General features: G+C 37.9%; 19 protein-coding genes, 4 long non-coding RNA genes, 1 other non-coding gene and 6 pseudogenes across 39 annotated transcripts in view; 8 read left to right on the top strand and 22 right to left on the bottom strand.

The window, feature by feature from the left end:
- LOC139951616 (kielin/chordin-like protein) overlaps positions 1–90,595 on the bottom strand; it is a 213,249-nt gene extending 122,654 nt beyond the window's left edge. The window contains exon 1 of the mRNA XM_071950586.1: positions 90,345–90,595. Coding sequence (XP_071806687.1) covers positions 90,345–90,398 — 54 coding nt within the window. The 5' untranslated portion in view covers positions 90,399–90,595. The remainder of the gene's footprint in view (positions 1–90,344) is intronic.
- A 7,713-nt stretch (positions 90,596–98,308) lies between these two features.
- LOC139951511 (kielin/chordin-like protein) lies at positions 98,309–145,813 on the bottom strand. Its single transcript, XM_071950440.1, has 3 exons — positions 145,743–145,813; positions 99,768–99,948; positions 98,309–98,594 (listed from the first exon to the last, which is right to left on the bottom strand). Exons 1-3 carry the CDS (start codon positions 145,794–145,796, stop codon positions 98,404–98,406), a joined length of 426 nt encoding a protein of 141 aa, XP_071806541.1. The 5' UTR covers positions 145,797–145,813; the 3' UTR covers positions 98,309–98,403.
- A 67,176-nt stretch (positions 145,814–212,989) lies between these two features.
- LOC139951512 (kielin/chordin-like protein) lies at positions 212,990–291,995 on the bottom strand. The gene is made up of 3 exons (XM_071950442.1): positions 291,744–291,995; positions 214,649–214,829; positions 212,990–213,764 (listed from the first exon to the last, which is right to left on the bottom strand). The coding sequence occupies exons 1-3, from the start codon at positions 291,795–291,797 to the stop codon at positions 213,577–213,579; spliced, it is 423 nt and encodes a 140-aa protein (XP_071806543.1). The 5' UTR covers positions 291,798–291,995; the 3' UTR covers positions 212,990–213,576.
- Positions 291,996–295,931: 3,936 nt separating this feature from the next.
- Positions 295,932–652,948, bottom strand: LOC139951513 (uncharacterized). Its single transcript, XM_071950443.1, has 220 exons — positions 652,561–652,948; positions 642,795–642,880; positions 639,613–639,744; positions 624,087–624,332; positions 622,773–622,892; positions 621,330–621,467; positions 598,293–598,409; positions 597,690–597,815; positions 589,638–589,763; positions 589,002–589,118; positions 587,356–587,478; positions 586,616–586,741; positions 584,880–585,002; positions 583,884–584,006; positions 581,116–581,232; positions 579,932–580,132; positions 577,655–577,816; positions 576,482–576,619; positions 575,650–575,751; positions 574,189–574,305; positions 572,078–572,173; positions 571,344–571,466; positions 569,335–569,430; positions 567,844–567,963; positions 566,833–566,931; positions 565,697–565,816; positions 565,092–565,208; positions 563,818–564,009; positions 563,190–563,282; positions 562,620–562,715; positions 561,220–561,309; positions 559,652–559,744; positions 558,408–558,500; positions 557,252–557,344; positions 555,742–555,834; positions 554,562–554,669; positions 553,929–554,027; positions 552,575–552,742; positions 551,367–551,507; positions 549,635–549,733; positions 548,411–548,509; positions 546,982–547,185; positions 545,508–545,654; positions 543,795–543,908; positions 542,789–542,884; positions 541,427–541,537; positions 539,392–539,490; positions 538,488–538,577; positions 536,667–536,759; positions 534,932–535,024; positions 531,932–532,021; positions 530,444–530,536; positions 529,600–529,740; positions 526,075–526,239; positions 524,899–525,336; positions 523,941–524,033; positions 523,073–523,237; positions 522,557–522,700; positions 521,472–521,570; positions 520,250–520,405; positions 519,246–519,386; positions 517,955–518,053; positions 516,899–517,057; positions 515,862–516,002; positions 513,913–514,011; positions 512,937–513,041; positions 512,146–512,304; positions 511,680–511,820; positions 511,010–511,114; positions 509,830–509,934; positions 508,464–508,562; positions 507,571–507,723; positions 506,576–506,716; positions 505,106–505,204; positions 504,461–504,568; positions 504,126–504,227; positions 503,307–503,402; positions 502,238–502,396; positions 501,392–501,538; positions 499,823–499,921; positions 499,440–499,544; positions 497,853–498,014; positions 475,543–475,686; positions 474,959–475,051; positions 474,363–474,461; positions 473,483–473,641; positions 472,795–472,926; positions 471,173–471,277; positions 469,126–469,224; positions 466,892–467,056; positions 465,019–465,168; positions 464,031–464,129; positions 463,491–463,643; positions 462,839–463,081; positions 461,453–461,614; positions 460,523–460,666; positions 459,940–460,038; positions 458,694–458,792; positions 458,209–458,355; positions 457,545–457,685; positions 457,127–457,225; positions 455,190–455,351; positions 454,495–454,638; positions 453,322–453,420; positions 451,450–451,545; positions 449,469–449,633; positions 448,413–448,559; positions 447,436–447,543; positions 446,853–447,020; positions 441,709–441,849; positions 435,433–435,582; positions 433,914–434,057; positions 433,183–433,431; positions 432,402–432,542; positions 431,858–431,956; positions 431,004–431,159; positions 429,903–430,043; positions 428,653–428,751; positions 427,872–428,024; positions 427,004–427,135; positions 426,255–426,359; positions 425,638–425,784; positions 424,175–424,315; positions 423,070–423,165; positions 421,086–421,241; positions 420,023–420,154; positions 419,361–419,519; positions 418,275–418,415; positions 417,405–417,503; positions 416,298–416,396; positions 415,498–415,656; positions 414,138–414,275; positions 413,094–413,246; positions 412,091–412,234; positions 411,634–411,732; positions 410,046–410,204; positions 409,072–409,212; positions 407,195–407,293; positions 406,134–406,283; positions 403,663–403,803; positions 402,892–402,990; positions 401,802–401,945; positions 400,343–400,492; positions 397,489–397,587; positions 396,737–396,889; positions 394,916–395,056; positions 394,007–394,099; positions 391,987–392,139; positions 390,816–390,956; positions 389,409–389,507; positions 388,665–388,817; positions 386,900–387,040; positions 385,991–386,089; positions 382,912–383,058; positions 381,694–381,834; positions 380,541–380,639; positions 379,088–379,243; positions 377,976–378,119; positions 377,226–377,324; positions 376,008–376,166; positions 373,115–373,252; positions 372,054–372,152; positions 371,217–371,384; positions 370,629–370,763; positions 368,789–368,887; positions 367,950–368,108; positions 367,598–367,735; positions 366,626–366,724; positions 364,963–365,121; positions 364,214–364,351; positions 363,249–363,347; positions 362,154–362,258; positions 360,935–361,093; positions 358,475–358,615; positions 357,812–357,907; positions 357,104–357,202; positions 355,150–355,308; positions 353,689–353,829; positions 352,244–352,342; positions 351,498–351,656; positions 350,077–350,220; positions 349,771–349,869; positions 348,036–348,281; positions 347,574–347,714; positions 347,151–347,255; positions 344,799–344,897; positions 343,455–343,553; positions 342,566–342,664; positions 341,382–341,546; positions 340,768–340,908; positions 339,395–339,493; positions 338,651–338,752; positions 335,842–335,937; positions 333,747–333,869; positions 332,345–332,473; positions 331,474–331,587; positions 330,861–331,043; positions 329,417–329,499; positions 328,291–328,378; positions 327,296–327,381; positions 325,836–326,033; positions 324,796–324,889; positions 323,312–323,479; positions 321,396–321,478; positions 320,391–320,487; positions 319,028–319,119; positions 318,025–318,204; positions 316,897–317,076; positions 315,593–315,683; positions 312,602–312,784; positions 311,816–311,916; positions 310,444–310,632; positions 309,142–309,241; positions 307,584–307,717; positions 306,722–306,773; positions 304,805–305,101; positions 302,976–303,123; positions 301,484–301,646; positions 300,191–300,371; positions 295,932–299,907 (listed from the first exon to the last, which is right to left on the bottom strand). The coding sequence occupies exons 1-220, from the start codon at positions 652,743–652,745 to the stop codon at positions 299,717–299,719; spliced, it is 28,854 nt and encodes a 9,617-aa protein (XP_071806544.1). The 5' UTR covers positions 652,746–652,948; the 3' UTR covers positions 295,932–299,716.
- LOC139951797 (ryncolin-2-like) lies at positions 477,903–478,937 on the top strand. The gene has a single exon (XM_071950866.1). The coding sequence runs from the start codon at positions 477,903–477,905 to the stop codon at positions 478,935–478,937; it is 1,035 nt and encodes a 344-aa protein (XP_071806967.1).
- LOC139951509 (techylectin-5B-like) lies at positions 480,763–481,749 on the top strand. The gene has a single exon (XM_071950439.1). The coding sequence runs from the start codon at positions 480,763–480,765 to the stop codon at positions 481,747–481,749; it is 987 nt and encodes a 328-aa protein (XP_071806540.1).
- Positions 489,824–490,804, top strand: LOC139951510 (microfibril-associated glycoprotein 4 pseudogene; annotated as a pseudogene).
- Positions 527,334–527,406, bottom strand: Trnan-auu (transfer RNA asparagine (anticodon AUU)). Its single transcript has one exon. It is a non-coding gene; the product is annotated as a tRNA-Asn (tRNA).
- A 3,449-nt stretch (positions 652,949–656,397) lies between the features above and the next one.
- LOC139951279 (protein Flattop homolog) lies at positions 656,398–662,373 on the bottom strand. The gene is made up of 4 exons (XM_071950083.1): positions 662,242–662,373; positions 660,752–660,814; positions 660,185–660,442; positions 656,398–658,408 (listed from the first exon to the last, which is right to left on the bottom strand). Exons 1-4 carry the CDS (start codon positions 662,266–662,268, stop codon positions 658,259–658,261), a joined length of 498 nt encoding a protein of 165 aa, XP_071806184.1. The 5' UTR covers positions 662,269–662,373; the 3' UTR covers positions 656,398–658,258.
- Positions 662,374–662,638: 265 nt separating this feature from the next.
- Positions 662,639–667,721, top strand: LOC139951278 (eukaryotic translation initiation factor 3 subunit F-like). The gene is made up of 8 exons (XM_071950081.1): positions 662,639–662,784; positions 663,339–663,409; positions 663,577–663,656; positions 664,087–664,224; positions 664,727–664,818; positions 665,641–665,777; positions 666,185–666,298; positions 666,843–667,721. The coding sequence occupies exons 1-8, from the start codon at positions 662,670–662,672 to the stop codon at positions 666,933–666,935; spliced, it is 840 nt and encodes a 279-aa protein (XP_071806182.1). The 5' UTR covers positions 662,639–662,669; the 3' UTR covers positions 666,936–667,721.
- A 134-nt stretch (positions 667,722–667,855) lies between these two features.
- On the bottom strand, positions 667,856–727,874 carry LOC139951275 (uncharacterized). Of its 2 annotated transcripts, XM_071950078.1 has the most exons (18): positions 727,390–727,874; positions 716,348–716,483; positions 683,315–683,438; positions 682,837–682,932; positions 682,148–682,335; positions 681,032–681,191; positions 680,301–680,388; positions 679,078–679,163; positions 678,499–678,663; positions 677,632–677,710; positions 675,981–676,138; positions 675,717–675,879; positions 674,464–674,544; positions 672,348–672,493; positions 671,145–671,262; positions 670,549–670,693; positions 669,347–669,479; positions 667,856–668,297 (listed from the first exon to the last, which is right to left on the bottom strand). In XM_071950078.1, the coding sequence occupies exons 2-18, from the start codon at positions 716,355–716,357 to the stop codon at positions 668,180–668,182; spliced, it is 2,058 nt and encodes a 685-aa protein (XP_071806179.1). In that variant the 5' UTR covers positions 716,358–716,483; positions 727,390–727,874; the 3' UTR covers positions 667,856–668,179. The 2 variants fall into 2 exon arrangements, with proteins under 2 accessions (XP_071806179.1, XP_071806180.1); XM_071950079.1 differs by lacking the exons at positions 716,348–716,483; positions 727,390–727,874 and adding an exon at positions 692,695–692,792.
- On the top strand, positions 689,952–702,635 carry LOC139951274 (uncharacterized). The gene is made up of 2 exons (XM_071950077.1): positions 689,952–690,021; positions 699,192–702,635. Exon 2 carries the CDS (start codon positions 699,216–699,218, stop codon positions 702,597–702,599), a length of 3,384 nt encoding a protein of 1,127 aa, XP_071806178.1. The 5' UTR covers positions 689,952–690,021; positions 699,192–699,215; the 3' UTR covers positions 702,600–702,635.
- On the top strand, positions 706,651–713,021 carry LOC139951796 (uncharacterized; annotated as a pseudogene).
- On the top strand, positions 716,438–725,065 carry LOC139951277 (uncharacterized). Its single transcript, XM_071950080.1, has 8 exons — positions 716,438–716,735; positions 718,298–718,420; positions 719,591–719,673; positions 721,063–721,114; positions 722,005–722,066; positions 722,758–723,225; positions 723,816–724,055; positions 724,838–725,065. The coding sequence occupies exons 1-8, from the start codon at positions 716,669–716,671 to the stop codon at positions 724,961–724,963; spliced, it is 1,221 nt and encodes a 406-aa protein (XP_071806181.1). The 5' UTR covers positions 716,438–716,668; the 3' UTR covers positions 724,964–725,065.
- A 256-nt stretch (positions 727,875–728,130) lies between the features above and the next one.
- LOC139951587 (uncharacterized) lies at positions 728,131–733,202 on the bottom strand. The gene is made up of 4 exons (XM_071950547.1): positions 732,971–733,202; positions 731,949–732,000; positions 730,894–731,063; positions 728,131–728,995 (listed from the first exon to the last, which is right to left on the bottom strand). Exons 1-4 carry the CDS (start codon positions 733,020–733,022, stop codon positions 728,874–728,876), a joined length of 396 nt encoding a protein of 131 aa, XP_071806648.1. The 5' UTR covers positions 733,023–733,202; the 3' UTR covers positions 728,131–728,873.
- A 2,820-nt stretch (positions 733,203–736,022) lies between these two features.
- LOC139951541 (uncharacterized) lies at positions 736,023–740,756 on the bottom strand. The gene is made up of 4 exons (XM_071950472.1): positions 740,661–740,756; positions 739,064–739,124; positions 737,657–737,910; positions 736,023–736,883 (listed from the first exon to the last, which is right to left on the bottom strand). Exons 1-4 carry the CDS (start codon positions 740,710–740,712, stop codon positions 736,774–736,776), a joined length of 477 nt encoding a protein of 158 aa, XP_071806573.1. The 5' UTR covers positions 740,713–740,756; the 3' UTR covers positions 736,023–736,773.
- Positions 740,757–743,110: 2,354 nt separating this feature from the next.
- On the bottom strand, positions 743,111–748,255 carry LOC139951742 (lathosterol oxidase-like). Its single transcript, XM_071950808.1, has 3 exons — positions 748,015–748,255; positions 747,214–747,346; positions 743,111–746,157 (listed from the first exon to the last, which is right to left on the bottom strand). The coding sequence occupies exons 1-3, from the start codon at positions 748,222–748,224 to the stop codon at positions 745,601–745,603; spliced, it is 900 nt and encodes a 299-aa protein (XP_071806909.1). The 5' UTR covers positions 748,225–748,255; the 3' UTR covers positions 743,111–745,600.
- A 2,040-nt stretch (positions 748,256–750,295) lies between these two features.
- Positions 750,296–768,203, bottom strand: LOC139951634 (uncharacterized). The gene is made up of 7 exons (XM_071950602.1): positions 768,062–768,203; positions 762,682–763,130; positions 760,859–761,212; positions 758,909–759,184; positions 756,496–756,593; positions 755,832–755,928; positions 750,296–752,668 (listed from the first exon to the last, which is right to left on the bottom strand). Exons 1-7 carry the CDS (start codon positions 768,142–768,144, stop codon positions 752,556–752,558), a joined length of 1,470 nt encoding a protein of 489 aa, XP_071806703.1. The 5' UTR covers positions 768,145–768,203; the 3' UTR covers positions 750,296–752,555.
- Positions 768,204–778,451: 10,248 nt separating this feature from the next.
- Positions 778,452–788,528, bottom strand: LOC139951732 (uncharacterized). Of its 2 annotated transcripts, none has more exons than XR_011787833.1 (5): positions 788,333–788,528; positions 785,532–785,794; positions 781,592–781,723; positions 780,685–780,766; positions 778,452–778,636 (listed from the first exon to the last, which is right to left on the bottom strand). It is a non-coding gene; the product is annotated as an uncharacterized lncRNA (long non-coding RNA). The 2 variants fall into 2 exon arrangements; XR_011787834.1 differs by having other exon boundaries at positions 781,592–781,720.
- A 1,802-nt stretch (positions 788,529–790,330) lies between these two features.
- On the bottom strand, positions 790,331–799,677 carry LOC139951649 (uncharacterized; annotated as a pseudogene).
- Positions 799,678–817,181: 17,504 nt separating this feature from the next.
- Positions 817,182–824,766, bottom strand: LOC139951464 (uncharacterized). Of its 2 annotated transcripts, none has more exons than XR_011787777.1 (4): positions 824,264–824,766; positions 820,339–820,470; positions 819,432–819,513; positions 817,182–817,336 (listed from the first exon to the last, which is right to left on the bottom strand). It is a non-coding gene; the product is annotated as an uncharacterized lncRNA (long non-coding RNA). The 2 variants fall into 2 exon arrangements; XR_011787778.1 differs by having other exon boundaries at positions 820,339–820,467.
- A 29,080-nt stretch (positions 824,767–853,846) lies between these two features.
- LOC139951428 (uncharacterized) lies at positions 853,847–874,874 on the bottom strand. Of its 7 annotated transcripts, none has more exons than XM_071950320.1 (8): positions 872,503–872,814; positions 871,433–871,490; positions 869,137–869,213; positions 863,980–868,293; positions 860,072–860,203; positions 859,165–859,246; positions 856,914–857,065; positions 853,847–856,689 (listed from the first exon to the last, which is right to left on the bottom strand). In XM_071950320.1, the coding sequence occupies exons 5-8, from the start codon at positions 860,098–860,100 to the stop codon at positions 856,650–856,652; spliced, it is 303 nt and encodes a 100-aa protein (XP_071806421.1). In that variant the 5' UTR covers positions 860,101–860,203; positions 863,980–868,293; positions 869,137–869,213; positions 871,433–871,490; positions 872,503–872,814; the 3' UTR covers positions 853,847–856,649. The 7 variants fall into 7 exon arrangements, 5 of the variants coding, with proteins under 5 accessions (XP_071806421.1, XP_071806422.1, XP_071806425.1 ...); XM_071950321.1 differs by having other exon boundaries at positions 860,072–860,200; XM_071950324.1 differs by lacking the exon at positions 860,072–860,203.
- A 44,625-nt stretch (positions 874,875–919,499) lies between these two features.
- LOC139951775 (uncharacterized) lies at positions 919,500–922,364 on the bottom strand (annotated as a pseudogene).
- Positions 922,365–922,590: 226 nt separating this feature from the next.
- On the bottom strand, positions 922,591–927,418 carry LOC139951776 (uncharacterized). Its single transcript, XR_011787841.1, has 5 exons — positions 927,312–927,418; positions 926,625–926,786; positions 925,728–925,825; positions 924,677–924,734; positions 922,591–923,152 (listed from the first exon to the last, which is right to left on the bottom strand). It is a non-coding gene; the product is annotated as an uncharacterized lncRNA (long non-coding RNA).
- Positions 927,419–957,017: 29,599 nt separating this feature from the next.
- LOC139951822 (uncharacterized) lies at positions 957,018–966,687 on the bottom strand (annotated as a pseudogene).
- A 7,065-nt stretch (positions 966,688–973,752) lies between these two features.
- LOC139951821 (uncharacterized) lies at positions 973,753–984,813 on the top strand. The gene is made up of 4 exons (XM_071950887.1): positions 973,753–973,766; positions 975,674–975,803; positions 976,326–976,439; positions 984,802–984,813. The coding sequence occupies exons 1-4, from the start codon at positions 973,753–973,755 to the stop codon at positions 984,811–984,813; spliced, it is 270 nt and encodes an 89-aa protein (XP_071806988.1).
- Positions 984,814–985,213: 400 nt separating this feature from the next.
- On the bottom strand, positions 985,214–1,006,243 carry LOC139951426 (uncharacterized). Of its 7 annotated transcripts, none has more exons than XM_071950315.1 (8): positions 1,003,869–1,004,180; positions 1,002,799–1,002,856; positions 1,000,503–1,000,579; positions 995,346–999,659; positions 991,439–991,570; positions 990,532–990,613; positions 988,281–988,432; positions 985,214–988,056 (listed from the first exon to the last, which is right to left on the bottom strand). In XM_071950315.1, the coding sequence occupies exons 5-8, from the start codon at positions 991,465–991,467 to the stop codon at positions 988,017–988,019; spliced, it is 303 nt and encodes a 100-aa protein (XP_071806416.1). In that variant the 5' UTR covers positions 991,468–991,570; positions 995,346–999,659; positions 1,000,503–1,000,579; positions 1,002,799–1,002,856; positions 1,003,869–1,004,180; the 3' UTR covers positions 985,214–988,016. The 7 variants fall into 7 exon arrangements, 5 of the variants coding, with proteins under 5 accessions (XP_071806416.1, XP_071806417.1, XP_071806420.1 ...); XM_071950316.1 differs by having other exon boundaries at positions 991,439–991,567; XM_071950319.1 differs by lacking the exon at positions 991,439–991,570.
- A 9,007-nt stretch (positions 1,006,244–1,015,250) lies between these two features.
- LOC139951543 (uncharacterized) lies at positions 1,015,251–1,018,175 on the bottom strand. The gene is made up of 3 exons (XM_071950475.1): positions 1,016,722–1,018,175; positions 1,016,110–1,016,304; positions 1,015,251–1,015,402 (listed from the first exon to the last, which is right to left on the bottom strand). Exons 1-2 carry the CDS (start codon positions 1,017,014–1,017,016, stop codon positions 1,016,153–1,016,155), a joined length of 447 nt encoding a protein of 148 aa, XP_071806576.1. The 5' UTR covers positions 1,017,017–1,018,175; the 3' UTR covers positions 1,015,251–1,015,402; positions 1,016,110–1,016,152.
- Positions 1,018,176–1,049,548: 31,373 nt separating this feature from the next.
- Positions 1,049,549–1,054,885, bottom strand: LOC139951619 (uncharacterized; annotated as a pseudogene).
- Positions 1,054,886–1,055,111: 226 nt separating this feature from the next.
- On the bottom strand, positions 1,055,112–1,059,937 carry LOC139951620 (uncharacterized). The gene is made up of 5 exons (XR_011787812.1): positions 1,059,831–1,059,937; positions 1,059,144–1,059,305; positions 1,058,249–1,058,346; positions 1,057,198–1,057,255; positions 1,055,112–1,055,673 (listed from the first exon to the last, which is right to left on the bottom strand). It is a non-coding gene; the product is annotated as an uncharacterized lncRNA (long non-coding RNA).
- Positions 1,059,938–1,080,050: the final 20,113 nt, after the last annotated feature.

Here is a 1,080,050-nt window from a genome sequence, read left to right as displayed (position 1 = left end):
GATACATAAGATACTACTGAAGACATTTTATCAGTGCGGACGGGGTATATAAGCAAAAGTTAGAGATTTATTACGAGTTTTGTGAGTTTGGTCAAAGATCCCCAAAAAATTGTGATGCCGGCATGGGTCGATTTTTCAGATTTGGGGTGAAAAATTTTTCGGTGAATTTATGCTTTCAAATGATACAGAAGATACTACTGAATACTGAAAACATTTTATCAGTGTGGACTGGGTATATAAGCAAAAGTTAGAGATTTATTAAGAATTTTGTTAGTTTGTGTTTTTGGTCAAAAATCCCCAAAAATTGTGATGCCGGCATGGGTCGATTTTTCAGATTTGGGGTGAACAATTTTTCGGTGAATTTATGCTTTCAAATGATACAGAAGATACTACTGCAGACATTTTATCAGTGCGGACTGGGTAAATTAGCAAAAGTTTGAGATTTATTAAGAATTTTGTGAGTTTGTGTTTTTGGTCAAAAATTAAAAAAATCTGTGATGCCGGCATGGGTAAATTTTTCAGATTTGGGGTGAACAAATTTTCGGTGAAATTATGCTTTCAAATGATACAGAAGATACTACTGCAGACATTTTATCTGTGCGGACTGGGTAAATTAGCAAAAGTTTGAGATTTATTAAGAATTTAGTGACTTTGTGTTTTTGGTCAAAAATCCCCAAAAAATTGTGATGCCGGCATGGGTCGATTTTTCAGATTTGGGGTGAACAAATTTTCGGTGAATTTATGCTTTCAAATGATACAGAAGATACTACTGAAGACATTTTATCAGTGCGGACTGGGTAAATTAGCAAAAGTTTGAGATTTATTAAGAATTTTGTGAGTTTGTGTTTTTGTTCAAAAATTTAAAAAATCTGTAAGGCCGGCATGGGTAAATTTTTCAGATTTGGGGTGAACAAATTTTCGGTGAATTTATGCTTTCAAATGATACATAAGATACTACTGAAGACATTTTATTATTGGGACTGGGTATATAAGCAAAAGTTAGAGATTTATTACGAATTTTGTGAGTTTGTGTTTTTGGTCAAAAATCCCCAAAAAATTGTGATGCCGGCATGGGTCGATTTTTCAGATTTGGGGTGAAAAATTTTTCGGTGAATTTATGCTTTCAAATGATACAGAAGATACTACTGAATACTGAAAACATTTTATCAGTGTGGACTGGGTATATAAGCAAAAGTTAGAGATTTATTAAGAATTTTGTTAGTTTGTGTTTTTGGTCAAAAATTTAAAAAATCTGTGATGTCGGCATGGGTCAATTTTTCAAATTTGGGGTGAACAATTTTTCGGTGAATTTATGCTTTCAAATGATACAGAAGATACTACTGCAGACATTTTATCAGTGCGGACTGGGTAAATTAGCAAAAGTTTGAGATTTATTAAGAATTTAGTGACTTTGTGTTTTTGGTCAAAAATCCCCCAAAAATTGTGATGCCGGCATGGGTCGATTTTTCAGATTTGGGGTGAAAAATTTTTCGGTGAATTTATGCTTTCAAATGATACAGAAGATACTACTGAAGACATTTTATCAGTGCGGACTGGGTATATAAGCAAAAGTTAGAGATTTATTAAGAATTTTGTGAGTTTGTGTTTTTGGTCAAAAATTTAAAAAATCTGTGATGCCGGCATGGGTCAATTTTTCAAATTTGGGGTGAACAAATTTTCGGTGAATTTATGCTTTCAAATGATACATAAGATACTACTGAAGACATTTTATCAGTGCGGACTGGGTATATAAGCAAAAGTTAGAGATTTATTATGAATTTTGTGAGTTTGTGTTTTTGGTCAAAAATCCCCCAAAAATTGTGATGCCGGCATGGGTCGATTTTTCAGATTTGGGGTGAACAAATTTTCGGTGAATTTATGCTTTCAAATGATACAGAAGATACTACTGAAGACATTTTATCAGTGCGGACTGGGTAAATTAGCAAAAGTTTGAGATTTATTAAGAATTTTGTGAGTTTGTGTTTTTGTTCAACAATTTAAAAAATCTGTGATGCCGGCATGGGTAAATTTTTCAGATTTGGGGTGAACAAATTTTCGGTGAATTTATGCTTTCAAATGATACATAAGATACTACTGAAGACATTTTATTAGTGCGGACTGGGTATATAAGCAAAAGTTAGAGATTTATTAAGAATTTTGTTAGTTTGTGTTTTTGGTCAAAAATCCCCCAAAAATTGTGATGCCGGCATGGGTCGATTTTTCAGATTTGGGGTGAAAAATTTTTCGGTGAGTTTATGCTTTCAAATGATACATAAGATACTACTGAAGACATTTTATCAGTGCGGACTGGGTAAATGAGCAAAAGTTAGAGATTTATTAAGAATTTTGTTAGTTTGTGTTTTTGGTCAAAAATTTAAAAAATCTGTGATGTCGGCATGGGTCAATTTTTCAAATTTGGGGTGAACAATTTTTCGGTGAATTTATGCTTTCAAATGATACAGAAGATACTACTGCAGACATTTTATCAGTGCGGACTGGGTAAATTAGCAAAAGTTTGAGATTTATTAAGAATTTAGTGACTTTGTGTTTTTGGTCAAAAATCCCCCAAAAATTGTGATGCCGGCATGGGTCGATTTTTCAGATTTGGGGTGAACAAATTTTCGGTGAATTTATGCTTTCAAATGATACAGAAGATACTACTGCAGACATTTTTGTCCGTGTGGACTGGGTAAATTAGCAAAAGTTTGAGATTTATTAAGAATTTTGTGAGTTTGTGTTTTTGGTCAAAAATTTAAAAAATCTGTGATGCTGGCATGGGTAAATTTTTCAGATTTGGGGTGAACAAATTTTCGGTGAATTTATGCTTTCAAATGATACATAAAATACTACTGAAGACATTTTATCAGTGCGGACTGGGTATATAAGCAAAAGTTAAAGATTTATTACGAATTTTGTGAGTTTGTGTTTTTGGTCAAAAATCCCCCAAAAATCTGTGATGCCAGCATGGGTCGATTTTTCAGATTTGGGGTGAACAAATTTTCGGTGAATTTATGCTTTCAAATGATACAGAAGATACTACTGAAGACATTTTATCAGTGCGGACTGGGTAAATTAGCAAAAGTTTGAGATTTATTAAGAATTTTGTGACTTTGTGTTTTTGGTCAAAAATCCCCAAAAAATTGTGATGCCGGCATGGGTCGATTTTTCAGATTTGGGGTGAACAAATTTTCGGTGAATTTATGCTTTCAAATGATACAGAAGATACTACTGCAGACATTTTATCAGTGCGGACTGGGTAATTTAGCAAAAGTTTGAGATTTATTAAGAATTTTGTGAGTTTGTGTTTTTGGTCAAAAATCCCCAAAAAATTGTGATGCCGGCATGGGTCGATTTTTCAGATTTGGGGTGAACAAATTTTCAGTGAATTTATGCTTTCAAATGATACAGAAGATACTACTGAAGACATTTTATCAGTGCGGACTGGGTAAATTAGCAAAAGTTTGAGATTTATTAAGAATTTTGTGAGTTTGTGTTTTTGTTCAAAAATTTAAAAAATCTGTGATGCCGGCATGGGTAAATTTTTCAGATTTGGGGTGAACAAATTTTCGGTGAATTTATGCTTTCAAATGATACATAAGATACTACTGAAGACATTTTATTAGTGCGGACTGGGTATATAAGCAAAAGTTAGAGATTTATTAAGAATTTTGTTAGTTTGTGTTTTTGGTCAAAAATCCCCCAAAAATTGTGATGCCGGCATGGGTCGATTTTTCAGATTTGGGGTGAAAAATTTTTCGGTGAGTTTATGCTTTCAAATGATACAGAAGATACTACTGAAGACATTTTATCAGTGCGGACTGGGTAAATGAGCAAAAGTTAGAGATTTATTAAGAATTTTGTTAGTTTGTGTTTTTGGTCATAAATCAACAAAAAATTGTGATGCCGGCATGGGTCGATTTTTCAGATTTGGGGTGAACAAATTTTCGGTGAATTTATGCTTGCAAATGATACAGAAGATACTACTGCAGACATTTTATCAGTGCGGACTGGGTAAATTAGCAAAAGTTTGAGATTTATTAAGAATTTTGTGACTTTGTGTTTTTGGTCAAAAATTTAAAAAATCTGTGATGCCGGCATGGGTAAATTTTTCAGATTTGGGGTGAACAAATTTTCGGTGAATTTATGCTTTCAAATGATACATAAGATACTACTGAAGACATTTTATCAGTGCGGACTGGGTATATAAGCAAAAGTTAGAGATTTATTAAGAATTTTGTTAGTTTGTGTTTTTGGTCAAAAATCCCCAAAAAATTGTGATGCCGGCATGGGTCGATTTTTCAGATTTGGGGTGAACAAATTTTCGGTGAATTTATGCTTTCAAATGATACAGAAGATACTACTGCAGACATTTTATCAGTGCGGACTGGGTAAATTAGCAAAAGTTTGAGATTTATTAAGAATTTTGTGACTTTGTGTTTTTGGTCAAAAATTTAAAAAATCTGTGATGCCGGCATGGGTAAATTTTTCAGATTTGGGGTGAACACATTTTCAGTGAATTTATGCTTTCAAATGATACATAAGATACTACTGAAGACATTTTATCAGTGCGGACTGGGTATATAAGCAAAAGTTAGAGATTTATTACGAATTTTGTGAGTTTGTGTTTTTGGTCAAAAATCCCCAAAAAATTGTGATGCCGGCATGGGTCGATTTTTCAGATTTGGGGTGAACACATTTTCGGTGAATTTATGCTTTCAAATGATACACAAGATACTACTGAAGACATTTTATCAGTGCGGACTGGGTATATAAGCAAAAGTTAGAGATTTATTACGAATTTTGTGAGTTTGTGTTTTTGGTCAAAAATCCCCAAAAAATTGTGATGCCGGCATGGGTCGATTTTTCAGATTTGGGGTGAACAAATTTTCGGTGAATTTATGCTTTCAAATGATACAGAAGATACTACTGAAGACATTTTATCAGTGCGGACTGGGTATATAAGCAAAAGTTAGAGATTTATTAAGAATTTTGTTAGTTTGTGTTTTTGGTCAAAAATCCCCAAAAAATTGTGATGCCGGCATGGGTCGATTTTTCAGAATTGGGGTGAACAAATTTTCGGTGAATTTATGCTTTCAAATGATACAGAAGATACTACTGCAGACATTTTATCAGTGCGGACTGGGTAAATTAGCAAAAGTTTGAGATTTATTAAGAATTTTGTGAGTTTGTGTTTTTGGTCAAAAATTTAAAAAATCTGTGATGCCGGCATGGGTAAATTTTTCAGATTTGGGGTGAACAAATTTTCGGTGAATTTATGCTTTCAAATGATACATAAGATACTACTGAAGACATTTTATCAGTGCGGACGGGGTATATAAGCAAAAGTTAGAGATTTATTACGAGTTTTGTGAGTTTGGTCAAAGATCCCCAAAAAATTGTGATGCCGGCATGGGTCGATTTTTCAGATTTGGGGTGAAAAATTTTTCGGTGAATTTATGCTTTCAAATGATACAGAAGATACTACTGAATACTGAAAACATTTTATCAGTGTGGACTGGGTATATAAGCAAAAGTTAGAGATTTATTAAGAATTTTGTTAGTTTGTGTTTTTGGTCAAAAATCCCCAAAAAATTGTGATGCCGGCATGGGTCGATTTTTCAGATTTGGGGTGAACAATTTTTCGGTGAATTTATGCTTTCAAATGATACAGAAGATACTACTGCAGACATTTTATCAGTGCGGACTGGGTAAATTAGCAAAAGTTTGAGATTTATTAAGAATTTTGTGAGTTTGTGTTTTTGGTCAAAAATTAAAAAAATCTGTGATGCCGGCATGGGTAAATTTTTCAGATTTGGGGTGAACAAATTTTCGGTGAAATTATGCTTTCAAATGATACAGAAGATACTACTGCAGACATTTTATCTGTGCGGACTGGGTAAATTAGCAAAAGTTTGAGATTTATTAAGAATTTAGTGACTTTGTGTTTTTGGTCAAAAATCCCCAAAAAATTGTGATGCCGGCATGGGTCGATTTTTCAGATTTGGGGTGAACAAATTTTCGGTGAATTTATGCTTTCAAATGATACAGAAGATACTACTGAAGACATTTTATCAGTGCGGACTGGGTAAATTAGCAAAAGTTTGAGATTTATTAAGAATTTTGTGAGTTTGTGTTTTTGTTCAAAAATTTAAAAAATCTGTAAGGCCGGCATGGGTAAATTTTTCAGATTTGGGGTGAACAAATTTTCGGTGAATTTATGCTTTCAAATGATACATAAGATACTACTGAAGACATTTTATTATTGGGACTGGGTATATAAGCAAAAGTTAGAGATTTATTACGAATTTTGTGAGTTTGTGTTTTTGGTCAAAAATCCCCAAAAAATTGTGATGCCGGCATGGGTCGATTTTTCAGATTTGGGGTGAAAAATTTTTCGGTGAATTTATGCTTTCAAATGATACAGAAGATACTACTGAATACTGAAAACATTTTATCAGTGTGGACTGGGTATATAAGCAAAAGTTAGAGATTTATTAAGAATTTTGTTAGTTTGTGTTTTTGGTCAAAAATTTAAAAAATCTGTGATGTCGGCATGGGTCAATTTTTCAAATTTGGGGTGAACAATTTTTCGGTGAATTTATGCTTTCAAATGATACAGAAGATACTACTGCAGACATTTTATCAGTGCGGACTGGGTAAATTAGCAAAAGTTTGAGATTTATTAAGAATTTAGTGACTTTGTGTTTTTGGTCAAAAATCCCCCAAAAATTGTGATGCCGGCATGGGTCGATTTTTCAGATTTGGGGTGAAAAATTTTTCGGTGAATTTATGCTTTCAAATGATACAGAAGATACTACTGAAGACATTTTATCAGTGCGGACTGGGTATATAAGCAAAAGTTAGAGATTTATTAAGAATTTTGTGAGTTTGTGTTTTTGGTCAAAAATTTAAAAAATCTGTGATGCCGGCATGGGTCAATTTTTCAAATTTGGGGTGAACAAATTTTCGGTGAATTTATGCTTTCAAATGATACATAAGATACTACTGAAGACATTTTATCAGTGCGGACTGGGTATATAAGCAAAAGTTAGAGATTTATTATGAATTTTGTGAGTTTGTGTTTTTGGTCAAAAATCCCCCAAAAATTGTGATGCCGGCATGGGTCGATTTTTCAGATTTGGGGTGAACAAATTTTCGGTGAATTTATGCTTTCAAATGATACAGAAGATACTACTGAAGACATTTTATCAGTGCGGACTGGGTAAATTAGCAAAAGTTTGAGATTTATTAAGAATTTTGTGAGTTTGTGTTTTTGTTCAACAATTTAAAAAATCTGTGATGCCGGCATGGGTAAATTTTTCAGATTTGGGGTGAACAAATTTTCGGTGAATTTATGCTTTCAAATGATACATAAGATACTACTGAAGACATTTTATTAGTGCGGACTGGGTATATAAGCAAAAGTTAGAGATTTATTAAGAATTTTGTTAGTTTGTGTTTTTGGTCAAAAATCCCCCAAAAATTGTGATGCCGGCATGGGTCGATTTTTCAGATTTGGGGTGAAAAATTTTTCGGTGAGTTTATGCTTTCAAATGATACATAAGATACTACTGAAGACATTTTATCAGTGCGGACTGGGTAAATGAGCAAAAGTTAGAGATTTATTAAGAATTTTGTTAGTTTGTGTTTTTGGTCAAAAATCCCCAAAAAAATTGTGATGCCGGCATGGGTCGATTTTTCAGATTTGGGGTGAACAAATTTTCGGTGAATTTATGCTTGCAAATGATACAGAAGATACTACTGCAGACATTTTATCAGTGCGGACTGGGTAAATTAGCAAAAGTTTGAGATTTATTAAGAATTTTGTGACTTTGTGTTTTTGGTCAAAAATTTAAAAAATCTGTGATGCCGGCATGGGTAAATTTTTCAGATTTGGGGTGAACAAATTTTCGGTGAATTTATGCTTTCAAATGATACATAAGATACTACTGAAGACATTTTATCAGTGCGGACTGGGTATATAAGCAAAAGTTAGAGATTTATTACGAATTTTGTGAGTTTGTGTTTTTGGTCAAAAATCCCCAAAAAATTGTGATGCCGGCATGGGTCGATTTTTCAGATTTGGGGTGAAAAATTTTTCGGTGAATTTATGCTTTCAAATGATACAGAAGATACTACTGAAGACATTTTATCAGTGCGGACTGGGTATATAAGCAAAAGTTAGAGATTTATTAAGAATTTTGTGAGTTTGTGTTTTTGGTCAAAAATCCCCCAAAAATCTGTGATGCCGGCATGGGTCGATTTTTCAGATTTGGGGTGAACAAATTTTCGGTGAATTTATGCTTTCAAATGATACAGAAGATACTACTGAAGACATTTTATCAGTGCGGACTGGGTAAATGAGCAAAAGTTAGAGATTTATTAAGAATTTTGTTAGTTTGTGTTTTTGGTCAAAAATCAACAAAAAATTGTGATGCCGGCATGGGTCGATTTTTCAGATTTGGGGTGAACAAATTTTCGGTGAATTTATGCTTGCAAATGATACAGAAGATACTACTGCAGACATTTTATCAGTGCGGACTGGGTAAATTAGCAAAAGTTTGAGATTTATTAAGAATTTTGTGACTTTGTGTTTTTGGTCAAAAATTTAAAAAATCTGTGATGCCGGCATGGGTAAATTTTTCAGATTTGGGGTGAACAAATTTTCGGTGAATTTATGCTTTCAAATGATACATAAGATACTACTGAAGACATTTTATCAGTGCGGACTGGGTATATAAGCAAAAGTTAGAGATTTATTACGAATTTTGTGAGTTTGTGTTTTTGGTCAAAAATCCCCAAAAAATTGTGATGCCGGCATGGGTCGATTTTTCAGATTTGGGGTGAAAAATTTTTCGGTGAATTTATGCTTTCAAATGATACAGAAGATACTACTGAAGACATTTTATCAGTGCGGACTGGGTATATAAGCAAAAGTTAGAGATTTATTAAGAATTTTGTGAGTTTGTGTTTTTGGTCAAAAATCCCCCAAAAATCTGTGATGCCGGCATGGGTCGATTTTTCAGATTTGGGGTGAACAAATTTTCGGTGAATTTATGCTTTCAAATGATACAGAAGATACTACTGAAGACATTTTATCAGTGCGGACTTGGTAAATTAGCAAAAGTTTGAGATTTATTAAGAATTTTGTGACTTTGTGTTTTTGGTCAAAAATCCCCAAAAAATTGTGATGCCGGCATGGGTCGATTTTTCAGATTTGGGGTGAAAAATTTTTCAGTGAATTGATGCTTTCAAATGATACATAAGATACTACTGAAGACATTTTATCAGTGCGGACTGGGTATATAAGCAAAAGTTAGAGATTTATTACGAATTTTGTGAGTTTGTGTTTTTGGTCAAAAATCCAAAAAAAATTGTGATGCCGGCATGGGTCGATTTTTCAGATTTGGGGTGAAAAATTTTTCGGTGAATTTATGCTTTCAAATGATACAGAAGATACTACTGAAGACATTTTATCAGTGCGGACTGGGTAAATTAGCAAAAGTTTGAGATTTAATAAGAATTTTGTGAGTTTGTGTTTTTGGTCAAAAATTTAAAAAATCTGTGATGCCGGCATGGGTAAATTTTTCAGATTTGGGGTGAACAAATTTTCGGTGAATTTATGCTTTCAAATGATACATAAGATACTACTGAAGACATTTAATCAGTGCGGACTTGGTATAATAAGCAAAAGTTAGAGATTTATTACGAATTTTGTGAGTTTGTGTTTTTGGTCAAAAATCCCCAAAAAATTGTGATGCCGGCATGGGTCGATTTTTCAGATTTGGGGTGAAAAATTTTTCGGTGAATTTATGCTTTCAAATGATACAGAAGATACTACTGAAGACATTTTATCAGTGCGGACTGGGTATATAAGCAAAAGTTAGAGATTTATTAAGAATTTTGTTAGTTTGTGTTTTTGGTCAAAAATCCCCAAAAAATTGTGATGCCGGCATGGGTCGATTTTTCAGATTTGGGGTGAACAAATTTTCGGTGAATTTATGCTTTCAAATGATACAGAAGATACTACTGCAGACATTTTATCAGTGCGGACTGGGTAAATTAGCAAAAGTTTGAAATTTATTAAGAATTTTGTTAGTTTGTGTTTTTTGGTTTTTGTTTATATAAGCAAAAGTTAGAGATTTATTACGAATTTTGTGAGTTTGTGTTTTTGGTCAAAAATCCCCAAAAAATTGTGATGCCGGCATGGGTCGATTTTTCAGATTTGGGGTGAAAAATTTTTCGGTGAATTTATGCTTTCAAATGATACAGAAGATACTACTGAAGACATTTTATAAGTGCGGACTGGGTATATAAGCAAAAGTTAGAGATTTATTAAGAATTTTGTGAGTTTGTGTTTTTGGTCAAAAATTTAAAAAATCTGTGATGCCGGCATGGGTCAATTTTTCAGATTTGGGGTGAACAAATTTTTGGTGAATTTATGCTTTCAAATGATACAGAAGATACTACTGCAGACATTTTATCTGATGGGACTGGGTAAATTAGCAAAAGTTTGAGATTTATTAAGAATTTAGTGACTTTGTGTTTTTGGTCAAAAATCCCCAAAAAATTGTGATGCCGGCATGGGTCGATTTTTCAGATTTGGGGTGAACAAATTTTCGGTGAATTTATGCTTTCAAATGATACAGAAGATACTACTGCAGACATTTTATCAGTGCGGAGTGGGTAAATTAGCAAAAGTTTGAGATTTATTAAGAATTTTGTGAGTTTGTGTTTTTGGTCAAAAATTTTAAAAATCTGTGATGCCGGCATGGGTAAATTTTTCAGATTTGGGGTGAACAAATTTTCAGTGAATTTATGCTTTCAAATGATACATAAGATACTACTGAAGACATTTTATCAGTGCGGACTGGGTAAATTAGGAAAAGTTTGAGATTTATTAAGAATTTTGTGAGTTTGTGTTTTTGGCCAAAAATCCCCCAAAAATTGTGATGCCGGCATGGGTCGATTTTTCAGATTTGGGGTGAACAAATTTTCGGTGAATTTATGCTTTCAAATGATACAGAAGATACTACTGAAGACATTTTATCAGTGCGGACTGGGTAAATTAGCAAAAGTTTGAGATTTATTAAGAATTTTGTGAGTTTGTGTTTTTGGTCAAAAATCCCCCAAAAATTGTGATGCCGGCATGGGTCGATTTTTCAGATTTGGGGTGAACAAATTTTCGGTGAATTTATGCTTTCAAATGATACATAAGATACTACTGAAGACATTTTATCAGTGCGGACTGGGTATATAAGCAAAAGTTAGAGATTTATTACGAATTTTGTGAGTTTGTGTTTTTGGTCAAAAATCCCCCCAAAATTGTGATGCCGGCATGGGTCGATTTTTCAGATTTGGGGTGAACAAATTTTCGGTGAATTTATGCTTTCAAATGATACAGAAGATACTACTGAAGACATTTTATCAGTGCGGACTGGGTAAATGGGCAAAAGTTTGAGATTTATTAAGAATTTTGTGAGTTTGTGTTTTCGTTCAAAAATTTAAAAAATCTGTGATGCCAGCATGGGTAAATTTTTCAGATTTGGGGTGAACAAATTTTCGGTGAATTTATGCTTTCAAATGATACATAAGATACTACAGAAGACATTTAATCAGTGCGGACTGTGTACATAAGCAAAAGTTAGAGATTTATTACGAATTTTGTGAGTTTGTGTTTTTGGTCAAAACTCCCCAAAAAATTGTGATGCCGGCATGGGTCGATTTTTCAGATTTGGGGTGAAAAATTTTTTCGGTAAATTTATGCTTTCAAATGATATAGAAGATACTACTGAAGACATTTTATCAGTGCGGACTGGGTATATAAGCAAAAGTTAGAGATTTATTAAGAATTTTGTTAGTTTGTGTTTTTGGTCAAAAATTTAAAAAATCTGTGATGCCGGCATGGGTCAATTTTTCAGATTTGGGGTGAACAAATTTTCGGTGAATTTATGCTTTCAAATGATACATAAGATACTACTGAAGACATTTTATCAGTGCGGACTGGGTATATAAGCAAAAGTTTGAGATTTATTAAGAATTTAGTGACTTTGTGTTTTTGGTCAAAAATCCCCCAAAAATCTGTGATGCCGGCATGGGTCGATTTTTCAGATTTGGGGTGAACAAATTTTCGGTGAATTTATGCTTTCAAATGATACAGAAGATACTACTGAAGACATTTTATCAGTGCGGACTGGGTAAATTAGCAAAAGTTTGAGATTTATTAAGAATTTTGTGACTTTGTGTTTTTGGTCAAAAATCCCCAAAAAATTGTGATGCCGGCATGGGTCGATTTTTCAGATTTGGGGTGAAAAATTTTTCAGTGAATTGATGCTTTCAAATGATACATAAGATACTACTGAAGACATTTTATCAGTGCGGACTGGGTATATAAGCAAAAGTTAGAGATTTATTACGAATTTTGTGAGTTTGTGTTTTTGGTCAAAAATCCAAAAAAAATTGTGATGCCGGCATGGGTCGATTTTTCAGATTTGGGGTGAAAAATTTTTCGGTGAATTTATGCTTTCAAATGATACAGAAGATACTACTGAAGACATTTTATCAGTGCGGACTGGGTAAATTAGCAAAAGTTTGAGATTTAATAAGAATTTTGTGAGTTTGTGTTTTTGGTCAAAAATTTAAAAAATCTGTGATGCCGGCATGGGTAAATTTTTCAGATTTGGGGTGAACAAATTTTCGGTGAATTTATGCTTTCAAATGATACATAAGATACTACTGAAGACATTTAATCAGTGCGGACTGGGTATAATAAGCAAAAGTTAGAGATTTATTACGAATTTTGTGAGTTTGTGTTTTTGGTCAAAAATCCCCAAAAAATTGTGATGCCGGCATGGGTCGATTTTTCAGATTTGGGGTGAAAAATTTTTCGGTGAATTTATGCTTTCAAATGATACAGAAGATACTACTGAAGACATTTTATCAGTGCGGACTGGGTATATAAGCAAAAGTTAGAGATTTATTAAGAATTTTGTTAGTTTGTGTTTTTGGTCAAAAATCCCCAAAAAATTGTGATGCCGGCATGGGTCGATTTTTCAGATTTGGGGTGAACAAATTTTCGGTGAATTTATGCTTTCAAATGATACAGAAGATACTACTGCAGACATTTTATCAGTGCGGACTGGGTAAATTAGCAAAAGTTTGAAATTTATTAAGAATTTTGTTAGTTTGTGTTTTTGGTCAAAAATTTTAAAAATCTGTGATGCCGGCATGGGTCAATTTTTCAGATTTGGGGTGAACAAATTTTCGGTGAATTTATGCTTTCAAATGATACAGAAGATACTACTGCAGACATTTTATCTGTGCGGACTGGGTAAAATAGCAAAAGTTTGAGATTTATTAAGAATTTAGTGACTTTGTGTTTTTGGTCAAAAATCCCCCAAAAATTGTGATGCCGGCATGGGTCGATTTTTCAGATTTGGGGTGAACAAATTTTCGGTGAATTTATGCTTTCAAATGATACAGAAGATACTACTGCAGACATTTTATCATTGCGGACTGGGTAAATTAGCAAAAGTTTGAGATTTATTAAGAATTTTGTGAGTTTGTGTTTTTGGTCAAAAATTTTAAAAATCTGTGATGTCGGCATGGGTAAATTTTTCAGATTTGGGGTGAACAAATTTTCGGTGAATTTATGCTTTCAAATGATACATAAAATACTACTGAAGACATTTTATCAGTGCGGACTGGGTATATAAGCAAAAGTTAGAGATTTATTACGAATTTTGTGAGTTTGTGTTTTTGGTCAAAAATCCGCCAAAAATTGTGATGCCGGCATGGGTCGATTTTTCAGATTTGGGGTGAACAAATTTTCGGTGAATTTATGCTTTCAAATGATACAGAAGATACTACTGAAGACATTTTATCAGTGCGGACTGGGTAAATTAGCAAAAGTTTGAGATTTATTAAGAATTTTGTGAGTTTGTGTTTTTGTTCAAAAATTTAAAAAATCTGTGATGCCGGCATGGGTAAATTTTTCAGATTTGGGGTGAACAAATTTTCGGTGAATTTATGCTTTCAAATGATACATAAGATACTACTGAAGACATTTTATTAGTGCGGACTGTGTATATAAGCAAAAGTTAGAGATTTATTACAAATTTTGTGTTTTTGGTCAAAAATCCCCAAAAAATTGTGATGCCGGCATGGGTCGATTTTTCAGATTGGGGGTGAAAAATTTTTCAGTGAATTGATGCTTTCAAATGATACATAAGATACTACTGAAGACATTTTATCAGTGCGGACTGGGTATATAAGCAAAAGTTAGAGATTTATTAAGAATTTTGTGAGTTTGTGTTTTTGGTCAAAAATCCCCCAAAAATCTGTGATGCCGGCATGGGTCGATTTTTCAGATTTGGGGTGAAAAATTTTTCAGTGAATTGATGCTTTCAAATGATACATAAGATACTACTGAAGACATTTTATCAGTGCGGACTGGGTATATAAGCAAAAGTTAGAGATTTATTACGAATTTTGTGAGTTTGTGTTTTTGGTCAAAAATCCAAAAAAAATTGTGATGCCGGCATGGGTCGATTTTTCAGATTTGGGGTGAAAAATTTTTCGGTGAATTTATGCTTTCAAATGATACAGAAGATACTACTGAAGACATTTTATCAGTGCGGACTGGGTAAATTAGCAAAAGTTTGAGATTTAATAAGAATTTTGTGAGTTTGTGTTTTTGGTCAAAAATTTAAAAAATCTGTGATGCCGGCATGGGTAAATTTTTCAGATTTGGGGTGAACAAATTTTCGGTGAATTTATGCTTTCAAATGATACATAAGATACTACTGAAGACATTTAATCAGTGCGGACTGGGTATAATAAGCAAAAGTTAGAGATTTATTACGAATTTTGTGAGTTTGTGTTTTTGGTCAAAAATCCCCAAAAAATTGTGATGCCGGCATGGGTCGATTTTTCAGATTTGGGGTGAAAAATTTTTCGGTGAATTTATGCTTTCAAATGATACAGAAGATACTACTGAAGACATTTTATCAGTGCGGACTGGGTATATAAGCAAAAGTTAGAGATTTATTAAGAATTTTGTTAGTTTGTGTTTTTGGTCAAAAATCCCCAAAAAATTGTGATGCCGGCATGGGTCGATTTTTCAGATTTGGGGTGAACAAATTTTCGGTGAATTTATGCTTTCAAATGATACATAAAATACTACTGAAGACATTTTATCAGTGCGGACTGGGTATATAAGCAAAAGTTAGAGATTTATTACGAATTTTGTGAGTTTGTGTTTTTGGTCAAAAATCCGCCAAAAATTGTGATGCCGGCATGGGTCGATTTTTCAGATTTGGGGTGAACAAATTTTCGGTGAATTTATGCTTTCAAATGATACAGAAGATACTACTGAAGACATTTTATCAGTGCGGACTGGGTAAATTAGCAAAAGTTTGAGATTTATTAAGAATTTTGTGAGTTTGTGTTTTTGTTCAAAAATTTAAAAAATCTGTGATGCCGGCATGGGTAAATTTTTCAGATTTGGGGTGAACAAATTTTCGGTGAATTTATGCTTTCAAATGATACATAAGATACTACTGAAGACATTTTATTAGTGCGGACTGTGTATATAAGCAAAAGTTAGAGATTTATTACAAATTTTGTGTTTTTGGTCAAAAATCCCCAAAAAATTGTGATGCCGGCATGGGTCGATTTTTCAGATTGGGGGTGAAAAATTTTTCAGTGAATTGATGCTTTCAAATGATACATAAGATACTACTGAAGACATTTTATCAGTGCGGACTGGGTATATAAGCAAAAGTTAGAGATTTATTAAGAATTTTGTGAGTTTGTGTTTTTGGTCAAAAATCCCCCAAAAATCTGTGATGCCGGCATGGGTCGATTTTTCAGATTTGGGGTGAAAAATTTTTCAGTGAATTGATGCTTTCAAATGATACATAAGATACTACTGAAGACATTTTATCAGTGCGGACTGGGTATATAAGCAAAAGTTAGAGATTTATTACGAATTTTGTGAGTTTGTGTTTTTGGTCAAAAATCCAAAAAAAATTGTGATGCCGGCATGGGTCGATTTTTCAGATTTGGGGTGAAAAATTTTTCGGTGAATTTATGCTTTCAAATGATACAGAAGATACTACTGAAGACATTTTATCAGTGCGGACTGGGTAAATTAGCAAAAGTTTGAGATTTAATAAGAATTTTGTGAGTTTGTGTTTTTGGTCAAAAATTTAAAAAATCTGTGATGCCGGCATGGGTAAATTTTTCAGATTTGGGGTGAACAAATTTTCGGTGAATTTATGCTTTCAAATGATACATAAGATACTACTGAAGACATTTAATCAGTGCGGACTGGGTATAATAAGCAAAAGTTAGAGATTTATTACGAATTTTGTGAGTTTGTGTTTTTGGTCAAAAATCCCCAAAAAATTGTGATGCCGGCATGGGTCGATTTTTCAGATTTGGGGTGAAAAATTTTTCGGTGAATTTATGCTTTCAAATGATACAGAAGATACTACTGAAGACATTTTATCAGTGCGGACTGGGTATATAAGCAAAAGTTAGAGATTTATTAAGAATTTTGTTAGTTTGTGTTTTTGGTCAAAAATCCCCAAAAAATTGTGATGCCGGCATGGGTCGATTTTTCAGATTTGGGGTGAACAAATTTTCGGTGAATTTATGCTTTCAAATGATACAGAAGATACTACTGCAGACATTTTATCAGTGCGGACTGGGTAAATTAGCAAAAGTTTGAAATTTATTAAGAATTTTGTTAGTTTGTGTTTTTGGTCAAAAATTTTAAAAATCTGTGATGCCGGCATGGGTCAATTTTTCAGATTTGGGGTGAACAAATTTTCGGTGAATTTATGCTTTCAAATGATACAGAAGATACTACTGCAGACATTTTATCTGTGCGGACTGGGTAAAATAGCAAAAGTTTGAGATTTATTAAGAATTTAGTGACTTTGTGTTTTTGGTCAAAAATCCCCAAAAAATTGTGATGCCGGCATGGGTCGATTTTTCAGATTTGGGGTGAACAAATTTTCGGTGAATTTATGCTTTCAAATGATACAGAAGATACTACTGCAGACATTTTATCATTGCGGACTGGGTAAATTAGCAAAAGTTTGAGATTTATTAAGAATTTTGTGAGTTTGTGTTTTTGGTCAAAAATTTTAAAAATCTGTGATGTCGGCATGGGTAAATTTTTCAGATTTGGGGTGAACAAATTTTCGGTGAATTTATGCTTTCAAATGATACATAAGATACTACTGAAGACATTTTATCAGTGCGGACTGGGTATATAAGCAAAAGTTAGAGATTTATTACGAATTTTGTGAGTTTGTGTTTTTGGTCAAAAATCCGCCAAAAATTGTGATGCCGGCATGGGTCGATTTTTCAGATTTGGGGTGAACAAATTTTCGGTGAATTTATGCTTTCAAATGATACAGAAGATACTACTGAAGACATTTTATCAGTGCGGACTGGGTAAATTAGCAAAAGTTTGAGATTTATTAAGAATTTTGTGAGTTTGTGTTTTTGTTCAAAAATTTAAAAAATCTGTGATGCCGGCATGGGTAAATTTTTCAGATTTGGGGTGAACAAATTTTCGGTGAATTTATGCTTTCAAATGATACATAAGATACTACTGAAGACATTTTATTAGTGCGGACTGTGTATATAAGCAAAAGTTAGAGATTTATTACAAATTTTGTGTTTTTGGTCAAAAATCCCCAAAAAATTGTGATGCCGGCATGGGTCGATTTTTCAGATTGGGGGTGAAAAATTTTTCGGTGAATTTATGCTTTCAAATGATACAGAAGATACTACTGAAGACATTTTATCAGTGCGGACTGGGTATATAAGCAAAAGTTAGAGATTTATTAAGAATTTTGTTAGTTTGTGTTTTTGGTCAAAAATCCCCCAAAAATTGTGATGCCAGCATGGGTCGATTTTTCAGATTTGGGGTGAACAAATTTTCGGTGAATTTATGCTTTCAAATGATACAGATGATACTACTGAAGACATTTTATCAGTGCGGACTGGGTAAATTAGCAAAAGTTTGAGATTTATTAAGAATTTTGTGAGTTTGTGTTTTGAGCCAAAAATCCAAAAAAATCTGTGATGCCGGCATGGGTGGATTTTTCAGAATTGGGGTGAACAAATTTTCTGTGAATTTATGCTTTCAAATGATACATAAGATACCAATGAAGACATTTTATCAGTGCGGACTGGGTAACTTAGCAAAAGTTTGAGATTTATTAAGAATTTAGTGAGTTTGTGTTTTTGGCCAAAAATCCCAAAAAACTGTGATGCCGGCATGGGTCGATTTTTCAGATTTGGGGTGAAAAAATTTCTGTGATTTTATGCTTTCAAATGATACAGATGATACTACTGAAGACATTTTATCAGTGCGGACTGGGTATATAAGCAAAAGTTAGAGATTTATTACGAATTTTGTGAGTTTGTGTTTTTGGTCAAAAATCCCCAAAAAATTGTGATGCCGGCATGGGTCGATTTTTCAGATTTGGGGTGAACAAATTTTCGGTGAATTTATGCTTTCAAATGATACAGATGATACTACTGAAGACATTTTATCAGTGCGGACTGGGTAAATTAGCAAAAGTTTGAGATTTATTAAGAATTTTGTGAGTTTGTGTTTTGAGCCAAAAATCCAAAAAAATCTGTGATGCCGGCATGGGTGGATTTTTCAGAATTGGGGTGAACAAATTTTCTGTGAATTTATGCTTTCAAATGATACATAAGATACCAATGAAGACATTTTATCAGTGCGGACTGGGTAACTTAGCAAAAGTTTGAGATTTATTAAGAATTTAGTGAGTTTGTGTTTTTGGCCAAAAATCCCAAAAAACTGTGATGCCGGCATGGGTCGATTTTTCAGATTTGGGGTGAAAAAATTTCTGTGATTTTATGCTTTCAAATGATACAGATGATACTACTGAAGACATTTTATCAGTGCGGACTGGGTATATAAGCAAAAGTTAGAGATTTATTACGAATTTTGTGAGTTTGTGTTTTTGGTCAAAAATCCCCAAAAAATTGTGATGCCGGCATGGGTCGATTTTTCAGATTTGGGGTGAACAAATTTTCGGTGAATTTATGCTTTCAAATGATACAGATGATACTACTGAAGACATTTTATCAGTGCGGACTGGGTAAATTAGCAAAAGTTTGAGATTTATTAAGAATTTTGTGAGTTTGTGTTTTGAGCCAAAAATCCAAAAAAATCTGTGATGACGGCATGGGTGGATTTTTCAGAATTGGGGTGAACAAATTTTCTGTGAATTTATGCTTTCAAATGATACATAAGATACCAATGAAGACATTTTATCAATGCGGACTGGGTAACTTAGCAAAAGTTTGAGATTTATTAAGAATTTAGTGAGTTTGTGTTTTTGGCCAAAAATCCCAAAAAACTGTGATGCCGGCATGGGTCGATTTTTCAGATTTGGGGTGAAAAAATTTTCGGTGAATTTATACTTTCAAATAATACATAAGATACTACTGAAGACATTTTATCAGTGCGGACTGGGTATATAAGCAAAAGTTAGAGATTTATTACAAATTTTGTGAGTTAGTGTTTTTGGTCAAAAATCCCCAAAAAATTGTGATGCCGGCATGGGTCGATTTTTCAGATTTGGGGTGAACAAATTTTCGGTGAATTTATGCTTTCAAATGATACAGAAGATACTACTGCAGACATTTCATCAGTGCGGGCTGGGTAAATTAGCAAAAGTTTGAGATTTATTAAGAATTTAGTGTCTTTGTGTTTTTGGTCAAAAATAAAAAAAAATCTGTGATGCCGGCATGGGTCAATTTTTCAGATTTGGGGTGAACAAATTTTCGGTGAATTTATGCTTTCAAATGATACAGAAGATACTACTGAAGACATTTTATCAGTGCGGACTGGGTATATAAGCAAAAGTTAGAGATTTATTATGAATTTTGTTCAAAAATCCCAAAAAATCTGTGATGCCGGCATGGGTCGATTTTTCAGATTTGGGGTGAACAAATTTTCGGTGAATTTATGCTTTCAAATGATACATAAGATACTACTGAAGACATTTTATCAGTGCAGACTGGGTATATAAGCAAAAGTTAGGGATTCATTATGAATTTTGTGAGTTTGTGTTTTTGGTCAAAAATCCAAAACAATCTGTGATGCCGGCATGGGTCGATTTTTCAGATTTGGGGTGAACAAATTTTCGGTGAATTTATGCTTTCAAATGATACAGAAGATACTACTGAAGACATTTTATCAGTGCGGACTGGGTAAATGAGCAAAAGTTTGAGATTTATTAAGAATTTAGTGAGTTTGTGTTTTTGGTCAAAAATTAAAAAAATCTGTGATGCCGGCATGGGTAAATTTTTCAGATTTGGGTGAACAAATTTTCGGTGAATTTATGCTTTCAAATGATACATAAGATACTACTGAAGACATTTTATCAGTGCGGACTGGGTATATAAGCAAAAGTTAGAGATTTATTACGAATTTTGTGAGTTTGTGTTTTTGGTCAAAAATCCCCAAAAAATTGTGATGCCGGCATGGGTCGATTTTTCAGATTTCGGGTGAAAAAAATTTCGGTGAATTTATGCTTTCAAATGATACAGAAGATACTACTGAAGACATTTTATCAGTGCGGACTGGGTATATAAGCAAAAGTTAGAGATTTATTACGAATTTTGTGAGTTTGTGTTTTTGGTCAAAAATCCCCCAAAAATTGTGATGCCGGCATGGGTCGATTTTTCAGATTTGGGGTGAACAAATTTTCGGTGAATTTATGCTTTCAAATGATACAGATGATACTACTGAAGACATTTTATCAGTGTGGACTGGGTAAATTAGCAAAAGTTTGAGATTTATTAAGAATTTTGTGAGTTTGTGTTTTGAGCCAAAAATCCAAAAAAATCTGTGATGCCGGCATGGGTGGATTTTTCAGAATTGGGGTGAACAAATTTTCTGTGAATTTATGCTTTCAAATGATACATAAGATACCAATGAAGACATTTTATCAGTGCGGACTGGGTAACTTAGCAAAAGTTTGAGATTTATTAAGAATTTAGTGAGTTTATGTTTTTGGCCAAAAATCCCAAAAAACTGTGATGCCGGCATGGGTCGATTTTTCAGATTTGGGGTGAAAAAAATTTCTGTGATTTTATGCTTTCAAATGATACAGAAGATACTACTACAGACATTTTATCAGTGCGGACTGGGTAAATTAGCAAAAGTTTGAGATTTATTCAGAATTTAGTGAGTTTGTGTTTTTGGCCAAAAATCCCCGTAAATCTGTGATGCCGGCATGGGTAAATTTTTCAGATTTGGGGTGAACAAATTTTCGGTGAATTTATGCTTTCAAATGATACATAAGATACTACTGAAGACATTTTATTAGTGCGGACTGTGTATATAAGCAAAAGTTAGAGATTTATTACAAATTTTGTGTTTTTGGTCAAAAATCCCCAAAAAATTGTGATGCCGGCATGGGTCGATTTTTCAGATTGGGGGTGAAAAATTTTTCGGTGAATTTATGCTTTCAAATGATACAGAAGATACTACTGAAGACATTTTATCAGTGCGGACTGGGTATATAAGCAAAAGTTAGAGATTTATTAAGAATTTTGTTAGTTTGTGTTTTTGGTCAAAAATCCCCCAAAAATTGTGATGCCAGCATGGGTCGATTTTTCAGATTTGGGGTGAACAAATTTTCGGTGAATTTATGCTTTCAAATGATACAGATGATACTACTGAAGACATTTTATCAGTGCGGACTGGGTAAATTAGCAAAAGTTTGAGATTTATTAAGAATTTTGTGAGTTTGTGTTTTGAGCCAAAAATCCAAAAAAATCTGTGATGCCGGCATGGGTGGATTTTTCAGAATTGGGGTGAACAAATTTTCTGTGAATTTATGCTTTCAAATGATACATAAGATACCAATGAAGACATTTTATCAGTGCGGACTGGGTAACTTAGCAAAAGTTTGAGATTTATTAAGAATTTAGTGAGTTTGTGTTTTTGGCCAAAAATCCCAAAAAACTGTGATGCCGGCATGGGTCGATTTTTCAGATTTGGGGTGAAAAAATTTCTGTGATTTTATGCTTTCAAATGATACAGATGATACTACTGAAGACATTTTATCAGTGCGGACTGGGTATATAAGCAAAAGTTAGAGATTTATTACGAATTTTGTGAGTTTGTGTTTTTGGTCAAAAATCCCCAAAAAATTGTGATGCCGGCATGGGTCGATTTTTCAGATTTGGGGTGAACAAATTTTCGGTGAATTTATGCTTTCAAATGATACAGATGATACTACTGAAGACATTTTATCAGTGCGGACTGGGTAAATTAGCAAAAGTTTGAGATTTATTAAGAATTTTGTGAGTTTGTGTTTTGAGCCAAAAATCCAAAAAAATCTGTGATGCCGGCATGGGTGGATTTTTCAGAATTGGGGTGAACAAATTTTCTGTGAATTTATGCTTTCAAATGATACATAAGATACCAATGAAGACATTTTATCAGTGCGGACTGGGTAACTTAGCAAAAGTTTGAGATTTATTAAGAATTTAGTGAGTTTGTGTTTTTGGCCAAAAATCCCAAAAAACTGTGATGCCGGCATGGGTCGATTTTTCAGATTTGGGGTGAAAAAATTTCTGTGATTTTATGCTTTCAAATGATACAGATGATACTACTGAAGACATTTTATCAGTGCGGACTGGGTATATAAGCAAAAGTTAGAGATTTATTACGAATTTTGTGAGTTTGTGTTTTTGGTCAAAAATCCCCAAAAAATTGTGATGCCGGCATGGGTCGATTTTTCAGATTTGGGGTGAACAAATTTTCGGTGAATTTATGCTTTCAAATGATACAGATGATACTACTGAAGACATTTTATCAGTGCGGACTGGGTAAATTAGCAAAAGTTTGAGATTTATTAAGAATTTTGTGAGTTTGTGTTTTGAGCCAAAAATCCAAAAAAATCTGTGATGACGGCATGGGTGGATTTTTCAGAATTGGGGTGAACAAAATTTCGGTGAATTTATGCTTTCAAATGATACAGAAGATACTACTGAAGACATTTTATCAGTGCGGACTGGGTATATAAGCAAAAGTTAGAGATTTATTACGAATTTTGTGAGTTTGTGTTTTTGGTCAAAAATCCCCCAAAAATTGTGATGCCGGCATGGGTCGATTTTTCAGATTTGGGGTGAACAAATTTTCGGTGAATTTATGCTTTCAAATGATACAGATGATACTACTGAAGACATTTTATCAGTGTGGACTGGGTAAATTAGCAAAAGTTTGAGATTTATTAAGAATTTTGTGAGTTTGTGTTTTGAGCCAAAAATCCAAAAAAATCTGTGATGCCGGCATGGGTGGATTTTTCAGAATTGGGGTGAACAAATTTTCTGTGAATTTATGCTTTCAAATGATACATAAGATACCAATGAAGACATTTTATCAGTGCGGACTGGGTAACTTAGCAAAAGTTTGAGATTTATTAAGAATTTAGTGAGTTTATGTTTTTGGCCAAAAATCCCAAAAAACTGTGATGCCGGCATGGGTCGATTTTTCAGATTTGGGGTGAAAAAAATTTCTGTGATTTTATGCTTTCAAATGATACAGAAGATACTACTACAGACATTTTATCAGTGCGGACTGGGTAAATTAGCAAAATTTGAGATTTATTCAGAATTTAGTGAGTTTGTGTTTTTGGCCAAAAATCCCCGTAAATCTGTGATGCCGGCACGGGTCGATTTTTCAGATTTGGGGTGAACAAAATTTCTGTGATTTTATGCTTTCAAATGATACAGAAGATACTACTGAAGACATGTTATCAGTGCGGACTGGGTAAATTAGCAAAAGTTTGAGATTTATTAAGAATTTTGTGAGTTTGTGTTTTTGGCCAAAAATCCAAAAAAATCTGTGATGCCGGCATGGGTCGATTTTTCAGATTTGGGGTGAACAAATTTTCGGTGAATTTATGCTTTCAAATGATACAGAAGATACTACTGAAGACATTTTATCAGTGCGGACTGGGTCTAGAAGCGAAAGTTTGAGATTTATTACAAATTTTGTGAGTTTGTGTTTTTGGTCAAAAATCCCCCAAAAAATTGTGATGCCGGCATGGGTAGATTTTTCAGATTTGGAGTGAACAAATTTTCGGTGAATTTATGCTTACAAATGATACAGAAGATACTACTGAAGACATTTTATCAGTGCGGACTGGGTATATAAGCAAAAGTTAGAGATTTATTACAAATTTTGTGAGTTAGTGTTTTTGGTCAAAAATCCCCCAAAAATTGTGATGCCGGCATGGGTCGATTTTTCAGATTTGGGGTGAACAAATTTTCGGTGAATTTATGCTTTCAAATGATACAGAAGATACTACTGCAGACATTTTATCAGTGCGGACTGGGTAAGTTAGCAAAAGTTAGAGATTTATTAAGAATTTTGTGAGTTTGTGTTTTTGGTCAAAAATCCCCAAAAAATTGTGATGCCGGCATGGGTCGATTTTTCAGATTTGGGGTGAACAAATTTTCGGTGAATTTATGCTTTCAAATGATACAGAAGATACTACTGCAGACATTTTATCAGTGCGGACTGGGTAAATTAGCAAAAGTTTGACATTTATTAAGAATTTTGTGAGTTTGTGTTTTTGGTCAAAAATTAAAATAAATCTGTGATGCCGGCATGGGTAAATTTTTCAGATTTGGGGTGAACAAATTTTCTGTGAATTTATGCTTTCAAATGATACAGAAGATACTACTGAAGACATTTTATCAGTGCGGACTGGGTATATAAGCAAAAGTTAGAGATTTATTACGAATTTTGTGAGTTTGTGTTTTTGGTCAAAAATCCCGAAAAAATTGTGATGCCGGCATGGGTCGATTTTTCAGATTTGGGGTGAACAAATTTTCGGTGAATTTATGCTTTCAAATGATGTAGAAGATACTACTGCAGACATTTTGTCAGTGCGGACTGGGTAAATTAGAAAAAGTTTGAGATTTATTAAGAATTTAGTGACTTTGTGTTTTTGGTGAAAAATAAAAAAAAATCTGTGATGCCGGCATGGGTCGATTTTTCAGATTTGGGGTGAAATTTTTTTTTGTGAATTTATGCTTTCAAATGATACAGAAGATACTACTGAAGACATTTTATCAGTGCGGACTGGGTATATAAGCAAAAGTTAGAGATTTATTAAGAATTTTGTTAGTTTGTGTTTTTGGTCAAAAATCAACAAAAAATTGTGATGCCGGCATGTGTCGATTTTTCAGATTTGGGGTGAACAAATTTTCGGTGAATTTATGCTTGCAAATGATACAGAAGATACTACTGCAGACATTTTATCAGTGCGGACTGGGTAAATTAGCAAAAGTTTGAGATTTATTAAGAATTTTGTGAGTTTGTGTTTTTGGTCAAAAATTTAAAAAATCTGTGATGCCGGCATGGGTAAATTTTTCAGATTTGGGGTGAACAAATTTTCGGTGAATTTATGCTTTCAAATGATACAGAAGATACTACTGAAGACATTTTATCAGTGCGGACTGGGTATATAAGCAAAAGTTAGAGATTTATTAAGAATTTTGTTAGTTTGTGTTTTTGGTCAAAAATTTAAAAAATCTGTGGTGCCGGCATGGGTCAATTTTTCAAATTTGGGGTGAACAATTTTTCGGTGAATTTATGCTTTCAAATGATACAGAAGATACTACTGCAGACATTTTATCACTGCGGACTGGGTAAATTAGCAAAAGTTTGAGATTTATTAAGAATTTAGTGACTTTGTGTTTTTGGTCAAAAATCCCAAAAAAATTGTGATGCCGGCATGGGTCGATTTTTCAGATTTGGGGTGAACAAATTTTCGGTGAATTTATGCTTTCAAATGATACAGAAGATACTACTGCAGACATTTTATCAGTGCGGACTGGGTAAATTAGCAAAAGTTTGAGATTTATTAAGAATTTTGTGAGTTTGTGTTTTTGGTCAAAAATTTAAAAAATCTGTGATGCCGGCATGGGTAAATTTTTCAGATTTGGGGTGAACAAATTTTCGGTGAATTTATGCTTTCAAATGATACATAAGACACTACTGAAGACATTTTATCAGTGCGGACTGGGTAAATTAGCAAAAGTTTGAGATTTATTAAGAATTTTGTGACTTTGTGTTTTTGGTCAAAAATCCCCAAAAAATTGTGATGCCGGCATGGGTCGATTTTTCAGATTTGGGGTGAACAAATTTTCGGTGAATTTATGCTTTCAAATGATACAGAAGATACTACTGAAGACATTTTATCAGTGCGGACTGGGTCTATAAGCGAAAGTTTGAGATTTATTACAAATTTTGTGAGTTTGTGTTTTTGGTCAAAAATCCCCAAAAAAATTGTGATGCCGGCATGGGTAGATTTTTCAGATTTGGAGTGAACAAATTTTCGGTGAATTTATGCTTACAAATGATACAGAAGATACTACTGAAGACATTTTATCAGTGCGGACTGGGTATATAAGCAAAAGTTAGAGATTTATTACAAATTTTGTGAGTTAGTGTTTTTGGTCAAAAATCCCCCAAAAATTGTGATGCCGGCATGGGTCGATTTTTCAGATTTGGGGTGAACAAATTTTCGGTGAATTTATGCTTTCAAATGATACAGAAGATACTACTGCAGACATTTTATCAGTGCGGACTGGGTAAGTTAGCAAAAGTTAGAGATTTATTAAGAATTTTGTGAGTTTGTGTTTTTGGTCAAAAATCCAAAAAAATCTGTGATGCCGGCATGGGTGGATTTTTCAGAATTGGGGTGAACAAATTTTCTGTGAATTTATGCTTTCAAATGATACATAAGATACCAATGAAGACATTTTATCAGTGCGGACTGGGTAACTTAGCAAAAGTTTGAGATTTATTAAGAATTTAGTGAGTTTATGTTTTTGGCCAAAAATCCCCAAAAACTGTGATGCCGGCATGGGTCGATTTTTCAGATTTGGGGTGAAAAAAATTTCTGTGATTTAATGCTTTCAAATGATACAGAAGATACTACTACAGACATTTTATCAGTGCGGACTGGGTAAATTAGCAAAAGTTTGAGATTTATTCAGAATTTAGTGAGTTTGTGTTTTTGGCCAAAAATCCCCGTAAATCTGTGATGCCGGCACGGGTCGATTTTTCAGATTTGGGGTGAACAAAATTTCTGTGATTTTATGCTTTCAAATGATACAGAAGATACTACTGAAGACATGTTATCAGTGCGGACTGGGTAAATTAGCAAAAGTTTGAGATTTATTAAGAATTTTGTGAGTTTGTGTTTTTGGCCAAAAATCCAAAAAAATCTGTGATGCCGGCATGGGTCGATTTTTCAGATTTGGGGTGAACAAATTTTCGGTGAATTTATGCTTTCAAATGATACAGAAGATACTACTGAAGACATTTTATCAGTGCGGACTGGGTCTAGAAGCGAAAGTTTGAGATTTATTACAAATTTTGTGAGTTTGTGTTTTTGGTCAAAAATCCCCCAAAAAATTGTGATGCCGGCATGGGTAGATTTTTCAGATTTGGAGTGAACAAATTTTCGGTGAATTTATGCTTACAAATGATACAGAAGATACTACTGAAGACATTTTATCAGTGCGGACTGGGTATATAAGCAAAAGTTAGAGATTTATTACAAATTTTGTGAGTTAGTGTTTTTGGTCAAAAATCCCCCAAAAATTGTGATGCCGGCATGGGTCGATTTTTCAGATTTGGGGTGAACAAATTTTCGGTGAATTTATGCTTTCAAATGATACAGAAGATACTACTGCAGACATTTTATCAGTGCGGACTGGGTAAGTTAGCAAAAGTTAGAGATTTATTAAGAATTTTGTGAGTTTGTGTTTTTGGTCAAAAATCCCCAAAAAATTGTGATGCCGGCATGGGTCGATTTTTCAGATTTGGGGTGAACAAATTTTCGGTGAATTTATGCTTTCAAATGATACAGAAGATACTACTGCAGACATTTTATCAGTGCGGACTGGGTAAATTAGCAAAAGTTTGACATTTATTAAGAATTTTGTGAGTTTGTGTTTTTGGTCAAAAATTAAAATAAATCTGTGATGCCGGCATGGGTAAATTTTTCAGATTTGGGGTGAACAAATTTTCTGTGAATTTATGCTTTCAAATGATACAGAAGATACTACTGAAGACATTTTATCAGTGCGGACTGGGTATATAAGCAAAAGTTAGAGATTTATTACGAATTTTGTGAGTTTGTGTTTTTGGTCAAAAATCCCGAAAAAATTGTGATGCCGGCATGGGTCGATTTTTCAGATTTGGGGTGAACAAATTTTCGGTGAATTTATGCTTTCAAATGATGTAGAAGATACTACTGCAGACATTTTGTCAGTGCGGACTGGGTAAATTAGAAAAAGTTTGAGATTTATTAAGAATTTAGTGACTTTGTGTTTTTGGTGAAAAATAAAAAAAAATCTGTGATGCCGGCATGGGTCGATTTTTCAGATTTGGGGTGAAATTTTTTTTTGTGAATTTATGCTTTCAAATGATACAGAAGATACTACTGAAGACATTTTATCAGTGCGGACTGGGTATATAAGCAAAAGTTAGAGATTTATTACGAATTTTGTGAGTTTGTGTTTTTGGTCAAAAATCCCCCAAAAATTGTGATGCCGGCATGGGTCGATTTTTCAGATTTGGGGTGAAAAATTTTTCGGTGAGTTTATGCTTTCAAATGATACATAAGATACTACTGAAGACATTTTATCAGTGCAGACTGGGTAAATGAGCAAAAGTTAGAGATTTATTAAGAATTTTGTTAGTTTGTGTTTTTGGTCAAAAATCAACAAAAAATTGTGATGCCGGCATGTGTCGATTTTTCAGATTTGGGGTGAACAAATTTTCGGTGAATTTATGCTTGCAAATGATACAGAAGATACTACTGCAGACATTTTATCAGTGCGGACTGGGTAAATTAGCAAAAGTTTGAGATTTATTAAGAATTTTGTGAGTTTGTGTTTTTGGTCAAAAATTTAAAAAATCTGTGATGCCGGCATGGGTAAATTTTTCAGATTTGGGGTGAACAAATTTTCGGTGAATTTATGCTTTCAAATGATACAGAAGATACTACTGAAGACATTTTATCAGTGCGGACTGGGTATATAAGCAAAAGTTAGAGATTTATTAAGAATTTTGTTAGTTTGTGTTTTTGGTCAAAAATTTAAAAAATCTGTGATGCCGGCATGGGTCAATTTTTCAAATTTGGGGTGAACAATTTTTCGGTGAATTTATGCTTTCAAATGATACAGAAGATACTACTGCAGACATTTTATCACTGCGGACTGGGTAAATTAGCAAAAGTTTGAGATTTATTAAGAATTTAGTGACTTTGTGTTTTTGGTCAAAAATCCCAAAAAAATTGTGATGCCGGCATGGGTCGATTTTTCAGATTTGGGGTGAACAAATTTTCGGTGAATTTATGCTTTCAAATGATACAGAAGATACTACTGCAGACATTTTATCAGTGCGGACTGGGTAAATTAGCAAAAGTTTGAGATTTATTAAGAATTTTGTGAGTTTGTGTTTTTGGTCAAAAATTTAAAAAATCTGTGATGCCGGCATGGGTAAATTTTTCAGATTTGGGGTGAACAAATTTTCGGTGAATTTATGCTTTCAAATGATACATAAGACACTACTGAAGACATTTTATCAGTGCGGACTGGGTAAATTAGCAAAAGTTTGAGATTTATTAAGAATTTTGTGACTTTGTGTTTTTGGTCAAAAATCCCCAAAAAATTGTGATGCCGGCATGGGTCGATTTTTCAGATTTGGGGTGAACAAATTTTCGGTGAATTTATGCTTTCAAATGATACAGAAGATACTACTAAAGACATTTTATCAGTGCGGACTGGGTATATAAGCAAAAGTTAGAGATTTATTACGAATTTTGTGAGTTTGTGTTTTTGGTCAAAAATCCCCCAAAAACTGTGATGCCGGCATGGGTCGATTTTTCAGATTTGGGGTGAACAAATTTTCAGTGAATTTATGCTTTCAAATGATACAGAAGATACTACTGAAGACATTTTATCATTGCGGACTGGGTAAATTAGCAAAAGTTTGAGATTTATTAAGAATTTTGTGAGTTTGTGTTTTTGGTCAAAAATTTAAAAAATCTGTGATGCCGGCATGGGTAAATTTTTCAGATTTGGGGTGAACAAATTTTCGGTGAATTTATGCTTTCAAATGATACATAAGACACTACTGCAGACATTTTATCAGTGCGGACTGGGTAAATTAGCAAAAGTTTGAGATTTATTAAGAATTTTGTGACTTTGTGTTTTTGGTCAAAAATCCCCAAAAAATTGTGATGCCGGCATGGGTCGATTTTTCAGATTTGGGGTGAACAAATTTTCTGTGAATTTATGCTTTCAAATGATACAGAAGATACTACTAAAGACATTTTATCAGTGCGGACTGGGTATATAAGCAAAAGTTAGAGATTTATTACGAATTTTGTGAGTTTGTGTTTTTGGTCAAAAATCCCCCAAAAACTGTGATGCCGGCATGGGTCGATTTTTCAGATTTGGGGTGAACAAATTTTCAGTGAATTTATGCTTTCAAATGATACAGAAGATACTACTGAAGACATTTTATCATTGCGGACTGGGTAAATTAGCAAAAGTTTGAGATTTATTAAGAATTTGGTGAGTTTGTGTTTTCGTTCAAAAATTTAAAAAATCTGTGATGCCGGCATGGGTAAATTTTTCAGATTTGGGGTGAACAAATTTTCGGTGAATTTATGCTTTCAAATGATACATAAGATACTACTGAAGACATTTAATCAGTGCGGACTGGGTATATAAGCAAAAGTTAGAGATTTATTACGAATTTTCTGAGTTTGTGTTTTTGGTCAAAAATCCCCAAAAAATTGTGATGCCGGCATGGGTTGATTTTTCAGATTTGGGGTGAAAAATTTTTCGGTGAATTTATGCTTTCAAATGATACAGAAGATACTACTGAATACTGAAAACATTTTATCAGTGTGGACTGGGTATATAAGCAAAAGTTAGAGATTTATTAAGAATTTTGTTAGTTTGTGTTTTTGGTCAAAAATCCCCAAAAAATTGTAATGCCGGCATGGGTCGATTTTTCAGATTTGGGGTGAACAAATTTTCGGTGAATTTATGCTTTCAAATGATACAGAAGATACTACTGCAGACATTTTATCAGTGCGGACTGGGTAAATTAGCAAAAGTTTGAGATTTATTAAGAATTTTGTGAGTTTGTGTTTTTGGTCAAAAATTTAAAAAATCTGTGATGCCGGCATGGGTCAATTTTTCAGATTTGGGGTGAACAAATTTTCGGTGAATTTATGCTTTCAAATGATACAGAAGATACTACTGCAGACATTTTATCTGTGCGGACTGGGTAAATTAGCAAAAGTTTGAGATTTATTAAGAATTTAGTGACTTTGTGTTTTTGGTCAAAAATCCCCCAAAAATTGTGATGCCGGCATGGGTCGATTTTTCAGATTTGGGGTGAACAAATTTTCGGTGAATTTATGCTTTCAAATGATACAGAAGATACTACTGAAGACATTTTATCAGTGCGGACTGGGTAAATTAGCAAAAGTTTGAGATTTATTAAGAATTTTGTGAGTTTGTGTTTTTGTTCAAAAATTTAAAAAATCTGTAATGCCGGCATGGGTAAATTTTTCAGATTTGGGGTGAACAAATTTTCGGTGAATTTATGCTTTCAAATGATACATAAGATACTACTGAAGACATTTTATTAGTGCGGACTGGGTATATAAGCAAAAGTTAGAGATTTATTACGAATTTTGTGAGTTTGTGTTTTTGGTCAAAAATCCCCAAAAAATTGTGATGCCGGCATGGGTCGATTTTTCAGATTTGGGGTGAACAAATTTTCGGTGAATTTATGCTTTCAAATGATACAGAAGATACTACTGAAGACATTTTATCAGTGCGGACTGGGTATATAAGCAAAAGTTAGAGATTTACTAAGAATTTTGTTAGTTTGTGTTTTTGGTCAAAAATCCCCAAAAAATTGTGATGCCGGCATTGGTCGATTTTTCAGATTTGGGGTGAAAAATTTTTCGGTGAATTTATGCTTTCAAATGATACATAAGATACTACTGAAGACATTTTATCAGTGTGGACTGGGTATATAAGCAAAAGTTAGAGATTTATTAAGAATTTTGTGAGTTTGTGTTTTTGGTCAAAAATCCAAAAAAATCTGTGATGCCGGCATGGGTCGATTTTTCAGATTTGGGGTGAACAAATTTTCGGTGAATTTATGCTTTCAAATGATACATAAGATACTACTGCAGACATTTTATCAGTGCGGACTGGGTAAATTAGCAAAAGTTTGAGATTTATTAAGAATTTTGTGAGTTTGTGTTTTTGGTCAAAAATTTAAAAAATCTGTGATGCCGGCATGGGTAAATTTTTCAGATTGGGGGTGAACAAATTTTCGGTGAATTTATGCTTTCAAATGATACAGAAGATACTACTGAAGACATTTTATCAGTGCGGACTGGGTATATAAGCAAAAGTTAGAGATTTATTACAAATTTTATGAGTTTGTGTTTTTGGTCAAAAATCCCCAAAAAATTGTGATGCCGGCATGGGTCGATTTTTCAGATTTGGGGTGAAAAATTTTTCAGTGAATTTATGCTTTCAAATGATACATAAGATACTACTGCAGACATTTTATCAGTGCGGACTGGGTAAATGAGGAAAAGTTAGAGATTTATTAAGAATTTTGTTAGTTTGTGTTTTTGGTCAAAAATCCCCAAAAAATTGTGATGCCGGCATGGGTCGATTTTTCAGATTTGGGGTGAACAAATTTTCGGTGAATTTATGCTTTCAAATGATACAGAAGATACTACTGCAGACATTTTATCAGTGCGGACTGGGTAAATTAGCAAAAGTTTGAGATTTATTAAGAATTTTGTGAGTTTGTGTTTTTGGTCAAAAATTAAAAAAATCTGTGATGCCGGCATGGGTAAATTTTTCAGATTTGGGTGAACAAATTTTCGGTGAATTTATGCTTTCAAATGATACAGAAGATACTACTGAAGACATTTTATCAGTGCGGACTGGGTAAATTAGCAAAAGTTTGAGATTTATTAAGAATTTTGTGAGTTTGTGTTTTTGGTCAAAAATTTAAAAAATCTGTGATGCCGGCATGGGTAAATTTTTCAGATTTGGGGTGAACACATTTTCGGTGAATTTATGCTTTCAAATGATACATAAGATACTACTGAAGACATTTTATCAGTGCGGACTGGGTATAAAAGCAAAAGTTTGAGATTTATTACGAATTTTGTGAGTTTGTGTTTTTGGTCAAAAATCCCCCAAAAATTGTGATGCCGGCATGGGTCGATTTTTCAGATTTGGGGTGAACAAATTTTCGGTGAATTTATGCTTTCAAATGATACATAAGATACTACTGAAGACATTTTATCAGTGCGGACTGGGTATAAAAGCAAAAGTTTGAGATTTATTACGAATTTTGTGAGTTTGTGTTTTTGGTCAAAAATCCCCCAAAAATTGTGATGCCGGCATGGGTCGATTTTTCAGATTTGGGGTGAACAAATTTTCGGTGAATTTATGCTTTCAAATGATACAGAAGATACTACTGCAGACATTTTATCAGTGCGGACTGGGTAAATTAGCAAAAGTTTGAGATTTATTAAGAATTTTGTGAGTTTGTGTTTTTGGTCAAAAATTTAAAAAATCTGTGATGCCGGCATGGGTAAATTTTTCAGATTGGGGGTGAACAAATTTTCGGTGAATTTATGCTTTCAAATGATACAGAAGATACTACCGAAGACATTTTATCAGTGCGGACTGGGTATATAAGCAAAAGTTAGAGATTTATTAAGAATTTTGTTAGTTTGTGTTTTTGGTCAAAAATCCCAAAAAAATTGTGATGCCGGCATGGGTCGATTTTTCAGATTTGGGGGTGAACAAATTTTCGGTGAATTTATGCTTTCAAATGATACAGAAGATACTACTGCAGACATTTTATCAGTGCGGACTGGGTAAATTAGCAAAAGTTTGAGATTTATTAAGAATTTTGTGAGTTTGTGTTTTTGGTCAAAAATTTAAAAAATCTGTGATGCCGGCATGGGTAAATTTTTCAGATTGGGGGTGAACAAATTTTCGGTGAATTTATGCTTTCAAATGATACAGAAGATACTACTGCAGACATTTTATCAGTGCGGACTGGGTATAAAAGCAAAAGTTTGAGATTTATTACGAATTTTGTGAGTTTGTGTTTTTGGTCAAAAATCCCCAAAAAATTGTGATGCCGGCATGGGTCGATTTTTCAGATTTGGGGTGAAAAATTTTTCGGTGAATTTATGCTTTCAAATGATACATAAGATACTACTGAAGACATTTTATCAGTGTGGACTGGGTATATAAGCAAAAGTTAGAGATTTATTAAGAATTTTGTTAGTTTGTGTTTTTGGTCAAAAATCCCCAAAAAATTGTGATGCCGGCATGGGTCGATTTTTCAGATTTGGGGTGAACAAATTTTCGGTGAATTTATGCTTTCAAATGATACAGAAGATACTACTGCAGACATTTTATCAGTGCGGACTGGGTAAATTAGCAAAAGTTTGAGATTTATTAAGAATTTTGTGAGTTTGTGTTTTTGGTCAAAAATTTAAAAAATCTGTGATGCCGGCATGGGTAAATTTTTCAGATTGGGGGTGAACAAATTTTCGGTGAATTTATGCTTTCAAATGATACAGAAGATATTACTGAAGACATTTTATCTGTGCGGACTGGGTATATAAGCAAAAGTTAGAGATTTATTACAAATTTTGTGAGTTTGTGTTTTTGGTCAAAAATCCCCAAAAAATTGTGATGCCGGCATGGGTCGATTTTTCAGATTTGGGGTGAAAAATTTTTCAGTGAATTTATGCTTTCAAATGATACATAAGATACTACTGCAGACATTTTATCAGTGCGGACTGGGTAAATGAGGAAAAGTTAGAGATTTATTAAGAATTTTGTTAGTTTGTGTTTTTGGTCAAAAATCCCCAAAAAATTGTGATGCCGGCATGGGTCGATTTTTCAGATTTGGGGTGAACAAATTTTCGGTGAATTTATGCTTTCAAATGATACAGAAGATACTACTGCAGACATTTTATCAGTGCGGACTGGGTAAATTAGCAAAAGTTTGAGATTTATTAAGAATTTTGTGAGTTTGTGTTTTTGGTCAAAAATTTAAAAAATCTGTGATGCCGGCATGGGTAAATTTTTCAGATTTGGGGTGAACAAATTTTCGGTGAATTTATGCTTTCAAATGATACATAAGATACTACTGAAGACATTTTATCAGTGCGGACTGGGTATATAAGCAAAAGTTAGAGATTTATTAAGAATTTTGTGAGTTTGTGTTTTTGTTCGAAAATTTAAAAAATCTGTGATGCCGGATGGGTAAATTTTTCAGATTTTGGGTGAACAAATTTTCGGTGAATTTATGCTTTCAAATGATACAGAAGATACTACTGAAGACATTTTATCAGTGCGGACTGGGTAAATTAGCAAAAGTTTGAGATTTATTAAGAATTTTGTGAGTTTGTGTTTTTGTTCAAAAATTTAAAAAATCTGTGATGCCGGCATGGGTAAATTTTTCAGATTTGGGGTGAACACATTTTCGGTGAATTTATGCTTTCAAATGATACATAAGATACTACTGAAGACATTTTATCAGTGCGGACTGGGTATAAAAGCAAAAGTTTGAGATTTATTAAGAATTTTGTGAGTTTGTGTTTTTGGTCAAAAATCCCCCAAAAATTGTGATGCCGGCATGGGTCGATTTTTCAGATTTGGGGTGAACAAATTTTCGGTGAATTTATGCTTTCAAATGATACATAAGATACTACTGAAGACATTTTATCAGTGCGGACTGGGTAAATTAGCAAAAGTTTGAGATTTATTAAGAATTTTGTGACTTTGTGTTTTTGGTCAAAAATTTAAAAAAACTGTGATGCCGGCATGGGTAAATTTTTCAGATTTGGGGTGAACAAATTTTCGGTGAATTTATGCTTTCAAATGATACAGAAGATACTACTGCAGACATTTTATCAGTGCGGACTGGGTAAAAAAGCAAAAGTTTGAGATTTATTAAGAATTTTGTGAGTTTGTGTTTTTGGTCAAAAATTAAAAAAATCTGTGATGCCGGCATGGGTAAATTTCTCAGATTTGGGGTGAACAAATTTTCGGTGAATTTATGCTTTCAAATGATACATAAGATACTACTGAAGACATTTTATCAGTGCGGACTGGGTATATAAGCAAAAGTTAGAGATTTATTACGAATTTTGTGAGTTTGTGTTTTTGGTCAAAAATCCCCAAAAAATTGTGATGCCGGCATGGGTCGATTTTTCAGATTTGGGGTGAAAAAATTTTCGGTGAATTTATGCTTTCAAATGATACAGAAGATACTACTGAAGACATTTTATCAGTGCGGACTGGGTATATAAGCAAAAGTTAGAGATTTATTAAGAATTTTGTTAGTTTGTGTTTTTGGTCAAAAATTTAAAAAATCTGTGATGCCGGCATGGGTAAATTTTTCAAATTTGGGGTGAACAAATTTTCGGTGAATTTATGCTTTCAAATGATACAGAAGATATTACTGAAGACATTTTATCAGTGCGGACTGGGTATATAAGCAAAAGTTAGAGATTTATTACAAATTTTGTGAGTTTGTGTTTTTGGTCAAAAATCCCCAAAAAATTGTGATGCCGGCATGGGTCGATTTTTCAGATTTGGGGTGAAAAATTTTTCAGTGAATTTATGCTTTCAAATGATACATAAGATACTACTGCAGACATTTTATCAGTGCGGACTGGGTAAATGAGGAAAAGTTAGAGATTTATTAAGAATTTTGTGAGTTTGTGTTTTTGGTCAAAAATTTAAAAAATCTGTGATGCCGGCATGGGTAAATTTTTCAGATTTGGGTGAACAAATTTTCGGTGAATTTATGCTTTCAAATGATACATAAGATACTACTGAAGACATTTTATCAGTGCGGACTGGGTATATAAGCAAAAGTTAGAGATTTATTAAGAATTTTGTGAGTTTGTGTTTTTGTTCAAAAATTTAAAAAATCTGTGATGCCGGCATGGGTAAATTTTTCAGATTTGGGGTGAACACATTTTCGGTGAATTTATGCTTTCAAATGATACATAAGATACTACTGAAGACATTTTATCAGTGCGGACTGGGTATAAAAGCAAAAGTTTGAGATTTATTACGAATTTTGTGAGTTTGTGTTTTTGGTCAAAAATCCCCCAAAAATTGTGATGCCGGCATGGGTCGATTTTTCAGATTTGGGGTGAACAAATTTTCGGTGAATTTATGCTTTCAAATGATACATAAGATACTACTGAAGACATTTGATCAGTGCGGACTGGGTAAATTAGCAAAAGTTTGAGATTTATTAAGAATTTTGTGACTTTGTGTTTTTGGTCAAAAATTTAAAAAATCTGTGATGCCGGCATGGGTAAATTTTTCAGATTTGGGGTGAACACATTTTCGGTGAATTTATGCTTTCAAATGATACACAAGATACTACTGAAGACATTTTATCAGTGCGGACTGGGTATATAAGCAAAAGTTAGAGATTTATTACAAATTTTGTGAGTTTGTGTTTTTGGTCAAAAATCCAAAAAAAATTGTGATGCCGGCATGGGTCGATTTTTCAGATTTGGGGTGAAAAATTTTTCGGTGAATTTATGCTTTCAAATGATACATAAGATACTACTGAAGACATTTTATCAGTGCGGACTGGGTAAATGAGCAAAAGTTAGAGATTTATTAAGAATTTTGTTAGTTTGTGTTTTTGGTCAAAAATCAACAAAAAATTGTGATGTCGGCATGGGTCTATTTTTCAGATTTGGGGTGAACAAATTTTCGGTGAATTTATGCTTTCAAATGATACAGAAGATACTACTGCAGACATTTTATCAGTGCGGACTGGGTAAAAAAGCAAAAGTTTGAGATTTATTAAGAATTTTGTGAGTTTGTGTTTTTGGTCAAAAATTAAAAAAATCTGTGATGCCGGCATGGGTAAATTTCTCAGATTTGGGGTGAACAAATTTTCGGTGAATTTATGCTTTCAAATGATACATAAGATACTACTGAAGACATTTTATCAGTGCGGACTGGGTATATAAGCAAAAGTTAGAGATTTATTACGAATTTTGTGAGTTTGTGTTTTTGGTCAAAAATCCCCAAAAAATTGTGATGCCGGCATGGGTCGATTTTTCAGATTTGGGGTGAAAAATTTTTCGGTGAATTTATGCTTTCAAATGATACAGAAGATACTACTGAAGACATTTTATCAGTGCGGACTGGGTATATAAGCAAAAGTTAGAGATTTATTAAGAATTTTGTTAGTTTGTGTTTTTGGTCAAAAATTTAAAAAATCTGTGATGCCGGCATGGGTAAATTTTTCAAATTTGGGGTGAACAATTTTTCGGTGAATTTATGCTTTCAAATGATACAGAAGATACTACTGCAGACATTTTATATGTGCGGACTGGGTAAATTAGCAAAAGTTTGAGATTTATTAAGAATTTAGTGACTTTGTGTTTTTGGTCAAAAATCCCAAAAAAATTGTGATGCCGGCATGGGTCGATTTTTCAGATTTGGGGTGAACAAATTTTCGGTGAATTTATGCTTTCAAATGATACAGAAGATACTACTGCAGACATTTTATCAGTGCGGACTGGGTAAATTAGCAAAAGTTTGAGATTTATTAAGGATTTTGTGAGTTTGTGTTTTTGGTCAAAAATTTAAAAAATCTGTGATGCCGGCATGGGTAAATTTTTCAGATTTGGGGTGAACAAATTTTCGGTGAATTTATGCTTTCAAATGATACATAAGATACTACTGAAGACATTTTATCAGTGCGGACTGGGTATATAAGCAAAAGTTAGAGATTTATTACAAATTTTGTGAGTTTGTGTTTTTGGTCAAAAATCCCCCAAAAATCTGTGATGCCGGCATGGGTCGATTTTTCAGATTTGGGGTGAACAAATTTTCGGTGAATTTATGCTTTCAAATGATACAGAAGATACTACTGAAGACATTTTATCAGTGCGGACTGGGTAAATTAGCAAAAGTTTGAGATTTATTAAGAATTTTGTGACTTTGTGTTTTTGGTCAAAAATCCCCCAAAAATTGTGATGCCGGCATGGGTCGATTTTTCAGATTTGGGGTGAAAAAATTTTCGGTGAATTTATGCTTTCAAATGATACATAAGATACTACTGAAGACATTTTACCAGTGCGGACTGGGTATATAAGCAAAAGTTAGAGATTTATTACAAATTTTGTGAGTTTGTGTTTTTGGTCAAAAATCCCCAAAAAATTGTGATGCCGGCATGGGTAAATTTTTCAGATTTGGGGTGAACAAATTTTCAGTGAATTTATGCTTTCAAATGATACATAAGATACTACTGAAGACATTTTATCAGTGCGGACGGGGTATATAAGCAAAAGTTAGAGATTTATTACGAATTTTGTGAGTTTGTGTTTTTGGTCAAAAATCCCCAAAAAATTGTGATGCCGGCATGGGTCGATTTTTCAGATTTGGGGTGAAAAAATTTTCGGTGAATTTATGCTTTCAAATGATACATAAGATACTACTGAAGACATTTTATCAGTGCGGACTGGGTATATAAGCAAAAGTTAGAGATTTATTACAAATTTTGTGAGTTTGTGTTTTTGGTCAAAAATCCCCAAAAAATTGTGATGCCGGCATGGGTCGATTTTTCAGATTTGGGGTGAACAAATTTTCGGTGAAGTTATGCTTTCAAATGATACAGAAGATACTACTGAAGACATTTTATCAGTGCGGACGGGGTATATAAGCAAAAGTTAGAGATTTATTACGAATTTTGTGAGTTTGTGTTTTTGGTCAAAAATCCCCAAAAAATTGTGATGCCGGCATGGGTCGATTTTTCAGATTTGGGGTGAAAAATATTTCGGTGAATTTATGCTTTCAAATGATACATAAGATACTACTGAAGACATTTTATCAGTGCGGACTGGGTATATAAGCAAAAGTTAGAGATTTATTACAAATTTTGTGAGTTTGTGTTTTTGGTCAAAAATCCCCAAAAAATTGTGATGCCGGCATGGGTCGATTTTTCAGATTTGGGGTGAACAAATTTTCGGTGAAGTTATGCTTTCAAATGATACAGAAGATACTACTGAAGACATTTTATCAGTGCGGACGGGGTATATAAGCAAAAGTTAGAGATTTATTACGAATTTTGTGAGTTTGTGTTTTTGGTCAAAAATCCCCAAAAAATTGTGATGCCGGCATGGGTCGATTTTTCAGATTTGTGGTGAAAAAATGTTCAGTGAATTTATGCTTTCAAATGATACAGAAGATACTACTGCAGACATTTTATCAGTGCGGACTGGGTAAATTAGCAAAAGTTTGAGATTTATTAAGAATTTAGTGACTTTGTGTTTTTGTTCAAAAATCAAAAAAAATCTGTGATGCCGGCATGGGTCGATTTTTCAGATTTGGGGTGAACAAATTTTTTGTGAATTTATGCTTTCAAATGATACATAAGATACTACTGAAGACATTTTATCAGTGCGGACTGGGTATATAAGCAAAAGTTAGAGATTTATTACAAATTTTGTGAGTTTGTGTTTTTGGTCAAAAATCCCCAAAAAATTGTGATGCCGGCATGGGTTGATTTTTCAGATTTGGGGTGAAAAAATTTTCGGTGAATTTATACTTTCAAATGATACAGAAGATACTACTGCAGACATTTTATCAGTGCGGACTGGGTAAATGAGCAAAAGTTTGAGATTTATTAAGAATTTAGTGAGTTTGTGTTTTTGGTCAAAATATCAAAAAAATCTGTGATGCCGGCATGGGTCGATTTTTCAGATTTGGGGTGAACAAATTTTCGGTGAATTTATGCTTTCAAATGATACATAAGATACTACTGAAGACATTTTATCAGTGCGGACTGGGTATATAAGCAAAAGTTAAGGATTCATTATGAATTTTGTGAGTTTGTGTTTTTGGTCAAAAATATAAAAAAATCTGTGATGCCGGCATGGGTCGATTTTTCAGATTTGGGGTGAACACATTTTCGGTGAATTTATGCTTTCAAATGATACACAAGATACTACTGAAGACATTTTATCAGTGCGGACTGGGTATATAAGCAAAAGTTAGAGATTTATTACGAATTTTGTGAGTTTGTGTTTTTGGTCAAAAATCCCAAAAAAATTGTGATGCCGGCATGGGTCGATTTTTCAGATTTGGGGTGAAAAATTTTTCGGTGAATTTATGCTTTCAAATGATACATAAGATACTACTGAAGACATTTTATCAGTGCGGACTGGGTAAATGAGCAAAAGTTAGAGATTTATTAAGAATTTTGTTAGTTTGTGTTTTTGGTCAAAAATCAACAAAAAATTGTGATGTCGGCATGGGTCTATTTTTCAGATTTGGGGTGAACAAATTTTCGGTGAATTTATGCTTTCAAATGATACAGAAGATACTACTGCAGACATTTTATCAGTGCGGACTGGGTAAAAAAGCAAAAGTTTGAGATTTATTAAGAATTTTGTGAGTTTGTGTTTTTGGTCAAAAATTAAAAAAATCTGTGATGCCGGCATGGGTAAATTTCTCAGATTTGGGGTGAACAAATTTTCGGTGAATTTATGCTTTCAAATGATACATAAGATACTACTGAAGACATTTTATCAGTGCGGACTGGGTATATAAGCAAAAGTTAGAGATTTATTACGAATTTTGTGAGTTTGTGTTTTTGGTCAAAAATCCCCAAAAAATTGTGATGCCGGCATGGGTCGATTTTTCAGATTTGGGGTGAAAAATTTTTCGGTGAATTTATGCTTTCAAATGATACAGAAGATACTACTGAAGACATTTTATCAGTGCGGACTGGGTATATAAGCAAAAGTTAGAGATTTATTAAGAATTTTGTTAGTTTGTGTTTTTGGTCAAAAATTTAAAAAATCTGTGATGCCGGCATGGGTAAATTTTTCAGATTTGGGGTGAACAAATTTTCGGTGAATTTATGCTTTCAAATGATACATAAGATACTACTGAAGACATTTTATCAGTGCGGACTGGGTATATAAGCAAAAGTTAGAGATTTATTACGAATTTTGTGAGTTTGTGTTTTTGGTCAAAAATCCCCCAAAAATCTGTGATGCCGGCATGGGTCGATTTTTCAGATTTGGGGTGAACAAATTTTCGGTGAATTTATGCTTTCAAATGATACAGAAGATACTACTGAAGACATTTTATCAGTGCGGACTGGGTAAATTAGCAAAAGTTTGAGATTTATTAAGAATTTTGTGACTTTGTGTTTTTGGTCAAAAATCCCCAAAAAATTGTGATGCCGGCATGGGTCGATTTTTCAGATTTGGGGTGAAAAATTTTTCGGTGAATTTATGCTTTCAAATGATACATAAGATACTACTGAAGACATTTTATCAGTGCGGACTGGGTATATAAGCAAAAGTTAGAGATTTATTACAAATTTTGTGAGTTTGTGTTTTTGGTCAAAAATCCCCAAAAAATTGTGATGCCGGCATGGGTCGATTTTTCAGATTTGGGGTGAACAAATTTTCGGTGAAGTTATGCTTTCAAATGATACAGAAGATACTACTGAAGACATTTTATCAGTGCGGACGGGGTATATAAGCAAAAGTTAGAGATTTATTACGAATTTTGTGAGTTTGTGTTTTTGGTCAAAAATCCCCAAAAAATTGTGATGCCGGCATGGGTCGATTTTTCAGATTTGTGGTGAAAAAATGTTCAGTGAATTTATGCTTTCAAATGATACAGAAGATACTACTGCAGACATTTTATCAGTGCGGACTGGGTAAATTAGCAAAAGTTTGAGATTTATTAAGAATTTAGTGACTTTGTGTTTTTGTTCAAAAATCAAAAAAAATCTGTGATGCCGGCATGGGTCGATTTTTCAGATTTGGGGTGAACAAATTTTTTGTGAATTTATGCTTTCAAATGATACATAAGATACTACTGAAGACATTTTATCAGTGCGGACTGGGTATATAAGCAAAAGTTAGAGATTTATTACAAATTTTGTGAGTTTGTGTTTTTGGTCAAAAATCCCCAAAAAATTGTGATGCCGGCATGGGTCGATTTTTCAGATTTGGGGTGAAAAAATTTTCGGTGAATTTATACTTTCAAATGATACAGAAGATACTACTGCAGACATTTTATCAGTGCGGACTGGGTAAATTAGCAAAAGTTTGAGATTTATTACGAATTTTGTGAGTTTTTGTTTTTTTTCTCAAAAATCCAAAAAAATCTGTGATGCCGGCATGGGTTGATTTTTCAGATTTGGGGTGAACAAATTTTCGGTGAATTTATGCTTTCAAATGATACATAAGATACTACTGAAGACATTTTATCAGTGGGGACTGGGTATATAAGCAAAAGTTAAGGATTCATTATGAATTTTGTGAGTTTGTGTTTTTGGTCAAAAATATAAAAAAATCTGTGATGCCGGCATGGGTCGATTTTTCAGATTTGGGGTGAACAAATTTTCTGTGAATTTATGCTTTCATATGATACAGAAGATACTACTGCAGACATTTTATCAGTGCGGACTGGGTAAATTAGCAAAAGTTTGAGATTTATTAAGAATTTTGTGAGTTTGTGTTTTTGGTCAAAAATTAAAAAAATCTGTGATGCCGGCATGGGTAAATTTTTCAGATTTGGGGTGAACAAATTTTCGGTGAATTTATGCTTTCAAATGATACATAAGATACTACTGAAGACATTTTATCAGTGCGGACTGGGTATATAAGCAAAAGTTAGAGATTTATTACGAATTTTGTGAGTTTGTGTTTTTGGTCAAAAATCCCCAAAAAATTGTGATGCCGGCATGGGTCGATTTTTCAGATTTGGGGTGAAAAATGTTACAGTGAATTTATGCTTTCAAATGATACATAAGATACTACTGAAGACATTTTATCAGTGCGGACTGGGTATATAAGCAAAAGTTAGAGATTTATTACAAATTTTGTGAGTTTGTGTTTTCGGTCAAAAATCCCCAAAAAATTGTGATGCCGGCATGGGTCGATTTTTCAGATTTGGGGTGAAAAAATTTTCGGTGAATTTATGCTTTCAAATGATACAGAAGATACTACTGCAGACATTTTATCAGTGCGGACTGGGTAAATTAGCAAAAGTTTGAGATTTATTAAGAATTTAGTGACTTTGTGTTTTTGGTCAAAAATCCAAAAAAATCTGTGATGCCGGCATGGGTCGATTTTTCAGATTTGGGGTGAACAAATTTTTGGTGAATTTATGCTTTCAAATGATACATAAGATACTACTGAAGACATTTTATCAGTGCAGACTGGGTATATAAGCAAAAGTTAGGGATTCATTATGAATTTTGTGAGTTTGTGTTTTTGGTCAAAAATCCAAAAACATCTGTGATGCCGGCATGGGTCGATTTTTCAGATTTGGGGTGAACAAATTTTCGGTGAATTTATGCTTTCAAATGATACAGAAGATACTACTGCAGACATTTTATCAGTGCGGACTGGGTATATAAGCAAAAGTTAGAGATTTATTACAAATTTTGTGAGTTTGTGTTTTTGGTCAAAAATCCCAAAAAAATTGTGATGCCGGCATGGGTAAATTTTTCAGATTTGGGGTGAACAAATTTTCAGTGAATTTATGCTTTCAAATGATACATAAGATACTACTGAAGACATTTTATCAGTGCGGACGGGGTATATAAGCAAAAGTTAGAGATTTATTACGAATTTTGTGAGTTTGTGTTTTTGGTCAAAAATCCCCAAAAAATTGTGATGCCGGCATGGGTCGATTTTTCAGATTTGGGGTGAAAAATTTTTCGGTGAATTTATGCTTTCAAATGATACATAAGATACTACTGAAGACATTTCATCAGTGCGGACTGGGTATATAAGCAAAAGTTAGAGATTTATTACAAATTTTGTGAGTTTGTGTTTTTGGTCAAAAATCCCCAAAAAATTGTGATGCCGGCATGGGTCGATTTTTCAGATTTGGGGTGAACAAATTTTCGGTGAAGTTATGCTTTCAAATGATACAGAAGATACTACTGAAGACATTTTATCAGTGCGGACGGGGTATATAAGCAAAAGTTAGAGATTTATTACGAATTTTGTGAGTTTGTGTTTTTGGTCAAAAATCCCCAAAAAATTGTGATGCCGGCATGGGTCGATTTTTCAGATTTGTGGTGAAAAAATGTTCAGTGAATTTATGCTTTCAAATGATACAGAAGATACTACTGCAGACATTTTATCAGTGCGGACTGGGTAAATTAGCAAAAGTTTGAGATTTATTAAGAATTTAGTGACTTTGTGTTTTTGTTCAAAAATCAAAAAAAATCTGTGATGCCGGCATGGGTCGATTTTTCAGATTTGGGGTGAACAAATTTTTTGTGAATTTATGCTTTCAAATGATACATAAGATACTACTGAAGACATTTTATCAGTGCGGACTGGGTATATAAGCAAAAGTTAGAGATTTATTACAAATTTTGTGAGTTTGTGTTTTTGGTCAAAAATCCCCAAAAAATTGTGATGCCGGCATGGGTCGATTTTTCAGATTTGGGGTGAAAAAATTTTCGGTGAATTTATACTTTCAAATGATACAGAAGATACTACTGCAGACATTTTATCAGTGCGGACTGGGTAAATGAGCAAAAGTTTGAGATTTATTAAGAATTTTGTGAGTTTGTGTTTTTGGTCAAAAATTAAAAAAATCTGTGATGCCGGCATGGGTAAATTTTTCAGATTTGGGGTGAACAAATTTTCGGTGAATTTATGCTTTCAAATGATACAGAAGATACTACTGCAGACATTTTATCAGTGCGGACTGGGTAAATTAGCAAAAGTTTGAGATTTATTAAGAATTTTGTGAGTTTGTGTTTTTGGTCAAAAATTTAAAAAATCTGTGATGCCGGCATGGGTAAATTTTTCAGATTTGGGGTGAACAAATTTTCGGTGAATTTATGCTTTCAAATGATACATAAGATACTACTGAAGACATTTTATCAGTGCGGACTGGGTATATAAGCAAAAGTTAGAGATTTATTACGAATTTTGTGAGTTTGTGTTTTTGGTCAAAAATCCCCCAAAAATTGTGATGCCGGCATGGGACGATTTTTCAGATTTGGGGTGAAAAATTTTTCGGTGAATTTATGCTTTCAAATGATACAGAAGATACTACTGAAGACATTTTATCAGTGCGGACTGGGTATATAAGCAAAAGATAGAGATTTATTAAGAATTTTGTTAGTTTGTGTTTTTGGTCAAAAATCCCCCCAAAATTGTGATGCCGGCATGGGTCGATTTTTCAGATTTGGGGTGAACAAATTTTCGGTGAATTTATGCTTTCAAATGATACATAAGATACTACTGAAGACATTTTATCAGTGCGGACTGGGTAAATGAGCAAAAGTTAGAGATTTATTAAGAATTTTGTTAGTTTGTGTTTTTGGTCAAAAATCAACAAAAAATTGTGATGCCGGCATGGGTAAATTTTTCAGATTTGGGGTGAACAAATTTTCGGTGAATTTATGCTTTCAAATGATACATAAGATACTACTGAAGACATTTTATCAGTGCGGACTGGGTATATAAGCAAAAGTTAGAGATTTATTAAGAATTTTGTGAGTTTGTGTTTTTGTTCAAAAATTTAAAAAATCTGTGATGCCGGATGGGTAAATTTTTCAGATTTTGAGTGAACACAAAAGATACTACTGCAGACATTTTATCAGTGCGGACTGGGTAAATTAGCAAAAGTTTGAGATTTATTTAGAATTTTGTTAGTTTGTGTTTTTGGTCAAAAATCCCCCAAAAATTGTGATGCCGGCATGGGTCGATTTTTCAGATTTGGGGTGAACAAATTTTCGGTGAATTTATGCTTTCAAATGATACAGAAGATACTACTGCAGACATTTTATCAGTGCGGACTGGGTAAATTAGCAAAAGTTTGAGATTTATTAAGAATTTTGTGAGTTTGTGTTTTTGGTCAAAAATTTAATAAATCTGTGATGCCGGCATGGGTAAATTTTTCAGATTTGGGGTGAACACATTTTCGGTGAATTTATGCTTTCAAATGATACACAAGATACTAGTGAAGACATTTTATCAGTGCGGACTGGGTATATAAGCAAAAGTTAGAGATTTATTACGAATTTTGTGAGTTTGTGTTTTTGGTCAAAAATCCCCAAAAAATTGTGATGCCGGCATGGGTCGATTTTTCAGATTTGGGGTGAAAATTTTTCGGTGAATTTATGCTTTCAAATGATACAGAAGATACTACTGAAGACATTTTATCAGTGCGGACTGGGTATATAAGCAAAAGTTAGAGATTTATTAAGATTTTTGTTAGTTTGTGTTTTTGGTCAAAAATCCCCCAAAAATTGTGATGCCGGCATGGGTCGATTTTTCAGATTTGGGGTGAACAAATTTTCGGTGAATTTATGCTTTCAAATGATACATAAGATACTACTGAAGACATTTTATCAGTGCGGACTGGGTAAATGAGCAAAAGTTAGAGATTTATTAAGAATTTTGTTAGTTTGTGTTTTTGGTCAAAAATCCCCCAAAATTTGTGATGCCGGCATGGGTCGATTTTTCAGATTTGGGGTGAACAAATTTTCGGTGAATTTATGCTTTCAAATGATACAGAAGATACTACTGCAGACATTTTATCAGTGCGGACTGGGTAAATTAGCAAAAGTTTGAGATTTATTAAGAATTTTGTGAGTTTGTGTTTTTGGTCAAAAATTTAATAAATCTGTGATGCCGGCATGGGTAAATTTTTCAGATTTGGGGTGAAAAATTTTTCGGTGAATTTATGCTTTCAAATGATACATAAGATACTACTGAAGACATTTTATCAGTGCGGACTGGGTAAATGAGCAAAAGTTAGAGATTTATTAAGAATTTTGTTAGTTTGTGTTTTTGGTCAAAAATCAACAAAAAATTGTGATGCCGGCATGGGTCGATTTTTCAGATTTGGGGTGAACAAATTTTCGGTGAATTTATGCTTTCAAATGATACAGAAGATACTACTGCAGACATTTTATCAGTGCGGACTGCGTAAATTAGCAAAAGTTTGAGATTTATTAAGAATTTTGTGAGTTTGTGTTTTTGGTCAAAAATTTAAAAAATCTGTGATGCCGGCATGGGTAAATTTTTCAGATTTGGGGTGAAGACATTTTCGGTGAATTTATGCTTTCAAATGATACACAAGATACTACTGAAGACATTTTATCAGTGCGGACTGGGTATATAAGCAAAAGTTAGAGATTTATTACGAATTTTGTGAGTTTGTGTTTTTGGTAAAAAAAAATCCCCCAAAAATTGTGATGCCGGCATGGGACGATTTTTCAGATTTGGGGTGAAAAATTTTTCGGTGAATTTATGCTTTCAAATGATACAGAAGATACTACTGAAGACATTTTATCAGCGCGGACTGGGTATATAAGCAAAAGATAGAGATTTATTAAGAATTTTGTTAGTTTGTGTTTTTGGTCAAAAATCCCCCAAAAATTGTGATGCCGGCATGGGTCGATTTTTCAGATTTGGGGTGAACAAATTTTCGGTGAATTTATGCTTTCAAATGATACAGAAGATACTACTGCAGACATTTTATCAGTGCGGACTGGGTAAATTAGCAAAAGTTTGAGATTTATTAAGAATTTTGTGAGTTTGTGTTTTTGGTCAAAAATTTAATAAATCTGTGATGCCGGCATGGGTAAATTTTTCAGATTTGGGGTGAACACATTTTCGGTGAATTTATACTTTCAAATGATACACAAGATACTAGTGAAGACATTTTATCAGTGCGGACTGGGTATATAAGCAAAAGTTAGAGATTTATTACGAATTTTGTGAGTTTGTGTTTTTGGTCAAAAATCCCCAAAAAATTGTGATGCCGGCATGGGTCGATTTTTCAGATTTGGGGTGAAAATTTTTTCGGTGAATTTATGCTTTCAAATGATACATAAGATACTACTGAAGACATTTTATCAGTGCGGACTGGGTAAATGAGCAAAAGTTAGAGATTTATTAAGAATTTTGTTAGTTTGTGTTTTTGGTCAAAAATCAACAAAAAATTGTGATGCCGGCATGGGTCGATTTTTCAGATTTGGGGTGAACAAATTTTCGGTGAATTTATGCTTTCAAATGATACAGAAGATACTACTGTAGACATTTTATCAGTGCCGACTGGTTAAATTAGCAAAAGTTTGAGATTTATTAAGAATTTTGTGAGTTTGTGTTTTTGGTCAAAAATTTAAAAAATCTGTGATGCCGGCATGGGTAAATTTTTCAGATTTGGGGTGAACAAATTTTCGGTGAATTTACGCTTTCAAATGATACATAAGATACTACTGAAGACATTTTATCAGTGCGGACTGGGTATATAAGCAAAAGTTAGAGATTTATTACGAAGTTTGTGAGTTTGTGTTTTTGGTCAAAAATCCCCAAAAAATTGTGATGCCGGCATGGGACGATTTTTCAGATTTAGGGTGAAAAATTTTTCGGCGAATTTATGCTTTCAAATGATACAAAAGATATTACTGAAGACATTTTATCAGTGCGGACTGGGTATATAAGCAAAAGATAGAGATTTATTAAGAATTTTGTTAGTTTGTGTTTTTGGTCAAAAATCCCCCAAAAATTGTGATGCCGGCATGGGTCGATTTTTCAGATTTGGGGTGAACAAATTTTCGGTGAATTTATGCTTTCAAATGATACAGAAGATACTACTGCAGACATTTTATCAGTGCGGACTGGGTAAATTAGCAAAAGTTTGAGATTTATTAAGAATTTTGTGAGTTTGTGTTTTTGGTCAAAAATTTAATAAATCTGTGATGCCGGCACGGGTAAATTTTTCAGATTTGGGGTGAAAAATTTTTCGGTGAATTTATGCTTTCAAATGATACATAAGATACTACTGAAGACATTTTATCAGTGCGGACTGGGTAAATGAGCAAAAGTTAGAGATTTATTAAGAATTTTGTTAGTTTGTGTTTTTGGTCAAAAATCAACAAAAAATTGTGATGCCGGCATGGGTCGATTTTTCAGATTTGGGGTGAACAAATTTTCGGTGAATTTATGCTTTCAAATGATACAGAAGATACTACTGCAGACATTTTATCAGTGCGGACTGGGTAAATTAGCAAAAGTTTGAGATTTATTAAGAATTTTGTGAGTTTGTGTTTTTGGTCAAAAATTTAAAAAATCTGTGATGCCGGCATGGGTAAATTTTTCAGATTTGGGGTGAAGACATTTTCGGTGAATTTATGCTTTCAAATGATACATAAGATACTACTGAAGACATTTTATCAGTGCGGACTGGGTATATAAGCAAAAGTTAGAGATTTATTACAAATTTTGTGAGTTTGTGTTTTTGGTCAAAAATCCCCAAAAAATTGTGATGCCGGCATGGGACGATTTTTCAGATTTGGGGTGAAAAATTTTTCGGTGAATTTATGCTTTCAAATGATACAGAAGATACTACTGAAGACATTTTATCAGCGCGGACTGGGTATATAAGCAAAAGATAGAGATTTATTAAGAATTTTGTTAGTTTGTGTTTTTGGTCAAAAATCCCCCAAAAATTGTGATGCCGGCATGGGTCGATTTTTCAGATTTGGGGTGAACAAATTTTCGGTGAATTTATGCTTTCAAATGATACAGAAGATACTACTGCAGACATTTTATCAGTGCGGACTGGGTAAATTAGCAAAAGTTTGAGATTTATTAAGAATTTTGTGAGTTTGTGTTTTTGGTCAAAAATTTAATAAATCTGTGATGCCGGCATGGGTAAATTTTTCAGATTTGGGGTGAACACATTTTCGGTGAATTTATGGTTTCAAATGATACACAAGATACTACTGAAGACATTTTATCAGTGCGGACTGGGTATATAAGCAAAAGTTAGAGATTTATTACGAATTTTGTGAGTTTGTGTTTTTGGTCAAAAATCCCCAAAAAATTGTGATGCCGGCATGGGTCGATTTTTCAGATTTGGGGTGAAAAATTTTTCGGTGAATTTATGCTTTCAAATGATACATAAGATACTACTGAAGACATTTTATCAGTGCGGACTGGGTAAATGAGCAAAAGTTAGAGATTTATTAAGAATTTTGTTAGTTTGTGTTTTTGGTCAAAAATCAACAAAAAATTGTGATGCCGGCATGGGTCGATTTTTCAGATTTGGGGTGAACAAATTTTCGGTGAATTTATGCTTTCAAATGATACAGAAGATACTACTGCAGACATTTTATCAGTGCGGACTGGGTAAATTAGCAAAAGTTTGAGATTTATTAAGAATTTTGTGAGTTTGTGTTTTTGGTCAAAAATTTAAAAAATCTGTGATGCCGGCATGGGTAAATTTTTCAGATTTGGGGTGAACAAATTTTCGGTGAATTTATGCTTTCAAATGATACATAAGATACTACTGAAGACATTTTATCAGTGCGGACTGGGTATATAAGCAAAAGTTAGAGATTTATTACAAATTTTGTGAGTTTGTGTTTTTGGTCAAAAATCCCCAAAAAATTGTGATGCCGGCATGGGTCGATTTTTCAGATTTGGGGTGAAAAATTTTTCGGTGAATTTATGCTTTCAAATGATACAGAAGATACTACTGAAGACATTTTATCAGTGCGGACTGGGTATATAAGCAAAAGATAGAGATTTATTAAGAATTTTGTTAGTTTGTGTTTTTGGTCAAAAATCCCCCAAAAATTGTGATGCCGGCATGGGTCGATTTTTCAGATTTGGGGTGAACAAATTTTCGGTGAATTTATGCTTTCAAATGATACAGAAGATACTACTGCAGACATTTTATCAGTGCGGACTGGGTAAATTAGCAAAAGTTTGAGATTTATTAAGAATTTTGTGAGTTTGTGTTTTTGGTCAAAAATTTAATAAATCTGTGATGCCGGCATGGGTAAATTTTTCAGATTTGGGGTGAACACATTTTCGGTGAATTTATGCTTTCAAATGATACACAAGATACTACTGAAGACATTTTATCAGTGCGGACTGGGTATATAAGCAAAAGTTAGAGATTTATTACGAATTTTGTGAGTTTGTGTTTTTGGTCAAAAATCCCCAAAAAATTGTGATGCCGGCATGGGTCGATTTTTCAGATTTGGGGTGAAAATTTTTCGGTGAATTTATGCTTTCAAATGATACAGAAGATACTACTGAAGACATTTTATCAGTGCGGACTGGTTATATAAGCAAAAGTTAGAGATTTATTAAGATTTTTGTTAGTTTGTGTTTTTGGTCAAAAATCCCCCAAAAATTGTGATGCCGGCATGGGTCGATTTTTCAGATTTGGGGTGAACAAATTTTCGGTGAATTTATGCTTTCAAATGATACAGAAGATACTACTGCAGACATTTTATCAGTGCGGACTGGGTAAATTAGCAAAAGTTTGAGATTTATTAAGAATTTTGTGAGTTTGTGTTTTTGGTCAAAAATTTAAAAAATCTGTGATGCCGGCATGGGTAAATTTTTCAGATTTGGGGTGAACACATTTTCGGTGAATTTATGCTTTCAAATAATACACAAGATACTACTGAAGACATTTTATCAGTGCGGACTGGGTATATAAGCAAAAGTTAGAGATTTATTACAAATTTTGTGAGTTTGTGTTTTTGGTCAAAAATCCCCAAAAAATTGTGATGCCGGCATGGGTCGATTTTTCAGATTTGGGGTGAAGACATTTTCGGTGAATTTATGCTTTCAAATGATACATAAGATACTACTGAAGACATTTTATCAGTGCGGACTGGGTAAATGAGCAAAAGTTAGAGATTTATTAAGAATTTTGTTAGTTTGTGTTTTTGGTCAAAAATCAACAAAAAATTGTGATGCCGGCATGGGTCGATTTTTCAGATTTGGGGTGAACAAATTTTCGGTGAATTTATGCTTTCAAATGATACAGAAGATACTACTGTAGACATTTTATCAGTGCGGATTGGTTAAATTAGCAAAAGTTTGAGATTTATTAAGAATTTTGTGAGTTTGTGTTTTTGGTCAAAAATTTAAAAAATCTGTGATGCCGGCATGGGTAAATTTTTCAGATTTGGGGTGAACAAATTTTCGGTGAATTTATGCTTTCAAATGATACATAAGATACTACTGAAGACATTTTATCAGTGCGGACTGGGTATATAAGCAAAAGTTAGAGATTTATTACGAAGTTTGTGAGTTTGTGTTTTTGGTCAAAAATCCCCAAAAAATTGTGATGCCGGCATGGGACGATTTTTCAGATTTGGGGTGAAAAATTTTTCGGCGAATTTATGCTTTCAAATGATACAAAAGATACTACTGAAGACATTTTATCAGTGCGGACTGGGTATATAAGCAAAAGATAGAGATTTATTAAGAATTTTGTTAGTTTGTGTTTTTGGTCAAAAATCCCCCAAAAATTGTGATGCCGGCATGGGTCGATTTTTCAGATTTGGGGTGAACAAATTTTCGGTGAATTTATGCTTTCAAATGATACAGAAGATACTACTGCAGACATTTTATCAGTGCGGACTGGGTAAATTAGCAAAAGTTTGAAATTAATTAAGAATTTTGTGAGTTTGTGTTTTTGGTCAAAAATTTAATAAATCTGTGATGCCGGCACGGGTAAATTTTTCAGATTTGGGGTGAAAAATTTTTCGGTGAATTTATGCTTTCAAATGATACAGAAGATACTACTGAAGACATTTTATCAGTGCGGACTGGGTAAATGAGCAAAAGTTAGAGATTATTACGAATTTTGTGAGTTTGTGTTTTTGGTCAAAAATCAACAAAAAATTGTGATGCCGGCATGGGTCGATTTTTCAGATTTGGGGTGAACAAATTTTCGGTGAATTTATGCTTTCAAATGATACAGAAGATACTACTGCAGACATTTTATCAGTGCGGACTGGGTAAATTAGCAAAAGTTTGAGATTTATTAAGAATTTTGTGAGTTTGTGTTTTTGGTCAAAAGTTTAAAAAAATCTGTGATGCCGGCATGGGTAAATTTTTCAGATTTGGGGTGAACAAATTTTCGGTGAATTTATGCTTTCAAATGATACAGAAGATACTACTGCAGACATTTTATCAGTGCGGACTGGGTAAATTAGCAAAAGTTTGAGATTTATTAAGAATTTTGTGAGTTTGTGTTTTTGGTCAAAAATTTAATAAATCTGTGATGCCGGCATGGGTAAATTTTTCAGATTTGGGGTGAACACATTTTCGGTGAATTTATGCTTTCAAATGATACACAAGATACTACTGAAGACATTTTATCAGTGCGGACTGGGTATATAAGCAAAAGTTAGAGATTTATTACGAATTTTGTGAGTTTGTGTTTTTGGTCAAAAATCCCCAAAAAATTGTGATGCCGGCATGGGTCGATTTTTCAGATTTGGGGTGAAAAATTTTTCGGTGAATTTATGCTTTCAAATGATACATAAGATACTACTGAAAACATTTTATCAGTGCGGACTGGGTATATAAGCAAAAGTTAGAGATTTATTACAAATTTTGTGAGTTTGTGTTTTTGGTCAAAAATCCCCAAAAAATTGTGATGCCGGCATGGGTCGATTTTTCAGATTTGGGGTGAAAGAATTTTCGGTGAATTTATGCTTTCAAATGATGCAGAAGATACTACTGCAGACATTTTATCAGTGTGGACTGGGTAAATTAGCAAAAGTTTAAGATTTATTAAGAATTTAGTGACTTTGTGTTTTTGGTCAAAAATCCAAAAAAAATCTGTGATGCCGGCATGGGTAAATTTTTCAGATTTGGGGTGAACAAATTTTCGGTGAATTTATGCTTTCAAATGATACATAAGATACTACTGAAGACATTTTATCAGTGCGGACTGGGTATATAAGCAAAAGTTAGAGATTTATTACAAATTTTGTGAGTTTGTGTTTTTGGTCAAAAATCCCCCAAAAATTGTGATGCCGGCATGGGACGATTTTTCAGATTTGGGGTGAAAAATTTTTCGGTGAATTTATGCTTTCAAATGATACATAAGATACTACTGAAGACATTTTATCAGCGCGGACTGGGTATATAAGCAAAAGATAGAGATTTATTAAGAATTTTGTTAGTTTGTGTTTTTGGTCAAAAATCCCCCAAAAATTGTGATGCCGGCATGGGTCGATTTTTCAGATTTGGGGTGAACAAATTTTCGGTGAATTTATGCTTTCAAATGATACAGAAGATACTACTGCAGACATTTTATCAGTGCGGACTGGGTAAATTAGCAAAAGTTTGAGATTTATTAAGAATTTTGTGAGTTTGTGTTTTTGGTCAAAAATTTAATAAATCTGTGATGCCGGCATGGGTAAATTTTTCAGATTTGGGGTGAACACATTTTCGGTGAATTTATGCTTTCAAATGATACACAAGATACTACTGAAGACATTTTATCAGTGCGGACTGGGTATATAAGCAAAAGTTAGAGATTTATTACGAATTTTGTGAGTTTGTGTTTTTGGTCAAAAATCCCCAAAAAATTGTGATGCCGGCATGGGTCGATTTTTCAGATTTGGGGTGAAAAAATTTTCGGTGAATTTATGCTTTCAAATGATACATAAGATACTACTGAAGACATTTTATCAGTGCGGACTGGGTAAATGAGCAAAAGTTAGAGATTTATTAAGAATTTTGTTAGTTTGTGTTTTTGGTCAAAAATCCCCCAAAAATTGTGATGCCGGCATGGGTCGATTTTTCAGATTTGGGGTGAACAAATTTTCGGTGAATTTATGCTTTCAAATGATACAGAAGATACTACTGCAGACATTTTATCAGTGCGGACTGGGTAAATTAGCAAAAGTTTGAGATTTATTAAGAATTTTGTGAGTTTGTGTTTTTGGTCAAAAATTTAAAAAATCTGTGATGCCGGCATGGGTAAATTTTTCAGATTTGGGGTGAACAAATTTTCGGTGAATTTATGCTTTCAAATGATACATAAGATACTACTGAAGACATTTTATCAGTGCGGACTGGGTATATAAGCAAAAGTTAGAGATTTATTACAAATTTTGTGAGTTTGTGTTTTTGGTCAAAAATCCCCAAAAAATTGTGATGCCGGCATGGGTCGATTTTTCAGATTTGGGGTGAAAAAATTTTCGGTGAATTTATGCTTTCAAATGATACAGAAGATACTACTGAAGACATTTTATCAGTGCGGACTGGGTATATAAGCAAAAGATAGAGATTTATTAAGAATTTTGTTAGTTTGTGTTTTTGGTCAAAAATCCCCCCAAAATTGTGATGCCGGCATGGGTCGATTTTTCAGATTTGGGGTGAACAAATTTTCGGTGAATTTATGCTTTCAAATGATACAGAAGATACTACTGCAGACATTTTATCAGTGCGGACTGGGTAAATTAGCAAAAGTTTGAGATTTATTAAGAATTTTGTGAGTTTGTGTTTTTGGTCAAAAATTTAATAAATCTGTGATGCCGGCATGGGTAAATTTTTCAGATTTGGGGTGAACACATTTTCGGTGAATTTATGCTTTCAAATGATACACAAGATACTACTGAAGACATTTTATCAGTGCGGACTGGGTATATAAGCAAAAGTTAGAGATTTATTACGAATTTTGTGAGTTTGTGTTTTTGGTCAAAAATCCCCAAAAAATTGTGATGCCGGCATGGGTCGATTTTTCAGATTTGGGGTGAAAATTTTTCGGTGAATTTATGCTTTCAAATGATACAGAAGATACTACTGAAGACATTTTATCAGTGCGGACTGGTTATATAAGCAAAAGTTAGAGATTTATTAAGATTTTTGTTAGTTTGTGTTTTTGGTCAAAAATCCCCCAAAAATTGTGATGCCGGCATGGGTCGATTTTTCAGATTTGGGGTGAACAAATTTTCGGTGAATTTATGCTTTCAAATGATACAGAAGATACTACTGCAGACATTTTATCAGTGCGGACTGGGTAAATTAGCAAAAGTTTGAGATTTATTAAGAATTTTGTGAGTTTGTGTTTTTGGTCAAAAATTTAAAAAATCTGTGATGCCGGCATGGGTAAATTTTTCAGATTTGGGGTGAAGACATTTTCGGTGAATTTATGCTTTCAAATGATACACAAGATACTACTGAAGACATTTTATCCGTGCGGACTGGGTATATAAGCAAAAGTTAGAGATTTATTACAAATTTTGTGAGTTTGTGTTTTTGGTCAAAAATCCCCCAAAAATTGTGATGCCGGCATGGGTCGATTTTTCAGATTTGGGGTGAAGACATTTTCGGTGAATTTATGCTTTCAAATGATACATAAGATACTACTGAAGACATTTTATCAGTGCGGACTGGGTAAATGAGCAAAAGTTAGAGATTTATTAAGAATTTTGTTAGTTTGTGTTTTTGGTCAAAAATCAACAAAAAATTGTGATGCCGGCATGGGTCGATTTTTCAGATTTGGGGTGAACAAATTTTCGGTGAATTTATGCTTTCAAATGATACAGAAGATACTACTGTAGACATTTTATCAGTGCGGATTGGTTAAATTAGCAAAAGTTTGAGATTTATTAAAAATTTTGTGAGTTTGTGTTTTTGGTCAAAAATTTAAAAAATCTGTGATGCCGGCATGGGTAAATTTTTCAGATTTGGGGTGAACAAATTTTCGGTGAATTTATGCTTTCAAATGATACACAAGATACTACTGAAGACATTTTATCAGTGCGGACTGGGTATATAAGCAAAAGTTAGAGATTTATTACAAATTTTGTGAGTTTGTGTTTTTGGTCAAAAATCCCCAAAAAATTGTGATGCCGGCATGGGTCGATTTTTCAGATTTGGGGTGAAGACATTTTCGGTGAATTTATGCTTTCAAATGATACATAAGATACTACTGAAGACATTTTATCAGTGCGGACTGGGTAAATGAGCAAAAGTTAGAGATTTATTAAGAATTTTGTTAGTTTGTGTTTTTGGTCAAAAATCAACAAAAAATTGTGATGCCGGCATGGGTCGATTTTTCAGATTTGGGGTGAACAAATTTTAGGTGAATTTATGCTTTCAAATGATACATAAGATACTACTGTAGACATTTTATCAGTGCGGACTGGTTAAATTAGCAAAAGTTTGAGATTTATTAAGAATTTTGTGAGTTTGTGTTTGTGGTCAAAAATTTAAAAAATCTGTGATGCCGGCATGGGTAAATTTTTCAGATTTGGGGTGAACAAATTTTCGGTGAATTTATGCTTTCAAATGATACATAAGATACTACTGAAGACATTTTATCAGTGCGGACTGGGTATATAAGCAAAAGTTAGAGATTTATTAAGAATTTTGTTAGTTTGTGTTTTTGGTCAAAAATCCCCAAAAAATTGTGATGCCGGCATGGGTCGATTTTTCAGATTTGGGGTGAACAAATTTTCGGTGAATTTATGCTTTCAAATGATACAAAAGATACTACTGCAGACATTTTATCAGTGCGGACTGGGTAAATTAGCAAAAGTTTGAGATTTATTAAGAATTTTGTGAGTTTGTGTTTTTGGTCAAAAATTTAAAAAATCTGTGATGCCGGCATGGGTAAATTTTTCAGATTGGGGTGAACAAATTTTCGGTGAATTTATGCTTTCAAATGATACAGAAGATACTACTGAAGACATTTTATCAGTGCGGACTGGGTATATAAGCAAAAGTTAGAGATTTATTACAAATTTTGTGAGTTTGTGTTTTTGGTCAAAAATCCCCAAAAAATTGTGATGCCGGCATGGGTCGATTTTTCAGATTTGGGGTGAAAATTTTTCAGTGAATTTATGCTTTCAAATGATACATAAGATACTACTGCAGACATTTTATCAGTGCGGACTGGGTAAATGAGGAAAAGTTAGAGATTTATTAAGAATTTTGTTAGTTTGTGTTTTTGGTCAAAAATCGCCAAAAAATTGTGATGCCGGCATGGGTCGATTTTTCAGATTTGGGGTGAACAAATTTTCGGTGAATTTATGCTTTCAAATGATACAGAAGATACTACTGCAGACATTTTATCAGTGCGGACTGGGTAAATTAGCAAAAGTTTGAGATTTATTAAGAATTTTGTGAGTTTGTGTTTTTGGTCAAAAATTTAAAAAATCTGTGATGCCGGCATGGGTAAATTTTTCAGATTTGGGGTGAACAAATTTTCGGTGAATTTATGCTTTCAAATGATACATAAGATACTACTGAAGACATTTTATCAGTGCAGACTGGGTATATAAGCAAAAGTTAGAGATTTATTAAGAATTTTGTGAGTTTGTGTTTTTGTTCAAAAATTTAAAAAATCTGTGATGCCGGATGGGTAAATTTTTCAGATTTGGGGTGAACAAATTTTCGGTGAATTTATGCTTTCAAATGATACAGAAGATACTACTGAAGACATTTTATCAGTGCGGACTGGGTAAATTAGCAAAAGTTTGAGATTTATTAAGAATTTTGTGAGTTTGTGTTTTTGTTCAAAAATTTAAAAAATCTGTGATGCCGGCATGGGTAAATTTTTCAGATTTGGGGTGAACACATTTTCGGTGAATTTATGCTTTCAAATGATACACAAGATACTACTGAAGACATTTTATCAGTGCCGACTGGGTATATAAGCAAAAGTTAGAGATTTATTACGAATTTTGTGAGTTTGTGTTTTTGGTCAAAAATCCCCAAAAAATTGTGATGCCGGCATGGGTCGATTTTTCAGATTTGGGGTGAAAAATTTTTCGGTGAATTTATGCTTTCAAATGATACAGAAGATACTACTGAAGACATTTTATCAGTGCGGACTGGGTATATAAGCAAAAGTTAGAGATTTATTAAGAATTTTGTTAGTTTGTGTTTTTGGTCAAAAATCAACAAAAAATTGTGATGCCGGCATGGGTCGATTTTTCAGATTTGGGGTGAACAAATTTTCGGTGAATTTATGCTTTCAAATGGTACAGAAGATACTACTGCAGACATTTTATCAGTGCGGACTGGGTAAATTAGCAAAAGTTTGAGATTTATTAAGAATTTTGTGAGTTTGTGTTTTTGGTCAAAAGTTTAAAAAATCTGTGATGCCGGCATGGGTAAATTTTTCAGATTTGGGGTGAACAAATTTTCGGTGAATTTATGCTTTCAAATGATACATAAGATACTACTGAAGACATTTTATCAGTGCGGACTGGGTATATAAGCAAAAGTTAGAGATTTATTACGAATTTTGTGAGTTTGTGTTTTTGGTCAAAAATCCCCAAAAAATTGTGATGCTGGCATGGGACGATTTTTCAGATTTGGGGTGAAAAATTTTTCGGTGAATTTATGCTTTCAAATGATACACAAGATACTACTGAAGACATTTTATCAGTGCGGACTGGGTATATAAGCAAAAGATAGAGATTTATTAAGAATTTTGTTAGTTTGTGTTTTTGGTCAAAAATCCCCCCAAAATTGTGATGCCGGCATGGGTCGATTTTTCAGATTTGGGGTGAACAAATTTTCGGTGAATTTATGCTTTCAAATGATACATAAGATACTACTGAAGACATTTTATCAGTGCGGACTGGGTAAATGAGCAAAAGTTAGAGATTTATTAAGAATTTTGTTAGTTTGTGTTTTTGGTCAAAAATCAACAAAAAATTGTGATGCCGGCATGGGTCCATTTTTCAGATTTGGGGTGAACAAATTTTCGGTGAATTTATGCTTTCAAATGATACAGAAGATACTACTGCAGACATTTTATCAGTGCGGACTGGGTAAATTAGCAAAAGTTTGAGATTTATTAAGAATTTTGTGAGTTTGTGTTTTTGGTCAAAAATTTAAAAAATCTGTGATGCCGGCATGGGTAAATTTTTCAGATTTGGGGTGAACAAATTTTCGGTGAATTTATGCTTTCAAATGATACATAAGATACTACTGAAGACATTTTATCAGTGCGGACTGGGTATATAAGCAAAAGTTAGAGATTTATTAAGAATTTTGTGAGTTTGTGTTTTTGTTCAAAAATTTAAAAAATCTGTGATGCCGGATGGGTAAATTTTTCAGATTTTGGGTGAACAAATTTTCGGTGAATTTATGCTTTCAAATGATACAGAAGATACTACTGAAGACATTTTATCAGTGCGGACTGGGTAAATTAGCAAAAGTTTGAGATTTATTAAGAATTTTGTGAGTTTGTGTTTTTGTTCAAAAATTTAAAAAATCTGTGATGCCGGCATGGGTAAATTTTTCAGATTTGGGGTGAACAAATTTTCGGTGAATTTATGCTTTCAAATGATACATAAGATACTACTGAAGACATTTTATCAGTGCGGACTGGGTATAAAAGCAAAAGTTTGAGATTTATTACGAATTTTGTGAGTTTGTGTTTTTGGTCAAAAATCCCCCAAAAATTGTGATGCCGGCATGGGTCGATTTTTCAGATTTGGGGTGAAAAAATTTTCGGTGAATTTATGCTTTCAAATGATACATAAGATACTACTGAAGACATTTTATCAGTGCGGACTGGGTATATAAGCAAAAGTTAGAGATTTATTAAGAATTTTGTTAGTTTGTGTTTTTGGTCAAAAATCCCCAAAAAATTGTGATGCCGGCATGGGTCGATTTTTCAGATTTGGGGTGAACAAATTTTCGGTGAATTTATGCTTTCAAATGATACAAAAGATACTACTGCAGACATTTTATCAGTGCGGACTGGGTAAATTAGCAAAAGTTTGAGATTTATTAAGAATTTTGTGAGTTTGTGTTTTTGGTCAAAAATTTAAAAAATCTGTGATGCCGGCATGGGTAAATTTTTCAGATTGGGGGTGAACAAACTTTCGGTGAATTTATGCTTTCAAATGATACAGAAGATACTACTGAAGACATTTTATCAGTGCGGACTGGGTATATAAGCAAAAGTTAGAGATTTATTACAAATTTTGTGAGTTTGTGTTTTTGGTCAAAAATCCCAAAAAAATTGTGATGCCGGCATGGGTCGATTTTTCAGATTTGGGGTGAAAATTTTTCAGTGAATTTATGCTTTCAAATGATACATAAGATACTACTGCAGACATTTTATCAGTGCGGACTGGGTAAATGAGGAAAAGTTTGAGATTTATTAAGAATTTTGTGTGTTTGTGTTTTTGGTCAAAAATCGCCAAAAAATTGTGATGCCGGCATGGGTCGATTTTTCAGATTTGGGGTGAACAAATTTTCGGTGAATTTATGCTTTCAAATGATACAGAAGATACTACTGCAGACATTTTATCAGTGCGGACTGGGTAAATTAGCAAAAGTTTGAGATTTATTAAGAATTTTGTGAGTTTGTGTTTTTGGTCAAAAATTTAAAAAATCTGTGATGCCGGCATGGGTAAATTTTTCAGATTTGGGGTGAACAAATTTTCGGTGAATTTATGCTTTCAAATGATACATAAGATACTACTGAAGACATTTTATCAGTGCGGACTGGGTAAATTAGCAAAAGTTTGAGATTTATTAAGAATTTTGTGAGTTTGTGTTTTTGGTCAAAAATTTAATAAATCTGTGATGCCGGCATGGGTAAATTTTTCAGATTTGGGGTGAACACATTTTCGGTGAATTTATGCTTTCAAATGATACACAAGATACTACTGAAGACATTTTATCAGTGCGGACTGGGTATATAAGCAAAAGTTAGAGATTTATTACGAATTTTGTGAGTTTGTGTTTTTGGTCAAAAATCCCCAAAAAATTGTGATGCCGGCATGGGTCGATTTTTCAGATTTGGGGTGAAAAATTTTTCGGTGAATTTATGCTTTCAAATGATACATAAGATACTACTGAAAACATTTAATCAGTGCGGACTGGGTAAATTAGCAAAAGTTTGAGATTTATTAAGAATTTTGTGAGTTTGTGTTTTTGGTCAAAAATTTAAAAAATCTGTGATGCCGGCATGGGTAAATTTTTCAGATTTGGGGTGAACAAATTTTCGGTGAATTTATGCTTTCAAATGATACATAAGATACTACTGAAGACATTTTATCAGTGCGGACTGGGTAAATTAGCAAAAGTTTGAGATTTATTAAGAATTTTGTGAGTTTGTGTTTTTGGTCAAAAATTTAATAAATCTGTGATGCCGGCATGGGTAAATTTTTCAGATTTGGGGTGAACACATTTTCGGTGAATTTATGCTTTCAAATGATACACAAGATACTACTGAAGACATTTTATCAGTGCGGACTGGGTATATAAGCAAAAGTTAGAGATTTATTACGAATTTTGTGAGTTTGTGTTTTTGGTCAAAAATCCCCAAAAAATTGTGATGCCGGCATGGGTCGATTTTTCAGATTTGGGGTGAAAAATTTTTCGGTGAATTTATGCTTTCAAATGATACATAAGATACTACTGAAAACATTTTATCAGTGCGGACTGGGTATATAAGCAAAAGTTAGAGATTTATTACAAATTTTGTGAGTTTGTGTTTTTGGTCAAAAATCCCCAAAAAATTGTGATGCCGGCATGGGTCGATTTTTCAGATTTGGGGTGAAAGAATTTTCGGTGAATTTATGCTTTCAAATGATGCAGAAGATACTACTGCAGACATTTTATCAGTGTGGACTGGGTAAATTAGCAAAAGTTTAAGATTTATTAAGAATTTAGTGACTTTGTGTTTTTGGTCAAAAATCCAAAAAAATCTGTGATGCCGGCATGGGTAAATTTTTCAGATTTGGGGTGAACAAATTTTCGGTGAATTTATGCTTTCAAATGATACATAAGATACTACTGAAGACATTTTATCAGTGCGGACTGGGTATATAAGCAAAAGTTAGAGATTTATTACAAATTTTGTGAGTTTGTGTTTTTGGTCAAAAATCCCCAAAAAATTGTGATGCCGGCATGGGACGATTTTTCAGATTTGGGGTGAAAAATTTTTCGGTGAATTTATGCTTTCAAATGATACAGAAGATACTACTGAAGACATTTTATCAGCGCGGACTGGGTATATAAGCAAAAGATAGAGATTTATTAAGAATTTTGTTAGTTTGTGTTTTTGGTCAAAAATCCCCCAAAAATTGTGATGCCGGCATGGGTCGATTTTTCAGATTTGGGGTGAACAAATTTTCGGTGAATTTATGCTTTCAAATGATACAGAAGATACTACTGCAGACATTTTATCAGTGCGGACTGGGTAAATTAGCAAAAGTTTGAGATTTATTAAGAATTTTGTGAGTTTGTGTTTTTGGTCAAAAATTTAATAAATCTGTGATGCCGGCATGGGTAAATTTTTCAGATTTGGGGTGAACACATTTTCGGTGAATTTATGCTTTCAAATGATACACAAGATACTACTGAAGACATTTTATCAGTGCGGACTGGGTATATAAGCAAAAGTTAGAGATTTATTACGAATTTTGTGAGTTTGTGTTTTTGGTCAAAAATCCCCAAAAAATTGTGATGCCGGCATGGGTCGATTTTTCAGATTTGGGGTGAAAAATTTTTCGGTGAATTTATGCTTTCAAATGATACATAAGATACTACTGAAGACATTTTATCAGTGCGGACTGGGTAAATGAGCAAAAGTTAGAGATTTATTAAGAATTTTGTTAGTTTGTGTTTTTGGTCAAAAATCCCCCCAAAATTGTGATGCCGGCATGGGTCGATTTTTCAGATTTGGGGTGAACAAATTTTCGGTGAATTTATGCTTTCAAATGATACAGAAGATACTACTGCAGACATTTTATCAGTGCGGACTGGGTAAATTAGCAAAAGTTTGAGATTTATTAAGAATTTTGTGAGTTTGTGTTTTTGGTCAAAAATTTAAAAAATCTGTGATGCCGGCATGGGTAAATTTTTCAGATTTGGGGTGAACAAATTTTCGGTGAATTTATGCTTTCAAATGATACATAAGATACTACTGAAGACATTTTATCAGTGAGGACTGGGTATATAAGCAAAAGTTAGAGATTTATTACAAATTTTGTGAGTTTGTGTTTTTGGTCAAAAATCCCCAAAAAATTGTGATGCCGGCATGGGTCGATTTTTCAGATTTGGGGTGAAAAAATTTTCGGTGAATTTATGCTTTCAAATGATACAGAAGATACTACTGAAGACATTTTATCAGTGCGGACTGGGTATATAAGCAAAAGATAGAGATTTATTAAGAATTTTGTTAGTTTGTGTTTTTGGTCAAAAATCCCCCAAAAATTGTGATGCCGGCATGGGTCGATTTTTCAGATTTGGGGTGAACAAATTTTCGGTGAATTTATGCTTTCAAATGATACAGAAGATACTACTGCAGACATTTTATCAGTGCGGACTGGGTAAATTAGCAAAAGTTTGAGATTTATTAAGAATTTTGTGAGTTTGTGTTTTTGGTCAAAAATTTAATAAATCTGTGATGCCGGCATGGGTAAATTTTTCAGATTTGGGGTGAACACATTTTCGGTGAATTTATGCTTTCAAATGATACACAAGATACTACTGAAGACATTTTATCAGTGCGGACTGGGTATATAAGCAAAAGTTAGAGATTTATTACGAATTTTGTGAGTTTGTGTTTTTGGTCAAAAATCCCCAAAAAATTGTGATGCCGGCATGGGTCGATTTTTCAGATTTGGGGTGAAAATTTTTCGGTGAATTTATGCTTTCAAATGATACAGAAGATACTACTGAAGACATTTTATCAGTGCGGACTGGTTATATAAGCAAAAGTTAGAGATTTATTAAGATTTTTGTTAGTTTGTGTTTTTGGTCAAAAATCCCCCAAAAATTGTGATGCCGGCATGGGTCGATTTTTCAGATTTGGGGTGAACAAATTTTCGGTGAATTTATGCTTTCAAATGATACAGAAGATACTACTGCAGACATTTTATCAGTGCGGACTGGGTAAATTAGCAAAAGTTTGAGATTTATTAAGAATTTTGTGAGTTTGTGTTTTTGGTCAAAAATTTAAAAAATCTGTGATGCCGGCATGGGTAAATTTTTCAGATTTGGGGTGAAGACATTTTCGGTGAATTTATGCTTTCAAATGATACACAAGATACTACTGAAGACATTTTATCCGTGCGGACTGGGTATATAAGCAAAAGTTAGAGATTTATTACAAATTTTGTGAGTTTGTGTTTTTGGTCAAAAATCCCCCAAAAATTGTGATGCCGGCATGGGTCGATTTTTCAGATTTGGGGTGAAGACATTTTCGGTGAATTTATGCTTTCAAATGATACATAAGATACTACTGAAGACATTTTATCAGTGCGGACTGGGTAAATGAGCAAAAGTTAGAGATTTATTAAGAATTTTGTTAGTTTGTGTTTTTGGTCAAAAATCAACAAAAAATTGTGATGCCGGCATGGGTCGATTTTTCAGATTTGGGGTGAACAAATTTTCGGTGAATTTATGCTTTCAAATGATACAGAAGATACTACTGTAGACATTTTATCAGTGCGGATTGGTTAAATTAGCAAAAGTTTGAGATTTATTAAGAATTTTGTGAGTTTGTGTTTTTGGTCAAAAATTTAAAAAATCTGTGATGCCGGCATGGGTAAATTTTTCAGATTTGGGGTGAACAAATTTTCGGTGAATTTATGCTTTCAAATGATACACAAGATACTACTGAAGACATTTTATCAGTGCGGACTGGGTATATAAGCAAAAGTTAGAGATTTATTACAAATTTTGTGAGTTTGTGTTTTTGGTCAAAAATCCCCAAAAAATTGTGATGCCGGCATGGGTCGATTTTTCAGATTTGGGGTGAAGACATTTTCGGTGAATTTATGCTTTCAAATGATACATAAGATACTACTGAAGACATTTTATCAGTGCGGACTGGGTAAATGAGCAAAAGTTAGAGATTTATTAAGAATTTTGTTAGTTTGTGTTTTTGGTCAAAAATCAACAAAAAATTGTGATGCCGGCATGGGTCGATTTTTCAGATTTGGGGTGAACAAATTTTCGGTGAATTTATGCTTTCAAATGATACATAAGATACTACTGTAGACATTTTATCAGTGCGGACTGGTTAAATTAGCAAAAGTTTGAGATTTATTAAGAATTTTGTGAGTTTGTGTTTTTGGTCAAAAATTTAAAAAATCTGTGATGCCGGCATGGGTAAATTTTTCAGATTTGGGGTGAACAAATTTTCGGTGAATTTATGCTTTCAAATGATACAGAAGATACTACTGAAGACATTTTATCAGTGCGGACTGGGTATATAAGCAAAAGTTAGAGATTTATTACAAATTTTGTGAGTTTGTGTTTTTGGTCAAAAATCCCCAAAAAATTGTGATGCCGGCATGGGTCGATTTTTCAGATTTGGGGTGAAAATTTTTCAGTGAATTTATGCTTTCAAATGATACATAAGATACTACTGCAGACATTTTATCAGTGCGGACTGGGTAAATGAGGAAAAGTTAGAGATTTATTAAGAATTTTGTTAGTTTGTGTTTTTGGTCAAAAATCGCCAAAAAATTGTGATGCCGGCATGGGTCGATTTTTCAGATTTGGGGTGAACAAATTTTCGGTGAATTTATGCTTTCAAATGATACAGAAGATACTACTGCAGACATTTTATCAGTGCGGACTGGGTAAATTAGCAAAAGTTTGAGATTTATTAAGAATTTTGTGAGTTTGTGTTTTTGGTCAAAAATTTAAAAAATCTGTGATGCCGGCATGGGTAAATTTTTCAGATTTGGGGTGAACAAATTTTCGGTGAATTTATGCTTTCAAATGATACATAAGATACTACTGAAGACATTTTATCAGTGCAGACTGGGTATATAAGCAAAAGTTAGAGATTTATTAAGAATTTTGTGAGTTTGTGTTTTTGTTCAAAAATTTAAAAAATCTGTGATGCCGGATGGGTAAATTTTTCAGATTTGGGGTGAACAAATTTTCGGTGAATTTATGCTTTCAAATGATACAGAAGATACTACTGAAGACATTTTATCAGTGCGGACTGGGTAAATTAGCAAAAGTTTGAGATTTATTAAGAATTTTGTGAGTTTGTGTTTTTGGTCAAAAATTTAAAAAATCTGTGATGCCGGCATGGGTAAATTTTTCAGATTTGGGGTGAACAAATTTTCGGTGAATTTATGCTTTCAAATGATACATAAGATACTACTGAAGACATTTTATCAGTGCGGACTGGGTATATAAGCAAAAGTTAGAGATTTATTACAAATTTTGTGAGTTTGTGTTTTTGGTCAAAAATCCCCAAAAAATTGTGATGCCGGCATGGGTCGATTTTTCAGATTTGGGGTGAACAAATTTTCGGTGAATTTATGCTTTCAAATGATACAGAAGATACTACTGTAGACATTTTATCAGTGCGGATTGGTTAAATTAGCAAAAGTTTGAGATTTATTAAGAATTTTGTGAGTTTGTGTTTTTGGTCAAAAATTTAAAAAATCTGTGATGCCGGCATGGGTAAATTTTTCAGATTTGGGGTGAACAAATTTTCGGTGAATTTATGCTTTCAAATGATACACAAGATACTACTGAAGACATTTTATCAGTGCGGACTGGGTATATAAGCAAAAGTTAGAGATTTATTACAAATTTTGTGAGTTTGTGTTTTTGGTCAAAAATCCCCAAAAAATTGTGATGCCGGCATGGGTCGATTTTTCAGATTTGGGGTGAAGACATTTTCGGTGAATTTATGCTTTCAAATGATACATAAGATACTACTGAAGACATTTTATCAGTGCGGACTGGGTAAATGAGCAAAAGTTAGAGATTTATTAAGAATTTTGTTAGTTTGTGTTTTTGGTCAAAAATCAACAAAAAATTGTGATGCCGGCATGGGTCGATTTTTCAGATTTGGGGTGAACAAATTTTCGGTGAATTTATGCTTTCAAATGATACATAAGATACTACTGTAGACATTTTATCAGTGCGGACTGGTTAAATTAGCAAAAGTTTGAGATTTATTAAGAATTTTGTGAGTTTGTGTTTTTGGTCAAAAATTTAAAAAATCTGTGATGCCGGCATGGGTAAATTTTTCAGATTTGGGGTGAACAAATTTTCGGTGAATTTATGCTTTCAAATGATACAGAAGATACTACTGAAGACATTTTATCAGTGCGGACTGGGTATATAAGCAAAAGTTAGAGATTTATTACAAATTTTGTGAGTTTGTGTTTTTGGTCAAAAATCCCCAAAAAATTGTGATGCCGGCATGGGTCGATTTTTCAGATTTGGGGTGAAAATTTTTCAGTGAATTTATGCTTTCAAATGATACATAAGATACTACTGCAGACATTTTATCAGTGCGGACTGGGTAAATGAGGAAAAGTTAGAGATTTATTAAGAATTTTGTTAGTTTGTGTTTTTGGTCAAAAATCGCCAAAAAATTGTGATGCCGGCATGGGTCGATTTTTCAGATTTGGGGTGAACAAATTTTCGGTGAATTTATGCTTTCAAATGATACAGAAGATACTACTGCAGACATTTTATCAGTGCGGACTGGGTAAATTAGCAAAAGTTTGAGATTTATTAAGAATTTTGTGAGTTTGTGTTTTTGGTCAAAAATTTAAAAAATCTGTGATGCCGGCATGGGTAAATTTTTCAGATTTGGGGTGAACAAATTTTCGGTGAATTTATGCTTTCAAATGATACATAAGATACTACTGAAGACATTTTATCAGTGCAGACTGGGTATATAAGCAAAAGTTAGAGATTTATTAAGAATTTTGTGAGTTTGTGTTTTTGTTCAAAAATTTAAAAAATCTGTGATGCCGGATGGGTAAATTTTTCAGATTTGGGGTGAACAAATTTTCGGTGAATTTATGCTTTCAAATGATACAGAAGATACTACTGAAGACATTTTATCAGTGCGGACTGGGTAAATTAGCAAAAGTTTGAGATTTATTAAGAATTTTGTGAGTTTGTGTTTTTGTTCAAAAATTTAAAAAATCTGTGATGCCGGCATGGGTAAATTTTTCAGATTTGGGGTGAACACATTTTCGGTGAATTTATGCTTTCAAATGATACACAAGATACTACTGAAGACATTTTATCAGTGCCGACTGGGTATATAAGCAAAAGTTAGAGATTTATTACGAATTTTGTGAGTTTGTGTTTTTGGTCAAAAATCCCCAAAAAATTGTGATGCCGGCATGGGTCGATTTTTCAGATTTGGGGTGAAAAATTTTTCGGTGAATTTATGCTTTCAAATGATACAGAAGATACTACTGAAGACATTTTATCAGTGCGGACTGGGTATATAAGCAAAAGTTAGAGATTTATTAAGAATTTTGTTAGTTTGTGTTTTTGGTCAAAAATCAACAAAAAATTGTGATGCCGGCATGGGTCGATTTTTCAGATTTGGGGTGAACAAATTTTCGGTGAATTTATGCTTTCAAATGGTACAGAAGATACTACTGCAGACATTTTATCAGTGCGGACTGGGTAAATTAGCAAAAGTTTGAGATTTATTAAGAATTTTGTGAGTTTGTGTTTTTGGTCAAAAGTTTAAAAAATCTGTGATGCCGGCATGGGTAAATTTTTCAGATTTGGGGTGAACAAATTTTCGGTGAATTTATGCTTTCAAATGATACATAAGATACTACTGAAGACATTTTATCAGTGCGGACTGGGTATATAAGCAAAAGTTAGAGATTTATTACGAATTTTGTGAGTTTGTGTTTTTGGTCAAAAATCCCCAAAAAATTGTGATGCCGGCATGGGACGATTTTTCAGATTTGGGGTGAAAAATTTTTCGGTGAATTTATGCTTTCAAATGATACACAAGATACTACTGAAGACATTTTATCAGTGCGGACTGGGTATATAAGCAAAAGATAGAGATTTATTAAGAATTTTGTTAGTTTGTGTTTTTGGTCAAAAATCCCCCCAAAATTGTGATGCCGGCATGGGTCGATTTTTCAGATTTGGGGTGAACAAATTTTCGGTGAATTTATGCTTTCAAATGATACATAAGATACTACTGAAGACATTTTATCAGTGCGGACTGGGTAAATGAGCAAAAGTTAGAGATTTATTAAGAATTTTGTTAGTTTGTGTTTTTGGTCAAAAATCAACAAAAAATTGTGATGCCGGCATGGGTCCATTTTTCAGATTTGGGGTGAACAAATTTTCGGTGAATTTATGCTTTCAAATGATACAGAAGATACTACTGCAGACATTTTATCAGTGCGGACTGGGTAAATTAGCAAAAGTTTGAGATTTATTAAGAATTTTGTGAGTTTGTGTTTTTGGTCAAAAATTTAAAAAATCTGTGATGCCGGCATGGGTAAATTTTTCAGATTTGGGGTGAACAAATTTTCGGTGAATTTATGCTTTCAAATGATACATAAGATACTACTGAAGACATTTTATCAGTGCGGACTGGGTATATAAGCAAAAGTTAGAGATTTATTAAGAATTTTGTGAGTTTGTGTTTTTGTTCAAAAATTTAAAAAATCTGTGATGCCGGATGGGTAAATTTTTCAGATTTTGGGTGAACAAATTTTCGGTGAATTTATGCTTTCAAATGATACAGAAGATACTACTGAAGACATTTTATCAGTGCGGACTGGGTAAATTAGCAAAAGTTTGAGATTTATTAAGAATTTTGTGAGTTTGTGTTTTTGTTCAAAAATTTAAAAAATCTGTGATGCCGGCATGGGTAAATTTTTCAGATTTGGGGTGAACAAATTTTCGGTGAATTTATGCTTTCAAATGATACATAAGATACTACTGAAGACATTTTATCAGTGCGGACTGGGTATAAAAGCAAAAGTTTGAGATTTATTACGAATTTTGTGAGTTTGTGTTTTTGGTCAAAAATCCCCCAAAAATTGTGATGCCGGCATGGGTCGATTTTTCAGATTTGGGGTGAAAAAATTTTCGGTGAATTTATGCTTTCAAATGATACATAAGATACTACTGAAGACATTTTATCAGTGCGGACTGGGTATATAAGCAAAAGTTAGAGATTTATTAAGAATTTTGTTAGTTTGTGTTTTTGGTCAAAAATTTAAAAAATCTGTGATGCCGGCATGGGTCGATTTTTCAGATTTGGGGTGAACAAATTTTCGGTGAATTTATGCTTTCAAATGATACAAAAGATACTACTGCAGACATTTTATCAGTGCGGACTGGGTAAATTAGCAAAAGTTTGAGATTTATTAAGAATTTTGTGAGTTTGTGTTTTTGGTCAAAAATTTAAAAAATCTGTGATGCCGGCATGGGTAAATTTTTCAGATTGGGGGTGAACAAACTTTCGGTGAATTTATGCTTTCAAATGATACAGAAGATACTACTGAAGACATTTTATCAGTGCGGACTGGGTATATAAGCAAAAGTTAGAGATTTATTACAAATTTTGTGAGTTTGTGTTTTTGGTCAAAAATCCCAAAAAAATTGTGATGCCGGCATGGGTCGATTTTTCAGATTTGGGGTGAAAATTTTTCAGTGAATTTATGCTTTCAAATGATACATAAGATACTACTGCAGACATTTTATCAGTGCGGACTGGGTAAATGAGGAAAAGTTAGAGATTTATTAAGAATTTTGTTAGTTTGTGTTTTTGGTCAAAAATCCCCAAAAAATTGTGATGCCGGCATGGGTCGATTTTTCAGATTTGGGGTGAACAAATTTTCGGTGAATTTATGCTTTCAAATGATACAGAAGATACTACTGCAGACATTTTATCAGTGCGGACTGGGTAAATTAGCAAAAGTTTGAGATTTATTAAGAATTTTGTGAGTTTGTGTTTTTGGTCAAAAATTTAAAAAATCTGTGATGCCGGCAATGGGTAAATTTTTCAGATTTGGGGTGAACAAATTTTCGGTGAATTTATGCTTTCAAATGATACATAAGATACTACTGAAGACATTTTATCAGTGCAGACTGGGTATATAAGCAAAAGTTAGAGATTTATTAAGAATTTTGTGAGTTTGTGTTTTTGTTCAAAAATTTAAAAAATCTGTGATGCCGGATGGGTAAATTTTTCAGATTTAGGGTGAACAAATTTTCGGTGAATTTATGCTTTCAAATGATACAGAAGATACTACTGAAGACATTTTATCAGTGCGGACTGGGTAAATTAGCAAAAGTTTGAGATTTATTAAGAATTTTGTGAGCTTGTGTTTTTGTTCAAAAATTTAAAAAATCTGTGATGCCGGCATGGGTAAATTTTTCAGATTTGGGGTGAACACATTTTCGGTGAATTTATGCTTTCAAATGATACACAAGATACTACTGAAGACATTTTATCAGTGCCGACTGGGTATATAAGCAAAAGTTTGAGATTTATTACGAATTTTGTGAGTTTGTGTTTTTGGTCAAAAATCCCCAAAAAATTGTGATGCCGGCATGGGTCGATTTTTCAGATTTGGGGTGAAAAAGTTTTCGGTGAATTTATGCTTTCAAATGATACAGAAGATACTACTGAAGACATTTTATCAGTGCGGACTGGGTATATAAGCAAAAGTTAGAGATTTATTAAGAATTTTGTTAGTTTGTGTTTTTGGTCAAAAATCCCCAAAAAATTGTGATGCCGGCATGGGTCGATTTTTCAGATTTGGGGTGAACAAATTTTCGGTGAATTTATGCTTTCAAATGATACAGAAGATACTACTGCAGACATTTTATCAGAGCGGACTGGGTAAATTAGCAAAAGTTTGAGATTTATTAAGAATTTTGTGAGTTTGTGTTTTTGGTCAAAAATTTAAAAAATCTGTGATGCCGGCATGGGTAAATTTTTCAGATTTGGGGTGAAGACATTTTCGGTGAATTTATGCTTTCAAATGATACACAAGATACTACTGAAGACATTTTATCAGTGCGGACTGGGTATATAAGCAAAAGTTAGAGATTTATTACGAATTTTGTGAGTTTGTGTTTTTGTTCAAAAATTTAAAAAATCTGTGATGCCGGATGGGTAAATTTTTCAGATTTGTGGTGAAAAAATTTTCGGTGAATTTATGCTTTCAAATGATACATAAGATACTACTGAAGACATTTTATCAGTGCGGACTGGGTAAATGAGCAAAAGTTAGAGATTTATTAAGAATTTTGTTAGTTTGTGTTTTTGGTCAAAAATCCCCAAAAAATTGTGATGCCGGCATGGGTCGATTTTTCAGATTTGGGGTGAAAAAATTTTCGGTGAATTTATGCTTTCAAATGATACATAAGATACTACTGAAGACATTTTATCAGTGCGGACTGGGTATATAAGCAAAAGTTAGAGATTTATTAAGAATTTTGTTAGTTTGTGTTTTTGGTCAAAAATCCCCAAAAAATTGTGATGCCGGCATGGGTCGATTTTTCAGATTTGGGGTGAAAAAATTTTCGGTGAATTTATGCTTTCAAATGATACATAAGATACTACTGAAGACATTTTATCAGTGCGGACTGGGTATATAAGCAAAAGTTAGAGATTTATTAAGAATTTTGTTAGTTTGTGTTTTTGGTCAAAAATCCCCAAAAAATTGTGATGCCGGCATGGGTCGATTTTTCAGATTTGGGGTGAACAAATTTTCGGTGAATTTATGCTTTCAAATGATACAAAAGATACTACTGCAGACATTTTATCAGTGCGGACTGGGTAAATTAGCAAAAGTTTGAGATTTATTAAGAATTTTGTGAGTTTGTGTTTTTGGTCAAAAATTTAAAAAATCTGTGATGCCGGCATGGGTAAATTTTTCAGATTGGGGGTGAACAAACTTTCGGTGAATTTATGCTTTCAAATGATACAGAAGATACTACTGAAGACATTTTATCAGTGCGGACTGGGTATATAAGCAAAAGTTAGAGATTTATTACAAATTTTGTGAGTTTGTGTTTTTGGTCAAAAATCCCAAAAAAATTGTGATGCCGGCATGGGTCGATTTTTCAGATTTGGGGTGAAAATTTTTCAGTGAATTTATGCTTTCAAATGATACATAAGATACTACTGCAGACATTTTATCAGTGCGGACTGGGTAAATGAGGAAAAGTTAGAGATTTATTAAGAATTTTGTTAGTTTGTGTTTTTGGTCAAAAATCCCCAAAAAATTGTGATGCCGGCATGGGTCGATTTTTCAGATTTGGGGTGAACAAATTTTCGGTGAATTTATGCTTTCAAATGATACAGAAGATACTACTGCAGACATTTTATCAGTGCGGACTGGGTAAATTAGCAAAAGTTTGAGATTTATTAAGAATTTTGTGAGTTTGTGTTTTTGGTCAAAAATTTAAAAAATCTGTGATGCCGGCATGGGTAAATTTTTCAGATTTGGGGTGAACAAATTTTCGGTGAATTTATGCTTTCAAATGATACATAAGATACTACTGAAGACATTTTATCAGTGCAGACTGGGTATATAAGCAAAAGTTAGAGATTTATTAAGAATTTTGTGAGTTTGTGTTTTTGTTCAAAAATTTAAAAAATCTGTGATGCCGGATGGGTAAATTTTTCAGATTTAGGGTGAACAAATTTTCGGTGAATTTATGCTTTCAAATGATACAGAAGATACTACTGAAGACATTTTATCAGTGCGGACTGGGTAAATTAGCAAAAGTTTGAGATTTATTAAGAATTTTGTGAGTTTGTGTTTTTGTTCAAAAATTTAAAAAATCTGTGATGCCGGCATGGGTAAATTTTTCAGATTTGGGGTGAACACATTTTCGGTGAATTTATGCTTTCAAATGATACACAAGATACTACTGAAGACATTTTATCAGTGCCGACTGGGTATATAAGCAAAAGTTTGAGATTTATTACGAATTTTGTGAGTTTGTGTTTTTGGTCAAAAATCCCCAAAAAATTGTGATGCCGGCATGGGTCGATTTTTCAGATTTGGGGTGAAAAATTTTTCGGTGAATTTATGCTTTCAAATGATACAGAAGATACTACTGAAGACATTTTATCAGTGCGGACTGGGTATATAAGCAAAAGTTAGAGATTTATTAAGAATTTTGTTAGTTTGTGTTTTTGGTCAAAAATCCCCAAAAAATTGTGATGCCGGCATGGGTCGATTTTTCAGATTTGGGGTGAACAAATTTTCGGTGAATTTATGCTTTCAAATGATACAGAAGATACTACTGCAGACATTTTATCAGAGCGGACTGGGTAAATTAGCAAAAGTTTGAGATTTATTAAGAATTTTGTGAGTTTGTGTTTTTGGTCAAAAATTTAAAAAATCTGTGATGCCGGCATGGGTAAATTTTTCAGATTTGGGGTGAAGACATTTTCGGTGAATTTATGCTTTCAAATGATACACAAGATACTACTGAAGACATTTTATCAGTGCGGACTGGGTATATAAGCAAAAGTTAGAGATTTATTACGAATTTTGTGAGTTTGTGTTTTTGTTCAAAAATTTAAAAAATCTGTGATGCCGGATGGGTAAATTTTTCAGATTTGTGGTGAAAAAATTTTCGGTGAATTTATGCTTTCAAATGATACATAAGATACTACTGAAGACATTTTATCAGTGCGGACTGGGTAAATGAGCAAAAGTTAGAGATTTATTAAGAATTTTGTTAGTTTGTGTTTTTGGTCAAAAATCCCCAAAAAATTGTGATGCCGGCATGGGTCGATTTTTCAGATTTGGGGTGAACAAATTTTCGGTGAATTTATGCTTTCAAATGATACAGAAGATACTACTGCAGACATTTTATCAGTGCGGACTGGGTAAATTAGCAAAAGTTTGAGATTTATTAAGAATTTTGTGAGTTTGTGTTTTTGGTCAAAAATTTAATAAATCTGTGATGCCGGCATGGGTAAATTTTTCAGATTTGGGGTGAAAAATTTTTCGGTGAATTTATGCTTTCAAATGATACATAAGATACTACTGAAGACATTTTATCAGTGCGGACTGGGTAAATTGACAAAAGTTTGAGATTTATTAAGAATTTTGTGAGTTTGTGTTTTTGGTCAAAAATTTAAAAAATCTGTGATGCCGGCATGGGTAAATTTTTCAGATTGGGGGTGAACAAATTTTCGGTGAATTTATGCTTTCAAATGATACAGAAGATACTACTGAAGACATTTTATCAGTGCGGACTGGGTATATAAGCAAAAGTTAGAGATTTATTACAAATTTTGTGAGTTTGTGTTTTTGGTCAAAAATCCCCAAAAAATTGTGATGCCGGCATGGGTCGATTTTTCAGATTTGGGGTGAAAAATTTTTCAGTGAACTTATGCTTTCAAATGATACATAAGATACTACTGCAGACATTTTATCAGTGCGGACTGGGTAAATGAGGAAAAGTTAGAGATTTATTAAGAATTTTGTTAGTTTGTGTTTTAGGTCAAAAATCCCCAAAAAATTGTGATGCCGGCATGGGTCGATTTTTCAGATTTTGGGTGAACAAATTTTCGGTGAATTTATGCTTTCAAATGATACAGAAGATACTACTGCAGACATTTTATCAGTGCGGACTGGGTAAATTAGCAAAAGTTTGAGATTTATTAAGAATTTTGTGAGTTTGTGTTTTTGGTCAAAAATTTAAAAAATCTGTGATGCCGGCATGGGTAAATTTTTCAGATTGGGGGTGAACAAATTTTCGGTGAATTTATGCTTTCAAATGATACAGAAGATACTACTGAAGACATTTTATCAGTGCGGACTGGGTATATAAGCAAAAGTTAGAGATTTATTACAAATTTTGTGAGTTTGTGTTTTTGGTCAAAAATCCCCAAAAAATTGTGATGCCGGCATGGGTCGATTTTTCAGATTTGGGGTGAAAAATTTTTCAGTGAATTTATGCTTTCAAATGATACATAAGATACTACTGCAGACATTTTATCAGTGCGGACTGGGTAAATGACGAAAAGTTAGAGATTTATTAAGAATTTTGTTAGTTTGTGTTTTTGGTCAAAAATCCCCAAAAAATTGTGATGCCGGCATGGGTCGATTTTTCAGATTTGGGGTGAACAAATTTTCGGTGAATTTATGCTTTCAAATGATACAGAAGATACTACTGAAGACATTTTATCAGTGTGGACTGGGTATATAAGCAAAAGATAGAGATTTATTAAGAATTTTGTTAGTTTGTGTTTTTGGTCAAAAATCCCCCAAAAATTGTGATGCCGGCATGGGTCGATTTTTCAGATTTGGGGTGAACAAATTTTCGGTGAATTTATGCTTTCAAATGATACAGAAGATACTACTGCAGACATTTTATCAGTGCGGACTGGGTAAATTAGCAAAAGTTTGAGATTTATTAAGAATTTTGTGAGTTTGTGTTTTTGGTCAAAAATTTAAAAAATCTGTGATGCCGGCATGGGTAAATTTTTCAGATTTGGGGTGAACAAATTTTCGGTGAATTTATGCTTTCAAATGATACATAAGATACTACTGAAGACATTTTATCAGTGCGGACTGGGTATATAAGCAAAAGTTAGAGATTTATTAAGAATTTTGTGAGTTTGTGTTTTTGTTCAAAAATTTAAAAAATCTGTGATGCCGGATGGGTAAATTTTTCAGATTTGGGGTAAACAAATTTTCGGTGAATTTATGCTTTCAAATGATACATAAGATACTACTGAAGACATTTTATCAGTGCGGACTGGGTAAATGAGCAAAAGTTAGAGATTTATTAAGAATTTTATTAGTTTGTGTTTTTGGTCAAAAATCCCCAAAAAATTGTGATGCCGGCATGGGTCGATTTTTCAGATTTGGGGTGAAAAAATTTTCGGTGAATTTATGCTTTCAAATGATACAGAAGATACTACTGAAGACATGTTATCAGTGCGGACTGGGTAAATTAGCAAAAGTTTGAGATTTATTAAGAATTTTGTGAGTTTGTGTTTTTGGTCAAAAATTTAAAAAATCTGTGATGCCGGCATGGGTAAATTTTTCAGATTGGGGGTGAACAAAGTTTCGGTGAATTTATGCTTTCAAATGATACATAAGATACTACTGAAGACATTTTATCAGTGCGGACTGGGTATATAAGCAAAAGTTAGAGATTTATTACAAATTTTGTGAGTTTGTGTTTTTGGTCAAAAATCCCCAAAAAATTGTGATGCCGGCATGGGTCGATTTTTCAGATTTGGGGTGAAAAAATTTTCAGTGAATTTATGCTTTCAAATGATACATAAGATACTACTGCAGACATTTTATCAGTGCGGACTGGGTAAATGAGGAAAAGTTAGAGATTTATTAAGAATTTTGTTAGTTTGTGTTTTTGGTCAAAAATCCCAAAAAAATTGTGATGCCGGCATGGGTCGATTTTTCAGATTTGGGGTGAACAAATTTTCGGTGAATTTATGCTTTCAAATGATACAGAAGATACTACTGAAGACATTTTATCAGTGTGGACTGGGTATATAAGCAAAAGATAGAGATTTATTAAGAATTTTGTTAGTTTGTGTTTTTGGTCAAAAATCCCCCAAAAATTGTGATGCCGGCATGGGTCGATTTTTCAGATTTGGGGTGAACAAATTTTCGGTGAATTTATGCTTTCAAATGATACAGAAGATACTACTGCAGACATTTTATCAGTGCGGACTGGGTAAATTAGCAAAAGTTTGAGATTTATTAAGAATTTTGTGAGTTTGTGTTTTTGGTCAAAAATTTAATAAATCTGTGATGCCGGCATGGGTAAATTTTTCAGATTTGGGGTGAAAATTTTTTCGGTGAATTTATGCTTTCAAATGATACATAAGATACTACTGAAGACATTTTATCAGTGCGGACTGGGTAAATGAGCAAAAGTTAGAGATTTATTAAGAATTTTGTTAGTTTGTGTTTTTGGTCAAAAATCAACAAAAAATTGTGATGCCGGCATGGGTCGATTTTTCAGATTTGGGGTGAACAAATTTTCGGTGAATTTATGCTTTCAAATGATACAGAAGATACTACTGCAGACATTTTATCAGTGCGGACTGGGTAAATTAGCAAAAGTTTGAGATTTATTAAGAATTTTGTGAGTTTGTGTTTTTGGTCAAAAATTTAATAAATCTGTGATGCCGGCATGGGTAAATTTTTCAGATTTGGGGTGAACACATTTTCGGTGAATTTATGCTTTCAAATGATACACAAGATACTACTGAAGACATTTTATCAGTGCGGACTGGGTATATAAGCAAAAGTTACAGATTTATTACGAATTTTGTGAGTTTGTGTTTTTGGTCAAAAATCCCCAAAAAATTGTGATGCCGGCATGGGTCGATTTTTCAGATTTGGGGTGAAAAATTTTTCGGTGAATTTATGCTTTCAAATGATACATAAGATACTACTGAAGACATTTTATCAGTGCGGACTGGGTAAATGAGCAAAAGTTAGAGAATTATTAAGAATTTTGTTAGTTTGTGTTTTTGGTCAAAAATCCCCAAAAAATTGTGATGCCTGCATGGGTCGATTTTTCAGATTTGGGGTGAACAAATTTTCGGTGAATTTATGCTTTCAAATGATACAGAAGATACTACTGCAGACATTTTATCAGTGCGGACTGGGTAAATTAGCAAAAGTTTGAGATTTATTAAGAATTTTGTGAGTTTGTGTTTTTGGTCAAAAATTTTAAAAATCTGTGATGCCGGCATGGGTCAATTTTTCAGATTTGGGGTGAACAAATTTTCGGTGATATTATGCTTTCAAATGATACATAAGATACTACTGAAGACATTTTATCAGTGCGGACTGGGTATATAAGCAAAAGTTAGAGATTTATTAAGAATTTTGTGAGTTTGTGTTTTTGTTCAAAAATCCCCCAAAAATTGTGATGCCGGCATGGGTCGATTTTTCAGATTTGGGGTGAAAAATTTTTGGTGAATTTATGCTTTCAAATGATACAGAAGATACTACTGAAGACATTTTATCAGTGCGGACTGGGTAAATTAGCAAAAGTTTGAGATTTATTAAGAATTTTGTGAGTTTGTGTTTTTGTTCAAAAATTTAAAAAATCTGTGATGCCGGCATGGGTAAATTTTTCAGATTTGGGGTGAACACATTTTCGGTGAATTTATGCTTTCAAATGATACACAAGATACTACTGAAGACATTTTATCAGTGCGGACTGGGTATATAAGCAAAAGTTTGAGATTTATTACGAATTTTGTGAGTTTGTGTTTTTGGTCAAAAATCCCCCAAAAATTGTGATGCCGGCATGGGTCGATTTTTCAGATTTGGGGTGAACAACCTTTCGGTGAATTTATGCTTTCAAATGATACAGAAGATACTACTGAAGACATTTTATCAGTGCGGACTGGGTAAATTAGCAAAAGTTTGAGATTTATTAAGAATTTTGTGTGTTTGTGTTTTTGTTCAAAAATTTAAAAAATCTGTGATGCCGGCATGGGTAAATTTTTCAGATTTGGGGTGAACAAATTTTCGGTGAATTTATGCTTTCAAATGATACATAAGATACTACTGAAGACATTTAATCAGTGCGGACTGGGTATATAAGCAAAAGTTTGAGATTTATTACGAATTTTGTGAGTTTGTGTTTTTGGTCAAAAATCCCCAAAAAATTGTGATGCCTGCATGGGTCGATTTTTCAGATTTGGGGTGAAAAATTTTTCGGTGAATTTATGCTTTCAAATGATACAGAAGATACTACTGAAGACATTTTATCAGTGCGGACTGGGTATATAAGCAAAAGTTAGAGATTTATTAAGAATTTTGTTAGTTTGTATTTTTGGTCAAAAATCCCCCAAAAATTGTGATGCCGGCATGGGTCGATTTTTCAGATTTGGGGTGAACAAATTTTCGGTGAATTTATGCTTTCAAATGATACATAAGATACTACTGAAGACATTTTATCAGTGCGGACTGGGTATATAAGCAAAAGTTAGAGATTTATTAAGAATTTTGTGAGTTTGTGTTTTTGTTCAAAAATTTAAAAAATCTGTGATGCCGGATGGGTAAATTTTTCAGATTTTGGGTGAACAAATTTTCGGTGAATTTATGCTTTCAAATGATACAGAAGATACTACTGAAGACATTTTATCAGTGCGGACTGGGTAAATTAGCAAAAGTTTGAGATTTATTAAGAATTTTGTGAGTTTGTGTTTTTGTTCAAAAATTTAAAAAATCTGTGATGCCGGCATGGGTAAATTTTTCAGATTTGGGGTGAACAAATTTTCGGTGAATTTATGCTTTCAAAAGATACATAAGATACTACTGAAGACATTTTATCAGTGCGGACTGGGTATAAAAGCAAAAGTTTGAGATTTATTAAGAATTTTGTGAGTTTGTGTTTTTGTTCAAAAATTTAAAAAATCTGTGATGCCGGATGGGTAAATTTTTCAGATTTGGGGTGAACAAATTTTCGGTGAATTTATGCTTTCAAATGATACATTAGATACTACTGAAGACATTTTATCAGTGCGGACTGCGTATATAAGCAAAAGTTAGAGATTTATTACGAATTTTGTGAGTTTGTGTTTTTGGTCAAAAATCCCCAAAAAATTGTGATGCCGGCATGGGTCGATTTTTCAGATTTGGGGTGAAAAATTTTTCAGTGAATTTATGCTTTCAAATGATACAGAAGATACTACTGAAGACATTTTATCAGTGCGGACTGGGTATATAAGCAAAAGTTAGAGATTTATTAAGAATTTTGTTAGTTTGTGTTTTTGGTCAAAAATCCCCCAAAAATTGTGATGCCGGCATGGGTCGATTTTTCAGATTTGGGGTGAACACATTTTCGGTGAATTTATGCTTTCAAATGATACATAAGATACTACTGAAGACATTTTATCAGTGCGGACTGGGTATATAAGCAAAAGTTAGAGATTTATTAAGAATTTTGTGAGTTTGTGTTTTTGTTCAAAAATTTAAAAAATCTGTGATGCCGGATGGGTAAATTTTTCAGATTTTGGGTGAACAAATTTTCGGTGAATTTATGCTTTCAAATGATACAGAAGATACTACTGAAGACATTTTATCAGTGCGGACTGGGTAAATTAGCAAAAGTTTGAGATTTATTAAGAATTTTGTGAGTTTGTGTTTTTGTTCAAAAATTTAAAAAATCTGTGATGCCGGCATGGGTAAATTTTTCAGATTTGGGGTGAACAAATTTTCGGTGAATTTATGCTTTCAAAAGATACATAAGATACTACTGAAGACATTTTATCAGTGCGGACTGGGTATAAAAGCAAAAGTTTGAGATTTATTAAGAATTTTGTGAGTTTGTGTTTTTGTTCAAAAATTTAAAAAATCTGTGATGCCGGATGGGTAAATTTTTCAGATTTGGGGTGAACAAATTTTCGGTGAATTTATGCTTTCAAATGATACATAAGATACTACTGAAGACATTTTATCAGTGCGGACTGCGTATATAAGCAAAAGTTAGAGATTTATTACGAATTTTGTGAGTTTGTGTTTTTGGTCAAAAATCCCCAAAAAATTGTGATGCCGGCATGGGTCGATTTTTCAGATTTGGGGTGAAAAATTTTTCAGTGAATTTATGCTTTCAAATGATACAGAAGATACTACTGAAGACATTTTATCAGTGCGGACTGGGTATATAAGCAAAAGTTAGAGATTTATTAAGAATTTTGTTAGTTTGTGTTTTTGGTCAAAAATCCCCAAAAAATTGTGATGCCGGCATGGGTCGATTTTTCAGATTTGGGGTGAACAAATTTTCGGTGAATTTATGCTTTCAAATGATACAGAAGATACTACTGCAGACATTTTATCAGTGCGGACTGGGTAAATTAGCAAAAGTTTGAGATTTATTAAGAATTTTGTCAGTTTGTGTTTTTGTTCAAAAATTTAAAAAATCTGTGATGCCGGATGGGTAAATTTTTCAGATTTTGGGTGAACAAATTTTCGGTGAATTTATGCTTTCAAATGATACAGAAGATACTACTGAAGACATTTTATCAGTGCGGACTGGGTAAATTAGCAAAAGTTTGAGATTTATTAAGAATTTTGTGAGTTTGTGTTTTTGTTCAAAAATTTAAAAAATCTGTGATGCCGGCATGGGTAAATTTTTCAGATTTGGGGTGAACACATTTTCGGTGAATTTATGCTTTCAAATGATACACAAGATACTACTGAAGACATTTTATCAGTGCGGACTGGGTATATAAGCAAAAGTTTGAGAATTATTACGAATTTTGTGAGTTTGTGTTTTTGGTCAAAAATCCCCCAAAAATTGTGATGCCGGCATGGGTCGATTTTTCAGATTTGGGGTGAACAACCTTTCGGTGAATTTATGCTTTCAAATGATACAGAAGATACTACTGAAGACATTTTATCAGTGCGGACTGGGTATAAAAGCAAAAGTTTGAGATTTATTAAGAATTTTGTGAGTTTGTGTTTTTGTTCAAAAAGTTAAAAAATCTGTGATGCCGGATGGGTAAATTTTTCAGATTTGGGGTGAACAAATTTTCGGTGAATTTATGCTTTCAAATGATACATAAGATACTACTGAAGACATTTTATCAGTGCGGACTGGGTATATAAGCAAAAGTTAGAGATTTATTACGAATTTTGTGAGTTTGTGTTTTTGGTCAAAAATCCCCCAAAAATTGTGATGCCGGCATGGGTCGATTTTTCAGATTTGGGGTGAACAAATTTTCGGTGAATTTATGCTTTCAAACGATACAGAAGATACTACTGAAGACATTTTATCAGTGCGGACTGGGTAAATTAGCAAAAGTTTGAGATTTATTAAGAATTTTGTGTGTTTGTGTTTTTGTTCAAAAATTTAAAAAATCTGTGATGCCGGCATGGGTAAATTTTTCAGATTTGGGGTGAACAAATTTTCGGTGAATTTATGCTTTCAAATAATACATAAGATACTACTGAAGACATTTAATCAGTGCGGACTGGGTATATAAGCAAAAGTTAGAGATTTATTACGAATTTTGTGAGTTTGTGTTTTTGGTCAAAAATCCCCAAAAAATTGTGATGCCGGTAGGGTCGATTTTTCAGATTTGGGGTGAAAATTTTTTCAGTGAATTTATGCTTTCAAATGATACAGAAGATACTACTGAAGACATTTTATCAGTGCGGACTGGGTATATAAGCAAAAGTTAGAGATTTATTAAGAATTTTGTTAGTTTGTGTTTTTGGTCAAAAATCCCAAAAAAATTGTGATGCCGGCATGGGTCGATTTTTCAGATTTGGGGTGAACAAATTTTCGGTGAATTTATGCTTTCAAATGATACAGAAGATACTACTGCAGACATTTTATCAGTGCGGACTGGGTAAATTAGCAAAAGTTTGAGATTTATTAAGAATTTTGTGAGTTTGTGTTTTTGTTCAAAAATTTAAAAAATCTGTGATGCCGGATGGGTAAATTTTTCAGATTTTGGGTGAACAAATTTTCGGTGAATTTATGCTTTCAAATGATACAGAAGATACTACTGAAGACATTTTATCAGTGCGGACTGGGTAAATTAGCAAAAGTTTGAGATTTATTAAGAATTTTGTGAGTTTGTGTTTTTGTTCAAAAATTTAAAAAATCTGTGATGCCTGCATGGGTAAATTTTTCAGATTTGGGGTGAACACATTTTCGGTGAATTTATGCTTTCAAATGATACACAAGATACTACTGAAGACATTTTATCAGTGCGGACTGGGTATATAAGCAAAAGTTTGAGATTTATTACGAATTTTGTGAGTTTGTGTTTTTGGTCAAAAATCCCCCAAAAATTGTGATGCCGGCATGGGTCGATTTTTCAGATTTGGGGTGAACAACCTTTCGGTGAATTTATGCTTTCAAATGATACAGAAGATACTACTGAAGACATTTTATCAGTGCGGACTGGGTAAATTAGCAAAAGTTTGAGATTTATTAAGAATTTTGTGAGTTTGTGTTTTTGTTCAAAAATTTAAAAAATCTGTGATGCCGGCATGGGTAAATTTTTCAGATTTGGGGTGAACAAATTTTCGGTGAATTTATGCTTTCAAATGATACATAAGATACTACTGAAGACATTTTATCAGTGCGGACTGGGTATAAAAGCAAAAGTTTGAGATTTATTAAGAATTTTGTGAGTTTGTGTTTTTGTTCAAAAAGTTAAAAAATCTGTGATGCCGGATGGGTAAATTTTTCAGATTTGGGGTGAACAAATTTTCGGTGAATTTATGCTTTCAAATGATACATAAGATACTACTGAAGACATTTTATCAGTGCGGACTGGGTAAATGAGCAAAAGTTAGAGATTTATTAAGAATTTTGTTAGTTTGTGTTTTTGGTCAAAAATCCCCCAAAAATTGTGATGCCGGCATGGGTCGATTTTTCAGATTTGGGGTGAACAAATTTTCGGTGAATTTATGCTTTCAAACGATACAGAAGATACTACTGAAGACATTTTATCAGTGCGGACTGGGTAAATTAGCAAAAGTTTGAGATTTATTAAGAATTTTGTGTGTTTGTGTTTTTGTTCAAAAATTTAAAAAATCTGTGATGCCGGCATGGGTAAATTTTTCAGATTTGGGGTGAACAAATTTTCGGTGAATTTATGCTTTCAAATGATACATAAGATACTACTGCAGACATTTAATCAGTGCGGACTGGGTATATAAGCAAAAGTTAGAGATTTATTAAGAATTTTGTTAGTTTGTGTTTTTGGTCAAAAATCCCCAAAAAATTGTGATGCCGGCATGGGTCGATTTTTCAGATTTGGGGTGAACAAATTTTCGGTGAATTTATGCTTTCAAATGATACATAAGATACTACTGAAGACATTTTATCAGTGCGGACTGGGTATATAAGCAAAAGTTAGAGATTTATTAAGAATTTTGTGAGTTTGTGTTTTTGTTCAAAAATTTAAAAAATCTGTGATGCCGGATGGGTAAATTTTTCAGATTTTGGGTGAACAAATTTTCGGTGAATTTATGCTTTCAAATGATACAGAAGATACTACTGAAGACATTTTATCAGTGCGGACTGGGTAAATTAGCAAAAGTTTGAGATTTATTAAGAATTTTGTGAGTTTGTGTTTTTGTTCAAAAATTTAAAAAATCTGTGATGCCGGCATGGGTAAATTTTTCAGATTTGGGGTGAACAAATTTTCGGTGAATTTATGCTTTCAAATGATACATAAGATACTACTGAAGACATTTTATCAGTGCGGACTGGGTATAAAAGCAAAAGTTTGAGATTTATTAAGAATTTTGTGAGTTTGTGTTTTTGGTCAAAAATCCCCCAAAAATTGTGATGCCGGCATGGGTCGATTTTTCAGATTTGGGGTGAAAAATTTTTCAGTGAATTTATGCTTTCAAATGATACAGAAGATACTACTGAAGACATTTTATCAGTGCGGACTGGGTATATAAGCAAAAGTTAGAGATTTATTAAGAATTTTGTTAGTTTGTGTTTTTGGTCAAAAATCCCAAAAAAATTGTGATGCCGGCATGGGTCGATTTTTCAGATTTGGGGTGAACAAATTTTCGGTGAATTTATGCTTTCAAATGATACAGAAGATACTACTGCAGACATTTTATCAGTGCGGACTGGGTAAATTAGCAAAAGTTTGAGATTTATTAAGAATTTTGTGAGTTTGTGTTTTTGGTCAAAAATTTAAAAAATCTGTGATGCCGGCATGGGTAAATTTTTCAGATTTGGGGTGAACAAATTTTCGGTGAATTTATGCTTTCAAATGATACATAAGATACTACTGAAGACATTTTATCAGTGCGGACTGCGTATATAAGCAAAAGTTAGAGATTTATTAAGAATTTTGTGAGTTTGTGTTTTTGGTCAAAAATCCCCAAAAAATTGTGATGCCGGCATGGGTCGATTTTTCAGATTTGGGGTGAACAAATTTTCGGTGAATTTATGCTTTCAAACGATACAGAAGATACTACTGAAGACATTTTATCAGTGCGGACTGGGTAAATTAGCAAAAGTTTGAGATTTAATAAGAATTTTGTGAGTTTGTGTTTTTGTTCAAAAATTTAAAAAATCTGTGATGCCGGCATGGGTAAATTTTTCAGATTTGGGGGTGAACAAATTTTCGGTGAATTTATGCTTTCAAATGATACATAAGATACTACTGAAGACATTTTATCAGTGCGGACTGGGTATACAAGCAAAAGTTAGAGATTTATTAAGAATTTTGTGAGTTTGTGTTTTTGTTCAAAAATTTAAAAAATCTGTGATGCCGGCATGGGTAAATTTTTCAGATTTGGGGTGAACAAATTTTCGGTGAATTTATGCTTTCAAATGATACATAAGATACTACTGAAGACATTTTATCAGTGCGGACTGCGTATATAAGCAAAAGTTAGAGATTTATTACGAATTTTGTGAGTTTGTGTTTTTGGTCAAAAATCCCCAAAAAATTGTGATGCCAGCATGGGTCGATTTTTCAGATTTGGCGTGAAAAATTTTTCAGTGAATTTATGCTTTCAAATGATACAGAAGATACTACTGAAGACATTTTATCAGTGCGGACTGGGTATATAAGCAAAAGTTAGAGATTTATTAAGAATTTTGTTAGTTTGTGTTTTTGGTCAAAAATCCCCAAAAGATTGTGATGCCGGCATGGGTCGATTTTTCAGATTTGGGGTGAACAAATTTTCGGTGAATTTATGCTTTCAAATGATACAGAAGATACTACTGCAGACATTTTATCAGTGCGGACTGGGTAAATTAGCAAAAGTTTGAGATTTATTAAGAATTTTGTGAGTTTGTGTTTTTGTTCAAAAATTTAAAAAATCTGTGATGCCGGCATGGGTAAATTTTCAGATTTGGGGTGAACAAATTTTCGGTGAATTTATGCTTTCAAATGATACATAAGATACTACTGAAGACATTTTATCAGTGCGGACTGCGTATATAAGCAAAAGTTAGAGATTTATTACGAATTTTGTGAGTTTGTGTTTTTGGTCAAAAATTTAAAAAATCTGTGATGCCGGCATGGGTAAATTTTTCAGATTTGGGGTGAACAAATTTTCGGTGAATTTATGCTTTCAAATGATACATAAGATACTACTGAAGACATTTTATCAGTGCGGACTGGGTATATAAGCAAAAGTTAGAGATTTATTACGAATTTTGTGAGTTTGTGTTTTTGGTCAAAAATCCCCAAAAAATTGTGATGCCGGCATGGGTCGATTTTTCAGATTTGGGGTGAAAAAATTTTCGGTGAATTTATGCTTTCAAATGATACAGAAGATACTACTGAAGACATTTTATCAGTGCGGACTGGGTATATAAGCAAAAGATAGAGATTTATTAAGAATTTTGTTAGTTTGTGTTTTTGGTCAAAAATCCCCCAAAAATTGTGATGCCGGCATGGGTCGATTTTTCAGATTTGGGGTGAACAAATTTTCGGTGAATTTATGCTTTCAAATGATACAGAAGATACTACTGCAGACATTTTATCAGTGCGGACTGGGTAAATTAGCAAAAGTTTGAGATTTATTAAGAATTTTGTGAGTTTGTGTTTTTGGTCAAAAATTTAATAAATCTGTGATGCCGGCATGGGTAAATTTTTCAGATTTGGGGTGAACACATTTTCGGTGAATTTATGCTTTCAAATGATACACAAGATACTACTGAAGACATTTTATCAGTGCGGACTGGGTATATAAGCAAAAGTTAGAGATTTATTACGAATTTTGTGAGTTTGTGTTTTTGGTCAAAAATCCCCAAAAAATTGTGATGCCGGCATGGGTCGATTTTTCAGATTTGGGGTGAAAATTTTTCGGTGAATTTATGCTTTCAAATGATACAGAAGATACTACTGAAGACATTTTATCAGTGCGGACTGGGTATATAAGCAAAAGTTAGAGATTTATTACGAATTTTTGTGAGTTTGTGTTTTTGGTCAAAAATCCAAAAAAAATTGTGATGCCGGCATGGGTCGATTTTTCAGATTTGGGGTGAACAAATTTATTTATTGAGAATTTTGCGAGTTTGGATTTTTGGTCCAAAATGAACAAAATCGACCATACCGGTATGGTCAAATTTTCAGATTTGGGGGTCAAAAAAGTTTTGATGATTTTATTGTCCCAATTGATACAGAATGGACTACTGAAGACATTTGATCAGTTGAGACTGGGTAAACAACAAAAATGTTTAGATTTATTGAGAATTTTGTGAGTTTTGATTTTTGGTCCAAAGTGAACAAACTTGGTCGTAAAACTTTCATCTATCATCGCTGATTTTAAAAGCGTATAGCGTTTAGGAGGCCCAAAATTTTAGACCCCTTTAAGGCTCACAGGGATGCCTTTAATAGTTTATTGAAGTAAGTCTTTGACATTTACCAATAAGGCAACAGGGGAATTCAATAGTCCCCGTGTCCATTTCACAAAGACATGACTACGACTACGAGTCCTAACGTAAGACTAGTCCTACACCTAGGAGATACACAAAACGTGTGGCTAGTCCTAAGTTAGAATGAGTAGCTCGTCCTAACGCAAGATAAGTCTAGTCTTAACTCTTTGTGAAATCCACCAAAGGTCTTTTCAAGAAGAAATTCAAGCCTACCTTCCATCCTGGATGAGCCAACTGGGGAATCGCGTTGTCAGATCTTTGCCACATCACATTCTATCTCAAAACCTCGTTTCTTATCCATCATGTACATATAAAAACCATTGCACTGCTTCTTCTTCTTGTTCTTCTTCTTCGGTGGCATCTTTCTATCGAGGAAATAACACTCCACAGGCAGTACAGCAAATGTGATGAGAAAAGAAGAGAAATTTGACAACTTGTTGCAGTTCTCACACTCACATGATATACCCGGGTTGTCTACAACAGAAGTTGTTTCGTACACAAGCTACTCATGGGGTCGAACATTTTGGATACGAAACCAAGTTGCTCTTTTGGTATTTAATGATGGAGCGTGTGGACTGTGTTAGTGCAACAACACAACAAAGAGGGCGCTATGCTAGTTAATGGTGGTAGTTTGCACTACACACAGACTTTATGATTGGTCTGTTTTAAACCAAATTAGAGCAGGTACATTGCGCGTAAGTTAATAACATAGATATATTATTTTAGTTCTGTATCTATGGTTAATAACCAAATTACACCAGGGCCCATTTTCATAGCGCTGCTTAGCGGCCGATTTTTTGCTTACTGTGCAATTTCTATTTCATAGCGCTGCCAACCGTAAGCACACGAAAGGGTATGCTAATCTTCCGGTGCTTACCGCACGAACATAAATGACATCACAATGCAAATCCACGGTAAACACGCAATAATGGCCGCCCGTTTTTTTCTGCTAACCTGTGAAATACGCTAAGGCTTAAGCAAATTTTTCTGCTACAGAAAGCACGCAAACTTGCTTACCGTTAAAAATGCTATGTCAGATTTTTGGCCGATTTGACCCAACAATATTGATATTGATTTGATGGGGGTCGAGAAAGTTACAAGCTTTCGTCCGAGCCGTGCTCGTAAAAGTCCGCCAATTATTAGTAGCAGTGATAAAGTGGTCAAAATTAGTTTTTGTCGAGATCCCGACAATATCACGTGACCAATTCTTATGTGTTTTATAAAAAACGTTTTCAATATTTGTTTGTCATGGTTCCTGACCATTAAAAGTAAAAGTTAAACTTTTTTTCGTTCCTGCGCAACCAGCCAATCAAAGTTCAAAGAAAGGAAGTTGTTCCTTTTCACTGTTTATGGAAACAGAAACTAGATGAGGACGTAGAGCTATATATATTGACTAGAGCGCTAACATTCAGCTTGTAGCTGCGATGTTTGAATGTGTTTTAATAAACCGATAATAATAACATCCCGCTAAACACGCACTAATGTTTTGAAGCCGTGTGGGCGCATAGCTTTATATAACTGACATACAGATCCTTGTCATTTGATTGGTGGAACTTACTTCACGTGACATTCACTATTACTCCATTCCGCACCGGCGATCAAAAAGACCTATTCGCCTATGGGGAATAGCATTTCCCATTCAACAGTTAGAATCATTCTTGTTCCCAATGTTTTTAAGCAGTACAGCGCCGCCGCGCCGCTGCTAAAACAAAGGAGCACCTGCGCAAAAGGTTGTGATCCGATTTGTGCATTGTTGCCGCTCCGCGGCGCTATATGAATATTGGTTGTCAGTAATTTGTGTGATTTTTCATAATGTTATACTTTAAAAAATACTTCAAATGACAAGGATCTATGTCAGTTATCTAAAACAAATATTGAGTGGCTTTAATTCGTGGAATGGAAGGAATAATTATTACCACTCGGTAAAATTTGGACTGTTCCATTTCACTCGGCTTCGCCTCGTGAAATGGAACAGTCCAAATTTTACCTTGCGATGTTATTCCTCCCATTCCACTCGGAGCCACTCAATATTTGTATAATTCTTTTGATGAGAACTTAGATATAGAATTAAAACATTCTATATCTATGGATGAGAATGGAGAATAATTATAGACAAATCCAGGCGTGCAAGTGCTGGGTGCCGCGCGCCACGATGCGGTGTGTCTTTGTGCCTATTTTTGTGCATAAAAAAACATGATAAAATCGTTCTTTTTCACTTTTTAGGGAAATTGAATGTCTTCCTCTAACAATCTATGCAATTTACCCTGACATGGTTTACATGATACAACGATGTACTACATTCTTGATAATTTTGTTGTTTAAATTAAGCACAAAGTAAAATACTGAAATTCTGACAAAATGTAACGCATTTTAGCGACTTTTATGCAGTTTACGTGTCTTTTTCCTCTAACTCACCCAAGACATTCACCGTTTTAAGATGATTCGGTTTCTATTTAGTTGCAAATATTGGTCAGTGGGCGCCGCGCGTCACTGCTGCGGTGAACTTGTGCCTAATATTTTGTGCACAAAGACACGAGAAAATCGTTTCCCTTCTCACTTTATATGGAAATTTAACTTCCTCGACAATCTATGTGATTTCTTTGAGATGGCTGCATGTATGACGATTTAATACATTCTTGATTTTTTTTTTAAATTAAGCACAGAGTAAAATACTGAAATTGTGACAAAATACTCTGCCGATGTCAACTATAAATATATGCAGTTTCCGCGTCGCTGTACCTAAGACAAGCACCGTTTTCAAGATGATTCGGTTCTATTTAGTTGCAAATATTTGTGGTCAGTGATCTTCATTAGTATATTATGCACATAGACCTTATCGCGCATCAATCGGTCGATCGCGCAACAATCGGTCGATCGCGCAACATTCGGCAACGAACATGCGCGATCAACCGATCGTGCGGGAATGGCTCGGCGCGATCGGCCGATTGTGCAGGAATGATTTTGCGCGATCGGCCGATTGTGCAGGAATGGTTATGTTGGGCGCAATCGGTCGATCGCGCAACAATCGGTCGATCGCGCAACAATCAGTCGATCGCGCAACAATCGGTTGATCGCGCAACAATCGGTCGATCGCGCAATGACATCTTTGCGCGATTGATCGATTGCGCTACGAGTATTTTTTCCCGTTACCATTCCTGCACAATCGGCCGATCGCGCAAAATCATTCCTGCACAATCGGCCGATCGCGCCGAGCCATTCCTGCACGATCGGTTGATCGCGCATGTTCGTTGCCGAATGTTGCGCGATCGACCGATTGATGCGCGATCGACCGATTGCTGCGCGACCAAAAGATATTTCAATAGCGCAGCACGATCGGTCGATAGCGCAGAGCGATCGGTTGATCGCGCAGATTGACCGATCGCGCCCAACAGTTATGAGTGATCGGCCGATTGTGCAGGAATGGTTTTGCGCGATCGGCCGATTGTGCAGGAATTATTTGGCGCGATCGGCTGATGTTCAGGGGCCGAATTCACAAAGATGTAACATTGATTGTAATTGCAAATCAATCGTAGTGTGACGTCACTACATAAATCACTATGGTGATACTGAAAATTTGTCCTGCTATGAATTTGATTGCTTTGAGAAATTGCCCTAAGGAATAGTTTACCTACGCGAAACCATTCCTGCACGATCGGTCGATCGCGCAAACCCATTCCTGCACGATCGGTAGATCGCGCAAAACTTTTCCCTGCACGATCGGTTGATCGCGCAAAACTTTTCCTGCACTATCTGTCGATCGCGCAAACCCATTCCTGCACGATCGGTAGATCGCGCAAAGCCTTTCCTGCGCGATCCGCTGATAACGGGAAAAAATACTCGTAGCGCAATCGATCAATCGCGCAAAGATGTCATTGCGCGATCGACCGATTGTTGCGCGATCGGCCGATTGTGCAGGAATGGTTATGAGTGATCGGCCGATTGTGCAGGAATTGTTTGGCGCGATCGGCTGATGTTCAGGGGCCGAATTCACAAAGATGTAACATTGATTGTAACTGCAAATCAATCGTAGTGTGACGTCACTATATAAATCACTATGGTGATACTGAAAATTTGTCCTGCTATGAATTTTATTGCTTTGAGAAATCGCCCCAAGGAATAGTTTACCTGCACGATCGGTCGAACGCGCGAAACCATTCCTGCACGATCGGTCGATCGCGCAAACCCATTCCTGCACGATCGGTAGATCGCGCAAAACTTTTCCCTGCACGATCGGTTGATCGCGCAAAACTTTTCCTGCACTATCGGTCGATCGCGCAAACCCATTCCTGCACGATCGGTAGATCGCGCAAAGCCTTTCCTGCGCGATCCGCTGATAACGGGAAAAAATACTCGTAGCGCAATCGATCAATCGCGCAAAGATGTCATTGCGCGATCGACCGATTGTTGCGCGATCGACCGATTGTTGCGCGATCGACCGATTGCTGCGCGACCAATTGATCTTAATTTGATCGTTCAATAGCGCAGCGCGATCGGTTGATCGCGCAAATTGACCGATCGCGCCCAACATAATCAAACTTTAACACACAAGCATTTTAGGACTTACGGATTTCCTTCAAACTTAAAATATTTAAAAATGTTGATCATTTAATGTTGTAAAGAATACCAAAATTTTAATACAGCATTTTACAGTAATATTGAAATGAATAATAACGAGTTAAAATGTACTAAAAAAAACCCAACAAGTTCTAGATGACTGATATGATATGATACATGTATATGCCAGATCAAATAATCACATAACTTTAAAGCATTGTACAATTTGCCTTTTGATATGAAATTTAATTGACTTCAATTGGGCTTAGTTTAGATAACTTCTGTGGAGACCACGTAAGAAAAAAACAAACCTGAAGGATAACAAAACGTTTCCACGTGGAAATTTAAAAGATCATGCAAGGAAAGTTTTTGTACAACGCTATAGGATAAGAATGTTCCGCAAGGATGCGTTTTGGAGAATGTTTGTGTGAATTTAAGACACTTGACACTATTGGTAGGGCCTAATTACTAAAAATAATTATTAGCATAAAAACTTACTTGGTAAACGAGTAATGGGGAGAGGTCGATAGTATAAAACATTGTGTAAGACGGCTCCCTCTGAACTTGTAGTTTTCGAGAAAGAAGTTATTTTCCAGACCTCAGATTTAGAATTCGAGGTCTCGAAATCAAGCATCTGAAAGCACACAACTTCTTGTGGCCATGGTGCGGACAAGGTTCTTCGACGGCCAATTCAGCTCAAATTTTCACAGGTTTGTTATTTTATGCATATGTTGAGATACACCAACTGCGACTACTAGTCTTTGACAATTTACCAATAGTGTCCAGTGTCTTTAAAACAATAATAAGTCAAGACAGTTGGAATGTAGTCTAATCTTCCATGATTTCAAGCCAATCATCAATTTGCTGATCAATTTGATTGTTATTTGTATTCAGTGTCGACAGATTCATTAATTGTCATTATTAATTTGTCTTCTACATTGGTAATGGAGGTACGATGATTACAAATGTTTTTAGGTCTTTCTAGATTTTAAAGAAAAGAAATAATAAACGAATAAAGCAAGGATTACTTCTAACCATTTAGGGGATCCCCAAATAATCCTTATCTGAGCATTTGCTTTTAAGTGTTCCAGAAAAACAGGAGATGGACATGTTTTGTGGTAGTTCCTGGCCAGTGTACAAGACAAATTGACAATTAATCATATGTCAGTAGTGCAGATGAACTATTAAACTAGAAATATCAAATGTTTCAGATCTTTGGAACAGTCATTTACATACAACTCTACCTAAGATATGTATTTTGGATTTCATTATGATTTCATCAACAGTCAATCTTGATAAGTTTAAAAATGTTGAGAACAATCGATAAAAAAAAGTAAAATACTCAACAGACGACTTCTCCAAAAGATAACATCTACTCATGTTTAAAAAAAAAACATGGTCAAAAAGAAATCTCCATCACAAACATTAAAGTTTACTTTGAAGAACTATTAAAGATCGCCTATGTACAATGAGATCCTTATATCAAGTATGTAAAAGCACCACAACATATTTTGTAAAAGTCTCTCCAAAAATAGTTTTGGTTAATTGTTTTCAGTTTACTTGTTTACAATATTTCAAAATATAGCCTTTTTATAAAGGCACATCATAACTTAAAAAATTAGAGGTGCAGGTATAACTTAAATGTGAGTAATCTCACATTATATATATATTTATATATATATATGCAGCACCATCGTGTGGAAGACAGCCGGGAATCAAGCCCTTAACAACGTTTGTTTAATAATAGCACACATATCACCATGGCAACACCTGGATAGAGGATAAGAACAAATACTGATTATTAGCCAGTGTTATGTATTGCTCCTTTAAACTGAGGGAGGGTTTTTCTAAAATAAAATAATTACAACTGACAAACATTGCCAGGTAGTTAATTCATGGTTGTGCAACATTAAAGCATTCTTACAAGTTTAATCTTGTGTCAAATATTATAAACCAGAAGGGAGATCGCCAACATAGGGCTAGACAGCTCAGTTGGTAGAGCACCGGCACGTTAATCCAGAGGTCGTTGGTTTGAGTCCCACTCTAGTCATTTTTTCTTTGATTAATATACCCCCAAATCAAGTACATAAACCCTTACAATCACATTATAATGATCAATTGTTCCTGCCGAGCATAATGTTCACATGAATGTATCTAACCACTCAAAAGATAATTACAGCATGTTAGCGACTCTGCCCTTTCGTGGCAGAAATTTTCATTTCAAAGTTTCACGGGCATATTATAATTATACTAATGTATTCTTGTTCAAAAAACAACATGTCGTATCTTGGCCCCTTTTTACACTTTTATCCCATTTTATGGCAACACGGCTTAAATTTGTACTTGCTTTTCTCAAAAGTGTAATTTTTGACATACATGAAATGGCCTCACTGAAACCCAAGGGTAACAGAGCAGTGAATCAACAGACCTTTATCATGCTGTCTCCATCTTGGTCATGTTCCTCGTATCGAATAACAATAATGAATGCTAATAATCATTTTGCAAATAGGAACCAGACTATTTTGTACTGCCAGCCTCGGTTTGGTAACAATGATATCAAGGGGAGAAATTCAAGATGGCGGCACCATGATAAAGGTATATTAAGTAAGAATATCCATCTTCAAATCAATGCATTGTGTTTGGATGGGTTACATTTTCCTTTAGATTGGTCGCTCTGCTAAACCTCCAAGTATTATACACTGCAGTACCTATACATTTTACATGATATTGTTCAATATAAAAAGTAAAAAGATTCATGTTAAACAGGCTCATGTGTGCACCATGATGAGGATTTAAGATCCAATCAAATTAAACCACAGCTAGGAATAAATCCATTTAATTCTAAATATTACAACAAACATCCTTCAAAGACCTTTATCCTCCAACAGTTATAAGTAAGTCCCAATATACACCAGGTATACACTTCATGTATTTACACCAGGTATACACTTCATGTATTTATACCCATATGTACCCACTACATTCCCAGTGGTTCCCAATGTGAACCAGATGTATGGTATATTCATTACATATAATTATACCCAGTGTCACCTAGATGTACCCACTACATCCCCAGTGGTTCCCAATGTGAACCAGATGTATGGTATATTCATTACATATAATTATACCCAGTGTCACCCAGATGTACCCACTACATCCCCAGTGGTTCCCAATGTGAACCAGATGTATGGTATATTCATTACATATAATTATACCCAGTGTCACCCAGATGTACCCACTACATCCCCAGTGGTTCCTAGTGTCACCCAGATGTATGGTATATTCATTACATATATTTATACCCAGTGTCACCTAGATGTACCCACTACATCCCCAGTGGTTCCTAGTGTCAACCAGATGTATGGTATATTCATTACATATAATTATACCCAGTGTCACCTAGATGTACCCACTACATTCCCAGTGGTTCTCCCAGAGTACCCCATGGAACTTGAGCTATATACTATCACCAAACTGGTAGTTTCACAAACACACCCTGTAGTTACCTATTGATAACTCCCACTGTATCCCATTTATACCCAGTTGATAAGTGCCTAAATCATTGATAACTCCCACTGTATCCCATTTATACCCAGTTGATTAATGCCTAAATCATTGATAACTCCCACTGTATCCCATTTTTACCCAGTTGATTAATGCCTAAATCATTGATAACTCCCACTGTATCCCATTTTTACCCAGTGGATGACAGTTGCATTCATTGTTCAGGGCAGTCACTTATACTAATACATTCAAAGTCATGTAGCACCATTCCAGCAGGGCATTTACATCCAGGTACACATTGTGATTGTACACATTCTTGAGCCTCTAGTGAATTGATTGATTGACAAGTAACTTCACATGGCGGGGTGCATTCTGCATAGTAGGCTCCTCTCGGACAAGAAATGGCTGCAGGAAAAATAAGACATTATTTAATTCTTAATAATTGCAGTCAGCAACTCAACTCAAAGCATTTCTTTTTTAAAAGACATTATCTTCGAATCTTTGTATCTTTTCAATTTTTAAGATTATATCTATATCCTGTTCTTGCGGTGTGATATTGTTCATTGACTCGCATGTGTGTGTATCTCATTGTTGTATTTTGTCGGTCTTATTGTAAATTGTACAGTATTTTGTAAGCTGTACATGGAGTTCAATTCAACTAATTTCTAATACTCATTTATTTCCATACGTCCATAAAAATATTGACAATAACATAGACCTATGGAGTAAAGAAAAAATAACATGAAGTTGTAGTAAGCAGTAAACAGCCCTAAAATCTTGTTGTTACAATTATATAAAGATTTTAGGGCTGTTTTATAAGCAGAAGCTTGTAAAAAAAAATCAAAATTGAGGTCAAAAAATTTCCGCTGATTTTATTGTTCCAAATGATACAGAACGGACTACTGAGGACTTGATCAGTTGAGACTGGGTTAACAACCAACATTTTTTTGATTTATTGAGAATTTTCTATGTTTTTTAGATTTATTTGAAATGACCCGGAATCCGGGTCATTTCAGATGACCCGGAATCCAGGTCAAAACAATTTGACCCGGACTCGGGTCATCTTAAATGACCCGGAATCTGGGTCATCTTAAATGACCCAGAATCCGGGTCAAATTGTTTTGACCCGGATTCCGGGTCATCTGAAATGACCCGGAATCCGGGTCATCTTAAATGACCCGGAAACCGGCTCAAATTGTTTTGACCCGGATTCCGGGTCATCTGAAATGACCCGGAATCCGGGTCACATAAAATGACCCGGATTCCGGGTCAAATTCTTTTGACCCGGATTCCGGGTCATCTGAAATGACCCAGATTTCGAGTCATATAAAATGACCCGGCTTCCGGGTCAAATTGTTTTGACCCGGAAGCCGGGTCATCTGAAATGACCCGGATTCCGCGTAATCTGAAACGAGCCAGAATCCGGGTCATTTCAAATAAATCTAAGTGCACTGGGTTCTGTTACATGCGTTACACAACACATGGGACCAACGGCTTTACATCCAATCCGAAGGACGAAGCAATGGTTAAGTGTCTCGCTTAAGGACACAAGTGTCACGCCTAGGGGATTTTACTCACCACAATAATTTTCTCTCTGCCAATCTAACGTGATTCCTTTTTCCCTTGCTCTGTGTGCATAAGCTGAGAGAACATCACAGAGGCATTTATCTTGCATTTGGCAGGTGCACCAATCGTACAGACATGCATTATAGAATGGCTCCGGGTCTATTAAGGCATGGGCTGGCGATGACACATCACTCTGCAGATATTAAAAGATAAACACACTTTCTTTTAGTCACCGTTTGTTTTGTACTTTTTATATTTTTTAAACATATAAATCGTGACAAACAATTACTAAAAAAATTGTTTTATTGTTCGTAAGCATATACTCTTATGTTGAAAGAAAAAAAATTCTATTTCCAGGTGACTTTAAGCATCTGAAGTGTCTTATTGCTAGTTTTGATAAGCAGAAGCTTGTAAAAACAAAATCAAAATTGAGGTCAAAAAATTTCCGCTGATTTTTTTGTTCCAAATGATACAGAACGGACTACTGAAGACATTTGATCAGTTGAGACTGGGTTAACAACCAACATTTTTTTGATTTATTGAGAATTTTCTAATTTTTCTAGATTTATTTGAAATTACCCGGATTCCTGGTAATTTCAGATGACCCGGAATCCGGGTCATTTCATATGACCCGGAATCCGGGTCAAAACAATTTGACCCGGATTCCGGGTCATATGAAATGAACCGGAATCCGGGTCACATAAAATGACCCGGATCCGTTTTGTATCCTAAGCATCTGAAGTGTCTTATTGCTAGTTTTGTTAGCTTTAGAAAACAGCATTATGTTGATACTACAATCCTACTATGGAACAGTATTTGTAAGATGGTCATGGAGTTCAATTCAACTATTTCTAAAACTCATTTATTTCCATACGTCCATAAAAAATATTGACAATAACATAGACCTATGGAGTAAAGAAAAAATAACATTAAGTTGTAGTAAATGTAACAAAAAGATTTTAGGGCTGTTTTGATGATTAGAAGCTTGTAAAGAAAAAAATTCGGAATTGTCGTCACAAATTTTTCGCTGATTTTATGGTTCCAGTTGAGACTGGGTTAACAGCCAAAATTTTTAGATTTATTGAGAATTTTGTGAGTTTTGTTTTTTGGTCCAAAATGAAAAAAGTCGACCATACCGGTATGGTCAAATTTTCAGATTTGGGGGTCAAAATATTTCCAATGATTTTGTTTGTTTGTTTGTTTGCTTTTTATTTCCAAATATTACAACAAATAATAATAAAACATACAAGAAAAAAGAACAAAGGGTGATAAGAGGAGGGCACCAGGAAAAAGCCTTGTACAGAGCCTGGACCCTTTATAACATAAATTAATTGGTTTTACTTTATAACAATAACAATGTTGATTGATGAAATAAAAGTACAGTGAAAGGTATAATGCATACAACAAAAAATAACACAAAAAAATGTTTGTTTGTAATTAAACTGTTTTACACAATTTGTTTGCTATACAGCCTTAAATACATATTGAGAGTTGATAACAAAAAGGAAAATTAACAGGAACATAATTACTTAAGAAAGTACAAACTAGATAAATTGGAATGGATAATCATGGTACGCGTGTAGCTACAGGTGGTGTCATTTTAAACGATACTAGTTATAAGTAGAATTTTGTGAGTTTGTGTTTTTGGTCAATAATCCAAAAAAATCTGTGATGCCGGCATGGGTCGATTTTTCAGATTTGGGGTGAATAAAATTTCTGTGAATTTATGCTTTCAAATGATACAGAAGATACTACTGAAGACATTTTATCAGTGCGGATTGGGTAAATTAGCAAAAGTTTGAGATTTATTAAGAATTTTGTGAGTTTGTGTTTTTGGTCAAAAATCCAAAAAAATCTGTGATGCCGGCATGGGTCGATTTTTCAGATTTGAGGTGAACAAATTTTCGGTGAATTTATGCTTTCAAATGATACAGAAGATACTACTGAAGACATTTTATCAGTGCGGACAGGGTATATAAGCGAAAAGGTGAAATTTTTAAAGAATTTTGTGAGTTTGTGTTTTTGGTCTAAAATCCCAAAAAATTGTGATGCCGGCATGGGTCGATTTTTCAGATTTGGGGTGAACAAATTTTCGATGAATTTATGCTTTCAAATGATACAGAAGATACTACTGCAGACATTTTATCAGTGCGGACTGGCAAAAGTTTGATATTTATTAAAAATTTTGTGAGTTTGTGTTTTTGGTCAAAAATCCCAAAAAATCTGTGATGCCGGCATGGGTCGATTTTTCAGATTTGGGGTGAACAACTTTTCGGTGATTTTATGCTTTCAAATGATACAGAAGATACTACTGAAGACATTTTATCAGTGCGGACTGGGTACATAAGCGAAAGGTTGAGATTTATTACGAATTTTGTGAGTTTGTGTTTTTTGTCGAAAATCCAAAAAATCTGTGATGCCGGCGTGGGTCGATTTTTCAGATTTGGGGTGAACAAATTTTCGGTGAATTTATGCTTTCAAATGATACAGATGATACTACTGAAGACATTTTATCAGTACGGACTGGGTAAATTAGCAAAAGTTTGAGATTTATTAGGAATTTAGTGAGTTTGTGTTTTTGGTCAAAAATCCAAACAAAATCTGTGGTGCCGGCATGGGTCGATTTTTCAGATTTGGGGTGAACAAATTTTCGGTGATTTTATGCTTTCAAATGATACAGAAGATACTACTGAAGACATTTTATCAGTGCGGACTGGGTACATAAGCGAAAGGTTGAGATTTATTACGAATTTTGTGAGTTTGTGTTTTTTGTCGAAAATCCAAAAAATCTGTGATGCCGGCGTGGGTCGATTTTTCAGATTTGGGGTGAACAAATTTTCGGTGAATTTATGCTTTCAAATGATACAGATGATACTACTGAAGACATTTTATCAGTACGGACTGGGTAAATTAGCAAAAGTTTGAGATTTATTAGGAATTTAGTGAGTTTGTGTTTTTGGTCAAAAATCCCCAAAAAATCTGTGGTGCCGGCATGGGTCGATTTTTCAGATTTGGGGTGAACAAATTTTCAGTGAATTTATGATTTCAAATGATACAGTAGATACTACTGAAGACATTTTATCAGTGCGGACTGGGTAACTTAGCAAAAGTTTGAGATTTATTAAGAATTTTGTGAGTTTGTGTTTTGGGCCAAAAATCCAAAAAAATCTGTGATGCCGGCATGGGTGGATTTTTCAGAATGTGGGTGAACAAATTTTCTGTGAATTTATGCTTTCAAATGATACAGAAGATACCAATGAAGACATTTTATCAGTGGGGACTGGGTAAAATAGCGAAAGTTTGAGATTTATTAAGAATTTTGTGAGTTTGTGTTTTTGGTCAAAAATCAAAAAAAAAATCTGTGATGCCGGCATGGGTCGATTTTTCAGATTTGGGGTGAACAACTTTTCGGTAAATTTATGATTTCAAATGATACAGTAGATACAACTGAAGACATTTTATCAGTGCGGACTGGGTAACTAAACAAAAGTTTGAGATTTATTAAGAATTTAGTGAGTTTGTGTTTTTGGCCAAAAATCCCAAAAAACTGTGATGCTGGCATGGGTCGATTTTTCAGATTTGGGGTGAACAAAATTTCTGTGATTTTATGCTTTCAAATGATACAGAAGATACTACTGAAGACATTTTATCAGTGCGGACTGGGTAAATTAGCAAAAGTTTGAGATTTATTCAGAATTTAGTGAGTTTGTGTTTTTGGCCAAAAATCCCAGTAAATCTGTGATGCTGGCATGGGTCGATTTTTCAGATTAGGGGTGAACAAAATTTCTGTGATTTTATGCTTTCAAATGATACAGAAGATACTACTGAAGACATGTTATCAGTGCGGACTGGGTAAATTAGCAAAAGTTTGAGATTTATTACGAATTTTGTGAGTTTGTGTTTTTGGCCAAAAATCCCCAAAAATCTGTGATGCCGGCATGGGTCAATTTTTAAGATTTGGGGTGAACAAATTTTCGGTGAATTTATGCTTTCAAATGATACAGAAGATACTACTGAAGACATTTTATCAGTGCGGACTGGGTATATAAGCGAAAGTTTGAGATTTATTACGAAATTTGTGAGTTTGTGTTTTTGGTCAAAAATCCCCCAAAAAATTGTGATGTCGGCATGGGTCGATTTTTCAGATTTGGAGTGAACAAACTTGGTGAATTTATGCTTACAAATGATACAGAAGATACTACTAAAGACATTTTATCAGTGCGGACTGGGTAAATTAGCAAAAGTTTGAGATTTATTAAGAATTTAGTGACTTTGTGTTTTTGGTCAAAAATCAAAAAAAATCTGTGATGCCGGCATGGGTCAATTTTTCAGATTTGGGGTGAACAAATTTTCGGTGAACTTATGCTTTCAAATGATACAGAAGATACTACTGAAGACATTTTTTAAGTGCGGACTGGGTATATAAGCAAAATTTAGAGATTTATTACGAATTTTGTGAGTTTGTGTTTTTGGTCAAAAATCCCCACAAAATTGTGATGCCGGCATGGGTCGATTTTTCAGATTTGGGGTGAAAAAATTTTCGGTGAATTTATGCTTTCAAATGATACATAAGATACTACTGAAGACATTTTATCAGTGCGGACTGGGTAAATGAGCAAAAGTTTGAGATTTATTAAGAATTTAGTGAGTTTGTGTTTTTGGTCAAAATCCCCAAAAAATTCTGTGATGCCGGCATGGGTCGATTTTTCAGATTTGGGGTGAACAAATTTTCGGTGAATTTATGCTTTCAAATGATACAGAAGATACTAATGAAGACATTTTATCAGTGCGGACTGGGTAAATGAGCAAAAGTTAGAGATTTATTAAGAATTTTGTTAGTTTGTGTTTTTGGTCAAAAATCCCCAAAAAATTGTGATGCCGGCATGGGTCGATTTTTCAGATTTGGGGTGAACAAATTTTCTGTGAATTTATGCTTTCAAATGATACAGAAGATACTACTGTAGACATTTTATCAGTGCGGATTGGGTAAATTAGCAAAAGTTTGAGATTTATTAAGAATTTTGTGAGTTTGTGTTTTTGGTCAAAAATTTAAAAAATCTGTGATGCCGGCATGGGTAAATTTTTCAGATTTGGGGTGAACAAATTTTCGGTGAATTTATGCTTTCAAATGATACATAAGATACTACTGAAGACATTTTATCAGTGCGGACTGGGTATATAAGCAAAAGTTAGAGATTTATTATAAATTTTGTGAGTTTGTGTTTTTGGTCAAAAATCCCCAGAAAACTGTGATGCCGGCATGGGTCGATTTTTCAGGTTTGGGGTGAACAAATTTTTGGTGAATTTATGCTTTCAAATGATACAGAAGATACTACTGCAGACATTTTATCAGTGCGGACTGGGTAAATTAGCAAAAGTTTGAGATTTATTAAGAATTTTGTGAGTTTGTGTTTTTGGTCAAAAATTTAAAAAAATCTGTGATGCCGGCATGGGTCAATTTTTCAGATTTGGGGTGAACACATTTTCGGTGAATTTATGCTTTCAAATAATACAGAAGATACTACTGAAGACATTTTATCAGTGCAGACTGGGTATATAAGCAAAAGTTAGGGATTCATTATGAATTTTGTGAGTTTGTGTTTTTGTTCAAAAATCCCAAAAAATCTGTGATGCCGGCATGGGTCGATTTTTCAGATTTGGGGTGAACAAATTTTCTGTGAATTTATGCTTTCAAATGATACAGAAGATACAACTGAAGACATTTTATCAGTGCGGACTGGGTATATAAGCAAAATTTAGAGATTTATTACGAATTTTGTGAGTTTGTGTTTTTGGTCAAAAATCCAAAAAAAATTGTGATGCCGGCATGGGTCGATTTTTCAGATTTGGGGTGAAATTTTTTTTGTGAATTTATGCTTTCAAATGATACAAAAGATACTACTGAAGACATTTTATCAGTGCGGACTGGGCAAATGAGCAAAAGTTTGAGATTTATTAAGAATTTAGTGAGTTTGTGTTTTTGGTCAAAAATCCAAAAAAATCTGTGATGCCGGCATGGGTCGATTTTTCAGATTTAATTGAACAAATTTTTGGTGAATTTATGCTTTCAAATGATACAGAAGATACAACTGCAGACATTTTATCAGTGCGGACTGGGTAAATTAGCAAAAGTTTGAGATTTATTAAGAATTTTGTGAGTTTGTGTTTTTGGTCAAAAATTAAAAAAATCTGTGATGCCGGCATGGGTAATTTTTTCAGATTTGGGGTGAACAAATTTTCGGTGAATTTATGCTTTCAAATGATACATAAGATACTACTGAAGACATTTTATCAGTGCGGACTGGGTATATAAGCAAAATTTAAAGATTTATTACGAATTTTGTGAGTTTGTGTTTTGGTCAAAAATCCCAAAAAAGTTGTGATGCCAGCATGGGTCGATTTTTCAGATTTGGGGTGAACAAATTTTCGGTGAATTTATGCTTTCAAATGATACAGAAGATACTACTGAAGACATTTTATCAGTGCGGACAGGGTATATAAGCGAAAAGGTGAAATTTTTAAAGAATTTTGTGAGCTTGTGTTTTTGGTCTAAAATCCCAAAAAATTGTGATGCCGGCATGGGTCGATTTTTCAGATTTGGGGTGAACAAATTTTCGATGAATTTATGCTTTCAAATGATACAGAAGATACTACTGCAGACATTTTATCAGTGCGGACTGGCAAAAGTTTGATATTTATTAAAAATTTTGTGAGTTTGTGTTTTTGGTCAAAAATCCCAAAAAATCTGTGATGCCGGCATGGGTCGATTTTTCAGATTTGGGGTGAACAAATTTTCGATGAATTTATGCTTTCAAATGATACAGAAGATACTACTGAAGACATTTTATCAGTGCGGACTGGGTACATAAGCGAAAGGTTGAGATTTATTACGAATTTTGTGAGTTTGTGTTTTTTGTCGAAAATCCAAAAAATCTGTGATGCCGGCGTGGGTCGATTTTTCAGATTTGGGGTGAACAAATTTTCGGTGAATTTATGCTTTCAAATGATACAGATGATACTACTGAAGACATTTTATCAGTACGGACTGGGTAAATTAGCAAAAGTTTGAGATTTATTAGGAATTTAGTGAGTTTGTGTTTTTGGTCAAAAATCCAAACAAAATCTGTGGTGCCGGCATGGGTCGATTTTTCAGATTTGGGGTGAACAAATTTTCGGTGATTTTATGCTTTCAAATGATACAGAAGATACTACTGAAGACATTTTATCAGTGCGGACTGGGTACATAAGCGAAAGGTTGAGATTTATTACGAATTTTGTGAGTTTGTGTTTTTTGTCGAAAATCCAAAAAATCTGTGATGCCGGCGTGGGTCGATTTTTCAGATTTGGGGTGAACAAATTTTCGGTGAATTTATGCTTTCAAATGATACAGATGATACTACTGAAGACATTTTATCAGTACGGACTGGGTAAATTAGCAAAAGTTTGAGATTTATTAGGAATTTAGTGAGTTTGTGTTTTTGGTCAAAAATCCAAACAAAATCTGTGGTGCCGGCATGGGTCGATTTTTCAGATTTGGGGTGAACAAATTTTCAGTGAATTTATGATTTCAAATGATACAGTAGATACTACTGAAGACATTTTATCAGTGCGGACTGGGTAACTTAGCAAAAGTTTGAGATTTATTAAGAATTTTGTGAGTTTGTGTTTTGGGCCAAAAATCCAAAAAAATCTGTGATGCCGGCATGGGTGGATTTTTCAGAATGTGGGTGAACAAATTTTCTGTGAATTTATGCTTTCAAATGATACAGAAGATACCAATGAAGACATTTTATCAGTGGGGACTGGGTAAAATAGCGAAACTTTGAGATTTATTAAGAATTTTGTGAGTTTGTGTTTTTGGTCAAAAATCAAAAAAAAAATCTGTGATGCCGGCATGGGTCGATTTTTCAGATTTGGGGTGAACAACTTTTCGGTAAATTTATGATTTCAAATGATACAGTAGATACAACTGAAGACATTTTATCAGTGCGGACTGGGTAACTAAACAAAAGTTTGAGATTTATTAAGAATTTAGTGAGTTTGTGTTTTTGGCCAAAAATCCCAAAAAACTGTGATGCTGGCATGGGTCGATTTTTCGGATTTGGGGTGAACAAAATTTCTGTGATTTTATGCTTTCAAATGATACAGAAGATACTACTGAAGACATTTTATCAGTGCGGACTGGGTAAATTAGCAAAAGTTTGAGATTTATTCAGAATTTAGTGAGTTTGTGTTTTTGGCCAAAAATCCCAGTAAATCTGTGATGCTGGCATGGGTCGATTTTTCAGATTAGGGGTGAACAAAATTTCTGTGATTTTATGCTTTCAAATGATACAGAAGATACTACTGAAGACATGTTATCAGTGCGGACTGGGTAAATTAGCAAAAGTTTGAGATTTATTACGAATTTTGTGAGTTTGTGTTTTTGGCCAAAAATCCCCAAAAATCTGTGATGCCATCATGGGTCAATTTTTAAGATTTGGGGTGAACAAATTTTCGGTGAATTTATGCTTTCAAATGATACAGAAGATACTACTGAAGACATTTTATCAGTGCGGACTGGGTATATAAGCGAAAGTTTGAGATTTATTACGAAATTTGTGAGTTTGTGTTTTTGGTCAAAAATCCCCCAAAAAATTGTGATGTCGGCATGGGTCGATTTTTCAGATTTGGAGTGAACAAACTTGGTGAATTTATGCTTACAAATGATACAGAAGATACTACTAAAGACATTTTATCAGTGCGGACTGGGTAAATTAGCAAAAGTTTGAGATTTATTAAGAATTTAGTGACTTTGTGTTTTTGGTCAAAAATCAAAAAAAATCTGTGATGCCGGCATGGGTCAATTTTTCAGATTTGGGGTGAACAAATTTTCGGTGAACTTATGCTTTCAAATGATACAGAAGATACTACTGAAGACATTTTTTAAGTGCGGACTGGGTATATAAGCAAAATTTAGAGATTTATTACGAATTTTGTGAGTTTGTGTTTTTGGTCAAAAATCCCCCAAAAATTGTGATGCCGGCATGGGTCGATTTTTCAGATTTGGGGTGAAAAAATTTTCGGTGAATTTATGCTTTCAAATGATACATAAGATACTACTGAAGACATTTTATCAGTGCGGACTGGGTAAATGAGCAAAAGTTTGAGATTTATTAAGAATTTAGTGAGTTTGTGTTTTTGGTCAAAATCCCCAAAAAATTCTGTGATGCCGGCATGGGTCGATTTTTCAGATTTGGGGTGAACAAATTTTCGGTGAATTTATGCTTTCAAATGATACAGAAGATACTAATGAAGACATTTTATCAGTGCGGACTGGGTAAATGAGCAAAAGTTAGAGATTTATTAAGAATTTTGTTAGTTTGTGTTTTTGGTCAAAAATCCCCAAAAAATTGTGATGCCGGCATGGGTCGATTTTTCAGATTTGGGGTGAACAAATTTTCTGTGAATTTATGCTTTCAAATGATACAGAAGATACTACTGTAGACATTTTATCAGTGCGGATTGGGTAAATTAGCAAAAGTTTGAGATTTATTAAGAATTTTGTGAGTTTGTGTTTTTGGTCAAAAATTTAAAAAATCTGTGATGCCGGCATGGGTAAATTTTTCAGATTTGGGGTGAACAAATTTTCGGTGAATTTATGCTTTCAAATGATACATAAGATACTACTGAAGACATTTTATCAGTGCGGACTGGGTATATAAGCAAAAGTTAGAGATTTATTATAAATTTTGTGAGTTTGTGTTTTTGGTCAAAAATCCCCAGAAAACTGTGATGCCGGCATGGGTCGATTTTTCAGGTTTGGGGTGAACAAATTTTTGGTGAATTTATGCTTTCAAATGATACAGAAGATACTACTGCAGACATTTTATCAGTGCGGACTGGGTAAATTAGCAAAAGTTTGAGATTTATTAAGAATTTTGTGAGTTTGTGTTTTTGTTCAAAAATCCCAAAAAATCTGTGATGCCGGCATGGGTCGATTTTTCAGATTTGGGGTGAACAAATTTTCTGTGAATTTATGCTTTCAAATGATACAGAAGATACAACTGAAGACATTTTATCAGTGCGGACTGGGTATATAAGCAAAATTTAGAGATTTATTACGAATTTTGTGAGTTTGTGTTTTTGGTCAAAAATCCAAAAAAAATTGTGATGCCGGCATGGGTCGATTTTTCAGATTTGGGGTGAAATTTTTTTTGTGAATTTATGCTTTCAAATGATACAAAAGATACTACTGAAGACATTTTATCAGTGCGGACTGGGCAAATGAGCAAAAGTTTGAGATTTATTAAGAATTTAGTGAGTTTGTGTTTTTGGTCAAAAATCCAAAAAAATCTGTGATGCCGGCATGGGTCGATTTTTCAGATTTAATTGAACAAATTTTTGGTGAATTTATGCTTTCAAATGATACAGAAGATACAACTGCAGACATTTTATCAGTGCGGACTGGGTAAATTAGCAAAAGTTTGAGATTTATTAAGAATTTTGTGAGTTTGTGTTTTTGGTCAAAAATTTAAAAAAATCTGTGATGCCGGCATGGGTAATTTTTTCAGATTTGGGGTGAACAAATTTTCGGTGAATTTATGCTTTCAAATAATACATAAGATACTACTGAAGACATTTTATCAGTGCGGACTGGGTATATAAGCAAAATTTAAAGATTTATTACGAATTTTGTGAGTTTGTGTTTTGGTCAAAAATCCCCAAAAAGTTGTGATGCCAGCATGGGTCGATTTTTCAGATTTGGGGTGAAATTTTTTTTGTGAATTTATGCTTTCAAATGATACAAAAGATACTACTGAAGACATTTTATCAGTGCGGACTGGGCAAATGAGCAAAAGTTTGAGATTTATTAAGAATTTAGTGAGTTTGTGTTTTTGGTCAAAAATAAAAAAAAATCTGTGATGCCGGCATGGGTAAATTTTTCAGATTTGGGGTGAACAAATTTTCGGTGAATTTATGCTTTCAAATGATACATAAGATACTACTGAAGACATTTTATCAGTGCGGACTGGGTATATAAGCAAAAGTTAGAGATTTATTACGAATTTTGTGAGTTTGTGTTTTTGGTCAAAAATACTCAAAAAATTGTGATGCCGGCATGGGTCGATTTTTCAGATTTGGGGTGAACAAATTTTCGGTGAATTTATGCTTTCAAATGATACAGAAGATACTACTGAAGACATTTTATCAGTGCGGACTGGGTAAATTAGCAAAAGTTTGAGATTTATTAAGAATTTTGTGAGTTTGTGTTTTTGGTCAAAAATTTAAAAAATCTGTGATGCCGGCATGGGTCAATTTTTCAGATTTGGGGTGAACAAATTTTCGGTGAATTTATGCTTTCAAATGATACAGAAGATACTACTGCAGAAATTTTATCTGTGCGGACTGGGTAAAATAGCAAAAGTTTGAGATTTATTAAGAATTTAGTGACTTTGTGTTTTTGGTCAAAAATCCCCAAAAAATTGTGATGCCGGCATGGGTCGATTTTTCAGATTTGGGGTGAACAAATTTTCGGTGAATTTATGCTTTCAAATGATACAGAAGATACTACTGCAGACATTTTATCAGTGCGGACTGGGTAAATTAGCAAAAGTTTGAGATTTATTCAGAATTTTGTGAGTTTGTGTTTTTGGTCACAAATTTTAAAAATCTGTGATGCCGGCATGGGTAAATTTTTCAGATTTGGGGTGAACAAATTTTCGGTGAATTTATGCTTTCAAATGATACATAAGATACTACTGAAGACATTTTATCAGTGCGGACTGGGTATATAAGCAAAAGTTAGAGATTTATTACGAATTTTGTGAGTTTGTGTTTTTGGTCAAAAATCCAAAAAAAAAATGTGATGCCGGCATGGGTCGATTTTTCAGATTTGGGGTGAAAAATTTTTCGGTGAATTTATGCTTTCAAATGATACATAAGATACTACTGAAGACATATTATCAGTGCGGACTGGGTAAATGAGCAAAAGTTAGAGATTTATTAAGAATTTTGTTAGTTTGTGTTTTTGGTCAAAAATCAACAAAAAATTGTGATGCCGGCATGGGTCGATTTTTCAGATTTGGGGTGAACAAATTTTTGGTGAATTTATGCTTTTAAATGATACATAAGATACTACTGAAGACATTTTATCAGTGCGGACTGGGTATATAAGCAAAAGTTAGAGATTTATTAAGAATTTTGTGAGTTTGTGTTTTTGTTCAAAAATTTAAAAAATCAGTGATGCCGGCATGGGTCAATTTTTCAGATTTGGGGTGAACAAATTTTCGGTGAATTTATGCTTTCAAATGATACAGAAGATACTACTGAAGACATTTTATCAGTGCGGACTGGGTAAATTAGCAAAAGTTTGAGATTTATTAAGAATTTTGTGAGTTTGTGTTTTTGGTCAAAAATTTAAAAAATCTGTGATGCCGGCATGGGTCAATTTTTCAGATTTGGGGTGAACAAATTTTCGGTGAATTTATGCTTTCAAATGATACAGAAGATACTACTGCAGAAATTTTATCTGTGCGGACTGGGTAAAATAGCAAAAGTTTGAGATTTATTAAGAATTTAGTGACTTTGTGTTTTTGGTCAAAAATCCCCAAAAAATTGTGATGCCGGCATGGGTCGATTTTTCAGATTTGGGGTGAACAAATTTTCGGTGAATTTATGCTTTCAAATGATACAGAAGATACTACTGCAGACATTTTATCAGTGCGGACTGGGTAAATTAGCAAAAGTTTGAGATTTATTCAGAATTTTGTGAGTTTGTGTTTTTGGTCAAAAATTTTAAAAATCTGTGATGCCGGCATGGGTAAATTTTTCAGATTTGGGGTGAACAAATTTTCGGTGAATTTATGCTTTCAAATGATACATAAGATACTACTGAAGACATTTTATCAGTGCGGACTGGGTATATAAGCAAAAGTTAGAGATTTATTACGAATTTTGTGAGTTTGTGTTTTTGGTCAAAAATCCAAAAAAAAATGTGATGCCGGCATGGGTCGATTTTTCAGATTTGGGGTGAAAAATTTTTCGGTGAATTTATGCTTTCAAATGATACATAAGATACTACTGAAGACATATTATCAGTGCGGACTGGGTAAATGAGCAAAAGTTAGAGATTTATTAAGAATTTTGTTAGTTTGTGTTTTTGGTCAAAAATCAACAAAAAATTGTGATGCCGGCATGGGTCGATTTTTCAGATTTGGGGTGAACAAATTTTTGGTGAATTTATGCTTTCAAATGATACATAAGATACTACTGAAGACATTTTATCAGTGCGGACTGGGTATATAAGCAAAAGTTAGAGATTTATTACGAATTTTGTGAGTTTGTGTTTTTGGTCAAAAATCCCCCAAAAATTGTGATGCCGGCATGGGTCGATTTTTCAGATTTGGGGTGAACAAATTTTCGGTGAATTTATGCTTTCAAATGATACAGAAGATACTACTGAAGACATTTTATCAGTGCGGACTGGGTAAATTGGCAAAAGTTTGAGATTTATTAAGAATTTTGTGAGTTTGTGTTTTTGTTCAAAAATTTAAAAAATCTGTGATGCCGGCATGGGTAAATTTTTCAGATTTGGGGTGAACACATTTTCGGTGAATTTATGCTTTCAAATGATACAGAAGATACTACTGAAGACATTTTATCAGTGCGGACTGGGTAAATTAGCAAAAGTTTGAGATTTATTAAGAATTTTGTGAGTTTGTGTTTTTGTTCAAAAATTTAAAAAATCTGTGATGCCGGCATGGGTAAATTTTTCAGATTTGGGGTGAACAAATTTTCGGTGAATTTATGCTTTCAAATGATACAGAAGATACTACTGAAGACATTTTATCAGTGCGGACTGGGTAAATTAGCAAAAGTTTGAGATTTATTAAGAATTTTGTTAGTTTGTGTTTTTGGTCAAAAATCCCCCAAAAATTGTGATGCCGGCATGGGTCGATTTTTCAGATTTGGGGTGAACAAATTTTCTGTGAATTTATGCTTTCAAATGATACAGAAGATACTACTGTAGACATTTTATCAGTGCGGATTGGGTAAATTAGCAAAAGTTTGAGATTTATTAAGAATTTTGTGAGTTTGTGTTTTTGGTCAAAAATTTAAAAAATCTGTGATGCCGGCATGGGTAAATTTTTCAGATTTGGGGTGAACAAATTTTCGGTGAATTTATGCTTTCAAATGATACATAAGATACTACTGAAGACATTTTATCAGTGCGGACTGGGTATATAAGCAAAAGTTAGAGATTTATTATAAATTTTGTGAGTTTGTGTTTTTGGTCAAAAATCCCCAGAAAACTGTGATGCCGGCATGGGTCGATTTTTCAGGTTTGGGGTGAACAAATTTTTGGTGAATTTATGCTTTCAAATGATACAGAAGATACTACTGCAGACATTTTATCAGTGCGGACTGGGTAAATTAGCAAAAGTTTGAGATTTATTAAGAATTTTGTGAGTTTGTGTTTTTGTTCAAAAATCCCAAAAAATCTGTGATGCCGGCATGGGTCGATTTTTCAGATTTGGGGTGAACAAATTTTCTGTGAATTTATGCTTTCAAATGATACAGAAGATACAACTGAAGACATTTTATCAGTGCGGACTGGGTATATAAGCAAAATTTAGAGATTTATTACGAATTTTGTGAGTTTGTGTTTTTGGTCAAAAATCCAAAAAAAATTGTGATGCCGGCATGGGTCGATTTTTCAGATTTGGGGTGAAATTTTTTTTGTGAATTTATGCTTTCAAATGATACAAAAGATACTACTGAAGACATTTTATCAGTGCGGACTGGGCAAATGAGCAAAAGTTTGAGATTTATTAAGAATTTAGTGAGTTTGTGTTTTTGGTCAAAAATCCAAAAAAATCTGTGATGCCGGCATGGGTCGATTTTTCAGATTTAATTGAACAAATTTTTGGTGAATTTATGCTTTCAAATGATACAGAAGATACAACTGCAGACATTTTATCAGTGCGGACTGGGTAAATTAGCAAAAGTTTGAGATTTATTAAGAATTTTGTGAGTTTGTGTTTTTGGTCAAAAATTTAAAAAAATCTGTGATGCCGGCATGGGTAATTTTTTCAGATTTGGGGTGAACAAATTTTCGGTGAATTTATGCTTTCAAATAATACATAAGATACTACTGAAGACATTTTATCAGTGCGGACTGGGTATATAAGCAAAATTTAAAGATTTATTACGAATTTTGTGAGTTTGTGTTTTGGTCAAAAATCCCCAAAAAGTTGTGATGCCAGCATGGGTCGATTTTTCAGATTTGGGGTGAAATTTTTTTTGTGAATTTATGCTTTCAAATGATACAAAAGATACTACTGAAGACATTTTATCAGTGCGGACTGGGCAAATGAGCAAAAGTTTGAGATTTATTAAGAATTTAGTGAGTTTGTGTTTTTGGTCAAAAATAAAAAAAAATCTGTGATGCCGGCATGGGTAAATTTTTCAGATTTGGGGTGAACAAATTTTCGGTGAATTTATGCTTTCAAATGATACATAAGATACTACTGAAGACATTTTATCAGTGCGGACTGGGTATATAAGCAAAAGTTAGAGATTTATTACGAATTTTGTGAGTTTGTGTTTTTGGTCAAAAATACTCAAAAAATTGTGATGCCGGCATGGGTCGATTTTTCAGATTTGGGGTGAACAAATTTTCGGTGAATTTATGCTTTCAAATGATACAGAAGATACTACTGAAGACATTTTATCAGTGCGGACTGGGTAAATTAGCAAAAGTTTGAGATTTATTAAGAATTTTGTGAGTTTGTGTTTTTGGTCAAAAATTTAAAAAATCTGTGATGCCGGCATGGGTCAATTTTTCAGATTTGGGGTGAACAAATTTTCGGTGAATTTATGCTTTCAAATGATACAGAAGATACTACTGCAGAAATTTTATCTGTGCGGACTGGGTAAAATAGCAAAAGTTTGAGATTTATTAAGAATTTAGTGACTTTGTGTTTTTGGTCAAAAATCCCCAAAAAATTGTGATGCCGGCATGGGTCGATTTTTCAGATTTGGGGTGAACAAATTTTCGGTGAATTTATGCTTTCAAATGATACAGAAGATACTACTGCAGACATTTTATCAGTGCGGACTGGGTAAATTAGCAAAAGTTTGAGATTTATTCAGAATTTTGTGAGTTTGTGTTTTTGGTCACAAATTTTAAAAATCTGTGATGCCGGCATGGGTAAATTTTTCAGATTTGGGGTGAACAAATTTTCGGTGAATTTATGCTTTCAAATGATACATAAGATACTACTGAAGACATTTTATCAGTGCGGACTGGGTATATAAGCAAAAGTTAGAGATTTATTACGAATTTTGTGAGTTTGTGTTTTTGGTCAAAAATCCAAAAAAAAAATGTGATGCCGGCATGGGTCGATTTTTCAGATTTGGGGTGAAAAATTTTTCGGTGAATTTATGCTTTCAAATGATACATAAGATACTACTGAAGACATATTATCAGTGCGGACTGGGTAAATGAGCAAAAGTTAGAGATTTATTAAGAATTTTGTTAGTTTGTGTTTTTGGTCAAAAATCAACAAAAAATTGTGATGCCGGCATGGGTCGATTTTTCAGATTTGGGGTGAACAAATTTTTGGTGAATTTATGCTTTTAAATGATACATAAGATACTACTGAAGACATTTTATCAGTGCGGACTGGGTATATAAGCAAAAGTTAGAGATTTATTAAGAATTTTGTGAGTTTGTGTTTTTGTTCAAAAATTTAAAAAATCAGTGATGCCGGCATGGGTCAATTTTTCAGATTTGGGGTGAACAAATTTTCGGTGAATTTATGCTTTCAAATGATACAGAAGATACTACTGAAGACATTTTATCAGTGCGGACTGGGTAAATTAGCAAAAGTTTGAGATTTATTAAGAATTTTGTGAGTTTGTGTTTTTGGTCAAAAATTTAAAAAATCTGTGATGCCGGCATGGGTCAATTTTTCAGATTTGGGGTGAACAAATTTTCGGTGAATTTATGCTTTCAAATGATACAGAAGATACTACTGCAGAAATTTTATCTGTGCGGACTGGGTAAAATAGCAAAAGTTTGAGATTTATTAAGAATTTAGTGACTTTGTGTTTTTGGTCAAAAATCCCCAAAAAATTGTGATGCCGGCATGGGTCGATTTTTCAGATTTGGGGTGAACAAATTTTCGGTGAATTTATGCTTTCAAATGATACAGAAGATACTACTGCAGACATTTTATCAGTGCGGACTGGGTAAATTAGCAAAAGTTTGAGATTTATTCAGAATTTTGTGAGTTTGTGTTTTTGGTCAAAAATTTTAAAAATCTGTGATGCCGGCATGGGTAAATTTTTCAGATTTGGGGTGAACAAATTTTCGGTGAATTTATGCTTTCAAATGATACATAAGATACTACTGAAGACATTTTATCAGTGCGGACTGGGTATATAAGCAAAAGTTAGAGATTTATTACGAATTTTGTGAGTTTGTGTTTTTGGTCAAAAATCCAAAAAAAAATGTGATGCCGGCATGGGTCGATTTTTCAGATTTGGGGTGAAAAATTTTTCGGTGAATTTATGCTTTCAAATGATACATAAGATACTACTGAAGACATATTATCAGTGCGGACTGGGTAAATGAGCAAAAGTTAGAGATTTATTAAGAATTTTGTTAGTTTGTGTTTTTGGTCAAAAATCAACAAAAAATTGTGATGCCGGCATGGGTCGATTTTTCAGATTTGGGGTGAACAAATTTTTGGTGAATTTATGCTTTCAAATGATACATAAGATACTACTGAAGACATTTTATCAGTGCGGACTGGGTATATAAGCAAAAGTTAGAGATTTATTACGAATTTTGTGAGTTTGTGTTTTTGGTCAAAAATCCCCCAAAAATTGTGATGCCGGCATGGGTCGATTTTTCAGATTTGGGGTGAACAAATTTTCGGTGAATTTATGCTTTCAAATGATACAGAAGATACTACTGAAGACATTTTATCAGTGCGGACTGGGTAAATTGGCAAAAGTTTGAGATTTATTAAGAATTTTGTGAGTTTGTGTTTTTGTTCAAAAATTTAAAAAATCTGTGATGCCGGCATGGGTAAATTTTTCAGATTTGGGGTGAACACATTTTCGGTGAATTTATGCTTTCAAATGATACAGAAGATACTACTGAAGACATTTTATCAGTGCGGACTGGGTAAATTAGCAAAAGTTTGAGATTTATTAAGAATTTTGTGAGTTTGTGTTTTTGTTCAAAAATTTAAAAAATCTGTGATGCCGGCATGGGTAAATTTTTCAGATTTGGGGTGAACAAATTTTCGGTGAATTTATGCTTTCAAATGATACAGAAGATACTACTGAAGACATTTTATCAGTGCGGACTGGGTAAATTAGCAAAAGTTTGAGATTTATTAAGAATTTTGTTAGTTTGTGTTTTTGGTCAAAAATCCCCCAAAAATTGTGATGCCGGCATGGGTCGATTTTTCAGATTTGGGGTGAACAAATTTTCGGTGAATTTATGCTTTCAAATGATACACAAGATACTACTGCAGACATTTTATCAGTGCGGACTGGGTAAATTGGCAAAAGTTTGAGATTTATTAAGAATTTTGTGAGTTTGTGTTTTTGGTCAAAAATTTAAAAAATCTGTGATGCCGGCATGGGTAAATTTTTCAGATTTGGGGTGAACAAATTTTCGGTGAATTTATGCTTTCAAATGATACATAAGATACTACTGAAGACATTTTATCAGTGCGGACTGGGTATATAAGCAAAAGTTAGAGATTTATTAAGAATTTTGTGAGTTTGTGTTTTTGTTCAAAAATTTAAAAAATCTGTGATGCCGGCATGGGTAAATTTTTCAGATTTTGGGTGAACAAATTTTCGGTGAATTTATGCTTTCAAATGATACAGAAGATACTACTGAAGACATTTTATCAGTGCGGACTGGGTAAATTAGCAAAAGTTTGAGATTTATTAAGAATTTTGTGAGTTTCAGTTTTGTTCAAAAATTTAAAAAATCTGTGATGCCGGCATGGGTAAATTTTTCAGATTTGGGGTGAACACATTTTCGGTGAATTTATGCTTTCAAATGATACACAAGATACTACTGAAGACATTTTATCAGTGCGGACTGGGTATATAAGCAAAAGTTTGAGATTTATTACGAATTTTGTGAGTTTGTGTTTTTGGTCAAAAATCCCCAAAAAATTGTGATGCCGGCATGGGTCGATTTTTCAGATTTGGGGTGAAAAATTTTTCGGTGAATTTATGCTTTCAAATGATACAGAAGATACTACTGAAGACATTTTATCAGTGCGGACTGGGTATATAAGCAAAAGTTAGAGATTTATTAAGAATTTTGTTAGTTTGTGTTTTTGGTCAAAAATCAACAAAAAATTGTGATGCCGGCATGGGTCGATTTTTCAGATTTGGGGTGAACAAATTTTCGGTGAATTTATGCTTTCAAATGATACAGAAGATACTACTGCAGACATTTTATCAGTGCGGACTGGGTAAATTAGCAAAAGTTTGAGATTTATTAAGAATTTTGTGAGTTTGTGTTTTTGGTGAAAAATTTTAAAAATCTGTGATGCCGGCATGGGTAAATTTTTCAGATTGGGGGTGAACAAATTTTCGGTGAATTTATGCTTTCAAATGATACAGAAGATACTACTGAAGACATTTTATCAGTGCGGACTGGGTATATAAGCAAAAGTTAGAGATTTATTAAGAATTTTGTTAGTTTGTGTTTTTGGTCAAAAATCAACAAAAAATTGTGATGCCGGCATGGGTCGATTTTTCAGATTTGGGGTGAACAAATTTTCGGTGAATTTATGCTTTCAAATGATACAGAAGATACTACTGCAGACATTTTATCAGTGCGGACTGGGTAAATTAGCAAAAGTTTGAGATTTATTAAGAATTTTGTGAGTTTGTGTTTTTGGTGAAAAATTTTAAAAATCTGTGATGCCGGCATGGGTAAATTTTTCAGATTGGGGGTGAACAAATTTTCGGTGAATTTATGCTTTCAAATGATACAGAAGATACTACTGAAGACATTTTATCAGTGCGAACTGGGTATATAAGCAAAAGTTAGATATTTATTACGAATTTTGTGAGTTTGTGTTTTTGGTCAAAAATCCCCAAAAAATTGTGATGCCGGCATGGGTCGATTTTTCAGATTTGGGGTGAAAAATTTTTCAGTGAATTTATGCTTTCAAATGATACATAAGATACTACTGCAGACATTTTATCAGTGCGGACTGGGTAAATTAGCAAAAGTTTGAGATTTATTAAGAATTTTGTTAGTTTGTGTTTTTGGTCAAAAATCAACAAAAAATTGTGATGCCGGCATGGGTCGATTTTTCAGATTTGGGGTGAACACATTTTCGGTGAATTTATGCTTTCAAATGATACAGAAGATACTACTGCAGACATTTTATCAGTGCGGACTGGGTAAATTAGCAAAAGTTTGAGATTTATTAAGAATTTTGTGAGTTTGTGTTTTTGTTCAAAAATTTAAAAAATCTGTGATGCCGGCATGGGTAAATTTTTCAGATTTGGGGTGAACAAATTTTCGGTTAATTTATGCTTTCAAATGATACATAAGATACTACTGAAGACATTTTATCAGTGCGGACTGGGTATATAAGCAAAAGTTAGAGATTTATTACGAATTTTGTGAGTTTGTGTTTTTGGTCAAAAATCCAAAAAAAAATGTGATGCCGGCATGGGTCGATTTTTCAGATTTGGGGTGAAAAATTTTTCGGTGAATTTATGCTTTCAAATGATACATAGGATACTACTGAAGACATTTTATCAGTGCGGACTGGGTAAATGAGCAAAAGTTAGAGATTTATTAAGAATTTTGTTAGTTTGTGTTTTTGGTCAAAAATCAACAAAAAATTGTGATGCCGGCATGGGTCGATTTTTCAGATTTGGGGTGAACAAATTTTTGGTGAATTTATGCTTTCAAATGATACATAAGATACTACTGAAGACATTTTATCAGTGCGGACTGGGTATATAAGCAAAAGTTAGAGATTTATTAAGAATTTTGTGAGTTTGTGTTTTTGGTCAAAAATCCCCCAAAAATTGTGATGCCGGCATGGGTCGATTTTTCAGATTTGGGGTTAACAAATTTTCGGTGAATTTCTGCTTTCAAATGATACAGAAGATACTACTGAAGACATTTTATCAGTGCGGACTGGGTAAATTGGCAAAAGTTTGAGATTTATTAAGAATTTTGTGAGTTTGTGTTTTTGTTCAAAAATTTAAAAAATCTGTGATGCCGGCATGGGTAAATTTTTCATATTTGGGGTGAACACATTTTCGGTGAATTTATGCTTTCAAATGATACAGAAGATACTACTGAAGACATTTTATCAGTGCGGACTGGGTAAATTAGCAAAAGTTTGAGATTTATTAAGAATTTTGTGAGTTTGTGTTTTTGGTGAAAAATTTAAAAAATCTGTGATGCCGGCATGGGTAAATTTTTCAGATTGGGGGTGAACAAATTTTCGGTGAATTTATGCTTTCAAATGATACAGAAGATACTACTGAAGACATTTTATCAGTGCGGACTGGGTAAATTAGCAAAAGTTTGAGATTTATTAAGAATTTTGTGAGTTTCAGTTTTGTTCAAAAATTTAAAAAATCTGTGATGCCGGCATGGGTAAATTTTTAAGATTTGGGGTGAACACATTTTCGGTGAATTTATGCTTTCAAATGATACACAAGATACTACTGAAGACATTTTATCAGTGCGGACTGGGTATATAAGCAAAAGTTTGAGATTTATTACGAATTTTGTGAGTTTGTGTTTTTGGTCAAAAATCCCCAAAAAATTGTGATGCCGGCATGGGTCGATTTTTCAGATTTGGGGTGAAAAATTTTTCGGTGAATTTATGCTTTCAAATGATACAGAAGATACTACTGAAGACATTTTATCAGTGCGGACTGGGTATATAAGCAAAAGTTAGAGATTTATTAAGAATTTTGTTAGTTTGTGTTTTTGGTCAAAAATCAACAAAAAATTGTGATGCCGGCATGGGTCGATTTTTCAGATTTGGGGTGAACAAATTTTCGGTGAATTTATGCTTTCAAATGATACAGAAGATACTACTGCAGACATTTTATCAGTGCGGACTGGGTAAATTAGCAAAAGTTTGAGATTTATTAAGAATTTTGTGAGTTTGTGTTTTTGGTCAAAAATTTAAAAAATCTGTGATGCCGGCATGGGTAAATTTTTCAGATTGGGGGTGAACAAATTTTCGGTGAATTTATGCTTTCAAATGATACAGAAGATACTACTGAAGACATTTTATCAGTGCGAACTGGGTATATAAGCAAAAGTTAGATATTTATTACGAATTTTGTGAGTTTGTGTTTTTGGTCAAAAATCCCCAAAAAATTGTGATGCCGGCATGGGTCGATTTTTCAGATTTGGGGTGAAAAATTTTTCAGTGAATTTATGCTTTCAAATGATACATAAGATACTACTGCAGACATTTTATCAGTGCGGACTGGGTAAATTAGCAAAAGTTAGAGATTTATTAAGAATTTTGTTAGTTTGTGTTTTTGGTCAAAAATCCCCAAAAAATTGTGATGCCGGCATGGGTCGATTTTTCAGATTTGGGGTGAACAAATTTTCGGTGAATTTATGCTTTCAAATGATACAGAAGATACTACTGCAGACATTTTATCAGTGCGGACTGGGTAAATTAGCAAAAGTTTGAGATTTATTAAGAATTTTGTGAGTTTGTGTTTTTGTTCAAAAATTTAAAAAATCTGTGATGCCGGCATGGGTAAATTTTTCAGATTTGGGGTGAACAAATTTTCGGTGAATTTATGCTTTCAAATGATACATAAGATACTACTGAAGACATTTTATCAGTGCAGACTGGGTATATAAGCAAAAGTTAGAGATTTATTAAGAATTTTGTGAGTTTGTGTTTTTGTTCAAAAATTTAAAAAATCTGTGATGCCGGATGGGTAAATTTTTTCAGATTTGGGGTGAACAAATTTTCGGTGAATTTATGCTTTCAAATGATACATAAGATACTACTGAAGACATTTTATCAGTGCGGACTGGGTAAATGAGCAAAAGTTAGAGATTTATTAAGAATTTTGTTAGTTTGTGTTTTTGGTCAAAAATCAACAAAAAATTGTGATGCCGGCATGGGTCGATTTTTCAGATTTGGGGTGAACAAATTTTCGGTGAATTTATGCTTTCAAATGATACAGAAGATACTACTGCAGACATTTTATCAGTGCGGACTGGGTAAATTAGCAAAAGTTTGAGATTTATTAAGAATTTTGTGAGTTTGTGTTTTTGGTCAAAAATTTAAAAAATCTGTGATGCCGGCATGGGTAAATTTTTCAGATTGGGGGTGAACAAATTTTCGGTGAATTTATGCTTTCAAATGATACAGAAGATACTACTGAAGACATTTTATCAGTGCGAACTGGGTATATAAGCAAAAGTTAGATATTTATTACGAATTTTGTGAGTTTGTGTTTTTGGTCAAAAATCCCCAAAAAATTGTGATGCCGGCATGGGTCGATTTTTCAGATTTGGGGTGAAAAATTTTTCAGTGAATTTATGCTTTCAAATGATACATAAGATACTACTGCAGACATTTTATCAGTGCGGACTGGGTAAATTAGCAAAAGTTTGAGATTTATTAAGAATTTTGTGAGTTTGTGTTTTTGGTGAAAAATTTTAAAAATCTGTGATGCCGGCATGGGTAAATTTTTCAGATTGGGGGTGAACAAATTTTCGGTGAATTTATGCTTTCAAATGATACAGAAGATACTACTGAAGACATTTTATCAGTGCGAACTGGGTATATAAGCAAAAGTTAGATATTTATTACGAATTTTGTGAGTTTGTGTTTTTGGTCAAAAATCCCCAAAAAATTGTGATGCCGGCATGGGTCGATTTTTCAGATTTGGGGTGAAAAATTTTTCAGTGAATTTATGCTTTCAAATGATACATAAGATACTACTGCAGACATTTTATCAGTGCGGACTGGGTAAATTAGCAAAAGTTTGAGATTTATTAAGAATTTTGTTAGTTTGTGTTTTTGGTCAAAAATCAACAAAAAATTGTGATGCCGGCATGGGTCGATTTTTCAGATTTGGGGTGAACACATTTTCGGTGAATTTATGCTTTCAAATGATACAGAAGATACTACTGCAGACATTTTATCAGTGCGGACTGGGTAAATTAGCAAAAGTTTGAGATTTATTAAGAATTTTGTGAGTTTGTGTTTTTGTTCAAAAATTTAAAAAATCTGTGATGCCGGCATGGGTAAATTTTTCAGATTTGGGGTGAACAAATTTTCGGTTAATTTATGCTTTCAAATGATACATAAGATACTACTGAAGACATTTTATCAGTGCGGACTGGGTATATAAGCAAAAGTTAGAGATTTATTACGAATTTTGTGAGTTTGTGTTTTTGGTCAAAAATCCAAAAAAAAATGTGATGCCGGCATGGGTCGATTTTTCAGATTTGGGGTGAAAAAAATTTCGGTGAATTTATGCTTTCAAATGATACATAGGATACTACTGAAGACATTTTATCAGTGCGGACTGGGTAAATGAGCAAAAGTTAGAGATTTATTAAGAATTTTGTTAGTTTGTGTTTTTGGTCAAAAATCAACAAAAAATTGTGATGCCGGCATGGGTCGATTTTTCAGATTTGGGGTGAACAAATTTTTGGTGAATTTATGCTTTCAAATGATACATAAGATACTACTGAAGTCATTTTATCAGTGCGGACTGGGTATATAAGCAAAAGTTAGAGATTTATTAAGAATTTTGTGAGTTTGTGTTTTTGGTCAAAAATCCCCCAAAAATTGTGATGCCGGCATGGGTCGATTTTTCAGATTTGGGGTGAACAAATTTTCGGTGAATTTATGCTTTCAAATGATACAGAAGATACTACTGAAGACATTTTATCAGTGCGGACTGGGTAAATTGGCAAAAGTTTGAGATTTATTAAGAATTTTGTGAGTTTCTGTTTTTGTTCAAAAATTTAAAAAATCTGTGATGCCGGCATGGGTAAATTTTTCATATTTGGGGTGAACACATTTTCGGTGAATTTATGCTTTCAAATGATACAGAAGATACTACTGAAGACATTTTATCAGTGCGGACTGGGTAAATTAGCAAAAGTTTGAGATTTATTAAGAATTTTGTGAGTTTGTGTTTTTGGTGAAAAATTTAAAAAATCTGTGATGCCGGCATGGGTAAATTTTTCAGATTGGGGGTGAACAAATTTTCGATGAATTTATGCTTTCAAATGATACAGAAGATACTACTGAAGACATTTTATCAGTGCGGACTGGGTAAATTAGCAAAAGTTTGAGATTTATTAAGAATTTTGTGAGTTTCAGTTTTGTTCAAAAATTTAAAAAATCTGTGATGCCGGCATGGGTAAATTTTTAAGATTTGGGGTGAACACATTTTCGGTGAATTTATGCTTTCAAATGATACACAAGATACTACTGAAGACATTTTATCAGTGCGGACTGGGTATATAAGCAAAAGTTTGAGATTTATTACGAATTTTGTGAGTTTGTGTTTTTGGTCAAAAATCCCCAAAAAAATTGTGATGCCGGCATGGGTCGATTTTTCAGATTTGGGGTGAAAAATTTTTCGGTGAATTTATGCTTTCAAATGATACAGAAGATACTACTGAAGACATTTTATCAGTGCGGACTGGGTATATAAGCAAAAGTTAGAGATTTATTAAGAATTTTGTTAGTTTGTGTTTTTGGTCAAAAATCAACAAAAAATTGTGATGCCGGCATGGGTCGATTTTTCAGATTTGGGGTGAACAAATTTTCGGTGAATTTATGCTTTCAAATGATACAGAAGATACTACTGCAGACATTTTATCAGTGCGGACTGGGTAAATTAGCAAAAGTTTGAGATTTATTAAGAATTTTGTGAGTTTGTGTTTTTGGTCAAAAATTTAAAAATTCTGTGATGCCGGCATGGGTAAATTTTTCAGATTGGGGGTGAACAAATTTTCGGTGAATTTATGCTTTCAAATGATACAGAAGATACTACTGAAGACATTTTATCAGTGCGAACTGGGTATATAAGCAAAAGTTAGATATTTATTACGAATTTTGTGAGTTTGTGTTTTTGGTCAAAAATCCCCAAAAAATTGTGATGCCGGCATGGGTCGATTTTTCAGATTTGGGGTGAAAAATTTTTCAGTGAATTTATGCTTTCAAATGATACATAAGATACTACTGCAGACATTTTATCAGTGCGGACTGGGTAAATTAGCAAAAGTTAGAGATTTATTAAGAATTTTGTTAGTTTGTGTTTTTGGTCAAAAAACCCCAAAAAATTGTGATGCCGGCATGGGTCGATTTTTCAGATTTGGGGTGAACAAATTTTCGGTGAATTTATGCTTTCAAATGATACATAAGATACTACTGCAGACATTTTATCAGTGCGGACTGGGTAAATTAGCAAAAGTTTGAGATTTATTAAGAATTTTGTGAGTTTGTGTTTTTGTTCAAAAATTTAAAAAATCTGTGATGCCGGCATGGGTAAATTTTTCAGATTTGGGGTGAACAAATTTTCGGTGAATTTATGCTTTCAAATGATACATAAGATACTACTGAAGACATTTTATCAGTGCAGACTGGGTATATAAGCAAAAGTTAGAGATTTATTAAGAATTTTGTGAGTTTGTGTTTTTGTTCAAAAATTTAAAAAATCTGTGATGCCGGATGGGTAAATTTTTTCAGATTTGGGGTGAACAAATTTTCGGTGAATTTATGCTTTCAAATGATACATAAGATACTACTGAAGACATTTTATCAGTGCGGACTGGGTAAATGAGCAAAAGTTAGAGATTTATTAAGAATTTTGTTAGTTTGTGTTTTTGGTCAAAAATCAACAAAAAATTGTGATGCCGGCATGGGTCGATTTTTCAGATTTGGGGTGAACAAATTTTCGGTGAATTTATGCTTTCAAATGATACAGAAGATACTACTGCAGACATTTTATCAGTGCGGACTGGGTAAATTAGCAAAAGTTTGAGATTTATTAAGAATTTTGTGAGTTTGTGTTTTTGGTCAAAAATTTAAAAAATCTGTGATGCCGGCATGGGTAAATTTTTCAGATTGGGGGTGAACAAATTTTCGGTGAATTTATGCTTTCAAATGATACAGAAGATACTACTGAAGACATTTTATCAGTGCGAACTGGGTATATAAGCAAAAGTTAGATATTTATTACGAATTTTGTGAGTTTGTGTTTTTGGTCAAAAATCCCCAAAAAATTGTGATGCCGGCATGGGTCGATTTTTCAGATTTGGGGTGAAAAATTTTTCAGTGAATTTATGCTTTCAAATGATACATAAGATACTACTGCAGACATTTTATCAGTGCGGACTGGGTAAATTAGCAAAAGTTAGAGATTTATTAAGAATTTTGTTAGTTTGTGTTTTTGGTCAAAAATCCCCAAAAAATTGTGATGCCGGCATGGGTCGATTTTTCAGATTTGGGGTGAACAAATTTTCGGTGAATTTATGCTTTCAAATGATACAGAAGATACTACTGCAGACATTTTATCAGTGCGGACTGGGTAAATTAGCAAAAGTTTGAGATTTATTAAGAATTTTGTGAGTTTGTGTTTTTGTTCAAAAATTTAAAAAATCTGTGATGCCGGCATGGGTAAATTTTTCAGATTTGGGGTGAACAAATTTTCGGTGAATTTATGCTTTCAAATGATACATAAGATACTACTGAAGACATTTTATCAGTGCAGACTGGGTATATAAGCAAAAGTTAGAGATTTATTAAGAATTTTGTGAGTTTGTGTTTTTGTTCAAAAATTTAAAAAATCTGTGATGCCGGATGGGTAAATTTTTTCAGATTTGGGGTGAACAAATTTTCGGTGAATTTATGCTTTCAAATGATACATAAGATACTACTGAAGACATTTTATCAGTGCGGACTGGGTAAATGAGCAAAAGTTAGAGATTTATTAAGAATTTTGTTAGTTTGTGTTTTTGGTCAAAAATCAACAAAAAATTGTGATGCCGGCATGGGTCGATTTTTCAGATTTGGGGTGAACAAATTTTCGGTGAATTTATGCTTTCAAATGATACAGAAGATACTACTGCAGACATTTTATCAGTGCGGACTGGTTAAATTAGCAAAAGTTTGAGATTTATTAAGAATTTTGTGAGTTTGTGTTTTTGGTCAAAAATTTAAAAAATCTGTGATGCCGGCATGGGTAAATTTTTCAGATTGGGGGTGAACAAATTTTCGGTGAATTTATGCTTTCAAATGATACATAAGATACTACTGAAGACATTTTATCAGTGCGGACTGGGTATATAAGCAAAAGTTAGAGATTTATTACGAAGTTTGTGAGTTTGTGTTTTTGGTCAAAAATCCCCAAAAAATTGTGATGCCGGCATGGGACGATTTTTCAGATTTGGGGTGAAAAATTTTTCGGTGAATTTATGCTTTCAAATGATACAGAAGATACTACTGAAGACATTTTATCAGTGCGGACTGGGTATATAAGCAAAAGATAGAGATTTATTAAGAATTTTGTTAGTTTGTGTTTTTGGTCAAAAATCCCCCAAAAATTGTGATGCCGGCATGGGTCGATTTTTCAGATTTGGGGTGAACAAATTTTCGGTGAATTTATGCTTTCAAATGATACATAAGATACTACTGAAGACATTTTATCAGTGCGGACTGGGTAAATTAGCAAAAGTTTCAGATTTATTAAGAATTTTGTGAGTTTGTGTTTTTGGTCAAAAATTTAATAAATCTGTGATGCCGGCATGGGTAAATTTTTCAGATTTGGGGTGAAAAATTTTTCGGTGAATTTATGCTTTCAAATGATACATAAGATACTACTGAAGACATTTTATCAGTGCGGACTGGGTATATAAGCAAAAGTTAGAGATTTATTACGAATTTTGTGAGTTTGTGTTTTTGGTCAAAAATCCAAAAAAAAATGTGATGCCGGCATGGGTCGATTTTTCAGATTTGGGGTGAAAAATTTTTCGGTGAATTTATGCTTTCAAATGATACATAGGATACTACTGAAGACATTTTATCAGTGCGGACTGGGTAAATGAGCAAAAGTTAGAGATTTATTAAGAATTTTGTTAGTTTGTGTTTTTGGTCAAAAATCAACAAAAAATTGTGATGCCGGCATGGGTCGATTTTTCAGATTTGGGGTGAACAAATTTTTGGTGAATTTATGCTTTCAAATGATACATAAGATACTACTGAAGACATTTTATCAGTGCGGACTGGGTATATAAGCAAAAGTTAGAGATTTATTAAGAATTTTGTGAGTTTGTGTTTTTGGTCAAAAATCCCCCAAAAATTGTGATGCCGGCATGGGTCGATTTTTCAGATTTGGGGTGAACAAATTTTCGGTGAATTTATGCTTTCAAATGATACAGAAGATACTACTGAAGACATTTTATCAGTGCGGACTGGGTAAATTGGCAAAAGTTTGAGATTTATTAAGAATTTTGTGAGTTTCTGTTTTTGTTCAAAAATTTAAAAAATCTGTGATGCCGGCATGGGTAAATTTTTCATATTTGGGGTGAACACATTTTCGGTGAATTTATGCTTTCAAATGATACAGAAGATACTACTGAAGACATTTTATCAGTGCGGACTGGGTAAATTAGCAAAAGTTTGAGATTTATTAAGAATTTTGTGAGTTTGTGTTTTTGGTGAAAAATTTAAAAAATCTGTGATGCCGGCATGGGTAAATTTTTCAGATTGGGGGTGAACAAATTTTCGGTGAATTTATGCTTTCAAATGATACAGAAGATACTACTGAAGACATTTTATCAGTGCGGACTGGGTAAATTAGCAAAAGTTTGAGATTTATTAAGAATTTTGTGAGTTTCAGTTTTGTTCAAAAATTTAAAAAATCTGTGATGCCGGCATGGGTAAATTTTTAAGATTTGGGGTGAACACATTTTCGGTGAATTTATGCTTTCAAATGATACACAAGATACTACTGAAGACATTTTATCAGTGCGGACTGGGTATATAAGCAAAAGTTTGAGATTTATTACGAATTTTGTGAGTTTGTGTTTTTGGTCAAAAATCCCCAAAAAATTGTGATGCCGGCATGGGTCGATTTTTCAGATTCGGGGTGAAAAATTTTTCGGTGAATTTATGCTTTCAAATGATACAGAAGATACTACTGAAGACATTTTATCAGTGCGGACTGGGTATATAAGCAAAAGTTAGAGATTTATTAAGAATTTTGTTAGTTTGTGTTTTTGGTCAAAAATCAACAAAAAATTGTGATGCCGGCATGGGTCGATTTTTCAGATTTGGGGTGAACAAATTTTCGGTGAATTTATGCTTTCAAATGATACAGAAGATACTACTGCAGACATTTTATCAGTGCGGACTGGGTAAATTAGCAAAAGTTTGAGATTTATTAAGAATTTTGTGAGTTTGTGTTTTTGGTCAAAAATTTAAAAAATCTGTGATGCCGGCATGGGTAAATTTTTCAGATTGGGGGTGAACAAATTTTCGGTGAATTTATGCTTTCAAATGATACAGAAGATACTACTGAAGACATTTTATCAGTGCGAACTGGGTATATAAGCAAAAGTTAGATATTTATTACGAATTTTGTGAGTTTGTGTTTTTGGTCAAAAATCCCCAAAAAATTGTGATGCCGGCATGGGTCGATTTTTCAGATTTGGGGTGAAAAATTTTTCAGTGAATTTATGCTTTCAAATGATACATAAGATACTACTGCAGACATTTTATCAGTGCGGACTGGGTATATAAGCAAAAGTTAGAGATTTATTACGAATTTTGTTAGTTTGTGTTTTTGGTCAAAAATCCCCAAAAAATTGTGATGCCGGCATGGGTCGATTTTTCAGATTTGGGGTGAACAAATTTTCGGTGAATTTATGCTTTGAAATGATACAGAAGATACTACTGCAGACATTTTATCAGTGCGGACTGGGTAAATTAGCAAAAGTTTGAGATTTATTAAGAATTTTGTGAGTTTGTGTTTTTGTTCAAAAATTTAAAAAATCTGTGATGCCGGCATGGGTAAATTTTTCAGATTTGGGGTGAACAAATTTTCGGTGAATTTATGCTTTCAAATGATACATAAGATACTACTGAAGACATTTTATCAGTGCAGACTGGGTATATAAGCAAAAGTTAGAGATTTATTAAGAATTTTGTGAGTTTGTGTTTTTGTTCAAAAATTTAAAAAATCTGTGATGCCGGATGGGTAAATTTTTTCAGATTTGGGGTGAACAAATTTTCGGTGAATTTATGCTTTCAAATGATACATAAGATACTACTGAAGACATTTTATCAGTGCGGACTGGGTAAATGAGCAAAAGTTAGAGATTTATTAAGAATTTTGTTAGTTTGTGTTTTTGGTCAAAAATCAACAAAAAATTGTGATGCCGGCATGGGTCGATTTTTCAGATTTGGGGTGAACAAATTTTCGGTGAATTTATGCTTTCAAATGATACAGAAGATACTACTGCAGACATTTTATCAGTGCGGACTGGTTAAATTAGCAAAAGTTTGAGATTTATTAAGAATTTTGTGAGTTTGTGTTTTTGGTCAAAAATTTAAAAAATCTGTGATGCCGGCATGGGTAAATTTTTCAGATTGGGGGTGAACAAATTTTCGGTGAATTTATGCTTTCAAATGATACATAAGATACTACTGAAGACATTTTATCAGTGCGGACTGGGTATATAAGCAAAAGTTAGAGATTTATTACGAAGTTTGTGAGTTGGTGTTTTTGGTCAAAAATCCCCAAAAAATTGTGATGCCGGCATGGGACGATTTTTCAGATTTGGGGTGAAAAATTTTTCGGTGAATTTATGCTTTCAAATGATACAGAAGATACTACTGAAGACATTTTATCAGTGCGGACTGGGTATATAAGCAAAAGATAGAGATTTATTAAGAATTTTGTTAGTTTGTGTTTTTGGTCAAAAATCCCCCAAAAATTGTGATGCCGGCATGGGTCGATTTTTCAGATTTGGGGTGAACAAATTTTCGGTGAATTTATGCTTTCAAATGATACATAAGATACTACTGAAGACATTTTATCAGTGCGGACTGGGTAAATTAGCAAAAGTTTCAGATTTATTAAGAATTTTGTGAGTTTGTGTTTTTGGTCAAAAATTTAATAAATCTGTGATGCCGGCATGGGTAAATTTTTCAGATTTGGGGTGAAAAATTTTTCGGTGAATTTATGCTTTCAAATGATACATAAGATACTACTGAAGACATTTTATCAGTGCGGACTGGGTAAATGAGCAAAAGTTAGAGATTTATTAAGAATTTTGTTAGTTTGTGTTTTTGGTCAAAAATCAACAAAAAATTGTGATGCCGGCATGGGTCGATTTTTCAGATTTGGGGTGAACAAATTTTCGGTGAATTTATGCTTTCAAATGATACAGAAGATACTACTGAAGACATTTTATCAGTGCGGGCTAGGTAAATTAGCAAAAGTTTGAGATTTATTAAGAATTTTGTGAGTTTGTGTTTTTGGTCAAAAGTTTTAAAAATCTGTGATGCCGGTATGGGTAAATTTTTCAGATTTGGTGTGAACAAATTTTCGGTGAATTTATGCTTTCAAATGATACATAAGATACTACTGAAGACATTTTATCAGTGCGGGCTGGGTATATAAGCAAAAGTTAGAGATTTATTACGAATTTTGTGAGTTTGTGTTTTTGGTCAAAAATCCCCAAAAAATTGTGATGCCGGCATGGGTCGATTTTTCAGATTTGGGGTGAAAAATTTTTCGGTGAATTTATGCTTTCAAATGATACAGAAGATACTACTGAAGACATTTTATCAGTGCGGACTGGGTATATAAGCAAAAGTTAGAGATTTATTAAGAATTTTGTTAGTTTGTGTTTTTGGTCAAAAATCAACAAAAAATTGTGATGCCGGCATGGGTCGATTTTTCAGATTTGGGGTGAACAAATTTTCGGTGAATTTATGCTTTCAAATGATACAGAAGATACTACTGCAGACATTTTATCAGTGCGGACTGGGTAAATTAGCAAAAGTTTGAGATTTATTAAGAATTTTGTGAGTTTGTGTTTTTGGTCAAAAATTTAAAAAATCTGTGATGCCGGCATGGGTAAATTTTTCAGATTGGGGGTGAACAAATTTTCGGTGAATTTATGCTTTCAAATGATACAGAAGATACTACTGAAGACATTTTATCAGTGCGGACTGGGTAAATTAGCAAAAGTTTGAGATTTATTAAGAATTTTGTGAGTTTGTGTTTTTGGTCAAAAATTTAAAAAATCTGTGATGCCGGCATGGGTAAATTTTTCAGATTGGGGGTGAACAAATTTTCGGTGAATTTATGCTTTCAAATGATACAGAAGATACTACTGCAGACATTTTATCAGTGCGGACTGGGTAAATTAGCAAAAGTTTGAGATTTATTAAGAATTTTGTGAGTTTGTGTTTTTGGTCAAAAATTTAAAAAATCTGTGATGCCGGCATGGGTAAATTTTTCCGATTTGGGGTGAACAATTTTTCGGTGAATTTATGCTTTCAAATGATACATAAGATACTACTGAAGACATTTTATCAGTGCGGACTGGGTATATAAGCAAAAGTTAGAGATTTATTACGAATTTTGTGAGTTTGTGTTTTTGGTCAAAAATCCCCCAAAAATTGTGATGCCGGCATGGGTCGATTTTTCAGATTTGGGGTGAACAAATTTTTCGGTGAATTTATGCTTTCAAATGATACAGAAGATACTACTGAAGACATTTTATCAGTGCGGACTGGGTAAATTAGCAAAAGTTTGAGATTTATTAAGAATTTTGTTAGTTTGTGTTTTTGGTCAAAAATCCCCCAAAAATTGTGATGCCGGCATGGGTCGATTTTTCAGATTTGGGGTGAACAAATTTTCGGTGAATTTATGCTTTCAAATGATACAGAAGATACTACTGCAGACATTTTATCAGTGCGGACTGGGTAAATTAGCAAAAGTTAGAGATTTATTAAGAATTTTGTTAGTTTGTGTTTTTGGTCAAAAATCCAAAAAAAATTGTGATGCCGGCATGGGTCGATTTTTCAGATTTGGGGTGAACAAATTTTCGGTGAATTTATGCTTTCAAATGATACAGAAGATACTACTGCAGACACTTTATCAGTGCGGACTGGGTAAATTAGCAAAAGTTTGAGATTTATTAAGAATTTTGTGAGTTTGTGTTTAATAATAATAATAATACAAGGTATTTATAAAGCGCTCTAACTAACAGGGGAAAGTACCACAGCGCTGTACACACAAAATAAACAAAGAGCAAAGAATAAATAAAAGCTAGCAAATCAGGTGAACAGGTGGGTTTTGAGAGATTTCTTGAAGGCTGCTAGTGAGCTAGAGTGGCGGATGCTGTGAGGTAAATCATTCCAGAGTTTGGGGGCAGCAGCGTGGAAGCTTTTTTCACCAGTAGTGGTGCGTGTTTTGGGGATGGCAAGTAGTCTGGTGTCAGTAGATGACCGGAGGTATCTGTTAGGTTTGTACAACTGAATGAGATCCGTTAGGTATGAAGGCACAGAGGCGGTATTGAGACATTTGAAGACCAGGGTAAGAATTTTAAAGTTGATACGGTTGGAGACTGTCAGCCAGTGAAGATCGTGAAGAATGGGAGTGACTCTGTCATATTTCTTGGCCTGGTAGATCAGTTTAGCTGCACGATTTTGGAGCCGTTGAAGGCGTTGACAGTCAACAGATGATATTCCATAGAGAAGAGAGTTAGCATAATCGAGACGAGACGTTACAAGGGCTCTAACAGCAGCATGGCATGTGGGCTTATCAATGTACATTCTTATCCGAGAAAGGTTGCGTAGACTGAAATTAACGGATCGGCAAATAGAAGTGACTTGGTCGGACATCCGCATGGCCTGGTCAAACTCCACTCCAAGATTTCTGATATTCGTGGAAGGCTGGATGATTTCGGAGTCTACTTGGAGGGAAACATCAGATAGCGAACTGAGACATCTACTGTTGGCACAGACAAAGAAATCAGTTTTGGAATCGTTGAGTTGAAGCATGTTGCTTAACATCCATTGTTTTATGTCCATTATACATTGCGACAATGTGGAAAGAGCTTGATTGATTTCACCAGGGTTGTTGGGATTAAATTGAATGTACAGCTGGGTATCGTCAGCATAGAAGTGATAGCGAATGTGCTCAAACCGTTCAATAATTGTGGCCAGGGGATAAGTAAATAGGGAAAACAGCTGAGGCCCTACCACAGAACCTTGTGGTAAACCAAACTCCAGTACCTGGGGGTCAGATAGCTCACTAGCAACCTTAACTCTATTAGTGCGACCAACAAGGTATGAATGAAACCACTGTTGAACATGACCTGTTAACCCAAAAACATTATATAATCTATCCAAGAGGGAAACATAATCAATGGTATCGAACGCCGCCGACAGATCCAGCAACACCACGAAGACAGCCTGCCGATCATCAAGAGCACGCATTATGTCACTCTTGATTCTCAGCAATGCCGTCTCACTGCTGTGGCCAGACCTGTAAGCAGACTGAAACTTCTGAAACAACATATTAGTACAAAGATGATCATTGATACGAGTTAAAGCAACCTTTTCAATCAGTTTCGATATAAATGCCAAGTTAGAAACCGGTCTATAGTTCTTGAGATTGTTCACGTCTAGCCCGGGCTTCTTTAGAATGGGAGATACTATGACTTCCTTGAGGCTCGATGGGAAGGAACCTGTGGCAAGCGAGCTATTGACGATTGAAACCAGAGCAGAGAGGAGAGTCCCGGTATTCAATTTCAACATCCATGTCGGGAGAGGGTCCAGGTCGCATGACTTGCTCGGTGCTTTGCTAATGAGTCTGAGGACCTCGTCCTCATCGGCAAGGGGGAAGTCAGAGAGTTGAGGTACTTGTACTAGGCAATCAGCATGCTGGAGTGAAACGGGTTCAGGGGTGTGGGTGAGTGAACACATGATGTTAGATCTTATTTTGGCAACTTTGTCTTTGAAGAAAGTTGCAAACCGGTTGCTCAATGTTTTCAAGGGTTGGCCAGATGGAAGGGGAGGAGCCCCTTTGTTTAACAATGAGTTGATAGTTTGAAACACCGCTTTTGTATCGGCAGATGAAAGATGGGCCTTGAAGTACTTCGACTTTTCATGACGTATGAGCTTTGTAAGTGAGTTGATCTGACTCACATACGCATGGTGGTCATCAGGATGTCTGGTTTTACGCCATTTTCTCTCAAGTTGTCTGCGGTTGCGTCTTGCGAGGTGAATGTCATTCGTATACCAAGGTTGCTGTTGTTTAAACCTGCGTGTCCTTATCTTGACGGGGCAGTGAGCATCAAGAACACCGAGGACAGCGTTGTCATAAAATAAAAGTTGATCACTGGGGCAACTGTCGTATGGAAACAGCTGAAAAGACCGGGTAAGATCATTGGTGAATGAATCAGTGTCGAGGGTGCGGTAGTTCCTAACCTTCGATTGTACCAACTGTCGAGTAGGTTTGGCATGGTCAATGATGCATACAATAACATGATGATCCGAGTAGAGATTATTGACACTGTAACAGTTTTGCACGAGGGTATCCGCTTGACGCGATATCACAAGGTCAAGGGTGTGACCATATTTGTGGGTGGCTCCATAGACATGTTGCTGTAGGTCATGGTCGACAAGCAGTGTGAGAAATTGAGCAACTTCAGGTTTACTTGGGATATCGAGGTGCAGATTGAAGTCCCCTAGTATCAGGTGATTGCCGGAGAGGGGTGAGATCTCAGCCAGAAAATCGTTGAACTCCGACAAAAACTGTGGTGTATTCAGACCGTTCTTTGCGGAGGGGGGCGGTCTGTAGATTGCAAACAACCGAAGCTGTTTAGTAGGATTGGTGATGCAGGCAAGTTCGAATGATTGAGCTGATGATATGTTGGACTCAGCGAAGGATAAGTTGAGAGATGCCTTGCTGAAGATTGCGATTCCACCTCCAAACGTTTCACTGTTACGTGACTTGCTAAGGCAGACGTAACCCGGAGGTGTGGCCTCGCCAATTATCGCACAATCCTCCTTTCTGAGCCATGATTCTGTAATGACCATGATGTCAACGTCATGTTCAAGTATATAGTCACATGTGAGGATAGCCTTATTCCTGACAGAGTTAGCATTCGAGAGGTGCACGTTAAGTTTAGTGTAGGTCTCACGGGCAATAGGCGTCAAGTTATTCATGTTAGCACCGGGCTGACTAACATGTACACTGATATGTACATCAGGTGTAGAACTGATGCTCGGTATATGATATATTTCCAATGGAGAAAGTTTGGAAGTTACCTGGTTTCGATGCAGTTTGTTACGTCTTATATGGCGTCCAGCTCGCCTACTCCAGTACCGGAAAATACCGAGATCTTTGAGGGTGTTGTACACTGGCGGTGGTATCTCCAATTTGCGGGTATCTTGGTATCTAATGGCAAGCATTTCAGCATGGTTGTACTGCAAGGTGGTGTCAGTAGGTGGTGGCTCCATAGAATTTGGGTGTTGACGCGTGTAAGTCCCATTCATGATAAGGGGCTGAGTGTCATCATCTATTGATACTGTCATTTGCATATGAATGTTTTTGGTCAAAAATTTAATAAATCTGTGATGCTGGCATGGGTAAATTTTTCAGATTTGGGGTGAACACATTTTCGGTGAATTTATGCTTTCAAATGATACAGAAGATACTACTGAAGACATTTAATCAGTGCGGACTGGGTAAATGAGCAAAAGTTAGAGATTTATTAAGAATTTTGTTAGTTTGTGTTTTTGGTCAAAAATCAACAAAAAATTGTGATGCCGGCCTGGGTCGATTTTTCAGATTTGGGGTGAACAAATTTTCGGTGAAATAATGCTTTCAAATGATACAGAAGATACTACTGAAGACATTTTATCAGTGCGGACTGGGTAAATTAGCAAAAGTTTGAGATTTATTAAGAATTTTGTGAGTTTGTGTTTTTGTTCAAAAATTTAAAAAATCTGTGATGCCGGCATGGGTAAATTTTTCAGATTTGGGGTGAACAAATTTTCGGTGAATTTATGCTTTCAAATGATACAGAAGATACTACTGCAGACATTTTATCAGTGCGGAATGGGTAAATTAGCAAAAGTTGGAGATTTATTAAGAATTTTGTGAGTTTGTGTTTTTGGTCAAAAATTTAAAAAATCTGTGATGCCGGCATGGGTAAATTTTTCAGATTTGGGGTGAACACATTTTTGGGTGAATTTATGCTTTCAAATGATACACAAGATACTACTGAAGACATTTTATCAGTGAGGACTGGGTATATAAGCAAAAGTTAGAGATTTATTACGAATTTTGTGAGTTTGTGTTTTTGGTCAAAAATCCCCAAAAAATTGTGATGCCGGCATGGGTCGATTTTTCAGATTTGGGGTGAAAAATTTTTCGGTGAATTTATGCTTTCAAATGATACATAAGATACTACTGAAGACATTTTATCAGTGCGGACTGGGTAAATGAGCAAAAGTTAGAGATTTATTAAGAATTTTGTTAGTTTGTGTTTTTGGTCAAAAATCCCCAAAAAATTGTGATGGGTCGATTTTTCAGATTTGGGGTGAACAAATTTTCGGTGAATTTATGCTTTCAAATGATACAGAAGATACTACTGCAGACATTTTATCAGTGCGGACTGGGTAAATTAGCAAAAGTTAGAGATTTATTAAGAATTTAGTGAGTTTGTGTTTTTGGTCAAAAATCCCCCAAAAATTGTGATGCCGGCATGGGTCGATTTTTCAGATTTGGGGTGAACAAATTTTCGGTGAATTTATGCTTTCAAATGATACAGAAGATACTACTGAAGACATTTTATCAGTGCGGACTGGGTAAATTAGCAAAAGTTTGAGATTCATTAAGAATTTTGTGAGTTTGTGTTTTTGGTCAAAAATTTAAAAAATCTGTGATGCCGGCATGGGTAAATTTTTCAGATTTGGGGTGAACAAATTTTCGGTGAATTTATGCTTTCAAATGATACATAAGATACTACTGAAGACATTTTATCAGTGCGGACTGGGTATATAAGCAAAAGTTAGAGATTTATTACGAATTTTGTGAGTTTGTGTTTTTGGTCAAAAATCCCCCAAAAATTGTGATGCCGGCATGGGTCGATTTTTCAGATTTGGGGTGAACAAATTTTCGGTGAATTTATGCTTTCAAATGATACAGAAGATACTACTGAAGACATTTTATCAGTGCGGACTGGGTAAATTAGCAAAAGTTTGAGATTTATTAAGAATTTAGTGAGTGTGTGTTTTTGGTCAAAAATTTAAAAAATCTGTGATGCCAACATGGGTAAATTTTTCAGATTTGGGGTGAACAAATTTTCGGTGAATTTATGCTTTCAAATGATACAGAAGATACTACTGAAGACATTTTATCAGTGCGGACTGGCTATATAAGCAAAAGTTAGAGATTTATTACGAATTTTGTGAGTTTGTGTTTTTAGTCAAAAATCCCCCAAAAATTGTGATGCCGGCATGGGTCGATTTTTCAGATTTGGGTTGAAAAATTTTTCAGTGAATTTATGCTTTCAAATGATACAGAAGATACTACTGAAGACATTTTATCAGTGCGGACTGGGTATATAAGCAAAAGTTAGAGATTAATTAAGAATTTTGTTAGTTTGTGTTTTTGGTCAAAAATCAACAAAAAAATTGTGATGCCGGCATGGGTCGATTTTTCAGATTTGGGGTGAACAAATTTTCGGTGAATTTATGCTTTCAAATAATACAGAAGATACTACTGCAGACATTTTATCAGTGCGGACTGGGTAAATTAGCAAAAGTTTGAGATTTATTAAGAATTTTGTGAGTTTGTGTTTTTGGTCAAAAATTTAAAAAATCTGTGATGCCGGCATGGGTAAATTTTTCCGATTTGGGGTGAACAATTTTTCGGTGAATTTATGCTTTCAAATGATACATAAGATACTACTGAAGACATTTTATCAGTGCGGACTGGGTATATAAGCAAAAGTTAGAGATTTATTACGAATTTTGTGAGTTTGTGTTTTTGGTCAAAAATCCCCCAAAAATTGTGATGCCGGCATGGGTCAATTTTTCAGATTTGGGGTGAACAAATTTTCGGTGAATTTATGCTTTCAATTGATACAGAAGATACTACTGAAGACATTTTATCAGTGCGGACTGGGTAAATTAGCAAAAGTTTGAGATTTATTAAGAATTTTGTGAGTTTGTGTTTTTGTTCAAAAATTTAAAAAATCTGTGATGCCAACATGGGTTAGTTTTTCAGATTTGGGGTGAACAAATTTTCGGTGAATTTATGCTTTCAAATGATACATAAGATACTACTGAAGACATTTTATCAGTGCGGACTGGGTAAATTAGCAAAAGTTTGAGATTTATTAAGAATTTTGTGAGTTTGTGTTTTTGTTCAAAAATTTAAAAAATCTGTGATGCCAACATGGGTTAGTTTTTCAGATTTGGGGTGAACAAATTTTCGGTGAATTTATGCTTTCAAATGATACATAAGATACTACTGAAGACATTTTATCAGTGCGGACTGGGTATATAAGCAAAAGTTAGAGATTTATTACGAATTTTGTGAGTTTGTGTTTTTGGTCAAAAATCCCCAAAAAATTGTGATGCCGGCACGGGTCGATTTTTAAGATTTGGGGTGAAATTTTTTTTTGTGAATTTATGCTTTCAAATGATACAGAAGATACTACTGAAGACATTTTATCAGAGCGGACTGGGTATATAAGCAAAAGTTGGAGATTTATTAAGAATTTAGTGAGTTTGTGTTTTTGGTCAAAAATCCAAAAAAATCTGTGATGCCGGCATGGGTCGATTTTTCAGATTTGAGATGAACAAATTTTCGGTGAATTTATGCTTTCAAATGATACAGAAGATACTACTGAAGACATTTTATCAGTGCGGACTGGGTAAATGAGCAAAAGTTATAGATTTATTACGAATTTTGTGAGTTTGTGTTTTTGGTCAAAAATCCCCCAAAAAATTGTGATGCCGGCATGGGTCGATTTTTCAGATTTGGGGTGAATTTTTTTTGTGAATTTATGCTTTTAAATGATACAGAAGATACTTCTGAAGACATTTTATCAGTGCAGACTGGCTATATAAGCAAAATTTAGAGATTTATTACGAATTTTGTGAGTTTGTGTTTTTGGTCAAAAATCCCCAAAAAATTGTGATGCCGGCATGGGTCGATTTTTCAGATTTGGGGTGAAATTTTTTTTGTGAATTTATGCTTTCAAATGATACAGAAGATACTACTGAAGACATTTTATCAGTGCGGACGGGGTATATAAGCAAAAGTTAGAGATTTATTAAGAATTTAGTGAGTTTGTGTTTTTGGTCAAAAATCCAAAAAAATCTGTGATGCCGGCATGGGTCGATTTTTCAGATTTGAGATGAACAAATTTTCGGTGAGTTTATGCTTTCAAATGATACACAAGATACTACTGAAGACATTTTATCAGTGCGGACTGGGTAAATGAGCAAAAGTTGGAGATTTATTAAAAATTTAGTGAGTTTGTGTTTTTGGTCAAAAATCCAAAAAAATCTGTGATGCCGGCATGGGTCGATTTTTCAGATTTGAGGTGAACAAATTTTCGGTGAATTTATGCTTTCAAATGATACAGAAGATACTACTGAAGACATTTTATCAGTGCGGACTGGGTATATAAGCAAAAGTTAGAGATTTATTACGAATTTTGTGAGTTTGTGTTTTTGGTCAAAAATCCCCAAAAAATTGTGATGCCGGCATGGGTCGATTTTTCAGATTTGGGGTGAAATTTTTTTGGGTGAATTTATGCTTTCAAATGATACAGAAGATACTACTGAAGACATTTTATCAGTGCGGACTGGGTATATAAGCAAAAGTTAGAGATTTATTAAGAATTTAGTGAGTTTGTGTTTTGGTCAAAAATCCAAAAAAATCTGTGATGCCGGCATGGGTCGATTTTTCAGATTTGAGATGAACAAATTTTCGGTGATTTTATGCTTTCAAATGATACAGAAGATACTACTGAAGACATTTTATCAGTGCGGACTAGGTATATAAGCAAAAGTTAGAGATTTATTACGAATTTTGTGAGTTTGTGTTTTTGGTCAAAAATCCAAAAAAAATTGTGATGCCGGCATGGGTCGATTTTTCAGATTTGGGATGAACAAATTTTCGGTGAATTTATGCTTTCAAATGATACAGAAGATACTACTGAAGACATTTTATCAGTGCGGACTGGGTAAATGAGCAAAAGTTTGAGATTTATTAAGAATTTAGTGAGTTTGTGTTTTTGGTCAAAAATCCAAACAAATCTGTGATGCCGGCATGGGTCGATTTTTCAGATTTGGGGTGAACAAATTTTCGGTGAATTTATGCTTTCAAATGATACAGAAGATACTACTGAAGACATTTTATCAGTGCGGACTGGGTATATAAGCAAAAGTTAGAGATTTATTACGAATTTTGTGAGTTTGTGTTTTTGGTCAAAAATCCCCAAAAAATTGTGATGCCGGCATGGGTCCATTTTTCAGATTTGGGTTGAACAAATTTTCGGTGAATTTATGCTTTCGAATGATACAGAAGATACTACTGGAGACATTTTATCAGTGCGGACTGGGTAAATTAGCAAAAGTTTGAGATTTATTAAGAATTTAGTGAGTTTGTGTTTTTGGTCAAAAATCCAAAAACATCTGTGATGCCGGCATGGGTCGATTTTTCAGATTTGGGATGAACAAATTTTCGGTGAATTTAAGCTTTCAAATGATACAGAAGATACTACTGCAGACGTTTTATCAGTACGGACTGGGTATATAAGAAAAATTTAGAGATTTATTACGAATTTTGTGAGTTTGTGTTTTTGGTCAAAAATCCAAAAAAAATTGTGATGCCGGCATGGGTCGATTTTTCAGATTTGGGATGAACAAATTTTCGGTGAATTTATGCTTTCAAATGATACAGAAGATACTACTGAAGACATTTTATCAGTGCGGACTGGGTAAATGAGCAAAAGTTTGAGATTTATTAAGAATTTAGTGAGTTTGTGTTTTTGGTCAAAAATCCAAACAAATCTGTGATGCCGGCATGGGTCGATTTTTCAGATTTGGGGTGAACAAATTTTCGGTGAATTTATGCTTTCAAATGATACAGAAGATACTACTGAAGACATTTTATCAGTGCGGACTGGGTATATAAGCAAAAGTTAGAGATTTATTACGAATTGTGTGAGTTTGTGTTTTTGGTCAAAAATCCCCAAAAAATTGTGATGCCGGCATGGGTCGATTTTTCATATTTGGGGTGAAATTTTTTTTTGTGAATTTATGCTTTCAAATGATACAGAAGATACTACTGAAGACATTTTATCAGTGCGGACTGGGTATATAAGCAAAAGTTAGAGATTTATTACGAATTTTGTGAGTTTGTGTTTTTGGTCAAAAATCCCCCAAAAATTGTGATGCCGGCATGGGTCCATTTTTCAGATTTGGGTTGAACAAATTTTCGGTGAATTTATGCTTTCGAATGATACAGAAGATACTACTGGAGACATTTTATCAGTGCGGACTGGGTAAATTAGCAAAAGTTTGAGATTTATTAAGAATTTAGTGAGTTTGTGTTTTTGGTCAAAAATCCAAAAACATCTGTGATGCCGGCATGGGTCGATTTTTCAGATTTGGGATGAACAAATTTTCGGTGAATTTAAGCTTTCAAATGATACAGAAGATACTACTGCAGACGTTTTATCAGTACGGACTGGGTATATAAGCAAAAGTTAGAGATTTATTACGAATTTTGTGAGTTTGTGTTTTTGGTCAAAAATCCAAAAAAAATTGTGATACCGGCATGGGTCGATTTTTCAGATTTGGGGTGAAATTTTTTTTTGTGAATTTATGCTTTCAAATGATACAGAAGATACTACTGAAGACATTTTATCAGTGCGGACTGGGTATATAAGAAAAATTTAGAGATTTATTACGAATTTTGTGAGTTTGTGTTTTTGGTCAAAAATCCAAAAAAAATTGTGATGCCGGCATGGGTCGATTTTTCAGATTTGGGGTGAACAAATTTTCGGTGAATTTATGCTTTCAAATGAAACAGAACATACTACTGAAGACATTTTATCAGTGCGGACTGGGTAAATGAGCAAAAGTTTGAGATTTATTAAGAATTTAGTGAGTTTGTGTTTTTGGTCAAAAATCAAAAAAAATCTGTGATGCCGGCATAGGTCGATTTTTCAGATTTGGGGTGAACAAATTTTCGGTGAATTTATGCTTTCAAATGATACAGAAGATACTACTGAAGACATTTTATCAGTGCGGACTGGGTATATAAGCAAAAGTTAGAGATTTATTACGAATTTTGTGAGTTTGTGTTTTTGGTCAAAAATCCAAAAAAAATTATGATGCCGGCGTGGGTCGATTCTCAGATTTGGGGTGAACAAATTTTCGGTGAATTTATGCTTTCAAATGATACAGAAGATACTACTGAAGACATTTTATCAGTGCGGACTGGGTAAATGAGCAAAAGTTTGAGATTCATTACGAATTTTGTGAGTTTGTGTTTTTGGTCAAAAATCCTCCAAAAATTGTGATGCCGGCATGGGTCGATTTTTCAGATTTGAGGTGAACAAATTTTCGGTGAATTTATGCTTTCAAATGATACAGAAGATACTACTGAAGACATTTTATCAGTGCGGACTGGGTATATAAGCAAAAGTTTTCGAGATTTGTTAAGAATTTTGTGAGTTTGTGTTTTTGGCCAAAAATCCAAACAAATCTGTGATGCCGGCATGGGTCGATTTTCCCAGAATTGGGGAGAAAAAAAATTCTGTGTTTTTTTGCTTTCGAACGATACAGAAGATACTACTGAACACATTTTATCAATGCGGAAGCGAAAGTTTTAGATTTTTAAAGAATTTTGTGAGTTTGTGTTTTCGGTCAAAAATCCAAAGAAATCTGTGATGCTGGCATGGGTCGATTTTTCAGATTTCAAATCTTTTCTGATGATTTTAAGGTTCAAAATGATACAGACATTTTTTTCACCCCCAAAATTTTGGTGATTTTCTGCTTTCAAATGATACAGAAGATACTACTGAACACATTTCATCAGTTGAGACTGGGTAAACAACCAAAATGTTTAGATTTATTGAGGATTTTGTGAGTTTGGATTTTTGGTCCAAAATGAAAAAAATCGACCATACCGGTATGGTCAAATTTTCAGATTTGGGGTTAAAAAATATCTGATGATATTATGGTTCCAAATGATACAGAACAGACTACCGGAGACATTTTATCAGTTGAGACTGGGTAAACAACCAAAATTTTAAGATTTATTGAGAATTTTGTGAGTTAGGATTTTTGGTTCAAAATGAACAAAATCGACCATACCGGTATGGTCAAATTTTAAGATTTGGGGGTCAAAAAAGTTTTGATGATTTTATTGTTCCAATTGATACAGAACGGACTACTGAAGGCATTTGATCAGTTGAGACTGGGTAAACAACAAAAATGTTTAGATTTATTGAGAATTTCGTGAGTTTTGATTTTTGGTCCAAAATGAACAAACTTGGTCGTAAAACTTTCATCTATCATCGCTGATTTTAAAAGCGTATAGCGTTTAGGAGGCCCAAAATTTTAGACCCCTTTAAGGCTCACAGGGATGCCTTTAATGGTTTCTTGAAGTAAGTCTTTGACATTTTCCAATAAGGCAATAGGGGAATTCAATAGTCCCAGTGTCCATTTTACAAAGACATGACTACGACTAGGAGACCTAACGTAAGACTAGTCCTACACCTAGGAGATACACAAAACGTGTGGCTAGTCCTAAGTTAGAATGAGTAGCTCGTCCTAACGCAAGATAAGTCTAGTCTTAACTCTTTGTGAAATCCACCAAAGGTCTTTTCAATAAGAAATTCAAGCCTACCTTCCATCCTGAATGAGCCAACTGGGGGATCGCGTTGTCAGATCTTTGCCACATCACATTCTATCTCAAAACCTCGTTTCTTATCCATCATGTACATATAAAAACCGTTGCACTGCTTCTTCTTCTTGTTCTTCTTCTTCTTCGATGGCATCTTTCTATCGAGGAAATAACACTCCACAGGCAGTACAGCAAATGTGATGAGAAAAGAAGAGAAATTTGACAACTTGTTGCAGTTCTCACACTCACATGATATACCGGGTTGTCTACAACGGAAGTTGTTTCGTACACAAGCTACTCATGGGGTCGAACATTTTGGATACGAAACCAAGTTGTTCTTTTGGTATTTAATGATGGAGCGTGTGGACTGTGTTATTGCAACAACACAACAAAGAGGGCGCTATGCTAGTTAATGGTGGTAGTTTGCACTACACACAGACTTTATGATTGGTCTGTTTTAAACCAAATTAGAGCAGGTACATTGCGCGTAAGTTAATAACATAGATATATTATTTTAGTTCTGTATCTATGGTTAATAACCAAATTAGACCAGGGCCCATTTTCATAGCGCTGCTTAGCGGCCGATTTTTTGCTTACTGTGCAATTTCTATTTCATAGCGCTGCCAACCATAAGCACACGAAAGGGTATGCTAATCTTCCGGTGCTTACCGCACGAACATAAATGACATCACAATGCAAATCCACGGTAAACACGCAATAATGGCAGCCCGTTTTTTTCTGCTAACCTGTGAAATACACTAAGGCTTAAGCAAAATTTTCTGCTACAGAAAGCACGCAAACTTGCTTACCGTTAACAATGCTATGTCAGATTTTTGGCCGATTTGACCCAACAATATTGATTTAAAATTCAATTTTAAGGTATTTTGATGGGGGTCGAGAAAGTTACAAGCTTTCGTCCGAGCCGTGCTCGTAAAAGTCCGCCAATTATTAGTAGCAGTGATAAAGTGGTCAAAATTAGTTTTTATCGAGATCCCGACAATATCACGTAACCAATTCTTATGTGTTTTATAATAAACGTTTTCAATATTTTTTTCTCATGGTTCCTGACCATTAAAAGTAAAAGTTAAACTTTTTTTCGTCAGAGCGGGTGATACTCTCTGAAATGCCATTCACTAAAAAAAAAAAAAAACAATATCTATTTTCTAATGTTTGTGGCAAAAAATCTGACATAGCATCTTTAAGCAGCGCTAGGAAATTGGGTCCAGTTACAACACCCAAACTACTGTTACCCCTGGGTCTAATTTGGTTATTAACTAAACGCGCAACTTCCTTTCCATGAACTTTGATCGGGAGGTTACTGCGCAACCAGCCAATCAAGGTTCAAAGAAAGGAAGTTATTCCTTTTCACTGTTTATGGAAACAGAAACTAGATGACGACGTAGAGCTATATATCTTGACTAGAGCGCTAACATGCTAAATTAAGCACAGAGTAAAATTCTGAAATTGTGACAAATCACTCTGCCGATGTCGATTATAATTATATGCAGTTTCCGCGTCGTTGTACCTAAGACAAGCCCCGTTTTCAAGATGATTCGGTTTCTATTTAGTTGCAAATATTTGTGGTCAGTGATCTTCATTAGTATATCATGATGTCCTGGCAAGGACATTGTGTAAGGCGTTGAGGATAAAAATTTACTTCCATAAAGTGTGAAAATAAACATGATTTCCTCATATCTTTCTGCACAAAACTAGGCACATGTACACCGCAGCAGTGGCGCGCAGTGCTCAACACCAGTGCGCCGCCCGGTGCGCGCCTGGATAGACCTTATGCACATGACGTCACTTCAGTAGGGCGCCCTCACCTACAGGTCAAAAGGAGGTTGTCCAATGGCCAATCCTGTGCGCCGCGCGTACAAACCTGTGCGTTTCGATTGTTTCGTCACCGTTTTTCCACCAAGGTGGCCGCTGGATGACGTCAATGCATAAGGTCCATTGTGGATTTTCGAGAATCATAGGCCGAGTTCGGGCGGTGTGTTCTTGGGTGCTCGCGAGAACAAGACGGATCGCTGTTCTTGTTTCATCCGCTCAAACGACGATGTGATAAAAGCGCCACGAAAAGAGGTTCGGTACTGGTCATCTGACAATGTGGTTCGTCAGTTAAATAGGATGTTGTTTAACAGTTGGAAACCCGACAGTAGAAAAGAGACCACACTTTCATTATTTTCTTTGGGATGACTATTAACTTTCAACTTTAAATTTAACAATCTATTTGAGAGTCATTTTGCATCTAATTTACTTATTCTCTTGATGTTGTGCTGCCATTTTGTAAAGTGTTGTTCTCGAAACCCCCGATGAAAGGTGGTGTGTGATCTAGTGTTCCGAGTGAATCATTCTCGGGTCATATTCTCATCGTTCAGGCGTGAGAACAGCGCACTCGGGCCAAGAACACACCGCCCGAACTCAGCCATCATGTTTGGGTACACTTTTGGGGTACTTTTTTTTTAACACAATCCACAATGTCTGGTTCTGGTGAGTAACTGCACAGTCTTCACATATCGGGATGTACTGAGCAGCAATGGTTTACATGAAGTGAGCCCCCCCCCCCTCCCTGATAATGTACCCATGTCCATAGCTTGAAGTTTACTCTTAAAAATGCTAAATTTAGTTGTGTCCACAGATTTACGCTAAACTTCGGCTACGCACTTTGAAGACAATGGTGCTAAAACGAATCCCTAACATATTATTTATTCATATTTCTTTCTGAGGTGCTGTAGTTTTTCAGATAATGAGGAACAATGTAATGAAAACGTAGTCTATTTAAGTAGTTTTGCTAATTAAATAATAGCAACATGCTTAAGTAGTTTTCAACTCACTGAGACGAAAAGGCAGTGGACACTATTGGTAGTTACTATAAAGAAAAGTGTCAGCATAAAACCTTACTTGGTAACAAGTAATGGGGAGATGTTGTTAGAAACGGCTCCTTCTGAAGTGGAGTAGTTTTCGAGAAAGAATTAATTTTCCACTAATTTCATTTCGGGACCTCAGATTAGAATTTGAGGTCTCGAAATCAAGAATCTGAACACACACAACTTCGTGTGACAAGGGTGTGTTTTTCTTTCATTATTATCTCGCAACTTCCGACCGATTGAGCTCAAATTTTCACAGGTTATTGATTTTATTCATATGTTGAGATACGGCAAGTGAGAAGACTGGTCTTGTGGTCTTTGACAATAACTAAAAGTGTCCACTGTCTTAACATGGGGTTAAGAATAAGAAGTAACTTTATATATGTATATTTGGTTTGCGGTAACACGATGTGTGTATCTACTTGCCAGGTAGAGTTGTTCTTAGAGAACTGTCTGCTTTATTTTACTGCCGCGGAGTAGATAATCGGAGGTTCGGGAGACTTCTCAGTTCTGAAAAGAACTGTCCTGCTTTTAACTACCAGGGCAGATGGTATAGAATATAGATTGGACTACTACTTTAGCTTATATGATCGTAATTAACTGTACTGCCGCGGAGTCAGTTCGGAATTGGTCTCAACGTTTCGACTAGCTTGCTCTAGTCATCGTCAGGAGACTGAAGAGGTAAGAGAAGAGTGGGCTTATTTATAGGGGTTCAGAGGATCCAGTGTAAGTCAATCAATGCTCTGATTGGTTGTGTGGTTGGCGGGCTCATAACTTTATATAAATACTAAATAATATCGTACCCTTGCGGGTACAACCATGTATGTCTGTTGGCGATGTGGTCTCGGATGTTTCTAACAGTTTACTCTGTTCGTCTTTAGTAGAATGGCTGAAGACAAGTAGAGTGCTCTTTTCGAAATGTCAAGACCACATCGGCTCTTTTCAGAGCCAACACTCCATCACAACTGATACCAAACATGTTTGTACTTGCAAAACTACAATAATAGGATCTAGGGTTACTTCGCATTCAAGTTTGTTTAAAAACCAGTCGCAAACTAAGTTGGTGGGGGCAGGCATGAAAATATATAAAAGTAAAAACAAAAAGGGGGAGGGTGGGGATTTGCGCCCGGCCCCTTCCGGAGGGGGGGGGGGGGGGTGGTGGGGACAGCCCCGGCCCCTTCCTACTATGGCCCCTTGCCTGCTTGCACATGCAGCGACTGTGCCACGCTCACCATTTGGTGGTCAAAATTGGTTTACTTGTAAACACCGCCGCGTTGCCTAAAATGCCCACTTCACTGATTAAGCACTGTGACATTGTCCACCTGTGGCACACCAAGGTTATTCAGAAGATGACGTCAGGACCCAATTTAGCAGAGCTACTAAGCACAAACGTTTGCTTAGCATGAAATTTCTTCCTTTATAAAACAAAACAAACATTCCATTTGTTGCATATTGCTTGGTACTGGTATTCAGCTGATGTTTGCTCATCCAGCCTGAAAATCATTTGGACATTTTTGTTGGTAATCCTGTCTTAAATTGAGGCAGGAATTTCATGCTAAGCTATAGCAGCTCTATGAAATTGGGCCCTGGTGAGTTGGGTCAAAACGTAACCTCCACTCCTCTTTCTTTGCTTAGATAAATATGTAAGAACACAAGGGTTCCAAAAATGCTTGAAAAAAATGCGTAACTCTTAATGAAATTATAAGCAAACTTTAACACACAAGCATTTTTAGGATTTCCTTCAAACTTAAAATATTTAAAAATGTTGATCATTTAATGTTGTAAAGAATACCAAAATTTTAATACAGCATTTTACAGTAAAATTGAAATGAATAATAACGAGTTAAAATGTACTAAAAAAAACCCAACAAGTTCTAGATGACTGATATGATATGATACATGTATATGCCAGATCAAATAATCACATAACTTTAAAGCATTGTACAATTTGCCTTTTGATATGAGATTTAATTTATATTTCAATTGGGCTAAGTTTAATAACTTCTGTGGAGACCAACGAAAGGAAAAAAACAAAACCAAAGGATAACAAAACGTTTCCACGTGGAAATTTAAAAGATCATGCAAGGAAAGTTTTTGTATACAACGCTATAGGATAAGAATGTTCCGCAAGGATGCGTTTTGGAGAATGTTTGTGTGAATTTAAGACACTGGACATTATTGGTAGGGCCTAATTACTAAAAATAATTATTAGCATAAATCCTTACTTGGTAAATGAGTAATGGGGAGAGGTTGATAGTATAAACAATGTGTAAAACGGCTCCATCTGAACTTGTAGTTTTCTAAAAAAGAAGTAATTTTTTCAGACCTCAGATTTGGAATTCGAGGTCTCGAAATCAAGCATCTGAAAGCACACAACTTCTTGTGGCCATGGTGCGGACAAGGTTCTTCGACGGCCAATTCAGCTCAAATTTTCACAGGTTTGTTATTTTATGCATATGTTGAGATACACCAACTGCGACTACTAGTCTTTGACAATTTACCAATAGTGTCCAGTGTCTTTAAAACAATAATAAGTCAAGACAGTTGGAATGTAGTCTAATCTTCCATGATTTCAAGCCAATCATCAATTTGCTGATCAATTTGATTGTTATTTGTATTCAGTGTCGACAGATTCATTAATTGTCATTATTAATTTGTCTTCTACATTGGTAATGGAGGTACGATGATTACAAATGTTTTTAGGTCTTTCTAGATTTTAAAGAAAATAAATAATAAACGAATAAAGCAAGGATTACTTCTAACCATTTAGGGGATCCCCAAATAATCCTTATCTGTTTAAAAAAAAAAAAAAAAACATGGTCAAAAAGAAATCTCAAAGTTTACTTTGAAGAACTATTAAAGATCGCCTATGTACAATGAGATCCTTATATCAAGTATGTAAAAGCACCACAACATTTTTTGTAAAAGTCTCTCCAAAAATAGTTTTGGTTAATTGTTTTCAGTTTACTTGTTTACAATATTTCAAAATATAGCCTGTTTATAAAGGCACATCATAACTTAGAGGTGCAGGTATAACTTAAATGTGAGTAATCTCACATTATATAATTTTTATATATTTATATATATGTTGGGCGCGATCGGTCAATCTGCGCGATCGGTTGATCGCGCTGCGCTATCGACCGATCGCGCTGCGCTATTGAAATATCTATTGGTCGCGCAGCAATCGGTCGATCGCGCAGCAATCAGTCGATCGCGCAACAATCGGTCGATCGCGCAACAATCGGTCGATCGCGCAACAATCGGTCGATCGCGCAACATTCGGAAACGAACATGCGCGATCAACCGATCGTGCGAGAATGGCTCGGCGCGATCGGCCGATTGTGCAGGAATGATTTTGCGCGATCGGCCGATTGTGCAGGACCGGTTATGAGTGATCGGCCGATTGTGCAGGATTGGTTTGGCGCGATCGGCTGATGTTCAGCGGCCGAATTCACAAAGATGTAACATTGATTGTACCTGCAAATCAATCGTAGTGTGACGTCACTATATAAATCACTATGGTGATACTGAAAATTTGTCCTGCTATGAATTTTATTGCTTTGAGAAATCGCCCCAAGGAATACTTTACCTGCACGATCGGTCGAACGCGCGAAACCATTCCTGCACGATCGGTCGATCGCGCAAACCCATTCCTGCACGATCGGTAGATCGCGCAAAACTTTTCCTGCACGATCGGTTGAGCGCGCAAAACTTTTCCTGCACTATCGGTCGATCGCGCAAACCCATTCCTGCACGATCGGTAGATCGCGCAAAGCCTTTCCTGCGCGATCCGCTGATAACGGGAAAAAATACTCGTAGCGCAATCGGTCAATCGCGCAAAGATGTCATTGCGCGATCGACCGATTGTTGCGCGATCGACCGATTGTTGCGCGATCGACCGATTGCTGCGCGACCAATTGATCTTAATTTGATCGTTCAATAGCGCAGCGCGATCGGTTGATCGCGCAGATTGACCGATCGCGCCCAACATATATATATATGCAGCACCATCGTGTGGAAGACAGCCGGGAATCAAACCCTTAACAACGTTTGTTTAATAATAGCACACATATCACCATGACAACACCTGGATAGAGGATAAGAAACAAATACTGATTATTAGCCAGTGTTATGTATTGCTCCTTTAAACTGAGGGAGGGTTTTTCTAAAATAAAATAATTACAACTGACAAACATTGCCAGGTAGTTAATTCATGGTTGTGCAACATTAAAGCATTCTTACAAGTTTAATCTTGTGTCAAATATTATAAACCAGAAGGGAGATCGCCAACATAGGGCTAGAAAGCTCAGTTGGTAGAGCACCGACACGTTAATCCAGAGGTCGTTGGTTTGAGTCACACTCTAGTCATTTTTTCTTTGATTAATATAGCCCCAAATCAAGTTTACATAGAGTAAGTTTTTTTTAAATACATAAACCCTTACAATCACATTATAATGATTCATTGTTCCTGCCCAGCATAATGTTCACATGAATGATTCTAACCACACAAAAAATAATTTACAGCATGTTATCGACTTGGCCCTTTCGTGGCAGAACAGCCCAATCCGAAAATGTTTGTTTCTTATATAAGACCATTTCTGGGTAAATTGAGAGTGTATTTTCATTTCAAAGTTTCACGGGCATATAATTATACTAATGTATGCTTGTTCAAAAAAACATGTCGTATCTTGGCCCCTTTTTACACTTTTATCCCATTTTATGGCAACACGGCTTAAATTTGTACTTGCTTTTCTCAAAAGTGTAATGTCTACAAGGCTATCGACAACCTTGCCCCTAGTTAACTTTCTGTCATGACTCAACTCTAGAACACTGGTTCCGCTGAACACAAACCAAGACTGCGCTCCTCCACTGAGCGGACCCGGCTTGTTGTCCAAAGATCGTACAAGAAAGCTGGTGACATGACTTTCACATCTACCGCGGCTCGTCTTTGGAATGAACTTCCGAACAGTTTTCGTGAAGCGCCGTCTTTGTCTGTTTTCAAGCGGAAATTGAAAACTCATTTGTTTCTGTGATTCACTGTTTTCTTTGTTCCTCTTCTTTGTAAAGCGCTCCGTTCTTCGTGGGGCGCTATAGAAATGCTTGTTTATTATTATTATTATTAATTTTTGGAGTTAGGCTGTTTTGACATACATGTAATGGCCGCACTGAAACCCAAGGGTAGCAGAGCAGTGAATCAACAGACCTTTATCATGCTGTCTCCATCTTGGTCATGTTCCTCGTATCGAATAACAATAATGAATGCTAATAATCATTTTGCAAATAGGAACCAGACTATTTTGTACTGCCAGCCTCGGTTTGGTAACAATGATATCAAGGGGAGAAATTCAAGATGGCGGCACCATGATAAAGGTATACTAAGTAAGAATATCCATCTTCAAATCAATGCATTGTGTTTGGATGGGTTACATTTTCCTTTAGATTGGTCGCTCTGCTAAACCTTCCAAGTATTATACACAGCAGTACCTATACATTTTACATGATATTGTTCAATATAAAAAGTAAAAAGTTTCATGTTAAACAGGCTCATGTGTGCACCATGATGAGGATTTAAGATCCAATCAAATTAAACCACAGCTAGGAATAAATCCATTTAATTCTAAATATTACAACAAACATCCTTCAAAGACCTTTATCCTTTAACAGTTATAAGTAAGTCCCAATATACACCAGGTATACACTTCATGTATTTACACCAGGTATACACTTCATGTATTTATACCCATATGTACCCACTACATCCCCAGTGGTTCCCAATGTGAACCAGATGTATGGTATATTCATTACATATAATTATACCCAGTGTCACCTAGATGTACCCACTACATCCCCAGTGGTTCCTAGTGTCACCCAGATGTATGGTATATTCATTACATATATTTATACCCAGTGTCACCTAGATGTACCCACTACATTCCCAGTGGTTCTCCCAGAGTACCCCATGGAACTTGAGCTATAAACTATCACCAAACTGGTAGTTTCACAAACACACCCTGTAGTTACCTATTGATAACTCCCACTGCTTCCCAGTTGTACCCAGTTGGTGAATGCCTAAATCATTGATAACTCCCACTGTATCCCATTTATACCCAATTGTATGGTTAATGTCTAAATCATTGATAACTCCCACTGTATCCCATTTATACCCAATTGTATGGTTAATGTCTAAATCATTGATAACTGCACTGTATCCCATTTATACCCAATTGTATGGTTAATGTCTAAATCATTGATAACTCCCACTGTATCCCATTTATACCCAATTGTATGGTTAATGTCTAAATCATTGATAACTGCACTGTATCCCATTTATACCCAATTGTATGGTTAATGTCTAAATCATTGATAACTGCACTGTATCCCATTTTTACACAATTGGTAAATGCCTAAATCATTAAAGGCAGGGGAAACTATTGGTAATTACTCAAAAATGTTATCATCATAAAACTATTCTTGATTACAAGTAATGGGGAGAGGTTGATAGTACAAAACATTGTGAGAAACAGCTCCCTCTGAAGTGATGTAGTTCTCGAGAAAGAAGTAATTTTCCACGAATTTGATTTTGAGACTTCAAGTTTAGAATTTGAGGTCTCGAAATCGAGCATCAGAAAGCACACAACTTCGTGTGACAAGGGTGTTTTTTCTTTCATAATTTTCTCGTAACTTCGATGACCAATTGAGCCCAAATTTTCACAGGCTTGTTATTTTATGCTTATGATGGGATACACCAAGTGAGAACACTGGTCTTTGACAATTACCAAATGTGTACAGTGCCTTTAATAACTCCCACTGTATCCCATTTATACCCAGTTGGTGAATGCCTAAATCATTGATAACTCCCACTGTATCCCATTTATACCCAGTTGATTAATGCCTAAATCATTGATAACTCCCACTGTATCCCATTTTTACCCAGTGGATGACTGTTGCATTCATTGTTCAGGGCAGTCACTTATAATACATTCAAAGTCATGTAGCACCATTCCAGCAGGGCATTTACATCCAGGTACACATTGTGATTGTACACATTCTCGAGCCTCTAGTGAATTGATTGATTGACAAGTAACTTCACATGGTTGGGTGCATTCTGCATAGTAGGCTCCTCTCGGACAAGAAATGGCTGCAGGAAAAATAAGACATTATTTAATTCTTAATAATTGCAATCAGCAACTCAATTCAAAGCATTTCTTTTTTAAAAGACATTATCTTCGAATCTTTGTATCTTTTCAATTTTTAAGATTATATCTATATCCTTTTCTTGCGGTGTGATATTGTTCATTGACTCGCATGTGTGTGTATCTCATTGTTGTATTTTGTCGGTCTTATTGTAAATTGTACAGTATTTTGTAAGCTGTACATGGAGTTCAATTCAACTAATTTCTAATACTCATTTATTTCCATACATCCATAAAAATATTGACAATAACATAGACCTATGGAGTAAAGAAAAAATAACATGAAGTTGTAGTAAGCAGTAAAAAGCCCTAAAATCTTGTTGTTACAATTATATAAAGATTTTAGGGCTGTTTCATGAGCAGAAGCTTGTAAAAAAAAATCAAAATTGAGGTCAAAAAATTTCCGCTGATTTTATTGTTCCAAATGATACAGAACGGACTACTGAGGACTTGATCAGTTGAGACTGGGTTAACAACCAACATTTTTTTGATTTATTGAGAATTTTCTATGTTTTTCAGATTTATTTGAAATGACCCGGAATCCGGGTCATTTCAGATGACCCGGAATCCAGGTCAAAACAATTTGACCCGGACTCGGGTCATCTTAAATGACCCGGAATCCGGGTCATCTTAAATGACCCGGAATCCGGGTCACATAAAATGACCCGGATTCCGGGTCAAATTCTTTTGACCCGGATTCCGGGTCATCTGAAATGACCCAGATTCCGAGTCATATGAAATGACCCAGCTTCCAGGTCAAATTGTTTTGACCCGGAAGCCGGGTCATCTGAAATGACCCGGATTCCGCGTAATCTGAAACAAGCCAGAATCCGGGTCATTTCAAATAAATCTAAGTGCACTGGGTTCTGTTACATGCGTTACACAACACATGGGACCAACGGCTTTACATCCCATCCGAAGGACGAAGCAATGGTTAAGTGTCTCGCTTAAGGATACAAGTGTCACGCCTAGGGGATTTTACTCACCACAATAATTTTCTCTCTGCCAATTTAACGTGATTCCTTTTTCCCTTGCTCTGTGTGCATAAGCTGAGAGAACATCACAGAGGCATTTATCTTGCATTTGGCAGGTGCACCAATCGTACAGACATGCATTATAGAATGGCTCCGGGTCTATTAAGGCATGGGCTGGCGATGACACATCACTCTGCAGATATTAAAAGATAAACACACTTTCTTTTAGTCACCGTTTGTTTTGTACTTTTTATATTTTTTAAACACATAAATCGTGACAAACAATTACTAAAAAAATTGTTTGATTGTTCGTAAACATATACTCTTATGTTTGAAAGAAAAAAAATTCTATTTCCAGGTGACTTTAGGCATCTGAAGTGTCTTATTGCTAGTTTTGATAAGCAGAAGCTTGTAAAAACAAAATCAAAATTGAGGTCAAAAAATTCCGCTGATTTTTTTGTTCCAAATGATACAGAACGGACTACTGAAGACATTTGATCAGTTGAGACTGGGTTAACAACCAACATTTTTTGGATTTATTGAGAATTTTCTAATTTTTCTAGATTTATTTGAAATTACCCGGATTCCTGGTAATTTCAGATGACCCGGAATCCGGGTCATTTCATATGACCCGGAATCCGGGTCAAAACAATTTGACCCGGATTCCGGGTCATATGAAATGAACCGGAATCCGGGTCACATAAAATGACCCGGATCCGTTTTGTATCCTAACATCTGAAGTGTCTTATTGCTAGTTTTGTTAGCTTTAGAAAACAGCATTATGTTGATACTACAATCCTACTATGGAACAGTATTTTGTAAGATGGTCATGGAGTTCAATTCAACTATTTCTAAAACTCATTTATTTCCATACGTCCATAAAAAATATTGACAATAACATAGACCTATGGAGTAAAGAAAAAATAACATTAAGTTGTAGTAAATGTAACAAAAAGATTTTAGGGCTGTTTTGATGAGCAGAAGCTTGTAAAGAAAAAAATTCGGAATTATCGTCACAAATTTTTCGCTGATTTTATGGTTCCAGTTGAGACTGGGTTTACAACCAAAATTTTTGATTTATTGAGAATTTTGTGAGTTTTGATTTTTGGTCCAAAATGAAAAAAGTCGACCATACCGGTATGGTCAAATTTTCAGATTTGGGGGTCAAAATATTTCCAATGATTTTGTTTGTTTGTTTGTTTGCTTTTTATTTCCAAATATTACAACAAATAATAATAAAACATACAAGAAAAAAGAACAAAGGGTGATAAGAGGAGGGCACCAGGAAAAAGCCTTGTACAGAGCCTGGACCCTTTATAACATAAATTAATTGGTTTTACTTTATAACAATAACAATGTTAATTTTGGTTTTTACCCATACACCGATGTGTGTTAGTACTGTCTAGTTGGTAAGACACTGCTCTAGAATTGCAAGGGTCGTGGGTTCGAATCCCGACCGAGTAACATGCCTGTGATATTTTTTCACAGGACTCGGGAAGTACTGAGTATACAGTACTAACACACATCGGTGTATGGGTAAAAACCAAAATTAATATTCTTTATCCCCGATGCAAATTTAACATCTATTATAATAACAATATTGATTGATGAAATAAAAGTACAGTGAAAGGTATAATGCATACAGCAAAAAATAACACAAAACAATGTTTGTAATTAAACTGTTTTACACAATTTGTTTGCTATGCAGCCTTAAATACATATTGAGAGTTGATAACAAAAACGAATATTAACAGGAACATAATTACTAAAGAAATTACAAACTAGATAAATTGGAATGGATAATCATGGTACGCGTGTAGCTACAGGTGGTGTCATTTTAAACGATACTAGTTATAAGTAGAATTTTGTGAGTTTGTGTTTTTGGTCAAAAATCCAAAAAGATCTGTGATGCCGGCATAGCTTGATTTTTCAGATTTGGGGTGAACAAAATTTCTGTGAATTTATGCTTTCAAATGATACAGAACATACTACTGAAGACGTTTAATCAGTGCGGACAGGGTATATAAGCGAAACTTTGAGATTTTAAAAGAATTTTGTGAGTTTGTGTTTTTGGTCAAAAATTCAAAAAAATCAGTGATGCCGGCATGGGTGGATTTTTCAGATATGGGGTGAATAAAATTTCTGTGAATTTATGCTTTCAAATGATACAGAAGATACTACTGAAGACATTTAATCAGTGCGGACAGGGTATAAAAGCGAAAGTTTGAAATTTTTAAAGAACTTTGTGAGTTTGTGTTTTTGGTCTAAAATCCCAAAATATCTGTGATGCCGGCATGGGTGGATTTTTCAGATTTGGGGTGAACAAAATTTCTGTGAATTTATTTTTTCAAATGATACAGAAGATACTACTGAAGACATTTTATCAGTGCGGACTGGGTATATAAGCGAAAGTTTGAGATTTTTAAAGAATTTTGTGAGTTTGTGTTTTTGGCCAAAAATCCAAAACAATCTGTGATGCCGGCATGGGTCGATTTTTCAGATTTGGGGTGAACAACTTTTCGGTGATTTTATGCTTTCAAATGATACAGAAGATACTACTGAAGACATTTTATCAGTGCGGACTGGGTACATAAGCAAAAGTTTGAGATTTATTACGAATTTTGTGAGTTTGTGTTTTTTGTCGAAAATCCAAAAAAATCTGTGATGCCGGCATGGGTCGATTTTTCAGATTTGGGGTGAACAAATTTTCGGTGAATTTATGCTTTCAAATGATGCAGAAGATACTACTGAAGACATTTTATCAGTGCGGACTGGGTAAATTAGCAAAAGTTTGAGATTTATTAGGAATTTAGTGAGTTTGTGTTTTTGGTCAAAAATCCAAACAAAATCTGTGGTGCCAACATGGGTCGATTTTTCAGATTTGGGGTGAACAAATTTTCAGTGAATTTATGATTTCAAATGATACAGTAGACACTACTGAAGACATTTTATCAGTGCGGACTGGGTAACTTAGCAAAAGTTTGAGATTTATTAAGAATTTTGTGAGTTTGTGTTTTGGGCCAAAAATCCAAAAAAATCTGTGATGCCGGCATGGGTGGATTTTTCAGAATTGGGGTGAACAAATTTTCTGTGAATTTATGCTTTCAAATGATACAGAAGATACCAATGAAGACATTTATCAGTGCGGACTGGGTAAAATAGCGAAAGTTTGATATTTATTAAGAATTTTGTGAGTTTGTGTTTTTGGTCAAAAATCAAAAAATAAAATCTGTGATGCCAGCATGGGTCGATTTTTCAGTTTTGGGGTAAACAAATTTTCGGTGAATTTATGATTTCAAATGATACAGTAGATACAACTGAAGACATTTTATCAGTGTGGACTGGGTAACTTAGCAAAAGTTTGAGATTTATTAAGAATTTAGTGAGTTTGTGTTTTTGGCCAAAAATCCCAAAAAACTGTGATGCCGGCATGGGTCGATTTTTCAGATTTGGGGTGAACAAAATTTCTGTGATTTTATGCTTTCAAATGATACAGAAGATACTACTGAAGACTTTTTATCAGTGCGGACTGGGTAAATTAGCAAAAGTTAGAGATTTATTAAGAATTTTGTGAGTTTGTGTTTTTGTTCAAAAATCCCAAAAAATCTGTGATGCCGGCATGGGTCGATTTTTCAGATTTGGGGTGAACAAATTTTCGGTGAATTTATGCTTTCAAATGATACAGAAGATACTACTGAAGACATTTTATCAGTGCGGACTGGGTAAATGAGCAAAAGTTAGAGATTTATTAAGAATTTTGTTAGTTTGTGTTTTTGGTCAAAAATCCCAAAAAAATTGTGATGCCGGCATGGGTCGATTTTTCAGAGTTGGGGTGAAAAAATTTTCGTGACTTTATGCTTTCAAATGATACAGAACATACTACTGCAGACATTTTATCAGTGCGGACTGGGTAAATTAGCAAAAGTTTGAGATTTATTAAGAATTTTGTGAGTTTGTGTTTTTGGTCAAAAATTTAAAAAAATCTGTGATGCCGGCATGGGTAAATTTTTCAGATTTGGGGTGAACAAATTTTCGGTGAATTTTGCTTTCAAATGATACAGAAGATACTACTGAAGACATTTTATCAGTGCGGACTGGGTAAATGAGCAAAAGTTTGAGATTTATTAAGAATTTAGTGAGTTTGTGTTTTTGGTCAAAAATCCAAAAAAATCTGTGATGCCGGCATGGGTCGATTTTTCAGATTTGGGGTGAACAAATTTTCGGTGAACTTATGCTTTCAAATGATGCAGAAGATACTACTGAAGACATTTTATCAGTGCGGACTGGGTAAATTAGCAAAAGTTTGAGATTTATTAAGAATTTTGTTAGTTTGTGTTTTTGGTCAAAAATCCCCACAAAATCTGTGATGCCGGCATGGGTCGATTTTTCAGATTTGGGGTGAACAAATTTTCGGTGAATTTATGCTTTCAAATGATACAGAAGATACTACTGCAGACATTTTATCAGTGCGGACTGGGTAAATTAGCAAAAGTTTGAGATTTATTAAGAATTTTGTGAGTTTGTGTTTTTGGTCAAAAATTTAAAAAATCTGTGATGCTAGCATGGGTAAATTTTTCAGATTTGGGGTGAACAAATTTTCGGTGAATTTATGCTTTCAAATGATACAGAAGATACTACTGAAGACATTTTATCAGTGCGGACTGGGTAAATGAGCAAAAGTTTGAGATTTATTAAGAATTTAGTGAGTTTGTGTTTTTGGTCAAAAATCCAAATAAATCTGTGATGCCGGCATGGGTCGATTTTTCAGATTTGGGGTGAACAAATTTTCGGTGAATTTATGCTTTCAAATGATGCAGAAGATACCAATGAAGACATTTATCAGTGCGGACTGGGTAAAATAGCGAAAGTTTGAGATTTATTAAGAATTTTGTGAGTTTGTGTTTTTGGTCAAAAATCAAAAAATAAAATCTGTGATGCCAGCATGGGTCGATTTTTCAGTTTTGGGGTAAACAAATTTTCGGTGAATTTATGATTTCAAATGATACAGTAGATACAACTGAAGACATTTTATCAGTGTGGACTGGGTAACTTAGCAAAAGTTTGAGATTTATTAAGAATTTAGTGAGTTTGTGTTTTTGGCCAAAAATCCCAAAAAACTGTGATGCCGGCATGGGTCGATTTTTCAGATTTGTGGTGAACAAAATTTCTGTGATTTTATGCTTTCAAATGATACAGAAGATACTACTGAAGACTTTTTATCAGTGCGGACTGGGTAAATTAGCAAAAGTTTGAGATTTATTCAGAATTTAGTGAGTTTGTGTTTTTGGCCAAAAATCCCAGTAAATCTGTGATGCCGGCACGGGTCGATTTTTCAGATTTGGGGTGAACAAAATTTCTGTGATTTTATGCTTTCAAATGATACAGAAGATACTACTGAAGACATGTTATCAGTGCGGACTGGGTAAATTAGCAAAAGTTTGAGATTTATTAAGAATTTTGTGAGTTTGTGTTTTTGGCCAAAAATCCCAAAAAATCTGTGATGCCGGCATGGGTCGATTTTTCAGATTTGGGGTGAACAAATTTTCGGTGAATTTATGCTTTCAAATGATACAGAAGATACTACTGAAGACATTTTATCAGTGCGGACTGGGTAAATGAGCAAAAGTTTGAGATTTATTAAGAATTTAGTGAGTTTGTGTTTTTGGTCAAAAATCCAAAAAAAACTGTGATGCCGGCATGGGTCGATTTTTCAGATTTGGGGTGAACAAATTTTCGGTGAATTTATGCTTTCAAATGATGCATAAGATACTACTGAAGACATTTTATCAGTGCGGACTGGGTAAATTAGCAAAAGTTTGAGATTTATTAAGAATTTTGTTAGTTTGTGTTTTTGGTCAAAAATCCCCACAAAATCTGTGATGCCGGCATGGGTCGATTTTTCAGATTTGGGGTGAACAAATTTTCGGTGAATTTATGCTTTCAAATGATACAGAAGATACTACTGCAGACATTTTATCAGTGCGGACTGGGTAAATTAGAAAAAGTTTGAGATTTATTAAGAATTTAGTGACTTTGTGTTTTTGGTCAAAAATCAAAAAAAATCTGTGATGCCGGCATGGGTCAATTTTTCAGACTTGGGGTGAACAAATTTTCGGTGAATTTATGCTTTCAAATGATACAGAAGATACTACTGAAGACATTTTATCAGTGCGGACTGGGTATATAAGCACAAGTTAGAGATTTATTATAAATTTTGTGAGTTTGTGTTTTTGTTCAAAAATCCCAAAAAATCTGTGATGCCGGCATGGGTAAATTTTTCAGATATGGGGTGAAGACATTTTCGGTGAATTTATGCTTTCAAATGATACACAAGATACTACTGAAGACATTTTATCAGTGCGGACTGGGTATATAAGCAAAAGTTAGAGATTTATTACGAATTTTGTGAGTTTGTGTTTTTGGTCAAAAATCCCCAAAAAATTGTGATGCCGGCATGGGTCGATTTTTCAGATTTGGGGTGAAAAATTTTTCGGTGAATTTATGCTTTCAAATGATACATAAGATACTACTGAAGACATTTTATCAGTGCGGACTGGGTAAATGAGCAAAAGTTAGAGATTTATTAAGAATTTTGTTAGTTTGTGTTTTTGGTCAAAAATCAACAAAAAATTGTGATGCCGGCATGGGTCGATTTTTCAGATTTGGGGTGAACAAATTTTCGGTGAATTTATGCTTTCAAATGATACAGAAGATACTACTGCAGACATTTTATCAGTGCGGACTGGTTAAATTAGAAAAAGTTTGAGATTTATTAAGAATTTTGTGAGTTTGTGTTTTTGGTCAAAAATTTAAAAAATCTGTGATGCCGGCATGGGTAAATTTTTCAGATTTGGGGTGAACAAATTTTCGGTGAATTTATGCTTTCAAATGATACATAAGATACTACTGAAGACATTTTATCAGTGCGGACTGGGTATATAAGCAAAAGTTAGAGATTTATTACGAAGTTTGTGAGTTTGTGTTTTTGGTCAAAAATCCCCAAAAAATTGTGATGCCGGCATGGGACGATTTTTCAGATTTGGGGTGAAAAATTTTTCGGTGAATTTATGCTTTCAAATGATACAGAAGATACTACTGAAGACATTTTATCAGTGCGGACTGGGTATATAAGCAAAAGATAGAGATTTATTAAGAATTTTGTTAGTTTGTGTTTTTGGTCAAAAATCCCCCAAAAATTGTGATGCCGGCATGGGTCGATTTTTCAGATTTGGGGTGAACAAATTGTCGGTGAATTTATGCTTTCAAATGATACAGAAGATACTACTGCAGACATTTTATCAGTGCGGACTGGGTAAATTAGCAAAAGTTTGAGATTTATTAAGAATTTTGTGAGTTTGTGTTTTTGGTCAAAAATTTAAAAAATCTGTGATGCCGGCATGGGTAAATTTTTCAGATTTGGGGTGAACAAATTTTCGGTGAATTTATGCTTTCAAATGATACATAAGATACTACTGAAGACATTTTATCAGTGCGGACTGGGTATATAAGCAAAAGTTAGAGATTTATTAAGAATTTTGTGAGTTTGTGTTTTTGTTCAAAAATTTAAAAAATCTGTGATGCCGGATGGGTAAATTTTTCAGATTTTGGGTGAACAAATTTTCGGTGAATTTATGCTTTCAAATGATACAGAAGATACTACTGAAGACATTTTATCAGTGCAGACTGGGTAAATTAGCAAAAGTTTGAGATTTATTAAGAATTTTGTGAGTTTGTGTTTTTGTTCAAAAATTTAAAAAATCTGTGATGCCGGCATGGGTAAATTTTTCAGATTTGGGGTGAACAAATTTTCGGTGAATTTATGCTTTCAAATGATACATAAGATACTACTGAAGACATTTTATCAGTGCGGACTGGGTATAAAAGCAACAGTTTGAGATTTATTACGAATTTTGTGAGTTTGTGTTTTTGGTCAAAAATCCCCAAAAAATTGTGATGCCGGCATGGGTCGATTTTTCAGATTTGGGGTGAAAAGATTTTCGGTGAATTTATGCTTTCAAATGATACATAAGATACTACTGAAGACATTTTATCAGTGCGGACTGGGTATATAAGCAAAAGTTAGAGATTTATTAAGAATTTTGTTAGTTTGTGTTTTTGGTCAAAAATCCCCAAAAAATTGTGATGCCGGCATGGGTCGATTTTTCAGATTTGGGGTGAACAAATTTTCGGTGAATTTATGCTTTCAAATGATACAGAAGATACTACTGCAGACATTTTATCAGTGCGGACTGGGTAAATTAGCAAAAGTTTGAGATTTATTAAGAATTTTGTGAGTTTGTGTTTTTGGTCAAAAATTTAAAAAATCTGTGATGCCGGCATGGGTAAATTTTTCAGATTGGGGGTGAACAAATTTTCGGTGAATTTATGCTTTCAAATGATACAGAAGATACTACTAAAGACATTTTATCAGTGCGGACTGGGTATATAAGCAAAAGTTAGAGATTTATTACAAATTTTGTGAGTTTGTGTTTTTGGTCAAAAATCCCCAACAAATTGTGATGCCGGCATGGGTCGATTTTTCAGATTTGGGGTGAACAATTTTTCAGTGAATTTATGCTTTCAAATAATACATAAGATACTACTGCAGACATTTTATCAGTGCGGACTGGGTAAATGAGGAAAAGTTAGAGATTTATTAAGAATTTTGTTAGTTTGTGTTTTTGGTCAAAAATCCCCAAAAAATTGTGATGCCGGCATGGGTCGATTTTTCAGATTTGGGGTGAACAAATTTTCGGTGAATTTATGCTTTCAAATGATACAGAAGATACTACTGCAGACATTTTATCAGTGCAGACTGGGTAAATTAGCAAAAGTTTGAGATTTATTAAGAATTTTGTGAGTTTGTGTTTTTGGTCAAAAATTTAATAAATCTGTGATGCCGGCATGGGTAAATTTTTCAGATTTGGGGTGAACACATTTTCGGTGAATTTATGCTTTCAAATGATACACAAGATACTACTAAAGACATTTCATCAGTGCGGACTGGGTATATAAGCAAAGGTTAGAGATTTTTATTACGAATTTTGTGAGTTTGTGTTTTTGGTCAAAAATCCCCAAAAAATTGTGATGCCGGCATGGGTCGATTTTTCAGATTTGGGGTGAAAAATTTTTCAGTGAATTTATGCTTTCAAATGATACATAAGATACTACTGAAGACATTTTATCAGTGCGAACTGGGTAAATGAGCAAAAGTTAGAGATTTATTAAGAATTTTGTTAGTTTGTGTTTTTGGTCAAAAATCAACAAAAAATTGTGATGCCGGCATGGGTCGATTTTTCAGATTTGGGGTGAACAAATTTTCGGTGAATTTATGCTTTCAAATGATACAGAAGATACTACTGCAGACATTTTATCAGTGCGGACTGGGTAAATTAGCAAAAGTTTGAGATTTATTAAGAATTTTGTGAGTTTGTGTTTTTGGTCAAAAATTTAATAAATCTGTGATGCCGGCATGGGTAAATTTTTCAGATTTGGGGTGAACACATTTTCGGTGAATTTATGCTTTCAAATGATACACAAGATACTACTGAAGACATTTTATCAGTGCGGACTGGGTATATAAGCAGAGGTTAGAGATTTATTACGAATTTTGTGAGTTTGTGTTTTTGGTCAAAAATCCCCAAAAAATTGTGATGCCGGCATGGGTCGATTTTTCAGATTTGGGGTGAAAAAATTTTCGGTGAATTTATGCTTTCAAATGATACATTAGATACTACTGAAGACATTTTATCAGTGCGGACTGGGTATATAAGCAAAGGTTAGAGATTTATTACGAATTTTGTGAGTTTGTGTTTTTGATCAAAAATCCCCAAAAAATTGTGATGCCGGCATGGGTCGATTTTTCAGATTTGGGGTGAAAAATTTTTCGGTGAATTTATGCTTTCAAATGATACATTAGATACTACTGAAGACATTTTATCAGTGCGGACTGGGTAAATGAGCAAAAGTTAGAGATTTATTAAGAATTTTTTTTAGTTTGTGTTTTTGGTCAAAAATCAACAAAAAATTGTGATGCCGGCATGGGTCGATTTTTCAGATTTGGGGTGAACAAATTGTCGGTGAATTTATGCTTTCAAATGATACAGAAGATACTACTGCAGACATTTTATCAGTGCGGACTGGGTAAATTAGCAAAAGTTTGAGATTTATTACGAATTTTGTGAGTTTGTGTTTTTGGTCAAAAATCCCCAAAACATTGTGATGCCGGCATGGGTCGATTTTTCAGATTTGGGGTGAAAAAATTTTCGGTGAATTTATGCTTTCAAATGATACATAAGATACTACTGAAGACATTTTATCAGTGCGGACTGGGTATATAAGCAAAAGTTAGAGATTTATTAAGAATTTTGTTAGTTTGTGTTTTTGGTCAAAAATCAACAAAAAATTGTGATGCCGGCATGGGTAAATTTTTCAGATTTGGGGTGAACAAATTTTCGGTGAATTTATGCTTTCAAATGATACATAAGATACTACTGAAGACATTTTATCAGTGCGGACTGGGTATAAAAGCAAAAGTTTGAGATTTATTACGAATTTTGTGAGTTTGTGTTTTTGGTCAAAAATCCCCAAAAAATTGTGATGCCGGCATGGGTCGATTTTTCAGATTTGGGGTGAAAAAATTTTCGGTGAATTTATGCTTTCAAATGATACATAAGATACTACTGAAGACATTTTATCAGTGCGGACTGGGTAAATTAGAAAAAGTTTGAGATTTATTAAGAATTTAGTGACTTTGTGTTTTTGGTCAAAAAATCAAAAAAAATCTGTGATGCCGGCATGGGTCAATTTTTCAGACTTGGGGTGAACAAATTTACGGTGAATTTATGCTTTCAAATGATACAGAAGATACTACTGAAGACATTTTATCAGTGCGGACTGGGTATATAAGCACAAGTTAGAGATTTATTATGAATTTTGTGAGTTTGTGTTTTTGTTCAAAAATCCCAAAAAATCTGTGATGCCGGCATGGGTCGATTTTTCAGATTTGGGGTGAACAAATTTTCGGTGAATTTATGCTTTCAAATGATACAGAAGATACTACTGCAGACATTTTATCAGTGCGGACTGGGTAAATTAGCAAAAGTTTGAGATTTATTAAGAATTTTGTGAGTTTGTGTTTTTGTTCAAAAATTTAAAAAATCTGTGATGCCGGCATGGGTAAATTTTTCATATTTGGGGTGAACACATTTTCGGTGAATTTATGCTTTCAAATGATACAGAAGATACTACTGCAGACATTTTATCAGTGCGGACTGGGTAAATTAGCAAAAGTTTGAGATTTATTAAGAATTTTGTGAGTTTGTGTTTTTGGTCAAAAATTAAAAAATCTGTGATGCCGGCATGGGTAAATTTTTCAGATTTGGGGTGAACAAATTTTCGGTGAATTTATGCTTTCAAATGATACATAAGATACTACTGAAGACATTTTATCAGTGCGGACTGGGTATATAAGCAAAAGTTAGAGATTTATTAAGAATTTTGTGAGTTTGTGTTTTTGTTCAAAAATTTAAAAAATCTGTGATGCCGGATGGGTAAATTTTTCAGATTTTGGGTGAACAAATTTTCGGTGAATTTATGCTTTCAAATGATACAGAAGATACTACTGAAGACATTTTATCAGTGCGGACTGGGTAAATTAGCAAAAGTTTGAGATTTATTAAGAATTTTGTGAGTTTGTGTTTTTGTTCAAAAATTTAAAAAATCTGTGATGCCGGCATGGGTAAATTTTTCAGATTTGGGGTGAACAAATTTTCGGTGAATTTATGCTTTCAAATGATACATAAGATACTACTGAAGACATTTTATCAGTGCGGACTGGGTATAAAAGCAAAAGTTTGAGATTGATTACGAATTTTGTGAGTTTGTGTTTTTGGTCAAAAATCCCCAAAACATTGTGATGCCGGCATGGGTCGATTTTCCAGATTTGGGGTGAAAAAATTTTCGGTGAATTTATGCTTTCAAATGATACATAAGATACTACTGAAGACATTTTATCAGTGCGGACTGGGAATATAAGCAAAAGTTAGAGATTTATTAAGAATTTTGTTAGTTTGTGTTTTTGGTCAAAAATCAACAAAAAATTGTGATGCCGGCATGGGTCGATTTTTCAGATTTGGGGTGAACAAATTTTCGGTGAAGTTATGCTTTCAAATGATACAGAAGATACTACTGCAGACATTTTATCAGTGCGGACTGGGTAAATTAGCAAAAGTTTGAGATTTATTAAGAATTTTGTGAGTTTGTGTTTTTGGTCAAAAATTTAAAAAATCTGTGATGCCGGCATGGGTAAATTTTTCAGATTTGGGGTGAACAAATTTTCGGTGAATTTATGCTTTCAAATGATACATAAGATACTACTGAAGACATTTAATCAGTGCGGACAGGGTATAAAAGCAAAAGTTTGAGATTTATTACGAATTTTGTGAGTTTGTGTTTTTGGTCAAAAATCCCCAAAAAATTGTGATGCCGGCATGGGTCGATTTTTCAGATTTGGGGTGAAAAAATTTTCGGTGAATTTATGCTTTCAAATGATACATAAGATACTACTGAAGACATTTTATCAGTGCGGACTGGGTAAATTAGAAAAAGTTTGAGATTTATTAAGAATTTAGTGACTTTGTGTTTTTGGTCAAAAATCAAAAAAAATCTGTGATGCCGGCATGGGTCAATTTTTCAGACTTGGGGTGAACAAATTTTCGGTGAATTTATGCTTTCAAATGATACAGAAGATACTACTGAAGACATTTTATCAGTGCGGACTGGGTATATAAGCACAAGTTAGAGATTTATTATGAATTTTGTGAGTTTGTGTTTTTGTTCAAAAATCCCCAAAAATCTGTGATGCCGGCATGGGTCGATTTTTCAGATTTGGGGTGAACAAATTTTCGGTGAATTTATGCTTTCAAATGATACAGAAGATACTACTGCAGACATTTTATCAGTGCGGACTGGGTAAATTAGCAAAAGTTTGAGATTTATTAAGAATTTTGTGAGTTTGTGTTTTTGGTCAAAAATTTAAAAAATCTGTGATGCCGGCATGGGTAAATTTTTCATATTTGGGGTGAACACATTTTCGGTGAATTTATGCTTTCAAATGATACATAAGATACTACTGAAGACATTTTATCAGTGCGGACTGGGTATATAAGCAAAAGTTAGAGATTTATTACGAATTTTGTGAGTTTGTGTTTTTGGTCAAAAATCCCCAAAAAATTGTGATGCCGGCATGGGTCGATTTTTCAGATTTGGGGTGAAAAATTTTTCAGTGAATTTATGCTTTCAAATGATACATAAGATACTACTGAAGACATTTTATCAGTGCGGACTGGGTAAATGAGCAAAAGTTAGAGATTTATCAAGAATTTTGTTAGTTTGTGTTTTTGGTCAAAAATCCCCCAAAAATTGTGATGCCGGCATGGGTCGATTTTTCAGATTTGGGGTGAACAAATTTTCGGTGAATTTATGCTTTCAAATGATACAGAAGATACTACTGCAGACATTTTATCAGTGCGGACTGGGTAAATTAGCAAAAGTTTGAGATTTATTAAGAATTTTGTAAGTTTGTGTTTTTGGTCAAAAATTAATAAAAATCTGTGATGCCGGCATGGGTAAATTTTTCAGATTTGGGGTGAAGACATTTTCGGTGAATTTATGCTTTCAAATGATACACAAGATACTACTGAAGACATTTTATCAGTGCGGACTGGGTATATAAGCAAAAGTTAGAGATTTATTACGAATTTTGTGAGTTTGTGTTTTTGGTCAAAAATCCCCAAAAAATTGTGATGCCGGCATGGGTCGATTTTTCAGATTTGGGGTGAAAAATTTTTCGGTGAATTTATGCTTTCAAATGATACATAAGATACTACTGAAGACATTTTATCAGTGCGGACTGGGTAAATGAGCAAAAGTTAGAGATTTATTAAGAATTTTGTTAGTTTGTGTTTTTGGTCAAAAATCAACAAAAAATTGTGATGCCGGCATGGGTCGATTTTTCAGATTTGGGGTGAACAAATTTTCGGTGAATTTATGCTTTCAAATGATACAGAAGATACTACTGCAGACATTTTATCAGTGCGGACTGGTTAAATTAGAAAAAGTTTGAGATTTATTAAGAATTTTGTGAGTTTGTGTTTTTGGTCAAAAATTTAAAAAATCTGTGATGCCGGCATGGGTAAATTTTTCAGATTTGGGGTGAACAAATTTTCGGTGAATTTATGCTTTCAAATGATACATAAGACACTACTGAAGACATTTTATCAGTGCGGACTGGGTATATAAGCAAAAGTTAGAGATTTATTACAAATTTTGTGAGTTTGTGTTTTTGGTCAAAAATCCCCAAAAAATTGTGATGCCGGCATGGGACGATTTTTCAGATTTGGGGTGAAAAATTTTTCGGTGAATTCATGCTTTCAAATGATACAGAAGATACTACTGAAGACATTTTATCAGTGCGGACTGGGTATATAAGCAAAAGATAGAGATTTATTAAGAATTTTGTTAGTTTGTGTTTTTGGTCAAAAATCCCCCAAAAATTGTGATGCCGGCATGGGTCGATTTTTCAGATTTGGGGTGAACAAATTTTCGGTGAATTTATGCTTTCAAATGATACAGAAGATACTACTGCAGACATTTTATCAGTGCGGACTGGGTAAATTAGCAAAAGTTTGAGATTTATTAAGAATTTTGTGAGTTTGTGTTTTTGGTCAAAAATTTAAAAAATCTGTGATGCCGGCATGGGTAAATTTTTCAGATTGGGGGTGAACAAATTTTCGGTGAATTTATGCTTTCAAATGATACAGAAGATACTACTAAAGACATTTTATCAGTGCGGACTGGGTATATAAGCAAAAGTTAGAGATTTATTACAAATTTTGTGAGTTTGTGTTTTTGGTCAAAAATCCCCAAAAAATTGTGATGCCGGCATGGGTCGATTTTTCAGATTTGGGGTGAACAAATTTTCGGTGAATTTATGCTTTCAAATGATACAGAAGATACTACTGCAGACATTTTATCAGTGCGGACTGGGTAAATTAGCAAAAGTTTGAGATTTATTAAGAATTTTGTGAGTTTGTGTTTTTGGTCAAAAATTTAAAAAATCTGTGATGCCGGCATGGGTAAATTTTTCAGATTGGGGGTGAACAAATTTTCGGTGAATTTATGCTTTCAAATGATACAGAAGATACTACTAAAGACATTTTATCAGTGCGGACTGGGTATATAAGCAAAAGTTAGAGATTTATTACAAATTTTGTGAGTTTGTGTTTTTGGTCAAAAATCCCCAACAAATTGTGATGCCGGCATGGGTCGATTTTTCAGATTTGGGGTGAACAATTTTTCAGTGAATTTATGCTTTCAAATAATACATAAGATACTACTGCAGACATTTTATCAGTGCGGACTGGGTAAATGAGGAAAAGTTAGAGATTTATTAAGAATTTTGTTAGTTTGTGTTTTTGGTCAAAAATCCCCAAAAAATTGTGATGCCGGCATGGGTCGATTTTTCAGATTTGGGGTGAACAAATTTTCGGTGAATTTATGCTTTCAAATGATACAGAAGATACTACTGCAGACATTTTATCAGTGCGGACTGGGTAAATTAGCAAAAGTTTGAGATTTATTAAGAATTTTGTGAGTTTGTGTTTTTGGTCAAAAATTTAATAAATCTGTGATGCCGGCATGGGTAAATTTTTCAGATTTGGGGTGAACACATTTTCGGTGAATTTATGCTTTCAAATGATACACAAGATACTACTGAAGACATTTTATCAGTGCGGACTGGGTATATAAGCAAAGGTTAGAGATTTATTACGAATTTTGTGAGTTTGTGTTTTTGGTCAAAAATCCCCAAAAAATTGTGATGCCGGCATGGGTCGATTTTTCAGATTTGGGGTGAAAAATTTTTCAGTGAATTTATGCTTTCAAATGATACATAAGATACTACTGAAGACATTTTATCAGTGCGGACTGGGTAAATGAGCAAAAGTTAGAGATTTATTAAGAATTTTGTTAGTTTGTGTTTTTGGTCAAAAATCAACAAAAAATTGTGATGCCGGCATGGGTCGATTTTTCAGATTTGGGGTGAACAAATTTTCGGTGAATTTATGCTTTCAAATGATACAGAAGATACTACTGCAGACATTTTATCAGTGCGGACTGGGTAAATTAGCAAAAGTTTGAGATTTATTAAGAATTTTGTGAGTTTGTGTTTTTGGTCAAAAATTTAATAAATCTGTGATGCCGGCATGGGTAAATTTTTCAGATTTGGGGTGAACACATTTTCGGTGAATTTATGCTTTCAAATGATACAGAAGATACTACTGCAGACATTTTATCAGTGCGGACTGGGTAAATTAGCAAAAGTTAGAGATTTATTAAGAATTTTGTGAGTTTGTGTTTTTGGTCAAAAATCCCAAAAAAATTGTGATGCCGGCATGGGTCGATTTTTCAGATTTGGGGTGAAAAATTTTTCGGTGAATTTATGCTTTCAAATGATACATTAGATACTACTGAAGACATTTTATCAGTGCGGACTGGGTAAATGAGCAAAAGTTAGAGATTTATTAAGAATTTTTTTTAGTTTGTGTTTTTGGTCAAAAATCAACAAAAAATTGTGATGCCGGCATGGGTCGATTTTTCAGATTTGGGGTGAACAAATTGTCGGTGAATTTATGCTTTCAAATGATACAGAAGATACTACTGCAGACATTTTATCAGTGCGGACTGGGTAAATTAGCAAAAGTTTGAGATTTATTACGAATTTTGTGAGTTTGTGTTTTTGGTCAAAAATCCCCAAAACATTGTGATGCCGGCATGGGTCGATTTTTCAGATTTGGGGTGAAAAAATTTTCGGTGAATTTATGCTTTCAAATGATACATAAGATACTACTGAAGACATTTTATCAGTGCGGACTGGGTATATAAGCAAAAGTTAGAGATTTATTAAGAATTTTGTTAGTTTGTGTTTTTGGTCAAAAATCAACAAAAAATTGTGATGCCGGCATGGGTCGATTTTTCAGATTTGGGGTGAACAAATTTTCGGTGAATTTATGCTTTCAAATGATACAGAAGATACTACTGCAGACATTTTATCAGTGCGGACTGGGTAAATTAGCAAAAGTTTGAGATTTATTAAGAATTTTGTGAGTTTGTGTTTTTGGTCAAAAATTTAAAAAAACTGTGATGCCGGCATGGGTAAATTTTTCAGATTTGGGGTGAACAAATTTTCGGTGAATTTATGCTTTCAAATGATACATAAGATACTACTGAAGACATTTTATCAGTGCGGACTGGGTATAAAAGCAAAAGTTTGAGATTTATTACGAATTTTGTGAGTTTGTGTTTTTGGTCAAAAATCCCCAAAAAATTGTGATGCCGGCATGGGTCGATTTTTCAGATTTGGGGTGAAAAAATTTTCGGTGAATTTATGCTTTCAAATGATACATAAGATACTACTGAAGACATTTTATCAGTGCGGACTGGGTAAATTAGAAAAAGTTTGAGATTTATTAAGAATTTAGTGACTTTGTGTTTTTGGTCAAAAAATCAAAAAAAATCTGTGATGCCGGCATGGGTCAATTTTTCAGACTTGGGGTGAACAAATTTTCGGTGAATTTATGCTTTCAAATGATACAGAAGATACTACTGAAGACATTTTATCAGTGCGGACTGGGTATATAAGCACAAGTTAGAGATTTATTATGAATTTTGTGAGTTTGTGTTTTTGTTCAAAAATCCCAAAAAATCTGTGATGCCGGCATGGGTCGATTTTTCAGATTTGGGGTGAACAAATTTTCGGTGAATTTATGCTTTCAAATGATACAGAAGATACTACTGCAGACATTTTATCAGTGCGGACTGGGTAAATTAGCAAAAGTTTGAGATTTATTAAGAATTTTGTGAGTTTGTGTTTTTGGTCAAAAATTTAAAAAATCTGTGATGCCGGCATGGGTAAATTTTTCATATTTGGGGTGAACACATTTTCGGTGAATTTATGCTTTCAAATGATACAGAAGATACTACTGCAGACATTTTATCAGTGCGGACTGGGTAAATTAGCAAAAGTTTGAGATTTATTAAGAATTTTGTGAGTTTGTGTTTTTGGTCAAAAATTTAAAAAATCTGTGATGCCGGCATGGGTAAATTTTTCAGATTTGGGGTGAACAAATTTTCGGTGAATTTATGCTTTCAAATGATACATAAGATACTACTGAAGACATTTTATCAGTGCGGACTGGGTATATAAGCAAAAGTTAGAGATTTATTAAGAATTTTGTGAGTTTGTGTTTTTGTTCAAAAATTTAAAAAATCTGTGATGCCGGATGGGTAAATTTTTCAGATTTTGGGTGAACAAATTTTCGGTGAATTTATGCTTTCAAATGATACAGAAGATACTACTGAAGACATTTTATCACTGCGGACTGGGTAAATTAGCAAAAGTTTGAGATTTATTAAGAATTTTGTGAGTTTGTGTTTTTGTTCAAAAATTTAAAAAATCTGTGATGCCGGCATGGGTAAATTTTTCAGATTTGGGGTGAACAAATTTTCGGTGAATTTATGCTTTCAAATGATACATAAGATACTACTGAAGACATTTTATCAGTGCGGACTGGGTATAAAAGCAAAAGTTTGAGATTGATTACGAATTTTGTGAGTTTGTGTTTTTGGTCAAAAATCCCCAAAACATTGTGATGCCGGCATGGGTCGATTTTTCAGATTTGGGGTGAAAAAATTTTCGGTGAATTTATGCTTTCAAATGATACATAAGATACTACTGAAGACATTTTATCAGTGCGGACTGGGTATATAAGCAAAAGTTAGAGATTTATTAAGAATTTTGTTAGTTTGTGTTTTTGGTCAAAAATCAACAAAAAATTGTGATGCCGGCATGGGTCGATTTTTCAGATTTGGGGTGAACAAATTTTCGGTGAATTTATGCTTTCAAATGATACAGAAGATACTACTGCAGACATTTTATCAGTGCGGACTGGGTAAATTAGCAAAAGTTTGAGATTTATTACGAATTTTGTGAGTTTGTGTTTTTGGTCAAAAATTTAAAAAATCTGTGATGCCGGCATGGGTAAATTTTTCAGATTTGGGGTGAACAAATTTTCGGTGAATTTATGCTTTCAAATGATGCATAAGATACTACTGAAGACATTTTATCAGTGCGGACTGGGTATAAAAGCAAAAGTTTGAGATTTATTACGAATTTTGTGAGTTTGTGTTTTTGGTCAAAAATCCCCAAAACATTGTGATGCCGGCATGGGTCGATTTTTCAGATTTGGGGTGAAAAAATTTTCGGTGAATTTATGCTTTCAAATGATACATAAGATACTACTGAAGACATTTTATCAGTGCGGACTGGGTAAATTAGAAAAAGTTTGAGATTTATTAAGAATTTAGTGACTTTGTGTTTTTGGTCAAAAATCAAAAAAAATCTGTGATGCCGGCATGGGTCAATTTTTCAGACTTGGGGTGAACAAATTTTCGGTGAATTTATGCTTTCAAATGATACATAAGATACTACTGAAGACATTTTATCAGTGCGGACTGGGTATATAAGCACAAGTTAGAGATTTATTATGAATTTTGTGAGTTTGTGTTTTTGTTCAAAAATCCCAAAAAATCTGTGATGCCGGCATGGGTCGATTTTTCAGATTTGGGGTGAACAAATTTTCGTGAATTTATGCTTTCAAATGATACAGAAGATACTACTGCAGACATTTTATCAGTGCGGACTGGGTAAATTAGCAAAAGTTTGAGATTAATTAAGAATTTTGTGAGTTTGTGTTTTTGGTCAAAAATCCCAAAAAATCTGTGATGCCGGCATGGGTCGATTTTTCATATTTGGGGTGAACACATTTTCGGTGAATTTATGCTTTCAAATGATACAGAAGATACTACTGCAGACATTTTATCAGTGCGGACTGGGTAAATTAGCAAAAGTTTGAGATTTATTAAGAATTTTGTGAGTTTGTGTTTTTGGTCAAAAATTTAAAAAATCTGTGATGCCGGCATGGGTCGATTTTTCAGATTTGGGGTGAACAAATTTTCGGTGAATTTATGCTTTCAAATGATACATAAGATACTACTGAAGACATTTTATCAGTGCGGACTGGGTATAAAAGCAAAAGTTTGAGATTTATTACGAATTTTGTGAGTTTGTGTTTTTGGTCAAAAATCCCCAAAAAATTGTGATGCCGGCATGGGTCGATTTTTCAGATTTGGGGTGAAAAAAATTTCGGTGAATTTATGCTTTCAAATGATACATAAGATACTACTGAAGACATTTTATCAGTGCGGACTGGGTAAATTAGAAAAAGTTTGAGATTTATTAAGAATTTAGTGACTTTGTGTTTTTGGTCAAAAATCAAAAAAAATCTGTGATGCCGGCATTGGTCAATTTTTCAGACTTGGGGTGAACAAATTTTCGGTGAATTTATGCTTTCAAATGATACAGAAGATACTACTGAAGACATTTTATCAGTGCGGACTGGGTATATAAGCACAAGTTAGAGATTTATTATGAATTTTGTGAGTTTGTGTTTTTGTTCAAAAATCCCAAAAAATCTGTGATGCCGGCATGGGTCGATTTTTCAGATTTGGGGTGAACAAATTTTCGGTGAATTTATGCTTTCAAATGATACAGAAGATACTACTGCAGACATTTTATCAGTGCGGACTAGGTAAATTAGCAAAAGTTTGAGATTTATTAAGAATTTTGTGAGTTTGTGTTTTTGGTCAAAAATTTAAAAAATCTGTGATGCCGGCATGGGTCGATTTTTCAGATTTGGGGTGAACAAATTTTCGGTGAATTTATGCTTTCAAATGATACATAAGATACTACTGAAGACATTTTATCAGTGCGGACTGGGTATAAAAGCAAAAGTTTGAGATTTATTACGAATTTTGTGAGTTTGTGTTTTTGGTCAAAAATCCCCAAAAAATTGTGATGCCGGCATGGGTCGATTTTTCAGATTTGGGGTGAAAAAAATTTCGGTGAATTTATGCTTTCAAATGATACATAAGATACTACTGAAGACATTTTATCAGTGCGGACTGGGTAAATTAGAAAAAGTTTGAGATTTATTAAGAATTTAGTGACTTTGTGTTTTTGGTCAAAAATCAAAAAAAATCTGTGATGCCGGCATTGGTCAATTTTTCAGACTTGGGGTGAACAAATTTTCGGTGAATTTATGCTTTCAAATGATACAGAAGATACTACTGAAGACATTTTATCAGTGCGGACTGGGTATATAAGCACAAGTTAGAGATTTATTATGAATTTTGTGAGTTTGTGTTTTTGTTCAAAAATCCCAAAAAATCTGTGATGCCGGCATGGGTCGATTTTTCAGATTTGGGGTGAACAAATTTTCGGTGAATTTATGCTTTCAAATGATACAGAAGATACTACTGCAGACATTTTATCAGTGCGGACTAGGTAAATTAGCAAAAGTTTGAGATTTATTAAGAATTTTGTGAGTTTGTGTTTTTGGTCAAAAATTTAAAAAATCTGTGATGCCGGCATGGGTAAATTTTTCATATTTGGGGTGAACACATTTTCGGTGAATTTATGCTTTCAAATGATACATAAGATACTACTGAAGACATTTTATCAGTGCGGACTGGGTATATAAGCAAAAGTTAGAGATTTATTACGAATTTTGTGAGTTTGTGTTTTTGGTCAAAAATCCCCAAAAAATTGTGATGCCGGCATGGGTCGATTTTTCAGATTTGGGGTGAAAAATTTTTCAGTGAATTTATGCTTTCAAATGATACATAAGATACTACTGAAGACATTTTATCAGTGCGGACTGGGTAAATGAGCAAAAGTTAGAGATTTATCAAGAATTTTGTTAGTTTGTGTTTTTGGTCAAAAATCCCCCAAAAATTGTGATGTCGGCATGGGTCGATTTTTCAGATTTGGGGTGAACAAATTTTCGGTGAATTTATGCTTTCAAATGATACAGAAGATACTACTGAAGACATTTTATCAGTGCGGACTGGGTATATAAGCAAAAGTTTGAGATTTATTAAGAATTTTGTGAGTTTGTGTTTTTGTTCAAAAATTTAAAAAATCTGTGATGCCGGATGGGTAAATTTTTCAGATTTTGGGTGAACAAATTTTCGGTGAATTTATGCTTTCAAATGATACAGAAGATACTACTGCAGACATTTTATCAGTGCGGACTGGGTAAATTAGCAAAAGTTTGAGATTTATTAAGAATTTTGTGAGTTTGTGTTTTTGTTCAAAAATTTAAAAAATCTGTGATGCCGGCATGGGTAAATTTTTCAGATTTGGGGTGAACACATTTTCGGTGAATTTATGCTTTCAAATGATACATAAGATACTACTGAAGACATTTTATTAGTGCGGACTGGGTATATAAGCAAAAGTTAGAGATTTATTACGAATTTTGTGAGTTTGTGTTTTTGGTCAAAAATCCCCAAAAAATTGTGATGCCGGCATGGGTCGATTTTTCAGTTTTGGGGTGAAAAATTTTTCGGTGAATTTATGCTTTCAAATGATACAGAAGATACTACTGAAGACATTTTATCAGTGCGGACTGGGTATATAAGCAAAAGTTAGAGATTTATTAAGATTTTTGTTAGTTTGTGTTTTTGGTCAAAAATCCCCCAAAAATTGTGATGCCGGCATGGGTCGATTTTTCAGATTTGGGGTGAACAAATTTTCGGTGAATTTATGCTTTCAAATGATACAGAAGATACTACTGCAGACATTTTATCAGTGCGGACTGGGTAAATTAGCAAAAGTTTGAGATTTATTAAGAATTTTGTAAGTTTGTGTTTTTGGTCAAAAATTTAAAAAATCTGTGATGCCGGCATGGGTAAATTTTTCAGATTTGGGGTGAAGACATTTTCGGTGAATTTATGCTTTCAAATGATACACAAGATACTACTGAAGACATTTTATCAGTGCGGACTGGGTATATAAGCAAAAGTTAGAGATTTATTACGAATTTTGTGAGTTTGTGTTTTTGGTCAAAAATCCCCAAAAAATTGTGATGCCGGCATGGGTCGATTTTTCAGATTTGGGGTGAAAAATTTTTCGGTGAATTTATGCTTTCAAATGATACATAAGATACTACTGAAGACATTTTATCAGTGCGGACTGGGTAAATGAGCAAAAGTTAGAGATTTATTAAGAATTTTGTTAGTTTGTGTTTTTGGTCAAAAATCAACAAAAAATTGTGATGCCGGCATGGGTCGATTTTTCAGATTTGGGGTGAACAAATTTTCGGTGAATTTATGCTTTCAAATGATACAGAAGATACTACTGCAGACATTTTATCAGTGCGGACTGGTTAAATTAGAAAAAGTTTGAGATTTATTAAGAATTTTGTGAGTTTGTGTTTTTGGTCAAAAATTTAAAAAATCTGTGATGCCGGCATGGGTAAATTTTTCAGATTTGGGGTGAACACATTTTCGGTGAATTTATGCTTTCAAATGATACATAAGACACTACTGAAGACATTTTATCAGTGCGGACTGGGTATATAAGCAAAAGTTAGAGATTTATTACGAAGTTTGTGAGTTTGTGTTTTTGGTCAAAAATCCCCAAAAAATTGTGATGCCGACATGGGACGATTTTTCAGATTTGGGGTGAAAAAATTTTCGGTGAATTTATGCTTTCAAATGATACAGAAGATACTACTGAAGACATTTTATCAGTGCGGACTGGGTATATAAGCAAAAGATAGAGATTTATTAAGAATTTTGTTAGTTTGTGTTTTTGGTCAAAAATCCCCCAAAAATTGTGATGCCGGCATGGGTCGATTTTTCAGATTTGGGGTGAACAAATTTTCGGTGAATTTATGCTTTCAAATGATACAGAAGATACTACTGCAGACATTTTATCAGTGCGGACTGGGTAAATTAGCAAAAGTTTGAGATTTATTAAGAATTTTGTGAGTTTGTGTTTTTGGTCAAAAATTTAAAAAATCTGTGATGCCGGCATGGGTCGATTTTTCAGATTTGGGGTGAACAAATTTTCGGTGAATTTATGCTTTCAAATGATACAGAAGATACTACTAAAGACATTTTATCAGTGCGGACTGGGTAAATTAGCAAAAGTTTGAGATTTATTAAGAATTTTGTGAGTTTGTGTTTTTGGTCAAAAATTTAAAAAATCTGTGATGCCGGCATGGGTAAATTTTTCATATTTGGGGTGAACACATTTTCGGTGAATTTATGCTTTCAAATGATACATAAGATACTACTGAAGACATTTTATCAGTGCGGACTGGGTATATAAGCAAAAGTTAGAGATTTATTACGAATTTTGTGAGTTTGTGTTTTTGGTCAAAAATCCCCAAAAAATTGTGATGCCGGCATGGGTCGATTTTTCAGATTTGGGGTGAAAAATTTTTCAGTGAATTTATGCTTTCAAATGATACATAAGATACTACTGAAGACATTTTATCAGTGCGGACTGGGTAAATGAGCAAAAGTTAGAGATTTATCAAGAATTTTGTTAGTTTGTGTTTTTGGTCAAAAATCCCCCCAAAATTGTGATGTCGGCATGGGTCGATTTTTCAGATTTGGGGTGAACAAATTTTCGGTGAATTTATGCTTTCAAATGATACAGAAGATACTACTGAAGACATTTTATCAGTGCGGACTGGGTATATAAGCAAAAGTTTGAGATTTATTAAGAATTTTGTGAGTTTGTGTTTTTGTTCAAAAATTTAAAAAATCTGTGATGCCGGATGGGTAAATTTTTCAGATTTTGGGTGAACAAATTTTCGGTGAATTTATGCTTTCAAATGATACAGAAGATACTACTGCAGACATTTTATCAGTGCGGACTGGGTAAATTAGCAAAAGTTTGAGATTTATTAAGAATTTTGTGAGTTTGTGTTTTTGTTCAAAAATTTAAAAAATCTGTGATGCCGGCATGGGTAAATTTTTCAGATTTGGGGTGAACACATTTTCGGTGAATTTATGCTTTCAAATGATACATAAGATACTACTGAAGACATTTTATTAGTGCGGACTGGGTATATAAGCAAAAGTTAGAGATTTATTACGAATTTTGTGAGTTTGTGTTTTTGGTCAAAAATCCCCAAAAAATTGTGATGCCGGCATGGGTCGATTTTTCAGATTTGGGGTGAAAAAATTTTCGGTGAATTTATGCTTTCAAATGATACAGAAGATACTACTGAAGACATTTTATCAGTGCGGACTGGGTATATAAGCAAAAGTTAGAGATTTATTAAGATTTTTGTTAGTTTGTGTTTTTGGTCAAAAATCCCCCAAAAATTGTGATGCCGGCATGGGTCGATTTTTCAGATTTGGGGTGAACAAATTTTCGGTGAATTTATGCTTTCAAATGATACAGAAGATACTACTGCAGACATTTTATCAGTGCGGACTGGGTAAATTAGCAAAAGTTTGAGATTTATTAAGAATTTTGTAAGTTTGTGTTTTTGGTCAAAAATTTAAAAAATCTGTGATGCCGGCATGGGTAAATTTTTCAGATTTGGGGTGAAGACATTTTCGGTGAATTTATGCTTTCAAATGATACACAAGATACTACTGAAGACATTTTATCAGTGCGGACTGGGTATATAAGCAAAAGTTAGAGATTTATTACGAATTTTGTGAGTTTGTGTTTTTGGTCAAAAATCCCCAAAAAATTGTGATGCCGGCATGGGTCGATTTTTCAGATTTGGGGTGAAAAATTTTTCGGTGAATTTATGCTTTCAAATGATACATAAGATACTACTGAAGACATTTTATCAGTGCGGACTGGGTAAATGAGCAAAAGTTAGAGATTTATTAAGAATTTTGTTAGTTTGTGTTTTTGGTCAAAAATCAACAAAAAATTGTGATGCCGGCATGGGTCGATTTTTCAGATTTGGGGTGAACAAATTTTCGGTGAATTTATGCTTTCAAATGATACAGAAGATACTACTGCAGACATTTTATCAGTGCGGACTGGTTAAATTAGAAAAAGTTTGAGATTTATTAAGAATTTTGTGAGTTTGTGTTTTTGGTCAAAAATTTAAAAAATCTGTGATGCCGGCATGGGTAAATTTTTCAGATTTGGGGTGAACACATTTTCGGTGAATTTATGCTTTCAAATGATACATAAGACACTACTGAAGACATTTTATCAGTGCGGACTGGGTATATAAGCAAAAGTTAGAGATTTATTACGAAGTTTGTGAGTTTGTGTTTTTGGTCAAAAATCCCCAAAAAATTGTGATGCCGACATGGGACGATTTTTCAGATTTGGGGTGAAAAAATTTTCGGTGAATTTATGCTTTCAAATGATACAGAAGATACTACTGAAGACATTTTATCAGTGCGGACTGGGTATATAAGCAAAAGATAGAGATTTATTAAGAATTTTGTTAGTTTGTGTTTTTGGTCAAAAATCCCCCAAAAATTGTGATGCCGGCATGGGTCGATTTTTCAGATTTGGGGTGAACAAATTTTCGGTGAATTTATGCTTTCAAATGATACAGAAGATACTACTGCAGACATTTTATCAGTGCGGACTGGGTAAATTAGCAAAAGTTTGAGATTTATTAAGAATTTTGTGAGTTTGTGTTTTTGGTCAAAAATTTAAAAAATCTGTGATGCCGGCATGGGTAAATTTTTCAGATTGGGGGTGAACAAATTTTCGGTGAATTTATGCTTTCAAATGATACAGAAGATACTACTAAAGACATTTTATCAGTGCGGACTGGGTATATAAGCAAAAGTTAGAGATTTATTACAAATTTTGTGAGTTTGTGTTTTTGGTCAAAAATCCCCAAAAAATTGTGATGCCGGCATGGGTCGATTTTTCAGATTTGGGGTGAAAAATTTTTCAGTGAATTTATGCTTTCAAATAATACATAAGATACTACTGCAGACATTTTATCAGTGCGGACTGGGTAAATGAGGAAAAGTTAGAGATTTATTAAGAATTTTGTTAGTTTGTGTTTTTGGTCAAAAATCCCCCAAAAATTGTGATGCCGGCATGGGTCGATTTTTCAGATTTAGGGTGAACAAATTTTCAGTGAATTTATGCTTTCAAATGATACAGAAGATACTACTGCAGACATTTTATCAGTGCGGACTGGGTAAATTAGCAAAAGTTTGAGATTTATTAAGAATTTTGTGAGTTTGTGTTTTTGGTCAAAAATTTAATAAATCTGTGATGCCGGCATGGGTAAATTTTTCAGATTTGGGGTGAACAAATTTTCGGTGAATTTATGCTTTCAAATGATACATAAGATACTACTGAAGACATTTTATCAGTGCGGACTGGGTATAAAAGCAAAAGTTTGAGATTTATTACGAATTTTGTGAGTTTGTGTTTTTGGTCAAAAATCCCCAAAAAATTGTGATGCCGGCATGGGTCGATTTTTCAGATTTGGGGTGAAAAAATTTTCGGTGAATTTATGCTTTCAAATGATACATAAGATACTACTGAAGACATTTTATCAGTGCGGACTGGGTAAATTAGAAAAAGTTTGAGATTTATTAAGAATTTTGTGAGTTTGTGTTTTTGGTCAAAAATTTAAAAAATCTGTGATGCCGGCATGGGTAAATTTTTCAGATTTGGGGTGAACAAATTTTCGGTGAATTTATGCTTTCACATGATACATAAGACACTACTGAAGACATTTTATCAGTGCGGACTGGGTATATAAGCAAAAGTTAGAGATTTATTACGAAGTTTGTGAGTTTGTGTTTTTGGTCAAAAATCCCCAAAAAATTGTGATGCCGACATGGGACGATTTTTCAGATTTGGGGTGAAAAAATTTTCGGTGAATTTATGCTTTCAAATGATACAGAAGATACTACTGAAGACATTTTATCAGTGCGGACTGGGTATATAAGCAAAAGATAGAGATTTATTAAGAATTTTGTTAGTTTGTGTTTTTGGTCAAAAATCCCCCAAAAATTGTGATGCCGGCATGGGTCGATTTTTCAGATTTGGGGTGAACAAATTTTCGGTGAATTTATGCTTTCAAATGATACAGAAGATACTACTGCAGACATTTTATCAGTGCGGACTGGGTAAATTAGCAAAAGTTTGAGATTTATTAAGAATTTTGTGAGTTTGTGTTTTTGGTCAAAAATTTAAAAAATCTGTGATGCCGGCATGGGTAAATTTTTCAGATTGGGGGTGAACAAATTTTCGGTGAATTTATGCTTTCAAATGATACAGAAGATACTACTAAAGACATTTTATCAGTGCGGACTGGGTATATAAGCAAAAGTTAGAGATTTATTACAAATTTTGTGAGTTTGTGTTTTTGGTCAAAAATCCCCAAAAAATTGTGATGCCGGCATGGGTCGATTTTTCAGATTTGGGGTGAAAAATTTTTCAGTGAATTTATGCTTTCAAATAATACATAAGATACTACTGCAGACATTTTATCAGTGCGGACTGGGTAAATGAGGAAAAGTTAGAGATTTATTAAGAATTTTGTTAGTTTGTGTTTTTGGTCAAAAATCCCCCAAAAATTGTGATGCCGGCATGGGTCGATTTTTCAGATTTAGGGTGAACAAATTTTCAGTGAATTTATGCTTTCAAATGATACAGAAGATACTACTGCAGACATTTTATCAGTGCGGACTGGGTAAATTAGCAAAAGTTTGAGATTTATTAAGAATTTTGTGAGTTTGTGTTTTTGGTCAAAAATTTAATAAATCTGTGATGCCGGCATGGGTAAATTTTTCAGATTTGGGGTGAACAAATTTTCGGTGAATTTATGCTTTCAAATGATACATAAGATACTACTGAAGACATTTTATCAGTGCGGACTGGGTATAAAAGCAAAAGTTTGAGATTTATTACGAATTTTGTGAGTTTGTGTTTTTGGTCAAAAATCCCCAAAAAATTGTGATGCCGGCATGGGTCGATTTTTCAGATTTGGGGTGAAAAAATTTTCGGTGAATTTATGCTTTCAAATGATACATAAGATACTACTGAAGACATTTTATCAGTGCGGACTGGGTAAATTAGAAAAAGTTTGAGATTTATTAAGAATTTAGTGACTTTGTGTTTTTGGTCAAAAATCAAAAAAAATCTGTGATGCCGGCATGGGTCAATTTTTCAGACTTGGGGTGAACAAATTTTCGGTGAATTTATGCTTTCAAATGATACAGAAGATACTACTGAAGACATTTTATCAGTGCGGACTGGGTATATAAGCACAAGTTAGAGATTTATTAAGAATTTTGTGAGTTTGTGTTTTTGGTCAAAAATCCCCAAAACATTGTGATGCCGGCATGGGTCGATTTTTCAGATTTGGGGTGAAAAAATTTTCGGTGAATTTATGCTTTCAAATGATACATAAGATACTACTGAAGACATTTTATCAGTGCGGACTGGGTATATCAGCAAAAGTTAGAGATTTATTAAGAATTTTGTTAGTTTGTGTTTTTGGTCAAAAATCAACAAAAAATTGTGATGCCGGCATGGGTCGATTTTTCAGATTTGGGGTGAACAAATTTTCGGTGAATTTATGCTTTCAAATGATACAGAAGATACTACTGCAGACATTTTATCAGTGCGGACTGGGTAAATTAGCAAAAGTTTGAGATTTATTAAGAATTTTGTGAGTTTGTGTTTTTGGTCAAAAATTTAAAAAATCTGTGATGCCGGCATGGGTAAATTTTTCAGATTTGGGGTGAACAAATTTTCGGTGAATTTATGCTTTCAAATGATACATAAGATACTACTGAAGACATTTTATCAGTGCGGACTGGGTATAAAAGCAAAAGTTTGAGATTTATTACGAATTTTGTGAGTTTGTGTTTTTGGTCAAAAATCCCCAAAAAATTGTGATGCCGGCATGGGTCGATTTTTCAGATTTGGGGTGAAAAAATTTTCGGTGAATTTATGCTTTCAAATGATACATAAGATACTACTGAAGACATTTTATCAGTGCGGACTGGGTAAATTAGAAAAAGTTTGAGATTTATTAAGAATTTAGTGACTTTGTGTTTTTGGTCAAAAATCAAAAAAAATCTGTGATGCCGGCATGGGTCAATTTTTCAGACTTGGGTGAACAAATTTTCGGTGAATTTATGCTTTCAAATGATACAGAAGATACTACTGAAGACATTTTATCAGTGCGGACTGGGTATATAAGCACAAGTTAGAGATTTATTATGAATTTTGTGAGTTTGTGTTTTTGTTCAAAAATCCCAAAAAATCTGTGATGCCGGCATGGGTCGATTTTTCAGATTTGGGGTGAACACATTTTCGGTGAATTTATGCTTTCAAATGATACATAAGATACTACTGAAGACATTTTATCAGTGCGGACTGGGTATATAAGCAAAAGTTAGAGATTTATTACGAATTTTGTGAGTTTGTGTTTTTGGTCAAAAATCCCCAAAAAATTGTGATGCCGGCATGGGTCGATTTTTCAGATTTGGGGTGAAAAATTTTTCAGTGAATTTATGCTTTCAAATGATACATAAGATACTACTGAAGACATTTTATCAGTGCGGACTGGGTAAATGAGCAAAAGTTAGAGATTTATTAAGAATTTTGTTAGTTTGTGTTTTTGGTCAAAAATCAACAAAAAATTGTGATGCCGGCATGGGTCGATTTTTCAGATTTGGGGTGAACAAATTTTCGGTGAATTTATGCTTTCAAATGATACAGAAGATACTACTGCAGACATTTTATCAGTGCGGACTGGGTAAATTAGCAAAAGTTTGAGATTTATTAAGAATTTTGTGAGTTTGTGTTTTTGGTCAAAAATTTAATAAATCTGTGATGCCGGCATGGGTAAATTTTTCAGATTTGGGGTGAACACATTTTCGGTGAATTTATGCTTTCAAATGATACACAAGATACTACTGAAGACATTTAATCAGTGCGGACTGGGTATATAAGCAAAGGTTAGAGATTTATTACGAATTTTGTGAGTTTGTGTTTTTGGTCAAAAATCCCCAAAAAATTGTGATGCCGGCATGGGTCGATTTTTCAGATTTGGGGTGAAAAAATTTTCGGTGAATTTATGCTTTCAAATGATACATTAGATACTACTGAAGACATTTTGTCAGTGCGGACTGGGTATATAAGCAAAGGTTAGAGATTTATTACGAATTTTGTGAGTTTGTGTTTTTGATCAAAAATCCCCAAAAAATTGTGATGCCGGCATGGGTCGATTTTTCAAATTTGGGGTGAAAAATTTTTCGGTGAATTTATGCTTTCAAATGATACATTAGATACTACTGAAGACATTTTATCAGTGCGGACTGGGTAAATGAGCAAAAGTTAGAGATTTATTAAGAATTTTTTTTAGTTTGTGTTTTTGGTCAAAAATCAACAAAAAATTGTGATGCCGGCATGGGTCGATTTTTCAGATTTGGGGTGAACAAATTGTCGGTGAATTTATGCTTTCAAATGATACAGAAGATACTACTGCAGACATTTTATCAGTGCGGACTGGGTAAATTAGCAAAAGTTTGAGATTTATTAAGAATTTTGTGAGTTTGTGTTTTTGGTCAAAAATTTAAAAAATCTGTGATGCCGGCATGGGTAAATTTTTCAGATTTGGGGTGAACAAATTTTCGGTGAATTTATGCTTTCAAATGATACATAAGATACTACTGAAGACATTTTATCAGTGCGGACTGGGTATATAAGCAAAAGTTAGAGATTTATTAAGAATTTTGTGAGTTTGTGTTTTTGTTCAAAAATTTAAAAAATCTGTAATGCCGGATGGGTAAATTTTTCAGATTTTGGGTGAACAAATTTTCGGTGAATTTATTCTTTCAAATGATACAGAAGATACTACTGAAGACATTTTATCAGTGCGGACTGGGTAAATTAGCAAAAGTTTGAGATTTATTAAGAATTTTGTGAGTTTGTGTTTTTGTTCAAAAATTTAAAAAATCTGTGATGCCGGCATGGGTAAATTTTTCAGATTTGGGGTGAACAAATTTTCGGTGAATTTATGCTTTCAAATGATACATAAGATACTACTGAAGACATTTTATCAGTGCGGACTGGGTATAAAAGCAAAAGTTTGAGATTTATTACGAATTTTGTGAGTTTGTGTTTTTGGTCAAAAATCCCCAAAACATTGTGATGCCGGCATGGGTCGATTTTTCAGTTTGGGGTGAAAAAATTTTCGGTGAATTTATGCTTTCAAATGATACATAAGATACTACTGAAGACATTTTATCAGTGCGGACTGGGTATATAAGCAAAAGTTAGAGATTTATTAAGAATTTTGTTAGTTTGTGTTTTTGGTCAAAAATCAACAAAAAATTGTGATGCCGGCATGGGTCGATTTTTCAGATTTGGGGTGAACAAATTTTCGGTGAATTTATGCTTTCAAATGATACAGAAGATACTACTGCAGACATTTTATCTGTGCGGACTGGGTAAATTAGCAAAAGTTTGAGATTTATTAAGAATTTAGTGACTTTGTGTTTTTGGTAAAAAATCCAAAAAAAATTGTGATGCCAGCATGGGTCGATTTTTCAGATTTGTGGTGAACAAATTTTCGGTGAATTTATGCTTTCAAATGATACAGAAGATACTACTGAAGACATTTTATCAGTGTGGACTGGGTAAATTAGCAAAAGTTTGAGATTTATTAAGAATTTTGTGAGTTTGTGTTTTCGTTCAAATATTTAAAAAATCTGTGATGCCGGCATGGGTAAATTTTTCAGATTTGGGGTGAACAAATTTTCGGTGAATTTATGCTTTCAAATGATACATAAGATACTACTGAAGACATTTAATCAGTGTGGACTGGGTATATAAGCAAAAGTTAGAGATTTATTACGAATTTTGTGAGTTTGTGTTTTTGGTCAAAAATCCCCCAAAAATTGTGATGCCGGCATGGGTCGATTTTTCAGATTTGGGGTGAAAAAATTTTCGGTGAATTTATGCTTTCAAATGATACATAAGATACTACTGAAGACATTTTATCAGTGCGGACTGGGTATATAAGCAAAAGTTAGAGATTTATTAAGAATTTTGTGAGTTTGTGTTTTTGGTCAAAAATCCCCAAAAAATTGTGATGCCGGCATGGGTCGATTTTTCAGATTTGGGGTGAACACATTTTCGGTGAATTTATGCTTTCAAATGATACACAAGATACTACTGAAGACATTTTATCAGTGCGGACTGGGTATATAAGCAAAAGTTAGAGATTTATTACGAATTTTGTGAGTTTGTGTTTTTGGTCAAAAATCCCCAAAAAATTGTGATGCCGGCATGGGTCGATTTTTCAGATTTGGGGTGAAAAATTTTTCGGTGAATTTATGCTTTCAAATGATACATAAGATACTACTGAAGACATTTTATCAGTGCGGACTGGGTAAATGAGCAAAAGTTAGAGATTTATTAAGAATTTTGTTAGTTTGTGTTTTTGGTCAAAAATTTAAAAAATCTGTGATGCCGGCATGGGTCGATTTTTCAGATTTGGGGTGAACAAATTTTTGGTGAATTTATGCTTTCAAATGATACAGAAGATACTACTGCAGACATTTTATCAGTGAGGACTGGGTAAATTAGAAAAAGTTTGAGATTTATTAAGAATTTTGTGAGTTTGTGTTTTTGGTCAAAAATTTAAAAAATCTGTGATGCCGGCATGGGTAAATTTTTCAGATTTGGGGTGAACAAATTTTCGGTGAATTTATGCTTTCAAATGATACAGAAGATACTACTGCAGACATTTTATCTGTGCGGACTGGGTAAATTAGCAAAAGTTTGAGATTTATTAAGAATTTAGTGACTTGGTGTTTTTGGTAAAAAATCCCCCAAAAAATTGTGATGCCAGCATGGGTCGATTTTTCAGATTTGGGGTGAACAAATTTTCGGTGAATTTATGCTTTCAAATGATACAGAAGATACTACTGAAGACATTTTATCAGTGCGGACTGGGTAAATTAGCAAAAGTTTGAGATTTATTAAGAATTTTGTGAGTTTGTGTTTTCGTTCAAAAATTTAAAAAATCTGTGATGTCGGCATGGGTAAATTTTTCAGATTTGGGGTGAACAAATTTTCGGTGAATTTATGCTTTCAAATGATACATAAGATACTACTGAAGACATTTAATCAGTGCGGACTGGGTATATAAGCAAAAGTTAGAGATTTATTAAGAATTTTGTGAGTTTGTGTTTTTGGTCAAAAATCCCCAAAAAATTGTGATGCCGGCATGGGTCGATTTTTCAGATTTGGGGTGAAAAATTTTTCGGTGAATTTATGCTTTCAAATGATACAGAAGATACTACTGAAGACATTTTATCAGTGCGGACTGGGTAAATGAGCAAAAGTTAGAGATTTATTAAGAATTTTGTTAGTTTGTGTTTTTGGTCAAAAATCACCAAAAAATTGTGATGCCGGCATGGGTCGATTTTTCAGATTTGGGGTAAACAAATTTTCGGTGAATTTATGCTTTCAAATGATACAGAAGATACTACTGCAGACATTTTATCAGTGCGGACTGGGTAAATTAGCAAATGTTTGAGATTTATTAAGAATTTTGTGAGTTTGTGTTTTTGGTCAAAAATTTAAAAAATCTGTGATGCCGGCATGGGTCGATTTTTCAGATTTGGGGTGAACAAATTTTCGGTGAATTTATGCTTTCAAATGATACAGAAGATACTACTGCAGACATTTTATCTGTGCGGACTGGGTAAATTAGCAAAAGTTTGAGATTTATTAAGAATTTTGTGAGTTTGTGTTTTTGGTCAAAAATTTTAAAAATCTGTGATGCCGGTATGGGTAAATTTTTCAGATTTGGGGTGAACAAATTTTCGGTGAATTTATGCTTTCAAATGATACATAAGATACTACTGAAGACATTTTATCAGTGCGGACTGGGTATATAAGCAAAAGTTAGAGATTTATTACGAATTTTGTGAGTTTGTGTTTTTGGTCAAAAATCCCCCAAAAATTGTGATGCCGGCATGGGTCGATTTTTCAGATTTGGGGTGAAAATTTTTTCGGTGAATTTATGCTTTCAAATGATACAGAAGATACTACTGAAGACATTTTATCAGTGCGGACTGGGTATATAAGCAAAAGTTAGAGATTTATTAAGAATTTTGTTAGTTTGTGTTTTTGGTCAAAAATCCCCCAAAAATTGTGATGCCGGCATGGGTTGATTTTTCAGATTTGGGGTGAACAAATTTTCGGTGAATTTATGCTTTCAAATGATACAGAAGATACTACTGAAGACATTTAATCAGTGCGGACTGGGTAAATGAGCAAAAGTTAGAGATTTATTAAGAATTTTGTTAGTTTGTGTTTTTGGTCAAAAATTTAAAAAATCTGTGATGCCGGCATGGGTAAATTTTTCAGATTTGGGGTGAACAAATTTTCGGTGAATTTATGCTTTCAAATGATACATAAGATACTACTGAAGACATTTAATCAGTGCGGACTGGGTATATAAGCAAAAGTTAGAGATTTATTACGAATTTTCTGAGTTTGTGTTTTTGGTCAAAAATCCCCAAAATATTGTGATGCGGGCATGGGTCGATTTTTCAGATTTGGGGTGAAAAAATTTTCGGTGAATTTATGCTTTCAAATGATACATAAGATACTACTGAAGACATTTAATCAGTGCGGACTGGGTATATAAGCAAAAGTTAGAGATTTATTACGAATTTTCTGAGTTTGTGTTTTTGGTCAAAAATCCCCAAAAAATTGTGATGCCGGCATGGGTCGATTTTTCAGATTTGGGGTGAACAAATTTTCGGTGAATTTATGCTTTCAAATGATACAGAAGATACTACTGCAGACATTTTATCAGTGAGGACTGGGTAAATTAGAAAAAGTTTGAGATTTATTAAGAATTTTGTGAGTTTGTTTTTTTGGTCAAAAATTTAAAAAATCTGTGATGCCGGCATGGGTAAATTTTTCAGATTTGGGGTGAACAAATTTTCGTGAATTTATGCTTTCAAATGATACAGAAGATACTACTGCAGACATTTTATCTGTGCGGACTGGGTAAATTAGCAAAAGTTTGAGATTTATTAAGAATTTAGTGACTTTGTGTTTTTGGTCAAAAATCCAAAAAAAATTGTGATGCCAGCATGGGTCGATTTTTCAGATTTGTGGTGAACAAATTTTCGGTGAATTTATGCTTTCAAATGATACAGAAGATACTACTGAAGACATTTTATCAGTGTGGACTGGGTAAATTAGCAAAAGTTTGAGATTTATTAAGAATTTTGTGAGTTTGTGTTTTCGTTCAAATATTTAAAAAATCTGTGATGCCGGCATGGGTAAATTTTTCAGATTTGGGGTGAACAAATTTTCGGTGAATTTATGCTTTCAAATGATAAATAAGATACTACTGAAGACATTTAATCAGTGTGGACTGGGTATATAAGCAAAAGTTAGAGATTTATTACGAATTTTGTGAGTTTGTGTTTTTGGTCAAAAATCCCCAAAAAATTGTGATGCCGGCATGGGTCGATTTTTCAGATTTGGGGTGAAAAAATTTTCGGTGAATTTATGCTTTCAAATGATACATAAGATACTACTGAAGACATTTTATCAGTGCGGACTGGGTATATAAGCAAAAGTTAGAGATTTATTAAGAATTTTGTTAGTTTGTGTTTTTGGTCAAAAATCCCCAAAAAATTGTGATGCCGGCATGAGTCGATTTTTCAGATTTGGGGTAAACAAATTTTCGGTGAATTTATGCTTTCAAATGATACAGAAGATACTACTGCAGACATTTTATCTGTGCGGACTGGGTAAATTAGCAAAAGTTTGAGATTTATTAAGAATTTAGTGACTTTGTGTTTTTGGTCAAAAATCAAAAAAAATCTGTGATGCCGGCATGGGTCGATTTTTCAGATTTGGGGTGAACAAATTTTCGGTGAATTTATGCTTTCAAATGATACAGAAGATACTACTGAAGACATTTAATCAGTGCGGACTGGGTAAATGAGCAAAAGTTAGAGATTTATTAAGAATTTTGTTAGTTTGTGTTTTTGGTCAAAAATCCCCAAAAAATTGTGATGCCGGCATCGGTCGATTTTTCAGATTTGGGGTGAACAAATTTTCGGTGAATTTATGCTTTCAAATGATACAGAAGATACTACTGCAGACATTTTATCTGTGCGGACTGGGTATATAAGCAAAAGTAAGAGATTTATTACGAATTTTGTGAGTTTGTGTTTTTGATCAAAAATCCCCAAAAAATTGTGATGCCGGCATGGGTCGATTTTTCAGATTTGGGGTGAACAAATTTTCGGTGAATTTATGCTTTCAAATGATACATAAGATACTACTGAAGACATTTTATCAGTGCGGACTGGGTAAATTAGCAAAAGTTTGAGATTAATTAAGAATTTTGTGAGTTTGTGTTTTTGTTCAAAAAACCCCAAAAAATTGTGATGCCGGCATGGGTCGATTTTTCAGATTTGGGGTGAAAAATTTTTCGGTGAATTTATGCTTTCAAATGATACAGAAGATACTACTGAAGACATTTTATCAGTGCGGACTGGGTAAATGAGCAAAAGTTAGAGATTTATTAAGAATTTTGTTAGTTTGTGTTTTTGGTCAAAAATCACCAAAAAATTGTGATGCCGGCATGGGTCGATTTTTCAGATTTGGGGTAAACAAATTTTCGGTGAATTTATGCTTTCAAATGATACAGAAGATACTACTGCAGACATTTTATCAGTGCGGACTGGGTAAATTAGCAAATGTTTGAGATTTATTAAGAATTTTGTGAGTTTGTGTTTTTGGTCAAAAATTTAAAAAATCTGTGATGCCGGCATGGGTCGATTTTTCAGATTTGGGGTGAACAAATTTTCGGTGAATTTATGCTTTCAAATGATACAGAAGATACTACTGCAGACATTTTATCTGTGCGGACTGGGTAAATTAGCAAAAGTTTGAGATTTATTAAGAATTTTGTGAGTTTGTGTTTTTGGTCAAAAATTTTAAAAATCTGTGATGCCGGTATGGGTAAATTTTTCAGATTTGGGGTAAACAAATTTTCGGTGAATTTATGCTTTCAAATGATACATAAGATACTACTGAAGACATTTTATCAGTGCGGACTGGGTAAATTAGCAAAAGTTTGAGATTAATTAAGAATTTTGTGAGTTTGTGTTTTTGGTCAAAAATCCCCCAAAAATTGTGATGCCGGCATGGGTCGATTTTTCAGATTTGGGGTGAAAATTTTTTCGGTGAATTTATGCTTTCAAATGATACAGAAGATACTACTGAAGACATTTTATCAGTGCGGACTGGGTATATAAGCAAAAGTTAGAGATTTATTAAGAATTTTGTTAGTTTGTGTTTTTGGTCAAAAATCCCCCAAAAATTGTGATGCCGGCATGGGTTGATTTTTCAGATTTGGGGTGAACAAATTTTCGGTGAATTTATGCTTTCAAATGATACAGAAGATACTACTGAAGACATTTAATCAGTGCGGACTGGGTAAATGAGCAAAAGTTAGAGATTTATTAAGAATTTTGTTAGTTTGTGTTTTTGGTCAAAAATTTAAAAAATCTGTGATGCCGGCATGGGTAAATTTTTCAGATTTGGGGTGAACAAATTTTCGGTGAATTTATGCTTTCAAATGATACATAAGATACTACTGAAGACATTTAATCAGTGCGGACTGGGTATATAAGCAAAAGTTAGAGATTTATTACGAATTTTCTGAGTTTGTGTTTTTGGTCAAAAATCCCCAAAATATTGTGATGCGGGCATGGGTCGATTTTTCAGGTTTGGGGTGAAAAAATTTTCGGTGAATTTATGCTTTCAAATGATACATAAGATACTACTGAAGACATTTAATCAGTGCGGACTGGGTATATAAGCAAAAGTTAGAGATTTATTACGAATTTTCTGAGTTTGTGTTTTTGGTCAAAAATCCCCAAAAAATTGTGATGCCGGCATGGGTCGATTTTTCAGATTTGGGGTGAACAAATTTTCGGTGAATTTATGCTTTCAAATGATACAGAAGATACTACTGCAGACATTTTATCAGTGAGGACTGGGTAAATTAGCAAATGTTTGAGATTTATTAAGAATTTTGTGAGTTTGTGTTTTTGGTCAAAAATTTAAAAAATCTGTGATGCCGGCATGGGTCGATTTTTCAGATTTGGGGTGAACAAATTTTCGGTGAATTTATGCTTTCAAATGATACAGAAGATACTACTGCAGACATTTTATCTGTGCGGACTGGGTAAATTAGCAAAAGTTTGAGATTTATTAAGAATTTTGTGAGTTTGTGTTTTTGGTCAAAAATTTTAAAAATCTGTGATGCCGGTATGGGTAAATTTTTCAGATTTGGGGTAAACAAATTTTCGGTGAATTTATGCTTTCAAATGATACATAAGATACTACTGAAGACATTTTATCAGTGCGGACTGGGTATATAAGCAAAAGTTAGAGATTTATTACGAATTTTGTGAGTTTGTGTTTTTGGTCAAAAATCCCCCAAAAATTGTGATGCCGGCATGGGTCGATTTTTCAGATTTGGGGTGAAAATTTTTTCGGTGAATTTATGCTTTCAAATGATACAGAAGATACTACTGAAGACATTTTATCAGTGCGGACTGGGTATATAAGCAAAAGTTAGAGATTTATTAAGAATTTTGTTAGTTTGTGTTTTTGGTCAAAAATCCCCCAAAAATTGTGATGCCGGCATGGGTTGATTTTTCAGATTTGGGGTGAACAAATTTTCGGTGAATTTATGCTTTCAAATGATACAGAAGATACTACTGAAGACATTTAATCAGTGCGGACTGGGTAAATGAGCAAAAGTTAGAGATTTATTAAGAATTTTGTTAGTTTGTGTTTTTGGTCAAAAATTTAAAAAATCTGTGATGCCGGCATGGGTAAATTTTTCAGATTTGGGGTGAACAAATTTTCGGTGAATTTATGCTTTCAAATGATACATAAGATACTACTGAAGACATTTAATCAGTGCGGACTGGGTATATAAGCAAAAGTTAGAGATTTATTACGAATTTTCTGAGTTTGTGTTTTTGGTCAAAAATCCCAAAAATATTGTGATGCGGGCATGGGTCGATTTTTCAGATTTGGGGTGAAAAAATTTTCGGTGAATTTATGCTTTCAAATGATACATAAGATACTACTGAAGACATTTAATCAGTGCGGACTGGGTATATAAGCAAAAGTTAGAGATTTATTACGAATTTTTTGAGTTTGTGTTTTTGGTCAAAAATCCCCAAAAAATTGTGATGCCGGCATGGGTCGATTTTTCAGATTTGGGGTGAACAAATTTTCGGTGAATTTATGCTTTCAAATGATACAGAAGATACTACTGCAGACATTTTATCAGTGAGGACTGGGTAAATTAGAAAAAGTTTGAGATTTATTAAGAATTTTGTGAGTTTGTTTTTTTGGTCAAAAATTTAAAAAATCTGTGATGCCGGCATGGGTAAATTTTTCAGATTTGGGGTGAACAAATTTTCGGTGAATTTATGCTTTCAAATGATACAGAAGATACTACTGCAGACATTTTATCTGTGCGGACTGGGTAAATTAGCAAAAGTTTGAGATTTATTAAGAATTTAGTGACTTTGTGTTTTTGGTAAAAAATCCCAAAAAAATTGTGATGCCAGCATGGGTCGATTTTTCAGATTTGTGGTGAACAAATTTTCGGTGAATTTATGCTTTCAAATGATACAGAAGATACTACTGAAGACATTTTATCAGTGTGGACTGGGTAAATTAGCAAAAGTTTGAGATTTATTAAGAATTTTGTGAGTTTGTGTTTTCGTTCAAATATTTAAAAAATCTGTGATGCCGGCATGGGTAAATTTTTCAGATTTGGGGTGAACAAATTTTCGGTGAATTTATGCTTTCAAATGATACATAAGATACTACTGAAGACATTTAATCAGTGTGGACTGGGTATATAAGCAAAAGTTAGAGATTTATTACGAATTTTGTGAGTTTGTGTTTTTGGTCAAAAATCCCCAAAAAATTGTGATGCCGGCATGGGTCGATTTTTCAGATTTGGGGTGAAAAAATTTTCGGTGAATTTATGCTTTCAAATGATACAGAAGATACTACTGAAGACATTTTATCAGTGCGGACTGGGTATATAAGCAAAAGTTAGAGATTTATTAAGAATTTTGTTAGTTTGTGTTTTTGGTCAAAAATCCCCAAAAAATTGTGATGCCGGCATGAGTCGATTTTTCAGATTTGGGGTAAACAAATTTTCGGTGAATTTATGCTTTCAAATGATACAGAAGATACTACTGCAGACATTTTATCTGTGCGGACTGGGTAAATTAGCAAAAGTTTGAGATTTATTAAGAATTTAGTGACTTTGTGTTTTTGGTCAAAAATCAAAAAAAATCTGTGATGCCGGCATGGGTCGATTTTTCAGATTTGGGGTGAACAAATTTTCGGTGAATTTATGCTTTCAAATGATACAGAAGATACTACTGAAGACATTTAATCAGTGCGGACTGGGTAAATGAGCAAAAGTTAGAGATTTATTAAGAATTTTGTTAGTTTGTGTTTTTGGTCAAAAATCCCAAATAAATTGTGATGCTGGCATCGGTCGATTTTTCAGATTTGGGGTGAACAAATTTTCGGTGAATTTATGCTTTCAAATGATACAGAAGATACTACTGCAGACATTTTATCTGTGCGGACTGGGTATATAAGCAAAAGTAAGAGATTTATTACGAATTTTGTGAGTTTGTGTTTTTGATCAAAAATCCCCCAAAAATTGTGATGCCGGCATGGGTCGATTTTTCAGATTTGGGGTGAACAAATTTTCAGTGAATTTATGCTTTCAAATGATACATAAGATACTACTGAAGACATTTTATCAGTGCGGACTGGGTAAATTAGCAAAAGTTTGAGATTTATTAAGAATTTTGTGAGTTTGTGTTTTTGGTCAAAAATCCCCAAAAAATTGTAATGCCGGCATGGGTCGATTTTTCAGATTTGGGGCGAAAAATTTTTCGGTGAATTTATGCTTTCAAATGATACAGAAGATACTACTGAAGACATTTTATCAGTGCGGACTGGGTATATAAGCAAAAGTTAGAGATTTATTAAGAATTTTGCTAGTTTGTGTTTTTGGTAAAAAATCCCCCAAAAATTGGGATGCCGGCATGGGTCGATTTTTCAGACTTGGGGTGAACAAATTTTCGGTGAATTTATGCTTTCAAATGATACAGAAGATACTACTGAAGACATTTTATCAGTGCGGACTGGGTAAATTAGCAAAAGTTTGAGATTTATTAAGAATTTTGTGAGTTTGTGTTTTTGACCAAAAATCCAAAAAAAATTGTGATGCCGGCATGGGTCGATTTTTCAGATTTGGGGTGAAAAAATTTTCGGTGAATTTATGCTTTCAAATGATACATAAGATACTACTGAAGACATTTTATCAGTGCGGACTGGGTATATAAGCAAAAGTTAGAGATTTATTACGAATTTTGTGAGTTTGTGTTTTTGGTCAAAAATCCAAAAAAAATTGTGATGCCGGCATGGGTCGATTTTTCAGGTTTGGGGTGAAATTTTTTTTTGTGAATTTATGCTTTCAAATGATACAGAAGATACAACTGAAGACATTTTATCAGTGCGGACTGGGTATATAAGAAAAATTTAGAGATTTATTAAGAATTTTGTGAGTTTGTGTTTTTGGTCAAAAATCCAAACAAAATTGTGATGCCGGCATGGGTCGATTTTTCAGATTTGGTGTGAACAAATTTTCGGTGAATTTATGCTTTCAAATGATACAAAAGATACTACTGAAGACATTTTATCAGTGCGGACTGGGTAAATGAGCAAAAGTTTGAGATTTATTAAGAATTTAGTGAGTTTGTGTTTTTGGTCAAAAATCCAAAAAAATCTGTGATGCCGGCATGGGTAAATTTTTCAGATTTGGGGTGAACAAATTTTCGGTGAATTTATGCTTTCAAATGATACACAAGATACTACTGAAGACATTTTATCAGTGCGGACTGGGTATATAAGAAAAATTTAGAGATTTATTAAGAATTTTGTGAGTTTGTGTTTTTGGTCAAAAATCCAAAAAAAATTGTGATGCCGGCATGGGTCGATTTTTCAGATTTGGGGTGAACAAATTTTCGGTGAATTTATGCTTTCAAATGATACAAAAGATACTACTGAAGACATTTTATCAGTGCGGACTGGGTAAATGAGCAAAAGTTTGAGATTTATTAAGAATTTAGTGAGTTTGTGTTTTTGGTCAAAAATCCAAAAAAATCTGTGATGCCGGCATGGGTCGATTTTTCAGATTTGAGGTGAACAAATTTTCGGTGAATTTATGCTTTCAAATGATACATAAGATACTACTGAAGACATTTTATCAGTGCGGACTGGGTATATAAGCAAAAGTTAGAGATTTATTACGAATTTTGTGAGTTTGTGTTTTTGGTCAAAAATCCCAAAAAAATTGTGATGCCGGCATGGGTCGATTTTTCAGATTTGGGGTGAACAAATTTTTCGGTGAATTTATGCTTTCAAATGATACAGAAGATACTACTGAAGACATTTTATCAGTGAGGACTGGGTAAATTAGAAAAAGTTTGAGATTTATTACAAATTTTGTGAGTTTGTGTTTTTTGGTCAAAAATCCCAAAAAAATTGTGATGCCGGCATGGGTCGGTTTTTCAGATTTGGGGTGAACAAATTTTTCGGTGAATTTATGCTTTCAAATGATACAAAAGATACTACTGCAGACATTTTATCAGTGCGGACTGGGTATATAAGCAAAAGTTAGAGATTTATTATGAATTTTGTGAGTTTGTGTTTTTGGTCGAAAATCCAAAAAAAAATTGTGATGCTGGCATGGGTCGATTTTTCAGATTTGGGGTGAACAAATTTTCGGTGAATTTATGCTTTCAAATGATACAGAAGATACTACTGAAGACATTTTATCAGTGCGGACTGGGTAAATGAGCAAAAGTTTGAGATTTATTAAGAATTTAGTGAGTTTGTGTTTTTGGTCAAAAATCCAAAAAAAATTGTGATGCCGGCATGGGTCGATTTTTCAGATTTGAGGTGAACAAATTTTCAGTGAATTTATGCTTTCAAATGATACAGAAGATACTACTGAAGACATTTTATTAGGTCGGACTGGGTATATAAGCAAAAGTTAGAGATTTATTACGAATTTTTGTGAGTTTGTGTTTTTGGTCAAAAATCCAAAAAAAATTGTGATGCCGGCATGGGTCGATTTTTCAGATTTGGGGTGAACAAATTTATTTATTGAGAATTTTGCGAGTTTGGATTTTTGGTCCAAAATGAACAAAATCGACCATACCGGTATGGTCAAATTTTCAGATTTGGGGGTCAAAAAAGTTTTGATGATTTTATTGTCCCAATTGATACAGAACGGACTACTGAAGACATTTGATCAGTTGAGACTGGGTAAACAACAAAAATGTTTAGATTTATTGAGAATTTTGTGAGTTTTGATTTTTGGTCCAAAGTGAACAAACTTGGTCGTAAAACTTTCATCTATCATCGCTGATTTTAAAAGCGTATAGCGTTTAGGAGGCCCAAAATTTTAGACCCCTTCAAGGCTCACAGGGATGCCTTTAATAGTTTATTGAAGTAAGACTTTGACATTTACCAATAAGGAAACAGGGGAATTCAATAGTCCCCGTGTCCATTTCACAAAGACATGACTACGACTACGAGTCCTAACGTAAGACTAGTCCTACACCTAGGAGATACACAAAACGTGTGGCTAGTCCTAAGTTAGAATGAGTAGCTCGTCCTAACGCAAGATAAGTCTAGTCTTAACTCTTTGTGAAATCCACCAAAGGTCTTTTCAAGAAGAAATTCAAGCCTACCTTCCTTCCTGGATGAGCCAACTGGGGGATCGCGTTGTCAGATCTTTGCCACATCACATTCTATCTCAAAACCTCGTTTCTTATCCATCATGTACATATAAAAACCATTGCACTGCTTCTTCTTCTTGTTCTTCTTCTTCGGTGGCATCTTTCTATCGAGGAAATAACACTCCACAGGCAGTACAGCAAATGTGATGAGAAAAGAAGAGAAATTTGACAACTTGTTGCAGTTCTCACACTCACATGATATACCCGGGTTGTCTACAACAGAAGTTGTTTCGTACACAAGCTACTCATGGGGTCGAACATTTTGGATACGAAACCAAGTTGTTCTTTTGGTATTTAATGATGGGGCGTGTGGACTGTGTTATTGCAACAACACAACAAAGAGGGCGCTATGCTAGTTAATGGTGGTAGTTTGCACTACACACAGACTTTATAATTGGTCTGTTTTAAACCAAATTAGAGCAGGTACATTGCGCGTAAGTTAATAACATAGATATATTATTTTAGTTCTGTATCTATGGTTAATAACCAAATTAGACCAGGGCCCATTTTCATAGCGCTGCTTAGCGGTCGATTTTTTGCTTACTGTGCAATTTCTATTTCATAGCGCTGCCAACCGTAAGCACACACGAAAGGGTACGCTAATCTTCCGGTGCTTACCGCACGAACATAAATGACATCACAATGCAAATCCACGGTAAACACGCAATAATGGCCGCCCGTTTTTTTCTGCTAACCTGTGAAATACGCTAAGGCTTAAGCAAATTTTTCTGCTACAGAAAGCACGCAAACTTGCTTACCGTTAAAAATGCTATGTCAGTTTTTTGGCCGATTTGACCCAACAATATTGATTTAAAATTCAATTTTAAGGTATTTTGGTGGGGGTCGAGAAAGTTACAAGCTTTCGTCCGAGCCGTGCTCGTAAAAGTCCGCCAATTATTAGTAGCAGTGATAAAGTGGTCAAAATTAGTTTTTGTCGAGATCCCAACAATATCACGTGACCAATTCTTATGTGTTTTATAAAAAACGTTTTCAATATTTGTTTGTCATGGTTCCTGACCATTAAAAGTAAAAGTTAAACTTTTTTTCGTTCCTGCGCAACCAGCCATTCAAAGTTCAAAGAAAGGAAGTTGTTCCTTTTCACTGTTTATGGAAACAGAAACTAGATGAGGACGTAGAGCTATATATATTGACTAGAGCGCTAACATTCAGCTTGTAGCTGCGATGTTTGAATGTGTTTTAATAAACCGATAATAATAACATCCCGCTAAACACGCACTAATGTTTTGAAGCCGTGTGGGCGCATAGCTTTATATAACTGACATACAGATCCTTGTCATTTGATTGGTGCAACTTACTTCACGTGACATTCACTATTACTCCATTCCGCACCGGCGATTAAAAAGACCTATTCGCCAATGGGGGAATAGCATTTCCCATTCAACAGTTAGGATCATCCTTGTTCCCAAAGTTTTTGAACAGTACATCGCCGCCGCGCCGCTGCTAAAACAAAGGAGCACCTGCGCAAAAGGTTGTGATCCGATTTGTGCATTGTTGCCGCTCCGCGGCGCTATATGAATATTGGTTGTCAGTAATTTGTGTGATTTTTCATAATGTTATACTTTAAAAAATACTTCAAATGACAAGGATCTATGTCAGTTATCTAAAACAAATATTGAGTGGCTTTAATTCGTGGAATGGAAGGAATAATTATTACCACTCGGTAAAATTTGGACTGTTCCATTTCACTCGGCTTCGCCTCGTAAAATGGAACAGTCCAAATTTTACCTTGCGATGTTATTCCTCCCATTCCACTCTGAGCCACTCAATATTTGTATAATTCTTTTGATGAGAACATAGATATAGAATTAAAACATTCTATATCTATGGATGAGAATGGAGAATGATTATAGACAAATCCAGGCGTGCAAGTACTGGGCGCCGCCATGGGTGCCGCGCGCCACGATGCGGTGTGTCTTTGTGCCTATTTTTGTGCATAAAAAAACATGATAAAATCGTTCCTTTTCACTTTTTAGGGAAATTGAATGTCTTCCTCTAACAATCTATGCAATTTACCCTGACATGGTTTACATGATACAACGATGTACTACATTCTTGATAATTTTGTTGTTTAAATTAAGCACAAAGTAAAATACTGAAATTCTGACAAAATGTAACGCATTTTAGCGACTTTTATGCAGTTTACGTGTCTTTTTCCTCTAACTCACCCAAGACATTCACCGTTTTAAGATGATTCGGTTTCTATTTAGTTGCAAATATTGGTCAGTGGGCGCCGCGCGTCACTGCTGCGGTGAACTTGTGCCTAATATTTTGTGCACAAAGACACGATAAAATCGTTTCCCTTCTCACTTTATATGGAAATTTAACTTCCTCGACAATCTATGTGATTTCTTTGAGATGGCTGCATGTATGACGATTTAATACATTCTTGATTTTTTTTTAAATTAAGCACAGAGTAAAATACTGAAATTGTGACAAAATACTCTGCCGATGTCAACTATAATTATATGCAGTTTCCGCGTCGCTGTACCTAAGACAAGCACCGTTTTCAAGATGATTCGGTTTCTATTTAGTTGCAAATATTTGTGGTCAGTGATCTTCATTAGTATATCATGATGTCCTGGCAAGGACATTGTGTAAGGCGTTGAGGATAAAAATTTACTTCCATAAAGTGTGAAAATAAACATGATTTCCTCATATCTTTCTGCACAAAACTAGGCACATGTACACCGCAGCAGTGGCGCGCAGTGCTCAACACCAGTGCGCCGCCCGGTGCGCGCATGGATAGACCTTATGCACATGACGTCACTTCAGTAGGGCGCCCTCACCTACAGGTCAAAAGGAGGTTGTTCAATGGCCAATCCTGTGCGCCGCGCGTACAAATCTGTGCGTTTCGATTGTTTCGTCACCGTTTTTTCACCAAGGTGGCCGCTGGATGACGTCAATGCATAAGGTCCATTGTGGATTTTCGAGAATCATAGGCCGAGTTCGGGCGGTGTGTTCTTGGGTGCTCGCGAGAACAAGACGGATCGCTGTTCTTCATCCGCTCAAACGACGATGTGATAAAAGCGCCACGAAAAGAGGTTCGGTACTGGTCATGTGACAGTGACTCGTCAGTTAAATAGGATGTTCTTAACAGTTGGAAACCCGACAGTAGAAAAGAGATCACACTTTCATTATTTCCTTATATTAACTTTCAACTTATCAATATTAAATTTAACGATCTATTTGTGAGTCATTTTGCATCTAATTTATTTATTCTCTTGATGTTGTGCTGCCATATTGTTAAGTGTTGTTCTCGAAACCCCCGATGAAAGGTGTGATCTAGTGTTCCGAGTGAATCATTCTCGGGTCATATTCTCATCGTTCAGGCGTGAGAACAGCGCACTCGGGCCAAGAACACACCGCCCGAACTCAGCCATCATGTTTGGGTACACTTTTGGGGTACTTTTTTCTTTTTAACACAATCCACAATGTCTGGTTCTGGTGAGTAACTGCACAGTCTTCACATATCGGGATGTACTGAGCAGCAATGGTTTACATGAAGTGAGCCCCCCCCCTCCCTGATAATGTACCCATGTCCATAGCTTGAAGTTTACTCTTAAAAATGCTAAATTTAGTTGTGTCCACAGATTTACGCTAAACTTCGGCTACGCACTTTGAAGACAATGGTGCTAAAACGAATCCCTAACTTATTTATTAATATTTCTTTCTGAGGTGCTGTAGTTTTTCAGATAATGAGGAACAATGTAATGAAAACGTAGTCTATTTAAGTAGTTTTGCTAATTAAATAATAGCAACATGCTTAAGTAGTTTTCAACTCACTGAGACGAAAAGGCAGTGGACACTATTGGTAGTTACTATAAAGAAAAGTGTCAGCATAAAACCTTACTTGGTAACGAGTAATGGGGAGAGGTTGTGAGAAACGGCTCCTTCTGAAGTGGAGTAGTTTTCGGGAAAGAATTAATTTTCCACTAATTTCATTTCGGGACCTCAGATTAGAATTTGAGGTCTCGAAATCAAGAATCTGAACACACACAACTTCGTGTGACAAGGGTGTGTTTTTCTTTCATTATTATCTCGCAACTTCCGACCGATTGAGCTCAAATTTTCACAGGTTATTGATTTTATTCATATGTTGAGATACGGCAAGTGAGAAGACTGGTCTTGTGGTCTTTGACAATAACTAAAAGTGTCCACTGTCTTAACATGGGGTTAAGAATAAGAAGTAACTTTATATATGTGTTGGGCGCGATCGGTCAATCTGCGCGATCAACCGATCGCGCTGCGCTATTGAACGATCAAATTAAGATCAATTGGTCGCGCAGCAATCGGTCGATCGCGCAACAATCGGTCGATCGCGCAACAATCGGTCGATCGCGCAACAATCGGTCGATCGCGCAATGACATCTTTGCGCGATTGACCGATTGCGCTACGAGTATTTTTTCCCGTTATCAGCGGATCGCGCAGGAAAGGCTTTGCGCGATCTACCGATCGTGCAGGAATGGGTTTGCGCGATCGACCGATAGCGCAGGAAAAGTTTTGCGCGATCAACCGATCGTGCAGGAAAAGTTTTGCGCGATCTACCGATCGTGCAGGAATGGGTTTGCGCGATCGACCGATCGTGCAGGAATGGTTTCGCGCGTTCTACCGATCGTGCAGGTAAACTATTCCTTGGGGCGATTTCTCAAAGCAAAGCAATAAAATTCATAGCAGGACAAATTTTCAGTATCACCATAGTGATTTATATAGTGACGTCACACTACGATTGATTTGCAGTTACAATCAATGTTACATCTTTGTGAATTCGGCCCCTGAACATCAGCCGATCGCGCAAAATTATTCCTGCACAATCAGCCGATCGCGCAAAATCATTCCTGCACAATCGGCCGATCACTCATAACCATTCCTGCACAATCGGCCGATCGCGCAAAATCATTCCTGCACAATCGGCCGATCGCGCCGAGCCATTCCCGCACGATCGGTTGATCGCGCATGTTCGTTTCCGAATGTTGCGCGATCGACCGATTGTTGCGCGATCGACCGATTGTTGCGCGATTGACCGATTGCTGCGCGATCGACCGATTGCTGCGCGACCAATAGATATTTCAATAGCGCAGCGCGATCGGTTGATAGCGCAGCGCGATCGGTTGATCGCGCAGATTGACCGATCGCGCCCAACATATGTATATTTGGTTTGCGGTAACACGATGTGTGTATCTACTTGCCAGGTAGAGTTGTTCTTAGAGAACTGTCTGCTTTATTTTACTGCCGCGGAGTAGATAATCGGAGGTTCGGGAGACTTCTCAGTTCTGAAAAGAACTGTCCTGCTTTTAACTACCAGGGCAGATGGTATAGAATATAGACTGGACTACTACTTTAGCTTATATGATCGTAATTAACTGTACTGCCGCGGAGTCAGTTCGGAATTGGTCTCAACGTTTCGACTAGCTTGCTCTAGCCATCGTCAGGAGACTGAAGAGGTAAGAGAAGAGTGGGCTTATTTATAGGGGTTCAGAGTAAGTCAATCAATGCTCTGATTGGTTGTGTGGTTGGCGGGCTCATAACTTTATATAAATACTAAATACAACCATGTATGTCTGTTGGCGATGTGGTCTCGGATGTTTGTAACAGTTTACTCTGTTCGTCTTTAGTAGAATGGCTGAAGACAAGTAGAGTGCTCTTTTCGAAATGTCAAGACCACATCGGCTCTTTTCAGAGCCAACACTCCATCACAAGAGATACCAAACATATTTGTACTTGCAAAACTACAATAATAGGATCTAGGGTTACTTCGCATTCAAGTTTGTTTAAAAACCAGTCGCAAACTAAGTTGGTGGGGGCAGGCATGAAAATATATAAAAGTAAAAACAAAAAGGGGGAGGGTGGGGATTTGCGCCCGGCCCCTTCCGGAGGGGGGGGGGGGGGTGGTGGGGACAGCCCCGGCCCCTTCCTACTATGGCCCCTTGCCTGCTTGCACATGCAGCGACTGTGCCACGCTCACCATTTGGTGGTCAAAATTGGTTTACTTGTAAACACCACCGCGTTGCCTAAAATGCCCACTTCACTGAATAAGCACTGTGACATTGTCCACCTGTGGCACATCCAAGGTTATTCAGAAGATGACGTCAGGACCCAATTTAGTAGAGCTGCTAAGCACAAACGTTTGCTTAGCATGAAATTTCTTCCTTCATAAAAACAAAACAAACATTCCATTTGTTGCATATTGCTTGGTACTGGTATTCAGCTGATGTTTGCTCATCCAGCCTGAAAATCATTTGGACATTTTGTTGGTAATCCTGTCTTAAATTGAGGCAGGAATTTCATGCTAAGCTATAGCAGCTCTATGAAACTGGGCCCTGGTGAGTTGGGTCAAAACGTAACCTCCACTCCTCTTTCTTTGCTTAGATAAATATTAAGAACACAAGGGTTCCAAAAATGCTTGAAAAAAATGCGTAACTCTTAATGAAATTATAAGCAAACTTAAACACACATGCATTTTTAGGATTTCCTTCAAACTTAAAATATTTAAAAATGTTGATCATTTAATGTTGTAAAGAATACCAAAATTTTAATACAGCATTTTACAGTAAAATTGAAATGAATAATAACGAGTTAAAATGTACTAAAAAAAACCATCAAGTTCTAGATGACTGATATGATATGATACATGTATATGCCAGATCAAATAATCACATAACTTTAAAGCATTGTACAATTTGCCTTTTGATATGAGATTTAATTGATATTTCAATTGGGCTAAGTTTAGATAACTTCTGTGGAGACCAACGAAAGGAAAAAACAAAACCAAAGGAAAGTTTTGGTATACAACCCTATAGGATAAGAATGTTCCGCAAGGATGCGTTTTGGAGAATGTTTGTGTGAATTTAAGACACTGGACATCATTGGTAGGGCCTAATTACTAAAAATAATTATTAGCATAAATCCTTACTTGGTAAATGAGTAATGGGGAGAGGTTGATAGTATAAACAATGTGTAAAACGGCTCCATCTGAACTTGTAGTTTTCTAAAAAAGAAGTAATTTTTTCAGACTTCAGATTTGGAATTCGAGGTCTCGAAATCAAGCATCTGAAAGCACACAACTTCTTGTGGCCATGGTGCGGACAAGGTTCTTCGACGGCCAATTCAGCTCAAATTTTCACAGGTTTGTTATTTTATGCATATGTTGAGATACACCAACTGCGACTACTAGTCTTTGACAATTTACCAATAGTGTCCAGTGTCTTTAAAACAATAATAAGTCAAGACAGTTGGAATGTAGTCTAATCTTCCATTATTTCAAGCCAATCATCAATTTGCTGATCAATTTGATTGTTATTTGTATTCAGTGTCGACAGATTAATTAATTGTCATTATTAATTTGTCTTCTACATTGGGAATGGAGGTACGATGATTACAAATGTTTTTAGGTCTTTCTAGATTTTAAAGAAAATAAATATTAAACGAATAAAGCAAGGATTACTTCTAACCATTTAGGGGATCCCCAAATAATCCTTATCTGTTTTTTTTTTTTAAAAGACATGGTCAAAAAGAAATCTCCATCACAAACATTAAAGATTACTTTGAAGAACTATTAAAGATCGCCTATGTACAATGAGATCCTTATATCAAGTATGTAAAAGCACCACAACATTTTTTGTAAAAGTCTCTCCAAAAATAGTTTTGGTTAATTGTTTTCAGTTTACTTGTTTACAATATTTCAAAATATAGCCTGTTTATAAAGGCACATCATAACTTAGAGGTGCAGGTATAACTTAAATGTGAGTAATCTCACATTATATATATATTTATATATATATATGTTGGGCGCGATCGGTCAATCTGCGCGATCGGTTGATCGCGCTGCGCTATCGACCGATCGCGCTGCGCTATTGAAATATCTATTGGTCGCGCAGCAGTCGGTCGATCGCGCAGCAATCGGTCGATCGCGCAACAATCGGTCGATCGCGCAACAATCGGTCAATCGCGCAACAATCGGTCGATCGCGCAACAATCGGTCGATCGCGCAACAATCGGTCGATCGCGCAACAATCGGTCGATCGCGCAACATTCGGAAACGAACATGCGCGATCAACCGATCGTGCGAGAATGGCTCGGCGCGATCGGCCGATTGTGCAGGAATGATTTTGCGCGATCGGCCGATTGTGCAGGAATGGTTATGAGTGATCGGCCGATTGTGCAGGAATGGTTTTGCGCGATCGGCCGATTGTGCAGGAATGATTTTGCGCGATCGGCCGATTGTGCAGGAATGGTTATGAGTGATCGGCCGATTGTGCAGGATTGGTTTGGCGCGATCGGCTGATGTTCAGGGGCCGAATTCACGAAGATGTAACATTGATTGTACCTGCAAATCAATCGTAGTGTGACGTCACTATATAAATCACTATGGTGATACTGAAAATTTGTCCTGCTATGAATTTTATTGCTTTGAGAAATCGCCCCAAGGAATACTTTACCTGCACGATCGGTCGAACGCGCGAAACCATTCCTGCACGATCGGTCGATCGCGCAAACCCATTCCTGCACGATCGGTAGATCGCGCAAAACTTTTCCTGCACGATCGGTTGAGCGCGCAAAACTTTTCCTGCACTATCGGTCGATCGCGCAAACCCATTCCTGCACGATCGGTAGATCGCGCAAAGCCTTTCCTGCGCGATCCACTGATAACGGGAAAAAATACTCGTAGCGCAATCGGTCAATCGCGCAAAGATGTCATTGCGCGATCGACCGATTGTTGCGCGATCGACCGATTGTTGCGCGATCGACCGATTGCTGCGCGACCAATTGATCTTAATTTGATCGTTCAATAGCGCAGCGCGATCGGTTGATCGCGCAGATTGACCGATCGCGCCCAACATATATATATATGCAGCACCATCGTGTGGAAGACAGCCGGGAATCAAACCCTTAACAACGTTTGTTTAATAATAGCACACATATCACCATGACAACACCTGGATAGAGGATAAGAACAAAATACTGATTATTAGCCAGTGTTATGTATTGCTCCTTTAAACTGAGGGAGGGTTTTTCAAAAATAAAATAATTACAACTGACAAACACTGCCAGGTAGTTAATTCATGGTTGTGCAACATTAAAGCATTCTTACAAGTTTAATCTTGTGTCAAATATTATAAACCAGAAGGGAGATCGCCAACATAGGGCTAGACAGCTCAGTTGGTAGAGCACCGACACGTTAATCCAGAGGTCGTTGGTTTGAGTCACACTCTAGTCATTTTTTCTTTGATTAATATAGCCCCAAATCAAGTTTATATAGAGTAAGTTTTTTTTAAATACATAAACCCTTACAATCACATTATAATGATCAATTGTTCCTGCCCAGCATAATGTTCACATGAATGATTCTAACCACACAAAAAATAATTTACAGCATGTTATCGACTTGGCCCTTTCGTGGCAGAACAGCCCAATCCGAAAATGTTTGTTTCTTATATAAGACCATTTCTGGGTAAATTGAGAGTGTATTTTCATTTCAAAGTTTCACGGGCATATAATTATACTAATGTATGCTTGTTCAAAAAAACATGTCGTATCTTGGCCCCTTTTTACACTTTTATCCCATTTTATGGCAACACGGCTTAAATTTGTACTTGCTTTTCTCAAAAGTGTAATGTCTACAAGGCTATCGACAACCTTGCCCCTAGTTAACTTTCTGTCATGACTCAACTCTAGAACACTGGTTCCGCTGAACACAAACCAAGACTGCGCTCCTCCACTGAGCGGACCCGGCTTGTTGTCCAAAGATCGTACAAGAAAGCTGGTGACATGACTTTCACATCTACCGCGGCTCGTCTTTGGAATGAACTTCCGATCAGTTTTTGTGAAGCGCCGTCTTTGTCTGTTTTCAAGCGGAAATTGAAAACTCATTTGTTTCTGTGATTCACTGTTTTCTTTGTTCCTCTTCTTTGTAAAGCGCTCCGTTCTTCGTGGGGCGCTATAGAAATGCTTGTTTATTATTATTATTATTATTATTATTAATTTTTGGAGTTAGGCTGTTTTGACATACATGTAATGGCCGCACTGAAACCCAAGGGTAACAGAGCAGTGAATCAACAGACCTTTATCATGCTGTCTCCATCTTGGTCATGTTCCTCGTATCGAATAACAATAATGAATGCTAATAATCATTTTGCAAATAGGAACCAGACTATTTTGTTCTTCCAGCCTCGGTTTGGTAACAATGATATCAAGGGGAGAAATTCAAGATGGCGGCACCATGATAAAGGTATATTAAGTAAGAATATCCATCTTCAAATCAATGCATTGTGTTTGGATGGGTTACATTTTCCTTTAGATTGGTCGCTCTGCTAAACCTCCAAGTATTATACACTGCAGTACCTATACATTTTACATGATATTGTTCAATATAAAAAATAAAGTGTTTTTTGTTAAACAGGCTCATGTGTGCACCATGATGAGGATTTAAGATCCAATCAAATTAAACCACAGCTAGGAATAAATCCATTTAATTCTAAATATTACAACAAACATCCTTCAAAGACCTTTATCCTCCAACAGCTATAAGTAAGTCCCAATATACACCAGGTATACACTTCATGTATTTACACCAGGTATACACTTCATGTATTTATACCCATATGTACCCACTACATTCCTAGTGGTTCCCAATGTGAACCAGATGTATGGTATATTCATTACATATAATTATACCCAGTGTTACCTAGATGTACCCACTACATTCCCAGTGATTCCCAATGTCAACCAGATGTATGGTATATTCATTACATATATTTATACCCAGTGTCACCTAGATGTACCCACTACATTCCCAGTGGTTCTCCCAGAGTACCCCATGGAACTTGAGCTATATACTATCACCAAACTGGTAGTTTCACAAACACACCCTGTAGTTACCTATTGATAACTCCCACTGCTTCCCAGTTGTACCCAGTTGGTGAATGCCTAAATCATTGATAACTCCCACTGTATCCCATTTATACCCAGTTGATTAATGCCTAAATCATTGATAACTCCCACTGTATCCCATTTATACCCAATTGATTAATGCCTAAATCATTGATAACTCCCACTGTATCCCATTTATACCCAATTGTATGGTTAATGTCTAAATCATTGATAACTCCCACTGTATCCCATTTATACCCAATTGTATGGTTAATGTCTAAATCATTGATAACTGCACTGTATCCCATTTATACCCAATTGTATGGTTAATGTCTAAATCATTGAAAACTCCCACTGTATCCCATTTATACCCAATTGTATGGTTAATGTCTAAATCATTGATAACTGCACTGTATCCCATTTATACCCAATTGTATGGTTAATGTCTAAATCATTGATAACTGCACTGTATCCCATTTTTACCCAATTGGTAAATGCCTAAATCATTAAAGGCAGGGGAAACTATTGGTAATTACTCAAAAATGTTATCATCATAAAACTATTCTTGATTACAAGTAATGGGGAGAGGTTGATAGTACAAAACATTGTGAGAAACAGCTCCCTCTGAAGTGATGTAGTTCTCGAGAAAGAAGTAATTTTCCACGAATTTGATTTTGAGACTTCAAGTTTAGAATTTGAGGTCTCGAAATCGAGCATCAGAAAGCACACAACTTCGTGTGACAAGGGTGTTTTTTCTTTCATAATTTTCTCGTAACTTCGATGACCAATTGAGCCCAAATTTTCACAGGCTTGTTATTTTATGCTTATGATGGGATACACCAAGTGAGAACACTGGTCTTTGACAATTACCAAATGTGTACAGTGCCTTTAATAACTCCCACTGTATCCCATTTATACCCAGTTGGTGAATGCCTAAATCATTGATAACTCCCACTGTATCCCATTTATACCCAGTTGATTAATGCCTAAATCATTGATAACTCCCACTGTATCCCATTTTTACCCAGTGGATGACTGTTGCATTCATTGTTCAGGGCAGTCACTTATAATACATTCAAAGTCATGTAGCACCATTCCAGCAGGGCATTTACATCCAGGTACACATTGTGATTGTACACATTCTCGAGCCTCTAGTGAATTGATTGATTGACAAGTAACTTCACATGGTGGGGTGCATTCTGCATAGTAGGCTCCTCTCGGACAAGAAATGGCTGCAGGAAAAATAAGACATTATTTAATTCTTAATAATTGCAATCAGCAACTCAACTCAAAGCATTTCTTTTTTAAAAGACATTATCTTCGAATCTTTGTATCTTTTCAATTTTTAAGATTATATCTATATCCTTTTCTTGCGGTGTGATATTGTTCATTGACTCGCATGTGTGTGTATCTCATTGTTGTATTTTGTCGGTCTTATTGTAAATTGTACAGTATTTTGTAAGCTGTACATGGAGTTCAATTCAACTAATTTCTAATACTCATTTATTTCCATACGTCCATAAAAATATTGACAATAACATAGACCTATGGAGTAAAGAAAAAATAACATGAAGTTGTAGAAAGCAGTAAACAGCCCTAAAATCTTGTTGTTACAATTATATAAAGATTTTAGGGCTGTTTTATGAGCAGAAGCTTGTAAAAAAAAATCAAAATTGAGGTCAAAAAATTTCCGCTGATTTTATTGTTCCAAATGATACAGAACGGACTACTGAGGACTTGATCAGTTGAGACTGGGTTAACAACCAACATTTTTTTGATTTATTGAGAATTTTCTATGTTTTTTAGATTTATTTGAAATGAACCGGATTCCGGGTCATCTGAAATGACCCAGATTCCGAGTCATATGAAATGACCCGGCTTCCAGGTCAAATTGTTTTGACCCGGAAGCCGGGTCATCTGAAATGACCCGGATTCCGCGTAATCTGAAACGAGCCAGAATCCGGGTCATTTCAAATAAATCTAAGTGCACTGGGTTCTGTTACATGCGTTACACAACACATGGGACCAACGGCTTTACATCCCATCCGAAGGACGAAGCAATGGTTAAGTGTCTCACTTAAGGATACAAGTGTCACGCCTAGGGGATTTTACTCACCACAATAATTTTCTCTCTGCCAATTTAACGTGATTCCTTTTTCCCTTGCTCTGTGTGCATAAGCTGAGAGAACATCACAGAGGCATTTATCTTGCATTTGGCAGGTGCACCAATCGTACAGACATGCATTATAGAATGGCTCCGGGTCTATTAAGGCATGGGCTGGCGATGACACATCACTCTGCAGATATTAAAAGATAAACACACTTTCTTTTAGTCACCGTTTGTTTTGTACTTTTTATATTTTTTAAACACATAAATCGTGACAAACAATTACTAAAAAAATTGTTTTATTGTTCGTAAGCATATACTCTTATGTTTGAAAGAAAAAAAATTCTATTTCCAGGTGACTTTAAGCATCTGAAGTGTCTTATTGCTAGTTTTGATAAGCAGAAGCTTGTAAAAACAAAATCAAAATTGAGGTCAAAAAATTCCGCTGATTTTTTTGTTCCAAATGATACAGAACGGACTACTGAAGACATTTGATCAGTTGAGACTGGGTTAACAACCAACATATTTTTGATTTATTGAGAATTTTCTAATTTTTCTAGATTTATTTGAAATTACCCGGATTCCTGGTAATTTCAGATGACCCGGAATCCGGGTCATTTCATATGACCCGGAATCCGGGTCAAAACAATTTGACCCGGATTCCGGGTCATATGAAATGAACCGGAATCCGGGTCACATAAAATGACCCGGATCCGTTTTGTATCCTAAGCATCTGAAGTGTCTTATTGCTAGTTTTGTTAGCTTTAGAAAACAGCATTATGTTGATACTACAATCCTACTATGGAACAGTATTTTGTAAGATGGTCATGGAGTTCAATTCAACTATTTCTAAAACTCATTTATTTCCATACGTCCATAAAAAATATTGACAATAACATAGACCTATGGAGTAAAGAAAAAATAACATTAAGTTGTAGTAAATGTAACAAAAAGATTTTAGGGCTGTTTTGATGATTAGAAGCTTGTAAAGAAAAAAATTCGGAATTGTCGTCACAAATTTTTCGCTGGTTTTATGGTTCCAGTTGAGACTGGGTTAACAGCCAAAATTTTTAGATTTATTGAGAATTTTGTGAGTTTTGATTTTTGGTCCAAAATGAAAAAAGTCGACCATACCGGTATGGTCAAATTTTCAGATTTGGGGGTCAAAATATTTCCAATGATTTTGTTTGTTTGTTTGTTTGCTTTTTATTTCCAAATATTACAACAAATAATAATACAACATACAAGAAAAAAGAACAAAGGGTGATAAGAGGAGGGCACCAGGAAAAAGCCTTGTACAGAGCCTGGACCCTTTATAACATAAATTAATTGGTTTTACTTTATAACAATAACAATGTTGATTGATGAAATAAAAGTACAGTAAAAGGTATAATGCATACAACAAAAAAAAACACAAAAAAATGTTTGTTTGTAATTAAACTGTTTTACACAATTTGTTTGCTATACAGCCTTAAATACATATTGAGAGTTGATAACAAAAAGGAAAATTAACAGCAACATAATTACTAAAGAAAGTACAAACTAGATAAATTGGAATGGATAATCATGGTACGCGTCTAGCTACAGGTGGTGTCATTTTAAACGATACTAGTTATAAGTAGAATTTTGTGAGTTTGTGTTTTTGGTCAATAATCCAAAAAAATCTGTGATGCCGGCATGGGTCGATTTTTCAGATTTGGGGTGAACAAAATTTCTGTGAATTTATGCTTTCAAATGATACAGAAGATACTACTGAAAACATTTTATCAGTGCGGACAGGGTATATAAGCGAAAGTTTGATATTTATTAAAAATTTTGTGAGTTTGTGTTTTTGGTCAAAAATCCCCAAAAATCTGTGATGCCGGCATGGGTGGATTTTTCAGATTTGGGGTGAACAAAATTTCTGTGAATTTATTTTTTCAAATGATACAGAAGATACTACTGAAGACATTTTATCAGTGCGGACTGGGTATATAAGCGAAAGTTTGAGATTTTTAAAGAATTTTGTGAGTTTGTGTTTTTGGCCAAAAATCCAAAACAATCTGTGATGCCGGCATGGGTCGATTTTTCAGATTTGGGGTGAACAACTTTTCGGTGATTTTATGCTTTCAAATGATACAGAAGATACTACTGAAGACATTTTATCAGTGCGGACTGGGTAAATGAGCAAAAGTTTGAGATTTATTAAGAATTTTGTGAGTTTGTGTTTTTGGTCAAAAATTAAAAAAATCTGTGATGCCGGCATGGGTAAATTTTTCAGATTTGGGGTGAACAAATTTTCGGTGAATTTATGCTTTCAAATGATACAGAATATACTACTGAAGACATTTTATCAGTGCGGACTGGGTAAATGAGCAAAAGTTAGAGATTTATTAAGAATCTTGTGAGTTTGTGTTTTTGGTCAAAAATCCCAACAAAAAATTGTGATGCCGGCATGGGTCGATTTTTCAGATTTGGGGTGAAAAAATTTTCGGTGAATTTATGCTTTCAAATGATACAGAAGATACTACTGCAGACATTTTATCAGTGCGGACTGGGTAAATTAGCAAAAGTTTGAGATTTATTAAGAATTTAGTGAGTCTGTGTTTTTGGTCAAAAATCCAAAACAATCTGTGATGCCGGCATGGGTAAATTTTTCAGATTTGGGGTGAACAAATTTTCGGTGAATTTATGCTTTCAAATGATACAGAAGATACTACTGAAGACATTTTATCAGTGCGGACTGGGTACATGAGCAAAAGTTTGAGAATTATTAAGAATTTAGTGAGTTTGTGTTTTTGGTCAAAAATTAAAAAAATCTGTGATGCCGGCATGGGTAAATTTTTCAGATTTGGGGTGAACAAATTTTCGGTGAATTTATGCTTTCAAATGATACAGAAGATACTACTGAAGACATTTTATCAGTGCGGACTGGGTAAATGAGCAAAAGTTTCAGATTTATTAAGAATTTTGTTAGTTTGTGTTTTTGGTCAAAAATCTCCAAAAAATTGTGATGCCGGCATTGGTCGATTTTTCAGATTTGGGGTGAAAAATTTTTCGGTGAATTTATGCTTTCAAATGATACATAAGATACTACTGAAGACATTTTATCAGTGCGGACTGGGTATATAAGCAAAAGTTAGAGATTTATTACGAATTTTGTTAGTTTGTGTTTTTGGTCAAAAATCCCCCAAAAATTGTGATGCCGGCATGGGTCGATTTTTCGGATTTGGGGTGAACAAATTTTCGGTGAATTTATGCTTTCAAATGATACAGAAGATACTACTGAAGACATTTTATCAGTGCGGACTGGGTATATAAGCAAAAGTTAGAGATTTATTAAGAATTTTGTTAGTTTGTGTTTTTGGTCAAAAATCCCCAAAAAACTGTGATGCCGGCATGGGTCGATTTTTCAGATTTGGGGTGAACAAATTTTCGGTGAATTTATGCTTTCAAATGATACAGAAGATACTACTGCAGACATTTTATCAGTGCGGACTGGGTAAATTAGCAAAAGTTTGAGATTTATTAAGAATTTTGTGAGTTTGTGTTTTTGGTCAAAATTTTAAAAATCTGTGATGCCGGCATGGGTAAATTTTTCAGATTTGGGGTGAACAAGTTTTCGGTGAATTTATGCTTTCAAATGATACATAAGATACTACTGAAGACATTTTATCAGTGCGGACTGGGTATATAAGCAAAAGTTAGAGATTTATTACGAATTTTGTGAGTTTGTGTTTTTGGTCAAAAATCCCCCAAAAATTGTGATGCCGGCATGGGTCGATTTTTCAGATTTGGGGTGAAAAATTTTTCAGTGAATTTATGCTTTCAAATGATACATAAGATACTACTGAAGACATTTTATCAGTGCGGACTGGGTAAATGAGCAAAAGTTAGAGATTTATTAAGAATTTTGTTAGTTTGTGTTTTTGGTCAAAAATCCCCCAAAAATTGTGATGCCGGCATGGGTCGATTTTTCAGATTTGGGTTGAACAAATTTTCGGTGAATTTATGCTTTCAAATGATACAGAAGATACTACTGCAGACATTTTATCAGTGCGGACTGGGTATATAAGCAAAAGTTAGAGATTTATTAAGAATTTTGTGAGTTTGTGTTTTTGGTCAAAAATCCCCAAAAAATTGTGATGCCGGCATGGGTCGATTTTTCAGATTTGGGGTGAAAAAATTTTCGGTAAATTTATGCTTTCAAATGATACAGAAGATACTACTGAAGACATTTTATCAGTGCGGACTGGGTATATAAGCAAAAGTTTGAGATTTATTAAGAATTTTGTTAGTTTGTGTTTTTGGTCAAAAATCCCCAAAAAATTGTGATGCCGGCATGGGTCGATTTTTCAGATTTGGGGTGAACAAATATTCGGTGAATTTATGCTTTCAAATGATACAGAAGATACTACTGCAGACATTTTATCAGTGCGGACTGGGTAAATTAGCAAAAGTTTGAGATTTATTAAGAATTTTGTGAGTTTGTGTTTTTGGTCAAAAATTTAATAAATCTGTGATGCCGGCATGGGTAAATTTTTCAGATTTGGGGTGAAAAAATTTTCGGTGAATTTATGCTTTCAAATGATACATAAGATACTACTGAAGACATTTTATCAGTGCGGACTGGGTAAATGAGCAAAACTTAGAGATTTATTAAGAATTTTGTTAGTTTGTGTTTTTGGTCAAAAATCAACAAAAAATTGTGATGCCGGCATGGGTCGATTTTTCAGATTTGGGGTGAACAAATTTTCGGTGAATTTATGCTTTCAAATGATACATAAGATACTACTGAAGACATTTTATCAGTGCGGACTGGGTATATAAGCAAAAGTTAGAGATTTATTACGAAGTTTGTGAGTTTGTGTTATGGTCAAAAATCCCCCAAAAATTGTGATGCCGGCATGGGACGATTTTTCAGATTTGGGGTGAAAAATTTTTCGGTGAATTTATGCTTTCAAATGATACATAAGATACTACTGAAGACATTTTATCAGTGCGGACTGGGTATATAAGCAAAAGTTAGAGATTTATTACGAATTTTGTGAGTTTGTGTTTTTGGTCAAAATTTTAAAAATCTGTGATGCCGGCATGGGTAAATTTTTCAGATTTGGGGTGAACAAGTTTTCGGTGAATTTATGCTTTCAAATGATACATAAGATACTACTGAAGACATTTTATCAGTGCGGACTGGGTATATAAGCAAAAGTTAGAGATTTATTACGAATTTTGTGAGTTTGTGTTTTTGGTCAAAAATCCCCCAAAAATTGTGATGCCGGCATGGGTCGATTTTTCAGATTTGGGGTGAAAAATTTTTCAGTGAATTTATGCTTTCAAATGATACATAAGATACTACTGAAGACATTTTATCAGTGCGGACTGGGTAAATGAGCAAAAGTTAGAGATTTATTAAGAATTTTGTTAGTTTGTGTTTTTGGTCAAAAATCCCCCAAAAATTGTGATGCCGGCATGGGTCGATTTTTCAGATTTGGGTTGAACAAATTTTCGGTGAATTTATGCTTTCAAATGATACAGAAGATACTACTGCAGACATTTTATCAGTGCGGACTGGGTAAATTAGCAAAAGTTTGAGATTTATTAAGAATTTTGTGAGTTTGTGTTTTTGGTCAAAAATTTAAAAAATCTGTGATGCCGGCATGGGTAAATTTTTCAGATTTGGGGTGAACAAGTTTTCGGTGAATTTATGCTTTCAAATGATACATAAGATACTACTGAAGACATTTTATCAGTGCGGACTGGGTATATAAGCAAAAGTTAGAGATTTATTACGAATTTTGTGAGTTTGTGTTTTTGGTCAAAAATCCCCCAAAAATTGTGATGCCGGCATGGGTCGATTTTTCAGATTTGGGGTGAAAAATTTTTCAGTGAATTTATGCTTTCAAATGATACATAAGATACTACTGAAGACATTTTATCAGTGCGGACTGGGTAAATGAGCAAAAGTTAGAGATTTATTAAGAATTTTGTTAGTTTGTGTTTTTGGTCAAAAATCCCCCAAAAATTGTGATGCCGGCATGGGTCGATTTTTCAGATTTGGGTTGAACAAATTTTCGGTGAATTTATGCTTTCAAATGATACAGAAGATACTACTGCAGACATTTTATCAGTGCGGACTGGGTAAATTAGCAAAAGTTTGAGATTTATTAAGAATTTTGTGAGTTTGTGTTTTTGGTCAAAAATTTAAAAAATCTGTGATGCCGGCACGGGTAAATTTTTCAGATTTGGGGTGAACACATTTTCGGTGAATTTAGTCTTTCAAATAATATATAAGATACTACTGAAGACATTTTATCAGTGCGGACTGGGTATATAAGCAAAAGTTAGAGATTTATTACGAATTTTGTGAGTTTGTGTTTTTGGTCAAAAATCCCCCAAAAATTGTGATGCCGGCATGGGTCGATTTTTCAGATTTGGGGTGAAAAATTTTTCAGTGAATTTATGCTTTCAAATGATACATAAGATACTACTGCAGACATTTTATCAGTGCGGACTGGGTATATAAGCAAAAGTTAGAGATTTATTAAGAATTTTGTGAGTTTGTGTTTTTGGTCAAAAATCCCCAAAAAATTGTGATGCCGGCATGGGTCGATTTTTCAGATTCGGGGTGAAAAATTTTTCGGTAAATTTATGCTTTCAAATGATACAGAAGATACTACTGAAGACATTTTATCAGTGCGGACTGGGTATATAAGCAAAAGTTTGAGATTTATTAAGAATTTTGTTAGTTTGTGTTTTTGGTCAAAAATCCCCAAAAAATTGTGATGCCGGCATGGGTCGATTTTTCAGATTTGGGGTGAACAAATTTTCGGTGAATTTATGCTTTCAAATGATACAGAAGATACTACTGCAGACATTTTATCTGTGCGGACTGGGTAAATTAGCAAATGTTTGAGATTTATTAAGAATTTTGTGAGTTTGTGTTTTTGGTCAAAAATTTAAAAAATCTGTGATGCCGCCATGGGTAAATTTTTCAGATTGGGGGTGAACAAATTTTCGGTGAATTTATGCTTTCAAATGATACAGAAGATACTACTGAAGACATTTTATCAGTGCGGACTGGGTATATAAGCAAAACTTAGAGATTTATTAAGAATTTTGTTAGTTTGTGTTTTTGGTCAAAAATCCCCAAAAAATTGTGATGCCGGCATGGGTCGATTTTTCAGATTTGGGGTGAACAAATTTTCGGTGAACTTATGCTTTCAAATGATACAGAAGATACTACTGCAGACATTTTATCAGTGTGGACTGGGTAAATTAGCAAAAGTTTGAGATTTATTAAGAATTTTGTGAGTTTGTGTTTTTGGTCAAAAATTTTAAAAATCTGTGATGCCGGCATGGGTAAATTTTTCAGATTTGGGGTGAACAAGTTTTCGGTGAATTTATGCTTTCAAATGATACATAAGATACTACTGAAGACATTTTATCAGTGCGGACTGGGTATATAAGCAAAAGTTAGAGATTTATTACGAATTTTGTGAGTTTGTGTTTTTGGTCAAAAATCCCCCAAAAATTGTGATGCCGGCATGGGTCGATTTTTCAGATTTGGGGTGAAAAATTTTTCAGTGAATTTATGCTTTCAAATGATACATAAGATACTACTGAAGACATTTTATCAGTGCGGACTGGGTAAATGAGCAAAAGTTAGAGATTTATTAAGAATTTTGTTAGTTTGTGTTTTTGGTCAAAAATCCCCCAAAAATTGTGATGCCGGCATGGGTCGATTTTTCAGATTTGGGTTGAACAAATTTTCGGTGAATTTATGCTTTCAAATGATACAGAAGATACTACTGCAGACATTTTATCAGTGCGGACTGGGTAAATTAGCAAAAGTTTGAGATTTATTAAGAATTTTGTGAGTTTGTGTTTTTGGTCAAAAATTTAAAAAATCTGTGATGCCGGCATGGGTAAATTTTTCAGATTTGGGGTGAACACATTTTCGGTGAATTTAGTCTTTCAAATAATATATAAGATACTACTGAAGACATTTTATCAGTGCGGACTGGGTATATAAGCAAAAGTTAGAGATTTATTACGAATTTTGTGAGTTTGTGTTTTTGGTCAAAAATCCCCCAAAAATTGTGATGCCGGCATGGGTCGATTTTTCAGATTTGGGGTGAAAAATTTTTCAGTGAATTTATGCTTTCAAATGATACATAAGATACTACTGCAGACATTTTATCAGTGCGGACTGGGTATATAAGCAAAAGTTAGAGATTTATTAAGAATTTTGTGAGTTTGTGTTTTTGGTCAAAAATCCCCAAAAAATTGTGATGCCGGCATGGGTCGATTTTTCAGATTTGGGGTGAAAAATTTTTCGGTAAATTTGTGCTTTCAAATGATACAGAAGATACTACTGAAGACATTTTATCAGTGCGGACTGGGTATATAAGCAAAAGTTTGAGATTTATTAAGAATTTTGTTAGTTTGTGTTTTTGGTCAAAAATCCCCAAAAAATTGTGATGCCGGCATGGGTCGATTTTTCAGATTTGGGGTGAACAAATTTTCGGTGAATTTATGCTTTCAAATGATACAGAAGATACTACTGAAGACATTTTATCAGTGCGGACTGGGTATATAAGCAAAAGTTAGAGATTTATTACGAAGTTTGTGAGTTTGTGTTTTTGGTCAAAAATCCCCCAAAAATTGTGATGCCGGCATGGGACGATTTTTCAGATTTGGGGTGAAAAAATTTTCGGTGAATTTATGCTTTCAAATGATACAGAAGATACTACTGAAGACATTTTATCAATGCGGACTGGGTATATAAGCAAAAGATAGAGATTTATTAAGAATTTTGTTAGTTTGTGTTTTTGGTCAAAAATCCCCCAAAAATTGTGATGCCGGCATGGGTCGATTTTTCAGATTTGGGGTGAACAAATTTTCGGTGAATTTATGCTTTCAAATGATACAGAAGATACTACTGCAGACATTTTATCAGTGCCGACTGGGTAAATTAGCAAAAGTTTGAGATTTATTAAGAATTTTGTGAGTTTGTGTTTTTGGTCAAAAATTTAATAAATCTGTGATGCCGGCATGGGTAAATTTTTCAGATTTGGGGTGAAAAATTTTTCGGTGAATTTATGCTTTCAAATGATACATAAGATACTACTGAAGACATTTTATCAGTGCTGACTGGGTAAATGAGCAAAAGTTAGAGATTTATTAAGAATTTTGTTAGTTTGTGTTTTTGGTCAAAAATCAACAAAAAATTGTGATGCCGGCATGGGTCGATTTTTCAGATTTGGGGTGAACAAATTTTCGGTGAATTTATGCTTTCAAATGATACAGAAGATACTACTGCAGACATTTTATCAGTGCGGACTGGGTAAATTAGCAAACGTTTGAGATTTATTAAGAATTTTGTGAGTTTGTGTTTTTGGTCAAAAATTTAAAAAATCTGTGATGCCGGCATGGGTAAATTTTTCAGATTTGGGGTGAACAAATTTTCGGTGAATTTATGCTTTCAAATGATACATAAAATACTACTGAAGACATTTTATCAGTGCGGACTGGGTATATAAGCAAAAGTTAGAGATTTATTAAGAATTTTGTTAGTTTGTGATTTTGGTCAAAAATCCCCAAAAAATTGTGATGCCGGTATGGGTCGATTTTTCAGATTTGGGGTGAACAAATTTTCGGTGAACTTATGCTTTCAAATGATACAGAAGATACTACTGCAGACATTTTATCAGTGTGGACTGGGTAAATTAGCAAAAGTTTGAGATTTATTAAGAATTTTGTGAGTTTGTGTTTTTGGTCAAAAATTTAAAAAATCTGTGATGCCGGCATGGGTAAATTTTTCAGATTGGGGGTGAACAAATTTTCGGTGAATTTATGCTTTCAAATGATACAGAAGATACTACTGAAGACATTTTATCAGTGCGGACTGGGTATATAAGCAAAAGTTAGAGATTTATTACAAATTTTGTGAGTTTGTGTTTTTGGTCAAAAATCCCCAAAAAATTGTGATGCCGGCATGGGTCGATTTTTCAGATTTGGGGTGAAAAATTTTTCAGTGAATATATGCTTTCAAATGATACATAAGATACTACTGCAGACATTTTATCAGTGCGGACTGGGTAAATTAGCAAAAGTTTGAGATTTATTAAGAATTTTGTGAGTTTGTGTTTTTGTTCAAAAATTTAAAAAATCTGTGATGCCGGCATGGGTAAATTTTTCAGATTTGGGGTGAACAAATTTTCGGTGAATTTATGCTTTCAAATGATACATAAGATACTACTGAAGACATTTTATCAGTGCGGACTGGGTATATAAGCAAAAGTTAGAGATTTATTACAAATTTTGTGAGTTTGCGTTTTTGGTCAAAAATCCCCCAAAAATTGTGATGCCGGCACGGGTCGATTTTTCAGATTTGGGGTGAACAAATTTTCGGTTAATTTATGCTTTCAAATGATACAGAAGATACTACTGAAGACATTTTATCAGTGCGGACTGGGTATATAAGCAAAAGTTAAAGATTTATTAAGAATTTTGTTAGTTTGTGTTTTTGGTCAAAAATCCCCCAAAAATTGTGATGCCGGCATGGGTCGATTTTTCGGATTTGGGGTGAACAAATTTTCGGTGAATTTATGCTTTCAAATGATACAGAAGATACTACTGCAGACATTTTATCAGTGCGGACTGGGTAAATTAGCATAAGTTTGAGATTTATTAAGAATTTTGTGAGTTTGTGTTTTTGGTCAAAAATTTAAAAAATCTGTAATGCCGGCATGGGTAAATTTTTCAGATTGGGGGTGAACAAATTTTCGGTGAATTTATGCTTTCAAATGATACAGAAGATACTACTGAAGACATTTTATCAGTGCGGACTGGGTATATAAGCAAAAGTTAGAGATTTATTAAGAATTTTGTTAGTTTGTGTTTTTGGTCAAAAATCCCCAAAAAACTGTGATGCCGGCATGGGTCGATTTTTCAGATTTGGGGTGAACAAATTTTCGGTGAATTTATGCTTTCAAATGATACAGAAGATACTACTGCAGACATTTTATCAGTGCGGACTGGGTAAATTAGCAAAAGTTTGAGATTTATTAAGAATTTTGTGAGTTTGTGTTTTTGGTCAAAATTTTAAAAATCTGTGATGCCGGCATGGGTAAATTTTTCAGATTTGGGGTGAACAAGTTTTCGGTGAATTTATGCTTTCAAATGATACATAAGATACTACTGAAGACATTTTATCAGTGCGGACTGGGTATATAAGCAAAAGTTAGAGATTTATTACGAATTTTGTGAGTTTGTGTTTTTGGTCAAAAATCCCCCAAAAATTGTGATGCCGGCATGGGTCGATTTTTCAGATTTGGGGTGAAAAATTTTTCAGTGAATTTATGCTTTCAAATGATACATAAGATACTACTGAAGACATTTTATCAGTGCGGACTGGGTAAATGAGCAAAAGTTAGAGATTTATTAAGAATTTTGTTAGTTTGTGTTTTTGGTCAAAAATCCCCCAAAAATTGTGATGCCGGCATAGGTCGATTTTTCAGATTTGGGTTGAACAAATTTTCGGTGAATTTATGCTTTCAAATGATACAGAAGATACTACTGCAGACATTTTATCAGTGCGGACTGGGTAAATTAGCAAAAGTTTGAGATTTATTAAGAATTTTGTGAGTTTGTGTTTTTGGTCAAAAATTTAAAAAATCTGTGATGCCGGCATGGGTAAATTTTTCAGATTTGGGGTGAACACATTTTCGGTGAATTTAGTCTTTCAAACAATATATAAGATACTACTGAAGACATTTTATCAGTGCGGACTGGGTATATAAGCAAAAGTTAGAGATTTATTACGAATTTTGTGAGTTTGTGTTTTTGGTCAAAAATCCCCCAAAAATTGTGATGCCGGCATGGGTCGATTTTTCAGATTTGGGGTGAAAAATTTTTCAGTGAATTTATGCTTTCAAATGATACATAAGATACTACTGCAGACATTTTATCAGTGCGGACTGGGTATATAAGCAAAAGTTAGAGATTTATTAAGAATTTTGTGAGTTTGTGTTTTTGGTCAAAAATCCCCAAAAAATTGTGATGCCGGCATGGGTCGATTTTTCAGATTTGGGGTGAAAAATTTTTCGGTAAATTTATGCTTTCAAATGATACAGAAGATACTACTGAAGACATTTTATCAGTGCGGACTGGGTATATAAGCAAAAGTTTGAGATTTATTAAGAATTTTGTTAGTTTGTGTTTTTGGTCAAAAATCCCCAAAAAATTGTGATGCCGGCATGGGTCGATTTTTCAGATTTGGGGTGAACAAATTTTCGGTGAATTTATGCTTTCAAATGATACAGAAGATACTACTGCAGACATTTTATCTGTGCGGACTGGGTAAATTAGCAAAAGTTTGAGATTTATTAAGAATTTTGTGAGTTTGTGTTTTTGGTCAAAAATTTAAAAAATCTGTGATGCCGCCATGGGTAAATTTTTCAGATTGGGGGTGAACAAATTTTCGGTGAATTTATGCTTTCAAATGATACAGAAGATACTACTGAAGACATTTTATCAGTGCGGACTGGGTATATAAGCAAAAGTTAGAGATTTATTAAGAATTTTGTTAGTTTGTGTTTTTGGTCAAAAATCCCCAAAAACTTGTGATGCCGGCATGGGTCGATTTTTCAGATTTGGGGTGAACAAATTTTCGGTGAATTTATGCTTTCAAATGATACAGAAGATACTACTGCAGACATTTTATCAGTGCGGACTGGGTATATAAGCAAAAGTTAGAGATTTATTACGAATTTTTTGAGTTTGTGTTTTTGGTCAAAAATCCCCAAAAAATTGTGATGCCGGCATGGGTCGATTTTTCAGATTAGGGGTGAAAAATTTTTCAGTGAATTTATGCTTTCAAATGATACAGAAGATACTACTGAAGACATTTTATCAGTGCGGACTGGGTAAATTAGCAAAAGTTTGAGATTTATTAAGAATTTTGTGAGTTTGTGTTTTTGTTCAAAAATTTAAAAAATCTGTGATGCCGGCATGGGTAAATTTTTCAGATTTGGGGTGAACAAATTTTCGGTGAATTTATGCTTTCAAATGATACATAAGATACTACTGAAGACATTTTATCAGTGCGGACTGGGTATATAAGCAAAAGTTAGAGATTTATTACAAATTTTGTGAGTTTGTGTTTTTGGTCAAAAATCCCCAAAAAATTGTGATGTCGGCATGGGTCGATTTTTCAGATTTGGGGTGAAAAATTTTTCAGTGAATTTATGCTTTCAAATGATACATAAGATACTACTGAAGACATTTTATCATTGCGGACTGGGTATATAAGCAAAAGTTAGAGATTTATTAAGAATTTTGTTAGTTTGTGTTTTTGGTCAAAAATCCCACAAAAATTGTGATGCCGGCATGGGTCGATTTTTCAGATTTGGGGTGAACAAATTTTCGGTGAATTTATGCTTTCAAATGATACAGAAGATACTACTGCAGACATTTTATCAGTGCGGACTGGGTAAATAAGCAAAAGTTTGAGATTTATTAAGAATTTTGTGAGTTTGTGTTTTTGGTCAAAAATTTAAAAAATCTGTGATGCCGGCATGGGTAAATTTTTCAGATTTGGGGTGAACAAATTTTTCGGTGAATTTATGCTTTCAAATGATACAGAAGATACTACTGAAGACATTTTATCAGTGCGGACTGGGTATATAAGCAAAAGATAGAGATTTATTAAGAATTTTGTTAGTTTGTGTTTTTGGTCAAAAATCCCCCAAAAATTGTGATGCCGGCATGGGTCGATTTTTCAGATTTGGGGTGAAAAATTTTTCAGTGAATTTATGCTTTCAAATGATACATAAGATACTACTGAAGACATTTTATCAGTGCGGACTGGGTATATAAGCAAAAGTTAGAGATTTATTAAGAATTTTGTTAGTTTGTGTTTTTGGTCAAACTCCCACAAAAATTGTGATGCCGGCATGGGTCGATTTTTCAGATTTGGGGTGAACAAATTTTCGGTGAATTTATGCTTTCAAATGATACAGAAGATACTACTGCAGACATTTTAAAAGTGCCGACTGGGTAAATTAGCAAAAGTTTGAGATTTATTAAGAATTTTGTGAGTTTGTGTTTTTGGTCAAAAATTTAAAAAATCTGTGATGCCGGCATGGGTAAATTTTTCAGATTTGGGGTGAACAAATTTTCGGTGAATTTATGCTTTCAAATGATACATAAGATACTACTGAAGACATTTTATCAGTGCGGACTGGGTATATAAGCAAAAGTTAGAGATTTATTAAGAATTTTGTTAGTTTGTGTTTTTGTTCAAAAATTTAAAAAATCTGTGATGCCGGATGGGTAAATTTTTCAGATTTGGGGTGAACAAATTTTCGGTGAATTTATGCTTTCAAATGATACAGAAGATACTACTGAAGACATTTTATCAGTGCGGACTGGGTATATAAGCAAAAGTTAGAGATTTATTAAGAATTTTGTGAGTTTGTGTTTTTGGTCAAAAATTTAAAAAATCTGTGATGCCGGCATGGGTAAATTTTTCAGATTGGGGGTGAACAAACTTTCGGTGAATTTATGCTTTCAAATGATACATAAGATACTACTGAAGACATTTTATCAGTGCGGACTGGGTATATAAGCAAAAGTTAGAGATTTATTACGAATTTTGTGAGTTTGTGTTTTTGGTCAAAAATCCCCAAAAAATTGTGATGCCGGCATGGGTCGATTTTCAGATTTGGGGTGAAAAATTTTTTGGTGAATTTATGCTTTCAAATGATACATAAGATACTACTGAAGACATTTTATCAGTGCGGACTGGGTAAATGAGTAAAAGTTAGAGATTTATTAAGAATTTTGTTAGTTTGTGTTTTTGGTCAAAAATCCCCAAAAAATTGTGATGCCGGCATGGGTCGATTTTTCAGATTTGGGGTGAACAAATTTTCGGTGAATTTATGCTTTCAAATGATACAGAAGATACTACTGCAGACATTTTATCTGTGCGGACTGGGTAAATTAGCAAAAGTTTGAGATTTATTAAGAATTTAGTGACTTTGTGTTTTTGGTCAAAAATCAAAAAAAATCTGTGATGCCGGCATGGGTCGATTTTTCAGATTTGGGGTGAACAAATTTTCGGTGAATTTATGCTTTCAAATGATACATAAGATACTACTGAAGACATTTTATCAGTGCGGACTGGGTATATAAGCAAAAGTTAGAGATTTATTACGAATTTTGTGAGTTTGTGTTTTTGGTCAAAAATCCCCAAAAAATTGTGATGCTGGCATGGGTCGATTTTTCAGATTTGGGGTGAAAAACTTTTCGGTGAATTTATGCTTTCAAATGATACAGAAGATACTACTGAAGACATTTTATCAGTGCGGACTGGGTATATAAGCAAAAGTTAGAGATTTATTAAGAATTTTGTTAGTTTGTGTTTTTGGTCAAAAATCCCCAAAAAATTGTGATGCCGGCATGGGTCGATTTTTCAGATTTGGGGTGAACAAATTTTCGGTGAATTTATGCTTTCAAATGATACAGAAGATACTACTGCAGACATTTTATCTGTGCGGACTGGGTAAATTAGCAAAAGTTTGAGATTTATTAAGAATTTAGTGACTTTGTGTTTTTGGTCAAAAATCAAAAAAAATCTGTGATGCCGGCATGGGTCGATTTTTCAGATTTGGGGTGAACAAATTTTCGGTGAATTTATGCTTTCAAATGATACATAAGATACTACTGAAGACATTTTATCAGTGCGGACTGGGTATATAAGCAAAAGTTAGAGATTTATTACGAATTTTGTGAGTTTGTGTTTTTGGTCAAAAATCCCCAAAAAATTGTGATGCTGGCATGGGTCGATTTTTCAGATTTGGGGTGAAAAACTTTTCGGTGAATTTATGCTTTCAAATGATACAGAAGATACTACTGAAGACATTTTATCAGTGCGGACTGGGTATATAAGCAAAAGTTAGAGATTTATTAAGAATTTTGTTAGTTTGTGTTTTTGGTCAAAAATCCCCCAAAAATTGTGATGCCGGCATGGGTCGATTTTTCAGATTTGGGGTGAAAAATTTTCGGTGAATTTATGCTTTCAAATGATACAGAAGATACTACTGAAGACATTTTATCAGTGCGGACTGGGTATATAAGCAAAAGTTTGAGATTTATTAAGAATTTTGTGAGTTCGTGTTTTTGGTCAAAAATTTAAAAAATCTGTGATGCCGGCATGGGTAAATTTTTCAGATTTGGGGTGAACAAATTTTCGGTGAATTTATGCTTTCAAATGATACATAAGATACTACTGAAGACATTTTATCAGTGCGGACTGGGTATATAAGCAAAAGTTAGAGATTTATTAAGAATTTTGTTAGTTTGTGTTTTTGTTCAAAAATTTAAAAAATCTGTGATGCCGGCATGGGTAAATTTTTCAGATTGGGGGTGAACAAACTTTCTGTGAATTTTTGCTTTCAAATGATACATAAGATACTACTGAAGACATTTTATCAGTGCGGACTGGGTATATAAGCAAAAGTTAGAGATTTATTACGAATTTTGTGAGTTTGTGTTTTTGGTCAAAAATCCCCCAAAAATTGTGATGCCGGCATGGGTCGATTTTCAGATTTGGGGTGAAAAATTTTTTGGTGAATTTATGCTTTCAAATGATACATAAGCTACTACTGAAGACATTTTATCAGTGCGGACTGGGTAAATGAGTAAAAGTTAGAGATTTATTAAGAATTTTGTTAGTTTGTGTTTTTGGTCAAAAATCCCCAAAAAATTGTGATGCCGGCATGGGTCGATTTTTCAGATTTGGGGTGAACAAATTTTCGGTGAATTTATGCTTTCAAATGATACAGAAGATACTACTGCAGACATTTTATCTGTGCGGACTGGGTAAATTAGCAAAAGTTTGAGATTTATTAAGAATTTAGTGACTTTGTGTTTTTGGTCAAAAATCAAAAAAAATCTGTGATGCCGGCATGGGTCGATTTTTCAGATTTGGGGTGAACAAATTTTCGGTGAATTTATGCTTTCAAATGATACATAAGATACTACTGAAGACATTTTATCAGTGCGGACTGGGTATATAAGCAAAAGTTAGAGATTTATTAAGAATTTTGTTAGTTTGTGTTTTTGTTCAAAAATTTAAAAAATCTGTGATGCCGGCATGGGTAAATTTTTCAGATTTGGGGTGAACAAATTTTCGGTGAATTTATGCTTTCAAATGATACAGAAGATACTACTGCAGACATTTTATCAGTGCGGACTGGGTAAATTAGAAAAAGTTTGAGATTTATTAAGAATTTAGTGAGTTTGTGTTTTTGGTCAAAAATCCAAAAAAATCTGTGATGCCGGCATGGGTCGATTTTTCAGATTTGGGGTGAACAAATTTTCGGTGAACTTATGCTTTCAAATGATGCAGAAGATACTACTGAAGACATTTTATCAGAGCGGACTGGGTAAATTAGCAAAAGTTTGAGATTTATTAAGAATTTTGTTAGTTTGTGTTTTTGGTCAAAAATCCCCACAAAATCTGTGATGCCGGCATGGGTCGATTTTTCAGATTTGGGGTGAACAAATTTTCGGTGAATTTATGCTTTCAAATGATACAGAAGATACTACTGCAGACATTTTATCAGTGCGGTCTGGGTAAATTAGCAAAAGTTTCAGATTTATTAAGAATTTTGTGAGTTTGTGTTTTTGGTCAAAAGTTTAAAAAATCTGTGATGCCGGCATGGGTCGATTTTTCAGATTTGGGGTGAACAAATTTTCGGTGAATTTATGCTTTCAAATGATACAGAAGATACTACTGAAGACATTTTATCAGTGCGGACTGGGTAAATTAGCAAAAGTTTGAGATTTATTAAGAATTTTGTTAGTTTGTGTTTTTGGTCAAAAATCCCCACAAAATCTGTGATGCCGGCATGGGTCGATTTTTCAGATTTGGGGTGAACAATTTTTCGGTGAATTTATGCTTTCAAATGATACAGAAGATACTACTGCAGACATTTTATCAGTGCGGACTGGGTAAATTAGCAAAAGTTTGAGATTTATTAAGAATTTTGTGAGTTTGTGTTTTTGGACAAAAATTTAAAAAATCTGTGATGCCGGCATGGGTAAATTTTTCAGATTTGGGGTGAACAAATTTTCGGTGAATTTATGCTTTCAAATGATACATAAGATACTACTGAAGACATTTTATCAGTGCGGACTGGGTATATAAGCAAAAGTTAGAGATTTATTACGAATTTCGTGAGTTTGTGTTTTTGGTCAAAAATCCCCCAAAAATTGTGATGCCGGCATGGGTAAATTTTTCAGATTTGGGGTGAACAAATTTTCGGTGAATTTATGCTTTCAAATGATACATAAGATACTACTGAAGACATTTTATCAGTGCGGACTGGGTATGTAAGCAAAAGTTAGAGATTTATTACGAATTTTGTGAGTTTGTGTTTTTGGTCAAAAATCCCCCAAAAATTTAGTCTTGGTCCCAAGACCATTGGTGTTGCGCGGTCACACACAACCAACGTTCCGATTATGCACGGCAAAAACTGTCCACGCTTGTAATGAACGAACGCTAGCGGGCGCTCTGTTTCTCTGATTTAGATCTCACCATGGTCTTGAATATTTGCAACGACGGGTCTTAACTTTTTTATTGTTTTTCGGCAAATCTCCCCCGACTTTCCGGTGGAGCCAATCAGAGGCTGCGTTGCGGTTGGCTCATGAATAATTCATCAGTGTTGTGCATGTAGTGTACAATGCATGCAGTAATTCCATTGCATGACTTTTGCTTTACTCTGTGTGTGGGTATATATGTTTTTATCGGAGTATAATAATGTCCAGATCAGTAGGATTTGAAACTTTGACACGGGGTGGAAATACGATAAAGAAAGGTTTGTGGTACCAGCACAAACATTTCTGTGTATAATGTCCAGATCCAGACACCTGCATTGCCATGATATGCAGCTTGAAATGCGATCGTGGCGTTATGCTCCCGACGTGCCAGGGCCCACACTGATGAAGCCTGTATTGGCTAAACAATTTGCTTATAGTTAGCACAAAATAGTATTGCTTAGCAGAAACTGGTTGCCAGCCCATTTTTAATTAAATTTGAAATTTTGTAGTGCCCAAGTAAATTTTTGGATAGTAAAGAAATTGTGTACAGTATTTTCTGCCAAACAGATATTAACTGGTGGGCCCTGTAGTGTTATTCACAGTGAAAGTTTTTTAATCTTGGGGGAAGGAAATCTTGATGGATTCAAAAGCATCTTTGTGAGAACGTATTTTGAAACGTAACCGTAGCTGCATATCTTGGAACGTAAGCGTAGCTTGACTTGGGATTGAAAGCGTACTTTTTGATATTGTAGCGTAACCTATTAGTATCTTGGAGTGTATAAGCGTAGCTGAGTAGCTGCGTAGCTTGGAACATAACAGTATCTTTTGGTGGAGCGTAAGCATATCTTGGAACATAATTCATAGCTGCGTATCTTGGAACGTAAGCGTAACTTGACATGGGATTGAAAGCGTACCTTTTGATATTATGGAGTAACTTGAAGGAACGTAAGCAGATCTGTAAGCGCAGCTGAGTAGCTGTGTAGCTTGGAACTTTGACATCTTTTGGAACGTAAGCATATCTTGGACTGAAGCGTAGCATCTTGGAACATAAACGCAGCTGCGTATCTTTGAACGTAGGCATAGCTTGACTCGGGCTTGGAAGCGTACTTTTTGATATTATTGTGTAACTTGAAGGAACGTAGACCTAAGCGTATCTTGGAACGTAAACGTAGCTGCGTATCTTGGAATGTAAGCGTAGCTTGACTCGGGCTTGAAAACATACCTTTTGATATTATAGTGTAACTTGAAGGAACGTAGACCTAAGCGTATCTTGGAACGTAAACGTAGCCGAGTAGCTGCGTAGCTTGGAACGTAACCAAATAACATTTTTTGGGAATGTAGTCGTAACAATATCTTTTGGAATAACTCATGAGAAATTTCGAGTTTTGATTGCTTGTCCAGCGGCGACTACTGCTATTCAACTCCCAGTTATTTGAGGCGAATAGTCGGGTCATTAAATTCCACTAGTTGCCCAGTTTAATCATTACCTCAAAAATAACTCTTCATTCACAGAATTAAAAAAATAATACTTTGTTTGACAAAATTATGCTTTGAGGGAATTTTGTTTTAGCATTATTTTTATTTAAACCTTTTATAAAAAATTCTCATAATTTTTTTAAGCTACTCACACAATAACACTGTCAATATAACAATATGCGATATTCCTAGGTTTTTACATCATCAAAATTACCTGAAAACTCATAACAAAAAGAAATTAGGGGCCATGAATTAAAATGGAGCATATTGGAACGTTGCGATCATAAGAAACAACGGATTCGACACCCGCAAGCTGGGAGTTCATAGCGCCTGGGATTTAACACCTTCAACCCCACGAGACACGGCATGGGCGGTACGTGATATTCCACAAGGCTTATTTCACGTTCCGATTGCTCCACGCCGTAGGGCCATACAGCGTCCGATACACGGACTCTCTGAATGCTAATTTTACGTTCGATTTTTGACCATTATTTACGATTTCAAATCGTCACGTATCCATAATCTGAATAGGTACCTATACTTAAAATTTCACTGTTTTCCTTTTAATAGGCCTATAATGACCACGGAATCACTCTTTGAGCAAAGATTATTAAAAAAAGACCGCCGATCATATTGACCTTTGACTCGATCTAGTTTGAATAGTCATCTTCAATTCGTCACGTGATATGAATATTGCATACATTAAAAGTAATTTACATAGTCTGGCCACGCCTTCAATTTGCAAATATCCAAGACCATGGTGAGCACAGGACATGGTGAGATCCGTAAATCAGAGAAACAGCGCCCGCTAGCGTTCGTTCATTACAAGCGTGGACAGTTTTTGCCGTGCATAATCGGAACGTTGGTTGTGTGTGACCGCGCAACACCAATGGTCTTGGAACCAAGACTACCAAAAATTGTGATGCCGGCATGGGTCGATTTTTCAGATTTGGGGTGAACAAATTTTCGGTGAATTTATGCTTTCAAATGATACAGAAGATACTACTGAAGACATTTTATCAGTGCGGACTGGGTAAATTAGCAAAAGTTTGAGATTTATTAAGAATTTTGTGAGTTTGTGTTTTTGGTCAAAAATCCGCCAAAAATCTGTGATGCCGGCATGGGTAAATTTTTCAGATTTGGGGTGAACACATTTTCGGTGAATTTATGCTTTCAAATGATACAGAAGATACTACTGCAGACATTTTATCAGTGCGGACTGGGTAAATTAGCAAAAGTTTGAGATTTATTAAGAATTTTGTGAGTTTGTGTTTTTGGTCAAAAATTTAAAAAATCTGTGATGCCGGCATGGGTAAATTTTTCAGATTTGGGGTGAACACATTTTCGGTGAATTTATGCTTTCAAATGATACAGAAGATACTACTGAAGACATTTTATCAGTGCGGACTGGGTAAATTGGCAAAAGTTTGAGATTTATTAAGAATTTTGTGAGTTTGTGTTTTCGTTCAAAAATTTAAAAAATCTGTGATGCCGGCATGGGTACATTTTTCAGATTTGGGGTGAACAAATTTTCGGTGAATTTATGCTTTCAAATGATACATAAGATACTACTGAAGACATTTAATCAGTGCGGACTGGGTATATAAGCAAAAGTTTGAGATTTATTAAGAATTTTGTGAGTTTGTGTTTTTGGTCACAAATTTAAAAAATCTGTGATGCCGGCATGGGTAAATTTTTCAGATTTGGGGTGAACAAATTTTCGGTGAATTTATGCTTTCAAATGATACATAAGATACTACTGAAGACATTTTATCAGTGCGGACTGGGTATGTGAGCAAAAGTTAGAGATTTATTACGAATTTTGTGAGTTTGTGTTTTTGGTCAAAAATCCCCAAAAAATTGTGATGCCGGCATGGGTCGATTTTTCAGATTTGGGGTGAAAAATTTTTCGGTGAATTTATGCTTTCAAATGATACATAAGATACAACTGAAGACATTTTATCAGTGCGGACTGGGTATATAAGCAAAAGTTAGAGATTTATTACAAATTTTGTGAGTTTGTGTTTTTGGTCAAAAATCCCCAAAAAATTGTGATGCCGGCATGGGTCGATTTTTCAGATTTGGGGTGAACAAATTTTCGGTGAATTTATGCTTTCAAATGATACAGAAGATACTACTGCAGACATTTTATCAGTGCGGACTGGGTAAATTAGAAAAAGTTTGAGATTTATTAAGAATTTAGTGACTTTGTGTTTTTGGTCAAAAATCAAAAAAAATCTGTGATGCCGGCATGGGTCAATTTTTCAGACTTGGGGTGAACAAATTTTCGGTGAATTTATGCTTTCAAATGATACAGAAGATACTACTGAAGACATTTTATCAGTGCGGACTGGGTATATAAGCACAAGTTAGAGATTTATTATGAATTTTGTGAGTTTGTGTTTTTGTTCAAAAATCCCAAAAAATCTGTGATGCCGGCATGGGTCGATTTTTCAGATTTGGGGTGAACAAATTTTCGGTGAATTTATGCTTTCAAATGATACAGAAGATACTACTGAAGACATTTTATCAGTGCGGACTGGGTAAATGAGCAAAAGTTAGAGATTTATTAAGAATTTTGTTAGTTTGTGTTTTTGGTCAAAAATCCCAAAAAAATTGTGATGCCGGCATGGGTCGATTTTTCAGAGTTGGGGTGAACAAATTTTCGGTGACTTTATGCTTTCAAATGATACAGAAGATACTACTGCAGACATTTTATCAGTGCGGACTGGGTAAATTAGCAAAAGTTTGAGATTTATTAAGAATTTCGTGAGTTTGTGTTTTTGGTCAAAAATTTAAAAAATCTGTGATGCCGGCATGGGTAAATTTTTCAGATTTGGGGTGAACAAATTTTCGGTGAATTTATGCTTTCAAATGATACAGAAGATACTACTGAAGACATTTTATCAGTGCGGACTGGGTAAATGAGCAAAAGTTTGAGATTTATTAAGAATTTAGTGAGTTTGTGTTTTTGGTCAAAAATCCAAAAAAATCTGTGATGCCGGCATGGGTCGATTTTTCAGATTTGGGGTGAACAAATTTTCGGTGAACTTATGCTTTCAAATGATGCAGAAGATACTACTGAAGACATTTTATCAGTGCGGACTGGGTAAATTAGCAAAAGTTTGAGATTTATTAAGAATTTTGTTAGTTTGTGTTTTTGGTCAAAAATCCCCACAAAATCTGTGATGCCGGCATGGGTCGATTTTTCAGATTTGGGGTGAACAAATTTTCGGTGAATTTATGCTTTCAAATGATACAGAAGATACTACTGCAGACATTTTATCAGTGCGGTCTGGGTAAATTAGCAAAAGTTTGAGATTTATTAAGAATTTTGTGAGTTTGTGTTTTTGGTCAAAAGTTTAAAAAATCTGTGATGCCGGCATGGGTCGATTTTTCAGATTTGGGGTGAACAAATTTTCGGTGAATTTATGCTTTCAAATGATACAGAAGATACTACTGAAGACATTTTATCAGTGCGGACTGGGTAAATTAGCAAAAGTTTGAGATTTATTAAGAATTTTGTTAGTTTGTGTTTTTGGTAAAAAATCCCCACAAAATCTGTGATGCCGGAATGGGTCGATTTTTCAGATTTGGGGTGAACAATTTTTCGGTGAATTTATGCTTTCAAATGATACAGAAGATACTACTGCAGACATTTTATCAGTGCGGACTGGGTAAATTAGCAAAAGTTTGAGATTTATTAAGAATTTTGTGAGTTTGTGTTTTTGGACAAAAATTTAAAAAATCTGTGATGCCGGCATGGGTAAATTTTTCAGATTTGGGGTGAACAAATTTTCGGTGAATTTATGCTTTCAAATGATACATAAGATACTACTGAAGACATTTTATCAGTGCGGACTGGGTATATAAGCAAAAGTTAGAGATTTATTACGAATTTCGTGAGTTTGTGTTTTTGGTCAAAAATCCCCCAAAAATTGTGATGCCGGCATGGGTAAATTTTTCAGATTTGGGGTGAACAAATTTTCGGTGAATTTATGCTTTCAAATGATACATAAGATACTACTGAAGACATTTTATCAGTGCGGACTGGGTATGTAAGCAAAAGTTAGAGATTTATTACGAATTTTGTGAGTTTGTGTTTTTGGTCAAAAATCCCCCAAAAATTGTGATGCCGGCATGGGTCGATTTTTCAGATTTGGGGTGAACAAATTTTCGGTGAATTTATGCTTTCAAATGATACAGAAGATACTACTGAAGACATTTTATCAGTGCGGACTGGGTAAATTAGCAAAAGTTTGAGATTTATTAAGAATTTTGTGAGTTTGTGTTTTTGGTCAAAAATCCGCCAAAAATCTGTGATGCCGGCATGGGTAAATTTTTCAGATTTGGGGTGAACACATTTTCGGTGAATTTATGCTTTCAAATGATACAGAAGATACTACTGCAGACATTTTATCAGTGCGGACTGGGTAAATTAGCAAAAGTTTGAGATTTATTAAGAATTTTGTGAGTTTGTGTTTTTGGTCAAAAATTTAAAAAATCTGTGATGCCGGCATGGGTAAATTTTTCAGATTTGGGGTGAACACATTTTCGGTGAATTTATGCTTTCAAATGATACAGAAGATACTACTGAAGACATTTTATCAGTGCGGACTGGGTAAATTGGCAAAAGTTTGAGATTTATTAAGAATTTTGTGAGTTTGTGTTTTCGTTCAAAAATTTAAAAAATCTGTGATGCCGGCATGGGTAAATTTTTCAGATTTGGGGTGAACAAATTTTCGGTGAATTTATGCTTTCAAATGATACATAAGATACTACTGAAGACATTTAATCAGTGCGGACTGGGTATATAAGCAAAAGTTTGAGATTTATTAAGAATTTTGTGAGTTTGTGTTTTTGGTCACAAATTTAAAAAATCTGTGATGCCGGCATGGGTAAATTTTTCAGATTTGGGGTGAACAAATTTTCGGTGAATTTATGCTTTCAAATGATACATAAGATACTACTGAAGACATTTTATCAGTGCGGACTGGGTATGTGAGCAAAAGTTAGAGATTTATTACGAATTTTGTGAGTTTGTGTTTTTGGTCAAAAATCCCCAAAAAATTGTGATGCCGGCATGGGTCGATTTTTCAGATTTGGGGTGAAAAATTTTTCGGTGAATTTATGCTTTCAAATGATACATAAGATACAACTGAAGACATTTTATCAGTGCGGACTGGGTATATAAGCAAAAGTTAGAGATTTATTACAAATTTTGTGAGTTTGTGTTTTTGGTCAAAAATCCCCAAAAAATTGTGATGCCGGCATGGGTCGATTTTTCAGATTTGGGGTGAACAAATTTTCGGTGAATTTATGCTTTCAAATGATACAGAAGATACTACTGCAGACATTTTATCAGTGCGGACTGGGTAAATTAGAAAAAGTTTGAGATTTATTAAGAATTTAGTGACTTTGTGTTTTTGGTCAAAAATCAAACAAAATCTGTGATGCCGGCATGGGTCAATTTTTCAGACTTGGGGTGAACAAATTTTCGGTGAATTTATGCTTTCAAATGATACAGAAGATTTTACTGAAGACATTTTATCAGTGCGGACTGGGTATATAAGCACAAGTTAGAGATTTATTATGAATTTTGTGAGTTTGTGTTTTTGTTCAAAAATCCCAAAAAATCTGTGATGCCGGCATGGGTCGATTTTTCAGATTTGGGGTGAACAAATTTTCGGTGAATTTATGCTTTCAAATGATACAGAAGATACTACTGAAGACATTTTATCAGTGCGGACTGGGTAAATGAGCAAAAGTTAGAGATTTATTAAGAATTTTGTTAGTTTGTGTTTTTGGTCAAAAATCCCAAAAAAATTGTGATGCCGGCATGGGTCGATTTTTCAGAGTTGGGGTGAAAAAATTTTCAGTGACTTTATGCTTTCAAATGATACAGAAGATACTACTGCAGACATTTTATCAGTGCGGACTGGGTAAATTAGCAAAAGTTTGAGATTTATTAAGAATTTTGTGAGTTTGTGTTTTTGGTCAAAAATTTAAAAAATCTGTGATGCCGGCATGGGTAAATTTTTCAGATTTGGGGTGAACAAATTTTCGGTGAATTTATGCTTTCAAATGATACAGAAGATACTACTGAAGACATTTTATCAGTGCGGACTGGGTAAATTAGCAAAAGTTTGAGATTTATTAAGAATTTTGTTAGTTTGTGTTTTTGGTCAAAAATCCCCACAAAATCTGTGATGCCGGCATGGGTCGATTTTTCAGATTTGGGGTGAACAATTTTTCGGTGAATTTATGCTTTCAAATGATACAGAAGATACTACTGCAGACATTTTATCAGTGCGGACTGGGTAAATTAGCAAAAGTTTGAGATTTATTAAGAATTTTGTGAGTTTGTGTTTTTGGACAAAAATTTAAAAAATCTGTGATGCCGGCATGGGTAAATTTTTCAGATTTGGGGTGAACAAATTTTCGGTGAATTTATGCTTTCAAATGATACATAAGATACTACTGAAGACATTTTATCAGTGCGGACTGGGTATATAAGCAAAAGTTAGAGATTTATTACGAATTTCGTGAGTTTGTGTTTTTGGTCAAAAATCCCCCAAAAATTGTGATGCCGGCATGGGTAAATTTTTCAGATTTGGGGTGAACAAATTTTCGGTGAATTTATGCTTTCAAATGATACATAAGATACTACTGAAGACATTTTATCAGTGCGGACTGGGTATGTAAGCAAAAGTTAGAGATTTATTACGAATTTTGTGAGTTTGTGTTTTTGGTCAAAAATCCCCCAAAAATTGAGATGCCGGCATGGGTCGATTTTTCAGATTTGGGGTGAACAAATTTTCGGTGAATTTATGCTTTCAAATGATACAGAAGATACTACTGAAGACATTTTATCAGTGCGGACTGGGTAAATTAGCAAAAGTTTGAGATTTATTAAGAATTTTGTGAGTTTGTGTTTTTGGTCAAAAATCCGCCAAAAATCTGTGATGCCGGCATGGGTAAATTTTTCAGATTTGGGGTGAACACATTTTCGGTGAATTTATGCTTTCAAATGATACAGAAGATACTACTGCAGACATTTTATCAGTGCGGACTGGGTAAATTAGCAAAAGTTTGAGATTTATTAAGAATTTTGTGAGTTTGTGTTTTTGGTCAAAAATTTAAAATATCTGTGATGCCGGCATGGGTAAATTTTTCAGATTTGGGGTGAACACATTTTCGGTGAATTTATGCTTTCAAATGATACAGAAGATACTACTGAAGACATTTTATCAGTGCGGACTGGGTAAATTGGCAAAAGTTTGAGATTTATTAAGAATTTTGTGAGTTTGTGTTTTCGTTCAAAAATTTAAAAAATCTGTGATGCCGGCATGGGTAAATTTTTCAGATTTGGGGTGAACAAATTTTCGGTGAATTTATGCTTTCAAATGATACATAAGATACTACTGAAGACATTTAATCAGTGCGGACTGGGTATATAAGCAAAAGTTTGAGATTTATTAAGAATTTTGTGAATTTGTGTTTTTGGTCACAAATTTAAAAAATCTGTGATGCCGGCATGGGTAAATTTTTCAGATTTGGGGTGAACAAATTTTCGGTGAATTTATGCTTTCAAATGATACATAAGATACTACTGAAGACATTTTATCAGTGCGGACTGGGTAAATGAGCAAAAGTTAGAGATTTATTAAGAATTTTGTTAGTTTGTGTTTTTGGTCAAAAATCAACAAAAAATTGTGGTGCCGGCATGGGTCGATTTTTCAGATTTGGGGTGAACAAATTTTCGGTGAAATTATGCTTTCAAATGATACAGAAGATACTACTGCAGACATTTTATCAGTGCGGACTGGTTAAATTAGCAAAAGTTTGAGATTTATTAAGAATTTTGTGAGTTTGTGTTTTTGGTCAAAAATTTAAAAAATCTGTGATGCCGGCATGGGTAAATTTTTCAGATTGGGGGTGAACAAATTTTCGGTGAATTTATGCTTTCAAATGATACATAAGATACTACTGAAAACATTTTATCAGTGCGGACTGGGTATATAAGCAAAAGTTAGAGATTTATTACGAAGTTTGTGAGTTTGTGTTTTTGGTCAAAAATCCCCAAAAAATTGTGATGCCGGCATGGGACGATTTTTCAGATTTGGGGTGAAAAATTTTTCGGTGAATTTATGCTTTCAAATGATACAGAAGATACTACTGAAGACATTTTATCAGTGCGGACTGGGTATATAAGCAAAAGATAGAGATTTATTAAGAATTTTGTTAGTTTGTGTTTTTGGTCAAAAATCCCCCAAAAATTGTGATGCCGGCATGGGTCGATTTTTCAGATTTGGGGTGAACAAATTTTCGGTGAATTTATGCTTTCAAATGATACAGAAGATACTACTGCAGACATTTTATCAGTGCGGACTGGGTAAATTAGCAAAAGTTTGAGATTTATTAAGAATTTTGTGAGTTTGTGTTTTTGGTCAAAAATTTTTATCTGTGATGCCGGCATGGGTAAATTTTTCAGATTTGGGGTGAAAAATTTTTCGGTGAATTTATGCTTTCAAATGATACATAAGATACTACTGAAGACATTTTATCAGTGCGGACTGGGTAAATGAGCAAAAGTTAGAGATTTATTAAGAATTTTGTTAGTTTGTGTTTTTGGTCAAAAATCAACAAAAAATTGTGATGCCGGCATGGGTCGATTTTTCAGATTTGGGGTGAACAAATTTTCGGTGAATTTATGCTTTCAAATGATACAGAAGATACTACTGCAGACATTTTATCAGTGCGGACTGGGTAAATTAGCAAAAATTTGAGATTTATTAAGAATTTTGTGAGTTTGTGTTTTTGGTCAAAAATTTAAAAAATCTGTGATGCCGGCATGGGTAAATTTTTCAGATTTGGGGTGAACAAATTTTCGGTGAATTTATGCTTTCAAATGATACATAAGATACTACTGAAGACATTTTATCAGTGCGGACTGGGTATATAAGCAAAAGTTAGAGATTTATTAAGAATTTTGTGAGTTTGTGTTTTTGTTCAAAAATTTAAAAAATCTGTGATGCCGGATGGGTAAATTTTTCAGATTTTGGGTGAACAAATTTTCGGTGAATTTATGCTTTCAAATGATACAGAAGATACTACTGAAGACATTTTATCAGTGCGGACTGGGTAAATTAGCAAAAGTTTGAGATTTATTAAGAATTTTGTGAGTTTGTGTTTTTGTTCAAAAATTTTAAAAATCTGTGATGCCGGCATGGGTAATATTTTCAGATTTGGGGTGAACAAATTTTCGGTGAATTTATGCTTTCAAATGATACATAAGATACTACTGAAGACATTTTATCAGTGCGGACTGGGTATAAAAGCAAAAGTTTGAGATTTATTAAGAATTTTGTGAGTTTGTGTTTTTGGTCAAAAATTTAATAAATCTGTGATGCCGGCATGGGTCGATTTTTCAGATTTGGGGTGAACACATTTTCGATGAATTTATGCTTTCAAATGATACACAAGATACTACTGAAGACATTTTATCAGTGCGGACTGGGTATATAAGCAAAAGTTAGAGATTTATTACGAATTTTGTGAGTTTGTGTTTTTGGTCAAAAATCCCCAAAAAATTGTGATGCCGGCATGGGTCGATTTTTCAGATTTGGGGTGAACAAATTTTCGGTGAATTTATGCTTTCAAATGATACAGAAGATACTACTGCAGACATTTTATCAGTGCGGACTGGGTAAATTAGCAAAAATTTGAGATTTATTAAGAATTTTGTGAGTTTGTGTTTTTGGTCAAAAATTTAAAAAATCTGTGATGCCGGCATGGGTAAATTTTTCAGATTTGGGGTGAACAAATTTTCGGTGAATTTATGCTTTCAAATGATACATAAGATACTACTGAAGACATTTTATCAGTGCGGACTGGGTATATAAGCAAAAGTTAGAGATTTATTAAGAATTTTGTGAGTTTGTGTTTTTGTTCAAAAATTTAAAAAATCTGTGATGCCGGATGGGTAAATTTTTCAGATTTTGGGTGAACAAATTTTCGGTGAATTTATGCTTTCAAATGATACAGTAGATACTACTGAAGACATTTTATCAGTGCGGACTGGGTAAATTAGCAAAAGTTTAAGATTTATTAAGAATTTTGTGAGTTTGTGTTTTTGTTCAAAAATTTAAAAAATCTGTGATGCCGGCATGGGTAAATTTTTCAGATTTGGGGTGAACAAATTTTCGGTGAATTTATGCTTTCAAATGATACATAAGATACTACTGAAGACATTTTATCAGTGCGGACTGGGTATATAAGCAAAAGTTTGAGATTTATTAAGAATTTTGTGAGTTTGTGTTTTTGGTCAAAAATCCCCAAAAAATTGTGATGCCGAGATGGGTCGATTTTTCAGATTTGGGGTGAAACATTTTTCAGTGAATTTATGCTTTCAAATGATACATAAGATACTACTGCAGACATTTTATCAGTGCGGACTGGGTAAATTAGCAAAAGTTAGAGATTTATTAAGAATTTTGTTAGTTTGTGTTTTTGGTCAAAAATCCCCCAAAAATTGTGATGCCGGCATGGGTCGATTTTTCAGATTTGGGCCGAACAAATTTTCGGTGAATTTATGCTTTCAAATGATACAGAAGATACTACTGCAGACATTTTATCAATGCGGACTGGGTAAATTAGCAAAAGTTTGAGATTTATTAAGAATTTTGTGAGTTTGTGTTTTTGTTCAAAAATTTAAAAAATCTATGATGCCGGCATGGGTAAATTTTTCAGATTTGGGGTGAACAAATTTTCAGTGAATTTATGCTTTCAAATGATACATAAGATACTACTGAAGACATTTTATCAGTGCGGACTGGGTATATAAGCAAAAGTTAGAGATTTATTAAGAATTTTGTGAGTTTGTGTTTTTGTTCAAAAATTTAAAAAATCTGTGATGCCGGATGGGTAAATTTTTCAGATTTGGGGTGAACAAATTTTCGGTGAATTTATGCTTTCAAATGATACATAAGATACTACTGAAGACATTTTATCAGTGCGGACTGGGTAAATGAGCAAAAGTTAGAGATTTATTAAGAATTTTGTTAGTTTGTGTTTTTGGTCAAAAATCCCCCAAAAATTGTGATGCCGGCATGGGCCGATTTTTCAGATTTGGGGTGAACAAATTTTCGGTGAATTTATGCTTTCAAATGATACAGAAGATACTACTGCAGACATTTTATCAGTGCGGACTGGGTAAATTAGCAAAAGTTTGAGATTTATTAAGAATTTTGTGAGTTTGTGTTTTTGGTCAAAAATTTAATAAATCTGTGATGCCGGCATGGGTAAATTTTTCAAATTTGGGGTGAACAAATTTTCGGTGAATTTATGCTTTCAAATGATACAGAAGATACTACTGCAGACATTTTATCAGTGCGGACTGGGTAAATAAGCAAAAGTTTGAGATTTATAAAAGAATTTTGTGAGTTTGTGTTTTTGGTCAAAAAGTTAAAAAATCTGTGATGCCGGCATGGGTAAATTTTTCAGATTTGGGGTGAACACTTTTTCGGTGAATTTATGCTTTCAAATGATACATAAGATACTACTGAAGACATTTTATCAGTGCGGACTGGGTATATAAGCAAAAGTTAGAGATTTATTACGAATTTTGTGAGTTTGTGTTTTTGGTCAAAAATCCCCAAAAAATTGTGATGCCGGCATGGGTCGATTTTTCAGATTTGGGGTGAACAAATTTTCGGTGAATTTATGCTTTCAAATGATACAGAAGATACTACTGCAGACATTTTATCAGTGCGGACTGGGTAAATTAGCAAAAGTTTGAGATTTATTAAGAATTTTGTGAGTTTGTGTTTTTGGTCAAAAATCCCAAAAAAATTGTGATGCCGGCATGGGTCGATTTTTCAGAGTTGGGGTGAAAAAAATTTCGGTGAATTTATGCTTTCAAATGATACAGAAGATACTACTGAAGACATTTTATCAGTGCGGACTGGGTATATAAGCAAAAGTTAAAGATTTATTAAGATTTTTGTTAGTTTGTGTTTTTGGTCAAAAATCCCCAAAAAATTGTGATGCCGGCATGGGTCGATTTTTCGGATTTGGGGTGAACAAATTTTCGGTGAATTTATGCTTTCAAATGATACAGAAGATACTACTGCAGACATTTTATCAGTGCGGACTGGGTAAATTAGCAAAAGTTTGAGATTTATTAAGAATTTTGTGAGTTTGTGTTTTTGGTCAAAAATTTAAAAAATCTGTAATGCCGGCATGGGTAAATTTTTCAGATTGGGGGTGAACAAATTTTCGGTGAATTTATGCTTTCAAATGATACAGAAGATACTACTGAAGACATTTTATCAGTGCGGACTGGGTATATAAGCAAAAGTTAGAGATTTATTAAGAATTTTGTTAGTTTGTGTTTTTGGTCACAAATCCCAAAAAAATTGTGATGCCGGCATGGGTCGATTTTTCAGATTTGGGGTGAACAAATTTTCGGTGAATTTATGCTTTCAAATGATACAGAAGATACTACTGCAGACATTTTATCAGTGCGGACTGGGTAAATTAGCAAAAGTTTAAGATTTATTAAGAATTTTGTGAGTTTGTGTTTTTGGTCAAAAATTTTAAAAATCTGTGATGCCGGCATGGGTAAATTTTTCAGATTTGGGGTGAACAAGTTTTCGGTGAATTTATGCTTTCAAATGATACATAAGATACTACTGAAGACATTTTATCAGTGCGGACTGGGTATATAAGCAAAAGTTAGAGATTTATTACGAATTTTGTGAGTTTGTGTTTTTGGTCAAAAATCCCCCAAAAATTGTGATGCCGGCATGGGTCGATTTTTCAGATTTGGGGTGAAAAATTTTTCAGTGAATTTATGCTTTCAAATGATACATAAGATACTACTGAAGACATTTTATCAGTGCGGACTGGGTAAATGAGCAAAAGTTAGAGATTTATTAAGAATTTTGTTAGTTTGTGTTTTTGGTCAAAAATCAACAAAAAATTGTGATGCCGGCATGGATCGATTTTTCAGATTTGGGGTGAACAAATTTTCGGTGAATTTATGCTTTCAAATGATACAGAAGATACTCCTGCAGACATTTTATCAGTGCGGACTGGGTAAATTAGCAAAAGTTTGAGATTTATTAAGAATTTTGTGAGTTTGTGTTTTTGGTCAAAAATTTAAAAAATCTGTGATGCCGGCATGGGTAAATTTTTCAGATTTGGGGTGAACACATTTTCGGTGAATTTAGTCTTTCAAATGATACATAAGATACTACTGAAGACATTTTATCAGTGCGGACTGGGTATATAAGCAAAAGTTAGAGATTTATTACGAATTTTGTGAGTTTGTGTTTTTGGTCAAAAATCCCCCAAAAATTGTGATGCCGGCATGGGTTGATTTTTCAGATTTGGGGTGAAAAATTTTTCAGTGAATTTATGCTTTCAAATGATACAGAAGATACTACTGAAGACATTTTATCAGTGCGGACTGGGTATAAAAGCAAAAGTTTGAGATTTATTAAGAATTTTGTGAGTTTGTGTTTTCGTTCAAAAATTTAAAAAATCTGTGATGCCGGCATGGGTAAATTTTTCAGATTTGGGGTGAACAAATTTTCGGTGAATTTATGCTTTCAAATGATACATAAGATACTACTGAAGACATTTTATCAGTGCTGACTGGGTATATAAACAAGAGTTAGAGATTTATTACGAATTTTGTGAGTTTGTGTTTTTGGTCAAAAATCCCCAAAAAATCTGTGATGCCGGCATGGGTAAATTTTTCAGATTTGGGGTGAACAAATTTTCGGTGAATTTATGCTTTCAAATGATACATAAGATACTACTGAAGACATTTTATCAGTGCGGACTGGGTATATAAGCAAAAGTTAGAGATTTATTACGAATTTTGTGAGTTTGTGTTTTTGGTCAAAAATCCCCAAAAAATTGTGATGCCGGCATGGGTCGATTTTTCAGATTTGGGGTGAAAAAATTTTCAGTGAATTTATGCTTTCAAATGATACAGAAGATACTACTGAAGACATTTTATCAGTGCGGACTGGGTATATAAGCAAAAGTTTGAGATTTATTAAGAATTTTGTTAGTTTGTGTTTTTGGTCAAAAATTTAAAAAATCTGTGATGCCGGCATGGGTCAGTTTTTCAGATTTGCGATGAACAAATTTTCGGTGAAGTTATGCTTTCAAATGATACAGAAGATACTACTGCAGACATTTTATCCGTGCGGACTGGGTAAATGAGCAAAAGTTTGAGATTTATTAAGAATTTAGTGACTTTGTGTTTTTGGTCAAAAATCCCCCAAAAAATTGTGATGCCGGCATGGGTCGATTTTTCAGATTTGGGGTGAACAAATTTTCGGTGAATTTATGCTTTCAAATGATACAGAAGATACTACTGCAGACATTTTATCAGTGCGGACTAGGTAATTAGCAAAAGTTTGAGATTTATTAAGAATTTTGTGAGTTTGTGTTTTTGGTCAAAAATTTAAAAACTCTGTGATGCCGGAATGGGTAAATTTTTCAGATTTGGGGTGAACAAATTTTCGGTGAATTTATGCTTTCAAATGATACATAAGATACTACTGAAGACATTTTATCAGTGCGGACTGGGTATAAGCAAAAGTTAGAGATTTATTACGAATTTTGTGAGTTTGTGTTTTTGGTCAAAAATCCCCCAAAAATTGTGATGCCGGCATGGGTCGATTTTTCAGATTTGGGGTGAACAAATTTTCGGTGAATTTATGCTTTCAAATGACACAGAAGATACTACTGAAGACATTTTATCAGCGCGGACTGGGTAAATTAGCAAAAGTTTGAGATTTATTAAGAATTTTGTGAGTTTGTGTTTTTGTTCAAAAATTTAAAAAATTTGTGATGCCGGCATGGGTAAATTTTTCAGATTTGGGGTGAACAAATTTTCGGTGAATTTATGCTTTCAAATGATACATAAGATTCTACTGAAGACATTTTATCAGTGCGGACTGGGTATACAAGCAAAAGTTAGAGATTTATTACGAATTTTGTGAGTTTGTGTTTTTGGTCAAAAATCCCCCAAAAATTGTGATGACGGCATGGGTCGATTTTTCAGATTTGGGGTGAACAAATTTTCAGTGAATTTATGCTTTCAAATGATACAGAAGATACTACTGAAGACATTTTATCAGTGCGGACTGGGTATATAAGCAAAGGTTAGAGATTTATTAAGAATTTTGTTAGTTTGTGTTTTTGGTCAAAAATCCCCCAAAAATTGTGATGCCGGCATGGGTCGATTTTTCAGATTTGGGGTGAAAAAATTTTCGGTGAATTTATGCTTTCAAATGATACATAAGATACTACTGAAGACATTTTATCAGTGCGGACTGGGTAAATGAGCAAAAGTTAGAGATTTATTAAGAATTTTGTGAGTTTGTGTTTTTGGTCAAAAATTTAAAAAATCTGTGATGCCGGCATGGGTAAATTTTTCAGATTTGGGGTGAACAAATTTTCGGTGAATTTATGCTTTCAAATGATACATAAGATACTACTGAAGACATTTTATCAGTGCGGACTGGGTATATAAGCAAAAGTTAGAGATTTATTACGATTTTTGTGAGTTTGTGTTTTTGGTCAAAAATCGAAAAATAATCTGTGATGCCGGCATGGGTCGATTTTTCAGATTTGGGGTGAACACATTTTCGGTGAATTTATGCTTTCAAATGATACAGAAGATACTACTGAAGATATTTTATCAGTGCGGACTGGGTAAATTAGCAAAAGTTTGAGATTTATTAAGAATTTTGTTAGTTTGTGTTTTTGGTCAAAAATTTAAAAAATCTGTGATGCCGGCATGGGTCAATTTTTCAGATTTGCGGTGAACAAATTTTCGGTGAAGTTATGCTTTCAAATGATACAGAAGATACTACTGCAGACATTTTATCCGTGCGGACTGGGTAAATGAGCAAAAGTTTGAGATTTATTAAGAATTTAGTGACTTTGTGTTTTTGGTCAAAAATCCCCAAAAAAATTGTGATGCCGGCATGGGTAAATTTTTCAGATTTGGGGTGAACAAATTTTCGGTGAATTTATGCTTTCAAATGATACATAAGATACTACTGAAGACATTTTATCAGTGCTGACTGGGTATATAAACAAGAGTTAGAGATTTATTACGAATTTTGTGAGTTTGTGTTTTTGGTCAAAAATCCCCAAAAAATCTGTGATGCCGGCATGGGTAAATTTTTCAGATTTGGGGTGAACAAATTTTCGGTGAATTTATGCTTTCAAATGATACATAAGATACTACTGAAGACATTTTATCAGTGCGGACTGGGTATATAAGCAAAAGTTAGAGATTTATTACGAATTTTGTGAGTTTGTGTTTTTGGTCAAAAATCCCCCAAAAATTGTGATGCCGGCATGGGTCGATTTTTCAGATTTGGGGTGAACAAATTTTCGGTGAATTTATGCTTTCAAATGATACAGAAGATACTACTGAAGACATTTTATCAGTGCGGACTGGGTAAATTAGCAAAAGTTTGAGATTTATTAAGAATTTTGTGAGTTTGTGTTTTCGTTCAAAAATTTAAAAAATCTGTGATGCCGGCATGGGTAAATTTTTCAGATTTGGGGTGAACAAATTTTCGGTGAATTTATGCTTTCAAATGATACATAAGATACTACTGAAGACATTTAATCAGTGCGGACTGGGTATATAAGCAAAAGTTAGAGATTTATTACGAATTTTGTGAGTTTGTGTTTTTGGTCAAAAATCCCCAAAAAATTGTGATGCCGGCATGGGTCGATTTTTCAGATTTGGGGTGAAAAAATTTTCAGTGAATTTATGCTTTCAAATGATACAGAAGATACTACTGAAGACATTTTATCAGTGCGGACTGGGTATATAAGCAAAAGTTAGAGATTTATTAAGAATTTTGTTAGTTTGTGTTTTTGGTCACAAATCCCAAAAAAATTGTGATGCCGGCATGGGTCGATTTTTCAGATTTGGGGTGAACAAATTTTCGGTGAATTTATGCTTTCAAATGATACAGAAGATACTACTGCAGACATTTTATCAGTGCGGACTGGGTAAATTAGCAAAAGTTTAAGATTTATTAAGAATTTTGTGAGTTTGTGTTTTTGGTCAAAAATTTTAAAAATCTGTGATGCCGGCATGGGTAAATTTTTCAGATTTGGGGTGAACAAGTTTTCGGTGAATTTATGCTTTCAAATGATACATAAGATACTACTGAAGACATTTTATCAGTGCGGACTGGGTATATAAGCAAAAGTTAGAGATTTATTACGAATTTTGTGAGTTTGTGTTTTTGGTCAAAAATCCCCCAAAAATTGTGATGCCGGCATGGGTCGATTTTTCAGATTTGGGGTGAAAAATTTTTCAGTGAATTTATGCTTTCAAATGATACATAAGATACTACTGAAGACATTTTATCAGTGCGGACTGGGTAAATGAGCAAAAGTTAGAGATTTATTAAGAATTTTGTTAGTTTGTGTTTTTGGTCAAAAATCAACAAAAAATTGTGATGCCGGCATGGATCGATTTTTCAGATTTGGGGTGAACAAATTTTCGGTGAATTTATGCTTTCAAATGATACAGAAGATACTCCTGCAGACATTTTATCAGTGCGGACTGGGTAAATTAGCAAAAGTTTGAGATTTATTAAGAATTTTGTGAGTTTGTGTTTTTGGTCAAAAATTTAAAAAATCTGTGATGCCGGCATGGGTAAATTTTTCAGATTTGGGGTGAACACATTTTCGGTGAATTTAGTCTTTCAAATGATACATAAGATACTACTGAAGACATTTTATCAGTGCGGACTGGGTATATAAGCAAAAGTTAGAGATTTAATACGAATTTTGTGAGTTTGTGTTTTTGGTCAAAAATCCCCCAAAAATTGTGATGCCGGCATGGGTCGATTTTTCAGATTTGGGGTGAAAAATTTTTCAGTGAATTTATGCTTTCAAATGATACAGAAGATACTACTGAAGACATTTTATCAGTGCGGACTGGGTATATAAGCAAAAGTTAGAGATTTATTAAGAATTTTGTTAGTTTGTGTTTTTGGTCAAAAACCAACAAAAAATTGTGATGCCGGCATGGGTCGATTTTTCAGATTTGGGGTGAACAAATTTTCGGTGAATTTATGCTTTCAAATGATACAGAAGATACTACTGAAGACATTTTATCAGTGCGGACTGGGTATAAAAGCAAAAGTTTGAGATTTATTAAGAATTTTGTGAGTTTGTGTTTTCGTTCAAAAATTTAAGAAATCTGTGATGCCGGCATGGGTAAATTTTTCAGATTTGGGGTGAACAAATTTTCGGTGAATTTATGCTTTCAAATGATACATAAGATACTACTGAAGACATTTTATCAGTGCGGACTGGGTATACAAGCAAAAGTTAGAGATTTATTACGATTTTTGTGAGTTTGTGTTTTTGGTCAAAAATCGAAAAAATAATCTGTGATGCCGGCATGGGTCGATTTTTCAGATTTGGGGTGAACACATTTTCGGTGAATTTATGCTTTCAAATGATACAGAAGATACTACTGAAGATATTTTATCAGTGCGGACTGGGTAAATTAGCAAAAGTTTGAGATTTATTAAGAATTTTGTTAGTTTGTGTTTTTGGTCAAAAATTTAAAAAATCTGTGATGCCGGCATGGGTCAATTTTTCAGATTTGCGGTGAACAAATTTTCGGTGAAGTTATGCTTTCAAATGATACAGAAGATACTACTGCAGACATTTTATCCGTGCGGACTGGGTAAATGAGCAAAAGTTTGAGATTTATTAAGAATTTAGTGACTTTGTGTTTTTGGTCAAAAATCCCCAAAAAAATTGTGATGCCGGCATGGGTAAATTTTTCAGATTTGGGGTGAACAAATTTTCGGTGAATTTATGCTTTCAAATGATACATAAGATACTACTGAAGACATTTTATCAGTGCTGACTGGGTATATAAACAAGAGTTAGAGATTTATTACGAATTTTGTGAGTTTGTGTTTTTGGTCAAAAATCCCCAAAAAATCTGTGATGCCGGCATGGGTAAATTTTTCAGATTTGGGGTGAACAAATTTTCGGTGAATTTATGCTTTCAAATGATACATAAGATACTACTGAAGACATTTTATCAGTGCGGACTGGGTATATAAGCAAAAGTTAGAGATTTATTACGAATTTTGTGAGTTTGTGTTTTTGGTCAAAAATCCCCAAAAAATTGTGATGCCGGCATGGGTCGATTTTTCAGATTTGGGGTGAACAAATTTTCGGTGAATTTATGCTTTCAAATGATACAGAAGATACTACTGAAGACATTTTATCAGTGCGGACTGGGTAAATTAGCAAAAGTTTGAGATTTATTAAGAATTTTGTGAGTTTGTGTTTTCGTTCAAAAATTTAAAAAATCTGTGATGCCGGCATGGGTAAATTTTTCAGATTTGGGGTGAACAAATTTTCGGTGAATTTATGCTTTCAAATGATACATAAGATACTACTGAAGACATTTAATCAGTGCGGACTGGGTATATAAGCAAAAGTTAGAGATTTATTACGAATTTTGTGAGTTTGTGTTTTTGGTCAAAAATCCCCAAAAAATTGTGATGCCGGCATGGGTCGATTTTTCAGATTTGGGGTGAAAAAATTTTCAGTGAATTTATGCTTTCAAATGATACAGAAGATACTACTGAAGACATTTTATCAGTGCGGACTGGGTATATAAGCAAAAGTTTGAGATTTATTAAGAATTTTGTTAGTTTGTGTTTTTGGTCAAAAATTTAAAAAATCTGTGATGCCGGCATGGGTCAGTTTTTCAGATTTGCGATGAACAAATTTTCGGTGAAGTTATGCTTTCAAATGATACAGAAGATACTACTGCAGACATTTTATCCGTGCGGACTGGGTAAATGAGCAAAAGTTTGAGATTTATTAAGAATTTAGTGACTTTGTGTTTTTGGTCAAAAATCCCCCAAAAAATTGTGATGCCGGCATGGGTCGATTTCTCAGATTTGGGGTGAACAAATTTTCGGTGAATTTATGCTTTCAAATGATACAGAAGATACTACTGCAGACATTTTATCAGTGCGGACTAGGTAAATTAGCAAAAGTTTGAGATTTATTAAGAATTTTGTGAGTTTGTGTTTTTGGTCAAAAATTTAAAAACTCTGTGATGCCGGAATGGGTAAATTTTTCAGATTTGGGGTGAACAAATTTTCGGTGAATTTATGCTTTCAAATGATACATAAGATACTACTGAAGACATTTTATCAGTGCGGACTGGGTATATAAGCAAAAGTTAGAGATTTATTACGAATTTTGTGAGTTTGTGTTTTTGGTCAAAAATCCCCCAAAAATTGTGATGCCGGCATGGGTCGATTTTTCAGATTTGGGGTGAACAAATTTTCGGTGAATTTATGCTTTCAAATGACACAGAAGATACTACTGAAGACATTTTATCAGCGCGGACTGGGTAAATTAGCAAAAGTTTGAGATTTATTAAGAATTTTGTGAGTTTGTGTTTTTGTTCAAAAATTTAAAAAATTTGTGATGCCGGCATGGGTAAATTTTTCAGATTTGGGGTGAACAAATTTTCGGTGAATTTATGCTTTCAAATGATACATAAGATTCTACTGAAGACATTTTATCAGTGCGGACTGGGTATACAAGCAAAAGTTAGAGATTTATTACGAATTTTGTGAGTTTGTGTTTTTGGTCAAAAATCCCCCAAAAATTGTGATGCCGGCATGGGTCGATTTTTCAGATTTGGGGTGAAAAAATTTTCGGTGAATTTATGCTTTCAAATGATACATAAGATACTACTGAAGACATTTTATCAGTGCGGACTGGGTAAATGAGCAAAAGTTAGAGATTTATTAAGAATTTTGTGAGTTTGTGTTTTTGGTCAAAAATCAACAAAAAATTGTGATGCCGGCATGGGTCGATTTTTCAGAGTTGGGGTGAACAATCTTTCGGTGAGTTTATGCTTTCAAATGATACAGAAGATACTACTGCAGACATTTTATCAGTGCGGACTGGGTAAATAAGCAAAAGTTTGAGATTTATTAAGAATTTTGTGAGTTTGTGTTTTTGGTCAAAAATTTAAAAAATCTGTGATGCCGGCATGGGTAAATTTTTCAGATTTGGGGTGAACAAATTTTCGGTGAATTTATGCTTTCAAATGATACATAAGATACTACTGAAGACATTTTATCAGTGCGGACTGGGTATATAAGCAAAAGTTAGAGATTTATTACGAATTTTGTGAGTTTGTGTTTTTGGTCAAAAATCAACAAAAAATTGTGATGCCGGCATGGGTCGATTTTTCAGATTTGGGGTGAACAAATTTTCGGTGAATTTATGCTTTCAAATGACACAGAAGATACTACTGAAGACATTTTATCAGCGCGGACTGGGTAAATTAGCAAAAGTTTGAGATTTATTAAGAATTTTGTGAGTTTGTGTTTTTGTTCAAAAATTTAAAAAATTTGTGATGCCGGCATGGGTAAATTTTTCAGATTTGGGGTGAACAAATTTTCGGTGAATTTATGCTTTCAAATGATACATAAGATTCTACTGAAGACATTTTATCAGTGCGGACTGGGTATACAAGCAAAAGTTAGAGATTTATTACGAATTTTGTGAGTTTGTGTTTTTGGTCAAAAATCCCCCAAAAATTGTGATGCCGGCATGGGTCGATTTTTCAGATTTGGGGTGAAAAAATTTTCGGTGAATTTATGCTTTCAAATGATACATAAGATACTACTGAAGACATTTTATCAGTGCGGACTGGGTAAATGAGCAAAAGTTAGAGATTTATTAAGAATTTTGTTAGTTTGTGTTTTTGGTCAAAAATCAACAAAAAATTGTGATGCCGGCATGGGTCGATTTTTCAGATTTGGGGTGAACAAATTTTCGGTGAGTTTATGCTTTCAAATGATACAGAAGATACTACTGCAGACATTTTATCAGTGCGGACTGGGTAAATAAGCAAAAGTTTGAGATTTATTAAGAATTTTGTGAGTTTGTGTTTTTGGTCAAAAATTTAAAAAATCTGTGATGCCGGCATGGGTAAATTTTTCAGATTTGGGGTGAACAAATTTTCGGTGAATTTATGCTTTCAAATGATACATAAGATACTACTGAAGACATTTTATCAGTGCGGACTGGGTATATAAGCAAAAGTTAGAGATTTATTACGATTTTTGTGAGTTTGTGTTTTTGGTCAAAAATCGAAAAATAATCTGTGATGCCGGCATGGGTCGATTTTTCAGATTTGGGGTGAACACATTTTCGGTGAATTTATGCTTTCAAATGATACAGAAGATACTACTGAAGATATTTTATCAGTGCGGACTGGGTAAATTAGCAAAAGTTTGAGATTTATTAAGAATTTTGTTAGTTTGTGTTTTTGGTCAAAAATTTAAAAAATCTGTGATGCCGGCATGGGTCAATTTTTCAGATTTGCGGTGAACAAATTTTCGGTGAAGTTATGCTTTCAAATGATACAGAAGATACTACTGCAGACATTTTATCCGTGCGGACTGGGTAAATGAGCAAAAGTTTGAGATTTATTAAGAATTTAGTGACTTTGTGTTTTTGGTCAAAAATCCCCCAAAAAATTGTGATGCCGGCATGGGTCGATTTTTCAGATTTGGGGTGAACAAATTTTCGGTGAATTTATGCTTTCAAATGATACAGAAGATACTACTGCAGACATTTTATCAGTGCGGACTAGGTAAATTAGCAAAAGTTTGAGATTTATTAAGAATTTTGTGAGTTTGTGTTTTTGGTCAAAAATTTAAAAACTCTGTGATGCCGGCATGGGTAAATTTTTCAGATTTGGGGTGAACAAATTTTCGGTGAATTTATGCTTTCAAATGATACATAAGATACTACTGAAGACATTTTATCAGTGCAGACTGGGTATATAAGCAAAAGTTAGAGATTTATTACGAATTTTGTGAGTTTGTGTTTTTGGTCAAAAATCAACAAAAAATTGTGATGCCGGCATGGGTCGATTTTTCAGATTTGGGGTGAACAAATTTTCGGTGAATTTATGCTTTCAAATGACACAGAAGATACTACTGAAGATATTTTATCAGCAAGGACTGGGTAAATTAGCAAAAGTTTCAGATTTATTAAGAATTTTGTGAGTTTGTGTTTTTGTTCAAAAATTTAAAAAATCTGTGATGCCGGCATGGGTAAATTTTTCAGATTTGGGGTGAACAAATTTTCGGTGAATTTATGCTTTCAAATGATACATAAGATTCTACTGAAGACATTTTATCAGTGCGGACTGGGTATACAAGCAAAAGTTAGAGATTTATTACGAATTTTGTGAGTTTGTGTTTTTGGTCAAAAATCCCCCAAAAATTGTGATGACGGCATGGGTCGATTTTTCAGATTTGGGGTGAAAAAATTTTCGGTGAATTTATGCTTTCAAATGATACAGAAGATACTACTGAAGACATTTTATCAGTGCGGACTGGGTATATAAGCAAAGGTTAGAGATTTATTAAGAATTTTGTTAGTTTGTGTTTTTGGTCAAAAATCCCCCAAAAATTGTGATGCCGGCATGGGTCGATTTTTCAGATTTGGGGTGAAACATTTTTCGGTGAATTTATGCTTTCAAATGATACATAAGATACTACTGAAGACATTTTATCAGTGCGGACTGGGTAAATGAGCAAAAGTTAGAGATTTATTAAGAATTTTGTTAGTTTGTGTTTTTGGTCAAAAATCAACAAAAAATTGTGATGCCGGCATGGGTCGATTTTTCAGATTTGGGGTGAACAAATTTTCGGTGAGTTTATGCTTTCAAATGATACAGAAGATACTACTGCAGACATTTTATCAGTGCGGACTGGGTAAATAAGCAAAAGTTTGAGATTTATTAAGAATTTTGTGAGTTTGTGTTTTTGTTCAAAAATTTAAAAAATCTGTGATGCCGGCATGGGTAAATTTTTCAGATTTGGGGTGAACAAATTTTCGGTGAATTTATGCTTTCAAATGATACAGAAGATACTCCTGCAGACATTTTATCAGTGCGGACTGGGTAAATTAGCAAAAGTTTGAGATTTATTAAGAATTTTGTGAGTTTGTGTTTTTGGTCAAAAATTTAAAAAATCTGTGATGCCGGCATGGGTAAATTTTTCAGATTTGGGGTGAACACATTTTCGGTGAATTTAGTCTTTCAAATGATACATAAGATACTACTGAAGACATTTTATCAGTGCGGACTGGGTATATAAGCAAAAGTTAGAGATTTATTACGAATTTTGTGAGTTTGTGTTTTTGGTCAAAAATCCCCCAAAAATTGTGATGCCGGCATGGGTCGATTTTTCAGATTTGGGGTGAAAAATTTTTCAGTGAATTTATGCTTTCAAATGATACAGAAGATACTACTGAAGACATTTGATCAGTGCGGACTGGGTATATAAGCAAAAGTTAGAGATTTATTAAGAATTTTGTTAGTTTGTGTTTTTGGTCAAAAATCAACAAAAAATTGTGATGCCGGCATGGGTCGATTTTTCAGATTTGGGGTGAACAAATTTTCGGTGAATTTATGCTTTCAAATGATACAGAAGATACTACTGCAGACATTTTATCAGTGCGGACTGGGTAAATTAGCAAAAGTTTGAGATTTATTAAGAATTTTGTGAGTTTGTGTTTTTGGTCAAAAATTTAAAAAATCTGTGATGCCGGCATGGGTAAATTTTTCAGATTTGGGGTGAACACATTTTCGGTGAATTTAGTCTTTCAAATGATACATAAGATACTACTGAAGACATTTTATCAGTGCGGACTGGGTAAATGAGCAAAAGTTAGAGATTTATTAAGAATTTTGTTAGTTTGTGTTTTTGGTCAAAAATCAACAAAAAATTGTGATGCCGGCATGGGTCGATTTTTCAGATTTGGGGTGAACAAATTTTCGGTGAGTTTATGCTTTCAAATGATACAGAAGATACTACTGCAGACATTTTATCAGTGCGGACTGGGTAAATAAGCAAAAGTTTGAGATTTATTAAGAATTTTGTGAGTTTGTGTTTTTGTTCAAAAATTTAAAAAATCTGTGATGCCGGCATGGGTAAATTTTTCAGATTTGGGGTGAACAAATTTTCGGTGAATTTATGCTTTCAAATGATACAGAAGATACTCCTGCAGACATTTTATCAGTGCGGACTGGGTAAATTAGCAAAAGTTTGAGATTTATTAAGAATTTTGTGAGTTTGTGTTTTTGGTCAAAAATTTAAAAAATCTGTGATGCCGGCATGGGTAAATTTTTCAGATTTGGGGTGAACACATTTTCGGTGAATTTAGTCTTTCAAATGATACATAAGATACTACTGAAGACATTTTATCAGTGCGGACTGGGTATATAAGCAAAAGTTAGAGATTTATTACGAATTTTGTGAGTTTGTGTTTTTGGTCAAAAATCCCCCAAAAATTGTGATGCCGGCATGGGTCGATTTTTCAGATTTGGGGTGAAAAATTTTTCAGTGAATTTATGCTTTCAAATGATACAGAAGATACTACTGAAGACATTTGATCAGTGCGGACTGGGTATATAAGCAAAAGTTAGAGATTTATTAAGAATTTTGTTAGTTTGTGTTTTTGGTCAAAAATCAACAAAAAATTGTGATGCCGGCATGGGTCGATTTTTCAGATTTGGGGTGAACAAATTTTCGGTGAATTTATGCTTTCAAATGATACAGAAGATACTACTGCAGACATTTTATCAGTGCGGACTGGGTAAATTAGCAAAAGTTTGAGATTTATTAAGAATTTTGTGAGTTTGTGTTTTTGGTCAAAAATTTAAAAAATCTGTGATGCCGGCATGGGTAAATTTTTCAGATTTGGGGTGAACACATTTTCGGTGAATTTAGTCTTTCAAATGATACATAAGATACTACTGAAGACATTTTATCAGTGCGGACTGGGTATATAAGCAAAAGTTAGAGATTTATTACGAATTTTGTGAGTTTGTGTTTTTGGTCAAAAATCCCCCAAAAATTGTGATGCCGGCATGGGTCGATTTTTCAGATTTGGGGTGAAAAATTTTTCAGTGAATTTATGCTTTCAAATGATACAGAAGATACTACTGAAGACATTTGATCAGTGCGGACTGGGTATATAAGCAAAAGTTAGAGATTTATTAAGAATTTTGTTAGTTTGTGTTTTTGGTCAAAAATCAACAAAAAATTGTGATGCCGGCATGGGTCGATTTTTCAGATTTGGGGTGAACAAATTTTCGGTGAATTTATGCTTTCAAATGATACAGAAGATACTACTGCAGACATTTTATCAGTGCGGACTGGGTAAATTAGCAAAAGTTTGAGATTTATTAAGAATTTTGTGAGTTTGTGTTTTTGGTCAAAAATTTAAAAAATCTGTGATGCCGGCATGGGTAAATTTTTCAGATTGGGGGTGAACAAATTTTCGGTGAATTTATGCTTTCAAATGATACATAAGATACTACTGAAGACATTTTATCAGTGCTGACTGGGTATATAAACAAGAGTTAGAGATTTATTACGAATTTTGTGAGTTTGTGTTTTTGGTCAAAAATCCCCAAAAAATCTGTGATGCCGGCATGGGTAAATTTTTCAGATTTGGGGTGAACAAATTTTCGGTGAATTTATGCTTTCAAATGATACATAAGATACTACTGAAGACATTTTATCAGTGCGGACTGGGTATATAAGCAAAAGTTAGAGATTTATTACGAATTTTGTGAGTTTGTGTTTTTGGTCAAAAATCCCCAAAAAATTGTGATGCCGGCATGGGTCGATTTTTCAGATTTGGGGTGAACAAATTTTCAGTGAATTTATGCTTTCAAATGATACAGAAGATACTACTGAAGACATTTTATCAGTGCGGACTGGGTATATAAGCAAAAGTTTGAGATTTATTAAGAATTTTGTTAGTTTGTGTTTTTGGTCAAAAATTTAAAAAATCTGTGATGCCGGCATGGGTCAGTTTTTCAGATTTGCGATGAACAAATTTTCGGTGAAGTTATGCTTTCAAATGATACAGAAGATACTACTGCAGACATTTTATCCGTGCGGACTGGGTAAATGAGCAAAAGTTTGAGATTTATTAAGAATTTAGTGACTTTGTGTTTTTGGTCAAAAATCCCCCAAAAAATTGTGATGCCGGCATGGGTCGATTTTTCAGATTTGGGGTGAACAAATTTTCGGTGAATTTATGCTTTCAAATGATACAGAAGATACTACTGCAGACATTTTATCAGTGCGGACTAGGTAATTAGCAAAAGTTTGAGATTTATTAAGAATTTTGTGAGTTTGTGTTTTTGGTCAAAAATTTAAAAACTCTGTGATGCCGGAATGGGTAAATTTTTCAGATTTGGGGTGAACAAATTTTCGGTGAATTTATGCTTTCAAATGATACATAAGATACTACTGAAGACATTTTATCAGTGCGGACTGGGTATAAGCAAAAGTTAGAGATTTATTACGAATTTTGTGAGTTTGTGTTTTTGGTCAAAAATCCCCCAAAAATTGTGATGCCGGCATGGGTCGATTTTTCAGATTTGGGGTGAACAAATTTTCGGTGAATTTATGCTTTCAAATGACACAGAAGATACTACTGAAGACATTTTATCAGCGCGGACTGGGTAAATTAGCAAAAGTTTGAGATTTATTAAGAATTTTGTGAGTTTGTGTTTTTGTTCAAAAATTTAAAAAATTTGTGATGCCGGCATGGGTAAATTTTTCAGATTTGGGGTGAACAAATTTTCGGTGAATTTATGCTTTCAAATGATACATAAGATTCTACTGAAGACATTTTATCAGTGCGGACTGGGTATACAAGCAAAAGTTAGAGATTTATTACGAATTTTGTGAGTTTGTGTTTTTGGTCAAAAATCCCCCAAAAATTGTGATGCCGGCATGGTTCGATTTTTCAGATTTGGGGTGAAAAAATTTTCGGTGAATTTATGCTTTCAAATGATACAGAAGATACTACTGAAGACATTTTATCAGTGCGGACTGGGTATATAAGCAAAGGTTAGAGATTTATTAAGAATTTTGTTAGTTTGTGTTTTTGGTCAAAAATCCCCCAAAAATTGTGATGCCGGCATGGGTCGATTTTTCAGATTTGGGGTGAACAAATTTTCGGTGAATTTATGCTTTCAAATGATACATAAGATACTACTGAAGACATTTTATCAGTGCGGACTGGGTAAATGAGCAAAAGTTAGAGATTTATTAAGAATTTTGTTAGTTTGTGTTTTTGGTCAAAAATCAACAAAAAATTGTGATGCCGGCATGGGTCGATTTTTCAGATTTGGGGTGAACAAATTTTCGGTGAGTTTATGCTTTCAAATGATACAGAAGATACTACTGCAGACATTTTATCAGTGCGGACTGGGTAAATAAGCAAAAGTTTGAGATTTATTAAGAATTTTGTGAGTTTGTGTTTTTGGTCAAAAATCGAAAAATAATCTGTGATGCCGGCATGGGTCGATTTTTCAGATTTGGGGTGAACACATTTTCGGTGAATTTATGCTTTCAAATGATACAGAAGATACTACTGAAGATATTTTATCAGTGCGGACTGGGTAAATTAGCAAAAGTTTGAGATTTATTAAGAATTTTGTTAGTTTGTGTTTTTGGTCAAAAATTTAAAAAATCTGTGATGCCGGCATGGGTCAATTTTTCAGATTTGCGGTGAACAAATTTTCGGTGAAGTTATGCTTTCAAATGATACAGAAGATACTACTGCAGACATTTTATCCGTGCGGACTGGGTAAATGAGCAAAAGTTTGAGATTTATTAAGAATTTAGTGACTTTGTGTTTTTGGTCAAAAATCCCCAAAAAAATTGTGATGCCGGCATGGGTAAATTTTTCAGATTTGGGGTGAACAAATTTTCGGTGAATTTATGCTTTCAAATGATACATAAGATACTACTGAAGACATTTTATCAGTGCTGACTGGGTATATAAACAAGAGTTAGAGATTTATTACGAATTTTGTGAGTTTGTGTTTTTGGTCAAAAATCCCCAAAAAATCTGTGATGCCGGCATGGGTAAATTTTTCAGATTTGGGGTGAACAAATTTTCGGTGAATTTATGCTTTCAAATGATACATAAGATACTACTGAAGACATTTTATCAGTGCGGACTGGGTATATAAGCAAAAGTTAGAGATTTATTACGAATTTTGTGAGTTTGTGTTTTTGGTCAAAAATCCCCCAAAAATTGTGATGCCGGCATGGGTCGATTTTTCAGATTTGGGGTGAACAAATTTTCGGTGAATTTATGCTTTCAAATGATACAGAAGATACTACTGAAGACATTTTATCAGTGCGGACTGGGTAAATTAGCAAAAGTTTGAGATTTATTAAGAATTTTGTGAGTTTGTGTTTTCGTTCAAAAATTTAAAAAATCTGTGATGCCGGCATGGGTAAATTTTTCAGATTTGGGGTGAACAAATTTTCGGTGAATTTATGCTTTCAAATGATACATAAGATACTACTGAAGACATTTAATCAGTGCGGACTGGGTATATAAGCAAAAGTTAGAGATTTATTACGAATTTTGTGAGTTTGTGTTTTTGGTCAAAAATCCCCAAAAAATTGTGATGCCGGCATGGGTCGATTTTTCAGATTTGGGGTGAAAAAATTTTCAGTGAATTTATGCTTTCAAATGATACAGAAGATACTACTGAAGACATTTTATCAGTGCGGACTGGGTATATAAGCAAAAGTTTGAGATTTATTAAGAATTTTGTTAGTTTGTGTTTTTGGTCAAAAATTTAAAAAATCTGTGATGCCGGCATGGGTCAGTTTTTCAGATTTGCGATGAACAAATTTTCGGTGAAGTTATGCTTTCAAATGATACAGAAGATACTACTGCAGACATTTTATCCGTGCGGACTGGGTAAATGAGCAAAAGTTTGAGATTTATTAAGAATTTAGTGACTTTGTGTTTTTGGTCAAAAATCCCCCAAAAAATTGTGATGCCGGCATGGGTCGATTTTTCAGATTTGGGGTGAACAAATTTTCGGTGAATTTATGCTTTCAAATGATACAGAAGATACTACTGCAGACATTTTATCAGTGCGGACTAGGTAAATTAGCAAAAGTTTGAGATTTATTAAGAATTTTGTGAGTTTGTGTTTTTGGTCAAAAATTTAAAAACTCTGTGATGCCGGAATGGGTAAATTTTTCAGATTTGGGGTGAACAAATTTTCGGTGAATTTATGCTTTCAAATGATACATAAGATACTACTGAAGACATTTTATCAGTGCGGACTGGGTATATAAGCAAAAGTTAGAGATTTATTACGAATTTTGTGAGTTTGTGTTTTTGGTCAAAAATCCCCCAAAAATTGTGATGCCGGCATGGGTCGATTTTTCAGATTTGGGGTGAACAAATTTTCGGTGAATTTATGCTTTCAAATGACACAGAAGATACTACTGAAGACATTTTATCAGCGCGGACTGGGTAAATTAGCAAAAGTTTGAGATTTATTAAGAATTTTGTGAGTTTGTGTTTTTGTTCAAAAATTTAAAAAATTTGTGATGCCGGCATGGGTAAATTTTTCAGATTTGGGGTGAACAAATTTTCGGTGAATTTATGCTTTCAAATGATACATAAGATTCTACTGAAGACATTTTATCAGTGCGGACTGGGTATACAAGCAAAAGTTAGAGATTTATTACGAATTTTGTGAGTTTGTGTTTTTGGTCAAAAATCCCCCAAAAATTGTGATGCCGGCATGGGTCGATTTTTCAGATTTGGGGTGAAAAAATTTTCGGTGAATTTATGCTTTCAAATGATACATAAGATACTACTGAAGACATTTTATCAGTGCGGACTGGGTAAATGAGCAAAAGTTAGAGATTTATTAAGAATTTTGTTAGTTTGTGTTTTTGGTCAAAAATCAACAAAAAATTGTGATGCCGGCATGGGTCGATTTTTCAGAGTTGGGGTGAACAATCTTTCGGTGAGTTTATGCTTTCAAATGATACAGAAGATACTACTGCAGACATTTTATCAGTGCGGACTGGGTAAATAAGCAAAAGTTTGAGATTTATTAAGAATTTTGTGAGTTTGTGTTTTTGGTCAAAAATTTAAAAAATCTGTGATGCCGGCATGGGTAAATTTTTCAGATTTGGGGTGAACAAATTTTCGGTGAATTTATGCTTTCAAATGATACATAAGATACTACTGAAGACATTTTATCAGTGCGGACTGGGTATATAAGCAAAAGTTAGAGATTTATTACGAATTTTGTGAGTTTGTGTTTTTGGTCAAAAATCCCCCAAAAATTGTGATGCCGGCATGGGTCGATTTTTCAGATTTGGGGTGAACAAATTTTCGGTGAATTTATGCTTTCAAATGATACAGAAGATACTACTGCAGACATTTTATCCGTGCGGACTGGGTAAATGAGCAAAAGTTTGAGATTTATTAAGAATTTAGTGACTTTGTGTTTTTGGTCAAAAATCCCCCAAAAAATTGTGATGCCGGCATGGGTCGATTTTTCAGATTTGGGGTGAACAAATTTTCGGTGAATTTATGCTTTCAAATGATACAGAAGATACTACTGCAGACATTTTATCAGTGCGGACTAGGTAAATTAGCAAAAGTTTGAGATTTATTAAGAATTTTGTGAGTTTGTGTTTTTGGTCAAAAATTTAAAAACTCTGTGATGCCGGAATGGGTAAATTTTTCAGATTTGGGGTGAACAAATTTTCGGTGAATTTATGCTTTCAAATGATACATAAGATACTACTGAAGACATTTTATCAGTGCGGACTGGGTATATAAGCAAAAGTTAGAGATTTATTACGAATTTTGTGAGTTTGTGTTTTTGGTCAAAAATCCCCCAAAAATTGTGATGCCGGCATGGGTCGATTTTTCAGATTTGGGGTGAACAAATTTTCGGTGAATTTATGCTTTCAAATGACACAGAAGATACTACTGAAGACATTTTATCAGCGCGGACTGGGTAAATTAGCAAAAGTTTGAGATTTATTAAGAATTTTGTGAGTTTGTGTTTTTGTTCAAAAATTTAAAAAATTTGTGATGCCGGCATGGGTAAATTTTTCAGATTTGGGGTGAACAAATTTTCGGTGAATTTATGCTTTCAAATGATACATAAGATTCTACTGAAGACATTTTATCAGTGCGGACTGGGTATACAAGCAAAAGTTAGAGATTTATTACGAATTTTGTGAGTTTGTGTTTTTGGTCAAAAATCCCCCAAAAATTGTGATGCCGGCATGGGTCGATTTTTCAGATTTGGGGTGAAAAAATTTTCGGTGAATTTATGCTTTCAAATGATACATAAGATACTACTGAAGACATTTTATCAGTGCGGACTGGGTAAATGAGCAAAAGTTAGAGATTTATTAAGAATTTTGTTAGTTTGTGTTTTTGGTCAAAAATCAACAAAAAATTGTGATGCCGGCATGGGTCGATTTTTCAGAGTTGGGGTGAACAATCTTTCGGTGAGTTTATGCTTTCAAATGATACAGAAGATACTACTGCAGACATTTTATCAGTGCGGACTGGGTAAATAAGCAAAAGTTTGAGATTTATTAAGAATTTTGTGAGTTTGTGTTTTTGGTCAAAAATTTAAAAAATCTGTGATGCCGGCATGGGTAAATTTTTCAGATTTGGGGTGAACAAATTTTCGGTGAATTTATGCTTTCAAATGATACATAAGATACTACTGAAGACATTTTATCAGTGCGGACTGGGTATATAAGCAAAAGTTAGAGATTTATTACGAATTTTGTGAGTTTGTGTTTTTGGTCAAAAATCCCCCAAAAATTGTGATGCCGGCATGGGTCGATTTTTCAGATTTGGGGTGAACAAATTTTCGGTGAATTTATGCTTTCAAATGACACAGAAGATACTACTGAAGACATTTTATCAGCGCGGACTGGGTAAATTAGCAAAAGTTTGAGATTTATTAAGAATTTTGTGAGTTTGTGTTTTTGTTCAAAAATTTAAAAAATTTGTGATGCCGGCATGGGTAAATTTTTCAGATTTGGGGTGAACAAATTTTCGGTGAATTTATGCTTTCAAATGATACATAAGATTCTACTGAAGACATTTTATCAGTGCGGACTGGGTATACAAGCAAAAGTTAGAGATTTATTACGAATTTTGTGAGTTTGTGTTTTTGGTCAAAAATCCCCCAAAAATTGTGATGCCGGCATGGGTCGATTTTTCAGATTTGGGCTGAAAAAATTTTCGGTGAATTTATGCTTTCAAATGATACATAAGATACTACTGAAGACATTTTATCAGTGCGGACTGGGTAAATGAGCAAAAGTTAGAGATTTATTAAGAATTTTGTTAGTTTGTGTTTTTGGTCAAAAATCAACAAAAAATTGTGATGCCGGCATGGGTCGATTTTTCAGATTTGGGGTGAACAAATTTTCGGTGAGTTTATGCTTTCAAATGATACAGAAGATACTACTGCAGACATTTTATCAGTGCGGACTGGGTAAATAAGCAAAAGTTTGAGATTTATTAAGAATTTTGTGAGTTTGTGTTTTTGGTCAAAAATTTAAAAAATCTGTGATGCCGGCATGGGTAAATTTTTCAGATTTGGGGTGAACAAATTTTCGGTGAATTTATGCTTTCAAATGATACATAAGATACTACTGAAGACATTTTATCAGTGCGGACTGGGTATATAAGCAAAAGTTAGAGATTTATTACGAATTTTGTGAGTTTGTGTTTTTGGTCAAAAATCCCCCAAAAATTGTGATGCCGGCATGGGTCGATTTTTCAGATTTGGGGTGAACAAATTTTCGGTGAATTTATGCTTTCAAATGACACAGAAGATACTACTGAAGACATTTTATCAGCGCGGACTGGGTAAATTAGCAAAAGTTTGAGATTTATTAAGAATTTTGTGAGTTTGTGTTTTTGTTCAAAAATTTAAAAAATTTGTGATGCCGGCATGGGTAAATTTTTCAGATTTGGGGTGAACAAATTTTCGGTGAATTTATGCTTTCAAATGATACATAAGATTCTACTGAAGACATTTTATCAGTGCGGACTGGGTATACAAGCAAAAGTTAGAGATTTATTATGAATTTTGTGAGTTTGTGTTTTTGGTCAAAAATCCCCCAAAAATTGTGATGCCGGCATGGGTCGATTTTTCAGATTTGGGCTGAAAAAATTTTCGGTGAATTTATGCTTTCAAATGATACATAAGATACTACTGAAGACATTTTATCAGTGCGGACTGGGTAAATGAGCAAAAGTTAGAGATTTATTAAGAATTTTGTTAGTTTGTGTTTTTGGTCAAAAATCAACAAAAAATTGTGATGCCGGCATGGGTCGATTTTTCAGATTTGGGGTGAACAAATTTTCGGTGAGTTTATGCTTTCAAATGATACAGAAGATACTACTGCAGACATTTTATCAGTGCGGACTGGGTAAATAAGCAAAAGTTTGAGATTTATTAAGAATTTTGTGAGTTTGTGTTTTTGGTCAAAAATTTAAAAAATCTGTGATGCCGGCATGGGTAAATTTTTCAGATTTGGGGTGAACAAATTTTCGGTGAATTTATGCTTTCAAATGATACATAAGATACTACTGAAGACATTTTATCAGTGCGGACTGGGTATATAAGCAAAAGTTAGAGATTTATTACGATTTTTGTGAGTTTGTGTTTTTGGTCAAAAATCGAAAAATAATCTGTGATGCCGGCATGGGTCGATTTTTCAGATTTGGGGTGAACACATTTTCGGTGAATTTATGCTTTCAAATGATACAGAAGATACTACTGCAGACATTTTATCAGTGCGGACTGGGTAAATTAGCAAAAGTTTGAGATTTATTAAGAATTTTGTGAGTTTGTGTTTTTGGTCAAAAATTTAAAAAATCTGTGATGCCGGCATGGGTAAATTTTTCAGATTTGGGGTGAACACATTTTCGGTGAATTTAGTCTTTCAAATGATACATAAGATACTACTGAAGACATTTTATCAGTGCGGACTGGGTATATAAGCAAAAGTTAGAGATTTATTACGAATTTTGTGAGTTTGTGTTTTTGGTCAAAAATCCCCCAAAAATTGTGATGCCGGCATGGGTCGATTTTTCAGATTTGGGGTGAAAAATTTTTCAGTGAATTTATGCTTTCAAATGATACAGAAGATACTACTGAAGACATTTGATCAGTGCGGACTGGGTATATAAGCAAAAGTTAGAGATTTATTAAGAATTTTGTTAGTTTGTGTTTTTGGTCAAAAATCAACAAAAAATTGTGATGCCGGCATGGGTCGATTTTTCAGATTTGGGGTGAACAAATTTTCGGTGAATTTATGCTTTCAAATGATACAGAAGATACTACTGCAGACATTTTATCAGTGCGGACTGGGTAAATTAGCAAAAGTTTGAGATTTATTAAGAATTTTGTGAGTTTGTGTTTTTGGTCAAAAATTTAAAAAATCTGTGATGCCGGCATGGGTAAATTTTTCAGATTGGGGGTGAACAAATTTTCGGTGAATTTATGCTTTCAAATGAGACAGAAGATACTACTGAAGACATTTTATCAGAGCGGACTGGGTATATAAGCAAAAGTTAGAGATTTATTACGAATTTTGTGAGTTTGTGTTTTTGGTCAAAATTCCCAAAACAATTGTGATGCCGGCATGGGTCGATTTTTCAGATTTGGGGTGAACAAATTTTCGGTGAATTTATGCTTTCAAATGATACAGAAGATACTACTGCAGACATTTTATCAGTGCGGACTGGGTAAATTAGCAAAAGTTTGAGATTTATTAAGAATTTTGTGAGTTTGTGTTTTTGGTCAGAAATTTAAAAAATCTGTGATGCCGGCATGGCTAAATTTTTCAGATTTGGGGTGAACAAATTTTCGGTGAATTTATGCTTTCAAATGATACATAAGATACTACTGAAGACATTTTATCAGTGCGGACTGGGTATATAAGCAAAAGTTAGAGATTTATTAAGAATTTTGGTAGTTTGTGTTTTTGGTCAAAAATCAACAAAAAATTGTGATGCCGGCATGGGTCGATTTTTCAAATTTGGGGTGAACAAATTTTCGGTGAATTTATGCTTTCAAATGATACAGAAGATACTACTGCAGACATTTTATCAGTGCGGACTGGGTAAATAAGCAAAAGTTAGAGATTTATTACGAATTTTGTGAGTTTGTGTTTTTGGTCAAAAATCCCCAAAAAATTGTGATGCCGGCATGGGTCGATTTTTCAGATTTGGGGTGAACAAATTTTCGGTGAATTTATGCTTTCAAATGATACAGAAGATACTACTGCAGACATTTTATCAGTGCGGACTGGGTAAATTAGCAAAAGTTTGAGATTTATTAAGAATTTTGTGAGTTTGTGTTTTTGGTCAAAAATCCCAAAAAAATTGTGATGCCGGCATGGGTCGATTTTTCAGATTTGGGGTGAAAAAATTTTTGGTGAATTTATGCTTTCAAATGATACAGAAGATACTACTGAAGACATTTTATCAGTGCGGACTGGGTATATAAGCAAAAGTTAAAGATTTATTAAGAATTTTGTTAGTTTGTGTTTTTGGTCAAAAATCCCCAAAAAATTGTGATGCCGGCATGGGTCGATTTTTCGGATTTGGGGTGAACAAATTTTCGGTGAATTTATGCTTTCAAATGATACAGAAGATACTACTGCAGACATTTTATCAGTGCGGACTGGGTAAATTAGCAAAAGTTTGAGATTTATTAAGAATTTTGTGAGTTTGTGTTTTTGGTCAAAAATTTAAAAAATCTGTAATGCCGGCATGGGTAAATTTTTCAGATTGGGGGTGAACAAATTTTCGGTGAATTTATGCTTTCAAATGATACAGAAGATACTACTGAAGACATTTTATCAGTGCGGACTGGGTATATAAGCAAAAGTTAGAGATTTATTAAGAATTTTGTTAGTTTGTGTTTTTGGTCAAAAATCCCCAAAAAATTGTGATGCCGGCATGGGTCGATTTTTCAGATTTGGGGTGAACAAATTTTCGGTGAATTTATGCTTTCAAATGATACAGAAGATACTACTGCAGACATTTTATCAGTGTGGACTGGGTAAATTAGCAAAAGTTTAAGATTTATTAAGAATTTTGTGAGTTTGTGTTTTTGGTCAAAAATTTTAAAAATCTGTGATGCCGGCATGGGTAAATTTTTCAGATTTGGGGTGAACAAGTTTTCGGTGAATTTATGCTTTCAAATGATACATAAGATACTACTGAAGACATTTTATCAGTGCGGACTGGGTATATAAGCAAAAGTAAGAGATTTATTACGAATTTTGTGAGTTTGTGTTTTTGGTCAAAAATCCATAAAAAATTGTGATGCCGGCATGGGTCGATTTTTCAGATTTGGGGTGAAAAATTTTTCAGTGAATTTATGCTTTTAAATGATACATAAGATACTACTGAAGACAATTTATCAGTGCGGACTGGGTAAATGAGCAAAAGTTAGAGATTTATTAAGAATTTTGTTAGTTTGTGTTTTTGGTCAAAAATCAACAAAAAATTGTGATGCCGGCATGGGTCGATTTTTCAGATTTGGGGTGAACAAATTTTCGGTGAATTTATGCTTTCAAATGATACAGAAGATACTACTGCAGACATTTTATCAGTGCGGACTGGGTAAATTAGCAAAAGTTTGAGATTTATTAAGAATTTTGTGAGTTTGTGTTTTTGGTCAAAAATTTAAAAAATCTGTGATGCCGGCATGGGTAAATTTTTCAGATTGGGGGTGAACAAATTTTCGGTGAATTTATGCTTTCAAATGAGACAGAAGATACTACTGAAGACATTTTATCAGAGCGGACTGGGTATATAAGCAAAAGTTAGAGATTTATTACGAATTTTGTGAGTTTGTGTTTTTGGTCAAAATTCCCAAAACAATTGTGATGCCGGCATGGGTCGATTTTTCAGATTTGGGGTGAACAAATTTTCGGTGAATTTATGCTTTCAAATGATACAGAAGATACTACTGCAGACATTTTATCAGTGCGGACTGGGTAAATTAGCAAAAGTTTGAGATTTATTAAGAATTTTGTGAGTTTGTGTTTTTGGTCAGAAATTTAAAAAATCTGTGATGCCGGCATGGCTAAATTTTTCAGATTTGGGGTGAACAAATTTTCGGTGAATTTATGCTTTCAAATGATACATAAGATACTACTGAAGACATTTTATCAGTGCGGACTGGGTATATAAGCAAAAGTTAGAGATTTATTAAGAATTTTGGTAGTTTGTGTTTTTGGTCAAAAATCAACAAAAAATTGTGATGCCGGCATGGGTCGATTTTTCAAATTTGGGGTGAACAAATTTTCGGTGAATTTATGCTTTCAAATGATACAGAAGATACTACTGCAGACATTTTATCAGTGCGGACTGGGTAAATAAGCAAAAGTTAGAGATTTATTACGAATTTTGTGAGTTTGTGTTTTTGGTCAAAAATCCCCAAAAAATTGTGATGCCGGCATGGGTCGATTTTTCAGATTTGGGGTGAACAAATTTTCGGTGAATTTATGCTTTCAAATGATACAGAAGATACTACTGCAGACATTTTATCAGTGCGGACTGGGTAAATTAGCAAAAGTTTGAGATTTATTAAGAATTTTGTGAGTTTGTGTTTTTGGTCAAAAATCCCAAAAAAATTGTGATGCCGGCATGGGTCGATTTTTCAGATTTGGGGTGAAAAAATTTTCGGTGAATTTATGCTTTCAAATGATACAGAAGATACTACTGAAGACATTTTATCAGTGCGGACTGGGTATATAAGCAAAAGTTAAAGATTTATTAAGAATTTTGTTAGTTTGTGTTTTTGGTCAAAAATCCCCAAAAAATTGTGATGCCGGCATGGGTCGATTTTTCGGATTTGGGGTGAACAAATTTTCGGTGAATTTATGCTTTCAAATGATACAGAAGATACTACTGCAGACATTTTATCAGTGCGGACTGGGTAAATTAGCAAAAGTTTGAGATTTATTAAGAATTTTGTGAGTTTGTGTTTTTGGTCAAAAATTTAAAAAATCTGTAATGCCGGCATGGGTAAATTTTTCAGATTGGGGGTGAACAAATTTTCGGTGAATTTATGCTTTCAAATGATACAGAAGATACTACTGAAGACATTTTATCAGTGCGGACTGGGTATATAAGCAAAAGTTAGAGATTTATTAAGAATTTTGTTAGTTTGTGTTTTTGGTCAAAAATCCCCAAAAAATTGTGATGCCGGCATGGGTCGATTTTTCAGATTTGGGGTGAACAAATTTTCGGTGAATTTATGCTTTCAAATGATACAGAAGATACTACTGCAGACATTTTATCAGTGTGGACTGGGTAAATTAGCAAAAGTTTAAGATTTATTAAGAATTTTGTGAGTTTGTGTTTTTGGTCAAAAATTTTAAAAATCTGTGATGCCGGCATGGGTAAATTTTTCAGATTTGGGGTGAACAAGTTTTCGGTGAATTTATGCTTTCAAATGATACATAAGATACTACTGAAGACATTTTATCAGTGCGGACTGGGTATATAAGCAAAAGTAAGAGATTTATTACGAATTTTGTGAGTTTGTGTTTTTGGTCAAAAATCCATAAAAAATTGTGATGCCGGCATGGGTCGATTTTTCAGATTTGGGGTGAAAAATTTTTCAGTGAATTTATGCTTTTAAATGATACATAAGATACTACTGAAGACAATTTATCAGTGCGGACTGGGTAAATGAGCAAAAGTTAGAGATTTATTAAGAATTTTGTTAGTTTGTGTTTTTGGTCAAAAATCAACAAAAAATTGTGATGCCGGCATGGGTCGATTTTTCAGATTTGGGGTGAACAAATTTTCGGTGAATTTATGCTTTCAAATGATACAGAAGATACTCCTGCAGACATTTTATCAGTGCGGACTGGGTAAATTAGCAAAAGTTTGAGATTTATTAAGAATTTTGTGAGTTTGTGTTTTTGGTCAAAAATTTTAAAAATCTGTGATGCCGGCATGGGTAAATTTTTCAGATTTGGGGTGAACACATTTTCGGTGAATTTAGTCTTTCAAATGATACATAAGATACTACTGAAGACATTTTATCAGTGCGGACTGGGTATATAAGCAAAAGTTAGAGATTTATTACGAATTTTGTGAGTTTGTGTTTTTGGTCAAAAATCCCCCAAAAATTGTGATGCCGGCATGGGTCGATTTTTCAGATTTGGGGTGAAAAATTTTTCAGTGAATTTATGCTTTCAAATGATACAGAAGATACTACTGAAGACATTTTATCAGTGCGGACTGGGTATATAAGCAAAAGTTTGAGATTTATTAAGAATTTTGTGAGTTTGTGTTTTCGTTCAAAAATTTAAAAAATCTGTGATGCCGGCATGGGTTAATTTTTCAGATTTGGGGTGAACAAATTTTCGGTGAATTTATGCTTTCAAATGATACATAAGATACTACTGAAGACATTTTATCAGTGCTGACTGGGTATATAAGCAAAAGTTAGAGATTTATTACGAATTTTGTGAGTTTGTGTTTTTGGTCAAAAATCCCCAAAAAATCTGTGATGCCGGCATGGGTAAATTTTTCAGATTTGGGGTGAACAAATTTTCGGTGAATTTATGCTTTCAAATGATACATAAGATACTACTGAAGACATTTTATCAGTGCGGACTGGGTATATAAGCAAAAGTTAGAGATTTATTACGAATTTTGTGAGTTTGTGTTTTTGGTCAAAAATCCCCCAAAAATTGTGATGCCGGCATGGGTCGATTTTTCAGATTTGGGGTGAACAAATTTTCGGTGAATTTATGCTTTCAAATGATACAGAAGATACTACTGCAGACATTTTATCAGTGCGGACTGGGTAAATTAGCAAAAGTTTGAGATTTATTAAGAATTTTGTGAGTTTGTGTTTTCGTTCAAAAATTTAAAAAATCTGTGATGCCGGCATGGGTAAATTTTTCAGATTTGGGGTGAACAAATTTTCGGTGAATTTATGCTTTCAAATGATACATAAGATACTACTGAAGACATTTAATCAGTGCGGACTGGGTATATAAGCAAAAGTTAGAGATTTATTACGAATTTTGTGAGTTTGTGTTTTTGGTCAAAAATCCCCAAAAAATTGTGATGCCGGCATGGGTCGATTTTTCAGATTTGGGGTGAAAAAATTTTCAGTGAATTTATGCTTTCAAATGATACAGAAGATACTACTGAAGACATTTTATCAGTGCGGACTGGGTATATAAGCAAAAGTTAGAGATTTATTAAGAATTTTGTTAGTTTGTGTTTTTGGTCAAAAATTTAAAAAATCTGTGATGCCGGCATGGGTCAATTTTTCAGATTTGCGGTGAACAAATTTTCGGTGAATTTATGCTTTCAAATGATACAGAAGATACTACTGAAGACATTTTATCCGTGCGGACTGGGTAAATGAGCAAAAGTTTGAGATTTATTAAGAATTTAGTGACTTTGTGTTTTTGGTCAAAAATCCCCAAAAAATTGTGATGCCGGCATGGGTCGATTTTTCAGATTTGGGGTGAACAAATTTTCGGTGAATTTATGCTTTCAAATGATACAGAAGATACTACTGCAGACATTTTATCAGTGCGGACTAGGTAAATTAGCAAAAGTTTGAGATTTATTAAGAATTTTGTGAGTTTGTGTTTTTGGTCAAAAATTTAAAAACTTTTGTGATGCCGGCATGGGTAAATTTTTCAGACTTGGGGTGAACAAATTTTCGGTGAATTTATGCTTTCAAATGATACATAAGATACTACTGAAGACATTTTATCAGTGCGGACTGGGTATATAAGCAAAAGTTAGAGATTTATTACGAATTTTGTGAGTTTGTGTTTTTGGTCAAAAATCCCCCAAAAATTGTGATGCCGGCATGGGTCGATTTTTCAGATTTGGGGTGAACAAATTTTCGGTGAATTTATGCTTTCAAATGACACAGAAGATACTACTGAAGACATTTTATCAGTGCGGACTGGGTAAATTAGCAAAAGTTTGAGATTTATTAAGAATTTTGTGAGTTTGTGTTTTTGTTCAAAAATTTAAAAAATCTGTGATGCCGGCATGGGTAAATTTTTCAGATTTGGGGTGAACAAATTTTCGGTGAATTTATGCTTTCAAATGATACATAAGATTCTACTGAAGACATTTTATCAGTGCGGACTGGGTATACAAGCAAAAGTTAGAGATTTATTACGAATTTTGTGAGTTTGTGTTTTTGGTCAAAAATCCCCCAAAAATTGTGATGACGGCATGGGTCGATTTTTCAGATTTGGGGTGAAAAAATTTTCGGTGAATTTATGCTTTCAAATGATACAGAAGATACTACTGAAGACATTTTATCAGTGCGGACTGGGTATATAAGCAAAAGTTAGAGATTTATTAAGAATTTTGTTAGTTTGTGTTTTTGGTCAAAAATCCCCCAAAAATTGTGATGCCGGCATGGGTCGATTTTTCAGATTTGGGGTGAAAAATTTTTCGGTGAATTTATGCTTTCAAATGATACATAAGATACTACTGAAGACATTTTATCAGTGCGGACTGGGTAAATGAGCAAAAGTTAGAGATTTATTAAGAATTTTGTTAGTTTGTGTTTTTGGTCAAAAATCAACAAAAAATTGTGATGCCGGCATGGGTCGATTTTTCAGATTTGGGGTGAACAAATTTTCGGTGAGTTTATGCTTTCAAATGATACAGAAGATACTACTGCAGACATTTTATCAGTGCGGACTGGGTAAATTAGCAAAAGTTTGAGATTTATTAAGAATTTTGTGAGTTTGTGTTTTTGGTCAAAAATTTAAAAAATCTGTGATGCCGGCATGGGTAAATTTTTCAGATTTGGGGTGAACAAATTTTCGGTGAATTTATGCTTTCAAATGATACATAAGATACTACTGAAGACATTTTATCAGTGCGGACTGGGTATATAAGCAAAAGTTAGAGATTTATTATGATTTTTGTGAGTTTGTGTTTTTGGTCAAAAATCGAAAAATAATCTGTGATGCCGGCATGGGTCGATTTTTCAGATTTGGGGTGAACAAATTTTCGGTGAATTTATGCTTTCAAATGATACAGAAGATACTACTGAAGACATTTTATCAGTGCGGACTGGGTAAATTAGCAAAAGTTTGAGATTTATTAAGAATTTTGTGAGTTTGTGTTTTTGTTCAAAAATTTAAAAAATCTGTGATGCCGGCATGGGTAAATTTTTCAGATTTGGGGTGAACACATTTTCGGTGAATTTATGCTTTCAAATGATACATAAGATACTACTGAAGACATTTTATTAGTGCGGACTGGGTATATAAGCAAAAGTTAGAGATTTATTACGAATTTTGTGAGTTTGTGTTTTTGGTCAAAAATCCCCAAAAAATTGTGATGCCGGCATGGGTCGATTTTTCAGATTTGGGGTGAACAAATTTTCGGTGAATTTATGCTTTCAAATGATACAGAAGATACTACTGAAGACATTTTATCAGTGCGGACTGGGTATATAAGCAAAAGTTAGAGATTTATTAAGAATTTTGTTAGTTTGTGTTTTTGGTCAAAAATCCCCCAAAAATTGTGATGCCGGCATGGGTCGATTTTTCAGATTTGGGGTGAAAAATTTTTCGGTGAATTTATGCTTTCAAATGATACATAAGATACTACTGAAGACATTTTATCAGTGCGGACTGGGTAAATGAGCAAAAGTTAGAGATTTATTAAGAATTTTGTTAGTTTGTGTTTTTGGTCAAAAATCAACAAAAAATTGTGATGCCGGCATGGGTCGATTTTTCATATTTGGGGTGAACAAATTTTCGGTGAGTTTATGCTTTCAAATGATACAGAAGATACTACTGCAGACATTTTATCAGTGCGGACTGGGTAAATTAGCAAAAGTTTGAGATTTATTAAGAATTTTGTGAGTTTGTGTTTTTGGTCAAAAATTTAAAAAATCTGTGATGCCGGCATGGGTAAATTTTTCAGATTTGGGGTGAACAAATTTTCGGTGAATTTATGCTTTCAAATGATACATAAGATACTACTGAAGACATTTTATCAGTGCGGACTGGGTATATAAGCAAAAGTTAGAGATTTATTATGATTTTTGTGAGTTTGTGTTTTTGGTCAAAAATCGAAAAATAATCTGTGATGCCGGCATGGGTCGATTTTTCAGATTTGGGGTGAACAAATTTTCGGTGAATTTATGCTTTCAAATGATACAGAAGATACTACTGAAGACATTTTATCAGTGCGGACTGGGTAAATTAGCAAAAGTTTGAGATTTATTAAGAATTTTGTGAGTTTGTGTTTTTGTTCAAAAATTTAAAAAATCTGTGATGCCGGCATGGGTAAATTTTTCAGATTTGGGGTGAACACATTTTCGGTGAATTTAGTCTTTCAAATGATACATAAGATACTACTGAAGACATTTTATCAGTGCGGACTGGGTATATAAGCAAAAGTTAGAGATTTATTACGAATTTTGTGAGTTTGTGTTTTTGGTCAAAAATCCCCCAAAAATTGTGATGCCGGCATGGGTCGATTTTTCAGATTTGGGGTGAAAAATTTTTCAGTGAATTTATGCTTTCAAATGATACAGAAGATACTACTGAAGACATTTTATCAGTGCGGACTGGGTATATAAGCAAAAGTTAGAGATTTATTAAGAATTTTGTTAGTTTGTGTTTTTGGTCAAAAATCAACAAAAAATTGTGATGCCGGCATGGGTCGATTTTTCAGATTTGGGGTGAACAAATTTTCGGTGAATTTATGCTTTCAAATGATACAGAAGATACTACTGAAGACATTTTATCAGTGCGGACTGGGTATATAAGCAAAAGTTTGAGATTTATTAAGAATTTTGTGAGTTTGTGTTTTCGTTCAAAAATTTAAAAAATCTGTGATGCCGGCATGGGTAAATTTTTCAGATTTGGGGTGAACAAATTTTCGGTGAATTTATGCTTTCAAATGATACATAAGATACTACTGAAGACATTTTATCAGTGCTGACTGGGTATATAAGCAAAAGTTAGAGATTTATTACGAATTTTGTGAGTTTGTGTTTTTGGTCAAAAATCCCCAAAAAATCTGTGATGCCGGCATGGGTAAATTTTTCAGATTTGGGGTGAACAAATTTTCGGTGAATTTATGCTTTCAAATGATACATAAGATACTACTGAAGACATTTTATCAGTGCGGACTGGGTATATAAGCAAAAGTTAGAGATTTATTACGAATTTTGTGAGTTTGTGTTTTTGGTCAAAAATCCCCCAAGAATTGTGATGCCGGCATGGGTCGATTTTTCAGATTTGGGGTGAACAAATTTTCGGTGAATTTATGCTTTCAAATGATACAGAAGATACTACTGCAGACATTTTATCAGTGCGGACTGGGTAAATTAGCAAAAGTTTGAGATTTATTAAGAATTTTGTGAGTTTGTGTTTTCGTTCAAAAATTTAAAAAATCTGTGATGCCGGCATGGGTAAATTTTTCAGATTTGGGGTGAACAAATTTTCGGTGAATTTATGCTTTCAAATGATACATAAGATACTACTGAAGACATTTAATCAGTGCGGACTGGGTATATAAGCAAAAGTTAGAGATTTATTACGAATTTTGTGAGTTTGTGTTTTTGGTCAAAAATCCCCAAAAAATTGTGATGCCGGCATGGGTCGATTTTTCAGATTTGGGGTGAAAAAATTTTCAGTGAATTTATGCTTTCAAATGATACAGAAGATACTACTGAAGACATTTTATCAGTGCGGACTGGGTATATAAGCAAAAGTTAGAGATTTATTAAGAATTTTGTTAGTTTGTGTTTTTGGTCAAAAATTTAAAAAATCTGTGATGCCGGCATGGGTCAATTTTTCAGATTTGCGGTGAACAAATTTTCGGTGAATTTATGCTTTCAAATGATACAGAAGATACTACTGAAGACATTTTATCCGTGCGGACTGGGTAAATGAGCAAAAGTTTGAGATTTATTAAGAATTTAGTGACTTTGTGTTTTTGGTCAAAAATCCCCAAAAAATTGTGATGCCGGCATGGGTCGATTTTTCAGATTTGGGGTGAACAAATTTTCGGTGAATTTATGCTTTCAAATGATACAGAAGATACTACTGCAGACATTTTATCAGTGCGGACTAGGTAAATTAGCAAAAGTTTGAGATTTATTAAGAATTTTGTGAGTTTGTGTTTTTGGTCAAAAATTTAAAAACTTTTGTGATGCCGGCATGGGTAAATTTTTCAGACTTGGGGTGAACAAATTTTCGGTGAATTTATGCTTTCAAATGATACATAAGATACTACTGAAGACATTTTATCAGTGCGGACTGGGTATATAAGCAAAAGTTAGAGATTTATTACGAATTTTGTGAGTTTGTGTTTTTGGTCAAAAATCCCCCAAAAATTGTGATGCCGGCATGGGTCGATTTTTCAGATTTGGGGTGAACAAATTTTCGGTGAATTTATGCTTTCAAATGACACAGAAGATACTACTGAAGACATTTTATCAGTGCGGACTGGGTAAATTAGCAAAAGTTTGAGATTTATTAAGAATTTTGTGAGTTTGTGTTTTTGTTGAAAAATTTAAAAAATCTGTGATGCCGGCATGGGTAAATTTTTCAGATTTGGGGTGAACAAATTTTCGGTGAATTTATGCTTTCAAATGATACATAAGATTCTACTGAAGACATTTTATCAGTGCGGACTGGGTATACAAGCAAAAGTTAGAGATTTATTACGAATTTTGTGAGCTTGTGTTTTTGGTCAAAAATCCCCCAAAAATTGTGATGACGGCATGGGTCGATTTTTCAGATTTGGGGTGAAAAAATTTTCGGTGAATTTATGCTTTCAAATGATACAGAAGATACTACTGAAGACATTTTATCAGTGCGGACTGGGTATATAAGCAAAAGTTAGAGATTTATTAAGAATTTTGTTAGTTTGTGTTTTTGGTCAAAAATCCCCCAAAAATTGTGATGCCGGCATGGGTCGATTTTTCAGATTTGGGGTGAAAAATTTTTCGGTGAATTTATGCTTTCAAATGATACATAAGATACTACTGAAGACATTTTATCAGTGCGGACTGGGTAAATGAGCAAAAGTTAGAGATTTATTAAGAATTTTGTTAGTTTGTGTTTTTGGTCAAAAATCAACAAAAAATTGTGATGCCGGCATGGGTCGATTTTTCATATTTGGGGTGAACAAATTTTCGGTGAGTTTATGCTTTCAAATGATACAGAAGATACTACTGCAGACATTTTATCAGTGCGGACTGGGTAAATTAGCAAAAGTTTGAGATTTATTAAGAATTTTGTGAGTTTGTGTTTTTGGTCAAAAATTTAAAAAATCTGTGATGCCGGCATGGGTAAATTTTTCAGATTTGGGGTGAACAAATTTTCGGTGAATTTATGCTTTCAAATGATACATAAGATACTACTGAAGACATTTTATCAGTGCGGACTGGGTATATAAGCAAAAGTTAGAGATTTATTATGATTTTTGTGAGTTTGTGTTTTTGGTCAAAAATCGAAAAATAATCTGTGATGCCGGCATGGGTCGATTTTTCAGATTTGGGGTGAACAAATTTTCGGTGAATTTATGCTTTCAAATGATACAGAAGATACTACTGAAGACATTTTATCAGTGCGGACTGGGTAAATTAGCAAAAGTTTGAGATTTATTAAGAATTTTGTGAGTTTGTGTTTTTGTTCAAAAATTTAAAAAATCTGTGATGCCGGCATGGGTAAATTTTTCAGATTTGGGGTGAACAAATTTTCGGTGAATTTATGCTTTCAAATGATACATAAGATACTACTGAAGACATTTTATTAGTGCGGACTGGGTATATAAGCAAAAGTTAGAGATTTATTACGAATTTTGTGAGTTTGTGTTTTTGGTCAAAAATCCCCAAAAAATTGTGATGCCGGCATGGGTCGATTTTTCAGATTTGGGGTTAAAAAATTTTCGGTGAATTTTCGCTTTCAAATGATACAGAAGATACTACTGAAGACATTTTATCAGTGCGGACTGGGTATATAAGCAAAAGTTAGAGATTTATTAAGAATTTTGTTAGTTTGTGTTTTTGGTCAAAAATCCCCAAAAAATTGTGATGCCGGCATGGGTCGATTTTTCAGATTTGGGGTGAACAAATTTTCGGTGAATTTATGCTTTCAAATGATACAGAAGATACTACTGCAGACATTTTATCAGTGCGGACTGGGTAAATTAGCAAAAGTTTGAGATTTATTAAGAATTTTGTGAGTTTGTGTTTTTGGTCAAAAATCAACAAAAAATTGTGATGCCGGCATGGGTCGATTTTTCAGATTTGGGGTGAACACATTTTCGGTGAATTTATGCTTTCAAATGATACACAAGATACTACTGAAGACATTTTATCAGTGCGGACTGGGTATATAAGCAAAAGTTAGAGATTTATTACAATTTTGTGAGTTTGTGTTTTTGGTCAAAAATCCCCAAAAAATTGTGATGCCGGCATGGGTCGATTTTTCAGATTTGGGGTGAAAAATTTTTCAGTGAATTTATGCTTTCAAATGATACATAAGATACTACTGAAGACATTTTATCAGCGCGGACTGGGTAAATGAGCAAAAGTTAGAGATTTATTAAGAATTTTGTTAGTTTGTGTTTTTGGTCAAAAATCAACAAAAAATTGTGATTCCGGCATGGGTCGATTTTTCAGATTTGGGGTGAACAAATTTTCGGTGAATTTATGCTTTCAAATGATACAAAAGATACTACTGAAGACATTTTATCAGTGCGGACTGGGTATATAACCAAAAGTTAGAGATTTATTACAAATTTTGTGAGTTTGTGTTTTTGGTCAAAAATCCCCCAAAAACTGTGATGCCGGCATGGGTCGATTTTTCAGATTTGGGGTGAACAAATTTTCAGTGAATTTATGCTTTCAAATGATACAGAAGATACTACTGAAGACATTTTATCAGTGCGGACTGGGTAAATTAGCAAAAGTTTGAGATTTATTAAGAATTTTGTGAGTTTGTGTTTTCGTTCAAAAATTTAAAAAATCTGTGATGCCGGGATGGGTAAATTTTTCAGATTTGGGGTGAACAAATTTTCGGTGAATTTATGCTTTCAAATGATACATAAGATTCTACTGAAGACATTTTATCAGTGCGGACTGGGTATACAAGCAAAAGTTAGAGATTTATTACGAATTTTGTGAGTTTGTGTTTTTGGTCAAAAATCCCCCAAAAATTGTGATGACGGCATGGGTCGATTTTTCAGATTTGGGGTGAAAAAATTTTCGGTGAATTTATGCTTTCAAATGATACAGAAGATACTACTGAAGACATTTTATCAGTGCGGACTGGGTATATAAGCAAAAGTTAGAGATTTATTAAGAATTTTGTTAGTTTGTGTTTTTGGTCAAAAATCCCCCAAAAATTGTGATGCCGGCATGGGTCGATTTTTCAGATTTGGGGTGAAAAATTTTTCAGTGAATTTATGCTTTCAAATGATACATAAGATACTACTGAAGACATTTTATCAGTGCGGACTGGGTAAATGAGCAAAAGTTAGAGATTTATTAAGAATTTTGTTAGTTTGTGTTTTTGGTCAAAAATCAACAAAAAATTGTGATGCCGGCATGGGTCGATTTTTCAGATTTGGGGTGAACAAATTTTCGGTGAGTTTATGCTTTCAAATGATACAGAAGATACTACTGCAGACATTTTATCAGTGCGGACTGGGTAAATTAGCAAAAGTTTGAGATTTATTAAGAATTTTGTGAGTTTGTGTTTTTGGTCAAAAATTTAAAAAATCTGTGATGCCGGCATGGGTAAATTTTTCAGATTTGGGGTGAACAAATTTTCGGTGAATTTATGCTTTCAAATGATACATAAGATACTACTGAAGACATTTTATCAGTGCGGACTGGGTATATAAGCAAAAGTTAGAGATTTATTACGATTTTTGTGAGTTTGTGTTTTTGGTCAAAAATCGAAAAATAATCTGTGATGCCGGCATGGGTCGATTTTTCAGATTTGGGGTGAACAAATTTTCGGTGAATTTATGCTTTCAAATGATACAGAAGATACTACTGAAGACATTTTATCAGTGCGGACTGGGTAAATTAGCAAAAGTTTGAGATTTATTAAGAATTTTGTGAGTTTGTGTTTTTGTTCAAAAATTTTAAAAATCTGTGATGCCGGCATGGGTAAATTTTTCAGATTTGGGGTGAACAAATTTTCGGTGAATTTATGCTTTCAAATGATACATAAGATACTACTGAAGACATTTTATTAGTGCGGACTGGGTATATAAGCAAAAGTTAGAGATTTATTACGAATTTTGTGAGTTTGTGTTTTTGGTCAAAAATCCCCAAAAAATTGTGATGCCGGCATGGGTCGATTTTTCAGATTTGGGGTTAAAAAATTTTCGGTGAATTTATGCTTTCAAATGATACAGAAGATACTACTGAAGACATTTTATCAGTGCGGACTGGGTATATAAGCAAAAGTTAGAGATTTATTAAGAATTTTGTTAGTTTGTGTTTTTGGTCAAAAATCCCCAAAAAATTGTGATGCCGGCATGGGTCGATTTTTCAGATTTGGGGTGAACAAATTTTCGGTGAATTTATGCTTTCAAATGATACAGAAGATACTACTGCAGACATTTGATCAGTGCGGACTGGGTAAATTAGCAAAAGTTTGAGATTTATTAAGAATTTTGTGAGTTTGTGTTTTTGGTCAAAAATCAACAAAAAATTGTGATGCCGGCATGGGTCGATTTTTCAGATTTGGGGTGAACACATTTTCGGTGAATTTATGCTTTCAAATGATACACAAGATACTACTGAAGACATTTTATCAGTGCGGACTGGGTATATAAGCAAAAGTTAGAGATTTATTACGAATTTTCTGAGTTTGTGTTTTTGGTCAAAAATCCCCCAAAAATTGTGATGCCGGCATGGGTCGATTTTTCAGATTTGGGGTGAAAAATTTTTCAGTGAATTTATGCTTTCAAATGATACATAAGATACTACTGAAGACATTTTATCAGTGCGGACTGGGTAAATGAGCAAAAGTTAGAGATTTATTAAGAATTTTGTTAGTTTGTGTTTTTGGTCAAAAATCAACAAAAATTGTGATTCCGGCATGGGTCGATTTTTCAGATTTGGGGTGAACAAATTTTCGGTGAATTTATGCTTTCAAATGATACAGAAGATACTACTGCAGACATTTAATCAGTGCGGACTGGGTAAATTAGCAAAAGTTTGAGATTTATTAAGAATTTTGTGAGTTTGTGTTTTTGGTCAAAAATTTAAAAAATCTGTGATGCCGGCATGGGTAAATTTTTCAGATTTGGGGTGAACAAATTTTCGGTGAATTTATGCTTTCAAATGATACAAAAGATACTACTGAAGACATTTTATCAGTGCGGACTGGGTATATAACCAAAAGTTAGAGATTTATTACAAATTTTGTGAGTTTGTGTTTTTGGTCAAAAATCCCCCAAAAACTGTGATGCCGGCATGGGTCGATTTTTCAGATTTGGGGTGAACAAATTTTCAGTGAATTTATGCTTTCAAATGATACAGAAGATACTACTGAAGACATTTTATCATTGCGGACTGGGTAAATTAGCAAAAGTTTGAGATTTATTAAGAATTTTGTGAGTTTGTGTTTTCGTTCAAAAATTTAAAAAATCTGTGATGCCGGCATGGGTAAATTTTTCAGATTTGAGGTGAACAAATTTTCGGTGAATTTATGCTTTCAAATGATACATAAGATACTACTGAAGACATTTAATCAGTGCGGACTGGGTATATAAGCAAAAGTTAGAGATTTATTACGAATTTTCTGAGTTTGTATTTTTGGTCAAAAATCCCCAAAATATTGTGATGCCGGCATGGGTCGATTTTTCAGATTTGGGGTGAACAAATTTTCGGTGAATTTATGCTTTCAAATGATACATAAGATACTACTGAAGACATTTAATCAGTGCGGACTGGGTATATAAGCAAAAGTTAGAGATTTATTACGAATTTTGTTAGTTTGTGTTTTTGGTCAAAAATCCCCAAAAAATTGTGATGCCGGCATGGGTCGATTTTTCAGATTTGGGGTGAACAAATTTTCGGTGAATTTATGCTTTCAAATGATACAGAAGATACTACTGCAGACATTTTATCAGTGAGGACTGGGTAAATTAGAAAAAGTTTGAGATTTATTAAGAATTTTGTGAGTTTGTGTTTTTGGTCAAAAATTTAAAAAATCTGTGATGCCGGCATGGGTAAATTTTTCAGATTTGGGGTGAACAAATTTTCGGTGAATTTATGCTTTCAAATGACACAGAAGATACTACTGCAGACATTTTATTTGTGCGGACTGGGTAAATTAGCAAAAGTTTGAGATTTATTAAGAATTTAGTGACTTTGTGTTTTTGGTAAAAAATCCCAAAAAAATTGTGATGCCAGCATGGGTCGATTTTTCAGATTTGGGGTGAACAAATTTTCGGTGAATTTATGCTTTCAAATGATACATAAGATACTACTGAAGACATTTTATCAGTGCGGACTGGGTAAATTAGCAAAAGTTTGAGATTTATTAAGAATTTTGTGAGTTTGTGTTTTCGTTCAAAAATTTAAAAAATCTGTGATGCCGGCATGGGTAAATTTTTCAGATTTGGGGTGAACAAATTTTCGGTGAATTTATGCTTTCAAATGATACATAAGATACTACTGAAGACATTTAATCAGTGCGGACTGGGTATATAAGCAAAAGTTAGAGATTTATTACGAATTTTGTGAGTTTGTGTTTTTGGTCAAAAATCCCCAAAAAATTGTGATGCCGGCATGGGTCGATTTTTCAGATTTGGGGTGAAAAATTTTTCGGTGAATTTATGCTTTCAAATGATACAGAAGATACTACTGAAGACATTTTATCATTGCGGACTGGGTATATAAGCAAAAGTTAGAGATTTATTAAGAATTTTGTTAGTTTGTGTTTTTGGTCAAAAATCCCCAAAAAATTGTGATGCCGGCATGGGTCGATTTTTCAGATTTGGGGTGAACAAATTTTCGGTGAATTTATGCTTTCAAATGATACAGAAGATACTACTGCAGACATTTTATCTGTGCGGACTGGGTAAATTAGCAAAAGTTTGAGATTTATTAAGAATTTAGTGACTTTGTGTTTTTGGTCAAAAATCCCCCAAAAATTGTGATGCCGGCATGGGTCGATTTTTCAGATTTGGGGTGAACAAATTTTCGGTGAATTTATGCTTTCAAATGATACATAAGATACTACTGAAGACATTTAATCAGTGCGGACTGGGTATATAAGCAAAAGTTAGAGATTTATTACGAATTTTGTTAGTTTGTGTTTTTGGTCAAAAATCCCCAAAAAATTGTGATGCCGGCATGGGTCGATTTTTCAGATTTGGGGTGAACAAATTTTCGGTGAATTTATGCTTTCAAATGATACAGAAGATACTACTGCAGACATTTTATCAGTGAGGACTGGGTAAATTAGAAAAAGTTTGAGATTTATTAAGAATTTTGTGAGTTTGTGTTTTTGGTCAAAAATTTAAAAAATCTGTGATGCCGGCATGGGTAAATTTTTCAGATTTGGGGTGAACAAATTTTCGGTGAATTTATGCTTTCAAATGACACAGAAGATACTACTGCAGACATTTTATTTGTGCGGACTGGGTAAATTAGCAAAAGTTTGAGATTTATTAAGAATTTAGTGACTTTGTGTTTTTGGTAAAAAATCCCAAAAAAATTGTGATGCCAGCATGGGTCGATTTTTCAGATTTGGGGTGAACAAATTTTCGGTGAATTTATGCTTTCAAATGATACATAAGATACTACTGAAGACATTTTATCAGTGCGGACTGGGTAAATTAGCAAAAGTTTGAGATTTATTAAGAATTTTGTGAGTTTGTGTTTTCGTTCAAAAATTTAAAAAATCTGTGATGCCGGCATGGGTAAATTTTTCAGATTTGGGGTGAACAAATTTTCGGTGAATTTATGCTTTCAAATGATACATAAGATACTACTGAAGACATTTAATCAGTGCGGACTGGGTATATAAGCAAAAGTTAGAGATTTATTACGAATTTTGTGAGTTTGTGTTTTTGGTCAAAAATCCCCAAAAAATTGTGATGCCGGCATGGGTCGATTTTTCAGATTTGGGGTGAAAAATTTTTCGGTGAATTTATGCTTTCAAATGATACAGAAGATACTACTGAAGACATTTTATCATTGCGGACTGGGTATATAAGCAAAAGTTAGAGATTTATTAAGAATTTTGTTAGTTTGTGTTTTTGGTCAAAAATCCCCAAAAAATTGTGATGCCGGCATGGGTCGATTTTTCAGATTTGGGGTGAACAAATTTTCGGTGAATTTATGCTTTCAAATGATACAGAAGATACTACTGCAGACATTTTATCTGTGCGGACTGGGTAAATTAGCAAAAGTTTGAGATTTATTAAGAATTTAGTGACTTTGTGTTTTTGGTCAAAAATCCCCCAAAAATTGTGATGCCGGCATGGGTCGATTTTTCAGATTTGGGGTGAACAAATTTTCGGTGAATTTATGCTTTCAAATGATACAGAAGATACTACTGCAGACATTTTATCAGTGCGGACTGGGTAAATTAGCAAAAGTTTGAGATTTATTAAGAATTTTGTGAGTTTGTGTTTTTGGTCAAAAACTTTAAAAATCTGTGATGCCGGCATGGGTAAATTTTTCAGATTTGGGGTGAACAAATTTTCGGTGAATTTATGCTTTCAAATGATACATAAGATACTACTGAAGACATTTTATCAGTGCGGACTGGGTATATAAGCAAAAGTTAGAGATTTATTACGAATTTTGTTAGTTTGTGTTTTTGGTCAAAAATTTAAAAAATCTGTGATGCCGGCATGGGTCGATTTTTCAGATTTGGGGTGAACAAATTTTCGGTGAATTTATGCTTTCAAATGATACATAAGATACTACTGAAGACATTTCATCAGTGCGGACTGGGTAAATTAGCAAAAGTTTGAGATTTATTAAGAATTTTGTGAGTTTGTGTTTTTGTTCAAAAATTTAAAAAAATCTGTGATGCCGGCATTGGTAAATTTTTCAGATTTGGGGTGAAATTTTCGGTGAATTTATGCTTTCAAATGATACATAAGATACTACTGAAGACATTTTATCAGTGCGGACTGGGTATATAAGCAAAAGTTAGAGATTTATTACGAATTTTGTGAGTTTGTGTTTTTGGTCAAAAATCCCCAAAAAATTGTAATGCCGGCATGGGTCGATTTTTCAGATTTGGGGTGAACAAATTTTCGGTGAATTTATGCTTTCAAATGATACAGAAGATACTACTGAAGACATTTTATCAGTGCGGACTGGGTAAATTAGCAAAAGTTTGAGATTTATTAAGAATTTTGTGAGTTTGTGTTTTTGACCAAAAATCCAAAAAAAATTGTGATGCCGGCATGGGTCGATTTTTCAGATTTGGGGTGAACAAATTTTCGGTGAGTTTATGCTTTCAAATGATACAGAAGATACTACTGAAGACATTTTATCAGTGCGGACTGGGTAAATGAGCAAAAGTTTGAGATTTATTAAGAATTTAGTGAGTTTGTGTTTTTGGTCAAAAATCCAAAAAAAATTGTGATGCCGGCATGGGTCGATTTTTCAGATTTGGTGTGAACAAATTTTCGGTGAATTTATGCTTTCAAATGATACAGAAGATACTACTGAAGACATTTTATCAGTGCGGACTAGGTATATAAGCAAAAGTTAGAGATTCATTACGAATTTTGTGAGTTTGTGTTTTTGGTCAAAAATCCAAAAAAATCTGTGATGCCGGCATGGGTCGGTTTTTCAGATTTGGGGTGAACAAATTTTTCGGTGAATTTATGCTTTCAAATGATACAAAAGATACTACTGCAGACATTTTATCAGTGCGGACTGGGTATATAAGCAAAAATTAGAGATTTATTATGAATTTTGTGAGTTTGTGTTTTTGGTCGAAAATCCAAAAAAAAATTGTGATGCTGGCATGGGTCGATTTTTCAGATTTGGGGTGAACAAATTTTCGGTGAATTTATGCTTTCAAATGATACAGAAGATACTACTGAAGACATTTTATCAGTGCGGACTGGGTAAATGAGCAAAAGTTTGAGATTTATTAAGAATTTAGTGAGTTTGTGTTTTTGGTCAAAAATCCAAAAAAAATTGTGATGCCGGCATGGGTCGATTTTTCAGATTTGAGGTGAACAAATTTTCGGTGAATTTATGCTTTCAAATGATACAGAAGATACTACTGAAGACATTTTATTAGGTCGGACTGGGTATATAAGCAAAAGTTAGAGATTTATTACGAATTTTTGTGAGTTTGTGTTTTTGGTCAAAAATCCAAAAAAAATTGTGATGCCGGCATGGGTCGATTTTTCAGATTTGGGGTGAACAAATTTATTTATTGAGAATTTTGCGAGTTTGGATTTTTGGTCCAAAATGAACAAAATCGACCATACCGGTATGGTCAAATTTTCAGATTTGGGGGTCAAAAAAGTTTTGATGATTTTATTGTCCCAATTGATACAGAACGGACTACTGAAGACATTTGATCAGTTGAGACTGGGTAAACAACAAAAATGTTTAGATTTATTGAGAATTTTGTGAGTTTTGATTTTTGGTCCAAAGTGAACAAACTTGGTCGTAAAACTTTCATCTATCATCGCTGATTTTAAAAGCGTATAGCGTTTAGGAGGCCCAAAATTTTAGACCCCTTTAAGGCTCACAGGGATGCCTTTAATAGTTTATTGAAGTAAGTCTTTGACATTTACCAATAAGGCAACAGGGGAATTCAATAGTCCCCGTGTCCATTTCACAAAGACATGACTACGACTACGAGTCCTAACGTAAGACTAGTCCTACACCTAGGAGATACACAAAACGTGTGGCTAGTCTTAAGTTAGAATGAGTAGCTCGTCCTAACGCAAGATAAGTCTAGTCTTAACTCTTTGTGAAATCCACCAAAGGTCTTTTCAAGAAGAAATTCAAGCCTACCTTCCATCCTGGATGAGCCAACTGGGGGATCGCGTTGTCAGATCTTTGCCACATCACATTCCATCTCAAAACCTCGTTTCTTATCCATCATGTACATATAAAAACCATTGCACTGCTTCTTCTTCTTGTTCTTCTTCTTCGGTGGCATATTTCTATCGAGGAAATAACACTCCACAGGCAGTACAGCAAATGTGATGAGAAAAGAAGAGAAATTTGACAACTTGTTGCAGTTCTCACACTCACATGATATACCCGGGTTGTCTACAACAGAAGTTGTTTCGTACACAAGCTACTCATGGGGTCGAACATTTTGGATACGAAACCAAGTTGTTCTTTTGGTATTTAATGATGGAGCGTGTGGACTGTGTTAGTGCAACAACACAACAAAGAGGGCGCTATGCTAGTTAATGGTGGTAGTTTGCACTACACACAGACTTTATGATTGGTCTGTTTTAAACCAAATTAGAGCAGGTACATTGCGCGTAAGTTAATAACATAGATATATTATTTTAGTTCTGTATCTATGGTTAATAACCAAATTAGACCAGGGCCCATTTTCATAGCGCTGCTTAGCGGCCGATTTTTTGCTTACTGTGCAATTTCTATTTCATAGCGCTGCCAACCGTAAGCACACGAAAGGGTATGCTAATCTTCCGGTGCTTACCGCACGAACATAAATGACATCACAATGCAAATCCACGGTAAACACGCAATAATGGCCGCCCGTTTTTTTCTGCTAACCTGTGAAATACGCTAAGGCTTAAGCAAATTTTTCTGCTACAGAAAGCACGCAAACTTGCTTACCGTTAAAAATGCTATGTCAGATTTTTGGCCGATTTGACCCAACAATATTGATATTGATTTGATGGGGGTCGAGAAAGTTACAAGCTTTCGTCCGAGCCGTGCTCGTAAAAGTCCGCCAATTATTAGTAGCAGTGATAAAGTGGTCAAAATTAGTTTTTGTCGAGATCCCGACAATATCACGTGACCAATTCTTATGTGTTTTATAAAAAACGTTTTCAATATTTGTTTGTCATGGTTCCTGACCATTAAAAGTAAAAGTTAAACTTTTTTTCGTTCCTGCGCAACCAGCCAATCAAAGTTCAAAGAAAGGAAGTTGTTCCTTTTCACTGTTTATGGAAACAGAAACTAGATGAGGACGTAGAGCTATATATATTGACTAGAGCGCTAACATTCAGCTTGTAGCTGCGATGTTTGAATGTGTTTTAATAAACCGATAATAATAACATCCCGCTAAACACGCACTAATGTTTTGAAGCCGTGTGGGCGCATAGCTTTATATAACTGACATACAGATCCTTGTCATTTGATTGGTGGAACTTACTTCACGTGACATTCACTATTACTCCATTCCGCACCGGCGATCAAAAAGACCTATTCGCCTATGGGGAATAGCATTTCCCATTCAACAGTTAGAATCATTCTTGTTCCCAATGTTTTTAAGCAGTACAGCGCCGCCGCGCCGCTGCTAAAACAAAGGAGCACCTGCGCAAAAGGTTGTGATCCGATTTGTGCATTGTTGCCGCTCCGCGGCGCTATATGAATATTGGTTGTCAGTAATTTGTGTGATTTTTCATAATGTTATACTTTAAAAAATACTTCAAATGACAAGGATCTATGTCAGTTATCTAAAGCAAATATTGAGTGGCTTTAATTCGTGGAATGGAAGGAATAATTATTACCACTCGGTAAAATTTGGACTGTTCCATTTCACTCGGCTTCGCCTCGTAAAATGGAACAGTCCAAATTTTACCTTGCGATGTTATTCCTCCCATTCCACTCTGAGCCACTCAATATTTGTATAATTCTTTTGATGAGAACATAGATATAGAATTAAAACATTCTATATCTATGGATGAGAATGGAGAATGATTATAGACAAATCCAGGCGTGCAAGTACTGGGCGCCGCCATGGGTGCCGCGCGCCACGATGCGGTGTGTCTTTGTGCCTATTTTTGTGCATAAAAAAACATGATAAAATCGTTCCTTTTCACTTTTTAGGGAAATTGAATGTCTTCCTCTAACAATCTATGCAATTTACCCTGACATGGTTTACATGATACAACGATGTACTACATTCTTGATAATTTTGTTGTTTAAATTAAGCACAAAGTAAAATACTGAAATTCTGACAAAATGTAACGCATTTTAGCGACTTTTATGCAGTTTACGTGTCTTTTTCCTCTAACTCACCCAAGACATTCACCGTTTTAAGATGATTCGGTTTCTATTTAGTTGCAAATATTGGTCAGTGGGCGCCGCGCGTCACTGCTGCGGTGAACTTGTGCCTAATATTTTGTGCACAAAGACACGAGAAAATCGTTTCCCTTCTCACTTTATATGGAAATTTAACTTCCTCGACAATCTATGTGATTTCTTTGAGATGGCTGCATGTATGACGATTTAATACATTCTTGATTTTTTTTTTTAAATTAAGCACAGAGTAAAATACTGAAATTGTGACAAAATACTCTGCCGATGTCAACTATAAATATATGCAGTTTCCGCGTCGCTGTACCTAAGACAAGCACCGTTTTCAAGATGATTCGGTTCTATTTAGTTGCAAATATTTGTGGTCAGTGATCTTCATTAGTATATTATGCACATAGACCTTATCGCGCATCAATCGGTCGATCGCGCAACAATCGGTCGATCGCGCAACATTCGGCAACGAACATGCGCGATCAACCGATCGTGCGGGAATGGCTCGGCGCGATCGGCCGATTGTGCAGGAATGATTTTGCGCGATCGGCCGATTGTGCAGGAATGGTTATGTTGGGCGCAATCGGTCGATCGCGCAACAATCGGTCGATCGCGCAACAATCAGTCGATCGCGCAACAATCGGTCGATCGCGCAACAATCGGTCGATCGCGCAATGACATCTTTGCGCGATTGATCGATTGCGCTACGAGTATTTTTTCCCGTTACCATTCCTGCACAATCGGCCGATCGCGCAAAATCATTCCTGCACAATCGGCCGATCGCGCATGTTCGTTGCCGAATGTTGCGCGATCGACCGATTGATGCGCGATCGACCGATTGCTGCGCGACCAAAAGATATTTCAATAGCGCAGCACGATCGGTCGATAGCGCAGAGCGATCGGTTGATCGCGCAGATTGACCGATCGCGCCCAACAGTTATGAGTGATCGGCCGATTGTGCAGGAATGGTTTTGCGCGATCGGCCGATTGTGCAGGAATTGTTTGGCGCGATCGGCTGATGTTCAGGGGCCGAATTCACAAAGATGTAACATTGATTGTAACTGCAAATCAATCGTAGTGTGACGTCACTACATAAATCACTATGGTGATACTGAAAATTTGTCCTGCTATGAATTTTATTGCTTTGAGAAATCGCCCTAAGGAATAGTTTACCTGCACGATCGGTCGAACGCGCGAAACCATTCCTGCACGATCGGTCGATCGCGCAAACCCATTCCTGCACGATCGGTAGATCGCGCAAAACTTTTCCCTGCACGATCGGTTGATCGCGCAAAACTTTTCCTGCACTATCTGTCGATCGCGCAAACCCATTCCTGCACGATCGGTAGATCGCGCAAAGCCTTTCCTGCGCGATCTGCTGATAACGGGAAAAAATACTCGTAGCGCAATCGATCAATCGCGCAAAGATGTCATTGCGCGATCGACCGATTGTTGCGCGATCGGCCGATTGTGCAGGAATGGTTATGAGTGATCGGCCGATTGTGCAGGAATTGTTTGGCGCGATCGGCTGATGTTCAGGGGCCGAATTCACAAAGATGTAACATTGATTGTAACTGCAAATCAATCGTAGTGACGTCACTATATAAATCACTATGGTGATACTGAAAATTTGTCCTGCTATGAATTTTATTGCTTTGAGAAATCGCCCCAAGGAATAGTTTACCTGCACGATCGGTCGAACGCGCGAAACCATTCCTGCACGATCGGTCAATCGCGCAAACCCATTCCTGCACGATCGGTAGATCGCGCAAAACTTTTCCCTGCACGATCGGTTGATCGCGCAAAACTTTTCCTGCACTATCGGTCGATCGCGCAAACCCATTCCTGCACGATCGGTAGATCGCGCAAAGCCTTTCCTGCGCGATCCGCTGATAACGGGAAAAAATACTCGTAGCGCAATCGATCAATCGCGCAAAGATGTCATTGCGCGATCGACCGATTGTTGCGCGATCGACCGATTGTTGCGCGATCGACCGATTGCTGCGCGACCAATTGATCTTAATTTGATCGTTCAATAGCGCAGCGCGATCGGTTGATCGCGCAAATTGACCGATCGCGCCCAACATAATCAAACTTTAACACACAAGCATTTTAGGACTTACGGATTTCCTTCAAACTTAAAATATTTAAAAATGTTGATCATTTAATGTTGTAAAGAATACCAAAATTTTAATACAGCATTTTACAGTAATATTGAAATGAATAATAACGAGTTAAAATGTACTAAAAAAAAACCCAACAAGTTCTAGATGACTGATATGATATGATACATGTATATGCCAGATCAAATAATCACATAACTTTAAAGCATTGTACAATTTGCCTTTTGATATGAAATTTAATTGATTTCAATTGGGCTTAGTTTAGATAACTTCTGTGGAGACCACGTAAGAAAAAAACAAACCTGAAGGATAACAAAACGTTTCCACGTGGAAATTTAAAAGATCATGCAAGGAAAGTTTTTGTACAACGCTATAGGATAAGAATGTTCCGCAAGGATGCGTTTTGGAGAATGTTTGTGTGAATTTAAGACACTTGACACTATTGGTAGGGCCTAATTACTAAAAATAATTATTAGCATAAAAACTTACTTGGTAAACGAGTAATGGGGAGAGGTCGATAGTATAAAACATTGTGTAAGACGGCTCCCTCTGAACTTGTAGTTTTCGAGAAAGAAGTTATTTTCCAGACCTCAGATTTAGAATTCGAGGTCTCGAAATCAAGCATCTGAAAGCACACAACTTCTTGTGGCCATGGTGCGGACAAGGTTCTTCGACGGCCAATTTAGCTCACATTTTCACAGGTTTGTTATATTATGCATATGTTGAGATACACCAACTGCGACTACTAGTCTTTGACAATTTACCAATAGTGTCCAGTGTCTTTAAAACAATAATAAGTCAAGACAGTTGGATTGTTGTGGAATATTCCATGATTTCAAGCCAATCTTCAATTTGCTGATCAATTTGATTGTTATTTGTATTCAGTGTCGACAGATTAATTAATTGTCATTATTAATTTGTCTTCTACATTGGGAATGGAGGTACAATGATTACAAATGTTTTTAGGTCTTTCTAGATTTTAAAGAAAATAAATAATAAACGAATAAAGCAAGGATTACTTCTTACCATTTAGGGGATCCCCAAATAATCCTTCTGAGCATTTGCTTTTAAGTGTTCCAGAAAAACAGGAGATGGACATGTTTTGTGGTTGTTCCTGGCCAGTGTACAAGACACATTGACAATTAATCATATGTCAGTCGTACAGATGAACTATGAAATATCAAATGTTTCAGATCTTTGGAACAGTCATTCACATACAACTCTACCTAAGATATGTATTTTGGATTTCATTATGATTTCATCAACAGTCAATCTTGATAAGTTTAAAAATGTTGAGAACAATCGATAAAAAAAGTAAAATACTCAACAGACGACTTCTCCAAAAGATAACATCTACTCATGTTTAAAAAAAAAACATGGTCAAAAAGAAATCTCCATCACAAACATTAAAGTTTACTTTGAAGAACTATTAAAGATCGCCTATGTACAATGAGATCCTTATATCAAGTATGTAAAAGCACCACAACATTTTTTGTAAAAGTCTCTCCAAAAATAGTTTTGGTTAATTGTTTTCAGTTTACTTGTTTACAATATTTCAAAATATAGCCTTTTTATAAAGGCACATCATAACTTAAAAAATTAGAGGTGCAGGTATAACTTAAATGTGAGTAATCTCACATTATATATATATTTATATATATATATGCAGCACCATCGTGTGGAAGACAGCCGGGAATCAAACCCTTAACAACGTTTGTTTAATAATAGCACACATATCACCATGACAACACCTGGATAGAGGATAAGAACAAATACTGATTATTAGCCAGTGTTATGTATTGCTCCTTGAAACTGAGGGAGGGTTTTTCTAAAATAAAATAATTACAACTGACAAACATTGCCAGGTAGTTAATTCATGGTTGTGCAACATTAAAGCATTCTTACAAGTTTAATCTTGTGTCAAATATTATAAACCAGAAGGGAGAAGGCCAACATAGGGCTAGAAAGCTCAGTTGGTAGAGCACCGACACGTTAATCCAGAGGTCGTTGGTTTGAGTCCCACTCTAGTCATTTTTTCTTTGATTAATATAGCCCCAAATCAAGTTTACCTAGAGTAAGTTTTTATAAATACATAAACCCTTACAATCACATTATAATGATTCATTGTTCCTGCCCAGCATAATGTTCACATGAATGATTCTAACCACTCAAAAGATAATTTACAGCATGTTATCGACTTTGCCCTTTCGTGGCAGAACAGCCCAATCCGAAAATGTTTGTTTCTTATATAAGATCATTTCTGGGTAAATTGAGGGTGTATTTTCATTTCAAAGTTTCACGGGAATATAATTATACTAATGTATGCTTGTTCAAAAAACAACATGTCATATCTTGGCCCCTTTTTACACTTTTATCCCATTTTATGGCAACACGGCTTAAATTTGTACTTGCTTTTCTCAAAAGTGTAATTTTTGACATACATGAAATGGCCGCACTGAAACCCAAGGGTAACAGAGCAGTGAATCAACAGACCTTTATCATGCTGTCTCCATCTTGGTCATGTTCCTCGTATCGAATAACAATAATGAATGCTAATAATCATTTTGCAAATAGGAACCAGACTATTTTGTACTGCCAGCCTCGGTTTGGTAACAATGATATCAAGGGGAGAAATTCAAGATGGCGGCACCATGATAAAGGTATATTAAGTAAGAATATCCATCTTCAAATCAATGCATTGTGTTTGGATGGGTTACATTTTCCTTTAGATTGGTCGCTCTGCTAAACCTCCAAGTATTATACACTGCAGTACCTATACATTTTACATGATATTGTTCAATATAAAAAATAAAAAGTGTTTTTTGTTAAACATCATCTGTGCACCATGATGAGGATTTAAGATCCAATCAAATTAAGCCACAGCTAGGAATAAATCCATTTAATTCTAAATATTACAACAAACATCCTTCAAAGACCTTTATCCTCCAACAGTTATAAGTCCCAATATACACCAGGTATACACTTCATGTATTTACACCAGGTATACACTTCATGTATTTATACCCATTACATTCCCAGTGGTTCCCAATGTGAACCACATGTATGGTATATTCATTACATATAATTATACCCAGTGTCACCTAGATGTACCCACTACATCCCCAGTGGTTCCCAATGTGAACCACATGTATGGTATATTCATAACATATATCTATACCCAGTGTCACCTAGATGTACCCACTACATTCCCAGTGGTTCCCAATGTGAACCAGATGTATGTTATATTCATTACACATATTTATACCCAGTGTCACCTAGATGTACCCACTACATCCCCAGTGGTTCCTAGTGTGAACCAGATGTATGGTATATTCATTACATATATTTATACCCAGTGTCACCTAGATGTACCCACTACATTCCCAGTGGTTTTCCCAGAGTACCCCATGGAACTTGAGCTATATACTATCACCAAACTGGTAGTTTCACAAACACACCCTGTAGTTACCTATTGATAACTCCCACTGTATCCCATTTATACCCAGTTGATTAATGTCTAAATCATTGATAACTCCCACTGTATCCCATTTATACCCAGTTGATTAATGCCTAAATCATTGATAACTGCACTGTATCCCATTTTTACCCAGTGGATGACTGTTGCATTCATTGTTCAGGGCAGTCACTTATACTAATACATTCAAAGTCATGTAGCACCATTCCAGCAGGGCATTTACATCCAGGTACACATTGTGATTGTACACATTCTTGAGCCTCTTGTGAATTGATTGATTGACAAGTAACTTCACATGGCGGGGTGCATTCTGCATAGTAGGCTCCTCTCGGACAAGAAATGGCTGCAGGAAAAATAAGACATTATTCAATTCTTAATAATTGCAATCAGGAACTTTGGTATTTTTATGTAATGGTTTTTACAAGGTGCTGTGGCGCAATATGCTGCCAATCCAGCCAGGAACCTGGGGTGATCACCCCTTCTCTTTTCGATAAGTGCACTGGGTTCTGTTACATGCGTTACACAACACATGGGACCAACGGCTTTACATCCCATCCGAAGGACGAAGCAATGGTTCAGTGTCTTGCTTAAGGACACAAGTGTCACGCCTGGGGGAGTTTACTCACCACAATAATTTTCTCTCTGCCAATCTAACGTGATTCCTTTTTTCCTTGCTTCGTGTGCATAAGCTGAGAGAACATCACAGAGGCATTTATCTTGCATTGGGCAGGCACACCAATCGTACAGACATGCATTATAGAATGGCTCCGGGTCTATTAAGGCATGGGCTGGCGAAAACACATCACTCTGCAGATAATAAAAGATAAACACACTTTCTTTTAGTCACCGTTTGTTTTTGTATCCTAAGCATCTGAAGTGTCTTATTGCTAGTTTTGTTAGCTTTAGAAAACAGCATTTTGTTGACACTACAATCCTACCATGGAACAGTATTTTGTAAGATGGTCATGGAGTTCAATTCAACTAATTTCTAATACTCATTTATTTCCATACATCCATAAAAATATTGACAAGAACATAGACCTATGGAGTAAAGAAAAAATAATATTAAGTAGTAGTAAGCAGTATAAATGTAACAAAAAGAAAGAGTTTAGGGATGTTTTGATAAGCAGAAGCTTGTGAAAAAAAACAGCCATGCAGACAGACAAATAGACAAAACAAACAGACAGGCGTAAACAAAAGAACAGACAAACATAAGACATAACAGCTACTCGGACACAAGCTAGATCAGAGGAAATACAACTTGGACTGCAAATGGACCGTTGATGGGGAAATTTACAAGAAGTTTAAAGTTAACAAAATGCATTTTGGGCAATTCCACAGAAAATGATACATCAAGGTGAAAAATCAACTTTGTATAAAAGCTTAGTTTTCACCTGAAACTCAATAAAGATATATTTTGATGATTAAATGAAGAAAGTACATGTAAGAAATTGCATCATTTCAACACTTTTTCAGCTACTGAAGGAAAACAGTGCTCAAATTAAGTGCCATGTCCAAAACGCTTGGAATGTAATGTCCGTAACGCCATGTTGTGCTCTTTAGAGACCAAAGGCGAGAAACTCTGTCAAATGTATATCTTTTACACAATATCTTATCGACCAGTACCAAAAATACATTAATGGGAACCCAAAACTCAAAGGCTTTTGTACAAATGTAAAGGACAGTCAAATGTCATGTCCAAAAAATGTTATGTCCGTAACAGCAGAGTGATATCTGATAAATGAATAAGAGATACAGACTGAAGTTCACAGTGTATGCTGTCCATATGGACTACTATGCTGTTGTAAAGAAAAATTGTATATAAACATTTGGCAGATGTGATTGCTAAACTTCTGAAAACTGTCTGAAATGTAATGTCCGTAACGCTGGAATTGCCCGATTATAATAAAGTGTCTTACCATTAAGATATCACATCTTCCTATCGCTTCTTGAAGATAACTTTCCCCCTTAGCACATGGAGCTAACTCTTTACTTTCTCTACACGAACATTCTGGATAATCACCGCATATAAATGTGTTTCCAAACTCTGAGGATGTTGTAGTGTATGTGCCATTGCGACTCCTACAAATAAAGTGTACACGACACAAATAAAAACATATTTTTTTAAATTAGTTATTTTAAAATTTGTTGTTATTAATTACTTGATGATACCTATTAGTGGCGGTTAAAGCCGTTGGACCCTTCGGTAAACAGTATTGTCCAAGGCCCACACTTCGTGTATCACAACTTATATATAAAATAACAAACCTGTGGAAATTTAGGCTCAATCAGTCATCGGAGTTGGGAGAAAATAACAGGAAAACCCACCCTTGTATCCGCACGTTTCGCTGTGTCATGACATGTGTTTAAAATAAATCCATAATTCTCGATATCTAGAATTGATATTGTTTTACCGTTTTCTCAAAAAGTAAAGCATTTAATGGAATAATATTTCAAGCAAAGTCTTTCACCACTACCTTCTGTAAACCCTGTAAGTTGTTTGTAAATCTGTGAACTTTCTTTTTTTTCAGTACCGAAAGGGTCCAATGGCTTTAACCACTGTTGATTATCAATCGAGCAATAAAAATATAAATGTGTTTCCAAACTCTGAGGACGCTGTAGTGTATGTGCCATTGTGACTCCTACAAATAAAATCTAGACACACAAAATTAGACAATTTGTCAAAACACAGCTTTTGATATTTATCGTAATTTTTATTTTAAGCCTTTGGTGCACAGATTAATTTGAAAAATAATAAATAAAGAACATGTTCAACCGTGTTTTTATAATAATAACAATTTGGGGAGCTAATCATCCTTACTCGCAGTTAAGAGCTGAATTGCGAAGGACGCGGCTACAATGTGTTCGAGAAGCAGGCATGCAAGGGCGCCTTTGGCTGCCAGCCGCATCAACCCATTATGACCACGGAGCACAGCCAAAGATCGAAAGTGTTTGAATTTTCCCAAGGGAGGAAAACCGGATGATCTGGAAAACCCTCGTGGCACAGCAGAGAACCAACGCACAACTCAACTCAAATATGGCCCTCGCCGGGAATCGAACCGGGGTCACCTTGGTGAGAGGCGAGCGCTTTACGCACAAGGCAACCATGCCACCTGAGTTTTTCTCAAAACTTTTCAATAGCACCCCCTGTTGAACATCACACCAAACGAAAGCTCAACAATCGCTCTAAACAACTGAATGAAAGCGTATTGTTCTGGTAAGCATAGTTTGGTTGTGCTTAGCTAGTTTTTGTGTTAAAGCAGGTCTATGAAATTTGGCCCCTGAACACCAGAACACTCAAATCAAAATATCCTACAGTTTAGTATAGCTCAAGAATTGTCAGGAAAATCTTTTAATTTTTTTTTAAATTGAATTGAATTGAATTGAATATTGTCTGATTAGGAAACTCACCTAAAATCATCATCAGGATTCCCGTTGTAGTCGCCACATAATCCGCACAACTGTCCCTTCCAAAGATGGTCAGCCACAACCTCACCGAAATGTTCTCCATCAAAGGAAACTGTGATGCCCATGTTGGTATGGACAACCACAAATAATCCTAAACATAGTAATAAAAATAATAATAATAGTAATTGTGGCTTCTAATATAGCGCACATGTTCGTCACCCAGTGTCGCTCCTGGCGCTGTAACATACAATATTTTCTGCAAGATGTGGGACTACCTTTGAATTATGAGACCCAATTCTGATAGCACCATGTAATGTTTTTACAAAGTGCTGTGGCGCAATTTGCTGCCGATCGGACCAGGAACACCGGGGCGAACCCCTTCTCTTTTTGATAAAGTCCACTGGGTTCTTTTACATGTGTGAAATAACACAAGGGACCAACGTCCCATCAGAAGGACAAAGCAATGGTCAAGTGTCTTGCTTAAAGACACAAGTGTCACGGCTTGGGATTCGAACCCACACTCTGCTGATCAGAAACACCAGAGATTGAATTCGGTGCTCTTAACCGCTCAGCCACGACACTTCTATTGTAAATAAAGATTTATTTTATTTCAAATTCAACGTAGGTACTGCTTTATTTCCGTCTATGGTGAATACATTTTTTCTAAAAGTCCAAGTATAACCATTCAAAAGTAATATCAGTTTTAAGAACTTTACTTATTATTAGTAAGAAACCATAAATAAATAGTGAACTTGCTGGTACAACCATGTGTAAATTTATTTTGTGGGAGTGTTGGCTCTGAAAACAGCCGGTGTGGTCTCGACATTACACACATTATACTCTGCTCGTTTTCACTTACATGTATTAGATATATAGGATTTGAGGCTTTGCATGGTGAGGTATCAATATTTATTTGGTTTGCGGTAACACCATGTGTGTATCTACTTGCCAGGTAGAGTTTGTTCTTAGAGAACTTTCTTTCTTTATTCTACTACCGCGGAGTAGATTGTTCAGGTGTTCGAGAGACTTCTCAGTTCTGAAAAGAACTGTCCTGCTTATAACTATTACCCGGGCGGATGGTATGGAAATAGGCTGGGCTACTTTAGCTTATAGAATCGTAACTACACTGTAACCATACTACCGCGGAGTCAGTTCTTAAATTAGTCTTTTTCTAGAGAAAAAAAAATGAATTGTCCGACACCAGTTCTTTTCAGAACCAACATTATTCAAAGGAGATTTGCACATGGTGTTACCACAAACCTCTCTTACTTATAAACGATGTGACCTGTGACATCACATGCTTACAAAAGAGCCACCAAGCCTAGACATACTGCAGGCACGATTTGTACACCGCTCTATGAAAGTAAACCTTAAATCTTATATTTTATGGAGATTGCGCTGTCTAATTCTTATTAACTTTTGATATGATGAAAAGGGGCGGCACATCTAAAAAACGTGTACAGCTTTTGCTTTCATAACTCTTGGATTTATATGTGGAAATTATGACACAAAATGTCAACTTTCCCATACGACCAGTGCAGTATCTTGCCTGCCAGACTAGCCAAGGAATGTTCGAGGTCACACTTATTGAAAACAAAGGTCACATGGTCTATACTTCCACCATGCAAAGTTTTGAATCCAACTTTACCTGAAACACCAACTTTACCTGAAACAACCATGGCTGAACAACAATAACAAAATGATTGTATTCTAGAACAGTAAGCAGTGATACCATGGACTTGTACAGGAATCTCTACTTTGAGTGTTGCTTGATTTTAAAAATTAATAAGAAAGCTTAGAAAACTTAAAAAGTAACAGAAGATTTAACTCACCCATTTTTTGAATGCTGAAATCTGGTTCATGAAGGTACGGCAGTTCAACCAAAACTCCGTCAACTTTGACTTTCATATTTTGTAATAAATCAATTGTCCAATTAAACAATCTGAATGACATGAGTTGTGTCCATGCAACGGAATAGGTCTCTTTGCCGTTATTCTGAACAATGACTTCAAAGTTTCCACCTTCGCAATCTTTGGCGAATGTGTAAGTACAAGTTCCTTGGAAGTCGTGGTACCGGCCATCGAAGGTACGATAGTGAGGATCACCAAACACGATACAAGACGCCATTCCTGAGTCAAAGATAATAATAATAATAATAATAATAATAATAATAACAATAACAATAACAATAACAATAACAATAACAATAACAATAACAATAACAATAACAATAACAATAACAATAACAATAACAATAACAATAACAATAACAATAACAATAACAATAACAATAACAATAACAATAACAATAACAATAACAATAACAATAACAATAACAATAACAATAACAATAACAATAACAATAACAATAACAATAACAATAACAATAACAATAACAATAACAATAACAATAACAATAACAATAACAATAACAATAACAATAACAATAACAATAACAATAACAATAACAATAACAATAACAATAACAATAACAATAACAATAACAATAACAATAACAATAACAATAACAATAACAATAACAATAACAATAACAATAACAATAACAATAACAATAACAATAACAATAACAATAACAATAACAATAACAATAACAATAACAATAACAATAACAATAACAATAACAATAACAATAACAATAACAATAACAATAACAATAACAATAACAATAACAATAACAATAACAATAACAATAACAATAACAATAACAATAACAATAATAATAATAATAATAATAATAATAATAATAATAATAATAATAATAATAATAATAATAATAATAATAATAATAATAATAATAATAATAATAATAATAATAATAATAATAATAACATCGACCAAACAAGGTACTCAAGGCGCTGAGTTTATACAAACTTTCGGCAAGATAGGTAATTGCAGTGATGAATTCTGAGACCCAATTATGTAGCACCTTATAAGGGTTTACAAGGTGCTACAGCGCATACAGCAGCCACAGCCAGGAACATTGGAGCGAACCCCTTCTCTTTTCGAAAAGTGCACTGGGTTCTTTTACATGCATTACACAACAAAGATAACGTTCAATCAGTCAAATATAAGAGGCTTTGAAACTATCTTTAGATCTAATACTTTAAAAATTGCACTGGCTGCCCATTCCACACAGAATTGACTTCAAACTTTGTCTACATGTCTTCAAATCCCTCGCTCACCAATCACCCTCAAACATATCTGTCATGCTACTTCCATACACCCCACCGCATTCCCAACGCTCTTCCTCAGAGAACATCTTGACCGAATCTCGCACCATGAGCTGGTTCAGGTGCATTTTCTGCTAATGCTCCAAATCATTGGAACTCATGGACAATTCAAGAAACTACTTGAAACTCATTTATACAGAAATACTTGACTGTTTTATTTCACTTTACATTGAAACAAAAACAACCGTGTCACACACAGTTGTATGCTTTCAGATGCTTGATTTCGGGACCTTAAAATCTAATTCTAAGGTCTCAAAATCAAACTTAAATATTTTAGTTTACTCCTTTCTTGAAAACTACGTTACTTCAGAGGGAGCCGTTTCTCACAATGTTGTATACTATCAACAGCTCTCAATTGCTTGTTACCAAGTACGTTTTTATGCTAACAATTTTTTTGGAGTAATTACCAATAGTGTCCACTGCCTTTATTAGATTTGATTCAATGGACGTCTTTCCAAAGAATTGACTCAAAATCATATTTTATTAGACTAGACTTACTTGGTATGCACTGTTCGCAGCAACCCCCATGAGGTATTCCTACATCTTCTACCTGCTAAAAACAAAACACATCCAAAAAGAACATAAATGCATTGACACAAGTGAAGAGCTTAAAGCATAGGTATGAGACTCTTCGTAATGATGAGAATGCATAATCATACCAGATGTAAACAGACAAACTGGAAGTAGATATAAAGATGACCAAAGGGTTAAAAAGGATAGTAATATTAATGATAATAATGACAACTTATAAAGCGCACAAATCCATCAAAGTGATCATGGCGCTTAATACAAACAAACATTAATGTGTACAAGAACCAAACTTAAAACGTAAGTCTAAGCTGAGAAGAAATCCAGAACATGTGGTAGAGAAATACAATACAAATGCAATATGTAACAGAACATTGAAGGGTAAAAACAAACCAATGGCTTAAAAAACCATATGATTTTACTAGTGCAGGCATTTTGTTCCATAAGCGTGGGCAGCATGTAAAACAGATCGGTGAGAAAAGTTGACCAAGGGATGACCAAAGAATGGCTAAAGGGTGGCCCAAGGATGGCCAAAGGATAATAAAAAGGTGGTAAAAACGTGTTCAAATGAAGAGAAGAGTTTTAGCCCAAAAATTGTACGGTCCTCGAGAAGACAAAAGAAGGGTAGGCTTGGCAGTGGGAAGGGGGTGAGATAGATTTTCAATTATTTATTTATTTACTCATTTTCATTACTAATTTTTCCCCCCCTTTTTTTCGGTGGGTTGGGGGGGGGGGGGAGGCCTTCAACTATTTTTAAGAGTAACTTCCTAGGTATTAAACCCATGTCAATTATATATGATTTATAATTGAGTAAGAATGCAATCTGACTTACAGCATCACATGTCACTGGTTCGCATTCTTCCCGGTTACATACAGCGTTACCGTCGATGCAGAAACAGATATCACATTCACTCTTCCAAGCTGTATTGGCGAAGTATCTCTCTCCGTTATACAAACAGTAGGCACCTGGAAATACGGAAAAGCAGAGGGACACTTTCAGAGAATTGAACACACAAAAACAAAACACAAGTTTGTTGAGCATCAAAAGAAAAATGAGAAAATAGAATAAGCTGTTCCAAACTGCTCACCAACCAAAAGGACCTATGGTGTATAAATGAAGAAAGTAAACGTTAAATGGCCTGACGTTTTCAGCCCTTGAAGCCCGGTTCATACTTCCTGCGAATGCGATACGATTGTTGACGTCACAAATTGTCGAAACCCGGACCAGAGCCTTGCATGTGGATTGAGTGGGTTTATCCCTATAGCGGTTTTCCTCCCACGTCTTAAACTGCCATATTTTTTTGTCTTCTCTACAAAAAGATGGTGTGTGATGTTCTCTTTTAGAAGTACACAGGAGTGTCTGTTTACCAGATCCCGAGTTGTTTCAGTGCCACACTACGAGTTCATGTGCCACACTGAGTTGTTTCGTTCATGAGCCACACTGAGTTGTTACAGTGTACATGTAGATTATGTGCCACTATGTGCCACATACATTAGTGTGGATGCAGTGTCAGTTATAACACCCCTTGCAAGTATTCTGCCTGTTCATTGGTTTAGAGCGCGTCACATGACATGTCTTAGTTTTGCTAGACGACGGCCGTGTGATAGTGCGTCGGTTTGCCATGCGCTAGTCTGAAGACTAGCACACGGCGCCGTGCGCTAGTCCGACAGACTAGCACACGGCATGCAGTACCCAGACGTCCGTTGCGTGTACGAGGATGATAAATTAATAGTCTGTAACCATTTCGGATTGCACGACACTACATGCAACACAGTAAGTAAAAGTGTTTGCAATCTGTATTCGCGTCGTCCGTGGATTGTAGCATTCAGGTCTGTAACTTAATAATAATAGTACAGTATTTAGAAATGTTTGGGGTGTTATAAAACAAATATTGACTGCTTTTACTCGTGCAATGGTTAAAAACTATGACTCCCTCGGTGATCCCCGGAGCGTTCTATTTCTATAAAATAGAACGCTCCGGGGATCACCTCGGGAGTCATAGTTTTAACCATAGCACTCGAAGCAGTCAATATTTGTAAACTAGCTGCGATGGATTGGACACATCCGCAGAATGACCAACGAGAGACCAGTGAAAGCCCTCTATTACATTGAACTTGAGGAGGGCACTAGGCGTGCAGGACATCCCTTTCTACGCTACAAAGACGTTTTCAGGAGGACACTATTGTAGGTTGTCCTCCCTTACCACCTGGTGCAACCTGGCATCAGATCGAACAACCTACACGAGGAAAGCCTGTTTTGACTATGACGCCGAACGGAGGCCGAAGGAGCTTGACAAAAGAGCACCCAGCTATTTCAAGAGAGGAATTTGGCGATGAAGGCCCATGTCCGGCAATGGCCCTACAACTACTACTACTATGTAGATTCCTACCTGTACATTGAGGGCAGCATTCACCACTGTGCTGAATCTGTTCATCCAATGGGCAATCAAGAACTGGGCAAGGATTCAGTGAACATTCAACCTCACCATTCTGCAAATAAGAAAAAATAATCACAAAGTCAGCAAATTTCATTTAAAGGCACTGGACACCTTTGGTAATTGTCAAAGACTAGTCTTCTCACTTGGTGAATCTCAACATACGCATAAGATAACCAACCTGTGAAAATTTGAACTCAATTGGTTGTCGAATTTGCGAGAAAATAATGAAGAAGAAAAAAACCTTGTTGCACAAGTTTTGTGCTTTCAGATGCTTGATGATTTTCGGACCTCAGTTGAGGTCTTGAAATCAAATTCAAATCCAACTTGATGATGCCTGTGAATTGTTTTCACAGAGCTCGGAAACAAAACGAACATGTTGTTAATCCTGATGGCCAGCTTGAAGTGGGTTGTCTCTGTCCATAGTTCCCTGCTCTTCCCTCCCCCACCATGTTTTCCTATCCTTTCCCAATCTACCATACTCTCTCATCTGTTCTTCACATGTTTCTTGTTGTATCCAAACCTTATGTCAGTCATCTTCATTCAGGACCAGTGCTTTAGTTGCAATTATTTAGCATGTATGCCTTTATGTAGTTCTGTTCAACATATTTTTTTCTCTTATTTTTTCCTATTACTCTTACTTGCAATTACATGTATTGTTATTGTTCTTTATGAAATGGCCGAATAATTAATATAACTATACCTCATACATATTCATGACAGAGAGTCGAGTTCTCATTGGTCCATTCATCATCACTTTGCTAACTACCAAGTGCGCACGCAAGTGGTAAATGCGCATGACAAGTAATAGTTCCCCGGGAGCTATTCTACTTGTCATGCGCACTACCATTGCGTGACGTCATCCCCAGGCGCTATTGATCGTGTCACCGTTTTGTATAGACAGCGCTCTCTAAGCGACATCTAACACATGAACAAACTATCATGTGCATTTTGTTTCACAGTCATCATTTTCTCTTGCTCAAAACTCATGTTCCGGTAACTGAATATGTAAGATGAAGTATAGTAAAACAATTATAAAATGGTTTATTTCGGGTGACTAGTCGATGAGCTCCCCTCGGTATTGGAAGTTGAAAAACTAGTTCCCTCGGCTTCGCCTCGGGAACTAGTTTGTCAACTTCCAATACCATGGGGAGCTAATATCGACTAGTCACCCTCAAACCATGTTATATTGTATAATAAATAATAATAATAATTGATTAGTATTGACTGATGTTCAAGAATCAATGAAGGACTTACATTACAGGTGCAGTTTGTGCATTTATCTGCAGCTGGTTGAAACCATTCTCCGTTGATCAAGAATCTATTGTCAAATAAACAATCCTGATCCAAACATAGAGGGCAGCATTCGTCTGGTACCCGGACCATCTGTAACTGATTGCATGGACGCTCTGGGCATTCTTCAACATCACAGTCAAGGGTACCATCCTAAATTAATCAAAACAATAATTTCTTGTTTTAAAATAAAGTATGGAAACAAATTAGTCGTGCACATTTTGAGAAGTCATCTATTTTAAGGAAGTGCATAACTTTAACTTGGCTTCTATTGAGTCAATAATAATTACATTTTTTAAGCCTAATATATTGTCAAACTGTTAAAAAACCTCTAAAAAACTACAAATATTATCAAAATGATAACATAACTGACACTATATCTTATCTTTATCATGAGACTAAGCAATACAAACAGAACACAAACAACAAACGTAAACAAGAAACTCAAACATACCATTGTTTAAACATGAAGAAAATCCTCAATAATGCACCACAAAAATATATGTAAAATATATGTAAGCATTTATATCGCGTCCCACAAAGATCGGATCGCTTTACAATTTACATACAAACAAACAATGCAATGACAAAGATACAAAAAACAGTACAAGAAAAAACAAAATGGCCGAATTAAACAAATAAATGGGTTTTGAGCATATTTTTGAACCGTTCCAGTGTGTTGGCTTCCCGGATGTTACGGGGAAGGGAATTCCAGAGCCGGGGAGCAGCGGCTTGAAAGGCATGATCTCCTGCGCGTGATTTAGTTTTGGTGATGTGAAGAAGTGTTTTGTCGTGCAATGAGCGGGTGGCATAGGCGGATGAGTTGAAAGAAATGAGTTCTTGAAGATACAAAGGTGCTATAGAGTGGATGCATTTGAAAACAATGACGAGAAGTTTAAAATTAATCCGGGCTTGAATTGGTAGCCAATGAAGGCGACGTAACAACGGCGCACACGGATGGTCGCGAGCAACAAGAAAGATTAGTCTGGCAGCCCTATTTTGTAGCCTTTGCAGATGAGTTAAGTCACCTTCATTGGCACCATACAGCGATGTACTTCCGTAGTCAATCCGTGAGAAAATTAGCGACTGAACAGCCAATTTACATGTCTCTTGGTTCATGAAGCGACGGATACGTGACAAGTTCCGGAGATGAAAACTGACACCTTTAACGATGGAAGAAACTTGGCCATCACTCATGCTCAACGGAGGATCGATGACAACACCCAAGTTACGCGACGATTTAGATGGTTTTAACGTAACATTACATGACATGCATGAGAAAGGAAAAAGATCTTGGTAGACAATATTACAGAGCTATTAAGTTGTTGCTACTTACAATACATGTACACGTAGTGCACTGATCGATATCAAAGCGTGTTCCGTTGGTGTACTGTATTCCATCATTCTCACAAACCCTCACAGTACGTCTCGCATCAGCTACAAATAACAACATTAAAACTTCAGTTATTCCTGATTGAAATATATAAACCATCCACAAATTTAATTGCTGCTCTTTTTGTTTTCATACATTTTTATATGGAATTAAAGAGCTTTCCAAAAAGGATCACAATTTTTGTTGATAGAGGCATTTTTTATTTATTTTTATATATAATGTATTTGATAATACTTTAACTTAACTTCTACTAGACCGGCGCCTTCGGTTGGTATACAGGAAAGTGTGCATTACAAATGCTGTATTATTATTATTATCAATAAATCCATCTCAAAGGCAGTGGACACTATTGGTAATTACTCAAAATAATTATAAGCATAAAACCTTACGTGGTAACGAGTAATGGGGAAAGGATGATAGTATAAAACATTGTGAGAAATGACTCCCTCTAAAGTTTTTGAGAAAGAAGTAATTTTCCACGAATTTGATTTCGAGACCTCAAGTTTAGAACTTGAGGTCTCGAAATCAAGCATCTGAAAGTACACAACTTCGTGTGACAAGGGTGTTTTATTCTTTCATAGTTATCTCGCAACTTCGACGACCAATCGAGCTAAAATTTTCACAGGTTTGTTATTTTATGTATATGTTGAGATACACCAAGTGAGAAGACTGGATTTTTGACAACTACCAATAGTGTCCACTGCCTTTAAAAAAAATATTTCCACTCACCAATACATGTTGGGCAGCATGACCCTTCTGATACAATGACTTGTTCAGGTCGGCAAGTCAGTGTTGGGCATAAGATAGGGAAGCAGTGTGTAGCGTTTCCTTCACATAAACACTCCATACACTGTGAATCGTTAGGTTTATACGGTGCACCTTCCGTTAGCGACTGACCATAGATCTCACATCCTGAATCAAAATAAAAACAGAAACAAATCTTACTTAAAAATCTGAAATATCGCTTCAACTAAAGGAAGAATATTTTTTTATATTCTATTTGTAACATATTTATTGTACTGATTGCGATTCAAATACAATTCGGCGTCCTGCTGTTACTTTTGAAATGTTTCCACAAACCAATAATTGTCACGAAGTGAATTAGTTTTGAGAAATTACTATTTTGTACAAAGTTAAGTTTGCGTTACAGAGTAACAAGATTTTGGGTTTTATGGCCAATGGGCCCGTAAAGTTCGTAGACTTCATTTTTATGAATGAGAGTTACGTAAGGTTGACAGAATCGTCTGTGATTGGCTGTAATTTATATGGGGCCAGTAGTGCTTCTGTTTCGATGATGCACCCCTTTTTGTAACAATACATTGAAGTCACGGGGTACACCTTTTCGCGGGTTTCAAAAGTCTTTCGTCTGGAGAAAATATTAATTGGGTGGGCACTTGCGACTTGAGATCAGAGGAGAGGACGTGGTGTTTGTCAGCCTCGATATTTAGAGCCAGTTATTGAGAACTGAGCTGTTGCCAGATTAAATTCTGTGTATGCTACTGTTTGAGCAATTGAGTGCTTCGAAAGTATCAAGTGCGACCTATTTTTCAACTCATCATTATTAAGCATTTCCATTGGCGTACAACTACTATACTACTCATAGGCCAGGATCGAAGAACGACCTGTAAGTAATCATATTTTGTTGTATTAAATAATTTAATTTGAGGAAGTATTTGTGTGATTAAGATATTGAGATCAAGTAATTTGGAGTTTGTGTTTAACGATGAAATTTCCTTTAAAACAAACTTTTGGGAGCTTTTATTTTGTTAATATTGTCAAAACGATTAGTGTTCACCAAACAGTCGTAGACTTATGCTTGAAACTAAAGTGAGTAGCGTTTTCCCAAGCATTAAGATGTCGCCTTTTGATAGCAGTTTTTTGTATATAATATTGCAGAGGTTATAAGGTGTTATTATGTGTACTTTCCAGGGTCCCAATCTGGGAGAAGAAACCCCACTATTACCCGTGAAGGGAGAAACGCACATGGTGGAAGAGAGACTGAGATAGATGTAGATAAACCGGAAGGACTAAACGAAAGAGTTGTTGTAGACGGGAAGGACTTTTGGTATTCGGCGGGCCTGGTGCCGACACTCCACGTACCGCACCCAAAACAAATACTACGGGTGGAGCCTCCGTGGTGACAACGTCTATAAGCAGATTGTGTTTTAGTATTGTTCTCTTGTATAAATAATAATTATTGTGTTGTAAATAGGGAAATTTGTAAATAAATGTAAATAGTTTCATTCATAAATGAATTTGTGGATATGGTGTGTGATTGACCCTCTCCTGTGTGTGTGTCAAACAAAACTACCGAAGGTTATGTCTCGTTTTTGCTAAATTCAAATTCCGGGATGTGACAATAATAACAAACCAATACAAAAAAATTGAAAAAAAGTTATTGACTAACATATCTTTGAGTTTTCCAAATCCCAAAAGAATCATTGTCTCAAATCAAGTAACAGAGATTATACAGCTTATAATGTACCAATCTATCCCTAAACCCCATTTCTTTCTTTTAGGTTGAGACATTCCACTCATTCAGTTGTAACAAACCTAACAGATACCTCCGGTCATCTACCAACACACACTACTTGTCTTCCCCAAAACACGCAATACTACTGGGGAAAAAAGCTTCCATGCTGCTGCCCCAAAAACTCTTGAATAATTTACCATACAGCATCCGCCACTCAAGCTCACTAGCAGTCTTCAAGAAATCTCTCAAAACCCACTTGTTCAACTGATTTGTTTGCTTATTCTGTTTATCTTTGCTTGTTATTTGTGTGTAAACAGTAAAGCACTGTGGTACTTTCCTTTGTTAGTTAGACTGCTATATAAATACCTTGTTTTACTATTATTATTACTAAACGAATCTTATTTAAAAATCTGAAATATCGCTTCAACTAGAAGAAGAATATTGAATAACATATCCAAACCCCAAATCATTGAACAAATTATACAAATCTATCTCTAAACCCGTTTTCTTTCTTTTAGGTTGAGACATTCCACCCATTTTGGAATTTTTCTAATTTGCCTTCAATGATGGTATATATCAGTAATTCCTGAACATTGAGTCAACATTTTTTCATCTAATTCCCAACTTCTCAAGAGATCATTTGAACCAATGAAGATAACTACTAGAGGCTGTGTTAACAGACATGAGTTTCCAGTAAGAATTGATTATTGATCCTTGATTATCACTAATTGATTATAGATTGTTGTTGTATGCGCCGTGGCACCTTGTAAACCATTCATTCATTCATTCAGTCGATGCGGAGCATCGGATGATGGCCCTCCAAACACGTTGGTCCTCCATTACTGTACGTAGCTCTTCCCGACGCAGTCCAGAGTCCCGGCACAAGGTGTCCACATAGGTGGTTTGTGGTCTACCTCGGGAACAGTGACCTTGAGTAGGGGCCCAAAGCACAAGCTTGCTCACTGCCAGCTCATCATGTCTGAGACAGTGACCTGCTAGTCTCAGCATTCTTGCCCTAATCTTGGTGCTAACTCTCGGTAGCCCGCCATAGAGCTCCAGGTTTGTGACATGCATCTCCCAATGAAGGTGCTAAATAATTGGGTCTAGGATATCACCACTGCAATAACCTATCTTTCTGAAAGTTTGTGTATACTCAGCGCCTTGAGTACCTTGTTTGGTAGATACGTGCGCTATATAAGACTTTCTTGTTATTATTGTTTGTTTATTTAGATTCATTAATAAGTTACCTTGGCAGCTTGGGCAGCACTGTCCTTCTAGTTGAGTTGGTGATGAACAGTCACCAGGGCAGATTATCGTATTACATTTAATCTCTCCATCCTACAGTAACAAACCAAAAAACAACAACATTTAGATTAAGTTAAGTTGCTCACTAAAAATGTTTCTCATCAACACATCATCTACATGGCTCAGCTCCAACATTATATACTTAAATCTGTTTGACGCCTCATACAACTAGACCAGGCCTGAGATCTATCAGCAATACGCTTCATGTTCCTCGAACTCACCTGGCCAGTTACGTGGACAGGACCTTTTCCCAACATGGCTTGTTCTAGACTGTTGAGCTCCACCCTATACCTACAAAATCTGTTGCAGATCAGGCCTGTGATCTATGCAGGCAACACGCACTTGTAGGATCCAACAAATTTGTTGGAATTGTGCGCTTTATAAGTTTTCAATTCCAGTTATTGGGACAGGGCCTTTTTTGCACCAAGGCTTTGGAATTCACTTCCGGAAGACCACAGGCAAATGTACACAGTCATGTTTGATCATTATGTAAGAGAACACCTACTATACTTTATGTTGTTCCTGTATTGAAGCAGTCCCTAGTGGTTTTGTACACAAATGCCTAGTGAGTACCCATAAAAAACAAAGAACCAACCAGTGAGAGGACCTATTGTCCCTATTGAAAAATTTCCCCAGAGGGTAGGCCGTCAAACCCACAGCATCACATTCTTCCAGCAGAAACTTAAAACACACTAGTCCACGCTTGCTTTCCCAACAATTGATAATACTTTAACTTGAATAGAATTGAATTGAATTGAACTTAACTTCTACTAGACCGGTGCCTTTGATTGGTATACAGAAAAGTGTGCAATACAAAGGCTGTATTATTATTATCAATAAAGGCAATTTGAGGCATTCCATGGTGAGGTATCAATATATATTTGGTTTGCGGCAACACCATGTGTGTATCGACTTGCCAAGTAGAGTTTGTTCTTATTAGAGAACTGTCTTTCTTTATTCTACTACCGCGGATTAGATTTATCGGATGTTCGGGAGACTTCTCAGTTCTGAAAAGAACTGTCCTGCTTTAAACTACTACCCGAGCGGAAGGTATAGAAAACTGGCTGGGACTACTACTTTAGCTTGTAGGTTCGTAATAAACTGCACTTCCGCGGAGTCAGTTCTGAGTTGGTCTCATCGTTTCTCACCAGCTTGCTCTATACAATTATATAGGATTAAGACAATCAAACAGTTTGAACAAAAGAAAAGCAAATTGTGAAAAGTATGCATGGATGTTTTTACTTACCACACATTTGCATGATGTACATGGGTTGTATGCAATCCAGCTCTGTCCATGTGTGTATTGTGTACCATCCACTGGGTCGGTACATACATCACATGTTGGACAGCATAAACCTGGTGTCTCTATGGTTACTGTACAAGTCAATGGTGGACATTCTCGACTCACACACGCAACGTTACCTCTCTGTAGAAAACAACAATAATCAATATTAACAAACAATAAAAAACAATAATATAAACAATAATCAACAAAGTTAAATTAGAGTTAAATCTGAAATTCATTTAAAGCAACAGTCATAACGAAAATAAGCCAGAGTAAAAGCTGAAATACTTTAAAACATCAATAACGAACAAAGTAAAAACAGATGGAAATTTGCATCAGGGATAAAGAATATTACATTTTAGTATAACCCTGAAATGCATTACAAGAAAAAATCAGAAAAGAAAAACTTTAACCCAATGCATTTCAAGCATTAAACATCACCAAAAATATGCCAAAGTAAAAACTAAAATGCATTTAAAATAACAATCAGTAACAAAGTTAAAACAGAGTACAAATTTAAAAGCATTCAAAAATAACAATCATAAAAGAAAACGCCATAGTTAAAACTGAAATGCATTTATAACAGACATCAACAACAACCTTAAAACAAGAACAAAAACTATAACTATTGAAAACAACAAACAAAAACAAGTTAAGCCAGAGTAAAAACTGAAATGCATTTAAAACAACAATCATCAACGCAATGGAAACAGAGTAAAAAATGAAATGCACATAAAAGAAAAGTCATCAATTCATCAAAGTTGAACATCACACCAAACAAAAGCTCAACACCCGCTCTAAACAAAGGAATGAGGGCGGTATATTTGGGGGTTGTAGGTTTTAAGTTATGACTGTTTATAAAAAGTCATAGAATTATTTGACGTGTTTTTGGTGGTCGCTAGCAAACTGCAAATTGCATTTCAAATAACTATGAGTAATGTATATATGCAAAAAATAGTTAATGGCCTGACGTTTCGACCCTAGCAGAGTCTTTCTCGAAGGCTAAATGACAACACAACAAACATGAACAGGTAACTAAGTGAAACAAAAGCAGTAATGTATATAGGTAGAAGCTACGAATAAACTCACCATACAGGAACACGTATCACAGGGACTATTCTCAGGTGAGAATATCTCCTCATCGTTATACATGATATCGCGATAGACACAGACGCTACAATCTGCACAGCATTCTCCGTCTAGAATCAATCCGTGGGTGCAGTTACTATTCTCAGGACACGGAAGAGGCAGACAACGAACATCTTGATCCTAACAAATAAACAATGATAACCAGCTTCGATGAGGATACAAGTTTGATTTAACTTAAAAAATAATAATAAGTTCTTATATAGCCCATTTCACAATAACCCGTATCAATGCGCTTTACATTAGTCCCCTGGTCATTGAGCCAATAAACATCCCTTTAATCTTTCTCAGCTCCCATTAGGGAGTATACAGCCCTGAGCTGCCGTGGTGCTCCGAAAGCTTTTCATTCACAATTATCAACCTCTACCCTCGCAGATACCCATTTATACCCCTGGGTGAAGAGAAGAAATTATAGTAAAGTATCTTGCTCAAGAACACAAGTGTCACGACCGGGATTCGAACCCACACTCCGGTGAATCATTACCAGAACTTGAATTCGATGCTCTTAACCACTCGGCCACGACTCTCTGCTCTATGACTCTAAATGTCATCATTCTCATGTTCAAGGCCTTACATAAACAATCCCCTCATAACATCATGGACATTCTGCAAAATGATGCTAAGCGGAGACACCGTTGGTCAAATTGCAGCTGTTTATTTTACTTTGGAATTCCGAGAGCAAGCCACATCACGTTTGCTGATAGAGCCTTCTCAATCCATGGACTCAAACTCTGAAATAAACTTCCAAATCACATCAGGGACACAGCATCAAAACATTAAAGTCACTTCATCAATGACTGATTTGGTTCTTCCACTTTTAATTTAGGCACTTTATAAATTATTTAAGATTGATTGATTGATACAGGTTGAATTGTTTTTTTCTGTCAGATCAAAGTAAAAGAGTGTCTTTAATACAGAGAATCAAGACAGATGTTGAATGACTTACAAAGCATGTACATTCCACACAAGGATCTTCTGGATCAAACCAACTTTCACCACTTTCATAAACCTGGCCTCCTGGTTGACGACAAAATCCATCTGCAATTGGAAATAAATCAAAGAATGAAATATCATCTGATAATAGGAAATTCATAAAAAGCTGAAAATAGAATTAGTCTCCATTGCAAACTGCTCACTAACTAAAAGGACCTATGTTACATGTTGTATAAATGCAAAAATATAGTTAAAGGCAGTGGTAATTGTCAAAGACTAGCCTTCACAGTTGGTGTATCTCCACATATACATAAAATAATCAACCTGTGACAATTTGAGCTCAATCGGTCATCGAAGTTGCGAGATATTAATGAGAGAAAAAACACCCTTGTTACACAAAGTTGTGTGCGTTTAGATGGTTGATTTCGAGACCTCAAGTTCTAAATCTGAGGTCTTGAAATCAAATTCGTGGAAAATTACTTCTTTCTCGAAGACTATGGCACTTCAGAGGGAGCCGTTTCTCACAATGTGTTATACCATCAACCTCTCCCCATTACTCTTTACCAAGTAAGGTTTTATGCTAATAATTATTTTGAGTAGTTACCATTAGTTCCACTGCCTTTAAAGGCACTGGATACTACTGGTAGTTTCTCAAAATAATTGTAACGTTCAAATGAAGAGATGTTGATAGTATAAAACATTGTGAGAAACGGCTCCCTTTGAAGTAACGTCATTTTCGAGAAAGAAGTTACTCCTCACTAAAATATTTGAATTTGATTTCAAGACCTCAGAATTTGATTTTGAAGTCTTGAATTCAAGCATCTGAAAGCACACAACCATGTGTGACAAGTGTGTCTTTTCTTCCATTATTATTTCCCAACTTCGAAGACCAATGGAGCTCAAATTTTCACAGGCTTGTTCTTTTATGTATATGTTGAGATACACCAAGTGAGAAGACTGGTCTTTGACAGTTACAAGTGGCAAGTGTCTTTAATCGAGAAATTTGCTAAGCGGAATTTTCTGCTTAACGGCTTTATGAAATTGAGCCCTGACTAAAGAGCCAAAAGGAGTCACTGCATACAGTTATATATAAGAACTAGAGGGCGCACTGGCCTATATACGCAACCCGGCACAGCGTGTGTTTGTGCGGCCATTTTGTAAGTTGACAAAACAGCATCGCATAGCGTTCAATAAACACTAACTCCACATGTATACTCATATTCAACGCGCGTACAGAATGGTGGCGCGTGTCTCCTTGCGGTCCCGTCGCATTTGTGCAAGAGGCATCACCAGTGAGCCCCTAGTTCTTTATATAAAACTCTATGAGTTGGGCCCTGACTAAAAGAGCCCAAAGGAGTTAGTGTGATATAACTCACCAGCACATCGAGGGCAGCATTCTCCCGCTACAGTAGTAGTCACTGTACACAATAAGACTGGGCATTGCTCTGCATGGGTACATTTCACATTACCTTTCTGTAATCAACAAGTATGTCAAAGTGATAGAAATCTATAGACCAATCCGACAAAACAAAATTGGTAGCGCCCTCTACTGAAAATTACCATCTGCGCGGTGTCTTTTTGTGCACAATCTAGGCATTGACGACAGCGCAGCAAATGGCGCGCAGTGCTCAACACTCGCACTCCCAATTTTCAGTTTGCTGAACAATCTCCCTCTACACTTCAAACAAGCTACCACTATCTCAAGTTTCAGGACTCTTCTCAAAACATTTCTGTTCAATTCATCCTATACATAATTATTATTACTTTCATTTTTTTTAATTTTTATATTTTCCTCTGAGCGCTTAGAGACTTTCTTTTGGAGGTGTTATATATATAGGCTGTCACTCGCTAATGAGTATGACTATCGGGGGGTTGGGTTGCGGAGTTTGAGTTTGCAGGCCTTCTCATGAGAGTGAAATAGAAAAGAAAAGCAGTTGTTATTATTATTTATTATTATGCTGGGCCATCTTTACTTAAAACAGTGGACACTATTGGTAATTACTCAAAATAATTATCAGCATAAAACCTCACTTGGTAACAAGTAATGGGGAGAGGTTGATAGTATAAAACGTTGTGAGAAACGGCTCCCTCTGAAGTGGAGTAGTTTTCGAGAAAGAAGTAATTTTCCACGAACTTGATTTCGAGACCTCAGATTTAGAACTTGAGGTCTCGAAATCAAGCATCTGAAAGCACACAACTTCGTGTGACAAGGGTGTTTTTTTCTTTCATAGTTATCTCGCAACTCTGACTACCAATCGAGCTCAAATTTTCACAGGTTTGTTATTTTGTGCATATGTTGAGATACACCAAGTGAGAAGACTGGTCTTTGACAATTACCAAAAGTGTCCAGTGTCTTTAACCGTGCACTGAAGCATACTTACCCTACAGTTACAGGTTCTACAGGGAGCTAATGCAGGGTGGGTCGTTTCTCCGTCTCTTATCACTTGACCCAAATAGAAACAATCTGTCAAAGAAACAAGAAATGTCACTAGAAATGGCATAATGACAGAGGGGCTAAAACGGGGAAAAGATAAACAAGAAATATGTCACTTATAAATGGCACAAACAGCGCGTACCGATCATTGCGTCACCAAATTTTTCAGGAAGTATGAACTGGATCTGGATCTGGATTTGGATAAATATTTACAACGCTCTAATTAGAGCCAAACGTGAAGAGAAGATGTTGAAGAAATTTGACTTTTAGATGTGGAAGGAAAACCCCAGAGAATGGAAAACCCACGCAGTCAAGTAGGGACTAGAACCCAATCCACATAGTGCCCCGATGGGATTTGCAGCGGGGTCCCAGAGGTGGAAGGCAAGGCAAGACACCACTGTGTCATGGCCGAGCGGTTAAGAGCACCGGATTTAAGCTCTGGTGTTTGATCAGCGGGAAGTGGGTTCGAATCCTGTTCGTGACACTAGCTACGTCAAATTGGGGAGGTAGTGCTTTCTGCTTTCTACCAGCCAGGCTTCGGACTGATGATACCCAAGCCTACATCCGCATGGACTGTAAAAGGGGTAACCCTGTTTCAGTCCTATTAGGTGGCAAGGGCCTCTGGAAAAAAATAATTGTAGCCCACACCTTGAAGTGGCCTTCAGGCCTTGTGTGTCTGGCAACTTGCATAAAAAAAACTTTAAAAAAACTACACCAACCTGACCGCCAGAACCAGGCTTCAACTAGAACCAGGGCCCAATTTCATAGAGCTGCTAAGGACAAAAATTTGCTTAGCATGAAATTTCTTCCTTGATAAAAACAGGATTACCAACCAAATTTACAACTAAATGGTTTTTGAAGCTTTGCATGGTGTGGAGAATAAGAGTAACTATAAATATAAATATGAATAGTAAACTTGCGGTAACAAGCATGGGTAAAGTCTCTTTTGAAGGAGTGGTGGCTCTGAAAAGAGCCGGTTTGGTCTCGACGTTTTGAACAGTATACTCTGCTCGTCTTCATGAGAATGAAGATTTTACCCATGGTTGTACCCGCAAGTTTACTATTCATATTTATATCTACTCTTAAATTTCCAATTGTTGCATATTATTAGTTACTGGTATTCAGCTGTTGTTTGCAAATCCTGAAAGTCACTTGAAAATTTGGTTGGTAATCCTGTTTTTATCAAAGAAAAAATGTCATACTAAGCAAATTTGTGTGCTTAGCAGCTCTATGAAATTGGGCCTAGGATTCAGTCAAATGAACTGAATTACCTTCACATACATGTACTGGGCAGCATTCTCCTGGTGGTTGATATGGATCGTAACATTCTGTATTGCAACCAGGATTCAGTTAGAACCAGGATTCAGTTAGAGGATTCAGTTAGAACCAGGATTCAGTTAGAACCAGGATTCAGTTAGAGGATTCAGTTAGAACCAGGATTCAGATAGAACCAAGATTCAGTCAAATGAACTGATATTTACCTTCACATACTGGGCAGCATTCTCCTGGTGGTTGATATGGATCGTAACATTCTGTATTGCAACCAGGATTCAGTTAGAACCAGGATTCAGTTAGAACCAGGATTCAGTTAGAACCAGGATTCAGTTAGAGGATTCAGTTAGAACCAGGATCCAGTTAGAACCAGGATTCAGTCAAATGAACTGATATTTACCTTCACATACTGGGCAGCATTCTCCTGGTGGTTGATATGGATCGTAACATTCTGTATTGCAACCAGGATTCAGTTAGAACCAGGATTCAGTTAGAACCAGGATTCAGTTAGAACCAGGATTCAGTTAGAGGATTCAGTTAGAACCAGGATCCAGTTAGAACCAGGATTCAGTCAAATGAACTGATATTTACCTTCACATACTGGGCAGCATTCTCCTGGTGGTTGATATGGATCGTAACATTCTGTATTGCAGCTCGCTGGTTCACAAACAACATCTCCGTAGATACACACACATTCATCACAGTTCAATGCAGTAAAGAATGCACCATTCCTGTAGGCAGCCCCATTGTTAACACAACCTGAATAACACAACACACAGTAATAAGAATATGATCAAGCTTATTATACACAGATACGAATAAAACAAGCAGACAAATTACATATTTGATTGATTGCCACAGCCTCTGAAAACTGTTTTATTGCCAAAACAAAATTGTGAAGGTTGCCGAAAAACTTATGGCTGGCCAGGCACACACATAAAATGAGCTTGGGGTACACCTGACCCGACAATTGTATGGCCAGTTTTTGGCTTCTTCTCACCCATCACACTCATCAAATTTGGCCAGTACTGTACTTGGCTTCTTCTTCACATGAACACGTTAATTCAACCATTACTGGGCACCAGACCCATACACCGATGTGTGTTAGGGTAAAAACGGTGTATGCCCAGGTCAAAATTCCAGTTGAACCTAGTTAACTGGTGTCACTGGTTCAACTGGATAGTGACCAAACTAGTCAATTTTCCATATTAACCAACTGGTTTGGACTAGTTTTAACTGTGTTCAACTAGGTTGAAATTATAAACCAGTTGGTTTCTGTCCATTTTCCATATTAAAGCAACTGGTTTTAACTGTGTTTAACTAGTTTATCAACTGGTTTCAACTAGTTCCAGTTAAACCCAGTTTAACTAGGTTCAACTGGAATTTTGACCTGGGTGGGTAAAAACCAAAATTAATATTCTTTATTCCCGATGCAAATTACCATCTCTTAGATCAAGATTGTTTCATTAGAATTAGCATCAGAGTTATTGGTAATATGCAAAAAGTAGTAATGGCCTGACGTTCCAACCCTAGCAGAGTCTTACTGGAAGGCTAACTGACAACACAACAAACATGAACAGGTAACTTAGTGTAACAAAAGCAGTGAAGTGAAAATACATGAACAGAGAGAGAGAGAGAGAGAGTCAGAAAGCACACGGAAAAACAAGGGGTACACAATGAATGGTAACTTGTGAGAATATTTTGCAATGTTTATAAATGATTGCTTTGTTTTTTTAGGTGTTGCTTTTCCCTCCAACATTGAAATCTGGACTACAAAAAACAGGCTACTTGAACTCTATGTTATAATAACCCTTTTTCACATTGTATGATATCCCTGTGAAATACAGCCCTGGGGAGGAGGCCGCAAGACAGGTTCTGGTTGCCTGTTTCAAGAATACCTCTTGGTTTTTACCGCCTCCCCCCTTCCAGAGCAGGGGTGGCTTTTCTCAGGGTATGCCCATTTGCAGGGGCAGACCAGGGGTAAAGGGATCATAATGTGAACAGTCCCGCAGTTATTACCCAGGGGGAAACCCTGGGGAATAGAGTAGTGAGAAAAGGGTTTATGTTACACTGACCTCCACAATCCGGACAGCACTGACCAGGAATTGGTACCGGGTTCTCACATCGTGTGTTACATTCAGTACGGAAACATTGGATATTTCCGCCCTCCTGTAAACAATACAAACATTATCTCAATAAAGCAATGGTTTCAATTCACGAGATTTGCATTTGCCCAACCAGGGGCCAATTTCATAGCACTGCTTAACGATAAGCAAGTTTTTGTTTGTGCTAACTATACTATAGCAGAAAAAAAGATGCTTAAATTAAAGTGTAAGCACATTTCACAGGTTAGAAAGGAAATTATGCGGCCATCTTGCGTATTCATGATGGATTTATATTGTTGCATCATTCATTTTCATATAGTAAGCACCATATGGTTAGCACGCCTTTTCGTGTGCTTATGGTGAGAAGCCTATGAAATGGACGTTGTACAGTAAGCACAAAATTTACCTTTGAACAGCTACTTGAGCGCATTTTTTTTTGACGGGAATGCTTTTTAATCTTGTTTATAATGTGTCCGTTTACCATTGGACACTTCTGAATTTTTCGTAATTATCGATTAAACAGCTATTTGAGTGGAATGTTTTTATTGGAAATTGTATTTTAACTTGTTCATAATGCACCTGCGTCACCATTTTAATGTAATTTTGATATGTGAACACTTCTGAACTTTTCGTAATTATCGATTAAAAAATCAGGCCCCAACCTAAAGGTTTTGAAAAACTAAAAATGCTTCTGCCATTGACGACGCGCGTCAAAGGACAATGCTTTGACCTCATTTGTGGGAGTTTGCTTTGTTATGCCGCTTAACTTTACAAATTGGAGCACTGAACTATGACGTTTTGAGAGTGATTGCGTAACGGAGCTTTTCGCAAATCTCTCAGAAAAGCGCTGGATAAAGGTATTCGAAATGTTTTTTTACACACTTAAAATCTATTCATAATCATATAACTCGATTTCCTTATTCATTGAAAACATTTTAAATGAAATTCAGAAAAGTTCACGACTTAAAGTGACTACCACAGTATTGTTTGATGTTGAATAAAATACTCACAAAGCAGCTACATGTCAGACATGGATCCATCGAGTCCTGCCATTGGTCTCCGGTACGATGGAATTCACGATGATTGTCCACACATCCTGGTAGCATGTCCACGCATGTATTACAACATTCTCCTTTAATACGAACTTGAGATGACGTCGAACAAGTCAGTGCCGGACAAGTTTTATACTGACACTCTAGAGCGCCTCGCTGTAATCAAGGAAACAAATAAACCCCTCATCAGCTACAGATTTCATGCCTCCTGGGGCATGATTCCCTCCATCCTTCAATTCAGACAATAGACCGATCCTGTAGGCTACGCCCACAACGCATGTGTGAGCATGAACACTTGGGGCTCTCCAATGCCTTTCTGCACAACTCTGCTGCGCGCGCCAAGCATACTTGCACGCATGTCGGACCTTAGTGTCAGACCTTCGTTGCGTTGTGATTGGTCAATATGCAATGGGGCGGAGCTTAATGGATTGGTCTATTATTAAAATACTTGAACCTAAGAGATGTTGAACAAGGAGCCATTCCAACAGCTCTATTCCATTACTGCATCTCTTTGGAACTCCTTGCCTGGTGCACGTTTCCTTCCGTCCTACAATTCAGACAGTTATTAAAGTTCTTGAACCTAAGAGATGTTGAACAAAGAGCCATTCCAACAGCTATATTCCACTACTGCATCTCTTTGGAACTCCTTGCCTGGTGCATGTTTCCCTCCATCCTACAATTCAGACAATTATTAAAATTCTTGAACCTATTAGAGATGTTGAACAAGGAGCCATTCCAACAGCTCTATTCCACGTACTGCATCTCTTTGGAACTCCTTGCATGTTTCCTTCCATCCTGTACATGTACAACTATCTAGACTGTTTTAAGAGGAATATAAATTCCTACCTTCAGCTCCCCATAATTGTTTTCATTTATTATATTTTTCTTGTTGTAGTTTCACAACTAGTGGCTTTTAGCCTGGTTTGGAGCAATCTTGCAAACAAAAAGCACATCAAAAAGCAATGCTAATTATTATTTATTTTTTTTAGCTTAAAGGCACTGGACATAATTGGTAATAACTCAAAATAATTGATAGCACAAAACCTTACTTGGTAATGAGCAATAGAGAGCTGTTGGTGGTATAAAACATTGTGAGATACAGCTCACTCTGAAGTAATGTAGTTTTGGAGGAAGAAGTAAATTTCCACAAATTTGATTTCGAGACGTCAGAATTAGATTTTGAGGTCCCAAAATCCAGCATCTGAAAGCACACAACTTTGTGTGACAAGGGTGTTTTTTCTTCCATTATTATCTCGCAACTTCGAAAACCAATCCAGTTCAAATTTTCACAGGTTGGTTATTTTATGCATATGTTGAGATACACCAAGTGAGAAGACTGGTCTTTGACAATTACCAAAGGTGTCCAGTGCCTTTAAATAGTGATTTGTTATTGCGGGTTGTTTTTGCCGATGACTTACCGTGCACGTACACACACTACATTTGGGAGTTTCTGGTACAAATGTTTCACCGTGTACGTATTCCTTGCCGTCAAACTCACAGTTGTCTAGAATCCAAACACAATAAAGGAACAATAGTAAGAAAATGACATAAGTATGCGAACTAATTGAATTACATTACTAAACTAAGATGGCGTCCACAGACACAAAGTTGAACGAACGAACGAACGAACGAACGAACGAACGAACGAACGAACGAACGAACGAACGAACGAACGAACGAACGAACGAACGAACGAACGAACGAACGAACGAACGAACGAACGAACGAACGAACGAACGAATGCACGAACGCACGAACGCACGAACGAACGAACGAACGAACGAACGAACGAACGAACGAACGAACGAACGAACGAACGAACGAACGAACGAACGAACGAACGAACGAACGAACGAACGAACGAACGAACGAACGAACGAACGAACGAACGAACGAACGAACAAACAAACGAACAAAGGATAGAACAAAATGAAAAGCGTACAAGGAATACTGATACTGAGATAAACAGTAGGCCTATGAGTAAAAGATTTCAACAATACATAAAATGAAAAACAAACTAGGAAATCTAGTATGGTGAACTCGTCCAAATTATTTAAAATTTCAGTATGACAAGAAGGTTGTACAATAACAAGCTACATGTATCGATAAATAACAACAAATAGAGTCGGTCAGTGTGAATTTATTATTAATAATAATAACAGTAATAATAACTAGTTTTTATTCAGCGCATTAAAAAAAAATTCTTAATGTGCTTTACATTAGTGCCCTGTAATCTTTCGCAGCTCCCTAGGGAGTATAGCAAACCTGGGCTGTCATGGCGCTTTAAAGGCTTTTTCAAATAATATCAACCTCTACTCTCGCAGGAACCCATTTATACCCCTGGGTGAAGGGAAGCAATTATAGTTAATCAACTGCTAAGGGTTTGGAATGGTGTGCTATACCATTGACTTACCTTCACATGTTTGGCAGCATGGGCCCTCAGTTGGTTTACTACATGTTATCTCTGGACAGGTCAAGTTGGAACACTTAACACTTCCATCCTAGAATAACAAAAGGATGTATCGGAAAGAACATAATCTACCCAGCAAAGTAGATAATCACATGGTGTTACCACAAACCAAATACATGTATTGACCCTTTTCACCTAACGTCATCATCAGAATAATCTTGGATGCGCCATTTTGGTGGTCAATGTCAACGTGCGAACGGTTATTCAGCATGTTCAGTGAAGTGTGCATTTAAGTCGACACGCGGCGTTTACACGTAAACCTATTGACAAGCAGAAAAGGTGAGCGTGGCACAGTCGCTGCAGGTTACGTGCGTGCAAAGGGTCACTACATCAGGGCATGATTTCCCTTCTATAGCACAGCAAAATGCTATGCATAATATGTTACTTGCTATTCAAAACTCATCATTTGCTACTCAATATTAGCATTCAGTGTGCACAAAACTTGTTCAGTCAAAATAATTTGCTATAATAACAAATAATAATAACAAATTCTTACAATGTATATAGCACATTTCACAATAACCGTATCAATGCGCTTTACATTAGTGCCCTGGTCATAGGGCCAATAACATCCCTTAATGTTTCTCAGCTCCCTGGGGAGTATACAGCCCTGAGCTGCCTGTAAGGCGCTTGTGGCTTTTTCATACACAATATCAACCTCTACCCTCGCAGGTACCCATTTATACCCCTGGGTGAAGAGAAGCAATTATAGTAAAGTATCTTGCTCAAGGACACAAGTGTCACGACCGGGATTCAAACCCACATTCCGGTGACTGCACCAGAACTTGAATTCGATGCTCTTAACCATTCGGCCATGACACTCCACTATGCAAAAATACTGGATGAAATCGTTCCCTGTACATTGATATCTCACCATGCTTTGCCTCAAATCCCATAAAAAGGGATGTGTGAGACATAGGTAAAGGTTTCTGCTGTTGGAATGTACAAACTCAATACAAACAATGTCTGAAGTTTGAGTTTTGTGTAACATCTTGGTTCTGATGTTGCACTTTATAATATCTGGGCATTCATATTTTGTTCAAGTTATGGAATATGGCGTTATGCTTACCTCACATCTACAGACTGTACAGTTATTGCTCGATGGTGTGAAATATTGGTTGTTACGAATCAACGTTCCTTCACTCAAACAATCTGTACATAAATATAAAGATTGATAATATAAATACATTATGATACTATAATCCACACACTCTTAAAATTACATATATATCCTCATTGTTTGAGGCTTTGCATGGTGTGGAAATTAAGAGTCATTATATAACACCCAAGCAGATCCTTGCCATTTTGATTGGAGGATTGTCCATCAAGTGATAGCAAATAAAAGTACCATTGCACGCTGAGTCACTCACCGTGCTTTTTTGTTCCATCCGAAAAGTACTATTGCATGCTGGCAGCGTGCAATAGTACTTTCTGGATGGAACGAAAAAGCTGAGTAAAAACATCACTGCGTGCGCGTGTCTTTTGTAACGCAGCAGTATTACTGCAAGGCATATTTAGTAAAAATACTAGCATTCGGCTTCTGCGTGTCTCAAAATAGCTGAACAGAACGCACATTGTGACTGTTGAATCCAACAGGCCGACCCAAAAAGAAACGGGTGTAATTTCACAATTAAAAATTGTAGGCCTACACTTTGTTTGTTTTGAAAGTTGTACCTTCCAATCAAAATGACAAAGATCTATTTGGATTTTATATACATAAAACAAATAATGAATGTTTTTCATTTGTGCAATAAGTGCAAATATTTTCATTCGTTGAAAGCTGGAATGTTCAATTCAACTCGGCTCCGCCTCGTTGAATAGAACATTCCATCTTTCAACTCATGAACATGTTCGCACCATTGCACTCATAAACATTCATTATTTGTATACTATTTAATATAAATATGAATACATGTAGTGGACTTGCGGGTACAACCATGTGTAAAATGTCTTTTGAGTGAGCATCCCTAAAGCCATTAATAAGCTCAACCACCACCAGTAGTCCAGCATTCTCCTGAAGACAAGCAGAGTATACTGTTTGAAACATTTTATAAGTGGAGACTCGGTATGCAACAAAATGAAAAAAATCAACCATGCCAGTATGGTTTGGGGTAAAAAAATTGCTGATGATTTTATGGTTCCAGATGATACAGAACGGACTGCTCCAGACATTTTATCAGTGGAGACTGGGTATACAACAAAAAAATTCAGATTTAATGAGAATTTTGTGAGTTTGGTCCAAAATGAAAAAAAATCAACCATACCGGTATGGTCAAATTTTCAGATTTGGGGTCAAAAAATTGCAAATGATTTTATGGTTCCAAATGATACAGAACGAACTACTGAAGAAATTTCATCAGTGGAGACTGGGTATACAACAAAAAATTTCAGGTTTATTGAGAATTTTGTGAGTTTGGATTTTTGGTCCGAAATGAACAAAAATCTTACTCCCTAACACATTGTAACCTCACTCATATTATACATAGACCCCATGGTATAAAAGGTTATCTTACCTGTGCATTCATGACAGCATACTCCAGCCCTTGGTACAGGGTTACTACACCTCTCTGCACAGATCTCTTCAACGCATTGTACTTCTCCGTTGTTACATGAGCAAAGTTCACATGCATTGAAGAGCGAAGTCCAGTTGGTCATGTGTCGGTACAGGATACCCTTGATCATACAATCTTCTGAATCTGTATTTGGAAAAAAGAATGAAGTACCAAAATTATAGGCACTGGACACTAATTTCAGAAAGGTAGGTTATTGAAGTGATGAACTCTGAGACCCAGTTATGCAGCACCTTATAAGGGTTTACAAGGTGCTACGGCGTATACAGCAGCCATAGCCAGGAACACCAGGGCGAACCTCTACACATCGCATGGGACCAAGGGCTTTATGTCCCATCCGAAGGACGAATAAATGATTTTAGTGTCTTGCTTAAGGACACAAGTGTCACGGCTGGGGATTCCAACCCACACTCTGCTGATCAGATCCACAAGAGTTTGAACGGTGCTCTTAACCGCTCAGTCAGGACACTTCCACTGGTGTCATTATTATCGAGTTATGTTATGAGAAATAATTCCTTAATTCCAAGTGATACAAACAACAACTAAAAAGCCATACCTGACGGTGGGCAGTCGGTGCATTGTGTGACTCCAAACTCGCATGTACATTGTGAGCATCCATCGATGGTCCAACTAGTGCCAGCTGGATACAAAGTGTTCTGATATAAGCAACCTGATTAAAGAAAAACAAGAAATAGATCAATATATCAAAGGTAGAGTGGGCGGGGCAGGGTGTGGCTAGAGGGTGTGGTCATGGTACATTGTGGGCATTCATCGATTGTCCAACTATAGTGCCAGCTGGACACAAAGTGTTCTGATAAGCAACCTGTCAGTCAAACAAATTAAAGAAATAGATCAATACATGTATATCAAAGGTAGAGTGGGCGGGGCAGGGTGTGGCTAGAGGGTAGAGGGTGTGGTCATGGTACATTGTGAGCATCCATCAATTGTCCAACTATAGTGCCAGCTGGACACAAAGTGTTCTGATAAGCAACCTGTCAGTCAAACAAATTAAAGAAATAGATCAATACATGTATATCAAAGGTAGAGTGGGCGGGGCAGGGTGTGGCTAGAGGGTAGAGGGTGTGGTCATGGTACATTGTGGGCATTCATCAATGGTCCAACTAGTGCCAGCAGGATACAAAGTGTTCTGATATAAGCAACCTGATTTAAGAAAAAAAGGTATAAATCAACTTGTCAAAGGTCTGAGGGGTGGGGCAGATTGTGGCTTGAGGGTACAGGGTGTGGTCATGGCACATTGTGAGCATTCATCAATGGTCCAACTAGTGCCAGCAGGATAAGAAGTGTTCTGATATAAGCAACCTGACACATTCATACAAAATACAGAAATAAATCAATTACACCAAAGGTAAGCTTGGCGGGGCAGGGGTGTGGCGTGAGGGTAGAGGGCGCGGTCACGGTATACAAACCTTTAGGTCCAATACATGTCTTTCCATCAGTATCCACAATGAATCCTTCATTACAGGCACATAGGTAGGATCCGATCGTATTGATGCATCGTTGACTACAGGAATGGTTCAATTCACATTCATTTATATCTGAAATCAAACAAAACCTCAATATTTCAACTTAGCACAATGAACAAAGTCACCCCGTACCAGGGGCCAATTTCATAGAGATGCTTAAGCAAACAATTTTTTTTTGGTTAAGCACGAAAATAGCTTGCTTGTTTTACATATGTTACTGGCCAAAATTTCATGCCATATACATTGTTTGTGACTGGTATTGAGCTATTAATTGTTTACTTGGTATAACATTTGAGTGGAGTCTTGGCCGGTATTCTGATTTTACTAAGCATGGATTATTTTGCTTAAGCAGAATTTTGTGCTTAAACAGCTCTATGAAATTGGGCCTAGAGGTTAGACCGACGAACTTGCAATTACAAGGTTGTGGGTTCAAATCCCCTAAGTGAACCGTTGATTCCACAACGACTAGAATAAGTAATGTCGTCTAGCAAGTTTCTTGGTTTATGCAATTCATAATCAAAGACGGTTAAACCAATGTTTAAAATGAGAGAGATTTGCTGTTGCCAGCTTGGCGTTTATATCCCCTTGGGCAAGTTTGCCGAGTTCCCTTGACGGGAAGCTCATCTAAACAAAAATACAAACAAACAAACAAACAAAGCATCTAACACGGTGCGGCCATCTTGAATTTCTCCCATTGATATCAATGTTACCAAACCGAGGCTGGAAGAATTAAATAGTCTGGTTCTTAATTGCAAGACGATTGTTCTGTGATTATTTGTATTGTAAGTTAATTAATATACTGATTTCCAGCGAAGACCTGACAAACACATGATTTTGTCTTCGTCTCCCAGGTCGAAATTCCAGTTGAACCTAGTTAAACTGGGTTTAACTGGAACTAGTGGAAACCAGTTGATAAACTAGTTAAACACAGATAAAACCAGTTGGTTTAATATGGAAAATGGACAGAAACCAACTGGTTTATAATTTCAACCAAGTTGAACACAGTCAAACCTTGTCCAAACCAGTTGGTTAATATGGAAAATGAACGAGTTTGGTCACTTTCCAGTTGAACCAGTTGACCCCAGTTAACTAGGTTCAACTGGAATTTTGACCTGGGCTTTACAGAAATAAAATGGTCACTGTGCACCGAGAGTAAAGAAAACAACTTGCCGTATCCTCTATCCTTTCCGATTCTTTAAGTATTTGAGAGGGTCACATTAGCGTGCATTACTGTTATTCAATATGAGGAGCATAACCAAGATGGAGGCAGCATGGTAAAGGTCTATCAAATCAGGTAAATCAAGAATAGCATTAAGGTTTGTTACGGTCTTAAACCCTGACTTACCTTTGCATAGATCATCTGGTCCAAACTCATAGCCTGGTGGGCAGGAACATTTATAGCTGCCAATGGTATTAATGCAACCATAGAATGGGCAGATGGCCGGATTGATGGCACACTCATTGATATCTACAAGTAAATAATAAACAACAACAATTCGTTGATATTAACAAGTAAATAATAAACAACAACAATTCATTGATATCAACAAGTAAATAATAAACGACAACAATTTGTTGATATCAACAAGTAAATAATAAACAACAACAATTCATTGGTATCAACAAGTAAATAATAAACAACAATTCATTGATATCAACAAGTAAATAATAAACAACAACAATTCATTGATATCAACAAGTAAATAATAAACAACAACAATTCATTGAAACCTACAAGTAAACAATAAACAACAACAATGAACAAATGGCTGGATTGATGGCATACTCATTGATATCTACAAGTAAATAATAAACAACAACAATTCATTGATACCTACAAGTAAATAATAAACAACAACAATTCATTGATATCTACAAGTAAACAATAAAAAAACAATTCATTTATTACTACAAGTAAACAATAAACAACAACAAGGAACAGATAAGAACAGATGGCTGCATGGATTGATGGCATGTTCATTGATATCTACAAGTTAACAAAAAGAAAATGTTGAAACTACTGTCACATGTAAAAACAAAAACAAATTGTGTTTATAAAACACCTAACCCCTTTAGAAAAGACATCTTTAAGTGCTCCGAAGAACAAGAAAATTACATATACGATGAATTGAATAGAAATGATTGGAGAAGAGTCTGGAAATGTGATATGGTGGTAGCTTGTTTGATGTGAAGAGGGAGATTGTTCCATGAATGAGGTCAAGCAAATTGAAAACTACATTAACCATGGCAATAACTGGAATTCTAAGGGTGTCTTTGTTTGCTGACGGAGATTTCTTAATACCAGAAGTGTCACCAAGTTTTCCACATCAAATTCTGCAGGAATTTTCATTTGAAAAGTCAGCAATTGACCCAATTCATCTGACATCATCATCAGAGTAATCTTAGATGCGCCATTTTGGTGGTCAATGTCACTGTGCGATATTCAGTGCAGTGCGCATTTAAGCAATGCAGCGTTTACACATAAACCTACTGCCCTCCAAAATGGTGAGCGTGGCACAGTCGCCGCGTGTGACAAACGTGCAATGGGTCAACAGTGCTGATAGAGAACTTGTTCCAATGTCTGACTGACTGATTGCCAGCTAAAGTAGTTGCAGCTGTTGGCTTCAATGGCAATGCAGAAAGATGGACAGCTTCAGTGACCTACATGTAACCACAGCCACAATAATTAAAGACGGTCGTGTCGTGGCCAAGCGTGTCGTGGCCAAGCAGATAAGAGCACTAGACTCAAACTCTGGTGTTTCAGTTCAGCAGAGTGTGGGTTTGAATCCCGGTCGTGACACTTGTCTCCTAGAGCATGACACTTAACCATTATGGCACCTTGTAAACCAATACATGGTGCTAAACAGGGTGGTGCTTTCGACAGGGTGGAAGCTTCCGCTGCACCTAAATATCACAGGTTATAGATGACCTCAACGCCATAGGCTTACAACACGATCAAGCTGTTCAAGCTGCCCTGGATCGGCCTGGATGGCACAGACGAATTTCTAACATTGGACATACCTGTGGTCGGACATCTCAAGCCGAGTTCGGCCCGAGTAGCGTCATTTATATTAAGGAATAGGTCTCATATGTACTTTAAACGTAGCTCAACATATCTTGTAAGAAAATAATACTGTGCTCTTTGTTTTGCCCCTAGGGTTGTGATAAAGCGCTATATAACAACCTAGTAATGTTTTGTTACAAACTCTTACAAAGCCTTCACAACTGCCGGCCCGAAACTGTGGAACAGTATACCATCTCGCATCAGAACACTGGACACTGTTTCGTCATTCAAAAACCACTTAAAAACCCACGTGTTTCCAGTCACTCTTTAATTAAATTTGTTTTTCATTGCCTGTTGTTGCTGAGCACCATGATCTAGATGGAGTGGCGCTATACAAATCTAGTTATTATTATTACTATTTTTATTATTAACTTACCTTCTGTACAGGACGGTCCAGTGTAACCAACAGGACACATGCAGATACCACGCTGGCAGATTGCGTTATTCTCACACACTGGGCTGCAAGACATCTCTGTAACAACAAGCAGTCAAATAATAACATTAGAGAGGTTTTGCACGCGTACAGATACAGATACGGATATGATAACCGTATCCGTTCACGTCAGACGCGTGTTGCATTTTGTTTCGCAAACTATAGGTATTCACTTGAGTGCGCTCGCAATCATCATGAGTGTTAAGAGTGTTTTTTTCTGAGAAACATGACCGATATAGACCCCGTGTTTTATACACTGCATTTCATCTCATCGTTTGCTTGCAAATGACTAGCAATTTTCGAGTGAACTGGGATGCTGCTGAGATCATCGCTCCCATCCAGGCGTGGCACCCTAGACGCATTAGAGAGGCCATCGAGATCCACAAGCATGACACCGTACCCCAAGACATCGGCTTCCACATCAGTGACATCTGGCTCCCCCTTCTCCCGACCAATGGATCTTCTATATCCACGGTCACCCCCTAGGCCCCAACTATTAGACTGCTTTGGGTCATCTATACCCTCAGTCACCTAGGCCCCACACCCTCACTGTCCCCTGTGCTTGTTCCTACTGACACGGTTCAGTGAGCACACACCCCCCACACAACCCCCAAGGCTCCACAACAGGTTTCACCACGCATCATCGAGTTCACTTCCCGCCTACATTTCCCGCCTTTGTGCATCACCGCTGATCCACCGCCTAGTACTTAAGCAGCATGCAGCATCAGAGTCCAGCATTCTCCAGAAGACGATCAGAGCATACTGATCGAAACGTCGAGTTAACCCAACGGTTCTTTTCAGAACCACCCCAACTCATTTAGAGATTGTTATTACATGGTGTTACCGCAAACTCTTCTATATAGCAATTTTCTATTTATATCGAGCACGATACCAGTGAAAGCGATTCCATGGGAAATGTTTTTGATCTTAGACAAAAATACAACTAAAAGTCTGCAAAACAGTATCCGTTTTTCTACGACGTGTATGAGCTCCCGTATCCGTTGCTAACGTGTATGCAAAATACGATAGTCGCGGATACGCGTCACGTGAATACACAAAGTGTCGACATACCATTATCCGTATCTGTATACGTACGCTTGCGAAACTTTTCTATTATATTGGCAAACTATGAACACATCTGAAAGACTCAGGACACTATCGGTAATCGTCAAAGACCAGTCTTCTCACGTGGTGTATCTCAATATGCATGTATGCATAAAAGAACTAACTCGATTGATTGGTCGTCAAAGTTGCGAGATAATAATGAAAGAAAAACACCCTTGTCACACAAAGTTGTGTGCTTTCAGATGCTTGATTTTGAGACCTCAAAATCTAATTCTGAGGTCTCGAAATCAAATTCGTGGAAAATTACTTCTTTCTTGAAAACTACATCACTGACATGGCCCTTAGACTGAACCACAGCATGCCACTCTAACCCTTTACCAAGTAACAGACCTATAACTCACCTATACCACAATTCTCTCCAGTGAATCCGAGTGCACATAGACACACACCCTGCTCACATGTAGCTTCATTCTCACAGGCTGGACTACACAGACCCCCACCCACCCACAACAACAGACCTATAACTCACCTATACCACAATTCTCTCCAGTGAATCCGAGTGCACATAGACACACACCCTGCTCACATGTAGCTCCATTCTCACAGGCTGGACTACACAGACCCCCACCCACCCACAACAACAGACCTATAACTCACCTATACCACAATTCTCTCCAGTGAATCCGAGTGCACATAGACACACACCCTGCTCACATGTAGCTTCATTCTCACAGGCTGGACTACACAGACCCCCACCCACCCACAACAACAGACCTATAACTCACCTATACCACAATTCTCTCCAGTGAATCCGAGTGCACATAGACACACACCCTGCTCACATGTAGCTCCATTCTTACAGGCTGGACTACACAGACCCCCACCCACCCACAATAACAGACCTATAACTCACCTATACCACAATTCTCTCCAGTGAATCCGAGTGCGCATAGACACACACCCTGCTCACATGTAGCTCCATTCTTACAGGCTGGACTACACAGACCCCCACCCACCCACAATAACAGACCTATAACTCACCTATACCACAATTCTCTCCAGTGAATCCGAGTGCGCATAGACACACACCCTGCTCACATGTAGCTCCATTCTTACAGGCTGGACTACACAGACCCCCACCCACCCACAATAACAGACCTATAACTCACCTATACCACAATTCTCTCCAGTGAATCCAAGTGCACTTAGACACACACCCTGCTCACATGTAGCTTCATTCTCACAGGCTGGACTACACAGACCCCCACCCACCCACAATAACAGACCTATATGTATCACTCACCTATACCACAATTCTCTCCAGTGAATCCGAGTGCACATAGACACACACCCTGCTCACATGTAGCTCCATTCTCACAGGCTGGACTACACAGACCCCCACCCACCCACAATAACAGACCTATAACTCACCTATACCACAATTCTCTCCAGTGAATCCGAGTGCACATAGACACACACCCTGCTCACATGTAGCTCCATTCTCACAGGCTGGACTACACAGACCCCCACCCACCCACAACAACAGACCTATAACTCACCTATACCACAATTCTCTCCAGTGAATCCGAGTGCACATAGACACACACCCTGCTCACATGTAGCTCCATTCTCACAGGCTGGACTACACAGACCCCCACCCACCCACAATAACAGACCTATAACTCACCTATACCACAATTCTCTCCAGTGAATCCGAGTGCACATAGACACACACCCTGCTCACATGTAGCTCCATTCTTACAGGCTGGACTACACAGACCCCCACCAACTGCAAAGTAGGAACAAGGAGAATCAATTAGAAGAATAACTTTGGGTTGAACATACATGTAGACAAATTCACTAGAGTGGAACTTGAACTGGTGCTCTATCAACTGAGCTATCCAGCCCTAATGTTGGTTGTCTCCTATTGACCCATTTCACCTGACGTCATCATCAGAAAAATCTTGAATGCGTCATACTGGTGGGCAATTTCACTGTGCGTTTTTATATATAACTCTATGCTGCGCGTTATGCAGTAAAGTGTGCATTTTAGGAGACGCGGCGTTAATACACATAAACCTAACTGCCCACCAACATGGTGAGAGTGGCATTGGTCGCCGCATGTGATGCGCGTGCAAGGGGTCAATTATAGTCACTATATTTGTTCAGGGGTGCCAGGCAAGAAGCAATAGACCGATCCATTAGGCTTCGGCCACGACGCAGTTTTGAGCAAGGACATGTGAGCCTCTCCCAATGCCATTCTGCACAACTCTGCCGCGCACGCCAAGCATTTGCGCATGCATGTCAGACTTTATTTGTCGGACCTTGGGTGCGCAATCAGGGTTGTGATTGGTCAATACGCAAAGGCCTATTCAATTTGTAACTGCTATATAGCCACGGATCACTCCCAAGTTCACAATGTTCAACTTACATGAGAATTCACAATATTCGCCTTCGAATCCCTCCGGACATTCACAGATTCCTCGATCACAGAATCCACCGTTCAGACACAGCCCTTGACAATCCTCAGCTGTAGGTAAAAAAAATTCCACACTTTATCAATATCCAAACTCTGCATCACCCTTAAGTGGAATCGTGTACAACCCTATCACAGATTCTTACAGTTACTTCAAGGCACTGGACACATTTGGTAAATGTTAAAGACCAGTATTCTCACTTGGTGTATCCCAACATATGCATAAAAATAACAAATCTGTGAAAATTTGGACTCAACTGGTCGTCTAAGTTGCAAGAAGAATGATAGAAAAAACACCCTTGTTGCATAAATTTGTGTGCTTTCAGATGCCTGCGAAAGGCTTCAGGCTTGAGGTCTTTCTCAGATTCAAATATTTGAATGAGAAACTACCTCTTTAACTACTTTATTTCAGAGGGAGTCATTTCTCACAGTATTTTATACTATCAACAGCTCTCCGTTGCTTGTTACCAAGTAAGTTTTATCTTATATATATTTTGAGTAATTACCAAATGTGCCTTTATAAGTAAAGAAATTAACTAAACCCCAAATTATTTTGCTCAACAGGCAATTTGACTGACTCAAATACCAGTGACAATAATGGTGCAACCTTGGCCCAATTTCATAGAGCTGCTAAGCAAAAAATTTGCTCAGCATGAAATTTATTCCTTGATAAAAACAGGATTACCGATCAAATTTCCGTTTGTTGCATATTGCTTGTTACTGGTATTCAGCTGTTGTTTGCTTATCCTGAAAATCACGTGGAAATTTTGTTGGTAATTCTGTTTTTGTCAAGAAAGAAATGTCATGCTAAGCAAATTGCTGTGCTTAGCAGCTCTATGAAATTGGGCCCTGTACTGATTGATTTGAGAGGAAACACGTCCCTACGGAGCTTGAAAAGGAAGGATGCACGCTAAAAAAAAAAACAACTGTGTAAAAAATTTACTTACACAAATTGATAATTATCAACAAATAAAACGGACACTTATACTGCGCAGTTACCATATAAATATACACTACTGCGCATCACAAGGAATAAAAAAAAATGCAGAGAAAAAAAACGAAAAAAAAAACCAAATACACAAACAGAGCAAGAATTAATCTAATGGGCGAAGTAAACAAATGGGTTTTTAACTTTGATTTAAATAAATTAAATGAAGAAGACTGTCTGATGCAAGGTGGGAGATTATTCCAAAGATTTGGAGCGGCGTTTAGAAATGCCCGATCACCTAAAGTTACCCTAGACTTCCTAGATGGGTGAGATAACAATGTGGGATCTTGAGAACCCCTGAGACGGTAGGTAGATTGTGTTTTTGATTGAGTTTTCTTACGTAGTGAGATGAGAGACACAGTTCTTGACAATGGTCCAGCAATGCAGGTATAGTTCCCTGCGTCCTCCAACCTGAAATCATTGATAAGGAGATTGACCACAGACTCGGACAGAACCTCGATGTATTTGTGTAGATCACCACCTTGGTAGGAAAACAATAACAACAACAACAAATAATTAAAGTGTTGTTTCTTCACACAAATAATAATATAATAGCACAAAAGCTTTACTTCAGATACTTTCAAAATTGGTTTATTTTAAAAATACGTCACCAAATGAAAAGTCACAGACTGAAAAAATTTGGTTTACAATAAAATTACATTAAAAATATATGTACACGTATAATTCCTTAAATACAATATTAAAAATATCTCTTTAGAAAAATTGACAAACATGAATTGGGAAAGCAGCATTAAAAAAAGGAGAAAAAAAAAAAGGGTGACACAATTAAAAAGGAAACAAAGGCGAATTCAAAACAATACAACTACATTCAACCGAGGGAGTACAACAGTATCAAATAACAAACCACAAGTAAAACTGACTGGGTAATATTGTTATCAAACCTATAATAAAATAAGAAACTAAGTGAAAAAAACAAAAACTGTAGATATTTACCAAAGCCAATTGTGCCGATGGTAGCTCCATCCGGTCCTACCCAGAGTGGTACAGTTCCTGGTTCAAGATCGATACTACGTAGTCTACAAAGGAAGTTTGCGTCTTCCCCTAACGCTAAGACCTGACCAGCGAATGGATTGATTATAATCTGAGGTGACGATCCAACTACAAATAGAAACAAAATTGTTTATTTTAGTCATCATCATGAGCATGGAACCAGACTTTCTGCTTCTTCTCACCCATACACTCTTGATTTGCTGAGGTGTAGACCAAGGAGTCATTCCAACAGCTTTATTCCACGTACTGCATCTCTTTGTGACTCCTTGCTCTGCGGATGCTTCCCCCCATCCTACAATCTGGAGGATATCAATTCCTGCCTCCAGCTTTCCTGAGTTGTTTTCATGTTTAATCATTTTCTTTTTTTAGCCCCTTAAAGCCATTGGACACTTTCGGTAAACAGTATTGTCCAAAGGCCCACACTTCGTGTATCGATCACAACTTATAAATAAAATAAAAAACCTGTGAAAATTTAGGCTCAATCGGTCATCGGAGTCGGAAGAAAATAACAGGGAAAACCCACCCTTGTTTCGCCGTGTCATGACATGTGTTTCAAATAAATACGTATTTCTCGACATCGAGAATTGATATTGTTTCAATGTTTTCTCGCAAAGTAAAGCATTTCATGGAATAATATTTCAAGAGAAGTCTTTCACCATTACCTTCTTTTAACCCTGTAAGTTATTTGTAAATCTGTGAACTTTTTTTTTTCTCTGCCGAAAGTGTATAATGGCTTTAACTAGAGTGGCTTTTAGCCTTGTTTGAGGCGAACTTGCATCAGAAAAAAAAACAAAAAAAACTTCAATAGCATAAAAAGAAACTTCTGAAAACGATCAGAGCATTCTGATCAAAAAAGTTGAGTTGTCAACCACCGGTTCTTTTTAGAACCAACATTATCTTAAAAGATATCTTCACATGGTGTTACTGCTAACTTCTCCTTGTTAAAAGAAACTTCATACAATTTAATAAACAACTCATTGTCAAATTCACTGCATAGGAACACACAGCAAACTCACACTTACATTAAAAACAAACCTTGCAATGAAAATGTCAACTTCTCTTTTTAAATTAATGCAGTATCTTCAAATCCTACAAATATGTCGCTATACCAGGTTATGATATCCTACCTATTAGTTCACATGAGTTGCCTTCAAATCCATCCGCACAATAACACTGACCACGAACACATACACCACCATTCAGACAGGGTGGTTCACACTGTATAGCTGTAAGTGGAATAAATAGGGTGATAGACACTGTGATACAAGGGTGAACAAACCCTGTAGGGGGATATATAGGGTGACAGACACTGTAATAAAAGGGTGAACAATCCAACAGGGTAACATTGTAAAAACAGGATTGGGGTTGCTGAGTTTCAATCTTCAAAAGGGTTAGAAACAAATTATTTCAAAATCAATCCATACACTGCATTAGCGTAAATGTTATAAATATTATATTCATATAAAGCAGCAATGAAAACAAACGAAAACAGTGAAAAGGTTACAATTTTTCTTTAAGTAAAAGACAGTGGACACTATTGGTAATTGTCAAAGACCAGTCTTCAACATACATAAAATAACCAACCTGTGAAAATTTGAGCTCAATCGGTCGTCAAAGTTGCGAGATAATAATGAAAGAAAAGAAAAACATTGTCCCACGAAGTTGTGTGCTTTCAGATGGTTGATTTCGAGACCTCAACTTCTAAACTTGAGGTCTCAAAATCAAATTCGTGGAAAATTACTTCTTTCTCGAAAACTACGTCACTTCAGAGGGAGCTGTTTCTCACAATGTTTTATACCACCAACCTCTCCCCATTACTCAATACCAAGTGAGGTTTTATGCTAATAGTTATTCAAAGTAATTACCAATAGTGTCCACTGCCTTTAAAGCCACAAATAAACAAAATTTAAAACTAGGTTATTCAGATTTTTCTTTTAGTTTCTGTAATCTGAAGGGAAATTATCTTAGAAAGAGAGCAAACAAATCCAAGGGGTAAAAAACAAAGAGAGTATTTACGTCTATTTTCACAGAAGTCTCCGGTGAAGCCAGGTTGACATCGGCACAAACCAGTCAAACAGATTCCACCATTCTGACACTCCTGGGCACAACCTCTCTCTGTAAACAATAACGTCAACAATTTTATCAAGTCTGTAAATAATATTAATGTCAACAAATTAATCTCAGCTGCAAATAATGAACCAAGAAATGAACCATGTCTGTAAATAATAACACTACAAGAAATTAATCTTGTCTGTAAATAACAACAATGTCAACATGGTAAACAAGTTAATTTTGTGTGTAAATAAAAACAATGTCAACAAATTAATCTTGTCTGTAAATAACAACAATGTCATCAAATTTATCAAGTCTTTAAATAACAACAATATCAACAAATTAATCCCAACTGCAAATAACATTAATGTCAACAAATAAATTTCCTGTAAACAACAATGTCAAGAAATTAACAAAGTCTGTAAACAACAACAATGTCTGTAAACAACAACACTGTCAAGAAATTTATCAAGTCTCTAATTAACAACAGTGTAAAGAAATTAACAAAGTCTGTAAACAACAACAATGTCTGTAAACAACAACACTGTCAAGAAATTAATCAAGTCTCTAATTAACAACAGTGTCAAAGAAATTAACAAAGTCTGTAAACAACAACAATGTCTGTAAACAACAACACTGTCAAGAAATTAACCAAGTCTCTAATTAACAACAATGTCAAAAAATTAATCAAGTCTGTAAATAACAACAATGTCAAATTAACAACAATGTCAACAAATGAATTCAGTCTGTAAACAACAACACTGTCAAGAATTTAATCAAGTCTCTAATTTACAACAATGTCAAGAAATTAACAAAGTCTGTAAATAACAACAATGTCAAATTAACAACAATGTCAACAAATGAATTCAGTCTGTAAACAACAACACTGTCAAGAATTTAATCAAGTCTCTAATTTACAACAATGTCAAGAAATTAACAAAGTCTGTAAATAACAACAATGTCAAATTAACAACAATGTCAACAAATGAATTCAGTCTGTAAACAACAACACTGTCAAGAATTTAATCAAGTCTCTAATTTACAACAATGTCAAGAAATTAACAAAGTCTGTAAATAACAACAATGTCAAGTCTCTTTGTAACAGAAATACCAACAAATTAATCCCAACTGTAAATAACAACAACGTCAACAATTGAATTCAGTCTGTAAACAACGTCAACAAATGGATCTTGCCAGCACACGACAACAGTGTCAACAAAATTCTAAAGTGTTTTCATAGCCCAACATTTCTCAAATTCGGGTGGTCAGGAAAATATGCAAATTTTTTGTTTGTACAAAAAATCTTACTTTTGATTTCACAAGAGACTCCTTCAAACTCCGCCATACAGAGACAGATACCACTGACACAAGATCCACCGTTCTCACATGGGTAGCGACATTCAAGATCTAAAATAAATCAAATCAAATCACAAATTCTTCTCAGTCACAAATCTTTCGATTATACACCTTCACTTTCAGAGTGTTTACCTGTATACGCCTCTCTTAATATTTATGCATGAGGTACATGTACGTCACAATGCTAACTCAAAATGAGGTTGATGGGCGCAGCCACTGCAAGTGATGGGGACTGTGCGCCCATAGCCTCATTTTGGTAAGAATTATGACGTCATGCATAAGTATTAAGAGAGGCGTATGGTGCCATTAATAACCGACTAACAATAATAATATCAATAATAGACTGTGCAAGTCTCGCACGTAGCGAAAACGAGAACTTAATTCGAAAAAAAGTATATTTTTGTACAAAACCAAATTGTATTGAAATTGTTATTTGTTAAAAAATTCTTAAAGATTATTATTTTTAACGTACTTTTTGTATAATTATTATTTTAATTCGTGTACATAATAATTGTTTTGTTTAAATTAACGTAAATATTATACATTTATCGGGACGAGGATCGCTGTTCGACATCGACCTGGATGGTTTTTCTAACAAACCCCGTTTGTGAATCACGTCCAATTGGTGCGATCATCACATAGGTTCAGCGATAATGGGAACGTCAATTGGGTAATATTCTTAATTGTTTAGAGTAAACCGGAAACTGGAGGTCAAGTTTTTTTCTTTAGTTTTCTTCGTTAATTTGTTGAATTGATTTCACTTTTCTGTTTTTAATCACTTATTTTTACATTCCCAAGAACATATTCACTCTTTAGAGTCATAACTTATGTTAAACTAAAATTATTGACAGAACAAAATCTCCCCAACGTAAAACTCCATTAGGTTGGGACCACAATGGTCCCGGAAGTTCAATTTCTCGCGAGACTTGCACAGTCTATAGTGGCTTCTTATAAAGTTTTCATATCCGTCACTCAGCGGAGCTCAAGGTGCTTCACCATTCAGTATTTCCCTTTTTTAAAATATTATTATTGGTTTATTAAAACACATTCAAACATCGCAGCTACAAGCTGAACTGAGTTTGAAATACAGAGATTCATAAAAAAAATTGAAATTTTAAAAAATTACAAAAAAACCCATTTAGAATTACGATTTGTTTTTATACATTAAAAGGGCTCACGGGCTAGTGCCAGTGACAAATTAGATAAAACAACTAATTGCACAGCAAGTCACATTAAAGGCACAGAACCAAGGGTTGGGGACAACAGGCAAGCCAACTGAGGTATCCAACTGAGCCAACTGAAGTACGAGACAAATTCCTTTACATAGCGTCATGTAATGGTTTACAAGGTGCTGTGGCGCAATATTATGCCAATCAAACCAGGAACACCAGGGCGAACCCCCTCCCTGAAGACGAGCAGAGTATACTGTTCGAAACGTCGAGACCAAACCGGCTCTTTTCTGAACCGACACTCACCCTAAGAGATTTACACATGGTAGTACCCGCAAGTTCACTATTTATTTATAGTTTCTTCTTGTTTCTCCTCACCATGCAAAGCTTCATACAATACTTCCTTTCACTTTTTGATCAGTGCAATGGGTTCTTTTGTGTGCGTTAAAAATACACAAAACCAACAGCTTTACGTCCCATCCGAAGGACGAAGCAATTGCGGTTAAGTGTCTTGCTTAACGACACAAGTGTCACAACCAGGACCCAAACTCACACGCTGCTGTTTTGGAAACACCAGAGCTTGAGTCTGGTGCTCTTATAACTGCTCATCAGCCACAACACACCACAATGAAGAACCTGTGAGACGTTTGCATTGTTATCACATTAAATCGCAACTCAAACTGTAACAGTATTTAAAGGCAGTAGACACTATTGGTAATTGTCAAAGACTAGCCTTCACAGTTGGTGTATCTCAACATATGCATAAAATAACAAACCTGTGAACATTTGAGCTGAATCGATCATCGAACTTGCGAGATAATATGAAAGAAAAAAACACCCTTGTCACACAAAGTTGTGTGCGCTTAGATGGTTGATTTCGAGACCTCAAGTTCTAAATCTGAGGTCTCGAAATCAAATCGTGGAAAATAACTTCTTTCTCGAAACTATGGCACTTCAGAGGGAGCCACTCCTCACAATGTTTTATACCATCAACCTCTCTCCATTACTCGTTACCAAGTAAGGTTTTACGCTAATAATTATTTTGAGTAATTACCAATAGTGTCCACTGCCTTTAAGGAATATACAGAAGTCAATCAAATCAAACATGAAATGATTTATATGAGAGACTACCTACCAACAAGTTGACAGAACTGTCCAGTGTAGGCCGGTGGACAGAGGCAGATTCCATCGTTACACACTCCACCATTCATACAATCTCCACTACAAGAGTTTTCAGATGCTGTGGAAAAAATCAAGCCATTTGGGTTTATTGATATTTTTTATTTATTTTTTAACATCAGACAATCACCTACAACACAGACTTTTTAGATGTCATTCAAATCTCAGCTCTTAACGTGAGCAATGGTCGTTCGAATATGGCGCCATATAAATGTTACGATTGATTGATTGATTGACTGATTGCTTGATTGATTGACTGATTGACTGTTTGATTGATTGACTGACTGATGGATTGATTGATTGATTGATTGATTGATTGACTGATTGATAGAGTGATTGATTGATTGATTGATTGATTGATTGATTGATATGTACTTACGATTCATGGTAATAATAACCGAGGCCACCAGGGGACCACCTGAGCAGGTGTACGTTCCTATGTCTTCTTCTTGTAGGCTAGTGATTACCAGTTGACTTGCAGTTGGAGATAAGTTCTCAACAAAGATACGCGTTCCATCACCTTGGAAACCGATGACAATAGATTAGTCCCAAATAATAATAAAACTAATAATTATAATAATAATATTAAAAGTGGCTTCTTACATAGCGTGCATATGCGCGCTCAAGGTACCTTCACATACATTCATGAATACCTCAGAAAGTTTCGCTATTCCTATTGGTGGAGATCGCGTCACATGGGTGTGTATAATTAATAAACCTTCGTTTATGACCGGTAAAAAGTGTTAACTCATGAACGTGACAAGTTTTATTTTTCTTTTTTTTTTCTGCTCAATTAGATGTTATTCCTTTTCAGAAATGTTCTTGAAATTTCCAGACTGACCTGGGTCTCCCACTAGTAGCTGATGATCGTCAGGATTGGTCCATACAGGTGACTCTGTTGTGGTACTATCATTTGTATAACACAAATACACCACAGTACTTCCAATGGTAGGCTCAAAGTCTGTAGTTCTGGTTATTTGTAAAACAACGCTCTCTTCCACTGCACAGTCTATACCGGACCAACCTGGCGGACATTTACAAACGTCGTCTACGCATTCTCCACCATTCAGACATGGTGGCTCACAATCTGCAAAAAAAAAAGACCACAGTCAAAATAATCAGTAAGGATATAACAACCAAGTATTTGTGCAAAGGAGAGTCTTAGCAAAAAATGCTCAAGAGCCTAATTTCGAAAATGCCTGCAACTTGCTTAGCACAAACAACTTTTGCTTAGCGAAAATAGGTTACCAGCAAGAACCTCAAACAATTACCTATGCTGCGACTGGTACTCCGGTAATTTTTTGCTATGCAAAGAAGTTTGCGAAGCAGAATTTTCTGCTCAACAGCTTAATGAAATTGTGCCCTGATCACATCATTCTTTAATTTTAAGAAACCACTATACTAAATTACCTAAACACTGAAACCGATATTCACTGGAGACAAAGTGACAAAACTGAGCAACGAGTGATCAAGTTTGAATCCCACCCGGGTAGAATGCCAGTTATTTTTTGTTCACAAACTCAGGTACTGAGTATACATACAATGCTAATACACGTTAGAGCAAAGGTAAAACCAAAATTAATGATCAATTTTGGTTGACTATCGCATTCTCTCATATCAGCTTTCATATAGAGAAGAATGGAAATTTGAGATTTACTCATTTTCCAATAGGTCCTCGTGTGAGTGAGAAAACAAAATATATTTAAGTCTCTAACCTTACTTTAAAATGGTGTAAATTGCCCTTGTATTTGATAACCTTCCGGAGCAAAATTCATAAACATCCAAAAACATCCGATGACATCATTCTGAGAACAGTGGGTCTGTCCATTTTGGTATGGGATGTTTTGGTTCATTTGGGCGTATTTTCAGCATGAGTTAATTAAGATGACAAACATTTATCCGACTCAACATTTATCCAAATAATCAGAGCCCAATTTCATGGCTCTGCTTTTACCGCCGAATTCTGCGCTTACGATCACGATTCCCTGTGATATACGCTTGCCGTAAGCACAGAATTCCCTGCTTCTGTAAGCACTGATTCTGTGCTTACTGTAAACACAGAGCCATGACATGTGGCCCTGGTGAGGCTTTCAGTAGCACTATGTGCAAATTGCTTTCGAGTAGTGTTTGTTTTAAATCCATTTGACACTTTCGGTTCAGGAAAAAAACAAAAAGTTCACAGAATTACAAATAACTTACAGGGTTTACAGAAGGAAATGGTGAAAGACTTTTCTTGAAATATTATTCCATGAAATGCTTTACTTTTTGAGAAAACAGCAAAACAATATCAATTCTCGTTAACGAGAATTACTGATTTATTTTAAACACATGTCATGAAACGGCGAAACGCGCGGAAACAAGGGTGGGTTTTCCCGTTATTTTCTCCCGACTCCGATGACCGATTGAGCCTAAATTTTCACAGGTCTGTTATTTGATATAGAAGTTGTGGTACACGAAGTGTGGGCCTTGGACAATACTGTTTACCGAAAGGGTCCAATGGCTTTAAAACAGAACCGGTGGTTGACAACTGAAGTTTCGATCAGTATGCTCTGATCGTCTTCAGAATGATAACTTACCAAGTATCTGACAGTAGTTCCCAGTGTAACCATTGGGACAAACACATTGAGATTTCTCACATGTTCCTCCATTGAAACATGGCGGGTCACAGATCCGTTCTGAAATTATAAATACAAAAAATAGTTTAATGGCCTGACGTTTCGACCCTAGCAGAGTCCTTCTCCAAGGCTAAATGATGTCACAACAAACATGAACGTGTATTACTATAATATTGTGGAAATGTTTTGTGGAAACAAATGTATATTGAATTGAATTGAATTGAACAAATTTATGTTTTTAATTTGGATTGTAACAATCTGATTTACCTGCAAGGACCAGAGTAAAGGATGTAGTGAGTGGCCCAGCTCTGCATTGATACGTCCCAACATCTGCCTCAGTGAAGTTATGGATAACAAGTGTATTCTCAAAGGGTGGGTTGCGCTGGGTGTAAACTCGGTCATTAGTGGATCCTATGCAGATAGAAAAAAGTAATAATAATAATAATAATAAATATACATTTTTACATATTTAAAATAAAATATTTTAAGACACTGGACACTATTAGTAATTGTCAAAGACCAGTCTTCTAACTTGGTGTATCTCAACATATGCATGAAATAACAAACCTGTGAAAATTTGAGCTCAATTGGTCGTCCAAGTTGCAAGATAATAATAAAAGAAAAAACGCCCTTGTCACACCAAGTTGTGTGCTTTCATATGATTGATTTTGTAACCTCCAATTCTAATTCTGAGGTCTCAAAATAAAATTCAGTGAAAATTACTTCTTTCTCGAAAACTATGTGACTTCAGAGGGAGCCGTTTCTCACAATTTTTTATACTATCAACCTCTCCCCATTACATGTTACCAAGTAAGGTTTTATGCTAATAATTATTTTGAGTAATTACCAATGGTGTCCACTGCTTTTAAGGGAAGCTATCTACTATCATTATCTTCAAACGGTTCAATTTTAATGTACATATGTGGACATTGAGTCAAAAGTACCCAGACCCTTTAAAGCCATTGGACCCTTTCGGTACAGAAACAAAACAAAAAAGTTCACAGACTTACAAATAACTTACAGGGTTTACAGAAGGTAGTGGTGAAAGACTTCTCTTGAAATATTATTCCATGAAATGCTTTACTTTTTGAGAAAACAGTAAAACAATATCAATTCTCGGTATCGAGAATTACGGATTTATTTTAAACACATGTCATGACACGGGAAACGTGCGGATACAAGGGTGGGTTTTCCCGTTATTTTCTCCCGACTCCAATGACCGATTGAGCCTAAATTTTCACAGGTTTGTTATTTTATATAGAAGTTGTGATACACGAAGTGTGGGCCTTGGACAATACTGTTTACCGAAAGGGTCCAATGGCTTTAATAAATGCCTCAAATGATATTGCTTGAGGATCTACTAAGATACCTACCTTACAATAATAACAAAACCATCTTTATAAAGGGCTAAAATGCCATAATGTCCTCAAAGTGTGCTTACCCCATAGAGTTTTATATAAGAACTAGAAGGCGCTGATGATACTGCTCGCACAAAGGCGACGGGACCGCAAGGAGACACGCGCCACTCTGTACGCGCGTTGAATGTGAAGTATACGTTGGAATTTGTGTTTATGGAACGCTATGCGATGCTGTTTTGTCAACTTACAAAATGGCCGCACGCGCATGCCGGGCCGCGCGTAACGGCCAGTGCGCCCTCTATAGTTCTTATATATAACTCTATGGCTTACCTTTGTCCACTGATCTGATGACTGAAGTATCTGGATATCTCCATACAGGATTTCTAGATGGGTATCTACCAGATGTCAGACACAAGAATTCTAAATCCTCACCCACCATTGGATTATGTTTGATGTTGGGCACAATGGCAATAGATCCAGTACGGCTCACTAGATCAAATAAACAAAAACACATACATTTATTATATAACTTGAAATCAGTTGACTCTATAGACTGTATTGATTAACCTCTGTTTTGCTATGAAAGTCACCATCTTGTAGGGAAAACCATATGCGCGTCCAACCGCGTACATCTATGAAGCACGCAGCACGCAACATTCCCGGTTTGATTTATACGGCAAATGCACGCACACATGCACACACCTGCGCACAGACGCCACGTCGCAGGGCAGATATTTGAACGGTGACATCATGTTCAATCCGTTTATAGACGATATGAGCAGTGACATCACATGTTCACAAAAGAGCCACAGAGCCTGGACTTCCTGCAGGCAAGATTTGTACACAGCTCAATGGAAGGAAACATAACATCTTATATTTTATGGAGATTGCACTGTCCAATTCTTATCAACTTTTGATATGATGAAAGGGGGGCACATCTCAACACTTTTCCACCTTTTACTTTCATAACTCTTGGATTTATGCAAAACAAGTTCTCAAAAGAACATAATCTACCAAGCAAGTAGACATCCACATTGTGTTACCACAAACCAAACATTACAGATACATGTACAAACCTCTGATTTCACAATATTTCCCCCTGAACTCCTGCGGGCATTGACAACGACCTTTGACACAGGTTCCTTCATTGGCACACATCAGCGGACATGGATGTTCTGGGGACAAAAGCAAGAAAAATCGGCTTTCAAAAGGGGAAGAGTGATATTACCTTTAATTTAGAATTGTGCAATACTTTAATATATGGAGCCAGAACATTAGTGAAGTAATCAATTAAGTTATGAAAGTAGTGCGTTCTGCTCTACCAGCCAGGCTCCTAGCGGATGATACCCTTGCCTACATCCTTATGGACTGTGAAGAGGGTAACCCTGTTTCAACACCATGAGTAGGTGGCAGTTGATTTTGGTCAACAGCTCAAATCAGTTGAGTGTAGCCCTCATCGTAAAGTGGCCATCCGACCTTGTGATGTTATGCAATATCTTATTAAAAAAAGTATAGACTAAATTATTGTAAGAGTAGGGAGGTTTTAGCTTTAGATACGCGAGCAAACACGTTAACGTGAACGTCAAAATATTGTGTTGTTTTGAGGTGACGCCATCACTTTGGGCTTATTTCATGCTCACGTAAGATGTCTGCATGTACGTACCTAACGTGAAAAATGGTAACTTCACGTATGCTAAAAACGTGAGATTTTAACAACACAACTTTCTGACGTTCACATTCATGTGTTTGCTTGCGTAACGGGACACGCAACGGTGACAGAGCTTTCTCTGTTGCAGCTTCTGAATTATGGAACACTCTCTCTTCCAAAATTTAAAATGCTTCTTCCATACATGTACAAGCATTTTAAACCTTGTTGAAGACTCACTTGTTCGAATCTTTGTAGTTACCCCATTCTGCAGCTTGTTATTAATTATAAATTGTGTTTATTTCTCATGTCTATTTCTGCTTTTGTTTTGCCTAGTTTGTTTAGACCCATTGTTCTTTGTATTTGGTGCTGTTGCCCGGGTTTGCTATAGTCTTCACCAGGACACCAGCACCATGAGCTTAGAAACGTAGTATTAAAGGAACACGTTACCTCGGCTCGTTCGAGTTGGTCTTTGAAAAGCGTTTGTAACCATAAGCGTTCATAAAATGCATATGGTTAGGAAGATGTTTTAAAAGTAGAATACAATGATCCGTACACATTAGCCTCGAAATTGCGTGGTTTTCCTTTTTACTTTGCGAACTAATACCGTCGGCCATTTATGGGAGTCAAAAATTTGACTCCCATAAAGATCGACCGTATTTGTCGACGAGGTAGAAGGAAAACCACGCACTTTCGCGTGATACTTGTGTGGATCATTATACTCTACTTTTAAAATATCTTTCTAATCATGTGCATTTTATAACAAACGGTTAAAAACACTTTTCAAAGACCAACTCGACCAATCCAAGGCAACGGGTTCCTTTAAGCGCTGTATAAATTTATATTATTATTATAATAGTGTAGTAAGGACGTTACCATAGAGAGTGATGATAATGGAGCTGTTGAGCGGCCCGGCAGCGCAGGTATAGAGCCCAGCATCTTCCTCTGATAGTAAATTGATCTTAAGACGACTTGATGTTTCATTGATTAACTCTACATACACCCTCTCAACACCATCTACAATGAAAATCAAATCGGTGGTAAACTATAAATAGAAACTTTCTTAAAGGGTCTATAACACAATGTCCACACATTTACATTAAACTTACATAGTTTGAAGATAATGCTGGTAGAAAGCCTCCCTTAAATTACTTACTGAGGTGTTGTAGTTTTTGAGAAATGAGACAAGCAATGTCACAAAAATAATTTTCTTCCCAGGTTTAGCATGTAAAAACAGCACATCAGTAAGTAATATTTGAAGGGAAGCTTTCTACTATCATTATCTCCAACCCCTGTAAGTTTAATGTAAATCTGTGGACAATTACCTGGATCCTTTAAAAACCATCCAGCTGTATTTACCACTGCAAACACTTTCTCTACACCATCTTCGACAGTATATTTATATCATGCCTACAAAAAGGCTTGCAAGGCAAAAAATTGCTAAGCACAGAAAAATATAGCTGTGAGCAGACACTGGTAACCATGCAGCTAAAGTTTACATTATTGTGCAACTGGTGCCCCATCCTTTTTTGCTTAGGAAGGAAACTTGCTAAGCAGTATTTTCTGCTTAACAGCTTTACAAAACTGGGTTTGGACTAACTGGTTAAATACCTGGTACTCCTGGCTGTACTATCTGGTTACTAGATAGTTTATCTGGTTACTAGATAGTTTAACTTGTTACTGTCTATAGTTATGATCTATAACTACTAAGTTACTAACCTGGTACTCTTGGTTGCACAATCCGGTTACTAGGATCTCTCCAGATTATATTCGATGGTGCCCCAGTCCCTTCAGTGAAACTAACTGGTTATGATCTGGTTACTATAACTAACAAGTTACTAACCTGGTACTCCTGGCTGTACAATCCGGTTACTAGGATCTCTCCAGATTAGATCCGATGGTGCCCCAGTCCTTTCAGTGAAACTAACTGGTTATGATCTGGTTACTATAACTAACAAGTTACTAACCTGGTACTCCTGGCTGTACAATCGGTTACTAGGATCTCTCCAGATTAGATCCGATGGTGCCCCAGTCCTTTCAGTGAAACTAACTGGTTATGATCTGGTTACTATAACTAACAAGTTACTAACCTGGTACTCCTGGCTTTACAATCGGTTACTAGGATCTCTCCAGATTAGATCCGATGGTGCCCCAGTCCTTTCAGTGAAACTAACTGGTTATGATCTGGTTACTATAACTAACAAGTTACTAACCTGGTACTCCTGGTTGCACAATCCGGTTACTAGGATCTCTCCAGATTATATTCGATGGTGCCCCAGTCCTTTCAGTGAAACTAACTGGTTATGATCTGGTTACTATAACTAACAAGTTACTAACCTGGTACTCCTGGCTGTACAATCCGGTTACTAGGATCTCTCCAGATTAGATCCGATGGTGCCCCAGTCCCTTCGGTGTAGCACAAGAATGCAGAATTCTCTCCTACGTATGTTATCTGATCTTGTTCTGGTTTGATCTCGATGGACACTGGCAGATATTCTGAGGAATAGAAATAATAATAATAATAATAGTAAAAATTTATATAGCCCCATATCCATCGAAAACAATGCTCCATGGCGCTAATACAGAGAAACATTAAAAATTTAGACAATCAGCAAAAACAACAAGATATCAAAATAAGTTCAAAATCAAGCGAACAATGACAAGCAATTAAAGAAATTAACAATAAACAATGGAAAGGTATAAAATATACAATAGTATGCACAATTTAAAACTGCAAAGAGATTGTACAAACAGACCAGCTGTGACCCAATAAAATTGTAAAAAGAGACATTCACTAAAACTCCAGGGAAACGATAATTAATTACAGAATGGAAAATAAGTGCTACAAGAGACCTTAAATGAATAATAAAAAACACAACTACTTGAACAATAAACAGTTATAAAAATGCCTTTCGAAAGAAATGGGTTTTTAGCCCGGATTTAAAAACATCAATACTTGCTGTTCCCCTGAGACACAAATTCAGCTGGTTCCACAAGTTCGGGGGCAATGGCGGAAAAAGCTCTATCCCCAAAAGTACATAATCTGGTATTGCAGTGTTGTAGAAACAGCAAATCATTCTATAGACCTATATCACGCTGCCACTATCTTGGTCATGTTCCCCGTTTCTTCTGTAATGAATGCCAACATTCATTTTCGCAAACATGGCACAAGACTATTATGTCGTCCAGCCTAACTTTGGTTACAGTGAGTTGGAAGGGAGTAAAAATCAAGATGGCCACACCGTGATCAAGGTCTACTGTACTTCTTAAAGGGAAGGTATATGTTTGGAAACCACTCTTAAAATTAGTTGAAATAAAAACTTTTTTGTAAGAAGCTTACAGTTGCGATTGATAGTAAAAAGCTTTTTAAGAAACAGTTCACCTCAATGTTATGTGGTTATGAACATAGATATCAGTTATATGCCCCAAAATTTAATAATAATAATAATAATGATATCAAAGTCTTATATAGCGCATGTATCTACCAAACATGGTACTCAAAGCGCTGAGTAATACAAACTTTCAGAAATATAGGTTATAGTAAGTGATGAATTCTAAAACCAAATTATGTAGCACCTTTTAAGGGTTAAGAAGGTGCTATGGCGCATTTAGCAGCCACAACCAGGAACACCTGGGCGAACCCCTTCTCTTTTCGATAAGTACACTGGGTTCTTTTCCATGCGTTACACAACACATGGGACCAACGGCTTTACGTCCCATCCATCGGATGAAGCAATGGTTAGTAGTGCCTTGCTTAAGGACACACGTGTCACGGCTGGGGATTCGAACCCACACTCTGCTGATCAGAAACACCAGAGTTTTAATTCCGTGCTCTTAAAGCCAGTGGACACTTTCGGTAAACAGTATTGTCCAAGGCCCACACTTAGTGTATCACAACTTATATATAAAATACCAAACCTGGGAAAATTTAGGCTCAATGGGTCATCGGAGTCGGGAGAAAATAACGGGAAAACCCACCCTTGTATCCGCACATTTCGCCGTGTCATGCAATGTGCTTACAATAAATCCGTAATTCTTGCTAACGAGAATTGATAATTGTTATAATGTTTTCTCAAAAAGTAAAGCATTTCATGGAATAATATTTGAAGAGAAGCCTTTTACCATTACCTTCTGTAAACCCTGTAGGTTAGTTGTAAATCTGTGAACTTTTATTTTTTTTTCTGTTCCGAAAGTGTATAATGGCTTTAACCGCTTGGCCGCGACACTTCCGTTAATTCCAAATTTGATTCTGAGAAGCGTTATTCTTCCTTCATGATTGAGAGATACTTACGAATATGTTCACAACGTTCTCCTTTAAACCCACGAGGACAAAGACACATCCTATTCTCACATGCTCCTCCATTCAGACACGGCGGATCACATTCTGAAACTACAATCATCAAGTATTTTAAGCATTAAAGGCAGTGGACACTATTGGTAATTACTCAAAACAATCATTAGCGTAAAACCTTTCTTGGTGACGGTTAATGGGGAGAGGTTGATGGTATAAAACATTGTGAGAAACGGCTCCCTCTGAAGTAATTTTCAACGAATTTGATTTCGAAACCTCAGATTTACATGTAGAACTTGATGTCTCGAAGTCAACCATCTTAACGCACACAACTTCGTGTGAAAAGGGTGTTTCTTCTTTCATTATTATCTCGCAACTTTGACGACGGATTGAGCTCAAATTTTCACAGGTTAGTTATTTTATGCATATGTTGAGATACACCAACTGTGAAGACTAGTCTTTGACAATTACCAATGGTGTCCACTGCCTTGAACTCCTGTCACATATCAATAGTTTAAGCACAAAACGTGCACACAACATGGTAGTGTGGCTGGTAAACTTATACTGTTCAGCATAATTTGGTTGTGCTTATAGCTACATTTTGTGCTTAAGCAGGTCTAAGAATTGGGCCCAGATCAACGACCAAACTTAATGCATTAATTTTCACACATTCAATAGATCTACTGAAGATGATAAATGCAACCTTACCAGTAATCTGACAATAATTTCCTCTGAATCCGTCTTCACAGAAACACTCTCCATTCAGGCAGTACCCTCTCAAGCATTCTGGTAAACATGGCAAAGCTGCAACACACAAAATAAATTAATTTAAAGAATGGGTTATAGAGAGGTACATGTATTTAAGAACTGACTCTGCAGTAGTGCAGTTAATAACAATCCTATACATGTAAGCTAAAGTAGTAGTCCCAGCCAATTTTGTATACCTTCCGCACAGGTAGTAGTTCAAAAGCAGGACAGTTCTTTTCAGAACTGAGAAGTCTTCCGAACGATCCGATTACTCCGCAATATCGCGGAGTAGATTATCGGATAAAATAAAGCCAGATAGTTCTCTAAAGAACAAACTCTACCGAGCAAGTAGATACACACATGCTGTTACCGCAAACCACAACACTAAAATAGCACTGACGATGTATTATTTTTCATCATTTGCAATTTGTGTTTCCTAAATTGAAATTTATGTTATACAAAAAATAGTTTCCTCTCATTACAGACACAGAAAAAGCCCTAATTAATGTTTTCTGAATATTGTGTCGGGTGTTTTTATTTTTATTTTGTTTACCCATGATAATTGGGTAACAATTTGACCTAACCTAAATGACATATACTAATACCGTTAACCTTTGACCTCACCTTGTACAATAAGAGCTACAGCATTACGTAGAGGGCCGGCTCGACAGTAATAAGTATCGTTATCTTCCCAGGTTAGGTTGACTTTAACCAACTGGACTTCATTCGGTGACAGACGTCGGATATACTGATGTGGATTACCACCTAAAAAAAAACAACAGTTAAAGGTAATAATCAATAATCTATCAATCAATAAACTGTTAATCAAAACTCTGTCAGAAAATCCAAACTGTTCAGTAACTTATTGTAGAGACATGGGTAGAAGGCAGTTCTCTATGTAAAAAGCATGAGCATTCACCAATTATTAAAAAAGCAAAATCCAGAAGATGACATCTAAAAAATAAGGTGATCTCTCGAGTGATACTCCCTACAAAATAATATGATACTAATAATAACAAATTCTTATCTGGCGCATTTCACAATAACCGTCTCAATGCGCTTTACATTAGTGCCCTGGTCATAGGGCCAATAACATCCCTTAATGTTTCTCAGCTCCCTGGGCATGCTGGGGAGTATACAGCCCTGAGCTGCCTGTAAGGCGCTTATGGCTTTTCATACACAATATCAACCTCTACCCTTCGCAGGTACCCATTTATACCCCTGGGTGAAGAGAAGCAATTATAGTAAAGTACATGCATAAGGACACAAGTGTCACGACCGGGATTCAAACCCACACTCAAGTGGCTTAACCACCAGAACATGAATTTGATGCTCTTAACCACTCGACCATGACACTTTATGTGGAGAAATGCCTACAGAAATCAAATGTTCTCTCTCTTGCTCAAAGCTAAAATAAAAAATAGAGCGAGCCTAAAAGTCGCAATCCCAAAACTTTTTATTATGCTAATCACAGATTGGCCCATCTCTTACCAAACTCGTACAATGGCTCCTCCTTGCTCCTTAATCCTTACCTTGTTCTAATGTTCATATAACTTCTCCAGTTCTTGTTATTCTTGGTTGATAGGAGCTTCTGGTCCACTAGTAATGCACATGATGGCTACATTCTCACCCACCCTCTACCCCCTCTTTAATCCTTACCTTGTTCTAAGGTTCGTATGACTTCTCCAATTCTTGTTAACCATTCAGGGTTGATAGGGGCTTCTGGTCCACTAGTAATGCACATGATGGCTACATTCTCACCCACCCTCTACCCCCTCTTTAATCCTTACCTTGTTCTAAGGTTCGTATGACTTCTCCAGTTCTTGTTAACCATTCTGGGTTGATAGGGGCTTCTGGTCCACTAGTGATGCACATGATGGTTACATTCAAACCACCCTCTACCCCTCCTTAATCCTTACCTTGTTGTAATGTTCGTATGACTTCTCCAATTCTTGTTAACCATTCAGGGTTGATAGGGGCTTCTGGTCCACTAGTGATGCACATGATGGTTACATTCTCACCCACCCTCTACCCCTCCTTAATCCTTACCTTGTTCTAATGTTCGTATGACTTCTCCAATTCTTGTTAACCATTCTGGGTTGATAGGGGCTTCTGGTCCACTAGTGATGCACATGATGGTTACATTCAAACCACCCTCTACCCCTCCTTAATCCTTACCTTGTTGTAATGTTCGTATGACTTCTCCAGTTCTTGTTAACCATTCTGGGTTGATAGGGGCTTCTGGTCCACTAGTGATGCACATGATGGTTACATTCTCACCCACCCTCTACCCCCTCCTTAATCCTTACCTTGTTTTAATGTTCGTACAACTTCTCCAATTCTTGTTAACCATTCAGGGTTGATAGGGGCTTCTGGTCCACTAGTGATGCACATGATGGTTACATTCAAACCACCCTCTACCCCTCCTTAATCCTTACCTTGTTCTAATGTTCGTATGACTTCTCCAATTCTTGTTAACCATTCAGGGTTGATAGGGGCTTCTGGTCCACTAGTGATGCACATGATGGTTACATTCAAACCACCCTCTACCCCTCCTTAATCCTTACCTTGTTCTAATGTTCGTATGACTTCTCCAATTCTTGTTAACCATTCAGGGTTGATAGGGGCTTCTGGTCCACTAGTGATGCACATGATGGTTACATTCTCATCCACCCTCTACCCCTCCTTAATCCTTACCTTGTTGTAATGTTCGTATGACTTCTCCAGTTCTTGTTAACCATTCTGGGTTGATAGGGGCTTCTGGTCCACTAGTGATGCACATGATGGTTACATTCAAACCACCCTCTACCCCTCCTTAATCCTTACCTTGTTGTAATGTTCGTATGACTTCTCCAGTTCTTGTTAACCATTCTGGGTTGATAGGGGCTTCTGGTCCACTAGTGATGCACATGATGGTTACATTCAAACCACCCTCTACCCCTCCTTAATCCTTACCTTGTTGTAATGTTCGTATGACTTCTCCAGTTCTTGTTAACCATTCTGGGTTGATAGGGGCTTCTGGTCCACTAGTGATGCACATGATGGTTACATTCAAACCACCCTCTACCCCTCCTTAATCCTTACCTTGTTCTAATGTTCGTATGACTTCTCCAGTTCTTGTTAACCATTCTGGGTTGATAGGGGCTTCTGGTCCACTAGTGATGCACATGATGGTTACATTCTCACCCTGGAGTGGTACATCACCTCGACCAAGCTCTATATGTAAATCTGTCTCATCATCAACTACAGAATAAAGAAAGATATTATTATATATTTGGTTTGCGGTTAGAGGAACGTTACAGAATTTTTTTTTGCTAACAAAACAGCTGCTGGCAGTGTGATCCATCATATACATAAACCGACAAACCTGTAAAGTTTGAGATCGATCAGCCATCTGGGTCATGAGAGAACAGTGAAAAACTGATTCAAAATTTGCACTGCATCGACGCCATAATAAAATCTGAATTAAACGCTCACTGAGCGATAAACTCCAAACACAAAATTATGTTATTTATTTCTCATCACACATGACATTTCAGACAGAAATGTTTCAAGGGATGTTTTCTACTATCATCATCATTAGATCGAGTAAGTTTTATGTAAATCTGTGATCTTTTCAATTTTTGTGTCTTACCAATTCTGTTAAGTTCCTAAACCATTGGTGCGTCTACTTGCCAGGTAGTTTTTGTTCTTTAGAGTACCATCTTGCTATACTATATTCTACCACCGCGGAGTAGATTTTCAGATTTCGGGAGACTTCTCAGTTCTGAAGGGAACTGTCCTCCTTTTTAACTATTACCCGGACAGAAGGTAGAAAATCGACTGGGACTACTACTTTAGCTTTAGTGGATCGTTATTAACTACACTACGGAGTGATTCTTAAAGATAACAAAAACATTATCAATACATGGATGTGATAGAATGTTGAAAAAATACTGAAAGGAACACGTTGCCTTGGATCGGACGAGTTGGTCTTTGAAATGCGTTTGAAACTGTTTTTTATGAAATGCGTACATGTATGGTTAGATACATATTTTCAAAACAGAATATAATCATTCACACAACTAATCACTCGAAGTTGTACGGTTTTCCTCTTATGTCGCGAAGAAAAGCGGCTGGCCATTTAGTGGAGTCAAAATTTAGACTCAATAAAACAGCCAACTGTGTTAGTTCGCGACGTAAAAGGAAAACCGTAAATGAAGGGTAAAAGGTAAAAAACAGAGAAATCACATCCCTGCAAAGAGACATTGACTTGCTGTTAAAACACAGAAGCAAGTTGGGGATAGAAACCTTTGTTACTTACTAGAGTGTCGGCAGAAATCTCCCTGGTACAATGAAGTACATGTGCATACTCCATCGGTGCATGTGCCGCCATTGTAGCATGGCTGAAGACTGTTGCAACCTTCAGCTAAAAAATAAACAAATCAGGATTAATATTGGTTAAGAACCGGTGTTGAAAGTCCTAAAAAGTAAAGTCTGTCCCGAGCCAATTTGGTTCATACATCAGGCCGGAGTTTATATCTGGTTTCAATGGCATTAAAAGAATGAGGAAATATTTCTATTCCCCTTGGACAGGATGCCAGTCCATCCCAGGTTACTCCCCAGCTCGCGACGGTACCCTTTTATACTCCTAGGTGGAGAGAAGCAACTGTAATAAAGTGATATACATGTAATCAAGGACACAAGTGTCGTGATTGACCAGGCCATGATTCAAACCCAAATTCTGTAAATAACAAAACTCGAGTCCACCACCCTAGACCGCTCGGCCACAACACCCCATTTTATATGTCATAAGGGCGTTGTCAGATTAGGCACCTTTTGCAGGCCATGTTGTCTTGCGATCCACAAGAGAAATAGGTGAACATTCAAATGTGAGTGCTTTTTCTTCATGGAGATTGCCTGGAACTGGTTGCCTGTAAATTGCCTCGTGTGACATGGCCTCACTATTCGGTGTTACATGTATAGACCATATTGAGTAACCCCTTTTCTGCTATGAAAGTTGCCATCTTGTAGGGCAAACCGTATGAGCGTCTAAACGCGTACATCAAAAAAGCACGCAGCGTTCCCAGTTTGATTTCTATGGCACAAGCACGCACACATACACGCACACGCTCACAGACGCCATGTTGTAGGGCAGATATTTGAATGGTGACGTCATATTCAATACGTTCTATAGGTCATAAGATAGATTAGATTAGATTAGATTAGATTAGATTAGATTTATTTATTTGTCCACGTTAAAAACATAGAAACTTGACATCCACTGGCCAAATACAATAATACACAAACAATATAAAAACTACATAAATTACAAAATAAGTTAAGTTAGAAATACAAAGCAACAACAGACAACAGACAACAGATAAGTGTTGGGTTAGGGATAACTACATGTACGTACCTATAGCTTCACACAGCTCTCCTGTAAACGGCTTCGGGCAATCACACTTTCCATCCCTACATACTCCACCATGCAAACATTTCAAGTCACAAGTTGGCGCTATAACAAAAAAAACATGATCAATAGTTCATTATATTCAACTAAGCAAACATGTAAGAAAAAGAAAATGGCAAAAAGGTCGTTTTTAACAAGACACCGTCTACATGTGTAAACCCCAATCATCAGAGGTAACCCTATAGGGTGCGTTCGTTTAGCTTCCCTGGGTCGACCCCGGTAGGTGGCGCTTTTTTTTTCCCAGGACGAAGTGGGTAATTATCTGAACACGTTCATCCTGGAAAAAAAAAACCCACACACACCGGGGTCGACCCGGGGAAGCAAAACAAACGTACCCATAGTACTCAACGATACAAGTTATCACACAAGCACGAGTGGAATACGGAAAAATATAGCGCTTCTGGAGTTGGATATGGGATGCAGACACATTATATTTGTTTCTGTATTCAACGAGCGCACGTGTGATAACGTATTTATCTTCAAGCAAACTTGGCACGCAGTTAGAACACACAAGACGCAGGTAGTGATATGGGCTGTGCAATAGGGGTTTTTATCACACTCTTGTTACTATGGATCGACCAATCAGAATCAAGGATTCAAGCCTACTTGAAGATAAACAGTATTATTGGACAAGTAAAAGGCTCCAATTTATACCAGAGTACAATATCATTGAGTTGCTAAGCGAAAAATTAGAGGGCACTGGTCAGAACAACGTAAAGTTTTTAGAATAATGGCTGGTGACCTGCTTTTGCTAAGCAATGTTTTCCTGTGCTGAGCTTGTGTTATTACAGGCTTTATGAACATGAGCCCTTGTGATTACTTCCCAGCTGTTTTAACTAATCACAAAGAGTTTGCAATCTTGCTTAGCAGCTTTCTTCAAACTCTGTAAATTGGAATTGATTTGAGCTTACCTAATGAGATGTTAAACTCTGCACTGAGTGGCCCAACAGTGCATTTATAAACGCCTTCATCCGATGGTTGGATGCCGTTAATAATGACAGCAGTAGTACGAGGGTTGAGGAAATCAGCGTATTTATGGCCAGTACCACCTGAAAAAAATAAAGAAAATAAGTGTATTAAAAATCAGTAACTACATTATTCAATCATGAATAACCCAGTCTAAATCCACTCCATGAAAGTAGTAAGAAGAAATGAGGACAAGGAGACGAATAAGGACCTACAGAAAGAAATCAAGAGTGCAGGTAGAGAATTATCTTAAAGAAGTGGAGATGGAAAGGTCACCTAGCAAGGAGGTATGACAACAGGTTGGCATGCAAAACAACCAACTGGACTCTAAGAAACCGAACAAGAAAAAGAAGATGGAGTGATGAACTAAGTAAATATAGGTTGTTGGTTGGCAATAGGCAGTGCAGGATAGAGAGAGATGGAGAATTGGTGAAGAGGCTGTGGAGTGAAAAAAGCTAGACAGAAGAAGAATCCACTTTATGGCTGATCCACTGTTTAATCTTGATTAACCCAATCCTAATCCCCTGACTCCTTCCTCTTCAGGACCAGTTCATTCTCTAATCCTGAAATACCGAGTCTTTATCCACTTAATCTTGATTAACCCAGTCCTAATCCCCTGACTCGTTCCTCTTCAGGACCAGTCCATTCTGTAATCCTGAATTACGCAGTCTTAATCCACTTAATCTTGACTTACCCAGTCCTAATCCCCTGACTCGTTCTTCCTCAGGACCAGTCCATTCTGGAGTTCCGATTCTGACTGGTCCAACAACGTCACATTCTACGCTGTAGCTGTCACCATTCTTGGGTTTATTTGGAGTACTCGGGTTCACATAAATGTGGAAATCAGAATCCACTAAAGAACAAAATTACAAGAATTTGTTAAAAATTCTTTTCAATTTGATTTTGAAATGATTTATTCATCAGTAAAAAATGTATTCGTTGCCAGAGGTCAAAAAACACATTTGTACAGATGTACACATGTACACATTAAAAAAACTGTAAAAAAAAGAGACAACTGTGCTGTACACCACTTTTTAGAAAAAGATGTTGAGAAATATTATCGGTGTCAGTATTTACTTGGAGCCTTTGCCGCCTCATAGCAGCCCTGGGGTGTATTTCACAAAGAGTTAGGACTAGTCTTATCTTGAGTTAGGACCAGTTACTAGTCCTAACTTAGGACTAGCTGTATGTTTTTGATATCTCTTAGGACTAGTCCTAAGTTAGGACTAGTCTCAAGTTAGGACTAGTCCTAAGTTAGGACTAGTCCTAAGTTAGGACTAGTCCTAAGTTAGGACTAGTCCTAAGTTAGGACTTGTCCTAAGTTAGGACTAGTCCTAACTCTTTGTGAAATCGACCCCCAGGGCTGTATACTCCCCAAGGGAACTGGGAAAGACTAGGGAAGGTTATTGGCCCATTGACCAGGGGTCGTTTGCACGAAGAGTTAGGACTAGTCCTAACTTACATGTAGGACTAGTCCTAGGAGATATACAAATTGCATGGATAGTCCTAAGTTAGGACAAGTAACTGGTCCTAAATCGAGACAAGACTAGTCTTAACTCTTTGTGAAATCCACACGAGGGCCCAATTTCATAGAGCTGCTTAAGCAAAAAAATCCTTGCATAAGCAAAACAATCCTTGCATAAGCAAAACAATCCTTGCATAAGCAAAGAAATCCTTGCTTAGTAAAATCAGATTACCGGCCAGACTTCACTCAATTGTTATGCTAAGTGAACAACAGCTAAATACTAGTCATAAGCAATGTATATGGCATGAAATTTAGGCCAGTAGCATGTGTAAAATAAGCGAGCTATTTTCGTGCTTAAGCAAATTCTTTGCTTAAAGGCAGTGGACACTATTGGTTATTACTCAAAATAATTATTAGCATAGTTGGTGGTATGAAACATTGTGAGAAACGGCTCCCTCTGAAGTGGAGTAGTTTTCGAGAAAGAAGTAATTTTTCACGAATTTGATTTCGAGACCTCAAGTTTAGAATTTGAGGTCTCGAAATCAAGCATCTGAAAGCACACAACTTCACAAGAGTGTTTTTTTCTTTCAGAGTTATCTCGCAACTCCGACGACCAATCACGCTTTTTCACAGGTTCGTTATTTTATGCATATGTTGAGATACAGCGAATGAGAAGACTGGTCATTGACATTTACCAATAGTGTCCACTGGCTTTAAGCAGCTCTATGAAACTGGTCCCAGGATACTAACGTAAAGGGCGTTGATACATAACTGTAAAATGCTCTATGTAAGAACTGTTTATTATTCTTTGACCTTCACTTAATGTAGGAACAGCTGGGATATAAAGATTACAACTTGGGCAAACAATGGCAAGAATTTGGTTCAGACTTACATGAATATTGGCAGAATTGTCCGATGAAACGATCTTGACAATCACAGATGCCTCCTACACAGGAACCGTTATTCTCACAATCTCGTAAACACTTTGGAACTGAAATAAATATATCAATTCACTTTGAATACTATGGTTCTTATAAAGCACTTAATCACACCCCAAGGGGCGTGTCAAAACACTCAGCATTTCATCCTGCAAGGTATGTGGAGGTATATTTTTGAAGCCTGTGACAGAGAATTCAAACTCTGGTGTTTCTGTTCAGCAGAGTGTGTGTTCGAATCCCCCAGCCGTGACACTTGTGTCCTTAAGCAAGACACTTAACAATTGCTTCGTCCTTCGGATGGGACGTAAAGCCGTTGGTCCCATGTGTTGTGTAACGCAAGGGGTTCGCCCCGGTGTTCCTGGTTGTGGCTGCTATATGTGCCGTAGCACCTTGTAAACCCTTATAAGGTGCTTAATAATTGGGTCTCAAAATTTATCACTGCAATTACATATCATTATGAAAGTTTGTATATACTCAGCGCCTCGAGTACCTTGTTTGGCCGATACATGCGCTATTTAAGACTTCGATATTATTATTATTATTATTATTATTTTTATTATTAGTGAGTGAGAGAGTGAGACCTATCCCTATAAAAACACATGTAAAATGTTTACAAGGTGCTGTGGTGCACTATGCTGCCAATCAAACCAGATAGCTGTGCTGGGTTCTTTTACATATATTTAACAACACACTGGACCAACAACTTTACGCCCCATCCAAAGGACGAAGCATCCTGGTTAAGTGTCTTGCTACAAGGACAAATTGTCACGACTGGGACTCAAACCCACAGCCTGTGATAAAAAACAACAAAGCTTGAGTTCCGTGTTCTTATCTGCTTCGCCACAACACGCCATGGAAATCTCTAAAAAGCAACTTCACAATTATTTAAAGTCAGAGAAATACTAGCTTATATTGAGTATACTTACCATAAACAGAGAGTACAGTACTAGTCCTCTGAGGCCCAGCTTGGCAAGTATAGATTCCAGAATCTATCTCATGAATATCTTGAATGGTCAGCATTGTAGAGTAACTCGTTATATTATTGGCAAATACACGACTAAACACTGTAATACAAACATTAAAAAAAAAACGATAAAAATTAGAAAATCAGATAACATGTATGTTAGAAACTGCCATTCTGATTCAAATCTGAACTTGACTGTGTTTCTAGTTATCCCTTCAAATGAATGTCAAGTCAAAAGTATCGGTTAATTCAAGCAAAAATTAAATAGTTCAATAAATAAGTTTTTAGAAATCTGCTAGCATCTGGTACCTTACCTTCATCCTTCTCTCCAACAGGTACACCATACTGGTTATACCACCTAGGGTACTGATGAGCATGGGCGCCAGATGCCTCACACAGATAAGAAACTTCACCTCCGACCGTCGGATTGAAGGTTGGACCAATGGTGACGTTTAAGCTGAACGGTCTTCCAGCTGTAATAAAAAGGTCAGTAAGATCAAAGGTCAATACAAGGTCAAGTGGTATGCTCAGATCAATGACGAAATTCAAGCTAATGAAAAGGTCAATACAAGGTCAGAGATCATAACAAGGTCAGACAGGATTGAAGCTCGGACCAATGGTGATTATCAAGCTTAATGGTCTTCAAGCTGTAATAAAAAAGGGCAGTAAGGTCAAAGGTCAATACAAGGTCGTGGTATGCTCAGATCAATTAAGAAATTCAAGCTAATAAAAAGGTCAATACAAGGTCAAAGGTCAATGCAAGGTCAAACGGTATTGAAGCTTGGACCAATCACGACATTCAAGATATCAAATGGTAGAGCCATCTGTTTACAATGAGACAGTGAAATATATACATGTACAATAGAGCAGTACTGATGATTTCAGATATTGCTACAATCAATAACATTGATTGATTGATTGATAGATATATAGATAGATAGATAGATAGATAAACAAAGCGGTCAACTAAGAAACTGTCCTCACAGCACAAAGGCTGTCTTAGTAGAATTTTACATTTAAAACTTTACACGTTGAAACTAAATAAAGGGTGAAAAAAGCCACTCATCACTGAACAAGAAAGGGGTACAATTAAGAAACACTAACGAAAGTCAACCAAAAAGCGGAGTCAGAAGACCCAGTGAATAGTACTTACCTTCTACCTGACAGTAATCTCCTGAGTAGCCTTCCGGACACAGACAGATTGCATTAATGCATGCTCCACCATTCACACAGTCTGGTACACAGCTCGCCGCTGTTGGCCACAAACACAAAGGTACATACAGACTGTCAGCACAACAACTAGCTGAGCACAAAAACTAAAAACTTGGTAAGCACAAAAACTTGGCAAGCACAAAAACTTGGTAAGCACAACAACTTGGTAAGCACAAAAACTTGGTAAGCACAAAAACTTGGTAAGCACAAAAACTTGGTAAGCACAAAAACTTGGTAAGCACAAAAAACTTGGTAAGCACATCTAAATCCAGCCAGAATATCAATCAGTTACAATTCCTGCGAAAGGCACCCCACTCAATTCTTGCTTAGATAAAGAACTTTAAGGGCCCAATTTCATGGCTCTGCTTAAGCAGAGAATCGGCGCTTACAGAAACAGGGAGTTCCTTGTTACGTCAAGCGTACTTCACGAGTCAGCAAGAAGTTTTGGCTTCTGTGCTTCAGTACTCCATGTAACTAGGCATTCTACGCTAACACAGCTAGTGCAGAAATTCAGCGCTTGCAAGTAAGCAGAGAATGGTGAACGTAAGCGCAGAATTCTTTATACATGGCTTGATACAATGCCTTCATACGTTAATGCAACTTTCTTAATATCTGTTTAGCAAGAGCTTCATGTTTCCACCCTACATAAGAGTCTTTCTCAAATGCTAAAAAACACATCACACACACATTGTCATCTCAGATCTAAAAGGTCATCCCTTGAAATTTAAAAAATGAAAAATGGAAACAGGGAATTCCTTTATACGTCTAGCATATTTCACGGGTTAGCAGGGAATTTTGGCTTCTGTGCTTGAGTACTCCACGTAACTAGGCATTCTATGCTTACACAGCTAGTGCAGAAATTTGACGCTTGCAAGTAAGCGGAGAATGGTGAATGTAAACGCAGAATTCAGCGGTAAGCAGAGCCATGAAATTGGGTCCAGGTCTTTATATATGGCTTGATATACAATTCCTTCATACGTTAATGCAACTTCCTTAATATCTCACGAGGTAACAATTTGCATAATGTTTAGCAAGAGCTTCATGTTTCCACCCTCAAAAGAGTCTTTCTCAAATGCTAAAAAAGACATCACACACACATTGTCAGCTCAGATCTACAAGGTCATCCCTTGAAATTTAAAAAATGACAAGTGCGTATAAATTTGAAAAAAAAAATCAAATCAACAATTTTTGTTTTTACCAAGAAAATTAATGTTTCTTTTTGCCAAACAAATACTTTGAAGACCACTCTTGATCAATTAAAGCATTTTACCAGGCACTCCAAAATATGCAAAAGCTATTTGATGAAATACGTACAAATTGCAGTAATGACCCTATTATACACATATTGACTGTTCGGCCTCGGGAAATAGGTCCCTCTTCTAGTCACCCAAAGTCCCTCGGGGGAATAGACGTACACTAGTTACCGAATTATGCCAGTCAATGTGTGTTTTACAACACACCTCGATCTTAAATGTGAAATAAGAACAAAAAATATGGAAAAGAAAGGAAGTTTTGTAGTTGCTGTTCACGGTTTAGGTCAAGAGAGGGCGCTGTAACCGAGTACTATTTTTTTCAAAGATGAGTGCCCGCCCGCGTACTACTCCCGCGAAATACACGCGCACGACCACTAGACTTTATTACTTCATCCCGCGTGATCGTGTTGGCAGCTAACCAAAATACAGAACAAGCAAGAGGTGTGTCGTAAACTATTTTTGTCTTGAACAGACTACATATACAAGTATATTAGTCAGAGGTGCTCAGGGCCTGAGGTGATATTTTACCTGCTACTGTAATAGGGTAGAAGTTGGTAACTGGACCAACTGAACAGCTATACACTCCTTGTTTATCTGGTGTCATGTTTAAGATCGTCAGCTCATTCACTAAGCCATTCACTGAGGTGCTGAACACTTCTTGACCTGGTTGATTGAAGAAAGAAATTCACTTACTTTTATTAATTTTTTTGTTTATTTCTTTTTTTAATTTAATTAAATTTTTTATTTAAACATCGACATGTGACGTCTGTGACATTGGAAGATCAGATACTATAAGTTGTCCCACAAGCGCAAGTGGAATACGGAAAAATATAGCGCTTCTGTGTCCCATATCCAACGAGAGCAAAAGGACGAGTTGGATATGGGACGCAGACCTGCTATATTTGTCGTATTTCCCTGAGCGTGTGTGTGTAACGTATTTAATCTTCAAGCAAACTTGGCGCATGACAAAGAACACACAAGACGCAGGTAGTGATATTAGCCGTGCAATATAGGTTTTTATCACCACTCACTTCTGCAAATCTGATTGGAGGATTGGCCTGTACTTGAAGATAAAAAAGCAATGTCAGTATGTCTAGTTAGGTTTTTTCTTATTACCTGATGATTCTGTTCTTACAACGTTGCCTAGTTGGTCTCTCCATACCGGATCCATATAAATCTCATTAGCCTGGACTTCACATCGGTACGTTACATTCTCTCCTTGGTTTGGTTCTCGATCCAAGTCTGGGGTAATGATTAGTGTTAATCCATCTCCAGACAAGTCCACTGTTAACAAAAAAAAACAACAAAACAAGGTGTCATGGCCAGCCGTTAACAGCACCAGATTCGAGTTCTGGTGTTTGATCAGCAGAGTGTGGGTTTGAATCCCTGTTGTGACACTTGCTAGACAAAATTGGGGAGGTAGTGCATTCTGCTCTAACAGCCAGACTGTAAAAGGGATAACCCTGTTTCAGCCCTAGGAGTAGGTGGCAACGGCCTCTGGAAAAAAAAAAATTGTAGCCCACACCTTTAAGTGGCCTTCCGGTCTTGTGTGTCTGGCAACTTGCTTAAAAAAAAAATATGAATTAGCTGTTTGCAAACAACTTACCAACCAAATGGACCGATGGTATGAATGCCAAAACTTACTGCCAGCCGTTCACGAGAGGCACTTTTTGTTCCACAGATTTACAAAAAAAACTTACACGGTCTAAAGATGACAGTCTGAAATATCCTATTTGATGAGTAAATAAAATTAATTTCCTTTTCGGAAGTTATCGCTCAGAAAAACAAAAACAAAAGTAAATGGCCCGACGTAGTTTTATGTCTGTCCGCAGCTGGTTGAGGAATGGAGTAGTGTTTTTTTTTTTTATCAAACACTTCTTGTTCAGCGCTTAGAAACCTGGTATTAAGCACTATATAAATGCATGTTATTATTATTCTTGCTATTATTATTACCTGGTATGTTACATGACTCTCCAGCATAGCCTGATATACATCGGCATTCTCCATCCATGCAGACTCCACCATTCAAACAGGGCTCAGGACAACTATCTCCTACAAATAAAAACATTATACAAAATAGTAATTTGAATGTTTCTATTAATAAAAGACACTGGACACCTTTGGTAATTGTCAAAGACCAGTCTTCTCACTTGGTGTATCTTAACATATGCATACAATAACAAACCTGTGAAAATTTGAACTCAAGTGGTCGTCAAAGTTGCGAGAAGGAACAATGGAAGAAAAAACACCATTGTCACGCAAGTTGTGTGCTTTCAGATGCTTGATTTCCAGACCTCAGCTGAGGTTTATATTGATATTAAACAAATTTAGTGAGAAAGGACTTCTTTCTCAAAATCTACATTACTTCAGAAGGAGCTTCAACCTATCCCCTGTACTCGCTACCAAGGAACTTTTAATACTAAAAACTATTTTCAGTAATTACCAATAGTGTCCCGTGCCTTTACCACGTATGAATCGGATTGAAATACTTCACTTCTCAATGGGACAGCAGATTTACCAGATAGTTTCATTCCTTACATGGTTCTGAGAATGCGCAACAAACACTGGATGTACCTTGTAGATCTAGCATCTCAAAAATCCCCCATTGATAGAAAGGGGGGAAATTTATGTGTATACGTTTTCTGTCTTCTGTTCAGTATTTCTGTTGTTTGTCTGTCAATAGGTTAAGGCACAAAAGCCTCTGCTTCACCTTAACCTAATTTTTGTCCTACTTACATGTAAAGCTTCCTAATATATATAACTATCTAAATCATTGTGAACTTTCATTTGTTTTCATTTTGACTGTTGTAACTTGTATTGGTGGAATAAATAACAATAAAAATAATAATATTATTCTAAAACTTACTATGTATTACTATAAACTACTCATAATTTGAATCTTATTGTCAAACTTTGTTAAAATGTGTAAATGTAGGGCAGCAATAAAAAATAAAAGTGTAAAATAAAATTAAAATAAAAACTAAAAAAATTACTTCAGTGGGATTAGAACTTACGTCTTGGTAAGATGATGAACTCCGTAGTAAGTGGCCCAACTTGGCAGGTGTAGGTTCCAGCATCAGCCTCAGATACAGCGGAGAGGAATAACCGATTAGAAGTAGATGTCTGTCGGCTGAATAGATGATCACTGCCACCTACAAGTCAATCAATTACATGTTACGAGACAAATAACTAAAATGAAAATTTTGCAATAAACCCAATGGTTATAGGATTTGAGGCAATGCATGGTGAGGTATCAATATACATATATATTTGGTTTGCGGTAACACCATGTGTGTATCTACTTGCCAGGTAGAGTTTGTTCTTAGAGAACTGTCTTGCTTTATTCTACTACCGCGGAGTAGATGTTTGGGGGTTCGGGAGACTTCTCAGTTCTGAAAAGAACTGTCCTGCTATTCTTGAATTGGTATCAACGTTTCGACTACCTTGCTCTAGTCATCATCAGGAGACTCCTGACGATGTAGTCTCTTGACGATGACTAGAGCAAGCTAGTCGAAACGTTGAGACCAATTCAAGAACTGACTCCGCGGTAGTGCAGTTAATCACGATCCTATAAGCTAAAGTAGTAGTCCCAGCCTATTTTCTATACCATGAGTCTGGGTTATTTATGATTTGAGGCATTGCATGGTGAGGTATCAATATACATTTGGTTTGCGGTAACACCATGTGTGTATCTACTTGCCAGGTAGAGTTTGTTCTTTAAGGGAACTGTCTTTCTTTATTCTACTACTGCAGAGTATATTTATCTAATGTTTGGGAGACTTCTCAGTTCTTAAACGAATTGTCCTGCTTTTAACTACTGTACTACCCGGGCGGAATGTAACATTTGCTGGGACAACTACTTCAGCTTATAGGATCATAATTAACTGCACTACTGCGGAGTAAGTTTTTGAACTGGTCTCATCGTCAGGAGACTGTCAAAACCCAATGGTTTTACAACAAGGAGGCATAAGGCTTTTTCTCTAGACAATCTACCTGCATGGCTTATCAAAAGTTGTCTGCTTTGTCTGTTAATACTGATCATTAGTAAAATCCTACATGTCAATTATTTACATGTATCAATAAGGATTTGAAACTTTGCACATTGGGAGTATAATTAGGCGAGGTTTGCGGTAACACCACGTGAAAATGTCCTTTAGTAGTGTTGGCTCTGGAAAGAACCAGTGGTTGACAAGTCAATGTTTCGATCAGTATGCTCCGATCGTCTTCAACCAACTAAAATAAAAATTTTGAAGCAAACTAAATGGTTTTACAACAATGAGCCATATGTCTTGATCTCTAGACACTCTACCTGCATAGATATATAGGATTTGAGGCATTGCATGGTGAGGTATCAGACTATCTTTGGTGTGCGGAACAATTCAAGAACTGACTCTGCGGTAGTGCAGATAATAACAATCCTATAAGCTAGTAGTCCCAGCCAGGACAGTTCTTTTCAGAACTGAGAAGTCTCCTGAACATTCGATACATCTACTCCGCGATAGTAGAATAAAGAAAGACAGTTCTCTAAGAACAGACTCTACCTGGCAAGTAGATACACACATGGTGTTACTGCAAACCAAATAAATACTACCTACATAGCTTATCAAAAGTTGTCTGCATTTTTTCTGTTACCAATCATTACCAAAACACATCAACGCTTCTCTCGCATCTGGTGTTTTCCCATAAACCTTCAAACAGTCCATCATTATCCCCATTTTAAAGAAGCCTGGACTTGATCCAAATGTTCTTTTCAACATCAAATTCATTGGCAAGGTTATCAAAAAAGGCTGCCTCATTTCAAGTTACCAGTCATGTTATCAACAATAATCTTTTGTTTTTTATTTTATTTTATTTTTTATTTTGTAATGCACATCGCAAGACACACAAGGCCTAAAGGCCATCTTCCAGGTGTTGGCTAAAATTTTTTATTCTTCCAGAGGCCGTTGCCACCTACTCCTAGGGCTAAAACAGAGTTGCCCCTTTTACAGTCCATACGGATGTAGGCTTGGGTATCATCAGTCCGAAGCCTGGCCGGTAGAGCAGAAAGCACTACCTCCCCAATTTTATGTAGCAAGTGTCACGACCGGGATTCGAACCCACACTCTGCTGGTCATATACCAGAGCTTGAATCCGGTGCTCTTAACCGCTCGGCCTTGACACGCTCTGTTATAACAACACACAGGACCTACAGCTTTACTTCCCATCAGAAGGACGGAGTAGTGGTTTGTGTCTTGCTTTAAATAAGAACACAAGTGTCACGACTCTTGAACAGGTCAGAGCTTGAGATCGGTTGGCAGTTAACCGCTCGGCCATGACAGGCCACTTGATTCTTTCAGGCAGGTTTTCTTGTCATTTCACAAGATTCAATGGGAAACTTTAGACTATCTGCCAATCACCAAGAGAGGGCGCTCTTCACCAGGTATTGTCAACAACTTAGGAATAGGAGAAGCATGAGTGACGGTCACCGACAGCAACTACCTCGTGTTTTGCTTGTTTTTGATTTCGTATTTTAGATTTAGCCAAAACTGTATTTTGTTTTTCATAACACATTGCCAGCATAAATCAAACTGTTCTGGAACAGGACGTACTGGACACGAGTTCCCCAAGGATAACAAGCGAAGTGATGAGTTTTGGGGAGTGTTTCTTCTAGGGTACATGTAATTAGAAAAAATTCCAAAATGCTGATCTACCAAAACTTAAGTAATCTGAAATTTAGTTGTATGACAATGTATCTGATTTAATTTTCAAGAGGCTGAGAGACTTCTAAATATTTTTTGAGTATTTTTGAACTTGTATCATTTACCATTGTTTGCAATATGAGTTGTGCACCTATACCTGGTAAGTCTGCTGTCCTCTAGTGGCAGAGCTTTCAAAGAGTCTCCCATTTCTAAGAATGTCTATACGTACCTTGTTCCCTTGAGTAGATGATATTGCCGTCAGGACCGGTCCATATGGGATCAGTATATCCACTGGATCCTCGTATCTCACAGATGATGCGCATACTATCACCCAGCGTTGGATTCTGACCCTTCTGAATGCGGATTCGTAAAACCGAGTCATCGTTGACTGTGGGAAAATTATTGTACATTGCAAATATGAAATATCCAAACATTTATAGGTTTGTAACAGGCAGTTAGTATCGATCATCAGTCATCAATCAATCAACAATTAATAATCAATTATTCAATTAACCAATAACAAGATTTATAAGGCACCAGTTCACACTCTTGACTTATTGCGCTGTATTATTAAATATGCAATGACAAGTTTTTAAATAATAAAAAAATACCTAAAACAAAAACAACACCTATTGCAATGGCTATTACCTAAGAGGTCATTGAGCACTTTTGTGGATACAGAAGACATCATTATTTCGCCTCTTAGGCTATTTATTTATTTATTTATCATTTGCTATGTTAATTTTTGATTGCTTGGTATATTTGTTGTAAAGCGTTGTGGAACCCTTTTTGTGTAAAACGCTATATAAATGCTTAGATTATTATTATTATTATTGAAATAGGGTTAGAGTCGAGCCAAAGAAGTTGCCCGCATTGTCACCTTCATGTTGAAACTGAAATCCATCATCTGCTAAATTGCCCATTTTACAACGACCTTAGGAAAATTATGTTGGCTTATATTATTGATCTTGGTAGGGAAGCCAGGTTTAAGTTTTTGACAGACACCCCCGACAAAGCTATAATTAATCGCGTTGCCAAGTATGTCTTTTTGTTTACTGTTTTAAAAGAGAATCAAACTGTGTGATTAGGCTTTTCCAATGTATAATGTTTTGTTCTAAGTTAAATTTCCTTTCCGGAATGACTTATTCATTAACTGTTTTTTATTTTTATAATATTGTTACCCTCCCCAGGGTTATGGGGTAGGTTTCAGTTTGGAATAAAACATAATACAATACTGTTATTGTTAATTGGTGTTTGAAGCTTTCCATGGTGTGGAGAATAAGAGTAACTATAAATACAAAAATGAATATGAATACTTGCGGGTACATGAGTAAAACCTCTTGTGAAGGAGTGGTGGCTCTGAAAAGAGCCGGTTTTGTCTCGACGTTTCAAACAGTATACTCTGCTTGTTATTATTAACAATATATCCAGACCAATATCAACTTACTCTTGTTTTGGCAGAATGCCCCGTCGTATCCAGTAGGGCAGATACATGATCCATGTACACAGGTTCCTCCATTAGCACAAGGTGTTCGGCAATCAGACGCTACAAGGCAAAGTTTGGCAATCACTTTTGAAATTAATGGCAGTAAAACTTTTAAATGGTGTTTGAAGCTTTGCATGGTGTGGATAATTAGAGTGACTATAAATATAATAATAATAATAATAATAATTTGGGAGGGCTAATCATCCTTACTCGCAGCTAGAGCTGAATTGCGAAGGACACGACTACAACGTGTTTGAGAAACAGGCATGCAAGGGCGCATTCAGCTGCCAGCCACATCAACCCATTATGACTACGGAGCACAGCCAAGATCAAAAGTGTTTGATTTTTTCCTGAGGGAGGAAAACCGGATAGTCTGGAAAACCCTTGTGGCACAGCAGAGAACCAACGCACAACTCAACTCACATATGGCCCTGACCGGGATTTGAACTGGGATCACCTTGGTGAGAGGTGAGCGCTTTCTGCTTGAAAATTAGCTGCGATGTTTAGCAAGCTAGATAAGTAAACATGTCCAAATGTCGACATTGAAATGGTGAGAAAATTCTCAGAAATCCAAGCATTACTTTCAAGAGGTTTGTGTTCTTTTTTAGTGTTAAATTTTGTCTGTATCTTTGCACAAGCTTGGACCAGTGGTTGCTGAAATAAGAAAAATAAAAAATTAAATTATAATAATAATAAAAATATCTTGCTGACCTCTAACACTGATGAAGAGTGTTGCTCTATTCAATCCTACAATGCAACTGTAGTTCCCAGCATCGTCAGTTTGTATTTGGTTAATGACGAGTCGTGTTGCGCTCAGAGTCAACGGCTCAGCAAACATCTTCACAGTCCCTCCTTCTGGTTAATCAAAAAATACAAAACTTGGTGACGACAGGAACACACAAGAGAATGGTCAATCTCATCAGAGGTAAACACTACGATCAAGCAAACTGAGATGTTTGTTGACCCAGGGGTGGATTTCAAAAAGAGTTAACTGGAGTTAAGACGAGATACCTGTCCTAACTTAAGACTAGCCTTAAGTTTTTAATATCTCCAAGGACTAAGTTGGGACTAGTCCTAACTCTTTGTGAAATCGACCCCTGGGCCCAAATTCATAGAGCTGCTAAGCAAAAAAATTTGCTTAGCATGAAATTTTTGCCTTGATAAAAACAGGACTACCAACCAAAATTTCCACGTGATTTTCAGGATAAGCAAACAACAGCTGAATACCAGTAATAAACAATATGCAACAGATGGAAATTTGGTCGAGAATCCTGTTGCTATCAAGGAAGAAATTTCATGCTAAGCAATTTTTGTGCTAAGCAGCTCTATGAAATTGGGCCCAGGTCATTTTTCTTTGTTTTATACATTTGAAAGTAGAAACCTCCCAGGAATGCGAGAGAACCAAACTGGTTTCTTGTTTTACAGGAAGTAAGTTGGCAATATAAAATTTAATATAAATTGTCATTGTAATTTACAAAATAAATACTTTTGAAAATTTCGCACCTATAGGCCTGTTTTTTCTTGTCTCTCCACATTGATATTTCTGACAATTTAATGTATCTCATTTAGCTTGATCCCATCACAAATGGTATTTGAGTAAGAACTCATTTTTTTATGAGTTTTTTTTCAGCAGTTTACTTGTATTTGGAGGTTTAATTTAACAAACAATCTCTTAATTAATGAATGATACAAAATCTCTTACTGAAAATGTGACTCCTGCTATTTGGTTAAAGAGCTTGACAATGTTATTATATTTCTCCTCAGCTGGAATAAAGATAATAAGAAAACAATTAGATGAAAGAAAACTTGGGTATGGTTCAAACCTTCTTCTATGTCCAAGATGAGTTCTCCCAGAGCATCTAACCAGATAGGGTTGCCATAGTTGCTGCCTCCTGGTACACTACACACAAAGTTGACGCTGTCTCCAACGTTAGGCTGATCCTCGGCTCCGTCTATCTTGATTGTAAAAACCTCACGGACTGAAAACAGATCAGATGAAGATCAGAACAAAAGGAAAAATACAACCGGTAGACAACTTAAAAGCTGTTTCATAACAGTAAAGTTAGTTTGCTATGGGACATTTTGACATTCACATAGGTTTGTACAGTGATTGTTCACCTTGCAAGTCGATATTGGACATTGTATATTAGACATTCACATAGGTTTGTACAGTGAATGTTTACCTTGCAAGTCGATATTGGACATTGTATATTAGACATTCACATAGGTTTGTACAGTGAATGTCTACCTTGCAAGTCGATATTGCATATTGTATATTAGACATTCACATAGGTTTGTACAGTGAATGTCTACCTTGTAAGTCAATATTAGGCATTGGAACATCACATAGGTTTGTAAAGTGAATGTTTACCTTGCAAGTTGATATTGGACATTGTATATTAGACATTCACATAGGTTTGTACAGTGAATGTTTACCTTGCAAGTCGATATTGGACATTGTATATTAGACATTCACATAGGTTTGTACAGTGAATGTCTACCTTGCAAGTCGATATTGCATATTGTATATTAGACATTCACATAGGTTTGTACAGTGAATGTCTACCTTGTAAGTCAATATTGGGCATTGGAACATCACACAGGTTTGTAGAGCGAATGTCTTCTTTTCGTTTGGAGATTGCAACGTTTTGAGGTTCCTATTGCCGTACAAACCTATGTGAATGTCCAATGTCCAATATCAAAAATAAAAGCAGACATTCACTGTACAAACCTAATGTATGTGAATGACTTACATGTATGTCCAATATGAAACTTCACTGTCATACAATTTCAATGCATCTTGAAGCATACAACAATCAATTAAGCTAGTGAAGTTTCCTGGGGTGGATTTCACAAAAAGTTAAGACTAGACTTTCGTCCTTTCTTAGGACTAGCCTTAAGTTTTTAATATCCCCTAAAGAGTCCCAGGACTAGTCCAAATAGTAAGGACTATCTACATGTATGTGAAATCTACCAAGGGCCCAGGGCCCAATTTCATGGCTCTGCTTACCATAGGCACAAAATCGGCGCTTACGGAAGCAGGGAATTCTGTGCTTACGGCAAGCGTATTTCACGGGTTAGCGGCGAATTTGGGCGTGCGTACTCCACGTTACTAGGCATTCTACGCTTACAAGGCTAGCGCAGAAATTCGGCGCTTGCACGTGAGCGGGGAATCGTGATCGTAAGCGCAGAATTCGGCGGTAAGCAGAGCCATGAAATTGGGCCCTGATGTGGAGGGAAGGGCTTTAGACGTAAACATCCCTTGTGGTGACTTACCCAGAACTTCACAGTAGTTTCCAGTGAATCCATCAGGACATTGACAAGCTCCATTGACACAGCTACCACCATTGAAACATCCAAAACCACAGTTGGGTTCTAACATTATGGGAAACAATAACAAGGACAACATAGTATTAGCTGTTGCAAACTGCTTACCAATTAAAGTGACCTATGATGTACATGCAAACAATAGGTAATGGCCTTAGGTACATGTACCACGGCTTAAAGGCAGTGGACACTGATGGTAATTACTCAAAATACTTATTAGCAAAAAACCTTACTTGGTAACGAGTAATGGGGAGCTTTTGATAGTATAAAACATTGTGAGAATCGGCTCCCTCTGAAGTAACGTGGTTTTTGAGAAAGAAGTTATTTTACATAAATTTGACTTTGCGACCTCAGATTTAGAATTTGAGGTCTCGAAATCAAGCATCTGAAAGCACACAACTTAGTGTGACAAGGGTGTTTTTTTCTTTCATTATAATCTCACAACAACCAATTGACGACCAATTGAGCTCAAATTTTCACAGGTTTGTTATTTTATGCATATGTTGGGATACACCAAGTGAGAAGACTGGTCTTTGACAATTCCCAATAGTGTCCAGTGTCTTTAAAAGGACCAACATCAGGTCGTTAACTGTTTGTTGCATAAATGAAAACAATCACTTTATGGGTGAGAAGAAGCAGGTTGTAGGAAGAGGCATGTATGAATGTTCAATTTTGCATTAAAGGGACATTACAGAATTAATTTTTGCTAACTAAACAGCTGATGGCAGTGTAAGTGCTTTATGTAATCCACCATACACATAAACTGACAAACCTGTAGAAGTTTGAGATTGATCGACCATCTGGGTCACCAGAGAATAGTGAATATTATAAATTTTGCATTGCATCGATGCCAAAACAAAAATTAACAAAACTCTCACTGGGCAATTAACTCCAAACCCAAAATTAGATTATTTATTTCTCATCAAATATGACATTTCAAAAAGAAATATTTCAAGGGATTTTTTCTACTTTCATCATCATTAGACCGTGTACGTTTTTATGTAAATCTGTGATCTTCACGATTTTTGTTTCTTACCGCTTCTGTAACGTTTCTTTAAGAATGAAAAGGGTTCAGTTTAGCAGTAAATTGGGTGTTACTTACGTCTGACAAAGAATGCAAAGGTAGATCGGATGGGTCCGACGCTACACATGTAGGTTCCACTATCAGTAACCTCAAGACTTCTTAGGATCAGTTTGGTTGAATGTTCATCTATTGTCTCTGTCATTATACGAGCTGTTACATCTAAGATAAAAGAGAGGGTTCAAAGTCAAATAAGTATCAATAACCAATAATCAAGCTGTAACAGCTGAAATTAAAAACAGGTTGAAAGTCAAATCAGTATAAATAACCAATAACCAATCATCAATGATCAATAATCAGTCATATGACCTGTTGCATCTAATAAGATTAAAGACCGGTTCAAAGTTTAAAAGGATAAAATAGTCAATAATCAATAAACAGGTTGAAAGTCAAATCAGTATCAATAATCAATAATCAATATACAAGCAGTAACATCTAACCAAGAATATTCAAAGCAAAATGAGTATCAATAGTCAATAATCAATAATCATGCTGTCAATTATAAATAGTCTATTGTTAAAAATTGTTTGATCATTTGGGAATTAAATTTGCCAAAAGCCAAAACTAGGAGCTACCCAAGGTATGGTTATATTTCAGCTTTTAATTGACAAAGAAACTGAACTATAGGATTTAAACCTAAGTTACCTTGGCTATTGGTGACTTCATCTTCATGGATATACTTGACAAGTACTCAATTAACTAATCTTAACTAGGACTAAACCACGTCACTTTGGTTATTGATGATGACATCTCCATGGTTTGATAACTAATCGACTAACTAACTCTTAACCCGAGTTACCTTGGTTATTGGTGACTTCATCTTCATGGATATACTTGACAAGTACTCAATTAACTAATCTTGACTAGGACTAAACCACGTCACTTTGGTTATTGATGATGACATCTCCATGGTTTGATAACTAATCGACTAACTAACTAACTCTTAACCCGAGTTACCTTGGTTATTGGTGACTTCATCTTCATGGATATACTTGACAAGTACTCAATTAACTAATCTTAACTAGGACTAAACCACGTCACTTTGGTTATTGATGATGACATCTCCATGGTTTGATAACAAATCGACTAACTAACTCTTAACCCGAGTTACCTTGGTTATTGGTGACTACAATGTACATCTCCATCTTGGTTATACCATATCGGGTTAGTATAGGGAGTTCTATCTACTGTCAGTTCCACTAGATTAACTAATCTGAACTAGGTCTAAACCTGAGTTACCTTGGTTATTGGTAACTACGTCTCCATCTTGGTTATACCATATCGGATTAGTGTAGGGACTTCTACTGTCAATTCTACAAATGAATTCTGCATCGCTTCCTATCTCTGGATTCTGGTCCCATGGCTGCTCAATCTCAATGGAGAAATCTAAAAACAAACATAAAATGAGCATTAGTTTAGGAATATGGGACAATGTCAAAGGAACGTTACAGAATTGGTAAGAGAAAAAAAATCGTGAAGATCACAGATTTACATACTGTAAAACATTGTAAAACATTTTACATTGTAAAACTTACACGGTCTAATGACGATGCTTCCTGAAAACATCCCCTGATATATTTTTGTCTGAAATGTCATATTTGGTGAGAAACAAATAATCTAATTTCGCGTTTGGAGTTTATCGCTCAGTGAGCGTTTTATTTATTTTTGTTTTGGCATCGATGCAATGCAAATTTTTTGATGGGTTTTTCACTATTCCCATGTGACCCAGATAGCCGATCGATCTCAAACTTCTACAGGTTTGTCAGTTTATGTATATGGTGGATTACATAATATGCTTACACTGCCAGCAACTCTTCTGCAAGCGAAACAAATTCTGCAATGCTCCTTTAACAAATTCAATATGCTGGGAAAACAGCGTTTGCAAAAGAAGTTTGTTCACAAATAGATTATTGACGTCAGTTAAATTTAAGGTTATATTTTTATGAATTGGTCCCATAATATATTTAAGTAATATTTGTAAAGATAAAGATATAGATATTCTCTTGCAATGTTCATAAAGGAGTAGGGAACATTTTCACAGTTATTATAATTTATTCGTAGTTACAGTACAGCGCTTTGCAACTTTTGTAATAGACGCTTTATAAATATTATTTATTATTATTGTTATTATTTTACTTTCCGCCTTTTCAAGTTACCCTCATTGCATTGTATCTGAAGTACATGTAGTTGTTGCTACAAAAGCTTGTGCAGTTTTATTATGTAGAGTGTCATGGCCGAGTGGTTAGGAGCATCGAATTCAAGTTCTGGTAATGATTCACCGGAGTGTGGGTTCGAATCCCGGTCTTGACACTTGTGTCCTTGAGCAAGATACTTTACTATAATTGCTTCTCTTTACCCAGGGGTATAAATGGGTACCTGCGAGGGTAGAGGTTGATATTGTGTATGAAAAAGCCATAAGCGCCTTACAGGCAGCTCAGGGCTGTATACTCCCAAGGGAGCTGAGAAACATTACAGGGATGTTATTGGCCCTATGACCAGGGCACTAATGTAAAGCGCATTGAGACGGTTATTGTGAAATGCGCTATATAAGAATTTATTATTATTATTATTATTATTATTATTAGTATTATTATTATTTTGTAATTAGTTAGTGTTAGGACTATGTCACAGAAGGTAAGGTACAGGCAACCAGTTCAAGGCAATCACCAACAACAACAGCCATTCATATGTCAATGTTCACATCACATTTTTCTTGGGGACTGGAATACTTTTTCTTTTAAAGAATGACCCATTGGCTACCAAATTGGTCCAACAGCATGCACTGCAGTTGGTTGCCTCCAAGTTGCCTGTAAAAGTTGCCTCGTTTGACAAAGCCCTTCAAGTGCTTCCTTGTTACAAATAGCAACAAGAGAAATGAAGTGCAGCATTTAAAATAGATAAGAGTTAAAGATGCTATGTCAGATTTTTGGCCCCAAACATTAAAAAATAGATTTTTTTTGAGTGAATGGTATTTCAAAGAGTATCACCCGCTCTAACGAAAAAATGTTTAACTATTACTTTTAATGGTCAGGAACCATGACAAAAATTTAAAACGCACGTGATATATTGTCTGAATCCCGACAAAAACTAATTTTGAGCACTTTATTTCACTGCTACTAATAATTGGCGGACTTTTTCGAGCAATGTCACAAATGAAAGCTTGTAACTTTCTCGACCCCCATCAAAATACCTAGTGAATTTTAAATCAAAATTTCGGGGTCAAATCGGCCAAAAATCTGACATAGCATCTTTAAAACATAGCACAAGGTCTGCATGCTACAGTGCAGGCTTGGGATGCGTCCCTAGTCATAAGATTAATCCTAAGTTAGGAAGAGTTTTGTGAAATCGATGGCAGGGTACTTTTTGTACAACACAGATTTACATTACCCTTACATGGTTTGAATATAATGATGGTAGAAAGCGTACCTTCAAATATTACTTGCTGAGGGTGCGGTAGTTTTTGAGAAATGAGTATTACAAGTCACACAAAAAATGTTTGTCTCAGAAGACGAAAATTATTTTGACATGTAAAACACATTTTTGTGACATTGTATTACTAAAATCTCAAAAACTACAGCACCTCATCAAGTAATATTTTAAGGGAAGCTTCCTACTAGTTTATGTAAATCAGTTGACATTGTGTTTTGTGTTCCAAAAAGTACCCAAATCCTTTAAAGGAACACGTTGCCTTTGATTGGTCGAGTTGGTCTTTGGAAAGCGTTTGTAACCATTTGTTATAGAATGCATATGGGTAGATCGAGGTTTTAAAAGTATAATACATTGATCCACACAACTATGCCTCGAAATTGCACAGGTTTCCTTTTACCTCGTCGACTAACATGTTGACTCCCATAAATGGCCGACCGTGTTAGTTCGCACAGTAAAAGGAAAACCACCCAATTTCGAGGCAAATTTGTGTGGATCATTTTATTCTACTTTTAAAACGTCTTTCCAACCATATGCATTTTATAAAAAAACCAGTTACAAACGCTTTTTATAGACCGATCCAAGGCAACGTGTTCCTTTAACAAGTGACGTCAAAGAGTGCTAGAAACATTGACAGATAAGTACCAATGAATAACAAAGTGAAGACTTGACTGGTGTTCAGCCCGGTTCAAACTTAATGCCAATACGATGCGATTTTGGCACAAATTTGAAGTCACAAATCCATTTTCGCTATGTTATTCGCAACAGAGTTGAGCACAGCTCAACCCCTATAAACCATTCGTTGTGAATAAGTGACATCAACATTCGTATCGCATTCGCAGGAAGTGGTGAACCGGGCTTTATAATGCTAGAAACGTTGATTGATAATTACCAATGAATTCACAGTATTGTCCCTTGAATCCAAACGGACATTCACAGAGTCCACTGATACAAATACCTCCATAACGACACGGTGGGTCACATTCAGGAACTAGACAATAACAAGACATAATCAGACTCTACACAATAAGAACAAGTACACATCAAACAAAATCTGACAAACAGCCTAAGATTTTGTAACAAAAAGGGCTAGGTCGTGGGTTCGAAATCCCACACCAGTAATATACATGTACTTGTGATTGCTGGCATGGTCAAATTTTCTTACTATGGGTCAAGAAATTTCAGGTGATTTTATGATTCCAAATGACACAGAACAGACTACTGAAAACATTTCATTAGTCGGACAGGGTATACAACAAAAGTTCGTATTTATTGAGAATATTTTGAGTTTGGTTTTTTGGTCCAAAATGAAAAAAATAAACCATGATGGTATGGTAAAAATTTCAGATTTGGGGTCCAAAAAATTCTGATGATTTTATGGTTCCAAATGATACAGAACAGACTACTGAAGACATTTTATAAGTCTAGACTGGGTATACAACAACAATTTTCAGGTTTATTGAGAATTTTGTGAGTTTGGATTTTATGGTCCAACATGAAAAAAACGACCATGCCGGTATGGTAAAAACTTCAGATTTCGGGTCAAAAGATTTCCGATGATTTTATGGTTCCAAATGATACAAAACGAACTACTGAAGACATTTTCTCAGTCCAGACCAGGTATACAACAACAATTTTCAGATTAATTGAGAATTTTGTGAGTTTGGAATTCTGGTCCAAAATGACTCTCGTGCACTCATCACGTGTAAAATACATCAAATATGGCTGTCAGTGACGTGTATTGCAACCCATCTACATTTATAAGTGATAGACCAATTACTGAATGTGTACATGTACTTACCTAGAGCTACGATCGTGTACTGATACTTAACTGGGCCAACCTGGCAGGTATAGGTTCCTGAATCATTTAACCTCAATCCAATAAAGTTGAGACTCGTTTCATCATCGGATACTATCTCAGTATAAATGTGTGTTGAGCCACCTGAAATTAATACATTAAAAATAAAAAATTTGGGGTTGTTCAGAGAAAAATTTACAAAAAATGGAATTTGAGCCAATGACCTCTAGGTTAAAGGGAAGGTACACGTTTGGTACATGTAGTTACTCAAAACAAATACTAACTTAAAAACTGACTTGGTAACAAGCATTGGAGAGCTGTTAAAAGAAAAAAAACCATTGTGGGAAACAACTCCCTCTGAAGTAACATAGTTTTTGAGAAAGAGGTAATTTCTCACTAAAATAATAAAAGACTTCTAGCTAGAAGTGTTTTATTCCTATCTGAAAGCACACAAATTCGTCTAACAAGAGTGTTTTTCTTTCTCATCATTTTCTCGCAACTTCGATGATTAATTGAGCCCAAATTTTCACAGGCTTGTTATTTTATGCTTATGATGAGATACACCAAGTGAGAAGACTGGTCTTTCCCAAACGTGTACCTCCCCTTACAGTATAATCTATTTGATTAGGATTTTGGGATTGAACAAAGAAATATATACTAGAGCAAGACTACCTCTGGTTTAGCATATCGGTGCTCTAACTACTGAGCTATCTAGTCTTATGTTGGTGTCCCTCTTAAAGACACTGGACACTATTGGTAATTGTCAAAGACTAGTCTTCACAGTTGGTGTATCTCAACATATGCATAAAATTACAAACCTGTGAAAATTTGAAATCAATCGGTCGTCGAAGTTCCGAGATAATAATGAAAGAAAAAAACACCCTTGTCACACGAAGTTGTGTGCTTTCAGATGCTTGATTTTGAGACCTCAAGTTCTAAATCTGAGGTCTTAAAATCAAATTCGTGGAAAATTACTTCTTTCTTGGAAACAACATTACTTAAGAGTAATTTTTCAGATCTTTTAGTTGTATTTAGTATTTTTAATGGTTTCATTTAATTTACGTGTAGGTAACAGCTGGTCTGGCCTAATTTTATAATTTTTGTTTTGGGATTTAATTGGGGAATTTAGGCCTATAAGTTTTGTTTTCTTGTAATGCTTTTCATTTTGCTGTTAAGCGCTTTGAGGAATGCCAATTCATATTGCGCTATATAAATACTGTTTTATTATTATTATTATTATTATTATTATTATTATTATTATTATTCACAGGGAGCCGTTTCTCACAATGTTTTTATACTATCAACCTCTCCCCATTGCTCATAACTAAGAAAAGGTTTTATGATACTAATTATTTTGAGAAATTACCAATAGTGTCCACTGCCTTTAAACCACGGTATAATTTTGTCTGTAAGCAAAAGACTATGAGGGTATTAGTTTTGTTTCTATGTATTCTAATGACAGTGTCACATACATGTAACAACCAAATAAAATGAAAATATTGCTCACACAAATAGCTCCCTTTTCTTGCGAGGGAAGGTCTTAATGAATGTTTTGACATAGTAGTTAACAGGTAATATTTTGTAGTTGTCTTTTACATTGAAAGCAAAGAACAAACTTGTTGACTTTGTGTTTGTAAAATGATGAAGAAATTGTAGCATGTTTCTGCAAGTTTTTAGAATCCAGACTAGTATTCAAATGGAAGGAATATGTGAGATCATTGGCTTCAAGTTAAAAACCATATAAGGTCCTACATGACCTTTGACCTACCTTCATCTTTCAATGGTATCTCTCCTCTATCCGGCAGTAACCACACAGGATTATCATAGACCGTGTTATTGGGTACCAGACATTGGAACGTGACATTCATGCCGACAACAGGAACCTGACCATCTGGTGGGCTTACATTTATGAAACCATAATCTAAAGGGGTAAGAAGAAAAAAAAGTTCAGGTTTAATTGATGTTGTCATCACTAGCCCACACTTTAAACATAGATCAACACCCAGCTTTTAGCCCAAATGTACCCTTTTTAACCCAACTTACCTATCACCTCATATTGTGCTCCAATTGGACCAACTGGGAACTCAAAGATCAACACCCAGCTTAGCCCGATTGTACTTTTTTAATCCAACTCACCTATCAGCTCACACTGTGCTCCAATCAGACCAACTGGGAACTCAAAGATCAACACCCAGCTTAGCCCGATTGTACCCTTTTTAAATCCAACTCACCTATCACCTCATATTGTGCTCCAATCAGACCAACTGGGAACTCAAAGATCAACACCCAGCTTAGCCCGATTGTACTTTTTTAATCCAACTCGCCTATCAGCTCACACTGTGCTCCAATCAGACCAACTGGGAACTCAAAGATCAACACCCAGCTTAGCCCGATTGTACCCTTTTTTAACCCAACTTACCTATCACCTCATACTGTGCTCCAATTGGACCAACTGGGCACTCAAAGATCAAAACCCAGCTTAGCCCGATTGTACCCTTCTAACCCAACTCACCTATCAGCTCACACTGTGCTCCAATCAGACCAACTGGGCATTCGCATCCACCGTCCACACACAGTGCACCATTCAGACAGGGTGGTGTACAATTATCAACTGCAATCAAAATCAAAGGAAATATTAGGAATTCCTATAATAAAAAAATATTTTTTTTTAAATGAGAGATCATTGACGGCCACTTCCAGGTGAGGGTTACACTTAACTCTGACCAAGGGCATGTTGCCACCAACTCCTAGGGCTGAAACAGGGTTATCCGCTTCACAGTCCATAAGGATGCAGACATGGGTATCATCCACTAGGAGCCTGGCTACTAGAGCAGAATGAACTTCCTTCCCAACATGTGTGATGAAGCAATTATGGTCAAAGGCAATGGACACTATTGGTAACTGTCAAAGACTAGCCTTCACAGTTGGTGTATCTCAACATATGCATAAAATTTGAGCTCAATCGGACATCAAATTTACGAGATAATAATGAAAGAAAAAAAACCTTGTCACACGCAGTTGTGTGTGTTTAGATGGTTGATTTCGAGACCTCAAGTTCTAAATCTGAGGTCTCGAATCAAATTCGTGGAAAATTAATTCTTTCTCCAAAACTATGGCACTTGAGAGGGAGCCGTTTCTCACAATGTTTTATACCATCAACCTCTCCCCATTACTCGTCACCAAGAAAGGTTTTATGCTAAAAATTATTTTGAGTAATTACCAATAGTGTCCACTGCCTTTAAGCGCCTTGCTTAAAAGCACAAGTGTCATCGCCGGGACTCGAAACCACACTCTGCTGATGACAACACTATTTGGTTTGCGGTAACACCATGTGTGTATCTACTTGCCAGGTAGAGTTTTTTCTTAGAGAACTGTCGTTCTTTATTCTACTACCGCGGCGGAGTACATTTATCGGATGTTCGGGAGACTTCTCAGTTCTGAAAAGAACCGTCCTGCTTTTAAACTATTACCCGGGCGGAAGGTATAGAAAATTGGCTGGGACTACTACTTTAGCTTATGGGATCGTAATAAACTACACTACCGCGGAATTGGTCTCAACGTTTTGACTAGCTTGCTCTAGACTTCATCGGGAGAGCTGTTGATAGTATCAAACATTCTGTAGTAACAAAGTGTTTTTAGAAAAAAAGTAATTCCTCACTGAAATATTTGTATTTGATTTCGAGACCTCAGAATTAGATTTTGGGGTCTCGAATTCAAGCATCTGAAAGCACACGAGGGTGTTTTTTTTCTTCCATTATTCTCTTGCAACTTCGACGACCAATTGAGCTCAAATTTTCACAGGTTTGTCATTTCAATTATCCACATGTTGAGATACACCAAGTGATGAGAAGACTGGTCTTATACAATTACCAATAGTGTCCAGCGTCTTTAAGACAATCTTAAGAATGGACATACTAACCTGGAAGCTGTAATATGAGAGTGTGTCTGACTGGACCAACTATACAAGTATAACTGGCTAGATCTTCTATCTGCAAATCATTGATGATTAGAGAAGTACTGTAGGAGTTGACTGGACGAGAGCTGACATGGGCAACGGAATCTATAGGAGTATCAATTACATAGCGATTAGTGACTATTGATTATGACATTATTGACTTATTACTAGTTGATCAATTATCAATTAAGGATGTTGACGCTAATTATTTATACCAAACATGGAGATAAATGATGGCAAATTAAAATTAAAAGACTTTTTATTTCAAACAGATTTTTTCTATGTGTTTATCCCTTTGTCTGTTGTAATAATAATATAATAATGAAAGCATTTATATAGCGCCCCACAAAGAACGGAGCGCTTTACAATATACAAAGAAACAAACAACTTAACCCTCCGGAAGTCTTATGTGACGTAAAGCCGTTGGTCCCGTGTGTTGTGTAACGCACGTAAAGAACCTAGTGCACTTTCGAAAAGAGAAGGGGTTTGTTTGTTTGTTTGTTAGTTTAAATGACCTTCCCATCAAGGGAACTCGGCAAACTCCCACAAGGGTATATAAACACCAAGCTGGCAACAGCCAATCTCTCACATACAAACATTGGTTTAACGTCTATGATTATGATCAATGGCACAAATCAAGAAATTGTGGTTCAGTAACTAGACAACAATATTTATTCTAGTCATTGTGATATCAGTGGTTAGCTGGAGATTCGAACCCACAACCTTGTGAGTGCAAGTCCTGCAGTCTAACCACATTACCACAGTGACTTGCCCCGATGTTCCTGGTTTGATTGGCAGAAAATTGCGCCACAGCTTCTTGTTAACCATTGCTGTTTAAAAGGAGTAAATCTCATGATTCAAATGAGACCACATACCTTGCAGAAAAATGCTGTAAGTTAAAAGTGATATTGAGTGTCACTTAGTGATGGTAAGAAGCCACTGTTGTAATTTATATTATTGTTATAATTATTAAGCCCGGTTCATACTTCCTGCGAATGCGATGCAAATTTGACATGAAATTTGATGTCACAACTCTGTTTTCGCTGCGATATTCGCAAGAATTATTTGTTGCGACTTTGTGACGTCAACATTAGTATCGCATTCACATTCGCAGGAAGTATGAACCAGGCTTTACTTGGTCCTGCTGATTGAATTGAGCGCCCTTGTGCTGTGATCCAAACTGGTGCCCCGTATGCATTGTTTTCCGGTACTTCACATGTAAAGATGACTCGACTGCCTAGGGTTGGTATTTGTCCTTCTGGAACGTCAATCACGATGAAGCCTTCAACTGAAACACAAAGATAGTTTTTTCAAAAAAACCTTCAACTAAAATACAAACACAAACTTAGTTATAAATATAAATATAAATATGAATAGTAAGTTTGGTAGAGGGTAGAGCCATGTGTAAAATCTCTTTTGAGGCAATTCAAAGCTACTAGTAACAGCGCGTAATCTATTTCTAAGCATGCATGCATACACACAACCCGCGCACATCAAACAGATTCATCACAAACCTTTTTAAAAAAATATTTCAAACCTCAAATTTTCGATTGTCAAAGTGTCTATAATTGTATATTTTTAACAAAAGGGCATTTATGAATGGGAATAAAAGTGTAGTGACTCATTCTTAAACGACCGCTTAAAACCTCGCAGGGTCCTTGCCGTGCGATAAAGGCCCTTGCCTTCTTATCACACAGCAACAACCCTGCCGGTTTTAAACGGCCGTTGAAGAAGTCGTCGCTACCCTTTTATTCCCTTATTTACAAAGTTAGTTGATTCAATAAAGCCTTCAACTGAAGTATAAAAACACAAAGTTATCTTCTCAATACCTCAAATTCATAATGAACTCACAGGGTAGTGGCTTTAACCATGAACCAAGTCTCAAGGGTTTGTCACACAAGACAACTTTAACAGGCAACTCGGAGGTAACCGACTGCAGTGCATGCTACAGGACCACTTTGGTAGCTCACGAGTAATTTGTCAAACAATGTCTTACGATCCCCAACAATAATATGTGAACATTCAAATGTGAATGGATTCTCTTCTTGGAGATTGCCTGGAACTGGTTGGCTGTAAATTACGACATGGCATTGTGTAAAGATTATTTGAAGTCTTGTTAGTCTGTTAGTTATTAAGAGGACTAATTGTAGTCTTGTGACAAGTCTGTATGTTAAGAAGTGTGTCATGGGAGTGTCGTGGCCGAGTGGTTTAGAGCACCGAATTCAAACTCTGGTATTTCTGATCAGGGTTTGAATCCTCAGCCGTGACACTTGTGTCCTTAAGCAAAACACATAACCATTGCTTCGTCCTTCGGATGGGACGTAAAGTCGTTGGTCCCATGTGTTGTGTAAACGCATGTAAAAGAACCCAGTGCACTTATCGAAAAGAGAAGGGGTTCGCCCGGGTGTTCCTGGCTGGATTGGCAGCATATTGCGCCACAGCACCTTGTTAACCATTACATGGTGCTAAGGATTAGGTCTTACATCTCAAAATTCGCCCCACCCCTTGCAGTAATAATACCTGGCGCTTAGTATCCTTTGGCAAAAGGCGCGTTATAAATACGGTTATTATTATTATTATAAGATGATTTGCAGTCTCGTTACCAGTCTGTATGTTTTTTAAATTTTACTCTTAATTTTTGTTAATGCAAGTCGCCGGACACACACGGCCGAAAGGCCACTTCAAGGTGTGGCCTACAACTATTTTTTTCCAGAGGCCGTTGCCACCTACTCCTAGAGGTGAAACAGGGTTATCCCTTTTACAGTCCATACGGATGTAAGGCTTGTGTATCATCAGTCCGAAGCCTGGCCGGTAGAGCAGAAAGCAGTACCAAATTTTACGTAGCAAGTGTCACAACCGGGATTTGAACCCACACCCTGCTGATCAAACACCAGAGCTTGAATCCAGTGCTCTTAACCGTTCGGCCATGACACGCCACAAGAGGACACGCCATGTTAAGAGGATTAATTGTAGTCTTGAGACAAGTCTGTATGTTTAGATTATTTGTAGTCTCATTCCAAGTCTGTTTGTAAAGAAGAGTATTTATAGTCTTGTTAGTCTGTTACTTAAGAGGACTAACTGTAGTCTTTTGACAAGTTTGTATGTAAAGATTATATGTAGTCTTTTTACAAGTCTGCATGTTGTGTTGAACTGACCTGGTATTTCACAGAGTGGACCCGTTAGTCCTTCCAAACAAACACATCGTCCGGAGACACAGTTTCCACCGTTCAAACAAGGTGGATCACAAACTGTCAACAAAAACAAGAAAATTAGTTTAGTATGATCGAATGCAATCCTTCATTAATATCATACAACATATAGACTCAAGTTTATTTCCTTGAATTAAAGGCAGTGGACACTATTGGTAATTACTCAAAGCAATTTTTAGCATAAAAACTTACTTGGTAACGAGTAATGGACAGCTATTGTTAGTATAAAACATTGTGAGCTCCCTCTGAAGTAACGTAGTTTTCGAGAAAGAAGTAATTTTCCACGAATTTGATTTTGAGACCTCAGAATTAGATTTTCGAAATCAAGCATCTGAAAGCACACAACTTTGTGTGACAATGGTGTTTTTTCTTTCATTATTATCTCGCAACTTCGACAACCAATTGAGCTCAAATTTTCACAGGTTTGTTATTTTATGCATATGTTGAGATACACAAAGTGAAAAGACTGGTCTTTGACAATTACCAATAGTGTCCACTGTATTTAACTACCTATCTGAACTTAAAACTCTCATGCAATCATCCCGCTACTCCCTTCATCACTCCTCTCAGGGCATCACGCTGAACCACCCATCTCCCAAGATGCTACCCACACTTGGGGATAGAGCCTTCACTACTGCCGCTCCCAAGCGATGGAATGAACTCCCAAAATCTCTCCGTAATCAACAATCAGTCAATATGTTCAAAACACTGCTCAAGACTCACCCATTGTGTTAACAATATTACTGTAAAGCGCATTTGAACATGTACATGGAAAGTGCGCTATATAATTACATAATAATTATTATTGTTATTATTCTTAGTATGCAAAATGAATACACAATAATATCAACAGACCTGAAACGGAGACTTCAATCGAAGCAGAGAGTGGTCTCGCAAAGCAGTAGTAAACACCGAGGTCATCCAAGGTCAAATCACGAATAATCAGCTGAGTTTCCAACGGTGAGATTTTCTCGACGAGCACTCGATTTCTCTGACCTTAAAAATGAACAAGAATCAACAAAACAATTAAACATCTGAAAGGAAAAATAGAATTGTAATGGGAATAGGTAGAATTGGTGTTTGAAGCTTGGTTTGGAGAATAAAGAGTAACTACATGTTTTGACCCTGACGTCATCAGCAGAAAAATCTTGAATGCGCCATACTGGTGGGCAATTTCACTATAAACACCTGTAACTCTATGCTGCGGGTTTATGCAGTACAGTGTGCATTTTAGGCACCGCGGCGTTCATACACGTAAACCTAACTAACTGCCCACCAACATGGTGAGCGTGGCATTGGCCGCAGCGTGTGATGCGCGTGCAAGGTGTCAATAAATATAAACATGAATAGTAAACTTGCGGGTACAACCCTGTGTAAAATCTCTTTTGAAGGAGTGGTGGCTCTTTGGTCTCAACGTTTCGAACAGCATACTCTGCTCGTCTTCAGCGAAATTTGTATGTCTCTTGATTGTGTTAAAAGTCCAGCTACCATCCTCTTGCTACCAGGCAATCTCAGTGGTCTAATTGGTAAGACTCTATAGAATCGCAAATGTGGGTTTGAATCCCACCCAAGTAATATACCTGTGATGTTTTTTTTTCTTCACAGAAATCAGGAAAATACTTTGTATACGGTGCTAACACAAATACAAATCAGTGTAAGGGCAAAACCAAACATTTGAAGAAGAAAAAAATAGAAGAAAGAAAAGGAAAAAAAAATGTTTATTGAAGGTGCCTTTAAGGCCGTCTGCTTTTAGAGTTTTACTTCTTAGTGCCCACCTGGCGTTGTTGGTAAGACTTTCCTAGAGTTATTGTTGTATACAGAGCTAACACATATCGGTGTAAGGGTAAAACCAAAAAGTTTAAGAAGAAAAAAAAAAACGAGAAAAAAAAAAAGCACAAAAAAACCGTTGTTCAAGATGCCTTTAAGGTTTTTATTTCTAAGTACCTACCTGGCATTGCTGGTAAGACTGTCCTATAGTTAAACAGTGTTTATTTTTATATTTTTTTATTAGTAACATTTATTTCAATGCTGTTATTCATTACAATAAAGCACATAATATGTTGAAATTACCCAAGTAATAACAGTAACATGACATATGAAACATATTTTGTGCACAGTGATACAATAGTAATCGGCAGATAAATGACACCATTTAGGTGTAAGGTGAAGCAGAATGCTTTTATACCCTTACCTATGGACAAACAATCATACAACCAAGGAACCGTAACAGGACAAAGGACAACGGAAGCAGACAAGACAAAAAAATATGAGACAAGGCCAACATAACTTACAAGTTACACCTTATTAGTTTATGAATAAGAGTCTGAGTTCTTAGGCTTTTAACAAACACAGATAGAGAGGGTGAGGATTTAAGAGAATCATTTAAGCTATTCCGGTGTGAAAATGATCTCCTTTGAGGTTTTTATTTCTTAGTGCCTACCTGATGGCATCGCATGCGAAACTTTCCTAGAGTTATACAGTGTTAAGCCGGCCTCAGGCTCAGGTCGACCTTGCCTCAACAAAAAACAGTCGGAAACCAATCGCAGGCGCACGATTTCTCAGTTGTTGTGACATGAGCATATTTTGTCTGTGTGTTGCCGACAACTTGTTGCAGGCGCAAGAAAATCGTAGATCGACCTGAGGGCGGCTTTAGGGTTTATGTTTCTCAGTGCCTACCTGGCATCGCTGGTAAGATTTTCCTAGAGTTGTACTGCCATTCAGGATTGATGACAAAATGATCTCCTTGTACTACTTGACATAGTAATGCTATATCCATCCCTACACCAACCACTTGACCTTGAGGCTGGACTATCTGAATGAAGCCATCGACTACGGGAGAGAACAAGACAGAACAATATATTCTTTATTCTAGTTTTATTTAGTTTAAAATATATAATATGGATTTACTTATTTCATCTTTTCAAAATTTGGTAAGTTTTAATCTACTCTAGATTGGCAATCCTATTGCTCGTGATTTTGTTCCCAGAGTTCGGGAAAGAACTGGGTATACAGTGCTATTAAAGGATTTGGGTACTTTTTGTAACACAAAACACAATGTCCGCAGATTTACATTAAACTTACACCGTTTGACGATAATGATAGAAGAAAGCGTACCTTAATATATTTGTTGCTGAGTTGCTGTAGTTTTTGAAAAATGAGTAAAACAATGTCATGAAAATATCTTTTTATATGCTAAAATAATTTTTATCTCATGATCACTGAGAAGAAAATTGTTATCATTACATTGTTTTACTCATTTCTCAAAAACTACAACACCTCAGCAATTAATATTTTCAGGGAAGCTTCAAACTGTGTGAGTTTAATGTAAATCTGTGGACATTGTGTTTTTTGACCTACAAAAAGAACATTTTAACACACATCAACGTTAGAGTAAACCAAATAATATTCATCATATTGTTCTTACTAACCTGGTGTTTGGCATTCTGATCCATACCATTCTGGTGGACATTGGCAGATCTGGTTCACACATGTGCCTCCATTCATACAGGCCAGAACACATCTTGATTCTACAAAGAAACATACACAACAATGTCAGACAAGATGGTCTATAATATACAAGGCCTGGTTACATGGAAGCCACATTGCCCCTGGTGGACATTGGCAGAACTGGTTCACACATGCGCCGGTTTTCATACACGCCAGAACACATCTTGATTCTACAAATAAACACACACAACAATATCAGAAAAGACGGCCTACATGTATAATATACAAGGCCTGGTTACATGGTAGCCACAGAGACCATGGCCCCAATTGCCCCTGCTGGACATTGGCAGAACAGGGCCCAGTTTCATAGCGCTGCTAAGCACAAAAATTTGCTTAGCAGGAAAGTTCTTCCTTGATAAAAACAGGATTACCAACCAAATTTCCACTTGTTGCATATTGCTTGTTACTGGTATTCAACTGTTGTTTGCTCATCCTGAAAATCACGGGGAAATTTGGTTGGTAATTCTGTTTTTATTAAGGAAGAAACTTCATGCTAAGCAAAATTTTGTGCTTAGCAGCTCTATGAAATGGGCCCCTGGTTCACACCACATGTGCCTCCGTTCATACACGCCAGAACACATCTTGATTCTACAAATAAACATACACAACAATATCAGACAAGATGGTCTATAATATACAAGGCCTGGTTACATGGAAGCCACATTGCCCTTGGTGGACATTGGCAGAACTGGTTCACACATGTGCCTCCATTCATACACGCCAGAACACATCTTGATTCTACAAATAAACACACACAACAATGTCAGACAAGATGGTCTATAATATACACTACTGGAAATAAGCTTGAATTCATCACCCTATTAATGTACATGTACGTCTAACGTCTCTTAACTTGATACATTTTTATGGAAATTGTTTCTATTGCCAGCCTGAAAGACATCAAGTACAAAAGTTGTCTATTCAAGTGCAGTACGACCAAGGGTGAGAGTCATTGCTGAAAAAAATAAAACTAGGATCAAAATTGTACACAAAATGATCGCCTTCCCGCAAATTCGTAACCCACTGAGGCTTAGATTTCATATTATTGTGGTGTCTTTGGCACTACAGTAGTAGACCAAAGAGCAGAATTAAAATTTAAAAAATGTTGATACAACTTATGGCTGATTTTCTTCACTAGGCTGACTTAAAGATGCTGCATGTATGTCAGATTTTTGGCCCCAAACATTAAAAAATATATTTTTTTGAGTGAATGGTATTTCAAAGAGTATCACCCCCTCTAGGGAAAAAAAGTTTACAGTCAGGAAACATGACAAAAATTTCAAACGTTTCTTATAAAACACATAAGAATTGGTCACGTTATATATTGTCGGGATCCTGACAAAAACTAATTTTGAGCACTTTGTTTCACTGCTACTAACAACTGGTGGACTTTTTGGAGCAATGGCTCAAATGAAAGCTTGTAACTTTCTCGACCCCCATCAAAATATATGTACCTTTAAATCAGAATTTTAAATCAAAATTTTTTGGTCAAACCGGCAAAAAATCTGACATCTCATCTTTAAAAAGTCTAAAGTAAGAGTGTGACGTTTCTCATCCCTGTAAGACTATAGGCAATGAGATGATTTCCTGCGACATTTAAAAATCAAGGCATCTGTTAAAGGCAGTGGACACTGGTGGTAATTACTCAAAATAGTTATTAGCATAGAACCTTACTTGGTAACGAGTAATGGGGAGAGGTTGATAGTATAAAACATTGTGAGAAACAGCTCCCTCTGAAGTAATGCAGTTTTTGAGAAAGAAGTAATTTCTAACTAAAATACTTGAATTTGATTTTGAGACCTCAGAATTAGATTTTGAGGTCTCGAAGTCAAGCATCTGAAAGCACACAACTTGTGCCACAGAGCGGTTTTTCTTTCATTATTCTCTCCAAACTTCGACGACCGATTGAGCTCAAATTTTCACAGGTTTGTTATTTTATGCATATGTTGAGATACACCAAGTGAGAAGACTGGTCTTTGACAATATTACCAATAGTGTCCAGTGTCTTTAATAAGGGAATCATTGTGTGGTGAAGAGGTTTTCAAATTTTCACAGGTTTGTTATTTTATGCATATGTTGAGATACACCAAGTGAGAAGACTGGTCTTTGACAATATTACCAATAGTGTCCAGTGTCTTTAATAAGGGAATCATTGTGTGGTGAAGAGGTTTTCAACTAGTGGTTTAATCCCAACAAGGCCTGGTTCTTGATAATTTTACCGAGAAGAAGTCGAGGTTAAATATAAAGAACCAAGCCTCGGCGGGTTTAAACCACTAGTTGAAAACCGATGCAGCACACTTTGATTCCCATTCATAAATACCTTTTCGGTCAACAAAATCTTCCCTTTTGGTCAAAAAGTAAAATAAATGCAAAACTTATCATTGTTATTTGATTTCTTTCAACATAACACCCCTTCAGCTATGAAATGGTAAAGCCCTCCGCCGCCCTCAGGTAAACAACTCCTTATAAGGGAAAGCTGTGCGCGTTGCCCGTATCGTGTGATGTGGCACAACTATTTCAACCGTTGCTCTTGACCAATATGAATGAAGAAAGTGCTTATAAGAACAGGTACAAGGTCGCGTGTCATGCCCATGAATTAACACTTTTTTAATACCAGTCATAAACAAAGGTTTATACACACCCACGTGACGCGCTCTCCACCAATAGGAATAGTGAAACTGTCTGAGGTATTTATGAATCATGAATAACACTAAATACATTCAATAGTCAATAAACCTTTCCACTGTAAACCTAGAGGCAATGTGCTTGTCTTACCTTCTCCCTGCACAAACAGTGTAACAGTCTGACGTATCGGACCAACCATACATGTGTAGTCACCGCGGTCATTCAGCTGTATGTTATGGATGATCAACTGGGTGGTAAACTGGTTGACGTTGCGGGTACCAATTACTTCGTTCAAGACTCCTAATCAAACAAATCACAAAGAATTAATGTTTAATCGGAATCTAGCTCGTCATATTAATGAGTTGAATGGATAACCATGAATGAGGTTCATCAAAATTTTAACAGAATGAAGTTTATCAAAATTTTAAATGATTTCAACATATACAACATGTCGTGTCAAAACTCAAGCTTTTGTGTTTCTGATCAGCAGGGCCACATTTTGTCGACCTGCTCAAGCAGAAAAAGTAGCTAACCAAAACAAAAGAATGCTTCCCAGGTCAAAATTCCAGTTGAACCTAGTTAACTGGGGTCAACTGGTTCAACTGGATAGTGACCAAACTCGTCCATTTTCCATATTAACCAACTGGTTTGGACTAGGTTTAACTGTGTTCAACTAGGTTAAAATTATAAACCAGTTGGTCTCTGTCCATTTTCCATATTAAACCAACTGGTTTTAACTGTGTTTAACTAGTTTATCAACTGGTTTCAACTAGTTCCAGTTAAACCCAGTTTAACTAGGTTCAACTGGAATTTAGACCTGGGTTACTGGAACAAATTTACAACCCAAAGTACCATGTGACATGCACCAATTCTGATTGTTATAAATCGGTAACAAATTGTAAAGTTTGATTGGTCGAGAACCAATCACTTGATGTGATACAAAAACACATGTACCATTGGCAAGGATAAGTGCTACACGTTATACCAAGCGCACATTCTTAGCCATGCGTATTTGTTCACTGGTGTACATCACCTTGATCGTTCCCACTGTTGCCTTTTTTTTAAAAAGCCTTTTTAAAAAGCCCTATACACTTACGGTACATAAAAAAAAAAGGTTCACAGATTTACAAATAATTTACAGGGTTTACAGAAGATAATGGTGAAAGACTTCTTTTGAAATATTATTTAATAAAATGCTTTACTTTTTGAGAAAAAACACTAAAACAATATAAATTCTCGATAGCGAGAATTACGGACTTATTTTACACACATGTCATGACACGGCGAAACATGCGAAAACAAGGCAGGGTTTTCTCGTTATTTTCTCCCGACTCTGATGACCGATTGAGCCTAAATTTTCACAGGTTTGTTAATTCTTTATAAAGTGTGATACACGAAGTGTGGGCCTTGGACAATACTGTTTACCGAAAGTGTCCAATGGGTCTAAAGTGCATTTTGTTATCACTTTTATAAAATGTACATTGTACTATAATTCTGAAGATATTGTAGCATTTTGTATTATTAATTTTGAATTGCTGTGATTTTTGCAACATTAAAAAAATGTACTATGATCGATTGAGTAGTAAATAATTTGAATATGTAAATGTACCTTCTTCGATCTTGGCATCAAACTGATCCAACCATTCTGGATTTTCAAACGGACTATTATCAGAAACATTACACGTCAACTCTACATCATCCCCAACATCAAAGATCTGCTTCGGTGGTCGACGGATCGTTAAATATACACCAACTAACAAAAGGAAAAATAGAAACGAATGAAAGATTAGGTAAAGCACAGAGAAAAACGTTTCATTGTCTGAAATAACAAAACTTTGCCATATTAGATGAGAGAGTGCTTTTATGAACACAATTCCAAGCAACTGGTCAATAGGAACAATTAATGAATTTGGTTTTGAAAAAATCTTTTCGGGGAAGCACTTAAAAATATCTTTTCCCACAGTTGATTGGTCAAAGTTGTCATTCCTTTATTTGTTGTATTACTTGCATTGTTATTGTCTGTTTCCTAATGTGCAATGGTCTCAATGAAATGGCGCTACGTAACAGCCATATGTTAGTATTGTAATGGCGAAGCCCATTCCCGTAGCCAGGGATGCATCTCCTCAAACGCTTGATGATTGTAACGTCAGGAGTTGCATAGTGTCAATAAAAGCCCTCGTCAGACGCTCAGAAACCACAAGAAAGAATATCCTTGTCTTCTTGTCAACTGTACATGTATGAACCTGAAAAGCTAAGTCTACGCTACTGTATAGAACTCAAACTGTACACTAAATGTATGTGCATTGGAAGAAAGCCCTGCTGGTACGTTGGAGTGGCCCGGACGGTTCATGGAAGGACAAAGCTCCCAAGGCAGCTGGCCTGAACTTTGTGTGAACTGTCCAGTAGCATTTGCTGATGTATAACATTGTAAAACATAGTGTATAATGATAAGAGTTTACCCAGGTGCACTGACTGGATGCGCTGTTTTGGCGCCCTTTCTAGCAATGTATTGAGTTGTGTTAGACAGACCCAAATGCTGAGTTCAGTGAGTGAGCATTGAACAAGTTTTGTTCTCGAGAAATATATAAATCAGTGTGTTTCATATTGAACGGAGCTTGAGCTTGTTTGTTTTCTGTCTGCGCTTGGCTACATGGCGAACAAGGACCCCTTGGTACTACATTACTCTAGTGCTAACTTACCTGGTATATTGCATCTCGGTCCAGTGTAAGTATCTGCACATTGGCACAGTCCGCTGATACATGTACCTCCATTCTGACATGGCGGCTCACATGGAATATCTACAAAATAAATCAAATTAAATGTCTGAAGTAACTTGTTCTATTTGAGTATACATGTACACCAAACATCTTCGAAGCATGAAAACAATAAGATAACTTTTCTGACATTTCAAACACTTACAGTCACAGCTTTAAAAACAGAAGTTCGACAACTGGGCCCAATTTCATGGATACCGTAAGCAAAGAATCGGCGTTTGCGGAAGCAGGGAATTATGTGCTAAGGTCAACAAGGAAAAAATTACCATTGAAAATTTGAATGGGATTCAATGGTATTGGTGTGAATTTATCAAAGTATCAATGGGACTCAATGGTAATTTTTTCCCTAATTTCCGTTTTCCGTATTTCATGGGTTAGCAGGGTATTTTGGCTTTTGTGCGTGCGTACTCGATGTTACTAGGCATTCTGCATCCTGCAAAGCTAGCGCAGAAATTTGGCGCTTGCCCGTAAGCGGAGAAAGGTGATCGTAAGGGCAGAATTTGTCGGTAAGCAGAGCCATAAAAATGGGTCATGATCTCCCTGAACCGAGGGTATATAGAAGAGTTTGGGGTGGTTCTGAAAAGAACCGTTGAATTAACTCGACGTTTCGATCAGTATGCTCTGATCGTCTTCTGGAGAACCGAGGGTGTTTAACTTTTGTTTCCGTTGTGAATAATGATCGAAGACATCCCATACCTTGTACAGTCACATTGAAGTCTTGTCTGACTGGTCCAACTTTACAGACGTAAGTTCCTGCATCTTCAAGTCGAACGTCTCTAAACATAAGACCAGTTGCGAACGGAGATACAATCTCTGTACCCATGTTGTCTCTTTCACCTAAACGAAAAAAAAAACCACAATATTATCAAGCATCAAACAAAAACATAGATAATGTGTACCACAATGTTCACTCTATTAGCTTAGTTTAAAGGCAGTGGACACTATTGGTAACCACTCTAAATAATTATTAGCATAAAACCTTACTTGGTAACGAGTAATGGGGAGAGGTTGATGGTATAAAACATTGTGAGAAACGGCTCTCTCTGAAGTGACGTAGTTTTCAAGAAAGAAGTAATTTTCCATGAATTTGATTTCAAGACCTCAGGTTTAGAACTTGAGGTCTCGAAATCAACCATCTAAACGCACAGAACTTTGTGAGACAAGCAAGTTCGATGACCGTTTGAGCTCAAATTTTAACAGGTTTGTTATTTTATGCATATGTTGAGATACACCAACTGTGAAGGCTAGTCTTTGACAATTACCAATAGTGTCCACTGTCTTTAAGTGGAAGTGTCAAGGCTGTGCGTTTCAGAGCACCGAATTCAAACTCTAATCAGCAGAGTGTTTCTACATAATCAGCAGAGTGAGGGTTCGAATCCCTAGCCGTGACATTTGTATCCTTAAGCAAGGCACATAACTATTGCTTCGTCCTTCGGATGGGACGTAAAGCCGTTAGTCCTGTGTGTTGTGTAACGCATGTAAAAGAACCCAGTGCACTTGTCGAAAAGAAAAAGGGTTCAGCCTGGTGTTCCTGGTTGTGGCTGCTGTATGCGTCATAGCACTTTTGAAGCCCGTATAAGGTGCTACATAATTGGGTCTCAGAATTCATAATTGCAATAACCTATCTTTCTGAAATTTTGTATATACTCAATGCCTTGAGTACATTGTGTGGTAGATACGTGCCCTTTATAAGACTTCGATATTATTATCATTAGTTCTAGTGTGGTCTGGACACTAACAGTAACAAAATGCAGTTATTATATATCATTTTATCTAGTCCCGATGGGCGACTCAAAGCACTCAGTATTTTTCCTGCAAGGTAGGTGGAGCTAGGTGTTGAAGAGTAGACCTATTCCTTTACAGAGCACCATGTAATGGTTTACAAGGTGCTGTCGGGCTCTATGTAGCCAATCAAACCAGAAACACCTGGGGCGAGCCCCTTCTAGTCTTTTTACAATAAGTGCACTAGGTTCTTTCACATGCATTGAATAACACACAAGACCTACGGCTTTATGTCCCATCTGAAGGACAGAGCAATAATGGTTAAAGCCATTGGACCCTTTCGGTAAACAGTATTGTCGTGTATCACAACTTCTATATCAAATAACAAACCTGTGAAAATTTGGGCTTAATCGGTCATCGGAGTCGGGAGATAAAAACGGGAAAACCCACCCTTGTATCCGCGCGTTTCGCCGTGTCATGACATGTGTTTAAAATAAGTTCATAATTCTCGTTAACGAGAATTGATATTGTTTTACTGTTTTCTCAAAAAGTAAAGCATTTCATGGAATCATATTTCAAGAGAAGTATTTCACCACTACCTTCTGTAAACCCTGTAAGTTATTTGTAAATCTGTGAACTTTTTTTTTTCCCTGTACCGAAAGGGTCAAATGGCTTTAGGTGTCTTCCTTATATTGATACAAAGTGTCATGAAATGGGACTTTGAGCCGTTAAGAAACACCAGAGCTTGAATTTAAGAAACGCCAGAGCTTGAATTTGGTGCTGTTATCCACTCGGCCACGACATGCCATTTTGAATCAATCCATTAGCCAGCTGGAACGGATGATTAAGATAAAAGGCACTGGACACATTTGGTAACTGTCAAAGACCAGTCTTCTCACTTGGTGCATCTCAAGATGTGCACAAAATAAAAAACCTGTGAAAATTTGAACTCAATTGGTCTTCGAAGTTGCGAGATAATAATGAAAGAAAAAACACCCTTGTTACACAAAGTTGTGTGCATTCAGATGCTTGATTTTGAGACCTCATGCATGAGGTCTCGAACTCAATTCAAATATTTTAATGAGAAATTACTTCTTTCTCCAAAACTACATTACTCTAGAGGGAGCCGTTTCTCACAATGTTTTTATACTATCAACAGCCTCTCAATAGATCCTTCCCATGAAATATGTAAATTGCACATAGCAAAATGAGGGAACATCGCACTGTTTTGTACACGGCTAATGGGCGCGTACCGCAAACGCAATTGCGCGTCTGCTTAGTGCACAACTCTATGGCATTTGCCAACCAACAGGGTCTGTACGCATGCGTGAAAGTGATTAGCATATTTCATGGGAAGGGTCCCGAGCTCGTTACCGAGTAAGTTTTTATGCTAATTGGAGAAATTACCAATAGTGTCCAGTGCCTTTACACAGACTAGTAGTTACCTTGTATTTGTGTGATCTGTAGTCCTCTAGGGTTAAGCCACATAGGTTGACCGTAGGGACTTGATGCTGGCACTTCACATACAAACTTAATCATATCACCAACAACAGGTGTCGTTGTTACAGGTGTCTGCACTATCACAAAACCATCAACTGCAATCAAATAACAATCACATTAACTAGAATAACAATAAGACAATAGGTGGCGTTGTTACAGGTGTCTGCACTATCACAAAACCATCAACTGCAATCAAATAACAATCACATTAATTAGAATAACAATAAGACAATAGGTGGCGTTGTTACAGGTGTCTGTACTATCACAAAACCATCAACTGCAATCAAATAACAATCACATTAACTAGAATAACAATAAGACAATAGGTGGAGTTGTTACAGGTGTCTGCACTATCACAAAACCATCAACTGCAATCAAATAACAATCACATTAACTAGAATAACAATAAGACAATAGGTGGCGTTGTTACAGGTGTCTGCACTATCACAAAACCATCAACTGCAATCAAATAACAATCACATTAACTAGAATAACAATAAGACAATAGGTGGAGTTGTTACAGGTGTCTGTACTATCACAAAACCATCAACTGAAATCAAATAACAACAAGTAACATAAGAAACATAATAGTAACAGTACAGCATCAGACTAGCCACCAACCATGAAAATTGACCCAATTCACCTGACGTCATCATCAGAATATTCTTGGATGCGCCATTTTGGTGGTCAATGTCACTGTGCGTTATTCAGTGAAGTGTGCATTTAAGGCGACGCATGCGTTTACACGTCGTAAACATATTGACCACCAAAATGGTCAGCAAGGCACCGTCACCGCGTGTGGTGTGCGTGCAAGGGGTCAATACAAGTTCCATTTGTTTCATATCGCTTACTACTGGTGTTCAGCTCTTGTTTGCTTATCTTGAAAATCAAGTGTAAATTTGGTTGGTCCTGTTTTTTTTATCAAGAAGAGAAATTTTTTGTGCTGAGCAGCTCTATGAAATTGGGCCCTGATTAACCACTATGAACAGTCTAAAACCCAACTTACCGACTTCGTCACAGATGTCTCCAGTTAGTCCAATAGGGCAGACACAAATACCATTGAAGCAGGTTCCATCATTCTTACACAGTGGGTAACACGACGGTACTGGGATAAAACAGACATCAAACAAAAGTAATAATAACAATAACTTGGGAGATCATTCATCCATACTCAAAAGGACGCGGCTTCAACATGTTCGTGACGCAGGCATGCAAGGGCGCCTGTGGCAGTCAGCCACATCAACCCAATGACCGTGGAGTAAAGCCAGAGATCGAAAGTGTTTCATTTTTCTCGAGGGAGGAAAACCTGATTTTCTGTGGAAAAATCTTGTGTCGCAACAGAGAACCAACGCACAACTCAACTCATATATAGCCCTAGCCAGGTATCGAACCCGGGTCACCTTGGTGAGAGGCGAGCGCTTTACGCACAAGGCAACCAAACCATTTAAAAGCTTAAATCATTAGCCCACCCCCAATATAATCTTTGTCTTCCAGTTAACAACAAACCTTTATTTTTTGCAACATTTAGCCAAGTTGGCGCAACATAATACACCAACATGGGTAGAATGCTAGTTTGCTACACTTCGGTGACAATGCCGCAGTTGGGCAGGACCACGCGCAGTTGGGCAGGCCCATTTGTAGTTGGGCAGGCACATTTGTAGTTGGGCAGGCCTAACTGCAGTTGGTCAGGGCAATACAATAGTTAGGCCTATTCTATAATTGGGCCACAACATAGGAAAAGAATAAGTTTGAACACACTAGATAAAACTAATACTCAAACATACACCCTGTCAACTATTATGGTATCTTATTTAACACAGTTTTTAAGGACTAGTTTAGAGCAAGTTCGAGTTTGATCACATCACACATATTTAATGCAGTTTCATTGTTGTATTCCACTAAAGGAGAAATCTGCATCATTCTTTTACAGTACTGGACACCTTTGGTAATTGTCAAAGACCAGTGTTCTTACATGGTGTATCTCGACAATATGCATGTAAAATAACAAACCTGGGGAAATTTGGACTCAATCGGTCATCAAAGTTGCATGAGAACAATGAAAGATAAAAACACCCTTATTGCTTTCAGATGCCTAATAAAAGGCTTCAGGCGTGAAGTCTTTTAATAATTTAGTGAGAAATTATTTTTTCTCAAAAACTAAGTTACTTCAGATGGAGCCGTTCCTCACAATGTTTAATACTTTCAACGGCTCTCTATTGCTTGTTACCAAGTAAGTTTTTATCCTAACAATTATTTTGAGCAAATTACCAATAGTGTCCAGTGCCTTTAAAAACACATTTTTAAAAGAATCAGCAAGCTCAAACACTGGAACATTATTTTGCCAGCTGAGGATATTAGCGGTTTGTATAGATCGACACAAAAGGAGACTTTCCAACGATAGGTGGCAGCAGACTTACCGGGTAAGTTTCCATTGTTAACGTAGTTCTGAACATGCGCATAATCTGAGAACAATGGATTCACCCAGTAAGTCTGCTGCCACCTATCATCCCAGAAAGTCTCCCATTGCTTTTGCATATTTTGGAGCTCCTGGTAAGTGGAGTTTATTGATTTCAAGCGTGGTCTCCAAAGTAATTGTTGGCAAAAAGAAACATTCAGTTTCCAAAAAAAAACACCATTTACTTGTAGATGTTAGTTTATTTTTTCAAACTTACACACATTTTTCTCTTTATGACTTTTGATCATTATAACAAAGAAAATGCAATTAACGACCCGGCAACACTGAGCAGTCAATCTCATTCACTAAAGTTCGGCTTCTGAAGATGTTACAATGCAACTTTAATTTGATCGAAGAATGAAGCAAAATAAAAGGAAACACAGTTGTACGTATGTTTGTTTGAATGAGTTGTATTTGGTAAAACTTACACTCAACGACGAGGTCATATCTATATCTGATTGGTCCAACCACACAAGTATAGATCCCAGATGATGACTGCTGGAGACTTCGGAAGACCACTCGGGTGCTTTGTGGTGTTACTTGCTCAGAATGGAAGGCATTGAATCCATCTGTAGACGAGGAAATAATCAAATGTAGTCAAATCTAATCAATAACCAACCAAAAGGTAAACTAATAGATAAAGCATGATTGAACATTCAATTCAACTCAATTCAATGCACATTTATTTTCCATGTCCACAATGACAATTAAGCATACAGTTGAAAACAAATAACAAAATTGCAAGACCACATAGCCCTTTGTTCATCTTCACTTTCATCAGCTACCCGACGCCTTCCCTCTTCTTCAATCGCTCATTTCCAGCTTTCCCCGGGACCCCGCACCTTGACACGCTATGGCCATCGGCCTTTTCATAGTCATAGCTCCAACACTTTGGAACAAGCTACCCACCCACATTCAAGCAGCTCCTTCATTGGACACTTTAAATCTCAACTTAAAACCCATCTGTTTTGTCAATCTTGTTAAAGCGCTAAGAAACATCCGAATTAGCGCGCTATAAATGTTGTCATTATTTTTTATTTAATTATGAAGAGATGAATGCTATATAATTCAACACTAATCAAATGTATAGAAATTTCATAGATGATATTAACATTATCGGGTGTAACAGACCAATCCAGTAGGCCCCGCCCACAACGCACGTGTGAGCAAGAACACGTGGGGCTATCCAATGCCTTTCTGCACAACTCTGCCGCGCGCGCCAAGATACGCGCACGCATGTCGGACCTTATATGTCGGACCTTCGTTGCGTTGTGATTGGTCAATACGCAATAGGGCGGAGCTTAGTGGATCGGTCTATTAACAGACTAGCCAACATGCAGGGAAAAAAAAGTTAGGCGGATACGTTTACATGACAGTGGAATAAAGTTGTACATGTAGTTACCTGTTTGTACACCAGGAGCAATGCGTTGTCCGTGATGATCTAACCAGATTGGTCTTAAACCACTATAAGGACTTCCTTGTGGTACAACACATAGCAATGAAAAGTCATCTCCGTACGTGGGGTTCTCATTCGGTATATCAACCACCAAGTAGTTAGGATCTGGAAAAATCAAACATCAAGGTCAATTTTTATCTATTTATATATATTTCTTTTGATAGATGTTAAATTTGCATGGGGGATAAAGTATATTAATTTTGGTTTTACCCTTACACCGATATGTGCTAGCACTGTATACTCAGTACTCTCCAAAGTCCTGTGAAAAAAAATCACAGGCATGTTACTCGGGTGGGATTCAAACCCATGACCCTTGCAATTCTAGAGCAGTGTCTTACCAACTAGACCATCAAGATTGCCCGTTTAAGAGTTTATAGGAAGAAGAATTTTTAAAATTTGAGAAATAACTCAGGGGAGCTGAAGGTAGGAACTGATGAATCTCTTAACGCCATTATACACTTTCGGAACAGAAGAAAAAATATAAGTTCACAGATTTACAAATAATTTACAGGATTGACACAATGGTGAAAGAATTCTCTTGAAATATTATTCCATGAAATGCTTTACTTTTCGAGAAAACATTAAAACGATTATAAATTCTCGTTGTCGAGAACTACGGATTTATTTTAAACACATGTCATGACACGGCGAGTCGTGCGGAAACAAGGGTGGGTTTTCCCCGTTATTTTCTCCCAACTCCGATGACCAATTGAGCCTAAATTTTCACAGGTTTGTTATTTGTTATATCAGTTGTGATACACGAAGTGTGGGCCTTTGGACAATACTGTTTATCGAAAGTGTCCAATGGCTTTAAACCAGTCTAGATTGTAGGATGTAGGGAAACATGCACCAGGAAATGGATTCCAAAGAGGTGTAATCCGTGGGTTAAAAAAAAGCTTTTGGAATGGCTCTTTGTTCTACATCTCAGCAAAATAATAACAACAAATTCTTATATAGCACATTTCACAATAAACCGTTTCAATGCGCTTTACATAAGTCCCTTGGTCATTGGGCCAATAACATCCTTTTAATCTTTATCAGCTCCCAATAGAGAGTATAATACAGCCCCGAGCTGCCGTGGCACTCCAAAGGCTTTTATCATTCACAATATCAACCTCTACCCTGGCAGGTACCCATTTATACCCCTGGGTGAAGAGAAGCAATTATAGTAAAGTATCTTGCTCAAGGACACAAGTGTCACAACCGGGATTCGAACCAACACTCCGGTGACTTAGCATCAGAAATTGAATCAAGAGTTCTAAAAAATCAAGAGAAAAAGCAGGAAGGGAGCATTTCATTTTTGGTTTTTAAAATGACTGGTTTTTCAAATGACTGGATAATTTTTAAATTTCTGACAACCAAAAGTAAAGGCATTAGAAAACGAGATCAAAGGTCACCATATGAATGCAAGATGAGGTCACAGTTACTGACCAGTAATTTTAAGAAACATATTAAACTAACTCTACAGAAGTGTGAGTTTGATTCTACATTTTCTAGCTAAACATGTTGGGTTGTTTATCTTTGCCTAACTCACCTATTCTGTCACACGTTTGTCCGATATATCCTTCAAGACAGAGACATCCACTGAATGTACAGGTTCCTCCATTAACACAGGCTGGATTACACTCAATATCTACAAGAAAGGGCAACCAATTATTAATAGCGATACATCATTTTCTTGTTTTTTTATAAATAGATGTGCCCCGTAAAAGGAATCATGACTGGGTATTATAGTAATTTGGGGGTCTGATTGGCAAAATGGTATCTTTCCTGGCCTTCCTTGCACCTCTAGGACCCTGGTTTGAACCCTGCTAGGGCACTATATGGATTAGGGTTTATGGAATAATTCTTTGGTGTTTTCCCACATCTAAAACTGAAACTGTCTCCATTTGGTTCTTGGCTTGTACAGTGATTAAGTTTTGTGCTTTTCAAGAGAGTTCTTGGCTTCACAACCAGAATTAATAAATGAAATACATCCAAAGTGAACTGACCTTTGACCGTGATAGAAACCTCTGCTTCAAATGAACCAACTCTGCAGGTATAGCTCCCAGCATCCTCTATATTGATTTTACTGATGTGCAGCTGAGTTGACAACTCGGACACAGACTCAATATACAACCGCTCAGGTCCAAGTCCTATGAAACAGAGAAAATAATTAAATTTCTCTTTTGGAAAAGCTTATTTGGAAAACATTTCTCATCTATTTGGTCCAATTCATTAAGGGTTCCGGTGACCAAGACCAGGGTCAATGGGAGACTTTGGAACGCTAGGTGGCAGCAGACTTACCAGGTGAAATGCCATTGTATATGTAGTTCTAAGCATGCGCACTTTACCGAGAACAATGGATTTTACCTGGTAAGTCTGCTGACGCCAAGCGTCCCGAAAGTCCCCCATTGAGGCCATGGTCTCTGTTGCCTGCGTGTAATTCCGGGCCTGCTTTCCTAGCACTGACTTCCTGAAAACTCACCATGTCTAGCTAGATGTGTGTCTACTCCATCTGGTCCAATTCCCTTGAAGATTCCGATTCCTGGTTATTTTTTATACATGGCTTGTTTGGCAATAATTTGTTTCTTGAAACTGAAAACTCACCATGTCTAGTTAATGATATTTCTACTCCATCGGGTCCAATTCCCCTGAGGATTCCGATTCCTGGTTATTTTTATACCTGGCGTGTTTGGCAATAACTTGTTTCTTGAAACTAATAACTCACCTTCTCTAGCTAATGGTATTTCGACTATCTGGTCCGATCCTTTGTGGATTCCGACCCCTGGTTTTTTTTCTAACCTGGCTCGTTTGGCAATAACTTGGGCCTTTCTCAAAACTCGGCTTAGACTCCACCTCAGGCTCCATGTGCTGATGTTCGTGCAATGCACACAGCTCCAAAATGCAGGTTAAAAGCCAAGCTGCGTATGCAGCATGCGGAGCCTAAGCCTGAGTCAGCACCCAAGCCGAGGTTTAAGAAAGGTCCCTTGTTTCTTGAAACTGATAACTCACCTTCTCTAGCTAATGGTATTTCTACTCCATCTGGTCCAATCCATTGCGGATTCCGGTACCTACTACTGGCGTCAACCTGACACATGAGCTGTAGATCATCTCCAACATTTAGGATGTGGTTGTCCATATTGGGAACACGGATCATGTGTGAACCTGCATCAACACATCAAGCAGAGAAACTTACAGACAGGGTATACTTTTGGTAATAGACCTATATCACGCTGCCACCATCTTGGTCATGTTCCCTGTATCCAGCAGAAGTAACATATGCTAATATTCATAGCTTGGTTACATTGATTTGAATGGGAGAAAATCAAGGTGGCTGCATAAAATAACTAATCTGCAGCAGTTGGGCTCAATTGGTCATCGAAGTTGTAACAAAACAATGAAAGAAAGTTGCACAAATTTGTGTGCTCTTAGATGCCTGAGATAAACTTCATGCTTGAAGTCTTTCTCAGATTCAAATACTTTAGTTAGAAATTATCTCTTTCTAAAAAACTACGTACATCATGTACATGTACCTTAAGAGGGACTCGTTTCACGCAATGTTTTATACTTTCAACAGCTCTCCATTGCTTGAACTTTGTATGCTAATATATATTTTAAGTAATCACCAAACGTGTCCAGGGGTGGATTTAACAAAGAAATAAGAGTAAGACTAGTCTTATCTCAAGTTAGGACGAGTTACTCGTCCTAATGTAACTTAGGAAGAGCCATATGTTTTTTATATCTCCTAAGACTAGTCCTCTAGTCCTAAGTTAGGACTAGTCCTTACTCTTAAAGATAAAAAGTTAAAGTGTTCTTGAATGAAATCCTTTCATGGTAAACAAAAAGTAAACTATTGACCCAATTCACCTGACATCATCATCAGAATAATCCTGAATGTGCCATTTTGGTGGTCAATGTTAACGTGCATTATTCAGTTAAATGCGCATGTAAGGCGACGCGGCGTTTACACGTGAACCTATTGACCACCAAAATGGTGAGCGTGGCACGGTCGCCGCATGTGTGCATGCGTTCACCAGTGAAACTGACTTATCTTACCATGTACAATGACATTGTATGTGTATTTCAACGGCCCAGCAGCACATGTGTAGGTTCCTGCATCTTGTATTGAAAGTCCAGATATAAAGAGATGACTTGACTTCAGTGTTGGTGATGTGGCGTACACTCTACTGGTACCTATATATGGATGGAGTCAAACAATCAAATTACACAAGCATTTACTAAATAAACATAAATATAAATACTACTAATTAAAACTACTGGAACCAATCTAGACTCAATACATTGTGGCGTGCACTCTACTGGTACCTATATATGGATGGAGTCAAACAATCAATATATTGACCCATTTCACCTGACGTCATCAGCAGAAAAATCTTGAATGCGCCATACTGGTGGGCAATTTCACTGTGCGTTTTTATATATAACTCTATGCTGCACGTTTATGCAGTAAAGTGTACATTTTAGGCGACGCAGCGTTAATACACGTAAACCTAACTGCCCACCAACATGGTGAGCGTGCCATTGGTCGCCGCGTGTGATACGCTTGCAAGGGGTCAATACAAGCATTTACGTGGGAGGGTGACCCTTTTGGAACATTTGAAATATCGATGTACAAGGTAGATTCACTGTACAAATAAACCTATGTGAATTTCCAATGTCCAATATCAAACTAACTATATTGTCATATCAGTAAATAAAATAAGTAATATAGGATTTGATGCCTTGCATGGTGAGGTATCAATATATATTTGGTTTGCGGTAACACCATGTGTGTATCTACATGTACTTGCAAGAGAGAACTGTCTTGCTTAATTCTACTACCGCAGAGTAGATTGTTCGGGTGTTCGGGAGACTTCTCAGTTCTAAAAAGAACTGTCCTGCTTCTTAACTTTTACCTGGGGGATGGTATAGAAATAGGCTGGGACTACTACTTTAGCTTATAGGATCATAATTAACTGTACTACCGCGGAGTCAGTTCTTGAATTGGTCTCAACGTTTCGACTAGCTTGCTCTAGTCATCGTCAGGAGACTGAAGAGTTAAGAGAGAAGTGGGCTTATTTATAGGGGTTCAGAGGATCTAGTGGTTGGCAGGCTCAGGGCTATTGTTAGTAAAATAAGTAATGTTACATGAGGAACCGGAAAGTAGAAACAATAAAAAGCCTCTTTCACTTTCAAACATTATGGCCCTTTTAGAATCCACGGTTTAGGCTAAAGGCTAGCTTGGCCCCGCGCTTGTTGTGACGATTGCGTGTGCTTTGCGTACGCGCTGAGGGCTTCAGAAGAGCGGACGGAGCCTGAATCTGAATCAAAAGCTAAAGCTGTGGATTCGTAAAAGGGTCTATGTCATCCAAACTGCTGAATTTGACCTTTGACTTTGAATTGTCCTTTGACCTACCATCACTGCGCGGACCAATTGGTCTACCCTCTGGATCATTCCATACAGGTCTTTGGAAGGGACTGTTGGGTCCGACCTCACACTTCAAGATGAGAGTACTACCAACGATTGGAATATCTGGAGTAGTCTGACCAACTCGGATGATGAAGGCGCTCGGATCTAACAAGATAAAGAAATAAATGTACACACCATTAAGGATGTACATGTACATAAATGAACTGTTAACAAATGTACCTACTGTACATGCGCCCTCACTGGGGTTCAAGGAAGCAAACCATTGGACGATAGCTGCTCTTTATACGTAGAAACCTGGCGCTACTTCAGCGTTCATGTAGCGTTTCACATTATGCAAGGTCTAATAACCTAAATGATTAAAGTATTTAAAGGCACCGGACACTATTGGTAATTACTCAAAATAATTGTAAACATAAAAACTCACATGGTAACGAGCAAACGAGAGTTGTTGATGGTATAAGACTGTGTGAGAAACGGCTCCCTCTTAAGTAATGTAGTTTTCGAGAAAGAAGTTTTTTCAACTAAAATGTTTGAACTTGATTTCGATACCTCAGAATTAGATTTTGAGGTCTCAAAATCAATCATCTGAAAACGCACAACTTTGTGTGGCAAGGGTGTTTTTTCTTCCATTATTATCTCTCAACTTTGACGACCAATTGAGTTCAAATTTTGACAGGTTTGTTATTTTATGCATATATTGAGATGCACCAAGTGAGAAGACTGGTCTTTGACAATTACTTAAGGTGTCCAGTGCCTTTAAGAGTAGACTGAATCTGGGTGCCTACCTGGTGTTTGGCAGTAGGTTCCCATGAAGCCATTAGCACAGAGACAGATACCTCCCATACAACTACCACCATTCAAACAAGGCTGCACGCACTCCAACACTGGTTAGACATCGAAGCACAACAAGAACATTAAGTATTTATGATTTGAAGCATTGCATGGTGAGGTATCAATATATAATTTTTGGTTTGCGGTAGCACCATGTGTGTATCTACTTGCCAAGTAGAGTTTGATCTTAGAGAACTGTCTTTCTTAATTCTACTACCACAGAGTAGATTTATCGGATGTTCGGGAGACTTTTCAGTTCTTGCTTTTTAACTACATGTGTACTACCCGGGCGGAAGGTATAGAAAACTGGCTGGGACTACTACTTTAGCTTATAGGATCGTAATTAACTGCACTACCGCGGAGTCAGTTCCTGGATTGGTCTCAACGTTTCAACTAGCTTGCTCTAGTCATCATCAAGAATATCAAGTGTATCAATCAAGTATTTAGTTTCAGGTTTGACCCAATGACCTCTGGTTTAATGTACCAGTGCTCAACCACCTGAGATACAATCCCGGCCATATCTCATTGGGCCCCCCTACCCCCTTTTAATGTTTGCACGGTCTTTTGCGTTCCAGTCAACATTGAGCGGGGGGACGGGGGACCGGGTAGAGAACGTTTATTGTCAGGGGGAAGTGGACATGGAATGGTCATTGTAACGTTAGGTATGGGTGGCTCAAGCAAATTGGCGGAGATTGTAGCTAGGCCTATGTTGGTGGTCTCCCTATTTTTAGTCCATATCTTAGTTTGAGGTGCCAATCAGAAACAATATTGACGGTATGCCTTGAGCTTAATAATAATAATAATAATAATAATAATGATATCATTTATATAGCGCCTTTTCCTAAAATTACAAAGCACTCAGAGAATGACAGGAAAATACAACAAGGGAATTCAAAGCTTGTGGTTTCTTACTGAACAATCAAGTATTTATAAAGCACTTTTACCAGCGAGAGCAAAGCAATGAACAAGAAGAGAAAAGACAGTTCTTGAAAATAGTGATGGGCAACATAAATGTAATTAAGCTGATCCATAATTAACAAAATTGATTGAGAGTGACTTACCCAATGATTCACACAGGAATCCAGTGAAGCCAAACTGACAGACACATTTACCATCAATACACGTAGCGTCATTCAAACATGGACTTGTTCGGCAATCCACTGAAACAAAACACACAAAGTTTACTTTCATCAATACACGTTGAATCATTCAAACATGGACTGGTTCGGCAACCCACTGAAACAAAACACACAAAGTTTACTTTCATCAATACACGTTGAATCATTCAAATATGGACTGGTTCGGCAATCCACTGAAACAAAACACGTAAGGTTTACTTTCATTTGATTTGAAATTGTTCCTTAAAAAAGCCACAGGCATTCGCTTAAAATTTTTTAAACAAAATTCTTTGGAAAACTGATAAGGCCAAGTATCAGGGCCCATTTCATAAAACTGTTAAACAAAAAATTATACTTAGTAAATTTATTGGTTAAGCAAAAATTGATCAGGTACCAGTCGAAGCAATGGTAGCGGTATGGTATTCTGGTTGGTAACCATAGGTATCCATATTTTGCTAAGCAAAAGTGTTGTGCTCTTAGTTAGTATTTGTGCTTACAGGCTTTATGAAACTGGGCACAAGAAAGGACTTTTTTCTCAATGTAGTCTTGAATCATTGCTAATGTTCTGAATTCTTTTAGTACATTTCTTGGCTAAGCAAGAATTGCTCAGGTACCAGTGGAAGCAATGGTAACTGTATGGTATTCTGGTTGGTAACCATATTTTTGGTAAGCAAATGTTTTTTGTGCTTACCAAGTTTGTGTGCTATATTGCTTTATGAAATTGGGCTTGGGAAAGGACTGTTTCTCAATTTGGTCTTGAATGATTTATATTAAACTGAATTCCTTACTAAAGTAAAATCTCTGGTTACTTACACTGTGGTTCCACTCTGTAGACATAGCGCAGGGGACCAGTTACACACACATAAGTTCCAGCATCTGATGCTTGTAAACCATTGATACTTAAAGTGGTGGATGTAGGTGTAATGTCACGCACCCCAATACGACCAACGCCAACTACATGGACAAAGTATACATCTTGATCAACAACGCCAACTACACGAACAAATCATATATCTTGATCAAATACGTCTATATTTTGAGCTTCCAGCAATAAACCATTTGTAATTGAGATTAATTGGCAATTTTAGAATGATATCATCTTCTCAAGGGGCAGTTCAATTCCATCTATTTATGTTACAGTAATAGGACACTTGGACCTACATACCAAGAACTGAGATATTGTTACTAGCGTGGTAATTTAAAAAAAAATTGTTCATGAGAAAGTACCTAACATCACAAGGCCAAGGATGGCCACTTTCAAGGTGAGGGCCGCACTTAACTGCTTTGGGCTGTTGACCCAAATCAGCTGTCACCAGTGGCACAGTGCCACCTACTCCTCGGGCTAAATCCCGGGATGTAGGCGTGATGGTTATCATTCACTAAGGGCCTGGCTGGTAGAGCAGAATGCACTTCCTTCCCAACTTTTACAAAGCAATTATAGTTAGTGTAAATGCCTTGCTCCATTTGAGATTAACTTACTTGATCCAAGTTGATTTGAGATTCGCTTACTTGATCCAAGTTGATTTGAGATTAACTTACTTGATCCAAGTTGATTTGAGATTAACTTACTTAATCCAAGTTGATTTGAGATTAACTTACTTAATCCAAGTTGATTTGAGATTAACTTACTTAATCCAAGTTGATTTGAGATTAACTTACTTAATCCAAGTTGATTTGAGATTAACTTACTTGATCCAAGTTGATTTGAGATTAACTTGATTGATCCAAGTTAATTTGAGATTAACTTACTTGATCCAAGTTGATTTGAGATTAACTTACTTGATCCAAAATGATTTGAGGTTAATTTACTTGATCCAAGTTGACTCGAGATTAACTTACTTGATCGGAATCCATTTGAGATTAACTTACTTGATCCAAATCCATTCGAGACAAACTTACTTGATCCTAGTGGTTGTACTTCTTCATCGTTTGGTCCCAGCCATTTAGGATTATTGTAGGGACTATCTTCAGCTACTTCACATACAATAAGAACATTATCCCCGATCCTTGGTGTTGTGGGAGCGCCATCTGGAGATACAACTATCCAACGATTTACGCCTGAGAATAACAACAAATATTGTAAGAAATTAGCATTAAAAAATACAACTCAAATAAACTCAATGTATATTTGGTTTACGGTAAAGCCATGTGTACATCTACTTGCTGGGTAGATGCTTTTCTTTTGAGAACTTGTCTTGCTGTACATGTATATTCTACTAACGCGGAGAAGATTTTCTGAAATTCGGGAAACTTCTCTACTACAACTGAACTGAGTCAATTATTTTAATCCAGGAGACTTCTCGGTCCTGAAAGAACACATCATATTCATATATAGGATTTGAGGGATTGCATGATGGTGAGGTATCAATTTATATTTGGTTTGCGGTAACACCATGTGTGTATCTACTTGCCAGGTTGAGTTTGTTCTAAGAGAACTGTCTTGCTTAATTCTACTACCGCGGAGTATTCATTTAAACTTCATCTACTAAAAGCTGAGAGTTACAAACACAAATTAAAGATTGTCCTGACCTTTGACCTTTGAATGTTATTGAAGCACTTACCTGTGACCTGTAGATCCAGTCTGGATGACAGAGTACCAGTTACACACTGGTAACTACCTGAATCTTCAATCAACAAACCATCAATGTGAAGCCTCGTGGCATAATCGTTTTCTGCAACTGCATAGAGGTGACCTAAGCAAAGACAAAGACAGAGTTAAGTGACTAACGTACCTTGAGATCCTTTTGGTACCATCTGACCACTCTTATCTAACCATACTGGCATCTGATTACAAACTAACCCAGTTGGCAGAGTAAAGTGACTAACATACAGTACCTTGAGATCCTTTTGGTACCATCTGACCACTTTTATCTAACCATACTGGCATCTGATTACAAACTAACCCAGTAGACAGAGTAAAGTGTCTTACCGACCTTGAGATCCTTTTGGTACCATCTGACCACTCTTATCTAACCATACTACCATCTGATTACAAACTAACCCAGTAGGCAGAGTGAAGTGACTAACATACCTTGAGATCCTTTTGGTACCATCTGACCACTCTTATCTAACCATACTGGCATCTGATTACAAACTAACCCAGTTGGCAGAGTAAAGTGACTAACATACAGTACCTTGAGATCCTTTTGGTACCATCTGACCACTTTTATCTAACCATACTGGCATCTGATTACAAACTAACCCAGTAGACAGAGTAAAGTGTCTTACCGACCTTGAGATCCTTTTGGTACCATCTGACCACTCTTATCTAACCATACTACCATCTGATTACAAACTAACCCAGTAGGCAGAGTGAAGTGACTAACATACCTTGAGATCCTTTTGGTACCATCTGACCACTTTTATCTAACCATACTGGCACCTGATTACAAACTAACCCAGTAGACAGAGTAAAGTGTCTTACCGACCTTGAGATCCTTTTGGTACCATCTGACCACTTTTATCTAACCATACTACCATCTGATTACGAACTAACCCAGTAGACAGAGTAAAGTGTCTTACCGACCTTGAGATCCTTTTGGTACCATCTGACCACTCTTATCTAACCATACTACCATCTGATTACAAACTAACCCAGTAGACAGAGTAAAGTGACTAACGTACCTTGAGATCCTTTTGGTACCATCTGACCACTCTTATCTAACCATATTGGCATCTGATATTCACTGCTTGGTGGAACTTCACACAGGAAGTCTACATTCTGGCCAACTATTGGATACGGGACGTCTGGGCCAACAATACGGATGTCGAAGTTAGGTACTGGTGAATAAAATACAAGGTTACAATTAATTAATAATTCATTGACACATTCATTGAAACATTATATTTTGTTTAAACTTCAATACTGGCATATTAAAAGCTTCCGGCCCACATATTAACTTAAAAGCGCAAAGAAGGGTGGTACAAACATAGATACAGAATACAGTACATACATAGATCTGCCGCGTGTACTTATGCGCCATAAGCCGTACACAAACATTCCTGGTTCTTCATGGACGCGCTAAAAAGTCACATGCTGCTTTTAACGCGCTGGAAATGAACATGGGAGTTAGGCCTTAAACCACTATGGACGCGCTAAAAGTCACATGCTGCTTTTAACGCGCTGGAAATGAACATGGGAGTTAGGCCTTAAACCACTATGGACGCGCTAAAAGTCACGTGCTGGTTTGCATGAAGGTTGGAGATGGGCTAATGGCTCCCCCAATGCCAGAACCTGCGAATGTGTACGTGCGGTCGATCTAGTTATTTTAATTCTATCTATGGGTACAATGAACAATGTTTAAAGTCAATCAACGAAAGCTTTAAAGTTTGTTGTGTTTTAGTAAGTCTTCAAGTGCAACTACTACAATTCCTTGTTTGACAGTCTTAAGAATAAAACAATTAAATTAATTTGTCCAACAAAAAAGTGGGGATGTTGTCATTTAAATTAGGTGAGGTTTGCTGTAGCACCATGTGTAAATCTCTTATGAGTAGCATTGGTTCCGAAAAGAACAAGTGGTTGGCAACTTATAGAAGAGTTTGCGGTAACACCATGTAATAATCTCTAAATGAGTTGGGGTGGTTCTGAAAAGAACCGTTGGTTTAACTCGACGTTTCGATCAGTATGCTCTGATCATCTTCTGGAGAATGCTGGACTCTGATGCTGAATGCTGCTTAAGTACTGGGCGACGGATTAGCTTGGAGATGCACGAAGGCGGGAAGTTGAAGTTGAAGTTGAAGTTGAAGTTGGCAACTCAACGTTTCGACTCAGGGCCCAATTTCATAGAGCTGCTTAAGCAAAAACTTTTGCTTAGGCAAAAAGTTCCTTGCTTAGTAAAATCAGATTACCGGCCAAGACTCCACTCAATTGTTATGCTAAGTAAACAACAGCTAAATACCAGTCACAAGCAATGTATATGGCATGAAATGTTGGCCAGTAACATAAGTGAGCTGTTATTGTCTTAAGCAAATTTTTTGCATAAGCAGCTCTATGAAATTGGCCTCTGATCCTCTTCAGGAGAATGTTACTTAAAAGAGATTTACAAATGGTGCTACCACAAACCTCACCTAACTACACTCCCACCATGCAAAATTTCAAATCCGTTTTTCCCCTCTTTTTCCTTTTCATCAAAGCAATGACAAATTACATGAAATTTTGTTCGACACTTTAAAAAGTAAACAGTCATAATCATTGTGAGATATAAGAAAAAGAGAAGAAAGCTTCAAATCCTACTTCCTAACATTGTACACACCCTCCAGAAATCTTCGTCCTAATAAGAAAACGTTGTTTGTTATTCCACCAGTGATGACTAATTCATAATGGTGAACGCAGCGTTGCTCACACTTTCTAAACGTTATGGCAACAATCTCCCAGAACAACTAAAAAACATTGACTCCATGGTTAAGTTTAAGATTGCTTTAAAGACGCACTTATTTAACATTTAATTCATCCATTTTGTTTGTTACCCAGTACATCTTGTCTTTGTATTCTGTTGTGTTTTTCTCAAGAGCGCTTAGGGACATGTTTTATTACTATGTGTTATGCGCTATACAAGAAAGGTTAATTATTATTATTACTTTATTTTGGAAGATAAAGAAACGGACTAACTTTCTATCTCACACTGTTGACCAGTGTATCCCTCAATGCATTGACATCGACCTAAGACACATGCGCCATTCACACATTCCTGGTAACATTCCAATGCTAGAAAGTAACAAGTACGAGAGTTTAGAGTTAATGCGGCGCATCTCATCATGGTGGAAGAAATACAAAAGCTAATAGTAAAAGGCAGCGGACACTATTGGTAATTACTCAAAATAGTTATTAGCAATAAACCATACTTGATTACGAGTAACGGGGAGCTGTTGATAGTATAAAACCTTGTGACAAAACGGCTCCCTCTGAAGAAGTGTAGTTTTTCGAGAAAGAAATAATTATCCACATATTTGATGTTGAGACCTCAGAATTAGATTTTGAGGTCTTGAAATCAAGCATCTGAAAGCACTCAACTTCGTGTGACAAGGGTGCTTTTTCCTTCATTAGTATCTTGCAACTTCGACGATCACTTGAACTCAAATTTTCCCAGGTTTGTTATTGTATGCATATTTTGAGATACACCAAGTGAGAAGACTGGTCTTTGACAATTATCAATAGTGTCCAGTGTCTTTAACTCAGTGCAACTTATTGTGGAAGAAGTACAAGAGATAAGAGTTAGTGCATCTTTTTAATGGAAATGTGCTTGGAAAATCCTGGAGCCAAAATAGCTAAGAAGGCATATCAAAGGTATATTTTGGAACAGGGGCCAAAACAGCATCGCTTGAACAGCGTACAAAGGTGACTTATGCAGTCAGCAGTGTGTGCCATAAGAGACAACTTCTTTTTGTTTTAGATGTGGGAGGAAAACCCAAATGGGGGAGAACCCCAATGGGGAAAACCCCAATGGGGGAAAACCCCAATGGGGGAAAACCCCAATGGGGGAAAACCCCAATGGGGGAAAACCCCAATGGGGGAAAACCCCAATGGGGGAGAACCCCAATGGGGAAACCCATGCAATCAGTTAGGGACTGGAACCCAATCCACATGCAAGGCTGCGGTCTGAGGTGGGATTCAAACGGCGGTCCAAAGAGGTCACAGGCAGGGAAAGAAAAGCACAGTGAAAATTAAACTCAGGAACGAGAAAACTCCATGCATAAATCCTTGATTCAATACTTACCATCTACGACAATATCAAAATCGGATGAGAGTGGACCAGCATTACACGTATACTTCCCTGAGTCACTAGGTACCAGACCTCTGATATACAGTCTAGAGGATAGCGGAGACTCTTTGGCAACAAACATGTGCTCGTTTCGCCCTAGGAGAGAATGAGAACCAGATGAATTGAAAAAGTTAACGTTTAATAGAAACATAGTAATAGTTGTTTTAGTGTTATACATGTATACTGTAGAGCATGTAACCACCAATAAGGAGTGCTCAAGGCGCTTAAACAAAGATGAACACTTTTCATGACAGCATTTCAAGTTTTTATGAATTATGAAACCAATTTGCTCTAGCAGAAAAATGTGCTAAGGTGAAAACATGTTACCAGGAAAATTTGAGGGCCATTTTGCATGTTCTCATGGATTTGTATTGTTCCCTCATTAATTTTGGTGCGGTAAGCACCACGGCCTAACTTTAAAGAGCTGCTTAAACAGAAAATATTGCTTAACAATTTCCTGCTGAGCAAAATTGAGCAGTATACAAGATTGTACATGTGAAATGGTATTTTGGCTGGTAAGCTTTTTCTACTAAGCATAATTTGGTTGTGCTTAGCTACTTTATGTGCTTAAGCAGCTCTATGAAATTGGCCCAGGGATCGATTTCACAAAGAGTTAGGACTAGTCCTAACTTAGGAAAAGTCCTAGGAGATATACAAAACGTGTGGATGGTCCTAAGTTAGGAATAGTAACTTGTCCTAACTCGAGATAAGACTAATCTTTACTCTTTGTGAAATCCACCCCAGAAGGTTAGCATGCCTTTTTGTGTTAAGATAAACAGCGCTATGCAAGCTCAAATTTGGTTGACGAGCAGCTCTATGAAATTGGGCCACGGTGAGTAGTATTCAACTTAGGATGGGTTCAATGCGTCCTAACGTCTTCGGCGCAGTTTAACTCGTCCTAAGTCCTAAGAGTAATCCCAAGTTAGGAAGAGTTTGGTGAAATCGACGACTGTATCTACTTGGACATACCGCTCCCATCTTCATGGTTTTAATGTATTATAATTCCTGCCTTTATTTGGAACAAAAAAAAGACAGTAAAACAAAGCCTAGGACATTAGAAGCACAACCACAGAATTCAATAAATAAATATCAAAATGAGAAGACAAAAAGGCAAGGCAAAATACAACAAAACCATTACAGACGAAAAGAAAAGTATAAACAATATACATGAAATGGACACATTTAAATCTAACTGGAAACGAGAGAAATTTTTAGACGTGGTGGGATTGGGGGATCAATCATCCACTCCGTCGATCCAGACTGTTGTCGATTTGGAATAGAACATAACAAAAGATGATACCAGAGCTGTTTTGGAGATTTGTTGAACTCTTTTTTGGACTGGTTGGGGAACAGAGATTTGAAGCGCCTGTTATTGTCTTTGGTAACTGTATGTCTTGCTTTAAAGCAGAGTTACTTACCAGGCATGTAGGAATCAATGATGACATTATCAGGACTCAACCATGTAGGGTTTCTATACGGTCTATCAGCCGGGATCTCACAAAGGAAGTTCACATTATCACCAACTTCAGGAGTCAACGTGTCTGGGATGATCACAAGGATCTCCTCTGTAAATGGTAGTAATAATAAAAATAGTATTTAAAAATTGTAAACATGGTAAAGCTAAGACTTAACTTATTTGAAAATGTCCGGAGACTTTGTAGCTCGAACATGTAAAGCCAGAGAGTTCCAGAGAGTGGGTGCAGATGCAGAAAACAAAGTACTACATGTAGGTACAGTATCTGGTACTTCAAAGTTCCCGAGAATTAATGAATGTTTTACGATTACAGTTGATCTTCGAAAGTCCTCGAGCACCGAGGGTTGTGTTAATGTTTTGGTTTGCAGGACTTGAAACTTTGCATGGTGGTAGTATAATTACGTGAGGTTTGCAGAAACACCAGGTGTAAATCTCTCTTTTGGTTAGTGATGAACCGGTGGTTAAAGACAGTGGACACCTTGAAGTGGACACCTTGAAGTGGCCTTCCTTGTGTGTCTGGCGACAATTTATTTTAAATAAAAAATAATAAGATGTCTTTACCTTTAATCTGACATTGTCTTCCACTGAATCCATCTAAGCAAACACAGACTCTGTTAACACATTGAGCACCATTCAAACACGCAGGGTTGCAACCACTTCCAGAACCTGAAATAAATCAAACAAACAACCACTGAAAAATGTTTTGTTTTTAAACACTTAAAGGCAGTGGACACTATTGGTAATTACTCAAAATAATTATTAGCATAAACCTTACTTGGTAACGAGTAATGGGCAGAGGTTGATGGTATAAAATAACTTATTTTGTAACTTCGGGGATGTGATAGGCTGTTGAATAAACCCTGAACTGTGATTGCAAAGTGTGAAAGCTTGAAAGCGCAAAAGCCCGCTTACAAACATTTATTCTTGGTTTTTAAAATCCCCACGCTGCAATCTGGGGTGTTCTATTATGGTTTCACCGTCATGTTTTTATGAAGTTGATGTTTATAATATAACATTAGAAAAACAATACTAAAAAAAAGTTTTACGTTTGCTTTTTTATTTTATTTTTATTTTAGATAATAAGAATAACAATAATGCATTTATATTGCGTCATCTATCTACATGTTTGTAGTGTACAAAATTCTATTCCGAGGGCGCATTTATTTATTTACTATTTTGATTATTGTTATTATATTTATATTTTTTTTGGAGGGGGGGGGGGGGTAAACAAAAAAAACGTAGAAATCACATTTTGATACACTTTGACAAAATAAAGATAAAATACAGACAGCAGAACACTGGTAACACACCTGGGATATTAAGCGTGATATCAGCAGACAGGGGCCCAGTGACACAGATATAAGTTCCTCCATCCGTGCGTTGTAGATCAGTGATATGAAGCCTAGTGGCATGCTCAGATTCAGCAACGGAGTAAAGATGACCTTCAGAACAAAATGACATATTACAAATCATTATTCATGGATTTATAAAACATTGCTGACAAAGTTAAGTTTCTACACATCACAAACTGACAATGACATTTGTATCTTACATCACAGACAGATAGAACATTCCCTCCGCCCAGGTACATGTACATGTAGTAGTTAAAAAGCAGGACAGTTCTTTTCAGAACTGAGAAAACCCTCCCGAAAAAAATCTGAAAAATCTACTCTGTGGTAGTAGAATATACATACATGTTAGCAAGACAGTTCTAAAAAAAGAACCAACTCTACCTGGCAAGTTGATTTACACACATTGTTACTGCAAACCAAATATATATTGATACCATACCATGCAATGCCTCAAATACAGATAGAATTATTTTAAGTTGTTCAACTTACTACTTTGTTTCAAACTTCAAATATAATCAAGACTCAACTGTTGAAATTCAAAACTGCAATTACATGTAGCGCTAGCAAGTAGCAGTAAAATCATTCACAAGTTGAAAAAATGTTTTTTGATAATAAATAATAACTGTGCTTTATAGCGCTTTGTACAGCGCCTTTTTTGGTCGATACAACCTTTTTTTATAAACTTTGGTATTCTTTAACTGAATTGCCTATTATTGTTTTTTTCTTACAATGTTTTAAACTTATCCAAAAATGCAAAATAAAAGTATTTACTTATTAAGAAAGATTTTATTGACTAAAACTCAAATCAAAGCTACTAGTGACCAACCTTGAGTTGCCTTAGGAACCATCTCTTGGTTGGTGTTCAACCATATCGGCATGGTGTACTGACTTGTGACTGGTACCTCGCATAGCAAGTCTAAATCCCCTCCAAGGGTTGGTAGAACATCAGGTCGAACAATCCGGATTGGATACGTAGGGGCTGCAAAAAGATTCAAAGAAATTCTGTATTAGAAAGTTGTTTCAAATAAACTGTTCAAAGAGTCATAATTGGTCAAAAACTTTATGAGTAAATTGAGCCAGGAACTTTCATTTAAAATTATTCTGGTTGTGATGCCAAGGACTCTCAGCAAAGTGAACTTTCATGCTCCTTCGCTACGCTCATACGCATGAAAAACAGTTTTACCCTTATGAACAACCAAAATAAGCACACAGATAAGCAGTCAAGTATATACATGTACTATGAATTTATTGAAAAACATGGGAATAAGGCTGTTTGATATTATGCTTCAATGAGTTTGGAATGTAATGGCACGATCTATCTCAGTATGGTGAAATCGATTGCCAACGCCCTACGCACGTGACCCGGGGTGCTACACACACAATATATTTGGTATTCAAACAGACAAAACTAAATTTAATCACTGTACTATAGCCAGGAACCCAGTAGAGAAAAGACGAGGAAGGAAGTTTCAGTTTGAGATGTGGGAGGAAAACCCCAACAGCCCAGGGGTGGAGGGTGGGGGTCAAAGATTGGCGTCAAGGTGGGGGCTTGGATAGGAATGAAAAGGTTGGCTTAGAGGGAGGGGGAGGAGGGGTTCATACTGTACCTGGTGTTCGGCAGCTACTTCCTGTCCAACCTGTCCTACAAACACATTCTCCTTGAACACACCGACCACCATTGATGCAAGATGGAACGCAATCTTCAACTGAACCAAAAAAAACCCAAATATAAAACTACTACTTTAACAAATTAGTGGGCAAGTTCAATAGGAGACTTTGGGACACTAGATGGTAACAGAATTACCAGCCGTTGATTTCATTAAACTAATCCCAACTTAGGATTAATCTTGAGTTAGATTCTGTATCCAAATGCATATGACGCATTGAACCCATCCTAAATTAGGACGAGTCACTCGTCCTAACTCGAGATAGGATTAATCCTAGCGTTCCGTGAAATCGGCCACAGGTAACTTTCCAATGTTTGCGTAGTCCTGAGCATGCGTACATTACCAAAACAATGGATTTTACCTGGTAAGCCTGTAGCCACAAAGCATTCCAAAAGTCCCCCATTGTTACCTTTAGTCAGGTTACTTCCACAATATGTATCAAATTGTACATGTACATGTATAACTCTATGCACAATGTATGTCTGTGTTTAGTGAGGTAGAAAATAATATAGGATTATTAACTTTTTTTCATTATCATTATCATTGGTCATGTTTGCTGGTATTATACTACTTTATTTTTGACCATATGATTCTGTCTTTTCTTATTGTTAGTACGGAAATAAATTGCATTAAAAAATTAATTGGCTATTGGTTTATTGAAGTCATTTAAAAATACATTTTTCATCGCGTTCATGGGCGCACATAGGTAAACAAAGGGACACAGTAGTAATTATTATTACATTTTTTAACAGTAAAAGAAATTAATATATAAACAACATGATCTAGTTAAAATGCACTGGGTACTTTTGGCAATTGTCAAAGACCAGCCTTCTCACTCAGTTGCGAGATAATAATGAAAGAAAAAACACCCATGGCACACAAAGTTGATGCTTGATTTTTTGACCTCAAAATATAATTTTGAGGTTTCGAAATCAAATTCGTGGAAAGTTACTTCTATCTCGAAAACTACGTTACTTCAGAGGGAGCCGTTTCTCACAATGTTTTATACTATCAACAGTTCTTTATTGCTACCAAGTAAATTTTAATTTTTTATTTTGAGTATTAACAAAAGTGTCCACGTGCCTTTTAAATATTTTTCATCTCAGGAAGCAAAAAAAAATACAGTAGTAATTAATTATATTTGTTTACAGTAAAATAAATGAATAAATAAATAACATGATCTAGCTTACCTGGAATGTCAATAATCAGTGAGGTAGAGAATGGTCCAGCCTGACATTCATAACTTCCTTCATCTTCGTTACTCAACATTTCAATAACTAGTCTGGTATTGAAAGGGCTTGTGATTTCTGTATGAAGTCTCATCACACCTCCTGCAAAATACGTAATAATAAAAATAATAATAAACACATTTATAGCGTGCCTAATGCAAAAGCATTGAAGCACATAAAGAGATCAATAAAATATACAGAATGAAAAAAATCTACCATACCGGTATGGTAAAAATTTCAGATTTGGGGTAAAAAAATTACCGATGATTTTATGGTTCCAAATGAAACAGAACGGGCTACATGTACTGAAGACATCTTATCAGTTGAGACTAGGTATACAAGCAAAATTTTCAGATTAATTGAGAAATTTGTGAGTTTGGATTTTTGATCCAAAATGAAAAAGAAATTGACCATATCGGTATAGTCAAATTTTCAGTTTTGGGGTCAAAAAATTTCCAATGATTTTATGGTTCCAAATGATACAGAACAGACTACTTAAGACATTTGATCAGTTGAGACTGGGTAAACAACCAAAGTTTTAAGATTTATAGAGAACTTGTTGAGTTTGGATTTTTGGTCCAAAATGAAAAAAAAATCGACCATACCGGTATGGTCAAAATTTCAGTTTTGGGGTCAAAAAATTTCCGATGATTTTATGGTTCCAAATGATACAGAACGGACTACTGAAGACATTTTATCAGTGGAGACTGGGTATACAAAAAAAAATTTCAGCTTTATTGAGAATTTAGAGAGTTTGGATTTGATGAAAAAAATCAACCATGCCGGTATGGTCAAAATTTGAGACTTTGGGTCGAAAAATTTCCGTTGATTTTATGGTTCCAAAAGATACAGAACGGACTACTAAAGACATTTCATCGAGACAGGGTATACAAGCAAAATTTTCAGAGCAAAATTGTACAGAGCTGAAGTGTGTAAGATATGTCAAAATGAAGCTTGTTGTTTGCTCTTTTCAGCCAAGTATAAAACCCAATAAGTTACTTGTCCCCCCCCCCCCCTTGTGACTCATTTTCACAGAGCCCATCACATTTTTGATTACCTTACCTTGTGCCATTGTGTTGATGGATCTACCTCCAGGACCCCGCCATATTGGATTCCTATACAACCCAGACGGATGGACGACACAGTCTACTGTGAGATTGTCTCCAATGGTAGGGGATGGATTCGCCAGAGGTAAGATCCGAATGGTGAACGGTGGAACTGCAGAGAAACAACAATCAAAATCATTCAGAAATTTTTGAGACGCTGGCGGCAAACGGTCCATTTTACGCACATACTCAGTAACGCACAACTAGGTCTAAGCATGTGCACTACTTTTTAATTTTTTATGCAAGTCGCCAGACACACAAGGCCAGAAGGCCACTTCAAGGTGTGGGCTACAATTATTTTATTCCAGAGGCCGTTGCCACCTACTCCAAGGGCTGAAACAGGTTTACCCCTTTTACAGTCCATACGAATGTAGGCTTGGGTATCATCAGTCTGAAGCCTGGTCGGTAGAGCAGAAAGCACTACCTCCCCAATTTTAAGTAGCAAGTGTCACGACCGAAATTCGAAACCCACACTCTGCTGATCAAACACCAGAGCTTGAATCCGGTGCTCTTAACCGCTCGGCCATGACACTTGCGGGAACTGTGGGAAAGGACCGTCCAAGAAGTCTCCCATTAGTCTCTTGCAAAAGATGATTATGGAATCACAAATACCAAGTAGGTTCCATTCCAAGACCCGGGGCTCAATTTCACAAAACTGCTGAGGGTAAATTTTGTGCTAACTGTTCGATGTGCATCTTACTTGTCTGAATCATGAGTGAATGATCAAAGCTATAGAGATATCATCTCAAGGAGCAGCGACTTGGGAAAGGTAAAATATGTCAGTTTCCTGACTGAGAAAGTTCAACATACCAAATGTTTCACATTGAGTTCCTGCATAGTTATCTGGACACTGGCAGAGACCATCGGTGCACGTACCACCGTTAGAGCACGGAGGGAAACAGGGTCGACCTAAATAATATACAATGTAGGGAATAATCAATTCAAACCAAATGAGTAAAGTATGTTATGATCCTAAAAGCTGGAGACCATCGGTGCACGTACCACCGTTGGAGCACGGAGGGAAACAGGGTCAACCTGAAGAACATAGGGAACAATCAATTCAAATCAAATCAGTAAAGTATGTGATGATCCTAAAAGCAGGAGAGCATCGGTGCATGTACCACCGTTAGAGCAGGGAGGGAAACAGGGTCGACCTGAGGTTTAGAGGCATATATTAATTATTGTTTAACATTCAATTCAAACCAAATGACAAAGTATGTGATAATAATTATTGTAATAAAAGTGTTTTTTATATAGCACTTTAAAGTAAATTTAAATGCTAACAATTATTTTGAGTAATTACCAATAGTGTCCCGTGCCTTTAAGAGACCTGATAGCACCTACATGTACATACCTTTAATATCAATAGATAAATCTCGATACAGAGGCCCAGTTGAACAGACGTACGTTCCAGAATCTGATGTTCCTAATCCTGAGATCACTAGACGTGTACTGTATTCATTAATAACCACAGCGCCAAGATGAGCGTCCACTCCTGCCGAACGCAAACAGAAAATAAAAACAGGAGTCAGAACTACAATAACAATAGCTGCACGTTACACAAGCAAAATGTAAACGTGAGCGTGAGAAAATTTCGTTGTAAACATCTCACGATTTCAGCATACGTGAAGTTACCATTTTTCACATCGGGTACATGTATGTAAGTGCAGACACCATATGGGAGCATGCACTAATTAAAAAGTCGTGACAATGCCGAGAAGCTACACAGTTTTATGACATTGATGTTCACATTTTTGAATTTTTTCGTGTAACGTGCAGCTAAACCTCCCTAATGATGTATATTTGATTTGCGGTAACAGCATGTGTGTATCTACTTGCCAAGTAGAGTTTGTTCTAAAGAGAACTGTCTTTCCACATTCTACTCCTGCAGAGCAGATTTATTGGATTGTTTGGGACACTTCTCAGTTCTGAAAAAAACTGTCTTGCTTTTAAACTACTACTCGCGCAGAAGGTATAGAAAAATGGCTTGGACTACTACTTTAGCTTGTACATGTATTAGGATAGATATTAACTGTATCCAGATTTTGCATGTCTTTTGCAGAATTTTTTAATTTTGTAAACATGTCATAAGTATAATTAATAAGCGTCAAGCATATAACCCTTTGAACTCTGACCTTCCTGTATGCGAGGTATTTGACCTCCTCTTGTATCTCTCCATACTGGGTTCCGGTATTGACCTCCCGACCCGACCTCGCAGGTAAATGAAAGGTCATCTCCAACCATTGGGGTCAAGTTGTCAGGAACGATGATACGAATGTCAAATCCAACTGGTATCCTGCATTGTGTTCCTTCATAACTAGTTGGACATGCACACACTCCATTGATACAACGTCCTCCATTGAAGCAGGGTTGTCGGCAACCAACTGAGGCAAAAGAAAACATAGTTTCAAATCTTAATTAAATTTATCACAAATTTTCAGATATCAAATAGCATAAATACCATAAATAAACCTACCTACACAAATTATTATATACTGTACTAATAGTATCAAATACTCTGAAGTTTTTGGTCATTAACTTTCCAATTGCTTCCATATTTACAATACAGCATACTCAACTTTTTTAGGTTTTACCCATACACCGATGTGTGAAAGCACTGCAAGTCAAAATCATAGCCATATTACTCGGTGGGATTCAAACCCACAACCATTGCCATTCTAGAGCAGTGTCTTACCAACTGGACCACCGAGATTGCCTGGTACATGTAGCTAGAGGCAGTTCGAATCTTGTATTTAAGTATTTTAGCAGGGGGTACCGCAAAGATTTAATAGATGTAAAATTTGCGTCAGGGATAAAGAATATTATTTGGTTTTCTGAAGTTATTTGAACTCAAATCTTCTCCTACCTTCAATGAACACTTCCTGTGTTGTGCTGAGAGGTCCAACTCTACATGTATAGATTCCTTCATCGATCAGTTGAAGATCAAGAATCTGAAGCTCGGAAGCAAGATACGACAGTTCACTCACCAACACGCGACTTTGTGTAAGACCTGAAAACGTCAAAGTCAATTTATTTATTTATTTTGATTATGCAGCCAACAGCACTATCAGCGCAAATAACAAGTTGAATAGAGAAAACAAGAAGAAATGTTCAGTTTTAGATGTACATGTACATTAGGAGGGAAACCCAAAATGGGGGAAAATCCACATGCAAGGCTCTGGTCTGAGGTTGGATTCGAACTGGGGTCCATAGGGGTTAAAAAAGGTAGGGAAAGAAACCAGAGTCAACCTGAACCTAAACACATCTTGGAATACCAAAGACCCCTCCATTCCCTCCCCCTCCAAACAACTTTACATTATAGTCTCATTACGCATGTAGTGACACCCAGAAGCTAAATTCGTGACCACTTTCCTGCTATCACTTTAGTCTGCTTAGCAGATACTATAAGCACATTTACCCCTGGTATACCTGTTTACTACCACCTCTCACAGACATATACCTTGGCCATCTGGTTAAATCTGTTCTCTGCTTGGGTTCAAGCAGGGCTGGGTACCTACATGTATACCCAGATTGTTCAGATCCCACATCCCCATGCACTTACCCCTGATAAACCCATTTACTACCACCTCTCACAGACATACCTTGGCCATCTGGGTATATCTGTTCTCCGCTTGGGCTCAACCAGGATGGGTACCTGTACCCAGATTGTTCAGATCCCACATCCCCATGCACTTACCCCTGGTACCCATTCACTACCACCTCTCACTAACATACCTTGGCCATCTGGGTATATCTGTTCTCCGCTTGGGCTCAACCAGGACGGGTATTGTACCCAGATTATTCAGATCCCACATACCCATTTACCCCTGATATACTCATGTACAACCACCTCTCACAGACATACCTTGGCCATCTGGGTATATCTGTGCTCCGCTTGGGCTCAACCAGGACGGGTACCTGCAACCAGATTATTCAGATCCCACATACCCATTTATCCCTGATATACCCATTTACTAGCACCTCTCACAGACATACCTTGGCCATCTGGGTATATCTGTTCTCTGCTTAGGTTCAGCCATGATGGGTACCTGTACCCAGATTGTTCAGACCCATTTACCCCTGATATACATGTACATGTACCCATTTACTACCAACTCTCACAGACATACCTTGGCCATCTGGGTATATCTGTTCTCCGCTTGGGTTCAGCCATGATGGGTACCTGTACCCAGATTGTTCAGATCCCACATCCCAACGCACTTACCCCTGATAAACCCATTTACTACCACCCTTCAGACATACCTTGGCCATCTGGGTATATCTGTTTTCCGCTTCGGCTAAACCAGGTCGGGTACCTCTACCCAGATTGTTCAAACCCATTTACCCCTGATATACCCATTTACTAGCACCTCTCACAGACATACCTTGGCCATCTGGGTATATCTGTTCTCCGCTTGGGTTCAGCCACGATGGGTACCTGTACCCAGACTGTTCCGACACCTCACACACGAATGTTATATTGTCACCGATGTGTGGGATCTGTCCAGAGGGAGGTTGTACTCTGATATCAAACGCTGTAAGAAAACAAAACATAGTATGTAAATAGAATTGCAATAATACAGTATGAAGGGCCTTTACCAAAACCTTGACTAAGGCTCAAGCTCTGGCACTGGCTGTAGCTTTGGCTTCGGCTCTATCATTAAATTTTGGAGCAGTGTACATTTTAAGTATTGTTTGTAGCTTTGCATGGTGTGGAGAAATAAGGAGAAACTATAAATAAATAGTAAACTTGCGGGTACAACCATGTGTAAATCTCTTAGGGTGAGTGTTGGCTCTGAAAAGAGCCGGTTTGGTCTTGAAGTTTCGAACAGTATACTCTGCTCGTCTTCAGGAGAATGCTGGACCACCGCCAGCAGTCTAGCATTCTCCTGATGACCAGCAGAGTATACTGTTTGAAACGTCGTGACCAAACAACACTCACCCTAAGAGATTTACACATGGTTGTACCCGCAAGTTTACTATTTGTTTATAGTTTCTCCTTAGTGTACATTTTGTATGGTGTTTCCAACACAACAGAGTCTGGAGCCGGAGCCTAAGGTTTTGAAAAAGTCCCAGGTAAGCATGCAGGCTTCTAACTGCTGTATAAAACCCACTCAACACTAATCAAAGCTAGTCTAATAGAACTTTATCACGGTGCAGCCATCTTGAACTTCTCCCATTGATATCAATGTTACCAAACGGAGGCTGGCAGAACAAAACAGTCTGGTTCCTATTTTCAAAATGATTAGTAGCACTCATTATTAATATTCGATACAAGGAACATGATAAAGGTCTATAACGGATAGTAAAGCTATAACATAGAGTTATATATACATAAGAACTAGAGGGTGCACTGGCTTATATACGCGACCCGGCATGTGCGTAGGCAGCCGTTTTCTAAGTTGACAAAACAGACATCGCGTCAGCGTTCAATATACACAAATTCCAACGTGTACTTCATATTCAACGCGCGTGCAGATGGCGGGCGTGTCTCCTTGCGGTCCCGTCGCATTTGTGCAGGAAGTATCACCAGTGTGCCCTCTAGTTCTCAAGTCATCATGTAGTCATTTAGGGCTGGCATGCATAGTTAGGACTGCTGTACTGGGCACAATGTCATGGCTCTGCTTGTAAGCAAAGAATCTGCGCTTACAGAAGCAGGGAGTTCCACCCTTATGTCAAGCATATTTCATGGGTGAGCAGAGAATTTTTGCTCGCGCACTTGCGTTCGCCACATGCAATCTTCAGTTACACAGCTTGCACAGTAAGCGGTGAATTTTGATTGTCAGCGCAGAATTTGGCGGTAAGCAGTGAACTTCTAAGCGAGCAAAGCCATGAAATTAGGCCCTGATAACTAACAGCTATTACTGGTATACAAATCATGACAATATTAATTCTAATCTAAATACATACATGTACATGTAGGCTAGGCTGGGGGGGGGGGGGGAGTGGCAAAGCTGTGGACAATATATATGCAATCGTATATGACATCACAATACAATTGTATCTTGAAATGCAAAAACAGGATCATTTATCATTTAACAATATCCCTACATAAAATAGGCATAAAAAACTTCATTACATGGGTGGATTTCACAAAGCACTAAGATTCATCTTAAGGTGAGTTGTCTATCACCATAATAATAATAATAATACTAATAATAATAATAACAAGTTTTTATATAGCGCATTTCACACCCGAGGGCTTCGCAAAGTGCTTCCAACATTATTACCCCTGGTCACCGGGCCATAGTGATTTGTATTACATAACTTTAGCAACATAAGGCCAACGTAGATAAGATCATCAATAAAAATAACTGTGCCAACAGAGGGCCCACAGTGACTTCTCTGATCACAGGCCCATTTGGGCCAACATTTAACAAACTTTCTTATTATGCCAACCTAGAGCCAGTGGTGTTTGGCCAACATTGGTCCAATGCACGTGCTTTTAAAGAAGAAAGATACAAATCGTGCCAACATTGGGCCAAAGATTAAAATCAAGCCAACAGACAGCAATTTTCTTCCCACATTGGGTCATTGTTGTCCCCATGTAATTCAACCGACACCTACCGTGTACCAACAAAACTCCATATGTGCCAACTTTGGCCAAACGTGTGCTTGCTATCTGGGTTTGCTCAGCAGTTGAGGTTGATTCGCATTTTAAGATCAATTTGAGCTCTTTGGGAAATTTGCCCAAGGAATCAATGTGAACTTCTAAGAGAGAACTAAACACCAATAATAAAAAAAATAGAACTGCACCTCTAAATGTTGACAATACAACCAGTCAATTAAGTCCCCCACCCTTATCCCAACTAGCCCAACCCCTACGATAGGGCCTGCTTTGTCTTCCACTTACACTTACATAAATAACAAACCTTTCATTCTGAGTCACTTTCAATCCAGGCAAAGATTAAGAAAGAAAGAAATCATTTCAATTCAAATCAGGCAAACATTTAGAAAGGCAAATTGCATAACAAGACATTGAAGCAGTTCAGGTTATTAGCAGGTTTTTTTAAAGGTTACTTGCGCTTAGTTTAAATACACGTATAGCATAAAGTGAGAAAGCATACACACAATTAAAGGGACACCTTGCCTTGGATCGGGCGAGTTGGTCCATGAAGAGCGTTTGAAACCATTTTGTTATAAAATACATATGATTAGAAAGATGTTCAAAAAGTATAATATAATGATCCACACAAACATGCCTCGAAATTGCACTGTTTTCCTTTTACTTTGTGAACTAACACGGTCGGCCATTTACTGGAGTCAAAAACTTGACTCCACAAAATGGCGTGCCGTGTTGGTTCATGGCGTATAAGGAAAACCATGCAAATTCGAGGCATGTTTGTGTGGATCATTGTATTCTACTTATAAAAACATTTTTCCCAACCATATGCATTTTATAACAAATGGTTTCAAATGCTTTTCATGGACCAATTTGTCCGATGATCCAAGGCAACGTGTCCCTTTAAGCATAGCAAGCTGCCAATAAGTGCTATATTCTCAGGCATGATATTCGTTCCTCGGACAAAAGTAGGAAAAAAATTTTTGAGCACAAGGAATGACCTACACATTTTAAAGGATTTGGGTACTTTTTGCAACACACAACACAATGTCCGCAGATTTACATTAAACTTACAACGGTTGAAGATAACGATAGTAGAAAGCTTCCCTTAAAATATTAGTTGCTGAGGTGCTGTAGTTTTTGAGAAATGAGGAATAAAATGTCATGAAAATACGTTCTTACATGCTAAAATAATCTTCGTCTCATGATCACTGAGACAAAAATGTTGACATCGTTTTACTCATTTCTCAAAAACTACAGCACTTTAGCAGGTAATATTTTCAGGGAAGCTCTCTACTGCCATTATCTTCAAACTTTGTAAGTTTAATGCAAATCAGTGGACACTGTAGACATTTAATAGACTATTCAATTTATTAAAAGACACTTTTTTGTGTTGTTTCATGACATGCAAACCTTTTTGAATATCTTTACAGGCCATTAAATCACAATACTTCTGAGGGCATAAAAATCGGAAATCAGACTAAAGTACATGTAGGAAGAATATCATGCTTGTTATATACAACACTTCATCTATGCACACAGCAAAATGGTTTAGGTGCATATCAAGAATGTATCAAATCACATTTATGTCATTCATCTTGTAGATTTCTACACCAGAAATATTTGCAGATCCTTTTTAAGGGCACTGGACACTCTTGGTAATCACTCAAAATAATTGTTGCCATAAAAACTTACTTAGTAACAAGAAATGGAGAGCTGTTGATAGTACATATGAAACATTGTGAGAATCGGCTCCCTCTGAAGTAACGTAGTTTTTGAAAAAGAAGTAATTTTCCACTAAAATATTTGAACACAACTTCGTGTGACTAGGGAGTTTTTTTTCCATTATTATCTCGCAACTTCAAAGACCAAATGAGTTCAAATTTTCACAGGTTTGTTTTTGTGTGCATGTATTGAGATACACCAAGTGAGAAGACTGGTCTTGGACAATTACCAAAGATGTCCAGTGCCTTTAAAGTCACATGAAATGGTCAACTATGGTAGAGGTAGTTTAATTAAATTAATTTAAGTGCAAGCTCACACGTTTATTGTTATATTTCTTAGATCCTTTTAATCAGGCACTATTAATTTCTTAAACCACAGCCAAATAAGATCCAATAAGGACTGCAAAGCATACAATTCATTAGGCCAGAAACAATGCGACAACCCAAAACAGGATTTCAACATTTAGCCTATAACATCCAGCGTTCACTTTAACGTTCACCGCACACAGATCTCTACTTGAAAAGTTGATCGGTTGACTTAATCATCTAACAACAGCCAAAGTCACAAATCTTGCATAATAGAGCCAGCGTTACTTGTCAGTTGCTATAGCGACTGCAGCCATGCAAAGAGGTGCTGCCATGCATTCGCTTACTTGCAAATTGACACATGTCACCCCGGTACCCGGCTGCACACTGGCACCGCCCCATAAAACATGTCGCTCCATGCATACAGGGCTGACGACATGAGGAGACTGTAGAACGTAAACTTGGTCAATACTGAGTAAATCTACATGTAACTTCAAGATCAATTACAACATTGGTTCTGGGTTCTTGGTTCTTGGTTCTTACATGGAGATAACCTCAACGGTTCTTGGTTCTTGTAAACACCTAAATGCTCCACTTGGGGTTTTAGTTGGTAATGTAGATACATAACCCTCTCTAATTCCCCCTGGACAATAACCCAGGGAAATTACTGTTGAGTTTTATTTTTGTTAATATATATTTTAAGGTGAGGGCTACACTTTCAGGTATTTTAGGTGTACTGGAACAAGCCTCTGGCATACATTTGTTCATAAAAGCCAAGGAACATAATCAAGAAGATTTGAATTTTCTTATCTCTTAATATTGTTTATCCACATAAATTGTTTTCTTCATACAGACAATATGTTTTCTGAGAGATTTTGTGAAAAAAAGCAATACTACCAGAGTAACCAATGCAGTACAGTATCTTACGGTCAAATAGTCTGTCTGTCTGTCTGTTTGTTTGTCCGTCATAGTTCACATTCAAAGACATCACAGAAACATTATTCACACATTACCAAAGCAACACATTGAATGGAGATAGAAAAAACATATGCTTCAGAACATGCTAATTGCTAAGAGAAGTATTGCTTTGTGCAAGAAAGTTGCGTATTTCCGAGCAAGAAGGTTTAGCTTTTTGAGCAAGGAAAGATCTTAACTTGAAGATAACATAAAGTAATTCGACTTGAATTTATTTTCCATCAATGAAACCAAACAACACCTTTTCTCAAGTCATTTCTGCCATGATCTCTACTTCCTAGAGAACATACAATTATGATCTTCTTTCTTTACCACTTAAAAAAAAAACTCTGTGATTCCTGCAAATGCTTCGTGCAGATCAAATTTTCTTGCGTCACAATTGGAAAGGAAGGACAAACGAATTATCGCATCCCCAAAATCCGCTTTACATCCGCATTCGCAGGAAGTATGAACAGGGGTGTATTTCACAAAGAGTGAAGACTAGTCTTATATCCAGTTGGGACGAGTTACTAGTCTTAAGTTAGGACTAGCCTTAAGTTTTTAATATCTCCTAGGACAAGTCCTATAGTTAGGACTAGTACTAACTCTTTGTGAAATCAACCCCAGGGCTCTAGTCTCAATGAATATTTATAAAAATCAAACTACAACTTAAAGCGCTGGACACTATTGGTAATTGTCAAAGCCCAGTCTTCCCACTTTGTGTATCTCAACATATGCACAAACTAACAAACCTGTGAAAATTTCACCTCAATTAGTCGTCAAAGTTGTGAGATAATAATGGAAGAAAAAACACCCTTGTCTTCACAAAGTTGTGTGCTTTCAGATGCTAGATTTCTTGACCTCAAAATCTAATTCTGAGGTCACGAAATCAAATTCATGGAAAATTACTTCCTTCTCGAAAACTACGTTACTTCAGAGGGAGATGTTTCTCACAACATGTTATGATAAAACAACAGCTCCCCGTTACTTGTTGCCAAGTAAGGTCTAATGCTAATAATTATTTTGAGTAATCACCAATAGTGTCCACTGCCTTTAAAGATAAAAATATAACTTAATGCTATATGAAGTTATCGGAGTGTCAAACTTATACTTACTACTTATGTCGACAAAGAATGTTGCTCTGTGTGGGCCGACTGCGCATGTATAAGTGCCACCGTCAGTAGCTTGTACATTCATAATAGTTAAGACTGCTTGGCGGGTTGATACTCTTTCTATATGAAGCTTGTCAGATCCACCTACATAAAGAAAAAGATACATGTAAGTATATGACAGAAAGTAACTAAGGAACCTTTAATGGAACATGTTGCCTTGGATCGGCTGAGTTGGTCTTTGAAAAGCGTATGTAACCGTTTCTTATAGACGATGTGACCTATGTTTACATTCAAACCGCCCTCTGTTGAAAAAACACTGTCTATGTCATGCTTCGCCGGGCAAGAAGACCTTCAAATCTAAGTTGCCGTTGTGGAGGGTTACGTACAATCACTTATGTTTTTTTATCATGTATAAGCATGGCCTATTATTATAGTTTTAGTTCGATTCATAAACATAAGACACAGTAACAATCCGATTGCCTTCAACACTTAATGAAGAAGTTTCCAAAATCTTCCCACTTTCGTCCAGAAAAAAACAAGAAAAAGTAGACATCAAAATAGTTGCATCCAGAAGCCTGAGTTTACGGTTTGCGTAAATTATGTGTATGGAATGGTCGGGGTCACCGTCTGATTTGTGAACAAAATTTCTGTTTGAAAAAAATTGTTTTAAAAAGCAGCAAAAACAACTGCGCGCTTGTGATCTTAAACATGATTGTCTTTTCAGAACCCAAGTCTTTCTTGAAATCAACGCGCAAAAACTCCCAAAACAACCACGCGTGTGATCAATAATATTTATGTCTTCATTCGCGCAATGGCCGCGCAAAAAAAAAAAGCCCCAAATATACAACAAAATCAGAGCATACACAATCAAATACTCCTTTTTGCTCATCCAGAGTATCCTAATTAATTGGTAATTTGGTTGAATGAAGCCTACACCATCTTCAGTTTACCAAAACTTGCTCGGTCAACGACCACACTGCTGACAGAATGTGCGCGCTCTGCTGTGTGGTCTTTTGTCAAGGCGATTGAAACTAGTTTTGTATTAAAGCTATCATGTACTTTCACCAACAGAGGGCGGTTACATGTATTCTCTCGCTATCAAATACTGTGAAACGCCCTGTAGCATTCAATGTTTCTTACATTTATTGCCACACATGGGTATTTGGGAGGCTCTCGATCCTGGGGATGGGTGGTAGGGCTGAGCTGCACTGTGGGTATAGGGGAGGCTCTAATTCCTGGGAATGGGTGGTAGGGCTGAGCTGCACTGTGGGTAAAGGGGAGGCTCTAATTCCTGGGGACAGTTGGTAGGGCTGAGCTGCACTGTGGGTATAGGGGAGGCTCTAATTCCTGGGTATGGGTGGTAGGGCTGAGCTGCACTGTGGGTATAGAGGAGGCTCTAATTCCTGGGGATGGGTGGTAGGGCTGAGCTGCACTGTGGGTATAGGGGAGGCTCTAATTCCTGGGGACAGGTGGTAGGGCTGAGCTGCACTGTGGGTATAGGGGAAGCTCTAATTCCTGTGGATGTTTGGTAGGGCTGAGCTGCACTCTGGGTATAGGGGAGGCTCTAATTCCTGGGGATGTGTGGTAGGGCTGAGCTGCACTGTGGGTATAGGGGAGGCTCTAATTCCTGGGGACAGGTGGTAGGGCTGAGCTGCACTGTGGGTATAGGGGAGGCTCTAATTCCTGGGGATGTGTGGTAGGGCTGAGCTGCACTGTGGGTATAGGGGAGGCTCTAATTCCTGGGGATGTGTGGTAGGGCTGAGCTGCACTGTGGGTATAGGGGAGGCTCTAATTCCTGGGGATGTGTGGTAGGGCTGAGCTGCACTGTGGGTATAGGGGAGGCTCTAATTCCTGGGGATGTGTGGTAGGGCTGAGCTGCACTGTGGGTATAGGGGAGGCTCTAATTCCTGGGGATGTGTGGTAGGGCTGAGCTGCACTGTGGGTATAGGGGAGGCTCTAATTCCTGGGGATGTGTGGTAGGGCTGAGCTGCACTGTGGGTATAGGGGAGGCTCTAATTCCTGGGGATGTGTGGTAGTGCTGAGCTGCACTGTGGGTATAGGGGAGGCTCTAATTCCTGGGGATGTGTGGTAGGGCTGAGCTGCACTGTGGGTATAGGGGAGGCTCTAATTCCTGGGGATGTGTGGTAGGGCTGAGCTGCACTGTGGGTATAGGGGAGGCTCTAATTCCTGGGGACAGGTGGTAGGGCTGAGCTGCACTGTGGGTATAGGGGAGGCTCTAATTCCTGGGGACAGGTGGTAGGGCTGAGCTTCACTGTGGGTATAGGGGAGGCTCTAATTCCTGGGTATGGGTGGTAGGGCTGAGCTGCTTTGTGGGTATAGGTGAGGCTCTAATTCCTGGGGATGGGTGGTAGGGCTGAGCTGCACTGTGGGTGTAGGGGAGGCTCTAATTCCTGGTGATGTGTGGTAGGGCTGAGCTGCACTGTGGGTATAGGGGAGGCTCTAATTCCTGGGGATGTGTGGTAGGGCTGAGCTGCACTGTGGGTATAGGGGAGGCTCTTATTCCTGGGGATGGGTAGTAGGGCTGAGCTGCACTGTGGGTATAGGGGAGGCTCTAATTCCTGGGGACAGGTGGTAGGGCTGAGCTACACTGTGGGTATAGGGGAGGCTCTAATTCCTGGGGATGTGTGGTAGGGCTGAGCTGCACTGTGGGTATAGGGGAGGCTCTAATTCCTGGGGACAGGTGGTAGGGCTGAGCTGCACTGTGGGTATAGGGGAGGCTCTAATTCCTGGGGACAGGTGGTAGGGATGAGCTGCACTGTGGGTATAGGGGAGGCTCTAATTCCTGGGTATGGGTGGTAGGGCTGAGCTGCTTTGTGGGTATAGGTGAGGCTCTAATTCCTGGGGACAGGTGGTAGGGCTGAGCTGCACTGTGGGTATAGGGGAGGCTCTAATTCCTGGGGATGTGTGGTAGGGCTGAGCTGCACTGTGGGTATAGGGGAAGCTCTAGTTCCTGGGGACAAGTGGTAGGGCTGAGCTACACTGTGGGTATAGGGGAGGCTCTAATTCCTGGGGATGGGTGGTAGGGCTGAGCTGCACTGTGGGTATACAGGAGGCTCTTATTCCTGGGTATGGGTGGTAGGGCTGATCTGCACTGTGGGTATAGGGGAGGCTCTAATTCCTGGGGACAGGTGGTAGGGCTGAGCTGCACTGTGGGCATAGAGGAGGCTCTAATTCCTGGGGATGGGTGGTAGGGCTGAGCTGCACTGTGGGTATAGAGGAGGCTCTAATTCCTGGGGACAGTTGGTAGGGCTGAGCTGCACTGTGGGTATAGGGGAGGCTCTAATTCCTAGGGACGGGTGGTAGGGCTGAGCTACACTGTGGGTATAGGGGAGGCTCTAATTCCTGGGGATGTGTGGTAGGGCTGAGCTGCACTGTGGGTATAGGGGAAGCTCTAGTTCCTGGGGACAAGTGGTAGGGCTGAGCTACACTGTGGGTATAGGGGAGGCTCTAATTCCTGGGGATGGGTGGTAGGGCTGAGCTGCACTGTGGGTATAGAGGAGGCTCTAATTCCTGGGAACAGGTGGTAGGGCTGAGCTACACTGTGGGTATAGGGGAGGCTCTAATTCCTGGGGATGTGTGGTAGGGCTGAGCTGCACTGTGGGTATAGGGGAGGCTCTAATTTCTGGGGACAGGTGGTAGGGCTGAGCTGCACTGTGGGTATAGAGGAGGCTCTAATTCCTGGGGACAGGTGGTAGGGCTGAGCTGCACTGTGGGTATAGAGGAGGATCTAATTCCTGGGGACAGGTGGTAGGGCTGAGCTGCTCTGTGGGTATAGAGGAGGCTCTAATTCCTGGGGATGGGTGGTAGGGCTGAGCTGCACTGTGGGTATACAGGAGGCTCTAATTCCTGGGTATGGGTGGTAGGGCTGAGCTGCAATGTGGGTATAGGGGAGGCTCTAATTCCTGGGGACAGGTGGTAGAGCTGAGCTGCACTGTGGGTATAGAGGAGGCTCTAATTCCTGGGGACAGGTGGTAGGGCTGAGCTGCACTGTGGGTATAGGGGAGGCTCTAATTCCTGTGGATGTGTGGTAGGGCTAAGCTGCACTGTGGGTATAGAGGAGGCTCTAATTCCTGGGAATGGGTGGTAGGGCTGAGCTGCACTGTGGGTATAGGGGAGGCTCTAATTCCTGGGGATGGGTGGTAGGGCTGAGCGGCACTGTGGGTATAGGGGAGGCTCTAATTCCTGTGTATGGGTGGTAGGGCTGAGCTGCACTGTGGGTATAGGGGAGGCTCTAATTCCTGGGGATGGGTGGTAGGGCTGAGCGGCACTGTGGGTATAGGGGAGGCTCTAATTCCTGGGGATGGGTGGTAGGGCTGAGCGGCACTGTGGGTATAGGGGAGGCTCTAATTCCTGTGTATGGGTGGTAGGGCTGAGCTGCACTGTGGGTATAGGGGAGGCTCTAATTCCTAGGGACGGGTGGTAGGGCTGAGCTGCACTGTGGCTAAGGGGAGGCTCTAATTCCTGGGGATGGGTGGTAGGGCTGAGCTTCACTGTGGGTATAGGGGAGGCTCTAATTCCTGTGTATGGGTGGTAGGGATGAGCTGCACTGTGGGTATAGGGGAGGCTCTATATCAGGGGTTGCCTTAAACTTTTTTCAACTGGCCAGCAGGACCTGCAGTTGGCTTGATTTTTAACTGGTTTTTGATGGTCCGTCATTTTTTTTTCTTTAAATTAATATATATATACCAATCTTGATTTGATAGCACTGAAGCCATACTTTATGTTTGTGTACCAAGTTAGTGTGTTCATAAAGGGGTTCATTTGCCTGTTTGTCTTTAAAAAATTAATAATAATGTTGCTATTACATGTATATTAGTAAATTTAAAAACAGGTTAGAACATATGTCAGAGCAAATTGGAAATATAATATGATCTTTAGGTATTTTTGTTTAGTCTATGGTTTATGGTGAAGCACTCGACATAATGGAAGTATTTCATGGGAATTTTTTTTTTTTAACAAAAAACTTAATCTAAGGTTCCGAAGGTGGAGGGTTACGTACAATCGCTTAAGTTTTTTTATCATGTATTAATACAGAGACGAAACAAACAGACAGACAAACAAACTACTGCAGAATACAACAATGAAAAAGGTGTTTCAGTAAAAATGAAAAAATCCAATTGCCATACCTTCTCCGATAGGAAAGATGCGCTGGTTGTTAGGCGTATACCACAGTGGGTTCACATACTGACTATCATCCGGGATTTGACAAGTGAAGTGAAGATCGTCACCGATGACAAGCTGCTCTGGCTGGTTAGGGGGTGTCGTGATTTTAATGTCGAAGCTTGTGACTGGAACTAAATAAATGTTGAATTAAGTTGTCATTAGACATGCACAGGAGACTCAAGTATATACAAACTTTCAGAAAGATAGGTAATTGCAGTGATGAATTTTGAGACCCATGTATGTAGCACCTTATAAGGGTTTAGAAGGTGCTGGGGCGCATACAGCAGCCACAGCCAGGAACACCGGGGCGAACCCATTCTGCACTGGGTTCTTTTACATTCGTTACACAACACATAGGAACAACGGCTTTAGGTCCCATCCGAAGGACAACGCAATGGTCAAGTGTTTTGCTTAAGGACACAAGTGTCTTGGCTGGGGATTCGAACCCACACTCTGCTGATCAGAAACAAAAGAGTGTTTGAGAGCGCCCTCGCGTGCATTAAAAAATATGGCCCATCACATCTGCCCTCTTGCTTCTATACTTACTGGCAATGTGACAATGATCTCCTATGTATTGGTTTGGACAGAGACACTGACCGCCAATACAGGTTCCTCCATTCTGACAAGAGGGGGTACAGCCTACATCTGGTGGTCCTACAGAGGGGCAAATCAGTCATTGGATTAACACATGAAAACACAAACTCAACTGAAGTCTCTTCAAATCGATCGGAGCAAAAATCAGCTGTATTTAAATTCATACGATACCTGAATCTAAAACTCATAGAATCCTACACACCTGAATCAGTAACTTGTATATCCAACACACCTGAATCAGTAACTCGTATATATACGAAGGATATACCCTTCATACCTGAATCAGTAACTTATATATTTTACATACATAAATCAGTAACTGATATATCTTTCATACCCCAATCAGTAACTTATAATGTATACCTGAATCAGTAAGTCACATATCTTAACTCATATATCTTAAAGACACTGGACACTATTGGTAGTTGTCAAAGACCAGTCCTCAACATATGCATAAAATAACAAACCTGTGAAAAATTGAGCTCAATAGGTCGTTAAAGTTCCAAGATAATAATGAAAGAAAAAACACCCTTGTCACACGAAGTTGTGTGCTTTCAGATGCTTGATTTCAAGACCTCATATTCTAAATCTGATGTCACTTCAGAGGGAACCTTTTCTCACAATGTTTTATACTACGTATCAACTTCTCTCCATCACTTGTTACCAAATAAGTTTTTATGCTAATAAATATTTTGAGTAATTATCAATAGTGTCCACTGCCTTTAAATACCTAAAACAGTAACTGATATTTCTTACAGACCTCAATCAGTAACTCCTATATCTAACATACATGAATCAGTAACTGATCTGTCTTACATACCTGAATCAGTAACTCATAATTTATACCTGAATCAGTAACTCATAATTTATACCTGATCCGTAACTCATAAATTATACCTGAATCAGTAACTCATATATCTTATACATACCTGTATCAGTTACTCTGATGACAAGTGATGTGACTGTTCTTCCAACGGCACATTCATACTTCCCAGCATCAATCTCCGATATCTTATCGATGACTAAGATTGTAGACGTTATTGATGTTTGACGAACATACAGATGATCCTCTCCTCCTGGTTGGCATTAAAAAATATAAAACAAATGCTTTAGAGACATTATCAAAACATAACATTAACAAATAAGCAAACAGGGCCAATTTCAAGGCTGTGCTTACCGAAAAATTTCTGTCTAGCTGTGAACGAGCACAAGCAAAAGTACCCTACTAACCTGTGAAATACACTTAATAATAACAACATGCATTTATATCGCGCTTAATACCAGGTTTCTAAGCGCTGAACAAGAAGTGTATGATAACAAAAAAATTACAGTTAAAAGTGGGATAAAACAGCAGAAACTGAACAGCTAAGATGGGTTTAAATAAGTTTTGAGAGCGGTTTGAAATGAGTTCAGTGTAGTGGAGGCACGGATGTGAACGGGAAGATTGTTCCAAAGAGTGGGAGTGGCGATTGAGAAGGAGCGGTTTCCACAGCGAGTGCAGGGATAGGATCGAGACCAGGGTTGAATTCCAGGTGGGCAGTAGATGATGAGGTTACTGCAGAATTCCCTGCTTCTGCAAGCGCCGATTCTTCGCTTGCGGTAAGCAGAGCCTTGAGTTTGGAGCCTAGTCAATCAAGACCCAACTCTGAGACTGTCTCTACCAATCTGCTAGTTATTACACTAACATTGTTCAAGAGGAAAGACTCTAGTACCAGCTGGGTTCCTCCATACCGGTGTATTTCTTGGATCATTACTCCCAGTGCTGATACATTCAAACATTAATGAAGACCCAACTCTAAGACTGTCTCTACCAATCTGCTAGTTATTATACAAACCTTGTTCAAGAGGAAAGACTCTAGTACCAGCTGGGTTCCTCCATACCGGTGTATTTCTTGGATCATTACTCCCAGTGCTGATACATTCAAACATTAATGAAGACCCAACTCTAAGACTGTCTCTACCAATCTGCTAGTTATTATACAAACCTTGTTCAAGAGGAAAGACTCTAGTACCAGCTGGGTTCCTCCATACTGGTGTATTTCTTGGATCGTTACTCCCAGTGCTGATACATTCAAACATTAATGAAGATCCAACTTGAAGTCTGTCGTTACCGATCTGTCGTATAGTTACAGTCAACTTCTCATCAGGCACTACAAAAACAACGACAAATTGACATATTACTTCTTTCTCTGAAAACACCCTAATAGAAAAAAGATACATCATCGATCATATTTTTCAGCTGAGATGGTTTAAGGAAAGATTCAAGGCCCAGTGACCAGGGATAATAATGTGAAATGCTTGGGGACGCCCTTCGGGTGTGAAAAGCGCTATACAAAAACTATTTATTATAATTATTATTATTATTGCATGCACAGAATATTACTGAACTATTCCCAGAAGTCTGGAAACCAAAGTCAAAGAAAAGATTTCACATCTCAAAGGGTAAGGAACAAGCCTTTATGAGGTATGGCGGACGTGATGGGAGTGTACTGTTTGGTTGGGGTGTATACACACAAATTTACCCAAAACTTTTTAGTGTTGTACAATTGTGTCCGCCATACGTACCTCAAAAATACTTATGGAAGAAAATGAAAATACATGGAAAATTATAGCTGAAATGTGAAGCTCACTCTCAGATAAAAAAAACATTAAAGGAACACGTTGGATCGGTCGAGTTGGTCTTTGAAAAGTTTTTGTAACCGTTTGTTATAAAATGCATATATGATTAGAAAGATATTTTAAAAGTAGAATATAATGATCCACACAAGTATCACTCGACATTGCGTGGTTATCCTTTTACCTCATCGACAAACACGGTTGGCCATTTACATTTATGGGAGTCAAATGTTAGGCTCCCATAAGTGGCCGACCGCATTAGTTCGCAAAGTAAAAGGAAAACCACGCAATTTTGAGGCAAATGTGTGTGAATCACTGTATGCTACTTTTAAAGGCGGTGGACGCTATTGGTAATTGTCAAAGACTAGCTTTCACAGTTGGTGTATCTCAACATATACATAAAATAACAAACCTGTGAAAATTTGAGCTCAATCGGTCATCGAACTTGCGAGATAATAATGAAAGAAAAAAAACACCCTTGTCACACGAAGTTGTGTCGTTTAGATGGTTGATTTCGAGACCTCAAGTTCTAAATCTGAGGTCTCAAAATCAAATTCGTGGAAAATTACTTCTTTCTTAAAAACTCTGGCACTTCAGAGGGAGCCGTTTCTCACAATGTTTTATACCATCAACCTCTCCCAATTACTCGTCACCAAGAAAGGTTTTATGCTAATAAATTATTTTGAGTAATTACTAATAGTGTCCACTGCCTTTAAAACATCTTTCTAACCATATGCATTTGATATTACAAACAATTACAAATGCTTTTCAAAGACCAACTCGACTGATCCAAGGCAACGTGTTCCTTTAAAAAGAAAGTTTTGACAGTTAATGTAAAAGGAAGCATTTGGAATGCATGATCAGGAACCCCTTTAAGTTGTTAAGAGGTTTTTTGGGGGAGAAAGAAAATGGAAGGGGATAATCTTCAATCCAACCGAAATACATGTAGGAATACCAGATGGAATAAAATAAAACTGGATTATTAAAAACCTCTTTTTTGTTTTACAAGCAATTCAAAATAAATCGAACATGTGCACATGACAGAAGTATGGACATTATTTTGTACTTAATATTCGTTTTTTTTTTTTTTTTTTTTTTTTTTTTTTTTTCATTTTTGAGAAACCATCTCTTTTGGCATTTTGATTGAATGTTATCATTAGAACAACTAATAATAAAACTCCTAAAAAACATACGTTTTGGGAAGGCAGTAGTCTTAGTAAAAGTGTAAGAAAAATAAAAAAACACCATCTCTCACCATTTAGAACCAAGATGAAAAAGAAATTATTCAGAATATGTTAATGAGTTCATGCATATTCAAAAGGCAAGATTAAAGATACACGATAAGCCAACCTTGTACTTGGCAGTAGCTTCCTTGATAACCAGGAGGGCAGTTGCACACGCCATTAATGCACAGGGCTCCATGCAAACATGACCTCTGACATAGAGCTATACAGTCATACATAAACATGACACACACATACATAAAACATCATATGCAAATTAAGCACTACAACATTTAACATTGAATGTGCCACACACAAATCTAGCAAAAATTGTTTTTTAACCTAGAGTTAAAATGAAATATTATAAAATGGATATTTTACAACCAAATAAATATTGGTTTCACAAAGCTCTGACTATATATCACTGCACTCACTAATCAGCATAAACTGTCTCAGAGAGTGAAATGTAGATTGAAATGAGTTTCACTAAATGTAATTGAGTGGAAAAAAGGGCTTCACTGAATGTATGTGAGTGAAAACAGTTTCACTGAGTGTAATTGAGTGAAAACACTTTCACTGAGTGTAATTACGTGAAAATAGTTTCACTTGGTGTAATTGAGTGAAAAGACTTTCGGCTGAATGTAATTAAGTGGAGATACTTTCACAGAATAAAATTTCACAGAGTAAAATTGATTCAAAAGATTCAATAAATTGCATGTGACACAAAAACCTTGCTTTAAATCTATTGCAACAGTATTCTAACAGCAGTAATGTATACATGCAGACTACATTACTTCATATCACAAACATTAATTAAACAATTCACAAACCAATTACATGTACATGTAACAACTGCTTCCTTCTGTTAATATTCTTTTACAAAAAATGGTAAAATAAGTAATTATTCTTTTTTTGTAAGTTACAAAAATAAGTTGGTGCTATTCTCCATGATTAGGATTCAAATCAAATGTAATCCAAAAAAGAAAAGAGAAAAAGAGAAGGAAAAAAGGGGTAAATAAAAAATGCAAAAATGTTTAGCAAACATGCAAAGTTTTCAAATCAAATTCGAGGTTGAAAGCAATCGGAGGTTAATAAAGCTTCATGAACAATGTTATATAGCTTTGTGATTTACAAAGGCAAGCCATGCAATAAAATAAATACAAATAAATTTGTTCTGAAACTTAAGACAATAATAAAACAGGCTGGTACTTTGTAAATCAATTTAATAAAATTCTTAATCAGTGTAAATAATTTAAATCATTGCACTTTTCAAAACAATTTTTCAAATAAAAAAATGTTCTGGTACCAAAAGAAGGTAATGGTCAGAAAGTGACAAACAGAGGGTGTTTTGGGCAAATTAATCTTCGGTTGGTGAATGAAAAAATCATATGCAGATGAAATTTTACAATGAATCTCTCATTTTGGATGGTTTCTTTCAGAAAACACCTCATATCTTAATTACAATTAGCATTGCACAACGGTAGACTTTATATTGTGATATAAGAATAGCCTACTTTGGAATTATTTTGTAAACAAAATTAAAACCCAACTATTGAAGTCATGAAAGTGAACTTAGTTTGATATTGGACACTGTTCATTCACATGGGTTTGTACAGTGAATATCTAATACCCAACATAGATCAAAGATGTACAATGTACAAGGTAGACATTCACTGTACAAACCCATGTGAATGTCCAAAGTCCAATATCAATGTGCAATGTAGTTAGTCACTGTAAAAACATATACGAATGTCCAATGTCCAATATCAAAAAAGCAACATTGATATTTGCTGTATACAAGCCTATATGAATGTCCAATGTCCACTATCGAAAAAGCAACATTGATAATTGCTGTACAAACCTATATGAATGTTCAATGTCCAATATCAACTAGCAAAACATTCACTGTACAAACCTATTTGAATGTCCATTGTCCAATATCAAACTAACTTTCCTGTAATATTGCATCAGCTCATTCCTTGCTAGTATTTAATCTTACCTTCTGATTGGCAGTAATGCCCGGTGTATTGTGGTGAGCAGATACAAACTCCCTCAACACAAGACCCTCCATTCTGACACCTAGGTCGACAATCTGGCCCTACAAATCATGACAAAGTACAAAAGCTGTTGTCATAATCTACTTCTCATTGCGTCTGTACACTAGACACCTTGTTGCAGCCACAGCTGGACACACTTCTTGGCAACATCGTTAAACTCAACAAGGTCCTCTGCTTTTACACACTTGCTTCAGAAGATGGAGCAATTTCGCAAAGCAGATGATTTCATAATAACCACATTATTAATAAGAAGCTAGTCACCTTCAAGCATCCAGCTAGTACAATACCCACTTCTACAATTTATAACCCCTCAGTATTCTTTTAAAACCCATCAGAATCCCACATTAAATGTAAACTAAAACACCCACATGTTTAAATTGGTGTGCACGGTACACTTTATGGTAACTGTCAAAGACCATTCCTCTCTTTTGGTGTATCCACACATATGCAAAAAATAACAAACCTGTAAAAATTTTGAGTTCAATTGGTCTTCAAAGTTGTAATAAAATAGAGAAAGAAGAAACACACTTGTACTCTTTACCAAGTAAGTTTTAATTGTCTTTAAAGGAACACGTTGCCTTGGATCGGTCGAGTTGGTCCTATAACCTTTTGTTATAAAATTGATATGGTTAGAAAGATGTTCTAAAAGTAGAATACAATGACCTACACAAATATGCCTTGAAACTGTGTGGTTTTCGTATTACCTCATCGACAAACATGATCGGCCATTTATGGGAGTCAAAACTCCCATAAATGGCCGACCGTGTTAGTTTGCGACGTAAAAGGAAAACCATGCAATTTTGAGAGATACTTGTGTGGATCATTATATTCTACTTTTAAACATCTTTCTAACCATATGCATTTCATAACACACTGTTTCAAACGCTTTTCATAGACCAACTCGTCCGATCCAAGGCAACGTGTTCCTTTAAGTTTGAGAGTAATTACCAAAAGTGTACAATTCCTTTCAGCCTGAAAAATAAAGTGTTATATAACTGTCTTTCAAATAAAGTATACCCATCATTAGAATATGCCAAACTGTAACATTTCCGCCCCCATTTCAATCAGTTTAATGACCCAATGATACAGTTCAGATATAGCAGAATGGACCATACCAGTTATATCTAGGGAGAAGTTTGCCATGATGGGGCCAACCATACAGACATAGACACCAGCATCGTCGTAAGAGACGTCTTTGATGTGAAGTTTTGTAGATGTGACTGTGATGTATTCCTCTGATAAATGAGCATCAATTCCATCTACATCAAAAGTAAAAAATAATTATTATCGTTAATGATAGTTTATTAAAAATACTGCAACACAGAAGGTAAAACTGTACAGTTTAAAAAAAAAAAACTAAAAAAACTTAAACTAGCTACCAATCATGTGCCATGTGCCTTTAGGAACCTAGGAAGTACCTTTGAACTATTTAGCTACTAATCGTGTGTCATAAGCCTTGACTTACATGTACCCACTGAGTTCCTTTAAACTAGCTAGCAACTATGTGCCATTCGCCTTTAGGAACCTAGGAAGTACCTTTGAACTATGTAGCTACTAATCATGTGTCATAAGCCTTGACTTACATGTACCCACTGAGTTCCTTTAAACTAGCTAGCAACTATGTGCCATTCGCCTTTAGGAACCTAGGAAGTACCTTTGAACTAGCTACTAATCATATGTCATACGCCTTGACTTACCTAATGTACTGAGTTCCTTTAAACTAGCTAGCAACTATGTGCCATTCGCCTTTAGGAACCTAGGAAGTACCTTTGAACTAGCTACTAATCATATGTCATACGCCTTGACTTACCAAGTGAGTTGCTTTGAATGACGGGTTGTCCTCTAGGCGCTTTCCATCTTGGGTTGATAAATGGAGTAGTACCCATAATGAGACAAGTAAAGGCAACATCATCTCCAATCCTAGGGCTACCTTCATGACTTGGAATGATTCGAATACGGATATTCTGAGGACCTATATACAAACAAAATCAAAACAACAATTACTTTATAATCTTGATCCTCTGGGACCAAAAAAGGTAAGAAATCAGACAGGGGTGAAATTTTGGATTGAAAAAAAAAAAAAGTAACAGACAGAGATAGTTGGTGTCAGAATTGTTGAGATAAGTGTGACTGGGTGTTTTTTACAGGGAATAGATGACAAGGTGAGGTGTAACTGGGTGTTTTTACAAGGTATGGATAAGGTGAGGTGTAACTGGGTGTTTTTACAAGGTATGGATAAGGTGAGGTGTAACTGGGTGTTTTTTACAAGGTATGGATAAGGCAAGGTGTAACTTGGTGTTTTTACAAGGTATGGATAAGGCGAGGTGTAACTGGGTGTTTTTACAAGGTATGGATAAGGCGAGGTGTAACTGGGTGTTTTTACAAGGTATGGATAAGGCAAGGTGTAACTGGGTGTTTTTACAAGGTATGGATAAGATGAGGTGTAACTGGGTGTTTTTACAAGGTATGGATAAGGCGAGGTGTAACTGGGTGTTTTTACAAGGTATAGATAAGGTGAGGTGTAACTGGGTGTTTTTACAAGGTATGGATAAGGTGAGGTGTAACTGGGTGTTTTTACAAGGTATGGATAAGGCGAGGTGTAACTGGGTGTTTTTACAAGGTATAGATAAGGTGAGGTGTAACTGGGTGTTTTTACAAGGTATGGATAAGGTGAGGTGTAACTGGGTGTTTTTACAAGGTATGGATAAGGCGAGGTGTAACTGGGTGTTTTTACAAGGTATGGATAAGGTGAGGTGTAACTGGGTGTTTTTTACAAGGTATGGATAAGATGAGGTGCAACTGGGTGTTTTTACAAGGTATGGATAAGGCAAGGTGTAACTTGGTGTTTTTACAAGGTATGGATAAGGTGAGGTGTAACTGGGTGTTTTTACAAGGTATGGATAAGGTGAGGTGCAACTGGGTGTTTTTACAAGGTATGGATAAGGTGAGGTGTAACTGGGTGTTTTTACAAGGTATGGATAAGGTGAGGTGTAACTGGGTGTTTTTTACAAGGTATGGATAAGGCAAGGTGTAACTTGGTGTTTTTACAAGGTATAGATAAGGCAAGGTGTAACTTGGTGTTTTTACAAGTTATAGATAAGGTGAGGTGTAACTAGGTGTTTTAACAGGGTATAGATAAGGTGAGGTGTTACTGGGTGTGTTTACAAGGTATGTAGATTAATTGAGCTGATCTGGGTGTTTTTACAAGGTGTAGGTAGGTGAATTGAAGTGCAACTGGATGTTTTTACAAGGAATATATGAGTTGAAGAGTAATTGGGTGTTTTTACAAGGTATATATGAATTGAACTGAACTGGGAGTTTTTACCAGGTATAGTAGATGAATTGAAGTGTAACTGGGTGTTTTTACAAGGTATAGATGAGGTGGGGTGTAACTGGGTGTTTTTACAAGGTATATTGCCCCAATTCACCTGACTACATGTACATCATCAGAATAATCTTGGATGCGCAATACTGGTGGGCAATGTCACTGTGCATTATTCAGTGAAGGCCGCATTTTAGGCTACGCGGCGTTTACATGTAAACCTATGTGCCCTCCAAAATGGTGAGCGTGGCACAGTCGCCGCGTGTGACGCGCGTGCAAGGGGTCAATATATGAATTGAACTGAACTGTGTGTTTTTACATGGTATAGATGAGGTTGGGTGTTACTGGGTGTTCTAACAAGGTATAGATCGGGTTCAGGTGTAACTGGGTACACTTCCTAAAAAAAAACACTGATAGTGACTTACCTTCATTTTCACATGCAACGCCAGTAAACCCTTCAGGACATCTGCATAAACCACTCAAACATGTCCCTCCATTTTGGCACTCTCTCTGACAGGGTAAGTCTAGAAATCAAAACAAACCCATGGTTATATAACACAATGCTGAAATTTCTTGTCTTCTTTGTCAACATTTGGTGAGATATTTCCATTAGGATGCTTTGCCGAATTTAAAAATCATTGATTCAAATCACCCCCGAACAAAGATATTGACAAAATAGGGACACCGCCAATATAGGGCTTGATAACTCAGTTGGTAGAGCGCCGGCACGTTAATCCGGAGGTCGTTGGTTCGAATCCCACTCTAGTCAATTCTTTGTTCAACCCCAAAAATGATTCAAATCAAGGTAGAAAATAAATGTAGAGTTTGTTCATGGATACTAACCTTGTACTTGTATCCTGAATGTTGCAATGACAGGTCCTACATCACAGATATAGGAGCCAGCATCAGTCGAGACTAAACCACTAATAGTCAGCTGAGTGGCTGATGAGCTCACGTAGGTTGAATAAATGTGACTGTCTCCACCTTCATCAAGAAAAAAAATACAACAAATAATAGAATAAGTAGGATTTGAAACTTTGCATGGTGGAAATATGTTATAGAAGATTTAACTGTGGAAGTGTCATGGCCGAGTGGTTAAGAGCACCAAATTCAAACTCTGGTGTTTATGATAAGCAGAGTGTGGGTTCGAAATCACCAGCCGTGACACTTGTTTCCTTAAGCGAGATACTTTACCATTGCTTCGTCCTTAGGATGGGACGTAAAGCCATTGGTCCCATGTGTTGTGCAACACAGTTAAAAGAACCCAGTGCACTTATCAAAGAGAAGGGGTTCGACTGGTGTTCCTGGCTGTATGCGCCATAACACCATGTAAACCCTTATTAGGTGCTACATAATTGGGTCTCAGAATTCATCAGTGCAATAACCTATCTTTCTGAAAGTTTGTATATACTCAGCGCTTTGAGTACCTTGTTTGGTATTTATTATTGTTATTATTATTAGTATAAAACAATTTAAATTTTGATTGATATTTATAGTTTTAACATACCTCCAGCCAGTGACAATACTGCATCATCTTCTTTCATCCACTTGGGTCTGATATCAGGGATCTGTCCTGTGATCTCACATAACATAGAGATGGTTCGACCAATCTCTGGGACTAATTCCCCAACTGGGTGGAGCTTCACACTGAATCCTATGAATAAACATGACATCAAATGAATATGTAGATACAGATGTGCAATCAATCTCTGGGACTAATTCCCCAACTGGGTGGAGCTTCACACTAAATCCTATAAATAAACATGACATCAAATGAATATGAAAATAAAGATGTGCAATCAATCTATGGGACTATCTCCAAAACTGGGTGGCGCTTCACACTGCATCGTATGAATAAACATGAGATTAATGAATTTATAAACTAAGATGTACGTGCAATCAATCTATGGGATAAGTATCAACTGTAAGTCTCACACACTCTATGAATAAACATGAAATAACCCTACTGCTGTTTCATGAAATAAAGCTTACCTGGTCTTTCACATCGATTGCCAAAGAAGCCTGTTGGACATTGGCACACACCATTTAGACACTGACCTCCATTGATACATGGTTGTAGACATGAAACAGCTGAAGTGTAACAGGTATACAAAATAAAAGTTAGCGAAGGTAATAAATACATCAAAATAAAGCTCAATTTGTTCTAATATGATTACAGGTAAATAGCAACAGATAGGAGAAGACAAATGTATGGAATTATTGAGTTGTCACGGTGGTACAGTAGTTAGACTGCAGAACTTGCAATCACAAGGTTGTGGGTTCGTTTCCTACCAAGCTAACGGCTGATTGCACAATGAATGACCAGAGTAAGTACTGCCGTCTAGTTATTGAATCACAATTTCTTGATTTGTGCAACATAGACGTTAAACCAATGTTTGTATGATAGAGATTGCCTGTTCCCAGCTTGGTGTTTTTAGTCCCATTATGGGAGTTTGCCTAGTCTGACAGGGATATTAACTAAACAAAAAACAAACAAACACACAAATTAACAAAAGTCCACCATTCTCACCAATAAGCCACCAAACAAAGACACAAATACAAAAAAATAACAATAATACAAAGCATTTATAAGGCGCTATACAAAGAACAGAGCGCCTAACAAAGGGAGGGCAACACAAGAACAAAAGCAAAACAAAAACAGACCAACGACAGGCCAAAAATAAACAAACAAGAGGAGCACATTAGGAAGGTTCTGGGAATAAAAATGTCTTGAGGAGCTATTAAAAACAGCCAGCGACGCAGCTTCTCTCAAACTTGTTGGTAGCGCGTTCCACAAGCGGGGTGCAGAAACTGCAAAGGCTGTGTCCCCGGCTTTCCTTTTTGATCTAGGAATGGGGAGCTGGGTCAAGTCTGACGAGGAGCGGAGTCGATGGCTGTGTGCATCAGAAATACCATATTGTAAGTGAATCAAATTAACATTTTGAAACAGATTCTTTCTTTAACAGGAAGCCAATGTAGATCTGTCAGCAGGCTACCAGAAGGCTGGTCCCGTCCACATTCATAGACTAGCCGAGCAGCTTTATTTATAGGCGTTTTAGATCAACTTTGCATGCTCAATACATGTACAACATACATGTAGAATTAGCATAGTCAAGGCGGGAAAGGACCAGACTTCTGACAGCATGATGACAGGCATCTTGTGTGAATCGACGGATGCGCCACAGGTTGCGAATGTGAAAGTTAACAATTTTACAAAGATGAAGCCGTTTGATCTTACCAGGAGTCCTGCATTGTGGTCCAGTAAATGTTGGAGGGCAATCACATACACCATTATTACACTGTCCACCATTCTCACACGGAAGAACACAAGTAGGAACTGAAACAAACAAATCACTACAATTTACCTTCTTTTTTTTTGGTATCATGTATAACACTTGGTAGAAATTACATGTAGGTGAGATTTGTGAAAACAACATGTGTAAATCTCTTTTTGAGGTGTGTTAGTTCTGATAATAACTAGTGGTTGACAACTCAATGTTTTGATCATTGTGGTGGCATTAGTGTCCTAACCTTGGACTGTGATGATAACAGAGTTGGTGAGAGGTCCAATATAACATGTATACATGCCACTATCATCAGACCTTAGATTCTTCCTGACCAAGTCCCTACTATGGGCATTAGTGTCTTAGCCCCTACTGGGGTCATTAGTTTCTTACCTTGGACTGTGATAATAGAGTTAGTGAGAGGTCCAATATAACATGTACACATGCCACTATCATCGCACCTTAGATTCCCCTGGACCAAGCCCCTAAATGTGGGTATTAGTGTCTTATCCCCAATGGTGGGCATTAGTGTCTTACCTTGGACTGTGATGATAACAGAGTTAGTGAGAGGTCCAATATAACATGTATACATGCCACTATCATCTTTCATTAAGTCCCTGAGGATAAGACGTGTTGCTCTACTATTGATGTATTCCACACCAGACCGGCTCAAACTTCCCACTGTGTACAAAAAATATCATTTCAAAAACATAAAATTCGCTTCACTTAAAAGGTAATATTCATTGTAAAAGGGATTATTATACTATTATTATTATACTAGAACGATGCCAGAATAATTTGCCTTTCCAATGATACGGCTTTTGGACAAAATTTGTATATTGTAAACTGGAAAGTTGGGAAGGTACATGTAGTGCATTCTGCACTACGAACCAGGGTCTAGAGGATGATACCCATACCTACATGCTTACGGACTGTAAAGGAGGTAACCCTGTTTCAGCCCTAGGAGTAGGTGGCTCCTAGTGGATGATACCCATGCCTGCATCCTTACGGACTGTAAAGGAGGTAACCCTGTTTCAGCCCTAGGAGTAGGTGGCTCCTAGTGGATGATACCCATGCCTGCATCCTTACGGACTGTAAAGGAGGTAACCCTGTTTCAGTCCCAGGAGTAGGTGGCTCCTAGTGGATGATACCCATGCCTGCATCCTTACGGACTGTAAAGGAGGTAACCCTGTTTCAGCCCCATGAGTAGGTGGCTCCTAGTGGATGATACCCATGCCTGCATCCTTACGGACTGTAAAGGAGGTAACCCTGTTTCAGCCCCTGGAGTACATGTAGGTGGCAACGTGTCCCTGGTGGCAGTTGCTTAGGGTAGATAGCCTAAATCATTTGAGTGTAGCCCCCATCTAGAAATGACCATCTGGCCTTGGGAATTGGGTCAATATCGCAAAAATTTAAATTCAAAATAATAATATTGAGTTGACCTTCCCTTGTATACAGTGGACTCACCCTGATGTATTGGTGCGATGATTGTCCCCGATGGAGCAGCCCATTCTGGTTGAGGGAAGTTCGTGAAGCTTTCCACCTCACATAAGTAGACGACTTCATCTGTGCCTATTGTTAGGATCGGGTTGGCTGGTGGGGTGATGGTAATGGTGTAATCGGAACCAACTAAAAAAGGAAGAAAAGAAAGAAAAAAAAAACCAATAATAATGACCGTATTTATAATGCGCCGTTTTCCAAAGGATAAAAAGCGCCAAGTATTTACTGCAAGGTGAGTGAGACAAAGTTATAATAGACCGATCCATTACGCCCCGCCTCCTTACCAGTTGACCAATCACAGCCGCGAAACCCGATCACCATTAGTGCAAAGATCACCAAACGGTTCAAATGGTGATCAGATTTCGCGGTTGTGATTGGTCAATGATAATTGGGCCTGGCTTAATGGATCGGTGTATTATGAGACCTAATCCTTAGCACCATGTAATGGTTTACAAGGTGCTGTGGCGCAATATGCTGCCAATCCTGCCAGGAGCATCGGGGCGAACCCTTTCTCTTTTCAATAAGTGCACTGGGTGCTTTTACGTGCGTTACACAACACCAACGGGACCAACGGTTTTACGTCCCATCCGAAAGACTAAGCATTATGGTTAAATGTCTTGCTAAAGGACAAAAGTGTCACGACTGGGGCTCAAACCAACACTCAGCTGATCAGAAACACCATCAGAAACACCAGCGTTTGAATTCGGTGCGCTTAACTTGGCCACGACACTTCCACAAAAACATGATTTCAAAATAATTTTGAAAATTGATACACAAACAAATAACATTGGCAGACATTGTACCATGCTTAACCATGCTAAACCATTAAGGTTGGCTGAGTGGTTTCTGTCCCCGCCTTTCACCTCTGTGGACCCCCGGTTCAACTCCCAAACCAGAGCTTTGCATGTAGATTGGGGGTTTTCAGTCCCCACCTGACACCATGGGTTCTTTTGTACAGGGGTTTTCCTCCCACGTCTAAAACTGAAATTTCTTGATTGTCTTCTCTACACAATATTGGTGTGATGTTTATATTAGGATTTTTTGCCGACTACATGTATATAATTCAGATTCAGACGTTTCATTTAGTAAACTATTATTATTTTTATTATTGGTTTATTAAAAATCAAACGTAGCAGCCAAAAGGCTGAATTGTGTTTTGGTTTACAATATAAAAATACATTCAAACACCAAAAACCAGCAAATATACAATTAGAGATTTAAAAAAATAGATTAGATTTGAATATAAAATTAAAAAACTGTAAGAAAATATACATATATTATGAAACAAAACAAGAAGACATAATTCATGGTTATTTGAGATTAGGGATGTTAAAGTAAACAATCTTCACTTACTTCTTATTTCACACCGCGAGCCAGAAAATGACTCTGGACACTGACATTGACTTCCAAAACATTGTCCCATATTTTCACAAATGACATCACAGGTCTCGGGCTCCTCAACAATGATATCAAAAAATCCCTGTAGAGGTCCGATATTACACGTATAGAGTCCGGTATCCGATGACTGCATATTATTAATGACCAGGTTGGTTGCTGTAGGTGTTAAGTACCGGACACCCATACGCTGATTGCTACCTACAAATCAAACATTAAAATACCACAATAGTAACTCTAACAGGTCCAAATATAACAGGTCGAATATAGCAGGTCCAATATAACAGATCCAAATTAATAGGTCCGATATATCAGGTCCAATACAACAGGTCCAATAAATCAGGTCCAATGTAACGGGTCCAATATAACAAGTCCAATATTAAAGTTCCAATATTAAAGGTTCAATATTAAAGGTGCGTATGCCTTCGTGTAGTGACTGAATTTCAAGATGCAGACATTCATCTTTGGAGAAATCAAAACAAAAATTATAGCTCCCAGTTGGGCTTCACTATTTAACATTTTAGACAAATGTAGTTGCATTTAAAAAGTTTTTTACAGTTGCAGTCAAATACTTCTCCAAACGCAGTCACAACAATAGCAAGTGACCTACCCGCTTGATAGATTGGGACAACAGCGCCCTCTGGAGTCTGCCACTGTGGACGGTTAAACTGATCCGAGCCAATGATCTCACAAGTAATACGCATATCGTCCCCTACATGTGGCATTTCTTCCATGCTTGGTGTAATGCGCATTGTCAACTGATCTGAAAGACAAACATCTTAGTATCAGTCACAAGTTCTTTTACAAAGTATCATTTTTTATTAATTTAAGTTCCACAGTTGGCTTTGTATGGTAGATCTGTTTGCTCAAATTACTGGTGGCACTGCTTTCTTAAATTGCCCCGGTAATACTGGTTTGATTGGCTACATATTGTGCCACAGCACCCTGTAAAGCATTACATGTACATACCTGTACATGGTGTCTCAACAAGAAATGGTATCATACTTCAAAACCTAGCTCCACAATACCTTGCAGAAAAAAAACTGAAAGTTGAACGTCTTGAGCTTCACTGAGTTTACTTTAGCAAAGAAATTTGTAAAGCAAAAATATTCTGCTTGACAGCTTTTGGTCTGTATAGTTCATACTGTACCTGTCTGTTGACATTGGTTTCCACTATAACCAGCAGGACATATACAGACCCCATTGTCACATGTTCCTCCATTCTCACAACTAGGTGCACAATCAAGCTCTGAAACAAACAAACAAACAAACATAATCATTCTACAACAGTCTCTACAAAGGGTATGTTCAGACCGCGTAAGTTAGACCCGAGTTGGTTTATCTCCGGTATAAAGAGGTCAAAGCAGATTGGACCCTATTAAGGCTCGGTCACACAGGCCTTGATAACGAGACTGAAAATGAGAACGTTAAAAATGCACGCCCTCGATTGGTTGAATAAGCGTGGGAAAAATTCTGCGTGGAGCAATTCAACCAATAAAATGCGTTTTCTTTGCGTCGTTATCATTCTCGTTATCGCTGCAGTGTGACTCGACCTTTACTCTAACATCCAGTTTTGTTCGATGCCCCAGACGATCATCAAACATGTAATATATTGAATGAAAATGGCTCAATCGAACGCGGAGAGCCGTTTTACCACAGGGAGGATATGAGCACTTACATGTAGATTAGGGATTCATCTGGGATTATCTAACAATACTTACTGTGGATAATCAAGGGAATGGAGTCGTTATGTGGACCAATCAGACATGAATATGTGACAGAATCCTCTCTCGTTAATCCGTTCAGGATTAGTACATCCCAAGATTAGGGGATTATCTGGGATTATCTAACTGTACTTACTGTGAATAATCAAGGCAACGTAGTCATTATGTGGACCAATCAGACATGTTTTAGGGCCAGGATCTTCTCTCATTAATCTATTCAGGATTAGTACATCCCAAGATTAGGGGATTATCTGGGATTATCTTACTGTACTTACTGTGAATAATCAAGGGAACGTAGTCATTATGTGGACCAATCAGACATGTTTTAGGGCCAGGATCTTCTCTCATTAATCTATTCAGGATTAGTACATCCCAAGATTAGGGGATTATCTGGGATTATCTTACTGTACTTACTGTGAATAATCAAGGGAATGGAGTCATTATGTGGACCAATCAGACATGTATACGTGCCAGAATCCTCTCTCATCAATCCATTCAGGATTAGCTTGGTTGCCGTGGGAGATATAATCTCTGTCATTGTCTGATGGGCAGACGAGGATGTACCTGTGATCAAAATAAACCAATCCAATCAGAGACATCCTCATTGGCTAATTGAGTTATTGGTACTTATTCAATTAAAGGGAGTGTATTGGTTATTACTCAACAAGTGAATGACCATCAAAAATTACTTTGTAATGAACACTAAGGAGTTGTTGATAGATTAAAACATTGTGAGAAACCACTCGACCTCTGAAGTTGTTTATTTTTAGAGAAAGAGGTCATTTCCACCAGCAAATTTTGAACCTTAGAAAGGCTTCACGCATGAAGCCATATTCAGGCATCTAAAAGCACACAATTTTATGCAACAAAGGTAGCTATCCTTTCTTTATTCTCTTGCACGTTCGATGACCAATTGAGCCCAAATTTTCACAGGTTTGTTATTTTATGCATAATAATAATAAGGACAATTTACATTGCGCATGTATCCACCTAAAAAGGTGCTCAAAGCGCATGAAAAGAAGAAAAGAGAAACAAATCAACAGAACCCAGGTCGAAATTCCAGTTGAACCTAGTTAAACTAGGTTTAACTGGAACTACATGTAGTTGAAACCAGTTGATAAACTAGTTAAACACAGTTAAAACCAGTTGGTTTAATATGGAAAATGGACAGAGACCAACTGGTTTATAATTTCAACCTAGTTGAACACAGTTAAACCTAGTCCAAACCAGTTGGTTAATATGGAAAATGGACGAGTTTGGTCACTATCCAGTTGAACCAGTTGACCCCAGTTAACTAGGTTCAACTGGAATTTTGACCTGGGAAGGAAGAGGGAACATCAGGAAAACACAAGAAATAAACTACTGAAAAGCTGTTTGAAACAAATGAAATTTCAATTTGTCTTTAAAAGTATCCACAGCGCCACTATCCCGAATGTGTTTTGGCAACTGATTCCATAGGAATGGTCCAGCGTGCGCAAAGGGCCTGTCCCCCCAGTTAGTGCGCGTTTTGGGCACAGCAAGTAAGCCGGAATCTAAAGAACGAAGACGCCTGGAGGGAACATAGCGCTGAATGAGACTGATATTATATTCAGGGGCGGAACCGTGGACACAGTGAAAGACAAACAACAATATTTTAAATATGATACGAGATTCAATGGGCAGCCAATGCAAGGAATGAAGGACTGGGCATATACTGGGATACACCAAGTGACAAGACTGGTCTTCGACAATAACCAATCCTGTATCCCCACCAATCTTCAAAACTGCCTCACACAAAGAAATCATTTCTGTGTCTATGTGGGAGTAAAACTCACATCATCAGGGTCCGTTCTTCCCTGAGTGGCGTTATAATCAGGGCAAATGAAGACAAAAAATGTGTGAGAGCTAAACAATTCAAACTTTGAATATCTGGCCTCAAAATAACCCATGGCACCATCTGCAATTGCTGTGGTGCCCTGGGCCCAATTTCATAAAGCCTGTAAGCACAAAAAAAAATTGCTTAGCATAAAATTTCTTCCTTGATAAAAACAGGATTACCAACCAAATTTCCTTTTATTGCATGTTGCTTGATACTGGTTTCAGCTGTTGTTTGCTTTTCCTGAAAATCATGTGGCAATTTGGTTGGTAATTCTGTTTTTATCAAGGAAGAAATATCATGCTAACAAATTTTCGTGCATACAGGCTTTATGAAATTGAGCCATGTGCTTTTGCTGTGCCACTTACCAGAGGGAAATTGCTCTGCCCCGCCAGGAGGGAAGTTCAAGGCAACATGAGAAATGTAACTTACCATCATTTTGTCCATGCACCACTCTTCCGGAAGGATTTAACCACATTGGTGGAGGATAGGCGTTGCTATTGGCAACCTCGCATACTAAGTAGAAGCTGTGACCAATAGCAGGAAGAGTATTCTCCTGAGGCGTGATGGATATTATGATATCGGTGTTCGGAATAACTGAAAAATAGAACCATGATTTAGATATTTAAAGGCAGTGGACACTATTGGTAACTACTCAAAATAATTATTATCATAAAACCTTACTTGGTGATGAGTAATGGGGAGAGGTTGATGGTATAAAACATTGTGAGAAACGGCTCCCTCTGAAGTGCCATAGATTTCGAGAAAGAAGTAATTTTCCACGAATTTGATTTCGAGACCTCAGATTTAGAACTTGAGGTCTTGAAATCAACCATCTAAACGCACACAACTTCGTGTGACAAGGGTGTTTTTTTTTCTTTCATTATTATCTCGCAAGTTCGATGACCGATTGAGCTCAAATTTTCACAGGTTTGTTATTTTATGCATATGTTGAGATACACCAACTGTGAAGGCTGGTCTTTGACAATTACCAATAGTGTCTACTGCCTTTAATAACTAATACAAAAGATATACTTGTGTTAAAGGCACTGGACACTATTGGTAATTACTAAAAATGATTGTGAGCATAAAAACTTATTTGGTAACGAGCAATCTAGAGCTGTTGATAGGATTAAACATTGTGAGAAACAGTTCCCTCTGAAGTATCGTACATGTAGTTTTCGAGAAAGAAGCAATTTTCCCAAATTTGATTTTGAGACCTCAGAGTTAGACTTTGAGGCCTTGAAATCAAGCATCAGAAAGCACATAACTTCGTGTGACAAGGGTGTTTTCTCTTCCATTATTATCTCGCAACTTCGACAATAATAATACAAATTTATTTATACTGGTCCAATTCCAGGCAAACCTGTTCAAAGGCGCATGACAATGAACGATAAATACATTAAACCATTAAACCATATAGGAAGTAAACAATAAAATATAAAAATACACAGCTGAGTTTAAAATGCAGAGAACCATAAAAATTTGAAAAAAGAGACGACCAAAATTAAAGGCTCAAAAGTGAGGGAATGCAGCACAGATCAAAGGCGCAATGAACAATAAAAAGTAAACCATTAAAATCACATACATGTAACACATAAGAACTAACAAATACATAGAGGAATACCGACAGCAACGAAGTAGCAATAAAATATACAACACCATTTTTTTTTTTAAATACAGAGAGGGGCAAAGAAATATTGAAACAAAAACGACGACCCAAAAAATTAAGAGCTAAAGTATGAGGCAAGGCAACATATAAAAGGCAACTAATTTAGTTCCAATTTTCACAGGTTTTTATTTTGTGCATTTAGTTCCAATTTTCACAGGTTTATATTTTGTGCATATGTTGAGATACACCAAGTGAGAAGGCTGGTCTTTGACAATTACCAAAGGTGTCCGGTGTCTTTAAACTGATAGGGGAGATGACCTTAGCTTTTAATCCAACCCAGACCTTCTTCAGAGGCATAATCAAGTACAAACCAAAACATGTCCATTTTAAGCAAATAGAGGAGAAATCAAGGTTGACTTAGTGGTGTCTGTCCTTGCCTTCAACCTCTAGGATCCCGGTTTGAATTAACACTGAGGGTACTAGATGGATTGGGTTTTCAGTTCTTATTTATGACTGCATGGGATTTTCCTGGTCAATGATGTTACGGTTGAGTTGTCTCCATATCTTCCTGTCCCTCATGTATGTAGACATTTCGTCAGCTGTCACAAAATAAGTATCCCTTCTGAACAGATCAATATAGGTCAGGTGATGACCTTGACCTGTTTGAGCCCTGTCCTTGCTTAGGCTCCCAGAGGACAAGCTTTCTGGCTGGAAGCTAAGGGTGGCAATAGTACTGCCCTGCAATCACTTTATTCTTCTTGCGATGATTTTGGCATTAAGCTTGGGGAAACTCAAGATAGAGACCTGTTTTAATGTGTACTACCCTTCCGACACCAAGCACACCTGGCGTAGCATTCTGGTGTAGCAACCATCAAATTGTTTTTCTATAACAGATGATAATGTCCTAGCTTCGCAACCTTAAAGTAGCACTTATTCAACAGGGGCCACAAAGAGCTGTAACTTCTGTTGGTACAGTGGGCGCATAAGTGTTCCACCACTAAGATTGGCTTCACAACCAGAATAAATGAAACAAAATAAAAAGAGTAATACCTACCATATGTTTGACAGAAATCTCCTTGATAACCACTGAGGCAAGCACATAACCCTTCAATACAGATGCCACCATTGGCACATGGAAAGTCACAGCCACTCACTGCAAACAAAGATCATATCCAACAATTATAATCTACATTATACAGTGGACTATCAAGTACATCATCTGGGTGTCGTGGCCGAGTGGATAAGAACAACGAACTCAAGCTTTGGTGATTCTGTTCAGCAGAGTGTGGGTTCGAATCCCGGTCGTGACGCTTGTGTCCCTGAGCAAGACACTTAACTATAATTGCTTATCTCCACCCAGGGGTAAATGGGTACCTGTGAGGGCAGAGATGGTTCTTGTGATTGGTTCAGCCGAGTATGTAGCACATATTAATGTTGCACAAGGCTGTATACTCCCCACCAGGGAACAGAGATGGTTTTATAAGGAGTGATTTAAGGCCCAGTGACCAGGGGTAATAATGTGAAGCACTTTGGGATGCCCTCCGGGTGTGAAAAGCGCTATATAAAAACGGGTTATTATTGTTATTATTATTATCATTCATAGTAAGTAATTGTTTTAAAAGTCCAGATAATCTTCACACTAAACCAACTTAAAGGCACTGGACGCTATTGGTATATTTACTCAAAATAATTGTTAGCATGAAACCTTACTTGGTAACGAGCAATGGAGAGCTTTTGATAGTATAAAACATTGTGAGAAACGGCTCCCTCTGAAGTAACGTAGTTTTCGAGAAAGAAGAAATTTTCCACTAAAATAATTGAAATGAATAAGATACCTCAGCTGAGGTCTTGAATTCTAGGCATCTGAAAGCACACAACTTCGTGTGACAAGGGTGTTTTTTCTTTCGCTATTATCTTGCAACTTTGACGACCAATTGAGCTCAAATTATCACAGAAACTATAGGTTTGTTATTCTATGCATATGTTGAGATACACCAAGTGAAAAGACTGGTCGTTGACAAGTACAAAAGGTGTCCAGTGTCTTTAAATAGAGGTACCTTTGAGTTTTTTTGAAATTCTTTGATTGCTTTAATCCTTTAAAAATGAAGATGTTTACAACATAACTAAGATCTGAACAAATTTCGTTTCAAAAGGTGGTCACGTTTAAGATATCAGGAGTGAATATGTCCATGCAGGAAGAATGATCCCTTCTATAATACCCCTTGCAAGTATTCTACCTGCTCATTGGTTTAGAGCGCGTCACATGACATGTCTTAGTTTTGCTAGACGACGGCCGTGTGATAGTGCGTCGGTTTGCCATGCGCTAGTCCGAAGACTAGCACACGGCGCCTTGCGCTAGTCCGGCAGACTAGCACATGGCGTGCAGTACCCAGACGTCTGTTGTGTTTACGAGGATGATAAATTAATAGTCTGTAACCATTTCGGATTGCACGACACTACAAGCAACACAGTAAGTAAAAGTGTTTGCAATCTGTATTCGCGTTGTCCGTGGATTGTAGCATTCAGGTCTGTAACTTAATAATAATAGTACAGTATTTAGAAATATAAAACAAATATTGACTGCTTTTACTCATGCAATGGTTAAAAACTATGACTCCCTCGGTGATCCCCCGAGCGTTCTATCTTCCCTTGGCTTCGCCTCAGGGGAAAATAGACCGCTCCGGGATCCCCTCTGGAGTCATAGTTTTAGCCATAGCACTCGAAGCAGTCAATATTTGTATAATAGAATTACACAAGCTGAGAGGAGTCACGCGGTAACGCTTCATATTCAAGTTTTGGGGCATAAAAACTGTATCATTTTTACATAACCACTTAACTTTCAAGTGAAATGTTTCTCAAAATGCTTCAAACCAAAACGTTTTTATTGCCGCTCATTCTTAGAGTAAATTACCTAACGTATATCTTCCATTTAGACGATACTGTTTTACATCTAGCGAAGATGTAGCTTGACATAAACTACATTATAGCCAAACCTACTTTGCTTGCTGTTTATTTGTTTGTTTGCTTGTACATGTACATGCATGCCTACTACATGTACTTGTTAGAAGTTTACTTTTTTCTATGTTTTGTGCTGAACTTACATTGGAACTCGCAGGCAGCACCAGCAAATCTTGGTGGACATTCACAGATTCCTTGGAGACACACTCCACCATTTACACAGCTCCTTGGGCATGAAAGCTCAATATCTACACAAATAAGTCAATATTTTCATTTAAAAACAAGCAAAAATTTGTTGTTTGTTTGTTTATTGGTTGGTTGGTTGTTTGTTTTGTCTGGGTATTCCACCAGATCAAATAACAAATCACACCTTTATGTGCCATTCACCCGCTCATCATTCCACTTAAAAACACTTCGTTTCTTTGGGCCGCATCTTTGGAATGGTTTAAGCCAGTCGATTAGATCACAATCATCTGTGGGTTGATTTAAACGCACCTATAAAAGAGCTCTCCTCTCCCAGTATTTGACATAGTTTGCCTTCTCACTCTCATTTTACTTGTGCTTAGTTGTCAGCAAACGCTTTTTATTGTTACTTGATTTCTTACTATTTTTGTTATTATTGAAATTATTATTGTTGTGCAATTATTATTCTCATCACTGTTGTCTTCATAATGTCTGTCTTTATTCTAATTGTTTGTCTGTTCATTCTTGTCCCTGTTTTATTGTCTGTCCAGATGATGCCTCCATACTCTATTTATTTGTTTTTCTCTGCCTCGTTAAATGGCTTTGTTTATTTGTTATTCCTTTTTTAAAAGATTGTTTGTACTCTGTTTTCGTGTAGTATGGAAATAAATGTAAGTTTGAATGAAAGCTTTGAATGAATATTTGTTTATTTGTTCATTGGTTAGACGATCTTGCCATCAAGGAGATATAAACACCAAACTGGCAACAGCCAATCTCTCTCACACCACTATCAGGTTTACATCTATGATTATTAATTGCACAAATCAAGAACTTGTGATTCAGTAACTAGACGACAATACTTATTCTAGTCGTTGTGAAATCAGCATTTATCTTGGTAGGATTCAAACTACAGTGTCAATGCAAAGATATTACTTCTAGGTCCTACATTGCATGTATATGTCCCTGAGTCAGTGAAATTAGAACTATTAATGAAGCTACATGTACAGTATAACCAATCAGCTATAAGTTCTTACCGTGTATCGTCAATGTGAAGGTGTTACTTCTAGTTCCTATTGTTAGTCATTTGCCGGCAAAATTATGAGAAAATGCAGCGTATAAAACATGGGGTCTCTATCGGTCATGTTTGTCATAGCATGTATAAATCCCTGATTCAGTGAAATTAGAACTATTAATAAAGCTATAAACAATCAGCTACAGTGTATAAGTTTTTACCGTGTACCTTCAATGTGAAGGTATTACTTCTAGTTCCTACATAGCATGTATATGTCCCCGAGTCAGTGAAATTAGAACTATTAATAAAGCTATAACCAATCAGCTATAAGTTCTTACCGTGTATCGTCAATGTGAAGGTATTACTTCTAGTTCCTACATAGCATGTATATATCTGAGTCAGTGAAATTAGAACTATTAATGAAGCTATAACCAATCAGCTATAAGTTCTTACCGTGTATCGTCAATGTGAAGGTATTACTTCTAGTTCCTACATAGCATGTATATGTCCCCGAGTCAGTGAAATTAGAACTATTAATGAAGCTATAACCAATCAGCTATAAGTTCTTACCATGTATCGCCAATGTGAAGGTATTACTTCTACTTCCTACATAGCATGTATATATCCCCGAGTCAGTGGCTTGAATATCCGATATACTCAGCTGGGTTGCCGAGGGAGACACTGCAATACTCCTCAGTCGACCTGAAGTTGTGCACAAAATAAAGACCATAATTTTTATAAATAAGTTGGGTTTCTTTAAATAATAGTCCATCAAGGATCAACCCCATACCTAGTGTATTTGGTCTAACACTTATCCCTTGTGGATCAACCCGATACCTTGTGGATCAATACCATACCTTGTGGATCAACACCATACCTTGTGGATCAATACCATACCTTGTGGATCAACACCATACCTTGTGGATCAACACCATACCTTGTGGATCAACACCATACCTTGTGGATCAACACCATACCTTGTGGATCAACACCACACCATGTGTATTCGGTGTGAAACTAATCCCACACCATACCTTGTGGATCAACCCCATACCTTGTGTATTTGGTCTAACACTTATCCCTTGTGGGTCAACACCATACCTTATGGATCAACACCAGACCTTGTTCATTTGGTGCTACACTAATCCCTTGTAGATCAACAATAATCCCTTTCCGGATCAACACCATACATTAAGCATTTGGTGCTACACTAATCCCTTGTGGATCAACACTAATCCCTTTCAGATCAATCCCATACCTTGTGTATTTGGTGTAACACTAATCCCTTGTGGATCAATCCAAGCTGGTTGTTCGTAGCGGACAGTGCTGCTATAATCACAAGTCACTACAACATCTTGACCAGACTGATGAGGGCCTAAGGAATCTTTGATGACGTTGATAGTAATTCCATCTCCAACTACAAACAAAATCATAGAAAAGTCAAATTACTTGGAGGCCGAACAAAATGAATTGCACAGAGCGGGATTCGAACCGACGAACTTCGGTTTAACATTTCGGCGCTTTACCAACTCGCTAGAGCCATGTAGCATTAGCATGTAGCATTAGCTTGCCTGCGCTAAGAGAAAAAGAAGATGACAACGTGATGCATGTTTATGCAGTTTATAGGACACAAGAGGGCGCTATTGTCTGTAAAACTCTCATGTACCTAGATGCCTGTAGGCATAGGGAACAATGCAAATGTAGTATTTACTCTACAGGTAAGTAGAGTGATGTAGACCTTGCTGCTGTATTTTGTATACCTCCATGTTTCGTACAGCCCTGCAAGGCACAAGGTGAGATGGGTGTCGTTTTGGTAAGAAGATGTATTGTTATCACTTTGATACAAATGGTAGCAATTGTCGTTGCCTCCTCTGACATATTGTTGCATCAAAAGAGTTGCTTACAGCAATGGCGTCCATTGCAATACATACTGCCTGAATTTACTACATGTATCTTGCACCCTCAGTCGCTTGTGAATCTTTGCTTTTGAAAATCGTCGTGAAAAGTGACGGAGTCAGGACTTATTGAAGCATGACTGATTAGGTAGTGAATTTCACTAGTCGCCCAGCACTAAGGGATTACTCCAACCTTGAACAACATTCAGTGTGGATGTAAAACAAAGTATACAGATTGTTTACCTGATATCTCACAAAGGTTCCCATCAAATCCATCCGTACACATGCAGACTCCATTCACACATTGGCCGTTATTCTCACATGGTACAACGCACTCAACAACTGTGATCAAAGAAAGAAATCATAGCTTGATATAACTTTGATATTTACTATTGCCCTAACCCTGGGCCAAATCGCTGCTAAATTGAGATGGCACAGTAAGTAAAAAAGTTGGCCGTTAATTGGCCATTAAACAGTTCTATGGAATTGGGCGCTCGTCGTTACTCTGAAAAAAAATTGTAAAAATATATAGAAGCTTGTTATATGACCACTTAACAAAGAAAATAAACAAAGAGAAATACAAATAAAAACAAAAGAGCCTTCACTTTTCACACATATACTGTGAAAACAAAATGTGAAAGTAAATCTTCAAGAATTTCGGCCGAACAAATAAGTGTCGGAAGTGGGATCATTTAAATGAAAGTGGTTTCAGAAGTGGAATCATTTAAATGAACATGGTGTCATAAGTGGGATCGTTGAAATGAACATGCTGTTAGAAGTGGGACCGTTTGAATGAACAAAGTGTCAGAAGTGGGATGATTTAACTGTAGTATTATTACCTGGTGTATCACAGTACTGTCCAGAATAACCATCAACACAGTTACAGAATCCATTTACACAAGATCCTCCATTCTGACACGGGTAGATGCAATCTGGCAAACATAAAACAGAGTATGATTTTAAAGGCTATGGATACATCTTGGTAATGTCAAAGACCAGTATTCTCACTTGGTGTATCCAAACACATGCATAAAATAACAAACCTGTAAAAATTTTGACTCAACTGGTCATTGAATTTGCAAGAGAATAATGAAAGAAAAACACCCTTAGTGCATTCCTTTGTGTGCTTTCAGATGCGTAATAAAAGGTTTCAGCTGACGTCTTTTATTATTTTAGTAAGAAATTACCTCTCTCTCAAAAACTAGAGATACTTCAGAGAAACTTCTCACAATGTTTCCAGTGCTCGTTACCAAGTTAATTTTTATGCTTACAATTATTTGGAGTAACTACCAACTTGACATAGCAGCTGCCTTTATAGTCTGAGGACTTCAAATGTTAGCGGTCCATTGTGACTAAGCAAGTCATTGTACCTGACATTATTCAAATCTAACTCGCAAATGGCTCATTGAGTGAACGACATTACCTTGTAAATCCACTGTTAATGTGTTCGTACTGGATCCAACATGGCAGGTATAGACACCAGAATCCATTGGCTGAATGTTGTGAATGGTCAGCTCAGTGATCAATGGGGAAACTTCTCTTGTACTGATGTGTCTCTCAGATGAAACTAAAAAGATAGAAAACCACCATAACAATTTTACAATCATAATAATAATAATAGTTATATTGATTTTCATCTTCGTGCTTATCCTCCAATCAGATTTGCAAAAAGGAATGGTGATATACATGTAAACCTGTATTGCACAGCTAATATCACTACCTGTGTCTTGTGTGTTCTATTGCACACATCAAGTTTGCTTGAAGATAAAAACGTTATCACACGATAATACAAACAAATATAGCGCGTCTACTTCCCATATCCAACGAGGCCTTCAGCCTCATTGGATATGCGACGCAGAAACGCTATATTTTTCCATATTCCACTTGCGCTTGTGTGATAACCTATAATATTGCACACTTCTAAAACATAAAACACGCTAAAAAGAAAACATTATACAATGTCAAAATCAATGTAAAAGAAATTAAAACATCATTGGTTTCTAAGCATCAACTTCATTTCAATCCTCTTGTTACCAATTAAAAACCTTCACATGTATGCTAACTTTGATTGTTGTAAAAAACAACATAACGACTGGGTTTTAAAATAACAAACCTGTGAAAATTTGAGCTCAATTGGTCATCAAAGTTGCGAGATAATAATGAAAGAAAAAAAACACCCTTGTCACACAAAGTTGTGTGTGTTTAGATGATTTAATTCGAGACCTCAATCTCTAAATCTGAAGTCTCGAAATCAAATTCTTGGAAAATTACTTCTTTCTCGAAAACTATATCACTTCAGAGGGAGCCGTTTCTCACAATGTTTTATACCATCAACCTCTCCCCATTACTCGTCAACAAGTTAGGTTTTATGCTAATAATTATTTTGAGTAACTACCAATAGTGTCCACTGCCTTTAAGGGCGCTCCAAGCACTTTCATCATTGTAATCCGTGATTTTCCAGACTAAAACTACCTAAAACTTAATATGATAACCAAATCCTATCATTTACAATTAGTTAAACCAATATAACCTTTGACCTCATGACTTTATTTAGGCCGAGTCCAAAATGGCGACTTCAGCTACAGCTACGGCTACGGCTTGATTAGTGCGTGTTGAAGAATAGGCAGACGCACGCAATCTAGCCAAAGCTGTAGCAAGAATCGGAAAATATAGGATTTTTTCAAATAAAAATTGTCGCGTATGAATCTGAACATGGCTTCTCTGTGTATCGAAGTGTGACAAAAAATTCCCGGATGGATGTCGGCAATAAACGTTGTCGGCAGGGAAAAGGTTAACTGAACACCACACTCTGAAGTCCTGTAAACTGAACACCACACTCTAAAGTCCTGTAAACTGAACACCACACTCTCAAGTCCTGTAAACTGAACACCACACTCTAAAGTCCTGTAAACTGGACACCGTACTCTGAAGTCCTGTAAACTGAACACCACACTCTCAAGTCCTGTAAACTGAACACCACACTCTAAAGTCCTGTAAACTGGACACCACACTCTGAAGTCCTGTAAACTGAAAACCACACTCTGAAGTCCTGTAAACTGAACACCACACTCTAAAGTCCTGTAAACTGGACACCACACTCTGAAGTCCTGTAAACTGAACACCACACTCTGAAGTCCTGTAAACTGAACACCACACTCTAAAGTCCTGTAAACTGGACACCACACTCTGAAGTCCTGTAAACTGAACACCACACTCTGAAGTCCTGTAAACTGAACACAACACCTTTAAAGTCCTGTCAACTGAACACCACACTCTTGGTGCAGCCATCTTGAATTTTTCCCATTGATACCAATGTAACCAAACCGAGGCTGGAATAAAAAAATATTCTGGTTCCTATTTGCAAAATGATTATTAGCATTCACTAATGTTATTCGATCGAGGAACATGACCAAGATAATAAAGGTATAACTTTGAGTTTTATGAACCACCTCTCATCCAGGAAAAACAAAACTCCAAAAGATCATCATGCATTATCTAATGTAGTAAGAGTGCAAGTGCCTTCACACTATAAAGAATGCATGTACACATGAACATGAAACACAAAAACTGAACATCAGGTCCATCAATTATGCAAAACCTGAATATAAAAGGCACCGACTAAGTGCTTCAGAAATGCTTAAAAGGATGTCAATCCTCGCTGTGGCCTCAGAGCACACTTGATACTTCACCAGGCGAGTAAGACTGTATAACCGACATTCAGCTAAAACCAACACCAAGTTAAGATTCCTCATACATCTGACAACTTACAAATTAACCTTCATCATGAAAACCTTCATAGCTGTTGTCATGGTTGTTTTCATTGTGGAAAGTTGCAAATGTGATTGCACAAAGCGGTTCAGTGAAAACTTCAATCAGGCCCGCAACCGTGCGTTGGTGAATCATATGTTTAAATGGAAGACTGTGTCATCTCCTGTGATCTGTGGGCGAGACTGCTCTTTGGATCCACACTGTGCATCATTCAACTACTACACATGTAGCCATGTTTGTCAGTTGAGCATTGCTACTCAATCTCAAAGCCCTGATGACTTCATTGAGCTGCAAGGAGTTGCCTACTATGATGGCAACTTGGAAACTCCTTCACTTTCAGCACCAGACTCTGAACAGTTTAGTAGTTGTCTGAAGTTATACCAGGCTGGTAGCTGTCAGAGTGGCATCTACACCATCTACCCTGCTGGTGTGACTAATGGAGTAAAGGTCTACTGTGATATGGAGACAGATGGAGGAGGCTGGATTGTGTTCCAGAGGAGACAAGATGGCTCAGTTGACTTTCACCGTAATTGGGCAGAATACCAATCTGGGTTTGGTGATCTCTCCACTGAGTTCTGGCTGGGTAATGACATCTTACGTGACCTTACTGATTCAGGACAATGGCAATTAATGGTAAATATGGCTGATTGGGAGGGAAACACATCTTGGGCCAGTTATGATGAGTTTGCTGTATCAGGTGATAAGTACACTCTACATGTTGGTTCCTATAAAGCTTACAACTCACCAGGTGATGCATTGGCTCATCACAATGGCCACGCCTTTAGTACCAAGGATCAGAACAATGATATCAGGGGCAGTGTAGACTGTGCACAGCTTCATAAAGGAGCATGGTGGTATAACTACTGTATCTATTCTCATCTTAATGGTCCATACTACCATCAGGGTCCAGTGGAGTTCAGAGAAGGTTTACAATGGTTTCAATGGAAAGGTGGACGCTACTCCTTGAAGAACTGCTCTATGAAAATGCGGGAAGTCCTGTCCACTGAACACCCCACTCTAAGGTCCTGTAAATTGGACACCACACTCTGAAGTCCTGTAAACTAAACACCACACTCTGAAGTCCTGTAAACTGAACACCCTACTCTGAAGTCCTGTAAACTGAACACCACACTCTGAAGTCCTGTAAACTAAACACCACACTCTGAAGTCCAGTAAACTGAACACCACACTCAGAAATCGTGTAAACTGAACACCACACTCTGAAGTCCTGTAAACTGAACACCACACTCTCAAGTCCTGTAAACTGAACACCCTACTCTGAAGTCCTGTAAACTAAACACCACACTCTGAAGTCCTGTAAACTAAACACCACACTCTGAAGTCCTGTAAACTAAACACCACACTCTGAAGTCCTGTAAACTGAACACCCTACTCTGAAGTCCTGTAAACTGAACACCACACTCTGAAGTCCTGTAAACTGAACACCACACTCTGAAGTCCAGTAAACTGAACACCACACTCAGAAATCGTGTAAACTGAACACCACACTCTGAAGTCCTGTAAACTGAACACCACACTCTCAAGTCCTGTAAACTGAACACCACACTCTGAAGTCCTGTAAACTGAACACCACACTCTCAAGTCCTGTAAACTGAACACCACACTCTCAAGTCCTGTAAACTGAACACCACACTCTCAAGTCCTGTAAACTGAACACCACACTCTCAAGTCCTGTAAACTGAACACCCTACTCTGAAGTCCTGTAAACTGAACACCACACTCTGAAGTCCTGTAAACTGAATGCCACACTTTGAAGTCCTGTAAACTAAACACCACACTCTGAAGTCCTGTAAACTGGACACCACACTCTAAAGTCCTGTAAACTAAACACCACACTCTGAAGTCCTGTAAACTGAACACCACACTCTGAAGTCCTGTAAACTGAACATTACACTATGATGTCCTGTAAACTGAAAACCACACTCTGAAGTCCTGTAAACTGTACACCAAACTCTGAAGTCCTGTAAACTGAACACCACACTCTCAAGTCCTGTGAACTGAACATTGGATTAAAAAGTAATAGCTGAGCAGTCCTTTGCCAATGGAGTTGAAAACTCTCATTAGAGTGCCACCGATCGACACTGATTTACTGCACCTGCACACTTTTACGAAATAGCCAAAAAGCGCAAAAATGATGGGGCCCTCTGTTGCCCAGTCACATTAAGATAATGAGACTTTCAACTCCATATGCATACAGTTGTCTAATGCTGTTGTTTACAGCAAGATGCAGACCAATATTGAAATAAAAAGGCTGGATCTGGTACAGTTTACACGGACACCCAAAGCGGTTTATACCATCGACAAAGGAGAGAGAAAGCCGAGTGCTTTTTTGGCTTTGATGAAAGTATTTGACAACAATATTTTGCAATTAACTCAACCAAAGGATGTGGAGCTAAATACAGCAGCCTTCAAACTTTAATCAGTTTAAGAGCTTTGTGAATTTCAGTCAACAAGTTAATAAGAATCAATTGTGAAGTGTCATGGTAACTGTTTAAGCTACTGGAGATTTAGCTGTGACGTCAAAGGTGGATTTTAATACGAGATCCAAGTAAAGGTATAGCTTTGTGTGATACTCGATGACGACCACATTTAATAACTGAGAAGTGTCGATGCAAGCAGTACGATCCGAACAATTGTCAGAACGTAATGAAACTGTTGATTGAATGAACTGCTTGATATAAGACAGAATCTTTTATTTAAAAAGTGAAAGTCTACACCAATCCTGCATGCAGTTACGCCAGCTTGTTTAGTTTTAATATCACTACTGGTTTTAACAGTTACAAGAATCTGTTACGGGCCTTCTGATTGTGTCAGATCAGTTCTTATTTCTCATTTTATATGCTGATCGCTCATCATGAAAGTTATAATAACATTGTTCCTGACTTGCTTGATACATTATTGTCATGGTGATTGTCAACAACGAGTCAAATCAAACCTGTTTCCAGCAAGCAACAGAGTCCTACTAAATCATGTGTTTAAATGGAAGACTGTATCATCTCCTGTGATCTGTGGGCGAGACTGCTCTATGGATCCACACTGTGCATCATTCAACTACTACACATGTAGCCATGTTTGTCAGTTGAGCAATGCTACTCAATCTGAAAGCCCTGATGACTTCATTGAGCTGCAAGAAGTTGCCTACTATGATGACAACTTGGAAACTCCTTCACTTTCAGCACCAGACTCTGAACAGTATAGCAGTTGTCTGAAGTTATACCAGGCTGGCAGCTGTCAGAGTGGCATCTACACCATCTACCCTGCTGGTCTGACTGATGGAGTGAAGGTCTACTGTGATATGGAGACAGACGGAGGAGGCTGGATTGTGTTCCAGAGGAGACAAGATGGCTCAGTTGACTTTTACCGTAATTGGACAGAATACCAATCTGGGTTTGGTGATCTCTCCACTGAGTTCTGGCTGGGTAATGACATCTTACGTGACCTTACTGATTCAGGACAATGGCAATTAATGGTAAATATGGCTGATTGGGAGGGAAACACATCTTGGGCCAGTTATGATGAGTTTGCTGTATCAGGTGATAAGTACACTCTCCATGTTGGCTCCTATGATGAAAACAGTTCAGCAGGTGATTCAATGGCGTATCACAATGGCCAGCCCTTCAGTACCAAGGATCAGGACAATGATGGTTACAATGGTGGAGACTGTGCACAACGTGTTAAAGGAGGATGGTGGTTTAACTTCTGTTTACATTCTCATCTAAACGGCCAATACTACCATGAGGGTCAAGCGGAATTGGGACTAGGTTTACAATGGTACTACTGGAAAGATAGTTACAATTACTCCTTGAAGCACTGCTCCATGAAAATACGGGAAGTCCTGTAAACTGAACACCACACTCTGAAGTCCTGTAAACTGAACACCACACTCTGAAGTCCGGTAAACTGATCACCACACTATCAAGTCCTGTAAACTGAACACCACACTTTGAAGTCCTGTAAACTGAACACCACACTCTGAAGTCCGGTAAACTGATCACCACACTATCAAGTCCTGTAAACTGAACACCACACTATCAATGTCCTGTAAACTGGACACCACACTCTGAAGTCCTGTAAACTGGACACCACACTCTGAAGTCCGGTAAACTGATCACCACACTATCAAGTCCTGTAAACTGAACACCACACTATCAATGTCCTGTAAACTGGACACCACACTATCAAGTCCTGTAAACTGAACACCACACTCTGAAGTCCGGTAAACTGAACACCACACTCTGAAGTCCTGTAAACTGAACACCACACTCTGAAGTCCGGTAAACTGAACACCACACTCTGAAGTCCGGTAAACTGATCACCACACTATCAAGTCCTGTAAACTGAACGCCCAGTAGATGTACAGGTATATCTACACAGTGGCATAGATTTAGGTGAGCATACAACTATGATTTAATTTCACTCAATGATTTCCCTTTTATCACACACCAAAATGTTATACAAAATATAACAATAACTACTCAAAAATCATTGTTTACCACTAACATGACTAAGCATTAGCATTTAGTGTGCACAAAACATGACCAGTTTAAATATTACTTTACTACACAATCATAGAGTGAAATCATTCCAAGATTGTCCAATAACTGATCTGGTTGATATATCATTGTAGCATTCTCCAGGATGAAATAGTCCTGCAACAAACAGCATGAAACTATCAAGTCTAGTTTAACTTATTCTTTTATGGATCAAATGTGCACAGGAATGCCACTGCACTTGTATATATATATATTTGATGCAGCTTTGAAAAACTTGTTGGACGAATTTGAAATAAAAAGTATTGTTTCGAATCAAAACAAAAGGGACAGTTTTGAGCAAGATGTCACTTAAAATTTGAAAATTACCAAAAGATATTTGCTGCAGGGTTTAATTGTAAATATTAATAATTTCTTTTAATTGAAATTTAAAGTTGTAGATTGAGAAAAACAAATAGATGAAATAGATTACAAGATTAATGTTTTGATAATTTTATCAAAACAAAACAAAGTTTTAGGCAAGCAGTCATTTATGTTGACGGATGGTTGGTTTATAATAAAATTATTGTAAACAAAACATTGATGAATTTTTGATCATATAAAACATATTTCAAATTTGCATCAAGGATACAGACTAATGTTTGGTTAAATGTGTAAAAAGCAAAATACATTTTCCGGATTTTTGTGGACTTAAACATATAAGTCTTTTAATTTTTTTCAATTCAAAGTTGATGTTTTCAGTTTTAATCTTGATAACCATAAGTTGTAGTTTGAATACTCATTCATAAATACCCCGGACAGTTTCGCTATTCCTATTGGTGGAGAACGCATAACAAGGGGGTGTTCTAAATGGTTGGTAAAGACACAGCTGAAGCTGTTTAAGACCAGCTGGCTTCAAGTGTTGGGTGCGCAAGCTAATGTACGCCAAATTAAATTATGCAGAATGCAATTCATAGCTATTAGGAACAGCACATAAAAATGTGTGTACATGCGCGTAACCACAACGACCGACGCGCACAAACACCTTTCCAAAAGTTTTTTTTAATTTGCAAACTACGAAAAAATTTCAAAAGATCCAGTGTCATACTCTCTTTACTTGTGAATTTTTAGTTCGCTTTTTAACATAAGGGCATTTATAAATGACAATAAAAAAGTAGTGACACGTTCTTAAACAGCCATTTAAAACCTTGCAGGTCGTGGCCGTGTGATAAAGGCCATGACCCTGCCAGTTTTAAACAACCGTTTTAGAACTCCTCGCCTACTCTTTTATTCCAGTAATAATTCTTCAATGTGGAATTTCAATGATTTGATTATTGAGTGATCATATTTTAACTGGATGTATTGTGTGTTACTTATGTATTTGGGATGAGGATTACAACAGAATGGTGTTTGGAGAATTATTTCAACACTTGAAGGTTTTAGGCAAGGACATTTAACAATGTCATTGGGGAATACCATTTTCTTTTCTTCAATTTGTTTTTTAATATCAAATTTTAATAGTTACAAGATGTAATATCATAAATCTGAATGAATGTTCATGTAAGATGGAATCAAAGACGATTTGAAGTATTGTAACTCATGCATCAGTGTAATGAAAAGCAACAGTTTTCAAGACATGTGACACTATTGGTAATTGTCAAAGACCAGTCTTCTCACTTGGTGTATCTCAACATATACATAAAATAACCTGTGAAAATTTGAGCTCAATCGGTCGTCGAATGGGCGAGACAATAATGAAAGAAAAAACACCCTTGTCACACAAAAATGTGTGCTTTTTAGATGCTTGATTTCGAGACCTCAAATTCTAAATCTGAGGTCTCGAAATCAAACCGTTGAAAATTACTTCTCTCTCGAAAACTATGTTACTTCAGAGGGAGCCGTTTCTCACAATGTTTTATATTATCAACCTCTCCCCATTACTCATTACCAAGTAAGGTTTTTATGCTAATAATTGTTTTGAGTAATTACCAATAGTGTCCAGTGCCTTTAATGACCTACAAACATTACTAAAATGCTTCATCAGATTTTGTCATTAGAAGCTAGAACAAGCTTGTGGATGCTGGTCAATTTTACCATCAACCAACATTGATTGTTACCATCTTTGATCAAAGTATATGATTGATTTATAGTAATGATGTTGAAGCTCAACCACTGTAGTGTTATTGAACAAGCTTAGACATACATGAATTGCTTCTCTTCATCCAGGTGAACAAATGGGAATCTGTACAAGGTGATATGATTGTTTGACTTTTAGCTGGTTGCAATCAGTCAGGGATTGTTTAAGAATGGCTGAAAATCAGTAAAGTAATGTTATAATTGATTGATTTCACTTTCGAATTTAGACAGATCTGTTTTAATGAATGTGTTTTTGTCCTTTTAAGCTATATTTCAGATAACTAGGACTTTATGGGTTTCTTATTACCCCCCCCCCCCAAAAAAAAAAAAAGTAGACTTAAACATGTAATTTTTTTAAAGGCTTATTTCAAATTTAGTTTCTGTTTTCAATTTTTACAAGTTTTATTCTTGATAGCCATTGGTTGTAGTTTAAATGCTGAATAATTCTACAATGTGGAATTTTTATGATTTTGTCATTTAGTGATAATATTTTAACTATTGTGTGTTACTTAAATATTACGAACGAGGATTACAACAGAATGGTGTTTGGATAATTATTTAAACACATGAAGGTTTTAGGCAAGAACATTTAACAATGTTATCAGGGGATACCATTTTCTTTTCAAAAAAAAAAATTAATGTTGTGTTAGAATAGTTATAAGATGTAATATCATAAATCTGAATGGATGTTCATGTAAAATGGAATCGAAGAAGATTTGAAGTATTGTAATTCATGCATCAGTGTAATGAAAAGCTACAGTTTTAATGACCTACATACACTACTGAAATGCTTCTCTATCAATCATGAGATATTGTCATTACAAGATAGAACAAGCTTCTGGGTGCTGGTCAATTTCACCAACAACAAACATTGACTATTACAATCTATGAGAATATTTTTTACAAAGTTTTATGATTGATTTATAGTAATGAGGTTGAAGCTCAACCACTGCAGTGTTATTGAACAAGCTTAGACACACATGAATTGCTTATCTTCATCCAGGTGTACAAATGGGAATCTGCACAAGGTGATATAATTGTTTGACTTTTTGCTGGTTGCAATCAGTCAGGGATTGTTTAAGAATGGCTGAAAATCAGTGAAAGTCATAATTTTATAGATCAATGTTCATAGCTTTTATAAAAAAAATCACATCTTTTGTATTTTCTGTCACTAGTCCCAGAACAATTAAATTTAAATTAGAACCCCAAAAATGAATTCAGCACAATCAATTGAAAGTAACTCAACACCAAGTATTTTTTAGAAAGTTAAAGAATGGTGTACTTGGATTTATGCTTGTAAAGGTTGGTTTATAATGGGAGACATTATCAATTCAAATTAACTAATCCATGTCATCGGCTTTATATAGGTTCATGGTTATGGAAGAGTAATATGTTACAACATATTTTTTCAAGGGTAAAAGTTATCACCAAATACTTTATTTTGTTGAAAGTTTGAATGATAAAACAACATATAAGTCATGTTATTGTTGTATTTCATTTAGAGATTTGCGCCATGCCCAAACACAAATGTAAAAATATATATCACAGCCTATGTTGCCCAGTAAAGAAAATGAAATGAAATGAAATGAAATCAATTTGCATTTTATGTCCAGAACAATTGAGGGTATAATGAATATAATTGACTAGTTACAATGTAAACCTTCCTACTATAACACCAGTCAGTATAATCCAGTCTGGTTTTAAATGATAGACAAACTATGCCAGCCTGCAATATGGCACCATGTGTAATGAATGCATACAGTACACACGTGTACAGTCAGGTCTTTGCTCAGCTCTGCAACTGTATACAATCTTTGCAGTTGAATCATTATTAATCACTGGTTAATATCACCAAGAGTAGGAGGGTTAAATTAATTTCAACATCTATGTCATGATTGTTTGTTAACACTGAAATAAACCACAGACAGGAAGTATTGAAATGTGATAAAGTTTTGTAGATTGGAATCTGGTGTTTTGTTTGTGTTGCAAACTAATGACTTAGACTCGGGTCTTAAATTTTATGTCTCACTTCACATGTGTGTCTTAGAAGACTACCCAAGACTCTTGTCTCAGTTTACAAATGGGACTGAGAAGACTCCCCAAGACTCTTGTCTCAGTTTACAGTGCGGGTCTTATAAGACTACCCAAGACGCTTGTCTCAGTTCACAGTGTGGGTCTTAGAAGACTACCCAAGACTCTTGTCTCAGTTCACAAAGTGGGTCTTTACCCAAGACTCTTGAGTAGCAGCTCAATTGAATCCATTCCATAGAAATATTGTTTACCCGTTGCTATGAGTATGGATGCATCAATAAAAGTGGGCATCAAGACATACAAGATATAAGAACAATAAGAAAGTTACAACCACCATCCCTCCCTTTTAGTTAACTTCCAGCTCAGTTGAATCCATTCCATAGAAATATTGTTTACCCGTTGCAACGAGTAAGGGTATGAAACGATAACAACGGCCATCAAGACATACAAGATATAAGGACAATGAGAAAGATACAACCACCATCACTCCGTTTTAATTAACTTAACTTTCAGCTGAGTTGAATCCATTCCATAGAAAGATTGTTTACCCATTGCTACGGGTACAGGTATGAAACGATAACAACGGCCATCAAGATATACAAGATATAAGGACAATGACAAAGATACAACCACCATCACTCCGTTTTAATTAAGTTAACTTTCAGCTGAGTTGAATCTATTCTATAGAAATATTGTTTACCCATTGCTACGGGTACAGGTATGAAACGATAACAACGGCCATCAAGATATACAAGATATAAGGACAATGACAAAGATACAACCACCATCACTCCGTTTTAATTAAGTTAACTTTCAGCTGAGTTGCATTTATTCCATAGAAATATTGTTTACCCGTTGCTACGAGTACCGGTATGAAACGATAACAACGGCCATCAAGACATACAAGATATAAGGACAATGACAAAGATACAACCACCATCACTCCGTTTTAATTAAGTTAACTTTCAGCTGAGTTGAATCTATTCCATAGAAATATTGTTTACCCGTTGCTACGGGTACAGGTATGAAACGATAACAACGGCCATCAAGACATACAAGATACAAGGACAATGACAAAGATACAACCACCATCACTCCGTTTTAATTAACTTAACTTCCAGCTGAGTTGAATCTATTCTATAGAAATATTTTTTACCCATTGCTACAAGAACCTGTACGAAACGATAACAACAGCCATCAAGATATACAAGATACAAAGACAATGACAAAGATACAACCACCATCACTCCGTTTTAATTAACTTAACTTTCAGCGCAGTTGAATCTATTCCATAGAAATATTGTTTACCCATTGCTACGAGTACCGGTATGAAATGATAACAACAGCCATCAAGATATACAAGATACAAAGACAATGACAAAGATACAACCACCATCACTCCGTTTTAATTAACTTAACTTTCAGCGCAGTTGAATCTATTCCATAGAAATATTGTTTACCCGTTGCTACGAGTACCGGTATGAAACGATAACAACGGCCATCAAGACATACAAGATATAAGGACAATGACAAAGATACAACCACCATCACTCCGTTTTAATTAACTTAACTTTCAGCTGAGTTGAATCTATTCCATAGAAATATTGTTTACCCGTTGCTACGGGTACAGGTATGAAATGATAACAACGGCCATCAAGACATACAAGATACAAAGACAATGACAAAGATACAACCACCATCACTCCGTTTTAATTAACTTAACTTTCAGCTGAGTTGAATCTATTCCACAGAAATATTGTTTACCCGTTGCTACGGGTACAGGTATGAAACGATAACAACGGCCATCAAGACATACAAGATACAAGGACAATGAGAAAGATACAACCACCATCTCTCCGTTTTAATTAAGTTACATGTAACTTTCAGCTGAGTTGAATCCATTCCATAGAAAGATTGTTTACCCATTGCTACGAATACCGGTATGAAATGATAACAACGGCCATCAATACATACAAGATATAAGGACAATGACAAAGATACAACCACCATCTCTCCGTTTTAATAAAGTTACATGTAACTTTCAGCTGAGTTGAATCCATTCCATAGAAAGATTGTTTACCCATTGCTACGAGTACCGGTATGAAATGATACCAACGGCCATCAATACATACAAGATATAAGGACAATGACAAAGATACAACCACCATCACTTCGTTTTAATTAAGTTACATGTAACTTTCAGCTGAGTTGAATCCATTCCATAGAAAGATTGTTTACCCATTGCTACGAATACCGGTATGAAATGATAACAACGGCCATCAATACATACAAGATATAAGGACAATGACAAAGATACAACCACCATCTCTCCGTTTTAATAAAGTTACATGTAACTTTCAGCTGAGTTGAATCCATTCCATAGAAAGATTGTTTACCCATTGCTACGAGTACCGGTATGAAATGATAACAACGGCCATCAATACATACAAGATATAAGGACAATGACAAAGATACAACCACCATCTCTCCGTTTTAATTAAGTTACATGTAACTTTCAGCTGAGTTCAATCCATTCCATAGAAAGATTGTTTACCCATTGCTACGAGTACCGGTATGAAATGATAACAACGGCCATCAATACATACAAGATATAAGGACAATGACAAAGATACAACCACCATCACTCCGTTTTAATTAACTTAACTTTCAGCTGAGTTGAATCTATTCCATAGAAATATTGTTTACCTGTTGCTACGAGTACCGGTATGAAACGATAACAACGGCCATCAAGACATACAAGATATAAGGACCATGAGAAAGATACAACCACTATCACTCCGTTTTAATTAACTTAACTTTCAGCTGAGTTGAATCTATTCCATAGAAATATTGTTTACCCATTGCTACAAGAACCTGTATGAAACGATAACAACGGCCATCAAGACATGTTACTGTTAAAGCTGCTGGAGATTTAGCTGTGACGTCAAAGGTGGATTTTAATACGAGATCCAAGTAAAGGTATAGCTTTGTGTGGTACTCGATGACGACCACATTTAATAACTGGGAAGTGTCGATGCAACCAGTATGATCTGAACAATTGTCAGAACGTAATGAAACTGTTAATTGAATGAACTGCTTGATATAAGACAGAATCTTTTATTTAAAAAGTGAAAGTCTACACCAATCCTGCATGCAGTTACGCCAGCTTGTTTAGTTTTAATATCACTACTGGTTTTAACAGTTACAAGAATCTGTTACGGGCCTTCTGATTGTGTCAGATCAGTTCTTATTTCTCATTTTATATGCTGATCGCTCATCATGAAAGTTATAATAACATTGTTCCTGACTTGCTTGATACATTATTGCCATGGTGATTGTCAACAACGACTCAAATCAAACCTGTATCCAGCAAGCAACAGAGTCCTACTAAATCATGTGTTTAAATGGAAGACTGTATCATCTCCTGTGATCTGTGGGCGAGACTGCTCTATGGATCCACACTGTGCATCATTCAACTACTACACATGTAGCCATGTTTGTCAGTTGAGCAATGCTACTCAATCTCAAAGCCCTGATGACTTCATTGAGCTGCAAGGAGTTGCCTACTATGATGACAACTTGGAAACTCCTTCACTTTCAGCACCAGACTCTGAACAGTTTAGTAGTTGTCTGAAGTTATACCAGGCTGGTAGCCATGAGAGTGGCATCTACACCATCTACCCTGCTGGTCTGACTGATGGAGTGAAGGTCTACTGTGATATGGAGACAGATGGAGGAGGCTGGATCGTGTTCCAGAGAAGACAAGATGGCTCAGTTGACTTTTACCGTAATTGGGCAGAATACCAATCTGGGTTTGGTAATCTCTCCACTGAGTTCTGGCTGGGTAATGACATCTTACGTAACCTTACTGATCCAGGACAATGGCAATTAATGGTAAATATGGCTGATTGGGACGGAAACACAGCTTGGGCCAGTTATGATGAGTTTGCTGTAGCAGGTGATAAGTACACTCTCCTTGTTGGTTCATATGATGGCAGCAGTTCAGCAGGTGATTCAATGGCGTATCAAAATGGCCAGTCATTCAGTACCAAGGATCAGGACAATGATGGTCACAATGGTGAATGTGCACAAGCTTATAAAGGAGGATGGTGGTTTAATGCCTGTTTTCATGCACACCTTAACGGCAGATGGTTCAACCAGAGTCAAGTGGAATGGCCACAAGGTTTACAATGGGCACTCTGGAAAGGCAACAACTACTCCTTGAAGAACTGCTCTATGAAAATACGGCAAGTCCTGTAAACTGAACACCATACTCTGAAGTCCTATAAACTGACCACCACACTCAAAATCTGTTCAGAGAACACCATACTATGCAGTCATGTAAACTGAACACCACACTCTGAAGTCCAGTAAACTGGACACCACACTCTGAAGTCCTTAAAACTGAACACCACACTGTGAAGTCCTGTAAACTGAACACCACACTCTAAAGTGTGTAAACTGGACACCACACGTTCAAGTCCTGTAAACTGAACACCATACTCTGAAGTCCGGTAACCTGGACACCACACTCAAGTCCTGTAAACTGGACACCACACTCTGAAGTCCGGTAAACTGAACGCCCAGTAGATGTACAGGTATATCTACACAGTGGCATAGATTTAGGTGAGCATACAACTATGATTTAATTTCACTCAATGATTTCCCTTTTATCACACACCAAAATGTTATACAAAATATAACAATAACTACTCAAAAATCATTGTTTACCACTAACATGACTAAGCATTAGCATTTAGTGTGCACAAAACATGACCAGTTTAAATATTACTTTACTACACAATCATAGAGTGAAATCATTCCAAGATTGTCCAATAACTGATCTGGTTGATATATCATTGTAGCATTCTCCAGGATGAAATAGTCCTGCAACAAACAGCATGAAACTATCAAGTCTAGTTTAACTTATTCTTTTATGGATCAAATGTGCACAGGAATGCCACTGCACTTGTATATATATATATTTGATGCAGCTTTGAAAAACTTGTTGGACGAATTTGAAATAAAAAGTATTGTTTCGAATCAAAACGAAAGGGACAGTTTTGAGCAAGATGTCACTTAAAATTTGAAAATTACTAAAAGATATTTGCTGCAGGGTTTAATTGTTAATATTAATAATTTCTTTTAATTGAAATTTAAAGGTGTAGATTGAGAAAAACAAATAGATGAAATAGATTACAAGATTAATGTTTTGATAATTTTATCAAAACAAAACAAAGTTTTAGGCAAGCAGTCATTTATGTTGACGGATGGATGGTTTATAATAAAATTATTGTAAACAAAAAATTGATGAATTTTTGTGCATATAAAACATATTTCAAATTTGCATCAAGGATACAGACTAATGTTTGGTTAAATGTGTAAAAAGCAAAATACATTTTCCGGATTTTTGTGGACTTAAACATATAAGTCTTTTAATTTTTTTCAATTCAAAGTTGATGTTTTCAATTTTAATCTTGATAACCATAAGTTGTTACTTATGTATTACGGATGAGGATTACAACAGAATGGTGTTTGGAGAATTATTTCAACACTTGAAGGTTTTAGGCAAGGACATTTAACAATGTCATTGGGGGATACCATTTTCTTTTCTTCAAAAAAAAATTAATGTTGTGTTAGAACAGTTATAAGATGTAATATCATAAATCTGAATGGATGTTCATGTAAGATGGAATCAAAGAAGATTTGAAGTACATGTATTGTAATTCATGCATCAGTGTAATGGGAAGATACAGTTTTCAAGACACTGGACACTATTGGTAATTGTCAAAGACCAGTCTTCTCACTTGGTGTATCTCAACACATGCATAAAATAACAAACCTGTGAAAATTTGAGCTCAATCAGTCGTCGAATGGGCGAGACAATAATGAAAGAAAAAACACCCTTGTCACACAAAAATGTGTGCTTTTTAGATGCTTGATTTTGAGACCTCAAATTCTAAATCTGAGGTCTCGAAATCAAACCGTTACTTCTTTCTCGAAAACTATGTTACTTCAGAGGGAGCCGTTTCTCACAATGTTTTATATTATCAACCTCTCCCCATTACTCATTTCCAAGTAAGGTTTTTATGCTAATAATTGTTTTGAGTAATTACCAATAGTGTCCACTGCCTTTAATGACCTACAAACATTACTAAAATGCTTCATCAGATTTTGTCATTAGAAGCTAGAACAAGCTTGTGGATGCTGGTCAATTTTACCATCAACCAACATTGATTGTTACCATCTTTGATCAAAGTATATAATTGATTTATAGTAATGATGTTGAAGCTCAACCACTGTAGTGTTATTGAACAAGCTTAGACACACATGAATTGCTTCTCTTCATCCAGGTGAACAAATGGGAATCTGTACAAGGTGATATGATTGTTTGACTTTTAGCTGGTTGCAATCAGTCAGGGATTGTTTAAGAATGGCTGAAAATCAGTAAAGTAATGTTATAATTGATTGGATTATTTTTTTGTTTCACTTTCGAATTCAGACAGATCTGTTTTGATGAATGTGTTTTTGTCCTTTTAAGCTATATTTCAGATAACTAGGACTTTATGTGTTTCTAATTACCCCCCCCCCAAAAAAAATGTAGTCTTAAACATGTAATTTTTTTAAAGGCTTATTTCAAATTTAGTTTCTGTTTTCAATTTTTACAAGTTTTATTCTTGATAACCATTGGTTGTAGTTTAAATGCTAAATAATTCTACAATGTGGAATTTTTATGATTTTGTCATTTAGTGATAATATTTTAACTATTGTGTGTTATTTAAATATTACGAACGAGGATTACAACAGAATGGTGTTTGGATAATTATTTAAACACATGAAGGTTTTAGGCAAGAACATTTAACAATGTTATCAGGGGATACCATTTTCTTAAAAAAAAAAAAAAATTAATGTTGTGTTAGAATAGTTATAAGATGTAATATCATAAATCTGAATAGATGTTCATGTAAGATGGAATCAAAGAAGATTTGAAGTACTGTAATTCATGCATCAGTGTAATGGGAAGATACAGTTTTAATGACCTACAGACATTACTGAAATACAAATTAATCAGCCATAATAATAATAATAATAATAATAATAATAATTTAAGTTATCACACAAGCGCGAGTGGAATACGGAAAAATATAGCGCTTTTGCGTCCCATATCCAACGAGGCCGAAGGCCGAGTTGGATATGGGACGCGGACGCGCTATATTTTTTCGTATTTCCACGAGCGCGCGTGTGATAACGTATTTATCTTCAAGCAAACTTGGCGCGTGACATAGAACACACAAGACGCATGGTAGTGATATTAGCCGTGCAATATAGGTTTTTATCACCACTCCACTCTGCCAATCTGATTGGAGGATTAGCGCGTACTTGAAAATAATAATAATAATAAGACTTATAATGCGCACGTATCCACCCTGCTGGGTGTTCAAGGCGCAGTAAAAACCAACAACAAACAAAACAAAACAAAACAAAACAAAGAAAAAACAGACACAACAAAATTAGTCCTTGAAAACCCTGTGACATAAGATAAGTTTTGAGAAGAGATTTGAATGTTGTGGTACAAAGACAAGATCTAAGATTAAGTGGTAGAGAGTTCCAGATGCGAGGCGCAGCTGAAGAAAAACAATTAGATAATTTCACTACAAGCTAGAACAAGCTTCTGGATGCTGGTCAAATTCACCATCAACGAATGCTGTTTATCACTTATCTATGAGAATATTTTATCAAAGTATATGATTGACTTATAGTAATGAGGTTTAAGCTCAACCACTGAAGTGTTATTGAACAAGCTTAGACACACATGAATTGCTTCTCTTCATCCAGGTGTACAAATTGATTTATAGTAATGATGTTGAAGCTCAACCACTGTAGTGTTATTGAACAAGCTTAGACACACATGAATTGCTTCTCTTCATCCAGATGTACAAATTGATTTATAGTAATGATGTTGAAGCTCAACCACTGCAGTGTTATTGAACAAGCTTAGACACACATGAATTGCTTCTCTTCATCCAGATGTACAAATTGATTTATAGTAATGATGTTGAAGCTCAACCACTGCAGTGTTATTGAACAAGCTTAGACACACATGAATTGCTTCTCTTCATCCAGGTGAACAAATGGGAATCTGTACAAGGTGATATGATTGTTTGACTTTTAGCTGGTTGCAATCAGTCAGGGATTGTTTAAGAATGGCTGAAAATCAGTAAAGTAATGTTATAATTGATTGGATTATTTTTTTATTTCACTTTCAAATTCAGACAGATCTGTTTTGATGAATGTGTTTTTGTCCTTTTAAGCTATATTTCAGAAAACTAGGACTTTATGTGTTTCTTATTACCCAAAAAAAAAAAAATGTAGACTTAAACATGTGATTTTTGTAAAGGCTTATTTCAATTTTAGTTTCTGTTTTCAATTTTTAACAAGTTTTATTCTTGACAACCATTGGTTGTAGTTTAAATGCTGAATAATTCTACAATGTGGAATTTTTATGATTTTGTCATTTAGTGATAATATTTTAACTATTGTGTGTTATTTAAATATTACGAACGAGGATTACAACAGAATGGTGTTTGGATAATTATTTAAACACATGAAGGTTTTAGGCAAGAACATTTAACAATGTTATCAGGGGATACCATTTTCTTTTCAAAAAAAAAAAATTAATGTTGTGTTAGAATAGTTATAAGATGTAATATCATAAATCTGAATGGATGTTCATGTAAGATGGAATCAAAGAAGATTTGAAGTATTGTAATTCATGCATCAGTGTAATGGGAAGATACAGTTTTAATGACCTACAGACATTACTGAAATACAAATTAATCAGCCATAATAATAATAATAATAATAATAATAATAATAATAATATAAGTTATCACACAAGCGCGAGTGGAATACGGAAAAATATAGCGCTTCTGCGTCCCATATCCAACGAGGCCAAAGGCCGAGTTGGATATGGGACGCGGACGCGCTATATTTTCCGTATTTCCACGAGCGCGCGTGTGATAACGTATTTATCTTCAAGCAAACTTGGCGCGTGACATAGAACACACAAGACGCATGGTAGTGATATTAGCCGTGCAATATAGGTTTTTATCACCACTCCACTCTGCCAATCTGATTGGAGGATTAGCGCGTACTTGAAGATAATAATAATAATAAGACTTATAATGCGCACGTATCCACCCTGCTGGGTGTTCAAGGCGCAGTAAAAACCAACAACAAACAAAACAAAACAAAACAAAACAAAGAAAAAACAGACACAACAAAATTAGTCCTTGAAAACCTGTGACATAAGATAAGTTTTGAGAAGAGATTTGAATGTTGTGGTACAAAGACAAGATCTAAGATTAAGTGGTAGAGAGTTCCAGATGCGAGGCGCAGCTGAAGAAAAACAATTAGATAATTTCAGTACAAGCTAGAACAAGCTTCTGGATGCTGGTCAAATTCACCATCAACGAATGCTGTTTATCACTTATCTATGAGAATATTTTATCAAAGTATATGATTGATTTATAGTAATGAGGTTGAAGCTCAACCACTGTAGTGTTATTGAACAAGCTTAGACACACATGAATTGCTTCTCTTCATCCAGATGTACAAATTGATTTATAGTAATGAGGTTGAAGCTCAACCACTGCAGTGTTATTGAACAAGCTTAGACACACATGAATTGCTTCTCTTCATCCAGATGTACAAATTGATTTATAGTAATGAGGTTGAAGCTCAACCACTGCAGTGTTATTGAACAAGCTTAGACACACATGAATTGCTTCTCTTCATCCAGATGTACAAATGGGAATCTGCACAAGGTGATATGATTGTTTGACTTTTTGCTGGCTGCAATCAGTCAGGGATTGTTTAAGAATGGCTGAAAATCAGTAAAGTAATAATTGTATAGATTAATGTTCATAGCTTTTATAAAAAAAATTCACATCTTTGGTACTTTCTGTCACAAGTCCCAGAACAATTAAATTTAAATTAGAACCCCAAAATGAATTCAGCACAATCAATTGAAAGTAACTCAACACCAAGTATTTTTTAGAAAGTTAAAGAATGGTGTACTTGGATTTATGCTTGTAAAGGTTGGTTTATAATGGAAGACATTATCAATTCAAATTACTTCAACCATTTCACCGGCTATAGATCATGGTGTTTGAAGAGTAATGTATTACAGCATATTTTTCCAAAGACAAAAGTAATCACCAAATATTTTATTCTATTAAGAGTTTGCCCCTCATAAATATGACAAACAAGCCGAGTTATTTTTTTTTTTCATTTAAAGATTTGCACTGTGCCCAAACAAAAACAAAAAAACAAAAATAATTAAAAGACAAAAAGTTGATTTAAACAAAAATCAGATTTGACGCATGAAAATGTAAATCAATTTGCATTTTATGTCAAGACCAGTTGAAGTATAATGAATATAATTGAATAGTTACAATGTTAACCTTCCTACTGTTAGACATTCAGTACAATCCAGTCTGGTTTTAAATGATAGATAACTATGCCAGCCTGCAATATGGCACCATGTGTAATGAATGCATACAGTACAAACATGTACAGTCAGGTCTTTGCTCAGCTGTAACACTGTACACAACCTTTGCAGTTGAATCAGTATTTCTCAGTAAATAATAATATCACCAAGAGAAGGAGGGTTAAATAATTTCAACATCTACAGCATGATTGTTTGTTAACACGGAAATAAACCACAGACAGGAAGTATTGAAATGTGATCAAGTTTTGTAGATTGGAATCTTGTTTTTGTTTGTCTTGCAAACTAATGTCTCAGACTCGGGTCTTAAAGGTCAGTGCACAGTGTGGGTCTAAGGCCATGTTCCCATTGCACTTTTTTTTTTAAATGACCGTGACCCTCCTCCTCCGACAACCCACACTCTACTGACACGCCCCACTACACAGGGCTTTCTCAGACAACGGGCAACCCACACAATAGCCCTGAGCCAACCAAGCACAGCAGCGTACTCGTGCCTATCCTTGGTGTCATTTTGGGTGTCAAAATCGTACATAAACATGCGCAAAAGAGAGTTGACACCCAAAATTACGCGCATTGTTCGGAGGCATGTTCAGTATTGTGTAAGAAATCAATAGCTCCCCCTTGCATACCGCGAAATGCTAAAGGTACGCTTAGGTCACGCGCATATTTTTACGCAGAGAGAACAGCTATTGTCCAACGATCTTCCTCCTTTTTGAGAGTGTGACGCCATATGCAATGGGTCTACATGTATATAAGAATTTGTTATAATTATTTTTATGAGGGTGACGCTATTCTTACCTGTACTCGCTGGTTTAATGATCACCCCCTCGGGATCTCTCCATGCAGGTTGGGCCGCTTCTCCTCCTTCTCCCACAAACTCACAGGTAACCGTTACATCCTGACCGGTTTGGAACACCTCATGCGGCTCGTTATTAATCGTTATGAAGAAACCATCTCCAACTGGAAAAGGAAACAATCAACAGAATGTTTGTTTCTTTGTTTAGACGATCCTCCCATTAAAGGCAGTGGACACTATTGGTAATTACTCAAAATAATTATTAGCATAAAACCATTTTTGGTGGCGAGTAATGGGGAGAGGTTGATGGTATAAAACATTGTGAGAAACGGCTCCCTCTGAAGTGCCATAGTTTTCGAGAAAGAAGTAATTTTCCACGATTTTGATTTCGAGACCTCAGATTTAGAACTTGAGGTCTCGAAATTAATCATCTAAACGCACACAACTTCATGTGACAAGGGTGTTTATTTTCTTTCATTATTATCTCGCAAGTTCAATGACCGATTGAGCTCAAATTTTCACAGGTTTGATATTTTATACATATGTTGAGATACACCAACTGTGAAGACTAGTGTTTGATAACTACCAATAGTGTCCACTGCCTTTAAGGGAGCTTGGTGAACTCCCACAAGGGGATATAAAGACCAAACTGGTAACAGCCAATCTCTCCCAATATGTGCAAACATTGGTTTTTTATATGAATTGCACCCAAATATCAATAAATTGTGATTTAATAACTAGATGACAATTTTTATTCTGGTCATTGTGAAGTCAATGGTTAGCTTGGTAGGGTTTGAACTTGAACCACTTGACCATGGTGGCTGTTTAGGTGATCTCCCCATCAAGGGAACTTTGCAAGCTTCCACAAGGGGATTTAAACACCGAGCTGGCAACAGCCAATCTCATTCATACAAACACTGGTTTAACAAATATGCTTATGAATCAAGAAGTTGCGGATTAGTAACTAGACGAACATACCTATTCTAGTCATTGTGAAATCAGCGATTAGCTTGGAGAATTCAGAGATTGGACCCAGAGATTGGAAGTCCTGCAGTCAAACCATTTGACCACACTGACTAATAGGCAATCTTCCCATCAAGGCAACTCGTAATACTCCTTCCAAGGGGGTTTGTATACATCAAACTTGTTACAGAACTCTGTTACTACGGGTGCGTTCGATTAGCTTCCCTGTGTCGACCCCGCGGTGCTCATTCAGGTGAGCTTTGGTGTCATTCCAGGGGCTCACACGAGCTAATCGAACGACCACTCACCCTCTCATGGTGACCTCATGCACCTAGGGCCAGCCCAAAGTGACCCTTTCCACAAGAAGGATATTTATGGGCTGACCCGGGTGAGACCCTGGAATGACGTCAAAGCTATTTGATCTTACTGGGGGCAGATCGGGGTCAACCCGGGGAAGCTAATCGTACACACCCACTGTAGCGACAACAACATACATGATATAAACATAGAAACAACAATAAAGCGCGAGGTGAACACTCAAACAGTAAAAAAAAAAGAGAAAATCAGACAGAAAACAATCACAAAAGAGCAATTGTACATGTACAAGTAAGTTTTCAAACACTTACTTGTTATTTGACAGTAGGCTCCTGTATTTTCCAATCCACACACACAAACTCCATTATCGCAGATGCCTTGATTCTCACACTGTGGGAGGCAGTTACCAGTACTTACTGAAAAGAGAAATAAAATCACAAAATTTTCCAGACTAAATTTTTGGAGCAACTTCCTTTTCCTCATCTGACATTTTTTTAAATTTCATTTCTTTTCAAGACCTGTATTTCAAATGGATTATCAAAATAGAAACAAAGAACAGTATTGAGGAGAATTGGACATTTAAAGTTTTAACAGCATGATTCCACTGTGTACCCAAAATCTTTAAAGTCTACCCAATATACCCAGAATATGACCCAGAATTTCAGATTGTACCCCAGTGTACCCAGAACCTTACCTAGAAGTTCACAAGCGGCCCCTGTGTAGCCCGCTGAACACTGACATTTTCCAAAAGTACAGAATCCTCCATTGATGCAAAGTGGATCACAGTTGAAATCTGAAAGATCAAAATTAAAGTTGGAAATTATAGAAAGTCACTTACAATACTTTTCATACTTTCATACTTCAGCCTTAAGCATAATAACAAAACTCAACTAAAACGGCCCAAATAGACGACCTAGACAATTCATAAATACCTCTGACAGTTTCGCTTTTCCCATTGGTGGAGAGAGCGTCACGTGGGGGTGTTTAAACCTTTGATAATGACCAGTGTTTATAACCAGTTGAGAGTGGATACTTCGCGCTAGTCTTGATGCAAGACGATTCTTGTTACGGGCGATGCAGGCGCTGTTGGTGAGTTGGCCGCGCTGTGTGTGAAAGGAAAACCAGAACGTCTTGCACCAAGACTATACGCAAGAAAGGAACCGGAAACTGTCGGAAATAGGCATGCAACCCACGGACATCGAACATGTACATGTACATACCATGGAGGTAGAAACATAAAAAGTAGAATAAAAAGGTAGCTACATGTACTAGTTCTTTCACGGCCGTTTAAAACCTTGCAGGGTCGAATTGCTGTGTTTTGGCTCAGGCCTTTATCACACGGCAATTCGACCCTGCGCTGTTTTAAAGGAACACGTTGCCTTGGATCGGACGAGTCGGTCAAAACAAAAGCGTTTGTAACCGTTTTGTATATAATGCATATGGTTGGAAAGATGTTTTAAAAGTAGAATACAATGATCCACACAAGTTTGCCTCGAAATTGCGTGGTTTTCCTTCTACTGTGCAAACTAACACGGTCGGCCATTTATGGGAGTCAAAATTTTGACCCCCATAAATGGCCGACGTGTTAGTCGACAAGGTAAAAGGAAAACCACGCAATTTCGAAGCATGTTTGTGTGGATCATTGTATTCTTCTTTTCTAACATCTTTCTACCCATATGCATTTTATAAAAAAACGGTTACAAACGCTTTTCAAAGACCAACTCGACCGATCCAAGGCAACGTGTTCCTATAAACGACCATGAAAGAACTAGTCGCTAGAATTATATAAGAAGCCACTTTTATTATTATTATTACTATTATAATTATTACTATTAAAGGCAGTGGACACTATTGGTAATTACTCAAAATAATTATTAGCATAAAACCTTTCTTAGTATCGAGTAATGGGGAGAGGTTGATGGTGTAAAACAATGTGAGAAACGGCTCCCTCTGAAGTGCCATAGTTTTCGAGAAAGAAGTAATTTTCCACGAATTTGATTTCGAGACCTCAAGTTTAGAACTTGAGGTCTCAAAATCAACCATCTAAATGCACACAACTTGGTGTGACAAGGGTGTTTTTTCCTTTCATTATTATCTCGCAAATTCGATGACCGATTGCGCTCAAATTTTCACAGGTTAGTTATTTTATGCATATGTTGAGATACACCAACTGTGAAGGCTGGTCTTTGACAATTACCAATAGTGTCCACTGCCTTTAAATATGTTATTACTATTAAAAAAATTCATATACAATGCAACCTACCATTTAGAAGAATGGTATACGTGTTTGTCAGAGGTCCCACAAAACATGTATAAGTTCCCTCGTCAGGTTTCTGTATATCGTTGATCACTAAACTGGTAGCAGTTGACGTATCAGCAACGCTAGAGACGTGCCTGGTTCCAATCAGATCTGAAAATAAGAACAAAATAATATTATCAGGGAACTTTCATCCATCACAAAAACCAAAGGTATGGACCCCTTGCAATACACGCAGCGTCTCACACGTGCCTATTTTTGTCAAAATCATATACAAACATGCACAAAAAAAGAGTTGACACCCAGAACTACACGCGTTGTTCGGGGATGCGCTCTGTATAGTGTAAGAAATCAATAGCTCCTCCTTGCATAACGCGAAACGCTACAGGTACGCTGAAGTCGCGCGCACCTTTTACGCATAGAGAACAGCTTTTGTCCAATTATGTGCCTCTTTTTTGAGAGTGTGACGTCATATGCAATGGGTCTATACTTTGTCTTTACATGTAAGTCTTGCAATAAGGCCAAATAAAAACATGTTTAGTGTTCCCGCCCACTTCCTTTTAAGAGGCAACCTCTTCTTCTTTTTTATGCAAAAAGAAAATGATACATTTAAACGGTCTCTGACGCATTTTCAGACTTGAGCACTCCGAAAAAGTTCACAGAAAATAGCTGGAAACCATCATAAAAAAATAGCATGTCCTGCCTTTTTTTTTAAACGAGTCAGGCAACAATTTTTGCATCCATTTTTTTTTTTTTTTTTTTTTTTAAGGAAGAAAGCTCAACATGTTTTTTTTTTTTTATTCTACTTAAAAATGGTAAATAATATAATAAAAAATGGTAAGAAATTCTCACCTGGTATGATAAAATCAATCTGGAAACCATCCGGTTTTGTCCAATAGGGTTGAGGAGTGATGTCACTACCAACAAACTCACAACTAACTCTCACATCATCGCCAATAGAGGGTGGTGTATAGGTGTCTCGGACGATAGTAATGACCATTTCATCATCAACTAGAAGGAAAAAGAAATTCAATTATTCTAACCTGGGTCCAATTTCATAGAGCTGCTTAAACACAAAATATTGCTAAACCACTCTCTGCTAAGCAGGTATGAGCAGGATACCAATCACAAATGGTACACGTGACATGATAGTTTGGCTGGTAACCTTATTCTGGTAAGCATTATGTTATTATGCATAGCATTTTTTTAGTGATTAAGCAGCTTTACATGTATGAATAAACCAGATGGAACAGATGCCAAAGGCATAGTTTAAAAAAATAATAAAAAAATTGCAAGTTTGCCCTAGACAAGGCTTAAAGCCACTCTTGGTAAGGGGATACACTAATAAAAAATTATTAATTAATGTGAAAAATTAATCAGGGGGCTGACGGGACAAATGGCTCCAAAGGAGGAAGCCATGGTTAAATAAATAGTAAATACAAGGTACTTATATAGCGCTCTAACTAACAAAGGGAAGTACCACAGCGCTTTACACACAATTAACAACAAGCAAAGAAATAAACAGAATAAGCAAACAAATCAATTGAACAAGTGGGTTTTGAGAGATTTCTTGAAGACTGCTAGTAAGCTGAGTGGCGGATGCTGTATGGTAAATTGTTCGGGGGGCAGCAGCGTGGAAGCTTTTTTCCCCCAGTAGTGGTGCGTGTTTTGGAGATGTATAGTCTGGTATCGGTAGATGAGCGGAGGTATCTGTTAGGTTTGTACAACTGAATGAGATCAGTTAGGTATGAAGGCGCAGCGACGGTATTGAGACATTTGAAGACCAGGGTAAAGTATTTTAAAGTTGATACGGTTGGAGGACACAAGTGTCACGAATGGGACTCGAACCCCCACTCTGCTGATCAGAAACACCAGAATTTGAATCCAGTGCTCTTAACCGCTAGGCCATGGCACTTCTTACCTCGTGTATCACAGTGGTCACCAGTGTAGTTTTCTTGGCAGATACAAAAGCCACTCAAACAGGTACCTCCGTTCTCACATGGTAGTATACAATCATCTAGAACAAAACAAAAAACAACTTGGCTCAACTTCACGGCTCTGCTTACCGCCCAATTATGCGCTCACCATTCTCCGCTACTGTGCAAGCGCTGAAATACCCTGCTAGCTAGCTGTGTAAGCCAAGAACGTCTTGTACTGTGAAGTATGTAGAACGCACAGGCAAAGCTTCAATGCTAACCCATGAAATACTTTTCACATAAGCGGGGCATTCCCTGCTTCCGCAAGCGCCGATTCTTTGACTACAGCAAGCAGAGCCATGGATTGGGGCATTATCTTTATGGTATCCCTGCAGTAGGGTGTCTTCACACTCTCCATCAAAGAATCTGACTCATTATGCAAAGTCAAGAAGTATATCAACAAGTTTATTTCCCAATCTAACGCCCTGCGTTCTTGATGAAGTGGGCCTTTATAAATGCATTATTTGTATTATAAATATGTTTGTAAAATGACCAATTACTATAAAAAGTGATTTGCAACACGCAAGGAATATTACCACTTTTTTATCTTTTCTAAGTATCTTTTGGTGTTTTTTAAACTCAATTCAGCTTTTGTCTGCAATGTTTAAATGTTTCTTATTGGCTGCAATGTTTGAATGTCTTAATGACCAAATAATAATAATAATAATCATAATAACAATCCATTATGGCAACGGATGACCTAACAATTAGAGGCTTGTATCTTACAGGCTTGAGCGTGGTTTGTTTTTTGTTTCTGTACAAACCTCTTTCCTGGCATTGGTCTCCCTGGAATCCTGGTTGACAAACACATTGACCATTCACACACTGTCCGTAGTTATCACATGGTATGGCACATTCTTCAGCAACTATTTTGTCAAAAAAAAAAATAACCAAAATTGGCTGTAACCATGGCATTGGGCTATGTTTTAAATTGAACAATTTTGTTTACTTGTATCCCACAAGGCCCTTCCACCCACAAAGTATAGACAAAATTTATTTTTTGACCATAAGCACATGTCAAAAATCGACACAAAACATACGTAAAAATCTCAACAAAATCGCCTGAACTGACTCTTAGTAACAGTTACATGTATCATACCTTGTACATGTATCTCACAGTTGTTCCCAGTGAAGCCCGGAATACACAAACAGCTACCAGCATAGCAGATCCCATCATTCAAGCAAGGTCCGTTGCACTTCAAGATCACTACAAACACAAACAAACAAACACGCAGTTCACATTCCAATGCTCCATCTATCAATAATATTTGTACACTGCAAGGTGTATTCTGCTTTGTATAAGGAAGACCTACATGTACATGTATAGTCTCACTGCCCTACATGTACATGTATACGGTACATGTATACCTCACGATTTCAAGTATTGTCATCTAGTTACCAAATCTAGCTACCGAATCACAATTTCTTGATTTTGTGTAATTCATAATCATAGATGTTAAACCATTGTTTGTATACATGCAAGAGAATTGGCTGTCGCAAAGTGTATTCTGCTTTTTGTAAGGAAGACCTATAGTCTCACTGCCCTACAATATACAAGACGTCAGAGACACAAACCTACATGTACATGTACATACATAGGGTAAACGTTAGTGTACCGTCTAGTTATAAAAGATCTAGACACTGAATACACTCGGCATGGAGCAAGGACAAATACAAAACTTGTATATTCTGCAGTATGAATCAATAAAGTGAGTGTTGATGGGGGTGTGCATATTTGTCTTACCTGGTGTTTCGCAGAACACTCCAGTGTAGTCTTCAGTGCAATTACATCCATCTACACTACAAGTCCCTCCATTCTGGCAGTCAGGGTAGCATTCAGGCTCTACAAAAACCAACAACATTAAACATCATCAAGATATAAACAAATGCGTGAGATATTGGCTCTTGCCAGCTTGGTTTTGAAATCCCCTTGTGGGAGTTTGCTGAGTTCGTTTGATGGAAAACTCATTTAACGAGTGACAAAAAGCACTTAAAAATTACAAGACAGAATTGGGATTTTTGGGACGCTAGGTGGCAGCAGACTTACATTGTACCAGGTAAATGCATTGCTCTTGGAAACAATAGTATGCAACGTAAACAATGGACATTTACCTGGTATGTCTGCTGCCACCTAGTGTTCAAAAGTCTCCCATTAACAAACTCAGTGCATAATACTGCGATTATTTTAGATAAATTACTTCTAACTTTGATGCTACAGCTCACTGAAGTAAAAAACTTTAAGGCAATGGACATGTTTAGTAATGGTCAATAGACCAATATTCTCACTTGGTATATCCCAACTGTACGCATACGATACCAAATCCAGAACCATTTGGGCTCAAGTCATCAAAGATGCAAGAGTAATCAAAGATAAAACACCCTTATAAAACACCCATGTGCTCAGGGCCTATGTAGTGTTGTGTATATAGTCTTTTGTAGGTTTGTATGCTTTTTTTTATTCTGTCGTGTCCTGTCACTGTCTTTTGTTATGTGCGGGGCTGCATACCTGCGGGTAATAGTGGTTTATTCTACTTCCACTGCCCCTGACCCACATAGCGGTTTCTTTTGTTTTGGTTTTTGCATTTTGGTTCATCTTCGATTAGTTGTATTAAAGGCAGAGGACACTATTGGTAATTACTCAAAATAATTATTGCCATAAAACCTTTCTGGGTGACAAGTAATGGGGAGAGGTTGATGGTATAAAACATTGTGAGAAACGGCTCCCTCTGAAGTGCCAAAGTTTTCGAGAAAGAAGTAATTTTCCACGAATTTGATTTTACGAGAGCTCTAATTTAGAACTTGAGGTCTGGAAATCAACCATCTAAACGCACACAACTTCGTGTGACAATGGTTATTTTTCTTTCATTATTATCTCGCAACTTCGATGACCGATTGAGCTCAAGTTTTCACAGGTTTGTTATATTATGCATATGTTAAGATACACCAACTGTGAAGGCTAGTCTTCGACAACTACCAATAATGTCCACTGCCTTTAATGTTGTATTGGCCCTTTTAAGATGTTTTTAGGTGTGTTTCTCATGTTTGCTTTCATATTATTTTGTATATGTTTATTGTTTTGTGCTGTTATATATATTTTTGTACATTTTGTGTTGTTTTGGTCCAATAATTAGCCATAATAATTATAATAATAAGTCCGTTGAATTAGGGGACTGGACTGTTACTAAGGAGTACTAAGAAGTAAGTGCTGACTTACCCATTACAACCAAGCGGTATGTATTGGTTATATCTCCAGCATGACAGGTGTATCTTCCTAGATCCGACGCTTGGATGTTCTTAATCACAAACCTGGTGGTCGTTGGGCTCACATTCTCGATGTACACTCGATCATTTCCAACTACACATCGCAAAAAAGGAAACATTATAAAGATTATGTTCATTTGAGAAGTTGTCTTGCTATATGTTCTACTACCAGGGCCCAATTTCAAAAAGCTGTTAAGCAGAAAATTACCGCTTGACAAATTTCTCTGCTGAGCAACAATTGAGTGGAGCACCAGTCACAACAATATTCCTGTCCTTTTAATCTGTGTATCGTTGTAATTGTTTTTTAACTAATAATTGTTTTATTCTTGTATTGACCCCTTGCACGCACGTCGCACGCGGCGATTGATGCCACGCTAACCATGTTGGTGTGCAGTTAGGTTTACGTGTATTAACGCCACATCGCCTAAAATGCGCACTTCACTGCACAACACACAGCATAGTTTTATATATAAAACGCAGTGATATTGCCCACCAGTATGGCGCATTCAACATTTTTCTGATGATGACGTCAGATGAATTGGGTCAATATGCCAACCTAAAATTCTGCGGACACTAAAAATATTCTAATTCCAATTCTAATTCCAATGTAAACTTTATGTAATTTTAGCTTTGACGGGGCTCACCCGTGTCAGCCCCCAGTGCTTGTGGAGTGGGTCACTTGGGGGTGACCTGAGGTGCATGCAGTCACCACGAGAGGGCGAGTGTGGTCGTTCGATTAGCTCTTCTCAGGGGCTCACCCGAGTGAGCACCCTGAGTTCGACACAGGGAAGCTAATCAAACACACCCATAATAAAATTCATATTAAGGGATAAAACAATTGAATGTTTGAGTCATATACATGTAAAGTGCACATGTCCACAAGGCACTTTACACTTTTAAAGACAGTTTTTGAAGTTTTAATTGTTAAAAGTAGTTATACTAAAATACCTTGACTATTTCTGATGCGCTGATTGTCAGTGTCTGACCACCATGGACGTCCCTTACTCTGACTCAAAATCTCACAAGTCACAATCAATTCCTGGTCGAATGTTGGAGGTTGATTCAAATTGGTTGTAATGTACAATAAGTATCCGTTGCCAACTAGTCAAATAAAAACATAAAAATACAAATACTATTCATTTGTTTTAAAAAGCCATTGGCACTTTCTGAACAGAACAAAATATAAAGTTCACAGATTTACAAATAACTTACTGGGTTTACAGAAGGTAATGGTGAAAGACTTCCCTTGAAATATTATTCCATGAAATGCTTTACTTTTTGAGAAAACATTAAAAAAATTATAAATTCTCGATAGAAGAATTACGGATTTATTTTAAACACATGTCGTGACACGGCGAAACGTGCCGAAACAAGGATGGGTTTTCACAATATTTTCTCCCGACTCCGATGACCGATTGAGCCTAAATTTTCACAGGTTCGTTATTTTATATATAAGTTGTGATACACGAAGTGTGGGCCTTTGGAAAATACTGTTTATTGATGTTGTGCGATTGCTTTAAGGGGTTTGGTTTGTTTTGTACGGCACAAAACACAAATGTCCACAGATTTAAATTAAACTGACACAATAATAACAACAAAAACAGTAATAATCATAATAGTAACCAATTATAACCCAAAGGGCGTATCAAGCTCTTCCAACATTAATACCCCTGGTCAATGGGCCTTAACTTATTCCTTAAACCATCTCAGCTCCCTGGTAAGTATAATGTTAGTAGAAAGCTTCCCTTAAAATGTTACTAGCAGAGGTGCTGTTGTTTTTGAGAAATGATTAAAACAATTTCACACAAATTTATTTTTGTCTCCAAAATTTTTTTCTTTACCTTTAACATTGCAATAGCGATCAGAGAACCCAGCTAGACAATGGCAAACACCATTCACACAAGTAGCTCCATTCTGACAGGGTAACTCACACTCTGGAACTAATACAAACAACAGGTAATAAACCAAATCAATCAAGTTAATCCAACAAAAGAAGTGTTGTTAAAAACACATTCATAAATAACTCAGACAATTTTGCTGTTCCCATTGGTAGAGAGAGCGTCACGTGGGGGTGTTTAAACAATTGATAATGACCGGCTGGAATGTTTATAACTGGTTGTTTTCAGTTACGTTTACAATGTAGATGCATACTACGCGTACAATGCACCTGAAAACTGTCTCAGTCATGTCATGAAAATGCCACACACGTCCAGAGCTCAAGGACCTCGGAAAGGGATAAGTTTTACAGAGTTTCATACTTTATTACGCCTTTTAACCAAAAAGGCATTTATGAATGGGAATAAAAGAGTCGTGACTCATTATTAAACTGCCGTTTAAAACCTTGCCGGGTTATGGCCATGTGATAAAGTCCCAAGCCGAACGCACGCCCACGACCCTGCTGGTTAGAAACGGCAGTTTAAGAACTCGTCGCTACCACTTTCTTCCTTTATTTACAACCACAGAGAATCGGAATTATAAAAAGAACGAAAAAAAAGAGGCATGTGCCCAAAATGAGGTGTCAACTGTTGTTGGGATTGAACAAAGGCAGATTGACAAAAGCAGGATTTGAACCAATGACCTCCCAATTAACGTGCCGATGCTCTACCGACAGATCAGCCCTAGTGTTGTGGTCTCCCTATTTCAATATCCTTGCCTTATTTTGAATTTAATTTCAGTATTACAAGAAGTAAACTTATAAAAAATAAACAAAAACTTGTTTTCTTTTTTCTTTTTTCTTGGAGAAATCTCATCCCTGTATGTAATGAAGAAAATAACACGATAGACCCTTCCCATGAAAAATATTAACTGCACATAGCGCGTGCGCACTTACATTTTGGTTGGCAAAATGAGGGAACATCGCGCAATTTTGTACACATCTACATGTAGCGGCGTCCGTGACGCAGACGCGATTGCATGTCTGCTTAGTGCACATCTCCATGGCATTGGTTGGCAAAATGAGGGAACATATCATGCTGTTTTTTACACAGCTAACGGCGCCCGTGACGTACACACAATTGCGTGTCTGCTTAGTGCACATCTCTATGGTGTTGGTTGGCAAGATGAGGGAATATCGAGCTGTTTTGTACACAGAAGCGATTGCGCGTCTGCTTAGTGCACGTCTCTTTTGCATTTGCCAGCCAACAAGGTCTGTACGTATGCGTGAATGTAATAAGCATATTTCTTGAGAAGGGTCTATTGAGTTTTTACCTGGTAAGTAGACTTCACAGAATCTTCCACTATATCTGTCTGGGCATCGACATAACCCTTCTACACACTGACCACCGTTTGCACATGGAATCTCACAATCAGCAACTACAAAAGGACATGCACAAGTTTAGGTTTTGTACCAAGTGAGCAGTCCACCACAATCAAATTTTGTTGTTGACAAATTTACCGATATTTTGGTTTACAAAATGTAAATAATATTTTAGATTGACATTTTCAAGTTTTTTCAAAACATCTGTTAGAAGTTCCGCTACAGTTTGTAATTGTGGTTTAAGATTATTATTTTTAAAGTACATGTACTCAATGATTAATGTAGAAATACTGCCCAATATTTCTGTTAATTTTGTTTCCTTAGTGTATGTCTGGATATGCACTAAAAACAACATTACATTATCAATTGTTTGTTTGTTCATTTGTTTGTTTGTTTGTTTGTTTAGATGATCTTTCCATCAAGGGAACTCAGCAAACTCCCACAAGGGCATATATAAACACCAAATTGGCAACAGCAAATCTCTCTCATACAAACATTGGTTTGACATCTATGATTAAGAAATTATGATCCAGTAACTAGATGACAATACTCATTCTAGTCATTGTGAAATCAGCAGTTAGCTTGGTAGGATTCAAACCCGTATCGTTGTAATTGCTAGTCCTACAGTGTAACCACTGGACAGCGGTTTACATGTATCCGTTAAAGGCACTGGACACAATTGGTAATTACTCAAAAATAATTGTTAGCATCAAAAACTTACTTGGTAACAAGCAATGGAAAGCTGTTGATAGTATAAAACATTGTGAGAAACGGCTCCCTCTGGAAGTAACGTAGTTTTCAAGAAAGAAGTAATTTTCCATGAATTTGATATTGATACCTCAGAAAATCAAGCATCTAAAACCACACAACTTCATGTGACAAGGGTGTTTTTTCTTCCATTATTATCTCGTAACTTTGACGACCAATTGAGTTCAAATTTTTACAGGTTTGTTATTTTGTGCATATGTTGAGATACACCGAGTGAGAAAACTGGTCTTTGACAATTACCAAAGGTGTCCAGTGTCTTTAATCAATCAGTTAGTACAATGCACCAGTCTAAAGTAGACAACATCACTAATGTGAATTAGCCTGACAAAACAAAGATATAGGGAAACATTGTTCAGACTTTACCTGGTAAGTAGACTTCACAGAATCTTCCACTATATCTGTCTCGACATCGACACAGTCCCTCCACGCATTGACCACCGTTTGCACAACGCCTCTCACAGTCAGATACTACAAAGGACATGATCAAGTTTAGGTTTTCAAAACATTGTGGCATAAGGAAGTTACATTATTGCCCTTTACACCAGACCAAGGCAATCCTGCAAAATTTGGTTCACCTGCTCACAATTAATTCACTAAAAACCTATAATGTGCTACCCAGGCCTGTGAGTGGACCTGAAACACTACATGATGTAGTAATAAGCATGTAATGTCAAGTGAGCGCGCGTCACACATTTACGCCGGTCGAATTGGGGCACCCCATTAACCCAGTAACTAAGCTTATCTCACATTATTGTAGTTGTATATTATCTTACATAAAGCATGCCAGGGGGGGGGGATAAAGAAAATTAAGAAACAATTATGGACCAAAAGAGGATGGAGAAAAAGCGTAAATAAAAAATCTGCCTGATCAATAAAAAAAAAGCTGATACATGTATCCCCAGAGATTTCACAGGTCTGGCTACCCCTGGGTCAGACAAGAAGACAAAGGTTAGTAAACTGTGAGCTGAGCTTTTCCCTGCAAAAATATTATCGTTATGTGAATGAACATCAGGGGGTGGCGTTATAGACTTACCTCCAACAACGAATATGTAGGTATTGGTATATTGTCCAACTATGCATGTATATATGCCTTCATCATCAGCAGAGATGTCGTTAATGTTCAGTATTGAAGTCCATGGCTGTGGGGTGTCAACATTAATGTGATTTGAACCACCTATAATTAGAATGAAACAGGTCAAAGGTCAAAGGTCAAAGGTTAATCATAAGGCAGTGAACACTATTGGTATTTGGACACATACTTTGCCTTTAAGGTTACAAGACATTATTCAACTAAAGTGTTGCTCACATCCAAGATGGGTGTGGTACTAACCTTCTTCTAGAGATGGGATGGTGGATTGTTGAGGACTAATCCACATTGGTGAAGGGAAAACACCATCTCCTTCGACTTCACAGACAATTTGGACACATACTTCCCTTTAAGGTTACAGGACATTATTCAGCTAAGCGTTGCTAAGGGCCAAGATGGGTGTGGTACTAACCTTCTTCTAGAGATGGGATGGTGGATTGTTGAGGACTAATCCACATTGGTGAAGGGAAAACACCATCTCCTTCGACCTCACAGACAATTTGGACATCTTGACCTAAGCTGGGTATTTGATCATCGATGGTTACCACGGTGATGTTAAAAGTCTCACCCACTGAAAACAAAAACAATCAAAGATAAAGATAGATCGATAGATAGATAAGACCTCATTATCCCCCACTAGGGAAATTAAAATGGTCTTGTCAAAGGACTGTATGCAAATACAATACAACAGGGCCTAATTTCATAGAGCTGCTAAGTTCACAAATTTGCTTAGCATAAATTTTTTGCCTTGATAAAAACAGGATTACCAACCAAATTTCCAAGTGATTTTCAGGATAAGCAAACAACAGATGAATACCAGTCACACGCAAAATGCAACAAATGGAAATTTGGTTTGTAATCTTGTTTTTATCCAGACCCAGGTCAAAATTCCAGTTGCACCTAGTTAACTGGGGTCAACTGGTTCAACTGGATAGTGACCAAACTCGTCCATTTTCCATATTAACCAACTGGTTTGGACTAGGTTTAACTGTGTTCAACTAGGTTGAAATTATAAACCAGTTGGTCTCTGTCCATTTTCCATATTAAACCAACTGGTTTTAACTGTGTTTAACTAGTTTATCAACTGGTTTCAACTAGTTCTAGTTAAACCCAGCTTAACTAGGTTCAACTAGAATTTCGACCTGGGGAAACATCCAAGAAATTTCATGCTAAGCAAATTTGTTTTGCTTGGATTTCACTTACCAAATATCTGGCAGAGTTCTCCTAAGTATCCTTCTTGGCAGTAGCATCGTTGATTGATGCAAAGACCATCATTGGCACAGAGAAGGGTACACTCAGTACCTGGGACTACAACAACAACAACAACAACAAAAGGGTTAGTAAACAAAATCAGTCATTAACAACTTAATGTCTGTATTTTTAACTATTTCATGTATTTTTGGTATCGACCTGCAACCGTATCTGAGGGATCGGGAATAGTTAAGGGATTTCACAATGCATGTTTTCAAGAACTTGATGTCACTCTTAGTATTTTTGGTATCGACCTGCAACCGTATCTGAGGGATCGGGAATAGTTAAGGGATTTAACAATGCATGTTTTCAAGAACTTGATGTCACTCTTAGTACAGTTGTAAACAAACAGAATGGAAAATCTACATGGATAAAAACATCAGCCAGCTGCATGTAAAAAAAAAAAAAATGGCAGATAAATCCGAAGTTGGTCCAAATGTTTAACAACGTCTACCCTAAGTTTACCCCCAAAATATGGCATCTAAAGGCGTCATGATACGTTAAATGGTTAAGAATGTTCAAGTCTCTGTGTATACTTGGCCGAGTGGATAAGAGCACCAAACTCATTCTCTGGTGTTTCTGATCAACAGGGTGTTGGGTGAGAATCCCAGTCGTGACACTTGTGTCCTTAAGCAAGACACTTAACCATATGCTTTGTATTTTGAATGGGACATAAAGCCGCCGGCCCATGTGTTGTAAAAGAACCCAGTGCACTTATTGCTCATACCCCGTTCACACAGCACTAAGACCTTACGAAGATCATGCCAATCACCCCGATCGCAAAAAAAATTATTGGGCCTTCAGCCTAGTTGGAAATGGTAGCTGGATATGGGACTCAGAAGCGAACGGGACTCAGAAGCGCTATATTTTAGAACTTATAATATTAGAACTGCGTATTAGTATTATTATTCTAACTTTGACGTCATACCTTGTATCTGGCAGAAGTCACCTTGGAGTCCATAGGGACATAGACATGTTCCATTGACACATGCACTACCATACAGACATGGCCGCTCACACTGTAGCTCTACAATAGGGGCAAGAAAACACAGTAGAAACTTCTGAGTAATTTGAATAAACCTTATGAGTTTGCATGAGCTCATTTGTTTAAATTACCGTTTCTACAACTAGTTACAAAAGATTGTTACAGACATGGCCGCTCACACTGTGGCTCCACAATAGGGGCAAGAAAACATAGTAGAAACTTCTGAGTAATTTGAATAAACCTTATGCGTATGCATGAGCTCGTTTGTTTAAATTACCGTTTCTACAACTAGTTCCAAAAGATTGTTACAGACATGGCCGCTCACACTGTGGCTCCACAATAGGGGCAATAAAACAGAGTAAAAACTTCTGAGTAATTTGAATACACCATATGAATATGCATAAGCTTGTTTGTTTCAAACTACCATTCTACAACTAGATACAAGAGATTGTTACAGATATGGACGCGCAAACTGTACATGTACCTCTACAATAGGGGCAAGAAAACATAGTAGCAACTTCTGATTAATTTAAATACATTTATAAAGATGCGTGAGCTCATTTGCTTAAATTATCATTCTACGTTTGTAAAAACTAGTTATGGGTCACAAGAGATTGTTACAGACATGGGCGCTCAAACTTTACGTCTACAATAAGGGCATGAAATGCACCATACAGACATGGGCGCTCAGACTGTACCTTTACAATAGGGGCAAGAAAAAAATAGTAGAAACTTCTGAGTAATTTTGAATAAACTTTAGTGAATCGCTATCATTGGCTGAGAGTTCACGCTGATTTTTTTCCATTGTTTGTCATCAAAGATGGTGGGCAGTGATGTCATGTTCAACTTGTCGATTATTAAGTATCACAGTTTGTAAACATTGCTAACAGTGATTGCTGGTAAATAATAAAAAAAGTATTGATTCAAAACAAGACAGAAATGTTTATCATTTCTTTCTTTTTTGTTGCTGTCATTCTTATATATATCGGGTGTCTTACAGAAAGAAAAAAAAAAAATCATCTGCCCAGCACTATCAGATCATTTGTTCAGTTTGTATGGATTCAAAGACACTGGACACTATTGGTAATTGTCAAAGACCAGTCTTCTCACTCGGTGTATCTCAACATATGCATAAAATAACAAACTTGCGAAAATTTGAGCTCAATCGGTCGTTGAAGTTGCGAGATAATAATGAAAGAAAAAAACACCCTTGTCACACGAAGTTATGTGCTTTCAGATGCTTGATTCGGAGACCTCAAAATCTAATTTTGGGGTCTCAAAATCAAATCCATGGAAAATATTTTCTTTCTCAAAAACTTTGTTACTTCAGAGGGAGCCGTTTCTCACAACGTTTTATACCACCAACCTCTCCCCATTACTTTGTTACCAAGTAAGGTTTTATGCTAATCATTATTTTGAGTAATTACCAATAGTGTCCACTGCCTTTAACAAAAAATTGAATTTCATACTTTGGAGCTCCTGGTAGATTGGAAGTTTATTGATCAGGAGTGGTCTTCAAACAGTCCTTTGGTTTATTATTTCCTAATTGATATATGCATTTCCCATTTAATCAACTTTTGATCGTTAAAAATATGAAATTGCAGTTTAATGATCTTAGAGCACCGAGTCGCCGAAATACAACACTTAATTTCTTTGGGAATATACATGAATCAATCAATCAATCAATCCGAGGGAATTTATATAGCGCCAAAATCAACCAAAGTTGTTCAAAGGCGCCTCAAGACAGTTGGAAGAAAATTTTGATACACTTGTTGGAATAGAAAACATTTGAGGAGTTTCTTGAAAATGTGAATAGTGTTAGCATCCTTGACGTGGTTAGGGAGAGTGTTCCATTCTTGCATTCATTTATAAACATAAAACACTGGCCATACCAAATAGAGTGACGTTGATTTCAGCTTCCACTGGTCCAGCTACACATTTATAACTTCCTTCGTCTCGTTCATTCAGATTGTTAATCACAAGTCTGATGGCCGTGCTGTCCAGACTAACAACGTGAACACCGTCGGAACTCTCTGCAACAATAAAAAAAAAGTATTGTTATATGTGACAGGCTCTACAAAAAAATGAGTCGCTTGTCGCACAACCCATTTTCCAGTAGAGGGATGTTGAGTGACGGGAGGGTGAACAAAAAAAATTAATTTTAACAAATATTTAACGTGGTTTTATGCTTCTTTAGGGTCTACATTTTCACATTTTCTGAAGAAAAAAAAAACGGTTATCGATAAAGGTGAATAAAACATGTACTTTTTGTTCATCCCCTAGACATCAATAGTTGATGTTTTTATTAAACGGGCTGTTTCCCCAGTATGATAATAATAATAATTTATTTTTAATATAGCGCCTTACATTAAAAAAAAATCTCAAAACACTTGTTACCATGTAAGTTTTTATGCTAACAATTATGATGAGTAATTACCAATAGTGTCTGATGCCTTTAAGCGATTTGACAAGAACAATGAGAACGTAGTATTTGAGAAAGGTATATTCTTACTCAAGTATTAAAAGACTCCAGCTGAAGCCATTTATTAGGCAACAACAGTGTTTTTTCTTTCATTATTCTCTTGCAATTTCGATGACCAATTGCGTCCAAATTTTCACAGATTTGTCATTTTATGCATAAGTTGGGATACAGCAATCGAGAAGACTGGTCTTTGACAATAACCAATATTGTCCAGTGCCTTTAAGCGAACTTAGTCAAATGAGAACCAGTGATAATGCTTACCAGTGGTTTTTTTTTTCATTATTCTCTGGCAATTTTGATGACCAATTGAGTCCAAATTTTCACAGGTTTATTATTTAATGCATATGTTGGGATACACCAAGTGAGAAGACTGGTCTTTAACAATTACCAATAGTATCCAGTGCCTTAAAGTGAACTGAAACAATGGGAACCTGTGGTAATGCTTACCAGCATCATGAGAGGTCACGATGTAACCATCCGGGGTCATCCAGAATGGAAAGCTGACCTCACTAGATTGTGTCATCTCACATAGAAAGGTCAAAGTACCACCAATGATTGGGGTTTGACCCGGGGCCGGAGTGATGACTAGGCTGAACGATGGAGGAACTAAATGAAATAATGTTAAATATGTTAATGAAATCTTTATGAATATATCATAAACAAACCACAAATGGTAGTAATTTAGCTTTACAAAATCAAAAAATTTGTCATACACAAACCAACGATATTCAATTTATTTTGGTTAACCAACTCAATGTACTATTTAAAGCTTTACAAATTCTCAAAATTTGTTTTCATTTAATTTAATTTATTCTAGTGGTGAATTCCAAGGACCCAATGGGGAGAACACAAGGAAGAAAGTTTTGGTTTTTAATGTGGGAGGGGAGGAACCCAAGTAGCGGTAGGGTAGGGACTGAAAACCCAATCCATGTAGTGCCCCCGGTGGGATTCGAACTGGGGTCCTACAGGTGGAAAGACACCACTACGCCAACTGATCGCCCTAAATTAGTCATACTTATTGAAATTCACAACCAAACTCTAACATTTTTTGTTATAAACCTAATCATCCTGACGATGACTAGAGCAAGCTAGTCGAAACGTTAAGACCAAATTAAGAACTGACTCAGCGGTAGTACAGTTAATTATGATCCTATAAGCTAAAGTAGAAGTCCCAGCCAATTTCTATACCAGGTAATAGTTAATAAGCAGGACAGTTCTGAGAAGTCTCCCGAACACCCGAACAATCTACTCCGCGGTAGTAGAATAAAGCAAGACAGTTCTCTAATAATGAACTCTAACTGGCAAGTAGAAACACGCATGGTGTTACCGCAAACCAAAATTATAATCTAATTATTATTATTACTCTTACTATCATTATTGACAGGTTTATATATAGAATGGTTTATTAAAAAATGTCATAAGCAGCCACATGCTGAATTGCAACAGTTTACAATAAAAAGGGTAAACAAAACAAAATTGGATAAAAAAGTTAAACAAACTTACCAAGTGACTGACATTGATTTCCTTCAAAGTCTGGTGGGCATTGACATTCACCAAAGATACAATATCCGCCATTCAGGCAAGGTGCTAGGCATTCTGGAACTACAAAAACAGAAAAAAGGATTATTAGTTCCTAAGCAGAAAAGTGTTTAGATAACAAATGATGACCAATGGACAGTGTTACGTAATCACTCATGTTACGTACCTCATAGTTGGGAGCTCCAATTTGTAAAGCCGCTTTGTTGCAGTGGGAGGTACAACAAAACAAACTCCCAAGCATGACGTCAGAGCTTGTCATTTTGACGCGCGCCATCAACGGCAGAAGTGTTTTCAGTTTTTCAAAACCTTGAGGTTGAGGCTTAATTTTTTAATTGATAATTACGAAAAATTTAGATATGTACAAATATCAAAATTAAAGTTAAATGGTGAACAAAGGCATTAAAAAAAAGTTACAAATTTCTGTTAAAAACATTCCGCTCAAGTAGCTGGTTAATTTTTTTTAAATTGAATTGCATTGAATATACATATGGTTGGTTCTTAAAGGCAGTGGACACTATTGGTAATTACTCAAAATAATTATCAGCATAAAACCTCACTTGGTAACGAGTAATGGGGAGAGGTTGATAGTATAAAACATTGTGAAAAACGGCTTCCTATGAAGTAACGTAGTTTACGAGAAATAAGTGATTTTCCACGAATTTGATTTCGAGACCTCAAGTTTAAAACTTGAGGTCTCGAAATCAAGCATCTGAAAACACACAACTTTGTGTGACAAGGGTGTTTTTTTTCTTTCATAGTTATCTCGCAACTCCTACGACCAATTGAGCTCAAATTTTTACAGGTTTGTTATTTTATGCATATATTGAGATACACCAAGTGAGGAGACTGGTCTGTGACAATTACATAGTGTCGAGTGTCTTTAAGCAGCAAAGTGTTTCAACGAACAAAAGATGACGAATGGACAGTTGTAGTCCATAGTGCAAGGCATTCTGGAACTAAACTTAGGAATAGGTATTATTATACAAATTGTATCAACCAAATTTAATAACAAAGTTGGGAGGGTAGTGCATTCTACTCTACCAGCCAGGCTCCTATTGGGTGATTCCAATTCCAACATCTTAATATACTGTGAAGGAGGTAACCTTGTTTTAGCCCCAGGAATAGGTGGCAACGCGCCCCTGGTGGCAGTTGATGTCGGTTGACAGCCCAAATCATTTAGCCCACACCTTGATGTGTCCATCAATGGCCTAGTTATAAAAGGCGATCTCTTATATAAAAACAAAATTAAACTTACTCTGTACAGTGACATTGATGAAGTTGAACTGCTTTCCAACAACACAAACATACGTCCCTGAATCTTGGGGTTGAACATTGAAGATTTTCAGAGCAGTTTCAGATGGTGAGACTTCCTGGATGAAGACTCTATCATTGACACCTACAATATAGGAACAACCAGAGAGGATACAAGGATTAAAATATGGTAGATTCTCATTCATGGAAAGTGAGTTCTCACCTCCATTGAGACTGGAACAATCAATGCCTGATTTTCCCCGCTTATTTCGGCACTGGCTGTGTAAAGCAAAGAATGTCTCGTAATGTGGAGTTCACACATGCACAAGCTAAAGTTCCCTACTAACCTGTGAAATACGCTTGATATAAGCATTTGAAAAGTACTCCCTGCTTCCGCAAGCGCCGATTCTTTGCTTATGGTAAGCAGAGCCATGAAATTGGGCCCTGGTTTAAATACCAGGTAATAAAATAACATACTTTGAGAGTGAAATTTAACCTGCATTCATAAATACCTCAGACAGTTTCGCTATTCCTATTGGTGGAGAGCGCCTCACGTGGGGATATTTAAACGGTCGCTGGAGCTCTGTTTATAACCGGTTTTACAGAGTTTCTTACTTTGTTATGCCTTTTAACCAAAAAGGCATTTATGAATGGGAATAAAAGAGTAGTGACTCATTCTTAAATGGCTGTTTAAAAGTTTGCAGGGTTGTCGCCGTGCGATAAAAGCCCTTGCTTTCGGCTCGGGCCTTTATCACAAGGCAACGACCCTGCCGGTTTTAAACGGCCGTTTAAGAACTCGTCGCTACCCTTTTATTCCCTTATTGAGACGGGATCAATCTGGGTTAGGACCGGATCAATCTGGTTAAGGTACCATGTAATAAAATAACCTACCTTGAGAGTGAGATTTAACCTGCCTTGAGAGTGAGATTTAACCTGTGTTGAGACCTTATCAATCTGGGTTAGGACCGGATTAATCTGGTTTGCGTACCCGGTAATAAATTAACCTACCTTGAGAGTGAGGTTTAACCTGCATTGAGACCGGATCCAGCCAGATTGGGTTGCTAGGATACAGTCCGCTCAGCTCACATTGAAACGTTAGGTTGGAACCGACGTGTGGGTAGTCTATGATGTCAGGGTAGATGTTGACGATGTAACCTTCGTTGCCTGAAAGAAAATTAAATAAAAATATAGCACATTTATAATGTTCACAAATCCGCAAACAAATTGGCGCATAGAGAGCAAACACGAGCATAAAAACAAAACCAACATAACTCGGGCAAGTACTGAGTATACAGCGCTTACACACATCGGTGTATATGGGTACAATCAAAATGAATATTCTTTATCCCCGATTCAAATTTCACATCTATTAAATTGTTTGCAGTACCAGCTGCTAAAACATAGAATTCAAACTGTCTAGCTACCGGTCAATCTTGGTGGTCTATTTGGTATGATACTGCTCTAGAATTGAAAATATCGTGGGTTCGAATCCCACCCGAGTAAAAATGCCTGTGATTTTACTCACAGCACTCGGGTAAGTACTGAGTATACAGTGCTACATGTAACACACATTGGTGTATACGGGTAAAACCAAATGAATAAAATCAACATACATGAACATATATGTAATAGCAAGTTAGATGAAACCATATGATTTACCAATGGAAAAACAGAATAAATATTTACACATGACTCTGACCAAAAGTGATTTGCATTAGATGTGTTTCCAGCCTGTTTTTGAAAGACTCAAGTGATGGAGAAGTCTAAATATGATTTGGAAAATCGCTGCATAACCGGGGAGCTGTGACAGAGAAAGCTCTGTCGCCCCAAGACCAACATGATTATGATTTAGGTTCTGCTCAGAGGAATTTTGCAGCTGATTGCAAACCAGACCGGGGTGGACTGTACAATTCAAGTAGTTCAGAATTTAGTTAGTTTATCAAATTAATTTATGAGCTTTTATACTTTCAGAAAAATCTAGATGTAAGAGAAGGTTTGAAGAGTGGTTTGTGATACTTCTGAGAAAATAGAATTATATGTGGTTGTTGCGAACAACTTACCAACCAAAAGGACCTATAGTGTAAATAATAGTTAATGGCCTGACGTATCGGCACTAACATAGTCATTCTCGAAGGCTCTGCTAGGGTCCAAACACCAGGCCATAAACTGTTTTTTCCAAGTTTGTTTTGTGATACTTCTAATTGGGGAATAAAATATTTGAGTGGAGTACCTTTCTCACACTGGAGTCCAGTCAATCCTGAGGGGCATTTGCATTTGCCGTTGACACAAAATCCTCCGTTCACACATGGACGACTGTAGCAGTCAGGAACTTTAAACAACAAGAAAAATATCATGAGTTAGTAACGTTATCCTATATTCATAAATACCTCAGACAGTTTCGCTATTCCTATTGGTGGAGAGCGCGTCACGTGGAGGGTGTTTAAACGGTTGATAATGATCAGCTGGAGCTCTGTTTATAACCGGTTGTTTTTTGGATACTACGTATAGCCTTGGTGCAAGACTTTTCTTGTTACGGGCGATGCGGGCGCTGTTGGTGAGTTGGCAGCGCTGTGTGTGAAAGGAAAACAAGAACGTCTTGCACCAAGACTTTACGCGCACGAACATATCCAGGCACTGTCGTCTCAGTCATAACAGTGCAACACACGGACGTACAGAGCTTAAGGACGTCGGAACGCCCAACAGACTCTTCACAAAGTTTTTGAAAAAAATATTTCAAACCTCGAATTTTCAACTGTCAAAGTGTCAGTAATTGTATTTCTTTTTTTCGTTTTTTTAACAAAAGGGCATTTATGAATGGGAATACAAGAGTAGTGACTCGTTCTTAAACGTCCGTTTAAAACCTTGCAGGGTCGTTGCCGTGCGCTAAAGGCCCTCATCAAACGACAATTCGACCTTGCCGTCTTTAAACGGCCGTGTAAGAACTCGTCGCTACCCTTTTATTCCCATAATTGAAATTTCTACGGCGATATTCTATCAAGATCATAGCTCACTAGAAAGAAATTACATGGAAAAGGGTGAGTCTCTAGAACTTAATGAAATGCAGACAGAGTATTATTAGGTTCTCCGTAGGGAGATTGTTCCAAATCATTGGCCCAGCCACACTGAAAGCTGTTTGACCTAGAACTTTGTTTGCTCGGGGAACATTCAAGCGAGTGACGTCAAGTGTGGACCGAAGAAATCATGGTGGAGGAGTGTAATGTGACAGTAAAGTGGTAATATAATGGGGTGCAGTTTTGTTAAAGCATTTAAAAACAAGAAGAGCAATTTCTTTTCATGGATTTGTTCTCTACTCACATTGTAGAATGACAGTGTGTGGTACGGACTGTTGGCCTACAATACACCTGTAAGTCCCCTGATCTTCTGGTCTCAGATCCAGAATGACAAGTTTTGATGCTGTGGTTGAGTGTACGTCCATGTAGACTCGCTGATTACTGTTACCTACAGCGAGAAATCAAAAAACAGAATCATTTCAACTTAAGCTGCACCTTAACGAGGATTTAAGAAATTCTGACCAGGGCCCAATTTCAAGCCTCATTCTAAGAATTCTGCGGTTACGTGAAGCGTATTTCATGGGTAAGCAGAGCAACAGTAAGTTTCAGCTTATAAATCTAAAAAGCAAATGCATTTAAAGTTCTTTCTCATATTCAAATATTTGAGTGAGAAATTAACTCCTTACTTCAGAGGGAGCCCTTTCTCACAATGTTTTATACTATCAACAACTCTCCATTGCTCGTTACCAAGTAAGGTTTTATGCTAATAATTATTTTGAGTAATTACAAAACATTTCCAGTGCCTTAAATTCAAACTTACCGGATTGTTTTGCAAGAATGTTTTGACTGTCCAGTCCAAACCAAGTTGGGAAAACTAAGACATTGTTGTTTTTGATCTCACAGATGACAGTCAAATTGGAGTTGAGTTCTGGATAGCCGAATGGATTGGGCGTAATCACGACATCGTACTCAAACTGGGTATCAACTACAGGAAGATAAAAGTAAAGACAAATATCAATATTAAACTTTTTTAGAAACAAACCTTATCAAAAAAAATATTGTATATTCTGGTCAAACTGAACAAGTTTCTATCCATTTGAACCAGTTTCTATAGACGATGTGACCTGTGACATCACATGTTTACAAAAGAGCCACAGAGACTGGACTTCCTGCAGGCACGATTTGTACACAGCCCAATGGAAGAAAACATAAAATCTTATATTTTATGGAGATTGCAGTGTCTAATTATTATCAACTTTTGATATGATGAAAGGGGGCACAATCCATCTTGGCGACGGTGGTCCGGTGATTAGATTGCAGGACTTGCAATTACAAGGTTGTGGGTTCGAATCCTACCAAGCTAACCACTGATTGCACAATGACTGGAATAAGTATTTTTGTCTAGTTACTACATGTAAATCACAAAACCATTGACTTTAAAACAATGCTTGCTTGAGAGAGATTGGCTGTTTTCAGCTTGGCGTTTACATTGTACATGTACATGTATACCCCTTGTGGGAGTTTTGCCGATTTCCCTTGACGAGGAAAATCTTTATAAAAAAAAATTAAAAACCATATAAAAAAACAATCAACAATCTACCTTACGTACTTATTGCAGTAGATATTATGACATTTTTATATAAAACCTTACCACACAAACAAACAACCCAACAAACAAACAGCCTAACCTGGGTAATCGCACATCTCCCCAGTGAACTCAGGAAGACAAATGCATTGGTCTTTAATACAAGTTCCTCCATTCTCACACATGTTGTCACATTCTGAAGAAGAAAAATAAATCAAATTAATCACAGCAGGGGTGGAAATGAAGTGTATTTTCATGGTAGTCGTGGGGTGTCGTGGCCGAGTGGATAAGAACACCGAACTCGAGCTCTGGTGCTTCTGTTCAGCAGAGTGTGGGTTCGAATCCCGGTCGTGACACTTGTGTCCCTGAGCAAGACTCTTTTAACTATAATTGCTTCTCTCCACCCAGGGGTAAATGGGTACCTGTGAGGGCAGAGATGGATCTTGTGATTGATTTAGCCGAGTAGCGCATATTAATGTTGCACAAGGCTGTATACTCCCCACCAGGGAGCTGAGATGGTTTAAGGAGTGAATTAAGGCCCAGTGACCAGGGGTAATAATGTGAAGCGCTCTGGGACGCCCTCCGGGTGTGAAAAGCGCTATATAAAAACGGGTTATTATTATAATTATAGTCAGCAGGGCTAGTAACCCTGAATTATAGTAGCCCTGATGAGATCTTGGTAGCCCGAAAAACACATTATGTCTTGAGTCACGGCAGGCACACAAAAAAGTACAAAAGTATTTCATTTTACAATAGCCTCACCACAGTTCACTATTGTTGTGATGTTGATTTTTGCATTATTTTTCCACTAGCCCGCCGGGCTAATAAATTGGAAAAATGAATAGCATGGCTGTAAATCTAGTAGTCCTGGGCTAGCGGCAATTTCGACCCCTGTCACATAATGTAAAAATGGATTGTGTAAATAACAATTGTAACATAACAATTTAAGTGCCCCATGTGCAGCAAAACAAAAATGGTAACAAGTTTCTGTTAAGCAAGAATTTTCTGTGCTTAGCAATTTATTTATGCTAATACAGGTTTAATGAAATTGACTTTCTTACTTGATATCCGATCTGGTTGTTTCTTCAAGTTCTTGATACAGCTTGGGTTAGATTCCTCCGATGGTAGGTCATTACAAGCCGATAAGAATTGCTGAGCTTGAGCCGGCGAGAAAAACGTCAACAACTCCTCCATGTAAGAATTACAATTCAGCTTAACATCCTGGCAGATCTCAGCACAAAGACGTTCCGAGGTTCCTACGCAGGGTTGGAAGAAGTGATAGCAGAGAACAACCTTCGCAGCCTCGCCACAGTTAGAGAGACGAGAGTGGATAGCGGAAGCGAGCAGGTCCGCGGCTTCGGACTCCGGAGCAAACGCTGTTGGGAAGACGGCTTGTTTGTAGGGTAGACCTTGACAGAAAGAGCTGTTGAACGTTATGCAGTTGCTTTGTGGCTCTGGAGCGATTGTGACGTTAACAGCTGGTGTAGGGGTCGGTGTAGCTACAAATCAAACAGGCAGAAATAACATTCAGTATTACTTAAATTTAGAGTAATTTTTAGTGTTATATGTTATATTTATATTTATACATAGTTTTTAATGATTCCTGTAAGTGGCGGCTATCCGCTGTTCGATATCAATAATATTAAAAATATTAACAATTTAAAAAAATAATAATAACAATAAAGTGCTGTAAAACGCACATATCCACCCTGCTGGGTGTTCAAGCATAGAGCAAGGAAGGGTTCAAGGGACAATAAAACCACAAAACAAAACGAAAGAAAACAGACACAACAAAACTAGCCCTTGTTAACCTGTGACATAAGTCACAACAAGAATGTTGGTACTTTTGCACTGTGAGACAAAAATTATTTTAGCATGTAAAAAGTATTTTCAGAACATTGTTTTACTCATTTCTCAAAAACTACAGCACCTCAGAAATTTTAAAGGAAGCTTTCTACTATCAGGTTATCTCCAAATGGTGTAAGTTTAATGTAAATCTGTGTACATTGTGTTTTGTGTTACAAAGTGTACCAAAACTCTTTAAGCACACAATGCCTAGTAAAGTGGAGTTTGCACGCGCACAAGCCAAAATTCCATTCTATCCTGTGAAATACGCTTGACGTAAGCACAGAACTCCTTGCTTCCGCAAGTGCCAAATCTTTTCTTGCGGTAGACAGAGCCATGAAACTGGGCCCAGATGTTCTGGCTATATGTATGGTAGTTTTAATGATACTCACTTGGTATTGTTGAAGCCTCAACGAGTATTGTCTTATATCCAGTGGAGGTCCTACAAGAGTAGTTTCCAGCGTCCCTCGGTTGGAAGTCAACAATGATGAGTCTCGTTTCTGATTCTGAGATTATCTCCGAGTATACGTTATTGAAGCCAAGATCACCACGATTTGCTGTAGAGATAACATCGTACATTCAGTTAAAGCCATTATACACTTTCAGAACAGAAACAAAAAAAGGTTCACAGATTTACAAATAAAAAGTAAGACTTCTCTTGAAATGTTATTCCATGGAATGTTTTACTTTTTGAGAAATCATTAAAACAATTATCAATTCTCGATATCGAGAATTACGGATTTATTTTAAACACATGTCATGACACGTCGAAACGTGCGGAAACAAGGGTGGGTTTTCGCGTTATTTTCTCCCGACTCCGATTACCGATTGAGCCTAAATTTTCACAGGTTTGTTATTTTATATATAAGTTGTGATACACAAAGTGTGGGCAGTTAGACAATACTGTTTACCGAAAGTGTCCAATGGCTTTAAATCCATGGTACCCTTTTATGTAATTGTCAAAGACCAGTATCCTCAATCGGTGTATCCCAACATATGCATCAAACAACAAATCTTTGGAAATTTAAGCTCAATTGGTCATCGAAGATGCAAGTAAACGGCGAAGAAGAAAAAACCTTGTTGCATAGATGTGTCTGATTTCAGATGCCTGAGAGAGGCTTCAGACCTGGGGTCCTCATTCAAATTCAAATATTTTTGTGAAAATGTAACCCTTTCTCTAAAACCACCTTACTTCAAAGGACTAGTTTACAACAATGTTTTAGAGTATCATCTGGGCCCAATTTCATAGAGCTGCTTAGCACAAAAAATTTGCTGAGCATGAAATTTCTTCCTTGATAAAAACAGGATTACCAACCAAATTTCCTTGTGATTTTCAGGATAAGCAATTAACAGCTGAATACCAGTAACAAGCAATATCCAACAAATGGAAATTTGGTTGGTAGTCCTGTTTTATCAAGGAAGAAATTTCATGCAAAGCAAAGTGCTTAGCAGCTCTATGAAATTGGGCCCAGTTCTCAGCGCTCTTTACCAAGTAAGTCTTCATGGCCATTAGTTTTTGACATAATCATCAAAAGTATACTCTCCCTTTATAATACTAGTTTTTCTGCAGTAAATGATAGATATAAATATAAACCACAAGGGAAACTGACGGGGTAAATTTTTAAATGATTTAGGGGGTTGAACAAAGAATTGACTAGAGTGGGATTCGAACCCATGACCTCTGGATTAATGTGCCGGCGCTCTACCAACTAAGCTATCTAGCCCTATACATGTATGCTGGCAAATAAAAATTAAGCCAGGGCCCAATTTATAAAGTTATTTAGAAGAAAATACTGCTTGACAAAAACTGTTTTGATGCACAAAAATTCATGCAAAATATGATTACAAAAGCCAATATGGTAAACACGGCCTTAAATGCAGTGGACACCATTGGTAATTACTCAAAATAATTATTATCATATAACCTTTCTTGATAACGAATAATGGGGAGAGGCTGATAGTATAAAACATGGTGAGAAACAGCTCCCTCTAAAGTGACGTAGTTTTCGAGGACGAAGTAGTTTTCCACGAAGTTGATTTTGAGAACTAAGATTTAGAGTTTGAGGTCTGGAGATTAAGCATCTAAAAGCACACAACTTTGTGTGACCATGATGCGAAAAGTGTGTATTTTTCTTTCATTATATCTCACAACTTCGACGACCAAAAAGCTCAAACTTTCACAGGTTTGTTATTTTATGCATACGTTGAGATACACCAACTGTTAAAGGGAAGGTACACGTTTTGTAATTACTCAAAACAAATATTAAATTAAAAATTGACTTGGTAATTCGAGAATTGGAGAGCTGTTGATAGTATAAAACATTGTGCGAAACGGCTCCCTCTGAAGTAGCATAGATTTTGAAATAGGGGTAATTTGTCACTAAAATAATACAAGACTTCAAGCTAGAAGTCTTTTATTCCTATCTGAAAGCACACAAATTCGTCTAACAATTCGTGTTTTTTCTTTCATCATTTTCTCCCAACTCCGATGACCAATTGAGCTCAAATTTTCACAGATTGGTTATTTTATGCATATGTTGAGAAACACCAAGTCAGAACACTGGTCTTTGCCAATTACCAATAGTGTACCTTCCCTTTAAGACTAGTCTTTGACAATTACCAATAGTGTCCAGTGTCTTTAACCAGTTAGGAGTACTCCCTCATGAGAATGAGTTAGTTTTGATCCACCCATAATAATTCTTTAGTATGTAAACCCTCACTCATTGACTTGAACAAACCTTTCAGGTAATGTAAGGTGCAGCAGTACCATGTACAATGTAATGCATTTCAACAATCCCAAAATAAATAATTCCATGATTTAGCATGTAAATGCCACATAGCCTAAAATAAGCACTACACTGTTTAACCTATGGACATTGACTACCGAAATGGTGCAACGGACATTATTGTACATGTAACGATGACGGTACGTGAAATGGGTCATACATGTATAGGAACATCAGTGAAAAGTTGGTGCAGCTTTCTAATGGCTCGTTTAGTGATACAGTATCATAATAGGTTGATTTAAGAGACTGTCATCAATAGCACTGCCATCCGCCAAGTAAACAAAATACAATTTAGCAGCAATCCTAAATTCGAGTTCGCATGGGTCTACATCTAGATTATTAAAAAAAAAAAAAAAAAAAAAAATCCAATTTGTTTCTCCCTCAATTATCTCGTCCTGAGTTTAAACAAAAAGGTGCATCCAATGTTCCTCCTAATAATGCTTGCGGTTTTCCCTGAACTTAGCTTAGATTCTAAAAACATGCCATCAGGATAATTTTCTAGGATAATTGAGGCATTCCCTTTACTATCATAGAATTAAAAAAAAGTCATAGTAACTGTGTCTTTCCTCCTAGGATGGTTGAGGCATTTCCTTAACTATCCTGGGAATAAAATATACATAGTAACTTTGGGTTTTTTATCCTAGGATGGTTGAGGCATTTTCCTTAACTATCCTAGGAATAAAGTATACATGATAACTTTGTTTTTTTATCCTAGGATGGTTGAGGCATTTTCCTTAACTATCCTAGGAATAAAGTATACATGGTAACTTTGTTTTTTTTTATCCTAGGATGGTTGAGGCATTTTCCTAAACCATCCTAGGAATAAAAATGCATGTTAACAGTGTGTTTTTCCTCCTAAGATGGTTAAGGCATCTCCATTGATTTTTCATGGAATTGAATCGAGGCGTCCTCGGTGTGACTTTTTCCCGGATCCCTTTTGTTATAACCCTCTCTCAAGTCTAATAAGTATTCGGTTTGAATGCGTGGACATGCCCACCCACACACACACACACACACACAGAAGGACAAGGCAAAGACTATATGCCCCTTAGGCTTCGCCACGGGGCATAAAAATCACTCCAAACTAAAAAAAGAGTAAACACTACAAAATATAGAATTGAATTTTCTCACATGAGAATGATTGTTGAATGAAACGTTGGTTAGGGTTCCTCCAGAAGGGCTGTCCAGTGCCATTATGATAAACACATCGCCATGACAACTGTGTTCCATAACGGACATCCAGTTGATCCGGAATGATCTCTATGTATGGAACTGGATTCAAGAAAAAGATGAATTATTGAAAATCTGTTTACAAATATAAACAATAATATTACAAATAATAACATTTATAAAGTGCTTCACACTGGCATTTCTAAGTGCACGAAGCTTAAACCACAATGAGACAAGTCTTTAAAAGAGATTTGACTGAGTCAGAAGAGGTTAGCTTGACGGATATTGAGACTGAGATTGTTCCACAGTGATGGTGCAGCTGAGGTGAAAGAAGAGAGAAGTCTACTTAGCAGACAATTGTTAAGCAATATTTTTTTTTCTGTGACATTGGGCCCTTGTCATTAGTAAAAGTGGAAAACACCGATTGGGCAGAAAGTAACTACGAAAATGGATGTGGCAGTGTCATGGCCGAGCGGGTAAGAGCACCGGATTCAAGCACTGGTGTTTGATCAGCAGGGTGTGGTTTGGATCCCCGTCGTGACACTTGCTACATAAAATTGGGGAGGTAGTGCTTTCTGCTCTACCGGCCAGGCTTCGAATTGATGATACCCTCGCCTACATGTACATCCATATAGACTGTGAAAGGGGTAACCCTGTTACAGCCCTAGGAGTAGGTGGCAACGGCCTCTGGGAAAAAAATAATTGTAGCCCACACCCTTAAGTGGCCTTCAGGCCTTGTGTGTCAGGCGCCTTGCATATCAAATTAAAATAATAATAAAAAATTTAAAAACGTGTGAGTATATACCTGTATTTTGACAGCTTGGTCCGTCATAGCCGGTTGGGCAAATACAGACTCCATCCTCACACTGTCCACCGTGAAGGCACTCCAGAATACAACCTACAATAATTAGAAGAATAATTTAACATCTATTAAATCGTTTGCAGTACCCGCTGCTAAAACATAGGATTTGACATGCCTCTAGCTACCGAGCAATCTAGGTGGTCTAGTTGGTATGACACTGCTCTAGAATCCCACCCGAGTAAAAAATGCCTTTGATTTTTTTTCCACAGGACTCGGGAAAGTATTGAGTATACAGTGCTACACACATCGGTGTATATGGGTAAAAACCAAAAATTCATATTCTTTATCCCCGATGCAAATGTAACATCTATTAAATAATAATGAGAGGGAAAAGATCCAAAAGTACCAAGACTTGCCAGGGAACTTTGTAAGATGTGGCAGGTAAAAGTAAAAGTACATGCATAGTGGGTGGAGCCCTCGGCACCATTCCGAAGGTAAAATACAACTTAGCAATCACTGGTAAAAACTGTCCCAGCTACGGACAACCAATGTTAACACATTCAGTCTTTTTTTTATAACTCATTCATTAATGGTTTATTCTTTATAAACATATTTCCAATGGCGACCAAGGGTCAAAATGCAGGGAAATATACAGAGAATTAAAAATTTAAAAAGATGATAAAATTATACCATTACAAAATGGAGTCAACAAATGTAGTTCAAGAGGGAAAGAATTTTTTCTTAAGATGTTTAAAAGATAGTTGGACAGTAGCCTAGACAAGATTGTAGGTGTAGCTCAGTGAAACCTCGAGGCCATCTTAAGAAAACAAAATAAAAAACATCTAATGTAATTTTGAACTTTATATATATAATACATTTATTATACATAGTTTTATCTGTTTTTAATGATACCAGTAAATGGCAGGTATCCGCTGTTGGATATCAATAATAAATAAATAGCACAAAAAGCTGCATATAAAGCTCAAAAAGGAATGAAAGGGTAGGGAAATGACTTTTGTAAAGATAAAAACAAACTATGTTCTCGATATTTTATATCTGTATTCTTAAGGTCTATTTGTGGCAGGACAGGTTTGTAGAGGTGCTGGGCCCAATTTCATGGCTCTGCTTACCGCCGAATTCTGCGCTTACAATCACGATTCCCCGCTTACGTGCAAGCGCCGAATTTCTGCGCTCGCCTTGTAAGCGTAGAATGCCTAGTAACGTAGAGTACGCATGCACAGAAGCCCAAATTCTCCGCTAACCCGTGATATATGCTTGCCGTAAGCACAGAATTCCCTGCTTCCGTAAGCGCTGATTGTGTGCTTACGGTAAGCAGAGCCATGAAATTTGGCCCAGGTTACCTGTTACTGGCTTAGTATTTTTTGGCTATTTTAATTCTTTGCATCTTTATGTATCGATTTGTATATTTTTATGCCAGTGTAAAGTCTAATATTTAAAACTAAACTAAAACTATTAAAAAACTATACTCACGTCGTTTGTCGCATTGTTCCCCTTCAAATGCTGTAAAACATTGGCACTCTCCTTCCACACAAATACCATGTACACACGGTAGAATGCAAGCTGATGTAAACAATCACAACAAAAATTAACATGTACATGTATAATGCAAAATGGGTCCATATCAAAAATAAATTTTAAAAATCACAACAAATATTGGGTGCGTTCATTTAGCTTCCCTGGGACTACCCCGCAGTGCTCACTCGGGTGAGCCCTTGACAAGAACGACCACTCACCGCTCTCGTAGTGACGTCATGCACCTGGGGCTAGCCCCTAAGTGACCCACCCACAAGTAGGGCACTGAGGGCTGACCCGGGTGAGCTCCTGAATACGTCAAAGCTATTCGAACGCACCGGGGGCAGTCCAGGGTCGACCAGGGGAAGCTAAACGAACGCACCTATTAAAGGATTTGGGTACTTTTTCAAAACGTCCCCAGATTTACATTAAACTTACAGTGAGCCGAAAATTATTTTAGCATGTAAAAACCTATTAACCAGTTATGATATTATACCATAACATATCATAACTGGTTAGTCTGTTTTGACATGCTATAACTGACAAAACAATTATTTTTGTGATATTTTTTTACTCTTTTCTCAAAATCTACATGTACAGCACCTCAGTACATATTTTAAGGGAAGCTTTCTACTATCAGTATCTTCTAACTACATTATGTAAGGTTATTGTAAATCTTTGGACATTGTGTTTTGTGTTAAAAAGTACATAGACCCTTACACATATACTGCAAAATGGGTCTTTTTAAAAAATACAGTAAACAAATCTTAACCAATACTAACATATTGGTGCAAAATGGGTTCATATAAAAAGTACATCATTATTGTAAGTATGTATTTGTAGAATTACAAATCATTGTTCATCAGTTACTATTCTATTAAATATCACTGAATGTGTTCAAATATAAACTGTTCTGACTTTATGGTCCAAAAGACAAGAATAAAGCAAAGAAATTGAAAAAAAATGAAACAAAATCAAATAATATTATTTTTAAAAATGAAACGAAAAAAGGAAAAAAAAGTTAATCAATGAACTATGTAACTATGTTTACAAAAGGGATCTTACATGATACAAGTTTTTACTTTCACAATATTAACTGTGATCAAAATTTACTTTTGGAGGGGGACAACTCAATGGACTGAAATCCAGTAGGTTTTGAGTTAGTATGTTGAACATTAATATACCTGTGTTTTGACCATACCAAAGTAACTCTGTAACTAACAAACTAAAAGACTGGTAAGTCATACACAGACACCAAAAGGAGAAATTATAAGCATGTTTTAAGGTACTGGACACTATTGGTAATTGTCAAAGACCAGCCGTCGATTTCACCAAACTCTTCCTAACTTAGGATTAATCTTAGGACTTAGGACGGGTTCAGTCCCGTATCCAAATACGTAGGACGCATTGAACCCATCCTAAGTTAGGAAGGGTTACTCGTCCTAACTCGAGTTAGGATTAATCCTATCGTTTCGTGAAATCGGCTGCAGTACTCTCACTTGGTGTATCCCAGTATATGCATAAGCTATCAAATCTGTGAACATTTGAACCCAATTGGTCATCGAAATCGCAAGAGAGAACAATAGAAGAAAAAGTACCCTTGTGGCACAAATTTATGTGTTTTCAGATGCCTAATAAAAGGCTTCAGCTGAAGTCTTTTACTATTTGAGTACAAAAATTATCTCTTTCTCAAAAAAGTACATTACTTCAGGGGGAGCCGTTTCTCACAATGATTTTTACTATCAATAGCTTTCCATTGCAATTGTTACCAAGTTTTTTTTATGCTAAAAATTATTTTGAGTAATTTATCCAGTGCCTTCAATGTGTGTAAAATAAAAATACTACACTTAAAGGCAGTGGATACTATTGGTACTTACTCAAAATAACCATAAGCACAAAACTTTACTTGGTAATGAGTAATGGGGAGACGTTGATGCTAAAAAACATTGTGAGAAACGGCTCCCTCTGAAGTGACATAGATTTTCGATAAAGAAGTATTTTTCCACGAATTTGATTCGAGAACTCAAGTTTAGAATTTGAGGTCGCGAAATCAGAAAAGCACACAACTTTGTGTGACAAGGGTGTTTTTTCTTTCATTATTATCTCGCAACTTCGACGACCGACTGAGCTCATATTTTCACAGGTTTGTTATTTTATGTATGTGTTGAGATACACCAAGTGAGAAGACTAGTCTTTGACAATTTCCTAGCATTAATATACACAAGTACAAGGAAAACTTCACAGGAAAAGAAAAATTGAAAAAACCTAGCGAATGCTGTACATAATGCTTCAAATGGCTGCTGTAATAGGCTAAATATTTGCTTTAAATGGTTAAGCAGAATAGCTAAGCAAGAAGTGAGTGGGGTACCAGTCGTAGCAACAGCAACTTTATGGCATTTTGGCTGGTAACCTTTTCAAGTTTTTGTGCTCACAGGATTTTATATTTTAGCTAAGGAAGATTACCCTGTGGGTGTACAGACAGCATTTTGGGGGGGTTTCTATTTAAATCAAAATGATGGCGAATAAAGGCCTTTTCACACGAGTGCAATGAGCAGAGAATCCGTGGTCCTATAAAGAATATAATGTTTAAGCCAGCTGTGCAGATATTTTTTTATATTTTTTTATGCAAGTCGCCAGACACACAAGGCCTGAAGGCCACTTCAAGGTGTGGGCTACAAATTTTGTTTTCATAGAACGTTGCCACCTACTCCTAGGGCTGAAACCGGATTACCCCTTTTACAGTCCATACGGATGTAGGCTTGAGTATCATCAATCCAAACTCTGGCTGGTAGAGCAGAAAGCACTACCTCCCCAATAATTAAGTTTCTGCACCATGTGAACAGTCTTGTTCGACTTCGACCAACGTCCTTAGTCAAGACAACTGGTCAAGGACACTAGTTTGACTCTGTCATGTGAAAAGGGTTTTAGTGTTTTAGTTTCTTTCATGCATTTACTCACCAAGTTCCGTGCATTCTCTACCGGTAAATCCTAAAGCACATTCACAAATGCCTTCTACGCATGTAGCTCCGTTCAAACAAGGGAACAAACAATCTACAGACAAACAAACAAACAAGCGGGCTAACTTCTTACCCGTTTGCACACACTGACTAACAAACAAACAAACATTTTTATAGACGAGTTGTTAGCCAATTATGGGAATCACAGATAAATAAATTAACAGCAGAGAAATTGCATACATTATGTGAACAAAAAGACCGACAGATCAAAGAGTACAGCCCGGTTCATACTTCTTGCGAATGCGAATATTTACACTCAATCAAGGAATCTTTGATCAAGTTCCATGCTTCCCCTCATTGAACCCAAGTCTCGACACTCCTGGGATGTCAGGTCTTTTTCTTCAACTGCACCACGCATCTGGAACTCTCCTCCACTTAATCTTAGATGTTGTCTTTGTACTCAAGTATCTTCTCTTCTTGTTTTTGGTGTTTACTGCGCCTTGAACCCCCAGCAGGGTGGATATGTGCGCATTAGTCTTTTTATTATTTATTATTATTGTTAATATGAATTTTGACGTCACAATGTCACAACAAATCATTCGCATCAGTTGACTTCTGCAAAACATTCGCTGTGAAAACAGCCATGTGATGTCAAAAATCGTGTCGCATTCGCAGAAAGTATGAGCCGGGCTTTATGGATAACTATTCTCATATCACTTATAAATTTAACATTCAGAATCTGTGCTCAGTGACTAGAAAAGATTTAGAAAGGCATTAAATAGAAAATATTTATTTAATAATTGTTATTTTCACAAAAATTAGATCGACAAAGAAGAAATTTGAAAAACATTTGACGAAGAAAAGAAATAGTTCAACAGCATGCTCCGTGTATAATATGAGGAAGAAACATCCCAATTATTAGGAAGAAATTGAAAATAAACACACTTTGTTAAAAGGCACTGGACACGTTTGGTAATTGTCAAAGACCAGTATTCTCACTTGATGTGTCCCAAAATGTGTGTAAAATAACAAACCTGTGAAAATTTGGGTTTAATTGGTCATCGAATTTGCAAGAGAATAATGAAAGAAAAACACCCTTGTAGCACAACTTTGTGTGTTTTCAGATGCATAATACAGATGCAGATGCATAATACAGATGCGTAACTAATAGGAGACTTTTGGGACGCTTGGTGGCAGCAGACTTACCAGGTAAAATTCCATTGTTCTCGGTAATGTGTGCATGCTCAGAGCTACGTAAACAATGGAAATATACCTGGTAGGTCTGCTGCCACCTAGCGTTCCAAAGTCTCCCATTGGGTCTCAGAATGCACCACTGCAATAACCTATCTTTCTGAAAGTTTTATATACTCAGCGCCTTGAGTACCTTGTTTGGTAGATACATGTACGTGCGACGATAAGACTTTGATATTATATTATATTATTAATAAAAGGCTTCAGATGAAGAAGTTTATTATTCGAGTGGGAAGTTACCTCTTTCTCAAAAAAGAGTACCACAGAGGGAGCCGTTTCTCATAATGTTTTGTACCATCAACAGCTCTCCATTGCTTGTTACCAAGTAAGTTTTTATGCTAACAATTATTTTGAGTAATTACCAAAAGTGTCCAGTGCGTTTAAGAGGGTAATTTCTACATTGAATATATAGAAGAGTATAGGAGAACATGTCAGTATATTATCAATAATTTGTTAAAATATTGAAAGTGAGTATTTTTATTTACCAATTTGATCACACTGAGCTCCTGTGAAACCAGGTTGGCATCTACAAGTTCCGTTGTCGCATTCAGCTCCATTAAGGCACGCCAATTGACACTCTGAAATAAAAACACCAAGATATGAAAATAAAGAAACACCAAGATATAAAAACAAATAGTGTGTTTTTTGTTGTCAGCATTGTCTTTTTACCGAACCACGTGATTCCCGAGCCACGCTAAATTGTAGATACATGTAATTGTATATATAATAGAGGTATTCATTTAACTATTTAATTATTTTGTTTTTTGTTATTATTATTGTTATTTTCTGAGCTTCTGTTACTTACTGTGCCTGTTATATATTAGAAGTATTTACTGGAGTGTCCTTTGATAGTGTGTTTATTTGATGTATGCCTTTGCTGATGAATGTTGAATAAACGGAGTAATATAACTCCACATCAAGAAAAAAAATAAGAAAAAGAAGGAAAAAAAAAGTGTGTTTTTCAAAGATTTACCATTGCACTCTGTTGCCAATGAAAGTAATTTATGAGTAAGTACTTATCTATTTCTGCGCAGTCTCACTCATGCATAAAATGTCCATGTCCGTATTTAATTGTGTTTGTAACGGTATCGTTTTCCTTGTATATGTTTTTTTGTGTCTCTATGAGGGGGGACGTAAAGCATTTGCTTCTCCTTTTTCCTACATGTTAATATCAGATTATTATCTAATTATTGTTTAATAACTGGATCAAGTTTCATTTGTACAAGTTGTTATAATGTTTACTCAAGCAATATTATCACACTGTGTATTGATTGATGCCGACATTAAATAAATGTATCTGAAATTAAAAAAGATTTACCAATGTGTTATTAAAAGATAGACTGAGCAGTTCCAACACCTAATGGGTTTTGATACCTTTTGTAGATGACATTTTTCGACATGACATGAATCTCTACTCACGGTAAATGAAGATGTATGTAATACAATTTACCTTATAAGTTTCAGCTTTATTAGTCATCAAGTTTTTAAAGAAAAAACAAATGAATATCACCGAGCAATATTTTCAGGAGAGTCACGTAAATTTGTTATACATGCTAAATTAATCAAGACAAAAATTATTTGTGTGAACTTAACAGCAAGTAATATTTTAAGGGAAGCTTTCTATTATCATTATCTTTCAACCATGTAAGTTTAATTTATAAATACCTCAGACGGTTTTGCTATTCCTATTGGTGGAGAGCACGTCACGTGGGTGTGTATAAACCAGTATAAACCACTGTTTATGACCAGTAAAAAGTGTTGAAACATGGGCGTGACACGCGAGCTTGCACCTGTTCTTATTAGACAGTTTCTTTATTCCTATTGGTCGAGAGCAACGGCTGAAACAGTTGTGCCACATCACGCGATACGCGCAACGCGCACAGCATTCCCTTTTAAGGAGTTGTTTACCCGAGAGCTGCGGAGGGCTTTACCATTTCATAGCTGGAGGGGTGTTGTGTTGAAAGAAATCATTGAACAATTATAATTTTTGCATTTATTTTACCTTTTGACCAAAAGATGTTGATGTTTTTGACCGAAAAGGTATTTATGAATGGGAATCAAAGTGTGTTGAATCGGTTTTCAACTAGTGGTTTAAACCCACCGAGGCCTTGTTCTTGATAATTTACCTCGACTTCGTCTTGATAAATTATCAAGCACCAGGCCTCGTTGGGATTAAACCACTAGTTAAAAACCTCTTCACCACACATTGATTCCCCTATTTAAAACTGTGGACGCTTGTGTTTTGTATCAGACCAAAACTACCCAAACTGTTTAAGTCGGTTTACCAGATAAATGTGTCAATTTACCCAACAAGTTGCACTGAGGCCCGTTGTATCCCTCATCACACACACAGACACCAGCGATGCAATCACCAAACTCACATGGCAACTGACAAGCTGAAAAAAATAATATAACAATTAATTAAAAAGTGGTTAAACGTTACAAAAATTTAGTAAAACACATTAATATTTAGCAAAAGTTACTTAGACAATATTGAGTAAAATATGTTTCGCCATAAATTCCTTCAAATAATGCTTGATGTCTTTAAGATCCATATTTAAATATTACTGCAAAATAGTTTTTTTAGTTTTTTGTTTAATTTTATCTTTATTATAAATCCAACAGCACTGATGAAGGCATTGAACTCCGCTCTCGAAGAGGCACATCAATTTTCCTCTGGTAATGGCCACTTTTATGGGAAAATGTAACTACACAAAGTGTGTGTAGTGCATGCATTGAACTTTGCTATTGGGGCACAGCAATTTTCAACTGGTAAAGGGCACTTCTATCAGGAAAACATAAGTTTGTACTAAAACTTTTCAAATGGGCACCACAGCAAAAGCACAGGGCACCGCGGCAATTGCTGTGGGTGCAGTGGGTTATTTTGAGTCCTGCAGCCGACTTCACGAAACGCTAGGATTAATCCTATCTCGAGTTACGACGAGTGACTCGTCTTAACTTAAGATTAATCTTAAGGTCTGCATGCTACAGTGCAGGGCTGGGACTCATCCTGAGTCCTAAGATTAATCCTAAGTTAGGAAGAGTTTGGTGAAATCGACGGCTGCTGATATTAATTATAATTCAAATCGTACATTGTGTATATAATGTAGGTAGTTGGTGACCAAAAACTAACTAATTAACTAATCTTGTTCATACTAAAGTTGTTTCCTTTTGATCTAATATGAAAGTGGATTGATATTAACTACTTACCCTTGATCTCACAGTAGAATCCCACAAAACCAATGTCACAATAACACAGACCATCTAGACATGTACCTCCATTCTGGCAGGGTGGATTACAAACGTCATCTAACCAAAACAAGAACAATAAAATAGATAAATGGTGTTTGAAGCTTTGCATGGTGTGGAAAATAAGAGCAACTATAAATATAAATATTAATAGTAAACTTGCGGGTACAACCATGGGTAAAAACTCTTTTAAAGGAGTGGTGGCTCTGAAAAGAGCCGGTTTGGTCTCGACGTCTCGAACAGTGTACTCTGCTCGTCCTCTGCTTTAGACGAGCAGAGTATACTGTTCGAAACGTCGAGACCAAACTGGCTCTTTTCAGAGCCACCACTCCTTCAAAAGAGTTTTTACCCATGGTTGTACCCGCAAGTTTACTGTTAATATTTATATTTATAGTTGCTCCTAATAAAATAGATGTTAAATTTCGTCGGCGATAAAGAATATTAATTTTGTTTGTTTACCCATACACCGATGTGTGTTAGCACTGTATACTCAGTACTTTCCAGAGTCCTGTGAAAAAAATATCACAGGCATGTTACTCGGGTGGGATCCGAACCCACGACCCTTGCAATTCTAGAGCAGTGTCTTACTAGCTAGACTACCGAGGTTGCCCGGTAGCTAGAGGCAGTTCAAATCCCACCTGAGTAACATGCCTGTGATATTTTTTTCACAGGACTCGAGAAAGTACTGAGTATACAGTGCCAACACACATCGGTGTATGGGTAAAAAAAAAAAAATCAATTATCAATATCAGGTGGATATTTACCTATAGCTACCGGGCAACCTCGGTAGTCTAGCTAGTAAGACACTGCTCTAGAATTGCAAGGGTCGTGGGTTCGGATCCCACCCGAGTAACATGCCTGTGATATTTTTTTCACAGGACTCGGGAATGGAAAGTTAAGTGATTAATAATAATAATAATAATAATAATAATAATAATAATAATACAGGATAATGCGGCATGTCTGTCACAAGGTGATTACCTCTTAAAAAAATGTGTACACATTTGGGCAAATTATTGAAAGATTATACTTTTAAAGAAAAGGTATTGAAACTGAAGTTCTTGACAAAAGCCTTAGGTACATGTATAGACCTTTCCATTGTTGATAAACAAACTGCAGTTGGCATACATGTGGACGGCAAATTGTTATCAAAACATTCATGTTAAACAGATGTTGTGTCAAAATTCTTAACTTTTAATTAAAGAAAATACATCTCATGACTGCTTGCTTTGTCAAACTCAACCAGGCCATGCCGACATGGTCATATTTTCAGATTTGGGGTGAAAATTTTTCCGATGATTTTATGGTTCCAAATAATACAGAACAATTAATGAAGACATTTTACCAATGTGGACTTGGTATAAAACCAAATTTTTCAGATCTATTGAGAATTTAAGAAGTTTGGATTTTTGGTCCATAATTTAAAAAAATCTGCCATGCCGGCATTGTCAACAATGTTCCAGTGATTTTACGGTTCCAAATGATACAGAACAGAACTACATGTACTGAAGACAATTTACTAGTGCAGTCTGGGTATATAAGCACAATTTTCGAATTTATTGAGAATTTTGTGAAATAAATCTTTGGTCCAAAATAAAACAAATCTGCCATGCTGGAATGGGCAAATTTTCAGATTTGGGGTCAAAAAACTTCAGGTGATTTTATGGTTCCAAATGATACAGAACGAACTACTGAAGACATTATACCAGTGCAGACTTGAAATACAACAAAAATTCTCAGATTTATTGAGAAATTTGTGAGTTTGTATTTTTTGTCCAAAATTTTAAAAATCTGCCATGCCGGCATTGCCAAATTTTCAGATTTATTGAGAATTTTGTGAGTTTTTATTTTTGGCAGTATATTTAGGCTTTGCATTTTATGGCTTTTCATAGTTTTCCAACCTCAGTTGGCATAAACTTAAGCTGTGACGTTGCAGTAGCCATCCCACTACCCAGGACTGAAGGAAAATGAAACCTAGAATAGTCTGGTGACTTACCTTCAATTTGGCATTGTCCTCCCGAGTATCCATTGGGGCATATACATGTCCCTTGGGCGCAGGTTCCACCATTCAAACATTTACATGGGTCGTTGATCAACTCTCTGGAATCTACAAGTATAAAATACAATCAAGTAATTAATACAACTCTCGGATTATTGTGAATATCTCAGTAATTTATTTTGTTTAAAGGAACGTTACAGAATTGGTAATATCACCTTTGTTCATTGTCTTTTAACTAGCCTCTTGTATCCTTAATGTATTGATCTAACAGTATGTGTTAATGTTCCATTGAAGATGTTTGTACTTTGTTTTAACTGGTGATGAATAAACGGAGTCTTAGAGCTCCACTCAAAAGAAAAAAAAGAACAAAAAATCGTGAAGATCACAGATTTACATAAAACTTACGCAGTCTAATGATGATGAAAGTAGAAAACGTCCCATGAAATATTACTGTCTTAAATGTCATATTTTGTTTGGAGTTAATCGCTCAGTGAACAATTTATTCATTTTTCTTTTTGCATCGATGCAATGCAAAAATGTGATTCGGTTTTTCACTCTTTTCTCGGGACCCAGATGGCTGATCCATCTCAAACTTCTACAAGTTTGTCAGTTTGTGTATCTGGTGGATTACATAAAGTGCAACTGTTTTGTCAGCAAAACCAATTCTCAACTGACTGGATACATTTTTAAATGATTTTGGGTTAAACAAAGAAAAATTGACTAGAGCGGGATTTGAACCAACCACCTTCGGTTTAACATTGGTAGAGCTCCGGCACGTTAAACCGGAGGTCGTTGGTTCAAATCCCGCTCTAGTCAATTTTTCTTTTTTCAACCCAAAACCAATTCTGTAACGTTCCTTTAAATCTTTCTGGTAATGACATCCAGAATTGTAATGGTAAACTTCCTGTGAAATTATTTGCGTGAAATGCCCCTGTTGGTTAGAAATCAATAAAAAACATTTGAAATGGAGAAAGGATTGCATGAATTGATTCTCAGACTTCTGAGGGTCGTGTCCCTTGTGGTTGGTACCCGCTGTCAACTTGAAGTTTGTGTGAAAATACCTTGATGTTCTGCATGTGGCAAACCCAAATAACGGAAAACCAACAAAATTAAATAGGGCATGAAAACCAAGGGATGGAAGCGCAGATTGCTTACGAGTGCCAGTTGATTTCAATTCTTAATGGAACAGCTGCTAAACCACAAAAACAAGGATATCAGCTGAAAGTTGTATGCCTGGAATTTGAACCAAACCAACCCACAAGATGAAAAATAATGTCACAAGCATGACAAGATAAAAGTAAAGGAAGGAAGTCCAGCAAAAGAGTTGTAACACAGTAGATTTTCAAGTTTATTTCTTACCAAATTCACAATAGTCTCCATTTAGTCCAAGAGGGCAGAGGCATATCCCATCATTACAGGTTCCGTTATTAGCACAGCCATAACGACAATTCTTGTCTAAAAACAAAGACAACCAATGCATGGTAAAAAATAACCATCAAGATAAGACTTCCGGCTATGCATGAAGGAAAACTCTTAGTAAGTAAGGTTTGCAATGAAACCATCTAAAATCTCTTTGGCTAGTAGTGGCTTTTGCCGTTGAGCGATTGCAGGCATTGAGTGATTGAGTATATCCCACCGCTGCCAACATAAAGTGATATGAGTCTAGGAAGTAAGGCCGTGTCCCGAAACGGCGACTTCGGCTACAGCTACGGCTAGATCGCGCGCGTCTGCCTATTCTTCAACACTGGTAGACGCGCTGATCTAGACGTAGCTGTAGCCGAAGTCGTCGTTTCGGACACGGCCTAATTAAGGCGATATACGATGGTTGCTTTCCTATCTCCTGACCAAGGTCTTTATTCTTTCATAAGACTAACACAGTGGTGTACAATATACATGGACAGGATAAAGTAGTCCCATATCACAACAGTGGTGGCTCTGAGAAGAACAACGTTTCGATCTGTTTTGACTTCTGGAGAATGCTGGACTCTGCTGTGGGTGTGAGTGTATGTAGGGTCGGGTGGGTTTCAGTGGGTTCACCTAGCAATTGTTATGAATCCATCTATAATCAGAACTACTTTCATTATCTGTGAAATTGAAGGGAACTATCTCTTGAGAGTGTAAGGGACGCAAGGTTCTGGTGGTTGTAACTCTGGGGCAATTTTTTTTTAAAATTGCTTAGCACAACCAAATCTTGCTGAGCAGAAACAGGTTACCAGCCAAAATACAATATATAAGATATATTGTTTGTGACTGGCATTGGTTGTGACTGCTTAGCAGAGAAATTTGCTAAGCACCGCTTTCTCTTTATGACATTGGGCACAGTGAGTAGATAAAGGATTATACATGTAGAATGACTAATACTTACTTATCATCTCAGGCGGTTGGATTTCACAAACATCTCCGCTAAACCCAGGATAGCATTGGCATCTACCGTTGACACAGGCTCCTTCATTCATACAGGGTGGTAAACACTCAACACCTAATAACAAGAATAATAATAATAGTTAGTTCTTATAGAGCGCATTTAGGACAAACATCTCTGCTATAAAACCCAGGATAGCATTGGCATCTACCGTTGACACAGGCTCCTTCAGTCATACAGGGTGGTAAACACTCAACACCTAATAATTAGAAGAAGAATAGTAATTCTTATACAGGGCTCAAATTTTACATTTACACTGGTCTTCAAATGTCTCAATACCGTCTCTACGCCTTCTTACCTAACGAAACTCATTCAGTTGTACAAACCCAACAGATACCTCCGCTCATCTACCGATACCAGACTACTTGCCATCCCCAAATCACGCACCACTAGGGGGGAATAAAGCTTCCACGCTGCTTCCCCCAAATTTCTGGAACAATTTACCATACAGCATCCGCCACTCAGCTCACTAGCAGTCTTCAAGAAGTCGATCAAAACCCACTTGTTCAACTGATTTGTTTGCTTATTTTTTTTATTCTGTGCTTTTTGCTAATTGTGTGTACAGCGCTGTGGTACTTTCCCCTGTTAGTTAGAGCGCTTTATAATTACCTTGTAATATTATTATTATAATTACTTTTTATTATTATTGAGGCTAGTGATTTCAGTGTTGGGCCAGTAAACTCAAGACAAGACAAATCTGGTGACCTTGTGGTTTTTTGTTTTTTTTTCAATGCAAAACACCTAACACCTAAAGGTAAAACAAACAGCAACATTTCATCAACTAAGGAAGCGAAGACCGTAAGACACTGGCTGAAGTAAACTTCAAGGACATCCAAACCGTGCCCAACCATTCACAAACTATTTATCTTTCTGCGCTGTCAACACTATCTCTGCGTGACTACACACACAGTAAAGAAGCAGAAGCAGAAGTATAAAAAGAGAAGAAGTTACTACTGACGATGACTAGAGCAAGCTAGTCGAAACGTTGAGACCAATCCAAGAACTGACTCCGTGGTAGTGCAGTTAATTACGATCCTATAAGCTGAAGTAGTAGTCCCAGCCAATTTTCTATACCTTCTGCCCGGGTAGTAGTTAAAAAGCAGGACAGTTCTTTTCAGAACTGAGAAGTCTCCCGATCATCTGATAAATCTACTCCGCGGTAGTAGAATAAAGAAAGACAGTTCTAAGTAGACACACTCATGGTGTTACCGCGAACCAAATATATATATTAAGGTAGTAGTTAAAATGCAGGACAGTTCTTTTCAGATCTGAAAAGTCCCGAACATCCGATAAATCTACTCCGAGGTAGTAGAAGAAAGACAGTTCTCTAAGAACAAACTCTACCATAGAGACACACATGGTGTTACCGCAAACAAAATATAGGGTGCATTCTATTAGCTTCCCTGTGTCGACCCCGCGGTGCTCATTAGGGTGAGCCCCCGACAAGACCTAACCGAACAGTCACCCTCCTCTCGTGGTGAAGGCATGCACATTAGGCCAGCACCAAGTGACTCGTTCAACAAGCAGGGCACTTGGGGCTGACCCGGATGAGCCCATGGAATGACGTCAAAGCTATTCAAACGTACCGGGGGCAGACCAGGGTCAACCCGGGGAAGCTAAACGAACGCACCCATATATTAAGTTACTCAAACTTACTCAGGAAGTAGCTGATTGTGCGTGATCCCGTAGAGCAGTTATAGCTACCGGTGAACGCTGGCTGGAAGTTTGTAATCGTGAGTAACGACGCAGAGGGTAAGATCTGTCGGACTTTAACAGTACCACCTTCGCTTGGAACTACCATTCCTGACAAAAACAAAAACACAAACATGGAATTAGATGTTGCAAACTGCTTACACCAACCAAAAAGACTTTTAATAAATGCAAAAAAAAAAAAAGGTCATGCCCTAACGTTTCGACCCTAGCAGAGTCTTTCTAGAAAGCTACAAAGTTAAAATATATTTTTTTTTTTTTTTAAATGGATTTTTTACCAATACACCAATGTGTTTCTCAGTACTTTCCCGAGTCCTGTGAACAAAATATATCACAGGCATGTTACTCGGGTGGGAATCGAACCCACGACCCTTGCAATTCTAGAGCAGTGTCTTACCAACTAGACTACCGAGATTGCCCGGTAGCTAGAGGCAGTTCGAATCCTATGTTTTTGGGACTCGGGGAAAGTACTAAGTATACAGTGCTAACACACATCAGTGTAAGAGCAACTATAAATATAAATATTAATAGTAAACTTGCGGGTACAACAATGGGTAAAAACTCTTTTGAGGGAGTGTTAGCTCTGAAAAGAGCCGGTTTGGTCTCGCATTTCGAACAGTATACTCTGCTCGTCTTCCAGGAGAATGCTGGACTACTGGAGGTGGTGGAGCTTATGTATGGCTGGAGGGATGCACTTTTGGGCGGGAAGGATCGAAGCTGTTCTTGTCCGCCCAAAAGTGCACCATGCAAAGCTTCCAACACCATTTACACATCAGTGTATGGTAAAACAAACAAAAATAATATTCTTTATCCCCGATGCAAATTTTTAATCTCTTATTTTAAAATGTCCTCATTTCATAGTAACAGTAACAAAAAATCCCTGCCAATGTGTAACCAGTTTAGGAAGACCAAAGCCAAACACTTCAACAAAATATTATAATATTTAATAAATGCTAAATCTGCATCAAATATTGTTATAATACTTTGTTGAAGTGTTTGGCTTTGTTCTTCCTACGCTGGTTACACACTGACAGGGATTGTTTTTACTGTTACAATGAAATGAGGACATTTAAAAAAAGAGATGTAAAATTTGCATCGGGGATAAAGAATATTATTATTTGTTTTTTAATAATATTTAATAAATGCTAAATTTGCATCGGGGATAAAAAAATGAATCTTTTGGTTTTACCCTAACACCGATGTGTGTTATCACGGTATACTCAGTACTTTCTCAAGTTCTGTGATAAAGACACACACATATTAAATCCCACCCGAGAATTATGCCAGTGATTACAAGTTCCAAACAAGGCAGCGGCCTTTTCATAGTTTTCTTTTTTATCAAACGGAAGAGAAAAATGTGTATGCTTAAACTTATGGCACATTCAGATAAATATTGAACACCCCTATTATGCCGACTTACCATCAATAGGCACTCCTTGTAACAATGGAGGCTTTACTGGATCAGGAACGTCCCATTCTGCTAATAGGGGTGTATCACTGAACACTTGTGCAGGGGTACCATCGTTAGCTGTTTCAAACACTTCGCACACGATAGAGATGGTTGTGCCTAAAGTTGGTCGTTGATCTCGAGGGATGCTTAGACGAACGATGTACTCATCACCAACTAGAAATCAACCAATCAGATCAAACATAAATCATTTAAAGCCATTATACACTTTCGGAACAGAAAAAAAAAAAAAAAAAAAAGTTCACAAATTTACAAATAACTTACAGGGTTTACAGAAGATAAAGGTAAAAGACTTCTCTTGAAATATTATTCCATGAAATGCTTTACTTTTTGAGAAAACATTGAAACAATTATCAATTCTTGACAACGAGAATTACATATTTATAGTAAACACATGGCATGACACGGCGAAACGTGCGGAAACAAGAATGGGTTTTCCCATTATTTTCTCCCGACTCCGATGACCGATTGAGCGTAAATTTTTACAGGTTTGGTATTTTATATATAAGTTGTGATACACGAAGTGTGGGCCTTTGGACAATACTGTTTACCGAAAGTGTCCAATGGCTTTAAAGACAATGGACACTATTGGTAATTGTCAAAGATAAGTCTTCCCACTTGGTGTATCTCAACATATGCACAAAACCTGTGAAAATTTGAGCTCAATCGGTCGTCGAAGTTGCGAGAGAATAATGGAAGAAAAACACCCTTGTCACACGAAGTTGTGTGCTTTCAGATGCCTGATTTCGAGACCTCAAAATCTAATTCTGAGGTCTCGAAATCAAATTCGTGGAAAATTACTTCTTTCTCGGAAACAACATTGCTTCAGAGGGAGCCATGTTTTGTGTATTACAGGAAACTCCATAGTTAAAGGGTCTATGTACTTTTAGTAGGACATAGAACACAATGTCCACAGATTTACATTAAACTTTTCGTCTCAGTGATCATGAGACAAAAAATTATTTTAGCATGTAAAAAAGTTGCATGTAAAAACGTTGTTTTACTCATTTCTCAAAAACTGCAGCACCTCAGCAACTAATATTTTAAGGTACACTTTCTACTACCGTTATCTTCAAACGGTGTAAGTTTTGTGTAAACCTGTAGACACTGTGTTTTGTGTTACAAAAATTACCCAAACCCTTCAAATATTTTTAGTTTCTTCAAATCTTTTCTAGTTTGTGATTTGGATTAGAGTAGATTTGAAACCTAATAATTGTATTAGAACTTATCGTTCACATTTTTCCAGTTTTCTTAATTTCATGATTTTGTCATTTCCTCAAATAGCTTGTAAATAATTTGTGTGTCTTCTTATCCACAATCTTCAATCTCAAATAACGAATTGACCAATAAAAAAAGAAAAAAGGATGAAAGAAGTTCTCACTGGCGATCTGACAGAAGCTGCCCACATATCCAGGTTGACAAACGCAACTACCGTAGTCGCATAAACCTCCATTCAGACATCGGATCGGGCAGTAGCTTACTGGCAAGACAAAGTAACAAAAAGAAGACATTAATAGCGATAAGAACAAAAATCTTCATAGATGTTTAAATTTGCATCTGGGATAAAGCATATTATTTGGTTTTATAATTACACCGACGTGTGTGAGCACTGTATACTCAGGACTCAGTACAAAATATATCATGATATGGGAACTCAACACCCAAACTGTTGGACTCTGATTATGACGGTATGCCCGATCCCATGTAAAGCATAATCAGTTAACTAGTTCAGTTCTCAGTCCAACACATTCTAGTAAAAACAACACCCAAACTTATGGAATCTGATTTATAATAGTAGTACGCCTTATCCCATACAAATGTATACAGCATGATCAGTTTTCAAGTGCAGTCGTCCAGACCAACAGAATCAAACAAAACACGCAGTTGGATTTGGATGGGTTCAGAACAGTTTTGAGAACAGTTCTCAGTCCAACACATTCTAGTAAAAACAACACCCAAACTTATGGAATCTGATTTATAATAGTAGTACGCCTTATCCCATACAAATGTATACAGCATGATCAGTTTTCAAGTGCAGTCGTCCAGACCAACAGAATCAAACAAAACACGCAGTTGGATTTGGATGGGTTCAGAACAGTTTTGATGTAAGAATTTTTTCGCCTTTTTTAATCTCTGTCTGTTTTATAGGATTTGAGGCATTGCATGGTGAGATATCAATGTATATTTGGTTTGCGGTAACACCATGTGTGTATCTACTTGCCAGGTAGAGTTTGTTCTTAGAGAACTGTCTCACTTAATTCTACTACCGCGGAGTAGATTGTTTGGGTGTTCGGGAGACTTCTCAGTTCTGAAAAGAACTGTCCTGCTTATTAACTATTACCTAGGCGGATGGTAAGGAAATAGGCTGGGACTACTACTTTAGCTTATAGGATCGTAGTTAACTGTACTACCGCGGAGTCAGTTCTTGGGTTGGTCTCACTGTTTCGACTAGCTTGCTCAAGTCATCGTCTAGTCATGTCTATTTTGTCTGTTTAAATAATTTTATTGTGCTTTTTGATTTTATTTAATGTTTTTTATCCATCCTGTCACTAGCGCTTGCGCTGTTAAATGTTGCTGAAATAACGTTTAAAAAAAAGTAACTTACATCTCGTTTCACAGAAATCTCCAGTGTAGCCGTTTGGACACATACAGACATTGCCTTGACATACACCACCATTGATGCATATAGGAATACACGTTGAGGCTGTAACCAAGATAGAAAAATAACATGAGTATAATCCGGTTGATTTTTGAAAAATTGACTAGAGTGGGACTCGAACAAATGACCTACGGATTAACAAGTTGGCGCTCCACCAAATAATAATAATAATTATCTTCCAGTACGCGCTAATCCACCAATCAGAAGCTCGAACTACTAGGGGGATAAAAACATATATGCTACGACCTCCGTTTTATATCCTACTTCCTCTGTTTTTATTACACAGTGCGTATTGTGAAATATTGTGCATTTTGTCACACTCCGTATACGGACAGTGCAAAAATTACATTAAAAACTTTGTGCGCGTGAACTAACGCTCTTTTAATTTAAACTTAAAAGTTTTAAATTTTGCACGTTGCAAGTGAGACTGGAAGATAAATTCGTTATCACGCGCGTGCTCGTGAAATACGAAAAAATATAGCACATCTGCGTCCCATATCCAACTCGGATAAAATCCAAAGGGCTATATTTTTTCATATTCTACTCGCGCTTGTGTGATAACTTATATAATTTGTATTTAATATAGCGTCTCACATACAACAAATCTCAAAATTCTGTACAGTTTTTATATATTAAGCTAAAAAGAGCTAAGCAAAAAATACAGCCAGAGCTATCTGTTGGTGGTCTCCCTATTAATGTTAATATCTTTGTTCAGGGGTGCCATTTTGTTTGATTGTAAAATATTTTAAAAAATAATTGTATGAATAATTTTTGTTTGATGCTACTACATGTATCTACTGAAACAAAATAAAATGTTGCTGATTGTTTCTCCATTGCATGTTTTTCCATAAACATGGAAAAAATAGTTAATGGTCTGATGAAAATAAACTACAGATCTCTTGCTTCAGCTGCTGAAAAAATCCTTCTCTTTTGCTGCCCCTAAACTTTGGAATAGTCTCCCCCCCCCCCCCATCTCTGGGCTCTGCTGATTCACTTCATATTTTCAAGAAGCATCTGAAATCACACCTGTTCCCACAATGATTGTTTGGCTGTTTGGTTGAAACTTGCATTTTCTCTCATCATTTATTTGTTTCTCTGTTTCATCACAAACCGCTGTGGTCTTGATGAAATGGCGGTATATAAAACATTTTTGTATGTACATGTATGTATGTAAGAGATGATAATTTGCATCGGGGACAAAGAATATTAATTTTGGTTTTTACCCATACACCGATGTGTGTTAGCACTGTATACTCAGTACTTTCCCGAGTCCTGTGAAAAAATATCACAGGCATGTATGTACATGTATGTATGTATGATGATTTGACCCTAGCAGAGTCTTTCTCAAAGGCTTTTTCAATCGAGAAAAACTCTGTTAGGGTTGAAACGTCAGACCATTAACTATTTTTTGCACGTATACAATAGGTCCTTTTGGATGTAAGCAGTTTGCAGTGGTTAATTCTATTTTCTCATTCTCTCATTTCCATAAACATGATACACTGAATTCAATAGTCTGTTTTGTAATATTTCGATTCTGTTTCGTTTGATGTTTGGTTTTGATGTTTTGTTTCATTTTGATTCAATGTGATTGACAGTCGCCGGGTGTGACGTGCATGCAAGTGGTCAATGTGAGTGACACTGCAGCAGTCTGTCCTATTTTGTTTGTACATGTACTTACGATAGACAATTAAGGACAGAGTAACTCTAGGTCCGTTGGTGACACTACAGCGATAGTTTCCGATATCTTCAAGCTGTAGATTCCTTCCGATCAGTAACGATGTGTTCGGATAAATCAGCTGCTGAGAGAATCTTCCTTGAGCTGAACAAAAAAAATTAATAAAACAATTTTAAAGGAACATTACAGAATTGGTAAGAAAGTAAAAATCGTGAAGATTACAGATTTACATAAAACTTACACGGTCTAATGATGATGCTAGTTGAAAACATCCCTTGAAATATTTCTGTCTGAAATGTCATATTTGATGAGAAATAAATAATCTACATGTAACTTCGTGTTTGGAGTTTATCCCTCAGTGAGCGTTTTATTCATTTTTATTTTGGCATCGATCCAATGCAAAACTTGTAATCGGTTTTTCACCATTTTTCTCGTGAACCAGATGGCCAATCGATCTCAAACTTCTACAGGTTTGTCAGTTTATGTATATCGTATATTAAATAAAGTGCTTACAACGCCAGCAAGTGTTTTGTTAGCAAAAACCAATTCTGTAATGTTCCTTTAAAAATTGTTTACTTGCATTGAATACAAATTTTCAGAGTCATAACAAAACTGCATCTTTACTTCAACTTTTGCACAAAGAAAACAAACAAATTAAATGGGCTCAAAAACATTTAAAAAAATAATCCACAATGAATTTTATCTTTCAGTGTAGTCTGGTATTATACACCAACCAAACAAATTTTGACCTGTAATTTCACAAACTGGGCTTATAATTTTACTTCAATTTTTGCACCAAGAAAACAAATGACTGTAATAGTTTGAAAAGTTGGGTTTTTTTTTTAATGTGAAAAAGGCACTAGACGCTATTGGCAATTACTCAAAACATATACTAGCATAAACACTTACTCGGTAACAAGCAATGGAGAGCTGTTGATAGTATGAAAAATTGTGAGAAACGCCTCCCTCTGAAGTAAGATGAGTTTTGAGAAAGGGGTAATTTCTCACTCAAATTATTGAATCTGAGGGAGACTTCAGGCCTGAAGCCTTTATCAGGCATCTGAAAGCACACAAATTTATGCAACAAGGGTGTTTTTGCTTACATTTTTTTCTTGCAACTGTGATGACCAACTGAGCCCTTTCACAGATTTGTTACCTTATCTTGACAATTACAAAGCGTGTCCAGTGCCTTTTAAGTATTTGTGACTAACCATTTTCTACAAGTTCAACTTGTTCGTTACTGGGACTCGGATAGTACCAAAATGGAGAACCGTCAACCTTTGATGAGTTGGTCTCACAAATATAATACACCGTCGTTCCTTCAACGTTCTTGCCTCCCGTCTGGTAGATTCTGATTGGTAGAATCAATGGCTGCAGATCTAAATAGACCAATCAAAACAGAGAATACATAATTACTGAGAAACCAAACCTTTGAATGGTCATAAATACAAAGTGAGAGACCTCACAAACTTCCATCCAAATACTGTCTTAACAAAAGCCAAACTGTGTTTTAACATAACTTTTAATATATTTCATTCAAATCAGTTGATGCAATGATTCAAGTATATTGAAATATAAATAAAAAAGAATGGTACAATTTGTATTCCTGGTCAATCGCGACACTTGTGTCCTTGTGAGCATGGCATAATTACTTCTCTCCTCCCAGGTATACAAATGGGTATCGGCAAGACCTGGGGAGTAACCTGGATAGGCATCCTGTCCACAAGGAATATAAATATTTTCAGTCATTTAAAGGAATTGGGTACTTTTTGTAACACAAAAAACAATGTCCACATATTTAAATTAAACTTACCCTGTTTGAAGATAATGATAGCAGAAAGCGTACCTTAAAATATTAGTTGCTGAAGTGCTGTAGTTTTGAGAAATTAATTTTTTGTCTCATGATAACTGAGTAAAAAAATGTTTTGATGACATTGTTTTACTCATTTCTAAAAAATTACAGCACCTCAGCAAGTGATATGTTTTCAGGGAAGCTTTCTACCATCATTATCTTCAAACTGTGTAAGTTTAATGTAAATCTGTGGACAATGTGTTTTTTGTTGTACAAAATGTACCCAGACCCTTTAACCCTTTAGCACGCACGCAATATTTAACATAATGTCACACGCTCCTCAGTGCGCCATTAAATTCAATCAATTTCAGGCCGTAACAAGAAATAGTCGGAGAACTGTCAGTGTGATTATTTTCTATTTTGTAGAGGCTGAAATTATCTTTTGAATGATTTTCACAGTTGTTTTGTTTGACTCACCAAATTCAAGCTCTCAGGTTGGAAACATAAGAGAGAAAAAAAAAATTGAAAACATTGTTGTCATCTTGAGATCGCGTTCTATCTACGGCTGTTTGCTGCGTTTTAATCACATGTTTATAACTCAAAGTACACCATGTCAAACTGCGCGGGCGCGTGCGGGCAGTATGCGTGGTAATACGCAGGGCGCCTCCGGGCGGTATGCGGGCTAAAAGGTTAATGCCAAGGAAACCGGATATAACCACCAGCCTAATGAGCCATGTTGGCTCAGGACAGACTTTACTACAATTGCTACTTACAGTTATACTGACAGAAGGAGCCATAGTAGTTCTGTGTGCAGTAACATTTAGAACTCAAACATGTTCCTCCGTTCTGACAGTCTGGTATGCAGTCTTGCACTGAATAAGAAAATATCAAAATTAACGTTAGTTACTAAGTAGAATTAACACATATACTTTCTTATTATGACACTCAAACAATGACTGTATCTCTCCAGTTGACATACATGTAACTAGGCTTGGGCGATATTGCTTTATTTAACCAATGTAGTCTGCATTTCGCGGCACAATCTCCACACAGGTAAATTATACAATTGTGTTACTTTTGTGTATGGGTATGTTAAGTGTACATGTATGTGTTAGACCTTCTCTTTTCGATAAGTGGGTTCTTTTACATGCGTTACACAACACATGGGACCAACGGCTTTACGTCCCATCCGAAGGACGAAGCAATGGTTAAGTGTTTTGCTTAAGGACACAAGTGTCATGGCTGGGGATTCGAACCCACACTCTGCTGATCAGAAACACCAGAGTTTGAATTCGGTGCTTTTAACCGCTTGGCCACGACACTTCCACTTCCAGGTACTAAGGCCCTGCATCCCTAAGGTACTAAGTCCTTCCATGTTTAAGGTACTAAGACTCTCTGGTACTTACTTAGTGCCTGAACGGTACATTGTGGTCCAGTGAAGCCTTCGAGACAAACACATCTACCCTCGGAGCAATATCCACCGTTGAAGCAATTGACGTCTTCGCATCCACCAACTAAAACAACCAAAAGATGACAATAAATTAGGAAAGTCTCATTTTCAAATTACATAAAATTACATAAAATAGCACCTGCGGTAACACCAAGGGTGCATCTACTTGCTGGGTAGATAATGTGCTTTTGAGACTTTGTCTTGCTTTATATTCTACTACCACGGAGTAGATTTCTTCGAAATGAGGGAGACTTCTCTACTGCAGACGTCTCGCATCAAATATGTTAGTAAACCAGCATAAATTTGTAGAGAAAAGGAAACTGAAATCGTTTAACATAAACACGAATGTTCCTAAGCTTTTTTATCAAAGTACCATTCAGTCTTTTTAAAGTTTTTGTTGTATCTGTTAGTTTAATACCCCCTCCCAATTTAGTTCTAAGAAACTCCAGGATTGTTGGAGCTGACGTTAAAGGCATGCGGGAGATTATGGAGGATTGCATCAATACTCAAATCAATAAGAGTGCATTCGATTAGCTTCCCCATGTCCGACCGGCAGTGCTCATTTGGGTGAGCCCCTGACAAGAGCTAATTGAACGATCACTCACCCTCTCGTGGTGACATCATGAACCTTGGGCCAGCCCTGGGGGCTGACCCAGGTGAGCCCCTGGAATGACGTCAAAGCTATTCAAACGCACCGAGGGCAGACCAGGGTCGACCCAGGGAAGCTAATCAAACGCACCCTAAGATTATTTGTAACCCCAGCCACCCTCTGCATCCTCAAATTATCCAACATCACTCTGACAGGATCAGACAACTATGTATAAAGACCAACAGATTTAAGGACTCCTTTCTGTCAGTGCAATTAAGCTTGTTAATATAGATAGTCGAGATAACTTTCTGTTTTTTGGGGGGTACTTTTTACATGCTCTCAAAATTTTTATATTACTTCCACCAATTCGGTTACATATCTGTAAATTGTCCTTTTTCTCCTTGTCTATTGTCGCTATGCCTTTCTTGTATGTAATGTAGTCTCCTTTACACAGGGAAGACAAATTTTAAAGTCTTTTATCATGACATAAAATATTTTTAATCTTTAATCTTTAATGGGATTTTATAGATGAAGTAATGCAACTTACATTGGATTTCACAGTATGGTCCGATGAAACCATAAAGACACTGGCAGATACCGTCGACACATACACCATTGTTTTGACATAACAGCAGACACTCTAGAAAAAATTAGAAAATAGAATAAGCTGTTGCAAACTGCTTACCAACCAAAAGGACCTATGGCATAAATGCAAAAAAAAAATAGATAATGGCCTGACGTTTCAACCCTAGCAGAGTCTTTCTCAAAGACCTTGAAAAAGACTCTGCAAGGGTTGAAACGTCAGGCCATTAACTATTTTTTTACACTTGGGAAAAATAAATCACAAAAACACAAATTTGTTTATAGACAATAAAGACATGGCCATCTCTGTCAAGTTCCTTGACTACATAGTATATCAACAGTTCAAGTTGCAAGTCAGTAAAAAGGGAACAGATCAGCCTTGTCCAAAGTAGCTAAGCATACGTAGCAAAATTACCTTTACCAGAATAAGGTTACCAGCCAAACCACCAAGTCACAAGTACAATTTGTGTCTGGTATCCTGCTCATTTGTGCTCAACAGAAAATTGTTTAGCAACATTTTTTGCTTAAGTAGCTCTATGAAATCGGCCCTGTTTGGTTTACGTTGAACCAAACACAAGATGACTGTACCAATATAGAGCAAGTTGGAGTGCGCACCATGGTTAACTAAATGTTGACCATTTGCACTCAAACCCAGGCTGGTTCGACCATTGGTTGACTACTGTGGTCGACCATTTGGAACCAGTCTCGAGCCCATGGTTTCTTCACTGGTCCCTACAGCATGTTCTCTTCTAACATGTGTAAAGCACAGAGAGGTACCAGTGGCACTATAGCAAAAAGGCGGGAGGTTGACTAGACTTCCAAATGAGTAGTTCAAGTGAGTGCGTCACTGCGCATGTACAGAGCTGGTCAGTAGTCAACCACGGGTCGACTAAGGTGCCCACTCGAACTTGCTCATAATATTAGTCAAGCCACTTTGTTACTACATCGTGAAATGATCTGGAAATGCTTTATACATGTACTATCAAAAGCTGCTTTACTTCTAACCAAGTAAGCCTAAGTTTTTATTACCATTAATTTTAAAGGCAGTGGACACTATTGGTAATTACTCAAAATAATTATTAGCATAAAACCTTACTCGGTAACGAGTAATGGAGAGCTGTTGATAGTATAAAACATTGTGAGAAACGGCTCCCTCTGAAGTACAATAACGTAGTTTTCGAGAAAGAAATAATTTTCCACGAATTTGATTTCGAGACCTAAGAATTAGATTTTGAGGTCTCGAAATCAAGCATCTGAAAGCACACAGCATCGTGTGACAAGGGTGTTTTTTTCTTTCATTATTATCTCCCAACTTCGACGACCGATTGAGCTCAAATTTTCACAGGTTAGTTATTTTATGCATACGTTGAGATACACCAAGTGAGAAGACTGGTCTTTGACAATTACCAATAGTGTCCAGTGTCTATAAGAGTGATTACCAAATGTAGATGTTCCTTGTTTAAGAACTACTTTACCTCTTGTTTCACACAGATCACCAGAAAAGCCCTTGATGCAGTTACAGACACCATTTTCACAAGTCCCACCATTGACACATCTTGGGCTGCACACTAGAGGAACAAACACACAAGGCAATGAACAATAAGAAAACCCTCAGAAAAACATCTCGGAAAACTGACGTTGTCCATACAGCTCAAATGGCAGCCTGCTATAATGGACCCTTCCCATGAAATATGCTAATTACATTCACGCATGCGTACAGACCCTGTTGGTTGGCAAACGCCATAGAGTTGTGCATTAAGCAGACGCGCAATCGTGTCTGCGTCACGCACCCATTAGCCGTGTACAAAACAGCGCGTTGTTCCCTCATTTTGCCAACCGAAACGTTAGTGCGCACACGCTATGTGCAATTTACATATTTCATGGGAAGGGTCTATTGTCTCAAAGCAGAGACACGTGTACGCACAGAAAACAAAACAAGACCCAATGGGAGACTTTCAGGCTGCTTGGTGGCAGCAGACTTACCAGGTAAAATCCATTGTTCTTGGTAATGTGCACATGCTCAGAACTTTGAAACAATGGAAATTTACCTGGTAAGTTTGCTTGCACCAAGCGCCTCAAAGTCTTCCATTTCATGTCTGTGCTTATATCGCCGAATTCTGCACTTACGATCACCATTCTCCGCTTGACGGCGAGGGCTTTTAAAAGCTATAGTTCCCTTCTAACCTGTGAAGTACGCTTGAAGTATAGAATTCCCTGCTTTCGCATGCGCCTATTCTTTGCTTACGGTAAGCAGAGCCATGAATGTGAGCCCTGACTGCATTCTCAGATGATCAAACTAATTACATGTACAAGAAAGAGTGTTTTTTTTTATATATATTACCTTCAAGTTGACAATATAGAATTCCCTGCTTTCGCAAGCGCCGATTCTTTACTTACGGTAAGCAGAGCCATGAACATGGGCCCTGACTGCATTCTCAGATGATCAAACTAATTACAAGAAAGAGTGTTTTTTTTATATATTACCTTCAAGTTGACAATATAGAATTCCCTGCTTTCGCAAGCGCCGATTCTTTGCTTACGGTAAGCAGAGCCGTGAATGTGGGCCCTGACTGCATTCTCAGATGATCAAACTAACTACAAGAAAGAGTGTTTTTTTAATATATATATTACCTTCAAGTTGACAATATTCTCCTTCATAGTTTGGAGTACAACGACACCTTCCAAAGTTACACACTCCTCCGTTCAAACAAGGTTGTTCACAATCTAGTTAGAAATCAATGCAAAATAACAAGTCATTAATGTAGGATTTGAGGCATTGCATGGTGAGGTATCAATATACATGTATTATTTGGTTTGCGGTAACACCATCTGTGTATCTTCTTGCCAGGTAGAGTTTGTTCTTAGAGAACCCTCTTTCTTTATTCTACTATCGCGGAGTAGATGCTTGGGGGTTCGGGAGACTTCTCAGTTCTGAAAAGAACTGTCCTGCTTTTTAACTATTACCCGGGCGGATGGTATAGAAAAAAAGGTTGGGACTACTACTTTAGCGTATAGGATCCTGGTAACTGTACTACCGCGGAGTCAGATCTTAAATTGGTCTCAACGTTTCGACTAGCTTGCTCTAGTCATCGTCAGGTCATTAATGCTTACTGAAAGTACATTATAGTGCTTACGTTAACAAAATTCTTTATTTTTTTGTTAAAATTTCAAGTTCATCAAGGCCCAGTTTCATAAAGTGTGTTAGCATAAAAAAAATACAGAAAAATCTTGCTTTGCAGAAACTCATTACCACCCAAAATTGACATTGTTGCAACTGGTGCCCCACTCATTTTTTGCTTAGCAAGGAAATTTACGTTTCAGTTTTAGATGTGCAAAGAAAAACCCAGAAAATTATTCCACGGGAAAACCAACGCAGTCAGGTAGGGACTGAAATTCCGATCCATGTAGTGCCCTCGATGTGATTCCAACCAGGGTCCTAGAGTTGGAAGGTGAGGAGAGTTACCGCCAACTCGACTGCCGAAATTTCAAATCATCTGAATATTTGTAATTGGCAAGCTTTTATCTTTAAGATTTGCAGTCAGGTAGGGACCGAAAACCCAATCGAGACAGGCCCCCCAGTAGGATTCGAACCGAGGTCCTAGAGGTGGAAGGTGAGGAAGAATATAACCTCGCCAACCCTACCACCCAAAATCTTGTAAAATCTTGCTATTCCTATCAGGATGAGTGGCTAGACTATAGACCTTTATCATGGTGCGGCCATCTTGGTTTTTCTCCCATTCATATCAATGTAACCAAACCGAGGCTGGAAGAAAAAAATAGTCTGGTTCCTTTTTGTACATAGCATCCATTACTGTTATTGGATAAAGGGAACACGACCATGATAGTGTAGTGGGGACATGATAAAGGTCAATTACCTCTGTTTTCACAGTAGTCTCCAATGAATCCAACGGGGCAGACACACGTTCCGTTCATACAGGTACCTCCGTTCTGACAAGGAACACGGCACTCTAAAATAACAATGAAAAGGAGGAACATCAAATCAACATTGCAAAGTCTGAAATGAGGAAGGCAGTGGTAGCACAAAGACCAAATACATAAAGAAACTGCATGAGTTTTCGTAGCAACTACTTCATCAGATGCATTGAATCCAGGGATTAGACTACAGGACTTGCAATCACAAGGTTGTGTAGGTAAGAATCCCAAAGGTCACTTCTAATTTCACGATGACTAGAATAAGTATTGTCATCTAGTTACTGGATCATAATTTCTTAGTTTGTGCAATTCATAATCATAGAATGATTACAATGTTTGTATGAGAGAGATTGGCTGTTGCCGGCTTGGTGTTGATATCCCCCTGAGTTTGCCAAGTTCCCTTGATGGGAAGATCAATTAAACAAACAAACAAACAAACAAAAAAACAAACAAACAAACAAACAAAGGGGACAAGCCCAGTACATGCAAGACAGTAAAGGTGGACTGTACTTTTACGGAAGAAGAAGAGGAAGAAGAAGAAGAAGAAGAAGAAGAAGAAGAAGAAGGGTGAATGAATCCCACAACAAAAGGTGAAGTCAGTGACTAGACGTCTAAAAGCAAGAACCCAAACTGAAACCTAGATAAATCAAAGTAAATCTCAACGGATGTTAATCTTGCATCAAGGATAAAGAATATTCTTTACTTTTGCCCCTACACCAACATGTGTAAAGCATTGTACACTCATTTCCTTTCATTTAATAATTCTGGTTGTGAAGCCAAAGACTCTCAGAAAACTGAACTTAAAACCCAATAAAGAGAAGGCAAGGAAGGAAGTTCCAGTTTTAGATGTGGGAGAAAACCACACTCCAGGGGAAACCCACGCAGTCAGGTAGGGACTGAAAACCCCACCCACATAGTGCCCCCGGTGGGATTCGAACTGGGGTCCCAGAGGTGAAAGTGCTGAAGAATGTAATATGATTCAGACATTTAAAGGCACTGTACACTATTGATAATTGTCAAAGACCAGTGTTCTCACTTGGTGTACATGTATCCCATCATAAGTATAAAAAAAACAAGCCTGTGAAAATTTGTGCTCAATCGGTCATCGAGAAAATGCTGAAAGAAAAAACACCCCTGTAGGACGAATTTCAGATAGGAATAAAAGACTTCTAGCTAGAAGTCTTTTATTATTTTAGTGAGAAACTACCCCTTTCTCAAAAACTTCATGGGGAGTCGTTTCCCACAATGTTTTATACTACACTGCTAAAAATGGTATTCTTGAAACAAGAAAAACATCTTATTTTGAGAATATATTTCTTGTGTCACTCCCTAGAAAAATTTTCTTGGGAGTGACACAAGAAAAAATTTCTCAAAATAAGATGTTTTTCTTATTTCAAGAATACCATTTTTAGCAGTGTATCAACAGCCCTGCAATGCTCGTTACCAAGTCAGTTTTTAGGTTAATATTTGTACCTTCCCTTTAACAGAGATATGTTGACTATTCTCTTACCTCTTTCATTGCAATCCTCTCCTATGAATCCTCTGTTACATCTGCAGACACCGTTATCACAGGCTCCATTCACACACGTTGGTCGACATACTACAAATACCAATCAATCACATTTATACATTACTCATATTCAATTTTAATAACATTTGCTGTCATAAACAAAGTGATATAATACAAGGTTTTAATGAACAAAATACAAAAAGTTAATTGGTTTGAACAGTCTCCCTTATCCACCAATAGACCTTAACCACGCTGTCACAATCTTGGTAATGTTCCCTGTTTCTAGAACAGTAATGAATGCTAACATTCAATGCACAAACATGGCACCAGACTACTATTTCGTCCCGCCTCAGTTTGGTTACAATGAGTTGGAATGGAGTAAAATCAAGATGGCCACACCGTGAAAAAGGTCTATTGTTTCTATATTCACAGAAAAAAAAATTCTGGGGGGGGGGGGAATTCTGACTTATTCATGTTGGCTACCGACTGTAGAAATATTTGGGAGGGGTAAGCGTTTGAGGTTGTTAAGAAAATTGCATCGCACACTTTACCAGTTAACATTTGACAGACTCAAATTTGGAGGAAAAATCTATAAGACTGCAGGGTTTGTAGCTCAAAACTTTTACTGGACTAGATAATTTGTTACAAGACCAGGGCCCAATTTCATGGCTCTGCTTACCGTAAGCACAGAATCGGCGCTTACGGAAGCAGGGAATTCTGTGCTTACGGCAAGGGTATTTCACGGGTAGGCGGTGAATTTTGGCTTCTGCGCATGCCTACTTCCTGTTACTAGACATTCTACGCTTACAAGGCTAGCGTAGAATTTCGGCGCTTGCAGAATTCGGGGGTAAACAGAGCCATGAAATTGGGCCATGACTCACAATGAAAAGAACACTATCTACGCAGATAGTACACCATGGGATGATCGCTAGAATGGTTCAAAACCGTACATTTGTAGCCCCCACTTTTGGACCATGCAATTGGATCGGTCGAGTTGGTCTTTGAAATGCGTTCGCAACCATTTGTTACAAAATGCATACGGTTAGAAAGATATTTAGAGGTAAAATACAATGATCCACACAAATTTGCCTCGAAATTGCATGGTTTTCCTTTTTACTTTGCAAACTAACACGGTCAGCCATTTATGGGAGTCAGAAATTTGACTCCCATAAATGGCTGACTGTGTAAGTCAACAAGGTAAAAGGAAAACCGTGCAATTTCGAGTGATACTTGTGAGGATCATTATATTCTACTTTTAAATATCTTTCTAACTATATGCATTGTATAACAAACGGTTACAAATGCATTTCAAAGACCAACTCGACCAATCCAAGGCAACGTGTTCCTTTAAAATCAGAAATTTGACTCCCATAAGCCCTGATTGAAATTCATGTACTTGCCTTTGATCTGACAGTAGTCACCAAGGAATCCGTCCTCACAGTAGCATACTCCATCATTACCACATGTTCCATTGTTTAAGCAATCTCGCTTACACGCTACAATACAGAATAAACAGAAATCATTATCATATTGCCAGAGCCATGAACATAGCCTTTGATTACTATAGTCTTTGAAGCATTTTTATACTTTTTGTACGTCAAGTTTTTGGCCACGACATTAATCCCTACTCACTGTGAATGAAGGTATATTATGTAATTTACCTGTAGAAGTTACAGCTTCATTAGTCGTCAAGTTTTTTAGAGAAATAAGGCGAAATTCCTAGAGCAATGCTCTCAGAAAAGCTGCGTAATCCTTTGTACATGCTGAAATAATTTACGTGAAATTGTTTTACTCCTTTCTCAAAATCTTTAGCACCTCAGCTAGTAATATTTTTCTACCATCATTAGCGTCAAACCGTGTAAGTTTAATGTAATTCTGTGGACATTTTTGCTTTGTGTCAAACAAAAAGTACCCAAGCCTTTTAAGGCTTACTATGAAGGCTTGTCCCATGAATCAATTTAAAAGCTTACCTTTGTATTGGCAATAGTAGCCAGTGTGTGTATCTGGACATAGGCAAGCACCTTCACTGCATATACCAAGATTCTGACAAGATGGTCTGCAAACTGCACGTAAAACATCAAAACATCAATAAGGTACATGTAATTCATTCATTCATTCATTAACAAAATTTACAAAACTAAAAACAAAACAATGGGAGACCTTTGAACGCTAGGTGGCAGCAGATGTACATGTACCAGGTAAATTTCCATTGTTTACGTAGTTCTGAGCTTGCGCACATTACAAAGAGCAATTGATTTCTTTCTATGTGTATATTTAGAGCAAAATAAGTTATAAAGGCAGAGTTTGTCCTGAACTTTTCAGTGACTAGACACAGGAATAGTGTCCTCTATTAGCTAATAATAAAAACCACCACAGTTCAAAAGGGACTTCACAAATGCAAAACCACAAACAAAACAAAGCTTTAATACTGCAAAGACGTAGTAACTTTAAACATTCAACATTCAACTTTCAACTTTCAACTTTCAACTCTCAACTCTCAACTCTCAACTCTCAACTCTCAACTCTCAACTCTCAACTCTCAACTCTCAACTCTCAACTCTCAACCCTTTAACTTTCAACTTTCCACTTTCAACTTACCTTGAGTCTGGCAAAACTCTCCACTGAAATCTTCCGTACATTGGCAGATACCCCGTATACATATCCCACCGTTAGCGCATGGTTGATCACATCGTTTAGGGAGACTACAATCTGCACCGATATACCCGATGGTACATTCACAATCTCCGCCTTGGCAAACACCAAACTGGCATGGTGGAATACACGGCAAATCTGATGAAAAAAAATACAAAAGATTAACTATTATCAGTATTTTGTTTAAATAGATGTTAATTTGCATTGGGGGAAAAGAATATAATTTTTGGTGTTACCCTTACACTGATGTTTGTAAAGCACTGTATACTTAATACTTTCCAGAATTCTGTAAATATATATATTTTTTTTTAAAGGCATATTACTCTCTGGTGGGATACAAACCCACAAATTGCCTCTGGCTACCAAGAAATCTCGGTGGTCTAGTTGGTAAGACACTGTTCTAGAACTGTAAAGGTCGTGGGTTCGAATCCCAACTGAGTAATATGCTTTTGATTTTTTTTTCTTCACATAACTCAGGAAAGTACTGAGTAATCAGAGCTTATTTAAATCTGAATTAAAAAAATTAAAATAAAAAATAATTATTAATATTCTGTTGCAGGCCTTGAATTAACCCACGGCACCCACAGCAATTGCCATGATGCCCTGTGCTTTTGCTGTGGTGCCCTCTAGAAAATTCCCATACAAATTTTAAAATTTCCTTACAGAAGTGCCCCTTAACAGTTGCTTGTCCCCTTCAAGAACAAAATTCCAGAAATGCTGTTGCAATTAGTAAATAAATGTGGTTCAGGCACGATATTTGGTTCTTGGAAAAAGGCTAGGAACATCTAACGAGATACAATGTCTGGCTTGTACGTATACACACACACACACACCCCTACAGATCTGGTATTTGGGGTCCTGCTATTTCATGAGGGCGCGTGTGATAATATCCCGGCCCATATCACACACTGCTAAATGTGATTTCATTTTCACTACCTTATGGAGACCACGAACAAAACAGCCAAGGGAAAATAAAAGGACTCCATAGTGAAATTCTAAAGGCCTGGGTGCTCCACAAGAAATTTTGTGTACAAAGTCTATGGGGGCTCTTAACAGGTAAAAAGGACAGATCAAAGATGTCTCCACAGGGGTGTAAAAAAAGGGAATGTGTGTTGTTCTAAAACTCTGTGTATTGCAAAGTTTCAAATCCTACTTATTAAAAGTTATCTTCTTCCACACTAACAACTAAAAGTAGAATCTTTAAGGACTATTATATTTACCGAGACATGATCGTCGATCAGGAGCGAGTCTCTTTCCTTCAGGGCACAGACATTGGTAGCTGCCTGGGATGTTTTCACAATCATACTCGCAGTTTGCAAGTGGACATTCATTCTTATCTGAAATCAAAAAACGATCATCATATTTGATTTTTCACGTAAAAACATTTGGTTAGAAGCCTACATGTACAGCAGCTTTTGATAGTACAAAAGCATTTTGAGAAACGTTCCACTTTGAAGTAATATGGTTATGTGAAAAGATTTATATGTTTATTTGTTGCCCTAAAATTTTATTCTGAAATGCTTTTCAGATTGTGTAATCCTTCCTATTAGGGATAACTCTCCACGGGCAGACATATTTTCATAAATTTGTTAAATGTGTTTTTTATAAATGTTATTGTTTTCTGTGGTAATGTATGTTAGTATAACTTGTGCAACTTTTACATTTTAATATTTTATGTGTTGTTGTACAATTGGATTTTAAGTTTCATGTAGTTTTTATACTTGACGCATAAACAATTAAATTAAATTCAATTCAACTCAATTCAATCGCTTTGGATTTTAGGCGATATCTTGATGAGAACTTGAGAACTTCTTATCTTTCTTACCTACACATCGTCTGTCATCATTAGCTAGCATAAAACCAGGAGGACACAAACATTCAAATCCACCGTAGTAATTATTGCACTGGAAGCCGCAACGGGTTGCATTCTCACACTCATCAATATCTGGGAATAATAGAAAATTAATTTACATGTACAAATCTCATATTAGAAACTATCCACCATCTAGGCCCAATTTCATAGAGCTGCTTACGCAGAAAAAAAAACTGCTTAAATAATCCCTGCTTAGCAATATTAAGCAGGATGCCGTTCACAAATTGTACATGTGACATGGAGTTTTGGCTGGTAACATTGTTTTAGTTAGCACAGTTTTGTTTTTCTTAGCTTATTTTGAATTTGAGCCCTGGCTTCAAGAATGCACTGAGGGTTTCACCGAGTACATGTAGGTAATCTTGCTGGCCAGTTTTTATTTGCACCATGTATATATTGCACCTGCTTTGGCTTACAGTCTTATGGTTTCACGCGTGCGCCCAGCCGCAGTGCGGTAATCTTCAATTATTGAAGCAGCACTTGAAAGGAAGAAGAAGAAGTAGTACCAATCAACCTCCATAGTGTGCCAGCATAGGGCACCAGGGCACAATTTCATAAAGCTTTTCAGCGGAAAATTCTGTTAAGCTCACCAAATTTCTTGGCTAAGCAAGAAATAAATGATCTGGGTACCATTGCGGCAGTGGTACTTGTATGGTGTTCTGGCATCAGGGCCAAATTTAATAAATCTGCTAAGCAGAAAATTCTGCTCAGCAAATTTTTCGGCTAAGCAAAAAAAGATTGGGGTACCAGTCGCAGCAATTATAACTGTATGATATTCAGGTCGGTAACAAATTTTTTGCGAATCAACTTTTTGTTGTGCTTAGCAAGATTTTGTGCTCACATGCTTAATAAATCTGGGGTCGATTTCACAAAGAGTTAGGACTAGTCCTAGCTTAGGACTAGTCCTAAGAGTTATAAGAAACGTTCAGCTACATGTAGTCCTAAGTTAGGACTAGTAACTCTTCCTAAAACGAGATAAGACTAGTCCTAACTCTTTGTGAAATCCACACCTGGACCACTTGGGCTAATTAGACTAGGTTATGTCTGCTTGTACTAATAAATGAACCTGGAACCTTGACTCTTGTACTCACCAATGATACAGTTGTCTCCAGTAAACCCTTGAGGGCAGAGGCAGGTACCAGACTTACAAGTTCCTCCATTTAGACACTCTGGAAGGCACGCTGATGAGCCTACAAAACAATTAATATTCATAACAATATGAATTATTCATATCCTGACTGGAAGGCATTCAAACGACCCTACAAAACAATTAATATTCATAACAATATGAATTATTCATATCCTGACTGGAAGGCATTCAAACGACCCTACAAAATAATTAGTATTCATAGCATGATGAATTATTCATATCCTGATGTGAAGGCAATCCAACAACCAACCTGAAGATAAAATATCCATCATTTCATGAATAATTCATACCCTGATCAAAAGATTACACCAATCAGCAGTCTAGAAAGGAGTCACAAGACCTTAGTATTTATGAGTTACAATGTACTCAACACAATTTATTTTAATAACCTAGGAATTGCCTGAGGAACCCAAATGCTGCCAAGTTGACCATTTCGAAAAACAACAATGAACAAGGATTTGGTCATAACCAATTTACATGACTTGGTATTTTTACTGCTTTAAACATTTCTACAATAAAGCTTTAAAGGGAGTGTTCATTTGTACATGTACACATTTGGCAATTACTCAAATTAATAACAGTAACAAATTTACCTGGTAAAGAGCACTGGAGAGCTGTTGATACTATAAAACGACACCCTTTGAAAAGGTATTTTCCAACCAAAGAATTGAATCTCAAAAAGGCTTCAGACATGAAGCTTTTCTCTGGCATCTGAAAGCCATCAATTTTATGCAATGAGGGAGGTTTTCTTGTCATTATTTTCTCACAACTTCGATGACCAATTGAGTAAAAATTTCACAGGTTTGTCATTATATGCATATGTTTGGATACACCAAATAAGAATACTGGTCTTTGACAATTACCAAAATTAAACCCTGCCTTTAAAAAAAAAACATTCCTGAGCATATAAACAAAAATAGTCAAGGCAAGAAAATTTCACATAAATCCTTACCTTCACATGTTCGTTGATCATCACCCAGCATAGTCCCATCCGGACATACACATTCATAACTACCATATCGATTAAGACATTGATATGAACATGGGTTGTTCTGTTTGCATTCGTTGATATCTAGTAGGAAGAAAAGTATTAAGTTTTAGGTTAAACAGAATGTTCAAAGGGTAAAAGGTTGTCTCAAATGCATTTTATTAAACCTAAAGGAATAAAATATCTCTAAAATGCCCCTGTATTTAATTCTTCAGACAATACCAAAATTATAAAAACATGCAGAGGCCGTCCAGGGAAAGGAAAAAGTTACAAAAACGTCATCAAAAAAGATGTGCCGTCCCAGACCTTTCTCATAAAAAGGGTAAACATTTCTACACTATACGTAACACAGAAATCTAAAATTGCAGTTCCAAATACTGTACTTCCCAATATCAGATGAAATTGTTGATATTTATCTCATAAAAATCAAATGTTAGGTTTGTCCGTTTAACATCTGCAGTATAAACAAGGAACACAAACAAATCACAACAAATCAGCCATCATACAGGATATGGGTTCGAGTCCCGGCTGTGGCGCTTGTGTCCCTTTTTTTATTTTTTTAATGTTTTTTTTATAAATATTATATATATTTTTTATTTGTTGATTTTACATTAATTTGAATAAAGAATATAATTTGTTTCTACCTGCACACCAATCTGTATTAAGCACTGTATACTCGGTGCTTTCTGGAGTTCTGTGGGGAAAACCCGGCTGTGGCGCTTGTGTCCCTGGGCAAGATATTTTACATAGTTGCTTTGTTCTTTCGGATGGGACATTAAGCCATATGTCCCGTGAACTAGGAACCTCCCCCCCCCCCCCCCAAAGAAAGAAAAAAAAAAAAAAAAAAAACTATCATGGAAGGGAAGGGGTTAACCCTGGTGTTTCTGGTTCACATAGCAAGCATCCTAGTTTACAGGTTTCCTCGGGCTTGCGAGCTACAGTGATTAAGTTCACTTATGAGGCATCTGTAGCTTTATTACCAGAAATATATTGGTGGTCTAGTGGTAAGACATCTCTAGCAATGCAAAGGCCCTGGGTTCGAAACCATCCCAAACAATATCCCTATCGACCCAATTCACCTGACGTCATCATCAACCCGCCATACTGGTGGGCAATGTCACTCTGTTTGTTTTTTTAGTAAAGTGCGCATTTTAGGTGACGCAACTGTTACACGTAAACCTTGTGCCCACCATTATGGTGAGCGTACATGTAGCACAGTGCATGCACGGGGTCAAAAGGTTTTTCCCCACAGAACTCCAGAAAGCACTGAGTATACAGTGCTTAATACAGATTGGTGTGCAGGTAGAAACAAATTATATTCTTTATTCAAATTAATGTAAAATCAACAAATAAAAAATATATATAATATTTATAAAAAAAACATAAAAAAATAAAAAAAGGGGGAAAAAAATTTAAAATTAAAAATGTAATAAATATATTAAACGTGTGTTTTACCTTGTAGACATGTAGGTCCAGTGAATCCTTCAGGACATACACATCGTCTATTGACGCAGGTTCCATTGTTATTACATGGTGGGTTACAAGTCACACCTAATCAGATGAGAAACCCAGGGTCAAGTAAATCATTGGATAAAACCACAAACCTTTTCACTTACATCAACAAAATCATTTAAGTGAAGACATAGCTTAAAGGCAGTGGACACTATTGGTAAATACTCAAAATAATTATTAGCATAAAACCTTACTTGGTAATGAGCAATGGAGAGTTGTTGATAGTATAAAACATTGTGAGAAACAGCTCCCTCTGAAGTAATGTAGTTTTTCAGAAAATTGTAATTTCTCACTAAAATATTAAAAGACTTCAGGCCTGAAGCCTTTTATTACGCATCTGAAAGCTAATCTGTGCAATAAGGGTGTTTTACAATCTTTCATTGTTCTCATGCAACTTTGATGACCAATTGAGTCCAAATTTCCACAGGTTTGTTATTTTATATGCATAATGTCGGGAGTACACCATGTGAGAACACTGGTCTTTGGCAATTAGATAGATTTTGAGAAAGTAGCATAGATTTTGAGAAAGAGGTAATTTCTCACTAAAACAATAAAAGACCTCAGCTAGAAGTAGAAGTCTTTTATTCCTATCTGAAAGCACACAAATTCGTCCAAGCAAGGGTGTTTTTTCTTTCATCATTTTCTCGCAACTTCGCTGACCGATTTTATGCTGATGATGGGATACACCAAGTGAGAACACTGGTCTTTGGCAATTACCAAGCGTGTACAGTACCTTTAACTATTTTGGGATTTATACCATCTGTCCTTTTTGTTGGTACAAGTAAGTTGTTTGCAACAGCTTATTCCATTTTCACATCTTCTAAAGATAGTACATTCAAATCTTAAGGGAGAGGTGAAATGCACTGGAGTCTAGCCAAGGTGTATGGTTAAGGGTCTTGGTTGTGGGACATGTGTCATTTGAGCAAGACACTTAACCATAATTGCTTCATCCTCTGTATGGGATGTACATGTAAAGCTGGAGGTCTTTTGTGTTATGCACCTTAAAGAACCCGCTCATTTATTGTTCAGAGAAGCAGATTGCCATGTTTTTTTAAATATCACCATAGTAATTTGTAATGTGATATCACATTTCATAGAGCTGCTTAAAGGAACACGTTGCCTTGGATCAGTCGAGTTGGTCTTTGCAAAGCGATTGTAACCGTTTGTTATAAAATGGATATGATTAGAACGATATTTTTACAGTAGAATATAATGATCCACACAAGTATCACTCGAAATTGCATGGTTTTCCTTTTACCTCGTCGACAAACACGGTCGGCCAGTTATGGGAGTCAAATTGTTATAAATGGCCGACCGCGTTAGTTCGCACAGTAAAAGGAAAACCACGCAATTTCGCGGCAAATGTGTGTGGACCTTTGTATTCTACTTCTTAAACATCTTTCTAACCATATGCATTTTATAACAAACGGTTATAAACGCTTTTCAAAGACCAACTCGACCGTTCCAATGCAACGTGTTCCTTTTAAAAGTAGACAAAAAATGCTTAAGATTTTCTGATAGGTAAAAAACAAGCAGGATACCAGCCACAAATTGTACATGTGGCATGATATTTTGGCTGGTAACCTTATTCTGATAAGCATAATTTTGTTGTGCTGAGCTACTGTTTACACTTAAGCAGCTCGATGAAATTTGGCCCTGGGTTGTTTTTACAAAGAACTTTGGACTAGTCTTAACGTAGGACTAGTCCTAGGAGATAAAAACTTAAGGCTAGTCCTAAGTTAGGACGAGTAAATCATGCTAACTCCAGATAAGACTAGTCTTAACTCTTTGTGAAATCCACCCCTGGTCCTGTATTCGCTTGTTCACTTTAAAAGGAAATTAAATGATTTCCGACTTTATTTATACAGTCTAAGCCCATAGGCAAATCCTAAATAAGCCGTCGTGAAATACTCTTTTTAAGTTTGCAACAATACATTGTCTAGAAGTCCTACCTGAACAAGAATGGCCATCTGGGTTGAGTGTCGCTCCCCGTGGACAGAAACACAAGTAGCTTCCATATGTGTTACGACATATATACTCACAGTTCCCATTGTTGAGTGCGCATTCATTTATATCTGTAACAAACAGTCAAAATTTAAAGGGTCTATGTAACTTTTGTAGGACAAAAACACAATATCCACAGATTAACACTAAACTTACACAGTTTGAAGATAATGATAGTAGAAATCTTCCCTGAAAATATTACGTGCTGAGGTGCTGTAGTTTTGGGGAAATGAGTAAAACAATGTCATTTACAAACGTATTTTTATGACATTTTTTTACTCATTTCTCAAACACTACAGCACCTCAGTAAGTAATATTTGAAGGGAAGCTTTCCACTATCATTATCTTCAAACCCTGTAAGTTTAATGTAAATTTATGAACATTTTGAAAAAGTACCCAAATCCATTCAGGAACATTACAGAATTGGTAAGAAGAAGAAAAAAACGTCTCAGATCACAGATTAATGTAAAACTGACCAGTCTAATGATGATGATATTAGAAAACATCCCTTGAAATATTTCTGTCTGAAATGTCATCTTTGAAGAGAAATAAATAAAACTAATTTCCCATTTAGAGTTTCTCGCCCAGTGAGCGTTTTATTCATGTTGTTTTTTTTTTATTTATTTTTATTTCATGCAAAATTTGTAATCGGTTTTTCACCTTAATATAAAATAAAGTTTACCTTTTTGGCAGTTGGCACCACTGAAGCCTTCTGGGCATTGACAAACCTTGTTGACACACGTCGCACCGTTCATACATGGAGGGAAACAACCAATCTCTGTAAACAACAACAACACAAGACCCAAGTTAGTCTAGCAGATAAGTGAAAATTGTGTACACTTTGTGATCAAAGCATGAAACTTGGCACACATGTACTTTATACCAAAACATGATATAGTAGTGCCATCTCTGATTTGGCCTTTGGTGGCATTTTTTGGGCTTCGCGGCCATTTTAACTGGCAACCAAATAATTCTGGAAAGGTAAGAGGCCTAGAGTTTATTTATTTCTTCTTTACCCTGGGGAGACCTCTCAGCGAAACACTTTTTTTCAGAGGTGCCCATCAGCTACAAACAAACTGATCAAGATCAACAACAAAAATACCTATTCCAGTGGCTTTGGTATTTGTTTGCAGAGTCTAACAGTTTTGCATTTTTTGTCCACATGCCTCATGCTTTTATGAACAAATTTTATGAGTGTAATTTTAAACAGGTAAACCTAACCTACATTTAGCATACAGCATAACCCTTTTAGCATCGCTAAACCAGATATGCTCAAATAGGCATTCTGCTGACTTACCATTACCACAAAAATTCTGACAAAGATGTTCTAGTCATTGTGAAATCAGCGACTAGCTTGGGGGATTCAAACCCACAACCTCGTACTAACTTACCATTACATGATTCCCCATCAGCATTGACTGTGTATCCACCTCGACACAGACATTGGAAACTACCGTAGGTGTTCTGACAATGATGTTCAAGTCAATGTGAAACCAGTGGCTAGCTTGGGGGATTCGAACCCACAACCTCGTACTAACTTACCATTACATGATTCCCCATCAGCATTGACTGTGTATCCACCTCGACACAGACATTGGAAACTTCCGTAGGTGTTCTGACAATGGTGTTCAAGTCAATGTGAAACCAGTGGCTAGCTTGGGGGGGATTCAAAACCCACAACCTCGTACTAACTTACCATTACATGATTCCCCATCAGCATTGACTGTGTAGCCACCTCGACACAGACATTGGAAACTTCCGTAGGTGTTCTGACAATGATGGTCAAGTCATTGTGAAATCAAAATCTAAAAAACATGATCATATTACACCTATATTGCAGGAACTTCACTGGCTACCCATTCGACAACGAATTCAATTCAAAATTCTACTTATTGCATTTAAATCTCAGTTCGGCTTGACTCCGTCTTATATTTCAAATCTCCTTGTACCTTATGCCCCCTCTCGCACTCTTCGTTCTTCTGCTAAGTCCCTTTTAACTATTCCTAGGACTTCCTCATCATATGGCGATCGTGCCTTTTCCACTTGTGCTCCCAAACTTTGGAACGCTCTACCTAACAACATCAGGCGCTGTAGTTCACTTCCATTGTTTAAAAACATGCTTAAGACTCATTTATTTAAATCCTCTTACACTTAGCTCATTACATGTCTTGACAGTAGATTATTCATTGTATAATTTTGTATTATGTTCTATGTTTCTTTTTTGTTGTATGTTTTGTTTTTTTGTTCTGCGCCTCGGAATAGGGTCTTGTACACTAGATAGATGGCGCATTATAAATGCATTATTATTATTATTATTATTATTATTATTATTATTATTATTATTATTATTATTATTATTATTATTATTATTATTATTATTATTATTATTATTATTATTATTATTATTATTATTATTATTATTATTATTATTATTAAATCAGTGGCTAGCTGGGGGATTCAAACCCACAACCTTGTACTAACTTACCATTACATGATTCCCCATCAGCATTGACTGTGTATCCACCTCGGCACAGACATTGGAAACTTCCGTAGGTATTCTGACAATGGTGTTCAAGTCAATGTGAAACCAGTGGCTAGCTTGGGGGGGATTCGAAACCCACAACCTTGTACTAACTTACCATTACATGATTCCCCATCAACATTGACTGTGTATCCACCTCGACACAGACATTGGAAACTTCCGTAGGTGTTCTGACAATGATGTTCAAGTCAATGTGAAATCAGTGGCTAGCTTGGGGGGGATTCGAAACCCACAACCTCGTACTAACTTACCATTACATGATTCCCCATCAGCATTGACTGTGTATCCACCTCGACACAGACATTGGAAACTACCGTAGGTGTTCTGACAATGATGCTCACACTGATGAGTTAAACACTCGTTCTTATCTGGAAATAAAATCAAATCAAACATCTTAAATTCTGACGTCATTTTCTCAGCCGAAACTATTGCTCTGAATAAAAACCTGTCAAAGTGGAAGGTACATGTTTTGTGATCACTCTTAAAACTAATGGCAATAGACACTTTGTTAAAAGCCTACAGCAGCTTTCGATAGTAGTAATGATGCTATGTCAGATTTTTGGCCGATCTGACCTAAAAATTTTAATTTAAAGGTATTTTGATGGGAGTCATGAAAGTTACAAGCTTTCATTTGAGCCATTGCTCGAAAAAGTCACCTAATTATTACTAGCAGTGAAATAAAGTGCTCAAAATTAGTTTTTGTCAGGATCCCGACAATATATCACGTGACCAATTCTTATGTGTTTTATGAGAAACGTTTTAGGTTTTTGTCATGGTTCCCGACCGTTAAAAGTAAAAGTTAAACTTTTTTTCGTTAGAGCGGGTAATACTCTTTGAAATACCATTCACTCAAAAAAATCAATTTTTTAATGTTTGGGGCCAAAAATCTGACATCTGGCATCTTTAAGCATTTTGAGAAACATTTCACTTTGAAGTTATGAGCAATAAGCACGTTGTGATTTGGACTGAGAAGAACTGGTGGTTGACAACTCAGCGTTTATCCTCCTAAAGACGATCAGAGCATACTGATAGAAATGTTGAGTTGTCAACCAACGGCTCTTCTCAGAACCGACACTACTCAGAAGAGATTTATACACATGATGCTACCGCAAACATCACCAGACAGAATTGAGGATCATGTTTAGCTTGAAGATATATAATTGTTCCTGATGGTGTCATAGACCATTCTGTACATAGTGGTAATCCACCGGTACAAGTGGGGTGAAACTTCCTGCCGTACAGCATGGAGTAAGTTCGAGTGGGCACATTTAGTCGACCCGTGGTTGACTACAGACCAGCAATGTACATGCGCAGTGACACACTCACTCAAACGACTCGTTAGGAAGTCTAGTCAACCATCAGTCCCATATCACGGTCGGTATTCAACACTCCATTGCCTTCCACCTTTTCGCTATAGCGTCGCTGGTTCCCCTTCTGCACTTTACACATGTTATAATGGAACAGGCTAATGGGACCAGTGAACATGGTGAAGAAACCATGGGCTCGAGGCTGGTTCCAAATGGTCGACCACAGTCAATCCATGGTCGACCAGCCTGGGCTCGAGTGAAAATAGTAAACCTTTAGTTAACCATGGTGCACACTCGAACTTGCTCACGGTCGGCCTTAGCCAACCGGCCACAGACATGCTTGAGTGGTTTATTATATATACAGTGTACATGAACTACTAAAACACAATCACTACACATTCTCACCAGCAGAGCAACTTGGTCCAGTGAAGCCGGCCGTACACTGGCATTTGCCATTAACACAGTTACCACCATTGATGCATGGAGGGTTACATGTACTGGGAAGACCTATAGAAGAAACAAGAACCAATTTTTTAATAGTTGTTCATTTTCACATCGAGGATAAAGAATATAATTGTTTGTTTTTTTCTGTGTCTGGTTTTTTTTCCCCCACAGATTGTTGCAGGAAAGTACTGAGTATTCAGCACTTTATACACATCAGTGAAAGGTTTAACAGCCTAACTACTGAAAACCAATGATATCATAAAGTCTTACGGGATCAAGTCATTTGATATTTAGTTAAAAAAATTACAATGGTTGAATCCCAAAAGTTAAGTTTGCTGAGTTCCCTTAAAAAGGAACACGTCTCCTTGGGTCAGTCGAGTTGGTCTTTGAAAAGTGTTTGTAACCTTTGTTATAAAATGCATATGACTAGATAGATATTTTAATAATAGAATATAATGATTCACACAAGTATCAGTGGTTTTCCTTTTACCTCGTATAACTAACACGGTCGGCCATTTATGTGAGTCAAATTTTTGACTCCCATAAATGGCCGACCGTGTTAGTTCGCAAAGTAATGGGAAAACCACCCAATTTCTGGGCAAATTTGTGTGGATCATTATATTCTACTTTTAAAACATCTTTCTAACCATTTGCATTTTTATAACAAACGGTTACAAACACTTTTCACCCTATCGGTCCAAGTCAACGTGTTCCTTTAATGGAAAAATCATTTTAAAACAGACATACAACAAACTATACACTATAAAGCGTGACTATTTCGTTAACATATTACTATTTTCACAGCGTGGTCCAGATAATCCAGCAGGGCATGTACATTCAGTGAAGCGACAGTTATAGGTGTTTCCTCCACATTGTCTGGAGTATCGACAGGTTCCTCCATTCCTACATGGAGGGGTGCAGGAAGGCCCATCTGAAACCAATAGCAACATACTGTTGTATAAACCAGTTTAAAGGTACTGGACCCATTTGATAACTACTCAAAACATACTTTAGCATACAAAGCTTACTTGATAATAAGCATGGGAGAGCTGTTGATAGTGAAAAAAACATTGTGAGAAACGGCTCCCTCTGAAGTTACGTAGTTTTGGGAAAAGAAGTAATTTTCACTAAAATATTTGAATCAGAGACAGACTTTAGGCCTGAAGTCTTTTTCAGGCATCAGAAAGCTCACACATTTGTGCAACAAGGATGTTTTTTCATTTATTTTCTTGCAACTTCGATGACCAGTTGAGCCTAACTTTTCACAAATTTAATATCTTATGCATATGTTGGGATACACCAAGTGAGAATATTGGTCTCTGGCAGTCCCAAAGTGTCCATGTGTGGATTTCACAAAGGTAGTCCTAACTTAGGACTAGTCCTAGGCAATGCTAAGAGATAGGACCAGTCCTAAGTTAGGATGAGTTACTGATCCTACATGTAACTTAGGACCAGTCCTATCTCTTAGCATTGCCTAGGACTAGTCCTAAGTTAGTACTACCTTTGTGAAATTGACCCCAGTGCCTTTAAGATGACTGATGTGCAGTCTCCCCGAAGACCAGATGGTTCACATGTTGACTATAATAGCCTTCCCTGGAGGTCCTCCTTTCAGCTATCAAGGCTTCCTCTGGTAGTAGAACCATCTCCTTGTCTGTCAGGCTGCTTACCTTGTTTCTATTGATTGCAAGGTTTTTTAAGACCTTGCTTGAGTCAAGCTCTGCTAGCTTGCCAACAACATTCCTACTTGTTTTTCAACCTCAACCTCCTTGTAGTCAGGTATAAGCAGTGCTAAGGTCAAGTTCGCGCAAGAACTATTGTTTACCATAGTTTGACCATAGTGTATGTACATCACTGAACACCTACTCGTTAACCATTGATCGTTGCAGGAACTTGACCTAGGTTCATGTTTGTCTCAGCAGAGTTATAATTAAACTTCAATCCAATTTATTACATTTATTAATCTTACCTTGAGAGCAAGTAAATCCATCTGGTTGTATGAGGAATCCAGTTCTGCATGTACATGAATAGCTACCGATGGTGTTGTGACAGTTATGCTCACATACTGGTCTAGTGCGGGAACAGCGGGTAGCTCCACAGTTATTGGGTGAGACGACACATTCATCCACATCTATATTGAACAATGAAGAAGGATTAAGCCCGGTTCATACTTCCTACGAATATGAATGCGAAGCGAATTTAACTATAATTTAACGTCACAACCCTCCTTTCGCAGCAATATTCGCTAGTGAGTTGAGCGGCGTTCAACTGCTGCAAATTTTTTGTTGCGAATTTGTGACGTCAACATTCGTATCGCATTCGCATTCGCAGGAAGTATGAACCAAGCTTTAGGGCAATGAGAAGTTACTAGACTGTGAAAACTTTATAGGTGCATAAGATCTGGGAGTGGTGATAAAGAGTGGGTTGGTAGGGTTGGGTTTGATGGGGTTGGGGTTGTGTTGGGCTGAGTGGGTTGGAGGGTTGCGTTTGTGGGTTGCATTTTGGGGATGGGGTTGAGAATTGGGTGACGCGGCACATTCATCCACATCTATATTTAGGACAGTAATGAAGGAGTTAGGGTGATGAAAAGTTACTAGACTGGGAATGGTTTACAGATCCCATATATATCATTTGAGAAGTGGTCAAGTTGGGTTGCTGGGATTAGGGGTTGGATGTTGTTGGGTGAGGTGACACATTCATCCACATCTACATTGAATGAATAAAGAAGGAGTTTGGATGATGTAGAGTGACTAGACTGTGAATGGTTTTATAGATCATTTTAGTGTTAGTGGTGATCAAGGGTGGGTTGGTGGGGTTGGGATTGGTGCAGTTTGGGTTGTGTTGGGCTGGGTGTGGTTGCGTTTGTGGGTTGCGTTTTGGGGTCGAGGGTTGGGTGACGCGGCACATTCATCCACATCTACATTGCAAAATGAAGGGGTTAGGGCGATGTAAACTGACTAGACTGTGAATGGTTTATCGATGCTGGTGAGTGGTGATTGAGGGTAGGTTGGTGGGGTTGGGTTTGATGGGGTTTGGGGTTGGGTAGGGCTAGGTGGGGTTGGAGGGTTGCGTTTTGGGGTAGGGCTAGGTGGGGTTGGAGGGTTGCGTTTTGGGGTAGGGCTAGGTGGGGTTGGAGGGTTGCGTTTTGGGGTAGGGCTAGGTGGGGTTGGAGGGTTGCGTTTTGGGGTAGGGCTAGGTGGGGTTGGAGGGTTGCGTTTTGGGGTAGGGCTAGGTGGGGTTGGAGGGTTGCGTTTTGGGGTAGGGCTAGGTGGGGTTGGAGGGTTGCGTTTTGGGGTAGGGCTAGGTGGGGTTGGAGGGTTGCGTTTTGGGGTAGGGCTAGGTGGGGTTGGAGGGTTGCGTTTTGGGGTAGGGCTAGGTGGGGTTGGAGGGTTGCGTTTTGGGGTAGGGCTAGGTGGGGTTGGAGGGTTGCGTTTTGGGGTAGGGCTAGGTGGGGTTGGAGGGTTGCGTTTTGGGGTAGGGCTAGGTGGGGTTGGAGGGTTGCGTTTTGGGGTAGGGCTAGGTGGGGTTGGAGGGTTGCGTTTTGGGGTAGGGCTAGGTGGGGTTGGAGGGTTGCGTTTTGGGGTTGGGGTACAGGATTGGGTGATATTCATCCACATCTACATTGAAGAACAATGAAGGAGTTAGGGTGATGTGAACTGACTAGATTATGAATGGTTTATAGATGCTGGAGATCATGTGAGTGGTGATTTAGGGTACATGAACATGTAGGTTAGTGGGGTTGGGTTTTATTGGGTTGGGGGTTGGTGTTTGGACTGGTCGGATTAGGAGCGGTTTGTGTTGAGGATTGGGTTTAGGTGGATGGGGGTTGTGTTGGGCTGGATAGGGGTGGACTGGAGGGTTTGTTTTGGTATGGTATGTTGAGGATTGGGTTTATTGGGGTCGGTGTTGCATTTGGCTGGGTGGGGTTTGGGGGTTGTGTTTGTGGGTTGGGTTTAGTGTTAGGGTTGTGTTGGGCTTGGTGAGGTTTGGGGGCTGAGTTAAGGATTTAGCTGGGTGGGGTTCGGGGGCTGTGTTCATGAATTGTGTTTACAATTGGGTTTAATTGGGCTTGGGTTGGGCTTGGGTTGTGTTGGGCTAGGCTGGGTTGAAGGGTTGCGTTTGTGGGTTGTGTTTAGGATTGGGTTTAGTGGCGTTGGTGGTTGTGTTAATGGGGAGGGGGGGGGGTGGTAAGCTGGGTGTTGTTGGGGGTTGTATTGGTCTGGGTGTTGTTGTGTTGATCTCATACCTTCACATCTTCCCATCTGTGTATTCATTCTGAATCCAGGAGGGCAACTATTACACTGGTTACAACCTCTGCTCGGCATACACTGCTTCCTATCATAGTTCAACCGGTATCCTGCATAGCATGAGCAGTAATAACTACCCATTGTGTTGATGCAATTATGCTGGCAACCACCTTTGCCCACCTCCTGGCACTCGTTGATATCTGTGAGTAGTAAACAAACCTCACTGATTAGTGTAAACATAGAGGGCAGTCTCCATTCATCTCTGACCGTTTCGCAAATACCCATGGATTGAGCAATGCTGGTCTAGCTAGGGATCTATCTTGAGTGCTAGCTAGACCAGCATGCACCTCATTCAACGCCTAAAGCGCGCGTACCAAGTATTTGCGATCCGGTCTATGAATCATCCGGACTAAATGACCAGCAACGTACATGCGCAGTGACACTGTCACTCAAAGACTTGTTGGAAGCCTAGTCAACCAACACGGTAATCAACACTCCATTGCCTTCCACCTTTTTGCTACTTTTTGCTACTTTTTTTCACTGGTTCCCCTCTGTGCTTTACGCATGTTAGCATGAAACAGGCTATCGGCACCACAGAAGAAATCATGGTAATGAGGCTGGTTCCAAACGGTTGACCACAGTAGTCAACCAATGGTCGACCAGCCTGGGTTCCAGTCAAAAAAGTCAACCTCTAGTTCTGTGGAAGTGTACTGGCTGAGCGGTTAAGAGCACCGAATTCAAACTCTGGTGTTTCTAATCAGCAGAGTGTGGGTTCGAATCCCCAGCCGTGACACTGTGTCCTTGAGCAAGACACTTAACCATTGCTTCGTCCTTCGGATGGGACGTAAAGCCGTTTGTCCCATGTGTTGTGTAACGCATGTAAAAGAACCCAGTGCACTTATTGAAAAGAGAAGGGGTTCGCCCCGGTGTTCCTGGCTGTGGCTGCTGTATGCGCCTTAGCACCTTGTAAACCCTTATAAGGTGCTAAATAATTGGGTCTCAGAATTCATCACTGCAATTACCTATCTTTCTGAAAGTTTGTATATACTCAGCGCCTTGAGTACCTTGTTTAGTAGATACGTGCGCTACATGTATATAAGACTTCGATATTATTATTAACCACGGTTTGCACTCCAACTTGCTCTTAGTTGCACTGATATTGAGGACTAAAATAGAACCTTACCTTCGCAATGGCGGCCTCCGTTATGTAACCGGTACCCACGTGAACACATACACTGGTGTCCTGTACCTGTATCCACACACTTATGGGAGCAGGTTTCACTGGTGCATCCACTGGGCTCTTAAAAAAAAAAAATTCAATCAATCAATCAACATTTATTTCCATACAAACACAATATACAAATACAAACAATAGGATGTTACAAGACTCAAAACTGTATGGAGGCACGGCCCATTAAAGCAAAGCTTGTAAGCTGGGATGCCTTTACAAAACAAAGGAAGGTAATAAGATCATTTAAATTATAAAACAATGCGTATAGTAAAAACAATGACATCAAAACGAGATGGATAAACGAAACGCAAAAACAAAACACCCAACAAGACAAACAAACACCTCAAACTAACACCTCAAACAAAACCAAACAAACAAACAAACAATACAATTACCATAAGACGGCCACGACGATAGAACTAAACCAAAATAATGACAGAATCACAACTATGTTACATAATGGGAGACAATGTGTTTTTTGAAGGATTCTTTGAATCGACCAACAGAGGACTGCGAGCGAATTCGCCTATCAATTGAATTCCAGAGGCGGGGCCCATGATAGCGAAGAGTGTTCATTGTGTAAGAAGTACGTGCAAAAGGGATATAGAGATTGTTACAGGAGCGTGTGTTATAAAGGTGCGTGTTGCTGACAGAAGGAAAGTAATTGGAGAAAGTGTGGGGCAGAAGATTTTTTGTGTATTTGAACATGAAAATGGCTGTTTGAAGTTTGTTGATATCCGTGAGTGTGAGTGTGTTCAAGTTAGCAAACAAGGGCGCGGTATGGTCACGACGATGAGACATAGAAGCGATACGGATAGCCCTTTTTTGGATTAAGAACAGAGAATGAAGTTTGCTAGTGCTTGAATGAGCCCAAACAATATTGCAATAGTTAAGATAGGGAAGAATAAGAGTGTTGTAGAGAGAAAGTAATGTGTGTGTGGGAAGAAAGTAACGAAGCTTAGACAAAACGCCTGTGTTGCGAGAAACAATTTTCGAAACAGAGGATATGTGATCTTTCCAGGTCAGCTTATCATCAATTAAAACTCCTAAAAACTTTGTCGAGTGAACCTGTTCGATTGGAGTTTCATTAATACTGATGGTGAAGTTGTCGTTAGCGTTGCGAGTCCTGCTGAAAAACATGTATTTGGTCTTGCTCGAATTGAGTGACAGCTTATTAGATTTAAACCAAGACGAGGCCAGACTTAGTTCCCTGTTGATGATATTGCTTAAAGAAGATATATTAGAGTGAGAAAAAAGGATAGTGGTATCATCAGCAAATAGAATAAAAGACAAGACGGATGAGCAATGATAAAGATCATTTACATACAAAAGGAACAGTAACGGTCCAAGAATGGAGCCTTGTGGAACACCGCAGTCAAATGTCTTTAGAGGGGAATCACAGTTTTTGAAAACTGTATATTGTTTCCTGTCAGACAGATAATTAGCGAACCATTGGTTAGCCACACCACGCACTCCATAGTGATCTAATTTGGAGAGAAGAATGCTATGGTCAATGGTGTCAAAAGCTTTGGAAAGGTCTATAAAGACACCAATAGTAGACATTTTCTCAGTGAAAGAGTTGTTAAGATGATCAACAAGTTTAATTAGCGCCATATCTGTCGAGAATTTGCTACGAAAACCAAATTGAAGATCATAAAGAAGATGAAAGTCAGAAAGGAATTTAAAGAGTCGTTTGTAGACAAGTTTTTCAAGAATTTTAGAGAAACAAGGAAGAACTGAAATAGGGCGGTAGTTCCGCAAGTCATGGCGATCACCACTTTTAAAGATAGGAGTGACTCTAGCAATTTTGAGCTGAGAAGGCACCGAGCCACACAGAAAGGACAGATTGAAAATATGGGCAAGAGGCCAAGAGATAAAAGAAATTACAGATTTCACCACAGTTGAACTAATTCCATCAAAGCCACAGCTTACACCATTGTTGAGTTGTTTGCACACCTCATTGATTTCAAAGCGATTCGTTGGTACAAGAAAGAAAGAATGGTTGTTTGAGGTTGGCAGGTAATCAGAGAACAATGCCTGTGTAGGTGAAATTAATAAAAAGCATTTCGTGATTTTAGTTTTACATCAAAGCTCTTCAGATATCTGTTCAGGATTCAAGTTTCAGGTTTCATAAAATTCCTCCTCAGTGAGGAAAAAAAAGTCAGGTTTATTTATTCCACAAATTAAAATCCGTTAAGAAGCAAAACTTGTAGACAATGGTCCCTATAATGTCAGGCCTCGAAATAGCCCTGGGCACAAACAGTAATAGCCATGGTGCCCTGTGCTTTAGCTGTGGTAACCTGTGCCCATAGAAGTGCCCCCTTACCAGCGGGACATTGCTGCGTCAAGTAATGTTACTGTATGGTTATGTGATAACTTAAGAAGCAAAACTTGAAGACAATGGTCCCTTTAATGTAACTGTATGGTAAATCTGTATTGGAACTTTTGTTGATGACTAATACAAGTTATCTAGCGTGTTTTCACTTTATGAATATTTCTGTGAGCAATTCAAGCAAAATATTTGTTACGCCAAAAATGGTACAGGAATTTTAAATTTGAGAGGGTATAAGGCCATTTTTCATTTTGGAAAAGGGCACTTCCAATTGGAAAATCTTAAAGTCTATGGAAACTTCTGCCGGGGCACCAAGGCAAGTCCAGGGGCAATAGAGTTCGTGGCCTGCATGGCCTTCATGCAATTCTAGGTTTCAAGGTATACTTACGATTATCACAGTAGAGATCACCGGTACCCTGTTGCCCTTCGGCGCATGTACAATGGTAGCTTCCCATAGTGTTCTCACAACCACCCTGGCAACCATGGTTACTTGAGGAACATTCATTCACGTCTAAACCACATTACAAAGAGAATAAAATGCAGTCATTATACAATAAGATTGCAAAATGAAAGAATTCTTCTCCTTTTTTAAAAATCCTTGAGGTACCCTCTGCTAAAATATAGGACTCGAACTGCCTCTAGCTACCAGGCAATCTCGGTGGTCTAGTTGGTATGACACTGCTCTGGAATAGACCCTTCCCATGAAATATGTAAATTGCACATACATGTAGCGCGTGCGCACTAACGTTTTGGTTGGCAAAATGAGGGCACATCGCGCTGTTTTGTACACGGCTAAATGGTCTGCTTAGTGCACAACTCTATGGCGTTTGCCAACCAATAGGGTCTGTACGCATGCGTGAATGTGATTAGCATATTTCATGGGAAGGGTCCATTGCAAAGGTTGTGGGTTCAAATCCAACCCAAAAGCCTGTGTGTTTTTTTCCCACAGAACTTGAATTTCAGTCATGACACTTGTTGTGCCTTTGAGCAAGGCACTGAACCATAATTGCTTTGTAAAAAGTGTCGAAGAGAGTGCATTCTGCTCTATCAGCCAGGCCCCTAGTGGATGATACCCAGGCCTACATGTACATCCTTACAGACTGTGAAGAGGTAAGCCTGTTTCAGTTCCAGGAGTAGGTGGCAACGTGCCCCTGACGGCAGTTGATTTGGGTTTACAGCCCAAATCAGTGAAGGGTAGCCCTCACCTTGAAGTGGCCAGCCAGCCTTTTTTTATTTTTTTTTTTATTTTTATTTTTTATTTTAATGCAAGTTTGCCCCCAACAATGCTAAAAGCCTTTCAGGCTACAAGAAGAAAAATTGTAAGATGGGCGATATCTCACAAATCAATAAATAAAAATAGAATATTTGGTTCTTTATGTCTTACCATCACACATTCTACCATCAGCAGCCAGTTCAAACTGGGGTGGGCAGATACAATGGTACGATCCTCTTGTATTCATACATCTGTAATGACATACTCCTTGCTGCTCCATACACTCATTAATATCTGTATATCAATGAAACAATATCAATATAATATATCAATAAACCAGGTTGTGCAGATACAATGGTACGATCCTCTTGTACATGCATTCATACATCTGTAATGACATACTCCTTGCTGCTCCATACACTCATTAATATCTGTATATCAATTATACAACATCAATATAATATCAATAAACCAGGTTGTGCAGATACAATGGTACGATCCTCTTGTACATGTATTCATACATCTGTAATGACATACTCTTGCTGCTCCATACACTCATTAATATCTGTAAAAACAATATATTGCTCCAACTTCAATGTTTGGAAAGTCTAGCTTAACTTCTGCCAGTGATGCTGAGCGCCAATATTTTGATGTCATTTTTGGGAGGTTGCTTTGTTATACCTCCATGTTGCTAGGCATTCAGTACTTGCACAGTACGCTGAGAATGTTGATTGTAAGCGCAGAAATCAGTGGTAACACAACCATGATTACAGGCCTTGGTGGTATTAAAACATTTTTATTTATTAGCAAGGAGCCCAAACCCATTCCTAATAATCATATTTGGTGACTGTTTTTAAGATGAGTACTCTCGTTCTTACCAACACAGTTTTGTTTGTTTTGATGGAGTCTGAATCCAGCTGGACAGGCACATTGGTAGGTATCGTCGACATTCTCGCATCCATGCACACAAACCTAGTATACATTGAGCCCAAACCTATTCCTAATAAACCAATTTGGGAGTTTTTAAGATGAGTATTCTCGTTCTTACCAACACAGTTTTGTTTGTTTTGATGGAGTCTAAATCCAGCTGGACAGGCACATTGGTAGGTACAGTCGACATTCTCACATCCATGCTTACAAACCTAGTATACATTGAGCCCAAACCCATTCCTAATAAACCAATTTGGGAGTTTTTAAGATGAGTATTCTCGTTCTTACCAACACAGTTTTGTTTGTTTTGATGGAGTCTAAATCCAGCTGGACAGGCACATTGGTAGGTACAGTCGACATTCTCACATCCATGCTTACAAACCTAGTATACATTGAGCCCAAACCCATTCCTAATAAACCAATTAGGGAGTTTTTAAGATGAGTATTCTCGTTCTTACCAACAGTTTTGTTTGTTTTGATGGAGTCTAAATCCAGCTGGACAGGCACATCGGTAGGTACAGTCGACATTCTCACATCCATGCTTACAAACCTAGTATACATTGAGCCCAAACCCATTCCTAATAAACCAATTTGGGAGTTTTAAAGATGAGTATTCTCGTTCTTACCAACACAGTTTTGTTGTTTTGATGGAGTCTGAATCCAGCTGGACAGGCACATCGGTAGGTACAGTCGACATTCTCACATTCATGCTTACAAACCTAGTATACATTGAGCCCAAACCCATTCCTAATAAACCATATTGTGAGTTTCTGTTTTTAAGATGAGTATTCGCGTTCTTACCAACACAGTTTTGTTTGTTTTGATGGAGTCTGAATCCAGCTGGACAGGCACATCGGTAGGTACAGTCGACATTCTCACATTCATGCTTACAAACCTAGTATACATTGAGCCCAAACCCATTCCTAATAAACCATATTGTGAGTTTCTGTTTTTAAGATGAGTATTCTCGTTCTTACCAACACAGTTTTGTTTGTTTTGATGGAGTCTGAATCCAGCTGGACAGGCACATTGGTAGGTACCGTCAACATTCTCGCATCCATGCTCACAAACCTGTTGACCATACTGACTGCATTCATTCACATCTGAAATATAAAAAACCAAAAATTATTTTCAGTTCGAATTTCAACAAATTAGTATTAGTATTAGTAATATATATTTTTAGTAATGAAACCAATGATGCCTTGCTATGTGAACCAGAAACACCAGGGTTAACCCCTACTCTTAGAAGATAAGTGTTCTTGGTTCTTTTAAGTACACTACCTTACGAGCAATCCTGTTACATTTTTTCCCCCTTTTTGGAATGGTATAAGGGAGTCTGGGTGTTGTTCTATTGATCGAGAGGAAGAACGTCTAAACCTCCTTGCTTGTTTTTTATTTCAGAAAAATGAAAGGCATCGACACTACCGCTGATGAAAATCTAAAAAATCTTAAAACAATATTTTTGATGAAACTTGAAATTATAAAGTATCCATCAATTTCAAAAAGCTATTTAGCAAAAAAATACTGCTAAGCAAATTTCCTGGCTAAGCAAAAAAATAACCGCGGCACCAGCTGCAACAATGTAAACTTTATGGAATTTTGGCTGGTAACCAGTAACTGCTCAGCAATATTTTTCTGTGCTTAGCAAGAGTCTTTTCGCTTACAGGCTTTAAGAAATTGGGCCCTGGTTTTTACATGGATGGTAATATGTACTTACCTGTACATGTCACCGAGTCTCTATTGAGTGTATAACCTTGCCGACAGGAACATAAGAAGCTTCCCTCTGTGTTGAGACACACCTGTTCACATCCACCATTGTTCATGTGACATTCATTCACATCTACAAATACAAAAAATATCAAACCTTTATAACTAAGAGAGGTTTGTGGTAACACCATGTGAATATCTCTTTTTTAAGTAGTGGTGGTCCTGAAAAGAAATTGTGGTTAATGACTCAATGTTTTGATCAATATGCTCCGATCGTCTTCAGGAGGAAGAACTTACTGATCAAAATGTTGAGCTGTCAATCACATCTAGAAATTCAAAAATATCAAACCTTTATAGCCATTCTATGAACCTCTATGACAATATACCGAGCTCTAACTTGGGGGAAACCCACAAGACAACCTGAGCTCAATTTCATAGAGCTGCTAAGCACAAACATTTGCTTAGCATGAAATGTTTACTTTGATAAAAACAGGATTACCAACCAAATTTCCACGTGATTTTCAGGATAAGCAAACAACAGCTGAATACAAGTACCAAGCAATATGCAACAAATGGAAATTTGGTTGGTAATTCTGTTTTTATCAAGGAAGGAAATTTCATGCTGAGCAAATTTTTATGCTAAGCAGCTCTATGAAATTGGGCCCTGCTTGTAGCCTCATCCTTTTAACTGGACTAGCATGTATCTTATAAGACCAGATTCAAAATAAGTTGAACAAGCACTCTGAAGGTCTATCTCATTTGCTTCTCAACAAAACTAACAGATATTTCAGTTTTATTGTTAACGGTTTTCACAAAAATACTACACAATGGGGTACTGCTGTTTTTAGTCAATGGAAAAAAACACAAGACGACCAGGCTTGTCCAGTCATGATTTTACTGGCCCAACACTAAAAGTACTGGCCTACAGTCCAGTAGAATGAAAAGAAAAGAAAACTTGAAATAGAACCCAATCAGTTTTGCATCTGTGTATCTGAAATGAGCATACAAACATTACGTGTACAAGGATGATAAATAGTCTGTGGGGTGTTATATAACAAATATTGACTGCTTTGACTCGTGCTATGGTTAAACTTTGACTTCCTCTGTGATCCCAGGACCATTCTATTTTCCCTCGGCTGCGCCTTGGGAAAATAGAACGCTCCGGGGATCCACCTCGGGAGTCGTAGTTTTACCCATAGCACTCGAAGCAGTCAATGTTTGTGTACTATCTTACCAGCACATCTGCCTCCTCTACTGGTGAAACCTTGTGTACAACTACACTGATAAGATCCAATTGTATTCACATTAGTACTTTTTGCTTTAAAGTACTAGAGTTTTGAGACCTAAACGTTAGTACTAGTTGAGACTATCTTACCAGCACATCTGCCTCCTCTACTGGTGAAACCTTGTGTACAACTACACTGATAAGATCCAATTGTATTCACATTAGTACTTTTTGCTTTAAAGTACTAGAGTTTTGAGACCTAAACGTTAGTACTAGTTGAGACTATCTTACCAGCACATCTGCCTCCTCAAGAATGAAGCCTTGTGTACAACTACACTGATAAGATCCTATTGTATTCACACTGGTACTATTTGCTTCAAAGTGCTAGAGTTTTGAGACCTAAACGTTAGTACTAGTTGAGACTATCTTACCAGCACATCTGCCTCCTCTACTGGTGAAACCTTGTGTACAACTACACTGATAAGATCCAATTGTATTCACACAGGTCCCTGTGCAACCATTGGAGCTCTGACTACACTCATCAATATCTGTGAAAATAACAATAACCGGGTATTACCAATAATGCTCATTGGTTTATTGAGGGAAGCTACTAACAAGTTTAAGTTTTAGATGTAGGAAGAAAACCCCAGAGAATTTTTCCAGGAAAAAACCGAAGCAATCACGTAGGGACTGAATACCCTGTAGTGCCCCCCCCCCCCCGACGTGGTTCAAACCAGGGTCCTAGAGCAGGCCTTGAATTTTGCTCTTGAAGGGGCACAGCAATTTGTATTGGACCTTTGTAAAGGGCACCACAGCAGAAGCACAGGGCACCACAGCAGAAGCACAGGGCACCACGGCAATTGCTTTGGGTGCCAGGGGTTATTTCAAGGCCAGCTTTAGGTTTAGGTTCAAGGCAAGAAAAGATACGACTACGCCAACTGGACTACCCAAATCTCAAAATCTGTAATTGGCAAGCTCTAGTCTGTGTCTGTGTTTAGAGCAGTCCAAGTAAAATAAAACTGCCTTGGGTTAGGGATGTTCCGTCTGATGAACGCTGAGTGTCATACCTCTACATGTTGTTCCGTCTGACTGAAGCTCAAATCCTGGTCGGCATGTACATTTGTAGCTACCGTGAGTGTTTTGACATGTATGGTGACACACTTGGCCCCCTCCCTGGTTGCACTCGTTCACATCTGTTAAAACAACAATCAACATATCGATTAAATATTGCTAAACCTCACATGTGTTGCATCTAATAGAAACATTGTGCCATAAGTAATTAATTGTGGGATGAATGACGTGTCGTGGCCAGGATCAGAGCACCAGACTAAATTTCTGGTGTTTCTGATCATTAGAGTGTGGGTTCAGACACTTGTGCCCTTAGGCAAGACACTAAACCATTATTGCTGCCACCTTCAGATCCTGTGTGTTGTGGTATGCTTGTTAAAGAACCCAGGGCACTTGCTAACCTGTGAAATATGCTTGGGGAAAGCACAGAATTCACTGCTTCCGTAAGCGATGATTCTTTGCTTGCGGTGAGCAGATCCATGAAATTGGGCCAAGATGGACAAATAATAACCCAACACTATGAACCTCATTAAGATGACAACTAAACACATTTCTAGATTTTTCCCAAAAGCACTTTAAGACAAAGGGCATAATTTTAATATTTGAGACTATTTGTTAACAATAATAAAATTGTGATATTTAGGACTATTTAGGCCAAGATGCATGTCGCCTTTAACTCTGCCATTTCCTGTTATGAAGGTTAGTCAAGAAGTAGCTAATTTAGTTTCTATGGACTCCATCTAAAAACACAGAATGTCGGAGTCTTCCGGGACCATCTCAATTACGGATGAGAGTAAGAGAGAGGATGAAGAACATGTTCCCACGACGCCTTCCTATCAATGATACGTAGATCCAGAGGGTAAAACTCTGCCCTGTGGTAACCCCATCCCTTACTATGAGGGTTTGCATGCACCCTGTTTGTTACTGAAATAGGCATTAGCGCCTTCCTTTCAATGATAGATCTATAGAGTAAAGCTCAAGCCCCGTAGAACCCCTTCCCCTACTTTGAGGGTTTGCATGCACCCTGTTTGTTACTGAAATAGGCATTAGCGCCTTCCTTTCAATGATAGATCTATAGAGTAAAGCTCACCCCTGTAGAACCCCTTCCCCTACTTTGAGAGTTTGCATGCACCCTGTTTGTTACTGAACTAGGCATTGGTGCCTTCCTATCAATAATAGTGCCCTGTGGTACCCCCCTCCCTTACTATGAGAGTACACAGAACTAGGCATCAAGAGTGGTAAAGGCACTGGACACCTTCGGTAAATGTCAAAGACTAGTCTTCTCACTCATTGTCACTTGGTGTATCCCAACAATAAGCATAAAACAACAAACCTGTGAAAATTTGAACTCAATTGGTCCTTGAAGTTGCAAGAAAATAATGCAAGGGATATCATCCTTGATGTTTTACAAATGTTTGTGCTTTCAGATGACTGAGCGTTTTTCTGAGATTCAACTGTGGACTTGAAATTGAGAAAAGCATTTATTTATTTTTTTCGGGAACACCGCGAACTCATGTTTTCTCAATATTTATGACTTTCAAGAGCAAGAGTTGAACATTCCAACAGACATTTGTAAGGCAAGGAGACATACATTCAGACAAACTTTGACTTCTTTTTGGTCATAAGCAACGTTACGTACATTGGGAAGTTGATGGCATTTTGGAAAAGGTCCATGCTCTGACATTTCCTAGTTTGTTTTGAAGAGGATTCGAGTATAATATGATTTAGGTGTTAGACTTCAACTTTCAGACATGATTGACAGTAACAGGATAAGGAAATAAGCTAGAATGAAGACGGTTTCCATCCCTAGGTCTTGTCTTAAACTTCCTTCATTTGATTCTAAAAACACAAACCTAGAATGAAGACAGTCTATCCCTAGGTATCGTGTTAAACTTTCTTCATTTCATTCTAAAAACACAAGCCTAGAATGTCGACAGTCTATCCCTAGGTATTGTGTTAAACTTCCTTTATTTGATTCTAAAAACACAAACCTAGAATGAAAACAGTCTATCCCTAGGTATTGTCTTTAACTTCCTTCATTTGATTCTAAAAGCACAAACCTAGAATGAAGACAGTCTATCCCTAGGTATTGTCTTAAACTTCCTTCATTTGATTCTAAAAACACAAACCTAGAATGAAGACAGTCTATCCCTAGGTATCGTGTTAAACTTTCTTCATTTGATTCTAAAAACTCAAACCTAGAATGAAGACAGTCTATCCCTAGGTATCGTGTTAAACTTTCTTCATTTGAATCTAAAAACACAAACCTAGAAGGGCGACAGTCTATCCCTAGGTATCGTGTTAAACTTTCTTCATTTGAATCTAAAAACACAAGCAGATGACACATACCAGTCTTGGGACATCTCTAATCAACAAACCTATAAACTAAACTCCCATCTTCATAATCGGAGGGAACAAATCTTGACTGAACTTCAAAGTGTCAGGCGTATAACTAACAACAGGAAACCAATCTTTAAAGGGCAAGTTCTGTAGTACTGGGATCTTTAAAGGGCAAGTCTTGGGACATTTCTAATCAACAGACCTATAAACTAAACTCCGACTTCATAAACAGAGGGAACAAATCTTGAACGAACTTCAAAGTGTCAGGCGTTTAACTAACAACAGGAAACCATTTTTTAGGCCTAACTCTTTCATGCATGGACTAGTCGTGGTCTCTTGCAAACGGTTGAAATCTCTTCAGTTTTCAAGTGAAAAACAAAGATCGCACGACCACACAGTTTTCAGAATGGGAAAGAGGACTCTTGAGGGTGTTGTTTTGAACTGTTTTTTAGGAGAGGTTGCCATTTGCCCCAAAATATGTCCATATAATTATTCTATCACTAAAATATATGGTGCATGAAAGGGTTTCAAGAAGAAACTGAAAACTCATTTGCTCTGCCAGCTTCTACTGTTTTCCTTTTGTGTGTAGGCGCCTTGATCGAGTTTCCTGGATAAGTGCGCCATATAAATCAATATTATTATAAATATTAATATTATTATTAAAGGGGCAGTCCAGTCCTGGGTTATGAAACAAGCACTTATTATTAAATTCCCTAGAGTTTTGTGCTTGGCCGGCAGGAAAGGATAGTGACTAGTCCATGCCTTTAATATCTAGACTATGAAAGACACCAGACCAATGACCCAGGCCTCGAAATAATCAACGACACCCACAAAAATTGCCGTCGTGCCCTGTGCTTTGGCTAGTACCCATTGCAAAGTTCCAATACAAATTGACATTTTCTTCATAGAAGTTGCCCTTACAAGACGAAAGATGAGTCTAAAACTAACACCAGAGGTCACGGCTCTGTAGCTCCCAAGTGTATGCTTCATCCTTCTGCGCCAGCAAAGAGTGGAACTCCTTACAGAAGGATCCTGGAGAGTTCTCAACACTCAATGCATTCAAGGCGGCATTGAGGAGGGAACGAACCATCTGGCTCGCAGGCTCTCTACTTTTTTTAAACTGCACACCACTGTACATCATATTGCGCTCAAACTTGGACAGCGCGTGCACCAACCTCACAGTGCGTTATATTCATACCATGAAGTCTGCACTTTACTTGGAAGAAGAAGACGAAGATGCGAGTCCCTTCAAGAGCGAAGTTCAAGGCCTGATGACCCATCCTACTTGTGACAATACCTCCCCAGTGTTCTGTTTAGTAACACAGCATGACCCCAGCCTGCCCTCCACTGTCTACTATCACAACTTCACCTAAAAGAGCTATAACTCATTTTGAACACTGTGTCAATTGTTATCCAGTTTTCATATAGGTGACAAGGACTGACACTAGAACAGTGCAAATCGGTCGATGTAAGTTATCACATTCAACTTTACAGGTATGTTCTAACAAATTGCATTAAAAAAAAAAAGATTACACTACAAATGTTCTCATATTCTACAGAGTACCGTAGACGTTAAAGGCAGTGGACACTATTGGTAATTACTCAAAATAATTGTTAGCATAAAACCTTACTTGGTAACGAGTAACGGGGAGAGGTGGATAGTATAAAACATTGTGAGAATCGGCTCCCTCTGAAGAAACGTAGTTTTCGAGAAAGAAGCAATTTTCCACGAATTTGATTTCCAGACCTCAGAATTAGATTTTGAGGTCCCGAAATCAAGCATCTGAAAGCACACAACTTCGTGTGACAAGAGTGTTTTACTTTCATTAATATGTCGCAACTTCGACTATCAATTTAGTTCAAATTAGTCAAAGCTGTGTCATTTTGTGCATATGTTGGGATACACCAATTACCACTAGCGTCCAGTGCCTTTAAATTGTTATATAAATTAACACTTTTTTGTAAGTTTTTTCTTTTCCCCTTTTTTTTTAAACTTTTTTTTTGGGGGGGGGGGTGGTGTTCACTGTTCAATGTCTCTTGCAAAGAGGATCATAATGATCTGCTGGTGTTACAACTAATGGCAAGAGTTTATCATTGGATGTTTGAGGCAGCTACTTTTGTAAAACTGCCTAGGAATGTCACCTTGTAAACACACTTACTATAAGGTAGTTCAAAAAATTATTTACCTGTGAAGTATCTTATGTAGCTGTACACTTAAGGGTTGGCGTAATGGCGCACAGGCCTGACACTTCACAGAGGCAGCGGAGGCGATTGCCTCCTTTGCCCCTTGCCATTAAAATGCTCCAGTATAAATTTACAATTTCCTCATAGGGTGACCTTTCCCAAAGAGAAAATGCCAAAAACGAAGCATACAGGCCTGGGCGCATTAACCATAAACAAACACAACTCATAAATGCACGACCCAAGTACACTCATGTTCTGGAAATCTGCTAGCTTGATTCGTGTAGGATCATTTTAGGAAACTTGTTTGATATATTGAAGCATTGCATGGTGAGGTGGTATCAATATATATTTGGTTTGCAGTAACACTATGTGTGTATCGTTTCTACTTGCCGGCTAGAGTTTGTCTATTTGAGGCCTAATATTCTACTACCGGGAGATTTTTGGGGAGAACTCTCTGAAAACTGTTTGTTAACTTAAAGTTTGGATGCTCAAGGCTATCAGCTTAACTAAAATGTTCAAGAAATTATTTGCTAACAAGCTTCATGAAGTGGAACCACCATACTTCCAGATCAGTTCAAGCTTAAACAAACAGGATCTTGGGGAGGGGGTTAAGGAGGAATGGGGGTAGCCCAGGAGGGGGGTAATACAGGGTGTAATCCTTAGGGAGGGTCTGTAACTGGGCTATTTTTCAAGTCGGTATTTTCAAGGGAATGGTCTAGACAATCCAATAGGGACCCTGTACGTGCATGATGAGGGGGGTGTTAGTCATGGGTTTCATATACCCCCCCCCCCCTCTTGTTTTGTAGTCTACCCTCTTATGAGGAACACACTTTTTTTAACGGTACCTCAAAGCTTTACCAAGGATCGACCTATCAGAAGGAAGCTAGATAATGGTCTTGTTCCTCATATCAACGTGGACCAGTGGCATAGAGTTAGGGCGCACTGGCATATATACGCGACCCGGTATGCGCGCAGACGGCCACTTTCTAATTTGACAAAACAGGCATTGCATAGCGTGTGTTTGTGCGGCTATTGTGTAAGTTGAAAAAACAGCATCGCGTAGCGTTCAATAAACACAAACTCAAATGTGTGTTTCATATTCAACGTGCGTACAGAATGGCGCGTGCGTGTCTTCTTGCGGTCCTGTCGCGTTTTTGCAAGAAGCATCACCAGTGCGCCCTCTAGTTCTTATATATAACTCTATGACCAGTGGTTAGACTGCAGGCAATCACAAGTTGTAGGTTTAAATCCCACCAAGCCAACCGCTGATTTCACAATGACTAGAATTGAGTGGTCAGACTGTGGGTCTGAATCCTATCACGCTAACTGCTGATTTCAGAATAGAATAACTCGTCCTCTAGTTATGACTGAATCACAATTATTATTTTTTTTTATGTTTTGTGTAATCACCAAAAGTGTCCAGTGCCTTTAAGCACTGTTAAAGTTGAGGGTATTGTGGGAAGCTAAGATTTAAAATTATTAAGTTAGTTAATAAGCACAGAGCTGAAATTCCTTCTTTTTTTTAAGCAAGCAATTAAGCAACTTTTATTCAAAGACAGCGGGATTTCCTGATGCTGAAGGAAACGACCCATCACAACAAGAGTACAGTCTCAAGGTTGATTAAACTCTCTCTCTCTCTGGTCTAACCATGGGTTGAACATAACCCAATTAGTTGACCTTCAATAACAAACTTGTTGGTCTATATATGATTCACCTACTGTAGATTCTAAATCCAGCGCTTAAAGGGGGTTCTACAACATTGACTTATTCATACTTCAGGCCCTGAATAAGGGTCATTTCTATGAGCAAAATGTAAATTTGTATTTGAACTTTGTGAAAGGCACCATCAGCCAAAGCACAGGGCACCATGGCAATAAGCCATTTGCGAGTTAGATTTGAACAATGTCTGGTACAATGACTCACTTGTTACTTGTTCATCAAAAAACAAAAAGGAAAAGGAAACCATGTATTTCTGCTTTTCGAAAGTTTGCAAAGAATAACTTTCTAAGAACCTTTCACGGCCCAACCGCCATCCTTAAACTGTACAAAAGTAGTACATGGATTATTGGTAATATCGATATATGTATTGCAGTTGAGATGTCACAACGATCAGCAAACCGCACAATAAGCTTACCGCACAATATGGAACAGGATAATCAAAACAACGTCCAAAGAAAAAATCCAAAACTTAAGTCCCTGGCCGGAAGCTTTCCTACAGAATGTTATAGAAATATACATGTCGGCAGATCAAACACAGCTGGACTCTGATTTAGGGCATTAGGGTAATCACTAGAAATATTGGTTAATCAGGCGAGAGGCTGAGTCCATTGTGTCCATTAAATCTCTGGAAAGCTCAACCTACTTCCATCAAAATACCGACAAAAAATATCAAAAACTTGCAAAGGACAAAAATCCACAAGACCCAATTTCATAAAGCCTGTGAGCATAACAACTTGCTAAGCACAGGAAAATCTTGCTGAACAGAAACTGGTTACTAACCCAAATCCCATAAAGTTTACATTGTTGCAACTGGTGCCTAACTCATTTGTTAGCTTAGCAAATAAATTTGCTTAGCAGTATTTTCTGCTTATTACATTTTGTAGCTTTAAGAAATAGCTAATGTTTATGAAAAAAGTACCAACCACAAACATGTTAGGAGAATTGGTAGAGAACTATTTTCTTTCTAGAATGATACAGTGTACAGCCGAGAGCGCTTTAAAGGTTCAAAGCTTTAAGGTATTCTATTGAGGTAACACGGACTTCATTATCAGACAGACTACATGCTGTGTTCAATTCAAGTCACAATACAAAACATCCTTTGCCTTATAATCATATAGATTATTGCTGCTCTATTAAAAGTCTAGACTAAGAACCAAGAGTTCCTCATATACGCTGGCCTGGAATTTCATCTGTGAGAAGTAAAGGCCATTTTCTCTCTGCAAAAGGCACTCCCATCTGAGATGTTAAAAGGGAAACCTTTGAAGGGGCACCGAGGCCAAGACCAGGGCAACATATGCCATGATCTCTGTGGTGTCTTAGTACAAGCCTATTTATGGGCAATATAAAGGCATAATAAAGGAAAGGCCATTTTCTCTTTGCAAAGGCACTTCCATAATGTTAAAAGTGAAACTTTTGAAGGGGCACCGGGGCCAAGACCAGGGCAACAGATGCCGTGACCTCTGTGATGTCTACAGGCCTGTTTATGGGCAATATAAACAGTGTGAGAAATCTCCATAAAATGTCTAGTCGTAATAGTGTTTTGTTCGTATGCCAAGTCTTAAATTACAAAAAATAGTTAATGGCCTGACGCTTCAACCCTAGCAGAAACATTCTCATAGGCTAAAAAAAAACTAATTGCAAACACCCCTATTTCATAATAAGCCAACCCATAATTCTCCTATGAGAACTTATCTAAGCAGAATATTCCATTCTGATGGGCGTAGAATCCTGGCTGACACCCCAACCACTAATTGCTAACAACCCTATTTCATAATAAGCCAACCCATAATCCAACTACATGAACTTACCTAAGCAGGATCTTCCATTCTGATGGAGGTAGAATCCCGGCTGACAAGAACATCTGTAGCTTCCTTTAGAATTGATACATGTATGATGACATGGTTGCCAATCACTGCGTGCACACTCATCAATATCTGGAATTAAAGAATTAAAAACTGGAAATTATAATCATCGCTAAAACATCCTTGCCAGCTTTTATTTTGTAGCCATGTGGCGTGTTGTGGCCGAGCAGATAAGAGCATCGGACTCAAGCTCTGTTGTTTCTGTACAGAAGACTGTCGAGTTCGAGAGTCGTGGCACTTGTGTCCTTCAGCAAGACATTTAACCATGACGCTTCGTCCTTCGGATGGAACATAAAGCCGTAGGCTCTGTGTGTTGTGTAGCGCACGCAAAAAAACACAGTGCACTTATCGAAAAGAGAAGAGAGTTCGCCCGGTGTTTCTGGTTTGATTGGCTGCAAACTGTGCCACAGCACTTTGTAAATCATTACAGGTGCTATGTTAAAGGAGTAGGTCTCTAAGCGGTCATTCAAGCACACTGGACTCAAGCTCTGGTGTTTCTGATCAACAGAGTGTGGGTTCAAGTCCTGTGTACTAAGACCCTGTACTAACCTATGCATCCTTGGTTATCAGGCGAGAGGGTAAACCCAGCTCCACATTCACATCGCATACCCCCCTCGGTGTTGATGCAATCCTGCGCACACTGAGAGTTACGACACTCATCAATATCTAGCAAATAAAACAAAACAAATCAGTCTTATTAGTGTAATCATGATAATCAGGTCTTAAAATAATAATAATTCAATTCAATTCAACGAACATTATAATATTAACAATATTATTATAATATTATTATTATAATAATAATAATAATAACAAATTCTTAAATAGCGCATTTCACAATAAACCGTATCAATGCGCTTTACATTAGTCCCCTGGTCATTGGGCCAACAATATCCCTTTAATCTTTATCAGCTCCCAATAGGGAGTATACAGCCCCGAGCTGCCGTGGCGCTCCGAAGGCTTTTTCATTCACAATATCAACCTCTACCCTCGCAGGTACCCATTTATACCCCTGGGTGAAGAGAAGCAATTATAGTTAAGTGTCTTGCTCAAGGACACAAGTGTCACGACCGGAATTCGAACCCACACTCCAGTGACTTAACCACCAGAACTTGAATTTGATGCTCTTAACCACTCGGCCATGACACTCTACCCATTGGATCACTGGTCTGAGTGCTACATGTAGCCCAGTGAAAGTTCAACTCAGCATATAGAATATTATTTTTAGTTTTACCCATACCCTGATTTGTGTTAGCACTGTATACTCAGCACTTTCCCCGAGTTCAGTGGGGGAAAAAAATCACAGGCATATAACACGGGTGTGATTTGAACCCAGAACCCTTGCAATTTCAGAGCAGTGTCGTACCAACTAGACCACCGAGATTGCCCGGTAGCTAGAGGCAGTAACGAGTGTACAGTGGTAACACACATCGCTGTAAGGGTAAAACCAAAATATATATTCTTTATCCCTTTCCCCGAGTTCAGTGGGGGAAAAAAATCACAGGCATATAACACGGGTGTGATTTGAACCCAGAACCCTAGCAATTTCAGAGCAGTTTCGTACCAACTAGACCACCGAGATTGCCCGGTAGCTAGAGGCAGTAACGAGTGTACAGTGGTAACACACATCGCTGTAAGGGTAAAACCAAAATATATATTCTTTATCCCTTTCCCCGAGTTCAGTGGGGGAAAAAAATCACAGGCATATAACACGGGTGTGATTTGAACCCAGAACCCTAGCAATTTCAGAGCAGTGTCGTACCGACTAGACCACCGAGATTGCCCGGTAGCTAGAGGCAGTAACGAGTGTACAGTGGTAACACACATCGCTGTAAGGGTAAAACCAAAATATATATTCTTTATCCCATATGCAAGTTTAACAAATATAAAGGCATATGGAATATATTTCTGGTCAATTGAAAGTTCAGAGATACAAGTGCAGGCCTTGAACTTCACTCTTGAAGGGGCACATAAATTTTTGTCTGGTAAGGGGCACTTTTATCAGGAAGATTTGTATTTTAACTTTGCAAAGGGCACCACAGAAGAAGCACAGGGCACCATGGCAATTGCTGTGGGTGCCATGAGTTATTTTGAGGTCTGTCATTAGATTGAAATGATTATCTTGCGCATTACTGACTTGACAATCAACATTACTCATGGGCAGCCTTTACTAACAATCAACTGCATGATAAGTTTTTACACTCCTACCACATAATTCAGAAGTGTTTTTTTTTTATAGTAAAATTGTCCTTCAATGTAAGAATGAATCATGTTCGTCAACATGGAACCTGAAGGACAATATCTCTAACACTCAGAGGTGTGATCGTGTCTTCCCGCCTACCAACTGAACGAGTCTACAAACTGAAAGTGTCTACCAACCGAAAGCGTCTACCAACTGAAAGCGTCTACCAACTAAAGCAACTACCAATTGAATGCGTCTACCAATTCAAACTGCCCCCCACACAACCAACACCTCAGTGCAATTCTTTCACAAGTGATGAAGTCTATTTACAAAGCTAAGAATCATACAACCATGTTAAAGGTAAGGTATACCATTCAATTCATGATAGAATAAAATGATGCAAATTCAAAGGTGCTGCCCCAAAGCACAGACTCTTAGGTCAAATCGACACATCCTGGAGACATTCAAAGATCTCTTGAAGGCAGTGGACACTATCTAAGGCTAACTCAAAACATAGGGCTACTTCTTCATTTTTGTCACAAAAAAAACTTCCTACAAATTTGATGAAATTTTTTCTAAGGTACTTTGCACACTGTATTTAGCCCTATGTGAATGAATTTCAAAAACCATTGATAGACCTTCCCTTTAATATAGAAGCAAGACTTTCCTCTCTCTCTCTAGTAGACTGACCTTGATCGCTATTATTATTTCCCTTTTATTAACTTCCTGGCTTACAGAGAACACAACTTAAAATAACAACAAGCAATTTCTCGCTCGAGCAGACACGTAAAGGTACGACTTTGCCTTTCCTGAATGGAACCACTTGCCTGGGAAAAAACTACAAGACAAAAAAAAAACATTTTCTGCGGTTGAACCGTTGTTTGACAATCTATGAAAAGAGTGTACTATAAGTTTATTGTCTGCGTGTTTACTGAGATAATATTGATGGTAATCAATTGAAATTGATGAATGAAAACAGACAAAGTTTAATCTTACAACCTCTTGTGTTCAGTTTCAAACATCAGGTCTCGAAAAGACAACTTTAAAATTAAACAGATTTCATATTCCTTTGAAACAGTTATTGATTTTTCTGTTTAAAGGCAGCGGACACTATTGGTAATTACTCAAAAAAAGTTATTATCATAAAACCTTTCTTGATTACATGTATGAGTTATGGGGAGAGGTTGGTTAGTATTAAACATTGTGAGAAACGGCTCCCTCTGAAGTGCCATAGTTTTCGAGAAAGAAGTAAATTTCCACAAATTTGATTTCGAGACCTCAGATTTAGAATTTGAGGTCTCGAAATCAAGCATCTGAAAGCACACAACTTCGTGTGACAAGGGTGTTTCTTTCTTTCATTATTCTCTCGCAACTTCGATGACCGATTGAGCTCAAATCTTCACAGGTTTGTTATTTTATGTATATGTTGAGATGCACCAAGTGAGAAGACTTGTCTTTGACAAACACCAATAGTGTCCACTGTCTTTAAGGAACAACCAAATAATAAGTAGAATTTGAAACTTTGTATGGTTGGGTTATATTACTTATCATCAGGTGAGGTTTGCAGTATATTAGCATGTGTAACTCTCTTGTGAGTATTGTTGGTTCTGAAAAAAACCAGCGGTTCTGAGAAGAACTGATGGAGTTGTCAACCACCAGTTCTCTTCCGAACCAACACTACTAAGAAGAGATTTACACAAAGTGCTACCTGTCAAATATTGCATCCACTATGCTTGCTTTAAAGGCAGTGGACACTATTGGTAATTGTCAAAGACTAGCCTTCACAGTAAGCTTGGGCGATATCGATTTATTTTATTCACGATATATCGCCGACAATATATCGCGATATTCGATATAATCGCGATTAATGAAATTTGATATAATCAGTCTTAAAACTCACAGTGAAAGTTGTAGAGAGACAGTCATAGCTTAAGAGAGGTGTTCTAATGACCTATTCTTCTGGTTTTACTCCAAACCTATGGGGTGCAAGATGTCTCAGCTAGCAAAAACATCGCGATATTTAATCGATATATCGATATATCGCGATTATCGCGATATATCGCGATATATCGATATTTCGATTAAAACCAAATCCATCCGATATCAAAATCGTTTCCAAGTTAATATCGCGATATTCGATAATATCGTGATATCGCCCAAGCTTACTTCACAGTTGGTGTATCTCAACATATGCATAAAATAACTAACCTGTGAAAAGTTGTTCGTAATCGGTCGTCGAAGTTGCGAGATAATAGTGAAAGAAGGAGACACCCTTGTCACATGAAGTTGTGTGCGTTTAGATGGTTGACCTCAAGTTCTAAACCTGAGGTCTTGAAATCAAATTCGTGGAAGGTTACTTCTTTCTCGAAAACTACTCCACTTCAGAGGGAGCCGTTTCTCACAATGTCTGATACTATCAACCTCTCCCCATTACTCGTCATCAAGAAAGGTTTTATGCTAATAACTATTTTGAGTAATTACCAATAGTGTCCACGGCCTTTAAGTAGGCCTTAACACTCTGTGCTGTAGCGTTTACCTGTGTTATAATTACTATGATGCATCACCCATTCAATGAATCACCCACAAACCTTTCCCTAATTAACCCATGGTTTGTCATTTTTCCAGATATCCTTAGGAAATTACCCCCCCCCCTATATTATTTTATATACCTAAACCTTTGAGATAAATAAACGCTATTTTACTGTCTACCAAGGAACTAAAATCTACTCTTGGCAAGGATGAAGCAATTGTAAGAAGAAGACATGATGTAAACGAGGATTGTAAACTCTTTGTGACATATGACTGTCACACTGGCAATAACTATCAACTTGCTTGCCATCCTGTTATATCCATTGAAAGTTCTGTTACATTACACCAGGCATTGAACTTCACTCTTGAAGGGGCACAACAATCTTCCTCTGGCAAGGGGCACCTCCATGAGGAAAATGTAAATTTTTATTGGAACTTTTTGAACAAAAAACTTTTCCGGGGTAGTTGAATATAAAGCAAGACAAGTTCTCAAAAGATTATAATCTACCCAGCAAGAAGATACACACATGGTGTTACCGCAATCCAAATATACACCAGAAAACACCAGTTACTATAGTTACACACCCGACCCTCCCATAGCAACCAACAAAATACAACCAAATCCTTTTAAAAATAGAAAAGGAATCAAGAAAAATTGATAAAACAGTCAAAAATTCGCAGAGTCATTTCTAGTTGCGAGTATGACGGCTACCGGAATCTTAATTGTGGACTTTGATAAAACTTAGATCCCTTGAGAATGTAAAGGAGGGTCTGAACGGTTCATGAGTTTCCTGAGGCAGGGTATGTCAGTGTTTATACAGGGGAGTTAACCTCAACAGCCCCAAACTTCTTCAATTTGGGATCGGCAATCTATCACCTATGTCCTAGGGTCACGTCACACGAGGCAATTTACAGGCAACCAGTTCCAGGCAATCTCAAAAAAGATAACCCATTCTTATTTGAATGTTCAGATATTTTCTTAGGGATTGTAAGACATTTCTTGAAAAATTCCTTATGTGCTACCAAATTGGTCATGTAGCGTGCACTGCAGTTGGTTACCTCCAAGTTGCTTGGACAAGGCCCTTTAGGGTTGGAGTTATATTTTATTTATTTTTATTTAATTTTTTATTCTATTTTATTCAACATCCAACAGCACATGCGGAAATTACAGGACAGGAACAAAAAAAATATTAAACAAGAAACAACAAAATGTAACCAAATTTAAAGAAGTATTTTACAAAACATAAAAACAAAATATTAAATAAGAAACAGTAAAAATGTAACCAAAATTTAAATTAGTATTTTACAAAACGTAACATTAACAAATACACACATGGCAAGAGGGTAAACTCTCAAATAGAACAGACAGAAAACATGCAAGACCCATAATGGACTAGGGGATTGCAAGGTGAGGGGGAGGGCTGGAGCACTTGCTTGGAAATAGTCACAAGTAACCAAATTGTAAAGAAGTATTTTACTAAACTTAAAAAATACACACATGACAAGAGGGTAAAACTCTAAAATAGAAAGACAGAAAACATGCAAGACCCATAATGGACTAAGGGATTGCAAAGTGAGGGGGAGGGCTGGAGCACTTGCTTGGAAATAGTCACAAGTAACCAAATTGTAAAGAAGTATTTTACTAAACTTAAAAAATACACACATGACAAGAGGGTAAAACTCCAAAATAGAAAGACAGAAAACATGCAAGACCCATAATGGACTAGGGGATTGCAAGGTGAGGGGAGGGCTGGAGCACTTGCTTGGAAATAGTCACAAGTAACCAAATTGTAAAGAAGTTTTTTACAAAATTAAAAAATACACACATGGCAAGAGGGTAAAACTCTATAATAGAACAGAAAGAAAACATGCAAGACCCATAATGGACTGGGGGATTTCAAAGTGAGGGGAGGGCTGGAGCACTTGCTTGGTGTACCATGGGTGTTCATTGTTGGTTAGAATCTACTAATAACAAGTGTTGACAGATAAATTTCATCTGTCTAAACCTCTGTTACGAACCAGATCTCCCAGTGAGAATTCTTGATACAACACACAAAGTACAAGAACCTATAGTAGAGATTTGCCCTATCAACCATGGAGGCACTCTGCAGAGTGTCTATGGGTTAAGTCTGAAGGGCTTGTCTGGTCACTTAGATGGCCTAACCCTTGACCTAACTCGCTCATAAATCACTGCTGGTTGAATAGCAACTTATACAACATGCCTTACTGATACATTCCGAGAACTTCAATGTCTTTCTGGAAGGGGCACAGCAAATTTTCCTCTGCAAGAAGCTAAATGACAGACACAAGGTCCTCACTCCCAACTATTTCTGTCTCCATCATGTCCTAACTCCTTGTGCCCTAGCCAGATTCAAACATTTTGTTCAGTGAGCAGGACCCAATTTCAATGAGCTGCTAGGCACAACAATTTGCTTAAAGGCAGAAGACACTATTGTTAATTACTCAAAATAATTATTAGCAAAAAACCTGACTTGGTAAAGAGTAATGGGGAGAGGTTGATAGTATAAAACATTGTAATAAACGGCTCCCTCTGAAGTGACATAGATTTTGAGAAAGTAATTTTCCACGAATTTGATATCGAGAACTCAAGTATAGAATTTGAGGTCTCGAAATCAAGCATCTAAGTACATACAACTTCGTGTGACAAGGGTGTTTTGTCTTTCATAGTTATCTCGTAACTCCAACGATATACACCAAGTGAGAAGACTGGTCTTTGACAATTACTGTTTTTTGACGGGAAATTGCTTCCTTGATAAAAGCAGGATTACCATCCAAATTTCCATCTGTTGATATTCACTTGTTACTGGTATTAAAGCCATTGGACCCTTTCGGTTCAGAAAAAAAATAAAAGTTCACAGATTTACAAATAACTTACAGGGTTTACAGAAGGTAATGGTGAAAGACATCTCTTGAAATATTAGTCCATGAAATGCTTTACTTTTTGAGAAAACAGCAAAACAATATAAATTCTCGTTAACGAGAATTACGGATTCATTTTTAGCACATGTCATGACACGGCGAAACAAGGGTGGGGTTTTCCGTTGTTTTCTCCCGACTCCGATGACCGATTGAGCCTAAATTTTCACAGGTTTGTTATTTGGTATAGAAGTTGTGGTACACAAAGTGTGGATCTTGGACAACACTGTTTACCGAAAGGGTCCAATGGCTTTAAGCTGGTGTTTGCTTTAAAATCCTGAAAATCACGCGGAAATTTGGTTGCCATTCCTGTTTTTATCAAGGAAGAAATTTCATGCAAAGCAATTTTTTTTGCTAAGCGACTCTACGAAATTGGGCACAGGCTCTTGAATATTGCATTATGATCCACACTATCCACACTGTAATCCTAGGTGAGGAGGCAAGATGCAATCTGGAACCAGTCTAACTCAAGGACACTCAGATCAAGACTGCACTACTATTTCCTTATTTCATCTATCAAATTCATTGAGCAATCCTTCATGAACCAATCTTTCAAATTCATTGAGCAATCCTTCATGAACCAATCTTTCAAATTCATTGAGCAATCCTTCATGAACCAATCTTTCAAATTCATTGAGCAATCCTTCATGAACCAATCTTTCAAATTCATTGAGCAATCCTTCATGAACCATCAAATCTTAAGAGTTCTACTTCAATTGAATGAAACCCAATGCATTACATTTTGCCAAATGGCCACTATTCAATGCTAGCATATTGTTTATAATCACATCGAAACAAACAGTTGCAGATCAATAAAGAGTTAAAAGCTGCTAAAATTGTAGTCTTGGCCCAAGACTATGGTGCTTGATTCTGGATAGTGTACTACACTTTATGGTAGCTTGCCAGTGTAGTCTAGATTTCAAGCCGTCCAATTAACTAAATCATACCGTGGCAGGCGCGCTATCTAGAATCAAGCACCATAGTCTTGGGCCAAGACTACTACAATTGTGGCAGAAATCATCTTAATAACAAAAAATCTCTCGATCCACTAAGCGAACGTAGTAGTTCCGACTGATTTCATACCTGTAGCCCAGGTAGGCGACAATACGCAGGACAGTTCTTTTTAGAAAAGAGAAGTCTCCCGAATTCCGAAAAAAAAAATCTATTCCGCAGGTACATGTTATGGAAGTTAGTTACTGATCGAAACGTCGAGTTAAACCAACTGTTCTTTTCAGAACCACCCCCAAATCATTTAGAGATTATTACATGGTGTTACCGCAAACTCTTCTATATAAGTTAGTTTCGTTCTCAAAAAGAACATTATCTACCCAGCAAGTATACACACATGGTGCTACTGAAAAAGATTTCTTCTTAAAAAGCATTTAGGAGAAAGAAAAAACAGCACTCTAACTACGGAGGTACTCTAACAGTGAGTGCGCATCAAGCAATTTCGATCTGGTAGAGTGGTTCATCTTTCATCTCATCCAATAAAAACATTCCTCTTTAAAATAAAAAGAAAAAAAAACATTCACTCAACAACCCTGGCAGAAAGTTTCCTGTCCCCGATTCCAGCGACTTTTTAAGAATGTCTATTCCTTCAGGGCATGGAAGAAGCTTTTTAAGACATGAGAGGTAAATAATTTGTCAGGTGTTGTTAAAATGTGATGGTTAAGAACAACTGTGTAGGATTGCCCTAGGGTTTGCAATCTGCTTGAGGATATGTGTACTTAGGATTGGTACTATAGGTTGGATTTCACTGGCATGGCATGGTGCTAAGTAACCACAGGAGTCCGAAGCTAGTGAAGTTTACTCATGTCTAGTCGATTCACATTACATTCATCTTATCGAATCAACTTCAATTGAATCAGGAATTGATGTATTTATGCAAGAATCTTTTCTAGTCTAGTCACTTGTCAGAATGGTTCAAACATCATAGGGCAAGGAGAAATTTCTTAGCAACAGAAAATAATTGTTTGTAAAGGTACCATATTAGGATACAAAATGTAGTCATATGTTTGGGTGGCCTTGAATTTCATCTTAAAGGCAGTGGACACTATTGGTTATTACTCAAAATAATTATTAGCATAAAACCTTTCTTGGTGACAAGTAATGGGGAGAGGTTGATGGTATAAAACATTGTGAGAAACGGCTCCCTTTGAAGTACATGTAATGTAGTTTTCGAGAAAGAAGTAATTTTCCACAAATTTGATTTTGAGACCTCAGATTTAGAACTTGAGGTCTCAAAATCAACCATCTAACTGACACAACTTCATGTGACAAGGGTGTTTTTTCTTTCATTATTATCTCGCAAGTTCGATGACTGATTGAGCTCAAATTTTCACAGGTTTGTTATTTTATGCATTGATGTTGAGATACACCAAGTGAGAAGACTGGTCTTTGACAATTACCAATAGTGTCCACTGCCTTTAAAGGGTTACTGGGTAAGGCCACTACCATTTTACAAAGGGTACTTCCACTGGAAAATCTTAGAGTCATATTTGAAGGGGCACCAAGGCCAAGACAAGGGGCATTATGGGCCATGGCCTCAGTTTAATTTCAAGCTTAGTCTGCGAATTTAATTGGGCTTAAAACAAACTCTGGAAAAGGATCCATTTCTGTGATGCAAACTTTATTTGTTTATATGTCGGCAGTTTGCCAAATAAAAGAACCCTTACAACCTCATTCTTTAATAGGTCTTAAATTTGCATCGGGATAAAAAATATTTTAAAAATTTGGTTTTACCCTAACATCGATGTGTAAGGACTCAAACTGCCTCTATAGGATTCGAACTGCCTCTAGCTACCAGCCAATCTTGGCTGTTTAGTTGGTAAGACCGCGTAAGACTCTACTCTAGATTGGCAAAGGTCTTGGGTTAGAGTCACACCCAAGACATATACCTGTTGATATTTTTTTAAAGAACTCAGGAAAGTACTGAGTAAAACCAAATAATATCATTCTTGCAATCAAGATTATATTGACTTCCTTATCATTTTGAAGAAACAAACTTACACAATGTTATTTTTATGTTGTCTGTGTGCGTGTAGCATGGCAGTTCATCATGTTCGAATGTACATAGAACAGCATGCTATCATAACATCCCATAAACAGTACCAAGTCTTTGAGTGTTTTGATAAATTAAGCTCCTAGCTAGGGGTCCATTTATCACACAGTGTTCCTTCCTGGTGGGCCGCTGCGATTATATTTTGGGTCAAGACCGCAGTTGTTGCTCTTACCAATCACTAACGTAACAGTTGCATTCACAGACTACAGTCCGTCTACCCACGCAGCAAAACTTCAACTATCTGAGTCTGAATCTGAATTATGTAGTTAATAATAATATCAAAGTCTTATATAGCGCACAGATCTACCAAACAAGGTACTCAAGCACTGAGTAACATACAAACTTTCAGAAATAATATTGAAGTGATGAACTCTGAGACCCAATTATGTACATGTAGCACCTTATAATGGTTTACAAGGTGCTAGACCGCATACAGCTGCCACAGCCAGGAACACCGGGGTGAACCCCTTCTCTTCTAAGTGCACTGGGTTCTTTTACATGCGTTACAAAACACATGGGACCAACGGCTTAACGTACCATCCGAAGGATGAAGCAATGGTTAAGTGTCTTGCTTAAAGACACAAGTGTGGTGGCTGTGGGGTTCGAACCCACACTCTGCTGGTCACAAACACCAGAGTTTGAATTCGGTGCTCTTAACCGCTCGGCCACGACCCTTCCATGATATATAGTTGGCAAAGTATCTTACTGGAAACATCACACCAACTTAACAAGATAATGAAGAAATTTCAGTTTAAGACGTGGGAGGAAAAACCCCATACATGTAGTAAAGGAAAACTAAGTTAGGATTATCATTGTGAAAGCGACCCCTGGACTAATCACAGGCAGCCGTGTTTTAATGCTACATGTAGGCCTACATACGAAGTGTGGACCCGAGACCAAAGAGGTCCACATAATGCCGGGACTTAAAAAAACTCTATGGACTTGTACATACGTCCACACAATGTTATTTTCAGAGTTTACGAATACAATTTTATGTCCACACAGTGACTGCTACTGAGCCTAGTATGTTTGAGACTAGTTTGAAATATGATGAGCCAATCATGGGTCATTTGGCTAATCACTAACCCATAGCCCAATCAGAAATCAATCTTCCATCTGAGAATCCATCAGCCCATGATAGAATTAACCTGGTGAAGTTCAATGTCAACTGTAAGCAATTGGCCACCTGTACACCAATTGGCCAATTTCCAAACCATCTGTGAATCACATGCCATTCCTCTGTACCGATTAATCAATGATACGGCCAGTGGCTCTAACCATGAAAGTAGAATGATCTCACCATCCATATACTAACATCAGACCAGTAACTAGCGAGCCGCCTGAACTCACACTAATTACCCTTGGTATTTGGTTCATCATTCCTTAAAGTCCAGGAATTTGACCAAAGGCCTTGGGTTTGGCCAGTAGCTGTACAGGTCACTGATGGTCAAGTATAGTACAAACTTTGTATTCTGACCCAGGGGTTTGTATATAAACTCTGAATGAATCTTGGAGGTGGAAACACTATAGGATGAGATAGTCTTGAACAATCGATTCAACTTGGTTTTGAAAAAGATTTGCATGTTTCGGGACCTGATACTACATTAAGGCAACATAGGTGATTGCCTCCAGGCCCCATGATCATTGCCTTGGTGCCCTTGAAGTGCCCTTGAAATGCTCCAGTAGAAATTAACAATTTCCTCATAGGTGCCTTTGCCTAGGTGCCCTTGCCTACATGTAGGTGCCATTGCCCTCTCAAAACGAAGCATACCTGCCTTCACATTGTATATATTATATTGGATTAAGTAAATCCTATACCCCGGGACCTTTTAGTGGTAAAAGGAACATGTTGCCTTGGATCGGCCTGGTTGGTCTATATAAAGCATCTGTAACTGTTTGTTATAAAAAAGCATATGGGTAGAAAGATGTTTTAAAAGTAGAATATAATAATCCACACAAATTTGCCTCGAAAATGCGTGGTTTTCCTTTTACTTTGCGAACTAACCAATCGGTAAAAGGAAAACCGTGCAATTTCAAGGCATATTTGTGTAGATCATTGTATTCCACTTCTAAAACCTAACTGCATTCTATAACAAACGGTTACAAACGGTTACAAACGCTTAGACCAACTCGACCGATCCAAGGCAACGCGTTCCTTTAAACCTTCAGATCCCTGAGAAAGGCTTCAGGCCTGAAGTCTCTCAGATTCAAATGTGTGAGAAATTACCTCTTCAGAGAAAGTAATTTCTCACAATAATTTATACTATCAACAGCTTTCCGTTGCTCGTTACCAAGTAAATTTGTTTGCTAATAATAAATATTTTGAGTAATTACCAAACGGTCCAGGGGTCGATTTCACAAAGAGTTAGGACTAGTCCTAACTTAGGACTAGTCCTAAGGGATATCAAAAACGTACAGCTAGTCCTAAGTTAGGACTAGTAACTCGTCCTAACTCAAGATAAGACTAGTCCTAACTCTTTGTGAAATCCACCCCAGGGGTCCTAACTTAGGGCTAGTCCTAGGCAATGCCAAAAGATGGGGGCTAGTCTTAAGTTAAGACCAGTTACTGGTCCTAACTTTAATTAAGATTAGTCTTATCTCTCTGTGAAATCAGCCCCTGTGCCTTTAATATGAAATTCAAAATTCACTTCACTAGATTTCATCATAAGGAAATAAATAGAAAGTGGAAAATCTTCCTTTCAGGGCCCAATTTCATAGAGCTGCTTAAGCAACAAATTTGCTTAAGCACGAAAATAGCTCGTTTATTTTTCACATGGTACTGGCAAAAATTTCATGCCATATACATTGGTTGTGACTGGTATTTAGCTGTTGTTCACTTAGCATAACAATTGAGTGGAGTCTTGGCCGGTATTCTGATTTTACTAAGCAAGGATTTTTTTGCTTAAGCAAAATTTTGTGCTTAAACAGCTCTATAAAATTGGGCCCAGGATTTTAAGGGTCACACAAATGCAATAACACTTCTGGGAAATTTACAGCGTCAATTTCTGTTTTATTAGTCCAGATTGACCTTTACGTCCCAAGCCCCTAACATCCTCTCATAATCTCGATTCTATAAATCTCTTAGAAATAACAAAAACAGGGTCTCCAGTTCCTCTCCCAGAAAATGGAAAGTGAATCATCAAATTATGACCATGTGACAAGTTTCTATAAGAGACAGGTCTGAGGTTTCATTGAAGGATGGGCTTCCGTACCTCAAGTTTTGGATCCCCAATCCAGTAGAGAGTCTGAGCTCAGCTTCATAATTCTGCGCCTTACTGGATGCCAACATCACAGAATTTGTTGGTAAGCAGGCTTCAAACTTAATAAGCTCAGGGCCCAATTTCATGAAGCCTTTAAGGACAAAACTTGCAAAGTACAAAAACTGTTGCTAAGCAAAAAGAGGTAACCAGCTAGAAGACCACATAATTACCATTACTGCAACTGGTACCCCTGTCATTTCTTGCTTATAAATACAAGTAATTTGCTCAGCAGAATTTTCTGCTAAACAGCAACAGTGTCCACTGCCTTAAAGCATTTTAAATGTAAATATTCTATTAAAAAACAAACAAACAAATTCAAGGTTTGTAGAACCCCTTACTTTGTTTTAGCGAGAAGGTTCAGCCCACTCTTCACTTAACTTCATAATTGACCGGATGTCAAACAAAATTACTTTTATTCCCATGAAAGTAGTAAACACTTCTTCGTTTTTATCAAGCCATTAGAGTTTCTTACTCCCAAGGTTAAACTAGAATAGAGTAAACAGTCTGATTGAATGATTTCAGTATTATTTCTTGAATGACCACAAAGACAGGTGAGGAGTTATGGATTAATTGATGTCATTGGTGAATATAGGCCACAGGTTCATCCGTTTAAATATAGACTGAGGAAACCTAGACTATTAGGACGACATTACATCACATACCAGTCATGCTCCCCATGTTATGTTCTTGTTGTGAATTAAGTGACCTATAAGAAGCTGTTGTTATGATCTTTTGGCAGATGTAATTTGCTTGGAGGTTGGTCCATTTCCGCTGAGAAGTTGCAATATGATCAGGTAACAAAATTGAAAGGATGTTCATAGCACAGTGACTTCAGTGAGCACATTAAAGGCACTGGACACTATTGGTTATTACTATAAAAAAAAATCGTTTGTATAAAAACTTACTTGGTAACGAGCAATGGAGAGCTGTTGATAGTATGAAACATTGTGAGAAACGGCTCCCTTTGAAGAACATAGTTTTTGAGAAAGAAGTCAATTCTCGATAAAATATTTTAATTGATTTTGAGACCTCACGCATGAGGTCTCGAAATTAAGCACTTTAAAGCCCACAACTTTGTGTGACAAGGGTGTTTTTTTCTTCCATTATTATCTCACAACTTTGACAGCCAATTGAGTTCAAATTTCGACAGGTTTATAATTTGGGGCATACATGTATGTTGAGATACACCAAGTGAGAAGACTGGTCTTTGACATTTACCAAAGGTTTCCAGTGTCTTTAAGTACGAGCTTACATAATTATGGGATTTAAAGCATGGCATGGTGAGGTATCAATGTAATGTATTTCGCGGTAACACCATATGTCTACTCGCTAGGTAGATAATGTTCTTTCGGTCTTGCTACATACGAAAAATATTGTTTAATTCGGGAGACTTCTCTACTACCGCGGAGTAAATTGCAAAGTTGTTCATAGCACAGTGATTTCAGTGAGCACATTAATGAAGCGCAAAGCTTACGCAGTTGATGCATTCAATGCCATGGTGAGGTATCAATGTAAAATACATATTTTGCAAAAACACTCATGTATGCTGGGTAGATTGTATTCTTTTGAGCACTTGTTTTACTATATTCTACAGAATATTTTGGGGAATTCGAGAGACATTCTCTATTACCATGGAGTACATTTTCAGAATCTAGGAGACTTACATTACACAGTTGCATTTATAACCTAAGTCTGTAGTAATTTAAGCAATGTCTACAGTGAAAAAGATATCAATTGAACAACAATTGTTGATGATTTTCTATATTGTTTATATTGGAACTGTTATATATATATTTATCTTCAAGTACGCGCTAATCCTCCAATCAGATTGGCAGAATGGAGTGGTGATAAAAACCTATATTGCACGGCTAATATCACTACCATGCGTCTTGTGTGTTCTATGTCACGCGCCAAGTTTGCTTGAAGATAAGTACGTTAGCACACGCGCGCTCGTGGAAATACGGAAAAGTTCTAAATCTGAGGTCTCGAAATCAAATTCGTGGAAAATTACTTCTTTCTAGAAAACTACGTTACTTCAGAGGTAGCCGTTTCTCACAATGTTTTATACTATCAACCTCTCCCCACTACTCGTTACCAAGTAAGTTTTTATGCTAAAAATAATTTTGAGTAATTACCAATAGTGTCCACTGCCTTTAATTTCCCTTTCACTTCAAGATTATCTATTGGAAGTGCCATGGCTTTTTTGCCCTCTCAAAGACGAAGTGCCAGGCCTGATATCTACTTTACATTGTACCACCCTAAATCAAAAAAACAATCAATATAATACAAGTGCATTATAGAGCTCAAAGTCTCTGAAACGCTATCAATACAAAATAAACTGAGTTGGGAAAAATTGAAGTTCCGATGTACTTCACTGGCTCCGAGCATGGAGGTAGAATTAGCTAATTCTAGCTCCATGCTCCGAGCCAGGGTGTGAACGGAAAACCCCCAAAAGATGATATGACAAGATTGTTTTATATCCTGAATCATTCCTGATTCATCAGCCACAGGGGGAAACCCTCCCAACAAGAAACGATCTGTTCACATTCATTCATAAAATAAACTAGAATTGGTGTCTCCAGGGGACTAAAGGTCAAAGGTTAACCCTGGGGATAAAGGGTCTAAGGTCAGCCTTAGGGAAGGGGTTATTCTTCCTGTTTGAAGGGAAAGGATCTAGGAGTCATCAAAGACTACAAAATATTGGTTGCTGAGGTGCAGTACACGTAGTTTTTTAGAATATGAGTAAAACAATGTCACGAAAAAAGGTTTTTACATGCTTAATTAATTTTGGTCTCATGACCACCGAGACAAAAATTGTTTTCATGACATTGTTTTACTCATTTCTCAAAAACTACAGCACCTAAGCAAATAATATTTTCAGGGAAGCTTTCTACCATCATTTTCTTCAAATCTGTAAATCTGTTTTTTTTCTCCAACAAAAGTACACAGAACCTTTAAAAAAATATCAAAGGGCTAGAAAACACAGACAGACTGAAAGTTTGACATTCATGTAAGAAGTGGGAATACTGGGATGCTGAATTGATGGTTTTTAAAGGAGTATTGAAGTGCTACAATTTAACACAGACAGCCCGGCTATTATTTGGACATACAGTAAGAACTGGGTTTACTGGGATGCTGAATTGAAGGGTTGCATAGAATCGAAGAGCTATAAAAGACAGACAAACCGTTTAATGTTTGATGCAGAAAGTGGGTATCTGACATTTTGGCATGCTGAACGTTTCGCAGGAGTTGAGCACATTTCAACTAATAAATTGTTGTATAAATCGTCAAAATTTGATCGCATTCGCATTCCGGTGCTATGTCGTGTCTGGGTGCTCCAAAATTCCTACTGTGCCTGCAGTGCAAACATGTCTGTGAAGCACATTCCTAAAAATCACCCAAGGACCAACTTTCTTTAAAAGTTTCAGACTGAAATTCACTCTATTCAATTGAAACTACATGTAGGGACAAAATCATCTGCAGTTAGGGTGAACTTGAATCTAAAACTTTGAAGGCAGTGGACATTATTGGTAATTACTCAAAATAATTATTAGCACAAACCTTACTTGGTGATGAGTAATGGGGAGAGGTTGATGGTACAAAACATTGTGAGAAACGGCTCCCTCTGAAGTGATAGTTTTCGAGAAAGAAGTAATTTTGATTTAGAGGCCTCAGGTTTAGAACTTGAAGTCTCGAAATCAACCATCTAAACACACACGACTTTGTGTGACAAGGTTGTTTTTTCTTTCATTATTATCTCGCAAGTTCAACGACCAATTGAGCTCAAATTTTCACAGGTTTGTTATTTTATGCATATGTGGAGATACACCAAATGAGACGACTGGTCTTTGACAAATACCAATAGTGTCCAGTGTCTTTTAGAGAGAAAGCAAATGCCTCGGTGCCCTGTAATTTTGCTGTGGTGCCCTCTGCAAGTTCCATTACAAATTTACATTTTCCCTATAGAAATGTCACTATTACCAGAGAAAAATTGCTGTGCCCCTTCAAGAGCGAAGGCCAAGGCTTTGACTGTCCATGCTTGGACAATCCAAGTATCAATAATAATAATTTTATTTTACAGAAAAGGAATTAAACAATGTGCTTTCAAGAAACATTCGTCCTTGAAATGAAATGCATGGGAGAAAAAAAACAGGAATTACAGAAAACAAATGAAATCAACTTGTCGTTTTTTCCTGCAATCAATCAACTCTTATAATACTCTCTCCAATCCTCCGCCACACACATGTCTTGTTTGTACACAGTTGACATAATATGTTATGTATGTCAACTGTCACGTAGTAAGTTCTGGATCTCAAATTGCTGTGGTGCTGATGCCCTGTGCTTTTGCTGTGGTGCCCTTTGCTAAGTTCCAATACAAACTCCAACACTTTCCTCACCAGAGTGCCCCCTTACAAGTTAAAATTGCTGTGCCCCTTCAAGAGGAAAGTTCAAGATATGAGAGCATACCTAGCCTATTGATACGGCCTTGATGACTCAACTGTCAACCAGTATTTTTCTATCTTAAAAATTAAATTTACAGAAAAGAGAAATAAACAGGATGCTTTTAAGTGAAATTGAATCAAAACATGAGGGGGGGGGACAGGAATTACAGGAAACAAATCTTGATATTAGCTCTTTTTTCTGTTATTCTCTGTCTTGCTTCCTGCAATCAATCAACTCTTATAATGCTCTCTTCAATCCTCCACCACACACATGCCTTGTTTGTACACAGTTGACATACATGTAATTATGTCATGAATGTCAACTGTCACTAGTTCTGGAACTCAAAACTGTGTAGGAAACTGGCTGCAACAACCAATGTTGTTTTGTCCATAGCTGGGTGATAAATCATTTAACCGTAGAGATGGAGCAAGGGCTGATCTACCGAACCATGTGTCCTCTGTCAAGTGTTAAGTGTTTATTTTTCATTATTATGACATTTCACAGTTAATTGCACTATTTGGACTGAAGTAGCAATTCCAATGTATGGCAGGCTTCTTCATTTAAAAAACAAAAATCATCCAACAACCAACGGATAAAATACATTAGGCTTGGATCCGGTTTGGATCAAAAGCTAAGGCCATCTACCCGACTAATTTACAATCCCTTGTGTGTATACATGTACACGTATATCTCAAACTTTTCATGAAATGTGTTATATGACTTGGATATTAAAGACTCTGGACACCTTTGGTAATTGTCAAAGACCAATCTTCTTACTTGGTGTATCTCAACATATGCATAAAATAACAAACCTGTGAAAATTTGAACTCAATCGGTAGTTGAAGTTGCGAGATAATAATGAAAGAAAAAACACCCTTGTCACACGAAGATGTTTGCTTGATTTCTAAATCTAAGTTCTCGAAATCAAATTCATGGAAATTTACTTCTTTCTCGAAAACTATGTTACTTCAGAGGGAGCTGTTTTTCACAATATCTTATATTATCAACAGGTCCCCATTACTCGTTATCAAGTAAGGTTTTATGCTAATTATTATTTTGAGTAATTACCACTGCCTTTAAGTATGTTAAATAAATTATATGAACAGCAGGATACGTGAAAGGTCCTGTAGAAACATGAGCCCAACTTGGTCAGCCCTCCCAAACGAATGCATAACAAAGAGGTTCCAATCTAGGAATGTTGCCCAATTGAGAATACTGTCTGACCACACACACAGTATCAAGCATTCTTAGTCATTACCATTTAGTAATTGTATTGAAACAACTTTGCAATTGTCTCATTAAATTTTCAACTAGGCCTGTGGTGACGATTGGCCTCTTGCATTAACTTCAATCAAATCTCACTATTTTGGCGGTCGGGTTACCATGGTAACCACCTGTTGACCACATGTTCAAGCCAACTCGGACCAGTGTGACTTTTATTACTATTGGCAAAACATCCCCAGTGGGTTTAACAGAGAAGGAAAACAGACTAATTGTAGAGGTCAGAACAGAGCTGTTAGATTTATAGCTATGGGCCATGTCTGACAGATGAACTTGGGATGTGGTCTCAGGGCTGGGCTACTGGAAGCACGTATTGGTAATTGAACGACTGGAACTACACTGTGGCCACGAAGGCTAGGTTCTTTGTTGTCCCTGGTTTTGGCCCTGGTGTCCCTTCAAAGGTTTTCTATTGACTTACAGATTTTCCAATGGAAATCTGGAAGTGGCAGTCCCCTTTGCAAAATGAAAACAGCCTTGTCTTCTCCAAAATGTCCCTAAAGCTTGACCTAAGAATTCTGTCCTTTCTGAAAATTAGAAACTTTCTTCAACTGTGTTCTCCACTTAAACAGTGGTCCGCTGGCCAAATGCTTGTTATAACTTCCGAGTACCGGTCAAAATTCTGTCCAAGTAGTCCAGGGAATGATTTCACAAAGAGTTAGGACTAGTCCTAACTTAGGACTAGTCCTGCGAGATCCACAATCTGCATGGATAGTCCTAAGTTAGGACGAGTAACTAGTCCTAACTCGAGATAAGACGAGTCCTAACTCTTTGTGAAATCCACTCCCTGCCTTGCTAGTTCATTGCTTCCAATTAGCAATTGTATACCAATGTGTACACTGACTGTTCGTATGGTTTTAAACTTAAGTCCTACCACAAAATGACAGTTGACAGAAAACCTTGGACAAGAACCAGTCTAAAGCTGTCAGAACAATGAAATGACAAGCTAGTAGGTGCCACTGTCTAGACACTAAAAAAAACGTTTAGGGCAACCATGATCACAACAACAACAAATGTCCATGTTGGACGAATTTGTGTGCTTTCAGATAGGAATAAAGGACTTCTAGCTACAAGTCTTTTATTATTTTAGTGAGAAATTACCTCTTTCTCAAAAACTATGTTACTTCAGAGGGAGTCGTTTCCTACATTGTTTCATACTACCAACAGCTCCCCAATGCTCATTACCAAGTCAGTTTTTTAAGTTCATGTTCATTTAGAGTAATAACCAAACGTGTACCTTCCCTTTAACAAAATTTTTGTTTGTATTGGGTCTTTGCAAAGGGCACCACAGCAAAGCACAGCAAATGCTCAGGGTGCCGTGGGTTATTCAAGGCCTGCAAATCTGTTATGGAGCATCCATGAGTGCATCTTTAACAAACCCATCATTGGACAAAACAGAATCATAAGAACGCAGAGGAATAAACTCACTTCCTGCAAGGTCGGTTTGAAGGTTATTCACAACTTGCAATTAGTTTGTTTTCCTGACTACTACACGATAGAATAAAGAGGGTCGACAAATCACTTAAAAACATGGAAGGAACACTTGTTGCAAAACTATCCATCATTCACATATTTGTAGGAAAACAACCTTCAAGTTGACATTGTGAGACAGTTGACCTCATGGGACACAGACTAGTCTTGGTTCAAGCATCAAGCCACTGTGTTTCATTTTCATGATCCACTCATGAGAGAGAATGTCATTGGACACATGGAGACCTTACATTCAGCCTTGAAACCAGGCTACATGTATTTACAAACTAAAGCTCGGTTCATACTTCCTGCGAATGCGATGCGAATTTGACGTGAATTTGACGTCACAGCCTTCCTTTCGCAGCAATATTCGGAAGTGAGCTGAGCAGAGTTGAACTGCTGCAAAATATTCATTGCGAATTTGTGACGTCAACAGTGCTTCGCCTACGCATTCGCAGAAAGTATGAACCGGGCTTAAGAGTTTATTTCTTGAACAGTGGCTTGTGCTCAACTTTGTGCTTTAACTGTGCCCAATGTCATAGAGCTGCTTTTAAAGCGGAAAACATGCTTAAAAATGTTCTGCTTAGCAGAAATCAGCAGGGTACCAGTCAAAAATTATGCATGTGACATGGGCCCAAATACATACAACCATAAGCATAAAAAATAACCTAGCACAGGCAAATCTTGCTTAACAGAAACTTGTTACCAGCCAAACTCCATAAAGTTTGTGTTGTTACAACATGTGCCCCACTAATTTTTGTGTTAGCAAAGAAGTTTGCTAAGCAGTATTTTCTGCTCAACAGCTTTATGAAATTGGGCCCTGGTAGTTTGACTAACAAACAATATTGTGGTAAGTATAACTTTGGTTTGCTTAGCTACCTTTTGTGCTTAAGTGGCTCTATGAAATTGGGCCCTGACTGCTTGAATGCCAACATCAGTAAAAAGGCTTCATCAATTTTGTGTGCTCCAGTTTTGTAACATTATGTGCTGTAAGTAGCATTCACTTTGGTTGAAGAGGTTTCCTTTCTCAGTTTCCAGCTTGGGATTCCATAATCACTAGACAGATCCTAAACTGGCCATTATTTGGCAACGTTCCGAGCTGAATGTGATTCCGCTAATGGATTATTTGTTAGGTCACTCACAAGGTATAAACCAAGCACCTGTTATGAAACAGGTGCTACTGTCTGAGCATGATCTGGGGATTAATTTCATTTGCTTAGCATGAATTTTCTTCCTTGATAAAAACAGGATTGATCCTAGCTGCTGAAATCGGCTGCAAGGATGTCATAGGCTGTTGAGAAAAAAATGAACTCTGAGCGCAAAGTGCAAAAAAGAGCTCAGAAACTTGCGCGCATGAAGCCCAGTTATTAAACATTTATGTTAAGTTTTAAAAGCCCTACACTCTGCAATCTGGGGCATTATTATATGGTTACATCTCCATTTCTTTTAGAATTTGATCTTTGAATCACATCCCTGTCTGATCCACATTTGCGATTTAATTTGTTTCTGGAATCAAAATTTGCTGGATTGGATCCACCAATTGCAGGGTTTAACTCTCCTCACAAGGTGCATTAAAATTGCCCAATCTTGAACCAAGTCTGATCCACCTTTCTGGATCTAGTGTAAACGGGGTCTATATGTAGTCACTGATCAGGGAAGTATGTGCATGTACCCACAAACCATGTGTGTACTGATGTGTCATACCATGGCCTTACTGGGTGTTAAACTGCTTTTTAAAGCTTGTGTATCACATTACCAAAACATTTCCCAGGAACTTCACAGGATGGCCTTTTCACACTTAAATTGCTAACCCTGGAAACTTTCCAGAAAAAAAAACATGAATGGCAAAGAAAAGACCAACTACATAGAAAAGGGCTTCATGCTGCAGTAGATGGGAATATTTTGGAAGTGAACTATTAAACCAACAATTTATTAGATGGAAATTTGCGCCAAATCGTGGGTTCCAATCCCACCCGAGTAATATGCCTATGATTTTGCTCACAGAGCTCGAGAAAGTATTCAGTGCTAACACACATGGGTGTATATGGATAAAACCATAAAAATAATAACCAACAACGGACATGTATAAATAAAACACACAAAAATACTTGGTGGGATTCGAACCAACAACCTACGATTAAATACCTTGTTTAGTGTTGTTGAAAAGACAAGTTACCCACCAAAAATAGTTGTTGGGATTCGAACCAATAACTTTCGATTGAAAACCTGGTTTAGTGTTGTTGAAAAGAGAAGTTACCCACAAAAAAATACGTGGTGGGATTCGAACCAACAACCTACGATTGAAAACCTGGTTTAGTGTTGTTGAAAAGAGACGTTACCCACCAAATAAATACTTTTGGGGATTCCAACCAACAACCTACGATTGAAAACCTGGTTTAGTGTTGTTTAAAAGAGAATTTACTCACCCACACAGCGAACTCCTTGGGGTGTCCTCTGTTGTTGAAATCCAGCAGGGCATGTTGTACCGCCAGGAGGGGCAGCATGGGAAGCAACTTGCCCAGGGGCAGGCATACCACCACCACAATTACTGCAACTACTTCCTCCTGCAGGTAGTAAAAAACAACCAAGTTAAGACAAGTCTATGGGGACATTTTGAAGCTGCACCAGTGCCATGAACCAGGCATATATATTTTTTAAAGAAATTTACGCAAGGTCGCCCCAAAATAGGCTAAACGCCACTTTTGGTATGGGGCTATAAGAAAAGTTAATTGATGAGAAAAGAACTAAGGGGAGGTGAAGGTAGGAATTGACATACCTCTTAAATTAATGGAGCAATGGATAGAATAAAACATTGTGAGAAACAACTCCCTCTGAAGTATTGTAGTTTTTGAGAAAGAGGTAATTTCTCAATAAAGTACTTTAATCTGAGAAAGACTTCAGGCCTGAATTTGTGCAACCTGAGGGTGTTTTTTCTTTCATTATTTTCTTGCAACTTTGATGACCAATTCAGCCGAAATGTTTACAGATATGTTATTTGATGCATAATGTTGGGAGAGACCAAGTGAGAATACTGGTCTTTAAAAATTTACCAAACATTTCCAGTGCCTCAAAAAATGTTAAGAAAAATGAAAGTTTTAAAATAACCATCTTCCTACTCCATTTTGATATTTATGTTCTGTCACTACCTGTCGACTCAATCATGACATCCTTCTTGTTGTTACTAGACAGTTCCACTCCTGTCTCTCCACATTCTCATGACTTCTTAACGTCACTTTGATCTGGTGACAGCCTACACTCTGTTGTCAACAGGAAGACCAAAGACTTACCTCTTGTTAAGATAAGATTTATAACATGTCTTGGAGGATACACCTGATGTCTTAGTACATTGCATTTTCCCTTTTAACATCCAACAAGGTATGTTGGATGTTACATGCTAAGTGCCTATGTGAAACCACATTATCGCTTCCCATTCCAAATAAGGCATTCCAAATTTGGCATTCCCAAATGGCCATTTTCAATTGGGCTCCATCCTCAAGTTGTTATCCCCCCTTTCCAGAAGTAAAGTGGTGTCCAGACAGTTAAACAGAACCAGAACCAAATTTCATTGAGCAGCTTAAGCAGAAAATATTTCTTTAAAGTTTTCTGCTAAGTAGAAATGAGCAGGATGCCAGTTACAAATTGTACTTGTGACATAATAGCTTGGCTGGTAACATTATTCTGGTAAGCGTAAGATTGTTATGCTTAGCTAATTTTTATGCTTATAATCAGCTCCATGAAATTTGCCCCAGCTCTGAAACAGGTTGTAGTCAATAGGTCAATGTACTTACAGTCAGCAGTTGTGCTTAAATGAAGCCCTTCCCTAGGGGTCATCAGACTGACCTTTGACCCGGGTCTTAACCCTAGCTTACCTGAGCAGGTTCGTCTATTACTCTGTAATTGTCCCGTTGTGCAAGCACACTGGTATCCTCCTAATGTGTTCCTGCAACGCTGCTGGCAGAGCATTGAATATCTGGAACACTCATCAATATCTGTAAAATAAATTTGGTGTCAATTTAGTTAACATAATTACAATTTGAAGCCATGGACCTTTTTTTTAAAAGCATTAATGAGTGAATGCAAGTTTACAAAATTTGTATGATTGAAAGTGGATCTGAAATTTTCCTTTCCAGTGTCTGTAAGTACAATATAGGCCTAATCACAATGTCCAAAATCTCAGGATCCGAACCGAGGTTTTGTTCACCCCGTTTCACACTGTAAAAATTTCGAACCGCCTCCGACCCGGGTAGAATGCTCTAGCCGGCTAGTTGAAAATTCAATCCGGATCGGATCGAAATTACATTTTTCGACGTGCCGGTTCACGTAAAGACCAGTGTGAATGTTGCTTAAAGCCATTGGACACTTTTGGGAAACAGTATTGTCCAGAGGCCCACACTTCGTGTATCACAACTTCTATATCAAATAACAAACCTGTGAAAATTAAGGCTCAGTCAGTCATCGGAGTCGGGAGAAAATAACGGGGAAAACCCACCCTTGTTTCCACACGTTTTGCCGTGTCATGACATGTGTTTAAAATAAATCCGTAATTCTTGACGACAATAATTGATAATTGTTTTAATGTTTAAGGCTTAATTCTAAGGCTGAACCGGAGAGGACCCGGGTAGGTTTCAACGTGGTTTGAAATGGAGGTAGTGTAAAAAGGCCTTTTGTATGCACAGTGAATGATTTCCCTTGTATATAGCAGAGCAAAACGCTACACAAAATGTTTCAGTTGCAACTCAATACTGGCATTCAGTGTGCAGAAATTAAGTTCAGTCTAAATTTCCTGCTATGCAAAACTGCTGGACAAAAATGTTCCCTGATGCATGCCTTGAACTTCCCTCTTAGAGGGGCACAGCAATTTTCCTCTGATGAGGGGGCACTTCAATCAGAAAAATGTAAATTTGTTTTGGAACTTCTTTGCAACTTTGTTTTGGAACTTTGGTTCAGCACCACGGCAATTGATTGCTTTTACTTTATTTTATGTTTTTGAATTTTTATAATTATTTTTAGATTTCTGTGCAGTATAATATCAATTTGTATTCCTCGGATGAGCAGGGTCTAGGAGGGCACATCTTTTTGAATAATTTTTTTTTTTTTACTTTTACCTTTCCCTGGGCGGTCTTTGCTCCTAATATTGTATTGGACCAAGAAGAAACTTTACAAAAATATTAAATAATCCTTACCTATGCAGTTCAGTCTGTCCGATGCCAACATGTAGCCAGGAGGGCAGGTACAAGACATTCCACCATTAGACGTCGACCCACAGGAATATCTACATCCCATAGTGCTACAGGAACGTACTGTACTTGTGCCATACACAGGTCTAGTCTGGTACCCTTGGTATCCTTGTACATAGCGTGGAGATGCTATTGAGGAAGATGGAGATCGTCCATTTAGAGCTGCGTATTGCGGCTGGGTGTAGGAATGCACTACAGAGAGAAATATTAAAAGAAACTTAAGTTTTGTTTGAAGCTTTCTCTTAAAGACGAGCAGAGTATAGTATTTGAAACGTCGATACCAGTGTATACCACACAAGCTCTTTCCAGAGCCAACACTCCCACACAAAAGAGATTTACACATGGTTGTACTCGCAAGTTACTTACTTAAAGGAACACGTTGCCCTGGGTCGGTCGAGTTAGTCTTTGAAAAGCATATGTAACCGTTTGTTATCTAGAATGCATGATTAGAAAGATATTTTAAAAGTAGAATATAATGATCCACACAAGTATCACTTGAAATTGCATGGTTTTTCTTTTACCTCATCGACAAACACGCTCGGCCATTTATGGATGGCCGACCGTGTTAGTTCGCAAAGTAAAAGGAAAACCACGCAATTTCAGGGGCAAATGTGTGTGGATCATTGTATTTTACTTTTTAAACAACTCGCTAACCATGAATTTTATAACAAACGGTTATTAACGCTTTTCAAAGACCAACTCGACCGACCCAAGGCAACGTGTTCCTTTAAGTATTACTAACTTTTAGTTTCTTTCTATAAATAAATTGGTTTAGAAAAACTTTTGTTATAAAAACAAAAAACTTTACAATATATTGACAGCAAGTTGTAAATTAAGTTGGATTTGAAACTTTAGAGGGAGGGAGTATAATTAGGTGAGGTTTGCGATAGCACCATGTGAAAATCTCTTTTGAGTAAGTGTTGGTTTACCATCAGGTTCTTTTCAGAACCAAAACTAAGCAAAAAGGATTTTTTACATGGTGCTATCGCAAACTTCACCTAAAGTAGTTGTCAACTATATATGGACAGATCTTCATTTAAAAGAACATTACAGAATTGGTTTTTGCTAACAAAACAGTTGCTGGCAGCGTAAACACTTTATGTAATCCACCATATATATATAAACTGACAAACCTGTAGAAGTTTGAGATTGATCGGCCATCTGGGTCACGAGAAAATAGTGAAAAACCGATTACACATTTTGCATGACATTGATGCAAACAAAAAAATGAATAAAACACTAACTGAGCGATAAACTCCAAACAAAAAGTTAAATTATTTATTTCTCATCAAATATGACAATTCAGGCAGAAATATTTCAAGGAATGTTTTCTACTATCATCATCATTAGACCGTGTAAGTTTGATGGAAATCTGTGATCTTCACGATTTTGTTTTCTGACCAATTCTGTAACATTCCTTTAATTTTGGGTTAAACCAAAAAAAGTTTACTAGAGTGGGACTTGAATTTGCGACCTCTCGATTTATATGCCGGCACTCTTCCAACTGAACTAGCTACCTAGCCCTACAGTGTATGTTGGCGATCTCCCTGTTCTGTCAATATCATTTTTTGGGGGGTGCCAGTCAGAAGACAAAATAAAAACAGTTTGCTGCTGTCTGGCCAGGGATCACACCCAAGCTTACATTACGACCTGGGAAAATATAGTGTCAGAAACATAACTGCTTTCGAATGCTGCATACAGTGTTGTAGCCACGGTGGGCGGTGCTGGGCGGGCCTGCCCAGGAATTACAATTTTTGCCCAGCACTCTGAGCAAAATACATTATGCTGCCCAGCACAGATTTCAACTGTTGTCCTCTTTGCATTGAATTGAGACACAGCTAATGATGAGGAGAATCAAATGTCACAGAGAAAGAACACAATCAAAAGGCCATTCAACTTCTTGCATGGCCCCATAACACAAACAGTTTGGGAACCTGGCCCCACTTCAGCAATAACGGCCCCATAATTAAACAAGAATAATTTTGTTGATCCCCCTTGCACTCGATAGACTTCCAACAAAATTTGATTTATTACCCGCCACTAAAACTGGTCTAGCTACAACCCTTGCTGCATACATGCATACATGTTTTCAGAGTTTGGGTGATACTGAGGGTGTGTTGCTGTAGGGTCTGTGGGGTTATCATCTTCTTCTAGAGTTTGGAAGGTCAACAGAGAAGAATGATGTAGCAGCTCAGAGGTTAACATGATTATACATAGCTCAATAAAGGCCTAGATGACACACGAAGTATGAGAAGGGGTCAGGAGAGTGACCTTGTTAATGACCCTGACCCAATATGAACGGTCAGGGGTCAAAGATCACGGCATTGCATTCATAGGCCCTTTTCTTAACCACGGCTGCGGTTCCAGATTCGGCTCAAACTAGATTGGCCCCGCGACTGTTTTTACATTTTGAGCGTGCTTTGCGTATACGTGCTCAGGGCTTCAGACGGACTGAAGCCGAATCCAAAGCCGAAGCCGTGGTTACGAAAAGAGCCATACATGTAAACTGGTCCCCTGTCTTTATCCACAAGGATATTTAAATACAGGCACTGGTTTACAGACCCAATGATTCCATTGGATGGATACAAGGTGATGTTTTTCAGCAGCTGCACTTTCATACTGCATTGCACACTGTGAGTATGTAACGTTGCCTTTTACAAGGTAGGATTTGACTGTGAATCTCCACGAAAAAAAGAATGGGAGGTCAAAGGTGCTTTTGGAAGGAGATTGACGTAGGCTCAAGCCTTATATAATTCACAAGCCTTGAAGGGTGATGTCAGATGTTCAGGCTAGCATACAAGCAATAAGCTTCATGTTCCTCGAACTGGCCTAGCCAGTTACAGGGACAGGGCCTTTTCCAACATAGCACCAAGACTCTGGAACTCACTTCTGGAAGACCTCAGCCAAATGGACAACATCACTCTCTTTTACGCTTGCTTTTTTCCAACAATTTGACAATACGTTAAACTTTACAGAACATTACAGAATTGGTTTTGCTAGCAAAAAAGTTGCTGGCAGTGTAAACACTTTATGTAGTCCACCATATACATAAACTGACAAACCTGTAGAAGTTTGAGAGCGATCAGCTACAATGTAGCTGGGTCATGAGAGAACAGTGAAAAACCGATTACAAATTTTGCGTTGCATCGATGCCAAAACAAAAATGAATAAAATGCTCCCCGAGCGATAAACTCCAAACGCGAAATTATACTATTTATTTCTCATCAAATATGAATTTTCAGACAGAAATATTTCAAGGGATGTTTTCTACCATCATCATCATTATATCGTGTAAGTTTTATGTAAATGTGTGATCGTCATAATTTTGTTTCTTACCAATTCTGTAACGCTCCTTTAAACTTTTTCCAGACAAGAGCCTTTGAATGTTTTTAGAAAATTGTGCCTTGTTAATAATTAAGTAGCTCTTAGACCTTCATGACCTTGTAGGACACCATGGAGGTATGACAGCATGGTTGGGGGGGGGGGTGTTCTATGAGAAGGACCTTGTAAACAGCCCTGACACAATATGACCATCAGCTTGATGTAAGGGACGTCTATATCATAAACAAGCACTTTCTTTCAAGTAGTCTGTGAGTAGTGTGTGTGTGTTAGAGTGCCAATCAACCACTGGGGGTACTACAATGTCCTTTTTACCTGTGTGTTACTTCAGATTTTGGGCAAGCCACTGACAGCGTCCAGTCGCCCATGCTCAGTAAATGCACATCATTCATCCTTAAAGGGTCTATGTACTTTTTTCTAATACAAAACACAATGTCTACAGATGTACATAAAACTTACACAGTTTGAAGACTATGATAGTAGAAAGCTTTCCACAAAATTTTACTTACTGAGGTGTTATAGTTTTTTTAGAAATGAGTAAAACAAACAATCCCTCTCAGTTTTAGCATGTAAAATTGTATTAACCAGTTATGATATGGTTTTGGTATAATACCATTTTGTAAATGGGATTTAACGTGCTTAAACAATGTTTATCTCACTTGAGATAACAATAACTTTGTGTCTTGTTTTACCCATTCCTCAAAACTACAGAACCTCAGTTAGTAATATTTGAAGGGAAGCTTTCCACTATCATTATCTTCAAACCCTGTAAGTTTAAAGACACTGGACACTATTATTGTCAATGACCAGTCTTCTCACTTGGTGTATCTCATGCATTAAGTAACAAACCTGTAACATTAACAATTTGAGCTCAATTGGTCATCGAAGTTGCAAGATAATAATGAAAGAAAAAATACTCTTGTCAGCTTGTCACACGAAGTTGTGTGCTTTCAGATGCTTGATTTTGAGACCTCAGAATTACTTGTTACCAAGTAAGGTTATGCTAATAACTATTTGGAGTAATTACCAATAGTGTCCACTGCGTTTAATGTATGTCTGTGGAATTTTTGATAAAGTACCCAAATCCACTGGCCAAATTTACTAGTAAGTGAATGGACAAGCTGACTGGTCCTGCTGTCCAGCCACTAAAAAATATATAAGGGCAAACCCATTATGCATGTCAAATTACACTCAGTCGTCACAGTGCACAAATTCTACTAAAACAGAGATGATCAACTCTTCGACCAAAACCACCACACCTAGAAGGTTTCCCCACCAAGCAAAGTTAGAATTCCTAAACGAACAACCACAACTCAATCTTGTATAACTTTGATGGTATACTGCAAGGTTTTCAACCATGGAAAGTTTGAAATCCTACTTGAAACACAACTTAAAAAAAATGTAAACTATATAGTTCCGAGGTTTTTACTCTGTGCCAGATTTGAAATCCAACTTGAACCAACACAACTCAAAAGATAACTGCAAACCTTACTTCCAAGTCAGTTTTCCAACCAAGCAAAGTTTGAAAGATCAGGGTCCAATTTCATGGATCTGCTTATCGTAAGCACAGAATCGGCGCTTATGGAAGCAGGGAATTCTGTGCTTACGGCAAGCGTATTTCAAGGGTTAGCAATGAATTTTGGCTTCTGCGCGTGCGTACTCCACGTTACCAACACAACTCAAAAGACAACTGCAAACCTTACTTCCAAGTCAGTTTTCCAACCAAGCAAAGTTTGAAAGATCAGGGTCCAATTTCATGGATCTGCTTATCGTAAGCACAGAATCGGCACTTATGGAAGCAGGGAATTCTGTGCTTACGGCAAGCGTATTTCAAGGGTTAGCAATGAATTTTGGCTTCTGCGCGTGCATACTCCACATCACTAGGCTAGCGCAGTAGCGCAGAAATTCTGCGCTTGCACGTAAGCGGGGAATCGTGATCATAAGCACAGAATTAGCTGGTAAGCAGAGCCATGATATTGGGCCCTACATCCAGATGTGCACTACATGTACATGCAAAATGTGTTTTGACACAGTGTTTTGATACAAGGATACAGCATTTATCTGTAGGCATAATTCATGCGATTGTGAGAATCAATGAGGGAGAAGTAAATCTTTCCAGCTGTCAACTCAAGACAACCACATCCTGCCAAAAAAAAAACTCTAAAAACATCTGGTGGAATAATTCCAGTTGAAGACTGGAAGTTTTGGATGAGAAGTTCAAGTTTAAGTCATCAGACTATGATCATTGTAACAGTCAAGGGACCTTGTATAATAGCGTCTCTGTTTGATCATCAAGACACACACGGTAGTAGGGCTTGAATTTTTTACACTGATAAACCTAAGGCCAGAAGCTAGTAGTTTTAGTATCGGACCGTTTATAATAGTGTCTCTGTTGCAAGCATTAAACAAGGAGTGTCAAGCACCAAGACACACACAGCAATAGAGTACAGTTTGAACAAAGCTCAAACTTGAGGGCAAAGTCCAATAGATCGCAGGGCTTGAAGCTCGACTTTTGACTGGACCAGCCTTCGATTTCACAAAACTCTTCCTAACTTAAGACTATATCTTAGGACTTAGGACGAGTCCCAACCCTGCACTGTAGCATGCAGACCTTAAAATGAATCCTAAGTTAGGATGCGTTACTCGTCCTAACTCGAGATAAGACGAGTCCTAACTCTTTGATAAATCCACCCCATAACTTTTTTTACAAGACCAAGAAAAAAACTATGTACCGGGTTCAACTAAGCCTTGAAATATTCCATGGCAGCCACTACAATTGCCGCGGTGCTCTGTGCTTTTTACAGGGGAATTTTTTTTTTCATTGTCCTCATAAAGTGCCCCTCTTTAAGATAAAAATTGCTGTGCTCCTCCTGCAAGAGCAAAGTTAAATGCCAGGGTCAATGTTTAATAAACTGCATTTTGTTTGAACAGGCACTATAGAGAAGATTAAATCTCATTTTTATACTTAGATACTCAACAGAATGTTAAGATATTTAATAATAGTAATAATAATAATAATAATAGACCGTTTTTATATAGCGCTTTTCACGCCCGAGAGGTGCCTGAAAGCGCTTCCGACATTATTACCCCTGGTCACTGGGCCTTAAATCATTCCTTAAACCATCTCAGCTCCCGGGGGAGTATACAGCCTGTGCGCAATATATGCGCTACTCGACTAAACCAATCACAAGATCCATCTCTGCCCTCACAGGTACCCATTTACCCCTGGGTGGAGAGAAGCAATTATAGTTAAGTGTCTTGCTCAGGGACACAAGTGTCACGACCGGGATTCAAACCCACACTCTGCTGAACAGAAGCATCAGAGCTTGAGTTCGGTGCTCTTATCCACTCGGCCACGACACCCCAATTTATCAGACTCAAAGTTATCATTTAACATCATTTGGGGGCTTTTTAAAAGAGACTTAATGAAAATCACAAGACCACTGGTGGAGTTTACTGGCCCGGGCGCTAAAAACACAGGCCTCAAGCATGTGGTCTGATGATGAAAAGTTAATCATGGAGTTCCTTCGTGCATAACTGGTTATCAAACAGTAAACACTTAGCTGTGAACAGAAGTGTATGCGTTTTATAAACCTATTGATCACTGATAATTTATTGTCAATCAGCCTTGGTTAAACAAGGACCATTAAATTGCTGATCCTTCAAAACAACAAAGATTTTATGGCTTCGTTGTTCAAGGGTGGTAGTAGGTTCAACAATTAGCCTTCGGGGAAAGACTCCCCTAGGGTTGAAAAAAGTCGAGCCACTAACTTTTTTTTTTTTTCATGATTTGTTACAAAACAAGAATTTTTGTTGGGACTTGAGAATCTATCTATTTTCTCAGAAGATGACAAACTTTGATGGGCGGCCCTCAGAAACACTCTGGGGTTGAATTCCTGACATGTAATAGTGCGCTAATCAATGCCAATAAACAGCTTTTAATTGGAACTCTTCAAAGGTCAAAATTACAGCGTTGTTACAGATTGACACTTGAAGCTCAACATTTGATTGGTTCGTAGTCCATACATTGTGCAGTACAAAGGTGGAATACACTGATGTGATTGGTCGACTTAACATTCCTACTCATACACGTAGGTGACATACGTACTGTTGATTGGTCAGAAGTTGACACTGCACTCAAAGTCACTGTCAATCATTTATTAGTCCCTGGCGAGGAGGTCCCCTTGACCAAAACAGTTTAACTTTCTAGTTGCCTTGCCCATTCAAATACCTTGCTGCTGTTTTTTATTTCTCAAATTTATAGTGCCTTTTGCCTGTGAAATTAATAAATGAAATGAAATGAAATGAAATGAAACTGTAAGGATTTGTTTCTCCAATAAAACTTGATTGTTGTCTGCAGTGGTGAGTATGTGTGGTGTGGGTCTAATAAAATGTGGGAATGGAACCCACACTCTAATAAAGCTCTTGTTAAGCAGATACTGCTGAGCAAATTTCTCTGCTAAGCAAAAAATGGATAGGGCACCAGTCTCAACGAAATTTGTCTGTGCTTACACATGTTGTTAGTTTGTGTGCTTATAGGCTTTATGAAACTGAGCTCTGATGACTTCACCACAATAACTTGAGTTCAAAGTGCTAAGCCACCTATTGGATTTGAGATATTGCCGAAAGGTATCTGGAGCGGTTATGTCCACACAGGAAGAATACTAGTAATACTGTAGGAAGTCGTGGTTGAGTGGATGAGAACACCGAACTCAAGCTCTGGTGCTTCTGTTCAGCAGAGTGTGGGTTCGAATCCCGGTCATGACACTTGTGTCCCTGAGCAAGACACTTAACTATAATTGCTTCTCTTCACCCAGGGGTAAATGGGTACCTTGCGAGGGCACAGATGGTTCTTGTGATTGATTTAGCCGAGAAGCGCATATTAATGTTGCACAAGGCTGTATACTCCCCACCAGGGAGCTGAGATGGTTTAAGGAGTGAATTAAGGCCCATTGACCAGGGGTAATAATGTGAAGCGCTTTGGGACGCCCTCCGGGTGTGAAAAGCACTATATAAAAACGGGTTATTATTATTAGTCCTACCTGAGAAAAAATACAGCAGTATTTTCAGAGTCCATATCAAATACATATACATGTACAGACACTGTTAAAGACACTGCCGTCGATTTCACTAAGAGTTAGGACTCGTCTTATCTCGAGTTAGGGCGAGTAACTCGTCTTAATTCAGGATTAATCTTAAGGTCTGCATGCTACAGTGCAGGGTTGGGACTCGTCCTAAGTCCTAAGATTAGTCTTAAGTTAGGAAGAGTTTTGTGAAATCGACGGCTGGACACTATTGGTAATTGTCAAAGACCAGTCTTCTCACTTGGTGTATCTCAATATATGCACCAAATAACAAACCTGTGAAAATTTGAGCTCAATTGGTCATCAAAGTTGCGAGAAAATGATGAAAGACATAACACCCTTGTTGGAATTTGTGTGCTTTCAGATAGGAATAAAAGACTTCTAGCCAGAAGTCTTTTAATGTTTTAGTGAGAAATTACCTCTTTCTCAAAAACTACGTTGCTTCAGAGGGAGTCGTTTCCAATAATGTTTTATACTATCAACAGCTCTCCAATGCTCGTTACCAAGTCATTATTTAAGTTGTTTTGAGTAACTACCAAACAAACTTCCCCTTAAAACATGACACCAAGTGAGACTTTTTCTACATAAGAAAACATCATCGAGGAAGTGTCCAATCAACTTAATAGTAGATGAAAGGATTTGACTCCCCTGCCGCTACTTTCACTTGCATTTGGCGACCGCTAATTTCGAACCCTCATACAACATGACACCAAGTGAGAAAACATCATCAGGGAATTGTCACATCAACTTCCTCTATTCTTGTAGATTTATTGCAATACCAGAGGGACAGCCCAACATAGTTCCACCTCCAAACATAACTTGAATTTCCAGAGTGTCAAGAATAGTTTTGAATCTAAGGAATTCTTGACATGAGAAAGCCTCAGACATAACCTGCCGGATTTGTCGAATTCCTGGAGCTGATCTTCTCTTGAATCAAACCCAATCTGGGCCCAATTTCATAGAGCTGCTAAGCACCAAAATTTGCTTACCATTAAATTTCTTCCGTAATAAAAACAGGATTACCAATTCAAATATCCATGTGATTTTCAGGATAAGCAAACGACAGCTGAATACCAGTAACAAATAGAAATTTGGTCGGTAATCCTCTATTTTATAGAGGAAGAAATTTCATGCTATGCAAATTTTTGTGCTTAGCAGCTCTATGAAATTGCCCCCTGATATTCTCTTGAATCAAACCAAATCTGGCAGATGTCTAGAGTGGTGCATTCATCAATGATTCATGAAAGTCTCAACTTTCTCTACATCCATGCAATCCAACTTGGCAGGAAGAGAGCCAGCTCAAAAACAACAAAGTTAAATCTCACAAAACTAGACCACTCAAGAAACATTCAAACCCTGTTCGACCCTAAATCCTTCAAATTTCTTCCAATGACTTTTTCCGGTGCAGACCTGGAATTACAGAGAGACCACTGAGGCCTTGGTCCCTAGTCTTGGCCTTGGTGCCCTTTCAAAAACTTCCCGCTCTCCAAATGCAAAAGAGTGAAAAGGCACTCTTTGAAGAGCCATATGAGGGACAACTCTTTTTCGAGTGGTCTTTCACTCTTTTTAGATTTAAGTTTGCATCTTTTTTGAGTGGTTTCTCTCTCTGTCCTGGAGTGAAACCCTTCTAAAAATGTGAAATAACCACCACTTTTTTTAAAGAGCCGTATGATGGACAACTCAAAATGTAAAGAGTGGTGTTTTTCACTCTTTCACGTTTAGAGAGCATAGACTTCAAGACTTTCCAATGGAAGTGTTATTTAAAACATTGAAATGGCCTTGCCCTCCCTAGTCTCTATATCCTTGACACAAAGCAGGCGATAACGATTTTAAGATTTTTAGCCTTGCTAACAAAAACATTTTTGCAAAAAACAAAGCTGTCTTGACAACATTCACACATTGCATTCCTACAAACATTAACACATTAAAATATTGTGTTTTCAACTCACGTTACCAAAACTATAAATCAAGCTGCTTCTACGTCCTAAATCTTGGTGAGAAATCGTTGCCACTCTGAACAAAAGGTTCAAATTTATACCATCTTTCCAGGAGGACTGACTTCCCGTTTCGGCTAGACATGGCAAAGTGAACCCAGAACAACTCCAAGCCACACCGGAAAAACGCTTCTGGCTTCAGAGTTCTACACCACAAATCACCTGGGAGTCTGTGTAACTTGAATAAACATATCCGTAATGTTGGAAAAAAGCGGGAGAGTAAAAATGACTGATTGGTTGGTTAGAGTGGGGTTCTTTTTCTGGTGACTGTTCTAACCTAACGTTAAAATTACTACTGTATCCGCCCCCGAAATAGTCATTGTTCTTTAAATGGTCGTTGTTCTAATATGTTTTGTATGGTGTACATGTTTTTACAGTGTGGCTGTTATAGTTTATTTTTAGTTTGACACCAAAGTGATGTTGAATGTGATCAATTCTGTGAATAACTGTTTCCACAAATTGTTTTTCAAGTTTCTTTTTTTTGTGTGACAGTGGCCCACTGGACCATTAATGGACAAAAGTTAACACCTTGAGACCAGTCAAAATTCACTCCATGTGGTCCAGCTGACTAGACTAGAAAAGCATTCCTTTTTATGAACTAGTGAAGATGCTGACGGACACAAGTGAAATGACTTGCTGGATAGTCACTGAGAATGTTAAGGGCAAACTCTGATGAAAGCATCCATACCTTAACATGAAATAATGGACTAGTGAGAAGGCTGATGGACAAGTGAAATAAGAAGCTGGAATTACACAGAGGCCACTAAGACCACATGTTCTCTATTGCCCCTTTGCCTTGGTGCCCCTATCAAAACTTTCCATAAGGCTTTCAAGTTTCGTAAGAAGGTACCCTTTGTAAAATGAAAATGGCCTTATTGCCCTCTCAAAGATGAGTATCCAAGTTCGAAGCTGACTGGGCCCTGTGACGAGTCCATTAAAAAAAGTTAAGGGCATACATCAGCCCTGTATGCTTTGCTTTTGAAAGGAAAAGGGCACCAAGGCATTTTCTTCTTGGTAAAGGGCACCCAATCATGAAATCGTTAATTTCTACTTGGCCATTTCAAGGGCACTGGTGCATTTAGTTTTAGTTTTATTAGACTTACCACTGGCATAAAAATATAAATATACAAGACGATACATAAAGAAACAATGGATCAAAATAGTGAGTGGCGAGGAGGAACAGGTGACCAGCACCTCTACAAAGCCATCCTGCCACAAAGAATGCCCTCTGAAACCCACCCCACATTTACCAGGGGCATGGAGGCAAGGACATGGAGGCAATCGCCTCCATTGCCTCTGTGAAGCATCAGGGCTGCATACATTGTTCAGAGTGGCAACGATTTCTCAACTAAGCTTGGGCGATATAGATTTATTTTTATTCATGATATTTCGCCGACAATATATCGCAATATTCGATATAATCGCGATCAATTAAATTTGAAATCATCAGTCTTCAAAGTCCCAGTGAAAGTTGTAGAAGAGACAGTCATAGCATAAGAGAGGTGTTCTAATGACCAATTCTTCTGGTTTTACTCCAAACCTATGGGGTGCAAGATGTCTCAGATAGCAAATACATCGCGATATTTAATCGATATCGCGATATATCGATATTTTGATTAAAACCAAATCCATCCAATATCGAAATCGTTTCCAAATTAATATTGCGATATTCGATAATATCGTGATATCGCCCGAGCTTACCATGAACAACATCCCTATTTTAATATGAACATTCTATGATATGAAGTATTAATATTATGAACGAAATGGACGAGTGAAAAGCTGATAACTAACTGGGCCCAGTGGATAGTCACAGAAAAAAAGTTAGGGCCAAACCTGATATTGATACATTTGTCCAACTCTCCCCTTTTACAAACCCAGGAAATAAACCAAACAAGTGATGGTGGAGTAGCGAGTGAATTTATTCAGAATAACACATAAATGCCTCGAGTTACATGTAGTGTTAATTTCATTAACTCTTCTATGAACTGGTCCATGGCGGATGTCATCTGTGGTTTGTCTCTGATTGAGTTTACAGCTTGTTTGGAGTTGTTTTTCAAAACAGAAGGAAACTTAATTTGTTGCGTCACTCGTCGGAACAGTCTGGTTATTTCAATATTGCTCTATATTTTTTACAATCTACAAAGCATGCAGCCGATTTCATGAAACGCTAGGATAAATCCTATTTCCAGTTAGGACGAGTAACCCATCCTAACTTAGGACGGGTTCAATGCGTCCTTCGTCCTTTCGATATTATACGCAACTTAACTTGGCAGAGTCCTAAGATTAATCCTAAGTTTGGAAGAGTTTGGTGAAATCGACGACTGGGGCGGTAGAACAACAGTGCTGTCTTTCTGTCTCTCTACCACCATAAGCTTTGTAGAGTTAAAGGCAAAGTATACCTTGGGTTCTAGTAACCATTTCATTGTTTAATCCTACATTAAATGCAATAAAACTAACCTGCACAAATTTCAATTAAAAAGGCGGCAGCTTTTTTTAGATATCGCCAAATTTCTGATTAGATTACAATCAACGCCAACCGGTCACAATTAGGACATCAAGACAACAACAGGCTTGGGAAGAAAAAAACAGTCCTCCTGGAGTGATTACATGTCTGTCAATGCAGGAAGAATTAGCCTTACCTTGAATACAGTCTGAGAATTGTTTCATGCAGAAACATTTCTTAGATTGAAGAAAGTTTTTTGGCTCATTTTTGCTTGGTTACCAAAGGTATTTCATTTAAACAGGCCCCTTAGATCAATCAAAATCGTATATTATAAACATTGCATTGTATTGTATTGTATCGTATTGTCTTGTCTTGTCTTGTCTTGTCTTGTCTTGGATTGGATTGTATTGTATTGTATTGTATTGTATTGTCTTGTCTTGTCTTGTCTTGTCTTGTCTTGTCTTGTCTTGTCTTGTCTTGTCTTGTCTTGTCTTGTCTTGTCTTGTCTTGTCTTGTCTTGTATTGTCTTGTCTTGTCTTGTCTTGTCTTGTCTTGGATTGTATTGTATTGTCTTGTCTTGTCTTGTCTTGTCTTGTCTTGTCTTGTCTTGTCTTGTCTTGGATTGTATTGTATTGTCTTGTATTGTCTTGTCTTGTCTTGGATTGGATTGTATTGTATTGTCTTGTCTTGTCTTGTCTTGTCTTGTCTTGTCTTGTCTTGTCTTGTCTTGTCTTGTCTTGTCTTGGATTGGATTGGATTGGATTGTATTGTATTGTCTTGTCTTGTCTTGTCTTGTCTTGTCTTGGATTGGATTGGATTGTATTGTCTTGTCTTGTCTTGTCTTGTCTTGTCTTGTCTTGTCTTGTCTTGTCTTGTCTTGTCTTGGATTGTATTGTATTGTCTTGTCTTGTCTTGTCTTGTCTTGTCTTGTCTTGGATTGTATTGTATTGTATTGTCTTGTCTTGTCTTGTCTTGTCTTGTCTTGTCTTGTCTTGGATTGTATTGTATTGTCTTGTCTTGTCTTGTCTTGGATTGTATTGTATTGTATTGTCTTGTCTTGTCTTGTCTTGTCTTGTCTTGTCTTGGATTGTATTGTATTGTCTTGTCTTGTCTTGTCTTGTCTTGTCTTGTCTTGTCTTGTCTTGTCTTGTCTTGTCTTGTCTTGTATTTTAAATTATCACACTAGCGCGAGTGGAATACGGAAAAATATAGCGCTTCTGCGTCCCATATCCAACGAGGCCGAAGGCCGAGTGCAATACGGGACGCAGACGCGCTATATTTTCCGTATTTCCATGAGCGCGCGTGTGATAACGTATTTATCTTTAAGCAAACTTGGCGCATGACATAGAACACACAAGACGCATGGTAACGATATAAGCCGTGCAATATAGGTTTTTATCACCACTCCATTCTGCCAATCTGATTTGAGGATTAGCGCAAACTTGAAGATAATGTATTGTATTGTATTGTATTTATTGTCCAAACCAACAACAGACGAACTGCCAATTACATAAGTCCATGTAACCTCAACAACCAAACTGTCGTGTCACTCCATTTTGCCATGCATGTTTTGGAGTTAGCTACAAACTTGACCAAACTAAGAGAGAGTTTTTTAGACTAGTGTATAGGGTGGTAAACCGAGACACTCAGCTGTAACCAGCAATGACCTTAGAGTCAAAACCCAGACATTTCACTACTAGACCGCTCAGAGCAAATTACACGATGAAACTTCTTTCTATCTCTGTTTGAAACATCAAACGCATCATCTATCCGGTCTATGCCACCTTCAATCACTCCAGCCACCTTGACTGTTTCCTCTCTGGACACTACCTGGACACTAGTGACCAATGACCGGTTGGTTATCGACCATTCAGGCAATACAATGGGGTCAGGACAGGAAGGGAAAGGTCAGTGCTCTTTTAGAATCAGGGCCTAGTTTCATAAAGCTATAAGCAAATAATTCTGCTTAGCCAATTTCTTGGCTAAGCCAGGATTGACCTGGGTACCAGTCGCAGCAATGGTAACTGTATGGAGTTCTGGTTGGTGACTTACTTTTGCTGAGCAAGCGTTCTTAAATGCTAAGCAAGTTTTTGTGCTTACACAGGCTTCTGGCCCTTGGCCCAATTTCACAAAGCTGTTTAGAGCTGCTTCTGGAAGACGAGCAGAGTGTACTGTTTGAAACGTCGAGACCACACCGGCTCTTTTCAGAGCCAACACTCCCTCCCGGTCCCACAAAAGAGATTTACGCATGGTTTCAACCGCAAGTTTACTATTTATATAGTTTCTTCCTATTCATTGCTAGTGCTACCCTACATGCCATCAGAGGCATAGGTCTGTATGCTTTGTTTTCGAAAGGGCAAGGGCACCAAGGCATTTTCACCTTGGTAAATAGCACCCTATGAGGAAATTGTGAATTTCTACTGTACATTTCAAGAGTACCAAGGCAATGACCAGGAGGGCATGGAGGCAATCACCTCTTCCATGCCCCTCTTCCATGCCCCTCTTCCATGCCCCCCCCCCCCATTTAACCACCAGTAGGTAAGCAAGTAAGAAATCAAAGAAACTTTTTTTGTATTTTGGTGGCCTACAAATTAGTATTTTATAAATACCTGGATAAGAACTGCTTGCATAGGCTGGTGCCGTGCGCTGACACGAGGTCGTCCCGTATGGAGTCTGTTGACATCTGGTACATGTGTTCGGGGCACTACACGTGCCATCACCACATGAACCTCTACATACAGCTGTAAAGAATTAACGAGAATTATTAGGAACAAGTGTACGAAGGAAAAACACATAAACTGTTTCATGGTTGGTTTATGCAAACTCTGGCTTAATTTTTCAAAAAATTATATTCATATTTATTTTTACCAATGTCTATTATTAAATATCTATTAAATACAGTTGAGTCCATAGGCTAATCTAAACCTTTTCTCCCAGAATCATATATTTTTTATTCGGCAGCCATTTCAATGAAAAACGATGAAAAACGAGTCCCTGTACTTGATTTATTCCTAGGATAGTTAAGGAGATGCCTCAACCAACCTAGGAGGAAAAACACAGAGTTACCATGCATTTTTTATTTCTAGGGTGGTTAAGGAAAATGCCTCAACCATCCTAGGATTAAAAAAACAAAGTTACCATGTGTATTTTATTCCTAGGATAGTTAAGGAAAATGCCTCAACTATCCTGGGATAAAAACAAAGTTACTATGTATGTTTTATTCCTAGGATGGTTAAGGAAATGCCTCAACCATCCTAGGAGGAAAAAACACACCATTGTTATGTCTTTTTTTAATCCTATGATAGTAAAGGAAATTCCTCAACCCACCTCCCGAGCAGGGTCACTTTGAGAACTCTACCCAGTTCAGCATCATGTTGAAATGTTGTAGTGTGAAAAGGTCAGACCAGATAACACAGGTCGAATCCGTGTCCAACACAGAGATTTTCTCTAGTGTGAAAAGACCTAAGCTTAATCGTATTCATAAGGCTGTAATAAGTTTTTTGACATTGAGGTCCCGATCTGTAATATGTAACATCTTTGTACTATTACACGATGTGGAAACATTATCTTTGACCCTACTTTAAAACAATCAGATACTTCCTCTTGGATGTCTGTTCTATCTTTCACGTTGTCTAATTAGTCTTCCCATAGTGTCATGAGTAATAACGACAGTTTAAGTAAAAGCGTCCGTTCTACAGGACGGACACCTGTTCTCATGTTAAGTCGCTCTCAAAAACAAAATTATTTGCACCACACATTGACTTTGTACTTAGTGTATGTACGAAGTGTTTGGTTAAGGAAGCAATTATTCAACTACTCTTGCTTTTTAGAATCAGGAACATCAGAAAAACTTTGTTGCTAGACCAAAAGAAGGAAACAACAACACTTTGGGGGGAAGTGATTGAAACATCTAGCAGGTACTTATAATTTTAAATAATAAATTATTTTGGGGGAGCTAATCATCCTTACTCGCAGCTAAGAGCTGGATTGCGAAGGACGCGGCTACAATGTGTTCGAGAAGCTGGCATGCAAGGCGCCTTTGGCTGCCAGCCACATCAACTCATTATGACCACGGAGCACAGCCAAATATCGAAAATGTTTGATTTTTTTTTCCCCGAGGAAAACCATCTCAACTCACATATGGCCCCGGTCGGGAATCGAACCGGGGTCACCTTGGTGAGAGGCGAGCGCTTTACGCACAAACCAACCGTGCCACACTTGTTGTGCTTTAATTTTATAAAAAAACTTATATTTTGGGAGAGGATAGCGAAAACGCTAGATTATTCTACAAATTTCACAATTTCATAGATCTGCTTATACACATAGGCACAAAAAGTAACTAACTAAGTACAACAATAGTATGCTTACAAGAATATAAGGTTACCAGCAGCCAGAATACTAATTCACATATGAATCTGTGACTGGTATCCTGCTTATTTTTGCTAAGCACAATTGTTTAAAGGAATTGTTTACAGAATTGGCAAGAAACAAAATCGTGAAGATCACAGATTTACATAAAACCTACACGGTCTAATGATGATGATACATGTAGTAGAAAACATCCATTGAAATATTTATGACTGAAATGTCATATTTGGTGAGAAATAAATAATCTAGTTTCACATTTGGAGTTTATCGCTCAGTGACTGTTTATTCATTTTTATTTTCCATCGATGTCATGCAAAATGTGTAATCGGTTTTTCACTATTTTATCGTGACCCAGATGGCCGATCAATCTCAAACTTCTACAGGTTTGTCACTTTATGTATGGTGGATTACACTGCCAGCAGCTGTTTTGTTAGCAAAACCAATTCTATAATGTTCCTTTAAGTAATATTTTTGTTTAGGAGCTCTATGAAATTGTCCCCTGGAATGTTGCTTCGATCAACAAATCATTGTATTCAAGCTTTCCTCAAAACTCAGAGCAACCACTGAAATACAATAAGATATTTTGCTTGTCATTGAAGCTAAAATGTGAATGATTGTGTACCTTGAGTTTTAATCAATGAGATCCATTAAAATTCAGCCCTCCTGCTAAGAGGATAATTTGGCAGCATTACCTTCTGGCAAAACAGTTTGAATTAAAGGCACTGTACACAGTTGGTTATTACTCAAAATATATTTTTCGCATATATAAAAACCTTACTTGGTAACAAGCAACGGAGAGCTCTTGACAAAATAAAACATTGTGAGAAACGAATCCCTCTGAAGTAACGTACAGTGTACGTAGTTTTTGAGAAAGAGGTAATTTCTCACTAAAATAATACAAGACTTCTGGCCAGAAGCCTTTTATTATTCTTATCTGAAAGCACACTATTTTGTACAACAAGGGTGTTTTTCTTTCATCATTTTCTTGCAGCTTCAATGACCAATTGAGCTCAAATTTTCATAGGTTTGTTTTGTATGCATATGTTTGGATACACCAAGTGAGAATACTGGTCTTTGAAAATTATGCTACTGAACATGTCCAGTGCCTTTAACATGACAAGCCAGGTGGATACTGATCTGGAACTCTGACCCTTTGATAAACCGCCACTTTGAACCGTTTCAAGTAAATAAAGAAATAATTGTATAATTCTAGAACTATACACTTGAGATGATAACTCCAAATGGTTCCAATCAAAAATTCCCTTCTGGTTTAACTAGGCTTCAATTTAATATGTCAAAGGCTACTTGGTTTTTTAAGTATTCAGTAAATCATCCAAATTTGTTTCTGCTATCATAAAATGTCCAATTGCTAAAAAAGGCTTGGGTATTTAAATGTTATTATTGTGTTGCCGTGGAAACTTACGTGTAAGACACAACCCACTTCCTGGGTTTGGTTTCCAGCCTGGACAGCAGATGTAGGAACCTTGCGAGCGACAAACATGTAGACCTCTGTAAAAGGACATAAAACGGAATAAAGACGTTTAAGTTTTGACTTGAAAAATAAAATTAATCCTTCGCAATTTTATATAAAAAAATGTTTCATAATCATAGACCTACCCTTTTCAGGGTCCAACTTCATAGCTGCTTAAAGGCAGTGGACACTATTGGTAATTACTCAAAATAATTAATAGCATAAAACCTTACTTTGTAACGAGTAATGGGGAGAGGTTGGTGGTACAAAACATTGTGAGAAACAGCTCCCTCTGAAGTGGAGTAGTTTTCGAGAAAGAAGTAATTTTCCACAAATTTGATTTCGAGACCTCAAGTTTAGAATTTGAGGTCTCGAAATCAAGCATCCGAAAGCACACAACTTCGTGTGACAAGGGTAATTTGTTCTTTCATAGTTATCTCGCAACTCCGATGACCAATCGAGCTCAAATTTTCACAGGTTTGTTATTTTATGCATATGTTGATATACAGCAAGTGAGAAGACTGGTCTTTGACAATTACCAATAGTGTCCACTGGCTTTAAGCACAATGAGTTGCTAAGCACAGTAACATGATGCTTATCAGTCTGGGGTTAACAGCTAAAATACCATGTAACATGTACTATTTGTAACCAGTCACAAATGGTACTCTGCACATTTCTACTCAGCAGAAAACTGTTTTAAAGCAATATTTTCTGCTGAAGCAGGCCTCTGAAAAACTTACCGCACCCAAAGCAATTGCCGTGGTGCCCTGTGCTTTTACTGTGGTGCCCTAACCCTTTGCAAAGTTCCAATACAAGTTTAAGTTTTACTCCTACAAGTGCCCCTTACCAGAGAAAAATTCTTGTGTCCCTTTCCAAGAATGAAATTCAAGGCCTGTTCCAACTACTGGGGGCTTTAGGACTGTGATAACAAAACCCTTTCAACACAGGCCATGCCCCTGGTCATAACCTTCTAAAGTGCACCATGAAATGTCCCAGTACATACAGTCAGTAGGATTTGAAACTTTGAATTGAAAATACGGAGGGTTCTTAAAAGAACCGTTGGTTTCAACTCGCACTTTTGATCAGTATGTTTTCAACTCAACGTTTCGATGTTCTGATCGTCTTATCCAGAACATGTCAGCCTACATAGTACATGAAGATACATTTTATGAAAGTACATTAGTTACATTTTCCTCACTTAAAGGGGAGGTACACGTTTTGTAATTACTCAAAACAAATATTAACTTAAAAACTGACTTGGTGACGCGCATTGGAGAGCTGTTGGTAGTTTAAAACATTGTGAGAAACGGCTCCCTCTGAAGTAGCATAGATTTTGAGAAAGAGGTAATTTCTCACTAAAATAATAAAAGACTTCTAGCTAAGTTTTATCAACGAGGGTGTTCTTACTCTCATCATTTTCTCGCCACTTCGATGACCAATTTAGCTCAAACTTTCACAGGTTTGTTATTTTATGCTTATGTTGGGATACACGCAGTGAGAAGACTGGTCTTTGACAATTACCAATAGTGTACTCCCTTTAAGCGCGGTGCATAATAAGGAAAATCTCCCTTGCCCTTCTTAAGGCTTCTCGCAAAAATAGTAACTCCTGATAGATTGCGAAGGAGTTGAGGGTCATGTTAGGGTAGATCCAGGGGCTCAAAACACAAACCAGTCTATTGTTAAAACCATGGTTGGGTAACCCATGGAGGAAGGGATAACCCCAACCCCTAATCCTATCCTCTAGGCAAATTCCGTTCAATTAATCAATCTTTTGTTCCCTCTCAGCTGAGATTATCCAAGATTACAACAAGGGGTTACTCAGATGGCCCAGTGGTCTTTCCCTGGCTCATCCCAGGTAGGAAGACATTTTTTGAACAATGGGAGGAAGGATTTGTGACTGCTGTAATAAATCAAGGATTAGGTTCCTGTGGAGAGGGGAAGGGGGGTCAACGTTGGTTCAGAACTCTGCTGCCAGACTCATCACCTGTACATGTACACCATCCTGGCATCACATGACACCAATACCCAGATCACATAAAATAGTAAACTTGCATGAATTTGTAACCATGTGTAAATCTCAAATGTGGGAGTGTTGGCTCTGAAAAGAGCCAAGTGTGGTCTCGACACAATTCTACCCGATCCCAAGAGTTGGAGTGATGCAGGGTGAAATTTTGGAATAAAAAGTTTCTCACAATCTACGAGACCATTGACGATTGGATAAGAACTCCCATCACTCCTCACAAGTTCAGTTGCTTTTGCTATGGTGCCCTGTGTTTTAGCTGTGGTGCCCTGTGCAAGGTACTAGAAGTGCCCCAAGCGATCAATATTAAGCGTGTGCACAAAGCAGTCACTTTTGTTGGGTTGCCAGTCAGTGAGTGTTTCCCTACTAGGGATTAGTGACGAGAGGTTTCGATACGGCGCGCTGACCATGGTAGCGAGACTGTCAGTTTTATAGCATTAATTAATTTAAATAAAAAAATAAAAACAAGATGGAAGCACCATTCTAAATATATATTGGTCTGGTTCCCTTTACCAATACATAGGTGCTCCATAATAATAACAATAATAACAAATTCTTGTAAACACATAAATTCACAATAACCGTCTCAATGCGCTTTACATTAGAACCCTGGTCATTGGGCCAATAACAATCCTTAAATCCTGTTCAGCTCCCTGTGGAGTAAACAGCCTGCGCTGCGAGTTACCCCGCTCCAAGCAACTGATTCACATAAACCGTCTCTGCCCGCAAAGGTGCCCATAAAGAAAGGATGGGTGAACTGACTGCTTGAAACTCGACAACTGTCATCAGGATCAGAAATAAACATGTGTACTGAAGTTGTACTTGGATTTTTTTTATTTCGGAACTTATGGAATTTAAAAAGCAATCTGATATCAATCATCTCAGAGTAAGGTGTGGGGTGCTATCTCAGAAATTATATCATGATGAGTGATATTAACTTCTGCTATCATAATCATGGAGAGAAAAAAATACATTTCTATTACACAGGCTGGATGGGATAGGCAGTTGAAAAAAAAAAGTTAACTATTATGAGTGCAAGGCGTGAAAGCCTGTGAGTGTAAAGCGTCAAAGCTTGCGAGCTCACAAAGTCGAAGCCTGCTAACACACATAAGGCCAAATAAAAAAAATACCAGTTGATCGTCCTCTACTGCATCCTTTTGGGGGCAGCATCCTTTTTTAAACTATTTTTTATTTTTCTAATTTCATAAAGCAATATTAGTGAATGCCTGCCAGCAAAGTGTAATCCGACCCTGTTAATAGTAACACAGCTCCTCATGCAACAAATAGGTACAAAATAAATTTGCGATGGGTTCCAACTGAAGAATTTGTGGCCTGTTTGGTTTGAAATACTAAGCGACCATGTTGAAAAGAAAAAAATATATAATAAATAAAAAGGCCCTCATCCTCCTCTTTTTTTTTTTTAATCCAGACGATCAACTGGTATTTTTGTTTATTTAGCCTAACAATATTTTTGGTTTTGAAAGCCCTACTCTGCAATCTTAGGGGTTCTGTGGTTTTATCTTCATTCTATTATGATTTGATCTTATGTAAAATAATTATATTGGGGTCCCTTTAGAATTAAAAAAAAATTTAAAAAAATTCGGTTACAAAACAGAGAAGTCACATCCCTGAATATACAATTTTAAAAAGTTCACGCCGACTTCAGAAAAATCTGGTAAAACATTTTATATATAGTATACTATTTTTGACAAATTTGTTCAGACAATTTTTAGTAGAAAGTTTGAAATGTCCTCCCTTGTGTGTTCCATTTGTCTACTTTGTTGAGGTTTGGACACCCACTATGAAGCTATAGGCCTGTAATAACATCAACAATGTTAATACCAGACCCATATGTTCCTGATGTAGGGGTCAGCGCGTCACCCTCCAAGGTATGCTGTCACCCACTCTACACCCAGCTGCCACCCAGTAACATCTCTGACTATACTACAAGTATTATATCAGGGGTCGATTTCGCAAAGAGTTAGGACTCGTCTTATCTCGAGTTAGGACGTGTAACTCTTCCTTACTTAGGATTAATCTTAAGGTCTGCATGCTACAGTGCAGGCTTGGGACTCGTCTTAAGTCCTAAGATTAATCTTAAGTTAGGAATGGTTTTGTGAAATCGACGGCAGGCTGGATATATTGTACGTATACTAAATTGGTAATTACTCAAAACAATTCTTAGCATGCAAACTCACTTGGTAACGAGCAATGGAGAGCTGGTGATTATGAGAAATGGCTCCCTCTGAAGTAACATAATTTTTTATTTAAGAGGTAACTTCTCACTCAAATAATAAAAGACTTAACAGCTAAAAGACAAGTCAAAATGTACAAAATAATATAATAAAAGCACAGAAATTCAGAAAACTAGAAGTCTGTCTCTTCAGCCAACAGTTTTAAAACATTCAGTTTCTTCATACAATGTAAGCGTTATGTTCCAAAAATTATTTTTATGAAAGGACTTCATTCTTGAATCTAGATATAATATCAAATAATAATATGAAATTTAATACATTGCTCTTTGAGACTTGTGGAGACAAAACAAAAAAGTGTACATGTACATGGCTGGGATTCGAACCAAATATGACTTGCTAAGCTCTGGTTTGCCTCTACACAAATGGGAACAAAAATTTGAAAGTTGATTTTTTTTTTTGGGGGGGGGTTGCTCTTGCACTTAAAATAACAAGTTGCGTTTGGTAATGATTACACAATTAGAAGAAAGACTACTTTGTTTTTTAAATGTGTAGATAAAGTGTCAGATAGCATTCCACAATAAGTGATTATAATACATGTAATAATAATAACGGACACTTGTAACCGCTATATCTTGCAACTTGACACTCCTGGCGCAGGTTATGAGAAAAGGATGTTGAACTACAGTTACAAAGTTGGCAAATATCAATATGATTTTTTTTCCCAATAAGAACAGTAATGTAGTTGTCAAGTTTGAGTCTCACATCTGCTAAGGTGGTTACTGGGGGAAGTTTCCCTTGTGACGTGGCCCAATTCATTCCTACAAAATACCACCTGCTATCAAATTAATAACAAACTGTATTTATACCTGGGCTTCTCTAGTGTGTCTAACGAGAACACAACCAGACACAACTGTGATTGTTATTAAAAAGTATCATTTTCAAGTAACATTGTACTTGTTTTCTAGTAAATTAACGACTGATTTGCCAGTTCCCTTGATGGGAAGATCATCTAAACAAACAAACAAATTGTCAAGTTGCAGGCCTTGATGTAACCCCTGGCGCCCACAGCGATTGCCGTGGTGCCCTGTGCTTTTGCCGTGGTGCCCTTTGCAAAGTTCCAAAACAAATTTACATTTTTATCATAGACATGATAGAGTACCCCTTACCATAGAGGCAAAATCTAGTGCCCCTTCAAGAAAGAAGTTCAAGGCCTGCCTAAAAATAATTAGGTGAACTCTAAAACAGAGATTAGAAAGTACAATTGGAGATATAAAGGAAATGAATCAAAGATTGGGTGGGAAAGGAAATGATTGTGAAGGCTTCAATATTAAAGTGTTTCATCACAAACGAAAAAATTCAGAACTAGATTAGTTCTGGTTTTATATTCACCATGTGGGATTAATAAGACCATAATGTCCAGACCTCTAATAACTTAATAATAATAATAATAATATCGAAGTCTTATATTAGCGCACGTATCTACCAAACAAGGTACTCAGTACTGAGTATCTTTTATATACAAACTTTCAGAAAGATAGGTTATTGCAGTGATGAATTCTGAGACCAAATTATTTAGCACCTTATAAGGGTTTACAAGGTGCTACGGCGCATTAAGCAGCCACAACCAGGAACACCGGGGCGAACCCCTTCTCTTTTCGATAAGTGCACTGGGTTCTTTTACATGCGTTACACAACACATGGGACCAACGGCTTTACGTCCCATCCGAAGGACGAAGCAATGGTTAAGTGTCTTGCTCAAGGACACAGTGTCACGGCTGGGGATTCGAACCCACACTCTGCTGATCAGAAACACCAGAGTTTGAATTCGGTGCTCTTAACCGCTCGGCCACGACAATTCCACTTGGAATCAAGTCTTTAATAAATTGTATTCAGTGGTATGATTGTTTATTATGCATGCCATGTTACTACATGTACCTTACCAAGGGTCGCCTAAGGAGATAAAAACTTAAGGATAGTCCAAAGTGAATTACTCAAGATAAGAGAAGTCTCAACTCTTTGTGAAATCAACCGACCCCAGGCCTTGAATTTCGTTCTTGAAGGGGCACAGCAATTTTCTTTTAGTAAGTGGCACTGCTTCTATATGTGGAAAATGTAAATTTGTATTGGAACTTTGAAAAGGGGCACCACAGCAAAAGCACAGAGCACCTTGGCAATCGCTGTGGGTGCCGTGGGTTAATTTGAGGACTGAACATACAGGCTAGCTCATGGACTTGGACTTTGTAAACCAAGCTGTGTTTCGTGGCTAGTGCATCAAGCGAACGACTGTGTGTACAATCACTTGACTTTCCTCTGGCGCTGTCACCAGGGTCCAATTTCACAAGGCTGCTTTACAAGGCAAACAAAAAAGCGGTTGACAATTTTCTTTGCTTTTTTTAAGTAAAAATTGAGTGGGACACCTCACCACAGTCACAACAATGTAAACTTTAAATGTAATTTGTCTGGTAACCCTTCAATGTAAGCAAACTTTTGCTGTGCTTAGCAAGTCTTTGTGCTTACAGGCTTTAGGAAATTGGGCCCAGACCAATATCCTGTGTGGATATCATCAGGAAACTCAAAAAGATTTACTTCCTGATACTTCACCGATAATTAAAAAATCCAGGGAGTTTCCATTCACTATTACCAAACAATTATTGGCACTGGCAGCCATTTTGTTACTTTCCAAAATTCAAATTCACAAAAATGGTCTAATGGTAAGACTGCATGAGTTACAATCATCTATGGTCGTGGGTTCAAACCCTACCAAGCTGACCAATGATTTCACGTATATATTTGTGGTCTAGTTACTGTGATCCAGATTTTATTGATTTGTGGGTGCAATCAATAGACGAGGCCTACAGCCTAGATAAACCAATGTTTGTAGATAGAGATTTGCTGTTGCCAGCTTGGCGTTAATATCCCCCTGTGTAAGTTTTCCAAGTTCCCTTAACAGGAAGATCATCTAAACAAACAAACAAGCCAACTGTTAAAGATCTGGTTAATTGTCACAATTTACTTGAGTGGTACAGCTACAATAATATCAAAGTTTAGCAAATTTAGAATTAACACTAAGTCTGTCAATAATTTGTTTTAACAATGCACTATACATGTAGTACACGATAATTTTGTAGATTGACAAAATGATGTCTTCCAACAAAAAGAGCAAGGACCTGGGGTGGATTTCACAAAGAGTTAAAAATAGTCTTATCTCGAGTTAGGACGAGTTACTCATCCTAACCTAGGTCTAGCCTTAAGTTTTTATTATCTTTTAGGACAAGTCCCACGTTAGGACTCGTCCTAAATTCTTTGTAAAATCGACTCCGGGGGCCGATTTCACAAAGCAATAAAATTCATCGCGAGACAAATTTTCAGTATTACCATAGTGATTTGTATTGTGATATCATGTTTTACTTAGCAACTACGATTGATTTGCAGTTATGACAAATCATAGATCCTTGTGAAATCGACTCCTGGTCCTTGCTCTATGCTTCAACCCACACATCAGTAATTTTCAAAAAGTTCCCACCAATAAAAAGATTGATCAAACATTTGTTTTTTTATTCCTTCCTGCAGACCTTGAATAAAAAACAATATAATAGCCTGAATATTCGTGCTAAGCTCATCCTAGCCATATCCTCTCATATCGGATAAGTCTGTCTGACATTGCAACAGATGGGATCTGACCTTTTTGTCTGTCTCTGTCCTATATTGTCTGGGACCATTCCTAAGGAAGTCCAAACCCAAAGTTTTGACAGTTTAATTTGGTCAACCTCAAGGACAGTGTGGGTAGAGGTTGGTTTGGGTCCAAGGTGTTTTTGTAACTTTGTGGTTTACCATCAGGAATTGAGATTCAATTGTCCATAAAAACCAAAGTCAATTATCCAAGAAATTTGTTTTATTGTTTTGTTGATAAAAAAAGGGTAGGGCCTGCGTCCCTCAGATCATGTGGCTTTGCATGGTCATGATGTAAAATGTGTACAAAATGTAGTTTCTATCAACATTGGAAATAAGGACCCCATTGTTAGCTTTGGTTTATTGATAAAGTGGTTACAAATATGTTACAAACCTGTTTTAGACCCTGTGTTTATAAATAAAGGTAACTTTTTTATGGTCCTTAAACATTGTTGAAAAGCTGAGTAAAATAAAAAATAACACAAATTCATGACATTTTAACAAATTATGTATTAAATTATGTATTTATCACTAGGAAAAACTTTTCATCAATAAGCTACACAGACATGCCTTGACCTTCACTCTTGAATGGGCACAATCATTTTCCTCTGGTGGGGGCACTTCTACAGAGGAAAATTTAAACTTGTATTGGAACTTTGCAAAGGGCACCACAGCAAACAGGGGGACACCACAGCAATTGCTTTGGGTGCTGTGGATTATTTTGAGGCCTGTACATGTAGGAACAAAAATAAGATTCTTGCTCCAGACAAATTTTATGCTTGATCAAACTTGTAAGAAGCTAAAGTTAGCCTTTAGTGACTGGTCTTTCTTGTGGTACACAATTCATGGTACAGCAATAAGCTGGGTATAGTTCTGTTTTTGTTGTCGAGGACAGATTTACGGCTTCCCCATCAAACAACTGTGTGTGTGTTTTTTTGTTAGCAACTCAGCAAGATAGGAAACAGCCTATTGTTATTGAAGATAGTGGTTTTGTAGTAAATCCTTATTCAAACCTACATTACACAATCTTCGCTTAGTGCTGGAAGCATTCAGAAGGCTCTGAGGAAAAGATTCCGTACGGCGCCACCACTTTTTCATTTGATATGAAATAATATAGTATCTAATTTACCTCAATGAGATATCCCTTTTTGTAAAAAAATAGTGAAAAGGTGGTGGCGCCATACGGAAAGTTATCCGGCTCTGATATTACACAGCAGCTATGCATGGATTCTTCCACAACACACAAAAAAACATTCAAGCAGTAGCCTACTTCTGCATCCAACCATCCCACCATGAAGGAAGCCCTCCATGATCCAACCGGCCTCCCTTATGACCAAAACTTGTCAAATTTTAGGTAAACAGTGACAGTCAGATTTTTTCATAGCAACTTTTCAATTTTCTCACTGTTTTTCTCAACTTAAAAAAAAAAACATTCTCAAGAGCTAAGAAAATAAAGTAAAATAAAAAAATTGAAAGGCTTTATGAGAGATACACAAAAAAAATTACTTCATTTTTAAAACATGTGTTACATTAAATTACATTTATCAAAAATAAAAGTATAATTTATAGGTTTTGTTTCTTTACACTGATGAAATGAGCTAGACACTTTAATAGCACTGCACTGTACTTTCCTCGTAGAACTACTGCCATAAAGTTTATGATAAACCAACAAACGTACAAGTTATACAACAAGTTCAAGGCCTCCATTGAAAAAGAAAATTAGTTGTTTACTTTGCGGTTTGCCACTAGTGACTTATGACTTACTCCACTCTCGTTCATTTATTTATTTTACTCTCAACTCAATCAAGCAAACTCATTGTGTGTTTTTACTCACCGAATGTTCGTCTGCACCATTCGTCTGACTCTAGTTCCAGAACTCTCTCCCTCCGTTCCATCTCCAGTAATTGTTCCAGCAAACACAAGAGTACATAACAGGAACTTAATCACCGTGTAAGAATTCAAACAACAGGGTACAACCCGCCGTGAAAGTTGGGGTCCAGCGACCCTAAAGTCAGCCATGCTGGGCCGGTAGTCACCCCCGAGCCTGCACGCTGAAAAGAACAAACTTTCCACTGACAACTTCAGAACTTTAAGTACATTTCCAGGGCTTCTTACATACAAAAATCCCACAGAATTCCTCTGTGTATGTAGTAACAGCTTTCCTTAGTTGTCCAGTCACTTTTAGAATCCGTAAAAAGAGGAATTTCCAGTGAAATTCGGGTCCAAATCCCAGCAAGTTGGGATGCGATCCGAGCACGTTGAAAAACACTCGTTGAATGATCCAAGATTTACACACAAAACCCTATTCAATTGGATCGTGTGCGTTGCGTGCGCGAGCACGAAATAGCAGTAAGTCAGTGGCTATTTCCTGTTTCACCACTTCAATTATTGTGGTTTCCCCCAAATCCCTAAGCTAAAGACCCGGTTTTCAGTTCACCACAGCAATGACAGTTTTCATTTTGTAACTAAACTCTCTACAGGTGTGCCATAAACAAAACCTTCAAGTCAAAGCAGGGGTTCTTTTCTTTTTTTAGGGATTTTTCTCTACGGGAAATAAGTCATTAGGCCTAACTTGTACAAGTTTCCCTTGAAACTTAAAAATATTATGACCTCGTAGCATTGGTGGGTCACGTTTGGGAACCCTGTTCTATTTTATTGGTTCCAGCTGCTACTTGTACTTGGACGATTTGCATAACTTTTATCAAAGCTGTCGGTGTTTGAAGTCTGTCAGATGTTGCACGGCAGTGACCCCCTACATAACACAGCCCCACTCTCATTGAAACCCGCCAAACGGCCACGCCCCAAAGGAAACTGGCCGGGAGAAAACGCGTAGCCATGCCCCACCCAAATCCCCCGTATAAAAAAATATTATGTTATTTCGAAGGGAAATACAAAATTTCATGCAAATCGTTTAGACTGTGGGTGTATTTTGTCGCATTTATTTCCTAAACGGCTAATTCCCTCATTGATTGTGAAACAAAATAATCATACAAAAGGGGTCACGGCTCCATTACATCGTAATCAGAAGTTAATCATCAAAAAGGTTACAATTTGTTTTACAATTGATGTCTTTCTAATTCACTATCCAAAAACATAAGTTGTTTAAATTAATTTATGGGTTTGTAATTCAGTATGGGGAAATTTTAGTGAGAAATTTCACGAAGATAGAGGATGACAGGGACTCAAACATAATACGACAGTGCGGGTTAATACTAAACTTGGCATGTGTAAACTTTACGAATTTGACCAATAATTTTACTTTTCTTTTGTACATAGATTACTATTCATTGTTTCCATAATCTAGTCCAGGGTTTAGTTAAAAAGGGAGAAACAGTTAAACCTCTTTACTTTTAAATTATGCGCCTGTTTATTTTGACTTCTGTTACTGCAACAATACTCACCCTTTACAGTATCCACCTCAAATCCAACTTGTCTTTAGGAGGCCTGTTTTTAAAAGTCCGTGTGAAACCAATCTGTCACCAGCGTCTACTACTGACCATCCGCTAATGTCATGTATATGACAGCAAATATCCGAAAGGTAATTTAGTTTTTTAACTGTTTGTTTACAACCGGAATAATTCTGTGGAGCGTGTAATACACCGTGGTCACACCGTGGTCATCTATAATATTATGTACGGTTCAATTTCAACCAGAGTTTAACTGTATGGTTTTCCGAGATAGCATTCCTATGAAATCTCAATTTATTTTTGGCTTCTTACAAAAATTGTCTGACTTGATCTCCCCAAACTTGCGGAATAACAAAACAAACCATCAAACAAACAAAGCGCTGAGGCATGTTTGTCACTCTGTAATTTCACTTCCCCTGCGTCCCTTAACGTTATAAATTGAATGTGGGAAAAAACATAGGAATCACATTTTGTTGGTGTCAAATCTGAATAAACAGGGCACCTGACACAAAAGGATTCCAACGATTTTATAAGTTATGTCTTTTGAAAAAGTGGGGGAAAAAGACGACCCCCCCCCCAACAAAACATGCCGTCGAAGTTTCACTAGAAACAGTTAGTAATGTTCGATTTTATGTTCAAGTCTATATTTATGTTCTTCTTGACTTGAAAACAATGTTTTATGATATATTTTCCATCAAAACATTACATTATTAATTAATTATTGGCATGGTCCTCATTGCATAGAGGGCATTGTAGCATGTTTATGGACGTTACTTTGTTGCCCAAGAGGGCGCACTATCACTTTAATGAACAAACTTTATAGACAAAGAGGGCGCCCTAGCACTTTAACGGTCACGATGGGTAAATGCAAAGAGGCGGGACAGCCGGGGTGGGGGGGGGGGGGGAGTGTATACTATTAGCTACAGCAAGTAATAACCTTTACCAATACATTATAACCTTAGAGATTGTTTTCTTTACAAAGCAAAGCTTCGTATAATGAGAGCATTGGATCGTTTGATGAGCTTTTTAATTTTATTTTTATTATTATATATATATATATATATATACAAACATATATAGGGCGCGATCGGTCAATCTGCGCGATCAACCGATCGCGCTGCGCTATTGAACGATCAAATTATGATCAATTGGTCGCGCAGCAATCGGTCGATCGCGCAACAATCGGTCGATCGCGCAATGACATCTTTGCGCGATTGACCGATTGCGCTACGAGTATTTTTTCCCGTTATCAGCGGATCGCGCAGGAAAGGCTTTGCGCGATCTACCGATCGTGCAGGAATGAGTTTGCGCGATCGACCGATAGTGCAGAAAAAGTTTTGCGCGATCAACCGATCGTGCAGGAAAAGTTTTGCGCGATCTACCGATCGTGCAGGAATGGGTTTGCGCGTTCGACCGATCGTGCAGGTAAACTATTCCTTGGGGCAATTTCTCAAAGCAATAAAATTCATAGCAGGACAAATTTTTAGTATCACCATAGTGATTTATATAGTGACGTCATACTACGATTGATTTGCAGTTACAAACAATGTTACATCTTTGTGAATTCGGCCCCTGAACATCAGCCGATCGCGCAATGACATCTTTCCTGCACAATCGGCCGATCGCGCAAAACCATTCCTGCACAATCGGCCGATCACTCATAACCATTCCTGCACAATCGGCCGATCGCGCCGAGCCATTCCCGCACGATCGGTTGATCGCGCATGTTCGTTGCCGAATGTTGCGCGATCGACCGATTGTTGCGCGATCGACCGATTGTTGCGCGATCGACCGATTGCTGCGCGATCGACCGATTGCTGCGCGACCAATAGATATTTCAATAGCGCAGCGCGATCGGTCGATAGCGCAGCGCGATCGGTTGATCGCGCAGATTGACCGATCGCGCCCAACATATATATATCAAATAATAAACCACAAGGGAAACTGACTGGGTACAATTTTAATTGATTTAGGATTGAACAAAGAAAAATTTACTAGAGCGGGATTTGAACCAACGACCTCCGGTTTAACGTGCCGGCGCTCTACCAACTGAGCTATCTAGCCCTATGTTGGTGGTCTCCCAATTTTGTCAATATCTTCTTTCGGGGGGGGGGGGGGGGGTGCCTGTCAGAAGCCATTAAACCGCAAAATATATATATATATATATTTTTTTTGGGGGGGGCGGCACACACTCTACATGCAACACAGGACACAATTATTCTTTGAGTCAAAGAACATAAGAACTTCCAAACAAATACAAGAAATAGATTATTTTGCTGGTTTTAATGTAAGACTGATTGTCTAGAAATGTCACATGAAACTAAACCCTTTTCAGCATTATTTTGTTGTCCTGAATCTACATGTATCATGAAATGTCAAACAAAAAACTGAATGTTGTTGATTTTGTTGTTAACTGATGATCAAACTTTGTTTTTAAAACTTTATATTTACAATATGTTTCAAAACTTTAAAAAAGCAAATGATTTCATAAACTGTTCTTGCACCTAACAGACAATACAGTACATAAATACTTTTTAAAGTTGAGACATTAACGACATTGAGAAAATAAAATAAAAATAAGGAATTTTCAAGTCATAAAAACTCTTGGCACATTGTGCTAATTAGCTAGACGATAATTTCAAAACATTGAATATGCTTATTTTTTCCCCTTCACATTTCATGATTTTGTTCCTGATGTCTTGTCTCAATTCTTCAACGATTATTTACTATACCTATCCTCTAACAACATTTATATATACACACAAATATTTTGCAAATAATAATGTAAACCTTGTTTGCAACCTTTTTTTAGTGAAAATAAAAGTCGGGTGACATGTCATGGCCATGAGCATTGCACTCAAGCTCTTCTGTCAATTTCACAAAACTCTTCCTAACTTAAGACTAATCTTAGGACTTAGGACGAGTCCCAACCCTGCACTGTAGCCTGCAGACCTTAAGACCTAGAGTTACTCGTCCTAACTCTTTGTGAAATCGACCCCTGGTGTTTTTGATCAGCTGAGTTGCCTCACCCTTCGTTGGTTATGCACTCAAATGCGCCCAGTACACCTAGCGATAAAAAAGGGGTTGGTTCTGTCTTTTCTCGTTTGATTGGCAGTATGTAAATAATTGGATCTTACATTTCAAACATTTTTCTTGAGACACCCTGGGTTGAAATAAAGCGATGCATAAGAACTGCATAAATTTTTCTAGGTTAATTGATTTTCTGTGATAAACTTTGTCCTCTCCACAGTGAAACACTACATAATTTTGAACCTTACATATTTCCCATACGTGATCGTATATTCGGTTTAGATTCATTAAGCTAATACAATTACAGACATGAAAGGCAAGTAATTATATTTCATCAACTCATTCCACTTATGAAAATACATAAAAATTATCTTGATTTACAGAATTAAATTTGAGAGTTAATCCATGGGCCAACCTTGAGCAAGTTCGAGTGCAAACTTTTAGCTGACCCGTGATTGACCTTTGACCAGCAACGTACATTTACATGCACAGTAATACATACACTCACTTGGAAGCCTTCAATCTCGGCCAAAATGCTTGGGCCACCCCCTGTGCCGTTTCCCTGACAATAAACATTCTCTCCCCGTCCCCCCGCTCAATGTTGACTGGAACGCAGAAGAAGACCGTGCAACAACGAGAACCAACCAGAGGGGGATGGGGGGGGGGGGGCCCAACTAGATTATGGCCGGGATTGTAGTCAACCATCAGTAACACGGTATTCAACACTCCATTGCCTTCCGCCTTATCGCTTTAGTGTCACTGGTTCCCTTCTGCGCTTTACACATGTTAGCATGGAACAGGCTATAGGAACCACAGAAGAAACCATAGTCATGAGGCTGGTTCCAAATGGTCGACCGCAGTAGTCAACCAATGGTCAACCAGCCTGGGTTCAAGTGCAAATGGTCAACCTACTGCGCCTTGAACACCCAGCAGGGTGGATACGTGCGCATTACAAGTCTTATTATTATTATTATTAACCTTAAGTTAACCATGGTGCACACTCAAACTTGCTCCTTAGTAGTCCAATCAAAATAAGGGATAGCCCATGAATATGCATATTAAGATTTACATTACAAGACTTTTTGATATCGTTTCTTATGCTAGTTGGGGTGATTTTGAAGCTGGTCTCGGGGAACCCTGTGTTGGTGACGGATTACACGGTCTGTCCTGCGGTGATTTACTTGGTGGAGTTTGGCGGGGACTGGCTAAGGTTTTCTCTGGACTCTTCCTTCTTGGACTCGGTGCCTGTTGGAAAAAATAAACAAGAAAGTTTAATAAATATGATGACTTTGAATGATGTTTAAAGGCAGTGGACACTATTGGTGTTTACTCAAAATAACTATCGAGATAAAACCTTTCTTGGTAAAGAGTAATGGGGAGAGGTTGATAATAAGTTATTGTGAGAAACGGCTCCCTCTGAAGTAACGTAGTTTTCAAGAAAGAAGTAATTTTCCACAAATTTGATTTCGAGACCTCAGATTTAGAATTTGAGGTCTCGAAATCAACATCTGAAGCTCACAACTTTGTGTGACAAGGGTGTTTTTGTCTTTCATTTTTATCTCGCAACTTTGACGACTAATTGAGCTCAAATTGTCACTGGCTTGTTATTTTATGCATGTTGAGATACACCAAGAAAAACGACTGGTCTGACACAATTACTAACAGTGTCCAGTGTCTTTCAGAATAGGATTTGAAACTTTGCATGGTGGGAGTGTAATTAGGCGAGGTTTGCTGTAGCACCGTGTGAAAAACTCTCTTTGAGTAGGGTTCTGAAAACATTGGTTCTTTTAAAGGAACACGTTGCCTTGGATCGGACGAGTTGGTCAAAACAAAAGCGTTTGTAACCGTTTTTTATAAAATGCATATGGTCGGAAAGATGTTATAAAAGTAGAATACAATGATCCACACAAGTTTGCCTCGAAATTGCGTGGTTTTCCTTCTACTGTGCGAACTAACATGGTCGGCCATTTATGGGAGTCAAAATTTTGACCCCCATAAATGGCCGACGTGTTAGTCGACGAGGTAAAAGGAAAACCACGCAATTTCGAGGCATGTTTGTGTGGATCATTGTATTCTACTTTTACAACATCTTTCTACCCATATGCATTTTATAAAAAACGGTTACAAACGCTTTTCAAAGACCAACTCGACCGATCCAAGGCAACGTGTTCCTTTAAGAACCAACATTACTCAAAAGACATTTACACATGGTGCTATCCTACCATTGTCATAATTTCTGGTCAAATAACTTTGGCTCTAAATTTCCTTTAACTCGGTACAACTCATAACAATTTTGCAACAATTTTGCATCAGTCAGTTTTGAATAAAAAAAACTGACCCGACTTGACCTTTTTAGATTAATAATAAATAATCATAATGTAAATTCATATAGCACTCATCCATGAAAACATGCTCCGGGGCGCTCAAGAATTATAAAGAAAACCTATTAAAATCCATGTACAGATTGGACTCAGTTCAAATAGAACGTGGAACCTAATCTTAGTTCAAGCCACTCCTGCTGTTTATATTCCTCAGTATACTGCAGGCGGAACAGGCATACTGTATGCTATTACTCATAACCTCAATAGAAGACCCTATCTCAACACAAACCGCTATCACTCACGAACACACAAATAAAACATTCAATAAAATTAAATTATCATACACCCTCTGCTGGTAGAATCGAGTCTTGGAAGCAAGGGCCTTCCTCAAACCTTGGATTGGGCTCCAGCTAAAAGACTCTGCACGCTGTGTAGGCAGTGTAAACCAGCTCGGCATTTAACCTGCTTTTTTTGGAGCAGCGCGTATTTAGCGATGGTTGGAACTTTAGCAGACGGAACTTGGAGCCTAGTAAAAGCCAGAGCCGAAGCTGAGGTTTGAGAAAGGCCCCTGGGGTCGATTTCACAAAGAGTTAGGACTAGTCCTAGGAGATATAAAAAATGTGTGGCTAGTCCTAAGTTAGGATAAGTAACTTGTCTTAACTCTTTGTGAAATCCACCCCTGAACTTTGTTGAACTGTACCTTTGCGACTTCCTTGACTGGCGATCCAGCAGCTTTCCTCATGTAATCTTCATGATCTTTCCTTCCTTTCACAATACCAACAGCAGCAGGGTCGGATCGAGCCATAAATGTTGTGACATTACCAGGAATCTTCAATGGAATATCCCATGTTCCTACAAACTTCCCCCATGGATTTTCTGAAGAGTGGGGCACCCCATCCAGAAGATGTCCTCTGTCATTTGCGATGATTTGAGTGAAGCCGTCAAAACGAGATGGCCGCTGGAAAAGGTACAAACAATATTTGCTGTTTATGACAACAGATTTTCCCAAACAATTTCTTCTTCGATATTTTGCGCAAGATTTGACTTGTTAAAAGCACTATTATAAAGAAGTTCTGCTTATAAAGTGCAATACATAAAACACTCTGCTTCGCAATAATTTTTTTCACAAGAAAAAAATATATTGAAGGATTTGACGGCGAGTTGACAGCACCAAACGAGTTGACATCGAGTTGACGGCAAGCAGTAGGACCCACTCTCGGGAATAAACTCATTACACAAATAGTTGACTACAAATTATAATTCTCACCTCTTTATAAGTATGGGGAAGCTGCCAGTTTTGAAGTCTTTTGCTGTCGAATGCTTGTTCATACTGTAATAAAATTGCAGTCCCATAATGATTACTTTAAGTAAACTTAGAAATAATCTGAACAAGTACTGTCAAGATGATGTAATTGCTAAGAATATTTTTAAATACTTCATGTGACAAGTTATTTGTTTAAAAAACCACCCAAGTATTTGTTGTTGTCGATAATTTAGAAGTTGACAATGGTTGAAGAACCATTTACTTCATTTTTCGGCTACGGTCAACGAAAACACAATTGTACTTGTACGTAGGGTTTTAAAGGAACACGTTGCCTTGGATCGGACGAAGTGGTCTATAAAAAGCGTCTGTAACCCTTTTTTACAAAATGCATATGGTTGGAAAGATGTTTTAAAAATGGAATACAATGATCCACACAAGTTTGCCTCGAAATTGCGCGATTTTCCCTTTTACTGTGCGAACCAACACGGTTGGCCAATCAAAAATTTGCCCCCCCCTGAATGGCCGACCGTGTTAGTCGACGAGGTCAAAGGAAAACCGCGCAATTTTGAGGCATGTTTGTGTAGATCATTGTATTCTACTTTTACAACATCTTTCTACCCATGTGCATATAATAAAAAATGGTTACAAACGCTTTTCAAAGACCAACTCGACCGATCCAAGGCAACGTGTTTCTTTAATCTCCAAAGTGCTGTAGTACTAGGCTTTTAGAATTTTTGAATGTCGGTCACTTCGTACCCAAGCCACTTTGTACCCAAGTCACTTCCTACCCAAGTCATGTCATACGTGAATGAATTGGGTACGGCTGTTGACACGAAGGAAACAATTTGTAACGAAACCTTCGTTATTTTTGTTTCTAACCAAAGTTGAGGATCCTGCCAGTTTTTTTTTTTTTTGTATTACAGCAGGAGGGTACGCTCACTCGCAACTAGAGCTGAGCATGGAGGTAGAATTAGCTTACATTACAGAAAGCAACAATCAATGGCCATTTTTACACTCTTGTTACGACTCAGCCTCAGTTAAGATAGAATAGGTAGAAATACAAATAATTGGCATTCCATTGGTAAAGTTTTCACTGTAGGGTGAGTGTAGTGTCAGCAGTAAATGTTGGTTGGTGTTACTGTTACAATTAATAAGTGAATGTGTATCGGGGGATCCTTGGCCACACAAGTAGGCCGGGGGAGCGGGGAGGGGTGTAGCCCACCTTTGTGAGCTGTTAATGGCTCCGCTTTTAACATCGGTCTCATCACTGTCACCATTGATGAGACCGATGTTAAAAGCGAAGCCATTAACAGCTCAACAACAAGGTGGGCTAGGTACTAGAGGTAGGAGGGGTGTTGTAAAAAAACAAATTTGTTGTTGAAAATACCAACCATCTACAACGTCAACGTACCCAAAACAGTAAAATACTCGACAAATTTGAGTTTACTAGCTACATACAATTCTACAGATTAATCATAATGCATAAGCTTTACCTGATTTGCACTGAAATGCGCTGCCATTTTGAGTTCAAATGTTCACAAATTTGTTGTCTGTCCAAAACACTTCCGTAAACAAAACATGTGCGTGCGAGAATGTGCACAGAGAATATCCACAGATGTAAACAGAGAGTGCCGTCATGGATACGAACCTTCCAACCAATGGGAGAAGACAATCTAGTAAGTGCCATCTAGTCGTTTTGAGAAAGCTACACCGATTGGTTACCGTCACAAAAGAAAATAAATATTCATAGAAATTTACTTTCGACTAATCACCGATCTTTTATCATTGTTGACCAACAAAGAACAAATGAAAAACAACATTTGATTGGTCATTGTGTATTGACGTAAAATTTTGGCCAAGGTAGGTGGACTCCTAAGATCACAAGAGGGCGGGCTGTACATATTAGTCATCAGAACCCAAGATGGCGGCAGTTTTACCGAGGGAATGCCATGTGCATCCAGTAGCTTTATTCAGCATTGTAGACTCTTTTGAAAGAAGAAATGACGAAGCTGCAAGGGTGATTGGAACTCTATTAGGTAAGGATAACTATTCTGTTTTTGTTTTGAAACGTTGATTGCTGAAAAAGAGAGATTTTGAGTGCCATATGTTGATACTTTGTCCGTGCCACATCCGTCACTTCCCGAAGCTTTCAGCCGTCCATGCGCGGCGATACATACAGTGGCTGTTCACGCACCGTGTTAACGATTTTCATGGAGACAACTCGACCATGAATATATTGTCTGTTTTTTGAATTGTAGTAATGCATATAAATGAGAGACTATTCACGTTTGTTATAATACCATAATTATGGTTGATACTGACGTTTGTTACCGTTTTGACATGTTTTTCATGTTTTTTTTATATTATTTTTTTTTTCTTTTTCAATTATTTTTCTCCTCCACGACCACATTTTATGATTGAACTTGAAGAAGGAGATCCATAAACCATTTTGACCCCTTTCCCCTTGTCTTATGTTACAATGTTGGAAGTGTGTGGGAAGATTTAAACCATTCCTAACCAATTAAATTTAATTGGACAAAGAATACACTTTCAACTTGACAACTGACAAATTAATTGATTTTATTTTCAGGTACAAACATCAACGGAATTGTTGAAATCACAAACTGTTTCTGCGTCCCACACAATGAATCAGAAGATGAGGTAAATTAATTATTTTCATTCAAATAAAACTTGCATAAAAAATGTAGTTCAAAACTGTTTTGAAATGTTTTGGGACTCAATTTATTGTAAATAAAATATAAACTGATGTTCTCTAGAATTGTTTCAATAACAGAAGATACAAGTTTGTTTAATTCTTTTTTATTTAGGTTGCTGTTGATATGGAGTTTGCAAAGAATATGTACGATCTTCACAAAAAAGTCAATGCAAATGAGACCATTATTGGATGGTAAGTAAAAAGTGTTGGGGGAAAAACGAAGGGAAAAAAGGAGGGGAAAAAAAGATGAAAAAAGACAAGACAAAACAAAAAATAGTTCTTCATAGAATCTGAATTATATAGTCGGCAAAACATCCTAAAAGAGACCATCAGGATGTCAGTTTTAGACATGGGAGGAAAACCCCTATATGGGAAGAAAACTACGCAGTCAGGTAGGGAACGAAAAAACAAATTCACAAGCAAGGCCGGGTTAGGATTCGAACTGGGGTCCACTGAGGTGAAAGGCAGGGAAAGAAACAACTAAACCAATTATTACTGACCAAGACATTAATTACCTGTATGCTCTTCCACACCACTTAATATCCAAGTGAGCTAGTATTAATGAAGTAAACGAGAGTTACATATCTTTCTGTTGATTGATTGACACTATTTTTCTTTGTAGGTATGCAACAGGAGCAGATATTTCAGACCATTCTCTCTTGATACATGAATACTATTCCAGAGAATGTACCAACCCCGTTCATCTTACCATTGATACAACAGTCACAGACTTTAAGATGTCTACAAAAGTCTGGATACGGTAAGATTAATAAAGTCATTGATTGATCTCAAAACAAGTCTGAATTCTTACAGTAAAGAACACTCCACTTCAGAGTTTCTTTAGAAACAGGTCAGGAGAACAGACAAATTGGCCAGTGTCAGACTTGAACCCGCTCCCCCTGGAATACCAAATAAGTTCACCAGATCTTACGTTGTTGAGTTTCCATTAATGCAGTTATCTATAGCTCTGTGTGGTCGATTTCATTCATCAAACTCTTCCTAAGTTCGGATTAATCTTAGGACTTGGGACGAGTAAAGTTCTGTATCCAAAGACGTAGGACGCATTGAACCCATCCTAAGTTAGGACGGGTTACTCGTCTTAACTCGAGATAGGATTAATCCTAGCGTTTCGTGAAATCGGCTGCAGGTTGTCAATCATCAAACATTGCATACTGACCAATTGTTACACTTATGAAGTTTGAATCTTCTTTATCATTGATTTAATAATTTCCTGTTTGATTATTTGCTATTCCTATTTACAGACAGACAATGGGTGTACCCGACAAATCTAAAGGGACCGTATTTACCCCTATCAAGATGGTCCCTGTATGTCATCAACCGGAAAGAGTTGGATGTAAGTAAAGAGCATTGACTCCCTCCAACACTGATAGCCTAAATGTCAGTCAGCTCCCCGGATAGTTCCAGTTTTGTTGATTCATGCTATAATCAGAACCTGAATCTCTTTATAGTGTGAACATAATTTCTTCCATTGGAAAATCTGCAAGAAATTGCAGTTTCTTAACTCTTGATATAAAAAAAAGAAAGAAAAAAAGTCGATTCAGATTGGAGTTATTAATCCCATGAAGGGATATAAAAGCACTCGCTTGAATGTAGTGAAATCTCACAGCTGCGACTTCTGATAATTTTTGTTAATGGCCAATTAGGTTAAATATTGAGTGGTGTGTTCAAATAAACTTTGCTAAGTCTTTTTTTTTTAATGTTTTAAGCACAAGTCATTCTTAAAGGATTTGGGTACTTTTTCAAAATGTCCATAGATTTACATTAAACTTACGCGGTTCGAGGATAATGATAGTAGAAAGCTTCCCTTCAAATATTACTTACTGAGGTGCTGTAGGTTTTGAGAAATGAGTAAAACAATGTCATGAAAGTACGTTTGTAAATGATTAAAATAATTTTCGTCTCATGAGACGAAAATTATTTTCATGACATTGTTTTACTCATTTCTCAAAAACTACAGCACCTCAGCACGTAGTATTTTTAGGGAAGCTTTCTCCTACATTATTATCTTTAAACTGTGTAAGTTTAGTGTAAATCTGTGGACATTGTGTTTTTGTCCTTCAAAAGTTACATAGACCCTTTAATAAGGTTAAATCTGATATTGGTTTGCATTATATGATAGGCGTACGACTAAAAACTTTGTGGTTTTATTTTCTAGTGGATACTTTAATTCGAGGACAAGCTTCTGGCCGCCGTACGATGGAAACGGTTTCTGATCTTCAACACGTCGGCAAAGCATCGGCTAAACTCCAAGAGATGATTGCCATAGTACTTAGCTACGTTGATGACGTAATGGTATGGTTTGCCCCAACTTCCTTCTGGGCAACATTTTAGTAGTCGGAGGGGCGTCTTTAGCTAACACTGATTTAGATCTTAAGGCAGGTTTATTGTCGGTCGCGCGACACAGTTTATAGTCATCGCTGAGGCCTAAAAACTGTGTCTTTTTATGATCGCGTGTCCGACTATAACTCGGCTGTTAACATCTTTCTCTAAATTTCCAAAAATAAGTAAGTTATTTGGGGTTCTATTAAACAATAATAATAATAGTGGCTTCTTACATTTAAATTACGAGACCTATTCCTTTTACATAGCACCATGTAATGGGTTACAAGGTGCTGTAGCGTTATGCGCTGCCAACCAAAAGGAAGATGTCAATTTCTTAAGAGCAATTATGTTAGTATTTGTTTTTTGTTCGTTTACAGAGCGGCAAGATTGCATCCGATAACCAGATTGGCCGTTTTCTGATGGATCTCGTTGCCAATGTTCCTAAACTAGACCCAGAAGAATTTGAGAGAATGATCAACAGTAACATGAAGGTAAGTAGCGGCCATCTTTGTTTGATTCCCTGCAGCAAGCTGTATGGTACAAACTGTGAATCTCACTACAGTCAAGGGCACCAGACTAAATGGTTTTTTTCTTTTTACAAAATTACAGCCGTAACATTTGATGTATTAGTGGTCAAAATGTGTAACATTTCTCACAAGAGAACACAAATATTGGATGAAAATGTACAATAACTTACTCTGTTTGCTGTGCTGTTTGTGCTTGTCATGCGGACAGTGCAAAGTCTAGTGCAGAGTCTACCCCATTAGTGGCACCCAGACATATAATGTTGCTCCATCGTGTCCAACAGCAAACTGAACCTAGTAGGGTACTACAGGGGCTTTTATAGCAAGTGTGTTTTGAATAAAAATAAGGCTTAAGGTAGATTTCCATTCATGGTTTCAGTTGAACGAATAACCAAATCAACCCCAAATCAATTTGTATTTGATTCACAAATGTCAGACATGGTTGATTATGCATGTTGGTTGAAGTTGACTTTGTCTAAATCAAGTGTTTTTTTTTCTCTCTCCATTTCAGGACTTACTGATGGTGGTTTACTTGTCCAACCTTGTCGAGACCCAGCTAAATCTGAATGAGAAACTCACCCTCATCGCACAGACTCACCCATAAGTAGAAGTAGTATCTTCCAACCCTACAGACAAATGGACTATTCTATTATAAAAAAGGGATATTCAGAAAGATTAGTTCCACATGAAATTGTGTTTATTTAACAAAAGTACCTGGCAGCAAAACTTTTTGAAAAACATCTAGATCACAAATTTAAGTTTGACGTTTTTCATTTACTCCAGTGACTTATTAGTCAGTTATGTATTTTGTTACTGAAACAACTATGTACAGAGTTTAGACTGTAGTCTGAAATCAAGTCACGTATTATACTCATGAGTAATTATTTCTTCATGTGGTGTTCTACCAAGCTTGGTTTGGGTGTAGTGTGCATTTTGAAACAAGACTATACTAAAAAGCAAAGATACAGCCAGCAAATTAATTTCTTGTAATGACTACAATAATTATTTCTACTGTAGGTCATAATATTTATTATTTACAAGCTCAAGAAACACTGCAGTTCCACATCATAGCAAAATATAAAAACAAGAAGAAATGGGGAGAAATAAAGTCGGTAAAATAGAAAAACATTTTGCTGAATCCATCATTTCTATTGTTGGCAACTGATTTATAAACTGCTCCAAGCCAAAGTAATTCCACTTGGTTTTCCTGGAATAGAAGTTCGAAATTTACCTCAAGAACAAGATTGTTTTGTCACTTACTTGATCTTTAATTGCTAAGATGTTTCAGGATTTTGAGTTAAAAGACCTTTCATAAATAAAATGTATGTATTTTGGTTTAATAGTTGTCCACAAAGAGAAAAGACAATAAAATAAGCATCATGTAACATAACTTAGTTATCTGGATCCTAATTTCTACATAACAGATGTGCTTCGTGCTTTTTCAAATAAGAAAACCATTGCCTTCTGCCTTTTTGCTATAGTGTCACTGGTTCCCCTCTTAACTGTACACAATAGCAAGAAACAATGCTATTGGGACCGTTGAAGAAACCATGGGCTCGAGGCTGGTTCCAAATGGTTGACCACAGTAGTCACCAATGGTCGACCAGCCTGGGTTCGATTGCATTTTGAAGTCGAGTCGACCTTCCGCTTTTTCGTTTAAGTGTCGATGGTTCCCCTCTGCGCTTTACACATGTTCGAATGGAACATGCTGTAGGGACCATTGAAGAAACCATGGCTCGAGGCTGGTTCCAAATGGTCGACCGCAGTAGTCGACCAATGGTCAACCAGCCTGCGCTAGAGTCAAAAGAGTCAAACTTGGTCATTGTTGGAGAGGTTTTAATTTTCTACCTAAATACCTAGCTGTCGAAGTCTGGTTACAGCCACAGTCCATTTATCCATCCATTGTTGCAGACTAAGGTCATCTAGTTTGACCCATGGAGTAAGTTTCTGTGCTGGCTGCTCCCACCTGAAATTAAAGACAAAAACAATTGAACATCAGCATATAATAATAATAATAATATAATAATAATGCATTTATAATGCGCCATCTATCTAGTGTACAAGACCCTATTCCGAGGCGCAGAACAAAAAAACAATACATACAACAAAAAAGAAACATAGAACATAATACAAAATTATACAATGAATAATCTACTGTCAAGACATGTAATGAGCTAAGTTTAAGAGGATTTAAATAAATGAGTCTTAAGCATGTTTTTAAACAATGGAAGTGAACTACAGCGCCTGATGTTGTTAGGTAAAGCGTTCCAAAGTTTGGGAGCACAAGTGGAAAAGGCACGATCGCCATATGATGAGGAAGTCCTAGGAATAGTTAAAAGGGACTTAGCAGAAGAACGAAGAGTGCGAGAGGGGGCATAAGGTACAAGGAGATTTGCAATATAAGACGGAGTCAAGCTGAACTGAGATTTAAATGCAATAAGTAGAATTTTGAATTGAATTCGTTGTCGAATGGGTAGCCAGTGAAGTTCCTGCAATATAGGTGTAATATGATCATGTTTTTTAGATTTTGTTAAAACACGAGCGGCAGCATTTTGTAAAAGTTGTAGTTTGTGGAGCTGGTGTTCGGTAACTCCGTATAATAGGGAATTACCATTGTCAAGGCGAGAAGTGACCAAAGAATGAATGATAGTAGCAGCAGTTTTATGTGATAAGGTCTTTATACATGTGTTTGTATCTGACAATTACAAAGGCCAAAAATTTTAACTTTTCCCAGTCAGTTTTCCTAGTGGTTTATTATTTGATATCTGAAATAAGAAGTCGCATCCCCTTTAAGGTGATTCCCTGGTTGCCGCTTCCCAAGTTGTATCGTAAACTTGGTTGTGATCCCTGGCAGTTACAGGTTGAATGACTTCTGACTCGCACCCCTTAATAAAGATATTGACAAAATAGGGAGACTGCCGGTAGAGCGCCGGTCAGTTAGTTTGGAGGTTGTTGGTTCAAATCCTGCTCTAGTAAATTTTTCTTTGTTCAGCTCCATATCCTATCTTGCCTTACCAAGCAGTAAGTGAATCCTTGACTGTGATACAATCAGACAGACAATCCGTCGATTCATCTAGTCTCGTTTGTAACATCGGAAGAAGTTGTCTCAAAGCTTCCTCATCATGACTGGCAACTTCTCTTGTCAGGGCTACAAAAAAGAACATAGAAAATGCATGTTGAACCACAATAATTTTTTTTTTAAAAGTATCGGTATATGCCTCAAGCAAAAACCAAACGAACTTACGAAGTAACTATTTATTAAAAAGAAATTGTATAAAAAGAAATTGTGGAAGTGTTGGCTCTGAAAAGAGCTGGGCTCAAATTCATGTCTCTGTTTTACCGCGAGTACTCCACCTTACTAGACATTCTTCCCTTACAATCCTTGTGCAGAAATTCATCACTTGCACCGTAAAGGCCGGTTCATACTTCCTGCGAATGCGAAGCGAATTTGACGTGGGTTTGATGTCACAACCCTCCTTTCACAGCGATATTCGCAAGTGAGTTGAACAAAGTTGAACTGCTGCGGCTTATTTGTTGTGAATTTGTGACGTCAACATTCGTATCGCATTCGCATTCGCATTCGCAGGAAGTATGGCTAAGTGGAGAACGTTGAATGCAAGAGCGGAATACGGCGGTAAGCAGAGCCAGGAAATTTGGCCCTGGTGTGGTCCCAAGGTTTCAAACAGTATACTCAGCTCGTCTCAATTCTCTTGAAGACAAGCACAGTATGATGATAATAATAACAGTTAGTTTTTATATAGCGCTTTACGCCTCAAAGCGCTTCCAACATTATTACCCCTGGCCATGACTGTTCGAAACGTTTGCAGGTGGGATTTGAAATAACCATGAAGGGAAATAAAGGTAACTGTAGATTGAAATTTTGTATATTCCAAAGGTCAAAGTTCATTACAAATCCATCAGACAGAAATTGTTTTCTTCTTTTCCATCAGGGCCGTATTTCATGGCTCTGCCTAGCGCCGAATTCTGCCCTGATGATCACCATTCTGTGCAAGTGACGAATTTCTGCCCTAGCTGTGAATGCCTTGGAAAGTGGGGTACGCACATGCAAAAATTCGCTGCTAACCTGTGAAATACCCTTGACATAAGCACGGAATCTGTTGATTTTATAGTGCAAATTCTTTGCTTCTGATAAGCAGAGCCATGAAATTGGGTCCTAAACTGAAGAAAGAAAAGAGGGGTATTTGAAATTTGGGTACCTGTGATACGTTGGATCGCTGTGATGTCCTGATTGCTGGATTCATTCATGGATGAATACAGTAATTGTTGAGAATCAAGTAACGTCTGAACTTCGGATATTTCACATTTCATCGAAACGGAATGTGGAAGAAGATGCTCTGGGGCCTGTTGAGAAATAACAACCGATAAAGAAATAATGACAAATCGTTTCTTGTTTAGAATTCCAAGATGAAAAGTTGCTTCTTTGGTGTACTGGGAGCTTAGTCTTTGTTAAAGCAAAGTGTACCTTTGGTTTTTTGAAACATTCGATTGTTTTAATCCTATAATGTAGAGGTACACAATAAAACATCTGAAAACGTCAGTTTAAATGAGTTTTTTTTTTTTAGAAATACCACCAAAAACTCAAAGCAACTATGTATACGCAGGAAGAATAATCCCTATAGGCAAATCCAGGCACGTAAGTCCTGGGCGCCGCCATGGGTGACTATTTTATGCAGTTTCCGCGTCATGTTAAACCAGAAGTCATTGGTTAAAATCCTGCTCCAGTGAGTTTTTCTTTGTTTAACCCAAACTTACTTCAAAAGACTGAACAAATATTGGATGTTGCATATCATACCTTGTACAATGGAAACTTTAGCAGATTAAGGATCTCTGTTATAGCTCCTCCCCCACTGCTCTCTGATTGGCTATTGAGACGGTTGATTGACAGCTGGTTGACAGGAACACTCTGTCCACTAAAAAGATATGAATAAATCACAAGTAAATAAACCTTCTGAAATAAACAATTACCTAAAATTGATTCTCGTGTGACTTAAGCTTGGTTATACCATGAAGGAAGGAAGAGAAGGAGTTTGAACGAATGGACTTCAAAAGTCGAACCCGTGGTACCGCGGTCGTTTAACGACACCTCGTAATCACCCACATACCTTACACAAACAGTGGGCAACCTGGCGTACGTGAGTTTGCAAGTGCGCACTTGGTTCTTCAGGCAACTATGGCGTTGTATGTCGTATGGATATAATAAAGAATAAACTAGTTTGGAGACCTGATAATATTTGTGCCCGCTCTCGCCCACCAAAACGAAAAACATTATTGAATACCAACCACCCGGTGCTTATACCCAAATTTGTATCCAGCGCTAGTGACCGGAAAGTTGCAAAAAATGTAAAAATGTGCTATGACATTTCCATGAAAACTTCACAAACAGTAAATGAAGAAGTGTATTGTTCACAATTCTTCCTCCATGGTTATAATTCCTGCGAATGCTTCATGCAAAGCAAATTTTCTTTTTCTTGAGACACAATTAGAAAAAAAACAGTACATTACCAAAGTTTGCTTCACATTCACATTCACAGGAAGTATGTACCGTGCTTTTAGTCTTGGAAAACTAATTCCGATAGATTTCACAGGTACGTTTGGTGGTAGAGTTTACTGTTTACTGATGGATTTGGTACTGCTGTTAAACTATCACGTCAGTAACACAAACATAATAAACTGATCAAAACATTGAGCTCGATAATGTGGCAAGCACCATAAAGTATGCTTTTAAGCTTTAAAATCTTGTGTTTGTACCGCAAAATTCAAGTCTCTTCCCAAAATTTATCTTATGCCACAGGGTTTCAATGACTAATTTTGCTATTTCTTTGTGCTGTGTTTTGTTTTTGGTTTTACTGCGCCTTGAACACCCAGCAGGGTGGATATGTGCGCATTACAAGTCTTATTATTAATATTATTATTGAGACGAAGTGTTGTTTCACTTAAACATTGCATCTGCAAATCTATACTTTCTCGTCCATTTTCCTCAACTTAATTTGCTAACCTGTCGAGTGATGTCAGACGTAACATTTGCAACGACAACTTGGCAAACTGCTCCACTTCATTGGCTACTCCGTTCTTCATCTGGGTTGCCATGGATACCGTACCTACTTCATGAGGGCAAAGCGTTGACTGCATGTACTTCAGATTCTGTCGTGGTTAATTCAAACAGTTTGAAATTGTTGGAACTTTCAAAGATAAAATAATAGTAGTGGCTTCTAATATAGCGCCCAAATTCATCACTCAATCACCCTCCAACATTATTACCCCTGCCCCCGATTTCATGAAGCAAGTTGCGACCGGTTACACGTCGTAAGTTGCGAACTCGTCGCAGCCGCGACGTGTCTTATAGGTCTGCGACGCATCGCAAACCCTACGATGCGTCGCTACTTGCGATGAGTTTCGTGAAATCGAGGGCTGGGCCCATAACTTCATAAAGCCTGTAAGCACAAACACTTGCTAAAGCACAGACAAGTATTTCTTAACAGAAAACAAGTTTTACCAGTCGAAATTACATTAAATTTCCATTGTTTTGACTGGGTGCCCCACTCAATAACTGCTTAGCCAAGAAATTTGTCAAGCAGTATTTTCTGTTTAACAGCTTTATGAAATTGGGCCCTGGTCACTGGGCCATTTTATTTGATTCCTTAACCCATCTCAGCTCCCTGGAGAGTATACAGCCAGTGCAACAAATATGCGCTACTAAGCTTACTCAAGAACCATCTCTGACCTCAAAGGTACACATTTATACCCCTGGGTGGTGAGAAGCAATTGTAGTAAAATGTCTTGCTCAAGGACACAAATATCATGACCAGGATTCGAACCGTACCCTGATGACATGGCCACCAGGGCCCAATTTCATGGAGCTGCTTAAGCAAAATAAGCCAAAAATTTGCTTAAGCATGAAAATAGCTTGCTAATCTTACACATGTTACTGGACAAAATTTCATATCAAATACATCACTTGTGCCTGGTTTTTAGCTGTTCTTTACTTAGCATAACAATTGAGTGGAGTCTTGGCCGGTAATATGATTTTACGAAGCAAGGATTGGTTTACTTAAGCAAAATTTTGTGCTCAAGCAGCTACATGAAATTGGGCCCTTAAAGCCAATGGACAGTATTGTCCAAGGCCCACACTGCATGTATTACAACTTTTATGTAAAATAACAAACCTGTGAAAATTTAGGCTCAATCGGTCATCGGAGTCGGGGGAAAACAACGGAAAAACCCACCCTCGTTTTCGCGCATTTCGCCGTGTCATGACATGTGTTTACTATAAATCCGTAATTCTTGTTGTCGAGAATTGATAATTGTTTTAATGTTTTCTCAAAAAGTAAAGCATTTCATGGAGTAATATTTCAAGAGAAGTCTTTTACCATTACCTTCTGAAAATCTGTGAACTTTTATTTATTTTTCTGTTCCAAAAGTGTATAATGGCTTTAACTTATAACGTCCATAACAGGAAATTCTGATTATTATACATAGGCTGAGAGTAATGAGAAGCCTTTCATGAAATGTTTCTCAGGATGAAATGTTTATGAAACCCTTTCTCTAAAACCACATTCCTCAGAAGGGAATAACTTCTCAAAATGATAAACATTATCAACAGCTGCACTGCTTCTAACCTAGTAAGTTGTTATGGTCTAATTGGACATGACTTGTTGGAGAATTTAACAACGGTATACCCTCCATTTCAAGGCACCATTTCAATTATTAGCATAAAACCTTACTTGGTAATGAGTAATGGGGGGAGGTTGATAGTATAAAACACTGTGAGAAATGGCTCCCTCTGAAGTAACGTAGTTTTCGAGAAACGAGTAATTTTCCACAAATTTAAATTCGAGACCTCAAGTTTAGAATTTGAGGTCTCGAAATCAAGCATCTGAAAGCACACAACTTCGTGTGACAATTGTGGTTTTTCTTTCATTATTATCTCGCAACTTCGATGACCAATTGAGCTCAAGTTTTCACAGGTTTGTTATTTTATGCATAATGTTGAGATACACCAAGTGAAAAGACTTGTCTTTGACAATTACCAATAGTGTCCAGTGTCTTTAAAAAGTATTTCAGATATGTTTCAAATAATATTTACGTCTCACGATATTAAACTACCATCTTACCTCTCTTTGTATTACTTCCAGTTTCTTCTTTGCTTCCGAGTTCTGTCGGACTAACACTCGGATCAAATCCTGCTTCCTCTCCTATGATAAAGACATCCAAGAAAGACTAGATTAAATGAATGCAATAAAAAAAAGATACAACCCAAAAAATGAATGATCGTATCAACAGTTGCTACACTCAACTGCTGCGTAGAATTCTAAACATCCACTGGCGGGACCATGTAATATTACAAACACGGTGGTATATGGAAATCTACCACCACTATCCGAGACCGTAATGCAGAGACGTCTACAATTTGCTGGTCACTGTTTGCATACAGCTGATCAACCCATATCGTACCTGATCTTCTGGAATCCTCCTGGCGGACATCCAAATCGCGGCAGGAGGAAAATGTGCTACACAGACACCATCACCAGAGACACACATCTCAATCCAAACGAGACCCAACAACTCATGAGGGACAAAGCACCCTGGCACAATTTCATGAAAGCTGCTTCTACTATTCCGTCCAAGGACGCAGGATGGTGATGAATAAATACCACATGAATATTTTCCACTGTGAAAATACACTTCAAAAGGTGGTACTGTTATTATTGTTAACACATCATTGTCTCCATGGTACAGCCCCTGCTTATCCCCAGGATCTTATTCAGCATAACCAACCAGCTAGAAATCTCTGTTCAAAGAACAAACATCTTCTGTCAGCCCCAGGTATCATTAATACTTTTGAGTCATCCTCCTTCGGCCCATGTTAATTTCCTTTATTTATGGCGGACAGATTTCCCCATGACACTGGCATCCAACCTCTAGAAAGTATCAGAATTTAATAACAAATCTTAAAGGGTCTATGTACTTTTTTGTAGGACAAAAAACACAATGTCTACAGATTTACGCTAAACTAACACAGTTTGAAGATAATGATCGTAGAAAGCTTCCCTGAAAATAATACTTGCTGAGATGCTGTAGTTTTTGAGAAATGAGTAAAACAATGTCATGAAAATAATTTTCCGCTCAGTGATCATGAGACGAAATTTATTTTAGCATGTAGAAAAACGTATTTTCATGACATTGTTTTACTCATTTCTCAAAAACTACAGCACCTCAGCAACTAATATTTTAAGGTACGCTTTCTACTATCATTATCTTCAAACGGTGTAAGTTTAATGAAAATCTTTGTCTTGTGTGACAAAAAGTACCCAAATTCTTTAAAGCATTTTGCTGAAATCCCCATTAGTGCAGTGTCTAGACTCACAGTCAAGGCTTTAAAGTCTTGAATCTTCTGGTACTTTCTGTACAGTTCATCTTTCTCCTTTGATGCTTTGAATGATGATTCTTGTAGATCTCTGCAAGATTCTCTCAACTGCTCCACGGCGGCTGAAGCGGAGGCTAACTCTAACTCCGTAGAAAATAGTGCTCTGTGAGGTACAAAGAAACAAATGAGAGAGTGGATAGAAATTTGAATGCTTTAAACAATAAAGAAACCCAAATTTAATTGCACAATTTGAGAAAATGTTACCTGGTCATTTCCAGAGCTCCAGGCTGCGATGTTAATGAAGTAGAAAGACGCTTCTGAACCTGTGAGACTAACTGGGCTAGTCTTTTGTCAAGGCGCCAAGCATTGTTCAGACTTTGCTCTGTACTCATGAATGAACGCATATGGGACAACTGCTTTTCCTGCAAACAAAATGAAAGGAACACAAAAACTAAATAACAATTGACCTATTGTGATAGTAGAAACAATATTGAATCCACCAAACTCTGCAGGTATAGTTATCTTTTTAATTTATAGGATTTGAGGCATTGCATGGTGAGGTATCAATGTATATTTGGTTTGCGGTAACACCATGTGTGTATCTACTTGCCAGGTAGAGTTTGTTCTTAAAAAAACTGTCTTGTTTTATTCTACTGTCACGGAGTAGAAAAATCGGAGGTTCGGGAAACTTCTCAGTTCTAAAAAGAACTGTCCTGCTCTTTAACTATTACCTGGGCGGATGGTACAGAAAATAGACTGGACTACTACTTAAGCTTATAGGATTGTAATTAACTGTACTGCCGCGGAGTCAGTTCTGAAGTTTGTCTCAACGATTGGACTAGCTTGCTCTAGTCATCATCAGGAGACTCTTTTTAGTCATACATATTTCTGTTGTGGGGGTTTCGTGGCCGAGTGGATAAGAGCACCGAACTCAAGCTCTGATGCTTCTGTTCAGCAGAGTGTGAGTTCAAATCCCGGTCGTGACACATGTGTCCCTGAGCAAGACACTTAACTATAATTGCTTCTCTCCACCCAGGGGTAAATGGGTACCTGTGAGGGCAGAGATGGATCTTGTGATTGGTTTAGTCAAGTAGCACATATATTGCGCACAGGCTTTATACTCCCCAGGAAGCTGAGATGGTTTAAGGAATAATTTAAGGCCCAGTGACCAGGGGTAATAATGTTGGAAGCGCTTTGAGACACCCCTCGTGCAAGAAAAGCGCTATATAAAAACGGTCTATTATTATTATTATTATTTCTGGTAATGAAACCGAGGATGCCTTCTAAGTGAACTTAATCCCTGTAGCTGGCAAGCCTCAGGAAACTAAAAACCAGGGTGCTTGCTATGTGAACCAGAAACACGGGGATTGACAAGAGTTTCCAATTCGTCAAATATGACATGTCTGAGCTTTTCAGTCAGAATTGTGAGATCAAGGAAGGAGTTAAGCAAAAGTAGTAGTCCCAGCCAATTTTTGATACCTTCCGCACAGGTAGTAGTTAAAAAGCAGGACAGTTCTTTTCAGAACTGAGAAGTCTCCCGAACTATCCGAATAATCTTCTCCGCGGTAAGTATAATAAAGAAAGACAGTTCTCTACGATCAAACTCTACCTGGCAAGTAGAAAACACACATGGTGTTACCGCAAACCAAATATGTATTGATCCCTCAACATGCAATGCCTCAAATCATATAGACGATGTGACCTCTGACGTCACTCGAAAATCATAACATGATTTGGCGCATTTCGCCGGGCAAAACATTAGTGTTTTGGCAGCCAGCTATAAAGTACACACAATCTTACCATGACTACGAATCTTTTTGCCCGGCGAAACATGACGTGTACAGTGTTTTGTCTACAGCGGGCAGTTTGAATGCAAACATAAGTCACATCGTCTATTAAGGAAGGAGTTTTTTACCTCGATAAGTTGATGAACACTGAGGGTGATGTCAGGAGCTGATGATGTATCCTCAAGACCTCGTGACCCATGCTTGAATCTTGACAATCAACAAAGGAAGACAAACAATTATTTTGAAGGAAGATGGGTTTGAAACTCCACAGGCTGTGTAGAGTTAATTGAAAAGAACACCTTTAAATCAATCAAATTTCAGAGAATTTCATGGCTATTTATATTTTTACAAACTCGGGTAGACCGCCAACATAATAGTGGTTTCTTTTAATAGCGCTCATAACTGTCACCCAGTGCGTTAATGAGCGTTCATTAAGGGACTTTAAGATTCAGTATCTCCTGCAAAGTATGTGGGGCTACAGTTGAAGTATGAGACCTACTCCTTTTACAGGAACACCAGGGCAAACCCCTTCTCTTTCAATAAGTGCAATTGGTTGTTTTACATGCGTTACACAACACACCAGACCAACTATCTATAAGGCGAAGCAATCATATCATAAGTGCCTTGCTTGAGGACACAAGTGTCATGACAGGTACCAGAACACACACTCTGCTGATAAACAACACCAGAGCATGAGTCTGGTCTTATCAGCTCGACCACAGCACACCACATAGGGCTACACAGCTCATTCAAGTTGGTGGAGTACTGACACATCAAACCGGAGGTCGTTGGTTCAAGTCCATTCTGGAGCACCTTACAACCAGTGCTAAGCAGTTATTTCTAGCATTGGGCATACCTTAACTGTTTGGCATCTGTCTTTGTATTAATGTTGTTTGTCATCTAGCTAAAGTTAGGGTTAGGGTTAACTACTCTAGTCTCAAGCACCCTACACAACTAAACCAGTGCTAAGCAGTTGTTCCTAGCATTACACATACCTCAACTGTTCGGCATCTGTCTTGATATCAATGTTGTTTGTCATCTGGCGGAGATTGTGAGATTCTTCATGAGAGATGAGAGCGAGGGATCTGACAATCTGATTGGCCGGACTCTCTGAAAGAACTTGCTCAATACTCGTCCACATCTTATTCTGTCTCTCACTCCTGAAAATGGTTATACATTTTTATTTATTTATGACTTTTTATGGTTTTCTTTAATACTTAAAATTTTATTTTATTGAATGTTTTCATTTTCCCCCATTTTTTTAAAATTGATGACAACTATGCCCAATTTCATAGAACTTCTGAAGCACAAAAAGTAGCTACATGTAGGCGCAACAAAATTTGGCTTACATGAATAAGGTTACAAGCCAAACTACCATGTCATGTGTTCAATAAGTGACTGGTATCCTGCTCATTTCTGCTTAGCAGAAAACTCTATGAAATTGTCCCCCGTTAGTGGCGTTTAACCTCTGATGGTTATTCAAAAAAAAAAAAAAAAGAGTCTGAGAGGTAAAATGGTCTGGTGCAGGTTTTTGAGTTTACGATCATCTATTACATCAAGGAATCAATACTTACATTAACTTGGAGTTGGAGCCAAAATCTCCCTTCAGCATCTGACGAAGGAAAGATCCGACCTCATCGCACGACTCACGGACGCTTTTCTATAAAAAGACAAAACAAACATAAAGAAGCTTTAGTTTCCTTCACTCACACTTCTTCAAACTTATCCTTTTGGCATTTTCACATTGTGCATACTTTTGACAGACTTGGAATCAAAACAGGGTCAATGGAGGCGATGCCCTCTGCTGGTTCTTGTAACAAAATTGAAATGGTCTGAATAGAGTGGAGGTGTTGTGGCCGAGCAGTGAAGAGCACCGCCACCCAATCTCAAGCTCTGACCTGTTCAAGAGTCGTGACACTTGTGTTTTTATTTAAAGCAAGACACTTAACTACTACTTCGTCCTTCTAATGGGAAGTAAAGCTGTAGGTGCCGTGTGTTGTTTAAAACCGAGTGTGTTATGGCCGAGCGGTTAAGAGCATCGGATTCAAGCTCTGGTGTTTGATCAGCAGAGTGTTGGTTCGAATCACAGTTGTGACACTTGCTACATAAAATTGGGGAGGTAGTGCTTTCTGCTCTACCAGCCAGGCTTCATTCAGATTGATGATACCCAAGCCTATATCCGTATGGACTGTAAAAGGGGTAACCCTGTTTCAGCCCTAGGAGTAGGTGGCTACAGCCTCTCGAAAAAATAGGCCTTGCGTGTCTGGCAACCTCCAGAAAAAAAAAAAAAATAACTAAAAAATAAATAACAACTATCAAAATAAATAACAACTGTCAAGTACACACTTATCGCAAAGAGAAGGGAGTACTCTAGTTCTCTCAGCAGTGACCCCAAATTGTTTATATTACGATTCTTTTCTGTGTAGTCACATAATCTCTTGCCCCACTCTTTACATGTATTCATGGGTACAACTTTAGGCAGGTCACACTCTGCTTGCATATAAAACAACTCATACGATCCACAGCGTTTGCCGGCAGTTGTACTCGACTCGTTGACGCCGCCATGACAGCTATCGGAGGATAACGGACGACTCAATACGGCACTAAAAATGGACTACTTTCGCTTGCTGTGTGCAGGCATCGCATGACGTAATGCTACCGTATTTGGTCATTCGGAAAACTGAACACGGCGGAAAGTTGAAACCACCTCACCGGTGTACCTGGCAGTGCGACTATCTGAAGACTGCACTTGAAAGTAAGAAGAAGAAGACGAGTACCATAGACACTTTATACTTACAGTGCATGCAGATTCAAGTCCGATTGTTGGTGAAGTGTTGGTTTGATTTGATCCTTGTTTACTAAACAGAAGAGACTCCCCGTGTGAACTGTGGACAAACAAACAAACAAAATCTTAACCGAAGTTTCTTTAGCGTCTTCTCTTTAAATGGATATTTTTGGGGGCCGATTTCACAAAGCTATATAGAAAGACAAATCGCAAGACAAATTGTCAGTATTACCATCGCGATGTGCATTTGTGACATCACACTTTTCTTGGCAACAATGATTGATTTGCCGTTACGATCAATCTAATCTCTTTGTGAAATCCGCCCCTGGTCTAAGAGTGAAAATGCACTTTTGAGGGTCCCATGATTTCATCACCAGAAAGGTTTTATAAAAAGGATAAAATAGGTCCAGTTTCTTATGGCAAATTTTATCTCGTACAAGTAAAAGGCAAAAGGAGAGTATAATAATCTTTGCGTGTGCTTCTAAACCAAATTAATAATGTTTATTTATGTTTTGTTGTTTCTTTTGAGAGCAATCATTGGCCGCCCGACCACTTCATAGCGAGGGCTAAATGCAACTGATATGTGCTGTTGAACCAAACCATCTGCCACCAGGGGCACGCTGGCACCTACTCTGGCCTGGGGCTGTAATTTATCTTGGACCAATTTTTGTAGGACTTTAAGCCTAAAAACACGGCAAACTATTATTCACTAGTGAACATTTGATATCAATATCCTGATTTACCTTTTGAGTTCTCGATAATGATTGAGTTTTGCAGTGACTCGTTTGATATACTCATCGTATCTTGCAGTATCTGCCTTACACTCAGCTGAGTGAGCAGCGAGTAGCGTCTGTTTGTGATGAAGATCGGACATCTCGGAGCAACTTCTCTGGTAATCATCCTCTGCCAATCAAGAGTAAATATAATATTAAAGTCACCTGGAAGTGGTATTTTGTCAAAATAAAGCTTGTGTCACTAAGATATGTGTTTTGATGAGTGAAATATAAACAAACAGTTAACTAAGGTTCTAAAAAAAAAATTGTTTTTATGTTATTTACAAATAATTTAAGACCAGGCCCCGACCCGAGAGGGCGCTGTTCGTAATGTCAATCGAGGCGCGATACATGAAGAAAAAATGTGTAGTCTGGCACTGTACATTACGTCTGGGTACCTGATTGGTATGATGTGTCCTTAAGCAAGAAAGACACTTCACAACGATGCTTTGTCCTTCGGATTGGACGTAAAGCCTTTGGTTCTGTGTGTTGTGTAACGCATGTAAAATAACCCAGTGCACTTAGAAGAGAAGGGGGTTCGCCCCGGTGTTCCTGGTTTGATTGGAAGGACAAGGTAAACATTTTATGGCCCTTTGCCTGGCTACGCCGGCGGGGCATAAAAAAATGTAACAAATATCAAAGCACTGACGCGCATCATGTGATGAAACCGTTTCCAACACTTTTATATTCATAAAATTAAAATAAAATTATTGCCAAAAACAAAGATTTTCAAAAATTCACAAGAATCCCAGAAAGAGAGCAACTATAATAAATATGAATATGAATAGTAGACTTGCGGGTACAACCGTGTGTAAAATCTCTTTTTAGGGAGTGTTGGCTCTGAAAAGAGCCGGTGTGGTCTCAACATCTTGAAAAGTATACTCTGCTCGTCTTCAGGAGAAGAGTTTGCTGTTCAGAACGTCAAGACCAAACTGGCTCTTTTCAGAGCCAACACTCCCTCAAGAGAGGTTTTTACACACGGTTGTACCCACAAGTTTACTCTTCTTATTTGTATTTACAGTTACTCTTATTCTCCACACCATGCAAAGCTTCAAACACCATTCAATCTCAGAAAAGTTCACCAACCTGCGGATAAGATCTCTGACTGCAACCTCCCGAGATCTTTATCAAGACGTCCGATGTCAGACTTAACTCCAGTCAGCTGAGATCTTAATTCTCTTTGCCTCTGTAGTAACTCACTCCTCTCCTGAGTGAATTTGACACCATCTTTGTACTTGACGGTGTGGGAAAGAGCGCGTTTATGTCTGCTTTGGCTGAAACAATGACTCAATTAAGGATCCAGAATAGTTGACCAAATAAAACATCAATTATTTCAACAAACTCCCCTCCCTGAATTTGTTTTTCAAATAACACAGGCATGTGAGCGGGTCATCGGAAAAAAGAGCGGAAAACTTGACAGGCTTTAAATTGCAGGGTAGAAAAAATATTAACAGAAATATAGGCCACAATTCTTACATGGTAACAACATGTTGTTCATCCTCATTTTCAAGATATTTTTTATGGCTTTCCTTAGACATGTCTTCAACGACTGCCATTTATTTTTTTCAATCGCATAAAAGCATCCGGGGTAACCATTAAAAAAGCAGAGCCTGCGGAAAAAAGTTGAAATTTTGTATATACTCAGTTAGGTACGTGCGCTATACATATTATTATTATTTTATCTCAGGGTTGCCCCTGGGGCATGGGGCAGTGTGAAAAGGGCTTTGGATCTTAAATCATTAATAAGGAATCAACAAATTCTTGATAAAGGATACAGAGCAAGATTTCCTTTCATCTTTCTGGCAGTTTGAGCCGAATAGACTCTCTGGATTACAAAGTCCCACACATCGAGAAGACTTCCTCGGCAAATTCTATAAATCAAAATCAAAACAATCAATAAGTCAAAATCATAAATAAGACTGATATGACGACGATCAGAGCATTTTGATTGAAATGTTGATTCCTTAACCAATGTTTTTTTCTAGAACCATGACTACTCAAATAAGAGAATTTCACATGGCGTTACCGCCACTCTCTCGTAGTTACTGATCAAGTTCAGGTTCAACTCTGACCTTAAAATACCTAGAATAGATTAACATCAAGTTTCTGGTTTATAGGTTTTGGTACCTTCAGGCCATTGATGTGCATACGATTGTGCTAATAAATTAAACATGCAGTGTTCTCCCTTTACAGTGGTGTGCTAGCTAAATGCCAGTTAGATTACAATGGAGGTCAGAGGTCATAAATACTTACTCTCTAAGCTCCTGTACAGTTGGCATTGGAGCATTAACGTGGCGCCCCTGAGGGAGGAAATTCATCTCTTGTGTCGCCCATTCATGGAGAAGGACGGCCACATCATTCCGTCTGTCAGACATTGCTGTAAAACGAAATATAAAAGAATATAAATGGGTCTGAATATATGAAATGGAAAAGTTATAATTTTTATCTCAATGGTTGCATTCACATGATGATAAGCAGGATTGAATAATGTTAATCGTATTTATCATAGACCCAGTAACTGGGTCGTTATTCTGTTACACCTAGAAAATAAAAAGGAGTACAGCACCCCAGTTTCTGGGTCAAGTATTATTAGCAATGTAATAGCAGTATTTATTATGCTTCTTTAGTAATATGAATTAAAGCCATTGGACACTTTTGGTTAACAGCATTGTCCAAGTCCCACACTTCGTGTATCACAACTTATATATCAAAAAACAAACCTGTAAAAATTTAGGCTCAATCGGTCATCGGAGTAGGGAGAAAATAGAGGCAAACCCACCCTTGGTTTCCGCACATATCACCGTGTCATGACATGTGTTTAAAATAAATCTGTAATTCTCGCTATCGAGAATTGATATGGTTTAATGTTTTTTCAAAAAGTAAAGCATTTCATGGGATAATATTTCTAGAGAAGTCTTTCACCATTACCTTCTGTAAGCCCTGTAAGTTATTTGTAAATCTGAGAACTTAATTTTTTTTTCCTGTACCGAAAGTGTCCAAGTGTCCAATGTTGTCTTTTGTTGAATAAACGGAGTAGAATAACTCCACTCGAAAAAAGAATAAAATATAAACGTGCGTTAAAAAGACATGATTGCTGTTGCAATGTTTGGCACAAAAAAGACTTAATTCTTGAAATCACTGAAGAATATTTTGAGGTTTGTCACATGATACCTTACCGATGGCTGTACAATGCCAGTAATATTAAGTAAATACAGTCCCACCAAATTACATGAGAATGTTTACACGATGTCATGTGTTTGTGCCTGAACGTGTGGTTTTACACTGCCCTCATTTGATTTTCCTGCCAATATTTTCAATACAAATATCATTATGAAACTGCAAACCCTCAAAATATTTGATTAGAAGGGTTATAGCTGTAAGCTACGAGTCGGACAACTTCACGATCTCCATTATCACAGCCCAACTTCATGCCATGCACAATGCAAAATCCACGGCTGGTGAGCTCGCTCAAACCTCAGTAATTTACAACGTCTAACCATATTCATTTTGGTTTTTTACCCATACACCGATGTGTGTTAGCACTGTATACTCAGTACTTTCCCGAGTCCTGTGAAAAATTATCACTCGGGTGGGATTCGAACCCACGACCCTTGCAATTCTAGAGCAGTTCTAGAACGTCTAACCATACTCTCAGTCAAAACATCAGGTAGAAGAACTCTGTTTTGTTGTAAAATACAGGGAACGTGATTTAAATATGTCACAATTTTTAATATTTAACTTCATATTAAATATTTAACTTCATAAATGGGTTTGGATAACTTTTCATATGGCGCCACCACTTTTTCACTTATTTTTACAAAAAGGGATATATCAATCAGGTAAATTAGATACTATATTATTTTATTTGGAATGAAAAAGTGGTGGCGCCATACAGAAACTTTTCCATGGGTTAAAAGTGTTATTTATTAAAAATACAATGTGTGAGTCTTACAGTATCTTTACTGTGTAGCTTTATTGTGTGTTTGTCTATACCCACTATGTCTTGTAATCACATGTTAACACTGGTAGCACAAAATTCATGGGGATAGGGCTGAGCTGCACTCTGGGTATAGGGGAGCATGGAGCTATATGAGGGGAGGGAGGCCCTAATTCCTGGGGATGGGGAGGGGGGGAGGGGGAGGTCTGAGCTGCACTCTGGGTATAGGGGAGGCCCTAATTCCTGGGGATTGGTGGTAGGGCTGAGCTGCACTGTGGGTATAGGGGAGGCTCTAATTCCTAGGGACGGGTGGTAGGGCTGAGCTGCACTGTGGGTATAGGGGAGGCTCTAATTCCTAGGGACGGGTGGTAGGGCTGAGCTGCACTGTGGGTATAGGGGAGGCTCTAATTCCTAGGGACGGGTGGTAGGGCTGAGCTGCACTGTGGGTATAGGGGAGGCTCTAATTCCTAGGGATGGGTGGTAGGGCTGAGCTGCACTGTGGGTATAGGGGAGGCTCTAATTCCTGGGGATGGGTGGTAGGGCTGAGCTGCACTGTGGGTATAGGGGAGGCTCTAATTCCTGGGGATGGGTGGTAGGGCTGAGCTGCACTGTGGGTATAGGGGAGGCTCTAATTCCTAGGGACGGGTGGTAGGGCTGAGCTGCACTGTGGGTATAGGGGAGGCCCTAATTCCTGGGGATGGGTGGTAGGGCTGAGCTGCACTGTGGGTATAGGGGAGGCCCTAATTCCTGGGGATGGGTGGTAGGGCTGAGCTGCACTGTGGGTATAGGGGAGGCTCTAATTCCTGGGGATGGGTGGTAGGGCTGAGCTGCACTGTGGGTATAGGGGAGGCTCTAATTCCTGGGGATATGTGGTAGGGCTGAGCTGCACTCTGGGTATAGGGGAGCATGGAGCTATATGAGGGGAGGGAGGCCCTAATTCCTGGGGATGGGGAGGGGGGGAGGGGGAGGTCTGAGCTGCACTCTGGGTATAGGGGAGGCCCTAATTCCTGGGGATTGGTGGTAGGGCTGAGCTGCACTGTGGGTATAGGGGAGGCTCTAATTCCTAGGGACGGGTGGTAGGGCTGAGCTGCACTGTGGGTATAGGGGAGGCTCTAATTCCTAGGGACGGGTGGTAGGGCTGAGCTGCACTGTGGGTATAGGGGAGGCTCTAATTCCTAGGGACGGGTGGTAGGGCTGAGCTGCACTGTGGGTATAGGGGAGGCTCTAATTCCTAGGGATGGGTGGTAGGGCTGAGCTGCACTGTGGGTATAGGGGAGGCTCTAATTCCTGGGGATGGGTGGTAGGGCTGAGCTGCACTGTGGGTATAGGGGAGGCTCTAATTCCTGGGGATGGGTGGTAGGGCTGAGCTGCACTGTGGGTATAGGGGAGGCTCTAATTCCTAGGGACGGGTGGTAGGGCTGAGCTGCACTGTGGGTATAGGGGAGGCCCTAATTCCTGGGGATGGGTGGTAGGGCTGAGCTGCACTGTGGGTATAGGGGAGGCCCTAATTCCTGGGGATGGGTGGTAGGGCTGAGCTGCACTGTGGGTATAGGGGAGGCTCTAATTCCTGGGGATGGGTGGTAGGGCTGAGCTGCACTGTGGGTATAGGGGAGGCTCTAATTCCTGGGGATATGTGGTAGGGCTGAGCTGCACTGTGGGTATAGGGGAGGCTCTAATTCCTGGGGATGGGTGGTAGGGCTGGGCTGCACTGTGGGTATAGGGGAGGCCCTAATTCCTGGGGATGGGTGGTAGGGCTGAGCTGCACTGTGGGTATAGGGGAGGCCCTAAGTCCTGGGGATGGGTGGTAGGGCTGAGCTGCACTGTGGGTATAGGGGAGGCCCTAATTCCTGGGGATGGGTGGTAGGGCTGAGCTGCACTGTGGGTATAGGGGAGGCCCTTAGTCCTGGGGATGGGTGGTAGGGCTGAGCTGCACTGTGGGTATAGAGGAGGCTCTAACTCCTGGGGATATGTGGTAGGGCTGAGCTGCACTGTGGGTATAGGGGAGGCCCTAATTCCTGGGGACAGGTGGTAGGGCTGAGCTGCACTGTGGGTATAGGGGAGGCCCTAATTCCTGGGGATGGGTGGTAGGGCTGAGCTGCACTGTGGGTATAGGGGAGGCTCTAATTCCTGGGGACAGGTGGTAGGGCTGAGCTGCACTGTGGGTATAGGGGAGGCTCTAATTCTTGGGGATGTGTGGTAGGGCTAAACTGCACTGTGGGTATAGGGGAGGCTCTAATTCCTGGGGATGGGTGGTAGGGCTGAGCTGCACTGTGGCTAAGGGGAGGCTCTAATTCCTGGGGATATGTGGTAGGGCTGAGCTGCACTGTGGGTATAGGGGAGGCCCTAATTCCTGGGGATGGGTGGTAGGGCTAAACTGCACTGTGGGTATAGGGGAGGCTCTAATTCCTGGGGATGGGTGGTAGGGCTGAGCTGCACTGTGGCTAAGGGGAGGCTCTAATTCCTGGGGATATGTGGTAGGGCTGAGCTGCACTGTGGGTATAGGGGAGGCCCTAATTCCTGGGGATGGGTGGTAGGGCTAAACTGCACTGTGGGTATAGGGGAGGCTCTAATTCCTGGGGATGGGTGGTAGGGCTGAGCTGCACTGTGGGTATAGGGGAGGCTCTAATTCCTGGGGATTGGTGGTAGGGCTGAGCTGCACTGTGGGTATAGGGGAGGCTCTAATTCCTGGGGATGGGTGGTAGGGCTGAGCTGCACTGTGGGTATAGGGGAGGCCCTAATTCCTGGGGATGGGTGGTAGGGCTGAGCTGCACTGTGGGTATAGGGGAGGCCCTAATTCCTGGGGATGGGTGGTAGGGCTGAGCTGCTTTGTGGGTATAGGGGAGGCTCTAATTCCTGGGGATGGGTGGTAGGGCTGAGCTGCACTGTGGGTATAGGGGAGGCCCTAATTCCTGGGGATGGGTGGTAGGGCTGAGCTGCACTGTGGGTATAGGGGAGGCTCTAATTCCTGGGGATTGGTGGTAGGGCTGAGCTGCACTGTGGGTATAGGGGAGGCTCTAATTCCTGGGGATGGGTGGTAGGGCTGAGCTGCACTGTGGGTATAGGGGAGGCTCTAATTCCTGGGGATTGGTGGTAGGGCTGAGCTGCACTGTGGGTATAGGGGAGGCTCTAATTCCTGGGGATGGGTGGTAGGGCTGAGCTGCACTGTGGGTATAGGGGAGGCCCTAATTCCTGGGGATGGGTGGTAGGGCTGAGCTGCACTGTGGGTATAGGGGAGGCCCTAATTCCTGGGGATGGGTGGTAGGGCTGAGCTGCTTTGTGGGTATAGGGGAGGCTCTAATTCCTGGGGATGGGTGGTAGGGCTGAGCTGCACTGTGGGTATAGGGGAGGCCCTAATTCCTGGGGATGGGTGGTAGGGCTGAGCTGCACTGTGGGTATAGGGGAGGCCCTAATTCCTGGGGATGGGTGGTAGGGCTGAGCTGCACTGTGGGTATAGGGGAGGCCCTAATTCCTGGGGATGGGTGGTAGGGCTGAGCTGCTTTGTGGGTATAGGGGAGGCTCTAATTCCTGGGGATGGGTGGTAGGGCTGAGCTGCACTGTGGGTATAGGGGAGGCTCTAATTCCTGGGGATGGGTGGTAGGGCTGAGCTGCACTGTGGGTATAGGGGAGGCCCTAACTCCTGGGGATGGGTGGTAGGGCTGAGCTGCACTGTGGGTATAGGGGAGGCTCTAATTCCTGGGGATTGGTGGTAGGGCTGAGCTGCACTGTGGGTATAGGGGAGGCCCTAATTCCTGGGGATGGGTGGTAGGGCTGAGCTGCACTGTGGGTATAGGGGAGGCTTTAATTCCTGGGGATGGGTGGTAGGGCTGAGCTGCACTCTGGGTATAGGGGAGGCTCTAATTCCTGGGGATTGGTGGTAGGGCTGAGCTGCACTGTGGGTATAGGGGAGGCTCTAAATCCTGGGGATGGGTGGTAGGGCTGAGCTGCACTGTGGCTAAGGGGAGGCTCTAATTCCTGGGGATGGGTGGTAGGGCTGAGCTGCACTGTGGGTATAGGGGAGGCCCTAATTCCTGGGGATGGGTGGTAGGGCTGAGCTGCACTGTGGGTATAGGGGAGGCCCTAATTCCTGGGGATGGGTGGTAGGGCTGAGCTGCACTGTGGGTATAGGGGAGGCTCTAATTCCTGGGGATGGGTGGGAGGGCTGTGCTGCACTGTGGGTATAGAGGAGGCTCTAATTCCTGGGGATGGGCGGTAGGGCTGTGCTGCACTGTGGCTAAGGGGAGGCTCTAATTCCTGGGGATGGGTGGTAGGGCTGAGCTGCACTGTGGGTATAGGGGAGGCTATAATTCCTGGGGATGGGTGGTAGGGCTGAGCTGCACTTTGGGTATAGGGGAGGCTATAATTCCTGGGGATGGGTGGTAGGGCTGAGCTGCTCTGTGGGTATAGGGGAGGCTCTAATTCCTGGGGATGGGTGGTAGGGCTGAGCTGCACTGTGGGTATAGGGGAGGCTCTAATTCCTGGGGATGGGTGGTAGGGCTAAGCTGCACTTTGGGTAAAAGGGAGGCTATAATTCCTGGGGATGGGTGGTAGGGCTGAGCTGCACTTTGGGTATAGGGGAGGCTATAATTCCTGGGGATGGGTGGTAGGGCTGAGCTGCTCTGTGGGTATAGGGGAGGCTCTAATTCCTGGGGATGGGTGGTAGGGCTGAGCTGCACTGTGGGTATAGGGGAGGCTCTAATTCCTGGGGATGGGTGGTAGGGCTAAGCTGCACTTTGGGTAAAAGGGAGGCTATAATTCCTGGGGATGGGTGGTAGGGCTGAGCTGCACTGTGGGTATAGGGGAGGCTTTAATTCCTTGGGATGGGGGGTAGGGCTGAGCTGCTCTGTGGGTATAGGGGAGGCTATAATTCCTGGGGATGGGTGGTAGGGCTGAGCTGCACTGTGGGTATAGGGGAGGCGTTAATTCCTGGGGGTGGGTGGTAGGGCTGAGCAGATCTGTGGGTATAGGGGAGGCTCAAATAGACCAATTGCGCTCCGTGCGTCACATGACCTATAGTCATTAGTGGGTATGTATAAACAAACATGGCGCACTGCGTATAATATAATATAATTTATTTGTTTCTGTGTTAAACTTATATATTTATTTTGTTTGTTTTTGCTATGTTAAACCATGGTTTTATTTTAAGCATGTTCTGTTTTAATAGTTAGTTCAAACTATGTTCAGCAACCTATCCGAGATGTGTTCTATTGACCCCTTGCACACACGCCACATGTGCGGTGACTGTACAAAGCTCACCATTTTGGTGGGCAATAGGCACTTGTACCGGTAAACAACGCGTCACTTTAAGTACGCAGCACATCACTGAATAACTCACAGTGATATTGACCACCAAAATGGCACATCCGAGATTATTCTGATGATGACGTCTAACGATTTGGGTCCATATAATGTTGTTGACGTAATGGCATGAAGCAAATGGCAAATGCTTTCTACTCTGCCACTGACATGATTAAACCTATTTTTGCTTATTGAAGGCTCTGAATCTGAGCTGAGTGCATTGAGCACAAATAGTAATCTGATATTATAACAACTTTTAACGACATCAAAGTTGCAGGAAAACAATGAGAGAAAAAAAAACACTGTGTGGGCTTGTCACAGTCATGCTTATTGTTTTGTATTGTACTCTAAATTTAATTATCATCTGTTATACTGTATTTTATTATCGGCCTTGTTGTTGCACAAATTTCTGTAAAATAGTATGTAGTTTTTCATTTCACTCTACAAAGTACTAGCCACACACCCAAACAAATAGGCCTAATAAAAAAACAATATTATTTTTCATAGGCCCTATAATTATAAATGATAAAGAAGATGAGATATTTGTTTCCAAATCCAACAAAAGAATTTACGAGATCCACGGATGAGACTTTCGAGACTAAGTAGGACCATGGACGTTTGGTCGGAGGCATTCTACAGTCTGGCACCCATTGACAGTGTACTGTCTATCGTATGGTCTAATTATTAGTCCTGCTGTCGATTTCACCAAACTCTTCCTAACTTAGGATTCATCTTAGGACTTAGGACGGGTTTCAGTTCCGTATCCAAATACGTAAGACGAATTGAACCCATCCAAAGATAGGACGGGTTACTTGTCCCAACTCGAGTTAGGATTAATCTACTCCTAGAACTATTTCGGTTTCGTCCGGCTATCGTCTCCCGTAACCTCATAGGTTTATATCTCTCATGCGTTAAACGACCCATGGTTCAATGAATTTTGGAATCAGGAATCTCTCTTTTTCTTTTTTTTAATCTCGCCAAAATTAGGCTCTTTGTGTCCTTTGATGTATCAATGTGTAATCTTTCGACCAGAGAATCCACCCCGCAATCTCAAAAATTGTTAAAAATGATAAATTCTTACCCTTATTTCAGAGTCCCTATCTACTGTACGTGTTACTCCTACTGCCAACAATAATTGAAAATTACCCGACCTCGTTTTGCGAAAATGCGTCACGAGAGGGCGGGTACGATCCGTGATTTGTGTACAAAACATACACGGAACCACGAAGCTCGCACAGGGTACCAGTATGTAAATGGCTGTGCAAAAAGTGTACGTACTGGTACCCTGTGCGAGCTTCGTGGTTCCGTGTATGTTTTGTACACAAATCACGGATCGTACCCGCCCTCTCAAGATACATTTTTGCAAAACGAGGTCGGGTAATTTTCAATTATTGTTGGCAGAGGAGTAACAGATAGGGAAATTACGGTAAGAATTTATCATTTTTAACAATTTTTGAGATTGCGGAGTGGATTCTCTGGTCGAAAGATTACACATTGATACATCAAAGGACACATAGAGCCTAATTTTGGCGAGATTAAAAAAAAGAAAAAGAGAGATTCCTGATTCCAAAATTCATTGAACTATGGGTCGTTTAACGCGTGAGAGATGTAAACCTATGAGGTTACGGGAGACGTTAGCTGGACGAAACCGAAATAGTTCTAGGAGTAGGATTAATCCTACCTAGCGTTTCGTGAAATCGGCTGCAGGGCTGGATTTCACAAACAAAGGTAGTCCTAACTTACTACTTAGGACTAGTCCTACTCCTAGGACCTAGGCAATGCTAAGTTAAGTAAGACTTAGCGATAGTAAGACTAAGTAAGACTTAGAGATAGGACCAGTCCTAAGTTAGGACCAGTAACTCATCCTAACTTAGGACTAGCCCACCTTGTTGAGCTGTTAATGACTCCGCTTTTAACATCGGTCTCATCACTGTCACCTGTGTAATGCCTATGTGGTGACATTGATGAGACCGCTGTTAACAGCGGAGCCATTTTAACAGCTCAACGAACAAGGTGGGCTAAACTTAACAGCTTAAGACCAGTCCTATCTCTTAGCATTGCCTAGAACTAATCCAAAGATAGGACTACCTTTGTGAAATCCACCCCTGGTTGGACTAGGGCTAGACGTCAGTTAGTGCCACCATGGAGCAATAGCTCCATTGGTGCCACACACACAGCACTGACTGTCTTAGTAATTACATGTATATTGTGATGTCAGTTGTAGTTAGGCCCTACATGTACGTACGTGTTTGTAATTGTATGCTGTAGTTTTTAACATATCAATCATACAATGATTAAACAATGTTCCTATCGTGTCTTTAACGGTTTTCTAAGCGACACAATTAAGCCAAGCGTACCTAGAATATGTGCCATATTCGATGCGAGATATTATTTCACTAACCTTCATAAGCTTTTGCAGAATTCGCGGTGATAAATTCTATCGAAAACTCGCGTAACGTCCCAACTCGACCGTATTATTTTTCTAAAACTACCGCCTGCTTTCCACCACTCAACTAATGAGGGCGCACTTCAAACACTGCAAAATATTGTGCTTGAAAAAAATTGGGCTAAATAAAAAGACACTTGATGTGAGTAGCATGAATAAGTGGCCTAAAAAAACCCAAACATTTCAGATCATTTTCGGTAAAGGGGAATTGATAAGCTCAGAGTGGTTATTGTATAATAAAGATAAATTAAACAGCTAGGATATGACTTCCGAATATAATTACAGAAAATGTTGGCTTGTAATTATATAAATTGACATTAGCTTGCGATTATTTTTATCACTATGTACGCCATTAGGCAGACAAATATTTTGATGATTTATTTATGATGACCACTATCTTATGTAGACAGGCACCTCAAGAGACACTACCCCTCTGAAGCAATTACCGACAATATTGATTACCAATTGTTCACATAATGTGTTTTTTTGTTTTAATGTACCGATATTTTGTTTTAATGTACCAATTATTGTACAATGTTACTCCGCTGGTCCAGCTCATTTGTCATTTTTTATTTATTTTAAATCATGTCAGTTTTAAAACACAAAACAAGGGAGGTCGTGTCATAAAACATGACATCCAATCAAAATTTTAAAATACTTCAGGCATAAAGCACTTTTTAGGCCTCTGAAAGCACACAATATTGTGGATTCTTTTGCAACTCCGATGACTAACTGAGTCAAAATCTTAACAGATTCGTTATTTTATACTTATACACCAATTGGGATACACCAATTGAGACTATTGGTCTGTGACAATATACCCAAACGTGTCTAGTACCTTAAATAACTGTCATTGAGGTTAAGGTTTTTAATTTGTTATTTTTACTTGCGTTTTATATTTTTCCTTTCTGCAAATCTCGCTGTAACTACGGCCTTAAATTTGTGGCCTGAATAAGTTTAATGATCAAATGAACTTTAAAAAGGTCAGTTTGCAGTTGAATATAATTACAAAGACACCTGATGGCTATTACGCTTGACCACACAAAATAATAAAGCTGAATTGTAGGCTTTTTGAAGGACATTTTGAAGGATACTAAAGTGGCTGGTACCGCTATGATGTTCGTAAAAACAATAGTAATTCACATCTGATTGGCTTATCAAATCGTATATAAAGAGCTCCGTACTCATGAAAACCCAACACACCAAGAAAATTATCCACTGTGTTCATTTTTCGCCAAGCTTTCGCCAAGGGAAATGGAGTTACTCCAATAATTCAACCAGTACATTCAGTAAGTTGAGATTTTCTATACATTTTGTTTTGGAAAAAAAATAGAGCTAGCTATTAAAGGAACACGTTGCCTTGGATCGGACGAGTTGGTCTATAAAAAGCGTTTGAAACCGTTTGTTATGAAATGTATATGGTTAGAAAGATATTTTAAAAGTAGAATATAATGATCCACACAAGTATTTCTCAAAATTGCACGGTTTTCTTTTTACGTCGCGAACTATCACGGTCGGCCATTTATGGGGGTCAAAATTTTGACTCCCATAAATGGCCGACCGTGTTTTTGGACGAGGTAAAAAGAAAACCACGCAATTTCGAGGCATATTTGTGTAGATCATTGTATTCTACTTTTACATCATCTTTCTAACCATATGCATTTTATAATAAACGGTCAAAAAACGCTTTTTAAAGGCCAACTCGACCGATCCAAGGCAACGTGTTCCTTTAATGTAGCAAACTTCTTACCAACAAAAAGGAACTGTGATATACATGCACAAAATAGTTACTGCCTGACTTTTTTCCGACCCTAGCAGAGTCTTTCTTGAAGGCTATTAAAGGCAGTGGACACTATTGGTAATTACTCAAAAGAATTATCACCATAAAACCTTTCTTGATTACGAGTAATGGGGAGAGGTTGAGGGTATAAAACATTGTGAGAAACAGCTCCCTCTGAAGTGACGTAGTTTTTTCCGACCCTAGCAGAGTCTTTCTTGAAGGCTATTAAAGGCAGTGGACACTCTTGGTAATTACTCAAAAGAATTATCATCATAAAACCTTTCTTGATTACGAGTAATGGGGAGAGGTTGAGGGTATAACACATTGTGAGAAACAGCTCCCTCTGAAGTGACGTAGTTTTCGAGAAAGAAGTAATTTTTCACGAATTTGATTTCGAGACCTCAAGTTTAGAATTTGAGGTCTCGAAATCAAGCATCAGAAAGCACACAACTTTGTGTGACAAGGGTGTTTTTTTTTCTTTCATTATTATCTCGCAAACTCGATGACCGATTGAGCAGAAATGTTCACAGGTTTGTTATTTTAAGCACATGTTGAGATACACCAAGTGAGAAGACTGGTCTTTGACATTTACCAATAGTTTCCACTGCCTTTAAGAGAAAGACTCTGGTCGAAACGTCGGGCCATTAATTGTTTGCATTTCTTACAGAAACTGTTTGATTTTTGGGGGTTTGAAATTTCACGTGCCGAGCAGTGATCAAGAATGCATCTTATACTAACACGATCAAAATAAGTTTTAATACTAGGTTCTTATGGCGCTTAATCAATCCCCTTTATATATGGGGCGCACCAAGTGCTCCGTATTTTGTCTTGCAATGTATGTGGCGCTTCGTTCTTGAAGTATGAGACCTTTACAGTACCATGTAGTGGTTTACATGGTGCTGTGGTAATACAACTTGATGACAATCACCAGGAACACACGTATTTTCAAGCTTTAGTACCGTAAGTTAAAGGAACACGTTGCCTTGGATCGGACGAGTTGGTCAAAACAAAAGCGTTTGTAACCGTTTTTTATAAAATGCATATGGTTGGAAAGATGTTATAAAAGTAGAATACAATGATCCACACAAGTTTGCCTCGAAACTGCGTGGTTTTCCTTCTACTGTGCGAACTAACATGGTCGGCCATTTATGGGAGTCAAAATTTTGACCCCCATAAATGGCCGACGTGTTAGTCGACGAGGTAAAAGGAAAACCACGCAATTTCGAGGCATGTTTGTGTGGATCATTGTATTCTACTTTTACAACATCTTTCTACCCATATGCATTTTATAAAAAACGGTTACAAACGCTTTTCAAAGACCAACTCGACCGATCCAAGGCAACGTGTTCCTTTAAAGGATTCGGGTACTTTTTCAAAATGTCCATAGATTTACATTAAACTTACAGGGTTTGAAGATAATGATAGTGGAAAGGTTCCTTTCAAATATTACTTACTGATGTGCTGTAGTTTTTGAGAAATGAGTAAAACAATGTCATGAAAATACGTTTGTAAATGATTAAACTAATTTTCGTCTCATGAAACGAAAATTGTTCTCATGACATTGTTTTACTCATTTCCCAAAAACTACAGCACCTCAGCACGTAGTATTTTCAGGGAAGCTTTTACTATCATTATCTTCAAACTGTGAACATTGTGTTTTTTGTCATAAAAAAAGTTACATAGCCCCTTTAAGTATTAATAGGGATGCAAACTCTGTAGGACTCTTTCAGGAAATGCATGTAAAAAGAAAAACTACTGACAAACGTAAACCCTTCTTCATCCATATACCTTACAAACCAAGACTATTTTCTTTCCGTCTGTATTCTAAAAGCTACCGGGTTTGTTCCCCGCTTACGATAAATTAACACAGGCTGAAGGAAGCTGATTCATACGGAAGCGTATATAGGACATACCGGAAAAAAAAATCGGGCTCCACTATTTCGCCCGGGCGGATTACTATTTCGCCCGGGCGGATTACTATTTCGCCCGGGCGGATTACTATTTCGCCCGGGCGTAATTACTATTTCGGCGCCCATTTTGAAATCCAAGATGGCCAACATGGTTTTCTAGTTCCTGAGAGTCTTATTTAGGTATCTAGCCAGGTGGCATGTTCTAATCATTTATTTTCTACGGGACTTAATTTTTGGTCATAAGCTCCCCGACTTTTTGTTGAAGCGTAGAGGCAAACCACTAATCAACTAGAGAACAAAGCAAACTCCCAGACATGACGTCAGCGGCATTGTCCTTTGACTTGCGCCGTCAACGGCAGATGTGTTTTAAGTTTTTTCACAACCTTAGGTTGGGGCCTGATTTTTTAGTCGATAATTACAAAAATTTCAGAAGTGTACACATATCAAAATTACATTAAAATGGTGAACAAGTGCATTATTATCAAGTAAAAATACCATTTTCGTTGAAATCATCTCATCTTTTTTCAAAAGCCTACTGTACTGCGCCATGAGCAACGATTGTTGGATTAGCGCTTTATAAATTTAACAATTGATTGATTGATTGATAATCGGAGTGGGGGGGGGGGTTGAAGGAGAAAAAGGAGGCTGGAAGGGGTTCAAGAGAACTTTTATCCGGTGATGTTTGTTAAGGTAAAAGTGAAATCATACATGTAGCCCTGTGTAAACATGCGGCCTCGTAATCCGCCCGGGCGAATTAGTAATCCGCCCGGGCGAAATAGTAATCTGCCCGGGCGAAATAGTAATCCGCCCGGGCGAAATAGTAAACCACCCGGGCGAAATAGTAATCCGCCCGGGCGAATTAGTTATCCGCCCGGGCGAAATAGTGGAGCCCGATTTTTTTTCTCGGTATGTCCTATATACGCTTCCGTAGATTCAACAGCGGGTGCTATCAGACACAATTTCTTAAAATATTTCTTTGTTTGGGGGCCGCCAATCTCCCGTTACAATGGAACCAAGTCTATTCTGAGACTGGTCCCCAGCCTGTCTTTGGACAGACACTCGTATTACAGACCCAATGATTTCATTGGATACAGTGATTTCATTGGATAACAGTGACGTAAGCTTTCCATATCTGTGATGTCAGCATGCACTTTCGGTCGTCTGCTTGCAGCGAGCATTATGATTGTATTGTATTATATTAACATGCATAATTGTGCTATGTTGTTCTTATATGCATGCATATACGTAGGATTTCACTGCGAATCTCAATGTGAAAGGAATTGAGGTCAAAGGTGCATTTGGAAGGATCCTGACGTGTTAAGCTAAGCCAGTTTTCTTGCGTATCACGAGCCTCAAAGTGTGATGTCAGTTGATAAATTCTGACAAGGAATTTTTAAAGTGAAAGATGCGTTCGTGCGATTCTACTCTTTCGTGTACATTATAATTCTGCATTGAGTTTGACAGAAAGCACATGTATCATTAAAGAAAGCACCATCATAGAAAGGTACACCAAATGTTTCAGCTGAATAACCTTTTTTTTGCATGAAATTCGCCATCTTGTATAGGGCAAATCGTATGCGCGTCTAAACGCGTACATCAAATAAGCACGCAGCGTTCCCGGTTTGATTTCTACGGCACATGCATGCACCATAGATATAGAATATGATTGTCTGATCCTTCCTACCTCGTAGAAGCCATAAGAGGAAGCCCGACAAATATTATTTTATAGCCTATACTACACCAAGATTTCCAGCACCTGATGGCTTCAGGTTAACATCATTAAACATAATCATTTTGAAGTCTCCCAAAAAAATTCAAAGCGAATTATGTCCACGTAGAAATGATACCAACTGAATAGCACTACACAATTTCAGATTCAATTTTGGGGCATAAAAACCTTCATCGTTTTACATAACCACATTATTTCGAAGTGAAATGTTTCTCAAAATGCTTTATCTATCGAAAGGCTTCTAATCGAACTGTTGTTACTGTCATTAGTTTGAAGAGAGACTACCAAACGTGTACTATCACTTTAAAGGCAGTGGACACTATTGGTAATTACTCAAAATAATTATTACCATAAAACCTCACTTGGTGACGAGTAATGGGGAGAGGCAGATGGTATAAAACATTGTGAGAAACGGCTCCCTCTAAAGTGCCATAGTTTTCGAGATAGAAGGTATTTTTCATGAATTTGATTTCGAGACCTCAGATTTAGAACTTGAGGTCTCGAAATCAACCATCTAAACGCACACAACTTCGTGTGACAAGGGTGTTTTTTCTTTCATTATTATCTCCCAACTTCGATGACCGATTGAGCTCAAATTTGTACAGGTTTGTTATTTTTTGCATATGTTGAAATACACAAACTGTGAAGGTTATAATCTTTGACAATTACCAATAGTGTCCACTGCCTTTAACCAAAATTTTACGGAAATTCTGAAAGTTTTTACCAAAATGACCCTACCTTCAATCACTGTTGTTACTATTAATCCCACTTTAACACTAAAGTCACTTTCACACGAGAGCCATTTAGCAAGGTTCCCTTGCTAAATTTTAGCATGGTTATTGCATAAAAAAAGTACTTCGTGTGAAAGGACAACAATTAGTGTACTGTCAAGGGTTTCTTGTAACATCCTTTCAAACAAGTGCTACATTTTACAACCATGCTAAAATTAATCAGGGACCACCGTTATATTTGTCGTGTGAATACTTTTAACCGTTGTAATGAAGACTAGTTTTCATTTTCTTTGGCTTTTCAGACGTCGTGTGACACATCTTCCAAAATGGATTCGCTTCAGGTAGCTCGCTATTTCCCAATGGCGATAAGAGATACGGTATTCATCCGCCCAGTGAAGGAAACAGACGCAAGTGCATTGTTTCAAGCTGTGGATCAAAGCCGAGCTACCCTCGGTCCATATCTACCATGGGTCTCTGAAGTAAAGAAGGTTGAAGATTCTGCCGACTTCATCAAATCAGCGATGGCGCAAGAAAGTTATGGGAATGGTCTGCATTGTGTGATTTATGGGAAGGATGATCAAGGAGAAGTTGATGTCTTTGGTGTTGTTAGTCTGAGGACCATCAATGTCCCAGCCATGACAGCAGATATGGGGTATTGGTTACGAGCGGATAAGGTGGGCAATGGATTGTGCAGCAAGAGCTGTAAGAAGCTGATTGAGTACGGGCAGGCTATTGGTATCGAGCGCTTTATACTCCATATTGGCCCTAAGAATGCTAAGAGTCTAGCTGTCGCTACGAGTGTAGGCTTCCAGAAGCAACCAGGTACAGTCAGAGATGTGGAGCCTTTTACCAACAAAGTGGTCGATTACTATGTTTACTTGTTTAAACCGACTCCAAAACCACCACCAAAGTCTACCATTGAAAGATTACTTCTTCTTGGTGTTGTGGTTTTGTTAGTTGCAATGGCGTTAAGGCTTCCGGACCAGCAGGAGAAAGTCTTGAAGAGAAAGCATCTGTTGCTTGTTGGTGGAGGCTGGAACCAGTCATGGTATGAGTACATGTATGATGTGGCGCAGACTGTGGAGATTGACATAAGCGTAGCTGAGCAGAAAGGCCACTGGGTTGAGAGATTGGTTCTGACTAAACAAATCTACACAGTTCACACAGTAGACACGCACGGCACGGCTGATAAACTATCCAAAGAAATCTACGATATCCTCACAACATCTGGGATTGAATTCTCAGGTGTGACTACCAACATGGACCGTTATCTTATTGCTGTTGCTACCGCTGCCAAGAAAGCAGGATTACCAACACTTGATCCTGAGGTGTTTGCAAATGTTCGTGATAAAGTTGTCTTGAAGTCTCTTATAAAAAGCACCGTCCCCTTAAAGAGAATCTCATCCTATGCTGATTTAGATAGTGCAGCTGAAGCTGTTGGATTCCCGGCTGTTGTAAGACCCGTATCCGGAGTGGGGTCATTATCAACTCTCCTTCTACAATCGAAATCTGAACTAATTAAGGTATATACAAAACTACAGAGAAGTGTGGACGCAGAGAAACTGTATTTTGAGGGGAACACTGATCTGATGCTTGAGAAATATGTCACGGGTAAGGAATATGATGTTGATGTTATTATGCAGAAAGGAGTAGTGAAATTTGCTGCAATTACTTTGAACACAGTTGGGACGGCCCCATGGTTCCAGGAGAAAACCATGACAATACCGACGTCTAGTGTGAATAAAATAACTCAGAAAAAGATGGCGGAGTTTGCTGTAGCTACTTGTAACCAAGTTGGTCTGACGGATGGGGTGTTTCATGTAGAGATGATTATGGACGGAGATCGCCCCCATCTGATTGAGATCAACGCCAGATTACCCGGGCTTAAGAGCAGGCACACGGTTAAAGCTGCGTATGGTGTTGATCTCTTAGAGTCGGTCTTCAAGATTGCTTTGGGTGAGCAAGTAGAGGATCTTAGTAACAAGGGAATCCTTGATGATGAAATTGTCAATCCAAGGTACATAACAACCCATTACATCAACGTAGAGTTTTCGGGTATCGTCAAGAACAACACCTTTCTGGAAGGCATTGCGCAAGATACAAGGGTGATAGAAACGGAAGTGATGGTTATTAGAGGTCAAAGGGTAAATGGACCGGAAGAAGCAGTTCCATTTCTACTTGGCTCTTTTATGGTCCAGAGTGAGATATCAGATCAGGAAGCAATACAAGTGTCAGAGTATCTCCTAGAGACACTCGATCAGAAACTGGTCATAGAACCACTGTCTGATAATGTACAAAACACACCTGTGGTTGGGATGGAAGATATATTCGGACTACAACGACGCAAGTTCCGAGCATTGTCAGGAAATTTGGAGGCAGTTTCTTTAAGGTACGGCTTTGAGGAATTGCTGGTCCCAATTGTAGAGAGGTCGACATCATTTGCTGAAGATGTTGTTGGGCTCTCACCATGGCCCGAGTGGGATCCTAGAGGTTGCTTCTTCTTTGAGATCCAGGATTATGCGAAGGGTTTTACTGAGAAGTTAGAGACGACCTCAGTTCTTCTTATCCCAGAAGGAACTCTGTCTGCCGCTCGCTGGCTTGGTCGTGAAATAGCAGATAAGGATGATATTACCTTCCCAATCAAGATCTTTTACAATGTCCCATGCTTCAGGAATGAACCGACCGACACGCTGTCTTCACGAAAGAAACGTCAGTTTGATCAGTTCGGAGTTGAGATTCTTGGAGCGCAGGATCTTGGAGCTGATGTAGAGATTATATGCATGCTTGGTGACATGCTAGAGGCAGTAGGGATACCCAAGGGTAAGATAGTCTTCAGAATTAGTAATGTGCAGATTCTCATACAACTTGTGAAGGACTCTGAAATTAGTCATCTTGATACTATTCGAGTGAAGGAGGCGATGGATGAGATTGCAGAATGCAGAGCGAAGAAAGAGTCAGGCTGCGTAGAAGACAACGAGAGGGCTTTCTGGAATGTCTTGAACAAGTACAACCTCAACCAGCAGGAAATTACGTCTTGGGATGCCATGTTACATCACACCACTGGTGAAGTCGACGCCAAACTTCGCGCTGAGTTTTCCCCAAACTACAAACCGCTTTTTGACGATTTGGAGGATATTTCTCTCGGTTTGACCAGACATGGGTTCGAGGTTGTGGTTGATTTATGTGTGGTTCGATCCCACGAGTACTACACACACTTCTCGTTCGAGGTTGATGTCGTAGATGGCAGCAGACGTTTCCTAGAGATTGCCGGAGGCGGAAGATACAACAAGCTTGTTGGACATTTCATCAAAGACTCAAGTAACCACCACAAAAATATTACCGCTGTGCCCTCTACTGGGTTTGCCTTCGGTATCCAACGTCTAATGGTCATGCTGGATGAAATGAACGCTTTCCAGGAAAACCTGTACAAAAAACTCGATAAAATTATCACTTTTGATGAGTCATCCGCTGACGTTCTGCTAGTTCCCGACTCGACGGTGAGGGCAGTAGATGGGTACTTGGGCGCCCTCTATTGGTTGAAACAGCAGAGTGAGTTGTCAGAGAGTCGAGTGGATATTTACATCGGTGAATCGGGAAGCGGTGATGATGACAGTGGTGATATTCTTGAGAAATATCGCAAACAAAGACAGATAGAACGAGTCGTTTATCGAAACAAATCAGAAGAAATACCCAAAAATATGACAATGTAGGCATTACAAATAGTAGTTTTTAATTGGTTTTTATGTTTATTAGTATGTGCTTACACTGTTCCTTCACTGTAAACTGCCTATACTATGTAGAAAGTGTTTTCTAACTGGAGATTCCGAGTCAATGAGTCATACTGCCTAAAGCGTCTTACACTTAAAAACTGTGACCAGAGCAAGGTAATTGTTACACGCTGGGCTTTTTACAACACGGACTGGTCCGCTGTCTTAAGGGAATCTCGTTGAATTGTTCACAAACACTCCAGGCCTATAACATTTTTTTTTAAAGTTCTCTAATTGGAGATTCGTGGTCCATGAGTCATACTGCCTAGGGGACATATAAGCCAGGTCGATCGGGCCTGTCTGAGGATCATGGACTATACAGGGTTTCAACTGTCCCCCCCCCCCAAAAAAAAGGGAAGTTAAAATATAAACTAAAATATAGACTAAAATATATTTTTGGATTTCTGGCTGCAGACCGGTGGGTAAGCAAAGGGAGGGTGAAAATAACAAACAATACCGGTACATGTATATGATTCTTTCTTTTGAAAGTATAAGTAGTTGGATGTTTTCAGGCACTAGGTGGCAGCAAACTTCATTTTTTTGTAGACATATCCATAATAACATTAGAAATAGAACCCGAGCTGATGGTTTGATTGGCATTATACTTAGAATTTGGTGGAGGTAATATGTTATTCAGGTTCATAATGAAAAGGTGTATAGTTTAACACAAATGCTATAATATTATTTAAAAGGGAACTGGAATGCTAGAATCATCGAACATAAAAATGGCAAAGTTCATTTCCTGTAAATTCAACTGTCCTCTTGTAATTTTTGTCTCCAGTTGTTTTAGTTTTCTGGTGAGACTAATATAGCGCATGGTGTATACCCGCTCAAGCAACCTTAAAAGTGCTGTTAAACATTGAGTACTATAGTCTTAATTAGCCACACTTTTTTATATTTATTATCAGTCACCCATGGAAGGCGCTACGTCGTCTGTTTGGGATGCTGCCTCAGAGAGACTGAGCAAGTCTATGGCCCTTTTCGAAAGCACGGCTTCGGCTTTGGATTCGGCTTGAGGCTCCGTCCTCTCGTCTGAAACCACGAGCGCGTATGCACAGCATACGCAATATGCCAAGCTAGCCTGAGCCGAATCCAAAGCCGAAGCCGTGGTTTCGAAAAGGGCCTAATAATTTTGATCGACCGTGTGATACATATCCCTTCTTCACTAATTCGTGTTGCGATATCACCGACATTAACAAAATGAACGTCGACAGTTGATACTATGAGAGTACTTTCTGGGGAATGGAAATGAGCTTAGTTTAAAGTGGAACACAGGATTGGTGTAGAGCTGACACAATAGTGTTAATGTTTTGTGTGGTCAACTTTTTAAAATGAATTAAAAAACCTGTCCAAATTTAGGCTTAAAGCCATTAGACACTTTCTGAACAGAACAAAAAATAAAAGTTCACAGATTTCCAAATAACTTACAGGGTTTACAGAGGGTAATGGTAAAAGACTTCCCTTGAAATATTATTTCGTGAAATGCTTTACTTTTTGAGAAAACATTAAAACAGTTATCAATTCTCGATATCGAGAATAACGGATTTATGTTAAACACATGTCATGACACGGCGAAACGTGCGGAAACAAGGGTGGGTTTTCCCCGTCATTTTCTCCCTATTCCGATGACCGATTGAGCCTAAATTTTGACAGATTTGTTATTTTATATATAAGTTGTGATACACGAAGTGTGGGCCTTGGACAATACTGTTAACCGATGTTGTGCGATTGCTTTAATCTGGTGTGTGAGTTGTGTGAAAATAGTGAAAAACCAAACACATTTATCAGCAAAAGCCCTTTGAACATCATTATGGACATATTGGTTGTCATTAATTTTGGTTGCAACAACCCAAATCAACCTGTGACTTTTTTAAAGGTTATTTTTCAGATACAGTTTTCTAGAATATAACTTTATTTCAAAAGGAATCATTTCAAAGAATTAACCCTTTTTTTTCTAGTATGAACTGCAGTAGCGCTTCTATTATTCAAAAAATGGGCAATTAAAACTGACATTTTTTTTACACGACTGCAGTCTAATGTTGGCTCCTTACGATGGATTTGTATTGCTCTTTCGTTTTCAAAGTGATTGCCAAACGTATACCTTGCCTTTAACTATCAACACAAGATAATTACGACAACGAAAAAAAAACCCAGACAAAAGAAAACCCAGACAAAGAAGAAAACATTTCCTGACAGTTTCGTCCTAGAAAGTCAGGCGAGCGTTGATAAATACACAGAAAACAATTTACAGTATGATCAATACTTTCCTTTCATCACCTAATGACTAGCCAAGGAGGCAATATCATAATATCAAACTCTGACAGCCGCTATTCATGCAGTCAATAATTAGCTTCAATGCCGCACTAAACCAAGGTTAGTGTACATTACAATTCAATCTATCGCAACGCACTCAGACATAATGTATCACAATGTATAGCTTTATACCAGAGTCCAAGTTCGCTCTTGAAGGGGCACAGCAATTTTCCTCTGGTATAAAAGGGGAACGTCTATGAGGACAATTTGGATTTGCACTAGTCTTTTGCAACTGGGCACTACGGCAAAAACACAGGGCACAACAGCAATTGCTGCAGATGCTGCGCATTATTTTGAGGCCTGCTCTTTTTATGAGCAACGACAAGGTGTATTTTGCGTTACGTCAACTTCAACGATAGGTGTTATTCATTTTGCGGTAACTTTGCTGTGTAAATTTGCTCTTAATAACTTGTCTTGCTATTCATTCTACTGCCGCATGGAGTACATTTTGGAATTCGGGAGACTAGTCCTGAAAAGCTTATTACGTACCACCTGGGCGGAAGGATACGAAATCGACCGGGACTACTTTCGTGGATCAAAGGGACTTCTCTTTAATTAACTTCACTGACGCGGAGTGAGTTCTTAATCGGTCTCAACGTTTCGACTAGCTTGATCTAGTCGTCGAAAGCTGCAGAAGCCATCAGCAACTGTGTTTACATGTCAACGTGTGACGTCACAGAATCGCTGTCTATAAACCTTATGCACATGACAACATTTCAGTAGGGCGCCCTCACCTAGAGGTCAAAAGGAGGTTGTTCATTGGCCGATACTGTGCGCCGTGCGTACAAATCTGTGCGTCTCGATTGTTTCGTCACCGTTTTAGCTCTAAGATGGCGGCTGGATGACGTCAATGCATAAGGTCTATTGAATGCGTACGCGGATTCCAAACTGGTCCTTCATTTTCGCCCTGCCTCTGGATTGTTCTACATATCAGTTTGATTAAGAATTTCAATACCGTCGGCATCGTAAAAGCTTCTTTGGTTGCATGGTTTCTGACACAACAGACCAAACCACATTGGATTAACGAATAACTGATAAAGTCCCGATCAATATCTAATAGATTTGTTTACAGCAAGATGCAATTATATACTAGAGGCCGAAACTGGTACACAAGGATGACCATAAGAGGTTTAACCATCGATACAGAAGAGAGAGGTCGCTCTTGATGAAAGCCAAGGGCCTGTTTTTTGCAATAAACTCAATCCAAGGATGCATTCAGCGCTAAGTATAACAGACTCCAAAATATAATCAGTTTAAAGGCTTTGTGAAAAGCAGTCAACAAGATGATTATGCCTCAATTGTGAACTGTCATGGTAACTGTTTAAGCTACTGGGGATGTAGCTGTGACGTGACTATGGTGGTTTGAATGCGAAGTCAATTGGTATTAAGCAGTGTGTAAGCCTTTATAAAGAGCAAATAGCTGAGAATTGTCTTAATTACTGTTACGATCCAAGCGGTTGAGTTAATGGACTCCATTTTGTTTTAATGCACTGGTATTGTTGATCGAATGAACTGCTTGATATAAACAGAAACTTTTATTACAAATGCGGAAAATATACACCCAATCCCGCACGCCAGTTACGGCAACTGTCTTTAACGGTTACAATAATCTGTTGGGTGCGGCCTTCTAGTTGTGCCTAACCAGCTATTAATTCTGATGTTATTATGCTCATTGTTCATCATGAAGGTTATAATAACTTTGTTCCTGACTTGCTTGATACATTATTGTCAGAGTGATTGTCAACAACGAGTCAAATCAAACCTGTATCCAGCAAGCAACAGAGTCCTACTAAATCATGTGTTTAAATGGAAGACTGTATCATCTCCTGTGATCTGTGGGCGAGACTGCTCTATGGATCCACACTGTGCATCATTCAACTACTACACATGTAGCCATGTTTGTCAGTTGAGCAATGCTACTCAATCTCGAAGCCCTGATGACTTCATTGAGCTGCAAGGAGTTGCCTACTATGATGACAACTTGGAAACTCCTTCACTTTCAGCACCAGACTCTGAACAGTTTAGTAGTTGTCTGAAGTTATACCAGGCTGGCAGCCTTGAGAGTGGCATCTTCACCATACACCCCGTCTGCCCGACTAATGGAGTGAAGGTCTACTGTGATATGGAGACAGATGGAGGAGGCTGGATCGTGTTCCAGAGGAGGCAAGATGGCTCAGGTGATTTTAACCGTACTTGGACAGAATACCAATCTGGGTTTGGTGATCTCTCCACTGAGTTCTGGCTGGGTAATGACATCTTACGTAACCTTACTGATTCAGGACAATGGCAATTAATGGTAAATATGGCTGATTGGGACGGAAACACAGCATGGGCAAGTTATGATGAGTTTGCTGTATCAGGTGATAAGTACACTCTCCATGTTGGCTCCTATAACGCAGACAGCTCAGCTGGGGATTCATTGACTTGGCACAATGACCAACCGTTCTCAACAAAAGATAATGATTCTACTGATGACTGTGCAACCAAGTTTGTGGTTGGTGGTTCCTTGCTTGCTATCATGCAAACCTCAATGGTAAATATTTCAATTACGGGTTAATTGGGAAAACTGATGGAATACAGTGGATAGACTGGAAAGGATGGGTATATTCTCTTAAGCAAAGTAGCATGAAAATAAGAGAAATTATCTAATCAAAAACATGTACGTATCCGCAACAAACATATTTAAGAAAAAAAGAAGGCCTTTCACCCTTTATAAGAATTGAAAATATTACTGTCGAGAAATGAAGCGGTTACTTTCGAAATGTGAAAACAGTTTCTTTGCAATTTATTTTCGAGTCACAAATTTTGTGAAATTGTGCTTATTTAATTGAAAGTTGAAAACAGCAAATTAAAAACAAGACTCGAGGAGGGCGCGCTTTGTTTGTATTGTATTGATCATGTAAAACTGCATCTTTAAGGTGATTTCATGTAACAATTGATGTTGTCATTAGAATAGAACTTTAAATTTCGGATGTTACACATTCCAACTTCATTGCCAATACCATGCAAAGTTTCAGCTTGCGCAAGCATTTTTCTTGTGAACATAAATGCTGTAAAACTGCACATTTAAAAAAAAAAGTCACGTGATGGCATTTTATGAAGACATTAGAAAGTAACTTTAAGGTTTGGATGTTACCCAACCTGGTGTGGCGGTTTCAACTTTCCGCTGTGTTCAGTTTTCCGAATGACCAAATACGCTTACATTACGTCATGCGACGCCTGCGCACAGCAAGCGAAATAAGTCAATTGTTATATGCTTTACTGAGTCCCAGAAAACTGGACACGGTGGAAGACTGAAACCGCCACACCTGTGTCAAAGGGAAATCTGTCGGCCAACAGAGTAAGGACAGAGTTGGGAAGTAACATGGGCTGAAGGGGGATGTTTAAAAAAAAGGGCGCTTTCAGAAGAAGTTTGTACATAGATCGCCAAATGTGGGGACAAGATCTCCTGCACACCGGCTTGAATTCAATGCAACACGATGCTTAGTAATATAGAAATAAACGAGGCCGAATCAAGGACAACCAATCAACGGCTTCACCATTACAGAAAGGTCACTCTATCGGCTACAATCAAAGCGAAGGATTTAATTATTTTCAATAATCAAAAACCAAGGATGCAAAGCTAAGTTTAGCCTGCCTTAAAGGAACACGTTGCCTTGGATCGGCCGAGTTGGTCTTTGAAAAGCGTTTGTAACCGTTTTTTATATATAAAATGCATATAGTTAGAAAGATGTTGTAAAAGTAGAATACAATGATCCACACAAACATGCCCCGAAATTGCACGGTTTTCCTTTTACCTCGTCGACTAACACGGTCGGCCATTTATGGAGTCAAATTTTTGACTCCCATATATGGCCGACCGTGTTAGTTCGCACAGTAAAAGGAAAACCACGCAAGTTCGAGGCAAACTTGTGTGGATCATTGTATTCTACTCTTAAAACATCTTTCCAACCATATGCATTTTATAACAAAACGGTTACAAACGCTTTTTATAGACCAACTCGTCCGCTCCAAGGCAACGAGTTCCCTTAAAAAAAAGCAATTATAACGGCTTTGTGAATATCAATCAATATTTAGGCATCAATTGGTAATTGTCATGGTAACTGTTTATTGCTTTCTGGGAGTATCTAACGCCAAACGGTGACTTTTTCTGAACCACCAGCCGGAGAGTGGGTTGTGAAGACTCCACTGTCTTATATTTTGACACTGTTGATGGAATTAACTGCTTGATATAAAAATGAGCTTTTAAAATAAAAAAATTCAACTCTTCAACTCTGGTAAGCACGCCGTAACGCCAGTTAGGGTAGGCCTAGGTTAAACTTTTTTTACAAGAATCTGTTAGAGACCTTCTGGTTGTGTCAAATGAGTTTTCTAATTCTGATATTATTATGCAGCAAACAGCAAATTAAAAACAAGACTCGAGGAGGGCGCGCTTTGTTTGTATTGTATTGCTCATGTAAAACTGCGTCTTTAAGGTGATTTCATGTAACAATTGATGTTGTCATTAGAATAGAACTTTAAATTTCGGATGTTACACATCCCAACTTCATTACCAATACCAGGCAAAATTTCAGCTTGCACACGCATTTTTTCTTGTGAACATAAATGCTGTAAAACTGCACATTTAAAAAAAAAGTCACGTGATGGCATTTTATGAAGACATTAGAAAGTACATTTAATGTTTGGATGTTACCCAACCCGGTGTCTCAGAGAAATCTGTCGGCCGACAGAGTAAGGACAGAGTTAGGAAGTAACATGGGCTGAAGGGGGATGTTTCAAAAGAGGGCCCTTTCAGAAGAAGTTTGTTCACAGATCGCCATATGGGTGACAAGATCTCCTGCACACCGGCTTGAATTCATGCAATGTTTTTGTTCAATGCAACACGATGCTTAGTAATTTAGAAATAAATGAGGCCGAATCAAGGACAACCAATCAACGGCTTCACCATCACAAAAAGGTCACTCTATCGGCTACAATCAAAGCGAAGGATTTAATTATTTTCAATAATCAAAAACCAAGGATGCAAATCTAAGTTTAGCAGCCTTACAAAAAAAAAAAAAAACGGTGACTTTTTTTCTGAACTATCAGCCGGAGAGTGGGTTGTGAAGACTCCACTGTCTTATATTTTGACACTGTTGATGGTATTAACTGCTTGGTATAAAATTGAGCTTTTAAATCAAAATTTAACTCTGGAAAGCACGCCGTAACGCCAGTTAGGGTAGGCCTGGTTTAAACTGTTTACAATTATCTGTTAAAGGCCTTCAGATTGGGTCAGATGAAGTTTTATTTCTTATGTTGTAAGCTGATCGCTCATCATGAAAGTTATCATAATTTTGTTCCTGGCTTGCTTGATACATTATTGTCATGGTGATTGTCGACAACGAGTCAAATCAAACCTGTATCCAGCAAGCAACAAAGTCCTACTAAATCATGTGTTTAAATGGAAGACTGTATCATCTCCTGTGATCTGTGGGCGAGACTGCTCTATGGATCCACACTGTGCATCATTCAACTACTACATGAGTAACCATGTTTGTCAGTTGAGCAATGCTTCTCAATCTCAAAGCCCCGATGACTTCATTGAGCTGCAAGGAGTTGCTTACTATGATGGCAACTTGGAAACTCCTTCACTTTCAGCACCAGACTCTGTACAATTAAGTGGACAATTAAGTAGCTGTCTGCAGCTATACCAGGCTGGCAACCTTGAGAGTGGCATCTACACCATCTACCCTGCTGGTCTGACTGATGGAGTGAAGGTCTACTGTGATATGGAGACAGATGGAGGAGGCTGGATCGTGTTCCAGAGGAGACAAGATGGCTCTGGTGATTTTGACCGCACTTGGGCAGAGTACCAATCTGGGTTTGGTGATCTCTCCACTGAGTTCTGGCTGGGTAATGACATCCTACGTGACCTAACTAAGTCAGGACAATGGCGATTAAAGGTAGACATGACTGATTGGGACGGAATCACAGCTTGGGCCAGTTATGATGAGTTTGCTGTATTAGGTAATAAGTACACTCTCCATGTTGGTTCATACGATGCCGCCAGCTCAGCAGGTGATTCAATGGCAGAACACAATCTCCAACCATTCTCAACAAAAGATAATGATTCGTCACCAGGCTGTCCAATACAACACGGGGGCGGATGGTGGTTCGTTTCATGCTACCGCGCACACCTCAATGGTAAATATTTCAGTTCTGGGAATATTAGGAAAACTGATGGAATACAGTGGGTAGATTGGACAGGATGGAAATATTCTCTCCAGAAATGTAGCATGAAAATAAGAGAAATTATTTAAAAGCAGAAATTATTTTCCAAAACGTACAAGTATCAATAACAAAAACATGGAGTTTTGAGATGTTTGAACCTAATTTCAGTTTCACATTTTAAAGAATTACAACACAAGGCTTAATATCCAAAACAACTTCTATAACAATTTATCGTTGAATGAGGCCTTGTGAAACTGTGCAAACTTTGTAAGTTAAAAGCAGCAAATACAAAGGAATTTAAATTGTAGAACAAGTTTTTTTTTCTCAATAACCCCACACTATTCAAAGCGAGCATTGTCTCAGATGGGAGACTATGGAAGGCTATAGGTGGCAGCAGACTTGGCACGTAAATTTCCATTGTTAGAATATAGTTCAGAGCACGCGCACGCGCACAGAGAACAATGGTTTTTGTAGTGTAAATAATAATTTATGCATTTTTCTCATTTATACAATCAAATTTAATTGAAGTTTAGATAATATTTATTCAATTTGATATATGGCAAGTATTAATACCAAATTCTAATAAGTTGTGTTACTTTTGTATAAGATAAAATAATGAGCGTTATTTAAATAGAGCAAATATTTATGTAAGCTGATGCTTGGTGTGAATAGATTGTGTACACAAATATATCAGATTCTAGTAATCATAATGAGTTTCAACCCTTAACCTTTCGATCTTCACCTTTCAACCTTTATTTATTTAATCTTTTACGTCAAATAACTATTTTTTAAATAAGATCGTGGATATTATAGTGATGTATAATGTGTGGCATTATAGCTCGGGTGTATAGGGGGACGATAATTTGGTTGGGTTGTGGCGCGGTGTGGGGTTGGGGCGCGGTGTGGGGTCGGGGAGTGTTTGAAACCAAGACCAATGCTTCATAATTTGGTTGGGTTGTGGCGCGGTGTGGGGTTGGGGCGCGGTGTGGGGTCGGGGAGTGTTTGAACCCAAGACCAATGCTTCATAATTTGGTTGGGTTGTGGCGCGGTGTGGGCATGGGGTTGGGGCGCGCGGTGTGGGGTTGGGGCGCGCGGTGTGGGGTTGGGGCGCGGTGTGGGGTCGGGGAGTGTTTGAACCCAAGACCAATTCTTCATAATTTGGTTGGGTTGTGGCGCGGTGTGGGCATGGGGTTGTGGCGCGGTGTCGGGTTGGGGAGTGTTTGAACTCAAGACCAATGCTTCATAATTTGGTTGGGTTGTGGCGCGGTGTGGGCATGGGGTTGGGGCGCGGTGTGTGACTCGGTGTGGGGTCGGGGAGTGTTTGAACCCAAGACCAATGCTTCAAGTTTGCGCATACACTAATTGGAAAAATTGTTTACACAGACACAGGGTCCGATCCCAAGACCCATGCAGAGCCTATAACCAATACCAAATGCAAATGAAATTTAACTTCTCAATTGTATGAATTACTTAGCATATTTGCAATACATTTATATATCTAAATGCTGTGACTGTATTTTGAGATCTTTTGTGATATAAATAGAAAAAATGTGGCATTTTTAAACGCTGTGCTGTAAAATGTGTTTGATATATTCTGTGATTTATAGAAAATGTGGCAGCTAGAACATTGCCTCAGTCGCAAGATCATAAGCTTCTTCGAACTGTATAAATTAACAGCTGCAAATTAACAGCTGTACCTTATTTATGTGGATGTTCTTTCGCTGATGAAAACACCAAGTTGGTGCTGAGTTACGGTAACTTTTATTTTATTTCCATATTTTCCTTTATTTGTTTCCCCTACCAACAGACGGACATCATCTATTTACAGTCTGTGCCCTTTAATAGTGCTGCTTAAAAAATGCTTAACAATTTCCTGCATAGCAGAATTGAGCAGGATACCAGGCATAAAATGTACATATGACATGGCATTATAGCTGGTAACCTTATTTTTTTTCTTCACTTAATGTATTTAAACTTAACTTATAACCCATTTGCTTACTTCACCTATTTAATTCATTCTCGCTCTGTTAGTGTATATTTTGTTTTTTTATAATTTTGTCTCTGCATTTTTTGCATTCCTTGTAATTCGCAGTAGAGTATATTTATATAGGTCAGCGCAATATAAAATGTCTGTTGTATTATTTTTTATTATTACAAATATTCTAGTCGTTAGTACAATTTTGCTGTGCTTCACTGCTCGTGTGCATGCTTAAAGGAACACGTTGCCTTGGATCGGTCGAGTTGGTCTTTGAAAAGCGTTTGTAACCGTTTGTTATAAAATGCATATGACTATAGAAAGATATTTAAAAAGTAGAATATAATGATCCACACAAGTATCACTAGAAACTGCGTGGTTTTCCTTTTACCTCGTCGACTAACACGGTCGGCCATTTATGGGAGTCAAATTTTTGACTCCCATAAATGGCCGAATGTGTTAGTTCGCAAAGTAAAAGAAAAACCACGCAATTTCGAGGCAAATTTGTGTGGATCATTGTATTCTACTTTAAATCATATTTCTAACCATATGCATTTTATAACAAACGGTTACAAACGCTTTTTAAAGACCAACTCGACCGATTCAGGGCAACGTGTTCCTTTAAGCAGCTGTATCAAACTGGGCCCTGAGAACCACGGTAGAGTCTGTACGTAATGTGATGTTTCCCAATTGTTTCATTTCATTTGATACATTACAGTTCGTGGCCCACGGGCCAAATTAAATGTGAACAAAATGTTCGTTTCGTTTGGCAACCTAAAACCACTCGCAAGACAACTGTACCAAATGCTAATCAGCAGCTATACGCACATGCGCACTGCGACCAATGCATTTCGTCGAAAACTAGGCTCAATTTATTGCATCATGTGTGTTTACACGACTATTGTATTGCGCAAGGATGATAAACGCGGGAATTTCCCCTTCAGTCGAAATAAAGCTGCTGTTTGTTTCGATCATTTTATTTCTTGTTCAGATTTTAAGCACAACTGATATTTGGGGATTTGTTCTGAAAATGAAGGGCATTAATTTTGAACTTGATTATAGATTTATTTCATTATTTTAAGAATTTGGAATGTAACGAACATTTTATTATTTTTTGTACGGGGGGGTGGGGGCGGGGGTCTATCGAAACTGTTCACCTTTATTTAATGTTTGCTATTTTCTGTATGTATTCTAATTTTGTATCGCCGTAGTCATAATCATGTGAAGTAATAAACGAAAGAAAACAAAAAATCGAACATTAGAGTTACATTTTTTTTAATTTTTTTTTTTAAAACAATTTGTTTTACTTCGCACGATAGATTGTATCACAGCAATTTTATACATTGTTTCAATTTCATGCTTAGCTGAAACGAACACATATAGTCTGGATTGCCGTTGGTTCTAGGGCCAACTTAAAGGGACACACCGGCCGAATTGGGCGATTTGGGCTACAAAATAGACTAAGATATGACTTCAACGGTCTTCCAGGAATGAAGAAGAACACTCCTAAAAAAAAATCATCAAATTTAGCCGTTTTTGAGCATTTTAAGACAAAAACGCAGGTCGCGTGATTGTTCTAACCAAAAAGTGGTACAAACAATCACGTGACCTTCCGGGCTAGTTTTACTTTCAGCCGTCTAAAAGTAACTTACTTAACCAAATTTAAATATTTTTTTTACAAAATTATTTACGAATAATTGACGAAAAAGATCATGTATTCAAATTATCGCTACAAAATGTAAATAATGGTGAAAAATCTAACGTAAGATTCACATTCAAAGAGTCCGTGTAACGGAAGCTTGTTATATGGCCGCTTTTTTTTGTTTTTACATTTTTCGCTAAATACGTGACATTTTGATGATTTTTTTTTACAGCAACCATCTATAAAAACATTAATTATGATTCTACACCCCTAAATTGCGTAAACAGTGAGCCGGTGTGTCCCTTTAATATTACTATTGCACAATGAAATGTTTGTTTAGCTTACTAAAGAAACAGCTTACAGTTACAGTTTTTACAGTTGTAAAGGTGCGTCATAGACATCGATCCCAAGCGATTTGAAGAGCAATGTTTTTTGTAAAGACCTATTTATTATAAAAAATCCAAATGACGTCATATTCCAAATTGCGCTTTTAAAAGCGGTCAGGTATGAAACCAAAACACCCCGCACCCAAAAATGTACACAGTCACCCATTATGGATTTTGACAAAATTTGCGCTTAAAGGCACCGGACACTGTTGGTAATTACTCAGAATACTTGTTAGCATAAAAACTTACTTGGTAACAAGTTGTTGATAGTATAAAACACTGCGAGAAGCCAGCTCCCTCTGAAGAAACGTAGTTTTCGAGAAAGAAGTAATTTTCCATTAAAACATTTAAATTAGATTTCGAGACCTCGTTAGATTTTGAGGTCCCGAAATCAAACATCTTAAAGCACACAATTTCATGCGACACGGGTTCTTTTCCTTCCATAATTATCTCGCAGCTTCGACGACCAATTGAGTTTAAATTTTCACAGGTTTGTTACTCTGTGCATCTGTTGAGATACACCAAGTGAGAAGACTCATGGTATTTGACAATTACCAATAGTGTCCAGTATCTTTTAGGGCGTACACCATTTTAACGCGTCATTAGGGTTGTCATTTCCCCCACTGCATATGAGGAATATATCGCCAAAAATCCGAGCGAATAATTGTCCATGCAGCAGGAACAATACTCCCTAAAAAGGACTACATCATCAATCTAAGAAGTGTTACTGCGGTAACGGCTTCTAAAATTCAAAATTTGGGGCATAAAAGCTGAATATATATTTACCTAACATCATCTCAGAGTGAAATGTTTCTCAAAAATGCTTTATAATATCAAAAGCTGCAGCAGATTTCTAACCAAAGGTTTTTTAAATGCCATTCATTTTAAACGTGACTACCAAACGTTAACCTTTCCTTTAAAACACTGATCGTTAACTAAAGACCCTTTCACACGAGAGCAATCTGGCAAGGATACCTTGCTAAATTTTAGCATGGTTGAACAATTTTAGAAAATGTTGGCCTACCTCAAGTGAAAGGAAAACAACTGTTGTCAAAAAGTGCTACACTTTTAAACCTGACTAAATTTTAGCAAGGGACCCCCGTTAAATTGCTGTCGTGTGGATAGCCCTTTCACTGCACAGACAAAAAGCAGAATGTTTACTTACCATCCTGCATTGAGTTACGTGGGGCTTGTGCACATAAATGTAGTTCACTGAGGTCGGAGTAGCGTGGATTGCGCAAGCAGACACATCAAAACGGGGATTCCCCCAAATCGAGTGCGCAACACTCCGTATTGCGTAGCTGAAAAATATTAATGATGAGAAATATTGACAGTATGAAATACCCAGCTTGAACGTTGGACAAGAGGGTTAGTTTATTTCTTGCTACACCATTGCGTGGAATATTTCTAACTATAGTGGACTGTAAAGTCGACGCAGAAGTAGCATTCTTTCGTTGTGGAGTGAAGTTTATAAAAACGCAACATCATGTCATCGTCTTTAAGTCGTAGGGAAAGTTTCGCCATTTTGGATCTACCATCGAATGCTAGTCAAGGTAAGACTATCTGTTGGCATGATGTAGGCTACTTGTTTTATGTGCTGCATATTTAAAGACACTGGACACTATTGGTAATTGTCAAAGACCCTTCTCACTTGGTCTATTTCAACGTATGCATAAAATAACAAACCTGTGAAAATTTGAGCTCAATCGGTCATCTAAGTTGCGAGATAATTAAGAAAGAAAAAACACCCTTGTCAGACGAAGTTGTGTGCTTTCAGATGCTTGATTTCGAGACCTCAAATTCTAATTCTGAGGTCGCGATATCAAACTCGTAGAAAAATTACTTCTTTTTCGAAAACTACGTTACTTCAGAGGGAGCCGTTTCTCACAATGTTTTATACTATCAAAAGCTGTCCAATACTCGTTACCAAGTAAGGTTTTATGCAAATAGTTATTTTGAGTAGTTACCAATAGTGTCCAGTGCCTTCAAGCTGTATAGCCTTTCCAAAACAAAGATCAATAAACACTTAAGCAAACAGAGTAGCATAGGTTATTTTTATCAATGGAATGTCAATATCAGAACCGTCGTGTCAAAAATGCACAGTAGTTGCAGACACAGTGCACGTGAAGTCAGAGTTATGAAGGTGACAGAGCTTTAAAGGAACACGTTGCCTTGGATCGGACGAGTTGATCTATGAAAAGCACTTGAAACCGTTTTTTATAAAATGCATATGGTTGGAAAGATGTTTTAAAAGTAGAATACAACGATCCACACAAGTTTGCCTCGAAATTGCGTGGTTTTCCTTTTACTGTGCGAATTAACACGGTCGGCCATTTATGGGAGTCAAAAAATTGACGGAAGTAAACTAGTTTATTCGCAGTTCGCCGTAATGGGGGGGGGGGGGGGGGGGGAGCAGAATCTCCCGCCACAGAGGTCTTTATGCAATAGACCGATCCAGTAAGCTCCGCCCACAACGCACGTGTGAGCAAGAACACGTGGGGCTCTGCAATGCCTTTCTGCACAACTCTGCCGCGCGCGCCAAGCATACGCGCACGCATGTCGGACCTTAGTGTCGGACCTTCCTTGCGTTGTGATCGGTCAATACGCAATGGGGCGGAGCTTATTGTCAAGCTTCCGATGAAACCTTTTGAAACAAATTGTTAATATGGATAGAACCATAATTATGTAATAACTGTAAATGTTTGCGTAATAATTGTAAATTTTTGCGTAATATTTGTACATTTTTGTTGTGATATAATAATATTGTGTACGTACACGATAAGTCCACAAACTTATTGTGTACAAAACGATAAGTCCAAACTTATTGTGTACAAACAGGAACAGTCCAAACTTACTGTGTACAAACAGGATAAGTTCAAACTTATCATGTACGAACAGGATAACTTATCGTGTACGTACATGATAATTTATCGTGTACGCACATGATAATTTATCGTGTACGACATGATAATTTATCGTGTACGTACATGATAATTTATCGTGTACGTACATGATAAGTTATTGTGTACGTACACGGTAAGAGAGGGAAAAATGTATTCATGTAGCGGCAATACGCTTCCATACAATGTGTGCTTAATAACTGTAAATTTTGCAGATGAAATTCGACAGGCCTACCGGACGAAGGCCATGGACAACCATCCGGATAAAAATCCGGACGATCCGCTAGCAACACAGCGATTCCAGCGGATCAGTCAGGCCTATCGTGTACTAGCTGAAGGTAAACAGGATCAATACGGATCAATCATTTAATCATAGTTTCGGAACATCAAATTCAAACAATCCGGGTATCTCACCGTGGTCCTTTGAGTTAGGTTGTAAATTTTTTGTTTGTTTGTTTGTTGTTTTGTTTTTGCTGTGATTTCTCCCGTTTTGTATTTGTTGGGCACTTTAAAACAAGCCATATTGGTTTGTTCCGTACCCATTACATCATAGTTTTTGTTCGTTTCAATTTTAATAAACATTTGCTTGACATGTTCTTCAATGTCTTTGACTTTAATAATTGTACTTAATTTGTTTATCACTCTCATTTTCCACCAATATGGAGATACAATTTAATTTAATAGAATGCAGGGGTGGATTTAACAAAGAGTTTTAAAGGAACACGTTGCCTTGGATCGGACGAGTTGGTCTATAAAAAGCGGTTGTAACCGTTTGTTATAAAATGCATATGGTTGGAAAGATGTTTTAAAAGTAGAATACAATGGTCCACACAAGTTTGCCTCGAAACTGCGTGGTTTTCCTTTTACTGTGCGAACTAACACGGTCGGTCATTTATGGGAGTCAAAAACTTGACTCCCATAAATGGCCGACTGTGTTAGTCGACGAGGTAAAAGGAAAACCGTGCAATTTCGAGGCATGTTTATGTGGATCACTGTATTCTACTTTTACAACATCTTTCTACCCATATGCATTATATAAAAAAACGGTTACGAACGCTTTTCAAAGACCAACTCGACCAATCCAAGGCAATGTGTTCCTTTAAGACTTATCTCGAGTTAGGCTGAGTTACCGTTTTGAGGTTCAAACCATAATAGCAAGCTAAATGATGGTTTCTCAATGACTAGAATGAATATTTTCGTCTAGTGACTGAATACAAATTTCTAAATTTTAGCAATCTTTAAATCATTACAACAAAAATGTTTGTATTACAGTCTAGAGATTGGCTGTTGCCAGCTTGGTGTTTATATGTCTTTTTCGAAGTTTGCCGAGTTGCCTTGATGGGAAGATCATCTAAACAAACACTTAAACTATTATAGCTATTATAGCTATTAACTGCGCATGCTCATCTCCAACTTTTGTTTAGCCAACTAATGGGCTAAAATAACTTTTGAGGAAAACATCATCTTGCTGGATAAGAAATAAGAATATTTTGGTTATTGTTTTTCAGGTACTAACAGGTACGATGAGGACAGTGATGGTGAAAGTGATGAGGAATATGGCGGTGGATTAGGCTTCATGTTTTTTTTCAGGGTAAGCTAAGATAAACAATTTTCAAGAGAGGGCGCCCCCAGTTTAACCAATAGACCTTTTTGCGCAAAAAAAATAACATAAAATAATGAACACATTTATATAGCGCCAAGTCCATTAAAAATGCTCCCAGGCGATTTAAAAGAATACAAACTTCCATTTTAGCCACAAAACCTAAATAATTTAAAATGTTAAAAATAAGATCCACACTATGATCATAAAGCAATAAAGATACATGTAAACAGATGAATATATAATCAACCAAACACATTAAGTAAAAGCCACCGAAAATATGTTTATACAGAAAAATTATCCTAAGATTCACAAAAAAAACATGGCCGTTATAGGACCACACCTTTAAAAACCACAACAATAATGGGTGCGTTCGTTTAGCTCCACTGGGTCGACCCCGGTGCGTGGCGTTTTTTTTTTACCAGCAGGACGAACGTGGGTAATTATCTGCACACACTCGTCCTGGGAAAAAAAACCCGCCACACACCGGGGTCGACCCAGGGAAGCTAAACGAACGCATCCATTGATATTACCCATTGCGTATTTGCTAACTGTTGAATGAGGTGCATGACGGTATTGCTATAATGGATCAAGTTTGATCGCTAGCTTGACCAGCATGCACCTTTAGTCAATGTTAACGCGCGCGTTGAGTATTAATTGCGATAAAGTGTATGTTTTCCCGAGGCTACCAGTTAATGATTTTTTATAAAAATGCAATTATGTTATGGTTATTAACAGAATGTCCCTCAATTCAAAGTAATATTACTTTTAAAATAGCGCCGCCTATGAATTAATGGATAAATTAAGTTTAAACTAAAAAGAAAAGAAAACAAAATAATATATATATTTCTGAAATAGAAACTTTGATTAGCTATAAATTTTCCGCCTCTTTCTGGATCCTTCCCTTAATCCCTTTACCACTTTCCCCTATAAATGGATATGTTTTTTATTTGTTCTTGTTTTATGCCTCTAAAGAAGGTCCGGTTTGGATCAAAAGCTAAGACCATCTACCCTACTCATTATACATATATATCAACACTCTTCCATTAGCACATTATAATGTCATCCGTTCAAGCAAAATGGGTTTTAGATAGCCATCCGCTCAATGTTTTCTTCGAAGCCAATGTTGTACGACTCGATGTTTAATTGCGTAGAAATAAATAAACAAACAAGCAAACAAACAAACTTAGACTCAAATATCAGTTGGGGTCAGCGACTCAAAGCTCGTCTGTCAAGGATTGGGTAGTAGCCACAGTGTTTTTTTTTATACAAAGAATTCATAATTAAAATAAATATAAAAAACAACTACCAAAGTACTTCAAACGATTAGCCAGGACATTGTACATCACTTGAACTGGCATTAAACCTTGTATTTTCTAGATGTTTGCAGATATACTAAGAAGGGAAGAAGAAGCCAGGAGGATGAGACATCGTAAGTACTCAACTAAAATCAAAACAATATGGCAACTTCAAATGTAATCTAAGCCTCGACCATTTATGCAAATATCTTTACAACGACGAGTTAGTCGAGACTTCATTGAATATTCATGACTTTGTGTTACATTTTGATTATGCCAGAGTTGTGGTGACGACGTCCAATGCAATCTAAGCTCGACAATCATTGCTAATATCTTGGCAACGACGCGTTCGTTGATACTTCATTGAATATGGCCGTGTCCGAATTGGTGACTTCGGCTACAGCTACGGCTAGGGCGCGCGCGTCTGCCTATTCTTCAACACTGACAGACGCGCTGATCTAGCCGTAGCTGTAGCCAAAGTCGCCAATTCGGACACAGTCTAACATTATTCATGATGTTTCGTTACGTCAGAGTGTTTGCTGCGCATTGGTGGATGTGATAGGGTAGTGTAATTGGGGCGGGGCTTAGTTATTTATGTTGAGCAGCAATGACGAGTTGGTTGATACTTCATAGAATATACATGATTTTGTGTTACATTTGAATATAACAGAGTGGTGGTTGCAAATAAGTGGTTGTGATTGGGTAGTGTATTGGGGCGGGGCTTGGTAACCTTTTTTTTAGCAATGACGAGTGAATTTATTAATACCGCATAGAATATTAATGACTTTGTGTTACGTTTGAAAACGTCAGCGCTTGGTGCGGGGCTTTGCTTTCAAGAAAGGAATTGTTTTAGTTCGTTGTAATAAATTATCGCTCTAGCTAATTTTTACAAAAGCAAAATGGACACTTGCCAATAATAAATGATCTCAATGGACATAACAGACCAATAGAATACAGTGCTGTGATAAAAAGTAAATCCTTTTCTAGACTTTTTATGAAACAACTTTTTTTTTTTAAATAACAGATTCCTTGGAGGAAATCTTGTTGGAAGAGTTGTTTGGACGGCAATTTTACGACCCGTGGCAGGTATAATATAATGTATTCATTATTAAAAGTTGACAAACTTATAACGGTTATAACTAAGGGAACCAATGTGTGGTGAAGAGGTTTTCAACTAGTTGTTTAAACCCAACGAGGCCTGGTTCTTGATAATTTTACCGAGACAAAGTCGAGGTAAATTATCAAAAACCAGGCCTCGGCGGGTTTAAACCACTAGTTGAAAACCGATTCAACACACTTTCATTCCCATTCATACAAAAATACATTTTCGTTAAAAAAACATCAACACTTTTTGTCAAAAAGTAAAATAAATGAAAAATTATAATTTTTCAATGATTTCTTTCAATACAACCACAACACCCCTCCAGCTATGAAATGGTAAAGCCCTCGGGTAAACAACTCCTTATAAGGAGATTGCTGTGCGCGTCGCGTGTATCGCGTGATGTGGCACAGTTGTCCCGGCTGTTGCTCTCGACCAATAGGAATGAAGAAACTGTCTTATAAGCACAGGTGCAAGCTCGCATGTCACGCCCATGTTTCAACACTTTTTACTGGTCATTATCAGAGGTTTAAACACACGCGCTCTCCACCAATAGGAATAGCGAAACTGTCTTAGGTATTTATGAATATAGTATAGGGGGATTTTGGGACACTACCTGCTATGTCTGCTACCACCTAGCGTTCTAAAGTCAAAAGGTGTTTTTTGTTTTAAATGTAGCAACAGCCTCATCGACGACGTGAGACATGGAGTCCACCACGCCGGACCACACAGTCAACATGGGGAAGGCCTTCCTCACAAAGTAGCAGGACTTCTGAATACAGTAGCAGGACTTCCCAACAAACTGGAAGAACTTCCCAACAAAGTGGGAGGACTCCCCAACAAAGTGGGAGAACTTCCCAACCAACTGGAAGAACTTCGCAACAAACGTGGAGGACTTCCCAACAAAGTGGAAGATTTTCACAACAAACACGGGGAAAGACCTCCAAACCAACCTCTGGATGGCCTACCCAAACAAATGGACGAACTTCCCAACAAAACAGCTCCCAACAGAAAACACAGAGGTCTACACCACTAACCAGGAAAAACAAATCACGAGCAGGCAAGGAGAATGAAACCCCGCAGGGGAACGACAAAGGCAGACACTCTTCCGCTGAGAACACATACACACCGTTAAAAAACCCACAGGTACGGATAAATAAATCGGCCTAAATGTTACTTTTATAAATTTATTAGCTGTAAAGGGTCTATGCACTTTTTGTTGGACAAAAAACACAATGTCCACAGATTTACACTGAACATACACAGTTTGAAGATAATGATAGTAGGAAGCTTCCCGAAAATATTACTTGCCGAGATGCGGTAGTTGTTGAGAAATGAGTAACACAATGTCATGAAAATAATTTTCGTCTCAGTGATCATGAGACCAAAATTATTTTAGCATGTATAAACTACAGCACCTCAGCAAGTAATATTTTCAGGGAAGCTTTCTCACATCATTATCTTCAAATAGTGTAAATTTAATGTAAATCTGTGGACCTTGTGTTTTGAGTTACAAAAAAGTATAACAGTCTCGATGAGTACAAAGTTCGAATCTAGTTCTCGAATGCAAGATTATGCCTAAGATTTGTTTTCTTCACAGGACTTGAGAAAGTATCAAGTAAACTGGGTTGTACTAAAACCTGCAACAACGTGACCAAAGAATATTGGTTCCATTTTGTTGCAACTCTTTAAAAAGGCTGGAAGTAATCTTATCACAATTTTCAATTATGTAACAGGAAAAAGACTGTCAAGATTCTGACGACGAGGGCAGCAAACACAAACCGTCTTCAGAGTCACCCAGTGAGGATTGTACCCATACAGAGCCAAGTTACCCAGTGGGTGGCGACACAGAATGGGATCAAACAACTGACCCTTCTGAGAGTGAAGTGAGCACAGCAGGATCAGAAACTAACTCCAATCAGAATCAGAGATCTACAAGCTCCGTCAAACACAGAACTAAATTTGAAACATATAAGGTCAGTTTCTGTCAAAAATTTAAATCTCACACATAAACTAGCTCTTGTTCACCATACTCTGTAGTGCCAAGAACAAGTCACATCACCTTTTCTTGCTGATAGAGCCTTCTCTGTATATAAACCCAAACTCTGGAACAAACTTCCACAACATCATTCAACACAATCAAGGCACCTCTAAAAGCCCACTTGTTTCAGGAAGGCCGCCTACAATCAATGACCTTTTTTCTTCTTCTGTTCCTCATCGCCTTTGAGCAAACCTAGGCGCTATACAAATTATTTATTTATGATTGATTGATTAGAACGATCAATCAAAATCAGGGCCAAATTCCATAAACCCTGCACTAACAAATTGCTACGCACTCAAGTGTTGCTTAGCAGAAACTGTTTATCAGCCAAAATTACATAAAAGTGTCAATGTGTGACTTGTGCCCTATTCAATATTTGCTTATTATCAATTTGAGCAGTACTTTCTGCTTATAACAGCTTTATGCAACTGTGCCCCGGAGCCCAATTTTACTTTAGCTACTAAAGCACAGATGTAGTTAAATACAACAAAAATATGCTTACCAGAATAAGGTTAGCAGCATAAATATCATGCCACTGTACAATTTGTCAGTTGTATCATGCTCATTTCTTTTAAAGCGGAAAAGTGTTAAGCAATATTTTCTGCTTGAGCAGCTCAATGACTATGCCTTTCAAGCCACAAAGAGTTCGTCAAATTCTCTGTTTGTTCTTTCTGGAAATCATCAGCTTTCTGTTTTTATCTATTGTTTTATTTACAGCCGAAGAAGTTGTCAAAGAGACAGTTATTGGCTCAGCATAAGAGACGAGCCAGAGAGGCAGCGGAAATAGGACAAGAAGTCCGCAAGAAAACAGAACTGATCTCAAACGACCAGAAATCAAGCTGAGACCGAAATCACACTAAGAATCTAACAGTACAAATAAAATGAAGTTTATAAATATCTCAAATAACAAAGTCATACATCCCCCCCCAAAAAAAACCCAAACAATTAATACCCAAAACAAGGTAGCAATAACCAAAATATTAGTAAACATATTGATCTTATACAAATCCTGCGATATTATTATTTGGGTTTTATGAAAAAAGGGTTTAAGAGGGAAAAAAATCAAAGATTTAAAGTTAGGGTATAAGGTTTACTTTAATTACCGTAAGTTCAAAAGGCGCCCTCTATCGGTTAACATGATTGCCATCTCATAACCAAAATGTTTTCACATCTATACAAAAAAATACTATACACATATCCTGTCTTTATCCGCAAGAATACAGGCAGGTACTTGCAGGGTCGACCCAGGGAAGCTAATCGAACGCGCTCAATGATTGCTGTGACTAGACTGCTGCCAGTTTACCTGCAGTATTTTGTGTGAATCGATTTAGAGTTTTAGACAAAAAAAAATGTTATTGATAATCTGTTTCTCTGTTGTTTTGTACTAATTCTTATCACCAGAACAGCTTGTATGTTTCTCACAACAATACAAATAGTTTTTTTATCTAAGTAAAAAAGGAGTAAATGGTTAATTTTATTTATCAAAGTAAACAGCAGTTTTAATCGCGCACGACACCTGTTTTTATTATTTTTTAATAATTTAGTATGTTATTTTCAATTTTTTTTTTTAGAACCTAATGCAGAAAGTATTTCAGCTTAGTTCTTTTGATTTGAGAGTGTTGTTTCGATCGCAAACTTAATTACTGGTTTTAAAACTCCAGAGTTCTCAGCTTATTTAATTGATTATAATTTTCATGGTAATTTTAATATATTTTAGTTATATTATATTTTATTGACCAAACCAACAGCGGACGAGCCGCCAATTACAGGGAAGGATAAAAAAAAATTGGAAATAAAAACAATCTGATATGTACAATTAAAATTAAAACAGAATTATCTTATAGGAAAGAAAATTAGTATATAAGAAAAGTAGAACCAAAAAGTGATTTATTTTTGTAAAAACTAACAGTTTTGTTTAAAGGTAGTGGAGAGTATTGGTAATTACTCAAAATAATTACTAGCATAAAACTTTACTTGGTAATGAGTAATGGGGGAGAGGTTGATGGTAAAAAACATTGTGAGAAACGGATCCCTCTGAAGGGACATAGTTTTCGAGAAAGAAGTATTTTTCCACGAATTTGATTTCGAGACCTCAAGTTTAGAATTTGAGGTCTCGAAATCAACCATATATTAAAGCACACAACTTCATGTGACAAGGGTGTTTTTTCTTTTATTATTATCTCGCAACTTCGACGACCGGTTGAGGTCAAATTTTCACAGGTTTGTTATTTTATGTATATGTTGAGATACACCAAGTAAGAAGACTGGTCTTTGACAATTACCAATAGTGTCCACTGTCTTTAAATTATGATTTGAATCTATGCATGGTGGGAGTATAATCAGATGATGTTTGCGGTAGCACTATGTGTAAATCTATTTTGAGGTTGGTTCTGAAAATAACTGGTGGTTTCGATCAGTATGCTCTGATCGTCTTCGTTGCTTTAACTGACAATTTAAACCCATAACTTAATGAAAACTGGTAATACATAAGAAAGTGAACGGTTGAATGGTGTGCCATTTTGCTATGATTGTAATTTTTATGGACGTAAGCTTCAGTACGAACTGACGCGTTTTGTAAATATATATTCATAATAATTTACTGGGATTGAAATAAAGACGGAGAAAACAACACCCGAGAACGTTTGAAATTCAATTTATACTTTTAAGTTCTGTGTTTGATAAATTTATTGAACATTTGCCCCTCCATCAGTGCAGTAACTTAGGCAGTAACTCGAAATTCACGAAAATGTTACCAAATAATCGGTAGTAGTTTACTGCACGTTCAAAAGTTTTCAACTTTTGGTGGTCTCAAAAGCTGAAACATGTTTTGTGTGTATCTTTTACCCAACATCATTAACTTAAAGGTGTTTTTGTATGACAAATCTGCAATTACTTTTTTTTTTCCAGTTTTGTAAACTACGGGAAAGAGTTGCCTATTTGTTTTGGTTAGTCTTAATTCATGACGCTGTTATTTAAGTTTTCGTCAGAAGGCGCAATATTGACAGGTTAGAAGGCTGACTCGGAGGGACTGAGCAAGTCTATGAATCAGGATCGTTTTGATCCAGGTGTTTGTGTGATACATATATCTCTGCTCCAGTAATTCGTGTTGCGATCGGCAACTACGTTAAAACAAATATGAACGTAGGCTATCAAGGCTAGTTTTTTTTTTGAGCGTTCAAATCAGACGTTTTTGAGAAGTAAGTGTTAAGCTGTGGTTATAATGAACAAGTGGATAAACGTAATACTTGCGAACAATATAGCAAACTTACCACACATGGTTTGAAGGGCCTCCATGTATGTGTATGAACCAACCAACAAGATGCACACCATTCCAACAGCACTAGCTTCATGCATAAATTGCAGCACCTCATCAGAACCAAAATATCCTCCATGCTCGCAATCAGAGCAAATTTCCCGCTAAGATTGTGAGCCCAACAACGTGCAGTCCAGTCAAATACAGCTATATAATACAACCATGCACAGCAGCAGCTCTGCAATGCCACACCAACAGATTAAAATGTCCGCCATACATGGACAAGAGATCACCGCACACTCCAATGAACATCACCAAATGCAATAGGAATGCTGACATACAACAGTTAGTAGAATAGTTTCGCGCCCAAACAATAAGTTTCTCCCTATTAGTCCAGCTGCTTGCTTTTTCAAGAATGCTGGATATAAAAACACTTTTTTATACAGTCGCGGCGAATTTTAAGGAAATTATAATAATCATTTTAAGTATGAAAAACCATGAAATGAACTAAATACTGGACGAACTCTCTGAAACTCAGCAGTAGTATGGCCATAGCATTTTCTGTTGGGGGGGGGGGGGGAGAGGGGGTATTGGGGTAGTTTCTGTTGGGGTAGTTTATTTTTGGACGTTTTCTATTGGGGTATTTTAAGTTGGGGGTATTTTCTGGTGGCGCATTTTCTGTTGGGGTATTTTCTATTGGGGTATTTTCTATTGGGGTATTTTATGTTGAAACATTTTCTGTTCGGTATTTCGATACAAATAATGAGAGAAGTCTATAAAAATTCTTTGTCATTAATAATCTTTTACTCATTAGATAAATAGTAGGCTTACATTAAGTATGATAGAATATCATAAACCTGTGATGGGGTTATTTTCTGGAACACATGGCAACTATGGTAACAGCTGGATCGCTGCGTCATCATGCGGTGTTTGATGTCCTTAGCAACACACCTAGCAACAATCGTAACCATAGCCGCCATTTTGGATGCAGCTTAACTTGAATATTGCTTACACAGCGCCCCCACTCGGCTAAAAGATGGAGTGTAGTGTATTGCCTCAAAATACAATGTTACATTAGTTGGGTATTACTCTCTACAGTGACTTTGAGAAATCAATAGAATCTTTTACAGCAACTATTAATTCTTCCAAATGTAAGAGGATTTTGCAATATTTTACTGGACAGTCCCTGGGTATTACTAGGACTGTGCAGTGATATTATGAAATAATTAAAGTTATTGTATTGCAACAAAATAATAATATTAACAGTAACCCTATTAATATTTCGAATTGTCAGAGGATTATGTTATTTTATCAGCGTTATAATATAATTGGAGACTTTGGAAGCTAGATGCAGCAGACTAACCAGGTAAATGACCATGATTTTTGTAGTTCTGAGCATGCGCACATTACCGAGAACAATGGATTCACCATGTGAGTATGCTGCCACCTAGCGTCCTAAAGTTGTCAGCATCGTTGTTGTTGTTTTTTGTTCTCGTATAACTATGGGCAGTGTTCATGAATCTCCTCGCTGTAGCACCCCTCGAAACAGCATTCCTCAATCAAGCCCTGGACCACTCCACGACCCAAGAACCTACTCGCCTCCTTCTTCCCCACGAACGCATCTAAGAAAAATATCAATAAATCAAACCAGTATATAAAATTACCATTCATGAATTCTGATTGTGTGGCAAAGGACTCTCAGAAAAGCGAATAAGTTGAGAGAGAAGACAAGAAAGGAAGTTTCAGTTGTAGATGCGGGAGGAAAACCCCAGAAAATTGTTCCAGGGAAAACCCACGCAGTCAAGTAGGGACTGAAAACCAAATACCAAGTGCCCTGGCAGGATTCGAACTGGGGTTCCAGAGGTGGAAGGCGAGGAAAGATATCACTACGCCAACCCGTGAGTTCATTTCCTCAAAAGTGTGATACATTTCGACCTGGGTAGTCACCCTGCACTTACACCGACCCCGGAACTACCCCCGCTCACGCGAGATTATATCAAAGCCCAGGTCGAAAGGATTTCTTTTTACCAAACCAGCTTGACTCGGGCTCCACTATTTCGCCCGGGCGGATTACTATTTCGCCCGGGCGGTTTACTATTTTGCCCGGGCGGATTACTATTTCGCCCGGGCGGTTTACTATTTTGCCCGGGCGGATTACTATTTCGCCCGGGCGGTTTACTATTTCGCCCGGGCGGATTACTATTTCGCCCGGGCGGTTTACTATTTCGCCCGGGCGGTTTACTATTTCGCCAGGGCGGTTTACTATTTCGCCCGGGCAGTTTACTATTTCGCCCGGGCGGATTACTATTTCGCCCGGGCGGTTTACTATTTCGCCCGGGCAGTTTACTATTTCGCCCGGGCGGTTTACTATTTCGCCAGGGGGTTTTACTATTTCGCCCGGGCGGTTATAATGTACAAGTGGATAAACGTAATACTTGCGAACATGATAGCAAACTTACCACACATTTCAAGTGCCTCCATGTGCATGAACCAACCGACAAGATGCACACCATTCCAACAGCATTAGCTTCATGCGGTTTACTATTTCGCCCGGGCGGTTTACTATTTCGCCCGGGCGGTTTACTATTTCGCCCGGGCGGTTTACTATTTTGCCCGGGCGGATTACTATTTCGCCCGGGCGGTTTACTATTTCGCCCGGGCGAAATAGTAATCCGCCCGGGCGAAATAGAAATCTGCCCGGGCGAAATAGTAATCCGCCCGGGCGAAATAGTAATCCGCCCGGGCGAAATAGTAATCCGCCCGGGCGAAATAGTAATCCGCCCGGGCGAAATAGTAATCCGCCCGGGCGAAATAGTAATTCGCCCGGGCGAAATAGTGGAGCCCGATTTTTTTTTCGGTATGTCCTTTATACGCTTCCGTATGTAGGCGATCGTTTCTTTATTTGTAAATAAATACATTTGAAAAAAAAACCGATTGTTCAACCCAGGTCAGTTATTTCGGCCCCAGCTGCTAACCCTGTTTGTGCAAATGACAATCCATGTTATAATGGTGTTGATTTTTTTATACACATGTTAAACATTGGCTACTAATTTGGGGATATTGGCTAGTAAGTTCGGGATGCTATAGGTGATTAACTTAGTGTGAGTTTACCTTTAGTTAACTGTATAATGTTAATCTATTGACAGCATTCACCTGACGTCATCATCCGAATAATCTTGGATGCGCCATTTTGGTGGTCAATGTCACTGTGCGTTATTCAGTGAAGTGCGCATTTTAGGCGAGGCGGCGTTAACACGTAAACATATTGACCACCAAAATGATGAGTGTGGCACAGTTGCCGCCTTGTGACGTTGCGTACAAGGGGTCAAAAGACCTTTATCGGGCTACCTCCATCTTGGTCTAAACCTTGTATCGAATAACAACAATGAATGCTAATAATCATTTTGCAAATAGGAACCAGACTATTTTGTTCTTCCAGCCTCGGTTTGGTAAACATTGATATCAATTCAAGGTGGCTGCATGATGAAAAAGGTCTATAGTCTGGTATCTAAACTCCCACCTTGGCGTCTAGGTGCTACTGAAGGTTGAACTGGTCCACTAGTTGGTGTAGGTTGAACTGGAGCATGAGTGTAGTTAGGGTTGCAAATCATTTCCCTCTGCTGTTCCAGTGCATCATCGCAATAAAAATGCGTCTCATCCCACCTTGATTGGTGACCACGCCTACCCAATCTAAATTAAGTGCAGATTTTAAGGGAGATTTTAAAGGTGATTTTTTTGCAATTGGTTATCGATTTAAACATTGATTGTACTGTTAATTTATTTTATTTTTAAAATTAAAATTCATTTATTTTACTTTATTCAGCACTCTAACAGCGCAAGCGCCAATAACAGGATGGTTAACAAATACAGCATTAAAACAGTACAATGAAACAATTAATCATAGGAAAAAAAAAAAAAAAAAAAAATACACAAGGCAAAAGGGTAAAGCCTAAAATAAAAACAGACAGAAGTCATGCATGACACAAATAAAAGACAATTTGAGTGACAAGATGGGCGAGGGTGGGGGGTGGGGGGGGGGGAGGGGCTGGGGTGGTGCTGGAGCACCTGCTTGACTTGGACTTGAAACCAGAGATGGATTGGTGGGAATTGTCAACGGCAGGGTCAGTTTGGGTGGTTGAATTAAACCGAAAAGGTTTAACTGGAAAGTTATCTTTTGATAGAATTCGGGTTTAGAAGCTAACCGATGCTTTAATTTTTTTATTTTATTTTATTTTATGACCTGCATTATTTGCTCTAATGTTTTACTTTTTTCTCTGCGTGATCACACTGTGACTGTCATCATCAGTCACCGTGTATTTGATTTTACGTTTCTAAATAAAATTATTATGTCAATGGTATAAACATACATTTCAGAAGGGGCGGGGCAAGGCGTTTTAAAGAAGAGGGAAAAAGAGTTTGGCATCAAAAGACAGACAGAAAAGGAGAAAGATTAAACACATCTCTCTAAAATAACAGCACACCAGATTAAATAAAAACCCATGGGTAGGATCACTGCTCTTATCACAAAGATTTTTGCGAATATTTACGCATAAATAAATCGATGGAATAACTTACATGTTCCTTTTTGCTTCTCTCAACAAGCCATTGTGGTTTGGTGCTCCGGACACTGCAACGAACAAAACAAATACTTTAGACTGGACACTATTGGTAATTGTCAAAGACCAGTCTTCTCACTTGGTGTATTTCAACATAACATAAAATAACAAACCTGTGAAAATTTGTGCTCAATTTGGTCGTCGAGGTTGCGAGAAAAGAACGGAAGAAAAAACACCTCTGTCACAAGAAGCTGTGTGCTTTCAGATGCCTGAGTTCGAGACCTCAAAATCTATTTCTGAGGTCTCGAAAACAAATTCGTCAAAAATGCCATCTTTCTCAAACTACGTTACTTCAGAGGGAGCCGTTCCTCACAATGTTTTATATTACCAACCTGTCCCCATACCAAGTAAGGTTTTATTCTATTAATTATTTTGAGCAATTACACAAGTTGTCCAGTGCCTTTAAAACACTAGTGTGACGTTTGGCTTACATAAGTTCTATTTTATATATCTTTACAGAATAAAAAGTCATAACAACAGTCAGATTCTCCTCGTATCCCTCCTTTTCGGCCTTAAAGTCTGAGTGCCACACATTTTCTAAATCGAATCAGCATCATGTGATGCATCACAATAAAACAGTTCACCCTGTTCCTCATCTTTTAGTCTGAATTGTTTTTATACTTTTCTGGTTAAAAACATCTTCAAATCATTGTGAAATTATTTAACATAACATGTTACATAACATAAGAATGATCACTAGTAAACGTAAGCTACATAAGTTAATTTTGGCGACAGTAAAGTTTTTGAAGTAGGCCTACTTGCAATTTTGCATTATTTGTCAATTAGGCGAGGTTTGTGTTAATCTCTTTTGAGTAGTTGACAACTCAACTATACAATCAGTATATGCTATGATCATCTTCAGGAGATGTACACATGGTGATATCCGCAAACCTCGGAAAAATATACTATGTTCAAATCTTACTTATCATTTTGTCAAAAGTACGAAAAACTTAAGATGAAGAAAACTAATTTCAGACTTACCCTGGTAGACCACGACAAGTGCCACAACTGCAAGGAGTAGAATACGAGTCATGTTGAAGGTCGATGTTGACGACAAGGTGATGTCTAGACCGGATATTCAACTACTTTTATATCAACTTTATTTCAATGATTAATGTTAAACATTCACTGACGTCATCTCACACACATGATATTATTCCATCAGCCAATCAGAGCTCTTTAAATTTGAGATTGATACATTTGTTATCGTTTGTTTAAGATACCTACTTTGAATATTATCTTTCGCATTATGAAGCAATGGTGGACAGTATTTTTGTCAAGGGACCTCGGACACAACAACAATTGTTGTCTGTTCACACGACGTAAATTTTGACAACCTTGCTACAATTTAGCAAGGGACCCTTGCTAAATTTATCTCGTGTGAAAAGGGGTTTAAGTCAAACTTGTAAACAAAAGTTCAAAGTTTTAACCCTGACCTCTTTAAAGACGTTAACCGTCCACGGCAACCTATTTTTAAGTCTTTGTTGAAATTTTGTGGTGATAAAAAAGAGCACGGCACCACATAGTACAATCAGTTCGGCTGTTCGAAAGAAACAGTTGGCATTTTTCTCAGACTTTTTTTATAATAAAACACCAGACTGTCTGAAGAGACAACAGTTTGTTTATCTTATCACATATGTAGGTTCATACTGTGGTCATTGAATATGCATGCGTCTAATTCGTGCTGGTTGCCGACCCCCCGCTCCCTCCTCCCACAATGTGTAACACCCTCTACTGTCACGTCCCGACAACAGAACCAATGATTTCATTGGATAAGCTTTCCGTTTCTGTGTTTTGATTGGTCCGAGGTGATGTTGGCAAGCTAGCTGTACTGCAGCTTGCACAATGTTTTTAAGAATGCATGTGTAATTTGACTGCGATTCTCCATGTAATATGATTCCGAGCTCAAAGGTGTATTTGTATTAAAGGGGGTCGACTTACGCTCAAGACCGGTATCTGGCGTTACAGGTGTGTCGTCAAATGTTCATGCCTCACCGCAGTCTTCATTACTAAGCACTGTTTTATATCAACCACACTGACAAGGATCATACCTATACCACGTAGATCCTACATTACAGAAAAAAGAGGATCCAACATAAACAAAACTAAGTCAAAGCAATGGTTAGAACATATCATATGTTTGTTGTTTAAATGCGTTTACACGGAAGAAAGAGTGGGGGGGGGGGGGGGGTTGAAGGAGAAAAAGGAGGCTGGAAGGGGTTAAAGAGAACTTTTATCCGGTGATGTTTGAAGTGAAATCATACATGTAGCCCTGTGTAAACAAGCGGCCTCGTAATCCGCCCGGGCGAATTAGTAAACCGCCCGGGCGAACTAGTAATCCGCCCGGGTAAAATAGTAATCCGCCCGGGCGAAATAGTAATCCTCCCGGGCGAAATAGTAATCCGCCCGGGCGAAATAGTAATCCGCCCGGGCGAAATAGTAATCCGCCCGGGCGAAATAGTAAACCGCCCGGGCGAAATAGTAATCCGCCCGGGCGAAATAGTAATCCGCCCGGGCGAAATAGTAATCCGCCCGGGCGAAATAGTAATCCGCCCGGGCGAAATAGTAATCCGCCCGGGCGAAATAGTAAACCGCCCGGGCGAAATAGTAATCCGCCCGGGCGAAATAGTAATCCGCCCGGGCGAAATAGTAAATCGCCCGGGCGAAATAGTAATCCGCCCGGGCAAAATAGTAATCCGCCCGGGCGAAATAGTAATATAATAGTGGAGCCCGATTTTTTTTCTCGGTATGTCATATATACGCTTCCGTAACTATCCATACAGGACTCCTATTGGAGCTTCGCTGCAGTATACATGGTTAATTATATGACGACACGTGACACGTGTCCAACCAGTCAAGTGACAAGGATATGTGTCTAAGAAACGTGGACCAATCACATGACAAGGATCTGTATGGGCAGTATTATGGCTAATTATTTGTTTGTTTATTTGTTTGTTTGTTTGTTTGTTTGTTTGTTTAATTGTTTGTTGGATGATCTTCCCATCAAGGAAACTTGGCAAACTCCCACAAGGGGGAAATTAACACCGAGCCGGTAACAGCCAATCTCTCTCATCGTACAAACATTGGTTAACGTCTTTGATTATGAATTGCACAGAATCAAGAAATTGTGGTTTAGTAACTAGACAACAATATTTATTTTAATCATTGTGAAATCAGCAGTCAGCTGCTGGGGGATTTGAACCCACGATCTTGTGATTGCAAGTCCTGCAGTCTAACCAGATGACATGTGACATAAAAAATTATTTTCCATCTCGCAATCAAATGACAAGGATTTGTGAGGGCAGTAAAAGGTAGATGCCAATTTCACTTTATAAAAACATAAAAGAAACTTGGTATGTAAATAAGTCGACGTTTGAGTGAATTTTATGATGCGATGGTACAATATCAAACAAATCACAAACTACCACGTTTTTTCTAATTTCGTTGTCAAACCAAGCTTTAAAGGGCAGTTCTTGTGGTCAAACAATGAAATGGTTTGACGTAATTGCAGAAGATGTGATCGTTAAGGAATCAATTATGAAGTCTGCGCTGTGCTAGATTTTTGATTCAAGCCAATGTCTTTCCCACCACGAAACCGATGGGGAGATGTAAAAGAAAGTATGTCTTATTTATTGAATACTTAGCGTGATTATGATGTGGACGCGGAGCCTAGATTCAAGCGAATTGAACTACGTAAGAATAAATAATCTTTGCTGACATTTATTTCAAATGTTTCACCCAATAAGGAATAATGATTGCATGGGAGTTGACAGATTGTAATTGTAAAAAATATAACCCGATAATTTTGAACACCCCTCCTTGCTGCTTCAAAGCTGGATTCGCAAACAGCCATGTAACGTCATCCCTCAGTTTGCGTCATAGACCTTTTCGCAAATACTGGGGCGCGCGCGTAAAGCTTGGAATTAGATGCATTGTGGTCTAGCTGGTAGCAAAATTTGAGTCATATATATCCCACAATGCACCTCATTCAACAGTCTGCGCTTGCGCATTGGTATTTGCGATAAGGTCTATTTGTGGGAGGTCAGTGGTTGAAGCACGCCATATACGGCATAAGTTCCGCAAGTTTTCAAAAACCTTGAGGTTGGGGAATAATGTTTTGATCAATGTATGAAACATTCACAACTGTGAAAAAAAAAATGTAACTATGATAAACAAACACATTACAAGTGATAGCATTCCCATTTTGCCAAGAAGCTGTTTTAGGATTTTCTGTCTATTTTCACAAACAAAGACAACAAAAGAGACAAGTCCGCACAATACTTTATTTGTTAATAACTATTTTATTAATCATTTCATTTTACACCTTCACACTAGCCATTACTTAATAATCAATTTTTGTAACAACATCTAAAAGTTATTATCCTTTTGTATTTAGGTCGTCATTTCTTTCATTACCGTAGTTTAATACATCATTAGTGGATTAATATTGTCCAGTATTTATAGTTAATTGAAGTGGCAATGGGAAACTTTAGAACGCTAGGTGGCAGCATTTGAGTAGTAGACTGGTTACAAATCTCCTCCTCATTTGAGTAGTAGACTGGTTACAAGTCCACTCCTCACTTGAGGTAAAGACTCGTTACAAATGCGCTCCTCATTTGACTACTCGTTCATTACAAATATACTCCTCATTTGAGTAGTAGACTGGTTACAAGTCTACTCCTCATTTGAGTAGTAGACTGGTTACAAGTCTACTCCTCATTTGAGTAGTAGACTGGTTACAAGACTACTCCTCATTGAGTAGTAGACTCGTTACAAGTCTGCTTCTAACAAGATTCCTCAATTTCTTCATTGTCACATCCCTCCCAGCAACATTCCTCATGCAGATCCTGAATGTTTCTTCCGATCAAGAAACCTTTCGCTTCCTTAGCCCCGACTAGAATAAATAAAGACAGGAAAAAAACATGTTGAAATAAACCCATATTGTGCATGACATCACAAGCTCAACACTACATAGGCCCTACTTTTTCCATGCGTGGCATATGAGTTGTGTCATCTTTGTCGGTACTGTTAAGTTTTATCCACATTTCATGCTAAACATACATCCAATAGAATGGTACCCGCCGTAAAATACTTGTGGAATGGACTCTTCTCAAGAAATTGTTTGGCAAAAAGAAGGGTGCACATCAGTATTTGTCTATACACGCATATGTGAATATAATAACCATACTTCATGACAGCGCATTAAAAGTGACCACTTTGCCGAGCCAACATGAAGCTGCCGCAATTTTAGCATATTATAGTAGTAAGACACTGATCACCTTTGGTAATTGTCAAAGACCAGTCTTCTGTATTTCAATATATGTTTAAAATAACAAAACTGAGATTTGAGCTCAACTGGTCGTCGAAGTTGCGTGACAATAATGGAAGAAAAAACACCCTTGTCGGACAAGTTGTGTGCTTTCAGAATGATGCTTGAATTCCAGACCTCAGCTGATTCTCCAATCCAATTCAAATATTTTAGTAAGAAATTACTTCTTTCTCAAAAACTACGTAACTTCAGAAGAAGCCGTTTCTCACAATGTTTTATACTACCAACAGCTCTCCATTGCTCGCTTATACCAAGTAAGTTTTTTATGGTAGCAATTAGTTTGAGTGATCACCAAAAGTGTTCAGTTCCTAAAGGTATACGACTAAGTGTACACTTACCGAATGGGATGAGTTGTGGTTCGGGTGCAGCGGTACTAGGAGGATGGGATGCAGGGGCATCAGTGTGAGGAGCATCAGTGTGAGGAGCATCAGTCCAAGGAGCATGTGTTGCAGGTGGTTGGGTATGGCCATGCGTTGGCTGTGGTGGATTGGTTGCAGGTGGTGGCCCATTACAGATATACTCACGTTTCTGTTCGAGTACCTCCCAACAATAATAATGGGATTCTGATCTCAGTTCACCACGTTTCTGGAATCTGTGGTAATAAACAGAAACGCAATCAATTATTATACACAGCCAGTCTAAAATACATTTACATGCATGGTGTAACCCCATACCAATTCAATACAAATCAATTTGTTATAAACATCACTTTGAAAAGCATGAAAATTGTTTTCCAATGTGCGTCTTATCAGATAAAAAAAACAAGAACAAAATTGTAAAATTGAAAGGGGGAACTATGAAAAGAAAAACGGGACCAAATACACAGTGACATGGAAAGATATTTACAACTGTCTTAAAAATACGAGAGAGACGGCCAAAAAACCCTTAAAACCATAACATATACCTAAATACCCCAACTTGCAATGCCTCAAAGCCTATATATAATTAAGCACGGTTGTCATTATTTCATTAATTTCATTGAGTTAGGTTTACAACTGATATATAAGTGGTATGAGGGCTGGAGATAAGTTGAATTATTAATAAAAAAATGAAAAAACCATTGTGTTAGTAACAATAACAAGAAATAATAATAATAGTAATAACAGTGGCTTCTTATATAGCCCTCAGGTCCGTCACGCAGTGACGCTCATGGCGCTTCAACATTATAACCCCTGGTCACTGGGCCTTAAAATCATTCCTTAAACCATCTCAGCTCCCTGTGGAGTATACAGCCTGTGTCGCCAAATATGTAGCGCAATCAAGGCTAATCTATCACAAGAACCGACTCTGCCCTCACAGGTACCCATTTACCCCTGGGTGGAGAGAAGCAATTACAATGAAGTGTCTTGCTCAGGGACACAAGTGTCACGACCGGGATTCGAAATATTGTAATGTCAAAATACTGTAATATCTTAAATATATATTATCCTTTATCTCCGAGGCAAATTTCCAACTACTGACTAAATCGTTGTGGTACCTGCTGTTAAAATACAGGATTCGAACTGCCTATGTACCGGGCAATCTCGGTGATCTAGTTGGCAAGACTGCTTTAGAATGGCAAAGGTTGGGGTTCAAATCCCACCGAGTAATAATAATATGCCTGTGATTTTGTTCCCAGAGCTCGGGAAAGCACCGAGTATACAGTGCTAACAGACATCGATGTGAGGGTAAAACCAATATTCTTTATCCCCGATGCAAATTTTCATCTATTAAACTGAAATTAGCTTCTCTATAATATTACTTACAATGCTTGACGCACCTCCCGCAGCAAAGGTCCATAGCCAACCTTCTTCGGTGCTCCGTGCACTATTGGATAAAAACAAATACAGAATATTTGTTTTAACTATTTAATTATCATAAATGAATAACATAATGTGTGATTTTTTTATATATCGGAAGCATGTGTTTGCGTAAGGCAACGCTTTTCACAAAAGAACCGTACTTAACCAACTTTGTATTAAAGGGAGGGTACACGTTTGGTAAATGTCAAACACCAATCTTCTTACTTGGTGTATCCCAACATAAGCACAAAATAACAAGCCTGTGAAAAGTTGAGCTAAATTGGTCGTCGAAGTTGCGAAAAATTGATGAGAGAAAAACCACCCTTGTTGGGTGTTTAGGCTAGAAGTCTTTTATAATTTTAGTGAGAAATTACCTCTTTCTCAAAATCTATGCTACTTCAGAGGGAGTCATTTCTCACAATGTTTCATACTATCAACAGCTCTCCAATGCTCATTACCAAGTCAGTTTTTAAGTTAGTTTTTGTTTTGAGTAATTACCAAACGTGTACCTTCCCTTTAAAAGTACAAAAGATTCCAGAATATAAATTATACTCCAATGTAAAAAAAGTTTTATTATGTGTACACACAGGCACTTTAGTTTTTTTTTACCGACTTCAGATTATCTTGCGTTAAAGACAGTGGACGCTTTCGGTAATTGTCAAAGACCAGTCTTCTCACTTGGTGTATCTCAACATATGCATAAAATAACAAACCTGTGAAAATTTGAGCTCAATCGGTCGTCGAAGTTGCGAGATAATAATGAATTTAAAAAAAACCTTGTCACACGAAGTTGTGTGCTTTCTGATTTCGTGACCTCAAATTCTAAAACTTGAGGTCTCGAATTCAAATTAGTGGAAAAGGACTTCTTTCTCGAAAACTACGTCACTTCAGAGGGAAAATACAGAATAAAGTAAACAGATATACTAGGCCTGCACCAAATTACAACACAGACTGAACAAAAGTAGGCAAAGCCTCACATTCTTATATGCTGCTAGGCAATATTTAGTTAGTTTGTTACATATTTTCCGTGTTGGGCACTACGCATTTGAAACTCTGCATGTTGGAATTGTTATTAGGTGGCATTTGCGGTAACACATTGTCAAAATCTTTTGAGAAATGTTGGTTCTAAACAGAATAGGCTGTAGACAACTCAGTACTCTTTTAATGTAAAAGAGTGAAAAGGCACTCTTTGAAGAGCCATATGAAGGACAACTCTTTTTCGAGTGGTCTTCCACTCTTTTAGATTGAAGTTTGCATCTTTTTGAGTGATTTTTTACTCTGTCCTGGAGTGAAACCCCTCTAAAAGAATGAAATAACCACCACTCTTTTTGAAGAGCCGTAGGGAGGACAGCTCGAAATGTAAAGAGTGGTGTTGTTCACTCTTTTGCATTTAGAGAGTATGGTAATAACATCTTCAGGAGAATGTGTACTAATGGTCAACAATTAATTATAAAACAGTCAAGTAAATCAACAATTAAGTAAATTTAATCAGTATAAAAAAAGTTACTTATGAAAAGCAGTCTTTTGAAAACCAATGCTGTCTACTGCAGCTAATACTCACCGGAACATACTGCAGCTAGGACCAGCACGCTGAGGATAGCAATACGAGTCATTGTTACCGATGATTCAGAATTCTAGATGAGTCTCCAAGCAGCCGTACATGCATTTTATAGAGACGTTTATCAGGCAAACATTGACATTAATGACTTATTTTCAGATAATCATTTCGCAGAATAACTAGGACATAGTATGGGTTTGACCAACTGTTAATGGTGCTTATCAATATGTTAAGCGAAAGTTTATGATGAAATGGTCATGCTAACAAAGTAAGTTGATTTTGTGATTTGTTGCAGGTATTTTTGAAGCGTCCCCAATAACAACACAGAATAAAATATTCATATTGAGGTAAATTAATTTGAATCAACATTGTGTGTAATTTTTGTCGTTTCATTTTCTTATAAACCTTCAAAATAAAGAATTTACACACACGAATGTCGACCCATAATTCACAGACTCAACTTTGTTTTCTAAAAACACCCATATCCCTTTTGTTATTAGTTATTGGTGTTAAATGGGTACACACGCACAAAGAAAGCTTACAGAACAATACATTAAAGCGGCACACCAATTATGCAAATGATTTCAGAACCAAGCTTAGTTGAGAACCAAAATTAAACAAACTCATGAAAATAAATATTGGCCTGTATCAAAGGATTGTAAAAACCTCTTTTCTTGCCAAAAACAAGTTCATGGCGCTACGTTTCGCCCCTACCTATAGCAGAGTTTTTCTCGAGGGCTAAAACCCCTTTTCTTGATACATGGGTGTGGTGCCCTCCAAAATAGCAAGTAACCACACCAATCAGCGAAATGTTTGGTCTATATTAAAGGATTCGGGAACCTCTTTTCTTGCAAAAAAAAAAAAAAAATCTTGGCTGACGTTTTGGCCCTAAAGCATAGTTCTGTTGGGCGCGATCGGTCAATCTGCGCGATCAACCGATCGCGCTGCGCTATTGAACGATCAAATTAAGATCAATTGGTCGCGCAGCAATCAGTCGATCGCGCAACAATCGGTCGATCGCGCAACAATCGGTCGATCGCGCAATGTCATCTTTGCGCGATTGACCGATTGCGCTACGAGTATTTTTTCCCGTTATCAGCGGATCGCGCAGGAAAGGCTTTGCGCGATCTACCGATCGTCCAGGAATGGGTTTGCGCGATTGACCGATAGTGCAGGAAAAGTTTTGCGCGATCAACCGATCGTGCAGGAAAAGTTTTGCGCGATCTACCTATCGTGCAGGAATGGGCTTGCGCGATCGACCGATCGTGCAGGAATGTTTTCGCGCGTTCGACCGATCGTGCAGGTAAACTATTCCTTGGGGCGATTTTTCAAAGCAATAAAATTCATAGCAGGACAAATTTTCAGTATCACCATAGTGAATATCAGCCGATCGCGCCAAACAATTCCTGCACAATCGGCCGATCTTGCAAAACCATTCCTGCACAATCGGCCGATCACTCATAACCATTCCTGCACAATCGGCCAATCGCGCAACATCATTCCTGCACAATCGGCCGATCGCGCCGAGCCATTCTCGCACGATCTGTTGATCGCGCATTTTCGTTGCTGAATATTGCGCGATCGACCGATTGTTGCGCGATCGACCGATTGTTGCGCGATCGACCGATTGCTGCGCGATCGACCGATTGCTGCGCGACCAATAGATATTTCAATAGCGCAGCGCGATCGGTCGATAGCGCAGCGCGATCAACCGATCGCGCAGATTGACCGATCGCGCCCAACAGTTCTTCTCGAAAGGTATAAACCTCTTTTATTTTGTACAAAGGGTATGATACCCTTAATTTAAAACTACGATACGACAAGCGAGTCCACACGACCTACATGCGAAGCTGTGTCGACACCTATCTTTCGAGATTGTCACAATCAAAAACACAGTTGTTATAATTCACATGGCGCTGATATGTCAATACTCTAAAACAATATGGAATATGTCCCCAAGATAATTAACAACCTATTAACAATGTCAATTAGTACAAATGTCATCGTTGGTGATAAAGTTTTAAAGTGGACAGCTGACACTGTACTTCTAGATCACCAGGGAGTAATGTACCATTCATTTAGGAGTGTACTACTCATGTCTTAAAACATGAAAAGACAAAATAAACAAATGAGTTATACGTAATTATTCTATAAAGGGTGGCTGCAGTTTTTTTTCTTCATTTAAACTATTAAACATGACTTTTTAAACCTGAAATCTTTTTTAATTTTTTTTTATTAAATGCGCAAGTATTTTAAAAATGGTTTTCAAGAGATTAAACATTTGCATAAACGTGACGTCATGTTGGTAACCCGAGCCGTCGGGTCCCCTGGCTGTGTGCATATAGAGACGTGTGCACTGTGTGGCCTGGTACCTAGGCGCGTGTAGTTTAGGGACCAGACTCTTTTTGCCGACGATATGTTTGAATTCCCGACTTGACGTCGATGGCAGGGGGCGGTAACAACCCACAAAAGGGTCATTACGCAAATCAGATATGTCGGGAATAAACAAAACACATTTTATTGATGTTAAATACATATATCAGAAAAACATGACAGCAAAATTAACTGTTTTATTTGAATTCACTTCAGCATCCCTTTAAGCTTCATAGTAATTATGTATTTACCTAACCACAAACTATTTTGTGACGATGAAAAAACGATTTTTCATGCTAAGCTACAAAAATATTTCACAACTTTGGTAAGGACTGTACTATTCACGTAGGCCTTTTATAACATGAAAATACATGATATACAAATGAGTTAAAAGTTGTTATTATTATTATTATGTAAACTTTACCGTCATGTACTTAACATAAAACCATTTCTGTGACGTCACTCTGTTGATGAAAGTGTGATTTGTCATGCTATGCTTGAAAAATATTTCACAACTTTGGTTAGGGGTGTTTTATGTATTATAACATGAAAATACACTGATATAAAATGAGGTATAAGTTATATTATTCTGTGATGTCACTCTGTTGATGAAAGTGTATAGTATTTTCATTCTATGCTTGAAGAATTCTTCACAAGTTGATTGTTTAGTGCGAAAACTAAATGGCCGGACGGACGGCAAAGAGGGGTAAACAAAAAAGTAACGAATGATATAAAACAATCTGAATTTCATCATATTTTTATTTCTATAGAAGACAACAACAAAGCAATACCACTGTTTTGATTAATTTCATTTAATGCATAACTAGTGTTTATGTTACTATGTAGGATAGAGTTAATAAAACAATGACATAATATACCCATATTTATATGTACAAGTATAGTTATAGTAACTTACACAATATAATATGCGACATAAAGGTATTTATAAGATGTGGTTTTATTAGATTAAAGGCAGAGGACACTATTGGTAATTACTCAAAATAATTATTAGCATAAAATCTTTCTTGGTGACGAGTAATGGGGAGAGGTTGATTGTATAAAACATTGTGAGAAACGGCTCCCTCTGAAGTGCCATAGTTTTCGAAAAAGAAATAATTTCCCACGAATTTGATTTCGAGACCTCAGATTTAGAGTTTGAGGTCTCGAAATCAACCATCTAAACGCACACAACTTCGTGTGACAAGGGTGTTTTTTTCTTTCATTATTATCTCGCAAGTTCCATGACCGATTGAGCTCAAATTTTCACAGGTTTGTTAATTTATGCATATGTTGAGATACACCAACTGTGAAGGCTAGTTTTTGACAACTACCTATAGTGTCGACTGCCTTTAAGCTGACCTTGTTTAGTTTTTTATTTTACACATAAATGTAAATTGAATGTTATTCTTATTTTGGCCAATGGGTTGTCCATCAACTTGTTATATACGCAGCCAGGATGGTTATTTGGCAACGAGTTTGAACGAATCTGTACAAAGAATTTTTCACTGATTTTTTAATATATTTTTTTAAATAATATAGTTCGAAGCTTCTATGTCATTCATTAAATATATATTTAAAAAAGGTGGAGAGCACTTTACCAACAGTTTGAGGAACTGTGTCATGATTCAACCCAAAAGGCAGAAAATGAAATAATTAAATCAATATTAAACATGACAAAGTTCAACAAATAAAAAATAAAAAATAAATCGTACTGAAAATAGGTTATCTGTTCTTAATCATTTATCCATTTTTCTAATTGAAAATGTCTCCGTTTAAATATTATCTACATTACATAGTAAATAAACCAAAATATAGAACGCAGTCTAACAACTTCTTAACTCCAAGTTTCCTAACTCAATACATAACTTTCGTTTGAAGATACTACCCTCTGCCCCAGTGAAAACAAAATGTGCAAATTCAATGCGTGCGTTCATACAAACAATGAACGCCTAGGGTTTTATCACACGCGCACGTACTGACAAATATTCCTTAGAAAAAAGGCACAACTTTCAGCGAATCAGCACTTGCAGTGAATAAACTATTTGTCAAATAACGAGCGGTGCCAAGACTAACAAAATACCATAAATTGCTCCCCGTTAACTAGTAATACAGTATGGGGAAGTATAAACGGAATTGGATTAAAATGAAATCTAATACAGAACTGGCATTTCAAACTGGAAGACAGTGTATTGCATTCGACTGTAAAAGTTGTGTGCTTTCAGATGCTTGAATTTAAAAGCTCAGCTGAGGTTTCGAATTCAATTCAAATCTTTTAGTGAGAAATTACTTCTTTCTCAACAATTACGTTACATCAGCAGAGGGAGCGTTTCTCACTATCTCTCCATTGCTCGTTTTTAGTTCAGTGTGTGGGTGTGGTTGGGTTGGATGGGGTATTTAAAGCTACATAACGAAGTGTGGACCTGATAACAGATGAGTGGACTTCCACGCGTCCACACAGTGTTTTTTTCTCTGTTGAGAATAGGATTTTCCTTAAAGTGTGTGTATAATCCACACAGTGAGTGCAACACAGAGCTGTGTGCATGTAAACTAGGATGTGGGAGGACTCTTTCTTACTCTACTTTCTTGTTATGACCATTCCCATTGATGTACTCATTCCTCTTCCCATTCATCTGATACCCAGCAGCCTTTGCTTTGATCGCAATGACGTCATCAACTGGTCCCTTACCCTGGTGGGTACCAGGCACACGATAAGACCCAAACACCCGATCCCACAGCGTGGTAAACTGACCATAGTTATAATTATAAAACATATGGTGATCTGTATGATGTGCCGCCCCGTTAATAATCGGTTGTAAGAACTTAGGAAGAACACAAAGATTGTCGTGGATACTGAAGGTCCACATGAGAACGAAGAAGAAGAAGCCCATGAGGATTTTACTGTTGAAAGGGAAGAGGAAGGGGTAGATGTGCCAGGAAATCCCCTGTGTAAAGCCGTCGAGTGGGTGGAGAGCGTAGCCGGAGAATGGTGTAGGGACTTTCCACATGTGGTGTTGCTTATGGACATGCTTGTAGATGAGACGGTGATGGAGTGTGCGGTGGAACCAATAGTTGGTGAAATCGGTGAAGATGACAAAGCCGATGATCTCGATCAGAGGGTTCAGGGGTCCTGCAAATTGAACAAAATGAGATATTATTTTATATACATTTCACATTCCATGATGGATTAGTAACTATAGAGCTCTTATCTTTTGCAATGACTAGCCAGCTGTGCAAATGATATTAATTGGTTTTACCATAATGCGTAAAAGTAAAGCACATTCCCGAGTTCTTTAAACCAAACTACAGGCATACTACTCGGCGGGATTCGAACCCATGACCTATGCAAATCTAGAGCAGTGCCTTACCAACTAGACCACCGATATTGCCCGGTATACAAGAAGTTCGAATCGTTACGGGTATGCTAACCGCAACGATTAAATAGATAAGGGTACAATCAAATAATTTTATCTATCCCCGATGCAAATTTTACATAAAATTACCAGAACGATCTTCTGTTTCACTAGTCCACAAGCTTTTCACTAGATTTTCATAGTATAAGTATGCATTTCAATACAAAACTAGTAAGCCTGATCACTTGGGGAGACTTATTGTTTCGGTTTTAGACGTGGGAGGAAAACATCCTACGTAGTCAGACCAGGTACGGACTGACAACCCAATCCACATGCAAAGCTCTGTTCCTGGAATCGAACCGGGGTCCACAGAGATAAAAGGCATGGACAGAAAACAATCAGTCATCCTGACCGTCCAGTGGAACCCTAAACGAGGATGAAAGTCAAACCTAGTCTGACCCCTTTATCATGACAAGAGATAAGAACTACCATTATTAAGGCGTATACAGGGAACCAACATTGGGTAAAGGTCTTCCCCCCGTAGTATAGGAGCAACAACACAAAATATTTCCACAGTGAACTCATGTGAACTACAAATTTTCCAAAAAATTGAAGACTAAACAAGTTTGTGTATAAAAAATACAATAAAAGCAAGGAAGCTTTGTGAAAACTGTCTTCCTTTTAAAAATTCAAAGTCACTGCGGATACATTTTGACGCTTCATGCTTGTCTCTTTTGTTGGACCCGATTTTTTATTTTGTGTGAAACATTTTGATCGACCGAAAATGTCCAGTGAAACACAATGCAACAACTATCATGCCGCCCTATACTCACCAAAGAATCCTCTGCTGAAATCACGATGCAATCGACTGTAACCTCTGACCTCCAACAAGAAGATGGGACCGAAGGTTGCCCCCTGAAAAATCATGTTCTTCACAGCGTATTTAATCTCGAGCTTTATTTGATTCTGTAAGACAAAAAAAAGAGGATGTAATTTTAAACTTTGTGTGACATGATCGAAAATCAATTTCATAGATAATATTGTGGCTTCTGAGATAGCGCTTATGTCCGTCACTCAGTTACACTCCTGGCAATGTAACATACGGTATTTCCTGCAAGATGTGGGACTACGTATTTGAATGCGTTACATAACACATGGGACCAACGGCTTTACGTCCCATCCGAAGGATGGAGCATTTGAGACGCTAGATGGCAGCAAATATACCAGAATAATTTGCATAAAATGTTGTAACGTAATCATGATCATGTGCATGTAATGAAGTCGATTAAGATTCCTAAAGTAAATGTATATAATGTAACAGATTTGTAAGTGCATGTTTTGAAAAACATCACAATTTAACACTTTCTGTCCAACTGTATGTCATCAAATGGAAGTCTATCTGAAATTTTTTTTTTTTTCCTTAGCCAAAAACTCCACCAGGCGCCTTTCAAGTTAATAATTAATAAGTTAATAATTGTGAAATAAAAAGTTCATATTATCTTTTAGGCCTAACCCACACATCAATTTCTATCTAAGATCTAATTTTACAGTTATAAAATTCAATAAATGTTTGAATAAATTTAATCAATAAAACAAAACTTGTTATAAAAAAAAAAACATATAGAAACACTTACCTTCAGATATAACGGATGTTCTTTTAGCCGATGATCATACACGAAACAGTAGTCGAGTAACCCCATTACAAAATACATCGTGTATTGTCCCATCCATGTGAAAATGAGAATGCTCATCAACTGCCGTTTCCAGTCGTCTTCGGGCCACCATTCTGGATAGATATACGGCGTGTAGAAATATTTGTCTGACATGTACAGTATATCTTCCATGATGTTTTAGGATCAAAATGATGTAGACTGATTGTGCTTGGAGAATATATATAAACTGTCACATTATTGGTTGCATAAAAATCACTGCTGCAGACTGCCCTACCAGCGCTTATTGCATATCCACATCCGACGAAATATTTTATACTGGTACTTGGAGATCTACCAAAAGATCTTCTACTTAGCATGTTTGGTAAGAATATTAAGCGGGTATCAGTGACAAACAATACACAATTTAACATAAGGGTATGGTAACTGCTAAGCAATATAATTATTTTTATGCTTAGCAACACTTCGCTGTTACGGAAGTGTGAGACGCTTACATAAAACAAACATTTTGAACCGTAAAAATAGACACTATGCAGTTTTACCTTTTGACAATAATTATGCAAGCTTGATCAAGCCTTGGCGCCAGCCTATCCCTTGTGGCCTTTCACTTTGTAGTTTAAACTACAGTGTACAACACAGGGGAATAGTCGTGTAAAATAGGACAAGGGCTTGCCTATATGTACAAATGGCATCTTAGACTTTTCAGGCTATTTAATTCAAATAAAATTTCACTTTCACTTTGTAGTTTAAACTACAGTGTACAACACAGGGGAATAGTCGTGTAAAATAGGACAAGTGCTGGCCTATATGTACAAATTGCACCTTAGACTTTTCAGGCTATTTAATTCAAATAAAATTTCACTTTCACTTTGTAGTTTAAACTACAGTGTACAACACAGGGGAATAGTCGTGTAAAATAGGACAAGTGCTGGCCTATATGTACAAATTGCACCTTAGACTTTTCAGGCTATTTAATTCAAATAAAATTTCACTTTCACTTTGTAGTTTAAACTACAGTGTACAGTACAGGGGAATAGTCATGTAAAATAGGACTAGGGCTGGCCTATATGTACGAATGGCATCTTAGACTTACAGGCTATTTAATTCAAATAAAATTTGCTGACTTTTTAGGGCAAAAAAAACCAAAACAAATCGAAGGGTAGGCCCATCATGTTTGCATAAAGTAAATGGTATACGTGCAGTATGAACACGGTTCACGGACGAAATATTTTTATGACCCATAAAGGCCGGGAAATATTCCAGAGAAATGAAATAAAGTACGAAGTGGATGACTGAGTTTCCTAACTTATTTAACGATTTACATAACACTTCATGGAGGCAAAAAAGGCGATTGCATCCATGCCCTTAAAATGCTCTTAAAGAGGAAATTTACAAACTCCTCAAAGGTTGCTCCTTACTAAGGAGAAAATGCCTTGGTGCCCTTGCCCTAGAAAAACAAAGCATACAAGCTTGTTATACTTTGTTATTTGATACTTTTCATAACGATGTTCGAAGAGCACATCTGTAACAAAGACCCTTTCGTAACTGTTATACAACTACTCATTTTTAATGACAGATACTTTTTTATGTTAGTTGCAATCTGAATCTGAATTATATAATTGGAAAAGCATCCATGGAAACATACGGTTCCTAAAGAAATCAATAAAGACATTTTAGTTTTAGACGTGGGAGGAAAACCCCCTATAGGGAAACCCACACAGTCAGGTAGGGACTGAAAACCCACATACAAGGCTCTGGTCACAGAGGTGAAAGACGTGTCCGAGTGTATTATGTACCTGCATGGTTGCATCCTCATATAAAAATATAATATGAAATATTTCAATGAAGGCGATTTCAATGATCAAAGTTTGTGGCTGTACGTGGGAACCATGTGAACTCTCAACCAGTGACGTCACACGCACGCGCTCAACATACCGTGCGTGCGTGCAAGAGTTCATAATTTCATCATGACGACACGGAACGCAAAGTTGCCAGCAAATTTTGTTTTGAAATAAACATTTTTTCCCCGATGTTGTGAAGGGTTATATTAAAATGGGGATGGGTGGGGGCTTCGTTCATCACAGCGGTTCGACATTTGGCGATAAAATGGCGATTTTCTTCAGGTTTTGTCGGAGATTTCGCGCACGTTCGTGAATGAAATTTTCCATTTCGATTTATTGTTTTCATTATTACTCTCTCTCTCTTTTAAAGAAAAGATAAACCAAACAAATGGATCTATTCTCAATTTGTTGTTGTTCTCGTTTTAATTCCATTATTTTATACATTAAACACTATTACAGGTAATCAGAGACACCCATGCAAGTATCGCCCTGAATCAAACACTGTGAACCAAGCAAGGGGTATTACAGATTCCATGTGAAGGAATTAAAATCCCACAATATTGGTTCAAATGTGCGAGACTATACAGCCATATCAAAATTAGCAGCTATAGTTACGGCTGTGTTACTTGGTACTCCTGAGACTTCCGCTGGGCATGGAGGAAGAATTTCTTCCTCCATGCGCTGGGGAACTTGACAAGTATGCATTGAAATAGAGGATATCCTTAGCAACACCCTTAGGCCGAGTAAACAAAGAATCATGTTTAGCGTCCGGGTTTCTCAAAAAAGGAAGGAGGAGAGGCTTATTATTTTTTATTTAAAGATGGCCGCCATTCTTTTTTAAAATGTCAATTTGTATCCATTGTTTTTTCTACTGCTGAAATACACAAAACATTAATGAAACATTTTGGTCGAGGCATTCAGACAAGACATTCAGATTGTTGATGCTGAGATGATTTAAAATAACTCTAAAAAAAAAAAAAAGAAAAAAAAAGGAGGCGGCCTGTAAAAAGGAAGCAGGCGGGGACGCTAAACATGTTTCTTGTTTTACTTGGTCTTATAGAAACACTAGCTGTAGCCAATAATTCGCTATACGCATCGACCTCCTTAATACTACAGTATTCGTAGCTTTCTGCTTTATGCACATTTAAGTCTGAGTTTACTTTAGGTTTTAGTCAAAAACCAGTATCCTCACTTAAATCCAAACATATGCACCCAAACAAACCTGCAAAAAATAGTTAATGGCCTGACGTTTCGACCCTAGTAGAGTCTTTCACTTGTACTTGTGTAGCCTTAGAGAAAACGTTGGGCCATTAACTATTTTTTACATTAAAACCATCGGTCCATTTGGTTGGTTAGTTGTTTGCAACAGCTATTTCAAATAGCAAACCTGTTAAATTTGGGATTGTTGAAAATTGTTGATTGTTGACTTTAGAAAAAGAGGTCATCGAATGGGAGAAAATAAAACAATAATAAAATGACTGTCTTCAAGAGAAGGAGCAAAAAAGTAATGTCATTCTTCAGTTATATACATGTATTCTCTTGAAAGATGAGTTATGCCCTCAATTGCTGTGAAAGTTTAAAAGAAAGTGATATTTTTAAACTAATAGAAAAAAAAAGACCAAAAAAAAAGACAAACATACAAATAAAAAAAACCACATGGTACTGTTCACATTATTTTGTTGCGTTTCCTTGTTACGGAGATTTTCCAAACGACATGATATTGGTTACTTGATAAAAAAAAGGAACAATCTATTAGGCACTGGACACTATTGGTAATTACTATATTAGCATAAAACCCTTGGTAACGAGTAACGGAGAGCTGTTGATAGCATTAAAACATTGTGATAAACAGCTCCTGCTGAAGTAACATAGTTTTTGAGAAAAAAGTATTCTCCCTAAAATATTTGAATTTGATTTTGAGACCTCAGAATTACATTTTGAGGTCTCAAAATCAAGTATCTGAAAGCACAGAAGTTGTGCAACAAGGCTGTTTTTTTCTTCCATTTTTCTCACGGAACTCATTCTCACGTGAGAAGACTGGTCTTTGACAACTACCAGAGGTGTCCAGTGTCTTTAAGTACAAGGGCTGACCTACAAATGTATACACATGGAATAGATATTAGAATACTTTTCAGACTGTTTTATCACAATTTACCCTATTTTTTTCCCATAGGGGAAACCAATTGGAAATCAGACTTAAAGGAACATTACAGAATTGGTAAATATTAAATCATAAAGATCACAGATTTACATAAAACTTACACAGTCTAATAATGATGATAGTAGAAAACATCCCTTAAAATATTCCTGTCTGAAATTTAATATTTGATGAGAAATAAATAAATTACTTTCGCACTTGGAGTTTATCACTCGGTAAATGTTTTACTATTTTTTGTTTGCATGGATGTCATGCAAAATATTTAATCTTTTTTTTTTGCTATTTACTCGTGACCCAGATGGCCGATCGATCTCAAACCTCTACAGGTTTGTCAGTTTATGTATATGGTGGGTTACATAAAGTGCATACACTGCCAGCAACTGTTTTGTTTTAGCCAAAACCAATTCTGTATTGTTCCTTTAAGTAGGAAGAGTATCATGCCTGTTCCAAGCAGGTAAAATGAAAGGCAATTCCAGATACTAAAAACCCTGCGATGTTGTAGTCGTTTATTTCAAACCCAGTTTTTGTTTCTCTCTTTGCTTCTTCTTGAACGTGTCAATATTCCGATCTTTCCAAGAGCTCTTCCGCAATTTGATCGGTCGGTTCCCAACGTACTTCCCTGAAAAGAATTAAAACAGAAGGTAAAAAGTCACTAAGCTGGCAGGGTACCATGGTGAGGACCCTAATGTATTGTCCCATTTTCCTAAAGCCTGTAAGCATACTTGCTAAGCACAGAAACACTTGCTTAAAGGAACATTACAGAATGTGTAACGACAAAACTCGTCTAAGAACACATATTTACATAAAACTTGCAAGGTCTAATGATGATAGTAGAAAACATCCTTTGAAATGTTTCTGTCTGAAGTGTCATATTTGATGAGAGAAAAAAAGTAAAACTAATTTCCAGTTTGGAGTTTATCGCTCAGTGAGCGTTTTATTCATTTTTATTTTGAACCGATGATGTCATGCAAAATGTGTAATCGGTTTTTCACTATTTTATTGTGACCCAGATGGCTGATCAATCTCAAACTTCGACAGGTTTGTCAGTTTATGTATGGTGGATTACATAAAGTGCTTACACTGCTAGCAACTGTTTTGTTAGCAGAAAGAAATTCTGTAATGTTCCAACAAACAAAGAAATATTTACTGGAGCGGACTTGATCTGGAGGTTGTTGGTTCAAGTCCTACTCCAGTCAATTTTTCCTCGTTAAAACCCAAAGTATTGAAAATAAAACGGATTGTTTTTTTTAATCATTCGCGTCTACAACCATACCATGGCAATGTTAAATAAACACTAAGGAAACCAGGTAATTTTTTTGTAAAGATGTAATACTTGATGTCGGCAGACAGTTCTTGATAAAATCCCAATAAATTTTTATGCTGGTAGTTAGATAAAGATTTCTGACATTTGCATAATGCTATTCAAGGTTTGACATTATAAGGGTCTCAATAGAAATTTGGCTTATTCTAGAGGTCAACAAACTTTGTACACAATGTCAAAAAACCCTTCCCAGTTAAGGATTTTAAACTTGTCAAAGGAATAGGAGACTTGCCGACGCTAGGTGGCAGCAGACTTACCGGGTAAATTTCCCATGTTTATGTAGTTCTGAATATGCGCATAATTCTGAGAACAACGGATTTGAGTTGTCACGTGACAAACTTCCTCTTTTCTTAAAGCTTCGTTCTTGGAAGAGCACATTTTATTTGAGTGGTATTTCTATCTATTTTTGTAGGGAGCATGAGGCTCTGGCCATGCTCCAAAACCTATTCATTTTGGAGGGATAGAATTATAGAGGTATATGTGAGTATTGTTTTATGTTTAGACTCTCATTGTTTTCCCGATTTATTGAGATTTTTGTAGGGCTTTATTTTGATCGGATTATTGTAATTGCCATGTAAGTATTGCTATGTTTGTGTAGCCATGCAAACCTTGTGACCTGGCTGACCCTTTTGTGACCGTTGACTGTGCATTGTACATGTACATGTACTAGGTAGTGATGTGACTTTTTGCAATGTATTGTGTTTTATGTGCTTTGGTATTGGAGTATAATTAAAACCAGCACAGGAGAGTTTATTTCATATAGAGACGCAGGGGTCGAAATTAAGTGTATTTCCATGGTAGTCAGCAGGGCTAGTGACCAATAATTTTTAGTAGCCCTGATTAGATTTTGGTAGCCCAAAAGCCACGTTATGTCTCGCGTCACGGCTCAAACTTTACAACACACCAATAACATAGTTCTTTATTGTTTGTGATGATGATTTTTGCATTATTATTCAACTAGCCCGTCGGGCTATCAAACTGGAAAAATCAGTAGCCCGGATGTAAATCTGGTAGTCCCGGGCTAGCGGGCTAGTGGCAATTTCGACCCCTGAGACGTCTTTGGCTTTGCACTTATAACAATCAATGATTATGATTATATACTGGCGAATGCTCGTCCTTTATTAATTAGTGGAAGTGTCGTGGCCGAGCGGTTAAGAGCACTCAACTCAAACTCTGGTGTTTCTGATCAGCAGAGTGTGGGTTCGAATCCCCAGCCGTAACACTTGTGTCCTTAAGCAAGACACTTAACCATTGCTTCGTCCTTCGGATGGGACGTAAAGCCGTTGGTCCTATGTGTTGTGTAAAGCATGTAAAAGAGCCCAGTGCAATTATTGAAAAGAGAAGGTGTTCCTGGCTATGGCTGCTGTATGCGCCAAAGCACCTTGTTAGCCCTTATAATGTGCTACATATTTGGGTCTCAGAATTCATCACGGCAATAAACTATCTTTCTGAAAGTTTGTACTCAGCTCCTTGAGTACCTTGTTTGGTAGATACATGCGCTAATAAGACTTTGATATTATTATTTTAGAGGACCGGCTTCCTTCCTGTGTCTCTACATAAGCACACTTCTTTGAATAAGGGAATCAATGTGTGGTGAAGAGGTTTTCATTAGCGGTTTAATCCCAACGAGGCCTGGTTCTTGATAATTTTACCCAGACAAATCGAGGTAAATTATCAAGAACCAGGCCTCGGTGGGTTTAAAACCACTAGTTGAAAACCGATTCAAAACACTTTGATTCCCATTCATAAATACCTTTTTGGTCAAAAACATCAACACTTTTTGGTCAAAAAGTAAAATAAATGCAAAAATTATAATTGTTCAGTGATTTCTTTCAACACAACACCCCTCCAGCTATGAAATGGTATAGCCCTCCGCAGCCCTCGGGTAAACAACTCCTTATAAGGGAATGCTATGTACATCGCGCGTTTCGCGTGATGTGGCACAACTGTTTGAGCCGTTGCTCTCGACCAACAGGAATGAAGAAACTGTCTTATAAGAACATTTGCAAGCTCGCGTGTCACGCCCATGTTTCAATACTTTTGACTGGTCATAAACAAAGGTTTATACACACCCACGTGACGTGCTCTCCACCAATAGGAATAGCGAAACTGTCTGAGGTATTTATTAATTCACTTTAATTCAACCCAATTCAAATACACATTTACTTTTATACTTTCAAGAAAAGTATCGACTAGTACATGTAACTATGGAGTAAAGCAAAAATGATATTAAGTAGTAGTAAGCAGTATAAATGTAACAAAAAGAGTCTTGGTCCGCTTTGATAAGCAGCCAGACAGACAAATAGACAATAGACAAACAAACAGACAGACATGCAAACAAAAGGAAAGGACAAAAGACGAGACAGCTCTCTCTGACACAAGATAGATCAGAGGAAATACAACGACTTCTTTGAGTCAGAAAACATAACATATTAATAATAAAAATACAAATCATATTTACCATTCCATTCACGCATTGCTTGCACAAAGTCATTGGGATCCTTGAAGCTAACAAAACCATACCCCTTTGTTTTGTTTGTTCTTTTGTCTCGAACAACCTGGAAATATAACCATGGAAATAAAAGTAATTGAATTTTCTTTAATCAATAACTCTTGAGCAACAGGGCCCAATTTCATAGAGCTGCTTAAAGGCAGTGGACATTACTTGTTAATTACTTAAAATAACTATTGGCATAAAACCTTTCTTGGTAACGAGTAATGGGAAGAGGTGTAGTATAAAACATTGTGAGAAACGGCTCCCTCTGAAGTAATGTAGTTTTCGAGAAAGAAGTAATTTTCAACAAATTTGATATTGAGACCTCAAATTTAGACCTCAGATTTAGAATTTGAGGTCTCGAAATCAAGCATCTGAAAGCACACAACCTTTCATTATTATCTTGCAACTTTGACGACAGATTGAGCTCAAATTTTCACAGGTTTGTTATTTTATGTATATGTTGACAATTACCAATAGTGTCCAGTGTCTTTAAGCAGAAAACAGTGCTCAAGAATTTTCTGCTAAGCAGAAATGAGCATGATAGCAGTCACAAGCTATAAGAATTTTCTGCTTAGCAGAAATGAGCATGATAGGAATCACAATGATGTATTATTTTTTTTCTCCTCACCTTTGCTTTTATGAAGGATGGGTATCGGCCAAAAACTTTGGTAAGAAGTTCATCTGTGACTTCATTCCCGATGTCACCGCAGAATATCCTGAAATCATCTAAAAAACAAAAAAACAAAACAAACAAAACATTGATTAATTGCTGCGATTCTCTTTATTGATTCAATCAGTTCCTGAGGAGAACCGGGCCAAGGTTTTTGCTTACCGTGGAAACTTAAAGGCAGTGGACACTTTTGGTTAATACTCAAAATCATTTTTAGCATATTGAGTAATGGGGAGCTGTCGGTAGTTTAAACCCTTTTGAGAAAACAGCTTCCTCTGAAGTTACATAGTTTTCGAGAAAGAAGTAATTTTTCACATACCCTTTCCATTTTCCCCGTATGATAACTTTGTATGAAACATGTATATTGGTAATTTTATGCTAATTTTGATCGCTGCAAAATGATAACTGTTAAAAATGGTCCCCTATGTCACTGCTACACTCCGATGACGCCAACTTTTGAACCTTGGTGGGATAACATCGTAAATCACTAAAACTATAAACCGGAGCTTGCACGTACACACATGTGTAGCGTGCAATTTAATGGCTGAAACTTTTGTCAGTCGCAGTCGGGAATAAAGAAAACATTTATAGAATTCAGATGTTTTGGTCATGTAGGCCTAAGAACCAGTCTTAAAAATCACACATTGGAGGAAATGGTTGTTAATTACAAATCCACCTTACTTTGCTTTTTAATCTGTAAAGGTAAAGCCATTGTTAACCACCTGCGTTCCTCTGCTGTTCTGCCTGTCAGCGAATAAGCTTGACCTAACAATAGCCGACCGGTCGCTCAGTGGAGCTGCCGGACTATTCATGTTTATCGACATGTAAATGAGCCGTCGTGGCCGTGGACATGCCCGGTTGCTACGGGTTCTTTTGTTATAAAAATTCGCGGACTCCTGCAGAATGCACGCGGAATGGAACGGCTTGGAGGCTTTGACAAGGCGCCTTAATTAAGTTACAAATCTCTGCTTACAGGATTAACACCAAATGTCTGCACAAGCTATGTAAGCAAAGAATGCTTAGTTGTGTTAAGTTTGTATGCACACATGCAAAGACTCTTTGGTCCCCCTTTCTGAAATGTTGAGACCCTAAAAGCTCTTTTTAGAGCCAACACTCCAACATAGGAGATTTATTACATGGTTGTACCTGCAAGTTTACTCCTTCTTTATACATGTAGTTAGTTTTTTTTTTTCACACCATGCCATTTAAGCCCCTACCGATTGCCGCAACGCCCTTCAAAAATTTTTTCCCGGCAATTTTTGCCGTGCCCTTTTCTCATCATTGCCATCGTGCCCTTCCTCCTGAAAATAAATTATATTCAACGATGTCCAAGATCGACATTCTCTAAAAATGAAGCAGAAAATAAGCCAGAAAGTGCAACAATTCCGATGTTTGTGTGAATTTCACACAAAGAAAGAGAACCCAATTTCCAGCCGTAATAAACAGCAACAGATTTCAACCCGCTAGTCATTGTTCTTTGTGTGTGACTAAAACTACAAGAAACATTGCATGCTAGAGGGTGTTTCGGAACAAAGCGATAGCGTGAGATTAAAAGACCTCTATGGGTCAAATTACGTGAACAAGCAACTACTGCCTTGAGACAAAGACTTGACGTGTCTGCGCATGCTCGAGAAAGTGGTTCATATTATGATGTATTGTACATCATGTACAGCATAGTTATATCTACGCGCAACGCATGCATTCATTTTGTCAACATCGAGTCAAATCGAGCAGTTATGTGGGAATATTAGCGTCTCTACAAAAAACTACACAACATTTTTTTTAAACTGCCACTAACTACTGAATAATGTGAAAATAGACGTGTGTGGTAAAAATAAAAGACATGGATGAAAAAAACCCTATCAGGCAATCTTGGTGGTCTAGTACGAAGACACTGCTCTAAAATTGCAAGGGCATGGTTTGAATCCCACCCGAGTAACATGCCTGTGATATTTTTTCACAGGACTCGGGAAATTACGGAGTATACAGTGCTAACACGCATCGGTGGGTAAAACCAGAAATATGTTCTTTATCCCGTGAAATTTCTAACTCTCAATTTTGTTTTTTATACCCATTTCAGACAGGCGCTCCAGAGTCGCGCCGAACCAATTTCTGAATGAATCTGAAACAGTTAGGAGCGACTTGACGCGCTAGAAGTCGAAGGATTGACTGTTGCAGTTGTTTGGAACAACTTTGGAGCACATTGGTTTCAGACGTCAAACTTGTCATGAGCCGGGCCAATGTAAATGTTATGTTAAGTTTGCCTGTCTGAAACAAAAAGTTATGTGGGTCGATCCAGAGTCGCACCGTACATGTATCTATTTGGTTCGGCGCAACTCTGGTACACCTGTCTGAAACGGGTGTTACTTACTCTGATCCCATTCTGCTAGACTCTCATCCTCCCACATCGTACTTGCTGCCGTTCGCACAAACTTCTTCTTCTTATCTTTCTTCTTCTGCTGATCTGAGGAACCTGCAGCTCCTTCTGGTTGCTGTTGCTGCTGCAGTTGTTGCTGCTGCTGCTGCTGCTGCTGTCCCATGGTACTGTAGGTCACAGCAGCAGCAGGCTGATGTGTTGATGCTGTGAACATCTGCATAGCTGCGTGTTGCTGTGCAATGGCAGGTTGGGCGTAGGGTGTTGAGTTTACTGCAATGAAAAACACAAGAAATATTGTTTATAATTCTATATGTACTTGTGATGATGAAACCAAGAAAGTCTCATAAATGAAACTTAATCACAGCAGCTTGCAAGCCTCATGAACCTTTAAACAAGTGTGATTGCTATGTTAACCCAAAACCCTGGGGTAAATCCCTACTACCACTACTGTTATATATTTCTGGTATCGAAACTGAGGCTACCTCACCAGTAAACATTATCACAGCAGCTCGCGAGCCTGAAGAAATCTTAAAAGATACTGGACACTATTGGTAATTTGTCAAAGACTAGTCTTCTTAAATGTCTTCTCAATCTGTCATTGAAGTTGTGAGAAAATAATGAACGAAAAAACACCCTTGTCACAAAAAAGTTATGTGCTTTCAGATGCTTGATTTCGAGACCTCAAACTCTAAACCTGAGGTCTTGAAATCAAATTCGTGGAAAATGTTTTCTTTCTCGAAATCTACTCCAGTATAGAGGGAGCCGTTTCATTATACTATCAAGAGCCCTCCAATGCTTGTTGACAAGTAAGTTTTTATGCTAATATTGATTTTGAGTAATTTCCAATAGTGTCCGCTGCCTATGAAGTATAGTAAAACAAGTATAACATGACCAAGTATAACCCCAACTCACTTATAGCATGCAGCATCAGAGTCCAGCATTCTCCAGAAGACGATCAGAGCATACTGATCGAAACGTCGAGTTAACCCAACGGTTCTTTTCAAAACCACCCCAACTCACTTAGAGATTGTTATTACATGGTGTTACCGCATACTCTTCTATATATAAGTATAACATGGTTTATTTCAGGTGACTAGTCGATGAGCTCCCCTCGGTATTGGAAGTTGACAAACTAGTAGTGCTGGGCGAATAGTGAAATTTTGTTATTCGGATACCGCTGGCCAACTATTCGAAATTAACCGGATATTCGAATAGTTTTTTCGCCGCTAGAGGGCGCTGTTTAAAAATTTTTTAAATTTTTTTTTGCCGCTAGAGGGCGCTGTTCGTTTGTGAATGAGATCTTTTGGGCGGATTGATATTAGTTTTAGACAGTGTCACTCGGTTCATTCATAAAAATGACCGGATCTAATTTAAAGATGGCGATTTGCTTTTTCTTTTGATCGTCATTGACTCTACGTGAAGGAAAACTTTTGTAATCTTTGAACAAATTACGTCAGAAATGTCATTGTTTTAACTCTTCACGGAGGTGAGCATAGTTAAATACTTAATATATGCTGTTTTATGCTGTCTTAATAGAAGTTTCATAAGGATTCAGACAAAACATTCATATCAGTTGTCGCCCGACGTCCGCGGATATTCGGATATTAAAGAATATCCGGTTACTCGGTTGTAATTACAGAATTATCCGGTTTGTAAATAGGTATTCGCGCCCTATGCGGATATCCGGTTAAGAAAAAAAAGGCATTCGCGGTTACGGATAGGAAAACCTATTCGCCATTAACCGGATATTCGAATAATTCGCCCAGGCCTACAAACTAGTTCCCTGGGCTTCCCCTCAGGAACTAGTTTGTCAACTTCCAATACCTCGGGGAGCTAATATCAACTAGTCACCCTCAAACTATGGTATATTTGTATGTTAATATTCACTGGTAACTTGGAAAAGAATAGGTAAGACTGTTTCATTTTTAGTAGTTGTTCACCTACCATTGTATTCTGGTTGTTTTGTTACGGTTGCCACTGCCGTATGGGTTACAGTAGACACCTCTGTATTCTGCGCCTTCTTTGTTTTACTAAACCTGACTGGTTTCGCTGAATAGGTAGTAGGTTTGGCAGATATGACAGCAGGAGGTCGCTGGGCACCCATGGCATGCCTCGGCATCATAGGAAAACCCTGAGGCATCATAGGTCCCTGCGGTGGTACTTGGTACATCTGTTGCATTCTTGGGCGTTGCATGTGCTGGTTGAACGGGGGTCGGTGGGCTGGGGGTAGAGGGGCGCGGGCTCGGACCTGATGAGGTACAAATGAAGGTCGTGGTGCTGGTTGCATGCCACCTGAGGCTGTAAAAGAACATCACAATTGAAAAAAATCAAAATCAAACATGGATCTAAAAAATGGATTAAAAATATCATTGTTTTATTTTAATAGCCTGAGAGGTTACTGATAATGAAGTTCAAAGCAGATTTTTTCCACACTTTTTTTTCCTCTAATGCAACAGCCGATTGTGGTGGTTTTAAGGACCATCTTTAAAGGAACACATTGCCTTGGATCGCTCTAGTTGGTCATGGAAAAGCATTTGTAACCGTTTATTATAAAATGCATATGGGTAGAAAGGTGTTGTAAAAGTAGAATACCATTATCCACACAAACATGCCGCTAATATGCACGGTTTTCCTTTCACATCGTCGACTAACACGGTCAGCCATTTATAGGCGTCAAACTTTTGACTCCCATTACTGGCCAACCGTGTTAGTTCGCACCGTAAAAGGGAAAACCACGTAATTTTGACGCGAATTTGTGTAGATCATTGTATTCTACTTTTAAAACACTTTTCTTTACAACCAAATGCATTTTATTGAAAAAGGTTACAAACGCTTTTTAAAGACCAACTCGTCCGATCCAAGGCAACGTGTTCCTTTAAGAACAGTTTGGTTACATGTTGTAAACTGTGTTTTCACTGCTATTCTCCGTACTCACCCAACAGATTTTCTATTTCATTGTTTATCACACACCTTAAGTATGTGAGCTGCCTCAACCATAGTATTTGTGATAGTGTAAAAACAGTTTTGTTTTGTAATCAGTTTCTTAAATGGGATGACCTTGATACTCTCGGTCAGCTACTCAGATCGTTTTGACAATCCTTCTGTTTCATACTTTGTCAAGATGGTCTGGGGGTCGTCCAAGCATGTCAGGGTTATCCTGTTTCTTTATTTACACGTTAATATCGCTCATACTACATGGTTGCCTCTGAAGAAGGTCCGGTTTTGATCTAAAGCTAAGGCCATCTACCCTATTTATTACATGTATATATTTGATGTAATTTTGAGAAATCTTTTTATCTTCTTTAGTTTTGGAGCTTTCAAGGACGCCCCCCGCCCCTCCGAAAAAAAACTATGAAAACTGTCTGCGACTATTTCATCAGCTCTACCAATCCTGTATAATTTATTTATTTTTTCATTTATTTACAATAAAAGATACATAAACACAAATTCTAGGAAACAGGATAACCCTGACACTCATGGTCAAGAACCCCCCGACCACCTTAAAAATAGAAAGGGATTGTCAGATCGATCTGAGCAGCTGACCGAGAGTACCGAGATCATCACATTCAAGAAATTTGTTGTGAGAAGTACTGATTGTTCGACTAACCCTGATATTCATGGTCAAGAACCCCCAGACCATCTTTAAAAAAAAAAGGGATTGTCAGAACGATCTGAGCAGAGTACCAAGATCATCACATTCAAGAAACCAGTATCCAAATAACTTCCGCTGGTAATTTGTTGAGAGAAGTATTGATTGTTCGACTCACCATGCATTTGTTGAGACTCTGCAGCAAACTGTTGGGCAGCCAACTGTAATGGTGAGGGCTCACTCTGACCTAACGTTGGGTTTTCAGAGCCGGGCGCCTGATACGCCCCATGAGGCGCCATCACTGGGTTAGATGAAGTCGCCTGACTGGGTGCAACAGGGGTAGGTACAGGTGCAGAGAATCCCATCTCTTTAGTTGGGATCGGGTCATACGAGCCTGGTGGTTCTGGCTGGACTGATTGATGGTGGGGGAGGGGTGTAGCTTCAGGAGGGGGTGGTGGGAAGTAGAGATTCATCAAGCTTGGATCCGGAGTGCCGAGGACAGACAGAGCTTGAGGGATCCCAGGGGGGACGAGGGCAGTGGGTGGAGCAGTGTCTGATGGTTGCACTGCGTTGAAACTACGACTCTTTGCATTCTCATCTCTTCTGGTTAGGATCTCCTGTTCAAACCTACATTCAAAAAGTTAAAATTTTGTTTTAAAAAGCAGGCCTGAAATTCACGGAGACATTGAAGGCGATTTGCAACTTTTTAATAAAAAAACAGCCGTCGATTTCACCACACTCTCCCTAACTTAGGATTAATCGTAGTTCTTAGAACTAGTTATGAAGATGTTAGGACCCATTGAACCCATCCTACATGTAAGATTGGACGGGTTACTGGTCCTAACTCGAGATAGGATTAATCCAAGCATTTTGTGAAATCGGCTGCAGGCCGGATACTTCACGGAGGCATTGAAGGCGATTGCCTCATACAGAAATGTTCAATTTCCTCTACGGGTGTCCTTAACTATTAAGAAAAAATGCCTTGATAGCCTTTGCTCTTTTATAAATGAAGCATACATACATGTACAAGCCTGGAACAGGCTATACTTTTCCCTTCACCATGTTTATACTTCACAGTTATTTCTGCATCAGTGACTATTATAAATAAAGTTAGTACTCTGAAGAATGCCATAACAGCATGACATTGGAGATACATAATGACTACTAACGAATGAGGTTTAGGCCTACATGTATTAAAGCAAGATCGTCTTTACATGAATGAGTCATTGTTGTTACAAATATTTTTAAGCCTGCGCAATAACAGATAACTTTAAAAGGCACATGGTCGTTCACCACAATGCTTGAACTCTTAAATACTTGTACATGTAAATGGACTCGAATGAGTTTAAAGTGAACTGTGTAGGCAAGATGTAATCATTATAACATGTAAGGCTTTATAACGTAAACCAATGTATTATTCAAAACTTAGTTTAAAAAGTCCCTTTGCCACAGCATTTATAGGCGAATTAGCACTAATTCTAATTGGGCCTAATCTATGACTGTTTCGAGCAGTGTAAGAAGGTAAGCTTAAATACCCAAGCTTAATTCACATGAAATACATTGTACATGTAGCTGTTGATTTGTATTCGCGCTCCACACCCCCCCCCCCCACCCCCAAACAAGTTTTATACCAGTGGAAAGAGGATGGCAAGAGCAAACCAATCGTGTTTATTTTATTTCAATAGCTTATATAATGGGGAGGCTATGCTCCTTTAAACACGGCAGAGGGACGTTTTGAGTCTGTCAATTTCTTACTGATTAAAAGAGTGTGGAAACTGCTCCTGATTTATTAATAAGAGCATACCAGACATAATAAATTTGACAAAATTGATCTCGGTATTCACACCAATGGGAAAATAGGTGATAATTGTGTCTTGTTTACATATTTTAAAGCCTAATTATATATTCAAAAAAGGTAAACAAATTAAAACACATGTAGCATGAATATATCTCTTTTTTGCTGCACAATTAACCGCCACCATGGCAACTGAAATTGGCATTTTATGTCCATAAACAAAAAATGCTAATAAAGAAATACGGAATTTGAGTGGTAATTTTTTTTTTTAACATAGTTACCCATACTTTATTAAAATAAGTATCAATTCATTAGAGCAATTTTGTTTACTTCTCTGTTTATTATGACGCAAAAAGCCCATTTTTTCATTTTGAAAAGTTAAAATAAATATTGCCAAATATCCCTTAAAATTCTGCATGAAAAACTGTTTTATATTTTTGTTTGTTTATTTGTTTGTCTATCCTATTAAACAAAAAATATTAATAAAAGTTAAGTTTAGTACATGTATGTAACCTCCAACAATGGAAAGAAGCTAAAAAAAAGGCCATCGGAACATATTTTATTTGAACTCTCTCTGAATTAAACCCAATAAATCCCCAGGCGGACGTCGTCCCAAGGTGTTTCTTATTCGGTCTATTTTTTGTGTGTCAGAGAATTGCGCAATCTTTCACAAGAATCACAGACTGGTGTCTACACTCACGCAGCAACACTTGCTGATATGCCATTTTTAAGTCAGGGGACACGACCATTGAAATGGCAATTTACGCAGACACGGTGTGTCGGATAGTCTTGGTGGGATCCGGAAATCAGAGAAACAGAGCGTCAGGTACGTTCATTCATTACAAGCTTGTACACAGCGCAACACCAATGGTCTTGGAACCAAGACTATGTGTCAGAATGCGCAGTGCCGCGATGCGTTTAACCATCGACCCGATTTTGATGGTTTTTCTTGAAGAACCTTCTCTAAAAAATTGCTGTGCGCTTGTTTGCGATAGTTAATAATACCAAAAAAGTGCATAGACACCCAGTTCACAGTCTAATTTAACAAATAGATTTCTGTCAAAGACAGTACTGTAATGACTTTTAAATATGCCATTTGAAAGCGTTTTCAGGAGAAACATCGACATAATATGTCGGTATTTCATGTGTACAAAAAACTGGGCAAAAATTACATTTTTATTTATGTGATTTATTTCAAAACAGTACTATTGGAAAGCTGACAAAATTCTACATCATGTACTTTGGTTTCTCACATTATCTCGAAAGAAAGAGTAAACTCCATTATCTTTGAAAATATACCAGGCCTCAAATTTCCCGATTGTTAGGGCAAGGCCACTTTGGACTTAAATTTTTCAAATTTTGAAAGGGCACCAAGGCCATGAGGTAGGGCACCAAGGCCAACTTAAAATTTCAAAAAGGGCATCAAGGCCATAAAATAATCATGAGACAATTGATGTTTGAAGGCTATTTTAATGAACCATTTCTTTTGCTTTCCTTTAACCAAAAACATCAAGTTTTTTTTAAATAAAAATGTATTTAATTTTATTGATTTATGGGAAGTAAGAGTATGCATCCATTTTTGTTGCGATGGACAGACGTAAACAATGAACTGTCACTTAACTATGTGCAGCGGAGATTTTGTTGCGACGGCCGGACGTAAACAATGAGCTGTCACACTTGACTGTGCAGAGCGGAGATTTATGCACATGATGCGTGATTTACGTAACATGGCCCACGTGCACAAACATGTACGAGTACCAGTGAACAAGCACAATACCAGTGGAATAGGCGGACGCCCAACCTCGAATGGAACTGAAATTGTGATTAACTGGTACCCATCATGGACAACCTTGCGTGGGTACGCGTGTTGCAAGATGTTCTCAAATGGTAGTTGCAAGTACATCCAGCCCGTGTATAAACTCCGAGTACACAATGTCTATGGATGCACGTCTGTCGTTCGGTCTGCATCGTGAACACACACATGCACAGCATGCTGCCAACTTTGCAAGAAATGGTCTAACAAAACCTTTCGGCGGAAGAAAACATAATCAAATTACACCAATTTTTCACAAGTTAAACTTAAAAGTATGGGAATTAGCACTGACAAAGTCGCATTCAATTTTGATGATTGTCTCTGGAAGAAATCTTGATTAAAAAAATGGAAAACGCCGACAAAAATAGGTTTTTATGGTAAAAGATATGCGACTAGCTGTACGATGTGCGGAATTTTATCAGCTACACGGTGATGTAATCGTTATCTCATTTTGTGTAAACATGTGCTCCCGCATCGCAAAAAAACGTCTTCGGGCTTCTTCGGCGCTTTCCGAAGATTTCCGAAATCCGTTGTCCACGGGGTTCAAAGGCGACATCATGCACAAACGAATGGGCGCTGCACGCCAGGCCAAGCCTCTGTTTTTTGTCGTTGCTCTCTCTTTTTTTACAATATCTCCGAAACTATTCATCAGATTTCGAATATTTTTGAAATGTAAGTACGAGGAGAGAATGCTCCTGCCTGCTGTCAAGTCTCATAGTTGTGAGTTGTACAAAATGTGAGTTATGATTTAATATATTTCCTTCTTTTTTTTCGGGGCTGTGTGTGTGTGTGTTTTGGTACACGTGAAATCAACTTGATGAAACTGCCTATTAATATTATTAATATTTATGTGCTTTTATTTTTCAGTTTTTGTAAGCGCTGTGATATAGTTTTCTATGGGGAGCGTTTCTAAATACCTGTTATTTTTATTATTATTATTATTAATATGACAGACTCGCTTACGCTACTGTGTCAGTGTTAGTTGCGATAACGTAACCCTCCTCCCGACGGCGGAGCCGGAGGGTTACGAGTCGCTTCAATCGAAAAACGGCGAAATGGTCAAACACGTACAATTTTAACAGCTAGTCAACAGATTTGCTCAATTTTTTCCCCTTTCGAAAATCATGACTTAAATTCTAAGAACACGACCTTAATCCTCAATATCTATTGAGAAAGTATTTTGAACTAAAGTACAAAAACTTACCAGATCCCGGAGCGAAACAGTCCCAGGTTCTATTTTGAACCTGTCGCCTCGCCATTTTGTGACTTCCCGATGTTCATTGCTGTTAGACTAAAGCATTCTGTAAAAGGGGTGTTATAAGGCAGCGCGGCAGTGCGTGTGCGTTGTCCGTTTACTATGCCCGCTGTTCACTCACTTAAAGCACTGCCGCACTGCAGCACCCCTTGTAACACCCCTTTTGCAGAATGGTTCAGTCAAACTCGGCTGCGGCTCGGTCGGCTGGTACCTGCGGTTGCGTTCAGCGCTTGGCGCTGCGCATGGTAACCAGCGACAGGTTCAAAAATAGAACCTGGGAAATTTGTGACTGTTTCGCTCCCGGAATCTGGTAAGTTTTTGTCCTTTTTTTTCAAAATATTTTCTCAATTGTGTTTTTGAATCTTATTCATTAGACATTGATTGAGGATTATGTTCGTGTTCATAGAATTTGTGTCATTATTTTTTAAAGACGTGGTTAAAAAATGAGCAAATCTGTTGACTAAAATATTTCGCCGTCGGCAGGAGGGTTACGTTATCGCAACTATGTCAGTGTGTGCAGTGTGCGTCTGCGTTCAACAAACCGAAGAAATTGATAATAATCATAATGATTGTTAATCAAAATGTAATTTAATTAACTAAGGAAAATCGATTTATCCAAAATTCATACAACATTACATACTACATATAGCAAGCATAAACTGTTAAACCAAACAAAGCTTCCTGTATCACGTTACCTGCTCATCTCTTCTTCCATCATTTTCATTTCAGACATTTCGCCTCCCTCCGCCGCCAAACCTACGTTTACGGGCGCCGCCATCTTGACGTCTTGCTAAGCACTCACTCGTCCCCGTTGATCACGCACACAACAGCGGTCAATGAACTAGCACAGACAGAACGGGGGGAACAAGCGTATCTTGCAAGTTGTGAACACGAGGTTGTACTAAGCAAACAGTCACACAGTTCGCTGCGTTCAGGTTGATATTCACTACGTTCTATGCGGTATAAAGCGCGCCCGCTCGCGTCGCATTTTGTGTATGCTAGAAGGTGCGAGAAAGTCTCTGCAAATGGGTCTTGGTGGCTGGAAATTTTTACACACACGATTTGAGTACACTTTTTGCAATTTTCCAGCACGCATCTACCTACAGCTACACTAGCAGTCCACGGTGCAACACCAAGCAAGTTATTACGTCGTGAATAGATAAATCACTGGTTGGAACCAGCTCTGGAAGAAAACGTCGTTCAGTCAGTCGACTCCCTCTCTCCTCACGGTCGGCCATTTATGGGAGTCATTTTTTTTTTTTTTATAGAGATAGACCTTTTTTTGGCAACGTCAGAGCCCGAGTTTTTGCCAACCCAGATTGGAAAACTATGGAAAGCCATAAGTGCAAATCAAGAAGAGATCGTTATTTTTGGTAACAATGTTACAAAATTTGTTGATTTTGTTTAAAACAAAATAACTTATTATGAGAGGTATTTTATTTAATTGAAAATTTGCAGAAAATTTTGAAGTTTGTTAAAACATCTGTTTTTACGATTTTAGTGTTTTACTAACATTCGGCCGACCATGCCAACCAAGGCGGTTTGTTTATCAACAAAAGAACGGTCTATACCTGTGTCGATACGGTGTTAGTTTAGGGGGCGGAAGGGGTATGCCGCAATCATTGGCTAGCGCGTTTTGGGTACACTCCATTTCAAAAATAGGTGATGACAATATTAAATAAGAAAAAGGTAACATGAATACCGCTGAAATTCTCTCTTTAACAGCACTGAAAACATAACAGTACTTATTGTAAGAGCATTTTCAATTCTAAACTGGTTAGTTTTACATAAAATGCTTAAACATTTTTACCGAAATTTTCCGTTGGCTTATTGCAGCGGCCAACGTGTATGAATGGGACCAGGCGGGAGTTTTGTTACAAAACGTCACCCCTAAAATGGCTATTAACATCGACATGATGTGAAACAAATTTTCGTTCATCCTCTGATTTGTACAAAGGTTATTTTGAACCCCCACAAATCTTCTGATCCACACATACTATACACCAATAGGAAAGCCCTAAATCAAGGGCTACACGTTTATGTTTAATTCGTGTCTTTGGCATAATCTGCGAAACAAGGGCGTCCGAAAAGCTTTACCCTTCACCCCAGGGGAGAAAAAGCCTAAACAAGTAAGTTTCTGTTCAAAAAATGACATTACACGGAGACCCGTGTCATATCCAAGACATTATTGGATTCACAAATACTATACACCAACGGAAAGCGCTAATCATGGTTGGCATACAAGTTCCCTCAGAGTCTGTGAACTTGACCATTATTCATGAACTTGGTAGGCTAGAGAAATAATCAGGGTACCTGTGTGTGGCTTGAATAATACCGCATCCGATGATCAACTTGCGGAGACCCTGCATCAACTCTGTGGTCATCAAAAAAACGTTTTAGCAAGCCTACTCCGAATGGTTGGCACGAAGAGTGTTTTCCGGACGTCAATATTAGCCATTCTGGACAGATATTCAAAGTACAAAGGTTAGTTTGAACCCCAAGAAATGTTTTGATCCACACATACTATACACCAGAGGAAAGCCCTATTCAAGCAATACACGTTTATAATTGTTTCGTGTCTGTGGCATAAATCTGCGCAACAAGGGTGGCGAAAAAGCTACCCCTAACCCTAAGGGAGAAAAAGGTTTAAAAAGAAAAATCTTCTTCAAATAATGACACTACACGGAGGCCCATATCATATCCAAGACATTATTGGATTCGCACATACTATACACCAACGGAAAGCGCTAATCATGGGCTACAGTTTCATGTCTTTGGTTTGTGTCTGTGGCTTGGATCTAAGCGATGCAAGCCGACAAAAGAGGGAGCCATTTTCGGCCATTTTGGGCAAGTTTTAAAATGCCAGGCAACGGGGTGCCGAAAATGGTTGGCATACAAGTTCGCTCAGAGTCTGTAACCTTGACCATTATTCCTGAACTTGGTAGGCTAGAGAAATAATCAGGGTACCTGTGTGTGGCTTGAATAATACCGCATCCGATGATCAACTTGCGGAGACCCTCCATCAACTCTGTGGTGCTCAAAAAAACGTTTGAGCAAGCCTACTCCGAATAGTTGGCACGAAGAGTGTTTTCCGGACGTCAATATTAGCCATTCTGGAGAGAAATTCAAAGTACAAAGGTTATTTTGAACCCGAAGAATTTTTTTTGATCCACACATACTATACACCAGAGGAAAGCCCTATTCAAGGGCTACACGTTTATAATTGTTTCGTGTCTGACGCATAAATCTGCGCAACACGGGCGGCGAAAAAGCTACCCCTCGCCCTCAGGGAGAAAAAGGCTAAAAAAGTAAGTTTTTCTCCAAATAATGACACTACACGGAGGCCCATATAATATCCAATACATTATTTGATTCGCACATACTATACACCAACGGAAAGCGTAAATCATCGGCTACAGTTTAGTGTTTTTGTTTTGTGTCTGTGGCTTGGATCTAAGCGATGCAAGCCAAAAAAAGGGCGCCTACTTTTGGCCAATATTTTCAATTCTATTTGAACATTCATAGGCCCAGATAGTAGTACCTTAATAAAACTTTCACCTCAAATTTTAATGCAAACGTTTCTTGAAACTTAAAAATACAAAGCATCGAAAATGTATACAAGTTTAGAAATATTGGAAACTTGCACAAGTTCAAATTGCCGTTTTCGCCTGTTATTTCCACTAGTTTATGTGTGCACACGCCCTGATAGTTGTTTAATAGACCGATTCACTAAGCTCCGCCCAATTGCGTATTGACCAATCACAAAGCAGTGAAGGTCCGACATGCGTGCGCGTATCTTGGCGCGCGCGGCAGAGTTCTGCAGAAAAGCATTGGAGAGCCCCACGTGTTCTTGATCACACGTGCGTCGTGAGCGGTGCCTTCTGGATCGGTCTATTGATATCACTGTCACACCGAATTTGCATGCAATTGTCTCTTGAAACTAACCCTACCAAATAAAGCATCTAAGGTGACAATAAAGTGAAACTAAATTTGTTTAATTAAAGTTACTTGCGTTTAATGCCTAACAAGAAATGCGAGACTGCTTTAATTTATGTCTGTCGCCTTGGACCGGTCACCACTGGAACGGAAGATATTAGAGAGGGGTATTATCTCTAGCATGGTTATGGGGGTTTAAGTATTTTTTGGGACTGAACTTAGTTTAATAAGTATTACGTCACGTATTACAATGCACTAAAAGTTGTTGAAATAATTATGTCACTTGCGCTTTAAATTATGCTGGACACCTTAGACTGGGCACCACTAGGTAAGGCTGTCAACCTCCCTAACATCTACTGACCTTGTGTGGTCAGGCCTTAAAAAGGTGCACTCATTATTGCAAGCATTTGCAGGGGCTTGTTACGCACGTAATCTTAATTAAACAAATTTAATTAAATTATACTGGAACCCCCATGACAGGGCTAGGGATAAAAAACTTGTAAAGTTTGGAACCTCATTAAAGGAACACGTTGCTTTAGATCGGACGAGTTGGTCTATGAACAGCGTTTGAAACCGTTTGCATATGGTTAGAAAGATGTTTTAAAAGTAGAATATAATGATCCACACAAGTATCACTCAAAATTGCACGGTTTTCATTTTACGTCGTGAACTAACTCGGTCGACTATTTATGGGAGTCAAAGTTTTGACTCCCATAAATGGCCGACCGTGTTTATCGACGAGGTAAAACGAAAACCACTAAATTTTGAGGCATATTTGTGTAGATCATTGTATTCTACTTTTACAACATCTTTCTAACCATAACAAGCGGTTACAGGACGCTTTTCAAAGACCAACTCGACCGATCCAAGGCAACGTGTTCCTTTAACATTTTCAACCTAGGGTGCTCAGTCCAAGACATCAAACATAATTTAAAGACGCAGTCGTTATTGCATTACTTGTTAGTGCATAATACGCGCGTAACTCTAAATGTACAAATTCAATTAAAATGTATTTGCATTTGTGATACCTCGAACTATGGAACTATAAGGGCGTGTACACACATACACATAGTGAAAAACAGGCGAAAACAGACAATTTTGAATTCATGCAGTTATGAATATTTTTCGTGGTTCCTTTTTTTCTACGTGATACATTGTTTTGGGTTGTTTCAAAATTGATTTCAAAATTTGAAGTGAAAAATGATATAACTTTGACTACTACCAGGGATACATACATACATTAATGTAAATAGAGGCAAAATGGCAACTTGAAATTTAACAAACAATGCATATTTTACCTGCTTGCTTTTTTCTACTTTTTCGATGTGGTGTTGCAATTTCGTCTACAGGTCAAGTCATTTTTGGGGGGCCTTTAAAGACTAGACTATTTGGCGTATAACGGGCTGAACTGTAATCTTCTAGCGCCTCCTTTGCTTTAAAAAAACACCTGGTAATGCTTCAATGAACTAGGAATGGTAGATCTGTATAGGACTCTTTGTACTGTAAATCCGTACACTATATTTAATAATACGAAAGTATATGGCCGCCAGGTCTATAGGTATGGCAACTATTACCGCGATGTTGCATTCTTGCAGCCAACGCTAAGTCCTCCCACCGAACAAAACTCAATTTTCATTCGCCTTTGCTTTGCGTATAGACATCAAATAGGGTTCTGTATCGGGCGACATAACAATTACACCGACACATCAGTCTGACTCCAAAGCATGGGTAGCAGCCGCCTTGACTACTTGAGTTTTGACAAAGAATATCGGTTATAATTTTTATAAGTTTCATTACCTCGTAAAAGATCACAGTTTGCAGAAAGTGTCCTGTAGCCATCTTGGCATCTACGGTCTTTCTTAGCTCCAATTCTTTCTTGGATGCCTCCTCTGATACTAAAACTCTCTGTCTGTCCTCTGAGGAAATGCTGGTTTTTCTCCCCTCTCTCGAGACGTTGGATGATGGTTATCCGACCAGATTTGCTTGTATCAGTTTTCCCAACCGAATTTCAAACTGTCCGCAGAAATGAAAACGGTGCTATTTTCTCGCTATTGTAAGCTGTTGTGCCTCTCCCCGCTCAAAGCTCTTTGAATCTTACATCAGCCTCGTTTGATGTTGCGTTTGTGATCGACTGGAGCTTTCAGTCGAAATAATGCTATTTCGAATGGCAAGTCAGTGTAAACCCCAGTCGGCTCCTCTTTTTTTACACATCGTTTCTCGATAGTACTGATTTACTATAATGTAAGGTATTGACATGTATCCTATGGCGTATAGCGGCCTGACCTAAATTTTCTAGCGCCTTTTCTGTATAGGGTTATGCTTCATTGAACTAGGAATGTCAACTATTTTCTTGACTTGTTGTTGGTATCAATGGATGATGTAAGATTCTCTGTATAACAACGGGACAAACTTTAAGATGTTCCACAGCTTTCATGAGAAGTTGGCAATGCACCATTTCGTTTTAAGATTAACCATGGTGGAAGGATGGATTAATAAATATGAGTACCGAGTACTGAGTAGGCATATGTACAGTGGTAACACACGTCGGTGTGTGGGTAAAAAAACAAAATGAATATTCTTTATCCCCGATGCAAATTTAACATTAATAAATCGTTCGCAGTACCCGCTGCTAAAACATAATATCCGAACTGCTCTAGTGTAGCCACCGGGCAATCTATGTGGTTTAGTTGGTATGACACTGCTCTAGAATTTCAAGGGTCGTGGGTTCCAATCTCACCCGAGTAATATGCCTGTGATTTTACAAGTACTGAGTTTACAAGGTTGTTAAACACATCTGTGTGTAAGTGTAAAAATCCTCATCCTCATGTAAAAATCTTTGTGACGAGTAATGGGGAGAGGTTGATTGTATAAAACATTGTGAGAAACGGCTCCCTCTGAAGTGCCATAGTTTTCGAGAAGGAAGTAATTTTCCACGAATTTGATTTCGAGACCTAAGATTTAGAACTTGAGGTCTCGAAATCAACCATCTAAACGCACACAACTTAATCTGACTAGGGTTATTTTTCTTTCATTATCTCGCAACTCCAATGACCGATTGAGCTCAAATTTTCACAGGTTTGTTATTTTATGCAGATGTTGAGATACACCAACTGTGAAGGCTATTCTTTGACAATTACCAATAGTGTCCACTGCCTTTAACGGCAGATTTTGCGCTCACTGTGTGATTTCCATTTTAAAGCAAACGCAATACCTAGGGCCCTACTTCTTGGAATAAACACTTATTTTGGCTTATGTGCGTGTGTACTCCGCGTTACTAGACACTCTACGCTTACAAGGCTAGCGCAGAAACTCGGACTTTGCAATAGCGGGGAATCGTGATCGTCAGGGCAGAATTCGGCGGTAAGCAGAGCCATAAAGTAGGGCCCTGGTCTTTGACCAAAGGTGTCCAGTGCCTTGAATATTGAAGCATTGCTAGATAATAATTTTCCCAATCAGTCTTCTTAACAACAGATTAATGGACAAAGTTCGAGGTCCTTTCAAAATTTGGAATAAGCGGAAAGCTTAATTCCGAAAGGATGTCAATTGCAGATGGTTTCATATTTTCTTTCTTCATAGGTTCATGGTTAATGATGTTTTTATCCAGATTGAACCATTTTTAACCATAATATTGAGGATATGGTGCACTTATTGTGCCAACTAGCCATAAGTTTTTTACTTTAGAAAAAAGATAAGTAAGAATGAGTTTTACATTAAAATCTAATATTGATCTTCTGAATATATTATCATGTTTGGTTACAATTTGTTTAAAGGCGCTTGACACGTTTGGTAGGTGTATCTCAGCATATGCATAACATACATGTAACAAAACAGTGAAAATTCAAGCTCATTGGTCGTCAAAGTTGCGAGAGAATAATGGAGGAAACAACACCCTTGTCGCACAAGTTGTGTGCTTTCAGATGCTTGAATTCAAGACAACTTCATTGCTCGTTACCAAGTAAGTTGTTATTTTTGTTTACAATTATTTTGAATAATTGCCAGTAGTGTCGTGAGCTTTTAACCAAGATTTGTTTAAAATGTAATTGATTTTCCTAGGCGAGCAATACATTTATACCGATTTAGAATTGACCCAATCTCTCAATCTTTCAAGACAAATTATGGAGAGACTGGAAATTAATCAGAAAGACTGAATGTTTTTATAGTAAGTGGTCTTTGAGGAATCAAATCAAACACTCTCCTACAATATTTTGCTTTGTACCAAAAGTATTCTTTGTTGTTAAATTAATTCAACATTTATTTAGCTTATTTTTTTCTATCTCTCTTCTCTCCTATTGTTTATTTATTTATTTATTTATTTTGTGTGTGTGTTCAGTGTTGATTTGTGAAAACAAAACTATTAAGATAACTTTTTGGTTGCTTAAAGGCAGTGGACACTATTGGTAGTTACTCAAAATAATTATTAACATACAACCTTACTTGGTGACGAGTAATGGGAAACAAGTTGATTGTATAAAACATTGTGAGAAACGGCTCCCTCTGTAATGTAGTAATGTAGTTTTCGAGATAGAAGTATTTTTCCACGAATTTGATTTCGAGACCTCAGATTTAGAATTTGAGGTCTCGAAATCAAGCATCTGATAGCACACAACTTCGTGTGACAAGGGTGTTTTTTCTTTCAATATTATTTCGCAACTTCGGCAACCGATTGAGCTCTAATTTTCACAGCTTTGTTTATTTATGCATAATGTTGGAGATACACCAACTGTGAAGAGAAGTCTTTAGAATTTACCAATAGTGTCCACTGCCTTTAACTAAAACAAAAACGAAACAAGAAACGAGAATGTCAAAAATTCCAGACACCTAGAGAGCACCATATCGACTAGTCAAACAAGAAGTATTATTCGAGTTTACAGATCACACTTAAAGCTTAATTCACACGAGAGCACTTTTAGCAAGGGTCCATTGCTAAATTGTAGCATGGTTGTTAAATTTTACAAAAATGTAGTCATGTGAAAGGACAACAATTTGTTTCTACTGCCCAAGTGTTCTTGCAAGATTTTGTTAAACATTGCTAGTTTACAACCATGCTAAAATTAAGCAAGGGACCCCAGTTAAACAGAACAAAGACCAAGAACTTGGACAGTAAAATTTACCGATCAGAATGATTTCAGTGATTTGTTTTCAGTCCTTTCCTGCATACAGGATACAAGGTACTTGGCATGTACAGTGTAAGGCAAAATCAACCAAATAAATGTGGCGGCTCAACAATATACGTGTAAAGCCTACCTCCGTATCAATTGTTTGTTAAAATTAGTTTCGTTTTTCTCATTTCTAAGATTTTAAAGATGCAAAATGAGCCGCACAGAAAGACTAAATGTGATTTGTTGTCTACCTTGAAGTTCAGATACATGGCATCCTATACGCAGGAGAAAATGGTTATTTAAGTGTGAAACAATATCAGGGTGATAGTAAAATAGTGAAAGTGGCCTTTGAATAAAAGTTTTTGTATCTTATAAGAACATGCCTAAGTTTATAACCCAAGAGGGGTTGTGGCCCAAAGATTAAAAGTAACATTTAAACCCGTTTTTTAAACTGGTTAAAAACTTACTTTATTTACAGGTAGTTAAAACAGAGACTTTGCATTTGGCATCTTGTGAATGGCAAGACTTTCAGCAGATCAAGCCAGAAATACAATCTTATTACATACATTTAAATGCATAAAGACGGAGGACAAGTTGCATCAAACATTATTAAACTAGCCTTTACATTTGAAATGTTCAAAGGCACTGGACACATTTGGTTATTGTCAAAGACCAGTTTTCTCATTGGTGTATCTCAAAATATGCTTAAAATAACAAACCTGTCAAAATTTGAAATCAATTGGTCATCGAGCTAGCAAGATAATAATGAAAGAAAAAAACACCCTTGTCGCAAAAGTTGTGGGCTCCAGATGCTTGAATTTGAGACATCAGCCGATAACTCAGCTGAAGTCTTGAATTCAATGCAAATATTTTAGCAAGAAATTACATCTTTCTCAAAAACTACGTTACTTCAGAGAGATCCGTTTAAACAGCTCTCCATTGCTAACAATTATTTTAGGTAATTGCCATTAGTGTCCAGTGCCTTTAATAAAACAGAAAAAAAATTGAATTAAAATACATTGATTAATTTCTTCAAATAAAGAATGACCCTAGCAGGACTGAGTAGAAAGTTTGGTTGCAATTTTCAATCTAACCTTGTCAAGAAAAAGACACTGAACACATTTTGGTAACTGTCAAAGACCAGTCTTCTCACTTGGTGTATCTCAACATCTTGAACTCAACTGTTCATACTATGAAGTTGTGAGATAATAATGGGAGAAAACAACTCTTGTCACACGAAGTTGTGTGATTTCGGATGCCTGAATTTGAGACCTCAAAATCAGTTCTGAGGTCATGAAATCAAACTCAATTATTTCAGTGAGAATAACTTCTTTCTAAAAAAACCACATTACTTCAGAGGGAGCTGTTTATCACAATGCTCCCCAACAGCTCCCCAATGCTTGTTGCCAAAAAAGTTTTTATGCTAACAATTATTTTGAGCAATTACCAAAAGTGTCCAGTGCTTTTTTAATAAAATAATGTCAGAGCTACTCAGGACATAATAATAAGTGACAAATGCATGAAACGCCAATTTCACCATAGTTGCATACATGAGTGTTATAGACATAATAAACAGATTGTTTTTGAATTTGAAAACCATTAATACACACTACTTGAAAGTGTTATAACTTCACAAAATGTCACTACTTTTACTTCGAAGTCACACCAATTTTCGAAATGATAAATAAAACTTGTTTATCATAGAGTGTCGCTGCCGAGTGGTTGAGAGCATTGAATTCAAGTTCTGCCTGAATTCACCGGAGTGTGGGTTCGAATCCCGGTCGTGACACTTGTGTCCTTGAGCAAGATACTTTACTATAATTGCTTCTTTTTACCCAGGGGTATAAATGGGTACCTGCCAGGGTAGAGGTTGATATTGTGAATGAAAAGCTTTCGGAGCGCCACGGCAGCTCAGGGCTGTATACTCCCTAATGGGAGCTGAGAAAGATTAAAGGGATGTTTATTGGCTCAATGACCTGGGGACTAATGTAAAGCGCATTGATACAGTTTATTGTGAAATGCGCTATACAAGAACTTGTTATTATTATTATACCATTAGTTCAGGGTTGAATATCATACCTCCTGATTCCTCTAGGTGTCTGACCAATCTGAACTGTTGTTTCATTCATTTTATAAGAGGCTTGCTTTGATTGGCCAAGCGAGATTTCTTGTAGTGCTCCATTTGATTGGCTGGAAGGAGTACTCTCTTGCGAAGAAGTATGTGGTGCTGACTATCTAAGAAAAATAAAGAAATCCGACAGAAATATAGTAAATAATTGACTGGGTTTGTTTTGGTGTTAGCTCTTTTTCTTTTCCAAATTACCCTTGGTTGGCCTGCCTGGTATTAACTAAGAGTAATGATAAAACTAAAGTCTTGTAATGTGCACATATCCACCATGCTGGGTGTTCAAGGCGTAGTAAAAACCAAAAACAAAATTAAAGAAAACAGACACAACAAAATTAGTCCTAATTGAAAACCTGTGGCATAAGATAAGTTTTGATTAGATTTAAATTTTGTGGTACAAAGAAAAGATCCAAGATTAAGTGGTAGAGAGTGCCAGTACGATGCTGCACTGTTCCTCACTCCAAAGATTCGAGGAAGAAGCTGAGATGATGGGAATGCACACATCATGGGCAAAAACCAAGATCCAGAACTGTACCAACCTCCGCCAAACACCTGCTTCAGTCAACGTTGAGGGTAACTCTGTCCAAATTACACAGAAGTTCAGGTATCTCGACTGTGACATCCATTCCTCAGGCTCATCCTCCCCCGACATTCTCCGACGTCTTGGACTTGCCTCATCCACCTTTGGCCACAGAGATTGTGTCTGGAGGAACAAACGCCTGAAGCTCACAACCAAGCTGAAGGTATTTACTACCTGTGTCCTCCTCGTCATACTCTTTGGCTCAGAAACATGGACACTCCGGGCAGACAACACAGGAAGGCTCCAAGCCTTCAGCCCAAGTTGTCAACTTCATCACTAATGCAACAATCTCGGAGACCACCGTCATTGAGGACATCCCAGAGGATACACCTTCCCATGTGACCATTAAGCTGAATGTCGACGCACAGGGAAGATCCCGCCCCTGCCGACCTTGCGGACTTCGGGTCTGGGCATGGCAGCTGTGGTGGAGAGCATTAGAACCCATTGGTTTGGCAGCTTAACATCCCCATAAATGTATTAAGGGAATGATGATGACGATGATGATGATGATGATGATGATTATCCAGATGCATGGCAAAGCTGAAGAAAAAGACCTGTCACTCCATGAGTGTTGAGACTGGGGTTCAATGAGGAGAAGCATGGAACATGATCAAGGACTCCATGACGAAGTGTAAACTTGAAGTAATTCAGAGATATGGTGGGGAGCCTTGCCATGTCAATTTCCCCAAGTACACACTTTCCTGACCCGAAATTTGCTGCAAACGCCAGCAATTAAAAAAAAGAAGCTAGGATTAATCTAGACTTGTGGACAAGTCATTAAATCGGCCCCCCTGAGATAGTGCCCTCGCGAGATCACTGCTCTCACGCGAACTGATGGCTCCCGATTTTGACTCCTCAGCGAGTGGGGCCGATTTAAGGACTTGTCCACAAGTCTAGGAGTAATCTAGACTTGTGGACAAGTCGTTAAATCGGCCTCTCGCGCTGAGATAGGGCTATCGCGAGATCCCCGATTTCGACTCCTCATTTTGAGGAGTCGAAATTGGGGAGCCATCAGTTCGGGCGAGAGCAGTGATCTCGCGAGAGCACTATCTAAGCGCGTGGGGCTGATTTAACGACTTGTCCACAAGTCTGGGATTAATCCCGATCTAGAGTAAGGACAAGTATCTCATCCCAACTTAGGTCCTAAGCCATTAGATTAATCCTAAGTTAGGAAGAGTTTGGTGAAATCAACGGCAGGTTATACTGTGTATCGCACTCTGTATGATGAACAACTAGCATTAAATGAGTGATTGATTGATTGATTGACTGATTAAAGTTATTTGGTTAAAAATACAGTAAGAACATGCCAAAAAAACACACACAACAACATGAGAAAAGACAATGAAATAAGATAAACCAAAATGTAACACAAGATAGAAATACTGCACAATTATAACCAGTAAGATCAACCTTAAAATGTCAAAGACCAACAAGGTTTTATACCAATCTTCACAAACTATTATTTTGTCTGTATTTATTTTCTTTTTCTCTATTGTTACAAACAAGTACAGTACCATCAGCTATTGTTGTAATCCGAAGGAATTATATGAATTTTTTGGATTCGATTGTAAACAATACCTTCTTTAAAACTGTGGCAAGCGTATTGGGCAGTCTTCCCTGTACCAGTCTTTCCAAGCACGGTTCAAAGAAAGGCAAGGACCTGGAGATACAGATAAGAAGACGGATGATAAATTAGGAACACCCCCTGAATACAAAACTTTACAAGATATGTTGAAATAAAAATGAATAACGAAATAAATCACAGCAGGACTGGGCACCTATCAATGTGGTGGGTGTTGGTACTGAACAAAAAAAATAATGAGAGCAGAGAAATAAGTATGTGAAAATCCTTGTAAAGAGAAGTTCATATGCTCATTAAAGGAAGTGGACACTATTGGTAATGACTCAAAATAGTTATTAGCATAACACCTTACTTGGTGACGAGTAATGGGGAGAGTTCGATAGTAAAGAACGTTGTGAAACATTGTGAGAAACAGCTCCCTCTGAAATGACATAGTTTTTGAGTAAGAAGTAGTTTTCCATGAATTTGATTTCGAGACCTCAGACTATTTGCTAACACGTGTCGGACAATCCTGCAATCAAATGGCAAGGATCAGCTTGGGTGTTATATAATATAAAACATTGCGAGAAACAGCTCCATCTGAAGTGACGTAGTTTAAGAGAAAGAAGTATTTTTCACGAATTTGACTTCCAAGACCTCAGATTTAGAATTTGAGGTCTCAAAATCAAGCATCTGAAAGCACACAACTTCATGTGACAAGGGTGTTTTTTATTTCATTCATATCTTGCAACTTCGAGGACCATTTAAGCTCTAGTTTTCACATGTCTGTATTTTTATGCATATGTTTTGATACACCAAGTGCGAAGACTGTTCCTTGACAATTACCAATAGCGTCCACTGTCTTTAAAGCAGATAATATTCCTGCTTGATGCCCTAACACTCATAACAAGTATTTAGTCGTACCTGAACTGTTTTTCCCAATCCCATGCCATCTCCCAATATAGCACCCTCGCCCATCTTATAATGCTGGCACAAGAACTTCACTCCCTCCCTTTGGTAATCTCTCAAATATCGGTTGATAGTTACAATAACCTACTGGGTGGTCACAAAGAAAACAAAGATAGGATGAGTTGCTCATTGTTTTTCAATTACAAGTCATAAATGGTTTGTGAGTTTTGTCTAAAATTGCATCTAGTTACAAGAATGCCACTTGAAATAAATAAGATGCAAGATGGAAAAACCTACATAGCACATGAAAACAATTACCATTACTAATAATTACAACAATCAAGCCTTATCAGCCAACACATTTTTTGTGTCGCCAGACACACATGGCCTGAAGGCCACTTCAAGTTATTGCCAACAAACAACTATTTTTCTACAGGATTAACCCTTTTACAGTCCATACAGATGTAGGCTTGTGTACATCATATATCTGAAGCCTGGCTGGAATAGCAGAAAGCACTACCTCCCCAACTTTTATGAAGCAATTATGGTTACATGTCTTGCTTAAGAACACAAGTGTAACATGTGTAATGACCAGGACTCAAACCTACGTACACTCTACTGATCTAACGCCAGAGCTTGAATCTGCCGCTCTTAACTGCTAGGCCATTACTCGTTACGAAGTGAGGTTTTATGCTGATAATTATTTTGAGTAATTGCCAATAGTGTCCACTGCCTTTAAAGGCAGTGGACACTGGACACTATTGGTAATTACTCAAAATAATTAGCATAAAACCTCACTTGGTATTGAGTAATGGGGAGAGGTTGATAGTATAAAACATTGTGAGAAACGGCTCCCTCTGAAGTGACGTAGTTTTCGAGAAAGAAGTAATTTTCCACGAATTTGATTTCGAGACCTCTTAGTTTAGAATTTGAGGTTTGGAAATCAAGCATCTGAAGGCACACAACTTCGTGTGACAAGGGTGTTTTTTATTTTATTCATATCTCGCAACTTTGTTATTTTATGCATACAGATGTTGAGATACAGAAGACTGGTCTTTGACAACTACCAATAGTGTCCACTGTCTTTAAATGATGCTGCTAAATATTCATCATCTCTATCTGTATTTGTTAAAAACCTACATAACAGCTCAGTTCCTTGACTCTTTTTCAATAAGTTGTGTTGGCCTTGTCTCATCCAGTAGCCCAGAGCACTTTGGTCAAACGAACAAGGTACCAATAATTGAGTACAAGAACATTTACTGGATAACTTGACATAGTCAGATATGGATGTCTGCCGAGGCGCATGGACACACAACATCACATGAGCTGAATCAAACATTGTAGGTACCACCTGAAACCAAGTCGAAATGACCAGTAACGATATTCTTCGTTGAAGTATCAACCGCCAGACACGTCCCCCTCCCCCAAACATCGGAGGAACCACCTAAAACCATGTTGAAATGACCAAAATCAATATTTCCTATACGACGTATGAGTCGCCAGACAAATGTTTTGCTGCATTAGGCCCGCTAGACAACCCCCCCCCCCCCCCCTCCCTGCCTCCTGGGTTAACCATCAGAGTAACCACCTGAAACCATGCTGAAATGACCACATTGGAGGAACCACCTGAAACCAAGTTGAAAAGATCAACAGCCAGACAAATCGTTCGCTGCATTTTGCCCCCCAGACACCCCCTCCCCCCTCTCTGGGTTAAACATCTGAGGAACTACCTGCAACCAAGTTGAAATGACCAACAACACTAATCTCCATACAAGTATCACCCACCAGATCAATTGTCTGCTGCATTAGGCCAGCCAAACACACCCCTCCCCGTCACATCGGAGGAGCCCTATGAAACCATGTTTAAATGACCCCAAAAAACTAATCCCAATACAAAGTAACTTCTGCTTTGCTGCATTAGGCCTGCCATGGACAACACCCCCCCCCCCACCCCCACCATCGGAACCACCTGAAACCAAGTTCAAATGACCAATAACACCATTGCCAATGAAAAGTATCAACCACGAGACAAATTGTCTGCTGCATTTTGCGCGCCCAGATACCTCCTCCGCCCCCTCCCTGGGTTTACCATCTGAGGAACTACCTCCCAGCAAGTCGAAATGACCAATAAAAACACTACTCTTCCAACCAGTATCAACAACCAAACAACATGTCTTCTGCATTAGGCCCGCCAGACACACCCCCTCCCTCCCCCAACATCGGAGGAGCTATCTGAAACCATGTTGAAATGACCAATAACACTATCCCAATGAAAAGCATCAACTGCTAGACAAATTGTCCGCTGCATTTTGCCCCCAAGGACACCCACCCCCCTCCCCCTCTCTGGGTCAAAACCAAGTTGAAATGACCAATAACACTTTTCTCCATACAACATGTACAAGCATTAACTGCCAGACAAATTGTCTGCCGCTTTAGGCCCCCCCCCACCCCCCCCCCCACCCTCGGAGGAACCACCTGAAACAATGTTGAAATGACCAAAAACGCTATTTCCTAAACAATGTATAAGCCGCCGGACAACTGTTTTGTTGCATTAGGCCCGCCAGACAACCACCCCCTCCTCCCCACCCCCTGGGTTAACCGTCATAGTAACCACCTGAACCCATGTTAAGATGACCAAAAAAAGTATACCGATACATAGTATCAGCCACCACACAATGTTTTGCTGTGTAAGGATGCAGACACCCCCCACCCAACATTGGAGTAACCACTAGAAACCAAGTTGAATATGACCAGTAACACTATTCCCAATGAAAAGATCAACAGCCAGACAAATTGTCTGCCGCATTTTGCCTGCCAGACACCCTATATCCCCTCTCCCTGGGTTTACCATCTGAGAAAGTACCTGCAGTTGAAAATGACCAATAACACTATTCTTCATACAAGCATCAACCACTAGACAAGTTTTCTGCTGCATTAGGCCAGCCAAACCTCCCCCCACATCAGAGGAGCCCCATGAAGCTATGTTTAAGTGACCCAAAACTCTAATCCCAATACAAAGTAGCCTCTGCTTTGCTGCATTAGGCCTGCCATGGAAAGCACCCCCCCCCCCCACCCCCCGAAGTACCACCTGAAACGAAGTTCAAATGAACGATAACAGCATTGCCAATGAAAAGTATCAGCCACTAGACAAATTGTCTGCTGCATTTTGCGCCCAGACACCCACCCCCCCCCCCTCCCTGGGTTTACCATCTTAGAACACCACCCCCTTCCCCTCTCTTGGTCAAAACCAAGTTGAAATGACTAATAACACTTTTCTCCATACAAGCATTAACCGCCATACAAACTGTCTGCCGCTTTAGGCTGCCATACAACCCCCCCCCCCCAACATCGGAGGAACCACCCGATGAAACAATATTGAAATGACCAAAAACACTATTTCCTAAACAACATACATGTATGAGCCGCCAGACAAATGTTTTGCTGCATTAGGCCCACCAGACAACCCCCCCCCTCCCCCCCGTCAGAGTAACCACCTGAAATCATGTTGAAATTACCAAAAAAGTATACCGAATACATAGTATCAGCGACCAGACAATGCAGACGCCCCCCCCTCACCCAACATTGGAGTAACCACTTTAAACCAAGTTGAATATGACCAGTAACTCTATTTTCAAAGAAAAGATCAACAGCCAGACAAATTGTCTGCTCTTTTTTGCCTGCCAGACACCCTCTATCCCCTCTCCTTGGGTTTGCCATCTGAGAAAGTACCTCCAACCAAGTTGAAATGACCAATAACACTATTCATCATACAATAAGTATCAACCACCAGACAAGTTTTCTGCTGCATTAGGCCTGCCAGATACATCCCCCCCCCACATCAGAGTAGCCTAAAAAAACCATGTTTAAAAGACCCACAACACTAATCCCAATCACAAAGTAACCTCTGCTTTGCTCGATTGTTGACTTTGATGGATTTGAATCTTGTAAAAGTTACCTTACACTCAGCCACCTCATTGTATCCATTCTTCTGCAGGGTGTATTTTCCTCCAATTTCGTCGATTCTCAATCCCGACTGTGAGACGTCTCCCTACTTCGAGCCACCTTCTCACCGGACCTGGGCGAAGAACGCTTCTTCCTACACAGGGATGTCCTTGACACCTGTTTTGTCTTGGGCTTAAGAAAACGTCTTGAAAGTTTACTTGTGTGCGTGTTGACATTGGGATGTTAACGGCTACACTGGGATCTAGCTTGTAAATTCTGTAAGAAGAAAGACAGACAAAAATCAGTTAATTTATTTTTGCAGATTAATAGATTGTTTAAAGACTAATTCTGTCATAGCGCTGACATGAACTAACAGTAAAACATGTATGAAGCTATTTACATGTAGTATTGTATTGGTCTGTCATGATGAATTTGGAATAATCTATGGCATGTGATTTAGGCCTAGATGTATGATACTTCACTGTGGCACCAAAGGCGATTGCCTCCGTGGCCCCTGGTCATTGCCTTGGTGCCCTTGAAATGCTCCAGTACAAATTTATAATTTCCTCCCCTTTTCCAAGAGAAAATGCCTTGGTGCGCTTGCCCTTTCAAAAACGAAGCAATAGCATACAGGCCTGATGTATTGTATTGGTCCCTCTTGATGAATTTTGAATATGGCATGGGATTTAGGCCTAGATGTATGTAAAAAGCACATCGAAAAAGAGTAAATGTACAACCATAAATCACTAAATAATATGGACACAATAAAACTCACTAAAATAACTAAACTGCACTAACAAAGTATTTAACTACTTACAAATGGTCAGATTTATCGGAACCTGAATTAGTATGCAATAAAATAATTGGTTGATTCAATTCACAGGATTTAAAGGCAGTGGACACTGTTGGTAATTATCAAAGACTAGCCTCCACAGTTGGTGTACCTCAACACATGTATAAAATAACTAACCTGTAAAAATTTGAGCTCAATCAGTCATCAAAGTTGCAAGATAATAATGAAAGAAAAAACACCCTTGTCACACGAAGTTGTGTGCGTTAGGACATGTTAGATGGTCGATTTTGAGACCTCAAGTTCTAAACCTGAGGTATCGAAATCAAATTCATGGAAAATTACTTCTTTCTCGAAAACTATGGCACTTCAGAGGGAGCCGTTTCTCACAATGTTTTATACCATCAACCTCTCCCTACTACTCGTCACCAAGAAAAGATTTGTGCTGAACATTATTTTGAGTAATTACCAATAGTGTCCGACTGCCTTTAAGGGCACCTGAGCGGCTAAAAGATGCTATGTCAGATGTTTGGCCCCAAACATTAAAAAATAGATTTGTTTGAGTGAAAGGTATTTCAAAGAGTATCACCTGCTTCAACGAAAAAAAGTTTAACTTTTACTTTCAATGGTCAGGAACCATTTTACAGAATGGTTTAGCCCATTTAGCCCATCAACAAAATAATGCGTTTGATGCGACAGGTTCAAAATATGAACCTGGGAATCGCTCCAGGATCGGTAAGTTTTTGTCCATTGTTCTTCGAAAAATATTCTAAATGGTGTTTTGAGTATTATGGAAGGCTGCATTAGACATTGCAGATTAAGTTCGTACCCTCAGAATTTGTGTCATGATTTTTGAAAGTGGTAAAGATGGGGCAAATCTGGTGACTAGCTGTCGAACTTGTATGTGTTGGACCAGATCAACCGTTTCCGATCAAAAGAATCTCGTAACCCTACGGCCTGGCGGCCGTCGGGAGGAGAGTTACGTATCGCAACTAGTATGTGATGCTTAAGTGCTAGTTCCCAAGGTTCTAGAATTGGGTGAATGGGCTTTTGCAACTTTTCAAATTTGACTTTAAAGGCAGTGGACACTATTGGTAGTTACTCAAAATAATTATTATCACAAAACCTTACTTGGTACGGAGTAATGGGGAGAGGTTAATGGTAAAAAACATTTTGAGAAACGGCTCCCTCTGAAGTGCCATAGTTTTCGAGCAAGAAGTAATTTTCCACGAATTTGATTTCGAGACCTCAGATTTAGAACTGGAGGTCTCGAAATCAACCATCCCAAACGCACACAACTTCGTGTGACAAGGGTGTTTTTTTCTTTCATTATTATCTCGCAAGTTCGATGACCAATTGAGCTCAAATTTTCACAGGTTTGTTATTTTATGCATATGTTGAGATACACTAACTGTGGGGACTAGTCTTTGACAATTACCAACAGTGTCCACTGCCTTTCAGCCACTCAGGTGCCCATAATAATTCTGCAAAACAACATCATCATCATTCAATCATACTCATAGACATAGTGCAACATTAATACTGGTGTCAATCAAATTGCTCAGTCAGTAACTGTGAACCGAATTAACAAACTATTTTGTTGCCTACTACACTCAAGTTCCGCTAAATCTGACCATTTGGATAACTTTCCGTATGGCGCCACCACCTTTTCACTCATTTTTACAAAAAGGGATATATCAATCAGGTAAATTAGATACTATATTATTTTATTTCGAATGAAAAAGTGGTGGCGCCATACGGAAACTTTTCCGTTTAGGCATTTTATTGGTGCAGGTTAGATAATACTGCAGAAGTACTGTATCTGGTAATATTGCACATGTCTTATGATGTACACATGTACTGTGTACTATGCATTGGTAAGTAATGTACTTAACAAAGGAATATGCAAGTTGAAGTTGGGCAATTTCGAGTCAATAAAAGAAGTACTCTTATTTGAACACCGATGACTGAAGTAAGGTACGCTACCAAAATAAATAATTTTGCTTTGGTTTTCCATAACATACCTTAATAGATCTTCTCTTGCCAGAATACTTATTGTAGGCCCTTACAATTATGAAAATACACACCGGCTGTGTGGTCCAGTTCACGGACCAGTTTCAGGATCTCCGCCGTTTCAGCAGCCGAGGAATACACCGCCAGTTGGTGGCGCTACAACATCAGGGTTCGAATTATCTGGGCGTTTTAGAAACGGCGAATGGATATAGCAGGCTTTAAGTACTTTTGGATCCTGACCTGTAAAAATACCTGCGTTTCGAAAAGACCCTGGTATTTTCGAAAAGGCGGACTGGAAACAACAGGCTTTCAGAGCCTGAACTGGGAAAATGCCTACGTTTCGAAAATACCAAGGTATTTTCGAAACTTGGACATTTTCAAAGTTCAGGCTTTTAAAGCCTGCTTTTCCCAGTCCGCCGTTTCGAAAATACCAGGGTATTTGCGAAACGGCGGACTGGAATTAATAGGCTTTGAAAGCCTGAACTGGAAAAATGCCTACGTTTCGAAAATACCAAGGTATTTTCGAAACTTGGGCATTTTCAAAGTTCAGGCTTTTAAAGCCTGCGTTTCCCAGTCGGCCGTTTCGAATATACCAGGGTGTTTTCGAAACGGCGGTTTTATTAGGCTTCAGAGCCTGGGGAAATGCCTAAGGGTATTTTCGAAACGCAGCTCTTTTTTTTCATTCAGGCTCAAAAGGCTGCTCATTTCTCTTCGCCGTTTCGAAACGCAGGCATTTTCCCAGTTCAGGGTCCAAAAATACTATAAACCAGCTAAATCAATGAGAAGTTTCGCAAACGCCGAGATAAGGATCTTTTCGAAACGCATGCCTCACACAAAATAATTGTTGTAGGTGTGATGCTCCTCGAGTAAATGAAATTTGTTATGGATTCACACAATATACTATCAAGTGAATATAAATACTTTAAAAAGGGTAAAACTGTGTGATTCGTTTTATCAAATTGAATTACTTTAGACCATTACCTCGGTGGCAGTTTTGTCAATACTAGCCTTCACAGTTGGTGTATCTCAACATGTGAAAAAAAATTTTAAAATGTGAAATTTTAAGCTAAATCGGTCATCGAACTTGCGAGATAATAATGAAAGGAAAAAGCACCCTTGTTTGGATGGTTGATTTCGAGCCCTCAAGTTCTAAAATCTGAGGTCTCCAAAGTCGTGGAAAACTACTTCTTTCTAAAAAACTGTGGCACTTCAGAGGGAGCCGTTTCTCACAATGTTTTATAACAGCAACCTCTCCCCATTACTCGTCACCAAGAAAGGTTTTATGCTAATAATTATTTTGAGTAATTACCAATAGTGTCCACTGTCTTTAATGTCCCCTTGATCCAAAGGAAAGTCACACGGCCGATTTTCTACCCGAGGAAGTTCCTAAAGGCAAGATTCTTTTTCAGAGCTATAAAGTCTCCTGATGTATGAGTTAATACAAAACAAGCAATACACAACATTGTGGCTGGTATAAATATTATTGTTTCTTTATTTAAATAAAACTCCACAAACATAAAATAATTGGTAAATGATAAAAGTAATATAACATATTTAGAAGTTTCAATAGGCCGATGGTTTACTACAACACATAGTTAAAGCTTTAGTTATGCGTATTGTATAATAAATAACTAAAAACAATAAATTGTGTAATTTTATCCAACGAGATCATGAAAACAACGTTTGCACAGGAAAGCCAGCGTCAGGTCAGGGATGGATTCCTCAGAACACTCACTCATTGCTTCCTTAATTTAGTTTAGATAACAAAATGACACACCAGGACAGGTCGAACCATCACACTCAAAAAGAGCGGGAAACTTTCTAAGTCCAACTTCTTATCCAAATGCCATTTTTAATTACCCATTGTTGTCAAATGCAAAATCTCGTTTGAGTAAAATAAGCTATGGGGGCCTACTTTATTTTATTTAATAACAAACAAGTAAATGTGGAACTTTCACCAAAATGTGAAAACAAATTGTGAAACTTTGTTGTAGTAGTTTTGTTTGTTGTGAAGAGTGAATATCAATAGATGTGTAAATTGGACCCCTTAAAGAAACTGAACACCTTTGGTTATTGTGAAAATTTGAACTCAATTGGTCGTCGAAGTAGTAACATAATGGAAGAAAAACACCCTTGTTTACACGATCTCTTGTGCTTTTAGATGCTTGATTTTGAGACCTTAAAACAAATTGTAAGTCCCGAAATCATTTTTTTGTTCAGAAACTAGTGGAAAATTACTTCTTTCTCATTACTTCAGAAGGGAAAAATTTCTCAAATGTTTTAAACTATCAACAGCTCTCCATTGCTCTTTAACAAGTCAGTCTTTATGCTGACAGTGATTACCAATAGTGTCCAGTGCCTTCAGGGTCAACCTAATAATTCGCTATTAAAAGTACCATCAATTGGTTTCATATAAAGGCTTTGTACTACATATTTTAGTACTTTATACAATGTAACGAACGCTTGATTGTAGAATGAAACTATGGTTCTACTCTGGTTTTTCATTTAAAGATCACCAAGTGGTACTTTTAATTAAACATAGCATACAACATCAACTGAAATTATCTTCAAGTACGCGCTAATTCTCCAATCAAATTGGCAGAATGGAGTGGTGATAAAAACCTATATTGCACGGCTAATATCACTACCATGCGTCATGTGTGTTCTATGTCACGCGCCAAGTTTGCTTAAAGATAAATACGTTATCACACGCTCGCTCGTGGAAATACGGAAAATATAGCGCGTCTGCGTCCCATATCCAACTCGGCCTTCGGCCTCTTTGGATATGGAACGCAGAGGCGCTATATTTTTCCGTATTCCACTCGCGCTTGTGTGATAACTTATATAATAAGATACTAAAAGCTTTAACCTCAATACTCTACAGATCTGAAACAGCAATAACATTTCATAAACCTCCCCCAGAATAGATAGCATAGAATAATAACTTTCTAGAAGTTTGAGTCCAGACACCCATTGTAAAACTATAGTTAAGTTCGGGAAACAAATAAAATGCAAAAACAAACAAAAACCAGAACCTTAAAAATAAAACAATAATGCTGAAAAATACTGATACTGATAACGCACTGCAGGACAATTTCATGTAGCTGCTTAAACAGACAATTTTGCTTAACATTTCCTTGTCTGCTGAGCAAATTTAAGCAGGAAACAAGCAAAAGATGGACCATGTGACATGGTTCCTTGCTGGTATCTTTTTAGTCTGGTAACAAGAAATGTGTTTGTGCCATGGAATTATATATACGAACTAGAGGGCACACGAGCGATGCTTTGTGCACAAAGGCCACGGGACCGCAAGATGATAAGCGCATCATTCTGCACGCGCGTTGAATACGAAATACATGTTTGAATTTTTGTATTGAACGCTCACGCGATGCTGTTTGTTCAACTTACAAAATGGCCGCACAAACACACGCTGTGAGATAGCTGTGTTGTCAACTTAAAAAATGGTCGCCTGCTCGCATACCGGGGCGCGTATATAGGTCAGTGCGCGCTCTAGTTCTTATATATAACTCTACGGTTTGTGCTTGCTAAAAGTAGCTATATGAAATTGGGCACTGATGTTAATGCTACTGTACAAGTACATTGCATGGTTTGTTAATACTATCACAGGCAGTACGCATCTTAATTAAAAAACAAAACAATAAGGACTGAACACGTTTGGTTTTTGTCAAAGACCAGTATTCTTACTCGGTGTATCCGAACATATATGCATAAAGAAACAAGAATGTGGAAATTTGGACTCAACTGTTCATTGAAGTTGCAAGAAACTGATGAAAGAAAAAATCACCCTTGTTGTATAAAATAGTGTGCTTCTGGCCAATTTTTATATATATTATTTTAGTGAGAAATTATCTCTTTATAGGAAGTCGTTTCTCACAATGTTTTATACTATCAACAGTCTTCCGTTGCTCGTTACCAAGTAATGTTTTATGCTAAGAAAGGCCTATTTTGAGTAATTACCAAATGTGTACAGTGTCTTTAAAACAGTAAGTTAACTTTGTTCCTTGTTATAAGTTTTGCTTTTTATACAAACCCTACTATCCCATATAACATCATATAATTGTTTTAATTTGTTGTTGTATTCATGCCCTTATGGAAAGGGTCTGCTTTGTGTATGGCATCCTGTCACATAATTTGATATTAACAAGTCCACGGTGCTAATTCATTTAGGGGTCAGCACTGCATACCAGTTGATTATGAGTAATGGGGAGAGGGTGATAGTATAAAACTTTGTGAGCTCAAATTTTCTCAGGTTTGTTATTTTGTGCATATGTTGAGATACACCAACTGTGAAGACTAGTGTTTGACAATTACCAATAGTGTCCAGTGTCTTAAAAGCCAAGTTAAATAATTATACATCTGAGGTGGTTTAATACATTTTAAAGCAACTGGTACAACTGTAGCGTCATTGTTGCAGTTAATATGTATAAAACTCAAGAATAACAAAACAATAAAACCTAATTAAAAAACTTCGGGATTGACGCCTTCTTCCGGTACTTTCTTATGGCTGATGCTTCTGGTGTGATGACCAGGAAACGCTGCAGAGAGCTCATCACCTTGGGATTTCTGTGGTGAACCCCAAGGTGATGGGATGACAGCATCTTTTCTTGGAGATTTCTCCGTTGATCGTGTTGGCGATGGAGGCTCTGAACCGACTGACTTTGGTGAAGCATTACCAAATTCATCACTGTGACAAAAATGATGCCGTCTGAGCGACTGGACTTCAAAATGGTTGACCTCACCAGTCTTATCTGACCTCTCCTTAGGATTTTGCTTGGTGACCACCTGAACCTCAAGATTCCCATTGGTGTTCTGGTCGGCAGACTATGGGGCTCTCTTGATGGGCTTGGGTACCATCACTATGGACTATGATGACAGGTGTTTTGGATGAGGCCTGTTGAGCTGCTCACAGTTTGAATCATACTCCCAATCAATCAAGTCAAGCGCCATCTAGAGGCTCGAGCCTGCTCAGTGATTTTTCTCCAGATGTTCCGGTCCAGCATGAAGGAGCGTAGTTCTTCAGCGCTGGTCAAGCCGATGTCTCATTTCAGTGTGTCTAGGTAGGAGAGTCATCTTCTCCCACGAGAAGCCTTGCCTTGGGTGGGCTCCCAGAGGATGATTGGGCAAGGGGCAAGCTCTGAGTGGCGGACACAGTGCCAAGCAAGCTTGAGGCGGCGTTCACGAATCTTCTCTGTAGCCTTTGGCCAGCCATTGGAGTTTCTCATGTGGTCTTGCCAGGGGATGTTTAGGGTCATACGCTGCATCCTGGTGTAGCAACCATCCAGAGACTTCTCCATCCTGGTGGTTAGGGTCTAGGTCTCATCTCTGTATAGTAGCACTGACTCCACTGTTGTGACAAAAGGTGATCTTTTCACTCCCACTCCAGCGCTGCTGCGTGCTGCAGATGAAAATAAACATTACACAATAACTTTACATTTCTAATACAAGCAATTTGGAAAGAAACAACACGAATTTTCACTACTGGCACTACAATTATTTATTGTTAATAGGGTTATGGGTCAGTCAGTTTTTTAAACCCAGGATTTGAGCTGCCTCTAGCCATCGGGCTAGCTCGGTGGTCTAGTTGTAGGACATCTGCTTTAGCAAAGGTCGCGCGTTCAAATCCCACTCGAGTGATTTGCATATTATATTTGTTTTCACAGGGTACAGTGGTTAAAACACATCAGTATAAAGGTCAAAAACAAATTATAAACCCAGAAATGGTTCAGTTAATAAATGCATTCTCATTCAGGGACAATCGATAAAAGGAATGACGATCTCAAAAACAAGTACAAAGTTGTATCTTTAAAGGGTTTTGGTACCTTTTGTATAACAATTTTGCCCATTACATAAATCCCTATGCACTGTAATGATGTACATGTATTATACAATTTTAGCAACATTAGTTTTAAAGTTTTGCGAAGAAAACAAAAGGCAAAATCAAACAGCAAGGTTTTCAGGAGAGTAGCGTAAATACGTTTTACATGCTAAGATCACTTTTGTTTCATGAATCGAAAACTACTTTCATAATATTTTTTTACTCATGTCTCAAAACTTACAACCTCAGCAAGGCAAGTAATATTTTAGAAGCCTTCTACCACCATTATCTTCAAACCGGATAGTTTAATGTATATCTGTTGACATTGAGTTTTGTTTTGTACAAAAGGTATCCAAACCCTTAAGTACGGTGTTGCTGAGATGTAATCTTGAATAAGAAAAAAAACAGTGTCTCTTACACAGTCTTCCTCCGCTTCCTGTTATCCTTCATTTGACTCTCCAGCTCAGCTCTTTTGCTCTCTTGGGTTTTGTGCAACTGAGAAAATGAGAAAACATTTATGTTATAATTTCTTTAGAGTGACCATTAGCATCGGCGTCAATCTGTCTTGAAAGATGGGGGGAGGAACATCGTTAGTCATACCATCTACGGCGTGGGGTCCGGCCTCGAGTAAGGGCCCCAGGAAAATTTTAAGGCCATTTATGCTCTCTAGTGCAATCTTATGAGTCTGAGGGAAGATGTGCCCCATCTGAGATCTTGGAATTTAATGGCTATTTCGAGCTATGACAAATGATGCACCATTTAATTGCTATCCTGGTTATTAGCTAAAAACCAACTCAGTTATAGCTGCGTATACAAATTATTTCTACATATAATGCTCAGACGGCGGTTCATTCCTAGCATCGTCAAGGGTGGATTAAGACAGGAAATTCTATAAAGGGGGTGGGGGCTTGTTGGTAGGGCAAACCAATTAAAGATGGAGCATGCTATAAAGCGGAACGCAAAACCTTTTTCGGAAAAAAACTTGGGAAAACTTTGCATTCAAGGTGTTCTCTGGTGCAAACTTAGGCCAATAGGCAAAACGAATGGAACAGAACATTTATAAAGCCTTTTAAATGTGAGCAGCAGTTGTATAACCTTTTTGGTTAACATCATCTTCATGTGGGGATCTATAAGCATGCTCGTGTGAAACCTTTACGGCGTGGGTCGGGCTCGTTTGAGGGGCCTGGGAACAGTTCACATTCTAGATGCTCTGTGGTGCAATCTTAGGGCAACTGTCAACAAGAGGCAAAAAGAATGGAATAGAGCAAAGCCTTTAAAATGTGAGCAGCAGTAACCTTTTGAGTTAACAGCATCTTCAAGTACGGATCTACATGACACAAGTTGTAGGGGGCAAATCTGTCAAAGAGTGGCATGCGAGTGTGAAATCTTTACGGCATGAGTCCAGGCTTGCCTAAAGACTCTGGACACTATTGGTAATTTTCAAAGACCAGTCTTCTCACTTGGTGTATCTCAAAATGCCTAAAATAACAAACCTGTGAAAATCTGAGCTCAATCGTTCGTTGCGAGATATTAATGCACAAAACAAAAAAACACCTGTCACACAGAGTAGTGTGCTTTCAGATGCTTGATTTCGAGACCTTGCATTCTAAATCTGAGATCTTGAAATGAATTTCATGAAAAATTACTTCTTTCTCGGGAACTACGACACTTCAGAGGGAGCCGTTTCTCACAATGTTTGATACTGTCAACCTCTCCCCATTGCAAGTTACCAAGTGAGGTTTTAGGCTGACAATTATTTTGAGTCACTACCAATAGTGTCCACTGCCTTTAATCAGGCCTGGATCCTAGATGCTGTTTGGCTTCTCACACTAATGCTCAAACGTTGACAAAATTGCACCTCCCCCTTGAAACAGTGGAAGGGACTATCCCCCCCCCACCCCCCCCCCCCCCATTTTTGAAGGGTGGAGGGCATAAACTCAAATGTTTGCCGTATCTAATGACGTGTCTTTATCTTGAAACTCAAGTATTGCACCGTATAAGACCAAACCCTGTGTCCCGTCAATGGCATCAATCATAATGTTTGAGCATTCGTGTGAGAAGCCAAATAGCATAGGGTCCAGGCCCGCTTATAGACGATGTGACCTATGTTTACATTCAAAACACCCTCTGTTGACAAAACACTCTATACGTCATGTTTCGTCGGGCACCTGAGTTGCGCAGTCACAGTAAGATTGCGTACACTTTCTAGCTGGCTGCCAAAACACAAAGGTTTTGCCCGGCAGTATGGGCGCAAATCATGTTATGGTTTTCGTGTGATGTCAGAGGTCACATCGTCTATAGGCACAGGAAAATTCTGCATTTTAGATGCTCTGTGGTGCAATCTTTGGTCAATTTTGAGAGGGGACGTTTGATATAGTGTCCCCCACCCTTCTAAAAAGTTGTGTCATCCTTAGCCCCCAGGATTAATGCCCATGGCGAGACACAGGGTTGGTCTTACACAGTGCAATACTTTGGCTTCATGATCAAGGGGGTCAAAAAAATAGGGGGGGGGACATTTGATATTGTGCCCCTCTCCCCTTGTCACACCCCACCCCCACCTATTTGATGCCCACCACCATTAGTAGAATTTGAAACTTTGTATGGTGGAATTATAACTATAAGAACATTTTGCGATAACACCATGTGAGTCTCTTTTTGAATAGTGTTGGTTAGGAAAAGAACTATTGGTTAAAGACTCATGTTTCTATTAATATACGCTGATCATCTACAGGAGAAAAATCATAAGACTGTACTTACCGTTTGTCTAGACGCTACTGCTCGCCGAATGTACTTCTGTAGGGCTTCTCTACGCAACCTACAATAGACAACAAATATCGGACAAATTTACATCAGCTGCTGTTAAACGAAGAAATTCAGTCTGAATGATCTACATGTGTAGTTGCATGTTTTGTGTGCATTTGATCACTAGGCATAGTTAATTTTTTACAGTATTACATTTAACAATCACCAGTTTCTTAAAAGCTCAGAAATGCCTAGTTCATTTTGATGGGCCATAATAAATAATTTGCAGATATTAATTACCTATTTGTCTTTTTAAAGACAAATTTGTCTTTTTAAAGACAAATAAAGCACTTGTGTTTTAATCCAACGAAGTCTTTTGGGGAAAAAAGTACCTACATGTGAGGTGAAACTAAACATGGATTGGAAATCACTAACAAGGCAATACTTTTTTTAGAAACCTCTTTCATCAGTGAAAAGGGTACAAAAGAATTTAGGCTTTGCATGGTGAGGTATCAATATATATTTGGTTTGCAGTAACAAACACCATGTGTGTTTCTACTTGCCAGGTAGAGTTTGTTCTTTAGAGAACTGTCTTGCTTTATTTTACTACCGCAAAGAGTAGAATATCAGATTTTGGGGAAACTTGTTCTGAAAAGAACTGTCCTGCTTTGTAAATATACCCTAGCAGGTATAGAAAATTGGCTGGGACAACTACTTTAGCTTTATAGGATCATAATTAACCGCACTACCCCGGAGTCAGTCTCTTGACGATGACTAGAGCAAGCTAGTCAAAATGTTGAGACCAATTCAAGAACTGAATAGTGATTTGGTTCCCTATTGGGCAATCCCTATAGGCTTCTGCTTGCTTTTTGTTGATATGTCTCTAAATATTTTACTAATAATGCAAAAGTTATACATTTCTACTTATTGTTGCTGTGTGTTTTGAAGTTTTTAAAGCCTGGGTGAATAAATAAATAAACAAATAAATAAACTACTTGATGGATTGGTATTGGACGAAAATTAAGTACAGTTTCAATAAAAAGGGACAAAGCTTTATGGAAAGATTTCTCCAAATGTAATAACCTGTGTGGAGCTCCTGGTTGTCTCTTAGTCTTTTATCCATATGCTTCAAGTCCTCTGCATTGTTCTCACTAAGCCTCTTCCTTGATTCAACCTCTTCCCTGCAAACGGCCAATCAAAACAAACAAAGCTCGGTAAATAACACCAAACTCACAAATCTCAACTCATGTTAATCCGGCATGGTTAGGCCTGTCGTCTTCTTGATACTCCAAGGGTTTATGAAGATGCACCAAAAATTCAATCCATACTCAGTGAAATCCATACTCATACTCTTGAAATACATAATTCTAAAAACACCCCCTTTCTGGAGCTCCGGCCCTGGCCCCACGCGTCGACCTGGTATTCTTTTAAAACGTAAGAGCCCATAATTTAATAACAACAAGTATGCTAGTAGCTAGGTTAAACAACAGAGGAACCGCAGTTAAAATGACCAGATAGAGAAAGGACCAATAACACTATAATTAATACCAGTAACAGCCACCAGACTTGAGATTTGCTGAATTGGGCCCGCCAGACACACCCCCCCCCCCTCTCCTGGGTTAAAGATCTGAGGAACCACCTAAAACCAAGTTGAAATGACCAATGATGACACTATTCCCAATACCAGTATCAGCCACCAGACAAAGGTTTTGCCGCATTAGGCCTGCCAGACCCCCCCCCCCCCCACGTTAAATATCAGACCCCCTTGTAAACCAAGTTGAAATGACAAATGATGACACTATTCCCAATACCAGTATCAGCCGCCCGACAAAAAAATTGCTGCATCCAGGGGCCCGCCAGACACCCAAAATACCACTTCCAGGTGACTTTAACAGCCCAATAAAACTTCTGTCCAGAAATTAATCACAGAAGATGTTCAACTGCCTCACTGGCTGATGACCATTATGCAATACAAGACCTACCATTGGAACTAGTTGTGGTATTGGCAGTCTGTTTTTCAGCTGAAGTGCCAGGCGGAACATGTCAGTACTGGGCAGGCCCGCCCACCGTCGCCCACCATGGCTACAACACTGATCATCACCAATGAAGGTAAGTATTACAGTTCCAACATCAAGAGTACTGTACTGTAAACAAAAAAGGTGAAAGCAAATGAGAAAATTGGAAAGAAGTTGTTCAATCTTCACTTACCTTCATCCATTGTTGAAATGAACGAGCTTTACCACTGATTGGTGATATCTTTACCTCTTCCACAGAATAGAAGAAGCAGGCGTGGGTAAACAAAGCACAAATCACATATCCGTAGACAACGAAACAGGCCTAGGCCTAGTGTCAATTATTAATATTTTTTTTTATAGGTAATACAGCATGTACACAAAACAATGAGATCAACTGGATTATTATTAGGCCCAAAGAGAAGAAACACAGCACTAGTAACCTTAATAATCAACCACTTGATGATTGGGTACTCCGGAACTTCTGTAACTACGGTAAAACACTACCATATCGTAACTGGTAAATAACAAACTTTCCCATGCACGCAGCAAACCATCAATGATTGATCATCACAGTCACACTGATCACGAGACCCATACTTAAAAAAATACCAATATCCCATCTTTAGAGATAACAAAATAAGAAAAGTCCTACTCACTTTTATACTGCACGGACGCGCGAGAATTAACTGGTTGATGGATGAAGAATAATCTGTGATTTTTAAGGCGATTTCGTGAAATTATTGGAGAACATTGGTGAAGAACAATTGGCGATATAATTTAAATCATAATGAAATTAGCCTGTCAATAGAGGGCGCTATCAAAGTTCAATTTGTATGACTTTTTCCAATATTTTTGTGCAGAAATCCAGCCTTCTATTTATTTGGTCGTTATTATACAGCATTTTTCATAATATGAGCAGTGGAACGTATTGCCTGCCAGGAAATAGACTGGAACGTAGGCCTAATTTCATTATGCCTGGAAGCACAAACACTTGCTAAGCACAGAAAAAAGCTTAAAGGCAGTGGACACTATTGGTAATTACTCAAAATAATTATTAGCATAAAACCTTACTTGGTTATGAGTAATGGGGAGAGGTTCGTAATATAAAAGATTGTGATAAACGGCTCCCTCTGAAGTGGGTAGTTTTCGAGAAAGAAGTAATTTTCCACGAATTTGATTTCGAGACCTCAAGTTTAGAATTTGAGGTCCCGAAATCAAGCATCTGAAAGCACACAATTTTGTGTGACAAGGGTGTTTTTTTTCTTTCATAGTTATCTCGCAACTCCGACGACCAATCGAGCTCAAATTTTCACAGGTTTGTTATTATATGCATATTATGTTGAGATACAACAAGTGGGAAGACTGGTCTTTGACAATTACCAAAATTTAATGTAAGAAGCGTCACTGCGGTAATGCTTCTCATATTGTGTTTCTATAGGAACTATTCTTCCCATTATGACAATGAAACTCTGAAAAACCAGTGGAAAAAAATGTAAGTGGTAAGAAGTACGACAGCTTTGGATAGTACAATGCATCGTTTAAGAAGTACATTTACGTCCGGGTATGGAAAACGGGGTACCACTTTTTATTCCCTCCCCCCCCCCCCCCAAATTGAATATAAAAGCATTACCGCAGTAACGCTTCTCGGATTGTATCCCTATTGTATCCTAATTTGACTAAATTCTTTCCAGTTGGACCATATTGAACTCTGGAATGCCATAAAACTTTATACATGCGGTGAGGAGTAGGGCCTATAGCAGTTGGATAGTAGGCCCTACAGTGCAAGTTTTAGATAAAAATTATAAAATTATACTTCGCTTCCTGTTACAAACGCTTGACCCCCCCCCCCCCGATCATAACACGCATTACCGCGGTAATGCTTCTCAGATTATATTCCTATTGGGATTATCCTTCCTATTTTTATTCTCCCAAAAAATTAAAATGAGAAGCGTTAAAGGGAAGGTACACGTTTGGTAGTTACTCAAAACAATTAACTTAAAAACTGACTTGGTAACGAGCATTGGAGAGCGGTTGTTCATGGTATAAAACATTCTGGGAAACGACTCCCTCCGAAGTAACGTAATTTTTGAGAAAGGGGTTATTTCTAACTAAAATATTAAAAGACTTCTAGCTAAAAGTATTTTATTCCTATCTGCAAGCACACTTCGATGGCCAATTGAGCCCAAATTATGACAGGCTTGTTATTTTATGCTTATGATGGGATACACTAAGTGAGAATACTGGTCTTTGACAATTACCAAACGTGTACAGTGCCTTTATTGCCTCCCAGATTGTATTCCTATAGATAATGTTCAACTTTCAAATAATGGGTCAGTAAAAACTTATAACTGCGGTGAAGCTTAGTAAACAGCTTTAGATAATTGCATTTTGAGAAACATTTCATCTTTTTTGTACATTAAGGGGATGAAAAAGGGGTAACAATTTTGAACCCCTCTCACAAATTGAACATAAGAATCGTTACAACGGTAATGCTTTCCAGCTTGTATTCCTATATAAAGGGAAAATTCTTTCCATGTTGACACAAATTACACAGGTTTTTAAAAACGCAATCACTTTTTGAAATGTTTTGTTGCAGATTAATTCTATGTTTGAAGTTCTGGCATAAAGAATCGTTAACCAACGGTCTTTAAAACAAACACTTCTCAAAACAGATGTTTTACTGTGTACTATCTCTTTAATAAAACTTCCACCGTGCAAAGTTTCAAATCATATCAAAGGAAATTACTGACTGGGCAAATTGTAAATGATTTTGGGGTGAACAAAGACAAATTCACTGGAGTGGGATACAAACCAAATAACTTAAGGTTTTTCCGGATTTTTTATAGGTTAACAAATCATAATTCACACAGGCCCCTTTTCCTTTGACATTTTGACTAAACAATGCACGGTTGTTTTACAGGGCAGGGGTATTTCTACTATTTTTTAACAATGATCAGTCTACATCACACAGTTGTTTCCTGTTTCACATGACCAATGCATTTATTTTACTCAAAAGCCATACTTGTACACTGAATGTTAAGCTATATTTTTCTCTGCCTCAATAAACAGATTTGTTTATTGGTTATCCTTTACAAAACCAATTGTTTGTACTTGATTTCATGAAGATAAATGTAAGTTTGAATGAATAAAAAACCTGGCAACACAAATTGAACATTTTAAAACTTACTATAGCTTAGACCTAATGGCAAAAGAAAACACTTCAAAGTAAAGTGATTGATAATTATGTTAATGAGCATTACCAGCAATGACATACGGATACTAAAAATAACATAATGCCAGGGAGCTAATAAACTCGTTTAATGAGTACTCTTAACCAACCTCCATTTTCACACGACACAATGGCATGACCTTTCACATTAAAAGCTTTATTCAGAGTTACCAACAAAAAACCATGGTGGCCACCATGTAAGCTACCCCAGAACAAATACCATGTAACTAATTAGACTTATAAATAATTGATAGACAGAATGACACATTACAAAAGTTACATTTTATATTTGATTCATTATTCAAATTAAGTAGTAACAATACAAAACTTAATGTCTAATAAACACTTAAAAATTCTCTTTTCATTTGTTATGAATTTACTACAAATAAAATTATGTTGTTTCGTATTTTGTAATTAGCAAACTGCATTACAAACTAACTTAACTTGTTTCATGGTTGTAATGCGGTACTTCATGAAACATGAAACATGAAACTTTTACATACTTGCAATAAGGTACTTTATTGCAAGCATGTTATAATTACATGATTGTAATGAAGTACCTCATTACAAACATGCAACTGTTGTATGTGAATACATGAACTTGTATAGTACCTCGATACAAGTTTATTATGTATTCTGTCTACATACTTGCAAGTATGTTGACAATATTTCTAAAAGCACATATACTTCCAAGAATGAATTAAACAGGCCAACGAAATGTGAAATCTTCACAAATCTTTTTTTTTGTTATTGTAAGTGACATAATATCTAGCCTATGTGGCTCCATACTGCAGAAGGAAGGCTTCTTCATCACCATTCCACCTTGATCTTTCTTGTGCTTGTTGCTTGATGTCATCCATCTAAACGCCAACTTGGTCTGTCTCTTCGTCTCATTCGTGTACTTGGGTTCCATTCTGTTGACAATGTGTTCATCTGTTGTCATGACGCCTTAGATGAGGTGGTGATGATGATGTTGTATGCTATGCTGATTTTAAATGTTGTATGCTATGCTGATTTTAAATGGTACATCTACCAATGATTGATGTGCTTCAATCACATGGGATGATGTCCTCTAGGCAGGCACCCTCTGGGATGTGGCTCGTAGTCAGGCACCCTCTGGGATGTGGCTCGTAGTCAGGCACCCTCTAGGATGTGGCTCGTAGTCAGGCACCCTCTGGGATGTGGCTCGTAGTCAGGCACCCTCTGGGATGTGGCTCGAAGTCAGGCACCCTCTGGGATGTGGCTTGTAGTCAGGCACCCTCTGGGATGTGGCTCGTAGTCAGGCACCCTCTGCGATGTGGCTTGTAGTCAGGCACCCTCTGGGATGTGGCTTGTAGTCAGGCACCCTCTGGGATGTGGCTCGTAGTCAGGCACCCTCTGGGATGTGGCTTGTAGTCAGGCACTAAAAAGATTTAAAAAAAAACTCGGCTAGGACAAGCACTTTTAAAGGCATTTATCGAAGGAAAGGAACCTTGTAGGGGATGGGACTTCCAATACCATTTGGGGGTCTAAACCACCATGCTTTGTAAGATGGACCAAGTTTTAAACCGAGACCCAATGAATTAACAAGATCATTTTCTAGCCATCTACCAATGTTTGATGAGCTTCAATCACATGGGATGATGTCCTTTAGGCAGGCACCCTCTGGGATGTGGCTTGTAGTCAGGCACCCTCTGGGATGTGGCTCGTAGTCAGGCACCCTCTGGGATGTGGCTCGTATTCAGGCACCCTCTGGGATGTGGCTCGTAGTCAGGCACCCTCTGGGATGTGGCTCGTAGTCAGGCACTAAAAAGATCCACACAAAAAAACTTGGTTAGGGCAAGCACTTTTAAAGGCATACATCAACTGAAAGGAACCATGTAGGGGATGGGACTTCCAACACCATTTGAGGGTCTAAACCAAAAAGTTTTCTAAGAGGGACCAAGTCTTAAACCGAGACCCCTTGAATTAACAAGATCATTTTCTAGCCATCTACCAATGTTTGATGTGCTTCAATCACATGGGATGATGTCCTCTAGTCAGGCACCCTCTGGGATGTGGCTTGTAGTCAGGCACCCTCTGGGATGTGGCTTGTAGTCAGGCACCCTCTGGGATGTGGCTCGTAGTCAGGCACCCTCTGGGATGTGGCTCGTAGTCAGGCACCCTCTGGGATGTGGCTCGTAGCCAGGCACCTGAAACTACAACTGCGACTTCAACTGCGACTTCAACTGCGACTTCAACTGCGACTTCAACTGCGACTTCAACTGCGACTACAACTGCGACTACAACTGCGACTACAACTGCGACTACAACTGCGACTACAACTGCGACTACAACTGCGACTACAACTGCGACTACAACTGCGACTACAACTGCGACTACAACTGCGACTACAACTGCGACTACAACTGCGACTACAACTGCGACTACAACTGCGACTACAACTGCGACTACAACTGCGACTACAACTGCGACTACAACTGCGACTACAACTGCGACTACAACTGCGACTACAACTGCGACTACAACTGCGACTACAACTGCGACTACAACTGCGACTACAACTGCGACTACAACTGCGACTACAACTGCGACTACAACTGCGACTACAACTGCGACTACAACTGCGACTACAACTGCGACTACAACTGCGACTACAACTGCGACTACAACTGCGACTACAACTGCGACTACAACTGCGACTACAACTGCGACTACAACTGCGACTACAACTGCGACTACAACTGCGACTACAACTGCGACTACAACTGCGACTACAACTGCGACTACAACTGCGACTACAACTGCGACTACAACTGCGACTACAACTGCGACTACAACTGCGACTACAACTGCGACTACAACTGCGACTACAACTGCGACTACAACTGCGACTACAACTGCGACTACAACTGCGACTACAACTGCGACTACAACTGCGACTACAACTGCGACTACAACTGCGACTACAACTGCGACTACAACTGCGACTACAACTGCGACTACAACTGCGACTACAACTGCGACTACAACTGCGACTACAACTGCGACTACAACTGCGACTACAACTGCGACTACAACTGCGACTACAACTGCGACTACAACTGCGACTACAACTGCGACTACAACTGCGACTACAACTGCGACTACAACTGCGACTACAACTGCGACTACAACTGCGACTACAACTGCGACTACAACTGCGACTACAACTGCGACTACAACTGCGACTACAACTGCGACTACAACTGCGACTACAACTGCGACTACAACTGCGACTACAACTGCGACTACAACTGCGACTACAACTGCGACTACAACTGCGACTACAACTGCGACTACAACTGCGACTACAACTGCGACTACAACTGCGACTACAACTGCGACTACAACTGCGACTACAACTGCGACTACAACTGCGACTACAACTGCGACTACAACTGCGACTACAACTGCGACTACAACTGCGACTACAACTGCGACTACAACTGCGACTACAACTGCGACTACAACTGCGACTACAACTGCGACTACAACTGCGACTACAACTGCGACTACAACTGCGACTACAACTGCGACTACAACTGCGACTACAACTGCGACTACAACTGCGACTACAACTGCGACTACAACTGCGACTACAACTGCGACTACAACTGAGACTACAACTGAGACTACAACTGAGACTACAACTGAGACTACAACTGAGACTACAACTGAGACTACAACTGAGACTACAACTGAGACTACAACTGAGACTACAACTGAGACTACAACTGAGACTACAACTGAGACTACAACTGAGACTACAACTGAGACTACAACTGAGACTACAACTGAGACTACAACTGAGACTACAACTGAGACTACAACTGAGACTACAACTGCGACTACAACTGCGACTACAACTGCGACTACAACTGCGACTACAACTGCGACTACAACTGCGACTACAACTGCGACTACAACTGCGACTACAACTGCGACTACAACTGCGACTACAACTGCGACTACAACTGCGACTACAACTGCGACTACAACTGCGACTACAACTGCGACTACAACTGCGACTACAACTGCGACTACAACTGCGACTACAACTGCGACTACAACTGCGACTACAACTGCGACTACAACTGAGACTACAACTGAGACTACAACTGAGACTACAACTGAGACTACAACTGCGACTACAACTGCGACTACAACTGCGACTACAACTGCGACTACAACTGCGACTACAACTGCGACTACAACTGCGACTACAACTGCGACTACAACTGAGACTACAACTGAGACTACAACTGAGACTACAACTGCGACTACAACTGCGACTACAACTGCGACTACAACTGCGACTACTACTGAGACTACAACTGAGACTACAACTGCGACTACAACTGCGACTACAACTGCGACTACAACTGCGACTACAACTGCGACTACAACTGCGACTACAACTGCGACTACAACTGCGACTACAACTGCGACTACAACTGCGACTACAACTGCGACTACAACTGAGACTACAACTGAGACTACAACTGAGACTACAACTGAGACTACAACTGAGACTACAACTGAGACTACAACTGAGACTACAACTGCGACTACAACTGCGACTACAACTGCGACTACAACTGCGACTACAACTGCGACTACAACTGCGACTACAACTGAGACTACAACTGAGACTACAACTGAGACTACAACTGAGACTACAACTGAGACTACAACTGAGACTACAACTGAGACTACAACTGAGACTACAACTGAGACTACAACTGAGACTACAACTGAGACTACAACTGAGACTACAACTGAGACTACAACTGAGACTACAACTGAGACTACAACTGAGACTACAACTGCGACTACAACTGCGACTACAACTGCGACTACAACTGAGACTACAACTGAGACTACAACTGCGACTACAACTGCGACTACAACTGCGACTACAACTGCGACTACAACTGCGACTACAACTGCGACTACAACTGGGACTACAACTGGGACTACAACTGGGACTACAACTGGGACTACAACTGGGACTACAACTGGGACTACAACTGGGACTACAACTGAAACTACAACTGGGACTACAACTGGGACTACAACTGGGACTACAACTGGAACTACAACTGAAACTACAACTGAAACTACAACTGAAACTACAACTGAAACTACAACTGAAACTACAACTGAAACTACAACTGAAACTACAACTGAAACAGTACTCACAAAACATAGCACAGCAAAGCAAAGCAAAACAGCACAGCATACAGGTCCACCAACAAGCACTTCCAACCGCGGCATATTGGCGAGTCACTCAACCGTGCTGTGTGCAGGTTTCGTAGCAGAAATTTCCACTCAATCACGTGCTTACTTGAGAAGAACTATTCACAACTGGGCTATTCACATTCAAATTAGCCAAGGAGCATGCAAGCCCCACACCAAAAATAACAAAGAAATTGGATCACAAAAGCGCTCTTCTTAATCAATACGATCTTATAGCAGTAGCGATCAATGGAATCTTCACGGGCTTTTACTTTCTGAGTTATAATTGGTCAGCTATGAAATGATGTACGAAGTCATACATCCATGGGCTAGTTCCATAAGCTGTTAAAGGCACTATTTGTAATTACTAAAAAAGATGATTTTTTAGCATTTCCCCCCCGGAAAGTAGACAATCTGACGTGAAATGAAAGTAAAAAAAATAATTACTCACTAATAAGCCTCCAAAAGCACAAAAGTGCGCTCATTTTAGGCAGAATTGCTCCCAAATTCTCGAGACTAAAGATTTGCATAAAAACGAGTATTAATCAAAGACGTTTAATTTACGTCAGATTTTTGCAAAGTTCTTTTTTTTCGCACCATGACTAGAACCACGCACCCAAAATACCCCCTTGCCAAATCCCTATTCAAGGCCTGCGCAAAAAGGGCAGCAAAAAAGCTACTCCTTACCCTAAGGGAAAAAGGCTCAAAACGTACGTTTTTCTTCAAACAATGACACTACACGGAGGCCCATATCGTATCCAAGACATTATTCGCACATACTATACACCAACGGAAAGCGCTAATCATGGGCTACAGTTTCATGTTTTTGTTTTGTGTATCTGGTTTTGGTATTAGCGATGCAAGCCGACAAAGGAGGGAGCCATTTTCGGCCATTTTGGCGTGATTGAAAATGCCAGGAATCGGGGTGCCGAAAATGGTTGGCATACAAGTTCGCTCAGAGTCTATGAACTTGACCATTATTCCTGAACTTGGTAGGCTAGAGAAATAATCAGGGTACCTGTGTTTGGCTTGAATAATACCGCATCCGATAATCAACTTGCGGAGACCCTCCATCAACTCCGTGGTGCTCTAAAAAACGTTTAAGCAAGCCTACTCCGAATGGTTGGCACGAAGAGTGTTTTCCGGACGTCAATATTAGCCGTTCTGGAGAGAAATTCAAAGTACAAAGGTTATTTTGAACCCGAAGACATTTTTTGATCCACACATACTATACACCAGAGGAAAGCCCTATTCAAGGGCTACACGTTTATAATTGTTTCGTGTCTGACGCATAAATCTGCGCAACACGGGCGGCGAAAAAGCTACCCCTCACCCTAAGGGAGAAAAAGGCTAAAAAAGTAAGTTTTTCTCCAAATAATGACACTACACGGAGGCCCATATAATATCCAATACATTATTTGATTCGCACATACTATACACCAACGGAAAGCGTAAATCATTGGCTACAGTTTAGTGTTTTTGTTTTGTGTCTGTGGCTTGGATCTAAGCGATGCAAGCCAAAAAAGGACGCCTACTTTTGGCCAATATTTTCAATTCTATTTGAACATTCTTAGGCCCAGATAGTAGTACAATTAAGAAAACTTTCACCTCAAATTTTAATGCAAACGTTTCTTGAAACTTAAAAATACAAAGCATAGAAAATGTATACAAGTTTAGAAATATTGGAAACTTGCACAAGTTCAAATTGCCGTTTTCGCCTGTTATTTCCACTAGTTTATGTGTGCACACGCCCTGATAGTTGTTTAATAGACCGATTCACTAAGCTCCGCCCAATTGCGTATTGACCAATCACAAAGCAACGAAGGTCCGACATGTGTGCGCGTATCTTGGTGCGCGCGGCAGAGTTCTGCAGAAAAGCATTGGAGAGCCCCACGTGTTCTTGATCACACGTGCGTCGTGAGCGGTGCCTTCTGGATCGGTCTATTGATATCACTGTCACACTGAATTTGCATGCAATTGTCTCTTGAAACTAACCCTACCAAATAAAGCATCTAAGGTGACAATAAAGTGAAACTAAATTTGTTTAATTTAAGTTACTTGCGTTTAATGCCTAACAAGAAATGCGAGACTGCTTTAATTTATGTCTGTCGCCTTGGACCGGTCACCACTGGAACGGAAGATATTAGAGAGGGGTTGCAAAAGTATTATCTCTAGCATGGTTATGGGGGTTTAAGTATTTTTTGGGACTGAACTTAGTTTAATAAGTATTACGTCACGTATGCACTAAAAGTTATTGAAATAATTATGTCACTTGCGCTTTAAATTATGCTGGACACCTTAGACTGGGCAACACTAGGTAAGGCTGTCAACCTCCCTAACATCTACTGACCTTGTGTGGTCAGGCCTTAAAAAGGTGCACTCATTATTGCAAGCATTTGTAGGGGCTTGTTACGCACGTAATCTTAATTAAACAAATTTAATTAAATTATACTGGAACCCCCATGACAGGGCGAGGATAAAAAACTTGTAAAGTTTGGAACCTCCTTAAAGGAACACGTTGCCTTAGATCGGACGAGTTGGTCTATGAACAGCGTTTGAAACCGTTTGCATATGGTTAGAAAGATGTTTTAAAAGTAGAATATAATGATCCACACAAGTATCACTCAAAATTGCACGGTTTTCATTTTACGTCGTGAACTAACTCGGTCGACTATTTATGGGAGTCAAAGTTTTGACTCCCATAAATGGCCGACCGTGTTTATCGACGAGGTAAAACGAAAACCACTCAATTTTGAGGCATATTTGTGTAGATCATTGTATTCTACTTTAACAACATCTTTCTAACCATAACAAGCGGTTACAGGACGCTTTTCAAAGACCAACTCGACCGATCCAAGGCAACGTGTTCCTTTAACATTTTCAACCTAGGGTGCTAAGTCCAAGACGTCAAACATAATTTAAAGACGCAATCATTATTGCATTATTTGTTAGTGCATAATACGCGCGTAACTCTAAATGTACAAATTCAATTAAAATGTATTTGCATTTGTGATACCTCGAATATGGTTGATACATTATTCGGGAGGGTTACCTTGTTTCAAGAGACATATGACAAGATATCAATTATTGTGGAACTATCAGGGCGTGTACACACATACACATAGTGAAAAACAGGCGAAAACAGACAATTTTGAATTCATGCAGTTATGACTATTTTTCGTGGTTCCTTTTTTTCTACGTGATACATTGTTTTGGGTTGTTTCAAAATTGATTTCAAAATTTGAAGTGAAAATGATATAACTTTGACTACTACCAGGGATACATACATACATTAATGTACCTAGAGGCAAAATGGCAACTTGAAATTTCACAAACAATGCATATTTTACCCGCTTGCTTTTTTCTACTTTTTCGATGTGGTGTTGCAATTTCGTCTACAGGTCAAGTCATTTTTGGGGGGCCTTTAAAGACTAGACTATTTGGCGTGTAACGGGCTGAACTGAAATCTTCTAGCGCCTCCTTTGCTTTAAAAAAACACCTGGTAATGCTTCGATGAACTAGGAATGGTAGATCTGTATAGGACTCTTTGTACTGTAAATCCGTACACTATATTTAATAATACGAAAGTATATGGCCGCCAGGTCTATAGGTATGGCAACTATTACCGCGCTGTTGCATTCTTGCAGCCAACGCTAAGTCCTCCCACCGAACAAAACTCAACTTTTATTCGCCTTTGCTTTGCGTATAGGCATCAAATAGGGTTCTGTATCGGGCGACATAACAATTACACCGACACATCAGTTTCATTACCTCGTAAAAGATGACAGTTTGCAGAAAGTGTCCTGTAGCCATCTTGGCATCTACGGTCTTCTTAGCTCCAATTCTTTCTTGGATGCCTCCTCTGATACTAAAACTCTCTGTCTGTCCTCTGAGGAAATGCTGGTTTTTCTCCCATCTCTCGAGACGTTGGATGATGGTTATCCGACCAGATTTGCTTGTATCAGTTTTCCCAACCGAATTTCCAACTGTCCGCAGAAATGAAAACGGTGCTATTTTCTCGCTATTGTTAGCTGTTGTGCCTCTCCCCGCTCAAAGCTCTTTAAATCTTACACCAGCCTCGTTTGATGTTGCGTTTGTGATCGACTGGAGCTTTCAGTCGAAATAATGCTGTTTCGAATGGCAAGTCAGTGTAAACCCCAGTCGGCTCCACTTTTTTTATACATCGTTTCTCGATAGTACTGATTTACTATAATGTAAGGTATTGACATGTATCCTATGGCGTATAGCGGCCTGACCTAAATTTTCTAGCGCCACTTCTATACAGGGTTATGCTTCATTGAACTAGGAATGTCAACTATTTCCTTGACTTGTTATTGGAATCAATGGATGATGCAAGATTCTCTGTATAACAACGGGACAAACTTTAAGATGTCCCACAGCTTTCATGAGCAGTTGGCAATGCACCATTTCGTTTTAAGATTAACCATGGTGGAAGGATGGTTTAATAAATATGAGTACCGAGTACTGAGTAGGCATATGTACAGTGCTAACACACGTCGGTGTGTGTGGGTAAAAAACAAAATGAATATTCTTTATCCCCGATGCAAATTTAACATTAATAAATCGTTCGCAGTACCCGCTGCTAAAACATAATATCCGAACTGCCTCTAGTGTAGCCACCGGGCAATCTATGTGGTTTAGTTGGTATGACACTGCTCTAGAATTTCAAGGGTCGTGGGTTCCAATCTCACCCGAGTAATATGCCTGTGATTTTACAAGTACTTAGTTTACAAGGTTGTTAAACACATCTGTGTGTAACTGTAAAAATCCTCATGTCGCGCACCTTACTTTGGTGGATCTGGAACCTGAGATCCGATCTGGACCCAATCTCATAAATACCACGATAGCCACAATATGCAAACTTCTTTTGCTAACAATCTGTTTCTGCTAAGCAATACTTTTATGTGCTTACGTTTTTTTGTATTCCTGCATGCCTACAAAATTGGTCCCAGTATGTAGCTGCTTTAAGGCAGTGGACACTATTGGTAATTACTCAAAATTTCTTATCCTACCTCCATGCTCAAAATAATTGTTGGCATAAAACCTATCTTTGTGACGAGTAATGGGGAGAGGTTGATTGTATAAAACATTGTGAGAAACGGCTCCCTCTGAAGTGCCATAGTTTTCGAGAAGGAAGTAATTTTCCACGAATTTGATTTCGAGACCTAAGATTTAGAACTTGAGGTCTCGAAATCAACCATCTAAACGCACACAACTTAATCTGACTAGGGTTATTTTTCTTTCATTATCTCGCAACTCCAATGACCGATTGAGCTCAAATTTTCAGTTTTTGTTATTGTATGCATATGTTGAGATACACCAACTGTGAAGGCTATTCTTTGACAATTACCAATAGTGTCCACTGTCTTTAACGGCAGATTTTGCGCTCACTGTGTGATTTCCATTTTAAAGCAAACGCAATACCTAGGGCCCTACTTCTTGGAATAAACACTTAAACCCATCGCTTAAAGGCACTGATGGACACTTTAGTAGTTACTCAAATAATAATTGTAAGCAAACAAACTAGCTTTGTATAAAACAAACAATGAAGGGCTGTTGACAGTACAAAGTATTGTGAGAAAAGGCTCCCTCTGAATGAAGTAGCGTAGTTTTTTTTATATTCGAGACCTCAGATGAGATCTCTAATTCAAGCATCTGTCAACACAATCTCTTGCAACTTCGACGACAAATATTGAGTCCAAATTTTCACAGGTTTATTACTTTATACATTTCTTGAAATGCACCTAGTGAGAAGACTGGGCAAAAATTCAGCCCGTTGCTTGTACCGTGCACAGAATCGGCGCTTACGGAAGCAGGGAACAATGAACTTATAACCTCAAGCGTATTTCACAGGTTATCGACGAATTTTGGCTTATGTGCGTGTGTACTCCGCGTTACTAGACATTCTACGCTTACAAGGCTAGCGCAAAAACTCGGCGCTTGCAATAGCGGGGAATCGTGATCATCAGGGCAGAATTCTGCGGTAAGCAGAGCCATGAAGTAGGGCCCTGGTCTTTGACCAAAGGTGTCCAGTGCCTTGAATATCGAAGCATTGTTAGATAATAATTTTCCCAATCAGTCTTCATTCCTGGTTAAATCTCTTAACAACAGATTAATGGACAAAGTTCGAGGTCCTTTCAAAATTTGGAATAAGTGGAAAGCGTAATTCCGAAAGGATGTCAGTTGGAGATGGTTTCATATTTTATTTCTTCATAGGTTCATGGTTAATGATGTTTTTATCCAGATTGAACCATTTTTAACCATAATATTGAGGATATGGTGCACTTATTGTGTCAACTAGCCATAAGTTTTTCAATTTTGGAAAAAAGTAAGTAAGAACAAGCTTTTTATTAAAACTTAATATTGATCTTCTGAATATAATATCATGTTTGGTTACAATTTGTTTAAAGGCGCTTGACACGTTTGGTAGGTGTTTATCAACATACGCATAACATACATGTAACAAACCAGTGAAAATTCGAACTCTTTGTCGTCAATGTTGCGAGAGAATAATGGAGGAAACAACACTCTTGTCGCACAAGTTGTGTGCCTTCAGATGCTTGAATTCAAGACAACTTCAATGCTCGTTACCAAGTAAGTTGTTATTTTTCTTTACAATTATTTTCAATAATTGGCAGTAGTGCAGTGAGCTTTTAACCAAGATTTGTTTAAAAAGTAATTGATTTTCCTAGGCAAGCAATACATTTATACTGATTTAGAATTGACCCAATCTCTCAATCTTTCAAGACAAATTATGGAGAGACTGGAAATTAATGCTTTTATAGTAAGTGGTCTTTGATAAGGAATCAAATCAAACCCTCTCCTACAATATTTTGCTTTGTATCCAAGTCTTCTTTGTTGTTAAATTAATTCCAAATTGATTTAGCTTAGTTTTTTTCTGTCTCTCTTCTCTCCTACTGTTTATTTATTTATTTGTTTATTTTTATTTTTTGTGTATTCAGTGTTGATTTGTGAAAAAAACTATTAAAATAACTTTTTGGTTGCTTAAAGGACACTTTTGGTAATTACTCTCAATAATTATTAGCATCAAACCTTACTTGGTGTCGAATAATGGGAACAGACTGATAGTATTAAACATTGTTTACGGCTCCCTCTGAAGTGTTGTAGTTTTCGACGAATTTGATTTAGAATTTGAGGTCTCGAAATCAAGCATCTTATGGCACACAACTTCGTTTGACAAGGGTGTTTTTTCTTTCAATATTATCTTGCAACTTCGGCGACCGATTGAGCTCAAATTTTCACAGCTTTGTTAATTTATGCATAATGTTAAGAAGAGAACTGTGAAGAGAAGTCTTTAGAAATTACCATTAGTGTCCACTGCCTTTAACTAAAACAAAAACGAATCAAGAAACGAGAATGTTCAAAATTACAGACACCTAGAGAGCACCATATCGACCAGTCAAACAAGAAGTATTATTCGAGTTTACAGATCACACTTAAAGCTTAATTCACACGAGAGCACTTTTAGCAAGGGTCCATTGCTAAATTGTAGCATGGTTGTTAAATTTTACAAAAATGTAGTCATGTGAAAGGACAACAATTTGTTTCTACTGCCCAAGTGTTCTTGCAAGATTTTGTTAAACATTGCTAGTTTACAACCATGCTAAAATTAAGCAAGGGACCCCAGTTAAACAGAACAAAGACCAAGAACTTGGACAGTAAAATTTACCGATCAGAATGATTTCAGTGATTTGTTTTCAGTCCTTTCCTGCATACAGGATACAAGGTACTTGGCATGTACAGTGTAAGGCAAAATCAACCAAATAAATGTGGCGGCTCAACAATATACGTGTAAAGCCTACCTCCGTATCAATTGTTTGTTAAAATTAGTTTCGTTTTTCTCATTTCTAAGATTTTAAAGATACAAAATGAGCCGCACAGAAAGATTAAATGTGATTTGTTGTCTACCTTGAAGTTCAGATACATGGCATCCTATACGCAGGAGAAAATGGTTATTTAAGTGTGAAACAATATCAGGGTGATAGTAAAATAGTGAAAGTGGCCTTTGAATAAAAGTTTTTTTATCTTATAAGAACATGCCTAAGTTTATAACCCAAGAGGGGTTGTGGCCCAAAGATTAAAAGTAACATTTAAACCCGTTTTTTAAACTGGTTAAAAACTTACTTTATTTACAGGTAGTTAAAACAGAGACTTTGCATTTGGCATCTTGTGAATGGCAAGACTTTCAGCAGATCAAGCCAGAAATACAATCTTATTACATACATTTAAATGCATAAAGACGGAGGACAAGTTGCATCAAACATTATTAAACTAGCCTTTACATTTGAAATGTTCAAAGGCACTGGACACATTTGGTTATTGTCAAAGACCAGTTTTCTCATTGGTGTATCTCAAAATATGCTTAAAATAACAAACCTGTCAAAATTTGAAATCATTTGGTCATCGAGCTAGCAAGATAATAATGAAAGAAAAAAACACCCTTGTCGCAAAAGTTGTGGGCTCCAGATGCTTGAATTTGAGACATCAGCCGATAACTCAGCTGAAGTCTTGAATTCAATGCAAATATTTTAGCAAGAAATTACATCTTTCTCAGAAACTACGTTACTTCAGAGAGATCCGTTTAAACAGCTCTCCATTGCTAACAATTATTTTAGGTAATTGCCATTAGTGTCCAGTGCCTTTAATAAAACAGAAAAAAAATTGAATTAAAATACATTGATTAATTTCTTCAAATAAAGAATGACCCTAGCAGGACTGAGTAGAAAGTTTGGTTGCAATTTTCAATCTAACCTTAACAAGAAAAAGACACTGAACACATTTTGGTAACTGTCAAAGACCAGTCTTCTCACTTGGTGTATCTCAACATCTTGAACTCAACTGTTCATACTATGAAGTTGTGAGATAATAATGGGAGAAAACAACTCTTGTCACACGAAGTTGTGTGATTTCAGATGCCTGAATTTGAGACCTCAAAATCAGTTCTGAGGTCATGAAATCAAACTCAATTATTTCAGTGAGAATAACTTCTTTCTAAAAAAAACACATTACTTCAGAGGGAGCTGTTTATCACAATGCTCCCCAACAGCTCCCCAATGCTTGTTGCCAAAAAAGTTTTTATGCTAACAACTATTTTGAGCAATTACCAAAAGTGTCCAGTGCTTTTTTAATAAAATAATGTCAGAGCTACTCAGGACATAATAATAAGTGACAAATGCATGAAACGCCAATTTCACCATAGTTGCATACATGAGTGTTATAGACATAATAAACAGATTGTTTTTGAATTTGAAAACCATTAATACACACTACTTGAAAGTGTTATAACTTCACAAAATGTCACTACTTTTACTTCGAAGTCACACCAATTTTCGAAATGATAAATAAAACTTGTTTATCATAGAGTGTCGCTGCCGAGTGGTTGAGAGCATTGAATTCAAGTTCTGCCTGAATTCACCGGAGTGTGGGTTCAAATCCCGGTCGTGACACTTGTGTCCTTGAGCAAGATACTTTACTATAATTGCTTCTCTTCACCCAGGGGTATAAATGGGTACCTGCCAGGGTAGAGGTTGATATTGTGAATGAAAAGCTTTCGGAGCGCCACGGCAGCTCAGGGCTGTATACTCCCTAATGGGAGCTGAGAAAGATTAAAGGGATGTTTATTGGCTCAATGACCTGGGGACTAATGTAAAGCGCATTGATACAGTTTATTGTGAAATGCGCTATACAAGAACTTGTTATTATTATTATACCATTAGTTCAGGGTTGAATATCATACTTCCTGATTCCTCTAGGTGTCTGACCAATCTGAACTGTTGTTTCATTCATTTTATAAGAGGCTTGCTTTGATTGGCCAAGCGAGATTTCTTGTAGTGCTCCATTTGATTGGCTGGAAGGAGTACTCTCTTGCGAAGAAGTATGTGGTGCTGACTATCTAAGAAAAATAAAGAAATCCGACAGAAATATAGTAAATAATTGACTGGGTTTGTTTTGGTGTTAGCTCTTTTTCTTTTCCAAATTACCCTTGGTTGGCCTGCCTGGTATTAACTAAGAGTAATGATAAAACTAAAGTCTTGTAATGTGCACATATCCACCATGCTGGGTGTTCAAGGCGTAGTAAAAACCAAAAACAAAATTAAAGAAAACAGACACAACAAAATTAGCCCTAATTGAAAACCTGTGGCATAAGATAAGTTTTGATTAGATTTAAATTTTGTGGTACAAAGAAAAGATCCAAGATTAAGTGGTAGAGAGTGCCAGTACGACGCTGCACTGTTCCTCACTCCAAAGATTCGAGGAAGAAGCTGAGATGATGGGAATGCACACATCATGGGCAAAAACCAAGATCCAGAACTGTACCAACCTCCGCCAAACACCTGCTTCAGTCAACGTTGAGGGTAACTCTGTCCAAATTACACAGAAGTTCAGGTATCTCGACTGTGACATCCATTCCTCAGGCTCATCCTCCCCCGACATTCTCCGACGTCTTGGACTTGCCTCATCCACCTTTAGCCAATGAGATTGTGTCTGGAGGAACAAACGCCTGAAGCTCACAACCAAGCTGAAGGTATTTACTACCTGTGTCCTCCTCGTCATACTCTTTGGCTCAGAAACATGGACACTCCGGGCAGACGACACAGGAAGGCTCCAAGCCTTCAGCCCAAGTTGTCAACTTCATCACTAATGCAACAATCTCGGAGACCACCGTCATTGAGGACATCCCAGAGGATACACCTTCCCATGTGACCATTAAGCTGAATGTCGACGCACAGGGAAGATCCCGCCCCTGCCGACCTTGCAGACTTCGGGTCTGGGCATGGCAGCTGTGGTGAAGAGCATTAGAACCCATTGGTTTGGCAGCTTAACATCCCCATAAATGTATTAAGGGAATGATGATGACGATGATGATGATGATGATGATGATTATCCAGATGCATGGCAAAGCTGAAGAAAAAGACCTGTCACTCCATGAGTGTTGAGACTGGGGTTCAATGAGGAGAAGCATGGAACATGATCAAGGACTCCATGACGAAGTGTAAACTTGAAGTAATTCAGAGATATGGTGGGGAGCCTTGCCATGTCAATTTCCCCAAGTACACACTTTCCTGACCCGAAATTTGCTGCAAACGCCAGCAATTAAAAAAAAGAAGCTAGGATTAATCTAGACTTGTGGACAAGTCATTAAATCGGCCCCCCTGAGATAGTGCCCTCGCGAGATCATTGCTCTCACGCGAACTGATGGCTCCCGATTTTGACTCCTCAGCGAGTGGGGCCGATTTAAGGACTTGTCCACAAGTCTAGGAGTAATCTAGACTTGTGGACAAGTCGTTAAATCGGCCTCTCGCGCTGAGATAGGGCTATCGCGAGATCCCCGATTTCGACTCCTCATTTTGAGGAGTCGAAATTGGGGAGCCATCAGTTCGGGCGAGAGCAGTGATCTCGCGAGAGCACTATCTAAGCGCGTGGGGCTGATTTAACGACTTGTCCACAAGTCTGGGATTAATCCCGATCTAGAGTAAGGACAAGTATCTCATCCCAACTTAGGTAGGGTTCATTGTGTCATAACTAGCATGGTTACGGAATTTAACTCGTCCTAAGCCATTAGATTAATCCTAAGTTAGGAAGAGTTTGGTGAAATCAACGGCAGGTTATACTGTGTATCGCACTCTGTATGATGAACAACTAGCATTAAATGAGTGATTGATTGATTGATTGACTGATTAAAGTTATTTGGTTAAAAATACAGTAAGAACATGCCAAAAAAACACACACAACAACATGAGAAAAGACAATGAAATAAGATAAACCAAAATGTAACACAAGATAGAAATACTGCACAATTATAACCCCCAAAGATCAACCTTAAAATGTCAAAGACCAACAAGGTTTTATACCAATCTTCACAAACTATTATTTTGTCTGTATTTATTTTCTTTTTCTCTATTGTTACAAACAAGTACAGTACCATCAGCTATTGTTGTAATCCGAAGGAATTATATGAATTTTTTGGATTCGATTGTAAACAATACCTTCTTTAAAACTGTGGCAAGCGTATTGGGCAGTCTTCCCTGTACCAGTCTTTCCAAGCACGGTTCAAAGAAAGGCAAGGACCTGGAGATACAGATAAGAAGACGGATGATAAATTAGGAACACCCCCTGAATACAAAACTTTACAAGATATGTTGAAATAAAAATGAATAACGAAATAAATCACAGCAGGACTGGGCACCTATCAATGTGGTGGGTGTTAGTACTGAACAAAAAAAATAATGAGAGCAGAGAAATAAGTAAGTGAAAATCCTTGTAAAGAGAAGTTCATATGCTCATTAAAGGAAGTGGACACTATTGGTAATGACTCAAAATAGTTATTAGTATAACACCTTACTTGGTGACGAGTAATGGGGAGAGTTCGATAGTAAAGAACGTTGTGAAACATTGTGAGAAACAGCTCCCTCTGAAATGACATAGTTTTTGAGTAAGAAGTAGTTTTCCATGAATTTGATTTCGAGACCTCAGACTATTTGCTAACACGTGTCGGACAATCCTGCAATCAAATGGCAAGGATCAGCTTGGGTGTTATATAATATAAAACATTGCGAGAAACAGCTCCATCTGAAGTGACGTAGTTTAAGAGAAAGAAGTATTTTTCACGAATTTGACTTACAAGACCTCAGATTTAGAATTTGAGGTCTCAAAATCAAGCATCTGAAAGCACACAACTTCATGTGACAAGGGTGTTTTTTATTTCATTCATATCTTGCAACTTCGAGGACCAATTAAGCTCTAGTTTTCACATGTCTGTATTTTTATGCATATGTTTTGATACACCAAGTGCGAAGACTGTTCCTTGACAATTACCAATAGCGTCCACTGTCTTTAAAGCAGATAATATTCCTGCTTGATGCCCTAACACTCATAACAAGTATTTAGTCGTACCTGAACTGTTTTTCCCAATCCCATGCCATCTCCCAATATAGCACCCTCGCCCATCTTATAATGCTGGCACAAGAACTTCACTCCCTCCCTTTGGTAATCTCTCAAATATCGGTTGATAGTTACAATAACCTACTGGGTGGTCACAAAGAAAACAAAGATAGGATGAGTTGCTCATTGTTTTTCAATTACAAGTCATAAATGGTTTGTGAGTTTTGTCTAAAATTGCATCTAGTTACAAGAATGCCACTTGAAATAGCTAAGATGCAAGATGGAAAAACCTACATAGCACATGAAAACAATTACCATTACTAATAATTACAACAATCAAGCCTTATCAGCCAACACATTTTTTGTGTCGCCAGACACACATGGCCTGAAGGCCACTTCAAGTTATTGCCAACAAACAACTATTTTTCTACAGGATTAACCCTTTTACAGTCCATACAGATGTAGGCTTGTGTACATCATCTATCTGAAGCCTGGCTGGAATAGCAGAAAGCACTACCTCCCCAACTTTTATGAAGCAATTGTGGTTACATGTCTTGCTTAAGAACACAAGTGTAACATGTGTAATGACCAGGACTCAAACCTACGTACACTCTACTGATCTAACGCCAGAGCTTGAATCTGCCGCTCTTAAGTGCTAGGCCATTACTCGTTACGAAGTGAGGTTTTATGCTGATAATTATTTTGAGTAATTGCCAATAGTGTCCACTGCCTTTAAAGGCAGTGGACACTGGACACTATTGGTAATTACTCAAAATAATTAGCATAAAACCTCACTTGGTATTGAGTAATGGGGAGAGGTTGATAGTATAAAACATTGTGAGAAACGGCTCCCTCTGAAGTGACGTAGTTTTCGAGAAAGAAGTAATTTTCCACGAATTTGATTTCGAGACCTCTTAGTTTAGAATTTGAGGTTTGGAAATCAAGCATCTGAAGGCACACAACTTCGTGTGACAAGGGTGTTTTTTATTTTATTCATATCTCGCAACTTTGTTATTTTATGCATACAGATGTTGAGATACAGAAGACTGGTCTTTGACAACTACCAATAGTGTCCACTGTCTTTAAATGATGCTGCTAAATATTCATCATCTCTATCTGTATTTGTTAAAAACCTACATAACAGCTCAGTTCCTTGACTCTTTTTCAATAAGTTGTGTTGGCCTTGTCTCATCCAGTAGCCCAGAGCACTTTGGTCAAACGAACAAGGTACCAATAATTGAGTACAAGAACATTTACTGGATAACTTGACATAGTCAGATATGGATGTCTGCCGAGGCGCATGGACACACAACATCACATGAGCTGAATCAAACATTGTAGGTACCACCTGAAACCAAGTCGAAATGACCAGTAACGATATTCTTCGTTGAAGTATCAACCGCCAGACACGTCCCCCTCCCCCAAACATCGGAGGAACCACCTAAAACCATGTTGAAATGACCAAAATCAATATTTCCTATACAACGTATGAGTCGCCAGACAAATGTTTTGCTGCATTAGGCCCGCTAGACAACCCCCCCCCCCTCCCTGCCTCCTGGGTTTACCATCAGAGTAACCACCTGAAACCATGCTGAAATGACCACATTGAAGGAACCACCTGAAACCAAGTTGAAAAGATCAACAGCCAGACAAATCGTTCGCTGCATTTTGCCCCCCAGACACCCCCTCCCCCCTCTCTGGGTTAAACATCTGAGGAACTACCTGCAACCAAGTTGAAATGACCAACAACACTAATCTCCATACAAGTATCACCCACCAGATCAATTGTCTGCTGCATTAGGCCAGCCAAACACACCCCTCCCCGTCACATCGGAGGAGCCCTATGAAACCATGTTTAAATGACCCCAAAAAACTAATCCCAATACAAAGTAACCTCTGCTTTGCTGCATTAGGCCTGCCATGGACAACACCCCCCCCCCCACCCCCACCATCGGAACCACCTGAAACCAAGTTCAAATGACCAATAACACCATTGCCAATGAAAAGTATCAACCACGAGACAAATTGTCTGCTGCATTTTGCGCGCCCAGATACCTCCTCCGCCCCCTCCCTGGGTTTACCATCTGAGGAACTACCTCCCAGCAAGTCGAAATGACCAATAAAAACACTACTCTTCCAACCAGTATCAACAACCAAACAACATGTCTTCTGCATTAGGCCCGCCAGACACACCCCCTCCCTCCCCCAACATCGGAGGAGCTATCTGAAACCATGTTGAAATGACCAATAACACTATCCCAATGAAAAGCATCAACTGCTAGACAAATTGTCCGCTGCATTTTGCCCCAAAGGACACCCACCCCCTCCCCCTCTCTGGGTCAAAACCAAGTTGAAATGACCAATAACACTTTTCTCCATACAACATGTACAAGCATTAACTGCCAGACAAATTGTCTGCCGCTTTAGGCCCCCCCCCCCACCCTCGGAGGAACCACCTGAAACAATGTTGAAATGACCAAAAACGCTATTTCCTAAACAATGTATAAGCCGCCGGACAACTGTTTTGTTGCATTAGGCCCGCCAGACAACCACCCCCTCCTCCCCACCCCCTGGGTTAACCATCACAGTAACCACCTGAAACCATGTTAAGATGACCAAAAACAGTATACCGATACATAGTATCAGCCACCACACAATGTTTTGCTGTGTAAGGATGCAGACACCCCCCACCCAACATTGGAGTAACCTCTAGAAACCAAGTTGAATATGACCAGTAACACTATTCCCAATGAAAAGATCAACAGCCAGACAAATTGTCTGCCGCATTTTGCCTGCCAGACACCCTATATCCCCTCTCCCTGGGTTTACCATCTGAGAAAGTACCTGCAGTTGAAAATGACCAATAACACTATTCTTCATTCAAGCATCAACCACTAGACAAGTTTTCTGCTGCATTAGGCCAGCCAAACCTCCCCCCCCCCACATCAGAGGAGCCCCATGAAGCTATGTTTAAGTGACCCAAAACTCTAATCCCAATACAAAGTAGCCTCTGCTTTGCTGAATTAGGCCTGCCATGGAAAGCACCCCCCCCCCCCACCCTCCGAAGTACCACCTGAAACGAAGTTCAAATGAACGATAACAGCATTGCCAATGAAAAGTATCAGCCACTAGACAAATTGTCAGCTGCATTTTGCGCCCAGACACCCACCCCCCCCCCTCCCTGGGTTTACCATCTTAGAACACCACCCCCTTCCCCTCTCTTGGTCAAAACCAAGTTGAAATGACTAATAACACTTTTCTCCATACAAGCATTAACCGCCATACAAACTGTCTGCCGCTTTAGGCTGCCATACAACCCCCCCCCCCCCAACATCGGAGGAACCACCCGATGAAACATTATTGAAATTACCAAAAACACTATTTCCTAAACAACATACATGTATGAGCCGCCAGACAAATGTTTTGCTGCATTAGGCCCACCAGACAACCCCCCCCCCCCCCCCCGTCAGAGTAACCACCTGAAATCATGTTGAAATTACCAAAAAAGTATACCGAATACATAGTATCAGCGACCAGACAATGCAGACACCCCCCCCTCACCCAACATTGGAGTAACCACTTGAAACCAAATTGAATATGACCAGTAACTCTATTTTCAAAGAAAAGATCAACAGCCAGACAAATTGTCTGCTCTTTTTTGCCTGCCAGACACCCTCTATCCCCTCTCCTTGGGTTTGCCATCTGAGAAAGTACCTCCAACCAAGTTGAAATGACCAATAACACTATTCATCATACAATAAGTATCAACCACCAGACAAGTTTTCTGCTGCATTAGGCCTGCCAGACACATCCCCCCCACATCAGAGTAGCCTAATAAAACCATGTTTAAATGACCCACAACACTAATCCCAATACAAAGTAACCTCTGCTTTGCTCGATTGTTGACTTTGATGGATTTGAATCTTGTAAAAGTTACCTTACACTCAGCCACCTCATTGTATCCATTCTTCTGCAGGGTGTATTTTCCTCCAATTTCGTCGATTCTCAATCCCGACTGTGAGACGTCTCCCTACTTCGAGCCACCTTCTCACCGGACCTGGGCGAAGAACGCTTCTTCCTACACAGGGATGTCCTTGACACCTGTTTTGTCTTGGGCTTAAGAAAACGTCTTGAAAGTTTACTTGTGTGCGTGTTGACATTGGGATGTTAACGGCTACATTGGGATCTAGCTTGTAAATTCTGTAAGAAGAAAGACAGACAAAAATCAGTTAATTTCTTTTTTCAGAACTATAAAGTCTCCTGATGTATGAGTTAATACAAAACAAGCAATACACAACATTGTGGCTGGTATAAATATTATTGTTTCTTTATTTAAATAAAACTCCACCAACATAAAATAATTGTAAATGATAAAAGTAATATAACATATTTAGAAGTTTCAATAGGCCGATGGTTTACTACAACACATAGTTAAAGCTTTAGTTATATGCGTATTGTATAATAAATAACTAAAAACAATAAATTGTGTAATTTTATCCAACGAGATCATGAAAACAACGTTTGCACAGGAAAGCCAGCGTCAGGTCAGGGATGGATTCCTCAGAACACTCACTCATTGCTTCCTTAATTTAGTTTAGATAACAAAATGACACACCAGGACAGGTCGAACCATCACACTCAAAAAGAGCGGGAAACTTTCTAAGTCCAACTTCTTATCCAAATGCCATTTTTAATTACCCATTGATGTCAAATGCAAAATCTCGTTTGAGTAAAATAAGCTATGGGGGCCTACTTTATTTTATTTAATAACAAACAAGTAAATGTGGAACTTTCACCAAAATGTGAAAACAAATTGTGAAACTTTGTTGTAGTAGTTTTGTTTGTTGTGAAGAGTGAATATCAATAGATGTGTAAATTGGACCCCTTAAAGAAACTGAACACCTTTGGTTATTGTGAAAATTTGAACTCAATTGGTCGTCGAAGTAGTAACATAATGGAAGAAAAACACCCTTGTTTACACGATCTCTTGTGCTTTTAGATGCTTGATTTTGAGACCTTAAAACAAATTGTAAGTCCCGAAATCATTTTTTTGTTCATAAACTAGTGGAAAATTACTTCTTTCTCATTACTTCAGAAGGGAAAAATTTCTCAAATGTTTTAAACTATCAACAGCTCTCCATTGCTCTTTAACAAGTCAGTCTTTATGCTGACAGTGATTACCAATAGTGTCCAGTGCCTTCAGGGTCAACCTAATAATTCGCTATTAAAAGTACCATCAATTGGTTTCATATAAAGGCTTTGTACTACATATTTTAGTACTTTATACAATGTAACGAACGCTTGATTGTAGAATGAAACTATGGTTCTACTCTGGTTTTTCATTTAAAGATCACCAAGTGGTACTTTTAATTAAACATAGCATACAACATCAACTGAAATTATCTTCAAGTACGCGCTAATTCTCCAATCAAATTGGCAGAATGGAGTGGTGATAAAAACCTATATTGCACGGCTAATATCACTACCATGCGTCATGTGTGTTCTATGTCACGCGCCAAGTTTGCTTAAAGATAAATACGTTATCACACGCTCGCTCGTGGAAATACGGAAAATATAGCGCGTCTGCGTCCCATATCCAACTCGGCCTTCGGCCTCTTTGGATATGGAACGCAGAGGCGCTATATTTTTCCGTATTCCACTCGCGCTTGTGTGATAACTTATATAATAAGATACTAAAAGCTTTAAGCTCAATACTCTACAGATCTGAAACAGCAATAACATTTCATAAACCTCCCCCAGAATAGATAGCATAGAATAATAACTTTCTAGAAGTTTGAGTCCAGACACCAATTGTAAAACTATAGTTAAGTTCGGGAAACAAATAAAATGCAAAAACAAACAAAAACCAGAACCTTAAAAATAAAACAATAATGCTGAAAAATACTGATACTGATAACGCACTGCAGGCCAATTTCATGTAGCTGCTTAAACAGACAATTTTGCTTAACATTTCCTTGTCTGCTGAGCAAATTTAAGCAGGAAACAAGCAAAAGATGGACCATGTGACATGGTTCCTTGCTGGTATCTTTTTAGTCTGGTAACAAGAAATGTGTTTGTGCCATGGAGTTATATATACGAACTAGAGGGCACACGAGCGATGCTTCGTGCACAAAGGCCACGGGACCGCAAGATGATAAGCGCATCATTCTGCACGCGCGTTGAATACGAAATACATGTTTGAATTTTTGTATTGAACGCTCACGCGATGCTGTTTGTTCAACTTACAAAATGGCCGCACAAACACACGCTGTGAGATAGCTGTGTTGTCAACTTAAAAAATGGCCGCCTGCTCGCATACCGGGGCGCGTATATAGGTCAGTGCGCGCTCTAGTTCTTATATAAAACTCTACGGTTTGTGCTTGCTAAAAGTAGCTATATGAAATTGGGCACTGATGTTAATGCTACTGTACAAGTACATTGCATGGTTTGTTAATACTATCACAGGTAGTACGCATCTTAGTTAAAAAAAAAACCAATAAGGACTGAACACGTTTGGTTTTTGTCAAAGACCAGTATTCTTACTCGGTGTATCCGAACATATATGCATAAAGAAACAAGAATGTGGAAATTTGGACTCAACTGTTCATTGAAGTTGCAAGAAACTGATGAAAGAAAAAATCACCCTTGTTGTATAAAATAGTGTGCTTCTGGCCAATTTTTATACATATTATTTTAGTGAGAAATTATCTCTTTATAGGAAGTCGTTTCTCACAATGTTTTATACTATCAACAGTCTTCCGTTGCTCGTTACCAAGTAATGTTTTATGCTAAGAAAGGCCTATTTTGAGTAATTACCAAATGTGTACAGTGCCTTTAAAACAGTAAGTTAACTTTGTTCCTTGTTATAAGTTTTGCTTTTTATACAAACCCTACTATCCCATATAACATCATATAATTGTTTTAATTTGTTGTTGTATTCATGCCCTTATGGAAAGGGTCTGCTTTGTGTATGGCATCCTGTCACATAATTTGATATTAACAAGTCCACGGTGCTAACTCATTTAGGGGTCAGCACTGCATACCAGTTGATTATGAGTAATGGGGAGAGGGTGATAGTATAAAACTTTGTGAGCTCAAATTTTCTCAGGTTTGTTATTTTGTGCATATGTTGAGATACACCAACTGTGAAGACTAGTGTTTGACAATTACCAATAGTGTCCAGTGTCTTAAAAGCCAAGTTAAATAATTATACATCTGAGGTGGTTTAATACATTTTAAAGCAACTGGTACAATTGTAGCGTCATTGTTGCAGTTAATATGTATAAAACTCAAGGATAACAAAACAATAAAACCTAATTAAAAAACTTCGGGATTGACGCCTTCTTCCGGTACTTTCTTATGGCTGATGCTTCTGGTGTGATGACCAGGAAACGCTGCAGAGAGCTCATCACCTTGGGATTTCTGTGGTGAACCCCAAGGTGATGGGATGACAGCATCTTTTCTTGGAGATTTCTCCGTTGATCGTGTTGGCGATGGAGGCTCTGAACCGACTGACTTTGGTGAAGCATTACCAAATTCATCACTGTGACAAAAATGACGTCGTCTGAGCGACTGGACTTCAAAATGGTTGACCTCACCAGTCTTATCGGACCTCTCCTTAGGATTTTGCTTGGTGACCACCTGAACCTCAAGATTCCCATTGGTGTTCTGGTCGGCAGACTATGGGGCTCTCTTGATGGGCTTGGGTACCATCACTATGGACTATGATGACAGGTGTTTTGGATGAGGCCTGTTGAGCTGCTCACAGTTTGAATCATACTCCCAATCAATCAAGTCAAGCGCCATCTAGAGGCTCGAGCCTGCTCAGTGATTTTTCTCCAGATGTTCCGGTCCAGCATGAAGGAGCGTAGTTCTTCAGCGCTGGTCAAGCCGATGTCTCATTTCAGTGTGTCTAGGTAGGAGAGTCATCTTCTCCCACGAGAAGCCTTGCCTTGGGTGGGCTCCCAGAGGATGATTGGGCAAGGGGCAAGCTCTGAGTGGCGGACACAGTGCCAAGCAAGCTTGAGGCGGCGTTCACGGATCTTCTCTGTAGCCTTTGGCCAGCCATTGGAGTTTCTCATGTGGTCTTGCCAGGGGATGTTTAGGGTCATACGCTGCATCCTGGTGTAGCAACCATCCAGAGACTTCTCCATCCTGGTGGTTAGGGTCTAGGTCTCATCTCCGTATAGTAGCACTGACTCCACTGTTGTGACAAAAGGTGATCTTTTCACTCCCACTCCAGCGCTGCTGCGTGCTGCAGATGAAAATAAACATTACACAATAACTTTACATTTCTAATACAAGCAATTTGGAAAGAAACAACAAGAATTTTCACTACTGGCCCTACAATTATTTATTGTTAATAGGGTTATGGGTCAGTCAGTTTTTTAAACCCAGGATTTGAGCTGCCTCTAGCCATCGGGCTAGCTCGGTGGTCTAGTTGTAGGACATCTGCTTTAGCAATGCAAAGGTCGCGCGTTCAAATCCCACTCGAGTGATTTGCATATTATATTTGTTTTCACAGGGTACAGTGGTTAAAACACATCAGTGTAAAGGTTAAAAACAAATTATAAACCCAGAAATGGTTCAATTAATAAATGCATTCTCATTCAGGGACAATCGATAAAAGGAATGACGATCTCAAAAACAAGTACAAAGTTATATCTTTAAAGGGTTTTGGTACCTTTTGTATAACAATTTTGACATTACATAAATCCCTATGCACTGTGAATGATGTACATGTATTATACAATTTTAGCAACATTAGTTTTAAAGTTTTACGAAGAAAACAAAAGGCAAAACCAAACAGCAAGGTTTTCAGGAGAGTAGCGTAAATACGTTTTACATGCTAAGATCACTTTTGTTTCATGAAACGAAAACTACTTTCATAATATTTTTTTACTCATGTCTCAAAACTTACAACCTCAGCAAGGCAAGTAATATTTTAGAAGCCTTCTACCACCATTATCTTCAAACCGGATAGTTTAATGTATATCTGTTGACATTGAGTTTTGTGTTGTACAAAAGGTATCCAAACCCTTAAGTACGGTGTTGCTGAGATGTAATCTTGAATAAGAAAAAAAACAGTGTCTCTTACAGAGTCTTCCTCCGCTTCCTGTTATCCTTCATTTGACTCTCCAGCTCAGCTCTTTTGCTCTCTTGGGTTTTGTGCAACTGAGAAAATGAGAAAACATTCATAATGTTATAATTTCTTTAGAGTGACCATTAGCATCGGCGTCAATCTGTCTTAAAAGATGGGGGAGGAACATTGTTAGTCATACCATCTACGGCGTGGGGTCCCGCCTCGCTTAAGAGCCCCAGGAAAATTTTAAGGCCATTTATGCTCTCTAGTGCAATCTTATGAGTCTGAGGGAAGATGTGCCCCATCTGAGATCTTGGAAATTAATGGCTATTTCGAGCTATGACAAATGATGCACCATTTAAATGCTATCCTGGTTATTAGCTAAAAACCAACTCAGTTATAGCTGCGTATACAAATTATTTCTACATATAATGCTCAGACGGCGGTTCATTCCTAGCATCGTCAAGGGTGGATTAAGACAGGAAATTCTATAAAGGGGGTGGGGGCTTGTTGGTAGGGCAAACCAATTAAAGATGGAGCATGCTATAAAGCGGAATGCAAAACCCTTTTTCGGCCTGGGGAAAACTTTGCATTCTAGATGTTCTCTGGTGCAAACTTAGGCCAATAGGCAAAACGAATGGAACAGAACATTTATAAAGCCTTTTAAATGTGAGCAGCAGTTGTATATAACCTTTTTGGTTAACATCATCTTCATGTGCGGATCTATTAGCATGCTCGTGTGAAACCTTTACGGCGTGGGTCGGGCCCGTTTAAGGGCCTGGGAACAGTTCACATTCTAGATGCTCTGTGGTGCAATCTTAGGGCAAATGTCAACAAGAGGCAAAAAGAATGGAATAGAGCAAAGCCTTTAAAATGTGAGCAGCAGTAGAACCTTTTGAGTTAACAGCATCTTCAAGTACGGATCTACATACATGACACAAGTTGTAGGGGGCAAATGAGTCCGGGCTCGCCTAAAGACTCTGGACACTATTGGTAATTTTCAAAGACCAGTCTTCTCACTTGGTGTATCTCAAAGTGCCTAAAATAACAAACCTGTGAAAATCTGAGCTCAATCGGTCGTTGCGAGATATTAATGCACAAAACAAAAAAACACCTGTCACACAGAGTAGTGTGCTTTCAGATGCTTGATTTCGAGACCTTGCATTCTAAATCTGAGATCTTGAAATGAATTTCATGAAAAATTACTTCTTTCTCGGGAACTACGACACTTCAGAGGGAGCCGTTTCTCGCAATGTTTGATACTATCAACCTCTCCCCATTGCACGTTACCAAGTGAGGTTTTAGGCTGATAATTATTTTGAGTCACTACCAATAGTGTCCACTGCCTTTAATCAGGCCTGGATCCTAGATGCTGTTTGGCTTCTCACACTAATGCTCAAACGTTGACAAATTGCACCTCCCCCTTGAAACAGTGGAAGGGACTATCCCCCAACCCCACCCCCCCCCCCCCCATTTTTGAAGGGTGGAGGGCATAAACTCAAATGTTTGCTGTAACTAATGACTTGTCTTTATCTTGAAACTCAAGTATTGCACCGTATAAGACCAAACCCTGTGTCCCGTCAATGGCATCAATCATAATGTTTGAGCATTCGTGTGAGAAGCCAAATAGCATAGGGTCCAGGCCCGCTTATAGACGATGTGACCTATGTTTACATTCAAACCACCCTCTGTTGACAAAACACTCTATACGTCATGTTTCGCCGGGCACCTGAGTTGCGCAGTCACAGTAAGATTGCGTACACTTTCTCGCTGGCTGCCAAAACACAAAGGTTTTGCCCGGCAGTATGCGCGCGAATCATGTTATGGTTTTCGTGTGATGTCAGAGGTCACATCGTCTATAGGCACGGGAAAATTCTGCATTTTAGATGCTCTGTGGTGCAATCTTCGGTCAATTTTGAGAGGGGACGTTTGATATAGTGTCCCCCACCCTTCTAAAAAGTTGTGTCATCCTTAGCCCCCAGGATTAATGCCCATGGCGAGACACAGGGTTGGTCTTACACAGTGCAATACTTTGGCTTCATGATCAAGGTGGTCAAAAAGATGGGGGGGGACATTTGATATTGTGCCCCTCTCCCCTTGTCACACCCCACCCCCACCTATTTGATGCCCACCACCATTAGTAGAATTTGAAACTTTGTATGGTGGAATTATAACTATAAGAACATTTTGTGATAACACCGTGTGAGTCTCTTTTTGAATAGTGTTGGTTAGGAAAAGAACTATTGGTTAAAGACTCATGTTTCTATTAATATACGCTGATCATCTACAGGAGAAAAATCATAAGACTGTACTTACTGTTTGTCTAGACGCTACTGCTCGCCGAATGTACTTCTGTAGGGCTTCTCTACGCAACCTACAATAGCCAACAAATATCGGACAAATTTACATCAGCTGCTGTTAAACGAAGAAATTCAGTCTGAATGATCTACATGTGTAGTTGCATGTTTTGTGTGCATTTGATCACTAGGCATAGTTAATTTTTTACAGTATTACATTTAACAATCACCAGTTTCTTAAAAGCTCAGAAATGCCTAGTTCATTTTGATGGGCCATAATAAATAATTTGCAGATATTAATTACCTATTTGTCTTTTTAAAGACAAATTTGTCTTTTTAAAGACAAATAAAGCACTTGTATTTTAATCCAACGAAGTCTTTGGGGGAAAAAAGTACCTACATGTGAGGTGAAACTAAACATGGATTGGAAATCACTAACAAGGCAATACTTTTTTTAGAAACCTCTTTCATCAGTGAAAAGGGTACAAAAGAATTTAGGCATTGCATGGTGAGGTATCAATATATATTTGGTTTGCGGTAACAAACACCATGTGTGTTTCTACTTGCCAGGTAGAGTTTGTTCTTTAGAGAACTGTCTTGCTTTATTTTACTACCGCAAAGAGTAGAATATCAGATTTTGGGGAAACTTGTTCTGAAAAGAACTGTCCTGCTTTGTAAATATACCCTGGCGCAGGTATAGAAAATTGGCTGGGACAACTACTTTAGCTTTATAGGATCATAATTAACCGCACTACCCCGGAGTCAGTCTCTTGACGATGACTAGAGCAAGCTAGTCAAAATGTTGAGACCAATTCAAGAACTGAATAGTGATTTGGTTCCCTATTGGGCAATCCCTATAGGCTTCTGCTTGCTTTTTGTTGATATGTCTCTAATTATTTTACTAATAATGCAAAAGTTATACATTTCTACTTATTGTTGCTGTGTGTTTTGAAGTTTTTAAAGCCTGGGTGAATAAATAAATAAACAAATAAATAAACTACTTGATGGATTGGTATTGGACGAAAATTAAGTACAGTTTCAATAAAAAGGGACAAAGCTTTATGGAAAGATTTCTCCAAATGTAATAACCTGTGTGGAGCTCTTGGTTGTCTCTTAGTCTTTTATCCATATGCTTCAAGTCCTCTGCATTGTTCTCACTAAGCCTCTTCCTTGATTCAACCTCTTCCCTGCAAACAGCCAATCAAAACAAACAAAGCTCGGTAAATAACACCAAACTCACAAATCTCAACTCATGTTAATCCGGCATGGTTAGGCCTGTCGTCTTCTTGATACTCCAAGGGTTTATGAAGATGCACCAAAAATTCAATCCATACTCAGTGATACTGCCTCTTGAAATACATAATTCTAAAAACACCCCCTTTCTGGAGCTCCGGCCCTGGCCCCACGCGTCGACCTGGTATTCTTTTAAAAGGTAAGAGCCCATAATTTAATAACAACAAGTATGCTAGTAGCTGGGTTAAACAACAGAGGAACTGCAGTTGAAATGACCAGATAGAGAAAGGACCAATAACACTATAATTAATACCAGTAACAGCCACCAGACTTGAGATTTGCTGAATTGGGCCCGCCAGACACCCCCCCCCCCTCTCTTGGGTTAAAGATCTGAGGAACCACCTAAAACCAAGTTGAAATGACCAATGATGACACTATTCCCAATACCAGTATCAGCCGCCCTACAAAAAAATTGCTGCATCCAGGGGCCTGCCAGACACCCCCCGCCCCCCGGGTTAAACATCAGAGGAACAGCCTGAAACGCAGTTGAAATGACCATAGAGAATTAGGACGATTAACACTATTCTTAATACCAGTATTCAGCTGCCTGACAGAAGTTTTGCTGCATTGGGCCCGCCCGACACCCCCCCCCCCCCTACTTAAGTTAACATCAGAGGAACCACCTCTAACAAAGTTGAAATGACCAATGACACTATTCCCCAAACCAGTATCAGCCGCCTGACAAGGTTTTTGCTGCATTGGGCCCGCCAGACTCCTCCTATCCCAACCCCCAGGTTAAACATCGGAGGAGCCACATAAACCAAGTTGAAATGACCAATAACACCATTCCCTATACAAAGTTGGGGGGGGGGAGGAGCAGAGCGTCTGCCAGGCCAAATGCAGCAAAACATTTGTCTGGCGGGTGACACTTTGTTTTTGGAAAAGTGTTTTTGGTCATTTCCACTTGGTTGCAGGTGGTCCCTCCGATATTATGTTAAAGGGGCGGAGGAGCGGGATGTCTGCAGGCCTAAGCAATTTGTCTAGCAGTTCATACCTGTGGATGTAAAGGGTTTTAAACCAGAAAGGGTTTTCAACCTATTACAGTTGCTCAGATCTCTTGGTGTTATCTCCTTTCATAAATTTTGAACAAAAGGTTGTATAAACCTAGAGTTTTCAAAGTAGCAGAGTATAGCCTTTGCTCTTTTCAGATTTCCAAAAATTAAATAAAAAATGACAAGGGTCGAAAGACAACTCATTTTGCCTTAAAGCATCATTGTACAAACTTAAAGTCACCTGGAAGTAGAATTTTTTTCTTTCAAACATAAGAGTTTATAATTTTTTTAGTAATTGTTTGTCACGATTTATATGTTAAAAAAATATATAAAGTTGTTTGGGGGCTGACTCCGCCTACCCCTTTTGTGACGCCATTCGAGGCAGACTTTGCCTGCAATGCGTATAATAAACACACGTGCATGTACGTCCAAGTCGTGAGTTGGTACATTTCAAAAAGTGTTTTTCTGCATTTAGCAGCAATACACCTGGTCGGCATTGCCGGAAAAAAACTATTTTTTTTGTTTTTAAAAGTACAAACTCACGACTTGGTCCGTACATTTTGCAATTGTGTTTACTCTACGCATTACAGGCAAAGTCTGCCTCGATTGACGTCACGAACAGCGCCTTCTCGGGTCGGGGTCTACTGTTAAATTTGTAAATAACATAAGAACTGATTTTTTAAAACCTCAGTTAACTGATTCACATTCCACTCATCAAAACACATTAGTGACAAAAGCTTTATTTTGAAAAAATACCACTTCCAGGTGACTTTAACAGCCCAATAAAACTTCTGCCCACAAATTAATCACAGAAGATGTTCAACTGCCTCACTGGCTGATGACCATTATGCAATACAAGACCTACCATTGGAACTAGTTGTGGTATTGGCAGTCTGTTTTTCAGCTGAAGTGCCAGGCGGAACATGTCAGTACTGGGCAGGCCCGCCCACCGTCGCCCACCATGGCTACAACACTGATCATCACCAATGAAGGTAAGTATTACAGTTCCAACATCAAGAGTACTGTACTGTAAACAAAAAAGGTGAAAGCAAATTGAGAAAATTGGAAAGAAGTTGTTCAATCTTCACTTACCTTCATCCATTGTTGAAATGAACGAGCTTTACCACTGATTGGTGATGTCTTTACCTCTTCCACAGAATAGAAGAAGCAGGCGTGGGTAAACAAAGCACACATCACATATCCGTACGTAGACAACGAAACAGGCCTAGGCCTAGTGTCAATTATTAATATTTTTTTGTTATAGGTAATACAGCATGTACACAAAACAATGAGATCAACTGGATTATTAGGCCCAAAGAGAAGAAACACAGCACTAGTAACCTTAATAATCAACCACTTGATGATTGGGTACTCCGGAACTTCTGTAACTACGGTAAAACACTACCATATCGTAACTGGTAAATAACAAACTTTCCCATGCACACAGCAAACCATCAATGATTGATCATCACACTGATCACGAGCCCCATACTTAAAAAATACCAATATCCCATCTTTAGAGATAACAAAATAAGAAAAGTCCTACTCACTTTTATACTGCACGGACGCGCGATAATTAACTGGTTGATGGATGAAGAATAATCTGTGATTTTTAAGGCGATTTCGTGAAATTATTGGAGAACATTGGTGAAGAACAATTGGCGATATAATTTGAATCATAATGAAATTAGCCTGTCAATAGAGGGCGCTATCAAAGTTCAATTTGTATGACTTTTTCCAATATTTTTGTGCAGAAATCCAGCCTTCTATTTATTTGGTCGTTATTATACAGCATTTTTCATAATATGAGCAGTGGAATGTATTGCCTGTCAGGAAATAGACTGGAACGTAGGCCTAATTTCATTATGCCTGGAAGCACAAACACTTGCTAAGCACAGAAAAAAAAGCTTAAAGGCAGTGGACACTATTGGTAATTACTCAAAATAATTATTAGCATAAAACCTTACTTGGTAATGAGTAATGGGGAGAGGTTCGTAATATAAAAGATTGTGATAAACGGCTCCCTCTGAAGTGGGTAGTTTTCGAGAAAGAAGTAATTTTCCACGAATTTGATTTCGAGATCTCAAGTTTAGGATTTGAGGTCCCGAAATCAAGCATCTGAAAGCACACAATTTTGTGTGACAAGGGTGTTTTTTTTTTTCTTTCATAGTTATCTCGCAACTCCGACGACCAATCGAGCTCAAATTTTCACAGGTTTGTTATTATATGCATATTATGTTGAGATACAGCAAGTGGGAAGACTGGTCTTTGACAATTACCAATAGTGTCCAATGGCTTCTGGCGACCCCAAAATTTAATGTAAGAAGCGTCACTGCGGTAATGCTTCTCAGATTGTGTTTCTATAGGAACTATTCTTCCCATTATGACAATGAAACTCTGAAAAACCAGTGGAAACAAGTTTAAGTGGTAAGAAGTACGACAGCGTTGAATAGTACAATGCATCGTTTAAGAAGTACATTTACGTCCGGGTATGGAAAACGGGGTACCACTTTTTATTCCCTCCCCTCTCCCCCCCCCCCCCCCCCCCAAATTGAATATAAAAGCATTACCGCAGTAACGCTTCTCGGATTGTATCCCTATTGTATCCTAATTTGACTAAATTCTTTCCAGTTGGACCATATTGAACTCTGGAATGCCATAAAACTTTATACATGCGGTGAGGAGTAGGGCCTATAGCAGTTGGATAGTAGGCCCTACAGTGCAAGTTTTAGATAAAAAAAATTATACTTCGCTTCCTGTTACAAACGCTTGACCCCCCCGATCATAACACGCATTACCGCGGTAATGTTTCTCGGATTATATTCCTATTGGGATTATCCTTCCTATTTTTATTCTCCCAAAAAATTAAAATGAGAAGCGTTAAAGGGAAGGTACACGTTTGGTAGTTACTCAAAACAATTAACTTAAAAACTGACTTGGTAACGAGCATTGGAGAGCGGTTGTTCATGGTATAAAACATTCTGGGAAACGACTCCCTCCGAAGTAACGTAATTTTTGAGAAAGGGGTTATTTCTAACTAAAATATTAAAAGACTTCTAGCTAAAAGTATTTTATTCCTATCTGCAAGCACACTTCGATGGCCAATTGAGCCCAAATTATGACAGGCTTGTTATTTTATGCTTATGATGGGATACACTAAGTGAGAATACTGGTCTTTGACAATTACCAAACGTGTACAGTGCCTTTATTGCCTCCCAGATTGTATTCCTATAGATAATGTTCAACTTTCAAATAATGGGTCAGTAAAAACTTATAACTGCGGTGAAGCTTAGTAAACAGCTTTAGATAATTGCATTTTGAGAAACATTTCATCTTTTTTGTACATTAAGGGGATGAAAAAGGGGTAACAATTTTGAACCCCTCTCACAAATTGAACATAAGAATCGTTACAGCGGTAATGCTTTCCAGCTTGTATTCCTATATAAAGGGAAAATTCTTTCCATGTTGACACAAATTACACAGGTTTTTAAAAACGCAATCACTTTTTGAAATGTTTTGTTGCAGATTAATTCTATGTTTGAAGTTCTGGCATAAAGAATCGTTAACCAACGGTCTTTAAAACAAACACTTCTCAAAACAGATGTTTTACTGTGTACTATCTCTTTAATAAAACTTCCACCGTGCAAAGTTTCAAATCATATCAAAGGAAATTACTGACTGGGCAAATTGTAAATGATTTTGGGGTGAACAAAGACAAATTCACTGGAGTGGGATACAAACCAAATAACTTAAGGTTTTTCCGGATTTTTTATAGGTTAACAAATCATAATTCACACAGGCCCCTTTTCCTTTGACATTTTGACTAAACAATGCACGGTTGTTTTACAGGGCAGGGGTATTTCTACTATTTTTTAACAATGATCAGTCTACATCACACAGTTGTTTCCTGTTTCACATGACCAATGCATTTATTTTACTCAAAAGCCATACTTGTACACTGAATGTTAAGCTATATTTTTCTCTGCCTCAATAAACAGATTTGTTTATTGGTTATCCTTTACAAAACCAATTGTTTGTACTTGATTTCATGAAGATAAATGTAAGTTTGAATGAATAAAAAACCTGGCAACACAAATTGAACATTTTAAAACTTACTATAGCTTAGACCTAATGGCAAAAGAAAACACTTCAAAGTAAAGTGATTGATAATTATGTTAATGAGCATTACCAGCAATGACATACGGATACTAAAAATAACATAATGCCAGGGAGCTGATACACAGTCGAGTTATGATAATGCATTAAAGTTAATAAACTGCAAACTAAGAAAGCTTAGACGGAAGTTTTACTGAAAATTCATGAAATTTATAAAAATCCATTCATAAATACCCAAGACAGTTTCGCTACTCCTATTGGTTGAGAGCGCTACACCTGAGGTGTTTAAATGGTTGAGAATGACCAGGGCCCAATTTTATGGCTCGGCTTACCGCCGAATTCCGCGCTTACCATCACGATTCCCCGCTTACGTGCAAGCGCCAAATTTCTGAGCTAGGCTTTTAAGCGTAGAATGCCTAGAAGCGTGGAGTAGGCTTGCGCAAAAGCCAAAATTCGTCGCAAGCCCGTGAAATACACTTGCCATATACACATAATTCACTGCTTCCGTAAGCGCTGATTCTTTGCTTACGGAAAGCAGAGCCATGATATTGGGCCCAGCTGGAGCTGTTTATAACCAGCTTTCTGTGCTAGCCTTTTAAGCAGAGAATGCCTAGAAACGTGGAGTAGGCACGCGCAAAAGCCAAAATTCGCCGCTAACCGGTGAAATACGCTTGTCGAATACACAGAATTCCCTGCTTCCGTAAGCGCTGATTCTCTGCTTACCGTTAGCAGTGCCATGAAATTAGGCCCAGCTGGAGCTGTTTATAACCGGATTTCTTTGCTAGCCTTTTAAGCGTAGAATGCTTAGAAACGTGGAGTAGGCATGCGCAAAAGCCAAAATACGCCGCTAACTTGTGAAATACGCTTGCCGTATACACAGAATTCCCTGCTTCCTTAAGCGCTGATTCTCTGCTTATCGTAAGCAGTGCCATGAAATTGGGCCCAGCTGGAGCTGTTTATAACCGGCTTTATGTGCTAGCCTTTAAAGCGTAGAATGCCTAGAAACATGGAGTAGGCACGCACAAAAGCCAAAATTTGCCGCTAACCCGTGAAATATGCTTGCTGTATACACAGAATTCCCTGCTTCGGAGAGCGCTGATTCTCTGCTTACGGTAAGCAGTGCCATGAAATTGGGCCCAGCTGGAGCTGTTTATAACCGGTTTTATGTGCTAGCCTTTCAAGCGTAGAATGCCTAGAAACGTCATGCGCAAAAGCCAAAATTCGCCGCTAACCAGTGAAATATGCTTGCCGTATACACAGAATTCCCTGCTACCGTAAGCGCTGATTATCTGCCTACCGTAAGCAGTGCCATGAAATTGGGCCCAGCTGGAGCCGTTTATAACCGGATTTCATTGCTAGCCTTTTAAGCGCAGAATGCCTAGAAATGTGGAGTAGGCACGCGCAAAAGCCAAAATTTTCCGCTAACCCGTGAAGTACGCTTGCCGTATACACAGAATTCCCTGCTTCGGTAAGCACCGATTCCCTGCTTCGGTAAGCACTGATTCTCTGCTTACTGTAAGCAGAGCCATGAAATTGGGCCCAGCTGGAGCTGTTTATAACCGGCTGGTTTCCGCGTGTCAGGCTTGCACGTACGCCAATATACTCATGCCAAACACGCAATTCATAGCTTTTAGTAACAGGGCATAATGTAAGTGCGCACACATATCTATTTCTAAGCGCGCTTTTTAACAAAAGGGCATTACTATTAATGGGAATAAAAGAGTAGTTACTTGTTCTTAAACGTATGTTGCCGTGCAATAAAGGCCCTCGCCATCTGCTCGGGCCTTTATCACCTGGCAATGACCCTGCTGGTTTTAAAGGGCCAATAAAGAATTTGTCGCTTCCCTTTTGTTCCCCTATCAAACGTCCATCAATTGAACAGATAAACAGTTCTTGAACTTGGTTCATGATCTGCTCTAATGAACAGGTTATGAACTGTTTTAGGCATGGTCATTGACTGATCATGAACATTCTTGAAAGTTCATCGAGCCTGATGGGGTATATTGGTTAAATGCATAGAGCTATATATACATACGTATATACAGCTGTATTGTTTGATGACAATTAGTTAACAACAGGGTGGACCACGTGAAGGTTGTCATCTCCCACCCCACAAAAGGGATCGTAATAAATTTGAGTGTGTAACCATTACAACAATTGCTTATTTGTAATGTTACCCCTCTCTGAAAATTATTTATCACTATTATTTTATATTATTATTATAATATAAAATCTTGTTAATGAGTACTCTATTCAGCTAAGACAATGCCATGACCTTTGTAATTATTAAACCTTGTTAATGAGTACTCCATACAGCTAAGACAATGTCATGACCTTTGTAATTATAAAACCTTGTCAATGAGTACTCTATACAGCTAAGACAATGTCATGACCCTTGTAATTATAAAACCTTGTTAATGAGTACTCTATACAGATAATGTCATGACCTTTGAAATTATTAAACCTTGCCAATGAGTACTCTATACAGCTAAACAATGTCAATACCTTTGTAATTAAATAACATCGTTAATGAGTACCCTATGACATTGTCAACACCTTTGTAGTTAAATCACCTCGTTAATGAGTACTCTATGACAATGTCATTCCCTTTGTAATTAATTAACCTCGTTAATGAGTACTCTATGACATTGTCATTCCCTTTGTAATTAAATAACCTCGTTAATGAGTACTCTATGACATTGTCATTCCTTTTGTAATTAATTAACCTCGTTAATGAGTATTCTATGACATTGTCATTTCCTTTGTAATTAAATAACCTCGTTAATGAGTTCCCTATGACATTGGTAATACCTACGTAATTAAATCATCTCATTGGTGAGTACTCTATGACATTGTCATTCCCTTTGTAATTAATTAACCTCGTTAATGAGTACTCTATGACATTGTCATCACCTTTGTAGTTATATAACCTCGTTAATGAGGTCTCTATGACATTGTCATTCCCTTTGTAATTAATTAACCTCGTTAATGAGTACTCTATGACAATGTCATTCCCTTTGTAATTAATTAACCTCGTTAATGAGTACTCTATGACATTGTCATTCCCTTTGTAATTAAATAACCTCGTTAATGAGTACTCTATGACATTGTCATTCCTTTTGTAATTAATTAACCTCGTTAATGAGTATTCTATGACATTGTCATTTCCTTTGTAATTAAATAACCTCGTTAATGAGTTCCCTATGACATTGGTAATACCTACGTAATTAAATCATCTCATTGGTGAGTACTCTATGACATTGTCATTCCCTTTGTAATTAATTAACCTCGTTAATGAGTACTCTATGACATTGTCATTCCCTTTGTAATTAATTAACCTCGTTAATGAGTACTCTATGACATTGTCATTCCCTTTGTAATTAATTAACCTCGTTAATGAGTACTCTATGACATTGTCATCACCTTTGCAATTATTTAACCTCATAATGAGTATTCTATGACATTGTCATCACCTTTGGTATTAATTTACCTCGTTAATGAGTACCCTATGACATTGTCAATACCTTTGTAATTAAATCAGCTCTTTAATGAGTACTCTATGACATTGTCATGACCTTTGTAATTAAATAACCTAGTTAATGAGTACTCTATGACATTGTCATTCCCTTTGTTATTAACTAACCTCGTTAATGAGTACTCTATGACATTGTCATGACCCTTGTACTTAAATAAACTCGTTTAATGAGTACTCTTAACCAACCTCCATTTTCACACGACACAATGGCATGACCTTTCACATTAAAAGCTTTATTCAGAGTTACCAACAAAAAACCATGGTGGCCACCATGTAAGCTACCCCAGAACAAATACCATGTAACTAATTAGACTTATAAATAATTGATAGACAGAATGACACATTACAAAAGTTACATTTTATATTTGATTCATTATTCAAATTAAGTAGTAACAATACAAAACTTAATGTCTAATAAACACTTAAAAATTCTCTTTTCATTTGTTATGAATTTACTACAAATAAAATTATGTTGTTTCGTATTTTGTAATTAGCAAACTGCATTACAAACTAACTTAACTTGTTTCATGGTTGTAATGCGGTACTTCATTACGCACATGAAACTTTTACATACTTGCAATAAGGTACTTTATTGCAAGCATGTTATAATTACATGATTGTAATGAAGTACCTCATTACAAACATGCAACTGTTGTATGTGAATACATGAACTTGTATAGTACCTCGATACAAGTTTATTATGTATTCTGTCTACATACTTGCAAGTATGTTGACAATATTTCTAAAAGCACATATACTTCCAAGAATGAATTAAACAGGCCAACGAAATGTGAAATCTTCACAAATCTTTTTTTTTGTTATTGTAAGTGACATAATATCTAGCCTATGTGGCTCCATACTGCAGAAGGAAGGCTTCTTCATCACCATTCCACCTTGATCTTTCTTGTGCTTGTTGCTTGATGTCATCCATCTAAACGCCAACTTGGTCTGTCTCTTCGTCTCATTCGTGTACTTGGGTTCCATTCTGTTGACAATGTGTTCATCTGTTGTCATGACGCCTTAGATGAGGTGGTGATGATGATGTTGTATGCTATGCTGATTTTAAATGGTACATCTACCAATGATTGATGTGCTTCAATCACATGGGATGATGTCCTCTAGGCAGGCACCCTCTGGGATGTGGCTCGTAGTCAGGCACCCTCTGGGATGTGGCTCGTAGTCAGGCACCCTCTAGGATGTGGCTCGTAGTCAGGCACCCTCTGGGATGTGGCTCGTAGTCAGGCACCCTCTGGGATGTGGCTCGAAGTCAGGCACCCTCTGGGATGTGGCTTGTAGTCAGGCACCCTCTGGGATGTGGCTCGTAGTCAGGCACCCTCTGCGATGTGGCTTGTAGTCAGGCACCCTCTGGGATGTGGCTTGTAGTCAGGCACCCTCTGGGATGTGGCTCGTAGTCAGGCACCCTCTGGGATGTGGCTTGTAGTCAGGCACTAAAAAGATTTAAAAAAAAACTCGGCTAGGACAAGCACTTTTAAAGGCATTTATCGAAGGAAAGGAACCTTGTAGGGGATGGGACTTCCAATACCATTTGGGGGTCTAAACCACCATGCTTTGTAAGATGGACCAAGTTTTAAACCGAGACCCAATGAATTAACAAGATCATTTTCTAGCCATCTACCAATGTTTGATGAGCTTCAATCACATGGGATGATGTCCTTTAGGCAGGCACCCTCTGGGATGTGGCTTGTAGTCAGGCACCCTCTGGGATGTGGCTCGTAGTCAGGCACCCTCTGGGATGTGGCTCGTATTCAGGCACCCTCTGGGATGTGGCTCGTAGTCAGGCACCCTCTGGGATGTGGCTCGTAGTCAGGCACTAAAAAGATCCACACAAAAAAACTTGGTTAGGGCAAGCACTTTTAAAGGCATACATCAACTGAAAGGAACCATGTAGGGGATGGGACTTCCAACACCATTTGAGGGTCTAAACCAAAAAGTTTTCTAAGAGGGACCAAGTCTTAAACCGAGACCCCTTGAATTAACAAGATCATTTTCTAGCCATCTACCAATGTTTGATGTGCTTCAATCACATGGGATGATGTCCTCTAGTCAGGCACCCTCTGGGATGTGGCTTGTAGTCAGGCACCCTCTGGGATGTGGCTCGTAGTCAGGCACCCTCTGGGATGTGGCTCGTAGTCAGGCACCCTCTGGGATGTGGCTCGTAGTCAGGCACCCTCTGGGATGTGGCTCGTAGCCAGGCACCTGAAACTACAACTGCGACTTCAACTGCGACTTCAACTGCGACTTCAACTGCGACTTCAACTGCGACTTCAACTGCGACTTCAACTGCGACTTCAACTGCGACTTCAACTGCGACTTCAACTGCGACTACAACTGCGACTACAACTGCGACTACAACTGCGACTACAACTGCGACTACAACTGCGACTACAACTGCGACTACAACTGCGACTACAACTGCGACTACAACTGCGACTACAACTGCGACTACAACTGCGACTACAACTGCGACTACAACTGCGACTACAACTGCGACTACAACTGCGACTACAACTGCGACTACAACTGCGACTACAACTGCGACTACAACTGCGACTACAACTGCGACTACAACTGCGACTACAACTGCGACTACAACTGCGACTACAACTGCGACTACAACTGCGACTACAACTGCGACTACAACTGCGACTACAACTGCGACTACAACTGCGACTACAACTGCGACTACAACTGCGACTACAACTGCGACTACAACTGCGACTACAACTGCGACTACAACTGCGACTACAACTGCGACTACAACTGCGACTACAACTGCGACTACAACTGCGACTACAACTGCGACTACAACTGCGACTACAACTGCGACTACAACTGCGACTACAACTGCGACTACAACTGCGACTACAACTGCGACTACAACTGCGACTACAACTGCGACTACAACTGCGACTACAACTGCGACTACAACTGCGACTACAACTGCGACTACAACTGCGACTACAACTGCGACTACAACTGCGACTACAACTGCGACTACAACTGCGACTACAACTGCGACTACAACTGCCACTACAACTGCCACTACAACTGCGACTACAACTGCGACTACAACTGCGACTACAACTGCGACTACAACTGCGACTACAACTGCGACTACAACTGCGACTACAACTGCGACTACAACTGCGACTACAACTGCGACTACAACTGCGACTACAACTGCGACTACAACTGCGACTACAACTGCGACTACAACTGCGACTACAACTGCGACTACAACTGCGACTACAACTGCGACTACAACTGCGACTACAACTGCGACTACAACTGCGACTACAACTGCGACTACAACTGCGACTACAACTGCGACTACAACTGCGACTACAACTGCGACTACAACTGCGACTACAACTGCGACTACAACTGCGACTACAACTGCGACTACAACTGCGACTACAACTGCGACTACAACTGCGACTACAACTGCGACTACAACTGCGACTACAACTGCGACTACAACTGCGACTACAACTGCGACTACAACTGCGACTACAACTGCGACTACAACTGCGACTACAACTGCGACTACAACTGCGACTACAACTGCGACTACAACTGCGACTACAACTGCGACTACAACTGCGACTACAACTGCGACTACAACTGCGACTACAACTGCGACTACAACTGCGACTACAACTGCGACTACAACTGCGACTACAACTGCGACTACAACTGCGACTACAACTGCGACTACAACTGCGACTACAACTGCGACTACAACTGCGACTACAACTGCGACTACAACTGCGACTACAACTGCGACTACAACTGCGACTACAACTGCGACTACAACTGCGACTACAACTGCGACTACAACTGCGACTACAACTGCGACTACAACTGCGACTACAACTGCGACTACAACTGCGACTACAACTGAGACTACAACTGAGACTACAACTGAGACTACAACTGAGACTACAACTGAGACTACAACTGAGACTACAACTGAGACTACAACTGCGACTACAACTGCGACTACAACTGCGACTACAACTGAGACTACAACTGCGACTACAACTGCGACTACAACTGCGACTACAACTGAGACTACAACTGAGACTACAACTGAGACTACAACTGCGACTACAACTGCGACTACAACTGCGACTACAACTGCGACTACAACTGCGACTACAACTGCGACTACAACTGCGACTACAACTGAGACTACAACTGAGACTACAACTGAGACTACAACTGAGACTACAACTGAGACTACAACTGAGACTACAACTGCGACTACAACTGCGACTACAACTGCGACTACAACTGCGACTACAACTGCGACTACAACTGCGACTACAACTGCGACTACAACTGCGACTACAACTGCGACTACAACTGCGACTACAACTGCGACTACAACTGCGACTACAACTGCGACTACAACTGCGACTACAACTGAGACTACAACTGAGACTACAACTGAGACTACAACTGAGACTACAACTGAGACTACAACTGAGACTACAACTGAGACTACAACTGAGACTACAACTGAGACTACAACTGAGACTACAACTGAGACTACAACTGAGACTACAACTGCGACTACAACTGCGACTACAACTGCGACTACAACTGCGACTACAACTGCGACTACAACTGCGACTACAACTGGGACTACAACTGGGACTACAACTGGGACTACAACTGGGACTACAACTGCGACTACAACTGCGACTACAACTGCGACTACAACTGCGACTACAACTGCGACTACAACTGCGACTACAACTGAGACTACAACTGAGACTACAACTGCGACTACAACTGCGACTACAACTGCGACTACAACTGCGACTACAACTGCGACTACAACTGCGACTACAACTGCGACTACAACTGCGACTACAACTGCGACTACAACTGCGACTACAACTGCGACTACAACTGAGACTACAACTGAGACTACAACTGAGACTACAACTGAGACTACAACTGAGACTACAACTGAGACTACAACTGAGACTACAACTGAGACTACAACTGAGACTACAACTGAGACTACAACTGAGACTACAACTGAGACTACAACTGCGACTACAACTGCGACTACAACTGCGACTACAACTGCGACTACAACTGCGACTACAACTGCGACTACAACTGCGACTACAACTGCGACTACAACTGCGACTACAACTGCGACTACAACTGCGACTACAACTGCGACTACAACTGCGACTACAACTGCGACTACAACTGGGACTACAACTGGGACTACAACTGGGACTACAACTGGGACTACAACTGGGACTACAACTGAGACTACAACTGAGACTACAACTGGGACTACAACTGGGACTACAACTGGGACTACAACTGGGACTACAACTGGGACTACAACTGGAACTACAACTGAAACTACAACTGAAACTACAACTGAAACTACAACTGAAACTACAACTGAAACTACAACTGAAACTACAACTGAAACTACAACTGAAACTACAACTGAAACAGTACTCACAAAACATAGCACAGCAAAGCAAAGCAAAACAGCACAGCATACAGGTCCACCAACAAGCACTTCCAACCGCGGCATATTGGCGAGTCACTCAACCGTGCTGTGTGCAGGTTTCGTAGCAGAAATTTCCACTCAATCACGTGCTTACTTGAGAAGAACTATTCACAACTGGGCTATTCACATTCAAATTAGCCAAGGAGCATGCAAGCCCCACACCAAAAATAACAAAGAAATTGGATCACAAAAGCGCTCTTCTTAATCAATACGATCTTATAGCAGTAGCGATCAATGGAATCTTCACGGGCTTTTACTTTCTGAGTTATAATTGGTCAGCTATGAAATGATGTACGAAGTCATACATCCATGGGCTAGTTCCATAAGCTGTTAAAGGCACTATTTGTAATTACTAAAAAAGATGATTTTTTAGCATTTCCCCCCCGGAAAGTAGACAATCTGACGTGAAATGAAAGTAAAAAAAATAATTACTCACTAATAAGCCTCCAAAAGCACAAAAGTGCGCTCATTTTAGGCAGAATTGCTCCCAAATTCTCGAGACTAAAGATTTGCATAAAAACGAGTATTAATCAAAGACGTTTAATTTACGTCAGATTTTTGCAAAGTTCTTTTTTTTCGCACCATGACTAGAACCACGCACCCAAAATACCCCCTTGCCAAATCCCTATTCAAGGCCTGCGCAAAAAGGGCAGCAAAAAAGCTACTCCTTACCCTAAGGGAAAAAGGCTCAAAACGTACGTTTTTCTTCAAACAATGACACTACACGGAGGCCCATATCGTATCCAAGACATTATTCGCACATACTATACACCAACGGAAAGCGCTAATCATGGGCTACAGTTTCATGTTTTTGTTTTGTGTATCTGGTTTTGGTATTAGCGATGCAAGCCGACAAAGGAGGGAGCCATTTTCGGCCATTTTGGCGTGTTTGAAAATGCCAGGAATCGGGGTGCCGAAAATGGTTGGCATACAAGTTCGCTCAGAGTCTATGAACTTGACCATTATTCCTGAACTTGGTAGGCTAGAGAAATAATCAGGGTACCTGTGTTTGGCTTGAATAATACCGCATCCGATAATCAACTTGCGGAGACCCTCCATCAACTCCGTGGTGCTCTAAAAAACGTTTAAGCAAGCCTACTCCGAATGGTTGGCACGAAGAGTGTTTTCCGGACGTCAATATTAGCCGTTCTGGAGAGAAATTCAAAGTACAAAGGTTATTTTGAACCCGAAGACATTTTTTGATCCACACATACTATACACCAGAGGAAAGCCCTATTCAAGGGCTACACGTTTATAATTGTTTCGTGTCTGACGCATAAATCTGCGCAACACGGGCGGCGAAAAAGCTACCCCTCACCCTAAGGGAGAAAAAGGCTAAAAAAGTAAGTTTTTCTCCAAATAATGACACTACACGGAGGCCCATATAATATCCAATACATTATTTGATTCGCACATACTATACACCAACGGAAAGCGTAAATCATTGGCTACAGTTTAGTGTTTTTGTTTTGTGTCTGTGGCTTGGATCTAAGCGATGCAAGCCAAAAAAGGACGCCTACTTTTGGCCAATATTTTCAATTCTATTTGAACATTCTTAGGCCCAGATAGTAGTACAATTAAGAAAACTTTCACCTCAAATTTCAATGCAAACGTTTCTTGAAACTTAAAAATACAAAGCATAGAAAATGTATACAAGTTTAGAAATATTGGAAACTTGCACAAGTTCAAATTGCCGTTTTCGCCTGTTATTTCCACTAGTTTATGTGTGCACACGCCCTGATAGTTGTTTAATAGACCGATTCACTAAGCTCCGCCCAATTGCGTATTGACCAATCACAAAGCAACGAAGGTCCGACATGTGTGCGCGTATCTTGGTGCGCGCGGCAGAGTTCTGCAGAAAAGCATTGGAGAGCCCCACGTGTTCTTGATCACACGTGCGTCGTGAGCGGTGCCTTCTGGATCGGTCTATTGATATCACTGTCACACTGAATTTGCATGCAATTGTCTCTTGAAACTAACCCTACCAAATAAAGCATCTAAGGTGACAATAAAGTGAAACTAAATTTGTTTAATTTAAGTTACTTGCGTTTAATGCCTAACAAGAAATGCGAGACTGCTTTAATTTATGTCTGTCGCCTTGGACCGGTCACCACTGGAACGGAAGATATTAGAGAGGGGTTGCAAAAGTATTATCTCTAGCATGGTTATGGGGGTTTAAGTATTTTTTGGGACTGAACTTAGTTTAATAAGTATTACGTCACGTATGCACTAAAAGTTATTGAAATAATTATGTCACTTGCGCTTTAAATTATGCTGGACACCTTAGACTGGGCACCACTAGGTAAGGCTGTCAACCTCCCTAACATCTACTGACCTTGTGTGGTCAGGCCTTAAAAAGGTGCACTCATTATTGCAAGCATTTGTAGGGGCTTGTTACGCACGTAATCTTAATTAAACAAATTTAATTAAATTATACTGGAACCCCCATGACAGGGCGAGGATAAAAAACTTGTAAAGTTTGGAACCTCCTTAAAGGAACACGTTGCCTTAGATCGGACGAGTTGGTCTATGAACAGCGTTTGAAACCGTTTGCATATGGTTAGAAAGATGTTTTAAAAGTAGAATATAATGATCCACACAAGTATCACTCAAAATTGCACGGTTTTCATTTTACGTCGTGAACTAACTCGGTCGACTATTTATGGGAGTCAAAGTTTTGACTCCCATAAATGGCCGACCGTGTTTATCGACGAGGTAAAACGAAAACCACTCAATTTTGAGGCATATTTGTGTAGATCATTGTATTCTACTTTAACAACATCTTTCTAACCATAACAAGCGGTTACAGGACGCTTTTCAAAGACCAACTCGACCGATCCAAGGCAACGTGTTCCTTTAACATTTTCAACCTAGGGTGCTAAGTCCAAGACGTCAAACATAATTTAAAGACGCAATCATTATTGCATTACTTGTTAGTGCATAATACGCGCGTAACTCTAAATGTACAAATTCAATTAAAATGTATTTGCATTTGTGATACCTCGAATATGGTTGATACATTATTCGGGAGGGTTACCTTGTTTCAAGAGACATATGACAAGATATCAATTATTGTGGAACTATCAGGGCGTGTACACACATACACATAGTGAAAAACAGGCGAAAACAGACAATTTTGAATTCATGCAGTTATGACTATTTTTCGTGGTTCCTTTTTTTCTACGTGATACATTGTTTTGGGTTGTTTCAAAATTGATTTCAAAATTTGAAGTGAAAATGATATAACTTTGACTACTACCAGGGATACATACATACATTAATGTACCTAGAGGCAAAATGGCAACTTGAAATTTCACAAACAATGCATATTTTACCCGCTTGCTTTTTTCTACTTTTTCGATGTGGTGTTGCAATTTCGTCTACAGGTCAAGTCATTTTTGGGGGGCCTTTAAAGACTAGACTATTTGGCGTATAACGGGCTGAACTGAAATCTTCTAGCGCCTCCTTTGCTTTAAAAAAACACCTGGTAATGCTTCGATGAACTAGGAATGGTAGATCTGTATAGGACTCTTTGTACTGTAAATCCGTACACTATATTTAATAATACGAAAGTATATGGCCGCCAGGTCTATAGGTATGGCAACTATTACCGCGCTGTTGCATTCTTGCAGCCAACGCTAAGTCCTCCCACCGAACAAAACTCAACTTTTATTCGCCTTTGCTTTGCGTATAGGCATCAAATAGGGTTCTGTATCGGGCGACATAACAATTACACCGACACATCAGTTTCATTACCTCGTAAAAGATGACAGTTTGCAGAAAGTGTCCTGTAGCCATCTTGGCATCTACGGTCTTCTTAGCTCCAATTCTTTCTTGGATGCCTCCTCTGATACTAAAACTCTCTGTCTGTCCTCTGAGGAAATGCTGGTTTTTCTCCCATCTCTCGAGACGTTGGATGATGGTTATCCGACCAGATTTGCTTGTATCAGTTTTCCCAACCGAATTTCCAACTGTCCGCAGAAATGAAAACGGTGCTATTTTCTCGCTATTGTTAGCTGTTGTGCCTCTCCCCGCTCAAAGCTCTTTAAATCTTACACCAGCCTCGTTTGATGTTGCGTTTGTGATCGACTGGAGCTTTCAGTCGAAATAATGCTGTTTCGAATGGCAAGTCAGTGTAAACCCCAGTCGGCTCCACTTTTTTTATACATCGTTTCTCGATAGTACTGATTTACTATAATGTAAGGTATTGACATGTATCCTATGGCGTATAGCGGCCTGACCTAAATTTTCTAGCGCCACTTCTATACAGGGTTATGCTTCATTGAACTAGGAATGTCAACTATTTCCTTGACTTGTTATTGGAATCAATGGATGATGCAAGATTCTCTGTATAACAACGGGACAAACTTTAAGATGTCCCACAGCTTTCATGAGCAGTTGGCAATGCACCATTTCGTTTTAAGATTAACCATGGTGGAAGGATGGTTTAATAAATATGAGTACCGAGTACTGAGTAGGCATATGTACAGTGCTAACACACGTCGGTGTGTGTGGGTAAAAAACAAAATGAATATTCTTTATCCCCGATGCAAATTTAACATTAATAAATCGTTCGCAGTACCCGCTGCTAAAACATAATATCCGAACTGCTCTAGTGTAGCCACCGGGCAATCTATGTGGTTTAGTTGGTATGACACTGCTCTAGAATTTCAAGGGTCGTGGGTTCCAATCTCACCCGAGTAATATGCCTGTGATTTTACAAGTACTTAGTTTACAAGGTTGTTAAACACATCTGTGTGTAACTGTAAAAATCCTCATGTCGCGCACCTTACTTTGGTGGATCTGGAACCTGAGATCCGATCTGGACCCAATCTCATAAATACCACGATAGCCACAATATGCAAACTTCTTTTGCTAACAATCTGTTTCTGCTAAGCAATACTTTTATGTGCTTACGTTTTTTTGTATTCCTGCATGCCTACGAAATTGGTCCCAGTATATAGCTGCTTTAAGGCAGTGGACACTATTGGTAATTACTCAAAATTTCTTATCCTACCTCCATGCTCAAAATAATTGTTGGCATAAAACCTATCTTTGTGACGAGTAATGGGGAGAGGTTGATTGTATAAAACATTGTGAGAAACGGCTCCCTCTGAAGTGCCATAGTTTTCGAGAAGGAAGTAATTTTCCACGAATTTGATTTCGAGACCTAAGATTTAGAACTTGAGGTCTCGAAATCAACCATCTAAACGCACACAACTTAATCTGACTAGGGTTATTTTTCTTTCATTATCTCGCAACTCCAATGACCGATTGAGCTCAAATTTTCAGTTTTTGTTATTGTATGCATATGTTGAGATACACCAACTGTGAAGGCTATTCTTTGACAATTACCAATAGTGTCCACTGCCTTTAACGGCAGATTTTGCGCTCACTGTGTGATTTCCATTTTAAAGCAAACGCAATACCTAGGGCCCTACTTCTTGGAATAAACACTTAAACCCATCGCTTAAAGGCACTGATGGACACTTTAGTAGTTACTCAAATAATAATTGTAAGCAAACAAACTAGCTTTGTATAAAACAAACAATGAAGGGCTGTTGACAGTACAAAGTATTGTGAGAAAAGGCTCCCTCTGAATGAAGTAGCGTAGTTTTTTTTATATTCGAGACCTCAGATGAGATCTCTAATTCAAGCATCTGTCAACACAATCTCTTGCAACTTCGACGACAAATATTGAGTCCAAATTTTCACAGGTTTATTACTTTATACATTTCTTGAAATGCACCTAGTGAGAAGACTGGGCAAAAATTCAGCCCGTTGCTTGTACCGTGCACAGAATCGGCGCTTACGGAAGCAGGGAACAATGAACTTATAACCTCAAGCGTATTTCACAGGTTATCGACGAATTTTGGCTTATGTGCGTGTGTACTCCGCGTTACTAGACATTCTACGCTTACAAGGCTAGCGCAAAAACTCGGCGCTTGCAATAGCGGAGAATCGTGATCATCAGGGCAGAATTCTGCGGTAAGCAGAGCCATGAAGTAGGGCCCTGGTCTTTGACCAAAGGTGTCCAGTGCCTTGAATATCGAAGCATTGTTAGATAATAATTTTCCCAATCAGTCTTCATTCCTGGTTAAATCTCTTAACAACAGATTAATGGACAAAGTTCGAGGTCCTTTCAAAATTTGGAATAAGTGGAAAGCGTAATTCCGAAAGGATGTCAGTTGGAGATGGTTTCATATTTTATTTCTTCATAGGTTCATGGTTAATGATGTTTTTATCCAGATTGAACCATTTTTAACCATAATATTGAGGATATGGTGCACTTTTTGTGTCAACTACCCATAAGTTTTTCAATTTTGGAAAAAAGTAAGTAAGAACAAGCTTTTTATTAAAACTTAATATTGATCTTCTGAATATAATATTATGTTTGGTTACAATTTGTTTAAAGGCGCTTGACACGTTTGGTAGGTGTTTATCAACATACGCATAACATACATGTAACAAACCAGTGAAAATTCGAACTCTTTGTCGTCAATGTTGCGAGAGAATAATGGAGGAAACAACACTCTTGTCGCACAAGTTGTGTGCCTTCAGATGCTTGAATTCAAGACAACTTCAATGCTCGTTACCAAGTACGTTGTTATTTTTCTTTACAATTATTTTCAATAATTGGCAGTAGTGCAGTGAGCTTTTAACCAAGATTTGTTTAAAAAGTAATTGATTTTCCTAGGCAAGCAATACATTTATACTGATTTAGAATTGACCCAATCTCTCAATCTTTCAAGACAAATTATGGAGAGACTGGAAATTAATGCTTTTATAGTAAGTGGTCTTTGATAAGGAATCAAATCAAACCCTCTCCTACAATATTTTGCTTTGTATCCAAGTCTTCTTTGTTGTTAAATTAATTCCAAATTGATTTAGCTTAGTTTTTTTCTGTCTCTCTTCTCTCCTACTGTTTATTTATTTATTTGTTTATTTTTATTTTTTGTGTATTCAGTGTTGATTTGTGAAAAAAACTATTAAAATAACTTTTTGGTTGCTTAAAGGACACTTTTGGTAATTACTCTCAATAATTATTAGCATCAAACCTTACTTGGTGTCGAATAATGGGAACAGACTGATAGTATTAAACATTGTTTACGGCTCCCTCTGAAGTGTTGTAGTTTTCGACGAATTTGATTTAGAATTTGAGGTCTCGAAATCAAGCATCTTATGGCACACAACTTCGTTTGACAAGGGTGTTTTTTCTTTCAATATTATCTTGCAACTTCGGCGACCGATTGAGCTCAAATTTTCACAGCTTTGTTAATTTATGCATAATGTTAAGAAGAGAACTGTGAAGAGAAGTCTTTAGAAATTACCATTAGTGTCCACTGCCTTTAACTAAAACAAAAACGAATCAAGAAACGAGAATGTTCAAAATTACAGACACCTAGAGAGCACCATATCGACCAGTCAAACAAGAAGTATTATTCGAGTTTACAGATCACACTTAAAGCTTAATTCACACGAGAGCACTTTTAGCAAGGGTCCATTGCTAAATTGTAGCATGGTTGTTAAATTTTACAAAAATGTAGTCATGTGAAAGGACAACAATTTGTTTCTACTGCCCAAGTGTTCTTGCAAGATTTTGTTAAACATTGCTAGTTTACAACCATGCTAAAATTAAGCAAGGGACCCCAGTTAAACAGAACAAAGACCAAGAACTTGGACAGTAAAATTTACCGATCAGAATGATTTCAGTGATTTGTTTTCAGTCCTTTCCTGCATACAGGATACAAGGTACTTGGCATGTACAGTGTAAGGCAAAATCAACCAAATAAATGTGGCGGCTCAACAATATACGTGTAAAGCCTACCTCCGTATCAACTGTTTGTTAAAATTAGTTTCGTTTTTCTCATTTCTAAGATTTTAAAGATACAAAATGAGCCGCACAGAAAGATTAAATGTGATTTGTTGTCTACCTTGAAGTTCAGATACATGGCATCCTATACGCAGGAGAAAATGGTTATTTAAGTGTGAAACAATATCAGGGTGATAGTAAAATAGTGAAAGTGGCCTTTGAATAAAAGTTTTTTTATCTTATAAGAACATGCCTAAGTTTATAACCCAAGAGGGGTTGTGGCCCAAAGATTAAAAGTAACATTTAAACCCGTTTTTTAAACTGGTTAAAAACTTACTTTATTCACAGGTAGTTAAACAGAGACTTTGCATTTGGCATCTTGTGAATGGCAAGACTTTCAGCAGATCAAGCCAGAAATACAATCTTATTACATACATTTAAATGCATAAAGACGGAGGACAAGTTGCATCAAACATTATTAAACTAGCCTTTACATTTGAAATGTTCAAAGGCACTGGACACATTTGGTTATTGTCAAAGACCAGTTTTCTCATTGGTGTATCTCAAAATATGCTTAAAATAACAAACCTGTCAAAATTTGAAATCATTTGGTCATCGAGCTAGCAAGATAATAATGAAAGAAAAAAACACCCTTGTCGCAAAAGTTGTGGGCTCCAGATGCTTGAATTTGAGACATCAGCCGATAACTCAGCTGAAGTCTTGAATTCAATGCAAATATTTTAGCAAGAAATTACATCTTTCTCAAAAACTACGTTACTTCAGAGAGATCCGTTTAAACAGCTCTCCATTGCTAACAATTATTTTAGGTAATTGCCATTAGTGTCCAGTGCCTTTAATAAAACAGAAAATTGGTTGCAATTGGTTGCAATTTTCAATCTAACCTTGTCAAGAAAAAGACACTGAACACATTTTGGTAACTGTCAAAGACCAGTCTTCTCACTTGGTGTATCTCAACATCTTGAACTCAACTGTTCATACTATGAAGTTGTGAGATAATAATGGGAGAAAACAACTCTTGTCACACGAAGTTGTGTGATTTCAGATGCCTGAATTTGAGACCTCAAAATCAGTTCTGAGGTCATGAAATCAAACTCAATTATTTCAGTGAGAATAACTTCTTTCTAAAAAAAACACATTACTTCAGAGGGAGCTGTTTATCACAATGCTCCCCAACAGCTCCCCAATGCTTGTTGCCAAAAAAGTTTTTATGCTAACAACTATTTTGAGCAATTACCAAAAGTGTCCAGTGCTTTTTTAATAAAATAATGTCAGAGCTACTCAGGACATAATAATAAGTGACAAATGCATGAAACGCCAATTTCACCATAGTTGCATACATGAGTGTTATAGACATAATAAACAGATTGTTTTTGAATTTGAAAACCATTAATACACACTACTTGAAAGTGTTATAACTTCACAAAATGTCACTACTTTTACTTCGAAGTCACACCAATTTTCGAAATGATAAATAAAACTTGTTTATCATAGAGTGTCGCTGCCGAGTGGTTGAGAGCATTGAATTCAAGTTCTGCCTGAATTCACCGGAGTGTGGGTTCAAATCCCGGTCGTGACACTTGTGTCCTTGAGCAAGATACTTTACTATAATTGCTTCTCTTCACCCAGGGGTATAAATGGGTACCTGCCAGGGTAGAGGTTGATATTGTGAATGAAAAGCTTTCGGAGCGCCACGGCAGCTCAGGGCTGTATACTCCCTAATGGGAGCTGAGAAAGATTAAAGGGATGTTTATTGGCTCAATGACCTGGGGACTAATGTAAAGCGCATTGATACAGTTTATTGTGAAATGCGCTATACAAGAACTTGTTATTATTATTATACCATTAGTTCAGGGTTGAATATCATACCTCCTGATTCCTCTAGGTGTCTGACCAATCTGAACTGTTGTTTCATTCATTTTATAAGAGGCTTGCTTTGATTGGCCAAGCGAGATTTCTTGTAGTGCTCCATTTGATTGGCTGGAAGGAGTACTCTCTTGCGAAGAAGTATGTGGTGCTGACTATCTAAGAAAAATAAAGAAATCCGACAGAAATATAGTAAATAATTGACTGGGTTTGTTTTGGTGTTAGCTCTTTTTCTTTTCCAAATTACCCTTGGTTGGCCTGCCTGGTATTAACTAAGAGTAATGATAAAACTAAAGTCTTGTAATGTGCACATATCCACCATGCTGGGTGTTCAAGGCGTAGTAAAAACCAAAAACAAAATTAAAGAAAACAGACACAACAAAATTAGTCCTAATTGAAAACCTGTGGCATAAGATAAGTTTTGATTAGATTTAAATTTTGTGGTACAAAGAAAAGATCCAAGATTAAGTGGTAGAGAGTGCCAGTACGACGCTGCACTGTTCCTCACTCCAAAGATTCGAGGAAGAAGCTGAGATGATGGGAATGCACACATCATGGGCAAAAACCAAGATCCAGAACTGTACCAACCTCCGCCAAACACCTGCTTCAGTCAACGTTGAGGGTAACTCTGTCCAAATTACACAGAAGTTCAGGTATCTCGACTGTGACATCCATTCCTCAGGCTCATCCTCCCCCGACATTCTCCGACGTCTTGGACTTGCCTGATCCACCTTTGGCCAATGAGATTGTGTCTGGAGGAACAAACGCCTGAAGCTCACAACCAAGCTGAAGGTATTTACTACCTGTGTCCTCCTCGTCATACTCTTTGGCTCAGAAACATGGACACTCCGGGCAGACGACACAGGAAGGCTCCAAGCCTTCAGCCCAAGTTGTCAACTTCATCACTAATGCAACAATCTCGGAGACCACCGTCATTGAGGACATCCCAGAGGATACACCTTCCCATGTGACCATTAAGCTGAATGTCGACGCACAGGGAAGATCCCGCCCCTGCAGACCTTGCAGACTTCGGGTCTGGGCATGGCAGCTGTGGTGAAGAGCATTAGAACCCATTGGTTTGGCAGCTTAACATCCCCATAAATGTATTAAGGGAATGATGATGACGATGATGATGATGATGATGATGATTATCCAGATGCATGGCAAAGCTGAAGAAAAAGACCTGTCACTCCATGAGTGTTGAGACTGGGGTTCAATGAGGAGAAGCATGGAACATGATCAAGGACTCCATGACGAAGTGTAAACTTGAAGTAATTCAGAGATATGGTGGGGAGCCTTGCCATGTCAATTTCCCCAAGTACACACTTTCCTGACCCGAAATTTGCTGCAAACGCCAGCAATTAAAAAAAAGAAGCTAGGATTAATCTAGACTTGTGGACAAGTCATTAAATCGGCCCCCCTGAGATAGTGCCCTCGCGAGATCACTGCTCTCACGCGAACTGATGGCTCCCGATTTTGACTCCTCAGCGAGTGGGGCCGATTTAAGGACTTGTCCACAAGTCTAGGAGTAATCTAGACTTGTGGACAAGTCGTTAAATCGGCCTCTCGCGCTGAGATAGGGCTATCGCGAGATCCCCGATTTCGACTCCTCATTTTGAGGAGTCGAAATTGGGGAGCCATCAGTTCGGGCGAGAGCAGTGATCTCGCGAGAGCACTATCTAAGCGCGTGGGGCTGATTTAACGACTTGTCCACAAGTCTGGGATTAATCCCGATCTAGAGTAAGGACAAGTATCTCATCCCAACTTAGGTAGGGTTCATTGTGTCATAACTAGTATGGTTACGGAATTTAACTCGTCCTAAGCCATTAGATTAATCCTAAGTTAGGAAGAGTTTGGTGAAATCAACGGCAGGTTATACTGTGTATCGCACTCTGTATGATGAACAACTAGCATTAAATGAGTGATTGATTGATTGATTGACTGATTAAAGTTATTTGGTTAAAAATACAGTAAGAACATGCCAAAAAAACACACACAACAACATGAGAAAAGACAATGAAATAAGATAAACCAAAATGTAACACAAGATAGAAATACTGCACAATTATAACCCCCAAAGATCAACCTTAAAATGTCAAAGACCAACAAGGTTTTATACCAATCTTCACAAACTATTATTTTGTCTGTATTTATTTTCTTTTTCTCTATTGTTACAAACAAGTACAGTACCATCAGCTATTGTTGTAATCCGAAGGAATTATATGAATTTTTTGGATTCGATTGTAAACAATACCTTCTTTAAAACTGTGGCAAGCGTATTGGGCAGTCTTCCCTGTACCAGTCTTTCCAAGCACGGTTCAAAGAAAGGCAAGGACCTGGAGATACAGATAAGAAGACGGATGATAAATTAGGAACACCCCCTGAATACAAAACTTTACAAGATATGTTGAAATAAAAATGAATAACGAAATAAATCACAGCAGGACTGGGCACCTATCAATGTGGTGGGTGTTAGTACTGAACACAAAAAATAATGAGAGCAGAGAAATAAGTAAGTGAAAATCCTTGTAAAGAGAAGTTCATATGCTCATTAAAGGAAGTGGACACTATTGGTAATGACTCAAAATAGTTATTAGCATAACACCTTACTTGGTGACGAGTAATGGGGAGAGTTCGATAGTAAAGAACGTTGTGAAACATTGTGAGAAACAGCTCCCTCTGAAATGACATAGTTTTTGAGTAAGAAGTAGTTTTCCATGAATTTGATTTCGAGACCTCAGACTATTTGCTAACACGTGTCGGACAATCCTGCAATCAAATGGCAAGGATCAGCTTGGGTGTTATATAATATAAAACATTGCGAGAAACAGCTCCATCTGAAGTGACGTAGTTTAAGAGAAAGAAGTATTTTTCACGAATTTGACTTACAAGACCTCAGATTTAGAATTTGAGGTCTCAAAATCAAGCATCTGAAAGCACACAACTTCATGTGACAAGGGTGTTTTTTATTTCATTCATATCTTGCAACTTCGAGGACCAATTAAGCTCTAGTTTTCACATGTCTGTATTTTTATGCATATGTTTTGATACACCAAGTGCGAAGACTGTTCCTTGACAATTACCAATAGCGTCCACTGTCTTTAAAGCAGATAATATTCCTGCTTGATGCCCTAACACTCATAACAAGTATTTAGTCGTACCTGAACTGTTTTTCCCAATCCCATGCCATCTCCCAATATAGCACCCTCGCCCATCTTATAATGCTGGCACAAGAACTTCACTCCCTCCCTTTGGTAATCTCTCAAATATCGGTTGATAGTTACAATAACCTACTGGGTGGTCACAAAGAAAACAAAGATAGGATGAGTTGCTCATTGTTTTTCAATTACAAGTCATAAATGGTTTGTGAGTTTTGTCTAAAATTGCATCTAGTTACAAGAATGCCACTTGAAATAAATAAGATGCAAGATGGAAAAACCTACATAGCACATGAAAACAATTACCATTACTAATAATTACAACAATCAAGCCTTATCAGCCAACACATTTTTTGTGTCGCCAGACACACATGGCCTGAAGGCCACTTCAAGTTATTGCCAACAAACAACTATTTTTCTACAGGATTAACCCTTTTACAGTCCATACAGATGTAGGCTTGTGTACATCATCTATCTGAAGCCTGGCTGGAATAGCAGAAAGCACTACCTCCCCAACTTTTATGAAGCAATTGTGGTTACATGTCTTGCTTAAGAACACAAGTGTAACATGTGTAATGACCAGGACTCAAACCTACGTACACTCTACTGATCTAACGCCAGAGCTTGAATCTGCCGCTCTTAACTGCTAGGCCATTACTCGTTACGAAGTGAGGTTTTATGCTGATAATTATTTTGAGTAATTGCCAATAGTGTCCACTGCCTTTAAAGGCAGTGGACACTGGACACTATTGGTAATTACTCAAAATAATTAGCATAAAACCTCACTTGGTATTGAGTAATGGGGAGAGGTTGATAGTATAAAACATTGTGAGAAACGGCTCCCTCTGAAGTGACGTAGTTTTCGAGAAAGAAGTAATTTTCCACGAATTTGATTTCGAGACCTCTTAGTTTAGAATTTGAGGTTTGGAAATCAAGCATCTGAAGGCACACAACTTCGTGTGACAAGGGTGTTTTTTATTTTATTCATATCTCGCAACTTTGTTATTTTATGCATACAGATGTTGAGATACAGAAGACTTTGTCCACTGTCTTTAAATGATGCTGCTAAATATTCATCATCTCTATCTGTATTTGTTAAAAACCTACATAACAGCTCAGTTCCTTGACTCTTTTTCAATAAGTTGTGTTGGCCTTGTCTCATCCAGTAGCCCAGAGCACTTTGGTCAAACGAACAAGGTACCAATAATTGAGTACAAGAACATTTACTGGATAACTTGACATAGTCAGATATGGATGTCTGCCGAGGCGCATGGACACACAACATCACATGAGCTGAATCAAACATTGTAGGTACCACCTGAAACCAAGTCGAAATGACCAGTAACGATATTCTTCGTTGAAGTATCAACCGCCAGACACGTCCCCCTCCCCCAAACATCGGAGGAACCACCTAAAACCATGTTGAAATGACCAAAATCAATATTTCCTATACAACGTATGAGTCGCCAGACAAATGTTTTGCTGCATTAGGCCCGCTAGACAACCCCCCCCCCCCCTCCCTGCCTCCTGGGTTTACCATCAGAGTAACCATCTGAAACCATGCTGAAATGACCACATTGAAGGAACCACCTGAAACCAAGTTGAAAAGATCAACAGCCAGACAAATCGTTCGCTGCATTTTGCCCCCCAGACACCCCCTCCCCCCTCTCTGGGTTAAACATCTGAGGAACTACCTGCAACCAAGTTGAAATGACCAACAACACTAATCTCCATACAAGTATCACCCACCAGATCAATTGTCTGCTGCATTAGGCCAGCCAAACACACCCCTCCCCGTCACATCGGAGGAGCCCTATGAAACCATGTTTAAATGACCCCAAAAAACTAATCCCAATACAAAGTAACCTCTGCTTTGCTGCATTAGGCCTGCCATGGACAACACCCCCCCCCCCCCGACCCCCACCATCGGAACCACCTGAAACCAAGTTCAAATGACCAATAACACCATTGCCAATGAAAAGTATCAACCACGAGACAAATTGTCTGCTGCATTTTGCGCGCCCAGATACCTCCTCCGCCCCCTCCCTGGGTTTACCATCTGAGGAACTACCTCCCAGCAAGTCGAAATGACCAATAAAAACACTACTCTTCCAACCAGTATCAACAACCAAACAACATGTCTTCTGCATTAGGCCCGCCAGACACACCCCCTCCCTCCCCCAACATCGGAGGAGCTATCTGAAACCATGTTGAAATGACCAATAACACTATCCCAATGAAAAGCATCAACTGCTAGACAAATTGTCCGCTGCATTTTGCCCCAAAGGACACCCACCCCCTCCCCCTCTCTGGGTCAAAACCAAGTTGAAATGACCAATAACACTTTTCTCCATACAACATGTACAAGCATTAACTGCCAGACAAATTGTCTGCCGCTTTAGGCCCCCCCCCCACCCTCGGAGGAACCACCTGAAACAATGTTGAAATGACCAAAAACGCTATTTCCTAAACAATGTATAAGCCGCCGGACAACTGTTTTGTTGCATTAGGCCCGCCAGACAACCACCCCCTCCTCCCCACCCCCTGGGTTAACCATCACAGTAACCACCTGAAACCATGTTAAGATGACCAAAAACAGTATACCGATACATAGTATCAGCCACCACACAATGTTTTGCTGTGTAAGGATGCAGACACCCCCCACCCAACATTGGAGTAACCTCTAGAAACCAAGTTGAATATGACCAGTAACACTATTCCCAATGAAAAGATCAACAGCCAGACAAATTGTCTGCCGCATTTTGCCTGCCAGACACCCTATATCCCCTCTCCCTGGGTTTACCATCTGAGAAAGTACCTGCAGTTGAAAATGACCAATAACACTATTCTTCATACAAGCATCAACCACTAGACAAGTTTTCTGCTGCATTAGGCCAGCCAAACCTCCCCCCCCCCACATCAGAGGAGCCCCATGAAGCTATGTTTAAGTGACCCAAAACTCTAATCCCAATACAAAGTAGCCTCTGCTTTGCTGCATTAGGCCTGCCATGGAAAGCACCCCCCCCCCACCCTCCGAAGTACCACCTGAAACGAAGTTCAAATGAACGATAACAGCATTGCCAATGAAAAGTATCAGCCACTAGACAAATTGTCAGCTGCATTTTGCGCCAAGACACCCACCCCCCCCCCCTCCCTGGGTTTACCATCTTAGAACACCACCCCCTTCCCCTCTCTTGGTCAAAACCAAGTTGAAATGACTAATAACACTTTTCTCCATACAAGCATTAACCGCCATACAAACTGTCTGCCGCTTTAGGCTGCCATACAACCCCCCCCCCCAACATCGGAGGAACCACCCGATGAAACATTATTGAAATTACCAAAAACACTATTTCCTAAACAACATACATGTATGAGCCGCCAGACAAATGTTTTGCTGCATTAGGCCCACCAGACAACCCCCCCCCCCCCCCCCCCGTCAGAGTAACCACCTGAAATCATGTTGAAATTACCAAAAAAGTATACCGAATACATAGTATCAGCGACCAGACAATGCAGACACCCCCCCCCTCACCCAACATTGGAGTAACCACTTGAAACCAAATTGAATATGACCAGTAACTCTATTTTCAAAGAAAAGATCAACAGCCAGACAAATTGTCTGCTCTTTTTTGCCTGCCAGACACCCTCTATCCCCTCTCCTTGGGTTTGCCATCTGAGAAAGTACCTCCAACCAAGTTGAAATGACCAATAACACTATTCATCATACAATAAGTATCAACCACCAGACAAGTTTTCTGCTGCATTAGGCCTGCCAGACACATCCCCCCCACATCAGAGTAGCCTAATAAAACCATGTTTAAATGACCCACAACACTAATCCCAATACAAAGTAACCTCTGCTTTGCTCGATTGTTGACTTTGATGGATTTGAATCTTGTAAAAGTTACCTTACACTCAGCCACCTCATTGTATCCATTCTTCTGCAGGGTGTATTTTCCTCCAATTTCGTCGATTCTCAATCCCGACTGTGAGACGTCTCCCTACTTCGAGCCACCTTCTCACCGGACCTGGGCGAAGAACGCTTCTTCCTACACAGGGATGTCCTTGACACCTGTTTTGTCTTGGGCTTAAGAAAACGTCTTGAAAGTTTACTTGTGTGCGTGTTGACATTGGGATGTTAACGGCTACATTGGGATCTAGCTTGTAAATTCTGTAAGAAGAAAGACAGACAAAAATCAGTTAATTTCTTTTTTCAGAACTATAAAGTCTCCTGATGTATGAGTTAATACAAAACAAGCAATACACAACATTGTGGCTGGTATAAATATTATTGTTTCTTTATTTAAATAAAACTCCACCAACATAAAATAATTGTAAATGATAAAAGTAATATAACATATTTAGAAGTTTCAATAGGCCGATGGTTTACTACAACACATAGTTAAAGCTTTAGTTATGCGTATTGTATAATAAATAACTAAAAACAATAAATTGTGTAATTTTATCCAACGAGATCATGAAAACAACGTTTGCACAGGAAAGCCAGCGTCAGGTCAGGGATGGATTCCTCAGAACACTCACTCATTGCTTCCTTAATTTAGTTTAGATAACAAAATGACACACCAGGACAGGTCGAACCATCACACTCAAAAAGAGCGGGAAACTTTCTAAGTCCAACTTCTTATCCAAATGCCATTTTTAATTACCCATTGATGTCAAATGCAAAATCTCGTTTGAGTAAAATAAGCTATGGGGGCCTACTTTATTTTATTTAATAACAAACAAGTAAATGTGGAACTTTCACCAAAATGTGAAAACAAATTGTGAAACTTTGTTGTAGTAGTTTTGTTTGTTGTGAAGAGTGAATATCAATAGATGTGTAAATTGGACCCCTTAAAGAAACTGAACACCTTTGGTTATTGTGAAAATTTGAACTCAATTGGTCGTCGAAGTAGTAACATAATGGAAGAAAAACACCCTTGTTTACACGATCTCTTGTGCTTTTAGATGCTTGATTTTGAGACCTTAAAACAAATTGTAAGTCCCGAAATCATTTTTTTGTTCATAAACTAGTGGAAAATTACTTCTTTCTCATTACTTCAGAAGGGAAAAATTTCTCAAATGTTTTAAACTATCAACAGCTCTCCATTGCTCTTTAACAAGTCAGTCTTTATGCTGACAGTGATTACCAATAGTGTCCAGTGCCTTCAGGGTCAACCTAATAATTCGCTATTAAAAGTACCATCAATTGGTTTCATATAAAGGCTTTGTACTACATATTTTAGTACTTTATACAATGTAACGAACGCTTGATTGTAGAATGAAACTATGGTTCTACTCTGGTTTTTCATTTAAAGATCACCAAGTGGTACTTTTAATTAAACATAGCATACAACATCAACTGAAATTATCTTCAAGTACGCGCTAATTCTCCAATCAAATTGGCAGAATGGAGTGGTGATAAAAACCTATATTGCACGGCTAATATCACAACCATGCGTCATGTGTGTTCTATGTCACGCGCCAAGTTTGCTTAAAGATAAATACGTTATCACACGCTCGCTCGTGGAAATACGGAAAATATAGCGCGTCTGCGTCCCATATCCAACTCGGCCTTCGGCCTCTTTGGATATGGAACGCAGAGGCGCTATATTTTTCCGTATTCCACTCGCGCTTGTGTGATAACTTATATAATAAGATACTAAAAGCTTTAAGCTCAATACTCTACAGATCTGAAACAGCAATAACATTTCATAAACCTCCCCCAGAATAGATAGCATAGAATAATAACTTTCTAGAAGTTTGAGTCCAGACACCAATTGTAAAACTATAGTTAAGTTCGGGAAACAAATAAAATGCAAAAACAAACAAAAACCAGAACCTTAAAAATAAAACAATAATGCTGAAAAATACTGATACTGATAACGCACTGCAGGCCAATTTCATGTAGCTGCTTAAACAGACAATTTTGCTTAACATTTCCTTGTCTGCTGAGCAAATTTAAGCAGGAAACAAGCAAAAGATGGACCATGTGACATGGTTCCTTGCTGGTATCTTTTTAGTCTGGTAACAAGAAATGTGTTTGTGCCATGGAATTATATATACGAACTAGAGGGCACACGAGCGATGCTTCGTGCACAAAGGCCACGGGACCGCAAGATGATAAGCGCATCATTCTGCACGCGCGTTGAATACGAAATACATGTTTGAATTTTTGTATTGACTCTCACGCGATGCTGTTTGTTCAACTTACAAAATGGCCGCACAAACACACGCTGTGAGATAGCTGTGTTGTCAACTTAAAAAATGGCCGCCTGCTCGCATACCGGGGCGCGTATATAGGTCAGTGCGCGCTCTAGTTCTTATATAAAACTCTACGGTTTGTGCTTGCTAAAAGTAGCTATATGAAATTGGGCACTGATGTTAATGCTACTGTACAAGTACATTGCATGGTTTGTTAATACTATCACAGGTAGTACGCATCTTAATTAAAAAAAAAACCAATAAGGACTGAACACGTTTGGTTTTTGTCAAAGACCAGTATTCTTACTCGGTGTATCCGAACATATATGCATAAAGAAACAAGAATGTGGAAATTTGGACTCAACTGTTCATTGAAGTTGCAAGAAACTGATGAAAGAAAAAATCACCCTTGTTGTATAAAATAGTGTGCTTCTGGCCAATTTTTATACATATTATTTTAGTGAGAAATTATCTCTTTATAGGAAGTCGTTTCTCACAATGTTTTATACTATCAACAGTCTTCCGTTGCTCGTTACCAAGTAATGTTTTATGCTAAGAAAGGCCTATTTTGAGTAATTACCAAATGTGTACAGTGCCTTTAAAACAGTAAGTTAACTTTGTTCCTTGTTATAAGTTTTGCTTTTTATACAAACCCTACTATCCCATATAACATCATATAATTGTTTTAATTTGTTGTTGTATTCATGCCCTTATGGAAAGGGTCTGCTTTGTGTATGGCATCCTGTCACATAATTTGATATTAACAAGTCCACGGTGCTAATTCATTTAGGGGTCAGCACTGCATACCAGTTGATTATGAGTAATGGGGAGAGGGTGATAGTATAAAACTTTGTGAGCTCAAATTTTCTCAGGTTTGTTATTTTGTGCATATGTTGAGATACACCAACTGTGAAGACTAGTGTTTGACAATTACCAATAGTGTCCAGTGTCTTAAAAGCCAAGTTAAATAATTATACATCTGAGGTGGTTTAATACATTTTAAAGCAACTGGTACAATTGTAGCGTCATTGTTGCAGTTAATATGTATAAAACTCAAGGATAACAAAACAATAAAACCTAATTAAAAAACTTCGGGATTGACGCCTTCTTCCGGTACTTTCTTATGGCTGATGCTTCTGGTGTGATGACCAGGAAACGCTGCAGAGAGCTCATCACCTTGGGATTTCTGTGGTGAACCCCAAGGTGATGGGATGACAGCATCTTTTCTTGGAGATTTCTCCGTTGATCGTGTTGGCGATGGAGGCTCTGAACCGACTGACTTTGGTGAAGCATTACCAAATTCATCACTGTGACAAAAATGACGTCGTCTGAGCGACTGGACTTCAAAATGGTTGACCTCACCAGTCTTATCGGACCTCTCCTTAGGATTTTGCTTGGTGACCACCTGAACCTCAAGATTCCCATTGGTGTTCTGGTCGGCAGACTATGGGGCTCTCTTGATGGGCTTGGGTACCATCACTATGGACTATGATGACAGGTGTTTTGGATGAGGCCTGTTGAGCTGCTCACAGTTTGAATCATACTCCCAATCAATCAAGTCAAGCGCCATCTAGAGGCTCGAGCCTGCTCAGTGATTTTTCTCCAGATGTTCCGGTCCAGCATGAAGGAGCGTAGTTCTTCAGCGCTGGTCAAGCCGATGTCTCATTTCAGTGTGTCTAGGTAGGAGAGTCATCTTCTCCCACGAGAAGCCTTGCCTTGGGTGGGCTCCCAGAGGATGATTGGGCAAGGGGCAAGCTCTGAGTGGCGGACACAGTGCCAAGCAAGCTTGAGGCGGCGTTCACGGATCTTCTCTGTAGCCTTTGGCCAGCCATTGGAGTTTCTCATGTGGTCTTGCCAGGGGATGTTTAGGGTCATACGCTGCATCCTGGTGTAGCAACCATCCAGAGACTTCTCCATCCTGGTGGTTAGGGTCTAGGTCTCATCTCCGTATAGTAGCACTGACTCCACTGTTGTGACAAAAGGTGATCTTTTCACTCCCACTCCAGCGCTGCTGCGTGCTGCAGATGAAAATAAACATTACACAATAACTTTACATTTCTAATACAAGCAATTTGGAAAGAAACAACAAGAATTTTCACTACTGGCACTACAATTATTTATTGTTAATAGGGTTATGGGTCAGTCAGTTTTTTAAACCCAGGATTTGAGCTGCCTCTAGCCATCGGGCTAGCTCGGTGGTCTAGTTGTAGGACATCTGCTTTAGCAATGCAAAGGTCGCGCGTTCAAATCCCACTCGAGTGATTTGCATATTATATTTGTTTTCACAGGGTACAGTGGTTAAAACACATCAGTGTAAAGGTTAAAAACAAATTATAAACCCAGAAATGGTTCAATTAATAAATGCATTCTCATTCAGGGACAATCGATAAAAGGAATGACGATCTCAAAAACAAGTACAAAGTTATATCTTTAAAGGGTTTTGGTACCTTTTGTATAACAATTTTGCCATTACATAAATCCCTATGCACTGTGAATGATGTACATGTATTATACAATTTTAGCAACATTAGTTTTAAAGTTTTACGAAGAAAACAAAAGGCAAAACCAAACAGCAAGGTTTTCAGGAGAGTAGCGTAAATACGTTTTACATTCTAAGATCACTTTTGTTTCATGAAACGAAAACTACTTTCATAATATTTTTTTACTCATGTCTCAAAACTTACAACCTCAGCAAGGCAAGTAATATTTTAGAAGCCTTCTACCACCATTATCTTCAAACCGGATAGTTTAATGTATATCTGTTGACATTGAGTTTTGTGTTGTACAAAAGGTATCCAAACCCTTAAGTACGGTGTTGCTGAGATGTAATCTTGAATAAGAAAAAAAACAGTGTCTCTTACAGAGTCTTCCTCCGCTTCCTGTTATCCTTCATTTGACTCTCCAGCTCAGCTCTTTTGCTCTCTTGGGTTTTGTGCAACTGAGAAAATGAGAAAACATTCATAATGTTATAATTTGTTTAGAGTGACCATTAGCATCGGCGTCAATCTGTCTTAAAAGATGGGGGGAGGAACATCGTTAGTCATACCATCTACGGCGTGGGGTCCCGCCTCGCTTAAGAGCCCCAGGAAAATTTTAAGGCCATTTATGCTCTCTAGTGCAATCTTATGAGTCTGAGGGAAGATGTGCCCCATCTGAGATCTTGGAAATTAATGGCTATTTCGAGCTATGACAAATGATGCACCATTTAAATGCTATCCTGGTTATTAGCTAAAAACCAACTCAGTTATAGCTGCGTATACAAATTATTTCTACATATAATGCTCAGACGGCGGTTCATTCCTAGCATCGTCAAGGGTGGATTAAGACAGGAAATTCTATAAAGGGGGTGGGGGCTTGTTGGTAGGGCAAACCAATTAAAGATGGAGCATGCTATAAAGCGGAATGCAAAACCCTTTTTCGGCCTGGGGAAAACTTTGCATTCTAGATGTTCTCTGGTGCAAACTTAGGCCAATAGGCAAAACGAATGGAACAGAACATTTATAAAGCCTTTTAAATGTGAGCAGCAGTTGTATATAACCTTTTTGGTTAACATCATCTTCATGTGCGGATCTATTAGCATGCTCGTGTGAAACCTTTACGGCGTGGGTCGGGCCCGTTTAAGGGCCTGGGAACAGTTCACATTCTAGATGCTCTGTGGTGCAATCTTAGGGCAAATGTCAACAAGAGGCAAAAAGAATGGAATAGAGCAAAGCCTTTAAAATGTGAGCAGCAGTAGAACCTTTTGAGTTAACAGCATCTTCAAGTACGGATCTACATACATGACACAAGTTGTAGGGGGCAAATGAGTCCGGGCTCGCCTAAAGACTCTGGACACTATTGGTAATTTTCAAAGACCAGTCTTCTCACTTGGTGTATCTCAAAGTGCCTAAAATAACAAACCTGTGAAAATCTGAGCTCAATCGGTCGTTGCGAGATATTAATGCACAAAACAAAAAAACACCTGTCACACAGAGTAGTGTGCTTTCAGATGCTTGATTTCGAGACCTTGCATTCTAAATCTGAGATCTTGAAATGAATTTCATGAAAAATTACTTCTTCCTCGGGAACTACGACACTTCAGAGGGAGCCGTTTCTCGCAATGTTTGATACTATCAACCTCTCCCCATTGCACGTTACCAAGTGAGGTTTTAGGCTGATAATTATTTTGAGTCACTACCAATAGTGTCCACTGCCTTTAATCAGGCCTGGATCCTAGATGCTGTTTGGCTTCTCACACTAATGCTCAAACGTTGACAAATTGCACCTCCCCCTTGAAACAGTGGAAGGGACTATCCCCCAACCCCACCCCCCCCATTTTTGAAGGGTGGAGGGCATAAACTCAAATGTTTGCTGTAACTAATGACTTGTCTTTATCTTGAAACTCAAGTATTGCACCGTATAAGACCAAACCCTGTGTCCCGTCAATGGCATCAATCATAATGTTTGAGCATTCGTGTGAGAAGCCAAATAGCATAGGGTCCAGGCCCGCTTATAGACGATGTGACCTATGTTTACATTCAAACCACCCTCTGTTGACAAAACACTCTATACGTCATGTTTCGCCGGGCACCTGAGTTGCGCAGTCACAGTAAGATTGCGTACACTTTCTCGCTGGCTGCCAAAACACAAAGGTTTTGCCCGGCAGTATGCGCGCGAATCATGTTATGGTTTTCGTGTGATGTCAGAGGTCACATCGTCTATAGGCACGGGAAAATTCTGCATTTTAGATGCTCTGTGGTGCAATCTTCGGTCAATTTTGAGAGGGGACGTTTGATATAGTGTCCCCCACCCTTCTAAAAAGTTGTGTCATCCTTAGCCCCCAGGATTAATGCCCATGGCGAGACACAGGGTTGGTCTTACACAGTGCAATACTTTGGCTTCATGATCAAGGTGGTCAAAAAGATGGGGGGGGACATTTGATATTGTGCCCCTCTCCCCTTGTCACACCCCACCCCCACCTATTTGATGCCCACCACCATTAGTAGAATTTGAAACTTTGTATGGTGGAATTATAACTATAAGAACATTTTGTGATAACACCGTGTGAGTCTCTTTTTGAATAGTGTTGGTTAGGAAAAGAACTATTGGTTAAAGACTCATGTTTCTATTAATATACGCTGATCATCTACAGGAGAAAAATCATAAGACTGTACTTACCGTTTGTCTAGACGCTACTGCTCGCTGAATGTACTTCTGTAGGGCTTCTCTACGCAACCTACAATAGCCAACAAATATCGGACAAATTTACATCAGCTGCTGTTAAACGAAGAAATTCAGTCTGAATGATCTACATGTGTAGTTGCATGTTTTGTGTGCATTTGATCACTAGGCATAGTTAATTTTTTACAGTATTACATTTAACAATCACCAGTTTCTTAAAAGCTCAGAAATGCCTAGTTCATTTTGATGGGCCATAATAAATAATTTGAAGATATTAATTACCTATTTGTCTTTTTAAAGACAAATTTGTCTTTTTAAAGACAAATAAAGCACTTGTATTTTAATCCAACGAAGTCTTTTGGGGAAAAAAGTACCTACATGTGAGGTGAAACTAAACATGGATTGGAAATCACTAACAAGGCAATACTTTTTTTAGAAACCTCTTTCATCAGTGAAAAGGGTACAAAAGAATTTAGGTATTGCATGGTGAGGTATCAATATATATTTGGTTTGCGGTAACAAACACCATGTGTGTTTCTACTTGCCAGGTAGAGTTTGTTCTTTAGAGAACTGTCTTGCTTTATTTTACTACCGCAAAGAGTAGAATATCAGATTTTGGGGAAACTTGTTCTGAAAAGAACTGTCCTGCTTTGTAAATATACCCTGGCGCAGGTATAGAAAATTGGCTGGGACAACTACTTTAGCTTTATAGGATCATAATTAACCGCACTACCCCGGAGTCAGTCTCTTGACGATGACTAGAGCAAGCTAGTCAAAATGTTGAGACCAATTCAAGAACTGAATAGTGATTTGGTTCCCTATTGGGCAATCCCTATAGGCTTCTGCTTGCTTTTTGTTGATATGTCTCTAATTATTTTACTAATAATGCAAAAGTTATACATTTCTACTTATTGTTGCTGTGTGTTTTGAAGTTTTTAAAGCCTGGGTGAATAAATAAATAAACAAATAAATAAACTACTTGATGGATTGGTATTGGACGAAAATTAAGTACAGTTTCAATAAAAAGGGACAAAGCTTTATGGAAAGATTTCTCCAAATGTAATAACCTGTGTGGAGCTCCTGGTTGTCTCTTAGTCTTTTATCCATATGCTTCAAGTCCTCTGCATTGTTCTCACTAAGCCTCTTCCTTGATTCAACCTCTTCCCTGCAAACAGCCAATCAAAACAAACAAAGCTCGGTAAATAACACCAAACTCACAAATCTCAACTCATGTTAATCCGGCATGGTTAGGCCTGTCGTCTTCTTGATACTCCAAGGGTTTATGAAGATGCACCAAAAATTCAATCCATACTCAGTGATACTGCCTCTTGAAATACATAATTCTAAAAACACCCCCTTTCTGGAGCTCCGGCCCTGGCCCCACGCGTCGACCTGGTATTCTTTTAAAAGGTAAGAGCCCATAATTTAATAACAACAAGTATGCTAGTAGCTGGGTTAAACAACAGAGGAACTGCAGTTGAAATGACCAGATAGAGAAAGGACCAATAACACTATAATTAATACCAGTAACAGCCACCAGACTTGAGATTTGCCGAATTGGGCCCGCCAGACACCCCCCCCCCCCCCTCTCTTGGGTTAAAGATCTGAGGAACCACCTAAAACCAAGTTGAAATGACCAATGATGACACTATTCCCAATACCAGTATCAGCCGCCCTACAAAAAAATTGCTGCATCCAGGGGCCTGCCAGACACCCCCCGCCCCCCGGGTTAAACATCAGAGGAACAGCCTGAAACGCAGTTGAAATGACCATAGAGAATTAGGACGATTAACACTATTCTTAATACCAGTATTCAGCTGCCTGACAGAAGTTTTGCTGCATTGGGCCCGCCCGACACCCCCCCCCCCCTACTTAAGTTAACATCAGAGGAACCACCTCAAACAAAGTTGAAATGACCAATGACACTATTCCCCAAACCAGTATCAGCCGCCTGACAAGGTTTTTGCTGCATTGGGCCCGCCAGACTCCTCCTATCCCAACCCCCAGGTTAAACATCGGAGGAGCCACATAAACCAAGTTGAAATGACCAATAACACCATTCCCTATACAAAGTTGGGGGGGGGGGGAGGAGCAGAGCGTCTGCCAGGCCAAATGCAGCAAAACATTTGTCTGGCGGGTGACACTTTGTTTTTGGAAAAGTGTTTTTGGTCATTTCCACTTGGTTGCAGGTGGTCCCTCCGATATTATGTTAAAGGGGCGGAGGAGCGGGATGTCTGCAGGCCTAAGCAATTTGTCTAGCAGTTCATACCTGTGGATGTAAAGGGTTTTAAACCAGAAAGGGTTTTCAACCTTTTACAGTTGCTCAGATCTCTTGGTGTTATCTCCTTTCATAAATTTTGAACAAAAGGTTGTATAAACCTAGAGTTTTCAAAGTAGCAGAGTATAGCTTTTGCTCTTTTCAGATTTCCAAAAATTAAATAAAAAATGACAAGGGTCGAAAGACAACTCATTTTGCCTTAAAGCATCATTGTACAAACTTAAAGTCACCTGGAAGTAGAATTTTTTTCTTTCAAACATAAGAGTTTATAATTTTTTTAGTAATTGTTTGTCACGATTTATATGTTAAAAAAATATATAAAGTTGTTTGGGGGCTGACTCCACCTACCCCTTTTGTGACGCCATTCGAGGCAGACTTTGCCTGCAATGCGTATAATAAACACACGTGCATGTACGTCCAAGTCGTGAGTTGGTACATTTCAAAAAGTGTTTTTCTGCATTTAGCAGCAATACACCTGGTCGGCATTGCCGGAAAAAAACTATTTTTTTTGTTTTTAAAAGTACAAACTCACGACTTGGTCCGTACATTTTGCAATTGTGTTTACTCTACGCATTACAGGCAAAGTCTGCCTCGATTGACGTCACGAACAGCGCCTTCTCGGGTCGGGGTCTACTGTTAAATTTGTAAATAACATAAGAACTGATTTTTTAAAACCTCAGTTAACTGATTCACATTCCACTCATCAAAACACATTAGTGACAAAAGCTTTATTTTGAAAAAATACCACTTCCAGGTGACTTTAACAGCCCAATAAAACTTCTGCCCACAAATTAATCACAGAAGATGTTCAACTGCCTCACTGGCTGATGACCATTATGCAATACAAGACCTACCATTGGAACTAGTTGTGGTATTGGCAGTCTGTTTTTCAGCTGAAGTGCCAGGCGGAACATGTCAGTACTGGGCAGGCCCGCCCACCGTCGCCCACCATGGCTATAACACTGATCATCACCAATGAAGGTAAGTATTACAGTTCCAACATCAAGAGTACTGTACTGTAAACAAAAAAGGTGAAAGCAAAATGAGAAAATTGGAAAGAAGTTGTTCAATCTTCACTTACCTTCATCCATTGTTGAAATGAACGAGCTTTACCACTGATTGGTGATGTCTTTACCTCTTCCACAGAATAGAAGAAGCAGGCGTGGGTAAACAAAGCACACATCACATATCCGTAGACAACGAAACAGGCCTAGGCCTAGTGTCAATTATTAATATTTTTTTATAGGTAATACAGCATGTACACAAAACAATGAGATCAACTGGATTATTATTAGGCCCAAAGAGAAGAAACACAGCACTAGTAACCTTAATAATCAACCACTTGATGATTGGGTACTCCGGAACTTCTGTATCTACGGTAAAACACTACCATATCGTAACTGGTAAATAACAAACTTTCCCATGCACACAGCAAACCATCAATGATTGATCATCACACTGATCACGAGCCCCATACTTAAAAAATACCAATATCCCATCTTTAGAGATAACAAAATAAGAAAAGTCCTACTCACTTTTATACTGCACGGACGCGCGATAATTAACTGGTTGATGGATGAAGAATAATCTGTGATTTTTAAGGCGATTTCGTGAAATTATTGGAGAACATTGGTGAAGAACAATTGGCGATATAATTTGAATCATAATGAAATTAGCCTGTCAATAGAGGGCGCTATCAAAGTTCAATTTGTATGACTTTTTCCAATATTTTTGTGCAGAAATCCAGCCTTCTATTTATTTGGTCGTTATTATACAGCATTTTTCATAATATGAGCAGTGGAATGTATTGCCTGTCAGGAAATAGACTGGAACGTAGGCCTAATTTCATTATGCCTGGAAGCACAAACACTTGCTAAGCACAGAAAAAAAAGCTTAAAGGCAGTGGACACTATTGGTAATTACTCAAAATAATTATTAGCATAAAACCTTACTTGGTAATGAGTAATGGGGAGAGGTTCGTAATATAAAAGATTGTGATAAACGGCTCCCTCTGAAGTGGGTAGTTTTCGAGAAAGAAGTAATTTTCCACGAATTTGATTTCGAGATCTCAAGTTTAGGATTTGAGGTCCCGAAATCAAGCATCTGAAAGCACACAATTTTGTGTGACAAGGGTGTTTTTTTTTTCTTTCATAGTTATCTCGCAACTCCGACGACCAATCGAGCTCAAATTTTCACAGGTTTGTTATTATATGCATATTATGTTGAGATACAGCAAGTGGGAAGACTGGTCTTTGACAATTACCAATAGTGTCCAATGGCTTCTGGCGACCCCAAAATTTAATGTAAGAAGCGTCACTGCGGTAATGCTTCTCAGATTGTGTTTCTATAGGAACTATTCTTCCCATTATGACAATGAAACTCTGAAAAACCAGTGGAAACAAGTTTAAGTGGTAAGAAGTACGACAGCGTTGAATAGTACAATGCATCGTTTAAGAAGTACATTTACGTCCGGGTATGGAAAACGGGGTACCACTTTTTATTCCCTCCCCTCTCCCCCCCCCCCCCCCCCCCCCCAAATTGAATATAAAAGCATTACCGCAGTAACGCTTCTCGGATTGTATCCCTATTGTATCCTAATTTGACTAAATTCTTTCCAGTTGGACCATATTGAACTCTGGAATGCCATTAAACTTTATACATGCGGTGAGGAGTAGGGCCTATAGCAGTTGGATAGTAGGCCCTACAGTGCAAGTTTTAGATAAAAAAAATTATACTTCGCTTCCTGTTACAAACGCTTGACCCCCCCCCCCCCCCGATCATAACACGCATTACCGCGGTAATGTTTCTCGGATTATATTCCTATTGGGATTATCCTTCCTATTTTTATTCTCCCAAAAAATTAAAATGAGAAGCGTTAAAGGGAAGGTACACGTTTGGTAGTTACTCAAAACAATTAACTTAAAACTGACTTGGTAACGAGCATTGGAGAGCGGTTGTTCATGGTATAAAACATTCTGGGAAACGACTCCCTCCGAAGTAACGTAATTTTTGAGAAAGGGGTTATTTCTAACTAAAATATTAAAAGACTTCTAGCTAGAAGTATTTTATTCCTATCTGCAAGCACACCAAATGTTTTCTCGCAACTTCGATGGCCAATTGAGCCCAAATTATGACAGGCTTGTTATTTTATGCTTATGATGGGATACACTAAGTGAGAATACTGGTCTTTGACAATTACCAAACGTGTACAGTGCCTTTATTGCCTCCCAGATTGTATTCCTATAGATAGTGTTCAACTTTCAAATAATGGGTCAGTAAAAACTTATAACTGCGGTGAAGCTTAGTAAACAGCTTTAGATAATTGCATTTTGAGAAACATTTCATCTTTTTTGTACATTATGGGGATGAAAAAGGGGTAACAATTTTGAACCCCTCTCACAAATTGAACATAAGAATCGTTACAGCGGTAATGCTTTCCAGCTTGTATTCCTATATAAAGGGAAAATTCTTTCCATGTTGACACAAATTACACAGGTTTTTAAAAACGCAATCACTTTTTGAAATGTTTTGTTGCAGATTAATTCTATGTTTAAAGTTCTGGCATAAAGAATCGTTAACCAACGGTCTTTAAAACAAACACTTCTCAAAACAGATGTTTTACTGTGTACTATCTCTTTAATAAAACTTCCACCGTGCAAAGTTTCAAATCATATCAAAGGAAATTACTGACTGGGCAAATTGTAAATGATTTTGGGGTGAACAAAGACAAATTCACTGGAGTGGGATACAAACCAAATAACTTAAGGTTTTTCCGGATTTTTTATAGGTTAACAAATCATAATTCACACAGGCCCCTTTTCCTTTGACATTTTGACAAAACAATGCACGGTTGTTTTACAGGGCAGGGGTATTTCTACAATTTTTAACAATGATCAGTCTACATCACACAGTTGTTTCCTGTTTCACATGACCAATGCATTTATTTTACTCAAAAGCCATACTTGTACACTGAATGTTAAGCTATATTTTTCTCTGCCTCAATAAACAGATTTGTTTATTGGTTATCCTTTACAAAACCAATTGTTTGTACTTGATTTCATGAAGATAAATGTAAGTTTGAATGAATAAAAACCTGGCAACACAAATTGAACATTTTAAAACTTACTATAGCTTAGACCTAATGGCAAAAGAAAACACTTCAAAGTAAAGTGATTGATAATTATGTTAATGAGCATTACCAGCAATGACATACGGATACTAAAAATAACATAATGCCAGGGAGCTGATACACAGTCGAGTTATGATAACGCATTAAAGTTAATAAACTGCAAACTAAGAAAGCTTAGACGGAAGTTTTACTGAAAATTCATGAAATTTATAAAAATCCATTCATAAATACCCAAGACAGTTACGCTACTCCTTTTGGTTGAGAGCGCTACACCTGAGGTGTTTAAATGGTTGAGAATGACCAGGGCCCAATTTTATGGCTCTGCTTACCGCCGAATTCCGCGCTTACCATCACGATTCCCCGCTTACGTGCAAGCGCCAAATTTCTGAGCTAGGCTTTTAAGCGTAGAATGCCTAGAAGCGTGGAGTAGGCTTGCGCAAAAGCCAAAATTCGTCGCAAGCCCGTGAAACACACTTGCCATATACACATAATTCACTGCTTCCGTAAGCGCTGATTCTTTGCTTACGGCAAGCAGAGCCATGATATTGGGCCCAGCTGGAGCTGTTTATAACCAGCTTTCTGTGCTAGCCTTTTAAGCAGAGAATGCCTAGAAGCGTGGAGTAGGCACGCGCAAAAGCCAAAATTCGCCGCTAACCGGTGAAATACGCTTGTCGAATACACAGAATTCCCTGCTTCCGTAAGCGCTGATTCTTTGCTTACGGCAAGCAGAGCCATGATATTGGCCCAGCTGGAGCTGTTTATAACCAGCTTTCTGTGCTAGCCTTTTAAGCAGAGAATGCCTAGAAACGTGGAGTAGGCACGCGCAAAAGCCAAAATTCGCCGCTAACCGGTAAAATACGCTTGTCGAATACACAGAATTCCCTGCTTCCGTAAGCGCTGATTCTCTGCTTACCGTTAGCAGTGCCATGAAATTAGGCCCAGCTGGAGCTGTTTATAACCGGATTTCTTTGCTAGCCTTTTAAGCGTAGAATGCTTAGAAACGTGGAGTAGGCATGCGCAAAAGCCAAAATACGCCGCTAACTTGTGAAATACGCTTGCCGTATACACAGAATTCCCTGCTTCCGTAAGCGCTGATTCTCTGCTTATCGTAAGCAGTGCCATGAAATTGGGCCCAGCTGGAGCTGTTTATAACCGGTTTTATGTGCTAGCCTTTCAAGCGTAGAATGCCTAGAAACGTCATGCGCAAAAGCCAAAATTCGCCGCTAACCAGTGAAATACGCTTGCCGTATACACAGAATTCCCTGCTACCGTAAGCGCTGATTATCTACCTACCGTAAGCATTGCCATGAAATTGGGCCCAGCTGGAGCCGTTTATAACCGGATTCCATTGCTAGCCTTTTAAGCGCAGAATGCCTAGAAATGTGGAGTAGGCACGCGCAAAAGCCAAAATTTTCCGCTAACCCGTGAAGTACGCTTGCCGTATACACAGAATTCCCTGCTTCGGTAAGCACCGATTCCCTGGTTCGGTAAGCACTGATTCTCTGCTTACTGTAAGCAGAGCCATGAAATTGGGCCCAGCTGGAGCTGTTTATAACCGGTTGGTTTCCGCGTGTCAGGCTTGCACGTACGCCAATATACTCATGCCAAACACGCAATTCATAGCTTTTAGTAACAGGGCATAATGTAAGTGCGCACACATATCTATTTCTAAGCGCGCTTTTTAACAAAAGGGCATTACTATTATTGGGAATAAAAGAGTAGTGACTTGTTCTTAAACGTATGTTGCCGTGCAATAAAGGCCCTCGCCATCTGCTCGGGCCTTTATCACCTGGCAATGACCCTGCTGGTTTTAAAGGGCCAATAAAGAATTTGTCGCTTCCCTTTTGTTCCCCTATCAAACGTCCATCAATTGAACAGATAAACAGTTCTTGAACTTGGTTCATGATCTGCTCTAATGAACATGTTATGAACTGTTTTAGGCATGGTCATTGACTGATCATGAACATTCTTGAAAGTTCATCGAGCCTGATGGGGTATATTGGTTAAATGCATAGAGCTATATATACATACGTATATACAGCTGTATTGTTTGATGACAATTAGTTAACAACAGGGTGGACCACGTGAAGGTTGTCATCTCCCACCCCACAAAAGGGATCGTAATAAATTTGAGTGTGTAACCATTACAACAACTGCTTATTTGTAATGTTACCCCTCTCTGAAAATTATTTATCACTATTATTTTATATTATTTTTATAATATAAAATCTTGTTAATGAGTACTCTATTCAGCTAAGACAATGCCATAACCTTTGTAATTATTAAACCTTGTTAATGAGTACTCTATACAGCTAAGACAATGTCATGACCTTTGTAACTATAAAACCTTGTCAATGAGTACTCTATACAGCTAAGACAATGTCATGACCTTTGTAATTATAAAACCTTGTTAATGAGTACTCTATACAGATAATGTCATGACCTTTGAAATTATTAAACCTTGTCAATGAGTACTCTATACAGCTAAACAATGTCAATACCTTTGTAATTAAATAACATCGTTAATGAGTACCCTACGACATTGTCAACACCTTTAAAGTTAAATCACCTCGTTAATGAGTACTCTATGACAATGTCATTCCCTTTGTAATTAATTAACCTCTTTAATGAGTACTCTATGACATTGTCATGACCTTTGTAATTAAATAACCTAGTTAATGAGTACTCTATGACATTGTCATGATCTTTGTTATTAATTAACCTCGTTAATGAGTACTCTATGACATTGTCATGACCCTTGTACTTAAATAAACTCGTTTAATGAGTACTCTTAACCAACCTCCATTTTCACACGACACAATGGCATGACCTTTCACATTAAAAGCTTTATTCAGAGTTACCAACAAAAAACCATGGTGGCCACCATGTAAGCTACCCCAGAACAAATACCATGTAACTAATTAGACTTATAAATAATTGATAGACGGAATGACACATTACAAAAGTTACATTTTATATTTGATTCATTATTCAAATTAAGTAGTAACAATACAAAACTTAATGTCTAATAAACCCTTAAAAATTCTCTTTTTATTTGTTATGAATTTACTACAAATAAAATTATGTTGTTTCGTATTTTGTAATTAGCAAACTGCATTACAAATTAACTTAACTTGTTTCATGGTTGTAATGCGGTACTTCATTACGCACATGAAACTTTTACATACTTGCAGTAAGGTACTTTATTGCAAGCATGTTATAATTACATGATTGTAATGAAGTACCTCATTACAAACATGCAATTGTTGTATGTGAACACATAAACTTGTATAGTACCTCGATACAAGTTTATTATGTATTCTGTCTACATACTTGTAATGAAGTACCTCATTTCAAGTATGTTGACAATATTTCTAAAAGCACATATACTTCCAAGAATGAATTAAACAGGCCAACGAAATGTGAAATCCTCACAAATCTTGTTTTTGTTATTGTTAAGTGACATAATATCTAGCCTATGTGGCTCCATACTGCAGAAGGAAGGCTTCTTCATCACCATTCCACCTTGATCTTTCTTGTGCTTGTTGCTTGATGTCATCCATCTAACGCCAACTTGGTCTGTCTCTTCGTCTCATTCGTGTACGTGGGTTGCATTCTGTTGACAATGTGTTCATCTGTTGTCATGACGCCTTAGATGAGGTGGTGATGATGATGTTGTATGCTATGCTGATTTTTAATGGTACTGCATAAGGTGGCTCAGCATCTTGATGTGTCCAACTCAAAGTTGTTCGACTGCGTTAGTCCTGTAATATGATCAAAAACCGAAAAATAAACCAGTTAGATTGCGACATGGATTTAAAGATCGAAGATTTGTGCATAATAGTAACAATAATGGCTTTTTATAAAGCATGCATATCCCTTATTCAGTGACGCTCCTGGCCTTTAAACATGCAGTATCCGTGCAAGGTAAATGGGACTAACTTTAATTGTGAGACCCAAGAAATGTCTATTTTATGCACTTTAATGGATTTCTAAACTTTCAACTCAAGCTTAACTTAAAAGACATCTTACCTTCATATTCCATTTGGGACCCTGGTATGTAGCTGCCTCAAGAACATGATGTATCTCTCTCTGTACTGTGATGTCACATCTTCATGGTCCATGTTGACGGGATGGCTGGAAAGCAGTCGTCACAATCATCTGAAAGAACATTACAATGTACTACATTAGTACAAACCATATAAAGACATAGATCATCAGGGGCAAATTTCATAGAGATGCTTATAGGCACAAAAAGGATCAAAGCATAAAATAATAGAGAACTGTTTTAGCAATATTTTCTGCCTAAACAGCTCAATAAAATTGGTCCCAGATGATCATCACAGGACGACTGCTTAAAAAATGCTTAAACCGACTTTTAAAGCACTTTTAAAGGCATTTATCGAAGTAAAGGAACCTTGTAGGGGATGGAACTTCCAACACCATTTGGGGGTCTAAACCAACATATTTTCTACGAGGGACCAAGTGTTCAACCGAGAGCCCTTGAATTAACAAGATAATTTTCTAGCCATCTACCAATGTTTGATGTGCTTCAATCACATGGGATAATGTCCTCTAGGCAGGCATCCTCTGGGATGTGGCTCGTAGTCAGGCACCCTCTGGGATGTGGCTTGTAGTCAGGCACCCTCATGGATGTGGCTCGTAGTCAGGCACCCTCTGGGATGTGGCTCGTAGTCAGGCACCCTCTGGGATGTGGCTCGTAGTCAGGCACCCTCTGGGATGTGGCTCGTAGTCAGGCACCCTCTGGGATGTGGCTCGTAGTCAGGCACCCTCTGGGATGTGGCTTGTAGTCAGGCACTAAAAAGATTAAAAAAACTCGGCTAGGACAAGCACTTTTAAAGGCATTTATCGAAGGAAAGGAACCTTGTAGGGGATGGGACTTCCAACACCATTTTGGGGTCTAAACCACCACGCTTTGTAAGAGGGACCAAGTTTTAAACCGAGACCCAATGAATTAACAAGATCATTTTCTAGCCATCTACCAATGTTTGATGTGCTTCAATCACATGGGATGATGTCCTTTAGGCAGGCACCCTCTGGGATGTGGCTTGTAGTCAGGCACCCTCTGGGATGTGGCTCGTAGTCAGGCACCCTCTGGGATGTGGCTCGTAGTCAGGCACCCTCTGGGATGTGGCTTGTAGTCAGGCACCCTCTGGGATGTGGCTTGTAGTCAGGCACCCTCTGGGATGTGGCTCGAAGTCAGGCACTAAAAAGATCCACACAAACAAAACTTGGCTAGGGCAAGCACATTTAAAGGCATTTATCGAAAGAAAGGAACCTTGTAGGGGATGGGACTTCCAACACCATTTGGGGGTCTAAACCACCATGCTTTGTAAGAGGGACCAAGTTTTAAACTGAGACCCAATGAATTAACAAGATCATTTTCTAGCCATCTACCAATGTTTGATGTGCTTCAATCACATGGGATGATGTCCTCTAGGCAGGCACCCTCTGGGATGTGGCTTGTAGTCAGGCACCCTCTTGGATGTGGCTCGTAGTCAGGCACCCTCTGGGATGTGGCTCGTAGTCAGGCACCCTCTGGGATGTGGCTCGTAGTCAGGCACTAAAAAGATCCACACAAAAAAACTAGGCTAGGGCAAGCACTTTTAAAGGCATATATCAACGGAAAGGAACCATGTAGGGGATGGGACTTCCAACACCATTTGGGGGTCTAAACCAAAAAGTTTTCTAAGAGGGACCAAGTCTTAAAATAATAGAGAACTGTTTTAGCAATATTTTCTGCCTAAACAGCTCAATAAAATTGGTCCCAGATGATCATCACAGGACTACTGCTTAAAAAAAATGCTTAAACTGACTTTTAAAGCACTTTTAAAGGCATTTATCGAAGGAAAGGCACCTTGTAGGGGATGGGACTTCCAACACCATTTGGGGGTCTAAACCAACATGTTTTCTACGAGGGACCAAGTGTTAAACCGAGAGCCCTTGAATTAACAAGATAATTTTCTAGCCATCTACCAATGTTTGATGTGCTTCAATCACATGGGATGATGTCCTCTAGGCAGGCACCCTCTGGGATGTGGCTTGTAGTCAGGCACCCTCTGGGATGTGGCTCGTAGTCAGGCACCCTCTGGGATGTGGCTCGTAGTCATGCAGGCACCCTCTGGGATGTGGCTCGTAGTCAGGCACCCTCTGGGATGTGGCTCGTAGTAAGGCACTAAAAAGATCCAAACAAAACAACTTGGCTAGGGCAAGCACTTTTAAAGGCATATATCAACGGAAAGGAACCATGTAGGGGATGGGACTTCCAACACCATTTGGGGGTCTAAACCAAAAAGTTTTCTAAGAGGGACCAAGTCTTAAAATAATAGAGAACTGTTTTAGCAATATTTTCTGCCTAAACAGCTCAATAAAATTGGTCCCAGATGATCATCACAGGACTACTGCTTAAAAAAATGCTTAAACTGACTTTTAAAGCACTTTTAAAGGCATTTATCGAAGGAAAGGCACCTTGTAGGGGATGGGACTTCCAACACCATTTGGGGGTCTAAACCAACATGTTTTCTACGAGGGACCAAGTGTTAAACCGAGAGCCCTTGAATTAACAAGATAATTTTCTAGCCATCTACCAATGTTTGATGTGCTTCAATCACATGGGATGATGTCCTCTAGGCAGGCACCCTCTGGGATGTGGCTCGTAGTCAGGCACCCTCTGGGATGTGGCTCGTAGTAAGGCACTAAAAAGATCCAAACAAAACAACTTGGCTAGGGCAAGCACTTGTAAAGGCATATTACGGAAAGGAACCATGTAGGGGATGGGACTTCCAACACCATTTGGGGGTCTAAACCAAAAAGTTTTCTAAGAGGGACCAAGTCTTAAACCGAGACCCCTTGAATTAACAAGATCATTTTCTAGCCATCTACCAATGTTTGATGTGCTTCAATCACATGGGATGATGTCCTCTAGTCAGGCACCCTCTGGGATGTGGCTTGTAGTCAGGCACCCTCTGGGATGTGGCTTGTAGTCAGGCACCCTCTGGGATGTTGTCAGCAGCAGGTAGCAGCACATCCCCAGCAGAACTGCAGACTCCTGAATAAAATATCAATCGAGTCAAATCAAAAAGTGTAACACTGCATGTCTCTATGTGGGTCTATACATAAGCATAGACTTGGGGCCCTTTTGATTAATTATGATCAAAATTTGGAAATGAACTGACAAATTTCTGTTGAATTTCAACTCAAATTTCAACCCAAATATATTTGAATCGTAATTGAAAGGTTTCGAATAGAATAGCATTTTACGAAGTTTACACACTCATAATCTAACCCCCCTCCCCATACTCATGAGGACTCTCGCAAATGGAAAATTGGTGATTTACAAAGATAAACTTGACCATGGAGTCCCTTTTTTCAATTTAAACAAAATTTTTTTTTTTAGGATAAATCTGAACAAATTATGGTCCCTCATTACTTCCCCAGCTGTCAATCAAACTGAAAATAAACTTACCTTGTGCTGTTGCCTTCCTCACAGCGTACACAGCTCCCGTTGATGTCTTCGTGGCCGGACCTGGATGGCGTGTGCAGTTTCCATTGGACTCCAATAGGCAGATGGTTCCATTCACCGTCGCCGTAGAAAATAAAAGACAAACATAAACAGTGAGAAAAGTGCACTTCGAAACAGAGTTATTCATGTTAACTTTATGATTGTCAGGTGTGAAAAAATGGCGTGCGTGGTTGTTACATGACGTGTAAACAATGACGGATGGTGTGGAGTTAGAGATTAAGATGTCACATGCAAGCATGCTGGGATATGAGCTTAGTAGATTTAGGTTAGTGTGCAACGCTGCGCAATGGGTAGGACGTGCAAGTTTGGTTAGTATAGCAGTTATAAATAAATTAGTGATAGTAAGGTTGATAATGTACCTTTCTAGGTGGACGAGATCCCTCTGTGGTAATGCAACTCAGTAGATTCCCATGAATTAAAGATGTGTCCAAGTATATTGAGTACCGCTTTATCATCAACAGGATTCTAGAGGTTGCAGGGCATGTGGAGATGAGAAGGACTCCATACCAGGTCACCAGACTCAGTCATTGCATGTAGGGAAAAAGGGTGACATTTCCAAGTTAGACAACAGAAATCAGAGAAGTGATAAACTAAGGAGCATTTTTAGTATAGTTTTTGCATAATTAAGCACCTTAATGAGCCGGCACAAGGTGCTTAAGAACAAGAATGTTGGCATGGAAATGCTATTCATCTTGTTAGTAATGTGTTTGTTGGGGTGCTGTAACACAGCATCATTGTGGAGTTGTGTTGTTGCGAGCCCCTGCTGAAAGGTCATGACAATGTTCCGTTGGGGAAAGACATGAACTTAGCATGCGTGTTGTTTTAACTGTTGCTGGTGTAAGGGTGTACAAGGTGTTCATTGTAAAGACATGACCGACGTATATCTTTTTGTGAGCTAAAATACTAGGTGTCAAATAATTGGGGTCTCGTCTTTTGCGCGCTCTATGGTACTGAGTTGACCTCGGGGTCTTGTATTTCGGATTCATTATAACGACTACACGTAACACGCGCAAACCCCTACTATTGATTACACAGCTCGGACGAGAAGGAAGCTCGGATGGGTAACGCGGCGCTAATCATAATAAACATTAAACAATCACTAAAACATATTTTTAAATCCCCAAAGCAACGTATCACGCGCACACTAATGACTACTGCAAAACACAGCTCAGGCGGGAAGGTAGCTCAAACAAGTTGCGCGGCACAAGGAGCGGTAATGTAAAGTCTTCTTCGGTTTTGCTGACGCTCGAACTAGACGCCCACGGATGCAGCTCTTTTACACGAACGCATAGAGAGAGAGCCATAGTTTCGCCAACACCTAAAATATTTTGTAATTTTTTATATATTTTTAAGAATTAATTATTTCATAAACTATAATTTTTTAGCTTGACTTTGTAAACTTTCTATATCTTTTTTTAAATTTGGATTTGTGATTTGTTTCATTTATACATTTTTTTAAATTTTACTCAATTTTTTTTAATTTTATACATTTTGTAAACTTAAATTTTTTAATACTTAATCGACTTTAAATATTTAGTAACATTTTATACATTTTTTCCACTTTTTTTTAAATAACTAATAGACTTTACATTGTTTTTAATTTTTTTAATTTTTAATTTTTTTTTTATAATACATAGACTTTACATAGATTTTGTATTTTTTTATACCTTTTTTTAATACATTTTTTGTATACATTTTTTAACTTTGTTTTATAATTAATAGACTTTACATATTTCGTACAATTTCTTATTTTTTTTTTTGATAAATAATTAATAGACTCTACATGATTTTTAATTTTTCTTATTTTTTTAATTTTTTTTTGTATAATACATAGAATTTACATAGATTTTGTAATTTGTTTACATTTTTTTAATACATTTTTAAATACATTTTTATGATTAATAGACTTTACATATTTCGTACAATTTCTTAATTTTCTTAATTTTTTTAAGTAATACACCTTTAATATATGTATATTTATAAATGTTTAAACATTTACATGTCCATAGAAAAAGAGGAGAAAGGTAATAAAAGAAGGATCCCGAAAAAAAGGTTAGATTATAGCCAATCAAAGTCTCTAGAAAACATTTGGTGGCTATGAACCAATGAGAGTAAAGTGTGGAGAGGATGGTCCAGGAAAGGAGAGTACGATTTTTTACAAATAGGCATGAGGAACCTGTGGAAATATATATTTATATAAAAACTATACATTTATATAGTTTAATTATATAATTATATATATTGCACTATATCCTATACAAATTTGTTTAATTTATACAATTAGCATAAGTAGTATTAGAGTGCGGCGCCTGTGGTTTATTTCATACTCAATATAGTAGCTCACAAAGATTTATAAGTTGGATTTACTGGAAGCCAAAGTATGTCCGAACTGTATTTATGTGAAGTGTTGTCATGCTTACCGTTGTCAACTATTCAACAGTGATGTGATAACGGTGAGAATTTCCTTTGCACTTTTTTTTGGCGGGCTGGATTGTTTTCCCTGGACCCACGCTGAGCTCACTATGACAAGAACTTAGTGACTTATTTTTGAGATATCCAGTTTCAAAACTCCAGGTGTGCAAAAGGAAATGTGTAATAAAGGTTCGAGGAGACGGTCGATAGTTATATATATGTTGCAGAATGAATTTATGTTGTCGTTATAGTTCTAGGAGTCCTATAGAAACCTGGAAAGTATCGAAGAAAAACCAGTACTCACAAAACACAGCACAGCAAAGCAAAGCAAAACAGCACAGCAGACAGGTCCACCAACAAGCACTCCCAACCGCGGCATATCGTCGAGTCACTCAACCGTGCCGTGTGCAGGTTTCGTAGCAGAAATTTCCACTCAATCACGTGCTTACTTGAGAAGGACTATTGTAACACTTTTACAACTGGGCTATTCACATTCAAATTAGCCAAGGAGCATGCAAGCCCCACACCAAAATAACAAAGAAATTGGATCCCAAAAGCGCTCGTCTTAATCACTGGGATCTTATAGTAGTAGCGATCAATGGAATCTTCGTGGGCCTTTACTTTCTGCGTTATGATTGGTCAGCTCTGAAATGACGTACGAAGTTATACATCCAGGGGGTAATTTCATATATAGCTGTTAAAGTCACTATTTGTAATTACTATCAAAATATATTTTTGTAGCATATACCCCCGGTAAATAGACAATCGGGCGTGAAATGAAAGTTTTTAAAAATATTTACTCACTTTAGGCAGAATTGCCCAAAAATGTATAAATTCTCGTGACCAAAATTTGCATGAATACGAATTATTTGTCTAAAACGTTTACCCCTCGTCCGATTTCTGCAAAATACCCCCTTTTTCGCACCATGACTAGAACTACGTACCCAAAATACCCCCTTGCCAAATGTCGTCTCTGGTCGAATATTAAACTACAAAACCATACTGCGGATGTAAACATACATCCAGCCCCGGGGGCCACGAAGTACAAAGTGGCTCTCTAAAAAAGCAAAAGACAGATAAAAAAGCTATTCTAATGACTAAATAAGAAACCTTTGAAATGAGTAAAACTCTTGTTCAATACAAGCAGTGAGTGCTATCTTAATATCAAAATCAACAAATAGAAAAGAGGTGAATGTCTTTACCGATAGGGTGCATGCACATAATCGCTCCATATTTTCGACGGTATCTCAATAACACACACACCTTTTGAAAAGCAACGTTCACAACTACTATTTGTATTGTATATTTCTACATTTCAGATTTGCAAGTTAGAGAAGGCAAAATTATTTTTGAACAGATACTAGTCATCTGCATTTCATAAATCCGATATAGACAGGGAAATATTGTAGTTCTCTATTCAAGGGAAAAGTCAACTGCATTGCATTGGCATACATATATTATATCCCAAGCTTATTATATGACATTTGTAAGAATGAATAATTCAGTCGGCACAAACGCCTGCAATATTATATGTATGAGCAAAATTACAGCTTCCGTGCAACTGATTAGCAAAATTGGTCTACCATGGCCCTTTTACCTCGTAGCCCCGGGTTGTATGTATATCACCATAATCTTTACGTAAACAGTATTTTTGGTTGAAAAATATTTAACCGTATATGGAAACTAGGTTAGGTGGTAATTTGGGTACGTAGTTAAAGTCATGGTTAGCATGTAGAAAATTGGGCGTGAAATAAACGATTTAAAAATAATTATTCACTCAGTGCAGAACTGCCCCAAAGATGGCAAATTCTCGAGACTAAATATTTGCATAAATAATAATTATCATAAAACCTTTTACTTCACGTTCTGCAAAAACACTTTTTTTCGCACCATGACACCAACTACGTACTCAAAGAACCACGTTGCCAAAATTCGACACTGGTCAAATAAAAAAAACAAAAAACAAAAAACGTAAACATCTTAATAGTTACATCCAGCCCCGGGGGCCACGAAGTACAAAAGTGGCTCTCTTAAAAAGCTAAAGAGAGATACACAAAAGCGCTATTTTACACGACCAAAGAAGTTATTGGTTTTTGTTTTGTGTCCGTGGCATGGATCTAAGCGATGCAAGTCGACATAGGCCCATATCATATCCAAGACATTATTGGATTCGCACATTCTATACACCAACGGAAAGCGCTAATCATGGGCCACAGTTTAGTGTTTTTGTTTTGTGTCTGTGGCTTGGATCTAAGCGATGCAAGTCGACAAAGTAGGGAGCCATTTTCGGCAATTTTGGGCAGGTTTGAAAACTCCAGGAGACAAGGTGCCGAAAATGGTTGGCATACAAGTTCGCTCAGAGTCTGTGAACTTGACCACTATTCCTGAACTTCGTAGGCTAGAGAAATAATCTGGGTACCTGTGTGTGGCTTGCAAAATACCGCATCCGATAATCAACTTGCGGAGACCCTGCATCAACTCCATGGTCCTCAAAAATACGTTTGAGCAAGCCTACTCCGAATGGTTGGCACGAAGAGTGTTTTCCGGACGTCAATATTAGCCATTCTGGAGAGAAATTTAAAGTACAAAGGTTAGTTTGAACCCGAAGAAATTTGTTGATCCACACATACTATACACCACAGGAAAGCCCTATTCAAGAGCTACACATTTATATCTGTTTCGAGTCTGTGGCATAATATTGCGCAACAAGGGCGGCGAAAAAGCTACCCCTCACCCTAAGGGAGAAAAAGGCTAAAAAAGTAAGTTTTTCTTCAAATAATGACACTACACGGAGGCCCATATAATATCCAAGACATTATTGGATTCGCACATACTATACACCAACGGAAAGCGCTAATCATGGGCTACAGTTTCATGTTTTTGTTTTGTGTCTATGGCATACATCTAAGCGTTTCAAGCCGACAAAGGAGGGAGCCATTTTCGGCCATTTTGGGCAAGTTTGAAAACGCCAGGAAACGGGGTGCCGAAAATGGTCGGCATACAAGTTCGCTCAGAGTCTGTGAACTTGACCATTATTCCTGAACTTGGTAGGCTAGAGAAATAATCTGGGTACCTGTGTGTGGCTTGAATAATACCGCATCCGATCATCAAGTAGCGGAGACGCTGCATCAACTCCGTGGTGCTCAAAAAATCGTTTAAGCAAGCCTACTCCAAATGGTTGGCACGAAGAGTGTTTTCCGGATGTCAATATTAGCCATTCTGGAGAGAAATTCAAAGTACAAAGGTTATTTTGAACCCGAAGAAATTTGTTGATCCACACATACTATACACCACAGAAAAGCCCTATTCAAGAGCTACACGTTTATAATTGTTTCGAGTCTGTGACATAATATTGCGCAACAAGGGCGGCGAATAAGCTACCCCTCACCCTAAGGGAGAAAAAGGCTAAAAAAGTAAGTTTTTCTTCAAATAATGACACTACACGGAGGCCCATATAATATCCAAGACATTATTGGATTCGCACATACTATACACCAACGGAAAGCGCTAATCATGGGCTACAGTTTCATGTTTTTGTTTTGTGTCTATGGCATAGATCTAAGCGTTTCAAGCCGACAAAGGAGGGAGCCATTTTCGGCAATTTTGGGCAAGTTTGAAAACGCCAGGAAACGGGGTGCCGAAAATGGTTGGCATACAAGTTCGCTCAGAGTCTGTGAACTTGACCATTATTCCTGAACTTGGTAGGCTAGAGAAATAATCTGGGTACCTGTGTGTGGCTTGAATAATACCGCATCCGATCATCAAGTAGCGGAGACGCTGCATCAACTCCGTGGTGCTCAAAAAATCGTTTAAGCAAGCCTACTCCAAATGGTTGGCACGAAGAGTGTTTTCCGGATGTCAATATTAGCCATTCTGGAGAGAAATTCAAAGTACAAAGGTTATTTTGAACCCGAAGAAATTTGTTGATCCACACATACTATACACCACAGAAAAGCCCTATTCAAGAGCTACACGTTTATAATTGTTTCGAGTCTGTGACATAATATTGCGCAACAAGGGCGGCGAATAAGCTACCCCTCACCCTAAGGGAGAAAAAGGCTAAAAAAGTAAGTTTTTCTTCAAATAATGACACTACACGGAGGCCCATATAATATCCAAGACAATATTGGATTCGCACATACTATACACCAACGGAAAGCGCTAATCATGGGCTACAGTTTCATGTGTTTTTTTGGTGTCTATGGCTTGGATCTAAGCGTTTCAAGCCGACAAAGGAGGGAGCCATTTTCGGCCAGTTTGGGCAAGTTTGAAAACGCCAGGAAACGGGATGCCGAAAATGGTTGGCATACAAGTTCGCTCAGAGTCTGTGAACTTGACCATTATTCCTGAACTTTGTAGGCTAGAGAAACAATCAGGGTACCTGTGTGTGGCTTGAATAATACCGCATCCGATGATCAAGTAGCGGAGACCCTGCATCAAATCCGTGGTGCTCAAAAAAACGTTTAAGCAAGCCTACTCCGAATGGTTGGCACAAAGAGTGTTTTCTGGATGTCAATTTTAGCCATTCTGGAGAGAAATTCAAAGTACAAAGGTTATTTTGAACCCGAAGAAATTTGTTGATCCTCACATATTATACACCACAGGAAAGCCCTATTCAAGAGCTACACGTTTATAATTGTTTCGAGTCTGTGACATAATATTGCGCAACAAGGGCGGCGAAAAAGCTACCCCTCACCCTAAGGGAGAAAAAGGCTAAAAAAGTAAGTTTTTCTCCAAATAATGACACTACACGGAGGCCCATATAATATCCAATACATTATTTGATTCGCACATACTATACACCAACGGAAAGCGTAAATCATTGGCTACAGTTTAGTGTTTTTGTTCTGTGTCTGTGGCTTGGATCTAAGCGATGCAAGCCAAAAAAGGACGCCTACTTTTGGCCAATATTTTCAATTCTATTTGAACATTCATAGGCCCAGATAGTAGTACAATTAATAAAACTTTCACCTCAAATTTTAATGCAAATGTTTCTTGAAACTTAAAAATACAAAGCATCGAAAACGTATACAAGTTTAGAAATATTGGAAACTTGCACAAGTTCAAATTGCCGTTTTCGCCTGTTATTTCCACTAGTTTATGTGTGCACACGCCCTGATAGTTGTTTAATAGACCGATTCACTAAGCTCCGCCCAATTGCGTATTGACCAATCACAAAGCAACGAAGGTCCGACATGCGTGCGCGCATCTTGTCGCCCGCGGCAGAGTTCTGCAGAAAAGCATTGGAGAGCCCCACGTGTTCTTGATCACACGTGCGTCGTGAGCGGTGCCTTCTGGATCGGTCTATTGATATCACTGTCACACCGAATTTGCATGCAATTGTCTCTTGAAACTAACCCTACCAAATAAAGTATCTAAGGTGACAATAAAGTGAAACTAAATTTGTTTAATTAAAGTTACTTGCGTTTAATGCCTAACAAGAAATGCGAGACTGCTTTAATTTATGTCTGTCGCCTTGGACCGGTCACCACTGGAACGGAAGATATTAGTGAGGGGTTGCAAAAGTATTATCTCTAGCATGGTTATGGGGGTTTAAGTATTTTTTGGGACTGAACTTAGTTTAATAAGTATTACGTCACGTATTACAATGCACTAAAAGTTGTTGAAATAATTATGTCACTTGCGCTTTAAATTATGCTGGACACCTTAGACTGGGCACCACTAGGTAAGGCTGTCAACCTCCCTAACATCTACTGACCTTGTGTGGTCAGGCCTTAAAAAGGTGCACTCATTATTGCAAGCATTTGTAGGGGCTTGTTACGCACGTAATCTTAATTAAACAAATTTAATTAAATTATACTGGAACCCCCATGACAGGGCTAGGGATAAAAAACGTGTAAAGTTTGGAACCTCCTTAAAGGAACACGTTGCCTTAGATCGGACGAGTTGGTCTATGAACAGCGTTTGAAACCGTTTGCATATGGTTAGAAAGATGTTTTAAAAGTAGAATATAATGATCCACACAAGTATCACTCAAAATTGCACGTTTTTCATTTTACGTCGTGAACTAACTCGGTCGACTATTTATGGGAGTCAAAGTTTTGACTCCCATAAATGGCCGACCGTGTTTATCGACGAGGTAAAACGAAAACCACTCAATTTTGAGGCATATTTGTGTAGATCATTGTATTCTACTTTTACAACATCTTTCTAATCATAACAAGCGGTTACAGGACGCTTTTCAAAGACCAACTCGACCGATCCAAGGCAACGTGTTCCTTTAACATTTTCAACCTAGGGTGCTAAGTCCAAGACGTCAAACATAATTTAAAGACGCAGTCATTATTGCATTACTTGTTAGTGCATAATACGCGCGTAACTCTAAATGTACAAATTCAATTAAAATGTATTTGCATTTGTGATACCTCGAACTATGAAACTATAAGGGCGTGTACACACATACACATAGTGAAAACAGGCGAAAACAGACAATTTGAATTCATTTTTACAAAAAGGGATATATCAATCAGGTAAATTAGATACTATATTATTTTATTTCGAATGAAAAAGTGGTGGCGCCATACGGAAACTTTTCCTCATGCAGTTATGAATATTTTTCGTGGTTCCTTTTTTTCTACGTGATACATTGTTTTGGGTTGTTTCAAAATTGATTTCAAAATTTGAAGTGAAAATGATATAACTTTGACTACTACCAGGGATACATACATACATTAATGTAAATAGAGGCAAAATGGCAACTTGAAATTTAACAAACAATGCATATTTTACCTGCTTGCTTTTTTCTACTTTTTCGATGTGGTGTTGCAATTTCGTCTACAGGTCAAGGAATTTTTGGGGGGCCTTTAACGACTAGACTATTTGGCATATAACGGGCTGAACTGTAATCTTCTAGCGCCTCCTTTGCTTTAAAAAAACACCTGGTAATGCTTCAATGAACTAGGAATGGTAGATCTGTATAGGACTCTTTGTACTGTAAATCCGTACACTATATTTAATAATACGAAAGTATATGGCCGCCAGGTCTATAGGTATGACAACTATTACCGCGATGTTGCATTCTTGCAGCCAACGCTAAGTCCTCCCACCGAACAAAACTCAATTTTCATTCGCCTTTGCTTTGCGTATAGGCATCAAATAGGGTTCTGTATCGGGCGACATAACAATTACACCGACACATCAGTCTGACTCCAAAGCATGGGTAGCAGCCGCCTTGACTACTTGAGTTTGACAAAGAATATCGGTTACAATTTTTATAAGTTTCATTACCTCGTAAAAGATCACAGTTTGCAGAAAGTGTCCTGTAGCCATCTTGGCATCTACGGTCTTTCTTAGCTCCAATTCTTTCTTGGATGCCTCCTCTGATACTAAAACTCTCTGTCTGTCCTCTGAGGAAATGCTGGTTTTTCTCCCCTCTCTCGAGACGTTGGATGATGGTTATCCGACCAGATTTGCTTGTATCAGTTTTCCCAACCGAATTTCAAACTGTCCGCAGAAATGAAAACGGTGCTATTTTCTCGCTATTGTAAGCTGTTGTGCCTCTCCCCGTTCAAAGCTCTTTGAATCTTACATCAGCCTCGTTTGATGTTGCGTTTGTGATCGACTGCAGCTTTCAGTCGAAATAATGCTATTTCGAATGGCAAGTCAGTGTAAACCCCAGTCGGCTCCTCTTTTTTTACACATCGTTTCTCGATAGTACTGATTTACTATAATGTAAGGTATTGACATGTATCCTATGGCGTATAGCGGCCTGACCTAAATTTTCTAGCGCCTTTTCTGTATAGGGTTATGCTTCATTGAACTAGGAATGTCAACTATTTTCTTGACTTGTTGTTGGTATCAATGGATGATGTAAGATTCTCTGTATAACAACGGGACAAACTTTAAGATGTTCCACAGCTTTCATGAGAAGTTGGCAATGCACCATTTCGTTTTAAGATTAACCATGGTGGAAGGATGGATTAATAAATATGAGTACCGAGTACTGAGTAGGCATATGTACAGTGGTAACACACGTCGGTGTGTGGGTAAAAAAACAAAATGAATATTCTTTATCCCCGATGCAAATTTAACATTAATAAATCGTTCGCAGTACCCGCTGCTAAAACATAATATCCGAACTGCTCTAGTGTAGCCACCGGGCAATCTATGTGGTTTAGTTGGTATGACACTGCTCTAGAATTTCAAGGGTCGTGGGTTCCAATCTCACCCGAGTAATATGCCTGTGATTTTACAAGTACTGAGTTTACAAGGTTGTTAAACACATCTGTGTGTAAGTGTAAAAATCCTCATCCTCATGTAAAAATCTTTGTGACGAGTAATGGGGAGAGGTTGATTGTATAAAACATTGTGAGAAACGGCTCCCTCTGAAGTGCCATAGTTTTCGAGAAGGAAGTAATTTTCCACGAATTTGATTTCGAGACCTAAGATTTAGAACTTGAGGTCTCGAAATCAACCATCTAAACGCACACAACTTAATCTGACTAGGGTTATTTTTCTTTCATTATCTCGCAACTCCAATGACCGATTGAGCTCAAATTTTCACAGGTTTGTTATTTTATGCAGATGTTGAGATACACCAACTGTGAAGGCTATTCTTTGACAATTACCAATAGTGTCCACTGCCTTTAACGGCAGATTTTGCGCTCACTGTGTGATTTCCATTTTAAAGCAAACGCAATACCTAGGGCCCTACTTCTTGGAATAAACACTTATTTTGGCTTATGTGCGTGTGTACTCCGCGTTACTAGACACTCTACGCTTACAAGGCTAGCGCAGAAACTCGGACTTTGCAATAGCGGGGAATCGTGATCGTCAGGGCAGAATTCGGCGGTAAGCAGAGCCATAAAGTAGGGCCCTGGTCTTTGACCAAAGGTGTCCAGTGCCTTGAATATTGAAGCATTGCTAGATAATAATTTTCCCAATCAGTCTTCTTAACAACAGATTAATGGACAAAGTTCGAGGTCCTTTCAAAATTTGGAATAAGCGGAAAGCTTAATTCCGAAAGGATGTCAATTGCAGATGGTTTCATATTTTCTTTCTTCATAGGTTCATGGTTAATGATGTTTTTATCCAGATTGAACCATTTTTAACCATAATATTGAGGATATGGTGCACTTATTGTGCCAACTAGCCATAAGTTTTTTACTTTAGAAAAAAGATAAGTAAGAATGAGTTTTACATTAAAATCTAATATTGATCTTCTGAATATATTATCATGTTTGGTTACAATTTGTTTAAAGGCGCTTGACACGTTTGGTAGGTGTATCTCAGCATATGCATAACATACATGTAACAAAACAGTGAAAATTCAAGCTCATTGGTCGTCAAAGTTGCGAGAGAATAATGGAGGAAACAACACCCTTGTCGCACAAGTTGTGTGCTTTCAGATGCTTGAATTCAAGACAACTTCATTGCTCGTTACCAAGTAAGTTGTTATTTTTGTTTACAATTATTTTGAATAATTGCCAGTAGTGTCGTGAGCTTTTAACCAAGATTTGTTTAAAATGTAATTGATTTTCCTAGGCGAGCAATACATTTATACCGATTTAGAATTGACCCAATCTCTCAATCTTTCAAGACAAATTATGGAGAGACTGGAAATTAATCAGAAAGACTGAATGTTTTTATAGTAAGTGGTCTTTGAGGAATCAAATCAAACACTCTCCTACAATATTTTGCTTTGTACCAAAAGTATTCTTTGTTGTTAAATTAATTCAACATTTATTTAGCTTATTTTTTTCTATCTCTCTTCTCTCCTATTGTTTATTTATTTATTTATTTATTTTGTGTGTGTGTTCAGTGTTGATTTGTGAAAACAAAACTATTAAGATAACTTTTTGGTTGCTTAAAGGCAGTGGACACTATTGGTAGTTACTCAAAATAATTATTAACATACAACCTTACTTGGTGACGAGTAATGGGAAACAAGTTGATTGTATAAAACATTGTGAGAAACGGCTCCCTCTGTAATGTAGTAATGTAGTTTTCGAGATAGAAGTATTTTTCCACGAATTTGATTTCGAGACCTCAGATTTAGAATTTGAGGTCTCGAAATCAAGCATCTGATAGCACACAACTTCGTGTGACAAGGGTGTTTTTTCTTTCAATATTATTTCGCAACTTCGGCAACCGATTGAGCTCTAATTTTCACAGCTTTGTTTATTTATGCATAATGTTGGAGATACACCAACTGTGAAGAGAAGTCTTTAGAATTTACCAATAGTGTCCACTGCCTTTAACTAAAACAAAAACGAAACAAGAAACGAGAATGTCAAAAATTCCAGACACCTAGAGAGCACCATATCGACTAGTCAAACAAGAAGTATTATTCGAGTTTACAGATCACACTTAAAGCTTAATTCACACGAGAGCACTTTTAGCAAGGGTCCATTGCTAAATTGTAGCATGGTTGTTAAATTTTACAAAAATGTAGTCATGTGAAAGGACAACAATTTGTTTCTACTGCCCAAGTGTTCTTGCAAGATTTTGTTAAACATTGCTAGTTTACAACCATGCTAAAATTAAGCAAGGGACCCCAGTTAAACAGAACAAAGACCAAGAACTTGGACAGTAAAATTTACCGATCAGAATGATTTCAGTGATTTGTTTTCAGTCCTTTCCTGCATACAGGATACAAGGTACTTGGCATGTACAGTGTAAGGCAAAATCAACCAAATAAATGTGGCGGCTCAACAATATACGTGTAAAGCCTACCTCCGTATCAATTGTTTGTTAAAATTAGTTTCGTTTTTCTCATTTCTAAGATTTTAAAGATGCAAAATGAGCCGCACAGAAAGACTAAATGTGATTTGTTGTCTACCTTGAAGTTCAGATACATGGCATCCTATACGCAGGAGAAAATGGTTATTTAAGTGTGATACAATATCAGGGTGATAGTAAAATAGTGAAAGTGGCCTTTGAATAAAAGTTTTTGTATCTTATAAGAACATGCCTAAGTTTATAACCCAAGAGGGGTTGTGGCCCAAAGATTAAAAGTAACATTTAAACCCGTTTTTTAAACTGGTTAAAAACTTACTTTATTTACAGGTAGTTAAAACAGAGACTTTGCATTTGGCATCTTGTGAATGGCAAGACTTTCAGCAGATCAAGCCAGAAATACAATCTTATTACATACATTTAAATGCATAAAGACGGAGGACAAGTTGCATCAAACATTATTAAACTAGCCTTTACATTTGAAATGTTCAAAGGCACTGGACACATTTGGTTATTGTCAAAGACCAGTTTTCTCATTGGTGTATCTCAAAATATGCTTAAAATAACAAACCTGTCAAAATTTGAAATCAATTGGTCATCGAGCTAGCAAGATAATAATGAAAGAAAAAAACACCCTTGTCGCAAAAGTTGTGGGCTCCAGATGCTTGAATTTGAGACATCAGCCGATAACTCAGCTGAAGTCTTGAATTCAATGCAAATATTTTAGCAAGAAATTACATCTTTCTCAAAAACTACGTTACTTCAGAGAGATCCGTTTAAACAGCTCTCCATTGCTAACAATTATTTTAGGTAATTGCCATTAGTGTCCAGTGCCTTTAATAAAACAGAAAAAAAATTGAATTAAAATACATTGATTAATTTCTTCAAATAAAGAATGACCCTAGCAGGACTGAGTAGAAAGTTTGGTTGCAATTTTCAATCTAACCTTGTCAAGAAAAAGACACTGAACACATTTTGGTAACTGTCAAAGACCAGTCTTCTCACTTGGTGTATCTCAACATCTTGAACTCAACTGTTCATACTATGAAGTTGTGAGATAATAATGGGAGAAAACAACTCTTGTCACACGAAGTTGTGTGATTTCAGATGCCTGAATTTGAGACCTCAAAATCAGTTCTGAGGTCATGAAATCAAACTCAATTATTTCAGTGAGAATAACTTCTTTCTAAAAAAAACACATTACTTCAGAGGGAGCTGTTTATCACAATGCTCCCCAACAGCTCCCCAATGCTTGTTGCCAAAAAAGTTTTTATGCTAACAATTATTTTGAGCAATTACCAAAAGTGTCCAGTGCTTTTTTAATAAAATAATGTCAGAGCTACTCAGGACATAATAATAAGTGACAAATGCATGAAACGCCAATTTCACCATAGTTGCATACATGAGTGTTATAGACATAATAAACAGATTGTTTTTGAATTTGAAAACCATTAATACACACTACTTGAAAGTGTTATAACTTCACAAAATGTCACTACTTTTACTTCGAAGTCACACCAATTTTCGAAATGATAAATAAAACTTGTTTATCATAGAGTGTCGCTGCCGAGTGGTTGAGAGCATTGAATTCAAGTTCTGCCTGAATTCACCGGAGTGTGGGTTCGAATCCCGGTCGTGACACTTGTGTCCTTGAGCAAGATACTTTACTATAATTGCTTCTTTTTACCCAGGGGTATAAATGGGTACCTGCCAGGGTAGAGGTTGATATTGTGAATGAAAAGCTTTCGGAGCGCCACGGCAGCTCAGGGCTGTATACTCCCTAATGGGAGCTGAGAAAGATTAAAGGGATGTTTATTGGCTCAATGACCTGGGGACTAATGTAAAGCGCATTGATACAGTTTATTGTGAAATGCGCTATACAAGAACTTGTTATTATTATTATACCATTAGTTCAGGGTTGAATATCATACCTCCTGATTCCTCTAGGTGTCTGACCAATCTGAACTGTTGTTTCATTCATTTTATAAGAGGCTTGCTTTGATTGGCCAAGCGAGATTTCTTGTAGTGCTCCATTTGATTGGCTGGAAGGAGTACTCTCTTGCGAAGAAGTATGTGGTGCTGACTATCTAAGAAAAATAAAGAAATCCGACAGAAATATAGTAAATAATTGACTGGGTTTGTTTTGGTGTTAGCTCTTTTTCTTTTCCAAATTACCCTTGGTTGGCCTGCCTGGTATTAACTAAGAGTAATGATAAAACTAAAGTCTTGTAATGTGCACATATCCACCATGCTGGGTGTTCAAGGCGTAGTAAAAACCAAAAACAAAATTAAAGAAAACAGACACAACAAAATTAGTCCTAATTGAAAACCTGTGGCATAAGGTAAGTTTTGATTAGATTTAAATTTTGTGGTACAAAGAAAAGATCCAAGATTAAGTGGTAGAGAGTGCCAGTACGACGCTGCACTGTTCCTCACTCCAAAGATTTGAGGAAGAAGCTGAGATGATGGGAATGCACACATCATGGGCAAAAACCAAGATCCAGAACTGTACCAACCTCCGCCAAACACCTGCTTCAGTCAACGTTGAGGGTAACTCTGTCCAAATTACACAGAAGTTCAGGTATCTCGACTGTGACATCCATTCCTCAGGCTCATCCTCCCCCGACATTCTCCGACGTCTTGGACTTGCCTCATCCACCTTTGGCCAATGAGATTGTGTCTGGAGGAACAAACGCCTGAAGCTCACAACCAAGCTGAAGGTATTTACTACCTGTGTCCTCCTCGTCATACTCTTTGGCTCAGAAACATGGACACTCCGGGCAGACGACACAGGAAGGCTCCAAGCCTTCAGCCCAAGTTGTCAACTTCATCACTAATGCAACAATCTCGGAGACCACCGTCATTGAGGACATCCCAGAGGATACACCTTCCCATGTGACCATTAAGCTGAATGTCGACGCACAGGGAAGATCCCGCCCCTGCCGACCTTGCGGACTTCGGGTCTGGGCATGGCAGCTGTGGTGAAGAGCATTAGAACCCATTGGTTTGGCAGCTTAACATCCCCATAATGTATTAAGGGAATGATGATGACGATGATGATGATGATGATGATGATTATCCAGATGCATGGCAAAGCTGAAGAAAAAGACCTGTCACTCCATGAGTGTTGAGACTGGGGTTCAATGAGGAGAAGCATGGAACATGATCAAGGACTCCATGACGAAGTGTAAACTTGAAGTAATTCAGAGATATGGTGGGGAGCCTTGCCATGTCAATTTCCCCAAGTACACACTTTCCTGACCCGAAATTTGCTGCAAATGCCAGCAATTAAAAAAAAGAAGCTAGGATTAATCTAGACTTGTGGACAAGTCATTAAATCGGCCCCCCTGAGATAGTGCCCTCGCGAGATCACTGCTCTCACGCGAACTGATGGCTCCCGATTTTGACTCCTCAGCGAGTGGGGCCGATTTAAGGACTTGTCCACAAGTCTAGGAGTAATCTAGACTTGTGGACAAGTCGTTAAATCGGCCTCTCGCGCTGAGATAGGGCTATCGCGAGATCCCCGATTTCGACTCCTCATTTTGAGGAGTCGAAATTGGGGAGCCATCAGTTCGGGCGAGAGCAGTGATCTCGCGAGAGCACTATCTAAGCGCGTGGGGCTGATTTAACGACTTGTCCACAAGTCTGGGATTAATCCCGATCTAGAGTAAGGACAAGTATCTCATCCCAACTTAGGTAGGGTTCAATGTGTCATAACTAGTATGGTTACGGAATTTAACTCGTCCTAAGCCATTAGATTAATCCTAAGTTAGGAAGAGTTTGGTGAAATCAACGGCAGGTTATACTGTGTATCGCACTCTGTATGATGAACAACTAGCATTAAATGAGTGATTGATTGATTGATTGACTGATTAAAGTTATTTGGTTAAAAATACAGTAAGAACATGCCAAAAAAACACACACAACAACATGAGAAAAGACAATGAAATAAGATAAACCAAAATGTAACACAAGATAGAAATACTGCACAATTATAACCCCCAAAGATCAACCTTAAAATGTCAAAGACCAACAAGGTTTTATACCAATCTTCACAAACTATTATTTTGTCTGTATTTATTTTCTTTTTCTCTATTGTTACAAACAAGTACAGTACCATCAGCTATTGTTGTAATCCGAAGGAATTATATGAATTTTTTGGATTCGATTGTAAACAATACCTTCTTTAAAACTGTGGCAAGCGTATTGGGCAGTCTTCCCTGTACCAGTCTTTCCAAGCACGGTTCAAAGAAAGGCAAGGACCTGGAGATACAGATAAGAAGACGGATGATAAATTAGGAACACCCCCTGAATACAAAACTTTACAAGATATGTTGAAATAAAAATGAATAATGAAATAAATCACAGCAGGACTGGGCACCTATCAATGTGGTGGGTGTTAGTACTGAACAAGAAAAATAATGAGAGCAGAGAAATAAGTAAGTGAAAATCCTTGTAAAGAGAAGTTCATATGCTCATTAAAGGAAGTGGACACTATTGGTAATGACTCAAAATAGTTATTAGCATAACACCTTACTTGGTGGCGAGTAATGGGGAGAGTTCGATAGTAAAGAACGTTGTGAAACATTGTGAGAAACAGCTCCCTCTGAAATGACATAGTTTTTGAGTAAGAAGTAGTTTTCCATGAATTTGATTTTGAGACCTCAGACTATTTGCTAACACGTGTCGGACAATTCTGCAATCAAATGGCAAGGATCAGCTTGGGTGTTATATAATATAAAACATTGCAAGAAACAGCTCCATCTGAAGTGACGTAGTTTACGAGAAAGAAGTATTTTTCACGAATTTGACTTCCAAGACCTCAGATTTAGAATTTGAGGTCTCAAAATCAAGCATCTGAAAGCACACAACTTCATGTGACAAGGGTGTTTTTTATTTCATTCATATCTTGCAACTTCGAGGACCAATTAAGCTCTAGTTTTCACATGTCTGTATTTTTATGCATATGTTTTGATACACCAAGTGCGAAGACTGTTCCTTGACAATTACCAATAGCGTCCACTGTCTTTAAAGCAGATAATATTCCTGCTTGATGCCCTACCACTCATAACAAGTATTTAGTCGTACCTGAACTGTTTTTCCCAATCCCATGCCATCTCCCAATATAGCACCCTCGCCCATCTTATAATGCTGGCACAAGAACTTCACTCCCTCCCTTTGGTAATCTCTCAAATATCGGTTGATAGTTACAGGAACCTACTGGGTGGTCACAAAGAAAACAAAGATAGGATGAGTTGCTCATTGTTTTTCAATTACAAGTCATAAATGGTTTGTGAGTTTTGTCTAAAATTGCATCTAGTTACAAGAATGCCACTTGAAATAAATAAGATGTAAGATGGAAAAACCTACATAGCACATGAAAACAATTACCCTTACTAATAATTATATAACAATCAAGCCTTGTCAGCCAACACATTTTTTTGTGTCGCCAGACACACATGGCCTGAAGGCCACTTCAAGTTATTGCCAACAAACAACTATTTTTCTACAAGATTAACCCTTTTACAGTCCATACAGATGTAGGCTTGGGTACATCATCTATCTGAAGCCTGGCTGGAATAGCAGAAAGCACTACCTCCCCAACTTTTATGAAGCAATTATGGTTACATGTCTTGCTTAAGAACACAAGTGTAACATGTGTAATGACCAGGACTCAAACCTACGTACACTCTACTGATCTTATGCCAGAGCTTGAATCTGCCGCTCTTAACTGCTAGGCCATTACTCGTTACGAAGTGAGGTTTTTTGCTGATAATTATTTTGAGTAATTGCCAATAGTGTCCACTGCCTTTACAGGCAGTGGACACTGGACACTATTGGTAATTACTCAAAATAATTAGCATAAAACCTCACTTGGTATTGAGTAATGGGGAGAGGTTGATAGTATGAAAACATTGTGAGAAACGGCTCCCTCTGAAGTGACGTAGTTTTCGAGAAAGAAGTTATTTTCCACGAATTTGATTTCGAGACCTCTTAGTTTAGAATTTGAGGTTTGGAAATCAAGCATCTGAAGGCACACAACTTCGTGTGACAAGGGTGTTTTTTATTTTATTCATATCTTGCAACTTCGAGGACCAATTAAGCTCTAGTTTTCACATGTCTGTATTTTTATGCATATGTTTTGATACACCAAGTGCGAAGACTGTTCCTTGACAATTACCAATAGCGTCCCCTGTCTTTAAAGCAGATAATATTCCTGCTTGATGCCCTACCACTCATAACAAGTATTTAGTCGTACCTGAACTGTTTTTCCCAATCCCATGCCATCTCCCAATATAGCACCCTCGCCCATCTTATAATGCTGGCACAAGAACTTCACTCCCTCCCTTTGGTAATCTCTCAAATATCGGTTGATAGTTACAGGAACCTACTGGGTGGTCACAAAGAAAACAAAGATAGGATGAGTTGCTCATTGTTTTTCAATTACAAGTCATAAATGGTTTGTGAGTTTTGTCTAAAATTGCATCTAGTTACAAGAATGCCACTTGAAATAAATAAGATGTAAGATGGAAAAACCTACATAGCACATGAAAACAATTACCCTTACTAATAATTATATAACAATCAAGCCTTGTCAGCCAACACATTTTTTTGTGTCGCCAGACACACATGGCCTGAAGGCCACTTCAAGTTATTGCCAACAAACAACTATTTTTCTACAGGATTAACCCTTTTACAGTCCATACAGATGTAGGCTTGGGTACATCATCTATCTGAAGCCTGGCTGGAATAGCAGAAAGCACTACCTCCCCAACTTTTATGAAGCAATTATGGTTACATGTCTTGCTTAAGAACACAAGTGTAACATGTGTAATGACCAGGACTCAAACCTACGTACACTCTACTGATCTTATGCCAGAGCTTGAATCTGCCGCTCTTAACTGCTAGGCCATTACTCGTTACGAAGTGAGGTTTTTTGCTGATAATTATTTTGAGTAATTGCCAATAGTGTCCACTGCCTTTAAAGGCAGTGGACACTGGACACTATTGGTAATTACTCAAAATAATTAGCATAAAACCTCACTTGGTATTGAGTAATGGGGAGAGGTTGATAGTATGAAAACATTGTGAGAAACGGCTCCCTCTGAAGTGACGTAGTTTTCGAGAAAGAAGTTATTTTCCACGAATTTGATTTCGAGACCTCTTAGTTTAGAATTTGAGGTTTGGAAATCAAGCATCTGAAGGCACACAACTTCGTGTGACAAGGGTGTTTTTTATTTTATTCATATCTTGCAACTTCGAGGACCAATTAAGCTCTAGTTTTCACATGTCTGTATTTTTATGCATATGTTTTGATACACCAAGTGCGAAGACTGTTCCTTGACAATTACCAATAGCGTCCACTGTCTTTAAAGCAGATAATATTCCTGCTTGATGCCCTACCACTCATAACAAGTATTTAGTCGTACCTGAACTGTTTTTCCCAATCCCATGCCATCTCCCAATATAGCACCCTCGCCCATCTTATAATGCTGGCACAAGAACTTCACTCCCTCCCTTTGGTAATCTCTCAAATATCGGTTGATAGTTACAGGAACCTACTGGGTGGTCACAAAGAAAACAAAGATAGGATGAGTTGCTCATTGTTTTTCAATTACAAGTCATGAATGGTTTGTGAGTTTTGTCTAAAATTGCATCTAGTTACAAGAATGCCACTTGAAATAAATAAGATGTAAGATGGAAAAACCTACATAGCACATGAAAACAATTACCCTTACTAATAATTATATAACAATCAAGCCTTGTCAGCCAACACATTTTTTTGTGTCGCCAGACACACATGGCCTGAAGGCCACTTCAAGTTATTGCCAACAAACAACTATTTTTCTACAAGATTAACCCTTTTACAGTCCATACAGATGTAGGCTTGGGTACATCATCTATCTGAAGCCTGGCTGGAATAGCAGAAAGCACTACCTCCCCAACTTTTATGAAGCAATTATGGTTACATGTCTTGCTTAAGAACACAAGTGTAACATGTGTAATGACCAGGACTCAAACCTACGTACACTCTACTGATCTTATGCCAGAGCTTGAATCTGCCGCTCTTAACTGCTAGGCCATTACTCGTTACGAAGTGAGGTTTTTTGCTGATAATTATTTTGAGTAATTGCCAATAGTGTCCACTGCCTTTACAGGCAGTGGACACTGGACACTATTGGTAATTACTCAAAATAATTAGCATAAAACCTCACTTGGTATTGAGTAATGGGGAGAGGTTGATAGTATGAAAACATTGTGAGAAACGGCTCCCTCTGAAGTGACGTAGTTTTCGAGAAAGAAGTTATTTTCCACGAATTTGATTTCGAGACCTCTTAGTTTAGAATTTGAGGTTTGGAAATCAAGCATCTGAAGGCACACAACTTCGTGTGACAAGGGTGTTTTTTATTTTATTCATATCTTGCAACTTCGAGGACCAATTAAGCTCTAGTTTTCACATGTCTGTATTTTTATGCATATGTTTTGATACACCAAGTGCGAAGACTGTTCCTTGACAATTACCAATAGCGTCCACTGTCTTTAAAGCAGATAATATTCCTGCTTGATGCCCTACCACTCATAACAAGTATTTAGTCGTACCTGAACTGTTTTTCCCAATCCCATGCCATCTCCCAATATAGCACCCTCGCCCATCTTATAATGCTGGCACAAGAACTTCACTCCCTCCCTTTGGTAATCTCTCAAATATCGGTTGATAGTTACAGGAACCTACTGGGTGGTCACAAAGAAAACAAAGATAGGATGAGTTGCTCATTGTTTTTCAATTACAAGTCATAAATGGTTTGTGAGTTTTGTCTAAAATTGCATCTAGTTACAAGAATGCCACTTGAAATAAATAAGATGTAAGATGGAAAAACCTACATAGCACATGAAAACAATTACCCTTACTAATAATTATATAACAATCAAGCCTTGTCAGCCAACACATTTTTTTGTGTCGCCAGACACACATGGCCTGAAGGCCACTTCAAGTTATTGCCAACAAACAACTATTTTTCTACAGGATTAACCCTTTTACAGTCCATACAGATGTAGGCTTGGGTACATCATCTATCTGAAGCCTGGCTGGAATAGCAGAAAGCACTACCTCCCCAACTTTTATGAAGCAATTATGGTTACATGTCTTGCTTAAGAACACAAGTGTAACATGTGTAATGACCAGGACTCAAACCTACGTACACTCTACTGATCTTATGCCAGAGCTTGAATCTGCCGCTCTTAACTGCTAGGCCATTACTCGTTACGAAGTGAGGTTTTTTGCTGATAATTATTTTGAGTAATTGCCAATAGTGTCCACTGCCTTTAAAGGCAGTGGACACTGGACACTATTGGTAATTACTCAAAATAATTAGCATAAAACCTCACTTGGTATTGAGTAATGGGGAGAGGTTGATAGTATGAAAACATTGTGAGAAACGGCTCCCTCTGAAGTGACGTAGTTTTCGAGAAAGAAGTTATTTTCCACGAATTTGATTTCGAGACCTCTTAGTTTAGAATTTGAGGTTTGGAAATCAAGCATCTGAAGGCACACAACTTCGTGTGACAAGGGTGTTTTTTATTTTATTCATATCTTGCAACTTCGAGGACCAATTAAGCTCTAGTTTTCACATGTCTGTATTTTTATGCATATGTTTTGATACACCAAGTGCGAAGACTGTTCCTTGACAATTACCAATAGCGTCCACTGTCTTTAAAGCAGATAATATTCCTGCTTGATGCCCTACCACTCATAACAAGTATTTAGTCGTACCTGAACTGTTTTTCCCAATCCCATGCCATCTCCCAATATAGCACCCTCGCCCATCTTATAATGCTGGCACAAGAACTTCACTCCCTCCCTTTGGTAATCTCTCAAATATCGGTTGATAGTTACAGGAACCTACTGGGTGGTCACAAAGAAAACAAAGATAGGATGAGTTGCTCATTGTTTTTCAATTACAAGTCATAAATGGTTTGTGAGTTTTGTCTAAAATTGCATCTAGTTACAAGAATGCCACTTGAAATAAATAAGATGTAAGATGGAAAAACCTACATAGCACATGAAAACAATTACCCTTACTAATAATTATATAACAATCAAGCCTTGTCAGCCAACACATTTTTTTGTGTCGCCAGACACACATGGCCTGAAGGCCACTTCAAGTTATTGCCAACAAACAACTATTTTTCTACAAGATTAACCCTTTTACAGTCCATACAGATGTAGGCTTGGGTACATCATCTATCTGAAGCCTGGCTGGAATAGCAGAAAGCACTACCTCCCCAACTTTTATGAAGCAATTATGGTTACATGTCTTGCTTAAGAACACAAGTGTAACATGTGTAATGACCAGGACTCAAACCTACGTACACTCTACTGATCTTATGCCAGAGCTTGAATCTGCCGCTCTTAACTGCTAGGCCATTACTCGTTACGAAGTGAGGTTTTTTGCTGATAATTATTTTGAGTAATTGCCAATAGTGTCCACTGCCTTTACAGGCAGTGGACACTGGACACTATTGGTAATTACTCAAAATAATTAGCATAAAACCTCACTTGGTATTGAGTAATGGGGAGAGGTTGATAGTATGAAAACATTGTGAGAAACGGCTCCCTCTGAAGTGACGTAGTTTTCGAGAAAGAAGTTATTTTCCACGAATTTGATTTCGAGACCTCTTAGTTTAGAATTTGAGGTTTGGAAATCAAGCATCTGAAGGCACACAACTTCGTGTGACAAGGGTGTTTTTTATTTTATTCATATCTTGCAACTTCGAGGACCAATTAAGCTCTAGTTTTCACATGTCTGTATTTTTATGCATATGTTTTGATACACCAAGTGCGAAGACTGTTCCTTGACAATTACCAATAGCGTCCACTGTCTTTAAAGCAGATAATATTCCTGCTTGATGCCCTACCACTCATAACAAGTATTTAGTCGTACCTGAACTGTTTTTCCCAATCCCATGCCATCTCCCAATATAGCACCCTCGCCCATCTTATAATGCTGGCACAAGAACTTCACTCCCTCCCTTTGGTAATCTCTCAAATATCGGTTGATAGTTACAGGAACCTACTGGGTGGTCACAAAGAAAACAAAGATAGGATGAGTTGCTCATTGTTTTTCAATTACAAGTCATAAATGGTTTGTGAGTTTTGTCTAAAATTGCATCTAGTTACAAGAATGCCACTTGAAATAAATAAGATGTAAGATGGAAAAACCTACATAGCACATGAAAACAATTACCCTTACTAATAATTATATAACAATCAAGCCTTGTCAGCCAACACATTTTTTTGTGTCGCCAGACACACATGGCCTGAAGGCCACTTCAAGTTATTGCCAACAAACAACTATTTTTCTACAGGATTAACCCTTTTACAGTCCATACAGATGTAGGCTTGGGTACATCATCTATCTGAAGCCTGGCTGGAATAGCAGAAAGCACTACCTCCCCAACTTTTATGAAGCAATTATGGTTACATGTCTTGCTTAAGAACACAAGTGTAACATGTGTAATGACCAGGACTCAAACCTACGTACACTCTACTGATCTTATGCCAGAGCTTGAATCTGCCGCTCTTAACTGCTAGGCCATTACTCGTTACGAAGTGAGGTTTTTTGCTGATAATTATTTTGAGTAATTGCCAATAGTGTCCACTGCCTTTAAAGGCAGTGGACACTGGACACTATTGGTAATTACTCAAAATAATTAGCATAAAACCTCACTTGGTATTGAGTAATGGGGAGAGGTTGATAGTATAAAAACATTGTGAGAAACGGCTCCCTCTGAAGTGACGTAGTTTTCGAGAAAGAAGTTATTTTCCACGAATTTGATTTCGAGACCTCTTAGTTTAGAATTTGAGGTTTGGAAATCAAGCATCTGAAGGCACACAACTTCGTGTGACAAGGGTGTTTTTTATTTTATTCATATCTCGCAACTTTGTTATTTTATGCATACAGATGTTGAGATACAGAAGACTGGTCTTTGACAACTACCAATAGTGTACACTGTCTTTAAATGATGCTGCTAAATATTCATCATCTCTATCTGTATTTGTTAAAAACCTACATAACAGCTCAGTTCCTTGACTCTTTTTCAATAAGTTGTGTTGGCCTTGTCTCATCCAGTAGCCCAGAGCACTTTGGTCAAACGAACAAGGTACCAATAATTGAGTACAAGAACATTTACTGGATAACTTGACATAGTCAGATATGGATGTCTGCCGAGGCGCATGGACACACAACATCACATGAGCTGAATCAAACATTGTAGGTACCACCTGAAACCAAGTGGAAATGACCAGTAACGATATTCTTCGTTTAAGTATCAACCGCCAGACACGTCCCCCTCCCCCAAACATCGGAGGAACCACCTAAAACCATGTTGAAATGATCAAAATCAATATTTCCTATACGACGTATGAGCCGCCAGACAAATGTTTTGCTGCATTAGGCCCGCCAGACAAACCCCCCTCCCTGCCTCCTGGGTTAACCATCAGAGTAACCACCTGAAACCATGCTGAAATGACCACATTGGAGGAACCACCCTAAACCAAGTTGAAAAGATCAACAGCCAGACAAATCGTTCGCTGCATTTTGCCCCCCAGACACCCCCTCCCCCCTCTCTGGGTTAAACATCTGAGGAACTACCTGCAACCAAGTTGAAATGACCAACACCACTAATCTCCATACAAGTATCACCCACCAGATCAATTGTCTGCTGCATTAGGCCAGCCAAACACACCCCTCCCCGTCACATCGGAGGAGCCCTATGAAACCATGTTTAAATGACCCAAAAAAACTAATCCCAATACAAAGTATCCTCTGCTTTGCTGCATTAGGCCTGCCATGGACAACACCCCCCCCCACCCCCCACCATCGGAACCACCTGAAACCAAGTTCAAATGACCAATAACACCATTGCCAATGAAAAGTATCAACCACGAGACAAATTGTCTGCTGCATTTTGCGCGCCCAGATACCTCCTCCGCCCCCTCCCTGGGTTTACCATCTGAGGAACTACCTCCCAGCAAGTCGAAATGACCAATAAAAACACTACTCTTCCAACCAGTATCAACAACCAAACAACATGTCTTCTGCATTAGGCCCACCAGACACACCCCCTCCCTCCCCCAACATCGGAGGAGCTATCTGAAACCATGTTGAAATGACCAATAACACTATCCCAATGAAAAGCATCAACTGCTAGACAAATTGTCCGCTGCATTTTGCCCCAAAGGACACCCACCCCCTCCCCCTCTCTGGGTCAAAACCAAGTTGAAATGACCAATAACACTTTTTTCCATACAACATGTACAAGCATTAACTGCCAGACAAATTGTCTGCCGCTTTAGGCCCCCCCCCCCCCCCACCCTCGGAGGAACCACCTGAAACAATGTTGAAATGACCAAAAACGCTATTTCCTAAACAATGTATAAGCCGCCGTACAACTGTTTTGTTGCATAAGGCCCGCCAGACAACCACCCCCTCCTCCCCACCCCCTGGGTTAACCGTCATAGTAACCACCTGAAACCATGTTAAGATGACCAAAAAAAGTATACAGATTACAAAGTATCAGCCACCACACAATGTTTTGCTGTGTAAGGATGCAGACACCCCCCACCCAACATTGGAGTAACCACTAGAAACCAAGTTGAATATGACCAGTAACACTATTCCCAATGAAAAGATCAACAGCCAGACAAATTGTCTGCCGCATTTTGCCTGCCAGACACCCTATACCCCCTCTCCCTGGGTTTACCATCTGAGAAAGTACCTGTAGTTGAAAATGACCAATAACACTTTTCTTCATACAAGCATCAACCACTAGACAAGTTTTCTGCTGCATTAGGCCAGCCAAACCCCCCCCCCACATCAGAGGAGCCCCATGAAGCTATGTTTAAATGACCCAAAACTCTAATCCCAATACAAAGTAGCCTCTGCTTTGCTGCATTAGGCCTGCCATGGAAAGCACCCCAACCCCCCGAAGTACCACCTGAAACGAAGTTCAAATGAATGATAACAGCATTGCCAATGAAAAGTATCAGCAACTAGACAAATTGTCTGCTGCATTTTGCGCCCAGACACCCACCCCCCCCCCCCTCCCTGGGTTTACCATCTTAGAACACCACCCCCTTCCCCTCTCTTGGTCAAAACCAAGTTGAAATGACTAATAACACTTTTCTCCATACAAGCATTAACCACCATACAAACTGTCTGCCGCTTTAGGCTGCCATACAACCCCCCCCCCCCCAACATCGGAGGAACCACCCGATGAAACAATATTGAAATGACCAAAAACACTATTTCCTAAACAACATACTTGTATGAGCCGCCAGACAAATGTTTTGCTGCATTAGGCCCACCAGACAACCCCCCCCTCCCCGTCAGAGTAACCACCTGAAATCATGTTGAAATTACCAAAAAAGTATACCGAATACATAGTATCAGCGACCAGACAATGCAGACACCCCCCCTCACCCAACATTGGAGTAACCACTTGAAACCAAGTTGAACATGACCAGTAACTCTATTTTCAAAGAAAAGATCAACAGCCAGACAAATTGTCTGCTCTTTTTTGCCTGCCAGACACCCTCTATCCCCTCTCCTTGGGTTTGCCATCTGAGAAAGTACCTCCAACCAAGTTGAAATGACCAATAACACTATTCATCATACAATAAGTATCAACCACCAGACAAGTTTTCTGCTGCATTAGGCCTGCCAGATACATCCCCCCCCACATCAGAGTAGCCTAAAAAAACCATGTTTAAATGACCCACAACACTAATCCCAATCACAAAGTAACCTCTGCTTTGCTCGATTGTTGACTTTGATGGATTTGAATCTTGTAAAAGTTACCTTACACTCAGCCACCTCATTGTATCCATTCTTCTGCAGGGTGTATTTTCCTCCAATTTCGTCGATTCTCAATCCCGACTGTGAGACGTCTCCCTACTTCGAGCAACCTTCTCACCGGACCTGGGCGAAGAACGCTTCTTCCTACACAGGGATGTCCTTGACACCTGTTTTGTCTTGGGCTTAAGAAAACGTCTTGAAAGTTTACTTGTGTGCGTGTTGACATTGGGATGTTAACGGCTACACTGGGATCTAGCTTGTAAATTCTGTAAGAAGAAAGACAGACAAAAATCAGTTAATTTATTTTTGCAGATTAATAGATTGTTTAAAGACTAATTCTGTCATAGCGCTGACATGAACTAACAGTAAAACATGTATGAAGCTATTTACATGTAGTATTGTATTGGTCTGTCATGATGAATTTGGAATAATCTATGGCATGTGATTTAGGCCTAGATGTATGATACTTCACCGTGGCACCAAAGGCGATTGCCTCCGTGGCCCCTGGTCATTGCCTTGGTGCCCTTGAAATGCTCCAGTACAAATTTATAATTTCCTCCCCTTTTCCAAGAGAAAATGCCTTGGTGCGCTTGCCCTTTCAAAAACGAAGCAATAGCATACAGGCCTGATGTATTGTATTGGTCCCTCTTGATGAATTTTGAATATGGCATGGGATTTAGGCCTAGATGTATGTAAAAAGCACATCGAAAAAGAGTAAATGTACAACCATAAATCACTAAATAATATGGACACAATAAAACTCACTAAAATAACTAAACTGCACTAACAAAGTATTTAACTACTTACAAATGGTCAGATTTATCGGAACCTGAATTAGTATGCAATAAAATAATTGGTTGATTCAATTCACAGGATTTAAAGGCAGTGGACACTGTTGGTAATTATCAAAGACTAGCCTCCACAGTTGGTGTACCTCAACACATGTATAAAATAACTAACCTGTAAAAATTTGAGCTCAATCAGTCATCAAAGTTGCAAGATAATAATGAAAGAAAAAACACCCTTGTCACACGAAGTTGTGTGCGTTAGGACATGTTAGATGGTCGATTTTGAGACCTCAAGTTCTAAACCTGAGGTATCGAAATCAAATTCATGGAAAATTACTTCTTTCTCGAAAACTATGGCACTTCAGAGGGAGCCGTTTCTCACAATGTTTTATACCATCAACCTCTCCCTACTACTCGTCACCAAGAAAAGATTTGTGCTGAACATTATTTTGAGTAATTACCAATAGTGTCCGACTGCCTTTAAGGGCACCTGAGCGGCTAAAAGATGCTATGTCAGATGTTTGGCCCCAAACATTAAAAAATAGATTTGTTTGAGTGAAAGGTATTTCAAAGAGTATCACCTGCTTCAACGAAAAAAAGTTTAACTTTTACTTTCAATGGTCAGGAACCATTTTACAGAATGGTTTAGCCCATTTAGCCCATCAACAAAATAATGCGTTTGATGCGACAGGTTCAAAATATGAACCTGGGAATCGCTCCAGGATCGGTAAGTTTTTGTCCATTGTTCTTCGAAAAATATTCTAAATGGTGTTTTGAGTATTTTGGAAGGCTGCATTAGACATTGCAGATTAAGTTCGTACCCTCAGAATTTGTGTCATGATTTTTGAAAGTGGTAAAGATGGGGCAAATCTGGTGACTAGCTGTCGAACTTGTATGTGTTGGACCAGATCAACCGTTTCCGATCAAAAGAATCTCGTAACCCTACGGCCTGGCGGCCGTCGGGAGGAGAGTTACGTATCGCAACTAGTATGTGATGCTTAAGTGCTAGTTCCCAAGGTTCTAGAATTGGGTGAATGGGCTTTTGCAACTTTTCAAATTTGACTTTAAAGGCAGTGGACACTATTGGTAGTTACTCAAAATAATTATTATCACAAAACCTTACTTGGTACGGAGTAATGGGGAGAGGTTAATGGTAAAAAACATTTTGAGAAACGGCTCCCTCTGAAGTGCCATAGTTTTCGAGCAAGAAGTAATTTTCCACGAATTTGATTTCGAGACCTCAGATTTAGAACTGGAGGTCTCGAAATCAACCATCCCAAACGCACACAACTTCGTGTGACAAGGGTGTTTTTTTCTTTCATTATTATCTCGCAAGTTCGATGACCAATTGAGCTCAAATTTTCACAGGTTTGTTATTTTATGCATATGTTGAGATACACTAACTGTGGGGACTAGTCTTTGACAATTACCAACAGTGTCCACTGCCTTTCAGCCACTCAGGTGCCCATAATAATTCTGCAAAACAACATCATCATCATTCAATCATACTCATAGACATAGTGCAACATTAATACTGGTGTCAATCAAAATGCTCAGTCAGTAACTGTGAACCGAATTAACAAACTATTTTGTTGCCTACTACACTCAAGTTCCGCTAAATCTGACCATTTGGATAACTTTCCGTATGGCGCCACCACCTTTTCACTCATTTTTACAAAAAGGGATATATCAATCAGGTAAATTAGATACTATATTATTTTATTTTGAATGAAAAAGTGGTGGCGCCATACGGAAACTTTTCCGTTTAGGCATTTTATTGGTGCAGGTTAGATAATACTGCAGAAGTACTGTATCTGGTAATATTGCACATGTCTTATGATGTACACATGTACTGTGTACTATGCATTGGTAAGTAATGTACTTAACAAAGGAATATGCAAGTTGAAGTTGGGCAATTTCGAGTCAATAAAAGAAGTACTCTTGTTTGAACACCGATGACTGAAGTAAGGTACGCTACCAAAATAAATAATTTTGCTTTGGTTTTCCATAACATACCTTAATAGATCTTCTCTTGCCAGAATACTTATTGTAGGCCCTTACAATTATGAAAATACACACCGGCTGTGTGGTCCAGTTCACGGACCAGTTTCAGGATCTCCGCCGTTTCAGCAGCCGAGGAATACACCGCCAGTTGGTGGCGCTACAACATCAGGGTTCGAATTATCTGGGCGTTTTAGAAACGGCGAATGGATATAGCAGGCTTTAAGTACTTTTGGATCCTGACCTGTAAAAATACCTGCGTTTCGAAAAGACCCTGGTATTTTCGAAACGGCGGACTGGAAACAACAGGCTTTCAGAGCCTGAACTGGGAAAATGCCTACGTTTCGAAAATACCAAGGTATTTTCGAAACTTGGACATTTTCAAAGTTCAGGCTTTTAAAGCCTGCTTTTCCCAGTCCGCCGTTTCGAAAATACCAGGGTATTTGCGAAACGGCGGACTGGAATTAATAGGCTTTGAAAGCCTGAACTGGAAAAATGCCTACGTTTCGAAAATACCAAGGTATTTTCGAAACTTGGGCATTTTCAAAGTTCAGGCTTTTAAAGCCTGCGTTTCCCAGTCGGCCGTTTCGAATATACCAGGGTGTTTTCGAAACGGCGGTTTTATTAGGCTTCAGAGCCTGGGGAAATGCCTAAGGGTATTTTCGAAACGCAGCTCTTTTTTTTCATTCAGGCTCAAAAGGCTGCTCATTTCTCTTCGCCGTTTCGAAACGCAGGCATTTTCCCAGTTCAGGGTCCAAAAATACTATAAACCAGCTAAATCAATGAGAAGTTTCGCAAACGCCGAGATAAGGATCTTTTCGAAACGCATGCCTCACACAAAATAATTGTTGTAGGTGTGATGCTCCTCGAGTAAATGAAATTTGTTATGGATTCACACAATATACTATCAAGTGAATATAAATACTTTAAAAAGGGTAAAACTGTGTGATTCGTTTTATCAAATTGAATTATTTTAGACCATTACCTCGGTGGCAGTTTTGTCAATACTAGCCTTCACAGTTGGTGTATCTCAACATGTGAAAAATTTTTTAAAAATGTGAAATTTTAAGCTAAATCGGTCATCGAACTTGCGAGATAATAATGAAAGGAAAAAGCACCCTTGTTTGGATGGTTGATTTCGAGCCCTCAAGTTCTAAAATCTGAGGTCTCCAAAGTCGTGGAAAACTACTTCTTTCTAAAAAACTGTGGCACTTCAGAGGGAGCCGTTTCTCACAATGTTTTATAACAGCAACCTCTCCCCATTACTCGTCACCAAGAAAGGTTTTATGCTAATAATTATTTTGAGTAATTACCAATAGTGTCCACTGTCTTTAATGTCCCCTTGATCCAAAGGAAAGTCACACGGCCGATTTTCTACCCGAGGAAGTTCCTAAAGGCAAGATTCTTTTTCAGAGCTATAAAGTCTCCTGATGTATGAGTTAATACAAAACAAGCAATACACAACATTGTGGCTGGTATAAATATTATTGTTTCTTTATTTAAATAAAACTCCACAAACATAAAATAATTGGTAAATGATAAAAGTAATATAACATATTTAGAAGTTTCAATAGGCCGATGGTTTACTACAACACATAGTTAAAGCTTTAGTTATGCGTATTGTATAATAAATAACTAAAAACAATAAATTGTGTAATTTTATCCAACGAGATCATGAAAACAACGTTTGCACAGGAAAGCCAGCGTCAGGTCAGGGATGGATTCCTCAGAACACTCACCCATTGCTTCCTTAATTTAGTTTAGATAACAAAATGACACACCAGGACAGGTCGAACCATCACACTCAAAAAGAGCGGGAAACTTTCTAAGTCCAACTTCTTATCCAAATGCCATTTTTAATTACCCATTGTTGTCAAATGCAAAATCTCGTTTGAGTAAAATAAGCTATGGGGGCCTACTTTATTTTATTTAATAACAAACAAGTAAATGTGGAACTTTCACCAAAATGTGAAAACAAATTGTGAAACTTTGTTGTAGTAGTTTTGTTTGTTGTGAAGAGTGAATATCAATAGATGTGTAAATTGGACCCCTTAAAGAAACTGAACACCTTTGGTTATTGTGAAAATTTGAACTCAATTGGTCGTCGAAGTAGTAACATAATGGAAGAAAAACACCCTTGTTTACACGATCTCTTGTGCTTTTAGATGCTTGATTTTGAGACCTTAAAACAAATTGTAAGTCCCGAAATCAATTTTTTGTTCATAAACTAGTGGAAAATTACTTCTTTCTCATTACTTCAGAAGGGAAAAATTTCTCAAATGTTTTAAACTATCAACAGCTCTCCGTTGCTCTTTAACAAGTCAGTCTTTATGCTGACAGTGATTACCAATAGTGTCCAGTGCCTTCAGGGTCAACCTAATAACTCGCTATTAAAAGTACCATCAATTGGTTCCATATAAAGGCTTTGTACTACATATTTTAGTACTTTATACAATGTAACGAACGGTTGATTGTAGAATGAAACTATGGTTCTACTCTGGTTTTTCATTTAAAGATCACCAAGTGGTACTTTTAATTAAACATAGCATACAACATCAACTGAAATTATCTTCAAGTACGCGCTAATTCTCCAATCAAATTGGCAGAATGGAGTGGTGATAAAAACCTATATTGCACGGCTAATATCACTACCATGCGTCATGTGTGTCACGCGCCAAGTTTGCTTAAAGATAAATACGTTATCACACGCTCGCTCGTGGAAATACGGAAAATATAGCGCGTCTGCGTCCCATATCCAACTCGGCCTTCGGCCTCTTTGGATATGGAACGCAGAGGCGCTATATTTTTCCGTATTCCACTCGCGTTGTGTGATAACTTATTTAATAAGATACTAAAAGCTTTAAGCTCAATACTCTACAGATCTGAAACAGCAATAACATTTCATAAACCTCCCCCAGAATAGATAGCATAGAATAATAACTTTCTAGAAGTTTGAGTCCAGACACCAATTGTAAAACTATAGTTAAGTTCGGGAAACAAATAAAATGCAAAAACAAACAAAAACCAGAACCTTAAAAATAAAACAATAATGCTGAAAAATACTGATACTGATAACGCACTGCAGGCAAATTTCATGTAGCTGCTTAAACAGACAATTTTGCTTAACATTTCCTTGTCTGCTGAGCAAATTTAAGCAGGACAAGAAATGTGTTTGTGCCATGGAATTATATATACGAACTAGAGGGCACAAGAGCGATGCTTCGTGCACAAACGCCACGGGACCGCAAGATGATAAGCGCATCATTCTGCACGCGCGTTGAATACGAAATACATGTTTGAATTTTTGTATTGAACGCTCACAGCGATGCTGTTTGTTCAACTTACAAAATGGCCGCACAAACACACGCTGTGAGATAGCTGTGTTGTCAACTTAAAAAATGGTCGCCTGCTCGCATACCGGGGCGCGTATATAGGTCAGTGCGCGCTCTAGTTCTTATATATAACTCTACGGTTTGTGCTTGCTAAAAGTAGCTATATGAAATTGGGCACTGATGTTAATGCTACTGTACAAGTACATTGCATGGTTTGTTAATACTATCACAGGCAGTACGCATCTTAATTAAAAAACAAAACAATAAGGACTGAACACGTTTGGTTTTTGTCAAAGACCAGTATTCTTACTCGGTGTATCCGAACATATATGCATAAAGAAACAAGAATGTGGAAATTTGGACTCAACTGTTCATTGAAGTTGCAAGAAACTGATGAAAGAAAAAATCACCCTTGTTGTATAAAATAGTGTGCTTCTGGCCAATTTTTATATATATTATTTTAGTGAGAAATTATCTCTTTATAGGAAGTCGTTTCTCACAATGTTTTATACTATCAACAGTCTTCCGTTGCTCGTTACCAAGTAATGTTTTATGCTAAGAAAGGCCTATTTTGAGTAATTACCAAATGTGTACAGTGCCTTTAAAACAGTAAGTTAACTTTGTTCCTTGTTATAAGTTTTGCTTTTTATACAAACCCTACTATCCCATATAACATCATATAATTGTTTTAATTTGTTGTTGTATTCATGCCCTTACGGAAAGGGTCTGCTTTGTGTATGGCATCCTGTCACATAATTTGATATTAACAAGTCCACGGTGCTAATTCATTTAGGGGTCAGCACTGCATACCAGTTGATTATGAGTAATGGGGAGAGGGTGATAGTATAAAACTTTGTGAGCTCAAATTTTCTCAGGTTTGTTATTTTGTGCATATGTTGAGATACACCAACTGTGAAGACTAGTGTTTGACAATTACCAATAGTGTCCAGTGTCTTAAAAGCCAAGTTAAATAATTATACATCTGAGGTGGTTTAATACATTTTAAAGCAACTGGTACAACTGTAGCGTCATTGTTGCAGTTAATATGTATAAAACTCAAGAATAACAAAACAATAAAACCTAATTAAAAAACTTCGGGATTGACGCCTTCTTCCGGTACTTTCTTATGGCTGATGCTTCTGGTGTGATGACCAGGAAACGCTGCAGAGAGCTCATCACCTTGGGATTTCTGTGGTGAACCCCAAGGTGATGGGATGACAGCATCTTTTCTTGGAGATTTCTCCGTTGATCGTGTTGGCGATGGAGGCTCTGAACCGACTGACTTTGGTGAAGCATTACCAAATTCATCACTGTGACAAAAATGATGCCGTCTGAGCGACTGGACTTCAAAATGGTTGACCTCACCAGTCTTATCTGACCTCTCCTTAGGATTTTGCTTGGTGACCACCTGAACCTCAAGATTCCCATTGGTGTTCTGGTCGGCAGACTATGGGGCTCTCTTGATGGGCTTGGGTACCATCACTATGGACTATGATGACAGGTGTTTTGGATGAGGCCTGTTGAGCTGCTCACAGTTTGAATCATACTCCCAATCAATCAAGTCAAGCGCCATCTAGAGGCTCGAGCCTGCTCAGTGATTTTTCTCCAGATGTTCCGGTCCAGCATGAAGGAGCGTAGTTCTTCAGCGCTGGTCAAGCCGATGTCTCATTTCAGTGTGTCTAGGTAGGAGAGTCATCTTCTCCCACGAGAAGCCTTGCCTTGGGTGGGCTCCCAGAGGATGATTGGGCAAGGGGCAAGCTCTGAGTGGCGGACACAGTGCCAAGCAAGCTTGAGGCGGCGTTCACGAATCTTCTCTGTAGCCTTTGGCCAGCCATTGGAGTTTCTCATGTGGTCTTGCCAGGGGATGTTTAGGGTCATACGCTGCATCCTGGTGTAGCAACCATCCAGAGACTTCTCCATCCTGGTGGTTAGGGTCTAGGTCTCATCTCTGTATAGTAGCACTGACTCCACTGTTGTGACAAAAGGTGATCTTTTCACTCCCACTCCAGCGCTGCTGCGTGCTGCAGATGAAAATAAACATTACACAATAACTTTACATTTCTAATACAAGCAATTTGGAAAGAAACAACACGAATTTTCACTACTGGCACTACAATTATTTATTGTTAATAGGGTTATGGGTCAGTCAGTTTTTTAAACCCAGGATTTGAGCTGCCTCTAGCCATCGGGCTAGCTCGGTGGTCTAGTTGTAGGACATCTGCTTTAGCAATGCAAAGGTCGCGCGTTCAAATCCCACTCGAGTGATTTGCATATTATATTTGTTTTCACAGGGTACAGTGGTTAAAACACATCAGTATAAAGGTTAAAAACAAATTATAAACCCAGAAATGGTTCAGTTAATAAATGCATTCTCATTCAGGGACAATCGATAAAAGGAATGACGATCTCAAAAACAAGTACAAAGTTGTATCTTTAAAGGGTTTTGGTACCTTTTGTATAACAATTTTGCCCATTACATAAATCCCTATGCACTGTAATGATGTACATGTATTATACAATTTTAGCAACATTAGTTTTAAAGTTTTGCGAAGAAAACAAAAGGCAAAATCAAACAGCAAGGTTTTCAGGAGAGTAGCGTAAATACGTTTTACATGCTAAGATCACTTTTGTTTCATGAATCGAAAACTACTTTCATAATATTTTTTTACTCATGTCTCAAAACTTACAACCTCAGCAAGGCAAGTAATATTTTAGAAGCCTTCTACCACCATTATCTTCAAACCGGATAGTTTAATGTATATCTGTTGACATTGAGTTTTGTGTTGTACAAAAGGTATCCAAACCCTTAAGTACGGTGTTGCTGAGATGTAATCTTGAATAAGAAAAAAAACAGTGTCTCTTACACAGTCTTCCTCCGCTTCCTGTTATCCTTCATTTGACTCTCCAGCTCAGCTCTTTTGCTCTCTTGGATTTTGTGCAACTGAGAAAATGAGAAAACATTTATGTTATAATTTCTTTAGAGTGACCATTAGCATCGGCGTCAATCTGTCTTGAAAGATGGGGGGAGGAACATCGTTAGTCATACCATCTACGGCGTGGGGTCCGGCCTCGAGTAAGGGCCCCAGGAAAATTTTAAGGCCATTTATGCTCTCTAGTGCAATCTTATGAGTCTGAGGGAAGATGTGCCCCATCTGAGATCTTGGAATTTAATGGCTATTTCGAGCTATGACAAATGATGCACCATTTAATTGCTATCCTGGTTATTAGCTAAAAACCAACTCAGTTATAGCTGCGTATACAAATTATTTCTACATATAATGCTCAGACGGCGGTTCATTCCTAGCATCGTCAAGGGTGGATTAAGACAGGAAATTCTATAAAGGGGGTGGGGGCTTGTTGGTAGGGCAAACCAATTAAAGATGGAGCATGCTATAAAGCGGAACGCAAAACCTTTTTCGGAAAAAAACTTGGGAAAACTTTGCATTCAAGGTGTTCTCTGGTGCAAACTTAGGCCAATAGGCAAAACGAATGGAACAGAACATTTATAAAGCCTTTTAAATGTGAGCAGCAGTTGTATAACCTTTTTGGTTAACATCATCTTCATGTGGGGATCTATAAGCATGCTCGTGTGAAACCTTTACGGCGTGGGTCGGGCTCGTTTGAGGGGCCTGGGAACAGTTCACATTCTAGATGCTCTGTGGTGCAATCTTAGGGCAACTGTCAACAAGAGGCAAAAAGAATGGAATAGAGCAAAGCCTTTAAAATGTGAGCAGCAGTAACCTTTTGAGTTAACAGCATCTTCAAGTACGGATCTACATGACACAAGTTGTAGGGGGCAAATCTGTCAAAGAGTGGCATGCGAGTGTGAAATCTTTACGGCATGAGTCCAGGCTTGCCTAAAGACTCTGGACACTATTGGTAATTTTCAAAGACCAGTCTTCTCACTTGGTGTATCTCAAAATGCCTAAAATAACAAACCTGTGAAAATCTGAGCTCAATCGTTCGTTGCGAGATATTAATGCACAAAACAAAAAAACACCTGTCACACAGAGTAGTGTGCTTTCAGATGCTTGATTTCGAGACCTTGCATTCTAAATCTGAGATCTTGAAATGAATTTCATGAAAAATTACTTCTTTCTCGGGAACTACGACACTTCAGAGGGAGCCGTTTCTCACAATGTTTGATACTGTCAACCTCTCCCCATTGCAAGTTACCAAGTGAGGTTTTAGGCTGACAATTATTTTGAGTCACTACCAATAGTGTCCACTGCCTTTAATCAGGCCTGGATCCTAGATGCTGTTTGGCTTCTCACACTAATGCTCAAACGTTGACAAAATTGCACCTCCCCCTTGAAACAGTGGAAGGGACTATCCCCCCCCCCACCCCCCCCCCCCCCATTTTTGAAGGGTGGAGGGCATAAACTCAAATGTTTGCCGTATCTAATGACGTGTCTTTATCTTGAAACTCAAGTATTGCACCGTATAAGACCAAACCCTGTGTCCCGTCAATGGCATCAATCATAATGTTTGAGCATTCGTGTGAGAAGCCAAATAGCATAGGGTCCAGGCCCGCTTATAGACGATGTGACCTATGTTTACATTCAAAACACCCTCTGTTGACAAAACACTCTATACGTCATGTTTCGTCGGGCACCTGAGTTGCGCAGTCACAGTAAGATTGCGTACACTTTCTAGCTGGCTGCCAAAACACAAAGGTTTTGCCCGGCAGTATGGGCGCAAATCATGTTATGGTTTTCGTGTGATGTCAGAGGTCACATCGTCTATAGGCACAGGAAAATTCTGCATTTTAGATGCTCTGTGGTGCAATCTTTGGTCAATTTTGAGAGGGGACGTTTGATATAGTGTCCCCCACCCTTCTAAAAAGTTGTGTCATCCTTAGCCCCCAGGATTAATGCCCATGGCGAGACACAGGGTTGGTCTTACACAGTGCAATACTTTGGCTTCATGATCAAGGGGGTCAAAAAAATAGGGGGGGACATTTGATATTGTGCCCCTCTCCCCTTGTCACACCCCACCCCCACCTATTTGATGCCCACCACCATTAGTAGAATTTGAAACTTTGTATGGTGGAATTATAACTATAAGAACATTTTGCGATAACACCATGTGAGTCTCTTTTTGAATAGTGTTGGTTAGGAAAAGAACTATTGGTTAAAGACTCATGTTTCTATTAATATACGCTGATCATCTACAGGAGAAAAATCATAAGACTGTACTTACCGTTTGTCTAGACGCTACTGCTCGCCGAATGTACTTCTGTAGGGCTTCTCTACGCAACCTACAATAGACAACAAATATCGGACAAATTTACATCAGCTGCTGTTAAACGAAGAAATTCAGTCTGAATGATCTACATGTGTAGTTGCATGTTTTGTGTGCATTTGATCACTAGGCATAGTTAATTTTTTACAGTATTACATTTAACAATCACCAGTTTCTTAAAAGCTCAGAAATGCCTAGTTCATTTTGATGGGCCATAATAAATAATTTGCAGATATTAATTACCTATTTGTCTTTTTAAAGACAAATTTGTCTTTTTAAAGACAAATAAAGCACTTGTGTTTTAATCCAACGAAGTCTTTTGGGGAAAAAAGTACCTACATGTGAGGTGAAACTAAACATGGATTGGAAATCACTAACAAGGCAATACTTTTTTTAGAAACCTCTTTCATCAGTGAAAAGGGTACAAAAGAATTTAGGCTTTGCATGGTGAGGTATCAATATATATTTGGTTTGCAGTAACAAACACCATGTGTGTTTCTACTTGCCAGGTAGAGTTTGTTCTTTAGAGAACTGTCTTGCTTTATTTTACTACCGCAAAGAGTAGAATATCAGATTTTGGGGAAACTTGTTCTGAAAAGAACTGTCCTGCTTTGTAAATATACCCTAGCAGGTACAACTACTTTAGCTTTATAGGATCATAATTAACCGCACTACCCCGGAGTCAGTCTCTTGACGATGACTAGAGCAAGCTAGTCAAAATGTTGAGACCAATTCAAGAACTGAATAGTGATTTGGTTCCCTATTGGGCAATCCCTATAGGCTTCTGCTTGCTTTTTGTTGATATGTCTCTAAATATTTTACTAATAATGCAAAAGTTATACATTTCTACTTATTGTTGCTGTGTGTTTTGAAGTTTTTAAAGCCTGGGTGAATAAATAAATAAACAAATAAATAAACTACTTGATGGATTGGTATTGGACGAAAATTAAGTACAGTTTCAATAAAAAGGGACAAAGCTTTATGGAAAGATTTCTCCAAATGTAATAACCTGTGTGGAGCTCCTGGTTGTCTCTTAGTCTTTTATCCATATGCTTCAAGTCCTCTGCATTGTTCTCACTAAGCCTCTTCCTTGATTCAACCTCTTCCCTGCAAACGGCCAATCAAAACAAACAAAGCTCGGTAAATAACACCAAACTCACAAATCTCAACTCATGTTAATCCGGCATGGTTAGGCCTGTCGTCTTCTTGATACTCCAAGGGTTTATGAAGATGCACCAAAAATTCAATCCATACTCAGTGAAATCCATACTCATACTCTTGAAATACATAATTCTAAAAACACCCCCTTTCTGGAGCTCCGGCCCTGGCCCCACGCGTCGACCTGGTATTCTTTTAAAACGTAAGAGCCCATAATTTAATAACAACAAGTATGCTAGTAGCTAGGTTAAACAACAGAGGAACCGCAGTTGAAATGACCAGATAGAGAAAGGACCAATAACACTATAATTAATACCAGTAACAGCCACCAGACTTGAGATTTGCTGAATTGGGCCCGCCAGACACACCCCCCCCCTCTCCTGGGTTAAAGATCTGAGGAACCACCTAAAACCAAGTTGAAATGACCAATGATGACACTATTCCCAATACCAGTATCAGCCACCAGACAAAGGTTTTGCCGCATTAGGCCTGCCAGACCCCCCCCCCCCCCACGTTAAATATCAGACCCCCTTGTAAACCAAGTTGAAATGACAAATGATGACACTATTCCCAATACCAGTATCAGCCGCCCGACAAAAAAATTGCTGCATCCAGGGGCCCGCCAGACACCCAAAATACCACTTCCAGGTGACTTTAACAGCCCAATAAAACTTCTGTCCAGAAATTAATCACAGAAGATGTTCAACTGCCTCACTGGCTGATGACCATTATGCAATACAAGACCTACCATTGGAACTAGTTGTGGTATTGGCAGTCTGTTTTTCAGCTGAAGTGCCAGGCGGAACATGTCAGTACTGGGCAGGCCCGCCCACCGTCGCCCACCATGGCTACAACACTGATCATCACCAATGAAGGTAAGTATTACAGTTCCAACATCAAGAGTACTGTACTGTAAACAAAAAAGGTGAAAGCAAATGAGAAAATTGGAAAGAAGTTGTTCAATCTTCACTTACCTTCATCCATTGTTGAAATGAACGAGCTTTACCACTGATTGGTGATATCTTTACCTCTTCCACAGAATAGAAGAAGCAGGCGTGGGTAAACAAAGCACACATCACATATCCGTAGACAACGAAACAGGCCTAGGCCTAGTGTCAATTATTAATATTTTTTTTATAGGTAATACAGCATGTACACAAAACAATGAGATCAACTAGATTATTATTAGGCCCAAAGAGAAGAAACACAGCACTAGTAACCTTAATAATCAACCACTTGATGATTGGGTACTCCGGAACTTCTGTAACTACGGTAAAACACTACCATATCGTAACTGGTAAATAACAAACTTTCCCATGCACGCAGCAAACCATCAATGATTGATCATCACAGTCACACTGATCACGAGCCCCATACTTAAAAAATACCAATATCCCATCTTTAGAGATAACAAAATAAGAAAAGTCCTACTCACTTTTATACTGCACGGACGCGCGAGAATTAACTGGTTGATGGATGAAGAATAATCTGTGATTTTTAAGGCGATTTCGTGAAATTATTGGAGAACATTGGTGAAGAACAATTGGCGATATAATTTAAATCATAATGAAATTAGCCTGTCAATAGAGGGCGCTATCAAAGTTCAATTTGTATGACTTTTTCCAATATTTTTGTGCAGAAATCCAGCCTTCTATTTATTTGGTCGTTATTATACAGCATTTTTTGTATGACTTTTTCCAATATTTTTGTGCAGAAATCCAGCCTTCTATTTATTTGGTCGTTATTATACAGCATTTTTCTTCATAATATGAGCAGTGGAACGTATTGCCTGCCAGGAAATAGACTGGAACGTAGGCCTAATTTCATTATGCCTGGAAGCACAAACACTTGCTAAGCACAGAAAAAAGCTTAAAGGCAGTGGACACTATTGGTAATTACTCAAAATAATTATTAGCATAAAACCTTACTTGGTTATGAGTAATGGGGAGAGGTTCGTAATATAAAAGATTGTGATAAACGGCTCCCTCTGAAGTGGGTAGTTTTCGAGAAAGAAGTAATTTTCCACGAATTTGATTTCGAGACCTCAAGTTTAGAATTTGAGGTCCCGAAATCAAGCATCTGAAAGCACACAATTTTGTGTGACAAGGGTGTTTTTTTTCTTTCATAGTTATCTCGCAACTCCGACGACCAATCGAGCTCAAATTTTCACAGGTTTGTTATTATATGCATATTATGTTGAGATACAACAAGTGGGAAGACTGGTCTTTGACAATTACCAATAGTGTCCAATGGCTTCTGGCGACCCCAAAATTTAATGTAAGAAGCGTCACTGCGGTAATGCTTCTCATATTGTGTTTCTATAGGAACTATTCTTCCCATTATGACAATGAAACTCTGAAAAACCAGTGGAAAAAAATGTAAGTGGTAAGAAGTACGACAGCTTTGGATAGTACAATGCATCGTTTAAGAAGTACATTTACGTCCGGGTATGGAAAACGGGGTACCACTTTTTATTCCCTCCCCCCCCCCCCCCAAATTGAATATAAAAGCATTACCGCAGTAACGCTTCTCGGATTGTATCCCTATTGTATCCTAATTTGACTGAATTCTTTCCAGTTGGACCATATTGAACTCTGGAATGCCATAAAACTTTATACATGCGGTGAGGAGTAGGGCCTATAGCAGTTGGATAGTAGGCCCTACAGTGCAAGTTTTAGATAAAAATTATAAAATTATACTTCGCTTCCTGTTACAAACGCTTGACCCCCCCCCCCCCGATCATAACACGCATTACCGCGGTAATGCTTCTCAGATTATATTCCTATTGGGATTATCCTTCCTATTTTTATTCTCCCAAAAAATTAAAATGAGAAGCGTTAAAGGGAAGGTACACGTTTGGTAGTTACTCAAAACAATTAACTTAAAAACTGACTTGGTAACGAGCATTGGAGAGCGGTTGTTCATGGTATAAAACATTCTGGGAAACGACTCCCTCCGAAGTAACGTAATTTTTGAGAAAGGGGTTATTTCTAACTAAAATATTAAAAGACTTCTAGCTAAAAGTATTTTATTCCTATCTGCAAGCACACTTCGATGGCCAATTGAGCCAAAATTATGACAGGCTTGTTATTTTATGCTTATGATGGGATACACTAAGTGAGAATACTGGTCTTTGACAATTACCAAACGTGTACAGTGCCTTTATTGCCTCCCAGATTGTATTCCTATAGATAATGTTCAACTTTCAAATAATGGGTCAGTAAAAACTTATAACTGCGGTGAAGCTTAGTAAACAGCTTTAGATAATTGCATTTTGAGAAACATTTCATCTTTTTTGTACATTAAGGGGATGAAAAAGGGGTAACAATTTTGAACCCCTCTCACAAATTGAACATAAGAATCGTTACAGCGGTAATGCTTTCCAGCTTGTATTCCTATATAAAGGGAAAATTCTTTCCATGTTGACACAAATTACACAGGTTTTTAAAAACGCAATCACTTTTTGAAATGTTTTGTTGCAGATTAATTCTTTGTTTGAAGTTCTGGCATAAAGAATCGTTAACCAACGGTCTTTAAAACAAACACTTCTCAAAACAGATGTTTTACTGTGTACTATCTCTTTAATAAAACTTCCACCGTGCAAAGTTTCAAATCATATCAAAGGAAATTACTGACTGGGCAAATTGTAAATGATTTTGGGGTGAACAAAGACAAATTCACTGGAGTGGGATACAAACCAAATAACTTAAGGTTTTTCCGGATTTTTTATAGGTTAACAAATCATAATTCACACAGGCCCCTTTTCCTTTGACATTTTGACTAAACAATGCACGGTTGTTTTACAGGGCAGGGGTATTTCTACTATTTTTTAACAATGATCAGTCTACATCACACAGTTGTTTCCTGTTTCACATGACCAATGCATTTATTTTACTCAAAAGCCATACTTGTACACTGAATGTTAAGCTATATTTTTCTCTGCCTCAATAAACAGATTTGTTTATTGGTTATCCTTTACAAAACCAATTGTTTGTACTTGATTTCATGAAGATAAATGTAAGTTTGAATGAATAAAAAACCTGGCAACACAAATTGAACATTTTAAAACTTACTATAGCTTAGACCTAATGGCAAAAGAAAACACTTCAAAGTAAAGTGATTGATAATTATGTTAATGAGCATTACCAGCAATGACATACGGATACTAAAAATAACATAATGCCAGGGAGCTGATACACAGTCGAGTTATGATAATGCATTAAAGTTAATAAACTGCAAACTAAGAAAGCTTAGACGGAAGTTTTACTGAAAATTCATGAAATTTATAAAAATCCATTCATAAATACCCAAGACAGTTTCGCTACTCCTATTGGTTGAGAGCGCTACACCTGAGGTGTTTAAATGGTTGAGAATGACCAGGGCCCAATTTTATGGCTCTGCTTACTGCCGAATTCCGCGCTTACCATCACGATTCCCCGCTTACGTGCAAGCGCCAAATTTCTGAGCTAGGCTTTTAAGCGTAGAATGCCTAGAAGCGTGGAGTAGGCTTGCGCAAAAGCCAAAATTCGTCGCAAGCCCGTGAAATACACTTGCCATATACACATAATTCACTGCTTCCGTAAGCGCTGATTCTTTGCTTACGGAAAGCAGAGCCATGATATTGGGCCCAGCTGGAGCTGTTTATAACCAGCTTTCTGTGCTAGCCTTTTAAGCAGAGAATGCCTAGAAACGTGGAGTAGGCACGCGCAAAAGCCAAAATTCGCCGCTAACCGGTGAAATACGCTTGTCGAATACACAGAATTCCCATGAAATTAGGCCCAGCTGGAGCTGTTTATAACCGGATTTCTTTGCTAGCCTTTTAAGCGTAGAATGCTTAGATACGTGGAGTAGGCATGCGCAAAAGCCAAAATACGCCGCTAACTTGTGAAATACGCTTGCCGTATACACAGAATTCCCTGCTTCCTTAAGCGCTGATTCTCTGCTTATCGTAAGCAGTGCCATGAAATTGGGCCCAGCTGGAGCTGTTTATAACCGGCTTTATGTGCTAGCCTTTAAAGCGTAGAATGCCTAGAAACATGGAGTAGGCACGCACAAAAGCCAAAATTTGCCGCTAACCCGTGAAATATGCTTGCTGTATACACAGAATTCCCTGCTTCGGAGAGCGCTGATTCTCTGCTTACGGTAAGCAGTGCCATGAAATTGGGCCCAGCTGGAGCTGTTTATAACCAGCTTTCTGTGCTAGCCTTTTAAGCAGAGAATGCCTAGAAACGTGGAGTAGGCACGCGCAAAAGCCAAAATTCGCCGCTAACCGGTGAAATACGCTTGTCGAATACACAGAATTCCCTGCTTCCGTAAGCGCTGATTCTCTGCTTACCGTTAGCAGTGCCATGAAATTAGGCCCAGCTGGAGCTGTTTATAACCGGATTTCTTTGCTAGCCTTTTAAGCGTAGAATGCTTAGAAACGTGGAGTAGGCATGCGCAAAAGCCAAAATACGCCGCTAACTTGTGAAATACGCTTGCCGTATACACAGAATTCCCTGCTTCCTTAAGCGCTGATTCTCTGCTTATCGTAAGCAGTGCCATGAAATTGGGCCCAGCTGGAGCTGTTTATAACCGGCTTTATGTGCTAGCCTTTAAAGCGTAGAATGCCTAGAAACATGGAGTAGGCACGCACAAAAGCCAAAATTTGCCGCTAACCCGTGAAATATGCTTGCTGTATACACAGAATTCCCTGCTTCGGAGAGCGCTGATTCTCTGCTTACGGTAAGCAGTGCCATGAAATTGGGCCCAGCTGGAGCTGTTTATAACCGGTTTTATGTGCTAGCCTTTCAAGCGTAGAATGCCTAGAAACGTCATGCGCAAAAGCCAAAATTCGCCGCTAACCAGTGAAATATGCTTGCCGTATACACAGAATTCCCTGCTACCGTAAGCGCTAATTATCTGCCTACCGTAAGCAGTGCCATGAAATTGGGCCCAGCTGGAGCCGTTTATAACCGGATTTCATTGCTAGCCTTTTAAGCGCAGAATGCCTAGAAATGTGGAGTAGGCACGCGCAAAAGCCAAAATTTTCCGCTAACCCGTGAAGTACGCTTGCCGTATACACAGAATTCCCTGCTTCGGTAAGCACCGATTCCCTGCTTCGGTAAGCACTGATTCTCTGCTTACTGTAAGCAGAGCCATGAAATTGGGCCCAGCTGGAGCTGTTTATAACCGGCTGGTTTCCGCGTGTCAGGCTTGCACGTACGCCAATATACTCATGCCAAACACGCAATTCATAGCTTTTAGTAACAGGGCATAATGTAAGTGCGCACACATATCTATTTCTAAGCGCGCTTTTTAACAAAAGGGCATTACTATTAATGGGAATAAAAGAGTAGTTACTTGTTCTTAAACGTATGTTGCCGTGCAATAAAGGCCCTCGCCATCTGCTCGGGCCTTTATCACCTGGCAATGACCCTGCTGGTTTTAAAGGGCCAATAAAGAATTTGTCGCTTCCCTTTTGTTCCCCTATCAAACGTCCATCAATTGAACAGATAAACAGTTCTTGAACTTGGTTCATGATCTGCTCTAATGAACAGGTTATGAACTGTTTTAGGCATGGTCATTGACTGATCATGAACATTCTTGAAAGTTCATCGAGCCTGATGGGGTATATTGGTTAAATGCATAGAGCTATATATACATACGTATATACAGCTGTATTGTTTGATGACAATTAGTTAACAACAGGGTGGACCACGTGAAGGTTGTCATCTCCCACCCCACAAAAGGGATCGTAATAAATTTGAGTGTGTAACCATTACAACAATTGCTTATTTGTAATGTTACCCCTCTCTGAAAATTATTTATCACTATTATTTTATATTATTATTATAATATAAAATCTTGTTAATGAGTACTCTATTCAGCTAAGACAATGCCATGACCTTTGTAATTATTAAACCTTGTTAATGAGTACTCCATACAGCTAAGACAATGTCATGACCCTTGTAATTATAAAACCTTGTTAATGAGTACTCTATACAGATAATGTCATGACCTTTGAAATTATTAAACCTTGCCAATGAGTACTCTATACAGCTAAACAATGTCAATACCTTTGTAATTAAATAACATCGTTAATGAGTACCCTATGACATTGTCAACACCTTTGTAGTTAAATCACCTCGTTAATGAGTACTCTATGACAATGTCATTCCCTTTGTAATTAATTAACCTCGTTAATGAGTACTCTATGACATTGTCATTCCCTTTGTAATTAAATAACCTCGTTAATGAGTACTCTATGACATTGTCATTCCTTTTGTAATTAATTAACCTCGTTAATGAGTATTCTATGACATTGTCATTTCCTTTGTAATTAAATAACCTCGTTAATGAGTTCCCTATGACATTGGTAATACCTACGTAATTAAATCATCTCATTGGTGAGTACTCTATGACATTGTCATTCCCTTTGTAATTAATTAACCTCGTTAATGAGTACTCTATGACATTGTCATCACCTTTGTAGTTATATAACCTCGTTAATGAGGTCTCTATGACATTGTCATTCCCTTTGTAATTAATTAACCTCGTTAATGAGTACTCTATGACAATGTCATTCCCTTTGTAATTAATTAACCTCGTTAATGAGTACTCTATGACATTGTCATTCCCTTTGTAATTAAATAACCTCGTTAATGAGTACTCTATGACATTGTCATTCCTTTTGTAATTAATTAACCTCGTTAATGAGTATTCTATGACATTGTCATTTCCTTTGTAATTAAATAACCTCGTTAATGAGTTCCCTATGACATTGGTAATACCTACGTAATTAAATCATCTCATTGGTGAGTACTCTATGACATTGTCATTCCCTTTGTAATTAATTAACCTCGTTAATGAGTACTCTATGACATTGTCATTCCCTTTGTAATTAATTAACCTCGTTAATGAGTACTCTATGACATTGTCATTCCCTTTGTAATTAATTAACCTCGTTAATGAGTACTCTATGACATTGTCATCACCTTTGCAATTATTTAACCTCATAATGAGTATTCTATGACATTGTCATCACCTTTGGTATTAATTTACCTCGTTAATGAGTACCCTATGACATTGTCAATACCTTTGTAATTAAATCAGCTCTTTAATGAGTACTCTATGACATTGTCATGACCTTTGTAATTAAATAACCTAGTTAATGAGTACTCTATGACATTGTCATTCCCTGTGTTATTAACTAACCTCGTTAATGAGTACTCTATGACATTGTCATGACCCTTGTACCTAAATAAACTCGTTTAATGAGTACTCTTAACCAACCTCCATTTTCACACGACACAATGGCATGACCTTTCACATTAAAAGCTTTATTCAGAGTTACCAACAAAAAACCATGGTGGCCACCATGTAAGCTACCCCAGAACAAATACCATGTAACTAATTAGACTTATAAATAATTGATAGACAGAATGACACATTACAAAAGTTACATTTTATATTTGATTCATTATTCAAATTAAGTAGTAACAATACAAAACTTAATGTCTAATAAACACTTAAAAATTCTCTTTTCATTTGTTATGAATTTACTACAAATAAAATTATGTTGTTTCGTATTTTGTAATTAGCAAACTGCATTACAAACTAACTTAACTTGTTTCATGGTTGTAATGCGGTACTTCATTACGCACATGAAACTTTTACATACTTGCAATAAGGTACTTTATTGCAAGCATGTTATAATTACATGATTGTAATGAAGTACCTCATTACAAACATGCAACTGTTGTATGTGAATACATGAACTTGTATAGTACCTCGATACAAGTTTATTATGTATTCTGTCTACATACTTGCAAGTATGTTGACAATATTTCTAAAAGCACATATACTTCCAAGAATGAATTAAACAGGCCAACGAAATGTGAAATCTTCACAAATCTTTTTTTTTGTTATTGTAAGTGACATAATATCTAGCCTATGTGGCTCCATACTGCAGAAGGAAGGCTTCTTCATCACCATTCCACCTTGATCTTTCTTGTGCTTGTTGCTTGATGTCATCCATCTAAACGCCAACTTGGTCTGTCTCTTCGTCTCATTCGTGTACTTGGGTTCCATTCTGTTGACAATGTGTTCATCTGTTGTCATGACGCCTTAGATGAGGTGGTGATGATGATGTTGTATGCTATGCTGATTTTAAATGGTACATCTACCAATGATTGATGTGCTTCAATCACATGGGATGATGTCCTCTAGGCAGGCACCCTCTGGGATGTGGCTCGTAGTCAGGCACCCTCTGGGATGTGGCTCGTAGTCAGGCACCCTCTAGGATGTGGCTCGTAGTCAGGCACCCTCTGGGATGTGGCTCGTAGTCAGGCACCCTCTGGGATGTGGCTCGAAGTCAGGCACCCTCTGGGATGTGGCTTGTAGTCAGGCACCCTCTGGGATGTGGCTCGTAGTCAGGCACCCTCTGCGATGTGGCTTGTAGTCAGGCACCCTCTGGGATGTGGCTTGTAGTCAGGCACCCTCTGGGATGTGGCTTGTAGTCAGGCACTAAAAAGATTTAAAAAAAAACTCGGCTAGGACAAGCACTTTTAAAGGCATTTATCGAAGGAAAGGAACCTTGTAGGGGATGGGACTTCCAATACCATTTGGGGGTCTAAACCACCATGCTTTGTAAGATGGACCAAGTTTTAAACCGAGACCCAATGAATTAACAAGATCATTTTCTAGCCATCTACCAATGTTTGATGAGCTTCAATCACATGGGATGATGTCCTTTAGGCAGGCACCCTCTGGGATGTGGCTTGTAGTCAGGCACCCTCTGGGATGTGGCTCGTAGTCAGGCACCCTCTGGGATGTGGCTCGTATTCAGGCACCCTCTGGGATGTGGCTCGTAGTCAGGCACCCTCTGGGATGTGGCTCGTAGTCAGGCACTAAAAAGATCCACACAAAAAAACTTGGTTAGGGCAAGCACTTTTAAAGGCATACATCAACTGAAAGGAACCATGTAGGGGATGGGACTTCCAACACCATTTGAGGGTCTAAACCAAAAAGTTTTCTAAGAGGGACCAAGTCTTAAACCGAGACCCCTTGAATTAACAAGATCATTTTCTAGCCATCTACCAATGTTTGATGTGCTTCAATCAAATGGGATGATGTCCTCTAGTCAGGCACCCTCTGGGATGTGGCTTGTAGTCAGGCACCCTCTGGGATGTGGCTTGTAGTCAGGCACCCTCTGGGATGTGGCTCGTAGTCAGGCACCCTCTGGGATGTGGCTCGTAGTCAGGCACCCTCTGGGATGTGGCTCGTAGCCAGGCACCTGAAACTACAACTGCGACTACAACTGCGACTACAACTGCGACTTCAACTGCGACTTCAACTGCGACTTCAACTGCGACTTCAACTGCGACTTCAACTGCGACTTCAACTGCGACTTCAACTGCGACTTCAACTGCGACTTCAACTGCGACTTCAACTGCGACTTCAACTGCGACTTCAACTGCGACTTCAACTGCGACTTCAACTGCGACTTCAACTGCGACTTCAACTGCGACTTCAACTGCGACTACAACTGCGACTACAACTGCGACTACAACTGCGACTACAACTGCGACTACAACTGCGACTACAACTGCGACTACAACTGCGACTACAACTGCGACTACAACTGCGACTACAACTGCGACTACAACTGCGACTACAACTGCGACTACAACTGCGACTACAACTGCGACTACAACTGCGACTACAACTGCGACTACAACTGCGACTACAACTGCGACTACAACTGCGACTACAACTGCGACTACAACTGCGACTACAACTGCGACTACAACTGCGACTACAACTGCGACTACAACTGCGACTACAACTGCGACTACAACTGCGACTACAACTGCGACTACAACTGCGACTACAACTGCGACTACAACTGCGACTACAACTGCGACTACAACTGCGACTACAACTGCGACTACAACTGCGACTACAACTGCGACTACAACTGCGACTACAACTGCGACTACAACTGCGACTACAACTGCGACTACAACTGCGACTACAACTGCGACTACAACTGCGACTACAACTGCGACTACAACTGCGACTACAACTGCGACTACAACTGCGACTACAACTGCGACTACAACTGCGACTACAACTGCGACTACAACTGCGACTACAACTGCGACTACAACTGCGACTACAACTGCGACTACAACTGCGACTACAACTGCGACTACAACTGCGACTACAACTGCGACTACAACTGCGACTACAACTGCGACTACAACTGCGACTACAACTGCGACTACAACTGCGACTACAACTGCGACTACAACTGCGACTACAACTGCGACTACAACTGCGACTACAACTGCGACTACAACTGCGACTACAACTGCGACTACAACTGCGACTACAACTGCGACTACAACTGAGACTACAACTGCGACTACAACTGCGACTACAACTGAGACTACAACTGCGACTACAACTGAGACTACAACTGAGACTACAACTGAGACTACAACTGGGACTACAACTGGGACTACAACTGGGACTACAACTGGGACTACAACTGGGACTACAACTGGGACTACAACTGGGACTACAACTGCGACTACAACTGCGACTACAACTGCGACTACAACTGCGACTACAACTGCGACTACAACTGCGACTACAACTGCGACTACAACTGCGACTACAACTGCGACTACAACTGCGACTTCAACTGCGACTTCAACTGCGACTACAACTGCGACTACAACTGCGACTACAACTGCGACTTCAACTGCGACTACAACTGCGACTACAACTGCGACTACAACTGCGACTACAACTGCGACTACAACTGCGACTACAACTGCGACTACAACTGCGACTACAACTGCGACTACAACTGCGACTACAACTGCGACTACAACTGCGACTACAACTGCGACTACAACTGCGACTACAACTGCGACTACAACTGCGACTACAACTGCGACTACAACTGCGACTACAACTGCGACTACAACTGCGACTACAACTGCGACTACAACTGCGACTACAACTGCGACTACAACTGCGACTACAACTGAGACTACAACTGCGACTACAACTGCGACTACAACTGCGACTACAACTGCGACTACAACTGCGACTACAACTGCGACTACAACTGCGACTACAACTGCGACTACAACTGCGACTACAACTGCGACTACAACTGCGACTACAACTGCGACTACAACTGCGACTACAACTGCGACTACAACTGCGACTACAACTGCGACTACAACTGCGACTACAACTGCGACTACAACTGCGACTACAACTGCGACTACAACTGCGACTACAACTGCGACTACAACTGCGACTACAACTGCGACTACAACTGCGACTACAACTGCGACTACAACTGCGACTACAACTGCGACTACAACTGCGACTACAACTGCGACTACAACTGCGACTACAACTGCGACTACAACTGCGACTACAACTGCGACTACAACTGCGACTACAACTGCGACTACAACTGCGACTACAACTGCGACTACAACTGCGACTACAACTGCGACTACAACTGCGACTACAACTGCGACTACAACTGCGACTACAACTGCGACTACAACTGCGACTACAACTGCGACTACAACTGCGACTACAACTGCGACTACAACTGCGACTACAACTGCGACTACAACTGCGACTACAACTGAGACTACAACTGAGACTACAACTGAGACTACAACTGAGACTACAACTGAGACTACAACTGAGACTACAACTGAGACTACAACTGAGACTACAACTGAGACTACAACTGAGACTACAACTGAGACTACAACTGCGACTACAACTGCGACTACAACTGCGACTACAACTGCGACTACAACTGCGACTACAACTGCGACTACAACTGCGACTACAACTGCGACTACAACTGCGACTACAACTGCGACTACAACTGCGACTACAACTGCGACTACAACTGCGACTACAACTGCGACTACAACTGGGACTACAACTGGGACTACAACTGGGACTACAACTGGGACTACAACTGGGACTACAACTGGGACTACAACTGGGACTACAACTGGGACTACAACTGGGACTACAACTGGGACTACAACTGGGACTACAACTGGGACTACAACTGAGACTACAACTGAGACTACAACTGGGACTACAACTGAAACTACAACTGGGACTACAACTGGGACTACAACTGGGACTACAACTGGAACTACAACTGAAACTACAACTGAAACTACAACTGAAACTACAACTGAAACTACAACTGAAACTACAACTGAAACTACAACTGAAACTACAACTGAAACTACAACTGAAACAGTACTCACAAAACATAGCACAGCAAAGCAAAGCAAAACAGCACAGCATACAGGTCCACCAACAAGCACTTCCAACCGCGGCATATTGGCGAGTCACTCAACCGTGCTGTGTGCAGGTTTCGTAGCAGAAATTTCCACTCAATCACGTGCTTACTTGAGAAGAACTATTCACAACTGGGCTATTCACATTCAAATTAGCCAAGGAGCATGCAAGCCCCACACCAAAAATAACAAAGAAATTGGATCACAAAAGCGCTCTTCTTAATCAATACGATCTTATAGCAGTAGCGATCAATGGAATCTTCACGGGCTTTTACTTTCTGAGTTATAATTGGTCAGCTATGAAATGATGTACGAAGTCATACATCCATGGGCTAGTTCCATAAGCTGTTAAAGGCACTATTTGTAATTACTAAAAAAGATGATTTTTTAGCATTTCCCCCCCGAAAAGTAGACAATCTGACGTGAAATGAAAGTAAAAAAAATAATTACTCACTAATAAGCCTCCAAAAGCACAAAAGTGCGCTCATTTTAGGCAGAATTGCTCCCAAATTCTCGAGACTAAAGATTTGCATAAAAACGAGTATTAATCAAAGACGTTTAATTTACGTCAGATTTTTGCAAAGTTCTTTTTTTTCGCACCATGACTAGAACCACGCACCCAAAATACCCCCTTGCCAAATCCCTATTCAAGGCCTGCGCAAAAAGGGCAGCAAAAAAGCTACTCCTTACCCTAAGGGAAAAAGGCTCAAAACGTACGTTTTTCTTCAAACAATGACACTACACGGAGGCCCATATCGTATCCAAGACATTATTGAATTCGCACATACTATACACCAACGGAAAGCGCTAATCATGGGCTACAGTTTCATGTTTTTGTTTTGTGTATCTGGTTTTGGTATTAGCGATGCAAGCCGACAAAGGAGGGAGCCATTTTCGGCCATTTTGGCGTGTTTGAAAATGCCAGGAATCGGGGTGCCGAAAATGGTTGGCATACAAGTTCGCTCAGAGTCTATGAACTTGACCATTATTCCTGAACTTGGTAGGCTAGAGAAATAATCAGGGTACCTGTGTTTGGCTTGAATAATACCGCATCCGATAATCAACTTGCGGAGACCCTCCATCAACTCCGTGGTGCTCTAAAAAACGTTTAAGCAAGCCTACTCCGAATGGTTGGCACGAAGAGTGTTTTCCGGACGTCAATATTAGCCGTTCTGGAGAGAAATTCAAAGTACAAAGGTTATTTTGAACCCGAAGACATTTTTTGATCCACACATACTATACACCAGAGGAAAGCCCTATTCAAGGGCTACACGTTTATAATTGTTTCGTGTCTGACGCATAAATCTGCGCAACACGGGCGGCGAAAAAGCTACCCCTCACCCTAAGGGAGAAAAAGGCTAAAAAAGTAAGTTTTTCTCCAAATAATGACACTACACGGAGGCCCATATAATATCCAATACATTATTTGATTCGCACATACTATACACCAACGGAAAGCGTAAATCATTGGCTACAGTTTAGTGTTTTTGTTTTGTGTCTGTGGCTTGGATCTAAGCGATGCAAGCCAAAAAAGGACGCCTACTTTTGGCCAATATTTTCAATTCTATTTGAACATTCTTAGGCCCAGATAGTAGTACAATTAAGAAAACTTTCACCTCAAATTTTAATGCAAACGTTTCTTGAAACTTAAAAATACAAAGCATAGAAAATGTATACAAGTTTAGAAATATTGGAAACTTGCACAAGTTCAAATTGCCGTTTTCGCCTGTTATTTCCACTAGTTTATGTGTGCACACGCCCTGATAGTTGTTTAATAGACCGATTCACTAAGCTCCGCCCAATTGCGTATTGACCAATCACAAAGCAACGAAGGTCCGACATGTGTGCGCGTATCTTGGTGCGCGCGGCAGAGTTCTGCAGAAAAGCATTGGAGAGCCCCACGTGTTCTTGATCACACGTGCGTCGTGAGCGGTGCCTTCTGGATCGGTCTATTGATATCACTGTCACACTGAATTTGCATGCAATTGTCTCTTGAAACTAACCCTACCAAATAAAGCATCTAAGGTGACAATAAAGTGAAACTAAATTTGTTTAATTTAAGTTACTTGCGTTTAATGCCTAACAAGAAATGCGAGACTGCTTTAATTTATGTCTGTCGCCTTGGACCGGTCACCACTGGAACGGAAGATATTAGAGAGGGGTTGCAAAAGTATTATCTCTAGCATGGTTATGGGGGTTTAAGTATTTTTTGGGACTGAACTTAGTTTAATAAGTATTACGTCACGTATGCACTAAAAGTTATTGAAATAATTATGTCACTTGCGCTTTAAATTATGCTGGACACCTTAGACTGGGCACCACTAGGTAAGGCTGTCAACCTCCCTAACATCTACTGACCTTGTGTGGTCAGGCCTTAAAAAGGTGCACTCATTATTGCAAGCATTTGTAGGGGCTTGTTACGCACGTAATCTTAATTAAACAAATTTAATTAAATTATACTGGAACCCCCATGACAGGGCGAGGATAAAAAACTTGTAAAGTTTGGAACCTCCTTAAAGGAACACGTTGCCTTAGATCGGACGAGTTGGTCTATGAACAGCGTTTGAAACCGTTTGCATATGGTTAGAAAGATGTTTTAAAAGTAGAATATAATGATCCACACAAGTATCACTCAAAATTGCACGGTTTTCATTTTACGTCGTGAACTAACTCGGTCGACTATTTATGGGAGTCAAAGTTTTGACTCCCATAAATGGCCGACCGTGTTTATCGACGAGGTAAAACGAAAACCACTCAATTTTGAGGCATATTTGTGTAGATCATTGTATTCTACTTTAACAACATCTTTCTAACCATAACAAGCGGTTACAGGACGCTTTTCAAAGACCAACTCGACCGATCCAAGGCAACGTGTTCCTTTAACATTTTCAACCTAGGGTGCTAAGTCCAAGACGTCAAACATAATTTAAAGACGCAATCATTATTGCATTACTTGTTAGTGCATAATACGCGCGTAACTCTAAATGTACAAATTCAATTAAAATGTATTTGCATTTGTGATACCTCGAATATGGTTGATACATTATTCGGGAGGGTTACCTTGTTTCAAGAGACATATGACAAGATATCAATTATTGTGGAACTATCAGGGCGTGTACACACATACACATAGTGAAAAACAGGCGAAAACAGACAATTTTGAATTCATGCAGTTATGACTATTTTTCGTGGTTCCTTTTTTTCTACGTGATACATTGTTTTGGGTTGTTTCAAAATTGATTTCAAAATTTGAAGTGAAAATGATATAACTTTGACTACTACCAGGGATACATACATACATTAATGTACCTAGAGGCAAAATGGCAACTTGAAATTTCACAAACAATGCATATTTTACCCGCTTGCTTTTTTCTACTTTTTCGATGTGGTGTTGCAATTTCGTCTACAGGTCAAGTCATTTTTGGGGGGCCTTTAAAGACTAGACTATTTGGCGTATAACGGGCTGAACTGAAATCTTCTAGCGCCTCCTTTGCTTTAAAAAAACACCTGGTAATGCTTCGATGAACTAGGAATGGTAGATCTGTATAGGACTCTTTGTACTGTAAATCCGTACACTATATTTAATAATACGAAAGTATATGGCCGCCAGGTCTATAGGTATGGCAACTATTACCGCGCTGTTGCATTCTTGCAGCCAACGCTAAGTCCTCCCACCGAACAAAACTCAACTTTTATTCGCCTTTGCTTTGCGTATAGGCATCAAATAGGGTTCTGTATCGGGCGACATAACAATTACACCGACACATCAGTTTCATTACCTCGTAAAAGATGACAGTTTGCAGAAAGTGTCCTGTAGCCATCTTGGCATCTACGGTCTTCTTAGCTCCAATTCTTTCTTGGATGCCTCCTCTGATACTAAAACTCTCTGTCTGTCCTCTGAGGAAATGCTGGTTTTTCTCCCATCTCTCGAGACGTTGGATGATGGTTATCCGACCAGATTTGCTTGTATCAGTTTTCCCAACCGAATTTCCAACTGTCCGCAGAAATGAAAACGGTGCTATTTTCTCGCTATTGTTAGCTGTTGTGCCTCTCCCCGCTCAAAGCTCTTTAAATCTTACACCAGCCTCGTTTGATGTTGCGTTTGTGATCGACTGGAGCTTTCAGTCGAAATAATGCTGTTTCGAATGGCAAGTCAGTGTAAACCCCAGTCGGCTCCACTTTTTTTATACATCGTTTCTCGATAGTACTGATTTACTATAATGTAAGGTATTGACATGTATCCTATGGCGTATAGCGGCCTGACCTAAATTTTCTAGCGCCACTTCTATACAGGGTTATGCTTCATTGAACTAGGAATGTCAACTATTTCCTTGACTTGTTATTGGAATCAATGGATGATGCAAGATTCTCTGTATAACAACGGGACAAACTTTAAGATGTCCCACAGCTTTCATGAGCAGTTGGCAATGCACCATTTCGTTTTAAGATTAACCATGGTGGAAGGATGGTTTAATAAATATGAGTACCGAGTACTGAGTAGGCATATGTACAGTGCTAACACACGTCGGTGTGTGTGGGTAAAAAACAAAATGAATATTCTTTATCCCCGATGCAAATTTAACATTAATAAATCGTTCGCAGTACCCGCTGCTAAAACATAATATCCGAACTGCCTCTAGTGTAGCCACCGGGCAATCTATGTGGTTTAGTTGGTATGACACTGCTCTAGAATTTCAAGGGTCGTGGGTTCCAATCTCACCCGAGTAATATGCCTGTGATTTTACAAGTACTTAGTTTACAAGGTTGTTAAACACATCTGTGTGTAACTGTAAAAATCCTCATGTCGCGCACCTTACTTTGGTGGATCTGGAACCTGAGATCCGATCTGGACCCAATCTCATAAATACCACGATAGCCACAATATGCAAACTTCTTTTGCTAACAATCTGTTTCTGCTAAGCAATACTTTTATGTGCTTACGTTTTTTTGTATTCCTGCATGCCTACAAAATTGGTCCCAGTATGTAGCTGCTTTAAGGCAGTGGACACTATTGGTAATTACTCAAAATTTCTTATCCTACCTCCATGCTCAAAATAATTGTTGGCATAAAACCTATCTTTGTGACGAGTAATGGGGAGAGGTTGATTGTATAAAACATTGTGAGAAACGGCTCCCTCTGAAGTGCCATAGTTTTCGAGAAGGAAGTAATTTTCCACGAATTTGATTTCGAGACCTAAGATTTAGAACTTGAGGTCTCGAAATCAACCATCTAAACGCACACAACTTAATCTGACTAGGGTTATTTTTCTTTCATTATCTCGCAACTCCAATGACCGATTGAGCTCAAATTTTCAGTTTTTGTTATTGTATGCATATGTTGAGATACACCAACTGTGAAGGCTATTCTTTGACAATTACCAATAGTGTCCACTGCCTTTAACGGCAGATTTTGCGCTCACTGTGTGATTTCCATTTTAAAGCAAACGCAATACCTAGGGCCCTACTTCTTGGAATAAACACTTAAACCCATCGCTTAAAGGCACTGATGGACACTTTAGTAGTTACTCAAATAATAATTGTAAGCAAACAAACTAGCTTTATATAAAACAAACAATGAAGGGCTGTTGACAGTACAAAGTATTGTGAGAAAAGGCTCCCTCTGAATGAAGTAGCGTAGTTTTTTTTATATTCGAGACCTCAAATGAGATCTCTAATTCAAGCATCTGTCAACACAATCTCTTGCAACTTCGACGACAAATATTGAGTCCAAATTTTCACAGGTTTATTACTTTATACATTTCTTGAAATGCACCTAGTGAGAAGACTGGGCAAAAATTCAGCCCGTTGCTTGTACCGTGCACAGAATCGGCGCTTACGGAAGCAGGGAACAATGAACTTATAACCTCAAGCGTATTTCACAGGTTATCGACGAATTTTGGCTTATGTGCGTGTGTACTCCGCGTTACTAGACATTCTACGCTTACAAGGCTAGCGCAAAAACTCGGCGCTTGCAATAGCGGGGAATCGTGATCATCAGGGCAGAATTCTGCGGTAAGCAGAGCCATGAAGTAGGGCCCTGGTCTTTGACCAAAGGTGTCCAGTGCCTTGAATATCGAAGCATTGTTAGATAATAATTTTCCCAATCAGTCTTCATTCCTGGTTAAATCTCTTAACAACAGATTAATGGACAAAGTTCGAGGTCCTTTCAAAATTTGGAATAAGTGGAAAGCGTAATTCCGAAAGGATGTCAGTTGGAGATGGTTTCATATTTTATTTCTTCATAGGTTCATGGTTAATGATGTTTTTATCCAGATTGAACCATTTTTAACCATAATATTGAGGATATGGTGCACTTATTGTGTCAACTAGCCATAAGTTTTTCAATTTTGGAAAAAAGTAAGTAAGAACAAGCTTTTTATTAAAACTTAATATTGATCTTCTGAATATAATATCATGTTTGGTTACAATTTGTTTAAAGGCGCTTGACACGTTTGGTAGGTGTTTATCAACATACGCATAACATACATGTAACAAACCAGTGAAAATTCGAACTCTTTGTCGTCAATGTTGCGAGAGAATAATGGAGGAAACAACACTCTTGTCGCACAAGTTGTGTGCCTTCAGATGCTTGAATTCAAGACAACTTCAATGCTCGTTACCAAGTAAGTTGTTATTTTTCTTTACAATTATTTTCAATAATTGGCAGTAGTGCAGTGAGCTTTTAACCAAGATTTGTTTAAAAAGTAATTGATTTTCCTAGGCAAGCAATACATTTATACTGATTTAGAATTGACCCAATCTCTCAATCTTTCAAGACAAATTATGGAGAGACTGGAAATTAATGCTTTTATAGTAAGTGGTCTTTGATAAGGAATCAAATCAAACCCTCTCCTACAATATTTTGCTTTGTATCCAAGTCTTCTTTGTTGTTAAATTAATTCCAAATTGATTTAGCTTAGTTTTTTTCTGTCTCTCTTCTCTCCTACTGTTTATTTATTTATTTGTTTATTTTTATTTTTTGTGTATTCAGTGTTGATTTGTGAAAAAAACTATTAAAATAACTTTTTGGTTGCTTAAAGGACACTTTTGGTAATTACTCTCAATAATTATTAGCATCAAACCTTACTTGGTGTCGAATAATGGGAACAGACTGATAGTATTAAACATTGTTTACGGCTCCCTCTGAAGTGTTGTAGTTTTCGACGAATTTGATTTAGAATTTGAGGTCTCGAAATCAAGCATCTTATGGCACACAACTTCGTTTGACAAGGGTGTTTTTTCTTTCAATATTATCTTGCAACTTCGGCGACCGATTGAGCTCAAATTTTCACAGCTTTGTTAATTTATGCATAATGTTAAGAAGAGAACTGTGAAGAGAAGTCTTTAGAAATTACCATTAGTGTCCACTGCCTTTAACTAAAACAAAAACGAATCAAGAAACGAGAATGTTCAAAATTACAGACACCTAGAGAGCACCATATCGACCAGTCAAACAAGAAGTATTATTCGAGTTTACAGATCACACTTAAAGCTTAATTCACACGAGAGCACTTTTAGCAAGGGTCCATTGCTAAATTGTAGCATGGTTGTTAAATTTTACAAAAATGTAGTCATGTGAAAGGACAACAATTTGTTTCTACTGCCCAAGTGTTCTTGCAAGATTTTGTTAAACATTGCTAGTTTACAACCATGCTAAAATTAAGCAAGGGACCCCAGTTAAACAGAACAAAGACCAAGAACTTGGACAGTAAAATTTACCGATCAGAATGATTTCAGTGATTTGTTTTCAGTCCTTTCCTGCATACAGGATACAAGGTACTTGGCATGTACAGTGTAAGGCAAAATCAACCAAATAAATGTGGCGGCTCAACAATATACGTGTAAAGCCTACCTCCGTATCAATTGTTTGTTAAAATTAGTTTCGTTTTTCTCATTTCTAAGATTTTAAAGATACAAAATGAGCCGCACAGAAAGATTAAATGTGATTTGTTGTCTACCTTGAAGTTCAGATACATGGCATCCTATACGCAGGAGAAAATGGTTATTTAAGTGTGAAACAATATCAGGGTGATAGTAAAATAGTGAAAGTGGCCTTTGAATAAAAGTTTTTTTATCTTATAAGAACATGCCTAAGTTTATAACCCAAGAGGGGTTGTGGCCCAAAGATTAAAAGTAACATTTAAACCCGTTTTTTAAACTGGTTAAAAACTTACTTTATTTACAGGTAGTTAAAACAGAGACTTTGCATTTGGCATCTTGTGAATGGCAAGACTTTCAGCAGATCAAGCCAGAAATACAATCTTATTACATACATTTAAATGCATAAAGACGGAGGACAAGTTGCATCAAACATTATTAAACTAGCCTTTACATTTGAAATGTTCAAAGGCACTGGACACATTTGGTTATTGTCAAAGACCAGTTTTCTCATTGGTGTATCTCAAAATATGCTTAAAATAACAAACCTGTCAAAATTTGAAATCATTTGGTCATCGAGCTAGCAAGATAATAATGAAAGAAAAAAACACCCTTGTCGCAAAAGTTGTGGGCTCCAGATGCTTGAATTTGAGACATCAGCCGATAACTCAGCTGAAGTCTTGAATTCAATGCAAATATTTTAGCAAGAAATTACATCTTTCTCAAAAACTACGTTACTTCAGAGAGATCCGTTTAAACAGCTCTCCATTGCTAACAATTATTTTAGGTAATTGCCATTAGTGTCCAGTGCCTTTAATAAAACAGAAAAAAAATTGAATTAAAATACATTGATTAATTTCTTCAAATAAAGAATGACCCTAGCAGGACTGAGTAGAAAGTTTGGTTGCAATTTTCAATCTAACCTTAACAAGAAAAAGACACTGAACACATTTTGGTAACTGTCAAAGACCAGTCTTCTCACTTGGTGTATCTCAACATCTTGAACTCAACTGTTCATACTATGAAGTTGTGAGATAATAATGGGAGAAAACAACTCTTGTCACACGAAGTTGTGTGATTTCAGATGCCTGAATTTGAGACCTCAAAATCAGTTCTGAGGTCATGAAATCAAACTCAATTATTTCAGTGAGAATAACTTCTTTCTAAAAAAAACACATTACTTCAGAGGGAGCTGTTTATCACAATGCTCCCCAACAGCTCCCCAATGCTTGTTGCCAAAAAAGTTTTTATGCTAACAACTATTTTGAGCAATTACCAAAAGTGTCCAGTGCTTTTTTAATAAAATAATGTCAGAGCTACTCAGGACATAATAATAAGTGACAAATGCATGAAACGCCAATTTCACCATAGTTGCATACATGAGTGTTATAGACATAATAAACAGATTGTTTTTGAATTTGAAAACCATTAATACACACTACTTGAAAGTGTTATAACTTCACAAAATGTCACTACTTTTACTTCGAAGTCACACCAATTTTCGAAATGATAAATAAAACTTGTTTATCATAGAGTGTCGCTGCCGAGTGGTTGAGAGCATTGAATTCAAGTTCTGCCTGAATTCACCGGAGTGTGGGTTCAAATCCCGGTCGTGACACTTGTGTCCTTGAGCAAGATACTTTACTATAATTGCTTCTCTTCACCCAGGGGTATAAATGGGTACCTGCCAGGGTAGAGGTTGATATTGTGAATGAAAAGCTTTCGGAGCGCCACGGCAGCTCAGGGCTGTATACTCCCTAATGGGAGCTGAGAAAGATTAAAGGGATGTTTATTGGCTCAATGACCTGGGGACTAATGTAAAGCGCATTGATACAGTTTATTGTGAAATGCGCTATACAAGAACTTGTTATTATTATTATACCATTAGTTCAGGGTTGAATATCATACTTCCTGATTCCTCTAGGTGTCTGACCAATCTGAACTGTTGTTTCATTCATTTTATAAGAGGCTTGCTTTGATTGGCCAAGCGAGATTTCTTGTAGTGCTCCATTTGATTGGCTGGAAGGAGTACTCTCTTGCGAAGAAGTATGTGGTGCTGACTATCTAAGAAAAATAAAGAAATCCGACAGAAATATAGTAAATAATTGACTGGGTTTGTTTTGGTGTTAGCTCTTTTTCTTTTCCAAATTACCCTTGGTTGGCCTGCCTGGTATTAACTAAGAGTAATGATAAAACTAAAGTCTTGTAATGTGCACATATCCACCATGCTGGGTGTTCAAGGCGTAGTAAAAACCAAAAACAAAATTAAAGAAAACAGACACAACAAAATTAGCCCTAATTGAAAACCTGTGGCATAAGATAAGTTTTGATTAGATTTAAATTTTGTGGTACAAAGAAAAGATCCAAGATTAAGTGGTAGAGAGTGCCAGTACGACGCTGCACTGTTCCTCACTCCAAAGATTCGAGGAAGAAGCTGAGATGATGGGAATGCACACATCATGGGCAAAAACCAAGATCCAGAACTGTACCAACCTCCGCCAAACACCTGCTTCAGTCAACGTTGAGGGTAACTCTGTCCAAATTACACAGAAGTTCAGGTATCTCGACTGTGACATCCATTCCTCAGGCTCATCCTCCCCCGACATTCTCCGACGTCTTGGACTTGCCTCATCCACCTTTAGCCAATGAGATTGTGTCTGGAGGAACAAACGCCTGAAGCTCACAACCAAGCTGAAGGTATTTACTACCTGTGTCCTCCTCGTCATACTCTTTGGCTCAGAAACATGGACACTCCGGGCAGACGACACAGGAAGGCTCCAAGCCTTCAGCCCAAGTTGTCAACTTCATCACTAATGCAACAATCTCGGAGACCACCGTCATTGAGGACATCCCAGAGGATACACCTTCCCATGTGACCATTAAGCTGAATGTCGACGCACAGGGAAGATCCCGCCCCTGCCGACCTTGCAGACTTCGGGTCTGGGCATGGCAGCTGTGGTGAAGAGCATTAGAACCCATTGGTTTGGCAGCTTAACATCCCCATAAATGTATTAAGGGAATGATGATGACGATGATGATGATGATGATGATGATTATCCAGATGCATGGCAAAGCTGAAGAAAAAGACCTGTCACTCCATGAGTGTTGAGACTGGGGTTCAATGAGGAGAAGCATGGAACATGATCAAGGACTCCATGACGAAGTGTAAACTTGAAGTAATTCAGAGATATGGTGGGGAGCCTTGCCATGTCAATTTCCCCAAGTACACACTTTCCTGACCCGAAATTTGCTGCAAACGCCAGCAATTAAAAAAAGAAGCTAGGATTAATCTAGACTTGTGGACAAGTCATTAAATCGGCCCCCCTGAGATAGTGCCCTCGCGAGATCATTGCTCTCACGCGAACTGATGGCTCCCGATTTTGACTCCTCAGCGAGTGGGGCCGATTTAAGGACTTGTCCACAAGTCTAGGAGTAATCTAGACTTGTGGACAAGTCGTTAAATCGGCCTCTCGCGCTGAGATAGGGCTATCGCGAGATCCCCGATTTCGACTCCTCATTTTGAGGAGTCGAAATTGGGGAGCCATCAGTTCGGGCGAGAGCAGTGATCTCGCGAGAGCACTATCTAAGCGCGTGGGGCTGATTTAACGACTTGTCCACAAGTCTGGGATTAATCCCGATCTAGAGTAAGGACAAGTATCTCATCCCAACTTAGGTAGGGTTCATTGTGTCATAACTAGCATGGTTACGGAATTTAACTCGTCCTAAGCATTAGATTAATCCTAAGTTAGGAAGAGTTTGGTGAAATCAACGGCAGGTTATACTGTGTATCGCACTCTGTATGATGAACAACTAGCATTAAATGAGTGATTGATTGATTGATTGACTGATTAAAGTTATTTGGTTAAAAATACAGTAAGAACATGCCAAAAAAACACACACAACAACATGAGAAAAGACAATGAAATAAGATAAACCAAAATGTAACACAAGATAGAAATACTGCACAATTATAACCCCCAAAGATCAACCTTAAAATGTCAAAGACCAACAAGGTTTTATACCAATCTTCACAAACTATTATTTTGTCTGTATTTATTTTCTTTTTCTCTATTGTTACAAACAAGTACAGTACCATCAGCTATTGTTGTAATCCGAAGGAATTATATGAATTTTTTGGATTCGATTGTAAACAATACCTTCTTTAAAACTGTGGCAAGCGTATTGGGCAGTCTTCCCTGTACCAGTCTTTCCAAGCACGGTTCAAAGAAAGGCAAGGACCTGGAGATACAGATAAGAAGACGGATGATAAATTAGGAACACCCCCTGAATACAAAACTTTACAAGATATGTTGAAATAAAAATGAATAACGAAATAAATCACAGCAGGACTGGGCACCTATCAATGTGGTGGGTGTTAGTACTGAACAAAAAAAATAATGAGAGCAGAGAAATAAGTAAGTGAAAATCCTTGTAAAGAGAAGTTCATATGCTCATTAAAGGAAGTGGACACTATTGGTAATGACTCAAAATAGTTATTAGTATAACACCTTACTTGGTGACGAGTAATGGGGAGAGTTCGATAGTAAAGAACGTTGTGAAACATTGTGAGAAACAGCTCCCTCTGAAATGACATAGTTTTTGAGTAAGAAGTAGTTTTCCATGAATTTGATTTCGAGACCTCAGACTATTTGCTAACACGTGTCGGACAATCCTGCAATCAAATGGCAAGGATCAGCTTGGGTGTTATATAATATAAAACATTGCGAGAAACAGCTCCATCTGAAGTGACGTAGTTTAAGAGAAAGAAGTATTTTTCACGAATTTGACTTACAAGACCTCAGATTTAGAATTTGAGGTCTCAAAATCAAGCATCTGAAAGCACACAACTTCATGTGACAAGGGTGTTTTTTATTTCATTCATATCTTGCAACTTCGAGGACCAATTAAGCTCTAGTTTTCACATGTCTGTATTTTTATGCATATGTTTTGATACACCAAGTGCGAAGACTGTTCCTTGACAATTACCAATAGCGTCCACTGTCTTTAAAGCAGATAATATTCCTGCTTGATGCCCTAACACTCATAACAAGTATTTAGTCGTACCTGAACTGTTTTTCCCAATCCCATGCCATCTCCCAATATAGCACCCTCGCCCATCTTATAATGCTGGCACAAGAACTTCACTCCCTCCCTTTGGTAATCTCTCAAATATCGGTTGATAGTTACAATAACCTACTGGGTGGTCACAAAGAAAACAAAGATAGGATGAGTTGCTCATTGTTTTTCAATTACAAGTCATAAATGGTTTGTGAGTTTTGTCTAAAATTGCATCTAGTTACAAGAATGCCACTTGAAATAGCTAAGATGCAAGATGGAAAAACCTACATAGCACATGAAAACAATTACCATTACTAATAATTACAACAATCAAGCCTTATCAGCCAACACATTTTTTGTGTCGCCAGACACACATGGCCTGAAGGCCACTTCAAGTTATTGCCAACAAACAACTATTTTTCTACAGGATTAACCCTTTTACAGTCCATACAGATGTAGGCTTGTGTACATCATCTATCTGAAGCCTGGCTGGAATAGCAGAAAGCACTACCTCCCCAACTTTTATGAAGCAATTGTGGTTACATGTCTTGCTTAAGAACACAAGTGTAACATGTGTAATGACCAGGACTCAAACCTACGTACACTCTACTGATCTAACGCCAGAGCTTGAATCTGCCGCTCTTAAGTGCTAGGCCATTACTCGTTACGAAGTGAGGTTTTATGCTGATAATTATTTTGAGTAATTGCCAATAGTGTCCACTGCCTTTAAAGGCAGTGGACACTGGACACTATTGGTAATTACTCAAAATAATTAGCATAAAACCTCACTTGGTATTGAGTAATGGGGAGAGGTTGATAGTATAAAACATTGTGAGAAACGGCTCCCTCTGAAGTGACGTAGTTTTCGAGAAAGAAGTAATTTTCCACGAATTTGATTTCGAGACCTCTTAGTTTAGAATTTGAGGTTTGGAAATCAAGCATCTGAAGGCACACAACTTCGTGTGACAAGGGTGTTTTTTATTTTATTCATATCTCGCAACTTTGTTATTTTATGCATACAGATGTTGAGATACAGAAGACTGGTCTTTGACAACTACCAATAGTGTCCACTGTCTTTAAATGATGCTGCTAAATATTCATCATCTCTATCTGTATTTGTTAAAAACCTACATAACAGCTCAGTTCCTTGACTCTTTTTCAATAAGTTGTGTTGGCCTTGTCTCATCCAGTAGCCCAGAGCACTTTGGTCAAACGAACAAGGTACCAATAATTGAGTACAAGAACATTTACTGGATAACTTGACATAGTCAGATATGGATGTCTGCCGAGGCGCATGGACACACAACATCACATGAGCTGAATCAAACATTGTAGGTACCACCTGAAACCAAGTCGAAATGACCAGTAACGATATTCTTCGTTGAAGTATCAACCGCCAGACACGTCCCCCTCCCCCAAACATCGGAGGAACCACCTAAAACCATGTTGAAATGACCAAAATCAATATTTCCTATACAACGTATGAGTCGCCAGACAAATGTTTTGCTGCATTAGGCCCGCTAGACAACCCCCCCCCCCCCCTCCCTGCCTCCTGGGTTTACCATCAGAGTAACCACCTGAAACCATGCTGAAATGACCACATTGAAGGAACCACCTGAAACCAAGTTGAAAAGATCAACAGCCAGACAAATCGTTCGCTGCATTTTGCCCCCCAGACACCCCCTCCCCCCTCTCTGGGTTAAACATCTGAGGAACTACCTGCAACCAAGTTGAAATGACCAACAACACTAATCTCCATACAAGTATCACCCACCAGATCAATTGTCTGCTGCATTAGGCCAGCCAAACACACCCCTCCCCGTCACATCGGAGGAGCCCTATGAAACCATGTTTAAATGACCCCAAAAAACTAATCCCAATACAAAGTAACCTCTGCATTGCTGCATTAGGCCTGCCATGGACAACACCCCCCCCCCCCACCCCCACCATCGGAACCACCTGAAACCAAGTTCAAATGACCAATAACACCATTGCCAATGAAAAGTATCAACCACGAGACAAATTGTCTGCTGCATTTTGCGCGCCCAGATACCTCCTCCGCCCCCTCCCTGGGTTTACCATCTGAGGAACTACCTCCCAGCAAGTCGAAATGACCAATAAAACACTACTCTTCCAACCAGTATCAACAACCAAACAACATGTCTTCTGCATTAGGCCCGCCAGACACACCCCCTCCCTCCCCCAACATCGGAGGAGCTATCTGAAACCATGTTGAAATGACCAATAACACTATCCCAATGAAAAGCATCAACTGCTAGACAAATTGTCCGCTGCATTTTGCCCCAAAGGACACCCACCCCCTCCCCCTCTCTGGGTCAAAACCAAGTTGAAATGACCAATAACACTTTTCTCCATACAACATGTACAAGCATTAACTGCCAGACAAATTGTCTGCCGCTTTAGGCCCCCCCCCCCACCCTCGGAGGAACCACCTGAAACAATGTTGAAATGACCAAAAACGCTATTTCCTAAACAATGTATAAGCCGCCGGACAACTGTTTTGTTGCATTAGGCCCGCCAGACAACCACCCCCTCCTCCCCACCCCCTGGGTTAACCATCACAGTAACCACCTGAAACCATGTTAAGATGACCAAAAACAGTATACCGATACATAGTATCAGCCACCACACAATGTTTTGCTGTGTAAGGATGCAGACACCCCCCACCCAACATTGGAGTAACCTCTAGAAACCAAGTTGAATATGACCAGTAACACTATTCCCAATGAAAAGATCAACAGCCAGACAAATTGTCTGCCGCATTTTGCCTGCCAGACACCCTATATCCCCTCTCCCTGGGTTTACCATCTGAGAAAGTACCTGCAGTTGAAAATGACCAATAACACTATTCTTCATTCAAGCATCAACCACTAGACAAGTTTTCTGCTGCATTAGGCCAGCCAAACCTCCCCCCCCCCCACATCAGAGGAGCCCCATGAAGCTATGTTTAAGTGACCCAAAACTCTAATCCCAATACAAAGTAGCCTCTGCTTTGCTGAATTAGGCCTGCCATGGAAAGCACCCCCCCCCCCCCCACCCTCCGAAGTACCACCTGAAACGAAGTTCAAATGAACGATAACAGCATTGCCAATGAAAAGTATCAGCCACTAGACAAATTGTCAGCTGCATTTTGCGCCCAGACACCCACCCCCCCCCCCCTCCCTGGGTTTACCATCTTAGAACACCACCCCCTTCCCCTCTCTTGGTCAAAACCAAGTTGAAATGACTAATAACACTTTTCTCCATACAAGCATTAACCGCCATACAAACTGTCTGCCGCTTTAGGCTGCCATACAACCCCCCCCCCCCCAACATCGGAGGAACCACCCGATGAAACATTATTGAAATTACCAAAAACACTATTTCCTAAACAACATACATGTATGAGCCGCCAGACAAATGTTTTGCTGCATTAGGCCCACCAGACAACCCCCCCCCCCCCCCCCCCCCCCCCCGTCAGAGTAACCACCTGAAATCATGTTGAAATTACCAAAAAAGTATACCGAATACATAGTATCAGCGACCAGACAATGCAGACACCCCCCCCTCACCCAACATTGGAGTAACCACTTGAAACCAAATTGAATATGACCAGTAACTCTATTTTCAAAGAAAAGATCAACAGCCAGACAAATTGTCTGCTCTTTTTTGCCTGCCAGACACCCTCTATCCCCTCTCCTTGGGTTTGCCATCTGAGAAAGTACCTCCAACCAAGTTGAAATGACCAATAACACTATTCATCATACAATAAGTATCAACCACCAGACAAGTTTTCTGCTGCATTAGGCCTGCCAGACACATCCCCCCCACATCAGAGTAGCCTAATAAAACCATGTTTAAATGACCCACAACACTAATCCCAATACAAAGTAACCTCTGCTTTGCTCGATTGTTGACTTTGATGGATTTGAATCTTGTAAAAGTTACCTTACACTCAGCCACCTCATTGTATCCATTCTTCTGCAGGGTGTATTTTCCTCCAATTTCGTCGATTCTCAATCCCGACTGTGAGACGTCTCCCTACTTCGAGCCACCTTCTCACCGGACCTGGGCGAAGAACGCTTCTTCCTACACAGGGATGTCCTTGACACCTGTTTTGTCTTGGGCTTAAGAAAACGTCTTGAAAGTTTACTTGTGTGCGTGTTGACATTGGGATGTTAACGGCTACATTGGGATCTAGCTTGTAAATTCTGTAAGAAGAAAGACAGACAAAAATCAGTTAATTTCTTTTTTCAGAACTATAAAGTCTCCTGATGTATGAGTTAATACAAAACAAGCAATACACAACATTGTGGCTGGTATAAATATTATTGTTTCTTTATTTAAATAAAACTCCACCAACATAAAATAATTGTAAATGATAAAAGTAATATAACATATTTAGAAGTTTCAATAGGCCGATGGTTTACTACAACACATAGTTAAAGCTTTAGTTATGCGTATTGTATAATAAATAACTAAAAACAATAAATTGTGTAATTTTATCCAACGAGATCATGAAAACAACGTTTGCACAGGAAAGCCAGCGTCAGGTCAGGGATGGATTCCTCAGAACACTCACTCATTGCTTCCTTAATTTAGTTTAGATAACAAAATGACACACCAGGACAGGTCGAACCATCACACTCAAAAAGAGCGGGAAACTTTCTAAGTCCAACTTCTTATCCAAATGCCATTTTTAATTACCCATTGATGTCAAATGCAAAATCTCGTTTGAGTAAAATAAGCTATGGGGGCCTACTTTATTTTATTTAATAACAAACAAGTAAATGTGGAACTTTCACCAAAATGTGAAAACAAATTGTGAAACTTTGTTGTAGTAGTTTTGTTTGTTGTGAAGAGTGAATATCAATAGATGTGTAAATTGGACCCCTTAAAGAAACTGAACACCTTTGGTTATTGTGAAAATTTGAACTCAATTGGTCGTCGAAGTAGTAACATAATGGAAGAAAAACACCCTTGTTTACACGATCTCTTGTGCTTTTAGATGCTTGATTTTGAGACCTTAAAACAAATTGTAAGTCCCGAAATCATTTTTTTGTTCATAAACTAGTGGAAAATTACTTCTTTCTCATTACTTCAGAAGGGAAAAATTTCTCAAATGTTTTAAACTATCAACAGCTCTCCATTGCTCTTTAACAAGTCAGTCTTTATGCTGACAGTGATTACCAATAGTGTCCAGTGCCTTCAGGGTCAACCTAATAATTCGCTATTAAAAGTACCATCAATTGGTTTCATATAAAGGCTTTGTACTACATATTTTAGTACTTTATACAATGTAACGAACGCTTGATTGTAGAATGAAACTATGGTTCTACTCTGGTTTTTCATTTAAAGATCACCAAGTGGTACTTTTAATTAAACATAGCATACAACATCAACTGAAATTATCTTCAAGTACGCGCTAATTCTCCAATCAAATTGGCAGAATGGAGTGGTGATAAAAACCTATATTGCACGGCTAATATCACTACCATGCGTCATGTGTGTTCTATGTCACGCGCCAAGTTTGCTTAAAGATAAATACGTTATCACACGCTCGCTCGTGGAAATACGGAAAATATAGCGCGTCTGCGTCCCATATCCAACTCGGCCTTCGGCCTCTTTGGATATGGAACGCAGAGGCGCTATATTTTTCCGTATTCCACTCGCGCTTGTGTGATAACTTATATAATAAGATACTAAAAGCTTTAAGCTCAATACTCTACAGATCTGAAACAGCAATAACATTTCATAAACCTCCCCCAGAATAGATAGCATAGAATAATAACTTTCTAGAAGTTTGAGTCCAGACACCAATTGTAAAACTATAGTTAAGTTCGGGAAACAAATAAAATGCAAAAACAAACAAAAACCAGAACCTTAAAAATAAAACAATAATGCTGAAAAATACTGATACTGATAACGCACTGCAGGCCAATTTCATGTAGCTGCTTAAACAGACAATTTTGCTTAACATTTCCTTGTCTGCTGAGCAAATTTAAGCAGGAAACAAGCAAAAGATGGACCATGTGACATGGTTCCTTGCTGGTATCTTTTTAGTCTGGTAACAAGAAATGTGTTTGTGCCATGGAATTATATATACGAACTAGAGGGCACACGAGCGATGCTTCGTGCACAAAGGCCACGGGACCGCAAGATGATAAGCGCATCATTCTGCACGCGCGTTGAATACGAAATACATGTTTGAATTTTTGTATTGAACGCTCACGCGATGCTGTTTGTTCAACTTACAAAATGGCCGCACAAACACACGCTGTGAGATAGCTGTGTTGTCAACTTAAAAAATGGCCGCCTGCTCGCATACCGGGGCGCGTATATAGGTCAGTGCGCGCTCTAGTTCTTATATAAAACTCTACGGTTTGTGCTTGCTAAAAGTAGCTATATGAAATTGGGCACTGATGTTAATGCTACTGTACAAGTACATTGCATGGTTTGTTAATACTATCACAGGTAGTACGCATCTTAATTAAAAAAAAAACCAATAAGGACTGAACACGTTTGGTTTTTGTCAAAGACCAGTATTCTTACTCGGTGTATCCGAACATATATGCATAAAGAAACAAGAATGTGGAAATTTGGACTCAACTGTTCATTGAAGTTGCAAGAAACTGATGAAAGAAAAAATCACCCTTGTTGTATAAAATAGTGTGCTTCTGGCCAATTTTTATACATATTATTTTAGTGAGAAATTATCTCTTTATAGGAAGTCGTTTCTCACAATGTTTTATACTATCAACAGTCTTCCGTTGCTCGTTACCAAGTAATGTTTTATGCTAAGAAAGGCCTATTTTGAGTAATTACCAAATGTGTACAGTGCCTTTAAAACAGTAAGTTAACTTTGTTCCTTGTTATAAGTTTTGCTTTTTATACAAACCCTACTATCCCATATAACATCATATAATTGTTTTAATTTGTTGTTGTATTCATGCCCTTATGGAAAGGGTCTGCTTTGTGTATGGCATCCTGTCACATAATTTGATATTAACAAGTCCACGGTGCTAACTCATTTAGGGGTCAGCACTGCATACCAGTTGATTATGAGTAATGGGGAGAGGGTGATAGTATAAAACTTTGTGAGCTCAAATTTTCTCAGGTTTGTTATTTTGTGCATATGTTGAGATACACCAACTGTGAAGACTAGTGTTTGACAATTACCAATAGTGTCCAGTGTCTTAAAAGCCAAGTTAAATAATTATACATCTGAGGTGGTTTAATACATTTTAAAGCAACTGGTACAATTGTAGCGTCATTGTTGCAGTTAATATGTATAAAACTCAAGGATAACAAAACAATAAAACCTAATTAAAAAACTTCGGGATTGACGCCTTCTTCCGGTACTTTCTTATGGCTGATGCTTCTGGTGTGATGACCAGGAAACGCTGCAGAGAGCTCATCACCTTGGGATTTCTGTGGTGAACCCCAAGGTGATGGGATGACAGCATCTTTTCTTGGAGATTTCTCCGTTGATCGTGTTGGCGATGGAGGCTCTGAACCGACTGACTTTGGTGAAGCATTACCAAATTCATCACTGTGACAAAAATGACGTCGTCTGAGCGACTGGACTTCAAAATGGTTGACCTCACCAGTCTTATCGGACCTCTCCTTAGGATTTTGCTTGGTGACCACCTGAACCTCAAGATTCCCATTGGTGTTCTGGTCGGCAGACTATGGGGCTCTCTTGATGGGCTTGGGTACCATCACTATGGACTATGATGACAGGTGTTTTGGATGAGGCCTGTTGAGCTGCTCACAGTTTGAATCATACTCCCAATCAATCAAGTCAAGCGCCATCTAGAGGCTCGAGCCTGCTCAGTGATTTTTCTCCAGATGTTCCGGTCCAGCATGAAGGAGCGTAGTTCTTCAGTGCTGGTCAAGCCGATGTCTCATTTCAGTGTGTCTAGGTAGGAGAGTCATCTTCTCCCACGAGAAGCCTTGCCTTGGGTGGGCTCCCAGAGGATGATTGGGCAAGGGGCAAGCTCTGAGTGGCGGACACAGTGCCAAGCAAGCTTGAGGCGGCGTTCACGGATCTTCTCTGTAGCCTTTGGCCAGCCATTGGAGTTTCTCATGTGGTCTTGCCAGGGGATGTTTAGGGTCATACGCTGCATCCTGGTGTAGCAACCATCCAGAGACTTCTCCATCCTGGTGGTTAGGGTCTAGGTCTCATCTCCGTATAGTAGCACTGACTCCACTGTTGTGACAAAAGGTGATCTTTTCACTCCCACTCCAGCGCTGCTGCGTGCTGCAGATGAAAATAAACATTACACAATAACTTTACATTTCTAATACAAGCAATTTGGAAAGAAACAACAAGAATTTTCACTACTGGCACTACAATTATTTATTGTTAATAGGGTTATGGGTCAGTCAGTTTTTTAAACCCAGGATTTGAGCTGCCTCTAGCCATCGGGCTAGCTCGGTGGTCTAGTTGTAGGACATCTGCTTTAGCAATGCAAAGGTCGCGCGTTCAAATCCCACTCGAGTGATTTGCATATTATATTTGTTTTCACAGGGTACAGTGGTTAAAACACATCAGTGTAAAGGTTAAAAACAAATTATAAACCCAGAAATGGTTCAATTAATAAATGCATTCTCATTCAGGGACAATCGATAAAAGGAATGACGATCTCAAAAACAAGTACAAAGTTATATCTTTAAAGGGTTTTGGTACCTTTTGTATAACAATTTTGACATTACATAAATCCCTATGCACTGTGAATGATGTACATGTATTATACAATTTTAGCAACATTAGTTTTAAAGTTTTACGAAGAAAACAAAAGGCAAAACCAAACAGCAAGGTTTTCAGGAGAGTAGCGTAAATACGTTTTACATGCTAAGATCACTTTTGTTTCATGAAACGAAAACTACTTTCATAATATTTTTTTACTCATGTCTCAAAACTTACAACCTCAGCAAGGCAATTAATATTTTAGAAGCCTTCTACCACCATTATCTTCAAACCGGATAGTTTAATGTATATCTGTTGACATTGAGTTTTGTGTTGTACAAAAGGTATCCAAACCCTTAAGTACGGTGTTGCTGAGATGTAATCTTGAATAAGAAAAAAAACAGTGTCTCTTACAGAGTCTTCCTCCGCTTCCTGTTATCCTTCATTTGACTCTCCAGCTCAGCTCTTTTGCTCTCTTGGGTTTTGTGCAACTGAGAAAATGAGAAAACATTCATAATGTTATAATTTCTTTAGAGTGACCATTAGCATCGGCGTCAATCTGTCTTAAAAGATGGGGGGAGGAACATTGTTAGTCATACCATCTACGGCGTGGGGTCCCGCCTCGCTTAAGAGCCCCAGGAAAATTTTAAGGCCATTTATGCTCTCTAGTGCAATCTTATGAGTCTGAGGGAAGATGTGCCCCATCTGAGATCTTGGAAATTAATGGCTATTTCGAGCTATGACAAATGATGCACCATTTAAATGCTATCCTGGTTATTAGCTAAAAACCAACTCAGTTATAGCTGCGTATACAAATTATTTCTACATATAATGCTCAGACGGCGGTTCATTCCTAGCATCGTCAAGGGTGGATTAAGACAGGAAATTCTATAAAGGGGGTGGGGGCTTGTTGGTAGGGCAAACCAATTAAAGATGGAGCATGCTATAAAGCGGAATGCAAAACCCTTTTTCGGCCTGGGGAAAACTTTGCATTCTAGATGTTCTCTGGTGCAAACTTAGGCCAATAGGCAAAACGAATGGAACAGAACATTTATAAAGCCTTTTAAATGTGAGCAGCAGTTGTATATAACCTTTTTGGTTAACATCATCTTCATGTGCGGATCTATTAGCATGCTCGTGTGAAACCTTTACGGCGTGGGTCGGGCCCGTTTAAGGGCCTGGGAACAGTTCACATTCTAGATGCTCTGTGGTGCAATCTTAGGGCAAATGTCAACAAGAGGCAAAAAGAATGGAATAGAGCAAAGCCTTTAAAATGTGAGCAGCAGTAGAACCTTTTGAGTTAACAGCATCTTCAAGTACGGATCTACATACATGACACAAGTTGTAGGGGGCAAATGAGTCCGGGCTCGCCTAAAGACTCTGGACACTATTGGTAATTTTCAAAGACCAGTCTTCTCACTTGGTGTATCTCAAAGTGCCTAAAATAACAAACCTGTGAAAATCTGAGCTCAATCGGTCGTTGCGAGATATTAATGCACAAAACAAAAAAACACCTGTCACACAGAGTAGTGTGCTTTCAGATGCTTGATTTCGAGACCTTGCATTCTAAATCTGAGATCTTGAAATGAATTTCATGAAAAATTACTTCTTTCTCGGGAACTACGACACTTCAGAGGGAGCCGTTTCTCGCAATGTTTGATACTATCAACCTCTCCCCATTGCACGTTACCAAGTGAGGTTTTAGGCTGATAATTATTTTGAGTCACTACCAATAGTGTCCACTGCCTTTAATCAGGCCTGGATCCTAGATGCTGTTTGGCTTCTCACACTAATGCTCAAACGTTGACAAATTGCACCTCCCCCTTGAAACAGTGGAAGGGACTATCCCCCAACCCCACCCCCCCCCCCCCCCCCCATTTTTGAAGGGTGGAGGGCATAAACTCAAATGTTTGCTGTAACTAATGACTTGTCTTTATCTTGAAACTCAAGTATTGCACCGTATAAGACCAAACCCTGTGTCCCGTCAATGGCATCAATCATAATGTTTGAGCATTCGTGTGAGAAGCCAAATAGCATAGGGTCCAGGCCCGCTTATAGACGATGTGACCTATGTTTACATTCAAACCACCCTCTGTTGACAAAACACTCTATACGTCATGTTTCGCCGGGCACCTGAGTTGCGCAGTCACAGTAAGATTGCGTACACTTTCTCGCTGGCTGCCAAAACACAAAGGTTTTGCCCGGCAGTATGCGCGCGAATCATGTTATGGTTTTCGTGTGATGTCAGAGGTCACATCGTCTATAGGCACGGGAAAATTCTGCATTTTAGATGCTCTGTGGTGCAATCTTCGGTCAATTTTGAGAGGGGACGTTTGATATAGTGTCCCCCACCCTTCTAAAAAGTTGTGTCATCCTTAGCCCCCAGGATTAATGCCCATGGCGAGACACAGGGTTGGTCTTACACAGTGCAATACTTTGGCTTCATGATCAAGGTGGTCAAAAAGATGGGGGGGGACATTTGATATTGTGCCCCTCTCCCCTTGTCACACCCCACCCCCACCTATTTGATGCCCACCACCATTAGTAGAATTTGAAACTTTGTATGGTGGAATTATAACTATAAGAACATTTTGTGATAACACCGTGTGAGTCTCTTTTTGAATAGTGTTGGTTAGGAAAAGAACTATTGGTTAAAGACTCATGTTTCTATTAATATACGCTGATCATCTACAGGAGAAAAATCATAAGACTGTACTTACCGTTTGTCTAGACGCTACTGCTCGCCGAATGTACTTCTGTAGGGCTTCTCTACGCAACCTACAATAGCCAACAAATATCGGACAAATTTACATCAGCTGCTGTTAAACGAAGAAATTCAGTCTGAATGATCTACATGTGTAGTTGCATGTTTTGTGTGCATTTGATCACTAGGCATAGTTAATTTTTTACAGTATTACATTTAACAATCACCAGTTTCTTAAAAGCTCAGAAATGCCTAGTTCATTTTGATGGGCCATAATAAATAATTTGCAGATATTAATTACCTATTTGTCTTTTTAAAGACAAATTTGTCTTTTTAAAGACAAATAAAGCACTTGTATTTTAATCCAACGAAGTCTTTGGGGGAAAAAAGTACCTACATGTGAGGTGAAACTAAACATGGATTGGAAATCACTAACAAGGCAATACTTTTTTTAGAAACCTCTTTCATCAGTGAAAAGGGTACAAAAGAATTTAGGCATTGCATGGTGAGGTATCAATATATATTTGGTTTGCGGTAACAAACACCATGTGTGTTTCTACTTGCCAGGTAGAGTTTGTTCTTTAGAGAACTGTCTTGCTTTATTTTACTACCGCAAAGAGTAGAATATCAGATTTTGGGGAAACTTGTTCTGAAAAGAACTGTCCTGCTTTGTAAATATACCCTGGCGCAGGTATAGAAAATTGGCTGGGACAACTACTTTAGCTTTATAGGATCATAATTAACCGCACTACCCCGGAGTCAGTCTCTTGACGATGACTAGAGCAAGCTAGTCAAAATGTTGAGACCAATTCAAGAACTGAATAGTGATTTGGTTCCCTATTGGGCAATCCCTATAGGCTTCTGCTTGCTTTTTGTTGATATGTCTCTAATTATTTTACTAATAATGCAAAAGTTATACATTTCTACTTATTGTTGCTGTGTGTTTTGAAGTTTTTAAAGCCTGGGTGAATAAATAAATAAACAAATAAATAAACTACTTGATGGATTGGTATTGGACGAAAATTAAGTACAGTTTCAATAAAAAGGGACAAAGCTTTATGGAAAGATTTCTCCAAATGTAATAACCTGTGTGGAGCTCTTGGTTGTCTCTTAGTCTTTTATCCATATGCTTCAAGTCCTCTGCATTGTTCTCACTAAGCCTCTTCCTTGATTCAACCTCTTCCCTGCAAACAGCCAATCAAAACAAACAAAGCTCGGTAAATAACACCAAACTCACAAATCTCAACTCATGTTAATCCGGCATGGTTAGGCCTGTCGTCTTCTTGATACTCCAAGGGTTTATGAAGATGCACCAAAAATTCAATCCATACTCAGTGATACTGCCTCTTGAAATACATAATTCTAAAAACACCCCCTTTCTGGAGCTCCGGCCCTGGCCCCACGCGTCGACCTGGTATTCTTTTAAAAGGTAAGAGCCCATAATTTAATAACAACAAGTATGCTAGTAGCTGGGTTAAACAACAGAGGAACTGCAGTTGAAATGACCAGATAGAGAAAGGACCAATAACACTATAATTAATACCAGTAACAGCCACCAGACTTGAGATTTGCTGAATTGGGCCCGCCAGACACCCCCCCCCCCCCTCTCTTGGGTTAAAGATCTGAGGAACCACCTAAAACCAAGTTGAAATGACCAATGATGACACTATTCCCAATACCAGTATCAGCCGCCCTACAAAAAAATTGCTGCATCCAGGGGCCTGCCAGACACCCCCCGCCCCCCGGGTTAAACATCAGAGGAACAGCCTGAAACGCAGTTGAAATGACCATAGAGAATTAGGACGATTAACACTATTCTTAATACCAGTATTCAGCTGCCTGACAGAAGTTTTGCTGCATTGGGCCCGCCCGACACCCCCCCCCCCCCTACTTAAGTTAACATCAGAGGAACCACCTCTAACAAAGTTGAAATGACCAATGACACTATTCCCCAAACCAGTATCAGCCGCCTGACAAGGTTTTTGCTGCATTGGGCCCGCCAGACTCCTCCTATCCCAACCCCCAGGTTAAACATCGGAGGAGCCACATAAACCAAGTTGAAATGACCAATAACACCATTCCCTATACAAAGTTGGGGGGGGGGAGGAGCAGAGCGTCTGCCAGGCCAAATGCAGCAAAACATTTGTCTGGCGGGTGACACTTTGTTTTTGGAAAAGTGTTTTTGGTCATTTCCACTTGGTTGCAGGTGGTCCCTCCGATATTATGTTAAAGGGGCGGAGGAGCGGGATGTCTGCAGGCCTAAGCAATTTGTCTAGCAGTTCATACCTGTGGATGTAAAGGGTTTTAAACCAGAAAGGGTTTTCAACCTATTACAGTTGCTCAGATCTCTTGGTGTTATCTCCTTTCATAAATTTTGAACAAAAGGTTGTATAAACCTAGAGTTTTCAAAGTAGCAGAGTATAGCTTTTGCTCTTTTCAGATTTCCAAAAATTAAATAAAAAATGACAAGGGTCGAAAGACAACTCATTTTGCCTTAAAGCATCATTGTACAAACTTAAAGTCACCTGGAAGTAGAATTTTTTTCTTTCAAACATAAGAGTTTATAATTTTTTTAGTAATTGTTTGTCACGATTTATATGTTAAAAAAATATATAAAGTTGTTTGGGGGCTGACTCCGCCTACCCCTTTTGTGACGCCATTCGAGGCAGACTTTGCCTGCAATGCGTATAATAAACACACGTGCATGTACGTCCAAGTCGTGAGTTGGTACATTTCAAAAAGTGTTTTTCTGCATTTAGCAGCAATACACCTGGTCGGCATTGCCGGAAAAAAACTATTTTTTTTGTTTTTAAAAGTACAAACTCACGACTTGGTCCGTACATTTTGCAATTGTGTTTACTCTACGCATTACAGGCAAAGTCTGCCTCGATTGACGTCACGAACAGCGCCTTCTCGGGTCGGGGTCTACTGTTAAATTTGTAAATAACATAAGAACTGATTTTTTAAAACCTCAGTTAACTGATTCACATTCCACTCATCAAAACACATTAGTGACAAAAGCTTTATTTTGAAAAAATACCACTTCCAGGTGACTTTAACAGCCCAATAAAACTTCTGCCCACAAATTAATCACAGAAGATGTTCAACTGCCTCACTGGCTGATGACCATTATGCAATACAAGACCTACCATTGGAACTAGTTGTGGTATTGGCAGTCTGTTTTTCAGCTGAAGTGCCAGGCGGAACATGTCAGTACTGGGCAGGCCCGCCCACCGTCGCCCACCATGGCTACAACACTGATCATCACCAATGAAGGTAAGTATTACAGTTCCAACATCAAGAGTACTGTACTGTAAACAAAAAAGGTGAAAGCAAATTGAGAAAATTGGAAAGAAGTTGTTCAATCTTCACTTACCTTCATCCATTGTTGAAATGAACGAGCTTTACCACTGATTGGTGATGTCTTTACCTCTTCCACAGAATAGAAGAAGCAGGCGTGGGTAAACAAAGCACACATCACATATCCGTACGTAGACAACGAAACAGGCCTAGGCCTAGTGTCAATTATTAATATTTTTTTGTTATAGGTAATACAGCATGTACACAAAACAATGAGATCAACTGGATTATTAGGCCCAAAGAGAAGAAACACAGCACTAGTAACCTTAATAATCAACCACTTGATGATTGGGTACTCCGGAACTTCTGTAACTACGGTAAAACACTACCATATCGTAACTGGTAAATAACAAACTTTCCCATGCACACAGCAAACCATCAATGATTGATCATCACACTGATCACGAGCCCCATACTTAAAAAATACCAATATCCCATCTTTAGAGATAACAAAATAAGAAAAGTCCTACTCACTTTTATACTGCACGGACGCGCGATAATTAACTGGTTGATGGATGAAGAATAATCTGTGATTTTTAAGGCGATTTCGTGAAATTATTGGAGAACATTGGTGAAGAACAATTGGCGATATAATTTGAATCATAATGAAATTAGCCTGTCAATAGAGGGCGCTATCAAAGTTCAATTTGTATGACTTTTTCCAATATTTTTGTGCAGAAATCCAGCCTTCTATTTATTTGGTCGTTATTATACAGCATTTTTCATAATATGAGCAGTGGAATGTATTGCCTGTCAGGAAATAGACTGGAACGTAGGCCTAATTTCATTATGCCTGGAAGCACAAACACTTGCTAAGCACAGAAAAAAAAGCTTAAAGGCAGTGGACACTATTGGTAATTACTCAAAATAATTATTAGCATAAAACCTTACTTGGTAATGAGTAATGGGGAGAGGTTCGTAATATAAAAGATTGTGATAAACGGCTCCCTCTGAAGTGGGTAGTTTTCGAGAAAGAAGTAATTTTCCACGAATTTGATTTCGAGATCTCAAGTTTAGGATTTGAGGTCCCGAAATCAAGCATCTGAAAGCACACAATTTTGTGTGACAAGGGTGTTTTTTTTTTTCTTTCATAGTTATCTCGCAACTCCGACGACCAATCGAGCTCAAATTTTCACAGGTTTGTTATTATATGCATATTATGTTGAGATACAGCAAGTGGGAAGACTGGTCTTTGACAATTACCAATAGTGTCCAATGGCTTCTGGCGACCCCAAAATTTAATGTAAGAAGCGTCACTGCGGTAATGCTTCTCAGATTGTGTTTCTATAGGAACTATTCTTCCCATTATGACAATGAAACTCTGAAAAACCAGTGGAAACAAGTTTAAGTGGTAAGAAGTACGACAGCGTTGAATAGTACAATGCATCGTTTAAGAAGTACATTTACGTCCGGGTATGGAAAACGGGGTACCACTTTTTATTCCCTCCCCTCTCCCCCCCCCCCCCCCCCCCCAAATTGAATATAAAAGCATTACCGCAGTAACGCTTCTCGGATTGTATCCCTATTGTATCCTAATTTGACTAAATTCTTTCCAGTTGGACCATATTGAACTCTGGAATGCCATAAAACTTTATACATGCGGTGAGGAGTAGGGCCTATAGCAGTTGGATAGTAGGCCCTACAGTGCAAGTTTTAGATAAAAAAAATTATACTTCGCTTCCTGTTACAAACGCTTGACCCCCCCGATCATAACACGCATTACCGCGGTAATGTTTCTCGGATTATATTCCTATTGGGATTATCCTTCCTATTTTTATTCTCCCAAAAAATTAAAATGAGAAGCGTTAAAGGGAAGGTACACGTTTGGTAGTTACTCAAAACAATTAACTTAAAAACTGACTTGGTAACGAGCATTGGAGAGCGGTTGTTCATGGTATAAAACATTCTGGGAAACGACTCCCTCCGAAGTAACGTAATTTTTGAGAAAGGGGTTATTTCTAACTAAAATATTAAAAGACTTCTAGCTAAAAGTATTTTATTCCTATCTGCAAGCACACTTCGATGGCCAATTGAGCCCAAATTATGACAGGCTTGTTATTTTATGCTTATGATGGGATACACTAAGTGAGAATACTGGTCTTTGACAATTACCAAACGTGTACAGTGCCTTTATTGCCTCCCAGATTGTATTCCTATAGATAATGTTCAACTTTCAAATAATGGGTCAGTAAAAACTTATAACTGCGGTGAAGCTTAGTAAACAGCTTTAGATAATTGCATTTTGAGAAACATTTCATCTTTTTTGTACATTAAGGGGATGAAAAAGGGGTAACAATTTTGAACCCCTCTCACAAATTGAACATAAGAATCGTTACAGCGGTAATGCTTTCCAGCTTGTATTCCTATATAAAGGGAAAATTCTTTCCATGTTGACACAAATTACACAGGTTTTTAAAAACGCAATCACTTTTTGAAATGTTTTGTTGCAGATTAATTCTATGTTTGAAGTTCTGGCATAAAGAATCGTTAACCAACGGTCTTTAAAACAAACACTTCTCAAAACAGATGTTTTACTGTGTACTATCTCTTTAATAAAACTTCCACCGTGCAAAGTTTCAAATCATATCAAAGGAAATTACTGACTGGGCAAATTGTAAATGATTTTGGGGTGAACAAAGACAAATTCACTGGAGTGGGATACAAACCAAATAACTTAAGGTTTTTCCGGATTTTTTATAGGTTAACAAATCATAATTCACACAGGCCCCTTTTCCTTTGACATTTTGACTAAACAATGCACGGTTGTTTTACAGGGCAGGGGTATTTCTACTATTTTTTAACAATGATCAGTCTACATCACACAGTTGTTTCCTGTTTCACATGACCAATGCATTTATTTTACTCAAAAGCCATACTTGTACACTGAATGTTAAGCTATATTTTTCTCTGCCTCAATAAACAGATTTGTTTATTGGTTATCCTTTACAAAACCAATTGTTTGTACTTGATTTCATGAAGATAAATGTAAGTTTGAATGAATAAAAAACCTGGCAACACAAATTGAACATTTTAAAACTTACTATAGCTTAGACCTAATGGCAAAAGAAAACACTTCAAAGTAAAGTGATTGATAATTATGTTAATGAGCATTACCAGCAATGACATACGGATACTAAAAATAACATAATGCCAGGGAGCTGATACACAGTCGAGTTATGATAATGCATTAAAGTTAATAAACTGCAAACTAAGAAAGCTTAGACGGAAGTTTTACTGAAAATTCATGAAATTTATAAAAATCCATTCATAAATACCCAAGACAGTTTCGCTACTCCTATTGGTTGAGAGCGCTACACCTGAGGTGTTTAAATGGTTGAGAATGACCAGGGCCCAATTTTATGGCTCTGCTTACCGCCGAATTCCGCGCTTACCATCACGATTCCCCGCTTACGTGCAAGCGCCAAATTTCTGAGCTAGGCTTTTAAGCGTAGAATGCCTAGAAGCGTGGAGTAGGCTTGCGCAAAAGCCAAAATTCGTCGCAAGCCCGTGAAATACACTTGCCATATACACATAATTCACTGCTTCCGTAAGCGCTGATTCTTTGCTTACGGAAAGCAGAGCCATGATATTGGGCCCAGCTGGAGCTGTTTATAACCAGCTTTCTGTGCTAGCCTTTTAAGCAGAGAATGCCTAGAAACGTGGAGTAGGCACGCGCAAAAGCCAAAATTCGCCGCTAACCGGTGAAATACGCTTGTCGAATACACAGAATTCCCTGCTTCCGTAAGCGCTGATTCTCTGCTTACCGTTAGCAGTGCCATGAAATTAGGCCCAGCTGGAGCTGTTTATAACCGGATTTCTTTGCTAGCCTTTTAAGCGTAGAATGCTTAGAAACGTGGAGTAGGCATGCGCAAAAGCCAAAATACGCCGCTAACTTGTGAAATACGCTTGCCGTATACACAGAATTCCCTGCTTCCTTAAGCGCTGATTCTCTGCTTATCGTAAGCAGTGCCATGAAATTGGGCCCAGCTGGAGCTGTTTATAACCGGCTTTATGTGCTAGCCTTTAAAGCGTAGAATGCCTAGAAACATGGAGTAGGCACGCACAAAAGCCAAAATTTGCCGCTAACCCGTGAAATATGCTTGCTGTATACACAGAATTCCCTGCTTCGGAGAGCGCTGATTCTCTGCTTACGGTAAGCAGTGCCATGAAATTGGGCCCAGCTGGAGCTGTTTATAACCGGTTTTATGTGCTAGCCTTTCAAGCGTAGAATGCCTAGAAACGTCATGCGCAAAAGCCAAAATTCGCCGCTAACCAGTGAAATATGCTTGCCGTATACACAGAATTCCCTGCTACCGTAAGCGCTGATTATCTGCCTACCGTAAGCAGTGCCATGAAATTGGGCCCAGCTGGAGCCGTTTATAACCGGATTTCATTGCTAGCCTTTTAAGCGCAGAATGCCTAGAAATGTGGAGTAGGCACGCGCAAAAGCCAAAATTTTCCGCTAACCCGTGAAGTACGCTTGCCGTATACACAGAATTCCCTGCTTCGGTAAGCACCGATTCCCTGCTTCGGTAAGCACTGATTCTCTGCTTACTGTAAGCAGAGCCATGAAATTGGGCCCAGCTGGAGCTGTTTATAACCGGCTGGTTTCCGCGTGTCAGGCTTGCACGTACGCCAATATACTCATGCCAAACACGCAATTCATAGCTTTTAGTAACAGGGCATAATGTAAGTGCGCACACATATCTATTTCTAAGCGCGCTTTTTAACAAAAGGGCATTACTATTAATGGGAATAAAAGAGTAGTTACTTGTTCTTAAACGTATGTTGCCGTGCAATAAAGGCCCTCGCCATCTGCTCGGGCCTTTATCACCTGGCAATGACCCTGCTGGTTTTAAAGGGCCAATAAAGAATTTGTCGCTTCCCTTTTGTTCCCCTATCAAACGTCCATCAATTGAACAGATAAACAGTTCTTGAACTTGGTTCATGATCTGCTCTAATGAACAGGTTATGAACTGTTTTAGGCATGGTCATTGACTGATCATGAACATTCTTGAAAGTTCATCGAGCCTGATGGGGTATATTGGTTAAATGCATAGAGCTATATATACATACGTATATACAGCTGTATTGTTTGATGACAATTAGTTAACAACAGGGTGGACCACGTGAAGGTTGTCATCTCCCACCCCACAAAAGGGATCGTAATAAATTTGAGTGTGTAACCATTACAACAATTGCTTATTTGTAATGTTACCCCTCTCTGAAAATTATTTATCACTATTATTTTATATTATTATTATAATATAAAATCTTGTTAATGAGTACTCTATTCAGCTAAGACAATGCCATGACCTTTGTAATTATTAAACCTTGTTAATGAGTACTCCATACAGCTAAGACAATGTCATGACCTTTGTAATTATAAAACCTTGTCAATGAGTACTCTATACAGCTAAGACAATGTCATGACCCTTGTAATTATAAAACCTTGTTAATGAGTACTCTATACAGATAATGTCATGACCTTTGAAATTATTAAACCTTGCCAATGAGTACTCTATACAGCTAAACAATGTCAATACCTTTGTAATTAAATAACATCGTTAATGAGTACCCTATGACATTGTCAACACCTTTGTAGTTAAATCACCTCGTTAATGAGTACTCTATGACAATGTCATTCCCTTTGTAATTAATTAACCTCGTTAATGAGTACTCTATGACATTGTCATTCCCTTTGTAATTAAATAACCTCGTTAATGAGTACTCTATGACATTGTCATTCCTTTTGTAATTAATTAACCTCGTTAATGAGTATTCTATGACATTGTCATTTCCTTTGTAATTAAATAACCTCGTTAATGAGTTCCCTATGACATTGGTAATACCTACGTAATTAAATCATCTCATTGGTGAGTACTCTATGACATTGTCATTCCCTTTGTAATTAATTAACCTCGTTAATGAGTACTCTATGACATTGTCATCACCTTTGTAGTTATATAACCTCGTTAATGAGGTCTCTATGACATTGTCATTCCCTTTGTAATTAATTAACCTCGTTAATGAGTACTCTATGACAATGTCATTCCCTTTGTAATTAATTAACCTCGTTAATGAGTACTCTATGACATTGTCATTCCCTTTGTAATTAAATAACCTCGTTAATGAGTACTCTATGACATTGTCATTCCTTTTGTAATTAATTAACCTCGTTAATGAGTATTCTATGACATTGTCATTTCCTTTGTAATTAAATAACCTCGTTAATGAGTTCCCTATGACATTGGTAATACCTACGTAATTAAATCATCTCATTGGTGAATACTCTATGACATTGTCATTCCCTTTGTAATTAATTAACCTCGTTAATGAGTACTCTATGACATTGTCATTCCCTTTGTAATTAATTAACCTCGTTAATGAGTACTCTATGACATTGTCATTCCCTTTGTAATTAATTAACCTCGTTAATGAGTACTCTATGACATTGTCATCACCTTTGCAATTATTTAACCTCATAATGAGTATTCTATGACATTGTCATCACCTTTGGTATTAATTTACCTCGTTAATGAGTACCCTATGACATTGTCAATACCTTTGTAATTAAATCAGCTCTTTAATGAGTACTCTATGACATTGTCATGACCTTTGTAATTAAATAACCTAGTTAATGAGTACTCTATGACATTGTCATTCCCTTTGTTATTAACTAACCTCGTTAATGAGTACTCTATGACATTGTCATGACTCTTGTACTTAAATAAACTCGTTTAATGAGTACTCTTAACCAACCTCCATTTTCACACGACACAATGGCATGACCTTTCACATTAAAAGCTTTATTCAGAGTTACCAACAAAAAACCATGGTGGCCACCATGTAAGCTACCCCAGAACAAATACCATGTAACTAATTAGACTTATAAATAATTGATAGACAGAATGACACATTACAAAAGTTACATTTTATATTTGATTCATTATTCAAATTAAGTAGTAACAATACAAAACTTAATGTCTAATAAACACTTAAAAATTCTCTTTTCATTTGTTATGAATTTACTACAAATAAAATTATGTTGTTTCGTATTTTGTAATTAGCAAACTGCATTACAAACTAACTTAACTTGTTTCATGGTTGTAATGCGGTACTTCATTACGCACATGAAACTTTTACATACTTGCAATAAGGTACTTTATTGCAAGCATGTTATAATTACATGATTGTAATGAAGTACCTCATTACAAACATGCAACTGTTGTATGTGAATACATGAACTTGTATAGTACCTCGATACAAGTTTATTATGTATTCTGTCTACATACTTGCAAGTATGTTGACAATATTTCTAAAAGCACATATACTTCCAAGAATGAATTAAACAGGCCAACGAAATGTGAAATCTTCACAAATCTTTTTTTTTGTTATTGTAAGTGACATAATATCTAGCCTATGTGGCTCCATACTGCAGAAGGAAGGCTTCTTCATCACCATTCCACCTTGATCTTTCTTGTGCTTGTTGCTTGATGTCATCCATCTAAACGCCAACTTGGTCTGTCTCTTCGTCTCATTCGTGTACTTGGGTTCCATTCTGTTGACAATGTGTTCATCTGTTGTCATGACGCCTTAGATGAGGTGGTGATGATGATGTTGTATGCTATGCTGATTTTAAATGGTACATCTACCAATGATTGATGTGCTTCAATCACATGGGATGATGTCCTCTAGGCAGGCACCCTCTGGGATGTGGCTCGTAGTCAGGCACCCTCTAGGATGTGGCTCGTAGTCAGGCACCCTCTGGGATGTGGCTCGTAGTCAGGCACCCTCTGGGATGTGGCTCGAAGTCAGGCACCCTCTGGGATGTGGCTTGTAGTCAGGCACCCTCTGGGATGTGGCTCGTAGTCAGGCACCCTCTGCGATGTGGCTTGTAGTCAGGCACCCTCTGGGATGTGGCTTGTAGTCAGGCACCCTCTGGGATGTGGCTCGTAGTCAGGCACCCTCTGGGATGTGGCTTGTAGTCAGGCACTAAAAAGATTTAAAAAAAAACTCGGCTAGGACAAGCACTTTTAAAGGCATTTATCGAAGGAAAGGAACCTTGTAGGGGATGGGACTTCCAATACCATTTGGGGGTCTAAACCACCATGCTTTGTAAGATGGACCAAGTTTTAAACCGAGACCCAATGAATTAACAAGATCATTTTCTAGCCATCTACCAATGTTTGATGAGCTTCAATCACATGGGATGATGTCCTTTAGGCAGGCACCCTCTGGGATGTGGCTTGTAGTCAGGCACCCTCTGGGATGTGGCTCGTAGTCAGGCACCCTCTGGGATGTGGCTCGTATTCAGGCACCCTCTGGGATGTGGCTCGTAGTCAGGCACCCTCTGGGATGTGGCTCGTAGTCAGGCACTAAAAAGATCCACACAAAAAAACTTGGTTAGGGCAAGCACTTTTAAAGGCATACATCAACTGAAAGGAACCATGTAGGGGATGGGACTTCCAACACCATTTGAGGGTCTAAACCAAAAAGTTTTCTAAGAGGGACCAAGTCTTAAACCGAGACCCCTTGAATTAACAAGATCATTTTCTAGCCATCTACCAATGTTTGATGTGCTTCAATCACATGGGATGATGTCCTCTAGTCAGGCACCCTCTGGGATGTGGCTTGTAGTCAGGCACCCTCTGGGATGTGGCTCGTAGTCAGGCACCCTCTGGGATGTGGCTCGTAGTCAGGCACCCTCTGGGATGTGGCTCGTAGTCAGGCACCCTCTGGGATGTGGCTCGTAGCCAGGCACCTGAAACTACAACTGCGACTTCAACTGCGACTTCAACTGCGACTTCAACTGCGACTTCAACTGCGACTTCAACTGCGACTTCAACTGCGACTTCAACTGCGACTTCAACTGCGACTTCAACTGCGACTTCAACTGCGACTTCAACTGCGACTACAACTGCGACTACAACTGCGACTACAACTGCGACTACAACTGCGACTACAACTGCGACTACAACTGCGACTACAACTGCGACTACAACTGCGACTACAACTGCGACTACAACTGCGACTACAACTGCGACTACAACTGCGACTACAACTGCGACTACAACTGCGACTACAACTGCGACTACAACTGCGACTACAACTGCGACTACAACTGCGACTACAACTGCGACTACAACTGCGACTACAACTGCGACTACAACTGCGACTACAACTGCGACTACAACTGCGACTACAACTGCGACTACAACTGCGACTACAACTGCGACTACAACTGCGACTACAACTGCGACTACAACTGCGACTACAACTGCGACTACAACTGCGACTACAACTGCGACTACAACTGCGACTACAACTGCGACTACAACTGCGACTACAACTGCGACTACAACTGCGACTACAACTGCGACTACAACTGCGACTACAACTGCGACTACAACTGCTACTACAACTGCGACTACAACTGCGACTACAACTGCGACTACAACTGCGACTACAACTGCGACTACAACTGCGACTACAACTGCGACTACAACTGCGACTACAACTGCGACTACAACTGCGACTACAACTGCGACTACAACTGCGACTACAACTGCGACTACAACTGCGACTACAACTGCGACTACAACTGCGACTACAACTGCGACTACAACTGCGACTACAACTGCGACTACAACTGCGACTACAACTGCGACTACAACTGCCACTACAACTGCCACTACAACTGCCACTACAACTGCCACTACAACTGCCACTACAACTGCGACTACAACTGCGACTACAACTGCGACTACAACTGCGACTACAACTGCGACTACAACTGCGACTACAACTGCGACTACAACTGCGACTACAACTGCGACTACAACTGCCACTACAACTGCCACTACAACTGCCACTACAACTGCGACTACAACTGCGACTACAACTGCGACTACAACTGCGACTACAACTGCGACTACAACTGCGACTACAACTGCGACTACAACTGCGACTACAACTGCGACTACAACTGCGACTACAACTGCGACTACAACTGCGACTACAACTGCGACTACAACTGCGACTACAACTGAGACTACAACTGCGACTACAACTGCGACTACAACTGCGACTACAACTGCGACTACAACTGCGACTACAACTGCGACTACAACTGCGACTACAACTGCGACTACAACTGCGACTACAACTGCGACTACAACTGCGACTACAACTGCGACTACAACTGCGACTACAACTGCGACTACAACTGCGACTACAACTGCGACTACAACTGCGACTACAACTGCGACTACAACTGCGACTACAACTGCGACTACAACTGCGACTACAACTGCGACTACAACTGCGACTACAACTGCGACTACAACTGCGACTACAACTGCGACTACAACTGCGACTACAACTGCGACTACAACTGCGACTACAACTGCGACTACAACTGCGACTACAACTGCGACTACAACTGCCACTACAACTGCGACTACAACTGCGACTACAACTGCGACTACAACTGCGACTACAACTGCGACTACAACTGCGACTACAACTGCGACTACAACTGCGACTACAACTGCGACTACAACTGAGACTACAACTGAGACTACAACTGAGACTACAACTGAGACTACAACTGAGACTACAACTGAGACTACAACTGAGACTACAACTGAGACTACAACTGAGACTACAACTGAGACTACAACTGAGACTACAACTGCGACTACAACTGCGACTACAACTGCGACTACAACTGAGACTACAACTGAGACTACAACTGAGACTACAACTGAGACTACAACTGAGACTACAACTGAGACTACAACTGCGACTACAACTGCGACTACAACTGCGACTACAACTGCGACTACAACTGCGACTACAACTGCGACTACAACTGAGACTACAACTGAGACTACAACTGAGACTACAACTGCGACTACAACTGAGACTACAACTGCGACTACAACTGCGACTACAACTGCGACTACAACTGCGACTACAACTGCGACTACAACTGCGACTACAACTGCGACTACAACTGAGACTACAACTGAGACTACAACTGAGACTACAACTGAGACTACAACTGAGACTACAACTGAGACTACAACTGAGACTACAACTGAGACTACAACTGAGACTACAACTGAGACTACAACTGAGACTACAACTGAGACTACAACTGCGACTACAACTGCGACTACAACTGCGACTACAACTGCGACTACAACTGCGACTACAACTGCGACTACAACTGCGACTACAACTGCGACTACAACTGCGACTACAACTGCGACTACAACTGCGACTACAACTGCGACTACAACTGCGACTACAACTGCGACTACAACTGCGACTACAACTGGGACTACAACTGGGACTACAACTGGGACTACAACTGGGACTACAACTGGGACTACAACTGAGACTACAACTGGGACTACAACTGAGACTACAACTGGGACTACAACTGGGACTACAACTGGGACTACAACTGGGACTACAACTGGAACTACAACTGAAACTACAACTGAAACTACAACTGAAACTACAACTGAAACTACAACTGAAACTACAACTGAAACTACAACTGAAACTACAACTGAAACTACAACTGAAACAGTACTCACAAAACATAGCACAGCAAAGCAAAGCAAAACAGCACAGCATACAGGTCCACCAACAAGCACTTCCAACCGCGGCATATTGGCGAGTCACTCAACCGTGCTGTGTGCAGGTTTCGTAGCAGAAATTTCCACTCAATCACGTGCTTACTTGAGAAGAACTATTCACAACTGGGCTATTCACATTCAAATTAGCCAAGGAGCATGCAAGCCCCACACCAAAAATAACAAAGAAATTGGATCACAAAAGCGCTCTTCTTAATCAATACGATCTTATAGCAGTAGCGATCAATGGAATCTTCACGGGCTTTTACTTTCTGAGTTATAATTGGTCAGCTATGAAATGATGTACGAAGTCATACATCCATGGGCTAGTTCCATAAGCTGTTAAAGGCACTATTTGTAATTACTAAAAAAGATGATTTTTTAGCATTTCCCCCCCGGAAAGTAGACAATCTGACGTGAAATGAAAGTAAAAAAAATAATTACTCACTAATAAGCCTCCAAAAGCACAAAAGTGCGCTCATTTTAGGCAGAATTGCTCCCAAATTCTCGAGACTAAAGATTTGCATAAAAACGAGTATTAATCAAAGACGTTTAATTTACGTCAGATTTTTGCAAAGTTCTTTTTTTTCGCACCATGACTAGAACCACGCACCCAAAATACCCCCTTGCCAAATCCCTATTCAAGGCCTGCGCAAAAAGGGCAGCAAAAAAGCTACTCCTTACCCTAAGGGAAAAAGGCTCAAAACGTACGTTTTTCTTCAAACAATGACACTACACGGAGGCCCATATCGTATCCAAGACATTATTCGCACATACTATACACCAACGGAAAGCGCTAATCATGGGCTACAGTTTCATGTTTTTGTTTTGTGTATCTGGTTTTGGTATTAGCGATGCAAGCCGACAAAGGAGGGAGCCATTTTCGGCCATTTTGGCGTGTTTGAAAATGCCAGGAATCGGGGTGCCGAAAATGGTTGGCATACAAGTTCGCTCAGAGTCTATGAACTTGACCATTATTCCTGAACTTGGTAGGCTAGAGAAATAATCAGGGTACCTGTGTTTGGCTTGAATAATACCGCATCCGATAATCAACTTGCGGAGACCCTCCATCAACTCCGTGGTGCTCTAAAAAACGTTTAAGCAAGCCTACTCCGAATGGTTGGCACGAAGAGTGTTTTCCGGACGTCAATATTAGCCGTTCTGGAGAGAAATTCAAAGTACAAAGGTTATTTTGAACCCGAAGACATTTTTTGATCCACACATACTATACACCAGAGGAAAGCCCTATTCAAGGGCTACACGTTTATAATTGTTTCGTGTCTGACGCATAAATCTGCGCAACACGGGCGGCGAAAAAGCTACCCCTCACCCTAAGGGAGAAAAAGGCTAAAAAAGTAAGTTTTTCTCCAAATAATGACACTACACGGAGGCCCATATAATATCCAATACATTATTTGATTCGCACATACTATACACCAACGGAAAGCGTAAATCATTGGCTACAGTTTAGTGTTTTTGTTTTGTGTCTGTGGCTTGGATCTAAGCGATGCAAGCCAAAAAAGGACGCCTACTTTTGGCCAATATTTTCAATTCTATTTGAACATTCTTAGGCCCAGATAGTAGTACAATTAAGAAAACTTTCACCTCAAATTTTAATGCAAACGTTTCTTGAAACTTAAAAATACAAAGCATAGAAAATGTATACAAGTTTAGAAATATTGGAAACTTGCACAAGTTCAAATTGCCGTTTTCGCCTGTTATTTCCACTAGTTTATGTGTGCACACGCCCTGATAGTTGTTTAATAGACCGATTCACTAAGCTCCGCCCAATTGCGTATTGACCAATCACAAAGCAACGAAGGTCCGACATGTGTGCGCGTATCTTGGTGCGCGCGGCAGAGTTCTGCAGAAAAGCATTGGAGAGCCCCACGTGTTCTTGATCACACGTGCGTCGTGAGCGGTGCCTTCTGGATCGGTCTATTGATATCACTGTCACACTGAATTTGCATGCAATTGTCTCTTGAAACTAACCCTACCAAATAAAGCATCTAAGGTGACAATAAAGTGAAACTAAATTTGTTTAATTTAAGTTACTTGCGTTTAATGCCTAACAAGAAATGCGAGACTGCTTTAATTTATGTCTGTCGCCTTGGACCGGTCACCACTGGAACGGAAGATATTAGAGAGGGGTTGCAAAAGTATTATCTCTAGCATGGTTATGGGGGTTTAAGTATTTTTTGGGACTGAACTTAGTTTAATAAGTATTACGTCACGTATGCACTAAAAGTTATTGAAATAATTATGTCACTTGCGCTTTAAATTATGCTGGACACCTTAGACTGGGCACCACTAGGTAAGGCTGTCAACCTCCCTAACATCTACTGACCTTGTGTGGTCAGGCCTTAAAAAGGTGCACTCATTATTGCAAGCATTTGTAGGGGCTTGTTACGCACGTAATCTTAATTAAACAAATTTAATTAAATTATACTGGAACCCCCATGACAGGGCGAGGATAAAAAACTTGTAAAGTTTGGAACCTCCTTAAAGGAACACGTTGCCTTAGATCGGACGAGTTGGTCTATGAACAGCGTTTGAAACCGTTTGCATATGGTTAGAAAGATGTTTTAAAAGTAGAATATAATGATCCACACAAGTATCACTCAAAATTGCACGGTTTTCATTTTACGTCGTGAACTAACTCGGTCGACTATTTATGGGAGTCAAAGTTTTGACTCCCATAAATGGCCGACCGTGTTTATCGACGAGGTAAAACGAAAACCACTCAATTTTGAGGCATATTTGTGTAGATCATTGTATTCTACTTTAACAACATCTTTCTAACCATAACAAGCGGTTACAGGACGCTTTTCAAAGACCAACTCGACCGATCCAAGGCAACGTGTTCCTTTAACATTTTCAACCTAGGGTGCTAAGTCCAAGACGTCAAACATAATTTAAAGACGCAATCATTATTGCATTACTTGTTAGTGCATAATACGCGCGTAACTCTAAATGTACAAATTCAATTAAAATGTATTTGCATTTGTGATACCTCGAATATGGTTGATACATTATTCGGGAGGGTTACCTTGTTTCAAGAGACATATGACAAGATATCAATTATTGTGGAACTATCAGGGCGTGTACACACATACACATAGTGAAAAACAGGCGAAAACAGACAATTTTGAATTCATGCAGTTATGACTATTTTTCGTGGTTCCTTTTTTTCTACGTGATACATTGTTTTGGGTTGTTTCAAAATTGATTTCAAAATTTGAAGTGAAAATGATATAACTTTGACTACTACCAGGGATACATACATACATTAATGTACCTAGAGGCAAAATGGCAACTTGAAATTTCACAAACAATGCATATTTTACCCGCTTGCTTTTTTCTACTTTTTCGATGTGGTGTTGCAATTTCGTCTACAGGTCAAGTCATTTTTGGGGGGCCTTTAAAGACTAGACTATTTGGCGTATAACGGGCTGAACTGAAATCTTCTAGCGCCTCCTTTGCTTTAAAAAAACACCTGGTAATGCTTCGATGAACTAGGAATGGTAGATCTGTATAGGACTCTTTGTACTGTAAATCCGTACACTATATTTAATAATACGAAAGTATATGGCCGCCAGGTCTATAGGTATGGCAACTATTACCGCGCTGTTGCATTCTTGCAGCCAACGCTAAGTCCTCCCACCGAACAAAACTCAACTTTTATTCGCCTTTGCTTTGCGTATAGGCATCAAATAGGGTTCTGTATCGGGCGACATAACAATTACACCGACACATCAGTTTCATTACCTCGTAAAAGATGACAGTTTGCAGAAAGTGTCCTGTAGCCATCTTGGCATCTACGGTCTTCTTAGCTCCAATTCTTTCTTGGATGCCTCCTCTGATACTAAAACTCTCTGTCTGTCCTCTGAGGAAATGCTGGTTTTTCTCCCATCTCTCGAGACGTTGGATGATGGTTATCCGACCAGATTTGCTTGTATCAGTTTTCCCAACCGAATTTCCAACTGTCCGCAGAAATGAAAACGGTGCTATTTTCTCGCTATTGTTAGCTGTTGTGCCTCTCCCCGCTCAAAGCTCTTTAAATCTTACACCAGCCTCGTTTGATGTTGCGTTTGTGATCGACTGGAGCTTTCAGTCGAAATAATGCTGTTTCGAATGGCAAGTCAGTGTAAACCCCAGTCGGCTCCACTTTTTTTATACATCGTTTCTCGATAGTACTGATTTACTATAATGTAAGGTATTGACATGTATCCTATGGCGTATAGCGGCCTGACCTAAATTTTCTAGCGCCACTTCTATACAGGGTTATGCTTCATTGAACTAGGAATGTCAACTATTTCCTTGACTTGTTATTGGAATCAATGGATGATGCAAGATTCTCTGTATAACAACGGGACAAACTTTAAGATGTCCCACAGCTTTCATGAGCAGTTGGCAATGCACCATTTCGTTTTAAGATTAACCATGGTGGAAGGATGGTTTAATAAATATGAGTACCGAGTACTGAGTAGGCATATGTACAGTGCTAACACACGTCGGTGTGTGTGGGTAAAAAACAAAATGAATATTCTTTATCCCCGATGCAAATTTAACATTAATAAATCGTTCGCAGTACCCGCTGCTAAAACATAATATCCGAACTGCTCTAGTGTAGCCACCGGGCAATCTATGTGGTTTAGTTGGTATGACACTGCTCTAGAATTTCAAGGGTCGTGGGTTCCAATCTCACCCGAGTAATATGCCTGTGATTTTACAAGTACTTAGTTTACAAGGTTGTTAAACACATCTGTGTGTAACTGTAAAAATCCTCATGTCGCGCACCTTACTTTGGTGGATCTGGAACCTGAGATCCGATCTGGACCCAATCTCATAAATACCACGATAGCCACAATATGCAAACTTCTTTTGCTAACAATCTGTTTCTGCTAAGCAATACTTTTATGTGCTTACGTTTTTTTGTATTCCTGCATGCCTACGAAATTGGTCCCAGTATATAGCTGCTTTAAGGCAGTGGACACTATTGGTAATTACTCAAAATTTCTTATCCTACCTCCATGCTCAAAATAATTGTTGGCATAAAACCTATCTTTGTGACGAGTAATGGGGAGAGGTTGATTGTATAAAACATTGTGAGAAACGGCTCCCTCTGAAGTGCCATAGTTTTCGAGAAGGAAGTAATTTTCCACGAATTTGATTTCGAGACCTAAGATTTAGAACTTGAGGTCTCGAAATCAACCATCTAAACGCACACAACTTAATCTGACTAGGGTTATTTTTCTTTCATTATCTCGCAACTCCAATGACCGATTGAGCTCAAATTTTCAGTTTTTGTTATTGTATGCATATGTTGAGATACACCAACTGTGAAGGCTATTCTTTGACAATTACCAATAGTGTCCACTGCCTTTAACGGCAGATTTTGCGCTCACTGTGTGATTTCCATTTTAAAGCAAACGCAATACCTAGGGCCCTACTTCTTGGAATAAACACTTAAACCCATCGCTTAAAGGCACTGATGGACACTTTAGTAGTTACTCAAATAATAATTGTAAGCAAACAAACTAGCTTTGTATAAAACAAACAATGAAGGGCTGTTGACAGTACAAAGTATTGTGAGAAAAGGCTCCCTCTGAATGAAGTAGCGTAGTTTTTTTTATATTCGAGACCTCAGATGAGATCTCTAATTCAAGCATCTGTCAACACAATCTCTTGCAACTTCGACGACAAATATTGAGTCCAAATTTTCACAGGTTTATTACTTTATACATTTCTTGAAATGCACCTAGTGAGAAGACTGGGCAAAAATTCAGCCCGTTGCTTGTACCGTGCACAGAATCGGCGCTTACGGAAGCAGGGAACAATGAACTTATAACCTCAAGCGTATTTCACAGGTTATCGACGAATTTTGGCTTATGTGCGTGTGTACTCCGCGTTACTAGACATTCTACGCTTACAAGGCTAGCGCAAAAACTCGGCGCTTGCAATAGCGGAGAATCGTGATCATCAGGGCAGAATTCTGCGGTAAGCAGAGCCATGAAGTAGGGCCCTGGTCTTTGACCAAAGGTGTCCAGTGCCTTGAATATCGAAGCATTGTTAGATAATAATTTTCCCAATCAGTCTTCATTCCTGGTTAAATCTCTTAACAACAGATTAATGGACAAAGTTCGAGGTCCTTTCAAAATTTGGAATAAGTGGAAAGCGTAATTCCGAAAGGATGTCAGTTGGAGATGGTTTCATATTTTATTTCTTCATAGGTTCATGGTTAATGATGTTTTTATCCAGATTGAACCATTTTTAACCATAATATTGAGGATATGGTGCACTTTTTGTGTCAACTACCCATAAGTTTTTCAATTTTGGAAAAAAGTAAGTAAGAACAAGCTTTTTATTAAAACTTAATATTGATCTTCTGAATATAATATTATGTTTGGTTACAATTTGTTTAAAGGCGCTTGACACGTTTGGTAGGTGTTTATCAACATACGCATAACATACATGTAACAAACCAGTGAAAATTCGAACTCTTTGTCGTCAATGTTGCGAGAGAATAATGGAGGAAACAACACTCTTGTCGCACAAGTTGTGTGCCTTCAGATGCTTGAATTCAAGACAACTTCAATGCTCGTTACCAAGTACGTTGTTATTTTTCTTTACAATTATTTTCAATAATTGGCAGTAGTGCAGTGAGCTTTTAACCAAGATTTGTTTAAAAAGTAATTGATTTTCCTAGGCAAGCAATACATTTATACTGATTTAGAATTGACCCAATCTCTCAATCTTTCAAGACAAATTATGGAGAGACTGGAAATTAATGCTTTTATAGTAAGTGGTCTTTGATAAGGAATCAAATCAAACCCTCTCCTACAATATTTTGCTTTGTATCCAAGTCTTCTTTGTTGTTAAATTAATTCCAAATTGATTTAGCTTAGTTTTTTTCTGTCTCTCTTCTCTCCTACTGTTTATTTATTTATTTGTTTATTTTTATTTTTTGTGTATTCAGTGTTGATTTGTGAAAAAAACTATTAAAATAACTTTTTGGTTGCTTAAAGGACACTTTTGGTAATTACTCTCAATAATTATTAGCATCAAACCTTACTTGGTGTCGAATAATGGGAACAGACTGATAGTATTAAACATTGTTTACGGCTCCCTCTGAAGTGTTGTAGTTTTCGACGAATTTGATTTAGAATTTGAGGTCTCGAAATCAAGCATCTTATGGCACACAACTTCGTTTGACAAGGGTGTTTTTTCTTTCAATATTATCTTGCAACTTCGGCGACCGATTGAGCTCAAATTTTCACAGCTTTGTTAATTTATGCATAATGTTAAGAAGAGAACTGTGAAGAGAAGTCTTTAGAAATTACCATTAGTGTCCACTGCCTTTAACTAAAACAAAAACGAATCAAGAAACGAGAATGTTCAAAATTACAGACACCTAGAGAGCACCATATCGACCAGTCAAACAAGAAGTATTATTCGAGTTTACAGATCACACTTAAAGCTTAATTCACACGAGAGCACTTTTAGCAAGGGTCCATTGCTAAATTGTAGCATGGTTGTTAAATTTTACAAAAATGTAGTCATGTGAAAGGACAACAATTTGTTTCTACTGCCCAAGTGTTCTTGCAAGATTTTGTTAAACATTGCTAGTTTACAACCATGCTAAAATTAAGCAAGGGACCCCAGTTAAACAGAACAAAGACCAAGAACTTGGACAGTAAAATTTACCGATCAGAATGATTTCAGTGATTTGTTTTCAGTCCTTTCCTGCATACAGGATACAAGGTACTTGGCATGTACAGTGTAAGGCAAAATCAACCAAATAAATGTGGCGGCTCAACAATATACGTGTAAAGCCTACCTCCGTATCAACTGTTTGTTAAAATTAGTTTCGTTTTTCTCATTTCTAAGATTTTAAAGATACAAAATGAGCCGCACAGAAAGATTAAATGTGATTTGTTGTCTACCTTGAAGTTCAGATACATGGCATCCTATACGCAGGAGAAAATGGTTATTTAAGTGTGAAACAATATCAGGGTGATAGTAAAATAGTGAAAGTGGCCTTTGAATAAAAGTTTTTTTATCTTATAAGAACATGCCTAAGTTTATAACCCAAGAGGGGTTGTGGCCCAAAGATTAAAAGTAACATTTAAACCCGTTTTTTAAACTGGTTAAAAACTTACTTTATTCACAGGTAGTTAAACAGAGACTTTGCATTTGGCATCTTGTGAATGGCAAGACTTTCAGCAGATCAAGCCAGAAATACAATCTTATTACATACATTTAAATGCATAAAGACGGAGGACAAGTTGCATCAAACATTATTAAACTAGCCTTTACATTTGAAATGTTCAAAGGCACTGGACACATTTGGTTATTGTCAAAGACCAGTTTTCTCATTGGTGTATCTCAAAATATGCTTAAAATAACAAACCTGTCAAAATTTGAAATCATTTGGTCATCGAGCTAGCAAGATAATAATGAAAGAAAAAAACACCCTTGTCGCAAAAGTTGTGGGCTCCAGATGCTTGAATTTGAGACATCAGCCGATAACTCAGCTGAAGTCTTGAATTCAATGCAAATATTTTAGCAAGAAATTACATCTTTCTCAAAAACTACGTTACTTCAGAGAGATCCGTTTAAACAGCTCTCCATTGCTAACAATTATTTTAGGTAATTGCCATTAGTGTCCAGTGCCTTTAATAAAACAGAAAATTGGTTGCAATTGGTTGCAATTTTCAATCTAACCTTGTCAAGAAAAAGACACTGAACACATTTTGGTAACTGTCAAAGACCAGTCTTCTCACTTGGTGTATCTCAACATCTTGAACTCAACTGTTCATACTATGAAGTTGTGAGATAATAATGGGAGAAAACAACTCTTGTCACACGAAGTTGTGTGATTTCAGATGCCTGAATTTGAGACCTCAAAATCAGTTCTGAGGTCATGAAATCAAACTCAATTATTTCAGTGAGAATAACTTCTTTCTAAAAAAAACACATTACTTCAGAGGGAGCTGTTTATCACAATGCTCCCCAACAGCTCCCCAATGCTTGTTGCCAAAAAAGTTTTTATGCTAACAACTATTTTGAGCAATTACCAAAAGTGTCCAGTGCTTTTTTAATAAAATAATGTCAGAGCTACTCAGGACATAATAATAAGTGACAAATGCATGAAACGCCAATTTCACCATAGTTGCATACATGAGTGTTATAGACATAATAAACAGATTGTTTTTGAATTTGAAAACCATTAATACACACTACTTGAAAGTGTTATAACTTCACAAAATGTCACTACTTTTACTTCGAAGTCACACCAATTTTCGAAATGATAAATAAAACTTGTTTATCATAGAGTGTCGCTGCCGAGTGGTTGAGAGCATTGAATTCAAGTTCTGCCTGAATTCACCGGAGTGTGGGTTCAAATCCCGGTCGTGACACTTGTGTCCTTGAGCAAGATACTTTACTATAATTGCTTCTCTTCACCCAGGGGTATAAATGGGTACCTGCCAGGGTAGAGGTTGATATTGTGAATGAAAAGCTTTCGGAGCGCCACGGCAGCTCAGGGCTGTATACTCCCTAATGGGAGCTGAGAAAGATTAAAGGGATGTTTATTGGCTCAATGACCTGGGGACTAATGTAAAGCGCATTGATACAGTTTATTGTGAAATGCGCTATACAAGAACTTGTTATTATTATTATACCATTAGTTCAGGGTTGAATATCATACCTCCTGATTCCTCTAGGTGTCTGACCAATCTGAACTGTTGTTTCATTCATTTTATAAGAGGCTTGCTTTGATTGGCCAAGCGAGATTTCTTGTAGTGCTCCATTTGATTGGCTGGAAGGAGTACTCTCTTGCGAAGAAGTATGTGGTGCTGACTATCTAAGAAAAATAAAGAAATCCGACAGAAATATAGTAAATAATTGACTGGGTTTGTTTTGGTGTTAGCTCTTTTTCTTTTCCAAATTACCCTTGGTTGGCCTGCCTGGTATTAACTAAGAGTAATGATAAAACTAAAGTCTTGTAATGTGCACATATCCACCATGCTGGGTGTTCAAGGCGTAGTAAAAACCAAAAACAAAATTAAAGAAAACAGACACAACAAAATTAGTCCTAATTGAAAACCTGTGGCATAAGATAAGTTTTGATTAGATTTAAATTTTGTGGTACAAAGAAAAGATCCAAGATTAAGTGGTAGAGAGTGCCAGTACGACGCTGCACTGTTCCTCACTCCAAAGATTCGAGGAAGAAGCTGAGATGATGGGAATGCACACATCATGGGCAAAAACCAAGATCCAGAACTGTACCAACCTCCGCCAAACACCTGCTTCAGTCAACGTTGAGGGTAACTCTGTCCAAATTACACAGAAGTTCAGGTATCTCGACTGTGACATCCATTCCTCAGGCTCATCCTCCCCCGACATTCTCCGACGTCTTGGACTTGCCTGATCCACCTTTGGCCAATGAGATTGTGTCTGGAGGAACAAACGCCTGAAGCTCACAACCAAGCTGAAGGTATTTACTACCTGTGTCCTCCTCGTCATACTCTTTGGCTCAGAAACATGGACACTCCGGGCAGACGACACAGGAAGGCTCCAAGCCTTCAGCCCAAGTTGTCAACTTCATCACTAATGCAACAATCTCGGAGACCACCGTCATTGAGGACATCCCAGAGGATACACCTTCCCATGTGACCATTAAGCTGAATGTCGACGCACAGGGAAGATCCCGCCCCTGCAGACCTTGCAGACTTCGGGTCTGGGCATGGCAGCTGTGGTGAAGAGCATTAGAACCCATTGGTTTGGCAGCTTAACATCCCCATAAATGTATTAAGGGAATGATGATGACGATGATGATGATGATGATGATGATTATCCAGATGCATGGCAAAGCTGAAGAAAAAGACCTGTCACTCCATGAGTGTTGAGACTGGGGTTCAATGAGGAGAAGCATGGAACATGATCAAGGACTCCATGACGAAGTGTAAACTTGAAGTAATTCAGAGATATGGTGGGGAGCCTTGCCATGTCAATTTCCCCAAGTACACACTTTCCTGACCCGAAATTTGCTGCAAACGCCAGCAATTAAAAAAAAGAAGCTAGGATTAATCTAGACTTGTGGACAAGTCATTAAATCGGCCCCCCTGAGATAGTGCCCTCGCGAGATCACTGCTCTCACGCGAACTGATGGCTCCCGATTTTGACTCCTCAGCGAGTGGGGCCGATTTAAGGACTTGTCCACAAGTCTAGGAGTAATCTAGACTTGTGGACAAGTCGTTAAATCGGCCTCTCGCGCTGAGATAGGGCTATCGCGAGATCCCCGATTTCGACTCCTCATTTTGAGGAGTCGAAATTGGGGAGCCATCAGTTCGGGCGAGAGCAGTGATCTCGCGAGAGCACTATCTAAGCGCGTGGGGCTGATTTAACGACTTGTCCACAAGTCTGGGATTAATCCCGATCTAGAGTAAGGACAAGTATCTCATCCCAACTTAGGTAGGGTTCATTGTGTCATAACTAGTATGGTTACGGAATTTAACTCGTCCTAAGCCATTAGATTAATCCTAAGTTAGGAAGAGTTTGGTGAAATCAACGGCAGGTTATACTGTGTATCGCACTCTGTATGATGAACAACTAGCATTAAATGAGTGATTGATTGATTGATTGACTGATTAAAGTTATTTGGTTAAAAATACAGTAAGAACATGCCAAAAAAACACACACAACAACATGAGAAAAGACAATGAAATAAGATAAACCAAAATGTAACACAAGATAGAAATACTGCACAATTATAACCCCCAAAGATCAACCTTAAAATGTCAAAGACCAACAAGGTTTTATACCAATCTTCACAAACTATTATTTTGTCTGTATTTATTTTCTTTTTCTCTATTGTTACAAACAAGTACAGTACCATCAGCTATTGTTGTAATCCGAAGGAATTATATGAATTTTTTGGATTCGATTGTAAACAATACCTTCTTTAAAACTGTGGCAAGCGTATTGGGCAGTCTTCCCTGTACCAGTCTTTCCAAGCACGGTTCAAAGAAAGGCAAGGACCTGGAGATACAGATAAGAAGACGGATGATAAATTAGGAACACCCCCTGAATACAAAACTTTACAAGATATGTTGAAATAAAAATGAATAACGAAATAAATCACAGCAGGACTGGGCACCTATCAATGTGGTGGGTGTTAGTACTGAACACAAAAAATAATGAGAGCAGAGAAATAAGTAAGTGAAAATCCTTGTAAAGAGAAGTTCATATGCTCATTAAAGGAAGTGGACACTATTGGTAATGACTCAAAATAGTTATTAGCATAACACCTTACTTGGTGACGAGTAATGGGGAGAGTTCGATAGTAAAGAACGTTGTGAAACATTGTGAGAAACAGCTCCCTCTGAAATGACATAGTTTTTGAGTAAGAAGTAGTTTTCCATGAATTTGATTTCGAGACCTCAGACTATTTGCTAACACGTGTCGGACAATCCTGCAATCAAATGGCAAGGATCAGCTTGGGTGTTATATAATATAAAACATTGCGAGAAACAGCTCCATCTGAAGTGACGTAGTTTAAGAGAAAGAAGTATTTTTCACGAATTTGACTTACAAGACCTCAGATTTAGAATTTGAGGTCTCAAAATCAAGCATCTGAAAGCACACAACTTCATGTGACAAGGGTGTTTTTTATTTCATTCATATCTTGCAACTTCGAGGACCAATTAAGCTCTAGTTTTCACATGTCTGTATTTTTATGCATATGTTTTGATACACCAAGTGCGAAGACTGTTCCTTGACAATTACCAATAGCGTCCACTGTCTTTAAAGCAGATAATATTCCTGCTTGATGCCCTAACACTCATAACAAGTATTTAGTCGTACCTGAACTGTTTTTCCCAATCCCATGCCATCTCCCAATATAGCACCCTCGCCCATCTTATAATGCTGGCACAAGAACTTCACTCCCTCCCTTTGGTAATCTCTCAAATATCGGTTGATAGTTACAATAACCTACTGGGTGGTCACAAAGAAAACAAAGATAGGATGAGTTGCTCATTGTTTTTCAATTACAAGTCATAAATGGTTTGTGAGTTTTGTCTAAAATTGCATCTAGTTACAAGAATGCCACTTGAAATAAATAAGATGCAAGATGGAAAAACCTACATAGCACATGAAAACAATTACCATTACTAATAATTACAACAATCAAGCCTTATCAGCCAACACATTTTTTGTGTCGCCAGACACACATGGCCTGAAGGCCACTTCAAGTTATTGCCAACAAACAACTATTTTTCTACAGGATTAACCCTTTTACAGTCCATACAGATGTAGGCTTGTGTACATCATCTATCTGAAGCCTGGCTGGAATAGCAGAAAGCACTACCTCCCCAACTTTTATGAAGCAATTGTGGTTACATGTCTTGCTTAAGAACACAAGTGTAACATGTGTAATGACCAGGACTCAAACCTACGTACACTCTACTGATCTAACGCCAGAGCTTGAATCTGCCGCTCTTAACTGCTAGGCCATTACTCGTTACGAAGTGAGGTTTTATGCTGATAATTATTTTGAGTAATTGCCAATAGTGTCCACTGCCTTTAAAGGCAGTGGACACTGGACACTATTGGTAATTACTCAAAATAATTAGCATAAAACCTCACTTGGTATTGAGTAATGGGGAGAGGTTGATAGTATAAAACATTGTGAGAAACGGCTCCCTCTGAAGTGACGTAGTTTTCGAGAAAGAAGTAATTTTCCACGAATTTGATTTCGAGACCTCTTAGTTTAGAATTTGAGGTTTGGAAATCAAGCATCTGAAGGCACACAACTTCGTGTGACAAGGGTGTTTTTTATTTTATTCATATCTCGCAACTTTGTTATTTTATGCATACAGATGTTGAGATACAGAAGACTTTGTCGACTGTCTTTAAATGATGCTGCTAAATATTCATCATCTCTATCTGTATTTGTTAAAAACCTACATAACAGCTCAGTTCCTTGACTCTTTTTCAATAAGTTGTGTTGGCCTTGTCTCATCCAGTAGCCCAGAGCACTTTGGTCAAACGAACAAGGTACCAATAATTGAGTACAAGAACATTTACTGGATAACTTGACATAGTCAGATATGGATGTCTGCCGAGGCGCATGGACACACAACATCACATGAGCTGAATCAAACATTGTAGGTACCACCTGAAACCAAGTCGAAATGACCAGTAACGATATTCTTCGTTGAAGTATCAACCGCCAGACACGTCCCCCTCCCCCAAACATCGGAGGAACCACCTAAAACCATGTTGAAATGACCAAAATCAATATTTCCTATACAACGTATGAGTCGCCAGACAAATGTTTTGCTGCATTAGGCCCGCTAGACAACCCCCCCCCCTCCCTGCCTCCTGGGTTTACCATCAGAGTAACCATCTGAAACCATGCTGAAATGACCACATTGAAGGAACCACCTGAAACCAAGTTGAAAAGATCAACAGCCAGACAAATCGTTCGCTGCATTTTGCCCCCCAGACACCCCCTCCCCCCTCTCTGGGTTAAACATCTGAGGAACTACCTGCAACCAAGTTGAAATGACCAACAACACTAATCTCCATACAAGTATCACCCACCAGATCAATTGTCTGCTGCATTAGGCCAGCCAAACACACCCCTCCCCGTCACATCGGAGGAGCCCTATGAAACCATGTTTAAATGACCCCAAAAAACTAATCCCAATACAAAGTAACCTCTGCTTTGCTGCATTAGGCCTGCCATGGACAACACCCCCCCCCCCCCCCGACCCCCACCATCGGAACCACCTGAAACCAAGTTCAAATGACCAATAACACCATTGCCAATGAAAAGTATCAACCATGAGACAAATTGTCTGCTGCATTTTGCGCGCCCAGATACCTCCTCCGCCCCCTCCCTGGGTTTACCATCTGAGGAACTACCTCCCAGCAAGTCGAAATGACCAATAAAAACACTACTCTTCCAACCAGTATCAACAACCAAACAACATGTCTTCTGCATTAGGCCCGCCAGACACACCCCCTCCCTCCCCCAACATCGGAGGAGCTATCTGAAACCATGTTGAAATGACCAATAACACTATCCCAATGAAAAGCATCAACTGCTAGACAAATTGTCCGCTGCATTTTGCCCCAAAGGACACCCACCCCCTCCCCCTCTCTGGGTCAAAACCAAGTTGAAATGACCAATAACACTTTTCTCCATACAACATGTACAAGCATTAACTGCCAGACAAATTGTCTGCCGCTTTAGGCCCCCCCCCCACCCTCGGAGGAACCACCTGAAACAATGTTGAAATGACCAAAAACGCTATTTCCTAAACAATGTATAAGCCGCCGGACAACTGTTTTGTTGCATTAGGCCCGCCAGACAACCACCCCCTCCTCCCCACCCCCTGGGTTAACCATCACAGTAACCACCTGAAACCATGTTAAGATGACCAAAAACAGTATACCGATACATAGTATCAGCCACCACACAATGTTTTGCTGTGTAAGGATGCAGACACCCCCCACCCAACATTGGAGTAACCTCTAGAAACCAAGTTGAATATGACCAGTAACACTATTCCCAATGAAAAGATCAACAGCCAGACAAATTGTCTGCCGCATTTTGCCTGCCAGACACCCTATATCCCCTCTCCCTGGGTTTACCATCTGAGAAAGTACCTGCAGTTGAAAATGACCAATAACACTATTCTTCATACAAGCATCAACCACTAGACAAGTTTTCTGCTGCATTAGGCCAGCCAAACCTCCCCCCCCCCCACATCAGAGGAGCCCCATGAAGCTATGTTTAAGTGACCCAAAACTCTAATCCCAATACAAAGTAGCCTCTGCTTTGCTGCATTAGGCCTGCCATGGAAAGCACCCCCCCCCCACCCTCCGAAGTACCACCTGAAACGAAGTTCAAATGAACGATAACAGCATTGCCAATGAAAAGTATCAGCCACTAGACAAATTGTCAGCTGCATTTTGCGCCAAGACACCCACCCCCCCCCTCCCTGGGTTTACCATCTTAGAACACCACCCCCTTCCCCTCTCTTGGTCAAAACCAAGTTGAAATGACTAATAACACTTTTCTCCATACAAGCATTAACCGCCATACAAACTGTCTGCCGCTTTAGGCTGCCATACAACCCCCCCCCCCAACATCGGAGGAACCACCCGATGAAACATTATTGAAATTACCAAAAACACTATTTCCTAAACAACATACATGTATGAGCCGCCAGACAAATGTTTTGCTGCATTAGGCCCACCAGACAACCCCCCCCCCCCCCCCCCCCGTCAGAGTAACCACCTGAAATCATGTTGAAATTACCAAAAAAGTATACCGAATACATAGTATCAGCGACCAGACAATGCAGACACCCCCCCCCTCACCCAACATTGGAGTAACCACTTGAAACCAAATTGAATATGACCAGTAACTCTATTTTCAAAGAAAAGATCAACAGCCAGACAAATTGTCTGCTCTTTTTTGCCTGCCAGACACCCTCTATCCCCTCTCCTTGGGTTTGCCATCTGAGAAAGTACCTCCAACCAAGTTGAAATGACCAATAACACTATTCATCATACAATAAGTATCAACCACCAGACAAGTTTTCTGCTGCATTAGGCCTGCCAGACACATCCCCCCCACATCAGAGTAGCCTAATAAAACCATGTTTAAATGACCCACAACACTAATCCCAATACAAAGTAACCTCTGCTTTGCTCGATTGTTGACTTTGATGGATTTGAATCTTGTAAAAGTTACCTTACACTCAGCCACCTCATTGTATCCATTCTTCTGCAGGGTGTATTTTCCTCCAATTTCGTCGATTCTCAATCCCGACTGTGAGACGTCTCCCTACTTCGAGCCACCTTCTCACCGGACCTGGGCGAAGAACGCTTCTTCCTACACAGGGATGTCCTTGACACCTGTTTTGTCTTGGGCTTAAGAAAACGTCTTGAAAGTTTACTTGTGTGCGTGTTGACATTGGGATGTTAACGGCTACATTGGGATCTAGCTTGTAAATTCTGTAAGAAGAAAGACAGACAAAAATCAGTTAATTTCTTTTTTCAGAACTATAAAGTCTCCTGATGTATGAGTTAATACAAAACAAGCAATACACAACATTGTGGCTGGTATAAATATTATTGTTTCTTTATTTAAATAAAACTCCACCAACATAAAATAATTGTAAATGATAAAAGTAATATAACATATTTAGAAGTTTCAATAGGCCGATGGTTTACTACAACACATAGTTAAAGCTTTAGTTATGCGTATTGTATAATAAATAACTAAAAACAATAAATTGTGTAATTTTATCCAACGAGATCATGAAAACAACGTTTGCACAGGAAAGCCAGCGTCAGGTCAGGGATGGATTCCTCAGAACACTCACTCATTGCTTCCTTAATTTAGTTTAGATAACAAAATGACACACCAGGACAGGTCGAACCATCACACTCAAAAAGAGCGGGAAACTTTCTAAGTCCAACTTCTTATCCAAATGCCATTTTTAATTACCCATTGATGTCAAATGCAAAATCTCGTTTGAGTAAAATAAGCTATGGGGGCCTACTTTATTTTATTTAATAACAAACAAGTAAATGTGGAACTTTCACCAAAATGTGAAAACAAATTGTGAAACTTTGTTGTAGTAGTTTTGTTTGTTGTGAAGAGTGAATATCAATAGATGTGTAAATTGGACCCCTTAAAGAAACTGAACACCTTTGGTTATTGTGAAAATTTGAACTCAATTGGTCGTCGAAGTAGTAACATAATGGAAGAAAAACACCCTTGTTTACACGATCTCTTGTGCTTTTAGATGCTTGATTTTGAGACCTTAAAACAAATTGTAAGTCCCGAAATCATTTTTTTGTTCATAAACTAGTGGAAAATTACTTCTTTCTCATTACTTCAGAAGGGAAAAATTTCTCAAATGTTTTAAACTATCAACAGCTCTCCATTGCTCTTTAACAAGTCAGTCTTTATGCTGACAGTGATTACCAATAGTGTCCAGTGCCTTCAGGGTCAACCTAATAATTCGCTATTAAAAGTACCATCAATTGGTTTCATATAAAGGCTTTGTACTACATATTTTAGTACTTTATACAATGTAACGAACGCTTGATTGTAGAATGAAACTATGGTTCTACTCTGGTTTTTCATTTAAAGATCACCAAGTGGTACTTTTAATTAAACATAGCATACAACATCAACTGAAATTATCTTCAAGTACGCGCTAATTCTCCAATCAAATTGGCAGAATGGAGTGGTGATAAAAACCTATATTGCACGGCTAATATCACAACCATGCGTCATGTGTGTTCTATGTCACGCGCCAAGTTTGCTTAAAGATAAATACGTTATCACACGCTCGCTCGTGGAAATACGGAAAATATAGCGCGTCTGCGTCCCATATCCAACTCGGCCTTCGGCCTCTTTGGATATGGAACGCAGAGGCGCTATATTTTTCCGTATTCCACTCGCGCTTGTGTGATAACTTATATAATAAGATACTAAAAGCTTTAAGCTCAATACTCTACAGATCTGAAACAGCAATAACATTTCATAAACCTCCCCCAGAATAGATAGCATAGAATAATAACTTTCTAGAAGTTTGAGTCCAGACACCAATTGTAAAACTATAGTTAAGTTCGGGAAACAAATAAAATGCAAAAACAAACAAAAACCAGAACCTTAAAAATAAAACAATAATGCTGAAAAATACTGATACTGATAACGCACTGCAGGCCAATTTCATGTAGCTGCTTAAACAGACAATTTTGCTTAACATTTCCTTGTCTGCTGAGCAAATTTAAGCAGGAAACAAGCAAAAGATGGACCATGTGACATGGTTCCTTGCTGGTATCTTTTTAGTCTGGTAACAAGAAATGTGTTTGTGCCATGGAATTATATATACGAACTAGAGGGCACACGAGCGATGCTTCGTGCACAAAGGCCACGGGACCGCAAGATGATAAGCGCATCATTCTGCACGCGCGTTGAATACGAAATACATGTTTGAATTTTTGTATTGACTCTCACGCGATGCTGTTTGTTCAACTTACAAAATGGCCGCACAAACACACGCTGTGAGATAGCTGTGTTGTCAACTTAAAAAATGGCCGCCTGCTCGCATACCGGGGCGCGTATATAGGTCAGTGCGCGCTCTAGTTCTTATATAAAACTCTACGGTTTGTGCTTGCTAAAAGTAGCTATATGAAATTGGGCACTGATGTTAATGCTACTGTACAAGTACATTGCATGGTTTGTTAATACTATCACAGGTAGTACGCATCTTAATTAAAAAAAAAACCAATAAGGACTGAACACGTTTGGTTTTTGTCAAAGACCAGTATTCTTACTCGGTGTATCCGAACATATATGCATAAAGAAACAAGAATGTGGAAATTTGGACTCAACTGTTCATTGAAGTTGCAAGAAACTGATGAAAGAAAAAATCACCCTTGTTGTATAAAATAGTGTGCTTCTGGCCAATTTTTATACATATTATTTTAGTGAGAAATTATCTCTTTATAGGAAGTCGTTTCTCACAATGTTTTATACTATCAACAGTCTTCCGTTGCTCGTTACCAAGTAATGTTTTATGCTAAGAAAGGCCTATTTTGAGTAATTACCAAATGTGTACAGTGCCTTTAAAACAGTAAGTTAACTTTGTTCCTTGTTATAAGTTTTGCTTTTTATACAAACCCTACTATCCCATATAACATCATATAATTGTTTTAATTTGTTGTTGTATTCATGCCCTTATGGAAAGGGTCTGCTTTGTGTATGGCATCCTGTCACATAATTTGATATTAACAAGTCCACGGTGCTAATTCATTTAGGGGTCAGCACTGCATACCAGTTGATTATGAGTAATGGGGAGAGGGTGATAGTATAAAACTTTGTGAGCTCAAATTTTCTCAGGTTTGTTATTTTGTGCATATGTTGAGATACACCAACTGTGAAGACTAGTGTTTGACAATTACCAATAGTGTCCAGTGTCTTAAAAGCCAAGTTAAATAATTATACATCTGAGGTGGTTTAATACATTTTAAAGCAACTGGTACAATTGTAGCGTCATTGTTGCAGTTAATATGTATAAAACTCAAGGATAACAAAACAATAAAACCTAATTAAAAAACTTCGGGATTGACGCCTTCTTCCGGTACTTTCTTATGGCTGATGCTTCTGGTGTGATGACCAGGAAACGCTGCAGAGAGCTCATCACCTTGGGATTTCTGTGGTGAACCCCAAGGTGATGGGATGACAGCATCTTTTCTTGGAGATTTCTCCGTTGATCGTGTTGGCGATGGAGGCTCTGAACCGACTGACTTTGGTGAAGCATTACCAAATTCATCACTGTGACAAAAATGACGTCGTCTGAGCGACTGGACTTCAAAATGGTTGACCTCACCAGTCTTATCGGACCTCTCCTTAGGATTTTGCTTGGTGACCACCTGAACCTCAAGATTCCCATTGGTGTTCTGGTCGGCAGACTATGGGGCTCTCTTGATGGGCTTGGGTACCATCACTATGGACTATGATGACAGGTGTTTTGGATGAGGCCTGTTGAGCTGCTCACAGTTTGAATCATACTCCCAATCAATCAAGTCAAGCGCCATCTAGAGGCTCGAGCCTGCTCAGTGATTTTTCTCCAGATGTTCCGGTCCAGCATGAAGGAGCGTAGTTCTTCAGCGCTGGTCAAGCCGATGTCTCATTTCAGTGTGTCTAGGTAGGAGAGTCATCTTCTCCCACGAGAAGCCTTGCCTTGGGTGGGCTCCCAGAGGATGATTGGGCAAGGGGCAAGCTCTGAGTGGCGGACACAGTGCCAAGCAAGCTTGAGGCGGCGTTCACGGATCTTCTCTGTAGCCTTTGGCCAGCCATTGGAGTTTCTCATGTGGTCTTGCCAGGGGATGTTTAGGGTCATACGCTGCATCCTGGTGTAGCAACCATCCAGAGACTTCTCCATCCTGGTGGTTAGGGTCTAGGTCTCATCTCCGTATAGTAGCACTGACTCCACTGTTGTGACAAAAGGTGATCTTTTCACTCCCACTCCAGCGCTGCTGCGTGCTGCAGATGAAAATAAACATTACACAATAACTTTACATTTCTAATACAAGCAATTTGGAAAGAAACAACAAGAATTTTCACTACTGGCACTACAATTATTTATTGTTAATAGGGTTATGGGTCAGTCAGTTTTTTAAACCCAGGATTTGAGCTGCCTCTAGCCATCGGGCTAGCTCGGTGGTCTAGTTGTAGGACATCTGCTTTAGCAATGCAAAGGTCGCGCGTTCAAATCCCACTCGAGTGATTTGCATATTATATTTGTTTTCACAGGGTACAGTGGTTAAAACACATCAGTGTAAAGGTTAAAAACAAATTATAAACCCAGAAATGGTTCAATTAATAAATGCATTCTCATTCAGGGACAATCGATAAAAGGAATGACGATCTCAAAAACAAGTACAAAGTTATATCTTTAAAGGGTTTTGGTACCTTTTGTATAACAATTTTGCCATTACATAAATCCCTATGCACTGTGAATGATGTACATGTATTATACAATTTTAGCAACATTAGTTTTAAAGTTTTACGAAGAAAACAAAAGGCAAAACCAAACAGCAAGGTTTTCAGGAGAGTAGCGTAAATACGTTTTACATTCTAAGATCACTTTTGTTTCATGAAACGAAAACTACTTTCATAATATTTTTTTACTCATGTCTCAAAACTTACAACCTCAGCAAGGCAAGTAATATTTTAGAAGCCTTCTACCACCATTATCTTCAAACCGGATAGTTTAATGTATATCTGTTGACATTGAGTTTTGTGTTGTACAAAAGGTATCCAAACCCTTAAGTACGGTGTTGCTGAGATGTAATCTTGAATAAGAAAAAAAACAGTGTCTCTTACAGAGTCTTCCTCCGCTTCCTGTTATCCTTCATTTGACTCTCCAGCTCAGCTCTTTTGCTCTCTTGGGTTTTGTGCAACTGAGAAAATGAGAAAACATTCATAATGTTATAATTTGTTTAGAGTGACCATTAGCATCGGCGTCAATCTGTCTTAAAAGATGGGGGGAGGAACATCGTTAGTCATACCATCTACGGCGTGGGGTCCCGCCTCGCTTAAGAGCCCCAGGAAAATTTTAAGGCCATTTATGCTCTCTAGTGCAATCTTATGAGTCTGAGGGAAGATGTGCCCCATCTGAGATCTTGGAAATTAATGGCTATTTCGAGCTATGACAAATGATGCACCATTTAAATGCTATCCTGGTTATTAGCTAAAAACCAACTCAGTTATAGCTGCGTATACAAATTATTTCTACATATAATGCTCAGACGGCGGTTCATTCCTAGCATCGTCAAGGGTGGATTAAGACAGGAAATTCTATAAAGGGGGTGGGGGCTTGTTGGTAGGGCAAACCAATTAAAGATGGAGCATGCTATAAAGCGGAATGCAAAACCCTTTTTCGGCCTGGGGAAAACTTTGCATTCTAGATGTTCTCTGGTGCAAACTTAGGCCAATAGGCAAAACGAATGGAACAGAACATTTATAAAGCCTTTTAAATGTGAGCAGCAGTTGTATATAACCTTTTTGGTTAACATCATCTTCATGTGCGGATCTATTAGCATGCTCGTGTGAAACCTTTACGGCGTGGGTCGGGCCCGTTTAAGGGCCTGGGAACAGTTCACATTCTAGATGCTCTGTGGTGCAATCTTAGGGCAAATGTCAACAAGAGGCAAAAAGAATGGAATAGAGCAAAGCCTTTAAAATGTGAGCAGCAGTAGAACCTTTTGAGTTAACAGCATCTTCAAGTACGGATCTACATACATGACACAAGTTGTAGGGGGCAAATGAGTCCGGGCTCGCCTAAAGACTCTGGACACTATTGGTAATTTTCAAAGACCAGTCTTCTCACTTGGTGTATCTCAAAGTGCCTAAAATAACAAACCTGTGAAAATCTGAGCTCAATCGGTCGTTGCGAGATATTAATGCACAAAACAAAAAAACACCTGTCACACAGAGTAGTGTGCTTTCAGATGCTTGATTTCGAGACCTTGCATTCTAAATCTGAGATCTTGAAATGAATTTCATGAAAAATTACTTCTTTCTCGGGAACTACGACACTTCAGAGGGAGCCGTTTCTCGCAATGTTTGATACTATCAACCTCTCCCCATTGCACGTTACCAAGTGAGGTTTTAGGCTGATAATTATTTTGAGTCACTACCAATAGTGTCCACTGCCTTTAATCAGGCCTGGATCCTAGATGCTGTTTGGCTTCTCACACTAATGCTCAAACGTTGACAAATTGCACCTCCCCCTTGAAACAGTGGAAGGGACTATCCCCCAACCCCACCCCCCCCATTTTTGAAGGGTGGAGGGCATAAACTCAAATGTTTGCTGTAACTAATGACTTGTCTTTATCTTGAAACTCAAGTATTGCACCGTATAAGACCAAACCCTGTGTCCCGTCAATGGCATCAATCATAATGTTTGAGCATTCGTGTGAGAAGCCAAATAGCATAGGGTCCAGGCCCGCTTATAGACGATGTGACCTATGTTTACATTCAAACCACCCTCTGTTGACAAAACACTCTATACGTCATGTTTCGCCGGGCACCTGAGTTGCGCAGTCACAGTAAGATTGCGTACACTTTCTCGCTGGCTGCCAAAACACAAAGGTTTTGCCCGGCAGTATGCGCGCGAATCATGTTATGGTTTTCGTGTGATGTCAGAGGTCACATCGTCTATAGGCACGGGAAAATTCTGCATTTTAGATGCTCTGTGGTGCAATCTTCGGTCAATTTTGAGAGGGGACGTTTGATATAGTGTCCCCCACCCTTCTAAAAAGTTGTGTCATCCTTAGCCCCCAGGATTAATGCCCATGGCGAGACACAGGGTTGGTCTTACACAGTGCAATACTTTGGCTTCATGATCAAGGTGGTCAAAAAGATGGGGGGGGACATTTGATATTGTGCCCCTCTCCCCTTGTCACACCCCACCCCCACCTATTTGATGCCCACCACCATTAGTAGAATTTGAAACTTTGTATGGTGGAATTATAACTATAAGAACATTTTGTGATAACACCGTGTGAGTCTCTTTTTGAATAGTGTTGGTTAGGAAAAGAACTATTGGTTAAAGACTCATGTTTCTATTAATATACGCTGATCATCTACAGGAGAAAAATCATAAGACTGTACTTACCGTTTGTCTAGACGCTACTGCTCGCTGAATGTACTTCTGTAGGGCTTCTCTACGCAACCTACAATAGCCAACAAATATCGGACAAATTTACATCAGCTGCTGTTAAACGAAGAAATTCAGTCTGAATGATCTACATGTGTAGTTGCATGTTTTGTGTGCATTTGATCACTAGGCATAGTTAATTTTTTACAGTATTACATTTAACAATCACCAGTTTCTTAAAAGCTCAGAAATGCCTAGTTCATTTTGATGGGCCATAATAAATAATTTGAAGATATTAATTACCTATTTGTCTTTTTAAAGACAAATTTGTCTTTTTAAAGACAAATAAAGCACTTGTATTTTAATCCAACGAAGTCTTTTGGGGAAAAAAGTACCTACATGTGAGGTGAAACTAAACATGGATTGGAAATCACTAACAAGGCAATACTTTTTTTAGAAACCTCTTTCATCAGTGAAAAGGGTACAAAAGAATTTAGGTATTGCATGGTGAGGTATCAATATATATTTGGTTTGCGGTAACAAACACCATGTGTGTTTCTACTTGCCAGGTAGAGTTTGTTCTTTAGAGAACTGTCTTGCTTTATTTTACTACCGCAAAGAGTAGAATATCAGATTTTGGGGAAACTTGTTCTGAAAAGAACTGTCCTGCTTTGTAAATATACCCTGGCGCAGGTATAGAAAATTGGCTGGGACAACTACTTTAGCTTTATAGGATCATAATTAACCGCACTACCCCGGAGTCAGTCTCTTGACGATGACTAGAGCAAGCTAGTCAAAATGTTGAGACCAATTCAAGAACTGAATAGTGATTTGGTTCCCTATTGGGCAATCCCTATAGGCTTCTGCTTGCTTTTTGTTGATATGTCTCTAATTATTTTACTAATAATGCAAAAGTTATACATTTCTACTTATTGTTGCTGTGTGTTTTGAAGTTTTTAAAGCCTGGGTGAATAAATAAATAAACAAATAAATAAACTACTTGATGGATTGGTATTGGACGAAAATTAAGTACAGTTTCAATAAAAAGGGACAAAGCTTTATGGAAAGATTTCTCCAAATGTAATAACCTGTGTGGAGCTCCTGGTTGTCTCTTAGTCTTTTATCCATATGCTTCAAGTCCTCTGCATTGTTCTCACTAAGCCTCTTCCTTGATTCAACCTCTTCCCTGCAAACAGCCAATCAAAACAAACAAAGCTCGGTAAATAACACCAAACTCACAAATCTCAACTCATGTTAATCCGGCATGGTTAGGCCTGTCGTCTTCTTGATACTCCAAGGGTTTATGAAGATGCACCAAAAATTCAATCCATACTCAGTGATACTGCCTCTTGAAATACATAATTCTAAAAACACCCCCTTTCTGGAGCTCCGGCCCTGGCCCCACGCGTCGACCTGGTATTCTTTTAAAAGGTAAGAGCCCATAATTTAATAACAACAAGTATGCTAGTAGCTGGGTTAAACAACAGAGGAACTGCAGTTGAAATGACCAGATAGAGAAAGGACCAATAACACTATAATTAATACCAGTAACAGCCACCAGACTTGAGATTTGCCGAATTGGGCCCGCCAGACACCCCCCCCCCCCCCTCTCTTGGGTTAAAGATCTGAGGAACCACCTAAAACCAAGTTGAAATGACCAATGATGACACTATTCCCAATACCAGTATCAGCCGCCCTACAAAAAAATTGCTGCATCCAGGGGCCTGCCAGACACCCCCCGCCCCCCGGGTTAAACATCAGAGGAACAGCCTGAAACGCAGTTGAAATGACCATAGAGAATTAGGACGATTAACACTATTCTTAATACCAGTATTCAGCTGCCTGACAGAAGTTTTGCTGCATTGGGCCCGCCCGACACCCCCCCCCCCCCCCTACTTAAGTTAACATCAGAGGAACCACCTCAAACAAAGTTGAAATGACCAATGACACTATTCCCCAAACCAGTATCAGCCGCCTGACAAGGTTTTTGCTGCATTGGGCCCGCCAGACTCCTCCTATCCCAACCCCCAGGTTAAACATCGGAGGAGCCACATAAACCAAGTTGAAATGACCAATAACACCATTCCCTATACAAAGTTGGGGGGGGGGGAGGAGCAGAGCGTCTGCCAGGCCAAATGCAGCAAAACATTTGTCTGGCGGGTGACACTTTGTTTTTGGAAAAGTGTTTTTGGTCATTTCCACTTGGTTGCAGGTGGTCCCTCCGATATTATGTTAAAGGGGCGGAGGAGCGGGATGTCTGCAGGCCTAAGCAATTTGTCTAGCAGTTCATACCTGTGGATGTAAAGGGTTTTAAACCAGAAAGGGTTTTCAACCTTTTACAGTTGCTCAGATCTCTTGGTGTTATCTCCTTTCATAAATTTTGAACAAAAGGTTGTATAAACCTAGAGTTTTCAAAGTAGCAGAGTATAGCTTTTGCTCTTTTCAGATTTCCAAAAATTAAATAAAAAATGACAAGGGTCGAAAGACAACTCATTTTGCCTTAAAGCATCATTGTACAAACTTAAAGTCACCTGGAAGTAGAAATTTTTTTCTTTCAAACATAAGAGTTTATAATTTTTTTAGTAATTGTTTGTCACGATTTATATGTTAAAAAAATATATAAAGTTGTTTGGGGGCTGACTCCACCTACCCCTTTTGTGACGCCATTCGAGGCAGACTTTGCCTGCAATGCGTATAATAAACACACGTGCATGTACGTCCAAGTCGTGAGTTGGTACATTTCAAAAAGTGTTTTTCTGCATTTAGCAGCAATACACCTGGTCGGCATTGCCGGAAAAAAACTATTTTTTTTGTTTTTAAAAGTACAAACTCACGACTTGGTCCGTACATTTTGCAATTGTGTTTACTCTACGCATTACAGGCAAAGTCTGCCTCGATTGACGTCACGAACAGCGCCTTCTCGGGTCGGGGTCTACTGTTAAATTTGTAAATAACATAAGAACTGATTTTTGAAAACCTCAGTTAACTGATTCACATTCCACTCATCAAAACACATTAGTGACAAAAGCTTTATTTTGAAAAAATACCACTTCCAGGTGACTTTAACAGCCCAATAAAACTTCTGCCCACAAATTAATCACAGAAGATGTTCAACTGCCTCACTGGCTGATGACCATTATGCAATACAAGACCTACCATTGGAACTAGTTGTGGTATTGGCAGTCTGTTTTTCAGCTGAAGTGCCAGGCGGAACATGTCAGTACTGGGCAGGCCCGCCCACCGTCGCCCACCATGGCTATAACACTGATCATCACCAATGAAGGTAAGTATTACAGTTCCAACATCAAGAGTACTGTACTGTAAACAAAAAAGGTGAAAGCAAAATGAGAAAATTGGAAAGAAGTTGTTCAATCTTCACTTACCTTCATCCATTGTTGAAATGAACGAGCTTTACCACTGATTGGTGATGTCTTTACCTCTTCCACAGAATAGAAGAAGCAGGCGTGGGTAAACAAAGCACACATCACATATCCGTAGACAACGAAACAGGCCTAGGCCTAGTGTCAATTATTAATATTTTTTTATAGGTAATACAGCATGTACACAAAACAATGAGATCAACTGGATTATTATTAGGCCCAAAGAGAAGAAACACAGCACTAGTAACCTTAATAATCAACCACTTGATGATTGGGTACTCCGGAACTTCTGTATCTACGGTAAAACACTACCATATCGTAACTGGTAAATAACAAACTTTCCCATGCACACAGCAAACCATCAATGATTGATCATCACACTGATCACGAGCCCCATACTTAAAAAATACCAATATCCCATCTTTAGAGATAACAAAATAAGAAAAGTCCTACTCACTTTTATACTGCACGGACGCGCGATAATTAACTGGTTGATGGATGAAGAATAATCTGTGATTTTTAAGGCGATTTCGTGAAATTATTGGAGAACATTGGTGAAGAACAATTGGCGATATAATTTGAATCATAATGAAATTAGCCTGTCAATAGAGGGCGCTATCAAAGTTCAATTTGTATGACTTTTTCCAATATTTTTGTGCAGAAATCCAGCCTTCTATTTATTTGGTCGTTATTATACAGCATTTTTCATAATATGAGCAGTGGAATGTATTGCCTGTCAGGAAATAGACTGGAACGTAGGCCTAATTTCATTATGCCTGGAAGCACAAACACTTGCTAAGCACAGAAAAAAAAGCTTAAAGGCAGTGGACACTATTGGTAATTACTCAAAATAATTATTAGCATAAAACCTTACTTGGTAATGAGTAATGGGGAGAGGTTCGTAATATAAAAGATTGTGATAAACGGCTCCCTCTGAAGTGGGTAGTTTTCGAGAAAGAAGTAATTTTCCACGAATTTGATTTCGAGATCTCAAGTTTAGGATTTGAGGTCCCGAAATCAAGCATCTGAAAGCACACAATTTTGTGTGACAAGGGTGTTTTTTTTTTCTTTCATAGTTATCTCGCAACTCCGACGACCAATCGAGCTCAAATTTTCACAGGTTTGTTATTATATGCATATTATGTTGAGATACAGCAAGTGGGAAGACTGGTCTTTGACAATTACCAATAGTGTCCAATGGCTTCTGGCGACCCCAACATTTAATGTAAGAAGCGTCACTGCGGTAATGCTTCTCAGATTGTGTTTCTATAGGAACTATTCTTCCCATTATGACAATGAAACTCTGAAAAACCAGTGGAAACAAGTTTAAGTGGTAAGAAGTACGACAGCGTTGAATAGTACAATGCATCGTTTAAGAAGTACATTTACGTCCGGGTATGGAAAACGGGGTACCACTTTTTATTCCCTCCCCTCTCCCCCCCCCCCCCCCCCCCAAATTGAATATAAAAGCATTACCGCAGTAACGCTTCTCGGATTGTATCCCTATTGTATCCTAATTTGACTAAATTCTTTCCAGTTGGACCATATTGAACTCTGGAATGCCATTAAACTTTATACATGCGGTGAGGAGTAGGGCCTATAGCAGTTGGATAGTAGGCCCTACAGTGCAAGTTTTAGATAAAAAAAATTATACTTCGCTTCCTGTTACAAACGCTTGACCCCCCCCCCCCGATCATAACACGCATTACCGCGGTAATGTTTCTCGGATTATATTCCTATTGGGATTATCCTTCCTATTTTTATTCTCCCAAAAAATTAAAATGAGAAGCGTTAAAGGGAAGGTACACGTTTGGTAGTTACTCAAAACAATTAACTTAAAACTGACTTGGTAACGAGCATTGGAGAGCGGTTGTTCATGGTATAAAACATTCTGGGAAACGACTCCCTCCGAAGTAACGTAATTTTTGAGAAAGGGGTTATTTCTAACTAAAATATTAAAAGACTTCTAGCTAGAAGTATTTTATTCCTATCTGCAAGCACACCAAATGTTTTCTCGCAACTTCGATGGCCAATTGAGCCCAAATTATGACAGGCTTGTTATTTTATGCTTATGATGGGATACACTAAGTGAGAATACTGGTCTTTGACAATTACCAAACGTGTACAGTGCCTTTATTGCCTCCCAGATTGTATTCCTATAGATAGTGTTCAACTTTCAAATAATGGGTCAGTAAAAACTTATAACTGCGGTGAAGCTTAGTAAACAGCTTTAGATAATTGCATTTTGAGAAACATTTCATCTTTTTTGTACATTATGGGGATGAAAAAGGGGTAACAATTTTGAACCCCTCTCACAAATTGAACATAAGAATCGTTACAGCGGTAATGCTTTCCAGCTTGTATTCCTATATAAAGGGAAAATTCTTTCCATGTTGACACAAATTACACAGGTTTTTAAAAACGCAATCACTTTTTGAAATGTTTTGTTGCAGATTAATTCTATGTTTAAAGTTCTGGCATAAAGAATCGTTAACCAACGGTCTTTAAAACAAACACTTCTCAAAACAGATGTTTTACTGTGTACTATCTCTTTAATAAAACTTCCACCGTGCAAAGTTTCAAATCATATCAAAGGAAATTACTGACTGGGCAAATTGTAAATGATTTTGGGGTGAACAAAGACAAATTCACTGGAGTGGGATACAAACCAAATAACTTAAGGTTTTTCCGGATTTTTTATAGGTTAACAAATCATAATTCACACAGGCCCCTTTTCCTTTGACATTTTGACAAAACAATGCACGGTTGTTTTACAGGGCAGGGGTATTTCTACAATTTTTAACAATGATCAGTCTACATCACACAGTTGTTTCCTGTTTCACATGACCAATGCATTTATTTTACTCAAAAGCCATACTTGTACACTGAATGTTAAGCTATATTTTTCTCTGCCTCAATAAACAGATTTGTTTATTGGTTATCCTTTACAAAACCAATTGTTTGTACTTGATTTCATGAAGATAAATGTAAGTTTGAATGAATAAAAACCTGGCAACACAAATTGAACATTTTAAAACTTACTATAGCTTAGACCTAATGGCAAAAGAAAACACTTCAGAGTAAAGTGATTGATAATTATGTTAATGAGCATTACCAGCAATGACATACGGATACTAAAAATAACATAATGCCAGGGAGCTGATACACAGTCGAGTTATGATAACGCATTAAAGTTAATAAACTGCAAACTAAGAAAGCTTAGACGGAAGTTTTACTGAAAATTCATGAAATTTATAAAAATCCATTCATAAATACCCAAGACAGTTACGCTACTCCTTTTGGTTGAGAGCGCTACACCTGAGGTGTTTAAATGGTTGAGAATGACCAGGGCCCAATTTTATGGCTCTGCTTACCGCCGAATTCCGCGCTTACCATCACGATTCCCCGCTTACGTGCAAGCGCCAAATTTCTGAGCTAGGCTTTTAAGCGTAGAATGCCTAGAAGCGTGGAGTAGGCTTGCGCAAAAGCCAAAATTCGTCGCAAGCCCGTGAAACACACTTGCCATATACACATAATTCACTGCTTCCGTAAGCGCTGATTCTTTGCTTACGGCAAGCAGAGCCATGATATTGGGCCCAGCTGGAGCTGTTTATAACCAGCTTTCTGTGCTAGCCTTTTAAGCAGAGAATGCCTAGAAGCGTGGAGTAGGCACGCGCAAAAGCCAAAATTCGCCGCTAACCGGTGAAATACGCTTGTCGAATACACAGAATTCCCTGCTTCCGTAAGCGCTGATTCTTTGCTTACGGCAAGCAGAGCCATGATATTGGGCCCAGCTGGAGCTGTTTATAACCAGCTTTCTGTGCTAGCCTTTTAAGCAGAGAATGCCTAGAAACGTGGAGTAGGCACGCGCAAAAGCCAAAATTCGCCGCTAACCGGTAAAATACGCTTGTCGAATACACAGAATTCCCTGCTTCCGTAAGCGCTGATTCTCTGCTTACCGTTAGCAGTGCCATGAAATTAGGCCCAGCTGGAGCTGTTTATAACCGGATTTCTTTGCTAGCCTTTTAAGCCTAGAATGCTTAGAAACGTGGAGTAGGCATGCGCAAAAGCCAAAATACGCCGCTAACTTGTGAAATACGCTTGCCGTATACACAGAATTCCCTGCTTCCGTAAGCGCTGATTCTCTGCTTATCGTAAGCAGTGCCATGAAATTGGGCCCAGCTGGAGCTGTTTATAACCGGTTTTATGTGCTAGCCTTTCAAGCGTAGAATGCCTAGAAACGTCATGCGCAAAAGCCAAAATTCGCCGCTAACCAGTGAAATACGCTTGCCGTATACACAGAATTCCCTGCTACCGTAAGCGCTGATTATCTACCTACCGTAAGCATTGCCATGAAATTGGGCCCAGCTGGAGCCGTTTATAACCGGATTCCATTGCTAGCCTTTTAAGCGCAGAATGCCTAGAAATGTGGAGTAGGCACGCGCAAAAGCCAAAATTTTCCGCTAACCCGTGAAGTACGCTTGCCGTATACACAGAATTCCCTGCTTCGGTAAGCACCGATTCCCTGGTTCGGTAAGCACTGATTCTCTGCTTACTGTAAGCAGAGCCATGAAATTGGGCCCAGCTGGAGCTGTTTATAACCGGTTGGTTTCCGCGTGTCAGGCTTGCACGTACGCCAATATACTCATGCCAAACACGCAATTCATAGCTTTTAGTAACAGGGCATAATGTAAGTGCGCACACATATCTATTTCTAAGCGCGCTTTTTAACAAAAGGGCATTACTATTATTGGGAATAAAAGAGTAGTGACTTGTTCTTAAACGTATGTTGCCGTGCAATAAAGGCCCTCGCCATCTGCTCGGGCCTTTATCACCTGGCAATGACCCTGCTGGTTTTAAAGGGCCAATAAAGAATTTGTCGCTTCCCTTTTGTTCCCCTATCAAACGTCCATCAATTGAACAGATAAACAGTTCTTGAACTTGGTTCATGATCTGCTCTAATGAACATGTTATGAACTGTTTTAGGCATGGTCATTGACTGATCATGAACATTCTTGAAAGTTCATCGAGCCTGATGGGGTATATTGGTTAAATGCATAGAGCTATATATACATACGTATATACAGCTGTATTGTTTGATGACAATTAGTTAACAACAGGGTGGACCACGTGAAGGTTGTCATCTCCCACCCCACAAAAGGGATCGTAATAAATTTGAGTGTGTAACCATTACAACAACTGCTTATTTGTAATGTTACCCCTCTCTGAAAATTATTTATCACTATTATTTTATATTATTTTTATAATATAAAATCTTGTTAATGAGTACTCTATTCAGCTAAGACAATGCCATAACCTTTGTAATTATTAAACCTTGTTAATGAGTACTCTATACAGCTAAGACAATGTCATGACCTTTGTAACTATAAAACCTTGTCAATGAGTACTCTATACAGCTAAGACAATGTCATGACCTTTGTAATTATAAAACCTTGTTAATGAGTACTCTATACAGATAATGTCATGACCTTTGAAATTATTAAACCTTGTCAATGAGTACTCTATACAGCTAAACAATGTCAATACCTTTGTAATTAAATAACATCGTTAATGAGTACCCTACGACATTGTCAACACCTTTAAAGTTAAATCACCTCGTTAATGAGTACTCTATGACAATGTCATTCCCTTTGTAATTAATTAACCTCTTTAATGAGTACTCTATGACATTGTCATGACCTTTGTAATTAAATAACCTAGTTAATGAGTACTCTATGACATTGTCATGATCTTTGTTATTAATTAACCTCGTTAATGAGTACTCTATGACATTGTCATGACCCTTGTACTTAAATAAACTCGTTTAATGAGTACTCTTAACCAACCTCCATTTTCACACGACACAATGGCATGACCTTTCACATTAAAAGCTTTATTCAGAGTTACCAACAAAAAACCATGGTGGCCACCATGTAAGCTAACCCAGAACAAATACCATGTAACTAATTAGACTTATAAATAATTGATAGACGGAATGACACATTACAAAAGTTACATTTTATATTTGATTCATTATTCAAATTAAGTAGTAACAATACAAAACTTAATGTCTAATAAACCCTTAAAAATTCTCTTTTTATTTGTTATGAATTTACTACAAATAAAATTATGTTGTTTCGTATTTTGTAATTAGCAAACTGCATTACAAATTAACTTAACTTGTTTCATGGTTGTAATGCGGTACTTCATTACGCACATGAAACTTTTACATACTTGCAGTAAGGTACTTTATTGCAAGCATGTTATAATTACATGATTGTAATGAAGTACCTCATTACAAACATGCAATTGTTGTATGTGAACACATAAACTTGTATAGTACCTCGATACAAGTTTATTATGTATTCTGTCTACATACTTGTAATGAAGTACCTCATTTCAAGTATGTTGACAATATTTCTAAAAGCACATATACTTCCAAGAATGAATTAAACAGGCCAACGAAATGTGAAATCCTCACAAATCTTGTTTTTGTTATTGTTAAGTGACATAATATCTAGCCTATGTGGCTCCATACTGCAGAAGGAAGGCTTCTTCATCACCATTCCACCTTGATCTTTCTTGTGCTTGTTGCTTGATGTCATCCATCTAACGCCAACTTGGTCTGTCTCTTCGTCTCATTCGTGTACGTGGGTTGCATTCTGTTGACAATGTGTTCATCTGTTGTCATGACGCCTTAGATGAGGTGGTGATGATGATGTTGTATGCTATGCTGATTTTTAATGGTACTGCATAAGGTGGCTCAGCATCTTGATGTGTCCAACTCAAAGTTGTTCGACTGCGTTAGTCCTGTAATATGATCAAAAACCGAAAAATAAACCAGTTAGATTGCGACATGGATTTAAAGATCGAAGATTTGTGCATAATAGTAACAATAATGGCTTTTTATAAAGCATGCATATCCCTTATTCAGTGACGCTCCTGGCCTTTAAACATGCAGTATCCGTGCAAGGTAAATGGGACTAACTTTAATTGTGAGACCCAAGAAATGTCTATTTTATGCACTTTAATGGATTTCTAAACTTTCAACTCAAGCTTAACTTAAAAGACATCTTACCTTCATATTCCATTTGGGACCCTGGTATGTAGCTGCCTCAAGAACATGATGTATCTCTCTCTGTACTGTGATGTCACATCTTCATGGTCCATGTTGACGGGATGGCTGGAAAGCAGTCGTCACAATCATCTGAAAGAACATTACAATGTACTACATTAGTACAAACCATATAAAGACATAGATCATCAGGGGCAAATTTCATAGAGATGCTTATAGGCACAAAAAGGATCAAAGCATAAAATAATAGAGAACTGTTTTAGCAATATTTTCTGCCTAAACAGCTCAATAAAATTGGTCCCAGATGATCATCACAGGACGACTGCTTAAAAAATGCTTAAACCGACTTTTAAAGCACTTTTAAAGGCATTTATCGAAGTAAAGGAACCTTGTAGGGGATGGAACTTCCAACACCATTTGGGGGTCTAAACCAACATATTTTCTACGAGGGACCAAGTGTTCAACCGAGAGCCCTTGAATTAACAAGATAATTTTCTAGCCATCTACCAATGTTTGATGTGCTTCAATCACATGGGATAATGTCCTCTAGGCAGGCATCCTCTGGGATGTGGCTCGTAGTCAGGCACCCTCTGGGATGTGGCTTGTAGTCAGGCACCCTCATGGATGTGGCTCGTAGTCAGGCACCCTCTGGGATGTGGCTCGTAGTCAGGCACCCTCTGGGATGTGGCTCGTAGTCAGGCACCCTCTGGGATGTGGCTCGTAGTCAGGCACCCTCTGGGATGTGGCTCGTAGTCAGGCACCCTCTGGGATGTGGCTTGTAGTCAGGCACTAAAAAGATTAAAAAAACTCGGCTAGGACAAGCACTTTTAAAGGCATTTATCGAAGGAAAGGAACCTTGTAGGGGATGGGACTTCCAACACCATTTTGGGGTCTAAACCACCACGCTTTGTAAGAGGGACCAAGTTTTAAACCGAGACCCAATGAATTAACAAGATCATTTTCTAGCCATCTACCAATGTTTGATGTGCTTCAATCACATGGGATGATGTCCTTTAGGCAGGCACCCTCTGGGATGTGGCTTGTAGTCAGGCACCCTCTGGGATGTGGCTCGTAGTCAGGCACCCTCTGGGATGTGGCTCGTAGTCAGGCACCCTCTGGGATGTGGCTTGTAGTCAGGCACCCTCTGGGATGTGGCTTGTAGTCAGGCACCCTCTGGGATGTGGCTCGAAGTCAGGCACTAAAAAGATCCACACAAACAAAACTTGGCTAGGGCAAGCACATTTAAAGGCATTTATCGAAAGAAAGGAACCTTGTAGGGGATGGGACTTCCAACACCATTTGGGGGTCTAAACCACCATGCTTTGTAAGAGGGACCAAGTTTTAAACTGAGACCCAATGAATTAACAAGATCATTTTCTAGCCATCTACCAATGTTTGATGTGCTTCAATCACATGGGATGATGTCCTCTAGGCAGGCACCCTCTGGGATGTGGCTTGTAGTCAGGCACCCTCTTGGATGTGGCTCGTAGTCAGGCACCCTCTGGGATGTGGCTCGTAGTCAGGCACCCTCTGGGATGTGGCTCGTAGTCAGGCACTAAAAAGATCCACACAAAAAAACTAGGCTAGGGCAAGCACTTTTAAAGGCATATATCAACGGAAAGGAACCATGTAGGGGATGGGACTTCCAACACCATTTGGGGGTCTAAACCAAAAAGTTTTCTAAGAGGGACCAAGTCTTAAAATAATAGAGAACTGTTTTAGCAATATTTTCTGCCTAAACAGCTCAATAAAATTGGTCCCAGATGATCATCACAGGACTACTGCTTAAAAAAAATGCTTAAACTGACTTTTAAAGCACTTTTAAAGGCATTTATCGAAGGAAAGGCACCTTGTAGGGGATGGGACTTCCAACACCATTTGGGGGTCTAAACCAACATGTTTTCTACGAGGGACCAAGTGTTAAACCGAGAGCCCTTGAATTAACAAGATAATTTTCTAGCCATCTACCAATGTTTGATGTGCTTCAATCACATGGGATGATGTCCTCTAGGCAGGCACCCTCTGGGATGTGGCTTGTAGTCAGGCACCCTCTGGGATGTGGCTCGTAGTCAGGCACCCTCTGGGATGTGGCTCGTAGTCATGCAGGCACCCTCTGGGATGTGGCTCGTAGTCAGGCACCCTCTGGGATGTGGCTCGTAGTAAGGCACTAAAAAGATCCAAACAAAACAACTTGGCTAGGGCAAGCACTTTTAAAGGCATATATCAACGGAAAGGAACCATGTAGGGGATGGGACTTCCAACACCATTTGGGGGTCTAAACCAAAAAGTTTTCTAAGAGGGACCAAGTCTTAAAATAATAGAGAACTGTTTTAGCAATATTTTCTGCCTAAACAGCTCAATAAAATTGGTCCCAGATGATCATCACAGGACTACTGCTTAAAAAAATGCTTAAACTGACTTTTAAAGCACTTTTAAAGGCATTTATCGAAGGAAAGGCACCTTGTAGGGGATGGGACTTCCAACACCATTTGGGGGTCTAAACCAACATGTTTTCTACGAGGGACCAAGTGTTAAACCGAGAGCCCTTGAATTAACAAGATAATTTTCTAGCCATCTACCAATGTTTGATGTGCTTCAATCACATGGGATGATGTCCTCTAGGCAGGCACCCTCTGGGATGTGGCTCGTAGTCAGGCACCCTCTGGGATGTGGCTCGTAGTAAGGCACTAAAAAGATCCAAACAAAACAACTTGGCTAGGGCAAGCACTTGTAAAGGCATATTACGGAAAGGAACCATGTAGGGGATGGGACTTCCAACACCATTTGGGGGTCTAAACCAAAAAGTTTTCTAAGAGGGACCAAGTCTTAAACCGAGACCCCTTGAATTAACAAGATCATTTTCTAGCCATCTACCAATGTTTGATGTGCTTCAATCACATGGGATGATGTCCTCTAGTCAGGCACCCTCTGGGATGTGGCTTGTAGTCAGGCACCCTCTGGGATGTGGCTTGTAGTCAGGCACCCTCTGGGATGTGGCTCGTAGCCAGGCACCTTCTGGGATGTTGTCAGCAGCAGGTAGCAGCACATCCCCAGCAGAACTGCAGACTCCTGAATAAAATATCAATCGAGTCAAATCAAAAAGTGTAACACTGCATGTCTCTATGTGGGTCTATACATAAGCATAGACTTGGGGCCCTTTTGATTAATTATGATCAAAATTTGGAAATGAACTGACAAATTTCTGTTGAATTTCAACTCAAATTTCAACCCAAATATATTTGAATCGTAATTGAAAGGTTTCGAATAGAATAGCATTTTACGAAGTTTACACACTCATAATCTAACCCCCCTCCCCATACTCATGAGGACTCTCGCAAATGGAAAATTGGTGATTTACAAAGATAAACTTGACCATGGAGTCCCTTTTTTCAATTTAAACAAAATTTTTTTTTTTAGGATAAATCTGAACAAATTATGGTCCCTCATTACTTCCCCAGCTGTCAATCAAACTGAAAATAAACTTACCTTGTGCTGTTGCCTTCCTCACAGCGTACACAGCTCCCGTTGATGTCTTCGTGGCCGGACCTGGATGGCGTGTGCAGTTTCCATTGGACTCCAATAGGCAGATGGTTCCATTCACCGTCGCCGTAGAAAATAAAAGACAAACATAAACAGTGAGAAAAGTGCACTTCGAAACAGAGTTATTCATGTTAACTTTATGATTGTCAGGTGTGAAAAAATGGCGTGCGTGGTTGTTACATGACGTGTAAACAATGACGGATGGTGTGGAGTTAGAGATTAAGATGTCACATGCAAGCATGCTGGGATATGAGCTTAGTAGATTTAGGTTAGTGTGCAACGCTGCGCAATGGGTAGGACGTGCAAGTTTGGTTAGTATAGCAGTTATAAATAAATTAGTGATAGTAAGGTTGATAATGTACCTTTCTAGGTGGACGAGATCCCTCTGTGGTAATGCAACTCAGTAGATTCCCATGAATTAAAGATGTGTCCAAGTATATTGAGTACCGCTTTATCATCAACAGGATTCTAGAGGTTGCAGGGCATGTGGAGATGAGAAGGACTCCATACCAGGTCACCAGACTCAGTCATTGCATGTAGGGAAAAAGGGTGACATTTCCAAGTTAGACAACAGAAATCAGAGAAGTGATAAACTAAGGAGCATTTTTAGTATAGTTTTTGCATAATTAAGCACCTTAATGAGCCGGCACAAGGTGCTTAAGAACAAGAATGTTGGCATGGAAATGCTATTCATCTTGTTAGTAATGTGTTTGTTGGGGTGCTGTAACACAGCATCATTGTGGAGTTGTGTTGTTGCGAGCCCCTGCTGAAAGGTCATGACAATGTTCCGTTGGGGAAAGACATGAACTTAGCATGCGTGTTGTTTTAACTGTTGCTGGTGTAAGGGTGTACAAGGTGTTCATTGTAAAGACATGACCGACGTATATCTTTTTGTGAGCTAAAATACTAGGTGTCAAATAATTGGGGTCTCGTCTTTTGCGCGCTCTATGGTACTGAGTTGACCTCGGGGTCTTGTATTTCGGATTCATTATAACGACTACACGTAACACGCGCAAACCCCTACTATTGATTACACAGCTCGGACGAGAAGGAAGCTCGGATGGGTAACGCGGCGCTAATCATAATAAACATTAAACAATCACTAAAACATATTTTTAAATCCCCAAAGCAACGTATCACGCGCACACTAATGACTACTGCAAAACACAGCTCAGGCGGGAAGGTAGCTCAAACAAGTTGCGCGGCACAAGGAGCGGTAATGTAAAGTCTTCTTCGGTTTTGCTGACGCTCGAACTAGACGCCCACGGATGCAGCTCTTTTACACGAACGCATAGAGAGAGAGCCATAGTTTCGCCAACACCTAAAATATTTTGTAATTTTTTATATATTTTTAAGAATTAATTATTTCATAAACTATAATTTTTTAGCTTGACTTTGTAAACTTTCTATATCTTTTTTTAAATTTGGATTTGTGATTTGTTTCATTTATACATTTTTTTAAATTTTACTCAATTTTTTTTAATTTTATACATTTTGTAAACTTAAATTTTTTAATACTTAATCGACTTTAAATATTTAGTAACATTTTATACATTTTTTCCACTTTTTTTTAAATAACTAATAGACTTTACATTGTTTTTAATTTTTTTAATTTTTAATTTTTTTTTTATAATACATAGACTTTACATAGATTTTGTATTTTTTTATACCTTTTTTTAATACATTTTTTGTATACATTTTTTAACTTTGTTTTATAATTAATAGACTTTACATATTTCGTACAATTTCTTATTTTTTTTTTTGATAAATAATTAATAGACTCTACATGATTTTTAATTTTTCTTATTTTTTTAATTTTTTTTTGTATAATACATAGAATTTACATAGATTTTGTAATTTGTTTACATTTTTTTAATACATTTTTAAATACATTTTTATGATTAATAGACTTTACATATTTCGTACAATTTCTTAATTTTCTTAATTTTTTTAAGTAATACACCTTTAATATATGTATATTTATAAATGTTTAAACATTTACATGTCCATAGAAAAAGAGGAGAAAGGTAATAAAAGAAGGATCCCGAAAAAAAGGTTAGATTATAGCCAATCAAAGTCTCTAGAAAACATTTGGTGGCTATGAACCAATGAGAGTAAAGTGTGGAGAGGATGGTCCAGGAAAGGAGAGTACGATTTTTTACAAATAGGCATGAGGAACCTGTGGAAATATATATTTATATAAAAACTATACATTTATATAGTTTAATTATATAATTATATATATTGCACTATATCCTATACAAATTTGTTTAATTTATACAATTAGCATAAGTAGTATTAGAGTGCGGCGCCTGTGGTTTATTTCATACTCAATATAGTAGCTCACAAAGATTTATAAGTTGGATTTACTGGAAGCCAAAGTATGTCCGAACTGTATTTATGTGAAGTGTTGTCATGCTTACCGTTGTCAACTATTCAACAGTGATGTGATAACGGTGAGAATTTCCTTTGCACTTTTTTTTGGCGGGCTGGATTGTTTTCCCTGGACCCACGCTGAGCTCACTATGACAAGAACTTAGTGACTTATTTTTGAGATATCCAGTTTCAAAACTCCAGGTGTGCAAAAGGAAATGTGTAATAAAGGTTCGAGGAGACGGTCGATAGTTATATATATGTTGCAGAATGAATTTATGTTGTCGTTATAGTTCTAGGAGTCCTATAGAAACCTGGAAAGTATCGAAGAAAAACCAGTACTCACAAAACACAGCACAGCAAAGCAAAGCAAAACAGCACAGCAGACAGGTCCACCAACAAGCACTCCCAACCGCGGCATATCGTCGAGTCACTCAACCGTGCCGTGTGCAGGTTTCGTAGCAGAAATTTCCACTCAATCACGTGCTTACTTGAGAAGGACTATTGTAACACTTTTACAACTGGGCTATTCACATTCAAATTAGCCAAGGAGCATGCAAGCCCCACACCAAAATAACAAAGAAATTGGATCCCAAAAGCGCTCGTCTTAATCACTGGGATCTTATAGTAGTAGCGATCAATGGAATCTTCGTGGGCCTTTACTTTCTGCGTTATGATTGGTCAGCTCTGAAATGACGTACGAAGTTATACATCCAGGGGGTAATTTCATATATAGCTGTTAAAGTCACTATTTGTAATTACTATCAAAATATATTTTTGTAGCATATACCCCCGGTAAATAGACAATCGGGCGTGAAATGAAAGTTTTTAAAAATATTTACTCACTTTAGGCAGAATTGCCCAAAAATGTATAAATTCTCGTGACCAAAATTTGCATGAATACGAATTATTTGTCTAAAACGTTTACCCCTCGTCCGATTTCTGCAAAATACCCCCTTTTTCGCACCATGACTAGAACTACGTACCCAAAATACCCCCTTGCCAAATGTCGTCTCTGGTCGAATATTAAACTACAAAACCATACTGCGGATGTAAACATACATCCAGCCCCGGGGGCCACGAAGTACAAAGTGGCTCTCTAAAAAAGCAAAAGACAGATAAAAAAGCTATTCTAATGACTAAATAAGAAACCTTTGAAATGAGTAAAACTCTTGTTCAATACAAGCAGTGAGTGCTATCTTAATATCAAAATCAACAAATAGAAAAGAGGTGAATGTCTTTACCGATAGGGTGCATGCACATAATCGCTCCATATTTTCGACGGTATCTCAATAACACACACACCTTTTGAAAAGCAACGTTCACAACTAATATTTGTATTGTATATTTCTACATTTCAGATTTGCAAGTTAGAGAAGGCAAAATTATTTTTGAACAGATACTAGTCATCTGCATTTCATAAATCCGATATAGACAGGGAAATATTGTAGTTCTCTATTCAAGGGAAAAGTCAACTGCATTGCATTGGCATACATATATTATATCCCAAGCTTATTATATGACATTTGTAAGAATGAATAATTCAGTCGGCACAAACGCCTGCAATATTATATGTATGAGCAAAATTACAGCTTCCGTGCAACTGATTAGCAAAATTGGTCTACCATGGCCCTTTTACCTCGTAGCCCCGGGTTGTATGTATATCACCATAATCTTTACGTAAACAGTATTTTTGGTTGAAAAATATTTAACCGTATATGGAAACTAGGTTAGGTGGTAATTTGGGTACGTAGTTAAAGTCATGGTTAGCATGTAGAAAATTGGGCGTGAAATAAACGATTTAAAAATAATTATTCACTCAGTGCAGAACTGCCCCAAAGATGGCAAATTCTCGAGACTAAATATTTGCATAAATAATAATTATCATAAAACCTTTTACTTCACGTTCTGCAAAAACACTTTTTTTCGCACCATGACACCAACTACGTACTCAAAGAACCACGTTGCCAAAATTCGACACTGGTCAAATAAAAAAAACAAAAAACAAAAAACGTAAACATCTTAATAGTTACATCCAGCCCCGGGGGCCACGAAGTACAAAAGTGGCTCTCTTAAAAAGCTAAAGAGAGATACACAAAAGCGCTATTTTACACGACCAAAGAAGTTATTGGTTTTTGTTTTGTGTCCGTGGCATGGATCTAAGCGATGCAAGTCGACATAGGCCCATATCATATCCAAGACATTATTGGATTCGCACATTCTATACACCAACGGAAAGCGCTAATCATGGGCCACAGTTTAGTGTTTTTGTTTTGTGTCTGTGGCTTGGATCTAAGCGATGCAAGTCGACAAAGTAGGGAGCCATTTTCGGCAATTTTGGGCAGGTTTGAAAACTCCAGGAGACAAGGTGCCGAAAATGGTTGGCATACAAGTTCGCTCAGAGTCTGTGAACTTGACCACTATTCCTGAACTTCGTAGGCTAGAGAAATAATCTGGGTACCTGTGTGTGGCTTGCAAAATACCGCATCCGATAATCAACTTGCGGAGACCCTGCATCAACTCCATGGTCCTCAAAAATACGTTTGAGCAAGCCTACTCCGAATGGTTGGCACGAAGAGTGTTTTCCGGACGTCAATATTAGCCATTCTGGAGAGAAATTTAAAGTACAAAGGTTAGTTTGAACCCGAAGAAATTTGTTGATCCACACATACTATACACCACAGGAAAGCCCTATTCAAGAGCTACACATTTATATCTGTTTCGAGTCTGTGGCATAATATTGCGCAACAAGGGCGGCGAAAAAGCTACCCCTCACCCTAAGGGAGAAAAAGGCTAAAAAAGTAAGTTTTTCTTCAAATAATGACACTACACGGAGGCCCATATAATATCCAAGACATTATTGGATTCGCACATACTATACACCAACGGAAAGCGCTAATCATGGGCTACAGTTTCATGTTTTTGTTTTGTGTCTATGGCATAGATCTAAGCGTTTCAAGCCGACAAAGGAGGGAGCCATTTTCGGCCATTTTGGGCAAGTTTGAAAACGCCAGGAAACGGGGTGCCGAAAATGGTCGGCATACAAGTTCGCTCAGAGTCTGTGAACTTGACCATTATTCCTGAACTTGGTAGGCTAGAGAAATAATCTGGGTACCTGTGTGTGGCTTGAATAATACCGCATCCGATCATCAAGTAGCGGAGACGCTGCATCAACTCCGTGGTGCTCAAAAAATCGTTTAAGCAAGCCTACTCCAAATGGTTGGCACGAAGAGTGTTTTCCGGATGTCAATATTAGCCATTCTGGAGAGAAATTCAAAGTACAAAGGTTATTTTGAACCCGAAGAAATTTGTTGATCCACACATACTATACACCACAGAAAAGCCCTATTCAAGAGCTACACGTTTATAATTGTTTCGAGTCTGTGACATAATATTGCGCAACAAGGGCGGCGAATAAGCTACCCCTCACCCTAAGGGAGAAAAAGGCTAAAAAAGTAAGTTTTTCTTCAAATAATGACACTACACGGAGGCCCATATAATATCCAAGACATTATTGGATTCGCACATACTATACACCAACGGAAAGCGCTAATCATGGGCTACAGTTTCATGTTTTTGTTTTGTGTCTATGGCATAGATCTAAGCGTTTCAAGCCGACAAAGGAGGGAGCCATTTTCGGCAATTTTGGGCAAGTTTGAAAACGCCAGGAAACGGGGTGCCGAAAATGGTTGGCATACAAGTTCGCTCAGAGTCTGTGAACTTGACCATTATTCCTGAACTTGGTAGGCTAGAGAAATAATCTGGGTACCTGTGTGTGGCTTGAATAATACCGCATCCGATCATCAAGTAGCGGAGACGCTGCATCAACTCCGTGGTGCTCAAAAAATCGTTTAAGCAAGCCTACTCCAAATGGTTGGCACGAAGAGTGTTTTCCGGATGTCAATATTAGCCATTCTGGAGAGAAATTCAAAGTACAAAGGTTATTTTGAACCCGAAGAAATTTGTTGATCCACACATACTATACACCACAGAAAAGCCCTATTCAAGAGCTACACGTTTATAATTGTTTCGAGTCTGTGACATAATATTGCGCAACAAGGGCGGCGAATAAGCTACCCCTCACCCTAAGGGAGAAAAAGGCTAAAAAAGTAAGTTTTTCTTCAAATAATGACACTACACGGAGGCCCATATAATATCCAAGACAATATTGGATTCGCACATACTATACACCAACGGAAAGCGCTAATCATGGGCTACAGTTTCATGTTTTTTTTTGGTGTCTATGGCTTGGATCTAAGCGTTTCAAGCCGACAAAGGAGGGAGCCATTTTCGGCCAGTTTGGGCAAGTTTGAAAACGCCAGGAAACGGGATGCCGAAAATGGTTGGCATACAAGTTCGCTCAGAGTCTGTGAACTTGACCATTATTCCTGAACTTTGTAGGCTAGAGAAACAATCAGGGTACCTGTGTGTGGCTTGAATAATACCGCATCCGATGATCAAGTAGCGGAGACCCTGCATCAAATCCGTGGTGCTCAAAAAAACGTTTAAGCAAGCCTACTCCGAATGGTTGGCACAAAGAGTGTTTTCTGGATGTCAATTTTAGCCATTCTGGAGAGAAATTCAAAGTACAAAGGTTATTTTGAACCCGAAGAAATTTATTGATCCTCACATATTATACACCACAGGAAAGCCCTATTCAAGAGCTACACGTTTATAATTGTTTCGAGTCTGTGACATAATATTGCGCAACAAGGGCGGCGAAAAAGCTACCCCTCACCCTAAGGGAGAAAAAGGCTAAAAAAGTAAGTTTTTCTCCAAATAATGACACTACACGGAGGCCCATATAATATCCAATACATTATTTGATTCGCACATACTATACACCAACGGAAAGCGTAAATCATTGGCTACAGTTTAGTGTTTTTGTTCTGTGTCTGTGGCTTGGATCTAAGCGATGCAAGCCAAAAAAGGACGCCTACTTTTGGCCAATATTTTCAATTCTATTTGAACATTCATAGGCCCAGATAGTAGTACAATTAATAAAACTTTCACCTCAAATTTTAATGCAAATGTTTCTTGAAACTTAAAAATACAAAGCATCGAAAACGTATACAAGTTTAGAAATATTGGAAACTTGCACAAGTTCAAATTGCCGTTTTCGCCTGTTATTTCCACTAGTTTATGTGTGCACACGCCCTGATAGTTGTTTAATAGACCGATTCACTAAGCTCCGCCCAATTGCGTATTGACCAATCACAAAGCAACGAAGGTCCGACATGCGTGCGCGCATCTTGTCGCCCGCGGCAGAGTTCTGCAGAAAAGCATTGGAGAGCCCCACGTGTTCTTGATCACACGTGCGTCGTGAGCGGTGCCTTCTGGATCGGTCTATTGATATCACTGTCACACCGAATTTGCATGCAATTGTCTCTTGAAACTAACCCTACCAAATAAAGTATCTAAGGTGACAATAAAGTGAAACTAAATTTGTTTAATTAAAGTTACTTGCGTTTAATGCCTAACAAGAAATGCGAGACTGCTTTAATTTATGTCTGTCGCCTTGGACCGGTCACCACTGGAACGGAAGATATTAGTGAGGGGTTGCAAAAGTATTATCTCTAGCATGGTTATGGGGGTTTAAGTATTTTTTGGGACTGAACTTAGTTTAATAAGTATTACGTCACGTATTACAATGCACTAAAAGTTGTTGAAATAATTATGTCACTTGCGCTTTAAATTATGCTGGACACCTTAGACTGGGCACCACTAGGTAAGGCTGTCAACCTCCCTAACATCTACTGACCTTGTGTGGTCAGGCCTTAAAAAGGTGCACTCATTATTGCAAGCATTTGTAGGGGCTTGTTACGCACGTAATCTTAATTAAACAAATTTAATTAAATTATACTGGAACCCCCATGACAGGGCTAGGGATAAAAAACGTGTAAAGTTTGGAACCTCCTTAAAGGAACACGTTGCCTTAGATCGGACGAGTTGGTCTATGAACAGCGTTTGAAACCGTTTGCATATGGTTAGAAAGATGTTTTAAAAGTAGAATATAATGATCCACACAAGTATCACTCAAAATTGCACGTTTTTCATTTTACGTCGTGAACTAACTCGGTCGACTATTTATGGGAGTCAAAGTTTTGACTCCCATAAATGGCCGACCGTGTTTATCGACGAGGTAAAACGAAAACCACTCAATTTTGAGGCATATTTGTGTAGATCATTGTATTCTACTTTTACAACATCTTTCTAATCATAACAAGCGGTTACAGGACGCTTTTCAAAGACCAACTCGACCGATCCAAGGCAACGTGTTCCTTTAACATTTTCAACCTAGGGTGCTAAGTCCAAGACGTCAAACATAATTTAAAGACGCAGTCATTATTGCATTACTTGTTAGTGCATAATACGCGCGTAACTCTAAATGTACAAATTCAATTAAAATGTATTTGCATTTGTGATACCTCGAACTATGAAACTATAAGGGCGTGTACACACATACACATAGTGAAAACAGGCGAAAACAGACAATTTGAATTCATTTTTACAAAAAGGGATATATCAATCAGGTAAATTAGATACTATATTATTTTATTTCGAATGAAAAAGTGGTGGCGCCATACGGAAACTTTTCCTCATGCAGTTATGAATATTTTTCGTGGTTCCTTTTTTTCTACGTGATACATTGTTTTGGGTTGTTTCAAAATTGATTTCAAAATTTGAAGTGAAAATGATATAACTTTGACTACTACCAGGGATACATACATACATTAATGTAAATAGAGGCAAAATGGCAACTTGAAATTTAACAAACAATGCATATTTTACCTGCTTGCTTTTTTCTACTTTTTCGATGTGGTGTTGCAATTTCGTCTACAGGTCAAGGAATTTTTGGGGGGCCTTTAACGACTAGACTATTTGGCATATAACGGGCTGAACTGTAATCTTCTAGCGCCTCCTTTGCTTTAAAAAAACACCTGGTAATGCTTCAATGAACTAGGAATGGTAGATCTGTATAGGACTCTTTGTACTGTAAATCCGTACACTATATTTAATAATACGAAAGTATATGGCCGCCAGGTCTATAGGTATGACAACTATTACCGCGATGTTGCATTCTTGCAGCCAACGCTAAGTCCTCCCACCGAACAAAACTCAATTTTCATTCGCCTTTGCTTTGCGTATAGGCATCAAATAGGGTTCTGTATCGGGCGACATAACAATTACACCGACACATCAGTCTGACTCCAAAGCATGGGTAGCAGCCGCCTTGACTACTTGAGTTTGACAAAGAATATCGGTTACAATTTTTATAAGTTTCATTACCTCGTAAAAGATCACAGTTTGCAGAAAGTGTCCTGTAGCCATCTTGGCATCTACGGTCTTTCTTAGCTCCAATTCTTTCTTGGATGCCTCCTCTGATACTAAAACTCTCTGTCTGTCCTCTGAGGAAATGCTGGTTTTTCTCCCCTCTCTCGAGACGTTGGATGATGGTTATCCGACCAGATTTGCTTGTATCAGTTTTCCCAACCGAATTTCAAACTGTCCGCAGAAATGAAAACGGTGCTATTTTCTCGCTATTGTAAGCTGTTGTGCCTCTCCCCGTTCAAAGCTCTTTGAATCTTACATCAGCCTCGTTTGATGTTGCGTTTGTGATCGACTGCAGCTTTCAGTCGAAATAATGCTATTTCGAATGGCAAGTCAGTGTAAACCCCAGTCGGCTCCTCTTTTTTTACACATCGTTTCTCGATAGTACTGATTTACTATAATGTAAGGTATTGACATGTATCCTATGGCGTATAGCGGCCTGACCTAAATTTTCTAGCGCCTTTTCTGTATAGGGTTATGCTTCATTGAACTAGGAATGTCAACTATTTTCTTGACTTGTTGTTGGTATCAATGGATGATGTAAGATTCTCTGTATAACAACGGGACAAACTTTAAGATGTTCCACAGCTTTCATGAGAAGTTGGCAATGCACCATTTCGTTTTAAGATTAACCATGGTGGAAGGATGGATTAATAAATATGAGTACCGAGTACTGAGTAGGCATATGTACAGTGGTAACACACGTCGGTGTGTGGGTAAAAAAACAAAATGAATATTCTTTATCCCCGATGCAAATTTAACATTAATAAATCGTTCGCAGTACCCGCTGCTAAAACATAATATCCGAACTGCTCTAGTGTAGCCACCGGGCAATCTATGTGGTTTAGTTGGTATGACACTGCTCTAGAATTTCAAGGGTCGTGGGTTCCAATCTCACCCGAGTAATATGCCTGTGATTTTACAAGTACTGAGTTTACAAGGTTGTTAAACACATCTGTGTGTAAGTGTAAAAATCCTCATCCTCATGTAAAAATCTTTGTGACGAGTAATGGGGAGAGGTTGATTGTATAAAACATTGTGAGAAACGGCTCCCTCTGAAGTGCCATAGTTTTCGAGAAGGAAGTAATTTTCCACGAATTTGATTTCGAGACCTAAGATTTAGAACTTGAGGTCTCGAAATCAACCATCTAAACGCACACAACTTAATCTGACTAGGGTTATTTTTCTTTCATTATCTCGCAACTCCAATGACCGATTGAGCTCAAATTTTCACAGGTTTGTTATTTTATGCAGATGTTGAGATACACCAACTGTGAAGGCTATTCTTTGACAATTACCAATAGTGTCCACTGCCTTTAACGGCAGATTTTGCGCTCACTGTGTGATTTCCATTTTAAAGCAAACGCAATACCTAGGGCCCTACTTCTTGGAATAAACACTTATTTTGGCTTATGTGCGTGTGTACTCCGCGTTACTAGACACTCTACGCTTACAAGGCTAGCGCAGAAACTCGGACTTTGCAATAGCGGGGAATCGTGATCGTCAGGGCAGAATTCGGCGGTAAGCAGAGCCATAAAGTAGGGCCCTGGTCTTTGACCAAAGGTGTCCAGTGCCTTGAATATTGAAGCATTGCTAGATAATAATTTTCCCAATCAGTCTTCTTAACAACAGATTAATGGACAAAGTTCGAGGTCCTTTCAAAATTTGGAATAAGCGGAAAGCTTAATTCCGAAAGGATGTCAATTGCAGATGGTTTCATATTTTCTTTCTTCATAGGTTCATGGTTAATGATGTTTTTATCCAGATTGAACCATTTTTAACCATAATATTGAGGATATGGTGCACTTATTGTGCCAACTAGCCATAAGTTTTTTACTTTAGAAAAAAGATAAGTAAGAATGAGTTTTACATTAAAATCTAATATTGATCTTCTGAATATATTATCATGTTTGGTTACAATTTGTTTAAAGGCGCTTGACACGTTTGGTAGGTGTATCTCAGCATATGCATAACATACATGTAACAAAACAGTGAAAATTCAAGCTCATTGGTCGTCAAAGTTGCGAGAGAATAATGGAGGAAACAACACCCTTGTCGCACAAGTTGTGTGCTTTCAGATGCTTGAATTCAAGACAACTTCATTGCTCGTTACCAAGTAAGTTGTTATTTTTGTTTACAATTATTTTGAATAATTGCCAGTAGTGTCGTGAGCTTTTAACCAAGATTTGTTTAAAATGTAATTGATTTTCCTAGGCGAGCAATACATTTATACCGATTTAGAATTGACCCAATCTCTCAATCTTTCAAGACAAATTATGGAGAGACTGGAAATTAATCAGAAAGACTGAATGTTTTTATAGTAAGTGGTCTTTGAGGAATCAAATCAAACACTCTCCTACAATATTTTGCTTTGTACCAAAAGTATTCTTTGTTGTTAAATTAATTCAACATTTATTTAGCTTATTTTTTTCTATCTCTCTTCTCTCCTATTGTTTATTTATTTATTTATTTATTTTGTGTGTGTGTTCAGTGTTGATTTGTGAAAACAAAACTATTAAGATAACTTTTTGGTTGCTTAAAGGCAGTGGACACTATTGGTAGTTACTCAAAATAATTATTAACATACAACCTTACTTGGTGACGAGTAATGGGAAACAAGTTGATTGTATAAAACATTGTGAGAAACGGCTCCCTCTGTAATGTAGTAATGTAGTTTTCGAGATAGAAGTATTTTTCCACGAATTTGATTTCGAGACCTCAGATTTAGAATTTGAGGTCTCGAAATCAAGCATCTGATAGCACACAACTTCGTGTGACAAGGGTGTTTTTTCTTTCAATATTATTTCGCAACTTCGGCAACCGATTGAGCTCTAATTTTCACAGCTTTGTTTATTTATGCATAATGTTGGAGATACACCAACTGTGAAGAGAAGTCTTTAGAATTTACCAATAGTGTCCACTGCCTTTAACTAAAACAAAAACGAAACAAGAAACGAGAATGTCAAAAATTCCAGACACCTAGAGAGCACCATATCGACTAGTCAAACAAGAAGTATTATTCGAGTTTACAGATCACACTTAAAGCTTAATTCACACGAGAGCACTTTTAGCAAGGGTCCATTGCTAAATTGTAGCATGGTTGTTAAATTTTACAAAAATGTAGTCATGTGAAAGGACAACAATTTGTTTCTACTGCCCAAGTGTTCTTGCAAGATTTTGTTAAACATTGCTAGTTTACAACCATGCTAAAATTAAGCAAGGGACCCCAGTTAAACAGAACAAAGACCAAGAACTTGGACAGTAAAATTTACCGATCAGAATGATTTCAGTGATTTGTTTTCAGTCCTTTCCTGCATACAGGATACAAGGTACTTGGCATGTACAGTGTAAGGCAAAATCAACCAAATAAATGTGGCGGCTCAACAATATACGTGTAAAGCCTACCTCCGTATCAATTGTTTGTTAAAATTAGTTTCGTTTTTCTCATTTCTAAGATTTTAAAGATGCAAAATGAGCCGCACAGAAAGACTAAATGTGATTTGTTGTCTACCTTGAAGTTCAGATACATGGCATCCTATACGCAGGAGAAAATGGTTATTTAAGTGTGATACAATATCAGGGTGATAGTAAAATAGTGAAAGTGGCCTTTGAATAAAAGTTTTTGTATCTTATAAGAACATGCCTAAGTTTATAACCCAAGAGGGGTTGTGGCCCAAAGATTAAAAGTAACATTTAAACCCGTTTTTTAAACTGGTTAAAAACTTACTTTATTTACAGGTAGTTAAAACAGAGACTTTGCATTTGGCATCTTGTGAATGGCAAGACTTTCAGCAGATCAAGCCAGAAATACAATCTTATTACATACATTTAAATGCATAAAGACGGAGGACAAGTTGCATCAAACATTATTAAACTAGCCTTTACATTTGAAATGTTCAAAGGCACTGGACACATTTGGTTATTGTCAAAGACCAGTTTTCTCATTGGTGTATCTCAAAATATGCTTAAAATAACAAACCTGTCAAAATTTGAAATCAATTGGTCATCGAGCTAGCAAGATAATAATGAAAGAAAAAAACACCCTTGTCGCAAAAGTTGTGGGCTCCAGATGCTTGAATTTGAGACATCAGCCGATAACTCAGCTGAAGTCTTGAATTCAATGCAAATATTTTAGCAAGAAATTACATCTTTCTCAAAAACTACGTTACTTCAGAGAGATCCGTTTAAACAGCTCTCCATTGCTAACAATTATTTTAGGTAATTGCCATTAGTGTCCAGTGCCTTTAATAAAACAGAAAAAAAATTGAATTAAAATACATTGATTAATTTCTTCAAATAAAGAATGACCCTAGCAGGACTGAGTAGAAAGTTTGGTTGCAATTTTCAATCTAACCTTGTCAAGAAAAAGACACTGAACACATTTTGGTAACTGTCAAAGACCAGTCTTCTCACTTGGTGTATCTCAACATCTTGAACTCAACTGTTCATACTATGAAGTTGTGAGATAATAATGGGAGAAAACAACTCTTGTCACACGAAGTTGTGTGATTTCAGATGCCTGAATTTGAGACCTCAAAATCAGTTCTGAGGTCATGAAATCAAACTCAATTATTTCAGTGAGAATAACTTCTTTCTAAAAAAAACACATTACTTCAGAGGGAGCTGTTTATCACAATGCTCCCCAACAGCTCCCCAATGCTTGTTGCCAAAAAAGTTTTTATGCTAACAATTATTTTGAGCAATTACCAAAAGTGTCCAGTGCTTTTTTAATAAAATAATGTCAGAGCTACTCAGGACATAATAATAAGTGACAAATGCATGAAACGCCAATTTCACCATAGTTGCATACATGAGTGTTATAGACATAATAAACAGATTGTTTTTGAATTTGAAAACCATTAATACACACTACTTGAAAGTGTTATAACTTCACAAAATGTCACTACTTTTACTTCGAAGTCACACCAATTTTCGAAATGATAAATAAAACTTGTTTATCATAGAGTGTCGCTGCCGAGTGGTTGAGAGCATTGAATTCAAGTTCTGCCTGAATTCACCGGAGTGTGGGTTCGAATCCCGGTCGTGACACTTGTGTCCTTGAGCAAGATACTTTACTATAATTGCTTCTTTTTACCCAGGGGTATAAATGGGTACCTGCCAGGGTAGAGGTTGATATTGTGAATGAAAAGCTTTCGGAGCGCCACGGCAGCTCAGGGCTGTATACTCCCTAATGGGAGCTGAGAAAGATTAAAGGGATGTTTATTGGCTCAATGACCTGGGGACTAATGTAAAGCGCATTGATACAGTTTATTGTGAAATGCGCTATACAAGAACTTGTTATTATTATTATACCATTAGTTCAGGGTTGAATATCATACCTCCTGATTCCTCTAGGTGTCTGACCAATCTGAACTGTTGTTTCATTCATTTTATAAGAGGCTTGCTTTGATTGGCCAAGCGAGATTTCTTGTAGTGCTCCATTTGATTGGCTGGAAGGAGTACTCTCTTGCGAAGAAGTATGTGGTGCTGACTATCTAAGAAAAATAAAGAAATCCGACAGAAATATAGTAAATAATTGACTGGGTTTGTTTTGGTGTTAGCTCTTTTTCTTTTCCAAATTACCCTTGGTTGGCCTGCCTGGTATTAACTAAGAGTAATGATAAAACTAAAGTCTTGTAATGTGCACATATCCACCATGCTGGGTGTTCAAGGCGTAGTAAAAACCAAAAACAAAATTAAAGAAAACAGACACAACAAAATTAGTCCTAATTGAAAACCTGTGGCATAAGGTAAGTTTTGATTAGATTTAAATTTTGTGGTACAAAGAAAAGATCCAAGATTAAGTGGTAGAGAGTGCCAGTACGACGCTGCACTGTTCCTCACTCCAAAGATTTGAGGAAGAAGCTGAGATGATGGGAATGCACACATCATGGGCAAAAACCAAGATCCAGAACTGTACCAACCTCCGCCAAACACCTGCTTCAGTCAACGTTGAGGGTAACTCTGTCCAAATTACACAGAAGTTCAGGTATCTCGACTGTGACATCCATTCCTCAGGCTCATCCTCCCCCGACATTCTCCGACGTCTTGGACTTGCCTCATCCACCTTTGGCCAATGAGATTGTGTCTGGAGGAACAAACGCCTGAAGCTCACAACCAAGCTGAAGGTATTTACTACCTGTGTCCTCCTCGTCATACTCTTTGGCTCAGAAACATGGACACTCCGGGCAGACGACACAGGAAGGCTCCAAGCCTTCAGCCCAAGTTGTCAACTTCATCACTAATGCAACAATCTCGGAGACCACCGTCATTGAGGACATCCCAGAGGATACACCTTCCCATGTGACCATTAAGCTGAATGTCGACGCACAGGGAAGATCCCGCCCCTGCCGACCTTGCGGACTTCGGGTCTGGGCATGGCAGCTGTGGTGAAGAGCATTAGAACCCATTGGTTTGGCAGCTTAACATCCCCATAATGTATTAAGGGAATGATGATGACGATGATGATGATGATGATGATGATTATCCAGATGCATGGCAAAGCTGAAGAAAAAGACCTGTCACTCCATGAGTGTTGAGACTGGGGTTCAATGAGGAGAAGCATGGAACATGATCAAGGACTCCATGACGAAGTGTAAACTTGAAGTAATTCAGAGATATGGTGGGGAGCCTTGCCATGTCAATTTCCCCAAGTACACACTTTCCTGACCCGAAATTTGCTGCAAATGCCAGCAATTAAAAAAAAGAAGCTAGGATTAATCTAGACTTGTGGACAAGTCATTAAATCGGCCCCCCTGAGATAGTGCCCTCGCGAGATCACTGCTCTCACGCGAACTGATGGCTCCCGATTTTGACTCCTCAGCGAGTGGGGCCGATTTAAGGACTTGTCCACAAGTCTAGGAGTAATCTAGACTTGTGGACAAGTCGTTAAATCGGCCTCTCGCGCTGAGATAGGGCTATCGCGAGATCCCCGATTTCGACTCCTCATTTTGAGGAGTCGAAATTGGGGAGCCATCAGTTCGGGCGAGAGCAGTGATCTCGCGAGAGCACTATCTAAGCGCGTGGGGCTGATTTAACGACTTGTCCACAAGTCTGGGATTAATCCCGATCTAGAGTAAGGACAAGTATCTCATCCCAACTTAGGTAGGGTTCAATGTGTCATAACTAGTATGGTTACGGAATTTAACTCGTCCTAAGCCATTAGATTAATCCTAAGTTAGGAAGAGTTTGGTGAAATCAACGGCAGGTTATACTGTGTATCGCACTCTGTATGATGAACAACTAGCATTAAATGAGTGATTGATTGATTGATTGACTGATTAAAGTTATTTGGTTAAAAATACAGTAAGAACATGCCAAAAAAACACACACAACAACATGAGAAAAGACAATGAAATAAGATAAACCAAAATGTAACACAAGATAGAAATACTGCACAATTATAACCCCCAAAGATCAACCTTAAAATGTAAAAGACCAACAAGGTTTTATACCAATCTTCACAAACTATTATTTTGTCTGTATTTATTTTCTTTTTCTCTATTGTTACAAACAAGTACAGTACCATCAGCTATTGTTGTAATCCGAAGGAATTATATGAATTTTTTGGATTCGATTGTAAACAATACCTTCTTTAAAACTGTGGCAAGCGTATTGGGCAGTCTTCCCTGTACCAGTCTTTCCAAGCACGGTTCAAAGAAAGGCAAGGACCTGGAGATACAGATAAGAAGACGGATGATAAATTAGGAACACCCCCTGAATACAAAACTTTACAAGATATGTTGAAATAAAAATGAATAATGAAATAAATCACAGCAGGACTGGGCACCTATCAATGTGGTGGGTGTTAGTACTGAACAAGAAAAATAATGAGAGCAGAGAAATAAGTAAGTGAAAATCCTTGTAAAGAGAAGTTCATATGCTCATTAAAGGAAGTGGACACTATTGGTAATGACTCAAAATAGTTATTAGCATAACACCTTACTTGGTGGCGAGTAATGGGGAGAGTTCGATAGTAAAGAACGTTGTGAAACATTGTGAGAAACAGCTCCCTCTGAAATGACATAGTTTTTGAGTAAGAAGTAGTTTTCCATGAATTTGATTTTGAGACCTCAGACTATTTGCTAACACGTGTCGGACAATTCTGCAATCAAATGGCAAGGATCAGCTTGGGTGTTATATAATATAAAACATTGCAAGAAACAGCTCCATCTGAAGTGACGTAGTTTACGAGAAAGAAGTATTTTTCACGAATTTGACTTCCAAGACCTCAGATTTAGAATTTGAGGTCTCAAAATCAAGCATCTGAAAGCACACAACTTCATGTGACAAGGGTGTTTTTTATTTCATTCATATCTTGCAACTTCGAGGACCAATTAAGCTCTAGTTTTCACATGTCTGTATTTTTATGCATATGTTTTGATACACCAAGTGCGAAGACTGTTCCTTGACAATTACCAATAGCGTCCACTGTCTTTAAAGCAGATAATATTCCTGCTTGATGCCCTACCACTCATAACAAGTATTTAGTCGTACCTGAACTGTTTTTCCCAATCCCATGCCATCTCCCAATATAGCACCCTCGCCCATCTTATAATGCTGGCACAAGAACTTCACTCCCTCCCTTTGGTAATCTCTCAAATATCGGTTGATAGTTACAGGAACCTACTGGGTGGTCACAAAGAAAACAAAGATAGGATGAGTTGCTCATTGTTTTTCAATTACAAGTCATAAATGGTTTGTGAGTTTTGTCTAAAATTGCATCTAGTTACAAGAATGCCACTTGAAATAAATAAGATGTAAGATGGAAAAACCTACATAGCACATGAAAACAATTACCCTTACTAATAATTATATAACAATCAAGCCTTGTCAGCCAACACATTTTTTTGTGTCGCCAGACACACATGGCCTGAAGGCCACTTCAAGTTATTGCCAACAAACAACTATTTTTCTACAAGATTAACCCTTTTACAGTCCATACAGATGTAGGCTTGGGTACATCATCTATCTGAAGCCTGGCTGGAATAGCAGAAAGCACTACCTCCCCAACTTTTATGAAGCAATTATGGTTACATGTCTTGCTTAAGAACACAAGTGTAACATGTGTAATGACCAGGACTCAAACCTACGTACACTCTACTGATCTTATGCCAGAGCTTGAATCTGCCGCTCTTAACTGCTAGGCCATTACTCGTTACGAAGTGAGGTTTTTTGCTGATAATTATTTTGAGTAATTGCCAATAGTGTCCACTGCCTTTACAGGCAGTGGACACTGGACACTATTGGTAATTACTCAAAATAATTAGCATAAAACCTCACTTGGTATTGAGTAATGGGGAGAGGTTGATAGTATGAAAACATTGTGAGAAACGGCTCCCTCTGAAGTGACGTAGTTTTCGAGAAAGAAGTTATTTTCCACGAATTTGATTTCGAGACCTCTTAGTTTAGAATTTGAGGTTTGGAAATCAAGCATCTGAAGGCACACAACTTCGTGTGACAAGGGTGTTTTTTATTTTATTCATATCTTGCAACTTCGAGGACCAATTAAGCTCTAGTTTTCACATGTCTGTATTTTTATGCATATGTTTTGATACACCAAGTGCGAAGACTGTTCCTTGACAATTACCAATAGCGTCCACTGTCTTTAAAGCAGATAATATTCCTGCTTGATGCCCTACCACTCATAACAAGTATTTAGTCGTACCTGAACTGTTTTTCCCAATCCCATGCCATCTCCCAATATAGCACCCTCGCCCATCTTATAATGCTGGCACAAGAACTTCACTCCCTCCCTTTGGTAATCTCTCAAATATCGGTTGATAGTTACAGGAACCTACTGGGTGGTCACAAAGAAAACAAAGATAGGATGAGTTGCTCATTGTTTTTCAATTACAAGTCATAAATGGTTTGTGAGTTTTGTCTAAAATTGCATCTAGTTACAAGAATGCCACTTGAAATAAATAAGATGTAAGATGGAAAAACCTACATAGCACATGAAAACAATTACCCTTACTAATAATTATATAACAATCAAGCCTTGTCAGCCAACACATTTTTTTGTGTCGCCAGACACACATGGCCTGAAGGCCACTTCAAGTTATTGCCAACAAACAACTATTTTTCTACAGGATTAACCCTTTTACAGTCCATACAGATGTAGGCTTGGGTACATCATCTATCTGAAGCCTGGCTGGAATAGCAGAAAGCACTACCTCCCCAACTTTTATGAAGCAATTATGGTTACATGTCTTGCTTAAGAACACAAGTGTAACATGTGTAATGACCAGGACTCAAACCTACGTACACTCTACTGATCTTATGCCAGAGCTTGAATCTGCCGCTCTTAACTGCTAGGCCATTACTCGTTACGAAGTGAGGTTTTTTGCTGATAATTATTTTGAGTAATTGCCAATAGTGTCCACTGCCTTTAAAGGCAGTGGACACTGGACACTATTGGTAATTACTCAAAATAATTAGCATAAAACCTCACTTGGTATTGAGTAATGGGGAGAGGTTGATAGTATGAAAACATTGTGAGAAACGGCTCCCTCTGAAGTGACGTAGTTTTCGAGAAAGAAGTTATTTTCCACGAATTTGATTTCGAGACCTCTTAGTTTAGAATTTGAGGTTTGGAAATCAAGCATCTGAAGGCACACAACTTCGTGTGACAAGGGTGTTTTTTATTTTATTCATATCTTGCAACTTCGAGGACCAATTAAGCTCTAGTTTTCACATGTCTGTATTTTTATGCATATGTTTTGATACACCAAGTGCGAAGACTGTTCCTTGACAATTACCAATAGCGTCCACTGTCTTTAAAGCAGATAATATTCCTGCTTGATGCCCTACCACTCATAACAAGTATTTAGTCGTACCTGAACTGTTTTTCCCAATCCCATGCCATCTCCCAATATAGCACCCTCGCCCATCTTATAATGCTGGCACAAGAACTTCACTCCCTCCCTTTGGTAATCTCTCAAATATCGGTTGATAGTTACAGGAACCTACTGGGTGGTCACAAAGAAAACAAAGATAGGATGAGTTGCTCATTGTTTTTCAATTACAAGTCATAAATGGTTTGTGAGTTTTGTCTAAAATTGCATCTAGTTACAAGAATGCCACTTGAAATAAATAAGATGTAAGATGGAAAAACCTACATAGCACATGAAAACAATTACCCTTACTAATAATTATATAACAATCAAGCCTTGTCAGCCAACACATTTTTTTGTGTCGCCAGACACACATGGCCTGAAGGCCACTTCAAGTTATTGCCAACAAACAACTATTTTTCTACAAGATTAACCCTTTTACAGTCCATACAGATGTAGGCTTGGGTACATCATCTATCTGAAGCCTGGCTGGAATAGCAGAAAGCACTACCTCCCCAACTTTTATGAAGCAATTATGGTTACATGTCTTGCTTAAGAACACAAGTGTAACATGTGTAATGACCAGGACTCAAACCTACGTACACTCTACTGATCTTATGCCAGAGCTTGAATCTGCCGCTCTTAACTGCTAGGCCATTACTCGTTACGAAGTGAGGTTTTTTGCTGATAATTATTTTGAGTAATTGCCAATAGTGTCCACTGCCTTTACAGGCAGTGGACACTGGACACTATTGGTAATTACTCAAAATAATTAGCATAAAACCTCACTTGGTATTGAGTAATGGGGAGAGGTTGATAGTATGAAAACATTGTGAGAAACGGCTCCCTCTGAAGTGACGTAGTTTTCGAGAAAGAAGTTATTTTCCACGAATTTGATTTCGAGACCTCTTAGTTTAGAATTTGAGGTTTGGAAATCAAGCATCTGAAGGCACACAACTTCGTGTGACAAGGGTGTTTTTTATTTTATTCATATCTTGCAACTTCGAGGACCAATTAAGCTCTAGTTTTCACATGTCTGTATTTTTATGCATATGTTTTGATACACCAAGTGCGAAGACTGTTCCTTGACAATTACCAATAGCGTCCACTGTCTTTAAAGCAGATAATATTCCTGCTTGATGCCCTACCACTCATAACAAGTATTTAGTCGTACCTGAACTGTTTTTCCCAATCCCATGCCATCTCCCAATATAGCACCCTCGCCCATCTTATAATGCTGGCACAAGAACTTCACTCCCTCCCTTTGGTAATCTCTCAAATATCGGTTGATAGTTACAGGAACCTACTGGGTGGTCACAAAGAAAACAAAGATAGGATGAGTTGCTCATTGTTTTTCAATTACAAGTCATAAATGGTTTGTGAGTTTTGTCTAAAATTGCATCTAGTTACAAGAATGCCACTTGAAATAAATAAGATGTAAGATGGAAAAACCTACATAGCACATGAAAACAATTACCCTTACTAATAATTATATAACAATCAAGCCTTGTCAGCCAACACATTTTTTTGTGTCGCCAGACACACATGGCCTGAAGGCCACTTCAAGTTATTGCCAACAAACAACTATTTTTCTACAGGATTAACCCTTTTACAGTCCATACAGATGTAGGCTTGGGTACATCATCTATCTGAAGCCTGGCTGGAATAGCAGAAAGCACTACCTCCCCAACTTTTATGAAGCAATTATGGTTACATGTCTTGCTTAAGAACACAAGTGTAACATGTGTAATGACCAGGACTCAAACCTACGTACACTCTACTGATCTTATGCCAGAGCTTGAATCTGCCGCTCTTAACTGCTAGGCCATTACTCGTTACGAAGTGAGGTTTTTTGCTGATAATTATTTTGAGTAATTGCCAATAGTGTCCACTGCCTTTAAAGGCAGTGGACACTGGACACTATTGGTAATTACTCAAAATAATTAGCATAAAACCTCACTTGGTATTGAGTAATGGGGAGAGGTTGATAGTATGAAAACATTGTGAGAAACGGCTCCCTCTGAAGTGACGTAGTTTTCGAGAAAGAAGTTATTTTCCACGAATTTGATTTCGAGACCTCTTAGTTTAGAATTTGAGGTTTGGAAATCAAGCATCTGAAGGCACACAACTTCGTGTGACAAGGGTGTTTTTTATTTTATTCATATCTTGCAACTTCGAGGACCAATTAAGCTCTAGTTTTCACATGTCTGTATTTTTATGCATATGTTTTGATACACCAAGTGCGAAGACTGTTCCTTGACAATTACCAATAGCGTCCACTGTCTTTAAAGCAGATAATATTCCTGCTTGATGCCCTACCACTCATAACAAGTATTTAGTCGTACCTGAACTGTTTTTCCCAATCCCATGCCATCTCCCAATATAGCACCCTCGCCCATCTTATAATGCTGGCACAAGAACTTCACTCCCTCCCTTTGGTAATCTCTCAAATATCGGTTGATAGTTACAGGAACCTACTGGGTGGTCACAAAGAAAACAAAGATAGGATGAGTTGCTCATTGTTTTTCAATTACAAGTCATAAATGGTTTGTGAGTTTTGTCTAAAATTGCATCTAGTTACAAGAATGCCACTTGAAATAAATAAGATGTAAGATGGAAAAACCTACATAGCACATGAAAACAATTACCCTTACTAATAATTATATAACAATCAAGCCTTGTCAGCCAACACATTTTTTTGTGTCGCCAGACACACATGGCCTGAAGGCCACTTCAAGTTATTGCCAACAAACAACTATTTTTCTACAAGATTAACCCTTTTACAGTCCATACAGATGTAGGCTTGGGTACATCATCTATCTGAAGCCTGGCTGGAATAGCAGAAAGCACTACCTCCCCAACTTTTATGAAGCAATTATGGTTACATGTCTTGCTTAAGAACACAAGTGTAACATGTGTAATGACCAGGACTCAAACCTACGTACACTCTACTGATCTTATGCCAGAGCTTGAATCTGCCGCTCTTAACTGCTAGGCCATTACTCGTTACGAAGTGAGGTTTTTTGCTGATAATTATTTTGAGTAATTGCCAATAGTGTCCACTGCCTTTACAGGCAGTGGACACTGGACACTATTGGTAATTACTCAAAATAATTAGCATAAAACCTCACTTGGTATTGAGTAATGGGGAGAGGTTGATAGTATGAAAACATTGTGAGAAACGGCTCCCTCTGAAGTGACGTAGTTTTCGAGAAAGAAGTTATTTTCCACGAATTTGATTTCGAGACCTCTTAGTTTAGAATTTGAGGTTTGGAAATCAAGCATCTGAAGGCACACAACTTCGTGTGACAAGGGTGTTTTTTATTTTATTCATATCTTGCAACTTCGAGGACCAATTAAGCTCTAGTTTTCACATGTCTGTATTTTTATGCATATGTTTTGATACACCAAGTGCGAAGACTGTTCCTTGACAGTTACCAATAGCGTCCACTGTCTTTAAAGCAGATAATATTCCTGCTTGATGCCCTACCACTCATAACAAGTATTTAGTCGTACCTGAACTGTTTTTCCCAATCCCATGCCATCTCCCAATATAGCACCCTCGCCCATCTTATAATGCTGGCACAAGAACTTCACTCCCTCCCTTTGGTAATCTCTCAAATATCGGTTGATAGTTACAGGAACCTACTGGGTGGTCACAAAGAAAACAAAGATAGGATGAGTTGCTCATTGTTTTTCAATTACAAGTCATAAATGGTTTGTGAGTTTTGTCTAAAATTGCATCTAGTTACAAGAATGCCACTTGAAATAAATAAGATGTAAGATGGAAAAACCTACATAGCACATGAAAACAATTACCCTTACTAATAATTATATAACAATCAAGCCTTGTCAGCCAACACATTTTTTTGTGTCGCCAGACACACATGGCCTGAAGGCCACTTCAAGTTATTGCCAACAAACAACTATTTTTCTACAGGATTAACCCTTTTACAGTCCATACAGATGTAGGCTTGGGTACATCATCTATCTGAAGCCTGGCTGGAATAGCAGAAAGCACTACCTCCCCAACTTTTATGAAGCAATTATGGTTACATGTCTTGCTTAAGAACACAAGTGTAACATGTGTAATGACCAGGACTCAAACCTACGTACACTCTACTGATCTTATGCCAGAGCTTGAATCTGCCGCTCTTAACTGCTAGGCCATTACTCGTTACGAAGTGAGGTTTTTTGCTGATAATTATTTTGAGTAATTGCCAATAGTGTCCACTGCCTTTAAAGGCAGTGGACACTGGACACTATTGGTAATTACTCAAAATAATTAGCATAAAACCTCACTTGGTATTGAGTAATGGGGAGAGGTTGATAGTATAAAAACATTGTGAGAAACGGCTCCCTCTGAAGTGACGTAGTTTTCGAGAAAGAAGTTATTTTCCACGAATTTGATTTCGAGACCTCTTAGTTTAGAATTTGAGGTTTGGAAATCAAGCATCTGAAGGCACACAACTTCGTGTGACAAGGGTGTTTTTTATTTTATTCATATCTCGCAACTTTGTTATTTTATGCATACAGATGTTGAGATACAGAAGACTGGTCTTTGACAACTACCAATAGTGTACACTGTCTTTAAATGATGCTGCTAAATATTCATCATCTCTATCTGTATTTGTTAAAAACCTACATAACAGCTCAGTTCCTTGACTCTTTTTCAATAAGTTGTGTTGGCCTTGTCTCATCCAGTAGCCCAGAGCACTTTGGTCAAACGAACAAGGTACCAATAATTGAGTACAAGAACATTTACTGGATAACTTGACATAGTCAGATATGGATGTCTGCCGAGGCGCATGGACACACAACATCACATGAGCTGAATCAAACATTGTAGGTACCACCTGAAACCAAGTGGAAATGACCAGTAACGATATTCTTCGTTTAAGTATCAACCGCCAGACACGTCCCCCTCCCCCAAACATCGGAGGAACCACCTAAAACCATGTTGAAATGATCAAAATCAATATTTCCTATACGACGTATGAGCCGCCAGACAAATGTTTTGCTGCATTAGGCCCGCCAGACAAACCCCCCTCCCTGCCTCCTGGGTTAACCATCAGAGTAACCACCTGAAACCATGCTGAAATGACCACATTGGAGGAACCACCCTAAACCAAGTTGAAAAGATCAACAGCCAGACAAATCGTTCGCTGCATTTTGCCCCCCAGACACCCCCTCCCCCCTCTCTGGGTTAAACATCTGAGGAACTACCTGCAACCAAGTTGAAATGACCAACACCACTAATCTCCATACAAGTATCACCCACCAGATCAATTGTCTGCTGCATTAGGCCAGCCAAACACACCCCTCCCCGTCACATCGGAGGAGCCCTATGAAACCATGTTTAAATGACCCAAAAAAACTAATCCCAATACAAAGTATCCTCTGCTTTGCTGCATTAGGCCTGCCATGGACAACACCCCCCCCCACCCCCCACCATCGGAACCACCTGAAACCAAGTTCAAATGACCAATAACACCATTGCCAATGAAAAGTATCAACCACGAGACAAATTGTCTGCTGCATTTTGCGCGCCCAGATACCTCCTCCGCCCCCTCCCTGGGTTTACCATCTGAGGAACTACCTCCCAGCAAGTCGAAATGACCAATAAAAACACTACTCTTCCAACCAGTATCAACAACCAAACAACATGTCTTCTGCATTAGGCCCACCAGACACACCCCCTCCCTCCCCCAACATCGGAGGAGCTATCTGAAACCATGTTGAAATGACCAATAACACTATCCCAATGAAAAGCATCAACTGCTAGACAAATTGTCCGCTGCATTTTGCCCCAAAGGACACCCACCCCCTCCCCCTCTCTGGGTCAAAACCAAGTTGAAATGACCAATAACACTTTTTTCCATACAACATGTACAAGCATTAACTGCCAGACAAATTGTCTGCCGCTTTAGGCCCCCCCCCCCCCCCACCCTCGGAGGAACCACCTGAAACAATGTTGAAATGACCAAAAACGCTATTTCCTAAACAATGTATAAGCCGCCGTACAACTGTTTTGTTGCATAAGGCCCGCCAGACAACCACCCCCTCCTCCCCACCCCCTGGGTTAACCGTCATAGTAACCACCTGAAACCATGTTAAGATGACCAAAAAAAGTATACAGATTACAAAGTATCAGCCACCACACAATGTTTTGCTGTGTAAGGATGCAGACACCCCCCACCCAACATTGGAGTAACCACTAGAAACCAAGTTGAATATGACCAGTAACACTATTCCCAATGAAAAGATCAACAGCCAGACAAATTGTCTGCCGCATTTTGCCTGCCAGACACCCTATACCCCCTCTCCCTGGGTTTACCATCTGAGAAAGTACCTGTAGTTGAAAATGACCAATAACACTTTTCTTCATACAAGCATCAACCACTAGACAAGTTTTCTGCTGCATTAGGCCAGCCAAACCCCCCCCCCACATCAGAGGAGCCCCATGAAGCTATGTTTAAATGACCCAAAACTCTAATCCCAATACAAAGTAGCCTCTGCTTTGCTGCATTAGGCCTGCCATGGAAAGCACCCCAACCCCCCGAAGTACCACCTGAAACGAAGTTCAAATGAATGATAACAGCATTGCCAATGAAAAGTATCAGCAACTAGACAAATTGTCTGCTGCATTTTGCGCCCAGACACCCACCCCCCCCCCCCTCCCTGGGTTTACCATCTTAGAACACCACCCCCTTCCCCTCTCTTGGTCAAAACCAAGTTGAAATGACTAATAACACTTTTCTCCATACAAGCATTAACCACCATACAAACTGTCTGCCGCTTTAGGCTGCCATACAACCCCCCCCCCCCCAACATCGGAGGAACCACCCGATGAAACAATATTGAAATGACCAAAAACACTATTTCCTAAACAACATACTTGTATGAGCCGCCAGACAAATGTTTTGCTGCATTAGGCCCACCAGACAACCCCCCCCTCCCCGTCAGAGTAACCACCTGAAATCATGTTGAAATTACCAAAAAAGTATACCGAATACATAGTATCAGCGACCAGACAATGCAGACACCCCCCCTCACCCAACATTGGAGTAACCACTTGAAACCAAGTTGAACATGACCAGTAACTCTATTTTCAAAGAAAAGATCAACAGCCAGACAAATTGTCTGCTCTTTTTTGCCTGCCAGACACCCTCTATCCCCTCTCCTTGGGTTTGCCATCTGAGAAAGTACCTCCAACCAAGTTGAAATGACCAATAACACTATTCATCATACAATAAGTATCAACCACCAGACAAGTTTTCTGCTGCATTAGGCCTGCCAGATACATCCCCCCCCACATCAGAGTAGCCTAAAAAAACCATGTTTAAATGACCCACAACACTAATCCCAATCACAAAGTAACCTCTGCTTTGCTCGATTGTTGACTTTGATGGATTTGAATCTTGTAAAAGTTACCTTACACTCAGCCACCTCATTGTATCCATTCTTCTGCAGGGTGTATTTTCCTCCAATTTCGTCGATTCTCAATCCCGACTGTGAGACGTCTCCCTACTTCGAGCAACCTTCTCACCGGACCTGGGCGAAGAACGCTTCTTCCTACACAGGGATGTCCTTGACACCTGTTTTGTCTTGGGCTTAAGAAAACGTCTTGAAAGTTTACTTGTGTGCGTGTTGACATTGGGATGTTAACGGCTACACTGGGATCTAGCTTGTAAATTCTGTAAGAAGAAAGACAGACAAAAATCAGTTAATTTATTTTTGCAGATTAATAGATTGTTTAAAGACTAATTCTGTCATAGCGCTGACATGAACTAACAGTAAAACATGTATGAAGCTATTTACATGTAGTATTGTATTGGTCTGTCATGATGAATTTGGAATAATCTATGGCATGTGATTTAGGCCTAGATGTATGATACTTCACCGTGGCACCAAAGGCGATTGCCTCCGTGGCCCCTGGTCATTGCCTTGGTGCCCTTGAAATGCTCCAGTACAAATTTATAATTTCCTCCCCTTTTCCAAGAGAAAATGCCTTGGTGCGCTTGCCCTTTCAAAAACGAAGCAATAGCATACAGGCCTGATGTATTGTATTGGTCCCTCTTGATGAATTTTGAATATGGCATGGGATTTAGGCCTAGATGTATGTAAAAAGCACATCGAAAAAGAGTAAATGTACAACCATAAATCACTAAATAATATGGACACAATAAAACTCACTAAAATAACTAAACTGCACTAACAAAGTATTTAACTACTTACAAATGGTCAGATTTATCGGAACCTGAATTAGTATGCAATAAAATAATTGGTTGATTCAATTCACAGGATTTAAAGGCAGTGGACACTGTTGGTAATTATCAAAGACTAGCCTCCACAGTTGGTGTACCTCAACACATGTATAAAATAACTAACCTGTAAAAATTTGAGCTCAATCAGTCATCAAAGTTGCAAGATAATAATGAAAGAAAAAACACCCTTGTCACACGAAGTTGTGTGCGTTAGGACATGTTAGATGGTCGATTTTGAGACCTCAAGTTCTAAACCTGAGGTATCGAAATCAAATTCATGGAAAATTACTTCTTTCTCGAAAACTATGGCACTTCAGAGGGAGCCGTTTCTCACAATGTTTTATACCATCAACCTCTCCCTACTACTCGTCACCAAGAAAAGATTTGTGCTGAACATTATTTTGAGTAATTACCAATAGTGTCCGACTGCCTTTAAGGGCACCTGAGCGGCTAAAAGATGCTATGTCAGATGTTTGGCCCCAAACATTAAAAAATAGATTTGTTTGAGTGAAAGGTATTTCAAAGAGTATCACCTGCTTCAACGAAAAAAAGTTTAACTTTTACTTTCAATGGTCAGGAACCATTTTACAGAATGGTTTAGCCCATTTAGCCCATCAACAAAATAATGCGTTTGATGCGACAGGTTCAAAATATGAACCTGGGAATCGCTCCAGGATCGGTAAGTTTTTGTCCATTGTTCTTCGAAAAATATTCTAAATGGTGTTTTGAGTATTTTGGAAGGCTGCATTAGACATTGCAGATTAAGTTCGTACCCTCAGAATTTGTGTCATGATTTTTGAAAGTGGTAAAGATGGGGCAAATCTGGTGACTAGCTGTCGAACTTGTATGTGTTGGACCAGATCAACCGTTTCCGATCAAAAGAATCTCGTAACCCTACGGCCTGGCGGCCGTCGGGAGGAGAGTTACGTATCGCAACTAGTATGTGATGCTTAAGTGCTAGTTCCCAAGGTTCTAGAATTGGGTGAATGGGCTTTTGCAACTTTTCAAATTTGACTTTAAAGGCAGTGGACACTATTGGTAGTTACTCAAAATAATTATTATCACAAAACCTTACTTGGTACGGAGTAATGGGGAGAGGTTAATGGTAAAAAACATTTTGAGAAACGGCTCCCTCTGAAGTGCCATAGTTTTCGAGCAAGAAGTAATTTTCCACGAATTTGATTTCGAGACCTCAGATTTAGAACTGGAGGTCTCGAAATCAACCATCCCAAACGCACACAACTTCGTGTGACAAGGGTGTTTTTTTCTTTCATTATTATCTCGCAAGTTCGATGACCAATTGAGCTCAAATTTTCACAGGTTTGTTATTTTATGCATATGTTGAGATACACTAACTGTGGGGACTAGTCTTTGACAATTACCAACAGTGTCCACTGCCTTTCAGCCACTCAGGTGCCCATAATAATTCTGCAAAACAACATCATCATCATTCAATCATACTCATAGACATAGTGCAACATTAATACTGGTGTCAATCAAAATGCTCAGTCAGTAACTGTGAACCGAATTAACAAACTATTTTGTTGCCTACTACACTCAAGTTCCGCTAAATCTGACCATTTGGATAACTTTCCGTATGGCGCCACCACCTTTTCACTCATTTTTACAAAAAGGGATATATCAATCAGGTAAATTAGATACTATATTATTTTATTTTGAATGAAAAAGTGGTGGCGCCATACGGAAACTTTTCCGTTTAGGCATTTTATTGGTGCAGGTTAGATAATACTGCAGAAGTACTGTATCTGGTAATATTGCACATGTCTTATGATGTACACATGTACTGTGTACTATGCATTGGTAAGTAATGTACTTAACAAAGGAATATGCAAGTTGAAGTTGGGCAATTTCGAGTCAATAAAAGAAGTACTCTTGTTTGAACACCGATGACTGAAGTAAGGTACGCTACCAAAATAAATAATTTTGCTTTGGTTTTCCATAACATACCTTAATAGATCTTCTCTTGCCAGAATACTTATTGTAGGCCCTTACAATTATGAAAATACACACCGGCTGTGTGGTCCAGTTCACGGACCAGTTTCAGGATCTCCGCCGTTTCAGCAGCCGAGGAATACACCGCCAGTTGGTGGCGCTACAACATCAGGGTTCGAATTATCTGGGCGTTTTAGAAACGGCGAATGGATATAGCAGGCTTTAAGTACTTTTGGATCCTGACCTGTAAAAATACCTGCGTTTCGAAAAGACCCTGGTATTTTCGAAACGGCGGACTGGAAACAACAGGCTTTCAGAGCCTGAACTGGGAAAATGCCTACGTTTCGAAAATACCAAGGTATTTTCGAAACTTGGACATTTTCAAAGTTCAGGCTTTTAAAGCCTGCTTTTCCCAGTCCGCCGTTTCGAAAATACCAGGGTATTTGCGAAACGGCGGACTGGAATTAATAGGCTTTGAAAGCCTGAACTGGAAAAATGCCTACGTTTCGAAAATACCAAGGTATTTTCGAAACTTGGGCATTTTCAAAGTTCAGGCTTTTAAAGCCTGCGTTTCCCAGTCGGCCGTTTCGAATATACCAGGGTGTTTTCGAAACGGCGGTTTTATTAGGCTTCAGAGCCTGGGGAAATGCCTAAGGGTATTTTCGAAACGCAGCTCTTTTTTTTCATTCAGGCTCAAAAGGCTGCTCATTTCTCTTCGCCGTTTCGAAACGCAGGCATTTTCCCAGTTCAGGGTCCAAAAATACTATAAACCAGCTAAATCAATGAGAAGTTTCGCAAACGCCGAGATAAGGATCTTTTCGAAACGCATGCCTCACACAAAATAATTGTTGTAGGTGTGATGCTCCTCGAGTAAATGAAATTTGTTATGGATTCACACAATATACTATCAAGTGAATATAAATACTTTAAAAAGGGTAAAACTGTGTGATTCGTTTTATCAAATTGAATTATTTTAGACCATTACCTCGGTGGCAGTTTTGTCAATACTAGCCTTCACAGTTGGTGTATCTCAACATGTGAAAAATTTTTTTAAAATGTGAAATTTTAAGCTAAATCGGTCATCGAACTTGCGAGATAATAATGAAAGGAAAAAGCACCCTTGTTTGGATGGTTGATTTCGAGCCCTCAAGTTCTAAAATCTGAGGTCTCCAAAGTCGTGGAAAACTACTTCTTTCTAAAAAACTGTGGCACTTCAGAGGGAGCCGTTTCTCACAATGTTTTATAACAGCAACCTCTCCCCATTACTCGTCACCAAGAAAGGTTTTATGCTAATAATTATTTTGAGTAATTACCAATAGTGTCCACTGTCTTTAATGTCCCCTTGATCCAAAGGAAAGTCACACGGCCGATTTTCTACCCGAGGAAGTTCCTAAAGGCAAGATTCTTTTTCAGAGCTATAAAGTCTCCTGATGTATGAGTTAATACAAAACAAGCAATACACAACATTGTGGCTGGTATAAATATTATTGTTTCTTTATTTAAATAAAACTCCACAAACATAAAATAATTGGTAAATGATAAAAGTAATATAACATATTTAGAAGTTTCAATAGGCCGATGGTTTACTACAACACATAGTTAAAGCTTTAGTTATGCGTATTGTATAATAAATAACTAAAAACAATAAATTGTGTAATTTTATCCAACGAGATCATGAAAACAACGTTTGCACAGGAAAGCCAGCGTCAGGTCAGGGATGGATTCCTCAGAACACTCACCCATTGCTTCCTTAATTTAGTTTAGATAACAAAATGACACACCAGGACAGGTCGAACCATCACACTCAAAAAGAGCGGGAAACTTTCTAAGTCCAACTTCTTATCCAAATGCCATTTTTAATTACCCATTGTTGTCAAATGCAAAATCTCGTTTGAGTAAAATAAGCTATGGGGGCCTACTTTATTTTATTTAATAACAAACAAGTAAATGTGGAACTTTCACCAAAATGTGAAAACAAATTGTGAAACTTTGTTGTAGTAGTTTTGTTTGTTGTGAAGAGTGAATATCAATAGATGTGTAAATTGGACCCCTTAAAGAAACTGAACACCTTTGGTTATTGTGAAAATTTGAACTCAATTGGTCGTCGAAGTAGTAACATAATGGAAGAAAAACACCCTTGTTTACACGATCTCTTGTGCTTTTAGATGCTTGATTTTGAGACCTTAAAACAAATTGTAAGTCCCGAAATCAATTTTTTGTTCATAAACTAGTGGAAAATTACTTCTTTCTCATTACTTCAGAAGGGAAAAATTTCTCAAATGTTTTAAACTATCAACAGCTCTCCGTTGCTCTTTAACAAGTCAGTCTTTATGCTGACAGTGATTACCAATAGTGTCCAGTGCCTTCAGGGTCAACCTAATAACTCGCTATTAAAAGTACCATCAATTGGTTCCATATAAAGGCTTTGTACTACATATTTTAGTACTTTATACAATGTAACGAACGGTTGATTGTAGAATGAAACTATGGTTCTACTCTGGTTTTTCATTTAAAGATCACCAAGTGGTACTTTTAATTAAACATAGCATACAACATCAACTGAAATTATCTTCAAGTACGCGCTAATTCTCCAATCAAATTGGCAGAATGGAGTGGTGATAAAAACCTATATTGCACGGCTAATATCACTACCATGCGTCATGTGTGTCACGCGCCAAGTTTGCTTAAAGATAAATACGTTATCACACGCTCGCTCGTGGAAATACGGAAAATATAGCGCGTCTGCGTCCCATATCCAACTCGGCCTTCGGCCTCTTTGGATATGGAACGCAGAGGCGCTATATTTTTCCGTATTCCACTCGCGTTGTGTGATAACTTATTTAATAAGATACTAAAAGCTTTAAGCTCAATACTCTACAGATCTGAAACAGCAATAACATTTCATAAACCTCCCCCAGAATAGATAGCATAGAATAATAACTTTCTAGAAGTTTGAGTCCAGACACCAATTGTAAAACTATAGTTAAGTTCGGGAAACAAATAAAATGCAAAAACAAACAAAAACCAGAACCTTAAAAATAAAACAATAATGCTGAAAAATACTGATACTGATAACGCACTGCAGGCAAATTTCATGTAGCTGCTTAAACAGACAATTTTGCTTAACATTTCCTTGTCTGCTGAGCAAATTTAAGCAGGAAACAAGCAAAAGATGGACCATGTGACATGGTTCCTTGCTGGTATCTTTTTAGTCTGGTAACAAGAAATGTGTTTGTGCCATGGAATTATATATACGAACTAGAGGGCACAAGAGCGATGCTTCGTGCACAAACGCCACGGGACCGCAAGATGATAAGCGCATCATTCTGCACGCGCGTTGAATACGAAATACATGTTTGAATTTTTGTATTGAACGCTCACGCGATGCTGTTTGTTCAACTTACAAAATGGCCGCACAAACACACGCTGTGAGATAGCTGTGTTGTCAACTTAAAAAATGGTCGCCTGCTCGCATACCGGGGCGCGTATATAGGTCAGTGCGCGCTCTAGTTCTTATATATAACTCTACGGTTTGTGCTTGCTAAAAGTAGCTATATGAAATTGGGCACTGATGTTAATGCTACTGTACAAGTACATTGCATGGTTTGTTAATACTATCACAGGCAGTACGCATCTTAATTAAAAAACAAAACAATAAGGACTGAACACGTTTGGTTTTTGTCAAAGACCAGTATTCTTACTCGGTGTATCCGAACATATATGCATAAAGAAACAAGAATGTGGAAATTTGGACTCAACTGTTCATTGAAGTTGCAAGAAACTGATGAAAGAAAAAATCACCCTTGTTGTATAAAATAGTGTGCTTCTGGCCAATTTTTATATATATTATTTTAGTGAGAAATTATCTCTTTATAGGAAGTCGTTTCTCACAATGTTTTATACTATCAACAGTCTTCCGTTGCTCGTTACCAAGTAATGTTTTATGCTAAGAAAGGCCTATTTTGAGTAATTACCAAATGTGTACAGTGCCTTTAAAACAGTAAGTTAACTTTGTTCCTTGTTATAAGTTTTGCTTTTTATACAAACCCTACTATCCCATATAACATCATATAATTGTTTTAATTTGTTGTTGTATTCATGCCCTTACGGAAAGGGTCTGCTTTGTGTATGGCATCCTGTCACATAATTTGATATTAACAAGTCCACGGTGCTAATTCATTTAGGGGTCAGCACTGCATACCAGTTGATTATGAGTAATGGGGAGAGGGTGATAGTATAAAACTTTGTGAGCTCAAATTTTCTCAGGTTTGTTATTTTGTGCATATGTTGAGATACACCAACTGTGAAGACTAGTGTTTGACAATTACCAATAGTGTCCAGTGTCTTAAAAGCCAAGTTAAATAATTATACATCTGAGGTGGTTTAATACATTTTAAAGCAACTGGTACAACTGTAGCGTCATTGTTGCAGTTAATATGTATAAAACTCAAGAATACTGTTTGTTCAACTTACAAAATGGCCGCACAAACACACGCTGTGAGATAGCTGTGTTGTCAACTTAAAAAATGGTCGCCTGCTCGCATACCGGGGCGCGTATATAGGTCAGTGCGCGCTCTAGTTCTTATATATAACTCTACGGTTTGTGCTTGCTAAAAGTAGCTATATGAAATTGGGCACTGATGTTAATGCTACTGTACAAGTACATTGCATGGTTTGTTAATACTATCACAGGCAGTACGCATCTTAATTAAAAAACAAAACAATAAGGACTGAACACGTTTGGTTTTTGTCAAAGACCAGTATTCTTACTCGGTGTATCCGAACATATATGCATAAAGAAACAAGAATGTGGAAATTTGGACTCAACTGTTCATTGAAGTTGCAAGAAACTGATGAAAGAAAAAATCACCCTTGTTGTATAAAATAGTGTGCTTCTGGCCAATTTTTATATATATTATTTTAGTGAGAAATTATCTCTTTATAGGAAGTCGTTTCTCACAATGTTTTATACTATCAACAGTCTTCCGTTGCTCGTTACCAAGTAATGTTTTATGCTAAGAAAGGCCTATTTTGAGTAATTACCAAATGTGTACAGTGCCTTTAAAACAGTAAGTTAACTTTGTTCCTTGTTATAAGTTTTGCTTTTTATACAAACCCTACTATCCCATATAACATCATATAATTGTTTTAATTTGTTGTTGTATTCATGCCCTTACGGAAAGGGTCTGCTTTGTGTATGGCATCCTGTCACATAATTTGATATTAACAAGTCCACGGTGCTAATTCATTTAGGGGTCAGCACTGCATACCAGTTGATTATGAGTAATGGGGAGAGGGTGATAGTATAAAACTTTGTGAGCTCAAATTTTCTCAGGTTTGTTATTTTGTGCATATGTTGAGATACACCAACTGTGAAGACTAGTGTTTGACAATTACCAATAGTGTCCAGTGTCTTAAAAGCCAAGTTAAATAATTATACATCTGAGGTGGTTTAATACATTTTAAAGCAACTGGTACAACTGTAGCGTCATTGTTGCAGTTAATATGTATAAAACTCAAGAATAACAAAACAATAAAACCTAATTAAAAAACTTCGGGATTGACGCCTTCTTCCGGTACTTTCTTATGGCTGATGCTTCTGGTGTGATGACCAGGAAACGCTGCAGAGAGCTCATCACCTTGGGATTTCTGTGGTGAACCCCAAGGTGATGGGATGACAGCATCTTTTCTTGGAGATTTCTCCGTTGATCGTGTTGGCGATGGAGGCTCTGAACCGACTGACTTTGGTGAAGCATTACCAAATTCATCACTGTGACAAAAATGATGCCGTCTGAGCGACTGGACTTCAAAATGGTTGACCTCACCAGTCTTATCTGACCTCTCCTTAGGATTTTGCTTGGTGACCACCTGAACCTCAAGATTCCCATTGGTGTTCTGGTCGGCAGACTATGGGGCTCTCTTGATGGGCTTGGGTACCATCACTATGGACTATGATGACAGGTGTTTTGGATGAGGCCTGTTGAGCTGCTCACAGTTTGAATCATACTCCCAATCAATCAAGTCAAGCGCCATCTAGAGGCTCGAGCCTGCTCAGTGATTTTTCTCCAGATGTTCCGGTCCAGCATGAAGGAGCGTAGTTCTTCAGCGCTGGTCAAGCCGATGTCTCATTTCAGTGTGTCTAGGTAGGAGAGTCATCTTCTCCCACGAGAAGCCTTGCCTTGGGTGGGCTCCCAGAGGATGATTGGGCAAGGGGCAAGCTCTGAGTGGCGGACACAGTGCCAAGCAAGCTTGAGGCGGCGTTCACGAATCTTCTCTGTAGCCTTTGGCCAGCCATTGGAGTTTCTCATGTGGTCTTGCCAGGGGATGTTTAGGGTCATACGCTGCATCCTGGTGTAGCAACCATCCAGAGACTTCTCCATCCTGGTGGTTAGGGTCTAGGTCTCATCTCTGTATAGTAGCACTGACTCCACTGTTGTGACAAAAGGTGATCTTTTCACTCCCACTCCAGCGCTGCTGCGTGCTGCAGATGAAAATAAACATTACACAATAACTTTACATTTCTAATACAAGCAATTTGGAAAGAAACAACACGAATTTTCACTACTGGCACTACAATTATTTATTGTTAATAGGGTTATGGGTCAGTCAGTTTTTTAAACCCAGGATTTGAGCTGCCTCTAGCCATCGGGCTAGCTCGGTGGTCTAGTTGTAGGACATCTGCTTTAGCAATGCAAAGGTCGCGCGTTCAAATCCCACTCGAGTGATTTGCATATTATATTTGTTTTCACAGGGTACAGTGGTTAAAACACATCAGTATAAAGGTTAAAAACAAATTATAAACCCAGAAATGGTTCAGTTAATAAATGCATTCTCATTCAGGGACAATCGATAAAAGGAATGACGATCTCAAAAACAAGTACAAAGTTGTATCTTTAAAGGGTTTTGGTACCTTTTGTATAACAATTTTGCCCATTACATAAATCCCTATGCACTGTAATGATGTACATGTATTATACAATTTTAGCAACATTAGTTTTAAAGTTTTGCGAAGAAAACAAAAGGCAAAATCAAACAGCAAGGTTTTCAGGAGAGTAGCGTAAATACGTTTTACATGCTAAGATCACTTTTGTTTCATGAATCGAAAACTACTTTCATAATATTTTTTTACTCATGTCTCAAAACTTACAACCTCAGCAAGGCAAGTAATATTTTAGAAGCCTTCTACCACCATTATCTTCAAACCGGATAGTTTAATGTATATCTGTTGACATTGAGTTTTGTGTTGTACAAAAGGTATCCAAACCCTTAAGTACGGTGTTGCTGAGATGTAATCTTGAATAAGAAAAAAAACAGTGTCTCTTACACAGTCTTCCTCCGCTTCCTGTTATCCTTCATTTGACTCTCCAGCTCAGCTCTTTTGCTCTCTTGGATTTTGTGCAACTGAGAAAATGAGAAAACATTTATGTTATAATTTCTTTAGAGTGACCATTAGCATCGGCGTCAATCTGTCTTGAAAGATGGGGGGAGGAACATCGTTAGTCATACCATCTACGGCGTGGGGTCCGGCCTCGAGTAAGGGCCCCAGGAAAATTTTAAGGCCATTTATGCTCTCTAGTGCAATCTTATGAGTCTGAGGGAAGATGTGCCCCATCTGAGATCTTGGAATTTAATGGCTATTTCGAGCTATGACAAATGATGCACCATTTAATTGCTATCCTGGTTATTAGCTAAAAACCAACTCAGTTATAGCTGCGTATACAAATTATTTCTACATATAATGCTCAGACGGCGGTTCATTCCTAGCATCGTCAAGGGTGGATTAAGACAGGAAATTCTATAAAGGGGGTGGGGGCTTGTTGGTAGGGCAAACCAATTAAAGATGGAGCATGCTATAAAGCGGAACGCAAAACCTTTTTCGGAAAAAAACTTGGGAAAACTTTGCATTCAAGGTGTTCTCTGGTGCAAACTTAGGCCAATAGGCAAAACGAATGGAACAGAACATTTATAAAGCCTTTTAAATGTGAGCAGCAGTTGTATAACCTTTTTGGTTAACATCATCTTCATGTGGGGATCTATAAGCATGCTCGTGTGAAACCTTTACGGCGTGGGTCGGGCTCGTTTGAGGGGCCTGGGAACAGTTCACATTCTAGATGCTCTGTGGTGCAATCTTAGGGCAACTGTCAACAAGAGGCAAAAAGAATGGAATAGAGCAAAGCCTTTAAAATGTGAGCAGCAGTAACCTTTTGAGTTAACAGCATCTTCAAGTACGGATCTACATGACACAAGTTGTAGGGGGCAAATCTGTCAAAGAGTGGCATGCGAGTGTGAAATCTTTACGGCATGAGTCCAGGCTTGCCTAAAGACTCTGGACACTATTGGTAATTTTCAAAGACCAGTCTTCTCACTTGGTGTATCTCAAAATGCCTAAAATAACAAACCTGTGAAAATCTGAGCTCAATCGTTCGTTGCGAGATATTAATGCACAAAACAAAAAAACACCTGTCACACAGAGTAGTGTGCTTTCAGATGCTTGATTTCGAGACCTTGCATTCTAAATCTGAGATCTTGAAATGAATTTCATGAAAAATTACTTCTTTCTCGGGAACTACGACACTTCAGAGGGAGCCGTTTCTCACAATGTTTGATACTGTCAACCTCTCCCCATTGCAAGTTACCAAGTGAGGTTTTAGGCTGACAATTATTTTGAGTCACTACCAATAGTGTCCACTGCCTTTAATCAGGCCTGGATCCTAGATGCTGTTTGGCTTCTCACACTAATGCTCAAACGTTGACAAAATTGCACCTCCCCCTTGAAACAGTGGAAGGGACTATCCCCCCCCCCACCCCCCCCCCCCCCATTTTTGAAGGGTGGAGGGCATAAACTCAAATGTTTGCCGTATCTAATGACGTGTCTTTATCTTGAAACTCAAGTATTGCACCGTATAAGACCAAACCCTGTGTCCCGTCAATGGCATCAATCATAATGTTTGAGCATTCGTGTGAGAAGCCAAATAGCATAGGGTCCAGGCCCGCTTATAGACGATGTGACCTATGTTTACATTCAAAACACCCTCTGTTGACAAAACACTCTATACGTCATGTTTCGTCGGGCACCTGAGTTGCGCAGTCACAGTAAGATTGCGTACACTTTCTAGCTGGCTGCCAAAACACAAAGGTTTTGCCCGGCAGTATGGGCGCAAATCATGTTATGGTTTTCGTGTGATGTCAGAGGTCACATCGTCTATAGGCACAGGAAAATTCTGCATTTTAGATGCTCTGTGGTGCAATCTTTGGTCAATTTTGAGAGGGGACGTTTGATATAGTGTCCCCCACCCTTCTAAAAAGTTGTGTCATCCTTAGCCCCCAGGATTAATGCCCATGGCGAGACACAGGGTTGGTCTTACACAGTGCAATACTTTGGCTTCATGATCAAGGGGGTCAAAAAAATAGGGGGGGACATTTGATATTGTGCCCCTCTCCCCTTGTCACACCCCACCCCCACCTATTTGATGCCCACCACCATTAGTAGAATTTGAAACTTTGTATGGTGGAATTATAACTATAAGAACATTTTGCGATAACACCATGTGAGTCTCTTTTTGAATAGTGTTGGTTAGGAAAAGAACTATTGGTTAAAGACTCATGTTTCTATTAATATACGCTGATCATCTACAGGAGAAAAATCATAAGACTGTACTTACCGTTTGTCTAGACGCTACTGCTCGCCGAATGTACTTCTGTAGGGCTTCTCTACGCAACCTACAATAGACAACAAATATCGGACAAATTTACATCAGCTGCTGTTAAACGAAGAAATTCAGTCTGAATGATCTACATGTGTAGTTGCATGTTTTGTGTGCATTTGATCACTAGGCATAGTTAATTTTTTACAGTATTACATTTAACAATCACCAGTTTCTTAAAAGCTCAGAAATGCCTAGTTCATTTTGATGGGCCATAATAAATAATTTGCAGATATTAATTACCTATTTGTCTTTTTAAAGACAAATTTGTCTTTTTAAAGACAAATAAAGCACTTGTGTTTTAATCCAACGAAGTCTTTTGGGGAAAAAAGTACCTACATGTGAGGTGAAACTAAACATGGATTGGAAATCACTAACAAGGCAATACTTTTTTTAGAAACCTCTTTCATCAGTGAAAAGGGTACAAAAGAATTTAGGCTTTGCATGGTGAGGTATCAATATATATTTGGTTTGCAGTAACAAACACCATGTGTGTTTCTACTTGCCAGGTAGAGTTTGTTCTTTAGAGAACTGTCTTGCTTTATTTTACTACCGCAAAGAGTAGAATATCAGATTTTGGGGAAACTTGTTCTGAAAAGAACTGTCCTGCTTTGTAAATATACCCTAGCAGGTACAACTACTTTAGCTTTATAGGATCATAATTAACCGCACTACCCCGGAGTCAGTCTCTTGACGATGACTAGAGCAAGCTAGTCAAAATGTTGAGACCAATTCAAGAACTGAATAGTGATTTGGTTCCCTATTGGGCAATCCCTATAGGCTTCTGCTTGCTTTTTGTTGATATGTCTCTAAATATTTTACTAATAATGCAAAAGTTATACATTTCTACTTATTGTTGCTGTGTGTTTTGAAGTTTTTAAAGCCTGGGTGAATAAATAAATAAACAAATAAATAAACTACTTGATGGATTGGTATTGGACGAAAATTAAGTACAGTTTCAATAAAAAGGGACAAAGCTTTATGGAAAGATTTCTCCAAATGTAATAACCTGTGTGGAGCTCCTGGTTGTCTCTTAGTCTTTTATCCATATGCTTCAAGTCCTCTGCATTGTTCTCACTAAGCCTCTTCCTTGATTCAACCTCTTCCCTGCAAACGGCCAATCAAAACAAACAAAGCTCGGTAAATAACACCAAACTCACAAATCTCAACTCATGTTAATCCGGCATGGTTAGGCCTGTCGTCTTCTTGATACTCCAAGGGTTTATGAAGATGCACCAAAAATTCAATCCATACTCAGTGAAATCCATACTCATACTCTTGAAATACATAATTCTAAAAACACCCCCTTTCTGGAGCTCCGGCCCTGGCCCCACGCGTCGACCTGGTATTCTTTTAAAACGTAAGAGCCCATAATTTAATAACAACAAGTATGCTAGTAGCTAGGTTAAACAACAGAGGAACCGCAGTTGAAATGACCAGATAGAGAAAGGACCAATAACACTATAATTAATACCAGTAACAGCCACCAGACTTGAGATTTGCTGAATTGGGCCCGCCAGACACACCCCCCCCCTCTCCTGGGTTAAAGATCTGAGGAACCACCTAAAACCAAGTTGAAATGACCAATGATGACACTATTCCCAATACCAGTATCAGCCACCAGACAAAGGTTTTGCCGCATTAGGCCTGCCAGACCCCCCCCCCCCACGTTAAATATCAGACCCCCTTGTAAACCAAGTTGAAATGACAAATGATGACACTATTCCCAATACCAGTATCAGCCGCCCGACAAAAAAATTGCTGCATCCAGGGGCCCGCCAGACACCCAAAATACCACTTCCAGGTGACTTTAACAGCCCAATAAAACTTCTGTCCAGAAATTAATCACAGAAGATGTTCAACTGCCTCACTGGCTGATGACCATTATGCAATACAAGACCTACCATTGGAACTAGTTGTGGTATTGGCAGTCTGTTTTTCAGCTGAAGTGCCAGGCGGAACATGTCAGTACTGGGCAGGCCCGCCCACCGTCGCCCACCATGGCTACAACACTGATCATCACCAATGAAGGTAAGTATTACAGTTCCAACATCAAGAGTACTGTACTGTAAACAAAAAAGGTGAAAGCAAATGAGAAAATTGGAAAGAAGTTGTTCAATCTTCACTTACCTTCATCCATTGTTGAAATGAACGAGCTTTACCACTGATTGGTGATATCTTTACCTCTTCCACAGAATAGAAGAAGCAGGCGTGGGTAAACAAAGCACACATCACATATCCGTAGACAACGAAACAGGCCTAGGCCTAGTGTCAATTATTAATATTTTTTTTATAGGTAATACAGCATGTACACAAAACAATGAGATCAACTAGATTATTATTAGGCCCAAAGAGAAGAAACACAGCACTAGTAACCTTAATAATCAACCACTTGATGATTGGGTACTCCGGAACTTCTGTAACTACGGTAAAACACTACCATATCGTAACTGGTAAATAACAAACTTTCCCATGCACGCAGCAAACCATCAATGATTGATCATCACAGTCACACTGATCACGAGCCCCATACTTAAAAAATACCAATATCCCATCTTTAGAGATAACAAAATAAGAAAAGTCCTACTCACTTTTATACTGCACGGACGCGCGAGAATTAACTGGTTGATGGATGAAGAATAATCTGTGATTTTTAAGGCGATTTCGTGAAATTATTGGAGAACATTGGTGAAGAACAATTGGCGATATAATTTAAATCATAATGAAATTAGCCTGTCAATAGAGGGCGCTATCAAAGTTCAATTTGTATGACTTTTTCCAATATTTTTGTGCAGAAATCCAGCCTTCTATTTATTTGGTCGTTATTATACAGCATTTTTTGTATGACTTTTTCCAATATTTTTGTGCAGAAATCCAGCCTTCTATTTATTTGGTCGTTATTATACAGCATTTTTCATAATATGAGCAGTGGAACGTATTGCCTGCCAGGAAATAGACTGGAACGTAGGCCTAATTTCATTATGCCTGGAAGCACAAACACTTGCTAAGCACAGAAAAAAGCTTAAAGGCAGTGGACACTATTGGTAATTACTCAAAATAATTATTAGCATAAAACCTTACTTGGTTATGAGTAATGGGGAGAGGTTCGTAATATAAAAGATTGTGATAAACGGCTCCCTCTGAAGTGGGTAGTTTTCGAGAAAGAAGTAATTTTCCACGAATTTGATTTCGAGACCTCAAGTTTAGAATTTGAGGTCCCGAAATCAAGCATCTGAAAGCACACAATTTTGTGTGACAAGGGTGTTTTTTTTCTTTCATAGTTATCTCGCAACTCCGACGACCAATCGAGCTCAAATTTTCACAGGTTTGTTATTATATGCATATTATGTTGAGATACAACAAGTGGGAAGACTGGTCTTTGACAATTACCAATAGTGTCCAATGGCTTCTGGCGACCCCAAAATTTAATGTAAGAAGCGTCACTGCGGTAATGCTTCTCATATTGTGTTTCTATAGGAACTATTCTTCCCATTATGACAATGAAACTCTGAAAAACCAGTGGAAAAAAATGTAAGTGGTAAGAAGTACGACAGCTTTGGATAGTACAATGCATCGTTTAAGAAGTACATTTACGTCCGGGTATGGAAAACGGGGTACCACTTTTTATTCCCTCCCCCCCCCCCCCCCAAATTGAATATAAAAGCATTACCGCAGTAACGCTTCTCGGATTGTATCCCTATTGTATCCTAATTTGACTAAATTCTTTCCAGTTGGACCATATTGAACTCTGGAATGCCATAAAACTTTATACATGCGGTGAGGAGTAGGGCCTATAGCAGTTGGATAGTAGGCCCTACAGTGCAAGTTTTAGATAAAAATTATAAAATTATACTTCGCTTCCTGTTACAAACGCTTGACCCCCCCCCCCCCCGATCATAACACGCATTACCGCGGTAATGCTTCTCAGATTATATTCCTATTGGGATTATCCTTCCTATTTTTATTCTCCCAAAAAATTAAAATGAGAAGCGTTAAAGGGAAGGTACACGTTTGGTAGTTACTCAAAACAATTAACTTAAAAACTGACTTGGTAACGAGCATTGGAGAGCGGTTGTTCATGGTATAAAACATTCTGGGAAACGACTCCCTCCGAAGTAACGTAATTTTTGAGAAAGGGGTTATTTCTAACTAAAATATTAAAAGACTTCTAGCTAAAAGTATTTTATTCCTATCTGCAAGCACACTTCGATGGCCAATTGAGCCAAAATTATGACAGGCTTGTTATTTTATGCTTATGATGGGATACACTAAGTGAGAATACTGGTCTTTGACAATTACCAAACGTGTACAGTGCCTTTATTGCCTCCCAGATTGTATTCCTATAGATAATGTTCAACTTTCAAATAATGGGTCAGTAAAAACTTATAACTGCGGTGAAGCTTAGTAAACAGCTTTAGATAATTGCATTTTGAGAAACATTTCATCTTTTTTGTACATTAAGGGGATGAAAAAGGGGTAACAATTTTGAACCCCTCTCACAAATTGAACATAAGAATCGTTACAGCGGTAATGCTTTCCAGCTTGTATTCCTATATAAAGGGAAAATTCTTTCCATGTTGACACAAATTACACAGGTTTTTAAAAGCGCAATCACTTTTTGAAATGTTTTGTTGCAGATTAATTCTTTGTTTGAAGTTCTGGCATAAAGAATCGTTAACCAACGGTCTTTAAAACAAACACTTCTCAAAACAGATGTTTTACTGTGTACTATCTCTTTAATAAAACTTCCACCGTGCAAAGTTTCAAATCATATCAAAGGAAATTACTGACTGGGCAAATTGTAAATGATTTTGGGGTGAACAAAGACAAATTCACTGGAGTGGGATACAAACCAAATAACTTAAGGTTTTTCCGGATTTTTTATAGGTTAACAAATCATAATTCACACAGGCCCCTTTTCCTTTGACATTTTGACTAAACAATGCACGGTTGTTTTACAGGGCAGGGGTATTTCTACTATTTTTTAACAATGATCAGTCTACATCACACAGTTGTTTCCTGTTTCACATGACCAATGCATTTATTTTACTCAAAAGCCATACTTGTACACTGAATGTTAAGCTATATTTTTCTCTGCCTCAATAAACAGATTTGTTTATTGGTTATCCTTTACAAAACCAATTGTTTGTACTTGATTTCATGAAGATAAATGTAAGTTTGAATGAATAAAAAACCTGGCAACACAAATTGAACATTTTAAAACTTACTATAGCTTAGACCTAATGGCAAAAGAAAACACTTCAAAGTAAAGTGATTGATAATTATGTTAATGAGCATTACCAGCAATGACATACGGATACTAAAAATAACATAATGCCAGGGAGCTGATACACAGTCGAGTTATGATAATGCATTAAAGTTAATAAACTGCAAACTAAGAAAGCTTAGACGGAAGTTTTACTGAAAATTCATGAAATTTATAAAAATCCATTCATAAATACCCAAGACAGTTTCGCTACTCCTATTGGTTGAGAGCGCTACACCTGAGGTGTTTAAATGGTTGAGAATGACCAGGGCCCAATTTTATGGCTCTGCTTACCGCCGAATTCCGCGCTTACCATCACGATTCCCCGCTTACGTGCAAGCGCCAAATTTCTGAGCTAGGCTTTTAAGCGTAGAATGCCTAGAAGCGTGGAGTAGGCTTGCGCAAAAGCCAAAATTCGTCGCAAGCCCGTGAAATACACTTGCCATATACACATAATTCACTGCTTCCGTAAGCGCTGATTCTTTGCTTACGGAAAGCAGAGCCATGATATTGGGCCCAGCTGGAGCTGTTTATAACCAGCTTTCTGTGCTAGCCTTTTAAGCAGAGAATGCCTAGAAACGTGGAGTAGGCACGCGCAAAAGCCAAAATTCGCCGCTAACCGGTGAAATACGCTTGTCGAATACACAGAATTCCCATGAAATTAGGCCCAGCTGGAGCTGTTTATAACCGGATTTCTTTGCTAGCCTTTTAAGCGTAGAATGCTTAGATACGTGGAGTAGGCATGCGCAAAAGCCAAAATACGCCGCTAACTTGTGAAATACGCTTGCCGTATACACAGAATTCCCTGCTTCCTTAAGCGCTGATTCTCTGCTTATCGTAAGCAGTGCCATGAAATTGGGCCCAGCTGGAGCTGTTTATAACCGGCTTTATGTGCTAGCCTTTAAAGCGTAGAATGCCTAGAAACATGGAGTAGGCACGCACAAAAGCCAAAATTTGCCGCTAACCCGTGAAATATGCTTGCTGTATACACAGAATTCCCTGCTTCGGAGAGCGCTGATTCTCTGCTTACGGTAAGCAGTGCCATGAAATTGGGCCCAGCTGGAGCTGTTTATAACCAGCTTTCTGTGCTAGCCTTTTAAGCAGAGAATGCCTAGAAACGTGGAGTAGGCACGCGCAAAAGCCAAAATTCGCCGCTAACCGGTGAAATACGCTTGTCGAATACACAGAATTCCCTGCTTCCGTAAGCGCTGATTCTCTGCTTACCGTTAGCAGTGCCATGAAATTAGGCCCAGCTGGAGCTGTTTATAACCGGATTTCTTTGCTAGCCTTTTAAGCGTAGAATGCTTAGAAACGTGGAGTAGGCATGCGCAAAAGCCAAAATACGCCGCTAACTTGTGAAATACGCTTGCCGTATACACAGAATTCCCTGCTTCCTTAAGCGCTGATTCTCTGCTTATCGTAAGCAGTGCCATGAAATTGGGCCCAGCTGGAGCTGTTTATAACCGGCTTTATGTGCTAGCCTTTAAAGCGTAGAATGCCTAGAAACATGGAGTAGGCACGCACAAAAGCCAAAATTTGCCGCTAACCCGTGAAATATGCTTGCTGTATACACAGAATTCCCTGCTTCGGAGAGCGCTGATTCTCTGCTTACGGTAAGCAGTGCCATGAAATTGGGCCCAGCTGGAGCTGTTTATAACCGGTTTTATGTGCTAGAGAATGCCTAGAAACGTCATGCGCAAAAGCCAAAATTCGCCGCTAACCAGTGAAATATGCTTGCCGTATACACAGAATTCCCTGCTACCGTAAGCGCTAATTATCTGCCTACCGTAAGCAGTGCCATGAAATTGGGCCCAGCTGGAGCCGTTTATAACCGGATTTCATTGCTAGCCTTTTAAGCGCAGAATGCCTAGAAATGTGGAGTAGGCACGCGCAAAAGCCAAAATTTTCCGCTAACCCGTGAAGTACGCTTGCCGTATACACAGAATTCCCTGCTTCGGTAAGCACCGATTCCCTGCTTCGGTAAGCACTGATTCTCTGCTTACTGTAAGCAGAGCCATGAAATTGGGCCCAGCTGGAGCTGTTTATAACCGGCTGGTTTCCGCGTGTCAGGCTTGCACGTACGCCAATATACTCATGCCAAACACGCAATTCATAGCTTTTAGTAACAGGGCATAATGTAAGTGCGCACACATATCTATTTCTAAGCGCGCTTTTTAACAAAAGGGCATTACTATTAATGGGAATAAAAGAGTAGTTACTTGTTCTTAAACGTATGTTGCCGTGCAATAAAGGCCCTCGCCATCTGCTCGGGCCTTTATCACCTGGCAATGACCCTGCTGGTTTTAAAGGGCCAATAAAGAATTTGTCGCTTCCCTTTTGTTCCCCTATCAAACGTCCATCAATTGAACAGATAAACAGTTCTTGAACTTGGTTCATGATCTGCTCTAATGAACAGGTTATGAACTGTTTTAGGCATGGTCATTGACTGATCATGAACATTCTTGAAAGTTCATCGAGCCTGATGGGGTATATTGGTTAAATGCATAGAGCTATATATACATACGTATATACAGCTGTATTGTTTGATGACAATTAGTTAACAACAGGGTGGACCACGTGAAGGTTGTCATCTCCCACCCCACAAAAGGGATCGTAATAAATTTGAGTGTGTAACCATTACAACAATTGCTTATTTGTAATGTTACCCCTCTCTGAAAATTATTTATCACTATTATTTTATATTATTATTATAATATAAAATCTTGTTAATGAGTACTCTATTCAGCTAAGACAATGCCATGACCTTTGTAATTATTAAACCTTGTTAATGAGTACTCCATACAGCTAAGACAATGTCATGACCCTTGTAATTATAAAACCTTGTTAATGAGTACTCTATACAGATAATGTCATGACCTTTGAAATTATTAAACCTTGCCAATGAGTACTCTATACAGCTAAACAATGTCAATACCTTTGTAATTAAATAACATCGTTAATGAGTACCCTATGACATTGTCAACACCTTTGTAGTTAAATCACCTCGTTAATGAGTACTCTATGACAATGTCATTCCCTTTGTAATTAATTAACCTCGTTAATGAGTACTCTATGACATTGTCATTCCCTTTGTAATTAAATAACCTCGTTAATGAGTACTCTATGACATTGTCATTCCTTTTGTAATTAATTAACCTCGTTAATGAGTATTCTATGACATTGTCATTTCCTTTGTAATTAAATAACCTCGTTAATGAGTTCCCTATGACATTGGTAATACCTACGTAATTAAATCATCTCATTGGTGAGTACTCTATGACATTGTCATTCCCTTTGTAATTAATTAACCTCGTTAATGAGTACTCTATGACTTTGTCATTCCCTTTGTAATTAATTAACCTCGTTAATGAGTACTCTATGACATTGTCATTCCCTTTGTAATTAATTAACCTCGTTAATGAGTACTCTATGACATTGTCATCACCTTTGCAATTATTTAACCTCATAATGAGTATTCTATGACATTGTCATCACCTTTGGTATTAATTTACCTCGTTAATGAGTACCCTATGACATTGTCAATACCTTTGTAATTAAATCAGCTCTTTAATGAGTACTCTATGACATTGTCATGACCTTTGTAATTAAATAACCTAGTTAATGAGTACTCTATGACATTGTCATTCCCTGTGTTATTAACTAACCTCGTTAATGAGTACTCTATGACATTGTCATGACCCTTGTACCTAAATAAACTCGTTTAATGAGTACTCTTAACCAACCTCCATTTTCACACGACACAATGGCATGACCTTTCACATTAAAAGCTTTATTCAGAGTTACCAACAAAAAACCATGGTGGCCACCATGTAAGCTACCCCAGAACAAATACCATGTAACTAATTAGACTTATAAATAATTGATAGACAGAATGACACATTACAAAAGTTACATTTTATATTTGATTCATTATTCAAATTAAGTAGTAACAATACAAAACTTAATGTCTAATAAACACTTAAAAATTCTCTTTTCATTTGTTATGAATTTACTACAAATAAAATTATGTTGTTTCGTATTTTGTAATTAGCAAACTGCATTACAAACTAACTTAACTTGTTTCATGGTTGTAATGCGGTACTTCATTACGCACATGAAACTTTTACATACTTGCAATAAGGTACTTTATTGCAAGCATGTTATAATTACATGATTGTAATGAAGTACCTCATTACAAACATGCAACTGTTGTATGTGAATACATGAACTTGTATAGTACCTCGATACAAGTTTATTATGTATTCTGTCTACATACTTGCAAGTATGTTGACAATATTTCTAAAAGCACATATACTTCCAAGAATGAATTAAACAGGCCAACGAAATGTGAAATCTTCACAAATCTTTTTTTTTGTTATTGTAAGTGACATAATATCTAGCCTATGTGGCTCCATACTGCAGAAGGAAGGCTTCTTCATCACCATTCCACCTTGATCTTTCTTGTGCTTGTTGCTTGATGTCATCCATCTAAACGCCAACTTGGTCTGTCTCTTCGTCTCATTCGTGTACTTGGGTTCCATTCTGTTGACAATGTGTTCATCTGTTGTCATGACGCCTTAGATGAGGTGGTGATGATGATGTTGTATGCTATGCTGATTTTAAATGGTACATCTACCAATGATTGATGTGCTTCAATCACATGGGATGATGTCCTCTAGGCAGGCACCCTCTGGGATGTGGCTCGTAGTCAGGCACCCTCTGGGATGTGGCTCGTAGTCAGGCACCCTCTAGGATGTGGCTCGTAGTCAGGCACCCTCTGGGATGTGGCTCGTAGTCAGGCACCCTCTGGGATGTGGCTCGAAGTCAGGCACCCTCTGGGATGTGGCTTGTAGTCAGGCACCCTCTGGGATGTGGCTCGTAGTCAGGCACCCTCTGCGATGTGGCTTGTAGTCAGGCACCCTCTGGGATGTGGCTTGTAGTCAGGCACCCTCTGGGATGTGGCTTGTAGTCAGGCACTAAAAAGATTTAAAAAAAAACTCGGCTAGGACAAGCACTTTTAAAGGCATTTATCGAAGGAAAGGAACCTTGTAGGGGATGGGACTTCCAATACCATTTGGGGGTCTAAACCACCATGCTTTGTAAGATGGACCAAGTTTTAAACCGAGACCCAATGAATTAACAAGATCATTTTCTAGCCATCTACCAATGTTTGATGAGCTTCAATCACATGGGATGATGTCCTTTAGGCAGGCACCCTCTGGGATGTGGCTTGTAGTCAGGCACCCTCTGGGATGTGGCTCGTAGTCAGGCACCCTCTGGGATGTGGCTCGTATTCAGGCACCCTCTGGGATGTGGCTCGTAGTCAGGCACCCTCTGGGATGTGGCTCGTAGTCAGGCACTAAAAAGATCCACACAAAAAAACTTGGTTAGGGCAAGCACTTTTAAAGGCATACATCAACTGAAAGGAACCATGTAGGGGATGGGACTTCCAACACCATTTGAGGGTCTAAACCAAAAAGTTTTCTAAGAGGGACCAAGTCTTAAACCGAGACCCCTTGAATTAACAAGATCATTTTCTAGCCATCTACCAATGTTTGATGTGCTTCAATCAAATGGGATGATGTCCTCTAGTCAGGCACCCTCTGGGATGTGGCTTGTAGTCAGGCACCCTCTGGGATGTGGCTTGTAGTCAGGCACCCTCTGGGATGTGGCTCGTAGTCAGGCACCCTCTGGGATGTGGCTCGTAGTCAGGCACCCTCTGGGATGTGGCTCGTAGCCAGGCACCTGAAACTACAACTGCGACTTCAACTGCGACTTCAACTGCGACTTCAACTGCGACTTCAACTGCGACTTCAACTGCGACTTCAACTGCGACTTCAACTGCGACTTCAACTGCGACTTCAACTGCGACTTCAACTGCGACTTCAACTGCGACTTCAACTGCGACTTCAACTGCGACTTCAACTGCGACTTCAACTGCGACTTCAACTGCGACTTCAACTGCGACTTCAACTGCGACTTCAACTGCGACTTCAACTGCGACTTCAACTGCGACTTCAACTGCGACTACAACTGCGACTACAACTGCGACTACAACTGCGACTACAACTGCGACTACAACTGCGACTACAACTGCGACTACAACTGCGACTACAACTGCGACTACAACTGCGACTACAACTGCGACTACAACTGCGACTACAACTGCGACTACAACTGCGACTACAACTGCGACTACAACTGCGACTACAACTGCGACTACAACTGCGACTACAACTGCGACTACAACTGCGACTACAACTGCGACTACAACTGCGACTACAACTGCGACTACAACTGCGACTACAACTGCGACTACAACTGCGACTACAACTGCGACTACAACTGCGACTACAACTGCGACTACAACTGCGACTACAACTGCGACTACAACTGCGACTACAACTGCGACTACAACTGCGACTACAACTGCGACTACAACTGCGACTACAACTGCGACTACAACTGCGACTACAACTGCGACTACAACTGCGACTACAACTGCGACTACAACTGCGACTACAACTGCGACTACAACTGCGACTACAACTGCGACTACAACTGCGACTACAACTGCGACTACAACTGCGACTACAACTGCGACTACAACTGCGACTACAACTGCGACTACAACTGCGACTACAACTGCGACTACAACTGCGACTACAACTGCGACTACAACTGCGACTACAACTGCGACTACAACTGCGACTACAACTGCGACTACAACTGCGACTACAACTGCGACTACAACTGCGACTACAACTGCGACTACAACTGCGACTACAACTGCGACTACAACTGCGACTACAACTGCGACTACAACTGCGACTACAACTGCGACTACAACTGCGACTACAACTGCGACTACAACTGCGACTACAACTGCGACTACAACTGCGACTACAACTGCGACTACAACTGCGACTACAACTGCGACTACAACTGCGACTACAACTGCGACTACAACTGCGACTACAACTGCGACTACAACTGCGACTACAACTGCGACTACAACTGCGACTACAACTGCGACTACAACTGCGACTACAACTGCGACTACAACTGCGACTACAACTGCGACTACAACTGCGACTACAACTGCGACTACAACTGCGACTACAACTGCGACTACAACTGCGACTACAACTGCGACTACAACTGCGACTACAACTGCGACTACAACTGCGACTACAACTGCGACTACAACTGCGACTACAACTGCGACTACAACTGCGACTACAACTGCGACTACAACTGCGACTACAACTGCGACTACAACTGCGACTACAACTGCGACTACAACTGCGACTACAACTGCGACTACAACTGCGACTACAACTGCGACTACAACTGCGACTACAACTGCGACTACAACTGCGACTACAACTGCGACTACAACTGCGACTACAACTGCGACTACAACTGCGACTACAACTGCGACTACAACTGAGACTACAACTGAGACTACAACTGAGACTACAACTGAGACTACAACTGGGACTACAACTGGGACTACAACTGGGACTACAACTGGGACTACAACTGGGACTACAACTGGGACTACAACTGGGACTACAACTGGGACTACAACTGCGACTACAACTGCGACTACAACTGGGACTACAACTGGGACTACAACTGGGACTACAACTGGGACTACAACTGCGACTACAACTGGGACTACAACTGCGACTACAACTGCGACTACAACTGCGACTTCAACTGCGACTACAACTGCGACTACAACTGCGACTACAACTGCGACTACAACTGCGACTACAACTGCGACTACAACTGCGACTACAACTGCGACTACAACTGCGACTACAACTGCGACTACAACTGCGACTACAACTGCGACTACAACTGCGACTACAACTGCGACTACAACTGCGACTACAACTGCGACTACAACTGCGACTACAACTGCGACTACAACTGCGACTACAACTGCGACTACAACTGCGACTACAACTGCGACTACAACTGAGACTACAACTGAGACTACAACTGAGACTACAACTGAGACTACAACTGCGACTACAACTGCGACTACAACTGCGACTACAACTGCGACTACAACTGCGACTACAACTGCGACTACAACTGCGACTACAACTGCGACTACAACTGCGACTACAACTGCGACTACAACTGCGACTACAACTGCGACTACAACTGCGACTACAACTGCGACTACAACTGCGACTACAACTGCGACTACAACTGCGACTACAACTGCGACTACAACTGCGACTACAACTGCGACTACAACTGCGACTACAACTGCGACTACAACTGCGACTACAACTGCGACTACAACTGCGACTACAACTGCGACTACAACTGCGACTACAACTGCGACTACAACTGCGACTACAACTGCGACTACAACTGAGACTACAACTGAGACTACAACTGAGACTACAACTGAGACTACAACTGAGACTACAACTGAGACTACAACTGAGACTACAACTGAGACTACAACTGAGACTACAACTGAGACTACAACTGCGACTACAACTGCGACTACAACTGCGACTACAACTGCGACTACAACTGCGACTACAACTGCGACTACAACTGCGACTACAACTGCGACTACAACTGCGACTACAACTGCGACTACAACTGCGACTACAACTGCGACTACAACTGCGACTACAACTGCGACTACAACTGCGACTACAACTGCGACTACAACTGGGACTACAACTGGGACTACAACTGGGACTACAACTGGGACTACAACTGGGACTACAACTGGGACTACAACTGGGACTACAACTGGGACTACAACTGGGACTACAACTGGGACTACAACTGGGACTACAACTGGGACTACAACTGAGACTACAACTGAGACTACAACTGAGACTACAACTGGGACTACAACTGAAACTACAACTGGGACTACAACTGGGACTACAACTGGGACTACAACTGGAACTACAACTGAAACTACAACTGAAACTACAACTGAAACTACAACTGAAACTACAACTGAAACTACAACTGAAACTACAACTGAAACTACAACTGAAACAGTACTCACAAAACATAGCACAGCAAAGCAAAGCAAAACAGCACAGCATACAGGTCCACCAACAAGCACTTCCAACCGCGGCATATTGGCGAGTCACTCAACCGTGCTGTGTGCAGGTTTCGTAGCAGAAATTTCCACTCAATCACGTGCTTACTTGAGAAGAACTATTCACAACTGGGCTATTCACATTCAAATTAGCCAAGGAGCATGCAAGCCCCACACCAAAAATAACAAAGAAATTGGATCACAAAAGCGCTCTTCTTAATCAATACGATCTTATAGCAGTAGCGATCAATGGAATCTTCACGGGCTTTTACTTTCTGAGTTATAATTGGTCAGCTATGAAATGATGTACGAAGTCATACATCCATGGGCTAGTTCCATAAGCTGTTAAAGGCACTATTTGTAATTACTAAAAAAGATGATTTTTTAGCATTTCCCCCCCGAAAAGTAGACAATCTGACGTGAAATGAAAGTAAAAAAAATAATTACTCACTAATAAGCCTCCAAAAGCACAAAAGTGCGCTCATTTTAGGCAGAATTGCTCCCAAATTCTCGAGACTAAAGATTTGCATAAAAACGAGTATTAATCAAAGACGTTTAATTTACGTCAGATTTTTGCAAAGTTCTTTTTTTTTCGCACCATGACTAGAACCACGCACCCAAAATACCCCCTTGCCAAATCCCTATTCAAGGCCTGCGCAAAAAGGGCAGCAAAAAAGCTACTCCTTACCCTAAGGGAAAAAGGCTCAAAACGTACGTTTTTCTTCAAACAATGACACTACACGGAGGCCCATATCGTATCCAAGACATTATTGAATTCGCACATACTATACACCAACGGAAAGCGCTAATCATGGGCTACAGTTTCATGTTTTTGTTTTGTGTATCTGGTTTTGGTATTAGCGATGCAAGCCGACAAAGGAGGGAGCCATTTTCGGCCATTTTGGCGTGTTTGAAAATGCCAGGAATCGGGGTGCCGAAAATGGTTGGCATACAAGTTCGCTCAGAGTCTATGAACTTGACCATTATTCCTGAACTTGGTAGGCTAGAGAAATAATCAGGGTACCTGTGTTTGGCTTGAATAATACCGCATCCGATAATCAACTTGCGGAGACCCTCCATCAACTCCGTGGTGCTCTAAAAAACGTTTAAGCAAGCCTACTCCGAATGGTTGGCACGAAGAGTGTTTTCCGGACGTCAATATTAGCCGTTCTGGAGAGAAATTCAAAGTACAAAGGTTATTTTGAACCCGAAGACATTTTTTGATCCACACATACTATACACCAGAGGAAAGCCCTATTCAAGGGCTACACGTTTATAATTGTTTCGTGTCTGACGCATAAATCTGCGCAACACGGGCGGCGAAAAAGCTACCCCTCACCCTAAGGGAGAAAAAGGCTAAAAAAGTAAGTTTTTCTCCAAATAATGACACTACACGGAGGCCCATATAATATCCAATACATTATTTGATTCGCACATACTATACACCAACGGAAAGCGTAAATCATTGGCTACAGTTTAGTGTTTTTGTTTTGTGTCTGTGGCTTGGATCTAAGCGATGCAAGCCAAAAAAGGACGCCTACTTTTGGCCAATATTTTCAATTCTATTTGAACATTCTTAGGCCCAGATAGTAGTACAATTAAGAAAACTTTCACCTCAAATTTTAATGCAAACGTTTCTTGAAACTTAAAAATACAAAGCATAGAAAATGTATACAAGTTTAGAAATATTGGAAACTTGCACAAGTTCAAATTGCCGTTTTCGCCTGTTATTTCCACTAGTTTATGTGTGCACACGCCCTGATAGTTGTTTAATAGACCGATTCACTAAGCTCCGCCCAATTGCGTATTGACCAATCACAAAGCAACGAAGGTCCGACATGTGTGCGCGTATCTTGGTGCGCGCGGCAGAGTTCTGCAGAAAAGCATTGGAGAGCCCCACGTGTTCTTGATCACACGTGCGTCGTGAGCGGTGCCTTCTGGATCGGTCTATTGATATCACTGTCACACTGAATTTGCATGCAATTGTCTCTTGAAACTAACCCTACCAAATAAAGCATCTAAGGTGACAATAAAGTGAAACTAAATTTGTTTAATTTAAGTTACTTGCGTTTAATGCCTAACAAGAAATGCGAGACTGCTTTAATTTATGTCTGTCGCCTTGGACCGGTCACCACTGGAACGGAAGATATTAGAGAGGGGTTGCAAAAGTATTATCTCTAGCATGGTTATGGGGGTTTAAGTATTTTTTGGGACTGAACTTAGTTTAATAAGTATTACGTCACGTATGCACTAAAAGTTATTGAAATAATTATGTCACTTGCGCTTTAAATTATGCTGGACACCTTAGACTGGGCACCACTAGGTAAGGCTGTCAACCTCCCTAACATCTACTGACCTTGTGTGGTCAGGCCTTAAAAAGGTGCACTCATTATTGCAAGCATTTGTAGGGGCTTGTTACGCACGTAATCTTAATTAAACAAATTTAATTAAATTATACTGGAACCCCCATGACAGGGCGAGGATAAAAAACTTGTAAAGTTTGGAACCTCCTTAAAGGAACACGTTGCCTTAGATCGGACGAGTTGGTCTATGAACAGCGTTTGAAACCGTTTGCATATGGTTAGAAAGATGTTTTAAAAGTAGAATATAATGATCCACACAAGTATCACTCAAAATTGCACGGTTTTCATTTTACGTCGTGAACTAACTCGGTCGACTATTTATGGGAGTCAAAGTTTTGACTCCCATAAATGGCCGACCGTGTTTATCGACGAGGTAAAACGAAAACCACTCAATTTTGAGGCATATTTGTGTAGATCATTGTATTCTACTTTAACAACATCTTTCTAACCATAACAAGCGGTTACAGGACGCTTTTCAAAGACCAACTCGACCGATCCAAGGCAACGTGTTCCTTTAACATTTTCAACCTAGGGTGCTAAGTCCAAGACGTCAAACATAATTTAAAGACGCAATCATTATTGCATTACTTGTTAGTGCATAATACGCGCGTAACTCTAAATGTACAAATTCAATTAAAATGTATTTGCATTTGTGATACCTCGAATATGGTTGATACATTATTCGGGAGGGTTACCTTGTTTCAAGAGACATATGACAAGATATCAATTATTGTGGAACTATCAGGGCGTGTACACACATACACATAGTGAAAAACAGGCGAAAACAGACAATTTTGAATTCATGCAGTTATGACTATTTTTCGTGGTTCCTTTTTTTCTACGTGATACATTGTTTTGGGTTGTTTCAAAATTGATTTCAAAATTTGAAGTGAAAATGATATAACTTTGACTACTACCAGGGATACATACATACATTAATGTACCTAGAGGCAAAATGGCAACTTGAAATTTCACAAACAATGCATATTTTACCCGCTTGCTTTTTTCTACTTTTTCGATGTGGTGTTGCAATTTCGTCTACAGGTCAAGTCATTTTTGGGGGGCCTTTAAAGACTAGACTATTTGGCGTATAACGGGCTGAACTGAAATCTTCTAGCGCCTCCTTTGCTTTAAAAAAACACCTGGTAATGCTTCGATGAACTAGGAATGGTAGATCTGTATAGGACTCTTTGTACTGTAAATCCGTACACTATATTTAATAATACGAAAGTATATGGCCGCCAGGTCTATAGGTATGGCAACTATTACCGCGCTGTTGCATTCTTGCAGCCAACGCTAAGTCCTCCCACCGAACAAAACTCAACTTTTATTCGCCTTTGCTTTGCGTATAGGCATCAAATAGGGTTCTGTATCGGGCGACATAACAATTACACCGACACATCAGTTTCATTACCTCGTAAAAGATGACAGTTTGCAGAAAGTGTCCTGTAGCCATCTTGGCATCTACGGTCTTCTTAGCTCCAATTCTTTCTTGGATGCCTCCTCTGATACTAAAACTCTCTGTCTGTCCTCTGAGGAAATGCTGGTTTTTCTCCCATCTCTCGAGACGTTGGATGATGGTTATCCGACCAGATTTGCTTGTATCAGTTTTCCCAACCGAATTTCCAACTGTCCGCAGAAATGAAAACGGTGCTATTTTCTCGCTATTGTTAGCTGTTGTGCCTCTCCCCGCTCAAAGCTCTTTAAATCTTACACCAGCCTCGTTTGATGTTGCGTTTGTGATCGACTGGAGCTTTCAGTCGAAATAATGCTGTTTCGAATGGCAAGTCAGTGTAAACCCCAGTCGGCTCCACTTTTTTTATACATCGTTTCTCGATAGTACTGATTTACTATAATGTAAGGTATTGACATGTATCCTATGGCGTATAGCGGCCTGACCTAAATTTTCTAGCGCCACTTCTATACAGGGTTATGCTTCATTGAACTAGGAATGTCAACTATTTCCTTGACTTGTTATTGGAATCAATGGATGATGCAAGATTCTCTGTATAACAACGGGACAAACTTTAAGATGTCCCACAGCTTTCATGAGCAGTTGGCAATGCACCATTTCGTTTTAAGATTAACCATGGTGGAAGGATGGTTTAATAAATATGAGTACCGAGTACTGAGTAGGCATATGTACAGTGCTAACACACGTCGGTGTGTGTGGGTAAAAAACAAAATGAATATTCTTTATCCCCGATGCAAATTTAACATTAATAAATCGTTCGCAGTACCCGCTGCTAAAACATAATATCCGAACTGCCTCTAGTGTAGCCACCGGGCAATCTATGTGGTTTAGTTGGTATGACACTGCTCTAGAATTTCAAGGGTCGTGGGTTCCAATCTCACCCGAGTAATATGCCTGTGATTTTACAAGTACTTAGTTTACAAGGTTGTTAAACACATCTGTGTGTAACTGTAAAAATCCTCATGTCGCGCACCTTACTTTGGTGGATCTGGAACCTGAGATCCGATCTGGACCCAATCTCATAAATACCACGATAGCCACAATATGCAAACTTCTTTTGCTAACAATCTGTTTCTGCTAAGCAATACTTTTATGTGCTTACGTTTTTTTGTATTCCTGCATGCCTACAAAATTGGTCCCAGTATGTAGCTGCTTTAAGGCAGTGGACACTATTGGTAATTACTCAAAATTTCTTATCCTACCTCCATGCTCAAAATAATTGTTGGCATAAAACCTATCTTTGTGACGAGTAATGGGGAGAGGTTGATTGTATAAAACATTGTGAGAAACGGCTCCCTCTGAAGTGCCATAGTTTTCGAGAAGGAAGTAATTTTCCACGAATTTGATTTCGAGACCTAAGATTTAGAACTTGAGGTCTCGAAATCAACCATCTAAACGCACACAACTTAATCTGACTAGGGTTATTTTTCTTTCATTATCTCGCAACTCCAATGACCGATTGAGCTCAAATTTTCAGTTTTTGTTATTGTATGCATATGTTGAGATACACCAACTGTGAAGGCTATTCTTTGACAATTACCAATAGTGTCCACTGCCTTTAACGGCAGATTTTGCGCTCACTGTGTGATTTCCATTTTAAAGCAAACGCAATACCTAGGGCCCTACTTCTTGGAATAAACACTTAAACCCATCGCTTAAAGGCACTGATGGACACTTTAGTAGTTACTCAAATAATAATTGTAAGCAAACAAACTAGCTTTATATAAAACAAACAATGAAGGGCTGTTGACAGTACAAAGTATTGTGAGAAAAGGCTCCCTCTGAATGAAGTAGCGTAGTTTTTTTTATATTCGAGACCTCAAATGAGATCTCTAATTCAAGCATCTGTCAACACAATCTCTTGCAACTTCGACGACAAATATTGAGTCCAAATTTTCACAGGTTTATTACTTTATACATTTCTTGAAATGCACCTAGTGAGAAGACTGGGCAAAAATTCAGCCCGTTGCTTGTACCGTGCACAGAATCGGCGCTTACGGAAGCAGGGAACAATGAACTTATAACCTCAAGCGTATTTCACAGGTTATCGACGAATTTTGGCTTATGTGCGTGTGTACTCCGCGTTACTAGACATTCTACGCTTACAAGGCTAGCGCAAAAACTCGGCGCTTGCAATAGCGGGGAATCGTGATCATCAGGGCAGAATTCTGCGGTAAGCAGAGCCATGAAGTAGGGCCCTGGTCTTTGACCAAAGGTGTCCAGTGCCTTGAATATCGAAGCATTGTTAGATAATAATTTTCCCAATCAGTCTTCATTCCTGGTTAAATCTCTTAACAACAGATTAATGGACAAAGTTCGAGGTCCTTTCAAAATTTGGAATAAGTGGAAAGCGTAATTCCGAAAGGATGTCAGTTGGAGATGGTTTCATATTTTATTTCTTCATAGGTTCATGGTTAATGATGTTTTTATCCAGATTGAACCATTTTTAACCATAATATTGAGGATATGGTGCACTTATTGTGTCAACTAGCCATAAGTTTTTCAATTTTGGAAAAAAGTAAGTAAGAACAAGCTTTTTATTAAAACTTAATATTGATCTTCTGAATATAATATCATGTTTGGTTACAATTTGTTTAAAGGCGCTTGACACGTTTGGTAGGTGTTTATCAACATACGCATAACATACATGTAACAAACCAGTGAAAATTCGAACTCTTTGTCGTCAATGTTGCGAGAGAATAATGGAGGAAACAACACTCTTGTCGCACAAGTTGTGTGCCTTCAGATGCTTGAATTCAAGACAACTTCAATGCTCGTTACCAAGTAAGTTGTTATTTTTCTTTACAATTATTTTCAATAATTGGCAGTAGTGCAGTGAGCTTTTAACCAAGATTTGTTTAAAAAGTAATTGATTTTCCTAGGCAAGCAATACATTTATACTGATTTAGAATTGACCCAATCTCTCAATCTTTCAAGACAAATTATGGAGAGACTGGAAATTAATGCTTTTATAGTAAGTGGTCTTTGATAAGGAATCAAATCAAACCCTCTCCTACAATATTTTGCTTTGTATCCAAGTCTTCTTTGTTGTTAAATTAATTCCAAATTGATTTAGCTTAGTTTTTTTCTGTCTCTCTTCTCTCCTACTGTTTATTTATTTATTTGTTTATTTTTATTTTTTGTGTATTCAGTGTTGATTTGTGAAAAAAACTATTAAAATAACTTTTTGGTTGCTTAAAGGACACTTTTGGTAATTACTCTCAATAATTATTAGCATCAAACCTTACTTGGTGTCGAATAATGGGAACAGACTGATAGTATTAAACATTGTTTACGGCTCCCTCTGAAGTGTTGTAGTTTTCGACGAATTTGATTTAGAATTTGAGGTCTCGAAATCAAGCATCTTATGGCACACAACTTCGTTTGACAAGGGTGTTTTTTCTTTCAATATTATCTTGCAACTTCGGCGACCGATTGAGCTCAAATTTTCACAGCTTTGTTAATTTATGCATAATGTTAAGAAGAGAACTGTGAAGAGAAGTCTTTAGAAATTACCATTAGTGTCCACTGCCTTTAACTAAAACAAAAACGAATCAAGAAACGAGAATGTTCAAAATTACAGACACCTAGAGAGCACCATATCGACCAGTCAAACAAGAAGTATTATTCGAGTTTACAGATCACACTTAAAGCTTAATTCACACGAGAGCACTTTTAGCAAGGGTCCATTGCTAAATTGTAGCATGGTTGTTAAATTTTACAAAAATGTAGTCATGTGAAAGGACAACAATTTGTTTCTACTGCCCAAGTGTTCTTGCAAGATTTTGTTAAACATTGCTAGTTTACAACCATGCTAAAATTAAGCAAGGGACCCCAGTTAAACAGAACAAAGACCAAGAACTTGGACAGTAAAATTTACCGATCAGAATGATTTCAGTGATTTGTTTTCAGTCCTTTCCTGCATACAGGATACAAGGTACTTGGCATGTACAGTGTAAGGCAAAATCAACCAAATAAATGTGGCGGCTCAACAATATACGTGTAAAGCCTACCTCCGTATCAATTGTTTGTTAAAATTAGTTTCGTTTTTCTCATTTCTAAGATTTTAAAGATACAAAATGAGCCGCACAGAAAGATTAAATGTGATTTGTTGTCTACCTTGAAGTTCAGATACATGGCATCCTATACGCAGGAGAAAATGGTTATTTAAGTGTGAAACAATATCAGGGTGATAGTAAAATAGTGAAAGTGGCCTTTGAATAAAAGTTTTTTTATCTTATAAGAACATGCCTAAGTTTATAACCCAAGAGGGGTTGTGGCCCAAAGATTAAAAGTAACATTTAAACCCGTTTTTTAAACTGGTTAAAAACTTACTTTATTTACAGGTAGTTAAAACAGAGACTTTGCATTTGGCATCTTGTGAATGGCAAGACTTTCAGCAGATCAAGCCAGAAATACAATCTTATTACATACATTTAAATGCATAAAGACGGAGGACAAGTTGCATCAAACATTATTAAACTAGCCTTTACATTTGAAATGTTCAAAGGCACTGGACACATTTGGTTATTGTCAAAGACCAGTTTTCTCATTGGTGTATCTCAAAATATGCTTAAAATAACAAACCTGTCAAAATTTGAAATCATTTGG

Source organism: Asterias amurensis, chromosome 19 (assembly GCF_032118995.1).
Source record: "Asterias amurensis chromosome 19, ASM3211899v1".
Lineage (NCBI taxonomy): Eukaryota > Metazoa > Echinodermata > Asteroidea > Forcipulatida > Asteriidae > Asterias > Asterias amurensis.
This window is presented reverse-complemented; position numbering and strand designations above follow the sequence as displayed.

Bases quoted from the DNA above. Each gene is read 5' to 3' on its own strand.
- LOC139951426 (XM_071950317.1), bottom strand. From the start codon at position 991,467: ATGGCATGGGATTGGGAAAAACAGTTCAG. The intron at 988,433-990,531 runs GTATTGTTTACA...TTTCTTAGATAG, and splicing joins TTGCCACAGTTTTAAAGAAG to TCAGCACCACATACTTCTTC. The intron at 988,057-988,280 runs GTATGATATTCA...CTACCCTGGCAG, and splicing joins ACACCTAGAGGAATCAGGAG to GTACCCATTTATACCCCTGG.
- LOC139951634 (XM_071950602.1), bottom strand. From the start codon at position 768,144: ATGGCGGCGCCCGTAAACGTAGGTTTGGCGGCGGAGGGAGGCGAAATG. The intron at 756,594-758,908 runs GTAAGTAACACC...TTTGTTTTTTAG, and splicing joins TCTAGCAGAATGGGATCAGA to ATGATTTCAGGATATTCTGC. The intron at 752,669-755,831 runs GTAAATATGATT...AATTCTTTTCAG, and splicing joins AGCAATGCGTGAATGGAATG to GGAAGTACGTTGGGAACCGA.
- LOC139951275 (XM_071950078.1), bottom strand. The intron at 680,389-681,031 runs GTAAATCAGGAT...GTTTGTCCACAG, and splicing joins CATTATCGAGAACTCAAAAG to TTCACACGGGGAGTCTCTTC. The intron at 674,545-675,716 runs GTGAGTCTAGAC...TCTTTATCATAG, and splicing joins AAGACTTTAAAGCCTTGACT to GAGAGGAAGCAGGATTTGAT.
- LOC139951543 (XM_071950475.1), bottom strand. From the start codon at position 1,017,016: ATGCTTGCATGTGACATCTTAATCTCTAACTCCACACCATCCGTCATT. The intron at 1,016,305-1,016,721 runs GTAAGTTTATTT...TATTTTATTCAG, and splicing joins GAGGAAGGCAACAGCACAAG to GAGTCTGCAGTTCTGCTGGG.
- LOC139951742 (XM_071950808.1), bottom strand. From the start codon at position 748,224: ATGGAAGATATACTGTACATGTCAGACAAATATTTCTACACGCCGTAT. The intron at 747,347-748,014 runs GTAAGTGTTTCT...TTTGTCTTACAG, and splicing joins AACATCCGTTATATCTGAAG to AATCAAATAAAGCTCGAGAT. The intron at 746,158-747,213 runs GTGAGTATAGGG...TTCAATTTGCAG, and splicing joins TTTCAGCAGAGGATTCTTTG to GACCCCTGAACCCTCTGATC.
- LOC139951274 (XM_071950077.1), top strand. From the start codon at position 699,216: ATGGATTCGCTTCAGGTAGCTCGCTATTTCCCAATGGCGATAAGAGAT.
- LOC139951428 (XM_071950322.1), bottom strand. From the start codon at position 860,100: ATGGCATGGGATTGGGAAAAACAGTTCAG. The intron at 859,247-860,071 runs GTACGACTAAAT...CTGTATCTCCAG, and splicing joins GATTGGGAAAAACAGTTCAG to GTCCTTGCCTTTCTTTGAAC. The intron at 857,066-859,164 runs GTATTGTTTACA...TTTCTTAGATAG, and splicing joins TTGCCACAGTTTTAAAGAAG to TCAGCACCACATACTTCTTC.
- LOC139951513 (XM_071950443.1), bottom strand. From the start codon at position 652,745: ATGGCTGACTTTAGGGTCGCTGGACCCCAACTTTCACGGCGGGTTGTA. The intron at 557,345-558,407 runs GTAATATATATA...TTGTTCCTCTAG, and splicing joins AGAATATTGTCAACTTGAAG to TGTGCAGCCCAAGATGTGTC. The intron at 368,109-368,788 runs GTAAGTACTATT...TTTTTATTACAG, and splicing joins AGATTACTGTCAGGTAGAAG to CTGGAAGACCGTTCAGCTTA.
- LOC139951509 (XM_071950439.1), top strand. From the start codon at position 480,763: ATGAAAGTTATAATAACATTGTTCCTGACTTGCTTGATACATTATTGT.
- LOC139951541 (XM_071950472.1), bottom strand. From the start codon at position 740,712: ATGACTCGTATTGCTATCCTCAGCGTGCTGGTCCTAGCTGCAGTATGT. The intron at 739,125-740,660 runs GTGAGTATTAGC...TTTATCCAATAG, and splicing joins CCTAGCTGCAGTATGTTCCG to TGCACGGAGCACCGAAGAAG. The intron at 737,911-739,063 runs GTAAGTAATATT...TTATTACCACAG, and splicing joins CGGGAGGTGCGTCAAGCATT to ATTCCAGAAACGTGGTGAAC.
- LOC139951278 (XM_071950081.1), top strand. From the start codon at position 662,670: ATGGCGGCAGTTTTACCGAGGGAATGCCATGTGCATCCAGTAGCTTTA. The intron at 664,225-664,726 runs GTAAGATTAATA...TCCTATTTACAG, and splicing joins TCTACAAAAGTCTGGATACG to ACAGACAATGGGTGTACCCG. The intron at 666,299-666,842 runs GTAAGTAGCGGC...TCTCCATTTCAG, and splicing joins TGATCAACAGTAACATGAAG to GACTTACTGATGGTGGTTTA.
- LOC139951587 (XM_071950547.1), bottom strand. From the start codon at position 733,022: ATGACTCGTATTCTACTCCTTGCAGTTGTGGCACTTGTCGTGGTCTAC. The intron at 732,001-732,970 runs GTAAGTCTGAAA...TGTTCGTTGCAG, and splicing joins ACTTGTCGTGGTCTACCAGG to TGTCCGGAGCACCAAACCAC. The intron at 731,064-731,948 runs GTAAGTTATTCC...CACTTAATTTAG, and splicing joins AGAGAAGCAAAAAGGAACAT to ATTGGGTAGGCGTGGTCACC.
- LOC139951279 (XM_071950083.1), bottom strand. From the start codon at position 662,268: ATGGCAGCGCATTTCAGTGCAAATCAG. The intron at 660,815-662,241 runs GTAAAGCTTATG...ATTTTATTACAG, and splicing joins CGCATTTCAGTGCAAATCAG to TATGAACAAGCATTCGACAG. The intron at 658,409-660,184 runs GTACAGTTCAAC...TTTTTCCAACAG, and splicing joins CAGTCAAGGAAGTCGCAAAG to GCACCGAGTCCAAGAAGGAA.
- LOC139951512 (XM_071950442.1), bottom strand. From the start codon at position 291,797: ATGTGGCAAAGATCTGACAACGCGATCCCCCAGTTGGCTCATCCAGGA. The intron at 214,830-291,743 runs GTAGGCTTGAAT...TAATATCTGCAG, and splicing joins TGGCTCATCCAGGATGGAAG to AGTGATGTGTCATCGCCAGC. The intron at 213,765-214,648 runs GTGAGTAAAATC...TTTTTCCTGCAG, and splicing joins GCAGAGAGAAAATTATTGTG to CCATTTCTTGTCCGAGAGGA.
- LOC139951511 (XM_071950440.1), bottom strand. From the start codon at position 145,796: ATGTGGCAAAGATCTGACAACGCGATCCCCCAGTTGGCTCATTCAGGA. The intron at 99,949-145,742 runs GTAGGCTTGAAT...TAATATCTGCAG, and splicing joins TGGCTCATTCAGGATGGAAG to AGTGATGTGTCATCGCCAGC. The intron at 98,595-99,767 runs GTGAGTAAAATC...TTTTTCCTGCAG, and splicing joins GCAGAGAGAAAATTATTGTG to CCATTTCTTGTCCGAGAGGA.
- LOC139951821 (XM_071950887.1), top strand. The intron at 975,804-976,325 runs GCGACTTCAACT...ACAACTGCGACT, and splicing joins CTTCAACTGCGACTTCAACT to ACAACTGCTACTACAACTGC.
- LOC139951797 (XM_071950866.1), top strand. From the start codon at position 477,903: ATGAAAACCTTCATAGCTGTTGTCATGGTTGTTTTCATTGTGGAAAGT.
- LOC139951277 (XM_071950080.1), top strand. From the start codon at position 716,669: ATGTCATCGTCTTTAAGTCGTAGGGAAAGTTTCGCCATTTTGGATCTA. The intron at 719,674-721,062 runs GTAAGCTAAGAT...TGTATTTTCTAG, and splicing joins GCTTCATGTTTTTTTTCAGG to ATGTTTGCAGATATACTAAG. The intron at 723,226-723,815 runs GTACGGATAAAT...ATTATGTAACAG, and splicing joins CACCGTTAAAAAACCCACAG to GAAAAAGACTGTCAAGATTC.